The 1,153,433-nt window shown below is 45.9% G+C and overlaps 1 protein-coding gene and 1 long non-coding RNA gene across 2 annotated transcripts in view; one reads left to right on the forward strand and one right to left on the reverse strand.

The window, feature by feature from the left end:
* Window positions 1–31,295, reverse strand: part of SLC38A4 (solute carrier family 38 member 4) — a 216,149-nt gene extending 184,854 nt beyond the window's left edge. The window contains exon 1 of the mRNA XM_085653322.1: window positions 31,160–31,295. The gene's annotated coding sequence lies outside the window, so the exon portion shown is untranslated. The remainder of the gene's footprint in view (window positions 1–31,159) is intronic.
* Window positions 1–66,427, forward strand: part of LOC146855487 (uncharacterized) — a 152,577-nt gene extending 86,150 nt beyond the window's left edge. Inside the window, exons 2-3 of the long non-coding RNA XR_014981331.1 lie at window positions 11,288–11,464; window positions 65,464–66,427. This is a non-coding gene — a long non-coding RNA (uncharacterized LOC146855487). The remainder of the gene's footprint in view (window positions 1–11,287; window positions 11,465–65,463) is intronic.
* Window positions 66,428–1,153,433: the final 1,087,006 nt, after the last annotated feature.

Raw genomic sequence — 1,153,433 nt, forward strand, 5'->3', positions numbered from 1 at the left:
TCCATGCCACTGGAAATCAAGCAAGCCTGGCTGAAGACGGCTGAAATGCCAGAAACCGGTCCTAGGATGCTTGTTTCCAGTCCAGGGAGGACCTGGCTTGGCAGTTCGGGCTGGACTGTTCCCATGAGGCACAGGGTCAAGACTGATTTGCATATGGCTGGGTTCAAACTGGAACGGCATGGTGAGCAAAAAAACGATGGATTTAGGCCCAGATCTCTGTACTGGGGTGAATGTATGACATTGTTCTGCATTCTGTCCATCAATTGTTGTTTTTGCATTTGTCACCCCGAGTGGGAAGGGTATGCCCAGACGTGGGTCCCTTGCTCTCCATGCCACTGGAAATCAAGCAAGCCTGGCTGAAGACGGCTGAAATGCCAGAAACCGGTCCTAGGATGCTTGTTTCCAGTCCAGGGAGGACCTGGCTTGGCAGTTCGGGCTGGACTGTTCCCATGAGGCACAGGGTCAAGACTGATTTGCATATGGCTGGGTTCAAACTGGAACGGCATGGTGAGCAAAAAAACGATGGATTTAGGCCCAGATCTCTGTAATGGGGTGAATGTATGACATTGTTCTGCATTCTGTCCATCAATTGTTGTTTTTGCATTTGTCACCCCGAGTGGGAAGGGTATGCCCAGACGTGGGTCCCTTGCTCTCCATGCCACTGGAAATCAAGCAAGCCTGGCTGAAGACGGCTGAAATGCCAGAAACCGGTCCTAGGATGCTTGTTTCCAGTCCAGGGAGGACCTGGCTTGGCAGTTCGGGCTGGACTGTTCCCATGAGGCACAGGGTCAAGACTGATTTGCATATGGCTGGGTTCAAACTGGAACGGCATGGTGAGCAAAAAAACGATGGATTTAGGCCCAGATCTCTGTACTGGGGTGAATGTATGACATTGTTCTGCATTCTGTCCATCAATTGTTGTTTTTGCATTTGTCACCCCGAGTGGGAAGGGTATGCCCAGACGTGGGTCCCTTGCTCTCCATGCCACTGGAAATCAAGCAAGCCTGGCTGAAGACGGCTGAAATGCCAGAAACCGGTCCTAGGATGCTTGTTTCCAGTCCAGGGAGGACCTGGCTTGGCAGTTCGGGCTGGACTGTTCCCATGAGGCACAGGGTCAAGACTGATTTGCATATGGCTGGGTTCAAACTGGAACGGCATGGTGAGCAAAAAAACGATGGATTTAGGCCCAGATCTCTGTACTGGGGTGAATGTATGACATTGTTCTGCATTCTGTCCATCAATTGTTGTTTTTGCATTTGTCACCCCGAGTGGGAAGGGTATGCCCAGACGTGGGTCCCTTGCTCTCCATGCCACTGGAAATCAAGCAAGCCTGGCTGAAGACGGCTGAAATGCCAGAAACCGGTCCTAGGATGCTTGTTTCCAGTCCAGGGAGGACCTGGCTTGGCAGTTCGGGCTGGACTGTTCCCATGAGGCACAGGGTCAAGACTGATTTGCATATGGCTGGGTTCAAACTGGAACGGCATGGTGAGCAAAAAAACGATGGATTTAGGCCCAGATCTCTGTACTGGGGTGAATGTATGACATTGTTCTGCATTCTGTCCATCAATTGTTGTTTTTGCATTTGTCACCCCGAGTGGGAAGGGTATGCCCAGACGTGGGTCCCTTGCTCTCCATGCCACTGGAAATCAAGCAAGCCTGGCTGAAGACGGCTGAAATGCCAGAAACCGGTCCTAGGATGCTTGTTTCCAGTCCAGGGAGGACCTGGCTTGGCAGTTCGGGCTGGACTGTTCCCATGAGGCACAGGGTCAAGACTGATTTGCATATGGCTGGGTTCAAACTGGAACGGCATGGTGAGCAAAAAAACGATGGATTTAGGCCCAGATCTCTGTACTGGGGTGAATGTATGACATTGTTCTGCATTCTGTCCATCAATTGTTGTTTTTGCATTTGTCACCCCGAGTGGGAAGGGTATGACCAGACGTGGGTCCCTTGCTCTCCATGCCACTGGAAATCAAGCAAGCCTGGCTGAAGACGGCTGAAATGCCAGAAACCGGTCCTAGGATGCTTGTTTCCAGTCCAGGGAGGACCTGGCTTGGCAGTTCGGGCTGGACTGTTCCCATGAGGCACAGGGTCAAGACTGATTTGCATATGGCTGGGTTCAAACTGGAACGGCATGGTGAGCAAAAAAACGATGGATTTAGGCCCAGATCTCTGTACTGGGGTGAATGTATGACATTGTTCTGCATTCTGTCCATCAATTGTTGTTTTTGCATTTGTCACCCCGAGTGGGAAGGGTATGCCCAGACGTGGGTCCCTTGCTCTCCATGCCACTGGAAATCAAGCAAGCCTGGCTGAAGACGGCTGAAATGCCAGAAACCGGTCCTAGGATGCTTGTTTCCAGTCCAGGGAGGACCTGGCTTGGCAGTTCGGGCTGGACTGTTCCCATGAGGCACAGGGTCAAGACTGATTTGCATATGGCTGGGTTCAAACTGGAACGGCATGGTGAGCAAAAAAACGATGGATTTAGGCCCAGATCTCTGTACTGGGGTGAATGTATGACATTGTTCTGCATTCTGTCCATCAATTGTTGTTTTTGCATTTGTCACCCCGAGTGGGAAGGGTATGCCCAGACGTGGGTCCCTTGCTCTCCATGCCACTGGAAATCAAGCAAGCCTGGCTGAAGACGGCTGAAATGCCAGAAACCGGTCCTAGGATGCTTGTTTCCAGTCCAGGGAGGACCTGGCTTGGCAGTTCGGGCTGGACTGTTCCCATGAGGCACAGGGTCAAGACTGATTTGCATATGGCTGGGTTCAAACTGGAACGGCATGGTGAGCAAAAAAACGATGGATTTAGGCCCAGATCTCTGTACTGGGGTGAATGTATGACATTGTTCTGCATTCTGTCCATCAATTGTTGTTTTTGCATTTGTCACCCCGAGTGGGAAGGGTATGCCCAGACGTGGGTCCCTTGCTCTCCATGCCACTGGAAATCAAGCAAGCCTGGCTGAAGACGGCTGAAATGCCAGAAACCGGTCCTAGGATGCTTGTTTCCAGTCCAGGGAGGACCTGGCTTGGCAGTTCGGGCTGGACTGTTCCCATGAGGCACAGGGTCAAGACTGATTTGCATATGGCTGGGTTCAAACTGGAACGGCATGGTGAGCAAAAAAACGATGGATTTAGGCCCAGATCTCTGTACTGGGGTGAATGTATGACATTGTTCTGCATTCTGTCCATCAATTGTTGTTTTTCCATTGGTATTGATACCACGTCATATTTTAACCCTTTTACGGACGAAACGCATTGACTGGGCTGCTGCATGTATTCATTCTTCTAATTGTGAAAATAAAAGCAACATAACTGAATCCAAGAACTATCAAGACTCCCGTCTACATATGTTTCATTAATGCCATGATTTAAAAGATTATATTGTATTTGACATTAGAATTGCTTTAGATATTAGTGTGCTCCTTGATACTATCTTTCCAATATATAAGGCAGTTGGATGTCCTCAGAACCACACCAAGATATTGGAGGAATGGATTCAATATAGAGAAAGAACCATGACTTAAATGATAGAAAACTTGTTGTCCAGTGAGAATGATATTCAGTCGCTATGTAATGCAGGATGGCTGGACAATGTATTTAAAAGATCAAGAGCTGCTACTATAGATGTAAAAAGTGAGATGTGTTACACTTAGGAAGGCACAGTTATTTACTGTTGATAAAGATCAACTCTTATAATCTCTTTCTGTTTGAAACACACTAACAATGATACTAGCTTTTGATTGCCCTTACCCTTTCGTTGGCGATTTGTGATGACTCTTCTACATTAACTAAAGTATTTAATGCATACTTCTAATATAATATCTGATCAGAAACATATTAAACTATTATCCACTGTAAACAACTCACACATCCTTCAGAATAACATCTGTACTACACCGAAGGCTAATAAATACAAAAAATATAAGTAAATAAATAAGACGGACACAAAGAAACAATAACAGTTTTCAGTGATATGGGAGCTGGTGTGTTGGTTTGTTGCATCTTTGTGGTTAACTGGAAAAGCATGATCTTTGAACCCTGGATTGAGGCTATATTGAAAGTCAAGTAGGTCCAGTGCTCACTAGGCATTATTTATGAAGGATTTGGCTTGGAACGCCAGTAACAGGTTTTAAAAAAGGAACCACCATTAATCTCTTGGTTTAGCTATATGAGGAGATAAACAGCTCTAATGACTTGTCAGAGGATGTATGATGAATGCACACAAGCTTTCCTGCCAATAAGTGACTTATAACTAAGGAGCTGATCTTGTTGAGGATAGAAAGAGATTCCGCTAGGAGACAGTGAATGCTTGTCAGCACCTCTTTGTATAACCATGTTAGTGTCCTCTAGATGGCGGACATGTAATCTATGGAGATATTTCCAGCATTGCCATAATCTCCTTGTATAAGAAACATGAAAATGGTGGTCCCCTTTTAGAATTGGGTAAAGACAGTCGAAGATCAATGATGTGTTAGAACATAGCTGTTTTCACGTTATCATGACCACTCTGCGAGTATTAACAGCATACATTCAGTTCCAGATTTACAATTGCTTTGCTTCAAGGTTCTGTTACTTTTCTAATGAAACTCGACTCAAAGTGTTCACGTGGGATTTACAAATCAACGCCAATTATGATTTGCATTGGATAGTAACTCAGTGCAAAGTTGCGCATTGACACTTTGGGGCCTATTACGATGTCGGACGGATGTCTCTGAAACAGGACCGGCTGACCTCCGTTTGGTGGTCCCGTCTATCTCTTTATGATGTGACAGCACATGGTACGGTCGCATTTCGACATTTCCCTATGGGAGCATGTGTTATGGCTGTAAACCAGCCATAGTTCATGCTCCCATAGGGAAATGTGAGGTGGTGTTAATCCCTGTACCCCGTGGCAGGCACCTTAAGGTGCCTGCCACGGGGTGCAGGGATTAACAGGGGGGCACCATAGGTACCCCCTCGGCCACCAGCCGGAGGCCACAAGGGAAAGGGGGCCACGCTAGAGGCCCCCAAACATGCTTTCCGACAGGGCTTCCATGAAGGAAAGGCCGGCATGGAAACTCTGCCGGAAACCGTGCATCATAATCCAGACGGCGTAAACCACCGTCCATTTGGATTACAGGCTGGTTCTGACTGGCCGATGGGCTCCTTGAGCCAATCAGAAGCCAGCCGCAATGACTGCCCAGTTTCAATTCCGACCGGCTGATTTAAAATCAGCCGGTCGGAATTAAAACTGATGATGTATTGTAAGGCCTCCAGCCTGAGGTCGGAGGCCTTATGACCAACATCATAATAGGCCCCTTTGTGTCAAGAGGGAATCCTATGGGTGGTGCATGGGCATGTTCATGCAACCACTCATGGTTTTTGTGCAAATCTATAAATGATTTTAGAAAGAGATTTGGGCCAGAATCCTACACCTCTTTGAGGCAGGCCCGATGGAGCGAAATGTTTTAATTTCTTCTTGTGTTTCTCACTTTGCAAACATGCTGCATTGTACAGCACACATTCAAACTGGGAAAACCATCTAAGACCTTCAGCTGAATTGGGACGACTTGAAGCTTTCTGTGTGCCCTGGAGGTCTGGAGGCCACCCTGCATAACAGGGACTGCAGGGATCTCCGATAACACCTGCTGCATTGCGTGACTTCTTGATAAATCTGGGCTCTAATGAAGAGGCTTTTGGGATGGAATGTTAGCCATCATTGAAAGAAATTGGAAGATTTTCAATCAAAACATTTTTCAACCTATAGGAGTCCTCTTTTCAAGCACACAGCCAATTTGCTGGAGAAGCCTCAGCTACTGTAGTAAACACCCTAAATATAAAGAATTTCAAATGAGGCCATGCCAAAGATTGTAAATCCACTAAGGACAGAGGGAATATTCCGTGACCAAACTTAGAATCAGGGTGCATGTCGGAATTCTCAGTTGCAGTTTGTGGAAATCTGATGCAGATTTTCACGAGTTTTCCCCAAATCATCTACACTTGGATCCCAAAAACACTCAGAGGCAAGCATGCCAACCCCTCCTATTCAGCCGGGAGTCTACCGACTTCAAGGCTCGTCTCCCGCCTCCCCATTCCTGCATGCAGAAACCGATTTGAATTACTGAATCATGATCCGATGCAAACAAGGCAAAAGTGAAAGTTGATGCTTGCCATGCATGGTTCACCCCCCACCCCCCTCCAAGAATGAATAGATCCGATTCAGGAAGATTGCATTCTATTTCAATATGTCAAAGGGGAAACTACATTCTCCCGACTATTTTTAGGTCTCGCGAGCCAAAGGCTCGAAGAGACATTTTATATGTGGGATTTTCAAAGTGCTACCCACAGTCTTTTGGCTGGCCTAAACCTTGAGTGCACGATCACATGCACGTGCACAGCTGCTCCCACTCCCCCCTCCCTTCTCTATAGCTTTCTTTCACTTTAGCCGCTTTGACCCTTGCATTCCCCCCTCCCTTCTCACCCAGCCCTTTGATGCTCTGCTCGATTACTTTCACTTTCGCCGCTACAAACTTTTCAAGCCTTTTACCGCCGCCGGGCTTGTTACACTAGGCAAAGGACTTTAAACGTGTTCTCTGCTGCCATCGTCAACCTAGCTTACAGCCACACTTGGTGCCTGCACTCAATTTGCACACCACTCCTCGAAAACTCAGCAACACTGTGAATACACCTATTCTTTCTTAGTCTGACCCCTTTTACTAAGGTAGTTACTATCAAATAGAAATTGATTGTGTTATGCCCATGCAAACACGTGGCTGTGCGCAGTTTGAATCTCCTAACTGTCGTTAGCATTAACACATTTCTTTTGCCGTTTACAGGTAAGTCACTTAAGGGTGCATATTCAGTCACTGGTGCCTCTAGCTGACATACTGTTTCAAAGTTAGAATCCTCCTCTTGCGTGTATTGAGCCTCTCCCCTACGCGTGCATGGGCGGATTTACCACGCTTTGTCTATTTGATTGTGTTTGAGACTGCAGCATTGCTGAGTCTGGCTGCATTGGTATGTGTGTGAGGCTGCATGAGCACAGCATGACTAGGTCTGACTGCAATGGTATGTTATTATAGTGTTTGTATGTGCTGTAACTGCTTAGCTGCAGGCGGCCTGGCATTGTTTTTTATTATAGTGCGTGTATGTGCTGTACTTCCGGGCAGCCGCCGCTGCCTCAGGGCCCCGTCAGCGCCGCAGCGGCATGGGCTAAAGCTCCTAGAAGTCCATCTTTTGGCAGACAAAGTGGGTTGGAGCCATGCCGGAACCTGGCTGCCACAGTTGGACATCGACAGTGTTCTCTGCTCTCTCTGGAGCAGGTGACATGCGAGCAGCAGGATCAGTTCAACTTTCAGTGCCCAAACCCTTTGGAATTCGATAGCAAAAGGAGCGTTGTCATGAAGCTGAGATTGCGCTCCACAAGCTCCTTGAGTGCAACAGATGGCGCTTGGTGAGTTCCTCTTTACATACCTTAAGTTCATTTTGTATCATGTCTTATTATTTCTCTCAAATGAAACAACTAATTGAACCGGGGAACAGAGCGATAAGGTGACGTGCCCAGGATCACACCATTTCCTGAAGCGAGGAAATAATGAGTAGGAGAGTTTGGTGCAGCTTTTCAGTGTGAGGCCCTGCCTTCTGTTAATGGCACGAAGTGTTTGTAGCTTCTGTTTGCACTTTGGCAACACTTTTTCAGTCTAACGTATATTGGAATGCACATAAACGTCCTAAATTTGCTTTTGACTCAGAACAATATTGCTTTTAATGTCAGGCCTCAAGGACAAAGCGCCTTCCTTGCTATTTTCCCGTCACCTTCACACTACATACCATACCCATTTTCTTTGCGTTGGAGTCTGCTGATGTAAACCAAGTTGTTGTCAAATATAAAGCACTAGATTACTGTTAGCAACGAGAGCACAATGTAAAAAACGATATATTATATGTGTGCTCAATGCTGAAAATCATTAGACTGGAATTAGATTTAATGGAAGCAACCACAGCTGCTCTCTGCGATTCTGGGATGATTGCTTTATTTTATGCATTCTGTGGGTCCACCTCTTGGGCTATTGGCCTTTGCTGAATGGATTAACCTGATGGGGCAATATGGTTATCTTGGCGCATGGGCAATCACGATTAATGCAAAGCTGATGGGGAATTATGAAGCTTATATTTTCAAAATTATTTGCATCAAAGCCATAGTTGTTGCTTATTTGTCTAATGCAACTAACAACCATTGACAAAGCCAACAGTCCTGGCTTGTTGTAGGTGTAATGCTACTTGTTGTATCTGGATGGAATGACGAAGCAGCAAAAAATCAGCGGGGCAACGCACTATGCTAAGCATGGGTTTTCAGTTCGTGGTTTTAAGCAACGCCCTTCATTACATCGGCCACGTCCCTTTCAGAGCCCCCCCCACAAAGCCTTTCCATTCCACTGAAAGCCCTGCCTCCGTTATAGTGACTTCCTGCTGTAGAGGGAGAAGAAGTTCACTCAGGCCATCATACCTTCCAACTTTTTATGAACATTACAATTAATATTTTAACAACAAACATAACACTAAACAATTTCTTACTAATGAAAAGATTACACAACTATTACCATACCCAATACGTATCATCTTCATATTCTAAAAAGTATTGCATAACTTTTACAGTATTTAAATTAAAACTAATTTCATTTTTTTTCCGATATTTAATATCATCTGCATAACCTGCTATATCTAATTGCATTTCTGACAATTTTTAACAGGTTGCTTTGCTTATAAGTACTTAATTTCTTAATGCACGTACAAATACCCCCCCAAAAATATTTTCATTTTCAGTGCCAACAACTCAAACTTTAATAATGCGAGACCTATTGCATTGAAAATGCTTGTTTTAAATTTCCCACGTGCCTGCTCTAAAGTGTTGGCATGTATGCAGAGGTATCTAGAGTGCCATGACGCTGACGTTCACCACGACTAGTGTTCGTATTAGGTAAATGTGCAGGCGTTCAGAACGAACGAGGGTGGGCCCCGTTCAATGTTGCAGAACAATTCGTTGCCATTGATACTATCGCGCTTACGTCAGCATCGGGCAGAGCGTGAGACCCTTATTATGTCATATGCTTTTACATCACATTATCGGTTATGTGCAACTGCAAATAATCTCTACCTTCAAAGAATTATATTTCTTCTTGTGGTCTTAAAAATGAGAATAACATGTTTTTGAAGTTTCATAGTTAAAAATAATTAAGAATGCATTATTAAAATACCCACTGTTACACATCCAATCTCCATTATTGCACAAAACAAACACAAAATAGCAAGTGCACAACATATGTCCCTGTTTTTACATCAGCATGTCTGGTGCTCTTTCACAACCAGCGCAGCAGTTGCTAAGTTAAACTGGACGCAGAGTAAACACAAGCAGCTCCGACTGGAAAGGCAAATGAGCCCTGCCAAGACTCTTCAAACCATCCCCACACTCTAGGAGGCCTCACCAGGACCGGCCCTTGGTGCATGTCTGGCTCTCCTCAGGCATACCCACCACAGGGAAAATGCTAGCCCAGCAGAATGAACAGTTCGGGCCTGGGTCCTTTCAGCATAGCTGAGCTAAATCTGCACCACAGAGAAAGTGGAAAAGATGGCCTAAAATAACTAAACATCGCAGAGGTGTATTCTGTTACTTAGTTTGACAAACAAATACCTCATGACGTGATAGATAGATAGATAGATAGATAGATAGATAGATAGATAGATAGATAGATAGATAGATAGATAGATAGATAGATAGATAGATAGATAGATAGATAGATAGATAGATAGATAGATACTACAGCTTCAAAATACTAATACATTGTTTAATATCTATTTAAGTACAACATACAAGAGCACTGAAAGCAAACTAGAAGGCCATACAAGGAGGGCATACAGACTAAGGGGCATATTAACAAGCCAGGCGCTAAAACGGCGATAATGGGCTTGATAATATGCTCTATGGAATTCCAATTGAAGCCCATGTTAGATGTCCATCACATTTAACATGGGCTTCAATTGGAATTCCATAGAGCATATTATCAAGCCCACTATCGCAGTTTTAGCGTCAGTTTTCTGCCGCTAAAGCGGCGATAATTTTATCGCCTGGCTTGATAATATGCCCCCAAATTGGTTTACAAAATGTAACTGCAGTCCTCAATTAAAATACATATCAGCATGATTTACAGGAGTGCAGGTTTAAATGCACTTTGCTGCCTACATACAATGTAGAGGATAGCTTTATAAAGAACAGTTTCGGTTTTAAATGCACACAATTTGGTATGCTGAGAAATTGCAGCAGTTGGATAAACAACGAATACACAATAGCATTAGCAGAAGACATGAAATGAGGAAGCTGGAATTTTCCCTCTGGTCACTTCAAAAACAACAGAAGTGCTGATTGAAAGCATTGTGCTATCACATCCGACTCTAAATAAAGTCACCCCTAGAGTAATACTAAAGTAAAGCAAAATCACTGGCACTGAAGGGAACTGTCTTGTGTGCAGATGTGCCCCACGTGAAAGAGCAAAATGCAGTTACTCAAAGTGAAGTTATCCAGTGGCTGAAGTAGGATGACCATTGACACATGCTGTATACTGTAGTGGGCGGAAGCAACATGTCAATGATACAACTACAGACCAATGGAAACAGAGGGCTGCCTGAAAGCCCCTTTAAGTAAATGTATTATACTTGTGCTTTTAGTAAAATCAAAACGCTTTGGCTAACACCAGACCCAAAAACAACAGATATGAGAAAGGGGGTGAGACAGGTGAAGGATGATTGATACATATAACGTATAAATAGCACATTAGCTAGGGTTTATTGGGCAAAAAAGAAAAGAAATTGCATTACACTTTTGTTAAAATATCATAAACGCAACTTCCAGGTACTTTCTTCAAACCTGATCAACAAGCCATGAAAACCCTTACAGGTAGATTCCCGATCTATATCTTGCTCACAAGAACCTCAGCTCAGGGGGATAGGACATTTTCAAGAATGAACTGCATTTTTCAAACATTTTAGTTGCATATATCTGCTAAATAGTGCACCTACGTTCGCAATCATCATAATTGAATCTAACTTGCATCCTCAATATTTACTTTCCAAAATTACACAACATTATTTGTAAAGAGGACGTGGCTCATTACATGTTTCAATAGTAGTGTATTTTATATAGGTCTACTTCGAGTTGTTTGAACCATGGTAGAGTCATTGGCCTTCCATTATTGGCCAAATCTGAATCTGGGATCTACTCATAGGGGGCTAACTTTACTCTCTTTATTTAGATGCTGGCTCACTGTGGTTGTGGTCTCTGAGGCAGGACACCGGACAACCAACAACACATTTTCTAAGTGGAAAGAAGAAAACATAAGACTCCTCACAGCTCCTGCTGCTTTGACCTACTAGCAGAAACAACAGCCACAGTGATACACCCTTAATAGGACACCAATCTCAAGCTACAGGTAGGCACTGAATGGTAGATTCAAATGTCTAGTTGTAATGAGAGGATTTAAAGTATTCTTACATTGGCAATCCAAATTTCCTGTCTTCCATTCAGAGGCTACTGCCTAAAGAAGAAAGGATCATGATGAGGCACCATATGAGAGGGAAATATAAATGAAGAAACAAGATATTAAGGAAGTTTGTGGGAAGTGTGGGAGAACAATTGGGTGAATGCATTTGCCCACAATCCCTGTTTGATGGACATGTTCCAAAACACTGCAGCATAGTTTTGTAAGTTAGTTCAACAAATGCACTGCATAGCCTCCTGCAGCCATCACCCTTATTATGAGATGACCCATTTGAAAATGTGTGTTTTTGGGGAACTGATCCTGAACATTTAGACCATTATCATGTGTGTAAGTCATTGCCATTTGTTTAACTAGTTTGATGGCTCAAATTAGTTGAACAGCAGTATTACCAATGGAAGCTTTGAGGAAATATCTCTTTTTGCCTGGTCACCCCATTTCGTTTGCCGACTGTTTTTGCTGTTTCTTTAACTCTGCACACTAGGGACCTGCTGTTCAAGCCTAGTGTATGTGCTCTGACGCATGGTTGAATTGGCTAACCCCAATTGGCATAATTAACTTTCCGGTAGGACAACAATACATGGTGAAGAAAGTACACCAGTAGCATGAAAATGTTAAATGTCACATGTGAACTGCAGCACATGTTGTGCCATGCACTTGACAATAGAAACATGGCTTCAGGTTTACCTGTGTCGCTTGACTCCTAGAGCTGTTAAACCTGCTGGTGAACCTGTCAAAAACCGCTGTTCTTAGAGAAAAGAACACTATTTTTAAATACCAAATAAGCTGCCCCTAAGTCGGCCTTGTAGCCCACAAGGCAGGGTGCCTAGTATATAAAAGTGGAAACTTCAAGAATTTAATATTGACTTTTACCCACTGTGACTATACCCCAAAGGATATTTTTAATTGCAAAATGGCTGCAGTGGTCTTATGAGAAAAACTGAAATTCAAAATGAAATCATAACTCTTCAGTCTGTGGTTTGGGACAAGCTTCTAAATTAATTGAAACGCTATACTTAGGGATATTTACGATGCCGGTCGGACCAACATCCATGGCCTCGTCAGCATTGATTGGACCGCCATGGGCTCGTCTGAAGGAGTCGGATCAACCGCCAAATTATGATGCATGCTGAATGCAGTCCGACTGACTGCTGGAAGACCAGTGACACAGACAGCCTTTCTCCGACCGCTGAGATGGCGGTCGGAGGAAAGCAGCAACCATAGAGCTGTACAGGGAGTTCCGATTGCTGTCTAGATTATGATGTGCATTTCCGACAATCCGCCTTTGGCAGTCCAACCGGCTGTCTCGACTCATCGTAAATGAAGGATTTGGGGAGCATACTCAACCAAATCTGCTTCTCCCTGGCGGTCTCTGGTTTGGATCCCTTTCTCCAGGTCCCCCCTACACCACAGCAGCTGAACCTCGAAGACTACAACCCTGCAAGTGCCAGAATGCAGGTAAGTCCTCAGGTTGTATATATCCTCATTGACTGGACTGGACACACTCCAGCAATGGGGTATATGCAGCACAAGGCATATCCCCACATATCTCCACATATGTCATGCATATGTGTACATATCATGTGTTTCCTGTGAGTCTGTACGCACTTGTAGTGACATATTCGGGGTTATGTGCATCACCGTAGATCAGACTGCCGCGGTAGCAGCGGCTGATTTGCAATACGGCTGGAGATCTTTCCCGGGCCTGCTTCTCTTGAATGGAGTGTGAAAACTGTTCCCAGAGCAGAAACAATGATTTAAGGCTTTTGACAGGAAGACCCATATGTGAGGCATCTGACACATATCAGCTTGAGAAGGACAGCTGGCGAGGGCTAAGGGAATTCTTTAACATGAAAGGGACCAGGGTGAGGCCTGCCCATTCATAATTAAGTGTAAAGCGAGACCTGAGCAAGAGAAGCCTTTTGTCTCCTGAGCTCTCTGTAGCCAGATTGTCGCCAGGCTAGTAGGTGAAACAGCTGCTCCAGGAACCAGTTTGGTGTAGCTGAGAAGGTGGGCCTGCTCATTTGACTAAACACACCTCTGGCTGACACACATGCCACACATGCCACATCGGAGACCAAAAAGATGAGCCATTTTGGTTTTGAATTAGACCAGGGCACTGTGGTATAGTCTGCAGAAAGACAAACAGGATGTACTGCAAAAGTGGGATTGTTTGTCCTAGGGAACTTTTTCCTTATTGGTTAGGGCGTGTCCAGGAATCATCACCCACCAACCTGCTAGTAAATCCGACATAGGTGGCACCAAACTCACAGTTCAAGAGAACACTTTCTGGACCTGTGGAAGAAAAGCTGAGACCTATGTAGGGACCTGACGGACGGGACATGCTCCTATTGTATCCAGGATTAAGAAGTGAACTCCTAGGGTCATCTGGTCAACCTCCTGTCCAGATACACAACAAGCTGTTAGAGGCTTTTTCCCTGAAGTTCTGAGCTGACCATTAGCAACTGGAACTGAACTGGACCCCACTAGCGGTTTCAGCTGGAGTAAGTCCTGGACTTGAGGGCCTGAGAGCCTTAAAAGGGACCAAGAGGAGCTCCTTCAGAAATTCTAAAAAGTTGGGACTTAGAACATTTTTGGACAGCCAAGACCTTCAGAGCCTCAGTAGTACCTTGGGACAACAGGTGATTTTTGGAGGACTTCAGCGAATACAGCTTCAGGTTTGCCCATCTGGAGAATTCTGAGCACTATTAAAAAGACTTAGGGCCCCACTAGGATGGAGGGCGGACTTTGGTCCGCCCGCCACCCTAGCAGTGGGGTGGTCCCGCACCGCAAATTCGGATGCGACCGCCACAGTGGTGGTCGCAGTCCATATCTTTGACATTGCGGCGGGTGCTGCTGTAAGCAGCTCCCACCACAATGCCAAAGAGGCACCTGCCTGCCACCTTGAGCATGGCAATGTAGGTACCCCCACCTTGACTTGCATTTCAGAGACTAATACAGAAAGTTACATCTTTGACCAGGACGAAACTGCTTGGTGTATCCAACCTGCTCTCCATCGCGGTTGGCCAGAAATCATGCCTAGGTGCTGGTCACCCAAAAACACTGAATACTGAGAGGCAGCTTACTTTTTTTTGGGCAGTTTTTGCATTATATCTTTAAAGATGCATATATCTGGTTACCCTTATTGAATGTTTGTTGTTTTGGTGTTGCTTTACTCATTATATTTTCCTCTATGTTTGGACATTGTTGTAGCATCTCAATTGTATTGTTTTTTGACTTTTTCACTATTTTGCAACAACTAAGGGGCAGATTTATGTTCCCTGGCTCATCCCTGCAAATCAGCATGGATGCGCCAGGGAAGATGCGTCACGAACGTTTACCCTTGCGCCACAATAGATGCGCCGCATTTACAATGCAGCGCATCGTGGCGCAAGGATAAACAGATGCGTGACGCATCTGATGGCGGAAGGTTGGCGCATTGCTGGAGTTGCGTCGCAAGCGCGACGCAGCTCCAGCAAGGCTCGGAGGTGCCCTATCGTTACAATGCTGCGTCAATCCTTATGCCTGCTTCAAGCAGGCGCAGGGTTTTGACGCAGCATGGCCGGAAAAGTGACTGAGTGAAATCTTGTAGATTTCACTCTGCCACTTTTCGGAGGCGTTCCTGCGCCGGAACGCCCCCGCCTGTGCAGGTACGTCCACATGTGGCGCAGGCTTTACAACGTGACGCATCTCCCTAGATGCATCACGTTGTAAATGGGGCGCAACATGGCGCAGGGTTTACGCCGCCGCTGCGTCACAAAAGTGACGCAACGGCGGCGTAAAAGTGGCACAAGTCCGTTATAAATCTGCCCCTAAATACTTTGCATATTTTCTTAAGTTAAGCCAGTCTGCTCTGTGCAATATCTTCCAAGGAGGTTGAGTCCAGGTTCAAATTATTGAAACTGTGTTCTATCCTGACACATGTGTGGCCTTATTCCTTGTGGTGAACTCACATCTAGCCCAATTAATAACCCACTTTCTTACAGTAACATAAAGATGTCTCACATGATGTTACATATAGGGTGCAAATAAGGTTGATCTGCAGTAGCGGTCCGTGGAGAGAGCTCGGTGGGGCAGTGAGACGGGGCGGGGGAGGGGCAGGGTGGGGAAATGTAAACTCCGGAATATGGATGAACCGAGGTAAGTACACATTTAAATAAATAAAACGAATTCCTTTGCACGCGCTGCATCGCAAAATGCAACCTTGACTTTGTCTTTGCTTTACGTTTGGGGTTTTATTAAAGAAACCCTAATATTACTTTATTGAATGGATAATAAGTAAGAGTCAGGCAGGTGGTTACATAGAGAGCAGTTATGGGGATCCAACACAAAGAAGACAAGCATTGCAAAACCAACAGCTCTGGCTTTTGATTAAGCTGAGTGTTATGTAAATAATTGTGTGACATTTTGTGTGTTGATCCAAGCTATCCTACAATTGAAACTCAAATAATGAAGCAGCATCTAAGGTTACAACAACGTGGAAGGTGGGATCATGGCCGCTTAGCAAGAGAGTGTATAAGAAGAGTTAAACTGGCTCTCAAAAAAAAAAGTATTATGAAAACGTCAGAGGTATGTGTTGTAGTGGTGAACTTAAAAAGCTGATGCAGAAAATATTAACTGTCCTACTTTTGACAAAGAGACAATATTTTGAATGAAACTTAGTAATGGTAATACTCACATGTGCACATATTTACACGATGAACCAAAAAAAGGCAAAACATCCAAAAACATGTTATTAGGAAAGAAAAGAGACAAAATACATGATTTTATAATGGATATGTGAGATTAGAACTGTGTCTGAATGTCTGGGTAAGGCATTGTAATTGCATTGAAAGTGATAACACTCGCTAAAAAAGAGGCGAACATCACGAATTCCAATGGTGCTGTGTCTAAACAAAGTAAATCCATTAGGCTATTAAGGCAAGGGAGAACCATGAAAGGCACACGAAAGAATGAGCTCACTGATCCAAGACCATTCTCTCTCAGCTGTCACATTATACTTTTTTAAAGAATTGATAACAAACATCAAGTGTTCCGACTTATAACACAATCTGCAGACAGGCCTTTAAAAAATATTAAGATTGCAAAATCATCTGAGCTAGCTACATCATCCCTTCTTGGGTACAAGCAACGGAGAATCTTAAAACTATTTTTGTGTGCAGTGCCAACAATATTCTTAATATAAGCTAACCCAGGAAATAACAGAACCCCGGTGTTCTAACACTTACAAGTTCGGGTCATTTGGTCTGCGAAGTGAAGCAAACTGGGTTTTAAAAAATATTGATAATTCTGTGAACACCTTCACTGAAGCCCAATATGTACTGTCATCAGGGTGGGCATTTTAGCACTGCCAATTACTACTATACTGCATCCAAGGGCCCCAAACTGGGTGGCACTGCAGTGTGACTTGTTTGCAGGATATTTATGTCCAGAAACCACCCGCTCTATGAGAACCTTCATCTAATAACACAGCGCGCGAGAGCCTGAGCACGTGTGGCTGCAGCTTCTGCTCAAGGGCCCTTGCTGGTGGCCGCCATCCCGAGAGCACTTGTTGCTGGGATGAGTTTTGGCAGCAAAGCTCGCCTCCGGCACAGAGGCTTGCTCTCTATCTACACCCCTGATCTATTCTCGTGTTCTAACCGGCCATTTCTAGTTAGTCGCCATTTGCGGCACTTCGGCTTCTTTTTGAGTTATTGTCTTAATGACGTCTCGGGCAAGTTCAAGCTCAAAAACTGGAACTCTCGTTTCACCAGAAGCAAAGTATTCATAACAAAGTATGTGTGACCTACCTGAACTCTAGCTCCGGTTGCTGGGCTTTTAAAACTTTGCTTGAAAGTTTTGACTAGAAATTTCTGAAACTATTTGTTCATGCAACAGTGGACACAGCATGTTTTTTAAAGATGCAATTTTCATAGTCACGAAAATGCTGTGATATTTAATATTCCATTGAATGAAAGATGGGACATTTTTCAAGGAACAAAATATGAGCGTAGTTTGTAACGTTCCCACAAAAAAAATCTAAAATGCAGTCTTATGTAAGCATAGCCAACAGTAGGAAAGCGTAAGTACGCTGAACATTCTAATATATCTGTAAGAAGTGAAACATCAAATCTGCTGACGGAATTGTTCCACTCTTACATAATTTGGTGGAGAAAATTTTATAGGTGGGTTCTTGTCTGGATTCAGCACTTGCTACAGAAATTGAAGGATTTTCAAGTGTCACGAAACTCTAAATGAGTTCATTAATCTAAAATCTGCATGAACATGTGTTGCTTTACGAACCAATCAATAGAACCTTACTATTTATAAAGAAACAACTGGATAAAACATTAAGGGGCATATTAGCAAGTAAGAGCGATAATTATCGCCCGTGCCTAGTATCAGGAGTTTTGTTATCGCCTCCTTTCCCTGATTATTTTTGGCTTCTTACCGACGTATTATCAACACGTCTGTGAGAGGCGATAATGTCAGGGAAAGGGCGCTAAGAGGCGATAGGTTTTCAGGCGATACCTTGCGATCGACAGCGATGGGCGCTCAGACATCAAAGAGATACTTGGCACGGGCGATAATTATCACGCTTACTTGCTAATATGCCCCTACCTCTTGGATGTCTGTGGGTCTTCTGATGGGGATCTGGCTTTAGTCAGGTTTTTAGCAGGTGTTAAAAACCTGCGTTCATCGGGGGTTAGCGCGAGTTATTGTATCGCGGGTCATCTTTGATAATACAGCGAAGTGCTCTTAGCGATTTTTACTGTGAAATGTAGGTAAGTAACGCCTACCTTGCATGTCATTAGCAATACATATCGCTGGCATGCAAGGCGATGAAAAAAAACGCCAGCTAGCGCCGGAAAGCTTGTGCTAACGCATGTTAGCGCAGGCTTGCTAATAGGGTAATAAAATTATCGCCGCTTTATCAGCACTTGCTCTTGATAATATGCCCTTAAGTATTTGGGGAAGTACGCATTTTGCTCCTATCCTAACACTGTTCCACAAATTGTCTATTAAAAAAACAACAGGTTGTGGATGGGAAAAAATAATTGGAACAGCACCCTCTACAGTGTTTTTTTACATATTTATTTCACACTTATTTACTATTCGATACACAAGGAGAAAAGGGTTTTCTTGAACAATAAAAATGTTTTGATTTGATTATGTTGTGATGACAAGATTAGAAACCACGTGTCAACGCTTCATTGCCTAGAACTTAGCCACCAGGCTACATCTCCTTTCTTTGATAAATAGTTCCGCCATTTTAATTATCACATGTATGAGCTTCTAGATAGAGTTGGACATGAAATCTGATATTTACTTCCTTGTTAAAAAGGGCATTGTTTTGTCCCTGGGCTGGTCTCTGACAAGATGTACCAGTTTTTTAATAAATATTTTATATTTTATTTTTATCTTTTATTTCCGACAGCCATTTGAGCTAATTCTCTTTTGAGGCAGTCTTATTTAGTTTCAGAATAAAGCATCACAGCTTAGATCAGACAAACATCACAGTTTTCTTTGATTCTTCCCCAGAGTGTAAATGATGGTCTTTGCTGATAGTTGCTATATCCGAAGATTGGACTTAAAAGGTACAGTGATAGAATGCAGACCCGCCATATTCACAAAGGCACTTCTAATGTTATAGCAAGTTACGGGGTGCGTCTCAATTTTGGTTTGACATTCAGGCTTCTATTTCGGGATATGAGGCGAGGCAGAGTATTCTTAGGGTCATTCAAAGGTCAAATCAACACCTCTCTATTAGGCCTGTATTTCTTATTGTACATTCTTAGTGAGGTGTTGCATATCTTTTGTGATAGTAGTAAGCAGAAAAAGTAAAGTTTTGCATTATCTTCCAGTGCCAGAAAACTTTTGAGATTTATGAAGAAGTCTCTCTATGGGATGGCCCAAAATGTATCCCAGCCTCATTGTTTTCTGGGTCCATGACCTGGCGGATTCATGCTAAAATGACCTTGATGACCCCAAGGCTGCACATCATCCTCTCTGTTATGCAGTGTCTTTTTTTCATTTTGAAAGACTGTTGCGCTTTTTTGTGGGTCTCGCAGTCATTTACTTAATTTTCCATGCTGCCATGCATCCATAGATGTACTTGTCCACTAGGCTGCAAGTGCTGCACACGCCAATCTGAGAGGAAGCGGGTTGAGAATAAAAGAATATTGACACAAAGAGCACCTTAACTTTGGAATGGGGCCGCTCCTAGCCCACAATATATGCCAGATTGGTGGGGAGCAAATTTGCAAACATAGGCAATACACAACTTTCTGAAATGATTCAACACCTTGGTTTGGATCATGCAATATGAAGCTTGTGTAGTTTAAAAATGAAAGGAAGCTCCATCAGACCTTTGAGCCAGGAGGCACTACCACTGTTCCACTGATTCACTGATAGAATATCGATGACAAAAACATTGATGTTAAAAATATCGACAAAAATATATAGAATACAAAAATATCAACTCCCATACCTACACAGGTAAGTACAAAAAAATCGAATCAAAAATATTGATGTAAAAAATATAGATGTAAAAAAATACAGTTTTAAATATATATAAAATAAAATAGTATATATTAAATATATTAAATATTTATATTAATTTTAACAAAATAAAATAAATGTATTATACATTTTAACAAAATATAACAAATAAATGTAATTAGAAAAATAAACACACAAACATAATAATTTATATATATATACTTTAAAATAATTAATAAACTATTATCTTTAATTTATTTTGAAACTTTAAAATGTTATAAAAATAAAATATATTTATATATATTATATATATATATATATATCAATAATTTAAAATATAAAAACATTCTATAATAATTTAAAACATGAAACTATTAAAAAATATTTACATTTACATTTCCCTATACAATCAGTGCAACAGTAGGAAAACTGTTGGATAGCGGAGGGGTAAAAATTACTATTCCCACTCCAGTGAGTGCAACATTGGGGAAAGTGTTGGATAGCGAAGAGACAAAAATTACTATTAAAACTCAAACAGTTAAAACAAAAATAAAAAAATATTAGAAATTATAAAAAAAATCATAAAAATAAATAAACAATATTTAGAAATAAAAAATCTAATATATTAAACATATAAAAATTAAAAACGTTATAATATTAGTTACATATAAAAAACTACACATAATATATTATATAAAATAATAAATACATTCACAAAATAAAATTCTTTTATACTAGAAAATATCTACAAACAAATACATTAATTAATACATAAATGTATTTATTGTATTTCCTACCCTATAACACCACACCAATAGCAAAACACTTCAACGTTTTTAATTACATTTATTTCCAAAATTAACATGCTTAATAATCAATTTAAAAAATACTATTAATAAAAAGGAAAACTAATAAACAGTAATTGACTACACACACTTTAACACTATGATATCCACAACACACACCCAAATTACACTCTAAAATAATAAAACACGATTCAAACGTATTTATAAATTAAAAACTATTACTATTAACAAATAATAATACAGCTATTAAAATGTATTTAATACCCACCCTTTACCCCTTTAAAAGTAAAATCAACAGACAAAAAATTAAACAAATACCCAAAATACATATCAAATATAACATTGATTACTAGCCAAGAGGGAGATAGCTAGGAACTGGAAGGCCCCAAGAGGCCCACTGACCACCACCTGGAGAAGAGAATTAGAAAAGTGGGCGGGGCAGAAAGCAGGCTACTGTTTAGGGAAGCCAGTCCGGGGATTGGCAAGATGGATAACGCAAAAGCCTGGGAAACCTTAGTGGATGAACTGATAGCCTCTGGACAGGATGACATGGAAGAGGAAGGGTCCCCTAGAGCAGCTTAGGTGGCCCAAGGCAATGGCTTAGGAGAACACCAAATTTAACACACACAATCCCGGCTACCACTCTGCACGGCCACTGAGCCACACATCTTTATGCAGCCACTAACAGGCTGTCACAATATATGACGTGTTCCAATGCAACCCAGGGGGGGAGGGGGAGGCGGGAATTGTTCTATTTTTTCTTGAGTTCAAGGATTGGTGATTGTTCACAGGCCAATTACATAATTATCATAATTAATTACCAATTAATTAATTAAAATTAACATCCAATTATTAATTCATCAATTAAAAATAAATTACTTCCCACCCTTAACACCTTTAAACACCACAGCACATCAAAAATTAATTACACAATTACCATAATTAATACAAATTAATTAATTAAAATTAATGAACAGCCATTTATTAATTCATCAAAAAAAAAAATACTTCCCACCCTTAACAGCTATAAATACCACAACACACGCCTAAACTTAATTACAAAATTACCATAATTAATTAACAATTAATCAATTTAAATTAATTAACAACCAATTATTACTTTACAAATTCAACACAATAACATGTCAATTAAACAAATGTTAATAAATAAAAAATAATCAGTACATGTAATATAATTAAATTACTTCCCACCCGATTCCCCTATAAACCCACAACCCGCTACGGAACTAAAAATGCAAAATTCAAATAAAAGAAATTAACTACTATTTAACACATATATTAAAAATACAAACAATTCTCATAGAAAAAAACATACAATACATACAAATAAAATATATACTAAAATACATAACATTAATAAACAAACGGTATTTTTAACAACTATATTTTTTCAAACAATATTAAACACTTCGATATTTTTAAGATCGATATTACTTACCTACAATCAATATTCTTGACCACAAGAATCGGCATGTCGATATTTCTGACCCAAGATTTTTGCAACTCGATATTTGTGCAACTCTGTATTTTTGAATCGATATTCTGTCTCTGCACCGTTTCACTTCAGTCGTAGAGTAACAGTGCTCCTCTATGATCTTGAAATACTATTTTCCTCCTGTCCTTCTTTCATTTTTAATTTAAATTGAGTGGTGCTGCTATACACTATGCAAACCTATATCGGATCCAGTTTTACTAAATTAACTAACTTCTCACTTCATGGTATCGCAAGACTTTGCACACAGTCCAAATGTCCTAAAAAAATGTTTTTGCACAACAATTTTCCCACTAACAGTGGGGTTTTGTCCATTTTGTTTTGCGCAAAGCCATTTTTCGCAGGTTGTTTTTATGAATAAAAAGAACGCCATACACTTTCAAAAACAAATAAATCCTATTCATTTTTGATAAAAGCCTTCACAAAGTTTATGATGGCAACAGCCCACATCCACACTATAAAACTGTTGGAAAAAGTTAAACTTTTAGCAAATTTGAGACCTTTAATAATTATCACTAGAATTAAACATTCACTCCAGCAACATGGGTCCCTAGGCCAATGGCACTGCTGCAATACCCTGAAAAAGGTACTGTGCACTCCAGGACTTACAAGGACCCACCAGCGCTCTCACGGGCGGCCCAGAACGCAGTGAGTAGATCAGTCTCCCACAAACTTGTCATTGCATTTTAACTGTAATAACTTTGGAAGAATTGTTGCTTCATGCTGACCCGGGGAGAAAGTCTGTTCACTAGCCATGGCATGGATCGCTGTCATTTCCCCAGTCTCACTGCAAAGAACCTACTGAAAGCGCAAGGGGTCTTTCAGCATTGTACACTCTTGAAGTATTTGTAACTTGAGATGCCTTTATTGGATTCCTATTTTTTATATCTTGTTTTGAAGATTAAAAGAGATAATATTTTCATACCTCATTGTAGAGTCTTTTTTGAGGTGTTTTTACTGTGTTACTGTATTCACTTATGCATAACTGCTTTACACATTGCTTCTTAGTTAAGCCTAACGGCTCTGTGCTAAGCTACCAGAGGGTGAGCATGGGTTGATTTAAGTGTGTGACTGACTCACCCTGATTAGAATGGTGGTCCCTACTGGGACAGGGTGCAAACCTCTTCCAACTAGAGACCCAATTTCTAACATCTACCATTAGTCTTTTTAACCATCAACAAATTCTATGCAAAGTCTTATACTTCAAACTGCAGTGCAATATCGAGTCTCAGCATAAAATTGCACAGACCAGCATTATTCTGCAGAGTGCTAAATTTTGTGATAGATGATGGATTTCTGTACAGGTCATTGCTCACAATCATTTCTGATGTGTGATGGCATGAGTTCTCCCTGACAGCAAAGCTGTCCATTGGCAAGATATGAAAAGAGGTGTTGACATCAATGGCAGTGGGTGAAAAGTCTTGTAACTTATGCCTTGTATAACTTATGCCAGTGGAATGAATACCAATCATGGGGCTTAAAAAGACAAAAACAAGCAAACATTTTACTAGCCCTAAAATATTTTTTCACAATACACCTTGTCTTCCCCCACTCACTTTGTGAAAATGGGGTTCATTGCAATTCATTCATACGTGGTCAAAAAGACTTACTCCACAAATAAATTCAGCTTTTAACATAAGGCTGGCTAAGGTGACCAGCAGTGGTGTAACGAAACTTGAAGGTCCCTACTGCAGGGTACATGGAGGGGCCCCCTTCCAGACTCAAGTCAGGAGCGCTCAGATCATGGTACTGTGCTGGGGGTGCCCCCATGCACCGCAGGGACCGCGGGGGCCTATGTTATGCCATTGATGACCAGAGATGTGTTGGAAAATGTCTGTAAGTTTCCTTAAAATGAAGAGCTTGAGTGTACATCTAAATATTGAAACAACAATAAGTATCCTTTCCCAACATATAACCATACCCCCATCCAGCCTTTCCAGGGAATAGTGGGTATGTGCATTTGACGTCATTGACCATGATGGGCCATCCCCATTGTTAACCTGATTTGTATCTAACAAAGCAGCTTCAATAAAGTTCAGCTTTGGATCTTATGGAGGTTTGTACCGAGTGTGTTCCACACACCTTAGATGTGAATGCTTACAATACACACCCTTAAGCTGTAGGCACTGGTATCAGATTTTCCATGGCGCGGCTTAAACATGCACATCTTTGTTAGGCATGGAATTACTTTTTCATGTTTTTAAGGAACGTACATGTGTGGATATTGTTGATTATGCATGACTGGTTATGACATTTGTGTTTTGGTCCATAGGTTTCCCTAGAGTTGATACACATGAATTGTTTGAAAGTTGATGTTAAATTGGTATTGGAATTGAGTGTTATCCCAGATTGTTCTACTGGCTGTAACATTTATGTTGCCCAATCCAAAGTTATGTGTAACATTGAAATTGTCTTGCTTTCTCCTGGGTATTTTAGAAAGAATTATTTTGAGCAGTGTGCGTTTATGACGCTTAAAGTTTGCAAACGTGCAGAAGATATGCATTCCCATAAGATAGTTATTGAGGCCTTTCTCACAATCATGCAATACTTTGTGAATTGCAAACGTAATGATTAGAGACTTTTTCAGATTTTAGAGACTCGAAAATCTGGATTTATTCTTTGTAAATGGGCCCCTGAATCTCTAACATTAATCTGTCACTGAGATCCCTGCCAGTCAGAGCCTTAATGTTATACGAGACAACTTTGCCTCAATTCCAAGACAATAATGCAGGCTTGACACTTAATTATTGTTTCCCCTCGGGGCTAATCGTAACAAGGCTTTAAAGGTTTTACATAGAAAGTAATCTACAGTAATCATTAAAATAATTATCAGCAAATTGTGTGCATTAAATAAAACAATTATTTTCTACCTCTGTGACAAAGGGCAAGAAGATCTTAGTGGGTGGAGACTATTAAGCAAGCAGTAGTGTGTGTTTGTATGTATGTAGCTCACACCATGGGAACCCGTGTATGTGCAGATCTGCATGTAGAGCTCATGTTTAGAAGATGCGATCGGGGAGTGTGTGCGAGAATGTCATCCTCCCACACAATGAGTGACATTTTCCCACAGTGCGTTTGGGAGTGTATGTGAATGTATGTAGGCATCACTATGGACCAGTGTGCAGGTGTGAGTATCCATAGGAGACAAAATTACAGAGAGTGCAGAAGATTCTTGTGAATGGGGACTAGTAGGCAAACATTGATGTGTATTTCAGTTATGTAGCTCACACTGTGGTAACCTGTGTGTGTGCATTTGTGCGTGATTGTGTCTATATGTAAAGCTCACATTATGGAGACGTGGCATGGTGTGGGGGGCCGGGAGAATGCCATTCTTTCACAATATGTATGAAATTCTCAGAGAGAGAGAGTGAGAGAGAGAAAATTAAGTGTGTGTGTGTATGTATTTTGTGTGTGTGTGAGTGTGTGTGTGTATGTATGACATACCGTGTGATGCTCAAAACATTTAAAGATGATTAGGAACATATAATCAGAAGGGAAGGGAAAACCAAGGACCCTTAAAATTAGAAAAAAATGTGCATTTGCCAACATACTAGCCTGTGTATCTGAAGTCACTAAAAGCACTGGCACGACTTAGTTGGACCCCTTCACCAACTAATCCTACTCCAGAGGACTGCAACCCATCAGCACCATGCTCACATCAATTCTGAATGCCTTCACCTCTCCTGCAGGCTTCCCAGATGCTTGGAAACATGCAACTATCCTCCCATTGCTGAAGAAACCCTCTGCAGACCCTTCAACACTTGCCAACTACAGACCGATCTCCCTGCTGACAGGTCTTACAGAAAATCATCAACAGACACCTCATCGAATACCTCAACGACCACCAACTACTTGACACCACTCAGTCTGGTTTTAGACCCAACCACAGCATGGAAACCACCCTCATTGCTACCACAGATGACAACTGCACACAGTCAGACTGGAGAAGAAAATAGGACTGATCACCAAAATAAAAGGGACCCCTATTACTGAATTAGAGAGCTAAAAATGTAACCCATGTTTGCAAATTGGGGCAGTTTTGAAATTGTAAAGACACGCTATATAATTGTTTTGCAAGGTATGAACGACTGCATGGGTTTAGGTTTATTGCAGGAAATGTTTGTTTTAATATCATGAAAATCAATAGTAAATACTGGCTCAGCTGACCATACAACAGGTCAAAAAACAACTAAAAAACAGTCCACACACTGAACTTTCAGACCGGCCCACTAGGTGCTGCCTGATAGTCCTACAGACCGCTCCAACCCTGCATCTGCATTACACTGGACAGAGGAGGCACGGCTGCCCTTTTTCTCCTGGGCCTTTCTGTAGCATTTGACACAGTCTCCAACCCCATCCTCATCCAATCCTTACACAACATCGGAATCCAAGGACACGCTCTGCAATGGATATGCTCCTACCTGGCTGGAAGGACCCAGGCAGTCAGCCTGGCACCATACACCTCATATGTCTGCAACCTAATCTGCGGAATTTTGCAAGGATCCTCCCTGAGGCCTTTCCTCTTAAACGCCTTCATGATCCCGCTAACCAGCATCATCAGCTCTCACAATATCAACGTCCTCTCCTATGCTGATGACACACAACCCATTATCTCCCTTGTGGAGAAGATGCTCAGTACCCAGATCAAGTTGAATACCTGCATGACTGAAATCGCCCACTAGATGAAGAACACCTAATTGAATCTGAACACCATCAAGTCCGAAATCGTGATCTTCAGAAACAGCCAATTATCGTGGAACGCTACCTGATGGTCAACAGAGCTACGTCCGACAATTGACAGGAACCTCTGGATCATCATCGACAGCAACTTCGATATGACTGCCCAAGTCAATGCCGTCACCACCTCATGCTTCCATACCCTAAAAGTTTTTAGGAAGATTTTCAAATGAATCTCAATCAGCTCTTTGGGAAACCGTCATGTACACCCTGGTCACAAGCAAATTGGACTATGATAACACCCGATATGTCGGGAGCAACAAAATACACCAGAAGTCTGCAGACCATTCAGCACTTGCTGGCCAGAATCCCTCTCAACCTCTCACACTGCACCGACATCACTCCACACCTGAACAAGCTCACTGGCTCCCCATTCACAAACGAACACAATTCAAACTACTCATGCACACTTTCAAGGCCCTACATAACACTGGCCCAGCATACCTCAACAATCTTATCTTCATTCACAAACCTTCCAGACACATATGCTCATCCATATTGCTACTTGCAAATACCAAGCATAAAAAAACAGATCTGGCAGTTGAGCCTTCTCCTACATCACTCCTAAAGCATGGAACAACCTATCGCCACACATCAGGGCCTCCTCCCCACTTCTTGAATTCCACAAGAAGCTGAAGACCTGGCTTTTCGGGTATTCCCACTAGGCCCAAGGTATGACTAGACTCCACCTGCTCGGCACCAGGATACCCTCATGGTTGATAGTGCACCCTACAAATCTGCAAAACATAATATAAAATTGTGCTAAAGACATACAGATGTATATTTTACTATTGGGTGCAGGATCAAGACTGATTTGCATATGGCTGGATCCGAACTGGAATGGCATGGTGAGCCAAAAACGATGGATTTAGACCCAGATCTCTGAACTGGGGTCAATGTATTCTGTCCATCAATTGTTCTTTTTGCATTTGTCACCCTGAATAGGACGGGTATGCCCAGACGTGGGTCCCGTGCTCTCCATGCCACTGGAGTCAAGCTATCCTGGCTGATGAGGGGTAAAAGCCCCAAACCGGTCCTAGGATGCTTGTTTCCAGTCCAGGGAGGACCTGGCCTGGCAGTTCGGGCTGGACTGTTCCCATTGGCCGCAGGGTCAAGAATGATTTGCATACGGCTGGGTCCAAACTGGAAAGGCATGGTGAGGGAAAAAACGATGGATTTAGGCCCAGTTCTCTGTACTGGGGTGAATGTATGACATTGTTCTGCATTCTGTCCATCAACTGTTCTTTTTGTATTGTACCATTTAAACCAATAGCATTTATTCTTAAGTAGTTTCATTCAAGCTGTTCAGCTGCAGAGCAAACTTCATTAAGAAGCAAATGATCAGATCAACTGCTCGGACATCCCAATTTGGTTCCTATTGCTTTAGAACTTTCTTAGGCTGCCAGAAACACAGCAAACCGCTGGCGTGACAAGAGAAACACAGGAGCTTTAGTTGGGGATAGGTGGAGTACTGCTGGAGCAATCACCGCCCAGGACGGCCACATTTAAAGCAGCAGCTGGCACCGTTACGGTGGGTGGTTTGACTTCAGTCAGATGATGGGCGCTTTCTACTGCAGTGCCTGCCGTCTTGTATTGCTGCACACGGAGTGCTATTATTTCCAAGTTCAGTGGTACTCAATCTATTAATTCTGGAATTGTGAAGGGCTGCACCAGGCCTGACAATATTGAAACATGAGGCTGACAGGTCAGCAGTGAAGGTTTAACTCACTGACCCCCTGAATCTTCATTTGTAAAATAGGCGACACTTGCTAAAACAGAAACTTTTCCGGCAGTACAGACGTTCCAGCCTGGTCTTGGCTCTCGTCCTATATCGTCATTAGTCATCTTTGCCCCAATACTCTCTGTGGCAACCTTCACACTTCCACTTTGCCCCCACATCAACTAACACACAGCTCCGTTTACCCTGCTGCCCGGTTTGCACTTCTATATGTGCCCTTGTGTACGTGCATTCATGCACTTCTGTGCTGCGGGGGCTGCGCCTGGACTATGTCCCTGGGTACCAGCCGCTCCATCGGCCTTGTTCTCGGCTTCTCTAATTGGGAGAGGACACTACATGCTTGAGTAACGCAGAGAGGCCTTCATTGTGTTCGTGGACAGGCCCACAACTGCCACAGTTCACCCACCCTTTGAAATCACGCTAATGAATCCCGTTTGACCTCCAATTGTGGCTTTTTGCCCGAAAAACAAACTGGTTGCACTCTGTGCTTCGGGGCTCGTATCTGGCAAAACAGGCATTAATCACACACGGATGTCAAATATCCCCGGGCCAGTCCTGGCTTTTACGTCATCAACGCTTTGGAGTCTGGGGCTTGTAGTATCACTTTCCCTAACCCAGTGCCACATTTAGGCACCTGTAGGCAGCAGCCTTATGGAGCCACGCAAAGCACGCGCCAAATTGCAACAAATGTCCTAACGTGGCCTTGTAGCAATAGCAGGAGAGGGCCTCAAACCCTGGCTTCACAGATGCACTTGTGTTTCTACCCATGGGTCGTGGCCCCAGGCCCAGCGTGCTTTAGGCTAAAATCCTAGGGGGGCTGGAGGCGAGCTCACTGTAACCTTTCATGCACAGTGATTTAGCTACCAGTGTCCCTCTAAAATAAGGGCTGGGCGTGTTGGGCGGCCGCAAAAACTGCGAGCACAGCTGAGCACTTCATAGCGCTTTGGTGCACAATGGCTCTCATACTGGACCCAAGGCTCTTGTTGCAAACGTTAAGCGACCAATCCGCACGAGACAGTAGGAATAACGAATGTAACTGCTCACCTATCCCAGTCTTGTGGGTCCGTAGGCCTGCACTTTACAGGCCGGGACTGACTCCTAGTACTGAGCGCGCGCGCCTCAGCAAACCTGGGAGAACTATGCAATTGCACAGGAGCTGACGCGAGGTATGTATAGACAACCTATATCTGGGTCAGCTTGTGCATGCACGTACTGAACCTTTTCAACGATTTACAATATAGACAGGGCTAAATATAATTTAGGCCGCTAGAAGCACAGCATCTCCACTGGTGCGGGCTGCTAGGGTCTCTCTAGGGGTTGAAGAGTCAAACATTACAACGATAAGGACACACACAATGCATTAGAGAGCCCAAGAAGACACTCTGTCACCCCACACACACTCTTAAGACATATTCCTGGAGCCAGCAGGCACAGGGAATATGCCACGGTAATCTTAGACATTGCCCAGGCATCGCGCCGCGCCCCTGGGAGTGCGCTCAGCTTTCATCCTTAGCTCCCGAACGAGGCTTCATAAACACAGTGAGATAGATCGCTACTAGACTTTTTAGAGCGCTTCACAAATGAATGGCAGCATTCTGTCTGCGCCCCGACAATGATCCGGAAAAGCTGCATTCCACGTGTGAAGGTAGAGCGCTTTTTGCCTGACAGTATAAGGAGTGACAGATTACATGGCAGTCGACAAAATGGCACACTTTTGTGCTTCTGCATTCAAGGGGAGCCGAGAAGAACTCGATTCCTTAAAACATGCAAACAGGTGTCCTATTAGCAATATTACACCGGAGGCGGAATTCGTGAGTTTTGGACGCCCTACATTATTCTAAATCGGACGACGCTATTTAGCTGAGATTTCCAAAGCACATGGAAAAGCAGCTAGAATCAATGGCTTAATAAACATGTTTAAAGCACCCTAGAAAATATGCAGCAAGCAGCGGCTGCATCTGGCTAGACAATGTTGCTTTGCTGCACTGGCTGCAGCTTCTGCTCGGGTGTGCACCTATAAACATATTTACAGGCTTTCCATACTCCGCAGCCAGCACGTCAATGGGCTGCAGTTCTCGCGCCGGATTCTTCAGATTTGCAGAAGTAAAGGCTTCATGTGAAAGGCAGGCACGTTATTCTTACATCCTATAACTCATTAGCTGCGGGCGCCTGTGTATCTCTCCGCCTCCAAGTTCAGGTTTCTTTCCTTGCAGTATTTAACAGGCAGTACAAAAACTGACTAGAAAAAGCCCCAATATTTCTTTGTTAAACATTCTAAAAAGACATATTTAAGAATTAATCCGCACCATAACATAAACAATCACATGCCCAAATGAAAACTGTAGCAAACTTACAGTGTAGTCTCTTCAGAGCGCTGGGATCGCCCACCTCCTTGAGAGAGTTCCTTCTTCAGATAAATTCCACTTGAAGAAGAGCACAACATGCACAGGAGGCGCCGGGAGTGGGATTTGAGGTTGGAGACCCTCACATGCCAGTTTTTTTTGACTGAACTGAAATTTCCATCACGTGATCTCGGGGACAGCCTCAAATCTCATTTTAGGGCTGAGAGACCCTCCCTTTGGAATCTGACATCCAATCAGCAGGGCAGGGAGTTTCACAGATGGTGAGATGGCAACAGCAAAGCATGCTCTCAGGTGTCTGCAAGCACACACGGGAGGGGGGAGAGCTGAAGCAATGCACACGCTGAACAGCCAGACCAGAGAACGATTGGTTAAACTAACACAGGTCCAGCACATGCGGGCAGCAGCACTAATTAACGCCCTGGCAAAGCACTGCAGTTCACAAGTACCAAAGCTAATTTTAACATAGTAGACTATGTGAGATAAAAATATAACAGGAATCCGTGCTAAAAATGAGATCATTCATTTTTTTGTTTTAAAATAATTCAACATGTATTCATTTTACGTGGAAAGGAGCGTGTGGTATGATGAGAAATTATTTGGCAGCGTTTTATCCCCTGATATGTAGTTCAATATTTATGTGGTATGGTCTATGAAGTGCACGTTTTTAAATAAATAGATCCCCACTGATGGCGCGGTATTTAGAAAAAGAGCCATATCTTAATGTAGTGTAACCAAATGAGGGAGGCAAGACAGGATTGATGCTTTGTTCGGTTTATTTTATCTTCTATACACAATTACGGCCCACGAGGAGCAGCGGGAGAAATCACCGCCGGCTCGCGTCCTCGCGCTCTTCTGCACTGCCTGCCCGCCCCCCGACGTCACAGCCATCCTCGACACCGGATTTGCCGGTGACGTCAGGCGGCATGCAAGCAGAAACAGGACTACGGGGTTTGGAACCAACGCGTACGTTACATCACGTACAACATCTCCCTTTCTTAACAAAATAGAGAACTATACATAACAATCATCTCATAACAAAATCTTCGAACCTTTTAGGTGCCCTGATATGCCTTGTAGGTCTGCGGGGAGTGATTTGCAGGTTGGCCCCCGCGCTGCGGTTGCCCGTACCACCTTGGCTCGCACTCATCACATTGCGACTGTCATCCCTCACTGACATGGGACTGCTGTCGCCATGGCTATCAACGCCCGCTAGGCCATGGCACGCACTCGTACCATCCTCAGTGGTCCCATCAATGTCCGCTTGCACTTGCCATTCGTACATACCATCATCGACCTCATTCTCATGCACCTGGCTGCCTCTCATGATGATTTCTTCTTGACCTGCCTTGAGCCTGACAATGTCGTCCTTGCTCCGCCATCCCCCACCTTCCAAACAGACAGCTCCCCTAGTCACTCCTTGCACTCGTGCAGGGGTCTGGAAAACAGACTCTCCCTTCAACACTTTGGTTGGTTTCCTCACCAACACCCAATCCCCCTGCGCTACCTCTTTGACTTTGGCTCTATTCACCTCATCGGCGTACCGCTTGTTGCTTTCCTGTTTGGCCACAATCCTTTCTTTGACCCTCAGCCTCTCATCGGATACATCTTCAGGTACCTCCCTCATGTCATACCACCTATCAAGTTTGGGAGTAAGCTCGCTCATACACCTTCTCCCTCTCATCAGGTAGAACGGAGTGTGCCCCGTGACAGCATTGGGCGTGTTGTGAAATGTGTGTACCTTGTCCGCCAGAAATGCCTTGACATCCAAATTGGAGGCAATTGCCTGTTGCACACCCTCCTTCAGGAACCTATTCATGCGCTCGACCTGCCCATTGCTCTTAGGGCTGTATAGCGGGGTTTTCTCCTGCTTGATCCCCAATCTGGACAGGAAGTCTTTCATCTGCCTGGAGACCAACTGTGTGCCGTTGTCGGACATCAAAATCTTCGGCTGTCCTTCATTAGCGAAGACCCTCTTCAGCTCCCGGATCACACGTTCAGTGGTAACCTCCCTGACGAACTTGTAGTGGATCCATTTGGAAAAGTAATCCGTAAGGACGATGAGATGTCTGCAATCGTCGGGCAGCAGGGTAAACGGGCCCGCGAAATCAATAGCGACTTTGATCCATGGACCAGCAGGAATGTCCACCAACTGCAGCGCACTTCTCGTCGTCTTCCAGTGCTTGTCGGCCCTCAAACATGGTCCGCACCGGTCGATAAAACTGTTGACATCGCCGCACATCCCTGGCCACCAGTAGTATTGTTTGAGTAAGTTCCTTGTGGCGGTAGCGCCCGGGTGACCTTTGTGAGCTAACCGGATTAGTTTATCTCTCAATCCTTCCGGCGGCACAAACAGCTCATGTCTTTTCACGAAGCCGCCCTCGATGGAGAGTTCGGGGCTAACCTGCTGGAAACTTCTGAGCGCACCGTTCAAGTTCCGGATCGGGGGCCAGCGAGCCATTATGTGATCCATCACCCTACGCATAGTCGTGTCTTTCTCTTGGGCCGCCATCCATTCCTCCTCCGAAATGGATCCTTCGCATATGGCCGTAGCGTCCACCAGCGCCACTACGCACTCCGTGTCATCCATGGATCCGTCCCCCTCGCCGCTGACCGGCAAGCGCGACAAGAAATCCGCTCTGCAATTGAGGCCGCCCTTGATGTGCCTAATGGTGAAATGATACTCCTGCAGCCTGGACATTAGCCGCAAAAGCCTCGAGCTGGCCTTCCCGTTGCCGCGGCCTTCGCCGTCCATCATGTATATTAAAGGCTTGTGGTCCGTGACCAGTTCGAACTCCATGCCCCACAAATAGTTCCTCAATTTCTCCACGGCCCATACGCATGCAAGCGTCTCCCTCTCAATGGTGCTGTAATGCTTCTCAGCGTCACTCAGTGACCGGGAAATGAAAGCGACCGTGTTCTCCGTCTTCCCATGGAACTGGCAAAATACCGCACCGATACCCTTGGCGCTTGCGTCGACTGTAATCACATTCTGGAATGCCCTGTTGTATGGCTGTAGCACGGGAGCAGCCACGATGGCCTGCTTGACGGCATCAAAAGCAGCTTGTTGGGCATGCGCCCACGTGAATTTTTCGTTCTTCCTCAGCAGCTTCCTTAGGGGCTCCACGATGGTCGCATATCCCTGCATGAATTTGGAGTAATATTCGCTGAGCCCCAGGAACGATCGTAGGGCGTCTTTGTCTCCGGGACACGGGGCATCACGTATGGCCCTCACCAGATCATCTTTTGGCGCAATGCCCTCCGCGGTCAGCACGTGTCCCAAGTAGTCGATCCTGCCCTCCATGAACTTGCACTTGTCCTTGGAGACAGTCATCCCTTTGTCGCGTAGTACACTCAGCACTTCTCCCAGCAGCTCCAGGTGCTCCTCTTCACCCGCCGTGTGGACTAGAATGTCGTCCTGGAAGGCTTCAACCCCCTTCATGTCGCCGAAGAGCAAATCCATCAACCTTTGGAAGACACCGGAAGCTGAGGCGAGGCCGAACGGAAGGCGGACGTACCTGTAGGCACCGAACGGGGTAACAAAGGTGGTAAGTGCCTTGGACTCCTCCGTGAGGCACACCTGGTGGTATGCGGACTTCAGATCAATCAAGGTGAAAAATCGCGACCCAGATGTAGAAGACAGGATCTCTTGGATGTTGGGTAGAGGGTGGCAGTTCACCAAAATGTTCCTGTTCAAAGATCGCAGGTCCACACATAGCCGAATGTCCCCTGTCCTCTTCTTCTTGGACACCACGATTGCGGACACCCACTCTGATGCGCCTGCTTCCTCTATCACTCCCTCCGACTTCAACCTATCCAGAACATCCTTTAGCTCCCCCCTGACAGAGAGGGGAACAGATCTGACCTTGTGTTTTATCGGCACGGCATCCTCTTTCAGTCGTATGGCGTGCACGAATCCTCTCACACACCCTACTTTGTTTTCAAACACAGACTCAAATCTGCCGATGACCTCAGCTAATCCCTCATGTAAATCATCCGGCTGCACGTAGCCGACCCAATCCTCCCTCAGGACTATGGGATCATCCGCCCCCGGGACTAGCATCACCCCCAGCTTGGCCAGATCCTTCCACCCCACCAGGCTCCTCCCTTTCTCAGCCACATAGATCTTCGTTCTCACTGTTCGCCCCCTGAAGGTGAGGAAGTCCCAGAAGTACCCCATCATCTCTATGTCTTTCTCCCCAAAAGCCTTCGGGTTCACATCCGTCTCATGCAATTTCACACCTTGCCACTTCAACTCATACGTGGTGTCAGAAATCAGGGTAATGGGGGAACCAGAATCGGCCGTAAATGGCAGCTCAACTGCGCCAATCAGAACGGAGCCAATAGGCCCCTTCACTCTCCCATCCTCAGCATCAATGGACAATACAATGTCCGCATCAGTATCGGCATCGCAGTCGCTCACCGAGCTCACTTTCACGCTCCCACCAGGTCTCCTGGCCTTGCATACTGCCGCAAAGTGGCCCACTCTCCTGCACTTAGAACAACTCTTGGACAGCGCTGGGCATGTCCTGCTATCCGCCAGGTGATCCCTTGACCCACACCTAAAACAAGCGAGTGGCTTCCTGCCCCCCCCTTTCTCGCTCGCCACCCTGTCTGGGGTCCTGGATGTACCTCTATGTTTGTCCTGCACAAAGAACACATTAGAAGCCTGGCTCGTGCTCGCAAGTTCTTTCGTGGACACCATGGAACGTTCAACGGCCTTCGCAATGGCCACCACATCCTTCAGCGACGGATTCCTGCAAGAAAGCAACCGCTCCTGCACCTTTTTGGAATGGCAGTAGAACACCACCTGGTCCCTGAGGTAGGTATCAGTCATCTCCCCGAATTCACAGTCCTGCGCCAACACACGTAGACAGGCAATATACTCCTCGATAGTCTCACCTTCCTCCTGCTTCCGTAAAGCGAATTTATGGCGCCCCACCATGACATTACCCTCCTCAGAGTATTGCAGTTCGAGCCGCTTAACCGCCTCCTGGTACACGTCTAGAGGGGCAAGGGCCCCCGGAGGGTCCGTATATATGGGCAAACTGTCAAAAACCTCCTGGCCTGCTTTCCCCAACAGTCCGAACAGAAGCGACTTCTTGCGTGCAGCGCTATAACCCTCGCCGTCAATGGAGACGATGTAATTCTCAAATGCGCGCAGCCACCCCTTCCACTTCATACATGGCTTACCAGGCGAGTCCAGAAAGAGGGGCGGCACACATATGTTGATGGGTTGCGCCATGGCAGGAGAGCAGGTACACGTGGGGCAGCGGCGCAGATCCTGGACACTCCCCACCAATCTCGGAAGGACACCCCGACCGCAGGGATGTAGACGTCAGGCACCGCAGCAATAAACGCAGCCTCAGGAGATGGAAGCACCCAATACCAGCAGAGAAGGCGCTCCCTCCACAGCAGCTCACCAGTGCAGCTCACGGAGTCGTCGGGGCGAGACAGCACCACAGGACAGCAGGCAGCCCCCAGCAGCACACCAGCAGGGCTTCGAGGCAGGAGGCAAAGGCAGGCAGCAGAAAGCAGTAGCCAGAATCTGGCGCACGGGAAACAGCGAGGCGAGACCAGCGTGAGGAACAGCACATGGGAACATCAGGCATCGATCAATTCACTCGCGGGCCGTAATGTCCGTTTTTAACCCTCGTCGCCATTTGTAGTGTAACCAAATGAGGGAGGCAAGACAGGATTGATGCTTTGTTCGGTTTATTTTATCTTCTATACACAATTACGGCCCACGAGGAGCAGCGGGAGAAATCACCGCCGGCTCGCGTCCTCGCGCTCTTCTGCACTGCCTGCCCGCCCCCCGACGTCACAGCCATCCTCGACACCGGATTGGCCGGTGACGTCAGGCGGCATGCAAGCAGAAACAGGACTACGGGGTTTGGAACCAACGCGTACGTTACATCACGTACAACACTTAATTACATCAATGAGTCAGGAAGTATTAACGTTGTGCACATTCAGACATGTTCCTGCAGGATCGTGTGCCACAATTGCTATCAGGCTCGAGAACACAAGCAGATCAACTCTGCACACACGGATATGCAAATCACGGTGGTCAACTCTGTGAATGGCAACGATTCGGCGAGTAAACACATGTGCAACACATGCCCATTGTAACAGGCACGTGAATGAAAAGCCTCTTGCACACCCCACATTGTCCCCGCAGCCTCGTGCTAAGAGATGTCACCCATAGAGCAAGACACAAGCAGAAGTTTCAGAAACATATCGGGTGGCATTCGCAACTGAGAGTGGGCTTTTTAGTGCTGCCAGTCATCGGCTGGCACGGGTTCATCATGCACGTCTGTTGAGCCATTAGACAATATAGGGAATGGCCAATTGCATCAGACAAGGCACACCGTTGAATGGAAATGTTCCTGGCATCAGTGGGCACACCATACCACTGTTTTGTAAAAATGCTTTCGTGGACAACCCCTAAAACTTCCCCCCATTGCACTTGATGACCTAAAACGTATTACCGTTAGCCTCAGGGGGTTGGTAAAGTGAGGGAGTGGGTCAACTGGACACAGAGGGAAGGGCAAATTGTCATTTCACAAACTACTGCACCTGTTCAGCAAGAGTTTCACTCTTTGACATAGAGGATCAGCTGAAGAAAAATTATCATGCGTTCCGCACCCTGTGGAGTGCCCTTCCAGTGGTGGTGGTTAACTAAGGGAAGTGGAACTGAGACCCTGCAAACACCAATCAAGCCTCCATAAAGACATGCGATTTGTGTCTGAACTACTACTACTTACTTGCAGAAGTACAGTGCTCTGATCATGCATTATAACAACATGGCTAGTGCGCATGTCAGAGAGTTTGATAATGGAGGAACAGCACCTTTGCAAGCAGTGCAATGTCCTTTCAGCGCAGCAGAGGCAAATTCTTAGGTCCCTGACTCCTTCCAGAATTGGATGAACCAGATCGGCTTCCCCTAATCCTGGGAGGTAGCGTGTATCTGACCTGTAAATGAGACGCAATTATACGCTGCATATCCTACCCTGTTCTTGCCTCACACAGTCTACTTCAGCCAGTGTGGGCCCTGGCTCTGCAGAAGCCCTGAGCTCAGGAAACCTCCACCCAGTGAAGAGAGAATAGAGATTCCAAACTGGTTTACTGCTGGACAGTTTCAGGTCTTCAGTTTTCCATGTCGAATTTGTGAGCTGCTGGCTGGAGACATGTCGAATGAGCTATTATCATAGAGAACATATAGATCTTTATTGTCTGGCCCTAGTGTTGTCCCATTATTGTACATTCAAGTACACGACCTAAGAACTGTTCTGAACCAAATAATTTGAAAACCTCTTTTCCCTATTGAGGCCTTCACTAGCTAAACATGTCTATGTTATATGCCCCGAGGAAGCAGGAAGTCTGCCCTGTGAAGCACATATTATCTGGCCGTACTGATAATGTTTTGAAGAATGGACCTATCCCCCTGTTTCTGCTCTCTAATGGAACATCAATAATTAGAGTCAATAAAAGTTGTTTTTCAGGACTACACTCTGCGAGATCTGCTAGTAATATTCAGAAATAATAGGCAAGTAATCTCTACAATATGAATGAAATGTCAAGATTTGGGTTGCTTACTGTGTACTTTCATATTCATAGAGATAAAGTGGAATGATTTTCAACTATGGATTCTCCTAGTGGAATTTTTATGTCTCGCCTAGGCAGCGCTTGCACTGTCTCCTTGAGACATGCAGTATATACTATAGCAGGGAAACTTCATTTAAGCTCCACCCGCTCTCCGCCCATCTTTTGCATTGGCTTGTGTGTTAAATGCTGCCTTCCGATTGGTTGTAGGCTTGTTAGTCCCTCCTACTGACGGCCATGTCGTCATTTGTGTCCTTCCATGCCTATTGGTCCCTTTACTGCAGTGACTACTTTCTTCTGCCCCCCCCTCCTGCAGTCCGATGCCTTCTCGCTGCCCCCCTCGTCGCCTGCACGCATTGCCATTTGCAATGCAATAGGTCTCGCAATGCAATAGGTCTCGCGATTGCATTGCCAATGCTTGATTGACACGTCCATTGATAGCTTGCGCACGCTCAGTGGGGGGTTTTTCTCTTACTTTTGTGACGCTAACGTTAAGTTAAGCGCATGCGTACATTTGTGACACTTTTCGGGAGTTCACGCGGCGCATGTGTCAGTGATGGAGGGCCGCACAAACGTGTTGTCAAATCTTGCTGTCTATGATGAAGAATCAGAAGCAGAGTCTGGTGGAGGGCGGCGGTCATGAACCGGTCGAGGCTAGGGTGAACGAGGAGGAGCCGGTGGTTGAAGAGGAGCCCCCGCCTGAGCGAACACCAGGTTAGGACTCTTCGAGATGGTGAGGTACTAGGTAAGAGGTGTCAGGCGAGGCTCAGAGCACCTCGAGCAGAGGGTTAATGATGTAGGAGTCTGACCCGTGGGAAACGCCAAGCACTGGAGTAAGTGATGGTGAGGAGTATCTGAGGAAGTGGAGAAAGTAGGATGCTAAAGTGAGTAGATAATTTTCACTCAATTTCTGTGGCGCAATACTGTGAATTGAATCCTCTCTACCATGCAATGTGCCGGTTTGGAAGGGTGCCTGAATGGGACACTTTAGTGCAGAGGCGTTGTGATTGTGAAATCCTGGCTTGAAGCTAAGTTAGGGAGCATCAGCTATGGGTGGCAAGAATAAAAAGCCCCGTGGCGATAGAGCCCCGTACCTCACATGACAGCCGCTACTACAGCCAGAGTCGAGCACCAGAATTCGACAGTGGCAGACATCCCCAACCAGAGAGCCCAGGCGTAAACAAGGTATGAGAGTTCTTTGGCTCTAGATCATGTTTGACTGCAATAAATATCTGTTTAAAGATGTATAAAGACGTTGAAGTTTACTTCCCCGTCGTACACATATCCGCTTCCTAAGTTCATCATACCATGGCCAGCCATATGTAATAGGTACACAGTCTTGTGTCAACAGGCATCTGATTGCCTGGTCCACTCAGACATTCTTCATAGTCCACTGGTTGTGGTGCAGGAAAGCCTGTTATATCACCATAGCTGCTAAGTTTTCAGATTGCTTATGTGTGACATTTCAGTGCACTTATGAGTTACTTTCAAGTGCAAATGTGACACTTTCTTGCGAGTAAATTCAGTAGCAGACTCATATTCGTAGCACTGTAATACTAAAGTTTCTATTCCCTACTGTGCTATGAGGACTATTATTTTAGTCTCTCTCGTTACACACAAAACATCAATTAGAAAATGTGCGTGTGACTGTGGAGGCAGATACGTAGCCTGCGAAGACCTCCCTCGTAGATCTATATACTGTTATTGAAGAGTTTTGCATAGTGTAACTGTAAATTGTATTTATACAGCGCTTATTAAAGTCTCTCATTGAAAGCCCGCCCAGGGCCCCCAGGTGACCCATTTCCACGTGTGAGTAGCTCTTCCAGTCCTGGCTTTTTTTCTTTGCAGCTGGGATCTATAGCCCTGTTTAACACATTATAAAACCAGGGCTACAAGAATGTTCTTGGACTGGATGAACTGCTGACGCATGGCACTGGAAAACATGAGAGTTCTGCAAGCCGCTTTGGAGCGATAGGGCTATTTTAGATTGTATTAGGTGAGTTGGGCCTACGTGTTAAGTTGTGCGTTACAGTTGGAAGGTTCTTAAGAAGGAAAATTATACATAGTAACCAGAGCATATTTGAAATATTGATCAAAGAGTAGTGCTTTCCTTTTGCTTGGAAGCCCAGCAACTAGCTGTCGATCAAAGTGTCAAAAGATGATGGTAACTATGATCTTGATTACATTGGAAGTGGGGGCACATTCAGTGTGGTTATGTGGGTTATACACATGGCTAAAAGTAACTAAATATTCGGGAACTATTTTGTTGGCCTTTCACCTACAGGTAGCTGCACATATAATATAATAGACACACCTAAGATGAATATAAGTGTAAGTTAAACTTGTGTGGGCAATTCATTGTTTTGGTGGAACGCTCACTTGTCTAATGTGATAACTTCACTCATCTGTGTGACTGTGTAACCAGAGGCTTTGCTTATCAGAATCCTGGCTGGCACACTAGAGATTAGTGGCAAGTGTTTTTATAGTATTGATAAGACCCAGTCTGTGAAAGGAAACACTGTGACTATCCAAGGCATTAGCTAAACAAGCATTGGCATAGCCAATAGGTCTCGCATTTGGGAACTTATAAGTGCTTAGCCATGCAATAGTTGGTGTTGTTGCACCAGGATATTCTGCTGCATAACTAAATACTTATACGGTCCAAAAAGCGAGACCTATTGGCTATGCCAATGCTTGTTGCAATTGGTACTAGGCAGCCAAAATTGCGCCACTGCAAGAAAAGTACAGGAATGCATTGTATGATGTTAAATAGGTGCATTGCTGCCCTTTTCATACAGCGCAGCAAGGTGGCTTGCTGCCCTGCGTGCAAACGTCATAAATATGCCCCATCGTGCATAAGGAGGTCTTTCTGGCACGCTGTATGTTTAGTTGAAGGTTACTAGAGTAGAACAGAAGTACATAAGATGAACACGGGGGACCCAGACCCGACTGACCATCAGCCTAGAACAATCGACTACCTCATAAGATTTTTGTCGTTTTTAGGCCTGTGTTCAGATCTATGTCATTACAGACAATCTGCAGCAACAAAATCCGCTACAGCAAATTATTACACAAATACTGCTTGTTCTGCTGCAATGAAGCTGGGGCAACAACCTCCTCTATAATGATAATGATTTTTACTCACCCTGATTGTAACTCGTACCATCACCCTCCGGTAACTGAATCTACCCTAACATTTACCCAAACTCTAACCGAAACCTAAAAGAACCATCACTCTCTGCGTAAGCCTAAACATAATTCTAACTTCTTTGCGTTACTCTGTATTTAACCTCAGCTACAACAAAATGAACCCACTGGCCTTGATGCTAATACAATATAACAGAAAAATACTGCAATAGCCTGCAGGATATTTTCTTTGTAATCACTTTTGATTGTGGCAGAATCTCTGTGATTACTATATCTGTGTAGTCAGTTCGTTCTCGGAACGCACACCCCACTCCCATTCGGCAAACTCATCATTTAATTATAGCAGGTTTTCATTTGAACATTTTTTAAAAGAAGACTTCTTCAAATAAACTCTGCTCGCATGTTCAGTTTAATACTGCACGCATCATGGAAGGATCGTGTGCACATTGTGGGAGACATAACTCCAAGCCAAAAGTGCCCCCACCCGCCACTATTCACCCCAATTTCAAAGACTGCAGAATATAAAGTGATGTGATAATTGTCTAATAAAAGTCAAAATTGAGGACAGGCGTTAGATCATTGTGGTGCCACATTACAATATTATTAGATTCAAGAGTTGTTAGGTCTGGCTGAGCCCAGGGCATGTGCTGGCTCGGAGAGACATTTGTATGTGGGATTTTCAAAGTGCTACCCACACTGTTTTGCTGGCCTAAAGCTTGAGTGAACGATCACGTGCACATGCACAGCTGGCATCTAATGGCTCCTCAGCTCGCACTCCCCCCTCCCTTCTCATTAGCTTTATAGATTGAGGCTCCTTTGTTTGTATTACCCCCTCCCTTCTCTCCCCGCTCTTTTTGCACTACCCCCTCCCTTCTAGTCAGCTTCCTTGAGGCTCCTCTGACTGCAATTCCGCCTCCCTTCGCTCCCCGCGTCATCTCGGATTGCACTACCCCCTCCCTTTTCGTCCGCTTCCTTGGAGCTCCTCTGCTTGTGTTGTTGTCAGTGAGAACTCGAGCCCGGCAGGGGCACAGATTGTGTGCATCAAAAGTAAAGGGCGGGTGCCACGATTATACCAAAAGTAAAGAAATATAAAAAAATATCTATTTCTTTACTTATGGTATAATCGCGGCACCCGTGCTTCACTTTTGATGTTATAAGTAATGCGCGGGTGCCGCGATTATACCAAAAGTAAAGAAATAGATTTTTTTTCTATTTCTTTACTTTTGGTATAATCGCGGCACCCGCGCTTTACTTATAACATCAAAAGTAAAGCGTTGGTGCCGCGATGCTTGTTTAAAGTTGCACCACTGTATTATAAACATCAGCAAACATACGTTTCGTGTTTAAAATCTCCACCAAGTCATGCATAAAGAAATAGGATCCTAATTATTTACTAGCAGTAGGACGTCAGATCTAACAAGCATGCACAATTCACATAAAAGCATAGAGCCCTATGGGAGCATGCTGTGCAAGATACTCTTTGATATCTCATTGACTTTGAATTTCCTATTGAAACCGAGGAACCCTGCAAAAGATCCTCTTCAGTCGCACTCGTCTGACAGAATGTCTGTTTCTAACTGAGGAGTGCTGTGAAGCTACCGTCACATCCTGTAAACATGGCTGCGTCTACTTGGGGTTTGTTACTCGGCCTATGAAAACAAGCGTCGGTGAAAAACTCAAATTATGGAAAACGGATCAAAGGGCGCGCGCGTGCCTCAGAGAGATAATTACAGAGCTGTAGACAGTCTAGGCTCGTGAGCGAATATTGTTATTTTGATTTACATCGGGACTCTTCTGTGCAATTTACAGAAGGTGTCTAAACCTTCAGAGTGGACGATAGATGGAGTGGATTCCAATGGGATGTCGCCATTATGTATTGTCGAGTGCCCGATTAAACTCCAGTAAATCAACATCTATTTATTTAAGCAGTAACGATTCTTGAGAAATTATTAATTCTTATCAGTAGGCATTATACGGTTATTAGACTGCCACTACTCTCACGGAAATTTTATGGGGCCGCCTTAATGATCGAGCTTTCACTAGCTGGAACGCCTGCCAGCTTGAGTAGAATTACTGTTTTCATCAGTTGCATGATTTTATTCAGAGATGGCAGGGAGGTTCAGTTTATAATATGGCCTGAAATGAGCTATAAATTCCAAGTTCTCATTGTAGCTATAAGTTTAGAAGTGCTGGCACCACATCACGCGCTGCTAAGAGCGGTTGGTTCGAAATCGTGGATGCATTTAATTCTGTATACTGAAATGATGCTTATATATTTTGTAAATTGTTCTTATGCCTTTGTTATCACAGTGCTAATAAAGTGTGTGCAACAGTGCTTGAAAAGGAAAAATAGAAGTGCTTGTTTCTGAGAAGTGCTGGTACTCCCCAATTAAAAGTATTACATTTCTCTTTAGAAGCCCATTTAAAGCACTGGTATAAAGGCATTATGAACCACACATTTCACAAAGGACCCCACCAACCCCCTTGTTCACCAGAAGGTTGGCAGGAGGCGGAAATACCTTGACACAACTTGAGTTTTCATTCTTCCTTGCGTTTTCTGAAAACATAAACGTGTAATATAAAGGCAAAGAGCAGATCTAATTGACCTTACATTGTAGAGCGCTCATTTGTTTGCGATATAATGAAGTAAAGGGGGAATGGCCATATTATAGTGTTAATTTAAACTTTTAGAAGCTTACTGAATAGATGGTTCCAATGAAGAATGTGCCACTTTATCGTTAGCAGGAGCATTGCAACAAATACTAATTTACCATTGCCCAGTTTAGGGTCAAAATGTTATTTGAGGTCAATCATGGTTTGGCTGGTACTACATTACAGCCCAACTCAAGAATTCCGAGTAATGCGGTAAATCCATATGAAATGTTTTCAGAAAAACTTTCACCAGGCCAATGTGCCAAATTTTCTCCCCAGAGTAAGTTATGGAATTGCAGAATTACCGGTGGAAATCGGTGTGATAACACACATTTCCCCTAGGGAAACTTGAAAGGTTGCATTGATGCGTGGCATTTAAGGGTAAGGGGAGAGCTTTGGAGCCACTAGGCCCATTTCCCCACCACTTACCTGGTACTGATCCTCCGACCAGTCTAGGCCCTTCCTGCACCAGTCTTGCACCTCGAGTTCTGCACCTCAATCTTCCTGGAGCATCCCCTCTCCTCTCCTCTCTCTGACACTTGTTCCATCTCAGTCTCAATTGCTCTCCTCTCACTCTCTCTCTCGTGCTGGTTCTTGACTTTCTGTGCACCCTCTTCAGGGACTCTTTCTGTCTTTGCCTCTCTTTTTCTCCTCTTCTTGGGCCTTTGGCCCTCTTTCTCACACTTTTCCACACTCTCTCTTCTTTTTTGCCTCTTGCCTCATCATTTCGCCCCTTTCTTGGCCTTCAGCCCTCTCACTCACACTTTTTTCATACTCTCTACTTTCTGCTCTTTCTTTTGTTGTAGTCTTGCTTCCTTCTAGCCCCCCTCTCCTTTCTTTTGCCTCTTTCTGGGCCTTCAACCTTCTTCCTCATGCTTTATTATACTCTAAGCTCTCTTTTCCTTTTCTTGCATACTGTGGGTGCCTCTCCCCTGTTATTTCAACTCTTTGTGCTTATGGGTCTCACACACACACACAACCACACACAACCACACACACACAACCACACACACACATAACCACACACACACACACTCACAACCACACACACAACCACAACTACACACACAACCATAACACACAACAACCACACACAGAACCACAACAACACACAGAACCACACACACACACAGAACCACACACAACCACGCACACACAACCACACACACACAACCACACACACACAACCACACACACAATAACACAAACACAAAACCACACACTCAACCACACACAACCCCTACACATGCAACCACATCACACAACCACAAACAACCACTACACACACACCACACCACACAACCACAACAATACACACACACACACAGAACCACACACACAACCACAAACACACACACAAAACCACAAACACAACCACAACCACTCACAACCACACACCTACAGCCACACAGCCACAACCACACACACAACCACACACACACAACCACACACCCACAACCACACACCCACAACCACACAACCACAACCACACAACCATACACACCCACAACCACACACACACAACCACACACAACCACACAACCACACACACACAACCGTACACACACACAACCACACACACACACAACCACACACATAACCACAACCACACCCACACACAACCACACACAACACACACACACAACCACAAACAGTTTTTTTGGCTGTCAGCATAAATACGCTGTCACCAAACACGATGAACACCTCGGGAAAGTTTGGGAAGTCACCCCCAACTTTGAAACCACTTGCTGTTGCAGAGTGTGTGCTGTACACATGGCAATACCTTGACACAGCGGACTGTTGCAAGGAATGCTTTGAGCCTCGGAAGCTGACAGACCTCAGTCTGTGCATTAGTTCACCCATCTTGGCGCTGCATAAAAACAGGGTGCCCACTGTCCAGCATGAAGTGAGACATTGTGATCGGGGCTGGAGATGCTGTTTAGCAATCTGCTTAGAACATTGTGTTTCATTTAGGGCATTAAACATAAAGGAGGACTGGTAACGCTGATAAAATGGATTTCATTTTGAGTAGTGACTAAAACTTTAAAAAAGCCTGCAGTACTGAAACAAGCACACACAACCACATCACACAACAACACACAACCACACACACACACAGAACCACTCACACCACACACAGAACCACACACACACAACCACACACACACACAACCACACACACACAACCACACACACACAACCACACACACAATAACACACACACAAAACCACACACTCAACCACACACAACCACTACACACACAACCACACCACACAACCACAAACAACCACTACATACACAACCACATCACACAACTACATCACACAACCACAACACACACACACACACACAGAACCACACACACCACACACACAACCACAAACACACACACAAAACCACAAACACAACCACAACCACTCACACACACAACCACACACAACCACACACCCACAACCAAACACCCACAACCACACACACAACCACACACCCACAACCACACACCCACAACCACCCACACAACCACACACCCACAACCACACACCCACAACCACACAACCACACCCACACAACCACACACAACCACAACCACACACAACCACACACAACCACACACACACACAACCACACACACACACACAACCACACACACAACCACAACCACACCCACACACAACCACACACAATACACACATACAACCACAAACTGTTTTTTTGGCTGTCGGCATAAATACGCTGTCACCAAACACGATGAACACCTCGGTAAAGTTTGGGAAGTCACCCCCAACTTTGAAACCACTTGCTGTTGCAGAGTGTGTGCTGTACACATGGCAATACCTTGACACAGCGGACTGTTGCAAGGAATGCTTTGAGCCTCGGAAGCTGACAGACCTCAGTCTGTGCATTAGTTCACCCATCTTGGCGCTGCATAAAAACAGGGTGCCCACTGTCCAGCATGAAGTGAGACATTGTGATCGGGGCTGGAGATGCTGTTTAGCAATCTGCTTAGAACATTGTGTTTCATTTAGGGCATTAAACATAAAGGAGGACTGGTAACGCTGATAAAATGGATTTCATTTTGAGTAGTGACTAAAACTTTAAAAAAGCCTGCAGTACTGAAACAAGCACACACAACCACATCACACAACAACACACAACCACACACACACACACAGAACCACACACACCACACACACACAACCACACACACACAACCACACACACACAAGCACACACACACAACCTCACACACAATAACACACACACAAAACCACACACTCAACCACACACAACCACTACACACACAACCACATCACACAACCACAAACAACCACTACACACACAACCACATCACACAACTACATCACACAACCACAACAACACACACACACACACAGAACCACACACACAACCACAAACACACACACAAAACCACAAACACAACCACAACCACTCACACACACAATTACACACAACCACACACAACCACACACCCACAACCACACACCCACAACCACCCACACAACCACACACCCACAACCACACACCCACAACCACACACACAACCACACACCCACAACCACACACCCACAACCACACAACCACACCCACACAACCATACACAACCACAACCACACACAACCACACACAACCACACACACACACAACCACACACACAACCACACACACAACCACAACCACACCCACACACAACCACACACAACACACACATACAACCACAAACAGTTTTTTGGGCTGTCGGCATAAATACGCTGTTACCAAACACGATGAACACCTCGGGAAAGTTTGGGAAGTCACCCCCAACTTTGAAACCACTTGCTGTTGCAGAGTGTGTGCTGTACACATGGCAATACCTTGACACAGAGGACTGTTGCAAGGAATGCTTTGAGCCTCGGAGGCTGACAGACCTCAGTCTGTGCATTAGTTCACCCCGTCTTGGCGCTGCATAAAAACAGGGTGCCCACTGTCCAGCATGAAGTGAGACATTGTGATCGGGGCTGGAGATGCTGTTTAGCAATCTGCTTAGAACATTGTGTTTCATTTAGGGCATTAAACATAAAGGAGGACTGGTAACGCTGATAAAATGGATTTCATTTTGAGTAGTGACTAAAACTTTAAAAAAGCCTGCAGTACTGAAACATGCAATAGGTCGCGCATTTGCAAAAGTTTCAGCTATTGTCATTGTTCATGACAATGCCTTTTTTATCTATTTTATAAAACAATCACATAAATAAATGGCATTATGATTTACAATGCCAATAGCTAGTGTTGCATTATTATTAGCAATGCCAACTGCTCACACTTTTATAATGCGAGACCTATTGCATTGCACATGCTTGTTTTTCATTTGAATAGAGGTCCCTTCCCTGGTCCCTCAAATGGACGTTTTATTCGTCAGGAATTGATACAGTTCTCAATCCAGGGAGGCCCAGCCAGTGAAATGTATACCTCATACAGTGTATGCTGAGAACAGAATCTCCTCGAGGAGCTTTATCAAGTGTAGTGTGTGAGATATTATGCTAGGGACCTTCACTACCGAGTAGGACAGTGCACAGAGTGGATCAGGTGGCTCAAGAATCCATATCGGCTAACAACGTGTATAGGGCTATGGCACTTCCTTCCACGGGTGCCATTTTGGATTGCTCATGCTCCCTGCTAGTCATGGGTAAACTCAAGTCTCTAAGAAGAAAAGGGGCAAAGAGGAAGGGCGAGAAGGACAGCACCCAAGTGGGTGGGGGGGCGTTTCTTATTGAAACAAAGGTGTCTTGCCCAAAGAGCTCAGTCTGACAGCAGATGCTTGTGGCTGGATTACCACCAGAATGCTCTCTGGTATTCATTTTATCTCTCAGAAGACACAAAAGGGACTGTGGCACCTGAATATATTCACCAGTATATCGGCTGACGCAATTATTGTGTCCTAAATATTTGTAACACAAATAATACTCCATTGGGGTTAATAACAGAAAATCTGCACCTGATAAGAAGATATTTTTGTAAACGATATTTAGAATGCAATACATATGTCAGGTGATATTTCTGTCTATGGTAGCTTGACATACAGCACATAAGATGCTTTAAGTGTGGCGTAGGCAGTGCCTGAAATGGGAAAATACTCGGTACCTGCTTGTTTCTGAGAAGTGCAGGTGCTCCGTATCAGAGTACCTGCTTGTTTCTGACAATTGCAAATACTCCGTATCCGAGTACCTGCTTGTTTCTGATAAGTGCAAATATTCTGTATCAGAGTACCTGCTTGTATTTCTGACAAGTGCCGGTACTCCGTATCAGAGGACCTGCTTGTTTCTGAGAAGTGCCGGTACTCTACTATTAAAAGTATTAAGTCTGCCTTGAGAAGTGCCGGTACTCCGTATCAAAGTACCTGCTTGTTTCTGACAAGTGCAGGTACTCCGTATCAGAGGACCTGCTTGTTTCTGAGAAGTGCAGGGACTCTCCTATTAAAAGTTTTACGTCTGCCTTGAGAAGTGCCGGTACTCTCCCTCTCAAAATAAAAAAGTGTTGGTACTCTGTACCGGACAGCACTGGCCCATTTAAAGCACTGGATGTAGGTAAGATATCTAGATCAGTTATGACATGGACAGACTTCCTGTCAAGGAGCTAGGCAGGGTCAAGGACCTATGACTGACAACGGCTTCCCCCTATCCACGTCTGTGACTGTCCACGTGGAAGGGTTCTCTTGATTCTGATTCGCCCATCCGTCTTTTAAGACGGTCGGCTAAGAAACAAGTCCCTATTTTATGCAGCCATCTGGTATTAAATGGCTTAGTAGCTACGGCACAACATGGTCAACTTGCCCTCAAGAAGAATTAGACTCAAGTTTTGCTCACCCCTCTGCAGGGGGCTAGGGGGACAGGAGGTGATTCAGATATGAAAGGAGCTGACGATTGATGCCCCAAGAGATGGCATTCCGAGGGAAGGAAGAGACTCCGCAGCATGAATCACACACACATTTATAAGTGCTGCATTGTTGGGGGGGGGTTCTCTGTGACTCCAGTAGCTGTCTGTGGTGCGGTTCTGCTGTGTGTGACTCTCCCCTCTCTCTCCGGCCCCCGGTCGTCCCTCTCCCCACTTCTAGCCTCAGACACTGCGCCTGTTCAGTGCTTGTCTCTGAGGGCCGGCTCTCTCACGTGCCTGTCGCTCGTCTCTGAGGGTCGCCTCTCTCACGCACCTGCCGCCTGTCTCTGACTGCCACAGGCTCAGATACGAGCTGCGGGACCCTCGGGCCAGACAGGTGCGTAACACAGGCCCCCGCATCCCCCACAGTGCGGGGAAGCCCCCAAGCTCCAGGGGGCCCCCTCAGCACTGCACTTCGACCGAGGAGCTCCTGAAAGAGTCCGGAGGGGGTCCCTCCACGTACCTTGCAGGGGGGCCCCCTCAATTATCGTTACGCCACTGGGGCCAGCTGGGGGGCGAGTGGCTGCCAGGGGGAGTCCGGGACGCATGCCAGACACGCCGAGGGAGTGTGAGTGCAGAGAAAGGACAGGAGCAGAAATAGAGAACGAAACGATGGGCAGGAAGAGGGAGTGAGGGGACAGAGCCAGGCAATGAGCCACTCCACAAAGGGCCCGATTAATTGTGATACTGGAATTAACTCCTGCTACTTCCTAAATATCACAATAACGAGTGATAAACTCCACACCTCCGCAGTTTTACCCAGGAAACTTTCAGCAGATCAAACCTGTTGAAATATATAAGGCGGGAAATGCCCTCTAAATAGGAGGACACGCAGATTTTGGTGCCGTAGAAATGAAAATCGGCACATTATGCCATTTTGATGGCAGAATTCATAAATAGGTGTTATTTATCGCACCTGTTAAATTCGGATCCCTGTGGATGTGTTGAAGCTAGCGCTCACCTCTCCAAAGACAAGCTCTGAAAGATCAGCGCGCCCGCAAAAGTTAGCGGAGAGCAGGTTTGGCAGGAGAGGAGGAGGCAGCAGGGGGAGGGGCGAGAGGAGGGGGCGAGTGAAAGCGTTTCACTTGCGAGAGCGAACTGCGCCAGGAGCAATAATTGCTACCATATGGCACCGCACTCCCGCAAGTGAATTGCCACACGTGCACGTGTTGCCATTGAAGGCAATGGAACGCGTGCACGTGTTTGGCTGAAAAGCCAAAGCGATCGCAAAAGGTCTTTTTGCCTTAGCAGCACATGCGCACTGCGCAGGCGAGCCCTAAAAAGTCTATTACACACATTATATAAGATAGGCTGCCGCATTTTAGAAAAATTTTTATTGAGCGTGGTATAAAATTGTATGCCAGAAAATCTGCAAAATGATTCAAAAGTTCTTTTTAGGTCTCAGTTAGACAGCACATGTGCTGTCTCGAAGAGAGGTGTTGTGTTTAATCTGTTAGGCTTTAGCCCACCCATAGGCTTACTATTTGCTCGCCTCATCGTCTGTTTCATATAGTATTTGTGACCATCCACTGCTTCAGTTTTAAGAGCTATTTTCTTTATGCATGAGCACGCCACGCAAGTGCAGTCCAAGGTGCCACCCTTTACTAAATAAATATGTATTTGAGAAAAATTGTATATCCCCTCAATATATATATATCTCCTCATTTCACATGCAAGAAAAGGTTTCTAATAACAGGACACAATGATTTTGTTTCTTCCAGCCGCGGAACAAAAAATAAAAATAAAAATTCACGCTCCCTACAGAGATGGTTCATTAGAAGGGAGCAAAATGACCAGCAGAAAACCACAACTACTCTCATTTTCAATAGTTGGCATACACTGAAAATGCATGCTTTGTGTTTCTTATAGAGTGCTCCCTAATATTAAAGAACTTCACTGAAGAAGCTGGTGAGAAGTTCTCAATTGTGAAGCAACGTATTAAAAAAAAACATTAAAAATATAACGATTTGTGCAAGACGACAGGCTAGGAAACCCATTTGAGACAAGCTTCTTTTTGCTTTTCAAAATTTATGCAGCGCAAACCTGACTCAAATGTCTTGGAGCTCTTTAAATGAGCACCAGTTACATTACACAAGGATGTATTTTTTTTTGTTTTTTAGGCACTGGGAGGTACAGTGATTTTACAGGAATCACAGGATGCTGAGCTGACACTCGAACCTGGTTCTCCAGTCGGCCGCTTTTAGATTGGCTGATTAACACGTTGCTCACATTTAGGTTTTTTTCAAGTAGTAGGCACTGTTTCTTTTTCAGCTGTCTGTTCCTCCTCTTACGTTATAGTACAGGAGACAACAGTCTTCCATTTCAGCAACTCAAGGTCGCACAAACTGGTAAAGAATGGCTGTTAGTTAACAAAACTCATAGGACCAGCTTTGAGGAAATTTATAAACATTATTTTAGTAAGATTGGGTCTCATGTTTAAATATGTCTTGCAAGTGCAAAAGTGTATTTTGTTATTTGCTAAATCACTTTTACTAGTCAGGAAATCTTTTCCGACTTGTCAAAGGGGTAATGCTTCTTATTTCAAATCGCAAAAAGAAAGGGGTGTTTAAAAGTGCCACCCTCCTACTTCACAAAAGTGCTGTGGTGCAGACACTCGGAGAAAAAACTGCACTCCACTCCAGGAGCACTCACATTTCTTTCTAGGTAGATGGACCCTCAGCTCCGTTGTTAGCTGCTTCTGCTTCGTCTTCACATCCTGCAGGGTTTGTGTACTCCTTCCCTCTCAGGAGGCAAGCTAGCTTCTAGGTTAAAGAACAGTAGATGTTTCAGCAAAAATGGCTAATATGCTGCATTGCTAAATACATATAAGGTCCCAAAGGCGAGACCGATGCATTGCAAATGCTTGTTTAGATCCTTTTCAACATTGTGATCCCCTGTTAGACCTACTGATGTTTCTCATTGTACTAGAAGTTAATTTTTAAAAACTTTTTGCGTTCCAATAATAAATATCTTTTGAATATACTACTAATTGAAATAACGTGTTTGCCCCAAATTCTGAATGTTTTATGCATGTCCTAGTATGTTCTAAGAACAACATTAGGTACATGCAGTCAATGAAACTGCACAAGAGTCTTAAGGCTGATCCCAAATCTCATAAGCTGTTTGTTCGTTTACATTGACTGTGAAACTGAATCTGGGCATTAGACGCTGCCTGTGGCATTTCACTGTGGCATTTGGCCATATGGGGCATTTCAAGAATATACCTGACTATTGTGACTGAATCTGAACCTCAAAGCTTTCTCTTACCTATGACTGTTACCTGGATGTCAGACTTCATGCTTCATTCAGTGGCAGCCAGCGGACCAGAGAAGGCCAGCGGGGGAGGGGGCAGCAGAGAGATGCGGGGCTAAATATAAAATTACAAAAAATACACTTACCTTACTGCCAGGGCCCGCGTCCCTGCTCCTGCTCTCCTCCGTTTTGGACGGAAGCACAGCCAGGCACCCCTGACCAATCACAACACTGCACTGCAGCATTGTGATTGGTAAGCACCTAGGCTCCCCTGACCAATCACAATGCTGAAATGCAGCGTTGTGATTGGTCTCAGCGCCGTGACATGGCACACAGCCAGGGGCTGGAGGGGTGGGCATCTTCTGCACGCAGGCTGTAATGCAGCTTGCATGGAGAACAGGAACAGTGCGCATGACTGTTTTGGGTGGCCCAGAGGGCCAACGAAACAGTCATTGTGCACATAAGGAGGGTTCTACCACTCCTCCCCTGCTCAGCAGCACCGCCCCCGTCACGGAAAAAGCTGCTGCAGCAGGAGGACAAAATAAAATGCTAACATTATGATTTTATCATTTTATTTTTTCCTTCTTTTCCTGCTTCAAAGCAGTGGGGCGACGTTCCTTCTCCTTAACCGAGGAGCCGCCCCTGACTTCATTGGTGGGTGGGGGAGGTCATCAACCTGAGAGTGGTCCGTGAGGGTAAGGAGCTCAGAACTCAACATTGAAACAGCAGACACAATAATATACTGTCCAGCCCAGTGCATATATTTTATGAAAAGAAACTACTTTTCTTCTCAAAGCAAAACTAAATACTACACAATTCAATCAGTTCAGTATACATGGCTGTTGTAAGTTTTGTTAATCAAGGACTATTACACTTCCCTCCATTTTTCCAGATCAATCTTCCATCTCTTTTAAGTCGGGGATCACACAATTGCTGTCCTATATACTGGGGAGTAGGTAGGAATTAGGCTCTGATTGCTCACAGTACTCTTGGATTTGTTTGGCAACTCAGTTCAAAGTCTTTAAGATGTTTTTTAAATTCTCAGATTTTCAGTGAGTGTGACAGTTTTACTCATGCACTCCTCAGTTTCTCTCATCCCCAGGCTCAATTAAGACCAATGGGTGCCTGCATTCATTTGACCGCTGTCCGGGCTTTGTAGTGGGTGTCAGGTTGTTCCCACCCTTAAGGAGTAAACTCCTCCAGGACTTGTGCACTGCAGGGCGACTTTGTGCAAAATGATTTCTGGGGACACTTTTCAGGCAGGCTCCTGTGGTGACACCAGTACTCAGCAGCAGAGGCACTCTGAAGCCAGTGCTTTAGCAGGCAGGGGTATTTGCCTCCAATCTGAGTTCTCTTCAGGCAATGAGTCAGTTGCAGCCACCATGGGCTCTGGTTCACTTGTTGATGGAGGCATCACCACTCTCTTCGGATCATGGCAGGCTGTCCTGTCATTTCACAATGGCAAACAACTGGTACTTGCGTGTAACAAGAGGGAGAGAGAGGACTAGTTAGCTAGTCCGAGTCCCCGAGGGTTTATATGTGATTAAACAAAGAGGACTAGCTTAAGTTGACCAAAGTGTTACAGTACTCAAATTAGTTCTGTCACGGGCACCTTATTGGTGTATTCATGAAGCCCTCACCCACCAACCTAGTTGGTGGCATGCTTCATCATCGGGCCCACCCAGTGACACCTAGTATGTCCAGGGTGTGCTACGACGCTTGATTACAGCGGAGATGGTATATTGCTGAGAGTGCAGTGAGGTTGGGTGAGTTGTGATTTAAAACGGCTTGGTGGTGGTCCCAGTACCCGAGGGTAAATTAAATTTTAATAACTGGGCCGTCACCAGCGGTTAAAAGTAAGGCTACAGGATGCGTGAGGGTGGCGAGTTACTGCCCCCTGCGTCCTTCAGATGGTCGACATGTTTCAGCCAGTGCCTTAGAGTGTTCTGGCTTTCCTCCTTCCTTTCCGGAGGACGACGGCGGGGCAACAGGTACAAGGCAAGCACTGACCAGTAAGACTGGTCATCCCCTTACCGCTTCCCTCCAGGAAGCCTTGGCTAATAACCCAAAGCATATGCATGAGAAGGGAATCCCCCTCTCACATATAGAAAAACGCCTTAGTGAGTGTATCACATAGTCTGTACCACAACACTAAGTCTGTTTTATTTCACCACGCCTTTTTTTAAAAAACGGTCCTGAGGAAAGCCAGAACACTCTAAGGCACTGGATGAAACATGTCGACCATCTGAAGGACGCAGGGGGCAGTAACTCGCCACCCTCACACGTCCTGTAGCCTTACTTTTAACCGCTGGTGACGGCCCAGTTATTAAAATTTAATTTACCCTCGGGTACTGGGACCACCACCAAGCCGTTATAAATCACAACTTACCCAACCTCACTGCACTCTCAGCAATATACCAGCTCCGCTGTAATCAGGCGTCGTAGCACACCCGGGACATACTAGGTGTCACTGGGTGGGCCCGATGATGAAGCATGCCACCAACTAGGTTGGTGGGTGAGGGCTTCATGAATACACCAACAAGGTGCCCGTGACAGAACTAATTTGATTACTGTAACACTTTGGTCAACTTAAGCTAAACAACTGGTGCTGTCTTAAGATCAGTTTCAACAATACTGCACAGAGACAGCAGGTGCCCTTCTTGCCTTAGGTCACTCCTAGATCACTTTCTCAAGTTTGCCCACTCCTTCTGAGTGCTCCTTATGGGAACATGATGGGCCTCTTCATCCTGAACAGTCTCTTCTCCTGCAGGTCCAGGCATATTCCTTCCCTTTCTCAGCAGGCAAGTTTCTTGGCTTATTCAGGCAGATCCTCATTTCATCCAGCATAAAAAATTGCTTCAGGTGATATCGCCTGACCTCTGGGAGAACAGCTATCAGGCATACACCTCCCTTGCATACCCTGCAGCTCTTTGGGTACTCTGTAGAACACTCCTTTCCTTGGCCAAGAAGTACTTAGGACTGGAACAATGTGAGGTTGTTTGGCCCCTACTTCCAAACAAATTTTCAGGGCATGGGATCTGGATCCACTGTTTCAAACTTAAGAGCTGGTTTGAGGTGGTTCTCTTTCAGGTGTCCTTCTCAGTCTGCTCTCCAAACACAGCTTTTGTGTAAAGTCATGCTTCACACAGCAGGTCACACTGGAACTCTTTCCAAAGATGAGCAGCAACAACTTTGGGCATAATGAAGTGTGAGTTTTCTGCACCTGGCTATCACCGGCTTTCTTGAATCAGAAATTAGGGACAGACAAAAGTGCAGACCTGGCCTGAAAACTGCACTGCCTTGAACAAAATAATCTGCAGTGCCTCCCTTTACCTCTAACATTTACCAAAGGGCAGTGGTCAGGAAGTACCAATCAGCATCCCCTTATTTATGGAATTTCTAAAGGTACACCTGCCCATACCCTCTTCCTTTCTGTGTCTCTGCCCTCCAACCAAAAGACTGCATGCAATACATTGTCTTAGAGAGCTATCTTCACCCTTCATCTTGTACTGTGCTTATCCAGGGATATTCAACATACACACACTCGCACACACACATGCACAACCACACACACGCACACACACACACTCATACTACTATATATGTATCATAGGGTCACAGTATACACACACGTGCACCCCCCCCACACACACACAAACACACAGCTTGTCAGCAGAACAGATTGGTTCTCACATAACAGCAGATTTTACATGAGAGGGTCTGATCACACAATACAATAACACACATAGTACTGCTACCATGGCTTTACCTGATTAACCCAATGTAGGGACATTCATGCATTGTTTATGCTTAATGTCCCCCCTCCAGTGCAAAGGACAGGTCTTGGTCGTCATGTTGTCAGGGTCAGGTCTAGGCCTCTGTGCTTGATGACAGGTTCAAAATAGAAGTCAAAATACCAGATTCACATGCAGTTGGCCACTCAGCCTGGGGAACACTCCCATGTAACATGCATGCACCATTCCTGTCCCAACAGATTCCCCTCCCTGATCTGACTGCAAGGATCCTTATTCCAGTGCTGGACAAGACCAGTCGTCTGATCTGCAAAACTGCTAGGAAAATCCATATGCATTCCTATGATTCACTGAAAAATCTCAGCTGTGTAATGAGATAGACCATCTTAGCCATTTGGGATTCTCACCCTTTATTGTCTTCAACCACTTAAGTGATTTGTGATATGTCTCACCAACAAACATTTGAGCAAAACAGATAAGACCAGAACCTCCACAAAGTGCACACTATTGCAAAACATTCACTTCAATGACCACCCAGTTCAGTTCCCTATGAAGAAGTCTACATCTGACAAATTACACTAGATGCTCTTTTCCCTTATCTTGAGTTGAGCCAGTACTGCTCTAACTCTGTTAGCTGAGGTTCTAATCTGTACAATGAAGGGCTGATCATAGTCACTTTCCTTCAGTACGGGTACTGCCTTCAGTTCCTCAAAGTCTTTCTGAAACTCTACAGTCCAAATCACCTTCATAGACTGCTTCTTGAATGTCAGGGCAGTCAAGGGTACACTTATTATCCCAAAGTTTCAATAGTCGACAGTGATTCCTCCTAAGAAGTGTCTCACCTAAGTCTTGGTAACTGAAAAGTGACAGGAGCATTTGTAAGCCCAAAAGACATGACCCTAAACAGGTCCAATTTTTCTGGCATAGTGATTGCAGTCTTCTCCATGCAAATTGGTGCTAATGTGATCCGCTAATAAGTCCTGGTCAGATCAAAAGATCTCAAGTAGTGAACAGCACCCAGCTGGTCCACTAGCTCATCAACTCTGGAAATCGTGTGTGCATTGGTCTTGGTCACCTTATTGAGGGCCCATGAGTCATTATAAAACACAAGGCGTTGGTTCTTTGCTTTAATACCAATTCCACTGAACTGGTTTAAGGGCCACAGGATTCCTCAATCACTTCCAAGTCCAATATCTTGGCAACATCTACCTGGATACTCTCCCGGACTCAGTCAGACATCCTATATACCTTTCCCTTCACTGGCAAGTTATCATCTATACGTCTGTAATGTACACATACAGATCTCAACACAAAAGGCAACGAAAAGAGATGGTAAAATCACCCAGCACCACTCTGCACTCTAACTGCTGCTCAAGCGTTAGTTCAGGGGGCATTTATAATCCAGCCACGGACCATCCTTTCCATCCTCATCCAGTAGTTCAGGAAGTGGCGCACTATTTTACTCAATCTCCTTTGCTAACGCCATGGTGCCTACTGTGAAAGTTCTCACAAGGTATGGGTTAAGCTAGTTCACATGGAACACACTCTTTCGCTCCATTATGGCACCTGAGGCCACCAAGTAATTTACCTCATATACCTTCTTTACACTTTTTTTTATAACCCACACCTCTTATCTTTAAAGCTCATGGACAAATGGGCTTGCGAACCAACATCTTCTCATCCTCTTAGAACCCAGTCAGTTTCTAATCAGACCATTCCTTTATCAGCTTTTGGCTTGTTTGAAGGCTTTTTATGCCTGACTCATGTCTTGCTCCCTCAACTTCCTGAGTCTAATCACATAGTGCACTACAGCCTCCCGTGGTGACTCTGAAGGTCCTTTCCACCCATCTCTGAATAAGGTGAGTGAGCTACAGTTTGGGTGCCCAAACAGAAGTTCAAAGGGACTGAAGACCATCCCCTTTTGTGGAGAAACATGCCAGGAGAAGATCCCACTTCCTTTTCAAATTCTTTACTATGGTTCCCAAACTGCACTTAAGGGCCATGTTAAACCTCTCCACTAACTGATTGGTTGTGGGTGGTACACCGTGAAGAAGTAGTGATACCCCTTGTTAAACCTCACCACTCACACATTAGTTTGTGGCTGGTACAGAGTGGAAAAGAGGTATGTCACACCAGCTTGCTTTCACTTCTCTCCCTGATATGAAGAGATTAAATTGGTTTCCTTGTAGGAAATCACACACTAGAAGAGATCCCTAAAAGAACCTTAGTTGCCACTTTTTTAGACATGCTCATTAGAGGTCTAACCTCTGGATACCTGAAGCATGGTCCACCACAACAAAGATATATTTGTTGCCTGACACTGAAAAGGGGGAGAAACTGATTGACAATATCAATTCCAACCCATTCAAATGGAAAACCTACGACTATCACTGTCACTTGGTCTAACCTCCTGACTTACCACTCCACTGACAAGTAGGACAAATCCTACAGCAGATCTTGTACATGCCTCTATGCATCCCTGGCCAGTAGAACAAAGAGCCCCACCTATCCTGGGCCTTTCGTATGCCTCATGGGCCAGTGACAACAGAAAGCTCCTGTGCAGTAGGGGAACCTTGAGCGTCTTGGATGCTCCTGGTTCAGGATTCCTAGCATTTCTCTAATGCAGTCCACCCTCTCAGTCCCCATAATGCCTCCCAACCAAGTGTAAGACACTCTGGACCTGATTCACAAAAGGCCTCCGCATTTGTGGGCGATGCCCCACAGTCGTGGCGGGGGGCTAGCACTCGTGGCTGTGGTCCCGCACTCATGGCAGGACCTTCGTTCTGCATTTACCCATTGCGGAGGTCCTGCCAGAGGGCGGGTACCCTGCCACAACCAAGGGGCCTCCGACAGAAGTGCAGAGGCCCTTTCTGAATAAGCCCCAACATTTGTGCAAGGCTAGATTTCGCCCAGGTAGGTCCTCCAGCTACTAACAGCCCTACAGCACTGGCAGTAACCCAAAACCCAACACCTGATCCTCTTTTGGTATCTCATTCTCCTCTCCCTTTACAGCAAGGGTGATGGGAAACATGGCCTATCCCTTCACAGAGTCTATGCTGATCCATTTACTACCTGATTCTGGTTCTTGCACATTTTGGATGGTCCTAGTCTCTTCCTGAGACTGAGACTCAAGTGCAGCGTTTGCACTGGTCAAAACAGCTAGGGGACTATTTATGAGCCCTTGCATCACATTTACACCGCCATTGCATCACTTTTTGTCATACTGTGGCGGCGTAAATAGTGCACCACATTGCTCCATATTTACGAAGTGACGTATCTAGACAATGCAACACTTCTCATTAATAAGGCCCACAATGTATTTCAAGAAAAAATGTAAAATGATTGACTAATGATGTATTTGAAAGCAAATGCAGTTAGTGAGAAATCAGTTTTATAAAGCAGTGGGAACATATAGTTTTAAAATATGAAACACGTTAAAAACTGCTCCATATATCACTGGATTAATATGTTTAATAGTTACTTTAATGTGCAAATTGTACAGCGCAACAACTTCAGGCCCTTTAAAGTGTGTGCTTGTTCAGTGTCTTGCACTACTACATGCAGAATCATCTTTTGAAAACAATGCTCTAACCACACTTTGGGAATCACCCAGCGCTGCTGGCTGCAATTAGTCAAATAGAAATATGCGCAGACAGTTATTTAAGTGGGATGAAGAAAGTGGGGGCTCTCTAAAAGGGAACATGTAAATACATTTGTGTGTTTTCCATAGTGTACCACCTGACTGCTATTTTGGTTTCTGAGATGTTACTGCACCCAGATATATAACACAATAACTGATATACACCTAAAACCTGTCAGTACAATTGTCTTTGTGAGTGGTTGTAAGCTGTGTAAGATAAATGACTAACGACAATCATTTAGCTATGTGTGCTTTATGTTGGATATGTATGCTCTTTTTCTCTGCACATTTCATCCATCTGAATAATTTAATCTACTCTCTTTCCGCTTCAGCATCCCCTTTTCACTCTTCCCCAATGCACTTCCTCTTATCACCCTCATTTCATCATCCCACAAACATACATTGCACTCACACACATTTAAATACTTTATTTCCTTTTGCCTTGTAAATATTTTGACATCTGAGTACCCCTTTCACACTCATTTGCACGGAATTCCAATTGCGACTGGAATACATGACCATTGTTCTGTGTGCTCGGCAGAGCCGCCAACCCACTGACAAGCACTTTGCCTTCAGCCTCAGCGCCAACGCTCTCAATCAAAGTCCCTCATAAACACCTTGCACAACTACAAGTATGGACTATGCAAGCGTAAAAAGATGCCCGAAAAAAATACAGAAATAGAACATGATCAAATGCTAGCTCCCTTTGGGAGTGCAAGATTAAGTAAAACATCTGAAACAAGAGAGGAACCAAATCGCTGACATGCATTACCATAATGTTTCAACATTTATTTTTTCTTAAAACAATCTATGTTTTTGGCACTAATATTAAGGGCACGAAGACAGGGCCAGTTTTAACGCCATACAGCAGAAAACTTTGCCCATGACTCTGATATTTGGATCAACTTTGACAGGGAAGAAGAACTATGCTCATCTTTTCGATGAATTTCGCGGTTGAACAAATGCAGCATCTTTACTCCTAAAAGGGCCAGCGACCTTCAGCCAGGGTCTGGGGGGTGACAGTGGGGGAGGTTAGCGTGACGAGGGTTCTCAGCACAATATGCATAACACAAGATTAGTATTAAAACACTTGCCATTACCGAGGACAAAGCACTGAGGTGCTTGCATACACTCCTACGTGTAACGAATGGGAAATGGGTGCGATCTATGCCTGTGAATCATGGACGTATGGCATCATGCAGGAATGCAGACTCCGAACCCCAAAACCATGATGCTGATAGCATTAATGGTCTATAGTGGATACCACCATAGGCCACAATAGCAATGAAGGGCTTTAGAAAGGTAAGAGCTGCGTCGTGCATCACAGTGCAGAAAGTTGATTTACCTCCCGACTTCCATCTCCTGCTTCAGAGTAAGGCGGGGCAAGCAGACTAGGACAGACAGCCCAGACTACGCAAGAGTAATAAGATGCACGAAAAAAATAGAGAAACACAACATGATCAAATAGCTAGCTCCGTTGTAGAGTGCAAGATTAAGTAAGACATCTGAAACAAAAGAGGAACCAAATCGCTGACATGCATTACCATAATGTTTTAACATTGATTGTTTGTAAATCAATCCATGTTTTTGGCATTAATGTTAAGGGCATAAAGACAGGACCAGTTTTAATGCCATACAGCAGAAAACTGTTATTACTGCAAGCACATATTTCTCACTTTGCCCCTGACTCTGATATTTGGATCAGCTTTGGAAGGGAAGAAGAACTATGCTCATCTTTTGGATGAATTTCGCGGTTGAACAAATACAGCAGCTTCACTTCTAAAAGGCAAAACCAACAGTTGATAGCCAGAATGCAGAACAATGTCATACATTCACCCCAGTACAGAGATCTGGGCCTAAATCCATCGTTTGTTTGCTCACCATGCCATTCCAGTTTGGACCCAGCCATATGCAAATCAGTCTTGACCCTGTGCCTCATGGGAACAGTCCAGCCCGAACTGCCAAGCCAGGTCCTCCCTGGACTGGAAACAAGCATCCTAGGACCGGTTTCGGGCTGTCACCCCTCTTCAGCCAGGATAGCTTGATTCCAGTGGCATGGGTGACAGTGGGGGAGGTTAGCGTGACGAGAGTTCTCAGCACAATATGCATAACACAAGATTTGTATTAAAACACTTACCATTACTGAGGACAAAGCACTGAGGTGCTTGCATACACTCCTACGTGTAACGAATGGGAAATGGGTGGGATCTATGCCTGTGAATCATGGCCGTATGGCATCATGCAGGGATTCAGACCTGAACACCCAAAACAATGATGCTGATAGCATTACTGGCCTACAGTGGATACCACCATAGGCCACAATGGCAATGAAGGGCTTTAGAGAGGTAAGAGCTGCGTCGTGCATCACAGTGCAAAAAGTTGATTTACCTCCTGACTTCTGTCTCCTGCTTCAGAGTAAGGCGGGGCAAGCAGACTAGGACAGACAGCCCAGACTTAAACACATCAATTAATTTAAATATACAATTGCATCTCTAGATAAAGTGATCTATTTAAATTCTTTTTGATGTAAATGTGTAAGAATTTCAGAGAGGCGCAGTCCCAGAGTCCTAATGAAGACACCGCCCCTGGGCAACATAAGTAATTGTGCAAGAGACATCCGACAGCTTGCTTCACTCTCAACCCTTCATCGACCATGACTGTCTTGCATTAATTTGCTCTTCAACCCAGGCAATTGCCTACCCCAGTCATCTCCACTGGCTACCAAGTCTGTGCCACTGGCTCCAGAGAGATACTTCCTCTCAACAACAGCCCTATGTGCCCCTTCATCCTTCAGGGCATCAACCTTACTCTAATTGATACTAGATTCCATCAAAAACACCATGGTATTTAGATAAATGTGCGTAAAAGCATATGTAACCATGCCAAAGAGATCCATTGCTACTAGAGTGCAACAGGGGCACTCACATCTCTTAACCCATAGTCAATACACTTGCTAGGAAAGGTGTAGTTGATAAAGGCTGGTTGACCTGACAGTCCCGTTTGTAAGGCCTCTCCTCGTGACACTTCTAACAAATGATCACTTTGTTCTTGGAAATGTTTTCCTGTTCTATATTTTCCTTGTGTTCCTGACTTGGAACCCAATTCCCTTTTTGCTCGTGCTCTCCCATGGTCCCTTGGTATTTGCCCTGGCATGTACCCTCCCGCTTAGAACCAAACTCTTGTGAGTTCTTTTCTGCCTTTGGCTTAAAGCCATGCTGCTGCAGCCTTTTGTTAACCATGTTCACTAACCACTTGTCAACAAACATTGCAAGTTTCTCTGGATATTTTTCTGTCAAGACTGGCAGGTATTGCCTAGGTGGGGAGAGCACTCTTCCTTGAGTCACTTGGTCACCGTTACCAGGCTAGGGACATAAAAATCCTTGGCCTCCACAACTCTCATCCTCTCCTTTCAATCATGCAACCCACCATCCATCCAAGTCTCAGATTAGGCACCATCATCTCTTTTACATTCTTTGAGTCTCTGAAGGTGCGCTGGTTTCCACCCAAACCACCTGACTGGTCCTAGCTTATTTGAACAGTTACGGGTGCAGAGCAGAGATTTGTTTTAAATTAAAATATTTCTGTTTCCCTCCATCAGGGATAATGCCTACTTTCTCTGGTCTTATTTCGATTCAATGAACCTTTGCAATTGTTTTACAGAAGATCAAGAGCTATTTGTCTCATATAAAATTATAATGAGAGTTTGCTATGAGTTAAAGTGTTTTATTAATTACATCTTTTAGAAGTTCATCTTTATTGCAAGTCATAAGGTAATTCATATTTTTCTCAATCATCAATATATAACATAACTCAAAATCAATAATAGTTAATCAAATAATATAATAAATTCATTAAAGCTTGTTTCATAAAGGAAAGAATCCCTATTCGAAGAATGAGGAGAATATGGAGTCAGTTAGAACCCATAAAGAGAACAAGTTTGAGAGAGTGAGAGAAATAAGCATAAAGCTTTTGTATCAAAGTGAGCTAAATAGATAACATTTTTATAAAAGTAGAACTTTTCAGAAAGAGAGGTGCTAGAAACTCAGTAGAGTGTCAGAGCAACAGAGCATAAGGGTCTGGGCCTGGGTAAATGGATAATGGAAGTATATGAGGAAAGAGTGGTAACCTAGACTAGGAACACTCACTAATAGAGACAACACATTTTTATCATTTTTGCAGATTGGTGTCTTCTACCTTCTTCAGCCAGTTAATCATCTTGCGGTGTTCTCATGGAATGAGAATCACACCTCGTATCGAAAGAGTGGTAACATAGTCTAGGAGCACACACTAATATGTTATGTTATGTTACTTTTATTTGTAGTGTGCACAGATACTCAAGAGTGGGCACTTCTTCTGGACACAGGCAGCGGACTCACCAGGCGCAGACCACCGGACCGCACACGGGACGCTGACGCTGTGTGTCTCCCTCGCCGCCACTCTCCATCGCTGGCCGCAGTTGGGGGGGACTACAGCTCCCGTCATCCTTTGCTCCTCACCTGCCTTCCTTCCGGCCAGCAGCGCGCCCGGAGGCGCTTCATAAACAGCGGCTCCCTCCGCGTCACGGGACGCGCGCGTGCGGCGCCGGGCTGAGCCCGGGCAGAGGGCGGGCCGTCTGTGGCCGTCAGGGGCCACAAGAGGCCGGGCCGGGCCACCCCTCTTGCTAGCACTCTCTGGTCACCTATATGTGAGTAATGCTGGTTGTGACACTGGGGTTATAGAGGATAGACATCATTCCATTCATCCGAGACTCCACCATCTGATAAGATATTCATGCTGGGTCTGTTATATGTGAAAGCCGTGATATGGGGCGGAGGGGTTTAACACGTTATTATCTCACGTGGGGCGTAGTGAATGTGTGGCAGGGGGAGGGTGAATAAAACTACCCACGATAGTTGTACAGGTATTGATTAGCAGTAGGGGGAAGTATGACAGGCAAAACAGTGACACGCTCGACAAGAGCTAAGCGTAGTACTTCCGAGGCTTCTCTGGCACACAAAGATGACATTAGCTCTGTATTCCCTGTTATTATGCAGCCTGCTGCCATTGATCGCATGCTCAAAAGAGCGCTAGGGGCCGTGTCGAGCGAAATCGAGCGCACAGAGAGGCGCCTGTCCTTAACCCCAGATCCTGATCCTCTTTTAACAATTCAAGATCAGGAGCAGGAGGTTGTGTTAATCTCACCCCCTAGTCCCTCAGAAACCAGTGAGAGGGATATCTCATGTGCCCAACCCATTATCACTAGGAATAAGGAGGATCTAGGCCCCACCAAATGTGCTACTCTATACAAAAAGAAGAAATGCGCTCAAAAAAAGCGTAAGAATACAAACAGCTTAATCACCTACTCTAATCCACCTAGTAGAAATATTAGTGGGATTGAGCGAGCTACACAGACATCTTTTCAAGCAGATCCTCCAATCTGGTTAACCAAGATCATGTTAGACCTACAGGCCCAGATAGAAATACTGATCATAAACCAGCTGAAGCCGGTGACAAGTAGGCTGGACAAAATTTTAAGTGAATTAAAGAACAGGGAGACAAAAGGTAGCTCACTAGGGGTTCTAAGCAATTCCACTAGTACCCTAGAGACTAATCCAGTAATTCAAAGGGCGAATAACTTCAGTGATAGTAGGAACGTACAAATAACATCTGCACAGATCCATGATGCCCCGGCTCCCCATGGACAAGCGCTCAGTAATCACAACCCTAGTGAGAGTTGACTGCATCCTAACAATGGTCCAGGTAAACAGAAGTTGGACAAACAGTCCCAACCCCCTGCTGACCCCATATCAAATGCAGTAAACCATGAAGATAGGTCTACTTTAATACACAAGAGACTCCCTACCATAAACCTTCCTCCTGAGGCGTGCCCGTTGGTCGTTGTTTTTGCTGGGGTCCCAGAATTAAAAGAGGCCCAGAAAGAATCACACCAGGAGTTAAAAAATAAACTCATTTATTGGCTGACTCAAAACAGACCAATATCTAATAACCAGGATGGGGAAATTCTCCTGGTTAGACGAGTGAATTGGATAGGGATTAGACCTAAAAACATCGAAGGAAACTGCATTATTGCTAATTTTAGGGACAGGAGGGTGGTTGAGCATATTTTAAGTCAGGGACCACCTGGATGCACGACGGGCATAAGGCCATTGTCACTTAGCTACTTCTATTTGAGGCAGCAGGCACCAAAAGAGGGACAGCACACTGTATGGAGATGTGTGGAGGGACGAAATCCTAGTTCAAATAGAGGCCCAAATTGTTCACGACAAGTGACAGGGATTTGGGAAGGAGGACACCCATGTTGGGCAAACAGGTTCACCCCACTAAGGTCACTAGAGGAGATTGACTGACTATCCATTTCACATTCCCCTCTAGCGCAGGCTGACACGGATCAGACAAAACCTGATCGGGTAGATTCGATAGAAGGAACCTTACCCATACATTGCCTGACCAAAGAAGATGGACAGTCATCATCAGGGGGGGGTGGGCGCAGGACCCTAGCAAGGACCACAGGAGCCCCAGACCCTCTCGCTGGGGGTTGTTCACAAACACCCTTAGGGACAGGAATCATAGCCCCAGAACCAAGACAGCAGGACAGTGATCTGCAGAAACTATCCTCCAGGAAGAAAGGGGGGCGGGCTAACATCACTTAAGGCATGGCAGGGGTAGGGCCCGTTACTATTGAGAAAGAGGGCCTGAAAATTATATCGTGGAATATAGCAGGTATTGCAGGGAAATTTGACAACAAGGATTGGCGTCAGTATATGGCCCTTTTCCATATAATTTGCCTACAAGAAACCTGGGCATTGGATAACACCCACCTCCAAATAGCTGGTTATAAATGTTTTTTCACGCCCGCACAAAAAACCTCCTCAGGTAGGGCCAAGGGTGGTTTGATAATATACATTGACCTAAATATAGAAGGTAAATGGTCTAACGTGGACTGGTTCGCATGGAACATCCAGGCCCTGAGGTTCAGGAACAAAGGGTTGGGTCTTGTTTTGTTCAATGTGTATAATACCAGTCTCCCGGAAAATGACTCCACTACTATGAGGGAACTAGACGCTAAGCTGAAACAAGAACTAGCTCCCGCCCATGGTGCTTTGGCCCCCTCGATACTAGTAATGGGTGATTTGAACTGTCACTTATGTCCGTGGTTGTTTCCGATCAGTGTTAACTGGTCAAAATGCCCAATAGAAAAAGGCCCCCATTTCAGCCACTCCCCAAGTGGTATCGAATTGGGTAAGCTCATCCACTCTCATGACCTCGAGCATACAGTCGATATGATCCCACTGGGACCGGATGGCACACTCCCCCCTACTTTTAAAGGGAGAGGGTGCTCGTCCTACATAGATCATATTTTTGTCTCGAGAGGCCTAAAAAATCGGATCATCAAAGTAGGAATCGAGTGGAGTCCATATAGCGACCATAACCCTCTGGTTATGGAGCTTCCGTATCAGGGCAAGCAAAAGAACAAGCCTGTTGAGGGCACCATTGAATATGTGACAGCCCAGGGCAGAAGACTCAAGTGGGCAAAATTAGATGGGGTTAGATGGAAAGAGGCAAGTCACTCATTGACGAGTGTTTAGACCTCTTTGTGGTAGGGGCTCGCCTAATAAATGTGTTTGGACAAATAACTAGCTTGGTGGATGGGTTATTGTTGGCCAAGGCCCCTAAGAAAACTCATTCTAATTCACCGAAATGGTTTGATGGGGGTTGTACAAACGCTCTGAAGGACCTAAACATAGCCCTGAGCGGTACACCTAGGGATCAAGTAGAAGTCAAAATATGCAGGTCAATATATAGGAAGGAGCTAAAAAGAAGGAAAGTTACACTGCAGGGGGAAGCATGGGCGGCCTTGAGGGACGCCTCTGAAAAAAGGGATATCACAGAATTCTGGAGATTAATAAATTCCCCTTGTTTTCAAGATAACAACGCCCCTGAGGTCGCAACAAACATCCTCCCGGAACAGTGGATTGCTCACTTTGAGGGCCTGTATAACCACGGGGAGGAGGATACGATAAAGGAGAGGGGGATGAACATAGAGAGAAAGTGGGTGGTATTCTCCCTGGAAGAGATTAGAATGGGCATTGAGGGACTTACCAAAAACAAAGCCCCGGGCCCAGATGGGATCCCCCCAGACCTGTTCCTGAGTCACGTGGATTTATGGGCCCCTATTATAACTAGAGTATTAAACGCGGCCATTATGGTCGGTCTGCCTCGGTCTTGGTCAACGGCCATTATTGTACCCATTTGTAAAAAAGGCAACAAAGATGACCCTCAATGCTACCGCCTTATCTCCTTGATAGATGTTACAGCCAAAATCCTGGAAAGAGTAAACCTGAATCGACTGACCGAGTGGGCCGAGGATAAAAACATCATTTCAGATGCCCAGTACGGTTTCCGGACCGGTAGGTCCACCAGCGATCAATGCCTGAACCTATACATGCTGGTAGCAAAGTACACCAAAACCAGCAACGAAGCCATGTATCTGGGGTTCATGGACTTGGCCGCTGCGTTTGACCATGTCAATAGGAATAAGCTATGGGTAATGATGAACCAACTCGGAATCAACCCAGGGATAATCTGCATACTGAGGGAACTGCATAGAGAAACCTCTGCCAGGGTACGTTATAACAAGGATGGGGGACTGACAGAATCCTTCAGCTGTACAAGTGGCGTGAGGCAGGGATGTATTTTAGCTCCTTTTTTGTTTTCGTTATATATTAATATTTTGGAACATATATATTAATATTTTGGAACAATCTCTTAATAATCTAAATACAGATTGTCCAAGGGTAGGGACACGTAACATCCCAGTGCTGTTGTACGCAGATGATGCGGTTCTCCTGGCACGAACCCCTAAAAGTCTGCAGATCCTTATTGATGGGTTCGTCAAATTTATGGAGGCGATAGACCTGTCTGTCAATCTAAAAAAATCATATGTAATGACAGCAGGCCACAAGCCACGGATTGGCTCCACTTACAGAATTGGCACCCACACACTAGAAAGGGTGCAAACATTCTCGTATCTAGGTGTGCTCTTTGATGAGTCACTAAAATTCACACCCCTCGTGCAGGAAAGGTGTGGTAAATTGGTGGCATCATCTGGGGCCATTTCTGGTTACGGGAGTAGAGTTGGCCGCTGGTGTCCGGAACAAACAATTAACTTTTATGGCTCAATGTGTTGTCCAAAAACCATGTACGGCTCAGAAGTATGGGGATTTATAAATCTTGATGGACTACAAAGGGAAGAAAACAAAATACTTCGTTCAGTATTGAAAGTCCCTAATTGCACACCAGCTCTCATAGTCCACAAAGAACTAGGAAGACCCTACTTAGAGGATCTGATCAAGTTTAGACCAATCCTGGCTTGGCTTAAAATATGGACGAACCCTGAAGCAGCACTGAGTAGGTTGATTATACAAGATTGCCTTGGTAGAGATAAACATCTGAATTTCCCATGGATCAATTATGTTAAGACTAGCCTGGAAAGTATGGGTTACCAAGAGCTGTACTTAAACCCCTCACTGATCACTGCTCAGGATAAGCTTAACCTGAAGAGAATTTTCATGGAATCAAGAGTATCGGGCAGGATTACAATAGAAGGGAGCAAACCTACAGTGAGTATTTACAGTAGGCTTGAAACCACTGCAGGGATGGAACCGTATCTTTGTGTCCTCTACAATGCCCAAGAGAGGTTTTTAATGTCACGTTTTAGGCTCAATTTTTTACCTTATTTGTTAGCTGATCCAGCTGGTTTTAGTAATTCAATTGAGCAGAAGGGTGCCTGCGGCTGCGACAATAGGTCTCCGCAGTACACCCTTCATTTTGTACTTTTATGTCCTATATACACCATCCCAAGACGTAGATTCTTAAAAGATATTCTGAAAAAGGCAAGGTTCACTCGAGCCAAAGAGGCACTGACCTTTCTACAAAGGGCTAGTGACCCGTTAACATTATGTGCGGTGATAAGTTTCTTGAAATTTGCACTCAGACTCAGGGTAACTAGAGGCCAGCATTAATTATGAACACTGTAGACTCGACAACTTGTTAGTTTTAGCAAGCTACCAATAAGGATTTCCTGTGATTAACCTCTTCAATGCCTATGACGAGCTGGTCTCGTCATGGGCCGCGGTTGCGCTGTGCCCATGACGAGACCAGCTCGTCATAAACCCCGCCCGCTAATGAAACGGCCGGCACAGGGCGGGGAAAGGGGCGGGCACTGAAGGGGTTAATGAATTATTTGTATGTACATAGATTCATTCAATGTTCTGTATACTGATTTAATACTGTTTTAACTGTATATATGTGTATTCTTTTATGATGATTTTTAACCACCGAATAAAGAACTATTGAATTGAATTGAATACTCAAGAGTGTCCCGGCCCAAAGCAATGAGGGGTGAAGTGTGACATTAAACAAAGAGGTGTGTTTTCAGGTTTTCCTTGAAAACCACTGGGTCCTGAATATTTAGAAGGTCAAAGGGAAGGGCGATCCAAGCAACAGCAGCTTTCCAAGCAAGAGAGCTGCCTTCTAGCCTCTGGTATTTGAAGCGAGGTACCTGGGCGAGGCATTGGGACATAGAGCTCAAATGTCTTGATGGAGCATAGAAGGAGAAGCATTTTTGCAAGTAGGTAGGGCCGAGGCCATGAAGAGTACGATGGGCCTTAACTAAGGATTTGAATTTGAGCCTTTTGGCCACGGGAAGCTAGTGTAGTGATCGTAAGTGAAGTCTCACGCTATTCCTGGAGGAAATGCCAAGAAGAAGTCTGTCAGCCGCATTTGGGACAACCTGGAGCTTTTTCAACAGATAGCCCGGAATGCCAATATAAAGAGCATTGACGTAGTCAAGTCGAGACAGAATAAGGGCGCAAATAACCGTTTCTTTTGCTGCCTTGGGTAGGAGAGGGAGAATCTTCCTTAGGGTTTTAAGAAGACCAAAACACTTGGCGGCCAACTTCTTATTATGAGTCGAGAAGGAAAGGCTCTCATCAAACCACATCCCCAGATTCTTGGCGGGCTTCCCTGTAGATGTGGGCAGGGGGAACTCAGGTGGCCAGAGAGATTCCCTAAAATTGGGAGGAAATTTTCCGAAGAGGAGAATCTCCGACTTCTCTTCATTGCACTAGAGTTGTGCGGCAGTCAGCCATTTAAAGCTGGAAGTCAGACAATGTTGAACAGAACAGACTGCGTCCGCGTTTTTATCCCATTTGAAGATAACATAAGTGTCATCAGCGTAAGCCATAACCTTAGCCCACAGACCCTCAGCCAGATATCCCAGCGGTGTAACATAAATGTCAAAAGAAGGGGGCTAAGGGAGGACCCCTGGGGGACTCCCGTAGTCACTGACTGGGTAGTGGAAGAGGACGGTGGAAGCCAGATCTGCTGGACCCGTCCTTCCAAGAAAGACCTAAGCCAGCTCCGAACAGTGCCTGACACACCGATCTTGGCAAGTCGCATGAGGAGCAGTGAATGTGGGACCGTGTCGAAGGCCGCCGACAGGTCAAGCAAAATTAATCCTGCCCTCCCGCCAGCATCCAGAGACTCCCGAATGGCCTCCAAGACCTCCACCAGGGCAGATTCGGTACTATGGGAGGCTAAACCCTGACTGGGCCGGATGCAGAAGGCCATCCTTCTCAACAAACTCAGTGAGTTGTTTATTCACCACCTTCTCATCCACCTTAGCCAGACCAGGCAGGAGAGAGATGGGACGGTAATTCCCTGGGCTAAGGGGATCAAGCGACGGATTTTTTAAAAGAGGCAATATCTTGGCCTGCTTCCAGGCCTCTGAGACACAAGCTTCCTGAAGGGACAAATTGATGATACCATTCACTTCGGTGTTAATAATCTTTGCTGCTGCTGCCAGAAGTCTAGCAGGGCAAGGGTCCGAGGGCGAGCCCGACTTCAGACCCTTATGGATTTTAAGGGAATCAAGCAGGTCCACAGGCCTAAAAGCATGCAAGGAATGATTGGGGTCAGCAGGTGATGACACAAGAGCTGCCCCAGTATAATTGTCGCAGGAAAAGAAAGCTTCCTGGATAGTGCGGATTTAATCCGTAGAGAAGTTGGAGAGGTTATGTATTATATTTCTCACTCAAAACTACTTTGTCATGAGGGAATTTTCATCTCTACCATTCTATATATCAAACTTATTTCCTTATTAGCAGCGATCATTGTATTAGAGGAAGCATTTGCAGCATTAGATGCAAACATTCATGCAACTATTATTCACTATGAAAAAACACATGTTCATGTAAAGGTCTGGAAAATATATTTTATGCACATTTAGCAATTTCTAGTCAGGTCAGCTTGTCAGGCAATCACGCTTCTTTTAAAAACTTTGTTTTGTCCAGGTTTGACATATATAAACCAAATATATGCAATGGTACACCGTCATACATGTATCTTACCAATAAACAGCAGTCTTTAATATTTAAATATAGCAATGCAAACATATCTGCAGGTATTCATATATCAAAAATATACATTCTCAAAATGTATTTACTTCTTATTTGTCCTAATGTCCTGTCCCCACATGGCTCGGAAATGTTTCGTTACCTGAATTTGTGTGCTTTAATCATATATGCTAGCTGGTGTAGGGTGCCACTATATCTAGGAGTCAATGTCCTGCGTGGGTCAGCAGACATCTGAAGGATAGTTCCCATCAACCCACACCTTCCGGAACAATACCATTTTCTAATTGGGAATTGGACGGCTGTCTCAATGCGGCTACATAGTCCCTGCATGGGCCCCATATGTCTTTAGGGCGTGATGATCTAGGCACATTGCAGTACGCTAAACTGCGCAACCATCTCTTTAGTGTGGGAGTGGCCCTGCGTCCCCACAGTAAAGCTATCTCTCTTTTGTCCAGTAATAAACCAACAGATGCAAATCTCCTCACTTTGTTAGGGAAGTTGACCGTGTAGCCCAGTAGTGCTACTTCCGGCGTGGGAACCAGTGTGAGGTTAATTATGTTACCCAGTGTGGTTTGTATCTGCTCCCAATATGATTGTAATTTAGGGCAGGTCCATGTGAGGTGCGCAAAGTCTGCGTGGGATGAGGAGCATTTCTGGCAACTGTGAGGTCTAGAAGGATCTATCCTGTGTGCCATGAGGGGGGTGTGGTAAATAAGTCGTAGGAATTTGAAATGTAGCAGTTTATGCCTGCTATTCAGGGAGACTTCCTTTGTGACTGCACAGCATTTCGCCCATTGTTCATCTGATATGGTGAGGCCCAGGTCCCGCCCCCATGCGTTGCGAATGCCCTCATTGTCAACCTGTCTGGTATTAGCGCATATCTTGTATAGTTTAGAGATAAGGTGTGTACTTGTCTCATTTTCAATGACCACTGTGAGTGGGGCAAAGGAGTCAGGCTCGATCGGATAGGTAGTTAGTGTGGCGCGTAGAGCAGAGCAAAGTCGCCCCAACACAAAGGCGTCCATGAAGGTGTGTACCTGGAAACGGGCATCCTCATTAATCGAGAAAATGTGTTCAGCCGGGTAGAGGTCCCCTATTTTCTCAATGTTGAATTTGCCCAACATGCGGTACACTAATTTTTCCCTTGTGATTGGTAATCACGAGGGGTTGGGGAGAGGTAGGGTGGAAGAGTATAGTGCGGTGGCACCAACTAGTCTCCGTAATTTATTCCATGCCCACATGGTGGAGGAGACGGTTTGGATGTTATGTGGATTCCTAGGAACGCCCTTTGGCAGTACTGTGGTCAGTCCGTCGGGCAAGACAAAATCTGCTTCGGGAGAGCAGAGCAAAGTCGCCCCAACACAAAGGCGTCCATGAAGGTGTGTACTTGGAAACGGGCATCCTCAGTAATCGAGAAAATGTGTTCAGCCGGGTAGAGGTCCCCTATTTTCTCAATGTTGAATTTGCCCAACCTGCGGTACACTAATTTTTCCCTTGTGATTGGTAATCACGAGGGTTTGGGGAGAGGTAGGGTGGAAGAGTATAGTGCGGTGGCACCAACTAGTCTCCGTAATTTATTCCATGCCCACATGGTGGAGGAGACGGTTTGGATGTCATGTGGATTCCTAGGAACACCCTTTGGCAGTACTGTGGTCAGTCCGTCGGGCAAGACAAAATCTGCTTCGGGTCGCAGGAATGGGATTCTGGCATCGGGGTGGAACCATGCATGTGCGTAGCAGCATTGAGCGACTAAATAATATAGTTGAAAATCTGGAACACCGTCTCTCCCCCTCTCATAAGGCAGAGTAAGCACCTGCCAGCGGACTCGTGCCCTCTTCCCTCCCCACAGCAGTCTTACGAGGTGTATGTGTAACGTAAAAAAAATTGTTTGTAAGGGGTACGATGATACTATTAAAAAGGTACAAGAATTTGGGAAGCACCACCATTTTAAGTAGTGCAATCCTGCTCGCTATCGATAATGGCAGACGTAGCCAGCGCACAACCTGGCCTTCTAAAGCACAGATTGCACGTCCATAGTTTAGACTAAGGATTTGTGCGGTGTCTAGGTGAATGTGTATGCCCAAATATTTTACGGAGTCCGTTCACCAGTCCAGGGGGAAGCCGCAATCCCATTGAACCATGCTCGTCGTTAATGGGAATATAACAGACTTGTGCCAATTAATGCCTAATCCGGAAAACCGCCCAAATAGAAGTATTTCTCTGATGAGTGGTTCTAGGTTCACCTGAGGGTCCCGAATGTAGAGAATCGTGTCGTACACATATAAGGAGACCAGTAAAGGGCCAGTGTTAAACTGCAAGTCTCTGTGTAAGTGCCGTTCTTGAAAGTGGCGGATCAGTGGATCCATGGCCAAAATAAACAAAAGGGGAGACAGAGGCATGCCACAGGATAGGGAGAAGGGCCGAGAGAGGGTGCCGTTCACCCAGAGTCTAGCTAGTGGTCTGCAGTACAATAGCGCTGTTGTGGCTATGAAGCCCATGGGCATGTCCATTCGGCGTATGATCGAAAGGAAGAAAGGCCATTCTAAAGAGTCTAAACATCCAATAGGATATCGGCAGCTGGTACCTTCGGGTTGATTCTGTGTATTACAGCAAATAATGTTCTAAGATTTAAAGAGGTGGAGCGATGAGGGACTAATCCCGATTGGGCTGGGGATATGATGAACTCCATTAACTGGGATAAACGGTTTGCGATAATTTTAGCCAATATTTTGTAATCTAAATTTAGCAGTGATAGGGGCCTGTAGGAGCTACAAAGAGATACGTCTTTGCCGGGTTTGGGAAGAAGGATAATGACCGCCTCTCTTAAGGTGGGAGGCAGTACTTGTCGTTCAAGTGCTTCAGCATATACCTCAATTAACTGTGATACGAGTAAGTCTTTGTAGGCCTTATAGAAGTCTCCGTTAAAGCCGTCTAACCCGGGGGCCGAGGAACCTTTGAGAGCCTCTATCGCGCCCAGTACATTGGCCTCCGATATGGGTTCAACTAGGAAGTCCTGCATGTGCTTTTCTAAATATACCAGCGCTATTTTTGACAAATAGTCCTCTTGGGCTGTATGATTGCTTCCTAGTTTGGAGGAATAAAGGGTTGTCAAATAGTCCAAAAACTCATTGCGGATGGACGAGGTGGAGGATAACGTTTGATTCATGGACGATCGGATTTCAGTAACGTAAGACCTGCTGTACGGGGGGCGGAGCATCTGCACCAGTACCCATCTGGGTCGCTAAGCTTCTCCATACCGTCTGGCAGACTGGTATTTGCCTAAATATAACAGTTCCCTGTCTGCTGTCTCCCGAAACTCAACAAGTAAAGACAACCCTTTGCCCTCTGTGTCTGGGTCAGGGGTGTGTAATGCTGCAGCATCTAAAACCATGAGTTCGCGTTCAATGCGTGCTAGCGTGTTACGCAAGTCTTTAAGTACCCAGGCATGTTTGGCGATGCAAACACCTTGTATGTATGCCTTAAAGCCCTCCCATAAGACCACCCACGTGTCCACGGAACCAGTGTTAATGGAAAAGTAGTCTTCGATGGCTTCGCGTACCTCTGCATTAAAAAGGTCATCATAAAGGGCCCGACTAGGAAATCGCCACTGTCGTTCGAAGCCCTCAGGATGAGGAACATTCAAGTGTAGTTGTCCTGGGGCGTGGTCCGAATACGTTCACGGTGGTGCCACTTGAGATCGGAACCAACTGGCAACTCCAGGGGAGGCTAGCCAGAAATCAAGCCTGGTCCATGTATTATGTTGGTCCGAATAGTGTGTGTATTCTTTGGATGTAGGGTTGCGTTTGCGCCAGATGTCTAGCAAGTAGAGCTGTTCACAGAGGTCTAGTAGTGCACGATGCGCACGTGGTTTAGTATCCGGGGATGTGGATGTGCTGTCTAAGCTTGGGTTCAATAGTAAGTTAAAGTCCCCCCAACCAGGAGATAACTAGGTTCCAACCTCGCTAGTTGTGCATGTAGGGAGTGAAAAAAGTCAGGAGAATCAGTGTTCGGACTGTATACACAAATCAATGCCATATAGTGTCCCATAAGCGTGCCTGTGACAATAATGAATCAGCCCTCTGTATTTCCTACCACGGAACTGAGACTGAAGGGGACCCTTTTATGTATAAGAATGGCTACACCTCAGGCATAATTACTATAGTTCGCAAAGTATCTATGCGCTCCCCTACTCGCAGCAAAACGGGCTGTGTCTGATTTAGGCAGATGTGTTTTCTGTAGATAAGCGATGTCTACATTGTGTCGCGTCATATAGTTCACAACCTGCTGTCGTTTGCGGGTGTCATTCAGCCCCCTCACATTCCAAACATTAAGGACAATATAGAGGGACCTGTGGTGTTACCTAACTGTGCCATAAGAAATGCTCAGTATGTAAAACTTAAGGAGATAGAAATAAAACAGAAAAAACATCGACAGTGACCATTGCAATGCATAACTGGAAAGGTTTTACGATGTGAAATTGCCCCCCCCTCCCGCCACCCAGCCTCACCCCAATCCAAGTGAGGCAATACCCCAAGAGAACAAATAACTTGAAGTACTAATCAACTTTACATTATAATGTAGAACCCCTAGAAGGGCACTTTCGCAAAGACATGTTCAAACCCATGGTGTACACCTTGAGGGGTGGCAACACCACGTCAGGCAGCCGACTATTTGAAACAATATGGAGAAGTAATGTACATTATCCCAGAGTCTTTACGCAATTGGAAGGACGAGATAATACCGCTATGTTAACTAGTACCAGAGTTGGAGAATAGTTCAGCACTTGCGTCAGAGCCACTGTACGGAGGAGAATGCCCCCGGCTCCCTGACCCTGTCCTAGTGTTGTTTTGCTTGTAAGTGTGGCAGAACTCATGCACTTCTGTAGGAGTGTCAAAGATGCGAGCCCGGCCTCTGATGTCAACTTTCAACCTGGCGGGGTATAGCATACCATATTTGAGACCCAGGTTCCTCAGGGTGACCTTCACCCCATTGAATTTCCGGCGGGCCTCCTGTACCATTGCTGTGAAATCAGGGTAGAAGAAAAGTTTAGAGCCCTGCCATATAGTGTCCCCTCGTTCTCTGGCAAGGCACAATACTGAATCCTGGTCTCGGAAATTTATGACCCGGGCAATGATGGGTCGTGGGGGACAACCAGGGTTCGGCTGAAGTCTGAGGGAACGGTGTGCACCATCTATTACAAATCCCTGGGTGAATGATTCTTTACCAAAAATTTCAGATAGCAATGTCTCTACAAATATGTCCATCCTGCCTGCAGTTGTAGTCTCTGGGACCCCTAGGATACGAAGGGTATTGCGCCGGCTGCGTGCCTCAAGATCTTCATTCTTTACAGCTACCTCCTTAAGGATGCATTCGGTTCTCTCCAGGCGTTGTAGAGACTGTGCCATGCCGTCCTCAATGTCCAAAATGCGGGCATCGGCTATGTCCAGACGTCGGTCTTGCGCTTGAATCTTGGTCCCCATTTCTTCCAGGCTCTTGTCCAATGTGCCAAACCGCCCATCTAGTGCCTTGAAGCCCGCCCTCATTTCCTGAAGCATCGACGCCGATAGCGCAGGGAGGTCATCTTCGCGTTGTACACCATGTGCACTCTCTGCCATTGTAGTGGGTTCTTCAGCAGTTTTGTCCGCAAGCTTTTCGAAGGGCAACGTTTTCTGTTTGGGGTCTTTGCGGCCCATGCCATGGCGTTGTGTTGCGGTGAAGTTGTAGACTGGCCAATAGGGCTGAGCGTTCCCACCGCGCCCCGCGTCTCAGTTCGGGGGACTGTAAGGAGTACGCCGCGGGAAGGGCCACAATCCGAAGAATAGGCAACAGATGTGTAGTGTACTTATGCCATGCAAGCAGAGGTGGCAGGTGTTGATGAGAGGGCCCAAACGTATGTTGCGATGGGCGTCAGGAGCAGCGTCTTAGTGTGACGCTTCTCAGAGGCAGGGAACAGCAACTGAGGAAAGTGGGCTTCCCACTCCTCAGGGATCCAGGCAATGGGGCAGGGCTCCGGCGTCGGGACGGTTCGGGAGTGGGGGAGAAGCAACCACGCCGCAGGGCAGCCGGCCACAATATGCCTGGGGCCCACCGGAAGGCGCCCCCTCACCATTCCTCACACCGCTACACCCTCAGAGGATCGCCATTTCGGGTCACTGCGGGGCCCTGTCCCCCGCGCGACTCAGTTGTGGGACGGATGTATGCGCTTTAGATTGGGAGACAACACCGCCACCCCGAGCTTCGTACCAGCGCCGCCGCAACGGGTCTCAACTCACCGCCTGTAGTACCGGGCACCGACACGCCCCTGTCTCTGTCTGCAGACGCCGGGCCTCCGGTGATGTGGCCTGCCTCCCTGCGCCACGATCTCCCAGTCGCTTTATCTCTGTGACGGCGGCACCCACAAGGATCAGAACGCGTCTGCCTGAATCAGGATCGTTTCGCGCAGGCAGCGCCGGTTATCTTCGGGTCATATTCGGTGGGGATGCATAGGATAATGCAGGATGTAGTTGGCCGACCGACGGAGCTTCAACAGCAAGCGGCCTTCATGGACGCTTGCGTGGCCACGCCCGGCAATCACGTTTTAGCTAATGAGGACTACTACAACTAAATATGGTTGCCTACATTCGGAGGCCACAGGCTATTAGCAACCACACCTTCTCGAGGAAATTACCTCTGAACAGCATCTGCTCGGGTCATATTCCGGGCTTAAACATAGCCGTCCTAAACACTAGATCACTACAAAAACACCATCTGGAGAATTTTACGCTTCTCCAGGAGGGGGACATCGATATTCTGGCATTAACAGAGACCTGGCTGGGTGATAACTCTGCCCCAGATATTATCGCTGCCCTTCCTGAGGAATTTGATGCCGTCTGGCATTACAGGCAGGATTCTAAGAGAGGGGGGGGTGTAGCGATCTTCTTTAAAACTAAACTTATGGCCACCAAGATCATCGCAGAGAGCATTGATAACTCCGATTTATTAGGAATCAAATTTTCCCTTCACTCCTCTTGCCTCTTGCTCCTGGTCGTCTATCGTCCCCCGGAGACAACCCCGAGGTTCCACGATTATTTCACGGAGACCGTGTCTGATCTCAGAACCCGATACCAACGTCTCATGGTGGTTGGAGATTTCAATCACCATTGGGAAATAATCCCGAGAGAGCCGCAGGCCAGACAATTAGAAATGGCAATGTCCGCCTTAGGACTCGTCCAAATAGTCGACCGCCCCTCTCACATAAAGGGGCACACTTTAGATTTAATCTGGTCCACCGATGGTCGGGACAGGCTCCTGGACATCAAACCCTGCGCTTGGTCAGATCATTTTCTAATCTCGTGCTGTGCGCCCGTGTCTGGCCCTCTTCCGCTAGCCCCCCTCAAATGGAGGAAGGTACGGAGCTGGAATAAAATCCAGGCAGAGACTCTAGGGGTGATATTACAGAGGCCTTCTCCTCCCATTCTCGACACGGACAGCATTGATCTAGATAGCATTACTTTGACCAACACCTTACAGGCTGCTATTGATCTAGTGGCCCCAGAGCGTGTGGAAAGGATTCGACACAAACAGAAGGGGGCGCCCTGGTTCAATGAATCCTTGAGGGAAAGGAAACAAAGCCTCCGTCAAGCCGAAAGACGTTGGCGGAAAGTTTATGATCCGGCCGAGTTAATTACCTATAAATCCCTCCTTACATTGTACAAAAAAGCCATTACATCCAGGAAAGCCGAATACTATGCGGAGCGCATTACTAGCGCACCGAACATCCAAAAAGAGACTTTTAAGATTCTGAAAGAACTTAGCAAAAAGCCCGACAACGACTTGGCAGCCATACCGTTTGACTGCAACGCTCTTCAGGCCTTCTTTCTGCAGAAAGTAGCTGAAATCCTTCTAGAGATTAAAGACATTCGGATCTCTACAGACACTTTGGAACCACCTATCTCTTCTCTTCCCAAGGGCAATTCCATCTCCAGCTTCCCGCCTTTGGAAGCTAGTACTCTCTCTCGGCTGGCCTATGGGACTAAGTCTGGCTCCCCTATTGACCCCTGTCCCCCTCGGATATTTAGAACAGGCCCGGACTGGCAATGCCGGGCACCGGGCAATCCCCCGGTAGGCTGCCAGGGGTGGGGGCCGGTTTTTTGGCCGGGGGCCGGTTTTGTTGTTGGGGCCGATTTTTTTGTACACAGTCACTAGTACAGTAGTCACTGACTCAACACTACAGTACTCTGCTGCGCAGCGGCGTGCGTCTTCGTGACTCTCACTCTTTCCTCGCTCTGCGCAAAAACTCAATCTCTGCTGCTAATCAAATAATGCATTGGAGCGCGAGTGCCATTTTAGGGGGTGGGTCGTGCGCGCACGTGCAGCACGCAGATGTCTCCGCACGGAGCCCGCCGCAGCGTCTGTGTGGTCTCTTAGTCTTCTTCAGTTCACCCACCTTAGGGGGGTGGGGCGGGCGCGGCTGTTGGTGACATGTGCATTAGGGCTCGCTCAATAAAAAGTGCGCGTGAGTGACCCGCATTCCAGAGAACTAAGCCAGACGACGAGAGAGGCCCTCTCTTGGCACCGTCCCCATAATTTAATTATTTCTAGCCCTGGCCCCTGCCTGTCCGAGTGTCCCTGCTCCCGACTGTCTGCCGCCCGCAGGTGAGTGTCATTTGCATTTTTGCACATTGTTTGCATTTGCAATCACATAATATATTACACAATACCACAGCAGAAGCCAGAAAGTGCAGTAGGAGCGCGGGGTCAACGCGGGTAAATAACCGTAGGATCGAAGTACATGTAGGCAACTGCGGGAGGGGCAGAGCTGAAGTCTTAAGACCAGAGGGCCACAGTGGGGCAGGAACGAAACGTGCATTGTTTGTATTAGCTCCATTGTCATTTATGGGGGGGCAGCTTATTGGAGACATTTCACATCGTGTGCGTGTCTGCTTGTTTTTATTGTTTGCCTTTGTAACATTAAGTTGACATTTCATCAAGAATGCTGTTCAGGTTATGTGTGGAGTTATTAAACATAGCGCTAAAATGACGAGGCCGGTGGCTTTTTCTGCACAGCCGCATCACCCCATTTCTGTTTTCTCTTTTCTATGCACTTTGCTGAGAGTGCCTCTGCGCCCTGGTCTCTGGGGCTGCCCTGCCACTAGCAGGTAACCAGCTCACATGAGCATTACCTTTACCTGTCACCAGCAGGCAGATGACAACACATGGACTATAAGGGGTCGGCATCTGGAGGGTGTAGAAAAGAGGGGGGGGGGGGTGGGGGGGTGGATAGATTCATCATGGCACTGTGGGCCGGGCCGGGATTAAACAAAAGGTTTTTCCAAGTTTTGCTTTCTGCACCTCATGAGCGAACTAACAAATCTTGCCTTTCTTGGAAATGTTGAACATTAGCTCATGTGCTGCAGAAAGTGTGATTACAGTCAGACACAGGTGCACAGCTCTGATCTGGGCCTGCGCAGGCATTCAAGCGAAGGCCCGCGGGGCTTCATCATGAACAAGGTGCCGTGCACAAGAGGAGAAGAGAACTGTATTATGCCTGTTTTCAGTTAAACTGGAAGAGTTGTATAAATTAGAACATGAGCTGAACGACAGCATAGCTCGGAAGTACGTAGGTATGATTGCTATGGTGGTATTTTTATTTTATTTTTTATTGCAGTTTTATATAGCGCGTACTCGACTCGAAGGTATGAAAGCACTTTACATGGGGAGATTAAGTGATTTGCCACTTGCCAGGCCCTCTAAAATATATCATAACATCAAATTTGTTGGCACGTGTTGTTGACACTATCAGCTTCTAAATGGTATCGTATATCTTTCTGCTTCAGAGGAATTCTTCGAATGAGCAGGAAGTCGGTTACTTGTTATTTTTTTGCAACCCAAATGTATTGGAGCCCTTTACTTGAGCACCAGTCACATTACAAAGAAACACATTCATTTTTGGTAGGCACGGGGAGATGAAGTGATTTGCCCAGAATCACAGGATGTTGAGCTGATGCCGAGGCTCGAACCCGGTTCCCCAGCTCCAAAGTAGGCAACTCTGGTTGTTATGCCACATCCTCTCCTTTGACACAACAATGATAGACATCCACTGGGGAAACAGCAGATTTAAAGGCGCTGTCCAGGAAATGATGTCAAGATAGGTCTCAGATCCCCATCAGACGTCAACAAACAAAATAGCATTCTAAAATGGCTACGTACGGTTGGTGCGGGTTAGTGATGCGGACTGGGTCAATAAAACCGTATTTTTTTCCTCTTCTTTGGGTGGCCCGTTAAAATAGGCAAAAAAGCAGAATGGGAGTTGACAAAATGAAATGAAAGCAGATGGTGATCTGTTAACAGAGATTCTAGGCGGGAAATGCATGTTAACATTCAATGAAGGCCCAGTCTGGGCCTTGGCCTATAACTTTTTGTTTATTCCCCGGCCCAGTTTTGTGCCGGCAGCACAGGCGCACAGCACACTAGAGCCCTGGACCCTGAGTGTGGATTTATTAGTGAGCAGGCCTGCCTGCTTTGGTTCCTCCATCCACGGGCCGCCCGCTGCCCCCAACAGTGCAGCACTGAATTCAAACCCTGATGAGCTCAGGTCAGATTCTGTAAAAATGGGTTTTCTTTTCGTCAGGGTCAGGTGTTGTCTGTTGTTCATGTGTGTGTCAGACTCCGAGCAGGGCCAGGCCAGCTGAAATGTTCCGAGCCAGCAGGCAGGATACATGTCGTGTGCTCCCTTTGGTGGCGCTGTGCTGCTTGACTCTTGGGTGCTGTAACTGGGGCAAAGGTTGGAGTCAGCAAGTCTGCTTAAAATATATTTTTGATCACAAGCCCAAACTTGGGGCTCGTGCTGAAAAATATATTTTAAGCAGACAACAGGGCTTTCTAGTGGTTTTTTTCTTTCTTTTTTACACGAGTGAGTCGTTTTGTTTTGATTTCCACTGCCCACTGGTGTTGCCGCTGGCACTTGCCGCTTAGGCTAACGTGTACGTTTCTAGGAGCCCTCGGTGCGTTCCCTTGATGCTGGCTCAGTTGGTTCGTGACTTACATTTTTTTTTAAATGTTCGGATTTCAGTCCGAATTTCACAAGAAAGGAGTTTGCGCTGTTAAAATGCGCACTTGTGTGTTCACTGTTCAGTGTTCACTGTTCAGCGGATGGTTCACTTCTACAAGATGCAATCGGGCCACAGTGACGGTAGCTGCAGTTCCCAGTGTGCAATCTGACAGAAGTTTTCGAAAGAGACTTGCTGTTTCATAATACCCAATCCCTGTGTCTTCTATGATTCTATTTCAATGTCTAAGGAACACAATATCCAGCTGAATAGTTTTCGTGTTTTTTGGCCTCAGAAAGCTGAAAAGGCAGGGTCTGCCTTTCATCGATTCCAATCTGTAACAAATTTGCTGCACAGAGTTCTCTACAGAAGGCGCAGTGTTAGGCAAATGACACCACCAATCCTCTGATGACATCACAGAGTTGATCTCTGATCCCAGCCCAAGCCCTTCAACAGCCTCCCACTTGCTCCTAAGGGCCCAGGGGCAGCAAGGGCAAGATCAGATGTGGAAGCTAGAACTGCTACCTCACACGGTGTGAGCATGTGTCACACTATTAGCTCCCTTCACATGGTCGGCAAGAGCTGTTATCATAGTGCTAGACAAGGTGAGCTGGAAACCCTTGCACAAAGCAGCCTTCCAGCTTGTGTGTGGAGGCTCTGCATTGCTGACGTCCATTAAGGGGGTTGCAACCTCTCTAGGAAATTAGTGGTAGCCTCTGAAGCTTTTGCTTGAGTTTTAGGGGAGAGGCTCCTTGTTTATGCCCCCTCCTCCTCCTCTCTCTTATAGTGAAAAGTTTTTAAAGTCGTCAGGTGTGGGGCACTTCACACACTAATAGGTCCTTTAAAACCCTCCTTAGTTTATTTTCTGCTCCTGCCTTCTCCATTAGCCCTGATGCAGGGGTAGAAACCAACAAGGGCAGTGCCACCACGAGTATCCAAGGGCACTTTACCACCACTAACCAGTGCTAAAGTGCTTGCGCTCTTTCCTTTCAAACATGGTCAAATTGGCTTACACCGAATTGGCAATTTTAATTTACTTGTAAGTCCCTAGAAATGTGGTTCTACATGTACCCAGGGACTGTACATTAAATGGTGCTAGTGGACCTGCAACACTTATTGTGTCACCCACCTAAGTATGCTATTTAAAGATGTGTCATTTCAAGGCCAGGGCCTTTGTGTTAATTTTTCATGCTTTCTGGCCAGGGTGCCATGCCATTTGAGACATTTCCATGCCTTCTGTCAGCCTGGGTGGTTATGTGTGACATTTCCATGCTTTCTGGCCTGGGTGCTTAATTATGTGGACTATTTCCTTAGTTTCTGGCCTCAGTGACCTGGAGCTGGAGGCTCATGTGGGACATTTCCATGCTTGCTGGCCCGGGTGCTTGCTCGCTACACACCATGTGGGGGGCCGGTCTCACTTTTACCTCTCAGATTCACTTCTTGGGTCTATTTTTGGTGCTCTCTGAAAGAATGTCTATGGGTACATATGACTGGGTGGGTAACCTGGTGCTCTTTAAGGTCATCACCTACTATTTACTGTGCTTTGAAAGTTGATACAATTGAATATGTAATGATAAATGTGCTGTAAAATTCACCATTTTGATCTGTCGTTTCCAAAATTTTCTTGGGGGGAGTTAGCGGTCGGGCTCGGGTGCTGCTCGCGTTCGCTACGCGCCGGACGGGGGCTGGTCTGCCAAAATTTGCCAGGGCTGCTTTCAGTTCCCAGTCCGGCCCTGATTTAGAATGGCACTTCCTGTGTTAGAGAATCAGATTCTTATGCTCTTGAACAATTCCCTAACATTAGGTCAGGTCCCTGCTAATATGAAGGAGGCTAGAGTTATTCCACTTCTAAAAAAACCAGGTGCTGACAGGACTATACTCAAGAACTATAGGCCTATCTCTCAGCTGCCTTTTCTGGCGAAGGTCTTAGAGAAACATGTTCTGCTAACTCTTTCAGCATTTCTGGAAAAGCATCAGATTCTCCAGGATCACCAGGCAGGCTTTAGAGCCCACCACAGTACCGAGCTGGTCATGCTGTCGGTCGTAGATGAACTCAGACGGAAAGCCGATATTAAAGAACCTAACGCCCTGATTTTATTAGATCTGTCAGCGGCGTTTGACACTGTCTGCCACCAAAAATTACTTTCCCGTCTGGCAGATCTGGGCATTCAAGGTCAGGCCCTTAAATGGCTAGAATCCTTTCTATCAGGACGAACACAGAGGGTCCAATTAGCCGAGCAGGTATCAGACAAGGGCAACATCTTTTGCGGAGTCCCGCAAGGATCCGCGCTATCCCCCCTTCTCTTTAATATATACCTGCAGCCCCTGGTGTCCGCGCTAGCCAAAATGGACTGCAGAGTGTTCAACTATGCGGATGACACTCAGCTTATCCTAAGGATTGAGAATTCGACCCTTGCTCAACAGTCTGCCCAGAGCATACTCAGGTTCACGGTTGGCTGGATGGCAGCTAACTCCTTAAAAATTAATCCCGATAAAACGGAGGTCCTTGCCATTTCAACTAAAGGCAACCCCTGGAATGATCTTTTTTGGCCTCAGGAGTTAGGATCCCTCCCCTTGCCAACACCTGTGGTAAAAAGCCTGGGTATAAAGATCGACTCTGAGCTCTCTATGACTAATCAGGTCAACGCAGTGGTCGGTACCTGTGTCGGTCTGCTGCGACAGCTGAGGAAACTTGTTCCCCTCCTCTCGGTCTCGACCATGAAGACGATAGTAGCTGCTACGATAGTCTCCAGACTTGACTATGGAAATGCACTATATGTTGGGCTACCTCAGAAGTTGACAAATAAACTGCAGATAGTATTGAACGATGCAGCCAGGCTCATTTTTAGATTACCTAGAAGAACTCATGCTACCCCTCTGCTGAGTGAACTACATTGGCTACCCATTAGGCAAAGAGCCAAGTTTAAGGGTCTGTGTATTACACACAAAGCCCTTTATGGTCACGCCCCGGAATACATAAAAGAACGTGTACTCAAATACGTGCCAGGACGAGTGCTGCGCTCAGCGGAAGCCAGTAGACTTATATGCCCTCGTTTCAACCTCGCATCGAAAGGAGGCAAAGCCTTTTCGATCCTCCTGCCCCAACTGTGGAATAAGTTGCCCGGAGAGCTTCGGAAGGAATCTAGACTTCTCCCCTTTCGTGCAAAACTTAAAACCCTCCTCTTCAGAGAAGCGTTTGATCTGGTGTGAATCCTTTCAGCACCTAGGACCTGGTCGGTTTCCATGTTCTTGTTTTTTCCTCTGTTTGAGCGCTATGAGACCTGTCGGTATATACGCACTATACAAGATTGAATTAACAATAACAATAACAATACTACAATTTTTACATTGAAGCGCATTTCATTTTCATTAAACTACATGTTAATTTCTGCACATTAGGATAAACAGTGTTGTTTACTTATTATTATTAAAAAACTACCCCACAGCTTTCTCCCAATGATGGCTCTTCCTTCGATAGGCAAGCTACTCATTAATGTGGCTGCCTTAAACACATCAATCAAAGCCTGCACTCTACAAGCCATCTAAAAACTCATACCATTTCAAAATATCCCGGCCTTCCACACATATGAGCACAAGATTTGCAGATATACCTGCAGAGTTGTAGGTGGAATTGACATTTTCGAGATGCAGACTCCGTCGTAATGAGTTTTTTTTCTCTAAGGCTATACTTTTTCCCTCTAATTCACTCTACTTTTCTTTTTCCCACCTTTTCTTTTTCCCACCTTTCCTTTTTCCTTTCTCCTCTGTCTTCCTTTATTCCATCACAGGCCCATTCCTCCTGTCTCTCCCACCTCGTTTTCTCTTGTTCCTGGTGAGTTAATCTCAACTTCGCGCTCTGAACCCCCTGGCCTTCTCCTCGCCTTCTCAGCCTTATATTTCTGATGAGCCACCTGCAAGCTTTAGGGTTAGACTTAACTCATCAAAAGGAATAACTGTTGACATTTGCAATAGTGGTGTCCTTGAAATCATGGGATGGGTAGATGTCATAGGGAAACGTTGTAAGCAAATAGATATTTTTATACAAGAGTGTGCCTTCTCTAGTTTATTATCAAAGTACACCCCACCTCCCTGCCAGAGTCCATCATAGTTGTTTCCACACTACTTAATTTTTCTAACTGGTTCTTACCAAAACTATGGTTTTCCTGTTTGTTTCTGGGATTCCAACTGACAAAGTTAGATACTGTCCAACCCAGTGCTTATCGTTTAAAAAAAGACAGTATGTTTAATTTCACAGCAAAATTAAATACTACACAATTCAGTCAATCTAGTACACAGGATTGTCCAAAGTTGTGCTAATCAAGACATAGTACACCCTCTTCTTTATCCCTCGAATTGTATTCCTTCTCTCTGAGTCACAGATCCCAGTATTACAGTTTTGTATTCTAGGCATTAGGCTCAGGCGCTGAATGCTCAAAGTTCTCTTTAATCTACTAGTTAACTGAGTTCAAAGTTTTTAAGGTGGTTTTTAAGTTCTCATAGTCTCAGTGAGTATGCCAGTTTTACCCCTGCCTGTCTCTTTCTCTCATCCCCAGACATAGGCAGGCCCTGCAGTTACCTGTATTTGCTGGAGGGAAACAGCCATTACAATGTGGTCATAACCACGTGTGACTGTTAAAACAAAGTCATCACTATGCATCTGCCTTTACCACCCATTTTGTTACCACAAATGTCATTATGAAAACGGCATATGTGTGGTAAAGTATTAAGGGCCAGCTGCATCAAGCATTTTTCTCCCCGCAAACGGGCTGATTCACAGAAGCGGCCCGTTTGCTATTGCAAAAAATGCCTTTGCGATGCATCATACCCAATTTTGCGATTTGGTAACCTGTTACCGAAGCGCAAAATGGGTTTGAGTTCGCTATTTGGGAGAGGCGTGTTTAGGGCATTCCTGCCAAATAGCGAATCCTAACAGTATGCATGAATGTTTTGTGACCGTGAATGCGGTCGCCAAACATTCTCATATTACCACCTACTTCAAGTAGATGGTAAGACATTCGCAAATGGGAAGGGGTCCCAAAGGGACCCCTTCCCCTTTGTGAATGTTTGTAAAAGCATTTTTAAGAGTAGGCAGTGGTATCACAGACCACTGCCTGCTCTTAAAAAACGAAAAGAAAACTTTTCATTTCTCTTTTTGTAAAGCATCTCGTTTTCCTTTAAGGAAAACTGGCTACTTTACAAAAATAATGATTGCTTTATTTAAAAGCAATCACAGACATGGTGGTCTGCTGATCTCAGCAGGCCACAATCACTGTGATTTTTCGATTCGTAGGGGGTTGCAAATTACGACCTACCTCATTAATATTCATCAGGTAGGTCATTTGCGACCCCTTAGGAATCGCAGAAAGTGTACAGCACACTTTCATGCATGCTGCTTTGTGATTCCCTAATTGCAAATCACAAAGATTTGCAATTAGGGAATCGCAAAACATTTTTTCGATGCATCTGGCCCTAAATGTTTTAAGGGGTTAGTGTTTAGGATTGTTTTTCAGGGTTTAGTGTTGAGTTTTAGGGTTAGTGTGAGAAGCTGGCTCAGTATATGATGTACACTTATGTAAGTGGACACCTTGCACTGATCCAGACAACCCTATGGTGATTTAGAAAGCTCTCTAAGTGGAAGCTGTGGAGAGCAGCCTTCAGGCTTAGCCCAGAAGGAGTGTAAAGCAGTTCCAGAAAATAATCTTATAGTATGGATGAAGTGAAAAAGGACCACAGTGTGTATTTATAAAAATATGTATTTATTATAAGACACTCACTAACACATACATATATCTCCTAGCCGGAGATAGACACAATGCACACAATACTTTGCAATGGGAAACGGTAAGTAGTACAGAATACACAGTAGTACCCAGGGGGACACCAAACCATATACTAAAATAGTGGTATGTGAACCACGACTCTAGTCAGGACAATAGTCAGAAGACGTAGAAGTGCCAGGGGCCCAAGGAACCACCGAAGGTGAGTATCTTGGAGCCCCACGGAGGTCGTGTGCAGAATAGGAACGTAACCGCGTTCTCCGTACAAATCAATGTGTCAGTCACGGTTACAATTTTAAAGAAAGAAGACCCTTCTCAGTGGACCCTGGAGAAACCCCGTGGAAGACAAGAGGTTGGAGAGCCACCCCACCCGTGGATGCCTTAAGAACCAGGATGCCTGCACCTGGGAAGCCGGGTGCATAGGTGTGAACTGGCTTTGGAAACCATCATCGTACTCAATGGGAGACTTCAGAAAGATGCCGCTGCTGGAGAAGGTGAAAGTGTCCAAAGTGTGAAAGGTGGATTCAAGATGTGAAGAACCTGCAAGCAGAGGGGACAGAGTCTATGCCACGCAGGAGTGACCAGGAGGCACAGCAGACAAATGCGCACCGATGTCGGGTGTTGCAGGAAAGCTGACGGTGACCTTGAAACTGCAGCTGTGTGGACCAGACGACACTGTGGAAGACCAGGAGCCATACACGAGGTGTCCCACACCAGATATTGAGAGTTGAGGGGTCGGTGTCCGGCAGGAGAACCAGCAAGCCTTGGCAACTGCAACCAACAAAGGAGTAGAAGAAGATACAATGTTGGGACCAGCAAGGTCCAGGAGACTCACCACAAGCAGGGAAGTCAGGTCAGGCCCGAGCAATCAGGGGAGCCCAAAAGAATTCAAATGTGACCCTCGACAGGACCCAAAGGCTGGAGGCACTGGAGTCGCAAGAGGACCTCGAGCAGCTACCAAAGAAGCAGGCCCACGATGCAAGCAATGTGGTGTGGTCAAAGATTGTGGTCACTAGAGATGCTTGAGGTTAGGTCTACTTGGAGCCTGAAGATCTTGATGGAAGGAAGCCAACACGTCTTTCCAACGATGCGGTGCACAGGGGTTCGGTTCCTGCGGCTCCGATGAGGGATACTTTCCTCAAACTTGGTGAGAGGACAGGGCTGGCCTACAGGGATGTGAAGAACTATCACTTGTGTTGTAGAGCCTTTCAGAGTCCGCGGGAGCACAGTATTAGCAGACCGTTCAGCTTAGTTGCTGTGCTTGTAGATGCAGCCAACAGGCTCCTTCACTTCAAAGGAGATTCCTTCAGGTGTCTAGGATGCCCACAGGCCTTGGAATGTTTCCTGTATGGAGCACAGGCATGGAAGTTGCAGCAGACGAGCAGGGCGGAGAGATCAGGAGCAGCAGGAGTCTTCCCGGTTGCAGCCTTGATGCCCAGAGCGAAGTCCAGCGAAATCCAGGTTCGCCCAGATGGTCGAAGTTGAACTGGTGTCTGTATTGGATCATGTACCATGATGAATCTAGGGACCCGCCCTCAGGTAAGCCCTTAAATACCCCAAGAAAAGGGTTAGGACAATCCATGGGTCCCTCCCTAAGGAGAGCTGGACAAGGGGAAGGATACTCCCCTGTCCTTTGTTCAGTTTCATGCCAGAGCGGGAGCCAGTGGCTCCCTGAACTGGTTTGAACTGGACTATGCACCAAATGTGGCACCAAATGTGTTCTGCACGTAGACTATGTGGCACTGGCAAGTGCTCCCACCCTGTCCCAATACCATAAACCTTGTCTGGGAGGTGGTCACACCTCCCTGTGACACAATGCCTATTGTTTTGCGTTCCCTTGCTCAAGCTTGGCTTAGCCGCAGGAGGACAGAATCGTGTCTCTGGTCGGCTGCAGCCATGTTGTGCTGTCCGAGTCTAGAAGACTGGTACTGTGAGCACTGAGGCCCTAATGGAGGGCCTTTACAGTGCTTGGAATCATACCCCCCCACCGTTCACAGTATGGGGGTATGATTCCAACATGTTTGATACCAAACATGACAGGGTTCATTACAGCCAGTTTTGAGATGGTCATCACGTAATGACGCAGTGCCCCTCTATATGTTATATGGCTGTCTCACTTGCAACCCGGGAAAATGGACTCCAAAGGCTGTAGGTGTGTCCTGCTCATGCAGGCCAAAACCAACACTGGAGGTGGCCAAAGGCAGTAAAGCTAGGCCACTAATCTGATATAACAACTAAACTGCTAATACTGCAACCAATTTTTAATCTCAACTTTTCTTATGAGAACACATTTTGAGATGAAACAAAAAGTGTAGAAGATCTTCGTTTTCTTTGAATTAATCAATGAATTTATTTTATTTTTTCATTTTTTTAGACTTACATTTATAAGAGCGATTTGAGACTTCAATCGTCTATTAATGACTGATTTTAAGAAATTTTTCCACACCATTAAATGAAACACATCAATCATACTTGTCAGACATCCCATTCATTCATGTAGTGTTGTCGTGGACATACATTCCTGACACATTCTAAGAAACATATACTACAATAAATCGTTAAACAAACGACCTAATCTTTCTAATTAGACCACAGAAAAAATTGTTAAACTAGTTAATCACAAAAGTTGTTTCATTTTTAGATTACTCAAAATTTCTTGTGGTCTCTTGACAAGGTCTACGCGTTTCGAGACCCATTCTTTTCTGGGGCTCTCATCAGGACCTGAAAGTTAAAAACAGAACCTTTTTTCAGTAACATTGGACCCCTCTCTCTTATATGCAATTATGAGCTTCTTATGAATTAAATTTACCTCTGATTGAGACTTGTTACGATCAACCGATCTGACGAAGAATGTCACCGGGGTGAAAGAGTTGAGAGAAAAGGTGTAGCTGCGTGCTAGAACAGTATATCACGTCTCACTCATTATCAAACAAACAGTTAGTGGCTTACTTGTTCAAAGTTCTGTTGTGGGGTCAGTGAGGAGTAAGAATTGTAGCTGACAGGTAGTCTTTGTTTTAGCGAAAAATTCGCTGATCTGATGCCATCTGAAGGAAAAGTGCAGGGAGCACTTAATTACTATGCAAGTGCTGGCAGTTAAAAAGATTTCAGGGTATGAGAAGAAAGCGTCATACCTTAATTGTAAGTGGAGGATTGATCGTAGTCTCTTTCCTACTCGAACTGTGCCAATCTTCAAGATTTTTTAGGAGCTAAAAGGAATTGAAGTGACGTTAGTGAGCTGATAATACACGCATTGCAAAGTAATTCAGCAAAACGAATCGGGACCGACCTGTATCCCTGCTTCGTCTTTCGCGGTGTTCAAATGAGGTGGAGTCGTCGTTAGTCACGTGGTGGAGCGTAATCTGGTATTGGTGTTGTTATACATGAAAATCAAAGAAGGACTCTCCGCTGAATGACAGTTTTTTTATGAAGGGGCTTTAGTTAGTTTATTGAAAAAGATACAGCGAACGTTAAGAGAATTCACAATTTTTTTGGCAGAAAGGAACGTTTTTTACATCCTAACATGTGCGAATAAGCGCAAATGAGGTTGAATAAATACATGTTTATATCAAGATCTGGTTGTTGTTACACTACTCTTTATGCTGTAGAGCCACAACATAATTAAAGCTTGTCTAGCCACGTATAGTGTGAATGAATATAGGCATCAACTAAGCCACTGTATATTAGTCCGAGCGCAGAAGCGCTTTAGAATGAAAAATTAAATTCGTGCTCGCAGACAATCTGAATGATAAGACTGGGTTTTTTTTTTTTTGTTATTTAATTATAATTTGTACAATTCCGAGAGCTCGTTGAGACCATTGGTCACAGTGTCAAATTTCAATATCAACATCGCTTCCTTTCTAGATAGTTTAAGTTCCAAATCACCACCTCTTTCGTCACGTACAACTTTAGCAATAACTGTCCATTTTAGATCCTTAATTAGGTGGTTTTTGCTCATCCAGTGGTTGACTAGTGGAGCTGTTTGTACCTTTTTATTAATGCGTGATTTATGTTGGGACACTCTTATTCTAATTTCTTGGCTGGTTTTTCCTATATATAATAGGTTACAAGGGCAACGTATTCCATAGACTACAAATTTGCTTTTGCATTTGGTAAAAGATTTGTGTTTCCAGAAGATGGAATTTTATTCAAAAAGTGTACCTTCTTCTGTGGAATCGCAACAGATGCAGGTTCCACATTTATGATGACCTTGGACTGGCTGAAGTCCTACATAATCTCGTATAGAGATTTGTTTTTCTTTCGGCATCGCGGCTCGTACAATTTGATTGGCAATATTTCGATCCTTTTTAAAAGCAAAGAGTGGATTTTGCTTTAAAGAATGATCCAGATTTTTTATCAAGTGCCAATTCTGAATGATGACTTTTTTCAGAAGGTTTGAATTGGGACAAAATGTGGAGACACAAACGATCCTTTCTAGTGGTGTCTTGTCAGTCTTTTTAAGTAATTCTTCTCTTGGGAACCACCAAGCTCTTTTTAACGCTTTTTTCAGAAGTTTCCTTGGGTAGCCTCTTTTCTTCAAATTTTCAAGTAATTTCTTGGCATGGTGCATGTATTCATCCTTGAATTGGCAATTGCGTCTGATCCGCAAAAATTGTCCTAATGGAAGATTTTCTCTTAAATTCCTTGGGTGGTTGCTTGTGAAATGTAGCGTTTTATTTCGGTCTGTAGGCTTCTTAAAAAGGGTGGTTGCCAGAGAATTGTCTGATGGATAAACTTCTACATCTAAAAAAGGAATCCTTGTCCGTGAATGATTCAGGCTGAATTTAATATCTTCAGTTCGATTGTTTAGCCAATGATGGAATGTTATGAGATTGTCTTCTGTTCCAGTCCATGTCATGAACACATCGTTGATGTAGCGAGACCATTTACCAATAAATTGAAAAAAAGGATTGTTATTGTAAATGAATTTCTGTTCATATTTAGCCATGAAAAGCACCGCTAGCTCTAGTGCAAAGGGACAACCCATGGTTTCAGAAAAAAGAGGCTACCCAAGGAAACTTCGAAATTCGAATAAGAGTGTCCCAACATAAATCACGCATTAATAAAAAGGTACAAACAGCTCCACTAGTCAACCACTGGATGAGCAAAAACCACCTAATTAAGGATCTAAAATGGACAGTTATTGCTAAAGTTGTACGTGACGAAAGAGGTGGTGATTTGGAACTTAAACTATCTAGAAAGGAAGCGATGTTGATATTGAAATTTGACACTGTGACCAATGGTCTCAACGAGCTCTCGGAATTGTACAAATTATAATAAAAAAAAACCCCAAAAAAACCCCCAGTCTTATCATTCAGATTGTCTGCGAGCACGAATTTAATTTTTCATTCTAAAGCGCTTCTGCGCTTGGACTAATATACAGTGGCTTAGTTGATGCCTATATTCATTCACACTATACGTGGCTAGACAAGCTTTAATTATGTTGTGGCTCTACAGCATAAAGAGTACTGTAACAACAACCAGATCCTGATATAAACATGTATTTATTCAACCTCATTTGCGCTTATTCGCACATGTTAGGATGTAAAAAACGTTCCTTTCTGCCAAAAAAATAGTGAATTCTCTTAATGTTCGCTGTATCTTTTTCAATAAACTAACTAAAGCCCCTTCATAAAAAAACTGTCGTTCAGCGGAGAGTCCTTCTTCGATTTTCATGTATAACAACACCAATACCAGATTACGCTCCACCACGTGACTAACGCCGACTCCACCTCATTTGAACACCGCGAAAGACGAAGCAGGGATACAGGTCGGTCCCAATTCGTTTTGCTGAATTACTTTGCAACGCGTGAATTATCAGCTCACTAACGTCACTTCAATTCCTTTTAGCTCCTAAAAAATCTTGAAGATTGGCACAGCTCGAGTAGAAAAGAGACTACGATCAATCCTCCACTTACAATTAAGGTATGACGCTTTCTTCTCATACCCTGAAATCTTTTTAACTGCCAGAACTTGCATAGTAATTAAGTGCTCCCTGCACTTTTCCTTCAGATGGCATCAGATCAGCAAATTTTTCGCTAAAACAAAGACTAGCTGTCAGCTACAATTCTTACTCCTCACTGACCCCACAACGGAACTTTGAACAAGTAAGCCACTAACTGTTTGTTTGATGATGAGTGAGACGTGAAAGATTGTTCTAGCACGCAGCTACACCTTTTCTCTCAACTCTTTCACCCAGGTGACATTCTTCGTCAGATCGGTTGATCGTAACAAGTCTCAATCAGAGGTAAATTTAATTCATAAGAGGCTCATAATTGCATATAAGAGAGAGGGGTCCAATGTTACTGAAAAAAGGTTCTGTTTTTAACTTTCAGGTCCTGATGAGAGCCCCAGAAAAGAATGGGTCTCGAAACGCATAGACCTTGTGAAGAGACCACAAGAAATTTTGAGTAATCTAAAAATGAAACAACTTTTGTGATTAACTAGTTTAACAATTTTTTCTGTGGTCTAATTAGAAAGATTAGGTCGTTTGTTTAACGATTTATTGTAGTATATGTTTCTTAGAATGTGTCAGGAATGTATGTGCACGACAACACTACATGAATGAATGGCATGTCTGACAAGTATGATTGATGTGTTTCATTTAATGGTGTGGAAAAATTTCTTAAAATCAGTCATTAATAGACGATTGAAGTCTCAAATCGCTCTTATAAATGGAAGTCTAAAAAAATTAAAAAATAAAATAAATTCATTGATTAATTCAAAGAAAACAACGTCTAAAAAAATGAAAAAATAAAATAAATTCATTGATTAATTCAAAGAAAACGAAGATCTTCTACACTTTTTGTTTCATCTCAAAATGTGTTCTCATAAGAAAAGTTGAGATTAAAAATTGGTTGCAGTATTAGCAGTTTAGTTGTTATATCTGCTCATGCAGGGGCACCCTTACACTTAGAACCAAGCACCGTGCTATCAGGATTGAAAAGGCCTGCTGTAGGGGTGACTTATGTGTTTTAAGTGCAGTGACCATAGATATACAGAAACCTATATCTTTCGTAAGTGGTGCTAGCACCAGCTTACATAGGCTGCAATGGCAGGCCTGTAGTGATAGTTTGAATGGTCTCCCATAGGTGGCATAATACATGCTTCAGCCTATGCAGGACCTCTGGGGGTACCTATGCCATGGGTACCTAAGTACCATATACTAGGGACTTATAAGGGTACCCCAGTATCAAATCGGGGATGTACCTAAGTGCTTACCATAACAATTTAGGGGAGAAAGCAGAGAGACTTTGGTCCTGATTAGCAGGATCCCAGTCAGACTAGTCAGAAACAGCATTATATCAAGCAAAAAGTGGGGGAACTATGGAAGCAGATCCTACTTTCCTACAGTTAGTTTTTAGTGTTTCTAGGGTTCGTTTCTAGGGTTTGGGGCAAGTGAGGGGTGAGGGTTAGCGTGGGCTTTGGTTTGAAATGTGACGACAAGGTTAATTACCCCGAAAATATAAATGGACTGACTTGTGCAGCTGTCGAAGCCACATTAAAGGCATCTCTGGGAAATCTGTGATTCAGGCAATAAATTTGTCTTTGTGGCATCCGGAACCAGGCAGGAGATCTGTCATTGCGGCATCGAGGAAATAACATTAAAAGTAGGAAGTGGAAGCTGAGGAGTCGCTTGTATTGGTCATAAAACACCACATGATTTACTTCACTCTGTAGCCTCTCAAAATTGTTTTCTGCGCTTTCAGTCATTTTGAATCAACTGAGTGCTTTATAGAAAAAAACATGGGGTTCGACAGGAGCAGGCATTCATTGTAAGTACTTTACTGCTGATTTCTGTGTGCAGCGCTGTTGCACTTTACCCACCCACGGCTGCACATTGTCTGGAAACCAATTGTGCAGTTTTGACACTGTGTGATCCACATAAGAATTTGCCCGTAAAATTTATTGTATTTCAAATTCAAATGAGCATGGTGACGCGCACACCACGAAATAGCAATTGGTTTCACATGGTTTCACACGTGTGTTGATGCGCTAAACATAAGTTACCAGTAAAGGTATTGATGACTTGCTTTATATGAGCGTGGTGATGCACACACCACACTTTGCCAGAAGAAACAAAAAAGTAATTTAACACTTGCGGTGACGCGCACACCAGAAATGGACAGTTGGTAGCACATGCTTGGTGTTGCACATAAAAGATTCTAGCAGCAAAGTCATGTGTGACTAGATCATACACAACAGCAGTGACACTCATACCAGAAATTAACAGTAAAGCACATTTAGTATCTTCTCTGATGCATGTTGCAATGACATGCGTGGTAATGGGATACGTGATAGGGGGTCATGCGTGGTAGTGTACGCATTGTAAAGGCATGAACGGTGAATGCATGCATTGTGCCATCATATAACCTTTGCTCGACAGCCATCCCAGCTGTGCAGCATATGTGGGGTCAACCCATACAGAGCAGACTCGTCTGGGGCCTGTTCAGTGTAGAATCGGCTGTGTGCAGTACGATCTCCGGAGACTTTGCTCAGGCAGACAGCTGTGATGATAATAGTCTTTGGCAGTGTTGGCCCTCCAAGTTCACTTCAGCTGGGAGGGAATGTGACTTCCAGCTGTATTCTCTTCAGGCAATGAGGTAGTTTCAGCCACCAGGCCAGTTTGTGGATATCCACTTTCGTGGTGCTTTGGTCCTCAAGTCAGCAGCAGTGGCAGCACCATTCACTTCGGCCCATGGCATTGGTATATTAAACTCAATGTCGCCAATACTGCGCAGACAGATCAGGGAACTTCCTCTCCGCATCGGTTTCTCCTGGATTTTTTTCTGAATTTTTGCTCACTTCCTCTAGGTGCTTGTCTCACCAGAAAAAGACTGGGACTCCTATTCCTGAACAGTCTTTTGTCCTGAAGAGCAAGACCCAATTCTTCCCTCTTTCTTCAGGCAGGCAAGCTTCTGGGCTTCTTCAGACACATTCTAAGCAGCTCCAGCAGAAAATACAGAATGCAGACACCAGTCATGGTTACCTCAACAGCTCTTTGAGTACTATGTGAAGCACTCCCTTCCTTGGTCAAGAAGAACTCAGGACTGAAACAAAATGGGGTAATTGGTTACTACTTTTATACACATGTTTAAGTCAGGATATGCAAATCTACTGTTTCAAACTTTAGAATCAGTTTGTGGTGCTTCTCTTTTAATTGACCTTCTCAGGTTGCTCTCCAGACAAAGTATTTCTGTAAAGTGATGCTACTGATAGAAGTTAGTACTGGATGTGCCTCCAAGCAGGAGCACTTACGACATGGGAACAATGAAGTCGGAAGTTTCTGCACCTCGTGGTCATCAGCCTTCCTAAAGTAGTAATGAGAGACCCACAAAAGGGAAGGCCTGGCCTAGAAGCTTCCTCGCCTTAAACAGTAGAACTGTAGTCCCATCCTTCAACTCTACCATCAACCAAATGGGCAGCATTCTGGAAAAACTTAGCAGCAGATCCTTGCAAACAAAGTCTTCTGGGAATTTCCAAAGATTGACCTCTCTCCACGCTCACTTCAGTGTCTGGGTCTCTACTCTGCCACCACCACTTTGTATGATAAACCCAGTAAAAGAGCAGTAGTTTGTTGTTCACAATGAGGTCACTATTACTGCGGTCCTCCAGATCATAGCACAGGTTCGCGAACTTGGTATGAGGGACAGCCCTAGGCCTCTGTGCTCCTAGATTAGTGTGATTACTGGGACAAAATAAACAGCAGGATTGCAGATTCATTCACAGGGGACTATTCCTTACCCTTGACTTTAGCACCTCAGCCTCAGAGACTGTAGAGGGGCGGGGCACAGCACAAGGCAACTGAATAAATTAGATTATTTACTAAATTCAAAATCTGGAATTTAGAGACAAAGCGAATATTTTTCAGAAATTGATGAGATGTCTGGGTACATACAGGGCTTCTTTGCTAAATACGGAATCTGATATTTCGGACAAAGAACTACATCACTTAATGAAAAGGAAACGTTTATCTACATAATTGAAGAATAGTTTATCAACAATGGAAAGTTGGTATTTACTGGCAAATCTGTGCGTTTTCTTAATCTGACATGCTGATATGTGGGGGCAACAGACAATGTTTACTATATCATAAGCTGATGTTTGTGGATAATTATTACTTCGTGTGCTGAAAGCGAAAAGCAGCCATTTTGGAGACAAATTGTAGTTTTTAAAGAAAACAGCAAGGTGGCGTTTGGGGACATGTTTAATGCATTTACTAAACATGAAAAGCTTACATTTTAGTGATTCAATTAGAGCATTTAAAGAAAGAGGCTCGTTTAGAACTGTAGACAAAACTAGCGAAATGCAAAACTATTTTAAGCTGAGTTATATAATTCATCCTTATCTGGTGATGTTTGCCGCTAATGTTCCGGTCAGGAACCGACACGAAGACGGGACGTTTAGCCAAGTCGACAAACCCAATTGAAGAAGGGTGTTGCCGGATTTTTTACTAGCAAAGTCAGGGACTTGGAACGAGTGTGGCAGGCTCAGCCCAAGAGATAACGACATTATATTTGAAGTGTGTGACACAAACTCCAGTGATTATAACTATCTGGTCCCAGAAACGATTCTCGTTCTACTAGAAAAGAGATAAAGACAATACCCTGTACTTAAACGACCAGACACATCCAAGGAGGACGGAGGTATCCACTCCCCAAGTTTTCCTCCTACAAACAATTTGGAGAGAATAAAACAAAGAAAGGTCCTACCCTTCATCTAATCAGGAAACAAAAGTTTTCTCCAAAAAATCACTTGAGCAAGAGAGTCACAGATATTGTCTTGAAAAAGATGGTGCTATATTATCTTCCATCGAAACGCGTCAATGCTACATGACACAATCCGTCATAAGGCTGGAACCACAGATTACTAATTAACTTTGGGGTATCAGGTGCCTCACATTGTTTTATTACGGATGTGTAATTTGTTAATGACAAAGTGTATCGTCTTTTATGTGTACTCTCTATGCCATTAGGTATAGATTCTCCATTGTGTTTTTATGTTAGGTATCGATCAGTTGGGTCATAACATATATGAACATTACCAACTACATGTGTGTTATATGTTGTCTTGTTTTTAATTTAGTACCACAACAAACAAAGTTTTTCTAATATTGTTTTATACTGTTTTTAACTTTAGAAACTGTGTATAATATTGTTTTATACTGTTTTTAACTTTAGAAACTGTGTATATTTCTTTTTGCATAATTATTAATAAATAGATCTATTTTTATTAATTTCTTGATTGTGACCTTGGGCTTACTATTATACCTTCCTTGAGTGCATGGTGTATGTGGAGTGGTTTAGAGATTGGGTGGTCTAGACCATCATGAGTAGATGTGACTAGCAACCAGTATTTTTCTTATAGGATAAGTCCAAAGGAAATCGCTTTGTTGATATCACATATTTAATCTTCATAAGCTACAAACTTTAATCTCATGGGCAGAATCAAGACGTCTGCTTGTTCCAGTAAGAGTCACTCTATTAAAATATCAGACTCTGGTCTGCCTTCTGGAGAACCTTTCCCGGAGGGTACAATAGCCTCTTTTGGCATGGCACAATCTGGTAATTCTCACTCTATAACCACCACCAATACTCATTTGAAGTCACATTCCGTTTCTGGTGCAAATAAAAGGCTCAAGCGTGACCCCCGTTCTGCAGATCGATCCTCTAATCCTATCTCTTTAGAAACCATTGTTTCAGGAGTTTACAGATCTCTTGAAAGTGCTAAACACAGCCAAATCTAAGAAACAACTTATGTGGTCAGGTACAAAGAAATATATCACACAGGACATCTTTCCAGCTACAGCTAACAGGAGGAAAGACTTCCTTAGTCTTAGTCCGGAATGACGTGTTATGGGAGCTTGTTATGGCTTACTCAACCCTTGCACCTTTAAAGTCACACTCCGTAATAAGACCACTTCCTATGATGATCCAGCAAATCTCAGACACTTTATTCATTCTCATTCAACCGACTATATGGACACAGTGGGCCCTTCTTCACACTGAGATCTTTAATAATGTTTTAATGTAGCTCTAACTAATTTTATTCTTCTACAGGTTATCATGTATTCATTGTTTGTCTTCTTTTTGTCCAATCTCTTTTTTCTTCATACTCCCTTGCAGGTGCTTAGGAATTGTTTAGTTCTTGTTTCCCTATTAGCTATATAACATCCCGGTGTGGGGCGTTGCCCCCTGGTTAGCCATGCTCTCTTCATCTGTGCGTCATTATCCCTTTATTCCTCATGTTTTTTTACCAAGGTATGCATTTTCAGTTGTCAGTGTCTGACATGTATTGTCACCTATTGTTCTATTTTTCCTATTTTTCTCTCTTTTCTTTACTTGTTCTATTTTCTTCATTTCCTTCATTTTTTCACCTATTCTCTTTCTATGCCTTCTCCTCCCTTATATTTTATATATCTTCTGTTGTTACATTTGACTGATTATTGCTATATATTGATGGTTTATTACATTCAGAGTTGTTTCATGGAATGTGAAAGGATTTGTTAATCCGATAAAAAGGTAGAGAATTCTATCTGATTTGGCTACATATAATCCAGATATAGCTGTCCTTCAGGAGAATCACCATTCTGAATCAGAATTCTTGAAACTAAAACGCATTTGGGTAGGTTCTGTTTTTGTTTCACTTGCTCTTAATAAGAAAAATTGAATAAATATTAAATGTAACAAAATATTGAAATGTACAATTGTTAATGAGGAGATCGATGCCGACAGGGGATGGATTTTTATTAAGTTTCTTATTAATGATATTTCGTTAACGGTTTGCAATGTGTATGGACCGACCCAACCTGATTCTTTATTTTGTCCCAATTTGTCTAAGAAATGTTTTCAATATAATGATGATTTTTTCATTTTAGTTGGTGACATTAACCAGATTGTTGATCCATATATAGATCGACAATCTCAAGCTCGATTTGTTCCCCACAAAACACATAAACAATTTAAATCCACTATAGATTGTGTAATCCTCCCTTAAAAAAATTCTCATTCTACTCCCCTCCACACAGTACTCTTGCACGATTAGCTCACATATTTGTGAGCGAGTCTCTTTCACAAAACATTATTAATTCCTCTATTGAACCTATAGTAATTTCTGATCATGCCCAGTAGCTGCTGATTTGATCCCAGTACATCCCCAATCCGTGGGTGGAGGTTTAATAATTCTCTTTTACAGGACCCTGTTTTCCCACATCTTTCAATTCTTTTCCTGATGAATGTTTTCATCTTAATGCAAAATCAGATGATCAGATGTTTTCCCAGGTACCGTGGGACACTTTTAAGGCTGCTGCTCGAGGTTTTTTCTTTTTTTTTTTAAAGAAGAAGAAGAAACCATTTGCCAAACAACATATGTCCTTATCATCTAACATTAAACATCTAGATCACCAATTCTATACTTCCGCCTCATATTCTAACTTGCATGTACTGGTTTGGGTCAAATTTCAGTTTAGTCAAATAACTACTGATAATGCTTCCTCCATAAACCTCCATACTATGTTGGATAGTGCTCACTGTTATGGGGGCCACAACAAAGTAAGAAAACTTCTACCTAATTATTTAAAAACTCGAAAACAATGCACCATAATAGATTCTATCCAATCTTCTAATGGGAAACAGTTGTCAAAGGATCAAATTATTTTAGAGGAATTTGTAAGTTCTATTCAAACCTATATACTACGGAATCTCCTGCTCACCCTTTCCTTATAGATGCATATCTAAGGGACATCCACCCATGATAATATTAACTTTACATCCATTGAATGTGATTTAACACTTTCAGAAGTTTTCAAAGCTCTCAATTTGCTCAAAAAGGGTAAAACTCCAGGACCAGATGGATTCACAGTTTAATTTTATTCACACTTTCGAATATTCTCCTTCCTAAACTCTTACAGCTCTTTCAAATTGTATACTTCTGGTTTTGCTGGTGGTACTTTTCAAGAAGCTACCATATGTCTTATTCATAAAGATGATTGGGATGTAAACACTACTGAACTATCTCCCTTGTAAAAGTAGACTACAAAATATGTGCCAAGTTAAGAGATTTACCTCTAGAACCCGTTTTACCTAATCCGATAGAAAGGAGCAGTCTGACTTTGTTAAGGGCAGATTGGGCTCAGATAATTCTAGAATATTTTTTAATGCATTAAATAAAGCCTCGTCTCTCGCCTACCCACTGACTACTGTTACTAATGATGCAGAGAGAGCTTTCAATACAGTCGACTGGTCCTTTTTAATTCATTTTTCTTGGCATGGTTTTGTCGCTAAATTTTATTTCTATAATTTCTCTGTTATATAAGGCTCCCACAGCCTCTGTATGGGTTAAATGGTGACTTTCCGAATATTATCCTTAACATGGAGGAGTTCAACAAGGTTGCCCTTCATCTCCACTCTTTTTTGTTTGAGTCCTTGAAACTTTGTTTGTCCAAAATTGGTGATAATAACCTAATAACAGGTTTTCAGTATGGTGATAAACACTTGTCACTCTCAGTTTATGCTGATGACATTCTTCTTTCCTTATCCATCCCTGATCGTTCAATTCCTGACTAACTTCATGAAATTTCTCAATTCACTTTCAAATCCGGTTATAAAATAATTTCAGATAAAACAGGGATCCTGCCCAGTACCAAACTTTGCTTTTAAGACTTTTTTGATTCTACTGGTTTTACTTGGAACACTTCTAAAATAAAATATTCAGGTATTTGGTTCACCGATTCTATTAAAGAGTTGGTCTCTCTAAATATAAAAGAAGGAATATATAGAATTGATAAGTTGATCACTTTCTGGAATCCTCTATTCCTTTCCTGGTGGGTCCATCTCGCCTCCATCAAGATGATGATTTCACCCATCCTATTGTACATCTTATCCATGATCCCCGTTTGCATCGCTCGTACATATTTTAAAAGAATAGATTCTCTACTTTATTCCTTCCTTTGGCATAACAGGAAATGTAGGATTTCCCTTTTGCATCTTAAAAAAGTTAAGATGGAGGGGGGTGCGAATTTTATCATAAAGCTTTTTGTTTGAGACAGGCCTTGAAATGGCTTCTTGTGTCATCTTCCCCATTTACTACTTTATGGTTTGATTTTGAACAAGCTCTGCTTGTGCCGTTTTCTCCTAAAGAAGTTCTTTTTTTTCATCTATGAATGTTACCACTTCTTCAAAATTATTTAAACACACTTATAACATATTGAAACCCTATTATCATACCCAGGCTGTCTCTTGCGACTCTTTTCTCCAATCTCCATTATGGTACAATCAGCTTATTACCATAAAAGGTAGATCCCTATATTGGAATTCCTGGAGACACAAAGGTATAATATGGATACACCAGTTATATAATTGCCCTAATCCTTGCTCTTTTCCTCAGTTTCAAGCGGCTTTTCAGTGTCCTTGCTCATTTTGGTATAAATTTACTATTTTTATGGCTTTCATTTTGGAAATTCGTCATTCACTACCTTTGCATCCCACACTATCTCCACTGCCCTCACCTCTTCTAAGAATACTAGCTTCTACCCCTAAAGCTTCTTTATTTACAAATTACTTCTCTTCCCCAATTTATCTAGGGTTAAAACTAAAATAGAGCTCCAGTGGGAAGCAGATTTGGGATGCACTTGCCTAGTCACCTTTTAGAACAAAATCTGGTCCAGAGTATTTAAGATTTCCATATCCACTTCCACTTCTCAATTATTGTTATTTTTATTTTATAAATCATATTATACTCCAGCTACTATTGCTAAATTCTCCAATACTAATAATAGTGCCTGTTGGTCTTGTGGACACCTGAATGGGGACCTTATGCTTCTTATTTTCTTGTGGCCACTGCTTCATTTTGGAATAAAGTCTGGTCGTAACTTACAAAGATTTTTAATGTACAATGTACTAAGTATCCTATATTGCATTTTCTAGGTAGCCTACATGAATTCACCACGTTAAATATTCATATGAATGGTTTGTTTGCTATTATTAGCTTCAGCCTTTCAGCAAGTTACGATTAATTGGAAATGTTTCTCTAATATTACATTTAAAGCATGGTGGTATAATGTTTGTCACTATCATAGGTTAGATATAGCCTTTGCTTTCCTCTTGTAAGCCATCATTAAATAGTCAATGGTATTGCTTACCATTAACACATTTCTTAGATAAATAAGCTGTGCTTATTATTAATTCTATGCTTTCTAGAAATTTTAAACCTCCATGAATTCCTATTCTCTCTGCTTATTCTTAATTCCGTTTTCTTTTTGCTTTACTGTTTATTCTTACCAGGTTTCTCTTTTTCAGAAAAATATCCTTGTTACTTTTTAACTTGTTATTGGCCTTTCCTTTGTTTTTATCTTTTCCCCATTTCCTTACCCCTTCCCTGCCTTTTCTCTCTCTCTGTCTTCTGACTCCTCTCCTCTTTCCTGATGAAATTAGAAAAAATAATTATATTGCATTGCATTTATATCCTCATGTATATGCCTTTAATGAGGCTGATTAAACATAAAAAAAGAATTAAATGACAGAGCAGCAAATGCCCCCCCCCCCAGGCAGACAGAACACTTCCTAGACACCCCAAGTCTTCCAACCCTCAGCCTCATCCTGGCGGCCTTCCCTCTGACACTTTCCACTTTCTCAAAGAAAAGTGGGAAATGCCAGAGTTTTTTTCTATAATTAAGAAAACCTGTCTGAAGAAAATAGGCAGAATGTACTTATTTTTAGAGACATGTTAAAATGACGAGATACCTTTTCCACAAAAATATACTGTTTCTGTGGAAAAGGTACGTGTTTATTTCAAAGTGCAGAATGATAGAGAGGTAAGGAGGGAAAGGGGGTGCCTATACAGATTTGGGGGGCCATGGACGGGAAAGGGGTATGTTAATAAAAGAAAAAAAGTTGAAGAGGAAATGAAGGGTTTGAAAAAGGGAATAATGTGGAAGGGGAATGTGAGATTTACAAAAAGTAGGAGTAAAGATGGAAGGGGAGTTTTGGATTTCAAAGGTGTGAGTTGAGGTAAGGTATTGTGAAGAAACAAAGTAAAGGAGAGTAAAGTAGGAGAGAGAGTAAGGAGTTTGAAAAATGAAGTAATGTAATAGCAGGAATAAGAAGGGGTTTGTAGAAAAGGAAGCAAAGTGGGAGGGGTAATAAGGGATCTGCAAAAAATGGAAGTAAGTCAGGAAGGCGAGTAAAGTCGGAGTGGGAGAAAGGGGCTTGTAAAGAAATAAGAGTAAAGGTGGAGGGGTAGTAAGGGTTTGAAAAAATGGAGTAAAGCAGGCCTGGAGGAAAGGGGTTACTAAAAAAAGGAAATAAAATGGGAGGGGAAGTAAGGGGTTTGAAAAAAAGGATAAAGTGGGAGTAAAAATAATGGTGTCTGGAAAAAAGGAGTAGCACAGGAGAGGGAGTAAGCAGTTCTGAAAAGAAAGAAAAGTGGGAGTAGGGTTTATAACAAAGAGTAAATCAGGAGGAGTAGTAAGGGGTTTGTTAAAAAGACAGGAGTAAAGTGGAACGAGAGAAAGGAGTTTGAAACAAATTGAAGTAAAGTGGAATGGGGAGTATCACAAGGGTCATGGAAGACAGGAAACAGGGTCTTGAAAAAATTAGATTGGGGTTTAAAATGAGGACTCCTAGGACCCACTCAGGAACCCCCTTCAAAACTACTACTGCCACAAATTGTTTTAGCTGTCAAAATACTCTTAGTATCACTGCAGGAGCATGCATGATCCAAGATAGTGGAAGCACTTTAAGCTCTAGCTAAGCCCACAAATTATGACGATAAAAGATATCGAATTGCATCTTAAATCTCCACTGGCTGCATTGTTTCTGGTTTCTCATTACCCCTGGTACATACCTGATTATTTTATTCATATCTACAACACTCTTTTCTTTTCCTTCAAAGTTCCAGTCAGGAGCCTGCTTTCTGAAGATTCCCTGAGGAAGGCTAACAGAAAGAGAACGGTCTTATCAATCTTGTTGCTGCTTCTTAAAGCTACTGTTCATGTCTTCTGCTTTGTATCTCAAAGGTGAAGTCTGTTCCTTCTAAAGCCTGGCACCTACTAAACCTTTCTCTATGTGCATCATATTTTCAGTTAGACCTTTACCTATTTTCTCAACTTAGCCTCCCTCTAGTCAGGGATTATGCTCAATACCGTCATACATCATTCAAATTTGACAACATTAGAGTGCTCTTCTTTATAAATATATAAAATGTATATAAAAAACACACAAATTCCTCCTAATAAATGCAAACAAGCATCACCCCCACCTCCTGCCGAAACCAAAATGGTGGATTCACATGCAAAATCAAAGGCAAAAGTATTGGAAGAAATACAAGCCATACATAATAATACAGATACCATCTGTTGTGATATTAAACTTTTGCAGAGAGATATGACAGTACTCACAAAGAAGAGCTCTGACAATACTATTAAAATAAGTGATAATAAGCCTTGAATTGACCAAATGACCCCTCAAGTTAATCTTATTATGCCTATGAAGAAAAAACTCTTTAAAAACAGAAATCGACAATATGATTTGCTCCTTTTCAATCTACCAGAGAATATTGAGGGACAATATTGCAGATCTTTTTTGGGGAATCTCATACCTTTACTGCTGAAAATAAAATTCTCTGAAAAATGTAAAATTAACAAGGCTCATTGCGTTCCTTCATATCGCAAACCAAATCAATCCAAACCAAGACAAATTAGTTTTAAATTATTACAACATTATAACCTGATATTTGTATGAAAGGGTATTAGAAAATTCCAACACTTTTGGTTGAAGGACATAAAGTATATATCCTTGAAGACTTTGCAAAAGAGACTGTAATCATGCACAGGCACTTATCTTACCTATGCCCTCTACTGAGAGAAGCTGTATATATATATGGTTTTGCAGTGGTGCAAATCTGGAAAAATGACATCACCAAGTCCTTAACCTCACCTTTTGACTTAATTGCATATCTTGATCTTCATGCTCCAGTGGCAATGGAATCTCAGTCTTCAACAAGTGATACTTGATGGTTGTTGCTGCATCACTAATATTCTTCTTCTCTTCCATTAGCAGGCAATATGTTCTTCACGGGATTTCCAGATCGTACCTTGTTAGTTAAAATTTTCATTCCATGTGTTTCTCTTTTCAACTTTACAAAAGTTTGTTTGTCCTGTTTGTGTGTTTGCCCTTATTTATGGGCTACTTTCTTCTCCATTCCTTTCTAGTTTTTCTACATCCTGTACATATATCCCACTATCTGCCGTCTTTAATTTGTTAAAGCAAATAGCTGTAAGTAAAAAATTGCTTCACTCAATGTTAAGGGTCTACGACATCCCATAAAATAACGGAAAATTCTAGATTATTTATACAAATGTAAAACTGACATCTGTTTTATACAAGAAACCTATATTGATGATAACATCCTAGCCTCAATGACCAATTCATGGGTGGGCGATATATATTCAGTCCCTAGGTCATAGCTCATGCCGGCTATTTCCACCGGGCTCCTCCAGCAGGTAGTCCTTTCTGTCGGGTGGACACATGCTGCAGCTTTCACGCTCCAGCTGAGCAGTATGTGCATCAACTGGCAGTTTCAGGGCTATTGTTTCCTCCCTTCTGGCTCTGTCAGCGCACCCGTCACGTGCCCATTTGCCATCCCACAACTACATATGCTCAGGAGCACTCCTCAGAGCACTTTTGTCCGCCGTCCTTAACACACCGGGATCCGGATTTCAATTCCCGTTCCTCTGCTGCTCATGCGCTCTATACGCGTTACCATACTATTCCGCACCACGGCATTACGTGTCCATTGCGGTAAACGTTCTAATTAGCACGGGGCAGTGCTTGTATTTACACCTTAGCAGTCCAGTTTGTAGCACGCTTCCGTGCTTTATATAGAAAGGGCTTGGCACTCGCCCACGCACAGCGATACTTAGCATCTATTTCACCTGTGACTTATTACTGGGGCAGCAACCGTCATGGGCCGCGATCACTGGAGTGGCCACACCCGAAGCACGCTTCTGTGTTTTTCCCTCTGAAGCACGCGTGTTTGGCGCTCTAAGGGGCCTGGCACATTATTATCCACTGCGATAGTTAACATCCTTTTGATTTCTGCGATGAATGGCTGCGGCTGCCCTCTCTACCCTTTCACCTTTATGGCCCGCATGAAGCACATTGCTGTTACTATAATTAATGGGACACGGTACCTCTATGACATTAAATAGCTGCAGTAGTCACACACGACTATGGGTTACCAGTCCCTATCTTGGATTCCACTGGGGATGGATTATACTCCCCCAAGAGATGCTCATAATAGTGTTCACATGCACCACTAAGCCTCTAACCAGGAATTTATTTATCCATACTATCATCTCCCTCCGAGGACATTAATTGGTCTCTCTATATACTGATTACTTGGACTCTGGACTCTTGTTCCTTTTTAATTGGGCACTACGTTTTTTATACACTAACGCCACCACCTCCACTTATAAGGTTGGATGGACGTATGTTCCCAAGGCTACCAGCCAAGGACAGATTAGGTAAAATACCTGACTTTTGCAGGTGAGTGACACAGAACTAAGCTATTACTAAGTGAAGTGCCACACTAGTTCTGTTGCATGACAATTGGAAGCCACGTACAAGTTGTATATAATTGTCTCTGTTGTTATGTGAAAGCATGGTCCAAATATCCTGTACCCCACTATTCTGTTTTAACGGCACGGTATGTTGCTTTTGTTTTACCACAGGTTGTACCGGTAAATCTGCTGAATTGCTGGTTTAGTATTACACACCAATGCTCTTTCTTTTTGTCACTTACTTACAGTAGTTAGTAACAGATCCTGATGAAAGCCATGATACCTGTGTAGATCAATAGGCTGAAACATGTCAATCACTTTCTAGTACAACTGCCTCTAATTTCGGCAGTTACACTACCCATTACTTGTTTTTAATCCTAGCACCAGGTAGCAATAATAAACTGTGGCTGGCTAACCTCGTAGCTATTTTTAATCCCTGTTTATATAACACTGCACTTCCTTCACCACACACTACGCTCACATTGGGTTTTATGAATATCCACCCTCTTTGAAAACATCCCTGTGCTCCTCCCTCGCAGTGAGGAGGTTGAAGCCTGCGTCATGACTAGGTTTGTGATGCGAGGAGGTATCCCAAAGATGAAGCATGACACCTCTGGTGTGTGAGGGAAACCTTTCTTATAAGGGACACCCCCCTTCCCAGCATAGATGTTTCCACTCATATACTCCCCCGGTACCACCCCGGACACGAAAGCTCTTTGTGTGTTAGATATATATTCTTCACCAGCATCAGGTTCCAAAAATGGAGTAGCTATTCTTTTTTCTCACAAACTACAGTTTACCATTTAGAACCACAAAGCTGATTCAGATGGATGTTACATTCATGTTCATATCCAAAATTATATGTATTCTTTCCACCTAGGTAATATTTATGCTCCCACTCAGGATGACCCCCCAATTTTGGCACTCAATTTTGTCTGCAATGCTTGCTATAGGCCCTGTATCTCTAATTATGGAAGGTAGCTTTAATATAATTGCTGACCCACTCTTGGATATAATTTCCACAGTTAACTTTCGCCCTACAAAAACATATGCATTATTCACAACATTTCCATCAACCACTACATTGCTAGATCATTGGCGACTCACACAGCCAACTGATAAAGACTTTACATTCTTTTCCAATGCTATGCTCATTCCACATATTCACGTATTGACTATTTATTATCCTCTAGATATTTAACTTCTTTGATTTCAAACTCTAAAATTTACCCATCACTATATCAGATCATGCTTTACTCTCCTTTTTGTTAACCTTAACTTACGTTCCTCAAAATACATATAAGTCGAGAATGAATACTGAAACTCTACTTTCTGACCAAAATCAACTCAAACTAGTATCTGCTATAACAGATTATTTTCAAAACAACAAAATGGAAGATACCTCTAAGGTTAATCAATAGCTCAAGAATTGTTTGCATTCAAACCTATACAGTAAACCCCACAGTGCTCCTGATGCAACATTCGATTGATTCCTTTATCATTGTAATTTGACAATACTATCCCCTTTAACTATAGAAAAGGGTATACTCTGCAATTAGGTCCACAAAGTCTAAAAGTACACCTGATCCTCATGGAATTCCAGCAGAATTCTACAAAGCTTTCTCGACTCAAATAACCCTGGTCCTCTTATCCTTATTCCAGTACTTTGCATCCAATACTTTTGTTGAGTGAACGTTTAAAGATGCCACAACATTTGTGCTCCCCAAATCAGACAAAGACCATATATTACTCTCAAACCTTTGCCCTATCTCTCTCACTAACTAAGACTGCAGAATATATACCCAAATTATTGTGCTTGGACTATCTTAGGTATTAAATAATATTACCCACCCAGACCAAACTAGTTTTATGACGGGATGATTATCAGCATACAATACCAGACTTGTCTGTCATACTATTGCTTCCATACCTAAAATAAACCATCCTTTCGGTCTTCTAGCTCTAGATGCTGAAAATTCATTTGACAAAGTTAATTGGAAATGTTTGTCAATACTATGGAGGCATTTAGTTTTGGCACTACATTTATTTCAAAGGTTTAAGCATTTGTAGTCTTCGCCTGAGGAAACTATATATGTTGATGATATTATTTCGGCATCCTTTGCTTTATATAGAGGTGCAAAACAAGAGTGCTCTCTCTCTCCCCTATTATTTTTTACTGGCCATTGAATTTGTATTGTGTCTTTGTAATTTGCCAGACAATGCAGGGATTACTGTTCCTGACATTACCCTAAAAACCTTTGTTTATGCAGATGATTTCCTGCTTTGTATAAGTGACCCTGTCAATACTATATGCAGTAAACTGCGAAATATTGAGGATTATGCTTCAATTGCAGGATACACCTTGAACATTAATAAAACAGATTTATTTCTACTAAATATGTATTGTGCAACAGATATGCTTAGTGGTACCAATATTATCTGGAATTCACCTAGTCTTAAGTATTTAGGAATATGTAAAAAAATGGGCACTGTCGATATAAATTGCAATAAAGTAATTTCCTATATTACAGAGAAATTAGACAAATGTTCATCATTAAACTTATCCTGCTGGGGGAAATTGGAAGCTATTAAGACTGTAATTACACAACAAATATTTTACACACTATCTATGCTTCCTGTGTCATTTTCCACATTTTGTTTATAAAAACCTAAAACAATTCTCAATAAATTCATCTGGAATAACAAACCTCCAAGGAATAAGTATAAAACTTTACAACTCCCAAAATTGAAGGGTGGTTTTGGTCTTCCTGATTTTCAGAAACATAGTTTCTCTTATACAAAGGGCTTGATTATGATGTCTCTGACTGACATCATCTTGGAATCGAAACCTACCGACCTCAGATCAGTGGACTCGACCTCAGAATTATGGTGCGGTCGCATACTCCCATTTTCCTATGTGAGCTTGTGTTGCGGCCATTAACCGGCCGTAGCACCACCTCCCAACTAGAGGCTGCAAAGAGAATGGAGGCCCTGCTCGGGGCCCCCAAACTCGCATTTTGACAGGCTTTCCATGTGGAAGAGCCGGCATGGAAAGCCTGCCAGAAACCAAGCATCATAATCCCAACGGCGGAAACGCCGTCCATTGGGAATACTGTCCGACCTCCGACTGGCCGATAGGCTCCCCGAACCCATTGGAATCCAGACAGAATGACCGTCCGGTTTCAATTACGACCCCCTATATTATAATTAGGCGATCGGAATTGAAACCAATGATCTCTGACCTAAGGCTTTCCAACGGAGATCATAATAGGCCCCAAAATGTTCAAATGTTTACAAACTCAGACATTGATCATACACTAAATTGGGTTCTGATTGAGAGGAATATTGCTGCTCCTGTTCCTCTACCTGCAGTCCTTACCATTGCCCATTATAAATTAGGGTCTAATTCTTCAATCCTAAATATAATAAAACTTGCTCTAACTAATGCTGATGCATTATTTCGTAATAAGACTGTCCATTCTATAAAGTATCATTATAGTATCACTCTAAGATCAAACTACATACACCTATCTCTTGTTGGTCTGCATGGATTGATGCTGGTATAATTTACATTTTTGATATCTGTCATAGCAATATGTTTTTGTTCTTCTCTGATCTACAATCCAAACATCATATCCCATCATGTGCTTACCGTCAATATGTGGTCTTATGTAACACAATCCTTAACCCCTTCAGTGCCACACCCTTTCCCCGCCCTGTGCCGGGCGTTACATTAGCGGGCGGGGTTCATGACGAGATAGTCTCGTCATGGGCACAGCGCAACCGTGCTCCATGACGAGACTATCTCGTCATGGGCACTGAAGAGGTTAATGCCTATAAAAGCTCTTTTGCTCACCCTTTATGTTCAGATAAGCAGCTTTTCTTTAACCTTCATTTAACTTTCATTGATTCTCGGGGCATATTCCCTCTAAAATATATAAAATGTTAATATGTACTACTTCTTCCAACCGTACACAGTTATCTGAATTTTGAAATCCTATTTTTAATACCAATTGTACCCCACTCAATGTGCAGAAAATGTGGCTCTGCAATATTTTTAGCTGGCTACATTCATCTATCTGCCAATCCAATTAAATTTTTTTTTTTTAAATGATATCAGTCTGTCAAATTATATGAAGCACATCTTTGTGATAAACCAGATTGTTGGCACTGTAATTAAAAACTTGGTACTCAGAAACATATGCTTTTTGACTGTCCGCTTATTGTTTAGTTTTGGTCCAATGTTTGAGACAGAATTTCTCACATCTTTAGGACTTATTCTCTCCTAACCTAAGACATTATTATAAACAAATGTTTTTCCTTTGCTGCTCCTTTATCATATATGGATATGAAATATTTCATGTGGAATAAAATCCATTACTATGAATTGGAAATCTGCAAATGCAAAACCTTTATCTGTACAAGTTTGGTGGGATTGTATTCTATATTTAAGGAAAGTAATTGAAGTTTCTCTTAAAAAACTAAAACATTTCCTATAATCTGATCTCTTATATGGAAAATATGGAATGACCATATTTCCAGTTTCTAAGACATGAATACACAATTTTATATTCTTAAACCAGTATTACATATGTAGCCCTATATATGTGTTTTTTATCATTTTAAATTTCTTTTTAAGGTTGTTACTATGTTTTAGAGCATAGTTAGATATGATATGTATATCAGTACTGTGACTGTTCACTGATATTTACTGATATCTTTTGTATGTTTTCTTGTCCATGTATTTATGAAATTCAATAAAACATTGTAGTATTAATGTGCACAAGTTTATGTTTAAATAAAGCATTTGTAGTAGGTAATTATCCCTAAATGGTATAGGCCTGCAAATAATAAAGTGCTGATGTAAGTTAGCTTAACTGTTGATGTTGTGTTGAATTGAAAAATAATCCATTAACACCGGAAGGCCTATTTTTCACATTGAAAAGTTATTTGTGCAAGATGTTTTTCTTCTCTTTACTGCAGATGTGATACTTCAGGAGCCTACTGTTGGCTTGTAAGTAGAGACTTGATTTGTATTGGACAACTGATAGTAAGGTTCTTACCGAGATGGAGACAAAGCGACAGGAAGAATGATTAATTAGAAAATGGGGAGTTTGCTGATACTTTTTGGAGGACGAAGAAGACCAAAGAAAATAATTTTGCAATATAGAATCTGTGTGTTTATATTAGTGTGTGTTCCTAGGTTAGTTAGGCGGATTCCATATTTCTTTTCCTGACTCTCTGACTGGAGACTCATCATTGAGTTTCTGATGCCGTCTCTTTATGATAAGCTGCCTTGCTTAGATTTACTATACTGTCTGCTGGTATCTTTGAGCTGAGAATACTTTCCAGCTAGAATTGAAAAAGCTTCATGCTTGAGCATAACATTTCTCTCTCATCAAAACTCCACCAATTCCTCCTTTTACCCCAAATTAATTTAGATTATGGAATTTCCTTTATGGAAAATGCTTATTGTATTACTAATTTTACTGTGATTTTGATTAACATTTTGTTCTATTTTTTTATAACCAACTATCAATTGATGGATTGTAATAACTTTTAATGCTGAATCTAAACATTTATGCATAATGAATACATAGGTGTAAGAGTAAAAAACAGTCTCTTTATTGACTACATTTGAAGTCTTAAATGATTTATTGTTATGTAGATGATTGTTCCTCATTTTTCTTCGTCGACGAAAAATGGTCCCAGGGTGGCAGGGGTTATTTAATATTTACACAGGAAAGACTTAGATAAAGAAAACCCCGCTCCCTCAAGTGCTAGCCAGACGATGGTTAGTGCCACAAGAGAGAGAGGCTGAAATAAAATACCCCAACTTAGAATTGCCCATGTCCTTTTTGCCCAAAGCCTGAAGGAGTTGCGGTTTGGGAGATGGTTGCAGTGGTGGAGGTGTGAGATTACGTTCTTATGTTGAAGTTATGTGTTTTGCGTATTGTGAAATAGTGGTGTTTTGAGCTTAGATGTTGAGCAGTTGAAGTTGTTATCGGACTTGAAGTAAGTTGTTATTTGTCTGCTAAAGGTTTGTGGTGCATAATCGTGAGCTACCATTGACTGCACAATTGAGATATGGACTATAAGCATTTGTTGTAGTTGTACTAATATTGATTGGTGTTAGTGGAATCTAATTGGGAAAAGGGGAAGCTAAATTAGTCAGGGTGATCTCCCGCTAATCGAGATTTCATTCATGTGCATGTGTTGTTGAATTGGAAGATATTAACTTAATTGTTGATTGTTTCTAGTTTGAATGGTCTACCTTGAATTCTTTAGTGGGACAGACAAAAGTTATTTGTTTATTGTGCTTGCTTAGAGTTGTGAAAAAAAAACACTTTTGCATGACAGGATTGTAAAGGAGGCTGAACCACTGCAAGGAGTGAAGAGTTACATCTTAGAGTTCTGCACTGGAATAAGTCCATTTGATGTGGAGTGGTGCCCTGAGATTTGCTTCATGAGTCATGAAGAATTAAGATTTGATAGGTTTGTAAAAGAAGAGATGTGACAGTATTAGTGGAAAGTATTGATGTAAACAGAATTATAAGTAGAACAAAAACATTGAAAGTTTGAATTTGATTACTGTTCATTCATTGTTGAATTATTGCAAAAATGAAATGTTTTAAAGCTCTTAGAAATCTGATGAGGGGAGATGTGAGAGTCCCAGTTCAGGAAGGTGAGGACACACGGTTGGTAGGTACTTCAGCTCATTATATGGTGACAAATGTAGGGCTCCACACACGTCTGTGGCTTTGTCACTGGTGCAAGACTACTGAGATTGGAGGACTGTTTAAATGTCCACAATGTGGTGCTTTTAATTTAAAGGTTATTGAAAACATCCCAGCAAGGCGAGTAGGGCAACATTATGCAGATTCTAAATGGAATAAAAGGCAGCAAAGGTGGAGTAAGTGTGTAGTTGAGGGAGCTAGGACGTGCTCAGCTACGACTACTGAAAAGACTAAAGAGAATCAATAACAGGGAAATGATGATGAGGAAGTTGAAAAAAAAGAGACAATGGTAGTGATTTAGGGAATTGGCATTTTAGGAACCTTGTTGTCTCCACATCCACCCCCATATGTGGCCCCAGAATGATCACAGATGATGTTATAAATCCTAATGCTATGGTGGGTACAGCCCCTGTTGATACAAGCATGATACAGATTGAGAGACCACTTCCAGAAATTCCAATAATTCATGCACCTACTGAAACAGCCCCTATTTTAATGGCTCTGGGTGTTACTGCTTTAATTGTGACTGTTCCTGCCCCAGGGTCAGAAGTTGTATCAGCACAGACATTGGCAGTGCCTGTTGTTATTACACCAATAAATATTGGTCTGAATACGGTTTTTCTGGTTGATATAGGAGGAGAAACTTCAACAGGGTTTATCCTAAAATCGCAGAACTCGCAGGGGTCTATATACAAGCCCCGGCCCTATCGCCACCAGAGCGTCACTTTTTTGACACTCAGATGACGTAGCACCATTTCCCTTATTTACAAAGTGGCACTAAGCCACTTAGTGTGGCTTAACACCACCTTGTAAATATGCCCCTTTCTGCTGCAGTCTTTTGCGACAAAGGGACGTGCAATGGGTGTTGCTGTGGGCATTCCACTGCAACACCCATTGCTTTTGGATCAGGGCCGGACTGGCTACCGGGCGTTTTGGTATGCTGCCGAGATGGGGGCTGATTTCGTTGACGGGGACCTGCGTGTGCTTAAAACCATCAGTTTTGCTTTGTTTATTCAGGAGCACACGCAGGTCCCCATCAACAAAATCAGCCCCCAGCTTGGCAGCACTACAAAACGCCCAGTAGCCAGTCCAGCCATGTTTTTGATGCTGCCCCAGATTTACAAGGCTGAGGCAGCGCTAAAACTAACGCCTTAGGATACCCGGTATTAGAATGGCCATTTGAGGAGAAATTATCAATTTCTCCTTGTTTTTTTGCTCTTTCTATGTGTGCGCCATTCTGCAGCACACATAGAAAGAGCAAATCATCATTAATGATTGTTTATGTGCAGGAAGGTGTCTCTTCCTTCACACAAACAATAATCCCTGCAGCACAGGCCCCCTTGCCACATAGTGGCAGGTGCCTGTGCTGGTGCTAGGCAGCATTTTTGGCACCAGTGATAGGGGAAACACAGGAGTGCACCATATTCTTGTGAATACGGTGCATCCCTGCATTTTCAAAATGTCAGAACAAGGTGCTGCCAAATTTGACGCAGGTCCGAGTTGTGAAATCTTTTAAATATACCCCACAGATTGTTGCTTGGACACCACAACAAAATGTCCCGTCATTGAGGGAAGGGAGGGTAATTACTATCAAAACGCCGATTGTAAAGGGTGAAACAAGATAATTTGATGATAGGATTTTTCCCACATGGTTTGAGGAGACTTCAGAGAATAAGATAATGGGAGAAACAGAGAAACCATCAACTATCCAGGAAAAGGAGAGACCTTTAGCTGTGCCAAAACTGAAGGTAGAATTAGAAGAAATTACTGTGCTTAGACATTTTGCATCGAAATCAATATCAGGAAAATGGACTGATATATTTAAATAAATAAATTACAAGGCGTGCTGCTGCCACCCATGATGAATTGGTGAGAAAATATGTAGTGGACCTTTCTAAGAGTGTTATTTTACAGAAATGTTTCAGGGCACAACTAGATGATGAAACTATTGTCGCAATGAGGTCTTCAGGGAGGATATCCCACATTGCAAAATTAATCAAATTCATCTGGAAATGGAGTGATTTTGACAGGTTAGAGAACAAGTGGGCAAAGAAACAGGGAAAGAAAAAGAACCAAACAGATATCACCGGAATGAATGGTAATCGACCACCAGCAACTTCAGATGAAGATGAAGTTTTAACCTTCCATTTGAGGGAAATACCAGGTGGAAGGTATATTCATATATCACGAAGTAGAGGTGATCTTGCAACATTTACAAACAATTTTCCAAAGTTGAGTGAGAATCCTGCACAGTAGTATTCGCAAGTTGACAACTTCATAAACATTTCAAAGGTTTTGTGGACTGATTTGAATACCTTCTTTGATTTTGTGGTACAGATCAATTTGTGGGACGAATGCAAGATAGCTGTACTATGGCCACATTCTGAACCTCCAACGGATGTGCGCACTTGCGCACCCTCACCTGTGGTAATGACTAATTCCAATGAGATCATTACCTTTTTCAAAAGAAAAGTTCCAGTGAAAGACATTGATTGGTTGAAGATCATTAGAACTACACAAGAAGCAAAATAATCAGTGCATGCTTATTATGAGCAACTGTTGCAGATGTTTAAACAAAACAGTGGACAAGAAAATCTCAAAAAGGGTTTTGTCACAGTTCGTTCTTGTGTTGTGACCAGAGATCATACAACAGAATGCTATTTGTTGGCAGGCAAAACCTTTTGATAAGATTCTGAGATATGCAAAATACTTTAGTGATGAACAGGAAATGAAGCAGAAGAAACTTAAAGAGAGGTTTATGCTTAGACAGACATTCACTCAAAAGGGGTCTCAGAATAAATGACATGGAAGAAATGTTGGTGGAATGCAAGGTGTTGGTTTACAGGCTGGAGGTCTAGAGGCACAAATTTGAGTTGGTGTTTCATAGGGTAGTGGTGGAAGTGTTTCGGTTGATCCAAGTTCAGGAATAAATATTGAAACATTGAAGAAACCACCTCTTTGACACTATTGTAACTAGCTTGTATATTGAAAGAGAGAGTGTAGACGGAATCCAAATCGAGTGACTGGTGATGGACAAATGCAAGGGGTAAATTTAATGCAAATGCAAAATGTTCCAGTTCAAATACCTGTCCAATGAATACAGATGCTGATACAATCACAAGTTGTCATGATGCAAGTTCCACAAGTCCCACAACCTATGAGTAATCCCAGATTCAATACAAATTAGGTGCCAAGATTGAATTAAAATCCATTCCAAAATCAGAACCCATTTCAACAGTTACCCATGTTCGAAAATGATAGTTTTGATTGTGACAATTCCCAATGACGATGCCTGAGGGGGGAGGAAAATTGCATACTTCGTGCAGTCCTAGAGGTAGACCAAAGTGGACCCTTTGTATAAGTAGAGGTTAATGGCCACCAAGTGTCATTTCTTATCAACACAGGATCAACCCATTTCACTGTTAGAACAGCGGAAGTCACAGACCTACCCCTCTTGGGAAAGAAGATCCGAATTGTAGTTGTCGCAAAGATACAAATTACTAATCCTGTTTCAAAGAAAGTGCCTGCAAAAATAGGTTCATTTTGAGGAAGATCATCAGTTTGTATTTTGTGATTCAGGTCCTGTAAATCTGTTAGGGAGGGATCTTTTGTGCAAGTTAAATTGCACTATTTACTGCACACAGGATGGTATTGAATTTCAAACGCATGATGAAAATGTTGAATTTCAAATGGCCACACAAGAAACAGCTGTGAGGTTAGATCCTGTGAGAATGGTGGAGGATGTACCGACAATCCAAAGATAAACTGTCACCTCTGAAGGCAGCCTTCAACATGGCAGCTCGACTCATCACAGGCTAAAAGAACAGCGATCACATCACCTCAGACCTTGAAGCGCTGAACTGGCTACCTTATGAAGCAAAGATCCATCTAAAAATTGCATTTATGACTCATTAAGCTCTTTATCACTACACTCCATCTCACCTGGCCAAGTAATTTGTCACATTAGGCCAGAACAGATCGTTAAGAAGCACAGGCTCTCTTCTACTGAAGCCCTCCAAATTCAACAAAAACTAAACCTATAAGCATTTCTTTTCCGGAGCTGCTCCTAAAATTTGGAACTCCCTTCCTCCTGAGATCAGATCCAATCCCTCAACTGCCATTTTCAAACAAGAAGCAAAGTTTCTACTAATTAACGGATACCTCCTCCAATGAAGAGGCATCCTTCGCAGACTCTAGTGACTCTTTGATGATGTTTCTACCCTTTTTAGGTTCCTTTCTGTTCCTCCATTTATGTCTTACTCTAGTATGTTTTCCTTGTGTTTCCCCAATGTACAGCACTCTGATACCCTAATGGGTCATGTTCACGCTATATAAAACTGTATTAACAAAATAAAAATAACTCAAAGGTGTAGAACCAGGAGAGGATGTAGCCTTACGGCTAGAGTGGTTGACCTCAAAGCTGGGGAACTGAGTTCAAGTCTCGGCAATGACGCTCAACATCCTGTGATTCTGGGAAAATCACTTGATCTCCCCATGCCTAACAAAAATGAATGTGCCCTTCTGTAATGTTATGTTATGCTATGTTAAAATACTTGTATAGCGCATGGCTGCCCCAGCATCAAGGCGCCCCAGCATCGAGGCATCCCAGCCAGTAATGAAACTGGTGCTCATGTAAAACGCTCTGATACCCGATGTCTCGAGTCTGGTTCGCGCTATATAAAACTCTGAAAAAAAATAAAAATGCTGTGTTCCTGAAGGCAGCACCATATAATCTAACACCAGAGACAGTGGCTGGAATAACGCCAGTGATTAAAAATATGTTAAAACAATGGAGTTTGAAAGAAATTGATGGGAGTCCTTGCAATTCACCCATTTTGTGTTTATAGAAGCCCAATGGTAAATACAGGATTGTACAGGATCTTCAGAAAATTCACAACATAACTGTAACATATTGTCCTGTGGTACTGAATCCAGTGGCAATAATATTTTGGATTCCCTGCACTCCAGAGAACTTTACTGTTGTGGATCTTTGTCACGCTTTGTTCTATTGCATGAGGACAGTCAATTTTTGTTCTCATTTGTGTTTAAAGCTAGAGTTTTGTCATGCTGCTGAGTTCCACAAGGGCATAAAGAAAGTACTTCAATTTGTAATCAGATCTTAAAAAAGAATCTAGAGACTCTGTTGATGCCTTGCAATTCAGCCCTTGTACAGTACATCGATGATTTACTTGCACAATCAAATACACAAGAAGCCTGTAAACAGGACACAGTTGCTCTTTTAAACCATCTAGCTGAGAACTGATATAATTTACCCCCAAGCGAATTGTAATACTGACAAAAAGAATTTCTATATTTTGGACATCTCATTGAGAAGGGAATAAGAAAGTAGTCACAGGATGGAATCAAACTGTTTTGAAGATGAGTCAACCCAGAACTCAGAGAGAGGTTAGAATATTCCTGGGAATGGTTGGCTACTGTAGACAGTGGATACCCTACATTTCCATAGTGGGCAAGCCTTTACTGAGGCTGACGCACAAATATGTGCTTGATCCGCTTTCATGGGGAAACAATTGCTTCAAAGCTTTCCTAGAGCTGAGAAAAAGTCTGATTGGAGTAATATGTTCACATTCTTTTGTAATAAGTGGGAGGGCTGCACTCTCTCTGTGCTTATTTATTTGCATGGAGGCTCACGAAAACCTGTGGCATATTTTTCAACAACCCCTGATCCTGTAACCACAGGACTGCCCGGCTGCCTTAAAGTGGTCACTGCAGTTGGTGTCAGTATGGTGAGATGTGAGAGTATAGTGACAGGAGATCCTCTTACAGTCATAGTCCTTCACCCAGTGGAAACTTTGCTCACTCGTACAAAACAGAAGAACTGCAAAGTATAAACAACAAATAATTGCAGCTGAAAATGTGATATTATAGAGATGTCAGTGGCTAAATCCAGCTACATTATAACCATTACCTGTGAATTAAATTGATGCTGATGAAATTGAACATGACTGTGACGGATTTATGCAGCAAGCCTTGCCCAGACATTTTGGATGAACCTCTCAATGAGCCCACATATGTAATCTTTGTGGATGGCTCACGTTTAAGAGACAATGAAGGGACTTTCAGAGCAGCTTATGAAGTTTGCACAACTCAAGAAGTGGTGGAAGCTTCCTGGCTTTGAGGTGTTACCTCTGCAAAAGTGGTGAAATAAATTGCCCTTGCAAGAGCTTGTTGTCTTTCAGCTCAATTGAGAGTGACTATATTTACAGATAGGAAATACGACTTTGGTGCGGTCTATGACTTTGGATTGTTGTGGTCATAGAGGGAATTTATTACATCATCAGGTTCCCTCATTAGAAATGGATAATATGTAATGAGACTACTGGTAGCTTTTCAGTGACCCCAAGACATTGCTGTAGTAAAATGTGCAGCTCACAGAAGTGGCAATGATGATGTTACTGTCAGAAATTCTTATGCTGATGAAGTTGTGTAGTACTGTACACTTGTGGCATGCACATTTAACGGAGGATATGCAAATGAATCTGAAGAGTACACTACTTTTTCAATGTTGGTGTCAGTAGCTGACATTTGGGAAGAAATCAAGAGACTAGAGGAAGAAGTTTCAGAGGCAGAACAGCAAGGCTGGAACATATCAGGATATGTTAAAAATGCAAATGACATTTGGGTTTCAGCAGATGGAAGTCCAGTGTTGTCGGGCAGTTTATTGTTCCCCATGACACGACATTTCTAAGGTCCTGTACACACTAGAAAAGATGCAATGCTTAGGCATTTTTGGGCAGAATCCCACAGTTTTAGCTGAAGAGCCATGCCATAGGTGTGTTGCATGTCAGCAGATGAATTTACAAAGGAGAACCCCAGTAACACATAGACATATTAGGAGATCAGGAGGACCCTTGACAGGATGCAGATGGATTTTATTGAAATGCCTGTTTGTAACGGGCAGAGATATATCCTGGTTATAGTGTGCATCTTTCACCAATGAGTGGAAGCCTACCCATCGTGGAGGAATGACAGTCTAACTGAAGCTAAGCTTCTGTTCAGAGAACAAATTTCACAGTTTGGGTTTCCGGTTCCTCTAGAGTAAGACCGAGGGACTCATTTCAATAACGAGGTCCTTAGAATACTGTGTGTGGCTCTTCAGGTGGAACAGAGATTACACTGTAGCTATTGTCCTTAGGCTTTGGGGATAGTGAAGTAATTAAACGGAACCTTAAAATCTCGATGGGCCAAAGTTTGTGCATCCACTTAATTGAAATGGCCAGATGCTTCATCCTTGATTCTGGTGAATTTTTAAAGCACCCCTAACAGGAGAACAGGATTATCACATCATGAAATCCTCAAGGGTTGTGCTATGAGACTGCCTGCTGTGCCTGCACTTTTAAACTTCACACATGACATGATACTCAATTACTACAAAGGATTAGCTGATGTGATGCGTTCTGTTTCTCATCAAGTTGGAGCTGTCACTGCCAGTTCACATCAGGAGCATGTCATGACCTTAACACATGCGACTAGGTTTTTCTTGAAGAAGCATGCCCTAATATTTTGCCTTGAGCCAAAGTGGAAAGACCCCTACCAGGTCATCTTAATTACAAACACTGCTGCCGGGATACCTAATTGAATGCATGCTTAGCACACTCAGTGACTAAGGTTCCCAAGTAGTGTTCTTTGGGACAAGTACGGGATCTCTTGTACCTATACGTTCACAATGACCAGAGAGCGGTGAAGAACAGCCAAATCTCTCAACGGCGCAAGTTCTAGAAATCACGCAAAGATGTATGGTACACACACTGAAAAGGAAAAAATGATAGCTGAAAATGAAGGAACTATTGAAACATAATAAGAGCAATCAAATGACCGAGAGGAGGGAATAAGTGTGAGGATAAAAAGACCCTCATGGAAATCAGAATGGCTGAATGGTAGAACGCAATTCAGATCAAGTGTGTCAGTTGAAAGAATATCACAAGCCATTGTCAAAGAAATAACATCTAGTTGTATAAGAGCATGAGCAACAGACACCAAGGAAATCCAAGAGAGCATGAGTACCCTGTCAAAGGTATTCTGCACCTGAATGGACATATTATGTAGTGAATGTGCCAAATGTGTCAGGTCAAAATCCTAATGAACTGAGATCTGAGGTATTTGAACCTCAATGATATGCCACAGAGAGAAACAGCATTGATTAATGAAGATTTCTGAAACAAAAATTACAATCGAAGAAACTGACAAGCACTATTCAGTGAATTCATAAACCGGATCAATTGAGATGACAAATGATGAGCTGTATTTAAAGCTACGAAACAAAAGACTAAAATAAATTAAAGTGACAATAAACAATTCATGAAAATGAATAAAAAGAATTAAGAAAAATTCCCTAGGGCCAAGTTTGCAGTAGAAGAGTAGGGATAACATATTTAGAAGATAATGAAGTAGGGATAGGGATGGCTCACAAAGATTTCTGTGTATAAACTGAATGAAGTAACGGCAAGTGATCATTTGAGAAGTTTGCATGTTTGCACAAGTAGAAGTGAATGCAGAATATTAATCTGCCTGCTGCTATTATTTTACTAAAGGTCTGACTGTAGACAAACGTGTATATATACCAAAGCTAAGGGGCCTATTTATGAAAATGTCATGCAGTGCAGCGCAGCAAGTCACCCTGCTGAACTGCACTGCATGACAGAGAAAGAGCAGAAATGTGTCGTCTTTAAGGCAATAACAGATATTCCTGCCTTTTCCTCTGCACTGATGCACTTTGACAGCCTAGCACCAATGCAGGTACACGTGCAGCATGGTGCAAGGGTGTCAGCGTTGCAAGCAGGATTGTTTTTTTGCAGGAAGGGACAGATTCGCGCACAAAAACAATCCTGAGAGGCATATTCCTATATCTATATGTGCTGCAGAATGAGGCACACATAGCAAGAGAAAGTAACGAGTAGAAATAAAGATATTAGAAAATGACAACATTTCACTGTATCAAGCAGGTTTTAGAAAAAAGGTAAGCACAATAGACCAAGTCTATAGACTATCATGTATAGCCTGGAAATATATCAAATTAAAGGCTGGACACCTATACATTGCATTTATAGACCTGAAAGCAGTGTTTGACTCAATACCAGGGGCCGGCCTGTGGGGAACCTACGACAACAGGAGTTCCAGAGGAGATCATGCTACATGTAGTCAGGCTCCATCAAGACAACTTTGCTAAAGTGCGGTGGGGCCCAGGGGGGAAACTCACAGAAGCCATCCCTGTCAGGAGTGGGGTGAGACAGGGTTGTGTCTTGGCCCCACCCTGTTTTTATTATACATGAACGATCTAGTCCAGCATCTACAAAAGTGTACCCATGACTCACCAAAATTGGGAGGGGCCCATACATGTGCTTTAATGCTTGCAGATGATACAATCCTACTATCACAGACCCCTGGGGGACTACAAACATTATTTAATAGTTTAAGAAATTATTGCAGATTAAAGGGCCTAGAAATTAACCCCACCAAGACTAAGTATATGGCCATCAGACAGCACAAACACCTAAAAAACAGACTGGTCTTAGATGATACTCTATTAGAGCGTGTAGACAATTTTACTTACCTTTGTGTCATACTTGACTCAAAACTGTCTTGGAAACCGAAGATAAATAAGGCTAAGTCAATCTTATTATAAAATATGTCTATTGTGAAGAGACAACAAACCAGAGAGTATAAGGCAATCTTCCCGGTTTTGGAGGTCTACAAGTTTAGAACCCAAACAGAAGCACTTTATGGGTCCGAACTATGGGGTGGGGAAAACCTTAACCCATTAATAGCTGCGGAAAACAAAGCTATGCAGATGCTTACAGTGCTATCCCAAAACACCCCATAGATTCCTCTATCTTATGGAATTGGCATCAAGAAATTGGAGCATCTAGCAACATTGGGATATCTAATTTACTGGGTTAGAAATGGACCACCGAGAAATTACATGTATATAGACAAGGTTTGAGAGAGCTAATGGATTTGGATGGTCAACTCACATTCCTCTGGCTCATTCATGTGTGACACTGGTTTATTAAGCTGAGCTTGAATAGTTTCTGGGCAAACCTTAGTACATTGTCGATAGAAGCAAAGAAAGAAATAAAGCATACCTATTGGAATTTTATTTTAAATAGAACTCTATTAAATTGTACAGTGGGAAGACCTATGACCTAATTTCTGTCTTTTAAGCCGAACCCAAGCTTCAAACCATTCGTGGCTGAAATAAAACCCCAGCCTGCCAAAACCATTTATATGAAATTCTGATATGAGACGTTCCAGATTAATTCAACCATAGCTAAGTGGTCATCTCAGCAAGCAGCGGGCCCGGATCTAAATGCACTCTATGTTCGTCAGAATCAGAGGAAGACATTGTACATATTTAATTTTTTGTCCAGCATATGTCACCCCCAGAAGGAAGTAGATAAAGCCGCTGTTTCTGAGATTGATGAGTTGGAAATATTTGGAGGCTCTAAGGATACTTATAACAGATAGCTCATGACTCATTGTATTCGGTGTAAGCAGATTTTTACTCACAGCGTGTTATTTATAGAAAAAGAGAGGGTTAAAGTTTTAATGTTAGTATAATATTTATGTCCCCGCTTTCCTAGAGAGTCACATGTATACTTTTATATGATGACATTGGCCCTAATATTGATTATAATCAATTTTATCTTTTTTGAAATAGACTTTTAATGTGATTATAACCAAACCAAATTATCTCAACTGTTTAAACATATTATAACATATATGCATTTTGCGTAACTCACTTATAAGTGTAGATAGTGATGAGAAACCCTTTTTAAATATGGAAATGATCCCATGATGGAACTGTACTTAACATCCACCATTGTACAGCCAATGTTACTATCAAAATTGACAGTGTATGTAACAAGTGTGTTTTATTGTAATAGTATTTTTATGATCTTTTATGGTTCTTTGAACAGAAATAAAGATGAAAATGAATGACTAAAGATATTACTCCTCATTACGCCTCTCCTGGGAAGGCGTAACGTTTTTGCGCATTGCCAGATTTACCAATTCTGGTAAATCTGGGAATGCATCAAAAACTATGGGACTTGTTTAGGAACACCACGCAACATCCATGGAATGCCTTCCCAGGGCAGAGTAAGGCAACACAGCGATTTGCGATGTGTTGCCTTACTCCAGATTTATGGAGGCACTGAGGGCCAAGCAAAGTGGCCTTGCATGGTTTCATAAATCTGACATAAAGTTTACGTTGCTCTTGCACCATGTTGTGTGGTGCAAGAGCGATGCAGACCAGCTCTTAATAGGCCCCACAGTGTAGAATGGTAAATGCTGCCACGCTAATAGTTATATTAACTATTATAATTCTCTCAGTTGGAAGGAATTTTACACCAGAAATCAAAACACTTGGGTCTACACCTTCACCTACAACTCGTGCACATACAATAGTTGTGACAAAATTAAAGACTTCATTTGTAGAATATTCAAATGAAGATTTTTAAACCAAAGTCTATTTCTAGATTAGTTCAGGAATACACTCAAACTTTAGATACTAAAGACTGCTAGTTCTGTGCACACTTACCTTCTTCAGTTGGTGACATACCACCATGTCCCATTGTCTTATGCAATTACATGCAGTGTTTTGCTTAGTTTATCTTATAGACAGGAACAATTTTAAATATTATTTTTCCAATAATGATATGATTCTGTCTAAAGTTCCCTTTCAAAATAGAATGATTCCTCACCCAGAGGAGAAAGATATGGAAATTACATAATATTTCTTAAGGTCACCCATAGTCATAGACACTGTTAAGGCATATGAAAAGAATCTAATCTGCCTGATTAGACCATTAGAAAAGATTTTCATATTAATATTAGAAGAACGAAGAGCTCAAATATTCAGTAGTAAAAATAAAGAAGAAGATGTTTTAAGGAAGATGAATGTACAAAGAAAATGGTTCATCCAAAATTAAAATTAGATAGAAGACAAAAAGGGAAATGATGTGTTTACAAAAGGTGAAACCAGGTTAGAAAAAGACATTGGGATTATTAATCATGAACACACTTTGAATGTTTTGGGAGGACCCATCCAAATATTAATTACTTTTATTTTGTGTGTGAGCAAAATACTTATTATCACTTACCAGTTAATTGAGAGAGTGTTTGTTACTTAGCTTTGCTGATTCCTAAAATGTATCATGTATATAGCGAAAATGCTTTAACAATGACACTACATCATAGACACCAACGTAGCACAAACAATGGGAGATATTTTTGGAGGAATAACACCAACTGTAGGAGTAATCTTAAATGATGAAAAAATTAGAAACCTATCAACACTAGTAGATAAACTTGCAACTAGTACATCTGGTGCCTTACTAGAAGTTACAGAATTAGAATTAGGGGAATATTAGATCAATGGTCTTGCGAGATCTGTTAGCTTTAGATATTTTGTTAAAACAACAGTTGATGGACAGAATGCAGAACAATGTCATACATTCACCCCAGTACAGAGATCTGGGCCTAAATCCATCGTTTTTTTCTCACCATGCCATTCAAGTTTGAACCCAGCCATATGCAAATCAGTCTTGACCCTGTGCCTCATGCGAACAGTCCAGCCCGAACTGCCAAGCCAGGTCCTCTCTGGACTGGAAACAAGCATCCTAGAACTGGTTTCGGGGTGTCACCCCTCTTTAGCCAGGATAGCTTGATTCCAGTGGCATGGAGAGCACGGGACCCACATCTGGGCATACCCGTCCCACTCGGGGTGACAAATGCGAAAACAACAGTTGATGGACAGAATGCAGAACGATGTCATACATTCACCCCAGTACAGAGATCAGGGCCTAAATCCATCATTTTTTGCCCACCATGCCAAGAATGATGGATTTAACCCAGATCTCTTGTTTGGGGTTGAATGTTTTGATTTGTTCTGCTTTCCGTCCCTCAATTGTGTGTCTTTTGCTTTCTCGCCCTAAGTCCGCCAGATATGCCCAGACGTTGGTCCTGGGCTCACTGTGCCACTGGATTCAAGCTATCCTGGCTGAAGAGGGGTGAAACCCCGAAATCAGTCCTAGGATGCTTGTTTCCGGTCCAGGGAGGACCTGGTTTGGCAGTTCGGGCTAGTCTGTTCCCATGAGGCACAGGGTCAAGACTGATTTGCATAGGGCCAGGTCTAAACTGGGGTGTCATGGTGAGCAAAAGAATGATGGATTTAACCCAGATCTCTTGACTGGGGACAAATGTTTTGATTTGTTCTGCATTCCGTCTATCAATTTTGTGTCTTTTGATTTCTCGCCCTAAGTGCGCCAGGTATGCCGAGACGTGGGTCCTGGGCTCACTGTGCCACTGGAATCAAGCTATCCTAGCTGGAGAGGGGTGAAACCCCGAAACCGGTCCTAGGATGCTTGTTTCCGGTACAGGGAGGACCTGGGGGTGAATGTTTTGATTTTTTCTGCATTCCGTCCATCAATTGTGTGTCTTTTGCTTAGATATTTTGTCAATATTGCTCCTCGTATATACTTGGCTAAAGTAAAAGGGTAGAAGAAATTACAAAGAACATTTCTGATTTAGAACCTGAATTAGAATCTTTAGAAACCACTAGTGTATTAGGGAGCTTAGGCAAAGGAGCTTCTACCAGTGGCAATTGGTTTGCAGTGGTAGGAGGCGGACTTTTTAGGATCATATTGGAACCTATGCTAATCATTTGCATTTGCTTAGTAACTTTATATGCTTTACATAAAAGTTTCAGATGCTATTTAACTAAAAGAAGAAAAAAGACAGAGACAAATCAGAGGAGAATTAGAAATGGAAGAAAGAAAGAATAGAGAGTTAAAAAAATGTAAAGACAATTGAAACCCTAAAAATTAAAAAGGAAGACTCAGCCGAAGAAGACAGTGCACTCTGAAGATTCATTTGTGTCAAAATACTCTTACTAATAATGTGCACAAGTTTACATTTAACTAAAACATATAATAAATGAAAAAACTTGTAGTAGGGAATAGTTAAATGTTGTAGACCTTTGAATTATAAAGCACTGATTTAAGTTAGCCGAACTGTTGATACCATGTAAAATTAAAAATATTGCATTATCACTGAATGGCCTGTATTTCACATTGAACAGTTGTTTGTGCAAGATACTTTTCTTCTCTTTACTGCAGATGTGATACTTCAGAAGCCTATTGTTAGGTAGTGAATAAACACTAGTTTTGTATTCGACAACTGATAGTAAGGTTCTCACTGGGAGGAGACAAAGCAACAGGAAGAATGATTCATGGGGATACGTATTTGGATGGCAAGAAAACAATGTTGTAACTTTTCGAGGACTAGTGTCTGAAAGCCTATTATGGTCTGATGAGGATATGCTTATTCCCAGGAGTTTGCTGATATTCTATTGGAGGATGAAAATGACGATAGAAAATAATGTTCCAACTTGCAGGTCTTTTAGGATGACGGTCGGAAACCCCCCCCCGACCGCCATGGAAGCTGAAAACAACCGCCCGCCGGCACAGTGGAAAAACCGGCGTGGAAATTAGGATCAACCGCCAAAAAACACCGACCGCGGCGGAACAGGGCCAAGAAAAACCACCCGTAGCGGGTGGAGATGGGCAAAATCCATATGCGGCGCTCGGGTTCGCGGCGTAAAAACACCAACCCGCCGCAAGTATAGCGGAGACACCGCCCGGGAAATTAGGATATTCCCGAAGGTCCCGCGGTATGTTCCAGTGTTTCCGACCGCTGCAGTCGCAAACAGTGATGAATGGGAGAGCCGGCGGAAGAGCTGCAGCATAGCTACCGCTGCGGACGATCTGTGAAAAATATGGCAGATGAATGAAAAACCCCACAATAAGGCCAAAAAGTGCACACAGCAAACTAGCCATGCCCCCCAAAAACACAAAACACACCCCAATGACACAACTACATGGGAAAAAGAAAAATACAATTCACAGGACAACACACACAACACACCTGACAACAATACCCCATTTGGACACACCCACATAGCTGAGTATAAAACCAGCCCCTTCCCTGACCACAATCCTTTGCAATACTCCAGGAGTGAAGGGACATACACCCAAGCTTAAAGGAGAGGCAAAGAACACAACATCACTAGCCACACCACACACAGCACCACCACCACTTCCACACCTGCACTACTAACCCCCCTGCACATCACACACCATAAACATCACAACCACACCCACCACTCACACTCCTGTACCCACAAACACTTTGCACACCACACACCATGGCAACACATAAAATGCCCAAATTCACAGAGAGTGAGTTGACAGTCATGGTAGATGAGATAGGTAGAGTGGAACCACAACTGTTTGGTAGCCTGGTCCAACAGACACCATTAGCCACAAGAAGACAAATGTGGGCAAGGATAGTCGAAAGGGTCAATGCAGTAGGGACCACCCCGCGCTCCAAAAATCAAATCATGAAGTGGTGGCATGACCTGAAGAGAGTTGTCAAACAGAAGAGGAGCAAGAACCGTGAGCTGGCTCAGAGGACTGGCGGTGGCCCTCCCATTCCACCAAAACCATTCACACCATGGGAGGAGAAGGTGCTTGCCATACTGCATCCAGAGAGTCTCACAGGAGTACCGGGGGAGTGGAGGCTTGTGTGTACAAACAAATGACTACCACCACACTGATATGTACTGTCTTGCACAACTACAAAGCTACACCACCTAGGACAAATTCCATTCATCTGCACCACATACTCCCAAAAACATGTCTCACAGATCCAACATCCACTCACTCCCATTCACCCCAAACGTAGCTAGCAACATTACCATGGGGGCATGTGTACAGGCAGCCAGCACTACAACTCCCACCAGGCCCCCTTGTCCCACTGCATAAGCAGGATGGAGCACTCCCTCACCCAGAAGCGTTTGGAAGCCATTGCAGTACCCCAAACAAACTTACAGGTAGGTAGCCATCTTCCCTGGGCGGGTTTTTGTGGGTGGGAGGCCTGTACCACAACTCCAACCATGCCCCCTGTCCCACACCTCAGCAGGATGGAACACTCCCCCACCCAGAAGCAGTTGGAAGCCATTGCAGTACACCAAACAAACTTACAGGTAGGTAGCCATCTTCCCTGAGAGGGTGTTTGTCGGTGGGAGGCCTGAACAACAACTCACCCCAGGCCAACTTGTCCCCCAGATCATCACGATGGAGCCTCCCCTCCTACCCAGATGCATGTGTCAGCCATTGTATCACCACAAACAAAATAACAGGTAGGTAGACATATCATGCTTACTAGTCACAAACCTGAGCAGGCTGCAAGCCCCCACCACACACACACACACACACAGATGTGTCAAGTCAAAGCCAAATGGGAAAACAGAACAGATAAGTAGCCAGTATGTGCACACAGCCAGTGTCCGCAAAAAACATGGTGACACATGACAACACCAACCCCCTCATTGCACACACATACACACAGATCCTATTGCCACTCACAGTGTGCACATAGCTAAGCCAATGAGACTGTCACAGCAACCGAAGTGTGACACACCAATGCACATGTAGGAGAAAGTCTGGAAACAATCATGCACAGCACTGAATTCCATGTCTAAGTGCCATGGGGCCAGAGCAGCAAGGACCAAATGTGAAACTAGATAGCATGGTTTGTGGTACGAATCCATATATGCACATAACAAGACAAAGGTATGCAGGAGATGACAATGGCCTGTACATGGCCAGATGTAACGTCTGACAGGGCTGAGTGAGCAAAAAAGAGTCCTCACAGATATTTTTCCATGCGCTAAAACCTAGACGGCAACATGTCCCTGTACTCAGAAATCATGCACATAGTACATGGTAGGAGTTGTCAACTCACACCATGGACAAGTAATGCATGTACCACAGCACCATGTCAGGAGGCACAGTAGTGCACATACAACAAAATGTGATGATCAGTCAACAGTGAATGACATACATCTAACATAAAGCTTTTGGTGTTCTCTGCAATGACCATCTGACACACTGGTGACCAAGAACTCACTGCAGAGGGCAACACCAGCAACCTGCACAGCCAGACCCCACCCCCTGGTACATGGACTCTCGGATGTTGACTCCCGGGATTCTCTGGACGATGCGCTCGAAGCCGGCCCATCTGGTGTACCAGGGAGCAACAGGTCCCAGGACCCCATCGTCCCCCCACCACATCTGCTGCACCAACAACATCACTGCAGAGCACTGCTGTTACGGCCTGTGCGTCCACTGCCACTGCCACCATCAGCACCAGTGCTGCCTGGAACACCCTTCCTGTCTCAGAGGATGACCACCCCACACCACCGACTGAGGAGGGCATGGAGAGGATGTGGGTGCCTACAGTGGTGAGGCAACAGGTCCGTGGCAGCAGGGAAGGTGGGAGGGGCAAGGTCACCCACAGACAACAAGAGGCTGGGACCCATCCCTGGACCACATCACAAGAGTCCTTGGGGCATATGTATGGGCCCAGGGACAAAAGAACCGGTCGGACAAACCATTCCATGAGCTCATCCTGCTGATGAGGTCCATCGACACCTGCATGGGACAAATGGTGGACCTCTTGGGCCAGCAAGTGGTGGTACTGAGGGACAGGCCTGCACCACAACCAACACCTCCACCCCCCTCTGGTGGTCTGCAGGATGACAGTTCACCATCCTCCCCTGCGGCCCGCCAAGTGACAAAGGGGTCGTCTGAAGAAACCATTGACTTCATTGACTGTCCTTCCCCACACTGCCTTGTGAATGGCATCTGTCTGTTGGACTGGGTCACCACATCAATGTTGTGACTACTCGACTACCTCATTTACCACAACTGTCAACTCACTGCTCCACTAATCACCTCAATGTAAATGTTCGCCCCCTCACATGTCACCATTGTAAATAAAAAATCCTTACACACAAGTTGTTGTGTCTGTTCCGTCTTTATTCCAGGATGTACAGTTTTTACCATGATTACAAAGTACCAGGAGACTGGAGTGTATGTAGGCAAGGAGAGGTTGAAGGCACCTAGGAAAACACAACAGAACAAAATTCACTAGTCTGGGTGTAGCATCACAGACATCACACAACACTTCACAACAAGAGAATCCCACATGCACACATCACAATGGGCAACAGGTGTCAACATACACATCCTGTAGATGTTCCTGAATTAACTGACCCAGAAACATTGTCAGCCACCACTGAGTCTGCAACCGGCTGCTGTCACAAATCTCACATACACCTTCACAACAACTGCAACATAATCAGACAATGTGTATGTTGTACATTGTCACCCACCTTCAAGTGAAGTTGCGGGTGATGAGCTGTTGACGCAGGTCAACACCTTCCTCCTCTCCACTGTTCTCATCACTGGACACGGGTTGGTTTGCAGGCGGGGGCCTTGGGTCCTCATCATCATCCAGAATCAGGGGAATCTCCTTGTGAAAGGCTAGGTTGTGGAGCATGCCGCATGCCACTACAATCTGACACACCTTCCTGGGCGAGTACTGTAGTGCACCTCCGGTCTTGTCCAGGCAGCGGAAACGTGACTTCAGCAGACCAAAAGTAGGCTCCACCACACGACGTGTTCTCCCATGGGCATCATTGTAGCGGACTTCAGCCGGGGTCCTGGGATTCCGCAGCGGGCTCAGCAACCAGAAACGGTTGGGATATGCAGAGTCACCTAGGTGTGACAAACACAAATAAACATTTCTATGTCACAGAGGCAGAGGGCATCAGGTCATACTCCCAGCACGCCATATGACTAGGCATACTCACCCACAATCCATGCACGCTGGGGAAGCAGATTAGCCATCAGCTGGGGTACAATGCTGTTCCGCAGGATGTATGAGTCATGAGCTGAGCCTGGGAATTTGGCACACATGTGGGAGATGGTCATATTTGGCAGGCACACCATTTGCACATTTATGGAGTGGTAATGTTTACGATTCCTGTAGATGTGCTCATGTGTCTGTGGTGGCACAAGCCCAACATGGGTGCAATCAATGGCACCAACAACATGGGGGATGTGTCCGAGGGGATAGAAATCTCCCTTCACAGCTGCCAATTCAGGACCCCTGGGGAAATGGATATATCTGTCCTTGTAGATCATCATGGCGGACAGTACATCACACAGCACCATGCTGAACATCGGTTGTGACATCCCACCAGCGCTGGCCACTGTCTGCTGGAACGATCCAGTGGCAAAAAAATGCAGGGCCGCCATCACCTTATACGTTGGGGTGAAAGCTGTTGGATATGTTCTGCGAGGCTCCAACATATCACAAAGGGTCTTTAGGGTGGCTCTATCCAGACGGCATTCCGGATGATTGCCTCATCCTCCATGTCTTCCAGCACTGTCAAGTGACAAAGCAGATTTGGTCTCCTTCTAGTTGAGATGAAAGTGGACACATGTCAATGCAATACATCATGAGAGGGGCACAGCATCTCATGTTCTGGATGACAAAATGCCAACAATGACTGTCACCACAATTGAGTTACAGACCAGCCTACATGTATGGACACCTTCAGCTGCACAAATGGCACACTTGCAAACGTACACAAAGCAAGTACCTCAAACACCACCTCGGTCAATGTGAATGCACATAGGGATATGACCACAATTACCATGGGAATGCCTGGGAGTATAGCATCCAGCATATGTGTAACAAATCATCCCCACTGTCTCATACGTAGCTGCTGTATCTGACACACCTTAATGCATCATTTAAACCTGGCACACATCAACAACACAATGACCACAGTCTGAGCCGAAATGACGATTGTGTGCACGATCAGACATGAGAGGACATGCAAAAAATAACATCATTAATTGAGACAAACATTGCAGTGATTGTTACAGCACCTCAACACATTGACATGTGTATACATTGTAGAGTCCATAACAACACTGTCCTGTGTACAGGACCATCAATATCACAAGTGACATGTGGGGAGTACATGCCAATCTACAAAATCACATACACAAACATGGCATGTGTAGTCACCAGTGGAGTAAATGAAACATTGGCATTGTGTGCACAATGACATGCCATTTACCATGTGGCCAGTGTGCACTGTTGATGTTTGCAAGATGGCCATTGCCATTGTATGGCACACAAATCGCGGTAGCTACCGCCTGTCCCCAGCGGTGTGTCACCAGCACTCCCCATATACACAAGTGCGGTAGTTATAGCCATGGAGACATGCCCAAATGGCGGTTGGCATTCCCCGCCTCACAAATTGCGGTAGCTACCGCCTGTCCCCAGCAGTGTGTCACCAGCACTCCCCATATACACAAGTGCGGTAGTGATAGCCATGGAGACATGCCCAAATGGCGGTTGGCATGCCCCACCACCCAAATCGCGGTAGATACTGCCTGGCCCCAGCAGTGTGTCACCAGCACTCCCCATATACACATGTGAGGTAGTGATACATATCCATGTATTGCCAAATGGCGGTTGGCATGCCCCGCCACCCAAATCGCGGTAGCTACTGCCTGTCCCCAGTGGTGTGTCACCAGCACTCCCCATATACACAAGTGCGGTAGTGATACATATCCATGTATTGCCAAATGGCGGTTGGCATGCCCCGCCACCTAAGGTGCCTCATGTGGATGTATGGCACCCAAATTGCGGTAGCTACCGCCTGGCCTCAGCGGTGTGTCACCAGCACTCCCCATATTCACAAGTGCGGTAGTGATAGCCATGGAGACATGCCCAAATGGCAGTTGGCATGCCCCGCCACACAAATCGCGGTAGCTACCGCCAGGCCCCAGCGGTGTGTCACCAGCACTCCCCATACACAAAAGTGCGGTAGTGATAGCCATGGAGACATGCCCAAATGGCGGTTGGCATGCCCCGCCACCCAAATCGCGGTAGCTACCGCCTGTCCCCAGCGGTGTGTCACCAGCACTCCCCATATACACAAGTGTGGTAGTGATAGCAACAGAGACATGCCCAAATGGTGGTTGGCATGCCCCGCCACCCAAATCGTGGTGCCTCATGTGGATGTATGGCACCCAAATCGTGGTAGCTACCGCCTGGCCCCAGCGGTGTGTCACCAGCACTCCCCATATACACAAGTGCAGTAGTGATAGCCATGGAGACATGCCCAAATGGCGGTTGGCTTGCTCCGCCACCCAAATCGCGGTAGCTACCGCCTGGCACCAGCGGTGTGTCACCGCTATGGAGCATGCCCTTACAGCCAATGGGAACCATGATTGCGGTGGCATGATGCAATTTTGAAAATCGTGGTAGGCGTGCTCCGCCACCGCGGAGGCAGTCATTGGATGCATTTGAAAAAGGCAGACCTGGACCACCAATTGCTGCAGCTTGGCACCTTTGAAATGACACCAGGGGGCTATATATATGTGGGAGGGAGCCTCACATTTCCACTGCTCCCAGAGCCTGCTGCCAGAGACCCCTCACCTGCTGCTGCCTCCAGGGACTGCTGCCAGAGACCCCTCACCTGCTGCTGCCTCCAGGGACTGCTGCCAGTGACCCCTCACCTGCTGCTGCCTCCAGGGACTGCTGCCAGAGACCCCTCACCACCCAATTCCGCCACTGTTGTCCCATGTCCACAGTGATGGCAAGGACAGAGAAGATCCGTGCCAGTCCCTTCAGGAGCGAGGAGCTGGAGGTCCTGGTGGACGAGGTGCTCACACAGTACCCAAGGCTATATGGTGCCCCAAATGTCGTGGTAAGTCCTCAACAGTGGTGGGGGAGGGCAGGGGGGGCCCACATGCAGTTGGACTGATGCAGTATGTGCCTGAGAGTGTGTGGTTGTGTCATGTACTGCCTAACATGCTGTCTCCAGGGGGAATGTGTGTGTACCCAATGCCACAGGTTTCCCTGCCTGCACATGTATGTTTGAGTGACCTGTGTTGTGTTGTCAGCCATACAGTGACACAGAAAGTTGTTCATGCAGGAGTCAGGACAGTGATTGCTTGGCTGAATGACTGTGTGTGCCCCAGTTGTCAATCTCAGTGTGAGCCCAGCTGGCCTGCACAGTCCACGCCCAAAAAGACAAGGACACATCACTTCACTTACAGAGTATTACATCAGTCTTTTCTCATTGCACTCCAGCTATGAGCCATCTCAGCACTGTAGATTGCACACGACCGGTCTTGTGATGAGGAGTTTAGATTTGATATGTCCCTCAATGTGACATCCATGACACAGTTATCTATTCACAGGGCAGGGACATTGACGGCTGCGCAGTCTTGGACACAGTGAGTCTACCCCCAAACACAGGCTGATATGTGATGTATGTGTTGCTCAACCTAAAAATGGAGTGGAGATGTGGGCAGGCTACATAGGGGTTTCAGTGCTGGCATTCTGCATGTGTGTGAGATGTGCAGGGACTGTGTTCCCCCTCATGCCGGCATGCATTTACATCAGCTTTTCCCATGCAGATGCACCATGTGAGATGTATTCTTGTCACTGTTAGACATATCTTTGGATTTCTGATGAGTTTGTATCTTGCTGCTGTACTGAGAGATGTAGGTGCATAACACTGTGTCAATGATCATTTCCCCCTCTTGTCTCCCATGCCTGCAGCTCAAGGTACACCAGCGTATGGCCGTGTGGAGGGCCATTGCGGCCAAGGTGCGAGCACTGGGTGTCTCAAACCGATGGCGCACCCACTGCCACAAGAGGTGGGACGAAATCAGCCGGCTGTTAAAGAACGTGACAGAGATGACTTTGGGGCTGCTTCCTCACACTGGGTGTTTGGCACGGCGCAGCATGACACCACTAATGGGCCGCATCTTGGTGGTGACACAGCCTGAGCTGGATGCACGTTTGAAGGAGCATCAGCAGCAAGCCAGGGGTGAGCATTCTGGGAAGGGTGACTTTGGCTGGGAGTGGCTGCATGTGTACAGAGCCTGTGCCAGCGCTGGCCTATGTGATGTTGGTAGTGTGATGCATTGGCATGTGAGTGGCTGCTGGGCTGGGTGCAGGTTCTACGCATTCGCCCTACCTGTACTTACAAAGGTAATTTGTGTGCTGTGCATTCCCATTGCATTCTGAGTCGTGGTCTTCAGGTATCGTCTTCTTTGGGGTAGTCTGGAGGGAACGGCAGTGTGCTTGATCTGAGTGTGCCTTCATCAATGCGTCCATTACTCAGATTTGGGAGGCCTAGACATCTGACAACAATGTGCACCAGTCTTTAGGCCCCAAAGTACAACATGGTGGGTGGCATAGGCTCATGGCCATTGTGGAATGTCATGTTGTAGTCTGTGGCTGTGTTCTCCACTCCTGTTCCATCCAGATCTGCCAGTGGCAACAAGTAGTGTGCCCCCATCATGTCCGTAGGTGTGCTCAGAGCTAGTTGTGTGTCTAGTTGAATGGAGCCACTAGCAGGGTGTTGTGCTGTGGGGTCATCACATGGCTCACTTATGCCTGAAGTTCCAGTTTCCATGCACTGTTTGAGTCAATATAGTGAGTTAGCACAATGTGATTGCACAGGGTGGTGTGCAACATGTAGATTTAGTCATCTTTTGTTATGCATTGCTTGCATATGTTTGTTCTGTTGCTGCCACTGAACTGACCCTACATCTCTCTCTCTCATGCAGCATCTCCTGTGGTCACGGAGGGACAGGAGATGGACACGAGTGGTGGTGAAACAAGCACAACAGCTGCACAGGAGCCCAGTAACACAGATGTCACCAGCACCTCAGAGGGGGACAGGAGTCTGCTGGAGGAATCCCAGCATGAGACGCAAAGTACCACATCATCTTATGCCAGCAAGGATGCATCCATGTTGGTGGGCACAGGGAACGGGGACTATGCATCATCTTCCACCACACAGAGGCCAGTCTACCAGCCACTTCCTCTGGTGCTGCCTGTGTCCGCCTCAGTAAGAAGGGAAGAGTGTCCTTCACCCCTGGCACCGCTGCCCCAGCCCCTGTACCCCCTGCTGCCATCAGTGCTGAGTCTGTGGACCTTTTGCGCCAGCTGTGTTTAGGCCAGACAGCTCTCCTCAATGCCTTCATTGACCACAACAGAAAATTAGCACAGGTGGTTTCTTTCATGGAGGGCATACATTCAGACGTGGGTGGGGTGCACCGGACTGTCCAGGCTTTGTCCTCCACAGTGACGTCAGCCCTTCAACAGGCACATACTCACAGTCCAGCTCCGGTCTCTTTGTCCACCCCCCTGGCATTGGCCACATCTGACGATAGTGACCATGTATATATCAAAGTCACGATACAGCACACGAAGCACACAGCAGCAGCAACCCAAGCAGACACCATCCCCACAGAAGACCAAAGCCACCCCAGAGCGCAGAGAGAAAAACCCGTGAGGTGACACCAGGGGCCAAAATGCAAAGAAGCAGACCTCAGGCTCACACGCCTCAGAGGCATCCCCATCCAAGGACTCTCCTGTCCCTAAAGCATCTTGCAAAGAGAAGCATACAGTTTCTGAGAAGGTGGTGCATGCCAAGGGTACACCTAGGAAGGGCTCCAAGGCAGATTCACCCACCACCTCGACTCCCATTCCAAGCCCAGTGAAGCAGTGGAAGGAGGGCACTAAAGGGGTAACACCTAGTAAACAGGGGAAGGAGGGGCAAAGGTGAAGCTAGGCAAAGCGTTCCGCTGGATCCAGCACATCACCAGAGGGGGTGCCAGCGTCTGCACCTGTGGCAGCTTTGGTGGTGAGTGTGCCTGTTGTGTCCACACCACTTCCCATTGATCGAAAGTCAGTCAAGCCAGTTAGGATCCAAAGAAGCGGAAAGGCACCCCTCCACAATCTCCCAGCCACACCATGTCTCCCGTCACCATGACTCCGCCTCCACGTGCCACTACACCACCTGGTCCAATCAGCCCTCCGGCTTGCCAAGCCACTGATAGCTCTGCCTCAGCTGGTCCGCTCTCCCCCCGGTCAAGTGCCCCGACCGTCCCCGAGACACAGCCAGCTCCCAGTCCACCTAACAGCCAAGCCTGAGTGGTAGTCACCCTCACACAGCTGTCTCTTACACAGGTGGGCCTGTACTGCACATTGTTACCCCCTGACTGTGTTACTGACCATGGAAAGGTACAGTCACACACATTCCCTGTGCAGCCTATCCTGGACATACTCTACATTTCGTTTTTGCCACTGGCCATGTTGCTCTTTGCTGTGTTCAAGTATTCCCTGTGCAGCTTCTCATGGACATACTCTGCACTTTTCCCTGGCCACTGGCCTTGTCATTCATTGCTGTGTGCCCCTTGCCTGTGCAGCTTCTCGTGGACATACTCTGCACTTTGCCCTGGCCACTGGCCTTGTCATTCACTGCTGTGTGCCCCTTGCCTGTGCAGCTTCTCATGGACATACTCTGCACTTTGCCCTGTACACTGGCCTTGTCATTCACTGCTGTGTGCCCCTTGCCTGTACAGCTTCTCATGGATATCCTCTGTACTTTGCCCTGGCCACTGGACTTGCTGTTTAGCCCTTGCCTGTGCAGCTTCTCATGGACATACTCTGCACTTTTCCCTGGCCACTGGCCTTGTCATTCACTGCTGTGTGCCCCTTGCCTGTGCAGCTTCTCATGGACATACTCTGCACTTTGCCCTGGACACTGGCCTTGTCATTCACTGCTGTGTGCCCCTTGCCTGTGCAGCTTCTCATGGACATACTCTGCACTTTGCCCTGGCCACTGGCCTTGCTGTTTTACCCTTGCCTGTGCAGCTTCTCATGGACATACTCTGCATTTTGTGCCTTGCTCTTCTCTACCCCTAGTGCCTATCTGAGCAATATGCGAATAAAGACAGTTGCTCCTGTTGTCTGTTTTGTCAGTGTCCTTACTGAATAAAGTTATTTTGCTGTGTACATATGGTTTACTGTGCCACATGCTCTGTGTGCCACTTCAACATAGCCAATATCTTGTCTCACTCTATTTTTTACAGGGGTGACAGGGACTTCAGTTCTTCCTGACCTTGATACTTGTGGGGGCAATGATGTCAATTTTAAATGGAAAAGCAGGTGTCAGTTTCTTAATTTGTTCATGTTGGCTATATTGTACACATTTCAGGTTGGGGGGCACTGCCAGCACATAGTGGGATTCTATCCACAGTATTGCAGGCAGGCTGGCCAGGGTCATCATGTTTGTGTATTCTTCATTTATGTGTGCCCAGTGGTGTATGTGTGTGGTCATCTTGTGATGGCCAGTCATCCTAGTCCCATGGCTTACTTGCAATGTGTGCTCTTGGGTGGTCAAGAAGTGTGCAGTGTGAAGGGGTGACTTTGTCGGGAGTGTTGATGTGTGTATGCCCCTGCATTCTCAACTACACACATGTGTCACCCAGGAGTTGTTTGCTTGTTGTTTTGATTTTTCAGCCCTGTGGATCTGGTTGTATGCACATGTGTGAGTTGCATGTTGTGCAGTGTGTTGGTGTGTCCTTGCAGTTCTGTCTGACTCCTACTTGTTGTTTTTGTCACTTGTGAGTATGCAGAGTGTGTGACTGGCCAGTCAGTGTTGTGTTTTTTTGATCATACGTGTGTTTTGTTACTGTTTGTGGAGACTGTGCAGACCTGCTGCTCCACACTGCCATTGTGGTTGTGTCTTCTCATGCATTGCTGTCACATGGTGCCTTTTTGCCTCCAGTATGGCATGCTGTGTGTGGTGTCATACCATCCCCTATCTGTGCTTCAGATGCCTACCCATTGTGAGTCTGCACTCCCTCTATTTGTGTATTGTACACTCCTCCCATGTCCCCTACTGACATGCAGTACACTTCACTGTGATGTCAGCTGTCCCCTTGGTTTACATGTGTGTGTGCCTCCCCATCACTTCATTTGTGACACTGTGCTTTTTGGTGCAGTTCTTTGGCCAGGAGCATTGTGTCACTCAGGACATTTCCCCAATGGGTTATATGTCATGGTCTTGTGCTGTTTGGCAGTCATGGTTGCTCATATGCAGTTGAACTGTGTGTGCTGCCCAGTCCTCTGGTCAAGTTGTTTCCACGTTTCTGTCCCAGACTTGTGCATCTGTTGGTGTTGTGTTGGAAGTATGTGTGTTGGCTGTGGTACTGCTTCACTTCCTGGGTGTGATGTTGTCTTTGTGCTGTGCTGATTGATGTTGTGTGGGTTAATGTGATGTCACTCTTGTCTGTGTGGGGCTGGTATGCCTGGTGTACACACACTGCTTGTTGTGCATGCAGTATTGTGTGTGTATGTTGCCTTGTCATTGCCTGATGTGCATCCCCTGATGTCCTGCTGTGTTTGCTATGTGATTTATTTGCCTGTGCATCTGTTGTTTGTTTGATGTGGCTGTGTTGTTCTGTGATGGTGCACTTCTTGTCTGTGCTGTGGTATCTTGTCTGTGCATTGTTCCTGAGTGATGAGGTTGTACACTCCTGTTGTGTCTGTGCTCCCATTGCCTTTCCACAGTTTAGCTGCACAGGGCATGTCTGTTCTTGTTGTGGTTCTGTGTGTGTTTCTGTTGGATTATGTGTTTGTCTGTTGTTTTTGTGCAGACATTTGTTCTGGCATCACTGTGTGTGTGTGATGTTTGTGGCTACCCCCAGGGTGTGTGATTGTTTGTCTGTGTACTGACTGGCAAGTATTTCCAGCCTTCAGTGTGTTTGACACTGGGGTTGTGTGCTGCTGGTGTAAGTGGGGTATGTGTGTAGATTCCTATGAGTGTTTAGCAGTCATGGAGTGTGTCAATGGTCCCTGTGTGTTGTGCTGCTGGCGTACTCCTGTGAAGTAGTTGTATACATGTGTGGCTGTTCACAGTTTGACTTCAGGGCCTTCCTTTCATCCTTGTGCCTATACATGATTTGCCTTACTGTCTTCCTGTGTTGTTGCACTGAGCTAGCTGTGGTTTGACTTCACTCACTGTGCCAGCCATGTGTGCTTTGATGGGCTGAGGGTGTTGTTCTCTGTTCCTTGTCTTGCATGTGATCAACACATGCGTGTTGGTTGTCTCCATGGCCTTCCATTTGTATGCACCCCACTTTGGCTTTCCAATTTGTTGTGCTCCATTGCTGTTGGCACGTGGTGTGTGTATGTGTCTGTGTGCCAGTATGGGGTGTGTATGTGTGACTTGGCAGGCTGTGTGTCCAGTTGGATGTTTGTTCCTTGTATGTGTGTGTGTTCATTTGATGCTTTTGCTCATTTTTGTTGCCATGAGTGTGGTAGTGTTGTGGTGTGTGTGTTTCCCTGGCCCTGTACTTCTGTGCTGTGCGTTCCTCTGCAGCCACTCCTGCTGTGGCTGTCTCTCTGGTTCTTTGTTGTGTGGTGCAGTGTGTTGATTCACCAGGCTTGTTGTTGTGCATGGGGGTGCACAGGAGGGGCACATGGCATGTGCCTTCAGGGGGATGCTAGTGTGTGGAGGGTGGAGGTGTGGCCCTGTGCTCTTTGTGCCCTGCCCATGTCTGGCGCTGGCCCTGCCTTCTGCAATGTGCGCATGTATTCCCTTGTGTTCACCGCTGCGGTGATGTGACCGGGACATTGCTGCATGATCACGGAAAATGTGTGTCCAGGATGCGGAGGGGTGACTTGGTGGCAGGTGGGTTATGTGTGGGTGCACTTGTGGATGTTTTCCTGTCCCCACCAGGGTATCTGATGTTGATTTGGACCCTGTATCAGCCCATGAGTTGTGTGTTGTGCTCCTAATCGGCCCCATATAATTTTGTGTGTTTATATTAGTTTGTGTTCCTAGGATAGTTAGACAGATTCCAGATTTTTTTTCCTGACTCTCTGACTGGAGACTCGACTTTTAGTTTCTAATGTCTTCTCTTCACGAAAGGCTGCCTTGCTATCATTTTACAGAACTGTCTGCTGATATCTTTGAGCTGAGAATACTTTCCAGCTTGTAATGCAAATGCTTCATGCTTGTTTATAAATTTCTTTCTCATCAAAACTCTTCATTGGGTTTCAGAACTGACACATTTCCTCTCTCTTTTCCCCAAATTAATTTAAGATTAGGGAATTTCCTTTATGTAACACACTTGTTGTTTTATTACTATTTTGACTTTTAATTCTGAAGTCTAAGGATTTATGCCTGATGAATAAATAGATGTAAGAATAAAAGATGTGAAAATAAAACCATTCAACTCACACTAGCTCTCTTTATTGACTACATTTAAAGTCTTAAATGATTTATTGTTTTATAGATGATTGCTCCTCATTTCTCTATGTCAACGAACAAAGGTCCATATGACTAGTGGCAAGGGTTATTTAATGATTGCACTTGAAGATGAAGATATAGAAAACCCTGCTACCTCACAACAAAATAAAAATCAAACATGAAGAAACAAATTGGCATATTATCAAGAACGGCGTTAAAATTATCGCCACTTTAGCGGCAACAAACTGCCGCTAAAGCGGCGATATTGGTCTTGATAATATGCCCTAGAGAATTCCAATACATGCCCAGGTTTAATATCCTTCACACTAGAACCTGGGCTTTTATTGGAATTCTCAAGGGCATATTATCAAGCCCATTATCGCCGCTTTAGCAGCAGTTTCCTGCCGCTAAAGCGGCGATAATTTTAACGCCGTTCTTGATAATATGCCCCACAGTTTCTGCATGAATGGGTCTCTGCAGGTTTTTTTTGAACATTCACAAAGGAAAATGTATTAAGAATGGTTTGCTTCATCAGAACCACTCTTTTCATATGTGACATTCATAAAAATCGAGTTTTCCCTGGATTCCAAGAAAACTGCCCTGAAAATTACTCGCATTTCCTGGATGTAAGCAGTTATCCTCCCTTTCAGAAAAAAAAACATATAATTACTGGAATTTGGTGTGGGATACGTCTGGAATCATAGATTTCAGTTTCCCGGTTTCCCTGCACCAAATGCCAACCAAATCATAGTGAGGGTATAAACCTATGCTGGTAAACAGGCTAACTGTTTTGAGGTGAGATTACTTAGTAATGCTGTACTTGTACAGCAGTTGTATGTTTCACCATTATAAAAGTAATTATGAGTATGTGAGGCACCTTCAGCTAGCCTTAGTATTGTAGAAAACAGCAAGATGAATTTGGTTTTTTTTTGTATTGAGTAAAAAAAGACAAAATGTAATAAATCATATTTATAACGAAGCAATAATCATCTTGTCATGGAATGAGCAATGAGTACATTCCATGAATATAAGAATCAAGTTCCTAAGAAATTGTGACCTTATAAGTCAAAGGTGATCTATCTGTGAACTGTTGGCAGTCCCATCATAGCAATTTTAGATTCAATTACTAGATGTTGGCCAAGAGGTTACTGAGATGATTTTTACCTCATTGTATATAAATTGCAACTTGGGACATCCTGGAAAAATGGGTTCCCACGTTGATTTATCCAATAACGGCTGTGTGGATATGAGCCAGGGAAACACTTTTGAATACATATCATAATAGCAAACATGTATGATAGAAAGGGCACCCATAATTGTCTTTATTGAATCACCTTTGGCATGTGTATGATTTCTGAATAAATGTTAGAGATTGCCATATGCTGCACCCTGTAAAATGTGACATGTAGGCAAGTGGCTGTGCACTGGCACCCTTAAAGAGGGTGAAAGATGATGGCTATCAAGAACCTATTTCTGGCACTGAAAATCTCAGCAGCCCATATTATGAAAGTTGTAAGTAGATGCTCAATGGCCAAATACCAGACAGCATTTCATATGACTCAAGGGAACACCAAGCTTTAATTAAATGGGATCACATTTAGATCTATGATAAAGCCACTGGTAAAGTGATTGACAGAGGATAACACATTTGTGTGTAGAAAAGCTAGGTTTAGAATATTAGGGGCCCATTAGGAGGGCGGGCGGACTTTAGTCCCCCTGCCACCCTAGCGGTGCTGGGACCAGCCGCCAGTGGTGCGGCGGTCCCGCACCTACAATTAGGATGCCACTGCGGCGGTGGCATCCTCCATTCACAGCACTGTCATGCACAAGGTGACAGTCACCGCGAGATGCCTGCCACCATGTCCATGACAATGCGGGGGTACCATAGGTACCCCCATGTGCACCTCCCCTACCCTGGGGGCCCACAACGGGCCCCTGACAGCAAACCCTGCATGCATTTCCGTGGCACGTCTCCACCTGCATCCAAATATGGATGGCTGTGTCATGCAGACACCGCCACCATATTGAGCACCTTTTCCGCCCGGTGGACTAGTCGGACGGTCTTTCCCCCCCGCCATACTAATATGGTGGGGGAAATGGGTGGCGGGAGGGGAAGGATGTAGGGCGGATCGCCACCGCCATGCGGGCGGTGGCGATCCGCCCTAAATCCTAATGGACCCCTTAATTTGCTGAATAAAACAATACTGCATCTCCTGAAGCTCATTAAATAAGCCATTCTATTTTGTGCTGTTTTTTCAGATTTGTTATTGTGTTTTGTTTGACCTGTCAACCTTAGGGTGGTTGTCCCCCAAACATTTTACCTTCAGCCCTTCTATTTTTGCTGATTAAGTTTTTCCTGGCCTTAGGACTCTGTGCACTTTACCATTGCTTACCAGTGCTAAAATGCTTGTGCTCTCTCCCCTAAAGACGGTCAAATTGGATCATGCCCAATTGGCACATTTAATTCACTTGTAAGTCCCTGGTAAAGTGGTACTGCATGAAGACAGAGCCTGTAAATTAAATGCTCCAAGTGTGCCTGCAGCACTGGCTGTGCCACCCACTTGAGTAGCCTTTTAAACATGTCTCAAGCCTCCCAGTGCAGGCTGCATGTGCAGTTTTTAAGTGCCATTTTGACCTTGCAAAATCAACCTTTTGTCAAGCCTAAACCATCATTTTTAATGCACACAACTCACCCCTAGTTTAGGCCCTGAAGTGCCCAGAGGTCGGAGTGCAGTGTAATTAAAAAGCTGGACATGTACTTTTAAAATGTCCTTGTAGTAAAAAACTTTACTACTGCAAGACCTACCTCTCCCAAAGGATACTATTGGGTTACCTTGTTACATTTAATAAGTCATATCTTTCAACTGGGAGCAGGTAGACAGTTCTAGTTTGGTGTTTAAATAATTGTAATTAAAAGACCTTTTTAATGGAAGAGCTAGATTTTTAGTCACAATTCTGAAAATTCCCCTTTTAGAAAGTTGGCATTTTCTTAGCCTAACCATTTGGTGCCTTCTGGGGCCAGGGCAGGGAGGAAGAGAGTGCCTGACACCTCAGGGTGGTGGAAGCTTCTAGAAACTTATCCTACTTCAAATTGGGCACCATGCATAAATAATGGACCCTCAGACCCAACTCTTCAGCACACATCTGGACCTCTGGAAGGACTGCTGTGCTACTTTCTTGCAAGAAGGACTGCCACTCTGCTGCCCTACTGTGCTGTCCTGCTGCCCTCCTGCCTGAGTGAGAAGGACTGGACCTGCATCTTCAACGCAGAAGCCACAGAGTAAAACGAGGGCTATTTGGCAGGCCTCTTGGTCATAAGCCTCAGGGACAGAACAGGGTCCCTGTAGTCAGCCTGGCTCCATCGCGGTCAGCCTGAACACTTTTGACTTTGTCCCAGTGTGATGCGACCAGATTATCACAGTTGGCGCGTTGTGCTTTTCGGCGCTATTTTAACTCAAATGTTTAAAATTGCATATCTCCAGTTCTGCCGATTGGATTTTTGTTATTTTGGACTTAAATCATTTATTAAATGTAACTCTATTTGTCAAAATTAGTGTAGGATATTTCTTGTGTTGTGTTTTACTTTATTACTGTTTGAAGTGCTACATAAGTACTTTACACATCCCTCTAAGATAAGTCTGACTACTTTTGTGCCAAGCTACCAGAGGGTTAAACACAGGTTAATTTGGGTTTGTTTGTGACTTCACCCTGACAAGGATTGTGGTTTCGGCTTGAGTTATTAAACGTTGCCTTTCAGGGTACAACTTTTTTTAAACAACACTGATTTAGGTGGACATCGCAGGGTGTAAAAGAAAGGGTACTAGTAATGTCCTGTTATATTGTCAATTCCATTGATTAAATCCCTAGATCCTGCCTGAGCACGATATTTATAACATCTAAAAGTGTAAAAGTTCATATTTTTAGCTTGTAGGAATGTCAACAATACTAATTTTATGATAATTCTACAGAAATATAACATGTATTTTAGCTAGATATCTGTGGCCGATCACTTATATCTGTTTTATGAGTAAATGAACATTTGCCAATGTATAAAATCAATCTACAAGAAGAAAACTAGATAAACAGGTTTTTAATAGGTTTATCCCTGCTGACTTGTCTTGAGAAGACATCCAGCTCTGGCTCCAACTTGGGCGAAGTGTGGTGCCCCAGTAATGAAGCCTCCCCACCATGTGGCTGACTGGACTGATGATACAGAGTTGCATTTCAACATCTCCTCAGCTTCCCAGAGTTTCTCACAAGACGTTTCCCTTAGCTGAAGAGGACTAGATTAATTTAAAAGCAGATTAGGCCTATCCCCATTGGTTGCTGAGTCTTGGAATATGTTGTCTCACTGCCAAGCACATCCCGACCCCGGCTCCCAATCACCACTTTCATCTTGAAGTCTGAAAGTGGAGTACATCTATTTAATTGTCTGCCCCTTGCACATGATGGCCCATGACAACAAGAGTTGACACCACAGCACAAGTGAGGATAACTGCTCCCCCACCTGTATATGCCCTGCAAAAGAATGTTAATTGGCAGTTCCTAAAGGCTTTGCCCATCTTCTTTTGATTTCGCCAGTACATGCATTATTCTTACCTACCCGGTAGCAACAATAGCCACTAAGCCATTGCACATTGCCTTGGCTGCCATTATCTGCCTTGGAAGAAAGACTACACTTCCACTTTTATCTGTGCTGGATAAATAATAGATCAGCCATTTACTACCCCACTTTTAATCATACACCTGTATTACAATTCTTAAAGCTCATACTCACCAAAAGGTTTCTATCGTGATCAACCTTCTCAACCTTTAACCATCCAGAATAATAATCCTGTCAAGATCCTCTGGGTAATGAATGTCTTAATACACTTTCATGAAGATTCCTAGTTCAGTTTTCATTAGACTCATCTGGTAGAGTTTTCTACTAGATTCTGCCCTCCTCACATGGTCTCTCTTGTATACCACCACCTAGATCACACGCTACAACTCCTCATGATGTCAATATCATTTCTCTTAGTTCTCACCATCTCTCAAAAAGCCAGCTCACAAACATTCAAAAGAATCTACCCTCAATTCTCTCTAAGACAAAATCCAAAACTTTAAGCACAGTCTACTATAAGAAATCCCTAAATGCTTATTTCTGACCAGGAAGGCTATTCCTGTACTGGTAAACAAATTACAGACCTATTTTACTTCAATATAACACTTTGGACTGAGACCTTGACAAATACCTTAATGGTTATTCACAAATCCAGAATCCTCTATGGTATGAAATTAACCACTAACACCTGTGTCTCCTTACATGCTAAATTAACGATTTCAAGGAACATTTTGCAGCTCTCCTAAAAACATGGAATTTGAAAGGCAACATCCTCGGGCACAATCTCAAAAGACCATAGCCTCTCATGCCTGTACTAAACCTGATGACTCTCCATCCCCTGCCCCCTACTTTGAATAACATTCCACCAGTGTTTACCCTGGACACACATGTAAACCAGAATAAAAAACTGTACCAACATCTGACACAGCCTCAGAGCTAGATCAATGCACTATCATCACTAATGATCCCATGGCACCTAAAACATCTTCCCACAATTACACTAGTCTCTCTATATGGAGCCCCTCCTTCATCATTTCCCAAATTGAAACCAAAGCCCGGCAAACCTTATCCTGAATAGAGAGAATCTCAACTTAATGGCTGAAACCAACCAGCAAAGTGCCCTAACAAGATACCTGACATAGTTCCATTGCCCAAGCAGAAGGACACCAGGGGGTATGCCCAAATGACCCTCCTATACCTGGACATAGAATATCTATAATATATACAGCAAATGGTATAGAGGGATCAATCTCTCATTTATTTTTTGCACAAGGAACCACAAATTACCTTGGCAATTTAATGTTTATAGTGGCACAATTATTCGAAAACGTATTTGTCAGGTGCAAATATTTATCGGCGAGACAAAAGACAACATGTATATTCACAGTAAATTGAACACAAAACATGAAAAGATAATCAAACATAAGTTACAACAACATACATCTATACAATGTCAATCATATACACAACATATACATTCCCCTAACGACTTCAATACCACGTACACTTTTACATCTAAGTGTTACATTCAGAGGTAGTACTGACGCAGTCGCGTTTCAGCCCCAAATTTCTTTTGGCCTCCTCAGGACAGGGATACACTCTATCTGACGAGTTGTCCAGGCTAATAGAAAATAACGATAACTTCTTATTTTCTTTTGAGAATATTCTCTTCCCCCATTCGGTAGTATGGATATCCTCTAAGTACCTTTGCAACTGTAATCTTGAATCACCTGGGGGGACCCAGGCTCTCTTCTCACTGCTCGCCATACCAACACCTTACTGTCTCATAGGCTCGCCGTCCATTCGTCCGGTCCTTCTTGCTTCCGCCTCGTTGCGCGCATGGGGGAAGAGAATACCGGTCATTCCTTCTTGGATTGTAATCCTAGAGTGCAGAACTCTCTGTTTCCTGTGATGCAAATGAAATCTTTGCAGGAAGTTTTAAAAAATGGATTAAATAGACTGCTATTGCAACAGCACTTAGAAAATAAGCAGTATCCATTTTTTTTCTGCTAAAGGCCTATTGGTAACTGCCTTTCCAGGGAAATTATACTTTATAGATGGCATAATCTGCAAAACACTTGTAATATTTGTAAGACTCTAAGGGACATATGTGCAAGGCCCTATCGCCACCACAACGTCACTTCTACCGACATTGTGGTGGCGAAAGGGGCTTAGCCTTATTTACAACGCAGGTTAGCAGTGGGTGGTGTGGTGGGTTTTCCACCGCAACACCCATTCATTTTGATGGTGCCCCCTATGTACAAGGGAAAACCTGGTCTTAAGTTGGCGAAACGAGGAGAAATGCTTTATTTCTCCTCGTTTTTGCTTTTTCCATGTGTGCTGCCTTGTGTAGCACACATGGAAAAAGCAAAATGCCATGGATTGTTTATGTACAGGAAGGTGTCCCTTCGCACAGGTCATACCAGTACTGTACATCTATGACCTGATCAGGAACAGATGCGGACAGCGCAGATGGTAAGTCAGACACCCACCACACAAACAAATGACACTTACCCGCCAAATGTCACACACACCCAGGGGGTCCATATCCTGTCCACTAGCAACAGGCCACTATAGGGGTTGCATGGCTATCACCACTACCAGCCCCACTCATAGGGGACTTGTTGCTCATCACTACTGCCACCCCCACTCATAGGGGGTATGTTGCTATCACTACTGCCACCCCTACTAATAGGGGGTATGTTGCCTATCACTACTGCCACCCACACTCATAGGGGGTATGTTGCCCATAACTACTGCCACCCCCACTCATAGGGGGTATGTTGCCTATCGCTACTGCCACCCCCACTCATGGGGGTATGTTGCCTATCACTACAGCCACCCCCACTCATAGGGGGTTTGTTGCCTATCACTACTGCCACCCCCACTCATAGGGGGTATGTTGTCCATCACTACTGCCACCCCCACTCGTAGGGGGTATGTTGCCTATCACTACTGCCACCCCCACTCATAGGTTGCTGTGTGACTATCAACACTCACACCCATAGGATGGGTGATGCACTACACATCCATCATACACCAACATTAGGTATGTCAGCAAATTACATCCCCCCTAACATCATGACAACAGTGTGTAGTCTGTGACAAATGCCCACAACAGTGAATATGACTTTGAACATACAATGTAACTCCCTTCACATGTGTGACCAAAAACTGAGTGTGGGCTACACAAGTCAAGAATCACAATAGCACTGTGTCAATGTGAACTAACCCCCCTCACTGTGTAGAACAAAAGTTAAGTGTGGGGTTCCAAACTGCAGCACATTTTGAGCATTGTGGTAATGGGGTCAAACCCCCCGGATCTCTGACATATTATCGACAGACACATTATCGAACTACACAAATATCGCATCAAATATATCGACATCAAAAATATCGACATTGTATACTTATTTAAAAAACTACACTAATATCGACACTACAATATCGTAATACAATTATATCGATCACACAAATATCGCACACATTAATATCGCAATACTAAGGTGCCGATCACGATCCGGTAAAAAAAAGGCCCGTCCGACTCGTATCCGGTGTTTTTACCGTACGAATCGGACAAGTGCCGTACAAACTGGCAATTACGATTCGCATGGTAAAAAGTCCATACGAACCGCCTCGGGAATCATTCCCCACACGTCCTCGGGTCGGAAAATGTGTCCGACACGTCCTCGGACGATTTACCGTACAAATGTGAAAAGTCAAGTCCGACCGAGGAATCACGATCCTACCCGTGCGTCCCAACTCACAACCGTATGGTAAAAACACCATCCGCACCGAACTCCCATTGCAACCATGGAGATATGTGCCCGCATACGCGCCAAACACTCCCCCCAGCACCCTTACGTTCGAGTCGTACACCCCGTTAATGTACACCCCCCGTATGTACACCCGTGTACGTGTCGAACCCCCACCCGTGTATGTACACCCCAGTACGTTCGAATCATACCCCCACCCTTGTACGTGTCACACCCCCGTGTACCCACACCCCAGTACGTTCCAGTCGTACCCCCACCCGTGTACGTGTCGTACCACCGACTAAGTACACCCCAGTACATTCGAGTCGTACCCCCACCCCTGTACGTGTCACACCCCCGTGTACCCACACCCCAGTACGTTCGAGTCGTACCCCCACCCCTGTATGTGTCACACCCCCGTGTACCCACACCCCAGTACGTTCGAGTCGTACCCCCACCCTTGTATGTGTCACACCCCCGTGTACCCACACCCCAGTACGTTCCAGTCGTACCCCCACCCTTGTATGTGTCACACCCCCGTGTACCCACACCCCAGTACGTTCCAGTCGTACCCTCACCCCAGTACGTGTCGTACCACCGTCTAAGTACACCCCAGTACGTTCGAGTCGTACCCCCACCCTTGTACGTGTCGTACCACCGTCTAAGTACACCCCAGTACCTTCGAGTCGGACCCCCACCCTTGTACGTGTCACACCCCCGTGTACCCACACCCCAGTACGTTCCAGTCGTACCCCCACCCGTGTACGTGTCGTACCACCGTCTAAGTACACCCCAGTACGTTCGAGTCGTACCCCCACCCTTGTACGTGTCACACCCCCGTGTACCCACACCCCAGTACGTGTCGTACCACCGTCTAAGTACACCCCAGTACATTTGAGTCATACCCCCACCCTTGTACGTGTCGTACCACCGTCTAAGTACACCCCAGTACCTTCGAGTCGGACCCCCACCCTTGTACGTGTCACACCCCCGTGTACCCACACCCCAGTACGTTCCAGTCGTACCCCCACCCGTGTACGTGTCGTACCACCGTCTAAGTACACCCCAGTACGTTCGAGTCGTACCCCCACCCCTGTACGTGTCACACCCCGTGTACCCACACCCAGTACGTTCGAGTCGTACCCCCCCTGTACGTGTCACACCCCCATGTACCCACACCCCAGTACGTTCCAGTCGTACCCCCACCCTTGTACGTGTCACCCCCCCGTGTACCCACACCCCAGTACGTTCCAGTCGTACCCCCACCCCAGTACGTGTCGTACCACCGTCTAAGTACACCCCAGTACGTTCGAGTCGTACCCCCACCCTTGTACGTGTCGTACCACCGTCTAAGTACACCCCAGTACCTTCGAGTCGGACCCCCACCCTTGTACGTGTCACACCCCCGTGTACCCACACCCCAGTACGTTCCAGTCGTACCCCCACCCTTGTACGTGTCGTACCACCGTCTAAGTACACCCCAGTACGTTCGAGTCGTACCCCCACCCTTGTACGTGTCGTACCACCGTCTAAGTACACCCCAGTACGTTCCAGTCGTACCCCCACCCGTGTACGTGTCGTACCACCGTCTAAGTACACCCCAGTACGTTCGAGTCGTACCCCCACCCCTGTACGTGTCACACCCCCGTGTACCCACACCCCAGTACGTTTGAGTCGTACCCCCACCCCTGTACGTGTCACACCCCCGTGTACCCACACCCCAGTACGTTCCAGTCGTACCCCCACCCTTGTACGTGTCACACCCCCGTGTACCCACACCCCAGTACGTTCCAGTCGTACCCCCACCCCAGTACGTGTCGTACCACCATCTAAGTACACCCCAGTACGTTCGAGTCGTACCCCCACCCTTGTACGTGTCGTACCACCGTCTAAGTACACCCCAGTACCTTCGAGTCGGACCCCCACCCTTGTACGTGTCACACCCACGTGTACCCACACCCCAGTACGTTCCAGTCGTACCCCCACCCGTGTACGTGTCGTACCACCGTCTAAGTACACCCCAGTACGTTCCAGTCGCACCCCCACCCCAACCTCCTAAGTATGAAGCGCACCCCATGCCCCAACATCACAACCGCATGTACGAGTCGTGCCAAGCCACACACAAGGACAGCACCGTACATCCAAATGGACCATCTACACACCGTACACACGCTCAAAACGCACGTACACAACCAGGACAATACAATACAACACAAGAATACACTATTCGAATGGCACAAAGCCACTAAACATGGCCAACAAACACTCATAAAACACACATTCACTGACCTGCAACTGCCAAAAACAAACAGAGGCCCTAAACACCACCACTCCTTATAACACACCCACCCAAACTTCAAACACAGCCACACCCACCAATGGACCAATAAAAAGGGCCCACACACACAAACCATGAGCCTTTGCAACAGACTCACTGCTGCCAGACACCACAGACAACTTACAGCACCTTACTAAAAGCTTCACCACACCTTACACTTGCACACCTTCACACAACCACCTTCACAAACACCCCCTCATTACATTCACACACACACACACCTGCACAACCACACCCACACACCCACAACCATCCACACACACCCCCCACCATCCACACACACCCCCACCATCCACACTCACACCCCTCACCATGCCCACTACCAAGAATCCAAAGTTCAGTAACCGAGAGTTGGAGGTTCTTGTCGATGAAATCCTCAGAGTCGAGCCACAGCTCTTTGGAACATTGGTCAGAAACACCAGCATGGCAGCTAAAACAGCCATGTGGCAGACCATCGTCGATGCTGTGAATGCTGTTGCGGACACCAGAAGGACCAGGCAGGAATGCCAGAACAGGTGGTACGATCTGCGGAGGAGGGTCCGAGCCAAGAGGCAGGAGGAACACGACCAGGCCAACGCCACCGGAGGAGGGCCCTCCCGCAGACCCGTACACTACCATCCCTGGGAGGAGAGGGTGATGGCCATACTGCCGGTGGAGGCAGTCGAAGGATTAGAAGGACTCCGAGACCCGGGTGAGTACACAAACAACGCACCTCACATGGGGGGAACGGCATCCACAACCAAAATCACTAACAGGCACGCAACCACCCCAAGCCATCGCATGACTCAACCACACTCCATGAGCAGGCACATGCCACTGCTGCCACCATGCCCCATGCACCCAGCTGGACAATGTCAAGTCACAGGCCACAGAAGACACCAACACATGACACGGTAACCCGGATGGCGGGAGGGTGGGCCCCAAAAATCACATAGTGCAACTCAGAAGCAGACAACAATGCCCTCTGCCCATATGGCCCAGGTCACAGCCAGACAAACACTGCGTCCCCACACAGGAAAGACTCGCCAGCAAATGGCGGACGCCTTGCATCAACACATGGGGGTGAAGGCACTGTTTTGCACATGACAGCAGCTAATGAACAGCCAACATTGTGAAAGAGTGGCAGCACACACCACCATAGCAGCAGCGCACAGACACACATCACACCCAATGGGTGCCTGGAGATCAGAAACAAACTCACATCAACAAGCCAAGGGCCACTCAAAGATCTGCTAACAGTGTGTGCCCAGGAAGCTGGGCTGAGGTGACAGAGGGTGACACACAGAGGGAGGGAGAGGGGGACAGAGAGGGAGGGAGACGGACAGAGGGAGGAGGCTGACACACGGAGGGAGGGAGAGGGGGACAGAGAGGGAGGGAGAGGGGGACAGAGAGGGAGGGAGACACAGGGAGACGGACAGAGGGAGGAGGCTGACACACGGAGGGAGGGAGAGGGAGACACAGGGAGGGAGGGAGAGGGGGACAGAGAGGGAGGGCGAGGGGGACAGAGAGGGAGGGAGACACAGGGAGACGGACAGAGGGAGAAGGCTGACACATGGAGGGAGGGAGAGGGGGACAGAGAGGGAGGGAGAGGGGGACAGAGAGGGAGGGAGACACAGGGAGGGAGGGAGAGGGGGACAGAGAGGGAGGGAGAGGGGGACAGAGAGGGAGGGAGACACAGGGAGACGGACAGAGGGAGGAGGCTGACACACGGAGGGAGGGAGAGGGGGACAGAGAGGGAGGGAGAGGGGGACAGAGAGGGAGGGAGACACAGGGAGGGAGGGAGAGGGGGACAGAGAGGGAGGAAGACACAGGGAGACGGACAGAGGGAGGAGGCTGACACACGGAGGGAGGGAGAGGGGGACAGAGTGTTGGACAGGCCACACGAAGGGCTTGCTCCCTCCCCGCACGACAGGGCCCGAGCTCCGGCCCACCAGGCATAACCCACGAAAAGCACCTGTACCCCGTCTCCCGACGGATCTTCTGCCCTCGGACCTCTACTCATCACGGGGCCCAGCCCCACCGGCTCCCCCGGCCGGTTCAAGCCGCCATCTTGGGCCCTGCACCACGAGGCCGCGTGGCCTCGCCCCGACCCTAACCCCGGGCCTGGCCGGCCCCGACATCCCGGCACCACCATCCACCCGGGAGGTGAGCGGACCACTTGGCAGGTCAATGGGAGGACGAAGTGTCAAGAGCTCTTCCCCCGCCAGGTGCCGATCGCCTCCAGCTCCCCCAGGCGCGGGCTCCACCCCCTGCTGGTTGTCTGGACACCTTCATCCCGGGCCCTCCGACCTCCAAGTGCGAGGGTCCGGACATCAAAGAGCGCCTGCCCTATAACTGGGGCAACTCCGGAGCAGGAAGGCAGTTGTATCCTGGAGTCGAGAGACACCGAGAGAACTCAGCCTTGACGGACTACTGGCGCTGCCGTAGCCCGCTCTTGTGAACCATCGTCCTGCCTGCTGGCGCTGCCGCAGCCTTCTACAACATCCATCCTCGTCGGGACCTGCTGCGCTGCCGCGGCCCGTTGTAACGACCATCCTCACCGGGACCTGCTGGCGCTGCCGCGGACCGTACATCGACCATCTTCCCGGGACCTGCTGGCACTGCCGCGGCCCGTTGTAACGACCATCCTCACCGGGACCTGCTGGCGCTGCCACGGACCGTACATCGACCATCTTTCCGGGACCTGCTGGCGCTGCCGCGGCCCGTACCAACTAAGCTCGAGGATTGTGAGCTAAACATCATCTCATCCAAACTACCTGACTGGTAGACAGACTGTCCCGCTACCCCTTACCCTGCTTTGAGAGACTTGAATCGAGGGGACCCCTGAGTCCAGACCTCCTTGTACCATTCAACCGTACCTTAAGAAGTGCTTATAAAGAACTCTGAACCTTATCCGTGTGTGGTATCTGTCTGTGGGGGGGGAAGTTACTTGTCTGTACGATCGCTGGAGACGGCTCTCCCCGGAGACCTCTCCTCCTGACCCCGGCCGACCCTCCCGGTCCGGCTATCCTTTCTAACATTGGTGGCCAGCGGCGCGATCCGAATCAACGCGTAATCGTACAGAGAGTAGCTCACACCACGACAACAACACGATGTCAGCCAAAGATAGCAACTCCACCGAGAAATTCCAAATGGATAAATTAGAAGAATACAACCACCGCGAACTGAGACAATTCTGCATAGAACTTGGCATCGCTACCACCGGCCTGAGTACCAAAGATGATCTAAAGCACGCCCTAGAGTCGTGGACAGAAACGGGGGTCGCCGGACCCTCCGACCAAAGCAGCATCACACCAGAGGGGAACGCCACGGCTCCCGAGGAGCGGGGAACGGGCCTCTCGCAGGAGGAGATCCGAGAAAGAGAAAGAACCAGATTGCACGAGTTGGAAATGGCACGACTCAAGATGGATGGGGAACTCAAGTTAGCTGAACAGAAACTCAACCTCGAGCACATGCGGCTCCGAGATGAACGAGAAGAGAAGCAGAGACAGAGAGAGCTGGAGGAGAAAAAAATAACGCTCGAGCACGAGCGCAAACTGGCGGAAATAGAACTTCGGAAACAGAATAAAGAACTGGGGGTGCCTGAGCGACCACACACCCCGGGGCCAATCGAGAAAAAAGTCCACATCCCCAAGGATGTTGTCCGCGAGTATGTCCGAGAAGACGACATACAACAGTGGTTTAAAGCCTACGAGATCGCCATGACCTCCCACCGGATCGACCGGAGTGATTGGGGAGCCGGACTCTGGGGGAGGTTTATCAACGAGGGGCGCGATGCCCTACTGCAGCTCCCAGATCACCAAATGTCGTCCTACGACCACATGAAGGCTGCCCTCCTCACCCGCTACGGCCTCACACCCGAGATGTACCGCCAGAGGTTCAGAGATTGCACCCGGATCCCAGGTACAACTTGGGTGGAATACGTGAACTATTTCAGCCGTGCCTTCGAGGGTTGGATAAAGGGGAGCCAGGTCACCACCTACGAACAACTCTTTAACCTGATGGTATGGGAGCACCTGTCGAACAACTGCTTCGTCGAGCTCAGGCAGCACCTCCTCGACAGTAAGCTGACTGACCCCCGGCAGCTCGCCGTCGAAGCTGACCGATGGGAAAGCACCCGAGTGGGCCGGAGGGGGCCACACGAACAGAACAGAAACAACCAAGGCCAGCACCGTCCTCGGGGAGGAGGAGGGGGCCAGGGGCGAGGGAGAGACGCCTTGCCCGCAACACCCGTGGCCAGTACCCCGGCTCCGGCCGGTCGGGGCAACCCCCCGTGGCGTCCTGGGGTCCGAGCCAACGTCACGTGCCACCGATGCCAGCGAGTCGGCCACTACGCCAATGACCCGAGCTGCCCGCAGAACCAAACACCCAAGCCCCGCCAGGTAGCTGCCGCCGCCCTGGGGGAAGAGCGATCATTGGAGGAACCAGAGGAGTATGAGCCGGCCCAGCAAGAGTGGGAACCGGCCGCCATGGTCCTGGCATGCTTAGGGGAAAGAGACATGGTCCCGCGGGCTCCCCTACCCGCTAACACCAGGAAATACGGTCAGTGGGTGACCATTAATGGACAGCGAGCCGAGGCCTTGCGTGACACAGGCGCCAGTGTGACGGCCGTCCGCTGTCACCTGGTGAAGCCCGAGCAGATCCTGCCGAACATTCTCTGCCCCGTCCGCTCGGCAGACAACTCTGAAAGCATGTGTCAAATGGCCTGCGTTCCATTCGAATGGGGAGGGGTCTCCGGCCTGTTGAAGGTGACGGTCCGGGACGATGCCCCCGTGGACTGCCTCCTGGGGAATGACCTCGAGAGTTCCCCGTGGGCCACCGTTGAGAGAAGAGAGCACCTGGGGATGCTGGGCCTCCCGGACTGGGCCTGCGTAACCACCCGGTCCATGGCCGCCCGTGCCGTCCCTCGATCAGAAGAACCAGAATGGCCAGCACCTCCGCCCCCAGTCGCCCCAGTAGAAGACAATGACGAGGCCAGCCTCCCAGACCCGACGGCCGAAGGGGACGCGCAACCCCAGGACCTTCCTGACCTGGCTCAGTGGCGTCAAGAGGGGGGGCCCACCCAAGCACAGTTCCGCCAGGAACAAAAGACCTGTCCCTCCCTCGAGGGACTCCGCCAACAAGCCAGCGCCCAGAACGCAGGGGACTCCACCGGAACTCACTGGGTCTACTGGGATAACGACCTGCTATACAGCGAGCAAAGAATCGCCGAGCTGGGGGCCGGTCGAGTACTGGTGGTACCTCTCCGCTTCAGAGACTTTCTGCTCAACCTGGCCCATGATGTCCCCCTGGCTGGACACCTGGGCCAAGATAAAACGTACAGCCGCCTAGTGACCCACTTTTTCTGGCCGAAGATGAGGAACGACGTCCTGAACCACTGCCGATCTTGCCCCACATGCCAAGCCAGCGGGAAGAGTGGTCGGAAGCTGAAAGCCCCTCTGCAACCCTTCCCTGTGGTCACCACCCCGTTCGAGAGGGTGGGGATAGACATCGTGGGGCCTCTGGACCCCCGCACGGCACAAGGACACAGGTTCATCTTAGTACTGGTGGACCATGCCACCCGCTACCCCGAGGCGGTGCCCCTACGGACCGTGACAGCTCCGGTGGTTGGCCGGGCCCTAATGGGGATCTTCTCCCGGGTAGGCTTCCCCCGAGAAGTCGTCAGCGACCGAGGCACGAACTTTATATCCAAATACATGAAGTCCCTCTGGCAACAATGCGGGGTCACCTACAGATTCACGACCCCCTACCACCCCCAAGGGAACGGACTAGTGGAGCGTTTTAACCGCACCCTCAAGGGGATGATTGGGGGATTGGAAGAGCCCCTCCGTCGCCAGTGGGATGTACTACTCCCGTGCCTCCTCTTCGCCTACCGCGAAGTTCCCCAGAAGTCCCTCGGTTTTAGCCCTTTCGAACTCCTGTACGGGCACCCTGTGCGAGGGCCCCTCAGCCTAGTGAAAGAAGGTTGGGAGATGGCCCCCCTAAAGACCCCTCCAGACGTCTTCAAATACCTCCTGGCCCTACGCAATCAGACCCGGCGCTTCAGAGAGATGGCCAAGGCGAACCTCGAGGCCAGCCAGGAGGACATGAAGAAGTGGTATGATCACAATGCCTCCTCCGTTGAGTTCGAGCCTGGACAACAAGTATGGGTGATGTCCCCCACCGAACCATGTGCCTTGCAAGATAAGTGGACGGGGCCCTTCAAAGTGGTCGAGCGCAAAAGCCCCGTCACTTACCTCATCGACCTGGGGACCTCCCGGAACCCCCTTCGGGTCCTCCACACCAACCGACTCAAACCACACTTTGTGCGCTCAGAACTCAGCCTCCTGATGGCTACGGACAGTGGGGCAGAGGAAGACTCCGAACCCCTCCCGGATCTTCTGAAGACTCAGGAGAATGACGGCTCCGTGGACGGGGTCCGGCTCTCTGACGCCCTCACTTCGGAGCAACGCCAGGGCTGCCGGAACCTCCTGCGGCAGTTCGCTACCCTGTTCTCCCTCACCCCCGGGGTCACCCCTTGGTGTTTGCACGACGTGGACACCGGGGACAGTCCCCCTGTCCGACACCGGGCCTACCGCATACCAGATCGGGTACGGGCCTGCATACAGGAGGAGGTGGCCAAGATGCTCACAATCGGGGTCATCGAGCCCTCGGACAGTCCCTGGGCCAGTCCGGTTGTATTGGTCCCCAAAGCCGCTGCCCCCGGCACCGCACCTGAACTGAGATTCTGCGTCGACTACCGGGGCTTGAACGCTGTCACCCGGACCGACGCTCATCCGATCCCCCGAGCAGACGAGCTGATCGACCGGCTGGGGGCCGCCCGCTACCTCAGTATCTTCGACCTAACAGCGGGCTACTGGCAGATCGGCCTCACACCCAGGGCTCAGGAACGGTCAGCCTTCTCTACCCCCGATGGCCACTACCAATTCAAGGTCATGCCCTTCGGCATGAAGAATGCCCCCGCCACGTTTCAACGCCTCGTGAACCAGGTCTTGGCGGGGCTCGAAGAGTTCAGCGCTGCCTACCTGGACGATATCGCTGTGTACAGCCACCACTGGCCCGACCACCTCCGTCACCTCCAAGAGGTCCTACAGGCCCTCCAGCGGGCCGGCCTCACAATTAAGGCCGGCAAGTGCCAAATTGGCCAAGGGTCTGTGACCTACCTTGGGCACCAAGTGGGAAGCGGGCTGGTGGCCCCGCTACAACTTAAGATTGCTGCCATCCAGTCCTGGCAGCCCCCCGTCACCCAGACCGAGGTCCGAGCCTTCTTGGGGCTCACCGGCTACTACCGGCGGTTCGTGAAGGACTACGGCAGCATCGTGGGGCCCCTCACGGGTCTCACGTCCAAGAACCAGCCGAAGCGGATTAACTGGACCCCCGATTGTCAAGCGGCCTTCGAGAAGCTGAAGGCCGCTCTATGCACCGCCCCTGTGCTCCAGGCCCCCGATTACAGTCGGGAATTCATGGTACAGACCGACGCCTCCGACCACGGCATCGGAGCCGTCCTTTCTCAGTTAAACCCCGAAGGTCATGACCAACCGGTGGCCTTCATCAGTCGACGTCTCCTGGCACGAGAACAGCGCTGGAGCACCATCGAGAGGGAGGCCTTCGCAGTGGTGTGGGCCCTCAAAAAGCTCCGGCCCTATCTCTTCGGTACCCACTTCCGGGTACAAACCGACCATCGACCCCTGCAGTGGCTGATGCAGATGCGGGGGGAGAACCCAAAACTCTTGCGCTGGTCCATCTCCCTGCAGGGAATGGACTTCACTGTGGAGCACCGACCAGGCCAAGACCACGCCAATGCGGATGGCCTGTCCCGCTTTTTCCGCCTCGACGAAGAGAGTCCCCAAGGAGATGGGTGACTCTCCCCGCCTTCAGCTGGGGGGGACGCATGTTGGACAGGCCACACGAAGGGCTTGCTCCCTCCCCGCACGACAGGGCCCGAGCTCTGGCCCACCAGGCATAACCCACGAAAAGCACCTGTACCCCGTCTCCCGACGGATCTTCTGCCCTCGGACCTCTACTCATCACGGGGCCCAGCCCCACCGGCTCCCCCGGCCGGTTCAAGCCGCCATCTTGGGCCCTGCACCACGAGGCCGCGTGGCCTCGCCCCGACCCTAACCCCGGGCCTGGCCGGCCCCGACATCCCGGCACCACCATCCACCCGGGAGGTGAGCGGACCACTTGGCAGGTCAATGGGAGGACGAAGTGTCAAGAGCTCTTCCCCCGCCAGGTGCCGATCGCCTCCAGCTCCCCCAGGCGCGGGCTCCACCCCCTGCTGGTTGTCTGGACACCTTCATCCCGGGCCCTCCGACCTCCAAGTGCGAGGGTCCGGACATCAAAGAGCGCCTGCCCTATAACTGGGGCAACTCCGGAGCAGGAAGGCAGTTGTATCCTGGAGTCGAGAGACACCGAGAGAACTCAGCCTTGACGGACTACTGGCGCTGCCGTAGCCCGCTCTTGTGAACCATCGTCCTGCCTGCTGGCGCTGCCGCGGCCTTCTACAACATCCATCCTCGTCGGGACCTGCTGGCGCTGCCGCGGCCCGTTGTAACGACCATCCTCACCGGGACCTGCTGGCGCTGCCGCGGACCGTAAATCGACCATCTTCCCGGGACCTGCTGGCACTGCCGCGGCCCGTTGTAACGACCATCCTCACCGGGACCTGCTGGCGCTGCCGCGGACCGTACATCGACCATCTTTCCGGGACCTGCTGGCGCTGCCGCGGCCCGTACCAACTAAGCTCGAGGATTGTGAGCTAAACATCATCTCATCCAAACTACCTGACTGGTAGACAGACTGTCCCGCTACCCCTTACCCTGCTTTGAGAGACTTGAATCGAGGGGACCCCTGAGTCCAGACCTCCTTGTACCATTCAACCGTACCTTAAGAAGTGCTTATAAAGAACTCTGAACCTTATCCGTGTGTGGTATCTGTCTGTGGGGGGGGAAGTTACTTGTCTGTACGATCGCTGGAGACGGCTCTCCCCGGAGACCTCTCCTCCTGACCCCGGCCGACCCTCCCGGTCCGGCTATCCTTTCTAACACAGAGAGTGAGGGAGAGGGGGACAGAGAGGGAGGGAGACACAGGGAGGGAGGGAGAGGGGGACAGAGAGGGAGGGAGAGGGGGACAGAGAGGGAGGGAGACACAGGGAGACGGACAGAGGGAGGAGGCTGACACACTGAGGGAGGGAGAGGGGGACAGAGAGGGAGCAAGACGGACAGAGGGAGGAGGCTGACACACGGAGGGAGGGAGAGGGGGACAGAGAGGGAGGGAGAGGGGGACAGAGAGAGGGAGGGAGAGGGGGACAGAGAGGGAGGGAGAGGGGGACAGAGAGAGGGAGCGAGACACAGGGAGAGCAAATCAGCCGTGTGGCGTGTGCGAATGTCTGCTCGTCAGCAGGTAGACTGCGTGCATGTAGACAAGGGTGGCCAGTCCCAGAACCCCCCCTCTTCACCATGGCAAGACACAGGGCCATGTCACAACCTGTTCACGAGCACAACGACAGCTACCTGGATCATATAAGTGTGTGGATCCACTCCATGTGCACATGTACAGTGCTACACGGAAGGCGCCAATGCATGGCTCGCCACACCTGCCCACTCCACTGCTGACTGCAGTCACACTTGACGCAGCAAGTAAGACCGTGCCACACATAGTTAAAGGGGCCAAAGTGGTGCCCAAGGGACACACCCATGCACAAGTGCACTGTGAGTGGAATGCAATACAGATCCAAATTCCAAGAGGAAATGTCCCAACTTTGAAACAGATGAAACATGGATGTTGCATGCACCAAAATTAACATTGTCTCTCTCACACACAGGTCAACGTCGTGGTTCACCCCCCAACACTGGGGGGGAAGACTCACAGGACCCGGATCTGCGGGAGCCCGATCCCACCGGCAGCGACCACTCTCACCACTCTGTGGACGACCCCGACTGACCTGGCCCCTCTGGTGTCCAACCACCTGCAGCACCTGCGTCAGGTACAACTGGGCCAACCACCACCCCCACTCCTGCCACATCCCAGGAGACACCCAGGATCCCTGCCCCAACACCACAATGCAGCCGGGCTGGCCAGGAGGGACACGGTGTCCCGGGCACCCAGGAGGAGGCAGGTGACAACGCCAATGCCACCCCTCAGGTGTCCCGGAGACCCGATGTACCCACAAGGGCAGGCCAGGTGCAAGTGGGCAGGGGTGGTGGGAGTGGAGGACGGCGGAGGCGCGAGCCTGACCAGTTGGCTGGGGAACCGGTATTTGCCCATGTCCGTAACATCATGGACACATACCGGCAGGACACCACGGGCATGGCCCAGGTTGTGTCCATCCTCGAGGGGATCAAGACCCAGCAGGCCCAGCAACATGCCAGTCTACTGCAACACCAACGGAGGATGGAGGACAGACAGGCTGAGCAAGTGACGGTGTTCCAGGGGATTCACGATACACTCCGTCGGATGGCCGACAACATGGCCGACCCTCCCTGTGCCAGAAGGCGGAGAACATCACCACCCACAGGGAGGGATCAGGAGGAGGAAGAGGAAACATCCGATGGAGCATCCCAGACGTCGTCACGGCCTGCTGCTGAGGGTCCCCGCAGGAGGCCGGGTCGTCCACGGAAAGGACCGTGAGGGTCGGCGCTACATCACCAACTCCCAGGACACCTGGCCTGGCACCTGGCCCAATGGAGCAACAGCATCACAGCATCAAGAGACATTCTCTGCCACATGGCCCTGCTGGTCACTGGCTGACCAATGTTGACAAAGACAGTGGCATGGACTCTGAGGATTTCAAATGGCAAGGACACCAACTCCCCTACAGAACTTTGGATTCCAAACTCCCGGAAATCCCCTCACTTTGTCCCCCCCCCCCCCCCCCCCCCATAATAAATCACACTATGAAGAGTAGATGCCTGCTGGTTGCATTATTACCTAACATGTGTCTTGTAAAGTCTAAACATGCCTGAGTCATCTTTTGTCTTCAACCATCCACACCCTGGGGCCTGAGTCTGGCACAGGACACATGGGATCACAGTATATTAGGCAAGATAGACATGGAGCACCATACACACCCGTGATGGGCCCAACCAGCTGAGGGGGTGGCCGAACAACCGTGCAGACAGACACATTGAGTACAGCAACAGTCATGCGCAGAGGTCAGGGATCCAGTCCAGTGTCCTGGGGGGCTTCCAGGTATGTGTAGACAGGTGGCAGAACCATGTCCTGCAAGCTTGAGTCCGGTGGATGCAGAGAATGGGGTCCTGGACAACGGTGGATGCATGGGGATGGCACATGTCACAATACCCACACAGTCATGGACATCATGCCCACTACACAGTCTCAGCCCACACACACAGCTTGCATCTTGCTACTCGACACATTGACACATAGCCACAATCAGGGAATACCATGCCAGACATGCTGGATGCACCGTGGCAACACACCAGCATTGACTGAGAAGAGGCACCTTGGAGGCATAGGGACACCTTTATTAGTCATGTTTTCGGGATTGCAGAGGCAACTTGAAGTACACATGAACACATCATGTGGAGTAACATGTGGGTCCAACACTGGCACCCCCCTTCTGCAGCACAAAAGCGTGTTCGCCATGGAACTGGCACACAAGCGTCGGCTAACAGCTGAACACCCACAGCTGCTCACGGAGAGCCTGCCATACACCATAGATCCGCTGATGTGGAAGTCCCACACCATGTCAAGCCAATGCTAACCGTACGTGTCCGAGGGCAGTGTCACACACATTGATGCCATCATCACAATCCCCTATCCCATCACTGATGACTGTCAACCAGGCAGACCATCTATTCAGGTGTACACAGCTGCATGTCATGTCCCATGGTGATGCTACATGGCTGCAGAGGAACCAAACATCGACAGGGGCAATGTGCATACATCGTGAACAACTGCCACACCCAATACACCCCAGATGCATCCCTTACCCTATGGAGACTTCCAAACGTGTCCGTGCCTGTAACGCTGAGTCAGCCCACGATGTCATGTCCATGAGGAATAGCAGTGCCACAACAATGCAAGCAGCAGACGGCATGCGCAAGTACCTGGGGAAGAGAGACACACAAGTAGTCAGCCACAAAAAGCACAGCCACTTGCATGTGCATTTACTCGACACATGTATGGATGACAACATGCTAGGTCACAATTATGACTGAGGAAATACAACCATCACTGCCACCATCACTCCAGTGACACACCCACACACACCTCTGACTCACGTGCCATACATGCAGGTGGACACACACATCACAACACATGGCACACGGGGACCAATGCATGCACACTCAGACACTGGTACTCACCACTAAGCAAAGAAGTCGCGTATGAGCCGAGTCCGGATGTCCTCTTGCGGCTCCACATCCTCCACATCACTAGCCCCATTACCAAGCCCGTCGTCCTCCACGGGTGGATGGTCCTCGTCATGTTGATTCAGGATGAGTGGCACAGCTCTTTCAACTGCCATGTTGTGCAGCATGCAGCAGACCATGAAGATCTTGCAGACCTTCGCCGGGGCATATGGGAGTGCGCCGCCGGTCTTGTGTAGGCACCTGAAACGGCTCTTCAGCAGGCCAAACGTCCTCTCGATCACTCGCCTTGTCCGGCCATGGGCGGTGTTGTAGCGGAGCTGGGCCGGCGTGATGGGGTTGCGGAGAGGTGTGAGCAGCCAAGGCATGTTGGGATAGCCAGCGTCCCCTACATGGGAAGCACATGGACATCGTTAGAACTGGTGAAGCGGTCGTGCTGGTAGGTTATGCAAAATTACAGAACAGACAGACTGTACCCACCAACAACACATGCCCGTTCGTTGCGCAGCTGCATCATCATTTCAGGCATCCTGCTACGCCTCATGATGTAGGCATCGTGTGCTGATCCTGGAAAACGAGCACAGACATGTGAAATCACCATGTTGGCCTGACACACCACAAGGGCATTAATGGAGTGGTAGTGCTTTCGATTGCAGTACGCCACCTCCCGTGCGTGTGGTGGTACCAAAGCTACATGTGTCCCATCTATGGACCCAATGACATGGGGCATCCCTCCCAGGGCATAGAATCCACGCTTGACCGCAGTCATCTGTTCAGGGGTTGGGAACTTGATGAAGTCATCCAGGGGAATCAACATGGCCTCTAAGAAATCATGCAGCACATGGCAGAACATGCTCTGGGACATGCCACCAACATTAGCTATGGTATATTGAAAGGTACCCGTGGCAAGAAAATGTAGGGCTGCCATTACCTTCAGCTGGGGTGTCAGTGCCGTAGGATACCTGTGCTGCGGTTGCAGGTGTGCTGCCAGTCTCGCCGTCAACTCCAGAATCAACGGTTGGGTGAAGCGGTAGAGCCGGATGCTGTCATTCTCCTGCATGGCAGCCAAGTCCGGAATTGGTCGGGCAAGAGGTGGCGCTCTGCAGTAATTTGGAAGTGACAAGGAAGAGTGAGTGCACTACGACAACAAATCATATGTACCGAGCACATGTTAATCTGTCAATACACATATGCTACATAGGGAGTCAGGTATGTGCTACATGCCCAGGACACGTATGGATGCAAGGTGACACTCCTACCAAGACCCAGCTACACACGGAGATTGAGAACCCCCCCATGCCACGCCATGGGAATAGCTGTGTCCCAGTGCAAGTGAACAGCCAGACGCAAGACAGGAGTGACATACGCCCACACATCAGCAGCAGTAGGATGCCGATTGCAGAGACTGGTAGCGGAACACTAGAGCCACAGGTCACATGACATCACACTAGGACAGCCCACACACCTTGCCATGAAGGTGCACATGTCATGACTCACCACACATTCATTGTGAGGATGCAGACATGTCCTTGTCACGCTACTCCATGTCCCATGCATACATGTGCACCTCACATCCGATACCACATGTGGCATGGTGTGCGGAACAGTGTGCAATGTCAATCTACACACAGACACATGTTGGTTGCTGCAACGGCTGCAGCTTTTGAGGGTGCTCCAACATCAACCTGATGGGAAGCCCCCACACATACATGACATAGTCACATTGTGCACCGTGGGTAGTGACAAGTCAGGTGTGGTAACCCCTGTACCGGGCATCAGGGGACACTTCCGTGTGTTGGTGTCCGTGCCATGCCAGTGACGCTCACCCCAAGTGCGCAGTACGACATGCACACATGTCAAAGGAGTCAAGGGCATGCCTGGCACACATTGCACCATCACACAGTACATCTGTAGACATCTCATCATACATCTGGTGCCTTCTCGACTCAGGGGTCATGTTCCACATCACAGGCCGTCACACCTGTGCCCCACACATGTAGTAATGCACAGACGATGCCTCGATGTCAATTAATGGACAAGTATGTCCATTCATGGACAAGTATGTCCATCCATGGACAAGTCTGTCCATCCATGTGCAAGTATGTCCGCCCTATCCGTACCTGTGTGCCTCCTGTCACCACTGTGATGTGTGAAAACCACTGTACTGCTGCGAAGAGGGCCTGTGTACGTTACCATTTCACTATGTAAGTGCTGCCGTATGGGTACCCATCGTGATGGCGAGCGTACAGGCATGTGTACGGGCCGTACCACTACGAGTACGCATACGCAAGAACACCCATAGTGGTACGGGCCGTACACACGCCTGTACGTTCACTATCACTACGAGTACGCATACGCGAGGCCACCCATAGTGGTACGGGCCGTACACACGCCTGTACGCTCCCTATCACTATGGGTGGCCTCGCGTATGCGTACTCGTAGTGGTGCGGGTCGTACACACGCCTGTACGTTCACTATCACTACGAGTACGCATACGCGACAACACCCATAGTGGTACGGGCCGTACACACGCCTGTACGCTCCCTATCACTATGGGTGTGCTTGCGTATGCGTACTCGTAGTGGTGCAGGCCGTACACATGCCTGTACGTTCACTATCACTACGAGTACGCATACGCGAGGCCACCCATAGTGGTACGGGCCGTACACACGCCTGTACGTTCACTATCACTACGAGTACGCATACGCGAGGCCACCCATAGTGGTACGGCCCGTACACACGCCTGTACGCTCCCTATCACTATGGGTGGCCTCGCGTATGCGTACTCGTAGTGGTACGGGCCGTACACACGCCTGTACGTTCACTATCACTACGAGTACGCATACGCGAGGCCACCCATAGTGGTACGGGCCGTACACACGCCTGTACGCTCCCTATCACTATGGGTGGCCTCGCGTATGCGTACTCGTAGTGATACGGGCCGTACACACGCCTGTACGTTCACTATCACTACGAGTACGCATACGCGAGGCCACCCATAGTGGTACGGGCCGTACACACGCCTGTACGTTCACTATAACTACGAGTACGCATACGCGAGGCCACCCATAGTGGTACGGGCCGTACACACGCCTGTACGTTCACTATCACTACGAGTACGCATACGCAAGGCCACCCATAGTGGTACGGGCCGTACACACGCCTGTACGTTCACTATCACTACGAGTACGCATACGCGAGGCCACCCATAGTGGTACGGGCCGTACACACGCCTGTACGCTCCCTATCACTATGGGTGGCCTCGCGTATGCGTACTCGTAGTGGTACGGGCCGTACACACGCCTGTACGTTCACTATCACTACGAGTACGCATACGCGACAACACCCATAGTGATAGTGAACGTACAGGCGTGTGTACGGCCCGTACCACTACGAGTATGCATACGCGAGGCCACCCATAGTGATAGGGAGCGTACAGGCGTGTGTACGGCCCTACCACTATGGGTGGCCTCGCGTATGCATACTCGTAGTGATAGGGAGCGTACAGGCGTGTGTACGGCCCGTACCACTACGAGTACGCATACGCAAGCACACCCATAGTGAGAGTGAACGTAGGCACGCGTGTACGGGCCGTTGCAATGCATTTGGGGTGCCCTAGGGCCCCGGAACGCACCGTACCTGTGTGTGAAGCTCCAAATTACATAGGGGACACATGAGGGACAAGTATTAAGGCCTACATGCATGCTGGTTGTCATGGAGACCAAGTTCAAATTTTGAATTTGTTCTGGAAGGTGCACAGCAGAAGTCAGTTGGAATTAATCTACTTTGTTGCAATGTGTTTGGGGGGCTGACATCATGCAGAAGAATGAAACCGATAGAGTACACACAGACTGCTAGGTTTGAAGGGATTGGTGGAAACATAGGATGCAAATGTGAGTGACCAATCACTCTGTACTCCTGTGCATGAGACAGGGCAGAAAGGCAGATATAAGGCAGCAAGGTCCCATGAGGGAGTACTTGCCTGCACATCTTTGAATTCGTCGACCCAGCTGCTGCTACTGATTCCCTGGAACCATGTCAAGGGCTGTGGAGAGGACACAGCCATTCACCCTGGAGGAGAACCTGGCATTGCTGGATGTGATCCTCCCACAGTACCCCCTTCTGTATGGGCGACCAGGGTATCAGGTGAGTGCATAGGCCACTGGCACAGACTGTCCCTTTGTTGTGACTGTGACTTCTGGCATTGTGTCCTGGTGTGACACACATGCTATGTACTGTAGGGGGGGTCCCAGGGGGGGGGTGCCTGATGTCTCCCAGCCAGAGCATGCTGTGGTGCATGTCTGCTCTCCTCACTTGCATTGTGTTTACTGTGACATTCACTGCATGTGGCATTACACATTGTGCCTGTCTAATCCTCCAGGGTATGGAGCTACTACAGTCCTCCTGTGATTCTGTGGTTACCCCAGTGTGACAGGTGACTGTACCTACAGATGTGTGTTTGTCCACTGTACCTATGCTGAGAGTGTCCACATGATGTGTTCGTCCCCGGGACATCTGTGTGTGTAAGTCCAATGTCATTTGTGTGGGTGCATATGTGTAGTGGACCACCCCAGATGCGTGAGGCCTGGATATGCCCTGCACATCTCATGTGAGCAGGGGGCAGTGCTGTGTGTCTGACGTGCAGAGCCAGCCCCACACCTGTGAGCCCCCCCGATCTAGTGGCACATGTGCAGTGAGGTTTGTATCTGCATTTGGCAATGGCAGGTGAATGTCCTGTGTCTGTGTACTCTGCTGAGGTGGCGTCAGTGGCCTGTGGCATGTGACTGCTTTGAGGTGCTGGCCAGACACAGGAGGTGTGTGTGCAGAGTCCTCCCAGCAGTGCCCTGAGACAGGAGGGGTGGGTGCAGAGTCCTCCCAGCAGTGCCCTGAGACAGGAGGGGTGGGTGCAGAGTCCTCCCAGCAGTGCCCTGAGACAGGAGGGGTGTGTGCCTAACACTCCCAGCACTGCCCTGAGACAGGAGGGGTGTGTGCCTAACACTCCCAGCAGTGCCCTGAGACAGGAGGGGTGGGTGCAGAGTCCTCCCAGCAGTGCCCTGAGACAGGAGGGGTGGGTGCAGAGTCCTCCCAGCAGTGCCCTGAGACAGGAGGGGTGGGTGCCTAACACTCCCAGCAGTGCCCTGAGACAGGAGGGGTGTGTGCCTAACACTCCCAGCACTGCCCTGAGACAGGAGGGGTGGGTGCCTAACACTCCCAGCAGTGCCCTGAGCCAGGAGGAGTGGGTGTGATGCACAGTGTGAGCCTTGATCATTGATTGTGACATTGCCATCATTCCACCTGTGTACCTACAATGGCACGTACTGCTTCTTCCCTCCCCAGAGGATCATGTCCCTATGACAAAGGTGCAATGCGTTGGCTGCATGACATGCCTTGTTGTAACCAGCTAATTTTTTCTCATGTGTCTCTCTGTGACATGTGGCTGGTGTATTGATGTGGTGTCACTTGTTCTTCCTCACAGGTAGGCGCCACTGCCAAGGAGCAGATCTGGCTGACCGCCGTCAGTGCCGTGAGGGGTGTGGATGGTCGGAGGCGGAGCCTGTCCCAGGTGAGGAAACGCTGGCAGGATATCCGGTGCTGGACGCGGAGGATCACACGGGTCCTGCTGGGGGACTCACCTGAGAGCCACAAGAACCGCGGGCGCCGCCATCTGAGCCACCTCCACAGGCGTGTGCTGCCGGTGGTCTTTCCAGACTTGGAGAGGCGCTTACAGGAGATGCAGCAGCCGGAAGGGGGTAGGTACATGTGTGTTTGTTGTGTGTCACCGGCATTTGTAAGGGCACAGTAGCATGAATTCACTGCCAGGGTTTAAAGGTGCTGTGCAGATCCAGTTTGCCCCAGTATAGCGCTGCGCTCCTGCCACCCTTCCCCTCCTTGCAATGTGTTCCCTGGTCTGTGTGTAGTCACTCCTTCACAAGGTAATGTAGGCTGGCGCTTTGTCCACGAGAACTATGCCTGTAGCATCATGTGTGGGGGTGGTGTGTAACTGGTTTTGGGACCTTGCCTGTGCCCTGTCTGTAGGAAGGTGGATATCTGACTATGGTTACCCCCAACTTTTTGCCTAGTGTCTAGCTGGTTTTTCGACTTAGTTGGCCTGAGATCCTGCCATTCAGGGTCTCAGGCTGTCTGCTCTCTCCTTAAAATGGATTCCATGTACCCTAGGTACATTCCCAATTGGTAAGGATCACCTTATTGGACCCTGTACAGTGTACCCTAGGTACCCAGGGCATAGGTGTACCCTAGGCCTCCCAGGGGCTGCAGCATGTATTATGCCACCCCTGGTCTGGCCTTCCAATCAGACACAACTGGCTGATCACTCAGCTGGGGCAAGGTCGTGTAATCACCCCTTGCTTAGGTGTAGTATTCCTATACCTACCTTATATATAGACACATGTGTACCTATCAGTCACTCCTATGGCAGGCCTTAACAATCCTGGAGGCAGAGTGCTTGGTAACATGTGAGATGGTGCTCTAGCATGAGCTGAGCCTGTCTGCAGCTTTCGGAACCATGTCCTTATAGCTGTTCTATGATATAGCCTACCATATACTCTTAAAGTGCCTTATAATCTTAAACGGTTATGGTAACTATGGTTGGGCTGTATCAAAACATGTCGTGTAAGGTGTCTAACACTTTGGAATAATACCCCCATACCATTTCTGGTGATGAGGATATTATTCCTCCCTTCTAGAGGGAGAGACATGTTAAAATCATACTTTGCTGTGTAACCTCTGACCAAAGCCTCAGCATCACAAAATGGATGCTGCTGCCACGACACAAGTCTGACCTCCTGCAGCTGGGAGTGATCCCAGCCAGGGAGGCCTGGACAATAGGTTTCCTGCTTGGGGAGGTGCTAGCACCTCCCCAGACAGCCTTTAGTGTATTGGGGCAGGGTGGGCTGAAAGGAATGAGACATGCCTGGGGCACACAAGGTGTTCCTTGCATAGTCCAGTTCAAACCGGCGCTGGGGCACTCCAGCCCCAGCTCTGGCGCGAAACTGGACAAAGGGAAGTGGGTGTAACCACCCCCTCCCAGGTCCCACCCATAAGGCGTGACCTAGCAGGTATCCCAGCCCCCCAGATTAGTATAAGAGTGGGAGTTGGGCCTCAAGACTTTAGATTATCCTGAACCTGCAAAACTGAACAGAAACTCTGGACCTTCGACATTCGACGAAAGAAGAAGACTGAAGAATCTCCCTTGTAGCCAAGGAGTGGCTACCCTGTGCAAACAGGCACCATCAAGTGACTACCCTTTGCTTTGTGAAACGTTCGACGAGGAACCGACTGCAGAGCCCGACCAGAGCCTTGATTTCCAGACTTCTCCGACCCTCATCCACATCTGCAGCAGAGCTGAGATCCGTGGAGGCGACGAGCGACGTGGGACCGGCTACCTGGGAAAAGTGGCTAGTAACTTACAGCGCAGCTTCTGAGGTACCCTCGAAGTTGTGCACCGGGGATTGAGAAGCCCCAACCCCAAGCACCATCTGCACCGAAGACCAGCCCCCCACACTCCACGAGTCCTGCGTGGGGCCCTTCAGCATTTTCCTGCTTGCCGCGTCTGTCCGGTTGCTTGCCCGCTGGCTAGTGGCCTTTGTGACGACGCTCCCTAAAATCTTCTGCGCTGGTTTGGCTCCTCCAGACTGGCTCCCGCTTCTCTGCAAAGAAGAAGCACCCCAGACCTTCCTGGTCTGCACCAGAAGCAAGTCCCTTGTTCTTCGTGGGTTCCGCTTGCCAAGGCTTGGTGAGTCCTAGTCCAACTTCGACGCCGCCGACAGCAAGAGCCTTCGTGGGACAGCTCGCCTCCTGGTCCTGGTCGTCCTCGACGCTTCCTGGTCCTCCTGGCTCCAGCGACAAGCTTCACCTTCCCCTGCAACTCTTCACGACATCGCCTGGTTCCTTCCTGGTTCCACGTGGTCACTGGCTAGTGACCTTGACTCTGTCCCCTCTGCTTGCAGGTTTCTTCTCTTCTTGATCCCAGGCTTGGGATCCACCGGACACTCTCCCCTGACTGCCTGTCAGCATCTTTCTTCAGGCATCCATAGGAGTCGACGACGAAAACGACGCATCTTCACCCCTATGCACCCGCAGCCTGTGGGCTAGGTAACTTGGGTACTCCGGTGCTCATCAGGATAGTGACTATCCTAGTGTCTAGTTTTCAAGTCTCAACTTCCTAGCTACTCCGGAAGTGTCCTAAATCTATCTATTTCTAAACTGTAACATTGCTATTGACTGTTACGCATTACGCGTGAGTGTTTCCACTCTGCACACGAATCCCGTGGGCCTCCCACTCCCTAACTAACGCTAGTGTAGTGTAGCCCCAGCGATTCCCTAGGCCTAGGCCTATTCTATTTCCGTGACAGTGGTTCTTATACCACTTATTTAGTATATGGTTTGCGTGGCCCCTAGGGCCTAACTGTATTACTTACCTGTGTGACTTACTGTATGCATTAATAAGACTGTGTTGTACTTACCTCTAAACTCATAAAGAGTGCTGAGGGTTTGCTTAGAATAAATACACTTTATTTTATACATATATCTGTTGTGGTGTCCTTTCATTTGGTATTCAAGGGATTATATATGGTATCACAGCTGGCTTCACATGCCATTCAGAGTTTAGCCTAAGACTGCTCTTGTCCATGCTACCACTAGGATAGCTGGTCTATAAGGTTGACTTTACAACCAATCACCATAAGGGTATTTGGACTGATATAAGGTGTACACTATAACTAGTGACATCATACATCAGGCCAACTTCTCACATTGGTGAGCAGCGGTTGGGATCTGAGCTTGCTGTTGTAATACCATTGTAATCTTGAGATACTAAATTGAAAGATCACACAGATATTGTCTAGGTACATAGTACATAGTTTATAATACTTAAGTCCTACTGGACTTAGTAGTTGTAGGTTGAAGGGAGTAACACACCCTGACTACAACTACTAGAGAGGTTTAGTAGATACAACTAGTGTAGGTAGGTGCACACACCACACCCTCACTAGAATCATGCCCCTGGATGGAGATCACACTGATGCTCCCTCAGGAGAGGAGAATCCTAGACAGGTTCCCTCTAGGTATGATGCATTCACATTCCAGGAGATGAGACAATTGTGTACCTCCAGAGGAATAAAACAGGGTGCAAACCCTACCCTTAGACAGCTAGTGGAGCTTCTGGAGGCCTATGATGCTGAAAGAGCTGCCAGGGATGGTGCCATAGCTGTAGATAAGGGTCTACCCACCACAGATGAGTCAGATGGGACTTCAGAGGAAGAGGTAGACAGCCAGGGCCAAGTAGGAAGACTTAGCCAGGCTAACTTAAGTTTACATGGGAGTTTGCATGGGGTCCCCCCATACAGACCCACAAGTAGGCATTCACAGAGAAGCAGGAGGGACAGATCCCCTTCAAGGGAATCCATCCACTCCCATGTTTCTAGCATCTCTAATGCTTCCTCTCACAGAGGAATGACTTCACCTGAGAGAAAGGAGCATAAAGCCAGAATGAGGGAAGCTAATCTGAGGATTCAGAGGGAAGAAATTGCCCTTGCCAAAGAGAAGCTTGCTCTGGCTAGAGAGCAAAAATTGTGTGGGTCAGAACCCACTGGTGGCAGCAACATTCCTAGAGATAGGGATAGGTCTTATGACCATAGAAACCTAAGCAAGATAGTCCCCCCATATCAGAATGGGGATGACATCCACAAATGGATGACTGCTTTGGAGAGGGCCTGCAAAGTACAGCAGGTACCCCAAAGTCAGTGGGCAGCTATCTTGTGGCTCTCCTTTTCTGACAAAGGTAGAGACAAGCTCCTCACAGTCAGTGATGAGGATGCAAACAATTACAAAGTCCTGAAGAGTGCTCTGATAGATGGGTTTGGCTTAACCACTGAGCAATATAGGTTGTTGTTCAGAGACACCCAGAAGACACAGACACAGGACTGGTCTGATTTTGTGGATTGTGCCACTAAGGCTTTGGAAGGTTGGTTAAATGGCAGCAAGGTGCAGGACTATACAGGATTGTACAACTTGATTATGAGGGAGCAGATCCTTAGTAATTGTCAGAACCAGCTTCTCCATCAACACCTGGTAGACTCAGATTTGACCTCTCCCCAAGAATTGGGAAAGAGGGCAGATAAATGGGTCAGGACCAGGATTAGGCCTAAAAATCAGGGTGGTGACCAAAAGAAAGATACCACCAAGCCTCAAGAGAAGGGTGGGGATAAAGCAAAAGAGAAATCTTCCTCAGGGCCCCAAAACTCCACACAGGGTGGTGGGTCCCAAGCTCCCTCCTCTACCACAGTTAAAAAGCCTTACTGCCATGTGTGTAAAACACCTGGGCATTGGAAAACTGACAGCAGTTGTCCACAGGCTAAAAACAAAACTGTTCCTCCAACTACTCCTGTCACACCACCTATTACTGTCAGCAGTAATCCCCCAGGTGGTGGGAGTGCCCCCAAAAATTTGGTTGGGTTTTCTTGGGGAACACAGGGGGATCCTGGCTTAGCCAATTCCCCTACAGCAGCTACTCTTGTCTGTGATGGTGGCATGGGGTTTGCCAACTTCACTGCCTGTCCCAACACTTTGGGTAGGTACAGACAGGAACCCTACATCAATGGTAGAAAAGCTGAGGCCTACAGAGACACTGGAGCTAGCATCACTATGGTGGCCCATAGGCTAGTTCCCTCTGAGCAGCTTTTGCCTGGTTTCTCATACCAGGTAACTAACATTGATGGCAAGCAGAACAGTCATCCCATGGCAGAGGTATGTCTCAGCTGGGGAGGTGTCACTGGCCCTAAAAGGGTGGCAGTGTCTCCAACCTTGCCTGTGGACTGCTTACTGGGGAATGACTTAGAACTCTCAGCTTGGGCTGGAGTTGAACAAGACACCCATTCTAAAATGGTAGGCCTTCCCAAAAAGGGTAGTGGGGTTGTGCCAGTCACAACCCCTGTCCAAGTAGCTTTCCTCCCTGAAAAGGTTGGAAGGGCAGTGGTAGCCACAGCCCAGGCACAGACAGACTCCCCTGTAGCAATTGGCAGAGCTGTGACAGTCACAGCTCAAACACAAACTGAGTGCCTTCCTGAAAAGGTTGGCAAGGCTGTAATGGTCTCAGCCCATACTCAGACTGATATAGGTGTAGTGAAGCCTGAAACTATGGATCACTCCACACAAACAGAGAGTAGTGGGGAGGAAGAAAAGTCTCCCTCTCCCCAGACATTAGGAAAAGGTCAGCCTCCTCAGGGATCTGACCTCACCCCTTGTGAAGGAACTGCCCCAGAGGTAGCCAGGCCTGGCCTGGCAGAGCCTCTGATGTCAGTGGCCCCTTCCAAGGTGGGACCCAGTCTGGTGCAGGTAGCCTGCCTCTCTCTACCCTGCCTCAGTCAGCCCAGGGCTGCAGAGGTCAGGGAGGCCAGTGGACCCCAAGAGGGCCCCTGTCCACAAGAACCCCCCCTTCAAAAGAATGAGGATTGCCTGGTTAGTTGCCCTAGCCAGGTGATGGGTAAAAACATTCCTGAGGGATCCCCTTCACAGGTAGTTAGGGACCTCCCCCAGAGGGATTCTGTTGGGCACAGGCAAACCTGGGACCTTAGGGCCCCAAACCTGACCTGTCCCTCCAGTAAGCCCACAAAAGGGACCCAGCCTCCAGCTTTAGGTAGCCAGAGGCTGACCCTGAGAGCACAGTGCAACTCAGTTAGAGAAAGAAAGGCATCCATGGTGGAGGATGATTGGAGGAAGCTGAGGCCTCACTTTGAGGACACTCACTTCAGTACTCCATCTCAACACCAGCCTTTTTCTTTGCAAAGACACACCAAAGGTAGAGATTCCCTATGGTGGAGACCCTATGATATCTTTAGGATGAGGGATTGCTTAGTGGACCATGAGACAGGGGGTAACCATGCCAGTGCTGGTTCTTCCTTATATGGCCACTCAGGCAATAGAGGCTTACCTTGTAAAGGCCAGCCTTATCTCCTTTCGTTTGGGGGGGGGTTGTGTAGGAAGGTGGATATCTGACTATGGTTACCCCCAACTTTTTGCCTAGTGTCTAGCTGGTTTTTCGACTTAGTTGGCCTGAGATCCTGCCATTCAGGGTCTCAGGCTGTCTGCTCTCTCCTTAAAATGGATTCCATGTACCCTAGGTACATTCCCAATTGGTAAGGATCACCTTATTGGACCCTGTACAGTGTACCCTAGGTACCCAGGGCATAGGTGTACCCTAGGCCTCCCAGGGGCTGCAGCATGTATTATGCCACCCCTGGTCTGGCCTTCCAATCAGACACAACTGGCTGATCACTCAGCTGGGGCAAGGTCGTGTAATCACCCCTTGCTTAGGTGTAGTATTCCTATACCTACCTTATATATAGACACATGTGTACCTATCAGTCACTCCTATGGCAGGCCTTAACAATCCTGGAGGCAGAGTGCTTGGTAACATGTGAGATGGTGCTCTAGCATGAGCTGAGCCTGTCTGCAGCTTTCGGAACCATGTCCTTATAGCTGTTCTATGATATAGCCTACCATATACTCTTAAAGTGCCTTATAATCTTAAACGGTTATGGTAACTATGGTTGGGCTGTATCAAAACATGTCGTGTAAGGTGTCTAACACTTTGGAATAATACCCCCATACCATTTCTGGTGATGAGGATATTATTCCTCCCTTCTAGAGGGAGAGACATGTTAAAATCATACTTTGCTGTGTAACCTCTGACCAAAGCCTCAGCATCACAAAATGGATGCTGCTGCCACGACACAAGTCTGACCTCCTGCAGCTGGGAGTGATCCCAGCCAGGGAGGCCTGGACAATAGGTTTCCTGCTTGGGGAGGTGCTAGCACCTCCCCAGACAGCCTTTAGTGTATTGGGGCAGGGTGGGCTGAAAGGAATGAGACATGCCTGGGGCACACAAGGTGTTCCTTGCATAGTCCAGTTCAAACCGGCGCTGGGGCACTCCAGCCCCAGCTCTGGCGCGAAACTGGACAAAGGGAAGTGGGTGTAACCACCCCCTCCCAGGTCCCACCCATAAGGCGTGACCTAGCAGGTATCCCAGCCCCCCAGATTAGTATAAGAGTGGGAGTTGGGCCTCAAGACTTTAGATTATCCTGAACCTGCAAAACTGAACAGAAACTCTGGACCTTCGACATTCGACGAAAGAAGAAGACTGAAGAATCTCCCTTGTAGCCAAGGAGTGGCTACCCTGTGCAAACAGGCACCATCAAGTGACTACCCTTTGCTTTGTGAAACGTTCGACGAGGAACCGACTGCAGAGCCCGACCAGAGCCTTGATTTCCAGACTTCTCCGACCCTCATCCACATCTGCAGCAGAGCTGAGATCCGTGGAGGCGACGAGCGACGTGGGACCGGCTACCTGGGAAAAGTGGCTAGTAACTTACAGCGCAGCTTCTGAGGTACCCTCGAAGTTGTGCACCGGGGATTGAGAAGCCCCAACCCCAAGCACCATCTGCACCGAAGACCAGCCCCCCACACTCCACGAGTCCTGCGTGGGGCCCTTCAGCATTTTCCTGCTTGCCGCGTCTGTCCGGTTGCTTGCCCGCTGGCTAGTGGCCTTTGTGACGACGCTCCCTAAAATCTTCTGCGCTGGTTTGGCTCCTCCAGACTGGCTCCCGCTTCTCTGCAAAGAAGAAGCACCCCAGACCTTCCTGGTCTGCACCAGAAGCAAGTCCCTTGTTCTTCGTGGGTTCCGCTTGCCAAGGCTTGGTGAGTCCTAGTCCAACTTCGACGCCGCCGACAGCAAGAGCCTTCGTGGGACAGCTCGCCTCCTGGTCCTGGTCGTCCTCGACGCTTCCTGGTCCTCCTGGCTCCAGCGACAAGCTTCACCTTCCCCTGCAACTCTTCACGACATCGCCTGGTTCCTTCCTGGTTCCACGTGGTCACTGGCTAGTGACCTTGACTCTGTCCCCTCTGCTTGCAGGTTTCTTCTCTTCTTGATCCCAGGCTTGGGATCCACCGGACACTCTCCCCTGACTGCCTGTCAGCATCTTTCTTCAGGCATCCATAGGAGTCGACGACGAAAACGACGCATCTTCACCCCTATGCACCCGCAGCCTGTGGGCTAGGTAACTTGGGTACTCCGGTGCTCATCAGGATAGTGACTATCCTAGTGTCTAGTTTTCAAGTCTCAACTTCCTAGCTACTCCGGAAGTGTCCTAAATCTATCTATTTCTAAACTGTAACATTGCTATTGACTGTTACGCATTACGCGTGAGTGTTTCCACTCTGCACACGAATCCCGTGGGCCTCCCACTCCCTAACTAACGCTAGTGTAGTGTAGCCCCAGCGATTCCCTAGGCCTAGGCCTATTCTATTTCCGTGACAGTGGTTCTTATACCACTTATTTAGTATATGGTTTGCGTGGCCCCTAGGGCCTAACTGTATTACTTACCTGTGTGACTTACTGTATGCATTAATAAGACTGTGTTGTACTTACCTCTAAACTCATAAAGAGTGCTGAGGGTTTGCTTAGAATAAATACACTTTATTTTATACATATATCTGTTGTGGTGTCCTTTCATTTGGTATTCAAGGGATTATATATGGTATCACAGCTGGCTTCACATGCCATTCAGAGTTTAGCCTAAGACTGCTCTTGTCCATGCTACCACTAGGATAGCTGGTCTATAAGGTTGACTTTACAACCAATCACCATAAGGGTATTTGGACTGATATAAGGTGTACACTATAACTAGTGACATCATACATCAGGCCAACTTCTCACACTGTCCAGTTCACTGCATGTGGGTTCCATGTCAGTTGGCACTGATGCTGAGTCCAGACATGGGAGTTAGTCTCTCAAGTGTCATGCCTTACAGCGCGCATGTCCTATGTAGTGGCCTGTGACATGCGGTGCATGAGTGTGCGATACGCATAGTGCAGGGATGGTGGCGTGTGTTGCAGTCATTACCATTCAGGAGCATGGAGTTGTGTGGCCACTACTGTCCCCTGGGGCACCTTTTCCTCTGTGTTGTATGTGTCATCCCAAAACGTGGACACTCTCAGTGTCTACAGCTCAGGTTGTGCTCTGTGCCATTGTCCCCTGGCACCATGTATATAGACGTGAAATTTACTACAGGTGTCCACTGTGCAGCCTGACCTGAATGTCCTTCTTCATACTCACAGTTGCCAGTGCCTGTGTGTCTTGTTATACTCATCTGAGGATGGGCACTGGTACCTCATTATTTGTACAGGCGCACCTTGGGTGTCTGGCGTCCAATCTTGCCCCTGTGTTTATCACCCAGACTATGAGATGTTGGTGCCACCTGTGTCTCAACTATTTGCCTCGTGTAGGGGGTGGTTGGGGCGGGCAAAGCCTATATGTCAAATCCTGATTTCTACTTGCTGGGTCTGGGCAGTGTGTGATGTTTGTCTGGACATACACTCAAGGTGCAGTGACCCAGTCATGTTGGGCATGTTTTCAGCATTACCTATGCAGCATGTGTCTCAAGTTCATGGATATGGTCCCAGGTCATCCCTATTTTCGCCAACGCTGTGTGGTGCAGATGCAGTGCTGGATTGTCCCCAGGGCCTGGGTGCTACGTCAGACTCCGTTTCCTGTAATTTGCTATTGTCTCATGCTCTCCATGGTATTTCAGTGGCATGGTGGCTCAACCAACTGTGTGTTTCATGCCCTACATCGGTACCTTGTTTAGTAGATGTTAGGGATCTTCCTTTTCAGGCTATGCAATGTAACCTATGTAGATTGGACTCATGTGACAGATGTGTACAGGTGTCTGATTACTTTCTGTCTCTCCACCCTGCCCACAGCATCGTCGGGGGACACAGAGGGAGACATGGACACAGACCAGGCGGAGGGACCGAGCACCAGTGCCAGCCGTGACATCGAGGCTGGCACATCGAGTGGGACAGAGGCGGAGGAGAGTGTGGCCGAGGACCTGTCGACTGGCACGTCAGAATACGAAGCTGACAGGTCCGAGGAGGATGTCTCCGAGTGGGCGGAGGCTGCACCAGCAGCTGACAGCGGAACAACACCTCGCACCGCCCCCTCCGTTCCCATCAGCTGCCTCCCACTTGCTCGTGTCCCTTCCCAGCGTGCCCGGTCACCGCATGTCTCCTTCATGCCAGGCACCGCACCCCCTGCCCCTGTCTCCACTGCTGCCGCCTATGCCGAGTCTGTGGACATCCAGCGGCAGCTGCAGGTTGGTCAGGCTGCGATCCTTAATGTCCTCCATGCCCACGGCCAGACCCTCAACAACATCGAGGCATACTTGGAGGGCATTCATTCATCGCAGGCTGACCAACGCAGCTTGCTTCGGTCGATAGACTCGACACTGGCTGCAGCAGTGGGTCTCCTGCAGCGCGACCTCCCACCACCTACCCCTGCCCCATCCACACTTCCCACTCCCATGCCTGTCCCACGTGCACCCAGACGTCAGCATGCACCCACATCAACAGACACAGGCACCACACCAGCAGGGAAGGTCCACCGCACTCCTCCTGACACGCACACACAGGGTGAGGTAGGCACACCCACTGGGTCGGGGGGCAAACGTGTGACACGCAGCCAGAGTGGGAGTCCGCATTCCACCCAGTCCACTCCCTCCAAATCCCCTCCCCTCAGCTCTCCTGGCCACCTCTCCCCCAAAGACTCCTTCATGGCCGCTCTGTCCCTGAGCCCCACAGTGACACCACCCTGCAAGCGGTCAAGGAGGTCCCCGGTCAGGGTGCTTGATTCCCCCCCCCTGTCTACACCCTCCCACAGTGGCGCTGCGACCCATCCCTCTGACCCCCCCCCCTCCTTGGGGCCTGTGGATCCTTCGGGTGCAGGGGAATCCCTGGAGGACCTTGGAGGTGTGTAGTGCCATCCTGGCCTCCGCCTTTGGCCCTGCCCCACCCCCTGTGGTGGAGTCCTCCATCCTTGCACCCACAACGCCTACCCTTTGCCCTGATGTCCCTGCGGTGCCTGGTGCTCCCCCCCCCCCTGATGCCCTCACCCCTGTGGAAGACGACGGCATGTAACTGTGCAGGCAAGCTAGGGGACACGCATCCCACTGTGTCCCCCATCCAGCTGAGACTTATTGACTGCCCTATGGGCTTTGTGAATATTTAACTGCCTGCAATCCACGGACACTGTGATCATGCTGAATAAAGCTTTTTTTTTTTTTTCATTCTGACACTACTGCTATGCTGGTATTGGTGTTGGTGGGGCTGCTACATGGTTTTGGGTGGTGTTTATGTGTTGGGTGTGTGGGAAATGTAGTTGTGGGCTGCTCATTGGGGGGACCCTGGGATCTGTGTGCCATCACAAGGTGTTAGCTAACTTTCTTTGTTCATGTAAGCAGTTACTGCATGGTGCAATTGTCCCAGGGTGTATTCCTCCCTCTGTGTATCCTGATATCTTCCCTGCAGGGTGTTCCCAATCTTTAGCGCAGAGCTGTGTCTACATGAGCTGTGTGTGTGACGGAGCCCTTCTACTTTGGCCATGCATGCAGGGCCATGTCTCCACCTGCAACATTCGTGGCATCCTTGGTGATCACTGTACATGTGTATGGAGTCTGTTGACATGAGTTCATGGGGACATGTTCCCTTGTAGGCAGCATGCATGTGTGTACTTCCAGCCTCACACACATGTGTTACACCCCTCCTGTCTCAGGGCACTGCTTGGAGGACTCTGCACACACCCCTCCTGTCTCAGGGCACTGCTGGGAGGACTCTGCACCCACCCCTCCTGTCTCAGGGCACTGCTGGGAGGACTCTGCACCCACCCCTCCTGTCTCAGGGCACTGCTGGGAGGACTCTGCACCCACCCCTCCTGTCTCTGGGCACTGCTGGGAGGACTCTGCACACACCCCTCCTGTCTCAGGGCACTGCTGGGAGTGATAGGCCCCCACCCCTCCTGTCTCAGGGCACTGCTGGGAGTGATAGGCCCCCACCCCTCCTGTCTCAGGGCACTGCTGGGAGTGTTAGGCACCCACCCCTCCTGTCTCAGGGCTCTGCTGGGAGGACTCTGCACCCACCCCTCCTGTGACTGGGCACTGCTGGGAGTGATAGGCACCCACCCCTCCTGTCTCAGGGCACTGCTGGGAGGACTCTGCACACACCCCTCCTGTCTCTGGGCACTGCTGGGAGGACTCTGCACACACCCCTCCTGTCTCAGGGCACTGCTGGGAGTGATAGGCCCCCACCCCTCCTGTCTCAGGGCACTGCTGGGAGTGATAGGCCCCCACCCCTCCTGTCTCAAGGGCACTGCTGGGAGTGTTAGGCACCCACCGCTCCTGTCTCAGGGCTCTGCTGGGAGTGATAGGCCCCCACCCCTCCTGTCTCAGGGCACTGCTGGGAGTGTTAGGCACCCACCCCTCCTGTCTCAGGGCTCTGCTGGGAGGACTCTGCACCCACCCCTCCTGTGACTGGGCACTGCTGGGAGTGATAGGCACCCACCCCTCCTGTCTCAGGGCACTGCTGGGAGGACTCTGCACACACCCCTCCTGTCTCAGGGCACTGCTGGGAGGACTCTGCACACACCCCTCCTGTCTCAGGGCACTGCTGGGAGTGATAGGCCCCCACCCCTCCTGTCTCAGGGCACTGCTGGGAGTGATAGGCCCCCACCCCTCCTGTCTCAGGGCACTGCTGGGAGTGTTAGGCACCAACCCCTCCTGTCTCAGGGCACTGCTGGGAGTGTTAGGCACCCACCCCTCCTGTCTCAGGGCACTGCTGGGAGGACTCTGCACACACCCCTCCTGTCTCAGGGCACTGCTGGGAGTGATAGGCCCCCACCCCTCCTGTCTCAGGGCACTGCTGGGAGTGATAGGCCCCCACCCCTCCTGTCTCAGGGCACTGCTGGGAGTGTTAGGCACCCACCCCTCCTGTCTCAGGGCACTGCTGGGAGGACTCTGCACACACCCCTCCTGTCTCAGGGCACTGCTGGGAGTGATAGGCCCCCACCCCTCCTGTCTCAGGGCACTGCTGGGAGTGATAGTCCCCCACCCCTCCTGTCTCAGGGCACTGCTGGGAGGACTCTGCACACACCCCTCCTGTCTCAGGGCACTGCTGGGAGTGATAGGCCCCCACCCCTCCTGTCTCAGGGCACTGCTGGGAGTGATAGGCCCCCACCCCTCCTGTCTCAGGGCACTGCTGGGAGTGTTAGGCACCCACCCCTCCTGTCTCAGGGCACTGCTGGGAGGACTCTGCACCCACCCCTCCTGTCTCAGGGCACTGCTGGGAGGACTCTGCACCCACCTCTCCAATTTCACAAAATGTACGCTCATGACATGCACGGATGTGGGTACGCTCCATGCATTCGAGGTGAAGGTACGTGTCTTACTTACACTGTTGGGGTGGGGGTACGCTCCATACGTACGCGGGTGGGGGTAGGGGTCGTACTTATACTGTTGGGGTGGGGGTACGCTCCATACGTACGCGGGTGGGGGTAGGGGTTGTACTTACACTGTTGGGGTGGGGGTATGCTCCATACGTACGCGGGTGGGGGTACGTGTCGTACTTACACTGTTGGGGTGGGGGTACGCTCCATGCATTCGAGGTGGGGGTACGTGTCGTACTTACACTGTTGGGGTGGGAGTACGCTCCATGCATTCGAGGTGGGGGTACGTGTCGTACTTACACTGTTGGGGTGGGGGTACGCTCCATGCATTCGAGGTGGGGGTACGTGTCGTACTTACACTGTTGGGGTGGGGGTACGCTCCATACGTACGCGGGTGGGTGTAGGGGTCGTACTTACACTGTTGGAGTGGGGGTATGCTCCATACGTACGCGGGTGTGGGTACGGGTCGTACTTACACTGTTGGGGTGGGGGTACGCTCCATACATACGCGGGTGGGGGTACGTGTCATACTTACACTGTTCATGCATACGGGGTGGGGGTAGGGTCCGTACATATCCGTCCCCACGCTATGTGATGCTTGTGCGGCCCGTACCCAGGCCTTTGCCACATGGGTACGAGCCATCCCGCCATTGTTGGGGTGACGTGGGTGTGGGCGTGGTACGACTCATACCCACGCTCTTCAGGCGTGGGTACGGGACGTACCTGTCTGGTTGTGTTGCCGGTTCGCGTCGTGACGGACTTCCATTGTGGCGGTCACTGGCTTAGCTGGACACGCCCCCACCCCCTCGTAGTGACCAGGGCATGGGAGTCAGGTATGTCCTGGGCATGTGTGCTGTGTGACTTTGGTGGGGGTTTTGTGGCCTACCCTGGTCCTGCCACCCCCACCCTACCCCACTTTCCCCCCTCCCTTAGTTATTCTGACCTTCTGCGGCGTCTGCGTCGGAACCTGTAGAGGAGGTCGACTGCTATGAGGGCCGGGATGACACGTAGGTTCGGGTCCATGTCTGTCCGTCGCGTACGGGTCCTCCTTGTTCGCGTCGTCCTGTCTGTCCGTCGCGTACTGGTCCTCCTTGATCGCGTCATCCTGTCTGTCCGTCGCGTACTGGTACTCCTTGACCGCGTCATCCTGTCGCGTACTGGTCCTCCTTGTTCGCGTCGTCCTGTCTGTCCGTCGCGTACTGGTGGTCCTTGTTCGCGTCGTCCTGATTTCCCGGCAGTTTTTGGCAGCCGGAAAATATTCACCGTGCGGGATGACGTCGGTGCGAATCGTAATTCCTGGTTCGTGAATGGCAGGCTGCGAGCGTCCCGACGTCAGGTCGGCGCTTTCCCGGATCGCATTTGTAGGTTTATTTTGTTCGGTCGGGCTTTTTTACGATTCGTACGGAAATGGTGTTCCCATGCGAATCGTAATTCCTTGTTTGTAAATTTTGACGACCGGGTACTCGTCGGACGGAGAATATGCTCCGTCCGACGGTTCGTACCCGGTTTTTGCCGGATCGTGATCGGCACCTAAATATCGACATGAGTTAATAAATATGACACATGTCACAAATATCGATAACCAAAATATAGACATCAATAATATCGTTTTTTTTAAAATATATCGACAATTCTAATACTAATAAAACCAATACTTTCAACAACATAAAGACAATATTTTCCCAAAACATATATTTTCAAATAAGATTCTACTTAAACATAAACATAACATTTATAGCGATCTCAATATTTAACAACATAATAAAAAAACACTGAAATAATTATCACATTGGCATTTCGAACACATTTAAATAACATTACTACACATTATAAACAATCTTTTTATATATAATGATTTAAAACTCTCCTCCTTTAAAACTAAATATACTCTTACTTAGCATTTTCCATAAAAGGAAACCAATTAACTAAAATAAATTCAAACCATCCAATAGAAAGGCCACATACAGAAAACAACCAATAACATTCAAGAAACAATTTGAAACCACTATATAAACCAATTAAAACAAGTCTTCTACTGTGCCTTAAACCAAAGCATTGAACGAAGAAGAAACTCTACTAAACAGAAGAAACCTACATCCTACTACTATTCTAAAAACGTAAGTAAATATTCTTTTCTAACTAAACTGCCAAATTAAACTAAAACACTAATTTATCTTTACTCAAATAAATAAATAACTTATATATTCCATCTCTTTATGTTTCCACTACAGATATTACTCCAAACAGCTAAAGAAAATATTGAAGATTGCCAGAAAAGACTCACTAAAACGTAAGTATACTATCAAAATACTTTATAAAATATTAATTAAATCCTACTCAAACCCCAAAACATCCTAAACCCCTAAACAAATCCATGTTCTCTTTTTTAAATTTTTAAAAACCTGTATAAATTAACACCTATAGTCTATACCACTGGGCATGAGGGTAGGCTCTGTTTGCTTAGGGAGAGGTTAGGCTACTGCATCTTATTTATTAGGCAGGAGGGGCACATAGTAAGAGGGGTAGGGGACGGGGGTACATTGACATGTGGTGGGGGAGGGGGGGGTAGAGAACTGGGTGGAAAGGTTGTTCATTCTCCTGAATAATTGGTCTTGATGATAAATGTGTGGTACTTCCGGGACAGGTGAAGGCGGGGGAATGTTTTTTGAGTTGTTAATTTGTAAAACAATAAAATACGTTTCTACATTAAAAATATAGTCTATACCAAACAGCAATACCACCCCACTTAAAAAACTAAACCAACCACAACAATAAATGTTCTTTAACTTTCAGAGACTACATCAACTAAACAACATTTTGGTGCCGATCACGATCCGGTAAAAAATGTCCCCGTAGGACTCGTATCGGGTCTTTTTACCGTACGAATCGTACAAGTGCCGTACGAACTGGCAATCACGATTCGCATGGTAAAAAGTCCATACGAACCGCACTGGGAATCATTCCCCACACGTCCTCGGGTCGGAAAATGTGTCCGACACGTCCTCGGACGAATTACCTTACAAACGTGAAAAGCCAAGTCCGACCGAGGAATCACGATCCATCCCGTGCGTCCGAGCTTACAACCGTATGGAAAAAACACCGTCCGCACCAAACTCCTATAGCAACCATGGAGACATGTGCCCGCATACGCGCCCAACACTCCCCCCAGCCCCCGTACGTCCGACATGTACCCCCCGTGTATGTATACCCCCACCCGTCTAGGTACACCCCAGTACGTTCCAGTCGTACCCCCACCCCAGTACGTGTCATACCCCCGTGTACCTACACCCCAGTACGTTCCAGTCGTACCCCCACCCCAGTACGTGTCGTACCACCGTCTATGTACACCCCAGTACGTTCGAGCCCCACCCCCACCCCAGTATGTGTCATACCCCCCGTGTACCTACACCCCAGTACGTTCCAGTCGTACCCCCACCCCAGTACGTGTCGTACCACCGTCTATGTACACCCCAGTACGTTCGAGCCCCACCCCCACCCCAGTACATGTCATACCCCCCGTGTACCTACACCCCAGTACGTTCCAGTCGTACCCCCACCCCAGTACGTGTCATACCCCCGTGTACCTACACCCCAGTACGTTCCAGTCGTACCCCCACCCCAGTACGTGTCGTACCACCGTCTATGTACACCCCAGTACGTTCGAGCCCCACCCCCACCCCAGTACATGTCATACCCCCCGTGTACCTACACCCCAGTACGTTCCAGTCGTACCCCCACCCCAGTACGTGTCATACCCCCGTGTACCTACACCCCAGTACGTTCCAGTCGTACCCCCACCCCAGTACGTGTCGTACCACCGTCTATGTACACCCCAGTACGTTCGAGCCCCACCCCCACCCCAGTACGTGTCATACCCCCCGTGTACCTACACCCTAGTACGTTCCAGTCGTACCCCCACCCCAGTACGTGTCGTACCACCGTCTATGTACACCCCAGTACGTTCGAGCCCCACCCCCACCCCAGTATGTGTCATACCCCCCGTGTACCTACACCCCAGTACGTTCCAGTCGTACCCCCACCCCAGTACGTGTCGTACCACCGTCTATGTACACCCCAGTACGTTCGAGCCCCACCCCCACCCCAGTACATGTCATACCCCCCGTGTACCTACACCCCAGTACGTTCCAGTCGTACCCCCACCCCAGTACGTGTCATACCCCCGTGTACCTACACCCCAGTACGTTCCAGTCGTACCCCCACCCCAGTACGTGTCGTACCACCGTCTATGTACACCCCAGTACGTTCGAGCCCCACCCCCACCCCAGTACATGTCATACCCCCCGTGTACCTACACCCCAGTACGTTCCAGTCGTACCCCCACCCCAGTACGTGTCATACCCCCGTGTACCTACACCCCAGTACGTTCCAGTCGTACCCCCACCCCAGTACGTGTCGTACCACCGTCTATGTACACCCCAGTACGTTCGAGCCCCACCCCCACCCCAGTACGTGTCATACCCCCCGTGTACCTACACCCTAGTACGTTCCAGTTGTACCCCCACCCCAGTACGTGTCATACCCCCGTGTACCTACACCCCAGTACGTTCCAGTCGTACCCCCACCCCAGTACGTGTCATACCCCCGTGTACCTACACCCCAGTATGTTCCAGTCATACCCCCACCCCAGTACGTGTCGTACCACCGTCTATGTACACCCCAGTACGTTCGAGCCCCACCCCCACCCCAGTACGTGTCATACCCCCGTGTACCTACACCCCAGTACGTTCCAGTCGTACCCCCACCCCAGTACGTGTCATACCCCCCGTGTACCTACACCCCAGTATGTTCCAGTCGTACCCCCACCCCAGTACGTGTCATACCCCCGTGTACCTACACCCCAGTACGTTCCAGTCGTACCCCCACCCCAGTACGTGTCGTACCACCGTCTATGTACACCCCAGTACGTTCGAGCCCCACCCCCACCCCAGTACATGTCATACACCCCGTGTACCTACACCCCAGTACGTTCCAGTCGTACCCCCACCCCAGTACGTGTCATACCCCCGTGTACCTACACCCCAGTACGTTCCAGTCGTACCCCCACCCCAGTACGTGTCATACCCCCGTGTACCTACACCCCAGTACGTTCCAGTCATACCCCCACCCCAGTACGTGTCGTACCACCGTCAATGTACACCCCAGTACGTTCGAGCCCCACCCCCACCCCAGTACGTGTCATACCCCCCGTGTACCTACACCCTAGTACGTTCCAGTTGTACCCCCACCCCAGTACGTGTCATACCCCCGTGTACCTACACCCCAGTACGTTCCAGTCGTACCCCCACCCCAGTACGTGTCATACCACCGTCTATGTACAACCCAGTACGTTCGAGCCCCACCCCCACCCCAGTATGTGTCATACCCCCCGTGTACCTACACCCCAGTACGTTCCAGTCGTACCCCCACCCCAGTACGTGTCGTACCACCGTCTATGTACACCCCAGTACGTTCGAGCCCCACCCCCACCCCAGTACATGTCATACCCTCCGTGTACCTACACCCCAGTACGTTCCAGTCGTACCCCCACCCCAGTACGTGTCATACCCCCGTGTACCTACACCCCAGTACGTTCCAGTCGTACCCCCACCCCAGTACGTGTCATACCCCCGTGTACCTACACCCCAGTACGTTCCAGTCGTACCCCCACCCCAGTACGTGTCGTACCACCGTCTATGTACACCCCAGTACGTTCGAGCCCCACCCCCACCCCAGTACGTGTCATACCCCCCGTGTACCTACACCCTAGTACGTTCCAGTTGTACCCCCACCCCAGTACGTGTCATACCCCCGTGTACCTACACCCCAGTACATTCCAGTCGTACCCCCACCCCAGTACGTGTCATACCCCCGTGTACCTACACCCCAGTACGTTCCAGTCATACCCCCACCCCAGTACGTGTCGTACCACCGTCTATGTACACCCCAGTACGTTCGAGCCCCACCCCCACCCCAGTACGTGTCATACCCCCGTGTACCTACACCCCAGTACGTTCCAGTCGTACCCCCACCCCAGTACGTGTCATACCCCCCGTGTACCTACACCCCAGTATGTTCCAGTCGTACCCCCACCCCAGTACGTGTCATACCCCCGTGTACCTACACCCCAGTACGTTCCAGTCGTACTCCCACCCCAGTACGTGTCGTACCACCGTCTATGTACACCCCAGTACGTTCGAGCCCCACCCCCACCCCAGTACATGTCATACCCCCGTGTACCTACACCCCAGTACGTTCCAGTCGTACCCCCACCCCAGTACGTGTCATACCCCCGTGTACCTACACCCCAGTACGTTCCAGTCGTACCCCCACCCCAGTACGTGTCATACCCCCCGTGTACCTACACCCCAGTACGTTCCAGTCGTACCCCCACCCCAGTACGTGTCGTACCACCGTCAATGTACACCCCAGTACGTTCGAGCCCCACCCCCACCCCAGTACGTGTCATACCCCCGTGTACCTACACCCTAGTACGTTCCAGTTGTACCCCCACCCCAGTACGTGTCATACCCCCGTGTACCTACACCCCAGTACGTTCCAGTCGTACCCCCACCCCAGTACGTGTCATACCCCCGTGTACCTACACCCCAGTACGTTCCAGTCATACCCCCACCCCAGTACGTGTCGTACCACCGTCTATGTACACCCCAGTACGTTCGAGCCCCACCCCCACCCCAGTACGTGTCATACCCCCGTGTACCTACACCCCAGTACGTTCCAGTCGTACCCCCACCCCAGTACGTGTCATACCCCCCGTGTACCTACACCCCAGTATGTTCCAGTCGTACCCCCACCCCAGTACGTGTCATACCCCCGTGTACCTACACCCCAGTACGTTCCAGTCGTACCCCCACCCCAGTACGTGTCGTACCACCGTCTATGTACACCCCAGTACGTTCGAGCCCCACCCCCACCCCAGTACGTGTCATACCCCCCGTGTACCTACACCCCAGTACGTTCCAGTCGTACCCCCACCCCAGTACGTGTCATACCCCCCGTGTACCTACACCCCAGTACGTTCCAGTCGTACCCCCACCCCACTACGTGTCATACCCCCGTGTACCTACACCCCAGTACGTTCCATTCGTACCCACACCCCAGTACGTGTCGTACCACCGTCTATGTACACCCCAGTACGTTCGAGCCCCACCCCCACCCCAGTACGTGTCATACCCCCCGTGTACCTACACCCCAGTACGTTCCAGTCGTACCCCCACCCCAGTACGTGTCGTACCACCGTGTACCTACACCCCAGTACGTTCCAGTCGTACCCCCACCCCAGTACGTGTCATACCCCCGTGTACCTACACCCCAGTACGTTCCAGTCGTACCCCCACCCCAGTACGTGTCATACCCCCCGTGTACCTACACCCCAGTACGTTCGAGTCGTACCCCCACCCCAGTACGTGTCATACCCCCCGTGTACCTACACCCCAGTACGTTCGAGCCCCACCCCCACCCCAGTACGTGTCATACCCCCGTGTACCTACACCCCAGTACGTTCCAGTCGTACCCCCACCCCAGTACGTGTCGTACCACCGTCTATGTACACCCCAGTACGTTCGAGCCCCACCCCCACCCCAGTATGTGTCATACCCCCCGTGTACCTACACCCCAGTACGTTCCAGTCGTACCCCCACCCCAGTACGTGTCATACCCCCCGTGTACCTACACCCCAGTACGTTCCAGTCGTACCCCCACCCCAGTACGTGTCGTACCACCGTCTATGTACACCCCAGTACGTTCCAGTCGTACCCCCACCCCAGTACGTGTCGTACCACCGTCTATGTACACCACAGTACGTTCGAGCCCCACCCCCACCCCAGTACGTGTCATACCCCCCGTGTACCTACACCCCAGTACGTTCCAGTCGTACCCCCACCCCAGTACGTGTCGTACCACCGTCTATGTACACCACAGTACGTTCGAGCCCCACCCCCACCCCAGTACGTGTCATACCCCCCGTGTACCTATACCCCAGTACGTTCCAGTCGTACCCCCACCCCAGTACGTGTCATACCCCCGTGTACCTACACCCCAGTACGTTCGAGCCCCACCCCCACCCCAGTACGTGTCATACCCCCCGTGTACCTACACCCCAGTACGTTCCAGTCGTACCCCCACCCCAGTACGTGTCATACCCCCGTGTACCTACACCCCAGTACGTTCCAGTCGTACCCCCACCCCAGTACGTGTCGTACCACCGTCTATGTACACCACAGTACGTTCGAGCCCCACCCCCACCCCAGTACGTGTCATACCCCCCGTGTACCTACACCCCAGTACGTTCGAGCCCCACCCCCACCCCAGTACGTGTCATACCCCCCGTGTACCTACACCCCAGTACGTTCCAGTCGTACCCCCACCCCAGTACGTGTCATACCCCCGTGTACCTACACCCCAGTACGTTCGAGCCCCACCCCCACCCCAGTACGTGTCATACCCCCCGTGTACCTACACCCCAGTACGTTCCAGTCGTACCCCCACCCCAGTACGTGTCGTACCACCGTCTATGTACACCCCAGTACGTTCGAGCCCCACCTCCACCCCAGTACGTGTCATGCCCCCCGTGTACCTACACCCCAGTACGTTCCAGTCGTACCCCCACCCCAGTACGTGTCGTACCACCGTCTATGTACACCACAGTACGTTCCGGTCCTACCCCCAACACAACCTCCTAAGTACGGAGCGCACCCCAGGGCCCAACAGCACAACCGCATGTATGAGTCGTACCAACCCACACACAAGGACAGCACCGTACAACCAAATGGCCCATCTACACACCGTAGACACGCTCAAAACGCACGTACACAACCAGGACAAAACAAAACAACACAAGAAGACACTATTCGAATGGCACAAAGCCACTAAACATGGCCAACAAACACTACAAATACACCTTCACTGACCTGCAACTGCCAAAGACAAACAGAGGGCCAAAACACCACCACTACTTATAACACACCCACCCAATTTTCAAACACTGCCACACCCACCCATGGACCAATAAAAAGGGCCCACACACACAAACCATGAGCCTTTGCAACAGACTCACTGCTGCCAGACACCACAGAACCATACAACAAGCTACACCACACCTTACACTTGCACACCTTCACACAACCACCCTCACAAACACCCCCTCATCCCATTCACACACACACACACACAACCATCCAACCCCCCCCCCAACATCCACACACCCCCCCCACCATCCCCACCCACACCCCTCACCATGCCCACTACCAAGAATCCAAAGTTAAGTAACCGAGAGTTGGAGGTCCTTGTTGATCAAATCCTCAGAGTCGAGCCACAGATCTTTGGAACATTGGTCAGAAACACCAGCCAGGCAGCAAAAACAGCCATGTGGCAGACCATCGTCGATGCTGTGAATGCTGTTGCGGACACCAGGAGGACCAGGCAGGAATGCCAGAACAGGTGGTACGATCTGCGGAGGAGGGTCAGAGCCAAGAGGCAGGAGGAACACGACCAGGCCAACGCCACCGGAGGAGGGCCCTCCCGCAGACCCGTACAGTACCATCCCTGGGAGGAGAGGGTGATGGCCATACTGCCGGTGGAGGCAGTCGAAGGATTAGAAGGACTCCGAGACCCGGGTGAGTACACAAACAACGCACCTCACATGGGGGGAACGGCATCCACAACCAAAATCACTAACAGGCACGCAACCACCACAAGCCATCGCATTACTCAACCACACTCCATGAGCACGCACATGCCACTGCTGCCACCATACCCCATGCACCCAGCTGGACAATGGCAAGTCACAGAAGACAACAACACATGACACGGTAACCTGGATGGCGGGAGGCTGGACCCCAAAAATCACATAGTGCGACTCCGAAGCAGACAACTATGCACTCTGCCCATATGGCCTGGATCACAGCCAGACAAACAGTGTGTCCCAACACAGGAATGACTTGCCAGCAAATGGCGGACGCCTTGCATCAACACATGGGGGTGAAGGCACTGTTTTGCACATGACAGCAGCTAATGAACAGCCAACATTGTGAAAGAGTGGCAGCACACACCACCACAGCAGCAGCGCACAGACACACATCACACCCAATGGGTGCCTGGAGATCAGAAACAAACTCACATCAACAAGCCAAGGGCCACTCAAAGATCTGCTAACAGTGTGTGCCCAGGGAGAGGGGGACAGAGAGGGAGGGAGAGGGGGACAGAGAGGGAGGGAGAGGGGGACAGAGAGGGAGGGAGACACAGGGAGACGGACAGAGGGAGGAGGCTGACACACAGAGGGAGGGAGAGGGGGACAGAGAGGGAGGGAGAGGGGGACAGAGAGGGAGGGAGAGGGGGACAGAGAGGGAGGGAGACACAGGGAGACGGACAGAGGGAGGAGGCTGACACACAGAGGGAGGGAGAGGGTGACAGGGAGGGAGGGAGAGGGGGACAGAGAGGGAGGGAGAGGGGGACAGAGAGGGAGCGAGACACAGGGAGAGCAAATCAGCCGTGTGGTGTGTGGGAATGTCTGCTCGTCAGCAGGTAGACTGCGTGCATGTAGCCAAGGGTGGCCCGTGCCAGAACCCCCCCTCTTCACCATGGCAAAACACAGGGCCATGTCACAACCTGTGCACGAGCACAATGACAGCTACCTGCATCACATAAGTGTGTGGAACAAATCCATGTGCACATGTACAGTGCTACACGGAAGGCGCCAATGCATGGCTCGCAACACCGGCCCACCCCACTGCTGACTGCAGTCACACTTGACGCAGCAAGTAAGACTGTGCCACACTTAGTTAAAGGTGCTAAAGTGGTGCCCAAGGGACACACCCATGCAAAAGTGCACTGTGAGTGGAATGCAAGACAGATCCTAATTCCAAGAGGAAATGTGCCAACTTATGAAATGATGAAACATGGATGTTGCATGGACCAAAATTAACATTGTCTCTCTTACACACAGGTCAACGTCGTGGTGCACCCCCCAACACTCACAGGACCCGGATCTGCAGGAGCCCGATCCCACCGGCAGCGACCACTCTCACCACTCTGTGGATGACCCCGACCAACCTGGCCCCTCTGGTGTCCAACCTCCTGCAGCACCTGCGTCAGGTACAACTGTGCCAACCACCACCCCCACTCCTGCCACATCCCAGGAGACACCCAGGATCCCTGCCCCAACACCACAATGCAGCCAGGCTGGCCAGGAGGGACACGGTGTCCCGGGCACCCAGGAAGAGGCAGGCGACAACACCAATGCCACCCCTCAGGGGTCCCGGAGACCCGATGTGCCCGCAAGGGCAGGCCAGGCGCAAGTGGGCAGGGGTGGTGGGAGTGGAGGACGGCGGAGGCACGAGCCTGACCAGTTGGCTGGGGATCCGGTATTTTCCCATGTCCGTAACATCCTGGACTCATACCTGCAGGACACCACGGGCATGGCCCAGGTTGTGTCCACCCTCAATGAGATCAAGGGGAGCCTCGATGAGATAAAGACCCAGCAGGCCCAGCAACATGCGGAGCTACATGCCTGTCTACTGGTACACCAACGGAGGATGGAGGACAGACAGGCTGAGCAAGTGACGGCATTCCAGGGGATTCACGCTACACTCCGTCGGATGGCCGACAACATGGCCGACCCTCCCTGTGCCAGAAGGCGGAGAACATCACCACCCACAGGGAGGGATCAGGAGGAGGAGGAGGAAACATCCGACGGAGCATCCCAGATGTCGTCACGGCCTGCTGGTGAGGTTCCCCGCAGGAGGCCGGGTCGTCCACGGAAAGGACCGTGAGGGTCGGCGCTACATCACCATCTCCCAGGACACCTGGCCTGGCACCTGGCCCACTGGAGCAACAGCATCACAGCATCAAGAGACATTCTCTGCCACATGGCCCTGCTGGTCACTGGCTGACCAATGTTGACAAAGACTGTGGCATGGACTCTGAGGACATCCAATGGCAAGGACACCAACTCCCCTACTGAACTTTAGATTCAAACTACCCGGAAAGACACTCACTTTGTTTCCCCCCCCCCCAATAATAAATCACACTATGAAGAGTAGATGGCTGCTGGTAGCATTATTACCTAACATGTGTCATGTAAAGTCAAAACATGCCTGAGTCATCTTTTGTCTTCAACCACCCACACCCTGGGGCCTGAGTCTGGCACAGGACACATGGGTCACAGTGTATTAGGCAAGACAGACATGGAGCACCATACACACCCGTGATGGGCCCAACCAGCTGAAGGGGTTACCGAACAACCGTGCTGACAGACACATTGAGTACAGCAACAGTCATGCACAGAGGTCAGGGATCCAGTCCAGTGTCCTGGGGGGCACCCAGGTATGTGTAGACAGGAGGCAGAAACATGTCCTGCAAGCTTGAGTCCGGTGGATGCAGAGAATGGGGGCCTGGCCAACGTTGGATGCATGGGGATGGCACATGTCACAATACCCACACAGTCATGGACATCATGCCCAATACACAGTCTCAGCCCACACACACAGCTTGCATCTTGCCACTCGACACATTGACACATAGCCACAATCAGGGAATACCATGCCAGACAAGCAGGATGCACCATGGCAACACACCAGCATTGACTGAGAAGAGGCACCTTGGAGGCATAGGGACACCTTTATTAGTCATGTATTCGGGATTGCAGAGGCAACTCGAAGTACACATGAACACATCATGTGGAGTACCATGTGGGTCCAACACTGGCACCCCCCTTCAGCAGCACACATGCGTGTTCACCATGGAACTGGCACACAAGCATCGGCTAACAGCTAAATACCCACAGCTGCACACGGAGAGCCTGCCATACACCATAGATCCGCGGATGTCGAAGTCCCACACCATGTCAAGCCAATGCTAACCGAATGTGTCCGAGGGCAGTGTCACACACATTGATGCCATCATCACAATCCCCTATCCCATCACTGATGACTGTCAACCAGGCAGACCATCTATTCAGGTGTACACAGCTGCATGTCGTGTCCCATGGGGATGCGACATGGCTGCAGAGGAACCAAACACCGACAGGGGCAGTGTGCACACATCGTGAACAACTGCCACACCCAATACACCCCAGATGCATCCCTTACCCCATGGAGACTTCCAAACGTGTCCGTGCCTGTAACGCTGAGTCAGCCCACGATGTCATGTCCATGAGGAATAGCAGTGCCACAACAATGCAACCAGCAGACGGCATGCGCAGGTACCTGGGGAAGAGAAACACACAAGAAGTCAGCCACAAAAAGCACAGCCACTTGCATTGGCATTTACTCGACACATGTATGGATGACAACATGCTAGGTCACAATTATGACTGCGGAAGTACAACCATCACTGGCACCATCACTCCAGTGACACACCCACACACACCTCTGACTCACGTGCCATACATGCAGGTGGAGACACACATCACAACGCATGCCACACGGGGACCAATGCGTGCACACTCAGACACTGGTACTCACCACTATGCAAAGAAGTCGCGTATGAGCCGAGTCCGGATGTCCTCTTGCGGCTCCACATCCTCAACATCACTAGCCCCATTGCCAAGCCCTTCGTCCTCCACGGGTGGATGGTCCTCGTCATGTTGATTCAGGATGAGTGGCACAGCTCTTTCAACTGCCATGTTGTGCAGCATGCAGCAGACCATGAAGATCTTGCAGACCTTTGCCGGGGCATATGGGAGTGCGCCGCCGGTCTTGTGGAGGCACCTGAATCGGCTCTTCAGCATGCCAAACGTCCTCTCTACCACTCGCCTTGTCCGGCCATGGGCGGTGTTGTAGCGGAGCTGGGCCGGCGTGATGGGGTTGCGGAGAGGTGTGAGCAGCCAAGGCATGTTGGGATAGCCAGCGTCCCCTACATGGAAAGCACATGGTCATCGTTAGAAGTGGTGAAGCGGTCGTGCTGGTAGGCTATACTGAATACAGGACAGATAGACTGTACCCACCAACAACACATGCCCGTTCGTTGCGCAGCTGCATCATCATATCAGGCATCCCGCTACGCCTCATGATGTAGGCATCGTGTGCTGATCCTGGAAAACGAGCACAGACATGTGAAATCACCATGTTGGACAGACACACCACAAGGGCATTGATGGAGTGGTAGTGCTTCCGATTGCGGTACGCCACCTCCCGTGCGTGTGGTGGTACCAAACCTACATGTGTCCCATCAATGGACCCAATGACATGGGGCATCCCTCCCAGGGCATAGAATCCACGCTTGACCTCAGTCATCTGTTCAGGGGTTGGGAACTTGATGAAGTCATCCAGGTGAATCAACATGGCCTCTAAGAAATCATGCAGCACACCACTGAACGTGCTCTGGGACATGCCACCAACATGAGCTATGGTATTTTGAAAGGTACCCGTGGCAAGAAAATGTAGGGCAGCCATTACCTTCAGCTGGGGTGTCAGTGCCATGGGATACCTGTGCTGCGGTTGCAGGTGTGGTGCCAGTCTCGCCGTCAACTCCAGAATCAATGGTTGGGTGAAGCGGTAGAGCCGGATGCTGTCATTCTCCTGCATGGCAGCCAAGTCTGGAATTGTTCGGGCAAGAGGCGGCGCTCTGCAGTAATTTGGAAGTGACAAGGAAGAGTGAGTGCACTACGACAACAACTCATGTGTACTGAGCACATGTTAATCTGGCAATACACACATGCTACATAGGGAGTCAGGTATGTGCTACATGGCCAGGACACGTATGGATGCAAGGTGACACTCCTTCAAAGACCCAGCTACACACGGAGATTGAGAACCTCCCCATGCCACGCCATGGGAATAGCTGTGTCCCAGTGCAAGTGAACAGCCAGACGCAACACAGGAGTGACATACGCCCACACATCAGCAGCAGTAGGATGCCGATTGCAGAGATTGGTAGCGGAACACTGGAGCCACAGGTCACATGACATTACACTAGGCCAGCCCACACACCTTGCCATGAAGGTGCACATGTCATGACTCACCACACATACCTTGTGAGGATGCTGACATGTCCTTGTCACGCTACTCCGTGTCCCATGCATACATGTGCACCTCACATCCGATACCACATGTGGCATGGGGTGCGGAACAGTGTGCAATGACAATCTACACACAGACACATGTTTGTTGCTGCAACGGCTGCAGCTTTTGAGGGTGCTCCCACATCAACCTGATGTGAAGCCCCCACACATACATGACATAGTCACATTGTGCACCGTGGGTAGTGACAAGTCAGGTGTCATAACCCCTGTACCGGGCATCAGGGGACACTTCCGTGTGTTGGTGTCCGTGCCATGCCAGTGACGCTCACCCCAAGTGCGCAGTACGACATGCACACATGTTAAAGGAGTCAAGGGCATGCCTGGCACACATCGCACCATCACACAGTACATCTGTACACATCTCATCCTACATCTGGTGCCTTCTCGACTCAGGAGTAATGTTCCACATCACAGGCCTTTCACACCTGTGCCCCACACATGTAGTGATGCACAGACGATGCCTCAATGTCAATTAATGGACAAGTATGTCCATCCATGGACAAGTATGTCCGCCCTATCCCTACCTGTGTGCCGCCTGTCACCACTGTGATGTGTGAATCCCGCTGTACTGCTGCAAAGAGGGCCTGTGTACGTTCCCATATCACTATGGGAGTGCAGCCGTATGTGTACCCATCGTGATGGCGAGCGTACAGGCATGTGTACGCCCCGTACCACTACGAGTACGCATACGCGAACCACACATACTGATAGGGAGCGTACAGGCGTGTGTACGGCCCGTACCACTACGAGTACGCATACGCGAACCACACATACTGATAGGGAGCGTACAGGCGTGTGTACGGCCCGTACCACTACGAGTACGCATACGCGAGGCCACACATACTGATAGGGAGCGTACACAGGCGTGTGTACGCTCCCTATCAGTATGTGTGGCCTCGCGTATGCGTACTCGTAGTGGTACGGGCCGTACACACGCCTGTACGCTCCCCATCAGTATGTGTGGCCTCGCGTATGCGTACTCGTAGTGGTACGGGCCGTACACACGCCTGTACGCTCCCTATCAGTATGTGTGGTTCGCGTATGCGTACTCGTAGTGGTACGGGCCGTACACACACCTGTACGCTCCCCATCAGTATGTGTGGCCTCGCGTATGCGTACTCGTAGTGGTACGGGCCGTACACACGCCTGTACGCTCCCCATCAGTATGTGTGGCCTCGCGTATGCGTACTCGTAGTGATAGGGAGCGTACAGGCGTGTGTACAGCCCGTACCACTACGAGTACGCATACGCGAGGCCACACATACTGATAGTGAACGTAGTCACGCGTGTACGGGCCGTTGCAATGCATTTGGGGTGCCCTAGGGCCCTGGAACGCACCGTACCTGTGTGTGGAGCTCAGAATTACATAGGGGACACATGAGGGACAAGTATTAAGGCCTACATGCATGCTGGTTGTCATGGAGACCAAGTTCAAAATTCGAATTTCTTCTGGAAGGTGAACAGCAGAAGTCAGTTGGAATAAAAATACTTTGTTGCAATGTGTTTGTGGAGCTGACATCATGCAGGAGAATGAAACCGATGGAGTACACACAGACTGCTAGGTTTGAAGGGATTGGTGGAAACATAGGATGCAAATGTGAGTGACCAATCACTCTGTACTCCTGTGCATGAGACAGGGCAGAAAGGCACATATAAGGCAGCCAGGTCCCATGAGGGAGTACTTGCCTGCACATCTTTGAATTCGTCGACCCAGCTGCTGCTACTGATTCCCTGGAACCATGTCAAGGGCCGTGGAGAGGTCACAGCCATTCACCCTGGAGGAGAACATGGCATTGCTGGATGTGATCCTCCCACAGTACCCCATGCTGTATGGGCGACCAGGGTATCAGGTGAGTGCATAGGCCAGTGGCACAGACTGTCCCTATGTTGTGACTGTGACTTCTGCCATTGTGTCCTGGTGTGACACACATGCCATGTACTGTTGGGGGGGTCCCAGGGGGGGGATGCCTGATGTCTCCCAGCAGTGCCCTGAGACAGGAGGGGTGGGTACAGAGTGCTCCCAGCAGTGCCCTGAGACAGGAGGGGTGGGTACAGAGTGCTCCCAGCAGTGCCCTGAGACAGGAGGGGTGTGTGCCTATCACTAACAGCAGTGCCCTGAGACAGGAGGGGTGTGTGCCTATCACTAACAGCAGTGCCCTGAGACAGGAGGGGTGGGTACAGAGTGCTCCCAGCAGTGCCCTGAGACAGGAGGGGTGTGTGCCTATCACTAACAGCAGTGCCCTGAGACAGGAGGGGTGTGTGCCTATCACTAACAGCAGTGCCCTGAGACAGGAGGGGTGTGTGCCTATCACTAACAGCAGTGCCCTGAGACAGGAGGGGTGGGTACAGAGTGCTCCCAGCAGTGCCCTGAGACAGGAGGGGTGGGTACAGAGTGCTCCCAGCAGTGCCCTGAGACAGGAGGGGTGGGTGTGATGCACAGTGTGAGCCTTGATCATTGATTGTGACATTGCCATCATTCCACCTGTGTACCCACTATGGCACGTACTGCTTTTTCCCTCACAAGAGGATCATGTCCCTATGACAAAGGTGCAATGCGTTGGCTGCATGACATGCCTTGTTGTTACCAGCTAATTTGTTATAAAATGTCTCTCTGTGACATGTGGCTGGTGTATTGATGTGGTGTCACTTGAACTTCCTCACAGGTAGGCGCCACTGCCAAGGAGCAGATCTGGCTGACCGCCGTCAGTGCCGTGAGGGGTGTGGATGGTCGGAGGCGGAGCATGTCCCAGGTGAGGAAACGCTGGCAGGATATCCAGTGCTGGACGCGGAGGATTGCACGGGTCCTGCTGGGGGACTCACCTGAGAGCCACAAGAACCGCGGGCGCCGCCGTCTGAGCCACCTCCACAGGCGTGTGCTGCCGGTGGTCTTTCCAGACTTGGATCGGCGCTTACAGGCGAAGCAGCAGCCGGAAGGGGGTAGGTACATGTGTGTGTTGTGTGTCACCGGCATTTGTAAGGGCACAGTAGCATGAATTCACTGCCAGGGTTTAAAGGTGCTGTGCAGATCCATTTTGCCCCAGTATAGCGCTGCGCCCCTGCCACCCTTCCCCTCCTTGCAAAGTGTTCCCTGGTCTGTGTGTAGCCACTCCTTCACAAGGTAATGTAGGCTGGCGCTTTGTCCACGAGAACTATGCCTGTAGCATCATGTGTGGGGGTGGTGGGTAACAGGTTTTGGGACCTTGGCTGTGCCCTGTCAAGTTCACTGCATGTGGGTTCCATGTCAGTTGGCACTGATGCTGACTCCAGGCATGGGAGTTGGTCTCTCATGTGTCATGCCTTACAGCGCGCATGTCCTATGTAGTGGCCTGTGACATGATGTGCATGAGTGTGCGATACACATAGTGCAGGGATGGTGGCGTGTGTTGCAGTCATTACCATTCAGGAGCATGGAGTTGCGTGGCCACTACTGTCCCCTGGGGCACCTTTTCATCGGTGTTGTATGTGTCATCATAAACGTGGACACTCTCAGTGTCTACAGCGTAGGTTGTGCTCTGTGCCATTGTCCCCTGGCACCATGTAGATAGACGTGCTATTTTGTACAGGTGTCCACTGTGCAGCCTGACCTGAATGTCCTTCTTCATACTCACAGTTGCTAGTGCCTGTGTGTCTTGTTATACTCATCTGAGGATGGGCACTGGTGCCTCATTATTTGTACAGGCGCACCTTGGCTGTTTGGCGTCCAATCTTGCATTTTGCCTGCCCCTGTGGTTATCACCCAGACTATGAGATGTTGGTGCCACCTGTGTCTCAACTATTTGCCTCGTGTAGGGGGTGGTTGGGACGGGCAAAGCCTATATGTCAAATCCAGATTTCTACTTGCTGGGTCTGGGCAGTGTGTGATGTTTGTCTGGACACACACGCAAGGTGCAGTGACCGAGTCATGTTGTGCATGTTTTCTGCATTACCTATGCAGCATGTGTCTCAAGTTCATGGATATGGTCCCTGGTCATCGGTATTTTCGCCAACGCTGTGTGGTGCAGATGCAGTGCTGGATTGTCCCCAGGGCCTGGGTGCTATGTCAGACTCCGTTTCCTGTCTTTAGCTATTGTCTCATGCTCTCCATGGTATTTCAGTGGCATGGTGGCTCAACCAACTGTGTGTTTCATGCCCTACATCGGTACCTTGTTTAGTAGATGTTAGGGATCTTCCTTTTCAGGCTATGCAATGTTACCTATGTAGATTGGACTCATGTGACAGATGTGTACAGGTGTCTGATTAATTTCTGTCTCTCCACCCTGCCCACAGCATCGTCGGGGGACACAGAGGGAGACATGGACACGGACCAGGCGGAGGGACCGAGCACCAGTGCCAGCCGTGACATCGGGGCTGGCACATCGAGTGGGACAGAGGCGGAGGAGAGTGTGGCCGAGGACCTGTCGACTGGCACATCAGAATACGAAGCTGACAGGTCCGAGGAGGATGTCTCCGAGTGGGCGGAGGCTGCACCAGCAGCTGACAGCGGAACAACACCTCGCACCGCCCTCTCAGTTCCCATCAGCCGCCTCCCACTTGCTCGTGTCCCTTCCCAGCGTGCCCGGTCACCGCATGTCTCCTTCATGCCAGGCACCGCACCCCTGCCCCTGTCTCCACTGCTGCCGCCAAAGTCTGTGGACATCCAGCGGCAACTGCAGGTTGGTCAGGCTGCGATCCTTAATGTCCTCCATGCCCACGGGCAGACACTCAACAACATCGAGGCATACTTGGAGGGCATTCATTCATCGCAGGCTGACCAACGCAACTTGCGGAGGTCCATAGACTCGACACTGACTGCAGCAGTGGGTCTCCTGCAGCGCGACCTCCCCCCACCTACCCCTGCCCCATCCACACTTCCCACTCCCATGCCTGTCCCACGTACACCCAGACGTCGGCATGCACCCACATCAACAGACACAGGCACCACACCAGCAGGGAAGGTCCACCGCACTCCTCCTGACACGCACACACAGGGTGAGGTAGGCACACCCACTGGGTCGGGGGGCAAACGTGTGACACGCAGCCATAGTGGGAGTCCGCATTCCACCCAGTCCACTCCCTCCAAATCCCCTCCCCTAAGCTCTCCTGGCCACATCTCCCCCAAGGACTCCTTCATGGCCGCTCTGTCCCTGAGCCCCACAGTGACACCACCCCGCAAGCGGTCAAGGAAGTCCTCGGTCACGGTGGTTGATTCTCCCCCCCTGTCTACGCCCTCCCCCGGTGGCGCTGCGACCCATCCCTCTGACCCCCCCCCCCTCCTTGGGGCCGGTGGATCCTTCGGGTGCAGGGGACTCCCTGGAGGACCTTGCAAAGGTGTGTAGTGCCATCCTGGCCTCCGCCTTTGGCCCTGCCCCTCCCCCTGTGGTGGAGTCCTCCATCCCTGCACCCACAACGCCTCCCCTTTGCCCTGATGTCCCTGCGGTGCCTGGTGCTTCCCCCCCCCTGATGGCCTCACCCCTGTGGAAGACGACGGCATGTAACTGTGCAGGCAAGCTAGGGGACACGCATCCCACTGTGTCCCTGTTAGACGGCGACCTCAGAGGAGCCTGGAAGGGGTCCTGACTACCCTGAGACCCACCCTCAAAGTATCGTAGCCGGGCACTGGCGGGAGACTCCCCAGGGGGAGGAATCTCGTATCTAGGATCGTACTTCTGGCACTACACAGAGTGACCACACCGGGTATTCTGAGAAAACAATCTTTATCAAGTAGGTTATCACTGCAAATATGTACAAGGTGAGCGCGAGCTCAAGAGTCTCGGAAGGGGTAGGGGGTAGCGGGACAGTCTCTGGTAAAGGTTCAAAGCAGGGACGTATCCGGCGCACAGCTCACAATCCTCGAGCTGGGGGATACGATGTTGTAGTTGGGGTCCGGCGGGACCGTGAGGGTCTGTTGGAGCCGCGAGTCACTCAGCGGGCTCAGGTACAGGTTCGGAGGTCTTACGATCTTCAGGGAGCCGCGAGTCACTCAGCAGGGCTCAGGTACAAGTTCGGAGGTCTTACGATCTTCAGGGAGCCGCGAGTCACTCAGCAGGGCTCAGGTACAAGCTCGGAGGTCTTACGATCTTCAGGGAGCCGCGAGTCACTCAGCAGGGCTCAGGTACAAGTTCGGAGGTCTTACGATCTTCAGGGAGCCGCGAGTCACTCAGCAGAGCTCAGGTACAAGTTCGGAGGTCTTACGATCTTCAGGGAGCCGCGAGTCACTCAGCAGGGCTCAGGAGGGTCCAAGTTCCAGGAGCCGCGACCACGTCGGCAGGCTCTCGTTGTTCCAGCGTCGAATCTGCCGGACAGACCCAGAGCACCCCTTGTTATAGGTCGACCCCTCTTTGATGTCCGGAGTCTGTGCAGGCAGGGGTCTTGTCACCTGGGGGTCGCTTGTCGGGATTTCCTGCTATAGTCTTTTGATCCTTTCAGGGCCGGGTCGGGAGGAGTCCCAGACACCCAGCAGGCACGGAGCCAGCCCTCAGGGAGGCCGGAGGGCCGATCGAAACCCATCGTCCCGGGGGAGTTCAGAGGTGCGATAGAAACTGCTCCTCCCTCTCTCATCCCCTGGAAGCGTGATGTCCTCCAGCCGGAGTGGCGCCTCTAGGCCCGGGTCGCGCTGGGGCCGGGCGGCCATCTTGGTGCATGAAGTGGGCACGCGGGCCTGGGGTGGCCGAAAGGAGAGAGGCCATGGACGGGGACGTCCGGGTCGGTGCGTGTGTCCTGGTGGGGAGGTTCGGCTGGGCCGTGTGCTTGGGCTGCAGGTACCAGGTTTCGGTGGTGCGGGGGCACGGAGGGCCATTCTACGAGGCCGTGTCCAACATGCGTCCCCCCCAGCTGAAAGCCGGAGAGAACTGCCCATCAGCTTGGGGGGTTCTCTTCGCTGAGGCGGAAGAACCGGGAGAGGCCGTCAGCATTGGCGTGGTCCGTACCAGGGCGGTGTTCTACGGTGAAATCCATCCCCTGGAGGGAGATTGACCACCGCAGTAGCTTGGGGTTTTCTCCTCGCATCTGCATGAGCCATCGCAAGGGCCGATGGTCAGTTTGGACTCTGAAATGGGTGCCGAACAGGTAGGGTCGTAGCTTTTTGAGTGCCCAGACCACGGCAAAGGCTTCGCGCTCTATGGTGCTCCATCTCTGTTCTCGGGGCAACAGCCGCCGACTGAGGAAGGCGACGGGCTGGTCTAGGCCTTGGTCATTCACTTGTGATAGGACGGCCCCAATGCCATGCTCGGAGGCATCGGTCTGGACTATGAACTCCTTGGCGTAGTCGGGAGCCTGGAGGACGGGGGCAGTACACATGGCCTTCTTTAGGGCATCGAAAGCTTCCTGGCAGGCAGCCGTCCACTGCACTTTCTTTGGCTGTCTTTTAGACGTGAGTTCTGTGAGAGGGCCGACAAGGCTGCCATACCCCTGAATGAATCTTCGGTAGTAGCCCGTGAGTCCCAGAAAGGCTCGGACCTCCGTTTGGGTGATGGGTGGTTCCCAGGCCAGGATGGCGTCGATCTTTGGCTGTCGAAGGGCGACCTGGCCGCTCCCGACCTGGTGCCCCAGGTAGACCACGGATCCTTGCCCGATCTGGCACTTGCTGGCTTTTACTGTGAGGCCTGCCTGGCGCAGGGCGGTTAGCACCCTCCGGAGGTGCTGGAGGTGCTCACTCCACTCTGAACTGAAGACAGCGATGTCGTCCAGATATGCCGCGCTGAACTGTTCTAGCCCGGCCAGGACCCTATTCACCAGTCGCTGGAAAGTGGCCGGGGCATTTTTCATCCCGAAGGGCATTACGCGGAAGCGGTAGTGCCCATCGGGGGTGGAGAAAGCGGACCGCTCCTTGGCCCCTTCGGTGAGCGCAATCTGCCAGTATCCGCAGGTGAGGTCGAATGTGCTGAGGAACCGGGCTGCCCCTAGTCGGTCAATGAGTTCGTCGGCTCGTGGAATGGGGTGGGCATCGGCTCGGGTAACGTCATTGAGCCCCCGGTAGTCCACGCAGAATCGGAGCTCGGGGGCGACACCGGGGGCCGCTGCCTTCGGGACCAGGACCACGGGGCTGGCCCAGGGACTGTCAGAGGGCTCGATCACCCCCAGGGTCAACATCTTCGAGACTTCCGCTTGAATGCAGGACCGGACCCGGTCAGGAACCCGGTAGGCTCGGTGTCTCACCGGCGGGCTGTCCCCGGTGTCCACGTCATGAACACACCAGTTGGTGACCCGGGGGGTCAGGGAGAAGAGGTCGGAAAATTGTCTTAGGAGCTGGCGGCAGTCCGCTTGTTGCTGGGCAGTGAGGGCTGGGGAGAGGTTCACTCCTTCTACGGAGCCATCCTGCTCCTTGACACACAGGAGGTCCGGGAGGGGATCCGACTCATCTTCGGCCCCGTCATCGGTGGCCAGCAGGAGGCTCAGTTCTGTCCGCTGGAAGTGAGGCTTAAGGCGGTTCACGTGCAGGACCCGGAGGGGATCCCGAGGCGACTGGACGTCCACCAAGTATGTGACTTCACTCTTCCGCTCAACCACTTTGTAGGGCCCAGTCCATCGGTCCTGGAGGGCGCCAGGCTTCACGGGGGCCATGACCCACACCTGCTGGCCCGGCTGGAACTCGACCAGAGTGGCATTCTGGTCGTACCAGCGCTTCATCTCTTCTTGACTTGCCTCCAGGTTGGCCTCGGCCAGTTCTCGGAACTTCCTGGTCTGGTTCCGGAGGGCCAGGACGTATTGGAACACATCTCGGGGGGTGGTCTGGGGTGCTGCCTCCCACCCTTCCTTAACCAAACTGAGGGGACCTCGGACGGGGTGTCCATAGAGTAATTCAAACGGGCTGAACCCTAAGGACTTCTGGGGGACCTCCCGGTAAGCGAACAAGAGGCAGGGGAGCAGGACGTCCCACTTACGCCGGAGGGGCTCTTCTAGGCCAGCGATCATCCCTTTCAAAGTCCTATTAAACCTTTCTACTAGGCCGTTCCCTTGGGGATGGTACGGGGTGGTGAACTTATAGGACACCCCACATTGTTGCCACAGGGACGTCATATACTTCGAGATAAAATTAGTGCCGCGATCGGTCACGACCTCGCGGGGAAAACCCACCCTGGAAAAGATCCCCATCAGGGCCCGGCCCACCACGGGGGCCGTAATGGTGCGTAGGGGAATAGCCTCAGGATAGCGGGTGGCGTGGTCCACGAGGACCAAGATGAAACGGTGGCCTTGGGAGGTGGGGGGGTCCAGTGGTCCCACGATGTCGATTCCGACTCGTTCAAAAGGGGTACTGACGACCGGGAAGGGTTGGAGGGGAGCCTTGCACTTCCCCCCACTCTTCCCACTAGCCTGGCACGTGGGGCAGGACTTGCAGTGGGCTTCTACCGCTGCTCTCATTCTAGGCCAGTAAAAATGGGTCACGAGACGGCTGTAGGTCTTGTCCTGACCCAGGTGGCCGGCGAGGGGGACGTCGTGGGCTAAGCCCAGGAGGAAATCTCGGAAGCGGAGGGGTACCACCAGTACCCGTCCGGATCTCAGCTCCACCGACTTCTGCTCACTGTACAAGATGTTATTTTCCCAATAGATTCGGTGTGTCCCGGTCTGGTCACCTGCGGCTTGGCCCTCGGCCTGGCGCCGCAGCCCGACCAGGGAAGGACAAGTGGCTTGCTCCCGGCAAAATTCTTCCCGAGTGGGCCCGCCCTCGTGGCGCCAATGGGCCAACTCGGGTAGATCTCCCAACTCGGGGACCGGGGCGGGGTCGGATGGTGCGGGTTCGTCGCGGGCGACGGACCCTTCTGATGGGGGGACGGGAGGACCCTCGGCGGGGACTGTACTGGTCTCTTCGATCGGGGTGTTCTCGACTTCTCTCCGGGGAGTGAGTCGGGCTGACATAGATCGGGTGGTGGCGCACACCCACTCGGGGAGTCCCATCATTCCTAGGTGGGCCTTGCGCTCGACGTGCTTCCAGGGAGAACTCTCCAGGTCGTTCCCTAAGAGGCAGTCGACCGGCTGGGAGGTTCTTACGGCCACCTTGAGTTTACCTATCACCCCTCCCCACTCAAACGGCACCAGGGCTACCTGACACATACTTTCTCTATTGTCTGCGGATATTACGGGGCAAAAGACGTTGGGGAGGATCTGCTCCTCGGGGACTAGGTGCCTGAGGACACCGGTGATACTGGCCCCGGTGTCCGGCAGGGCCTCTACCTGGTGGCCATTGATCTTGACGAGCTGCCCGTATTCTGTGTGTTGGAGGGTAGGAGGCTACCAGGGATCATCTCCCTATCTCCCAGGGATACTAGGGCCATCGCTGCGGGTTCCCACTCCTCGGCTTCCTCAACCTCCTCCCCCAGAGCTACGTTGGCTATCTGTCTCGCAGGGGTGGTAGGGGAGACTTGGGTGGCCATGGGGCACTCTGGGTCATTGGCGTAGTGCCCGGGTTTCTGGCAACGGAAACATGTGACGGTCACCCGGTGTCCCCGTCTCCCAGGGGGCCCTGTCACCGGTGGGGGGGGCGCCGGGAAAGGTGGAGGTTGTGTCTTCGGGGGGCTAGGCTGGGACTCTCTCGGCCCTCCCTGGTTCCCTCCCCCTCTCTGGCGGGGTGGTCCCTGACTGGCTCGGGGGTACTCTCCTACCATGCCCCGGGAGACCCGGGTGTTGGTCCAGCGGTCGGCCTCCACAGCCAGCTTCCGGGGATCTGTGAGCTTGCTGTCAAGCAGATGCTGACGTAGTTCTATGAAGCAGTTCGCAGCCAGATGTTCCCACAACATGAGGTCAGTGAGTTCGGCAAGGGTGGTGACTTTGCTGCCCTTGATCCACCCATCGAAGGCCCGACTGAAAAAGTTTACATACTCCACCCAGGTGGTGCCCGGGATCTTCCTGCAGTCCCGGAATCGCTGACGGTACATTTCTGGGGTGAGGCCGTATCTTGTGAGTAGAGCCTCTTTCATGTGGCTGTAGGAGGTCTGCAGGGAGAGGGGTAGGTCGAGCAGGGTGTCCCTTCCTTCGCTCAGAAACCGCCCCCACAACCCCGCCCCCCAGTCCTTCTGCGGGATCCGATGGGAGGTCATGGCGACCTCGTAGGCCCTGAACCATTGCTGAATGTCATCGTTTTTATAATATTCCTTGACCACATCCTTGGGGATGTGGACCTTCTGTTCCGCTGGGGAGGCCGTCTCTCGGTTTCCCAGGTGCCTTCCTTCCTCGCTTCTGGCCTTGAGCTCGATTTCTTTCAAGCTGCGTTCGTGCTCTAGTTGGAGCTTCCTTCCTTCGTGCTCCCGTTGGAGCTTCTTTTCTTCTAGTTCGCCTTGTACACGCATTTGCTCTACTGCTAGCTTTTTTTCCACTAACTTCAATTCGCCCTCGATTTTGAGTTTGGCTAACTCGAGTTCATGATTGCGGCTTCTCTCTCTGTCCGCGAGCTCTTCCGGGGATAGGCCCCCGTCTGGTACGATGCCTCGCACCTGATTGCTACTGCTTTCACTTTGGGGGGGTTCGGCTTCGTCGGGGCGCTCCCCCGTGCCTTCCGGGCGGGAGGCCCCGGTCTCCACCCAAGTTTTCAGTGCTTTCTGCAAATCCTCTTTAGTGTTGAGACCAGTGGTAGCGATTTTAAGTTCTTTGCAAAATTGCTTTAGCTCTTTGTGTGTGTATTCTTCTAGCTGCTCCACCTGGAACACCCTGTTGGCGCTGGTTTCTGCGGGGCTCACGGTGCTTCCTTCTGCCATCTTTGTCGGTAGTGCTTCCGTTGTTCACGGTACGATCTCTAGGTGATGGGCCCGAATCCCGTCGCTTGCCACCAATGTTAGACGGCGACCTCAGAGGAGCCTGGAAGGGGTCCTGACTACCCTGAGACCCACCCTCAAAGTATCGTAGCCGGGCACTGGCGGGAGACTCCCCAGGGGGAGGAATCTCGTATCTAGGATCGTACTTCTGGCACTACACGACACAGAGTGACCACACCGGGTATTCTGAGAAAACAATCTTTATCAAGTAGGTTATCACTGCAAATATGTACAAGGTGAGCGCGAGCTCAAGAGTCTCGGAAGGGGTAGGGGGTAGCGGGACAGTCTCTGGTAAAGGTTCAAAGCAGGGACGTATCCGGCGCACAGCTCACAATCCTCGAGCTGGGGGATACGATGTTGTAGTTGGGGTCCGGCGGGACCGTGAGGGTCTGTTGGAGCTGCGAGTCACTCAGCGGGCTCAGGTACAGGTTCGGAGGTCTTACGATCTTCAGGGAGCCGCGAGTCACTCAGCAGGGCTCAGGTACAAGTTCGGAGGTCTTACGATCTTCAGGGAGCCGCGAGTCACTCAGCAGGGCTCAGGTACAAGCTCGGAGGTCTTACGATCTTCAGGGAGCCGCGAGTCACTCAGCAGGGCTCAGGTACAAGTTCGGAGGTCTTACGATCTTCAGGGAGCCGCGAGTCACTCAGCAGGGCTCAGGTACAAGTTCGGAGGTCTTACGATCTTCAGGGAGCCGCGAGTCACTCAGCAGGGCTCAGGAGGGTCCAAGTTCCAGGAGCCGCGACCACGTCGGCAGGCTCTCGTTGTTCCAGCGTCGAATCTGCCGGACAGACCCAGAGCACCCCTTGTTATAGGTCGACCCCTCTTTGATGTCTGGAGTCTGTGCAGGCAGGGGTCTTGTCACCTGGGGGTCGCTTGTCGGGATTTCCTGCTATAGTCTTTTGATCCTTTCAGGGCCGGGTCGGGAGGAGTCCCAGACACCCAGCAGGCATGGAGCCAGCCCTCAGGGAGGCCGGAGGGCCGATCGAAACCCATCGTCCCGGGGGAGTTCAGAGGTGCGATAGAAACTGCTCCTCCCTCTCTCATCCCCTGGAAGCGTGATGTCCTCCAGCCGGAGTGGCGCCTCTAGGCCCGGGTCGCGCTGGGGCCGGGCGGCCATCTTGGTGCATGAAGTGGGCACGCGGGCCCGGGGTGGCGAAAGGAGAGAGGCCATGGACGGGGACGTCCGGGTCGGTGCGTGTGTCCTGGTGGGGAGGTTCGGCTGGGCCGTGTGCTTGGGCTGCAGGTACCAGGTTTCGGTGGTGCGGGGGCACGGAGGGCCATTCTACGAGGCCGGGTCCAACAGTCCCCCATCCAGCTGAGACTTATTGACTGCCCTATGGGCTTTGTGAATATTTAACTGCCTGCAATCCACGGACACTGTGATCATGCTGAATAAAGCTTAATTTTTTTTCCATTCTGACACTACTGCTATGCTGGTATTGGTGTTGGTGGGGCTGCTACATGGTTTTGGGTGGTGTTTATGTGTTGGGTGTGTTGGAAATGTAGTAGTGGGCTGCTCATTGGGGGGACCCTGGGATCTGTGTGCCATCACAAGGTGTTAGCTAACTTTCTTTGTTCATGTCAGCAGTTACTGCATGGTGCAATTGTCCCAGGGTGTATTCCTCCCTCTGTGTACCCTGATATCTTCCCTGCAGGGTGTTCCCAATGTTTAGCGCAGAGCTGTGTCTACATGAGCTGTGTGTGTGACGGAGCCCTTCTACTTTGGCCATGCATGCAGGGCCATGTCTCCACCTGCAACATTCGTGGCATCCTTGGTGATCACTGTACTTGTGTGTGGAGTCTGTTGACATGAGTTCATGGGGACATGTTCCCTTGTAGGCAGTATGCATGTGGGTACTTCCAGCCTCACACACATGTGTTGCACACCTCCTGTCTCAGGGCACTGCTGGGAGGACTCAGCACCCACCCCTCCTGTCTCAGGGCACTGCTGGGAGTGTTAGGCACACACCCATCCTGTCTCAGGGCACTGCTGGGAGGACTCAGCACCCACCCCTCCTGTCTCAGGGCACTGCTGGGAGTGTTAGGCACCCACCCCTCCTGTGTCTGGGCACTGCTGGGAGGACTCTGCACCCACCCCTCCTGTCTCAGGGCACTGCTGGGAGTGTTAGGCACCCACCCCTCCTGTCTCAGGGCACTGCTGGGAGTGTTAGGCACCCACCCCTCCTGTCTCAGGGCACTGCTGGGAGTGTTAGGCACACACCCCTCCTGTCTCAGGGCACTGCTGGGAGTGTTAGGCACCCACCCCTCCTGTCTCAGGGCACTGCTGGGAGGACTCTGCACCCACCCCTCCTGTCTCAGGGCACTGCTGGGAGTGTTAGGCACCCACCCCTCCTGTCTCAGGGCACTGCTGGGAGGACTCAGCACCCACCCCTCCTGTCTCAGGGCACTGCTGGGAGTGTTAGGCACCCACCCCTCCTGTGTCTGGGCACTGCTGGGAGGACTCAGCACCCACCCCTCCTGTCTCAGGGCACTGCTGGGAGTGTTAGGCACCCACCCCTCCTGTGTCTGGGCACTGCTGGGAGTGTTAGGCACCCACCCCTCCTGTCTCAGGGCACTGCTGGGAGTGTTAGGCACACACCCCTCCTGTCTCAGGGCACTGCTGGGAGTGTTAGGCACCCACCCCTCCTGTCTCAGGGCACTGCTGGGAGGACTCTGCACCCACCCCTCCTGTCTCAGGGCACTGCTGGGAGTGTTAGGCACACACCCCTCCTGTCTCAGGGCACTGCTGGGAGTGTTAGGCACCCACCCCTCCTGTCTCAGGGCACTGCTGGGAGGACTCAGCACCCACCCCTCCTGTCTCAGGGCACTGCTGGGAGTGTTAGGCACCCACCCCTCCTGTGTCTGGGCACTGCTGGGAGGACTCTGCACCCACCCCTCCTGTCTCAGGGCACTGCTGGGAGTGTTAGGCACCCACCCCTCCTGTCTCAGGGCACTGCTGGGAGGACTCTGCACCCACCCCTCCTGTCTCAGGGCACTGCTGGGAGGACTCTGCACACACACCTCCTATTTCTGGATATGTACGCTTGGAACATACACGGTGGGGGTACGCTCCATGCATACGCGGGTGAGGGTACGGGTCGTACTTACACTGTTGGGGTGGGGGTACGTTCCTGCATACGCGGGCGAGGGTACGGGTCGTACTTACACTGTTGGGGTGGGGGTACGCTCCATGCATACGCGGGTGAGGGTACGGTACGTACATACGCGGTTGGGGTGGGGGTACGCTCCATGCATACGCGGGTGAGGGTACGGGTCGTACTTACACTGTTGGGGTGGGGGTACGGTACGTACATACGCGGTTGGGGTACGCTCCATGCATACGCGGGTGAGGGTACGGGTCGTACTTACACTGTTGGGGTGGGGGTACGGTACGTACATACGCGGTTGGGGTGGGGGTACGCTCCATGCATACGCGGGTGAGGGTACAGGTCGTACTTACACTGTTGGGGTGGGGGTACGGTACGTACATACGCGGTTGGGGTGGGGGTACGCTCCATGCATACGCGGGTGAGGGTAGGGGTCGTACTTACACTGTTGGGGTGGGGGTATGCTCCATGCATACGAGGGTGAGGGTACGGGTCGTACTTACACTGTTGGGGTGGGGGTACGGTACGTACATACGCGGTTGGGGTGGGGGTACGCTCCATGCATACGCGGGTGAGGGTACGGGTCGTACTTACACTGTTGGGGTGGGGGTACGCTCCATGCATATGAGGGTGAGGGTACGGGTCGTATTTACACTGTTGGGGTGGGGGTACGGTACGTACATACGCGGTTGGGGTGGGGGTACGCTCCATGCATACGCGGGTGAGGGTACGGGTCGTACTTACACTGTTGGGGTGGGGGTACGTTCCATGCATAGGGGGGGTGGGGGTAGGGTCCGTACATCTCTATCCCCACGCTATGTGATGCTTGTGCGGGCCGTACCCAGGCCTTTGCCACGTGGGTACGATCCGTCCCGCCATTGTTGGGGTGATGTAGGTGTGGGCGTGGTACGTCTCGTACCCACGCTCTTGAGGCGTGGGTACGGGACGTACCGGTCTGGTTGTGTTGCCGGTTCGCGTGGTGACGGACTTCCGTTGTGGCGGTCGCTGGCTTAGCTGGACACGCCCCCACCCCCTCGTAGTGACCAGGGCATGGGTGTCAGGTATGTCCTGGGCATGTGTGGTGTGTGACTTTGGTGGGGGTTTTGTGGCCTGCCCTGGTCCTGCCACCCCCACCCCCCCGTTCCCCCCTCCCTTAGTTGTTCTGACCTTCTGTGGCGTCTGCGTCGTAACCTGTAGAGGAGGTGGACTGCTATGAGGGCCGGGATGACCCGTAGGTTCGGGTCCATGTCTGTCCGTCGCGTACGGGTCCTCCTTGTTCGCGTCGTCCTGTCGCGTACTGGTCCTCCTTGTTCGCGTCGTGCTGTCTGTCCGTCGCGTACTGGTACTCCTTGTTCACGTCGTCCTGTCGCGTACTGGTCCTCCTTGTTCGCGGCGTCCTGTGTGTCCGTCGCGTACTGGTGGTCCTTGTTCGCGTCGTCCTGATTTCCCGGCAGTTTTTGGCAGCCGGAAAATATTCACCGTGCGGGATGACGTCGGTGCGAATCGTGATTCCTGGTTCGTGAATGGCAGGCTGCGAGCGTCCCGACGTCAGGTCGGCCCTTTCCCGGATCGCATTGGTAGGTTTATTTTGTTCGGTCGGGCTTTTTTACGAATCGTACGGAAATGGTGTTCCGTGCGAATCGTAATTCCTTGTTTGTACATTTTGACGACCGGGTACGCGTCGGACGGAGAATATGCTCCGTCCGACGGTTCGTACCCAGTTTTTACCGGATCGTGATCGGCACCTTTGGTGCCGATCACGATCCGGTAAAAAATGTCCCCGTACGACTCGTATCGGGTCTTTTTACCGTACGAATCGTACAAGTGCCATACGAACTGGCAATCACGATTCGCATGGTAAAAAGTCCATACGAACCGCACTGGGAATCATTCCCCACACGTCCTCGGGTCGGAAAATGTGTCCGACACGTCCTCGGACGTATTACATTACAAACGTGAAAAGCCAAGTCCGACCGAGGAATCACGATCCATCCCGTGCGTCCGAGCTTACAACCGTATGGAAAAAACACCGTCCGCACCGAACTCCTATAGCAACCATGGAGACATGTGCCCGCAGACGCGCCCATCACTCCCCCCAGCCCCCGTACGTCCGACACGTACCCCCGTGTATGTATACCCCCACCCGTCTAGGTACACACCAGTACGTTCCAGTCGTACCCCCACCCCAGTACGTGTCATACCCCCATGTACCTACACCCCAGTACGTTCCAGTCGTGCCCCCACCCCAGTACGTGTCGTACCACCGTCTATGTACACCCCAGAACGTTCGAGCCCCACCCCCACCCCAGTACGTGTCATACCCCCCGTGTACCTACACCCCAGTACGTTCCAGTCGTACCCCCACCCCAGTACGTGTCGTACCACCGTCTATGTACACCCCAGTACGTTCGAGCCCCACCCCCACCCCAGTACGTGTCATACCCCCGTGTACCTACACCCCAGTACGTTCCAGTCGTACCCCCACCCCAATACGTGTCATACCCCCCGTGTACCTACACCCCAGTACGTTCCAGTCATACCCCCACCCCAGTACGTGTCATACCCCCGTGTACCTACACCCCAGTACGTTCCAGTCGTACCCCCACCCCAGTACGTGTCGTACCACCGTCTATGTACACCCCAGTACGTTCGAGCCCCACCCCCACCCCAGTACGTGTCATACCCCCCGTGTACCTACACCCCAGTACGTTCCAGTCGTACCCCCACCCCAGTACGTGTCGTACCACCGTCTATGTACACCCCAGTACGTTCGAGCCCCACCCCCACCCCAGTACGTGTCATACCCCCGTGTACCTACACCCCAGTACGTTCCAGTCGTACCCCCACCCCAGTACGTGTCATACCCCCCGTGTACCTACACCCCAGTACGTTCCAGTCGTACCCCCACCCCAGTACGTGTCATACCCCCATGTACCTACACCCCAGTACGTTCCAGTCGTACCCCCACCCCAGTACGTGTCGTACCACCGTCTATGTACACCCCAGTACGTTCGAGCCCCACCCCCACCCCAGTACGTGTCATACCCCCCGTGTACCTACACCCCAGTACGTTCCAGTCGTACCCCCACCCCAGTACGTGTCGTACCACCGTCTATGTACACCACAGTACGTTCGAGCCCCACCCCCACCCCAGTACGTGTCATACCCCCCGTGTACCTACACCCCAGTACGTTCCAGTCGTACCCCCACCCCAGTACGTGTCATACCCCCCGTGTACCTACACCCCAGTACGTTCCAGTCGTACCCCCACCCCAGTACGTGTCATACCCCCGTGTACCTACACCCCAGTACGTTCCAGTCGTACCCCCACCCCAGTACGTGTCGTACCACCGTCTATGTACACCCCAGTACGTTCGAGCCCCACCCCCACCCCAGTACGTGTCATACCCCCCCGTGTACCTACACCCCAGTATGTTCCAGTCGTACCCCCACCCCAGTACGTGTCGTACCACCGTCTATGTACACCACAGTACGTTCGAGCCCCACCCCAGTACGTGTCATACCCCCCGTGTACCTACACCCCAGTACGTTCCAGTCATACCCCCACCCCAGTACGTGTCATACCCCCCGTGTACCTACACCCCAGTATGTTCGAGCCCCACCCCCACCCCAGTACGTGTCATACCCCCCGTGTACCTACACCCCAGTACGTTCCAGTCGTACCCCCACCCCAGTACGTGTCGTACCACCGTCTATGTACACCCCAGTATGTTCGAGCCCCACCCCCACCCCAGTACGTGTCATACCCCCGTGTACCTACACCCCAGTACGTTCCAGTCGTACCCCCACCCCAGTACGTGTCATACCCCCGTGTACCTACACCCCAGTACGTTCCAGTCGTACCCCCACCCCAGTACGTGTCGTACCACCGTCTATGTACACCCCAGTACGTTCCAGTCGTACCCCACCCCAGTACGTGTCGTACCACCGTCTATGTACACCACAGTACGTTCGAGCCCCACCCCCACCCCAGTACGTGTCATACCCCCCGTGTACCTACACCCCAGTACGTTCCAGTCGTACCCCCACCCCAGTACGTGTCGTACCACCGTCTATGTACACCACAGTACGTTCGAGCCCCACCCCCACCCCAGTACGTGTCATACCCCCCGTGTACCTACACCCCAGTACGTTCCAGTCGTACCCCCACCCCAGTACGTGTCATACCCCCGTGTACCCACACCCCAGTACGTTCGAGCCCCACCCCCACCCCAGTACGTGTCATACCCCCGTGTACCTACACCCCAGTACGTTCCAGTCGTACCCCCACCCCAGTACGTGTCGTACCACCGTCTATGTACACCCCAGTACGTTCGAGCCCCACCCCCACCCCAGTACGTGTCATACCCCCCGTGTACCTACACCCCAGTACGTTCCAGTCGTACCCCCACCCCAGTACGTGTCATACCCCCGTGTACCCACACCCCAGTACGTTCGAGCCCCACCCCCACCCCAGTACGTGTCATACCCCCCGTGTACCTACACCCCAGTACGTTCCAGTCGTACCCCCACCCCAGTACGTGTCATACCCCCCGTGTACCTACACCCCAGTACGTTCCAGTCGTACCCCCACCCCAGTACGTGTCGTACCACCGTCTATGTACACCACAGTACGTTCGAGCCCCACCCCCACCCCAGTACGTGTCATACCCCCCGTGTACCTACACCCCAGTACGTTCGAGCCCCACCCCCACCCCAGTACGTGTCATACCCCCGTGTACCTACACCCCAGTACGTTCCAGTCGTACCCCCACCCCAGTACGTGTCATACCCCCGTGTACCTACACCCCAGTACGTTCGAGCCCCACCCCCACCCCAGTACGTGTCATACCCCCGTGTACCTACACCCCAGTACGTTCCAGTCGTACCCCCACCCCAGTACGTGTCGTACCACCGTCTATGTACACCCCAGTACGTTCGAGCCCCACCCCCACCCCAGTACGTGTCATACCCCCCGTGTACCTACATCCCAGTACGTTCCAGTCGTACCCCCACCCCAGTACGTGTCGTACCACCGTCTATGTACACCACAGTACGTTCTGGTCCTACCCCCAACACAACCTCCTAAGTACGGAGCGCACCCCAGGGCCCAACAGCACAACCGCATGTACGAGTCGTACCAACCCACACACAAGGACAGCACGGTACAACCAAATGGCCCATCTACACACCGTAGACACGCTCCAAACGCACGTACACAACCAGGACAAAACAAAACAACACAAGAAGACACTATTCGAATGGCACAAAGCCACTAAACATGGCCAACAAACAACTACAAATACACCTTCACTGACCTGCAACTGCCAAAGACAAACAGAGGGCCAAAACACCACCACTACTTATAACACACCCACCCAATTTTCAAACACTGCCACACCCACCCATGGACCAATAAAAAGGGCCCACACACACAAACCATGAGCCTTTGCAACAGACTCACTGCTGCCAGACACCACAGAACCATACAACAAGCTACACCACACCTTACACTTGCACACCTTCACACAACCACCCTCACAAACACCCCCTCATCACATTCACACACACACACACACAACCATCCAAACCCCCCCCCAACATCCACACCCCCCCACCATCCCCACCCACACCCCTCACCATGCCCACTACCAAGAATCCAAAGTTCAGTAACCGAGAGTTGGAGGTCCTTGTTGATCAAATCCTCAGAGTCGAGCCACAGATCTTTGGAACATTGGTCAGAAACACCAGCCAGGCAGCAAAAACAGCCATGTGGCAGACCATCGTCGATGCTGTGAATGCTGTTGCGGACACCAGGAGGACCAGGCAGGAATGCCAAAACAGGTGGTACGATCTGCGGAGGAGGGTCAGAGCCAAGAGGCAGGAGGAACACGACCAGGCCAACGCCACCGGAGGAGGGCCCTCCCGCAGACCCGTACAGTACCATCCCTGGGAGGAGATGGTGATGGCCATACTGCCGGTGGAGGCAGTCGAAGGATTAGAAGGACTCCGAGACCCGCGTGAGTACACAAACAACGCACCTCACATGGGGGGAACGGCATCCACAACCAAAATCACTAACAGGCACGCAACCACCACAAGCCATCGCATTACTCAACCACACTCCATGAGCACGCACATGCCACTGCTGCCACCATGCCCCATGCACCCAGCTGGACAATGGCAAGTCACAGAAGACAACAACACATGACACTGTAACCCGGATGGCGGGAGGCTGGACCCCAAAAATCACATAGTGCGACTCCGAAGCAGACAACTATGCACTCTGCCCATATGGCCTAGGTCACAGCCAGACAAACAGTGTGTCCCAACACAGGAATGACTTGCCAGCAAATGGCGGACGCCTTGCATCAACACATGGGGGTGAAGGCACTGTTTTGCACATGACAGCAGCTAATGAACAGCCAACATTGTGAAAGAGTGGCAGCACACACCACCACAGCAGCAGCGCACAGACACACATCACACCCAATGGGTGCCTGGAGATCAGAAACAAACTCACATCAACAAGCCAAGGGCCACTCAAAGATCTGCTAACAGTGTGTGCCCAGGAAGCTGGGCTGAGGTGACAGAGGGTGACACACAGAGGGAGGGAGAGGGGGACAGAGAGGGAGGGAGAGGGGGACAGAGAGGGAGGGAGAGGGGGACAGAGAGGGAGGGAGACACAGGGAGACGGACAGAGGGAGGAGGCTGACACACAGAGGGAGGGAGAGGGGGACAGAGAGGGAGGGAGAGGGGGACAGAGAGGGAGGGAGAGGGGGACAGAGAGGGAGGGAGACACAGGGAGACGGACAGAGGGAGGAGGCTGACACACAGAGGGAGGGAGAGGGTGACAGGGAGGGAGGGAGAGGGGGACAGAGAGGGAGGGAGAGGGGGACAGAGAGGGAGCGAGACACAGGGAGAGCAAATCAGCCGTGTGGTGTGTGGGAATGTCTGCTCGTCAGCAGGTAGACTGCGTGCATGTAGCCAAGGGTGGCCCGTGCCAGAACCCCCCCTCTTCACCATGGCAAAACACAGGGCCATGTCACAACCTGTGCACGAGCACAATGACAGCTACCTGCATCACATAAGTGTGTGGAACAAATCCATGTGCACATGTACAGTGCTACTCGGAAGGCGCCAATGCATGGCTCGCAACACCGGCCCACCCCACTGCTGACTGCAGTCACACTTGACGCAGCAAGTAAGACTGTGCCACACTTAGTTAAAGGTGCCAAAGTGGTGCCCAAGGGACACACCCATGCACAAGTGCACTGTGAGTGGAATGCAAGACAGATCCTAATTCCAAGAGGAAATGTGCCAACTTATGAAATGATGAAACATGGATGTTGCATGGACCAAAATTAACATTGTCTCTCTTACACACAGGTCAACGTCGTGGTGCACCCCCCAACACTGGGGGGGAACACTCACAGGACCCGGATCTGCAGGAGCCCGATCCCACCGGCAGCGACCACTCTCACCACTCTGTGGACGACCCCGACCAACCTGGCCCCTCTGGTGTCCAACCTCCTGCAGCACCTGCGTCAGGTACAACTGTGCCAACCACCACCCCCACTCCTGCCACATCCCAGGAGACACCCAGGATCCCTGCCCCAACACCACAATGCAGCCAGGCTGGCCAGGAGGGACACGGTGTCCCGGGCACCCAGGAGGAGGCAGGCGACAACACCAATGCCACCCCTCAGGGTTTTCTCACCTGTTGTCTGTGTGGACTGAAGAGGGAGCTTTGGACTGCGAGCACGCTGGAGCTGCTCTTCCTTTAATCTCCTCAATCAACTCCTCGCGGAACCCGCTCTGCGGGTCCCGCTTCGCCTCTGGTTCTCTGTTTAGCGCTGCTGGAAGTGCGCTGTGACTGTGAGGTATTTCATCAGACAGAGCCTCTGTGGCGGTGGTGTGGGCAGGGCTGTGGCGGTGGTGTGGGCAGGGCTGCGAGCGTGGTCAGGCGAGGACTTCAAGTCCCAGGAGCGCCTGACCCTCGGCATCACCAGCAGCTGACCCGCTCTCCCTGCTGGCTCCTCCCCCGCCTCAGCGCGGCTAAAACCAGCGCGTCAGTTTCACTGTTGGTTTTCTCACCTGTTGTCTGTGTGGACTGAAGAGGGAGCTTTGGACTGCGAGCACGCTGGAGCTGCTCTTCCTTTAATCTCCTCAATCAACTCCTCGCGGAACCCGCTCCGCGGGTCCCGCTTCGCCTCTGGTTCTCTGTTTAGCGCTGCTGGAAGTGCGCTGTGACTGTGAGGTATTTCATCAGACAGAGCCTCTGTGGCGGTGGTGTGGGCAGGGCTGTGGCGGTGGTGTGGGCAGGGCTGCGAGCGTGGTCAGGCGAGGACTTCAAGTCCCAGGAGCGCCTGACCCTCGGCATCACCAGCAGCTGACCCGCTCTCCCTGCTGGCTCCTCCCCCGCCTCAGCGCGGCTATAACCCTCCCTTGTGACACCGCAACGCGGGAGCGCGCGGGAGCGCGCCGGGAGCGCGCCGGGAGAAGCCCGGGACAAGGGCGGGACCGTCTGAGGCCGTCAGAGGCTGAAGACGGCTGGGCTGGGCCCCCTCCCTTGGTTCTCCGGTATTAAATCTGTGTGACACTGCCTCTATAGATTCGTATTGTATTTTAGGATTCTTAGGTTTCTTATTCTACAATTGTTATTAATTGATTCTTACTCCCCTTCTAATACAGTCTCATGACGGCTAAAAAACTACGCTCTGGGCGAGTGATTGTAGGGAGATCTGGGTCTAAAACCAAATCTAACCCCCTACGGAACCAAATTGCAACTTCTATGCAATTGAAAGGTCAATGTCAGCTTTTCAATTTATGGGACAAAGGGAAAGATAAACCCACTGATCTGCAGCCCCCGAATGAAATCCCAGGGTTTAGTGATTCGGTGCCTGTTAATGGGGTCATTGATGTTTCCTCTAGTTTAAGCTTGGTTGCTAGTCAATCTTTGCCTATTCTAGTTAGTCCCGAAGTACTAAGGGGCTCGCCTTCGGCGTCAAACAATGTACATCTGAAACAGAATGCTCCCCTTGAATCTTCGGGTAATATGCCCTCAAAATCTGATAAAATTGTCTCCTCCCAAGTTGCACTAATGGATGTTCCTAAAGTTTCAGTGAATACTGATCTTTTGTCAGCCGCGTTAGTTAAATCCCCTGTAGTAGGGAATGATTTTACACTGCCTGACATTGATTTAACAGCTCATAGGGCGCGGGTGGGATCGTTACATGGGAACCCTAAAGGTGTGCCTTTGGAGGAAGCAATAACTATTTCGAGTACCGGTCCTCTAAGTAGCACACCTTCTAATAAACTAGATTTTTCCCTTCCACAATTAAACTTTACATCTTGTTCAGGTCCAGTGTTGAACAATTTAGCTGAGGGTTCTCCAAATATTAATGGGTGGCTAATTTCTAATTCTTTGTCCTCTTTGGAATCAATTCTTTCTTCGATTTTGAGTTTACTTGAAAAGTTTGTGGGAGGTTCGGAATGTATTTTTGACACTGTAACGCAAATTTTGCAAGTTCTCTTGCTAAGTAAAAATGAGTTAGTGTCAGATCTTCCCATACCATCGGCTTCTCTGTTGGTGCCCCCAAAAATAAGCGCTCCTTCCGCTTCGGCAGTTTTGGATTCAGCTCAATCTTCTCCTTTGACAGAAGGTCAAAGGGAAAAGAAGCCTGTAGTTCTTCCTGCTGTCCCCAATCCTTCCAAAGTGGTTTCGGCTGGCGCTAATTGTATAGCCCCAATCAGTGATAAGATAGAGGTAATAGTAACATCTCCTCTCATTCCCAAATCCGAAATTCCATCTCTCTTTCCGATATTCTCCTTGCCATCAAGCAAAGAAGAGGAGATTCCCAAAGTAAATACTGGATTGATGGGAAAAGTGAGTCCCCTGAAACACAAAAAGATTAGAATGAAGAAGAGGAAACCCATCCGAAGATTCGCTAAAAAAAGACAGAGGAAACTTCTTTTTGATAAGAATGCTGAATTAAGTCTAGAAGATTCTCCGCAGGTGGAGCAGTCTCCTACCTCTCATGTAGAAGCTAGGGTTGTCTCGCCTAAAGAAGACGCCCCTTCCTCTGGTCTAGGTCCTATAAGCTTTACCAATCCTTTCCTCCCCAAGGTTTCCCACCCTTCCGCCAATCCTTTTTCAGCATATTGTAATGTTAAAGCAGGATCTTGCCAAGTTATTTCTAAGGTTACCTCTTCTTCTGTCATCCCGTCCCCTACTTCCCGAAATCCTTCAGCAAGACCCTTCCAGGTTCCATCCTCAATGACAGTTATTCTCCCAAAAGAAAAAATAAATGTGGATACTTTATATCTTGATTTTTCTCCCTTATTTGAACCAGATTTAATTTTAAATAGATCTGCCCTACTGATCTGTTTTAAAGAGATCGAAAGTTTGAAATTAATTCAAACGTCCGATTTAGATATTGTATTTCTCCTTAACTCCTTTGTGGGGAAACCAATAAGATCAACAAGGGTGAAATTCCATTCGAAAGTTGTGTTAAATCTTGTTCTACAGTGGGCAGAGGAATTACAAGTTAGAGGGATAGATGTCATGCCACACTTTGGGGAAAAATGTACTCAAAGTATTCTCGCCAATTCTTCACTATCACTTCCCTCTAATACGGGTGTGCTGTTGTCGGATTGGTCTAATCTCAGATCAGAGGACCTAAAAATTTGTGTGGCTAGGAATGAAAGGCTAGTTTCATACAAAAACCCTCCCCTTAAGCAGAGAGTGAAGGATGACCAATCTAAATGGAGTTGGTTACCTGGAGTTCTAGCGAGTAAATCTGCTCCCTGTTCTAAACAACATTCCAATTTTTAACAGAGAGCTGAAATTTATCTCATGGAACACTGCCGGATTCAAGGATTATAAGGAGAAATTGGGTTTCTTGCATTCTCAAAAGGCAGATATAATCTGTTTGCAAGAAACCTGGGTTGAAGGAAGATTAGCCTTGGAAAAAGACTATTTTATTTTGGAATACAGCGCAACCAGCACTAGAAGAGGCCATGCTAAGGGAGGGTTAGCATGCTTGTTATCTAACAGATTGCAATGGAACTATTCACACTATCTAGATCCAGGGAAACTGTTTCAAGCAATAACCCTAAAAGATGTATTTGAGGATTGCCCTAATAGATTGTTGATTGTGGTTAACATTTATATTCCCCCCAATTGTAGTTTTAATGCTGGTTTAAAAACTTTGTTCACTTTTTTAACTAAAGCGTTGGATGTCTCCCCAACTCCGCATGTGTTAATGTTTGGGGACTTAAATTGTAATATATCTAACTGTGGGTCGGAGTTGTTTAGAAATATTCAATTGGAAGAGTCTTTGAATATACCATCTGCCCAGTTTCCCTCCAAAATTAAAACTAACAAAAGAGGTAAACTTATCTTAGATGGTTTACTTAAAGTTGAATGCTTAATAGTAAATGGGAGGCTTCCGTCTGACACCCCGGCAGCTTATACTCGTAAATCTAATAAGGGAAAATCTATTATTGATTTTATCATGGTAGATTATGCCGGTTTTCACCTATTGAAGGATATGAAGGTCATTGAGTCTATTCTCAGTGACCATAATGCATTGATGCTTTCTGTCTCCGTTAATCTTCAGAAAGTGGATCCGTGGAGTCTGGATATAGATTTTGTGAATTTTGATTCCAGCTCAGGGAAATGTTTTTGGAACCCTTGTACTGTTGAAAATGTGGTGCCTCTTTTGTATTTTACTGTTGAGAATTTACCCCTCTGGGAAGGGAGAGAGCTGTTGAGTTTTATTAATTTTTCAGATTCTGTAACTGCTAGTGCAAAAAAGAAACCAGGTGTGAAACAATCCCTCGTAGTCCCTCATCCTCTACGGGCTATAAATAGAGAAATAAACAAAGTGGTAAGGGGACAATTTTTATTCTTTACCCAAGAAGCTAAGTCTAAGTTGTTTATCTTAAAAAGAAGGAGAGGTAGGCTTAAGGCCCGTTTAAAACGTTCTAAGGAAGATGCCCTCTGGATTCAACTGAGGGAAGCTTCTTATAATGGCCAAGCCAAGACATTCTGGTCCTTAATCGGCAAAGGTTGTGGTACCAGAGACAGTCCTACGCCTATTGCCATTGAGGAACAGGTGTGGGTTCATTATATCGAGAAGTTGTACAGTAACAATAATTCTCAAGTTTTTAATGTTGAATCTGATAATGTCTCACATATATTTGACTGTCCAACGGAAAAGGAAATTGAATGTGCCATTAAGAATATGCGCTCCTCTGGTGCGATGGGTCCTGATAAAATCCCAATTTCAGTATTAAAACACCAGAGTGAACTTTGGAGTAAAATACTCTTTCCAGTGTTTAAATTTTGTTTTTCTAGTGGAACAGTCCCCCCCTCCTGGAAAGGAAGTATTATTGTCCCTTTATATAAAAAAGGGGCAAGAGATCTACCGCAAAATTACCGTCAAATCGCTTTGCTTGATGCCATTGGTAAGGTTTTCGCAAAATGTGTGCTTATTTTAATGAATCAATGGGTATCTGAACATAAAATCCTTCCCATGGAGCAAACAGGTTTTAGACAAAATCATGGAACTTTAGACAACCTGACTGCATTGCAAGTTATTAATGAAAAATATGTGAAAGTCCGTGGTGGTCAGGTATATGGCGCCTTTATTGACTTCTCCACCGCCTTTGATAAAGTAGATAGAATTTTGCTGTGGAGAAAGTTATTTAACTTAGGTATGCCCCCATTCCTGATTAAGTTAATTCGCGCCCTTTACTCTGACACCTGGTGCAGAGTTCTACTTGGAGGTGAACGTGGTGTATCTAAATTAATTCCCACTTCCAATGGGTTGAAGCAAGGTTGCCTTTTGGCTCCATTGCTATTTTCCTTATATACAGTTGATTTACCCGTCACACTTTCTGCTTGCGCCGGTATTGCCCCGTCCTTGGGTGGAGTTCCAATTGCATGCCTTATGTATGCAGACGACATCCTGATTTTGGATCTCACCCCAAAGGGCCTGAACAATCGGTTGCAAGCACTCTCTGAATATGCGGAAAGTCATTTCTTATCAATAAACACGGCAAAAAGCAAAGTGATTTGCTTTTCTGGTAGAAAGAAGCCTAAATGCCTTAATTATCCATGGGTTGTGGGGGGGAAAAAACTGGAATGTGTGAAATCTTACACCTTCCTAGGTAAAATTGTCACTTATAATTTAAGTGACAAATTACACATTGACAATAACTCTCGGAAGGCTATTTCTCAGGGAAAGAGTTTAGTTTCCCTGTATAAAGCCACAGGTAGAAGGCATTTTTCTATTCTTTTAGATGTTTTCAGAGCGAAAGTTCCGGCCTCCCTGTTATACGGAATTGAGTTAATTGATGTAAAAAAGTGGAGTTTTTTAAACTCTGCGGAAGGGAAAATTTTACGCAGTTTAATGTCTGTAGGTACAGCAAATTCGACTGCTTCCTTCAGACAGGAACTGGGTTTACGTAGCAGCTGGGTTCAAGGCCTGGCAAGTATCATACGTTGGGTAGTAGCTTTATCTAAAGGTGAACCTAATACCTTAAGAGATCTTATAAAAAATGAATTATTAGGATCTTTTAATGATTTCTCCCTGATTGTAAAAAACTTCAGATTTGCCGTGCTGCAATTGAAATTGGATGAGGAGACTTTATTTTTATTATCCTCTCATCAATTAAAAACTGTTCTGAAGTCAGCCTCCTGGGAATTGGGGTTTTGTCAGGATAGAGACTTCTGTTTAGCGAAAAAAGGTGGTACGCCTGTTATCGAATCTTATACCCTGCGGAAAGCTCAACCGTATATGTATTGGAACATCTCCCATGGCGTCAGACGCCTTGTGTACTTATTAAGACATAATTTGCTTCCGCTGAAAGTTCTACATGCCAGCTGGTATGGTCATTCGGCATGCTGTGATCTTTGTCAATTGTATGATCAGGACTTAGATCACGTCATGTTTGTTTGTCCTGCACTGATGTCTTGCAGGCGTAGATGGTTAAGACCAATTTGCTTACAACTCAACATATTATCTGCTTCTTCATTTAAGGCAGCCTTGATTAACCCACCTAATGAAATGTTTGCTTTTAAACTGTACAACTTTTTTAAATGTTTTTTGGACCTGTATTAAGATGTCTCGTGTAATTGTGATGGAATAATATTTTATGTATTTTTTGTTTTGTATGTATATGTTGTTTTATGTGGACCTCATAAAGAGTTCCTTATCATAATAAAATAAACTTGAAACTTGTATGGGTCCCGGAGACCCGATGTGCCCGCAAGGGCAGGCCAGGCGCAAGTGGGCAGGGGTGGTGGGAGTGGAGGACGGCGGAGGCACGAGCCTGACCAGTTGGCTGGGGATCCGGTATTTTCCCATGTCCGTAACATCCTGGACTCATACCGGCAGGACACCACGGGCATGGCCCAGGTTGTGTCCACCCTCAATGAGATCAAGGGGAGCCTCGATGAGATAAAGACCCAGCAGGCCCAGCAACATGCGGAGCTACATGCCTGTCTACTGGTACACCAACGGAGGATGGAGGACAGACAGGCTGAGCAAGTGACGGCATTCCAGGGGATTCACGCTACACTCCGTCGGATGGCCGACAACATGGCCGACCCTCCCTGTGCCAGAAGGCGGAGAACATCACCACCCACAGGGAGGGATCAGGAGGAGGAGGAGGAAATATCCGACGGAGCATCCCAGATGTCGTCACGGCCTGCTGGTGAGGTTCCCTGCAGGAGGCCGGGTCGTCCACGGAAAGGACCGTGAGGGTCGGCGCTACATCACCATCTCCCAGGACACCTGGGCCTGGCACCTGGCCCACTGGAGCAACAGCATCACAGCATCAAGAGACATTCTCTGCCACATGGCCCTGCTGGTCACTGGCTGACCAATGTTGACAAAGACTGTGGCATGGACTCTGAGGACATCCAATGGCAAGGACACCAACTCCCCTACTGAACTTTGGATTCAAACTACCCGGAAAGACACTCACTTTGTTCCCCCCCCCCCCCCCCCCCCCCAATAATAAATCACACTATGAAGAGTAGATGGCTGCTGGTAGCATTATTACCTAACATGTGTCATGTAAAGTCAAAACATGCCTGAGTCATCTTTTGTCTTCAACCACCCACACCCTGGGGCCTGAGTCTGGCACAGGACACATGGGTCACAGTGTATTAGGCAAGACAGACATGGAGCACCATACACACCCGTGATGGGCCCAACCAGCTGAGGGGGTTACCGAACAACCGTGCTGACAGACACATTGAGTACAGCAACAGTCATGCGCAGAGGTCAGGGATCCAGTCCAGTGTCCTGGGGGGCACCCAAGTATGTGTAGACAGGAGGCAGAAACATGTCCTGCAAGCTTGAGTCCGGTGGATGCAGAGAATGGGGGCCTGGCCAACGTTGGATGCATGGGGATGGCACATGTCACAATACCCACACAGTCATGGACATCATGCCCAATACACAGTCTCAGCCCACACACACAGCTTGCATCTTGCCACTCGACACATTGACACATAGCCACAATCAGGGAATACCATGCCAGACAAGCAGGATGCACCATGGCAACACACCAGCATTGACTGAGAAGAGGCACCTTGGAGGCATAGGGACACCTTTATTAGTCATGTATTCGGGATTGCAGAGGCAACTCGAAGTACACATGAACACATCATGTGGAGTAACATGTGGGTCCAACACTGGCACCCCCCTTCAGCAGCACACATGCGTGTTCGCCATGGAACTGGCACACAAGCGTCGGCTAACAGCTAAATACCCACAGCTGCACACGGAGAGCCTGCCATACACCATAGATCCGCGGATGTCGAAGTCCCACACCATGTCAAGCCAATGCTAACCGAATGTGTCCGAGGGCAGTGTCACACACATTGATGCCATCATCACAATCCCCTATCCCATCACTGATGACTGTCAACCAGGCAGACCATCTATTCAGGTGTACACAGCTGCATGTCGTGTCCCATGGGGATGCGACATGGCTGCAGAGGAACCAAACACCGACAGGGGCAGTGTGCACACATCGTGAACAACTGCCACACCCAATACACCCCAGATGCATCCCTTACCCCATAGAGACTTCCAAACGTGTCCGTGCCTGTAACGCTGAGTCAGCCCACGATGTCATGTCCATGAGGAATAGCAGTGCCACAACAATGCAACCAGCAGACGGCATGCGCAGGTACCTGGGGAAGAGAAACACACAAGAAGTCAGCCACAAAAAGCACAGCCACTTGCATTGGCATTTACTCGACACATGTATGGATGACAACATGCTAGGTCACAATTATGACTGCGGAAGTACAACCATCACTGGCACCATCACTCCAGTGACACACCCACACACACCTCTGACTCACGTGCCATACATGCAGGTGGAGACACACATCACAACGCATGCCACACGGGGACCAATGCGTGCACACTCAGACACTGGTACTCACCACTATGCAAAGAAGTCGTGTATGAGCCGAGTCCGGATGTCCTCTTGGGGCTCCACATCCTCAACATCACTAGCCCCATTGCCAAGCCCTTCGTCCTCCACGGGTGGATGGTCCTCGTCATGTTGATTCAGGATGAGTGGCACAGCTCTTTCAACTGCCATGTTGTGCAGCATGCAGCAGACCATGAAGATCTTGCAGACCTTTGCCGGGGCATATGGGAGTGCGCCGCCGGTCTTGTGGAGGCACCTGAATCGGCTCTTCAGCATGCCAAACGTCCTCTCTATCACTCGCCTTGTCCGGCCATGGGCAGTGTTGTAGCGGAGCTGGGCCGGCGTGATGGGGTTGCGGAGAGGTGTGAGCAGCCAAGGCATGTTGGGATAGCCAGCGTCCCCTACATGGAAAGCACATGGTCATCGTTAGAAGTGGTGAAGCGGTCGTGCTGGTAGGCTATACTGAATACAGGACAGACAGACTGTACCCACCAACAACACATGCCCGTTCGTTGCGCAGCTGCATCATCATATCAGGCATCCCGCTACGCCTCATGATGTAGGCATCGTGTGCTGATCCTGGAAAACGAGCACAGACATGTGAAATCACCATGTTGGACAGACACACCACAAAGGCATTGATGGAGTGGTAGTGCTTCCGATTGCGGTACGCCACCTCCCGTGCGTGTGGTGGTACCAAACCTACATGTGTCCCATCAATGGACCCAATGACATGGGGCATCCCTCCCAGGGCATAGAATCCACGCTTGACCTCAGTCATCTGTTCAGGGGTTGGGAACTTGATGAAGTCATCCAGGTGAATCAACATGGCCTCTAAGAAATCATGCAGCACACCACTGAACGTGCTCTGGGACATGCCACCAACATGAGCTATGGTATTTTGAAAGGTACCCGTGGCAAGAAAATGTAGGGCAGCCATTACCTTCAGCTGGGGTGTCAGTGCCGTGGGATACCTGTGCTGCGGTTGCAGGTGTGGTGCCAGTCTCGCCGTCAACTCCAGAATCAATGGTTGGGTGAAGCGGTAGAGCCGGATGCTGTCATTCTCCTGCATGGCAGCCAAGTCTGGAATTCTTCGGGCAAGAGGCGGCGCTCTGCAGTAATTTGGAAGTGACAAGGAAGAGTGAGTGCACTACGACAACAACTCATGTGTACTGAGCACATGTTAATCTGGCAATTGAGAACCTCCCCATGCCACGCCATGGGAATAGCTGTGTCCCAGTGCAAGTGAACAGCCAGACGCAACACAGGAGTGACATACGCCCACACATCAGCAGCAGTAGGATGCCGATTGCAGAGATTGGTAGCGGAACACTGGAGCCACAGGTCACATGACATTACACTAGGCCAGCCCACACACCTTGCCATGAAGGTGCACATGTCATGACTCACCACACATACCTTGTGAGGATGCTGACATGTCCTTGTCACGCTACTCCGTGTCCCATGCATACATGTGCACCTCACATCCGATACCACATGTGGCATGGGGTGCGGAACAGTGTGCAATGACAATCTACACACAGACACATGTTTGTTGCTGCAACGGCTGCAGCTTTTGAGGGTGCTCCCACATCAACCTGATGTGAAGCCCCCACACATACATGACATAGTCACATTGTGCACCGTGGGTAGTGACAAGTCAGGTGTCATAACCCCTGTACCGGGCATCAGGGGACACTTCCGTGTGTTGGTGTCCGTGCCATGCCAGTGACGCTCACCCCAAGTGCGCAGTACGACATGCACACATGTCAAAGGAGTCAAGGGCATGCCTGGCACACATCGCACCATCACACAGTACATCTGTACACATCTCATCCTACATCTGGTGCCTTCTCGACTCAGGAGTAATGTTCCACATCACAGGCCTTTCACACCTGTGCCCCACACATGTAGTGATGCACAGACGATGCCTCAATGTCAATTAATGGACAAGTATGTCCATCCATGGACAAGTATGTCCGCCCTATGCCTACCTGTGTGCCGCCTGTCACCACTGTGATGTGTGAATCCCGCTGTACTGCTGCAAAGAGGGCCTGTGTACGTTCCCATATCACTATGGGAGTGCAGCCGTATGTGTACCCATCGTGATGGCGAGCGTACAGGCATGTGTACGGCCCGTACCACTACGAGTACGCACACGCGAACCACACATACTGATAGGGAGCGTACAGGCGTGTGTACGGCCCGTACCACTACGAGTACGCATACGCGAACCACACATACTGATAGGGAGCGTACAGGCGTGTGTACGGCCCGTACCACTACGAGTACGCATACGCGAGGCCACACATACTGATAGGGAGCATACACAGGCGTGTGTATGCTCCCTATCAGTATGTGTGGCCTCGCGTATGCGTACTCGTAGTGGTACGGGCCGTACACACGCCTGTACGCTCCCCATCAGTATGTGTGGCCTCGCGTATGCGTACTCGTAGTGGTACGGGCCATACACACGCCTGTACGCTCCCCATCAGTATGTGTGGCCTCGCGTATGCGTACTCGTAGTGGTACGGGCCGTACACACGCCTGTACGCTCCCCATCAGTATGTGTGGCCTCGCGTATGCCTACTCGTAGTGATAGGGAGCGTACAGGCGTGTGTACGGCCCGTACCACTACGAGTACGCATACGCGAGGCCACACATACTGATAGTGAACGTAGTCACGCTTGTACGGGCCGTTGCAATGCATTTGGGGTGCCCTAGGGCCCTGGAACGCACCGTACCTGTGTGTGGAGCTCAGAATTACATAGGGGACACATGAGGGACAAGTATTAAGGCCTACATGCATGCTGGTTGTCATGGAGACCAAGTTCAAAATTCGAATTTCTTCTGGAAGGTGAACAGCAGAAGTCAGTTGGAATAAAAATACTTAGTTGCAATGTGTTTGTGGAGCTGACATCATGCAGGAGAATGAAACCGATGGAGTACACACAGACTGCTAGGTTTGAAGGGATTGGTGGAAACATAGGATGCAAATGTGAGTGACCAATCACTCTGTACTCCTGTGCATGAGACAGGGCAGAAAGGCACATATAAGGCAGCCAGGTCCCATGAGGGAGTACTTGCCTGCACATCTTTGAATTCGTCGACCCAGCTGCTGCTACTGATTCCCTGGAACCATGTCAAGGGCTGTGGAGAGGTCACAGCCATTCACCCTGGAGGAGAACATGGCATTGCTGGATGTGATCCTCCCACAGTACCCCATGCTGTATGGGCGACCAGGGTATCAGGTGAGTGCATAGGCCAGTGGCACAGACTGTCCCTATGTTGTGACTGTGACTTCTGCCATTGTGTCCTGGTGTGACACACATGCCATGTACTGTTGGGGGGGTCCCAGGGGGGGGATGCCTGATGTCTCCCAGCAGTGCCCTGAGACAGGAGGGGTGGGTACAGAGTGCTCCCAGCAGTGCCCTGAGACAGGAGGGGTGGGTACAGAGTGCTCCCAGCAGTGCCCTGAGACAGGAGGGGTGGGTACAGAGTGCTCCGAGCAGTGCCCTGAGACAGGAGGGGTGGGTACAGAGTGCTCCCAGCAGTGCCCTGAGACAGGAGGGGTGGGTACAGAGTGCTCCCAGCAGTGCCCTGAGACAGGAGGGGTGTGTGCCTATCACTAACAGCAGTGCCCTGAGACAGGAGGGGTGTGTGCCTATCACTAACAGCAGTGCCCTGAGACAGGAGGGGTGGGTACAGAGTGCTCCCAGCAGTGCCCTGAGACAGGAGGGGTGTGTGCCTATCACTAACAGCAGTGCCCTGAGACAGGAGGGGTGTGTGCCTATCACTAACAGCAGTGCCCTGAGACAGGAGGGGTGTGTGCCTATCACTAACATCAGTGCCCTGAGACAGGAGGGGTGGGTACAGAGTGCTCCCAGCAGTGCCCTGAGACAGGAGGGGTGGGTACAGAGTGCTCCCAGCAGTGCCCTGAGACAGGAGGGGTGGGTGTGATGCACAGTGTGAGCCTTGATCATTGATTGTGACATTGCCATCATTCCACCTGTGTACCCACTATGGCACGTACTGCTTTTTCCCTCACCAGAGGATCATGTCCCTATGACAAAGGTGCAATGCGTTGGCTGCATGACATGCCTTGTTGTTACCAGCTAATTTGTTATAAAATGTCTCTCTGTGACATGTGGCTGGTGTATTGATGTGGTGTCACTTGTACTTCCTCACAGGTAGGCGCCACTGCCAAGGAGCAGATCTGGCTGACCGCCGTCAGTGCCGTGAGGGGTGTGGATGGTCGGAGGCGGAGCATGTCCCAGGTGAGGAAACGCTGGCAGGATATCCGGTGCTGGACGCGGAGGATTGCACGGGTCCTGCTGGGGGACTCACCTGAGAGCCACAAGAACCGCGGGCGCCGCCGTCTGAGCCACCTCCACAGGCGTGTGCTGCCGGTGGTCTTTCCAGACTTGGATCGGCGCTTACAGGCGAAGCAGCAGCCGGAAGGGGGTAGGTACATGTGTGTGTTGTGTGTCACCGGCATTTGTAAGGGCACAGTAGCATGAATTCACTGCCAGGGTTTAAAGGTGCTGTGCAGATCCATTTTGCCCCAGTATAGCGCTGCGCCCCTGCCATCCTTCCCCTCCTTGCAAAGTGTTCCCTGGTCTGTGTGTAGCCACTCCTTCACAAGGTAATGTAGGCTGGCGCTTTGTCCACGAGAACTATGCCTGTAGCATCATGTGTGGGGGTGGTGGGTAACAGGTTTTGGGACCTTGGCTGTGCCCTGTCAAGTTCACTGCATGTGGGTTCCATGTCAGTTGGCACTGATGCCGACTCCAGGCATGGGAGTTGGTCTCTCATGTGTCATGCCTTACAGCGCGCATGTCCTATGTAGTGGCCTGTGACATGATGTGCATGAGTGTGCGATACACATAGTGCAGGGATGGTGGCGTGTGTTGCAGTCATTACCATTCAGGAGCATGGAGTTGCGTGGCCACTACTGTCCCCTGGGGCACCTTTTCATCGGTGTTGTATGTGTCATCATAAACGTGGACACTCTCAGTGTCTACAGCGTAGGTTGTGCTCTGTGCCATTGTCCCCTGGCACCATGTATATAGATGTGCTATTTTGTACAGGTGTCCACTGTGCAGCCTGACCTGAATGTCCTTCTTCATACTCACAGTTGCTAGTGCCTGTGTGTCTTGTTATACTCATCTGAGGATGGGCACTGGTGCCTCATTATTTGTACAGGCGCACCTTGGCTGTTTGGCGTCCAATCTTGCATTTTGCCTGCCCCTGTGTTTATCACCCAGACTATGAGATGTTGGTGCCACCTGTGTCTCAACTATTTGCCTCGTGTAGGTGGTGGTTGGGGCGGGCAAAGCCTATATGTCAAATCCAGATTTCTACTTGCTGGGTCTGGGCAGTGTGTGATGTTTGTCTGGACACACACGCAAGGTGCAGTGACCGAGTCATGTTGTGCATGTTTTCTGCATTACCTATGCAGCATGTGTCTCAAGTTCATGGATATGGTCCCTGGTCATCGGTATTTTCGCCAACGCTGTGTGGTGCAGATGCAGTGCTGGATTGTCCCCAGGGCCTGGGTGCTATGTCAGACTCCGTTTCCTGTCTTTAGCTATTGTCTCATGCTCTCCATGGTATTTCAGTGGCATGGTGGCTCAACCAACTGTGTGTTTCATGCCCTACATCGGTACCTTGTTTAGTAGATGTTAGGGATCTTCCTTTTCAGGCTATGCAATGTTACCTATGTAGATTGGACTCATGTGACAGATGTGTACAGGTGTCTGATTAATTTCTGTCTCTCCACCCTGCCCACAGCATCATCGGGGGACACAGAGGGAGACATGGACACGGACCAGGCGGAGGGACCGAGCACCAGTGCCAGCCGTGACATCGGGGCTGGCACATCGAGTGGGACAGAGGCGGAGGAGAGTGTGGCCGAGGACCTGTCGACTGGCACATCAGAATACGAAGCTGACAGGTCCGAGGAGGATGTCTCCGAGTGGGCGGAGGCTGCACCAGCAGCTGACAGCGGAACAACACCTCGCACCGCCCCCTCAGTTCCCATCAGCCGCCTCCCACTTGCTCGTGTCCCTTCCCAGCGTGCCCGGTCACCGCATGTCTCCTTCATGCCAGGCACCGCACCCCCTGCCCCTGTCTCCACTGCTGCCGCCAATGCTGAGTCTGTGGACATCCAGCGGCAACTGCAGGTTGGTCAGGCTGCGATCCTTAATGTCCTCCATGCCCACGGGCAGACACTCAACAACATCGAGGCATACTTGGAGGGCATTCATTCATCGCAGGCTGACCAACGCAACTTGCTGAGGTCCATAGACTCGACACTGACTGCAGCAGTGGGTCTCCTGCAGCGCGACCTCCCCCCACCTACCCCTGCCCCATCCACACTTCCCACTCCCATGCCTGTCCCACGGACACCCAGACGTCGGCATGCACCCACATCAACAGACACAGGCACCACACCAGCAGGGAAGGTCCACCGCACTCCTCCTGACACGCACACACAGGGTGAGGTAGGCACACCCACTGGGTCGTGGGGCAAACGTGTGACACGCAGCCATAGTGGGAGTCCGCATTCCACCCAGTCCACTCCCTCCAAATCCCCTCCCCTAAGCGCTCCTGGCCACATCTCCCCCAAGGACTCCTTCATGGCCGCTCTGTCCCTGAGCCCCACAGTGACACCACCCCGCAAGCGGTCAAGGAAGTCCTCGGTCACGGTGGTTGATTCTCCCCCCCTGTCTACGCCCTCCCCCGGTGGCGCTGCGACCCATCCCTCTGACCCCCCCCCCTCCTTGGGGCCGGTGGATCCTTCGGGTGCAGGGGACTCCCTGGAGGACCTTGCAAAGGTGTGTAGTGCCATCCTGGCCTCCGCCTTTGGCCCTGTCCCACCCCCTGTGGTGGAGTCCTCCATCCCTGCACCCACAACGCCTCCCCTTTGCCCTGATGTCCCTGCGGTGCCTGGTGCTTCCCCCCCCCCTGATGGCCTCACCCCTGTGGAAGACGACGGCATGTAACTGTGCAGGCAAGCTAGGGGACACGCATCCCACTGTGTCCCCCATCCAGCTGAGACTTATTGACTGCCCTATGGGCTTTGTGAATATTTAACTGCCTGCAATCCACGGACACTGTGATCATGCTGAATAAAGCTTATTTTTTTTTCCATTCTGACACTACTGCTATGCTGGTATTGGTGTTGGTGGGGCTGCTACATGGTTTTGGGTGGTGTTTATGTGTTGGGTGTGTGGGAAATGTAGTAGTGGGCTGCTCATTGGGGGGACCCTGGGATCTGTGTGCCATCACAAGGTGTTAGCTAACTTTCTTTGTTCATGTCAGCAGTTACTGCATGGTGCAATTGTCCCAGGGTGTATTCCTCCCTCTGTGTACCCTGATATCTTCCCTGCAGGGTGTTCCCAATGTTTAGCGCAGAGCTGTGTCTACATGAGCTGTGTGTGTGACGGAGCCCTTCTACTTTGGCCATGCATGCAGGGCCATGTCTCCACCTGCAACATTCGTGGCATCCTTGGTGATCACTGTACTTGTGTGTGGAGTCTGTTGACATGAGTTCATGGGGACATGTTCCCTTGTAGGCAGTATGCATGTGGGTACTTCCAGCCTCACACACATGTGTTGCACACCTCCTGTCTCAGGGCACTGCTGGGAGGACTCAGCACCCACCCCTCCTGTCTCAGGGCACTGCTGGGAGTGTTAGGCACACACCCATCCTGTCTCAGGGCACTGCTGGGAGGACTCAGCACCCACCCCTCCTGTCTCAGGGCACTGCTGGGAGTGTTAGGCACCCACCCCTCCTGTGTCTGGGCACTGCTGGGAGAACTCTGCACCCACCCCTCCTGTCTCAGGGCACTGCTGGGAGTGTTAGGCACCCACCCCTCCTGTCTCAGGGCACTGCTGGGAGTGTTAGGCAACCACCCCTCCTGTCTCAGGGCACTGCTGGGAGTGTTAGGCACACACCCCTCCTGTCTCAGGGCACTGCTGGGAGTGTTAGGCACCCACCCCTCCTGTCTCAGGGCACTGCTGGGAGGACTCTGCACCCACCCCTCCTGTCTCAGGGCACTGCTGGGAGTGTTAGGCACCCACCCCTCCTGTCTCAGGGCACTGCTGGGAGGACTCAGCACCCACCCCTCCTGTCTCAGGGCACTGCTGGGAGTGTTAGGCACCCACCCCTCCAGTGTCTGGGCACTGCTGGGAGGACTCTGCACCCACCCCTCCTGTCTCAGGGCACTGCTGGGAGTGTTAGGCACCCACCCCTCCTGTCTCAGGGCACTGCTGGGAGTGTTAGGCACCCACCCCTCCTGTCTCAGGGCACTGCTGGGAGGACTCAACACCCACCCCTCCTGTCTCAGGGCACTGCTGGGAGTGTTAGGCACCCACCCCTCCTGTGTCTGGGCACTGCTGGGAGGACTCTGCACCCACCCCTCCTGTCTCAGGGCACTGCTGGGAGTGTTAGGCACCCACCCCTCCTGTCTCAGGGCACTGCTGGGAGGACTCAGCACCCACCCCTCCTGTCTCAGGGCACTGCTGGGAGTGTTAGGCACCCACCCCTCCTGTGTCTGGGCACTGCTGGGAGTGTTAGGCACCCACCCCTCCTGTCTCAGGGCACTGCTGGGAGTGTTAGGCACACACCCCTCCTGTCTCAGGGCACTGCTGGGAGTGTTAGGCACCCACCCCTCCTGTCTCAGGGCACTGCTGGGAGGACTCTGCACCCACCCCTCCTGTCTCAGGGCACTGCTGGGAGTGTTAGGCACACACCTCTCCTGTCTCAGGGCACTGCTGGGAGTGTTAGGCACCCACCCCTCCTGTCTCAGGGCACTGCTGGGAGGACTCAGCACCCACCCCTCCTGTCTCAGGGCACTGCTGGGAGTGTTAGGCACCCACCCCTCCTGTGTCTGGGCACTGCTGGGAGGACTCTGCACCCACCCCTCCTGTCTCAGGGCACTGCTGGGAGTGTTAGGCACCCACCCCTCCTGTCTCAGGGCACTGCTGGGAGGACTCTGCACCCACCCCTCCTGTCTCAGGGCACTGCTGGGAGGACTCTGCACACACACCTCCTATTTCTGGATATGTACGCTTGGAACATACACGGTGGGGGTACGCTCCATGCATACGCGGGTGAGGGTACGGGTCGTACTTACACTGTTGGGGTGGGGGTACGTTCCATGCATACGCGGGTGAGGGTACGGGTCGTACTTCCACTGTTGGGGTGGGGGTACGCTCCATGCATACGCGGGTGAGGGTACGGTATGTACATACGCGGTTGGGGTGGGGGTACGCTCCATGCATACGCGGGTGAGGGTACGGGTCGTACTTACACTGTTGGGGTGGGGGTACGGTACGTACATACGCGGTTGGGGTGGGGGTACGCTCCATGCATACGCGGGTGAGGGTATGGGTCGTACTTACACTGTTGGGGTGGGGGTACGGTACGTACATACGCGGTTGGGCTGGGGGTACGCTCCATGCATACGCGGGTGAGGGTACGGGTCGTACTTACACTGTTGGGGTGGGGGTACGCTCCATGCATACGAGGGTGAGGGTACGGGTCGTACTTACACTGTTGGGGTGGGGGTACGGTACGTACATACGCGGTTGGGGTGGGGGTACGCTCCATGCATACGCGGGTGAGGGTACGGGTCGTACTTACACTGTTGGGGTGGGGGTACGCTCCATGCATACGAGGGTGAGGGTACGGGTCGTACTTACACTGTTGGGGTGGGGGTACAGTACGTACATACGCGGTTGGGGTGGGGATACGCTCCATGCATACGCGGGTGAGGGTACGGGTCGTACTTACACTGTTGGGGTGGGGGTACGTTCCATGCATAGGGGGGGGTGGGGGTAGGGTCCGTACATCTCTATCCCCACGCTATGTGATGCTTGTGCGGGCCGTACCCTGGCCTTTGCCACGTGGGTACGATCCGTCCCGCCATTGTTGGGGTGACGTGGGTGTGGGCGTGGTACGTCTCGTACCCACGCTCTTGAGGCGTGGGTACGGGACGTACCGGTCTGGTTGTGTTGCCGGTTCGCGTGGTGACGGACTTCCGTTGTGGCGGTCGCTGGCTTAGCTGGACACGCCCCCACCCCCTCGTAGTGACCAGGGCATGGGTGATAGGTATGTCCTGGGCATGTGTGGTGTGTGACTTTGGTGGGGGTTTTGTGGCCTGCCCTGGTCCTGCCACCCCCACCCCCCCCGTTCCCCCCTCCCTTAGTTGTTCTGACCTTCTGCGGCGTCTGCGTCGTAACCTGTAGAGGAGGTGGACTGCTATGAGGGCCGGGATGACCCGTAGGTTCGGGTCCATGTCTGTCCGTCGCGTACGGGTCCTCCTTGTTCGCGTCGTCCTGTCGCGTACTGGTCCTCCTTGTTCGCGTCGTGCTGTCTGTCCGTCGCGTACTGGTACTCCTTGTTCACGTCGTCCTGTCGCGTACTGGTCCTCCTTGTTCGCGGCGTCCTGTGTGTCCGTCGCGTACTGGTGGTCCTTGTTCGCGTCGTCCTGATTTCCCGGCAGTTTTTGGCAGCCGGAAAATATTCACCGTGCGGGATGACGTCGGTGCGAATCGTGATTCCCGGTTCGTGAATGGCAGGCTGCGAGCGTCCCGACGTCAGGTCGGCCCTTTCCCGGATCGCATTGGTAGGTTTATTTTGTTCGGTCGGGCTTTTTTACGAATCGTACGGAAATGGTGTTCCGTGCGAATCGTAATTCCTTGTTTGTACATTTTGGCGACCGGGTACGCGTCGGACGGAGAATATGCTCCGTCCGACGGTTCGTACCCGGTTTTTACCGGATCGTGATCGGCACCTTTGTCTACAAACAACATCTTCTTCCAAATACAACCAAAAACACTTGGTAAGTATATATAAAAAAAATGCTTTTTTGCTATTTTCATTTAAATATATAAAGTACTATTGCATATATTTTAATATACATTTTTCCCAGATTTGTAACACATCACGATGACAGAAGAAGCCCAATTTATAACTTCGCAGAAAGGAAAATTCATATTGTGTTACATGGGTTACACATACACCCAAGAAAAGCAGACGGACCGAAAAGTGAACTGGAAGTGTACTAAATATTATTCTAACAAATGCTACGGACGAGCAACAACAAGAGAAACAACTGTACTATATACAAGAGAGCATAACCATCCACCCAATCTCTCTGAAATAGAAGTCAGATCAACTCTTGAAAATATCAAAGAATTAAGCACAGGTTCACAAACTGCTACAAGTGTAATCCTAAAAGAACTATTACCTAGAGTGCCCAAAGAAGCAAGAGGCCAATTACCATCAATTGCTTCTATAAAAAGAACTATTGCTAGGACCAAAAAAGCAACCACGACAACTATACCATCCCCTAAAACTTTTCAAGAGATCATCATTCCACCAGAATTAAGTATCACCCACAATAATGAACCTTTTATTTTTTTTGATAACAAAAGCCCAGAAAAAAGAATCATAATGTTTGCTACTGCAAACAATATAACTAAACTGCAACAATGCCAAACATGGATGATGGATGGCACCTTTACAATATGCCCAAAACTATTCTACCAGCTTTACACAATACACGGTCAATATCACAACACTTCCATACCTTTAATTTATGCACTATTAACTAACAAACAAAACACAACATATAATGAAATGCTAGGAAAACTAAAACAAGAATCAAATGATTTTTACCCTCAAACAATTATCATAGACTTTGAGCAAGCCATGATAAATTCCATTCTAAAACTGTACCCCCATACAGCTATCCAAGGATGTTACTTCCATCTAAACCAATGTATATGGAGACATTTACAAAAATCTTCACTAAGGTGCCGATCACGATCCTGCAAAAACCGGGTACGAACCGTCGGACGGAGCACAATCTCCGCCCGACGCGTACCCGGTCGTCAATTTTCACAAACAAGGAATTACGATTCGCACGGGTACACCATCACCGTACGAATCGTAAAAAAGCCCGACCGAACCAAAAAACACCTACCAATGCGATCCGGGAAAGCGCCGACCTGACGTCGGGACGCTCGCAGCCATCCTTTCACGACCCAGGAATCACGATTCGCACCGACGTCACCCCGCACGGTGAATATTTTGCGGCAGCCAAAAACTGCCGGGAAATCAGGACGACGCGAACAAGGACCACCAGTACGCGACGGACAGACAGGACGACGCGAACAAGGAGGACCAGTACGTGACGGACACACAGGACGACGCCACCAAGGAGGACGCGTACGCGACAGGACGACGCGATCAAGGAGGACCCGTACGCGACAGGACGACGCGAGCAAGGAGTACCAGTACGCGACGGACAGACATGGACCCGAACCTACGAGTCATCCCTGCCCTCATAGCAGTACACTTCCTCTACAGGTTACGACGCAGACGCCGCAGAAGGTCAGAATAACTAAGGGAGAGGGGAAAGTGGGGTGGGGTGGGGGTGGCACGACCAGGGCAGGCCACACAACAACCACATAAGTCACACACCACACATGGCCTGGACATACCTGACTCCCATGCCCCGGTCACCACGAGGGGGTGGGGGCGTGTCCTGATAAGCCAGCGACCGCCACAACGGAAGTCCGTCACCACGCGAACCGGCAACACAACCAGACAGGTACGTCCCGTACCCACACCTGAAGAGCGTGGGTACGAGTCGGACCACGCCCACACACGTCACCCCAACAATGGCGGGACGGATCGCACCCACGTGGCAAAGGCCTGGGTACGGGCCGCACAAACATCACATAGCGTGGGGACGGATATGTACGGACCCTACCCCCAACCCGTATGCAAGGAGCGTACCCCCCACCCCAACAGTGTAAGTACGACCCGTACCCCCACCCGCGTATGCATGGAGCGTACCCCCCAGCCCAACAGTGTAAGTACGACTCGAACCCTCACCCGCGTATGCAAGGAGCGTACCCCCCAGCCCAACAGTGTAAGTACGACCCGTACCCCCACCCGCGTATGCATGGAGCGTACCCCCCAGCCCAACAGTGTAAGTACGACCCGTACCCCCACCCGCGTATGCATGGAGCGTACCCCCATGCCAACAGTGTAAGTACGACCCGTACCCCCACCCGCGTATGCAAGGAGCGTACCCCCCAGCCCAACAGTGTAAGTACGACCCGTACCCCCACCCGCGTATGCAAGGAGCGTACCCCCCATGCCAACAGTGTAAGTACGACCCGTACCCCCACCCGCGTATGCAAGGAGCGTACCCCCCAGCCCAACAGTGTAAGTACGACCTGTACCCCCACCCGCGTATGCATGGAGCGTACCCCCCAGCCCAACAGTGTAAGTACGACCCGTACCCCCACCCGCGTATGCATGGAGCGTACCCCCCATGCCAACAGTGTAAGTACGACCCGTACCCCCACCCGCGTATGCATGGAGCGTACCCCCCATGCCAACAGTGTAAGTACGACTCGAACCCTCACCCGCGTATGCAAGGAGCGTACCCCCCAGCCCAACAGTGTAAGTACGACCCGTACCCCCACCCGCGTATGCAAGGAGCGTACCCCCCAGCCCAACAGTGTAAGTACGACCCGTACCCCCACCCGCGTATGCAAGGAGCGTACCCCCCAGCCCAACAGTGTAAGTACGACCCGTACCCCCACCCGCGTATGCATGGAGCGTACCCCCACCACACCAGTGTAAGTAGACTCGTACCCTCACCTCGAATGCATTGAGCGTACCCCCACCGTGTATGTTCCAAGCGTACATATCCTGAAATCGGAGGTGTGTGTGCAGAGTCCACCCAGCAGTGCCCTGAGACAGGAGGGGTGTGTGCAGAGTCCTCCCAGCAGTGCCCTGAGACAGGAGGGGTGGGTGTGGAGTCCTCCCAGCAGTGCCCTGAGACAGGAGGGGTGTGTGCAGAGTCCTCCCAGCAGTGCCCTGAGACAGGAGGGGTGGGTGCCTATCACTCCCAGCAGTGCCCTGAGACAGGAGGGGTGTGTGCAGAGTCCTCCCAGCAGTGCCCTGAGACAGGAGGGGTGGGTGCCTATCACTCCCAGCAGTGCCCTGAGACAGGAGGGGTGTGTGCAGAGTCCTCCCAGCAGTGCCCTGAGACAGGAGGGGTGTGTGCAGAGTCCTCCCAGCAGTGCCCTGAGACAGGAGGGGTGGGTGCCTATCACTCCCAGCAGTGCCCTGAGACAGGAGGGGTGGGTGTGGAGTCCTCCCAGCAGTGCCCTGAGACAGGAGGGGTGTGTGCAGAGTCCTCCCAGCAGTGCCCTGAGACAGGAGGGGTGGGTGCCTATCACTCCCAGCAGTGCCCTGAGACAGGAGGGGTGTGTGCAGAGTCCTCCCAGCAGTGCCCTGAGACAGGAGGGGTGGGTGCCTATCACTCCCAGCAGTGCCCTGAGACAGGAGGGGTGGGTGTGGAGTCCTCCCAGCAGTGCCCTGAGACAGGAGGGGTGTAACACATGTGTGTGAGGCCAGAATTATCCACATGCATACTGGCTACAAGGGAACATGTCCCCATGAACTCATGTCAACAGACTCCACACACAAGTACAGTGATCACCAAGGATGCCACGATTGTTGCAGGTGGACACATGGCCCTGCATGCATGGCCAAAGTAGAAGGGCTCCGTCACACACACAGCTCATGTAGACACAGCTCTGCGCTAAACATTGGGAACACCCTGCAGGGAAGAAAGCTGGGTACACAGAGGAAGGAATACACCCTGGGACAAGTGCACCATGCAGTAACTGCTTACATGAACAAAGAAAGTTAGCCAACACCTTGTGATGGCACACAGATCCCAGGGTCCCACCAATGAGCAGTACACTACTACACATCCCACACACCAAAACCCTTACACACCACCCAAAACCATGTAGCAGCCCCACCAACACCAATACCAGCATAGCAGTAGTGTGATAATGAAAATAAAAGTAAGCTTTATTCAGCATGAGCACAATGTCCGTGGATCGCAGGCAGTTCAATCATCACAAAGCCCATAGGGCAGTCAATGATTCTCAGCTGGATGGGGGACACAGTGGGATGCGTGTCCCCTACCTCGCCTGCACAGTCAAATGGCATCGTCTTCCACACTGGTGAGGGCATCAGGGGGGGGGGAAGCAACAGGCACCGCAGGGACATCAGGGCAAAGGGGCGGCGTTGTGGGTGCAGGGATGGAGGACTCCACCACAGGGGGTGGGGCAGGGCCAAAGGCGGAGGCCAGGATGGCACTACACACCTTTGCAAGGTCCTCCAGGGAGTCCCCTGCACCCGAAGGGACCTCAGGCCCCAAGGAGGGGGGGGGGTCAGAGGGATGGGTTGCAGCGCCACTGGGGGAGGGTGGAGACAGGGGGGGAGACTCAACCACCCTGACCGGGGACCTCCTTGACCGCTTGCGTGGTGGTGTAACCGTGGGGCTCAGGGACAGAGCGGCCATGAAGGAGTCCTTGGGGGAGATGTGGCCAGGAGAGCTGAGGGGAGGGGATTTGGAGGGAGTGGACTGGGTGGAATGCGGACTCCCACTATGGCTGCGTGTCACACGTTTGCCCCCCGACCCAGTGGGTGTGCCTACCTCACCCTGTGTGTGCGTGTCAGGAGGAGTGCGGTGGACCTTCCCTGCTGGTGTGGTGCCCGTGTCCGTTGATGTGGGTGCATGCCGACGTCTGGGTGTACGTGGGACAGGCATGGGAGTGGGAAGTGTGGATGGGGCAGGGGTAGGTGGGGGGAGGTCGCGCTGCAGGAGACCCACTGCTGCAGTCAGTGTGGAGTCGATGGACCTCAGCAAGTTGCGTTGGTCAGCCTGCGATGAATGAATGCCCTCCAAGAAAGCCTCGATGTTGGTGAGGGTTTTGCCGTGGGCATGGAGGACATTAAGGATCGCAGCCTGACCAACCTGCAGTTGCCGCTGGATGTCCACAGACTCTGCATTGGCGGCAGCAGTGGAGACAGGGGCAGGGGGTGCGGTGCCTGGCAGGAAGGAGACATGCTGTGACCGGGCACGCTGGGAAGGGACACGAGCAAGTGGGAGGCGGCTGATGGAAACTGAGGGGGCGGTGCGAGGTGTTGTTCCGCTGTCAGCTGCTGGTGCAGCCTCCGCCCACTCGGAGACATCGTCCTCGGACCTGTCAGCTTCGTAGTCTGATGTGCCAGTCGACAGGTCCTCGGCCACACTCTCCTCCGCCTCTGTCCCACTCGATGTGCCAGACCCGATGTCACGGCTGGCACTGGTGCTCGGTCCCTCCGCCTGGTCTGTGTCCATGTCTCCCTCTATGTCCCCCGACGATGCTGTGGGCAGGGTGGAGAGACAGAAATTAATCAGACACCTGTACACATCTGTCACATGAGTCCAATCTACATAGGTAACATTGCATAGCCTGAAAAGGAAGATCCCTAACATCTACTGAACAGGGTACCGATGTAGGGCATGAAACACACAATTGGTTGAGCCACCATGCCACTGAAATACCATGGAGAGCATGAGACAATAGCTAAAGACAGGAAACGGAGTCTGACATAGCACCCAGGCCCTGGGGACAATCCAGCACTGCATCTGCACCACACAGCGTTGGCGAAAATACCGATGACCAGGGACCATATCCATGAACTTGAGGCACATGCTGCATAGGTAATGCTGAAAACATGCCCAACATGACTCGGTCACTGCACATTGCGTGTGTGTCCAGACACATCACACACTGCCCAGACCCGGCAAGTGGAAATCAGGATTTGACACATAGGCATTGCCCGCCCCAACAAGACCCTACACGAGGCAAATTGTTGAGACACAGGTGGCACCAACATCTCATAGTCTGGGTGATACACACAGGGGCAGGCAAAAAGCAAGATTGGACGCCAAACAGCCAAGGTGCGCCTGTACAAATAATGAGGTACCAGTGCCCATCCTCAGATGAGTATAACAAGACACACAGGCACTGGCAACTGTGAGTATGAAGAAGGACAATCAGGTCAGGCTGCACAGTGGACACCTGTACAAAATAGCACGTCTATATACATGGTGACAGGGGACAATGGCACAGAGCACAACCTACGCTGTAGACACTGAGATTGGCCACGTTTATGATGACACATACACCACTGAGGAAAAGGTGCCCCAGGGGACAGTAGTGGGCACGCAACTACATGCTACTGAATGGTAATGACTGCAACACACGTCACCATCCCTGCACTATGTGTATCGCACACTCATGCACATCATGTCACAGGTCACTACATAGGACATGCGCGCTGTAAGGCATGACACATGAGAGACCAACTCCCATGTCTGGAGTCAGCATCAGTGCCAACTGACATGGGACCCACATGCAGTGAACTTGACAGTGCACAGGCAAGGTCCCACAACCTGTTACACACCACCCCCACACATGATGCTACAGTCATTGTTCTCGTGGACAAAGCGCCACCCTACATTACCTTGTGAAGGAGTGACTACACACAGACCAGGGAGCACATTGCAAGGAGGGGAAGGGTGGCAGGGGCACAGCGCTATACTGGGGCAAACAGGATCTGCACAGCACCCTTAAACCCTGCCAGTGAATTCATGCTACTGTGCCCTTACAAATGCCGGTGACACACAACAAACACACATGTACCTACCCCCTTCCGGCTGCTGCATCGCCTGTAAGCGCCTCTCCAGGTCTGGAAAGACCACCGGCAGCACACGCCTGTGGAGGTGGCTCAGACGGCGGCGGCCGCGGTTCTTGTGGCTCTCAGGTGAGTCCCCCAGCAGGAGCCGTGCAATCCTCCGCGTCCAGCACCGGATATCCTGCCAGAGTTTCCTCACCTGGGGCAGGCTCCGCCTCCGACCATCCACACCCCTCACGGCACTGACGGCGGTCAGCCAGATCTGCTCCTTGGCAGTGGCGCCTACCTGTGAGGAGGAACAAGTGACACCACATCAATACACCAGCCACATGTCACAGAGAGACATATGGGTACAAATTAGCTGGTTACAACAAGGCATGTCATGCAGCCAACGCATTGCACCTTTGTCATAGGGACATCATCCCCTGGTGAGGGAAAAAGCAGTACGTGCCACAGTGGGTACACAGGTGGAATGATGGCAATGTCACAATCAATGATCAAGGCTCACACTGTGCATCACACCCACCCCTCCTGTCTCAGGGCACTGCTGTGAGTGATAGGCCCTCACCCCTCCTGTCTCAGGGCACTGCTGGGAGTGATAGGCCCCCACCCCTCCTGTCTCAGGGCACTGCTGTGAGTGATAGGCCCCCACCCCTCCTGTCTCAGGGCACTGCTGTGAGTGATAGGCCCCCACCCCTCCTGTCTCAGGGCACTGCTGGGAGTGATAGGCCCCCACCCCTCCTGTCTCAGGGCACTGCTGGGAGACATCAGGCACCCCCCCCCTGGGACCCCCCCGACAGTACATGGCATGTGTGTTACACCTGGACGCAATGGCAGAAGTCACAGTCACAACATAGGGACAGTATGTGGCAGTGGCCTATGCACTCACCTGATACCCTGGTCGGCCATACAGCATGGAGTACTGTGGGAGGATCACATCCAGCAGAGCCATGTTCTCCTCCAGGGTGAATGGCTGTGTCCTCTCCACAGCCCTTGACATGGTTCCAGGGAATCAGTCGCAGCAGCTGGGTCGACAAATGCAAAGATGTGCAGGCAAGTGCTCCCTCATGGGACCTGGCTGCCTTATATGTGCCCTTCTGCCCAGTCTCATGCACAGGAGTACAGAGTGATTGGTCACTCACATTTGCATCCTATGTTTCCACCAATCACTTCAAACCTAGCAGTCTGTGGGTTCTCTATCGGTTTCATTCTCCTGCATGATGTCAGCCCCACAAACACATTGCAACAAAGTAGAAGAATTCCAACTGACTTCTGCTGTGCACCTTCCAGAACAATTTCGAATTTTGAACTTGGTCTCCATGACAACCAGCATGCATGTAGGCCTTAATACTTGTCCACTATGTAATTTGGAGCATCACACACAGGTACGATGCGTTTCGGGGCCCTAGGGCACCCCAAATGCATGGCAACGGCCCGTACATGCATGCCTACGCTCTCCATCACTATGGGTCTGCACGCGTATGCGTACCCGTAGTGTTACGGACCGTACACACGCATGTACGCTCTCTATCACTATGGGTCTGCACGCGTATGCGTACCCGTAGTGTTACGGACCGTACACACGCATGTACGCTCTCTATCACTATGGGTCTGCACGCGTATGCGTACCCGTAGTGTTACGGACCGTACACACGCATGTACGCTCTCTATCACTATGGGTCTGCACGCGTATGCGTACTCCTAGTGATAGTGAGCGTACATGCGAGTGTACGGTCCGTACCACTACGGGTACGCATACGCGTGCAGACCCATAGTGATAGTGAGCGTACATGCGTGTGTACGGTCCGTACCACTACGGGTACGCATACGCGTGCAGACCCATAGTGATAGTGAGCGCAGATGCGAGTGTACGGTCCGTACCACTACGGGTACGCATACGCGTGCAGACCCATAGTGATAGTGAGCGTAGATGCGAGTGTACGGTCCGTACCACTACGGGTACGCATACGCGTGCAGACCCATAGTGATAGTGAGCGTACATGCGAGTGTACGGTCCGTACCACTACGGGTACGCATACGCGTGCAGACCCATAGTGATAGTGAGCGTAGATGCGAGTGTACGGTCCGTACCACTACGGGTACGCATACGCGTGCAGACCCATAGTGATAGTGAGCGTAGATGCGAGTGTACGGTCCGTACCACTATGGGTACGCATACGCGTGCAGACCCATAGTGATAGGGCCGTACACACGCATCTACGCTCACTATCACTATGGGTCTGCACGCGTATGCGTACCCGTAGTGCTACGGACCGTACAAATGCCTGTACGCTCGCCATCACGATGGGTACACATACGGCAGCACTCCCACAGTGATTTGGGAACATGCACAGGCCCTCTCAGCAGCAGTACGGCGGTTTTTACACATCACTGTGGTGATAGGCGACACACATGTAGGAATAGGGCGGACATACTTGTCCATGGATGGACATACTTGTCCAGGAATGGACATCAAGGCATCGTCTGTGCATTACTACATGTGTGGGGCACAGGCGTCACAGGCTGTGATGTGGAACATGCCTCCTGAGTGGAGAAGGCACCAGATGTATGATGAGATGTGTACATGTGTACTGTGTGAGGGTGCAATGTGTGCCAGGCATGCCCTTGACTCCTTTGACATGTGTGCATGTGGGACTGCGCACTTGGGGTGAGCGTCACTGGCATGGCACGGACACCAACACACGGAAGTGTCCCATGATGCCCGGTACAGGGGTCATGACACATGACTTGTCACTACCCACAGTGCACAATGTGACTATGTCATATATGTGTCTGGGATTTACATCAGGTTGATGTTGTAGCACCCTCAAAAGCTGCAGCCGTTGCAGCAACCAACATGTGGCTGTGTGTAGATTGTCATTGCACACTGTTCCCAACACCATGCCACATGTGTTATCGGATGTGAGGTGCACATGTATGCATGGGACATGGAGTAGCGTGACAAGGCCATGTCAGCAAACTCACAAGGAATGTGTGGTGAGTCATGACATGTGCACCTTCATGGCAAGGTGTGTGGGCTGGACTAGTGTAATGTCATGTGACCTGTGGCTCCAGTGTCCCGCTACCAGTCTCTGCAATCGGCATCACACTTCTGCTGATGTGTGGGTGTATGTCACTCCTGTCTTGCGTCGGGCAGTGCACTTGCACTGGGACACAGCTATTTCCATGGCGTGGCATGGGGAGGTTCTCAATCACCGTGTGTAGCTGGGTCTTGGAAGGAGTGTCACCTTGCATCCATACGTGTCCTGGGCATGTAGCACATGCCTGACTCCCTATGTGGCATGTGTGTATTGCCAGATTTACATGTGCTCAGTAGACATGAGTTGTTCTCGTAGTGCACTCACTCTTCCTTGTCACTTCCAAATTACTGCAGAGCGCCTCCTGTTGCCCGAAGAATTCCAGACTTGGCTACCATGCAGGAGAATGACAGGATCCGGCTCTACCGCTTCACCCAACCGTTGATTCTGGAGCTGACGGCGAGACTGGCACCACACCTGCAACCGCAGCACAGGTATCCTACGGCACTGACACCCCAGCTGAAGGTAATGGCTGCCCTACATTTTCTGGCCACGGGTACCTTCCAAAATACCATAGCTCATGTTGGTGGCATGTCCCAGAGCATGTTCAGCGGTGTGCTGCATGATTTCTTGGAGGCCATGTTGATTCACCTGGATGACTTCATCAAGTTCCCAACCCCTGAACAGATGACTGAGGTCAAGCGTGGATTCTATGCCCTGGGAGGGATGCCCCATGTCATTGGGTCCATAGATGGGACACATGTAGGTTTGGTACCACCACACGCACGGGAGGTGGCGTACCGCAATCGGAAGCACTACCACTCCATCAATGTCCTTGTGGTGTGTCTGTCCAATATGGTGATTTCACATGTCTGTGCTCGTTTCCCAGGATCAGCACACGATGCCTACATCATGAGGCGTAGCGGGATGCCTGATATGATGATGCAGCTGCGCAACGAACGGGCATGTGTTGTTGGTGGGTACAGTCTGTCTGTCCTGTATTCTGTATAGCCGACCAGCACGACCGCTACACCAGTTCTAACGATGTCCATGTGCTTCCCATGTAGGGGACGCTAGCTATCCCAACATGCCTTGGCTGCTGACACCTCTCCGCAACCCCATCACGCCGGCCCAGCTCCGCTATAACATCGCCCATGGCCGGACAAGGCGAGTGATAGAGAGGACGTTTGGCATGCTGAAGAGCCGATTCCGGTGCCTCCACAAAACCGGCGGTGCACTCCCTTATGCCCCGGCGAAGGTCTGCAAGATCTTCATGGTCTGCTGCATGCTGCACAACATGGCAGTTGAAAGAGCTGTGCCACTCATCCTGAATCAACATGACGAGGACCATCCACCCGTGGAGGACGAAGGGCTTGGCAATGGGGCTAGTGATGTGGAGGATGTGGAGCCGCAAGAGGACATCCGGACTCGGCTCATACGCGACTTCTTTGCTTAGTGGTGAGTACCAGGGTCTGAGTGTGCACGCATTGGTCCCCGTGTGGCATGCGTTGTGATGTGTGTCTCCACCTGCATGTATGGCACGTGGGTCAGAGGTGTGTGTGGGTGTGTCACTGGAGTGATGGTGGCAGTGATGGTAGTATTTCCCCAGTCATAATTGTGACCTAGCATGTTGTCATCCATACATGTGTCGAGTAACTGCACATGCAAGTGGCTGTGCTTTTTGTGGCTGACTTCTTGTGTGTCTCTCTTCCCCAGGTACCTGCGCATGCCGTTTGCTGGTTGCATTGTTGTGGCACTGCTATTCCTCATGGATATGACATCGTGGGCTGACTCAGCGTTACAGGCACGGACACGTTTGGAAGTCTCCATGGGGTAAGGGATGCATCTGGGGTGTATTGGGTGTGGCAGTTGTTCACGATGTGTGCACACTGGCCCGGTCGGGGTTTGGTTCCTCTGCAGACATGTGGCATCCCCATGGGACACGACATGCAGCTGGGTACACCTGAATAGATGGGCTGCCTGGTTGTCAGTCATCAGTGATGGGATAGTGGATTGTGATGATGGCATCAATGTGTGTGACACTGCCCTCGGACATATACGGTTAACATTGTCTTGACATGGCGTGGGACTTCCACATCAGCGGATGTATGGTGTATGGCAGGCTCTCCGTGAGCAGCTGTGGGTGTTTAGCTGTTAGCCGACGCTTGTGTGCCAGTTCCCTGGCTATCACGCATTTGTGCTGCAGAAGGGGGGTGCCAGTGTTGGAGCCACATGTTACTCCACATGATGTGTTCATGTGTACTTCAAGTTGCCTCTGCAATCCCAAAAACATGACTAATAAAGGTGTCGCTATGCCTCCAAGGTGCCTCTTCTCAGTCAATGCTGGTGTGTTGGCACGGTGCATCCTGCATGTCTGGCATGGTATTCCCTGATTGTGGCTATGTGTCAATGTTTCGAGTGGCAAGATGCAAGCTGTGTGTGTGTGCTGAGACTGTGTATTGGGCATGATGTCCATGACTGTGTGGGTATTGTGACATGTGCCATCCCCATGCATCCAACGTTGTCCATGACCCCATTCTCTGCATCCACCGGACTCAAGCTTGCAGGACATGGTTCTGCCACCTGTCTACACATACCTGGGTGCCCCCCAGGACACGGGCCAGGATCCCTGACCTCTGCGCATGACTGTTGCTGTACTCAATGTGTCTGTCAGCACGGTTGTTCGGCCACCCCCTCAGCTGGTTCTGACCATCACGGGTGTGTATGGTGCTCCATGTCTGTCTTGCCTAATAAACTGTGACCCATGTGTCCTGTGCCAGACTCAGGCCCCAGGGTGTGGATGGTTGAAGTGAACAGATGACTCAGGCATATAAAAAGAAGTGGAGGTGGCACCAGGTATGAAGTCACAGTCACGTGAAAATGGATTGATTCACTGTGGTACTTTATTCTCCTTCTTATAACATGTGAAAACAGCCAACGCGTTTCGTTCCGTTTAAAGGAACTTCATCAGGGCTGTAACCAATACAAAATATACATATAAAAGACGACATAGATATAAACATGAACATTTACCAATACTAAACATTCAAAAATATATCCCACATGGCACTAAAACAGATAGAAGACACCATATATTATGGACATACACATATCCGATAAACACCATATATTATGGACATAGACATATCTAATATCACATTAATATCTTGACGACATAACCCATAAAACGCACAAAAGATATTATCAAAACACAGTTAAAAATAAGTTTAAAAAAGCATAGTATTTACAAACATATACGGTCATTTGCATTTCATGTATTTCACAAAGGTGGTGGCAACGGGAGAGAAAAGAAAAAGAGACAGGGGGAACAAAAAAACAAAATATATAAAAAATAGAATGAAAAGCAAACATCTGTACAAAAGGTATCAGATATTGGTAGCATGAGTACCATGAGTCTTCAAGCAATACATCATAGGCCTCCCTGTAATGGAAGAATACTACTATATATCCAATTTTAGAACAACATGTAACTACAAAAAAGGTAAGTATGAATATGTATAGATTCAAAACTCACCAAAGATAAAAGTCCATAGGTGAACACTCTGTGTAAGTTTTTTTCGTAACTATCCGAAGAAAATAAAAATCCAGAATGGCAAAGGTCAATCTAAAATGAAAATAAATAATGGTGGCATGCCGGAAGGTAACCACGACACAAAAGTATCACATAATGGTAACATGTATGTACTGAGTATGTTAAGTGCATATTTTCACGTAGTTAGACAAAAAGAACAAGAACAACTATGTCATTTCCTAGTTAGTTTATTATAAAGAGAGGCATATGTGTAATTAACAGTTCTCACCAGAAATGTAATTCCGAAAGCGACCTTGTGTTCGAAAGCTCCTCTATACGTTGTCCAGAAAGCAATAAGTGTCAAAGGTTGACGAAGTCTAATCTAGACAAGAAAATGACAAAAAACCGTCATGCTAAAGCCAAGTAGATTTATGGAAAATAAACCATAATTAATTATTATTTAAAAAAGAGACGAGGAAGCACAAACAGAGCTTCCATAAATCGGAAACCACATATATATCAAAAACCGCGAGGGTTAATGGCCCCGATTTGTCACCAAACACGAGCAAAATGGACGTGGTAAATACCACAGATAAATCATGCCTAAAATAGGGGTCACAAATTGGTAATAGTAACCGATATAAGAGGTGCTTTCAATATAGTGAACCAATAGAGATAAAGGTGCTACAGACCAAACGGGTCAAAAAACGATTTCACATCAAACTCGACACAACGATAGGAAAACAGGCAACAGGTCCCAGCTTTTTGTATATATTTTTTTATGAAACGGAAACCTCCGTATTAAGGTATATCAAAAGATTTGAAAACAATATATATATAAGAATAATTCAATCACTCAAAGGTCAACCAAAAAGGCCAATACATATAGAAATCCCCTAAACGAGTTAATACCGTAGTCAAAAAAACGTAGTCAAAAAACCAAAAGAACATAGGAGGCACCAACGAGGATTCACTTACGTGTTGTCGGCGTTACGATTGACGCCTCACGATCACTAATTTCGGCACCCACAGTTCAATGGAGAAGCAACCGGAGATGTATCCCAAACTGGTATATATGCAGATTGCGTAATACCTCGTGCTGTAAAACGTATGACGTCGATGAAATAATCGACGGAAGGTTCAGAGACTGCATTGGAAGGCGTGTTGCGTCAGAAGGCAGTAAGAAGGCTATTGCAAGTTTTTAGACAATATGGCCGCCATCTTTGAATATATTAAAAGCCCAACATAAAGGGTTTTAGATTGAGGTTGACATCTCCATAAAGAATATAAATCCTAAATATCCTGCGAAAATGAAAGCTAATTAATAAGTCCCCATTTAGGAGCCTTAATGTAAATGTATTTATTTATTGATTTATTTATTTTTAAATTTTTAAAGAAAAACGACTATACTCAGGGACTAAGAAGGAAGGCTTGTAACAAGCGGTGAGTAAGAGGCTACTGAAAATTTGAAGACCCTTCGGGCCGCCATAGTTCGACATATCAAAAAAAAACCTTGTTCTAATGGTTCAAAGCAAGGATGAATATTTCCAGAATTGAGATATTTCCTAATCGTTTCTCAAATTTAAAAAACTAATAAATGAACCCCCCATTTGGGATCATTTGTGGGAATCTGTATGTATATTTAAGGGAACGGAAACGTTTTATAAGAGAAAAAGCTATACTCTGCAATTGGCCATGAACGAATTACGGGACCCGTTATAACCAGTCTCTTTGACATTTGTAAAGTGAGTGAAGCTATACGTAACGTGAGCTATGTCTTTCTTATGAAAAAAACAAATGTAAAACAAAAGATTGTATGAAACAAATATATCGATTAATGTATCATAATAGATGTTTCCAGCGTCATACATATGTGCACATGATGGTCATTTCAATTGGACGAAAAAAGTTATCAATAGGGAAAAAACAAAGTTGATCTATTGTTGTTTCCAAAGCAAAATAGGGGTTCTTGAGCATATAATTGAAAAATGCAAAAAAAAAACGAGTATTTAAGCCAGAAAAAGTCAGGAAGAATCAGACTCATAAGAAATAATGCATCTCACTATCTGTGTTGTGTCCAAGTTGTGTGGCCCGTAATCGACATATCCATATGGCTTCCGCCCTCCTCAGCATCAATTCTCTGTCGCCCCCTCTCTTATTGGGCGAAACATGTTCCAAAGCATGGAACCAGAAAGAATTGTCATGTGTATGCACTAGGCTGTAATGCTCAGTGATGGGATATCTTTGATCCTTGCCCAGAATTGCCCTTCGGTGTTCCTGGATTCGTAACTTCAACGGGCGAACAGTGCTTCCCACATATATTTTTCCACATGGGCAGCCCAAGACATATACAACGTGTGTGGAATTGCAGTTACAAAACTGGTCAATTGTGTACCTATGGTCAGTATTATAAGAGAAGGTAGTTGTTTTATTTTTAGCCATGGGACAAACGATACAGGTTCCACAGCGATAGAAACCTTTGGGTTTCGAAGGGAGCCACGTGCCATTGCCAGGACTCGATGTGACATAGCTAGGGCATAGGTGGTTACGTATAGTCTTGCCTTTTCTGTATGTGATGGATGGACGGTTCCCTAAGGATTCTCTTAAGCCGGGAATATCCGTCAGTAAATGCCAATTCTTACGGAGTGTATTGAAGATTTTATCACAATGTGTAGTATATTGGGTCACAAACCTGATTCCAGCAGTACTCTCTATTGGGTTGTTCCTACGTTTGGGTCTATCACATAAGGTAGTATCCCTATTTGTTGCAAGGATCTTTCTCTCAGCTTGGACAACATTTCGAACGTTATAACCTCTTTTGAGGAATCTGTGTTTAGTTTCAGCAATGTTAGCTTGAAAGGTGTCTGGCTCACTGCAAACCCTCCTTACGCGGGTCAGTTCGCCAAAAGGAATGTTTTTAATGACGGAACTCGCGTGTGCACTTGTAGCGTGCAGGAGAGAATTGCATGACGTTGCTTTACGGTATAGTTTGCTTTGTACAACTCCATCCTTGACATAAAAGGTTATGTCTAGGAAGTTGATCGTCTCCTTGTGGTGAGCCATAGTAAGTTTCACATTGAACAGATTATTGTTTAAGTAATGGTGGTATTGTTCTAGTTGTTCCATCGATCCTGACCAGAGGCAAAAAACGTCGTCGATGTACCTCCCCCAGTACACCACATATTGGGTCCATGGGGAGGCACACCTGGCCCAGGCATGCTCCCTCTCATACCACCCCATAAAGAGGCAGGCATAAGAGGGAGCAAACCTGGAGCCCATCGCTGTCCCTTTGATCTGCTGGAACCAGCAGTCATCAAAAAGGAAAAAGTTGTTCAAAAGTATCAGATCAATCATACTGATAATCATTTCATTTTGTGCGTATAGTTCTGCCCCCTCCTTGTTTAGAAAGGACTGTACAGCCATGACACCATACTTTTTGTCTATACATGTGTACAAACTCTCAACATCAAAAGTAACAAACATAAGTTCATCTGACCATTCATAGTTCTGCATTTTCATTAGGATATCCTTGCTATCTTTGATGTATGACGGTAGGCTCACCACATGTTTCTGTAATTTTAAATCAACATATTCTGACATTTTTTCTGTCGGTGAGCCCACCCCAGAGATGATCGGTCTTCCATGTTTAGACTGTACAAGACACATGTTAGGTAATAATGCTACCAGCAGGCATCTACTCTTAATAGTGTGATTTATTATTGGGGGGGGGGGACAAAGTGAGGGGCTTTCCGGGATTAGGGAATCCAAAGTTCAGTAGGGGAGTTGGTCTCCTTGCCATTGGAAATCCTCAGAGTCCATGCCACAGTCTTTGTCAACATTGGTCAGCCAGTGACCAGCAGGGCCATGTGGCAGAGAATGTCTCTTGATGCTGTGATGCTGTTGCTCCAGTGGGCCAGGTGCCAGGGCAGGTGTCCTGGTAGATGGTGATGTAGCAGCCACCCTCACGGTCCTTTCCGTGGACGACCTGGCTTCCTGCGGGGAACCTCAGCAGCACGCCGTGACGACGTCTGGGATGCTCCGTCGGATGTTTCCTCCTCCTCCTCATGATCCCTCCCTGTGGGTGGTGATGTTCTCCGCCTTCTGGCACAGGGAGGGTCGGCCATGGTGTCGGCCATCCGACGGAGTTCAGCGTGAATCCCCTGGGACGCCGTCACTTGCTCAGCCTGTCTGTCCTCCATCCTCCGTTGGTGTAGCTGTAGACAGGCTATTAGCTCCGCATGTTGCTGGGCCTGCTGGACCTTGATCCCCTCGAGGACGGACACAACCTGGGCCATGCCCGTGGTGTCCTGCCGGTATGAGTCCAGGATGTTACGGACATGGGAAAATACCGGATCCCCAGCCAACTGGTCAGGCTCGCGCCTCCGCCGTCCTCCACTCCCACCACCCCTGCCCACTTGCGTCTGGCCTGCACTTGTGGGAACATCGGGTCTCCGGGACCCCTGAGGGGTGGCATTGGCATTGTCGCCTGCCTCCTCCTGGGTGCCCGGGACACCGTGTCCCTCCTGGCGAGCCTGGCTGCATTGTGGTGTTGGGGCAGGGATCCTGGGTGTCTCCTGGGATGTGGCAGGAGTGGGGGTGGTGGTTGGCACGGTTGTACCTGACGCAGGTGCTGCAGGTGGTTGGACACCAGAGGGGCCAGGTCGGTCGGGGTCGTCCGCAGAGTGGTGAGAGTGGTCGCTGCCGGTGGGATCGGTCTCCTGCAGATCCGGGTCCTGTGAGTGTTCCCCCCCAGTGTTGGGGAGTGCAGCACGACGTTGACCTGTGTGTGAGAGAGAAAATGTTAATTTTGATTCATGCAACATCCATGTTTCATCCGTTACAAAGTTGGCACATTTCCTCTTGGAATTAGGATCTGTCTTGCATTCCACTCACAGTGCACTTGTGCATGGGTGTGTCCCTTGGGCACCAATTTGGCCCCTTTAACTATGTGTGGCACAGTCTTACTTGCTGCGTCAAGTGTGACTGCAGTCAGCAGTGGAGTGTGCATGTGTGGCGAGCCATGCATTTGCGCCTTCCTTGTAGCACTGTACATGTGCACATGGAGTGGATCCACACACTTATATGATGCAGGTGGCTGTCCTTGTGCTCGTGTACAGGTTGTGACATGGCCCTGCGTTTTGCCATGATGAAGAGGGGGGGTTCTGGCACTGGCCACCCTTGTCTACATGCACGCAGTCCACCTGCTGACGAGCAGACATTCCCACACACCAAAGGACTGATTTGCTCTCCCTGTGTCTCCCTCCTTCTCTGTCCCCCTCTCCCTCCCTCTCTGTCCCCCTCTCCCTCCCTCTGTGTGTCAGCCTCCTCCCTCTGTCCATCTTCCTGTGTCTCCCTCCCTCTCTGTCCCCCTCTCCCTCCCTCTCTGTCCCCCTCTCCCTCCCTCTGTGTGTCAGCCTCCTCCCTCTGTCCGTCTCCCTCCCTCTCAGTCCCCCTCTCCCTCCCTCTGTGTCCCCCTCTCCCTCCCTCCGTGTGTCACCCTCTGTCACCTTGGCCCAGATTCCTGGGCACACACTGTTAGCAGATCTTTGAGTGGCCCTTGGCCTGTTGATGTGAGTTTGTTTCTGATCTCCAGGCACCCATTTTGTCTGCTGTGTGTCTGTGCGCTGCTGCTGTGGTGGTGTGTGCTGCCACTCTTTCACAATGTTGGCTGTTCATTAGCTGCTGTCATGTGCAAAACAGTGCCTTCACCCCCATGTGTTGATGCAAGGCGTCCGCCATTTGCTGGCAAGTCATTCCTGTGTTGGGACACAGTGTTTGTCTAGCTGTGACCTAGGCCATATGGGCAGAGGGCATTGTTGTCTGCTTTGGAGTCGCACTATGTGATTCTTGGTGACCAGCCTCCCGCCATCCGGGTTACCGTGTCATGTGTTGTTGTCTTCTGTGGCCTGTGACTTGACATTGTCCAGCTGGGTGCATGGGGCATGGTGGCAGCAGTGGCATGTGCCTGCTCATGGAGTGTGGTTGAGTCATGCGATGGCTTGTGGTGGTTGCGTGCCTGTTATTAATTTTGGTTGTGGTTGCAGTTCCCCCCATGTGAGGTGCGTTGTTTGTGTACTCACCCGGGTCTCGGAGTCCTTCTACTCCTTCAACTGCCTCCACCGGCAGTATGGCCATCACCCTCTCCTCCCAGGGATGGTACTGTACGGCTCTGCGGGAGGGCCCTCCTCCGGTGGCGTTGGCCTGGTCGTGTTCCTCCTGCCTCTTGGCTCTGACCCTCCTCCGCAGATCGTACCACCTGTTCTGGCAATCCTGCTTGGTCCTCCTGGTGTCCGCAACAGCATTCACAGCATCGACGATGGTCTGCCACATGGCTGTTTTGGCTGCCTGGCTGGTGCTTCTGACCAATGTTCCAAAGATCTGTGGCTCGACTCTGAGGATTTGATCAACAAGGACCTCCAACTCTCGGTGACTGAACTTTGGATTCTTGGTAGTGGGCATGGTGAGGGATGTGGGTGGGGATGGTGTGGGTGTGGGGGGTGTGTGGATGTTGGGGGGGGGTGTGGATGGTTGTGTGTGTGTGTGAATGTGATGAGAGGGTGTTTGTGAGGGTGGTCGTGTGAAGGTGTGCAAGTGTAAGATGTGGTGTTGCTTGTAGTCTGGTTCTGTGGTGTCTGGCAGCAGTGAGTCTGTTGCAAAGGCTCATGGTTTGTGTGTGTGGGCCCTTTTCATTGGTCCATGGGTGGGTGTGGCAGTGTTTGAATTTTGGGTGGGTGTGTTATAAGGAGTGGTGGTGTATTGGGCCTCTGTTTGTTTTTGACAGTTGCAGGTCAGTGATTGTGTTATTTTAGTGGTTGTTGGCCATGTTTAGTGGCTGTGTGCCTTTCGAATGGTGTATTCTTGTGTTGTTTTGTTTTGTCCTTGTTGTGTACGTGCGTTTTGAGCGTGTGTACGGTGTGTAGATGGGCCATTTGGTTGTACGATTATGTCCTTGTGTGTGGCTTTGTACGACTCGTACATGCGGTTGTGATGTTGGGGCATGGGGTGCGCTCCGTACTTAGGAGGTTGTGTTGGGGGTGCGCCAGGAACGTACTGGGGTGTAGGTACACGGGGGTATGACACGTACTGGGGTGGGGGTGGGGCTCGAACGTACTGGGGTGTACATAGACGGTGGTACGACACGTACAGGGGTGGGGGGGTGTACATTGACGGTGGTACGACACGTACTGGGGTGGGGGTGTGGCTCGAACGTACTGGGGTGTAGGTACACGGGGGGTACGACACGTACTGGGGTGGGGGTGCGACTGGAACGTACTGGGGTGTACATAGACGGTGGTACGACACGTACAGGGGTGGGGGGGTGTACATTGACGGTGGTACGACACGTACTGGGGTGGGGGTGTGGCTCGAACGTACTGGGGTGTAGGTACACGGGGGGTACGACACGTACTGGGGTGGGGGTGCGACTGGAACGTACTGGGGTGTACATAGACGGTGGTACGACACGTACAGGGGTGGGGGGGTGTACATTGACGGTGGTATGACACGTACTGGGGTGGGGGTGTGGCTCGAACGTACTGGGGTGTAGGTACACGGGGGGTACGACACGTACTGGGGTGGGGGTGCGACTGGAACGTACTGGGGTGTACATAGACGGTGGTACGACACGTACAGGGGTGGGGGGGTGTACATTGACGGTGGTACGACACGTACTGGGGTGGGGGTGTGGCTCGAACGTACTGGGGTGTAGGTACACGGGGGTACGACACGTACTGGGGTGGGGGTGCGACTGGAACGTACTGGGGTGTACATAGACGGTGGTACGACACGTACAGGGGTGGGGGGGTGTACATTGACGGTGGTACGACACGTACTGGGGTGGGGGGGTGTACATTGACGGTGGTACGACACGTACTGGGGTGGGGGTGTGGCTCGAACGTACTGGGGTGTAGGTACACGGGGGGTACGACACGTACTGGGGTGGGGGTGCGACTGGAACGTACTGGGGTGTACATAGACGGTGGTACGACACGTACAGGGGTGGGGGGGTGTACATTGACGGTGGTACGACACGTACTGGGGTGGGGGTGTGGCTCGAACGTACTGGGGTGTAGGTACACGGGGGGTACGACACGTACTGGGGTGGGGGTGCGACTGGAACGTACTGGGGTGTACATAGACGGTGGTACGACACGTACAGGGGTGGGGGGGTGTACATTGACGGTGGTACGACACGTACTGGGGTGGGGGGGTGTACATTGACGGTGGTACGACACGTACTGGGGTGGGGGTGTGGCTCGAACGTACTGGGGTGTAGGTACACGGGGGGTACGACACGTACTGGGGTGGGGGTGCGACTGGAACGTACTGGGGTGTACATAGACGGTGGTACGACACGTACAGGGGTGGGGGGGTGTACATTGACGGTGGTACGACACGTACTGGGGTGGGGGTGTGGCTCGAACGTACTGGGGTGTAGGTACACGGGGGGTACGACACGTACTGGGGTGGGGGTGCGACTGGAACGTACTGGGGTGTACATAGATGGTGGTACGACACGTACAGGGGTGGGGGGGTGTACATTGACGGTGGTACGACACGTACTGGGGTGGGGGTGTGGCTCGAACGTACTGGGGTGTAGGTACACGGGGGGTACGACACGTACTGGGGTGGGGGTGCGACTGGAACGTACTGGGGTGTACATAGACGGTGGTACGACACGTACAGGGGTGGGGGGGTGTACATTGACGGTGGTACGACACGTACTGGGGTGGGGGTGTGGCTCGAACGTACTGGGGTGTAGGTACACGGGGGGTACGACACGTACTGGGGTGGGGGTGCGACTGGAACGTACTGGGGTGTACATAGACGGTGGTACGACACGTACAGGGGTGGGGGGGTGTACATTGACGGTGGTACGACACGTACTGGGGTGGGGGGGTGTACATTGACGGTGGTACGACACGTACTGGGGTGGGGGTGTGGCTCGAACGTTCTGGGGTGTAGGTACACGGGGGGTACGACACGTACTGGGGTGGGGGTGCGACTGGAACGTACTGGGGTGTACATAGACGGTGGTACGACACGTACAGGGGTGGGGGGGTGTACATTGACGGTGGTACGACACGTACTGGGGTGGGGGTGTGGCTCGAACGTACTGGGTTGTAGGTACACGGGGGGTACGACACGTACTGGGGTGGGGGTGCGACTGGAACGTACTGGGGTGTACATAGACGGTGGTACGACACGTACAGGGGTGGGGGGGTGTACATTGACGGTGGTACGACACGTACTGGGGTGGGGGGGTGTACATTGACGGTGGTACGACACGTACTGGGGTGGGGGTGTGGCTCGAACGTACTGGGGTGTAGGTACACGGGGGGTACGACATGTACTGGGGTGGGGGTGCGACTGGAACGTACTGGGGTGTACATAGACAGTGGTACGACACGTACAGGGGTGGGGGGGTGTACATTGACGGTGGTACGACACGTACAGGGGTGGGGGGGTGTACATTGACGGTGGTACGACATGTACTGGGGTGGGGGTGCGACTGGAACGTACTGGGGTGTACATAGACGGTGGTACGACACGTACAGGGGTGGGGGGGTGTACATTGACGGTGGTACGACACGTACTGGGGTGGGGGTACGACTGGAACGTACTGGGGTGTGGGTAGACGGGGCTATGACACGTACTGGGGTGGGGGTGTGGCTCGAACGTACTGGGGTGTAGGTACACGGGGGGTACGACACGTACTGGGGTGGGGGTGCGACTGGAACGTACTGGGGTGTACATAGACGGTGGTACGACACGTACAGGGGTGGGGGGGTGTACATTGACGGTGGTACGACACGTACTGGGGTGGGGGGGTGTACATTGACGGTGGTATGACACGTACTGGGGTGGGGGTGTGGCTCGAACGTACTGGGGTGTAGGTACACGGGGGGTACGACACGTACTGGGGTGGGGGTGCGACTGGAACGTACTGGGGTGTACATAGACGGTGGTACGACATGTACAGGGGTGGGGGGGTGTACATTGACGGTGGTACGACACGTACTGGGGTGGGGGTACGACTGGAACGTACTGGGGTGTACCTAGACGGGTGGGGGTATACATATACGGGGGGTACGTGTCGGACGTACGGGGGCTGGGGGGAGTGTTGGGCGCGTATGCGGGCACATGTCTCCATGGTTGCTATGGGTGTTCGGTGCGGACGGTGTTTTTTCCATACGGTTGTACGCTCGGACGCACGGGATGGATCGTGATTCCTCGGTCGGACTTGGATTTTTACGTTTGTAAGGTAAATCGTCCGAGGACGTGTCGGACACATTTTCCGACCCGAGGACGTGTGGGGAATGATTCCCAGTGCGGTTCGTATGGACTTTTTACCATGCGAATCGTGATTGCCAGTTCGTACGGCACTTGTACGATTCGTACGGTAATAAGACCCGATACGAGTCGCACGGGGGAATTTTTTACCGGATCGTGATCGGCACCTAAGTGTAGAATATGCCACTAACATAAGCTTTGCACATCAAATAAAATTTCTAACAGCCCTAGCTTATGTACCAACCACAGATGTTGCAGAACATTACAATCTTTTATTAGAAAGTCCATTCTACAAACAAAATAAAGTTAAGTTATCTCCCCTCTTAGATTATTTTGAGGATACCTGGTTGGGGAGACTACACAGATCAGGCCATAGACGTCAGCCCAAGTTCCAAATACCTTGGTGGAATGTATATGTAAGTACACTCAACCAACAAGCCAAAACTAACAACGCCGTCGAGGGCTGGCATAATGCATTCCTAACTTCTACTGGGAGAACAACTCCAACACTACAAAAACTACTAATTGCCATACAAAAGGAACAAAGTTTCCAAGAATTAAGAATGCAACAATCTGTCCTACAATTAAAACCAAAACAGTCTAGACAAACTACTCAAATGTATAATTACCTACAACAACAGGTACAGCTATACCCATCCACAAGAGGACTTGAGTACTTAAATATAATAGCTCAAACTCTCTTCTAAACCCTTTCCTAAATATTAACCCACAATTCTACTAAAACAACTATCACAACATAAATAAACCACTTTATTATATCACATATTTAATTATGTGGTCTAAAATATATACATCAATTATATGGACATATATTTAGACAACATAATTAAACAAACCAAGTACACAACAACAATATTAAATATATAAGGTTTGGCCACCAACAATAAAAATATTTAAATGAACTTACCTGTGGAGTTGCTCCAATGGGATAATAACATTCCTTCCAAATAAATCCAGGGAGTTCAAAATCCATAGGTATCCAAAATAAAATGTAAAAATACAACTGTTTATCGAAAACAACGTCTACGCAATAAAACGACTATCCATTAACCATAAAAATCCCGAAAAATATTAAAAAGGTAAATAACCGCTCCTGGAAACCCGAACAATAAAGGAAGTGTAAAATAAACATTAGTAAACACAACTAATACACAATTCCTTTAAAAAAAATAAGGTGTTTGAAACCGACGAAAATATCTTCTCCGTAAAACCTACAAAAGAGAAACAAACATTCCCACCCACCCACAAACACACAAAACGCACCTAAAAACATCACTACAAACGTTATTCAAACACTATAAAACTTTAACACACCGAAATAACAAAACACTAACAAAGCCACAAACACGGAACACAACGTAAATTATAAAACCGTATACAAACTATTACTAACACCCTAACTTCTAAAACATCAATCAATACACACTTATTACAACATTACTACTTCCACAAAACACTTAAAACTATTTAATAATAAAGAAAATAACTCTTACCTTCTCAAACGCGAAACAGCTCCGGACCGCGACCTGGATTCGACCAAAATAACCCAAAACAACAGCGAGCGGTTACCAAATAAAAGACCCAAACAAACATAACAACTAAAAAAATACCAATAAATGGCCTAACTATTTATTTAGCATTACACATTACTTTAAAAATTAGTAAAACATTAGAATACAATACTCAAAAAGAATACCTAATTTTTGTCTCTATGTGAAAATTCTTTAACGTATAAAAATAAATATAATAAATAAAATATTTTTATTAATATATCAATAAAACAGTATATATTAACAAAATAAATAGATGAACATGATATAATTAATATATTGTATCTACAACATACCAAAAAAATATTTAAAAAAATACATATTCTAAAATGTTAACAATTTCAATATTAAATATAGAATATAAATATTAATAATTAAAATATATTAGTCATATATTTCAAAACATACAATTTCTTATAAATTCAAATAAATTCTAAAAAACACACAATATAAATTTATAAATATTATACAGCTATAAAAATCTGATTTTTTAATTTTTATTTATTTTGTGTGTTCATATATTCATGTCCAAAATATACATTAAACAAATATATATCCATTATAAAAAAATTATAACTATAATACAAATGTTAAATATTAATTATTTTTTTACATGTTTATTTCAATGATTAAATTATTAGAATATGCGTAATAATAAAAAAAAATTTCTTTCTAATGAATATACATTCCGACAACTATAAAATAAATATTAATTTCCTTTCAACTATTTAATAAAAAAAAATTGGAATTTGCATTCTGATATAACTTCTATCTTTTATCCAACCAAAACTAAAATCTACAGATTTTTTGTAAATTAAATCCAATTAATTTAACTATTCCTATTCAACTCTATAATTAATTCTAATATTTGCTATTTACCAAACTTAATTAACATACTACTCCCACTACACACTGAACTTAATTAATTTACTATTCTCAATCCAATCTATATTTAATTAGGGTAGATGCTGGACACTGAACTTAAATAATTTACTATTCCCACTCTAGTCTATATTTAATTAAGATAAGTGCTGGACACTGAACATAATTAATTTACTATTCTCACTCCAACCTATATTAAATTAAGGTAGGTGCTGGACACTGAACTAAATTAATTTACTATTCCCACTCCAGTCTATATTAAATTAAAATAAGTGCTGGACACTGAACTTAATTAATTTACTATTCTCACTCCAACCTATATTTAATTAGAGTATGTGCTGGACACTGAACTTAATTAATTTACTATTCTCACTCCAACCTATATTTAATTATAGTATGTGCTGGACACTGAACTGAATTAATTTAGTATTCCCACTCCAATCTATATTTAATTAAGATAAGTGCTGGACACTGAACTTAATTAATTTACTATTCTCGCTCCAAACTATGTTAAATTACAGTAGGTGCTGGACAATGAACTTAATTAATTTACTATTCCCACTCCAGTCTATATTTAACTAAGATAAGTGCTGGACACTGGACTTAATTAATTTACTATTCTCACTCCAACCTATATTAAATTAGGGTAGGTGCTGGACACTGAACTAAAATAATTTACTATTCCCACTCCAGTCTATATTAAATTAAGATAAGTGCTGGACACTAAACTTAATAAATGTAGTATTCTCACTCCAACCTATATTTAATTAGAGTATGTACTGGACACTGAACTGAATTAATTTACTATTCCCACTCCAGTCTATATTTAATTAGAGTATGTGCTGGACACTGAACTTAATTAATTTACTATTCTCACTCCAACCTATATTTAATTATAGTATGTGCTGGACACTGAACTGAATTAATTTACTATTCCCACTCCAATCTATATTTAATTAAGATAAATGCTGGACACTGAACTTAATTAATTTACTATTCTCACTCCAACCTATATTACATTAGAGTAGATGCTGGACAGTGAACTTAATTTATTTACTATTCCCACTCCAATCTATATTTAATTAAGATAAGTGCTGGACACTGAACTAAATTAATTTACTATTGTCACTCCAAACTATATTAAATTACAGTAAGTGCTGGACAATGAACTTAATTAATTTACTATTCCTACTCCTGTCTATATTTCATTAAGATAAGTGCTGGACAGTGAACTTAATTAATTTAATATTCTGACTGAAATCCATATTTAATTATGGGATTTGTTAAATTCTAAAATATATTTAAATTTTCTAAATATTTTTATTTTTTAATTAAAAAATATATAAACATTTTAAATTAACTTCCCACCCTTATCCTCTATAACCCAACATTCCGCTCCTAAAATTATTTGTAACATTCTAAATTAAAGTTACAATTTCTAAAATTTTTTTTTTTAAATTTACAAATATATGAACATTTTTAAAACACTTCCCACCCTTATCCCCTATTAACCAACATCCCACTCCTAAAATTATTAGTAAAATTCTTAATTTATTTTACAATTTCTAAATTTTTATTTTTTTTAAATTAACAAATATATAAACATTTTTAAAACACTTCCCACCCTTATCCCCTATCAACCAACATCCCGCTCCAAAATATATTTGTAAAATTCGAAATTTTATTTCCAATTTATAAATATTTTTAAGAAAAAATTAACAAATATATAAACATTTTTAAAAAACTTCCCACCCTTATCCCCTATAAACCAACATCCCGCTCCTAACAATTTTTCTAAAATTCTAAATTTAATTTACAATTTCTAAATAAATTTTAAAAATTTTTAAACAATATATAAACATTTTTAAAACACTTCCCACCCTTATCCCCTATAAACCAACATCCCGCTCCTAAAATTTTATTTAAAATTCTACATTTAATTTACAATTTCTAAATTAATTTTTTTTAAAAATTAAACAATATATAAACATTTTTAAAACACTTCCCACCCTTATCCCCTATAAACCAACATCCCGCTCCTAAAATTATTTCTAAAATTCTAAATTTAATTTACAATTTCTAAATAAATTTTAAAAAAATTCAAACAATATATAAACATTTTTAATACACTTCCCACCCTTATCCCCTATAAACCAACATCCCGCTCCTAAAGTTTTTTTTAAAATTCTAAATTTAATTTACAATTTCTACAATTTTTTTTTACAAAATTTACAAATATATAAACATTTTTAAAACACTTCCCACCCTTATCCCCTATAAACCAACATCCCGCTCCTAAAATTATTTTTAAAATTCTAAATTTAATTTACAATTTCTAAATAATTTTTAAAAAAATTCAAACAATATATAAACATTTTTAATACACTTCCCACCCTTATCCCCTATAAACCAACATCCCGCTCCTAAATTTTTTTTTAAAATTCTAAATTTAATTTACAATTTCTAAAAAATTATTTTTAAAAATTTACAAATATATAAACATTTTTAAAACACTTCCCACCCTTATCCCCTATAAACCAACATCCCGCTCCTAAAATTATTTTTAAAATTCTACATTTAATTTACAATTTCTAAATTATTATTTTTTTTTAATTAAACAATATATAAACATTTTTAATACACTTCCCACCCTTATCCCCTATAAACCAACATCCCGCTCCTAAAATTAAATATACATTTCACATTTTAAATAAAATTTACTAATTAAATTTTACAATATATTAAAAAAAAAATTTACTTTTTTAAAACACTCCCCACCCTTATCCCCTATAACCCAACATCCCACCCCTAAAACAATATAAATATTTCTCATATTATATACATTTTAACTATTTATACAAACAACTTCAAAATATTTACTAAACACACAATGACGATATTTTCACGTCGATATTATTACTAACGATATTACTTACATCAACATATAAGTAAAAAAAAAAAACGATATTTTTCACATCGATATTATCTATTTCGATATTTTGGACATTCGATATTTTTGACTCGATATTTATGTCCCTCGATATTAAAAAGTCGATATATAGACTGCTCACCAAACCCCCCATCACTGTATAGAACAAAAGTTAAGTGTGGGGTTCAAAACTGCAGCAAATGTTGAGCATTGTGGTAATGGGGTCTAAACCCCCCATCATCACAGTGACCAAAAGGTAAGTGTCATCATGGTAAAAGCTGGAAATGCCAAACAGCATGTATAATTCCTGGTCCCAACACACAAAACACTTTTGTGGCAAAGTAGTGGTTGTGTCCCAAACCCACAGAGATGTGGTGAGGCTAACAGTGCTGTGAAAATAAAACATACTCTCGGCCATGTGCAGACAAGCACCACCCATGGGGGCTGACATTGCATACAGTGTACAATGACACAAAAGCAGAAGTGACCATCATAATGCATACACACATCTCGAAAATAGACACACAAATCAATACATCCTGTGTAGACTCTAGGGTGCCGATCACGATCCGGTAAAAAATTCCCCCGTGCGACTCGTATCGGGTCTTTTTACCGTACGAATCGTACAAGTGCCGTACGAACTGGCAATCACGATTCGCATGGTAAAAAGTCCATACGAACCGCACTGGGAATCATTCCCCACACGTCCTCGGGTCGGAAAATGTGTCCGACACGTCCTCGGACGATTTACCTTACAAACGTGAAAATCCAAGTCCGACCGAGGAATCACGATCCATCCCGTGCGTCCGAGGTTACAACCGTATGGAAAAAACACCGTCCGCACCGAACTCCTACAGCAACCATGGAGACATGTGCCCGCATACGCGCCCAACACTCCCCCCAGCCCCCGTACGTCCGACACGTACCCCCCGGATATGTATACCCCCACCCGTCTAGGTACACCCCAGTACGTTCCAGTCGAACCCCCACCCCAGTACGTGTCATAGCCCCGTCTACCTACACCCCAGTACGTTCCAGTCGTACCCCCACCCCAGTACGTGTCGTACCACCGTCAATGTACACCCCCCCACCCCTGTACGTGTCGTACCACCGTCTATGTACACCCCAGTACGTTCCAGTCGTACCCCCACCCCAGTACGTGTCGTACCACCGTGAACCTACACCCCAGTACGTTCGAGCCCCACCCCCACCCCAGTACGTGTCATACCCCCCGTGTACCTACACCCCAGTACGTTCCAGTCGTACCCCCACCCCAGTACGTGTCGTACCACCGTCAATGTACACCCCCCCACCCCTGTACGTGTCGTACCACCGTCAATGTACACCCCCCACCCCTGTACGTGTCGTACCACCGTCTATGTACACCCCAGTACGTTCCAGTCGTACCCCCACCCCAGTACGTGTCGTACCACCGTGAACCTACACCCCAGTACGTTCGAGCCCCACCCCCACCCCAGTACGTGTCATACCCCCGTGTACCTACACCCCAGTACGTTCCAGTCGTACCCCCACCCCAGTACGTGTCATACCCCCCGTGTACCTACACCCCAGTACGTTCCAGTCGTACCCCCACCCCAGTACGTGTCGTACCACCGTCAATGTACACCCCCCCACCCCTGTACGTGTCGTACCACCATCAATGTACACCCCCCACCCCTGTACGTGTCGTACCACCGTCTATGTACACCCCAGTACGTTCCAGTCGTACCCCCACCCCAGTACGTGTCGTACCACCGTGAACCTACACCCCAGTACGTTCGAGCCCCACCCCCACCCCAGTACGTGTCATACCCCCCGTGTACCTACACCCCAGTACGTTCCAGTCGTACCCCCACCCCAGTACGTGTCATACCCCCCGTGTACCTACACCCCAGTACGTTCCAGTCGTACCCCCACCCCAGTACGTGTCATACCCCCGTGTACCTACACCCCAGTACGTTCCAGTCGTACCCCCACCCCAGTACGTGTCGTACCACCATCAATGTACACCCCCCACCCCTGTACGTGTCGTACCACCGTCTATGTACACCCCAGTACGTTCCAGTCGTACCCCCACCCCAGTACGTGTCGTACCACCGTGAACCTACACCCCAGTACGTTCGAGCCCCACCCCCACCCCAGTACGTGTCATACCCCCCGTGTACCTACACCCCAGTACGTTCCAGTCGTACCCCCACCCCAGTACGTGTCATACCCCCCGTGTACCTACACCCCAGTACGTTCCAGTCGTACCCCCACCCCAGTACGTGTCGTACCACCATCAATGTACACCCCCCACCCCTGTACGTGTCGTACCACCGTCTATGTACACCCCAGTACGTTCCAGTCGTACCCCCACCCCAGTACGTGTCGTACCACCGTGAACCTACACCCCAGTACGTTCGAGCCCCACCCCCACCCCAGTACGTGTCATACCCCCCGTGTACCTACACCCCAGTACGTTCCAGTCGTACCCCCACCCCAGTACGTGTCATACCCCCCGTGTACCTACACCCCAGTACGTTCCAGTCGTACCCCCACCCCAGTACGTGTCGTACCCCCCGTGTACCTACACCCCAGTACGTTCGAGCCACACCCCCACCCCAGTACGTGTCATACCCCCCGTGTACCTACACCCCAGTACGTTCCAGTCGTACCCCCACCCCTGGACGTGTCGTACCACCGTGAACCTACACCCCAGTACGTTCGAGTCGTACCCCCACCCCAGTACGTGTCGTACCACCGTCAATGTACACCCCCCCACCCCAGTACGTGTCGTACCACCGTCAATGTACACCCCCCACCCCTGTATGTGTCGTACCACCGTCCATGTACACCCCAGTACGTTCCAGTCGTACCCCCACCCCAGTACGTGTCGTACCACCGTCAATGTACACCCCCCCACCCCAGTACGTGTCATACCACCGTCAATGTACACCCCCCCACCCCTGTACGTGTCGTACCACCGTCCATGTACACCCCAGTATGTTCCAGTCGTACCCCCACCCCAGTACGTGTCGTACCACCGTCAATGTACACCCCCCCACCCCAGTACGTGTCGTACCACCGTCCATGTACACCCCAGTACGTTCCAGTCGTACCCCCACCCCAGTACGTGTCGTACCACCATCTATGTACACCCCAGTACGTTCGAGCCCCACCCCCACCCCAGTACGTGTCATACCCCCCGTGTACCTACACCCCAGTACGTTCCAGTCGTACCCCCACCCCAGTACGTGTCGTACCACCGTCAATGTACACCCCCCCACCCCTGTACGTGTCGTACCACCGTCAATGTACACCCCCAACCCCAGTACGTTCCTGGCGCACCCCCAACACAACCTCCTAAGTACAGAGCGCACCCCATGCCCCAACATCACAACCGCATGTACGAGTCGTACAAAGCCACACACAAGGACATAATCGTACAACCAAATGGCCCATGTACACACCGTACACACGCTCAAAACGCACGTACACAACAAGGACAAAACAAAACAACACAAAAATACACCATTCGAAAGGCACACAGCCACTAAACATGGCCAACAACCACTAAAATAACACAATCACTGACCTGCAACTGTCAAAAACAAACAGAGGCCCAATACACCACCACTCCTTATAACACACCCACCCAAAATTCAAACACTGCCACACCCACCCATGGACCAATGAAAAGGGCCCACACACACAAACCATGAGCCTTTGCAACAGACTCACTGCTGCCAGACACCACAGAACCAGACTACAAGCTACACCACATCTTACACTTGCACACCTTCACACGACCACCCTCACAAACACCCTCTCATCACATTCACACACACACACAACCATCCACACCCCCTCCAACATCCACACACCCCCCACACCCACACCATCCCCACCCACATCCCTCACCATGCCCACTACCAAGAATCCAAAGTTCAGTCACCGAGAGTTGGAGGTCCTTGTTGATCAAATCCTCAGAGTCAAGCCACAGATCTTTGGAACATTGGTCAGAAGCACCAGCCAGGCAGCCAAAACAGCCATGTGGCAGACCATCGTCGATGCTGTGAATGCTGTTGCGGACACCAGGAGGACCAAGCAGGATTGCCAGAACAGGTGGTACGATCTGCGGAGGAGGGTCAGAGCCAAGAGGCAGGAGGAACACGACCAGGCCAACGCCACCGGAGGAGGGCCCTCCCGCAGAGCCGTACAGTACCATCCCTGGGAGGAGAGGGTGATGGCCATACTGCCGGTGGAGGCAGTTGAAGGAGTAGAAGGACTCCGAGACCCGGGTGAGTACACAAACAACGCACCTCACATGGGGGGAACTGCAACCACAACCAAAATTAATAACAGGCACGCAACCACCACAAGCCATCGCATGACTCAACCACACTCCATGAGCAGGCACATGCCACTGCTGCCACCATGCCCCATGCACCCAGCTGGACAATGTCAAGTCACAGGCCACAGAAGACAACAACACATGACACGGTAACCCGGATGGCGGGAGGCTGGGCACCAAGAATCACATAGTGCGACTCCAAAGCAGACAACAATGCCCTCTGCCCATATGGCCTAGGTCACAGCCAGACAAACACTGTGTCCCAACACAGGAATGACTTGCCAGCAAATGGCGGACGCCTTGCATCAACACATGGGGATGAAGGCACTGTTTTGCACATGACAGCAGCTAATGAACAGCCAACATTGTGAAAGAGTGGCAGCACACACCACCACAGCAGCAGCGCACAGACACACAGCAGACAAAATGGGTGCCTGGAGATCAGAAACAAACTCACATCAACAGGCCAAGGGCCACTCAAAGATCTGCTAACAGTGTGTGCCCAGGAAGCTGGGCCAAGGTGACAGAGGGTGACACACGGAGGGAGGGAGAGGGGGACACAGAGGGAGGGAGAGGGGGACTGAGAGGGAGGGAGACGGACAGAGGGAGGAGGCTGACACACAGAGGGAGGGAGAGGGGGACAGAGAGGGAGGGAGAGGGGGACAGAGAGGGAGGGAGACACAGGAAGATGGACAGAGGGAGGAGGCTGACACACAGAGGGAGGGAGAGGGGGACAGAGAGGGAGGGAGAGGGGGACAGAGAAGGAGGGAGACACAGGGAGAGCAAATCAGTCCTTTGGTGTGTGGGAATGTCTGCTCGTCAGCAGGTGGACTGCGTGCATGTAGACAAGGGTGGCCAGTGCCAGAACCCCCCCTCTTCATCATGGCAAAACGCAGGGCCATGTCACAACCTGTACACGAGCACAAGGACAGCCACCTGCATCATATAAGTGTGTGGATCCACTCCATGTGCACATGTACAGTGCTACAAGGAAGGCGCAAATGCATGGCTCGCCACACATGCACACTCCACTGCTGACTGCAGTCACACTTGACGCAGCAAGTAAGACTGTGCCACACATAGTTAAAGGGGCCAAATTGGTGGCCAAGGGACACACCCATGCACAAGTGCACTGTGAGTGGAATGCAAGACAGATCCTAATTCCAAGAGGAAATGTGCCAACTTTGTAACGGATGAAACATGGATGTTGCATGGATCAAAATTAACATTTTCTCTCTCACACACAGGTCAACGTCGTGCTGCACCCCCCAACACTGGGGGGGAACACTCACAGGACCCGGATCTGCAGGAGACCGATCCCACCGGCAGCGACCACTCTCACCACTCTGCGGACGACCCCGACCGACCTGGCCCCTCTGGTGTCCAACCACCTGCAGCACCTGCGTCAGGTACAACCGTGCCAACCACCACCCCCACTCCTGCCACATCCCAGGAGACACCCAGGATCCCTGCCCCAACACCACAATGCAGCCAGGCTCGCCAGGAGGGACACGGTGTCCCGGGCACCCAGGAGGAGGCAGGCGACAACGCCAATGCCACCCCTCAGGGGTCCCGGAGTCCCGATGTTCCCACAAGTGCAGGCCAGACGCAAGTGGGCAGGGGTGGTGGGAGTGGAGGACAGCGGAGGCGCGAGCCTGACCAGTTGGCTGGGGATCCGGTATTTTCCCATGTCCGTAACATCCTGGACTCATACCGGCAGGACACCACGGGCATGGCCCAGGTTGTGTCCGTCCTCGAGGGGATCAAGGTCCAGCAGGCCCAGCAACATGCGGAGCTAATAGCCTGTCTACAGGTACACCAACGGAGGATGGAGGACAGACAGGCTGAGCAAGTGATGGCGTCCCAGGGGATTCACGCTGAACTCCGTCGGATGGCCGACACCATGGCCGACCCTCCCTGTGCCAGAAGGCGGAGAACATCACCACCCACAGGGAGGGATCATGAGGAGGAGGAGGAAACATCCGACGGAGAATCCCAGACGTCGTCACGGCCTGCTGCTGAGGTTCCCCGCAGGAAGCCGGGTCGTCCACGGAAAGGACCGTGAGGGTGGCTGCTACATCACCATCTCCCAGGACACCTGGCCTGGCACCTGGCCCACTGGAGCAACAGCATCACAGGATCAAGAGACATTCTCTGCCACATGGCCCTGCTGGAAACTGGCTGACCAATGTTGACAAAGACTGTGGCATGGACTCTGAGGATTTCCAATGGCAAGGACACCAACTCCCCTACTGAACTTTGGATTCCCTAATCCCGGAAAGCCCCTCACTTTGTCCCCCCCCCCCCCAATAATAAATCACACTATTAAGAGTAGATGCCTGCTGGTAGCATTATTACCTAACATGTGTCTTGTACAGTCTAAACATGCCTGAGTCATCTGTTCACTTCAACCATCCACACCCTGGGGCCTGAGTCTGGCACAGGACACATGGGTCACAGTTTATGAGGCAAGACAGACATGGAGCACCATACACACCCGTGATGGTCAGAACCAGCTGAGGGGGTGGCCGAACAACCGTGCTGACAGACACATTGAGTACACCAACAGTCATGCGCAGAGGTCAGGGATCCTGGCCCGTGTCCTGGGGGGCACCCAGGTATGTGTAGACAGGTGGCAGAACCATGTCCTGCAAGCTTGAGTCCGGTGGATGCAGAGAATGGGGTCATGGACAACGTTGGATGCATGGGGATGGCACATGTCACAATACCCACACAGTCATGGACATCATGCCCAATACACAGTCTCAGCACACACACACAGCTTGCATCTTGCCACTCGACACATTGACACATAGCCACAATCAGGGAATACCATGCCAGACATGCAGGATGCACCGTGCCAACACACCAGCACTGACTGAGAAGAGGCACCTTGGAGGCATAGGGACACCTTTATTAGTCATGTTTTTGGGATTGCAGAGGCAACTTGAAGTACACATGAACACATCATGTGGAGTAACATGTGGCTCCAACACTGGCACCCCCCTTCTGCAGCACAAATGCGTGATAGCCATGGAACTGGCACACAAGCGTCGGCTAACAGCTAAACACCCACAGCTGCTCACGGAGAGCCTGCCATACACCATACATCCGCTGATGTGGAAGTCCCACGCCATGTCAAGACAATGTTAACCGTATGTGTCCGAGGGCAGTGTCACACACATTGATGCCATCATCACAATCCACTATCCCATCACTGATGACTGACAACCAGGCAGCCCATCTATTCAGGTGTACCCAGCTGCATGTCGTGTCCCATGGGGATGCCACATGTCTGCAGAGGAACCAAACCCCGACCGGGGCAGTGTGCACACATCGTGAACAACTGCCACACCCAATACACCCCAGATGCATCCCTTACCCCATGGAGACTTCCAAACGTGTCCGTGCCTGTAACGCTGAGTCAGCCCACGATGTCATGTCCATGAGGAATAGCAGTGCCACAACAATGCAACCAGCAAACGGCATGCGCAGGTACCTGGGGAAGAGAGACACACAAGAAGTCAGCCACAAAAAGCACAGCCACTTGCATGTGCAGTTACTCGACACATGTATGGATGACAACATGCTAGGTCACAATTATGACTGGGGAAATACTACCATCACTGCCACCATCACTCCAGTGACACACCCACACACACCTCTGACCCACGTGCCATACATGCAGGTGGAGACACACATCACAACGCATGCCACATGGGGACCAATGCGTGCACACTCAGACCCTGGTACTCACCACTAAGCAAAGAAGTCGCGTATGAGCCGAGTCCGGATGTCCTCTTGCGGCTCCACATCCTCCACATCACTAGCCCCATTGCCAAGCCCTTCGTCCTCCACGGGTGGATGGTCCTCGTCATGTTGATTCAGGATGAGTGGCACAGCTCTTTCAACTGCCATGTTGTGCAGCATGCAGCAGACCATGAAGATCTTGCAGACCTTCGCCGGGGCATAAGGGAGTGCACCGCCGGTCTTGTGGAGGCACCGGAATCGGCTCTTCAGCATGCCAAACGTCCTCTCTATCACTCGCCTTGTCCGGCCATGGGCGGTGTTATAGCGGAGCTGGGCCGGCGTGATAGGGTTGCGGAGAGGTGTCAGCAGCCAAGGCATGTTGGGATAGCCAGCGTCCCCTACATGGGAAGCACATGGACATCGTTAGAACTGGTGTAGCGGTCGTGCTGGTCGGCTATACAGAATACAGGACAGACAGACTGTACCCACCAACAACACATGCCCGTTCGTTGCGCAGCTGCATCATCATATCAGGCATCCCGCTACGCCTCATGATGTAGGCATCGTGTGCTGATCCTGGGAAACGAGCACAGACATGTGAAATCACCATATTGGACAGACACACCACAAGGGCATTGATGGAGTGGTAGTGCTTCCGATTGCGGTACGCCACCTCCCGTGCGTGTGGTGGTACCAAACCTACATGTGTCCCATCTATGGACCCAATGACATGGGGCATCCCTCCCAGGGCATAGAATCCACGCTTGACCTCAGTCATCTGTTCAGGGGTTGGGAACTTGATGAAGTCATCCAGGTGAATCAACATGGCCTCCAAGAAATCATGCAGCACACCGCTGAACATGCTCTGGGACATGCCACCAACATGAGCTATGGTATTTTGGAAGGTACCCGTGGCCAGAAAATGTAGGGCAGCCATTACCTTCAGCTGGGGTGTCAGTGCCGTAGGATACCTGTGCTGCGGTTGCAGGTGTGGTGCCAGTCTCGCCGTCAGCTCCAGAATCAACGGTTGGGTGAAGCGGTAGAGCCGGATCCTGTCATTCTCCTGCATGGTAGCCAAGTCTGGAATTCTTCGGGCAACAGGAGGCGCTCTGCAGTAATTTGGAAGTGACAAGGAAGAGTGAGTGCACTACGAGAACAACTCATGTCTACTGAGCACATGTAAATCTGGCAATACACACATGCCACATAGGGAGTCAGGCATGTGCTACATGCCCAGGACACGTATGGATGCAAGGTGACACTCCTTCCAAGACCCAGCTACACACGGTGATTGAGAACCTCCCCATGCCACGCCATGGAAATAGCTGTGTCCCAGTGCAAGTGCACTGCCCGACGCAAGACAGGAGTGACATACACCCACACATCAGCAGAAGTGTGATGCCGATTGCAGAGACTGGTAGTGGAACACTGGAGCCACAGGTCACATGACATTACACTAGTCCAGCCCACACACCTTGCCATGAAGGTGCACATGTCATGACTCACCACACATTCCTTGTGAGTTTGCTGACATGGCCTTGTCACGCTACTCCGTGTCCCATGCATACATGTGCACCTCACATCCGATAACACATGTGGCATGGTGTTGGGAACAGCGTGCAATGACAATCTACACACAGCCACATGTTGGTTGCTGCAACGGCTGCAGCTTTTGAGGGTGCTACAACATCAACCTGATGTAAATCCCGGACACATATATGACATAGTCACATTGTGCACTGTGGGTAGTGACAAGTCATGTGTCATGACCCCTGTACCGGGCATCATGGGACACTTCCGTGTGTTGGTGTCCGTGCCATGCCAGTGACGCACACCCCAAGTGCGCAGTCCCACATGCACACATGTCAAAGGAGTCAAGGGCATGCCTGGCACACATTGCACCCTCACACAGTACACATGTACACATCTCATCATACATCTGGTACCTTCTCCACTCAGGGGGCATGTTCCACATCACAGCCTGTGACACCTGTGCCCCACACATGTAGTAATGCACAGACGATGCCTTGATGTCCATTCCTGGACAAGTATGTCCATCCATGGACAAGTATGTCCGCCCTATTCCTACATGTGTGTCGCCTATCACCACAGTGATGTGTAAAAACCGCCGTACTGCTGCTGAGAGGGCCTGTGCATGTTCCCAAATCACTGTGGGAGTGCTGCCGTATGTGTACCCATCGTGATGGCGAGCGTACAGGCATTTGTACGGTCCGTACCACTACGGGTACGCATACGCGTGCAGACCCATAGTGATAGTGAGCGTACATGCGTGTGTACGGTCTGTACCACTACGGGTACGCATACGCGTGCAGACCCATAGTGATAGTGAGCGTACATGCGTGTGTACGGTCCGTACCACTACGGGTACGCATGCGCGTGCAGACCCATAGTGATAGTGAGCGTACATGCGTGTGTACGGTCCGTACCACTACGGGTACGCATACGCGTGCAGACCCATAGTGATAGTGAGCGTAGATGCGTGTGTACGGCCCTATCACTATGGGTCTGCACGCGTATGCGTACCCGTAGTGGTACGGACCGTACACACGCATGTACGCTCACTATCACTATGGGTCTGCACGCGTATGCGTACCCGTAGTGGTACGGACCGTACACTCGCATGTACGCTCACTATCACTAGGAGTACGCATACGCGTGCAGACCCATAGTGATATAGAGCGTACATGCGTGTGTACGGTCCGTAACACTACGGGTACGCATACGCGTGCAGACCCATAGTGATAGAGAGCGTACATGCGTGTGTACGGTCCGTAACACTACGGGTACGCATACGCGTGCAGACCCATAGTGATGGAGAGCGTAGGCATGCATGTACGGGCCGTTGCCATGCATTTGGGGTGCCCTAGGGCCCCGAAACGCATCGTACCTGTGTGTGATGCTCCAAATTACATAGGGGACAAGTATTAAGGCCTACATGCCATGTCATGGAGACCAAGTTCAAAATTCGAAATTGTTCTGGAAGGTGCACAGCAGAAGTCAGTTGGAATTCTTCTACTTTGTTGCAATGTGTTTGTGGGGCTGACATCATGCAGGAGAATGAAACCGATAGAGAACCCACAGACTGCTAGGTTTGAAGGGATTGGTGGAAACATAGGATGCAAATGTGAGTGACCAATCACTCTGTACTCCTGTGCATGAGACTGGGCAGAAGGGCACATATAAGGCAGCCAGGTCCCATGAGGGAGCACTTGCCTGCACATCTTTGCATTCGTCGACCCAGCTGCTGCTACTGATTCCCTGGAACCATGTCAAGGGCTGTGGAGAGGACACAGCCATTCACCCTGGAGGAGAACATGGCTCTGCTGGATGTGATCCTCCCACAGTACTCCATGCTGTATGGGCGACCAGGGTATCAGGTGAGTGCATAGGCCACTGCCACAGACTGTCCCTATGTTGTGACTGTGACTTCTGCCATTGCGTCCAGGTGTAACACACATGCCATGTACTGTCGGGGGGGTCCCAGGGGGGGGTGCCTGATGTCTCCCAGCAGTGCCCTGAGACAGGAGGGGTGGGGGCCTATCACTCCCAGCAGTGCCCTGAGACAGGAGGGGTGGGGGCCTATCACTCACAGCAGTGCCCTGAGACAGGAGGGGTGGGGGCCTATCACTCACAGCAGTGCCCTGAGACAGGAGGGGTGGGGGCCTATCACTCACAGCAGTGCCCTGAGACAGGAGGGGTGGGGGCCTATCACTCACAGCAGTGCCCTGAGACAGGAGGGGTGGGGGCCTATCACTCACAGCAGTGCCCTAAGACAGGAGGGGTGGGGGCCTATCACTCACAGCAGTGCCCTGAGACAGGAGGGGTGGGTGTGATGCACAGTGTGAGCCTTGATCATTGATTGTGACATTGCCATCATTCCACCTGTGTACCCACTGTGGCACGTACTGCTTTTTCCCTCACCAGGGGATGATGTCCCTATGACAAAGGTGCAATGCGTTGGCTGCATGACATGCCTTGTTGTAACCAGCTAATTTGTACCCATATGTCTCTCTGTGACATGTGGCTGGTGTATTGATGTGGTGTCACTTGTTCCTCCTCACAGGTAGGCGCCACTGCCAAGGAGCAGATCTGGCTGACCGCCGTCAGTGCCGTGAGGGGTGTGGATGGTCGGAGGCGGAGCCTGCCCCAGGTGAGGAAACGCTGGCAGGATATCCGGTGCTGGACGCGGAGGATTGCACGGCTCCTGCTGGGGGACTCACCTGAGAGCCACAAGAACCGCGGCCGCCGCCGTCTGAGCCACCTCCACAGGCGTGTGCTGCCGGTGGTCTTTCCAGACCTGGAGAGGCGCTTACAGGCGATGCAGCAGCCGGAAGGGGGTAGGTACATGTGTGTTTGTTGTGTGTCACCGGCATTTGTAAGGGCACAGTAGCATGAATTCACTGGCAGGGTTTAAAGGTGCTGTGCAGATCCTGTTTGCCCCAGTATAGCGCTGTGCCCCTGCCACCCTTCCCCTCCTTGCAATGTGTTCCCTGGTCTGTGTGTAGTCACTCCTTCACAAGGTAATGTAGGCTGGCGCTTTGTCCACGAGAACAATGACTGTAGCATCATGTGTGGGGGTGGTGTGTAACAGGTTGTGGGACCTTGCCTGTGCACTGTCAAGTTCACTGCATGTGGGTTCCATGTCAGTTGGCACTGATGCTGACTCCAGACATGGGAGTTGGTCTCTCATGTGTCATGCCTTACAGCGCGCATGTCCTATGTAGTGGCCTGTGACATGATGTGCATGAGTGTGCGATACACATATTGCAGGGATGGTGACGTGTGTTGCAGTCATTACCATTCAGTAGCATGTAGTTGTGTGCCCACTACTGTCCCCTGGGGCAGCTCTTCCTCAGTGGTGTATGTGTCATCATAAACGTGGCCAATCTCAGTGTCTACAGCGTAGGTTGTGCTCTGTGCCATTGTCCCCTGTCACCATGTATATTGACGTGCTATTTTGTACAGGTGTCCACTGTGCAGCCTGACCTGATTGTCCTTCTTCATACTCACAGTTGCCAGTGCCTGTGTGTCTTGTTATACTCATCTGAGGATGGGCACTGGTACCTCATTATTTGTACAGGCGCACCTTGGCTGTTTGGCGTCCAATCTTGCTTTTTGCCTGCCCCTGTGTGTATCACCCAGACTATGAGATGTTGGTGCCACCTGTGTCTCAACAATTTGCCTCGTGTAGGGTCTTGTTGGGGCGGGCAATGCCTATGTGTCAAATCCTGATTTCCACTTGCTGGGTCTGGGCAGTGTGTGATGTGTCTGGACACACACGCAATGTGCAGTGACCGAGTCATGTTGGGCATGTTTTCAGCATTACCTATGCAGCATGTGTCTCAAGTTCATGGATATGGTCCCTGGTCATCGGTATTTTCGCCAACGCTGTGTGGTGCAGATGCAGTGCTGGATTGTCCCCAGGGCCTGGGTGCTATGTCAGACTCCGTTTCCTGTCTTTAGCTATTGTCTCATGCTCTCCATGGTATTTCAGTGGCATGGTGGCTCAACCAACTGTGTGTTTCATGCCCTACATCGGTACCCTGTTCAGTAGATGTTAGGGATCTTCCTTTTCAGGCTATGCAATGTTACCTATGTAGATTGGACTCATGTGACAGATGTGTACAGGTGTCTGATTAATTTCTGTCTCTCCACCCTGCCCACAGCATCGTCGGGGGACACAGAGGGAGACATGGACACAGACCAGGCGGAGGGACCGAGCACCAGTGCCAGCCGTGACATCGGGTCTGGCACATCGAGTGGGACAGAGGCGGAGGAGAGTGTGGCCGAGGACCTGTCGACTGGCACATCAGACTACGAAGCTGACAGGTCCGAGGAGGATGTCTCCGAGTGAGCGGAGGCTGCACCAGCAGCTGACAGCGGAACAACACCTCGCACCGCCCCCTCAGTTTCCATCAGCCGCCTCCCACTTGCTTGTGTCCCTTCCCAGCGTGCCCGGTCACAGCATGTCTCCTTCCTGCCAGGCACCGCACCCCCTGCCCCTGTCTCCACTGCTGCCGCCAATGCAGAGTCTGTGGACATCCAGCGGCAACTGCAGGTTGGTCAGGCTGCGATCCTTAATGTCCTCCATGCCCACGGCAAAACCCTCACCAACATCGAGGCTTTCTTGGAGGGCATTCATTCATCGCAGGCTGACCAACGCAACTTGCTGAGGTCCATAGACTCCACACTGACTGCAGCAGTGGGTCTCCTGCAGCGCGACCTCCCCCCACCTACCCCTGCCCCATCCACACTTCCCACTCCCATGCCTGTCCCACGTACACCCAGACGTCGGCATGCACCCACATCAACGGACACGGGCACCACACCAGCAGGGAAGGTCCACCGCACTCCTCCTGACACGCACACACAGGGTGAGGTAGGCACACCCACTGGGTCGGGGGGCAAACGTGTGACACGCAGCCATAGTGGGAGTCCGCATTCCACCCAGTCCACTCCCTCCAAATCCCCTCCCCTCAGCTCTCCTGGCCACATCTCCCCCAAGGACTCCTTCATGGCCGCTCTGTCCCTGAGCCCCACGGTTACACCACCATGCAAGCGGTCAAGGAGGTCCCCGGTCAGGGTGGTTGAGTCTCCCCCCCTGTCTCCACCCTCCCCCAGTGGCGCTGCGACCCATCCCTCTGACCCCCCCCCCTCCTTGGGGCCTGAGGTCCCTTCGGGTGCAGGGGACTCCCTGGAGGACCTTGCAAAGGTGTGTAGTGCCATCCTGGCCTCCGCCTTTGGCCCTGCCCCACCCCCTGTGGTGGAGTCCTCCATCCCTGCACCCACAACGCCGCCCCTTTGCCCTGATGTCCCTGCGGTGCCTGTTGCTTCCCCCCCCCCCCTGATGCCCTCACCAGTGTGGAAGACGATGCCATTTGACTGTGCAGGCAAGGTAGGGGACACGCATCCCACTGTGTCCCCCATCCAGCTGAGAATCATTGACTGCCCTATGGGCTTTGTGAAGATTGAACTGCCTGCGATCCACGGACATTGTGCTCATGCTGAATAAAGCTTAATTTTTTTTTCATTATCACACTACTGCTATGCTGGTATTGGTGTTGGTGGGGCTGCTACATGGTTTTGGGTGGTGTGTAAGGGTTTGGGTGTGTGGGATGTGTAGTAGTGTACTGCTCATTGGTGGGACCCTGGGATCTGTGTGCCATCACAAGGTGTTGGCTAACTTTCTTTGTTCATGTAAGCAGTTACTGCATGGTGCACTTGTCCCAGGGTGTATTCCTTCCTCTGTGTACCCAGCTTTCTTCCCTGCAGGGTGTTCCCAATGTTTAGCGCAGAGCTGTGTCTACATGAGCTGTGTGTGTGACGGAGCCCTTCTACTTTGGCCATGCGTCCACCTGCAACAATCGTGGCATCCTTGGTGATCACTGTACTTGTGTGTGGAGTCTGTTGACATGAGTTCATGGGGACATGTTCCCTTGTAGCCAGTATGCATGTGGATAATTCTGGCCTCACACACATGTGTTACACCCCTCCTGTCTCAGGGCACTGCTGGGAGGACTCCACACCCACCCCTCCTGTCTCAGGGCACTGCTGGGAGGACTCTGCACACACCCCTCCTGTCTCAGGGCACTGCTGGGAGTGATAGGCACCCACCCCTCCTGTCTCAGGGCACTGCTGGGAGGACTCCACACCCACCCCTCCTGTCTCAGGGCACTGCTGGGAGGACTCTGCACACACCCCTCCTGTCTCAGGGCACTGCTGGGAGGACTCTGCACACACCCCTCCTGTCTCAGGGCACTGCTGGGAGTGATAGGCACCCACCCCTCCTGTCTCAGGGCACTGCTGAGAGGACTCTGCACCCACCCCTCCTGTATCAGGGCACTGCTGGGAGGACTCTGCACACACCCCTCCTGTCTCAGGGCACTGCTGGGAGGACTCTGCACCCACCCCTCCTGTCTCAGGGCACTGCTGGGAGTGATAGGCACCCACCCCTCCTGTCTCAGGGCACTGCTGGGTGGACTCTGCACACACACCTCCGATTTCAGGATATGTACGCTTGGAACATACACGGTGGGGGTACGCTCAATGCATTCGAGGTGAGGGTACGAGTCTACTTACACTGGTGTGGTGGGGGTACGCTCCATGCATACGCGGGTGGGGGTACGGGTCGTACTTACACTGTTGGGCTGGGGGGTACGCTCCATGCATACGCGGGTGGGGGTACGGGTCGTACTTACACTGTTGGGCTGGGGGGTACGCTCCTTGCATACGCGGGTGAGGGTTCGAGTCGTACTTACACTGTTGGCATGGGGGGTACGCTCCATGCATACGCGGGTGGGGGTACGGGTCGTACTTACACTGTTGGGCTGGGGGGTACGCTCCATGCATACGCGGGTGGGGGTACGGGTCGTACTTACACTGTTGGGCTGGGGGGTACGCTCCTTGCATACGCGGGTGAGGGTTCGAGTCGTACTTACACTGTTGGCATGGGGGGTACGCTCCATGCATACGCGGGTGGGGGTACGGGTCGTACTTACACTGTTGGGCTGGGGGGTACGCTCCTTGCATACGCGGGTGAGGGTTCGAGTCGTACTTACACTGTTGGGCTGGGGGTACGCTCCTTGCATACGCGGGTGAGGGTTCGAGTCGTACTTACACTGTTGGCATGGGGGGTACGCTCCATGCATACGCGGGTGGGGGTACGGGTCGTACTTACACTGTTGGGCTGGGGGGTACGCTCCTTGCATACGCGGGTGAGGGTTCGAGTCGTACTTACACTGTTGGCATGGGGGGTACGCTCCATGCATACGCGGGTGGGGGTACGGGTCGTACTTACACTGTTGGGCTGGGGGGTACGCTCCATGCATACGCGGGTGGGGGTACGGGTCGTACTTACACTGTTGGGCTGGGGGGTACGCTCCTTGCATACGCGGGTGAGGTTTCGAGTCGTACTTACACTGTTGGCATGGGGGTACGCTCCATGCATACGCGGGTGGGGGTACGGTTCGTACTTACACTGTTGGGCTGGGGGGTACGCTCCTTGCATACGGGGTGGGGGTAGGGTCCGTACATATCCGTCCCCACGCTATGTGATGTTTGTGCGGCCCGTACCCAGGCCTTTGCCACGTGGGTGCGATCCGTCCCGCCATTGTTGGGGTGACGTGTGTGGGCGTGGTCCGACTCGTACCCACGCTCTTCAGGCGTGGGTACGGGACGTACCTGTCTGGTTGTGTTGCCGGTTCGCGTGGTGACGGACTTCCGTTGTGGCGGTCGCTGGCTTATCAGGACACGCCCCCACCCCCTCGTGGTGACCAGGGCATGGGAGTCAGGTATGTCCAGGCCATGTGTGGTGTGTGACTTATGTGGTTGTTTTGTGGCCTGCCCTGGTCGTGCCACCCCCACCCCACCCCACTTTCCCCCCTCCCTTAGTTATTCTGACCTTCTGCGGCGTCTGCGTCGTAACCTGTAGAGGAGGTGTACTGCTATGAGGGCAGGGATGACTCGTAGGTTCGGGTCCATGTCTGTCCGTCGCGTACTGGTACTCCTTGCTCGCGTCGTCCTGTCGCGTACGGGTCCTCCTTGATCGCGTCGTCCTGTCGCGTACGGGTCCTCCTTGGTGGCGTCGTCCTGTGTGTCCGTCACGTACTGGTCCTCCTTGTTCGCGTCGTCGTCTGTCCGTCGCGTACTGGTGGTCCTTGTTCGCGTCGTCCTGATTTCCCGGCAGTTTTTGGCTGCCGCAAAATATTCACCGTGCGGGGTGACGTCGGTGCGAATCGTGATTCCTGGGTCGTGAATGGCTGGCTGCGAGCGTCCCGACGTCAGGTCGGCGCTTTCCCGGATCGCATTGGTAGGTGTTTTTTTGTTCGGTCGGGCTTTTTTACGATTCGTACGGTAATGGTGTACCCGTGCGAATCGTAATTCCTTGTTTGTGAAAATTGACGACCGGGTACGCGTCGGGCGGAGATTGTGCTCCGTCCGACGGTTCGTACCCGGTTTTTGCAGGATCGTGATCGGCACCTAGGTGTCAGGTCACAAACTCCCATTCCATGGTAGCAATGGGACCTAACAACCAGGATGAATGTGCAGAATGATGAGATATGACTCACAGGGACAGCAGGGAAAATCACCTAAACAACATCCAGCCAACGGCCCACAACAGCAATACCAATGCACTGGTGCAGATGCACAAACACCAACAGGCAACCTCACACTGCACATCTGACACAACATGCGTTTGTGTGTGTCTCAGTATCCCCAGGCAACTACACAACACATGAGGGGGGCTGAACCACAATGACACAGATGTGGACACAGTGCCATACAAAAGTAACCCATGAATTGAGCACTCCTTAGTGGGCAATCAGTCATTGTAAGATGAGAGGGATCCCAACAGACACATGTGACACACGCTGGAATGAACAGCAACTAAAACAGCAAGAGACAGACCCACAACAGCACTACCCCCAGGGACCATACATTGGGGTGACACAAGCCTGCATGATACGTCCACTATGATGACAAAGGTAGATGTCGTTCAAACTGTGAAACTCATACATGTGTCCTGTGCCACAAACATACATCACATTTACACAAACACAAATCACTCACCATGGCCTGTCATCCAGGGACAAAAGGGAGGTAGGGGCCGAGCCATGCAAACATACACATCTGTCCACCCTCAAACACCACACACCCTGAACTGCACCAATGTGCTTCAGTGAAGCCCACATGGACTGGTGACATTGCACATGCACCCATGACAAACACAGTAATGTTGGGAGGATCTAAGGTGCACAGACTCATCACACAAGGACAGTCTACCACCCCGGTGAATGACAGACATACTGCACAGTATGCGGTACATGGCCATGACGTCAAATCTCCCGTAACCTTTGGAATCCCTGCCACAGTCCTAGGACAATGCAGAAGCCAAGGAGAACCACAAGGCACACATGCTGACACCTGCCAACATTGCACCTCTGAACCTGACGAGTGGGAGCAGTCACACACACATACACATGTCACTATCACTGAAAGGTACCACCTAGGGACAACTACATGATATTGCGAACAAACAAGTGCCATGGGGACCCCTGACTGTGTCCCATATGCGTCTGACCATATCATCACCACTCAGAACTGACAAATCCTAATGATGACACACCAATGAACAGTAGTGTGTCATGCACCCACATTTCTGGTAGCCCAGGACAAAGATGTGGGATCAACACAGGACAACTCAGCAAGCATCACCAACAGGAACATATTAAGGGAACACAGCCTGTGTAGAAAAAGGGATGGACACACACACACACATGCTCACACAACACACACCATGGGCCCAGGCAATGTCACTGAACAACACACTTACTTAAGGGGACTCAACTCCTGTGGAAGCTCAGCTGTGCCAAACATAGTTCCTGCAGGTCTCAGTCATGTCAGCAAAACACTTGGTCAGTCAGCCATCAGTTACCACCCAATGAAGGCTCTGGTCACATCAGCCTGGGTACGGGAGTGTCCCTTAAGTCATCTGCACATACTCAACACATATGTCTAGCAAGTTGCACAGAGGACACAGTTGACTCCTACACCAATGATGCCCACACCTACATGCCCAGTGGATATGGGCCCACAGTCAGGGAAATAGACAAACTGGACAATGGGAAGCACATCATATGTGCATGGGTGCAAGCCACAGATGTGACCATGCAAATGAAATGTTAACATCCATGTGCAAAATTAGTTAATCATGACACACCCAGTTTGCTGCAAAGGATGACAAGGATACCGACCAGAATAGGATACATATCTCATGGACCACATGGAGTACATCACATCAACACCTCAGTATTCAACATTGAAAATCCAGCATTATAAAAGCAAGGTCATGGTAAACATCATCAATATAATGTACAGCTAAATCAAATTCACAAGGATAACAACAAATGCTTTATTCAGCAAATTGGAAAATCAAATGTAAAGTCCATAAAAAACAAAGGCCAATGGCCAGTCCATAGCTCAAATCCAAATAGGGAGTGAGTGACAACTGACACACATTGCTTGCCTGCACTGCTAAGGACAGGGGACATCCACTCGGAGGGGCATACATGGGGGCAGGCCAGGCACCGCAGGGACAGGATCAGGGCTCAGCAGAAGGAGGCAGTGAAAGGGTTGGTGGGTGCAGGAGAGTCACTGGCAACTGCAGTGGAGGTGCCTGACATAGTGGGTGCTGTCACAACTGTGGGGCACAAGTCAGATGGGGTGTGTGCCGGCACAACTGCAGTGGGCAGGTCAGATGGAGTGGACTGGGTCCCCACTGCAGTGCCCAAGTCAGACGGGGTGGTCGTGGACTCCACTGCAGTGCCTAACTCCATGGGAGCGGAATGGGGTTCAGGTGAGGTCGGCAGGACGGGGGGGGGGCACGGTCCCCATACCAGTGGCACAAACAGGCTGACCGGGGGGTGGGGGTGGAAGAGCAAGTGTTAGGGGGGTGGGCCTGAGCATTTTGGGGATGGTGTATCTGTGGGTGGGGGAACCTGGGGCAGGGTGTGGTGGGGGCACCTGTGGAGTGGTGGCCTGGGGGATGGAGGACGGAGACTGTGTCGTGGAGCTGCAGAGCGGGGTGGGGTCTTGCTCTTCCGGGTCCAGGGGGACTTGCGGGTGGGGGCCTCAGTCTGCCTGCACCTGGGGGAGGGTGTCCAGGTGTGAGGGGCACTCCCCTCTGTGTGTGGGGACTTCCTCTTCCCCTTGTATGCTGGATCTGCTGGATCGGTGAGGAAGAGGCCAAGGTCACAGAGGAAGAGCTTCTTGGGAGATGGGGTTGCAGGTGAGGTAAGGGAAGGGGTCTTGGAGGGAGAGGTATCGGAGGACTGCGGAGTGGTTGTGGATGCCTATGTGTGTGTTTGCAAACCATCCCCTGTGAGTGTGGTATCAGTCCCCTGTGGTTGCTTGCATGCATGTTTAGACATTGGTTTGGGTGTTTGTGTGCTGCTCGTGTCTGTGGTTTGGGTGAATGTGCTGGTGTGTGTGTGCTTGGGACAGGTAGGGTGCTAGCAAGTGTGGATGGGGCAGAGGTAGGAGGGGTGAGGGACTTTTGGAGGAGGGACACTGCTGCCGTCAGGGAGGAGGCCATGGACTGATTGGTCCTCTGTAGGGCAGACATGCCCAATGACATGCCCTCCATGAACAACACCAGTTGTGTCAACAGACTGGTGTGTGCATGGAGGACACTCAGCATTGATGTCTGCCCTACATGGATCTGTCAAAGCAAGTCCACAGACTCCACACTCAGGGCAGCAGGGGACACAGGGGCAGGGTGTGCGGTGCCTGGTACAAAGGAGACATGCTCACGAACACGGGAGCCTCCACGGACCTCTGGGATGGGAGCCAATGGGAGGGTGGTGATGGTGGTGGTGGTGGTGTTGGCGGGGACAGCCTAACTACCTGGGGTTTGGGGACTGCTGACACCCGCCCCAACAAGGGAATCATCCTCCGAGCTGCTGTGGTCCCAAGCTGAGGTGGATGGTGCTGAGGACTCCTCGGTGTGGCTCCCCTCGCCATCCGTGCTACTGGGTCCCTCCAACTCCTCACTTGCTGTCCCAGTCTGGCTCTGCGGCTCCTCCTGGTCCGTGGCACTATCCCATCCTGTGGCCGTGGATGTATCTGGATAGCATTAGGAAAACCAGACCAACATTAGTCACCTTCACTGACCGCACACACCACAGTAAGTACAGCACATCACAGGGCAAGCCCTGGCATCATCAGCTGAACACTGCTCAAAGTGCTCACACTGTTTTGAATAATCCAATTGTCAGTCTGACCATCAACCATGGCACTCTTATCCCTCCTGGACTTGCACCTATATGCCTGTTTCATGTTGGATGCTAATACCCCAATGTGCAGACATGCACCACCTACACAGTTGTTGGACATGCAAGTGAAAATGTAGAAGTTTGTTACTATACACACATCACATCTCTTGCCACTGACTCAGTACAGGTGTCAGGAAGAAGGGATGGCCAGAGTCTCATTTCACATGCGTGTGATGCATACCAGCACCACACACAATGATGTCCTCATGTCCTGATAGTCAATGCCACAATGGGGTGCATGGAGCACATTTGACTCCACTGCAGGATCCCTCATAGCAAGTTCAATGCCATGGCACAGGCATGCCTGGAAAGTCAGTCATCACTGTCTCCTGTCACAGGGGCAGGGCATCCAGACAACAACAGTCTGCACTGTGTCACAATGATAGGTCATGGGTAAAGCAAACTCTGCAGCTGACAAGTGCACTTGTCCATCCCCTGAAAACAACATATTCCGGACTCTGATGACCCCACATCAAACAAATCAGACATATGAGTGACTGCGAACACAACTCTCTTAACATGAGCACCTCACAGTCTGCTGTGAAAGAAACACAGCTGCCTGAACTTCACAGTTGCATACACCATTGTGCACAGTCAAGTGATCACACACCTATATGTCACACAGGTCTCGTCTCCTATAGTCACATCTCAGATGTCCTGCTGACCCTCAAACTTATGAACACCCCAGTTGTCCTAAAAAGGAAGCCACACCACAATGACACAGAGGCAGGCACCTGAGGGCACATTTCACCAAGCACAATCTGTAAGTTGATACACGGGAGTGGGAGTACAGAGTGTTTTAATGCCCTGGAGTAGGCATGACTGCCCAGGTCTACGTGAAACAGTGTATAACCCTGGACAGTAGGCAGGTGGCTAAGCAAGTGTGACACACTTGATACACCTACTCCAGAGTCCCCAAAATTGGAGTCACCTGCTGCATGGGTGTGTTTTAAATACTCCAGGCACATGTGGCGAGTCAGACCAGCAATTGGAACACATATCAAAGGCACACACAGATCACATGTCAGATCTCAGGCATTGTGTAAACAATTGACCCACCCACGAAGCACACAACAGAGTCCCGGTAACAGATGCTGTCCAGAACCTTAAGCAGAGCTGACTGCAGGGACACAGTGCCCAAGTGAAACAAGTCACAGACTGTAGGGGCCACACGTGTGGATCAGATGAGGAGGGTGTATTACACAATTGAGGGACATGAGTCCTGGATGTTAGAAATGGGGGTCTCTAGTTGGCAATGGCTGGCCACTCTCCAAGTAGGGACCCTTCTTCCTAAGTCAGAGTAAGCAGCTTACACCCTTTGATAACCCCTGCTCAACCCTGTGGTAACGTAGCACGAGCAGCTAGACCTATCTCAGAGGCAGTGTGTGAAGCATTTATGACCATATACAGTAATACAATGAGGAACACTACAAATGGACGCCACTCAAGTAGTTATAAAAAATAGGTATATTTATATAGACTTAATCACAAGACCAATAACAGTAAAAATCCACAACACTAGAAAAATAAGGTTACTTTAAAAATGCTGCAAAAATATTTCAAGGTGCACAAAATGATGTTCAGTTCAAGGCAGTGTCCTCTGCGACCCTTTTACTCACAAGGTATCTGGATTCTGTAGCAAAGCAACAAAAATGTCGCTAAGGAGTTGTAGCGATAAATTTCCTCACGCTAACCAGCGATGCGTTGAATCCTTACCGCAAGGGAGGATGATGCGCTGGGTTGCGGGCAGGACAAAGCGACAAACTTCTTCACGCTAAACCGGTGATGCGATAAAATCCTTGCCGCTAAGGGAGGATGATGCACCGAGCCTGGTGCGTGTGCGGACTTGCTGCGATGGAAGAAAATGGCGACGATACGATGCGGGGAAAATGGCGTCCGCGCTGCGATAAGCTTGGTGCGATGATTTGGGGTTAGCGAGCGCTTTGGGGCACGCTAACAAACAATGCGACAATCCTTGGTTTTAGCGAGCGTTTTCAGGCCCGCCGTCAGGCGATTCAAATATTTGGGTTAGCGAGCGTTTTCAGACCCGCTGACAGGCTCTGTGACGATCTTCGGCATAACGGGTGTTTTGGGACCCGCTGACAGGCTCTGCGACGATCTTTGGGATGGCGGGCGTTTTCAGGCCCGTTGACGGGTGATGCGATAAGTTTCGGGATAGCGGGTGTTTTCAGGCCCGCTGACAGATGAAGCGATAATCTTCGGGATAGCGGGCGTTTTCAGGCCCGCTGACAGATGAAGTGATGATCTCCGGTAGCGAGCGCTCAGCGGCAGCAGAGCGATGATTTTTCTTACGCTCACCAGCTGCAGCGGCTCGCTAACGGGGTTAGCGACGATTTTCAGCACTCTTTTCTCAGCAGTAGAACTAGAGGACCTGGAACTCACAGGAGCCTCACCTGCAGATAGAAATCCTTGCTGGGAGGACACAGGAGGCAGGTGGTGGAGTCTGGTGTGCCTGAGACTCCTGCAGGAGGCTAGCTCTCTTCTAGCCCTTGGGTGATTGCTGTATCCACAAAATCAAACTTCCTTCAAAGTCCTTTTCCTCTTCTTCCAAGTCCAGTAGTAACCACTGCTGGCCAGTCCAAGAAACAGCACACAAGCACAAGGACAGTCCTTCTCCTGCAGATTCCTGTAGTCACACGGACAGAGGTTCTTCTTGTTGTCCAGGAGCAATACAAATCGTAGGGGTTTGGGCACAAATATTTATACCCCCAAAGTCTTTGTTTTTAGGAGTCACAAGTCTCTGAACCCAGCCAGAAGCAGTTCTGTCCAGCCCTGGAGCACTTTGTTTACCAGGCTGCATCCTTCCTTTCAGAAAGAGGGGGTCAGCCTTCAGACGCACAGTGGGAGGTGGAGCCAGCATTCACCTTGCCAGGCACAGCCCTATTCAAGTGCAGGAGCTACCACTCCTCTCACTCCAAGGCAGATCTCTCTATTCAACCCAGGTCTGACTCAGCCTGCCCTGTCCCTCCAAAACCAGACAGCCAATACACATAATAGCAGAGCACTCTGGAAGGCTTAGGCAAGAAAGTACCTATACTCTAAAAGTGGTAGTTTCAAACACAGAATATAAAAATAACCTTCACTAAAAGATGTATTTTAATATTCTGAGCTCAGGCATACTAAATTCCTTTTCCTACCATGTTCTGTGGGTCAGTTAGGACTATAGGATGTAATAGCCCAGACCTCTCATTCTGGCCTATGGAGAACAGGTAGCCTTACAGTAGTGAAAAACGAAATTGGGTGTAATTCACTACTAGGACATGCTACACATATTAGAGCATGTCCTACCTTACACATACAATGCACCATATCATAAGGGTGGCTTACAGGATGCCAAGGGAAGGTTCAGGGGATGGGAAGTGGGTGCACTTCACAGCCAAGATGGCAGTTCTGGACTGCACGCAGACACTGCAGTGGCAGGTCTGAGGCACACTTTGCCAGCAGCATTCGGTTTACCAGCCCTGGGCACACACAGGCCACCCTACTAGGGACTAACAGGTAAACCAAATAAGCCAATCATGGATGTACCAATTCACATGTCATCTTTACAAAGGGAGCATTCGCGCTGTGGCACTGAATGGCAGTGGCATAGCGCCCAGAGCATCTATAACCAGCAAAAACAGAGGAGACACAGTGAAAAATGGAAGAGAGACTCAAGCCAATGGTGCCAGGTCTAACACGCGTCCCCTCCAGCTGAAATGTGGGGAGAACTACCCATCCCCTTGGAAGTTCTCATCACTAAGGTGGAAAAATCTGGACAGACCATCAGCATTGGCGTGTTCTGTACCAGGGCGATTTTCCACTGTGAAGTCCATACCCTGTAGGGAAATGGACCACCTTAACAACTTGGGATTCTCACCCCTCATCTGCATCAACCATCTGAGGGGCCTGTGGTCTGTCTGAACTCGGAAGTGAGTCCCAAACAGGTAGGGTCTCAGCTTCTTCAGGGCCCAGACCACAGCAAATGCCTCACGCTCAATTGCACTCCACCTCTGTTCCCGTGGAAGTAACCTCCTACTAATGAAGGCTACAGGTTGGTCTAGTCCCTCCTCATTCATCTGTGACAGAACAGCCCCCCAGCCCATGCTCTGAAGCGTCTGTCTGGACAATAAATTCCTTAGCAAAGTTGGGCGCCTGGAGTACGGGTGCTGTACACATGGCAGTCTTGAGGGCATCAAAAGCTTTCTGACAGGTGTCAGTCCAGTTCACAATCTTTGGCCGCTTATTGGAAGTCAGCTCAGTCAAGGAGGCAACGATGGCGCCATACCCCTTGACAAACCTCCTGTAATAACCCGTGAGTCCTAAGAAGGCCCTCACCTGGGTCTGGGTCCTTGGGGGCTCCCAAGCCAGGATGGTTTCATTCTTGGGCTGTAGGAGTGCCACCTGGCCACTCCCTACTTGGTGTCCTAAGTACACCACAGAACCCTGCCCAATCTGGCACTTACTGGCCTTGATTGTGAGGCCTGCTCTGCGCAGCGCCATCAACACTTCCCAGAGGTTGTGCAAGTGGTCCTCCCATGAGGAACTAAACACTGCAATGTCATCCAGGTAGGCGGCACTAAAATCCTCCAGCCCAGCCAACACCTGGTTGACCAACCTCTGAAAGGTGGCAGGGGCATTCTTCATTCCAAAGGGCATCACACGGAACTGGTAGTGCCCATCTGGGGTGGAAAATGCTGACCTCTCCTTTGCCCCATCAGTTAAGGCGATCTGCCAGTACCCAGACGTTGGATCAAACGTGCTGAGGTACCGGGCAGCCCCTAGCCGATCTATGAGCTCATCAGCTCTGGGGATGGGGTGCGCGTCGGTCCTCGTGACCGAATTGAGACCTCGGTAGTCCACACAGAACCTAAGTTCTGGAGTGTCACCAGGCGCTGCAGCTTTTGGTACCAAGACCACGGGACTGGACCAGGGGCTGCTAGAGGACTTAATCACCCCTAGGGCAAACATTTTGGAGACCTCCTCCTTAATGCAGGCCCTTACCCTGTCAGTCACTCTGTAAGCCTTGTGCTTGACAGGAGGACTGTCCCCGGTGTTCACCTCATGGACGCACCAATCAGTGACACCAGGCACCAGGGAAAATAAATCAGGAAATTGCCCCAACAGCTGATGGCAATCTCTCTGCTGCTCAGGGGTCAGTGTGGTGGAGAGGACCACACCCTCCACTGACCCATCCTTCTCTCCTGCACACAGGAGGTCAGGAAGAGGCTCACTCTCCTCCTCCATCCCTGCATCTGTGGCAAGAAGCATGCCCACTTCAGACCTCTCAAAGTGGGGCTTTAGGCGATTCACATGCAGGACCCGCAGGGGGTTCCTGGGAGATATAAAGTCCACCAAATAGGTAACTTGACTTTTGCGCTCCACCACCTCAAATGGACCGGTCCACTTATCTTGGAGCGCACAAGGCTCCACTGGGGCCAGTACCCAAACCTTCTGACCAGGTTGAAATTCGACCAGAGTGGTATTCTGGTCGTGCCAACGTTTCATCTCCAACTGGCTGGCTTCCAGATTTGCCTCAGCAATTTTTCTGAAACGCCGAGTCTGGTTCCTGAAGGCCAGGATGTAGTTAAATACATCCTGGGGAGGTTTCCTGGAAGATTGCTCCCAGCCTTCCTTGACCGGACTCAGAGGCCCTCTTACCGGATGGCCATAGAGCAGTTCAAAGGGACTTACGCCTCAGGGGCTCTTCCAGGCCCATGATCATGCCCTTCAAGGTCCGGTTGAACCTTTCAACCAGACCATTACCTTGGGGGTGGTAAGGAGTGGTGAACTTGTAAGTTACCCCACACTCCTTCCACAGAGACTTCATATACTGGGAGATGAAGTTGGTTCCCCTGTCGCTCACCACCTCTCTGGGGAACCCCACATGGGAGAAGATCCCCACCACGGGGGCCGTCACTGTCTTGAGCGGGATGGCTTCAGGGTACCGGGTGGCATGGTCCACCAAGACCAGGATGTACCGGTTGCCCATGGCTGTCTTGCGGTCCAGAGGCCCCACAATGTCAATGCCCACTCGCTCGAATGGGGTACTAACAACTGGAAAGGGCTGGAGTGGGGCTTTGATCTTCCCCCACTCTTCCCACTTGCCTGGCAAGTCTCACAGGTCCTACTGTATGTATCTGAGCTTTTGCGCATCTGGGGCCAATAAAAGTGGGTGACCAGCCTCTCAAAGGTCTTGGTCTGCCCCAGATGTCCTGCCTATGGAATGTCATGAGCCAGCCCCAGTAGGAAGGCTCTGAAGCACTCGGGTACCACCAGCACACAGGCTGACCCCGGCTCAGCAGCCTTAGGCTCGCTATACAGGAGACTGTTCTCCCAATAAATCAGATGTGAACCAGACATATCACCTGCTGCCTGGGCTGCAGCCTGTTGCTGCATACCCTCAAGAGAAGGGCAAATTCTCTGCTGCTCACAAAACTCCTCCCTGGTGGGCCCTCCTACCTGCTGCCAGTGGGTCAGCTCAGGTACGTCCCCATGGTCGGTACTCTGTTCCCCGGTAGGCTCCAGGGCATCCCCCTCAGGGTCTGCTCCCTCCTGGGCCGTGGGAACCAAGGGGGATGGCTTCCCGCGCCCCCTGCCCCTTCTCTCTAAGGCAGGGACCTGGGCCATACTCTCAGGCTCCAGGTCTTTCTCAACACCCTTCATGGCTGCCATGGACAGAGTGGTAGCACACGCCCACTCAGGCAGACCCGACATTTGTAAGTGAGCTCTCCTCTCCACCGTAGCCCACGGTGAGTTCTCTGAATCATTGCCCAACAGACAGTCCACAGGCATGGCGGGCCTCACAGCCACCTGAAGAGTTCCTGAGACCCCCACCCCACTCAAAGGGAACCTGAGCCACCTTACATTGGCTCTCTGTGTTGTCTGCAGACACTACTGGGTAGAATGCATAGGCACAACCTGTTCTTTGGACACCAACCGGGAGCTGACAGCAGTTACACTGGCTCCTGTGTCCCTCAGAGCCTCCACTCTATGGCCATTGATGGTTACCCACTGCCTGTACTTTTTAGTGTTATCAGGCAGTGCAGGCTTAGGAACCATCTCAAAGTCTCCTAGTGAGACAAGGGTCAATTCTATGGGGTCCCACCCACCTTGGGCATCCATCTCCTCCTCCCCCAGGGCTACACTAGCAAGCTGGCGGGGCGGTGCACGGGGTGGTGCAGTAGTATCCCTTTGGGGACACTGGGGATCAAAGTACCTGTGGCCCACCTGGCCACACTTAAAACAAGTAGGGGGCCCCCTCTGAACAGGCCTACCTGTTGGGGGCATTGGCTTCTTATCCTGGGGGGGCTGGGACACCACTGCCTGGTTCCCTGGGGAATTATTTTGGGGCCCTCTGTGGAACTCCCTTGGTTTACCCCTGTCCCCCCCACCTCTCTGCGGGGGACCCTGCCCACCTTTGGCGAAGTCTCCCACTGGACCCTTGCGAACCCGGGTGGTCACCCAGTGGTCCGCCTCCTCAGCAAGCTTCCTAGGGTTAGTTAACTTGCAATCTATCAGATGCTGGCGTAGCTCAGGAAAACAATTACTAGAGAAATGCTCCCATGCAATTAAATCATACAGTTGCTCAAAAATTGCTATTTTACTACCTTTTACCCTGCGCTCCATTGCTCTGCCAAAAAAAGACACATGTTCAACCCACGTGGTACCCTCTAACTTCTTGCAGGTACTAAATCTCTGCCTGTACATTTCAGGGGTCAAACCATAGCGGGTAATCAAAGCTTCCTTCATGTGGGCATAAACCATCCTACTTTCTGGGGGCAGGTCCAACAAGGTATCCCTCCCCTCACTCACAAAGCGTCCCCACAACCCCGCTCCCCAATCCTCCTCAGGGAGCCGGTGGGACACCATAGCTAATTCATAAGCGGCAAACCATTGCCCAATATCTTCATTTTTATAGAAATCCTTAATAACCTCTTTAGGTATATACACTCTACTCTCAGTATGCACTACTGGTATGCTGCCACCAGAGGGGGAGATCTCTATACTCTTTGCTTTAATCTCCAATTCCCTCAAAATTCTCTCATGTTCAAATTTCACCTTCATCATCTCAAATTCTAACTTCTTATTCTCTAGGTCTCTCTGACCATTCAATTTAAGCTTAGCCATCTCCATATTATGCCGCCTATCTCTCTCCCTGTCCTCCATCTCTTGTGGAGTCAGGCCCCTTGAGGACACACTAGTGCACGGGCTGGAAACTGCTTTATCCCCTACCAAATCGACAATTTCTTCCTACTGCTCTCCTGCATTCTCTCCCCCCTCCACAGGCTCTTCCCTATTCCTAGGGGCATCCCTGGCCTCTAGCCAGGCATTCAGCACCTTGTAAAACTCTTCTCTCTTAGTGAGACCTGTGATAGGGACTGTGAAGCGTTTGCAAAAATATTTGAGCTGCTTAGAAGTGTAGGTGTCTATTTTCTCTTCTTCCCAGGAGAGATCCTCAGAGGCATTGGATCTGGGCTTGCCCATTGTAGCAATAACTGGCAATAACAATCAAAAATAGAATCAAGAAATCTAAAAAAAAACGCACGTGGTTATGTTATGGTCTGCACTTACTAGTACTGTACACTATAATTACTGTATGCAATCATAAATGCAAGTCCAGATCCTCACCGCTGACCACCAATGTTAGAAATGGGGGTCTCTAGTTGGCAATGGCTGGCCACTGTCCAAGTAGGGACCCTTCTTCCTAAGTCAGAGTAAGCAGCCTACACCCTTTGATAACCCCTGCTCAACCCTGTGGTAACGTAGCACAAGTAGCTAGGCCTATCTCAGAGGCAGTGTGTGAAGCATTTATGACCATATACAGTAATACAATGAGGAACACTACAAATGGACACCACTCAAGTAGTTATACAAAATAGGTATATTTATATAGACTTAATCACAAGACCAATAACAGTAAAAATCCACAATACTAGAAAAATATGGTTACTTTAAAAATGCTGCAAAAATAGTTCAAGGTGCACAAAATGATGTTCAGTTCAAGGCAGTGGTCCTGCGACCCTTTTACTCACAAGGTATCTGGACTCTGTAGCAAAGCAACAAAAAAGTCGCTAAGGAGTTGTAGCGATAAATTTCCTCATGCTAACCAGCGATGCGTTGAATCCTTACCGCACGGGAGGATGATGCGCTGGGTTGCGGGCAGGACAAGCGACAAACTTTCTTCACGCTAAGCTGGTGATGCGATAAAATCCTTGCCGCTAAGGGAGGATGATGCACCGAGCCTGGTGCGTGTGCGATCTTGCTGCGATGGAAGAAAATGGCGCTCCGCAAGGGAGCGACGATCCTGATACGGTGCGGGGAAAATGGCGAATGCTCGGCGTCCGCGCTGCGATGAGCTTGGTGCGATGACTCGGGGTTAGCGAGCGCTTTGGGGCACGCTAACAAACAATGCGACAATCCTTGGGTTTAGCAAGCGTTTACAGGCCCGCCGTCAGGCGATTCAAATACTTGGGTTAGCAAGCGTTTTGAGACCCGCTGACAGGCTCTACGACGATCTTCGGGATAACGGGTGTTTTGGGACCCGCAGACAGGCTCTGCAACGATCTATGGGATAGCGGGCGTTTTCAGGCCTGCTGACGGGTGAGGCGATAATCTTCGGGATAGCGGGCGTTTTTAGGCCCGCTGACAGATGAAGCGATAATCTTCAGAATAGCGGGCGTTTTCAGGCCCGCTGACAGATGAAGTGATGATCTCCAGTAGCGAGCACTCGGCGGCAGCAGAGCGACGGTTTTTCTTATGCTCACCAGCTGCAGCGGCTCGCTAACGGGGGTTAGCGACGATTTTCAGCACTCTTTTCTCAGCAGTAGAACTAGAGGCCCTGGAACTCACAGGAACCTCACCTGGAGATAGAAATCCTCGCTGGGAGGACACAGGAGGCTGGTGGTGGAGTCTGGTGTGCCTGAGACTCCTGCCGGAGGCTAGCTCTCTTCTAGCACTTGGGTGATTGCTGTAGCCACAAAATCAAAGTTCCTTCAAAGTCCTTTTCCTCTTCTTCCAAGTCCAGTAGTAACCACTGCAGGCCAGTCCAAGAAACAGCACACAAGCACAAGGACAGTCCTTCTCCTGCAGATTCCTGTAGTCACACGGACAGAGGTTCTTCTTGTTGTCCAGGAGCAATACAAATTGTAGGGGTTTGGGCACAAATATTTATACCCCCAAAGTCTTTGTTCTTAGGAGTCACAAGTCTCTGAACCCAGCCAGAACCAGTTCTGCCCAGCCCTGGAGCACTTTGTTTACCAGGCTGCATCCTTCCTTTCAGAAAGAGGGGGTCTTCAGACGCACAGTGGGAGGTGGAGCCAGCATTCACCTTGCCAGGCACAGCCCTATTCAAGTGCAGGAGCTACCCCTCCCCTCACACCAAGGCAAATCTCTCTATTCAACCCAGGTCTGACTCAGCCTGCCCTGTCCCTCCAAAACCAGACAGCCAATACACATAATAGCAGAGCACACTGGAAGGCTTAGGCAAGAAAGTACCTATACTCTAAAAGTGGTAGTTTCAAACACAGAATATAAAAATAACCTTCACTAAAAGATGTATTTTGATATTCTGAGCTCAGGCATACTAAATTCGTTTTTCTACCATGTTCTGTGGGTCAGTTAGGACTATAGGATGTAATAGCCCAGACCTCCCATTCTGGCCTATGGAGAACAGGTAGCCTTACAGTAGTGAAAAACGAAATTGGGTGTAATTCACTACTAGGACATGCTACACAAATCAGAGCATGTCCTACCTTACACATACAATGCACCCTATCATAAGGGTGGCTTACAGGATGCCAAGGGAAGGTTCAGGGGCTGGGAAGTGGGTGCACTTCACAGCCAAGATGGCAGTTCTGGACTGCATGCAGACACTGCAGTGGCAGGTCTGAGACACACTTTACAAGCTGCTTCTGTGGGTGGCACAAACCAGTGCTCCAGCAGCATTCGGTTTACCAGCCCTGGGCACACACAGGCCACGCTACTAGGGACTAACAGGTAAACCAAATAAGCCAATCATGGATGTACCAATTCACATGTCATCTTTACAAAGGGAGCATTCGCGCTGTGGCACTGAATGACAGTGGCACAGCGCCCAGAGCATCTATAACCAGCAAAAACAGAGGAGACACAGCGAAAAATGGAAGGGAGACTCACGCCAATGGACTACAAGACCGACGTAATGTGGAAGTGTAACCAGGCCAAAAGACTGCAAAAAGCATGTCAGACATAGTTCGCAGATTAGGCATGGATTTACCCCCTCCTTGCTGCTGTGTAGCCTTCAGCTGCCCATCCAGGTCCGGGAAGACCACCACCAGAATCCTGAGCATGTGGGGGGGTCAGGGTACAGTGTCCGCTCCTCCTGCGAGGAGGCGACAGCTTCAGCTGGACCCTTGTGATCCTCTGGGTCCAGCCCCAAAGGTCCTGCCACCTCTTCTGGCAGTTGCAGATCCGGCGGCTGTAGACCCCCACTGATCTAACTGCCCGGGCGATGGTCAGCCAGATCTCCTGCTTCTGGTGGGCATCAACCTGTGAGGATGACAAAGTGAAAAGGCCATTACCACACATGCCACATATTTGTGCTGCACACATTTGGATATACATGTAGTCATCACAAAGGTAAATGAGGTATACAGGTAGTGCACCCATGGAAATGGACAATTATCCTGCATGTCTGACATGGTAACATTGCCTGGGAAGTTAAAGCTTGCACAAATGGACTTTTGCAGCAGAACACCTGTTCATCACATGTACCTACACACTTTGGGGGATTGAAAGTACTCAGTGAGTACGCTTGCCACTGGCGTACACACTGCTAGTACTGCTAGTCAGACAACATGCACAATTAGGAAGGCAGTGGACTGCACACTCACCTCCTCACCTGGTTTCCCATACAGCTTGCGGTACTGTGGAAGGAGCCCATCCAGCAGGGCCTGGTTCTCCTCCTCTGTTGTAGCGATAAATTTCCTCATGCTAACCAGCGATGCGTTGAATCCTTACCGCAAGGGAGGATGATGCGCTGGGTTGCGGGCAGGACAAGCGACAAACTTTCTTCACGCTAAGCTGGTGATGCGATAAAATCCTTGCCGCTAAGGGAGGATGATGCACCGAGCCTGGTGCGTGTGCGATCTTGCTGCGATGGAAGAAAATGGCGCTCCGCGAGGGAGCGACGATCCTGATACGGTGCGGGGAAAATGGCGAATGCTCGGCGTCCGCGCTGCGATGAGCTTGGTGCGATGACTCGGGGTTAGCGAGCGCTTTGGGGCACGCTAACAAACAATGCGACAATCCTTGGGTTTAGCAAGCGTTTTCAGGCCCGCCGTCAGGCGATTCAAATACTTGGGTTAGCAAGCGTTTTCAGACCCGCTGAAAGGCTCTACGACGATCTTCGGGATAACGGGTGTTTTGGGACCCGCTGACAGGCTCTGCAACGATCTATGGGATAGCGGGCGTTTTCAGGCCCGCTGACGGGTGAGGCGATAATCTTCGGGATAGCGGGCGTTTTTAGGCCCGCTGACAGATGAAGCGATAATCTTCGGAATAGCGGGCGTTTTCAGGCCCGCTGACAGATGAAGTGATGATCTCCAGTAGCGAGCACTCGGCGGCAGCAGAGCGACGGTTTTTCTTATGCTCACCAGCTGCAGCGGCTCGCTAACGGGGGTTAGCGACGATTTTCAGCACTCTTTTCTCAGCAGTAGAACTAGAGGCCCTGGAACTCACAGGAACCTCACCTGGAGATAGAAATCCTCGCTGGGAGGACACAGGAGGCTGGTGGTGGAGTCTGGTGTGCCTGAGACTCCTGCCGGAGGCTAGCTCTCTTCTAGCACTTGGGTGATTGCTGTAGCCACAAAATCAAAGTTCCTTCAAAGTCCTTTTCCTCTTCTTCCAAGTCCAGTAGTAACCACTGCAGGCCAGTCCAAGAAACAGCACACAAGCACAAGGACAGTCCTTCTCCTGCAGATTCCTGTAGTCACACGGACAGAGGTTCTTCTTGTTGTCCAGGAGCAATACAAATTGTAGGGGTTTGGGCACAAATATTTATACCCCAAAGTCTTTGTTCTTAGGAGTCACAAGTCTCTGAACCCAGCCAGAACCCGTTCTGCCCAGCCCTGGAGCACTTTGTTAACCAGGCTGCATCCTTCCTTTCAGAAAGAGGGGGTCTTCAGACGCACAGTGGGAGGTGGAGCCAGCATTCACCTTGCCAGGCACAGCCCTATTCAAGTGCAGGAGCTACCCCTCCCCTCACACCAAGGCAAATCTCTCTATTCAACCCAGGTCTGACTCAGCCTGCCCTGTCCCTCCAAAACCAGACAGCCAATACACATAATAGCAGAGCACACTGGAAGGCTTAGGCAAGAAAGTACCTATACTCTAAAAGTGGTAGTTTCAAACACAGAATATAAAAATAACCTTCACTAAAAGATGTATTTTGATATTCTGAGCTCAGGCATACTAAATTCGTTTTTCTACCATTTTCTGTGGGTCAGTTAGGACTATAGGATGTAATAGCCCAGACCTCCCATTCTGGCCTATGGAGAACAGGTAGCCTTACAGTAGTGAAAAACGAAATTGGGTGTAATTCACTACTAGGACATGCTACACAAATCAGAGCATGTCCTACCTTACACATACAATGCACCCTATCATAAGGGTGGCTTACAGGATGCCAAGGGAAGGTTCAGGGGCTGGGAAGTGGGTGCACTTCACAGCCAAGATGGCAGTTCTGGACTGCATGCAGACACTGCAGTGGCAGGTCTGAGACACACTTTACAAGCTGCTTCTGTGGGTGGCACAAACCAGTGCTCCAGCAGCATTCGGTTTACCAGCCCTGGGCACACACAGGCCACGCTACTAGGGACTAACAGGTAAACCAAATAAGCCAATCATGGATGTACCAATTCACATGTCATCTTTACAAAGGGAGCATTCGCGCTGTGGCACTGAATGGCAGTGGCACAGCGCCCAGAGCATCTATAACCAGCAAAAACAGAGGAGACACAGCGAAAAATGGAAGGGAGACTCACGCCAATGGACTACAAGACCGACGTAATGTGGAAGTGTAACCAGGCCAAAAGACTGCAAAAAGCATGTCAGACATAGTTCACAGATTAGGCATGGATTTACCCCCTCCTTGCTGCTGTGTAGCCTTCAGCTGCCCATCCAGGTCCGGGAAGACCACCACCAGAATCCTGAGCATGTGGGGGGGGGGGTCAGGGTACAGTGTCCGCTCCTCCTGCGAGGAGGCGACAGCTTCAGCTGGACCCTTGTGATCCTCTGGGTCCAGCCCCAAAGGTCCTGCCACCTCTTCTGGCAGTTGCAGATCCGGCGGCTGTAGACCCCCACTGATCTAACTGCCCGGGCGATGGTCAACCAGATCTCCTGCTTCTGGTGGGCATCAACCTGTGAGGATGACAAAGTGAAAAGGCCATTACCACACATGCCACATATTTGTGCTGCACACATTTGGATATACATGTAGTCACCACAAAGGTAAATGAGGTATACAGGTAGTGCACCCATGGAAATGGACAATTATCCTGCATGTCTGACATGGTAACATTGCCTGGGAAGTTAAAGCTTGCACAAATGGACTTTTGCAGCAGAACACCTGTTCATCACATGTACCTACACACTTTGGGGGATTGAAAGTACTCAGTGAGTACGCTTGCCACTGGCGTACACACTGCTAGTACTGCTAGTCAGACAACATGCACAATTAGGAAGGCAGTGGACTGCACACTCACCTCCTCACCTGGTTTCCCATACAGCTTGCGGTACTGTGGAAGGAGCCCATCCAGCAGGGCCTGGTTCTCCTCCTCTGTGAATGCTGGGGCTCTCTCCAGAGTACGTGCCATAGCAGTAGCCAGACGATGCAGAGACAGCATCAGTGGTAGCAGAGATGTGGTCCTGTAGCATGTAGTGCAGGCAAGTGAGCTCTCTGGGGGCAAGCCAGCCTTATATCTGTGCTGCAGAGGCAGAATCTGCGCCATGTGTCCTAAGTGATATGTCCAACACGGTTGCATCCTATGAATCTGGCCAATCCATGGAATTGTACGACTCGTACACGTCTTCCGCGTCGTTCAAAATTTCACCTTCATGACACCCTAGGAATTGCAACATTGTTGTAGGCAGCCAACTGGATTTCCAACGCACGACTCGTACAAGTTTTGAATCCGCGTCCGTCTCCATGACAGTCCATAGCCAAGGAGTGCGCACGGCTCGGTCAACTAACTGTACGACGCGTAGTTTGAAAATCCACACGCACCCGTCTCCATACGATTCAATGGGCTATGCGTGCGCACGGCTCGGTCCATGCCTGCACGACGCGTATGCAAAAAAGTCACCCGCGTCAGTTAACTTTGCAGTCAATGGCCAAGGCGTGCGCACGGCTTGGTCCACAACTGTGCTATGCATCCCTGTAGAAGTCACCCGCGTCGGTTGACATTGGTGTGACTTGTTAACGGATTCCACACACAATTACTTGCCAGGGACTCAGGTGCACACCTACCACACCACAGCATGTGCCACACTGTATCCCATGGCATGTAAGGCTGCATTACCTTTGTGTGTAGGGGGGGCAACATTTGGTTTGTTGTGTAGCACTTTGGTGCAGCCACTCCCAGGCTGTGCACGGGTTCATGGGGACAGAATCCTTTTTGTGTTGTGCACATTAACTGTGATGTGCAACTGTACAGTTATGGGCATGAGTCATGGACACAGTTTCAGGTTGGATATGTGTATGACATGTCACATTTACCCTGAGTCCTGGGTGGGATGGTAAGTACGTCATAGCGAGACCCATAGCCACAATTCTGATGTACACCCACAGTCTGTGTGCATATTTTGTCTCAGATGTGTCTGATTCCATGTGCCCAAAGGGAGACAGTCTCCACATCCATGTGGTTTGTGCATCAACATTGATGTTGTGTGTGTGTCTCAGAGACCTCCATGTATGACCTGCAGAGGCAACAGGGGCCACTACCTGTGGGACTCATGGTTGTTTTGTGGCGTGTACATGATATGCCATGTCATGCCAGTGTCCGTGTGGCAATACAGAGACCCTGGGTATCTGCCTGTCAAAGAGCTGCGATGCCTGGGACACATCAGTCCTCACTTGTCACTGTGGTGTGTATTTGGAACGTGACAGCAGTACATAGGTACTGTGACACAGCCTAATGATTTGCCATTGCACTACATGGAACTTATGTAGACATGTTGACTTGAGATGTGAGATGATGGGCATGTAGGTGACATATGTGTCCATACCCTACAGCACACACCTCAGTTCATTGCGTATTGTCATGATGTGTCATGTGATATTTTAATTGGTCATAGCCACATGGGTGAATGAATGGACACTCTTCCTTTGTTCATCTCTGTACTGCAGGGCACCAGCTGTCCATAGACCGTTCCCAGACCTTGAAACCATGGTGGAACGCGACTGCATCCGACGGTACCGCTTCACCAGGCCACTGATTGAGGAGTTGGCGGAGCAGTTGGTGCCACATCTGCTACCTGGCCGGACATACCCTACAGCACTGACCCCAAAGCTGAAGGTGATGGCAGCCCTGCACTTCTTTGCTACCGGTACCTTCCAGTACACTGTGGCTGCTGCTGGTGGTATGTCTCAAACTATGTTCAGTCGTGTGCTTCGCGAAGTCTTGGAGGGGATGTTGCATGTTCTTGACCTGTACATCAAGTTTCCTAGCCCAGGTCAACTCACTGACATAAAGGCTGCTTTTTATACACTTGGGAGGATGCCGAATGTCATCAGATCTATTGATGGTACTCATGTAGCCCTGGTACCACCACGGGCACATGAGCAGACATACCGGAACAGGAAACATTTCCACTCCATCAATGCTCTGGTGGCATGTCTAGCGGACATGTGTATCACACAGTGTGTGTACATTTCCCCGGTTCTGCGCACGATGCCTACATCATGGGGAGTAGTCGTATTCCGACGATGGATGTCACAGATGCCAAACCAGCGTGTCTGGCTTGTCGGTGTGTACTGACTGTTTACCATTGTGTGTGTTTGGCAATGTTGTATTCCACCCTCTTTCAAAACTCAACTAATGTGCAATTGTTCGTATGTAGGTGCTTATACGTACTCTCTAGATCTACTTATTTTCTCCAATTTATTGATTGGACGTTTCTGTGGTGAGTTCATTTCTTTCCCTCCCCATTGGTTTCTTCTTTGTCTCACTTTGGTTTTGTTATTCTGCATATTCACCGTGATGAAAGCTTACTCACCATTGGATTGCTTTTGTGGTGGTCACTATATGTAATTAGAAGTACCAACATGCTTTGAGATTATATATAATCTTTTTAATGATTCTGAGTTATTATAAGATATGTTTTCATTGACAATGTATATTTGGCTGTTGATTGTATATCAGGTTTGATGCATGTATATTAGTTTTGGTCATTTTCTGTTCATTGTCCTATTTCTTGTTCTATTTTCTTTCTTTTTCTTTTCTTTCTTTGTTTCTTTTTTTTCCTTTTTCTTCTTTTTTTCTCCTTTTCCCTTTTTTTCTTCTTCTTTTCTCTTCTTCTCTTTTCTTTTTCTTTTAGTTTTTTGTCAACTTTAATATGAATTCCTGGTACATATCTATGATGCGTACCAGTTGGGGGTCATCATGCAGTCCAGACCCCTCTGCAAGCCGTGACCTCTGCCTACCACCCCTTCCACCTCCCCTAGCCACATGGGCAGGACCTACGGTGGCACGCACAGGTGACCCTGGGCCCCCTTGGGTGTTGTTACTGGTGGTGTTGTCCGTAGCTTCCTGGGTGGCCTGTGTCCCTGTGCTGTCGGAATTCTGTGTCCTTGGTCTGTCCGTGTTGGCAGGGGTGCTCTGTCTGTTGCCAGATGTTGGAGACGTGGGTGCAGGGGGTGCAGATGTTTGTACTGCTGGTGCTGCATGATGACTCACACCGGAGGTGCCAGGTTGTTCTTCGTCATCCGAAGAGGACAGAGACTGATCCACACCAGAGAGCTCAGGGTCTGGGACAGGGACTCCTCTTCGTTTGCTGCTGTGTCCCCAGCACCGCCTGTGCTTGGAAGAGACACACAATGTAAGTTATGTTTCTACGGGCATCAATGGTTCACATACATAACATTTGCAACTGTACGTCAGGATGAGTGCCTGTACACTGCATTGTCCAAAGTTGTCACGGACAGAGATTGATATTGTTGTAGCACATTGTCCAGCCAACATGAAGCATTTCAATGTGCATGTCGAAGTGATGCATGACCAGCTCATTTATAGATTTGACTGTACATGGCCATTGCTACTCAAGGGCCATCACGTGTCTGACACAGGTGTGTCATCCCTGTCCACATTTGACCTTTAAAGAGGACATACGTGCCATTTCACTTAGGATATATTGCACGATAGGGGCATGTGTGCAGCCTTGCTAGTCTTTGTGCGTCACATTGGTGTGTTGGTACAACAGGGTCACAGTCCGGTATGCCTGAGATCTCTTGGGAGAATCTGTTTTTTTTTCTGTGTTCCTAGTTCCCATCTCATTTCATACAAGTGATGATGTCACCATAGCTAATGGTGCTGGTGCTGAGTTTTGTACGTGCAGAAGTGATTTATCTTGTCAATGTTCTCCATGGTGATATGGATTGAGCACGGCAGCTCTCTGGCTTTTCCATGCTCATGACAGTGATAGCCAGTGTTGTGTGTGTTGCGGTTTTGCTGCTGTGAGTAGCATGTCTCCTCCAATGCAGTCCAGGTTAGACTTGGGTGCCGATTACGATCCGGTAAAAACCGGGTACGAACCGTCGGACGGAGCATATTCTCCGTCCGACGCGTACCCGGTCGTCAAAATTTACAAACAAGGAATTACGATTCGCACGGGAACACCATTTCCGTACGAATCGTAAAAAAGCCCGACCGAACAAAATAAACCTACAAATGCGATCCGGGAAAGCGCCGACCTGACGTCGGGACGCTCGCAGCCTGCCATTCACGAACCAGGAATTACGATTCGCACCGACGTCATCCCGCACGGTGAATATTTTCCGGCTGCCAAAAACTGCCGGGAAATCAGGACGACGCGAACAAGGACCACCAGTACGCGACGGACAGACAGGACGACGCGAACAAGGAGGACCAGTACGCGACAGGACGACGCGATCAAGGAGTACCAGTACGCGACGGACAGACAGGACTACGCGATCAAGGAGGACCAGTACGCGACGGACAGACAGGACGACGCGAACAAGGAGGACCCGTACGCGACGGACAGACATGGACCCGAACCTACGTGTCATCCCGGCCCTCATAGCAGTCGACCTCCTCTACAGGTTCGGACGCAGACGCCGCAGAAGGTCAGAATAACTAAGGGAGGGGGGAAAGTTGGGTGGGGTGGGGGTGGCAGGACCAGGGCAGGCCACAAAACCCCCACCAAAGTCACACAGCACACATGCCCAGGACATACCTGACTCCCATGCCCTGGTCACTACGAGGGGGTGGGGGCAGGTCCAGCTAAGCCAGCGACCGCCACAACGGAAGTCCGTCACCACGCGAACCGGCAACACAACCAGACCGGTACGTCCCGTACCCACGCCTGAAGAGCGTGGGTACGAGACGTACCACGCCCACACCCACGTCACCCCAACAATGGCGGGACGGATCGTACCCACGTGCCAAAGGCCTGGGTACGGCCCGCACAAGCATCACATAGCGTGGGGACGGATATGTATGGACCCTACCCCCACCCGCGTACGTATGGAGCGTACCCCCACCCCACCAGTGTAAGTACGACTCGCACCCTCACCCGCGGACGTACGGACCGTACCCCCACCCCCACCAGTGTAAGTACGACACGTACCCCCACCCCCGTAGGCATGGAGCCTACCCCCACCCCCCAGTGTAAGTACGACTCGTACCCTCACCCCGTATGCATGGAGCGTACCCCCACCCCAACAGTGTAAGTACGACTCGTACCCTCACCCCGTATGCATGGAGCGTACCCCCACCCCACCAGTGTAAGTACGACTCGTACCCTCACCCGCGGACGTACGGACCGTACCCCCACCCCCACCAGTGTAAGTACGACACGTACCCCCACCCCCGTAGGCATGGAGCCTACCCCCACCCCACCAGTGTAAGTACGACTCGTACCCTCACCCCGTATGCATGGAGCGTACCCCCACCCCAACAGTGTAAGTACGACTCGTACCCTCACCCCGTATGCATGGAGCGTACCCCCACCCCACCAGTGTAAGTACGACTCGTACACTCACCCGTGGACGTACGTACCGTACCCCCACCCCCACCAGTGTAAGTACGACACGTACCCCCACCCCCGTAGGCATGGAGCCTACCCCCACCCCACCAGTGTAAGTACGACTCGTACCCTCACCCCGTATGCATGGAGCGTACCCCCACCCCAACAGTGTAAGTACGACTCGTACCCTCACCCCGTATGCATGGAGCGTACCCCCACCCCACCAGTGTAAGTACGACTCGTACACTCACCCGTGGACGTACGGACCGTACCTCCACCCCCACCAGTGTAAGTACGACACGTACCCCCACCCCCGTAGGCATGGAGCCTACCCCCACCCCAACAGTGTAAGTACGACTCGTACCCTCACCCCGTATGCATGGAGCGTACCCCCACCCCAACAGTGTAAGTACGACTCGTACCCTCACCCCGTATGCATGGAGCGTACCCCCACCCCACCAGTGTAAGTACGACTCGTACACTCACCCGCGGACGTACGGACCGTACCCCCACCCCCACCAGTTTAAGTACGACACGTACCCCCACCCCCGTATGCATGGAGCGTACCCCCACCCCAACTGTGTAAGTACGACTCGCACCCTCACCCGCGGACATACGGACCGTACCCCCACCCCCACCAGTGTAAGTACGACACGTACCCCCAGCCCCGTATGCATGGAGCCCACCCCCACCCCACCAGTGTAAGTACGACTCGTACCCTCACCCGCGTATGCATGGAGCGTACCCCCAGGGTGGGTGCCTAACACTCCCAGCAGTGCCCTGAGACAGGAGGGGTGGGTGCAGAGTCCTCCCAGCAGTGCCCAGAAACAGGAGGGGTGGGTGCAGAGTCCTCCCAGCAGTGCCCTGAGACAGGAGGGGTGGGTGCCTAACACTCCCAGCAGTGCCCTGAGACAGGAGGGGTGGGTGCTGAGTCCTCCCAGCAGTGCCCTGAGACAGGAGGGGTGGGTGCTGAGTCCTCCCAGCAGTGCCCTGAGACAGGAGGGGTGGGTGCCTAACACTCCCAGCAGTGCCCTGAGACAGGAGGGGTGGGTGCAGAGTCCTCCCAGCAGTGCCCAGAAACAGGAGGGGTGGGTGCAGAGTCCTCCCAGCAGTGCCCTGAGACAGGAGGGGTGGGTGCCTAACACTCCCAGCAGTGCCCTGAGACAGGAGGGGTGGGTGCTGAGTCCTCCCAGCAGTGCCCTGAGACAGGAGGGGTGGGTGCTGAGTCCTCCCAGCAGTGCCCTGAGACAGGAGGGGTGGGTGCCTAACACTCCCAGCAGTGCCCTGAGACAGGAGGGGTGGGTGCAGAGTCCTCCCAGCAGTGCCCAGAAACAGGATGGGTGGGTGCAGAGTCCTCCCAGCAGTGCCCTGAGACAGGAGGGGTGGGTGCCTAACACTCCCAGCAGTGCCCTGAGACAGGAGGGGTGGGTGCAGAGTCCTCCCAGCAGTGCCCTGAGACAGGAGGGGTGGGTGCAGAGTCCTCCCAGCAGTGCCCTGAGACAGGAGGGGTGGGTGCTGAGTCCTACCAGTAGTGCCCTGAGACAGGAGGGGTGGGTGCCTAACACTCCCAGAAGTGCCCTGAGACAGGAGGGGTGGGTGCAGAGTCCTCCCAGCAGTGCCCTGAGACAGGAGGGGTGGGTGCCTAACACTCCCAGCAGTGCCCTGAGACAGGAGGGGTGGGTGCAGAGTCCTCCCAGCAGTGCCCTGAGACAGGAGGGGTGTAACACATGTGTGTGAGGCTGGAAGTACACACATGCATACTGCCTGCAAGGGAACATGTCCCCATGAACTCATGTCAACAGACTCCATACACATGTACAGTGATCACCAAGGATGCCACGAATGTTGCAGGTGGAGACATGGCCCTGCATGCATGGCCAAAGTAGAAGGGCTCCGTCACACACACAGCTCATGTAGACACAGCTCTGCGCTAAATATTGGGAACACCCTGCAGGGAAGATATCAGGGTACACAGAGGGAGGAATACACCCTGGGACAATTGCACCATGCAGTAACTGCTTACATGAACAAAGAAAGTTAGCTAACACCTTGTGATGGCACACAGATCCCAGGGTCCCCCCAATGAGCAGCCCACTACTACATTTCCCACACACCCAACACATAAACACCACCCAAAACCATGTAGCAGCCCCACCAACACCAATACCAGCATAGCAGTAGTGTCAGAATGAAAAAAAAAGTAAAGCTTTATTCAGCATGATCACAGTGTCCGTGGATCGCAGGCAGTTCAATATTCACAAAGCCCATAGGGCAGTCAATAAGTCTCATCTGGATGGGGGACACAGTGGGATGCGTGTCCCCTAGCTTGCCTGCACAGTTACATGCCGTCGTCTTCCACAGGGGTGAGGGCATCGGGGGGGGGGGGGGGGGAAGCACCAGGCACTGCAGGGACATCAGGGCAAAGGGTAGGCGTTGTGGGTGCAGGGATGGAGGACTCCACCACAGGGGGTGGGGCAGGGCCAAAGGCGGAGGCCAGGATGGCACTACACACCTTTGCAAGGTCCTCCAGGGATTCCCCTGCACCCGAAGGATCCACAGGCCCCAAGGAGGGGGGGGGGTCAGAGGGATGGGTCGCAGTGCCACTGTGGGAGGGTGTAGACAGGGGTGGGGAATCAAGCACCCTGACCGGGGACCTCCTTGACCGCTTGCGGGGTGGTGTCACTGTGGGGCTCAGGGACAGAGCGGCCATGAAGGAGTCTTTGGGGGAGAGGTGGCCAGGAGAGCTGAGGGGAGGGGATTTGGAGGGAGTGGACTGGGTGGAATGCGGACTCCCACTCTGGCTGCGTGTCACACGTTTGCCCCCCGACCCAGTGGGTGTGCCTACCTCACCCTGTGTGTGCGTGTCAGGAGGAGTGCGGTGGACCTTCCCTGCTGGTGTGGTGCCTGTGTCTGTTGATGTGGGTGCATGCCGACGTTTGGGTGTACGTGGGACAGGCATGGGAGTGGGAAGTGTGGATGGGGCAGGGGTAGGTGGTGGGAGGTCGCGCTGCAGGAGACCCACTGCTGCAGTCAGTGTCGAGTCTATCGACCGAAGCAAGCTGCGTTGGTCAGCCTGCGATGAATGAATGCCCTCCAAGTATGCCTCGATGTTGTTGAGGGTCTGGCCATGGGCATGGAGGACATTAAGGATCGCAGCCTGACCAACCTGCAGCTGCCGCTGGATGTCCACAGACTCGGCATAGGCGGCAGCAGTGGAGACAGGGGCAGGGGGTGCGGTGCCTGGCATGAAGGAGACATGCGGTGACCGGGCACGCTGGGAAGGGACACGAGCAAATGGGAGGCGGCTGATGGGAACGGAGGGGGCGGTGCGAGGTGTTGTTCCGCTGTCAGCTGCTGGTGCAGCCTTCGCCCACTCGGAGACATCCTCCTCGGACCTGTCAGCTTCGTATTCTGACGTGCCAGTCGACAGGTCCTCGGCCACACTCTCCTCCGCCTCTGTCCCACTCGATGTGCCAGCCTCGATGTCACGGCTGGCACTGGTGCTCGGTCCCTCCGCCTGGTCTGTGTCCATGTCTCCCTCTGTGTCCCCCGACGATGCTGTGGGCAGGGTGGAGAGACAGAAAGTAATCAGACACCTGTACACATCTGTCACATGAGTCCAATCTACATAGGTTACATTGCATAGCCTGAAAAGGAAGATCCCTAACATCTACTAAACAAGGTACCGATGTAGGGCATGAAACACACAGTTGGTTGAGCCACCATGCCACTGAAATACCATGGAGAGCATGAGACAATAGCAAATGACAGGAAACGGAGTCTGACATAGCACCCAGGCCCTGGGGACAATCCAGCACTGCATCTGCACCACACAGCGTTGGCGAAAATAGGGATGACCTGGCACCATATCCATGAACTTGAGACACATGCTGCATAGGTAATGCTGAAAACATGCCCAACATGACTGGGTCACTGCACCTTGAGTGTATGTCCAGACAAACATCACACACTGCCCAGACCCAGCAAGTAGAAATCAGGATTTGACATATAGGCTTTGCCCGCCCCAACCACCCCCTACACGAGGCAAATTGTTGAGACACAGGTGGCACCAACATCTCATAGTCTGGGTGATAAACACAGGGGCAGGCAAAATGCAAGATTGGACGCCAAACACCCAAGGTGCGCCTGTACAAATAATGAGGTACCAGTGCCCATCCTCAGATGAGTATAACAAGACACACAGGCACTGGCAACTGTGAGTATGAAGAAGGACATTCAGGTCTGGCTGCACAGTGGACACCTGTACTAAATTTCACGTCTATATACATGGTGCCAGGGGACAATGGCACAGAGCACAACCTACGCTGTAGACACTGAGAGTGTCCACGTTTTGGGATGACACATACAACACCGAGGAAAAGGTGCCCCAGGGGACAGTAGTGGCCACACAACTCCATGCTCCTGAATGGTAATGACTGCAACACACGCCACCATCCCTGCACTATGCGTATCGCACACTCATGCACATCATGTCACAGGCCACTACATAGGACATGCGCGCTGTAAGGCATGACACTTGAGAGACTAACTCCCATGTCTGGACTCAGCATCAGTGCCAACTGACATGGAACCCACATGCAGTGAACTGGACAGGGCACAGGCAAGGTCCCAAAACCTGTTACACACCACCCCCACACATGATGCTACAGGCATCGTTCTCGTGGACAAAGCGCCAGCCTACATTACCTTGTGAAGGAGTGACTACACACAGACCAGGGAACACATTGCAAGGAGGGGAAGGGTGGCAGGAGCGCAGCACTATACTGGGGCAAACTGGATCTGCACAGCACCTTTAAACCCTGCCAGTGAATTCATGCTACTGTGCCCTTACAAATGCCGGTGACACACAACAAACACACATGTACCTACCCCCTTCCGGCTGCTGTATCTCCTGTAAGCGCCTCTCCAAGTCTGGAAAGACCACCGGCAGCACACGCCTGTGGAGGTGGCTCAGACGGCGGCGCCCGCGGTTCTTGTGGCTCACAGGTGAGTCCCCCAGCAGGACCCGTGCGATCCTCCGCGTCAAGCACCGGATATCCTGCCAGCGTTTCCTCACCTGGGACAGGCTCCGCCTCCGACCATCCACACCCCTCACGGCACTGACGGCGGTCAGCCAGATCTGCTCCTTGGCAGTGGCGCCTAGCTGTGAGGAAGAACAAGTGACACCACATCAATACACCAGCCACATGTCACAGAGAGACATATGAGAACAAATTAGCTGGTTACAACAAGGCATGTCATGCAGCCAACGCATTGCACCTTTGTCATAGGGACATGATCCTCTGGGGAGGGAAGAAGCAGTACGTGCCATTGTAGGTACACAGGTGGAATGATGGCAATGTCACAATCAATGATCAAGGCTCACACTGTGCATCACACCCACCCCTCCTGTCTCAGGGCACTGCTGGGTGGACTCTGCACCCACCCCTCCTGTCTCTGGGCACTGCTGGGAGGACTCTGCACCCACCTCTCCTGTCTCAGGGCACTGCTGGGAGGACTCAGCACCCACCCCTCCTGTCTCAGGGCACTGCTGGGTGTGTTAGGCACCCACCCCTCCTGTCTCTGGGCACTGCTGGGAGGACTCTGCACCCACCCCTCCTGTCTCAGGGTACTGCTGGGAGGACTCTGCACCCACACCTCCTGTCTCAGGGTACTGCTGGGAGGACTCTGCACCCACCCCTCCTGTCTCAGGGCACTGCTGGGAGGACTCTGCACACACCCCTCCTGTCTCAGGGCACTGCTGGGAGGACTCAGCACCCACCCCTCCTGTCTCAGGGCACTGCTGGGAGTGTTAGGCACCCACCCCTCCTGTCTCTGGGCACTGCTGGGAGGACTCTGCACCCACACCTCCTGTCTCAGGGTACTGCTGGGAGGACTCTGCACCCACCCCTCCTGTCTCAGGCCACTGCTGGGAGGACTCTGCACCCACCCCTCCTGTCTCAGGGCACTGCTGGGAGGACTCTGCACACACACCTCCTGTGTCTGGCCAGCACCTCAAAGCAGTCACATGCCACAGGCCACTGACGCCACCTCAGCAGAGTACACAGACACAGGACATTCACCTGCCATTGCCAAATGCAGATACAAACCTCACTACACATGTGCCACTAGATCGGGGGGGGCTCACAGGTGTGGGGCTGGCACTGCACGTCAGACACACAGCACTGCTCCCTGCTCACATGAGATGTGCAGGGCATATCCAAGCCTCATGCATCTGGGGTGGTCCACTACACATATGCACCCACACAAATGACATTGGACTTACACACACAGATGTCCAAGGGACGAACACATCATGTGGACACTCTCAGCATAGGTACAGTGGACAAACACACATCTGTAGGTACAGTCACCTGTCACACTGGGGTAACCACAGAATCACAGGAGGACTGTAGTAGCTCCATACCCTGGAGGATTGGACAGGCACAATGTGTAACGCCACATGCAGTGAATGTCACAGTAAACACAATGCAAGTGAGGAGAGCAGACATGCACCACAGCATGCTCTGGCTGGGAGACATCAGGCATCCCCCCCTGGGACCCCCCCCTACAGTACATAGCATGTGTGTCACACCAGGACACAATGCCAGAAGTCACAGTCACAACAAAGGGACAGTCTGTGCCAGTGGCCTATGCACTCACCTGATACCCTGGTCGCCCATACAGAAGGGGGTACTGTGGGAGGATCACATCCAGCAATGCCAGGTTCTCCTCCAGGGTGAATGGCTGTGTCCTCTCCACAGCCCTTGACATGGTTCCAGGGAATCAGTAGCAGCAGCTGGGTCGACGAATTCAAAGATGTGCAGGCAAGTTCTCCCTCATGGGACCTGGCTGCCTTATATCTGCCTTTCTGCCCTGTCTCATGCACAGGAGTACAGAGTGATTGGTCACTCACATTTGCATCCTATGTTTCCACCAATCCCTTCAAACCTAGCAGTCTGTGTGTACTCTATCGGTTTCATTCTCCTGCATGATGGCAGCCCCCCAAACACATTGCAACAAAGTAGATTAATTCCAACTGACTTCTGCTGTGCACCTTCCAGAACAAATTCAAAATTTGAACTTGGTCTCCATGACAACCAGCATGCATGTAGGCCTTAATACTTGTCCCTCATGTGTCCACTATGTAATTTGGAGCTTCACACACAGGTACGGTGCGTTCCGGGGCCCTAGGGCACCCCAAATGCATTGCAACGGCCCGTACACGCGTGCCTACGTTCACTATCACTATGGGTGTCCACGCGTATGCGTACTCGTAGTGGTACGGGCCGTACACACGCCTCTACGCTCACTATCACAACGTGTACGCATACGCGAGGCCACCCATAGTGATAGGGAGCGTACAGGCGTGTGTACGGCCCGTACCACTAGGAGTACGCATACGCGAGGACACCCATAGTGATAGGGAGCGTACAGGCGTGTGTACGGCCCGTACCACTAGGAGTACGCATACGCGAGGCCACCCATAGTGATAGGGAGCGTACAGGCGTGTGTACGGCCCGTACCACTAGGAGTACGCATACGCGAGGCCACCCATAGTGATAGGGAGCGTACAGGCGTGTGTACGGCCCGTACCACTAGGAGTACGCATACGCGAGGCCACCCATAGTGATAGGGAGCGTACAGGCGTGTGTACGGCCCGTACCAATAGGAGTACGCATACGCGAGGCCACCCATAGTGATAGGGAGCGTACAGGCGTGTGTACGGCCCGTACCACTAGGAGTACGCATACGCGAGGCCACCCATAGTGATAGGGAGCGTACAGGCGTGTGTACGGCCCATACCACTAGGAGTACGCATACGCGAGGACACCCATAGTGATAGGGAGCTTACAGGCGTGTGTACGGCCCGTACCACTAGGAGTACGCATACGCGAGGCCACCCATAGTGATAGGGAGCGTACAGGCGTGTGTACGGCCTGTACCACTAGGAGTACGCATACGCGAGGACACCCATAGTGATAGGGAGCGTACAGGCGTGTGTACGGCCCGTACCACTAGGAGTACGCATACGCGAGGCCACCCATAGTGATAGGGAGCGTACAGGCATGTGTACGGCCCGTACCACTATGGGTGGCGTCGCGTATGCGTACTCGTAGTGGTACGGGCCGTACACATGCCTGTACGCTCGCCATCACAATGGGTACACATACGGCAGCACTCCCATAGTGAAATGCTAACGTACACAGGCCCTCTTCGCAGCAGTACAGTGGTTTTCACACATCACAGTGGTGACAGGCGGCACACAGGTAGGGATAGGGCGGACATACTTGTCCATGGATAGACATACTTGTCCATGGAAGGACATACTTGTCCATGAATGGACATACTTGTCCATTAAATGACATCGAGGCATCGTCTGTGCATTACTACATGTGTGGGGCACAGGTGTGACGGCCTGTGATGTGGAACATGACTCCTGAGTCGAGAAGGCACCAGATGTATGATGAGATGTCTACAGATGTACTGTGTGATGGTGCAATGTGTGCCAGGCATGCCCTTGACTCATTTGACATGTGTGCATGTCGTACTGCACACTTGGGGTGAGCGTCACTGGCATGGCACGGACACCAACACACGGAAGTGTCCCCTGATGCCCGGTACAGGGGTTACCACACCTGACTTGTCACTACCCACGGTGCACAATGTGACTATGTCATGTATGTGTGGGGGATTCCCATCAGGTTGATGTTGAGCACCCTCAAAAGCTGCAGCCGTTGCAGCAACCAACATGTGTCTGTGTGTAGATTGACATTGCACACTGTTCCGCACACCATGCCACATGTGGTATCGGATGTGAGGTGCACATGTATGCATGGGACACGGAGTAGCGTGACAAGGACATGTCTGCATCCTCACAATGAATGTGTGGTGAGTCATGACATGTGCACCTTCATGGCAAGGTGTGTGGGCTGTCCTAGTGTGATGTCATGTGACCTGTGGCTCTAGTGTTCCGCTACCAGTCTCTGCAATCGGCATCCTACTTCTGCTGATGTGTGGGCGTATGTCACTCCTGTCTTGCGTCTGGCTGTTCACTTGCACTGGGACACAGCTATTCCCATGGCGTGGCATGGGGAGGTTCTCAATCTCCGTGTGTAGCTGGGTCTTGGTAGGAGTGTCACCTTGCCTCCATACGTGTCCTGGGCATGTAGCACATACCTGACTCCCTATGTAGCATATGTGTATTGACAGATTAACATGTTCTCAGTACATATGATTTGTTGTCGTAGTGCACTCACTCTTCCTTGTCACTTCCAAATTACTGCAGAGCGCCGCCTCTTGCCCGACCAATTCTGGACTTGGCTGCCATGCAGGAGAATGACAGCATCCGGCTCTACCGCTTCACCCAACCGTTGATTCTGGAGTTGACGGCGAGACTGGCACCACACCTGCAACCGCAGCACAGGTATCCTACGGCACTGACACCCCAGCTGAAGGTAATGGCTGCCCTACATTTTCTTGCCACGGGTACCTTTCAATATACCATAGCTAATGTTGGTGGCATGTCCCAGAGCATGTTCTGCCGTGTGCTGCATGATTTCTTAGAGGCCATGTTGATTCACCTGGATGACTTCATCAAGTTCCCAACCCCTGAACAGATGACTGCGGTCAAGCGTGGATTCTATGCCCTGGGAGGGATGCCCCATGTCATTGGGTCCATAGATGGGACACATGTAGCTTTGGTACCACCACACGCACGGGAGGTGGCGTACCACAATCGAAAGCACTACCACTCCATTAATGCCCTTGTGGTGTGTCAGGCCAACATGGTGATTTCACATGTCTGTGCTCGTTTTCCAGGATCAGCACACGATGCCTACATCATGAGGCGTAGCAGGATGCCTGAAATGATGATGCAGCTGCGCAACGAATGGGCATGTGTTGTTGGTGGGTACAGTCTGTCTGTCCTGTATTTTGCATAACCTACCAGCACGACCGCTTCACCACTTCTAACAATTTCCATGTGCTTCCCATGTAGGGGACGCTGGCTATCCCAACATGCCTTGGCTGCTCACACCTCTCCGCAACCCCATCACGCCGGCCCAGCTCCGCTACAACACCGCCCATGGCCGGACAAGGCGAGTGATCGAGAGGACGTTTGGCCTGCTGAAGAGCCGTTTCAGGTGCCTACACAAGACCGGCGGCGCACTCCCATATGCCCCGGCGAAGGTCTGCAAGATCTTCATGGTCTGCTGCATGCTGCACAACATGGCAGTTGAAAGAGCTGTGCCACTCATCCTGAATCAACATGACGAGGACCATCCACCCGTGGAGGACGAAGGGCTTGGCAATGGGGCTAGTGATGTGGAGGATGTGGAGCCGCAAGAGGACATCCGGACTCGGCTCATACGCGACTTCTTTGCTTAGTGGTGAGTACCAGTGTCTGAGTGTGCACGCATTGGTCCCCGTGTGGCATGTGTTGTGATGTGTGTGTCCACCTGCATGTATGGCACGTGAGTCAGAGGTGTGTGTGGGTGTGTCACTGGAGTGATGGTGGCAGTGATGGTTGTATTTCCCCTGTCATAATTGTGACCTAGCATGTTGTCATCCATACATGTGTCGAGTAAATGCACATGCAAGTGGCTGTGCTTTTTGTGGCTGACTACTTGTGTGTCTATCTTCCCCAGGTACTTGCGCATGCCGTCTGCTGCTTGCATTGTTGTGGCACTGCTATTCCTCATGGACATGACATCGTGGGCTGACTCAGCGTTACAGGCACGGACACGTTTGGAAGTCTCCATAGGGTAAGGGATGCATCTGGGGTGTATTGGGTGTGGCAGTTGTTCATGATGTATGCACACTGCCCCTGTCGATGTTTGGTTCCTCTGCAGCCATGTAGCATCACCATGGGACACGACATGCAGCTGTGTACACCTGAATAGATGGTCTGCCTGGTTGACAGTCATCAGTGATGGGATAGGGGATTGTGATGATGGCATCAATGTGTGTGACACTGCCCTCGGACACATACGGTTAGCATTGGCTTGACATGGTGTGGGACTTCCACATCAGCGGATCTATGGTGTATGGCAGGCTCTCCGTGAGCAGCTGTGGGTGTTTAGCTGTTAGCCGACGCTTGTGTGCCAGTTCCATGGCGAACACACATTTGTGCTGCAGAAGGGGGGTGCCAGTGTTGGACCCACATGTTACTCCACATGATGTGTTCATGTGTACTTCAAGTTGCCTCTGCAATCCCGAAAACATGACTAATAAAGGTGTCCCTATGCCTCCAAGGTGCCTCTTCTCAGTCAATGCTGGTGTGTTGCCACGGTGCATCCAGCATGTCTGGCATGGTATTCCCTGATTGTGGCTATGTGTCAATGTGTCGAGTAGCAAGATGCAAGCTGTGTGTGTGGGCTGAGACTGTGTATTGGGCATGATGTCCATGACTGTGTGGGTATTGTGACATGTGCCATCCCCATGCATCCAACGTTGTCCAGGACCCCATTCTCTGCATCCACCGGACTCAAGCTTGCAGGACATGGTTCTGCCACCTGTCTACACATACCTGGATGCCCCCCAGGACACTGGACTTGATCCCTGACCTCTGCGCATGACTGTTGCTGTACTCAATGTGTCTGTCAGCACGGTTGTTCGGCCACCCCCTCAGCTGGTTGGGCCCATCACGGGTGTGTATGGTGCTCCATGTCTGTCTTGCCTAATACACTGTGACCCATGTGTCCTGTGCCAGACTCAGGCCCCAGGGTGTGGATGGTTGAAGACAAAAGATGACTCAGGCATGTTTAGACTTTACATGACACATGTTAGGTAATAATGCAACCAGCAGGCATCTACTCTTCATAGTGTGATTTATTATTGGGGGGGGGGGACAAAGTGAGGGGCTTTCCAGGAGGTTGGTATCCAAAGTTCAGTAGGGGAGTTGGTGTCCTTGCCATTTGAAATCCTCAGAGTCCATGCCACAGTCTTTGTCAACATTGGTCAGCCAGTGACCAGCAGGGCCATGTGGCAGATAATGTCTCTTGATGCTGTGATGCTGTTGCTCCAGTGGGCCAGGTGCCAGGCCAGGTGTCCTGGGAGTTGGTGATGTAGCGCCGACCCTCACGGTCCTTTCCGTGGACGACCCGGCCTCCTGCAGGGACCCTCAGCAGCAGGCCGTGACGACGTCTGGGATGCTCCATCGGATGTTTCCTCCTCCTCCTCCTGATCCCTCCCTGTGGGTGGTGATGTTCTCCGCCTTCTGGCACAGGGAGGGTCGGCCATGTTGTCGGCCATCCGACGGAGTGTATCGTGAATCCCCTGGAACGCCGTCACTTGCTCAGCCTGTCTGGCCTCCATCCTCCTTTGGTGTTGCAGTAGACAGGCATGTTGCTTGGCCTGCTGGGTCTTCATCTCATCGAGGGTCCCCTTGATCTCATTGAGGGTGGACACAACCTGGGCCATGCCCGTGGTGTCCTGCCGGTATGTGTCCATGATGTTGCGGACATGGGCAAATACCGGTTCCCCAGCCAACTGGTCAGGCTCGCGCCTCCGCCGTCCTCCACTCCCACCACCCCTGCCCACTTGCACCTGGCCTGCCCTTGTGGGTACATCGGGTCTCCGGGACCCCTGAGGGGTGGCATTGGCGTTGTCGCCTGCCTCCTCCTGGGTGCCCGGGACACCGTGTCCCTCCTGGCCAGCCTGGCTGCATTGTGGTGTTGGGGCAGGGATCCTGGGTGTCTCCTGGGATGTGGCAGGAGTGGGGGTGGTGGTTGGCACAGTTGTACCTGACGCAGGTGCTGCAGGTGGTTGGACACCAGAGGGGCCAGGTCGGTCGGGGTCGTCCACAGAGTGGTGAAAGTGGTCGCTGCCGGTGGGATCGGGCTCCCGCAGATCCGGGTCCTGTGAGTCTTCCCCCCCAGTGTTGGGGGGTGAACCACGACGTTGACCTGTGTGTGAGAGAGACAATGTTAATTTTGGTCCATGCAACATCCATGTTTCATCTGTTTCAAAGTTGGCACATTTCCTCTTGGAATTGGGATCTGTCTTGCATTCCACTCACAGTGCACTTGTGCATGGGTGTGTCCCTTGGGCACCACTTTGGCCCCTTTAACTATGTGTGGCACGGTCTTACTTGCTGCGTCAAGTGTGACTGCAGTCAGCAGTGGAGTGGGCAGGTGTGGCGAGCCATGCATTGGCGCCTTCCGTGTAGCACTGTACATGTGCACATGGAGTGGATCCACACACTTATATGATCCAGGTAGCTGTCGTTGTGCTCGTGAACAGGTTGTGACTTGGCCCTGTGTCTTGCCATGGTGAAGAGGGGGGGTTCTGGGACTGGCCACCCTTGTCTACATGCACGCAGTCTACCTGCTGACGAGCAGACATTCGCACACGCCACACAGCTGATTTGCTCTCCCTGTGTCTCGCTCCCTCTCTGTCCCCCTCTCCCTCCCTCTCTGTCCCCCTCTCCCTCCCTCTCTGTCCCCCTCTCCCTCCCTCTCTGTCCCCCTCTCCCTCCCTCCGTGTGTCAGCCTCCTCCCTCTGTCCGTCTCCCTCCCTCTCTGTCCCCCTCTCCCTCCCTCTCTGTCCCCCTCTCCCTCCCTCTCTGTCCCCCTCTCCCTCCCTCCGTGTGCCGGCCTCCTCCCTCTGTCCGTCTCCCTCCCTCTCTGTCCCCCTCTCCCTCCCTCTCTGTCCCCCTCTCCCTCCCTCTCTGTCCCCCTCTCCCTCCCTCCGTGTGTCAGCCTCCTCCCTCTGTCTGTCTCCCTCCCTCTCTGTCCCCCTCTCCCTCCCTCTCTGTCCCCCTCTCCCTTCCTCTCTGTCCCCCTCTCCCTCCCTCTCTGTCCCCCTCTCCCTCCCTCTCTGTCCCCCTCTCCCTCCCTCCGTGTGTCAGCCTCCTCCCTCTGTCCGTCTCCCTCCCTCTCTGTCCCCCTCTCCCTCCCTCTCTGTCCCCCTCTCCCTCCCTCTCTGTCCCCCTCTCCCTCCCTCTCTGTCCCCCTCTCCCTCCCTCTGTGTGTCACCCTCTGTCACCTCAGCCCAGCTTCCTGGGCACACACTGTTAGCAGATCTTTGAGTGGCCCTTGGCTTGTTGATGTGAGTTTGTTTCTGATCTCCAGGCACCCATTGGGTGTGATGTGTGTCTGTGCGCTGCTGCTGTGGTGGTGTGTGCTGCCACTCTTTCACAATGTTGGCTGTTCATTAGCTGCTGTCATGTGCAAAACAGTGCCTTCACCCCCATGTGTTGAAGCAAGGCGTCCGCCATTTGCTGACGAGTCTTTCCTGTGTGGGGACACACTGTTTGTCTGGCTGTGACCTGGGCCATATGGGCAGAGGGCATTGTTGTCTGCTTCTGAGTTGCACTATGTGATTTTTGTGGCCCACCCTCCCGCCATCCGGGTTACCGTGTCATGTGTTGGTGTCTTCTGTGGCCTGTGACTTGACATTGTCCAGCTGGGTGCATGGGGCATGGTGGCAGCAGTGGCATGTGCGTGCTCATGGAGTGTGGTTGAGTCATGCGATGGCTTGGGGTGGTTGCGTGCCTGTTAATGATTTTGGTTGTGGATGCCGTTCCCCCCATGTGAGGTGCGTTGTTTGTGTACTCACCCGGGTCTCGGAGTCCTTCTAATCCTTCAACTGCCTCCACCGGCAGTATGGCCATCACCCTCTCCTCCCAGGGCTGGTAGTGTACAGGTCTGCGGGAGGGCCCTCCTCCGGTGGCGTTGGCCTGGTCGTGTTCCTCCTGCCTCTTGGCTCGGACCCTCCTCCGCAGATCGTACCACCTGTTCTGGCATTCCTGCCTGGTCCTTCTGGTGTCCGCAACAGCATTCACAGCATCGACGATGGTCTGCCACATGGCTGTTTTAGCTGCCATGCTGGTGTTTCTGACCAATGTTCCAAAGAGCTGTGGCTCGACTCTGAGGATTTCGTCGACAAGAACCTCCAACTCTCGGTTACTGAACTTTGGATTCTTGGTAGTGGGCATGGTGAGGAGTGTGGGTGTGGATGGTGGGGGGGGGTGTGGATGGTGGGGGGGTGTGTGGATGGTTGTGGGTGTGTGGGTGTGGTTGTGCAGGTGTGTGTGTGAATGTGATGAGGGTGTGTTTGTGAAGGTGGTTGTGTGGAGATGTGCAAGTGTAAGGTGTGTTGAAGCTTGTAGTAAGGTGCTGTAAGTTGTCTGTGGTGTCTGGCAGCAGTGAGTCTGTTGCAAAGGCTCATGGTTTGTGTGTGTGGGCCCTTTTTATTGGTCCATTGGTGGGTGTGGCTGGGTTTGAAGTTTGGGTGGGTGTGTTATAAGGAGTGGTGGTGTTTAGGGCCTCTGTTTGTTTTTGGCAGTTGCAGGTCAGTGAATGTATGTTTTATGAGTGTTTGTTGGCCATGTTTAGTGGCTTTGTGCCATTCGAATAGTGTATTCTTGTGTTGTTTTGTTTTGTCCTGGTTGTGTACGTGCGTTTTGAGCGTGTGTACGGTGTGTAGATGGGCCATTTGGTTGTACGGTGCTGTCCTTGTGTGTGGCTTGGCACGACTCGTACATGCGGTTGTGATGTTGGGGCATGGGGTGCGCTCCGTACTTAGGAGGTTGTGTTGGGGGTGCGACTGGAACGTACTGGGGTGTACTTAGACGGTGGTACGACACGTACAAGGGTGGGGGTACGACTCGAACGTACTGGGGTGTGGGTACACGGGGGTGTGACACGTACAGGGGTGGGGGTACGTCTCGAACGTACTGGAGTGTGGGTACACGGTGGTACGACACGTACAGGGGTGGGGGTACGACTCGAACGTACTGGGGAGTACTTAGACGGTGGTACGACACGTACTGGGGTGGGGGTACAACTCGAACGTACTGGGGTGTGGGTACACGGTGGTACGACACGTACAGGGGTGGGGGTACGACTCGAACGTACTGGGGTGTACTTAGACGGTGGTACGACACGTACAGGGGTGGGGGTACGACTCGAACGTACTGGGGTGTACTTAGACGGTGGTACGACACGTACTGGGGTGGGGGTACGACTCGAACGTACTGGGGTGTGGGTACACGGGGGTGTGACACGTACAGGGGTGGGGGTACGACTCGAACGTACTGGGGTGTGGGTACACAGTGGTACGACACGTACAGGGGTGGGGGTACGACTCGAACGTACTGGGGTGTGGGTACACGGTGGTACGACACGTACAGGGGTGGGGGTACGACTCGAACGTACTGGGGTGTACTTAGACGGTGGTATGACACGTACAGGGGTGGGGGTACGACTCGAACGTACTGGGGTGTGGGTACACGGTGGTACGACACGTACAGGGGTGGGGGTACGACTCGAACGTACTGGGGTGTGGGTACACGGGGGTACGACACGTACAGGGGTGGGGGTACGACTCGAATGTACTGGGGTGTGGGTACACGGGGGGACGACATGTACAGGGGTGGGGGTACGACTCGAACGTACTGGGGTGTGGGGACATGGGGGTGTGACACGTACAGGGGTGGGGGTACGACTCGAACGTACTGGGGTGTGGGTACACGGGGGTGTGACACGTACAGGGGTGGGGGTACGACTCGAACGTACTGGGGTGTGGGTACACGGTGGTACGACACGTACAGGGGTGGGGGTACGACTCGAACGTACTGGGGTGTACATACACGGGTGGGGGTTCGACACGTACACGGGTCTACATACGGGGGGGGTGTACATTAACGGGGAGTACGACTCGAATGTAAGGGTGCTGGGGGGAGTGTTTGGCGCGTATGCGGGCACATATCTCCATGGTTGCAATGGGAGTTCGGTGCGGACGCTGTTTTTTCCATACGGTTGTAACATCGGACGCACAGGATGGATCGTGATTCCTCGGTCGGACTTGACTTTTCACATTTGTACGGTAAATCATCCGAGGACGTGCCGGACACATTTTCCGACCCGAGGACGTGTGGGGAATCATTCCCAATGCGGTTCGTATGGACTTTTTACCATGCGAATCGTGATTGCCAGTTCGTACGGCACTTGTACGATTCGTACGGTAAAAAGTCCGGATACGAGTCGCACGGGGAATTTTTTTACCGGATCGTAATCGGCACCCTTGTGTCTACAGTGTCTATGATAGTGAGTGGTGTGTTGTATTAAGGATGCATATGTTGCAGAACGATGTAGGAGTGGAATGCAGCTCACAACAGCACCTAGTGTGAATGAGACCATGCTACAGTGTCAGCTATATTGGTGTGTCCATTCCATTCACTGTCAGGTGCCCCCTGTCAATAATGTATATGTGAGTTCCTGTGTGTTTTGTGCTATGTACTATGTATGGTGCTCCATGTCTGTCTTGCCTAATACACTGTGACCCATGTGTCCTGTGCCAGACTCAGGCCCCAGGGTGTGGATGGTTGAAGACAAAAGATGACTCAGGCATGTTTAGACTTTACATGACACATGTTAGGTAATAATGCAACCAGCAGGCATCTACTCTTCATAGTGTGATTTATTATTGGGGGGGGGGGGACAAAGTGAGGGGCTTTCCAGGAGGTTGGAATCCAAAGTTCAGTAGGGGAGTTGGTGTCCTTGCCATTTGAAATCCTCAGAGTCCATGCCACAGTCTTTGTCAACATTGGTCAGCCAGTGACCAGCAGGGCCATGTGGCAGATAATGTCTCTTGATGCTGTGATGCTGTTGCTCCAGTGGGCCAGGTGCCAGGCCAGGTGTCCTGGGAGTTGGTGATGTAGCGCCGACCCTCACGGTCCTTTCCGTGGACGACCCGGCCTCCTGCGGGGACCCTCAGCAGCAGGCCGTGACGACGTCTGGGATGCTCCATCGGATGTTTCCTCCTCCTCCTCCTGATCCCTCCCTGTGGGTGGTGATGTTCTCCGCCTTCTGGCACAGGGAGGGTCGGCCATGTTGTCGGCCATCCGACGGAGTGTATCGTGAATCCCCTGGAACGCCGTCACTTGCTCAGCCTGTCTGGCCTCCATCCTCCTTTGGTGTTGCAGTAGACAGGCATGTTGCTTGGCCTGCTGGGTCTTCATCTCATCGAGGGTCCCCTTGATCTCATTGAGGGTGGACACAACCTGGGCCATGCCCGTGGTGTCCTGCCGGTATGTGTCCATGATGTTGCGGACATGGGCAAATACCGGTTCCCCAGCCAACTGGTCAGGCTCGCGCCTCCGCCGTCCTCCACTCCCACCACCCCTGCCCACTTGCACCTGGCCTGCCCTTGTGGGTACATCGGGTCTCCGGGACCCCTGAGGGGTGGCATTGGGGTTGTCGCCTGCCTCCTCCTGGGTGCCCGGGACACCGTGTCCCTCCTGGCCAGCCTGGCTGCATTGTGGTGTTGGGGCAGGGATCCTGGGTGTCTCCTGGGATGTGGCAGGAGTAGGGGTGGTGGTTGGCACAGTTGTACCTGACGCAGGTGCTGCAGGTGGTTGGACACCAGAGGGGCCAGGTCGGTCGGGGTCGTCCACAGAGTGGTGAGAGTGGTCGCTGCCGGTGGGATCGGGCTCCCGCAGATCCGGGTCCTGTGAGTCTTCCCCCCCAGTGTTGGGGGGTGAACCACGACGTTGACCTGTGTGTGAGAGAGACAATGTTAATTTTGGTCCATGCAACATCCATGTTTCATCTGTTTCAAAGTTGGCACATTTCCTCTTGGAATTGGGATCTGTCTTGCATTCCACTCACAGTGCACTTGTGCATGGGTGTGTCCCTTGGGCACCACTTTGGCCCCTTTAACTATGTGTGGCACGGTCTTACTTGCTGCGTCAAGTGTGACTGCAGTCAGCAGTGGAGTGGGCAGGTGTGGCGAGCCATGCATTGGCGCCTTCCGTGTAGCACTGTACATGTGCACATGGAGTGGATCCACACACTTATATGATCCAGGTAGCTGTCGTTGTGCTCGTGAACAGGTTGTGACTTGGCCCTGTGTCTTGCCATGGTGAAGAGGGGGGGTTCTGGGACTGGCCACCCTTGTCTACATGCACGCAGTCTACCTGCTGACGAGCAGACATTCGCACACGCCACACAGCTGATTTGCTCTCCCTGTGTCTCGCTCCCTCTCTGTCCCCCTCTCCCTCCCTCTCTGTCCCCCTCTCCCTCCCTCTCTGTCCCCCTCTCCCTCCCTCTCTGTCCCCCTCTCCCTCCCTCCGTGTGTCAGCCTCCTCCCTCTGTCCGTCTCCCTCCCTCTCTGTCCCCCTCTCCCTCCCTCTCTGTCCCCCTCTCCCTCCCTCTCTGTCCCCCTCTCCCTCCCTCCGTGTGCCGGCCTCCTCCCTCTGTCCGTCTCCCTCCCTCTCTGTCCCCCTCTCCCTCCCTCTCTGTCCCCCTCTCCCTCCCTCTCTGTCCCCCTCTCCCTCCCTCCGTGTGTCAGCCTCCTCCCTCTGTCTGTCTCCCTCCCTCTCTGTCCCCCTCTCCCTCCCTCTCTGTCCCCCTCTCCCTTCCTCTCTGTCCCCCTCTCCCTCCCTCTCTGTCCCCCTCTCCCTTCCTCTCTGTCCCCCTCTCCCTCCCTCCGTGTGTCAGCCTCCTCCCTCTGTCCGTCTCCCTCCCTCTCTGTCCCCCTCTCCCTCCCTCTCTGTCCCCCTCTCCCTCCCTCTCTGTCCCCCTCTCCCTCCCTCTCTGTCCCCCTCTCCCTCCCTCTGTGTGTCACCCTCTGTCACCTCAGCCCAGCTTCCTGGGCACACACTGTTAGCAGATCTTTGAGTGGCCCTTGGCTTGTTGATGTGAGTTTGTTTCTGATCTCCAGGCACCCATTGGGTGTGATGTGTGTCTGTGCGCTGCTGCTGTGGTGGTGTGTGCTGCCACTCTTTCACAATGTTGGCTGTTCATTAGCTGCTGTCATGTGCAAAACAGTGCCTTCACCCCCATGTGTTGAAGCAAGGCGTCCGCCATTTGCTGACGAGTCTTTCCTGTGTGGGGACACACTGTTTGTCTGGCTGTGACCTGGGCCATATGGGCAGAGGGCATTGTTGTCTGCTTCTGAGTTGCACTATGTGATTTTTGTGGCCCACCCTCCCGCCATCCGGGTTACCGTGTCATGTGTTGGTGTCTTCTGTGGCCTGTGACTTGACATTGTCCAGCTGGGTGCATGGGGCATGGTGGCAGCAGTGGCATGTGCGTGCTCATGGAGTGTGGTTGAGTCATGCGATGGCTTGGGGTGGTTGCGTGCCTGTTAATGATTTTGGTTGTGGATGCCGTTCCCCCCATGTGAGGTGCGTTGTTTGTGTACTCACCCGGGTCTCGGAGTCCTTCTAATCCTTCAACTGCCTCCACCGGCAGTATGGCCATCACCCTCTCCTCCCAGGGCTGGTAGTGTACGGGTCTGCGGGAGGGCCCTCCTCCGGTGGCGTTGGCCTGGTCGTGTTCCTCCTGCCTCTTGGCTCGGACCCTCCTCCGTAGATCGTACCACCTGTTCTGGCATTCCTGCCTGGTCCTTCTGGTGTCCGCAACAGCATTCACAGCATCGAAGATGGTCTGCCACATGGCTGTTTTAGCTGCCATGCTGGTGTTTCTGACCAATGTTCCAAAGAGCTGTGGCTCGACTCTGAGGATTTCGTCGACAAGAACCTCCAACTCTCGGTTACTGAACTTTGGATTCTTGGTAGTGGGCATGGTGAGGAGTGTGGGTGTGGATGGTGGGGGGGGGGTGTGGATGGTGGGGGGGTGTGTGGATGGTTGTGGGTGTGTGGGTGTGGTTGTGCAGGTGTGTGTGTGAATGTGATGAGGGTGTGTTTGTGAAGGTGGTTGTGTGGAGATGTGCAAGTGTAAGGTGTATTGAAGCTTGTAGTAAGGTGCTGTAAGTTGTCTGTGGTGTCTGGCAGCAGTGAGTCTGTTGCAAAGGCTCATGGTTTGTGTGTGTGGGCCCTTTTTATTGGTCCATTGGTGGGTGTGGCTGGGTTTGAAGTTTGGGTGGGTGTGTTATAAGGAGTGGTGGTGTTTAGGGCCTCTGTTTGTTTTTGGCAGTTGCAGGTCAGTGAATGTATGTTTTATGAGTGTTTGTTGGCCATGTTTAGTGGCTTTGTGCCATTCGAATAGTGTATTCTTGTGTTGTTTTGTTTTGTCCTGGTTGTGTACGTGCGTTTTGAGCGTGTGTACGGTGTGTAGATGGGCCATTTGGTTGTACGGTGCTGTCCTTGTGTGTGGCTTGGCACGACTCGTACATGCGGTTGTGATGTTGGGGCATGGGGTGCGCTCCGTACTTAGGAGGTTGTGGTGGGGGTGCGACTGGAACGTACTGGGGTGTACTTAGACGGTGGTACGACACGTACAAGGGTGGGGGTACGACTCGAACGTACTGGGGTGTGGGTACACGGGGGTGTGACACGTACAGGGGTGGGGGTACGTCTCGAACGTACTGGAGTGTGGGTACACGGTGGTACGACACGTACAGGGGTGGGGGTACGTCTCGAACATACTGGGGTGTGGGTACACGGTGGTACGACACGTACAGGGGTGGGGGTACGACTCGAACGTACTGGGGAGTACTTAGACGGTGGTACGACACGTACTGGGGTGGGGGTACAACTCGAACGTACTGGGGTGTGGGTACACGGTGGTACGACACGTACAGGGGTGGGGGTACGACTCGAACGTACTGGGGTGTACTTAGACGGTGGTACGACACGTACAGGGGTGGGGGTACGACTCGAACGTACTGGGGTGTACTTAGACGGTGGTACGACACGTACTGGGGTGGGGGTACGACTCGAACGTACTGGGGTGTGGGTACACGGGGGTGTGACACGTACAGGGGTGGGGGTACGACTCGAACGTACTGGGGTGTGGGTACACAGTGGTACGACACGTACAGGGGTGGGGGTACGACTCGAACGTACTGGGGTGTGGGTACACGGTGGTACGACACGTACAGGGGTGGGGGTACGACTCGAACGTACTGGGGTGTACTTAGGCAGTGGTACGACACGTACTGGGGTGGGGGTACGACTCGAACGTACTGGGGTGTGGGTACACGGTGGTACGACACGTACAGGGGTGGGGGTACGACTCGAACGTACTGGGGTGTACTTAGACGGTGGTATGACACGTACAGGGGTGGGGGTACGACTCGAACGTACTGGGGTGTGGGTACACGGTGGTACGACACGTACAGGGGTGGGGGTACAACTCGAACGTACTGGGGTGTGGGTACACGGGGGTACGACACGTACAGGGGTGGGGGTACGACTCGAATGTACTGGGGTGTGGGTACACGGGGGTACGACACGTACAGGGGTGGGGGTACGACTCGAACGTACTGGGGTGTGGGGACATGGGGGTGTGACACGTACAGGGGTGGGGGTACGACTCGAACGTACTGGGGTGTGGGTACACGGGGGTGTGACACGTACAGGGGTGGGGGTACGACTCGAACGTACTGGGGTGTGGGTACACGGTGGTACGACACGTACAGGGGTGGGGGTACGACTCGAACGTACTGGGGTGTACATACACGGGTGGGGGTTCGACACGTACACGGGTCTACATACGGGGGGGTGTACATTAACGGGGAGTACGACTCGAATGTAAGGGTGCTGGGGGGAGTGTTTGGCGCGTATGCGGGCACATATCTCCATGGTTGCAATGGGAGTTCGGTGCGGACGCTGTTTTTTCCATACGGTTGTAACATCGGACGCACGGGATGGATCGTGATTCCTCGGTCGGACTTGACTTTTCACATTTGTACGGTAAATCATCCGAGGATGTGCCGGACACATTTTCCGACCCGAGGACGTGTGGGGAATCATTCCCAATGCGGTTCGTATGGACTTTTTACCATGCGAATCGTGATTGCCAGTTCGTACGGCACTTGTACGATTCGTACGGTAAAAAGTCCGGATACGAGTCGCACGGGGAATTTTTTTACCGGATCGTAATCGGCACCCTTGTGTCTACAGTGTCTATGATAGTGAGTGGTGTGTTGTATTAAGGATGCATATGTTGCAGAACGATGTAGGAGTGGAATGCAGCTCACAACAGCACCTAGTGTGAATGAGACCATGCTACAGTGTCAGCTATATTGGTGTGTCCATTCCATTCACTGTCAGGTGTCCCCTGTCAATAATGTATATGTGAGTTCCTGTGTGTTTTGTGCTATGTACTATATATGGATCTCCACACTTGTCATCTGCAACACACACCTTCACAGCCAGGCCAGGGGGTACCCCTGGACACTGCATCCCCAGACAGTGAGTTTAAACATACGGTTGCAATGGCTGTGAATGCGAACGTGCCAGTGCATATGTGTGATTTGCAGCCACATCATTTATCAGGCCCATGTGTCAACCATCTTGCCCGCGCATTTACTTTGTGAGTGACTGGTACCACGTGTGCAATGTGTTTTAGCAGAGTAGGTGTGTGTATGGCCAGCATCAGTGGTATTTGTTTTTAAGTCAGGACCTCCTTCTCCCCCAGGCTAGCTATCCCATCATGAAGCGTGCCACCATTGCAGTGGGTGCAGGTTAACTTTCAGGATGTCAGTCAATGCAGTCCTGGTGTTTGTTGGTACCCAGTTCCCAGAAGGGCCTTGTGCTCCCCACAACAGAGCCCAGTGTCAGACATCTTGTCAGTCCATTTCCACTCCCTGTGATGTGAGCATGGTTCAGTGTGAGCTTGCTGGGCCATGTAGGTGGGTGAGGATTGTCTGTGACTGCAACTCCCATCATGCTCTTGGCTACACCCCCCTTCCCAACATGCCCATACTTCCTTCCTTTTGACTCTGCTTCCCTCTGAGGGAGTGTGACAGCAATGGCAAGATGGCTAACAGTGCAGTCCTGGTATTTGTTTGGCTACAAGTCCAAAAAGAGCCCCTGTGCTTCACACAGCAGAACCCAGTGTGGTGTATCTTTGGGTGATATTTCAATAGAGTGTGAGGCAATGCATTGTCCCAGGTGAGTTGTGTGGAGTTTGTGTTGAAGGGTGTGTGTGACGAAACATGCTGGTAAGTATGGTCAGAGCTGTCAGTCCTCCTTTACACCCGGCCAGACATCCCACCATGAAACGTGCTTCCGCTGCAGGGCGTGCAAGTTGACTTTCAGGATGTCAGGCAGTGGTGTCCTGCTTCTGATTTGAGCACAACCCCTACCAGGGCCTTGTGCTCCCCACAGCAGAACCCAGTGTTAGCCATCTTGTCAGTTATTTTCCACTCCCTGTGATATGGGCATGGTTCAGAGAGTTCTTGATGGGCCAATTGGGAGGGGGAGCATTATCTGTGACTACAAACCCCATCATGCTTTTGGATACACTCATTTCACCAGCATACCCACTATTCCTTCCTGTCAGTCAGCTTCACTGTGAGGTAGTGTGTTTGTGGTGGCAAAATGTCTGACAGTGTTTATTTAGATTTGTGCCACTGCCTTGCTCTATTTGTTGGTAGGTTTGTACATGTCATGACACAGTTACAAATCACTATGAGATGGCAGGTATTGTGTTTGTCTGACTAGCATACACATCTTGGGATTATTAACTATCGGTTACTGTGGGGCTTTGCTAACGCTGCATGATTTCACTGTACCCTTGACAGTGATGTGTGTGTACTGCCACACAATATTGAGTATATTGTTTGTGTACTCACCAGGCTCTGGTATGTCTGATAGACCATGGACGCTCTCTGGTGGTCGGATGTCCCACACCTTCTCCTCCCAGGACCTGAAGTATACTGGTTTGGCAGGAGGGCCACCACCAGTGTGCTGACTCAAGGTATGATCCTTCTCGAGGAGCTTCTTGACCCTCCTGCGCACATCATACCACCTGTTCTGGATGTCATCCTTTGTGCGCAACATTGGTGCTTGTGCGTTGACCTTGCCCACAATCCTCGCCCACATCTTTGTTTTCTGTGACATGGGGGTCCTTTGGACCAATGTACCAAACAAATGTGGCTCTACTCTGAGGATTTCATCTACCAGGACTTCTAACTCACTATCTGTGAACTTTGGATTCTTCTTTGGGGGCATGGTGATGGGTGGTGGTGGGGAGTGATGTGTGTGTGAGGGTGCAATTGAGGGTGGGTGAGTGTCAGTTTTGCTGGGTATATGTGAGAGAGCTTTTGGAGAGGTGCCAATGGTGTGAAGGTTGTGTGAAGGGTTAGTTGTGAGTGTGTCTGTGGTTGCTGTCTGATGGTGTTCTTTGCTGGCTGATCTCTTGAATTTGCAAAGGATCATGTTGGTGATTTTTGGCCTTTATATAGGTGGAGTTGTGGGTGTGTCTTTGTTCCAAGTTTAAAAAAATATATATTTATTGACTTTGTCATTGCTTGTTTGGTCCTCTTTCATGTATTTTTTCCTTTGTGTTTTTTAGGCATGAAGGAGACGTTCTTCTGACCGAGACGGATGCTGATGTTGGCTTCTCCGAGTCTTTCATAATGACTTTCTTCTGTGTTTCATACTCGTCGGTCGCGGAGATCTCTATTGCTTCAGGTCCCAGTTTTCTGTGTGTGTCGGTCATGCGGCTTGAGCTCCGTGCGAGTCGGTCTGTTTTTACCCGAATTGCATCGTATTGTGCGGGTCGGACATCGGGGGTACGTGTCAGTCGGGTTCATTCCTGGTGCGTGTCAGTCAGTGCGAATCGCGTCCAGTTTCCGGGCGAATCACTGGTTTCCGTAAGGCTCGGTAGTACGGCTTGTATTCCGTTCGAGTCGGTTGTACGTCACTGGCGTTGCATCGTACTACACAGGTCGTACGGCACCTGTACGTGTCGGGCGCACTCCGTTCCCGGTCCGTGTCGGTCGGTTCGATTTCCATACAGAATCGGAATCGACCCCTGAATGTTTTCATAGTGTTCAAAACAATGTATTGTGATAAATGTAGGTTATATACATAAAACCGATATAGTACAATACATTTATCTTTCAATTTCCAGCTCTATGGCCTTTACCAGTGATACTCAAAGTACAGCCTGGGGGCCATCTGAGGCCCTATTGACCTTCACATGCGGCCCCTGGGTTAACAGCAGTACTGGGCTGATGTTTACTTCAGAGAGCACTAACATTCGGAAAGATGTTAAGTAAATGGGGAAGCTTTTATGTACAAGTAAATGAAAATATGAAAGTATTCTGCAACATTTAACTACCCACAAATCCTGACTCCAATCCTGCTGGCATTAACACAGGTTCACTGACAAAACATCGACACCCAAAACATCCCCATACCACAATATCGAGTCATAACTATAGATGTAAAAAATATTGACATCCTATATTTTTAAAGGTAAGTAAAAAAATATTGAAAAAAATATCGATTACTTACATATAAATGTAAAAAGTAACATTTTTATATATATTATATTATATAATATAATAAATATTAAATAATAAACATAATAAAAATATAGATTTAATATACATTTTAATAAAAATAACAAATAAACTTAACTTAAAAAAGATAAACACACATACATAATAATTATTCTATATATTTACTGTAAAATAATTAATAAACTATTAATTTACATTTATTTTTATAATTTTAAAAATATATAAAAATGTAACAAATAAATATATATATATATATACACATATACCAATAACAAAATTTATGTTAAAAAACTTTATTATTAATTAAAACATTAAACTATTTAAAAATATTTAAACTTAAATTTCCCACTCCAGTCAATGAAACAGGAGGGAAAGTGTTGGATAGCGGAGGGGTACAAATTACTATTCCCACTCCAATGCATGCAACAATAGAGAAAATGTTGAATAGCGGAGGGATAAAAATTACTATCCCCACTCCAGTGAGTGCAACAGTAGGGAAAGTGTTGGATAGTGGAGGGATAAAAACTACTATTCCCATCCAATAAGTGCAACAGTAGGGAAAGTGTTGGATAGCGGAGGGGTAAAAATTACTGTTCCCACTCCAGTCAGTGCAACAGTAGGGAAAGTGTTGGATAGTGGAGGGGTAAACTTACTATTCCCACTCCAATGAGTACAACAATAGGGAAAGTGTTGGATAATGGAGGGGTAAAAATTACTATACCCACTGCAGGGAGTGTAACAGTAGGAAAAGTGTTGGATTGAGGAGGGATAAAAATTACTATTCCAACTACACTCAATTCAAATTAAAAATAAACAAAATATCAACAACAGAAAATATTTGAAAAAATATATATAATATATAAATATGTTAAAAATGAAAATACAAATATATTTAATAATATACATTTTTTTTAAAACATATTATAATGTTAAATACATATCACAAATAACTACAGGTATTATATCAAATATAATATGAAAATATTTTTCAAACAAGCAAATACTTTTAGTTAATAATTATTTATAAATCAAAACATTATTATTTACATTTCTTTTATTTACATCCTACCCTTAAATAAATATTATGAATTAAAAAACACATTAAAACACATAAAAATGTATTAACTTCCCACCCTTTACCCTATAAAGCACACAACGCACACCTAAAATTAATTACATAATTTCCATATTTAATTTTCAACAATTAAATAATATTATTTAACAACTAATAATTAAATAATGACAAATACATTACTTCCCACCCTCTACCCCTATTAACCCCACAACCTGCACCTAAAATAATTGGACAATTTCCACATTTAATTTTCAATTAAATCATTATTAGTAATTAACAACTAATTATGAATTAATTAGAATTAATTAAAAATAGATTACTTCTCACCCTTTACCCCTATAGTCCCCACAACCCACACTTGAAATTAACTACACAATTTCCATATTTACTTTTCATTTAATTATTAATAATTAACAACTAATTATAGTTAATTAATTACAAATAAATTACTGCCCACCCTTTACCCCTATAAACCCCACAACCTGCACCTAACTAATTACACAATTTCCATATTTAATTTTCAATGATCTAATTAACATCAAATTGATAAATTAATTAAAAATAAATTACTTCCCACAATTAACACTATAAAATCTCAATTAAATAAATATTAATAAATAAAAAAATATTATAAATGTATTGTAAATAAACTACATCCCAATCTATTCCCCTATAATCCCGCAACCCACTACGGAACTAAAAAACGCAAACGTTTATTAAAATAAAATTCATAACTACTAAGAACTTAACACATATATTAAAAATCATAAAAAATACATCACATACATTTAAAATATAAAATACATAACAGTAATTAAAAAATCCATATTTTAAATATCTATATTTTTTGCAAACGATATTATTGACTTCTATACTTTTAAAAACGATATTTCTTACCTTCAAATTGATATTCTTGACCATGATATTGTTGCTGTCGATATATTGTTTCTTTCAGGAAGTGGGGTGCGAATCCAGGGGTGACACTACATGTGCCCCTCTGCTTGCACCCCATGGCCCAAATCCGGCAGGGGGGCCTGTTAGGGCCCCTTTTGTTGCCATTTCAACACCCTTTTCATGGCAGATTCCCTAGCATGAAAAGGGCGTGAAATGGCAACTTGGAATATGCTTAGCGGTGCCGGCTGTGGCACTGCCAGCACATTCCTGCTGGTGAAAAACTACCAGCCCAGCAGGATCCTTGATCCCAGCAGTGCCAGCCATCTCATGGTGGTCTGACTGCCGCAGTCGTAATATTGTGATCGGTCCTACAGTGCGGGTCATCAGTCCGCTACCACAGGTATGGCGGTCCTCTGGACAACTGTAATCGTAATCAGGCTCTAGGACCAAATACTCGACATTAAAGGCGTAAACATTGGCAATGTTTTCACGTAAAGAAAGCAAATACTGTTTATTTTTTAAACTTAAATAACAAATCTAATATGGATTAATATGTTCATTGTGTATATGTTTAGCATATTCAAAATATTCTGTGATTGAACAGAAAAAGATTTGTTTAGTACATAATGCACTTTGGAATTTATTTTGAAATATGTGCGTGTTATGTACCTTAAAAATAGCTGTTTGTGGCTTCATCCCTGCTCACAGGTCCTTTCCCTCTGCAGCTTCTTCAGCATCAGGTCCTAGAAGTGGCAGATGAGGGGGATTTCCTACATCATCTTCAGCTGAATCCTCAGTTTCAGAGTCTATTGTATTTTTTTTTTCTTTTCACTTTCAGAGTCAATCAGGAGTCTCTTACTGATTGCTAAATTATACAGCATAGCACAGGTGGCTATTATTTTGCAGCACTTTGCTGGAGCATGCTCTAGGACAGCTCCACTTTCGTGCAGACATTGAAAATTGACTGTGAGCAGCATTGTACCTCCTTTGCCTAGGGGTTCTAGGATGAAAGTATTGAGTCATGATCCACGGTCTTTATATGCAGTCATGTTCCATGCTCTTTATGCATAAGCACTATCACCTGAAATTTATATTTCATGAAATTCCCAAATGTGGCACTTAAGTTTAAATTTTAGATAAAACTATCTAACAACCATCCATCTCCAAGGTCTCCTGACAGTTGGTCATATAAAGCCTGATTACGACTCTAGCTGTGCGGTGCCAGGTCTGCTCTGCCGCCGCACCGCCTTATCCGTGGTCAGACCACCCACCAGATTGGGAATTTCCTTCTGTCTGGAGGGCAGGTTTTTGGGAGTCTGTTGGCCATGCTTCAGAAAATGGGCACTGCAATGGAAATGCCCAAAACAGTTCCTACCCAGCATGAACTGAAAAGTCCATGTCGTGCAGGAACTTGGGTGCATGCACACACCCCTCTGTGTGCATCCCAATGGGGAGGGGGCACAGGGGGCACTGCAGGGCCCGCTTTGTTTTCTCTGTGTTAAAATGTTAATGGAGGAGGAACCTCCATGACACCGCCAGCGGAAAGGAAACTTGTAATATGCTTGGCGGGATCGTGGCGGTCCCTCCAAGCATATTGCGGCCTCCTGACCACTGCGACACCGCCAGGAAATGGCAGTTTCCTGATGGCTGTAGCGGGGCTGTGGTGGTCCGACCACCTGAATCGTAATGGGATGGTTTGGAGACCGCCATCGGTGCGCCCCCATGAGTCTGGCAGTCCGAGGACGACTAGACTCTAAGAGGCCAATTACGATGGCGGACGGAAAAGCACTCCAACCGCCATGGTTGCAGAAAAAAATGTCTGCATGTACCGTGGCAACAGCGGCGGTCCCATTACGATGCAATGATATTTTTAATCTGACCCAGGTAGTCGGATTCCACATAAATCCACACGCAACGTCCGGAAAACCAGAAAATCCAACTGGGCGGACGGTAATGCTGCGGAAAGCACCAAAAACTCTGATCGACAAGAGGAATGACCGTAAGTAAAATTAGGATAAGATGGCGGAGCAAGCAGAACAATCAGTCATTACCAACTGCTGCGGTCGCGTAAAAAGGGGAATGGCAGAGCTGGCGGAACGATCATTGTATCCCGACCACTGCGGTCGCACAGATAGAAGAATGGCGGTCGAATACAACCACACAACAAGGCCTCCAAGTGTGGCTGTTTGTTTTCCGATGCCTTCAAAAAGATTTGACACACCCCAATGTCACATCCCCATGGCATAAAAAAATAAAAATCCCAGGTCAACCCAGAAAACACATCTCACATGAATACTTCATTTGGACACACCCAAATAGCGGAGTATAAAACCATCCCCTTTCCAGCCAGCATCCTTTGCACAACTCCAGAAGTGAAGGACCAAACACCACAGCAGAAAGTAAAGGTAAGTCATCACACATCACACCAACACAACCACCCACACCAACAACACCAACACACACCTAACACATCTCCACCACCACCTTCCCACCTGCACTTGTCACCCATTTGCACATCACACACCATGGCACAGAAAAAATTTCCAAAATTCACAGACAATGAGTTGTCAGTCATGGTAGATGAGATCATCAGAGTGGAACCACATTTGTTCGGAAGCATGGTCCAACAGACACCAGTAGTCAGAAAAATTAAATGTGGGAAAGTATAGTCAACAAAGTCAATGAAGTAGGGACCACCCTGTGCACACTGAGTGACATCAAGAGGAGGTGGCATGACCTCAAGCACAGGGTGAAAGAGCGTGCCAACAAGAACCATGAGCTGGCTCAGAGAACTGCCAGTGGCCCTCCCATTCCACCCCTAACATTCACCAAATGAGAGGAAAAGGTGCTTCCCATACTGCATCCAGAGAGTCTCACAGGAATACCCAGGGGAGTGGAGGCTGGTAAGTACCAACAAATGTCTCCCATTACACTGCCAGGTACTGTCTTGCACAACTAGAAAGCTACACTTCCTAGACCTAAATGCACTTACGTACAACACACTCTTCCCAACACATGTCTCACATATCTAACATTTCCTTCCTCTGAATCCCCTCAAAGGTAGCTAGCAATATTTCCATGGGGGCATGTGTACAGGCAGGCAGCACTACAACTTCCACCAGGCACCCTAGTCCCACAGCTAAGCAAGATGGAGCACTCCCCCCGCCCAGAACCATGTGGCAGCCATTTCATTGCTCTCCTCAAAGTTACAGGTAGGTAGCAATCTTAACAGGGAGGGGGTTTGTGAATAAGTACCCAGCACTACAACTCCCACCAGGCATCCTTGACCCACAGCTGAGCAAGATGGAACACTCCCCCCACCCAGAACCATGTGGCAGCCATTTAATTGCTCTCCTCAAACTTACAGGTAGGTATCCATCTTAACAGGGAGGGGGTTTGTGGATAGGCAGCCAGCACTACAACTCCCACCAGGCACCTTTGTCCCACAACTGAGCAAGATGGAACACACCCCCACCCAGAACCATGTGGCAGCCATTTCATTGCTCTCATCAAACTTACAGGTAAGTAGACATCTTAACAGTGAGGGGGTTTGTGAATAAGTACCCAGCACTACAACTCCCACCAGGCATCCTTGACCCACAGCTGAGCAAGATGGAACACTCCCCCACCCAGAACCATGTGGCAGCCATTTAATTGCTCTCCTCAACCTTACAGGTAGGTATCCATCTTAACAGGGAGGGGGTTTGTGGATAGGCAGCCAGCACTACAACTCCCACCAGGCACCTTTGTCCCACAGCTGAGCAAGATGGAACACACCCCCACCCAGAACCATGTGGCAGCCATTTCATTGCTCTCATCAAACTTACAGGTAAGTAGACATCTTACCAGGGAGGGGGGTTTGTGGATAGGCAGCCAGCACCACAACACCCACCAGGCACCCTTGTCCCACAGCAGAGCAAAATGGAGGACTCCCCCCACCCAGAACCATGTGGCAGCCATTAGATTGCTCTCATCAAACTTACAGGTAAGTAGCCATCTTACCAAGGAGGGGGGTTTATGGATAGGCAGCCAGCACCACAACTCCCACCAGGCACACTTGTCCCACAGCTGAGAAAGATGGCAGACTCCCCCACCCAGAACCATGTGGCAGCCATTTCATTGTTCACATCTAACCTACAGGTAGGTAGTCATCTTAACAGGGAGGGGGTTTGTGGATAGGCAGCCAACACCACAACACCCACCAGGCACCCTTGTCCCACAGCTGAGCAAGATGGAGGACTCCCCCCACACAGAACCATGTGGCAGCCATTACATTGCTCTGATCAAACGTACAGCTCGGTAGCCATCTTAACAGGGAAGGGGTTTGTGGATAGGCAGCCAGCACCACAACTCCCACCAGGCACCCTTGTCCCACAGCTAAGCAAGATGGAACACTCCCCCCACCCAGAACCATGTGGCAGCCATTTCATTGTTCTCATCTAACTTACAGGTAGGTAGCCATCTTAACAGGGACGGGGTTTGTGGATAGGCAGCCAGCACTACAACTTCCACCAGGCACCCTTGTCCCACAGCTGAGCAAGATGGAGGACTCCCCACACCCAGAACCATGTGGCAGCCATTTCATTGTTATCCTCTAACTTACAGGTAGGTAGCCATCCTAACAGGGAGGGGGATTTGTGGATAGGCAGCCATCACTACAACTCCCACCAGTCAACCTTGTTCCACAGCTGAGCAAGATGGAGGACTCTCCCACCCAGAACCATGTGGCAGCCATTTCATTGCTCTCATCAAACTTACAGGTAGGTAGCCTTCTCATGCTCCCTTGTCTCACCCCTAAGCAGGATGGAACACTCCCCTCATCCAGAACCCTGTGGCAGCCATTTCCCTCCACTGTGTCACCTAGCAACCAACCCATAATAAAGGAGAAACTCTAGACCTCATTATCGTGAAAGGGCAGACCGTCACCCTGGATTCCATTACCCCTTGTGACTGGTCAGACCACCATCCTCTTTTATATTAACAGGGAGGTACTGATCAGGAAGGCTCAACCAACAAAATCAAAGATATGGAAAAGGGACCTCAAATCAATAAACTCGGTTGATCTAGCTGCCCATTGTAAATTTGCTCTCTCCTCCCAAGCTGACTTGATTGAGGGGCAGTTACTCACTGACTCGACCATCTCCAACATCATGGATGACCTTGCTCCACTCCAACATAAAAATGCCTCAACAAAAATATCCAAACCGTGGTATAATGATAACTTAAACACGGAACGTCGCAACCTTAGGACAATGGACCGTTCTTGGAGATCAAATCCCTCCTCGGACCAACTTAAACTTCTGAGAGATGTTAGGAGCCTCTACTACAAACAAATCAAGAGCGCTAAGGCTAACTACTTCAGACACCAATTGGATCACGCGGCAAATCGTCCCAAGAAACTTTTTGAATTGGTCAAACAGCAATCAGTAGCAGGTCCAATCCTCTCTGAACCTGGAGGCAGCCCCCCCTCTTGCGACAAACTTGCTGCTTTCTTCATTGAGAAATCAAGGCTCATCTCCACTGACCTCGCCTCTAAGAAGGCTTTACTGCCATCCTCCAGGGCAGCATCACCCCTTGACCTCTTAGAAAAGATCAACTCTACCACCCAGATCACCAAGAACAATGCGTCCTGGGGCACCTTTACCCCATTTAGTGAACAAGACATCAAAAAGATCCTCCTGAATATTAACCCATCCAACCACTTCAGTGACCCGTTACCCATGGCCATCTTCAAGGAAATCAAGGATGCACTCATCCCCACCTGGACAAGGATTGTAAATGCTTCTCTATCACAAGGCACAATCCCCGACTGCCCTAAAAGCAGCTCAGGTATCACCTATACTAAAAAAAACTAACGCTGACAAAGCTGATCTCAATAATTTCCAACTTATCTCCAACATCCCCACCCTAGCGAAACTCCTTGACAAAATGCGTTCAATCCCAACTCTGTGCTCACATAGAGAACTACCAACACCTAGACCAGCATCAATCCGGCTTAAGGAAGGGGCACAGCACCAAATCGGCTCTCACTCATGCTATGGATGACATTTTAAAAATGCTCGATAAAAACAAATCCTGCCTCCTGATCCTCCTTGACCTTTCCTCCGCTTTCAACATGGTTAATGATGACAACCTCCTATCCATTCTGCAAAACAGGATGGGATTTTCCGATCAGGTGCTACAATGGTTCTCGTCCTTCCTCTACCACAGATCTCAAAGAGTCAGGGAAAATCACTCTCTCTCCCAGCCCTCTCCAGTACTTATGGGGGTCCCCCAAGGATCGGCCTTATCTCCTTCAACCTTTTCTTGAAACCATTAGCTAACTCACTAAACTCCACGGGTATTCTTTTCCATATGTATGCCGACGACACACAACTCTATTTTAAAATCGCATCCCCGGAAAACATCATCTCACTCAACACTACCCTAACGTCTATCTAAAACTGGTTAACTGAGAACCATCTCCTGCTCAACACCTCAAAAACGGAATTCCTGCTCATCTCCCCTCCGAACCACATCCCCAAGCTAGACCTTTGGTTGAGGCACCTCACTGCTTTCAACTGAACTCCTCTCATCATAGACTCAGCCAGATCTCTAGGAGTCACCATGGACAAGCACCTGAATATGAAAAATCATATCAGCAATATATGTAAGGGAGCAAACCACTTGATGAGGACACTCAGAAATATCAAACCATTCCTTCCACTTAATGATCTCAAGCAGGTGATACAAGTGCTTGTCCTGCCTAGGCTGGATCACGGCAGCACTACCCTCTGTGGCCTTCCCAAATACATCCTGGCTCCACTAAAGGGCATCACTGAATGCTGCTGCTAGACTGGTTACCGGCACTAAACGCAATGATCACATATCCCCAGTCCTAAAATCTCCTAATTGGCTCCCCTACGAAGCACGAATTCAGTTAAAGATTGCGGTTATGACGCACAAAGCCATCCACTTCAATACTCCAAGGTACCTGGCGCAAAAACTTGAACTATCTTGCGGTGTAAGAGCCTCAAGAAGCGCCCCTAATTTCCTCCTGAAACCACTTATCCTTAGCAAAAAGAGAACTTGTCACAGAGCCTTCTCTGGCACTGCCCCAAAGATATGGAACTCTCTACCACCAGAAGTACACAGAATCTCCTTAACAATGGTGTTCAAACTGGAAGTCAAAAGATTCTTGATGAATAAAGTCCTACCGTAAGTGGGCTGGGCTCTCCTGCTCGATGACATTTCCTCATAAGATGGTACCATCATTTACTACTATACCCCCCTTCGCTACCCGTGTACAATTGTCTATTATAGCCTTCCATGTTGCATTTGTCTTGTAATCTGCGATGATTCTTGTTTTTATTCCTACCTGATGTTTGATTTTGCATTATTGTCCTTCCTTTCCTTCCTAATGTAAAGCGCTCTGATATCCTTACCGGATCTTGCTCGCGCTATATAAAACTTTATCAATAAATAAATAAATAAAATAAATAAATAAATAGCAGGTAGGTAGTCAGTGCATGCACCCTGTCATCCTTCTCAAAATGCATGGAGCCATATAACCACAACATCCGTCACATGTCAGCCAACTCTGTATAGATCCAAATGTTACATCCAGTGTGCAGACAGCTAAGCTCATGTAACTGTCACAGAAATTACACTTTGACTTACCAAGTCACATGTGAAGCAAATTCAGGGCCTAATCATGCACAGCACAGAATGCAATGTGTAAGTGCCATTGTGTCAGAGCACGAAGACCCATAGGCACACAAAACATGCACAGTCAATCTGTCAAACAAACAAAAGTACATGATATGAAAGAGCATTTAAAATGTTCAAATGTCTAGTTTTTGCATAGCTGAAAGAGATTCTATGAAGAATAAACAAAAACCACGCATTAACAAAAGGTGATGTGCACCAAGTTGGTAGATGATGACATGTCCTTGTAAGCACACTAACTGTACGTGTCACATGGTTGGAATTTACATGTCACACTAATGACAGGTAATGTATGTACCTCAGCATCATGTCATGATGCTGATAATCTTTTATCAATACCAAGTAATTGCAATGTAAACTGTTTGGCATATCAATTTTAACATCAAAAAGTCTGACACCAAGTTTGTGGAGTGCACTTAACTGACAATATAACCTCTGTTCAACAAGAGATCCACAAGCAACTGCTGCTGAAAACACCAACAACCAGCAGAGCTAGTCTCCCCCCCCCACCCCGGAACGTGAACTCTCTGATGCTGATTCTTTCCGTTTATTGGATGAGGAGCAACAACCTAGCCCCTCAGGACTGCCAGGGAGCACTCCGTCTCAGGGCCTCATTGTCCCCACCACCACCACACCAGCGACAATAAAAGCACTGACCCCTGCTACAACGACTTGTGCGGCAGCCACCTCCACCATCCAGGGCCGGCTCTAGGGCAGTGTGATAGTGCCACCGCACCGGGCCCTGACTTGGGGTGGGGGAGCCATGTTCATCGCTTTAAAAGCACCGGATGCCGCATACTTTGTCCCCGCAATAAAAATGACAACTCCAGTGATTAATGTTCTTCCTGGAGAGAGTCCGGAGCTTTGTCTACGGAAAGTTTTGACTGATCATGGGGCAGAGGGTTAACATGCCTGCTGCAAAGAGCTATCCCATTAACATCACAAAGTGCATACAATATAAATAGGTCAATGGGTTACCAGTTTTGTCTGAGATCCTTTTCTTACTTGCAGTTTATACGTTAAAATCTTAATATAGAGCAGTGAGCTATTAACTGCCATCCAAAGCTGCATGTACACTGCAAGGAAAATATTAGAGCTATATATTTTTTGCCCAGACTTTCATAGTTCTAATATTGCAAAAGGGGTTCTTTTCGGTAGAAACCAATTCTTTTTATTAAAGAAAACACCTAACCATGTTGTTATATTTTAAATTCTGAATGTGTGCTTTTCCAGTCCAAGGACTCTTAAACTATACTGCCTTCCAGTATGGATGACTTATGACTCTTACCCCTTGTAGGCCTCTGCCTTATGTAACATTTCATATATAATGATTTTCACAGTGATGATTATCTCTGTGCAATGCGTGTGTGATGTACAGTTTTCTGACATCTTAAACTGGCATGAGTGGCACTATAAAACGAAATGTATCTAAAAGACAGTGGTTATGGAGACTTGAGGGGCACTGTCAAATGGTGGTAGTAAGGGAATCTGTGGTGGAGGTGGTCATTGGGGGGGCGCCAACAAACATTGGTGCACAGGGCACCACCAGTGCTAAAGCCGGCCCTGCCACCATCACCACTGCTGCCTGCAACACTGTCCCTGCATCAGTGAGGATGCCAGAGAGAGTGTGCAGGTACGTCGACTCCCAACACCACAGGTCTGTGTCAGCAGGGCAGGTGGGAGGGCAACAGGGGGACAATCACAGGAGGCTCTGAGACAGAAGCCCTGGCCACCGATGCAAGAGTCCTTGATGCATACCAACAGAACCAGGAACAGATGGGCCAGGTTGTTGAAGAAGTGCGTGAGGTCCGCCTGCTGCTGAAGTCCATGGACACACGGATGGGCCAACTTGTGGATCTCATGGGCCAGCTTGTGGGTGTTCTGAGGGATAGACATGCTGCTCAATTGACGGCTCAACCCCCCTCCAGTGGCCAGCCTGCTGATACTCCCACTACCTCAGCTGCCGCCACAGAGAGGGGTGAGCTGCAAGACAATGACTCCTCAGACACAGCTGAGCCTGCAGCAGAGGCCCCCCTGCCAATCACAAGAGGGGATGTCCGAGAAACACCACGGGAGGATCATGTGGTAAAGCACGAACCAAAGCCAAGACGCTGAGCCAGCCATGATGGCACTTGTGTTGCCATGGACATCGACTTTGTTGATTATCCTATCCCACATTGCCATGTTGATGGCAAGAGTTTGTTGGACTGTGTGACTACTCTATTTGTCTTATTTACCATCACTGACAACACAGACACTCACTTTGCACAAATTTCCTAACAACCACTTTAATTTTAACCAAACCTAATTGAAAATAAACACCCTTTACACACCTATGCCTTTGTGCCAGTTCCATGTTTATCACAGTATGTACAATGTCAACTCAGATTCCAATGTACCACAAGCTCTGATTTTGACGGGGCATTGATGGGGTGAAGGAACCTAGAAAGAGAATGACATTTAGTTGTCAGGTGTTGCCATTACAGCAAAAACACACCACTAGTCACCACTCTACAAAACCCATCACACATAAAAATGACCAACTCCATCAACATAGACATAAGGTACGTGGAAAACAATGCACTGTGCTACACACATCAGCCATTAGCAGTGAGCCAACAACAGCCAGCAGCCAAAAACCTCATCTATGTCTTGCCACTACCATCAAAGCCAACAGACAATGTAACTGTTGTACAATGTTACTTACATTCAAGGGAAGTAGTTGTCGATGAGCTGTTGACGCAGGTCAACACCTTCCTCTTCTCCACTATCATCGTCACTGTGCATGTGTGGATTTGCAGCGGAGGGCATCGGTTGCTCAACATCGTCCAGGAGCAGGGGGATCTCTTTGCGCAAGGCCAGGTTGTGGAGCATGCAGCATGCAACTATGATCTGACACAGCTTTTGGGGAGAGTAGAGAAGTGTACCACCGCTCTTGTCCAGACACCCAAATCTAGACTTCAGAAGCCCAAAAGCACACTCCACTACACGACTTGTCATCCCATGTGCATCATTGTAGCAGACTACCTCCGGGGTCCTTGGATTCCTCAGTGGGCTAAGCAACCAAGGCCGGTTGGGATATGCAGAGTCACCTAGGTGTGAGATACACAGACCAATTTTGTAATATAAACAGTTGACGAGAACAGCATGTCACACATACAGCACACTACTTGACTCAGCGTACTCACCGACAAGCCACGCATGCTCTGGATGCAGATTTTCCATCAATTGGAGGATGATGCTGTTACGCAGTATGTAGGAGTCATGTGCAGAACCTGGAAATTTGGTACACACATGGGATATAATCATATGCGCTTGGCATACCACTTGCACATTAATGGAATGGTAATGCTTCATGTTACGGTATATGTGCTAACGTGCCTGTGGTGGAACTAGGCCAATATGTTTGCAGTCAATGGCTCCAACAACATTAGGTATGTGTCGTCCCAGGCCATAAAAATCACCCTTCACATCTGCCAATTCATGTCTCCTTGGAAAGTGGATGTAGCGGTCCTTGTAGGTCAACATTGCAAACAAGATATCACGTAGCACCATGCTGAACATAGCTTGAGACATCCCACCGCCGATGGCCACTGTGTACTGAAATGACCAGTGGCAAAGAAATGCAGGGCGGCCATCACCTTAACTGTTGGCGTCAAAGCTGGAGGATAGGTTCTGTGAGGCCTCAGATGGGGCTCCAATTGAGCACATAGCTCTTGAAGGGTAAGTCGATTCAGATGGAATTTCCTTATGATGTCCTCATCCTCCATGTTCGACAGCATTGGGAAAGGCCGAAGCACATTTGGTCATCTCCTACATATAATGAAAGAGGACACATGTAAATTCAAATCACAGATGAGATGTGGCAAACATCTTAAATAATGACCAACACAGCACCAACATTGACAGGACTGTAACAACAGCTTAACGCACAAGTCTCATGCATCGACACCTTGATCTCATGTAGTCATACATGTGATCAGTATGTACATACGAATTACTTCCAAATCATAATCAGGCTATGTGAATGGTAAATGGTACACTCCTACATCTTGTGTCACAGCCCTGGGTGTAGTTGACACAGCACATGTGGCAAACAGCAACACTGCTGACTTCTACGTAGCTGCTGTACCTGCCACACCTTTTTGCTTTAGTCTCACTAAGCACAACATTTTTACACAATGAGCACAGTGTGTGTAAGCTGGTCAACTATCAAGATAAATACAGCACTGTACACAGTGATATAGACACATCATGTGGTCAGTCCATCATTACTGTGGGTTGAGTAGCCATTTCACGCATTGACATGGTCACAAATATGAGACTCCATTACACATCAAATCTGTGTACATGCACACAAACATCATATTTGATATGTGAGGAAGTACATGCCAATGCAGGTACTTATGTGTACTGACATGACATGCGTGGGCATCATTGAGTTCAATGTGACACTCTCATTTCACTTTACAACCAGGTGCAACAATATAGTGTAAATGTATAGTGATCAGTAATGAAAATTGCCAAGTGGCAATGCAAAAGCACAATTATTATTATTATTATTTCGGAGTTTTATATAGCGCTAGCCAGAGCGCTTTACAACATTTGTTGAGTAACATTTTGTGTAGTAAACAAAAGAGTGGAATATACATACGGTGTTCAAAGATAGGTCAATTACTCAGTATAAGTCATATATAGATCGAATGCAGAATAGCAGTGTAGATGATAATAGTCGGGGAGGGTAATGTGCGGGGTAGGAGTAAGATGCTGTAAGGAGTTGGTCTTATGATAGTGGCTGGATCCCCGGTTGATGTCGGATCAGTAAATTGTAGGACCTTTGTCATTTTGGTGGAGTTCGATTGAGGAAGAGCACTTTGAACTGGCATTTGAATTCTTTGAAGGAAGTGTTAGTCCTGATATGTACAGGGATGGCGTTCCAAATTCTGGGTGCATTTCCAGAGAAAGATCGAGATAAGGTCTTTTGTTTACGGGTTATCGGGGGGATGAGTAGCATAGTGTTGGTGCTCCTGAGATTTCTTGTCTGTCCCGCTTTGTTGAGTTTGGCGGCTAGATAGGAGGGTTGGCCAGTGTGGAGAGCTTTGTGGGTGAGACAGGCAGTCGTGAAGTTGGCACGCAATTCATTTGGGAGTCAGTTGAGCTCTTTGAGAGCAGGGGAGATGTGATTGTATTTTTTTATCCCCGTCACCATTCTGGCAGCTGCATTTAAGGTAGATCTAAGAGGAGCAAGGTGTAGCTTAGCCGTGCCTGTGAGGGTGGCGTTCCCGTAGTCTAGCCTGGATAGCACTAGGGCTTGTGTGACTTGCTTCAGGTCTTTTGGAGGGATGAAGGGTTTAATTTTGTTTAGTAGTTTTAAGTTGAAGAAGGCACATCTTGCGATGTTTTTTGATGTGCTTGATCATGTCAAGGTTGGGGTCTAAAGTTATTCCCAGTGATTGCACGGAGTCTGCCGGGATGAGAGAGCAGTTGAGAGCATCAATAGACTTTATCCATTCCGTGATTCGGGGGTCTGCTCTTTGTTAGCTATGAGGAGGATTTCCGTTTTGTCCTGGTTAAGTTTCAGATAGTTTTGGGACAGCCAGTTTTGGAATTCTATCAGGGGTCATTGAGTCTTTGCATGTCTGCTATGGAAGAGGTTTCTAGGTAGATCTGGGTGTCATCGGCGTAGAGGTAGAAGGGTATGTTGGCTTTTTTGAGGATGGTGGTGAGTGGCTCCATGTAGATGTTGAACAGTGCGGGTGAGAGAACTGAACCTTGGGGGACGCCTCTAGTTATAGGGTGTAGATCGGACGTGAAGTCTCTGATTTTTATTCTTTGGGAGCGGTTTTGCAGGAAGGAGGTGAACCATTGTAAGACCACCCCATCTGCTCCTACCCTTTCTCTGAGTACGTTGATGAGTAGATTGTGGTCAACCGTATCAAAGGCCGCTGAAAGGTCGAGGAGTATGAGTAGACAACAGCGATCCATGTCCATTGATTTATGGATGTCATCAATGACATTTAGGATGGCAGTCTCTGTGCTGCATCCTTTTCTGAAGCCCGATTGGTGAGGGTCGAGGAGAGCGTTGATGTCCATGTGATGAGTGAGTTGACAGAGAACACATTTTTCTAGTAGTTTTGCTAGGAATGGGAGATTGGAGGCAGGCCTGTAGTTGTTGAGATCACTAGGGTCAGCGTTTGCTTTCTTCAGTAAAGGTGTTACCTGGCCGATTTTCAGGCAGTCAGGCTTGATTCCTGTGTCTAGGGAGCTGTTAATGATCTCCGACCAGCGTGGGACTAGGGAAAGCTTGAGGTTTTTCGCCAGTTGGGCAGGGAGGGGGACCTCAGTGTGAGAAGAAGGTTTGGATCCAGTAGTCAGTTCAATAATTTCAGCTTCATTGATGGGTTCAAATGTTCTCCAGTTTTTTGTGGAATGTCTGAGTGGGATCATGACACCTTTGTTGAGTAGCGGGTCATCATTGGGAGGACGGAGGTGGTCTTTGAGTGAGAGCTCGATCTTTGTTGTTTTTTCCTTGAAGAAATTGGCAAATTTGTTACAAAGATCTTTGGAGGCCAGAATTAAGGAATGTGGTGGTTTGGATGTTTGTTGTCTAATGATGTTGAATCGTTCTTTGGGGCGATTTTTAGCATTTTTGAGTGCATCACAGAAGAAGGTGGATTTTTCATTTATGATGTGCTTTTTATAGTTCCTACATTCCTTTTTGAGTTGCTCAAGGTGGGTTGTTGAAGGGTTATTGCGCCAAATTCTTTCTGCAGCTCTTAGTTACCTTCTTTCCATGTTAAGGTCAGTGTTGAACCCCGATATAGATGTTAAGGACTTGGGTTTTTTCTGTTTCAAGGGAGCTACTTGGTCCAGCATGACGGTCATATCGGCGTTGTATTGTGAGGTAAGTTCTGTTGTGGACCTGTCGCCTGTGGTGGAGGAGGGTAGTGAATTTAGCCTTTCTTCTAGTTGTTCTAGGGGGATTTGTTTCAGGTTCCTCGTCCAGTGAAAGTGGTCGTTTGAGCTATGCGGTCGATGGGTCTTGTAATTGATATGAAAGAGAATGAGATGGTGGTCTGACCAGTCAACAGGGAGGGTACAGTCGATGGTGATAGCATCTTCATGAGCTATGATGGCATCCAGGATTGAGCCTTTGTTGTGAGTTTGTTCGGTGCAGTGTTGGGTCAAATTGTTATTTTGAAGGAGTTCATTTAGAGTTTGTATCAGAGGGTTGTTTGTCTCGTTCAAATGAAGGTTTAGGTCTCCTAGGATTATAAAGTTCGCGTCTGATAGTGAGCAGTTAGTGATCAGGTCTGCCAGGTGTTCTCCAAATGTGGGAGTGTTGCCTGGTGGATGGTAGAGGAGGTGACAATGAAGCATTTTGTTGTCTGATGTCTTAATAGTGGCGGTAAGGTATTCCAATGTATTGTATTTGAAGGAGTCTGTTTCTGTTACAGAGATGTTCCTTTTATGTATGATTGCTGTCCCCCCACCTCGCTGATTTTTTCTGTCCTTGTTGATGATTGAGAATCCTGGGGGTACTAGCAGATCAAAGATAGGGGGTGAGGATTCGTTCAACCAGGTTTCTTTGATGAACGTGATGTCTATGTCGTGTGTTAGGATGGTTTCTGCCAGTTCAGTTGCATGTTTGATCGCAGATCTGCAGTTTATGAGCAAGCAGTTGGTCGCCTTCTTGTTGTTCAGCTTCTCCTTTGGGGGGGCCATAGGAATAGTGGCAAGGTGCCCTGGAGGTCTTAGTGTAGTATGATCTCTCCCAAATCCAGTGATCACTAGGATCACAGCCATAGGAATAATGGTGAGGTGAGCAGGAGGTCTCATTGTTTTCGTAGCGGAATGATCTCTACCAAATCCAGTGATTACTTGTATCACAGAGCTAGGGGTGGCGGTTTGATCTGCTTTATAGGATTCAGCGAGATTCCTTGCCTCTTGCGTGGACATTGCAGCGCTGGTCCTTTTGGGCCTATGTGGTAGGGTTTTTAGGGGGGTTGTCAACCATCTGAGTTGTACCGCCTTGTGGAGGTAAGTGTGTTTGTTGGGCGTGACTTTGTGTGTGAGGGGTGGGTGTTGGGTGGTGGATGAGGTGCGGTTGGATAGGATTTTATTGATACCCTGTATAACTATTTCTAGCTGGTATTCCAGTAGTGCCAATCTTTTGGCTGTACTCATGAAGGAAGGGGTGGGGGAGTTAAGGCTCAGTGTGTCCTGCAATTGGCCTTCTATGCATGGGGGGTTCTTGGTTGTATTCAGGGAGAGTTTATCTGTGTGGGTGAGGTTCCATGTGTTTCTAGTATCTGTGATGTTGTTGGGGAAAATCGTGGGGGCAGGTTGTGAGAGGTTAATTTGGGAATTAAGTGGCGATTTTGCTAGATTTAAATCAGGAAGGGAGTTTGGGCCGTTGTCTGCGGGCCGGAGTCATTGGTAGCTAGTTGGGGATATTGGTGGAGGGGGAGAATGGAGAAGGGTTGTGGTGTACCCTCTTGAACGAGCCTTGTGTTTGGTGTGTCTAGGAGGGATGTGTTGTGTGCATTGGGGGTGGGTTGTGTTCATCAGGGCTTTGTGTAGTTGCTAGTTGGGTGTACTGGGGGGGGAGACTAGAGAAGGGCTGAAAAGTCACATCTTGAACAGGCCTTGTGTTTGGCGTGGCTTAAAGGGATGTGTTGTGGGCATTGGAGGGGGAGTATGGAGGGATGGTGAAGAGGGGGGAAGAAAGGTTAAAGAACTGGGTTTGAGTCAGATTGTTTTGATAGTTTTCCAGGGACGGTTGGCTCGAGGATCGGGTTACTTTCGAGTGAGGGTGGGATAGGCGAGTGAAGGTGATATGTAGAGTGGGGAAGAGTGAGTCGAATGCGTCCAGGTTGTCATTGTTTGCTTGGATCAGGACTGTTCCATTGCTGTAAATGGTCGCGTTGGTGTTGCCATTGCATGTGTGGAGGTTATGTATTAGGAACGTTAGTTTGCAGCTGAGAGGTGTGCTGATAATTTTAGAGATGTGGAGTTGGGATCTGAGAGTGGAGTTCCATCCCACCGGTTTCTGGGTGTGGAAAATAAGATCCATTTTCTGCTTGCCTTTTGAGGAGCAGTGGCATATGTCAGCAATTAGTGTTTCTTGGTGCTGTTTTATCATCCTGTGTTTAAAATTCCTTTTCGCTTTAGGTGAAAGGTTGGGGGGATAGATAATGGAGAAAGAGTTCCGGTCATGGGGTTTTAAGCCATGTGCTGAGTAGGCTCGAAGGGGTGTTAGACTGACCTGTGACCTGTTTGTTCTGTTCTGAGTGTGCATTATTGATCTATTGAGGGCTAGGCTTTGGGGATGGACGGTGCGATCAGAGAAGGATGTTACATTTTCAGGGGAAATTAGTAGATGTCCACTTTGAGTTCTTCCAACTAGGTTTGATTGAAAAGTGTACTGTAATGTGTGATGGGATCTTTCTGGACCGCGTACTGATCGTACCAGGTTGTTACTTGTGGTTGAGTCGTCCTGATTTTTGTGAGGTTAGTTGAGCCGCTGCAATTGGTACCTTGTTGGTCGGCGGCTTAGTGAGGGGTATTGAGAAATACTTGCTAGCAGGACCGCCCTACTATACATTTCTTAAGACCTATGCTATCTTGGTTGATGTTCTAGAATTTTAGGACCTGGTTAATCTATTGGCGTCAACAGTGGCCTGACCTGGAACCTGTGGCGTTCAATGGCTGTGTTAGGGTGATTAACTAGGTTGCCCCTCTCTGGAGGAAAGATATTTTCCAACTGTGTGCCTGAGCTGGACTCGGTCATCTTGCCTGGCCCGAGTGGGCGCCATTATGGGGTCAGGCTTTTAGGAAGTTGAATTTGTGTAGCACAGAGTTAGGACTTTGCGTTTATTTGACTGTGATTGTAGATATTTCTTATTTGTTTGTTTCTACACATGCATGTCTTGTGGCCGCTGTTGGCACTAGGTACCTAAAGACTGTGGAATACTTTATTGTCGGTGCACCTGGCCCGTGTGGCCGCCATTTTGAAGTCAGGTCACACTTGTAGTTAAGCGATTTGAGGCATAGCCAGCATTTGGCTGTGATTAGTTGGTTGTAGCGCTCAAGGTGGTCACTGTTTGTGTTGGTTGTGAATCTTGACTTTGATATATAGCCAACAATTGGGAGGAGTAAATTGGTTTATGTCTTATGTTGGACTTGTCCTGCTACACTGCCATTTTAAGGTCAGGCGTCCTAAAGCGATTCACCGGAGTTTTCTCCCCATCCTCTCCGGGTCGCGCGCTGTGTGTGCAAGCCCCTCCCTGTGGAACCAGAGCATTGATCTCGCTCCCCTAGCCTCCCCAGCGCTCATCGGTGGCGCTGTGACTCACCCGTCAAGATCGGTAGGCCGGCAGACAGCACGCGGCAGGGATCCGTGCCTCGGACCCAGGATCCCATATCCTCCGGGGGGCCTTCTCGTCATAAGCAGGTGGCCCTCCTCCCAGAGCAGGGTTCCACCGAAGGTCAATCTGTTGCAGGCAGGGTTTCCTCCTAGATGCAGATGCTCTCTCCAGGGGGTCTCGCGGTGTTCGACTCCGGGTCGGGCTCGATGTCGACGATGTAGGGTATGCTGTTGGATTGGGATCACCGACTGTGAGATTCGCTGGTCGGTCCGCTGTGATACTTCTTTGGCACCAATGGGGACTGAGGTGCGGATCTCCGGGCACTACAGTCCTGTGTAGTGCTCATACAGTTCAGATCGAGTTTTCTGGTTACTGGTTTCTGGATACCACCTTCCTGAATTCCGTACGCCCGGTAAGTCCCGTTTGTAGTGTGATCAAATACGATGTTCCTGTGTGTGGGGGGGGGACGAGGATTTTCAAAGAGCCGTGATCGTGGCATCCGAAGCTCCGTATCAGAGCTCCTTCCCCACCGCCATTTTGGATGTGCATTTCCAATGTGTCCATAGGTGCAGTAGTAGTGCTCCGCCACTGTGGTCACGGCCATTGGATACAATTGAAAGATGCAGGATTGCGGTAGAGACCACCTGGCCCCCGCGGTGTGACACCGCCTATGTCAATGCCATTGCAGCCAATAGGAACCGCCATCACGGTAGTGCAATACAGTTTTGAAACTCGTGGTAGGTCGTGCACCGCCACTGCGGTCATGGTCATTGGATACAATTGAAAGATGCCGGATTGCAGTAGAGACCACCTGGCCCCGCGGTGTGACACCGCCTATGCCAATGCCATTGCAGCCAATGAGAACCGCAACCGCGGCAGTGCAATACAATTTTGAAACTTGCAGTAGGCGCGCACCACCACTGCAGTCACGGTCATTGGATACAATTGAAAGATGCCGGATTGCGGTAGAGATCACCTGGCCCCCGCAGTGTGACACCGCCTATGCCAATGACGTTGCAGCCAATAGGGACCGCCATCGCGGTAGTGCAATACAGTTTTGAAACTTGCGGTAGGTCATTGAATAAATTGAAAGATGGCGGATTGCGGTAGAGACCACCTGGCCCCCGCGGTATGACACCGCCTATGCCAATGCCACTGCAGCCAATAGGAACCACCATCTTGGTAGTGCAATACAGTTATGAAACTCCCGGTAGGCATGCACCGCCACTGCCGTCACGGTCATTAGATACAATTGAAAGATGCCGTATTGCGGTAGAGATCACCTGGCCCCTGCCTTGTGACACCGCCTATGCCAATGCCATTGCAGCCAATAGGAACCACCATTGTGGTAGTGCAATACAGTTTTGAAAGTCTCGGTAGGCGTGCACCGCCACTGAGGTCATGGTCATTGGATACAATTGAAAGATGTGATCCAGGCAGACCAATTGCATCAGCAGAGTACCACTGAAACAACCCTATGGGCCTATAAATGTCTGTGAGAGAGCCACACATGTCACTTGCATTCAGACACTGCTGCCTGCCATTCATCACCACCAACTGCTGCTGTACCTGTACTCTGGACCCAGTGATGGCTTGAACAGAGAATATTGGGACCTGTCCCTTCACCACAGAGGAGCTGGAGGTCCTGGTGGACGAGGTCCTTGCACAGTATGGGAGGCTATATGGTGCTCCAGAGGTACTGGTAAGTGTCTCAGTAAAAGATTGAGATTACTCAGAATGCTCACATGATGTTACTGTTCAGTAGTATGTGCCTCTGAGTGCAAGACAGTGTTCATGCATCAATATTTTACCAACAGCATAGTCCATACATGACCTAGTACTTATTGCACTTGAGTATGTGGGGAGGATGGCAACATAGACACTTGTGCAGTTTTTTTAAGGCAAAAAACCACATGTTGTTCTGAGACTGGGTAATGTAAATGTGTGAGACACTGCCTAGCATGCTGACTTCATGTCAATGGGGTGTGTAGCCTTATTTCCACAGATCCCTGACTGCATTTAAGGATGAGAATGACATACTATGGTTTAGTAGTTATACAGTTACACTGCTGATTTGAGACACTCGAACTCTGAACACATATTCCCTGTGCTACATGATTTCATAGTTCATTAAGTGTTCATATGCTCATTTGTGACATTTCAAATGTAGATTGGCCAGAGGGTACTGAATAATGTGTGTCCAGCTTTCAAATTTACCCTATGGGGATGCGTCCATTCTGCACAGGAGTACAATGTGATGGACCACGTTTATCCTCAGTGTAAGGCCCTCTGGCCTGCACAGTAACTGCCCAATGTTACAAGGACCCATCACTAAAAGGACTGAGTAAAACATATGTGTTTTCCAACACCCTATTTCTCAATGAGCTATCATAGGCCTGAGGATTTTACAAGACAGAACTCACCTTTTCAGAAGAGTGTGAGAATGTAAGATCAGGGACCTAAATGTGACCACCATGACACATGTAGCTATGCAATGGTCATAGACATTAAGGGGTGTGTAGTGTAGGACACAGTGAGTCTGACCACTACACACCATTTCCAGTGTATTGTATGTCATGCTCACTCACATAGTGCATCACAGCTGAGGCCCATTTTTACATTGGTTTCTGTGCTGCCACTCTGCGTGTGTCTGAGATGGGCATGTAGTGTGTCCAGCATCATAGATGTATACATTGCTATGATATGGGTTGATCCAAGTGTACTATGTGACATGCTGTATGGGCTCTGCTCTCCATTGCTGTATTAGTGTGCTATGTATTTGCATGCTCCTGTACTATCACACAGTGGTACACAACACGGTGTCACAGAAACGTCCTCTTCTTGTCTCCCATGTCTGCAGCTTAATGTCCATCAACGTAAGGCAAGATAGAGGGCCATTGCCCGCAAGGTGCGATCTCTGGGTGTCTCAAACCGCCGTCATACACACTGCCACAAGAGGTAGGATGACATCTGCCGCCTGAGCGAAAAAGTCGCGGAGATGACGCTGGGGGTGGTCCCTCGAAATGGCAGGTTGGCGTGCAGGAGCATGACACCACTAATGGCCCACATCTTGGCAGTGACACAGCCAGTGCTGGATGGATGCTTGAGGGCCCATCAGCAGCAAGTTGGGGATGAGTATTGTGCAAAGTGTGACTTTGCCTATGAGTGACTGCATGAATCCCAGCCCTGAGCAAGGGCAGACCTCTGTAATGTCTCTAGTGTTATGCAATGGCTTCTAAGTGGCCTCAGAGTTGAGTGCAACGGTTCTGCATGTGTACAACATTTTGTTTCTCATGTGTTAAAACCCATGAACCCTGTCATATAAAATCATCTTGCCATGTTTTCATCTCACATTGTATGAATGTTGTCTGAACTGAGACCTTCGTACACAGGATAATTCATTGTGTGAAGTGTGAAGCCCAGTATACTTGTCAGGCTTGTGTGTGCTGTGTGGCTATCACGATAGTGTGCTCATGTGATGATGTATTAGTGGCTAGAGACATGCACAGATGTGGACTCAGGGAGCAGTGAGTTGGTAAAGGTCACACCTGTCCCATGGTTCCTTTTTTCACAATAATAGAGATGACAGCACCATTGAAAAAGGTATTAGCCTAATATCAGCAGCATGGCATAACATGATGTAATTTCCTGCCATAGTGACAGCAAGTGCACACAGGCACTGATGGGGTAGATGGTGATGATTGCAGTGATGCATTGGCTGATTTGCATTTGCCATTTGTGCACATGGCAACTTGACTGGGATGGTTATACTCTGTGATTTAAATGCAATGTAGCTGAACCTGGCTATTGCAAAATTGTTTTGGCACTATGGCTTAACATGGTTGGATGTCATCAGTAGGTATGGCGAATTGTGATGTGACTGAGATTTTGTACAGTAATTTGAATGATGATAATGAACAAAGGTTACTCAGAGTGTCAGTCCTCAGTATGTGTGCATTATGGAGGGGTGTCCATGTGCAAGAAAGCATGGTGAAGTTGTGGCTAATGCTTTTAATCAGTGAATGACTTTTTGGCACATTGATGTGTCCTCAATGTCATCAGTCAGCACAACGTAGGGATGTCATAAGTCAGACCCTAGGTATTTTCACACATTAGCTGACCTAATGGATTCCCCCAACCTCCTCATCAACAGAAGACGCTATCCTGCCTTGGATCTATGAGGGTCTGTCAGGCACTTGTGGAGATGTTGATATGTGACATGTCACAGCCTATGAAGTTGTGACTACATTACATGGGGCTCATTAGCACTTCATTAACAAATAAGATGTGGCTTTGTGACATATGCTGCAATGTGAGTGTCAGAGACATCAACTGGGAGTGAACAGCAGTGAGCTTCATGTTAGTGTGCATTTAGAGAAGTGTGCTGTGCACATCAAATACATTGTAACATATACACAGCTGACACCAATGGACAACTGTAGTTGTGCTTCAAAGCCCAACATGGTGGATTTCAGGAGGTGATCTCCTTTGCAAAATGACATATTTGACTTTGTATCTGTGGTGTTTCATGAAATATTCTCCATATGTGAGTGAGACAACATGTTTTGATGTAAAGCTATCTTACCTACAGGCACGTAGGTGTGTCTACGGACAATTTTATGTGGGGTTACAGGGAGGCACAGGCCCAGCTATTTGGCTGTGTCAACGCAACATGGAGCATGACTATCAACTGTGCATGTTTCCATGCATCAGGTGATGAATGCATAAATGTGGCATATGCTGAAAGTCCATGGAGCAGGTCAACATGGGAGTTTCAGTTGCAGGATTGGAGTTTGTATTGCATATGATGTTTGCGAGTATGGCACTATACTGAACCTATGTCTCTGTCTCTTACAGCATCTACCGAGGGCAGGGAAGGACGAGGGCCCGACAGCGTTGGGGAAGCTACTGGCACGACTGGGACACAGGAGTTCAGTGACACTGAGGGGACCAGCGCCTCTGAGGGGGACAGGAGTGCCCTGGAGAATTCCTGGCCAGACACACCAACCTCCACATCTTCCCAGTCCAGTGGTGACTCCTCGATGTTGGGGGGCACCGGAAGTTCCAGATCTGCATCTTCTTCTGCCACACCTCGTCCAGTGCCCACCCTCTCGGATGCTCCTCCAAGTGGTGTCTGTGCCTTCAGCTCTAAGGAGTCTAGAATCTCCTTCCCCCTAGGCACCGCTGCCCCTGCTCCTGTCTCCCCTGCTGCCCTCAGTGTGGAGGCCGTAGACATTTTGCACCAGTTGTGTGTGGGTCAGACTGCTGTCCTGAATGCCCTCCAGGATCATGGCAACAAGTTGTCACAGGTTATTGCGTTCATGGAGTGCATTCATTTGGACGTGGGTGGCCTACACCGAACTGTCCAGTCTTTGTCTTCCACAGTGATGCAGTCATTCAGCAGTCCCAAGCTTCCAGTCCAGCTCCTGTCCCTTTGGCAACCACCCTGCCAGTGGCCCCACCTGACCAGAGTACACACACACCTGAGCCCTCAGGCAACCAGTCATCCACACGCAGCACACAACATCAGCACTTGAAGCGCGCTAGACACCATACACCATCACCACAACACAAAACAAACACACATGAGTGCAAGACAAAAGGCCCATCACAGGACACCCAGGGACAAAAGGCAAAAAAGCATGCATCCACATTACATTCCTCCAAATCATCACCATCCAAGGGCACTCCCATCCCCACACCCAAAAACTGTGAAGCATGGACAAGAGAGCAAAGTGGGGAGTGAACATCAACAACAGGGGGTTCAGGGATAAAACCAAGGCCACCCCAAGTGTGCCACCAGGTCCAGCAAATCCCCACGGGAAGAGCCACCTGCAGCTGCTACACCTTTGGGGAAGAGTGAGGCTGCTGTGCCCACCTCACTTCTCACTCCAGCCAAGACACTTGTGGGATATCGGATCCCCAAACAGTTGAAACCCAGCCCTCAACATTCACCCTCAGCCACTGAGCCTCCACACAGCATGTCTCCACCTCCCCGTGCCACCACTCCACCCGGTCCAAGCTGCCCTCAGGCTCCCACATCCATGGATCCCTCTACCTCAGCCAGTTCTCTCCCTCCCAGGTCCAGTCCTCCAACTGGCCCCAACAATCAGCCCCCTCCCAGTTCAACTTCAAGCCAAAGGTGAAGCCAAGTCCCCCTCCCCATACCATTTCTCCAACAGCGGTGCCTGTACTGCCCATTCAAAGCCCCTGACCTGTGGTGAATCCCATGGCAGTGGACTGTGTTACATATTTGATGGGCAAGTTTTCATGCACACATGCGCGGACTAGAAATTTAGACTGGCCAATGGCCTTGATGTTTTGCACTTTTGATTCCTATACAGAGTTTATGTAATAAAGACTGTTACCCGTGTTGTGAGCTTTGTCGCTGCCCTTGCTAATGATGCATATGTTCATGTGACACATGCTCTGTTGCCACATTCACATTGCCATATACTTGATTTTCTTTTTCAGAGGTTGCCAGAGGTTACAGGCACTTTTGTGCTTCTTGACTCAGAGGCTTGAGGGTGCAATGATGGTTGTCTGTGATGATCTACTCTTACCCTAATCATTCTAATGTCAGGTCTCCAATTTTGTACACATGTCATATTTGGATGCTGTACCACAACAGAAGAGAATTCTATCCACAGGAGGACCTGCGTGGTGGACAGGGTCCGTCATATCTGTGGGATTTATCTTGATGTGTGAACAGCAGTGTAGACGTGTAGTCATCTTGTGTAGGCCTGGCTTCATAGTCACATGGGTACATTTGAATGTGTGCACTTGAGTAGTCATACAGTGTGACTGGCCTGTCATTGGCAGAAGTGTTGAGGTGTATGTGCCCCTGAACATGACACCTACGCACATGTATGATGCAGGTAATGAGTGCCTGTTTGCTTACATTATCAGACACATGCTTTAGATTGTGTGCACATGTAGGAGTTGTTGGTTGAGCACTGTCCAGTGTGTCGGTATGACATACTTGTAGTCGCTGTCAGGTGTGAGTATGCAGAGTGGTTCACTGCAATGTCTGTGTTGTGGTTTAATGATCAGCCATGGCTCTTGCTTACGTTTGGGCTCACTGTGCTGACCTGCTCAGGCAAACTGACACTATAAGTGACTTTCTCATACATTGCTGTCACTTTACATATTTTTTGGACAAGTGTGTGGTATTAAGACTCAGACCATCCCCAATGGGGGCTTTTTCTGTACACTCGACCTGTCCAATACTGATGTACACACCACTTCAGTCTAATGTCTTCCACCCCATGCCTTGCCATTGAGTGACCCTCCCCACCACTTCATAGTGTGACACTATACTGTGTACTGTGGGAGGATGATCTGTGTCAGGATCAATGTTACACTCAGGAGTGTTTCACAATGTGTTATGTGCTATTTTCTTCTACTTGATTGCAGTCATGGTCGCTCATGTACAGTGCAGATGTTTTACCAGCACAGTCCTCTAGCACATGTCCCATGCATCTGTGTTTTCCAGAGTTGTGCAGCAGTAGGTGATAGCTAACGTGTATGTATGTTTGCTGAGGTACTGCTACCCATCCTGACTGTGATGTGATCTGTGCCCTGTGATGATATGTGGTGTTGAAGATCATGGTGGAGCACTCAGATATGTGTGATACTGGTTTGGTTGGTGCTCACACACTCCTTACTGTGCGTGCATAGCTGTCAGTGTATGTTGCCTTGTCCTTGCCTGGTGTGAGTCCCCCTGATGTCCTGCTGAGTTTGCTATGTGATGATTTTGTATGTGCACATATTGTGTATTTGTTGTTGATGGATGCAGTCTTTGGCCTGTTTTGGCTCTTTCTACTGACAGGTGTAATGTTATTTTTGGATTAAATTGTGTGTGAGGTGTGTGTGTATTGTAATACATTCAGATGTGTGTTGAATTTGTAGTGTGCATTTCTTGTGTGAATGCCACATGCAGCAATGTGGAGTCTTGTTCATTAGCTTGTTTTGAGTGCACAATTGTGCTATGGCCTCTTATATTTGAACAGTCTCTTGGCAGGAGTGTGCATGTGCATGCTTGTGCTACACATTGACACCATGCTCACTTGGTAACTGGTGGAGTGTCTATGTGTGTTAGAAGATTTGTCCTATTGAACACAGTTAGGGTTCATGATTGGCATTTGATCATGTATTTTTTGATTGGGTTGGGTGACGGTGTCTGTGCAGTTGGCCAGAGTAAAAATGTTATCTATTCCTGTGCTGTCTAGGGTGACATTGCCTATCCACTGTTTACTTACACATAGCTGAGCTTGTTGGACTTCTTTGGATGTTGTTTGTGAGACATGTATTTGGCAATTGGGTTTTGATCAGCATTGGTTCAGACATCCCTGAGTGGGATTCTGACACTTGTAGATACACACCAGGGTGTTGCATTAGTTATCATGAAAGTCACAGGACCTTATTTTCACCTTTATATGTGTTTCCCACAGGTGTGGATTAGTGAAGGTGTGAGATGGGTAGATGAGGGGTATGTGTGAAGGTCATACTTGGGTTTTACAGTCGGGAGTGTGACAATGAGCGATGAGTGTTGTACTGGTGGCATACACATGTCAACGGAGTTGACAGAGATGTGGGGCTGGTCACGGTATGGCTTATGACAGTTCCTAGCATTCCTAGGCCAATGCATACTTTGCATTGCTGTATCACAGGGATATTGCACAGATGTTAATTTAGTTCAATTTGAATCACTGTGCCACCCATGTCTGATTTGATGGCCTAGGTGTAGTGTGATATGTTGCACCTCTTGCATGTCATGTACAAATGCTATCTGAGATATCTCAATGTTTTTCCTGCACTGTGTACTCTACTTTAGACTAGTTTAGTTATTATCATATATTGCTGCTGACTTAAGGTATGTGTATGAGGCTAAGTGTCAGTGTGTGAGATTTCTGAAGGACTTGATTTGCAGTGTGAACAGTTCCATGGTTGTTAATCTGCACAGTGACTTAATTTCTTCAATGACTCACTTTCATTCACATGAGTGGAAGGTAGGTGTGAGTAGGAGGAAGGTTATCCTGAGACTCAGGTCAGATTTTCCTGCTGTCAAGATGGACTCTTCCTGACACTTTGGCATTCATTGACTACTTTGTAGTTGGTGCTCCCTTTATTGAGGTGGAGAGATGGTGTGTAGGTGTTCTGTGAGTTGGCAGTGTAGTCAGTATTGTTGATGTACTGGACATACTCACATGGCATCATTTATTGCAGCAGTACACTTGTGAGTCAAATGAGTTTGCTGTTTGAGTCAGGAATGTCTTACTGTGTTGCATGATATGGGCTGTCATTGTGCGATATGATCTGCCATTCTATGTGAAGGCCCTATGAATGTCTGCTTGGGGGCTGTGGTGATCTGTGATTGTGTGGCAGTGGTGTCTAATATGATGTGTCATCTACCTGGGCTCACTGACTCATTCAAACACCTTGTTGGTCTACTGTGAAATACACATACACACCCTACTTGGTGTGCCCTCCTCTATTCCACATTGAACGTGGAATGACCATAATTTGTGTGCAATGATGACAATAGTCATTTTGGAGGGACACTTGCCTCACCCCACACTCATGTTACTATACATTTGAAGATGATCCTAAGGAGATGTCACTCTAGACAGTGTCCTTGCACATGGCTTTTTGCTGCAGATATGTTGTGCTGAGTGGTGCTTCTTTTATGTTACAAGTGGTATGGATGTTGTGATGTTGGTCTTGCTTGTCTGGGACAATGTCCTGGACTCCTACTACATTGTGGGCAGGTTTCCCCGTGGCTTCACCGCTGTGGTGAAATAACCGGCATGACTGGGCTAGTAGCAGTCATTTCTATGGTGATGGGTGACCCAGATGCAGAGGTGTCAACTTATGACGTCCAGGACATGTGTACTTACACTGGGGGATATGTTCCTGTCTCCACTAGGCTGTCTGATGTAGACAGAACATGTATTTCAACGCGACAGTTATGTGTTGGTGTTGTATGCGGGGATGTGTTGTCGACTTACTTGTGTGTTGACCGCGATGGCGTCTTATCTGCTGATAGTGGATGAGGTACAGCAGCAGAAGGGCTTGTAGAGCTGAATCCATAGTGGCCAGGAAATTGTGGATACTTTTCCCATTCGAGTTTCTATCTCCACAGTTGTGCTTCCGCCGTCTCCGAGTGGCAGGTTTCTCCGCTGCGTTCTGATGGGCTGTTTGAGGCATCGTGATTTGTCCAGCAGTCGTAACGTCATTCCGCACTGTGGTCTTTCTCTATTGGCTCCCTCCGCCCCCATTCGGAACACAAATCTGGCGGATCTAGAAACTCTGTGACGGACGGAAAATGGGCTATCTTTGCTCATTGTAAAATGGCGGATGCGAGGACTGCCGCAGGAGTAAGTAAATGGATGTTTTCTGCCACAACCAGCACCGCTGAGGTGCCTACAACCGCCATCGTAATCGGCCTCTTAATCGGGCCCTTAGTCCAGAGTGTCTAAAAATGTAGGAGTCCCGAGTTCTCCCAGGGTATCAAGCAACTAGATCTGTGATCAGACATGTGGCATTGCATACTACTTGTATATTTAAAACATGTTGGTTCTTTTTTTTGTGATCACATACTTTTAGAGGGTGGACAAATGAGAACATATGTACCATCTACACATTGTGGAGAAATGTGCTACAGCATAGAAATTGATTTTTGTAACTTCCAGCTCAGCCGGGTTGTTTGAAAATGTAAAATTTTAATGTATTCTAGCTAACATTGTGTCAAGACAATTTTTTAAACCCCTGCATCAGGTACTCTGTTATATCACTCCTGCAAAGTGCATTGTTAGCTACCCGAAGTTGAAAGGTCTAAGCTACACAAAATCTGAATGTGTAGAACTAGCACTGCCGTAATGTGTAGGCCTGCTTAGTATAGGGTTGTTACTTAACATAAGAATGACCTCTTTGTTAAATATATACCTAGCATAAATCTTTTCATCAGTATATTTAAATAGAGTCAACTCTGTCTGAAAATCCTCTCTGTTTCTCTTTCGTCTCTGTTGAGCTCCAAGAATCTGCATCCTCCTCACTACAGTATAGAGTGCAGCCATTGGGAAAGATTGCAATGCAGTTTGAGCCCCCTTTCGAAATTTGCACCTGGTTACCACCTGTTTCCAATTGATGGTATATTGCACATACAAAATGCCGTGTTTGAATGAATTTCTTATTTGTGAATGATTTCAACATCGAAAAAGCAATTTGCTATTTTGCAATCACATTTAGCGATCTGGTTTTTTGTCTCACAAAAATATGGAGTTGCTAAGTATTTGGTGAGGTGTGCCAATTTAAGAATTGCACCTTAGTATAGTCTATTTAATTTACAAACACCCTATCTAGCGGTTGCTAGTTAGATTGCGACTGGTTAGCAACTCACTAGTTTTCGTACATCAGGCCTATGGTTCCTATTACTGTAACTAACTGAACTATATGAAGGGCTGCATGCTATAAAAACCATAAATAAATCTATAAATAAATAGCTAAATACATATATGGATAACATTCCTATTCAAAGCAGCATTCTGACACCTCTACATTATTATTTCTCTTCTATTTAATTTCCGGTTCAACCAAAGGGTTTAGACCCTGGGTTGGGGGATCAGTTGCAGGGTCACGGCCCTGGATGAGTGAGAGAGTGATGTTCTGAGGGTGCCCCGCATAGGAGGAGAGTGCGGAACCCTAGAAGGAGAAGTAGGGGGAGGAGAGCCTCACCTCTGACTGCTGGTCAGTCTGAGGGTGCGGACCCCAGGTGGGAGGTCCAGTGGCAGTTTGGAACTGCACGGAGGAGAGGAAGAGTGGCCAAGGGGTACTATGTGCCTGGGGCTACTGCCCCCCACTCGGTGAGGCAGCAAGGGCCATAGACATCTGGATGGCCTAGAGGCCGGTCCTGGCCGCAACCGAATAGAGAGTACCAGTGGGGTGGTTTAGTTGGTCCAGGGAGGGTTGACAGAGGGAACCATCTGGGTCCAGAGTGGCGGAGAACCTGCGGGTGCCCCTGCACTTGCAGGGCCCGCATCCATGTTTTCTCACCCCAAGCAGGGAAGCCCATCAAGGCATTGATTGGTATACCCTGGCTTCTGGCTGGGTGGGGATCATGTTGGACTTGGCCCTGCTTGCAGGGTCATCCCGGAATGTTTTGCTTTCCCCCTAGCCTTTTTGCTGTATGGGTGTGATTGAATGCTGCGCAATGGTGTGCACAGGCTTATTTTCACTCTTGAAGAAAATGTCACTTTTAAAAATGTCACCCTGTCTGTGCGCTTGTGCCTGTCTGAAGTGGGTTGCAGGTGTAGTGTTCGAAGTGACCAAGGCTGACTCCGTCCCCTGGGGTGTGTCTCTCGCCCACACCCCCACCTTTTGGAGGAAAGCCTGGCAGACAGGGTGCTCTACACCTCCCCCAAAACCAGTTGGGACCGGTTTACCCAGAGAGCCTTCTAGAAGGTTCTGGCCCTTTCTGGTAGGTGGGGTGAGGAGTGCATATATAGAGGAGCTGAGACTCCATGTGACAGTTCTGTGCTGGGTGCTGACGTAGAGGGGACACCCTGCCAGGAGGAACCGCCACTGGACCCTGTGTGCTGGCCCCTGTGCCCAATGCCTGACGGGCTCCCGAAGCCGGGGCTCTTTGTCGGGGATCTTTTGAAGAAGCCGTATGATGTGTGCGGGTGTGGGGGCTGGGTAGTGCACGAGGCGTAAGGTGGGTTAAAATAGGTATGGAGCAGTCCTACTTACGTCAAGTATTTATTATTTAGGTAGCTCTAGCCTAGTTTAAAAGCTGTGTAGGAGCCCATCTTTGGGAGTAATGTTCCTAAAGGGCTTTTGTGGTGTAGGTGGTCAACATGTTTCGTGCCCAGACTGCCCCTAAAGGGTCAATGGCACTTCGTCAGGACCGTTAAACTAATTGTGTTGAGTGCATTACCGTCTAGCAATATCGAGTCAAATGTGTCAGAACCGGTAGGGAGTATACTAGTAGACTGGTACTGGGGTATACTTAGGACCCCTAGTAAACCAGTGCACGCTGATGGGGATAGACCAGAGCACTTCGTTGCTCCGATCGAGGTGTAGGCGGGCAACTAGTAGTCGTCCTACCCTTGCTCAGGGCCCCGTGTGGGGCTCCCATGAGAGAGGGGAGCCCCGCATGCTGAGCCTGCGGCAGGAGACGGAGAAGCGGGTCCTACCGAGGCACACTGTCAGTGCCTGGGACCGGCGCAGGGGGACAGAAGAGCCAGAGGAGCCGCGTGCCGCCGCCAGCCTCGTCTTCCAAGGTAACTCTGTGCGTGGTGAGTTATCCTGTTGGGAGGGGCGCGGGGCCTGCCCAGAGGAGCCTGATTTGTTTGGGGGCTCACTTTGGCGCATTGTCGGCGCCCACGCTAATTCCTCATTGAACAGTGGTGCCAGGGACCATTGATGACTACCCATAGCGGCAGCTGCACCGCTCTGGGGGCATTGTTGATTCGAGAGTCCCAGAAGAGGGGCTCCCCCGATCCCAGTATTGGACTGACTGTGCTTTGGACAACTGCCCCACCGGACAGTGGGCAGTTGCAACGATTGGGCAACTTCTCTTTTAGAGTCCCTGAGAGGGGGGTGCCAAAGGCTGATCTACAATGTTGGGGACAGTGATAATGTGTGCAGCTTGTCCCCAAGGTCTTTACACTGCTGATTTGATGTCTAATGTATTGTTCATGTTTTCAGGCCTACTATGATTTGTGCCAATGTGAGGCTGATGATTACACTTAATGTCAGGATATGATGTTCTAAGTTTATGCCTCATGCAGTGTTGCATAGTGTCATGTTACGGTCCCACATGGGTATGCCTAAAGCTTTTATGCTGGAAATAACTTCTGTGATGCCTAGGGTGTAAGGGACTTATGCTAATGAGGTATGCCTCAAGGGTTGCTCATGCTTTTATCCTAATGCTAATGTTTCCCCCTAACGCTTACAAGGTTGGTGTTCTGCATAATGTGCTATGCCTCATGCTGCTGATGAGGTTTATGCCTATTGTTGTGCCTGAGGTGCTTTTATGCCTATTGGGATACCACATGCATATGTTCAGGCCTAATGAGAGCACATAATATGTTTTATGCCTAATGAGGTGCTCAGATGTTCTAGATTCATGCCTGATCTCATATGATTATGCCGAATGTTGCTGTGATTCCTGACCTAATGTGTTTATGCCCCATACTAATGGGATTTATGCTCACAGGTACTAGGCCTGTCCTACCAGGGCTAAGCCTCATGTAATGTGTTGTCCCTGCCCTAATGATGACTACTGCAGATGTTCCTCCCTAATGTTTCATGCTAAAGTGATTTACGCTCACCTGTTCATGCTGGAGCCGATGTGGCTTATGCCGAAGGCAACATTGCTGATCTCATTATTTAACCAGTAGGTACTGGTTAGTTTACATTTACTTTTCTGTATAAGGTGATGACACCAAGTTCATTTCTTTTTCCCGATAGGTACGGGCTGTGATACACTTAGTGCTTATGGACTTATCTGTTGCAACCTGTGCTTGTGATGATTCTGGCAGCGGCCCAATTGGCCCTGCCTTGTAAATAGTCCCCCTGTGAATTGTTACCCGGTACCGGCTGGCACGGTAGACATGTACCTGTGTTTGCATTCTGATGTGTTTTTATAATACACAAGTGATTTTCATGCAACCTGGTGTGGAGTCTCTTTTGTAGTGTGCCCAGTGTGTTGCCTGTGTGTGCTGCGCAGATGCTTTACACAATGCTCCGGAGCTTAGCCTACCCGCTCCGCACCACGCTACCCTGTTTCTAACAACTAATAATTATACAAGTCCACTGCCATCAAACTTTTCTTGACTATAGCAATTGACTCATTTGTTTAAATCGAAAGTTCACATGCTAATAAATATGCATAAAGACCATTAAATGCATGTCATGTTTCTCTTGGTAGATATTTTGATACTCCTTTTTACTCATATCAAAGATCTAAAAGCAGAGTACAACATATATGGCCCGATTCTGATATGGTTTGGAAAGCTTCCCAACTGAATGGGTTTGGGAATGGTTTCCAACCGAATCGGATCGAGAGAGTCCAACCGACTGAGTACGATGCATCCGGATGCTTCCAGATACGATTTGGTTGGACTCCCATTGACTTTAATGGGAGCCTCTGTTCCGACCGAATGCATAGGCTCCCATTGAAGAAAGGGGGGGCTGGGGAAAATCAGGCACCCAGTGGCAGGCACCCCCTGGTGCCTGCCACTCTGTGCATGGCTGGTAAGGGAAGACGCATGGGTACCCCCACGGGTCTGATTGGGAAGGCTCCAGGTGCTGGGTGGCCCACTACGGAACTGCCGATTTGAGTCGGACGGCATGATTTTGAAAGGCTGTCCAAATCTAGCATCGTACTCGGTCGGTTGGAAACGCGGCCCGTAGAGACGTACAATTCTGCTCCGTATGGCTTGGTCATTCCAAATGCCGTTGGGTTTGGATTGGGATATTCCTAATGCCTAACTCGCATCATACTCTGTCAATTGGAAACTTTTCATAGTCGGTTGGAAAGACACATTCCGATCCAATTTGGACAGAGCTAATGCTGTTAGGAGGCCTTCCTAACCACATCAGAATGAGGCCCATAGTGATAGTGCAGACGACGCAGTGCTCAACTGAAAAACATGCAAATGTGAACATAAAAGAACGACACTGTATAACACTCCCTGGTTGTCATATAACTGTCAAACAGTCTGCATGGGATTTATTTTTCATCATATGTAATATCCAGGGGCAGCTTCTCCCTTATGGCAGAGGAGCATTGCACCACTGCTGGAACCAGCAGATGCATGAGAAATAAAATGATAATAAAGCAGTTAATATAACTGCTTTATTATCATTTAATTTTACTCCCGAGCCACAGCCGAGTCTTGAGGGCCGAGACATCAGCAGCAGGAGGAGTGGTGCGTTCAGGGCACTGCCGGTGCGCATGGCGATTTTGCCGGCCATCTTAGGACGGCCAAAGCGACGTGCGCACTTGGATAGCTCCAGGCTGTGACTTGGAGATATCAGCAGGGCTCATGGGCACAGGCTCCCAGTCCCTGCTGGAGCATGAAACCAGCTAGCTCCTCCCAATCTCAATGCTTCTCTCATGCTGGGTAATACCAGCATGAGAGTAGCGTCTGGATTGGCGCAGGGGAGTCTGGGAGCCTGTGTGAGCAGAAAAGGCGGCAAGGTAGCAGACATAAGACTGCAGGTAAGCTTTGTTTTTAATTTTTATCCCCCACAGTGCCTCACCGATTTTTCTGGCTAGTGGCCGCCACTAGTAATATCCCACATGTATCTTAAATACAAGGATCAGTCCAGTGAGGATGTCAACGTGTCGATCAGTAATTACTGTTCGGGTCTCATCAGGACCAAGTTCATCCAACTATCACACCAAATGTGGCGTAGGCACGAAGACACCTGCATCAATTCTTGTATTTGGGCTCCTAAAACCGGTCTGGAATTGTGAAATTATCCATATGCCACTCGCCCTTACAGGACGGTGTGGATCCACCTCACAGTGAGCCTTCGCAAAGGGGACAGGAAAACTCTTGTTTTACACGTAAAACGCTCTCCTGTTTCTGTTACGTGTGCGTGTCTGCGTCTGTTTACTGTCTGCTAAACGGTGACATGCCTCTCTGGACTGGTTCTTGTATTTAAGTTACATGTGGGCTATTACACATGATGAAAAACAAATCCCATGCGGATTGTTTGCCAGTTATATAATAATCAGGGAGTTATATGCAGTGTCCTTGCTTTTATGTTCTCATTTACATGTGTTCACTTGAGCACTGGGTGGTCTGCTCTATCACTATATGTTGTATCCTGGTTTTAGATCTTTGCTATAAGTAAAAAGAAGGTGATTCAAAAGGTCTACCAAGAGAAACGTGACATGCATTCAATGGTTTATATGCATATTTATCAGCATGTGAATTACCGAGATAAACAAGTGAGTCCCACCATACAATTGTTATAGTCAAGTATATTCACCCTCGTGGGCATACAGGGTCGTCCTTGTCATGCATACGTCATCAAACCTTTTAGCAGTTATCAATATCTAGGCAGATAATGATATTTGCTTTTGCATAGCATTTTCACTTGTTTTAGAATGGTGTCCTTCTGCATCGGACCAGGCCTTTCTTAGCAACACTGGTGAAAACAAAATCAGGTCCTACTCAGAACTGCAGAAAGGTCATGAACTGCCACGTGCATCGTGATATGTGGAATTCAGGCGACTCGAACAACAGAAGCAGCAGGAGTGAAGGTCTCCTGCAGGCTGAACATCTCTTATTTATGTTCAGAGGAGGGGGGACTTGTTATTGTTATCAGATGAAATTAATTCACGGCGAATTGTTGACGCTACAGATGCAAAACATCTGGATACATATCTTCCTTTCAACTGAGCATCTTGTTAGCAAAAACATTCCGACCTCAGCAGGTTCTAGAAGATAAAATATGGTTGACTGCTGCTTCTATTTAACTTAACAGCTTTCGGGGCAATGGTGCTAGGACCACCTGCAAAATATTTTGTGTGGTCACGTACAGTATGTTTTTTTCCACAGATGGCACATATTCCTTTAAAAATTAGCTTTTCTAATTTACTGCTGTCGAAATGTAGGAAATGATTCCAAAATTCTGCGATCACTCCAGAGGATGCAAGCAATGTATGAAATAAATCTACAGAGTTAGATACCAAAGGCGGGAACGTGTATGTTATGAACTGAAAGTGGGCTATTAATAATAATATTGCAAATACAGCCTATTGCCTCCGAAAATCTTGACCATGCCTCACACATTCTGAGATATCAATTGCTACGAAATGATTGTAAGGCAGTAAACTATCGATTTACAAAATAATGTAGTAAATATGTGCTATATTGATTGATTGAATTTTTGATTTAATATCATTCTCTCCTGTGGAGGGGGCAAACGTTTTAAAAAGGCATTTGTCTGAGGTTGGCTTCCCAAAGTGTTGAAAAATTCACTTAATCTTTTGTGTATTATAATGCCAGATACCTTGAACGTTTCCTGTATTATCATCTGAGGATGCAAGGGAGGCTTGGATTTTCATAATAGGGTGTACCAAGGCCAATTTCCTTTTGATTTTATGGGATATCTATCATATCATAGCACAAATCAGACAGCAACCTTATTTTACTGATGTCAATTTTAGAAAATATGTCGGTGTCAGGAATGCCATTATTAAATTGAGAAGCTGATATCCCCACTAACTTAATAAATCCAAACTGGTGAGTTCAAAACGCAGTTCTAGGAGAATCTTTACTCAGCCCTGCTAGCTATGGCACAAACAGCAGACAATGCCCAGAGACGTACCCGTTAAATTCAAGCACTATCAAAATTTAAAAGTAAAAATGACAACTCATTAAAAAGTTCCCAAACCAATTTACAAAACTCGACAGGAATGAAATGAGCAAAAGACACCAAGATCACTGACATCAGTTAAGGGGATTCGTAGATATTATTTTCTTTTTTTTTTACAATTTAAGGCACAAAGTATCAAGAAAAATATTAGTGCCAATCAAAAGTCCCTGTTCAAGGTTCAGTGGGACCTAAACATGATTTAAGGCCACCTGTGATCGAGCAGAGCTTGAATACAGCAAGTGGGTTGTCTTTGTAAAAAATATTACCTTCTGAGTTAGTCTATGAAATGGAAGTAAAAATCTTCCATGTTGGCAAGGTCCAGGGCTGCTGCCTGCTAGTGTTCCCCAAAGTTCCCACGGAAGCCCTACGTTTTGTCTCCGAGAGGGACAAACCAGGATTTTGAAGCCAACCAGGCTCCTTCATGGGTCAGAAAGATTTGCTGCCTCCCCCCGTCCAAGGTTTTACCTGTGGACTCTTTGGGGAGATCGAAATCCTCCAGCAGAACAACATCTGAAGATATAGCTGACGTGACTCCATGAGCTGGCTATCTACACCCCAATGACTCACTGAACCAGTTTTCAGCATGGCAAAGACCTCTGAGTGGAATTAATCAGGTTTCCTTGTTTGCCTTGTTTGTGACCTCTCTGGTCAAACCTTAGCACCTTGTTCCAGTCCTCAGGAGGTTGAAAAAATGACTAAGCCCCACCTTTCTCCACTGCTGGGAAAGTTACTTCTGACCAGTCCTGCAGCCCCTATCTCCTCAGACATGCTTCAATCCACCAGTCTTCTCCAGTAAGGTCTCCTACAGGACCCAGTCCTCTGTGATCAGCTGGGCCTTTTTGGTGTCAGGTTTCCTTCTACTTTTTTGTGTCCTTGAACCGAGCAAACAGAAGGCCAACCTATTGACCCTTGAGAAGCAGATGCAGTCTCAAGGTGAGAGCAGAATTCAGAAGTTTGTGAGTTCTTGAGCCCTTGAGTGGTTCCTCTTTTTCTGACAAAATTCTTCTTAGAGTAAGAACGTCTTCAGGCGGAATCACCCTATGTCCGGGAATGTTCGAGGTACCAACTGGACTTTAGGATTAGGTTCTCTCCCCATTCTCTGTTAGGAGGCACTTTGATCTATCGCCCCCCTGGTTCTGCTCGCTCTTTCTTGCAGTCTTGGGGTGATGCGTTGACCACTAGGGCTCTTCGATTTTCGCAGTTTTTGTTTTTAGGGGATTTGAATATCCACCTCGATCAGGCGGAGTCAAAAGATGCCATTGCACTGGGGGATATCCCTCAGCTTGCCCAACTGTCGCAATGGATCATCCATCCAACTCATCAGGGCGGTCATATCCTTGACCCTATATGCTCTAATTTTAGTATTTCGGTCAAGGACCCTTTGTCAGTTTCATGGTCTGACCATTTTATTACCTTTGTTTTCTGGAAGCTAGCTTCGGCCATGCGATGGGATCTAACTCTCGGAAACCAGCTTTTAAAAAAGTTGATCCCTCTACTTTGGCGGTGATTCTGGCGGCATCTAGACCTGCCCTTACCCCAGACCTCGAGGGGAGTCTTGTGGGCTTCACAAATTGGTTAGCCAAGTCTATGTCCTTGCTTGCTACTCCAACTTCATCTAGATTTTCGAGGGCCTCACCTGCTAATCCCTGGTTTTCCTCAGACTTGCGCCTGCTTAAGCAGGAATGTAAAATATTTGAACGGATTTGGCGCCGTAGTGGTTACTGTCCCTTGACTAAGGCCACCCTTAGGGGAAGACAAAAAATGTACTACGCTGCCATTTTTCAGGCAAAAAAACAATATTTCACAGCCCGTACTGAGCAGGCCAGTAACAACTCCAAGGAGATTTTTCATATAGTTCAGTGTTTTACGTCTCCTGCAGCTCAAACGTGTGCTCTCCCGGCCACGGAGGATTGGTGCAATACTTTATCAAATGTTTTTTAAAATAAAATTTGCCTGATTCAGGAGACCCTCATTTCTTGCCCTGGTCCTCCCCTTGTCGCGGGGCCTGCTGCGCCACCGCAGGGTTCTTTAAAACACGTGCTGTCAGCTTTTGCCCCTGTGGATTTCATCAGTTCTCTGAAGATCCCAAAGGGTTTGAAGTCCGTCTCTCCCACGGATCCCTGCACAGCGAGACTGTTGGCAGCAGAAGCGGAGACTATTAACCCTGAGGTTAATGCAATTACCAACGCCTCCCTTGGTGAGGCCCGGGTTCCGTTGGAGTGGAAACAGGCCAGAATTCTTCCACTTTTGAAGAAGCCTACTCTCGACCCTCTGACTCCTGGGAACTATCGCCCGATTTCTCTCCTCCCCAGCCTAGCCAAAGTCTGTGAGAAGGTGGTCACCAGACAACTCACTGAGTTTGTGGATAAATCAGTCTGGGTTTCGAGCCTCTTACAGCACGGAGACAGCGCTGGTTGAGATCTCTGAAGCCATCCGTGACTGCTTAGATGCTGGGGGTAGAGAAGCTTTGGTTATGCTCGATCTGTCGGCTGCTTTCGACACGGTCCCGCACTCCAAGCGGCTCACCCGCCTCACGGAGATTGGTGTCTCTGGTTTGGCTTTGGCCTGGCTGAGGTCCATCCTGAAAGGGTGGGCCCAAGAGGTTTGGCTGCCACCGGCTGCCTCTTCTTCGCAGGTGGTCACTATGGGTGTACCTCAGGGGTCTTCCCTTAGCCCCCTTCTTTTTAATATCTATGTTACTCCTCTGGTCTTTTTGGCCGAGGAGTTGGGGGCTAGGGTGATAGCATACGCAGATGACACCCAGCTCCTCTTCACATGGGGTAAGGATGCGGATTCAGTACTGCCCGTACAGAAGTCCTTGTCTTTGGTATTTGGGTGGCTTGCAAGGGCTCAACTCAAGTGTAACGCAGACAAATCTGAGATCCTTCTCTACGGCAACTTTCCCCCTGATTTCAGAAATATGATTTGGCCTCCTGGATTTCCCTTTCCTTCTTCTAATGGGAAATCCGCTAAAAATCTATGAGTATGGTTTGAGGATAACCTCTCCTTTTCTGTTCAAGTGAAAAAGATTTCAGGCTGATGTTTTGGCCTCCTTAAAACACTTAGGAGTTTTCTCCCTCTCCTCCCTAGGTCTGCCAAAGAGACGGTTATTCGGGCATTAGTCTTGTCTCGCATGGATTATGCTAATGCCCTGTATATTGGCATCACTGGCTACTCTATGAATAAACTTCAGGGGATCCAGAACGAGGCCGCCAGGCTGCTTTTGGGAATCGCTAGGAGGAGTAGTGTGCGTGTTCATCTCCGCGCCCTGCACTGGTTGCTCGTGGTGGAGAGGGTCAAATTTAAATCATTGGTAATTGCTCACCATGCACTTTATGACCATGGGCCCATCTATCTACAGAAATGGTTCTCTTTTTATGTCCCGCCCAGACTATTGCGTTCTTCTGCCCTTTTGTTGGCGAGGGTGCCGCGCTTCTCCCGCTTCAAATTGGGTGGTTGCTCTCTTGCTGTTAAGGACTCTCAGGCTTGGAATGCTCTTCCATTCTTTTTGCGCAACACTCAAGACCCGCTCGTATTTAAGAAACTATTAAAAACTCACCTGCTCCCGTAATTGCTGGCTACTATGTTAGAAACTCCTCTTGGCTTCGCGCTGGGACACTCTTTGGAGTAGCTATTGCGCGCTATAAAAATATTTAACATAACATAACCTACCATCCAGTGCACTAGCCAAAGATTGAAAACATTTTTCCACCCAATCATAACTATTTTCTCACAGTCCCCATCTCCTTTTGTAGCACTTCTTATTTGCGTTATTGTAAAATTGCCTAGTAGCCCCTGTTTCAGTATGCAGAACCCCTGTGCAACCTGCCAGGCCTGTCATCGGCTGCTTGGCCACTCCCCTATATGAATTAGCTTTAATCCCACATGAAAGGTTCCCAAACAGATTCTCTGCCCTACTGTGACTTGAGTCTGGCAGTCTGTCAGGGTCAGGAAATTAATAGTAGAAGCTTGCCATGACATCTCCAAGTCAAATTAGGAAGTGTTAACCCCTTCGGTGCCACGCCCTTTCCCCCTCCTGTGCCGGGCGTTTCCCACGCGGGTGGGTTTCATGACGAGATAGTCTCGTCATGGGCACAGCGCGACCTTGCTCCATGACGAGACTATCTCGTCATGGGCACAGAAGAGGTTAAAGCTGCCCATTGTTCTGCCACTTTTTCTGCCCACTCCCAAATAGCCAATCCCTGCTTAACACCCATCTTCTCTTCCTTGGCCTAGAGGAAGGCTACCGTCCTCTGAGTCAGAGTTGCTAACTTCTCCCACCAAGGATCTGTAGTCAAGCTCTGAAGAGGCTGAGCAACAAAACTGTTTTTAGGCTCAAGCAACACAAAGTACATCTTTATAATGTTACCCTTACACTTAAGTTATCAAAAGCTAATTTCACCATTAAATCATATCAAGCAAGAAATTACTTTGATGCATTTTCTAGCATTTTCCCAGGAGGTAATAGGAAAAATATATATCCCACCTAGGCCTGTTCAGGAAATAGTCTAGCAAAGCCTACACAGTGAAATATCTTTTGGATTTTATTTCACAGTGAGAACCTACTAACCCCAATATCTACTGTGCCCTATTTTTATAACATAGCACCCTGCCATTTGGGCTTACAACTGCCACTTTATGAGTGAATTGCAACCTTACTTAAATATGCTTTTCTGACATGGCAAAGACATTATTCCTTGCCATGCATCACTATCAGGCATTTCTCGGGGTAGTGTAAATACACATTGAAGACCACAGAAGACACTTAACTTTCAGGCCATAGGTGTATTTTCAGCATTCACAATCGCCTTACTGGATAGTTAACTAGATCAGTTTGATGACATCAATTTTATGGATACCATTTAAGAGCCAGAGCATACACACCGGGGCACCGATTAGCAGTGCTCACAGAGTGTAGATTCTTAATTACAGAAAAAAAATTGGGCCCAGACAAATGCACTACAAATGGGGTAAAACTGCTGAAAAAGCAAATTTGGATTCTGAAATCATTTGAGTGTAGCTTTCTCCGGGTATTCAGTGCAATTTGTTGAACAGTTCACAAATATAGATGATGCTAATACTGTTGCCACTACTGGCTCAGTAATTAGAGCTGTTTAGACAGGAATGTCCACTGCAAGATAATCAAGTGAGCATCCGTCCATTGCGTGCCCGAATGTATGTTAAATGGTATCCTGACTTTTTTGTTGACCCTGGCATCATACTATTCTAACGTGTATACAGAGGCCTAGGCCTTACCTTGCCAGTGAAAGGTTCAGGGCCTGCTCTATGGCATAGAGGGGTGCAAGTAGCATCAATCAATCAATCAATCAATCAATCAATCAAACATTTGTAAAGCGTGCTACTCACCTGTGAGTGTCTCAAGGCGCTAGGGGGGGGGGGGGGGGGAGAGTAGCTCCTGATCGAATAGCCAGGTCTTGAGAAGTTTCCTGAAAGTCAGCAGGTCCTGGGTTTCTCGCAGGTGAGTGGGGAGGGTGTTCCATGTCTTGGCGGCTAGGTGGGAGAATGATCTGCTGCCGGTGGTTGTTTGGCGGATGCGTGGGACGGTGGCGAGGGCGAGGTCCGCGGAGCGAAGCTGGTGGTTCAGGGTGTAGAAGGTGAGTCGTTCATTGAGGTATGCTGATCCGGCGTTGTGGAGTGCTTTGTGAGCGTGGGTGAGGAGCTTGAAGGTGATCCTCCTGTTGACCGGGAGCCAGTGGAGGTCTCACAGGTGGGCGGTGATGTGGCTGTGGTGAGGGATTCCAAGGATGAGGCATGCGGAGGCGCTTGGTATGCGTTGAAGTCTTTTCTGGAGTTTGGCCGTGGTTCTCGCATAGAGGGCGTTGCCGTAGTCCAGCCTGCTGCTGACGAGGGCTTGGGTGACTGTCCTTCTGGTTTTGGTGGGGATCCATCTGTAGATCTTGCGGAGCATGCAGAGGGTGTTGAAGCAGGAGGAGGAGACTGCGCTGAGTTGCTGGGTCATAGAGAGCGTTGAGTCCAGGATGAACCCCAGGTTGCGAGCATGGTTGGTGGGTGTCGGGCCATTCCCAGAGTGGCCAGCCACCAGGAGTCGTTCCATGCGGAGGGGGTGGAGCCAAGTATGAGGACTGTCATCTCGTCCGAGTTCAGTTTCAGGCGGCTGCTCTTCATCCACTGCGACGGCCTTCATTCCCTCATGGAGGTTGGATTTGGTGGTGGCCGGGTCCTTGGTGAGTGAGAGGATCAGCTGGGTGTCGCCGGCGTACGAGATGATGATGAGGTGGGGCGCCCGGACGATGTTGGTGAGAGGTGCCATGTAGATGTTGAAAAGGGTCGGGCTGAGGGCTGATGCTTGGGGTACGCTGCAGGTGATCGTGGTGACTTCGGATCGAAATGGGGGAGGCAGACTCTCTGGGCTCTGCCGGTAAGGAAGGATGTGATCCAGTTCAGGGTTTTGTCACGGATCCCTGTGTCGTAGAGGCGTGTGCGCAGGGTGTGGGGGCAGATGGTGTCGAAGGTGGCTAAGAGGTCCAGGAGGATGAGGGCCGCGGTTTCGCCGTTGTCCAGCAGGGCCCTTATGTCGTCGGTGGCGGTGATGAGGGCGGTTTCGGTGCAGTGATTGCTTCTGAAGCCGGATTGGGAGGAGTCCAGGATGTTGTTCTCCTCCAGGAAGTGGGTCAGTTTTCTGTTAGATGTCTTCTCAATGACTTTCGCTGGGAACAGGAGCAGGGAGATGAGTCAAAAGTTCTTGAGGTCCTTTGGGTCCGCCTTGGGTTTTTTGAGTAGGGCATTGATCTCGGCGTCTTTCCAGCTCTCTGGGTAGGTGACGGTCTCGAACGAGCTGTTCATGACCTTCCGGAGTTGGGGTGCGATGATGGAGCTTGCTTTGTTGAAGATGTGGTGGGGCAGGGGTATGAAGGTGAGCCGGAGTGGATGGTGTTCATGATTTTGATGGTGTCTTCATCGTTGACGATGTTCCAGGAGAGCAGGAGGTCGGTGAGTTTGGTGGGCGTTGAGTCACGGGTGTCAGCGTCTGTCGTCAGTGTCTGGTTGTCGAAGCTGTCGTGGATGTCTGCGATCTTGCGGTGGAAGAAGGTGGCCAGGGAATCGCAGAGTTCTTGCGACAGTGGGATGTCATTGGAGCTGGAGCTGGGGGTGAAGAGTTCTTTCACGATGTTGAAGAGCTCTTTGCTGTTGTGTGCTTTGTTGTCGATGCGCTCCTTGAAGGAGGTTCTTTTGGCAGATCAGATGACTTGGTGTTGCTTTTGTCTGGCGTTCTTGAGAGCTGCGTGATTTTCTGGTGTCTGGTCTTGGCGCCACTGCTTCTCGAGTCTTCGGCAGGTATGCTTGGAAGTCTAGAGGTCGGCGTTGAACTAGATGGCTCTCATGTTGGTGCACCTGTTTGAGGGTTTCCTGATCGGGGCGAGGGTGTTGGTGCAGTCGTCGATCCATTGTCTGAAGTTGTGGGCCACTGTTATGTTATGTTATGTTAATGGTTTTTATACCGCGCACAGCTGCCCCAGCAAAGGGGCGTCCTGGCGCCAAGAAAGGTAAACACAACATCACAAAATGCAGCAGAGTCAGTTGATTTTATTAAAAAGAAATGTTTTGATGACACGTCTGAACCTGGTTAAGTCTTCCAAAGCACGGATGTCAATAGGGAGAGCGTTCCAGAGCTTAGCGGCTACTACTCGGAAGGAGCGGCCTCCAATCCTGCTCCGCAAAAAGCGAGGAACAACAGCTAAATTCTGACCCATCGATCTCAAAGAGCGAGATGGGACGTATGGAGTCAGAAGGTTCATGAGAATAGGTGGAGCCAAGCCTTTCAAAATTTTAAAGGCCAGGCAAAGCACCTTAAACTCAATCCGCCGAGCCACAGGCAACCAATGGAGTGTTTGCAATGCTCCGGACACTGAGCAACGTTTGGGCAGCCCAACTATCGCTCTTGCGGCGGCATTCTGCACTCGTTGTAGCCGCAGAAGTTCCGCCTTGTTCGTGCCTGCAAGCAGGGCACTGGCATAATCTATCCTGGATAGTACCGAGGCCTGGACCACAAGCTGTCTAGTGCTGGCATCGAAGAATTTAAGCACCGGCCTGATGCTCCTAATAATGCCAAAACAAGAGGCAGCCACCCTCTTAGTCTGGCAAGTGAAGCTAAGTAGAGGGTCCAGCCAGACCCCGAGATTTTTTAACTCCATAGCAGGAGAGGGGGTCATTCCTAACTCGGGGGGCCACCAGCTGTCATTCCAACATCCAGGTTGCTTCCCAAACACCATCACCTCTGTCTTTTTAGTGTTCAATTGGAGACAATTCTGGTTCATCCAATTGGCCACCGAGCGCAGCCCCTCACAGAAATTGAGGGCATCCATGGCTGAGTCCCCACTTAGTGTGACCGCCAGCTGCGTATCATCCGCATAGGACACCATTGTCATGCCCCAGCCTTTGACTACTACAGCCAGCGGCCTCACGTAAAGATTGAAGAGAGTGGGGCTCAGAGATGAACCCTGTGGGACCCCCAAGGTGAGCGGGTGAGAGGTGGATTTACCGGGTGGTATCGCAACCTGAAAAGATCTATTAGACAGGAAGGAGCGGAACCAGCCTAATGCCAACCCCCTAACCCCAGCTTCCTCTAACCGCCGCAACAGGATTTCGTGGGACACCGTATCAAAGGCGGCGCTCAGATCTAACAACAGGAGTGCCGCTGTTTGTCCGGTGTCCAGCACGGAGCGCAGATGTTCAACCATGTATAGCAAAGCAGTCTCCGTGCTGTGGCCTTTACGAAAACCATTTTGCGTGGGATCCAAGATGTTCGCTTTGTCAAGATGGTCGGTCAGGATCCCATTCACGTGGGCTTCGATGACTTTAGCAGCCCACTGTTGGTGTCTGAGGGCTCGGCATGAGGGCCTTGGGCGAGGGTGGAGATAACCTGGGTTTTGGTGACTTTGTTCCAGCTGCGGTGTGGGATTCGTTGCAGTTGGTTGTGCGTGGTGCGTTTCTCGAAGGAGAAGTGGATGCAGTGGTGGTCGGTCCAGTGGAGTTCGGTGGTGTGGCTGAAGGTGACATGGTTGCTGGCGGAGAAGATGGGGTCCGGCGGAGTGGGTGGGTGATATGACGAGCTGTTTGAGTCCGAGGTTGGCGAGGTTGGCGATCATGGTTGTGGAGTTGCTGTCCTGTGTGTTCTCGAGGTGGAAGCTCAGGTCTCCGAGGAGAATGTAGTCTGTGGAGGCGAGGGCATGCATGGTGATGAGGTCGGTTATGGAGTCGCTGAACTGTGGTCGGGGTCCCGGGGGTCTGTATATGAGGGTTCCTCTGAGGGTGGTGTTGTGATTGATGTGGATCTGGAAGTGTAGGTTTTCGGCCATGCTGAGGGAGTCTACGGTGTTGGTTGGGATTCTGTGACCGATGGCGATTCCTCCTCCTGGTTTGTTGTTTCGGTCCCTGCGGGTGATCTTGTAGCCATCCGGGATGGCTATGGCGGGCGCCGAAGAGGTATTCATCCAGGTTTCCGTCAGGAAGCCGACGTCCGGGGGGAATGAGTCGAGCAGGTCCCAGAGTTCAACAGCCTGCTTGTGGACTGAGCGGGTGTTGAGTAGTATGCATCTGAGGTGGTTGTGTTCTGCTTTGGTGGGGTGGGCAGGACGTGCAGGTGTGTGCTGGCAGGTGTAGCTGCAGTTTCGGCAGGTGAAGGGTCCGTGAGTGAGCTTCGGGGTGGCCTGAAAGCAGGTGGAGGATCGTCCGGCGTTGAGTGCGTGGAGGGTGTTGGCATTGTAGCGGCGTTGGGTGTTGTGGTGCTCATGGGGGCCAGGGGATCTGGCGCTGGGCGCGGTCCGGGCACAGACGGGCATGCTGCATGCGTCCACTGCGCAACTGCGCAGCGGTCTGCATTAAGTAGGGGAGGGGAGGGACGCTCAGCTGTGAGGCGGAAACAGGCTAGGGGAGAGGGGAACGGCCGGGTGTGCAGTGGCGGGAAGTGTGGCAAGGGGACGGCTCGAGAGGCCAAGATCAGGAATGGGCAGAAAATAACACGGAGGCAAGAATCACAGTGGCACAGAAATACAGAAAAGACAAGCAGGCAAGCACAAATTACAGCCAAAAAAACAAAGACCAGTACTCAGGGCAGCAGACTCGAGCGCGCAAGGCAGGGGGGCCAGAGGCAGCAGCTGATCGCAGGAGCTGTCGGGGAGAGTGCAGGTCTGTGACCCAGGTCAAGGTCGCACTGAACTACTCTCCTTGCCCTGGGTACATCACTTACAGTCGTGGTGGCAGCATAAAGTGTTTTGTGACTTTATGGTGCGACTAGAAATGTTTCTCTGTGTCAGTGACAGTGTTGTCTTCTGACCCGTCTCATGTAAAGTTCCACTATTTTGTGAACCCAATATCTTGTGTTAACATTCCATGTGTATGTTGAATGTGTATGCAGGTGCACTGCTTGTGTATCATATGTACCGTAGGAAGGCTCTGAGTGTTTTATGAGTCTAAGTGCTGGGGCCAATGGGATCCTTTTTGAATGCCCCAGTTTAGCCTTGCACAAGATGGAGAATGAGGATTGCTTGCTCATACAGTGGAAGGGGACTGCATTCCTGTGACTGAAGGTTTGAGACCAAGACAGTGAAGTGAGTAGGAAGGAGACAAGACTACCTTTATAAATTCAATGAGAAACTTCTGAACAGAAAGCGAATAATTAGTCCTTCCTGAGCACTGTCATTTCGTAGATGGTAGAGGTGAGGAATTGACTCCAGTTACTTCAGGTGAGGAAGTTTCTAGGCGTAACCTGCCCTTTTGTCAGCCTTTGACTACTGCATCAGAAAGGTCACAGCAGACAGGAGAACTAACTTTGCACAAAAGGCTGTGTCTGGAGAGCAGTCTGGAAATTACATTTGATAGAGAACAAACCCATACTTCTGGAACCATTACATTACTAATCGCAGGTGACAGAAGATTATAGTTGTGAGTAAAACACTGTAGTATGTCATGACTGGACCCCATAGTTCCTCTGATTGTATGTGAAATGTGCATGAGTATACTTGGGTGCCTGTGAGGTTGGCTACCCCTGTTGGGGTCTCCCTATGAGGATGTAGCATGTAATGCTGTACGTGCTCGATAGGGTTAGTGGAAGTCAAAGTTATCGGGCTCCTCTTTTCCTGCATGTCCACCTGTACATCTTAGACCCGCCGCTGTCTATAATTCATTCTAAATCGAAGTGCACAGTCTGGGATGAATCATTATTACAGAGTGCTATAAATATGAGCATATGGTGAAATAATTGATGAAAAGAATGTGAATAAACACAAGGGCCAAGAAAATTCAGTTATTAGACCCTGTCTTGGAGTAATTTACTATTGTAATCAGGCAGCTAGATTTTAACTTTCTAAAAGTGGAGTTTTTAGAACTATGACTTAATATACGAGCTTTAAAGAGGATTTTAAATTACAATTCATCAGACACCAAACTTGACTTTCCTTCCTACTCCGAATTACATGTTACCACTTACTAAATCTAATATGGTAACCCTATTTTATCCTTAGGGAGAGGTAGGCCGTACAGTAGTGAAAAACTAATTTGGGAGTTTTTCACTACTAAGACATCTATACCTTAAAAGTAAATGTCCAGCTTTTTAATTACAATGCACTCTGGCTTATCGGCTGTTTAGGGCCTACCTTATGGGTGACTTATAGTATCAAAAAGGGAGTTTTAGATTTCAAGATTTTTAGAAGTCAAATTGGCAGTTTAAAACTGCCAACAGGCAGCATGGTCAGCTTGAGACATGTTTAAATAGGCTACTTCAAATGAATTTAAATGCAGAGGCATTTTCAGTTCTAGTAACAATTGGTCCCATAGTCCCATTGTATAGTGAGTGTCAAAATATTTCACAAGGGCATGCTTTGACTAAGGGTGGGCGGAATTTGCGAAAGTGCCTTTCACAAAATTTCACGAAACGGCAAAAAATTTCAGCGAACACGCAAAATTTTGCATGCTCACGGAGATTTTGTGCTGATTAATGCGTTACTGAATTTGACCTTCTGCTCGCGGAGATTTTGTGCTGGTTAATGCGTTACTGAATTTGACCTTCAACTCGGGCACCTGCTTTATTTATATCTGTAAGTGCTTCCTGTTGAGGTTTAATTTTTGTGACAGGAGCATCGTGCCAGAAGGAATCCTGCCCTGCATATTTATCCAAGAAAATGCCACCATTTTGTGCAATACCTCTACTCAAATGGAGTACTTTCTACTGGTTAATAAGTACGTGCTACCTCGGTGGGTAAATGTATAGTGCTTTTCCTACACTACAGCTGCGTAAAGGGCCAGAAGAGTTGTCTCCAGGGACCATGTGTGTCTGTAACTTTTGCCACCACGCCGAGGGGCGCCGGGGTCCCTCGAGTGAACTGTCCATCATAGTGGGGAAAGGGCGGGAAGACGTTGCACACCACTGGTGTCTGGGCTGGGGCCAAACGGCAGGGCTTCTATGCAGTTCACATGCCTCTTGTTTATAAAGGGTCAGAGACCGACCAGCACAGCAGATGAGGAGACAGAACCTCCTGGTGTCAGGAACTACACTGGGATTGCACTCAAGAAACTCATGGATGCACAGACCTCCATCAAGGATTACAGCAACTTGTTGACGGTAGATATGGGGAGAAATCACACCTGCCTAGCCTCCACCGTGCTCACGAATCTTTTGTGCTGATTAATGCGTTACTGAATTTGACCTTCAACTCTGGCACCTGCTTTATTTATATCTGTAAGTGCTTCCTGTTGAGGTTTAATTTTTGTGACAGGAGCATCGTGCCAGAAGGAATCCTCCCCTGCATATTTTGCAAGAAGATGCCACCGTTTTGTGCAATACTCAACTGGAGTACTTTCTACTGGCTAATCAGTAAGTGCTACCTTGGTGGGTAAATGTGTAGTGCTTTTCCTACACTACAGCTGCGTAAAGGGCCAGAAGAGTTGTCCAGCGACCATGTGTATCTGTAACTTTTGCCACCGAGCCGATGAGCACCGGGGTCCCTCGAGTGAGCTGTCCATCATAATGGGGAAAGGGCGGGAAGACATTGCACACCGCTGGTGTGTGGGCTGGGGCCAAACGGCGGGGCTTCTATGCAGTTCATATGACCTCTAAAGGGTCAGAGACCGACAGCGCAGCAGATGAGGAGACAGAACCTCCTGGTGTCAGGAACTACACTGGGATTGCACTCAAGAAACTCATAGATGCATAGACCTCCATCAAGGATTACAGCAACTTGTTGACGGTAGATATGGGGAGAAATCACACCTGCCTAGCCTCCACCGTGCTCACGAATCTTTTGTGCTGATTAATGCGTTACTGAATTTGACCTTCAGCTCGGCCACCTGCTTTATTTAAATCTGTAAGTGCTTCCTGAGGTTTAAAATGACAGGAGCATCGTGCCAGAATGAATCCTGCCCTGCATATTTCCGTCCCGACGCGGATCGCAGAAGTTTTGACATTTGCACGTTACGCGCGGAACGCAAAAATGTCAAAATTTCACAATTTCCGCAAGCGGAACGGAAATTGTCGCCCACCCTTAGCTTTGACAGTGCCTGTTAATGCTAGGAGTAGTAATGGTGTGGCAAATGAGATGGGAACATTGATTGCTATTTCAGAGAGGTCATTGGAAACCCCAATGTGAAATGTTCAGGTAGAACCTAGAAGATTAGTGCAGAATGCGAGAGAAGTGACACCTACTTCAGGGGGTCAGTAGGACCATCACCAGAGGAGTTGGATGATTGGATTAGAGGGATGGTGTTAAATCAAGTGAATACAAATATGGACGTGAGCACATTGAAAGCAGATTTGGAAGAAATGATTCTAGGTAGGATTAGTCCAGAGAAATTGAGCAAATATCAGGAAGAAGAGTTGTTGTTTTTGTAAAAACTTTATAATGAGAGCAAAGAGTTTGCATGAGAGGTTTGATAAAGTTGCACAAACATATGAAGTGGATATTGAAAAATCAAAGGCTTTGCAAAAAGCATATAGATTGGATTTTAGTGACAAAGATTTGGAGAGTCTGAATGCTTCTGGCAAATGATTGCAGATTAAGGAGTTAATTAATACCTTGAAATGATGGGGTGAATTGGACCATTGGAAAGTTAGATGGGCTAAAAAGAAAGAAGAAATGCTTGCAAACAAAGGTGCATCTCCCATGTATCCAGTGAGGGAGACGGGGATGGGAACAGTGACGGCTGAAATTATATATCCAATGAGAGAGGTTCCAGGAGGTGGATATGTTCACGTTCCTTGATCAAGACAAGATATATTGTTTTTTACTAATTAATTTCCCAGATGGAGAGAAAAACCGGTTGACTGATACAAACAAGTAGTGAGGTTTGTAAAGGTTTCAAAAGTATTATTGAAAGATTTAAATGGTTTGTTTGATATTGTGGTTCCAGCTGATTTGTGGACTGAGTGTAATTTCCGTAGATTGGCCAAAAGAGGAATATCCTAGAGATATGAAGACTGGAGCCCCATCAGATGAAGTGATGAAAAAATATAATCAACTACTTACTTGAAGAGTAAGATTTCTCCAAAAGAGACAGATTGGGTTAAAATTGACAGAACAACTCAAGAGACTAAAGAATCAGTACATACTTTCAAAACAGTATACTGGTTTTGAAAGTATAACTGACAAAGATATGGGACATTTTGTATACAAGTTCGTGTTTGGTTTGAAACTGGAAATTAGTAATATGATTCAACAGCATTTAATTTGTTGGCAAAACAAAAGTGTAGATGAGATTCTGCGATATGCAAAATATTGTAGTGACGATATTGAAGCAACTAAAAAGAAACTAAAAGAGAAATTGATGTGGGCACAAATGAAAGCAGCTCAGAAAAGTGGAAATTTTGTGGATTATTCTCAAACAGGTGTTCAGGGAAAAGGTCAGAATCAGAATTTTCAAAATGGTCAGATTTGCGTGGTGTTATGATGAATGGTGTGAATTCCCCCATGTAATGGTCTGAAATCTGAGTTGGTTGTGGTTTGTTTGTTCTCCCGTTGGGTAGAAGCATATCCAACTAGACAAAATGATAGTCTAACAGTTGCTAAATTTCTATTAAGAGAGATCATTCCCAGGTTTGGATTTCCAGTCTCTTCAAAAACAGATAGAGGGACACATTTCAATAACAAAATAATTCGGATGATTTATGCAGCATTACAAATTGAGCAAAAATTACAATGTGCCTATCGACCAGAAGCCTCAGGTGTGGTCGAACAAATTAATGGCACTATTAAATCAAGACTGTCAAAAGTCTGTGCATCCACAGCACTGAAATGGCCAGATGCTTTACCCTTGGTTTTGATGAGTCTAAGAAGAATCCTGATAAAAGGACTGGGTTGTCACCCCATGAAGTGATTATGGGAAGAGCAATGAGACAGCCAATAGCCCCGGCAAATCAACTGATGAATATATAACTGATGATCTAGTGCTCTATTATTGCAAAGTATTGGCTGTGGTGGAGTTTTCTGTGCTACATTAGGTTGGAGAAGTCGCAATAAAAACACAGCAAGAACAAGCACATGATCTAAGTCCAGGAGAGTGGATTCTGCTGAAGAAGCATGTGAGAAAGTCGTGTTTGGAACCACATTGGCATGGGCCATATCAAGTGATATTGGTGACAACGACAGCAGTGAAGTGTGCTGTCTTAACTAATTGGATTCATGCAAGTCACACAAGAAGAGTCCCAAGTCCACTTGCAAGACCAGAAGAAGAACAACAAGAACAGGATGAGAGTCAAGGAGCGCATGAACCTGAGCCTGAACAGAGTCGAATAAAGTTGGCACCAGCTACTGGGTCTCATGAGACTGTTGTTAATGAAGGAGAAGATTTAAATGAAGAGCAAGTGCAACAGAGAAAAGAAACAAATAAAAGAAGTTTTGAAGTTGATCCTAAATCTGGCGAAACTGTGCAAGTAAAAAAAGCCAGAAAAGGAGATGTATGGCCAAAGGGAGTGAAAAGACTGAAATATTCCAAACACCGCAATAGAAGTATCAAGCCAAACTGAGCAAAGTGAATCTGAAGAAGATACAGTTTGGAGAACAAAAAGAACAAGAGTTCCGAACAAAAGGTATACAGGACCTGAATGGACATATGTGGTGACTGAAGCAGCTGAAAACACAGATCAGTGTGGAGAAAAGACTGTTGCAGAATCGAGTCACAGAGACAGTTGTGAGCCACCCTAAATGAACTGTGTTAAAATTTGGGTACAGAAAATTGAGAAATCACTCTGAAGAGTGCAGAAAACTAAAACTGAAAAATGGTGAAGCAAGAAGGTTTAAAGAAGTGCTTGGATACACTATTTTACAATTTTTTTTGTTTTAGTTTGGTTTTTGAATCTATTTGAAATTTTTAGATTTTAAAAAAAATGGCAAAAGCAGATTTATTAGAGACTGGACATCAAAACCGAAGTTTTAAAAATAGATGTATTAATGCTTGCTTTGTAAGTATTTTACTACTAATGTTGGTTTGGCTAACATTAATTGTTGTTGTGCCTTATTTTACGTATCCTACTAAAAGTAATAATACTAACAGTGTGTTGAGTGAGAAAGTAGATGTGGATAATCTTAAAGAAAAACCACAAATTAATATGGAAAAGATAACAAGCGATAATATATATAATAAAGATAACTCTATTAATGATTTTTCATTAAATGTCTTTACAAAACTCTTATATGAGTACGTTGATACTATGGATGCGAGAGATTGTTATGTGTGCATGCAACTGCCATCGTCTGTGTCTTAGGGAGTGACCTATCATCACTTACCTTTAACATATGGTGTTTCATGTTGTGCATTAACTAGTTTATTTTATGAGAGGGGTAATTTCCAGTATTATTATTCTAATCTGGATTTGGTGTTTTCTGAAATTCCAATTAAAAGGAATATGAATAGAGTAATTAGTGCTAAAAATACTGAATTCATGGGAGAATTTTTCCATTTGACTAAGAAAATAGATACTGTATATTCACACAGACACAATTTAACATGCAAGTAGCATCAGGAGGAAGTTTAATTTATACATTTAGTAAAGGATAGAATACAAAGTTTTAAGAAAAAAGCTGCTGAGCAAAATCTTATGTACCACCATGGGCTTTTAGAGAGGGTGATTATAAAAAGCGTGAGACATATGCTGCAATGACTCTGGATTTGCATCATAGGGGAATGGTTTGCTTACTTAGATTTAAAACTGACTGCAATAATTATTTCATTGGTTCTAGTGAATGTGATCATGTTTACCTAATTATAGGAGGTTGGGGGATAAGAGGAGGAACTGATCCTGTTTTCCCTGGAATATATTATGTGTGTGGTAAGAATGCCTATTATAGTTTGCCTGCATGTTTATAGATGTTTTGATAATTATGATAAAATGTTGAAGTGTTGAAATGTATGCAATCCTGTCCTCATATATGGCCTTTTACGCATCATGGAGTGCAGTGTCTGATTACCAACCAAATTGCAGAATCCTGCACCTTTGCCAACAAATATTTCTTGACTTACATATATCTCTTCTAAAGGGCACAGCTTACTAGAAGACTGGCAGAAAAACACATAAGATTTCACACTTCATATTGTGCAAGTTAGTCTTCTCAAAGTAGACTCAGAATCAATGGATTCACCCTTCTGTACAGTACACTAGAAGATGCTGGCTACCAAACCCTAAGTGAAGAAGACTTATAGGAATAATGACACAGTGATTTAAAAACTTCAGAATAAGAAGTGTGACGTGGATAATCAATGTAGGTGCTGATGTCTAGACAGACTTTTGTCATATGAAGTGGAAAACCATTTCTATTTTATATTTTTTTGTACTAATCTGCGCCCTATAGAACGAGTAGTAAAACACGGGTTGACAAAGGCAAATGTTCTAATTCAGGTGTAGAAAGTGAATTTACTAATAAACTGTAGATTAAGGACGTTTGAAATGGACCTTTAACAGAAATATTTGGTTTAGATTGGAGAGAAACATAGGGAACTGGAAATTTGTTGTGTGGGGACAACAGCACTGGTCTTAAACAAATGTTACCCATCCCCCATTCTGTGTAAAGAGGGCTTTCCATACTGGGACTTTATGCATAGTGTTTTGCATACAGGTGTATTATGAATAATGGCCTATGGATGGTACTGCAAGAATTATAGAAGCTGGCCTGGGAATGGTCCTTTACATACTGAAAGAAAATATGCCCTTTTTATTGTGCTTTATAAACTTGGTGACTTTGTAAGCTATCCTTTCTCCGGGAGCTGACTGTGTTGGTACTCTGTGGCTTTTATCCAAGTGGCAGTGGCTTAAAATAGCATATACTGGTCTGGCTAGTAGAATTTACATACTTGGAATTTACTGGAGACTGTAGAAAAAGGCCTACCAGCTATGGTGCTTTACAGCATATGCATGAGATACAAATAGAATACTGTACATCTCTTTTGTCAAAGTTAAAGGGCATAATGCATTGAAGGTGAAATCATGAAACATGGTTATGCCAGAGTGCTATCCTAATTGGAGTGGTGCTTCAAATGCTAGTGCAATGTGAAACTGGCCAGGCTATGGTATTATTTCAGAAGTTCTCTTTCACAGCTGGTTGTAAAGCCTGTAAATGCTGTTAAATTTATTGTTTGGTACCATTTTCAAAAGTTTTGTTTGGTGTTGTGTTGTATTATTGCTATACAATTGCTTTGTGCAATTTGAGCCTAGTATTAAAATGTGTCCAGGGCTGTTTTGCATTCCCAGTTCCTTGCTGCTGAGAGGTGTTGAATCGGTGGTTATCTAGATTCAAAAGAGTGAATATTAAACCTTTGGTGATGTGGAAACTGATAGGTTTTCAGCCTGTTATGGTAAGGGGAGGAGGATTGAATTTGCAATTGTGAATACTGATAGGTGTTGATCCAAGCTGATGAATACTGAGCCTGGTATAACAAACACTGAGGAGTTGTAAGTCTGTGGTAATTGAAGAATAGGAGAGTTGAGTCTGTGATCATCTGGAAGGGAGGAGCAAGTGTAGAAAATGTGGTGACCTGGAAGATGATTATTATTAAACTTGGGGTTATCTGGATGCTAAGAAGTGTATTGAATATGTGGTTAGCTAGAAACTGATTAGTATCTATCACATTCCTAGTGATTTGGAAGCTTATGGGTGTTGAGCTTGTGACAGTGAAAGTTGTAGAGTTCTGAGCCTGTGGTGATGGAAGGCCATGATGTTTATGTTTGTGGAGATCTAAGCTGATGAAGACTGAGGAGTGCTGAGGCTGTGAAGATGGAAGCTGAGGAGTGTTTAGCTTGCAAACATATGGAAGCTTCGGAGTAAGTTCTGAACATTTGGTGACCTGGAAGCTGATCAGTGTTGATCTTGTGGTGATCTGAAAGTTGATAAGTGTTGAGACTGTGGTGACTTGCAAGCTGATGAGTGTTGCACCTCTGGTGAAGTGGAGGCTGGTGAGCGTTGAGCTTGTGGTCATGTGGAAGCTGGTGAGTGTCAAACTTGTGGTGATCTGTAAACTGGTGAGTGTTGAGCATGTGGTCATTTGGAAGTGAAGCTTGTTAGGAAATTAGGGTCTCTCGTTGGCAGTAGTATGCACTGTGTTCAAACAGGGACCCTTCCTTCTAGTCAGAAAAAGGGGATAACACACCCAAGATAACTCCTGCTCACCCCCTTGTTAGCTTGGCATGAGCAGTCAGGCCTATCACAGAGAAAATGTGTAAAGAATGTGTACAAACCTCACACAGTAACACAGTGGAAAAAATGAAAATGAACACAACACTCGTTTAGAAAAATAAAGTATCTTTATCTAAACCAAACAAGACAAAGACTACAACAATCCAACATACACAACTCAAAATATGACTTTTAAAAGGTTTCAAGCAACTCTATGGATGCAGTGATTTTACACAAATTACCTCACATCAGTCGCGGCCCGTGGAGGGAGTTCCGTGTGGCGGTAAGGCGGGGCGGGGGAGGGGCTGGGTGGGGGGTTCTAAAAACCGGAATATGGATAATTGCAGGTAAGTAAACAATTAAATAAATAAAACGAATTTTGTCGCGCGCGCTGCATCATGCGATGCAGCGCGCGCTACGAAATTCGTTTTATTTATTTAATTGTTTACTTACCTGTAATTATCCATATTCCGGTTTTTAGAACCCCCCACCCTGCCCCTCCCCCTCCCCGCCTTACCGCCCCTCGGAACTCCCTCCACGGGCCGCGACTGCCTCACATGTGTCAAAATCCACATGGCAAAACAGCCTCAGAGGAGGGAAGCGTTGGAAAACATAGTGATGCATTGATGCCTGGGCCCCGGGGGAGGCAATGTGGCAGTTCTGCTGCATGCAGGAGAAGTGTTGCATCAAATCTGGACTGTAGGGGGAAGCGATGCGCCAAAATCCAAGACGCTTCTTGTTTGTGAGTGATGCATTGGGAAACCTGTCGCGAGGTGCAATGCGTGGAAAACTGGACACACTGGTGATCGCCGTGGCAGCAGCAAACTTCCCTGTGTTGGTTTGTTCAGCTGTGTTTCCGCGATGCATCAATCTTGTCAGCTACACAGCAGGGTCTGAGTCAGAGTCAGTGCGGTGATCTCGGTCTTCGGAGGCACAATGTGCTGAACTTGGGCTGCAGCAATTTTTTCGGCTGTGGGCAGGTGCTAAATCGAATTGTTCGGCTGCACGGTAGAGGTGAGGGTAAATTTGCGTGCACGGCAGTGCTACATTGGAAAAACAGGCACTGGAAGGGTGATGCATCGATTTTGATGGCTTCAAGCAGATTTATGCAGCAGTAATAACCTTCAAGGGCCCAGAACTGGAATTGGCACCACTTGGCAGGTCAGACCTCCGAGCTGTGGAGATCAGGGATGCTGCAGGTGAAGTCTTTGCTGGCCCTGAGGCTTCTTAACAGAGGGCAAGCACACACAAGCCCTTGGAGACCCTTCACAGCAAGGATACAAAGCAAAGTCCAGTCCTTATCCTCTCCAAAGCAAAAGCAGCAACTGCAGGTCAACCCAGAAAAGTAAGACACAGCAGAGGGGCAGTAATCCTCCTCACAGCTCATCAGCTCTTCTCCTTGCCATGGGTCCGTCTTGATCTAGAAGTTTTCTAAAGGTCGGGGTTATAGGTCTAATTCTAATCCCCCTTTTGGCCTTTGAAGTAGGCCTTCTACAAAGGATTGTCTTTGTAGTGCACACGTCTTTGTCCTGCCTGGTCTTGGCTCCAGACACACTTGACAGGGTGGAGACAGCATTGTCAGAGGCCAGGCACAGCCCTATTCAGGTGTCAGTGACAACTCCTCCCACCACTCTAGCTTAGGAAGACCCAACAGCCTGGTGATGGGCCATCAGGATATGCAGGGCACACCTCAACTCTTTGTATGACTGTCTTAGAGTGAATGCACAAACAGCTCCCTGTCAGTCTAAACCAGACGTTGATTCTACAGGCAGGCAGAGGCACAGGGTGGTAAAGTGAGAAAATGCCCACTTTCTAAAAGTGTAACTAGGGGAGTTAGGCCCAGTGGGCCAGGTTCTTGCTGGGCCGTTTATATGTGTAGCAGGGAAGTGGGCCAGGACCTGTGTTGTTTTTGCGTCTTAAATTAGCGCTAGACCAAACTATTTCTTTTATTTGATCTGGTACTTTATTTATACCTTTTTCTTCAGCTTTTTTTTTTTAATTCTTTGTTGCATATTTGGAACAGAAAAAGACAATAATGTCTATATACAGAAAATACTTGTGTACATATGATTAATAAAACACTGAACAACAAAATTGTGTTTTAAATACACAATCTAAATAAACATTAATGTGAAAAAATCATAAACCAAACATCCTAATGTCTTAGAAGTCTTATATCAAAATCCTATTTCATATATAGATATTATTTCATACATTTTCAACAAATGTTGTGTGTATCAGCTCTCGTCTTCGTGATGTATTTCTCAAATGTAATGAGCATCTTTCTTGTGATTCTTCTGTTCTTCTCTTCTGATTCATTCTGTTGAAGTAGCCACTTCAACAGAACAAGACGAGAGCTCGTGAATTAAATTAACTGAATAACACAGCTCGTTTAAAAAGCTCCTGTGAGCTGTAAACATGAAGGTTTCACCGCGCTAAGTAGAAGCTACAGTTTTGAGAGCTGGCTCACGAAATAATATAAGGGCAGAGAAGTCCTTAGTTAAACATTCCCGGCTAAAAGAAAAGATAAAGTAGACTAAACGGACAAAAACACACTAGTGCCCAGAAACCCACATTGCTGTCAAAAATCAAGAGCTCTGATGAGAGCCCGCATATTCAATATCAGAGACTTGAAACGCGTTGGCTTTATTATGATTCATGATATGAACATGGAGGAATTGTGAATTCATTTTTTGTCATGACATAGAGGAAAAATCCCATATATTTGACTCTAACGTTTTCCCCGTGTTTGCTCATTTTGTCATGTTTCCTTAATTGAAACGCTGATACACACAACATTTGTTGAAAATGTATGTAATAATATCTATATATGAAATAGGATTTTGATATAAGACTTCTAAGACATTAGGATGTTTGGTTTATGATTTTTTCACATTAATGTTTATTTATTTTGTGTATTTAAAACACAATTTTGTTGTCGAGTGTTTTGTTAATCATATGTACACAAGTATTTTCTGTATATAGACATTATTGTCTTTTTCTGTTTCAAATATGCAACAAAGAATTAAAAAAAAAGCTGAAGAAAAAGGTATAAATAAAGTACCAGATCAAATAAAAGAAATAGTTTGGTCTAGCGTTAATTTAAGACGCAAAAACAACACAGGTCCTGGCCCACTTCCCTGCTACACTTTCTAAAAGTGGCGTTTTCAAACATACAGTTTAAAAACCACCTTTCCTAAAAGATGTGTTTTTAAATTCTGAGCTCAGAGACCCCAAACTCCAAATCTCTAGATGTTCGCAATTGAAAGTTACACTTTTAAAATGTTACAATGCAGCACGAATGAAATTGACAGTATTTCACTATTAGGAGATGTAAAACACACCAGTACATGTCCTACCTTTCACATACACTGCACCCTGGCCCTGGGGTTATCTTGGGCCTACCTTATGGGTGCTTTACATGTAGCAAAAGGGAAGGGTTGGGTCTTGCAAGAGATGCACTGGCCAGGTCGACATGGCGGTTTTTAAAACTGCACTCACAGACACTGCAATGGCAAGCCTGAGACAAGCAAGTTTAGAGGGCTACTCATGGGGGTGACACAACTAGTGGTACAGGCTCACTAGTAACATTTGATTTACAGGCCCTGGACACATATAGTGCACTTTACTAGGGACTTACCAGTAAATCAAATATGCCAATCATGGAGAACCAATCAGAATTACAATTTAAACAGGGAGCACTTGAACGTTAACACTGATCAGAAGTGGTAAAGTGCCCAGAGTCCTAAAGCCAACAAAAAGAGGGTTAGAAAATAAGAGGCAAAGGCAAAAAGTCAGCGGATAAACCTGCCTAAAGGGCCAGATCCAAATGAGTGTTGAACTGTCTAGTGTGAAACAAGTTTCTACAAGCTGATGTAAGTTGATGAGTATTGGGACTGAGATTGTGGAAGTGGATGTGTGTGTAACCTGTAGTTATTTGTCAGGTGATTCACCTTCCACCTGTGGTGATCTGGACATGGTGGAGTTTTCAGCTTGTGGTGAATGGGAAATTGATGAATGTCTGTTCTGAAGTAAAATACCTGCAGTGAAAAGTTAGCAGGGCATCAGTGCGCTAGATAACATTGTGATAGTGATCCAGCGCAGAATACAAAATCCCTCCCTACTGCCACGGAACAACAGATCTCACACACGCACACTATCCATACATTCGCTGGTGGGGCCCATAATACAAACAGACACTTACCATTAGTCCGAGCGGGAGGAGATTATTCCTTCCTAGCGCTGGATAATAAGGGAGGAAGATACCACCTTACCCTAATGAGCAACACACCTACAAACCCTTCTCATACTCATTAGGCCCTAGACTCCACATTTGGTATTGTCCTCCAGAACCGGGACAGATCTGTTAGTTGAAGTTATAGTGAAACCCTAATTCTCTAATTAACCTTTACATTAATACATTTCAATGAATAAACAACCCGACTCATTTCTGTAGATGTTCAAATTCAAATTTATATTATCATTGCAAATTAAATCATTCATTTGATCAAGTTGCCATTCATATTTACCTATTCTGGCTAAAGTCGTCCTCTATGTCAAATCTGGTAGTCTCGCAATTCTATGCCCATCAATTAAGCAGGTTAAGTTCATCAGGAATTTGGGCATTAATTCAGTCCGTCAGAGATTTAGGCTAACAGCTGTCCTGCAGTGTCAACGTCCATTCCGTCAGCATATCAGCAGGAAATCGAAAAGCGCAATGTAATTACCTCTCTATTCTACCATAATTTATAGTAAAATTGATGATAAAAAGTAACACATTTTGGGCATCCCAGTTCGCTGATTGGATAATCAGGGATCATCCTTTTGGGTTCTCACAAAAGTGTCTTTTGGGTTATGACCCTTGCCAGTTCCGGTTCACACAACAGTCTTTGTTTGGAATATTTGGACGGCGTCCCAGACTGTCCTTGAAAGGTACATGTTCATCTGGAGTCAGGTCCAGGCCACTGTGTATCTGTTGTCAGCGCAGGCGCACTTCACCCAAGCCTTGTTCAGCGTTGGCAGTCGGGTTAGGCACCACAAGCAGCCATCTTTTGGTAGGCCAAAATGGACAACTTAAGCAAAGAAACACAAAACGTAATTAATACATAGAAATGACTAATTAAATGTTATTCCCTCGCTAATACCCATATGTGTGTGTATTTATCTGGCAAAAGCAACACTCATTGCGGGTTATACGTACAATATAAAGCACGAATCACAATTACATCACTAAAGCAACAAATATCATGCAACATTCTATTTATCTATCATTAGTATGAGTACGGAATTTAATTCACGTAATTAATTAGGCCATGCAGATGCAAATCCCACGTGTATTTCGGTCATTAATAAGGTTGGTTAGTTATTTTCACATCACTCCAAACCATTAGTACGATTATAATTAATTAATTAATCTAATTAATAAAACGACATGCAAAATGGGGTGGGTATACAAAATGTTGCATAACCCGCTCCAGCAATCCCCCCTTTGGTGATTTTATCACCACACCACCCAAAAATTTGTTCTGTCTTTACGGAATCTTAAAATGTTTTCTTGCTCTTAATCATAATTCAGTTTCACTTACATCTTCTCGTTTTACTGATTCATACATACTCTCCTTCCACTCCTCCAATTCTATTTCTTCAATTTCTCTTTCTTGTTTCTTATCTTTTCTTTTTGAATTTTCTCTTTTTATTATTTTCTTATTTTTCTTGTTTCTACAGCACATACAACATAATCTTATCATTAGAACTATGCAGATTACACATGTTAATGGAAACAATATTTTACCTAAAGAAGTACTACCTATTTTCACTAAGAAATTCTTAATAGCAGCTATTTTCTTTCCAATTCTATCCCAAACACTTTCAACCTCCAGTGGTTCAAGTTCATCATGCAATTCAGTAATATTCTTAATATAGGTTTTCAGATCTTTGCTTTCGTCAGGAATGTAAACACAACAATGTTGAACTTTCAGCATTCCACAGACTCCACCCTCTTTTGCCAATAAAATATCAAGGGCAAGTCGATTTTGCATTACCATAGCACGCATGGCAACCATTTCAGTATTAACCAATAAAAATCCTCCAGCGGTGCTTGTTGACAAGTGATCCACTACTGTTGACAATTTTCTAATTTTGTTTGCATTCAGAGTTATTCCCACTGCTGGTATCAATGCCTGAAAAATATCACCTACAATTTCTGCCCAACATTCTCTCTTGGACCTAGCTAAATGATTACTGAAGCTATGTACACCATCTTCTCCTCTATCCATATGAAAGATTTTTGGAAAGACCAGGCCTACGTAACATGTGCCATACCAATGGTCTGGCAAACGATAATATGCCCTGTTCCCACAAATAAAATATACTCCTCGAAAGACTGGATCTCTTCCACCTTTGAATCCCCATCCACCCATGATTCGATATGTATCATGGCACTCACTATTACCTAGAGAATAATTATCATACGCAGTTTGATTCCTTCGAATGCAAAATTTCCCTTTCTGAGGCCAATCTAAAGCTATAGTTGGACTAGCTTCTCCTTTCAAATGTTTTTCTTTCTCTATATCCCAGATTGTCTTCTCCACTTTCCCTTCTGCTGCTTTCTTTTGCATTTTCAATCTCCTTTCCTCAACCATGTCTAGGAATGTCTTTTCCTCCTTCTTCAAACTGCATGTTAAATTGTTTCTAAAAATATACTCTAATGTTAGTTCATTAGTTTCCAAAAAGAATTCACCTAATACCTTAGCAGGTTTTACTTTGTTCAACTTATTATAAGAAGGCACTTGCGCAAAAATGTTATCTACATCTGAAAAATAATATTCTAATTTCCCTGTCTCATAAAACAAACTAGCTATTACACTACATGTTATACCATACGTTGCTGGAAGATGATGATATGTCACTCCCTCAGAAACAGATGCAGGTAACTGCATACACACGTAGCAGTCCCGTACGTCCATTGTCTTTACATACTCATATAATAACTTTGAAAATACATTATTAGAAAAATCTGTTATTGACCTGTCTTTATGCAAATAATTTTTATCTATTCTAGTTGGAACTACCTTTGGAATTTTCCCTATATTAGTTTTATTCTCACTATGTCCTTCTAATGTATCTATAGTAGCTTTAAAAGAAATGACAAGAGCAAGGATGCTCCATAAAAGCATTAATAATCCTGTACAACAACAACACATTTTACACCATCTTTTCATGAATGTACATCTACCTTTACTACTTTCTATGTTAGCCATCTTGTTAAAAGGGACCGTGTCTTTTGACTTAGCCTCTTTCACTTCACAACTAGTTTTCTAACCTAAGGTTCTAACACCTATTTGGTTCTACCAGTCACTATTTTTAAATCAATATCTTGTTTTCTTCATCAATAGTTTTCTTAGCTTATTCAGTTTGGCATCTCATCATTCTTCACTCTCCTCTCGTCTTCCAAATACGGATTTTCCTGAACTTCCGTTTCTTCTTCTCCAATGTCGGACAAGAGAACTCTCAGGATTTCCGATTCTATTTCATCCTCAACCACTTTCAGTACAGACTCCTCTGGATTTCCTTGACTATCTGCCTCTTCTCCCTGTTCAGGCAGAGCCACGTACGTCCATTCTGGTGACTTATACCTCTGGTTAGGTTTCCTTGTTCTTCTACTCTCTTTGTCTTCAGTTAATTCGTCTTCTTTTGATTTTTCTTGACTTGTCACTTCATTCACCTGTTCAGCTCTTGGTGGATTCGCTCGTGTCAGTCTGTATCTCAGTTTCCTTATTTTATTGGGCCAAACATCATCTCTTGCAACTCTTTTTACTTTACTTCCTTTGTCATTCTTTTCATTCCTCCAAGCTCTCTTTCTTAGAACTCGACCTTCAGGTATTTCATTTTCACTCTCTTCAGACTCTGTCTCAACTTGCTTTGTCTTTTCAGCGACTTCTTTTTCCACCACTTGTTTTGTTTTCCCTACTTCTGTCCCTCCTCGGGTCTCCGGCACGCAACCTTCCTGCTGGCTACTTGTCCCTTCACCTAACTCGATGTTGCAGTTCCCTACACCTCCTCGGGGGTCTTCCGCAGAAATCTGTCCCTCTCTCTCTGTACCTGTCCCTTGTTCACTTAGATTTGTTACTTCAGGTGGAATTTCTCCCAGTCTCTCATCTGGTACTTCCTTTTCACAAATTTTTTTTGTTGCGTCTTCAGTACTCTTTCCTCTTTTCTTCCTGAGTTCCTTCTTGGAACCTTTCACTTCTTGCTCGTTTCCAGAATCGCTAGATTCGGAAATCTGCAATCTTCTTCTCAGAGCGACACTTCTGGCGACTAAAGCTGATCTTTGTTCTGTTTCCCCCCTTTCGGAGTTTCCTTGAGTCTTTGACCCTTCGTCATCTGATTCAGTGCTTGATTCTGATTCATCGAAGTATTCTTTTCCTGTGCTGTCCACCGGATTTGGAATTCTCAATGTATGACTGGCATGGATCCAGTTTTTCAGTCCAGCACACTTCACAGCTGTGGTTGTGGTCAAAATGACTTGTCGTGGTTTTCCCCACCTTGGAACCAGACAATTGCTTCTTCTATGGACTTTTATCCTTACCCAATCACCTGGGCTCAGATCATGGGCTTGCTTATTTTCAAGTGTGGTGGCATCTGGTCCAACCTGATGAAACACAGAATGAACTGCGTCAGCCAGGCCTTTACAGTACTCCAACACCATGTCATCAGAAATTGTCATCAGCTTGTTGACTGGTATAAACACATGTCTCATTGCACGTCCCATAATTATTTCATGAGGACTCAATCCTGTAGTTCTGTCTGGAATGGCCCTGATTGTCATGAGTACAAGAGGCAAGACATCAGGCCATTTCATACCTGTGGCCAAACACATTTTCCCTATTCTATTTTTAATAGTACCATTCATCTGTTCAACCACACCAGAAGCCTCTGGTCGGTAGGCACAATGTAGTTTTTGTTGTACATTTAATGCTTCACAAATTAATCCTACAATCTCATTCTGGAAGTGACCTCCTCGGTCTGACTCAATTGTCACTGGGAACCCGAACCTGGGGATAAATTCTCTCAGCAGTAGCTTGGCTACTGTCAATCCATCATTTCTTCTTGTTGGGAATGCTTCCACCCACCTGGAGAATAGGCAGACCACTACCAAAACATACCTCAATCTGTTACAGGGAGGCATCTCAATGAAATCTACCTGCATTCTTTTGAAAGGCCCTCCTTCTCGACCTATTGTTCCCAGACTCACTACTGTCTTCCTGCCAGGATTGTACTGCTGACATATTAAGCATCTCTGACAAAGACTTTCTGCCACAAGTCTGAATTTTGCATTGTACCAGGTCTGTTTAAATGACCTGATCATAGCATCCCATCCAATATGTCCCTGGCCATGATACATCCATGCCATGGTAGACATCATGCTATCAGGCATAACTGGTCTTCCATCTCGATAGAACCACACATGATCCTTTTCCCTTGGGGCACCTCCTGCTTTTACCCACTGTCTCATTTCCTCATCTCCTGCCTCATCCGGCAATTGTTTTACCTCTTCCCAAGTTCCCACAATGTTAGTGAACATCAATGAGCAAGAAGACATTTCTCTTTCCTTAGCCCGATTGACCGAATTCTGATTTCGTGCACAATACTGCGCCATGTCATTGGCGTACCGGTTCCCGTGGCAATATAATCACCACCTTGACTATGTGCAGCACATTTTACAACAGCCAATTGTTTAGGCAGCTGTATCGCCTCAAGCAACTTTCCAACCACTTCTGCATTCTTAATAGGAGTTCCACTCGAGTTCAGGAAACCTCTTTGTAGCCATAATTGGCCAAAGTCGTGGACGACTCCAAAGCCATACTGGCTGCCAGTTATCACCCTCACTCTCACACTCTTCCCAATCTTGCATGCTCTAGTCAAAGCCACAAGTTCAGCTACCTGGGCTGATTTCACTCCTTTCAAATATGATGCTTCAATTACTGCTGCAACTGTGCATACTGCATATGCTGCACTCAGCACTCCTTCATCTGTTCTCAAACATGACCCATCAACGAACATCACAAAATCACTTTCTGACAACGGTACATCTTTTATGTCTGGTCGGGGTTTGGTGCAAAAATCAAGTACATCCAGACAATCATGATCAACTTCATCTCTTACCTCCACAATCTCATTATCAGGCAACAATGTTGCTGGATTCACATTCACACATCTTGCAAGACTCACATTAGTTGCACCCAATATGACCTTCTCATACTTAGTCAGCCGACTGTGCGTCATATATTGAGTACGACTCCTTGTCAACAGAATTGCTACATCATGGGGTACAAACACTTTCAATGGATATCCCATCACAATTCCTTCACTCTGCTCCAAACTTCGACATGTTGCAGCCACTGCTTCCAGACATCCAGGTAAACCTACAGCTACTGGATCTAGCATTGATGAAAAATATGCAATTGGTCTTCTCAATTTTCCATGTTTCTGGGTCAACACAGAAAGTGCACATCCATTTTTCTCACTGCAATACAACTCAAATTCCTTTTCATAGTCAGGCATGCCTAATGCAGGTGCTTCACACAGACCATCTCTCAATTGTCTAAATGCTGCCAATTCTTCTCTGTTTAATTCAAGGGGATCTTTTACATCACTTCTCGTTAATCGCACCAAAGGTTTTGCAATCAAGGAGAAGTTCCCTATCCACTGACGGCAGTACCCTACCATTCCCCAAAACATTCTTACTTCTCTTTGAGTCATGGGAGCTCTCATTCCTTGTATTATTCTGATGCTGTCTATGGTTATTTTCCTTAGTCCTTTCTCAATGTTGTGTCCCAGATACTGCACTTCCTTCTTGTAAAACTGTAGTTTTGCAGGTGACACTTTAAGTCCTCCATCTGCCAAATGATTCAGCAAGGCTATTGTATCTACCTCACAGGCTTCACATGTCTTTGACGCCACCAAAAGGTCGTCAATATACTGTACCAGTACAGAATTTTCTGGCATTTCTAGACTCTCCAAAGACCTCTTTAACAACTGATTGAATATTGAGGGGCTCTCTGTGTACCCCTGTGGGATTTGGCACCATGCCAAAATACGCTCACCAAAACGAAATGCAAACATTTGCTGACTGCCATGGTGCAATGGGATGGAAAAGAGAGCATGACACAGATCAATTACTGTGTACCATTCTGCATCATGGGGAATCTGATACAAAATCACTGATGGATTTGGTTCGATGGGACAACATGATACCACAATTTTGTTCACCCTTCTCAAATCTTGCACTATCCTGAATTTCCCATTAGGCTTTTTTAGTCCCATTATTGGTGAATTACATGGACTACTCATTATTTCTCTCAGGATTCCTTGTCTGATCATTTTCTCTATTATAGGAGTTACACCTTCAATTATTTCAGGTGTCAATCTGTACTGTGGAACATTTGGATACATTACTCCTTCTTTAACAGTTATTTTAACTGGATCTATATTTCTCATCAATCCTACATCTTCTCCAGTGAAATCCCAAACCTCTGTTTTTACAGAGTTTCTTAGTTCTTTTGGTAATTCATCAGGGTTGAATACATCATATGTTTCAGTAACTTCACTTTCTCTAGCTAGGGTCATCTTATACAATACATCATCATCTAGTGTTTCAAAAGCTATTCCATCCGGAGTACAAAATATAGTGCAATTCATTTTGCACAACAGGTCCCTACCTAACAAATTCACAGGACTGGTGTCACACACCACAAAACGGTGCATTTCTGAAAAGTTCCCTATGCTGACTTTCACTGGTTCTGTAAGATAGGTCTTAATTTGCCTGTTGGACACACCAACTACTTGGATCGTTTCATCCGAGAGAGGAAGATTCTTAACATCAGCTGATCTAACAGTTGATCGAGTAGCACCAGTATCTACTAGGAAAGTAATATTTTCATCATTAACCCTCCCATCTACGAAAGGTCCTGTCTGGTCTACTTCTAGAGTTGCGCCAAGTACGCACTCTTCTTCTTCCCTTCGGCACCATCAATAGCTCTCTTCTGCGTCACTTTCATCACATTGCAGCCAATACTGCGAGACAGCGCTAGCGCGTGGCAGTTTATTTACCTGTTCTTCATTATAGAATCCCGATTCACTACTATACTTCTGTGTGTTTCTGCTCTGTGGAAAAGGCGGCTTTGGCACCTGATTCTGTGGGGGAACAACTTGCTGCTGTTGCTGCAGTTGACCACTCACCTCATGCTGCACCTGTGGGTTCAATGATGGATTTTCATTGTTAGTACTCGGAGGAAACTTACACTCGGATTTCCAATGCCCTATCCTGCCGCAATTATGACACGGAAATTTCTTTTTAGCTTCTTCAATGTTCCCTTTGTACTTCCCATTATTAAATTTTGGCTTGGTCCCTGTTTGTTCCACTAATTGTGCTTCCTGTCTCTCCGCTACCTTTCCCTGTGCCCACATTGCCTTCTTCTTTAACTTTCGCTGTTTTGCTTCAATTTCATCACTGAAGTATTTAGCATGTCTCAATACTTCATCTATTTTCTTGTTTTGCCAATCTACCGTATGCTGTTTAATCATATCTCCAATTTCTGGTCGTAGACCATATACACATCTGTATACAAAATGGCTCAAATCCTTTTCACTCAGATTCTCGTCTCTGCTAAACTGCTTAAAAGCTTTGTATTAGCCTCTCATAATATGCATGTACTGACTCTTTACTTTCCTGGTGTGTTCGATCAATTTTTACCCAGTCTGTTTCTTTGGGGGGCACTTTATTTTTCAGAAATACCATAACCTGCTCATACTTCTTCATTACCTCAGGGTCTGGTGCTCCTCTTTTAGGATCCCTAGGGTATTCCTTAGTTGGGCCAATTTATCATTAATTTACACTCTGACCATAGGTCTGCTGGTACTATTATGTCAAATAGACTATTCAAATCAATCCATAGTACTTTAGACAATTTCACAAATCTGTCTACCTGTCTGTACCACTCGACTGGCTTTTCGCGTAGTCGAGGGAAGTCATTCGTAAATGACAAAATATCCTGTCTTGTCCATGGAACATGTACATATCCTCCTCCTGGAATCTCTCTCATAGGGCACTCTGTCACTACCGTCTCCTTTTCTCTTACAGGAAAGGCTGAAAATGTCTTATCTGAGGCATCATCGCGTTTTCTATACCACCTGCTTCTCCATTTATCCACGTCTCCCCATTTTCTCAGCAAAATGATTATGTCCTTAATTTGACCTATTCCTCCTGTGGCATTCATGTTTTCAATGTCCTTTTCAGTGAATTCTACTCGATAAGGTTTCTGTAAAGCTTTTACCTTTTCCACATCAATACCCATTTCATTTGCTACTTCTTCTAACCTTTCATGCAAGTTTTTCGCTCTCCAGGTTGCACATTTACACAGAAATAATAATTCTTCATCCTGATAGGTTTTCAATTTTTCTGTCGGGATAGTCCCTACGATTAATTCTTCCAATACCATTCCTAACTTGGCCACATCAATTGATTGGGATTCTTTGTCCTTCCTCTGCAAGCTTCTTAACCATTCACGTAACTCATCTGTCGATGGTCCTACTGGTTTTTCTACACTTCCATGTCCAAAATCATTTTGTGTTTCTGACACTGTCTCTATCCTTGTCATGCGTCTCTCTGCACAATTCTGATCTACAAATGGATCATTTGTAAAATTCGGTTCCATTACACTCATAGTCTGTCTCCATGGATTCTCATTCTGTCTCATTCTTGGTTGTTCTACAGGGTTACTATTTCTGTAAGGTACTGTCAAACAATGCTCACTGTCCTTCTGTTTTTCAAAAATGGGCATTACTGGACCTATTGTTACTGGAACAGTTACTGCTTCTAGATTCTTGGTCAATTCTCTTATTTTCTCAGTCAATTCCAGGGATGTTTTTGCTAATTCTACAGAATTTTCTCCATCTGTCCTTCCTTCTGATCTCTTTTCTACTTCCCCGGTACCACTGTTTTTACTCAAGCTTAGAGATTCTGGTTCCGATTTTATAATCCGCATCGTTTCTCTCATTGGGGCACTTGGAGTTAACATTTCTGGTTCTGATCTATACGGTGGTGGATTTTTATAAAACATATCATCAAGAGCATCATCCTCAGACTCATTCGCTCCATACCCTCTCGACTCCAAATTATGCCTCTTTTCCGCACACTTTCGACCTTCATTCTCTCCTACAGTTCTTACAGGGAACACACCCTCAGTTATGCTCGCATCTCGCCATCTTTTCATTCGGTCACTATGCGTTTCATGTCCGTATGGTCTTCCAAACCAATACCTATATCCTCTACCACTTCTGTTTCTTTCTCGTTCATGCATTTCGTCTTCCCATTCGGTCAAAGCCTCAAACTGTGTCGGTCTAGGTCTTGGTTCCAAATTCGTCATTCTTTCCCTTAAGTTTCTTAAAACAGCCAAATTAAGTGAACCATGCTCTGGGAAAGCTAATACTCCGTCCTCCTTGGTGTATCTCACCCAGTTATCCAACCAAATACAAGTATGATACCCATATTTCGCAATCATAAAGGATGCAGGGGTTTTCGGTGGAGGAAGTAACTGTCCTTCCCTAGTCTTAACTGGTTTGTCTTTCTTAAACCACTTCTTAATTCTCCCTAACCAGGTCTTTTTCTCCTTTTCTGGTGGATCGTAATACATTATCTTGTCTTTCACGCAATGCTAGTCCCTCTTTACAACTGTACCGCTAGTTTATCCAATCACAGCGCGACTTCACACTAACGCACCTATCCTGAGCGTCCACGTCACTGTCACAGTCCTCGAATCCTAGCGCAACTCACACTAACGCACCAATAAGGAGCGTCTACGTCACCCTGTTTCTTCTCCAATCCTAGCGTGGCGTACACTAACGCACCACTCCGGGGCGTTTCACAGTTCTGACCAACTGTCCAATCCCAGCGTGGTCATTCTGACATCAGCAGCCGCTGCGGCAGCTCCTGCTCCTGCTTCTGTCTACCCCTCCTTTACAAAACCGCTTAGTAAGTTTTTGTTTCAATTTCTACACTTCTGTTAGTAACAACATAGAAACATCTCCATTGTCGGCTTCGCTAACCAAAGAACAGCAAAAAGACCTTTCTCACGAGAATTCCGTCTTTCCCGAGAGCAGCTCTTACTGATGAATACAGGCCCCAGCTAGGCCCGCAGGACACAAGGGTTCGCTCTCCTGTAATGGAATCTATAAGGAAGTTGGCACGGAAACTGCAAAGTACAAAGACAGCATTTATTAACCCTTAAGGGTGGTCCTACAATCCACACAACACTCTTCAGTATTGCATAGAGTAGCACAAAGAACTTACGTACATGGTCCCCTTTTATACACAATACAGGGGCTCATAAGTGGGTGGATACAACATGAGGCCGAAGAACATTACCATTTATGGTCATTTTCGATACTAAATCAATATGTGGGCGGAGCTAACGCACTCCTTGAGCCCGCGAAGACATGGTCAAGCAAGGCTAACTGATAACAGATGTGGTCAAGTCTGGGCATGTGCCAGATGGACAAAGGAGCTATTTATAGACTGTTACTAGGCAGATTGCAAGAGCAACTAACACAGAGGTTGGACTCTTCTCGTGGGGAACACGTGGAAGCATGACAATACAAAATGGAGTCCAAGCTTCGGTCAACATAACAGAGAAAACACGATCTATAAAAGGGGAATTAATGTCTTTAGTAAATGCTTAATCACATCGTTGTTTCAATTTACAACAGACGACCCTTTCAGCATTTACTGAAGACATCCGGTTTGTTAGGATAATCATCATATATGTCAATTGTCATCATTTCTTCAACTTCTTTAGCTAAACGTTTTTGGTGGGCAACATCGGCAATAGCTTTCTTATCAGGGATACAGAATGATACACATAATGAGCAGAGCAAGGGACCACATTGAACGCAGATACAGCACGAAAACAGAACCGCCACAATAATGCAGAGACCAGTTAGAACCTTCCATCCCCAGGCGGTAATTAACGCCCAAAACCATCCAGAAAAGGACCAAGTGCCGTTTTCTGTATGGATCTCAGCTGCAATTTTGTGCAGTTTATTGATGGCATTATAAACTGATGGCGTATGATCAGGGATAAACACACAACAGCTACTTCCAATAATTTTACATGCTCCTCCTCTGTCAGCTAGCATAACGTCTAATACCATACGATTCTGCAATGCAACAATTCTAGTAATCTGCAATTCCTCCGTAAGATTCCCAAGAGCAGCAGCAGTCTGATTTGTCACAGCTTCTACCACTCTTGTTAATCTTCGGATCTTCCTACTGTTCAGGGCAGCTCCAACAAAGAAAAACAGTCCTAAGTTAAAATCAATATACTGTTGCAGACTGGTATCAGTCTGATCTACATCATCAATTGATAAAGTACGTTTATACCTATTTACAGTCACATTATTCAATAATTTCAGATCCTTATGATAAGATGCGGGTGCTAGGAATACAGGAGGTAATAGAAATGATACATAGCATACCCCAGACCACCCAGCCGGCAGACGGTAATAACCTTTATTTCCACACACAAAGTACGTATTATGGGAGGCTAAGAAGGTACTATTGTTCAACCCATCAATATTCAAAACAGTAATGCAATCACTAACACCAACAGGGATGAAACCCACACTCTGGACACACAGGTCCGCTTGAGCTTGTGCTACTTGAATCACAAATTTATCTTTTCCCACAGTGTCTCTTGTGTTCGTGAAGATGTAGGGAATGGATTCATTGTCTGGTCGGTACTCTTCCCACTCCCAAATTGTCCCATTCGCTTGTGGATACCCATTTTTGTCTTGATGGCATTCTTTATTAAGTCTGAAAAGCAATCGTCCCACTGTCGGTTTCCGAGTGGCAAAAAGCAAAGTATACCATGCTCTACAAGAGCCATTATGAGAGAAAGGAAGTGGTATAAATGGCGTTCCTCCTTTCTTCTGATGAGCTGGCATCATCCCACATATCCAACAGTTCGTAGCATTCGTAGCAACGTGGGTATGATGCAGCATCTGGATGAAAGTGTTATTCAAGTAAGATTGTCGATGCTTCAACTCTTGATACGGTAATGTATAAAAGTAGTGCTCCTCAGGCACCGGAGTTGTCAACACAAGAATCTTCCGAGCGGGAGTTACATCCTCCACGAACCATGTGGTTATCCCAACAATGGCTACTGTCAACATGAACCCTAATGCACAAAGGATTTTCTTTTTCTCCATATCAAAGCAGAAATAAAACCCAATATCTTCCTGCAACTAAAAGTCTGTCAGAACTCTTCCCCTTGGGCAGCGGTTGATTTCTTCACCAGCGGGCCAAGACGGGTGTCGCTACACTAATGCAGGGCTGATCCCCCCCCCTTGCCTCATCGGCTCTCCGTTTCACTAACCCAAGGGCCGTTCTGACAGTATGTCCCGGTACTGGAAAACTCACTTCCTTGGTCGAAGATGATATCGCCTTCCTCCAGGAGTCGCGTGGTCCGGAAAGAGCTCCTCAGTGGCATTTGGCTCCGCCGCACGGCCTGTCTCTGCAGCCAAAATTTCTCGTTGATCGGTCAGCACGGCAGGTTCCACCAATCCGGGCGGCACCTTCCTACAGTGCAGAGAGTGGATCCAATTCTTTCGGTTGGAGACTCGCACAGCCGTCCTCGTTGCGAGGAGGACCTGCTCAGGGCCCACCCATCTCGGCTCCAAACTGTTCGTTCTGTCGAAGACTTTCACCATGACATGGTCACCGGGCCGGAGACCATGTCCTTCGCCGGTAGACCGATCAGGGAGCGCCTCTCGGACCTGTTGATGGATAGAAACCAAGTTATCCGTTAACTGTGCCAGATAATCGCTCATCATTACACAAGGTACATCATACACAGCCTTAGGTCTTGGTGGACCCCAAATATTCATTGGGCGTCCGAAAACGATCTCATATGGCGTAAGGCCAGTTCGAGAGTGCGGTACTGATCTAATTGACAATAACGCCAGTGGCAGAGCGTCTGGCCAAGTCAAAGACGTCGAAGCTTGAATTTTGGCGATCTTAAGCTTCAGTGTACCATTATACTTCTCAACTAGGCCTGCAGACTGAGGGTGAAACACGGCGTGGAACTTCTGAGTGATGCCTAGGCCCTTCAAGACGTACTTTATAACATCCGCTACAAAGTGAGGGCCGTTATCACTCCACAGAAGTCTACAGACGCCATATCGAGGGAAGAACTCTTTCAGCAGCATCTTCGCAGTAGTCATCGCAGTATTGTCTTTCGTAGGGTACGCTTCAACCCATTTGCTGAAAGCGCAGACCACTACTAGGACATACTTCAGATTATTACAGCGCTCCAATTGGATATAATCCATTTGCAGAACCTCAAAAGGTGCAGTGGGTGTCACAAACCCTCCTGCTGGAGTTCGAGTACCCTTTCCTGGGTTATACCTCAGGCAAATCATACAGGTCTGCACCACCCTCTTTGCTGTGCTAGCAATCTCTGGATGCTCCCAGACTTGGGTAAGCAATTTTACAATTGCGGAAGCTCCAACATGTGCTAGCCCATGTGCCATCTGAACCATAGGTTGTACAAAAGCCGTGGGTAATTTCCATCTATCCATCTGCTTATTTCTCCAGCAACCCTCATCATCCAGTTCTCCCTCGCTAGCCCATTGTTCCCGCTCTTTGTCAGAAGCGGTCCTTTGCATTTCTCGCACTTCCTCCTTCGCATCATGCCATCTCTCCACCTGTGACTTCACTACATACATGGCAGTAGTACCGGGCTGCATCGCAGTCTCCCGTGCTACTCGATCCGCTAACGCATTCCCTTCTCCAACTTTATCAACCACTTTCCTATGGGCGCTACACTTAACGATGGCAATTTTCTTTGGGTATGTCAATGCAGTTAAAAGATTATGAACTAACTCTCCATGCATTATCTGTACTCCATGTGACGTTAAAAACCCTCTCTCCTTCCAGAGTAGGCCGAAATCATGCGCTACTCCAAAGGCATAGCGGCTATCTGTATAAACATTCACACATAGTCCTGTACTGAGCTCACATGCTCGTGTTAATGCTATCAGTTCCGCTGCTTGAGCTGATTTCTGTGGTATGCGTGCTGTCTCCACTATCGTGTGTAATGTGGTAATTGCATATGCTGCTGAAGTCGTACCATCTGGTAGCTTCAGACAGGATCCATCCACCCACAGTTCTCCATCTACATCTGAAAAGGGCGTATCCTGGAGATCAATACGACCCTTTGTTTGTTCCTCAGTCACGAGAATACAATCATGCGCTTTCCGCGCCTCAGGCTGGGTTTCGGGGTATGGCAACAATGTTGCCGGGTTTAACGTTACGCACCTTTTCAACGTAATATGAGGAGCCAAAAGTGTCAACTCATATCCCGTTAAACGGGCACTGGTCAAATGCTGCGTCTTTGTTTGATTAAGCAGGGCATCAACAGCATGGGGGACTAATACCAACAGCTTATGAGATAACACAATTCCCTCGCTTTGGCGTATTGACACAGCTGTCGCCGCAACCGAGCGAAAACACCCTGGTAATGCTCGGGCGACAGGATCAAGTACAGCCGAAAAATATGCACAAGGGCGCTGCTTATCGCCGTGCATCTGCACTAAAACTGACAATGCACATCCATCTTTCTCATGCACATACAACGAAAAGGGTTTTGCATAATCAGGGGTCCCTAACACTGGTGCTGAACAAAGGGCCTGTCGGAGTTGCTGAAAAGCAGTATCACACTCATCTGACCAAGGGATTGGGATAGGCGTGTCCTTTGTCAAGAGGGCTAACAATGGCTTAGCTATGTGCGAAAACCCCAATATCCACTGTCTACAAAAAGAAACAAGGCCCAAAAATGCACGCACATCCTTCTGTGTGGACGGTCTCGGTGTATCCAAAATTACTTGGATACGATCCGGTGTGAGTGCACGTCCCTCCTTAGACAAAAGGTGACCCAAATAAGTCACCTTTGGTCTACAGAATTGCAATTTCTTCCTAGATACCTTATGATTGTGGGACGCTAAAAAGGAAAGTAAGGATAACGTACTTTTTTCACACAACTCCAGAGTGTCAGCCGCCAGCAAGATGTCATCAACATATTGAATGAGGGCGACCCCCTCGAGCAGAACAAAGGAATCCAATTGTCGTTTCAAAGCCTGACTATAAATGCTAGGGCTTTCTGTATAGCCCTGAGGAATCCTACAGAAACGATAAGATCTATTATTTAATGTAAACCCAAAAAGATATCGGCTATCAGGGTGAATGGGAATGGAAAAGAAGGCATTTTTCAAATCAATCACTGAGAACATGGTCGCCGTAGGCGGGACCAAAGTAAGCAACGTCGTGATATCGGAAACCACTGGGTATTGAGGTATCACGATCTTGTTCACTTCTCTCAAATCAATTATAAACCGATAAACTCTGGCATCCGTATCCTTTTTCAGTATGGGAAGAATCGGACTGTTACAAATGTTATAGGGGACTTCCTCGACTACCCCAACCATTATCAAATCCTGCACTATCTGGATGAGAGCCTCCTCCCCCTCCTGGGAAATACGGTACTGTGGGAGGCGTGGTAACACCGCCCCCTCCTGGACGCTAATGTGGACCGGTGGAATCACCATTTGTCCTACATCAGTATCCGAAGTCGCCCACAAAGCACGAGGGAGGGTAGATAACAGCGCATCCTCTGACATCGTACACATCCGTTCAGATCGGGGGTAATTGTCATTCAATATTACCCGCACACCAGCAGGGGAGCAGCGGATAGTAGCCCTAAAATGCTTTAACATATCAAGACCCATAATGTTGTCCGGTGTGTACGGGGCAAGCAGAAACGGACAAGGTGCAGAAAAAGAATCAACCTTAAACATGAGGGGCTGTGAAAGAGGGCTTCGGGAGAGTGTACCATCAAACCCTACCGATGTGACCATTAAGCCGGATGGGGGAGCCCCCGGAACCAATTGCTTAGATAGCGCACTACGTGTCGCTCCAGTATCCACTAGGAACTGATCAGTAGAGCCCAAAACCTCAGCCGATACATAAGGGCCCTTCTGATCGACCGGCACCTCAACTGATTCTAACCCCCATCCAACGCTTTCCTATGCATGCTGAGAGTCATGGTACCCCGACCGGTCAATCCCTGACGCTTGATACTGATGCTGGCGATCGAAAACATTTGATCTATCTCGGTGCTGCCCAGCAGAGTCAAAACGAGCCTGTTCGTTAGAAGTCCCTCGAAAGTTCGAGAAACCCCCTCTACCTCGCGGGCGACCGTGGGTATGCCCCTGACGCGATGCATGCAACACCGGGCAGTCCCTAGCCCAATGACCCGATTGCTTACAATACGCACATTGATTCCTATTCAAATCAGACCGGCCCGAGGGAGGACCATAAGATCCTCCCCTACCTCTATTACTACCCCGTCGAGGCGGGCCATAGACTTGTGCCAACATCACCTTTGTTTTCAAATCTTTCGATTTCTTTTCCTCCTGGCCCTTTGCTTCTTGCTCCTGACGCTCATAATACTGGGCGATAGTCAAGAGGGCCGTCGGTGTAGCGGAGGACCAAGAACTTTCACTCGCTTTTAGACGGGCCGCAACTGCCGGCAGCAGATTAGCCACATATTTATCCGCAAAAAGGTGGCGTCCCGTATCGTCGGTAAGCGACTGTCCACTAAAATCATGAAACGTCTCCTCAAAGCGCGTAAAGAAGTCCGCAACTGACTCGTCAATTTTCTGTTTACATGCTGCTAACATATTCCAGTCAATCTTTTTAGGGGGGATAATTGTCTTCAATTTAGCCACAATAGCAGCAGGGAGATCTAAAATATTCTGGGGCGGTTTCTGCGCGGGCTTCCGCTCCCTATCCTCATCCTCCAGTTCAGACCATCGAGCCTTAAAAGTGGCAACATCATCTACCTTTCGCACAGATCGCCACATATCTGGTGGTAGAATAAGCCCAAAGAACAAATCTATATCTGCTAAAGTCATAACGCAAGAATTCAAGGCCCCCTCAACTTCTTCATAGAAGGCCGCTGGATTCTTGCGGGGGTCGGGCAGCGCATTCTTCAATGCCATAACATCAGCCCTATGCCATGGAGTGTAAACCCAATTATACACAAAATATCCCTTAGCATCGGCGGAGGTAATGTCCGAGCTAGTCCCCGCTCCTTTAGGAGGAACATACAAAGGCGCCGCCTCTCGCATTGGTTTAACATGCACTATGTCATCCTTATCTGACTGGGAGGTGGATGAGTGGCCCTCTGTTGTGCACGAATCCGACTGCTTCTCCTCCCCTGCTCGCTGGCGCGCTTTCTCTTTAAAGACCAGCACCTCGTCCCGCAAGGCGAACAGCCGCCGAGCCGTATCTGGAGCCTTAGAAAAAGAGAAAACACCATTACGCAATGCTTTAGCATCCGATGACACTTCGTCGGGCTCAAAAACACCAGAACGTTTCCGGAAAGCATCAATCACTTCCTCCGCGAAATGACCCAGAAAATACAATTTATCTCTCTCCTGCCACGCCCCCCAAGTATGGAATAATTCCTCTATGGATATCTTGCCCTTAAGTGCACGGAATGAAATTTGCCGAAGCTCAGCCATTTGTTCGGCTGATAACATGGACCGCGTATCTACCTTACCCGGACCCGGGGCAGAATCTTGCGGCCTCGGAGCAGATGCGCCGACATAAGGGGGCGGAGAGCGATCTAGTAAATAAAAATCATCATCAAGATTATTAAGGTCAGGATAAAGTGGCTGCCGAACGGCATATTGACCCGAAACTTGCAGCCTACGCTCTTTCTCTTGCCTGTCCGTCTGCTCTCTGTCCTCCCGACGCTTCGCTTCCTGTGCTCGCACATGATCATTCTTCCGTTGTTCTTTATCAAACAGCGCTTTCTCGCGCTTCTCTCGCTCACGCACCTCCTTCACCCACAACCGTACACACTCAAACATATCCTGACGAGCACGCCGCTTACACATACACTGTTCCACATACTCAATCTTACGTATATCAAACGATCCATACAAAGGCCATCGCAACTCAGGATCTTTTTTTGTATATTTCCTCCATACTGTGCTGTACATTATGGAAGAAAGACCATGCTTCACATACATATCCCTATTAGGAGTCCCCTCTGGGGGAGCTGGAGCAGATTCCTCGAGGTTCAACCGGTTCCCAAAACAGCAACACCACTTACGGAGTGCGCTGAAAGCAGGCATGCTCAGAAATAATGCAAAATATGCAATATTATAGAAAAATGGCACTTAATCGTTGCGCCGTTCAAAGTTACACAGCTCTGGAGAAATCTCTCCACATTACCTGCCTATATGTGTTGCAACGCATATATATTCACAAAGACAAATTCAAAATATGACTAGTCATCACAAATCAAACTCAAATAGCCAGATCAGGCTTCAAAAACTCGGAGCAAGTACCGTACACCGGTTCTTACCAATCAAGAGTCCAGATTCCAACTGCCAAGCTCCACAATCGCCCAAACGGCTTTCACGGCAAGACCGACAGAAGAGGTCTCAGTCGAGGACCGGCGCCACCCAGACGGTCAGCTCAGAAGGGAAGGAAGAAAAACCTCGGGATGCCAGGGCTAAGACGCCGCTGGCAGTGATCACGTCCCCGGCCCAATTCCTCACCTTCGTCGCGACCAGTCCTTCGAGCATCCGAGTCGCCGATGAGCCCCACGTGACGGGCGCCAATTGATGAATACAGGCCCCAGCTAGGCCCGCAGGACACAAGGGTTCGCTCTCCTGTAATGGAATCTATAAGGAAGTTGGCACGGAAACTGCAAAGTACAAAGACAGCATTTATTAACCCTTAAGGGTGGTCCTACAATCCACACAACACTCTTCAGTATTGCATAGAGTAGCACAAAGAACTTACGTACATGGTCCCCTTTTATACACAATACAGGGGCTCATAAGTGGGTGGATACAACATGAGGCCGAAGAACATTACCATTTATGGTCATTTTCGATACTGAATCAATATGTGGGCGGAGCTAACGCACTCCTTGAGCCCGCGAAGACATGGTCAAGCAAGGCTAACTGATAACAGATGTGGTCAAGTCTGGGCATGTGCCAGATGGACAAAGGAGCTATTTATAGACTGTTACTAGGCAGATTGCAAGAGCAACTAACACAGAGGTTGGACTCTTCTCGTGGGGAACACGTGGAAGCATGACAATACAAAATGGAGTCCAAGCTTCGGTCAACATAACAGAGAAAACACGATCTATAAAAGGGGAATTAATGTCTTTAGTAAATGCTTAATCACATCGTTGTTTCAATTTACAACATTACCTCTGGCCTACTACGGAACCATTACTTCCGTTGATAAAGTAGCACATCCCTCTACTTTATCCTTCTAACAAGCATTAGCTAATTGTTTCTCTAGTATTTAAGACACATAGTTGGAGACCCAATGCTCCTGAGAAATAAACCTAGAGTTTCGCAATCAACCCACATGCCTTTGCATTCACACTCGTTCACACAAGAAAAAATGTAGTACATTCACACAGAATCCTGTCTTTCCTGAGAACAGCGAACAGTCTGTCCTACTACAGAATTATGACATACGTTAACAAAGCAGCGCTCACCTATCCTTTGTCCTTCTAACAAGCTCAGAGAGTACCTATTACCTTTCCAGTGATAAGCGTTATCGGAATGCCAGTTGGATCCCTGGTACCTAAGACCAGAACTTCACAGGTAACCTTCGCTATCATACACACTTCTTTCACACAGAAAACGTCTCTAATGGCAACACTCGACTATGTCACCGAATCGAACCCAGACAATGCGCCGTGCAACTTCATTAGTCACACGTTTTCCCTGTGTACCTACAGGGCAACAACAATTCCGTCTTTCCCGAGAGCAGCGCTTACCTCTGCTCTACTACGGAACCGTTACAAACTTCCGACTTCCTACATCCCAGAAGCCGTGCACACAACATATAACTCAACATAACTCAACATAGAGTGTTAGTACATAAATCAAAACCAATCAATAACCAAAATCAATAAGCAATGTACAAGCAATAATCACTAAACCAAACAATAGCAAACCATCATACTGCTACCAGAAAAACTGATCCAGCGCAGAATACAAAATCCCTCCCTACTGCCACGGACCAACAGATCTCACACATGCACACTATCCATACATTCGCTGGTGGGGCCCATAACACCAACAGACACTTACCATTAGTCCGTGCGGGAGGAGATTATTCCTTCCTAGCGCTGGATAATAAGGGAGGAAGATACCACTTTACCCTAATGAGCAACACACCTACAAACCCTTCTCATACTCATTAGGCCCTAGACTCCACATTTGGTATTGTCCTCCCAAACCGGGACGGATCTGTTAGTTGAAGTTATAGTGAAACCCTAATTCTCTAATTAACCTTTACATTAATACATTTCAATGAATAAACAACCCGACTCATTTCTGTAGATGTTCAAATTCAAATTTATATTATCATTGCAAATTAAATCATTCATTTGATCAAGTTGCCATTCATATTTACCTATTCTGGCTAAAGTCGTCCTCTATGTCAAATCTGGTAGTCTCGCAATTCTATGCCCATCAATTTAGCAGGTTAAGTTCATCAGGAATTTGGGCATTAATTCAGTCCGTCAGAGATTTAGGCTAACAGCTGTCCTGCAGTGTCACCGTCCTCTCCGTCAGCATATCATCAGGAAATCGAAAAGCGCGACGTAATTACCTCTCTATTCTACCATAATTTATAGTAAAATTGATGATAAAAAGTAACACATTTTGGGCATCCGAGTTCGCTGATTGGATAATCAGGGATCATCCTTTTGGGTTCTCACAAAAGTGTCTTTTGGGTTATGACCCTTGCCAGTTCCGGTTCACACAACAGTCTTTGTTTGAATATTTGGACGGCGTCCCAGACTGTCCTTGAAAGGTACATGTTCATCTGGGGTCAGCTCCAGACCACTGAGTATCTGTTGTCAGCGCAGGCGCACTTCACCCAAGCCTTGTTCAGCGTTGGCAGTCGGGTTAGGCACCACAAGCAGCCATCTTTTGGCAGGCCAAAATGGACAACTTAAGCAAAGAAACACAAAACGTAATTAATACATAGAAATGACTAATTAAATGTTATTCCCTCGCTAATACCCATATGTGTGTGTATTTATCTGGCAAAAGCAACACTCATTGCGGGTTATACTTACAATATAAAGCACGAATCACAATTACATCACTAAAGCAACAAATATCATGCAACATTCTATTTATCTATCATTAGTATGCGTACGGAATTTAATTCACGTAATTAATTAGGCTATGCAGATGCAAATCCCACGTGTATTTCGGTCATTAATAAGGTTGGTTAGTTATTTTCACATCACTCCAAACCATAAGTACGATTATAATTAATTAATTAATCTAGTTAATAAAACAACATGCAAAATGGGGTGGGTATACAAAATTTTGCATAACCCGCTCCAGCAATAGTACCAGATGACATGTGGGGACTCCTCTATGGATGCTGGAGTGTAAAATAGAGATACTTATGCTTTATTCTACATATTGCATTTTCACAGTTCCAAGGTGACTGTGGCGTTGGACGCATTTGCTTCCAAATGTAAGAGGTGTGTTCTGTGTCAAGGCGCCAGCTATGCTGTTACTGTGCTCAGCAGGTGTAGAAATTCTCTCAATTGTCTAATAGATGTGTTACTCTGTTGCCTTGAGTCCTGAACACTGTTTATATGTGTTCAAGTTCATGTTGTGTATTTACGGTAGTAAACAACATTCTGCGCAGTTGCTATTGTCTGCTGTTTCTGAGGCAAGCCTCAAGTGGCGAGATATCTTTACGTAAAACCTACGTTGAGACTTGAACTTCACCTTCTGTACATTCTGCCCTTTGACCTCTGACAGCAGAGATGTACGGCTTTCTATTTCTAGCTCACTCGCATGCTTCCCGTCCCATTTGTCATCATGCTGCCTGAGCAGTCAAAGTAATGCTGCTCACCAGCGCTGACTGTATGAAGCTCCCAAGAACGTGTCAGCCAGAGGGAGGACACATCGCACTTTCTAATCGGTTTCCTGTATCACACTTCTGCATTTTATTGCTTATTTTACGTGGTATGTTATTTCTACATGTTTTATTTTGGCAGGGGTTAGCATCATCTTTTATTGAAAGTTTCAAGTGAAAAAACCCAAAACAAATAATATTTTTTAAATAGCGCTACTCAGCACCAGGGGTGTCAGTACACTTTACATAGAAAAAGCAAAACAAAGAAGTATGTCCCAGAAATACATCTAACTGTAAAAAATCATCTGGACAACTAAAAGATACCCGCTCATTTTGGGAGATTCACTGAAAATGACTGATGATAAACTTACTTTTCTGCTACATTTCAGACTTTTGGCACTTTAAGGAAGAAAGAAGCATGCTGTATTTAGCTCACATCTTTTTGCAACAGTGTGGGATGGGAATGTAAAGATCATTAGCATCGCCTTAAGGTCTCTTCGCAAATTACAACTATTCCGCTGCATATTTTCAATTATTTCACAGAAAAGGGACATTTCAGAAGTGTGACTCTGTTTGTTAAATTTAAAATCCCACATGGCGTTGTTTTTCTTTCCCTTTTTAGGTCTCGCCTAGGCAGCGCATGCGCTGTCTCTCCGAGACATGCAGTATACACTTTAGTGGGGAAGCTTCGTTTAAGCTCCGCCCACTCTCCGCCCATCATTTTTATTGGCTTAGGTCAGTAAATACAGTCTTCCAATTGGTTTTTGGCATGTTAGTCCCGCCTCATTACAATCATGTCATCATTGGTATCCTTCCAAGGCTACTGGCCCCTTTACTGGCGCACTTTGTTCTGGCGTGCAGCTTTATCCCAACTTCGCGCACGCGATGACGTGCTCTATTTCGCGCACGCGATGACGTGCTCTCTTCCTGGTTTAATTTCGCTTTGCACGCTGAACTTTGAGCAACAAACCGCAGCCCTCTGAGCCACCCTCGCCAACAGCCAGGCGGGGTGGGGGAGAAGCATTGGGCAGCACTTCTGTTACTTCCTGGGCATTGTAGCATCGTCGGCCGGTGTCGAAGATGAATCGAACGGACAGCTAGAGGTGAGAGCTCTAGACTTGTCTGCAGTGCGTGGATTTGAGCGCGTGGCTGCTGAGGCGGTTCAACAGCTGAGGCTTGATTGGTGGCGCTCAGAGTAACCCTATGAGGTACAATGCTGGTCCACGGGCCAAGGGCAGGTCTGACTCGGGCAGTGACCAAGGCAGCAGCGGTAGGGTGAGGAAGTAAACGCCACTCAGACACATCATTGCGTTCTGTAGTTGTCACTTCTTGACGCTCACCAGAACATAAGATTCTGACGAGGGGCAGTGCTTTAAATGGGCTGATGCCGCCGGTACTGTATGGTACTGAGTACCATTATTTGTTCTGTACAGTGCTTTTATGCACAACTCAGGGTGTCCCACTACATTGCTATCTGTGTTTTCTGTAATCCCCTGTATTCTTCTCTCCAGAGCGTCCCACTTTCTGCTTTCCTCCATTATAAAACATCCTCTCGCCAAATCTACCAAACCTAATGGTTTCTTGTTTTACCAGCGCGGCGCCTTCTCATGAGCGCTGCACTGGTTCTGCTTTCATTCTTGTTTTATTTATCCTGCTCCTCCTCCCCCCTGTTCTCCCACCCCCTCCAGTTCAATCAATCACGGGCTTCAGCTTGTACTTGCAGTGCAGCGGAGCCACATGGAGAGGAAAGGAGGGCTGTGCAGGTAGTCTCCCATGCCCTCGCCATAACGCTGAAGAGCTGATGGCAGAGACCGGTGTACCTGCTTCGCCCCTTGCTGAAATTTACCGCTCGCAGCGCTTGTTTAAATGTATCTTTAGCGCTGCACACGGCTCGTGGGACGCCCGGGAATCTGCAAGGCCGATGTTATTTTGGGGACGTGGTGGAGGCCGCGCGATGGGACTGCTTCGGTGCCAAGGCTGCTGCTGTCCCAGTGACCTGGTGTCACGTGACTGCAACATTGTGTCATTAATTACGGCGAGGCAGGAGGACTGAAGTCACTAGCACTAGTGGTCGGGTTCCCACGACGCGATCTCGAGCGGTAGTTATGCTAATAAGTTTTGTTTGGCACAAGCGGCCTGCCGTTCGTCGCAGGCTGCCTGTGCCTTTCATCATGCAGATGGTGCCCCGTGAGCAGACGGCTGCTGGAAACTTGTCCTTGCTTAGGTTACAATCACTGACACTCAGGTCTGTACTAACACACTTTTTTAAGCATAACTAATGTAGAGCGTCTGCCTGAGTTTAGCTCACTGCTCTGAGCAGAGCTGATACAGGATGTGATGGTAACCATTTACTACGGGCTGGCGGTGAGCGTCGACCATGAGCATCAGGCTGAGAATTTAGAGCCTTCATCTGTTTGTTAATCTCACCAAGGGCCACTGAGGCTCGGTGGCACTGGAGTTCTTGAAGTTTTCAGCGGTGGGGGCAGCATTGGGTGCCCAGAGCTGAGGGCATTGCTCACGCAGCACAAGATATGAGACTGCAGCCAGTTTACCTTTCAGGAACGTAAGTGACAACAAAAAGATATTAAAAGTCCGGTTGTAACTCTAACTAAGATGACTTATCACTGCTGTCCTCTGTGCAGCACTCTGCTCAGCTGCCACTGAGACCAGCTGCCTGAGACTCATTGTGGCCGTGGCTCACATTCACTCAGGTCTCATTCTCAATATATTTAATTTAAAGCTAAACATGCATCATTCTTAGCCTATAGTTCACTGCTTGTCTCCTCCAGGTGCACTGGCAGCGGAGCTCAGCTACAGTGACTCTATATAATTGATTTATCCTATAGCAGCTGAGATCCGCTCTGGCATCTCTACCGCAGCCACCCTTCGACAAGAGCTCTCCGCCCTAGGGAAGGAAGGTATTTGGGTGTGAAGCATTGCCTCCCCCAATCCGCTGAACACTCATTAGATGTTGAGATCTCACACACCCGAACGCAGGGGACAATCTACACAGCCCCAGTATTGGCGCTGACAGGAGGGGTGAGGGTAGTACGGCAGTACCCCCATAAATCTTTGTTACAAAATTCTGATAATTCTGTTCACATGAAGTACTATTCCTTTCACTGAGTGCAGGTTAAAAATATATCATTTTAACTCGTGAAGTTTTGGCTCGGGCACATGTCAAAGGAGAAAGCCACACAATCCCAAATGTTTTCTAACACATAACTAAAACCATGCTTTCTTTACTAAGCAAACCTCATATCTCAAAATATGGAAAACTGACTACTTTTACTGCATAATATGCTGACTTTTGGGAGCGAAGCTAAAGTCCTGCTTGCAATGACGGCTACACTAAGTTAACACCCTTTCATTTTTGCAGCAGAGTTTTTTTGTTGCTCAAATTGGTGTAATGGCTGAAATTTATGTTTCCCTAGTCTTCATTGGTAGATTTTGCTCACTAGAAAGTGTCACTGCTAGTCATTAAGATATCACTCATAACATGGAAATATGAAAATGTCACATATAGCAATCTGAAACTGCTGAAAGATGGCAACAAGCTGATCTCTGCAACCAAAAGTAGCATTTTACCAGGGAAGCACAACTGAAAGCGCCAGGCTGCAGAATCAGGCGCTTGTTAACTAAGCCATGCAACGGAGCAAGTTAGCTCGATTTACGTCGCCATTAAAATGAGTATGCCAACGCTTTGTTTATGCTTTTTTTTCTATTGCAGGTAGCTCAGCTGGGACACTTACACACTGCTTACTATCCTCCGCATATTATACAAGACTACATAGTTACAAGGAATGTATCAGTGCCTGTGGGTGTAACATGCAGGTTCAGTTATAGTGAATTATTGTACGGTTGCACATGTCACATTTGGAAAGTCAATGCCAGGTGGACAATGGTAGGAATTTATTATGGCCTAATTTACATAATGAATCCATATCTTTAGTGCAATTCTGTTAGCTTACTTTTTCCACTCCACACAATTCCAATACACTCAATACCACACAATTACTATCCACATATTTCCACTACACATCACACCACATAATTCCACTCCACAAATCCACCCCACCCCACACAATTCCACAACTCACAATTCCACAGCTAACAATCACAGCTAACAATTCCAAACCAACCTACATTATTCCACTCCAAACACATCCATTCCACTCCAATCCAAAACACATGGATAAAAGACATTATCATTTACAACGCCAATACCTCTAACTCTAACAAATGCGAGACCAATTTACATTGCAAATGCTTGTTTGTGGTGTGGGTACTATTTTACTATTTAACCATTACGTGTACCTTACCAGCCCGAGTGCAATGACTGCCACATTTGTGGCTGAACTTCTCCCCTAGAGGCTCTGGTTCTTGAACTGCATCTGATGATGTTTAATGTCTCCCCACCATTGTCCGACCTATCTGCCAGACGCGCTTCAGCTTAGTGTGAGCACATTATTCTGATAGGCAATGGCAGCTGGTAAACTTCGAAAGTGGTGGGGTGGGACTAGAGCCCGAAATGCACATCTATGTGCAGAAACCCTTTCTTTGTCTTGGACTTTAATTTCCCCATTATTGTGGAATCTGCACGCCATTTGGTTCTTTACATCGTTTGTTTTTATTGTGATCACCTTATTACGTCGCCCACTCAAATTATTGAGCAGTGTGTTCACACTTCACTGTGCACTCACTGCAATTGTTTTAATGAACGTGTATGCTTAACAAAAATTTTGTATAAAGTAAATCATTTGGTCATATCGTCCCTGTGGACTAATTGTGCCATGCAATACATTATTGTTGGTATTGTATAAATCATGATTTACGATTTCTAACAATATCTTCTAGGACACTGTTGTATGTTAATGTCTGATATCCCTGCCCCTTGTCCTTTTGGGTCTATGGGTTGCTCCTGTGGTTTACATTGGTAAAGTCCACCCATGGCATGCAAGTTAAAAGGTCTCCTATTAACTACATCACTACTGTTTCGGTGTGAGAAGACAAACATGACTTGAGGCCTACCACTGTAGTCTGGTGGCTGCAGTTTTAAATCTGCAGCCCAACCTGTCAAGCAGAGTGATTCATATTTAAAAGTAGAACATATAGATATTTAAAGTAAACATGTCCCCACAGTAACTAACACCCAAAAATATTTTCACTGCAGGAAGGCTGGCTAGCAATATTAAATATTAATTCTGCTTCACAGTCTGGTGACCAGCAGGAGAAATGTTTACACAACTATTTTTAATATTTATTAAAAGCCTAACTTATTGGTAAAGTCACATTTTTGATAAATATTAAGGAAAGATAGAAAAAGGAATACGCCTCTAGGATTGTTTTTGTGCAGGAAGGTATGCCTCCCTGCACATATTTTTTCCTCTCAGTGCTTTCCCCATCAAACCTTCATCCAACTCCTATCCGATGTCATGGAGCCCTCTTCTGATACAGCCTGCAGCCTTGCCCCGCTGAAGGATTTTGACATTCAGAGAAAAGACCAAGGGCCACATATATGACTGCCAGGTTTTGCAACTTGCAAATTGTGTTTGTTAGCAACTTGCAATTTTCGAGTTGCAAAACCTGATGTACAACAGTGTCTCACACTGTTTACGATTCCCAAATGTGTCGCAATGGACCTTTCTCATTAACATTCATGCGGCAGGTCGCAATTTGCGACCCATTGGGAATGGCAAGCACTCACTGGGATGGTGGCCTGCTCGGGTCAGCAGACCACCATGTCTGTGACTGCTTTTTAAATAAATCAGTTTTTTAAAATGCAGCCCGATTTCCTTGATTGAAAATGGGATTCATTTAAAAAATAAAAATAAAAAGTTTTCTTTTCATTAGAGTTGAGCCCGCAAGCGCATGCACTCGCTTGCAACACTATTGTGTTCAGTAAAGGACTTTTAGCCTGCCCTTGCTTACCATCTTCTGGTTCCAGGTACAGTCATCTTTGCTGCCTCCATACTGGTCAGAGTACCCCAAACGTCAGTTCCACTTGCCGCTGTGGAGCAGGGACCAAGTACAGATTATTTTGCTTTGATTAGTGCCCCTCCACTGGCCAACTGTTGCTTGCGCTGTGATTCAGGTACTAAGTGCGCTATCTATCACCTGGTCAATGCAGAGTACTGCTCGGGTGGTTCTCTTAGGTGGAAGTGTCCTCACCTCCAACGAACATCTAGCTACCTCAGAATCGGATGTCGCTCACTACGCAAATCAGGTATGATAAATAACCCCCTCAATAGATGGAAGGCAATGTTTGCCACAGGTACCTGCAACAACAGGAATCTGGCATTCTCGATGGATCACATGCACACAGGCAATGGCAAACTATGTGTTTCACTCTCCCTCTCTGACTGATTCTGTGACCAAACCCAGTTACAGTTCATGAAGTTGTGCAAAATTTGCTTAGTTTTCCACTCTTGATGCACTTTTAAATAAAGACCTGAGAGCTATTCGGTGTCGATACTGGTCGCAACATGAACCCGTAGCTGGCATTTCCTGCTTTTCGCCATGGGCCGAAGGGTCAAACACTGACTCACTGACACTGTCTTCAAGTATTTGTTGTGTGCCCTTACCCAGTGTGGAAGCCCATTATTTAAGACTTTCTTAGAAGAACGATTTTTTTGTGGCACACAACTTCCACGGTTTTCCCCAGCCTGGGATGTTCTCAGTAAAGGGCGTTTGAGAATCGTTGTGCCACCTTGACCACTTTCTCCCTCCCCCTGAATTGGTGGTTTAGTGTCTGCAGCTTGCAGCAAATGAGTCCCCGCTCATACACCTTTGTGGATTACAGGCTGTACAGATATCTGACTGTCAGAGTAAAGCTTTACAACTGAAACCTGAGAAGACATCCTGCCACTATATTCCTAAATACCACACCGGATACAACAGCAATGCTGTGCATCGAGTGCTGCTAGGGAACTAACCCAGACCACTTGCTGGCTCCCTCTTACAGACCTCCTGCTGGAGGGTGGGGCGTTCCACTGCCCCTTTTCTGAAATCCTTTCAGAATTTTGTCATTTGGCAATCAGAAGGCATTTCTAAGAGGTTAGCACTAGATACCTGGTGCAGTCTGCGAGGTGGAGGGCTGTGCCGACACTGCTTAATCAAAGCACTCGGACAACCGTTGCTCAGCCGAGATAATCCTTAAATAGATCCCCTGCAAAACCGGTGCCTCCAATGCAGGGACGTTGCCAGGCAACATTTCAGTGACTGTTGGGTCAAATACATTATAAACACCAGCCTGTGACTTCAGCTCCATTGAGAAATGGCAGACAAGTGACAAACGTCATTAACTATGCACTTACAAGCCCCAGAATTAAACCTATGGCCATAATCCGGCCTGTGACAGCCTCCTCGAGACCAGAGCATGAAGGTACCCGAACAACGTTGCAATGTTTTACTAGTGGCAATACAGCAATATTTAAGTCCTTTCCATTTAACATAATATAGTGACAGTTTATGATGCATTCTAGAAAATATTATACAAACGAGCTCATGTTTGTGTTATGTTGTCGCAGTTGCACCATTTTCATTTATCCCCCAAAACTCTGTATATGTGAAGTAAATTCTACCGCCACCAAAAATGTAGAATCTGGCACTTTAAAATTAAAGAAGGTTGTCATTGTTATAAATGCAAAAGACACAGGTCACTGCAAACATTTACTTTATGCTTAACATAAAGGTATTTCTATAAGCAGTAATGAAGTTGCAGAGTGAGGAATAGTACAACACATGGATTTTACTTTTAACAGTATGACTAGCCAGATTGTCACAGATTTGGGGTAGAAGAACAAGTCCATCGTTACCCCTTACACCCATTTTCTTGTTTCATGGAGTCTCTAGTTGATAACAATACATGGCATTGAGGCCTCCTATAGAATTGCCAGACGTCTGCACACCAGAAGGAACACCTGGCCCCAGTTCTAGTTTTGCAACTTACATGACTTGCAATCCTGCACGTGCAGCTTATTGTTCCTCATTTGAAGACCATGACAGCCGCGGTCCATGCAGGTAACAGTGGTGGGGCTGGGTGGGGGTCGATTTCGAGGGATGATGCAGAGGGAAAATTAAATAAATAATTACTTTTCCCTCAGCATCGTCCTTGGGAATCCCCTCAACTGGGCCCACAGCCCCACCGCTGTTACCTGCACGGACCGCGGCTGAACCATGCCTCTAAGTACTAGCATTCAAAGTGCTATTAGCTAAAATGCCAGGATGGCTGAGGGTGTTACCCATGGTGTAGGGCCATGTGGCTGCTGTTGGAGTGTTTTCTAATTCCCATTTTTGCAAAACGTTTGTGTTCAATTATGGGCTTGGAACCCACCCATTGCTTACCATTTGTTGGCATCATTGTTGGTCTACTTTGCTGTCTTCTAGTTTGGCAACACTTGCTGGGTGTCACTTCTTTTTTGTTCCGTGGCACACAGACCAAATACAGATTAATTAGGTGTGATTAGTGTCCCACAGCTGGCCAGCTGCTGCTCGTGCTGTGATTCAGGTACATGTTCTGTGCAGTCAATGCTGGCTGCATCATAGCTCTTTTTATTTGCTTATCACCACACTCTACCTGTTTTTTCTACCCCCCCCCACTTGCCCAGTATCTTTTGTTTAAACTTATCCTCACCGCCTCCCTGTTTCTTCTCAAACCCATCCCTGTTTGATCTCCCCATACCTGCCTCATCTCTGTTTCTTCTCCCTCACCTGCTACTCCCACCCAATTGGCAAACCCATTAGCTCAGCCTTGGGCGAGACATCTATGCTTTGCCAAATGCATGTTTTTTTCACAGTAGGTACTGGTCTGTGGGACCACTGCCTGCTCTGAAAACATTTTGGTGCTCCCATTCACAAAGGGGAAGGGGTTCCTTGGGGACCCCTTCCTGTTTTTGAATGGCTTACCACCAATTTGAAATTAGTGGTAAACTGCAAATGTTTTGCAACCGCATTCCTGTTCGCAAAACATTCATACATATCAGTGCGACTAACCATTAGGAAGGGACACCCTTTACACACCCATTCCTAATAGCGACTCGCAAACCCTATTTTGTGAGTCGGTAATAGGTTACAGACTAGCAAAATTGGGTTGGTACTCAGGAGAATGCATTTTACTGGTGGCAAAGAGCCATACATCTGGCCTCAAGTGCCAAGGTAGAATCATCAATCAGGTCGAACCTGGTTGGTATATACAAACCACGTTCCATCACACATTGGTGCCATTTTACCACAACCATTGACTTCGATTGGTGATTTGCAGTTTTTAAAGTTATTTTTATTTAAATCTTTAAATATTCATATTTCTGTTTGCCCTTATTGGATTTTTCCTGTTTCGGTGTGCTTTTGCTAATTTATTCTCTTTTCTTTATAAATTGGAGTCTGAATTTATTGTGTTTTTATTGTGCTGTATTCTTGACTTTTTTGATGTTTTGTATCATTTAATGCTGTCTGCATTTTCTCTTAGTTAAGTCTGTCTTCTCTTGGTGATGGCTTTAAGGGTTGAAATCAGGTTTAATTTACCAAAACCATTTATTGGACCTAACAGGATAGTTCCTTTCTTACTTTGGGGGACTTCAATCCACCATAACTAATACACCACTTTGGGCCTCAACATGATGTCGCATGGAAAGCCATCCGACAGCTAGAGGGAGGCTTTCCGCCAGACATCAGAGGTTTCAGTCTGACCGATACTGGTGGTCAGATGAAAACACCTGGGGGAATAATGCTCCACTTCTGACAGGCTCATGGAGCCCATTGGGGTGGCGGTCAGCAATGTGATCCATAAATGGCAGCAGAGATAGCCTTGGCTCTGCCGTTGAGATCACAATTTTGCTTTCTGCCTGCCCTTTCATGGTGGTCCGACCGCCATGAAAAGGCAGGCGGAAAGTGACTTTGGGGACTCCTAGCAGGGCTCCTTCCCTCCCAGCCCTGCGCTATGGGACCCGGGGGGGGGCACCACAGGTGACCCATAAACATCCCTGCACCGTGTGGCAGGCCCTACATTATAAAGTACTTGTAGAGCGCAGCTTTCACTCCGAGGAGCATCATGGCACTGTGCAAAACCCTAATGAACACAAACAACAAGAACTGAGAGAGTCAGACGAGTGTTCTCAATAGAGCATCATGGGCAGTAAAGATCCAGGGTTTCAGAGCTTTCCTGAAGAGAGTCTCTGTTTGAATGAAACGTAGGTGGATGGGTAGCAGGTTCCAGGCTTTGGTCCCAAGAACTGCAATAGATTTCCCACCCTTTGTGATACACCCGAAATCAGGGGGCTTCAAGAGATTTGCATTGGATGCTCTGAGTGTGCGGTGTATCACATAGCGAGTAAACCTGGCCCAGAGATATTGGGGGCCTGAGGAATTAAAAGTTCTGAAAGTAATTATCAAGATCTTAAAAAGGACTCTTTTATGGATTGGCAGCCAATCTAGGCCATTTTAATACTAGTTGAGCGTCTGCATGTTGCACCATCTGTAATTTGTTTAGAAGCGACTTATTGGTTCCTGCGTAAAGGCATGGTGCAGTAATCAAGTCTCGAGGTGATTAGGGCCGTGCAGGGAAGTAGATCAAAAAACTTTTTTGAGTGACTTTATCAAAAGAAAGCATGTCCCAGCCACTGCTAGGGACTGCTGGCGAAGGGAAAGTGCTGAGTCGGATTTCACCCCCAGGTTTTTTCTGATTTACTTTTTAAAAGATTCATACAGTGAAAGACCGCAGTAAGACACTGTCGAAGATTTTCTTCAGCATGTGTGGTGTTTTTATCTAATACTAGAATTAGCTGAGTATCATCCGCATACCTGATAGTCTAAATGTTAAAAGACGATATCAGACTAATGAGGGGGGCCATATAGGAGTTAAATTGCACTGGGCTAAGAATGGACCCCTGTGGAACCCCGGAGAGCAGGGGGTTTTCTGCTGACTAATATTGGCCCAGAGTAATAACTTGTCTTCAATTTTGTAGGAAGGATTTCAGCCAAGCCAAGGCAAGATGAGAAATGCAATATGATTTGAAGTGGTCCAGTAAAATACCATGTGAGACCGTGTCAAAGGTGGCCGATAAGTCTATTAAGATCAGCACAGCATTTTTCCTTGGTATAAGGCAGATTTAAGGTTTCAGCAGCATACAGAAGCGCTGATTCCATTGAGTGCTGAGGTCCGAAACCTGATTGATTGGGATGTAGAATGTTCGCCTCTTTAAAGAAGGTCATAAGTTGGGTATTAACTAGTTTTTCAGTGATTTTACTAAGACATGGAAGCAGAGAGATGGGACGAAGATTAGTGAGAGTGGTGGAATCAGCTAGTTTTTTTTTCTTGAGCGGTCTCACTGGTTCAATTTTCCATTCGTTGGTTACTTCTGCTTGTAGACGTGAGGCATTTATAATGTTGTTAATGACTGGGTTAATAGTCTCTGTATTAGCATGCAAAATCTGAGGACGACATGGGTCAAAAGGAGATCCTGATTTGCATGCAAGGATAGCCTGGTGGGATTGTTTGAAGCTAATAGCTTGAAAGGCTTGAAGGGACAATCTATATATCTCCTGGGCTAGAGGGCACCTTTATTGGAGGAGCGAGGGATGTTGTGAAATCTTTTTGTAGCAATTGGACTTTCTGTACAAAAAAGTCGGCAAAGCGATCGCAAAGAGACTGTGATGGAGGAATCTCTTGCTGGAGGATTATAGGATTGGTGAAAGAATTTACTATCTTAAAGATAGTTTTTTGATCTGAATCGGCCCACTTGAGTAAGTTGGTGAAGTAAGATTTCTTTTCAGCTTTGATCTGTTGGTAGTTTTTAAGAGCTGCTTTAAACAAGGTCAGTTCTTTCTGTTTGTAACTTTGCCGCCATCTGCGTTCTAGTTTCCTGCAGTGGCTGTGTAATTCTCTCAGGTATTGAGTGTACCAGGGGGTGGAGGGTTTCTCAGGCTAGCGACTTTTCTGTAGGCTAGGAGGGGCGAACCTATCGCCAAGAGTGGACATCCATTAATTAAAATGTTGATTATCCACTGATTGGTCCACTGTCAGACTGGGCCTGCAGGCTGAAGCTTCTATACTGAGATCTCGAGAGGCTGCCATATCATTCAGTCTGATGTTTTGAATAACAGAGGTGTAGTAAATGGGTATATTTGTGTGTTGGTGCCTAATTTCAAAGGTATAAACTTATGGTCGGACCAGGTGAGACTAACTGGGGCATTAGCTATGAGGGTCGTGAGATTTGAACATATGCCGTCCAGGGTGTGTCCTGCATTGTGGCTGGGTGTAGATATCTGCTGATTCAGGCCTAGCATTTCTACGATTTCCAGGAAATTTGTTGTACCCGGATCATTTTGCATATCTAGGTGGAGATTAAAGTCCCCCAGCACAGTGAAATTGGAGAATCTAAGAGTTAGCGGACCCATGATATCTCCAATGCTGTTAAAAAAATTCAGATGAGGCCCTGGTGGACGGTATAACAGGGCTCCTGAGAAGGAAAAAGAGTCCTCTAATTGAAAACAGAATCCAACACTGTCTCTCCCTTTGAGGTCAGCTTTTTCAAATATTGAGCATTTCAATGTGCTGCGAAAAAATAATCGCAAGCCCTCCTCCCCGTTGCACTGGTCTATCCTGTCTATGAATTGGATAGCCAGGGGTGAGGGCAGAGACAATATCAGGGTTGCACCACGCTTTAAGCCACATTTATGTTAAAAAGAGGCAGTCTAGATTATTGTCTAAGATTAAATCATAAATGTTTTGAGCATGTGTACATAGTGATCTAGCATTAATGAGACCTCCTCGTAGATAGTTTGAGGTCAGACTATTATTACACGGTGTTTCCTGTACAGGAGTGAAGAAGTTTTTACAGGTCTTACAGCCAATGAGGCCCTTCCATTTATTAACATCAAATTGTTTTTTGCATTTGCTTGGTGTATTATTTAGGGCAAGGAGGGATTCTCCAGTAATGCACATGCCTGTAAATTATTAGGCCGCGTTTCTGGGGCTGGCCATGATCCAGACGCGGACGGGAGCAGACGGGCTTGCTTTGGCACACCTTCAGCATGCCAGTGGCGCATCCGCTGCAGGTGTCCGCGTTGGCAGGCACATTAAATAATATGCGCACCGCCAATGACTAGACCGCTAAGTGTGCAAATGGACTCACTTCCGGGAGGGAGCCCCATGCACCACGACCCGGATTCAAATCCGGCAGGGCAAGTAATTAAACCAAAAATAACCAACGGAAAGGAAGCACACCGAGCATGAAGGAGAGAAGGCTCCTAAACCACGGATAAGGATGAAAGTGAGAGAGTTAATGTCACCCAAGAACAGCAAAAGTGTTAAAGCTGAGTGAACAGGGCTAGTCCTAAAGTAACATAAATCGGAAACAGATTCAATCAGGTTCAAATTCAATTAAATGCAATATACAGTTTAAGAACAACAATACCCCCACAAGTTAAAAATGCTTAAAGGATTGAGTGATTAAAAGATTAAAAAAGTCCCTCGTTGTAGGGAATACGAGCTAAGTTCATGTAACGTGCCCAAATTGAGTCCGCTGGTCATTGGCAGTTGGGCTGCAGGCTGGATTGGGCGAGGGACACGTCGACGGGAGGTTGGTGACGTCTCAGACCCTCGTCAGAACATTGTGAGTTCGGGGCGGTCATTGAAGAGCTGATAACTAGGGGTGGGCGGAATTTGCGAAAGTGACTTTCGCAAATTATCGCGAAAATGTTAAAAATCTCCGCAAACACGCGGAAATATCGCGAAGATGCGGAAGTTTTTTTCCCGCCCGTTCGCGGTATTTTCTGCGTGGTCACGGCTCGCCAACTTACCCATGTGGTTGCTCGTGGGCGCGGCCATCTTGTTTTCACTCTTCTCGCGGTGCATGATCACGAGAAGAAAGACGTGATCGCGCGACCAATGACATTACTGCGGGCGCGAACTGTCGCGAGACAGCGCAAATGGCTACCAACAATCCAACATCTCGTGGAGAACGCGACCGGATCGGGAAAACTTGTCGGCGAACGCGGGGATTCAGGTAAGGCGATCGCGCGCGCACGAGAATGTATTATTTTACAGCGCGAGCAAGAAACAAATTATCGCTAAGCTGCGGAATACGGAAATGTTGACATTTTCGCGCTCTCCGCGGAACACGAAAATGTCAAATTATCCCAATTTCCGCGAGCGGAACGGAAATTTAGCCCAGGCCTACTGATAACCAAGCCTTAAGCACACACAAATTAAATACACACTAGTAACAAGTATTATCCAGATTACAAAGTCCGTTGATATTAAATATTCGTTCTTTATTGGTCCTGTGCTCTCAACATGTTTCGTTGATGGCCATCTTGTCCCGTGACTACATTAGGGCTATAACAAAACAAAAACTTCTATTTTACAAAGGCCAAAGGTACGTCCTCAGCGGGACAACACAATCACCCTGTGACAAGGTATACATTGGCCTTGCATCTTAAGCCAAATTATCAAAATATTGTGGAAACTCAAGCATCAATAACATGCATGCACAAAAGAAAGTGCAGGAAGTATTGACCTCACGTTTGATTCATAATTCATATGGGAGAGCAGGAGTAAAAGACAACATGTTATACAAATACTAAATCGGTATTGTGTCTTAACTGTTGACATTCATCTAAAGAACACAAAACATCAACAAGTAGACAGACATTATCAGCCTGAATATACACTTCCAGTACTTTGTGTCACATGCCAATCGCCCCTTCATTCAATAATGAAAAGCCACATTGTGCTCAACATATAAGCCCAAAGTGATACCAGAAATTATTGCCCAAAAGTATACCTCATAAATCAGGCACATTTCTTAAAAAGAAAGGCACAAATGAGTGCCTATGCCTTTAGTAATATCTCACTCCCAAAGTCCCTAATCACCAAAGCAGCAGTGTAGTACGACATGTACCTTCCTTATGTCCTGTAACTCTGTAAGTAAAAACAAAATGCACATCAGAACTATGGAAAATGTGGCCACCACCTCCTACATGACAGACCAAATAAGTGAGGCTCCTAGCTCAGAACCAGGACACACTCATGTGCCAGGTAAAGTATCCAAATATCCTTGGCTTAAGTCTACCTGTATCAAAAGAGAAGGGGACCTCTGACGACTGTCTGTGAGCCCCCATAAACCTGGCCACTTACTCACCACAATTAAAACTGCACTCCTGCTATACTGGAAATCCAGCGCATGCACTCGATTGCAACCTCGTAAAGAACTGTATCTAGAAAAGAAGTATACATTGTATTGTATCCAGGACCTCCACACATCTAATATTATGTTGTCAGAGTTCCCCCTTAATGAGGCAATCTACCCCTAAGTGTCCACTGAGCTCATTGTATGTAAGCCTCACTCAGTACGTGCAGGCATCCTCAGTGTGCGCACGTCGGAAAACGGTGTCCTGCTTGAGCACCATCTTGTTGCTGTTTAAATTAGCTGACTTTAAGTCTGACCAGTGGTAAACCAACCAGATGTGCCATAGACGATGGACTCCCAGCCTTATCCTTATCCAGCCACCATCTTTGAATATATATGAATAAATATATTAATTTTGATTCCAACAGTACATAGTACCTAAAAGTAGGATAAAAGACGGACTTCCCGACTATCCCTACACTGTTAACCATCATCATATGGTTAATCATTGCATAATTACTATCTGTCTTGTTGCTGTATATAATGGCTCCAAGAAGGTCTGACAATCTCAACCGTTACACACTAAAAGACGGACTTCCCATCTGGACCTTAAATGGCCGCCTTCTTTGAACATGTATTTGATGAATCCAAGGAGTATAAGCTACCTGAATATGCAAAAGAGGAAGGTCTTTCCATCTGTTCTTATCCCAGTTACCATTTTCAGATCAGTTTCCTAAGTGTATTCACATTAATAGTTGTACAGTTTCGAAATCATGCAATTCCGATTCCGTGTCTATGGATGTCCACCTGTGTGTATTATGTGTGTGCGAGTGCATGGTGCATATGCAATTATGAATGTCTGTGGAGTTGGGATCTGGCTGTGACACATGAGGAGGGTGTTGTGGATTGCAGGCATCCTTTATATGGATGACAGTTCAGAGTTGCTGGTACTAGCTATCCCATCTCCACAGTTTTGTCCAAAGATGTTCCCAATAACATTTTGGAGTTTGTTTTGTACCTAGACAAGAGATGACCTCTAATCTAAGTGGACCCTTTAAAAGCAAAACTAATTATACCCAAGAGCAGGCTTTGTATATTCTCTAGCATGGCAGATTCTCCAACCCACAAATCTTGAGGAAATAATCCCCATTATCTCTCTTACTGTAAGTCCTAGCTGGTAATAGGATACAGAGAGTGAGAGATAGTGTATGGGTGATAGTGTGTGTATGTGTCTGTATGTGTATGGGTGTATGTGGGTGTATGGACACATATAAAAGATGGTCTAGAATATCAGAGCGATTGTGGGTGGAATGCTGATGGCTCACACTAGAGTGAATCCTCAAAAGGAGTTCTCACATTCACTATCATAGTGTGGAGTTTGCAAAAAGTAGACTGGAGACTTATGTTCCTACTTGCAACTTCAGTGGTGTACGGTAGCGCAGCGAGTCACCATGCTGTGCTGCCCTGCGTCACAGGGAAAGGGCAGGAATGCAACAAATGTATCCAATATGGCACATTCCTGTCCCTTTCCCTTGTGCTGGTGCCGTTTTGGCAGCCTAGGGCCAATGTAGGCACCTTTGCACCATGGTGCAAGAGTGCCTGGGTTGTAGGCAGGATTGTTTTTGTGCCGGAAGGGTGACCTTCCTGCACAAAATTAATCCTGAGAGGCATTTTCCTCTATCTATGTATGCTGCACAGTGCAGCACACATAGAAATAGGAAAAAACTAGGAGAAATAAACATATTTTTCCTGGTTACGCCTCCCCTGGGGAGACGTATCTTTTTGGTGCATTCCCAGATATACAAGGTCTTGTAAATCAGAGAATGTGTCAAAAACCATGGGAGATCGGTGGGAACACCCACACAATGCACATCGAAAGCCTACCCAGAGCAGAGGTAACATAATGCAGCACTTTGCGCTGCGTTACTCTATATTTTTGGAGCCACTTAAAGCCACAGAGTGACTGAGCATGGTTTAAAAAATATGACAAGTTTTGTGTCACTCTTGCACCATGTTGCATGGTGCAAGCACTCTTGCACCATGTTGCATGGTGCAAGAGCAATGCACACCAGGTCATACATATGGCTCTTATAGTAGATTAATGTAGAAAGTTTAATGGGTAATATCCCAACCACAGCCAGTGGAAATTTAGTGGCTCAAACCTGATTCCAGTTCTCAACAATCTGGAGCATATGAGCAGAAGGTAGGGGAAGGAACCAAGGAAAAGGATAGCTGAATAGGAATTTCTTCTGCAGAAAAGAACATAGCAGGAGCTACTGAAAAGTCAGGCTGTCAGGCAATGCATCTTGGGTGGGTAAGCAAGTAGGTTGATCTCAGTTTCCTGTCGGGTTTTCAGATCAGTTTTTAGCCCTAAAAAATTCAAAGTCCCAAGTTTTGGATTTTGGCTATCTGCACATCTTCAATAATACAAGGTATGGTTCAGGTCTGGAGGGGTATTACTTGTAGGTTCAGGGCTCACTTGGGTTCAAGATGGTTGGAGCCTTTTCTGTCTCTGTTCAGAAGGCCATACAACTAGCCCTTAAAGTCACTCTGGTAGTCCTGGGTTCAAGTGAAGAAACCGGGCTCAAGCAGCAGGGTGGGCCTTTGAGGGTTCAAGTCAGGCTCCATGCCACAAAGTAGTTCATCCAGATGCAGCAAAGGAATCTTGTGGAGTACAATACAGGTCACATCAGGAGGCAGCCCTCTAAGAGTCCTTTTGCAATTCCAGAAAGTGAACTGCAGAGTGGGTCTATTTTTATACCTTGTGCCTTTTTTTATTGAAGAAGGATATGTTTCTAAAGAATTCTCTTTGAAGTGCTTGAAGTTTCCTTCCTCACCTGCCAACAATGCAAGGGTGACAAATCTTTTGTGTGAACGCAGAGCACAGCATAGTCAGCTGTAAAGGGGGCTGGACTCAGCTCGGCACCCCATTCTGCCAGTTGTTGGCCCATCCAAGCTCACCTAATCCCTCTATTGTGTGGCTGTCTTGGATGAATAAACAAAGTCCAACTGCCAACTAAACCCTGTCATGTGACCTAGGACAGGCTACAGGCACCAAATAGTTAATGCAGAAAAATGTCAACTTTCTAAAATTGGCATTTTCAAAATTGTGGCTTAAAATCCAACTTTACCCTTAAAGAGGATTTTTAATTAGTATTCTCAAACCTCAAACATGAAATATTTACCTGTTCTCAAATAAAAGTTAACACTTATTAAACGTATTAAGGCAACTTAATGTTATCCAATTGGAGACGTTAGCCTCACAGTAGTGAAAAACAAATCTTTAATACTCTATAATTATTTGTTTACCGGTGTTTTCAGTGTAGACATGGTAAAGGGACGTACTGCTCATATATAATTGCATGATTGCAGTGTTGTTATCTGTGATGTCATTTTAGATGTCGTCAGTGATGTCACTGACCATGTCATGAATGATGTAATATGTGACGCCATCAGCAGTGCATTGCGGGGGCCCGAGTTATAGTTAGCTCAACTAACTATACCGGCAGAATTTCTATGGTTTTGTATGAGTGAAATTTCCAACTAACTATAACGTCCCTGAAAGCTATGTTTTTTCAGTGAATTTCAAAGGTTTTTTAAATGCTAATTTCTAATTATTTTCTTCTTTAAACCTAAAGTTTTTTTGAGTGATTTTAAATTAATACTTCATTGTCAACCTAATCAAAACAGCCAATATTCCCAGTTTTCCAGCAATAGCTTCCACAAAAAAAATTTGTCACAAATGAGAACAACAACTAAAGATAATAATATACAGAGTAGACGTCCCTGTGCAAAAATTAACACAAAAGCACCAGTTGACGTTATTTTCAACGAGCAGTCATATCTGGGGTGCGATCCAAAAACAGGGAATAAGCCACGTTTGCAGTAGGTATCTAACATCTGCATTTTACTGGTGTAAACCAGGACGACTGCCTACAATGTGAAAGGGATTGCAGCCCAGAATCACATCTGAAGCGCAACATATGTCATAGAGTTACTGATCATGCAGCTCAAACACACATGAAGGCCACAACACTCACTGCCGCCAGCCTCAGGACGTCTCCCCGGACCACCCCCCTCCCTACTACCACCGAGGCAGCGCAGAACAGGACAGCGGACCTTCTAAAAACAGCATTGTCCCTCAGCCACACAATACTTGAATGTTGGCAGATATGGCAAGCAAATATGTGTGAAGGACGCAACTCATCCATCAATCATAATAATGCACACAATACCAAGTTTAGCGGTGATAGTGCTGGACAGACCTCACTATACAGATCATAAACCTCTCCATCTGTACATATATTTCTGGTGCTTGTAGTGTTGTGCACAATAGACGCAATCATGTTACCTCAGGCAGTGGGGAAGATCTCGGACTTGTAGCTGTGTTGTCCTCCCCTGTAAACGGAAGCGCAGTAGGCTGGTCCAACATACGCCACTCCAGCGTAGGAGTATGAATAAATAAGCTGGGGCTCTGGGCTTAGTTCACTTGTGAACTGTGAAGACCGAGTCTGCCAGAGCGGCAGGCGTCACACTGCCACGTGGCTGCCGCCATGACCGTGGGTCTCCTCGACACAAGCCTCCTGCGAACCCAGCGGCACAGCACCGCAGACTTGTGTCTGTACATACTACTGCCTTCGATCTACACTGTGGACAGCAGGCATCACAATGCAGATGGAGTAGCGATTGCAGATGGCGCAGTCCAGTACACAAGATACATTACTCCCAGTGCGGCCCTCTCGGACCACGCATCATCGCAGGGTGCGCACACGCTGAGTGCTTGAGGTGCAACTAACTCAGTGCACCACAAGTCATCGCCACGTGGCCTTATTAAGGCTGAATTCAAAAGACATTGGTCCGAGTGCGGCCCCCCCGGATCACGCATCATCGCAGGATACGTACACACTGAGCGCCAAAGGTACTACTAATTCAGTGGACCATAAGTCATTGCCACGTGGCCTTATTGAGGCAGAATTCAATAGACAAAAGACATTGCTCCGAGTGCGGCCCCCCGACCACACATCATCGCAGGGTACGTACACGCTGAACGCCAAAGTTACTACTAACTCAGTGCACCATATGTCATCGCCACGTGGCCTTATTAAGGCAGAATTCAATAGACAAAAGACATTGGTCTGAGTGCAGCCCCCCGGACCATGAATCATTGCAGGATACGTACACGCTGAGCGCCAAGGGTACTACTAACCCAGTGGACCATAAGTCATCGCCACGTGGCCTTATTGAGGCAGAGGTCAATAGACAAAAGACATTGCTCCAAGTGCGGCCCCCCCGGACCACGCATCATCGCAGGGTACGTACACGCTGAGCGCCAAAGGTACTACTAAATCAGTGCACCATAAGTCATCGCCACATGGCCTTATTGAGGCAGAATTCAATAGACAAAAGACATTGGTCCGAGTGCGGCTCCCCCAGACCACGCATCATCGCAGGATACGTACACGCTCAGTGCCAAAGGTACTACTAACTCAGTGCACTATATGTCATCACCACTTGGCCTTATTGAGGCAGAATTTAATAACAAAAGACATTGTTTCGAGTGCGGCTCACACGGACCACGCATCATCGCAGGGTACGTACACGCTGAGTGCCAAAGGTGCTACTAACTCAGTGCACCATAAGTCATCGCCACATGGCCTTATTGAGGCAGAATTCAATAGACGAAAGACATTGGTCAGAGTGCAGCCCTTCCGTACCACGCATCATCGCAGGGTACATACACGCTGAGCGCCAAAGATACTACTAACTCAGTGCACCATAAGTCATCGCAAGGAAGAGTGAACAGTTTTATGTCAGCAGTGAGACATACTATCACTTGAAAATCACCCAAAAATACTTATAATATAAAAAGAACAGAAGATTTGAAGTACATTAATGATTACAATCCAGTGATTTTGAAGATGTGGGATGCAAATATGGACATACAATTTGTTTCAGATAACTAAATTACTGTTTATCGCTATGTCACGTCATATATTACCAAGTCTGAGAAGACAGAATTGAAAGAAATGTGGGAAGAAATTTCACAGGAGAAGACACTTAGCAAAAAATTGTACAGCTTCAGCTTGAAGATGCTTTCACATCGAGAAATTGGATCCTACGAATATTTGGATCGATAGACATCTGCAAGTTTATATTCAAAGTCAATAGGAATCATCTGGATAAGTCTAGGTCTTGCTGCGGCACAAAATCGAGTTTTGAAATCTGTCCAAGAAATTGAATACTTGGCACTGAATGAACCAGAAAGTACAGATATTCTGAAATCAAATATGTTGGATACACACTATCCAACTAGAAGTCCATACCTGGAAAACATATGTCTATATGAAATACTGCAACATTATAGTTTTAAAAAAATGTTACAGAAAAAAGAAATGAAGGAAAATATGCTGTAATTGGATCTGATGGATGGTTGGTAAAGCATGCCAAAGGAAATTTGATTAATCACAGGAAATTAAGTTGTGATACTCCAGATAAGAAAGATTTTTTCTATTTAGTTCTTCTGCAACTCTTCAAACCTTGGTGGACTGATATGGAATTACTTGGAGATTTTGACTGCTATGAAGATTCTTTCAATTCGTGTAAAGATAGCATTGAATGTATAATTTTTCCAAATTATCTCCCAATGTTGAATGACGAGATTAATCAAGAAAAAAAGATTGCAGCTAAAATTGCTAGAGATAGTTCACAAATGGAAATAATTTGCTGCTTATCTGTTTGTGGAAGGTCATTTTGAGTTAGGTACTGTCCAATGTATTTGTACATATTGTTACAATAAATTAGAAGAAAACAAAATGCCAGCTAGAGCTGTCCATAATGACTTAGAATTAGTAGCTATACCGCCTGAATTTAAAGATTTAAATACACATGAGGCCATCCTTATTCAATCTGTGCACCCTTTTCAGGCTATAATTCGTATGGAGCCTAAAACAGGTAAGCTTCCCCTAACAGATCTACAAAGAGGTTTAAAAGGAAGAGTTGTGTATTTACCTTTAGATTTTAAGAAAAACGTTTAAACTGTTGGTGTAGAAAGAGAGGATACTGAACCTGTAGTCATTCTTGTTAATGGTGTACCCACAAAGAGTCGGACAATATGGCAAGAGTTAGTAGATGTGAGGAAAGTCCAAAAGGATACATTATATCTGGTGCAAAACAATATTTAATATAAAAGTGTCAATGTAGAAGAAGAAGCATTGACTTTAGAAGATGAAACAGATATTTCAAGTGGACAAATAGAAAAAGTGGAGAATTCAAGAAAAGAAGAAATTTATTAACATTATAATATACATCCTCTACATTCAAAAGAACTAATAGGACATACTATTGAATTGTTCCAGATGTAAAAAGCAAAACAAACTCCCATGACTGTGTGGGAAACAAGTTTGGAAGCTCGTTGTTTTCCACAGCTCTTCCCTACTGAAAAAGGTAGACGATATGATGAACGACCAGTTCAGATTCTAGCTTCAGAATACCATACTATACAACTGTACTCAGAATAACCAAGATTTCCTCAGTGTATTCCATAAATCTTTCATCTTTTGTCCCATACACCTACACTGCGGTCAGCAGAGCTCACAATTTTTAATTGAAACATGATTTATTTATTAGAGAGAATTGTACTCTATGTCCTCAAACTTTGTCAAGAGGAAGTGACTAAAAACATTCCTCGATGTCTGTGCTGACTACTGCCTTCGATGTACACTAGCGATAGCAGGGCTCACAGATCACATTGAGTTGCGATTCTATGGCTCGCCCGCACCACGCATCATCTCTGGCTGCGCAGACGCTAAATGCTTCTGATGCCTTTATCTCAGTGCAGCACAACTCATGCACCCTTTCTGATACAATATTTTGTGTATAATTTCACATCTGCTGTCCCACCTCAGTGTATCACAAGTCATGAACCCTTTAGGATAGAATTTTTTCAGTATGATTTCATATATCTGGTACCCGTACCTTAGTGCAGCACAAATCATTGACCCTTTATGATTGAATCTATGTGTCTGATCCAATGATTACTGTTGTACTTGTTGCCAGCACCAACCATTCCCGGAGGGTTGGCTTGCAATCACCCCACACGCATCCACCACAGACGTCACTGGACATGTAACCCTGGTAATAAAAAGGAGTCGAGCGCATGTGCCCGTACCCAGTTCCACAATCTATCTGTGTCCGTGTGTTCATTATGTATGAGACATGCAGCCCCTAGGGCCTACCACATTACATAGTGCTCTGGAGAGCGGATGAAACCATCTTACCTTTGACGGAAAACTTTAGTTATGTAAGTTTGGCTCGGTCATTGTACAAGTAGGTACGTAGAGACTGCATCATTAGAGTACTGCAAGAAGAGTGTATAGTGAATTTAAAAGTGAGCGAGGATCGTCGCAGTGATTGTATAAGTACATATGTTGGCGCAGCCTAACTCTGACAACGAGCTTGCCTCTAATTGGCTACCCTCCATGTGCCAAAAACTGAAACTTCAACCTTCCATGGCCCTGTATTGCTACAGCTGCAACACTCCACTGAATGTGCAATAAACATTAATATCCACACAGATGTCTCATGTCCACCATCTTTCTTGTGTGGAACTATGGATGAATATAGGGTCAGTAATTCCCCATACCTTCCATGTTGGCCATATTGTTGGACTTGGCTCACAGAGTGACACTTTGGCTTTTGCAACCTGGGTGACGGTAGCACTCCAACATGGACACCCGCATCCAGTGTTGTCAGATTTTTTAAGCTTTCTATAGCCCAAGCCAACCAAAAAGTAGCCCAAAGTAGCCCAATATTGCTACTTTAGGGAAGGAGGGGCAGGGACAGCGTCAAGCAGGCGGTGAATGCATTGGAATTGATGTTGCAGCAGGATGCCAAGTAAATATTTGTCTAATAAAGCGCTTTAACATACTACTTTGCTGGAGCGCTGTATATATATGTATAATCTGGCAACTAGCACAAACCAAAATTTTACCACACAACCGGCAAAATATAGCACAATTGTGCGTGATCTAGCCCAATCTGGCAACACTGAATTGCCACAGCCACTCCCTCACGGCTGGTATACACCCACACCACACCCATCCAGCGCAGGCGTCACAGAACACGTGACCCTACTAATAAAAAAGGTGCACTAGTATGTCCTCTGCCATGGCGATATCAAGACTCACTACCAAATGTGAGACCTATTAGTTTGCAGAACGGAGCTGCATGATGTGGTGGGTGCCGTAACCGTGAAAAGGTGAGCAGTGAGGCCTTGGTGCGCAGCGTCGGGCAAATACCTCTGGGCGGCTGGAGTGGATGGGGTACAGCAGACTGAATGCAGAAAGAGTGCAGAGCGATTTAGGAATACGCACTCGTATATACTCTGTCACAGTGTCAGATTGGTAACGCGAGCACTGGTGCAATGCTCGGGGAGCCGGTGCCGAGTTCCAACTGTGGACTGCTTTTTGGAGCAGACTGGGGGGCAGATTTGGGCAGTGTCACTGTTGTTTGGATACAGCCAGCGGCCCAGTGGGTGTCTGAATGGCCTTTCTGGAGGCAGATGGGCATCATTACCTCACATTTAGCAATAGCGATGAAATGCCATGGCTGTACATAGTTTTATTGTTGTTATTTTGTTTTAATAAAATGTTTTATATGTAAATCTATACATGATGAAGATTCTTATTTCTCCAAACTCACAAGCATCTTTTTATTAATAGTTCGTAGAGGGACACTTCCGGGCCCAAGACGGTTGTTGGGGGTATGCTGGTGATTTGGGAAGAGGGATCGTGACCTGCGAATGTGGGGAGACGCAGTGTGAAAGTGGTATCTCTCACAGAAAGAGCCCCAGTATGTTTTCAGAAATGCCTCGGACAGATGTCAGCTGACGGACTGAATCACAAAATGGATTTTCAATGCTCATATAGTGTGACTTATGAACAGTTCATACCCAGACTCACAGAGGGAAAACTGCGGCCCGTCCGCTCAACTCACAGAGGCAGAACTACGAGCCGTCTGCTCCCAAAGGAACAGCAGCGTAGTAGCTCGCAGAGGTAGAGGCACAGAAGCGTACTAGCTCGCAAAGGTAGACAGCTGCAAGCCGACGGACTGGCTTCTAAAGGCATAGCTGCGAAGTGGTGATGTTGGGCACAGGGAGCGTGAAAGGGTTATCTTCCTACTGGTGTCCTGTAGTGGAGGTCGTGCTGCCTGGCGCTCACCTGTTTCTCTTGTTAATAAATCTTAAACCTTCACTGCATCCAAATCATCATTACATAGAGATCCGCTATATTAAATTGCCCCCGGAACCTTTCTTTTAGATTTTCACTAGAAGCGAGACACAAGATGGCTGCTAATAGTTCCTGGTTTGAAGTGTTAGCTGCCAATCAGAGGACACTTCCTGCATTCAAGTGTTAGCAGCCAATCAGAGGCAAGCTCGTGCTTGGGAGTTAGGCACCGACCAGATATATATATATTTTTTTTCTTTAATATCTCAAAAACTACTGAACAGATTTACACCGTTTGGCGTAATTCCGTTCAGCAGTTTGACCTGTAGCCTTGTCTAAAGTTTCCTATGGAAAATGCATTGAGAAAAGACGTTTTGACACCCCCATTTCTTCTCAGTCCACCCTTGACCAATCACCCCTAAACTTAGATACAAGATAGAAGCTGATCGAAAAAGAGAAACTCTTTGGGAAATTTCGTAAAGAATCGTCAAACGACGCCAAAGTTATAAGCAGATGGAAGGCTCCAGGAGGGGGGTCGCGCAACCCTCCTCCCAAAATGAGTGAAGCCCCGAGACTGCGGGGACCCCAGTGGGCCCTTGCAGCCCCAGTGAGCCCACGCTATTATTTTTTAAGAAATGCCCCCGGGACCTAGCCCACCCAGGGGTCTCATTAAAATAAAACACGGGAACCCCAGCACAAATTGCGCCGATTTAAGTTTTTTAAAAATGTTTTTTTGGGCCCTGTGGGTCCTTCTGGGACTCCCTGAGCAGGCCTAGGGGGTCAGGGTGTTTCTACCCTGCCCCCTTCTCTTGTTTTCAACCTTTGTTTCTCTGTTTTCTAGCGACTCGCTTCTACCGAGCCACAAGATGGCTGCCAATACCTCCTGGTTTGGAGTGTATGTATGACAGCATGTATGAGTGAATCTATACGTAAGTGATTAGATTTGTGTGTAGATCTAGGAATCACTGAGTGGGTTTTTAGAAACTTGTATTGGTGTGTCAATGGATTCAAATATGGTACTCTGTATTTTACAGTAAGTGATGAAAGGTTATACTAGTGTATGATGAGGTGTATCTGATTGTCACGTGGATGATGTCATCAGTGATGTCATCAGTGATGTCACTGGCCGTGTCATGAATGATGTAATATGTGACATCATCAGCAGTGGATTGCGGGCGCACGAGTTATAGTTAGCAGAACTAACTAGAACGGAGGAATTTCAATGGTTTTGTACGAGTGAAATGTCCAGCTCACTATAACAGCCCTGAAACTTATGGTTTTTTCAGTGAATTTCTAAGGTTTTTTAAATGCTAATTCCTAACTGTAACATGTCTGAAACCTATGTTTTTTTTCAGTGAAAATATATATACATACATATATAAACATATATATAATCTGCATATCTATATAAATACAAATATAAATGCATGCATACATATACATATGTTATGTACATGAAAGTTTGAAAAACACTAATAAAAGCAAAACTAAAAAGCCACCTAATTACAAACAGAATTGCTTTAACTTAAACGAGGGCGAGGCCTATTGCATTTTCAATGCTTGTTTACTTTGGTTCCATCAAGAAGGCATTCAGATGTGTCACACATTTGCCATCAATTCTGAATGTTAGCACTTTAGTTGCTCATTAGATCACTGTAGTAAAGCTACTGCTCACCAGGGAAGTCTGCTGCTGGTATTGAAAGTGCATGTTTCAGTCTGCATGTCAGAATTTTTTAATGAAATAGAAGAGGATTTGAGAAGTCAAAATGTGCCCTAATTTTTCTTTCTGCAGCACTAATCATAATTTATATGGCAAAATGAACCCCCTCATTTTGTTCCTTTGTAAATTAAATTTTTTAAGTGTTACCACTTTATTCCAATCAACATGGCTTCAGGTGTGCCATACTTTTGTCAGAAGTAGGACTGTTAGTGCTCTAGTTGTTCTTTAGAACACTCTGGGACATTCTGTCATTGGGTATACTTGGGCTACATCTGGGTGATATTTATGCTGCATTTGGGCTCTTTTGTCTCTGGTGGCCATCTTGGGAGACTTATTTGTTATGAAGTTTCCTAATTTCCTCATTTACTACAGTCTGCTCAGTAGGAAATACTTTCAGTTTTTTACTTTGATTCCATCAAGAAGGCATTCAGATGTGCCACACATTTGCCATAAATTCAGAATGTTAGCACTATAGTTGCTTAATAGATCACTGTAGTAAAGCTACTGCTCACCAGGGAAGTCTGCTGCTGGTATTGAAGGTGCATGTTTCAGTCTGCATCTCAGAATTTTTTAATGAAATAGAAGAGGATTTGAGAAGTCACTCAAAATGTGCCCTAATTTTTCTTTCTGCAGCACTAATCATGCTTTCTATGGCAAAATGAACCCCCTCATTTTGTTCCTTTTTAAATTAAATGTTTTAAGAGTTACCACTTTATTCCAATCAAGATGGCTTCAGGTGTGCCATACGTTTGTCATAAGTAGGACTGTTAGCGCTCTAGTTGTTCTTTAGAACACTCTGGGAAGCTGCAGTAGAACACAAAGGAATCAACTGACAGGCTCTGCCCTTGTTGGATGTACATGTTTTACTGAGAATGTCAGAATTCATTCTCACATGACTGAGAAAGATAATGTGAATTTACAGAAAATATGCTCTCAGTTTAGCTTATAGATCATCTTCTAAACCTCTGGGGGAAAAACATGAGAAAATAGTTTTCTCTCAAACATGATTCATGATATCTGAGGAAATTCAAATACGGCCCCATCTTTGCTTGGAACACCATTACGCTGTTGCCCTCACTCAGGCCCCTTCAACCGTCATAGCGTTTCTTTCACGTTCTATACTGTTGCACATATTACACGACCTTTCCTGTTTCCTTGAGCTAAGTCCATTCTGAGACCCGTCTCGAAGCAACTAATCCCCCAGATAACCATCTATTGACCCTTGGTGACCGTTCTCGGCCTCTCCAGTTGTTTTACGAATCACCATCTTCAACACGCAAACACGTCCTGTCGTAAATTAATTTAACCAAGGAATGGCTATGCCACCTGACCTATAGGGTCGGGTAGAGAACACAACCTTAGGGAAGAAATTTCTATTACCCATTATCCTGTATCTTGTACAAAGAATGTTTTCTTGTGGATGATTTGTATTTTTATTGCACATTGTGGGGGTTGTTGCTTTAGGGGATTCAAGCGCTACAAAAGACTGTGAGCCACGGATTGAAGTGGCAGTCTCCTGAGAACCTACCACTGATGTACTTCTAGGACAACTGTACCTAGCTGCAGCTAATAAATTGAAGTTCCTATGCCAGACAGAGTGTTCCGTGTCTCTGTAATTTGGAAGGCGAACTCAGAAGATTTCAGGCGTACCCTGCGCCGCCAGGCTTAAAAAGCCCGGTTCTTCATACCCCAGCAGAAGGCTTTTTTCACATGGTAAAATCACCTTAGAACACACCACAATTCCTAAAATGAGTATGGTACCATCAACAAATGATTTATAATGTAGCTAAAGTCTTAAAACCTTCTATTAACTGCAATGCTTTTTAATGAGGTGCTATCATGTATATTGGTCGACCCAGATATATATATATTTTTTTCCTTTAATATCTAAAAAACTACTGAACAGATTTACACCATTTAACAAAAAGGCACGAGTCTGAAACAAGGGATACTAACAAATAGTAAACCTTCCCTCACGACCTCTTTTTTTAAACAAACAAATTAATTGTACAAGGGAAAAGATCAGGTCTAAAATCAATGATGCTACACACAAAAAAAGGTTTTTTTATAATAATTTTTGTTAATTTTAATTTTTGTTATTTGGCTTATTCAGTTCGTCATAGATCAACTTAGTACATTTTTCATAATCAAATCATATTTAAGAAACACTGATTAAATTCATTACAGTGAAACTGCATCATATAGACAGAAATCCTAGGGCACATAAACCATAAAGCAAAAATATTGTACCATCATACCTTCTCATTCATATCCATACCCACACATTCCACATTCATACATCAAACAAGAACAACAACAATAGAAACTTTTTTTTGGTTTTCTCGTGTACTCGACATTTAAAACATGAAATACATTAATGTCATCTGAAATTAATGAGACAACTGCGAAAGCAGGATCTTATCATCACAAGATCAGTGGTCGACGCGTTTCGATGGCAATGTTGCCACCTTCATCAGGACCAGATGTATATTTCAAGAAACAGAAAGGCCCCAGGAAGACCTGAAACAACACATTCATAAAAAGTAATAAATAATTGACCCACATTTCCCTATATATTTAAACAGAAAAGGAAATGCTTCACATGTTAGGTGAACACCGGTTTACCAATAATTATTATGCAAAAAGAGCAAGATTGGAAAATCCAAAGAAAGAAGGGAAGTGCTCAAGAAAGAAAGCTGCATTTATCATTCTGATTAAGTAGATAACTTTCCGTTTATGCAGCTAGTATATTGCATGCAAGGACGCACACTTCGTGGCTCTAAAAGAGACAAAGAAAGTAGTTTTTCAAATGCCACCACCAAACACGTATTTAAGCTCCCAGTATGAAACCAAAGTGGTCCTTTTTTGCGCGATATTGCTGACACTAAGTCGTTATTCATAGAAGAAACTTACTTAAATTTTTTTTAAAAAAAGGCTTGCAAAAGTACGCTTGACCCGTCTTTTATGGGACATCCAATCCATCAAGGTTTGTGGTTTCTCCAGATGTCCTTTAGTCAAAAATACAAAGGACTCATATTGTATAACTCGCAGCAAAAAAAGGCAAATTATTAATTACTAAACGAATTCACTATTCTGTTACCTGATAGGTTTGTCAGAGATATTCCTAATGTTCTCCAAAGGTCACGGTTACTAAGTATCGGCCTCGCACAATACCAAGCTAATGTGCCTGCATTTTCGATTTTAGTCGTTATGTAACAGTTAGATACCCTTATTTATATTGCTGGAAGAGAGAAAACAGATTACGTTTGTCTGCTTTGAACTAAGTAGTAATAACAAGTGCTATGACCCCACAATGTTTATTTTTATTGTTGTTAAATTAGGGGGCGCAATTTCCTGAACGGCATACACGTATCTGAAAAAGGATTAACTACTTTCTCTCTATAGTGGCGCAAACCCTCTAATGGTAATTTAAGCAAATGCCATGTACTTATAAGGATGGTTTAGTTTTTTGAGAAAGCTGAAAAGGGAGGGATAGATGTTTATGTCAACACGCCGTATTCCAATTGTCTTAAAAACATTAGCATTGCATAAGTCATAAATAGTTGCCAAGGGACTGCTAACACTGTCTAATTATTCTAGCAGGGAAAGCGGGTACACAAGGACTCATATAGATTTAGAGTTAACCCGATTTTAGACTGTTCTAATCACTAACCTTTAGGTAAATTATGGAGCAGGTCCGTTCACTGGACAATGAAGCAGTATCAGTATAACATAGTTGGGTCTAGAGACAACAAGACATAACGTTAAGCTATACTAGACTAGGTTTGAGTATTGATAAATCAAAGCTTTTAAAACCGCTATGTTATAACGTGTTAATACACGCAGACGGCTTACCTTCGCATCTCTTGTCGTCTGCATACACCTTCGAATGACCGACAACCGCAAGCCGGCAGCACGCAAACGTCGTTTCCCGTGCTACCTAATATACTTTTGCTGAACCAATTAGGAATAGCAATGTTAAGTCAGTGGGCGCCATTCACTGATACATTCAGTGGAAGTGAAATAGGACTGCTTATCATAGTTTGTTGAGCACCATTTTGAAATAGGTTTCGTGTAATGGTTTCTTTATCGGTAACCGTTCTACGATCACGATTGGCGAAGACAAAGTTTAAAAACTACATCACTTTATTGGTTAAGATTAAACGATGATGGGTATTTTGGTAAAAAACGTGCAAAGGTATTATATTGACGATTTGGAGGCCAAACATTTTTTAGAACATTTTTTTGTATAACTTTATTGTTCTCCGTCAAGGGACAGAGAGCATTTCATTTGTCTTGTTTTCTCATAGTATACTTCCTTGTCAGTATATCTTGGGAGATAGAGGCTATCGCCTCACATCGTGCTTTTATCTACGCGAAGTTTAACACTCTTGGCCAATACAGAAATTATCCGATTCGGATGCATTTGACTAGACAAATTGTTGAACAAATGACATAGAGCCTATTACCCGCACCGAAGAAATACGGGGGTGAAGAATGGAAATGAGAGTTTGCTTTATATGCACGACAACCCAAATAGACTCAAGACTACTGCTATGAGATTTGTGTACTCAAGGTTTATCTATTATTTCTGATATTTAAGAAATTAAGTACTGCAACAGTATATTGACCATCCTTATGATTCTAGCACAAATCACTCACCAGGCTGATTAGCATGAGATGGGTATATTTCATTTCCTTAGAATCACTAGCACCTCACCAGGTCTTGGTCACATACCACTGTATCTCTTGGTTTAGACCTCTCTTAACGCTGTTTAGAGTATACATCCAGAAAGTTTCACGTTGTTTACGAATGGTTTCCATAGATACCCCTCTTTTGCTATAGATCTTTTCTATGATAAGCCATATGAAATCACTTTCAAGATGGTCCTTCTCTATACAGTGTTGTACTAGCGGAGCTGTGAGTTTCTTATTTCTTACAGCTGATTTATGCTCGCTGTATCTCACCCGAAATTCACGTGCTGTTTCGCCGATATATGCTAATCCACATGGGCAGACTAGCAAATATACTATGTTGTGACTCCTACAATTGGTCAGGGTTTTCAATTTCACAGTTTTGCCCTCATACTCAAAACAGTCAGTGACTAAGGCACTCTCACAGGCATGGCAGGAACCACACCTGTGGTTGCCCAGAATCATGGGCAGACCTGTGACTGTTAGTTGACGTGCTGTGTTCGGTTGGTCTGGTCTGGTATGTACCAAGAGATCGCGTAAGTTGCGATTTCTATGGTAAGCTACTATAGGTTGTTCCAGCTGAGTTTCATTTTCGTCGCTGTTCAGAATTTTCCAATTCTTCATAATAACATTCCTGATCTTATGATTAAGAGGTGAGTGATTGATAACACAGACCAACTGGTCCTTAGACGTACGGGCAGAACCTGCCAGTAGTGCCTCTCGATCATAATATTTGGCTCTCTTGTAGGCATGTCTTATGAGTCTGTTGGGATACCCTCTAGCCAGAAGACGTGCCCGTAGAGCATCTCCATGTTTATGGAAATCCTGCATATCAGTGCAATTGCGCCTGATACGCAGGAATTCGCCAAAAGGAATGGCATCTCTCTGGCTTGTGGGATGGAAACTCTTGTAATGTAATATCGTGTTCTTCGCGGTTGGTTTCCTGAACAGACTCACCGAAATAGTATTGTTTAATCCCGAGATAAGAATATCTAGGAACTCAACTTGGGATGTACTACTATTAGCAGTAAATCTAAGATTGTGGTCGCTCGCATTTAGCCAAAGTATGAAGTCATTCAGGGAGTCATTAGTACCTGTCCATATAAAGAAAATATCATCGATGAAGCGTCTCCATCCGATGACACTTTCAAAAAAAGGAGCAGCCTCATTGAAAATATTCTTGAGCTCCCACTCCCCCATGTAGATGTTGGCCACACTAGGAGCACAAGATGCTCCCATACTGGTGCCCTTGATTTGTTTGAAGAAAGACCCCTCAAATTCAAAAAAATTATTCATGAGTACCACTTCTAGGCACTCCAAAATAAATTCATCTGGTCTATCTCCTGGGGTTCTTTGTAGCAGGGCTGAGACAGATTGCAACGCTTGATATTGGGGAATGTTGGTGTACAAAGTCTCAATATCAAGCGTTACAAGAATCTGTTGATTGCGATTGAAAGGCACGCCCTCAATCTTGTTGATCATATCCCCCGTGTCCCGAATGAATGAGGCATAATTCTGCGTTAGAGGGCAGAGATAGAAGTCCACAAACTTAGACAGGGGCTCTGTACTTGAGCCTATGGTCGAAATAATAGGGCGCATCGGTGGATCCGCTATGTCCTTATGAGTTTTTGGCAGACCATACAGGGCTGAGGTTATAGGACAAGATCTATTCAAAAAATTGAATTCCTCCTGACATATATCACCGCGTTCTAAGGCTTGGCTAGTGATGTCCAAAATAGTTCTTCTGAGATTAACCAATTCCTTGGGGTGGGATTTCGTATAGTGATGAGGGGTGGCTAACATTTTAGTCATCTTTTCGCAGTACTGGCTCTTATCCATTACAACAATCCCTCCAACTTTATCACAGGGTTTTATCACTAGATCTTTGTTAGTCTTGATGCTACGTAAGGCATCATTCTCTGTGATTGTCAAGTTGTTTTTTACAAAGAATGGTTTCTTGATCACTCGTGTTATTTCTTTAAGAACATTCTGTTCAAAAATTTGAACTTCCGGGCCCACCATATCAAGAGTGGGGGTAAATTGTGATGGTGGTTTACATCCGGATTGATTGCCTGTCTCATTAGTAGGGGGACGGTCAAGGAAGAATTTCTTTAATCTAACCTTTCTGAAAAAGGAAAAAAGATCCTCATGTAATTTAAACAAGTTTGGGCGGGTGCAGGGAACAAATGATAGTCCCCGACTTAGTACAGCTCGTTCATCGTCCTTAAGAGGGACAGTGGAGAGGTTGAATATAGGTAGTATATCGCAAACCTCTGAGCCACTACTGCCACCCTCTACCACCAGTATTGTTGATTGCGGGTTTTCAGATATGGTTGCTGATTTTGATGTTGAGGGGCCATCGATTGAGGATCCTCTCTGTTCGACGTCCACCTCCTGTTCCTGCCTCTGAATCGGCCTCTCGCTAAAAAAGGAGATTGGCCACGAAATGATTGTTGGGACATTCGCCTACCCCTATATGAATCATAATGTGCACCTGGTGCATCCTGTCCATTTTCATTATCAGAATCTGTGGAGTATGTATCCGAGAAATTTACTACTCTTCGTCTGGGGTTATAGTTGTTATAACCTTGATGATCTTGATTTTGATTCCAATCTTTATAATACGTGGCATTGAGGTAAGGATATGCTTTTTCCTCTGTATACCATCTGATGTCTTTTTTCAGTTTTTCAGCTTTTTTGTTAGTGAGATAGATATCAAAATCCTTCATTTCAGAGCTAACTCTCTCAAGTCTTGCTTTCGCGTCTTCTAAAGCAGTCGAGGTTTTCAATTTATCCTCTAAAGTCAGAATCTCTTGGTTCAAAACTGCTAACACTTCTCTGGCAGTTTCTTTAATGAGGATCATCCAATCCCTGGAGCAGCGGTTAGCAATAAGTGACCACCGCTCCAGGAATTTTCGGATCTCTACAAACAGGGCTGGAACGTTCCGGACCCTTAGGCCTGATGGTATGACTCCTGCTCGAAGATATTCGAGCATATATTGTGCGTGAGAATCCATACGCTTTGATTTCTTTTTTAGGTTTAATAGACTGTTCCATTCTGCATTGTCATGCATATTTGGGGGATTTGGGTTGCCATTAGAGGCCATCTGTCCCAATAGAGTATTTAAATCTTCATCCGTAAAGCCAAAAGTTTTGAGTCCCTCCATCCTCCACGTTATTTTGAAGAGACACTAATGTGACCGTCTCAAACGCTGGACAGGGAACCAATCCTGAAAACCACAAGTTACCTACTCAAACGGATCTCACGTATGTCAAGAGGTACACAAAAAAGTAAAGAAAAAATAAATGCCAGAAATAGAGAGGAGCAAAGACCAAGACCCCACGTGAAAACTCCACACAGTGTCACCCAACAAGGAAAATCCTTTCTTTTTTTATAAGAGATACTTATTAATTCAATAAATGCAAAGCACAAAAATATCCCACGGTTGAAAAACCGTGAATGCACAACAAAAAAATGGGACCCCCTTCAAATGAACTAAAGGTCAGGGAAAAAGGGGAAATAAACACTAACAAATAGTAAACCTTCCCTCACGACCTCTTTTTAAAAAAAAACAAATTAATTGTACAAGGGAAAAGATCAGGTCTAAAATCAATGATGCTACACACAAAAAAAGGTTTTTTTATAATAATTTTTGTTAATTTTAATTTTTGTTATTTGGCTTATTCAGTTCGTCATAGATCAACTTAGTACATTTTTCATAATCAAATCATATTTAAGAAACACTGATTAAATTCATTACAGTGAAACTGCATCATATAGACAGAAATCCTAGGGCACATAAACCATAAAGCAAAAATATTGTACCATCATACCTTCTCATTCATATCCATACCCACACATTCCACATTCATACATCAAACAAGAACAACAACAATAGAAACTTTTTTTGGTTTTCTCGTGTACTCGACATTTAAAACATGAAATACATTAATGTCATCTGAAATTAATGAGACAACTGCGAAAGCAGGATCTTATCATCACAAGATCAGTGGTCGACGCGTTTCGATGGCAATGTTGCCACCTTCATCAGGACCAGATGTATATTTCAAGAAACAGAAAGGCCCCAGGAAGACCTGAAACAACACATACATAAAAAGTAATAAATAATTGACCCAAATTTCCCTATATATTTAAACAGAAAAGGAAATGCTTCACATGTTAGGTGAACACCGGTTTACCAATAATTATTATGCAAAAAGAGCAAGATTGGAAAATCCAAAGAAAGAAGGGAAGTGCTCAAGAAAGAAAGCTGTATTTATCATTCTGATTAAGTAGATAACTTTCCGTTTATGCAGCTAGTATATTGCAGTAAGTTTCTTCTTTGAATAACGACTTAGTGTCAGCAATATCTGGCAAAAAAGGACCACTTTGGTTTCATACTGGGAGCTTAAATACGTGTTTGGTGGTGGCATTTGAAAAACTACTTTCTTTGTCTCTTTTAGAGCCACGAAGTGTGCGTCCTTGCATGCAATATACTAGCTGCATAAACGGAAAGTTATCTACTTAATGGCCCTGTATGGTCTGCCAAAAACTCATAAGGACATAGCGGATCCACCGATGCGCCCTATCATTTCGACCATAGGCTCAAGTACAGAGCCCCTGTCTAAGTTTGTGGACTTCTATCTCTGCCCTCTAACACAGAATTATGCCTCATTCATTCGGGACACGGGGGATATGATCAACAAGATTGAGGGCGTGCCTTTCAATCGCAATCAACAGATTCTTGTAACGCTTGATATTGAGGCTTTGTACACCAACATTCCCCAATATCAAGCGTTGCAATCTGTCTCAGCCCTGCTACAAAGAACCCCAGGAGATAGACCAGATGAATTTATTTTGGAGTGCCTAGAAGTGGTACTCATGAATAATTTTTTTGAATTTGAGGGGGCTTTCTTCAAACAAATCAAGGGCACCAGTATGGGAGCATCTTGTGCTCCTAGTGTGGCCAACATCTACATGGGGGAGTGGGAGCTCAAGAATATTTTCAATGAGGCTGCTCCTTTTTTTGAAAGTGTCATCGGATGGAGACGCTTCATCGATGATATTTTCTTTATATGGACAGGTACTAATGACTCCCTGAATGACTTCATACTTTGGCTAAATGCGAGCGACCACAATCTTAGATTTACTGCTAATAGTAGTACATCCCAAGTTGAGTTCCTAGATATTCTTATCTCGGGATTAAACAATACTATTTTTGTGAGTCTGTTCAGGAAACCAACCGCGAAGAACACGATATTACATTACAAGAGTTTCCATCCCACAAGCCAGAGAGATGCCATTCCTTTTGGCGAATTCCTGCGTATCAGGCGCAATTGCACTGATATGCAGGATTTCCATAAACATGGAGATGCTCTACGGGCACGTCTTCTGGCTAGAGGGTATCCCAACAGACTCATAAGACATGCCTACAAGAGAGCCAAATATTATGATCGAGAGGCACTACTGGCAGGTTCTGCCCGTACGTCTAAGGACCAGTTGGTCTGTGTTATCAATCACTCACCTCTTAATCATAAGATCAGGAATGTTATTATGAAGAATTGGAAAATTCTGAACAGCGACGAAAATTAAACTCAGCTGGAACAACCTATAGTAGCTTACCGTAGAAATCGCAACTTACGCGATCTCTTGGTACATACCAGACCAGACCAACCGAACACAGCACGTCAACTAACAGTCACAGGTCTGCCCATGATTCTGGGCAACCACAGGTGTGGTTCCTGCCATGCCTGTGAGAGTGCCTTAGTCACTGACTGTTTTGAGTATGAGGGCAAAACTGTGAAATTGAAAACCCTGACCAATTGTAGGAGTCACAACATAGTATATTTGCTAGTCTGCCCATGTGGATTAGCATATATCGGCGAAACAGCACGTGAATTTCGGGTGAGATACAGCGAGCATAAATCAGCTGTAAGAAATAAGAAACTCACAGCTCCGCTAGTACAACACTGTATAGAGAAGGACCATCTTGAAAGTGATTTCAAATGGCTTATCATAGAAAAGATCTATAGCAAAAGAGGGGTATCTATGGAAACCATTCGTAAACAACGTGAAACTTTCTGGATGTATACTCTAAACAGCGTTAAGAGAGGTCTAAACCAAGAGATACAGTGGTATGTGACCAAGACCTGGTGAGGTGCTAGTGATTCTAAGGAAATGAAATATACCCATCTCATGCTAATCAGCCTGGTGAGTGATTTGTGCTAGAATCATAAGGATGGTCAATATACTGTTGCAGTACTTAATTTCTTAAATTTCAGAAATAATAGATAAACCTTGAGTACACAAATCTCATAGCAGTAGTCTTGAGTCTATTTGGGTTGTCGTGCATATAAAGCAAACTCTCATTTCCATTCTTCACCCCCGTATTTCTTCGGTGCGGGTAATAGGCTCTATGTCATTTGTTCAACAATTTGTCTAGTCAAATGCATCCGAATCGGATAATTTCTGTATTGGCCAAGAGTGTTAAACTTTGCGTAGATAAAAGCACGATGTGAGGCGATAGCCTCAATCTCCCAAGATATACTGACAAGGAAGTATACTATGAGAAAACAAGACAAATGAAATGCTCTCTGTCCCTTGACGGAGAACAATAAAGTTATACAAAAAAAATTTCTAAAAAATGTTTGGCCTCCAAATCGTCAATATAATACCTTTGCACGATTTTTACCAAAATACCCATCATCGTTTAATCTTAACCAATAAAGTGATGTAGTTTTTAAACTTTGTCTTCGCCAATCGTGATCGTAGAACGGTTACCGATAAAGAAACCATTACACGAAACCTATTTCAAAATGGTGCTCAACAAACTATGATAAGCAGTCCTATTTCACTTCCACTGAATGTATCAGTGAATGGCGCCCACTGACTTAACATTGCTATTCCTAATTGGTTAAGCAAAAGTATATTAGGTAGCACGGGAAACGACGTTTGCGTGCTGCCGGCTTGCGGTTGTCGGTCATTCGAAGGTGTATGCAGACGACAAGAGATGCGAAGGTAAGCCGCCTGCGTGTATTAACACGTTATAACATAGCGGTTTTAAAAGCTTTGATTTATCAATACTCAAACCTAGTCTAGTATAGCTTAACGTTATGTCTTGTTGTCTCTAGACCCAACTATGTTATACTGATACTGCTTCATTGTCCAGTGAACGGACCTGCTCCATAATTTACCTAAAGGTTAGTGATTAGAACAGTCTAAAATCGGGTTAACTCTAAATCTATATGAGTCCTTGTGTACCCGCTTTCCCTGCTAGAATAATTAGACAGTGTTAGCAGTCCCTTGGCAACTATTTATGACTTATGCAATGCTAATGTTTTTAAGACAATTGGAATACGGCGTGTTGACATAAACATCTATCCCTCCCTTTTCAGCTTTCTCAAAAAACTAAACCATCCTTATAAGTACATGGCATTTGCTTAAATTACCATTAGAGGGTTTGCGCCACTATAGAGAGAAAGTAGTTAATCCTTTTTCAGATACGTGTATGCCGTTCAGGAAATTGCGCCCCCTAATTTAACAACAATAAAAATAAACATTGTGGGGTCATAGCACTTGTTATTACTACTTAGTTCAAAGCAGACGAACGTAATCTGTTTTCTCTCTTCCAGCAATATAAATAAGGGTATCTAACTGTTACATAACGACTAAAATCGAAAATGCAGGCACATTAGCTTGGTATTGTGCGAGGCCGATACTTAGTAACCGTGACCTTTGGAGAACATTAGGAATATCTCTGACAAACCTATCAGGTAACAGAATAGTGAATTCGTTTAGTAATTAATAATTTGCCTTTTTTTGCTGCGAGTTATACAATATGAGTCCTTTGTATTTTTGACTAAAGGACATCTGGAGAAACCACAAACCTTGATGGATTGGATGTCCCATAAAAGACGGGTCAAGCGTACTTTTGCAAGCCTTTTTTTAAAAAAAATTTAAGTAAGTTTCTTCTTTGAATAACGACTTAGTGTCAGCAATATCGCGCAAAAAAGGACCACTTTGGTTTCATACTGGGAGCTTAAATACGTGTTTGGTGGTGGCATTTGAAAAACTACTTTCTTTGTCTCTTTTAGAGCCACGAAGTGTGCGTCCTTGCATGCAATATACTAGCTGCATAAACGGAAAGTTATCTACTTAATCAGAATGATAAATGCAGCTTTCTTTCTTGAGCACTTCCCTTCTTTCTTTGGATTTTCCAATCTTGCTCTTTTTGCATAATAATTATTGGTAAACCGGTGTTCACCTAACATGTGAAGCATTTCCTTTTCTGTTTAAATATATAGGGAAATTTGGGTCAATTATTTATTACTTTTTATGTATGTGTTGTTTCAGGTCTTCCTGGGGCCTTTCTGTTTATTGAAATATACATCTGGTCCTGATGAAGGTGGCAACATTGCCATCGAAACGCGTCGACCACTGATCTTGTGATGATAAGATCCTGCTTTCGCAGTTGTCTCATTAATTTCAGATGACATTAATGTATTTCATGTTTTAAATGTCGAGTACACGAGAAAACCAAAAAAAAGTTTCTATTGTTGTTGTTCTTGTTTGATGTATGAATGTGGAATGTGTGGGTATGGATATGAATGACAAGGTATGATGGTACAATATTTTTGCTTTATGGTTTATGTGCCCTAGGATTTCTGTCTATATGATGCAGTTTCACTGTAATGAATTTAATCAGTGTTTCTTAAATATGATTTGATTATGAAAAATGTACTAAGTTGATCTATGACGAACTGAATAAGCCAAATAACAAAAATTAAAATTAACAAAAATTATTATAAAAAAACCTTTTTTTGTGTGTAGCATCATTGATTTTAGACCTGATCTTTTCCCTTATACAATTAATTTGTTTGTTTAAAAAAAGAGGTCGTGAGGGAAGGTTTACTATTTGTTAGTGTTTATTTCCCCTTTTTCCCTGACCTTTAGTTCATTTGAAGGGGGTCCCATTTTTTTGTTGTGAAACAAGGGATACCTCTTTGTCAAATTTGGTGTAATTCCATTCAGCAGTTCGGGCTGTAGCTGCGACTAAAGGTTCCTATGGAAAATTGCATGGGTAAAACATGTTTTGGGACCCCCCTTTTTTCTCGGCCCCCGCTTGACGAATCACCCCCAAACTTTCAGGATCGGAGCGGACGGGAGCTGGCCAAACGTTTTGAAAATGTCACAAAGATTCATCAGCCGGCGCCAAAGTTATTGGGAATAGAATGTTGCGGATATCCTACGGAAAATAGGTACTAACTATAACTACCTACTGGCGACCGCCAGTAGGTAATATATATATGTATATCAGATGCCGCTCTTTGTAACTTCCTTTCGAGGAAAAAGGACGGAACACAAACCCAGCTTCGTGCGTGAAGTATATTATTAGCTCAAAACACCACGCCCGCCCTGACGCGTTTTGGCCTGAGATGGCCTTGATCACATGACGCGGTACTGAAGCCAAGATACAACATTTAAAGTGCAAGTGCAAAACATGTTATAAGTACATAAATAGACATGGAAGAAATGCCATTTGTTAGTTGAACTCTACGTGTCTTTTGTGCTACAATCAACTGTAATTGTGCAAAACATCTGCCATAAATATATATAATTCACACATCAGTAAAATCACTGTTGTATTCTGAAAAATATATAAATAGATGTAAAATGTTAAAAATAGGGGAGATCCATCGCATGAATAATTGTTTAAATACATAAGACAATATCTTAGAGTAAAATACTGTAAAATACTGTAAAATGATCTTAAAATTGTTTACGTTGTTGAATCATAACATAAAAGCATAAAAGAAACCCATCTAATCTATAGAATTTCATGTGCTTTTTTTGTTAAAACAAAAGAGAATGGATGCGAAACATTGAAATTGATGGAAATTTTAAGGTAAAATACCTATTTCTTTGCACAATTGCAGCCCTCAATCATCTGGCAGATCTATATTTTACAGTCACGTAGATATTAAATTGAATCTGCAACTTAAAAATCCATGTCCCAAAAAAAGGAAGTGTTTATATATGTAAATGTATCTAAATGTGTTACCGTGCTAATAGTGAAAAGAGTGCTTATCTAAGTACAGATCCCTGTGCTAAGATTGATGATAACATCTATATATCAATTTAAATACACAAACACATATTAATAATTTATATTTAAACAACATTAATAAAAAATATACTATATAAATAATAAATATACTATTCCCACTCCAATTTTTAACAAGAGTAGAGAACTCATTAAACTCAGGAGGGGTTACATTAACTATTCTCACTCCAGTCTGTACAACAGTAGAGAAAGTGTTGGACTCAGGAGGGATAACACTTATTATTCCCACTCCAGTCTGTGCAACAGTAGGGAAAGCGTTGGACTGAGGAGGGGTAAAATTTACTATTCCCACTCAGTCTGGCCAACAGTAGGGAAAAGTACTGTACTCCGGAGGGATTCAATTTACTATTCCCACTCCAGTCTGTGCAACAGTAGGGAAAGCATTGGACTCAGGAAGGGTAAAATGCAATTTTCCCACTCCAAATTTGCAACTGTAGGGAAAGTGTTGGACTCAGGAGGCGTACAATTTACTATTCTCATTCCAGTTGGTGAAACAGTAGGGAAAGCAATGTACTCAGGAGGGGTTACATTTACTCTTTTCTCACTCCAGTCTGAACAACTGTAGGCAAAATGTTGGATGGAGGAGGGGGGAAATTTACTATTCCCACTCCAGTCTGTACTACAGTACGGAAAGTTTTAGACTCGGGAGGAATTAAATATACTATTTGCATGCCAGTCTGTGCAACAGTAGGAAAAGCGCTGGACTCAGGAGGGTTAAAATCTACTATTCCCACTCCAGTCTGTGCAGCAGTAGGGAAAGATTAAGACTTATGACGAGTAAAATGTACTATTCCCACTCCAGTCTGTGCATTAATAGGGAAGGAGTTGGACTCAGGAAGGGTAACATTTACTATTCCCACTCTAGCCGGTGCAACAGCAGAGAGAGAGAATAGTTCACTTCAAATTAATAACATACTTTAACAACTCTATTAAATAACTTAAAATATAAATATTTGAATTGCTAAATTATATGTCTACATTTTAACAAAAATAAAACAAATGACATAATTATTACATTTTGAAATGATTATTATCAATTAAAACAAATAATATTAATTTAATTAAAATACCACTCTATATTCTCACAATCATAACAGCAAACAATAATAATCTAATTGTAATTTTAAAGCATAACTCAATTATCACATTACATAATAAAAAACACATTTTTTTTATAAATAATTACATATCTTTCAATGTATTATTACTTAAGTAGCTTCCCACCCTATACCTCTACAAAGTAAACAACACACACCTAAAATATACCTTAACAAATATGATAATTTCACAATTTACATAATTATCAACATAAATAATTAATAACAAATTAATAATTAATTATCAACTATTCTTTCGTAGTTAACTTCCCAACCTGTACCTCTAAAAACCCAACAACCCACACCTAAAATATAGCTTGACAATTATAATACTTACACAGATTACATAATTAATTATCAATTAAACAATTAATAATGATTAACTAATAATTAATTAATTATTTTAATTAAGGTCCCACCCTTTACTCCTACAAACACAACCCACACCTGACATATTACTTGAAAAAAAATGTTATGACACAATTTACATAATTAATTGTCAATTAGAAAATTACTATCAGTCAACATTAATTATAATTAATTTACTTCCCACCCTGTTCCCCTACAAACTCCACACTCACACCTAAAACTTAACTTAAAAACTAAATTAATTAAACTATTTACATAGTATTTATCAATTAAATTATTATAGTAATTACAATTAATTATGAATTAATTTACTTCCCATGCTGTACCCCTACAAACCCCACAACCTGTTACAACACTAAACATTGCAATAAACAATCAAATTTCATTTAAAAACAACTAGAAAATGTATAAACTATATTAAGAAACAATAACAATATTTATACAAACAATTTATAACATATGCAATTAAAATATATACTAAAATACAAAAAATAATTAAAAAACAATTTTATTAACAACACTATTTCTGTAAACGATATTAACAACATAGATATTTTTTACATCGATATTAACAACATAGGCCCTCATTATGATCTCGGGAGGGCTTGTGTCCGTTACGGATTGGAACCGCCTGACCATAAGTCTGCAGTTCCAACTGCACAATTTGCATGCGATTGCCCTGTGGGTGGTCGGAAACATCTATTTCATCCATTTTTCAATGACAGCTTGTGCAGCAGGTGGAAAAGGTCCGCCGCACAAGCTGCCATTGAAAAAATTATGGGGTCGATTACGATTGCGGACGGAAAAGCACTCCATCCACCGTGGTAGTGGAAAAAATCAGTCCGAATGGACCGCAGAGAAAGCGGCGGTCAAATTAGGATGCACTGCTCGAAAAAACTGTCCGCGGCGGTCAGATTAAAAAAAACTCAGGAAAATCTGTAAATCCGACCACGGTGGACGGTAATGCTGCAGAACGATGTAAAAAAGGCCGCTCCAACAGGCGGAATGACCTCAAGTGAAATTAGGATAAGATGGCAGAGCCAGTGGAACGATCAGTTGTTTCTGACCGCCGTGGTCGCGCAAAATGATGAATGGTAGCCATTTGCACATCACACACCATGGCACAGAAAAAAGTCCAAAATTTACAGAAAATGAGTTGTCAGTCATGGTAGATGAGATAGTCAGAGCAGAACCACATTTGTTTGGAAGCATGGTCCAACAGACACCATTAGTAAGAAAAACTCAAATGTGGGAAAGCATAATCAACAAAGTCAATGCAGTAGGGACCACCATGCGTACCCAGTGCGACATCAAGAGGAATGGCAGCCAGCACTACAACTCCCACCAGGACCCCTTGTCCCACAGCTGAGCAAGATGGAGCACTCCCCACACCCATAACCATGTGGCAGCCATTCCATTGCTCACCTTCACCTAACAGGTAGGTAGCCATCTCAACAGGGAGAGGTGTTTGTGGGTAGGCAGCCAGCATTACAACTCCCACCAAGCCCCCTTGTCCCACAGTTCAGCAAGATGGAGCACTCCCCCCACCCACAACCATGTGGCAGCCATTCCATTGCTCACCTTCACCTAACAGGTAGGTAGCCATCTTAACAGGGACAGGTGTTTTTGTGTAGGAAGCCAGCACTACAACTCCCACCAGACCCCCTTGTCCCACAGCTCAGCAAGATAGAGCACTCCCCACACCCACAACCATGTGGCAGCCATTTCATTGCTCTCCTCAAACTTACAGCTAGGTAGCCTTCTCATGCTGTCTTGTCTCACCTCTGAACTGGATTGAACACTCCCCCCCCACCCAAGAGCCATGTGTAACCTATTCCCTTGCTCTGCTCCACTTCACAAGGAGGTAGCCTTCTTAACAGGGAGGGCGTTTGAGGATAGGCAGTCAGCACTACAACTCCCACCAGGCACCGTTGTCCCACAGCTAGGCAAGATGGATCACTTCCCACACCCACAACCATGTGGCAGCCATTGCCCTGCACTGTGTTACCTAACAGGTAGGTAGTCAGTGAATGCACACTGTCATCCTTTTCAAAATGCGGGGAGCCATATGACCCCACCATCCCTCACATGTCAGCCAACTCTTCATAATATTCAAAAGTGACATCTACTGTGCAGCCAGCTAGGCGCATGTAACTGCCACAGATATTACAAGTCACCATGTCACATGTGTAAGAAATTCAGGGCAAAATCATGCACAGCACAGAATGCAATGTGTAGGTGCCATGGTGTCAGAGCATGAAGGCCCATATGAACCCAAAACATGCACGGTCAATCTGACAAACAAACAAAGGCACATGATATGAAAGAACATTTGGAACATTCCAATGGCTAGTTTTTGCATAGCTGAAACTGATTCCATGAAGAGTAAACAAAAATGACGCATTATCAAAAGTTGATGTGCAACTAATTGACAGATGATGACATGTCCTTGCAATCACACAATCTGTACGTGGCACATGGTTCCAATTTACATATCACACTATGGACAAGTAATGTATGTACTTCAACATCATGTCATGATGCCCATTATCTTTCAGCCATACCAAGTGATTGCAATGTAAAATGTTTGGTGTATCAAATGTAACATCCAAACGTCTAACACCAAGCTTGTGGAGTGCACTTAACTGACAATTAAATTTTCTGTTCAATAGGAGATCCACAAGCAACTGCAGCTGAAAACACCACCAACCAGCAGAGTCTGTCTCCCCACCGGAACGTGAACTCTCTGATGCAGATTCCCTATGTTTGTCGGATGAGGAGCAACAACCTGGCCCCTCAGGAATGCCAGGGCACACTATGTCTCAGGGCATCTTTGTCCCCACCACCACCACAGAGACAACAACAGCGCAGACCCATGCTACAATGACCTGTGCGGCAGCCACCTCCACCATCACCACTGCTGCCTGCAACACTCTCCCTGCCTCAGTGGTTACCAACACCATCACACAATCCGAGGATGCCAGAGAGAGTGTGTGGGTGCGTCAAGTCCCAATGCCACAGGTCAGTGTCAGCAGGACAGGTGGGAGGGCAACTGGGGGACAATCACAGGAGGACACTGAGAAAGAAACCCTGGCCACCATTTCAGGAGTCCTTGGTGCATATGAACAGAACCAGGGACAGATGGGCCAGGTTGTCGAAGAAGTGCATGAGCTCCGCCTGCTGCTGAGGAACATGGACTCACATATATGCCAACTTCTGGATCTCATGGGCCAGCTCGTGGGTGTCCTGAGGGACAGACATGTGGCTCAAGTGACGGATCAACCCCCTCCAATGGCCAGCCTTCTGATGCTCCCACCGCCTCAGCTGCGGCCACAGAGAGGGGTGAGCTGCACAACAATGACTCCTCAGACACTGCTGAGCCAGCAGCAGAGGCACCCCCTGCCAAACACAGGAGGGTACGTCCGACAAACACCACGGGAGAATCATGTGGCAAAGAACCAACCAAAGGCAAGTACCTGAGCTAGCCATGATGGCACTTGTGTTGCCCTTGACATTGAATTTGTTAATTATCATAACCCACATTGCCATGTTGATGGCAGGAGTCTGTTGGACTGTATGATTACATCAATTTGGTGACTACTCTATTTGTCTCATTTACTGTCACTGACAACTCATAAACTCACTTTGCACAATTTCACAAACAAAAACTTATCTTTCAGAAAAACTTATTGAAAATAAACACTCTTTACACACACCTATGCCTTTGTGTCAGTTCCATGTTTATCACCGTATGTACAATGTCAACTCAGATTCCAATGTACCATAAGCTCTGATTGTGACAAGGCATTGATAGGGTAAAGGAACCTAGAAATACACAAGAGAATGATATCTACTTGTCAGGTGATGCCATAACAGCAAAAACACACCACTAGTCAACAACGTACATTACCCATCACACATAACAATGACCAACACCATCAACATAGACACGAGGTACGTGGGAAACAATACACTATGCCACACACATCAGCCATCAGCAGTGAGCCAACAACAGCCAGCAGCGAAAAACCTCATCAATGCCTTGCCACTACCATCAAAACCAACAGACAATGTCACTGTTGTGCAATGTCACTTACACTCAAGCGAAGTAGTTGTCGATGAGCTGTTGATGCAGGTCAACACCTTCCTCTTCTTCACTATCATCGTCACTGGGCATGTGTGGATTTGCAGCGGGGGCATCTGCTGCTCATCATCGCCCAGGAGCAGGGGGATATCTTTGCGCATGGCCAGGTTGTGGAGCATGCAGCATGCAACTATGATCTGACGCACCTTTTGGGGAGTTTAGAGTAGTGCACCACCGCTCTTGTCCAGACACCAAAATCTAGACTTCAGAAGCTCAAAAGCATGCTCCACTACACAACGTGTCCTCTCATGTGCATCATTGTAGCGGAATTTCCCCGGGGTCCTTGGATTCCTCAGTGGACTCAGCAACCAAGGGCGGTTGGGATACGCAGAGTCACCTAGGTGTGAAATACACAGACCAATCTTGTAATTTAAACAGTTGACGAAAACAACATGTCACACATACAGTACACTACTCAGTGTACTCACCAACAAGCCAGGCACGCTCCAGATGCAGATTTACCATCAATTGTGGGATGATGCTGTTAAGCAGTATGTAGGAGTCATGTGCTGAACCTGGAAATTTGGCAAAGACATGGAAGATAATCATATCCGCTTGGCATACCACTTTCACATTAATGGAATGGTAATGCTTCCTGTTGCGGTAGATGTTCTCACGTGCCTGTGGTGGAACTAGGCCGATTTGTGTGCAGTCAATGGCTCCAACAACATTAGGTATGTGGCCGAGGTTATAAAAATCATCTTTCACATCTGCCAATTCATGTCTCCTTGGAAAGTGGATGTAGCGGTCCTTGTAGGTCAACATTGCAGACAGGACATTACGCAGCACCATGCTGAGCATAGCTTGAGACATCCCACCGGCGATGGCCACTGTGTACTGAAACGAACCAGTGGCAAAGAAATACAGTGCGGCCATCACCTTAACTGTTGGCGTCAAAGTTGTCGGATAGGTTCTGTGAGGCCTCAGATGGGGCTACAACTGAGCACATAGCTCTTGAAGGGTAATGCGATTCAGATGGAACTTCCTCATGATGTCCTCATCCTCCATGTTTGCCAGCACTGGTAAAGGCCGATGCACATTTGGTCGTCTGCTACGTATAATGAAAAAGGACATGTGTAAATCCAATACACAGAGAAGATGTGGCAACCATCTTACCAAATGACTAACACAGCACCAACATTGACAGGACTGTAACAACAGCTTCATGCACAAATCACATGCACGGACACCTTGATCTTATGTAGTCATACATGTGGTCAGTATGTACATACTAACTACTTCCACATCAGATACAGACTATGTGAATGTTAAATGGTACACTCCTACATCTTGCGTCACCAGCCCTGGGTGTAGCTGACACAGCACATGTGGCAAACAGCAACACTGCTGACTTCTACATAGCTGCTGTACCTGCAACACCTCCTTGCTTTAGTCCCACTAAGCACAACATTTGTACACAATGAGCGCAGTGTGTGTAAGCTGGTCAACTATCAAGGCAAATACAGCACTGTACACAGTGATATAAGCACATTATGTGGTCAGTCCATCATTGCTGTGGGTTGAGTGGCCATTTAACACATTGACATATTCACAAATATGAGACTCCATTACACATCAAAGCTGTGTACATGCACACAAATATCATAATTGACATGTGAGGAAGTACATACCAATGCATGTACTCATGTGCATGGACATTACATGTGTGGGCATCAATGAGTTAAATGTCACACTCTCATTTCACTTTAAAACCAGGTGCAACATGATAGTGTAAATGCATAGTGATCAGTGCAGGGAATTGTCAAGTGGCAATGCAATAGCACAATGTGTCCATAGGTGCGGTAGAAGTGCTCTACCATCGCAGTAGTGCAATACATCTTTGAAAGTCGCGGTAGGCATGCTCTGCTACCGTCGGCCCAGTCATTTGATATTACTGAAAAATGCCGGATTGCGGTAGAGACAACCTGGCCCCCGTGGTGTGACACCGCCATTGCCAATGCTATTGCAGCCAATGGCAACCGCGACTGCGGTAGTGCAATGCAGTTTTGAAACTCGCAGTAGGCGTTCTCCGCTACCGCGGGCCCAGTCATTGGATATAATTGAAAGATGCAGGATTGCGGTAGAGACAGCACCATTTAAAAGTATATTAGCCCAATATCAGCTGCATGGCATTACAGAACGGAATTACCAGCCATAGTGACAGCATATGCACTCAGGTGCTGAAAGGGTAGATGGTGATGATTGCAGTGATGCATTGGATAATTTACCTTTGCCATTTGTACACATGGCAACATGACTGGGATGATTCCACTGTGTGTTTTAAATGCAATGTAGCAGAACCTGGCTATTGTGAAATAGTTTAGGCACTATGGAGTGTCAGTCCTCAGTATGTGTGTATTGTGTAGGGGTGTCCGTGTGCATCAGTGCATGGTTAAGTTGTGGTTAATGGTTTTAATCAGTGTGTGACTTATTGGCACATTGATGTGTCCTTAATGTCATCAGTCAGCACAACATATGGATGTCATATGCCAGACCCTAGGTATTGTCACACATTAGCTGTCCTTATGGAGTCCATCAACTTCATCAGCAACAGCAGACGCAATCCTGCCAACAGCAGACGCAATCCTGCCTTGGATCAATGAGGGACTGTCAGCTGCCCCAAAAAATTTACCAGGGTGTGGTCCAGATGGCGGAGGTATCATGGCCTGGAGGGGGGACTCTAGTGGGGCGGTGAAATGGAGGGGGCCGGCAAGGTTCATGGATGAGGTCCACAGCCTTAGGACACAGACATTGTTATGCATTGAAGACGCTGATGTCAGCCACAGCGTAGGTCCGAAACAGACTTCCAGTGTGATGAGAGAAGGGTGGGGGTGGAGGGCGGGCGAGGCGGGGGTGGTGCTCAATATTGACCTGTCTGTTTGGTTGTTTTACATTGTGTATAGTTGTACACCAAAAATGTCATAAACATATTTTTTTTTTTTTAAATGAGGGACTGTCAGAGACTTGTGGGCATGTTGGTATGTGACATGTCACAACCTTTGACCCTGCCATCAGGTAGGTTGCTCCCCTCACCGCCACGCAGCCCCCTGTGTGTCCTGGTTCCTGCTGCCACTGCCGCCCTGTTTAGCCGCCTCTACCCCGGCTAAGTACTCTTTTTGCCGTTTATTTCTGCCCATCTTGGCTGTTGCTGTTACCGTTCCCCTGATTGCCCCCTGTGCCACTCTTGTTGCCTTTTTGTAACTTTTGTTGTACCCCTCTTGCCTTTTGTACCCTCATGGTTCCCCTGTGCTTGTTTTCCTCACTCGTGCCCCTTGCTCGCTGTCCCCGCTGCCTCCGCTTCCCCCGCCGTTTCTTTCACGCTGCTGAGCCCCTGCGGCCCTGCCCCCTTCTCTCCCATTGGCTGCCCCACTCCCACCTCCCAGCTGCTCCTCCCTCCCTCTGCCCCTCTTATGGAGGCCGCGTAGCGGCCGCGCCGCTGGCGCAGGCAAGCCTGTCTGCGCCTGTCCGCGCCTGGACCACGCCCAGCGCCAGAATCCCTGGCACCCGCTGGAGTCAGGGAACCCGACTGAGATACAATTCCACCGCCCTCAACGCACTCAACATCGGATGATCACCCGCCTGCCACCGAGCTACCCCGAAGAGTACCCAAGGACCGTTCACCTGCCAAGCATGCAAATACAACTGCCTCTGAACCTGCCCCCCGCGCGCCGAACGGAACAACAACAACAACAACCACCTCAAGTGCATCCTCCTCAACACCCGCTCTGTCCACAAGCACACCATCGAACTCTGGGACCTCCTCGATGCAACAGCACCAGACGTCGCCTTCCTCACGGAAACCTGGATGAACGCCTCCTCGGCCCCCGACAACGCCATAGCCATCCCGGAGGGCTACAAGATCACCCGGAAGGACCGTGTCAACCGGACAGGAGGAGGAATCGCCATCATCTACAAGAACACCATCAACGTCACGACCAACACTGAAGACACACTCGCCACCGCCGAACACCTACACTTCCAGATCCACACCGACCCCAAGACCACCCTTAGAGGAACGCTCATTTACAGAGTCCCGGGCCCGCGCACACAATTCAGCGAAACCATCGCCAACTTCATCAGCCCTCACGCCCTAGCCTCACCAGAATTCATCCTCCTAGGGGACCTGAACTTCCACCTGGAGAAAAACAGCGACAACAACACCACCACCCTGCTGGACAACATCTCCAACCTCAGACTCAAGCAACTGGTGAACACCCCCACCCACCTCGCTGGCCACACGCTCGAACCCATCTTCTCCACCAGCACCCACGTCTCCTTCAGCCACTCCACCGGACTACACTGGACCGACCACAGATGCATCCACTTCACCTTCAAAAAGAACACATCCCACCACCGCACTCAACAAATCCCACGCAGATGCTGGAGCAAAATCACCACAGACCAGCTCCTCTCATCACTGAGCCAGAACCCGCCAGCCAACACCGCCGACATCAACGACGCAGCCCACAACCTCACGCAGTGGATCACCAACAGCGCAGACAACCTCGCTCCACTGAAAAACCTCCCAGGCAAGACCGGCAATAGGAAGACCCAGTGGTTCACAGACGCCCTCAAAGACTCAAGGAAATCCTGCCGGACCCTCGAAAATACCCGGCGCCACGAACGAACCACAGAAAACATGACAGCCCTCAAGGACGCCACCCGCAAACACCACCAGCTGATCCGCACCACCAAAAGGACATCATTCAAAGAGCGCCTAGACGACAACACCCAAAACAGCAAGGAACTCTTCAACATCGTCAAAGAGCTCTCCAACCCCAGCGCTAGCAACAACGACATCACTCCATCACAAGAACTCTGCAACTCCCTCGCCACATTCTTCCACCGAAAGATCGCAGATATACACAACAGCTTCGGACTCCGGACTCCGGCTCCAACCACCGAACCAATGACCCCCACCACCACCCTCAGCGCCTGGACCCCGATCAGCACTGAAGACGCCACCAACGTCATGAACTCCATCCACTCCGGCTCCCCCTCCGACCCATGCCCTCATCATATCTTCAACAAAGCCGACGTCATCATCGCACCCCACATCCGAAACGTCATAAACATCTCCTTCGCGTCAGCCGCCTTCCCCCGAGAGCTGGAAGCACGCAGAAATCAACGCTCTTCTGAAAAAACCCACAGCGGACCCCAAAGACCTCAAAAACTTCCGCCCCATCTCTCTTCTTCCCTTCCCGGCTAAAGTCATTTAGAAGACCGTCAATAAACAGCTGACTGCTTTCCACGAGGCAAACCACCTGCTTGACCCGTCCCAGTCCGGATTTCGAGCCAACCACAGCACCGAGACAGCCCTCATAGCAGCCACCGATGACATCAGGACCCTGATGGACAACGGGGAGACAACCGCCCTCATCCTCTTGGACCTCTCGGCAGCCTTTGATACCGTATGCCACTGCACCCTAGCAACCCGTCTCTTCAACACTGGGATCCAAGGAAAGGCCCTGGACTGGATCACCTCATTCCTCTCCGACAGAACCCAGAGAGTCTGCCTCCCTCCCTTCCGATCAGCACCCACCGCGATCATCTGCGGCGTACCCCAAGGCTCCTCACTCAGCCCAACACTCTTCAATATCTACATGAGTCCACTCGCCGCCATCGCACACAAACACAGCATCAAATTCATCTCCTACGCCGACAACACCCAGCTGATACTCTCCCTCACCAAAGACCCAACCACCGCCAAAACCAACCTCCAGGAAGGAATGAAAGACGTCGCAGAATGGATGAAGCACAGCCGCCTTAAGCTGAACTCAGACAAGATGGAGGTCCTCATCCTAGGACAATCCCCATCCGCCTGGGATGACTCCTGGTGGCCCACAGCTCTGGGCTCCGCGCCAACACCCTCGGACCACGCACGCAGCCTAGGATTCATCCTGGACTCCTCCCTCACGATGACCAAGCAAGTCAACGCTGTCTTGTCCTCTTGCTTCAACACCCTGCGCATGCTCCGGAAGATTTTCAGATGGATCCCTACTGAGACCAGAAAGACCGTCACCCAATCCCTCGTCACCAGCCGGCTGGACTACGGAAATGCCCTATACGCAGGAACCACCGGAAAACTTCAGAAACTACTACAACGCATACAGAACGCCTCTGCACGACTCATCCTAAACATCCCTCGCCACAGCCACATATCAACCCACCTGAGAAACCTGCACTGGCTCCCTGTCAGCAAGAGGATCATGTTCAGACTCCTCACCCACGCACACAAAGCGATCCACGACATGGGCCCCGAATACCTCAATGACCGCCTCTCGTTCTACACTCCCGCCCGACAACTCCGCTCCGCCAGCCTCACCCTTGCCACCATCCCATGGATTCGCAGAACCACCGCCGGAGGAAGATCATTCTCCTACCTGGCAGCCAAAACATGGAACTCCCTCCCCTCACACCTACGACTGACCCAGGACCATCTAACCTTCAGGAAACACCTCAAGACCTGGCTGTTCGAGCAGTAGCAGCACCCCTCCCCCCCCTCAGCGCCTTGAGACCCTCATGGGTGAGTAGCGCGCTCTATAAATGCTTTGATTGATTGATTGATTGATGAAGGACTTGCATTAACTTCCCATTCTCATGCTTAAGTGCTTTGTGTTTGTGACTACATTGTGCAATGGTGCTCATTGGCACTTAATTGACAGATAAGATGTGGCCTTGTGACATATGCTGCAGTATGAGTGTCATAGACATCAACTGACAGTGAACAGCAGTGAGCACCATGTTAGTGTGCATTCACAGTTGTGTGCAGATAAATTGTAACATCTACACAGCTGACAACAAGGACAACTGTAGTTGTGCTTAGAAGCCCAACATGGTGGCTATAAGGAGTCTCTAGCCCTTGCAAAAGGACATATTGGAGTTTGTATCTGATGAATAGCTATCTCACCTACAGGCACGTAGGTATGCTTACAGACAATAGTATGTGTGGTTACAGGGAGACACAGGCCCAACTATTTGGCTGTGTCAATGCCACATGGAGCATTACTATCAACTATGTATGTTTCCATGCATCATCTGATAATTGCATAAACATAGCGTTTTAAAGTTTGGTGCTTAGCTTGCATATGATGTTTGTGAGTATGGCACTATACTGAACCTATGTCTCTGCGTCTTGCAGCATCTACCGAGGGCAGTAAAGGATGGGGGACCGACACCGGTGGGGAAGCTACTGGCACATCTGCTACGCAGGAGTTCAGTGACACTGAGGAGACTAGCACCTCGGAGGGGGACAGGAGTGCCATGGATAATTCCCACACTGAAACACCAACCTCCACATCGTCAAACTCCAGCGGTGACTCCTCGGTGTTGGCTGGCACAGGAAGTTCAAGATCTGCATCTTCTTCCACAACACCTCGCCCAGTGCCCACCCTCCCGGATGCTCTCCCAAGTGCTGTCCGTGCATGCAGCCCTAGGAAGGGTGACGTCTCCTTCCCACCAGGCACTGCTGCCCCTGCCCCTGTCTCCCCTGCTGCCCTCAGTGTGGAAGTGGTATACATTTTGCGCCAGCTGTGTATGGGTCAGACTGCACTCCTGAATGCCTTCCAGGATCATTACAACAAGTTGGCATAGGTTGTTGCGTTCATGGAGGGCATTCATTCTGACGTGGGTGGCCTACACCGAACTGTCAAGTGACACAGTGACCGCAGCCATTCAGCAGTCCCAAGCTCCCAGTCCAGCTTCTGTCCCTTCAGCAACCACCCTGCCAGTGGCACCACCTGATGAGAGTGCACACACCCCAGAGCCCTCAGGCACCCAGTCATCCACACACAGAACACAACAGCAGCACTCTAAGCATACCAGACCACAGACACCATCACCATAACACAAAACGGGCACACATGAGCGCAAAACAAAATGCCCATCACATGACACTCAGGGGCAACAGGCCAAAAAGCAGGCATAAACATCAAATTCATTAAAATCATCACCATCTAAGGGCACTCCCATCCCCACATCTGATCCCAAAGACCAACAAACACTTGCCCCGTCTACTGTGAACCTGGTGCCTTCCACAACTAAGCCCAAACATATTCCGAAGGCAGATTCACCCAAAACATTGACTCCCACCCACACCCCTGTGAAGCAGGGACAAGAGAGCAAAGTGGGGGGTTTACCTCAACAACAGGAGATGCAGGGGAAGAGACAAGTCCACCCCAAGCATACCAACAGGTCCAGCAAATCCACAAGGGGAGAACCACCTGCACCTGCTACACCTTTGGGAAAGAGTGAGGCTGTTGTGCTCACCTCACTTCCTACTCCGGCTAAGACACTTGTGGGCTATCGGATCCCCAAACAGTTGACACCTAGCCCTAAATATTCACCCTCAACCACTGTGTGTGCATCCACATAGCATGTCTCCACCTCCCCGTGTCTCCACTCCACCCAGTCAAAGCAGCACTCAGGGTCTCACAGCCACGGATCCCTCTACCTCAGACACTTCTCCCCCTCCCAGGACCAGTCCACCAACTGGCCCCGACAATCAGCCCCCTCCCAGTACAACTTAAAGCCAAAGTTGAAGAAAAGTCCCCCTCCTCACACTATTTCTCCCACAGCGATGCCTGGACTGCCCATTTGAAGCCCCTGAGCTGTGGTGATTCCCATGGCAGTCGACTGTGTTACCCATTTGATGTGCAAGTTCTCATGAACCCATGTGCAGACTAGAAAATTGGACTGGCCAATGGCCTTGATGTTTTGCACTTTTGATGCCTATCCGTAGAATATGTAATAAAGACTGTTACTCATGTTGTGTGCTTTGTCGCTGCCCTTCCTAAAGAAAAGTTTTAATGTATGTGTATATGTTCATGTGACACATGCTCTGTATGCCACATTCACATTGGCAATTACTTGATTTATTTATTCAGAGGTTGCCAGAGGTTACAGGCACTTTTGTGCTTCTTGTCTCTGAGGCTTGAGGGTGCAATGATGGCTGTTTGTGATGATCTACTCTTATCCTAATCATTCTATTGTCAGGTTTACAAATTTGTAGACATTTCATATTCGGATGCAGTACCATAACAGAAGTGAATTCTATCCATAGGATAACTTGCGGGGTGGACAGGGCCCGTCATATCTGTGGTATCTTTTTAGATGTGTGAAACAGCAGTGTAGATGTGTAGTCATCTTGTTTAGTGTCAATGAATTCAAAGTTAGCGCACACTAAAAGTAAACAAACTAATCATATTTCATTCAAATGAAAAAATTGTGGCGTGCTACTCAGAAACGAGGAAGCCCACCTCGCAATTCTGAACTGCAATGTAGCTGGTGAACAGTCACCAGTGTACTGAGTGCACTGCGGTGGAAAGGAACAATTGCAGTATTCTTAGACAACTAGGCAAAATTACCGTGAGTATAAGTATATATAAACTGCAGTCTAATAAACAATCAACACTTGGTTTGTTGCGAATTCATTGTATTAAAGAAATGAAGACACAGTAACTGTTCAATCTGCGAACAATAAAGCAAATGAAGCAAAGTAATACAATCAATGACAAACTGCACAGGAGCAGTGAATTATATCGTCAGTTCTAGAGAAAATCAAAAGCGAGCCCAATGCATTTCGGGATGATTCACATCCCTTCTTCAGGGGCAGCTGAAAAAACGAAAAAAACATCATTGAAAACCATTGCTGTACAAATACATGAAAGTTGTGTGATACAACATATACATGATGCAGCGTTTCAAGGCACAAGGAGTTCAAAACTGGCCTGGTTAAGACAGTAGCAATTCGATGGAAAATAGAATATTACAGAAGTAGAGGAAAGAAACGAGTCAATCTTAAGTGTAAATGAAACTGAGTGGTATGTGCAAAGTGCCCAGAGATAAACATTGTTAGAAGCACATTTGATAGGAGTCACCCGTGAAATGAAACTGAATAAAGCGAGCAAAGCTCTAATTCTTACTGATTTTCGAAATAACGATGATACTCAATGCGGGGCTAACAGAAAGCGCCGAGGGCCACAGGACGCTAAATGGACAAAAAATATAATCTGAAAACCAGCTCATGGTAAAGTGAATAAATATATCGTGGCCAAAACCGCAAATGACTTACTTTAGTGCGATGTTGTAAAATACTGTGGTGCTGTGGTGTGACCGAGTTAATGGCCAAACTCCTGGGTATGGAACTGCTCAGGCTAGCTGTGGAATGAAAAAAAGAAGAAACGGGATGTGACGGGAACCGTGCAGGGTGGACGCTCAGAGTTTGTAAAAAAAGGGGGGGAAACGGGAGCTTACCCGTGAACCGTGTTTAACACTGCAGCAAGGCATCATGACCTGGAGTGCTATGTTGAGGCGAAGATTCAATCTGCCGACGGGCTGCAAACACTGTAAACCTCCGAAGGAACGATAGTCGGGAAACATTAGAAAAAGATGGGAAGTGTTGAAACATGAACCGGATTTCAACGACCTCTATTCCACCGAACCCATTTTCGCTTTCACCCGCAGTAAAAACATCAAAGACATTCTATCAACATCATCCACAACTGATCACGAAGAGTTCAAGGGCATGCAAAAATGCTACAATTGTGTTAATTGCCATAATGTAATCACTGGCTGCGTTATCCATCATCCGCGTTCAGGCAAAGCTATCAAACTCAGATACAATGGCACCTGTGACAGTACCAACGTCATTTACACCATCAAATGTCCCTGCGGCTCAATGTACGTTGGCAAAACTTCTCGTAAAATCAAAACCAGAATCTCAGAACACAAAAGTTCTATCCGCACCAACAGTCTCAAATCCCCTTTGTTTTCCCATTGGTCAGAACATCACCACACCATCGCACAACTCACATTCACCATACTAGAGATGATGCCCCGTAACACTCAGATCAACATAGAGAAGTTACTCTCACAGAGAGAAGTTTGGTGGATCAAGTATTTACAGACCCTAATACCCTTTGGTCTCAATGATAGATTAGAGATGCAATGCTTTTTATAAAGATGCACTTTTGATACCTGGGTCTTGTTCAAATTGTTCTCCTGTAAGGGTCAGATCGTGTTCACTTTGCCTTATCATCCCTCCAGTCTCATTTCTCCAATAGCGTCATGTTTAGTCATTGCCTCTAGATTGTACGTCTGCTTTAGACCAAGCAATTCAATATGCGTTTTACTTTTTTACTTTTCTTCCACTGTAGGTACCTTGATTCACGTTGGTCCTGTCTATTTGGTTCTCTTGGCTATTTCACTACGTTATTCTAATTTATTCACAAGCTTTTCCAACAGTCCTCTCTTTGTTTCATTCAGCAACATCGTTTCCTCTCATTCCTATATCATTATTTTTTCATTCGTTGCACTCTAATTCGTCTTTCTTTTCACTCAGTTTCACCTTCGTCCGAGACCACTCATTTCTCAGCTGTGTTTCTTTTTCCCATCACACGCCTCACATTCGTCATTCACCAAGAACACAACACAATTTTGGCAGGTTCAGCACTACATTACTTGTCAGGTCACCGGATTTCTTATTTATATTGCAGTGTTTTCCCAGTTTAACATGACAAGCACATTGATGTTTATTTACACTAGCGCATTGATATTTATTTAAACATCCCTTTTTTTCCTCTTTTTCAACTTTATTGCTTACAACACAAGCAGCCGTCACTTTTTCATTAGAGTTTCACTGAAATTAGTTCAGTCCTCTTTTGATCTCCACCACGTCCGTCAGGACGTACACACGTATCACGTCCCATTAAAATTATCGGATAGTCAGTTTCCCGACTATCGTTCCTTCGGAGGTTTACAGTGTTTGCAGCCCGTCGGCAGATTGAATCTTCGCCTCAACATAGCACTCCAGGTCATGATGCCTTGCTGCAGTGTTAAACACGGTTCACGGGTAAGCTCCCGTTTCCCCCCCTTTTTTTACAAACTCTGAGCGTCCACCCTGCACGGTTCCCGTCACATCCCGTTTCTTCTTTTTTTCATTCCACAGCTAGCCTGAGCAGTTCCATACCCAGGAGTTTGGCCATTAACTCGGTCACACCACAGCACCACAGTATTTTACAACATCGCACTAAAGTAAGTCGTTTGCGGTTTTGGCCACGATATATTTATTCACTTTACCATGAGCTGGTTTTCAGATTATATTTTTTGTCCATTTAGCGTCCTGTGGCCCTCGGCGCTTTCTGTTAGCCCCGCATTGAGTATCATCGTTATTTCGAAAATCAGTAAGAATTAGAGCTTTGCTCGCTTTATTCAGTTTCATTTCACGGGTGACTCCTATCAAATGTGCTTCTAACAATGTTTATCTCTGGGCACTTTGCACATACCACTCAGTTTCATTTACACTTAAGATTGACTCGTTTCTTTCCTCTACTTCTGTAATATTCTATTTTCCATCGAATTGCTACTGTCTTAACCAGGCCAGTTTTGAACTCCTTGTGCCTTGAAACGCTGCATCATGTATATGTTGTATCACACAACTTTCATGTATTTGTACAGCAATGGTTTTCAATGATGTTTTTTTCGTTTTTTCAGCTGCCCCTGAAGAAGGGATGTGAATCATCCCGAAATGCATTGGGCTCGCTTTTGATTTTCTCTAGAACTGACGATATAATTCACTGCTCCTGTGCAGTTTGTCATTGATTGTATTACTTTGCTTCATTTGCTTTATTGTTCGCAGATTGAACAGTTACTGTGTCTTCATTTCTTTAATACAATGAATTCGCAACAAACCAAGTGTTGATTGTTTATTAGACTGCAGTTTATATATACTTATACTCACGGTAATTTTGCCTAGTTGTCTAAGAATACTGCAATTGTTCCTTTCCACCGCAGTGCACTCAGTACACTGGTGACTGTTCACCAGCTACATTGCAGTCATCTTGTTTAGGCCTGTCTTCATAGTCACATGGCTACATTTGAATGTGTGCACTTGAGTAGTCATACAGTGAGATTGGCCTATCATTGTCAGAAGTGTTGAGATACATGTGCCCCTGCACATGACACCTACACACATGTATGATCCAGGTAATGAGTGCCTGTTTGTTTACATTATCAAACATGTGCTTCAGCTTGTGGTCACATGTAGGAGTTGTAGGTTGAGCATTGTGCAGTATGTCAGTGTGACCTTGCAATCCTGGGGTAAACCTATTTGTTGTCGCTGTCAGTTGTGAGTATGCAGAGTGTGTCATTGCAATGTCTGTGTTGTGTTTTGTTGATCAGCCATGGCTCTTGTTTAACCCCTTCCATGCTGGGCGGATTCCCCTGCTGTGCTGATCTTTTCCTGCGCGGGCGTGGTCATGACGGAACGGTTCCGTCATGAGCACAGCTCAACCGACGCTCATGACGGAACCGTTCCGTCATGAGCGTCGAAGGGGTTAAGTTTGTGCTCACTGTGCTGATCTGCTCAGCCAAGCTGACATTATATGTGACTTTTCTCAGACATTGCTATCACTTGACACATTTTTGGGACAAGTATGTGGTATGAAGAGTCATACCATCCCCAATAGGTGCTTTTGATGCCTACACATTGTGAGATACTCCTCTATGTATTTTTGCACTGTACACTCTTCATCTATCCAATACTGATGTACACACCACTTCAGTCTAATATCTTCCACCCCATGCCTTGCCAGTGTGTGACCCTCCCCCCCACTTCATAGTATGACACTATACTGTGGGAGGATGATCTGTGTACAGGACCAAAGTGCCACTCAGGACAGTTTCACAATCTTTTATGTGGTATTTTCTTCTACTTGATTGCAGTCATGGATGCTTATGTGCAGTACATATGTTTGACCAGCACAGTCCTCTAGTCATGTTGGATGCATCTGGGTTTTCCTTAGTTGTGCAGCTGTGGGTGATAGCTAAGGTGTTTTTCTGTTTGCTTAGGTACTACTACCCTTCCTGAGTGTGATGTGATCTGTGGCCTGTGATAATTTGTGGTGTGGAAGTTCATGGTGGAGCACTCAGATATGTGTGATACTGGTTTTGTTGGTGTTCACACACTGCTTACTGTGCATGCACTGCTGTCAGTGTATGTTGCCTTGTACTTGCCTGGTGTGAATCCCCCTGATGTCCGGCTGAGTTTGCTATGTGATGAATTGGTATGTGCATATGTTGTGTATTTGTTGTTGATTGATAAAGTGTTTGGCCTGTGTTGGCTCTTTCTACTGACAGGTGCATATGTGTGTGATGTTTTGTTTGCATGACATTGTGTGTGAGTAGTTTGTGCATTGTAATACATTCTGATGTGTGTTGAATTTGTAGTGTGCATTTCTTGTGTGAATGTCTCATGCAGCAATGTGGATTCTTGTTCATGAACTTCTTTTGAGTGCACAATTGTGCTATGTCCTCATATATTTGACCTGTCACTTGTCAGGAGTGTGCATGTGCATGCTTGTGCTACACATTGACACCATGCTCACTTGGTAACTGGTGTAGTGTCTATGTCTGTGTTAGCAGATTTGTCCTATTGATCACAGTTAGTGTTTATTATTGGCATTTGATAATGCAATTTTTGATTGGGTTGGGGCATGGTGTCTGTGCATTTGGCCAGAGTTAAAATGTTGTGTATTCCTGTTTTGTCTAGGGTCACATTGCCTATCCACTGTTTGCCTGCACATGGCTGAGCTTGTTGGACTTCTTTGGATGTTGTTTGTGAGATTTGTGTTTGGCTATTAGTTTTTGTACAGCATTGGTTCAGACATCCCTGAGTGGGATTCTGACATTTGTAAATACACACCAGGGTGTGTCATTGGTTATCTGTAAACTCTCAGGACCTTATTTGCACCTTTATCTGTGTTTCTCACAGGTGTTGAGTAGTGCGGGTGTGACATGGGTAGATGAGGGGTATGTGTGAAGGTCATACTTGGGTTTGACAGTCAGGGAGTGTGACAATGAGCCATGTCTGTTGTGCTGGTGGCATACACATGTCAAGGTAGTTGACACAGATGTGCGGCTGGTCACTGTATGTCTTCTGACCAGGGCCGGACTGGCCGTAGCGGGCACCGGGCAATCCACCGGTGCGCTGCACGGGTGGGGGCCGGTTTTGGCCCCCTGGGGGCCGTTTTTGTTACAGGGCCATTTTTGCAGCATAGCTGCAAAATCGGCCCTGTAACAAAATCGGCCGAAAACCGGCCCTGGTAAAGAGCTCGGCAGCACCCCCAACCCCCCGCCGGGGGAGGGGGTGCGGCCGAGCACTTTGCCAGGGCCGGTTTTGGTTCCCAGTCCGGCCCTGCTTCTGACACTTCCTATCATTCTTTCCTATCATTCCTGGGCTAATGCATAGCTTGCATTGCTGTATCTCAGAGATATTACACAGATGTTACTTTAGTTTAATTTAAATCACTGTGCCACCCATATGTGATTTGATGGCCTAAGGGTAGTGTGATGTGTTCCTCCTCTTGCATGTCATGTACAAATGCTATGTGGCTTGGTGGCTGTGGTGATGTGTGATTGTTTGGCAGTGGTGTGTAATATGCTGTGTCATCCACCTGGACTCACTGACTCCTTCCAAAAACTTGGTGGCCTACTGTGAAGTTCACATACACACACTACTTGGTCTGCCCTCCTCTATTCCACATTGTACGTGGACTGAACCTTATTTGTATGCAACGATGACTTTAGTGATTTTGGAGGGACTCTTGCCTCACCCCACACTCGTGTTCCTATTCAGTTGGTGATGATCTTAAGGAGATGTCACTGTAGACAGTATATCTGCACATGACTTCTCGCTGTAGATATGTTGTGCTAAGTTGTGCTTCTTTTATGTTACATGTGATGTGGATGTTGTGATGTTGGTCTTGCATGTGTGGGATTATGTCCTGGACACTGGGCCGGTTATAGGATTTCATGGGCCCTGGTCCTAAAGGGGTTGTGCGAGGCCCCTCTAATTTACACAGTTGACCCCTTGCAAGGAGACCATTCAGAGACATTTGCGGGACGCCCAGTGTCCAGCATTTTTGCGCCACAACACTTTTTACTATTAGCCCACAAGCAATTCTCACACTTTCCGTGGATAGGTGTGAGAATTGCTTGTGGGCTAAGAGTTAATAATGTGTGGGAGCTAAAATGCTGGACACTGGGCATCCCACAATGTCTCTGAATGGTCTCCTTGCAATTGGGACAGGAGGAAGCGTATACCTCCCCGAGGCCTCCAGGCACCCCTACCATGGTGCCTAACTGGAAGAAGACACCATTCTTGTGTTTAGATGGGTAGGGAAAAAACAGGACACAAGATCATTGCGGGCCCCATGCTGACAGGCTAGATGCGAGGCCCTGGGCAGCTGCCCACACTGCCCATGACTAGCGCCAGGACTGCCTGGACTCCTACTACCAGGGCCGATCATAGGATTTTTGGGGCCCTGGGCAGAAAGGGGATGGGAGAGGCCCCCCTAATTTGTATACGGTGTAACACAGCCAATGTATACCCCTGCAATGCCATGGGAAGGGGGCCCTCTCCTGGGCCTTGCAGCAATTGTGTAGTGGTGCGAGACCCAGGGTAGGGGGCCCCTTCCTTAGGCCTCACAGTGATTGTGACCAAGGCAATAAATGAGGCACCCTCGTAAGCAGCAGAGACAGTTTGGCTGCTGTTTTCTCCACCCGCCCCTGACCGTCTGTGCAGGGTGTTTGTCTTCACCCCCACCTTCCCAGACAATCTACCTTGCCCTTTGATGTGGGAGGTGCAAGGTCGAGCCACACCTGGCTGCTAAATAGTGCATGGATGGGGGCACAAGAGGAGCACACAGCATGGGCAGGAATGCATGTGGGAAGCATGCTATGGGCTGTGGCCAACTGATGCGGGGCACCATGTGGTTACGGTAAAGGTGGGGCACTGGGCAGCTGCCCACACTACCCATGCCTGGTGCCGGCCCTGCCTACTACATTGTGGGCAGGTTTTCCCTCGTCTTCACCGCTGCGGTGACATGACCGGGACCTTGCAGTGATTTATATGTTGATAGGTGACCCCGATGCAGAGGTGTCAATTTCTAGCAAGTAGGACATATGTAAGGACACTGGGAGATATATTCCTGTCTCCACCAGGGTGTCTGATGTAGACAGTGTGTTGTGGTTTTATGCGGAGATGTGTTATTTACTTACCTGCAGTTTTGACCGCAGTGGAGTCTTATCTGCTGGTAGTGGATGACGTACAGCAGCGGAAGGGCTTGGAGAGCTGGATCCATGGCAGTCAGGAATGTGTGGAGGTGCCCCAGATTTGAGTTTCTATCTCCACAGTTGTGCTTCAGCCGTCTCCGAGTGGCTGGTTTCTCCACTGCGTTCTACTGGGCTGTTTGAGGCATCGTGATTTGTCCGGGGGTTGTAACGTCATTCCGCACAGAGGTCTTTCTCTATTGGCTCCCGCCGCCACCGTTGCAGAAGGAAAATTCTGGCGGATCCCAAAATTCAGCGGTAGACGGGAAATGGGTTATCTTTGCCCATTGTAATATGGCGGACGCGAGGACCGCTGCAGGAGTGAGGAAATGGACATTTTCTGCTACCGCCAGCACTCCTAATGAGCCCTTATGTTTTTAAACATCCCTGCTCCATATGGTAGGCATCATGGGGTGTCTGCCACACAGTGCAGGGATGTTTAGGTCCTATAGTGGAGGCCGCCGAGGGATGCGGGCCCTGCTTGAGGTCCCCCAAGTCACTTTCCGACAGCCTTTTCATGTTGTAAAGGCCGAGACGGAAAGACTGTAGCAAAGTGACATCATAATCTCGATGGCGGAGCCGAGGCTGCCTCTGCTGTCATTATGGAATTGTGATCATTCCGATATTCCGACTGGCTTCTTGAGCCCGTCCGAACAGCAGCGGACGGACCCTCCGCCTGATGCCTCCACCCGCTGCATGCAGGGGCAGATGTCCGGCAGACCGCAACTGATGGCAGGTCAGTTGCAGTCCACCTGACAACGCAATGAGGGCCATAGATATTTTTTTAAACAATTTTAATAACAGATATTTTTAATATCAATATCACCGTGGATAATCGATATTCTTGTTAACGATATTCCTTCATCACAAAATGTGTGGATTATGATAGAAAAAATTCAATACTTCGCCATTTTGATATTATTTACCCGATATTTTTTCTGAATACCACAGCAATAGACATTATTTCATATGGCATCCAAGGAATATTAACATTTTAAAAGTGAATTGCATAAAAGTGTAGCCACAGTAACAATGTTATATTCATTGTCAGTATACTGTAACATTTCTAATAACTCATCTGAGGTAGACTACCATACTTCTTCATTACAGGTACAATATATTGATTTCTCAATTCATTAAAACTGGAAGAGTTCAGCAATACATGCTCAGATTTTTATTTGTCCTTTAATATGATTTTCCTTCTTTCCTCTAATGAAACACCCACCCATCATTCAACCCTCTCTATAAACAACAAGCTGTTAAAGCAGCAAAACAATCTAAATAAGAGCCTCCGTTCTTCAGCACATGCGAAGAAACAATAAGGCAATTGCTTGTTTTTCATTGTTGCTAAACAACCCAGATACGATTTTTTTACTCCAAATAGTTGCCATTTTGTATTATTAATTTCAGTGATTTATGTACAATTGCAGGATCATTGACTACCTCAGTTATCCCCAGCAATTTAATCCAACACCCAGGGTGTAAATAAGGGATATATTTGGAATTTCAGAAAACAAAGGCAAATTGTTACTGTTTCCCATCATATTTATCTGGGGAAGGATCCAAATGGATTTCAGCATTGCTCTAGCTTTAGCCAAACACACGACAAAGCAAGCCTAATTCCTTGGATGTATATGGAATGGGGGATCTTGTAAAGTCCCTCAATAACATCTGCATGTTACCAAGCAATTTAACATCAGGAAGAGTAACAATAGCATAAATAATTAATATTTTTTAATTCATTATCCATTAGTTTCAGGGAATGCTGATCAAACTGCTGGCTACACTAAAATAGCCCTTCTAGCAGAGATGTAGCCTCTGTGTTTGTCCATTGTTGTACAGATCTCCTGTTGATGTAACTGTTGAATATTCTCTGTTATGTTTCCATTGTGAATGTTTATTTCAGCAGCCAAAATGCATAATTTTAGTTTTACAACAGTTTGTGGTAAATCCAATTGGATTGAGATATTGATCTAACTTTTTAAAACTTATGTTGCAAATAATATTAAGAACCATGTCATTCACGTAAGAGAAAAGGGTCTTGTCTGGTGCCCACTCTCAGAGGACCGTCATTTGTCTTAAAAATCTGAAATGAATACAGTAAACAAATGCATAGCTAATAGAAATGTTTACTTTAAGTATAAGTCCCTTTCCCTTCCCGACACAGCTACCGTAAAGGGATGCCCATGCAATAGAATTATGCCACTTAAAATCTCCTCTAGTACCTTTATCTCCAGCATTTTTAATCGACCATAAGTATCAAACATTTGCAATAGAATTGTATATTTGCTTTGCAAATTAGTGATTTGATGATACAGCGGATGTCTTAATATTGCTATGCAGTTTTTTTCATGTGATATAGTGATCTACCAGCCTCTGAGTATGGGAATCACAGTTAAATAGTACAACGCTTTTGAGGGTTTTGTAGCTTTGATAAACCCTTACATTTATTTGGATAAGGGCATCAACACGTTTATGTTTGTGTCCCTGTGTCCCTGCAACTGGATTAAATCTCCCTCACATAAATCCCTGGCATTTTTTCCCTGGCCACTTCTTGTTAAACTGGACCGTAGTATTTCCAGCTTTGTTTAGAAAACAGAATTCACAAAGATCATTACTTTGTACTTCATGAGATAGCTATATTTCATTCAGATCTAGTACACTGCTTTTTCTTGATATAGTCATTTTTTAGGGATGGCCTTTAGTGACTTAATGGTACTCTTTTTTGCTTTTAGGTGATCGTGGTAATTTCTAATATCTCTGCAAAGGTTATAAAGCAAATTCCTTATTTTCCTAAAAAAACACTATCGACCCAGTGATTAATTTGTTGTTCAGTGCTCTACAACAATTTCCTTAGAACACGTTGCTGCTACTTCCTACTTCTTAGCTAAAAATGAATTATCTGAGGGGAATTGTCACTTTCCTACTGGTGTCCAATTTCTAATCGAATTTACCAACGAAAAACAATCACTGGTAATTAGAGCCTTATAACGAGTACTGCAATCCATAGGACCGCTGTACTCACAGCGGCGGTCTGACCACCACCACCACACTGCAGGCCCGCCTGCAATATTATGAGTTTGGCGGTGGGATCCAGGATCCTGCGGTGGGTCTCGGAGTGGTCAGGAGCAGGAATATGCTAGCAGTGCCATTGCGGCACCACCAAGCATATTCTGAGTTTCCCGTCCACTGTCCATTTCATGGCAGTAAGCCCGCCATGAAAAGGGTGGCATAGAGTCAACTAAGGGGTCCTAACAGGGCCCCTGTGTCACTCCTGGGCCTGGAGGTGCATGCAGATGGGACATGTTGTGCCCTCCTGACATTGCATCCTTGTTCCTGCATGGTGTGGCATGAAGCCACACCGTGCAAGAATGAGCTGCAGGCGCTGTCAAGGCAGCTGGCTGCATGTTGGGGTTCTCCTATGAGCCTAACAGTCCTCTACCGTGGCACCGCCGGAGCACTGCCCGCCCGACCAGGATTAAAGTCCTAATCCAGCGGGCAGGTGCACCATGGCTTTTGCGGTCCTCCAGCAGAGGCGCAAAAGTCACTATAAGACCCTTAATGTAAAATCCAATATGATTTCACCCTTATTAAGTGACAAGTACATCTAACTGCGATATGTGCGAATACAGCACCATTCATCTGCCACATATTAAGAATTAAGGAAGTAGATGTTAAATTTCCATGAGAATTAATGGCTGAATTTGGGAATTGGAAATGAATGCACTTGACTCAATATGTGCACATTTTTTACACAAATTGGATGGTCCATCGTCCTTACATTTCATACGTATCTAATTTAAACCATACAATTATTTACTCTCCAATTGGTTGATTGATTGATAGAGTCCTATTGTTAACAAATCACATGGTATGTGTCTGTCTCTTGCACCACTAGCCAAAGGCTGTTCACAGTTCTTCCTCTGGTAAAGGTTTATTTTCCTAATGGCGTCATATAGTGTGTGCAGTGTGTACTTAGTGCTACCTGCGCCTTCGCATACAAAGGCTGAGGTGTGCTTTGCAAATAAATAATCAACTAGGTATGTCCCAGGACTGTATGCTCTGACATTATGGCCAGTAAAATGGCACCTTCGTGCTATCAGTGTGCCAGCTTGCCTTCTTAAAAGGGTTGCATAACTTTGTTGTATTGTGGTGTAATGTGCAGTTTTTGGATACCTGCATAGACACCATTTTGTTCATATGAGGCATGGTAAGTTTGTTTGTAGGGTAAAACTTGCATTGATTGTGCTCCAGTGGCCACTTGCGGTTTTGTGTGTATTGGGGGTTCATTGGAAGTGAAGGTTGTGGAGTTATTCATGGGATTGTGTTTAATAATGTGCTTACAAGTCTTGTTTCCTCTTTTCTGCAGATTATGTGTCATCGCTGCTGTCTCTTAGACTATAGATGGACACTTCTCAGTTTGGCTGATGCCCATAAATGCTATTCTAATATTCTTTCGGTTCACGATTTTAGCAATTTTTCATGAGTCACTTCATCTGCTGAGCTACAATTCTATCTTGAACCCACAGAGGCCACGATTTCTAATCCCTCGCTCACCCAGTTTATTGACTATGCTGGCTATATCCTACCCTCTCGACCCTGTAGAGTTCTAGAGATAATGTTAGGTTCATTGTTATAAAACAGAGCCTTGTTAATGGGGTACATTACTTCTTGATGTTCATCCGGAGGCTGGAAACCGCACCGGTGTTGTCTGCACACGTGTTTTGAACACTGGGTGGTACACGCACAGTGCGTGAAAGAATCACATTGCTTCGCTCCTGAGGTTTTGTTGGAGGTAAACATATTTCTCTCTGAAAGCTAAACAACACCCTTCGACATCTGTCTGTGAGAAGCCAGAAGTGGCATTGAAAGGAGGATGACGGGGGTGAAACACAACACACCCCCTGCAGACCTTGTTACCGAGTGGGAATCATCAGGGGAGGAGTTTAAAGAAACATTTTCCATTGAAGTTCCCCCTCGTGATTCATTATTACTACTGAGTGTTCCGAAAAAACATGCCGTGAGAGTAGCGTTCTGGCTCCATAGGAATTTCTAAGAAATAAAGTGCCTTTAGAGGGGGACGTCCCAGTGTCTTCTTACTTGCGCGCATCGTTCTGGTCTTTTGAAATTCGCCCTGTGATTGTTTTCTTGACTCGAACTTTAGTTGTTTTAGCTGCACCGCGAGTTTAATGTCAGCATCAAGGCGACAATAATCAACTGCGAAAACTCGCTTTTACCAGTTAAATCCTGTTTTCTTCGGGCGCGCCTGCAATGAAAATCATGCAACCGCTGTCGGCCCTCAAAATGTTGGGCAGGTGCAGCACTGACCTTGTGCATGCACGTTCAAAACCTTTACAAAGATGTCGACGCTGGTATGCCCGTCTAGACCAGCTGCTCCTAACCTCTTGACTTCTGCAGACCCTCACTGAATCACTACTGGAATCCAGGGACACCCACTGAGTCATTATTGGAAAATGGAAACCACCTGTCTAAGCAATTACTGTGATTTGAACCTCAAAACAATACACACAAATATAAAAACAAGTATATACCAAGCAAGCACTCACAATCAAATATAGAAAGCATATTCACGTTTTCAATTTTGCTTCTTTATTTGTAAATAGTTTAATAATTTAAATGTATTCATTTTTATTGTTATTAAATTTTGTAATGCAGTTGCCATCCCCTTGAGGGCCTTCGCTCTAAACCACTGGTTTAGAGCATAGGCCATCAATACGATGGCAGTCAGTCAGCTGACCATAATCGTATTGGGCAGGTGGCTGTCTGACAATGAGTCAGTGGTCCCACCCAGACTATTATGATCAGACCGTCATGCAGGCGGTCGGAAAGTGCTTTTTTCTACTGCAGCTTGTATTGGCCCATGGCGGTTGGACTGCCATGAAAAGGCAGTCGGAAAGGGACATCCTAGTCCCTATAACAGTGCCTGCGCAAGTACCACCTCCCAGGGCTGGACTGGGAAGTAAAACCAGACCTGGCGAACAGTTAGACTGGCCCCAAGGGGCGGAGGGGTTCTGGGGGTGGTGTGCGTGGGAAGCAACACTCCTGCTTTTGTTACAGGTGGCCGACATTGCAGCACTGCTTCAAAACTGGCCACCTGTAGCAAATCCGGCCCCAGGGGTCAAAACCGTTCCCCACCCTTCTGGCCCACCGAGGAAACTTTACAGCTAGTCCGGCCCTGCCGCCTCCATTGTAGGAATAGTAGTCTGATCTTGGACTCTGTCAGAGACGGCTGCGCTGTCCTACCTCCGACCTCTGTGGTCTGACCGGCTACATCGAAATGCGGCAGTCGGACCAATGCCCTGGATGTCGGCACACCGATCGGCCTGTTGGTAAAGGCCCACCCACCATCGTAATTAGGGTCTTTGGGCCTCATTATGATGGCGGTTTGACTTTAATCCGACCACCTTCATATCGAGGATGGGACCGCTCGACTTGCTGTCGGCAGTGCCACCATAGAAATTACAATGCAGCCACCTTCAAGGCTGTTGCAATGTGTATAATTTGTATTGTGGTGGGTGCTGTGGGCTGCAGCACATGCCGCAGTACAAATAATACACATCAGGCATGATGCTTGTCATATGATGCAGGGATATGTAGGGGGCACCATAGGTGCCCCCCAAACACCAAAGCTGAGGACCAGAGGAGAAGGGGGGCCCACTACAGGCCCCTGATGTCCCTTTCTGCCAGCCTTTTGATGGCGGGATCACCGCCATGAATGGGCCGGCGGGAAGGAACACAGTGATATAATGAAAGGTGCTAAAGTGAAGCAATCCAAAAATGGTTTCTTAATAGAAACGTTCGTACATCAGCTCCATAAAAAAAGAAGTCAGCAACACCTGCAGCAGGGCAAGAGGTGTAGGCTGAGCTAAAGTTTTTCTCTTCAGCCTCTGTGGCACTGCTTTTTAAGACAGGATGCAGCACAGGTGGGGCTGCAAGGAATTCTGAAATCCTGCCATCTCCGCCTCACCACTACTGCCCTACTGGTGATGGTAGTGAGTCAGGAAATGTTTTGGTTTTGGTTACTGGCTCTTAAAACCTATTCTCCACCCACATACATCATGTTCAGTTTCACAATATTTGATGTGAGATGCCCATATTCCAGAAGAAGATACCTAACCCGACAGGGTAAGATTCCATCACTGAAACAAAAGAGAAGTATAGTCTGTTGCTCAGCCCTCATGTTTTTAATTTGATAGTAAGGAGACACCAGTAAACAACATTTGTATATAACCCACATGCAATTTTAGTATAGGTCTGACAGTATGAAAAGAGGAAAACATAAATGTTGTCCTAAAGGCATAACCTCCCCCAAACGATGGAACCCATAACTAGGAGACTGTAAAGCCAGAGAACAGTAGTACTCTTGAATGCTTCCCAGAGCAAGATATGGAACCCATTGATGAAGCATACTACACTAGGTAGGTGAGGTGAGGTTTCATCATCCTATAAGTGTACGGAGTCCTTTGTAAATGCATGGTAATTCCGTAAGAGGTTCTACTCTTTTGTCCAGGAGTTTTGTACTTCTTGTATGTGCATGCCTGTTTACCACAAATGTAAAACAGTTGTTTAACTCCTCTCACTTTAGTTTGTTTACTACCGGTATTGTGTATGTCCTGTATGTGTGAGAGATTCGTGTGAGGTTCTTTCTGCTACTGCCACTGGCACCTACCTTTTATTTATTCTTTCTCTTGAACTGCTGCTGTTCATGATCCACCTCTATTGTGCAATGAAATGCATTATGTTATTGAAAGAGTAAACCTTCACAAAGCATGTGGGCAGAGTTTACTTTTGGCTTGATGCATTAAACAAGCCTTTCTTTAAATGGAGTGGGCGATTGTGACATTTTAAAACCTAGCTGACCAGTGACTTTAGCCAAATCTGCCATTTCAGTGAACAGCACTTTTGGATGCTGGAGTTTTAAGTGCAAAACTACAAGCCTCAGAATGCAACATGCTGTTGCCTGGAAAAAATAGATAATGGCATCCTGTGTTGCAGTGCCAAAGCACAGCGTTGTGAAATGTAAAACAAAATGTAGTTCCTGGCTTTCTGCTTTTTTCCTGTAGACAATCAGGGGTTAAACAGCCCAGTGGGTGAGAGGGCAGAGATAGCGTTTCAGATGCTAATGAGAACATCTAACCACTAATAGGTTAACATTAACACTCTTCGAAAACCTGCAGAAGACGTTGTTTACGAGAACAAAGGGAGCAGCAGTTAGATGTGCTTAGCGACACAGAGAAAGCAAAAAGAATGCCCTGTCAACCCTCTTCCCAAACACATCCTGTGTCTAGAAGTTCTTGCAATATATGTGGATCGCTGAGACCTCTATGGGGTGTCCTGGGTTGAACAAGGGCAGGACATGCTGCAGGTGCTTCTCCGCGAAGCCCGCCAGTGCATACTATTATGTTTTTCCAGAAATACCTCTCCCAGAAAAGCATTCTTATATTGTTATGAAAAATTAGTGGCGGTGCCGCGCCATGATTCTGACTGAGAGCAGGCAATGATGAATATCGAGGTAGACTGGATAACAAGACTCTGATATTATCTGACAATCAGTGGCTAAGAGCCTGATTTAGATTATGTCGGCATTGGTGGCAGAAGTTACTTTGACTCCCTTACTGTACTACTGCCTACCATATTTTGAGAGTCATGCTGACCCTCTGGAGATCTCTGCACTTTCACAGGAACTGCCCTCGCAGCAGTTCATCTGAAGGCACTCGCAAGGCAGCACCTGCAGTATTCCTGCTAATTCCCCCGGGATGCTCCTGTGACTGTTGGTCTCAACTACCAGCGCCAGGAAGCCGCTTGGCCACAGTGCGCTTTATCAAATACTTTTTTCATTTCATTTCAGTATAGTCTGAGCTTGTTCAAGGCAGGGCCTATTTCCGACCCACCACCTAATTTACATCAACAGCTAGGCCAAGGATGGGCTCAGGAACAGGAGCGCAAGTACATTTGTTAGAAATTGGGTTTCTAGTTGGCAGAGATATGCACCCTGTCCAAGCAGGAACCACAATCCTAGTCAGGGTAAGTCAGATGCACACCATAAATTAACCTGTGCTCACCCTCTGGTAGCTTTGCACAGAGCAGTCAGGCTTAGCTTAAGAGCCAATGTGTAAAGCATTTGTGCAACACTTCAAACGGTAAATCAGCGAAAACAGCACACAAAAAGATACCACACCCGATTACAAAGATAGAGCATACGTTAATGAACAAAAGAAGCCAAAACAACAAAAATCCAATAAGTATAACAGGAGTTATGAAATGTAGTGCTTAAAAGCATAAAACTTAAACCAGGGCTATCTGGTTGTGCCAGACCATGTCAAATCCAAACCTTCAGACCAACTACGATAGATCACGGGTCGGATACAGGGAGCAGCTTTGGCCCGCTGCAAAGTACACTGTGTGCATCGACGTTGAGGGCAATGCGAGGAGCGGAGGAGGCGATATGTCGTCCTCGATCTTAAGGATGGAGGGGCTACATTGGCTCAGAGCCATGCAAAGTAGGAGATGAGATGAAAGCGATGCACTGTGCCGTCGGCAACTTGATCTTTGCAGCAGAAGGAATGCATTGGCGTTTACGGAGATGTGCCAGTTCTGAGTGGCGCAATGGCCTCAATGCATGGATTTTTACTGGAGCAGCATTTTATGTCCACTTCTAAGGAACCTGGACAGGGTTCGCACCACTTGTCAGTGCAGGACTCACAGATGGCAGAGTGCAGGTGCTGTAGCAGGGTGAACTGGAAGTCTTTGATGTCCTGTGACTTCAAACAGGAGGCAAGTCAGCAAGTCCTTGGAGTCACTTTGGTTCTGGTTTGGAGAGATGCAGGTCCAGTCAATCTCACTCCCAGGCAAGAGTACAGCAGGTCAGCACAGCAAAGCATGAGTCCAGTAGAGTAGCAGTCCAGCAGAGTGGCAGTCCTTGTAGCAGTACAGCAGTCCTTCTTCCTGGCAGAGTATGCACAGGTCCAGAAGTGTACTGAAATGGTGGTGTCGGAGGTCCAGTACTAATTCCCAGTTGTACCTTTGAAGTGGGGGGAGACTTCAAAGAAATGCCTTTGAAGTGCACAGAGTCCCTGCCCTTTTTGTCGTGTTTCCAGACTCACTAGATGAGGGTATGCAGCCCTTTGGGAACAGGACACAGCCTATTCAGGTGCAAGGGCCACTCCCTCCCTCCCATCCTGCCTAGGATGCCCGTCAGGCTGTGGATAGCCCATCAGTCACACCTCAGCTCACTTTGTGTGTGGCTGTCTAGAGGGAAAGCACAAAGCCCAGCTGCCACCCACCCCATATGTGTATTCAGACTCAAGCAGAAGGCACCAAATGGCTAAATTATGAAAATGCAAACTTTCCAAAAGTGGCATTTCCAGAATTACAATTTAAAATCTCACTTCACCATAAATTGAGGTTTTAAATTGTGATTCCAGAGAAATGAAACTTGAGGGTCCCATCTCTTCCCAATTGGAAATTACACATATAAGATGTCATAAAATAATCCCAATGTTTTCCAACGGGAGAGATAGGTCTGCAGAAGTGAAAAATAAAAACAATGTAAGGGTTTTCATTAGGAGGACATGTAAAACTTAAAAGTATATGTCCTACTTTTACATACACTGCACCCTGCCCTTGGACTGTCTAGGGTTTACCTTAGGGACTACCTATGTGTATCTAAGGGAAGGTTTGGGCCTGGCAAGAAGCTTAACATGCCAGGTCGATATGGCAGTTTAAAACTGCACACACAGACAGGCTCTGCAATGGCCGGTCTGAGACATGTTTAATAGTTTAGTTAAGTGGGTGGCACAATTATTGCTACAGGCCCACTAGTAGCATTTAATTTACAGGCCCTGGGCACAAGTAGTGCACATTACTAGGGAATTATAAGTAAATTAAATAGGACAATGTAGATAAGCCAATGTTACCATGTTTTAAGTAGAGAGGAAATGCACTTTAGCACTGGTTATCAGTGGTAAAGTGCCTCGAGTCCTAAATCCAGAAAAAACAAGACAGCAAAAACCGGAAGTCGAAAGGCAAAAAGTCAGGGGAAACGACGCTGAGGATGCCAGGTCTACCAACATTGATTTTCTTTTCTCAGTGTCTCTTCAGACACTTTAGCTGCTGCTTGCATTTTTGTGGTAAACATCTTTTTATCAGGTCCTGTTGAATTACGTGTCTCTGTGAGCCTCAACTTTTTCCACAAAAACATTGATTTTTCTCTTTTGCTATATAAGGTACCATATGATCCATAATTTGAATATTTCATCAAGAAAAAAACACATTTTGTTTTTAGCTCTAACAGTGTAAACATTATTAAACAAAAAGAGTTACATGTAATTCTGAGCTGTGGCAGATCCTTTACAAAGTTTAATGGGTCACCTTTCCGTTGCTGATAGTTGTAGTCAGGTGTTAAACTGGTGCTAATGTGGTGCAATTTTACCCATCCATTTTTATAGTTGCTAAAAAGACAAAAAAAGAAATTATGATGCAACAGATTATGCTGCATTAATTACCTTTTTTAGCTGCATACTTTTGTTAAGCACTGCCGCATAATTCCTGTGTCTCTTCCATAATGCCATCCACTATTCCTGCTTTTTCATCCAACAGCATGTTGCATTGTGGGCTTGCAGTTTTGCTTTTAACTCACAAAAACCCATCATACAAAGTGCTGTTGGCGACAATGCCAGAAGTAGCCTAAAGTATTACATATAGCATTAATCAACAAGTTAGCTTTGTTTTACATTTTTACAAAGTTATTTAGTGCTATTCAAAACCTGCTTGCTTTACACCTAAAAAGAAAAGTAAATTATTCTCACATATTTTGTGAGAGTTCATTCCTATATTCACATGATCCATTAAAACAAGCAATGGCAATGCAATAATACAGAGCTTCACAACACAAAAGAGGTACAACATGGGCTTCAGAAGCAAAACCTTCCTTTAACATAGGAGGGAAAACACAAAGTTCTTTCACAGATATAGAACAGGTACGATATGGGTCGCTAACACACATAGGAGGGGGGTGATAAGAGTAAAGGGATGTTATACACTCTCTATAAAGAGACACAAACATACAAGAAGCCCCAAAATCATAGAAGAACCAGCCAAACTTCTTATGAAATTGCCATACTTGCGTGTACTCACATAGGAGGATGAACCTTGCCTACCCCTTTCTCCATCATCTCTCCTCCCCCGTCTCGCAACCTACCCGCATGAGTGACCCCTCCACCTCAACGACCAACCTCCCTAGGTCCCCTCTAGTCCACACTGCATCTCCCCCCTCCACCCAGCAGGCTATTGTCTCTGGCCACATTGAACCCCCATGCTTCCCCCCTCCTCGCTGCCCAAGCTAACACTCAACCTTATCGCTCTGGCACTTTCCAACATTGAACAAAATCTCTTTACAGTTCAGACTGATCTTATGAAACTTAGAAAAGATTTCAACGCCCTTAACAACAAGACCCTCCTCAATCAGAATGGCTCCGCCTGCCATTGCCTCACTTACCTCTCCCAACCTAACCTCTGGGAGACTATTCCTCTCCGCAACAGATCTTTTAGGCTGCATCATTCTAAGAACTGTCTCTCCTCCACCGACACTACAGACTTATGCAACTCTTACTTTCCCAAACGCCTGACCCCTGATCATACCCCCTTTTTCCAACATCTCAGTGATTTTGGGAACGAGCAGAACCCTTTCCTCTCCCACCTCGCCCAGACCCCCAACCCTAACTTATCACCATACACTTGTGCCCTAACACAAAAAAAAAACCCTAAGCCCCTCTCCTGCATGCTTGCTAACTGCCACTTGGCTGCCCGACACGCAACTGAAATATCGGAAACCCTCCTCAGTGAATCCATCGACATCGCCTGCCTTACAGAAACCTGGCTTAATGACCATTCAACAGCCATCCTTGACCTACTCACCTCCCCTGGCTACTCCATCATGAGGAAAGATAGACCTGACAGAATTGGAGGTGGCCTAGCTGTTAATTACAAAAATGATCTGCAATTCTCCTGTGTTAAAAACTCTAACCACTAAACCTTTGAATATCTTGGCACAGAACTCACTATACAGGGTTTCCACTCCAATTCGCTTACATAACATTTACCACCCTCCGAGTGATCCACTTCCATTCGCTGAGGAACTATCCTTCCTACTTTCTCAATCCTCCCTCTCCAACTCGAAAAACCTCTTCCTTGGAGACTTTAACATCCACTGGAACAATGCTGCCTACCCCACAGTCACCCATCTCAACAATCTTCTAGAGATCAATGGCCTTGTTCAACTTTGTCACTTACCCACTCACACTAAAGGTGTCACTCTCCATGCCATCATATCCAGTAATGACCTGGCTTCCATCTCCAGCATTCTCCCCACTGACTGGTCTGACCATCACCTCATCCTGTTTAAATTCGAATCCGCTCCCCTTCCCTCGTATTAAAACTCATATACCCTTAAAATGGATCGGAAACCTCAATCAAATCCCTCCTGGCGAACTTGAGTCTAAGCTTCAAGCCCAACTTCTTCTCACCCCTCTCTCCCAAGATGCAAATGAGCTCACCGAACTTTTCAACAAGACCGCCAGCGAGGTCATAGACCTCCTAGCCCCTCCCAAACAAAAAAAAAAGAACCATCCAATCTAAGACTTGTTTTAACTCTGACCTCAATGAAGAAAGGCGATCTCTTAGACTGACCGTAAGATCTTGGAGGCAAAAACCCTCCTCCGCCCACCTTACCTGTTTCCGGGCCGCTAGATCAACCTATAAAAAACACATCTTCAAGGAAAAGGCCTCCTTTTTTCCAAACTCAACTTGATCGTGCCAGAAAAAGACCCAGAGAACTTTTTAACATTGTCCGCAACCAAACATCCACAGCCCCCTTCAAACTTACTGCCTCAACAAATAGATGTGAGGAAATTGACAACTTCTCTGATAAAATCACCAAAATCACGAAATTTGTAGAGTCTCCTCCAAGGTTGCTTTCAAATCGGAAATAAAAAGATTCCTCATGAATAAGTTCTTACCTTAAGAGGATGCATGCTTGTCTGCTCTCATGCATTGGACTTACTCCCTTAAGCCCAGAGCTGGATGCTAATCTTGTATTTTTTTTTGTTGGTCTTTTCTCTTCTTCCTCTCATGTTGAATCATTTGCTCCCCTCCTATGTCACTATGTATCAGTTATTAGCCCATTATTTGCTGACCCCAGGATGTATAACTGGTCTTGTTATGTGAGCCTGAGTTGATTCACTGTCTGTTTTATATTCCCATTTGACTCATGTACTGAACTGTTACCTTCCTTTCCCCAAATTGTAAAGTGCTCTGATATCCCTCGGGATCAAGTTTGTGCTATATAAATATTTATAAATAAAATAAAATCGATCGCTCCGTCCATCTAACTGAGATCCCACCCAATGCCCCTTTTGTCGCTGACACTACACTAAACGATCCTCCTGTCCTGACTTTGTCCCCTTACCCTTCCACTCTCCCTACCGCTACTACCCCTCTTGAGTCCAGCCTCCCCCCCTGCAACTAAAAAACAATGCATCCTGGACTAACTTCCACCCCTTGACTGAGCTCAAAATCTCCAACATCATCACCAAACTGAAGCCGTCCTTACACACCAAAAACCCTATCCGCTCTAGTCTTATCCAGAATCTCAACCACATTATTGCACCTTACTGGACCAACACCAGCAACGCTTCCTTCTCCACAGGTTGTGTCCCGGACTCACTTCATCTTGGTCAAATCATGCCTATCCCTAAAAATCCCACCTCAGACCCTAATGACCTGAACAACCTCTGCCCTATCTCTAACCTACCACTTCTTTCCAAAGACCTGGAGAAATGTGCTCTGCTTCAACTAGATAAACACATTAACAACTTCAACCTTCTAGACCCCTTGCAATCCGGTTTCAGAAAAGGCTGCAGCACTGAAACCGCCATGCTAAATATAATCAATGACATCCACTCTTCCCTTGACAACGGTGAATCCTGCCTACTCATTCTCCTTGACCTCTCTGCAGCCTTTGATACAGTCAACCACAACTTCCTACTCAACTCACTAACGTCCCGCTTTGGCCTTAACGGTTAGGTCCTTAAATGGTTCACATCATTTCTCCAACACAGAACACAACAAGTCAAAATGAACGACTGTCTATCCAACCCCTCTCCGGTTTCCCTATGCGTCCACCAAGGCTCTATTCTCTCCCCCTCTCTCTTTAACCTCTTTATGGAACCTCTTACCCTCATCCTGAAACTACCACCTCTATGCTGATGACGCCCAACTTTACTATAAGATTAGGTCCCACTCTGATGTACTTCATCTTAACCATACCTTAAACAAGATCCAACACTGGTTCCACTCCAACCATCTCAAACTTAACCTCAAGAAAACTGAAATCATCCTCTTTTCCCCTAAAAACAACGCACTCCCCATCCAAACCTGGATCCCTGACCTCAATGCACTCAACTGCTCACTCTCTTTGTCCAACTCATTGAAATCACTTGGTAATAGCATTTACAAAAATCAAACCCTCGACGACCACATAAAAAACTCTGCTAAAGGAGCTCTCTTCATTCTCCACCACCTGAAGAAAATCAAACCCTTCATCCCACCTGAAGACTTCAAATGGGTCGTCCAATCCCTGGTACTCTCAAAAATGGACTGCGGGAACGCTATCCTCACAGGAACCCCCAAAGTACACCTAGCCCCACTCAGACCTGTGCTCCGCCTAGAAGCCAGGCTTATCACTGGCTATAAACATTATGACCACATCTCCCCAGCCCTGAGGGTGCTCAGCTGGCTTCCCATTGAAGGTAGATCCTCTTACAAAACAGCATGCATCACACATTTAGCCCCGCAGAATGCCCCGCTGTACCTCACAAACAAACTTAAACAAGCATTGGCATAGCCAATAGGTCTCGCCTTTGGGACCTTATAAGTGTTTAGCCATGCAACGGTTGATGTTGTTGCACCAAGGATATTGTGCTGCATAACTAAACACTTATAAGGTCCCAAAATCGAGACCTATTGGCTATGCCAATGCTTGTTATATTGGCCGTGATTCTGGTCTTCTTCGGGGCATCCATTTGCAAGTGGTGCTCACTCATGCATGAAGCTGTTAGTCCAGGCAAAATGGTGATTATTGGCATATTATGGGCTTCAATGTAAAAGAGGGTTCCCACTCCTGGCAAAATATTGTCACGGACATATTGATTGGAATTCTTAGCGTATTGATGGTTCCAACCTTTGGTATTTGTAGCCATGGCATACAGGTGGAAATGCTTTGCATAAGGTGAGAATCAATTTCATGACGGCAACCGCTGGCAAATGCTGCCTCTGACATATTGATGTCAATTTTTTAAATATTGGTTTCCACCACTGAATGATGTTGCTCAACCTAGTATAATGGTGGTCAAGGTATAACCGTGGCAATTACTTGCTTCTTGTTGTTGGTATACATGGCATCAGGATTCCCACCCTTGGTCTAATGTGGATCCAAACAGGATGATTATTAGCATATTGTAGGCATCCATGGCATGAGATAGTGATACATGGCATTCATGTGTGGCAGTGATGCATGTGAGTACGTGATGAAAATGATAAATTGAAGTTTGACGGTCAAAAGTGTATTTACGAAAAATGAAAAGATATTTGTGGCAAAACAGGTTTTGTTTCATTTCTGTTTTTTTTAAATAATAAGCTTTTGTCATTTTTTTGGTTCTTTTCAAAATGAAAATGTGTATTTGATAGCAACATATGGCTATTTTGAAAAATTGGTCAGCTGATGTTTGGGGATAAGATGATTGCATTTCAACATGTCTGTTAAGCCAGCTAGTTGACTAAGAATCAGTAACTCTGTACTGCTTGGGCCAGGGAGACACCCGATTTGGATCCTGCACCCTCCAACTCAGCTGAGTCACTGACAATACTGAATATCTCTCATTTGGATTCATCACACAGGTTGTGTTTATTCAAAACATTATCGAAAATCAGCTCGTAGCAAACAATACAAATAATACAATCTGTACAAGATTTAAACAAAAAAAAAATGTAATAATGCATCTTTAATCCTATACCAAACACAACAATGCAGTATTCACACCAAAAGCGCCTCATAAGCTTCTGGCCACTTTGATGCTAGTGATAGGCATTCACACGCAGCATTTGTGTTTATGGTTTTATTACGGTGCACATACCTTCAGAGGAACTGGCAGCCAAAGTGGCCAATGAGCAGGAAACGTAAGCTGTGCGCCCAGACACTTTAAACGCATCATAAAGTCGTCCCCACTAAAATATGCCCGGCCCTATGCGAAAAACTGCATCTTTTGTTTACAATGTGTTCTGGTGTTCAATTACCATATCACAAACACAAGGAACATGTTATGTATTCAAGGGGTGACTGAGGCCAGAGCTGCCCACTTCGGGAGCTGGGAACTAGTATGGAGTCTCGGCGCTGGCTCACCATCCTGTGAATCTGGGCAACTCTTTAATTCCCCGTGGCTACCAAAAACTAGACATTTTGCCTGGGGTTTTATCGAGTGGGAGAGAAAAAGCTGTTGAGATAAATATGCTCTCACTTTGATTTGGAAGAACAAAGCGCTTCCCGGCCTCGACAAGAATAAGAAGCGCTAAATAAATGCTGAAATGCAATACCACAGGTAGATTCTTAAATTGAAAAAGTGGTGCTGATGTCTACTGGCGAAAAATGCAGAATCTATTTAAATAAGAACCCCCCGTACCCTGGCTCTGTTAATATAGTGGTGGAATTTAGAAGAGGGGCCTGTGTTGGGTGAGTGGGAGGGTGGGGGGGAGGTCGGGTTTCTCAGATTTCAAAAGTTAGGTTAGCGGTGGGAAAAGTCGTCCTTACATAATGAAAGTTGCGCCGTGAGTGTGCACAGATTTACAGGTCTGTAACTATTCCCAGCAGAAAGGCGAATTTTATGGCACCCCTGGAGCAGTGGCCTCTCTGAAAGCACATTCTGATAGACATTCTCACGAAACATTGTAAAAAAAACGGCGAAGACCTTAAGAAACATAAGACATAAAAGCGCCGACACACGGCAAAAGTGAAAGCAGGGGTGCGCGCGCTGCATTTGAAGTAGTTAAAGTGATCGGAGACGCGATCAAGGGAGCAGAAAGGAAACTGATTAGAAGGGAGGGGGTAGTGTGAAAACAGCAGGGAGAGAAGGGAGGGTGTGATAAAAAACAAAGGAGCCAAAGCTATAGAGAAGGGAGGGGGGAGTGGGAGCAGCTGTGCACGTGCATGTGATCGTGCACTCAAGGTTTAGGCCAGCCAAAAGACTGTGGGTAGCACTTTGAAAATCCCACATACAAAATGTCTCTTCGAGCCTTTGGCTCAGCGAGACCTAAAAAGCGGACGGCTCCAGAACGATGAGGAACACTAACACTTTCCTCCTCAACCTCCCCTTATTCAAAAAGAAAACCACTCAATCGCGCTCCTTCTCTGGAAACACGCCGATCATCTGGAATGCCTTCCCAAAAGAATTGTGTCGCAACCCCTCCTACAATGCCTTAAAAAAAGACCTTAAACTGCACCTCCTTGGCAAATACTGGGGTCCTTAATCGGACCTCTGACCTCCTCCGTCCTCACCCTTCTCGACTTCATTCCTCCTCTCTCCTCTCCCCTCCCCTCTTCTCTCCCTCACCTCATACTCTTCCCCCCTACTCCCACCTTCCTTACCTCCTTCATCTTGAAACCCTGCCAGGCTGACCATCCCCCCTCTCCCCCATCCTGGTTTCCCCCACCTACCCCTTTTCTAATTTCTACCTCACCCGCAGCTCAGCCCTGAATCTTTTCCCCCCTCTGCCACCATATATGTAAATGTATCTGCTTTTGCTGTGTCTCTGTTTATTAGACCTCAATGAGCGTTTGATTTTATTTATAGTTTATACTATGCTCTTGAACAATTCCTGTAATCTTATTTTTGCACATGTAAAGTGCTCTGATACTCCCAGGTCTAGCCAGCACTATATAAAACCTTTCAAATAAATAAATAAATAAATAAATGAATAAATAAATAAATATCTAGTGTGGTACTTTTCAACAGTGGGTTCCTCCTCTTTCTAACCAGAAAAGGTTGGGGTCCCCAACCTTTTCTGTAATGAGTGATGCTTCTGATCAGTGAAAATTGTCGTGAGCTACAGAAGGCCAAGTAATTTGCATATTGTTATCAGACACCCCGTTGCCCAGCTTCATTGACTTTAAACCTAATGTCCATGGACCTGATACTATGGCTTGAGCGAAATACGGTGACTAGGGATACTGTGATAGGGCTGCCATATGCGTCAATGAGTGCATGACCTGCGGGGAGGTATGAAAATGTGTATGAATGAATGTGAATGAATTGATTATATGTGTATGGGTGGCAGAGAGCATGTGTTGCATGTACTTGTGGTGCAGAACATCCCTTTCAGCATAAGTGGCACCGTTACATGCACAACACAAACATACAATCATTTTTTTCTAAATGAGAGAAATTTGAAGTGCAAAAAAAACGTTCTGCAAAAATGTTCCTAATAAGGAGAATTTTTCTGTACTTGATGAAAAATTCTGCACTTTCTCCCATTTACAAAACAAATGGCTGTATTTTTTAGTTATACATATGTAAGCGTGTCTACCAGCCACTGGGAGCAAGATGCCTGCTGTTTGTAAATGCAACACTTTGAAAAGTGAGAACATTAAAATGAAGAGTTAACTTAACCATTAAGTTAACTCTTCATTAAAATGTTCTCATATTTAAAAGCATTCAGAAACATCGTTTTGGTCTCATGCTCCAATACTGAGTTGAGAAAAACTTTTAACTAAAAGTCAAATACCTCAGTGCTTCAGTTCTGAGCATGTGTGACTCACCTGGGTCATAAATCTGAGTGGAGCAATGCTTATTACCAGGCACTGCTATCTGCAGACTGATATTAATGTAAAATAAACATAGCCTTTCCTCAACTTTAAAAGGAAAACACAACAGGTATTTATTACAGTTCTTAGTTGAAAACGAAGGCTGTGAGCTACACTGAAGGTTTCTGCGAGCTACTGGTAACTCGTGATCAACTGGAGACACGTGAATAGTATGATTATTCAATGGCTGCACAGTCTCCTAGTTAGGAGTTCCCTAGTTTGGGTGAGGTTCTGTCCCTTAGGTCAACATTTATGTTCCCCCTTTGTTTCTGTCAGACCTATATGAAAATTGTAAGTGGGTGAGTTAAAATTGGTTTTCATCGTGTCTTCCTACTACAAGATTAAGAGAAAAGGGACAAGCAAACGGTGTTGTTACTCTTCTCCATCACCGTGTGTCAGCACTCGGATAATGCCATATGGGATCAGGTACCATTAGCATGTCGTTAGCCTCCTTGACTTAACGACACGCTCCGCCACTCAAACACAGAAACACAAGGCTGCACCATATTTACAAGAATGTGGTGCAACCGTGCATTTTCCCCTGCGATGGCGCTAAATTTAACAACTTAGTGCCGACGCAGGCACCCTTGCACCAGAGTGCAAGGGTGTCTGTGTGCAGGGGAGGATTGGTTATGTGTAGGAAGGTGTCCCTTCCTGCACACAAACAATCCTAAAATGCCATTTTGTAACTTTCATGTGTGCTGCTTCACGCATCACACATGAAAGTTACATAATGGCATTTTTTTTTAAAAAGGTTTGTTTATGTACAGGAAGGGATACCTTCCTACACATAACCAATCCTCCCTGCTGCCATCATCACTGCCAAGGTTCATCAATTACAAATGCCAATGGTCCTTAGGGACCTGGCATAATCATTCAATTAGGACATATGTGTCCACCAGAAAATGGCAAAGTGATGTCACCACACACCTAGTGTAATAGGTTTCAGAATATCTTGCGGCACGCCACAATAAAGCATAGCTCCATCTGATAAGTAAAAAAAAGAAAGAATATATCCCACACAGAGACACTCAAGAAACTAATCAAGATTTTCCACCTGAAACTCAAAAATAAATAGGAGTACTTATTGCAACACAAAAGACATTTTTAATTAGCATTGGCATTGCAGCAGCTTCCATCGCGCACACAGTACAGGCACAGCATAGGCAGCCGCAGTGCAGGCAAGCGCCCTCATATTCACAGAACAGGTACCACACACATGCGCAGCGACGGAACAGTACGTGCAGCGGGAGCGTGAGCTTGTCTCATACAACAGGGTGCACCTCTGCTCCAGATTTCCCTCCCATAACACAACATTGTCAGCAAGTTCAGAAGCAGCACAACAGTGGACGGCATCGCTGTGCAGGCCCCTTGGGACGGCAGGAGCTCGAGGTGACAGAGGCAGGACCAGGGTATCCTGGCGCGACCTGTAGGGATAAGCCTAAGGTCTGAAGACACAACAGCCACTCTAGGGTAGAGGAAAATGTGAGAAGTGGGTCCGGAGGGGAGTAGTGAACGGAAGGAGACTTCTAGTGACTGGTGTGGCCGATGCTGCTCTTGCCAGAGGCTCATGGCACACAGAGTGCAGTGCGGCAGGGTCCAGCCAGGCTCTGGCCATCTTTATAAAGAGTCTACTCGGCAGCAGAGATCCCATATCCATGGATCAGCGTCATCAGGGACTTCATTCTGTGGGAACAGTGCATCATCTCTTGTGTTCAGGGACTGTCACAACCAGCTGAGCTCAAGGTCAGGATGCAAGCGTCCCATTATAAGCAATGCAGGAACAGAATTTCAATGTGGGGATGGGAGTGGAAATTCAATGGTGAAAAGACTAAAAGCAAAGGCTAAAGGAGGACAGCCACAAATGTAAAGGGAAGAAAAAAGGCAAAAGGAAAAGGACCTGAACAGAAACAGAACAAAACTAAATGGTGAGAACGTGGATGGGGCCTAAGGCCCATTGTACACACAAGAAAGCCTGCAAACATGAGACATTTCCGGACACCAACGGAAAGTCCTAGAGTTTTTAAAATACTGACGCTTCCCTCCATGAAATATGTAGAAACATGATGGATGGATTGGTTGAATTAATCTCTTCTGCATCCGAATCCATCTTTATTTTGAACACCATCTCCCTTCGCTTTGGACCTTGCTATACGCAAGTCAGTTTGGATCATGCTCCAAAAGGAAAAGCCCAAGGCCAGGTCCTCCCTGAACCAGAACACAAGCAACCTAAGTCCTGTTTTGCCCTGATTGGGGCTCATCAATCTGGTGCAGCTTGGTTACAGTGAGTCTGGACATTCCTATCACATTTAGTTGTCACACTGAAGTATTAAAAAAGGTGATGGATGGAGTACTTGAATTAATCTCAGCCACTGGTAATTACTTTGAAGCGTATCCCAGCCCGTTTTTATTTTGCACAACATGCCACTTCAATTTGAACCCAGCTTGTTATTTTCTGCAGTAGATGCCCGAAGTGGAAAGGGCATGCCCGTGCTCACTGTGCCACAGGACTCAAGCTACACCTCACTGATGAGACCTAAGTAGGTCGAAACATGTCTGGGGTTCCTTTTGTTCCCACCTAGAGGCTGTCTGGGCTGGACTCCTCCTATTGAAGAAGGATTAAGACAGATTTGCATAAGGCGGGCATCTCTCTAGGATGGAACAATTGGCGAAAAAAGACAGGAATGCAGCCGGACTGATTGCAAGTAGCTGAGGTTAATTCAGCCACTCCTACCATCACCTTGTTTTTGACAGTAGACCTCCCTCAATGGCAATTCAAACACTTAGTAATGCAGACCCCATCTTGACTTGGGACCTACACAATGGTGAAAATGGTTACCTGAGCTCAACTGGATGGGGAAAGCGCTTAAATACACTTACCTTTAGCATGCCCAGGCTGCTACAAGCGCCAGGGAATAATAAGAGAGCTGATTAAACATCTTAACCCACCCCTCAGGTCCCCGTGATACAGAGGATGATCATTTACCCGGAAGACCACCAAAGTCCCTCAACCTCTTCGAGAATGGCAGGGCACGAAGTGACTGCAGCAGGCCACCATCAGAGGTGGCAAACTCAGCCAGGAGCTGGAAATGGATAAACCACCACATTTTCACCCAATGGAGTCTTCTGCTTCTACTCTCCATTTACAGCATAAGGATAGACAATGAATCCAGCTATTTCATGAATCGTTCTTTTCTGAAAGATACTCTCTATTAGTGTTCTTCGCGTAGTGATACTACGCCAAAGCGTAAACACGAGTGGAAAAGGAAAACAAAATATTCAGTAAATCCAGCAAGTTAACAGGCTATAAGAAATAAAAAGGAATACATCAATATTGATTTGCTACTGCATATATAGATAATGCCAGTCTAATGGGGTTTTAGATTCAGTTTAAGCAACCACAAATCTGCCACTGTAATTCCCGCTTGCAGGTAAGGAAACAGGAAAGATCTGAGCGAAGGCCATTCACTTCTTGGACCTTTTGCATTGTGCAATATTCTGCGCCCCCGACCCTCACCCTCCCACCTTATTTGCCAGCTAGACAAGTTACTTCAAGAAGAAAGCATTGTAAGGAAGGCAGGCTACCTTGAACATTACCAGGGCTCAAGAGGCTGGTTTACAAAAAGACTGTTAAGATATAAGATAGTGGTGATGCAATGCAAGTGGTGATAAGACAGAGGGCTTAGGGGCCAGGGTCAAGCTGGACGACCAAGCAAAACAAACAAAAAGAGGCCTGGATACTTGCTCGGGGTGCTAAAGTCTGTAGCTTGAATATTTAGCTAAATACGTACACATAAAACACACGTATTTTTACCAGAAAATGTCAGAGCAAAGGAAATAAGTTATATTTTCTACTAATTATTAAATTTACATAGAAAAAGTCTAAATTAAAACATGGTAAGCATGAACGTCACAACATAATACATATAATATATATAGCAATATATTTCCCTTTCATACATATGCAAACCCATTACTCTGACAATTAAAATCTACAGTTGTAAACATTAGGAATCATTGACAAAATCTTTCTCAGTACTGAAGCGTCACTTGTGTGTTAAAATATTCGAATATTCATTCATATTTTACAAATCGTGATCCACAGAACCAGCATTTGTGGATTTCATTCCTGGACATTCTGCTTACGTCTGTGGAAAACCTCGCCCACTTTGTTGGCTTCTGCATCTGAATAGCTGTGTTATCGAGCGTAACAATGCAGGCAAATCTGAAGAATTCGAAATTCGCAGTTTTCTGCTATGTTTTTAATGGCATTTCCCAACATGGGAGCACATGTTCTGTTAGTATACTCATGCAAAATGCCGTTGTTCCCTTTGGGAGCAAGTTGCCGCCGCGTTGCTCACCCCCGGTGGTGTGCACCACATTGCTCATATCTCTGTATTGTTTGGGAAGGTGGTGGATAGAAATATGGGGATTCCCCTGGGCGTTAATGGGCGTGGTGTGGGTGGGGGTGGGAGATGGGAGTGTGTTTTTTTGGTTTAAATGTCATGTATGTTTGTCTCGATTTCAGGGCCTTTATATTGGCTGCATAAAGCCTTAAATATATCTTAACATTCTCATCCCCTTACCAAGGCTTTTTTCACCAGGCTTTGGAGTCTTCTCCTAAGATTGGTCTGGGCAGGCTGCAGCCCTCCCGTGCGATGGATGGGAGACCTTAGTGCTCTCATATGAAGTACTGGTATCATAGGGATTCTCGTCTCACATTTTATGAACCTGAGCATGACCAGGCGGGAGGAATTCTGCCATGCTCTTTCCTTTCCTAAGGGATTCCCCTTGCTCCCGCAGATATTCGAGCTCTATCTACCACCCGTTGGTCTTCCCTGGACTGTAAACAAGCATCCTAGGACCGGTTTCAGGCTTTCAGCCCTCATCAGCCAGGATAGCTTGACTCCAGTGGCATTGAGAGCACGGGACCCACATCTGGGCATACCCGTCCCACTCGGGGTGATAAATGCAAAAACAACAGTTGATGGACAGAATGCAGAACAATGTCATACATTCACCCCAGTACAGAGATCTGGGCCTAAATCCACCGTTTTTTTGCTCACCATGCCATTCCAGTTTGAACCCAGCCATAAACAAATCAGTTTTGACCCTGTGCCTTATGGGAACAGTCCAGCCCGAACTGCCAAGCCAGGTCCTCCCTGGACTGGAAACAAGCATCCTAGGACCGGTTTCGGGGTTTCACCCCTCTTCAGCCAGGATAGCTTAATTGCAGTGGCATGGAGAGCAAGGGACCCACATCTGGGCATACCCGTCCCACTTGGGGTGACAAATGCAAAAACAACAGTTGATAGACAGAATGCAGAACAATGTCATACATTCACCCCAGTACAGAGATCTGGGCCTAAATCCATAGTTTTTTTGCTCACCATGCCATTCCGGTTTGGACCCAGCCATATGCAAATCAGTCTTGACCCTGCACCCAATCAATCAATCAGAACATTTGTAAAGCGCGCTACTCACCCGTGAGGGTCTCAAGGCACTGGGGGGGAGGGGTGCTGCTACTGCTCGAATAGCCAGGTCTTGAGTAGCCTCCTGAAGGTTAGTAGGTCCTGGGTCTGCCATAGGAGGATGGGGATGTTGTTCCAGGTTTTGGCGGCGAGGTGGGAGAACGATCTGCCACCAGTGGTCGCTCTTCGGATGCGGGGAACGGTGGCGAGGTCGGCGGAGCGGAGCTGGCAGTTCGGGGTGTAGAAGGTGAGTCGTCTGTTGAGGTATGTCGGTCCGGTGTTGTGGAGTGCCTTGTGTGTGAGGAGCTTGAAGGTGATCCTCTTGTTGACAGGAAGCCAGTACAGGTCTCTCAGGTGGGGTGTGATGTGGCTGTGGCGAGGGATGTCGAGGATCATGTGTGCAGAGGTGTTCTGTATGCATTGTAGTCGTTTCAGGAGTTTAGCCGAGGCTCCTGCGTAGAGGGCATTTCCATAGTCCAGCCTGCTGCTGACGAGGGCCTGGGTGACCGTTCTTCATATTTCGGTGGGGATCCACCTGTAGATCTTGCGGAGCATGCGGAGGGTGTTGAAGCAGGAGGACGAGGCGGCGTTGACTTGCTTGGTCATGGAGAGTGTTGAGTCGAGGATGAACCCCAGGTTGCGTGCGTGGTTGGTGGGTGTCGGTGCTGCTCCTAGTGCGGTCAGCCACCAGGAGTCGTCCCAGGCCGAGGGGGTGGAGCCGAGGATGAGGACCTCCGTCTTGTTCGAGTTCAGCTTCAAACGGTTGTTCTTCATCCACTCGGTGACGGCTTTCATTCCTTCGTGGCGGTTGGTTTTGGCAGTAAGGGGGTCCATAGTGAGGGAGAGGATCAGCTGGGTGTCGTCGGAGTAAGAGATGTAATGTAATGTAATGTAATGGGATATTTATATAGCGCGACTATCACTCCGAGGAGCATCTTGGCACTGAGAACCGAAATTCACGATGGAAAAGAGAGGTGGCTTACTGCAAGACGGTAGGGATGGGAGATCAGATCAGCGTTTTGCATAGAGTGTCCGGAGCACTGAAGATCCAGGTTTTTAGTGCCTTCCTGAACAGGGACTCTGATGTGATACGGCGGAGTTTTGGGGGGAGTTTATTCCAAGCCTTTGAACCTAAGACCGTGAGCGATTTTTCTCCCTTTGACACCAATCTGAAGGCAGGTATTGTTAGCAAATTGGCATTTGCTGATCTCAAGCTTCTGAAGGGAACATTGCGCTTAAAACCAGTTTGAAGTTATTGGGGGCCCCAAGAATGGAAGGCCCTAAAAGTGATAATGAGGACCTTAAACAGAATGCGTTTGTGAAGTGGTAGCTAGTGTAGGATATTTAGTGCCGCTGCTGCGGACGATCGCCTGGGCCATTTCAGTACCAGCCGTGCAGCCACATGCTGGACCATCTGGAGCTTATGCAGTACAGCTCTATTGGTTCCTGCATATAGACTGTTACAATAATCTAGCCTGGAGGTGATAAGGAAAACGGCAACAGTTTGCCTTGTCGAGAAGGGAATTAGATCAAAGCATTTCTTGAGGCTTTTTATGATGTGAAAACAGGTCCCGGCAACTGTCAGCGATTGCTGTTTAAACAATAGGGTTATTTCAAATTTTATTCCAAGATTTCTGACCATGTTTACTGTGTTTGGGGGGGGGGGGGGGTACTGTTTTCTGGCCACCAAAGTTTGGGCGAAAAAACATTTTGTTGACCTAGTGGTAATATTTCATTTTTTTCTGAGTTACACCTCAGGTGGTTATTGTTCATCCAGCTGAAAGTTGCTGAGAGACAGTTGCGGAGGTTTTCTTCTGCCTGGGTAGTATCATTGTCTAGGACCAGGATTAGCTGAGTATCGTCTGCATATGATATGGTGTTTATATTGAAGGACGATATTAATTTAATCAGCGGGGACATATAGGCATTAAAGAGGGTTGGGCTGAGACTCGAGCCCTGTGGGACCCCTGACAGAATTGCCTTCTCCTGAGAATTGTATTGACCTCATGTGATCACTTGACGGCGATCTTGCAGGAAGTTCTTAATCCATTCTAGTACAGTGCCAGATGTGCCATATGATGCAAGGCGGTCTAAAAGAATGATGTGAATTCGTATAGAAAGAAGCAGACAGGTCTAATAGCACTAAGACTGCTCTCTTTCCCCGGTCAAGTGCTACTCTCAGGGTTTCAGTGGTATATAAAAGTGCGGATTCTGTGGAGTGTTGTGATCTGAAACCTGATTGATTAGTGTGCAGTGCATTAGTTGTCTCCAAAAAAGTTGTATGTTGCCTGTTGACGCATTTTTCAGTCAGCTTACACAGACTAGGGAGGAGAGAGATGGGGCATAGGTTAGAGAGAATAGTCGGAGTGGTTTTACTGCAGCCAGTTTCCACTCTACTGGGATCTTTGCTGTGGAAAGGGAAGAGTTGATTTTGTTATTTAAATTGGGATTCACAATATCTATGAGAGCGTGTAGTAGGGTAGGGGGGCAGGGATCGAAGAGGGATCCAGATTTTATGGACATGATCGCCAGACGCAATTCTTCCATTGTAATAGGCTTAAAGGTCAGCATGCTTGCTTGGTCTGTGTCTCTGGAATTTTCCTTGTGCGTGGAGGGGAGAGTGGGAGAGGGGAAGTCTTTAAGTAGTTTCTGGACCTTCTCTTCAAAGAAATCAGCTATCTTATTGTGGGATTCGAGTCAAATATGTGTAGTTAGGATAATGTATCTTAGACTGTATTTCTACTCCATATGCATCGAACACTGCTTTATAAAGTAACTCTTCGTGTCTCCGTGTCTTGCATGATAGAAAGGGACGATAAACCATACTGTGGCCATCTTGAATCATGAACGGTCATGCTTCGAATCGCGTGTCTCTCTACCCCCTTCTGTATGATTTAGCTCGTACCAGCCTAGAGACAGGGTGAATTGTATTTACGGCCGAGGCCCAAGGTCACATCTGCAGGAGGGAGTACTAAGCTAAATTCCTCTGTGCCCGAGACGAAAGGGAGTCACCCGGCCGACCTTCTTTGAACGAGATAGTAACCTTATACGGGCAGATGGTATGAGCTCATTTAGGAGCTCTAGGACTAACTGGTACTTTTCCACTTGCAATGCTTTGTATGCTGAATCTGTAATGTACATAAGTGTGGTTCTGTCAAGGAGCCAGCAGTCTTCCTTGGCGCACCTGATGGGTGAGGTTCGATGAGGCTCCTCTATGTAGAGTTCTGTTGTGGCCAATAAACGCTTGAACCTTCTACGTTGCCAACTGCTTATTATTGACTTAATATTGCGGACCACTGGTAAGTGTGGCCCTTGGGATTACTATTAGATTACTTCAGTTGGCGACCACGAAGGGACCCCGTGACAGGGTCTTCTCCCTCCCCGTAACCGGGTGAGGGGGTCGGGGGCGTCTTGGCCGGGTGGGCGGAGGGGAGTCGCGTCCGCTCCGCGCTCCCGCTCGGGGCACCCTCTGCTGCTAGTGACCCTTCACCGGGGTCCTACGGGTTTGACCCAGGAGCTGACCGTATTGGTGGTAAGAAGTTGGCAGCGGAGAACGAACATTCGTACCTGGGTGCACCCGGTGAGTAATCTGTTTGTTTGAAACATGTGCTGTTGAGCGGTGCATTGGTTTGAAGCACGCGCTGTTGAGCGGTGCATCTGGAACAGTTAACGGTATTTGATTTGAGGGGTCGTGAGTACCCTAGGAGAATTACGGAGGTCTTGCAGGGTGGTCCAGTAGGGACTGACTGTAGAGACTCCGCGGATCCTTTGTGATGTTTGAGAGACAGATCAGATGCCTAGTTGTTACTTGTGAGTAATGCACGACCGGATTGCACTCGCGAAACCCTGCAGCTATAACTGGGTAGCCATGAGACATATCTGAGGTACGGCTTGGTCTACATCAGAACAGTCTCAGTGTTGAACCAGGGAGGTCATGGGATGGTCCGTAGCCCAGTCCGTGGTCACCCCTGTCTGACCGTCTCCTGCCAGTACGGCCTGTTGTGATCTTGTTGATCCTTTTGAATAATTCTCCACGAACGGGAGTCGACGGGCTCCGTTCGTTTGTTTGGATGCATCCAATTTGGATAGGTTGAACTGCAGAGAAGCAATGTCGACATATCTGTTATCTGTGGCGTAAAGTCTGTTATATGGTATTTGTGTTTGTCTACTAACCAACATGTCGTGTTTCAGCAAATTGAACTGTTTTGGTTGTTGTTGTCGAACCAGCGACTCTCTGTTAGCCGAGAGTCAGCCTGCCCCACCGGAGGGCAGCCCCAGCCATTTCATGTATGTGAAGCATGGAATTGCCCCTATATTGTTCAACACCCTGTGGCACAAGTATACAAAGGGTAATGAAGAATTGCAGTGGCCGAAGACTGGGTCTTTTGACGAAAAGAAAGTTGCCTTTCTACAGGAGCAACTATTCTCCAGACGCAGTAGGCAATCTATGTTTGATGCCTTAAACGCCTGGCAGAAAGAGGCCAAGCAAAGACGGATGAGGGGGGAGAAGTTGGCGAGAGCCAAGGCAGGACAGACTGTAACTCAGAAAGCTGTAGCCTATGACAGAGCGAGATTAGAGAAAGGAATCGATTGTATGAATCGGGAGTTTAGATTAAAAGTTGACAAAAGTTATGTGGCCCGACCCAATGCAGAAGATGAGATAGAAGACCTGCTGGACATGCGACCACCACCCCCGTATGTCCTGCAACGGTTGTATCCAGAGATAACAGCTGCTGTTGTATCAGCCGGAGCACAGACTGTTGACCCCGTGCCGGCGCCCGTTGTCTCTCCAGAAACTTCAGTCGCGTCAGCGCCTCAGCCCCCCTCCCTTGCACCGGTCATTGATCATTCGCGGCTGTCCTCCTCTGTCTCGGAAAGTATGGCCCTATGGCCCAATTTGCTGTCAGCCTCGACAGCTGAAGCTCCACAGCTGTCACCGGGGGCCATGTATTCCCCTTCCGCCCTGACCTCTTCCTCCGCGAGTGCAACCTCTTTCGCAGCTGTTTCAACTCCAGTGCATCCGACCGGTTCATTAGATGGTAGGAAGTTGTTCACTCGGTCAGCCTTAGGAACCGGGGAGAAGGAGGCCATTGCAATCCAGGCATCCCAGTGGATGCGGCAACCTATCTATACCCTGACCGACATATGGAATACCATGCGAGATTATGAACCGGTAATGCAGCAACACGCGTTAGCCCATATGGCCCAACGCCTCATCTCATTGTGGGAACAAGCCTATAAAGAGGACAGGGCTCCGGCCATCCTATATGATATTTACACTCAGGCCCATAGATCTCAGCTGAGTCCAGAAGCGGTGTATGGGAATGTGAACACTTTGGTCAGTTACAGAATGCGCCTGCCCGCAGCTAGCCCTGTAGGGGTACAGCAGTTCCCAATGCGTGAGGTGCACCCTATTTATCACCCCGAAGTAACCGAGGTAGTAGACGCACAAGGGGCGGTCACCCGCCCAAGAGTAGCCGCCCGTTTTCAGGAACAATGGGTATATACCCCCTGGAAACGTAGTGAGGTACTTTCGTTGAAAACTCAGTTGCCTGACCCCAGGAAGAATCCTACCGCATATTATAAAGAACTGACAGAAGCCGCCTCCTCGGCGGTGTTGACACTGGCTGACATTGAGCTATTTTTTGCTCTATTGGTACCTGTGGACATATGGCGGCAGGTACATGACCAGGATCATGTGGCTGAGTTCGGAGGAACATGGGATCAATTGAGAGACTGGGATAGGGATCGTAAGCCAGGAGACAAACCTAGAAGTGAGATATTGGCTTTACCGGAGAAAATAATAACCTATATGCATTCCCTAATTCCCCCCAGGAAGGTGGATTGGGACAAATTGACTGCTTGCAAGCAGAAGAAAGACGAGAACGTGTCTGACTTCTTCACAAGGTTCGAGGGAGTTTTTATTGATTTTAGTGGGCAAGATTTGTCTAAGGAGGGTGGCATACGTCTGTTTGTCAACAGGTTTGTGACTAACCTGTTGCCTGAGATATCAGCCCGACTTCAGGCTGCGGAGAGTACCTGGACTACATCAACCCCCTCGACAATTCTAAGCATGGCGCAATATTATGAGCATCGGGAAAACGAGAGTAAGGAAAAGACGGAAAAGAGGCCGAAGGACTTGAAAACTAGGGTCTTGTTACAGCAAGTTGAGAGGGGACGTGGTAGGGGTAGGGAAACACAGAATTTCGCCCCGCGAGGGGTGGGGCTCGGACAGGCTGTAGGACGAACTGATTTAGGAATAAATCAGTGTGCCTTCTGTAAGCAGGAAGGGCACTGGCGAGCTCAGTGTCCGTTGCTGCAGGCGCAGAACGGGGCTTCAAGGGGTCAAGGAAGAGGCCGCGGCAGTGGTCGTCTAGGTGGATATACGAGACAGGACGGAGTTGGTGCAAGGTGAGGATAGCCAGAATTGTTTCGACCATGGTCAAGGAAAACAGTACTATAATAACGGATGTGTAAGTAATGACTCGGCAGGCTACAGTGAGGTATAGGGAGGCCGAGGACAGAGTGGGGGACGCGTGTCAATTCCGATCGACCAAAACGGACCTTATGTACATGCTTGTTTAATGGATGCATCAGGTAAGTTTCTGGTTGACACAGGGGCTATGAATAGTTCTGTTTCACATGCCCTTGTCCCTGGGGCTGCTCTGTCTGGCCAGAATAATGTGTCTGTCGGTTTCTCCGGAACTCCAGTGGTAAGTTCCATCTCCCAACCTCTTTCTCTTAACTTGGGGCCGATTTCAATTGACTCAACTTTCCTTCTGACTTCATAATGTGGTGAGAATCTTTTGGGTATGGATATACTGAAGAAGCTGTACGCCCGCATCTATTGCTCTCCCGATGGAGTTTACTTAACGATTAGGAAACCCTTACCTCCCTCTGCACAATGTTTCTCTAAAACGGACCCTTTGCCCCCTGAGCTCACCAAGATTCCGCAGACACTGATGTAGGGTTGTTGAGGGTTGTTGAGCATACCACCCATTTCGATTACTCTGAAACAAAATGCTCGATTACCCAGAGTTCCGCAGTATAAAATTGCCCCCGCAGGGAAGCAGGCATTACTGTCCATTGTCCACGATTTGATCCGCATGGGGGTGGTGGAAGAGACGGCTTCTAACACGTGCAACAGCCCTATTCTTCCTATTCTTAAACGGGCCCCGATAGATCAGAGTCCCGATTATGCTGATACTTATCGTTTTGTGATCGACCTGCGAGAAATCAATAAGATTGTCGTACCCCAATATCCTGTAGTGCCTGACATCACTACTATCCTGACCATGATTCGCCCGATTGCTAAATTTTTCTCTGTCATTGATTTGAAAAACGCCTTTTTCAGTATTCCCATACATCCAGATAGCCGTTATCTTTTCGGATTCTCCTTAGGAGGTCGCAGATTCAGATTTTGTTGCGCCCCACAAGGCTATACAGAGAGTCCTAGTATTTATAGCCAAGCGCTCAAAACATTGTTGGACACATTAACCTTGCCACCCGGTGACGTTTTAGTGCAGTATGTGGATGATCTTCTCGTGGCCTCTGATACTGAGCATGGTTGCTGACTAGCGACGACTGCGTTATTACAGCACCTGGCAGACCACGGTAATAAAGTTGGTGACCGCTCAGCCCTCCACAGGGCTTGGTCGCCCCACTCACTGCTGCCGCTCCTGCTTGCCTCTGCCGCCTCCTGCCTGCAGATTCCTTCGCTCGCTGCCCGCTGCTCCTGGGAATTTCCCGCTGCTGCTGGGAATTTCCCGCTGCCCGCTGCTTCTTGGAATTTCCCGCCGCTGCCTCCCTGCGGCCCCGCCCCCCTGTGATTCCATTCGCCGCCCCGCTCCCGCCACCAAGCTGCTCCTCCCTCCCGGCTCCTTACTTATGACGCCACCAGAGCGACCGCGCAGCGGACGCGCGAAGCGGAAGCGCTGATTGAGCGCCGAAGGTGCGCCAAAGGTAAGCCCGTCTGCGCCCGTCCGCGCCTGGACCGCGCCCAGCGCCAGACCCCCTGGTCCTCGCCCTCGCCAGCACACCCTGCACATCTACGATGCCAAAACCCTCCACGCACTCAACGCCGGCCGAAACACCACCTGCTACCGAGCCACCCCGAGACGCACCCACGGACCCTTCACCTGCCTGACCTGCCGCTTCACCGGCCTCCGACCCAACACCGCACCTGCTAAACCGAGCCCCAGCAACAAACACCTGATGTGCATCCTGCTCAACACCCGCTCCGTTCACAGGCATGCCGTCGAACTCTGGAACCTCCTCGACTCGACAGCACCAGACATCGCCTTCCTGACGGAAACCTGGATGAACGCCTCCTCAGCGCCCGACGTCGCCATCGCCGTCCCGGAAGGCTACAAAATCCCCAGGAAGGACCGCGTCAACCAGACAGGAGGAGGCATCGCCATCATCCACAAGAACACCATCCGCATCATGACCAACTCCGATGAAACCTTCACCTCCGCCGAACACCTCCACTTCCAGATACACACCGACCCCAAGACCACGCTCAGAGGCACCCTTGTCTACAGACCACCGGGACCACGCACACAGTTCAGCGAAGACATCACAGACTTCGTCAGCCCGCACGCCATCAATTCCACCGACTACATTCTCCTGGGGGACCTCAACTTCCACCTGGAGGACAACAAGGACCGCAACACCACTGCTCTGCTGGACAACCTGGCCAACCTCGGACTCAAGCAACTGGTAACCACCCCCACCCACTACGCCGGCCACACGCTTGACCCAGTCTTCTCATCCAGCAAATACGTCACCTTCAGCCACTCCACCAATCTCCAGTGGACTGACCACAGCTGCGTCCACTTCAGCTTCAGTAAAACGACGACCCACCACCACCCTCAACAAGCCCCCCGCAGGAGCTGGAACAAGATCACCGGCGACCAGCTCACCACCTTCCTCAGCCAGAACCCCCCCACCAGCTCAACGGACCCCAACGAAGCCGCCAACAACCTCACACAGTGGATCACCAACTGCGCAGACGCCCTCGCACCACTGAAGAAGAACCCCCCCCAAGCAGACCCAGCAGCGAGAAAGCCTCCTGGTTCACCGACGAGCTCATCATCTCCAAGAAGAACTGCCGCTCCCTGGAGAACACCTGGCGCACCAACCAGACCACAGACAACATGACGGCCCTCAAACACGCCACCCGCAAACACCACCAACTGATCCGCGCCACAAAGAAGACAGCCTTCAAGGAACGACTGGACAACAACACCCACAACAGCAAGGAACTCTTCAGCATCGTCAAAGAGCTCTCCAACCCTGACGCCGGAAACAATGACATCACTCCCTCGCAAGACCTCTGCGACTCCCTCGCAGCCTTCTTCCACGACAAGATCGCCAACATTCACAACAGCTTCGGCCCACCAACCACGAACCCCACCACCGAACCGATGCCCCCCACCGCCACCCTCCGCACCTGGACCCCAGTCAGCACCGAAGACACAACACGCACAATGAACACCATCCACTCCGGATCCCCTACGAACCCCTGCCCACACCACATCTTCAACACGGCCGACCACATCATCGCACCCCACCTCCGCGACATCATCAACGCCTCCTTCAACACCGCCACCTTCCCGGAGTGCTGGAAACACGCCGAGATCAGTGCCCTGCTGAAGAAACCAACTGCAGACCCCTCCGACCTCAAGAACTACCGCCCCATCTCGCTCCTCCAGTTTCCTGCCAAAGTCATCGAGAAGACCGTCAACAGACAGCTAGCCGCCTTCCTCGAGACCAACAGATCCCTCGACCACTCGCAATCCGGCTTCCGAGCCAACCACAGCACAGAGACCGCCCTCATCGCAGCCACAGACGACATCAGATCCCTAATGGACAACGGGGAAACTGCGGCCCTCATCCTCCTGGACCTCTCCGCAGCGTTCGACACTGTCTGCCACCGCACCCTGGTACAGCGCCTGAACAACACCGGCATCCAGGAGAAGGCCCTGGAGTGGATCACCTCATTCCTCGCCGGAAGAACCCAGAGAGTCCGCCTCCCCCCGTTCCGGTCAGCGGCCACCGAAGTCATCTGCGGCGTTCCACAACGGTCATCGCTCAGCCCCACCCTCTTCAACGTCTACATGAGCCCCCTCGCAACCATCGCACGTCAACACAACCTCAAGATCATCACCTACGCTGATGACACCCAGCTGATCCTCTCCCTCACCAGCGACCCGGACGCCGCCAGAGCCAGCCTACACGAAGGGATGAAAGACGTCGCCGAATGGATGAAGAACAGCCGCCTGAAACTGAACTCAGACAAGACGGAGGTCCTCATCCTGGGATCATCACCCTCCGCCTGGGACGACTCCTGGTGGCCCCCCGCCCTGGGAGCCACCCCCAAGCCAACGGACCACGCACGCAACCTAGACTTCATCCTGGACTCCTCCCTCTCGATGACCAGACAAGTCAACGCCGTCTCGTCTTCATGCTTCAACACCCTGCACATGCTTCGAAAGATCTTCCGGTGGATCCCCACCGAGACCAGGAAGACGGTCACCCAGGCCCTCGTCACCAGTCGGCTGGACTACGGGAACGCCCTCTACGCCGGCACCGCCGCCAAACTCCAGAAGAAACTCCAACGGATCCAGAACGCCTCAGCACGACTCATCCTGGACATCCCCCGACACAGCCACATCTCCGGACACCTGAGAGACCTGCACTGGCTCCCCGTCAACAAAAGAATCACGTTCCGACTCCTCACCCACGCACACAAGGCCCTCCACGACCTGGGCCCCAAGTTCCTCAACAGCCGCCTGACCTTCCACAAGCCCACCCGCCAGCTCCGCTCCGCCAGCCTCGCTCTTGCCACCGTCCCCCGCATCCTCAGAGCCACCGCCGGAGGAAGATCCTTCTCCTACCTGGCAGCCAAGACATGGAACTCCCTCCCCATCCACCTCCGGACAACGCAAGACCATCTCGCCTTCAGGAAGCAACTCAAGACCTGGCTGTTCGAGCAGTAGCGTTCCCCCCCAGCGCCTTGAGACCCTCCGAGTGAGCAGTGTGCTATACAAATGCCTATGATTGATTGATTGATTGATTGATTGTCTAAATTTCAATATTGTCGACCGGAGGTGACCTATCTCGGTCATCTCCTGTCGAAGGAGGGACGACGGCTAACCCCTGATCGTATTCTAACCATATCTAACATGCCTGTTCCTTGCACGCAACGTGATGTCCGCGCTTTGCTTGGCATAACTTCTTACTGTCGCCAATGGATCCCTAACTATTCTCTATTGACTAAACCTTTCCTGCATCTAACGACTAAGGATGTGCATGAACCTTTACCTTGGACAGCTGAATGTCAGAATGCTTTTGTTGCTCTGAAATCTGCTCTTTGCTCTGCCCCTGTGCTTGGCACCCCTGATTACCGGAAGCCTTTTGTACTCTACGTGCATGAGGTGGACGGTTGCTCGCTTTCAGTGTTAGCACAAGGATTTGGCGGTAAGCAAAGACCTTGTGCATACTTTTCGGCGGTATTGGATAATGTCGCCAGGGCACTTCCCAGTTGTCTGAGAGCCACGGCTGCGGTTGCAGTGGCGATCCGACAATCGGAAGGGCTTGTCCTGAATACGGACCTGACAGTGATGGTGCCCCACGCTGTGGACGTATTGTTGAACAGGACACAGACTCAGCACTTAACTAGTGCGCGTCTCACGGGGTACGAATTGACCCTGTTTGCACCACACATCACTATAAAACGCTGTGTCACTTTGAACCCTGCTACGTTACTACCCCTTACCCCGGAGGATCATAATCAAGATATACATGATTGCATATTTCGGACAGAAGAGGAAACAAAGGGGAGGATAGATTTGACAGACATTCCCTTATCTGACCCTCAAGGGGAATTGTATGTCGATGGCTCATGTTTTCGATTACCCAATGGCACTACGACTGCTGCTTATGAGATAACCACGTTGCAAACAATAGTTGAGGCGGCCAAAGTACCTTATCGATCGGCCCAGGCTGCTGAGTTAGTCGCACTACTGAGGGCTTGTGAATTGGGTGAAGGGTTGAGGATAAATGTCTACACCGATAGCCAGTACGCTTTCGGCGTAGCACATAGCTTTGGAAGATTGTAGGTGGAGAGAGGCTTCCTTACATCCCATGGTCAAAAGTAACAGAATGGTCAATTGGTGTTGAGATTGTTAGCTGCCCTGACCCTGCCCCAAGCCATAGCAGTTGTCAAATGCAGTGCGCACAAAGCAATAGTTGATGATGTGGGTAAGGGTAATTCCTTTGCGGACAGACTCGCTAAAGAAACCGCCCGATCCAATACCACTTCCATGTTTGTAACAAGTTTGCATAACGGGATTGTTAGAACTGGCGATTTCTGGTTGGCTAGGGCTTGCGCCAAAGCCAGGCAGAAACCACCACTCTAGTCAGGGCAAGGAAGTTACACACCAAAGATAACCCCTGCTCACCCCCTTGGTAGCCAGCATTGTGTGAGGAAAGCCCTGTCCTATTCAGGACCCAGGTGTACTCCTCCCCAGCCATCAGTATGCTAAACTCCCCATTCACCACTGGGTGACTCCTCCTGACTCTGGGGAATCCCTAGCCCGTCACATGACCTCCACCAGCCAATCGCCAGACAAGACACACATTTCATACTGCACACCAAAGTGCCCACTTCTAGAAGTGGCACTTCCACACTAGGTACATGCACGCTACACACATCATCGCGCAGCATTCAATCACACGAGTCCGCACATACCAAACTCGGGCCTGCACACCCCACGCATCAGGAACTACCAGGACACATACATTCCCCCATGCATTCCTATGGGAGGGCAGGCCAACCTCACAACACGCACGCACTTTACCCTGGGACACAGCGGTAAAGTGCGCAGAAACCAAAAATCTCTACACCAGGTCACCAATAAAAAGCAAAAAGTTCAGGGGTGAACCTGCCAGAAGGGCCAAGTCCAACAGGGATGATAGAGGCGGAGGCATTTAGTAACACTATAGACAGCGTAAGAGACTTGCAATCAGAAGCAACCCCTGAAGAACTACAATACTGGCAAGAGCAGATAGGGAAGTTGGATGACAATGGATGCTGGATTGATCTGTCAGAAAGATGTAGGTGGCTGCTGCCGAACGCCTTTGTGACTGCGGTTGTGTCCATGGCACACGGTCCTGCACATGTGGGAATTCAAGGTATTTGCGCAATCCTGGCCCTGTGTGGTATAATACCAACATCCACAGGACTGCGAGGCATCTGGTCCAGAATTGCATGATTTGTCTACAGCATAACCCAGGGGGTAGCATCCCTGTTTTGACTGGCAGCTTCGCGCCACCCACCCTACCTTTTGAGGTGCTACAAATGGACTTCATTCAGTTTAAACTGGTTAACAATCTTAAGTACGTTTTGGTGGTGGTTTGTACGTTTAGCAAGTAGGTGGAGGCGTACCCTACCAAAGAAAATACTGCCTTAGCCACTGCGAAGGCCTTAGTAAAGGAGTTCTTTCCCCGCTATGGGGTACCCCGGGTGATTTGGAGTGACAATGGGAAACATTTCAATGCCGATCTGGTTAAACATGTTTGTAAGTGCCTGGCAATACAGCAGAAGTTCCATGCGGCCCGCCATCCCCAATCAGCAGGGCTGGTGGAAAAATATAATGGAATCCTTAAATTAAAGTTGGCCAAACTGCAGGACACCACAGGTCTAAAGTGGCCCGATCTCTTACCTCTGGCTTTACTATCTGTAAGGACCACTCCTCACTCCCGTAGTGGAATATCGCCATATGAGGTGATATTTGGTAGGCCCGCTAATGTATGGGGCGTGCCGCGACCAAAATCCCTTAGAGACATCGAGTACCCTATGTTGGCAGATTACCTTTACGCACTAACTAAAGATCTTCGTTCCATTCATCAACAGATAACCGCAGTGCTGCAGCCTCTGCTGGAGGGTCCCGGACACGGCGTGGAGCCTGGACAGTGGGTTCTGGTTCGGAACTACCAACGGAAATCGAGTCTAGACCCACGCTAGACCAAGCCTTTCCGGGTGCTTCTGGCCACGAGGACGGCTGTGAAGGTCGAAGGGAAGCGGCATTGGATCCATGTGTCCCACCTAAAGAAGGTCCCCCTTCCCTTGCCGGATGACCAACGGGACCAAAGCGAGGTGTTAAGACACGAAAGCGATAAATCAACCGAAGAGTCACCTTCCCCGGACGCCCGAGGAGAAACGGATGGGCGAGAGGAGGGTGTCGTAAGTTCGGCGACATCTGTAAAAGGTAATCAGGCATCCGGGGCTACAACGAATGACAGGAGAAGTCACGCACCCAATCCTTTACCTGACCCCACTGTGCCTGTTCTTTTCATTAATCCTGAAACACCTGGTCATGTTCGCTATAGCCTGCGGCCCCGACCAGAAGCAAAGATCTCAGGCTCAGGCTAGAGAATGAAAGCGAGAGATCTGGGTAGCCTCTGGGAATAAGTAAGAACACTGGACTGAACCCGTTGAGAGCTTGGAACTTTTGATATTGCTCTGTTCAGAAAGAAGATAGAGACATTGGTTGATTAGTGGGGGGGCCCAGGTGGAGTTTTCCTTTCTACAAGAGTTGCGCCAAGTACAACTCCAACGCGAGAAGTTTTTGTATTCATTTTTCTTTTTGTGATTACATGGAACAATAGGAGTCTACCTGTGAGGCTCTATAACGGACACAGGAAAGAAGTACCCTCCGGCAGGTTGGACTGCTTATAGATTTTCTGTTCCCCTAAGCTTAGGTTTGGACTTTTAGTGAGAATGTACCCTTTTGCTCGTTTTGTCCCGGAAGAGGAGCGTCCCATAGTACACCACCCTTTGCATCCACATTTGCCAATGTTTTCCACTTGGAGCTTGCGTGCCAAGGTCGTTTTTATTGTCATAATAGTTGTTTCATTAATGTTATGCTTAGGAATGTTTATTTATCTAGAGTTCCGCTATCCTGTGCATACCCTGATAGCTACTACCCCCGTCCCTGAGGAGCACCATTTTCAGACTTTTGCCCCGCATAAAGAAAGACACCAACAGACCTATGTAAATAATGCTTTCATTGAAATGTTGCATCAAACCCACAGTTCAACGAATACCACAAACTGCTGGGTATGTGGGCTCCTCCCCTCAGTAATGCAAAAACATGATCTGTTCATTTCAATGCCGTTGTCATATTTAAGCAGTTGTGAAGCATGGTTTAGATTATTGTCGATGATGTATGAACATTATGCAGTTGATGGGCACCGATTTTCAGAAAAGGATTATGAACTGATTCTGGCCTATATAGAAAGACATCAGGGATTCACTTCCAATGCCGAGGGTACGGACGGTACCCTGGATCCTACCGCTTGTATGAATGTGTATACGGATTGTGAGAATGACACCGGGTTAAGGGATGAGGTATCGGATTTTGTGTCCTTCAACTTTACCGAGTATTTTAGATATTTCCAGGAGCGAAACGTGTCGAATGAAAGAATCATCCCGGTCCCCGTGTTGAATAGCACATCCTCCTTTTGCATACATGGTACTGGCCATTTATTTGTTGGTTATAGTAGATGTAACTATACCTATAGATTACAAACCTTTAGCAGCCCACCTATACTCACTCCCCCGAATGTATATTTTGTGTGTGGAGAAAATGCTTACACTTGGCTTCCCAGAGGATGGTCAGGTAAATGCTACTTGTCCTTCTTGTACCCGCCTGTTTATATAGCACCTTCTGATTACCACCGATCCCACTCGCTGAACCGAAGAAGCTTAGACTCAGTAAAAACTAATGAAGATGCTACTGATCAGACTGATACCCCTGCCCAACATTTTGTTGATATAATAAAGGGAGTTCTGCCTATATGGGGACCCATTTTGACCAGTAAAGAAATTAGAAGATTGTCCAGGGTAGTAGAGGGAGTAGTAAATACCACCGCTGGGATACTGACCAATATAACAGTCGAGCTTCAAGCGACCCGACTTGTGACGCTTCAGAACCGTCTTGTTTTAGACGTTATCCTAGCCGATCGCGGAGGAGCATGTAGAGTGATTGGCAGCTCCTGCTGTGTATATATACCTGACTCGGCCCCCTCAGTCCATCTGGCCATACAGAAGTTACATCGATTGGCATCCGAGATTCACACGGAGACCGGAACCTGGTCTATTTCAGGCTGGTTCTGGGATCTCCTTACCACCTGGGGTTGGAAAATCTTCATGGTCCTTCTAGGAATAGGAGGTTTCCTTTTCACTTGTGTCTGCATCCAATGTGGGCCCGCTTGTTGCTCCTATTGTGCCACCCAAGTTCGCCTTGCCTTACCTACTACTAAAGCCAGCCAGGGTAAGGTAAACGCTCAACTAGTTCAGAAAGAGATACACGACATAATGCAAATAGACGAGGGGATTTTCGAAGAATAGTTCCATGAATAGCTACATTATGCTAAAAAGGGCCGTTCTGTGGGATTCGAGTCAAATATGTGTAGTTAGCATAATGTATCTTAGACTGTATTTCTACTCCATATGCATCGAGGACTGCTTTATAAAGTAACTCTTCGTGTCTCCGTGTCTTGCATGATAGAAAGGGCCGATAAACCATACTGTGGCCATCTTGAATCATGAACGGTCATGCTTCAAATCATGTGTCTCTCTACCCCCTTCTGTATGATTTAGCTCGTACCAGCCTAGAGACAGGGTGAATTGTATTTACGGCCGAGGCCCAAGGTCACATCTGCAGGAGGGAGTACTAAGCTAAATTCCTCTGTGCCCGAGACGAAAGGGAGTCACCCGGCCGACCTTCTTTGAACGAGATAGTAACTTTATACGGGCAGATGGTATGAGCTCATTTAGGAGCTCTAGGACTAACTGGTACTTTTCCACTTGCAATGCTTTGTATGCTGAATCTGTAATGTATATAAGTGTGGTTCTGTCAAGGAGCCAGCAGTCTTCCTCGGCGCACCTGATGGGTGAGGTTCGATGAGGCTCCTCTATGTAGAGTTCTGTTGTGGCCAATAAACGCTTGAACCTTCTACGTTGCCAACTGCTTATTATTGACTTAATATTGCGGACCACTGGTAAGTGTGGCCCTTGGGATTACTATTAGATTACTTCATTATTGCAGAGACTCTGAGAGGGGGGAATCTCTTGTTGTAGACTTTTAGGATGTGTAAATAGATTGACTATTTTAAAAATCTCTTTTTGATTGTTATTAGTAGTTTTAATAGCCTCTGTATAATATGCTTTTTTGGAGGTTGTAATCATGGTATGATATTTTCTGAGGGCTGGTTTGAAATTTTTAAGCTTATTTGCATTGTAGTTTTGACGCCATATGCGTTCTAACGACCTAACGGGTCCTTGTAGTTCTTTTAGGGATTGTGAGTACCATGGGGCCGTTGGTTTCTTTTTTGAAGGATTATGACGTGAGACCGTGGGTACCAGCTGATCTTTCAAGGCATGTATCCACTGCCCAAATAGCTGGCTATCTGCTGTAGGGTCTCCTAGCATGTTGGGTCTGCCCAAGAGGGCTTTTAAAAGGAGATCTGGATGTTCTATTAATTCCTTCCATCTGGCCTTGTCCTGTTGTGAGGCCTTGTTATAATCCCTGCTAGGAAGCCTATTCTTAGTCAAGATCTCAAAGGGAATTAATTTATGATCTGTCCATGTTTGATAGACAGGGGGCTTGACTTCCAGGGTTTCCAAGTTTGAGCATATACAGTCCAGCGTATGGCCAGCCGTGTGAGTGGGAGATATGGAGCGTTGTTGTAAGCCAAGTATGTCCATTATCTCCTTGAAACAAATATCTCACGGGTCCTTTTGAGAGTCGATGTGTAAGTTAACATCACCTAGTAACGTAAAATTAGAGAACCTGAGAGCTAGCGTGCTAATCAACTCTCCAATATTCTCTAGAAATTCTTTATGCGGATCCGGGGGGCGATAAAGTAGTGCTCCTGCGAAGGAGAAGGAATCATGTCGTTGAATACAAAAGCTAATGCCCTCTGCTCCTTTCAGGTCATGTAGTTGGTCTATGGTGCACCTGAGAGTATCACGGTAAATAATACAGAGGCCACACCCTCGTTGAAGTGCTCTATCTGCCCTCTGAATGAGATATCCGGGGGGAGGGTGTTCACAATGTCCGGGTTACACCAGGCCTTTAGCCAAGTTTCGGTCACAAAAAGGCAATCCAGATTATCATTAACTATTAAATCATAGATATGCAGAGCGTGTTTACACAATGGCCTTGCATTTATAAGGCCACCGCGTAGGTCACTACTTCTGGCCTTTTCTTTAACTGCAGGTGTCTGTGTAAGATTAAAAGCTTTTTTACCATTTTTGCAGCTGATAGGTCCCTCCCATTTAGCAGCATCTAAATACTGGTGACAGGTCGGTGACTCATTTTTTAGGGATAATATAAATTCCCTAGTGAGGGGCAATTTTGGTGGTGGAGAGATAGCGTTTCTGGCCCTAGGCCCGGTCCAGGCGCGGACGGGCGTAGACGGGCTTGCCTTCCTCGCGCCCGCTGCACATGTCCGCTGCGTGTCGGCATCATCCCCTGCTAAGTAGTGAAGTGTCAGCAGGCCAGTCAGGATACTAGGCCGTCTCCGTGTCCAAGATGGCCTCTCCTAATGTGCAACCGGAAGTGAGGGTTATGTGTGAGCAGGTCGCGTTTAGAGCCTCCCTCCAAACAATCAGCATATGCTGTGGTGGACCGGGGAGAAAAACGGCCCACAGAGGTAGGTGAGTGTTTTTGAAAGCAGTTAATTTTCTTAAAAAGCAACAGTATTTACAATTTTTAAAATGCAGCTAAGAATAGTAATCATTCAAGCCTGCAACGCCTATAGTGCGCTATAGAAGGTAGTTTGTAGTAAGGGTATGATGTTGAGGTTGTGCAGTCGGGCGACGTGGGTGAGTGGTGCCATGTAGACGTTGAACAATGTCGGGCTGAGGGATGATCCTTGGGGTATGCCACAGATGATCTCGGTGGCTTCGGAATAGAAAGGGGGGAGGCGGACGCTCTGGGTTCTGCCGGAGAGAAAGGAGGTGGTCCATTCCAGAACTTTGTCTCGGATCCATCCGTTGTGGAGGCATGTGCGTAGGGTGCAGTGGCAGACAGTGTCGAAGGCGGCTGATAGGTCCAGGAGGATGAGGGCCGCGATTTCGCTGTTGTCCAGCAGGGCCCTGATGTCATTGGTGGCTTCGATGAGGTCAGTATCGGAACTGTGGTTGCTGTGGAACCCGGACTGGGACGGGTCCAGGATGCTGTTCTCCTCGAGGTAGCAGGTCAGTTGTCTGTTGACGGTCTTCTCGATGACCTTCGCCGGGAACAGGAGCAGGGAGATGCGCCAGAAGTTCTTGAGGTCCCTCGGATCCACCTTGGGATTTTTTAGTAAAGCGTTGATCTCGGGTGCTTCTAGCTCCCCGGGAAGGTCTCGGTCTCGAAGGAGATGTTGATGGCCTTGCAGACATGGGGTGTGATGGTGGCGCTGGCTTTGTTGAAGATGTTGTGTGGGCATGGGTCTGACGGAGAGCCGGAGTGGATGGTGTTCATGATGTTGATGGTGTCGTCGTCGTTTATGTTGGTCCAGGTGAGCAGGGGATTGATGTGGGTGGTGGCCATGGGATCAGAGGTCTCAGTGGCTGTCGGGGCAGTCAGGTTGTTGAAGCTGTCGTGGATGTCTGCAATCTTGCGATGGAAGAAGGTGGCAAGGAAGTCGCACAGGTCTTGCGATGGTGGGATGTCGTTGGTGTTAGAGCTACGGTTGGAGAGTTCCTTCACGATGTTGAAGAGTTCCTTGCTGTTTTGTGCATTGTCATCTAGGCAGTCCTTGAAGGAGGCCCTTTTGGTAGATCTGATGAGGTGATGGTCTCTGTGGATGGCGTTCTTGTCCGGTGTTGATTGCGTGGAGGGTGCTGGCATCGTAGCAGTGTCGGGCATCGTGCCGTTTGCGGGGGCCAGAGGGTCTGGCGCTGGGCGCAGACAGGCTTGTCAGTGGCGCGGCCGTGCAGCATCCGCCATATAAGGGGAGGAGGGAGGGAGGAGCAGCTAGGAGGTGGGAGCGAGGCGGCGATAGGGCGAGTAGGCGGGCGGGGATGCAAGGGACGCAGTGGCGGGAAAACGAGACGGCAGAGCGGGCGGAGGATACAGAAGGCAAAAAAGGGTACAATAATAATACAACAGTGCAAAAAAGGAATAAAAAGCGAAATAAAACAAATAACAATACAGGAGCTGGAGCACAATTACCGCAAAGCTGACAGGAAAAAAAGGGGCAGATCGAGCACAGAGAGCTTACGGCCTACCACTGGCCACCAGGGATGAGGCACAGGTGGTAGCCTGCGGGTGGAGGCGGGCCTTGAACTTCCAGCCAGCGGCAGCAGCGGGCTCAAGGGCACGGACACACAGGTGGTGCTGTGCGGCGTGGGGGGCACCTGCCTGAGAAACAGGGTCAAGGGTTGCTCTCCTCACCACGCATCGGGCACCATATAAGGGGAGGAGGAGGGAGGAGCAGCTGGGAGGCGGAAGCGGGGCGGCGAATGGACGAGCAGGGGGGCGGGGACACAGGGGACACAGCGGCAGGATAGACCGGGCAGAGGATACAGAAGGCAAAAAGGGTACAATAACAATACAACAGTGCAAAAAAGGAATAAAAGGCGAAATACAACTAATAACAATACAGGAGCTGGAGCACAATTACCGCAAGGCCGACAGGGAAAAAAGAGGCAGACCGAGCGCAGGGAGCTTGCGGCCTACCACTGGCCACCAGGGATGAGGCGCAGGTGGTAGCCTGCGGGTGGAGGCGGGCCTCAAACTTCCAGCAAGTGGCAGCAGCGTGCTCAGGGGCACGGACACACAGGTGGTGCTGTTCCCCAATGGGAAAGAAGCCCGAACTGCCAGGCCAGGTCCTCCCTGGACTGGAAACAAGCATCCTAGGACTGGTTTCAGGCTTTCAGCTGGGCAAAAGAACAATGGATTTAACCCAGATCTTTTGACTGGGGGAGAAGGTTTGCATTGTCAGCATTCTGTCCTTCATTTGTTTGCTGTAACACTTTTCGCCCTATGTGGGAGGGGTATGCCCCGACGTGGGTCCCTTGCTCACTGTGCCACTGAATTCAAGCTAGCCTGGCTGAAGAAGGGTGACATACCCTGAAACCGGTCCCAGGATGCTTGTTTCCGGTCCAGGGAGGACCTGGCCTGGCAGTTCGGTCTGGACTGTTCCCATGGGGCAGAGGGTCAAGACTGATTTGCATATCGCTGTGTCCAAACTGGGGTGGCGTAGTGGGCAAAAGAACGATTGATTTAACCCAGATCATTTGACTGGGGGAGAATGTTTGCATTGTCAGCATTCCGTCCATCATTTGTTTGCTGTAACACCCCTCAGTTCCTGGCAAAACTGGATCTCACTAACTCCTCCGCATGCCCTAAATGTCACTCAGACAACGCTGACTTTGCACATCACACTTGGACATGCACTCATATCAGAGATTAATGGATATTCATTTTCTCCCAGCTCTCACCTGATCCCCTCATTGCACTATTGGGTTATATTCGAGATGTTCTAACGGGGGTCCGTAGGCTTACGACAATGGGATTACTGCTTGTAAAGCGTGAAATAGCTAAACACTGGGGAAGTAAACACCTACAAACTGAGGCACGGTGGATTAGAAGCCTTACCTTCTTTGACTCTACTAGCAAAATGTATGCTTCGCTACTGCCACCTTCCTCCCGCCTGAAGAACATTTGGCAAACATTTTGCACCTATTTACAACAATGTGCACAGTGTGAGCCAGCTCCCTCTGACACATAACTAATTTTGATCCTAATATTTTTGACCACGTAGGTGATTCCTCCTATCCAAACAACGCATTGTGCATCCCAAGACTGTTAACGTGATTTTTATGCCTCCTGGTGTTACTATACAATTAAGAGTGAATCTTGACATGTTACACATTTTTGTAATTGTAGTGCCATATCTGCATGGTCCTCTAGCCGCTATCATGTTATTTGTTGTATAAGCTCCTTTTCCCGTGATATGGGTTGTTGCTTTGTTTTTTCTTTGTTTTTCTTTCTATTCCCTTTTATTTTTTTTCTGTATGTTATGTATGTAATGCAAAATGATAAATAAAAATTTGAAAAAAAGGAACATCAACATCTGATTTACCAATTAACATGAACTATTTAGTCATTGAAACTATAATGCTGTTATCTACAGAACAGTGTTTTCCCTGACCTATGCTAACTAGGCCTCAACTAAGTATTGACTCTATTAATATGGCTGCTTCATAATATTTATTGTGTGCTTATACTTTTCATTGAAACCGCCCATAGCAAAATGTGTACCATTGCCCGCGTTGACATGCTGTTCTTGAAGAGCTCCTGAGGAAGCATTGAGATACATTTCAAGGTCCTTCCTGTCTGTTCATTGTAGGTTATTCGTTACCAGTCCTTCTATTCTTCATGTAAGTTATGTTGATGCATAGTCGTGTTTCTGCATGTGCAACTATACATAGTCTACAATTGTGCATGGGTAAATGTCATCACATTCAAGCACATGGCACCATTTTTTTTCTCCTCAAGGGAAATATATTTCCTATACAAACACACCTTTATCCCACCTCTTCCATTTAAGAGGCTGTTTCATTACCATTTGCATATTGAAAAGAGATTTACTCTTGCCTTCAACAAGAGTAAACCTCTGACTAGTTTAAGGATGTGAATAAGTCAGATGAAAAGTTTGTGAATATCTTTAAAGACTCGAGTTGTGGGTGTTCCACCACTTTCCAGGGCATTCCGGAGATCACCTTCCCAACTCGTGGCATAGGACTGATTACTCTTGCGCAAATACTAAGGGGCTTATGTACAAGCTCTGTTGTGCTGCCGGTGCTTCACTTTTAGCATGGGAAAAAGTGACGTAGCAGCAGCGCATGGGGCTTGTAAATAAGACCATTGGGGGCTCATTTATGAAAAGTGACGCATCGCTGCGTGAAAACAGCGATGCGTCACTTTTCATTGCGCCCTCCTTTCGACATGCTGGATACGTCATATTTACAGTATGACACATCATGCCGCAAGGAGTTACAGATACGTCAGTATTTCTGACGTATCTGTAGGCTCAAAAATGACGCATTGCTGGAGTGTGCCACAAAAGTGACACAACTTCATCAATGGGTCATTTCACATGGGCAAGTCCCATTTCAAATGTGCCTGCGTCACTTCTACAAGGCTTACTTGCGTCGGAACGACCCACCCTGCATACATTATACCTGGCGCAGGTATAATGTGGCGCAGGGGTTTACAAAGTGACGCATCTACCTAGATGCGTCACTTTGTAAATATGACGCAAAATGATGCATTTTTTACGTCGCTGGTGCATCACAAAACGTGACGCACCGGCGGCGCAACAGTGATGCAAGGGCTCATAAATAAGACCCCCTGAGTATAGATTTACCAACGCAAGGGTCACCCTTTGTGGATACCTTGTGCTTGTAAATTAGACTACTTGTTGATTTGTTGGTTGATTTCACATTCAAAAATAGATGTGAGAGTCAGGTCCTTACTGTTTGTAATGTCGGATTAATATATTTGTTATCGAATAAATCCGATTGACCAATGCATTTTCTATAAATGCTGTAGCTACTAATGTTGCCACAGTTTAATGATGATCTTTTTGATACTGGTTTAATGATTAAAATAAATTGTTTCCTTTGCGTGAGACGCTCAAAGAGAAATGCGTTTGCTTTACACACAGACAGTAAAAGGGGAGCAGGTTCATGGCACACTTTGAAGCAGCCCCAGGTCAGAATTACAGTGAAAGGTTTTGTGTCTGCCAGTCCAGGCGCTGCAGCTTGATTGTCTTTAAAGATAAAGCTGGAGTTTGAACATGGCTCAAGGTAAATTGATCTCTAACATCATTATGCCCTAGGAAGATATTACATGGCACTTAATTGAATTGCTTACACACCGTTTGGAGCACACATGATACATTCAGTGCTAACAGTGCAGCACGGGGACTTGTATCTGCCTCTCTCTTCTGCTATTAGTGCTTTCTTGTGACACGCATATGTTTTTTTTCTCCAGATCATTTAATAAGGGGCCTTGACACGTGTGTGACGTCTCAACATTAATCTGTACTTTCATCTGAAAACGACTGGGGCATCTTTGTACAATTCCATTGTACTTCATTCAATTAATTCTTGCACGCAAAAGAGTAACCAGAAAACGAACTCTCCCCCCGCATAGAAGCATATCTCTAATATCACTCAGCGATCCATCCTTTTGCCCTTTCCACCAAACTTACACCTGCCATTTCACCCAGCATTATTTTGTTCTTCCATCCTTTATTTCACGCTTCCATCAATCCATCCTTTCAACCCTCACTCCAGTCATTCCTTCACCACCGACTCCATCCATCCTTTCACACCTCCTCCATTCCATTTGCCATTCTCTCCTTCATTCAGAGTTCCTTTTACTCTTCCTTCCACCCATACTTCATTTCTCTCTTCTTTGTCCCTTTCCTCGGATCGCCCTCCTCTCTTTTCACTATCCCATTCTTTTCTCCCCTTCCTTTCACCCTTTTCTGTTTCCATCCTACCCACCAGTCAACTTTTATCTTGCTTTCATTTTACGATCCCTTTTACCCATCCTTTCTTTCATGCATCCTTCTTTAGATGCTTCTTTCCTTTCACCTCTTTTCCTTTAACCTGTTTTTAGTTTCAACCTTCCCAAATTTCACCCTTCCATGCTTTTCTCTTTAACTCACCTACATTGTTACTTCCTTTGATCCTTCTCTTATTGCACCCTTCTTTCCTTTCGTCCTTTCTCTTTCTTTCACCTTTCATTAGATCCACCAGTTTTTCCTTCATTCCACCCTTCCTTCATTTAACACTTCTTTACTATCACCTTCCTTCCAGCCTTGATATTTTTCTTTTTCCATTCTAACTACCCAGCTTTATTTTTTGTTTCCCCTCATTTTTCCTTTCACTTTTTTCTCTCCGACATGCTCTATTTTCCTTTCTCACTCTATTGTTATTTTCCTTTCAATCATTTCTCATTCACTCTCTTTCGGCTTCACTCTTCTAGCCACATTGGCAGCTCTTGCTCACAGTCCTCAGCTATCATGGTACATCCATAAACTTTTATATATGATCTTTTGTATACATGACTTCGTGCAGAAAAGGTCCACAATCAATACTATAGTGATACTCTGCGTAGGAGGCCCAATGGCAAACTCTACTGTAGCTGCTGGTAGACGGGGCTAAAAAATATAAGCTATCTACTAACATGGCGCCAACCAATCCGCTTTCCAGTTAGAGGAAAGCGCTCTAGCGGAACACTTTTGAAGTTTAGTCACCCCCAGTCCACTTTCACTTTCTTTTACTCCTTTATTCACCACGATTCACGTCACACAGACACTAACGCCGCTTCGCAAAGCATGGGGCACGCTTCGTTTTAACTTCACTAGAGACGGCAGGTAAGATACTCGCTTGTTTACGAGAGTAGGTGGGATATAAGGTATTGTTGGTAACAATCTAACCGTCCGCAGCATGGCATTCACCAGTAAGCATACACGCCGACGTGGTGCATGTTTTGTTTTAACTTCACTAGAGACGTGTGGAAAGAAACTTGCACTTTTATCCGAATGCCCGTTTTCAGTATGAAATTCACTGCTGTTGACACAACGCTTTTACCGAGCGCGTTCACGTTTACTTTTTATTCTTTTAACTTCTCGCGTTAAACTTCACGGCACTTTTTTCGAGGGAGGCACACTCTTTTTAGTTAATCACCCTTGATTATTGTGAGACACCCGTTCAATGTTGAACACTGAGATAGCTATCCTTTTGCTGAGATCGTGATGCATTTATTCTTTACCAGTTTATCACTTTTGGCATGAATCATGGCGATAGACTATCAGAGTCAGTTGGTTCACGCACAGCTCACCGTGTTTATACTTCACTGTAATCTTGTAAATAGTCAGTTAATTTGAACAATTTTCACAGGACGTGGTCCCCCATTTGATTATTGTTTTTTCACGTTTAGATTTTCCCTGATGAAGGCCCCCATTCAGTCCGAAATGCATTGGGAACATGGATAAAGAGTAGAAGCGACTTTATCAGGATGATATTTTGACACTGATGCACAAGAACATATCTTTATGGCTTGAATAAAGATTCACCTCAACCTTAAATTATAAGCATCTTTGGAGTTAAAACAAATTTGAAACATCAGAATTTCGCCCAAGCGATTCACTCACCGCAGTGCCCAGAGGGACGTTCTCTAATGGTAGATAACGTGTGATTGACTGTTGTGACATTAACACTCCGAGGTTCAGAGAGTGATACCTCAGTGGCATGCAACAATTTTATTATCCTTCAACAAATAAGCTTGTGCACATTCATACATTATTGATCCATTTAAAACAGACTGACGAACCCGATTGCTGCACAGCGAACCATTAAGAAGGCAACCATGGCATATGATGAGATTACTAGAATCACAGACTTACGAGCTGACACATTTGCTTTTGCAGATGAAGACGCTTCAAAAATGTATGCACTCATCAAAGAGGAGACCATGACCATAACCAACAAAAGAAACAAAGAAAACAGTATACGGCAATTACTGTACCTTACCAAGAGAGAAATCAACCAGCGTTTACACACCAGTACTCTGATAAAGTATCATCGGGCTCAAAGAATTCCTAGAGGCCTGAGAGTCCCTCTTAAACCACTCTTACGTAAGAACAACCCCAAATTTGTAGAACGGAGGTAAGCCATACTTAACAAGTGTTCGTTAGACCTAATTTTACTCATTATCGAGGGTCCTGGAAGATTTAAACAAAGAAATTGCGCAATCCAAGACTGAACTTCAAGAAATGATGGAAACGGAAGATTGGCAAAAGACCTTAGACGACATTAACAAACAATTGAATAAATATTCAGAGGAAATAAGTGAACGCAAAGTTCGCAAATACAAAAGAGACACCATCGACTACAAGATGGGTGAAGTATATTCTTGGGCCGAAATATATGCCCGAAGATGGCAAAATAAGCCTTTTAATCAAAACACCGAAACGGAAACCTCTTTCTCTGAAGGTGAATCTAGGGTCGTGGCACATAAGAACACGGTTGAGCAACCTACCACTTCCGCTGTAACCCAACCTTTCACTGGTGTGCCTTTTTTGGAGGTAGACCAAAAATACAATGAAGACTCAGGAGGGGCAAAAGACACAGACCAAGGAACATCCAGCTTGAAAGCCCCATCGACAACGGGAAGGCGGAACAAGGGGAAGAAACCGTAAGCGACGAACAACTGGTAATCAACATCTCATCTTACAGATTGAATCAGATGGAAATTCAGACCCTTCAGAAAGGAACTTCCTATGTTCCTACTCATCACGCCAACAAATTAGAATTGGACGTGAGCTTGTTAAAGCTCATGCGCAATTTACGGCTATGTCACTTCTTCGAGAACATTGTGCAATCTCCAAATAAAGAGGAGGATAGTTTCTTAAAGAATCTCAGGAGTAAAAGTACATTCCAAGCACCAACGACCCATACAACTTTGGATTGCTTTGAGAATTTGGTGAAAAGTGACATACAGACATTCAATTTCAAAAGGCATTCGAAATTACAGAACTTAACTAACAAGGAACATAGAATACTAAAGAATCTGTCTAACAACCCCAACATTATCTGTCAGAAAGCAGACAAAGGCGGAGCTTTGGTGATAATGGACATCAGCTTTTACAAAATGCAAGTAGACCTACACGTGAATGATCAAGAGACTTATATCCCACTTGGATATAATCCCACGGAACAGTTTCAAAAAAGTTTACAAGAGATTCTGACCAAAGCCACTGAAGATGGCGTTATCAATGATAAAACAAGGACATTTCTGACACAACAAAATCCGAGAACACCAACTTTGTACATGCTTCCGAAAATCCACAAGGACCTTAAAAATCCACCCTTCCGTCCCATTGTGTCTACAAGGGGAAGCATACATGAGCCAGTGGGCACATTTCTAGATGCAGAATTACAACAGTTTGTGGTCAAAATGAACACCTATGTTAAGGACACTACAGATTTTTTGAATAAAATCAAACAGATCATATTACCCGATGATGAAGAAGTATGGATGTGTACCATTGATGTCAAATCTCTGTACACCTCTATCCCGCACAATCTGGGGATAGATGCAGTTGAAGAAACGTTGTTGTACTCACAATTGAATCAGGACTTTCAAGTGTTTCTCATGGATATCCTAACCTTCACCCTATACCAAAGCTACTTCAGATGGAATGATGAGCATTATCAACAATTAACATGCACTTCGATGGGCAATTGTGCTGATCCAGCATATGTGAATACCTTCATGCACGTGTTTGAGAAAAAGTACATTTTGAGCCTTGACATTTGGAAGAAGCATGCTTGGTTATTTTCATGTTACATTGATGACATCTTTGTGATATGGCGAGGCACACACGCCTCTTTAATATCAGCATTGGAGAACTTGAATACAATCAATGATCGCATCCAACTTACATTGAACATTGACAACACTTCCATAGCTTATTTAGACTTAGCCCTGATATCCATCTCCCATGGTACGGATGGCTAAGTTGGATTAATAGCAGGAGTCAAAATCCTGCGATAAAGGGGCCTTAGCGTGACTTTGATAATCGATTCACGGGTCTGGGGCATCCTTGTAAATATCGCGATGCAGTTTTAGCGATGTTTACCCATGTTGTTCTGTGAGTAACGCCCGCTTTGCATGTCATTAGCGATAATAATTGCTGAGATGCAAAGTGGAGAAAAGACGGCTGCTAACTCAAGGAAACACGCCTTAGCATGTCCTTGATAATAGAGCCATATTTAAATCGCCGCTTTTCGTCCGAAAATGGCCGCCGAAGCGGTGAAATTGGGCTTGATAATATTCCCCATAGGGTATCTCTGCTGGTAAATGCCCACTCCATCCTCATCCACTCACAAATTCCTCTCACTGTTTCGTTTTGTGAGCAGCAGAGACTGAAAACATAGGGACACTCTCTACTTCCTTTTAAGCATCTCCTACAAATACTGTTGTGGATAGTGTCACTTGTTAATAACAATACTAAAGTTCAGTATGTCTGTACTATGCCAAATTTGAGGTCATCAACCTTCATATCTATTGAATTTTTGAGGTCAGTCATGCTGCTCTGAAAGTTTTAGAAAATATGCCTTAAATTGAATGTACTTCTCCACCATTAGCCAATGCAGTTCCTGAAGCAAAGATGTAACTGATGTGTGTTTCAGCAGTCGATAAATCATCCTTGAGGCAGCATTCTGCACCAGCTGCATAGGTCTCAAAGAGGCTTTGTCAGCACCTAGGTACAGAAACTTGATATAGTCCAAGCATAATAGAATAAGTGCCCGGTTGACAGTTCTCTATGTAGATTTAGGAGGAATCCATATAAATTTGCACAGCCATTTCAAGATTGCAAAACATGTAGCAGATACTTGGGTGGCCTGAGGCTTCATAGAAAGATGATAATTCAGCGTGAAGCAGGGATTCTTTACTTTGGGGAGAGAGAAAGGAGTGTCGCCCAGAGCAGTTAGCCAGTGTTGGGGTCCTCAAAAGCGATGGATTCTTTCGTAGCACCAGCACTTCTGTTTTTCCGCCATTCAATTTTAATGAATTGCTGTTCATCCAGGAGGCAACATCCGACAACCAGGAATTCAAAGATCCAAAGTCATGATCCTGTACAGATGACATCCTACGCATGTTGCGAAAGATCTTCAAATGGTTGCTTCAGAACAACACATCAGAAGTCACACAAGCACTCATCACCAGCAGGCTGAACTACAGCGACGTGATCTATGCCGGAATCTCCAAACAACTCCTACATAGACCACCCAGAAAGCAGCCGCAAGAATCATACTCTACCTCCCACACTGCACCCACATCACACCGCACCTCAGGAAGTTTCACTGGCTCCCTATTCACAAGCAAGGCCAATTCAAACTTCTCACAGACACATACAAAGCCCTATTCAACACAGGACCAGAATACCTGAACAGCCGCATACACTTTCACTAACCAACAGACATCTATGCTCTGTCTGACTCGTACACATGCGCCACATTCGCAAAAGTAAACCTGGGGCTCGCTCATTCTCCTACATCACACTGAAGATGTGGCATAATCTCCCTCAACCCATCAGAGCCTTCTCCTCACTTAATGAGTTCCTCAAGAAGTTGAAGAGCTGGCTCTTCTTATAAGCACCTTGTGAACACACACCTACATATCAAGCACCTGGATACCCTCTCGGGTGATTAGTGCGCTATACAAATCAACATAACATAAAAATTATTTAAATCATATTTAATTAATTGAAAATATGGAATACTGAATTATTGAACTAATATATTATTTGCTCGATGCTAGGTATCTAGGGGCATAGAGTTGTATGTTATTTAATTAATAATTAACTTATTATTTGCAATTTACATATTTAATTGAATTTAAAATGTTTAAATTATGGACTATTTAAGTATTTAAATTATATTTGAGTTGAGGGCTGCCAGGTTTGTAGGGTTTCAGGCTGGCAAGTCAATCAATTATGAATTGTTTATTAATTATTTAATTTATTTTAAATATGTAAATTATGGAATACTTATTTTTAAAGTTATATTTTAGGTACGGGTTGCCAGATTTCTGGGAGTGTAGAGTGGAAAGTTAATTCACTCATAATTGAATTAAAATGATTTATTATTTGATCATTAATTATTTTCATGAATAGTAATTATGTAAAATGATTGTTTCTTAATGTTATAGATATAGATAGATAGATATATATATAGAGAGATAGGTATATATATCAATAATTTGTATATTAAGATTTTAATATTTTTTCTACATTCATGGTGTTACTTGTGTATGTAATGTGTTTGAAGTGAAGTACACCTCTTTGCAGTTTGACACTTTTCCTATGGGTGCGGTGACTGGAGTGGGAATAGTAAAATTCACCCCTAAAAATCAAAAGCAGCTTTCCCGACTGTTGCACAGACTGGAGTGGGAAACATAACTTATACCCCTCCAAAGTCAAACACTTTCCCTACTGTTGTTGTTGGAGTAAATATATATATATTCACTGAAAAAACCATAGGTTTCAGGGGCGTTATAGTTAGCTGGACTTTTCACTCGTACAAAACCATTGAAATTCCCCCGTTATAGTTAGTTCAGCTAACTATAACTCGGGCACCCGCAATGCACTGCTGATGACGTCACATATTAAATCACTCACGACATGGTCAGTCGCATCACTCATGACACCACTGCTGACATCTCAAATGACATCACTGATGACATCACTGATGACATCATCCAGTGAATGTGTGTTTTTCTGAAAATTACATGTTTTATATATGTATATCTCAAGGTCGATGGAAGAATAAATGGATATATAAGTGTCTAAATGGATGATTTGTTTTTGAAAACGTGATTGTATAACTGGCTGATTAAGTGTATCTTAGTGAATACATGGCTTAGTGAGTAATGTTTAAATATGTAAATATCTGTATCAGTCTCTCACTTTGTGTATAAGTGGCTGCATGGGTTGGTGAGTAGCTACGTGAGTGTCTATATAGGTTATTAGTTGGTTTTTTGAGTATCAGTATGAGTGTCTGAGTGTCTGTATGGTTCGGTGGGGGGTATTACGTAGTGCATAGGTGCATGAATGAGTGACTCACTGTATGTGTTGAAGACAGCATGTGTGCAGGACTGTATGGGTGGATGAGTGTGTGCATGGGTGTGTTAGTGAGTGAATGACTGTCTCAATAGTGTGTTTATGAGTAACTACATATGTTTTAAACTAGTATATTGACTATTGGTGTATATAAGTGAGTATATGTGAGAGTGAGAGATTGGAAGAGTCCCTGTATGAATAAGTATGTGTTTCTATAAGTGATTGTTTAAAAGACTAAGTATGTGTAAGTTTCTGTAGAAGTAAATGTGGTCGTGTGTGTATAACTGTATATGCAAGTAAATGGATGTTTGATTCTTTATTAGCATGAGTGACTGTGTGTGAATAACTCTATGGATGAGTGGCATTGTGTAGCAGGATGTATAGGTGTATGAGTACGTATGATGAGTGAGTACATGTATGAGTGACTGTATAGGACTGTCGGTGAATGAGTGGATGTGTATGTGGATCTTAGAATTACTGAATAGGTTGTTGTAACTGGTATTGGTATGTCCATTGTTTGGAAAAGTTTAGTTTCTATTTTTGAATGTGTGTATCAAAGGTTATATTAGGGGGAGAGGAGGTCTGCCACTCTATCACAAGGATGATGTCATCAGTGATGTCACTGACCATGTCATGAGTGATGTAATATGTGACGTCATCAGCAGTGCATTGCGGGCGCGCGAGTTATAGTTAGCTGAACTAACTATAACGGGGGAATTTCAATGGTTTTGTACGAGTGAAAAGTCCAGCTAACTATAACGCCCCTGAAACCTATGGTTTTTTCAGTGAATTTCTAAGGTTGTTTAAATGCTAATTCCTAACTATAACGTGCCTGAAACCAATGGTTTTTTCAGTGAATTTCAAAGGTTTTTTAAATGCTAATTTCTAACTATGCCTACAGAGATAGGACATGTGAAGAAAGAAGAAAAAACGCACAGAAAGAAAAAAAAGAAATGCAGAAAGAAGCAACAGAAGTCTTGAAAGATGAAGAAAAGTGCAGGAAGAAGGATAACGTGCAGAAAGAACAAACAGAAGTGCAGAAAGAAGCCTTGTTGCAAAATCATCCTGTACCCTCAACTTTTTCAGACGGATACTGGTGGTAACTGAGTCTGACTAACCAGTCCTTGAGCCAGTGCTATGTTAAAAGACACTCAGAATACAGTGAAAACACCTACATACACTAGGGAACATTATGTGTTGGGGTCCCCCTGTGATTAGCATGACCTCCTCTGTAAGCCCCTAGTATATAATAGGGCAGGGGATTAAAACTACATCTTAAAACGCGCCACAGGGCGTGTTTGCACACGTCACCTCAGGCCCCGTACCCTCCCTTCCGCCCTGTGGACGTTTTAAGTTGGGAGGTTAAGTCCCCTTGAATCCTGAGGGTCCCTAGGGTCCAACTAGACCACTAGGTACCTCCAGTAAGCGCCACAGAACTGCGTTGCAGAGAGATGTAAAAAGGGGCACGGCCTAGACCACCTCTCTGCAACGCAGAGCAGTGGCGCTTACTGGAAGCACCTGGTGGGCTAGTTGGCCCCCAGGGTCTCTCAGGATTGAAGGGGAATTATTTCCCCAACTTAAAACGCGCCACAGGGCGTGTTTGCACACGTTAACTCAGGCCCCGTCCCCTCCCTTCACCACTGTGTAAACACGCCCTGTGGCCGTTTTTAGTTGGGAGATTAAGTTCATTTGAATCCTGAGGGTCCCTAGGGTCCAACTAGCCCACTAGGTACCTCCAGTAAGCGCCACAGACCTGCGTTGCAGAGAATTGTAAAAAGTGGCACGGCCTTGACCACCTCTCTGCAACGCAGCTCAGTGGCGCTTACTGGAAGCACCTGGTGGGCTAGTTAGCTCCCAGGGGCTCTCAGGATTGAAGGGGAATTATTTCCCCAACTTAAAACGCACCATAGGGCGTGTTTGCACACGTCACCTCAGGCCCCGTCCCCTCCCTTCCCCACTGTGTAAACACGCCCTGTGGCCCTTTTAAGTTGGGAGATTAAGTCCCCTTGAATCCTGAGGGTCCCTAGGGTCCAACTAGACCACTAGGTACCTCCAGTAAGCGCCACAGAGCTGCGTTGCAGAGAGGTGTAAAAAGTGGCACGGCCTTGACCACCTCTCTGCAACGCAGCTCAGTGGCGCTTACTGGAAGCACCTGGTGGGCTAGTTAGCCCCCAGGGGCTCTCAGGATTGAAGGGGAATTATTTCCCCAACTTAAAACGCGCCATAGGGCGTGGTTGCACACGTCACCTCAGGCCCCGTCCCCTCCCTTCCCCACTGTGTAAACACGCCCTGTGGCCGTTTTGAGTTGGGAGATTAAGTCCCCTTGAATCCTGAGGGTCCCTAGGGGCAAAATAGCCCACTAGGTGCATCCAGTAAGCGCCATTGCAGAGAGGTGTGAAAAGGGGCACGGCCTGCACCACCTCTCTGCAACGCAGAGCAGTGGCGCTTACTGGAAGCACCTGGTAGGCTAGTTGGCCCTCAGGGACCCTCAGTATTGAAGGGGAATTAATTCCCCAACTTACAACTGGCCAGGGGGCGCGTTTGCAGAGTGCTGCAAGGAGGGGGCGTGGCCTCCAGCGCGATGCCTGTCTTTTATTTATTTTATTTTTTTAAGAAGGAGGGCTGTGTGGCCCCCCTCCTCAGGCCACTTATGGCCCCGGGGACCCCATCCCCCGAAGCCGGCCTTTGTTTTTTATTATTTAAAAAAAAATATATGTATAGAAACACCTAGGACATGCTGGACAAACCGTATGTACCTATCACCATGACGAATTGCGTGATATTCATTAAAAGGCGACTATGTATACAATGAATCCACGTGAAATGTATTTACACCGCTGGTGAAGCTCTGACGTGTCTGACGTCCTACCGTGCCTAATCCCGGTGCCCCCGCCGGTGAGTACTCTCCAAGTAGACACCCTGAGGTTCTGGACTTTTAAGAGTCCAGAGGTGTCAGGGAAACAACACCCGAAGACCCCTGAGTTCCTCCTGTCCCGGTGCACAAATAAACAGAGACACGGGCTTCTCGATGGTGGCGTCAAAGACCAAGGTTTATTTACTGCAGGGACACAGAAATCATAGGAACCACACAGAGGCAGAATCTACGAGACTGTTCAAATTGCATTAAGTGGGTTACTCTTTAAATACACGCAAAATGTCTTTAGGCTACATTACACGAATATTTCTCATGCCCAACCCGGTATCCCAAACAAACAGTAAATTTGACATCAAACAATAATTAGTCGTAGGTTTTCGGTATTCGATCAGGTCCTCTCGAAAGTTTTCCATTCTTTGCCCGATCCTCCCCATCATAAAAATCGTAACCTCCCCATTGTAAAAGCCCAGAAGGAAAAGAGCAGAGCCAGGTGCAAAGGATTGAAATGTAGGATAAGAGGTGTTTATGGATCATAAACGGGCATGGCTACCGTCTTCGGCCTTTCAGTCAGGACAACGGACACGAGAACCAGTATAGCAGGAGTGGCCTCAGGCAAGGGAGGTAGCTTGACTCTGCCTCGTCATGCAGCGTCAGCCTTTCTCGGGCTCGAGCTTACGTGTCCTTAACCAGGTGACTCTGCCGGGGTCATCGTCCGTTCATTGACTATGTGAGGGCAAGAAACAAGATGGATGCCGTAACTAAAATGGATGCCATGACTTTTATGACAGAATGCCCTATTTTCCAGTGAATTCATGCTAGTTGCGCAGCGAAAACACTGTCATGTATATAATGGATCATTTGCGGTTCATTGGTACCGAAATCGTGTCAGTACTACGATACCGAATTCACGGGTTCGGATCGCTACAGAACCTCGGACCGTCCTTTTGCCCTTACATAGGCAATAACTCACTCTATGTCAGAGTCCATTTCTATGTTCATCAGGTCACTGATGTGTTGTTGCAGCATTACCCTATCTCGTGGCGTATCTCTAAAAACAGGTGGTCTTCTTACGCATGTAGAAATGCAGAGATTACATAAGGCAGGACCACACTGAACAATGAGACAGCACGAAAATAAAAATACTAATGCAACACCAGTGACTATCAGTACCTTCCATCCCCACGCGGACAACAGGCTCCAGAACCATCCCATTAATGACCAGTCACCTTCCTCTACATGAATAGAGTCAGAAATCTTATGTAACTTAGAGATGGCCTTGTATACTGTTGGCGCATTATCTGGAATAAAAACGCAGCAACTTGATTGGATCATCTTACATACTCCACCTCGATCTGCAAGTAACACGTCAAAGACCATACGGTTCTGTAACGTCATGAGGCGATCCGCTTGAAGCTCAGCTGTCAGGTTACTAAGAGCACCCGCCGCTTCAGTGATAGTGGATTCAACTACCCGTGTTAGTTGACGTAAGTTTCTACTGTTGGCCATAGGCCCCCAGAATGGAAGGAAACCCTTGAAAAAGTCTCCTGCCTCTTGGCCAGCAGTATCTTCTTTACTGAAAACACCTCTCACAACTCTAGTTTTGTGATAGTCCGGTGCAGCAGTGTATGTCGGAGGTAACAGTTGAGCGATGTAACATGAGCCTGAGAAGTCAGCAGGCAGCCATGTGTATGCTCTGTCTTTGCAAACAAAATAAGTACCCTTAGCAGCTAAGAATGCGGGGGAAGACTGTGACGGAAAAACATATGTTTCGATACAGTCACTCTTCCCTAGTCGAGCTTTCGGATTCCGCCCATTTCCTTGCAAACAGACTTGACCTTGGTGGGGTACGACCCAGATCGGAGTTGAGCTCTTACGTTTGTTCTCACCCAGAGTAATGCCATATTCCGTAACATTCCAACCCATGTAAACTCGCAATTCGTCCTTGGGAATGAACGGAGTATTATTGACATCTCTCACCATGTCAGTGATTCCTTTTACCAAGGCTCTATTAGCAGAGTTATACCGGGTGGAACGCGGAGGTCGTGGGGGATAGGTCTCTAGGGCATAAGCGAACATGGTCTGAAATGCCCAGAATGATCCATTATAACTAAAAGGCAGGACCAGATAGGGGATGCCCTTGTCCATGGTATGTGGTATCAAACCACACACCCAGCAGTTTGTTGTATTAACCACTAGTTGATGTTGGTGCAAGAGTTGAATGAAAGTGTTATTTATAAACTCAGAGCGTCGAGCTTGCTCGTGGGCAGGAAAAGGATGGAAAGAATGAAGAGAAACAACAGTCGGAGAAACAGGAGCATGGGGAGATACTGTAGATGCAACAGGTGTAAAGATCAACTGAATACCAAAAATAATTCCGCCTACCAAAGTTATTAAGACAATTAGAAGTGTCAGAGTACATTGCATTAGGAAACATTTACTGTACAATATGTCATATAATTTTGTCTTGTGCACATTTATGACATTAACCCGTCGTAATTCAGGAAGCTCCATCTTCTACAACCGTTCGCAACGGATGGTTTGTACCTGTTAAAAACTTGCCTCTGTTTATCCTGGGAGTTCCCAAGACAAACAGAAAAAACCGACCTAGTGTCTGATTCCCTGCAAATTAAAACAAGGCACACGTTACGACCCTACGGTAACCCAGATGGCAAGGTGAGAGAAACAATAAAAAACAAAAAGATATAAAAATTTTGAGCAAACTTCCTGACTGAATGGAATGCAGTAAGATCAAAACAGTTTTCAAACAGAAGGGTAATTATGCAATGTCATTAGTTCATAACATGAGAACGTAGATTATATCTGTACTTTCCTGGTCTTGTCTGGTCTTGAAATAGCTGGTCTATAGGTGCGGAAATGTTCGACTCCACAGGTGACAAATGTTCACTTTGTACAATACTCGGTTCAGGATTCAAAGGAGCGGTTCCTGCTGGGGTGTCAAAGTTCTGTGTTTCCGTTCGTGGGTGGTCCGTTATGTACTCTGCATCACTGAAAGGGATGTGCCTAGGAACAGTTTCTGTCTCAGATATACCAATTCCCTGTCTAACCCAGTTATCATAGGGGAGTGGAAGAGGGACACGCTTCGTATGGCTGGCGTGCACCCAATTTTTCCTTCCAGCTAGGCGGACTGCAGTTCTTGTGGTGAGGAGGACTTGAAACGGACCCACGAATCTTGGCTGGAGGTTCCGAGTACGTTCAAAGTTCCGAACTACCACTTGGTCGCCTGGTTTCAACGTGTGGCCTGGACTCTCCGGCAGTTTAGGCAAGGATTCGAATACCTGTTGATGAATAAGGCTCAATTTAGCAGTCAGATCATGAAGGTAATCAATCAACATTGGGTATTCAATCTGTTTGAATTCCTTTGGCCTAGGGACTCCCCAAACATTAGCAGGGTGGCCGAACACAATCTCGTATGGGCTAAGCCCTACTCGAGAGTGTACAGTCGCTCTGGTGGACAGTAAAGCTAAAGGCAGTGCGTCTGGCCAAGAGAGACCAGTGGAAGCTTGAATTTTTGCAAGTTTCAGCTTCAGGGTGCCATTGTACCCTTCAACCAAACCCGCTGATTGTGGGTGATTCGCACTGTGGTATTTTTGGGAAATACCCAGACCCGCACACACACTCTTCATAACTTTCCCTACAAACTCACTTCCATTGTCCGACCAAACAATCCGTGGCATACCATACCTGGGGAAGTATTCTTTGAGGAGGATTTTGGCAGTGGACATAGCAGTGTTATCCTTCAACGGATATGCCTCAATCCATCTTGAGAAGGCACAGACTACCACTAGGACGTATTTGAGATTGTTACACCTGTCCATGTGGATATAATCCAACTGGATCACTTCAAAGGGACAAGAAGGGGGAGCAAAATGGCCAGTTGGGGTTGGGGTTCCCTTGCCAGGATTATGCATCAGGCATACCATGCAATTTTTCACCACTCTTTCTGCACACTTAGTAATTCCATCGTTCTTCCATACTGGAGCTAACATTTTACAGATCCCTTTCGAACTGATGTGCGCCGCTCCATGCGCCATCGTGACTACTGCAAGTACATACGCATCAGGTAACATCCAACGCTGCTGCTCAGACAAATCGACCCAACATCCACTTGAATCCATTTTACCCGTTTTCTCCTTCCATTCATTCTTCTCATTTTCAGTTGCTTCATTCTGGATTGTTTTCACACTTTCAATCGTATTCTCACACATTCCTGATTCTGCAATCCATCTTGCAGACGTTGCAACGTACATTCGGTTCATCATGTTCTTGGCCGTTTCTTTAGCGACCTCATCAGCAAACGCATTCCCACGGCCAACATCATCCGTAATCTTCCGATGTGCACTGCACTTCACAATTGCAACTTCATTCGGTAGAGTCAGGGATTCCAATAGATCGCTGACTAACTGTCCATGTTGGATCTTAGTCCCATGGGACGTGAGAAAACCTCTTTCTCTCCAGAGACGCCCAAAATTGTGGGCAACGCCGAAGGCGTATTGGCTATCAGTAAACACATTCACTCTCTTTCCCTTAGCTAAAACACACGCTCTTGTCAATGCAATTAATTCTGCAGCCTGGGCAGAATTCTGACTCACTCTTGCGGTCTCCACAATTGTACTCAAGGTCGTAACTGCATACGCGGCCGTCACATCACCATTCTGTAATTTGAAACAAGACCCATCGACATATAAAGTGCCATCTGGATCTAGTAATGGAGTATCTTTTAAATCAATCCTACCTTTTGTCTCTTCCTCAGTTCTGAAACAACAGTCAGGGGCTCTGAATCACTCGACTCCTGAGTAGTCGGCAACAGTGTTGCTGGATTCAATATGTTGCATCGCTTGATCTGAATATGACTTGCCAAAAGCGTCAGCTCATAGCCTGATAGTCTAGCACTGGTGAGGTGCTGAGTTTTCGTTCGATTCATGAGTGTATCCACAGCATGTGGAACCATGACTACTAACATGTTGTTCATGACTAGTCCAGCAGACTGTCGAATAGACACTGCAGCTGCCGCTGTAGCTCTCAAACAACTTGGCAACGCTCTGGCTACCGGATCTAATGTGGATGAGAAATATGCACAAGGCCGCTGTTTGTCACCAAATTGTTGCGTTAATACACTCAATGCACAACCTTCTCTTTCATGGACATATAGAGTAAACGGCTTACTGTAGTCAGGAGTACCCAACACAGGAGCTGAACACAGCGCATCACGTAAGTCAGAGAAGCTCTGTTGACATTCATCAGACCATGGCAAAGGGCTCGGAACACCTTTTCCAGTCAGGGCTACCAATGGTTTCGCCATGAGAGAAAAATTTGGGATCCATTGCCTGCAGTATGACGTAATACCCAAAAACGCACGCACTTCTCTTTGTGTGCTTGGTACAGTCATCTGCGAAATTGCTTTGATTCTCTCTGGGGTCAACCTTCTTCCCTCCTTTGACAAAAGATGACCTAAGTAGGTCACTTCTTGGCAACAATATTACAGTTTAGAAGGTGACACCTTGTGATGTAAGTCTGACAAATGACGTAATAAAGAAATTGTAGCTGCTTTGCAAGTTTCCTTGTCATCAGCAGCCAGTAAAAGATCGTCTACGTATTGGATCAGAGCAACACCATGAGGGAGTACAAGGGCATCTAATTGACTCTTCAATGCTTGGCTGTAAATTGAAGGGCTCTCACAATAACCTTGTGGAGCGCGTTTGAACCTGAAGCTGCGACCTCCTAAGGAGAAACCAAAAATGTCTCTACTTTCCTCGGCTATGGGAATGCTGAAAAAGGCATTTTTCAAGTCGATCACTGTAAACCATGAAGCTGAGGCAGGAATCAACATCAGTAATGCAGTGATATCTGGGACTACAGGAAACTGTGGAATCACTATTTTGTTGACTTCTCTGAGGTCAATCACAAATCTGTAAATTGGAGGTTTGGAAGGGTCAGTACGTTTCAAAATCGGCAGAACAGGACTATTGCAGACGTTCCCTCTAGTTTCCTCAATCACATCTTTCTGTATTAAGTCTTTCACAATCAGCAAGAGTGCTCGTTCACCTTCATTCGGAATCCGATACTGTGGGATTCGTGGGAATTTAACATTAGCTTTCAGACTTACCACATAAGGGGGAATTTCCAAGAGGCCTACATCATTAGGACCAGTCGCCCAAAGAGTATCAGGGAGAGAACGCAGCTCCTTTGGGAGTTTGTCCATCGACATATACATTGGAGAGATGACTCTTTTGCCTAAAGTGAGCTGTACTCCTGAAGGAGAACAGTACAGTGTCGCGTGCAGGCGTTTCAACAGATCTAAACCAAGCAGATTTTCATTACAACCGGTTGTTAGGATAAGGGGTGCTTCTAGTTCGCATGGCCCAACAGATATTGACAAAGGACTAGAAACAGGATTGTGAACAGGGGCGCCTGAGAATCCTACCGAAGTGTTCGTTAAGCCAGACAAAGGTGCGCCAGGGAGTTTCGCATGCATAATTGAACTTTTTGCCGCACCAGTATCCAACAGAAACGGTTCGACCACGCCTGAGGTAACTACTGCGACATAAGGTCCACTCTGATCAACTGGAACTGATACTACTCCCTCTCTTTGCCTGCGGCTGTCCTAGTGCTCGCTTCTTTGAATGTCTTCATTATGATCATAGTAATCTCCAACATGATACTGTGGAGATCTACCTGGTTGCGTAGGTTGTATATTTCGCTGATCAAAATAATTCGATTGGCGATCAGTCTGTGGTGTCATCGTACCACGCCCTCTACCTCTAGGAGCTTGCATAAACCCAACATTACCTCTCTGAGCTGGGACACCACTAGTTTGTGGGTGCAGTACCGGACACTCATTTTTATAATGACCCTCCTTTTTACAATAAGCACACTGATTCCATGCTAACTGTTGTCGGGAAAAACCATAATTAAATCCTTGGGCCGTCCCTTGCTGGAATTGTGGTTGTGGCTGAAACTGGGGTCGCTGCTGTGAATCTGACTGATTCGAACGAGGCGGATACGCCTGTTGCAGAAGAACTTTGGTCTTTAGATCTTTCGTTTTCTTTTCTGACTTTTCCTTCTCTTCCTTCTCTCTATTCTCGTAATACTGAGCAGTTGCAAGTATCTGTGCTGTCGTCGACACTGCCCATGCACTTTCAGAATCCTTTAACTTGTTACTAAGCTCAGGTAGTAAATTAAACACGAACTTGTCGACAAACAATCTCTGGCCTCCCTCAGTACTCATATCTTGCCCACTGTGGTCTACGAAGGTCTCTTCAAATCTAGTGAAGAAGTCAGAGACGCTTTCGTCCTTCTTTTGCTTGCATGCCGATAATTTATCCCAATTGACTCGTAACGCTGGCATCAGCGTTTTCATTAGAGTAATTATTCTGCCAGGTAAAGCAGCAATCAGAGGTTCAGGTTTAGCACCGCCAATTTGTTGCGCAACTGCCGCTATAGTAGCTGCCCAATCACCTCCTAAGGCGACTGGGTGGTTCTCTTGCCGAATTTTGGCCCATATAGGCTGTGGCACCACATTACCAAATAGCATTTCAATGTCTGCTAAATTCATGACACACGCTTGAACTGTCTGCGTTAACTCTTTGTAGTAACCAGCAGGATTTTTACGCGGGTCCGGTAACGCTTGTTTTACGGCTAATACTTCGGCCCGTTTCCAAGGGATGTGTATCCACACTCTCTGGAAATGTGCCGGAGCAGCTGCAATATTATGAGCCGCATCAGCTTGAACTGCATCACGCCATATCGGTGGAACTTCCCTCATCGGATATTGTCCTCGTCGTTTCCTAGTAGTAATCGGTGAACCATCAGGGTCTCTTGTCGCTCGAAGAGGGGACTCATCCCTATAAGCTAAAATCAGTTCTATCGCTCCCCTTACTTCTGGACCTATCACCATTCCTGCGGCAAATTTTTGCTGAATATTTATCAGTTCAGAGGGGACGGAGTCTAAATCATCATCTTCCCATTCTTCACGCACAAGAGAACACATCACGTCAAAAACATACCGTTGAGTTGGTTCATTCCATTGCATAAAGGTATCTAACACTCTTCGTGCATCCTACTTCACAATTTTTGACATCCACCTAAGAGCTGTCGAATCTAACGTGTCTCATTCCTGGGGACCAGGAAGCTGGCTTCGTCTCTGTATAGAGTCAGAAATGGGGGTCCCAATTAAAGACCTGTAGAGAGGAGTTAAGATATTAGTTACAGAGTCGGTTATTTTCCGACGAACGGAAAGCGGAGTCAGAATGTTCACAGGGTTCGGGGACAGAACAGCTGAAGCAGATGAAATAGTAAGGGTAGGAGTAGCAGGTAAAGCAGTTTGCGAAACGACAGGCAAAGGCGGAACGGGCGCCCCAGGAAGAGGGGGTGCCGAAGGAACATTAACCACGGGAAGGATAGGAGCTGGAATCAAAGGAAGTGGAGCAACTATTCCAGGCTGACCAGCAGCTGGCTGTACAACAGGTAGCAACTGTGGTACTGTAATACCCTGTGCATATGGTGGGGGTGAATTCAACAGGTAAGACAACAGAGGATCCTTTTCATGATCCTCCATCGGCTTAGTAGGACATGATGGCAATACAGGGTAACATTTATCAATTGCCAAATTATATTTAGCTGCCTAGCAGACTCCATTAAAGTCAACCCTTTCTCTTTCTGTTCTTTCTTCGTTTTCCTAATTTCTCTCTGTTTGGCTTCTTTGCGCCATACGCGAAAAGAATCAAACATTGCCGGCCGGGCTTTTTTCTTGAACAACTTCATTTCTAGATTGTCTAGTATTTCCGTTTCGAAGCTACCATGCGGTGGCCAACTAAGGACACCATCTTTTTTGGTGTAACGGGCCCATACTTCATTATACGTAATAGGACCCACACCATGTTTACAATAGAGCTCATATGTAGGAGTTCCAATCGGAGGAACCAAACACGAATCCTCCAACCGGGAATCCCCGTTGCAACGTAACCAGGACAAGAAACAATTACTACTGGTAGTCATGACAACAAAGACAAATTCCAACAAAAAATGCGCAGAGAACTTAGGCCTACCAAAATGAACCAATACCAAAACAAAGATTATCTAAACAAGAGCAACCAATGATAATCTACGAATTAAACCAGAGCAACAAGGAACAACCAAACTGAGCGTAGCCCACTTAATACTTAACTGAAATGTGGAAGACGTCACCAAGGAGAACCCGTCTACGTCTCGCCGTACTAAGGTCTGCACCTCGGGTCCAAGACAGGGCGACAGTCAAGGCAGCGGTCCTCTGTAGCCGTCTGGGAACGGGAACCCTCGTGGAAGAGATCGTCGGGCCACTTTTACGACATGCAGGGATCGATGAAGCGGGGTACCTCCCTCCGGAATCTTCACACGAAACTTCTCGAACTTTTCAGGCTTTGTACCGGTACCGGATGACGTCGTCCCACGTTGGGCGCCAATTTGAGGTTCTGGACTTTTAAGAGTCCAGAGGTGTCAGGGAAACAACACCCGAAGACCCCTGAGTTCCTCCTGTCCCGGTGCACAAATAAACAGAGACACGGGCTTCTCGATGGTGGCGTCAAAGACCAAGGTTTATTTACTGCAGGGACACAGAAATCATAGGAACCACACAGAGGCAGAATCTACGAGACTGTTCAAATTGCATTAAGTGGGTTACTCTTTAAATACACGCAAAATGTCTTTAGGCTACATTACACGAATATTTCTCATGCCCAACCCGGTATCCCAAACAAACAGTAAATTTGACATCAAACAATAATTAGTCGTAGGTTTTTGGTATTCGATCAGGTCCTCTCGACAGTTTTCCATTCTTTGCCCGATCCTCCCCATCATAAAAATCGTAACCTCCCCATTGTAAAAGCCCAGAAGGAAAAGAGCAGAGCCAGGTGCAAAGGATTGAAATGTAGGATAAGAGGTGTTTATGGATCATAAACGGGCATGGCTACCGTCTTCGGCCTTTCAGTCAGGACAACGGACATGAGAACCAGTATAGCAGGAGTGGCCTCAGGCAAGGGAGGTAGCTTGACTCTGCCTCGTCATGCAGCGTCAGCCTTTCTCGGGCTCGAGCTTACGTGTCCTTAACAAGGTGACTCTGCCGGGGTCATCGTCCGTTCATTGACTATGTGAGGGCAAGAAACAAGATGGATGCCGTAACTAAAATGGATGCCATGACTTTTATGACAGAATGCCCTATTTTCCAGTGAATTCATGCTAGTTGCGCAGCGAAAACACTGTCATGTATATAAAGGATCATTTGCGGTTCATTGGTACCGAAATCGTGTCAGTACTACGATACCGAATTCACGGGTTCGGATCGCTACAGAACCTCAACCCTTGTCATTTATTTATACAAACATGGGTAGCTATTGACGGGCACATTTAATACACACACACCCCAAGCCTTTTAAAGGGGATTCGACAAAAATGCGACCAAACTATGCAAGAAACCCCCCTCACGGTTAATAAAACACACATGCACCGCTGGATGTGTAATACTTTTTATTTTACTCTCTGGAAAGGAGACAAACCTCACTTGAGAGTCACAGCGTGCTCCTGGCTGAGCCCAATGCTGTGTTACACCCACCAGTGCCCACCGAGTGCCACACATCCCTGCGTTGAATTCCACCAGATAGTGCGTATGCTATGACAATCTCTAGCCCATGTGCACTGTAACACCACCCCGTGAATATGTCATGCCACACTTGCCTTCGCACGGGTAATATTGCCCCATCTAACGTGCCTTCCTCGATGCCAATGTTATAACGCACAGCGCTATGCCATACATATTACAATCTGGGATCCATATCTTTGTCACAGTGCATATGCAACGTTACACTCCCCAGCACATATTTTTATATTACAACTTTAGAGACTTGTTGCCCTGTGCATATTACACTCCAAGGCGCATATCGCATAGCACGCGCTAGTGCCTGTGCTATCTCGCGCTCTCCAATGAATCTGTCATTGCGCACAATGTATTGCATATTATATTTCACGCCCGGTTCATCTTATATCACACTTTTTGGTGCATAGTTTATACCATATACTATATCTAGTTTTCATTTTCAATCGTGCTCTCAGGACTATGTTCTATGTAACACTGCGTCCACCTACCCTTTTCACGGGCATTACATTTTGCGATGGGGGTGGAGGGTCAGGGGGTGTTTCTGCCAAGTGAGCCCGGAGTCACAGTCACAAACGTCCTCTTCTTCCTGAATAAAAGTGAGATTATGCTGCATACTTGTTCATATTTTAAGTGGTACGCACAGACACACATTTTAAAAACGATAAAGTTCCTAATAGCCACCTTCTCTGAACAGTTAGCTTGCTGCCCCATCCACCTCCTCCCTATCCTCTGTTGTCTGAATCCATGTCTGCCATGCATGGTCTGATGTGCTGCCACTGCCCTCCATTTAGCATGATGTACCAGTCCACTCCTCCTGCCCTCCATTGCCCAATTCTATCGCCCATCATTGACCTCCTGCTTAGCCTCTGTGCTTAGCTTGCTGCCCCTATTCTCCTTCCCCCTGCCCTCCGATGTCTTTGTGCATGCCCCTGCTCCATCCTTTTTGCCCACGATGTTCCATGGACCTGCCACTCCTATCTACTCTGAGTGTTCTGTTGAGCTGCCACTCCCCTCCCACCTGCCTAGCATTGTCAGATGACTGTAACCTGTCCCTGCCACCTCCACCCTGCCTGTCAACATGCCATGCCCCTATCCCCTTCCTCCTGTCCTCCATGGTCCATTTTACTGCCACACCCTTCTGCCCTCCCTGGTCTGTTGTGCTGCAACTGCTCCTCCTGCCTGCCCCACGCGGTCTGTTGTGAGGCCCCTTCCCCTGAACTCTCTTGTCTGTGCCCAGGTCCTGACCTTCCCTTCTATCCTTCATGGTCCTTTGTGCATGCCCCTGCACCCTCCTTCTTGCCCATCCTAGCCATTGTGCTGCCACTAACCCTCCCGCTTGTCAGGCATGGTCTTCTGTGCTGCCATGGCCCCTCCCACCTTCCCTGTGTGGTCAGCTTGCTGCCCCTGACCCCCTCTCACCTCCCCTCCATGGTCTGTGTGTATGCCATCATAGTCTCACTGTTGCTCTCCATGGTGTATCTTATTTCTAGTGCCCATCCTGCCTGACCTCCATGGTCAACTTGCTGCTCCCTGCCCTGCCCCCTTGCCCCCAGCCCTCTGTTTCCATGTGCAGACCCCTATTCCCTCCCTCCCGGCTTGTCTGTTCCATTGTAATGCCCCTGATCCGTCCCTCCTGCTCTTTATGGCCTGTTATGCTGCACCTTTCTCTGCTGTCTGTCCACTATGGTCAGCTAGCTACCATTGCCTCCTTCCCCTCTGATCTCTGCTGTCCATGTGCATGGTCCTGTCCCCTCCCTATTGCTTTCTATGGATTGTTGTGCTGCACTCCCGTCCCGCATGCCCCGTGTGGTATATTGTGCTGCTGCACACCCTGATGCCTGCCCTGTAGGGTCAATTTGGTGCACCTCTCCATGTCCCTCGTGTCCTCTGTTATCCGAGTCCATGTCCCTACCCCAATTCCTCCTGCCTACCATGATCCAATGTACCATACATGCGAACATTTTGAACTTGGTAATAGGAAGATTTTGAAAAAAAACTGGGGTATTGATTTTCCCCTTTGAGTTACATTGAAAAAGAGGAGATTGTAGACAGGAGACAGATCAAATAAAGCCCATTTGAGCTTAAAAACATTGGACGTTTCCTGGTTGAAACGGGTCTGTTGGCATGTATGGTTGTACTACCACTGCCTCTTCCTTCTTCCCACAATGGTCTATTATATTGCCACAGCCTCTCTTGCCAGTCCTGTATTGTTGGTTTGTTGCCCCTGCTCCCCTTTCCACTGCCCTCCATAGTCTGTTGTGCTGCCACTGCCCTTCCTGCCTGCCCAGTGTGGTCAAATTGTTGCCTCTGCACTCTCCTACCTGCCTTCAATTTTCAGAGTCCGTGCCCCTGGCCTCTGCCTCTCAACAGTATCCTAATGAACAACTAGATTGCTAACATTCTATATTTATTACAAAAGTGTGGAACGCCTGACGTCATCTTGATGTAATCAAAACTGTAATACCTAGAGCATTTCATTTAGAAATTACATATATGAGAGGGTCTTATTTGCATCAAAATTATGGCTAGTGCTCTAAAAAACTAAAATGAGGACATATTTTCTGAGTTTTGAAATAGCGACAAAAAACTTTTGAATTATTTGTAATCTTTATGTTTTTTTATCCAGTTGACCACTTGATTAAATGTTGCACTTAGGGGAGAGGATGTGGTGTTACTTCCAAAGCTGCAGACTTTGCAACTGGGGAACCGGCTTGGAGTTTCTGTTTCAGGTCAACATTCTGTGATTCTGGTCAAATCACTTAATCTCCCCATGTCTACAACCAAAATGAATTTGATCTAGTGTGATGTAACCAATGCTCATGTAAAGCACTCCAATACCTGACAAGTCTGCACTATATAAAACTGCAAATACACAAAAAATAAGTGTTTTGCACACTTCTGTCATTGGGCTACATGTGGGCTACATCTGGGTGATATTTGTGCTGCATTTGGGCTCTTCTGTCTCTGGTGGCCATCTTGGGAGATTTTTTTGTTATGAAGTTTCCTAATTTCCTCATTTACTGCAGTCTCCTCAGTAGGAAATACTTTCAGTTTTTTACTTTGATTCCATCAAGAAGGTGTTCAGATATGTCACACATTTGTCATAACTTCTGAATGTTAGCACTCTAGTTGCTCATTAGATCACTGTAGTAAAGCTACTGCTCACCACGGAAGTCTGCTCCTGGTTTTAAAAGTGCATGTTTCAGTCTACATATCAGAAATTTTTAATGAAATAGAAGAGGATTTGAGAAGTCACTCAAAATGTGCCCTAATTTTTCTTTCTTCAGCACTAATCATAATTTCTATGGCAAAATGAACCCCCTCATTGTGTTCCTTTTTGAATTAAATGTTTTAAGTGTTACCAGTTTATTCCAATCAAGATGGCTTCAGGTGTGCTATACTTTTGTCATAAGTAAGACAGTAAGCGCTCTAGTTGTTCTTAAGAAAACTCTGGGACATTCTGTCATTGGGCTAAACTTGGGCTACATCTGGGTGATATTTGGGCTACATTTGGGCTCTTTTGTCTCTGGTGGCCATCTTGGGAGATTTATTTGTTATGAAGTTTCCTAATGTCCTCATTTACTGCAGTCTCCTCAGTAGGAAATACTTTCAGTGTTTTACTTTGGTTCCATCAAGAAGGCATTCAGATGTGTCACACATTTGCCATAAATTCTGAATGTTAGCACTCTAGTTGCTCATTAGATCACTGTAGTAAAGCTACTCTCACCAGGGAAGTCTGCTGCTGGTATTCAAAGTGCATGTTTCAGTCTGCATGTCAGAATTTTTTTATGAAATAGAAGAGGATTTGAGAAGTCAAAATGTGCCCTAATTTTTCTTTCTGCAGCACTAAGCATACTTTCTATGGCAAAATGAACCCCCTCATTTTGTTCCTTTTTAAATTAAATGTTTTAAGAGTTACCACTTTATTCCAATCAAGATGGCTTCAGTTGTGCAATAGGTTTGTCATAAGTAGGACTGTTAGCGCTCTAGTTGTTCTTTAGAACACTCTGGGAAGCTACAGTAGAACATAAAGGAATCAACTGCCCTTGTTGGATGTACATGTTTTACTGAGAATGTCAGACTTCATTCTCACATGACTGAGAAAGATAATGTGAATTTACAGAAAATATGCTCTCAGTTTAGCTTATAGATCACCTTCCAAACCTCTGTGGGAAAAGCAAGAGAAAATAGTTTTCTCTCAAACATGATTCATGATATCACAGCAGAAGGCTTTTTCACATGGTAAAATCACCTTAGAACACACCACAATTCCTAAAATGAGTATGGTACCATCAACAAATGATTTATAATGTAACTAAAGTCTTAAAACCTTCTGTTAACTGCAATGCTTTTTAATGAGGTGCTATCATGTATATTGGTCCCAAGATGGCTGCCAACACTTCTTGGATGAAGTACTGACAGCCAATCAGATCTCACGATGAGATGTGTGGTTAGGCTCCGCCCAGATATATCTATCTTTTTAACTCTAATTTTCTCAGGAACTACTGAACGGATTTAAGCAAAAGGCACGAGTCTGAACTGAGGACTACCTCTTTGCCAAATTTGGTGTAATTCCATTCAGCAGTTCGGGCTGTAGCTGTGTCAACAGGTCCTATGGGAAAATCACCGTGAAATTTTCAGGATAGGAGCGGACTGGAGCTGGCCAAAAGTTTGGAAAATTTCGCGAAGATTCGTCAATCGGCACCAATGTTATTCCAAATAGAATGTTGCGGATTTCCTATGGAAAATAGGTCCTAACTATGGCTACCTACTGGCGACTGCCATTAGGTAATATATATATATATATATATATATATATATATATATTCACTAAAAAAACCATAGGTTTCAGGGGCGTTATAGTTAGCTGGACTTTTCACTCGTACAAAACCATAGAAATTCCCCCGTTATAGTTAGTTCAGCTAACTATAACTTGCGCGCCCGCAATGCACTGCTGATGACGTCACATATTACATCACTCATGACATGGTCAGTGACTTCACTCATGACATCACTGATGACATCTCAAATGACATCACTGATGACATCATCCAGTGAATGTGTGTTTTTCTGAAAATTACATATGTTTTATATATGTATATCTCAAGGTCGATGGAAGAATAAATGGGTATATAAGTGTCTAAATGGATGATTTGTTTTTGAAAAATTGATTGTATAACTGACTGATTAAGTGTATCTTAGTGAATACATGGCTTAGTGAGTAATGTTTAAATATGTAAATATCTGTATCAGTCTCTCACTTTGTGTATAAGTGGCTGCATGGGTTGGTGAGTAGCTACATGAGTGACCATATAGGTTATTAGTTGGTTTTTTGAGTATAAGTATAAGTGTCTGATGTCTGTATGGTTCGGTGGGGGGTATTATGTAGTGCATAGGTGCATGAATGAGTGACTCACTGTTTGTATGTGTTGAAGACAGCATGTGTGCAGGACTGTATGGGTGGATGAGTGTGTGCATGGGTGTGTTAGTGAGTGAATGACTGTCTCAATAGTGTCTTTATGAGTAACTACATATGTTTTAAACTAGTATATGTGACTATTGGTGTATATAAGTGAGTATATGTGAGAGTGAGAGATTGGAAGAGTCCCTGTATGAATAAGTATGTGTTTCTATAAGTGTTTGTTTAAAAGACTAAGTATGTGTAAGTTTCTGTAGAAGTAAGTGTGGTGGTGTGTGTATAACTGTATATGCAAGTAAATGGATGTTTGATTCTTTATTACCATGAGTGACTATGTGTGTGAGTAACTCTATGGATGAGTGGCGTTGTGTAGCAGGATGTATAGGTGTATGAGTATGTATGATGAGTGAGTACATGTATGAGTGACTGTATAGGACTGTCGGTGAATGAGTGGATGTGTATGTGGATCTTAGAATTACTGAATAGGTTGTTGTAACTGGTATTGGTATGTCCATTGTTTGGAAAAGTTTAGTTTCTATTTTTGAATGTGTGTATCAAAGTTTATATTAGGGGGAGAGGAGGTCTGCCACTCTGCCACTCTATCACAAGGATGATGTCATCAGTGATGTCATTTGAGATGTCATCAGTGATGTCACTGACCATGTCATGAGTGATGTAATATGTGACGTCATCAGCAGTGCATTGGGGGCGCGCGAGTTATAGTTAGCTGAACTAACTATAACGGGGGAATTTCAATGGTTTTGTATGAGTGAAAAGTCCAGCTAACTATAACGCCCCTGAAACCTATGGTTTTTTCAGTGAATTTCTAAGGTTTTTTAAATGCTAATTCCTAGCTATAAAGTGCCTGAAACCAATGGTTTTTTCAGTGAATTTCAAAGGTTTTTTAAATGCTAATTTCTAGCTATGCCTACAGAGATAGGACATGTGAAGAAAGAAGGAAAAACACACAGAAAGAAAAAAAAGAAATGCAGAAAGAAGCAACAGAAGTCCTCAAAGACGAAGAAAAGTGCAGGAAGAAGTATAACGTGCAGAAAGAACAAACAGAAGAGCAGAAACAAGCCTTGTTGCAAAATCATCCTGTACCCTCAACTTTTTCAGACGGATACTGGTGGTAACTGAGTCTGACTAACCAGTCCTAGAGCCAGTGCTATGTTAAAAGACACTCAGAATACAGTGAAAACACCTACATTCACTAGGGAACACTATGTGTTGGGGTCCCCCTGTGATTAGCATGACCTCCTCTGTAAGCCCCTAGTATATAATAGGGCAGGGGATTAAAACTACCTCTTAAAACGCTCCACAGGGCGTGTTTGAACACGTCACCTCAGGCCCCGTACCCTCCCTTCCCCACTGTGTAAACACGGCCTTTAGCCGTTTTAAGTTGGGAGATTAAGTCCCCTTGAATCCTGAGGGTTCCCAGGGTCCAACTAGACCACTAGGTACCTCCAGTAAGCGCCACAGAGCTGCGTTGCAGAGAGGTGTAAAAAGTGGCACGGCCTGCACCACCTCTCTGCAACGCAGAGCAGTGGTGCTTACTGGAAGCACCTGGTGGGCTAGTTGGACCCCAGGGTCCCTCAGGATTGAAAGGGAATTATTTCCCCAACTTAAAAACGCGCCACAGGGCCTGTGGACGTTCTGAGTTGAGAGATTAAGTCCCATTGAATCCTAAGGGTCCCTAGGGTCAAACTAGCCCACTAGGTACCTCCAGTAAGCGCCACAGAGCTGCGTTGCAGGGAGGTGTAAAAAGGGGCGTGGCCTCAGAACACCTGTCTGCAACGCAGCTCCCTGGCGCATACTGGAGATACCTGTTGGGCTAGTTGGCCCTCAGGGACTCTCAGTATTGAAGGGGAAATAATTCCTCAACTTACAACTGGCCAGGGGGCGTGTTTGCAGAGTGCTGCAAGGAGGGGGCGTGGCCTCCGGCGGATGCGGTCTTTTATTTATTTATTTTTAAGAAGGAGGGCTGTGTGGCCCCCTTTCTTTTTCTAATTTATTAGCCCTGGGGACCCCATCCCCCAGGGCCTGCACCCAAATTTTTTTTGTTGAAAAAAATTAATTTGGCCCTCCCAAGGCCTTAATCGCCAACCCCCAGGTCATGGCCTTTTTTTTATTTCTTTATTCTTTAGGAGGGGGGCTGTGTTGCCCCCCTCCTCAGGCCACTTATGGCCCCGGGGACCCCATCCCCCGGGGCCGGCCTTTGTTTTTTGTTTTTTTTAAAATACATTTATAGAAACACCTAGGACATGCTGGACAAACCGTATGTACCTATCACCATGACGATTTGCGTGATATTCATTAAAAGGCGACTATGCATACAATGAATCCACGTAGAATGTATTCACACCGCTAGTGAAGCTCTGACATGTCTGACACCCTACCGTGCCTGATCCCGGCGCCCCCGCTGGTGGGTACTCTACAAGTAGACACCCTTGTTGTTTATTTATACACACATTGGTAGCTATTGACGGGCACATTTAATACACATGCACACCAAGCCATTCAAAGGGGATTCAACAAAAATTCGACCAAACTATGCAAGAAACCCCCTCACGGTTAATAAAACACGCATCCACCGCCGGATGTGTAATACTTTTTATTTTACTCTCTGGAAAGGAGACAAACCTCACTTGAAAGTCACAGCGTGCTCCTGGCTGAGCCCAATGCTGTGTTACACCCACCAGTGCCTGCCGAGTGCCACACACCTCTGTGTTGTATTCCACCAGCTAGTGCGTATGCTATGACACTCTCTAGCCCATGTGCACTGTAACACCACCCCGTGAATATGTCATGCCACACTTGCCTTCGCACGGGTTATATTGCCCCATCTAACGTGACTTCCTCGATGCCTATGTTCTAAAGCACAGCGCTATGCCATACATATTACAATCTGGGATCCATATCTTTGTCACAGTGCATATGCAATGTTACACTACCCAGCACATATTTTATATTACAACTTTAGAGACTACTTAGGTTACACAACACTGCCCTGTGCATATTACACTCCAAGGCGCATATCACATAGCAAGCGCTAGTGCCTGTGCTATCTCGCGCTCTCCAATGATTCTGTCATTGCGCACAATGTATTGCATATTATATTTCACGCCCCGGTTCATCTTATATCACACTTTTTGGTGCATAGTTTATACCATATACTATATCTAGTTTTCATTTTCAATCGTGCTCTCAGGACTATGTTCTATATAACACTGCGTCCACCTACCCTTTTCACGGGCATTACATTTTGCGATGGGGGGTGGAGGGTCAGGGGATGTTTCTGCCAAGTGAGCCCGGAGTCACAGTCCCAAACGTCCTCTTCTTCCTGAATAAAAGTGAGATTATGCTGCATACTTGTTCATATTTTAAGTAGTTCGCACAGACACATATTTTAAAAACAATAAAGTTCCTAATACCCACCTTCAATGAACAGTTAGCTTGCTGCCCCATCCACCTCCTCCCTATCCTCTGTTGTCTGAATCCATGGACTAGCCTCCTCCCTCCTGCCATGCATGGTCTGATGTGCTGCCACTGCCCTGCATTTAGCATGATGTACCAGTCCACTCATCCTGCCCTCCATTGCCCAATTCTATGGCCCATCATTGACCTCCTGCTTAGCCTCTGTGCTTTGCTTGCTGCCCCTATTCTCCTTCCCCCTGCCTTCCGATGTCTTTGTGCATGCCCCTGCTCCATCCTTTTTGACCACCATGTTCCATGGACCTGCCACTCCTATCTACTCTGAGTGTTCTGTTGAGCTGCCACTCCCCTACCACCTGCCTAGCATTGTCAGATGACTGTAACCTGTCCCTGCCACATCCACCCTGCCTGTCCACATGCCATGCCCCTAACCCCTTCCTCCTGTCCTCCATGGTCCATTTTACTGCCACACCCTTCTGCCCTCCCTGGTCTGTTGTGCTGCAACTGCTCCTCCTGCCTGCCCCGCGCGGTCTGTTGTGAGGCCCCTTCCCCTGAACTCTCTTGTCTGTGCCCAGGTCCTGACCCTCCCTTCTATCCTCCATGGTCCTTTGTGCATGCCCCTGCACCCTCCTTCTTGCCCATCATAGCCATTGTGCTGCCACTAACCCTCCCGCTTGCCATGCATGGTCTTCTGTGCTGCCATGGCCCCTCCCACCTTCCCTGTGTGGTCAGCTAGCTGCTCTTGACCCCCTCCCACCTTCCCTCCATGGTCTGTGTGTATGCCATCATAGTCTCACTGTTGCTCTCCATGGTGTGTCTTGTTTCTAGTGCCCATCCTGCCTGACCTCCATGGTCATCTTGCTGCTCCTGCCCTGCCCCCTTGCCCCCAGCCCCCAGCCCCCAGACCCCTATTCCCTCCCTCCTGGCTTGTCGGTTCCATTGTAATGCCCATGATTTGTCCCTCCTGCCCTTTATGGTCTGTTATGCTGCAGCTTTCTCTCCTGTCTGTCCATTATGGTCAGCTAGCTACCATTGCCTCTTTCCCCTTTGTTGTCTGTTGTCCATGTGCATGGTCCTGTCCCCTCCCTATTGCTTTCTATGGATTGTTGTGCTGCACTCCCGTCCTGCATGCCCTGTGTGGTGTATTGTGCTGCTGCAAACCCTGATGCCTGCCCTGTAGGGTCAGTTTGGTGCACCTCTCAATGTCCCTCCTGTCCTCTGTTATCCTAGTCCATGTCCCTACCCCAATTCCTCCTGCCTACCATGATCCAATGTACCATACTTGCGAACATTTTGAACTTGGTAAGAGGGAGCTTTTGAAATAAAACTGGGGTATTGATTTTCCCCTTTGAGTTACATTGAAAAAGAGAAGATTGTAGACAGGAAACAGATCAAGTAAAGCCCATTTGAGCTTAAAAACATTGGACGTTTCCTGGCTGAAACGGGTCTGTTGGCATGTATGGTTGTATGACCACTGCCTCTTTCTTCTGCCCACAATGGTCTATTATATTGCCACAGCCTCTCTTGCCAGTCCTGTATTGTTGGTTTGTTGCCCCTGCCCCCCTTTCCACTGCCCTCCATAGTCTGTTGTGCAGTCACTGCCCTTCCTGCCTGCCTAGTGTGGTTAAATTGTTGCCTCTGCACTCTTCTACCTGCCTTCAATTTTCAGAGTCCGTGCCCCTGGCCTCTGCCTCTCAACAGTATCCCAATGAACAACTAGATTGCTAACATTCTATATTTATTACAAAAGTGTGGAATGCCTGACGTCATCTTGATGTAATCAAAACTGTAATGCCTAGAGCATTTCCTTTAGAAATTACATATATGAGAGGGTCTTATTTGCATCAAAATTATGGTTAGTGCTCTAAAAAACTCAAATGAGGACATATTTTCTGAGTTTTCAAATAGCAACAAATAACTTTTAAATTATTTGTAATCTTAGTTTTTTTATCCAGTTGACCACTTGATTAAATGTTGCATCCAAGGGGAGAGGGTGTGGTGTTACTTCCAGAGCTGCAGACTTTGCAACTGGGGAACCAGGTTGGAGTTTCTGCTTCAGCTCAACATTCTGTGATTCTGGTCAAATCACTTAATCTCCCCATGTCTACAACCAAAATGAATTTGATCTTGTGTGATGTAACCAATGTTCATGTAAAGCACTCCAATACTTGACAAGTCTGCACTATATAAAACTGCAAATACACAAAAAATAAGTGTTTTGCACACTTCTGTCATTGGGCTACATTTGGGCTACATCTGGGTGATATTTGGGCTACATTTGGGCTCTTTTGTCTCTGGTGGCCATCTTGGGAGATTTATTTGTTATGAAGTTTCCTAATTTCCTCATTTACTGCAGTCTCCTCAGTAGGAAATACTTTTAGTTTTTTACTTTGATTCCACCAAGAAGGTGTTCATGTATGTCACACATTTGTCATAACTTCTGAATGTTAGCACTCTAGTTGCTCATTAGATCACTGTAGTAAAGCTACTGCTCACCACGGAAGTCTGCTGCTAGTATTAGAAGTGCATGTTTCAGTCTGCATATCAGAATTTTTTAATGAAATAGAAGAGGATTTGAGAAGTCACTCAAAATGTGCCCTAATTTTTCTTTCTTCAGCACTAATCATAATTTCTATGGCAAAATGAACCCCCTCATTGTGTTCCTTTTTAAATTAAATGTTTTAAGTGTTACCAGTTTATTCCAATCAAGATGGCTTCAGGTGTGCCATACTTTTGTCATAAGTAAGACAGTAAGCGCTCTAGTTCTTCTTAAGAACACTCTGGGACATTCTGTCATTGGGCTATACTTGGGCTACATCTGGGTGATATTTGGGCTACATTTGGGCTCTTTTGTCTCTGGTGGCCATCTTGGGAGATTTATTTGTTATGAAGTTTCCTAATTTCCTCATTTACTGCAGTCTCCTCAGTAGGAAATACTTTCAGTTTTTTACTTTGATTCCATCAAGAAGGCATTCAGATGTGTCACACATTTTCCATAAATTCTGAATGTTAGCACTCTAGTTGCTCATTAGATCACTGTAGTAAAGCTACTGCTCACCAGGCAAGTCTGCTGGTGGTATTCAAAGTGCATGTTTCAGTCTGCATGTCCGAATGTTTTTATAAAATAAAAGAGGATTTCAGAAGTCAAAATGTCCCCTAGTTTTTCTTTCTGCAGCACTAATCTTAATTTATATGGCAAAATGAACCCCCTCATTTTGTTCCTTTGTAAATTAAATGTTTTAAGTGTTACCACTTTATTCCAATCCAGATGGCTTCAGGTGTGCCATACTTTTGTCATAAGTAAGACTGTTAGCGCTCTAGTTGTTCTTTAGAGCACTCTGGGAAGCTGCAGTAGAACACAAAGGAATCAACTGACAGTCTCTGCCCTTGTTGGATGTACATGTTTTACTGAGAATGCCATCTTGGAGGTATTCCTGGCCCGCTCTTGCGTTTGCATCCCATGTCAGCACTTAAGCAGACGCTGACTCGGGCGCGCCACCACAGTCTCCTGATGCTTGAGCCGGGAGTTAGAGCCTATGTTTGATACTTGCTGCTATCCTCGTATTTTATTCTTTTTAAAATCTGTTTTTACATGTATTTTATAGTTGGGGATTACCTGCTGTAAATTTTGTTGTAAAATCAGATCGCTGGTGCAACGCTTTACTTTGCTTACCTGTATCTTTTGGGGGGCATTAGCACCTGGGACGCCTCCAGTTCGGCACTCCGGCTTCACGTGTGGTGGCTGGGGGGACGCCATCTTGGAGATATTCCTGGCCCGCTCTAGCGTTTGCATCCCATGTCAGCACTTAAGCAGACGCTGACTCGGGCGCGCCACCACAGTCTCCTGAGGCTTGAGCCGGGAGTTAGAGCCTATTTTTGATACTTGCTGCTATCCTCGTATTTTATTCTTTTTAAAATCTGTTTTTACATGTATTTTATAGTTGGGGATTTTACCTGCTGTAAATTTTGTTGTAAAATCAGATCGCTGGCGCAACGCTTTACTTTGCTTACCTGTATCTTTAGGGGGGCATTAGCACCTGGGACGCCTCCAGTTCGGCACTCCGGCTTCACGTGTGGTGGCTGGGGGGACGCCATCTTGGAGGTATTCCTGGCCCGCTCTAGCGTTTGCATCCCATGTCAGCACTTAAGCAGACGCTGACTCGGGCGCGCCACCACAGTCTCCTGAGGCTTGAGCCGGGATTTAGAGCCTATATTTGATACTTGCTGCTATCCTCGTATTTTATTCTTTTTAAAATCTGTTTTTACGTGTATTTTATAGTTGGGGATTACCTGCTGTAAATTTTGTTGTAAAATCACATCGCTGGCGCAACGCTTTACTTTGATTACCTGTATCTTTTGGGGGGCATTAGCACCTGGGACGCCTCCAGTTCGGCACTCCGGCTTCACGTGTGGTGGCTGGGGGGACGCCATCTTGGAGGTATTCCTGACCCGCTCTAGCGTTTGCATCCCATGTCAGCACTTAAGCAGATGCTGACTCGGGCGCACAGCGGACGAGCGCAGCGGGCGCGCCGTTGGCGCGCCGAAGGCGCGCCTAAGGCAAGCCCATCTGCGCCCGTCCGCGCCAGTACGCCGCCAGCTGCCAGCCACTCTGCTGTTCGTGTGTCAGGTACGCTGGGGTATACTAGGGACTTCCTGTTTTCAGTCAGATACAATCTTCCCCTGTGCAGTGTAGCTCACTGTATTGCTGCAGAGGGACCTTTCTGCTGTAATAGCTGCAGGTTTACCTCCTACCCCTCACCTCCACCCGCCATTCATACCCCTACCAAATTCCCTTTTAAAATTCTCCACCTCAACACGCGCTCACTTGTGAAACACCACAACGAAATTTACGATCTTATTGAAACAGAATCTCCTGATGTCTTTTTTATTGCGGAGACATGGCTTACGACCGATACAGTGGTTGAACCGGGGCTTGCTCTTCCTCCAGGTTTTAACATCCACACTATTAACAGAGATACCAGAGGCGGTGGTCTGGCGGTCATTTATAAGTCTTCCCTTCTTTGCACATTCACTCGCGAAGACATTGTTGGCTCCGAATGTGCACGCTTTTCTATCTCTCCTAATGCCAATTTTACCTTCTCTGGCCTCTTGGTATATTGCCCTCCCGGCCCTTCCTCTGAATTTAAGATAGCCATCATGGAAGTTATTCATGCTCTAGCCTCTAGAACAGCTAACTTCACTCTTATTGGCGACCTTAACATCCACTTCGACCATCACCTCGATCCAAACGTCAGCTCTCTGCTCGCGGACTTGGAAGCCTGTCAACTTAAACAGCTGGTGTTGGAACCCACGCATCTGGCTGGACATCTTCTAGATCCGGTTTTTTCCAATATCCCCTTTCTCCTGGTCAATCCCCCTAGCCCTGTCTGCTGGTCTGACCATTACCTTATCACTATTCTCCTTCCTCTGGCAGAGACCCCCTCCAGAGCCACGTCTAGGGCCATGCTTAAACGGTGTTGGCACAAACTCAAACGGGAGGACCTGCTGGCCCTCCTGTCTTCTAGTCTTCCTACCCTAGATAACCTTGATCCAGAACAAGCCTACAAGGAGATTTGCGACTAGATCCATGCTGCACTCGACTCCCTTATCCCTTTAAAGTGGTCTAAGGGACGCGGCGTTTGCCCCAATCCTTGGTATACAGACTCTCTTGCCGCAATGCGGAGCATCTGTAAACACAGTGAACGAGCATGGCGTAAGGACTATTGCCCTTTAAGGAAGAAACAATATCAGGCTACTATTAAAAGTTATCACAAAGCCATACACCTTGCCCACACTGCCTTCTTCACGAACCAAATTGCCTCCAGCAATAACCCTACTAAATGTATTTTTAAAATCCTTAACGACTTAAAAAAAAGGAAGGATCCACTTACGCCGCATATTACTTCTGGTAAACAATGCGAAGAATTGGCCTCCTACTTTGTTCAAAAAGTTGTAAACATTTATAAATCCTTCCCTAATCATTCCACAACGCAAGAACACCTTCCTATTTCTACTCACTACTCCCCCCTGGAATGTATTCCTCCCATCTCTCAAGAGGAGTTCCTGACTCTCAGCTCTAAAGTTAAATCAGGGTCCCCTCTGGACCCCATGAGACCCACTCTATACCGAGACTGTCTCTCGGTCCTCCTCTCGCCTCTACTCTCTACTATTAACTCCTCTTTCAGCAGGGCTTTGGTCCCTTTGGCCTGGAAACAGGCCAAGGTACTCCCCCTGTTAAAAAAAACCGCTCCTCGACTCCTCCAAGCCTGAGAATTTTCGGCCAATTTCTCTTCTACCGTGGGCGGCTAAAGTAACAGAGGCTCATGTCAATAAAGTTCTTGCTGAGCACATAAACAAAAATAAGATTCTAGATCAATCCCAAAATGGTTTTCGTGCGGGCTATAGCACTGAAACCGCTCTTTTAGCTGTGAACGAAAACTTACGCTCTATCCTCGACAAGGGCCAAACAGCAGCACTCGTACTACTTGACCTGAGTGCTGCTTTTGATACGGTTTCCCATCGGATTCTCCTGCGCCGGCTTGAAGAAGCCGGGATAAAAGACGCCGCTCTTGAATGGTTCCGCTCTTTCTTGACCGACAGATCTTTTCAAGTTTCTGCCCCCCCTTTTACCTCCTCTATTAAACTTATTGCGCAGGGGGTCCCCCAAGGTTCAGCGCTCAGCCCGGCCTTGTTTAATCTTTATGTTCAACCCCTGGCCGCTGTCGCATTCCACCATGGACTCTCCATGGTTTCGTATGCAGACGACACCCAGCTTATGGTAGCTCTCTCAGACAATCTTGCTCAAGATGCCTCTCATTTCCAACTAGGCCTTGAAGCTATCGCGGGCTGGCTGACGGAGAACTGTCTCCAGCTCAATGCTAGCAAATCAGAGGTTCTTCTGGTAGGCAGAAACAGGGAGCTCTGGAACTCCCATTGGTGGCCTCCATCCCTGGAACCTGCCCCCCCCCCAAATTGGTGGTGAAGAACCTCGGTTTTTTGTTCGACTCGACCTTAAGCTTTCAGGAACATACCAAAAAAATAGCTGGCACCTGCTTTGGGCTTTTACACGCTTTAAGACCTTCGCTCCGCTTCTTTGATTCAGCTACTCGCCAACTTATAGTCCAAGCAACCATTCTTTCAAGATTGGACTATGCCAACACTCTGCTGCTAGGGGCCAATAAAGCGGAGCTTAACCGTCTCCAGCGCACTCAAAACTCCGCAGCTCGCGCCATCCTTGGCCTTTCTAGATCATGCTCCGGAAGAGGGGCTATCCGATGCCTTCATTGGCTTCCCATCTCCAAAAGAATTGAATATAAATCCCTCTGTCTCACCTTCAAAATTCTTAAATTTGCTACTCCCGAGATCCTGTCTGACATAATAACCCCTTACATCCCTAGGTGCATGCTGCGCTCTTCTGAATTGATGTTGGCTGCTGTCCCCAGAGTTAAGAGATCCAGAGCTGGTGGCAAGTCTTTTCGTTTCTTGGCACCTAAGCTTTGGAACTCCCTGCCATTGTCAATCCGCAGTCTGGACTGCTTGACCTCATTCCGCAAAGCTATCAAAACTGCCCTCTTCCCTGTGGCTTGATCTCCTCTTCCCTCCTCTGGATTATTGTGGTTAGCGCCGGGACGCCCCTGTGTTGGGGCAGCTGTGCGCTTTATAAAAGCTTTTTAACATAACATAACTTCATTCTTACATGACTGAGAAAGATAATGTGAATTTACAGAAAATATGCCTTCAGTTTAGCTTATAGATCACCTTCCAAACCTCTGCAGGGGTGTGGAATTTTCCAAATAATCTAGTTGTCCAAGGGACAAAATGCCGCTGAGATCTACATGTCCTGTAAAATCCACTTGTCCCACCTACCCCCGTTCCACATCAAACCCGAGAAGAAGTGTGGCTCAATGATTAGAGCGGCAGACCCTGAGGCAGAGGTCTAGCCCGGGACCAGGGTTCAATTCCCCGCCTCGGCGGCTCTGGAGCTCAAAAAATTCCACGGACCTGATAATTCTTGCCTCGGTGCCTATTCCAATCATGGAGTCCCACTCTGCAACTCTGGGCAATAGCTTGCTTAATCTCCACAACGGCCCCCACAACGCTAAGGATGCCTGGCCTCCCCCTTGGGGGTGCCCAGGAGTGGATGCCTCACAGGGAAAGCCAGGATGGGTTCCACAGCGGTATTCGTACAAGCGCCTTGAGACCCTTGCGAGTGAGTAGTGCGCTATACAAGTATCAAATTTACATTTTTTACATTTAACCTAAGGGCTCCGGCTGACAGAGAAACATTAATATATTTTTGCTTTATTAAAATCAGTAAATCATTGAATGCTGTGCAATAATAATGCTAAAGGAAAACTTGTCAAGCGATATTATCGCGTCCCTGCCCCCCTGCGCCCCCTCCCCTTAACCCTGACGGCAATTCTTTTATTTCTATTCCCCTTTTTTTCCCTTTTTCTTGACTATGTATTTATTCCCACAAAATAGTACATTTCAAATGTACCCTCTTTGCAACATTAATCAATTGTGTAATGTATATTTGTCGGTGTGTTTACGCAGTTCTGGGCTGAAAGTTAATAGCTCACTATTCTATATTAGGACTTTAAGTTATAAATTGCAAGTCACCAACGGATGTCTCTTTTGAAAGCATTAATCTGCAGATCTGTTCCCATCCTATGCACTCTGTAATCGACTTCGTACATGTTCTTTGCAGCAGACATATTAACCCTCTGCACTAACTTCACAGAGGTCACAACCTCAACTATACAAAACACGGATCTCTTTCCAGGATGGTAATTCATCACACGAGTTTTCTACACATTTCTGTGAGGCCTGGTAATTGCCGGCGGAAAGAAACGCTGCAGCAGGTGCTTCGAAAGCTTTTAGTGCTGGCTGCGCCGTGTGCGACAATGTTTTTTTGCCCATAAGCCAAAGGAGTGAAAGTGTAGGAGTCACATGTCACCCATACTGGTAGGCAGTAGTTTAAGAGTGCTTGGTGTGGAGAAGCACAAACGCAGAGTCGAAAAAGAAACAGCAAAGTTGGGAGCTTCCTTTAATAATAAGAATTGTTTTTTCGCCAAATGTACCCTCTTTGCAACATTAATCAATTTTGTAATGTATATTTGTCGGTGTGTTTACGCAGTTCTGGGCTGAAAGTTAATAGCTCACTATTCTATATTAGGACTTTAAGTTATAAATTGCAAGTCACCAACGGATGTCTCTTTTGAAAGCATTAATCTGCAGATCTGTTCCCATCCTATGCACTCTGTAATCGACTTCGTACATGTTCTTTGCAGCAGACATATTAACCCTCTGCACTAACTTCACAGAGGTCACAACCTCAACTATACAAAACACGGATCTCTTTCCAGGATGGTAATTCATCACACGAGTTTTCTACACATTTCTGTGAGGCCTGGTAATTGCCGGCGGAAAGAAACGCTGCAGCAGGTGCTTCGAAAGCTTTTAGTGCTGGTTGCGCCGTGTGCGACAATGTTTTTTTGCCCATAAGCCAAAGGAGTAAAAGTGTAGGAGTCACATGTCACCCATACTGGTAGGCAGTAGTTTAAGAGTGCTTGGTGTGGAGAAGCACAAACGCAGAGTCGAAAAAGAAACAGCAAAGTTGGGAGCTTCCTTTAATAATAAGAATTGCTTTTTCGCCAAATGTACCCTCTTTGCAACATTAATCAATTTTGTAATGTATATTTGTCGGTGTGTTTACGCAGTTCTGGGCTGAAAGTTAATAGCTCACTATTCTATATTAGGACTTTAAGTTATAAATTGCAAGTCACCAACGGATGTCTCTTTTGAAAGCATTAATCTGCAGATCTGTTTCCATCTGCGGTATGAAGGATCCGGACCCGCGATGTTAAACCCGCGTTGCGATGGCAGCGTGTGTATCTGAATTCGTTGTAATGGGTGTTTCTCCCATGAAGCGGTGATAGCGCAGCGCGCCTGCTTGCGATACGCTTTTTTGACGTCCTCATCTGAGGAGCCGAGGCGGGCCAGGCCTAGGCTTTTGTACTAATTAATCTACCCATGCACGGTTGCTAAAAATATAAATAAAAGAAAATCGCAGCACCTCCGTCACAATATCACACAATTCAAGCGGGCAAAACTACTTATTTTACCTGAATGCTTATTGCAAGCCTCGTGGCGGCCACGGACTACTGCTTGCAGAGGCTGAGTGACATTTCACTTCCCCAGCCAATCACTGGCTAGAGCCCAGTAATGGGCTGCTAGCCAATCAGATGCCGCCAAAGGCTCTCTGCAAGCTTCGGATTGGCTGTGAGCCCCAGAGTGCCCACAGCCTGTTGTTTTAACGTGATTAAAACGTGATTAATATCTACATGTCCTTCGGACATAAATAGACAATAAATCTTCTTGCCCGTCAATATAAACAACATGGTTCGGGCGTAGGGCGATATGATTCCCCCACCCCTGCCTCTGTGGGAAAAGTAAGAGAAAATAGTTTTCTCTCAAACATGGTTCGTGATATCACAGCAGAAGGCTTTTTCACATGGTAAAATCACCTTAGAACACACCACAATTCCTAAAATGAGTATGGTATCATCAACAAATGATTTATAATGTAACTAAAGTCTTAAAACCTTCTATTAACTGCAATGCTTTTTAATGAGGTGCTATCATGTATATTGGTCCCAAGATGGCTGCCAACACTTCTTGGATGAAGTACTGACAGCCAATCAGATCTCATGATGAGATGTGTGGTTAGGCTCCACCCAGATATGTATATGATTTTACTTTTGATTTTCTCAGGAACTACTGAACAGATTGACACCATATATGCAAAAGGCACATGCCTGACCTGAGGACTACCTCTTTGCCAAATTTGAAGTAATTCTGTTCAGCCGTTCGGGCTGTACCTTGGAATAAAGGTCCCTATGGAAAATTGCATGGGGAAAACACGTTTTGGGACCCCCCTTTTTTCTCAGCCCCCTCTTGACGAATCCCCCCGAGACTTTCAGGGTAGGAGCGGAGCGCCCCACCTATTATGAAAATTTCACGAGGATTTGTCAACCGGCGCCAAAGTTATTCCAAATAGAATGTTGCGGATTTCCTATGGAAACACGGTCCTAACTATAACTATCTACTGGCGACCGCCAGTAGACAATATACCCACCTCCACAAACACCCCTCCGGTACTGAAAGGTAAGAGGCCACTCGGGAAGCCTTTTAATAGGACTGATGGGCATAATGCATTTCGGCGTTTACCGCCTTCGTCAGATGCCTCTGCATACAAGTCACTGCTCCACCCACATCTTTGACTGTCCTACCACGCTCCCATTGGTTTAGAGAGCCGCGCCCCAAGGTCATCTGTTAGCACGCCCTCTGTGGTTTAAGATCTTGACCACAGTTCCCAGCGTTCACTTTTTCTGGATGGGCTATGCCTGGGGATGACAACATCCATGTCCGTATTACCAGGGCAAAGGTGAGAATAGTAAAAAGTGGAAGTCCTTGAATTTGGGATAATATCCTGTGGCTTCCTGCGTCCCCTTGACATCCAAGCCCCTCATGCAGATTTACGGCGGGCCGTGAGTCGGGATACAATGATTCCCGGCTCCTCGTAGAGTCACGAGCTGCTCCTGGCTGCAGCCCTTCCCTTCATCTGCACTTCGAGGTGGGCCGATGCAACCAATCCCTTGGTTAGACACAAAAAACAGCAAAGCTGCACCAGCGAAGCTCCGGCCACTAAACAGGATGGGGCCTCAGCACGCTGCTGGTAGCGTGCAAAACATCTCCTCAAACACCCCTCCGGTACTGAAAGGTAAGAGGCCACTCGGGGAATTCAATTTGGAAGCCTTTTAATATATATCTGTGTGTGTATATATATAATATATATATATATGTATAGAGATAGATCTAAAGATAAATCGATAGATAGATAGATAGATAGATAGATAGATAGATAGATAGATAGATAGATTTTCACTGAAAAAAACAAAGGTTAAAGTAACGTTAGAGTTAGGTGGAATGTTCAGTTTTGAACTTTTAAACTCTAAAAAACTCTGAAATTCACCAGTTATAGTTATAGTTATCTCAAGTAACTACAACTCATAACCTAAAACATGCACAGTGATATTATCAATGATGTTAAAGAAGATATCACAAGAGACTAATGATGTAGGAGGCTTTATTAGTATGTGGTGCACACTTATTTTTAATGAAGTACCCTGCACTAATACAGACAACCCTTATGGTGATTTTAGTGGTCTTAGAAAACCATAGAAAGCTCTCTAAGTGGGAAGGAGTGTTAAGCAGCTTGTTTTACCAGTACTAACCATGTAGTGTAGGTTAAAAGGAAAAGGACCACACAATGTAGTTATAAAAATAGTAATATTTATTATGCATACTCGCTAAAACATTGGCATATCTCCTACCCAGAGATATAAACGTAATATACAAAATATTTCAACAGGTAAGTAGCACAAATACACAGTGGTCTCCAGGGGGAGACCAAAGTCAACACTTGACTCAAAGACCTAGAAGAGCTGGGGACCCAAGGAACCACCAAAGGTAAGTACCCAGGAACTCCACGGAGGCTGTGTGCAGAGTGGAAACATAACCACGTACTCAATGCAAGTCAATAGGGAAGTCGCGGTTGCATTTTTGTAGAAGAAGGACCCTTCCCAGAAGACCCTGAAGAAACACAGTGGAAAATGGAAGGCTGGAGAGTCTCCCCGCCCGTTGATACCCCAGGAACCAGGATAACTACACCAGGGAAGCTGGGTGCATAGATGCGAAGTGACGTTGGAAACTGCCATAGACCACAATGGAGGACTTCAGTGAAGATGCCGCTGGCGAAGAAGGTGAAAGAGTCCAGTGGAATCCAAGAATACATTCTTGGAGAGAACTACCTACCGCAGAGGGGACAGAGGAGACAGAGTCGCTGCAGTTGTTAGGACGAGGTGATGCTGAGGAAGACCAGGAGTCGTTCATGCTGTGGAAGACCAGGGGCCGTTCATGAGCTGTCCCATGTCAGAAATCGAGAACCAGGGGCTGGGTGGCCGGCGGGAGCACCAACAAGCCTTGGCAGCAGCAACAGATGGGGAAAAGGAAGAAGGTGCAGTTTCAAGACCAGCAACATCCAAGGGACTCAACAAGTGCAGGAGAGTCAGAGCAGGTCCCGAGCAAGCAGGGGAGACCACTGGAACCAAAGAAGACTCTCAAGAGGACCCACAGACGAAAGGCTCAAGAGTCGCAAGAGGCCCTTGAGCAGCTCACCAAAGATGCAGGCCCACGGTGCAGTGGATGTGATGAGGACAAAGATCTTGGCAGGAAGAGATGCTGGAGGCTACAGCTTTTCGGAACCAGAAGATCTCTGGAGAAGAGAGTTAACGAGCTGTGGCAGTGACAAGTCAACATGGTGCACAGGGGTGCTATTCCAGCGGTTCCAACAAGGGATACTGGCCTCAAACTCGGTGAGAAAACAGTGCAGGTCTTGAGGGAGTTGCAGAACTACCACCTGTGTTGCTAGGCTTTTCAAAATCCAGAGGATGTCAGTATCAGCAGACCGGTCAGCTTAGTTGCGGTGCCTACGTATGTAGGGGAGTGACTCCTTCAATCCAAGGTAGATTCCTTTGGGTGTCTTTGATGCCCACAGGCCTGGAAAAGAACCTGGAAGAAGCACAGGCACAGACAATACAGAAGACTAGCAGGACGACGAGACCAGGAGCAGCAGGACTTTTCCCAGATGCAGTGCCCTAAGGAAATGGTTTGGACAATTCAGGGGTTCTGCCTAGAGGAGGGGCGGGACAGAGGGGAGGATACTTCCATGTCCTTTGTCCAGTTTTGTGCCAGAGTGGGAGACAATGGCTCCCTGAACTGGTTTCAACTGGAGTATGCAAGGAGGGCACCAAAGGTGCCCTTCAAAGCAGTCTGGTGATGCTGGCAAGTGCCCCCACCCCAGCCCAATACACTAAGTCCTGTCTGGGAGGTGGTCACACCTTCCTTTGACAAAAAAACTATTGTTCTTCTTTCCCCTGCTCCAGCTCAGCTAAGCAGCAGGAGGGAAGAATTGTGCATGTGGTCGGCAGCAGCACTAGCTTGCTGTTAGACACTGAAAGGCTGGCACCGGGAATACAGGAGGGCTCCCTAGTGGAGCCCTCCAGTACATGGGATCCTACATCCAACACTGGAATTTGTGTTGTGGTAGGATTCCAACATGTTTGATACCAAACATGACCGGTTTCGGCGCAGCCAGTATATAGTTAGACATCTCGTAATTGGCTTGATGTCGACTAAATGTATAAAATTAATAACCGTGCTTACAAATCCTGGTGAAACAACTTGTGGGTTTGGAGGGGTTATCCTGCTCTGCAGGGCACCCTCACACTTATAATCAAGCACCCTGCCTTCAGGATTGAAAGGCCTGTCTTAGGGGTGACTTATAGGTTTTAAGTGCAGTAACTGCAGATATAAGGAAACTTATATCTGTTGTGAGTTGCGCTAGCACTAGCAATCCTGTACTCACAGTTTGAGCATTCTTCCATGGGTGGGATAATATATGCTGCAGCCCATGGGAGACCCCTGGTGTATCTATGTCCTGGGTACCTTAGTACCATATAAGGGACTTACAAAGGTACACCAGTGGCAAATTAGGAAGGTACCAAAGTTCTTACCATAGTCCAATTCAGGGAGAGAGCACAGTGCCTGTGGTCCTGATTAGCAGAAAACAGAATTACACCAACAAAAAGTGGGGGTAGCCATGAAAGCAGATCCTCCTTTCTTACCCGTGATGTAATATCTAGGGTACTTAGCAGTGTATGGCGAGAGCGTGAGTTATAGTTACCTTAAGGCACATTGATTGAAGGAGGGGGCATGGGCTCCCTCTCCAAGGAGCTGCTTTTGACTCCGGGGACATCATCCCTTGTGGGCCCAGCACATTTTTAAGGGGGGCACACGGCCCCCCTCCGCATGCTGCTTTTGGCTCCGGCGACCACTTGGCCAACAAAGAGACGTCCCCACAAACATATTTAAGGGGGAGGAGGACAAGCAGCCACCCTCCCAGGCCCATTTTAACCCCAGGGCACTATTCCCTGAGGCCCAGCCTTATTTTTGAATGGGGATGTAGAGCATATAGCTCCCATCGCCAGGACACTCTTGGCCACGAGGAACCCATCCTTGTGGCCTGGCAACATATGTAAGTGGGAGGTGACACATGACCCCTCTGCCTCTTTTGTACCTGGGGACCCCATTCCCTGGGGCTAGGCTGCATATCTGAAGAGGATGGTGGTTCAGTTTGGCCCTGGGGAGCCCATCCCCCGGGGCTCAGGCCACATCCAGAAAGGAGGGCACAAGGCCTCCCTCCCTGAACCAATTTCAGCTCTGGGAACCCCATCCACCAGGCCACCCACCATACTTGGGGACTCCCCAGGGACTCCGCTGTCCCAGCCAGGTTCTGCATTCATGTAATTGTACATAAAGTAAAATAAGAGTCTTGTGCCTCTGTGTTCAGTTTATACTTGACTATATGAAAAAGAGGATGGAATAAGATGGGCATGTGTGTGTCTTGAGATGGGCATGTGTATGTATCATTAAATGAAAACATTTTTTTCTTTTGAAATATGTTTCAGGACTCAAGAGATGTTCAGCCTTCATGAATTAAGTAATGATTCCCATGAAGAAGAGCCACGGTTACAAGTAATTAAGTTTTGCTCATGATATAAACCTTAAACAACACGGAAACCTGCCTGTTATGCTGATCTACACAACCATAACTCTACCCAATGCAGTACTCATGACTTCACACATGGCATCACACATTACATCATCTATGACATTATCATTAAAATCACATGTGATGAGACCAATAATCCTATTATCACCAGGTTAGTTACATAGACTTAAAACCATAAAATCCAAAGCAGATTCTTCTTTTTCCTATTGAAATATAGATGACAAGAGATAAGTAATACTTACCATTACTAGATCTTCATACAAGGGAAGTAGACCTTCAGTACTACTAACCAATACAGTTTAGATGAAACTAGGCCTCAGTACCCCTGACGATTGCTAGGTGTTTTTGAAGATGTTAATTGGTAATGAAACACAATTGCATGACCAAAATTAGAATAATATATTACACAAGTCCTGTCATATTCTCTATAAAATGCTTAACATACTCCAATAGTTTTTTCAGGGCCGGACTGACCTATAGGATAATCTGGATAGTGCCTGAAAGGCTAGTCTGACAGTTCAATGGGTGGGCAATTTTTTTTAGCAGTTTGTGGGCCTCTTTCATGGTTAGGTGGGCCTGTTTTTACTGTAGATTTACTCAATATTACCACACGTGTTGCCTTAACAAGCACAAATACACACAGTCTCCCATACCTTGCAAATACCTAAACAGCTTGTCTTTTCAAGTTCAAAAGTTGCCTAATTTGAAAATATGGGCCACTCTTTTAGGTATCTGATTCGCTAATGAGGGTCACTTTTGTTTTGGTGACTAGGCCTAATCTTTCCCAGTCCAACCTTGGTCATATACCAAAATATGCTGTCATAGTCTAGAGAGGTGGCACAACATCGTCAAATAGTGCTAAGATGTATACCTAAAGGTAATCGTGTAGCTTGAATGTGCCATCCTATGATGTACTGTTATAAGTGAGCTGCCCTAACACTGAAAAATGATAATAATGAATATTTAAATTACAGTTTAACACTAGAGTTTTTTTCCTACCTGCAATAGACATTACAATTGGTCTTAGCTGTCAGAGAAAGGGCATAGTAGAGTTTGTTATTAATTTGTAATAACAATGATAAGGCTAAGCAGTGTTCACTGGAACTGCACTTGTTCTTGTCTATTTCAGATTGCAACGAGGCCATACAGTCATAAACACTGGTGCTACAGCGTGCACATCTCAAGGCTAAATAATGTGTAATGGGACAACAGTGATGTCATTTGGTGCTGCAAGTGATCAAATCCTGTGTGAAGTTCTGGCCACTGCATTGAGATTTTGCATAGCTCCCCATAACTTGCAAAAATATAGTTGTATTTAGATTTTTGGGTAGTAACCCAGATGTCCGTTCAATCAATAGTATTAAGGGGGAATATGTTTATGGGTTAATTTACGTTTTTTGTTGTTTGAGTAAATAGCAATGTCTTGTGACATTTTTTAGAAGCAAGCAACAAAAAAAGCTTAATGATAGAAAACCATATTGCTTTGCCAGACTATTCAAAAAATCTTCCAAATTCATGTACGCAAGAGGATACATATGCATGCACAGCAGCAACAGCGGAAATATTTTTTCAATACATTTGAACTGCTTTAGGGCCGAGTACGATGGTGGTCGGCAGCGGGATTGGGACTGACCGACAAGATGTCAGCAGTCCTACCTGCCAAATTATGATGCAACCACTGTGTAGGCGATCAGAATCATAGCTTTTTCCATTGCGGCTTGAGCTGCAGTCCAAAAAGCGGCGCAATACAAGCTGCAATTGAAAAAGGAATGTTTTTAAACATCAATCCATGTGGTGCCTGGCACATGGTGCATAGATGCTTGCCTCATAGTGGAGGTCCACGGGGGACAGGCCGTGCTAGGGGCTTCCAAAGACCCTTTCCTATAGTCTTTACATACTGGTCCGTTTGCCATGGAAAGGCTGCCAGAAAGGGACATCGTAATCCCCACTGTGGTGCGGGAGCAGGCACTAATTCTACTGTAGGTAATACAATCCGACTGAAGAGCTCTTAGAGCTCGTTGAAAGCATCGGTTGGTCCCTCCAACCAATGCGATCTGACTGACCGCATCATAATGTGGCAGTCGGATTACTCTGCTGGATGTCAGTCAGACTTCCACCGGAGGCCTGTTGGTGGCGGGCCAATGACAGCCTAACGAGGCCCTTAACCCTTTACTCAGGCATTGCTGGACCAGGAATGCTGATTCTAGGACGGTCATTGTGATGTGCCAGTTTATGAAGGCTACCAGAACGTTTTTGTGAGTATAAGGGTTGCATATTGAAAGTGTTTTCGACCTTAAACCTGGATTCAATTGGAAGTAAATGGAGAGTATTCAAAGTAGGCTTGATATAGTCACTTGCTGCTATGAGATGGGAAGAGTGCCCAGATGAGGTCTTTGAACCTTCAAAAAAGATGGCTTTCCTTCATGTAGAAGTGAACGTTGTTTAGACATTCCACAATGCTGGTTTGCTTCTTCAGAATGCTCTCTAGGTGGATCTGTATCCATTTCTCCACCTACTACTGGTACCAATGTGACTGCTGCTACTGCAACTGCCAATGATACATATAATGATAATAAACACAACATTTAACAATAAATTATTCATTATTATTATTGTTGTTAGTAGTAGGTGTAGGAGTAGTAGTATTGGTAATATTATTATTATTATTCTCATTTTAATTTCTTGGTTGTGAAAGCCATCATCATAAACATACATGGAACAGTATCCCAAGTAGGTTCCAGAAGTCATGTTATACATATCTGTGTTACATATGACTAACAAGCGATGGACAGAAAGCTTTTAATCTCTCAGGTTCTCGGAACACATTGATTCACTCATCGTAGTGACACAGCATCCTATGGAGATGGGACTACTGAAGGTCAGAACCCTTCATGGTTAACTGATCCCATAGTGAAGTACAAAGAATATGAGTAGATGTAACTCACTCCATATTTATACCTGAACCAACCATCTCTACATTTCCTAGAAAAAGTCATACCTACTCATGGAATAAAAATTAGTGAATTGTGTCCCCAGTTCCTTGAGTTGACAAGAGAAAGAGAGAGGAAGCGATCGTGAGGGCGATAAACAGAGCCTCTCAGCATGGCATTCAATACCTTGCAACGGATCAGGCATTCTTGAAATAATAAATGAGTTTACCCATAAAAGGTAAACTAAAGAATGATTTTTCACCTTTGACCAATGTTATATAAAAGCCAAAATGGGTATGTAAGATCAAACTTCTGTTTGTTATCAAAAAGCTGTACTTGGGATCTGGAATTCACCAAATGTAATGAAAGTGCCAATTTAACAAGTGTATAGCATACATATTACTACACAGCCATTCAATAACCCAGATCCATTGGATAATGAATTACATCCTAATTTACAGGCCAAAGTGGGTCTAGCTAGAGACAGTTTTAGCTGTTTGCCAGAGCTCATATAATCACCAAAAATACTCTTGAGAGGCAGTGTTGTAAGAAAGGTTTTACTTCTAACTTAATATTGTCTACAGTTGTTTGTTTAGACAGCAGTTGTGTTAGCTAATTAACCCTGGGTGTAGTTCGCGTAGCCGCGCTTCGCGAAGCTTTGCGAAGATGTACTTGCACTACGCGACCTTCGCGATGGCTTTTTCTTGTTCGGGAGCACGGTGAGCGTGTTCAGGGAGCTGTTTGCATGCTCGGGGGATATATCTCGCGATCTTACCCATGCGGTCGCCAACCGGTGCGGCCATCTTGTTTTTCAATTGTCCCGCCCGCTCGCGATGCCTATTTCCTGTTTCGGGTCGCGGATAGCGTGTTCGCAATGTGAATTGACGTGTTCGGGAGCGCATTTTACTTGTTCGCGATGAATAGTGCATGTTCGCGAGAAATATCGCGCGAACTTACCCACGCGAATAGGTGCAGCCATCTTGTTTTTCACTCTATGCTATGGTTCTGGGCCTACTTTTGTATCTACCCTTTATCTTTGCAATCCTTTGTCTTTAAAGCATTTTTTCTGACTTTTTTTAGTTATTATCTATCTCTCTCTTTGCCTAAGTTTATATTTTGCATTTTATTTCTACTTTTACTGTGTTTTTTGTTACTTTTATAAAGTTCTTTCTATCTTCTTCCCCCTAACTTTTTTTCCCCTTCTAACTTATCTTTTCCGCCTCCCACCCACTCCAGAACCATGGCCAAGGGCACACCAAGTCCGAGTGCCAAGGGCAAGGAACCTGCAGGAGCAGAGAAGGGCCGCCTGCCTTGCGGCAGAATGCGTCCTGCAGGGGTGCAGGCCCGGCAACTGTTTGGGGAGGAGGAGGTGGCCGCCCTTGTTTTTTTCATCCAGCGCCACCTCCCCTTGACCTTGGCAGCAGGCCCAGCTCCGGGTACGCTACCCAGGAGCGGCACCGTCGGTGGGCGAAGGTGCCCCGGTCCGTGTTCCGGTGCTCTGGGGTCCGGCGCACCCACAATCAGCTAGCCCACCGGTGGTCCGACATCCTGGACCGGGAGCAGGACCTGTTGGACCTGCTAGGTGTCGAGATCGTCGGGCTTTGTGAGTAACTGATTGTGTATATTAAATTTGATGAACAACAAGATTACTGCTGCATGCCAAGCGTTGCTGGTAAATTACGTTCCAAAAAGCAAAATGTTGTTTGATTTAAGCCAAGGACCCAAGTGCTCGGTGGTACTCTTACTTGTTTGCAAGTTAGTTTGCGCTAGCTTGTGCTGCTGATGCTGATTATGTAAGTTTATTTTACAGAACTGAAGTTAGGTAATGCGATTTGCTAGAGAGACTCTAGTCCTTCCATTGTCCTACTGTGAAATAGTGGTGGATGGATATTGGATACTAGGTTTAGTTTGTTAGTATTAGTCAATAATTGTTTTATGCGATCTGCGTGATGCCTCCTCTGTCACTGATTGCTGCTTACCCCAGTCCTCCGTCGAACCTTTTGTACTTTGTTTAGTGAGTGGTAGGCTTAGCATGGTCAGTCAGTAGCAGAACTAGCTCAGAATCATGCAACCAACCCACAATTTGTTGTATGTATGTATGCACCAATGTATGCATGTGTTCTCCATCTCATCTATGCATTTGATGGATGAAAAAAATGGAAATGCAGACTTAGTGAACAATTGGCCCGTCTGGAATAGGTGGTGTAGGTCAGGTGGTACTTACTAGGCTTCGTATTGTAATCAGAATGATTATGGAACACTGGAGTGTTCATAAATAAGTAGACGATCAGTGAATGCAGGAAGAAGCCAGTAGTCGATCCATCTGATTAGATAGGTCAATTTTATTGCAATTGTTGTTTCCTAAAATGTTGTTTGACTTATTTTTCAAAATGATTTATTATTATTTGTTTCACAGCACTCCTTAATGTTTGTCTTTCTTTATTATATTTTACATGATCATCAGCACCATCCAGGGGCAAGAAGACGGGGTCGGAGTCGACGGGGGAACCACAGGACCGCTCCTCTACCGAGGCTCCTGCTGCTGGCCCCAGTAAGTCCTCCAGTGGTTATATTGACATTTATATTTCCCTAACTTTTACAGCATCTTTTTTTTCCAAACTATAAATTATGGATCCACGTTCTAATTCTATTTTTTACAAAAGCTTACTTCTTTGCCCTTGACTATCTGTTTCCAAATTCTGTTTATCCCTGCCTCTAACTAAGTTGCTTCTAACTGCCTCTGCTATGACTCTCTGTACTACTACTACTACTACTACTACTACTACTATTACTATTATTACTCTGTCTGTAGCGAAGCTTGCACAGTTGCCCATTCTTTATAGAAGGTTTTCTTTGGAATAATAAAACTCTGATTGACCAATAGCTCTAGCCACTGTGTCCTGTCCTTTGGGTTGTCCTCTTCAAGTCTTCTCAATGTTGAGGCTTTGAGAATTACCACAAACAAAATGGCCAACCAGATATTTGACTAGTATTTTTGATCGGATAGTACATGATACTACTATTGTCTAGTGATTCTGCAGAGCCACATACAGAACTATGCACAACAAAATAGGATGTTGCTGATGGGAGGTTGGACCTTACTGATCACACCTCAGTGAACCCACGATCCCCTGACCGACTAGCTATAGTGTTCCACATTAGGGTCCCACTCCCGACCCCCCCCACGAAGAAGATACATAATGTTGATGATGACTGAGACAGACAACCCAGAACATAATAATTAATAACACCATTTTGCTCACTCACTTGTGTAAGTCCACCCCACCACACCAAATACCACAGAGTCTATGTGTAAGTTCAAAAGGTTTATTTGAAACAAGTATCAAACTCTGTACATCGTTAATATGAAATTTAATTTACTACAGCCATAGTCAATAAGCCAGCAAAAAGCCTAAGATTAAAACAGTAAACATTTACAAGCGCATGACAACAAGAACAAGATCTTTTGAATTCTGGAAGACCCCTCACCGTAGAACGTAGAAATACTGGTTACATCATCTTGCATCATAATATGCTCTGTAAATCTCTGGTTTGTAGAAGGGAATCTTCCGGCTATTATATGAGAAAAATGCTGCGCGTTAGCCGTTAGATAGTATACTGGTGAATGCAAGCATTTTACAGTCATGGCAAAAAGTGTAACATCTATGTGATGGCTAAGCAATATGGACTAAACAAACTCAATAAGTGGGTTGTTTTTCGACCTCTTCACTTGTACGCAACAGTCAAGTGGCCTCAAAGGCATCTACTGCAAATGTATAATTAAATATGCGCCAAAAGAGTAGTAGTCGACATGATGAATCTAAAAGGGTTACACATGGCTCAGGCTAAGTTGCAAAAGAGTAGAGTAGGACTAGATGACCCTAGGAACCATATCACTACTAGTGTCTGTCTACCGACTGTACTTACTGTCTAGTGCTGATGTATGTTGTATTATTTTTTTTTCAATGTTCCAAGTAAACACTTAAAATAGGAGGAGGTTTCCAGGCATCTAAAAATTTGTGTTGTTTTTTTCTAGGCACACTACCATCCACCAGTGCCGGCGGGGCCAGCGGCGATGCGGCCAGTCCGGAGGGGGCAGGAGAACTGGCGGCACCTGCAGGAGAGACAGGGGGGGAGCCAGCAGCAGTGGCCGGTGGCGGTAAGTTATATTCATTACTTCTTGACATTACTACTAGATGGAAGTGTGTTCACTATTTCACTGTACTGTGCGACTTATTAAGTTGTAGTGAACATTATACAACGGTTGAAGAAGACACCCTTTACTTAGCATTAGCAGCGTGAGTTGAGTAACCAATGGCCTCTTCTATTTGACTCCAAAATCAGCTGTGAAGGTTTTATGGAGAAAACAAACTCAGATCAGATGACCTTGATGGATGTGTTGAACAAAGAGGGAAAGAACTAAGGGTGGAAGGACGGGCGAGATAAATAATATGACTGACTGGCAGAGAAGGATATGTTGTTGGAAGCATGCATAGGTGGCTGATAGTAATCAGATCAGATGCATGGGTTGTTGAAGGATGGGTGGAAGGTGAAAGAGAATGCCTGCCTGGGTGGGCGACACTGTATGGGTGGATAGTGCTAGATACCAAGAATCAGCGTTGTTTGGTTCAAATTCAAACTCAAAGCCAAGGCAAGCAAGGAAGGAGCGGAAGCATGGGTGGTTGTTGGTGAAATCAACTAAGTATGAGATATATAAAAAAGAAGGATAAACGTTTACTTTAATGGATGTATGCCTGGATGTACTACTACTATCATCATCAATAGACAGTATAGGTGGAAAGTGTCACTGGAGATTCTTACTTTGAAGAAAATGTAAAAGAAACTGCGCAACAGTAGCAAAGCGTAGGGGAATATAGGTAGTATTATCAGAAGAATACAGTAGACTTGCAGTAGTTTGCAAGCACGTCATATATATTTATATATATATATATATATATATATATATATATATTATCAAGTGGAAGCCCCTTCCTCCCACTCTGGGGACCACTCCCTACCTATTATTATTTATGTATTTTCGATTGGGTCAGCCAGCCTGCAAAGGGTGGCCTATCTGTTGTTTATGGTTGGTTACACAATCAATGAAAGCAAAGTACCCTCTGCAGTAGCGGTTGGTGGTGGGAGTGATGGCGGGCGGTGACATGGGGAGGGGACGGGTGGGTGGCACTGGCGAGTAAACTGTGTATTACGGCCAAATACAGGTAATCAACATAAAAATAAATAAAATTATTTTTACTGTGCGCACTGCACCGCCGAATGCGATGCAGGGCGTGCAAATTTCCTTAATCCATAGTTTACTATCCCCACCCTGCACCTTCCCATGTCACCGCCCGGCAGCACTCCCACCACCGACCGCTACTGACCTGATGTCGTATCGTATTAGCATCTATAATATGAATATAAGCAATGATCATTGGATCAGATTAATATTAAGCCTTTTTGTAGTACCCAGGGCAGGGTGTAAGTGAAATTGTGCATTTGCCCTCATGTAACAGACAGAGTATGGCCAGTGCCACCGGCCGTAAGGCGTCATTCAAAAATATGAGCTTCCCCACCTGCAGACAGTAGTAGTAAACAAAACTAACGTGAGTCTGCATCATGTGGCTCATATCTGTTTCTCTTGGGTGCAAGCTTAGCTGACTGAGCTGGCATGCCGGCTACAACAAGGTTATGTAATTGGGCTAAACTACAGATAAGAACAACACAACTGGTGTACCGGAGTACATAGTACGATTACATTTATAATGTCGGAAACTCCCACAAATGTTAGAGTCCAAGGAAGTAGGAGTAGAGATACTTACCACCCAATCACAAATGTTATGAACTCTGCTTGCTAGTGATACTGTGACACTATGTGTTGAATGATTTTAGTGTTTCTGTTTTGCTAAGAGTATTGGCTACAACATGTTCTTTTTCTTTCTTGATATAGATACTCCTTCCACATCAACAAAACCATCTCGGAAGGAGTTGGCCGCTAGGGCCCGGCGCCGTAAACTGGAGGCCATCTGCGAACATTATCGCCGGCTGGTGGCTCAGGCAGAGGAGGAGGCTGCAGCTGCAGCTGTAGCCTCCTCCAATGCCCCGGGCCCCAGTCAGGCCCTGGCTCCAGTTTCACGGCGCCGTGGTCCGGCAGCCGCCCGCCACCGTACCTCCATTTCAAGCACTGCTGCCCCCCACCCTGCATGTAACTACAGGGCATTTTGCCGCCAGCTGCTCCGCCGGATGGCCCGCTTAGAGCAGAACCTGGAGGAGCGGGTAAAAATCCTGGTGGACAAACACCTCAAGGCCCGCCGACAATAGAGGACCTCGTCATTTGCCCCTTTTTTAATTCCTTTTGTTGGGGGGTGGGTTTTTGGGCGTTGGGGATTCGTTCAGACATTGGGAATCTTGGACTTTCGTTTCGTTTTGGACATTGGTTGGGGTTAGGGAGGGGGGTGGGTTAGGTCAGAGTGGGATAGTTTATTTTTGTTAGGGGATATTACATTTTATACTATTTACCTATACGATGTTAATGTTTTGTGGTGGGTTACAGTTTTAAGAATTCAATCTAAGTTACATGGTTTGTTACTTTGTTTCTGTGCTGCTGCATGCCCACAGCCAGTGTTTGATTTAAAAGATCTGACGATTTTGTAACAAACAAACCGATAGATGCAGTACCCCTCACTGAGTTATTTTTAATTGTCATATAATAGTACTGTCAGTCTCTCCTCCTAGTCCATACCTCCCACCAAACTTATCTTACCTGTGATTGATGATGAAGTTCGGCACACTGATGGCTGCCTGGTCGGTTTCCCAAATTAACGGAGAAGATGCCATTGTTGTGGTGGCAGTAGTAGACACTGGCAATAGCATTTGAAAAAAGAAAGAGAAAGTCACTTGACTGAGAGACTGTGGGAGGAGTAGTAGAACAGAACACAAAGTAAACTACAGCATGGGTGGGCAAGCAGAAGAAGATCCTTGCCCTGCCTTAGTTGAAATTCAATTAGTGTTGCTTTCACCACATCTGCCCCAGCAAGCGTGTGATCAATTGTTGGTGTACATTTAATGTAGTCATCACATCACACCTCAATATAAATCACTCAGCCCGGGAGATGAGGGTTAGGGATTGATGAATGGATGGGAAATGGGGTTTTGGGAAAGGTTTGAGAAAGAAAAACAGACAATATGCATGGACACAACAAAAGTAAAACACAATCTTGTAAGACGACCATGATCCATTATCAAAGAAATCAAAGTATAAAGTGAGAAAAAGCAAATGCAGGCATGCTGAGGAAGAGAACTTGATGGTTAATGATAAGGAGTTGTACTTACTATAACTACTATTACCCAATGAGACAGTACAGGTAAGAAATTATTAATATGAAATTTGCCTTGCCTGTCTGCCGCTCTCAGAGCTCAGACCAAACCAAATTACATGCTGTACCGGGCTTACTTTTATTTTTCAAGCTAGCAAAGCAAATTAAAAAATAGTTGTAGGGATCAATTACCAAACAAACCACAACACACAGTCGTAATGATTGAAGAGAAAAAAGCAATCAAATAAATTTAAAGACGAATGATGAATGATACTAAAGTTACTGTATTACCCTGGTCCAAATGTGGAGTTGCATCATTCTCGTCATTCCTCTTGGTCCTCCCTTCCATGGACACTCCGCACATCAATCTTGGGTACCACTGCCTGCCTGATGCGGATTGGTAAGGTAAGTGTGAGTTGTTTCTCCCACTATAGCACAGGTTAAAGGCCGGCCTGTAAGTGTAGATGGAAAAACAAACCGGGGATTGAAAAATTACTGCATTTAAAACAATAAACTCAATTACAGTGGAGTGCAAGTCGAGAAGACAAGACTCTGGAGAGAACACTTTCAGACTGAGGCAGCTTGGATAGGATACATAGTGTCTACTCTACAGCATTAAGCTACAACAACAACGGGACAGGACTCAGGAGCCAGCACAGCCACAGAACAGGAGAACCGCGGCACAGGCCAGGCACCTTACCCCTTACTTACATTTTGACCGAGCCAGAGAAATGTCATATGCACTGCAGCAACCTAGCATTTTCCAAATGAAGTGACTAAATCAATGCGCCACTGTCCCTCATACCACTACACTCTACTCCAGTCCACACCACTACACAGACATCTAGCCTAGGTCTGCTGTGGTTCTTGTTCAAACTGTTTACCTTTTAAGTCAGCCCATGAAACGCAGTTATTCAATCAATTTTTAACGATCCAACTGACTGTGTGCAAAGATAGTATGCTCAGCAGCATCATGATGATGACCGTGTGGCATGGATTCTCCAACACCAACTCAGTCTGATTAAGTATAATATATTCCATATTACAAAATTGCAATGGATATTGGCTGGCACCTGCAGTGGTAGGAGTACAATGTGGTTATTATTAAACAACAAGGAAACATTAACTGTCACCACACCTGAGTCACTTTTACTTTGTCGATAAACTAGTATAGTTCTACTTCATGCACAATTATTCGTAGTCACCCAGCATCCAATGCAATGTATGCCATCATTCACAATATTAATCACTCATTACCTGTCTTGCTGTTCTCTTTGGCTGTCAGATCTGATGCCTGCCCAGCCTTCTGACAGTCAGTGATGAGTTTCTTTCGGCTTGGAAACAAAACGGAATATAGCTGGAGTCACGTTTCACTTCTTATGGAGGGACTGTTAGAGGCAACATGTATTGTACTATTCTCCATCTCCATCCAATGTCTGGCTGCTTGAAATGTACTTAGGAAGAGTAAGGAAAATGGAGCAGGACCCTGAGGAGTGGAGTGGACAGTTATGCACAGACGTGCAACTCCAATAGGGAAATAAAAAGAGGAGACTGTTGATGGATTTGTTGTGATTAGATTTTGAACCAGAAAAACAGATACAGAGTCACACACAAATAAAGGAAGGGAGAACAATTTGAAAGCCTAGTTGTCAGGGAAGAGGAGCTCGTCCTCAAACTCTGGTGGTTCGGACATCAGTACGTCTAACAACCCACTACTTATGTCATCGAAGTCGCTCTCCTCTTCCTCCTGTGATTCACGTATTTTGTACTCCCGTGGTATAAAGTGTTGATTCATTTTGATCATGGTTAACCTCTCAACGCTTTTGGGCGAGAGACTGGTCCTTTTGACAGTAACAATGGCACCAGCAGCACTGAAAACACGCTCTGAAGAGACACTTGCAACAGGGCAAGCCACATACTTTATCACCAGCCTGCTGAGCACTGGACATTGGCTTCTTTTCCCATACCAATACAACAATGGGCTTTGCTCCATGAAGACATCTGTTGTGTCATCTAGATAGGCCTGAACCATCCGCTCAATGTTCAGGGGTGCTCCGATTTGCTTGGCCTCTTTTGCCTTTGCATCAGTCATGGACGTACAAACCCCTTTCCCTAGAAACCAATCACCTGCCGTTTTTTTAAATGTGCCTGATGATCCTGTAGGTGCTGTTGATGTTATTACTGGCAGTGTTGTTGACTGCTGGGAGGCAAACGTACTGCTCTCGGCCTCTGAAGTAGAACTTGACTCTGGGCACCCTCTTTTTCTGCCCTGGGGTGTGGGCCTCTAATTAAGATCCTGTCGTTTTTAAAGTCAGTGGCTTCCTCAGCTATCAAAGTTTTGTACTGGGCAACATCCACTTCTGAAAAAGGAATTACTTCATTACTGCGCAGCAATAATTTGTAACGTGGATCCAAAATTGAGGCAGTAATGTAATGTGGATGTGACACAATGTTATTTTGAATCCTTGTATTGTCAGATAAGCGAGCGACTAAGGTGTCTGCCAAATAATATGCGTCTACTTTGTCATCCACACCTGCGTACATTTCTGAAACCTCCTTCAGCTCTTGCTCTAGCATGTACAACAATGGGATAGCTTGGCCCATAGTACAGTCCTCCCTGCTCACTTCACGTGTGAAGACCTCAAAAGGAAGTAGCATCTCTGTCAGGCATTTGACGAGGTCCCATTGGGCCATCTCAACTCTCATGCCTTTCACAGTAGGATCCCCTGACCTTTTCATGACATAAGCATTAAGTGGTATGTACTGCTCAAACAGACGCTCAAGCATGTAATACGTTGAGTTCCAACGTGTTGGCACCTCCTGGATGAGTGCTTTGACTGGCATTTTATGCTCACGTTGAATGACCCTCAGCTGCTTCCGGGCTTTAAAAGAATGGTTGAAATGTGTGCATATTCTTCTGCAGGTGGTCAGTAAGCTGCTGACTTTGCTTTAATTTTTCAGAAAGTCTTGAACAACAATGTTAATGCAGTGTGCCAAACATGGGACCCTGAAATAGCCACCATCTTTCATGGCCCTAACTACATTACTGCCATTGTCCGTGGCAACAAAACCAATGGTAATCCCTCTTGGTCGCAGCCACTCAAACACCTTGCTGTTAAACTCATCCAAAATGTTTGCAGCAGTATGAGATTTCTCCATAGCAAACATGGCTACAGTTGCATGTTTGCGAGTGTCTTTAAAAATCTCAGCGGTGTCAACAAGACCGTCAGATATCTTATCTTTAACACCCGAAAAAGAGACCCAGTGTGCAGTGATGCACATGTAATCAGTGGCTTGGCAACTGGTCCACATGTCTGTTGTCAGGTGTATACTCTGAACAGCACTCTGTTTTACGGCTTTTCCAAGCAATTCCAGCACGTTGTGATGTAGTGCTGGAACAGCAACTCTTGCGAAATAGTAGCAGCTGGGAACTTTCCATTTTGGGCAGATGATGGTCACAAATTCAAGAAAACCCACCCCTTCAACAAAAGAAAAAGGGAGAAGGTCCAGTGCTAACATTTTAGCCAGGTTCGCATTGTACAAACGTGCTATTGGGTGGTAGCGTTCGTACTGCTCCTCCGGCCTACTAAACATGCTAAGAATGGTAGGCTGCATGGTATTCCTTCCTGTGGTCAACGTCGCACTTTTTGGGCCAGCAGTACTCCTTGGTGTCTCAGGCTGACTCTTACTCTTGTGCCAATGAGATGTGGCTGAGGATGTGGGCGTTACCACTGCAGTGCTGGGGACAGGGCTACTTTGTGTACCACTAGCACAGAGAATGTCTCCCTCTTCTTCCTGTTCCACCGTGTGTGGACTTTCTACTCGCTTATGCCCAACAGCAATGGTTCTAGTTTTTTTCATGCGACTAAGGTGCTCCTCCCACTGGATTGCGTGGTGTTTTTTCAGATGGGTCATTTGGCCTCCGGTACCATAGTTTGTACCAAGCTTACCACGACTAACAGTGGTATGACAAACGGAGCATATAGCAATGTTCTCCTCCTTTCCGCTAACCGTAAAGAAGTCCCACACTGGGGAGCTTAACATTTGTCTCCTGCTGGAGGTGCCACTCCCACTTCCAATGCCGGATGAACTGGAGGGTGTGTGTTGAATTTGACTCTGTGCAGTACCACTACCTACTTCTGCTGAGGTGGTGCTTGTGCTGGATGTAGGACGCTGCCGGCCCTTTGCTAATGTAAATATGGAAGCTGGAGGTCGTGTTGGTGTTACCTGTGTTGGAGGTATGCGTGCTACATCCCTCGCAGCCATTTTGGATAGTGTAAAAATGTTGGTCTCCATCTCCTCAGGCCCAGGAGTGATGTTTGTGATGACTGGCTCACCATCATCATCATCCTCCTGCTCTTCTACATCAACCTCCATAAGTGTAAGGCTTTCTGGAACCTTCCTTTTCCCATGCCTGCTCTTGTGACGTGTTTCCCTCTCAGACTCAGTTTGTGGCTTCCAAGTGGCATCTAGATCATCAGAAGGGGGGCTTGGTGAAGAACTTGATGTACTAACCCTCCTTTTCCTTGCTGGGGATTTGGAAGCCAATGGAACTTCTAAAGGAGTGGCTTCCTCTTCTTCCTCTGCATGAGGCTCAATTTCCTAAACTGCCCCTACTTCGGGAGGAACTACAGGTACTATTGCAGGCGGTGGTTGCGGCTGTTGACCACTTATCTGCTGTGTTCCCTCCTGCGTTGATTGTGTACTACTTTGAGATAGCGATAAGTTTAGTTCAGGCTCAACATCACTATTTTCCACGATAAGGCTGGCTACCTCTTCCACACTCATCTGCTTGGGCCTGGGTTGGTGGGTTGGGCCCACTGATGTGGAGATGCTGCCCCCAGCTTAGCCCCCCGACACCGCTGCTGCAGGCGGGATTTTTGGTGTTCCAAATAAGGTTTTGGGAGGCACACCAGAATAACACTTCCTTCTTCTTCTGTTCCTTCTTCTCCATGGCAACTTTCTTGGTACCGGAGGACCTGCTACCTGCTTTCTTTGGGGGCATCTTCTTCAGATGTCAAAACAGCACTCAGTTGCACAAGTTGCAGAGATGCCTGGTCAGGTCACTCACACGTCACGTCGTGGACAGCAGCAGGACGTCGGTCTGGCACCACAACGGTCGATGATGATGACACACCTCCTCTGTCTTTTGTGCACCTAAAAGCAAAAAAGCCAGAAGAACATCAGTCAAAAGATCAATAATATAATATATAACTTCTTAGTGTCTGGTGGGTGGTCACAATTATAAAATTTTATGAAGTCAGTGAACAACAACAGTATAGCCAGCCATTAAAGAGACTGACAAGGCCAGGGATCCTGGTGTATTTGTACTGTGTACACTCAGGAAGAAGAATAGCAAAGAACAAAAACATAAATGTAGTCTAGCCTGTTTGCCCTAAATAAAAATGTGTGCATCTTATGGGATGGATGCAGCATCAGGGAGCAACAACAACGAACATATACACATAAAAACTAAAGGCATTTATTTACAACACCCAAAAAGTGAAATCTACCCCCGTAAAAAAGTAAAGGCCACATTTTACAATTTCATTCAAAGTCATACATGATGTTGAAATTTAACACACAACACAAAAACAGTTGTTTAAATTCCATGCACCCGTGATGATTGATGAGTAGTACCCCTGGGCCTACTGTACAACTAGGCCACAAGCTTGGAGGCCTATGGAAAAAGCACAGTGGCTGGTACAACAAAATGGCCGCCACCACATGGCCAGGCCACTCACAAAAACAAGAAAAGGTCAGGAATACAAGACAGACAATACAGGCCTATTGCAAAAGCACAATGCCTGCCTCCACAAAATGGCCGCCACACATGCTGAGGCCACCCACCACAATAATAACCAAAAAGTGATAACAAAGGACAGGAACAGGAAGTTGTAGTCTCTGTGGGACTTACTTCCTCTCTCAAAAATATTTTTTTTTAAATAAAAGCTTCTCCGTGCTCCAAAACTACAGCTGAATGACAACCTGAGGAGTTTTTTTCGCGAAATGCACAAAATCAGTGTTTTCGAGATGGATTTATGTTGCTCGCGAGATATTGTTTGCCAGATTGCAAATGCTGCGTGTTCGGGATTGCAAACTGTACAAAAATGCTTTATCGCGTGCGCGAACACGCATATTGAGAGCGCGGAAATGCCGAAAACTGCAAGTCCGCGTTGTCGCGCTGTGCAGAGTTACCAAAAGTACGCGAGCTGAATCCCTAGGGTTACCTACTGGCTGGAAAGCCCTATATATTTAACACACACCTAAAAACTGCTATCCCACCCGAAAAAAAACCTTTTGCAATGAAACCCAAAGCCATACACGGTGTAAAAAAATAATTCAACACAAAATGTAAATTTAAATAATGCACCAAAGATTTGAGGATGACTACCTCTGGGCATACTGGCAGACTAGGCCACAAGCTTGGAACAGAATGGCAAAAGCAAGCACACTGCTTGGATGGCTCCACAAAATGGCCGCCACACACCCACAACAACAAGAAATGGAAGACAGTCAATGTACTCCCATGGCAAAAGCACAATGCCTGCCTTCCTAAAATGGCCGCCACACACATGCTCAGGCCACCCACCACAATAATAACCAAAAAGTGATTACAAAGGACAGGAACATGAAGTTGTAGTGTCTGTGGAACTTACTTACTCTCATAACAAATATTTTAAAAAAAATAAAAGCTTCTCCGTGCTCCAAAACTACAGCTGAATGACAACCTGAGGAGTTTTTTTAGCAAAATGCACAAAATCAGCGTTTTCGAGATGGATTTATGTTGCTCGCGAGATATTGTTTGCCAGATTGCAAATGCTGCATGTTCGGGGTCGCGAACTGTACAAAAATGCTTTATCGCGTGCGCGAACACGCATATTGAGAGCGCGAAAATGCCGAAAACTGTAAGTCCGCGTTGTCGCGCTGTGCAGAGTTACCGAAAGTACGCGAGCTGAATCCCTAGGGTTACCTACTGGCTGAAAAGCCCTATTTATTTAACACACACCCAAAAACTGCTATCCCACCCCAAAAACACACCTTTTGCAATAAAATCCAAAGCCATCCATGGTGTAAAAAAAATCAACAGACAACACAAACTGTAAATTTAAATAACGCACCAAAGATTCGAGGCTGACTAACTCTGGGCCTACTGTCAGACTAGGCCACAAGCTTGGAACAGTCAATGTAAGCCTATGGCAAAAGCACAATGCCTGCCTTCACAAAATGGCCGCCACACACATGGCCAGGAGGACACAACAACAACAAGCATAAGCCAAGGGGAACAAAGAAAAGAAATGCAGGCCTTTATGGAAAAAGAAGCACACACTACTAAACTACCACCACAAAATTGCCACAAGCCACATGGGCACTCAGTCACAACAGGCCATGGAAAAAAATGAACTGAAGCAGGCCTATAATAGATGATGGGACAAAGGAGGCCTGCTAAACAACACAGCTTTAATCCAAAAATGAAAATCAACAGGGCTACGAAAGGATTGGAAAGAAGATACACATCAAGCACACACATCCAACAAAGGTATTTCACACACACACACACACACACCAACAGTCAAATACACCACAGCCACATTTAGCATTTCAATCCTATGCCATCCATGCCCTACATAATGTTTACAGACACCACGAAACATGGACCCATGGGTACCCTACTGGCAGAAATTGCAGAGAAAAACAACTAGGCCCCTATTGAAAGTACAGGCCACCCGCCACAACAATAATTTAAAAAAACAATGAAAATCCCAGAAAAATGTAGGTACAAACAAGCCCCAATGAAACAAACACACCAGTTCTCCAACTTACTTGTAGTAAATTAAATCTCAAATGAAAAAGTCCTCAAATAAATCCAATCCAATGGTATGATGCAGCAGACAGACACAAAAAGTAAACCTTCCAGCTACAAATCCAAATGAAAGTGAACAGCACATGCACAAAGCACTGGGAGGAACCTGCTGGAAAGGAACAGGAAGTTGTAGACTCAGGTGCACTTCCTTCATCTTGAAAAAAAGAGTCAAAAAAACTAAAGGACTCCTCCTTACACAAAAAACTACAGCAAAATCACAATCTGAGGAGTTTTTCTGAGCAAAATGATCATTTTAGAGAAGGTTTTATGAAGCTCGCGAGATATTCTTCGCCAGATTGTAGTTTTTGCATGTTAGGGATCGCGATCTTACCAAGACAGCCGCCGGAAGCCAGCTCGCGCGCCCGAATGACGTGTTCGCGATCGCACACTCTCGCGGGTTTGAGCAGCCATATTACAAATCTCGTGGCGCTCGCGAACGGAAAGAAAAGCAAGTTGGCGATCGCAGAATCACGGTAAGACGTTACCGCGCGCGTAAGAATGAATATTGAGCGCGCGAGGAAGCAAAAGTACTACGCTACGCGCTAGATTGCGCAGCAATCTGCAACTTCGCGCTCTACGCGAATTGCGAAGTTGCCTAAACTTCGCAAGTTCCGCGAACGGAGCGTAGTTCAACGCCCAGGCTTACTCTAGACATCTTTCTCGTATCTCTCAAGCCATTGACTTTCCAGCTGATTATCTTGATTTTTATTAGGAATGCTATTCATCTTGGGGCTGCCTTAGATAGACTAAATTTTGCACCCACCCGGCCATTATAGTTCTCTTTTCTTCACAGTTGTTTGAGGATTAATGTTTTCCCATTTTTACTCCTACCACCCGTGCCCCCGACCACCCTCCATCCCCCCTGAGGAACTCTCCCTCCTCTTCTTTGGCGATCTTAGTCGCCTATCGGGACCTCGCTTGATCCGATACCAGGATCAACCCCCTTATAAACGTTAAATTCCCTCATGTGCTCTGACCCTCTTTAAAAAAAAAAGAAATTATATGCCCTAGTTTTTTTGTTTTTTTTGTATACACATCCAATTTTTTTATTGAATTTCTTTTTGTTATTATTATTTTTTTTATATTTTAATTATCTCCTGGTTCTCTTCTCTTCTCATCCCAATGCCTATACTTCCCCCCCCAATTTAGTACGCATCCCAGACATTCAAATGCAGGCCTAACCCTCCCATTTTGACAGAGAAAAAAAGAAAAAACTAAATTCTAATGTGAGTTTTCCTTCATCAAAATCAACAATGAATCTACTTCTTGGAGAGAAGTAAGGTTATAGGACTTATTTCTCCACATCACCATCAGTGAGGCGGGAAATTTCATCTGGACATGTGCACCAAAGCTCTTCAAATCGGGCATTCTAGACCCCAACTCCCATTGCCTTTGTGCTGTAGCTCTGCCCATATCAGAACAAATAAGATATTTTGTAGAATCGAGCTGAAGAGATGTGTCGATGAGTGCTCTACCCAATATCAACTCCTTGACTGCAAAGGCATGGAAGTTAACTAAGATTTTTCTGGGAGCTTTTCTGTCTGGGTGTTGCCTAAAAGGATCTCTATGAGCCCTTTGAATTTCTTTTTCAAGGTCAATGTCTGATCTGTCTTTTGGGTTTCCAGCGATAATCTCACGTTAGCCACTTAGCGTGAGGATTTTTATCGCTATTGAGATAAGCGTTGCTAATAGCACGCTATCTCAGCGATAAAAATCAACGCTAGCCGGCGATAATTATCCTAGCGCTAAGTGCGCTTAGCGATAATTATCGCCGGTTGTTGTTGATATGCCCCAGAGTTCTTGGGTGAGTAGGTTCAGCTCCTTCTCACCAATGGAAATACATGTGGATTTAACTTTTTATCGTACAGTTAGCAACAGACAGTTTTGTGTTGTTTGATTCTGAAAACATCAAGCATAATTCGCATAGGCCTTTTACATCCATTAACCATCCATAGCTCTACTTGTTTGACTGCGAGAACTACAAACTACTCACTAAAACACAAATTACAGTTAGCTAATGCATTCTTTTACACTAAACAACAGCCATTTTTGTTTTAAATGCACAAGCTTTTCTATTCAAATATTATAGGAAACATAAGAAAATAGAAAGTTCATGTCATCCAAGAATAAATGTTGCTTCATAATTAATACATTTTGTTAAGTGAGAATATTCCACAGTTATTACAACATCTTTTAACATGTCACTCTAAGGTCAAGCTGCTAAATCACGTTGTGCACTTTTTAGCAATATCGAGCTTCTTTCTAACTAGTAAAAACGTGTGTCAGGGTTTATCTGCGGCCTACATGACTAACAATGATTGCCTACTGTGAAATAGCACATTTCATGTGAGTGTCAGTTTAATGTTACATTTTACACTCTAGGCACAGTTAGCATACTATATTCATTCATTTCTCGTTCTAGATTTTTTAAACTCTGTTAGGACCTATAAAATGTGCCAGATGTTCACAATATGAAATAAATGCCTAATACTTGTGAGATATTTTTCACAAAACATACATAAACCAAGCCTACAAGCTTGAATATTAACATGAAGCCCTCCCTAGGAAACTAAAGCATCATTCATACAGAACTCTTCCTCAAAACAACAAAATTTGACATTTCGGCAGCTCTAAATTACATGAAATATTTTTATGGGAACATATTGAATGCAAAAAAATTAGCCAGACACATCATTTTTTTCTATGGTTCTTTACAAACCATGAATAGTTTATTTCTTTGTTGTTGGCTCTCTGTAATTCTGACAGTGGAAAAAAGACATTTCAGTAATGTACCTGTGAGAATAGGTATACGATGACTAGATTATACTACGGCCGCTGCCCATCATGGGGTTACACTGCACCAGCACTACTCTAGCAGTACAGCAGCCCCATTGCACCAAAAACAGTCCAGGATCAATCAATCAATCATAGTACTTATAGAGCGCACTATATACCCGTGAGGGTCTCAAGGCGCTGAGGGGGGGTGCTGCTACTGCTTGAAGAGCCAGGTCTTGAGGAGTCTTCTGAAGATGAGCAGGTCCTGCGTCAGTCGTAGGTGGGTGGGGAGGGTGTTCCAGGTCTTGGCGGCTAGGTAGGAGAAGGATCTGCCGCCGGAGTTTGTACATCGGATGCGGGGGACAGCGGTGAGGCTGGCAGAGTGGAGCTGTCGACTATTGAGGTAGGCTGGTCCGGTGTTGTGGAGGGCTTTGTGTGCATGGGTGAGTAGCTTGAAGGTGATCCTCTTTTCGAGGGGGAGCCAGTGTAGGTTTTTCAGGTGGGGGTGATGTGGCTGTGGCGAGGGACATTGAGGATCAGTTGGGCGGATGCGTTTTGAATGCGTTGTAATCGTCGTAAGTGTTTGGCCGGGATACCTGCGTAGAGTGCATTGCCGTAGTCCAGCCTGCTGCTGACGAGGGCCTGGGTTACCGTTTTTCTTGTTTCGGTGGGGATCCACTTGTAGATTCTGCGTAGCATGCAGAGGATGTTGTAGCAGGAGGAGGAGACGGCGTTGACCTGCTTCGACATGGAGAGGAAGGAGTCGAGGATTATTCCCAGGTTGCGTGCATGGTCGGTGGGTGTCGGTGCTGTTCCCAGCGTGGTTGGCCACCAGGAGTCGTCCCAGGCTGAGGGGGTGGATCCAAGGATGAGGACCTCCGTTTTGTCTGAGTTCAGCTTCAGTCGGCTGTTCTTCATCCATTCAGCGACGGCCTTCATTCCCTCGTGGAGGTTGGTTTTGGCGGTGTGCGGGTCTTTGGTGAGGGAGAGGATCAGCTGGGTGTCGTTGGCGTATGATATGATGTTGAGATTGTGCTGGCGGGCGGCGTGGGCGAGGGGGGCCATGTAGACGTTGAACAGTGTCGGGCTGAGGGATGAGCCCTGGGGAACACCGCAGATGATGTCCGTGGCTTTGGAGCGGAAGGGGGAGGCGGACGCTCTAAGTTCTGCCGGAAAGGAAGGAGGTGGTCCAGTCCAAGGCCTTCTCTAGGATTCCGGCTTCTTGGAGGCGTGTCTTTAGTGTGCGGTGGTAGACCGCGTCGAAGGCGGCTGACAGGTCCAGGAGAATGAGAGCTGATGTTTCACCATTGTCTAGTTGGATTCTGATGTCGTCCGTGGCGGCGATGAGGGCTGTCTCGGTGCTGTGGTTTCTTCGGAAACCGGACTGGGATGGGTCAAGGATGTTGTTGTCCTCGAGGTAGCGGGTCAGTTGTGTGTTGATGACTTTCTCTAAGACCTTTGCCGGGAACGGGAGGAGGGAGATGGGTGGAAGTTCTTGAGGTCCTTGGGGCCGCCTTGGGTTTCTTGAGAAGGGCATTGATCTCTGCGTGTTTCCAGCTTTCCGGGAATGTGGCTGTCTCGAGGGAGATGTTGATTACTTTCCGTAGTTGGGGTGCGATGGCTGCATCTGCTTTGTTGAGTATGTGGTGTGGGAAGGGGTCTGATGGAGATCCTGAGTGGATGGAGTTCATGATCTTGCGTGTTTCGTCGTCGTTGACATTGGCCCAGGAGGTCAGGCGGTTGGTGCGGGAGGTGTTCGCAGGGTTGGGGGAGTCTGGCGTTGTTGCGGTGGTCGTGGTATTGAAGCTGTCGTGGATGTCAGCGATCTTGCGGTGGAAGAAGGTGGCCAGCGAGTCGCACAGTTCTTGTGAGGGAGGGATGTCATTGGTGTTGGCACTGGGGTTGGAGAGCTCCTTCACGATGCTGAAGAGCTCTTTGCTGTCGTGTGCGTTGTTGTCCAGGCGGTTTTTGAAGGATGATCTAATGGCTAGTCTGATGAGGTGGTGGTGTCTGCGGGTGGCGTCCTTGTGGGCTGTGTGGCTGTCCGGTGTTGGTTCGTATAGCCAGTTCTTTTTCAGTTTCCGACATGCTCTCTTGGAGGTTTGGAGCTCTTTGGTGAAGCAGGTGGCTTTCTTGCTGGTGCGGTTGTTGGATGGTTTCTGGAGCGGGGCGAGGGTGTTGGCGCAGTCGTTGATCCATTGTCTGAAGTTGCGGGCGGCGGTGTCTGAGTCGAAGGGGTCGGTGGGTGGGTTCTGAGCGAGGGTGGTGACCAGCTGGTCTGCAGTGATTTTGCTCCAGTTGCGGCGGGGCAGCTGTTGGGTGTGGTGGTGCATGGTGGGCTTCTTCTAGGTGAATTGGATGCAGCGGTGGTCGGTCCAGTGGAGCTCGGTGGTGTGGTCGAAGGAGATGTGGGGGCTTGCAGAGAAGTTGAGGTCAAGCGTGTGGCCGGTGGTGTGGGTGGGTGTGGTGATGAGTTGTCTGAGGCCGAGGTTGGTGAGGTTGTCGATCAGGGTGGCAGAGTTGGCATCATTGTTGTTCTCGAGGTGGAAGTTCAGATCCCCGAGGAGGATGTAATCCGTGGAGGCAAGAGCATGGGTGCTGACGAGGTCAGTGATGAAGTCGCTGAACTGTGTTCAGGGTCCGGGGGGTCTGTAGACAAGGGTTCCTCTGAGGGTGGTGTTGGGGTCGGTGTGGATCCGGAAGTGCAGGTGTTCGGCGGTGCTGAGGGTGTCGTCGTCTGAGTGGGTGGAGACCTTGAGGGAGGATTTGTGGATGATGGCTATTCCTCCTCTAATTCCGTTGGTGCGGTCTCTGCGGGAGATCTTGTAGCCGTCCGGGATGGCTATGGCGATGTCGGGTGCAGAGGAGTCGTTCCACCAGGTCTCGGTCAGGAAGGCGACATCTGGGGTGAAGGTGTCGAGCAGGTCCCAGAGCTCGACGGCGTGTTTGCGTGCGGAGCGGGTGTTCAGGAGTATACAGCGGAGGTGGTTGTGTCCAGTCCTTGATGGTTTGGCAGCTCTGTCGCAGGTGAAGCTGCAGTTGCGGCAGCAGAAAGGTCCATGGGGGCATTTTGGGGCGGCCTGGCGTTGAGTGTGTGGATGGTGCTGGCATCGTAGCGGAGTCTGGCGTCGTGGTGTTCGCGGGGGCCAGGGGTTCTGGTGCTGGGTGAGGTCCAGGCGCAGATGGGATTGCCTCTGGCATGCCTTCGGTGCGCCAGTGGCGCTGCCGCACAGCGGCCAGCACTTAAGGCTGGGAGGGAGGGAGGTGCAGCTGGGAGGCGGGAGCGGGGTGGCGAATGGAAGGCGAGGGGGCGTGGCCGTATGGGAGCAGCGGCGGGAACGGGCAGCGGGGTACAGAAGAAAAAAGGGGGGTGGGGGAGAGACTAGGGCGCAAGGGTAAAACAAGGATGAAAAATAACACCAGGGCAGTGTGAACAGCGGAGCACAATCAAAGGGGCACAGAACTAGAGAATGCAAAAAATACACAACAGCAGGATCGAACTCATGGAATGAGTGGCAGCGAGGGGGGGAAGGCACTCACACACAGGAGGAGCTGTGCGGCGTGGGAAGCGACCTGGCCTGCTGTCAGGGTCAGGGGTCGCTCTCACACACAGAAGGGCGTTGATCTCTGCATGTTTCCAGCTTTTTGGGAATGTGGTTGTCTCGAGGGAGATGTTGATTACTTTCCGTAGTTGGGGTGCGATGGCTGCATCTGCTTTGTTGAGTATGTGGTGTGGGCAGGGGTCTGATGGATATCCTGAGTGGATGGAGTTCATGATCTTGCGTGTTTCGTCGTCGTTGATGTTGGCCCAGGAGGTCAGGCGGTTGGTGCGGGAGGTGTTCGCAGGGTTGGGGGAGTCTGGCGTTGTTGTGGTGGTCGTGGTGTTGAAGCTGTCTTGGATGTCAGCGATCTTGCGTGGAAGAAGGTGGCCAGCGAGTTGCACAGTTCTTGTGAGGGAGGTATGTCGTTGGTATTGGCGCTGGGGTTGGAGAGTTCCTTCACAATGCTGAAGAGCTCTTTGCTGTCGTGTGCGTTGTTGTCCAGGCAATTTTTGAAGGATGATCTCTTGGCTAGTCTGATGAGGTGGTGGTGTCTGCGGGTGGCGTCCTTTTGGGCTGTGTGGCTGTCCGGTGTTCGTTCGTGTAGCCAGTTCTTTTTCAGTTTCTGGCATGCTCTCTTGAAGGTTTGGAGTTCTTCGGTGAACCAGGTGGCTTTCTTGCTGGTGCGGTTGTTCGATGGATTCTTGAGCGGGGCGAGGGTGTTGGCGCAGTCATTGATACATTGTCTGAAGTTGGAGGTGGCGGTGTCTGGGTCGGTGGTGGGTGGGTTCTGAGCGAGGGTGGTGACCAGCTGGTCTGCAGTGATTTTGCTCCAGTTGGACTGACAGGATGGACTGGGTCATTCCTCCTGTGGCAGCAGGCAGCTACCAGTGGTAGCCTACTGACTGTCATTGGTAGCTGAGCACTACACTACCAATTAGACTCTCTTTGGTAGCAGCGTAGCACTCAGCTACCAATGACAGTCCGACCTAAGCCTGCCATTGCAGTCTGGCAGCATTGTCAATGGTAGCTGAGTACTACCAGTGAGACCTGCCTCACGTGTCCTGACTCCTGAGTTGGAACAATCATGGTCCGACTTCCGCTCCGTTACCTGAGTTGCCCACTGACAGCCAGGCCCCAGCATAGTGTGCAGGCTCTCACGTCGTGCCTCAGATGGAGGAGTTCAGAGCAGAGAGTAAGAATCAGCATGTATCTTGTGCAGCAGCAGCACTCTGCACAACAGGCCCCCATTTACTCACTGGCTCACCGCGTTTTTTGGCCCCTGACCAACCTGCTGCATCCAATCCTGGCTGTATGTCATAGTTCGCTGCCTCAGGCATTTGTTGGGAAGTTAAGAAACAATATACCCTGTACAGCACTGTTGAAGAAAAAACAAGGAGAGGCAGTGAAAAACACGGGAAAGCAAGCACTCATAAAAATAGGGGAAAGGAAAAAGGAAACAGTAACATGCATTTGCAATGCAATCGGTCTCGCCTTTGGGACCTTATAAGTATTTAGCGATGCACCACATTATTGCACATTATTGCAACGAGGCTGGTTTTGTTCGTGCTTGCCAACTGCTAATAAGGACTATTAATGACGGCATCTCCAGCTGTGACAACGCTATGTGTTGGCCTGGTATTGACATATTAATAATCTCTAAAGTCAGGTCTGTTCATGTGATATCAATTTCGGGGAAGTAATAATTAATTTTCTAGCCTGCATAAACAAACCTCTTTTGGGGCACAAATATTGCAACTATGCGTATTTAAGCAACAAACCATTAGACGGACTACCATCATAATAGAAATTGCATATTAACCCTAATGGTTGTTTTCACTTCCGGAATAATAATTTTTGCTGCATGGTTGAGAAGACACCACCTGTCCGGGTTCTCATTACTCTTTGGACCTATGTAAATAGTATTGCTGTTAACCAAGCAAACCATTAACATTCAGATTACCTGGCCAAATATGATGGGATTCCAGCATTATGCGAGAATCTTAAGTGACCGGGCCTCAAGCGTTTGGTCTGTAGATTAACCCTGGGCGTAGTTTGCATAGTAGCACTACACGTAGTTACGTGGAGTACACTTTTATCTACGTTCAGCTACTTTGATCTATGCGTAGCTGATAATACAGCATCTTGCACACTGCAAGTTACAATAAAATTAGAATTTCTGTCTTTATATGCTATAACGCATATAGTCATTTCACATAAGTGAAAATGATACATTAGCAAGCAGTGAGAGAGGTGATGATTTTGGGATCCTCCCTAACCTAGGGAGAGAACCAAGCAGATGCCTTGAAAACAAAAAGCACATTTTCTTGAACGATTCAGTGGTGGTCCCATCCTGTGAGGACCACCCCAAGCACAGTTATTGGCAAAAATACAATCCCAACCAAAGGCCCTGCAAAGCATTATGGGACAAGATTAGCAGTGGGCAGTGAATATTATAGTATCCAATATCAAAATAATTCTACACAGAGCTGCAGTTCAACTAGTCGTTACTAGATGTCCCTCACGAGTCAAATGCAAAAGCATTGAAATTATTGTTACATCAAGCAGCAGTTCCACTCGTCGTTACTAGATGTCCCTCACGAGTCGACACGAGTCAAATGCAAAAGTTTCATGAAAGGGTTTCAATGCTTTTGCATTTGACTCGTGAGGGATATCTAGTAACGACTAGTGGAACTGCAGCTTGATGTAATAATAATTTCAATGCTTATGCATTTGACTCGTGAGGGACATGTAGTAACGACTAGTTGAACTGCAGCTCTTTGTAGAATTATTTTGATATTGGACACTATAATATTCACTGCCCACTGCTAACCTCGTCCCATAATGCTTTGCAGGGCCTTTGGCTGGGATTGTATTTTTGCCCATAACTGTGCTTGGGGTGGTCCTAGGAGGAAGGGACCACCACGGAATCGTTCACCAGCATGATATGCTCTTTGTGTTCAAGGCTTCAGCTTGGTCCTCTCCATAGGTTAGGGGGGACCCCAAAATCATCACCTCTCTCATTGCCTAACATTTTTCATTCACAGTTCACTTTTGTGAATTGGTTATATGATTTCTAGCATGTAAAATTGCTGTAGCAAAGCATTTGTGGGTTATGTTGCTATTACTGCTATGCTACGTGTTGGAGCACAGATTTCCACTGTGCTACGTCCATTTTGCGTAGTGTGTAGTACTGCAAACTACGCATGCTCCGTCAGCGAAGCGTAGTAATATGCCCAGGCTTACTGTAGATGACAACGTATATAAGAAGCACACCCCTCACAAAAACACATACTTAAAGCAGGGTGAACAAACAAAGCAACCAATTTATACAAACTCTAAGCAAAATACGCAGCTCTACACACACATACATGCAAACATTTACTGAGAGCCACACGGAGAGAGACAAAAACAACTTCAGCCCTCCCTTCCATGTAAACACAAAAACCAACACATAAATGATGCCGAGTGCAACGGAGGAACCTTACAAAATGAGAGCGAGAATAGGACAAAGATAAAGGGAGAGCCAGACTACACATGGGCTAGAACAGGCACTGGAGAAAGGGAGAGGGAGATAAAGGACGACCAACAGAGTAAAACATGGTCCATGAAGAGGTAGAAGAAAATGGGGAAACTGTCCAGTGAGAGCAAAATGAGAGAGCAACAGAATAAAGATGGAACTGAGGAGAGGACGAGTGAAAATAGGGCAACTGAGATGGCATGGGGAGGGGTGATGAGAGAGATGAAAGGAAAGAATGTTAGTAAAAGGGATGGGGGAGTAAAAATAGAAGAAAGGGAGAGAAAATGTGTAAAAGACAAGAAGATAAAGAAGGCGAGAAAAAAAATGAAGAGCTATTGAAGAGAGGTTGAGAAAAGGAACAAGAGGAAGGTGGAGACGGGGAGAATGAAATAAGGAGCAAGAGTGGAGAAAAGACAGGCTAAGGGGAGAGATAGGGTTGTGGGGTGAAAGTGACAAGGGATAAAGAGGACCTGAGACATGTGAGGGAGGGGATACACGGGTTAGAGAAAGAGATTGGGGGCGGAATAAAAAATGAAGTAAATGAGCAAAACACTGCAGCAGAGAGAGGAAGAACAAAGGATAAGAAACACGGACCGTGACTGCGATGGGAGGCAGGACAAACCAGGTATGTTTTAGAGATGTAGAGAGTTGGAGAAACTGGCTAAAAAAAGATCAGGCATGTTAGGAGAGATGAAAAAGCATGAGAGTAGAAAGAGGGTGAAACGTGGAGGGAGAACTGAAATGCTGTGAAGCAATAGTGAGAAAAACAAGTTTTACAACAGATGAGATAAATTTTAATATTAAACTGATAAAGCAAAATGGATAAGCCTGTGGACGGTTATCAAACTAGAGTTGCAAACACTGGGAGGTGCAAACACTGGAAAGTGTTGACGTTACAGTCTGATTGTGTTAACCCAAATGTAAGATTAAACTTAAGAGTAAGTTGAAACCCTTATTTTCCTTCTTCAAGAAACTGTGAAGATGCCCTAGCAGTTCAAACATTTTCATTCGACGAAAGGTGCACAAATAAATACTAAAGTATGCACATATATGTGCATTTTCACCACGAACTGAAAATGCAAATTTCGTTCCTAAAAGTCTGATTAGCACCAGCCTTTGGTTTAATTAACTGCACTTTTGTATGCATTAACTATGGCCAATTGAAAGCTTGCAAAGTAATGAAGAGATAACTCATTTGACTTTTGTATGGTGCATGTGCCAGAAGGTAGCACTGGAATGCACTGCATATATGTGGAGAGATCAACATGCCCCCAATGATGCATATACTCACACTTCAAAGTGAAAAAACTTGACCTTTCAGTTAATGTAAGATATGGAAACACCGGTTATCGGCCGACTTGGTTCTATTAAACAGTGCCAAAATAGAAAGCTTCTGGCTACATTTTAGCTGACCACCCCTGTTTGCCACCCCTTTTTGCAGTTTAAATACCAGAAGAGGGTAAGGAGTGGTGATGGTGGGAACACAGCACGGGATGACAACTTGTCATTGTGAGTGTGTAGGGTAGGCTCGGCTCAGAAGGGACTACTGTGATCTGGGCCGATGTTTGTTGATCAGCCATGCAGTGTGGAAGTAAATTTAAAAAATAAAATAACACAATTTGGCAAAGAACTGCAGACGAACAACGAAGCCAAATTTGTCTATAGAAACGTCCAGGAGACAAAACAGAAGCGAACACAAGTGCACTTATCACATCTAAGCAGGAATGGGATTGATTTTTTTTTACAAAGGGTCCCAGTTTAGCAAAATACTACTGAGCCACTTTCTTTTCTATTTTTAAACATTTCGGTACGAGCCCCACTCAAAAGAGCGCTCTCTTTTTCAATAAAGAGCGGTGAATGTGGAAAGTCACTGCTCACTGTGACACAAAACAATACGCCATTGTGTTAGGCGGTAAACTCCGAGGAACAATTATCTGCCTGTACCTGATATGCAGACCCCTATTATACCCAGATATGTGAACAGAAATACATGCACACATATAGTCTAGTGTAGGTTGACATGCTTAGAACACTTACAACTTTCTGCTACTGCTACTACTGGCCTGTGCACCTTTCTCACCTCATTAATGTAAGGTGCTGAGCTACATGGCGAGTTCCTCAGGCAGGAGAGATGCAACAATCGGGGCAAGCTGCATCATGGGGAGCAAGCAAAAAAAATAAAAAATGTAAAATACTCTCCTTAAACCGTGCCCTGACCCGTGCTGCAGCTGCACATCTCTCCTTATCTCTCCAGCAGTCTTCTGCCCACGAGCCCTGCGCAGTGCTTTGTGCTTCCTCAATCTTCATGGCCGAGGCATGGGGAGCTGTCCCGGGAATGGGCGTGCCAGGGAACGAATGACTGCTCAGGAAGAGCGTGCCTCCTCTGAGCCTTGCAGTTACAAGCAGAGAAGGAGTGGGGGATTGAATTGGAACATGTTGTGATTTACGACAAACATGAACCACTGCGGCCGGAGCCACGAGCAGAGCCCTCCATGCGACGGAGCCAAGCCTGCTATGAAATAAGACTGCTGGTTCGGCTACACATGATGACGTCTCCAGTGGTTGCTATGGCAGCCGAGCACAGACAATCTTTGACAACACCCCTGAACTACTTCTTCCTCTTCGTGCACAGGAGCGGCTGTTGGATGCATGCCTAATATAGCCATCTCGACAGGTCAGGCAAAATAAATTGCGAGACTCAGCCAGCCAATCCCAGGAGAAAACAAGCATTTACAAAATGCAATAGGACTCGTATTTACGCGAGTCCTATTGCATTGTACACAAAAGTGCGGGCATCCAAGAACATAAGAACGGGAATGGGGATGGGGTGGTGGTGGGCAGAGAAGTTACAAACTGCGGGAGGGAACAGGAGGAGGCAGGGAACAAAAGAGTTTTTAAAGTAAAGGGGCTGATAGCCATGGAAGGAGAATAATGATGACACAGCTGTCAGGAGGAGGGATTAACAAGCTGAAAACCAATGAGAATGCAGGATTTACAATTTAAGACAATAGAAAAGATGCTCGGAAAGTAGGTGGAGCTTCCCTCCACTATACTGTATACTGCATGCCTCGCAAAGTGAGCAACGCGATGTGTTGCAAAGCTATGCGAGACCTAAAAAACTAGGCAAAAGCAGAATAAATCACTCAGAAAAATGGGCAGAAGAAGGAAAAGAAGGAAAAAACAAGGCAAAAGCATGAGAAAGCACTCAGAAAACGTGTGGAGAAGAAGGCGAGAGCAGAAAAAAATAAGGAAACATGGGGGTGGAGGAATGAATACAAAGCAGAAAAACAAGGCAAAAAGCAGGAGAAAGGACTCAGGAAAACCGGGGAGAGGAAGGAAAAAGCAGTAAAAATCAAAGCATAAGCAGGAAAAAACACTCAGAAAAACGGTGGGAGCAGAAGAAGAAAGCAAAAAATAATTGAGGCAAAAGCATGCGATTGCACTCAGAAAAATGGGGGTGAGGAAGGAGGGAGAAAGCAGTAAAAAAAAAAGGCAAAAGCGATAGAAAGCAGTGGGTTTATATCTTGTGCCACCATGAGTGGTTGAATGATTGTCTGGTGTTGTGGGTTATACCTGGTGATGTGGAATTATATCTGGTGAATGATGTGGATGCCATCCAGTGCCAAGGCGAGTACTGTGGGCTTATAGCTGGTGCTGTGGCAAGTGTTTTCGTGCAATCTGGTGATGTGATGTCTGGTGATGTGGGTATGATCTAATGCTATGGCAACTTCTTTAAGTGCAGTCTGATGCTGCCGCAATTGAAAACTGGTACTGTAGGATATAAAAAAAATATATATACATATATATATATATATATATATATATATATATATATATATATCGCTGCAAGCTTGCACACCACATCGTTTTCCACTGGAAAGAAGGCAAGAGTAGACCCAAATTTTCTTTGATGATTTATTCAGCAATCTCCATGTCGCCATGACGCGTTTCGGCTGGAAACCGGCCTTGATCACATGTCAGCGCCTGGGGCGGAAATTCTCTTTTTAAAGTGCTAGTGCAGATTGGCTATGACATTAAATATAAACATAATGTTTAAAAGCATGTAAAAACCAGGATAAGAGATATAACAAAGCATGTTAAAATTGTTAAAAACATTGTTGAAAATTGCTGGGTAAAATCCATGATAGTAATCTTGAAAATACAATGCATGTGTAAATACATTCAAGTCCCAATTTATCTCCAATGAACATATCCTGGCTGTCAAACTATGCCATTACATGACGCTATCCCTGCAGTGACTAAGTGCAAAATATATATCCCTATTAATTATCCCTGAGTGCAAGTCCCCAATACAGAATTGTGCAACATTGTGCTATAAGAGTGCAAAATCGTGATGCAAGTAGTTAGCAGCCAAAAGACAATAATAATAAAGGCTAATGCCACTTATGGATCAGGAATGTCTATCCTTATCATTATCAGCTGGATTATAAAGAGTATAGGTTTGCAGGTGACTTACTTGGTTAACGGTTGATTCCCACAAATGAGGATATATAGTATACATTAAAATATTATATACAATCTTTTCAACCATAAAAAACCCAATAAATGAGCTAAAATATTGCTATTCTTAAATAATTCTAACTACTCTAAAATCGAAAGTGTAAAAATGTGTCAAAGTTATACATTAAGATATAATACATCCTAGATTACCATACATATATATTCACTGAAAAAACCATAGGTTTCAGGCACGATATAGTTAGAAATGAGCATTTAAAAAAACCTTAGAAATTCACTGAAAAAACCATATAGTTATTTGGACATTTCACTCGTACAAAATCAGTGAAATTCCTCCGTTATAGTTAGTTCAGCTAACTATAACTCGCGCCCCCGCAATGCACTGCTGATGACGTCACATATTACATCACTCATGACATGGTCAGTGACATCACTGATGACATCACTGATGACATCGCAAATGACATCACTGATGACTTCATCCAGTGACTGTGTGTTTCTGTAAAGTTTAAATATGTTTAATATATATAGGGAAAGGCGTATTGAAGAATGAGTGTCTGAATGGATGATTTAGTAGGTGCGTGACTGACTCTATAAGTGAGTGATTAAACGGTCCTTACTGAATGAATGGGTTAGTGACTAAACTGTGTGAATGTCTGTATCTGTCTGTCTGTTGGTGTGTAAGTGGCTGCATGGGTTTGTGAATAGCTACATGAGTGTCTATATGAGTTATTGATTGGTTGTCTGAGTATCTGTATGGGTGCCTGAGGGTTTGTGTGGGTGGGGTGTGTATGACTCTGTGCATAGATGTGTGAGTGGGTGATTCACTAGGTGCATGGTTTCAAGAGTGCATCTGTGATGGACTGTCTGGGTGGCTGAGTGTGTGAATGGGTGTGTTAGTGAGTGAATGTATATCACAGTGGTACATGTGTGAGTAACTACATATGTGAAAGGCAGTATATATGTGTGTTAGAGTATATAAATGGCTATAAGTGAGTGTGTGATTGTGAGAGTGGCTGTATGGATGAGTGTGTGCTTGTATCAGTGATTGTATAAGAGCGTAAGAATGTGCTAGTATTTGCATGAGTAAGTGAGCTGGTGTGTGTATACCTGTATAGGTGAGTAAATGGGAGTGTGATTAAGTATTTGCATGACTGACTAGGTGTGTGAGTACCTCTATGGATGAGTGGCGGTGTGTGAGTGTCTATATAGGTGTATGAGTGCATATGATACTCCTGTACTGAGTGACCATAAGTATGAGTGACTGTCCGGGTGAGTGAGTGGATGTGTGTGTAGACCTAAGAATCAGTGAGTGGGTATGTAGTTATTGGTGTTGGAGTGTCTATGGTTTTGAGAATGGCAGTCTGTAATTTAGAGTGGGTGTATCAAAAGTTATATTAGGGTGTGAGAAGATGCATGAAATTATCACATGGATGATGTCATCAGTGATGTCATCAATGATGTCATTTGAGATGTCATCAGTGATGTCATCAGTGATGTCACTGACCATGTCATGAGTGATGTAATATGTGACGTCATCAGCAGTGCATTGCGGGGGCGCGAGTTATAATTAGCTGAATTAACTATAACGGGGGGATTTCACTGGTTTTGTACGAGTGAAATGTCCAACTAACTTTAACGCCCCTGAAACCTATGTTTTTTTCAGTGAATTTCTAAGGTTTTTTAAATGCTAATTTCTAACTATAACGTACCTGAAACCTATGGTTTTTTCAGTGAATTTCAAAGGTTTTTTTAAATGCTAATTTCTAACTATAACATGCCTGAAACCTATGTTTTTTTCAGTGAATTTCAAACGTTGTTAAAATGCTAATTTCTAAATATAACATGCCTGAAACCTATGGTTTTTTAAGTGAATTTCAAAGGTTTTTTAAATGCTAATTTCTATCTATGCCTACAGAGGTAGGACATGTGAAGAAAGAAGAAAAAGCACACAGAAAGAATCAAAAGAAATGCAGAAAGAAGCGACAGAAGTCCACAAAGACAAAGAAAAGTGCAGGAAGAAGCAAGACATGTGCAGAAAGAACCAACAGAGGAGCAGAAAGAGGCCTTGTTGCAAAATCATCCTGTGCCCACAACTTTTTCAGATGGGTACTGGTGGTAACTGACTCTGACTAACCAGGCCTAGAGCCAGTGCTATGCTAAAAGACACTTAGAATACAATGAAAATACCTACATACATTAGGGAACACTATGCGTTGGGGTACCCCTATGATTAGCATGACCTCCTCTGTAAGGCCCTACTACATAATAGGGCAGGTGGATTAAAACTACCTCTAAGTCAGAGGTGCAGAAATATGCTACTTTAACTAGTAACTAGTCGCGTTTGCAGAGTGGTGGATAAAGGGTGCTGGGCGTCCAAACAACGCTCAGGAATTCCACTGCGTAGGTCTTACAGGAGGTACCAGGAGGGATTCTTGGCCCCCAAACTCCCTCAGGACTAAATTGGACTTCATCCCGTAGTCTGCCACGAGGCATGTTTGCAGAGTGGTAGAGAAAGGGGGCCATGGCCTTCGAAGACGTCTTAGCAATCCCACTGTGTGGGACTTACTGGAGGTAACAAGAGGGATTGTTGGCCCCCAAGGACATCCTTGGGGGCCAACTTCCTAAACTATTAACTCCAGTCAGTCCCACACAGCAGCACTGGTAAGTACTCGTACCAGGCCTCGCCCACTTTGCCCACGACTACAAACGCGCTCCCTGGCACGCTCTTGGATGGGGATTGATGTCCCCTTCACCGCTGGGGGTTCTTTAGGGTCAAACTAGCCTACATTTTACCTCTAGTAAGCCCCACACAGTGGGATTGGTGAGAGGTAGACAAAGGCAATGCCCCCTTTCTCCACCACTCTGCAAACGCACCCCCTGGCACGTTGTAAGTTGGGGGATTAAGTCCCCTTGAATCCTGAGGGTCCCTGGGGTCCAACTAGCCCACCAGGTACCTCCAGTATGTGCCACAGAGCTGCATTGCAGAGAGGTGTAAAAAGGGGTGTGGTTAGGACCACCTCTCTGCAACGCAGGCCTGTGGCACTTACTGGAGGTACCTGGTGGGCTAGTTGGCCCCCAGGGGCCTTCAGAATTGAAGGGGAAATAATTCCCCAACTTAAAACGTGCCACAGGGCGTATTTGCACACATGTCACCTCAGGCCCTGCCCCTCCCTTCACCACTGTGCAAACACGCCCCGTGGTGCGTTTTAAGTTGGGGATTAAGTCCCCTTGAATCCTGAGGGTCCCTGGGGTCCAACTAGCAGGTGTAAAAAGGGGCGTGGCCTGGACCAACTCTCTGCAAACGCACCCCCTGGCACGTTGTAAGTTGGGGGATTAAGTCCCCTTGAATCCTGAGGGTCCCTGGGGTCCAACTAGCCCACCAGGTACCTCCAGTATGTGCCACAGAGCTGCATTGCAGAGAAGTGTAAAAAGGGGTGTGGTTAGGACCACCTCTCTGCAACGCAGGCCTGTGGCGCTTACTGGACGTAACTGGTGGGCTAGTTGGCCCCCAGGGACCCTCAGGATTGAAGAGGAATTAATTCCCCAACTTAAAACTTGACACAGGGCGTGTTTGCACACATGTCACCTCGGGCCCTGCCCCCTCTCTTCACCACTGTGTAAACGCGCCCTGTGGCACATTTTAAGTTGGGGGATTAAGTCCCAGTCATTGAAGCAAAGCAGTTTGCAATGACAGGGCCGCAGCCGCATGGCTCCCGCCCTAGATGTAGCCCAAGTATAGCCCAGTGACAGAATGTCCCAGCGTGTTCTAAAGAACAAATAGAGCGCTAACAGTCTTACTTACGACAAAAGTATGGCACTCCTAAAGCCATCTTGATTGGAATAAAGTGGTAACACTTAAAACATTTAATTTGCAAAGGAACAAAATGAGGGGGTTCATTTTGCCATAGAAATTATGATTAGTGCTGCAGAAAGAAAAATTTGGGCACATTTTGGCTTCTCAAATCCTCTTCTATTTCATTAAAAAATTCTGACATGCAGACTGAAACATGCACTTCTGAATGCCTTCTTGATGGAACCAAAGTAAAAAACTGAAAGTATTTCCTACTGAGGAGACTGCAGTAATTGAGGAAATTAGGAAGCTTCATAACAAATAAATCTCCCAAGATGGCCACCAGAGACAAAAGAGCCCAAATGCAGCACAAATATCACCCAGATGTAGCACACATGTAGCCCAATGACAGAGTGTGCAAAACACTTTTTATTTTTTGTGTTTTTGCAGTTTTATATAGTGCAGACTTGTCAGGTATTGGAGTGCTTTACATGAGCATTGGTTACATCACACAAGAACAAATTCATTTTGGTTGTAGACATGGGGAGATCAAGTGATTTGACCAGAATCACAGAATGTCGAGCTGAAGCAGAAACTCCAACCTGGTTCCCCAGTTGCAAAGTCTGCAGCTCTGGAAGTAACACCATATCCTCTCCCCTAAGTGCAACATTTAATCAAGTGGTCAACTGGATAAAAAAACATAAAGATAACAAATAATAATAAGTGCTTTGTCACTATTTGAAAACTCAGAAAATATGTCCTCATTTTAGTTAGAGCACTAACCATAATTATGATGCAAATAAGACCCTCTCATATATGTAATTTCTAAAAGGAAATTCTCTAGGTATTACAGTTTTGATTACATCAAAATGACGTCAGGCGTTCCACACTTTTGGAATAAATATAGAATGTTAGCAATCTAGTTGTTCATTAGGATACTGTTGAGAGGCAGAGGCCAGGGGCACGGACTCTGAAAATTGAAGGCAGGTAGGAGGGTGCAGAGGCAACAATTTGACCACACTGGGCAGGCAGGAAGGGCAGTGGCAGCACAACAGACTATGGAAGGCAGTGGAAAGGGGGCAGGGGCAACAAGCCAACAATACAGGACTGGCAAGAGAGGCTGTGGCAATATAATAGACCATTGTGGGCAGAAGGGAGAGGCAGCGGTAGTACAACCATACATGCCAACAGACCCGATTCAGCCAGGAAACGTCCAATGTTTTTAAGCTCAAATGGGCTTTATTTGATCTGTCGCCTGTCTACAATCTCCTCTTTTTCAATGTAACTCATAGGGGAAAATCAATACTCCAGTTCTTTTTCAAAATCTCCCTCTTACCAAGTTCAAAATGTTAGCAAGTATGGTACATTGGATCATGGAAGGCAGGAGGAATTGGGTTAGGGACATGGAATCAGATAACAGAGGACAGGAGGGACATGGAGAGGTGCACCAAATTGACCCTACAGGGCAGGCATCAGGGTTTGCAGCAGCACAATACACCCCACAGGGCATGAGGGATGGGAGTGCAGCACAACAATCCATAGAAAGCAATAGGTAGGGGACAGGACCATGCACATGGACAACAGAGAACAGAGGGGAAAGAGGCAATGGTATCTAGCTGACCATAATGGATAGACAGGAGAGAAAGCTGCAGCATAACAGACCATAAAGGGCAGGAGGGACGGATCAGGGGCATTACAATTGAACAGATAATCCAGGAGGGAGGGAATAGGGGTCTGCACATGAAAACAGAGGGCTGGGGGCAAGGGGGCAGGGCAGGAGCAGCAAGATGACCATGGAGGTCAGGCAGGATGGGCACTAGAAGCAAGACACACCATGGAGAGCAACAGTGAGACTATGATGGCATACACACAGACCAAGAAGGGAAGGTGGGAGGGGGTCAGAGGCAGCTAGCTGACCACACAGGGAAGGTGGGAGGGGCCATGGCAGCACAGAAGACCATGCATGGCAAGCGGGAGGGTTAGTGGCAGCACAGTGGCTATGATGGGTAAGAAGGAGGGTGCAGGGGCATGCACAAAAGACCATGGAGGATAGAAGAGAGGGTCAGGACCTGGGCACAGACAAGAGAGTTCAGGGGAAGGGGCCTCACAACAGACCACGTGGTGCAGGCAGGAGGAGCAGTTGCAGCACAACAGATCACAGAGGGCAGAAGGGTGTGGCAGTAAAATGGACCATGGAGGACAGGAGGAAGGGGATAGGGGCATGGAAATTGGACAGACAGGATGGAGGTGGCAGGTACAGGTTACAGTCATCTGACAATGCTAGGCAGGTGGGAGGGGAGTGGCAGCTCAACAGAACACTCAGAGTAGATAGGAGTGACAGGTCCATGAAACATGGTGAGCAAATAGGATAGAGCAGGGGCATGCCCAAAGACATCGGAGGGCAGGGGGAAGGAGAATAGGGGCAGCAAGCTAAGCACAGAGGCTAAGCAAGAGGTCAATGATGGGGCATAGAATTGGGCAATGGAGGGCAGGAGAAGTGGACTGGTACATCATGCTAAATGGAGGACAGTGGCAGCACATCCGACCATGCATGGCAGGAGGGAGGAGGCTAGTCCATGGATTCAGACAACAGAGGATAGGGAGGAGGTGGATGGGGCAGCAAGCTAACTGTTCAGAGAAGGCGGGAAGGCCAGTGGCAGAACAACAGCCACACAGGGCTGTAATAAGGGAGCAGGGACATGGACTTGGACAATGGATGGCTAGGAGGAGGGAAGGCAGGAGCAGCAAGCTTGGGTGGGGGCAGCACAATGCCAGGCCCTGCTTCCAACCCCCATCATCCATTGTGATATGCATCTTACTTAATGTTAAAAAAAAAACTAGAAATTTGCTGAAAAAAACAAAGATTACAGGGACGGTATAGCTAGACTCAGATTTCACTCATACACAACCAGTGAAATTCAGCAGTTATAGTTACCTGAGCTAACTATATCTTACGCCCCTGCAATGTACTGCTAATGACCTCAGACATTATATCATTCATGACATGGTCAGTTACATCTCAAATGAGTTGTGAATGGAATGGAACTATAATCGCTAGAACTTTATTTAGGGATAGTGTGTGTATATTAACACCCCTTTTTTCCTTTTCTTTCGTGTAAGAACCATTATAATACGCAACGTGCCCAGATTAATATATAATAATAAATCTTCTTTATTCGGCTTTACACATTGGAAAACCATAAAAGGAGCATTTCAATGTTACAAATTCATATAGGAACAAAAATCATCTTACAGGAATAAAATTCATAAGAACACAAAATCATATCTATTAAAAACAAGGCATCATATAATTTCACTGCATCGTATAGGGCTAGATCCTGTGTAAATTTTACAGATTTTTCCTATGCTTCAGAATGGTTTTTAGGAAGTTAAGTACATGATAACAAACCATTTCAGATTCTAAGAGTTGGAGACGTAGCATTGCAGGGCGACACTGTCTAAGTCCCCATCGCCTTAGTAAAGGTAGTAGCCAAATTTTCCGATGTGGATGATGGAATTTACAAAACAAAATTGTATGCAAATTAGACTGTACTGATTCCTCATCACAAGGACTAGTAGGGAGGATTAAATCCCACCTATTTCTCTCAGTAATGTTAGATTAGGCTGGATAGAACTAGTGAACTGAATCATATTGGCATGAAGGACCGAGGATTTTGTCGACTCCGAGGTCAACCTCAGGGACTCTAAATGAGTCAGAGCCAGTTGTTTCAACGCTCTCTTCGGTATGTCAACAATCTCTCCAGGTTCAAGGTAATATTTCTCCAGACCAAGATCCTTAAAGAAATTTCGAACATACCGGAGGCATTTTATTTTTGAAGATTGATCAAGAGTCATTGCGTCCACCACGATTGCCTGGGTTACGGCATTTTTGTCAGAGGTCCAGATGCGCCTCCAAAGCAATAATGGTTGGATTCTTATCAAATCCACCAGATAGGGGATTCCAAGTTCCAAGTGGGAAACGTAAAAGGAATCTGAGAAAGGTGTTTTCTGCCACCTGAAGGGCACTAATGTCTACATGTCCCCAGAGTCCCGCCCCATACAGCGCTATCGCCTGACACTTGGCGGTATAGATTTTTAATAGCTCCAGTGGGGCCCTTCTCCCCAGTCTCCGGGAAAAGCTCATCAAGGACATTATGGCTCTTTTAAAAAGATAAACTTCATGGGGAGGGGCGTCCTCTCGCCCCAAACCAATCGCACAGCTCGGTTACGCCTTTTTGGCACTTTACTCCTTTATATTCATCAAAATTGTACCTTATATTCCATCATCTTTTTTCATTTTTGTTACATTTATATTCTCATCCACACGTGGGATTTTATGCCATTTTCCAAATTTCTAATGTCCACGATGTGTCCCTCCGGACCTCTTTACATGAACACGACTGATGCAGAAGTTCGTAAAAGGCAGTGTTTATTCAGAAAATACCCAATGCATTTCGGGCTACAAGCGCCCTTCGTCGGGGGTCACTGTAAGTAACAATAAAACAGAAAAACAATAATCGATTTTTGTCTTGTGATTTTGCATCTTACGCTATTCATACTTACAGGTTGATGTACAATTAATCACTGTTCCACTTTGCATCATATTTAGCTCGTCTGTCCCCTCAATGAAACATAGTATACATAATGGCATGAATGATCACCCTCCTTCTACTAAACAGACCAATATTTTGCTTTCCCATTACCTCTTATTCCCTCTATCCTTGCCACCCAATCACCATTCCCTGCTTGTTGTCAACATTTCACACCCACATGTATCATTTTCCTTCTCCTAATCCCTTACCTCCGTCCTCCTCTCTCTTTTCCAAAACCACCCCACCTACCAACATATTACACAAGCCAGCTGTCATCCATCTTCTCTCTCCCAACACTGATCTCTCCTTACTTGCTACCAACTTTTCTTTGCGCCTGTTACCATAATCGCCTATCAATCCATTTCCCTCCTTCCTCCTCCCTCTCCTCTAGCCAACGTTCCAGGCTGCCCAGTTTTATTGCAGACCTGCTGTCACCCACCCTCTCTTTCCACTAACTGACTGCTAATATGTGTTGATCTCCTCCAATACATACATTCACCCGCTTTCATTTAAAACGCCAACTACAATTCTAACCAAAAGCTGTTATCACCCTCACGTATATTTTCGTACCTGCCACGAGCGTTTAAAATCAACCGTCCTCATCACTGTTCCAGCAAGAATCATTCTCAACATACCCCCTCCCTTATTTAACCTAATTAGCCCGCCCTGATTCCTCCCAATTGGCCCATTCCTACAACACTTTCCCGCCGTTGATACTGCTTCACTAGTCATATGCAAAATACTACCTTTCCCATAATGCAGTTAAATGTACTAAGAGGAACTCGAGCTCTTCGTTCTTAAACACTTTGCATAACAACACTCCAAAGGTGGTAATTGTCAAAGTTAGAACACCATTGTCATTGTTAAAATCATAAATGTTTTAAAGTTGATTGCCTGCAGAAATTCAACACCGGCTTTATAAACGAACGCAGATCTTTCGCCAACCGTGTGGACGCATGACGCATTCAGCTTTTTTCGCCTTTTTATTTGACGGGTGCTATCCTGAATAAGGGCTATGAACGTGACATCAGTTATGGGAATAGGATGCACACCTTTTCTTTGCTTATTTTCAAACTTGTCATGTATTCTCAAGTTGCGTGCAGACTGGTGAGGTGCCAGCCCTTGTGACACCGATCAAGAACAACTTCATGGGGAGGGGCGTCCTCTCGCCCCAAACCAATCGCACAGCTCGGTTACGCCTTTTTGGCACTTTACTCCTTTATATTCATCAAAATTGTACCTTATATTCCATCATCTTTTTTCATTTTTGTTACATTTATATTCTCATCCACACGTGGGATTTTATGCCATTTTCCAAATTTCTAATGTCCACGATGTGTCCCTCCGGACCTCTATACATGAACACGACTGATGCAGAAGTTCGTAAAAGGCAGTGTTTATTCAGAAAATACCCAATGCATTTCGGGCTACAAGCGCCCTTCGTCGGGGGTCACTGTAAGTAACAATAAAACAGAAAAACAATAATCGATTTTTGTCTTGTGATTTTGCATCTTACGCTATTCATACTTACAGGTTGATGTACAATTAATCACTGTTCCACTTTGCATCATATTTAGCTCGTCTGTCCCCTCAATGAAACATAGTATACATAATGGCATGAATGATCACCCTCCTTCTACTAAACAGACCAATATTTTGCTTTCCCATTACCTCTTATTCCCTCTATCCTTGCCACCCAATCACCATTCCCTGCTTGCTGTCAACATTTCACACCCACATGTATCATTTTCCTTCTCCTAATCCCTTACCTCCGTCCTCCTCTCTCTTTTCCAAAACCACCCCACCTACCAACATATTACACAAGCCAGCTGTCATCCATCTTCTCTCTCCCAACACTGATCTCTCCTTACTTGCTACCAACTTTTCTTTGCGCCTGTTACCATAATCGCCTATCAATCCATTTCCCTCCTTCCTCCTCCCTCTCCTCTAGCCAACGTTCCAGGCTGCCCAGTTTTATTGCAGACCTGCTGTCACCCACCCTCTCTTTCCACTAACTGACTGCTAATATGTGTTGATCTCCTCCAATACATACATTCACCCGCTTTCATTTAAAACGCCAACTACAATTCTAACCAAAAGCTGTTATCACCCTCACGTATATTTTCGTACCTGCCACGAGCGTTTAAAATCAACCGTCCTCATCACTGTTCCAGCAAGAATCATTCTCAACATACCCCCTCCCTTATTTAACCTAATTAGCCCGCCCTGATTCCTCCCAATTGGCCCATTCCTACAACACTTTCCCGCCGTTGATACTGCTTCACTAGTCATATGCAAAATACTACCTTTCCCATAATGCAGTTAAATGTACTAAGAGGAACTCGAGCTCTTCGTTCTTAAACACTTTGCATAACAACACTCCAAAGGTGGTAATTGTCAAAGTTAGAACACCATTGTCATTGTTAAAATCATAAATGTTTTAAAGTTGATTGCCTGCAGAAATTCAACACCGGCTTTATAAACGAACCCAGATCTTTCGCCAACCGTGTGGACGCATGACGCATTCAGCTTTTTTCGCCTTTTTATTTGACGGGTGCTATCCTGAATAAGGGCTATGAACGTGACATCAGTTATGGGAATAGGATGCACACCTTTTCTTTGCTTATTTTCAAACTTGTCATGTATTCTCAAGTTGCGTGCAGACTGGTGAGGTGCCAGCCCTTGTGACACCGATCAAGAACAACTTCATGGGGAGGGGCGTCCTCTCGCCCCAAACCAATCGCACAGCTCGGTTACGCCTTTTTGGCACTTTACTCCTTTATATTCATCAAAATTGTACCTTATATTCCATCATCTTTTTTCATTTTTGTTACATTTATATTCTCATCCACACGTGGGATTTTATGCCATTTTCCAAATTTCTAATGTCCACGATGTGTCCCTCCGGACCTCTTTACATGAACACGACTGATGCAGAAGTTCGTAAAAGGCAGTGTTTATTCAGAAAATACCCAATGCATTTCGGGCTACAAGCGCCCTTCGTCGGGGGTCACTGTAAGTAACAATAAAACAGAAAAACAATAATCGATTTTTGTCTTGTGATTTTGCATCTTACGCTATTCATACTTACAGGTTGATGTACAATTAATCACTGTTCCACTTTGCATCATATGCAAAATACTACCTTTCCCATAATGCAGTTAAATGTACTAAGAGGAACTCGAGCTCTTCGTTCTTAAACACTTTGCATAACAACACTCCAAAGGTGGTAATTGTCAAAGTTAGAACACCATTGTCATTGTGGGTGTGAAATGTTGACAGCAAGCAGGGAATGGTGATTGGGTGGCAAGGATAGAGGGAATAAGAGGTAATGGGAAAGCAAAATATTGGTCTGTTTAGTAGAAGGAGGGTGATCATTCATGCCATTATGTATACTATGTTTCATTGAGGGGACAGACGAGCTAAATATGATGCAAAGTGGAACAGTGATTAATTGTACATCAACCTGTAAGTATGAATAGCGTAAGATGCAAAATCACAAGACAAAAATCGATTATTGTTTTTCTGTTTTATTGTTACTTACAGTGACCCCCGACGAAGGGCGCTTGTAGCCCGAAATGCATTGGGTATTTTCTGAATAAACACTGCCTTTTACGAACTTCTGCATCAGTCGTGTTCATGTAAAGAGGTCCGGAGGGACACATCGTGGACATTAGAAATTTGGAAAATGGCATAAAATCCCACGTGTGGATGAGAATATAAATGTAACAAAAATGAAAAAAGATGATGGAATATAAGGTACAATTTTGATGAATATAAAGGAGTAAAGTGCCAAAAAGGCGTAACCGAGCTGTGCGATTGGTTTGGGGCGAGAGGACGCCCCTCCCCATGAAGTTGTTCTTGATCGGTGTCACAAGGGCTGGCACCTCACCAGTCTGCACGCAACTTGAGAATACATGACAAGTTTGAAAATAAGCAAAGAAAAGGTGTGCATCCTATTCCCATAACTGATGTCTTTTAAAAAGATGGCACCTGGCCTCTACTGCTGACCTCCAATTTAGTCTTTCGTCCATCATAATACCCAGGTAAGAATACTGAGAAGTTTCCCCCAGTTTTTGGTCTTTAAGGTAGATATTCTTTACTCGGTTTTTCCCGGGACCTACTACCATGACAAATGTTTTTTTAACATTTACACGTAAGTCCAGTCCACCCATAAAATCAACTTACCTATTCAGGGACTTCTGTAATTCACGCGGCGTGCGTGCCAAGATGACTGCGTCATCTGCATAGAGCAGAGCGGGAATCAGGCGCTGTTTTACCCGTGGGAGATCCTGGGTCCCCCTCAACATCTCTTCCTCCAAGCCGTTCGTATACAAAGAGAAGAGGAAGGGGGCCAGGACGCATCCCTGCTTGACTCCACGCTCTACTCCGAAAGACGCTGTCAACTCCCCCTTCATGCCAAAACGCACCCTTGCTGATGCTTTGGAATAGAGCTCTCTCAGGAAATCTAAAAGTGGGGGGTCCACTCCCATTTGTGTCAAAATCATCCAAAGTTTTGCGTGTGAGACGCAATCAAAAGCAGCGGACAGGTCTACATAGACCATATAGACCGAGTCCTTCTTTGCTTGCATATATTTACCCACTATCAAACTAAGATTGAGGGCCTGCTCCACCGTTCCAAACCCCTCCCGAAATCCAAATTGGAGATCGGAGATGATATCTCGCTCCTCAGCCCACTGCCGGAGTCTTTCAAGCACGACCCTGCCAACGACCTTGCCCAGGGAGTCCAGCATTAATATGGCCGATAGCCTTTCACTTTGAAGTAATGTGTAGTCCATTATTTATGTTGATGTTTGCAATTCTAAGTATGTTTATTATGAATAAGTCACGTTGAGGAAGATACAGGTATGGTGGTCATGGGGCAAGATATGCTGAAATGACATTGTGTGCATATTAACACTTGTTTTCTCTTCTTTATTGTATCAATTCCTTAATTTTCACATCGTGACCAGGCCAATATGGCCGCCAGCTTTTTGGATTAAAGTAATGCACTGCTGATGACGTCACATATTACATCACTCATGACATGGTCAGTGACATCACTGATGACATCACTGATGACATCTCAAATGACATCACTGATGACATCATCTACATGATCATCTGATGCACCTCCTCACACCCTAAAATACAGACTACCATTCTCAAACCATAGTCACACCAATACTGGTACAGCTACAATATTCGGTGCACTATGTATGCAGACCTCTAATCAGCTATATAGTTTTTATACAGTCTTTTAAATACTCAGTTAGTCCCTATGCAGTCTAGGAATCCTTCTGTCTGTCCCATGCACTTCTCCATTCAACCATCCAGCACTCTCTACGTATCCTATCACTCTGCCAATACCTAAACACTAATAAATTTAGCATGCACTCTCTTTGCAGCACTGAAATTACTCCAGTTATTAATCATATACTTAAGGAATGGCCTAGCCACTAACACAAGTGCAGGTACAATATTTTTTACACTGTGCATGCAGACCTCTAACCAGCTACATACTATTGATACGCTCTTCTAAATACCCAGTTAGTACCTATGCAGTCTAGGAATCCATCTGTCTGTCCCATGCACTTCTCCATTCACCCATCCAGCACTATCTACGTATCCTATCACTCCACCAATACTTAAGCACTTATAAATTCAGCACACACTTTCTTTGTAACACTGAAATTACTCCAGTTATTAGTCGTATACTTAAGGAAGGGCGTAGTCAAAAACACAAGTGCAGGTACAATATTTTGTACACTATGCATGCACACCTCTAACCAGCTACAAACTATTGATACGCTTTTCTAAATACCCAGTTAGTACCTATGCAGTGTAGGAATCCTCCTGTCTGTCCCATGCATTTCTCCAATCACCCATCCAGCACTATCTACTTATCCAATTACTCCACCAATACCTAAGCACTTATACATTCACTTATCACTCTGTTTGTAATACTTTAATTATTCTAGTTACTAGTCATGAACTTATGGAATGGCTTAGCTACTAACACAAGTACATCTATAATATTTTGTGCACTATCCAAGCAGACCTCTAACTAGCTACATACTATTGATACACTCTTCTAAATACCCAGTTAGTATTCATGCAGTGTAGGAATCGTCCAGTCTGTCCCATTCACTTCTTTAATCACTTATCTACCACCATCTACTTATCCTATCACTCCACCAATACGTAAGCACTTATAAATTAAGTGTTCACTCTGTTTGCAGCACTGTCATCATTCCAGTTACTAGTGGTATTCTTATAAAATGACCTAGGCACCAACACAAGTACACATAAAATATTCTGTGCATAATCCCTACAAATCTCTAAGCAGATACATACTATTGGTCAACTTCATTAAATACGGAAGTAGTACCCATGCAGCGTAGGATACCTCTTGTCAGTCTCATGCAATTCTTCAATCACCCATCCAGCACTATGTTCTCATTGTATCAGTCTGCCAATACCTAAGCACTTAAGGGGCAGATTTACAAGCACCCTGCGCCACCAGTACGTCACTTTTTGTAACGTAGTGATGGCGCCAGGCACTCCTTCATATTTGCAAGGAGAGGAAAAGCCACCTTGCGTGGTTTTTCCTCTCCTTGTAAATATGACCCCTTCATACACAGAACTTTGCGTTGAAGGGGCGTCCCATAGGTGTTGCTGTGGGTGTCCCACGCAATACCCATAGAACAAGACACATCTCCAGATTTATGAGAAATTGTAAATCTGGAGATGTGTGTGAATGCTGTGCCATCCTAGAGTTGGTGTAGCAAGGCGCAATGAGGAGAATTATTTGCATTTCTCCTCATTTTTTCCTCTTTCAATGCATGCTTTATTCCACAGCATACATTGAAAAAGGAAAATGCCATTACTGATTGTTTTTGTGCAGGAAGGTGTCCCTTCCTGCACAAAAACAATCTCCACACGACACAGACATCCTTGCACCATGGTGCAAGGGTGCCTGTGTCACCGCATGGCTGCAGTTTGTGTAGCAGTGCAAAGGGAAGCACAGAGTTGCAACATATTCATGCACATATGTCACATTCCTGTGCTTCGGAAGTACCACAGTGCAGTGCAGCTAAAGAGCTTGCAGTGCCACACTGCAGTACTTCCTCATAAATCTTCACCTATAAATTCACCATACACTACTAATGTATTCTTTCAGTCAATCATGCTGTATACATATATTCAACCAAACTTTCACACATTACCTTGCAATTATAGTTCTTTCCTTAACCAGATAAGGTAGTTCTGATAAGAACTTTTTTGTTCTTCTTTTTTCTTTTGTATTTTTTTTAATTTTTTTGATCAATTTTGTATTTTTTTTGTTTTTTTCAAAAAATGAACAAAAAAAAGAACGAATAAAACAGGAAACATTTGGAATTAGTTATCATTCCAAAAACCAAAAAACAAAAAAATTAACAACGATGGTTGCATTGCGCAGCACAAACTGCATCCACCGACTGCTCACCGAAGCATATAAGTTTCTTACACTTCACGCAGTGCTGCTCTAGAAAGGCGAATTCTGGCCTAATGTCCATTGCAGGTATGCCTGAGGATGCTCCAGATGTACTTGCCACAGCAGGTGAGGGGTTCAAAGCAGTTCGCCTCATTTCCTTCCGAGCAAGATTGACAGGATGTGTGGTCCGGAGATGCTTGTACATAGAAGCAGTGCCACAAGAGTATTTTTTTTCACTGCCTCTTGACAGGACTCAGTCACAAATTTTGCACGTCACTTTTGTCGCATTTACTTTCTTCTCCTCCAGGTGGAAAAGTGAAGAATTTCCACACAACAGATTCCGGCCTCTGTGGACGTGGTGCCTCCTGCAAGAATTCTTCTGCAGAAGATACTTCCTCCTGCTGCTGCTGCTGTCCAGATGCCATTTTGTTTGATATTTTTTTTAAAACACCAAAAAAAACAAGCAAAGGGTTCTTGTAGGAAAAGAGATGTCTCTCTAAAGATAAAGAATGATTAAAATGGGTGGGGTCCTTCAATAGTAACAGTGGGAAATTTTATGAACCAATGAAATCTTTTTTTTTGTGGTCACATGGGATCACGAAGCATAAACCCGACACGACTTCGCGAAAATATATTTAAAAATAATATACGTTTATTATAAGTACAAATATATTATTTTTATGAATATCTTAGATAGTCTCTTGCCCTAACACGTATATTAAATACACATACATATCATTTTAGAACACCCAGCGCGCCCCAGACATCACGCGGGACCCGCCACAGGGCAAGCATCGCATACCGTAATGCGCATGTGTCGCGAATGCGCGGGAGCAGGAGTCGCGGACTGGTCACATCTCAATCGCTCAAATCACGTAATATTAAATGAATATGATGTAACTGAAAAACACGCAGCCGTCGCACACCGTACGTGGATCCTTCACGACGTTTCTAAAACGGCGGCTAGAATCTGCGCACCCACCGTGATGTGTGCGCTTTGGGATTTTTTTTAAAAAAAAAGACAATAATATAAATATATTAAAATAAAAAAAAAAAAAAAAAAGAAACAATATTTCAGTTTTAATTTTTTTTCATTTCTTTTTTACAATTTTCAGAAAAATATATAATGTTATTTAATGAATAAAATATTTATAATTAAACTGTTAGAAAACTGTAGAAAATCAGTACAAAAAAATAGGTATAACTATTATTACACTTAAAAATTAGCATTTAAAAAACCTTTGAAATTCACTGAAAAAAACATAGGTTTCAGAGACGTTATAGTTAGAAATCAGCATTTAAAAAACCTTTGAAATTCACTGAAAAAACGGTAGGTTTCAGAGACGTTATAATTAGAAATTAGCATTTAAAAAACCTTAGAAATTCACAGAAAAACCATAGGGTGTTATAGTTAGTACAAAACCATCTAAATTCCACCATTATAGTTAGTTCAGCTAACTATAACTCGCGCCCCCTCAATGCACTGCTGATGAAGTCACATATTACATCATTCATGACATGGTCAGTGACTTCATGGCTTGTTGACACATAGATAGTGAATCGTCAATAATAAAGCCAAGGTTGCGCACATGATGGGAAGGTTGCGGTACTGCACCCATTTCCGAGGGCCAGCACCAAAACCTCTGTTTTTTCACTATTCAGCTTGAAAAAATTGGCGTGCATCCATGATGCAATTTTACTAAGCCCAGCCCGGAGAGCAGATTGCTCTGAATTTTTCCCTGCCGAAAGTGAAAAAAAATTCTGTGTGTCGTCAGCATAAGAAAATAATGACAACCCAGCCTCCTCAACAATCGTTGCCAGGGGTCTAACATAAATGTTAAACAGCATCGGGCTAAGGATGGATCCCTGGGGGACTCCATACGGGGATGAGTGGATCTTAGAATTTGCTGCAGAAGAAAAGACCTGGAACGTACGGCCAGTGAGAAAGAAGTTTAGCCAGCTAAGTGCATAACCGGTGACCCCTAGGGATTGTAAGGCGTTTATCAACACAGCGTGAGACACCGTGTCAAAGGCCGCACTTAGATCCAATAAAACAAGTGCTAGCGTATTACCCGCATCCAAGTTCTGGCATAGCATTTCGGTGACGCCAAGAAGAGCAGTCTCCGTGGAGTAACCGGTACGAAAACCAGATTGTGAAGGATGCAGAAGCCTGTTAGTTTCAATAAACTGAGACAGTTGGCTATTGATGTGCCTTTCTAAAATTTTAGAGAGTACAGGGAGCAAAGAGATTGGCAGATAGTTCAAAAACACCGCAGGGGCAAGGTAGCCTTTTTCAATAGTGGGATGACCATTGCATGCTTCCATTCCGGGGGAACGAGTGATTCCTTTATGGATGCATTTAAAAGTTCCATGATGGTTGTGAGCACTGGCAATTCAAGCTGCTGTAGTACTGTAATCGGGAGGGGGTCACAAGGGGAACCAGATTTAATACAGCCCAAATGCTGTTTAAGGGAGATCATGTCAAGTGGTAACCAATTTTCTACTTTAGGAATGGAGTTTGTCGTAAGCACATCTTTACAAACAGGTGATAAAATTGGTTGGGTGAAGGTGGGCAGTGACATACTCCCAGTCATGGTGGAGTATATTGCTTCCACTTTGTTAGTAAAAAATTGAGCAAGATCCTCGCATTGCACTGCATTCAAACTGGGGGGAGTGAGCTGAGTTGCAGAGCCTGATAGTTCTTTTACCATTTTGAACAGTATTTTGGAACAGTTCTTAGCATCCGTTATAGTTGAGGAAACATAATTTATACGAATGGCCCGATAGAGGGAATGATACTCCCTTTTGGCGTGCAAATAGGCAAATTTGGCATCAGGCGCATAGGGCCTTCTCCACCGTCTTTCCATGTTTTTGCATTTAGTTTTACCAACTTTTAACTTGTCTGAGAACCAAGGGGCCGGAGGGCGGTGAATAATTACCTTCTTACGGGTTGAAAATATCTGTGGCTTTCCGGATCCAATTTTGAAATGTTACAAGATCGATATCAAAAGTATTTTTAAAAATAGGGGCGTTATTAAAGAGAACTTTATTAAAATTATCAATGTCTAGTTTTTTTCAGTTCTTTGTTAGTTTTAGAGTGCCACATGTCGCCACTTGCGAATTCTTCGGGATCACCAGCTTAAAACCAACTAAAAAGTGGTCGGACCAGCACAGTGGAGTTGCTGTGGAGCATTCAATATTGGATAGGTTGGAAAATATAGGGTCCAATAGGTGACCAGCTTTATGAGTAGGACCAGAATTATAAAGCAGGATATTAATTGCTGCTAGGTCTGAGATAAAAGTATTACTAATAGTACAAGCAGAGTCCTCCAAATGGAGGTTAAGATCCCCTAGAATCGAGAAATTTGCCGAGCTAAGCAGGAAGGGGGTAACTAGGTCAGGGAAGTTTGTGGCCCAAGGGCCAGATGGCCCGGGGGGTCTATAAACCAACATACCTGAAAAGGTAAAGTGTGGGGTTAGAGTCAATTTAAACACTGTGGCGTCACAGCCAGTGATCTGTAAGCCATCAAACTTACAACTGTATACATTTTTGTAAATTATGGCGATCCTGCCGCCTATTTTGTCCTATTTGTGTGAGTAACTCTGGATGAGTGGTGGTGTGTGAGTGTCTGTATAGATGTATGAGTGCATATGATAGTCTTGTATTAATGAGTGACTGCATGTATGAGTGATTATATGGCTGAATGAGTGGATGTGTGTGTAGACCTAGCAATTAGTGAGTGCGTATGTAATAATTGATATTGGTGTGTCGATGGTTTTGAAAATGGTAGTCTGTATTTTACAGAGGGTGTATCAAAGGTTATATTAGAGTGTGAGGAGGTGCATTAGATTTTCACATGGATTATATCATCAGTGATGTAATTTGAGATGTCATCAGTGGTGTCATCAGAGATGTGACTGACCATGTCATGAATGTGACGTCATCAGCAGTGCGTGCGGAGGCCCGAGTTATAGTTACCTGAACTAACTATAACAGCGGAATTTCTATGGTTTTGTACGAGTGAAATGTCCAACCAGCTATTACGTGCCTGAAACCTATAGTTGTTTTAGTGAATATATATATATGTATATACACTAATCATTTAACATTGATAATCCCTAGTGTCACATGATAGTTTTGTCATATTAGGCAGTGGTTGCACAAATTGTAAATAAATATGCGCAGTTCTATTCCTTCGGATAGTGCTGGCAATGTCCATATATTGGGACAAGGTATAACTGCTTTGTTTGATTCTGATGTTGGATCTTATTTGATTTTTTACACATGTATTTTCTGATATCCAACTGCAGTTATACAGAGTTGTTGGCTATGTATTTATATATTTATGTGTTTATTTATATGTGTATATATATCAAATCTTTTTAGACACTTATATATATTTATATGGGCATACCATAATGTATATCATTTTAGCCGTCTCTTAGCCAGTCATCGTTGGTCTTAAGTTTTATCATCATATTTATATACCCACTGGGGTCCAATTATTTTATATCTATGATGTCAAACTTATCACGATTTGAATAAGGCCATATTGCTCAGTAATTTTTCGAATGAAAGATGACATTTAACATTTTGAAAAATTCTTGAAGCGCATATAATGTATTTAACATCTAGATTCATTTTTTCATTTGTGCCTTCTGCCACTTAAACAAATAAGGACATGAATATTCTTAAATATGTTTTTTAGGTTCATATGTATTTTACACAATGGACTATAGTCTCTTTGACATACAAGTTTTACTATCTTTTATGTCTATGAAGCATGTGACACTTTGAATTATGCACTTGGCACTTACGATACCTCCTCATGAATGCGTCATGTGATCAAGGTCTCTTGCAGGCTGAAACGCGTCATGGCGGACAAACGGGTCCTAAAATTAAGATTTCACCTCAAGCACTGATTCTGGGTCTGCATCGCTTTTATGCTAAGGATTGCAGCGGCAAATACATCCATATATATATATATATATATATATATATATATATATATATATATATTACCTACTGGCGGTCGCCAGTAGGTAGTTATAGTTAGGACCACGTTTCCATAGGAAATCCGCAACATTCTATTTTGAATAACTTTGGCGCCGGTTGACGAATCCTCGCGAATTTTTCAAAATAGGTGGGGCGCTACGCTCCGCTCCTACCCTGAAAGTCTCGGGGGGATTCGTCAAGCGGGGGCTGAGATAAAAGGGGGGTCCCAAAACGCGTTTTTCCCATGCATTTTTCCATAGGACCTTTAGACACAGCTACAGCCCGAACGGCTGAACAGAATTACTTGAAATTTGGCAGAGAGGTAGTCCTCAGGTCAAGGAAGTGCCTTTTGTAGGTTTGGTGTAAATCTGTTCAGTAGATTCTGAGAAAATAGCCTTTAAATCAATATATATATCTGAGCCAGCTTACGGTGCGCTTACGGTGCGCTTACCGTACGCGTACGGTGGCGTGCGCGAGCGCGATTCTGATTGGCCCTTAGATCTTAGTAAACATTCGAATTGGTCGAAACCAGGAAGCGGCGGCCGCCATTTTCTTTCTCGCACTCTGACAGGGGGTTGAAAAACCAAGTGCAAAAACATGTAAAGGGGCTGTTTACACAGCTCCCAAGCACCTAGTCATGTCGAGGGAGTCCCCAACGATCCCCCAAGTGAAAAAAGGCAATTTTAATTTTTTCGAAAATTTCGCCGATTACGCTTACCGTACGCGTACGGTAAGAAATAATATTAAAAAATAAAAAAAATCCACATTTTCCCCACCCCGTGTGCATAAGGTGCCTGAAGGGCACCTTTTGTGTATGGCTTAATAGAGCTAAACAAAACATATATTTTACCTGTCACAACGATGCTCATCATATGTCCTCCATGTGCGCACGGTGCGCGAAGCGCATCGTGCGTTCATGGCCCATCTAGCGTAACGTGGGCACGCGGTGCGCGAAGCGCACCGCGTGCTCACTGTGCGCGCACGGTGCGCAAAGCGCACCGTGCGCGCACGGAACGAACTGCGTTAAGTGGGCGCGCACGCCACAAATGGCGTAAAGTAACTTAGCATTTAAAAAACCGTACAAATTCACTGAAAAAACCATAGGTTTCACACACGTTATAGTTAGGAATTAGCATTTAAAAAACCTTGCAAATTCACTGAAAAAACCATAGGTTTCACACATGTTATAGCTAGCTGGACATTTTACTGATAAAAAACCAATGAAATTCCCCCGTTATAGTTACTGTAGGCAACTATAACTCACGCGACCGTAATCCTCTGCTGATGACATATGTGTCTTTATGAAAAAAAAATATTTGTAATATATGTATAGCTAAAATTTAATGGAAGAAGACATGGGCAAATAAGTGTCTAAATACAGTATTAGCATCAGCAGAGGATTACGGTCGCGTGAGTTATAGTTGCCTACAGTAACTATAACGGGGGAATTTCATTGGTTTTTTATCAGTAAAATGTCCAGCTAACTATAACATGTGTGAAACCTATGTTTTTTTCAGTGAATATATATATACTCCTTCACTTCTTCAGATAACCCGGGACACTTCTAGCGCCGGTGCGACCGTGGGTCCGAAGACGCCCACAATCATCCATAGAGTTTCACCAAAGTACTCTAAAGTACCGTCGCACTCCCGTCAGGAAAATAATTACCGCACAAAGTCCATTCGTTATTCTGTGCAATATTCGTTTTATTCTTTAAACAGTTTAAGCCAGCAAGCACCCTACGCGTTTCAGCGATACACTCGCCTTGGTCACGGGTAAATGATACATTAAACCAGTGCATATTTAATATATGTCATTTGAGATGTCATCAGTGATGTCATGGGTGATGTCACTGACCATGTCATGAGTGATGTAATATGTGACGTCATCAGCAGTGCATTGCGGGCGCGCGAGTTATAGTTAGCTGAACTAACTATAACGGGGGAATTTCAATGGTTTTGTACAAGTGAAAAGTCCAGCTAACTATAACACCCCTGAAACCTATGGTTTTTTCAGTGAATTTCTGAGGTTTTTTAAATGCCAATTCCTAACTATAACGTGCCTGAAACCTATGGTTTTTTCTGTGAATTTCAAAGGTTTTTTAAATGCTAATTTCTAACTATGCCTACAGAGATAGGACATGTGAAGAAAGAAGAAAAAATGCACAGAAAGAAAAAAAAGAAGTGCAGAAAGAAGCAACAGAAGTCCTCAAAGACGAAGAAAAGTGCAGGAAGAAGGATTACGTGCAGAAAGAACAAAAAGAAGAGCAGAAAGAAGCCTTGTTGCAAAATCATCCTGTACCCTCAACTTTTTCAGACGGATACTGGTGGTAACTGAGTCTGACTAACCAGTCCTAGAGCCAGTGCTATGTTAAAAGACACTTAGAATACAGTGAAAACACCTACATACACTAGGGAACATTATGCGTTGGGGTCCCCCTGTGATTAGCATGACCTCCTCTGTAAGCCCCTAGTATATAATAGGGCAGGGGGATTAAAACTACCTCTTAAAACAGGCCACAGGGCGTTTTTGCACACGTTAACTCAGGCCCCGTCCCCTCCCTTCACCACTGTGTACACACGCCCTGTGTCCGTTTTTAGCTGGGAGATTAAGTTCATTTGAATCCTGAGGGTCCCTAGGGTCCAACTAGCCCACTAGGTACCTCCAGTAAGTGCCACAGAGCTGCGTTGCAGAGAGGTGTAAAAAGTGGCACGGCCTGGACCACCTCTCTGCAATGCAGCTCAGTGGCGCTTACTGGAAGCACTTGGTGGGCTAGTTAGCCCCCAGGGACCCTCAGTATTGAAGGGAAATTATATCCCCAATTTAAAACGTGCCATAGTGCGTGTTTGCACACGTCACCTCAGGCCCCGTCCCCTCCCTTCACCACTGTGTAAACGCGCCCTGTGGCTGTTCTAAGTTGAGAGATTAAGTCCCCTTGAATCCTAAGGGTCCCTAGGGTCAAACTAGACCACTAGGTACCTCCAGTAAGCGCCACAGAGCTGCGTTGCAGAGAGGTGTAAAAAGGGGCTTGGCCTCAGAACACCTGACTGCAGCGCAGCTCCCTGGCGCATACTGGAGATGCATGTTGGGCTAGTTGGCCCTCAGGGACCCTCAGTATTGAAGAGGAATTAATTCCCCAACTTACAACTCGCCAGGGGGCGCGTTTGCAGAGTGCTGCAAGGAGGGGGCGTGGCCTCCGGCGTGATGCCAGTCTTTTATTTATTTTAATTTTTTAAGAAGGGGGGCTGTGTGGTTCCCCTTCTTAGTCTAATTTATTGGCCCTGATGACCCCATCCCCCAGGGCCTGTCTCCTAATTATATTTTTTTTACCCCAATCCCCAGGGCCGGCCACTGTTTTTTATTATTTTAAAAAAATATATATTTATAGACACACCTAGGACATGCTGTACAAACCGTACGTACCTATTACCATGACGATTTGCATGATATTCATTAAAAGGCGACTATGCATACAATGAATCCACGCGGAATGTATTTACACCACTAGTGAAGCTCTGACATGTCTGATGCCCTACCGTGCCTAATCCCGGTAGACATCCTTGTCGTTTATTTATACAAACATGGGTAGCTATTGACGGGCACATTTAATACACATGCACACCAAGCCATTCAAAGGGGATTCGACAAAAATTCTACCAAAACTATGCAAGAAACCCCCTCACTGTTAATAAAACACACATCCACTGCCGGATGTGTAATACTTTTTATTTTACTCTCTGGAAAGGGGACGAACATCACTTGAGAGTCACAGCGCGCTCCTGGCAGAGCCCAATGCTGTGTTACACCCACCATTGCCTGCTGAGTGCCACACACCTCTGTGCTGTATTCCACTAGCTAGTGCATATGCTATGACACTCTCTAGCCCATGTGCACTGTAACACCACCCCGTGAATATGTCATGCCACACTTGTCTTCGCACGGGTTATATTGCCCCATCTAACGTGCCTTCCTCGATGCCTATGTTATAACGCACAGTGCTATGCCATACATATTACAATCTGGGATCCATATCTTTGTCACAGTGCATATGCAACGTTACACTCCCCAGCACATATTTTATATTACAACTTTAGAGACTAGTTAGGTTAGACAACACTGCCCTGTGCATATTACACTCCAAGGCGCATATTGCATAGCACGCGCTAGTGCTTGTGCTATCTCGCGCTCTCCAATGAATCTGTCATTGCGCACAATGTATTGCATATTATATTTCACGCCTGGTTCATCTTATATCACACTTTTTGGTGCATAGTTTATACCATACACTATATCTAGTTTTCATTTTCAATCGTGCTCTCAGGACTATGTTCTATATAACACTCTGTTCACCTACCCTTTTCACGGGCATTACAGTTTGCGATAGGGGGTGGAGGGTCAGGGGGTGTTTCTGCCAAGTGAGCCCGGAGTCACAGTCACAAACGTCCTCTTCTTCCTGAATAAAAGTGAGATTATGCTGCATACTTGTTCATATTTTAAGTAGTTCGCACAGACACACGTTTTAAAAACAATAAAGTTCCTAATACCCGCCTTCTCTGAACAGTTAGCTTGCTGCCCCATCCCCCTCCTCCCTATCCTCTGTTGTGTGAATCCATGGACTAGCCTCCTCCCTCCTGCCATGCATGGTCTGATGTGCTGCCACTGCCCTCAATTTAGTATGATGTACCAGTCCACTCCTCCTGCCCTCCATTGCCCAATTCTATGCCCCATCATTGACCTCCTGCTTAAATTCTGTGCTTAGCTTGCTGCCCCTATTCTCCTTCCCCCTGCCCTCCGATGTCTTTGTGCATGTCCCTGCTCCATCCTTTTTGCCCACCATGTTCCATGGACCTGCCACTCCTATCTACTCTGAGTGTTCTGTTGAGCTGCCACTCCCCTCCCACCTGCCTAGCATTGTCAGATGACTATAACCTGTCCCTGCCACCTCCACCCTGCCTGTCCACATGCCATGCCCCTATCCTCTTCCTCCTGTCCTACATGGTCCATTGTACTGCCACACCCTTCTGCCCTCCCTGGTCTGTTGTGCTGCAACTGCTCCTCCTGCCTGCCCCGTGCAGTCTGTTGTGAGTCCCCTTCCCCTGAACGTTCTTGTCTGTGCACAGGTCCTGACCCTCCCTTCGATCCTCCTTTGTGCATGCCCCTGCACCCTCCTTCTTGCCCATCATAGCCATTGTGCTGCCACTAACCCTCCCACTTGCCATGCATGGTCTTCCGTGCTGCCATGGCCCCTCCCACCTTCCCTGTGTGGTCAGTTAGCTGCCCCTGACCCCCTCCCACCTTCCCTCCATGGTCTGTGTGTATGCCATCACAGTCTCACTGTTGCTCTTCATGGTGTGTCTTGCTTCTAGTACCCATCCTGCCTGACCTCCATGGCTATCTTGCTGCTCCTGCCCTGCCCCCTTGCCCCCAGCCCTCTGTTTACATGTGCAGACCCCTACTCCCTCCCTCCTGGCTTGTCTGTTCCATTGTAATGCCCCTGATCCATCCCTCCTGCCCTTTATGGTCTGTTATGCAGCAGCTTTCTCTCCTGTCTGTCCATTATGGTCAGCTACCTACCATTGCCTCTTGCCCCTCTGTTCTCTGTTGTCCATGTGCATGGTCCTGTCCCCTCCCCCTTGCTTTCTATGGATTGTTGTGCTGCACTCCCGTCCCGCATGCCCTGTGTGGTGTATTGTGCTGCTGCAAACCCTGATGCCTGCCCTGCAGGGTCAGTTTGGTGCACCTCTCCATGTCCCTCCTGTCCTCTGTTATCCAAGTCCATGTCCCTACCCCATTTCCTTCCATGATCCAATGTACCATACTTGCGAACATTTTGAACTTGGTAAGAGGGAGATTTTGAAAAAAAACTGGGGTATTGATTTTCCCCTTTGAGTTACATTGAAAAAGAGGAGATTGTAGACAGGAGACAGATCAAATAAAGCCCATTTGAGCTTAAAAACATTGGACGTTTCCTGGCTGAATCGGGTCTGTTGGCATGTATGGTTGTACTACCATTGCCTCTTCCTTCTGCCCACAATGGTCTATTACATTGCCACAGCCTCTCTTGCAAGTCCTGTATTGTTGGTTTGTTGCCCCTGCCCCCCTTTCCACTGCCCTCCATAGTCTGTTGTGCTGCCACGGCCCTTCCTGCCTGCTCAGTGTGGTTAAATTGTTGCCTTTGCACCCTCCTACCTGCCTTCAATTTTCATAGTCCGTGTCCCTGGCCTCTGCCTCTCAACAGTATCCTAATGAACAAGTAGATTGCTAACATTCTATATTTATTACAAAAGTGTGGAACGCCTGACGTCATCTTGATGTAATCAAAACTGTAATACCTAGAGCATTTCCTTTAGAAATTACATATATGAGAGGGTCTTATTGGCATCAAAATTATGGTTAGTGCTCTAAAAGACTAAAATAAGGACATATTTTCTGAGTTTTCAAATAGCGACAAAGCACTTTTAAATTATTTGTTATCTTTATGTTTTTTTATCAAGTTGACCACTTGATTAAATGTTGCACTTAGGGGAGAGGATATGGTGTTACTTCCAGAACTGCAGACTTTGCAACTGGGGAACCAGGTTGGAGTTTCTGCTTCAGCTCGACATTCTGTGATTCTGGTCAAATCACTTAGTCTCCCCATGTCTACAACCAAAATGAATTTGTTCTTGTGTGATGTAACCAATGCTCATGTAAAGCACTCCAATACCTGACAAGTCTGCACTATATAACAATGCAAAAACACAAAATAATAAGTGTTTTGCACACTTCTGTCATTGGGCTATATTTGGGCTACATCTGGGTGATTTTGGGCTACATTTGGGCTCTTTTGTCTCCGGTGGCCATCTTGGGAGATTTATTTGTTATGAAGTTTCCTAATTTCCTCATGTACTGCAGTCTCCTCAGTAGGAAATGGTTTCAGTTTTTTACTTTGATTCCATCATGAAGGTATTCAGATATGTCACACATTTGCCATAAATTCTGAATGTTAGCACTCTAGTTGCTCATTAGATCACTGTAGTAAAACTACTGTTCACCATGGAAGTCTGCTCCTGGTATTAAAAGTGCATGTTTCAGTCTGCATGTCAGAATTTTTTAATGAAATAGAAGAGGATTTGAGAAGTCACTCAAAATGTGCCCTCATTTTCTTTCTTCAGCATTAATCATAATTTCTATGGCAAAATGAACCCCCTCATTGTGTTCCTTTTTAAATTAAATGTTTTAAGTGTTACCAGTTTATTCCAATCAAGATGGCTTCAGGTGAGCAATACTTTTGTCATAATGAAGACAGTAAGCGCTCTAGTTGTTTTTAAGAACACTCTGGGACATTCTGTTATTGGGCTATACTTGGGCTACATTTGGGCTCTTTTGTCTCTGGTGGCCATCTTGGGAGACTTATTTGTTATGAAGTTTCCTAATTTCCTCATTTACTGCAGTCTCCTCAGTAGGAAATACTTTCAGTTTTTTACTTTGATTCCATCAAGAAGGCATTCAGATGTGTCACACATTTGCCATAAATTCAGAATGTTAGCACTCTTTTTGCTCATTAGATCACTGTAGTAAAGCTACTGCTCACCAGGGAAAACTTCTGCTGGTATTGAAAGTGCATGTTTCAGTCTGCATGTCAGAATTTTTTAATGAAATAGAAGAGGATTTGAGAAGTCACTCAAAATGTGCCCTAATTTTTCTTTCTGCAGCACTAATCATACTTTTTATGGAAAAATGAACCCCCTCATTTTGTTCCTTTTTAAATTAAATATTTTAAGAGTTACCACTTTAATCCAAGCAAGATGGCTTCAGGTGTGCCATACGTTTATCATAAGTAGGACTGTTAGCGCTCTAGTTGTTCTTTGGAACACTCTGGGAAGCTGCAGTAGAACACAAAGGAATCAACTGACAGTCTCTGCCCTTGTTGGATGTACATGTTTTACTGAGAATGTCAGACTTCATTCTCACATGACTGAGAAAGATAATGTGAATTTACAGAAAATAAGCTCTCAGTTTAGCTTATAGATCACCTTCCAAACCTCTGTGGGAAAAGCATGAGAAAATATTTTTCTCTCAATCATGATATCCCAGCAGAAGGCTTTTTCACATGGTGAAATCACCTTAGAACATACCACAATTCCTAAAATGAGTATGGTACCATCAACAAATGATTTATAATGTAACTAAAGTCTTAAAACCTTCTATTAACTGCAATGCTTTTTAATGAGGTGCCATCATGTATATTGGTCCCAAGATAGCTGCCAACACTTCTTGGATGAAGCGCTGACAGCCAATCAGATCTCAGGATGAGATGTGTGGTTAGGCTCCGCCCACATGTATATATGATTTTACTTTTGATTTTCTCAGGAACTACTGAACAGACTGACTCCATATATGCAAAAGGCACATCCCTGAGCTGAGGACTACCTCTCTGCCAAATTTCAAGTAATTCTGTTCAGCCGTTCGGGCTGTACCTTGGACTAAAGGTCCCTATGGAAAATTGCATGGGAAAACGCGTTTTGGGACCCCCCTTTTTTCTCAGCCCCCGCTTGACAAATCCCCCCGAGACTTTCAGGGTAGGAGCGGAGCGGAGCGCCCCACCTATTTTGAAAATTTCGCGAGGATTCGTCAACCGGCGCCAAAGTTATTCCAAATAGAATGTTGCAGATTTCCGATGGAAACACGGTCCTAACTATAACTATCTACTGGCGACCGCCAGTAGATAATATATATATATATATATATATATATATATATATATATATATATATTACCTACTGGCGGTCACCCGTAGGTATCTATAGTTAGAACCTAGTTTCCATAGGACAAGCATTTCTTGATTTGCTAATAACTTTGGCGTCATTTGACGAATGTTCGCGAAATTCTCCTAAAACAAGGTCATTATAGGTCAGCTCCTATCCTGAAAGTGCGGGGGTGATTCGTCAAGCGGGGGCTGTGAAAAAAGGGGGTCCCAAAAAGTGTTTTCTTCATTCTAATTTCCATAGGAAATTTTATTACAGGCTACAGCCCGAACTGCTGAACAGAATTACACCAAATTTGGCAAAAAGGTAGAGCTTGGTTCAGAAAGCGACCTCTTTTTTAAATGGTGTAAATCCGTTTGGTAGATGTTGAGCAATTAAAAAAATAAAAGTCAAAAAATCAATTTCCCATAGTAAATTTCAGCCAAGGCTACAGCCCGAACTGCTGAACAGAATTACACCAAATTTGGCAAAAAGGTAGTGCTTGATTCAGAAAGCGTTTTTTCTTTTTTAAATGGTGTATTTTCCGTCCAGTTGTTGCTGAGAAATTCAAAAAATAAAAGTTTTGATATCTGGGGCAGCGGTGGGCTCGCGCACCCTCCCGACCACGCGTTTCACTGTGATTGGCTGCCACAACCACGAGCTTCACTGTGATTAGCTGCCAACACTCCAAACCAAGAAGTTTCAAAAACAGTTGAAAAAAGATTAAAAGAGAAGAAAAGGGGGCAGGGTAGAAACACCCTGACCCCCTAGTCCTGCTCAGGGGTGGTCCCCCAGGTCCAAAAAATGATATGTATTTTTAAAAAACGTCCGAATACGCGCTGGGTGCATGAATCCGGACAAAAAAAAATGAAGCGTGGGCTCCACAACTTCATTTAAATGAGCCCACTGGTGGGCCAGGTTCTGTGGGCAATCCTATAATTATATTGAGGGGGCCTGCGGGGCCTCAGCAGCCCCGGGGACTGCCACCTCCTTGGGGCTTGTTTTGTAATTGTTGGGGAGCCTCCGAGGCCCCCCAAGTCCCGGGAATTGCCACCCCCTGGGATTTAATTAAATATGCAGGGTGGCCTCATGGGCCCCCGAAGCCCCGGGGACCACCACCTCCCCAGGGCTTTGAAAATAGAGGGAAGGAGGCAGTACGGCCCCTCCTGGAGCCCTTGTTGGCCCAGGGGACAGCTAACACCCCAGGGCCGGCTCCTGCAATGTCCAGGGGAGCCCACCCCAGGACGTTGTTGTTTGCTATGACAGGGTGGGAGCACGTCCCGCACACTGCCATAGCAAACCCTGGTTTGCTTCGTTGAAGTGAGAGGTGGATAACCTGCTCTCGCTTCAATGAAGCAAAGCAGGATTGCTTTTGGGCAAGGGGAGCTGTATGTTAGCAGCTCCCCTTGCCCAAAAGCAATGCCGGTTCCTGCATGAGGCCGGAGTGTGGGGGCATTGGGGCTCCTCCCCCGGTCCCCACGAAGAGCCCAGGCCCCGGGGATGGGGTTCCAGGGGCCAATAGTGGACAAGGGAAGGGGACCACGCGCCCCTCCTTCCTAATGATTAATAAAAACATTCAAGAATTGGGCATGCCCAGGGGTATTGGATCCTGGGGGCAAATATAAATGAATGGAAGTTGACCTTTTTTTTTTAGAAAATTTTTGCGTGGTGATCCTAGCGCAGCTCTCAGCACGGCCCCCTAGTGTGAACATGCTGGGTGCGTTGCTCTCAGCGTGACCCCCTAGTGTGAATGCGCTGGGTGCACGGCTCTCAGCGCGGCACCCTAGTGTGAACATGCTGGGTGTGCGGCACCCGAGTAATTCACAGGCCTTTAAAAGACATTTACCTGTAAATGAGGCTTTTTTGTGATTTCACCTCTTCTTAGAGCCCCTGCATCTCCACTCTGCCTATGACTGGAAGAATTAGCCCCCCCACTGAAATTTTTATCAGCCTCCTTCGAAATTTGGCTCTAGTTGTGCCCCTGACTGGCGTGCGCCAGCTTTGCCCACTCTGCTTACAGAATTCCGTAGATTCTATCTGCCGTATGTCAATGATCCAGCTGTGGGGCTGGGAATATCTTGCAGACAGGATTCTAGGCCTTTCCTGAGGCTTGATTTGCAATCCTGACGCTCCGCCTTGGTTGCCACTGGTTGGCAGCCAATTAGAGCCAAGCTCGTGCTTGGGGGTTAGGCTCTGCCAACATATGTACTTATCCAATCACTCTGCAAAGCACTTATAAATTCACTATACACTCTCCTTGCAGTACTCTAATCATCCAGTCTCTACCCATGTACTCATAGAATGACCCAGACAAAGTTACATAACCGAGATCTTCTCCACTGCCAGGGGTAACATGGTTGCTTGCACAGCACAATGTAATGTGGTAGGGACCAGGGCCATCATGCATACATAATGAACACACGGACACAGTTAGATAGATAGTGGAACTGGCTATGGGCACGTGTGCTCTGCACCTTTTTATTACCAGGGTCACATGTCCAGTGACGTCTGTGCTGGATGCGTGTGGGGTGAGTGTAAACCAGCCCTCGGAATAGTTGGTGCTGGCAACAACTACAACAGTGATCATCGGATCACACACAGAGATTCAATCATAAAGAGTCCATGACTTGTGGTGCACTAAGGTAGGGGCACCAGATCTTAAATCACACACAAAAGATTGTATCGTAAAGGGTCCATGACTTGTGGTGCACTGAGATAGGGGCACCAGAGATGAGCGTGCTGATGTGAAGAAATTGTTAATGTCCCTTCGGGATATTCCTGCTGCCTGAGGTGACATTGTTGCGTCCGGTGTCTACAGCACGAAAGTCAATCATAAAGGGTCCATGGGTTGTGATACACAGAGTTAGTGACACCTGAAGAGCTCAGTGTGTGCGCAGCCAGCAACGCAGGACAGGATTGGATTGGATATGTGTGAGACCTGCTGACTGCAGTGTAGGGCGGAGGCAATGGTCAGCAGGGGCCTACAACCACGTGGTATTGACCTGTGGTGCACTGATTTAGTGGCAACAGAGGTGGTCTGCGTGTGCGTAGCCAGCGATGATACGTGGTTCGGGCGCGTCGCACTGGTAGCAATGTATTTTGCCTAATGAATTCTGCATCAATAAGGCCACGTGGCGGTGACTTGTGGTGTACTGAGTTAGTGGCATCAGAAGCATTCAGCGTGTGCACAGCCAGAAATGATGCATGGTGTGGGCGGGCTGCACTGGGAGCAATGTCTGTTGCCTCCTGGACTGCATCATCTTCAATCGCGACTCGATCTGAATTGTGAGCCCTGCTCTCCGCAGTGTAGATGGAAGGGAGTAGTCAGCGCAGACATCTAAGGAATGCTTTTTGTCTCTTCCTCTTGACAAAATCCGAGGACATAGAGTACAATTCTCTCTGCAATTCATAAATCAAGACTCAATTCAAATTCTGAGCCCTGCTGACTGCAGTGTAGGTGTATGGAACAAAAGATTAAATATGTATGGAATACATTGTTGAAATGTGTATGTTTCAGATACGTTATAGTTAGTTGCCTACTGGACTCTGAAATTAATGAATCAAGACTGAATTTGAATTGTGATCCCTGCTGACCGCAGTGTAGGCTGGAGGCAGTGGTCAGCAAGGGCCCACAGACACGTGGCATAGAGTTGCGCTGCACAGTTAGTGGCACCTGAAGCACTCAGCATAGGCACAGACAGCGATGATTCGTGGTCCGGCCGGGCCGCACTGGGAGCAATGTCTGTTGCCTACTGGACTCTGCAATTAATAAATGAAGACTCAAGTTTAATTGTGAGCCCTGCTGACTGCAGTGTAGGCCGGAGGAAGTGGTCAGCAAAGGCCCACAACTATGTGATATTGACTTGAGCTGCACAGAGTTAGTGGCACCTGAATCACTCAGCGTGTGCGCAGCCAGCGATGAAGCGTGGTCCGGGCGGACCGCACTGGTAGCAATGTCTGTTGCTTACTAGACTGCATCATCTGCAATCATGGCTCTATATGAATTGTCAGCCCTGTTGACCGCAGGTTAGGCCAGAGGCAGCAGTCAGCAAGGGCCCACAGGCACGTGGCATTGAGTTGAGCTGCACAGTTAGTGGCACCTGAAGCACTCAGCATGTGCACAGCTAGCGATGCGTGGTCCGGCCGGGCCGCACTTGGGGTAATGTCTGTTGCCTACTGGACTCTGCAATTAATGAATCAAGACTCAATTTGAATTGTGAGCCCTGCAGTGTAGGCCAGAGGGAGAGGTCAGCAAGGGCCCACAGCCACGTGGCGTTGACTTGAGGTGCACAGATTGGGAGCATTTGGTCTTCTTAACCGATTATACTCTCTTACACAATTTGCATTGGCACTAATCTTGAATTGTGAGCCCTGCTGACTGCAGTGTAGGCTGGAGGGAGCGGTCAACAAGGGCCCACAGCCACGTGGCATTGACTTGAGCTACACAGAGTTAGTGGTACCTGAAGCACTCAGCATGTGCGCAGCCAGCGATGATGTGTGGTCCAGGCGAGCCGAACTGGTAGCAATGTCTGTTGCCTACTGGACTGTGTCATCTGCAATCGCGAATCTATCTGAATTGTCAGCCCTGCTAACCACAGTGTAGGCCGGAGGCAGCCACGTGGTGTTCACTTGAGCTACACAGAGTTAGTGGATCCTGAAGCACTTAGCGTGTTCACAGCCAGTGATGATGCGTGGTCCGGGCGGCCGCAATGGGAGCAATGTCTTTTGCCTAATAAATTCTGCCCCAATAAGGCCACATGGCGGTGACTTGGGGTGCACTGAGTTGGTGGCACATGAAGCACTCAGCTTGTGCACAGCCAGCAATGATGCATGGTCCGGAAGGGCCGCACTGGGAGCAATATCTATTGCCTACTGGACTGCGTCATCTGTAATCGCTACTCAATGTGAATTGTGAGCCCTGCTGTCTGCAGTGTAGACTGAAGGCAGCGGTCAACAAGGGCCCACAGCCTTGTGGCGTTGAATTCAGCTGCACAGTTAGTGGCACCAGAAGCATTCAGCGTGTGAGCAGCCTTCGATGATGCGTGGTCCAGGTAGGCCGCACTGGTAGCAATGTCTTTTGCCTAATGAATTCTGCCTTAATAAGGCTACGTGGAGATGACTTGTGGTGCACTGAGTTAGAGGCACCTGAAGCACTCATCGTGTGCATAGCCAGCGATGATGCGTGGTCCGCACTTGGAGCAATGTCTGTTGCCTATTGGACTGCGTCATCTGTAATCGCGACTCGCAGAAGTGAACCACTCCAAGAGCCTCGGCCTATTTATTCACACTCCTACACTGGAGTGGCATATGTTGGACCAGCCCACTCCACTTCCGGTTCCGCTTACAGAGGGGGACGACACAGCTACTTGACCGAGATCTTCCCCACTGCCTGAGGTAACATGGTTGCGCCCACTGTCCACAACAGTACAAGCACCAGCAGTATATTTACACATGGAGAGGTCTGTGCTCTGCATAGTGAGGTCTGTCGAGCACATTACCGCTACACTTGGCATTGTGTGCTTTGTTATTGATGGGTAACTTGCCTCCTTCACACATACTTGGTTCCCACGTCTCCCAACATTCTGCTATTGTGTGGGTGAGGGACCATGCCATTTTGGGAAGGTCCGCTGTTCTGCGCTGCCTCGCTGGTAGCAGGGGGGGTGGCCTGAGGGGGAGGTCCTGGGGGTGTGGGGGTGGGTGTTGTGGCCTTCTTGGGTGTCGGAGCTACATGATCAGTATCTCTATGACATTTGTTGGTCTTCAGATGTGGTTCTGGGCTGGGCTCCCTTTCATTCTGTAGGTAGTCGTCCTGCTTTACACCAGTAAAAGGCTGATGTTAAATTCCTACTGCTAACGTGGCTTATCGCCTGTTTTTGGATCGCATCGCAGATTTCGCTGGTCGTTGAAAATATCGGGAAGTGGCGTTTTCATGTTTTTTTTGCACGGGAATGCCTATTCTGCATATCATTAGCGTCAGTTGTCGCTCTCATTGGTGGCGATGTTTTTTTGCGGAAGCTATCGCTGTAAAACTGGCAATATCTGCAGTTTTCACCAGGTTGAGAATGGCATGATAATTCTTTTGTTGCGGTAAAGTGCCGATAACTCAGCGATAAGTTCTTGAGAATACACCCCATTGTTTTTTGTTTTTTTTCATCCGAATTTGTGCACCCAGACGCTTTTAAAAAAAAAATAGTAATCATTTTTGGGCCCTGGGGCTTTTTGCGGGAACTCCTGAGCAGGCCTAGGGGGTCAGGGTGTTTGTAACCTTCCCACTTTTCTTGTTTTTTCATCTTTTTTCTTGTGATTCTCATGTAGCTACAACAAAGTCCCAATAAACACAAGGGCTCATTTTAGAGTCACCCTGTAACCCAACAGTTGGGACTTATCGCCGAGTTATCGGCAGTTTAGCGCAGCAGAAGTGGCTAAAGAATTATCACCACATTCTCAAGTTGGTGCACACTTCCACATTGCCCACAGGCTGAAGGTACCAACAAAGAGGACAATCAACATCGTTATGCAGTCAAAGCTGTTGGCTGTGCTGCACCTGTTGGCCTCTGGTATCTTCCAACAAACAACTGCGAGAGTCGGAGGAGTTTCACAGCCAGCCCTATTAAACTTCCTCACACGTGGCGGGAGGCCCGTGCCGGACACAATGTCTCGGCTGCCACCAACTCTGTGCACCTCAAGTTATCGTCATGTGGCAGGAGGCCAGTGTCTGGCAAAGTGCTTTGGCTGCCACCAACTGTGTGCACCTCAAGTCACCGCGGCATTACTGGAGGCCTATGTCGGTCAATGTGTCTCGGCTGCCACCAACATAATAAGCACACGGATACACCCAGATAGAGAGTGGAAATGGCGTTGAGAATGTGTGCCCAGCCCTTTTTATTGGCAGTGTCACATGTCATGTGACACCTGTGCTGCATGGGTGTGGTGTGGGTGTAAAGCAGCCATGAGGGAGTGGCTGTGGCATGCTGACAATTAGACCTGTGATCAGGAGATCACTACAGGGAAGACCTGGGACATGTAGCATTGTAGTTCCCTCCTTGTAAGCATAAGCGGAGTGAGCTGGATGAAACGGGCATCGTTCACGACTTTACCAATATGGCGGTTTGAATCCACACACCCACCAAGCTAGGTACACGATGGGTGCCCGATTCCACTTTTTTCTCCCAAAAATATATATAGATATATATATTAATATTTAACAAAACAGAAAAAAGTTTATTATTTTAATAACAAACAAAAAAAAAAGTACAAAAACTATTTTTGGATATTAAAGTTACAAAATACCATAGGTTTAATGAACTTTATAATTCAAAATTAGCATTTAAAAAACCTTTGAAATTCACAGAAAAAGCCATAGGTTTCAGGCACGTTATAGTTAGAAATTAGCCTTTTAAAAACCCTTAAAAACTCACTGAAAAAAACATAGGTGTCAGGCACGTTATAGTTAGTTGGATATTTCTCTCATACAAAACCATAGAAATTCCCCCGTTAAAGTTAGTTCAGCTAACTATAATTCGTGCACCCACAATACACTGCTGATGATGTGACATATTACATCATTCATATAATGGTCAGTGACATCACTGATGACATCATCCACGTGAAAATCTGATGCACCTCCTCACACTCTAATATAACATTTGATACACCCACTGTAAAATACAGATTACCATTTTTGAAACAATCGGCACACCAATACCAGTTACCAGATACGCAGTCACTGATTCCCAGGTCAACAAACACATCCATTCATTCACCTATACAATCACTCATATATGCAGTCACTCATCAATTCCATCACTATCATAAGCACTCATACACCTATACAGACACTCACACACCACCACCCATCCAGAGTTACTCACACACCTAGTCAGTCATGCAAAGAATCAATCACACTTCAATTTACTGACCTGTACAGTTATACACACACCACATCACTTATTCAAAAAGAAACAAATGCATACATACTCTCGTATACAGTCACTGATACAAGTACACTCTCATCCATATAGCCACTCTCACAATAACTGACTCTCATGTATAGTCATTTATATACTTCAACTTTCACATATACTGCCTTTTACATATGTAGTTACTTGGACATGTACCATTGAGACATCCATTCACTCACCAACACACCCATTCACACACTCACCCACTCATACAGCTGTTTCAACATGCACTCTTGAACCCATACACACAGTGAATCAACCACTCAAACATCTATGCACAGAGTCACAAACCTCCCACCCACACACACACACTCAGGCAACCATACAAATACTCAGGCAACCAATCGATAACCCATATAGACACTCATGTAGCTACTGACCAACCCATGCAGCAGCTTATACAACAGACAGACTAATACAGAAATTCACACAATTTAGTCACTAACCCATGCATTCAGTGAGACACATGTAATCACTCACTTAAACAGTCAGTCACGCACCTACTAAATCCTCCATTTATAAACTTATACACCCACTCATTCTTCAATACACCTTGGCATATATATAATACATATTTAAACTTTAAAGAAAAACAGTCACTGGATGATGTCATCAGTGATGTCATCAGTGATCTTGTTTGAGATGTCATCAGTGATGTCATGAATGATGTAATATGCCACGTCATCAGCAGTGCATTGTGGGTGCGCAAGTTATAGTAAGCTGAACTAACTATAACGGGGGAATTTCTATGGTTTTGTACGAGAGAAATGTCCAACTAACTATAACGTGCCTGACACCTATGGTTTTTTCAGTGAACTTCTAAGGGTTTTTGAAATGCTAATTTCTAACTATAACGTGCCTGAAATCTATGTTTTTTTCTGTGAATATATATGTATATATATATATAGATATATAGATATATACATAGATAGATAGATAGATAGATAGATAGATAGATAGATAGATAGATAGATAGATAGATAGATAGATAGATAGATAGATAGATAGATAGATAGATAGATAGATAGATAGATAGATAGATAGATAGATAGATAGATAGATAGATAGAGAGATAGATTTGTGTGTGTTAGCTTGTGTGTTAACATATACCCACACACATACACTGCCTTTCACCAAATATAAACACTTCCATGAAAGCGCACACAGCTATGTTTCATCACCTTGGCATAAAAATGCAAAAGTGGATGCATCTCAATTTTTGGCAAAAGAAACCAGAAACAAGTATTGTTTGCCAAATAGACAGCTCTGTGAAAAGGCAAGTGATTTCCAATGTTGTCACTTATCTTTTTTTGTGACACAAATGATTTGCTGTACGTGGGAATAAAAGTACAAACAGAAAGGTGTAAAGTCTGTACCAATTACGCATTGAAGCAGAATATGTGGTCCTAAAGAACTATCTAAAAAATGCACCAGTTAAAGCACGTCAGACACCGGTTAAAGCACCTCAAACATCAGTTCGAGTTGAAAATAAATTGATCACATTATGAGAAGAAACATTAAGAGAAAATGTGGTATCCTTAGTCAAGATGTCAAACGGATTTGCAATTATTGCTGATGAAAGTGCTGACATATCAGGAAAAGAACAGATGTCACTTGGAGTACGTGTTGTAGATACAAGTTGCACCGTATTAGACATCAGAGAATTCCTTGGATTTGCAACCTTAAAAAAATGGATGCTATCTCAATTGTAAATATGATTACGGGTACATGTTCTAAATTTGTATCAAACTTAGAAGGATATGATGGATGCTCTACAATGGCAAGAAAGAAAAAGTGGGGGCAATATGCTATTGCTGAGTGAAACAGGATGGTCAGCAAAATACAAGAGCATTAAAAATGTTTGCTGAAACTTTCAAGAGATTTTTGAGCAATTAAGCTTACTGGTTACTACAGCATCAGGGAAAACTCATCAGGATGTATATCAAATCTAATGTTTCTCAAGCAGAGTAAGTTTTCTCTTTTGCTTGTCCATAATTTCAAATTACTCATCAAGATAAGAATCTGTAAGCCAGGCCTTCCAAGCAGTTCAGTTTGATATCCTCAAGGTGTGTAATACGTGCAAGATCTTCTGGCTGTGTGCCATGATCCCAGACAAAAATCAGAAGTGCAATTTAAGGAGATTTTTTCAAATGTTCAAACAATGGCAGAAAAATTGAACATCAAACTTTGTGTTCTCAGACAGTGTGGCCGGCAAGTATTTTGTTATAGTTTTGGTTTCTCTTCTGTGGAAGAATACTATCACCAGTCTATCTATGTGCCATATAAGGACTCTGTCATCCCATCATTAGAAAGCTGGCTTGACAATGAAAACAAGGAAAACTTTAGTCTGTTTTCACTTTAGCCAAAAAAATGGCCAAAACGACACTTGAACAATACAAATGCCAGATTTCAAACATCTGATCATTTATGACACTGAAAACCTGGAAACCGAATCAGTCACGTGGTTTGAGATCTAGTCAACAAAGGATGAGCAGTTTGACAATGGATTTCTAGATTTGCTAAACCACACAGCTTTATTTCAATCATTCCAGCAAGTAATTCTCATTACTCTCACATTACCAGTGACCACTTGTACAACAGAAAGGTATTTCAATACAATGAGAAGGGTGAAAACCTGGTTGAGGTAGACAATAGCAGATGATCGCTTATCAGGTTTGTGCATGATGAGCATACATCAAGGAAAAATTGATGAAAACAAATAACAACTGATTGAAAAAGTCATTGCTAAATTTGCACAAGACTACAGACATTTACAGTTCCTTTTTCGATATGACTAACCAGTGAACAAAAACTGTATAAAACTACTCATAGAAAAATGTGATTGTCAAATTTGATCAAGAGTGTAGATGTTTGCAGATCCTAACCCACAACAATTAGCCAGTTTATGTTTATGTGTTCTATTTTCCAATTTGGATGAGAACAGCTGTTATTTTATTAAAGTTAATTTATTTAATTGTATTTATTTAAATATATTCAAGTCAATACATTTCAAAATAAATAAATTTGCCATATATTTTAATTGTCATTTCTTTGTGAATGCTAACACAAAATGCAAATACTACATTTTTTTTTTATAATTGAGTTATAGTGCCTGGATCATGTGTGTATGAATAATGTGGTGCATTCAATAGTGGTAACATACAAACAGATTAGAAATTGCTAATCAGAAAATGGCAGCTTGATCCTTTAATAAGCTTTTGCATCAGGTTTCTCGACCCTTTGCATTCCTGCACATTTCCACCTTTGGCCAGGTGCCGCTCACACCTGCAGCTCAGTTTTTTTCTTTGCTAACTGCTAGAAGGTGTAATATCTACCAAAGGCCACAAAAGAAGGCTGTGGAACAGCAAACCTATGGCATGAGGATGGATGATGGTATGCGGACGCCCATGAGTGTTGGTGCCTGAAGCTTTACTACGAAGCCCGCGGCCTGTGCTATTAAATGTCAGTGCCACAACTATCAAGGATGTTTAGTCTTGAATACACCTCATGCCTCTTCAATCCAATATCAGACATCCCTTGCCCCTTTATCTAACTTGTTCATGTTTCTGCTTTCTACCTTTGTGACGTCTTTTCCGTCTTTTTCTTCCTCTTCCATTACTCTTTGTGTGATTTTCCCTCTCATGCTCGGTAAATCTATAGATGAGGAAAAATAAGTGCCAGTCCCCAAAAATATGTTCCAGTATGCTCCACATGCAACCACTACCTCAAATTGAGCACTTCCTTAGGTACATTGCTTGCAGCATGCTGGTGTGCCTGCTAGTGGCCTGTTTGGGCAGCCTGCTGCTGCTATGTCTTCATGGAAGGCAGACTCGGTTGATATCGGCGGGTGCCAGATGTGCTCTCTGCTGGGGTGGTCTGGCAGTTACATTCTTAGCCTGTGCTGATAGATCTCAACAGCAGCGGTTTGACTACTTATTTAGTGAGGTCTGCTGTCAGGTAAGAGTTGCTGCTGACTAGTGCTTAAAAACCCTACTGATACTCTTATTAGCTGTTTATTGAACGTCTGGGTTATGGACATTTTGGGGGTTACTATATTGAAGTGTTATTTCAACTTCATGGGGTGACTGATTTACTGTTATAGTCAATCAGGGTCCAGGTTTTGGACCACAAAACTGTGCATCTTTTGTCCTGTCCTTGATGATTCTGCTTGCCTGACCCTCAGTGTGAGTGTGAGGCTCTGAAAGTGATTCTGCTGGTCTTGTGAGGAATTGCTATCAGTTGTCTTCCTTCTCTCCTGCAGTGTCTAAAGCTCCTGGAGGGCAAGGGGACTCATCCACAGTTATGGCTGATGTCCAAGGAAGGGCTCAAGTTGGTGTTGGCTTGTGTGTATTGGAGCTCCTAGTAGGGATTATGATTTATGAAGCAAATATGACTTGTGCTCTACCGCTCATTTTCCTGTTCATTTTTGCATAAAGACTTTATATTTGAAGGAATAAAATAATACTGAAAAACAGCCACTTCTGAAGTTTGTGTTCAAATTATTTCCAACTACTGACAAGGAACTGAGGTTGATACTTGACTTCTTTGGAGCCTCAGCACCCACCGTTGCTGAGAGGTTGTCCTTGTCAACTGATGTCATGCTTTTGAAGGACCAAGTAGACTGCAAGGTGGAGTTAGCCATTAAGAAGGTGTATGTTTGTGCTGTTCTTTCCTTTAGGGCTTGGTTCTTTACTGCCTATGTTGGTACATGTCTCTACATTTCTTTCTTCTTCTGTCCAAACACGATAACAACCAGGCCCTTAATTCATAAAGGGGTCTGGGTTTTACTTAGGCATCATGATGGTGCCCAAAGAGACTGGCGGGTTCAGGTTAGTTTTAGACCTGAAAGATCAGAACACTTGGATTCTGGGGTTACCATTCAAGATGATGTCTCTGCAGCAGGTGGTTCCTCTAATGAACCAGGGCCTTTCTTTACATTATTGAATCCTCAAGATGCTTACCTCTATTTTCAGATTACAGCTTGCACCTGTAAGTATCTTTCAATAGCCATGCACAATTTTTGGTTTACATTTTTTAATTCTGCCATTGGCACTGAACTTTGCACTGAGTGTTCGCAAAAAGTGTTATATCCTCTGGTAAATAAGAGTCTGTCCTCAAGGGTATACTTGAATGACGAGTTGATGAAGGTATCGTTGCCAATTTGATATCCCTGGAGGGTCTGCAAGGTGTTTCATCTAAATTGTCTTCGGCTGAATGTGGGGAAATACTCTCTCTCCTCAGCCCCTCGAGTTCATTGGGACTCCATTCCAGAGTTCAGAGGTGTACCTTCTGGAAGATGTTCCTTCTTGAATGGGATAACCTATCTTTTCAGTCCTCTGTGAGTCCTCTGTTGCAGTCCTTCTCCATACCGTATCAGACAATGGGCCTGATTTAGACTTTGCTGGACAGATACTCTGCCGCAAACGTGATAGATATCCCATCTGCCTCATTACAACTACCACAGGGTATAATGTACTTCTAATTAGTCATTTTTGTGATGGAGAAATCCATCCACCAAACTCTATATCAGGCCTTTAGTGTGCAGGGATACAAGACCTTGATCGTTTTTTAGGTCGAGCCTAGCAGCGCATGCGCAGCTGGAAGACCTGTTATATTCCATAAATGACTTTGCTCCCACCTGCTGCTTACCATTGGTGCAGGGCACTTTCGATCTTCATAACTGCCTCCTAATTGGTTCTTGCAGCGAAATGTCACTTATGTTTTTGGCCGAGCAGCACCGGCCAAGTACAGTTTTCTTACGTCTGCATTGCTTTTCTGTTGCTTTGGGAAAACTATTTTTTTTAATTGATACGAACCAGAAAGATGGCGGATTGTCTACTACTTTTTTCGCAGATTGGGCTTGTTCAAAAATGTCGTTCCATTCCGTTTACATATGTTTGCGCTTTATTAAGTGTCTGAATTAATGAGACATATCACGACCGAAGTCTGAATCACTGACAGCACAGCTGTAAAAGCAAATAATCTTTCCGTTCTAAAATCTCCATTCCCATTCTGTTTACATATGCTAGTGCATTACTCAGTGTGCGATTTATTGAGAGATATCCCGGCCGAAGTATTAATCAGTGACAGCACGACTGTAAAAGGAAACCAGCTTTCTGTGCTGGGCAAGCGTTGCCTAGGAGGAGTGGTGGTGCTTATGGTCGTGGGGGTGCTGCAGTGCCGTAGTCTACCAGTCTTCTCTACTGGTTCCTTAAGTCTCAAGCACTGCGCTTCCAGAACTGCTCAAATCGAAACTGCACTGTTGCAGAGACACATGTGCATGAACAGCAAGCATTTTGCATCAGCTGGTCCTCTCCTGCTTTTTCAAACAGCCTGACCTCAAGCTGTTTCTGCTGGGACTGTAAGTGTGATTTCAGAGCATGACGGCCCCTGCTTCGCTTATCCCTCCCCTGCGCTGAGGCCATTTCCCTCAAGCACTGGCTCTTGCCTATCTTACCTAGCGCTTATGTGGCATAGCGCAATGGCCACATAAGAGCTTCATTGAATGGCTATGCATTGCTTTGCTGCCTCCATTAGGCCAGCTTCATTGTCTGGTGTCACATTGAAAACTGCTCTATAAGTTCTGTTTCTCCATGTTAGACTTTTTAAATAGTGGCAGATTTACACGCCCCTTGCACTGCCAGTACGTCACTATTTGTGACGCACTGGCAGAGCAATACACTGCCCCATATTTACAAGGACAGGAAAAGCCACCCTGCATGGCTTTTCCTGTCCTTGTAAATATGATCTCTTAATACGCAGCACTTTGCGTGAAAGGGGCGTTCCATGGGTGTAGCTATGGGTGTTCCCACGCAACACCCATGGAACAAGACACATTTCCAGATTTACGAGGAATCGTAAATCTGGAAATGCCTGTGAACCCTACACCTCCCTATGGGAGGCGTAGGGAGGCACAGCGAGGAGAAATGTATTAATTTCTCCTCGTTTTGGTTTCCTGTTTCTATGTGTGCTGCATTCTGCAGCACAGATTGAAAGAGGAAATCACGTCTAATGATTGTTTTTGGTCAGGAAGAGTTCCCTTCCTGCACATAAACAATCATTGAAAGAATGCTGTTTTTCAACTTCTATGTGTGCTAATGCAGCCCACATCTAAGTTTAAAAATGGCATTTCAGATTGTTTTTGTGCAGGAAGGGTACCCTTCCTGAACAAAAACAATCTCCCCACGACACAGGCATCCTTGCACCATGGTGCATGGGTGCCTGCGTTGGCGCATGGCAGCAGTTTCTGCGCCAGCGGAGGGGGAAGCACAGAGATGCGGCATATTGCTGTAAATATGTCACATTGCTGTGCTCTCCAAACTAAAGCAGCACGCAGGGCCGGACTGGCTGTAGCGGGCACCGGGCATTTCCCCGGTGGGCTGCCAGGGTGTGGGATGGTTTTGGTCCCTTGGGTGCCGTTTTTGTTACCAGGGGCCAGCAATATCAGCCCCCTGTAACAAAATCAGCTGAAATCGGCCCTTGCAAACAGCTCGGCCGCACCTCCCTGCCTCACTGGGGCGCCGGCCGATTAGTTTGACAGGGCTGATTTCAGCTCTCAGTCCGGTCCTGCACAGTAAAATGACTTGCTGCAACGTGCTGCGTTAGTTTATTGTAAATCTGCCCATTAGTCTTTTGGCTAGACCAGTCCTGCTGTGCAGCCGAGAGACCACTCCAGTAAACCGAACGGCTTCAAGAGATTATAACATCTGGCAAACAATATTTCAATGCGTTAATATACTTTCTGCTGCTGTGTGTGTATATGTGTGTGCTAAGTGGCACGTTCGAGTCCTCTTTTGTTTCCTTATCTATTTTAAAACTGATTTTCTGAATATTTGTGATTTTAAATGGTGCAGTATCTTCCTTTTCCCCAAGATATTAAACCACTGGATTGTTGTTGCCATCACTACTGTAATAATAAAAAAAGTAATAATAGAGCATCCATTCATTTAATTCTCTCTTAAATGCTGATATCGTAGCTCAGTTAATTAAACGTCCAATAAAGAGGTGTCTATAATTTTTTAGTTTTATGTTCGGATTTCAGCAGTGCACCTCCGAGTTTTGTGATAGCACCGATTAATCAGACATCAAGAGACACTTGTTTGTGTTGTGCTCTGTAAGGTCTGCTTTTATTATATTTCCGATTCATATAAATGTTGGAGTGAGAAATGCTTGTGGGGATCATTGTTGTGTGTGTTTTGTTATTTTTATTTTTAATACTAGCACGTAATATTTCATGAAGTATTGACTTTTACCTGATACTGATATCTGACTCCTGCAGTGAAAAAAACCGAATTTACTATTGAGCCGATAGAACACAAGTTGATGTTGCTCTGGCTCCTCGAATTGTTAGAGAAGCTGAGTACTATAGATGTTTTGAAATTTATTTTGTTGCAGTTGTTTAAAGCAATATCTGGCTGCTGAAGGCCTTCAGGTCTTTGTTTGTTGGTATTTCAGAAATATTAATTAGTAAAAAAAATAATTTGCCCATGCACTCATAACTTAAGTGTATAAGTAAACTGACATCGATAAATTAAACTTGGTCCAGGATGATAAATTGATTTTCGATTCAAGCAAACCACTTACTTCTGAAGTCAAAGATCTAGTACTATATATAACCTATGGACTTCTAAACCAAGAGACCTATATTGACGATGTTTAATTTCTGTACATTCTGCACACTATCAATAAGTTTCAAACACAAAATGGTGCCTATAGTATACCTTCTGGCAGATGGGATGTTAATCACTTTTCACTTTCATTTTGATTAGCACATGATGCCATTTTGCTGCAGTCTTTAATTCTGGCTTTTTGTGAATTTGCTTGTGAATCTCCGCAGGCCCCAATCTTTCTGTGGCAGACGTCTTGCAATAGCTTTTCTTCTCTGGTAGTTGGGACCATCTGCCTCTTTCTTTCTGTGGTAATTCTTGCGATACCTTCTCTCCTCTTGCAAGTGGCATCTTTTGCCTCTCTCAATACTCCATCCTGCCCATGAACATGATGACAAGGAGGCCATAAAGGGATGAGTTGTGCATCCTATCATCAGTTTTATTTTTCAGTTTTTTTAACACCTAAAGCCACAGATCTAGAACTTAGCTCCTTCCTATTTCTTTTTTTGTGACCAAAAAGGCAAAGCTATCCACACCGTTCCACACCAGACAATTCATCTCCACACTTTTCCAAGCCACACCAAATAATTCAGCACCAAACCACATAATTCAACTCAACAACAGAATTGCACAACACACCACATACAGCCAATCCACATCTCAGAATTCCACATCATGCCACAAAATCCAAGAGCACAACAAATAATGAAACTCCACTGCATACCACTCCAAAACTCAAAATATCATTCCACATCATTACACTCCATAACACATAATACCACTCCACATAATTCCAATACACTCAATGCCATATAATTACTATCCACATAATTTCACTGCACACTATGTCACACCATTCCACCATTCCACTACACAAATTCACTCAATACAATTCCATGAAAATAATTCCACAAGTAATTTCAATCCAAACCACATAATTTTACTACAAACCACATACATACACTCCATAACACTCCATAACACATGGGTAAAGGACATTGCCATTTAGAACGCCAATAGCTCTAACTCAAGCTGCAAGACCTATTGCATTTCCAATGCTTGTCCTATTTGTTGAGCTCAGCACCACCTGAACCCACTGTTGTCTGAAGAGGACTGCAGTCTCTCCATCTCTGAATTTCCCATGGCTGTTCCTAAGGACGTCCTTCAGCTGCTGCAGCAGTCGCTCTCTCAGGAGATTTCTGTGGTGGTGTTATCAACCAATGCTATTGAAGAGATTGTGGTGTCACCCTAGGTCGTCTTCAGGCTAATGGAAGTTGGAGGCAGTTGGGGGCCTGCCTGGTGCCTTATTGATAAGAATTCAAGGGTATCTGGCGGGGTATGCTGGCATTTTCACATTACTACTCCTCATGCTGGAATCCTCTGGTCTGGTGAGTGAATACATTTCTGATTCCTTGGCAAAAGGATTGCTTATACACCTTTCCCCCATCCTCTATCATTCCTCAGGTCTTGTCCAGGATTCAGTGGATGGGACAGAATTGATCCTACTAACCCATAGGCAGATGTGCAGGGTGATTCCCACTATTACTAAGTGTGTCTGGAGGTTATGCCTGTCTTTCCCCTTCGGTTTTCCAATGCTGCAGATCTTTCAGTGATCCGCTTTCTGTGTTGTGGTGCAGAGATTGAGAAATTATGCCTTTAGGAACAGAAGAGGCTTTATGTGGCAACTGTGGAGTGAATTAATCGTGACAGCTGACTACCAGGCAGTCATACGTTCATCACTGCGGATCTGCCTAGATTTAGTGTGTCTCCTTCTTGGGTGCTGAATTTTGTCTTGGATGCATTTCCTAAGGGTTTGACTTTGGCTACATTGAAAATGAAGTGTGCTGCCATTTGGTTTACACCCAAGGTGCAGTAGCCAGTTATCTGGGCTTTTAAAGTCCTCGGTGATGGTCTGTCTAACAAGAAACCTTTGGTTGCCATACTGTTTACAGTGTTTCTCCTTCCGAATCCTCATCAGTTGAGGTTGTTTTTTTCCTGGGGTTTTCCGTTGGTTCTGCAAGCTCTCCAGAGCCATCCTTTCATTCTTAGCAGGCAGTATTTTTGGATCTGCTGTCTTTTTTGGCACCTGTCAAATCTTGGTGCTGTCTGGGACATTTGAGTCACCGCCAATTTTTCTATTGGTTCCGGATTTCTTTTTTTCATGGGCTTCTTCTCTTTCCTAAAGTTCTGTCTTCATTTCGTCTGGACAAGGAGGTAGCTCTTCCTTGGAGTAAAAAAGAAAGTCAATTGCCTAATGCTGCAAGGTTTGGAAGCTCAGCAGGCCGTCTTTACTCGTTTACATGTACCGAGGTGCTTTGGATCTGTGATTGTTTGTTTTACTTCCACTCTTATTTAGTGGGCCAGGGCTTTCATTTCGCAGGATTATGCTGAGGCTGTGGTGGCTCTCCCTCCTTAAGCTCAGGACTGTTCCACGTAGGGAGTGGAAGTTACCTGGGCTTCAACCAATGGGGTCCCTCTCCTAAATGTGGGTAGAATTGCTATGTGGGTCTTCCCCTCTTATATTCTTACTCACTACTGCTTGTTGGTTCTTGTTGGCAGTGGCTTGTGGGTGGAGATGTCTGTGTTGGCTTCTTTGACTGGTTAATTTCACTTGCGCCTCTGGAATAAACTTACAGGTGGTGCATCTTGCTTTGGTTGGTTGTGTCATGTTTCTTTGCTACTCCGTCTCCTTCTTCAGTTTGAAAGCTTGGGTAGGTCCTCATTATTAATGACTGGTAGGAGGAGTAGCTGAGGGAGGGGGTAACCTCAGATTTACATACGTTGTTCTCCATTATACTCTATTTTCTCATCCTGGTACCATTCATTGGCTTGCTCCCCGCCCACCACCCAATGTGGGTTTTGAAGGAGGTTCAAGGTGCTTCCTTTGTGTAGGATTTGTCTGGTTGATTCCACTCCATATTGCAGACTCCTCGGGAGAGGGAGGTCAGAAAGACGACCCATTTGTCCAGTTGAAGGCCAGAAAAAAACAAAGTCAGGGACTTGAGAAGTCGGACCGGTAGCAGGGTGCCTCATTTGTAAGTAAATGATAGGGGCGTGTGTGTGGTGACGTGTACCATATACAATCTCAGCTATATAAGTGAACATCTCAGAGGCAAGCACTTAACACACTCAGTTATTGTGTAGATGTTGTCTTTTTACATAACCATTTCAGCTGTAATCTTCAGTCCCAAATCTTGTGACAGTTTGTGACATTGATGCACTACTATTACACACTTGTGCGTGATATTTCCAGCACTAATACTATGCTGCAGGAACTATACATTTACAATGAGTTTCCCAGTTGACTCCTGCCCTCTTCATTGCCTGCCAGAATAGCCCATCTGCTTTTCAGAGCTCGTGTGACGTCATAGACATCCCAGCGTGCCGCATCAATCGGTGGACTACAACCAGAAGACACCTGATTACAAAATCGCTTCAGGCGTTGTGGCGTTCAATCATTAACTCTAAGCTAACACTTTTGACACTGGTCATTCTATTTTTAGAGTAGACTGTCCCTGACCGCTGGAATGATTAATTTAACGCAAATAGGTTTTTTGGGATCAGAAAAGGATATCTAAGGTTTTAATTCGATTATAGTTAACTTAACTTGGCAAGACTTTATTGCTTTGACAGTGTCCTTATTGCCCTTGATTTGGGATTCTGATATCTTGTTTCGCATTGTTTCCATCCATGCATAGAAGACGCGCGAGAACGGTTTTGAAGCTGTGAGAAATATCAGAGAGGAGACTGGTCCTCGGCGCTTCTTGTACGGACACATTCTTAATGCCCATGTTATGCCATGACCCCATGAACTTCGAAAGCATTTTGTCAACACAAATCTATTCTTTGCAATAAACGTTTGCTGAAACTTGGAAAGGTGTATGGAACTTTATTGAGCAGCTCGTTTGGTGACTATTTAAAGTAAATGTCAATTTTTATGAGGAATACAAAACCTTTCCAACAGCCCGTAATGTGTTTTTCATGTCTTCCATTCACAGAGTTTAAGCTGATGTTTTTGTTTTTCTCAGTATTGCATTTTTCCGACAACTAAGTTCGAATTGAATTGCATTCTTAGCCATTCTCAGATTTTCTTTGTAAGATAACTCTCAGACATGTTAGGCCATAGTCGGTAGGTGTCACTTATGGCATGAGTCTGAGACTGAGAGTAGTAGAAAGACTTACCTACTGAGACTACCCAGAGATTGCAGCAGTAAAGGAACAAAGAGAGATGGTGGATACGAGATGGTGAAGAAGAAGACCAAATACCTGCACTTCCTAGTCATTCTGGGGCAAGATTACTGTGGATAGCCACATTCACATGTCCCAAGACAGCTAATGGTATTACTATATCTTGAAAGGAATCAATTTCCATAGCCTGAGTCCAGTGCTGGTATCCAAGTGTTGTGCACATTGGTGGGAGGGTGAAAACCTGTCTTGCTGCACTCAGGCACTTAATGCCCATTATCAAATGAGTGGCAAGTCACACAAGAAACAAGGTTTGGTCCCTTCTGGCTGTACCTTTGCTTCCCATTCTTTTTCATGCCGGTGATCCCCAGTACAATCTGGTCTGTTTCCCGATTGATTCGGCTACATGCAGGACTACAGTCCATTGTAAATACATCTGCCAACATTTTATCTCTAGTACCTTAGCTGTGTGTGAAACTTTATCTAGCCAATGGTATGTCCTGCCTAGTGTCGTAGAGCTAGTGTCGGTTGAGGCACGGGTGGGTGACCTGTTGCTAGTTTCTGCTGACTCTTGCTCCACATATTATCTCTCTGCTCCTGCTACGGACAACCCACCTTGGAACTGGTGCCACAATTGTTGGCAAAGTGAGACCTTGTTGATTGCAGGTTGACTTCTGCTCTGCCACATTGAGTCTGGTGCTAGGCCCATTCTGCTACCACCACTTAATGCCAGAACCCAACAGAAAGGCATGGCCCTCCTCTGATAACGCACACCGTTCGGGAGAGAGGCTGGCTCTTAATGGATATTCTGGCAAGCTCTGACTGTGCTTCAAGATGTTGTAAGGGGCTGTGTGCTCTGAAAAGGCGATCACTACTTCTGTGGCTGAAGCACTGTCTTAAGCCTTGCAAAAGAGGCTGCCAGATGTACCAGCATTTAAGGGGGTTGCCTGACGTTGTGACAGATCCAACAGATGCCCGTGGGATATCTGCAACATCTCCATGTAATAAAAAAACATACAAAATGAAGACATTGGGATGAAATACGTTCATTATGATGTCTGTAATGGGACTCATAAAGTAGGAACCTAGCTAGGAAGCAGCAGAGCACAATACATAGTCTGCTGAGGAATGGTGAGGGAGTCCTTACTTAGCTGCTGTAAGAAGGGGGAATGAAATGAGCATTCTCTTTGCATTAATGATCATAAAGTCACTGGTGTTTGAAGTCTTCGTAGGAGTGGCAGATGAGGTGTTTCATGAAAACTTGAGTTTTCCGCTCCTTTGATTGATTAAAGTAGTCTGATCCATGAAGAGCTTGAGACTGCTCATATAGCTTTGGGCTTCTCCACTTATATCCATATTAGAATACAACACCTCCCCTGACTCTCTACTGATTACATTTCGTATTGTGTTCCTGGCCCTATCGGTTTTAGCCTTCCAGGCCAGCAATGAACTACACTTTTCTCCAAATGCAAAATGTTGGAGCTTGCTCATTCTCCATTTGTCTTGAATCTGCTTATCTAGTTGTTCCTGGAATTCTCCCTGCAATCCCTCCACCTCTCTCTTGAGCCCAAATACTTCGAAGCCTTCTGAAGGTGACCTTCTGTGGCCTTAATCTCCCTAATTCGATCCTCATCCTCCTGCTTCATTTCACGCCTTTTACCCACCATTACTGATTATAAAATTCCCCTTAAGTATATGTTGAAAGCATCCCAAACTACTTGCCTCTTTGCAGAGCCCTTGTTAAGCAGAAAGAAATCATCGGTTCTTTCCTGTATGTTGAGTACTATCTCCCCATCAAGTAGAATCATCCTATCCAATGTCCATCCTCTCTGCCCCACCTTTTGATGAAACTTCAAAGATAGGGCCACAGAAGAATGATCTGACAAAACCACCTCCATTTCTGCATACAGTTCCTGATCTACCAAGAAATAATCGATCCGAGAATGGTGTTGATACTTCTTGCTATAGAAAGTATAGAAAGCAAGTCCCTTGCTACCCCCAACTTGCTCCGCCAAATGTCAACCAAATTGAATTCCATCATCAGACTCTTCAATCTAGCAAAATATTTGGGGGGACTAGTATATTTAGCTTTGGATGTTCGATCTAACTCCTTATTCAGAACTTAGTTGAATTCTCCTCTAAGTATAATAGGGGCCGACAGACACAATTCTAATTTCATTAGAGCCTCAGGGTTGTCATTGTTCAGACCATAGTATACTGCACATACTACAGGTCTACCCTGAATCGACAGGGTGGACACTAGGCATCTACCGGAGAGGTCTGATTCATATCTAACTAACCTTATTCCTGAATAGCTCCTGATAATAATGGCCACTCCTCAAGTACTCCCTCTTTGATCCAAACACACCATCTCCTGGATCAGCCACAACTTGCTAAAACATAGTCCACATTCACTCCTTTCTAAATGGGTCTCCTGTAATAATATAATGTGCGCCTCACTGTTCTTAAGGAATTCTGTCACCCGGGTCACCTTCTTTCTAGTTCCCAGACCATTCATATTCCATGGTAGGAGGTTTACTACATTTGACCTAACCATACTCAAGGCCCCAAACTCTGGTTCTACTTGTCTCCTTCATCTCTTTTGACATAAATCCGATAGGCTTCCCAAACCAGATGAAACCCATGTGAGCCCTTAACCAATTTCCAACATAGCAAAAAGAGGACTAATTTTTTTCTATTTTCCCTATGCACCCCACACCCAGTGCCCCTCTTACCCACCCTCTCTGGGACACCTCCATTTTCTCCCTGGGCGATATGATCTGCTCTTTATGACCCCCCTTCCCCAGGAGAGATAAATGTATAAAGATAAAAAAAAATGATGCAAAGAGAAACAGCTTGTTGACCAAATGGTTCAAAAATTAATGTTAACATTTTTTTTTTTTTTTGAAATATTTTTATTGGGTTTATCAACAACACATAAAACAAACACCACTCGTTTAGTGCAAGGCATGGCATACAAAGGTTACGAGGTACCGGAGCAATGACAATACAGGTGTCACAGAGAGAAATAAACAGCCCAATGACATCACACCATCGTTTCCTTCCCCGCCCATCTCCAGCAGTGGAGCCATTAGTCCTGGTCACTGAGATCCGAGTCCGCTGCATCCGGTGGGGGCTCACAGATATTTCCCCTGTAGACATTCCATCCACCCCAGACCTGGGACCATTTCTTGGGGCACCCTCTATGGACATACACAGTTTTTTCGGTCACCATTACAAGGTCCATATCTCGGATCCAATGCGTCAGGGTAGGCCCCTGCCCCGATCCCCATTTCTGGGCTATATTACGCTTTGCAAGCATGAGCCCCAAAGTCACCCAAAGCTGGGTCACCCTTTTGTGGTCCGTCTGTTCCCAGACATTGAGGAGACACAGCCGAGGTTCCGGCAGCGTGGGAATTTTTGTTACCTGGGAGAGAATACGCAACACCCCTTTCCAATAAGTCGCCACGACAGGGCACTCCCAGAGGGTATGCAAGAAGGTCCCCTCGTGGCCACAGTTCCTGAGACACAGCGGGGACTCCACCCGATGGAGTCTGAATAGGAGGGTACGGGTGTAGTATGTGCGGTGCAAAATTTTGAGTTGGACCAGTCTGAGCTTGGAAGATATGCCCACCTCCCTGGGGGATGAGAGCGCGGAATTCCAGTCCGTCTCATCAAATTCTCCAAGTTCTGCCTCCCACTTCCCCTTGAGGGCGGAAAAAGGGTCGGGGCGGTTATTTATTATCTTCCGGTACGTTAAGGACGTCGCTCTCTGGAGCAGATGCTCCATGAGGAGCCGGTCCTCCAAGGGCGATGACTCAGGGAGCCGAGTCCCACGTGGAATCGCCGCCTGAAGAGCGTGTTGAACTTGTAAATATCGGAAGTGTTCGGTGTCCGCCAAGTCGTAATCCGCTTGCAGTTGGGCAAAAGCGGTCACCTCTCCCTTGCGCCAGAGGTCTCCCACCCTGGAGATACCAATAAGATCCCACTGGTGGAACCCCTTGGTAGTGCGAAGTACCCCGAGCTGCCTAGTGTCCCAAAGCGGCGTTGCCTGGGTAATCTTTCCAGCCCAGCCCATCGCCCGTTGCGCCGCGTGCCATATCCGGAGGGTATGGGCTGTGGGCCCCGCCGGAACGCGACTCCTTTTTGGGTTGTAAAGGGCTCCCATCACCCCTCCGGGGCCGAGTAGTTGTCGATCCATACGGTATGCGGGGTCATCCCCCGGCACATGGAGCCACTGGTTAATAACCATGAGGTGCGACGCCCAGTAATAGGTCTTAATATCTGGGAGGGCTATACCTCCATCATACCAGCCACTGATAAGCTTATGGAGGGCAATGCGAGGCGACTTGTCCTCCCAGAGAAGACGAGTGATCTCAGCGTTGACCGCAGTGAAGTAAGTGGGTGCAATCGGGAAGGGGGTATTTTGCAACGCATAGAGGAATCTCGGGAGGGCGAGCATCTTAAAGAGCGAAGCCCATCCAAGCAATGTCAGTGGCAATGCGCGCCAGTGTTTAACGTCGGTGCGAAGCCGTTGGAGGGGCCTCATTAGATTTTCCGCGACAAATTTGTCTCGGTCGGCCGTAACGTACACGCCAAGATATTTGAACCCGTCGTGAGCTACTAGAATGTTACAGCCTGGCGGAAGACGCGGTGGGGAGCCTCGGAGCATATATAAGATGGATTTCTCCCAGTTTATTTCGTATCCGGACCTACTACCATATGATTCACATATGTTGAGGAGACAGGCGATAGAGCGCGCCGGCGAGGCGAGATAGAGGAGCACATCGTCCGCATAAAGGGATATGCGATCCTCCCAGTCCAACGTCCACCTAAGGCCACGGATCATCGGATCCTGTCGCACCCACGCCGCCAATGGCTCGAGAGCCATAGCAAATAGGAGCGGGGAGAGGGGGCAACCCTGCCTAGTCCCTCGACCCAGCGGAAAGGCGTCAGAGACGCGGCCATTGACCACCACCTGCGCAAGTGGCTTAGTGTAAAGCAGCTGGATCCACGCGCAAATCCTGGGGCCAAGCCCCATATGGCGGAGGACGGCGAAGAGGAAAGGCCACTCCACTCTGTCAAACGCCATCCGCGCATCTAACGACAGTATGGCCGCATCTTCCTCGATCGAGGAGCGGCAAGCAATGATGCCATGGAGACGCCGCAGATTCAAAGCGGTGTTCCGGTGGGGCATAAATCCCGACTGGTCCGGGTGTATTAGGGTCGAAAGGTAAGGCTGCAGCCGCGTTGCAATCACCTTGGCCAGAATCTTCGCCTCGGCATTAAGCAGCGAGATCGGGCGATAAGAGGAGCACTCGTGGGACGGCTTGTTGGGTTTCGGGATCACCACTATTGTAGCCATCCTCTGATCACGGGGGAGAATCCCCGTCGATAGACCGTCCCCATACATGGCTAATAGGTGAGGGACCACAAGAGCGGAATTTTGCTTGTAGTATTCGATTGGGATTCCGTTAGGCCCCATTGCCTTACCACTGCGGAGGGCCAAAATCGCCAGCGTGATCTCCTCCGCCGTCAGATCTGCCTCCAAGGCCTCAGCCCCCGAAGCGGCCAGCCGAGGCATTGCGATGTCCCTGAGGAAGAGCTCATTGTCTGCCATGGTGGCAGAGGCCTCAGGGGTATAGATGCGTTGATAATGGGCCGCGAAGGCCCCGGCTATGCGCTGGGGCTCCAAGGTAAAGTCCCCGTCGCCCAGGCGAATCCGCGCCACCCACCGCGACGCACGGTCCCCCTTCTCCAACCACGCCAGGAGTTTGCCAGCCTTATCACCGAGTTCATAGATGGTGTGCTGGGTGGCTACTTGTCGAGCTCGGGCCCCCTCCCAAAGATGGGACCTATATTCTTGCTGCGCCATATGGAGGGTATGCGCCGAATCTTTGTCCCCTTGCAGTGTATGGGATGCTTCCGCCTCCACTATCGCCCGCTCCAGCTCCAGTACAGCGAGCCGCTGGGTCTTAGTGTGGTCCGTAATGATGGAGATGGCCTGGCCACGGAGGACGGTTTTAAAGGCCTCCCAGAGGGTTGCTGCGCTCTCGACAGACTCAGCATTCTCGGTGAAATAGTTCTTGGTCGCTTTTTTGAGGGTCTTAGCAATTTTAGGGATTTTAAGATATCCAGGGCGGATCGGGAACAATGTGCGCCTACCTGGGTCACCGGACGCAAACGTGATGACCACCGGCGAGTGATCCGAGATGCCCCTAGGGAGGTGCGACACCTCAGTCACCCCTGTGTACCCGGCCGGTGAGGTGAAGATGTAGTCGATACGGGAGAGGGTGTGGTGTACCCCGGAGAGGAAGGTGTATGGTCTCTCATCAGGCCAGTATGCCCTCCACGTGTCTACTAAGCCAAGCGCGGTAGCAAAGTCTGCGAGCGTGGAGGCTTCGGCCCCGAGAGTCCTGTGTGCAGACCTGTCCAGTGCAGGGTCCATGGCTGCATTGAAGTCCCCGCCCATGATGAGCTCCCCAGGCGGGAGCGCCAAAAGGAATTCGCCCAGTGCCCTGAGGGAGGCTTGTTGTAGTGTCGGGGGGATGTAGACAGAAACCAGATTATAAACCCTCCCCTCCCATTGACAGGTGAGTGCCGCGAAGCGACCATAGTCGTCTCTACGGGAATCAAGAAGAATCAGGGGGACACGCTTGTTCACCAGTATGCCTACCCCCCGGGACCCTGTCGTAAACTCTGAATGTGTTGCCATCTTAAACCCCCACCTATCCAGGGCTTTGGTGGACGTACCCACTAGGTGTGTTTCTTGCAAGAGCGCCACCGCGGGCCCCTTGCGCTTGAGATATTGAAGCACTAGCCCCCTCTTAATCTTGTCTCCCAGGCCATTAACGTTCCAGGAAAGGACCGCAAAAGAAGGAGAACGCTGCTGAGCAGGGGCACCTGGCAGTGAATCAGTGGTCGCCCGAGTCAAGCTATGTGACGCCATCTCCAGGGGAGGGTGTGTGAGTCGCGTCCTGCCTTGTCCCACCCCTGTGCACCTGTACCTGCCCAATCCGCCGTATGCACCCCTGAGTGGTTGGTGAACCTAAAACAAAACACAAATCAACATTTAAACGAACTCCCCATCCCCCCACCCCCCTCCCTGCCTTCCTGCCCAGCGGATTCACAACTACCCGCCACCCCAACACAGCAGAGTGCTTAGTTCCCATAAACTTGGTACGTGCGTACGGGGGAAAGCCGCTCAGCACACAGCCGCCACTCCCCATACCGTGAGTTTGTCCCCTCAAGCAGCAGACTGTCAGATGAGAGAAAAGGAAAAAGGGGCCCGGGGTCGTCAGCCCCCTGTAGGTTCAAGGCCCCAAGGGCCGACAGCCACAGCAAGGCCCCAGGTCGCCAAGCGTCCAACAGTTCGGTCACATCACAGCACCATGCCTCAGGGCACTTCGTCCCCCGCGCCCGAGTCCTCAACGTTCAGGGTTTGGTGAGAGTCGGGAAGGCCGCCCGGGGCGCGCTCTCCTCTGCTCCTCACTCTTGCTGGACGCCACCCCTCGAGCCATTCCGAGGCCTCCGCCGGCGATGTGAAGAACCATGTGCGCCCCTCCGCCTCCACTCGCAGCTTTGCTGGGTACAACATTGAATACTTTAGCTCTCGAGAGCGGAGGTCTGCCTTAACTGCCATGAAGTCCTTACGTTGCCGCACTACTGTAGCGGTGTAGTCCGGATAGAGGGTGACCTTAGCGTTGTCCACCCGCAGTGGGGGGGCGGCACGCGCCGCCTGGAGGATCGCATCACGGTCGCAGAAGTTGAAAATGCGGGCCAGGATCGGGCGCGGGGGGGCCCCAGGCTTAGGCCTCCCACCCGGCACCCGGTGCGCCCTCTCGACCGAGAAGAACTTGGAGAGCCCGCGGGGCTGCAGCTGTTCAGTGATCAGTTTTTCAACAAAGAGGTCTAAGGCAGGGCCGCGTTCACTCTCAGGCACACCCACGACCCGCACGTTGTTGCGTCGGGACCGGCCTTCCTGGTCGTCCAACTTGGCCAGCAGCTGCTTTTGCACCAGTTCAAGGGCTTGTATGCATTTGTGGTGGTCTGCCGTGCCCCGCGTGAGGGTCTCCGTGGTGGCCTCGACCTCAGTCAGTCTGGAGTTAATTTTGGCGACATCCGCCCGGAGGAGCGCGACATCTGTGGAGATAGTGCCGATCGAGGCCTGCATCTGTGTCAGCGTGGCCATGACGTCCGCCAGCGTGTACTCCGCAGGCCCGTCCGGGGGGGACCGTTTCTGATCCTGACAGAAAGCATACTTTTCAAGCTTCGCCTGTGCCCCACTGCGGTGGCCCTTCCCTCCCATGGTGCCAGGCCGTCTCCGCGACCACTCCCGGCCGATGCAGGCACAGGGCTACCGCAGGAGCGTCCGACCCACGTGCAGGGCAGGCCCAAGGGCGGCGCCGCCCGACCCCGAGAGCCGCAGTGGGCCGAGATATCTCCAGGTCGCCCCCACGGCGCGGCCGCCGATGTCCGAGGCGCCCCAGCGCCGGCCAGCCACAGGCAAAGCGACGGTCCCCACAGCAAAAGGTCAGAGTATAGGCAGCAGGCACTAGGGCGATGCACTGTATCCCAGGAGTACACGTGCTGGCCGGCAGTCTCCGTGAGGGCTCCACTCGGGTTAGGCGCTCACAGTTCCCTCAGAAGGCCGCAGGGAGGCCGCAATCCAAAGCGGCAGGGCGCCGCCAGCCCCGCATAGGTCAAATCAAAGTCCGATCTCCACTAACCTCCCTGTAGCCGGCGAGTCCACCTCTGCTCCTCCTCAATGCCGGTTGCCTCGAGGCACGGGCCGCTGTCCAGGCCCCTCCAGGCACGGAGATGGACGGGCGGCGGGACCAGGGTTCCCACTCGATGAGGCGCTGCAAGTGGCTCAGCTCACACGATCGTTCCGCGGGGCCAGATCAGCACCCCGCCTTCGCCCTGGCGCGAGTCAGCCGAGGGCCCTCGAATCCTGCCACAGGTCGCTCCGGGGACCGGCCCGTCCCAACAGAGCCCGGCCGCACGCAAGGCGACGCAGCCACGCCCCCTGTCTACCAGGCCCCGGGGATGCAAGGCCCAGCAGCGCGCCAGAGCCCTCGCCTCACAGCTCCGGAACGGGGGGGCCACCGAGAGTCGAAAGGCCAGATCTGGGACGCCGAGGCCCCCGGACCCAACAGCAGTCGTCCAAAGATGATTTATGCCTGAGGGGGTGTCGGATAAATACAGGATAGTAGGCCGGTGCGGAGGAGCTCCGGGCTCAGGCGGCCATGTTCGTCGCGAGCCAAGCTCCGCCCCCAATGTTAACATTTTTAACTTTGTGTATTCTAACCTACACTATTTACAAATGCACATGAGCCCTTACAGCCAATATAGAGACTATGAAATCCACTGAGGCTGGAGGATTCATCCCTCCATCTGTGCTAGGCAAGTATTGACCTCCCCTGGACTACTAATATTGTACATATTCTTTTGCCACATAATTTTCAGCATCGCTGGAAACTTAATCTGGACTTGGGCACCTTTACTCCTTAATTCATTCATCCTGGTACCCAGCTCCCATTGCCTCCGAGCAGTCCTCTTATGCAAATCAGATCTTATTTAGTAGTTGAAGTCGCCATGTTTCAGAGAGCCTTCCTTCAAAGCATGCCCCAACACTAACTCTTTCACAGTATAAGTGAGGAAATTAACTAAACATTTTCTAGGTGCCTTTCTTGCAGGATTTAACCTAAAAGGGTCTCTGTAATCTCTTTGAACTTCTTTCTCGAGATCCAAATCCGGCCTGTCCTGCAATACCCCTTCTCTTAATAGATTACAGATAAAGCTCTTAATATCCTCCTTCTCAGTGCCTTCCGAAATACAAAGGACTCTCACATTATTGCATCTAGACTGTGTTTCCAGCTTCTCCAGATCATCCTGCAGGGATCTGTTCTGTACTTTTAGAGTCTCTATCTCTCTGGAGTTCTCGGACACTACCCCAGACAGAGTCTTCACCTCTTCTTCCAAAATTCCCGTTCGTTGTGAAATGTCATCAAGTTTCTCCTCCAGAATCCCACACTTTTCTTGAATATCTTTCTAATTACTCTCAGATATATCAAATTTCGTTAGAATATCCTGCCTTATATATAAGTGGAGAAGCCTGAAGCTATAGGAGCAGCCTATATAGTGAGGATATACATCCCAGGTGTGATAGTATTGAGACATGGTTGAAGATGACTGAGCTCCCTCAACTTACAAATGAGCAGAAGATGGCACTAGGAAATGAGATTACAGAAGAGGAGATTAGGGCACAGTGTAGAAGAATGTCAGGTGGTAAGGCAGCTGGACCTGATGGTCTTCTGGTTGAGGTTTACACTCACTCATAGACAAAGTGACCCTAATTTTAAAAGATCTATTTAATGCTATATATATAGATGGGGAAACAGCTCCCAGCTCTTGGTTGGAGGCTACGGTAACTTTAATATTGAAACCTAGTAAAGACCCACAGAGAGTGGATTAATATAGACCAATATCCCTACTAAATACTGACTACAAGATCTTCTCTGGGGTTGTAGCATCAAGAGTTGCAAAGGTTATAAAGGGAGTGATCCACTCGGACCAAAAAGGCTTTATTCCAGGGAGGCAGGTCAACGAATTTACGTAAATTATGCTGGGGGTTATAGATATGGCAGAGGCTCAAAATCTACCTTTGACTATAGTAGCTGTTGATGCAGTCAAGGCCTTCGACCAAGTGCACTGGGTCTATCTTTGGGAGACCTTGAGTAGTTTTGGCTTTCCACAGAACATTGTGAGGGCTGTGCAAAATCTTTATCATCTTCCTAGAGCGAAGGTGTTGGTGAAAGGAGAATTGTCAGATTGGTTTAACATCTCAAGGGATACAAGACAAGGTTGTTCTTTATCTCTGCTGCTTTTTAATTTGTATATAAAGCTTTTTGCTAACTTGAGAGCAGACCCCACTATTCTTCCTTTTAAGTTCTCGGGTTTTGGGGTGAAATTGGCCCTATATGCAGATAACTTGATTCTCTATACCACTAACCATGAAAATGCAATCCTCAATCTAACGAACTTTGGCTTAATTAAAGGATATAAGGTGAATGCGGAGAAAACGGAAATAATGGAATGTAATCAGAGTAGGCCGAGTCAGGGGGTTAAAACTCAGATGCGTTATCTAGGAGTACTGATTACACAGAAGCTAGACGATGTCCCTAAGGTAAATTGGAAGAAAGTTAGCCAAGAAGTAACAAGTTTGCTGTTAAAATGAGCCAACCTACCCCTTAACATCTATGGCGAGGTAAATCTCATAAAAAATATTGTTCTTCCTAAGATTACGTTTCTCTTTAATTCTATTCCCTTAACTTTTCAGAAGGAGGATATAGCTAAGCTCGGGATTTATTTGGGCTTCAAAGGTCCCTAGGATTGCCTAGAAAAAGTTGAGGAGGAGATTGGAGGTAGGAGGGTTGTCTTATCTAACATGGGCTTCAATTGGAATTCCATAGAGCATATTATCAAGCTCATTATCGCCATTTTAGCGGCATTTTCTGCCGCTAAAGCGGCGATCATTTTATCGCCTGGCTTGATAATATGCCCCTTGGTTGTATTTGGGGAAAAAGCTGGTAGTCCCATATTATTCAACTCAGGCCCCAATATGGGAATTCCCAGGCACTCCGGAATGTTTAAGAGATCAACTTAGTCAGCCCTCAAAATCTGGGGGGGTTGTGTTATTGGACAGATCTAAAAACTGGAGCAAGCCTGGCTAGTTGGGAAGTGCTAAGCAATTGCACCCAGGGACAGTTGACGAGGTGTAAATATTATCAACTATGTTCCTGGTGGGCCTCACAACATTGGGTGGAAGAGGAAGAGGATTCGAAGCTTGACCAGGTGATGAGAATGGAAAAAGGAATTCTCAATCTGGTACTGGACCTTCTTGGAGAAGGATGAGCAGACTGATGTCGAACTTTCAAATCTATGGGCAAAAGAGTTTGGGGGGATCTGAAGCAATTATGGTTGTATTCCTTCTGCACCAATACGAACTGTGGTTAAACCCCTTCGATTAAACATAACCATTTGTTCACCACTCATAGAGTCTACTGGTCCCCAGCGAAGCTATCAAAGGTTACAGGTAACATCTATAATTGCCCAAGGTGCATGCTTCCACTAGCAGATGATCTACATCTGTTTATGCAGTGTCCGAAGATTGCTTTCTATTGGAGCTCGGTATTAGACTTCCTTGAAGAAGTAACTGGTAAATGGATCAAGGTAAGTCTTTGTTTTGTATTTTTTGGACTCACTCATGAGGAAGATATATGGATAAATTTAGCCTTCTCCAAGTCTGTTTTCTATGTGGTTTCGCTGGCTAGGCGGGAGATATGTAGGCTTTGGAAGTCTGTAAATCCCCTATCTTTTGCAGAGTACCTCAAAAGTATTATCTACACAAGTCAGTCTGATATGGCCTGTGATTTAAGAAGCCGGGATAAGATCTGGGCAATGCTGGTTGATTGAAGAGAGAAGATAAGTGGGTCCGATGATTAAGCCAGACGTGCTGTTGGTCCTGGCCTCTCCTGTGTGGTGGTCCCCTTTTCTTAAAGGAGATGGAAGTGGAAACAGCAGTTTTCTTGTGTGAAATGTTCTCTTTCCCCTCCTCCACCTTTGAGGGATAAGAGTAATTGCAGCAAGAGAGTTGGTAAAATGAGGACAAAAAAAAGAGCTTGAGACATCCTGTCTTCCAGTCTTACCCTTTGTGCATGTCTTGGTTTGCAATTTGGTGGTGTCATCAATATGCGGATTACATTTTCCAGCTCAGAGAAGACATTTTTCTGTGACATACGTTGGTGTGTGGGTTATAACTAACATTTGGTTGACGGAGCAGGTCTAGCTACCTCTCCTATCACTTGTTGAATATTTGCCTGTCTTTGACCGTCTAGAGCCATTCGCTGGCCTTTAGTTAGGTTTGCAATTAAATGCCACACACAGATCACCCACCCACACACCAAAAAAGAAGATACAGGGTGTTGGGCAAGTTTTAACCCTCAGAGCGTGTTTATGATCTGAAGTCTCCTTTTTTTAATCACAGTCTAGATGAAAGGTATTGCCATCTCCAATTCTTGATTCAAAGGTGCACAATTTCATCAGAGAATGTGATCTCTGGGCATGATAGATACTGCTTCATTGTATTCTTCTGCACACTTAAATTATATCTTTGCTGAATCCTATCTCCTACAACATTGATATCTTTTATTTGAAAATGTGCAAAATTCAGTAAACAGATCTGAAAGACAAAAATATGCATTTCATTCATGTTTGGGAATTGTGGACAATCTATTTGGCACTCATGTTAGTCCTAGACAAAATTCTATTGGAATTTAATTGCAACATTTGCAAATTTTGCATTAAATAAAAAGTCCAAAACGTCTAAAAATGTAGTATTACTCGATTTCATATAACTGTCACCTTCACCAGACTAGTTTTAGCACCAACAGTTATGTTCTGAAAAGCTCCACCTGGTTCAAAGCATGTCTGTTATAGCACTACTAAACTTAGGAATTACACCCTAATTTCTAAAATGTTAGCGATCTTGATCAGCTGTCCATGCAACAGTACCTCTGCCAACCTGTATTTGAAGGTAGCCTCAAATACAGGTTGATTCAGAATACTCAAAAACGGAGAACAAAACCTTCCTATGTGTGAAATTTTACTGCTTCCAGATAAGTTTGGCAAAAAAGGGAATTAGCTAGCAAACTCTCATAACAATCACAGTAGGGGCATGCACCACAACCTTTCACAGTATTTTATGAAGAACATTCTCTCCGAGGAAAAAAAACACCTGGGTCTGCAATTACGCATATAAAAAGATGCCTTGTATTTCCCCTTAAGAAAGAAAATAGATTTTTTCCATAGAAGTTGAGTGAAACAACAAAACATGATGGGCCTTTTGTACAAGTAATAAACGCAGCGCGGTGCTGCAAGTCATTTGGCTGTACCGCGCTGCGTTAATTCCAAAGCAAAGGAATGCGTCATATCTACAACAATATGACAGATCCCTTTGCTCTCCCCTATGCTGGCACACAATTAGCTGCAATGCACCGATGCAGGCACCCTTGCACCATGGTGAAAAAGTGCCTGCAAAACGGGGATGATTGTTTTGTGTAGTAAGGGACACCTTCCTGCACAAAAACAATCTCAAGAGGAGATTTCTTATTCTTATGTATGATGCAGAATGCAGCACGCATAGAAAGAGGAGAAGAATTGAGGAAAAATGAATACATTTCTCCTTGTTGCACCTCCCTACTCCTCCACTAGTGAGGCATAGCATTCTGACGCATTTGCAGGTTTCGATTTCTCGTAAATCTGGAAATGCGGCTGAAACCATGGGTGTTGCACGGGAACACCCGCAGCAACATCCATTGCATGCCCCTTTCACGCAAAGTGTTGCGTGGGAAGGGGGCTTATTTACAAGGACACAAAAAGCCACGTAGGGTGGCTTAAGGTGTCCTTGTAAATATGGGGCAGCAGTTTGCGCTGCTGGTGCGTCACAAAAAGTGACGCACTGGTGGCGCAATAAACCCCGATATTTTCTGCCAATACAATATAGTTATTGTGCTGATGTTGTTCAAGTTTGGATGTGTAAAGCAAGATCATATCACTTGTGTGTAGTGGCAACCAGACCTACAATTTGAAGACTATTAAAATGAACTGCCAAGCCTTCTAATCTATACAGTCAGCTGTAGAAAATAAAAGTAATTTCCCAAAACATTTCCTAGGATAGATCATCCACAGCTACTACTGAGGCTGTCAACTTCTGCCGACATGGTCCACTGGCATCATGGGCTCCAACCTACGGCTGAACAGCATTTAAAGTGGTGGGACATTAATAACTGCCTTGAATAGGGATTTGTGAAAGAGCAAAGCAAAGTACCCTGATTTCGTTTTTATGGTATTTGACAGTGGGTTACCTCCAGAAAAACATTTGAAAAACATAATACCAAATGGTGACTTGGATAGGAAATTTTTCATTAAAATTAACTAAAAGTCCAGAGATTAAGGGGACTAATGAAATGTTCCAGTCATTTTGTGGTGTGCCAGTTAAGCCATACTCTCCTCAAGTCATCTTACAAATGACGGAAAAACTGTGAGTTTTTAGCACTATTTCCCCAAATATTGACGGAGTTAAATGGGTTATAGGAAGTTGAAAGTGTAATTTAACATGGACTATAATGTTTCAATATATATATATTTCTTCAAATATATTCCAGCGAGTTTTTTCGAAGTACAAAACAAATACAGAAAAGTCAGCAAGGGATAATTAAAGCCGCACTAACTTGCTAGTCAAATTCAATTTAAGCTTTATTCGATTTTAGTCAGATAAAATCACAAAAGCAGATATAACAGTTAAAATAAAAATACTAAAACACTCTTAAAATACGTAAAATGATTAATTGTTAAAAATAATTAATCTACCATAAAAAGGGTCCGGGAAGTAAAATTTGCCATTGCTCATGATTTACTCAATTTTGGTTAATTCTGACAGTTAGCCCCTAACAATCTTCCTTACTCTAAGTACACTTTTTAAAAAGCTAGCCATTGCACTTACACTATAAAAGCTATCAAGTAATTTCAGGTATAGGAAGGCTGGCCGGCATTGCCTACAGCCCCCTCCTTTTAAAAGCTGCAAAATCCATCTCACTCTTTCTTTTGCATATAATTTACAAAAAAGCACCGCATGAATTATAGATTATGGGGATAAATCATCACAGGGGCAGCAACTTAGTTCTCTTGACCAGTCATTTCTGTTAGGATAGCTGATCAATCGGTGGAAAGTCCCAAATCTAAAACGCGTTAACACGTATCTATCATAACCTTTCAGACAGCATAATAAATAGGGCTGAATTTCATATGTGATTAAAATCAATTGATGCTGTACAACAGTTTCTTGTTAATTTCTAGCGTAAGTCTGTTTTCTTCCAGATGGCTCATACTGATTTTTTTAACTCTTTCCTGGATATACAGTTAATTGACTCAGGGCAATTATAATACTCTGGATGCCCGAGATCACACATACATTTTTTTATGGATTTCAACCAAAGGATCTTAGTCGCGTGATCCAGCTTCATTGAGTCCTTTATTATTTCTTGATTTGTTTGAGGTCCAAATCCTGTGCCAGAGTAATACTGGTTGGGCTTTGATGGTGTCCGTGATATATGGAATGCCCAACCTCACTGTGGCAATTATAAACAGGAGTACTGCTGAGTACAGCTAAAACAAACCTTAAAAAAACGTTTTCAACACGCTGTATACAGTCTGCATCACTAAAACTCCACACACCTGCCCAAAAAATAGCAATACTCACACATTTGGCATTATATATCTTGAGGAGTATCTCAGCGGGCCTTTTGCCTTGTTTCTTTGCAAAGTTGACCACCGCAGCGGTTGATTTCATAAAAAGAAGACTCCTGCTTTTAACAGCCTCTCGCCGAGAACCGGAGGCATCAATCAAGATCCCCAGGTATGTAAACATTTTGGTGTATTCCACCCTACTTTCCCCAAGGTGATGGCCAGTGCATTTTTGTCTCCCTTTACCACAACTCATAACATAGTTTTTTGGGCATTTAGTTTTAATCTCATTCTGCTTTTGCTGTCGTTTATGGCCCCAATCACTTCCTCATGTGTGAGTTGTAGGTTGATTAGTGGGGAGATCTGAGAACAACCCTCCTGTTGATTAAGAAGGAGACTGTCTTTTTCTGCATCTCCCTGTAAGCTATACACGCTAGAGAAAAAGTCGATCCATTTCTGCTCCTCTATTTCCACCACTAATGACAGGTTGTTTAGTTCACCGAAAAAAGGTGCGTTCACTGCTTGCCAGAATGAAGCACTGTCCTTCCTTAGGGAAGCTTCGTGAAGATTGACCCATGCATTCTCCTTTAGTTCCCTTATTCTAGTGCTCCGAACTTGGTTATACTCCTTTCTGCATTCTCTAATTTCCTCCTTATCCCTCTCAGTTTTATGTTGGTTCTACTTTAGGTTTTTATAAGCTTTAGTGCAGTTAGTATCGAACCAGCCCTCTCTGCGGGTGGATGCTTCTTTCCTTTCCACCATTAACAGGTTTTGAATGGCTACAGTGATTTCAGAGAATGCTCCAAGTATGTCTTCCTGTGATGAAGTTTTCCTCAGACAGGCAAGGACTTGCTAGTCACTAAGTAATTGGACACAATAATTCACACTTGGTCTAGATGCCCACCTCCAGGGTCTGCTGCCAAAAGACCCAACAATTATGATTCATGAAAACAAAGAACGGAGAGGCAGGACTAAAGAACGATTTCACAATCAATTCCACAACTTTGGGAGGCGAACTGCTCACACCGCTGTTGGCGTCTCTTGGTATTTTGAGATTAGGACATTGGCGGACACGGCCAATATAATTTCACCTATCAGAGTGAATTCTTTTTTGACATGTATGGTTTCTTCTTCTTTTCTTATCATTTTGGACAAATCACGTGCCTAGAAATTGAGCGTATCTGAATGACGTTAAGAAGTTGATACTTTCTCAAATAATCTTTGCAAGAAATACTGCCCTGGTGAAGCCCTATTCAGGATGAAATGTGTTGGCTGCATTTGCTTGTCCTTTACTCCAGTTTTTTTGAAAATAAAAGAAGCATCAGAGCCATTGAAGACACCTGATTTCATTCTGTGGCATTACATATATACTAAAAAAATATATATTTTTGTGTTGCCTCTCGGTACATTGTTTTCAGTTTTTTCGAAGTAGATTGTGAGAATTTAATTGGAAGATAAAAGATAGAAAAATCAATAGTTATACTGATATGACAAACTCTTTCTGTAGGCAGCAACCTAACCAGGACCCTACAGCAATTCTACTACTCAAATTAATGGAGCAATAGGATAAGAGACCAGACAGATTACCCTAATATCACAGACAGCACGAGTGATATTATAAACGGTTTTTGAAATACTGATGATGGCATGCTTTCCTATAAGTCATGAAAAAAGGCATAGCATTGAACAAGCAACTAAAGGAGCAATACACTTTCTAAACTCTGCATGAATAATCCTTCAGTTATTAGCTTTGTACATGATTCCGAAATATAATTATGAAGTGCAGTCTTTTATATGAACCACCAGATTGCCAGTTTCTGAGAATTGCTAGTTTCATACTTTATCGTGAAATGCAAAGTTGCATTTTGAAAACATGCTCTAAAATTAGTACCCACCAAAAAAATGCCCTGAAATACCAGTGCCCGTATTACAAATAGTGAACACGTTCACTGTTTGTGCCATGGTGCAACTTTAAACATGTGCACCGGGCGCAAACAGGGAAAGTGCCCCTATTATGAATACACTGCCATCAGGGCAGACGTGAACTCGTGCGGCTCTGGGTGCAGCACATTCAGTGAAATACAAAGCAGCTGCTTCAAAGCCACTCTGGGTTTCTCTGTAGAGGTGGCAACCCGTTTGCACAATGAAGAGGGGAAAAGGGATCCCCTTGCAAACAGATGCAGTGAATGACTCCACTTGGCTGCAAGGGACTGTCACGGGGGTCCATGAGACTCTTTCACCGCTCCAGAGGTCAGCTTCAGTGGGTGCACTGAGAGTATGACAAATGTGTAGGGTCTACTATCAGAGTGCCTTCTAAGGGCATGTTTTCTTCTGTGCCCGTGTCAATAATATAGCGTTGGGTCAAAGTGATTCTATCATTTGCATGGGGCCATGGCCCCATGCAAATGGGGGACCACCCTCTCATGATAGTTCTAGTGCTACATGTGCACCAGTTCCATCAGCATTACAGGAGGGGCCCCACAGAGTCTGCAGCCCCTTTTGTAATACCAAAGTGCTCCAGGGGGCTACACAGAGTGAGCACACACAGCAGCTGCGCTCCTGGGGCAATTTCCATAATACAGCCCAGACCTTAATTATTAGTCAGTGCATGCTTTGTTCCCTCAATAGCAGCTGGTTCTTTTCAGCAAGTAGTCACATGTACTACAGCCACATAGGGACAGAGTCTGCATTTCTAGCAATCACCATCATCAAATATCAGGGATGGCCATTTATGACAGGGATTGGCACCAACACTGTGTCAGGATTAGCTAGAGTTATGTCTAGAATGACAACAATAAGTTAGGGGTGCGCACTATTGCAAATGTGCCACCATTACACAAAGGATAGCCACAATTATGTCCACCCTACCAAATACATGTCAAGGATTGGCCACTGTTTTGCCAGGGATGACTAGAATGCTCCAAAGCATGCCCATTTTGTTCAGGTTGGGCCTCTATTGTGTCAGGGATAACCAGAGGTTTGCTAACAACGCCCACTACACGAGCACTCTAGCACCATTATGCTACGGACCACCATCATTTTTGCTAAGAATGTCAAAGTTAGACCAGAATTTTGCCAGTGAGAGCTAAAATTAGGCACTCCGCTGCACCAAAAGTTTGTTAAAGCAACTATACTGTCATCGGTATTCCAAACAATGCCCAATCTATATGTGTCATGCCTCCTGTGACACATACTGACAGGGAATGCCCTTCTCTTCCTTCCACACCATCTGCATCGCCCATTGACATGGACCCTACCATGCAAAACTGGTTAGTGAGTAAGTGAGGAACGAAGGGGCAGATCTATGTTTCCTGGCACATCCCTGCAAATCAGCATGGATGCGCCAGGAAATATGCGTCACGCAAGTTTACCCTTGCGCCACCACAGATGCGCCACATTTACAATGCAGCGCATCGTGGCGCAAGGATAAACAGATGCGTGACGCATCTGAAGGCGTAAGGCGGCGCATTGCTGGAGTTGCGTCGCAAGCGCGACGCAGCTCCAGCAAGGCTTGGAGGTGCCCTATCGTCACAATGCTGTGTCAATCCTTACACCTGCTTCAAGCAGGCGCAGGGTTTTGACGCAGCATGAGCTCAAAAGTGAATCTTGTAGATTTCACTCAGCCACTTTTCGGAGGCGTTCCTGCGCCGGAACGCCCCCCCCCCTGCACAGGTACGCCCACATGTGGCGCAAGCTTTACAACGTGACGCATCTCCCTAGATGCGTCACATTGTAAATAGCCCACAGCATGGCGCTGGCTTTGCGCCGCCGCTGCGTCACAAAAGTGACGCAACGGCAGCGCAAAAGTGGCGCACGGGGCTTATAAATCTGCCCCGAAGTGTCCTTGGCAGGCTGAGTTGCAGCAGTTTGGTCAGGTGGGGAGACCATCGCATAATAGGTGGCAACTGGGCAAGCAGCAGGTGGGCAATGCTGCAGCAGCGAGTTTGGGCTGGGAAGGCTCCAAACAACATCAGACAGGCTGTGCTATGTGGTGGGCAGATTGCGCTTAAGCAGGCAATAATCTAGAGCTACAATAAGGTGTTCGAGTTGTCGTGCAGGTGAGCAGAGTAGCAGTGCAGGTATGATTTCGAGTCAGAGATGCCTGAGCTTTGAAGTGAAGAGTCTGCAAAATGCCACCCAGATGAGCTCTTATTTGATGTGCTGTGCTCATGTAGTAGAAGATTAGATGCTTAGGCTGATCTCGCTGTTATGCATCCTAGGCCATACTGCGCTTATTTTAATGTTTGCACTGGCTGATTGTGGCTAGGGTCCATTACACTTTGCACCGTGCCTTGCTAAAACTGGTATGATGGGATAGTAGTTTGAAATCAGATAGGTATTACACCTGTCAGACGTAAGGTGGTCTTCCCCTAAACATTTTTCCTTACTCCTCCATTTTTGCTGATCTCATTTTTGATGGCGTTGCGACTTTGTGCACTTTAGCACTGCTAACCAGCCCTAAGTGCATGTACCCACTCCCTAAAACATGGTAATATTGGCTTACATCCAATGGGCACATTTAATTTACATTTACATTACAGTGACCTTGCACAGTGGTACTGCATGTACTCAAGGGCTGTACATTTAATGCTACTAGTGGGCCTGCAGCACCCATTGTACCACCCACTTAAGTAGCATTTTAAAACATGTTTCAGTACTGCCATTGCAGACTGTGTGTGCATTTTAAACTGCCATTTTGACATGGAAAATAAACCTTTTGTAAGGGCTAAACCTTTCTTTAAAATATATATAAGTCACCCCTAGCGTAGGCCCTAAGCAGCCCATAGGGCAGGGTGCAGTGCATTTACAAAGTTGTACATGTACTTTTAAGTTTGACATAAACTGTTGGTAATAAACTCTTAAATTAATTTTTTTACTTCTGCAAGTCTACCTTTCATATAGGATAACATTGGGTTACCTTATTACATTTAATAAGTGCTAACATTCAATTGGGCGCACTTCTTAAATGCAAACTTTCTAAATGTGCATTTTCAGAATTGTGACTTAAAATCTGACTTTACCATTAAAGAGGATTTTAAATTTCAATTATTTAGACACCCGACTCGTCTTTCAATTGGGCGTAGGTCTGAAAGTCAAGTCGGGTGTCTAAATAATTGAAATTTAAAACCCTCTTTAATGGTAAAGAGCGATTTTAAGTCACAATTCTGAAAAAGCACATTTAGAAAGTTGGCATTTTCTTGTCCTAACCATTTGGTGCCTGTAGCCTGTACCCTTGGTCACATGACTAGGTGTAGCTGGCAGTTGTTCTTTGTGTATTGCTCCCATTCATTGAGACAAAAGAGAAATAGGTGTTGGGAGGATGGGCCATCTTTGACTTGTTAGGAGGAAGGAGATGTCTCCTATCACACTTGCATATCACAAATCCTCTACCTCAGCACGCTCACAAAGGGTTTCACACTAGTCTTTTGTGCCCCCAGGCAAGCTGAAGCTTTACCGGGGAGGCAGCAAATTCCAAGCACCTCTGGTGGTGGACACCTCTAAAACCTTCTCCTACTTCAAAGCTAGTCCCAGGTATAAATATTGGAACCTCAGACCCAGCTCTTCAGTACACATCTGGACCTGTGGAAAACTCTGAAGGACTGATGGGCACCTCTGCAGGAACAACTGCTACTCTGTTGCCCTGCTGCTCTGCTCTACATTGCAGTCCTGCAGCTTCCTCTGAGCTGTCACTGTGTGAGGCATCCTTGGCGTGGGGTCTCACAACACTCCACAAACAGTATTTAAGATACTTTGTTCAGTGGGCTTAACTTGGCCCCTTTATCCGGCCCGTGCTCCATCGCGGTGAGCCTTAACTTGTGACTTTGTCCCGGTCTGGCATGCCCAGAAAACCCCAGATGTGTTTTGTGCTTCTAGGCACTCTTTTCACTGAAATATTTAAAGTTGCATATCTCTGGCTCTACTGATTAGATTTTTGTTCTCAAATAATTTATTAAATTTGACTCTATTTTTTCTAAATTGGGATGGGATATTTCTTGTGTAGTGTTTTCACTGTATTACTGCTTGAAGTGCTACATAGATATTTTACAGTTAAGCCTGACTGCTTTGTGCCAAGCTACCTGAGGGTTAAGCGCAGGTCAATTTGAGGTTTGCTTATGTTGCACCCTGACAAGAAATGTGGTTACTGTGTGAGTAGGATTTAACCTCTCTCAACCAGTAACTCAATTACCTACAGAAGGGCTGAAGATTAAACTATAATCTGTACTCATCTTTTAAAAAAGTTACAGTGCTCACCACTGGCACTGAATATCGCTTAACATTTCAAAAATGCAACTGACACATATTGAGGTCTAACACAAAATAATCCCCCCCCCAGAATCGGATCAGTGTCCCCCAAGTCTCTCATGTCTCACAGATATTGATTGGTCTTGTAGTGAATGGAGCTCCATTTAAGGGGTATGGGGGCCCATGGAGGTTTGGGACACCTCTGTGCCTCAGGAGCCTGCATTACCCCCTGTACGCACGTATAAAAATAGACCAGTTACAAAAACAAGGCAATTCAATTACTCTCTACAAATAAAGGCAGAAGGTAAGAAGGGGTATGTTGCAACTCTTATAAAATATTTAACTTTTGATCTATCCTTGTAAATACATGTTAGTTGTAGGTTGGGCCACTGATCATTCATCCTATTTGCTTGATTGAGAAAACTCCCATTTCCCTGTGTTAATAAATTACAATAAACTCAGATAAAGATCTCTGTCTACAAATTACGTTTTTAATGGAAAAGAAAGTTCCCTTTTACAGAGTTGTAAAATGTTGGTGCTTTTGAATTCAAACATGCTGTCAAAAACGAGAACTTTTCTATGTCTTATTCAATTGGAAATACTCAGTTGGATATGCACTGATCATGAGCTTGCCTACCAGATTTTACATCTATCTATTTCAGGTGATTATCACCACCACCAGAGCAATAGGGGACAATTCATGCATTATGTGTTTAAAATATAAGGAAAGAAAAATTAATAGGTTGGGAAGCGTGGATAGCGCCCGAGGGAGATGGCTGCCGGTGCCTGACGCTCCCGGAGATGCGGAAGGGATTTTGATCTCGAAGGGCGGTGAACCCGCTATTCAGCATCAGGAAATTTCAGCTTCTTTGTCGGAAATGCTGCGGAAGTGAACAATGACGCTCTGAACTCCCACAATGGAACAGAAAAGAAGGTATTCAGCATTTTACCTCTGGAGCGCCTCTCACATGGACTTTGCTGCCATCTTGTCCACTCCACTCGCTCCTCATAACTTTCTCTACACATCTCATTTAAATTCCAGCGCTTTCACCGGCATTGTTGTCAGGATGATTGATAAGCCCTTGAACTGCCGCGGATGGATTTAAAAGATGCTCTGGAGTTCTTTCTCTCCTCCTATGTTCGTATTTTTGAAGAAATTAAGCGTTTTCTGCATTGAACTTGCCGCCATTTTGTACTTTACATTTCATGAAGACATGTTTTGTTTTTTTGCACATGCTTCTCTTAAGAAATACTGGACAAAGTAACCTGCAATGCTGTAATTCATTTCTATATTTCAACGTTCTCAAAGTTTTTTCTCATATGCCTACATGCTACTTTGCTCTCATCTTGCTTATATCTCATCCATTTTAATTGTGAGACATTGCTAACCATACTGGATTTTCTATTGTACCGGCCTAATTTTAATTTCACATTTAGATGAGGTTGTCAGAAGGAATCGTCTGTGATATGTCGCTTTGATTATTGTTAATGTATTCTTTCTTCTATTTTCACCATATGCGACAATATAAATACTTATAGTGTTTATATTCTGTGAGGTTCTTCGCATTAGCTTTTCTGACCTGCTTTAGCTTAATGGGCAAACTACTCAAAGTTGCTTCACTCTCATCGTCTCAGGAGTGCCATTATCCAACCCGTGCTAAATCTATTTCAGATTGTGATACCATGGATGACTAGTCGAGCTCTTCACCTAGGAGCGTCACAGCTACTAATGTTACAACCTCCTCTGGCACAAACAAAATACCAAGTAAACGTCTCAAAAAGGATGCTCCTTCTCCTCCCAAACAAACATCTTCAGTCTCTTTAGACTTATTACTCGAAGAAATCAGAGTCTCTGTCCATTTGTTGAAGAAACAAATTCTCAAATACAAACTCTAACGGAAAGATGGTTAAGCTTGGAGTACAGAGTCACTTCAGTAGAACAGTCCCTTGAATCACTGCCTTCTGCCAGTAGCAAGACAGATGCCCTTCATGCTCATGTGTTGTCCCTCCAGAAACAAGTCGAAAACTTGGAAAATAGAAATAGATGGAATAATCTCCGTATTTATGGATTATCAGAAAATTCAGAGGACTCTGATCCTATACATTTTTTCAAGTCATTTTTACCTAAAGTACTTAACTTGCCTCCAGACACCCAGCTAAACATCCAAAGAGCTCATCATTTGGGTCCTGCTCCTGCACTGTCTTCTGTCAGCATGAAAAAACCAAGAGGTGTTATCTTGTATTTCCTAGAGTACACTGACTTACTTAATGTTTTATCAGCAGTTAGAGCAGCTAACCGTGTTTCTTGGGCAGGAAATGCTCTGTTTTTCTTTCAGGATTATTCAAAACCCACTGCTGTCCGAAGAAGAGACTTTTTAACGATGAGACCTCAACTTCTATCTATTGGATCTTGCTATGGCCTTTTTCACCCATGCCTCTTTAAAGTAACCTTCAATAACAAAACTACCACATATGAAGATCCCCTAAAATTGAAAAGCTTTCTCAACTTCAGTCACACGGATTCTATGGATACATCTGTATCTTCCTCGTCGACTAACAAATATATGATGCTGTTATGTTGGTTTGTTCATGTTGCTGTTATCCTATTTGGATTGAATATTTATTTTGTATAGAGTTTCTTCATAATTATTGTTGATGTTCTATCTGTTTCTGTTTGTTGCAGTCAATGCTCCTGTTTGCTGTTTTTTTGTTTGTTCATCTGCTTATTATCTTCTTTCTCTTATTACAGGTTCTGCTCCATAGATGTATTTCCCCATATGTTGTAGCGCTCGTCGTTTCTCGTCCCTTCCCGCTCCTGCTTGACGTCTGGAGTTGTCACTCTTCCACGTGGCCCCACCTCTCCCCACCTTATATGTGTATTGAATTATTTGTGAGTATGTTCCTTGTGTCTTCTTTACTGTGTTGCATATTACTTCTTTTTCTTTTCCCTTTTCTTTTTCTTTTTTCCTCTCCTCTTCTCCTTCATTTCACTAGTTCTTTCCTAAACTGTATTGTTATTCCTTCATATTTCCTTTGAATGACTTCTTCAATTTATTCACTCTCCTTTTTTCCTCTCTCTTTTCTCTTTCTCCATTTATCAAGTTTTAAATGTTGTACATCATTAATGGCATCTTATATATGGCTGGTATATGCATTATGCTTGTTTCATCTCATTATACATGTTCTTTCCCTGATATATGGCTTTAAAAATCATTACATGGAATGTTAAAGGTTGGAATTCCCCTATTAAAAGACAACGGCTTTTATCTTATTTATCTAAATTGAATGTTAAAATCGTTTTGCTGCAAGAAACTCACCTTACTGAATCTGAATCTTTAAAGCTCAAAAAGAATTGGGTTGGTAAACTCTTTTTTTCCCCAAGGGATGGCAAACGCAATGGTGTTATTACTTTAGTTCACAAATCATGATGGACTTCCCTTGTTGCTCAAGAAAGAGATGATGAAGGCAGATGGTTGTTTACTAAATTAGAGATTGTTGGCGTTTTGCTCTCTCTGTTCAATGTTTATGCCCCAACTTCTGGAGATGCCCTGTAACAAAATCGGCCGAAAACCGGCCCTGGCAAAGTGCTCGGCCGGCCCCCTCCCCCCCACCTGCCGCCAAGCTCTTTGCCAGTGCCGGTTTTCGGCCGATTTTGTTACAGGGCCGATTTTGCTGCTATGCTGCAAACACGGCCCTGTAACAAAAACGGCCCCCAGGGGCCCAAAACTGGCCCCCACCCTTGCGCCGCACCGGGGGATTGCCCGGTGCCCGCTACGGCCAGTCCGGCCCTGCTACTCATGCCTGGGCACCCTCTCACGTAAAACCCAGGAGGAACATGGGGCGCTCTCTTAGAGCATTCAACTCTACGTATATTCTGCTGCTCGAGATGCTGCGCATTTGGTAAGCTTGTCTACCGCTAGGAATTTTTATTTAAACTCGGAGTTTTAATTGTTAGCCGGGCCATTTACTTACATTCTTGGCTAAGGTTCATAAACTCTGACCTTGCTCAGTTGCATTATTGATTCGATATTGTAATGAGGATACAGAGTGTCGCTCATTTTATTTTTTCTCATGTTTACTAAGTTTGAATTTACTTTGGCGCTTCATAACAACTCGTGTGTCTTTACTCGGAGGAACTGCTGGCAATGCTGGCATGGGGGAGGTTGTTACATTTCAACAAATGGAAGAAGCATGATTAGCTTTGTACTATCTCACTATATCGATACATTACATTCCAACTTGTACCTTTTTTTTTGACGGATGCTGGTTTTGATATTGTTGCTAGCGTTCGACATTGAATAATATGTACCCAATAAGTAATTACGCATATTTTGGATCGAGATACACAATCTTGAGTTAGGTTTGTTTTAATAACCTAAATAGAAGGTTTAACAGTAAACAATTGTATTAAGTTGGTCTACACATGACAAGTGACGTCTATCATAAATCTTTTCAGGCACAACAGCCACTCAATAGTTCCTTGCCGTTAGGCCTGAAAATTCAGCAGGCAATCAGCATGATAGGTAGGTGCTTATTTAAATGTTGGAATGTAAACAATACAAACAACGTATTAACTTGTTGAAATAGTTTCTTTTGGAGATTTGCATATATTGGATTTCATTGATATTTTTCTTTTACTACCTATAGACAATGTATAGCCCTGGTGGTGGGGGTTGATATGGAGTTTTTAATAGGAGAATTGTTGTGCTCACCAAAAGGTTGATGGAACCTACGACTTATCCGGGTAAACATAGGTTGTTCTCTCAATCCACTTCTTAGGTAAAGTGGATTCTACTTTTGGATAAGATGGTTTAAATTGAAGGCTATATCTTTTACCAGTATAACTTTACTTACAAGTAGTTTTGTTTTACTAGTACATAATTGTCTGGCTTACAGATAAGGTTTACCAAAACAACTTAATACAATTCTTCCTAGGCACAACGGCCATTCTATTCTGCTTTGGTCTTTGGAAAGCAAGGTGACGTCTTGTGAGGAGTTCTTAGTTGAGCCAGCCTGACGATTCCTGCTTCTTTTGAATACAACTAGTAATAGTTTGATCGGTATGTGACTAGAAAAAAACTCTTTTTCCTGATGGATCCTCTAGGAGAAGGGGTCGCTTGATAACCAACTAAAATATTGAGTGATTATAGTATATATGGCTATATACAACCATTTACTCAATTTTAAAATTACAACTATTCAAGTGTTTTCTTTGTTCACTTGATTGTCATTATTATTTTCTCCTTTTCCCTTTCTCTCTTTTTCGCATCTTTGTTGACATTATTTTGTCTTTTGATTCCTATTTCTATTAAATCATTTTCTTTGTCCTTCTTTTCTTTCCACTTGGGTTATCACTGTAGTTCATTCGTACTGCAGTTTGTGATAAAATGGATGAGCAATGCATTCCACTACTATGGGACTTTAGAAAAGCTAATGCCATAGGATTGTTTATGTTCTTTATTGCCTCAATCATGTATTTAGAATTAATTATACCCTCTACTTAGAAATTACATTTTATAAGCAATTCAATTTGGAAATATGGAAAACATGTTATTTTTTAGGTACATTATTTTGTCACGTTTGATGAATTTAATAGAAAAAGATAAAAACTTTTTTAAGTGGTTCGATTATATTTTTGTTTGCATTATTATGTTGTGGTCTAGGTGAATTGATTTTTTTGTATTAATTTTTTTATGTCTTCTGTCTTAGAGTATTGTACTGAATGTATTATTGTATGTTTTTATAGACATCAGATTGTATTATACATATGTTTTTAATGTTTTTACAGCCCTGACGAAGTTCTTGTCTAAAAGAACAAAACGCGTTGGCTGCCTGGTGCTTTGTTTCAAATAAAATTGTGTGTTTAAGTATTTCTTCTGCTTCATGTGGAATGTGTCTATCTATCTATCTATCTATCTATCTATCTATCTATCTATCTATCTATCTATCTATCTATCTATCTATCTATCTATCTATCTATCTATCTATCTATCTATCTATCTATCTATCTATCTATCTATCTATCTATCTGTCTGTCTGTCTGTCTGTCTGTCTGTCCATCTCTCTACATAGAGAAGTATAACAAATTCAGGTTGCAGGGTTAGCGGGTGTAAGGGTTTAGCATCCAGGATTGGGATGGCAGTGGAGCATGGTATTTTCTCGCATTCATTGGGACTCATTCCAAGATGGCAACCCTACTTTTATAATACAAAGTATGGACAAAGATCTCAATCCAGTATGTCACCCACCAGGAGGGGGCAGATTTCTCCATGGAATACAGAGGAACACCACGTGGCAACATTGCGACTTGGTGGATTTTCATTTCTTTTACCTGGCTTCTGCTTTGCTCATGTTTGTTGTTTTCTTCACAAATTCCTTCCCCTGGGATAGCCGTGGTTAGGACTAGTTCTTCGATTTTTGTGCTTGTGCTTTATTACACTTCCCTGCTGCCTCCAGAGGGATTGTTTTCCTTCACTTCCTCTGGGGTAGCAGTCCTCAGATCTTGTGGGAGCTAAGCAAAAAAAATCATTTTTCTGCAATTGTTTCATTTTTGATTCATGAACTGTATTGATTTTAGGTTACTATCTTCAGAGCATGATTCGGGATCTGGGGCATTCCATCTGGTCCTGCTGTATTTCACATTTTCTCCTTGTTTTATTCCCCTGTGTCCCCTTATACATCTTTTTCCTAGGATAATTCAGGGGTTATCGGCTGTGTTCTTTTCCCCTACCTCAGATTCCTGGCATTTAGGGTACTTTATGATTGCATATTTAGCCCTGAAGAGCAACTAAGGCCTCTCATAGAAGCTTCATGACAAATTTTCTATTCACATTAAGGTCAATTCACAGAGCACATTTAGGGAATTGTCGGAGCAAAACCATAAACCAAAATTCAGACACCCCAAAATTTACCTCACTCAGTTCTCCCATAGTTTACTTGATCGGAGACAGTGTTAAGCCTCAATTTTATGAGGCAGTGTGTCCCTAACCATCAATTAGAAGAGCAAAAACAGTTAAATAAGTAACAGAGTCCACTCAATAACTGAGTTCTAGATCAATAAAAAGTTAAAGAGTTTTATTACAAAATTCAAAATAAACTGTACAGAGCTAATGCCATGAAGGCTCTGAGATGCAAAGTTATAGAGAGTGTGAGGAGAAGTCCAGTATGCGTAGTCTGTATTATGTGCCCAAACTGAATCCCCATAAACAATCCCATAATTAATCCCAATTGTGCCTGTTCTGGGAGGGTTGTGGAGGCAGGGCCCCTGTTTCTCAAGTCTGTTCTGTGGTTCGTCCTTCGTCGGGCGTAGCTTGAGATCTCGTGAGATCTCGAGCAGCTGCAATGATTGAGGATCAGCTGTGTACATGGTCTGCAAAGACCACACCCATCTCCTGGAACGCTGCTTGGCTTACTGCTGCTGTGGTTCTTTTCCTTCCCATGCAGCTCCCACTCATGCTCACTAGCCTGCTCCCACTCTTATACTCATGCCCGCGCTTGTAGCCAATTCCGTTCCTGCTGTTTTTCCCGCTCTTGCTCAGCCATTCCGGCTACCAATCTTCTTATCTGCTTCTACAAAGGCTCTGGCAGTCCTCTTTGGCATTCTACAGCACCTCACATGCCTGTGGACAAAGTAAATGATTATGACTAGGGATTATGCTTCCACAATACCTATTCAAGTCAGTAACATAACATTCTATTAAGGTAAGTGCACTGAACCCAAAAGGACTCTTGTTGGATATCGCACCTGCTATGGATTGTTCTTGGACTTTGTCAAAGGCGCTGTGTGATTAAAGAACTTACTGAGGCACACAGTAAATATGAACCTTCTCTATGGGACCTTGAGAGGTTATCAAAGTACCCCTTTGGTATTTCCTGAAACTGTGTATGATTTACTGCATTACGGAAGGATGTTAATTCAAGGCCGTTACCTCAGGGCATTCGGGAGAGTGCAGGCTAATCATGTTGTTGTTAATACCTTTTGGGAGCATTGTTTATACAAAATGGAATTTGTATATCTTTGGACAAATAACTTAGATACGCTCTCTCTTTTTCTTTGTGTTTATGTACTGTATGGCAGAACAAAGACAACTAGAGACGTCTGAGAACCATGCTGATCTAGGTGACCTCTTTGAGGCATAATACAATGGACAGTATAGAGATCATGAGTCAGAATTTCCTTTTGCTTTTTTTGATCCCCCTTTTCCCTGGAGGATTGCTCACTGACACTTGTTTGTGCGAGTGTTGGGATCAATTAGTTGGAGAGCGAGGGATCTATCTTCGCTCCTACACCTGGGTGCTACGGTGAGTGGATCTTGACACAGAGTATGTAAAAATCTTAAAAATTCCTGTATCAATGGGCAGCAAAATCATAGGAGAATCATGCAGCATCCCTAGCAGCACAGAAAGCTCAGTAAAATCGCTGTCTCACTCCCGAAATTATACACATTTCTTGCATAATAATCGAAAGAATCTTCGAAATCATCATGGTTTTGAGCAAAAGTATCATTTGTTCAGCAAATCAGAACATAAGAATAATACATGTAATTTCTTTAACACTTAAGCATCATCCCATTATTAAAAATGTATTCAACACCATTTATGCTAATGTCATCCGGAGATGTTCAAATAAATATGACACACTGAACAATAAAAACAAACTTTCAGTGAGCGAATAGACTAGTCATCACAGCAGAAGGCAACGGAAGAGACCTTGACAAACATTACAAAAAGTTAATCAGAAGCAATGTTATCATAACAGTGGAAATAAACTACTACATATTAGCTTGACTGTGCTCCACAAAGTCTTTCAGAAGATGTGTGTGTTAAACTGGAGTGACTGACATCTTTTAAAAAAAAGAGATTTATTCAGACATGTGGTCTAACTAAAATCCATTAATAACATAATTTCTATACATCATATAATAATTCAGTTATGATATATATATATATATATATTACCTACTGGCGGTCGCCAGTAGGTAGTTATAGTTAGGACCACGTTTCCATAGGAAAACCTCAACATTCTATTTTGAATAACTTTGGCGCCGGTCGACGAATCCTCGCGAATTTCTCAAAATAGGTGGGGCGCTACGCTCCGCTCCTACCCTGAAAGTCTCGGGGGGATCCGTCAAGCGGGGGCTGAGATAAAAGGGGGGTCCCAAAACGCGTTTTTCCCATGCATTTTTCCATAGGACCTTTAGAACGAGCTACAGCCCGAACGGCTGAACAGAATTACTCAAAATTTGGCAGAGAGGTAGTCCCTAGGTCAAGGAAGTGCCTTTTGTAGGTTTGGTGTAAATCTGTTCAGTAGATTCTGAGAAAATAGCCTTTGAATCAATATATATATCTGTAAGTGCGCAGCGTGCGCGCTGGGTGCGCGCACCTTGCCGTGCGCGAGCGCAATTCTGATTGGTTGTTAGATCTTAGTAAACATTCGAATCGGTGGAAGTCAGGAAGCGGCGGCCGCCATTTTGTCTATCGCATAAAGAGGGGGTGATAAACAAAGGGGGAGCACTTGAAAAGGGGGCAGAGTGGGTAGAAATAGACCCAGTAGGCATTGTAAGGGGGTCAAAGTAGGACCTTGTAGGGCAAAAAAAAGAATAATATTTTGTAAAAAAATATCGCCGAGTGCGCGCACCCTGCGCGCACCCGGGAAAAAAAAAAAAAAAAGAAATTTAAAAAAAATTGCATTTAAGTGTTTAGATATAAGGTGGCTCTAAAAAGAGCCCTTGTGTTTATTGTTTGTTTTTCGGTACCTACAAGTAAGTACCGACGCAGAGTCTGAGGTTCAAGAGGAAGACTCTGTTCCCTTCATCATTGAAGTGCACACCATCTCCTCTATAAATGTCTTGCATGTCGTAACGCAAGTTGTTGTGGTAAATGGAACCCATACCATAGTCTCTGAGGAAAGCAGAAATAGATTTGTTGACGTGCTTCCTTGCTTTGTCAATCTGCGGACAAAATTGGTTGGACCAGTTCCACTTTTGCCTTTGGCATATGTTAGAATATACAAAGGCAGTTTGTGGAAAAAGCGACATCAATTGCACAAAGGTGTCCTTAATAAGCATTTCCAAACCTACCCCAGTTAAAGTGCCTAGATCATTACCACCACAGTGCACAATAATAAGGTTAGGCTGTGGGAGATGTTGAAAGGTTTTCACCAAAGGCATTAATTGGTGCCACTTTAACCCTCTCTGACCAATCCACTTGATGTCTACATTTGGCAAAGCAAGGTCTCTCACCATACCTCTTTTCTCTGCAAATTTTTCACTCCAGAAGACATAGCTGTGTCCTACAATCCACACTGTGAACATCTTCAAAGGAGATCTGGATGCACTCAGGAGGTGTAATTCAGTAGAATGGTAAAAAGAAATGAAAGACAGTTTGGAAATGGAGGCATACATATTTTTTATTAAAAAAAAAGAACTGATTGGCTGTTTCATACCATTCTACACTAAAAACTAGGCTGTATGTGTAAAATAATAGAAGCATGTTTTGTATTGGTTCAGAAAAATGTGTTACCAAAGAACAGTACTATGGATTTGCTGTAAGGTTTGAAAAGTCAAGCACTCTTGCTCTGTGGAATTGAAACATTGTGTGGCAAACTTCTGACCTAACTCCACACAGCAGTGTTCCATGAGCTGTTGCTATGGTAGCAGGCAGAAGTCAAGTTGGGGGAAGGGAACTAGGCAGAAGTGAAGTAGGGGGAAGGGTACTTTTGGAAAAGGGTTGGTTTTCAAGCAATAGAAATGTGTGATTACATTTGAAAAAAAGGGGGAAGCAGTGAGATTTGAAATTAACATGTATATGTGTGGAAAAATAGAGGGAAAGATTGCCATTATCTGGTTCTGCTGAGTGGAGAGAGGTGTAGAGAACAGAGGTCCTGGCTCTGATAATGTGCTGTGGGGTTTTGAGGTTTCAGTCTGTAATGCAAATACATTCAGCATCACTAAGGCTGGTTGCCCTTGCTGGAGTGTAGGCAGTCACCCAGCATACACATGGTTTGTGGTCTGAAAAAGCAGTCTGGACATGTGCATTTAAAAAAATCTGAAAAGTGGATTCATAATGTGTCAGTCTGTAAAAGTGATTTTCACTTGCCAACAAAAAAGAGCAGTAAGTGTGCATTCAAATTGGCAAAGATTTTTCGTTTTGTGACTAATGTGAAAACATGACTCTGTGTGCAAATAGGAATTACAGGAAGAGATTTGTTGCGTTTTGCTCTGGTGATTTCACAGTTGCATTAGTAGGAAAAAGGGGGAGTCTCTCAAAAAAAAAAAAAAACCTTGGGTGCGCGCAGGGTGCGCGCACCTCCAAAAAATTTCAAAAAAAATTTTCAAAAAAAAAATTTGTTTGGTTAAGTTTATAAGTGGCTCTTAAAAGAGCCCTTGAGTTAATGGAGGGAAACAGGAAGAGAAAAACGCAAAAAAAGAAAAAACATCTATGGCCTAGTGCATGAATGCGCATCAAATTTTCTCTGAAGGAGATCAAGACTGGTCTCCCCCACAGAAATAAGAGAACCGCAATCAGTGCACCGTGTAGACAACCTCGCCAAACAAGGTGGACCAACAAGAGGTAAAGAAACAGGTGAAGGCACCATCGCAGCTGAAGTGCTCCCCTGAGCTGCCGAAGATGTGCTCGGCTGAGCTGCTGCTGATGTCGTCGGCTGAGCAGGTGGAGGGTTTTCTCCAGAAGCTCGACGATAAGATACTGGGTGCATTTTGTAAACATGTCTCAACATAGTGTGAATGCTAAAAGAATATTTCTTGTTAGGATTCCCACGAGATAAGACTTTTTTACAAAGTACACATGTAACTTTTGGTGCATTTACCTTTTTCTCATTCTTGGGAAAAGTAAAAAACTGCCATACAAAGCTGTCTTTCTGCTTCCTGTTCCTCTGCCTCTCAAGAGTGTCCTGCTCACTGTCTGAAGTAGGTTGCTGTTCAGCCATTGTCTCTCAACAACAGAATAGCTCCTTCTCCAAAGGAATCAGAACTAATAATGAGTGGAGTAGGTGTGGTTTGGGAAGAATCTGGAACAGAAAGTACTTCAAACCAATCATAAGTGATGATTCTTGATCACATGACTTGCCATGAGGGGATTGGGTGTGGTATTGAAACAATTAGAAACTGAAAGTAATGAAAACCAATAAGAAATGTTGTTTTATTATGTATAAACCCGAGGTGCGCGCACTGCGCAAGCTCCGTGCGCGCACCCCGTGATGACGTATGCACGAACGCGTAAACGCGCAGGTGCATACGTCATATACGCGCACCTAGCGCGCATACGTTTAACACGCGTATACGCGACCGTTATTGCGCGTAATTTTAGCGTATGCGGAAGTAAACCGCGTCGAGGGCGTAGGACGCATGCGTACGTACGTACGCATACGTACTGGGTGCGAACTCCCAGCGCGCACCAATAAGTATATTTGCGTACGTAAATAACGTACGCCGGAATTCATAAAAAACATACGAAATAGTACTAGGTGCGCGCTCAGAGCGCGCACCCCAAGAATTTATAAATAAAAAAAAAAAAAAAAAAAAAAAAGAGGACATTAAATAATTAAAAAAATTATAAAAAAAAAATATCCAAATTGAATTATTTAAAAAAATAATTTATAAAAAAATACAGATAATATATAAATGAATATAAAGTAATTTTATTTAAATAAAAAAAAATATCTTACATTAAAAATACATAACTTAGCATATAAAAAACCATACAAATTCTCAGAAAAAAACATAGGTTTCAAAAACGAAATATTTAGGGATTAGCATTTAAAAAACCTTGCAAATTCACTGAAAAAACCATAGGTTTCACACAGGTTATAGTTAGGAATTAGCATTTAAAAAACCTTGCAAATTCACTGAAAAAACCATGGGTTTCACACACGTTATAGTTAGGAATTAGCATTTAAAAAACCTTAGAAATTCAGTGAAAAAACCATAGGTTTCACACATGTTATAGTTAGCTGGACATTTTACTCGTAAAAAACCAATGAAATTGCCCCGTTATAGTTAGTTCAGCTAACTATAACTCGCGCGCCCGCAATGCACTGCTGATGACGTCACATATTACATCACTCATGACATGGTCAGTGACATCACTCATGACATCACTGATGACATCTCAAATGACATCACTGATGACACCATCCAGTGAATGTGTGTTTTTCTGAAAATTAAATATGTTTTATATATGTATATCTCAAGGTCGATGGAAGAATAAATGGGTATATTACTGTCTAAATGGATGATTTCTTTTTGAAAAATTGATTGTGTAACTGACTGATTAAGTGTATCATAGTGAATACATAGCTTAGTGAGTAATGTTTAAATATATAAATATCTGTATCAGTCTCTCACTTTGTGTTTAAGTGGCTGCATGGGTTGGTGAGTAGCTACATGGGTGTCTATATAGGATATTAGTTGCTTTTTTGAGTATCAGTCTGAGTGTCTGCATGGTTCGCTGGGGGGTATTACGTAGTGCATAGGTGCATGAATGATTGACTCACTGTTTGTATGTGTTGATCAGAGCATGTGTGCAGGACTGCATGGGTGGATGAGTGTGTGTATGGGTGTGTTAGTGAGTGAATGACTGTCTCAATAGTGTCTTTATGAGTATCTACATATGTTTTAAACTAGTATATGTGACTATTGGTGTATATAAGTGAGTATATGTGAGAGTGAGAGATTGAAAGAGTTCCTGTATGAATAAGTATGTGTTTCTATAAGTGATTGATTAAAAGACTAAGTATGTGTAAGTTTCCGTAGAAGTAAGTGTGGTGGTGTGTGTATAACTGTATATGCAAGTAAATGTATGTTTGATTCTTTATTAGCATGAGTGACTATGTGTGTGAGTAACTCTATGGATGAGTGGCATTGTGTAACAGGATGTATAGGTGTATGAGTACATATGATGAGTTATTACATGTATGAGTGACTGTATAGGACTGTTGGTGAATGAGTGGATGTGTATGTGGATCTTAGAATTACTGAAGAGGTTGTTGTAACTGGTATTGGTATGTCCATTGTTTTGAAAAGTTTAGTCTCTATTTTTGAATGTGTGTATCAAAGGTTATATTAGGGTGAGAGGAGGTCTGCCACTCTATCACAAGGATGATGTCATCAGTGATGTCATCAGTGATGTCATTTGAGATGTCATCAGTGATGTCATGAGTGATGTCACTGACCATGTCATGAGTGATGTAATATGTGACGTCATCAGCAGTGCATTGCGGGCGCGCGAGTTATAGTTAGCTGAACTAACTATAACGGGGCAATTTCATTGGTTTTTTACGAGTAAAATGTCCAGCTAACTATAACATGTGTGAAACCTATGGTTTTTTCACTGAATTTCTAAGGTTTTTTAAATGCTAATTCCTAACTATAACGTGTGTGAAACCCATGGTTTTTTCAGTGAATATATATATATATATATAAATATATATATATATATTATCTACTGGCGGTCGCCAGTAGGTAGTTATAGTTAGGACCTATTATCCATAGGAAAAGCGTTTTTTTGTTTTCCTAATAACTTTGGCGCCGGATGACGAATCTTCGCGAAAGTTTCAAAACTAGTGAGGCGCTTTGGTCAGCTCCTATCCTAAAGTTTGGGGGTGATTCACCAAGCGGGGGCAGAGAAAAAAGGGGGGTCCCAAAACACGTTTTCCCCATGTTATTTCCCATAGGAAACTTTAGACACGGCTACAGCCCGAACTGCTGAACGGAATTACACCAAATTTGGCAAAAAGGTAGCCCTTGGTTCAGAAAGCGCCCTTTTTTTTAAATGGTGTAAATCCGTTCAGTAGTTGCTGAGGAATTAAAAAAATAGGGGTCACAAAATCAATTTCCCATAGGAAACTTTAGACACGGCTATAGCTTGAACTGCTGAACGGTATTACACCAAATTTGGCAAAAAGGTAGTGATTGGTTCAGAAAGTGCCCTTTTTATTAAATGGTGTAAATCCGTTCAGTAGTTGTTGAGAAAATCAAAAAATAAAGATAGTGATATCTATAGTTGCGGTGGATCCACGCACCCTCCCGATCACAAGCTTCATGCTTATTGGCTGTCAACACTCCAAACCAAGAAGTGTTGGCAGCCATCTTGTGCCTCGTTAACCGAGGCACAAGAAAACAGAAAAACTAAGGTGGAAAACAAGAAAAGGGGGCAGGGTGGAAATACCCTGACCCCCTAGGGCAGGGTGGAAACACCCTGACCCCCTAGGCCTGCTCAGGGGGTCCCAAAAACAATTAAAAAAAAAAAAAAAAAATCTGCCAAATTCGCTGGCTGCTTGAATCTGGCAGTGAAATTTTTTAAAAAACTTAGCGCGGACTCCCGCGCTTCGTTTAATTGAAGCCCCCGGGTGGGGGGCCCGAATCCCCCCACAATGCCCCGGGGACCACCACCCCTGGGGCTTTGCAACAATATTTGCGGGGAGCACACGGACCCCCCGCAGCCCTGGGCACTGCCACCCTCCAGGCCTTGTTTTTAAATCTGTGGGGTGCCTTGGAGGTCCCCCCAAGCCCGGGACCACCACCCCCGGGGCTTTTATTCATTAATTAGCGGGGGCACACAGCCCCCCCGCTGCCCCGGGGACTGCCACCCCGGGGCTTTTTAAAAAAAATTAAAACACTTGTGTGGGGGGGGCTCATCACCCCACATGTCCGGGGACCGCCACCTCCCTAGGGCACTAACTTTGAAATGTGGGGGTCCGTAACGGACCCCCAAGCCACGGGGACCATCACCCCCAGGGGCTTAGTCAATGTTGGGAGGGGGGCCACGTGGGCCCCTCCTGGAGCCAGTGATGGCCCGGGGGACCGCCACCCCCCAGGGCCGGCTCCTGCAGTGTCTCGGGGTGCCCACCCCAAGACACTGCTGTTTACAATGACAGGGTGGGAGCCTCATGGCTCCCGCACTGTCATTGCAAGCTCTGGTTTGGTTTTTGGAAGAGAGAGCAGGTGCCCTGCTCTCTCTTCCATAAACCAAACCAGATTGCTTTCCCACACGGCGAGCTGCATGTCAGCAACTATCCATGTGGAAAAGCAATGCCGGCTCCCGCAGAAGGTGGGGAGCCGGTGGGACCGTGGGGGAATTGGCCACGCGGGCCCCCCTCCCCAATTATGTAAAAAAAACTGAAAAGCCGGCCCCGTGGGATGGGGTCCCCGGGGCCATAAATGACCTGTGGAGGGGGGCCATGCAGCGCCCCACCAATTTTTAATTTAAAAAAAAAAATAAAACACTGGCCATGACCCGGGGGATGGGGTCCAATTTAGCAGAGAGGTGGTCCAGGCCATTCCCCTTTTTACACCTCTCTGCAATGCAGCTCTGTGGTGCTTACTGGAGGTACCTGGTGGGCTAGTTGGACCCCAGGGACCCTCAGGATTCAAGGGGACTTTATCCCCCAACTTAAAACGGCCACAGGGAGTGTTTGCACACGTCACCTCAGGCCCCCCCTTCACCAGTGTGCAAACGCACCCGTGGTGCGTTTTAAGAGGTGGTTTTAATCCTCCTGCCCTATTATGTACTAGGGTCTTACAGAGGAGGTCATGCTAATCACAGGGGTACCCCAACACATAGTGTTCCCTAGTGTATGTAGGTGTTTTCACTGTATTCTAAGTGTCTTTTAGCATAGCACTGGCTCTAGGCCTGGTTAGTCAGAGTCAGTTACCACCAGTACCCTTCTGAAAAGGTTGTGGGCACAGGAGGACTTTTTTCTCCTCTGTTGGTTCTTCCTGCACTTTTCTTCGTCTTTGTGGACTTCTGTTGCTTCTTTCTGCATTTCTTTTTTTTTCTTTCTGTGCGTTGTTTCTTCTTTCATCACGTCCTACATCTGTAGGCATACTTAGAAACTAGCTTTTAAAAAACCTTTGAAATTCACGGAAAAAACATAGGTTTCAGGCACGTTATAGTTAGAAATTGGCATTTAAAAAACCTTTGAAATTCACTGAAAAAACCATAGGTTTTAGGGAAAGTTATAGTTAGTTGGACATTTCACTCATACAAACCCATTGAAATTCCCCCTTTATAGTTAGTTCAGCTAACTTTAACTCGCGCCCCCGCAATGCACTGCTGTTGACGTCACATATTACATCACTCATGACATGGTCAGTGACATCACTCATGACATCACTGATGACATCGCATATGACATCATTGATGACATCACTGATGACATCATCCAGTGACTGTGCGTTTCTGTAAAGCTTAAATATGTTTAATATATATAGGGAAAGATGATTTAGTAGGTGCATGACAGACTCTATAAGCGAGTGATTAAACTTATCTTACTGAATGCATGGGTTAGTGAGTAAACTGTATGAATGTCTGTATCCATCTGTCTGTTGGTGTGTAAGCAGCTGCATGGGTTTGCGAATAGCTACATGAGTGTCTAAATGGGTTATTGATTGGTTGTCTGAGTATCTGTATGTGTGCCTGAGTGTTTGTGTGGGTGGGGTGTGTGTAACTCTGTACATAGATGTGTGAGTGGGTGATTAACTGGGTGCATGGTTTCAAGAGTGCATCTGTGATGGACTGTATGGGTAGGTGAGTGTGTGTATGGGTGTGTTAGTGAGTGAATGTATATCTCAATTGTATACGTGTGAGTAACTACATATGTGAGAGGCAGTATATATGTGTGTTAGAGGATATAAATGGCTATAAGTGAGAGTGCGTGATTGTTAGAGTGTCTGTATGGATAAGTCTGTGCTTATATCAGTGATTGTATAAGAGCGTAAGTATGTGCTAGTATTTATATGAGTAAGTGAGCTGGTGTGTGTATAACTGTATAGGTAAGTAAATGGCAGTGTGATTAATTATTTGAATGACTGACTAGGTGTGTGAGTACCTCTATGGATGACCGGCGGTGTGTGAGTTTCTATATAGGTGTATGGGTGCATATGATAGTCCTGTACTGAGTGACCATAAGTATGAGTGACTGTACGGGTGAGTGAGTGGATGTGTGTGTGAACCTAAAAATCAGTGAGTGGATATGTAGTTATTGGAGTTTGAGTGTCTATGGTTTTGAGAATGGCAGTCTGTAATTTAGAGTGGGCGTATCAAAGGTTATATTATGGTGTGAGAAGATGCATCAAATTATCATTTGAGATGTCATCAGTGATGTCATCAGTGAAGTCACTGACCATGTCATGAGTGATGTAATATGTGACATCATCAGCAGTGCATTGCGGGGGCACGAGCTATAGTTAGCTGAACTAACTATAACGGGGGAATTTCTATGGTTTTGTATGAGTGAAATGTCCAACTATAACTTTCCATAAAACCTATGTTTTTTTGAGGGAATATATATATATATATATATATATATATATATATATATATATATATATATATATATATATATATATATATATATATATATATATATATATATTATTTTTGAAGTCTTCCCCAGTATTGTTGGAAGAAAAACGAAGCGCTTTTTATTGCCTGCCATTAGCATATGATTTTCGCACTATGTGAAAACTACGAGTCTGTCTTCACATACACTGCATTTGTAGTTCATAAAATCACGTGTGCAGTAAGCTAGATAGCCGCCAATAATGTATCTCTACGTCAGTGAACAAGGGTGCTACGCACTCGAAACGCGTTTGGCGAGCGGCTGATTGAGGAATAAAGGAATTTGCAGAAAAACCACACAAGGCTTCGTTTTTCTTCCAACAATACTGGGGAAGACTTCAAAAATAATATTAGGAGACCGTTTTCCGTGAGGTCTGGAAACAACGAAGCAACTCTCGTTCAGGAGGAGGCAACTCATACACGGGAGACTCAAAGAAAACAATGCTGCCTCCCCCCGCACGGTGTAAGAGACTGTAAAGGACTCTCCAATTGGACTACGAATACCAGCACGAGAACGCGACGCGCCGCCCGGAACGAAGGTTGATGGCAGCGCGGAAGCTTCGCGGTAAGTCTGGATTCATAATAACAAACACTGAGGGAGAGAGTGAAGTTTAGCGTATCAGTGTATTAATAACGCTATTACGCAAGCGGTTGTGGTTTCAACGGGAGATCCCGTAAAGAAAGAGTTAATATTTTCTCAACATGTCAGCCACGGAGATCCAAGAACGCGAAGAAGCAGCTTCGTAGATATTCAATGATGCGTGTACAAATGCGAACAGTGCAGGGGGGGCAACGTTAACCAATAAAGTAACGAGCGATTTAAACACACGACTGAAACGTCTTGAGAAGCTTCAACGCTCAGAACTCTCAAAATGGTGGGAGGCAAAATCGCTACAGCGTTACTTAGAAGTACAACGGGTGCCCAGAGGACTTTGCATAATGGTCACCCCAACCTATGAAGAGCCGAATCCAGAAATGCTACGTGAATGGGCCGCAAACAACAATGATGCCTCTAGAAGAATGTTGGCAATTTTAATCAAATACGCGGACATTGACAGGAATAGGATTCTGTCTGAAATAGAGGGCCTATAGAATGACTTACGCAAAGAAGAAAATCAAGATCAAATCACGGAGTTTAAAACAGCCATGAAAGAAAGAATGAAAAAATTTGAAACAACTATAAGAGAAAGAAAGGCACAGAAGTTCATGAGGGACAAACAAGACTACGACAGAGGTCAAATCTACACCTTTGCGAAGAAGTTTGATACAATAAGACGCAATAAACAAGCTCAAGCAAACAAACCAAATATGGAAGTACATTCCGAACAAAGCAGCCTACACAGCTCAGAAGTGGATACCGATCTAGATGATGAAGGTACAACGTTGACCACAGTACCAACAATAATTGAAGAGTTTGATTTTTTATGCGAAGAACGCAGATTCAACTTGCGACCAAGGCCACCAATACAGACGCAAAGACCACCAAGAGGAAGAGGCAGAGGACAGCGAGGAGGAAGGGGGCATCCTGTCGGAAGAGGGCAGCAAAGGCAAGAGAAGAAGTGAAACGATCAACATCAATAAAAGCCAATGAGGCAATAATCAACTTGACAGAAGTATCCCTAACCGACGAAGAAAAATAAATTTTACAATTGGGTTTAACATTCTGCCCTGAATCAAACCTGAATTATGTCCAAACTAGAATAGATCTCTTCAGATTTATTAGAACATTAAAATTGAGAAAACATTTCCTTGTAAATCCTGTGCAGAGAAATATACCTACCACAAATCAATCTACAAGTGAAGCTAGTGGATTACAAGTCGAGGACTTCGACTTGATGATGGAACTTAAATCAATGGATACAACACAAACAAATGAAACAAATGCAGCAATTATGGCACAGGAAGAACATCTATCTATTGCGCAAGGACCATCAACTGATTTTAGACCAACTTCACGGTTTATTCCCATGTCAGCAAGAGATGGAATTGATATATTTTGTGACCTGGTTACGAATTAATTGAAGAAATTAAGTTGCCAAATAAATGCAAAGAATTCCATCAATAAAAACGCAAAGCAAAAAGAATATCAAGCTTTATTGAAAAAACTGTCTGAGAGTGAGAACTGTATTGTACACAATGCGGACAAGGGAGGCAACATAGTCCTGTGGGACAAACAGAAATATCTCACGGAGGCCTATAAACAACTTAATGACAAAAAATGTTATGTAAGGGTAGATGAGAAAGCTATGCGGGCCAGTAATGATCTTTATAACATTCAATTGCAGAATTGGTTCGATCAGGGTTTACTCAGTCATGATGAATTTAAATTTTTAAAGATTGACCATCCAATAACAGCAGTATTTTACCTGATTCCCAAGGTCCATAAGGATATTTTAGAGCCACCAGGACGTCCAATTATCTCTGCAATAGGACGCGCTCTAGAACACACATCAAAATATGTAGACTCCTTCATCAATCCCCTTGTCCAAACTTTACCCTCATACATCCAAGATACGGGGGATTTTTTGAGGGGCATTTATGATCTGCCATGGGAGGATGATTATCTTTTAATAACAATAGATGTGTCAACTCTCTACACGAGTGTACGTCATACTGACGGGATAAAAGCTGTTAGATACTTTCTGGGAACAAGACCAATCACAATGTGGGCACATACCCAAATGCTCTTGACAATGATCGAACAATGTTTGACAAACAACTACTTCATATTCAATAATGAATTGTTCCAACAGGTGTGCGGTACTGCGATGGGCACCTGCTTCGCCCCCAGCTATGCTAATTTGCATATGGGCTGGTGGGAGGAGCAGGTGGTCAGGTCGCAGTACCAGCAACAATGGGGAAATAACATCCTTCACTGGAGTCGTTTTATCGATGACCTATTTGTAGTGTGGAAAGGCACAGAGGAGGAGGCAAAGTCATTTATTAATGATTTACAAAATAATGACCTCAATTTAAAATTTACAAGTGAAATAAGTAAAACTGAAGTAAACTTTTTAGACTTAACAGTGTACATCGAGAATAGAAAGGTAGAAACTAAACTGTACAGAAAACCCACCTCTAGTAACACCATCTTACATGCCAAAAGTTTTCACCCGGTAAATCTTAAAAGGAGTATTCCTTATGGTGAATGCTTGCGCACAAAACGTAACTGCAGCAATGAGCAGGAAATAACGAGAGAATTGGCAGTAGTAAAAGAGAGATTCAAAGAAAGAGGGTATCCAGATGAATGGATAGACAGTGCTATTTTCAAAGTTGACAATAGAAAGAGAGAGGATATTCTGTGTGAGAAAAAAGCACCAGATCAAGGAAGGAAGAAGTCCTTGAACCAACCAGGGAGATTCATTACCACGTACAATGCACAGCATACTAAACTAAGAGGAATTTTAAACAAACACTGGCATGTGATTAGAAATGACCCAATCCTTGGTAAATCTGTTTCCCGCAGGCCGCTTATCATATTCCGTAAAGCAAGATCTTTTAAACAAACATTGGTCAGGAATACTCTAAAAAAAAAAACAACCGAAAACAACTTGGTTAACTAAAAGACAAGGATTCATAAAGTGCACCAAATGCAAAGCATGTACACATGGTGTAAATACAGAAGTGTACAAACCAGGTTTAAGCGAGAGAACAAAAAAGATAAAAGGAAAATACTCGTGTAAAACGGACTTTGCGGTCTATGTACTTCAATGCCCTTGTGGCTTGCGGTACGTAGGCAGTACAATCCTAGAAGTACATAAAAGAATCCTTCAACACTTGAGAGCAATAAAAAACGGTGACAGGTCATATCCTGTTGCTCGACATTTCGAAAGCTTCCATAAAAAAAGAGTTGAGGGACTAACATACTATGTGATTGATGCCATAGAAAAAAATCCAAGGGGAAGTAACAGAGAAAAGCGATTGAGGAGGTTGGAGTCACGTTATATTATTGAATTAAATTCAAAACAGCCAGATGGTTTGAACATTGAAGAGGACATGTACACGCATCTTTAGTATCTAGTTCGTATGATTACTTGTTTATGAAATGTTTTTAATTATGCAATTTTTGAGACTCGGTTTGCACATGTACCAATGCACTGTATTGGCAACTGCCCTACCAGAGCTAGAATGATTAGTGCTATCAGAAAGCCCACTGGGGCTCTACTGTGTGTCTTTTAATAACAGTAATAATATTCAATGAAGGTAATGATAACGCCTAATAATTGAGGTCTTAATTCTGTAATAATTCATGACCATGATTATAAGTGTTCCCATCAATTGCCAACAGCAAATGATCTATTATTGTATTGGCATTTGCCCACTAGGGCTTAATTGTTACATTCAAGTAGACCCACTCGGGTCTCATTGTCACCATATCCTCTTAGAATATCTTTATTGAAGATACAAGAGTGATTAACTAATTGAAACACTCACTTAATCTTTCAGGTCTTTAATCTGTTAACTTGAAACTACAATAAGTGACCTTGATTATAAGCGCTTTTTATTGCCTGCATTAGCATATGATTTTCGCACTATGTGAAAACTACGAGTCTGTCTTCACACACACTGCATTTGTAGTTCATAAAATCACGTGTGCAGTAAGCTAAATAGCCGCCAAAAATGTATCTCTACGTCAGTGAACAAGGGTGCTACGCACTCGAAACGCGTTTGGCGAGCGGCTGATTGAGGAATAAAGGAATTTGCAGAAAAACCACATAAGGCTTTGTTTTTCTTCCAACAATACTGGGGAAGACTTCAAAAATAATATTAAGAGACCGTTTTCCGTGAGGTCCGGAAACAACGAAGCAACTCTCGTTCAGGAGGAGGCAACTCATACATGGGAGACTCAAAGATATATATATATATATACATATATACATACATACATACATACATACATATATATATATTTTTATATATTGTTGGAAGCACTGTTGGTGTGGCCCGTCTGACACTGCTGGAAGAAGCGCGCGTTTTCTGGGGATTGTTAAAGAGGTGTCTGACACACCTGAAAGAGGCCCAGAATCCGAGAGGCAGAGGCATTCCCTATGTCAGGGTTTGTTTTGGAAGCTTGAAGCTTATATGAAGGAATGCCCGCCGGCTGCGACATTAAACATGAACTAAGCTTCGATGGAAGGGCCACTTTGTGAGGATCTCCTCAACTTGGGATATGAACTTTTTTACAGCCAGGATTTGCAAGAGGAATGTTCCTATGCACTTCGTGCTTGAGACCACCTTGAAAGGCGAACTGAAAGCTGTAAAGGAACACAGTGGTAGTGGGATTTCCCTGTTGTGTACTGTGGCCGAGGTATTGAACTTTCCTTTTACGGCATGTATTGCACACGGTACATAGTAAAATCAGTGAAGTTTTGCCAAAATCGACATTGGGAACCAAAAAAGTAATAAGGACAGGTGTGGAGCATTTTGGGAGATGTAGTCCCGGAAACAAAGTTAAGATTGAAATTAAATTTGGCAACAAAGGAATACATTGAATATAAACCACTTGGGGTTAAAAGGATTAACCTAAAAATGAATGAAAAACTGTACTTACCCTCGCTGCAAAATATACAAATACGTGATAAAATTCTGAATAACACTTAAGAAATGAAACTGTTCCTTTAAATTGGAAGAATTGTCCCTTCTCAATGTCTAATAAGTTACGTTTTAAAAGCTAACAAACCCACCGTAATTGCAGCAAGTGGCATATGATTAAGAGTCGCAGGGCTCGAAACGCGTAATGCCTGTTTGTTTTTTTAATAAAGAACTTGTTGGAAGCACTGTTGGTGTGGCCCATCTGACGCTGCTGGAAGAAGCGCGCATTTTCTGGGGATTGTTAAAGAGGTGTCTGACACACCTGAAACGGGCCCAGAATGAGACAGAGGCATTACCTATGTAAGGGTTTGTTTTGGAAGCTTGAAGCTTATATGAAGGAATGCCCGCCGGCTGCAACATTGAACATGAACTAAGCTTCGATGGAAGGGCCACTTTGTGAGGCCCGCCTCAACTTGGGATATGAACTTTTTTATAGCCAGGATTTGCAAGAGGAAAGTTCCTATGCACTTCGTGCTTGAGACCCCCTTGAAAGGCGAACTGAAAGCTGTAAAGGAACACAGTGGTAGTGGGATTTCCCTGTTGTGTACTGTGGCCGAGGTATGGAACTTTCCTTTTACAGCATGTATTGCACTCGGTACATAGTAAAATCAGTGAAGTTTTGCCAAAATCGATATTGGGAACCAAAAAAGTAATAAGGACAGGTGTGGAGCATTTTGGGAGATGTAGTCCCGGAAACAAAGTTAAGAGTGAAATTAAATTTGGCAACGAAGGAATACATTGAATATAAACCACTTGGGGTTAAAAGGATTAACCTAAAAATGAATGAAAAACTGTACTTACCCTCGCTGCAAAATATACAAATACGTGAATAACACTTAAGAAATGAAACTTTTCCTTTAAATTGGAAGAATTGTCCCTTCTCAATGTCTAATAATTTACGATTTAAAAGCTAACAAACCCACCGTGATTGAAGCAAATGGCATATGATTAAGAGTCGCAGGACTCGAAATGCGTAATGCCTGTTTGGTTTTCAATAAAGAACTTGTTTGAGGCATTGTTGGTGTGGCCCGTCTGACGCTGCTGGAAGAAGCGCGCGTTTTCTGGGTATCTATATATATATATATATATATATATATATATTCACTGAAAAAACCATAGGTTTCACACACGTTATAGTTAGCTGGACATTTCGCTCGTAAAAAAACAATGAAATTCCCCCGTTATAGTTAGTTCAGCTAACTATAACTCGCGCGCCCGCAATCCACTGCTGATGACGTCACATATTACATCACTCATGACATGTCAAATGATATCACTGATGACATCATCCATTCAGTATGTGTTTCTTAACAATTTTAATATGTTTAATATATATAGGGAAAGGCCTGTTGAAGAATGAGTGGGTGTACAAGTGTGTATATGGATGATTTTCTGTGGTGCATAACTGAGTCTATAAGTGAGTCATTAAATGTATCTTACTGCACACTAGTGACTAAACTGTGTAAATGTCTGTATGTGTCTGTGTGTTGGTGTCTAAGTTGCTCCATGGTTTTATGATTAGCTATATGAGTGTCTTTATGAGTTATTGATTGGTTGTCTGAGTATCTGTATGGGTGCCTGTGTGTTTGTGTGGGTAGGGTGTGTGTTACTCTGTGCATAGATGTGTTTCAGTGGGTGATTCTATGGGTGCATGGTTTTAAGAGTGTATCTGTGATGTACTGTATGGTTGAGTGAGTGTACGTATGGGTGTGTTAGGGAATAAATGTATATCTCAGTGGTACATTTGTGAGTAACTACATATGTGAAAGGCAGTATATATGCGTGTAAGAGTATATAAGTGGGTATATGTGAGAGTGTATGATTGTGAGATTGGCTGTATGAATGCGTGTGTGCTTGTATCAATTATTGTATAAGAGCGTAAGAATGTGGTACTATTTTTAAGAGTAAGTGAACTTGAGTGTGTTTAACTGTATAGGTGAGTAAATTGGACTGTGTTTAATTACTAGCATGACTGAGTAGGTGTGTTAGTACCTCAATGGATGATTGGTGGTGTGTGAGTGTCTATATAGGTGTCTAAATACATATGGTAGTCTTGTATGGAGTGACTGTAAGTATGAGTGACTGTACAGGTGAATGAGTGGAGTTGTATGTAGACCTCAGAGTTAATAAGTGAGTATCTAGTTATTGGTATTTGATTACGAATGGTTTTGAGAATGTAACTCTGAAATTTTCAGTCGGTGTTTGAAAGGTTATGTTAGGGTGTGAGAAAATGTGTTAATATATCACATGGATGACGTCATCAGTGATGTCATCAGTGATGTCATTTGAGGTGTCATCAGTGATGTCATGAGTGATGTCACTGACCATGTCATGAGTGATGTAATATGTGACGTCATCAGCAGTGGATTGCGGGCGCGCGAGTTATAGTTAGCGGAACTAACTATAACGGGGGAATTTCATTGGTTTGTTACGAGCGAAATGTCCAGCTAACTATAACGTGTGTGAAACCTATGGTTTTTTCAGTGAATTTCCAAGGTTTTTTAAATGCTAATTCCTAACTATAACGTGTGTGAAACCTATGGTTCTTTCAGTGAATTTCAAAGGTTTTTAAAATGTTAATTCCTAACTATAACGTGCCTGAAACCTATGGTTTTTTAAGTGAATTTGCAAGGTTTTTTAAATGCTAGTTTATGAATGTATTATTATATTTTTTAAATATTTATTTTACAGTAAGCTACCTATGTATATAGTTATAGATTGATTGTAACCTGTAATATGGAATGGCTCTTCTCTTTTTTTTTTTTTTGGGATATAGTTGAACAGCATAGTTAATTTCTTCTATAAACTTAAAATTTTATTTATTCTTTTATGGATTTTTGACCGTGCGTGCACCGTTTGCGTACCGTGCTTGCACCGTCATCGTGCGCGAACGGTGCGCGCACGGAGTATGCATGCGTACGTGCTGCACGTACGCATGCGTACATCGTGCGTGCTCCGGGCGCGAACGCTCCGTGCGCTATGTACATGCATGCATGCCTGCTACGTACGCGCGTGCTCCGTGTGCGCATGTGTACGTGCTCCACGTACGCATACGTACGTCGTGCGTGCACCGCGCGCGAACGCTCCACGCGCTACGTACGCACATGCGCACGTGCTACGTACGCGCATGCGCGCATAATCCGTTCTTCCAACACCACACCCACTCCCCTCATGGCAAGTCATGTGATCAAGAAACAACACTTTTCATTGGTTCAAAGTAGTTTCAGTTCCAGATTCTTCCAACACCACACCCACTTCCCTCATTATTACTTCTGATTCCCTGGGAGAAGGAGCTGACCTGTTTTTGTGATACAATGGCAGAGCAGCAGCCAACTTCTATGAGTGAGCAGGAGGACACAGAAAGCAGAAGGAAGCAGAAAGATTCTTTCATATGGCAGTTTTTCACTTTTCCTGAGGGGGAGAAGAAGGTAAATGCTGCCAAAGTCACCTGTCTTCTTTGTGGTAGAACCTTATCTCGTGGGAATCCTACAAAGAAATACTCTTTTAGCATTCACACTATGTTAAGGCACTGTGAAGCAGTACATCCTGTGGCTTTTGCTCGAGCTGCTAGTGAAAACCCTCCAGCAGCTCAGCCGAGCACATCCGCAGCAGCTCAGCCGAGCACATCTTCGGTAGCTCAGCCGAGCACTTCTTCTGCGGCTGCAGCTTCACCTTCTACTGTTCCTCTGGATATACGCCCTTCTTTTCAGAGGGTGTATATACGGTGCACTGACTGCCATGCTCTTATTTCTCTTGGTGAAACCAGTATTGATCTCATTCAGAGGAAGATAGACCAGCACTCATGCCTCCTGCCATAGTTTTTTTACATGTTTGCGTTTTTCTGTTCCTCTGTCCCTCCATTAACACAAGGGCTCTTTTTAGAGCCACCTAATATTTAAACACTAAAACTTGTTTTTTAAATCTACTTTTCGTTTTTTTTTGCCGTACGCACACGTTTTTTTTTATTTAAATTTTTTTTAAAAATTAATCGTTTTTTTCAACCTTTGTGATCCTTCAGGGATCCCCTGACAAAGGCTAGGGTGTCAGGAACTCTCTACCCTGCCCCCTTTCCACGTTCTCCAGCTTTTTTTTAAAATGGAAACACATTTGTATTGCTTGCAGATTTCAACCCTTTCCAAATGATCCCTACCCCCACCATGACTTCTGCCTGCTACCATAGCAACAGGTCATGGAACACTGGTGTGAGCAGAGAGATCAGAAGTTCAGCACACAATGTTTCAAATCCAAACAGCAAGAGTGCTTGACTTTTCAAACCTAACAGCAAATCCAAACTAATATTCTGTGGGAACACATTTTTCAGAACGAATACAAAACATGCTTTTATAAATGTGAACATACAGCCTAGTTTTTAGTGTAGAATGGTTTGAAACAGCCAATGAGTTCTTTTTATTTAAAAAAAGTATGTAAGCCTCCCTTTTACAACTATCTTTCATTTCATATTGCCATTCTACTGAAAGACACCTTCTGAGTGCATCCAGATCTCCTTGGAAGATGTTCACAGTGTGGATTATAGGTCATAGCTATGTCTTCGGGAGTGAAAAGTTTGCAGAAAAAAGAGGTATTGTGAAAGACCTTGCTTTGCCAAATGTAGACATTAAATGGATTGGTCAGAGAGGGTTAAATTGGCACCAATTAATGCCTTTGGTGAAATCCTTCCTACATCTCACACATCCTAACCTTATAATTGTGCACTGTGGTGGAAATGACCTAGGCACTTTAACTGGGGTAGGTCTGGAAATGCTTGTTAAGGACACCTTTGTACAATTGATGTCACTTTTTCCACAAACTACCTTTGTATATTCTAATATATGCCAAAGGCAAAAGTGGAACCGGTCCAACCAACATTGTCCGCAGATTGACAAAGCAAGAAAGCACGTCAATAAGTCTGTTTCTGCTTTCCTCAGAGACTATGGTATGGGTTCTATATACCACAACAACTTGCGTTACAACATGAAAGACATTTATAGAGGAGACGGTGTACATTTCAATGATGAAGGGAACAGAGTCTTCCTCTTGAACTTTAGACTCTGCATCGGTACTTACTTGTAGGTACAAAAAAACACTCAATGAACACAACGGCTCTTTTTAGAGCCACCTAATATCTAAACACTTAAACTTGTTTTTTAAATCTATTTTTTTTTAACATTTTTTTTACCGTGCACGCACGGTGCGCGCACCCCGCGGTTTTAAAAAATTTTTTTTAAATCTTTTATGGGACATTCGGGGTCCTACTGTGACCCCCTAAAAAAGGCTAGGGGGTCAGGAACTCTCTTCCCTGCCTCCTGTTCACGTTCTAAACCTTTCCTTTTCAGTATGACAGACAAAATGGCGGCCGACACTTCGTGATTTCGACCGATTCGAATGTTGACTGACATCTAACAACCAATCAGAATTACGCTCAGGCACGGCACCGTGCGCGCACAGTGCGCGCACGGTGCGCGCGTATAGATATGTACATGCTTTTAAATGCTATTTTCTCAGGAAATACTGAACAGATTGACACCAGACCTGCAAAAGGCACTTCCCTGACCGGAGGACTACCTCTCTGCCAAACTTCAAGTAATTCTGTTCAGCCGTTCGGGCTGTACCTTCGACTAAAGGTCCTACGGGAAAATGCATGGGGAAAACGCGTTTTGGGACCCCCCTTTTTTCTCGGCCCCCGCTTGATGAATCCCCCCGAGACTTTCAGGGTAGGAGCTGAGCGCCCCATTCGTTTTGAAAATTTCGCGAGGATTTGTCAACTGGCGCCAAAGTTATTCAAAATAGAATTTTCAGATTTCCTATTGAAACACGGTCCTAACTATAACTATCTACTGGCGACCGCCAGTAGATAATATATATATAATCATGTGTAACATAGCATATTATGTCATTATTAGTGCACAAAATTAATAACTCAAAGACATTTCCACAATAATCGCCCCTCTAATTATTTTATAAACTCTAAAAACAAGTAATAACTTTATAAATCAGGAATCAATCCAGTCTGAATCATTTCCTGCTTCTTCTGGAATTATTCTCCATCATCTTTAATTGGTTGTAGACATGATCTTTGCTATTCTCTATCTCATAAGTTTCAAACCACTTCCTCTTTAACGATCTTCATTCTTTCTTATACTCACACTTTTTAATTAGACACCCAGGACATTTTAATTAAAGAAACAGAACAATTGCACAAACCATTATATTTATTATTGTTAATAAAATGAGCAAATTAATAATTTTGCTGCATTTGCTGTACTCCATCTTCTACTAAGACAAACATTTTATTGTTAGGCTAAAATTCAGAAGTTAACAAAAATTGTCCTTAAAACAATAATAGATTTCTTCTTTTCCTCCTATTTCTTCCAAAACAATAATCGAAACAAAATTTAAAATAATCTTTTTTCTTTTGAAAGTCTTTCTATTCATGCTCGCAACAAGTTACTTTTGTTTGATTCACTTGAAAAATTACTCTTTTAAATTTTTCAGGGTTGTTATGATTCTTCTGATTCACTTTCAAACTCTTTTTCGAAACTGTATCGGTGACAATTACTTGGACTGTAGATCTCTGATTCTGATTCTTCTTCCACTGACACTTTAGCTAGATATACCCAATTAGGCGATGCATACTTTATATTTAGTGTTCTCTTTCTAACTGGTCTTTTAGCAACAGGTTGTTCACTCCCACTGTTTTCTGAATCTAGTTCCATCACGCCAGAACTGTCATTGATTGGTTTTAGTCTTACCTGTTTCTCTTGTTGACAATGTCTTCTTTTGCAGGTTCTTTGCATTGACTTATATCCTTCTGTTTCTTCTTTTCTGTATTTTCACTTGTTCCGTCACTCACTGATGGACTTGAACCTTGACTAATTTCAACATGCACTATTCACTGTGAACTGTTTTCTTGCTTTGGGGGTGTCTTGTGACTAAAAGTTTCAACTTCTGTTTTTCATGGTTTATAGCTGAGACTACTTCTTCTTGTTGCCACTCATGCCTTTGACGTTAACATTGCAATTGCTCTACACTCCAATCTCTTCTTTGAAACTGGACAGCAGCACCGTTAGTAACAGGTAACCGTTTATTCAAATTTCACTTTCATTGATCTGGACTTTAATAACTGTTGTTTTCACCAGTTTAACAATGTTCACCTCTTGATCCACTCTGTGAACTTTAATTTAACTCTGTAAATCAATTGTTTTTTTAACCACTTCACCTTCACTTTTTTGTGTGAGTGGCATGGATCCCGTGCGAGAGTCCAGCGCATTTCACCACAGTGCTTGTTGTTAAGAACAATTGGTCCATGCCAGTGCTGCTCGAGGCACTTCTTTTGCATGTGTTTTCAAACCATCATTCAGTATCTCCTTTATTGCTTTTGCTGCCACATTTACCTGAAGAGAAACAGATTTCACAATATCAGTGAGACCTTTGCTGTAATCTAGTATGATGTAATCAGTTATTGAAACTAATGCAGCTGAAAAATATAATCCAATCTCATTGCTCTGCCCACGATCACCTCATGTGGTGAGAGACCAGTCTTTTTGTTTGGGGTACATCTGATGCTCACCAAAACAAGAGGAAGAGTTTCTGGCCATTTCAAACCAGCAAAAACATAGACTTAGGACAGTTTGTTCTTGAGAGATGCATTCATCCTCTCAACTGCTCTGGAACATTTAGGGCCATAACTACAATGCAACCTCCATTTGATCTGATCACTGAATAGGATAGACCTCGACCCAAAACAAGATGGCAATAACCAAAATATATACTTCAAGGCATTGGAACTGGCATCTTGACAAAGTCTGCCTGGCATCTAATAAATGGGCCTTCTAACATTATAATGTGATTAATTGCAGTCAATGTTTTATTTCTCTGAATATTTAGCTGACATATCAAGTACCTGGAGCCCAAATCCTCAACAACAATTCTAAAATTTGTGTATTCACGATATTTCTTAAAAAATATGTATCATTAACACTCACCCTGAAAGAGATTGATTATGGAAATACCTTGCAATAGGATAAAACATGGTATGTGGAGGCATGTGTTTGTTTTCAGTAGTAACACATAAATCCTGATGATTCTTCCTGTAACTGTGTCTTTCATCTCCTTTTTTGGTCGAGCCTATACACTGCTTGCGCTGTTAGGTGATCTGTTGTCTGTACTTTGTGGGGTCTGACTCCTCTCATGCTTTGGATTGGCTTGTGTGTGTGTCATTTAAAAATTGTAGCCTGTAAATGGCTAATGGTAGGTGCATGCCCCACCTTTTCTGTAGAGTACACTCCCACAGAGTAAAGCCACGGGAGTGAGCAGGGACGAGCACACAGACCCTACGTGCAGTGCAGCCGATGAGGGCTTGTCATGCCTATTGCTGAGAAGTATTGCCACATGTATGAGCTGCAACACGCATGCAGTCAATACGTGCGGTGCTGACCACAAAGCGTCTGTCCTGCTCCCTTCCTGTCAGCAGCTTAGAGGCTGTTCTTTCGTCCTGCACTACCAGTGATAAAGGGGACTTTGCAGCCTCAGGTGTCCAAAGTCTCCTCCTCTCCCGACACAGTGCATAGTGCTAATTTCTGTCGCCCACGTGGCTTCTCTTAAACAAAGATGGAAAGAGTGGATGAGACATTTAAACACAGCGTCATCTTTTTCATTCAAAGCGTGCACTCCTGTGCCTTTCTTCTTCCTGGCTCTGTCTGACGTGGAGGGAGATCCTGATCCACTGCTCAGTGTTGTTTGCAGACAAGGGTTCATTCCAGCCTGGTGTGTGTTGCATTCCTTCTTCGCATATTTATTACATTATTGTTTTTGAAAAGTTAAGTAGAATGCGTTTAATGTATAGTTTTTTTAAGTTGAATGTATGCTACACCAAATGTTGTTGACTATGTGTATCACTTAATCTCCCCGCGCCTAATCAAAAGGAATGTGTGTGTCCGTCTGTAACGCAACTAGTGCTCAGGCAAGGCAATACCCACCTCCTTCCCATCATGTCTAAAATCACAGTCATAGCACACCCTTATTAGTCACAAAGAATTCAACAAAAGCATACATCAAATGTATATATGTCCTGACAAAATATATTGAAGTTCTTTAGTCCACAGGCGAGTATATCTTATTCAGATCATGTATAGGTTTTCAAGGACCATCCACGGATCACATCCATTGTAAAAACTAATTTATTCATGTACGAAAAATTCCCAGCTGTTATTGAAGCCAACACGTGTTTCGTCTGTACACATCAGTATTCAGACTTTTTCAAGGCAGAATGGATGAAACGTAAGCCAGGGTTTCACGACATGAATAAATGAGTTTTTTCAATGGATGTGATTCGTGCATGGTCCTTGACAACCTATACATGATCTGAATAAGATATACTCGCCTGTGGACTAAAGAACTTCAATACATTTTGTCAGGACATATATACATTTGATATATGCTTTTGTTGAATTCTTTGTGACTAATAAGGGTGTGCTACGACTGTGTTTTTAGAAATGTTAATGTGCATGTTCTTGTAACTTGCAGATAGCACCGTTTGGTAGTAGGTGCTTCCAGTTATTTTAGCACCCCGATATTTTACAGTGTAGAACAATACTCACGCTTATACTAGTTACCGATTATACTGCTGTTTTCTCCTTGATGTGCGGATCTACCAATTGTCTATTTGTCCATCCCATCATGCACTGTGATGGGTGCATCTTACATGGGAGCACATCCTACGTGCAGCACTACCTAACTGTTCTCGGCGTCCTGAGACTTTTCCTAGCTATTGTTGTGCACCACTGATCTGTTGTTGCCCTCATCCTGTGAGGCAACAGGACAGCAGCAGTATGGGGCTGGCACTCACAGTTCCTTAGACTTGAATGTGGCATCTTCCATGCACAGGCGTATACTACAGCTCTTCACTCGGAGAAACGTAACCTCTGACCTCTATGCTAATACTAACGGCAGGGCTTTTATGTGGGCCGGGTCTGTTCGGTGCTGAGCACCGGCAGTTTTTTTCAGGGCGCCTCGAAACAGGTCTCTATCGGGCTCTATTTTCGGGCCTCGGAAATGTAGCCTTTTTTTTTCTGGACTGCAGTGAGAGCCCGCACATCGATGTGCGCATGCTCATTTTGCTCACTTCTGAGTAGTGGAGGTCAGGACATGAAGTCATGCCAGGCGAGCATTGTAGGAGTAAGGGAAATCCAGTAAAAAGAGTGCCATTTTCTCTCAGGATTTCTCTTCTCTTTTTGCAGCGCAGGTGCAATGTCGTCGTGGTGCCAGCCTTCGGGAGTGAAGACATCGTGGGATGATTAACCAAGAAATGGACAGAGATGACCACAGACAGCCTACTCAAGCACGACCCTCTCCTGACCTTTCACACTGAGCATCAAAGCTGCAGTATAATCCAGCAACAAGTGAAGCATTTCTCCCTCCCCTTCCAAAGGGTTTGCAGAGAAAGGAACTAGTCTGCGTGGTCCTGCCCCAGCCCTAACAGCACCCGGAAGTTAAAAGTTGAAATCGACCTAAACTTAATGATATGGATGCCGTGTTTTCCGAAGGTAGGATAATTGGAGGGGTCGGGGAAATAATTGGTTTTAGCATTTCTCACCTAGCCATTGTTTTTTTATACTACTACTGTTCTCATTGCATGTGCGCTTGAAATGGGGGTAAGGTGATCACATGTTCTGGTGTTAGCTGTAAGACAAGCAGCAGAATGCAGGAGTATGTTTAGAGATGGCAGTGAAGTTTAATTATGTCCTGTAAGTAACGCATTATACTAATCCATTTTTGAGATTCCACTTGCTTAGATTTACAATTCGAGATGTCATTACAGTTCTTTGCTCTTGAAAATGTATTTTCCAAGTGCAGGTGTTCGGCAAATTATTGATTGACAGAAAGGTGGCAGTGCCCAGGGATAATCTTTATTTTACTCAGCAATGGAGTGAGGCAGAGACGGCAATGCCCAGAGTTAATTGTTGTTCTGTGCTGTGAGGTAAAAGGATGGCAATGCCCGGTTAGGCTTATTCTAAGTAGTGAGGTAGAAATGTAGCAATTTCTAGGAGCATTCTGTGTTCCACGTAGTGATGCAGTGAAGCAGAAGAATGGCAGTGCTGAGGGTTATCTGAGTAGTGATACAGTTAGGTAGGATATGACTTACACTGTGCATTGATGCAGTGTGGCAGATGGATAGCAGTGCCTCGGGATATTCATTATACTGTGCAGTGATAGAAGATGTAGAAGGATGGTAATGCCTAGGAGTGTTCCTTATACTGTGCAGTGAGGTAGGAAGAGAGCAGTGCCTATGGGTATTCTTTATTCCATTATTATCCTTTGCTGGAAGCGACTGTATGATTTTCTTAAGCACACAATGCTAGTTTTCTTGATTTAGACCACACCCCTACTTGGATAGGCCACACCCCTTTGAGAGGTATACCACGCCCCTTTCAGAGCACCCCCCAGGTTTTTTTCCCACTTAAAGCCCTGACTAACTGTAAGATATGCAGCACAACACAAGGAAATGTGCTGGGGGTTTGATAGGGTATCTGAAGATCAAGGGAAGCAGCAGGCTGCTGTTGCGCAGTATCAGGAGCCTGGAGCATTTACAAAGTCTTTTGGAAATCTGATAGTGTGTTTTCAAAAACAAAGAAAATGTTTTCAGCTTAAAGGTGGTGAGATGCAAGAGCGTTTTCCCAAAAAATCTGGATGCGATGTTTAAGTTGTCATGTCTCTATGTAGTGGAATGGGCACACCTGCCTCGCCCTATTAATGCTTGTCTTGCGGGGTTAGGCCTGCTGGCAGCTGTACAAAACCTGAACAGTTAGACACCAAGACACCCGACTCTAGCATGCTCTCCCTGTGTCATAGTGCTCTGCACCATGAGCTCGTAGTGCTTCCCAGATCCTAACCATCAGTGCATGTCCCCTGAACACCTATACGGTGTGCTGGATTCTCTGTGACTGCCTGGGATAGGACATCAACTTCATCATTGCTCAGCTGTTACTGACCGGCCAGTCCAGTCAAGGACTCAGCTCCAAAAACATGAGCCCTTTTCCTAACTGCCACAACATGATAGAAGCGTGCCACCTCTTTAAACTGGGCTCTGAAAGTGCCCTTCTCTGGAGACCATATATAGGCCTGTACAAATATTGTACGTTTGTTGTAATATTTTTGTTCACTTGACTTTGATATTAAATATACATTTGTTTTTGTGTAATTAAGGGCGTGCTTTAGACTAATTGACAGTAACCATGTGTCTCCCTGTGTGAAGAGGAAATGCAGCAAGGAAGACTGTATATCCTGCAGCTCCAGTGAAATAGTAGAACACTTTAAAATGTTTTCATGTTTATCACTTAATTATTCTATACTAATTTTGATACTCGTGATTTTGACTAATAGCAATCATAGGCGTTTAAGAATCAGAGCACAAAGTAAAAAAATAGGATTGAACACATATGGTAGATTGACAGCTCAAAGGATGGTAGGGAAAGGGAAGAGAGGATGTTTCACTGTTCCTTTTAGAGGCAGTAGATCATAGGATGACATGAAATTGCCTCAGAAGTTTACTGAGCGCTGACTCAAGTTCACATGCAGCCAGCAAGAACAGATGATGACAGCCTCTCATTGTCAACCTTCCAGGTTATCCTCTTTCATGGCTCCATCGGTCAGGCTGCCGATCTCTACTGTTCTGAGCTACCTCAGTTCTCTCTATCAGTCTAACGCTGGGAGTCAGACTGAAATGAGCAGTAAAGACCTCCATTAATTATGATAGACTCCCTCTCAGCTGGTGAAGACTCTGCATGTCCATGGTCCATGTAAGGAAAGTTCTTAAGCCCTGTAGCTCCTCCGATGTCGCCACTGGTGTTCCTCGCACTGGTACGTGTTGGGGTATCACAGATCCAAACCGCCAGAATATGATAATCATGAGGATAATCCTGAAAGCATGAGGTACTTATCCCCAGCCCACCAGGCCGTGGTGCCTGCATGAAGTAAGTGTCTGGGTGAGTGACGGTATATTCCTAAAAAAGTAAACACTTCTGTCATCATGTCGTAACCATAACTCAATTGCTTACGTGCCATACAACTCTCAGCCTCGTTAATAATAGTGGGCAGTGCTCAGCTATTGATTTTAAATATACTGCTGAGTAAGGGCACTAAGTTAGTGAAGTAGCAGCAGTTATAAGATCTTCTTAGGGTTTCTTGTTGCTCAATTGGGTGTTCATTCTGATATTCATAGGTTTCCCTCATCTTCATTGCTTGATTTTGCTCGTGAGAAAGTGTCACTCATTGTTGATGAACTGTCACACATAATTGCACTCACATTATAAAAATTTCACACATAGCGAGAGTTTGAGCTATTGGCATTGTAAATGGCAATTACTTTTATTTATGGGTTTTGAAAACCTGCAAACGGTGCATAAACATGCACTTTGTACTTATAGTCCTTGCTTAGAAGAAGCAAGGGTGGCAGTAAAAGAGGCACAGTTATTGCCAGCCGTGCTTGTCGTAAGCAAACACCAAACACCTCACGTACAACATAACAATCCATTTCCACACATGCAAACTTAAGCAGCATATCAGAGACACTTCAAAAACTAATGACTCTCAAAGTCATACCACCCTATTCATTCTTACACGCCAAATCATTCAGGAACAGCACTACAAATCAGACTTCTCAGCAAAATCTTGACCCCAGACACTCCACTTGAAAATCCATTATCTCCCAGCACTGGGCATAAGGGGTAAAGGGGACAAGGGTCTCTTAGCAAAAAGAAGGTGCTCTTTAATGTGCAAGCATCCTGTGCTACCAAAACCGTATGCCAAAATTTGGACACCTCAAAAGTTACCTCATTCAATTGTCCCACAGTGTAATTGATCAGAGAAGGTGTCAAACCTCAATTTCATGAGGCAATGTGTCTCCACTTTAAGGTATCTCCCCAAACATCAATTAGCAGAGCAGAAACAGCTCTTTAAATGATTGGGTCAAGTCAATAATTGAGTTCTAGATCAATGAAAAGTTAAAGAGTTTTATTACAAAAATTCAGAGTAAGTGGTACAGAGTCTATGCTATGAAGGCTCTTCAATGCAAAGTTATACAAAGTATGTAAAAATTAGAAATACTTGTTAATCTCAACATGCAGGAAAATCATAGGAAAATCAGGAAGCAATACCAGCAGCATAGGAAAGCACAGGAAAAAAATGTACTTTACCAAGAGATAGAGGGGGCTGGGCAATTCCTAATTTTCAATTATATTTTTGGTCTATCTTTTTACAGAATATGGGTGTTTTACTGGTTAATGAAATATGTTTGGCTGAGTCAGTAAGACCTTCAATATATGAGATGGTATTAGGACAGGAGGCACGCCAATGTTTAGTTCGCATTATTGAGCCGAGCTACTACAAAAAAACCAAATTTAAAATTATTATAACTGCTTTCGAGATTTGGAAGAAAATAAAAAAAAAATTGGATTTAGCTCTAATTTAAACTACTATACACCTTTAATTAATTGCCCTTTGTTACCGGATATTTTTAAAGACTCAATTATGCATAGATGGTATCGGGCTGGTATAAGTCAACTGGGTGATCTAATGGACGGTCAACACATAGCTTCTTTTCTATCTTTACAACAAAAATATGGTCTTTCTCGGATAGAATTTTTTAAGTTCCTACAGGTTCGCAGTTTTTTAGATAGAAAGTGCTCTGATAACCAAATTTTGTTTCAAAAGGTTAAAATTATCGAACCACTTCGGAAACGACCGAGAATCGGCCACATTTATCAATTAATGTTGGCTAATTATCAGGATGACCTATCGACGTTGGAAGATAAATGGCAAAAGAAGTTTGATGTGCAAGGACTTGATATGCATAGAGTCATAGAAATATCTATTAAAACGTTATATAATGGATCATTAATAAGCCAACATTTTATGTCCATCTATAATTTATATTATACACCTGCTAAACTCGCGAGATGGGCACATGATAGAGTGAATAAATGTAACCGATGCGATCTTACTGCTGCAGATACTATACATATGTTTTTTCTGTGCCCAAAATTAAGCCAATTTATTAGAGATAAAGAGAATTTTTTGTCGAATCATTTAGGTGTTCAAACACAAATTACTGCAGAACTTGTTATTTTGGGTGTACAAACTAGTAGTAGCAGTTTAAGAACAGATTTGGAGGATAGATTTTTATTTATATGCATGTCAATCTTTCGGTGTTGCATTACAACGCAGTGGCTTGATATTGAACCACCCGTTTTTAGCAATTGGCAAGCTAAATTATTGTCTGTTTATCATTTGGAAACTGCTGTTTATAAAACAAAGGGCAAGAAAAGAAAGGCAAATGGGTTAAAACTGTGGTCCCCACTTTCTAATTGGCTATGAATGGAATTTTATGTTATGATTTTATAGGCCACGTGTTTATTTAGTTGATGATATAGTTAACTTGTTTGTATTCAATGTACTGTTTGTGTCTCGGCTGTCTGATGATATAAAAATCAATAAAGAAATAAAAAAAAAAAAAGGAAAGAACAGGAAAGTCTCTGGCTTATCCCCAAAATCAAGGGAGTTCTTATAAGTATTTCCTGCATAGTAAATTAGAGAAACTGCAAAGTCATGGTGTAAGCAACAGTATTGTTTCTTTAGCAAATCATAACATGAATAATGTGCATCATTAGCTTAACAGTTAAGCACCATCCCATCTCTAAAATATTTATTCAACCCCCTCCATTCTAATGTCATCTGAAAATGTTCACACAAATACATGTTGAACAATAAAAACTTTCAGCGAATTAATAGACTAGTAATTACAGCAAAAGCGACCTTGACTAATGTTACATGTCATAAAGAAGAGGTATAAGATCGTCAGCAATGTAAGCAACGTAATCATAACAGTAGAAACTACTACACATCAGCGTGTTTGCGCTCCGCCGAGCCTTTGGGGAGAAGATGTGTGCGAGTGGGATGGGAAACAGGAGTGAGCGGTAAGTGACAAGAGATGGCAACCATCCTATTTAAATGTAGATTTATGCATGTGTGGCCTAACTAAAATACATTATTAACTTCACTTCCATACATCATATAACATTCATTTCAACTACATTAATTCAGTCTATATACATAGGATCATGTGTAACATAGAATAATATGAATCATTATTAATTGCACAAAAATATTAACTCAAAAACTATTCCACAGGATCAGATTAGAGAACCTCTCATCCTAAGATTTGTCCCATGATTTAAGTATATTTTGGTATACAGAAAATCCACACAAACATCCCAAGAAAAAACATGGAGAACTAGAAAAATGTTTTTGCATGCATAAGGCTAAACCTCAACCGTATGATTTTCCTCTACCAGAAAAGCTGTTAGGGTCTAGATGCGTTGCATCTTATTTTGTTTTAGCTGGTAAACATTTTTCTAGGTGAAAAAATCATTTTCTTTCCTCACACTCCTATATAATCAGCATTTGCTTTTTTCGTAACCAAATTGCACTTACACCAGACATCTTAGGCACTAAATTTAAGTGTGCAAATATATTGGGAAAACCACTGAGAAAGTCTGTCACAAAGTTATGCCAGTGGGTGAGTGAGACCCTAAGATACCCGAAGTAACCAGTTTACTTGCACTTTTTGGTTATGCTCACTATCAGGGTGGATTATCTGGTTATGTCTTGTGACCTTTTACTGTGTGGGAGAATCATAAACTGTGACTAACTGTGTTTACTTCCAGTGTCCGCCTTTTAAGATAAGGATGCTGTGACACAGTAGAAGTAAGAGGCACTTGGCTGGCTACATGTGAACACGGGTGCACACGTGCAGGGACCCTCCATTCTACACTATGGGGAAGACTGACTTAGAGTGCAGCTTCGCATCCCCTTGGTCTAAAAGGCACCAGGGTGATACCAATGTACCATGGGACCTGTCTGAAAAGAACAATGCTGTAAAGTCCAAAGTAATATCTGTACATCTTATGGGTCATCCAGGAATGTCATGTATATCTTGCTCAGCTCAGGGTCAGAGCCCAGGCCTTTATTCACCCTGCTGGGCTGGGTTAATTACTTTTCTTTTCAGCAGCAGGAACAAAGGCCTCCCTCACAAAGGGAGTGATTAACCTTGATTAGGTCATCTCTTCAGAAGGAAGGGGTGGGTTGAATGCGATGCTGTGTGCCAGGAAGAGGGCAGGTCCAAGCCCACTAAGCAAAGGGAGGGAACCCAGACTCTGGAGCAAAACCAGGAGGGGGCCAGGGGCGGTTCCTCCTTTTATTTGAACGGAGGTACGTCACCCTACAGGCCAGCTCTGTAAAATAAAATGGTAATAATGCTTATGATTACCAATTTATTTTTCAGCTACCGACCCGTCCTGAACTGAATGAATGGACGGGGTGAGGCCAGTGCTGCCATGCCGATTGGCAGCAGCAGGGAGCTGTGCACTTTAAAATGCGCTTGTCTCTTTGGCCGGCTATCTTGGGACAACCAGCCAGGCGTGCACATTTTAAAGTTCTCTAACCTAGCTGTCTTAGACAGCTGGCTTAGAGAAAGCGCAGGCCTCCATTGCTCGTAGGAGCACAAAGTGAGGCCGCTCTAACCAATTCTGGTGCTGTTCTCACAGCATGAGAGCAGTGCCAGGTTTGCTTAGTGCAGTGTCCTGGTTCCCGGAGCCTGCCTGGAAGAGAGACGACAGTGGAGGAGGACGTCGTTCCTCAAGGTGTTTTTTTTTTTATTTCCCCCCACCCTACCACCCTCTGTACATGGCAGCCCCCTCTGAGCATTGTTTTAACCTCACCCATTCATTCATTCATGTAACCATGTATTCACCAGAATTGCGAACACATATTGTTTCTGTCTCGAAACCAGTTCTTTACCTAAACATTGACTCACTTTCTTGAGGGCATTAGGGTCGGATTGAAATACCACGCATTTAGAAAAAGATAAATAATTGACGTTATATCACTGATTAATAGTTACTGGAAAAAATAATAGTTTGAACATCCACATATCAATCAATAAGCAAATCAGGACATCTACATTTGGATAGAGCCTCTTAAAGGGGCAATTTATCAAAGCAACCTCTAAGCCACACTACTTAATAACAAAATCTAGAATATGTGATCAGTTTATTTGATGGCTGTGAAAATAAGCTAACATATCTCCGAGTTACATGGTCATATAAAATGTAGTCAGGAAAAAAGTAATAACGATAGAAAGCAAAAATAATGAAGTGATAAAAGAAAGTATAACATGTACATAAAGCGAAATGGGGATAAACAAAGAAAGGAAAGAAAAGAAAAGAGTAACAAATTAAGCAATAAAAAGGATAAATAGTGATAAGGGAAGCAAGAGCTAGAGCTTTAAATGATAAATAAGATATGCGATCGAACAGAAAGGATAGTATTCTGGATGATAGAGACAAGTCCGAACTAAAATGTTTTGATGCAAAAATCTTTCATGGCATACCGAGGAAGATACAGATATTCTCAGGCAAAGGCAAAAACAATTTGCGCAAATGATGCAAATGTTGGGAAATATAGCGTGTTGAAAAACAAAAGCCCAGCTGCTGTGCAATACACACAGGGACTCAAATGCTGCAGAGGTCATGAACTGCACCATATGGGATGGAACAGTCAAGATTTCATCAAAGTTCACATTCCCTCACAAAAAATACAGAGGTAGCCTCGGAGTTAAAAGGCTTTCCACTGAACTCCAAAGGAAGGCATAATTAAATATTTAATTAACTTTGAAAAAATAGCAGCACTCTGACTAATATCTTAAACGATGGCTGTTCTAATGTCCATATAATTAAATATAATTGCCTCTGCTCTGTCAGCCCCTTAGGGAACAGGTTGAATCTGTCATGTTGCTAGCACACCGTTAATAAGCCTTTGAACAGGTTGAGCTAGACTTTTTAAGCATTGTTGTCGGTCAGTAAGAGAATTTCACTGTCACAGCCAGTTACTCAGTCATCATAGGAGCACGGAATGAAAGACCAGACAAACTATGCTCTCTTTTTTATTTATTTTTATTGAGCAGAGCAGAAAGGTGCCAAGATACACATTTTCAAACACAACACATGGACCACCACAATTGGACAAACCATTAATACTTGGTATGTTAACACAAACTGGGGCCTAAAAAAAACAAAAAAAACACACCTGCTTACTAAGCAACATCCAGGGTGCTTTGTGTTTTATATGCTATATCATGGCATTCTATCGTGATATTAACAAACCAACAAATAAAGTGCAAATCCAGAATATAGCAACAAAATCACATGTATCTCAACTGTGATATAAGATCCATCTTGGATCATTTAAAACGAAAATTAAGTCCTATATTAAAGTGCAAATGGAATAGCAGCCAATAATTACCTTAGTAAAAAACAGTACTCTTAGCATCAAGTGCGAATATTATCACCACATAAGGTGCAAATATAATAGCAGCAAAAAATTCACTTAAAAGAAAAACACAGTATTTGAGTCATAAAATACAGGTTAACAAGATAAAGTGCAAATGCAAATAGCAGCCACTAAATAGCATAATAAAATCACATTCAAAAAACAAAATCTTCTTCATTTGACCCCTGAAATTGTGTGTTATAAATCATATACAATTTAGAAAAATAGAAAATCATTGCCCCAGTCCCCTTGGAGGTCAATAGTGGTTTTACGATTGAACCTGTCAGATTAAACACCAATAAAAAATATATAATACTCTTCCAGAATTAGAAAACCCCGCAACAACTCTACAACCTATCCTTGAGTAGAAGCAGTTCTTCAAATTGTTTCCAATTTTTCTCATATTTCCTTATACCCCCTACTCTCTTGGCATAAGCCTCTTCAAATTTCCAAATCCTTTTCATTTTATTAAAACAATTTAAATGATTTGGGATCTCCTTGGATTTCCAATTTTGAAGTATCAAGGAACGAGCCACCATACAAGATATAGCTATAAAAACCTTATCAGAGCTAGATAAGTTGGCCTCGTCCCTTGAACACCCGAATAATGCAGTTTCAGCCTGGGGAAGAACACTCATGCCTGTAACTACTCCCATATCATTAAAAATTTCCCCCCAGAACTGGTCAAGTTGCGGGCAGGAAAAAAAAAAAAGCAGCCATCCTCCTTCTTCCTCCTGGTGGCAGCGGAAACACCTATTAAGATGGTCGGGGTATCTATTCTGAATCTTAGCCGGGGTCCAATAAGCGAGCCACCTTGATAGAAAGGACATTCTTTTAAAATTAGCAGCACGTAGGGACCTATGCCCCAAAGGCACATTTTTTCCCATTCCTTAAGACTGAATCTACATCCAGTGTCCCTGGCTATTTATTCAATGTGGCTCACTATACCCTTTGCCTGTTCGTCCTTCCGTAATACAGAATACCATTTCCCAAGTCCCGAACACTTGGAATCATAAAGTTCTACCATGGTATTATGTGGAGTATTCAAAATGCCCTCAGTACTGGAAATGAAATGGACTATCCGCATATATTCGAGAAATGTGGGCTTTCTACAACCTTCTGCCCTGGCCATAATTTCTTGCCAAGATACTATTTTGTTATGGGCAATGAAATGTTTGAGTTGAGAGAACCCACACTCTCCCCAAAAATCAATGTGTCTTAATTGCAGATGTAGGCCAAGGCTATTACACTCACCCAAACCCAAATATTGAAAGCCAGAGGAGCTATTTTTTTAAAGACTGCTTGAAGCCTGAATTGGACTTCTCGTAGAGACCTGTAGCGGGTTTTCTTTGGTAATTTAGCAGTTTTTAGAAAGACGGGCATTTGCGTTCCCCCTTCTACTATCATTTTATCAAAAGCAAAACTGTCATAGATGCATTTGTGATGTATTAGGTCCACTACTAGATTCAATAAGGCTGCCTCATAATATGTCCGTACCTGCGGAAATGCTAGACCCCCTTGATTAATGGGCAGCTGAACTGTAGCTAATTTTACTCTGGGGACCTTTTTCGCCCCAAATAAATTCCCTAAACAATGTATCTAGCTCATTAAAATAAGCTTGATTGAGACGAATAGGGACGTTTAAGAATAAAAAAATCAATAGGGGAAGAATGGACATTTTAACCAGAGAGACTCTCCCTATAATCGTGAGGGGAAGTGCAGACCATTGTTCGAGAGAGCTTTTTATCTTCTGCTTAGTTCTAAGATAATTTAATTCAAATAATTTCTGATACTGGTTAGTAACATAGATACCCAAATATCTTATTGGGTCAGTTTTCATGGCTTGGGCCCTCAAATTATTAGGAAAAGCATTGGTATCAATATTAAGAGCCAGTATCTCGGTCTTTTTTTCATTAATTTTGTATCCACCGATTTGTTGAAAAAGGAGAAACTCTTTAAAGGCTAACTCTAGGTTCTCTTTCGTCGGGGTTAAATATAGTATGATGTCATCAGCGAATAACTTAACTTTTGACATCCCTGGTATAGGAGAAAGAATAGCAGTATTATTACGAATTTTTAAAACCAGGGGTTCAATAAAAAAGGTAAAAAGTAGCGGGGAAAGCGGGCAACCCTGCCTGGTTCCCCGTTTTATTGTAACTTCCCCTATTTGTTCTTGATTAATAACCACTCTAGCACTAGCACTCTGATAAATATTCTATAACATATTAATAATCTGTTGTGGGAGACCAATACGACCTAAAGTTAGAAACAATGTTTGCCAATTCACAAGATCAGAGGCTTTTTCAGCATCAACCATAATAATTGCAGCAGGGATTTCGTTGGTATTAAAAAAGTCTAAAGCATGAATTAAAATTGAGTATTTGTAGCCATATATCGACCTGCTATAAAACCTGTCTGATCCTTATGGATTATTTCTTGCGCAGCAGGAAGGAAGCGCTGAGCCCATACTTTCATCACGATCCTGTAATCAGAATTAAGTAGGCTGATTGGCCTATAAGAATTCACATCTAATGGGTTCTTATCTTTTTTCACAAAAGATATTATTATAGATTCCTTAAATTCACTTGATACAGTTCCGCCCTTTCTGATGTCATTAAAAAGTCTCTTTAAGGGAAATACCATCTCTTTAATAAAAACCTTATAAAATTCGATGGGAAATCCATCCTGCCCACATGCCTTGCCCCCTGCAATAGAGTTGATTGCACCTATAATTTCTTCTTCCATTATTTCATCATCTAATTCTCTGATTCTATCCTCTGAAAGCCTGGGAATATCTACATCCATCAAATACTTCTGAATTTGTTCGTTATTAACTGGATACTCTGTTGAATAGAGCTGTCCGTAGTGATGGAGAAAAATCCGTGAGACATTATCCCTATCTGATACCACTTGTTCTGTCACCGGATCCCTGATGGAAGTAATTAGGGAGGATTCCATTTTTTTCCTGGTGGAATTGGCTAATAGCTTCCCCATCAGCTGACTCTCTTCATAAATTTTTTGATGATAGATTTTAGAGTTACATATTTCCTCCAGGATAAAAAAATCTCTTAGTTCCCTGCTAGCTTTATTAAAACAGTTGGGGGAGTGCTGTAGCATTAAAGCATATTCTTGATCCACCTTATTCTGAAGGTTCTCAATTTGCAACCTCCGAGTTTTGGACTGACTGGCCATTACAGCTATTATTTGGGCCCGGGCCGCGGCCTTAAAGCCTCCCCAGACAGCAAAGGGGATGGCGGTATTATTGTTGACCTCAAAATATTGTAGAATCCACTCCCTAAATCCAGTAATCCAATCTGCGTTTTGAAGGAGGAGGCGATCCATCTGCCACCTTGACCGTTCCTTGTCTCTCCCCCCCAAAACCAAGGAAACCCCTACAAGCGCATGGTCAGAAAAGGAATTACTACTGATCCATGCATTTGTCACCTGTAAAGACCTTGATGTTAACAAATAGTCTAATCGAGAGGGCGAAGAGAAGCGATGGGAGTAGAAGGTAAAAGATTCAATTTCTTGATGGAGATGCCGCCATGAATCTACGAGCCCAAACTGCTCCATAATCGTCCCCATAATTTTTTTGGTATTGGGCTTCAACTGTCTTTTGTTTTTATTAGTGGTATCCTTCCTAATATCCATAATATAGTTAAAATCCCCCCCTAGAACAAAATGTCCAGGAGAGCTAGTCAGCCTTTCGTGGATCTGGGTCAAGGGTATGGCATTATCAGGTATTGGGCCATAATAGTTGATGACATTTATTATCCGACCCCTAATTTTAGTTATTACCCAGATCCATCTTCCCAAAATATCTCTGTGAACTTGAAGAAACTCTCAATGCATTCTGTTAGAGGAATAAATTGCAACCCCCCTCATTGCTGCCCCTGAAGAGGCAAAAAAGGCCTTTGAGAATTTTTTAGGGATAAACAAGTTAGGGGAATTAGACTTAAGATGGGTTTCCTGAAGGAAGAGAACATGGGGGTCCAGAAAGGAGGCCCATCTTATAAGTGCACCATATTTCTTTTTATTTAATAACCCATTGGTGTTCAACGACAGAATCTTACAACTACCATTTGCCATATTTCTTTGCTCTATAAATCAATCCTGGCCTTCTTACTACTACTGCTCTTTTTCCTGCTAACACCCAACCCCCCACCACCCTAACCAAAACCCCTCCCCTGGAAATGTGGAAATCCCCCCCTACACCACGCAGGCCACATCTCCCACCTCCCACAATTGTTCCAAACTATGCTCTCATAGATATACTGTTTTAATGCCCCTACAAAATGATGTAAACATACATATATAGCTATAATTGTAATTATGATAATTACACAAGACATAGCACTCAAAACCAATATGTGATAAGCATTGGCAATGCCAATAGATCTGGCCGTAGAAACCTGGTGTGATGGTTATTTTGCTTTATACGTTGTATTGCAAGCGTCTGCAACAAAACTAAAAAGACGAATCAAAAACAAAAAACAGAAGAAATGTGATGGAGGGTAAAAGTTTAAAGACGATTTCCTCAATCAATTCTCTTAATTAAATAAAATTTGTGATACTAATGTTAATAAATGTGCTAAATAAATAACGGCAAAAACTTGAGATCGTTTACTGCATTGTGAAGCATGCAGAAGTGTTTGGAAAAACCTGAAATGTGAAAAGAAATAATTATAGAGAAAAAATTGTTATTGGCTTTTGTAATGTAATCACATGATTAGGAATCTAAACATCAATAACCTAGAAAATATGCTGTTGATTACCTAACTTAACAAACAAAGAGATTGTTTATATAATAAAATGCTTGAAAACGATTAAAATGCTTGGTTTATAGATGTTGGACAGTAATAAGATGTGTTGCTTCATCCTAGTAACATGTAGAGAAAATATATATATATATATATAAACGTGAATAGTAATCTGCTTGAAGAAAAGAAAATGCACAATGTTCTTTATAGTAGTACCTAATATTGATATGTAGTTCATATGAAAATAGTAATGAGTAAGTTCACTAAGAAAACTGAAATATTCATATTAATGTTTGATTTGTATAAATAGTATTAAGAAAATGATTTAACCATTTTCTGCTGTAGGCCTCAAATGCTTCTTTTCCTCATTTAGAAAGACAGAATCTAGCTGGAGTAGTCATTTCAGACTTTATGAGAACTTTCCCCAAGAGTTTATTTTCCATGTTTATGAACACTAGGTCCCTTTCTGATTCAGCAACACTTTTTGACAGAAATGTATCGATATAATTGCAAACCCAGAGAGAGCGTCTGGGAACGAACAGATAGTGAACAAATGAACTTTTATACTTCAGAGGAAAGCATGGAAATTATAAAGGTGTTGAAATTGATGATTTAGCAAAAGAATTACTTAATGCTTCCGGACTTTACAGTGAGGTATTGACCACACCATGAGCAGCCCACTGTGGAAAACCAATGGAAACCACGATGTACGATGGAAGTAACATTTTGTGGGCATAAACTTACAACTTTTGAAGTGTAATTGCCCTTTGGAGGTGAGTCAGGGGCTGGTTATCATTTTCAATTACCCTGCCTAGCATCCTGTCAGACTGAACTTTGATTTCCTTTTTACGCCAAACACCTTTGAACTGAACTTTCTGAACTGACTCACCTGCGCTTTGCTGGCTGGTAAAGTGAGCAGGTGTAACTCTTCGGCTGGAAAATTATGGACTCAATTTTGTGACTCCTTACGCTTCAATTCTGCATAATTGGTTTCTATGACCTAAATTCTGAACTCGATTTCCTATGTTCTCTCTCTCTTTTTACTTATTCTCTAGGTGATCATCAGAATGTCTATTCACTGAATCTGTATGACATTGTGTGACTAATTGTACTAAATGAATGCAATGAGCAAAAACTTATATGTGATTTGTGTTTCTTGACCATTCAAACTGAGGCAAAGATAAACGATATATCTGAAAAATTTCCTTTTCAAGTCATTCTTAGAGTGGAATTTATTATCGTAACAATTATTGTTTAACATTTATTGAATGTTGTTTATTTTTTAGTTTGTAATTGGCATTTTCTTATTCCAGGTCCTCATAAGATTTTGCCACATGTTCTCTCAATATCCAAACCCTGTTAGCTCACATAAAAGATCCATCGGAGGATTTAAGCTGGTTGATTTGTTTTTTGACATGGGCTGGAGAGGAAATTGATTAAGTATCAATAAAAAACTTCGCGCTGCATCGTATGCGATAGCCTAAACGCGGTGTTCATTTTCTTGGAACGAGTTACAATTTGACCTACCTCATTAATGTGCAGGAGGTAGGTCACAAATTGTAATTTACTCTGATTGGAGGTCATCCCTATGATGACCTACAATCGGAGTGAATTGCAATTTCTACTATTTCTGCTAGGTCAGCAGACTATTATTTTGGTGATTGCCTTAAATAAAGTAAACTTTTTCTTAAATGCCGCCTGTTTTCCCCAAAGGAAACGGGCCTGCATACAAAAAGTTTGTTCAAGAGTTGGCAGTGGTCCAACGCCTACTCTGATACAAACTATTTCCAATATTCACAAAGGGGAATGGGTCCCAATGGGTTACCACCTCCTTTGAGGTGCATGGAAGAATGATGAAACAGAGACAACCTTTGCTCAGCTACCAGTCACTGTACTGTATATGGGGCACCTACCCTTACAGTGCCCAGGGTAGATGATGGGCGAGCCATTTAACATTTGGTATGCTGTGGTTGAACTGAGGTCCCAGTATCTCTAAGGAGACACAGGTGTGGCCATGAATACAATAAATTCTTGTGGGACTCCAACATAGTCCCCAGTTGCTGAAGATTCACCAATAAATGTGTGGCTCTATCTGCAGGTGCCTCTGTCGTGCCACCGAGGAAACAAGTATCTGATTGGGTATTTGAAGCTTATGTCAGTGCAACAGTGGCAACATAACTGGCCCTTGAGTGAATTGTTGCTGCCACTCACAAAAATGTGGATCACTGGTGTGGGAAGAGGATTTAACCCAAAAAATGGACCTCCTTTAAATCTAACTGTGACCCAGCTGAGAAGGCTGCTAAGGGCACAGACTCACGGAGGAAGAAATAGCTCTCATACAGTGTGCTGATGTGGGGAAGAAGACTGCAGCTACTGAAACTTCAGTGAAGTCGATGGTAACTAAGCTTGAGGGTCTGGCAACCTGGCTACAGAGTATGGAATGAGCAGAGTCAGGTTTTCAGGCAGGTCCAGAATTGAAAACAGGCCCAATGGCAGCGGATACTGAGGTGCAGCATTTGCAGTCTTTCAGAAATACTTTGACTGAGGTGGTTGTGAAGATGGATGGTAAAACTGTAGTAATATCCAGAGAGGAATCACTTTCTCAGATTTTGAGTGTAGCATATCAATTCCAGACTGAATCTTTTCCTGCGGGGATATCAAGGGTGCTTCTTGACTTCTTGGGCCTGAAGAAAGTGACAGGTCAACAGGTTGTTCGCACAATTTACCGTCTTCCCTCCAGGAAGAGATGTGATGGCCCAATGGTGGCAAGCACCGTCACTGCTGTGCTTACTTCAGTGGACAGGAGGAAAGAACATTGAGGGCTACCATTAAAAAGAAGGGACTCCTCTTCCCAGACCTCACTCCATACCCTCTAACTAGGAAAAAAGGTGCTAGTCAGTATTAAAAAACAACTGTCTGCAAGAGGCTTATTTGCCTCATTGCGATGGCCTTCCTGTCTGAAAGTGGAACTGAAGGAGAAGCACTATTCCTTTTCACAAGTAGAAGCTGCTAGGCGTGTTTTGGACTGGCAGAAGGAAAGTTGGGGCAGGCAGCAAATCTCTTATATGCTGATGATTCGGCATTCCAAAGGAGATTGAAGTTGGGTCAATTATAGTTGCAGGCTGCGGGGTTCTTGTGCGGGGAGCGGGGTCGGAGGCAAGCGGGTTTCCGTTTCTCTTTTAAATGTTTATATTTCTCTCACTTTATCTCTCTTCTTTCCCTTTTCCCCAATTATATCCAAATCGACCAAGAGTTCTGAGCATACCATACCATTGGCTGGTGAAAACTTACTATTGGAATTCAGGAGTATCTTTTTACATGTGTTTGGGAGCAGTTTCACATGCTTTGTTAATACTGGCAATTTTCTTCTTTCTTTCCAAACCCAAAACATATAACAAATACTAGTTGTTATCTTGTGTCAGAAAACTTTTCATATCCTATCATCATTAGGTAAGAATCACGTTTCTCTCCCCTTTGCAACAAGGGTAATAAAGGTTTTTTTGCATAAGCCAAAAACGTTGGCGGTTGTGACATTCCTGCAGCTGCAATGGTGATTCAGTTGTTGAACCTTCCTCAAGTATTAAAATAACAAGTTAAAATAAAGAATCAATATTGTAGTGACCTGCTGGTCACTGTTCTAGTTGTTCTGATGTACCGGCCACTCCCAGAGGGCTGGCTTACACCCCACCCCAAACTCATCCACCAAAGGCGTCACTGGACATGTGACCCTGTAAATAAAAGGGGCCGGGCACATGTGCCCTGGGCCAGTTCCTCTAACTAACTATTGGTGTCCGTGTCATTATTATAGCTGCATCCGGGCCTAGGGCCCTGCACAATTACATTGGCGACCTGACCGCGTGTGCAGCCGCCTTGGTGGTGGTAGAAGGGGGAGTGTGCTGCCCGTTTTGAGGATACCCCCTTCAGCAGGTGTGTGAAGAATCTGAGCGCTCACGGGGTGTGTGAATAGTCCTGGGGTGAAGGTCAAGAAGCGGGAGCCTACTCCGCATCAGAGGAGCATGTGGCTGTGCCATCTGGCATTGATGTGATCCCCTGTGATGGCAGAAGGAAAATGCGAGCGAGGCCGGACTGCCGAGATGCAGGCTGCTGCCGCAGACAGTGCCACGAGGCCGGATGAAGCCTGATCATTTAGTGGGCAGAAGGTGAGCCCTCTCTGGGGAGATGGGACAGTGAAAGAAAGCCTAACAAGGGGAGGACGAGAGCGGAGCAACGACCCGCTCCCTCCCACCCTTGTGAAGAAGGAGAACACTGCCCTACGCTCTGTGGTCTCTGTGTAGCAGCTCCAGCCATCCTCTGGGCAGCGTGGGAATTGAGAGAGGCTGCTGTGGTGGGTTAGAGTATAGAAGAGACAGTATGCGGCCAGGGGCTGACCTGAAAATACCCGTGTGGTACGTGAGCACAGGAAGTGCCACAGTATTGTAGGAGTTCGGTCCTCCGCATGTTGCGGCCGGTGGCTATGGAGTTCTGACCATGACTGCACGGAGCGTGTATCTGGCAACGGTGGAGAGGCCTGCAATCAGGAGGACGTCTGTGATGAAGGGGCAAGGCTGGTCGGGTGCCGGCATGAGGTGAGGCCCACCCCCAGCAAAATGAACGGGACTGCCGGCGAAAGGAGGTGGTGTCGGTCAGACACCTAGACCGCCTGCAGTACCAAGAAGGCATGATGGAGACTTCCGGTCAGCAATGCTTGACCCTGTGCAGCCCGTGAAGCGAGAGGGCTTGCTGTGAAGGACAGAGTACAGAAAGTGATTGTGTGCGGACTGCGCCACTAAGAAGAAAAAATTAATGAGGAGATGTCGGGAGGTGGAAGAGATGTCCCTCCCCTAAAACACTGAAGGTGGGTTCTGTACTACTGCCCGAATAAAGAAAATAAACACTTACCGTGATGAAGGTGTAGTAGTCCTGCGGGATCCAACTGCAGGTATGTGTCTCGGGAGCCCCACCTATGAGGTTGGAGAGCACGTCGCCGGCAGGATTCAGGGGGCAGACCTGGAGGTGCCCGATATCACCCGATAATGGGAAACACCGGCGAGAGAGAGGCCAGGTGTTGCTAATGCTGCAAGATGCGAGCAGTGCCCTCTAGTGGCCATTTTGCGGTACCACATGTGTGAATAAAGAACAGTCTCTCACATAGACAGGCCTGTAGCAAATGGACAACAGATTCCTGTAGCCTGCAATCAGGCCAGGGGAGAAGCAACAAATTCCTCTCCAGAAGAAGAAAAGATGAAGATAGTGGGAAGACAACAGAAAAGAGGTACCACACAGATGAGCAATGGGGCAAGAGCAGTTTGCAGTGTGCAAGACTAATGTGGCTAGGACGTAGAGCACCCACAGCTAGCTAGTGGTGTCAAGCGAGTGCTGAAAGGAACAGGGAGGATAAAGGCTACCAGGGCTGGTGAGGACAATGCGGTGATGCCTAGTGGCTATTGGTGGTCACCGCAGCAGCAGCAAGGATAGCCCTGGGATAGCGTGAACAGGAACTTGGTGGCCCTAAATTGCTGGGTGCAGAGAAGAAGCTGAGAAAACACTGTATTCCCTGGAGGGGGAAGCTCAAACTAGTCAAGGCAGATGAAAGTGCGCTGCATGTGCACCCAGTGGCGAAAGGACGCCGCCACAAGCAGATGAGGAGAGCACGCAAGTAGAAGACGTTGCGCCGAAGATGTACCCGCAGACATGGATGGTATGGACCGTAGCGTAAGAGTCATCGCCCTGCAAGGAAGAGGGCCCAGGTGGTCACACGGCGTGACTCCTCCTGTGAAGCCGGCCCCGAGAGAGGCCGCTGCAACGAAAGAGCCAAGTCGGTGTGGTAATGAGGTGCCGGGAGCGCGCCCTCAAGACAGATTACCTGCCAGAGGTCAGCGAAGCAGTGACCTGAGAAAAGGTAGGCGAAGCAATGACCTGAGAAGAGGTCAGAGTGACGGTGACCAAAGAAGAGCCAATAAGAAAGGGGGACCCCAAGAGCGAGATAAATACCGCCAATTACATTGAGAAAATGAATGTTTTGCTATCCTCTACCAAACATTACAAAAGGATTAGAAGTAATCCAGAGACTAACCTCAAAATTCGGATCTTGTCCCTGGTCAAAAACGCCATTGATCAGGAACTTATCTGTACCAAAGAGGCAGAATATCTAACACCCAGCTATACCCGAATACCCATTATTTATGGGGTACCAAAGACACATAAGAACATTTTGGACCCGCCATTACGGCCCATTGTGTCCACGATTGGGTCGGCCCTTGAACCCCTAGCGAAATATGTGGATTGTTTTTTGAAACCCTTGGTGGGCGAGTTGGAGTCGTATGTGAGAGATACGGGCCATTTTATCTCCAAGATTGAAAACATTTCCTTTGATCCTGACAGGGACCTGTTGGTCACCTTAGACCTTGAAGCCCTATACACGAATATACCGCAGGAGGGGACATTAGCGGTTGTTCAAGAAATTCTTAACAATGATAATCGAATCACCAACTCTTCATTTATCATTCAGTGTCTTGAGATTGTCTTAAATGACAACTATTTTGAATTCAATGGTGACTTTTTCCATCAAATACAGGGCGTCAGCATGGGGGCGTCCTGTGCTCCCAGTATAGCGTGCCTCTATATGGGCAAATTTGAACAGTTTAACATCTATAACAACATGGCCCCATTCTATGAGAATGTTCGAGCATGGTCACGATTCATAGACGACATATTTTTCGTCTGTAGCGGTGACCACAGCTCCCTGGGAGAATTTGTAGTCTGGCTAAACGCTGCTGACATTAACCTCAAATTCACGGTCCACTCTAGTAATTTGAAGGTTGAATTTCTAGATGTGTGGGTCGAACATCATGATAAGAAAATTAGTGTGTCTTTATACACTAAGCCTACTGCCCGGAACACTCTCCTCTTGTACGGCAGCTATCATCCGAGGAGCCAGAGGGATAGCATTCCATTCAGTCAATTTCTACGGCTCCGTAGAAATTGCTCACATTTGAAAGACTTCCTTGCTCAAGCTGACATTCTTAAGACCAAATTTTTGAAACGTGGTTACCCACACAAACTCATCAAAGACTCTTTTAAAAGAGCTCGATATTTTAACAGGGAAGCCATGTTTGAAAGAAGGGAACCCGACCCGGTTGATAAATTGGTATATGTCACCAAGCATTCCAATATTAACCATAGGGTCAGACAGACTATCAATTCCCTTTGGTACCTGTTAAATATCGGTAATGATGGGAGCAGTATTCCTAAACCTCTTTTTGCGTTCAAGCGAAATAAGAATCTAAAAAACTGCATGATTAGAGGCAAAATTACGGGGAATGCAGCACCTATTCAAACAGCTATTGTTGGACTTAAACCAGTGGAGGGCAACCATCGTTGTGGCACCTGCCAAGCATGTTCTCATGCTATGGTTGGCAACACTATTCTGGCCAACAATCGGACTATTACTCTTCACGGAATGACCAACTGCACGTCTTCTAATGTGGTTTACATCATCATGTGTCCTTGTGATCTTCCCTACATCGGTGAAACGAGTCGGGAAATAAGATTGCGAATTTGCGAACACAGGTCCAATATTCGCACTAGTAAAACATCCGCCCCTCTAGTTAATCACTGGCTAAACATGAATCACAAGGACTCTGATTTGAAATGGACTATCTTGGAAAAAATACACTCTCCCCCTGGAAGAAATCCCACCTCTATCAGGAAGAAAAGGGAGACATTCTGGATTTTTTATCTGGACTCTGTTCATCATGGCCTTAATGAAATTATTCTATGGGAAAATGCCATCATATAATTGCTCTGAGTGTGATTTAATCTCTTCCGCCTCTTTTGATTGTACATGAACCCATTCTCTTCTTGGGAGTTGGGATTTGGTCCATTCATTTTCTCATTTACAATCTTAGCTTAAATTTACCCTGAGTCTGAACCTGCCGCTCTAAATTTTACTAAATTTCTATTGTTTTCATTTTTTATTTTTATTTTATTTTAGAGATTTCTCTTCTTCTTCATTTTCGTTGGGGCGATTAACATCCACCGTTCCCATTGTTATCTTGCCTCCATCCCGATATCTCTTTAATCTGGATAGCCTTTTGGTGCCTTTGCATCATTTTGGACGATGTTTTCAATATTTTGGTTATCAGGATAAAATATGGATACCCATTCCTGTAACATCACTTCTGTTTGTGTTGCACTCTTTATTATTGTGTGCCCTTCACGGAAACACTTTCATACCTACATGGCTCAGCACTGACAGTGCAGATTCATTATTTCTCTATCCCGTATTAATGATTCAAAGATGGCGCCATAATCTCTAACAGTGTGTAGATCTTTACTCCACGGAATCCTCTGTCTATGTTTAGTCTCCTCCCTCCCACCTACGATCTCATTGGCTGGTGGTTCATTGACGATAGATATTTGAAAAGGGCGGGTTTTTCTCCAAACCCACTGCGAAGGATACAGCGACGCCGTTCCTTCCCCGTACCTGCGACATCGGCTTGTGTGGGATCCGGACCGCTCTGAGGCAGTAAGTGTCCGATGTGAGTGTCTTTGTTAGTCGATGTGAGATTGTTTTTATTTACTTACGTTTACTGAGCTCGTATCCTCAGGGATCGTTTTCGTACGTTTTATCAGCAATCTGTGGTTTCACGGCAGCGGTCGACAAGTCTATGCTCACTTACTTAAGCTGATTAGTGCTACTATAACCCCTGTTGTGCCCGTTTATGTTTTCTTCGAGTGGGGGACTGTTTAATCACGGTGCCCTACATTTTTAAGCCCTGGCCGGAATTTGTAATTATATTGTGTCCGTATAATTTCCAAACTGGTGCCAAACTGTCTGTTAGGGTAATGGATTGTATGAGACTGCTCTCAGTTAGCCTCAGAAGCCGCACCCACTTATCGCTGTTTTCCCCTTTTTTTGCTTTATAGAAACTTTATTTATGCCTGCCAGCAACTTTCCTGATACGGACAACTGGTTATTTATTTACCATTGCTAAACCCTGCAGTTTTATACGTTCAATCTTGCATGATCCCTATTGAAGCATTCCTGGCTCGCTCTCAGAAAGGATCCATCTTAAATTCAAGTAGGTGGTTTATTAAACGTATATAGATTAATTTTCTCATACCCAGTGAGTTCCTGGTTGAACAGTCTGTCTAAGGAGACATTGGCAAATTGTTAACTACTTTCTACATCATGTACACTTATTGCCTTTTCTAGATTTCGGGCGCGCATGGCTTGAGCTTATACTTCACGTCCGCTTCCCACTATTGGATAGAAACTCTCATTAATATTGAGCCTCACCTGACGCTCCTACGGGATACTGAACCGTGTTGTCATATAGGTTTGGAGGTTAAATATCTACGGCCCTCCAAGGACGTTTGTTTTAGTATGTATTATATTTGTTCTTTGTTGTTTTTATCTGATAGGCTCTATATTCCTTCCAGGCTCCTGATAACTCACTGGTTGGGTGTCTCCTTTTCCTAATTATTCTTGTTGCCACTTGAATTTTGACAACTTTTCAGTTGCCCTGTTCTCCTTTCTATTCAGGCTTATTTTTGATTCTTATTCTTTTTTTTCGGGTGGTTGGATTCACTTTTCCTTACCATGCAACACTTATGTACTAGTGGTGATCCGCTCTTTTATGCTACTGTTGGACCCGTTGGGCCATATTTATTAAGTTGTTGATCCGCAATCTATCTGTGAAACAACTGGAAACGTTTTGGACTTAAAGATATCAAATTTGTTGTTGAACTTGAAATTATGTTAACATATTACTCTGTTTGTTTAAATCACTTTATTGTATTGTTTCATATTTATTTGTTTGATTTTTTAGATCGTGTGTTTGCCCCACATTATCCCTGGTCTACGCCCTGATGAAGGTGGGGCCCCTTTGTGGGTCCTATACCGAAACGCGCGTTGGCGCTTGATTCGATGACCTTCCCTTTTTCTGAGTACCATCTGGCCTCCTCTGGATGAGATACAATCAATTCATCCATTCGAATACCCAAGGATAATTTGTTTTCACCCATAATGCGATTTGATGTTATGAATGTGGTTACGATTGAGTGTATGTCTGGATGAGTTTGAGTTTTGAGTGGGGCATTTACGATGTGCTTGATTAATGTATATTTATTGATGGATTTTGATTGTTTGTATTAAATTCATATATGCTCTTTCTTGATGAAAAATATTTGTATAAATTGAAAATGAATTCTTCTACAAAAAAGTAAAATAAATACTAAAGGTCTATCTTTATACCTATAATTTCTTGTGAGTGTTTTTGATTTTTATTTGTCTACTTCTGTTCCAGTTCAGTCTTGTTTTCTATCAAGTACCTATTTATTAGGCCCTATTATATACCTATTGAACCGGTTCTGTTCTTTTGTTAAAGTATGGTGACCAAAGAAGAGGTCAGAGAAGAAAGACCCTGAATAAAAGAATGAAGACTGAGAATGAGTGTTGCCAAGAAGAAAGTCGCGATGACAGGTCTGGTCACCGAAGGAAGAGAATGCATTGTCCTAGGTGTAGGGAAGGACCATGGAGACCCATGTGAAGTGCACGTCACAGGGGGAGGCCTGGTCAGTGAAGACGAGCAAGAAGATGGGACTGGACTGCGTTGCAAAGCAAAAGAAGAAGGAGAAAATGGTGTGGTATGACGCCACTGCAAAGAAACTTCGAAAAGAGGAGAAGAGTGTGTGGTATGACAATTCGCACACCAGAAGGCAAAGATGACAAGTGCAAGAACATCTGACAAGGAGCAGAGTACCTGGAGAACACAGTTGGCACTTGGAGAAACTACCAAACTACCTATCCATGAGTCTTCGGAACACCTGGTGATTGCGGAGGCGAGCAGGCTGGACCATTCGTGACATCCACTTTTGGGGTCGCACAGGAGACTGGACGGTGAGACTGCTCGGACACTCGGAAGAAGAGGATCAGACCACACCACACCAGACCGTGGCGACCCAGGGGCAAAGGCCTCAGGGACGGTGGGGAGAGCTGGTCCCACCACGAGAGATGAATCTACAGCCGTCCTTCCGCAGGTCCCAGGAAGACGAAGATCTCATGCTAAGGTGCAGGAGTAAACAACTACCCTTCAGGTGGAGCTAGAGACGGGAAGGTGGGACTCCTAGCGCTTCCTCCACACACCGAGAGGGTGGTGTTGGAGCGACACGGCGAGACACACCCAGTCCAGTGGACGCCTGGTGAAGACGACCTCTGGGACATCCCATGAGAGGGGAACACCTGCGAGAGGGGCATCCTAGTGAGAGACATGTGTTGCAGCTACTCCACATTTCATAGAGAGAATCAATACTGCCTGGGTGGAAATGCCACGACAACCAGGACTGATTAGTGAAAAGTAACATCTATCTGATCCACCATCACTACTATACCTGCTTCGTCACCATGAGAGCTATGCCTAGCAAGTCATTTGGTGTCAACTTCCATGCACCGAGTCGAAAGAAGACCGGACCCGCAGGGCACCCATGAACTGTGCCAAATAGAACTGGTGGTCCCAGCTGCTGTCGTACCATTGTCTTTGTTTTGAAGGCAGCTAAAGAGACTCAGCTGAAGTTTGTTATTTTGTTTTGTTCTTTTCCACAGGTTGGACTTTATTGTTTCCAGTTTGAATAAAGTTTGGGAGGGATGCAGTTACCTGCTGGTCACTGTTCTAGTTGTTCTGATGTAACAGCCACTCCCAGAGAGCTGGCTTACCCCACACCCATCCACCACAGGCGTCACTGGACATGTGACCCTGCCAATAAAAGGGGCCAGGCGCAGGTGCGCTTCTGTGTCTGTGTATTCATTATGCATGTATGAGGGCCTAGGGCCCTACAGCATTACAAATATAACAATCCAGAACACCAGACCTAAACCTAAAAAGAAGTCAAAACAATTAACTAAAATAATTAATTGTCTACTACTACTAGCTAAGGCAATTGGCACTATGCCAAACAAAAGGAAAAATCCAAATAACATTCCTCATTATTAATTTTTCTCCCAACAGAAGGTTTAATTTATTTGAATTGCTGAAAATTAAACAGTTCGCTTTTATTTCCTTTCCACTCACTGGTTGCTCTGTGTCCCGAAGAATGGCTGCAGTGCGTGAGCTGCCGCGTGTCATGCTGTGTGATGACGCACATGCTGATCCCTTCATTCTTCTTCACTGTTTGCAATAGTTGTTGGCAGGCACCGCAGTCAAGGCAATCGTTCAGAGACTTTCATTCACTGTATGAAATGCTGACTCAGCACATGCGCAAATGCACCTTCAGAATAAATGTGCACAATGATGCTGGTAACTCCATTTTAAGAATAGCTCTTTTTCTTGGTCAAAATCCACAGCCAAACAATATAGTTAGTTTCTGTGTGGTGCCTCGATTGTCCTCCTTGTACAAAATCCTCACTCGTTAATGCACCTCATGTAGTCTGCTGTGCTTTGTCGATCTGCAACCGATGTTTTTGGCCAATTCCGCCCCTCTGAGCAGGATCCCTTAATTGTCACCAAATATATGCCGTGTCTTAGAACAATGGTCCATGAACTGCTTATGGTGGGAATTTCTTTAATAGTATTTCTGTAGCCGCCAAATGACCTGAAAGATTAAACACCAATGGCAAACTGACTATTTTCTTTTTACATCTCTAATTCTATGTTATTACAGAACTGAAATGCATGAAGGTTCTTACATAAATATAAAAGATCCGCAAACATAGAGGGTGTCTTTCTTCTATTCTCAGGTGTCAGTCCGTGGCTATTCATGACTTCAGACAACCAGGGATTTGAAACTGATGTATTTTTTACTGTCTCATAGTCATCTTTCCCGTGCTGAGACTTGACATGACTTCAGACTCCTGCGTGCCTTAGTCGAGGATGTGGCGTAACAACCAGAGAAGCCGATTTTGGAACTGGAGATCCAGGTTCAAGTCTCGGCGTCTGCTCAACATCCTGTGATTATAGGCACATTACTTAATCTCCTCCCCATGCCTACCAGAAAATGAACTATCCTTGTGTAACCTAACTGGTGCTTATGTAAAGCGCTCCAATACCTTCGGGTCAAGTTCGCACTATATTAAACTGAAACAACAAAAAACTGTGTACCCCTGGAGACTCTCCTGAAATGAGTGTCTGCAAAGGAGGTCTACAAGGAGGGGGGGTATGTTCTGATGCGTTCTTATTCCTGAAACTAATGTGAAGGTTACCCAGGGCAGATTCATTCTTTTTCATAGTCCTCTTTCCAGCCCAAGTTTGGACCCACTTTTCACCTAGAATAAGCACCCTTTCTTCCCTCGTATATTCTGGACCTTCAATCCGAATGTGAGTTGGTTCTCCAGTCCTTAAATGTACATTCTTGCTTATCGGGAAGTGACTAGCAGTTTCAGGGTCATACTTAGTCAATGTTGCTCTCTGGGGAAGAACAAAAAGCCACTTATTTAAAAAAAGGGACATTTGAGTGAGGGTTGGTTGACATTGCCAATTAATATGAAAGTTCCTCTACTTCTGGTATTTGATGCACATTCTAGAGAGGAAATTCAATTTCCTGGGCTGGCTTCAGTGGCGGCAGACACAATGAAGAGGTAATGGGAGAATGGAGGGGCCGCGGGGAGTGTGTTGGGTTAATAATAACAAAATAATTAAAACAGTTACCTGGAGCAGCGGCCTCCTCCCGCGTGGCACCTCTGTGCTCTCTTCCTGATCCTAGGCTCCCAGCATACAGTGGGACAGACTCACTGTGTAATCCCCACGCTGCTCACGCTGTGATTGGACTGAGGGGTCTGAAAAGACGCTCTGCTCAGACAAGGGAGTCTAGGGGGTTTCTCCAGCCCGGCTGTTCAATGCAGCCAGGCTCAGAAACCTAAGTGCGCATGTGTGTTTGGCTGGCCTGAGATGGTCGGCCAAACACACATGCCCACTTAGAGTGCACATAGCACTGATCCTCCCCTGCCCCATGCCTCGGTTCGGCCCCTACCTGAATGCACTGGCTCAGAGCCGGTAAATGAAAAATAAAACGATTTTGGTCATCGTTTTATTTTCCACCTGCTGGCTCAGAGCCAGTGGGGCAACGTTCCTCCGCCATTGCGGAGGAGCCGCCCCTGGATGGCTTTAGGGCACTCTAAGTAGTAGCAATCTCAAGACCTGCCACTTGGTCTTCCTAGAACAACATTATCGTTAAGATTTTTCTGAGTTTTTCCTGTTTTTTTCGTTTTGTAATAAAGATAATTACTTATTTATTTTTCCTCTATAAACCTGGTCTCAATCTGCATTTCTTTAAATTCTTTCTCACTAGTACTATAGTTATTTCTTAGGAACTACTGTTTGGTCTGGAAACTAATTATTGTCTTGATGATGACCCTTCTAATCATCTATGGGTCTAAATTCCGTCGACACTTAAGGGCAGAAAGACATTGCATTAAGAAGTTTACGCACGAGGCACGAGAGGGAGAAGACTGTATGCCTGCTTTGAAATTTAGCCATTTATTGTACCAAGCCCTGTACCTGGGCCATGATTGTTTATTGCCCCTTTTTAAGATCACTTTTTTGATTCCTTTATTTTTGCACTCACTTGCACCGTGTGATTACTTTTTCACAGAGCACCATTGTTTGTTTATTGTCAATCCTAAATGTACAGTGCATGAAATGTAATAAATTATCAGTGGCGGCTGCCGCAATACTAATGTGGGGGCGGTGAGACAGGGGATTAGGGGGAATAATAGTTTTTTAAAAGCTTACCTTTCAAAGACGCTGCCTCTGCTCTCTTCTATTGCTCTCTTCCCAGTATGCACTGGGGCACAGGTTCCCCACCCAATCCCGACCCTTCTCTCAATAGCATGAGAGCTCTCAATAGCATGAGAGCAGCGCCACGATTGGTCTTAATGACTTGGTTTGCCACTCAGACAGTGAGTAGGTGCCTGTGACGTTTCTCCAAATCAGCTATGCAACACAGTTGGGATGGAGAAACCTAAGTGCACACGTCTGTTTGGACGGCCAAAGACGGACGGCCAAACAGACATGCGCACTTACACTCTGCCTACCACTCCTCCCTGCTATGCCCGGCCACGCCTCACCCTACACTGCTGGCATCGGCTCAGTAGGCGGTCATTTTATTTTTAGCTTGACCACTAACTGACTGGTTAGTGGGGCGACGCTCCTCCGCTATTACGGAGGAGCTACCCTTGTAAATATTCATCTTTTTTTTATAAAGGACTGATATTCTAGAGTCAGGCCATTGTTGACAGTTATTTGCCTATGATTGTACTGATTGACATTTGCTTAATTTTCTTCAATTATTATGTTGCTAAGTGAAACCTAGAGAGTACTTGATGTTTTCTAGAAATTTCATTTTAGACCATCGTTTTTAATCTGTTCTATAATTCCTGTTTAAATGGTCACATCCTTTATTTAGCTGTGTATTACAGCCATCAAGATGGCTCGTTGTGTTAAACTGGTGGTGTTAACACCCGCCTTACCTGCAGTTTAAAAAAAAATCTAATACATACAGGTATTCAGATGACTTTTGTAAAGGGGAAGCCTTAAAATTAAATGATGAAATATTTTTAAACCATTTTCCTTTTTAGAAGTCAAAATACTTACATGTCTAAAATGTTTGAAATAAATGACTTCCACATCCAATATGAGCCTATAATCAGATGAGGTGACATGCAGAATCCTGAATAATGTTTTTTGAATCTATGTTTAAAATGTCAGGCAGAGCAGGCGATGAGTTCTGTATGAGTTTCACGCAAATGCATCTGGAGTGGAAAGAGGGAGTTCGGGAGATATCGAAGGGTAGCTGGAGTACGTTGGTGAAAGAAAAGAGGAGGCTTGCATGTTGGGTTGGATTTACTACAGTAGTGGAGAGAGGAGGATGAAGAAGATGTGTGTTTGTATGTGTCTACATATCAGAGCACAACACTCTAAAACAGATAGGACTAGAATGAGCTTAATGCACATTGCCGTGTTCTCACACTTCCACTGAGCTGGCTCTTCATAATGCACAGCCATGCTATGTTTTTCATTTGATTGGAAATCACCTGAACTCTTGGCATACTATATTTGTGTCATTAGTCAAGAAAGGTGACTGTCAGAAGCCCTTTCAGAGGGCCATGGGGCAAGCAGGCATTACTGAGCCCAACGGTGGGGGCTGAGGGCTTTCAATCCTGAGGATCAGGGGCTCAGCCTACTATGGGCTCTGAGCAACACGGCCAAATAGCCCTTCAGCACTTAGCGCTCAGTGGTAGCACCAGTCAAGAAGTCCAAGGCTTCTAAGGGAGGAGATAGGTGTAGAGTGAACACAGGCTCACAAATCAAAACACATTCACCAATCCCCAAAAATGACTGTCCAGTAAAAGGTAGTATGTATAATCAAACACAAAGTATAATAGGGCACATCACGAATAATATACACACCTGGGTCAGCTCTCAAGTCCCAATTTCCCCTCTAAGGACTGTGGTTATTTCCCATTTACGTGACACAACCTCCAAGCTAGGCCTTACAAGTGAGATCAAGACTTAGAATTTCTACAATGTCTTTGTAGAAGCCAAAGCATCCCGCCCCGTAGCCCATCAGTCAGAGCAAGTTCTCCCAGAGGCAGGCAGCACACCTACTGTCCCTGGAGTGGTGGTTTGGAGTACCAGATTGCAACTCTACGGCCCAGCAATTAACAGAAGACTTGATGCTGATGTCCAGGCTATAGGCTGCAGGCATCCGTGGCGCTTGTCCCGCCAGTAGTAAGTCACTCTGAGGGACTTTTAAAGCAAATGTCGGATCGTGGTGTTACTCCAAAATTGGTAACGCTGTGCTCCAACATTTTTCAACCACAGGGAACCACTGAATTTACAAAAATATGGCGCTCCCCTGTGTTTTCCCTAGCTCTGGTGCTAAAAAAGCTGCCTAGCGCCAGTGCAGGCACCCTTTTTGCCATGTTGCAAGGGTGCCTGTGCTGCAGGGGTTATTGTTTATTTGGAGGAAGGGAACCCTTCCTGCACATGAGTATTCTTAACAGCCAATTTGCTCTATCCATGTGTGCGTCAGAATGCAGCACATGTTGAAAGAGCAATATACGAGGAGAAAAAAAACATTTCTCCTCGTATCACCTGTTTAAGACCAGGTATTTCCTGGTCTTATTTTTGGCTCCGCGCCAAACCTTGCAAATGTGGGACAGCGTAAAAAAAGAATGGGTGTTGCTGAGGAATGCCACCTGCAACACCCCTTTCATGCTAAGTGCTGCATGAATAGAGGCATTATTTACAAGGTGGCATTAATCCATGTTAAGTGCACACAGAGGTACAACCCATTCAGTTTATAGTGGCACACAGGGTGATGGTCTTCTTCTGCATCTAGTGCTGTAGCCGGGCAATGACATTAAATCTTTGCCGCTGCCCTGCACCTGGGATATGGGGGTCGTGGACTTAAAACACAAGGTGACAGCCCTCTTCAGGTCACAGCACTCCATAGGGTGATGGTCCATCTCTTCTTTTTGTGCAGTACCAAGAGTGATGACCCTTATTCTTTACCATGATCCCCACCTGGAACACTGGGGTCACAGGCTATGCACACAAGCAGATGGCCCGAGCGGTGCAACGGTGCACAAGGACAGACAATTCAATGGGTGTTGCAGTCCTAATGAACCAGAATCTCACACTCCACTCACAGGATCTATTCAGCAGGTTCCCCACTGGATCTTGCTCCCTTCAAGCAATCTCCTTTTCCTCACAGGGTCTGCTGTTCTTGGGTCAGGCAGAAGCTGGTGCTGCAGGCTTAAGGTGAGCGTGCTGGATTCTCCTGGGTGATGGGCTCTAATCCAGTATGGGAGACTGACGGTCCCATAGTTCCCAGTCCTGGTCACAGGCAAAATGTGTGCTCAGTTGTTCCAGTGTGATGTATACAGGCTCAAGCTCCCCTTTGTATAATCATTTTCCAGGCACAAATGTGATTTAGGGTCTCCGCCCTTTAAGTTTATGTTCTGGGATGTGCCCACTTTGAAAGGCCCACTCCTCTCCTGTGCTATTCCTCCAGAGAGCCGCCTCTATCTTAGAAGAGTCTCAGTACTTGATAGCCCCAACCCAAATACAAGTTACAGCACAGAGACCGCCCTCCTCGCCACCACCGATGACATCCGCATGCTACTCGACCAGGGCTACACTGCGGTTCTCATCCTACTAGAAGTCTCTGCAGCCTTCGACACCGTCTCCCACAGCACACTCGCCGCAAGACTCCATGACGCCAGCATACGAAGAACCGCCCTCAACTAGATCTGCTCCTTCCTCACCGGCAGAACCCAAAGGATCAGACTCCCACCCTTCCTCTCTGAATCCACAGAGATCAACTGCGGAGTACCCCAAAGGATCCTCGCTCAGCCCCATGCTCTTCAACATCTTCATGGTCCACCATAATTAGACAGCATGGGCTCAGCATAATATCCTACGCCGACGATACCCAGCTCATCCTCTCCCTAACGAAGAACCGCAAAGACACCAGACTTAGCTTCTAGGAAGGAATAAGAGACGTTGCAGCCTGGATGACCTACAGCTGCCTTAATCTCAACTCGGGGAAGACAGGGGTCCTTGTCCTTGGACCCTCCCCCACCACCTGTGACAACACCTGGTGGCCTTCCACCCTCAGAAACCCACCCACTCCATCAGACCACGCCCGAAACCTCAGCATCATCCTAGATTCCTCCCTCACCATGACCTGCCAGATCAACACTGTCGCCTCCAACTGCTTCAACTCCTTCCTCATACTCTGCAAGACCTTCAAGTGGATCCCCCCGAATGCAGAAAGACTGTCACCCACCCACTCATAATCAGCAGACTGGACTATGTTAACACTCTTTACGCCGGAATCAACAAAACCCTGCTACACAAGCTCCAAACCATCCAGAACACTACAGCCATACTCGTCCTCGGAACACCACGACACGAGTACATGACCTAGTACCTACGAGACCTCCACTGGCCCCCCCATCGAGAAGAGAGTAACCTTCAAGCTACTCACCCACAGATACAAATCCCTCCACAACATCGGACCCAAATACCTCAATGAAAGAGTCTCCTTCCACGTACCCAAAAGAAACCTCCGCTCCGCCGGCCTCGCCTTGGCAGAGACCCCGCACATCCACAGAACCAGCGCAGGTGGAAGAGCCTTCTCCTACGTCGCAGCAAATACCTGGAATGAGCTCCCAGTCAACACCAAACGCTCCCCCACTCTGCACACTTTCAGGAAGAGCCTCAAGACCTGGCTCTTGGACTGATCCAGGGTTGCACCGTCCCCCCGCACCTTCAGACCCTCACGGGTGAGTTGTGCACTTTATAAACCCCTGATTGATTGATTGATTGATTGAGGCCATGGGAGTGACTAGAGGATCACACCTGGATGTCAACCTCAATGATATGGGTGTCAAAAGTTTACAAAACTCCCCAACCCTACTCTTTATGGCACTCTTATCAGCTCTGTCTTCCTTCTGAGCTGTGTGCAGGCCCTTTTCACCCGTGACTTCTTTCAGAATCAAAGAGCCTAGTTGCATGGTACACAAAGCCTGGCTTGTCCTTCCTCTAGTTTGTGTGTTACAACCAGCTCCAAGGAATGCAACATTCACACAAATCTGTTTGGGGGAGATCCTCTGCCTTCATATCTCCTTCCAGCAAGCCCTTAGGCTCCCAAAGGGGAAACCATAGGCCCTCATGCACTGTACCACTCACAGGCACCTATGCATCCTTAGTGCTGCATGTAAAAACATGTGTAGCCCTCTACTTGCAGTGTGACATGCATAAACCAGTATAAGCTTTCACAATGTACTGTAGCTCTCACAGGCTCACGTGCATACCAACAAGGTGCACTCATACATGCATGCGCTGATCCCAAGTACTGTAGCACTTTCAGGCTCACACACATACCAGTGCAATGCATTCACAAATGCACACACTTTCCCCATATGTTCCCAGATGTAGGACAAGATTGAGCTGAGCACATTACAGAGGAACATCCATGAGTGGACCATTAGGCCCCTCTCCATGGCACAGATCAGAAGGCCTGGCCATATTACATGATCACTCACTATACAAATGGTATGCTGCTACAATTGCGTTCATACTACTCAGATCTCGGTGAGGATGGTAGTACGCTACCACTATCAGTGTAGCATTGATGTGCCCCTCCCAGTCTAACAGCAATAAGGGAGACAGGCCTAGATCATAGTGCACATGCATAACCCATGTTTTACTGATGACTTATGCAGTACTTATCCAGTAATGAAGTGAAAACACAACACAAGAAAAATCACAAACCAATTTAGATACATTTTAATAAATTATTTGAAACCAAAACAACAAAAATCCAATCTCTATTACTGGACATACGCAATTTTAAAAATGTCGTTAAAAGTAGAGCAATAAGACGCAAATCACCAACTGAGGGTATCTGGTCATGCTAGACCGTGGCAGGGCAGGAAAAGGAGGGAAAGTTGGGTGGTCAGCGAGAGAAGGAACAGAACTGTGGGGAGGGGGAGTGCTCCAATAGGAGCAAGGGCCCTCACACACTCCAAGGGGTGTCTTGCTTCATCTTAGGGCAGCTCCTCGTTGAGCCGGCACTGCAATGCCCAATGGGACCTGCGGCAGGGCTCTTTGCCGGAGATCTTTAATGATGCTAAACCGTATAGGCCCTGTTGTGATGAAGAGGTAGGGCACAGAAGAAAAGTGAGTAGAGTGGTGAGATTATGTTAACATTAGCTACATATGTCCTTTATTTAGTTGGGTACAGGTGCTAAGTTAAAAAAAAGACTGCAAGAGTCACGGCTGGCAGGAGGATTAAACCTGCTACAGCTCGGATGTGCAATGTGGCAATGTGTGAAAAAAAAGGTGCGGTTAAAAGGTCGACATGTTTCACGCTTAATTTCTCCTAGTGGATGAGAGGCGTTTCTTCAGGACCTGAGGGGCATACCTAATCTACTCTAAACTACAATACAAGGAGGCAGTTCGGGAATTCCTAGGTGTACTGTGTCTTGTAAAGCCGGATTCCTATGTATCTCGTGTGTGGAAGAAAATGTCAAGTGCGGTGAAGAGCGTCCTTCTCACGGACCTAATAGTTCCAGAGAAGGTGCGTCAGCCGGTGCATCCGCACCAAGAGCAAAACTGGCTGTTGATGGAATCCTCAAGTCCTCATGGTGGGACCTACCCACGTCCGGACGCCAGGGATGCTGGACAGACCAGAATGCAGAAACTACTGACTTGATTAGCTGATGACTGCACGCAACAAATATACTAACTTAATGGAGCGCTTGTGTTGCTTATGTCACAAAAACACACAAGGACGGCAACAGAGCTGACAAACTCCTAGCATGGTTGATCAAGAAGTACACCCACAAAATTCCCACAGTCTTCCTGCTCATCTCTCCTACCCCAATACTATATACATAAGAATCCATATTGGACACCTTTTTACCTACGACATGAACCTTATATTGGGACGCCCATAATTCTGCCACAGGAGCCGCTGCCCCTTTTATAGCTCCTCTAATACTTCCACAGATGCTTGCTGTCCACCAAGCAGCCGTAGACAGACATCGCAGAAGAAATTAAAGCAGCCTTCTGGGCCATGGCCACATTAAAGACCCCAGGCTTGGATGGTATCCCCCTAGATTATTACAAAACTTTGAGGAACAACTAGTCCCCCACCTATCTGCACTATACGCAGTGGCCATACACATAGGTATGTTGCCACCCTCCGCTAGAGATGCAAAAGGAACAGATGATGAACAGAATGCTGAACAAATCAAATTTTCACCCCGTCACAGATCAGGGTTTAATCCATTGTTTTTTTGCTCACCAGTCCAATTTGGACCCAGTCATATACAAATCAGTCTTGACCATGCTTCCCCTGGGAACAGTCCAGGCCGAACTGCCAGGCCAGGTCCACCCTAGAATCGAAACAAGCATCCTGGTGCCAGTTTCGGGATATGAACCCTATCAGCCAGAATCTCGTGGAATAGCGAGCACGAAACCCATGTCTGGGCATGCTCTTCATACTTAGGGCAACAAATGCATAAAGAAAAGATGATAGACGGAATGCTGAACAAATCAAACATTCACCTCCAGTAACAGATATGGGTTAAATCTATTGTTTTTTCGTCGCCATACCATTCCAGTTTGGACCCAGCCATATGCAAATCAGTCTTGACCCTGGTCTCTTTGCGAACAGTCCAGCCTGATCTGCCAGGCCAGATCCTCCCTGGAACAGAAACAAGCATCCTGATTGCCATTTTTGGGGTATCTTCCCTCATCAGCCAGGCTAGCTTGAATCCGTCGGCACAGCAAGCATGGAACCCACTTTAGGCATACCCTTCTCTCTTAGAGAGGCCCTTCTGATTTTGATGCCTAAACCAGACAGCTATTCAACACAATTATCATCCTATAGGCCGGTGGTGATCATGGATGCTGACAATAAAATTCCTAGCGAGTAAATATCGTTAGATACTTCCAGGCACTATCCACTTAGATCAAAACTGATTTCTTCTGGGACGTAGTGCATCTGGAGGTTACTACATTTCATGAATCAGGCCTCCCCTCAATTCCCGCATTCAGCCTGCTTGGTGCTTGACCCGGAGAAGGCAGTCAACACCCTATGCTGGGACAACCTTTTCTAGGTCCTCGCTGGCATCGGAATAGGCCTGCAAGTTTTGACCCCTACTCAGTTCCTATACAAAGCCCAATTTCGTGGGCATGCAGTGGTAAACTAGCGTCCGCCCCTTTCCCAGTCCACAGAGGCACAAGACAGGGGTGCCCCTTAACCCTGTTAATATTTGAAATAGCAATAGAACTCTCTGCCATACAGCTTAGGGTGGAGGCAGATTCATGGGGCATCCCATTATCTGAAACTATGCATACCATTTCACTATATTTGGATGACATGCTGTTATATCAAAGGGACCTCCAAAATGGCTGTCTCACCATAAGGATGGCCTTGTAGGAGTATGGAGAGGCTGCAGGATTATGGGTTAACTGGGGAAAAACCTGTATATACCCTTTCAACAGCTTGCATTCCCCAACCACCGGAAAGGCTTACCCCTGGCGACAGCAGAAAGATAGCCCTGGCAAAGATGGTGATGCTACTGCAGCTGCTCCATTTCTTGACAAATGCCCCAATACTTCCTCTGAGAAAATTCTTCCAAGAATTAGACAGTTTGCTCCTTAACACTATTTGGGGTTCGGTCCAAAGACGAGGGGCACTCAGCAAACTCCTGTTACCAGTGGGACAGGGCAGACTAGGGCCCCCATCCTTTAAACAGTACTACCTGGCTGCCCAGCTTCAATGGCTGGCCCACTGGCTTGTAGGTTGCTAATTTGTAGATGCATGATCGCATGTGGGAACCAAGTCCCTAGTGACATCCCTTTCATATCCTGCACCAAACTGGGTCCTGTCCCCACCTAGATCAATTGCTCTAATCAAACGCTGCATAAGCAATGTTTTTGGGGTTTGTTGAAAAATGGCCCTCTCTGAAAGGTCACCCCAAACTCTTTGCCTTTCTCCTCCTCTTTTTATGGCCACCTGTTTGTTGGCTTTATGACTCTGGGTACTTTAACACTGCTGACCAGTGAAATGTGCATGTGCTCTCTCTCCTCTAAACATGGTATAATTGGTTTACACCTGTTTGGCATATTTGATTTACTTGTAAGTCACTTATAAAGTGGTTGACCATGTACAAAGGGCCTGTAAATGTAATGCTACTAGTGGGCCTGTATCACTGATTGTGCTACCCACAGAAGTAGCCTTCCAAACTTGTCTCAGGCCTGACATTGCAGTGCCTGTTTGTGCAGTGTACTGCCACTTTGACTTGGCATTTCAAATCACTTGCCAAGCTTGAAACTCCCCTTTTATTACACACAAGTCACCCCTAAGGTAGGCCCTAGGTAGTCCTATTGGTAGGGTGCTGTGTAAAATATGTAGGACATGTACTGGTATGCTTTGCACGCCCTGGTAGTGACAATCAGCCTAATTTGTTTTTCACTACTATAAAGCCTACTCCTCTCATAGGTTAGCATTGGGAATTCCTTAATACACTTTTAAGCTGTATTTCCTGATCAGAGGAGGGTAGCTTTTTCATGTTCATGTGTTTGGAATGGTAATGACAAATGCTCTTTATTGGTGAAGTTGTATTTAACATTACTGTTTTAGAAATGCCACTTTTAGAAAGTGGACATTTCTCTGCGCTTACTGCTCTGTCTGCCTGACAGCCTGTCTCAAATATACGTCTGGTGTAGGTGACAGCTACATTTTGGATATTCCCTCTAGACAGCCACAACTCTGTCAGCGTACCCATGTACATACATCTGCATTCTGATGGCCTTGCATGGACAGCATGGAAGGGAAAATCTAACACTTCGTTGAATAGGACTGGCTACCCCACAAAGATTACCTGGCTGACAAGACTGGTTTGAAAGGGATGTGTGAGCACTTTAGAGATCTGCTTTGAAGTCACCCCCTCATCAAAGGCACTTTCGGGTATAAGTACTGGGTCTCTGACCAAATCAAATCAGACACTCCTGGCTCTGGAGCCGAACCTCTGTCAGAAGGACTGATGTGCTGCTTAAAGGACTCATATTTGGACTGCAGACTTAGAAGGCCTGCTTTTCTCTTGTGCTGCCCTGCTGCTCTCTGACTTTGCTTCCCTTCCTCCAAGTGATCTTCAAGGGCTTGCCTCCTGTTGCTTGAGACTCAGGATATCAAAGCACTACAACCGCTCCTGTGCTTGGCTCACTAGTAGTGTCCCAGAAACTCTCAACACAGATTTTGACGCATCTCCTGTCTGTGTGTAACAGGTACTGTACATCCACTCAGTTGTGGGAGTAAAATTGGCGCATGGCATTGAAAACAGGGCTTTGCCTCGAGAGATCGACGCAAGGGACAGCGCGTCATCACCACTGCATCTTGGTGAGATGGATGCATCCCCTCAACTGTGTGGAACAATCTGGAACATCACTCAATGCCTCTCGACTCCACCACCCGTTCAGAACTGATGCCTCGCCTTTACTACAAGGAGAAGATCGACACACATCACTGTTTGTGGCGAGGAAAGGTACTTTGCTCACCTGTGCTTGCCTGGTTCCTGTAGCTGGCGCACACTCCATTGCGGTTGGCCGGAACTTTGCCCCAGTCCAGCATGACCTAAATTAACCTTTTTAGCCCTACTTGCTTCTAAGTGCTTTACTGCATTTATTCCTACAAAATTCAATATCTCAACTTCTAAACATTAAATTTGTTTCCGTTTTGGTATTGTTTTCTTCAGAATAATAAACTATGTTTCTAAACCTGTGTGGAGTTTGTTTGTGGTGTATTCATTTTGTTACTGTGTGTGTGCATGTGCGTGTGTGTGTGTTGCACAAATATTTTACACATTGCCTCTTTAAATAAGCTGATCTGTGGCAATCTACCAGAGGGTGAGCAAAGGTTATCATTTAGTGTGTATCTAGCTTACCCTGACTTGAGTGGTGGTTCCAGTCTGGCCTGGGTGCGTGCCTCAGCCAACTACGAATCCCATTTCTAACACAGCTCATATGCACGCAGGACCATTATGCTCCAGAAATCCCGCTCTTGAGTCCATCTTGAAACCCACAGAATTATGACATTGGCATAAGAAAAACACTTTCACACGGGGAGACTTCCATTATGGCCAGCTACTCACTTTTGACCAGCTCACAGATCACCAGTAATTTCTATTATACACACAACTCTAAGGGATTGGCAATCATGGAGTCACACACTAGACCGATGAGTGGAGGCCGAGAGCTTGGTGCTTCACGGAGATGAGCTGAGGTGCCTTTGCAAGCACATAGTCACAATGGTTTAGGATGCTATGCTGGTCCAATTGCAGACAGCCAACAGAGATGATAACTTTCTGCCGTGAGCTGCATGCATATCCCTCTGTTACAATGTGGGGCAACCTAATGCTCCTGCATCAACATACTGCTTCCATAGGTAGGTCACCCCAATATCCCAAAACAAGCTTACCCACGGGTATCTTCTTCACTGTGCAACAGAACTCAGCAGATGCCCTAACCATATGCATTAATAAACCTTGCCCACTCCTATTTACAAAATCAACTACTAAACCTTGCTGCCCTTTCTGTGATGCTCGCTTGCCAGCCCTAATGTTGGTGTTCTTATAGCTATGCAGCAGACACAGGCTGTGGCTGTTTTAAAAAGCTCACATTCCTCGTGTGGACAAGGAATTTCCGGACTGTATAATTGCCTACCATGCTATTTGGATATCTGCAGCCTTAATGCCTTTCTGATCATTGCATGTACTAATGTAGCCTATAGACTGTATTATAAAATCCCTATTAAAAATGCTTTTTAAAAAACCAAAAACAAATGATGGGCATGGTAATGGGTTCCTTCTGAGAGTGGAAGTAAGCGTTACTGTGTGGTGATGTACAGATCTTTGAAGATTATATTTTCATCTCTTTCTTAATTTGGAGTAGGTTTAGGGGAGTTCCTGATGTATTCCCAGATGTCAATCTAGAACCTGGGAGCATAGATGGAGAACACCTGTTGCATTTTATCCTTTCTTGCATTTTGTCATCTCCTGCATAATAGTGTCCTGGTTGATGACATGCCAAGAGCCACCAGATTTGGTGAGCTCAGCCTACTCGATGAAGATGCAGATTGTGATGGTTTAGTAGATGATGCAGCTACTTTTAGAGACGGTGCAGACCAGCAAGAGGGGCTATTTTAAATCCTTCAGGGATGGGTGATGCAGTGAAAACACAAAGAACCCACGGGTCCAAAAGAAGCAGTCAAGAGAAAATGTGAACCACAATATCCAACTAAAGACAGTGAATAAGGAGTCCCTCACACACCCGAAGGTGTCATGCTTCATCATAGGGGTGCCTCCTCGTGTTGGGACCTAGTCACGGCACGGGCTACAACCTCCTCTCTACGAGGGAGGAGCTCAGGGATGTTTTATTTTGTGGCACATGAGTTGTCCTAAAAACCAGATGTGAGCGTAAGGTGTGTGTAGAGACGGTGCAGTGCTGAATGAGTGAGTGAATCTAAAACTGACTACAGGCTGAGCGATAAGCTTTATTAATCTCACCTGTGACAGGATTAAAAAGCTGTAAAGGCTTCATTGGCTAGATCAACATGTTTCAGCCGTAATTATCTATAAAAGTATCTCGGCTTTCATCAGGATCTGTGTGGCGCAGCTACTGCCAAACAAAAATACACTAAATGTGAAAGAACAAATAGTACCAACAGTATGTTAATACTGAACCGGGTGGTTATATGCTCATTCTTGTCCAGTAATGAGACCTGTAATGTTAAAAGACAAAATATATTGTGTTGGATATCTGGTCACAAAGTTCTTGACATGTATAGGCCTTAACCATATATGATTAGGCTAGTGAACTACTTAAATTGCTCAGTAGTAAGATGTGGCACTTACCAATTAGGTGTAAACAGGTTACCACAACTGTCCGGTGCTACAATGAGTAAATGGTACAGGTGCCAACCTACAAGAGAGGAGGATGGCGGAGCAAAGACAAAGCTAGAAGGAGAAAAGAGAGACCTGTATCTCTTCATCATCTGTTAAAATAGGAAATAAATTCCAATATAACGTCAGATAAAAGTGGCCTATGAAGATGGCTACAGGAACTGAACTGAACAAACGCACATCACAAGGCATAGCACTGAATGAAAGGTGGACACCTTAAATGTAGCCGCAGCGAAGAACCCAAAGGAGGTAACCTATTGGGATCAGGGTTAGATTGGGTAGCTGACAATAACAATGGAGCCTCTTGTATAAATGCGCCTAGACAAGCATAGCGAATGGAACGGTAACTGATGTCAAAGAAATAGTGACCGTAAAGGCCAGGGAGTGCAAGCGTCCGTACTTGCATCTCTTGCTGATCTGTGCAAAAACAGAGATAGTTGCATATCAATGGTGGTACGCTACACATAAAAGGAACAATACACGTGTTCCGTGGCTTAAAAGCAAAAGGATGGCTGTGGGCAAATATTATATATATAATATTATGAACTAAGGAAACAAGGTGTATAAAATAATGCCATGCATGAGCGCGGGTCTAAACTTGCAACGGCAACAGGAAATAGAAAGCTTCCCAAATGGAAGCGAACAGCGACGCGCTAGAAGCGGAGCTAACAGCGGGGGCTGGGGCCAAAAACATGCAATGAAATGCTTAAAAAAGGATGCGTATTGAACTTACTGCTCAAGTGGAGCGGTTGTGTCAATGGCGGCTGTCCGTCCGGCTGGGATGCTGATTAGTATTGCGGTAAAGGTAGAAATAACCATCAACCGCTAGGAACCAAGGGAGTTGTAGTTAAGACCACGAGGTTGATGGGAAAGGTAGTGCGGAACTTAAGCACTGGGAATGATGACATAAAAAGTGTGGAAAATCCCAGACAATGGGGACTTGAATATAAAAAAACTATAGAGCAAATGACTCTCTTGAAGGAATATGTACCAAGTGCAGAGCAGAATTCTCACTGCACTATGAGAACTGATTGTTAGGGTAGGAAAACGAGTCAAAGTGGGTATATAAATATGAGAACGAAAACCAAAAATGGATTCGACTCATGTCAGTGCAAGCCATGGGATGTCGTCATTCAGTCCAATACCTGAGGTCCCCAATCTGTGGACCCAAAATTGTTCAATACGTAAAAGTTTCAATCACAGGTCTGGTTCAGTGGCTGTCAAATTTGGTTTGTCTAAGACATCCCAGGTCAGGGAGTTCGGTCGGTGTTGCATCTCAAGAGAGTGTTTCGTCAGATGTGTGTTCTGTTTAACACATCTGATAGTACTCTTGTGCTCTTGTATCCGAATACGGACCTTTCGTGTCATCATGCCCACATATCTAAAATTGCAAGGGCAGGTGATTAAATAAATGACCCGTTCACTATTACAGTTGGTATGGTGGTTTAGTACCCAAGGTCTATTCGTCCCAATGTCAATACTTTTAGTTGTTTGTGTTTGGGCACATACCGAGCAGGATCCACAGGGAAAATGGTCCTGGACAGGTGGTAGGTGCCATAGTGTGTTAGGTTGTGGTCTGATCGTAGATTGTGGTCTAGTATGTACTAGAGTGTCTCTCAAATTGGAACTTCTTTTGAAGGCAAATAATGGTTTTTCAAATGTGTGTTGGCCCTTGTTAAGGATCTTCCAATTGGACAAAATGGATTTCTTAACTCCTGTTGAGAAAGTACTGAATGTATTCACACACACTAGTTTCGTCTGAGTCGGTTTGGTGGACACATTGTCTATTAGGGCATCTCTGTTGTTATTGAGTGCACGTTTAAATTACCTTTTAATCAAGGATTTAGGATACTGTCGATCCAGCAGATTCTTTCTCAGTTTGTCTGTGTGTTCTCTATATTTTTCTGTACTGGAGCAGTTACGTCTGAGCTTTAAAAATTGGCCAAATGGCAGGTTGTCCCTTAGGGATTTAGGATGGTAACTGCCATAATGGAGTAAGGCATTGCGTGCCATTGGTTTGGTGTATAGCTCTGTATGTAAGTGTCCATCCAATGGAAAAATAGAGAGATCCCAAGAATGACAGTTTGTCTTGACTGTATTCGCATGTGAAGTTGAGATATTCACTGCAGGTGTTAAGCCAAGAGTGAAAGGACATTAGTGTATCAACATCACCTCTCCACACTACAAAAATATCATCGATGTATCTTTTCCATACATGGATGTGAGCCAAAAAGGGATTGTTGCGAGAGAGTACAGTTTCTTGTTCAAAAGCATCCATGAACAGATTCGCCAGACTCGGCGCAAAAGTGCACCCATAGAAGTGCCGGACACCTCAAGATATAGTTGTCTTTCAAAAAGAAAAAAGAAAAAAAAAATATTTCATGGCCATGGAGGCACATTTCATGATGAAAGACAAAGGAGTAATAGTGCCAGGCATTTCCAGGTTCAAGAGTTGTTTTATGGTGGCAAGAGTTTGGTCCTGAGGAATACAGGTGTAGAGTGATTCTACATCAAATGATACAAGGTAGTCAGTCTCTGGATCGAACGTGATCTCTCGAAGGAGTCTCAGAACATCCTCCGTATCCTGTAAAAATGGTGGCATGGTTCTGACCAGTGGACGTAGAAAGTAGTCAACAAACTGAGACATAGGTTCTAGAATGGAACCGATGCCGGAGATGAAGGGTCTACCTGGCGGTGGTCGTTGGCGCTTATGTATTTTCGGTAAAATGTAAAAATACTGAGTGACCGGTTCCTTGGTGCACAGAAATTCTGCTTCTTTCTGGGTAATCCACCCATTATCCACAGCTTCTTTTGTCATGATGGATATAGTTTCTGCAAGTCTCTCTGTGGGATCTTGATGTAGCAGGCGGTACGCAGTTTGTACCTGCAACTGACGTAGACACTCTGATCTATATGAGGAGGTGTCCATAAGCACTATGGCACCGCCTTTGTCTGCTGGTTTTATGGTGATTCTGTCGTCTGCTCTCAAATTATTTAGAGCCTCTTGTTCACGTCTTGGGATGTTCTAAAAGGATCTCGTGGTATTAGATGTAAATTGCGAAAGGTCTTTTAGAACGGCTTCTCAAAAGTAGCCACTTCTGAAGGTACTAGGCCGATTGGTGAATTGAATATAGATTTGGGCCGACGGTTCGTATTGGTGATATCTAGATCATTCTCTAGGGGTGCCTTGTCTGCAAAGAAGAAGTGAAGCCTCACTTTTCTAAAAAATTGGTGAATCTCTTGTTGTAGTCTGAAAGTCTCTCCATGGTTGGTAGGTACGAATCCCAAACCACGTTCTAGGACAGTAGTTTCTTCTGGTGACAGTGCTCGTTGGCTGAGGTTTACTACAAGGCTCGAACTCTGCTCGGGCCTGCTTGCTGTCCTGTCTTGCTCCTCATGGTCGGTGGAGAGCTCGGAGGGCTCCAATGAACTTGTTGTTGAGTTCTCCTCTTGCCTCGGGAGCGGCCCTAACCTAAAAAAGCTGGATGTAGTTTTGTTGTGGCGGGAAAGCCATCATGGGTCCGTGTGGTCCAGGGCCAAAAGTTGGAAAAGGTGGATAGCCCCATGGAGTGGGTGGCCACCATTGTTGTTGTGATCGACCTTTTGCTCCACGCCAATTTTGGTTACCTCGGTTATATGTTCTTTGGTGAGTGTTGTTGGAACTATTATCAGAGTCAATTCTACTAACTACAACGATGAGGGTTAATGCTTTGTGTTTACTGATGAGTATATTAGATATGATTATTGCAATGTTCTCAGTCTGCAAACTCTGCCACTCCACCTCCAGTGGCCCACCGTTCAAGCCACTAATATCCCAAAGATATGTCAATCAAGAATGGAAGGAGCGGAATAATAATAACTATCCGACAATTAAATATTGTAGTCCCAAAAGATGCAGTCCAGAAAGTCTCTTCCAGTTAAATTCTTTATTTTTTCAAGAATTTTCATATATCGTGCTCCAACAAGTTTATGTTGATTTGTACAGCCTTATATATCCAATCAGTTGATTATACAATTTTAAACAACCACAGCCAACGCGTTTCGTCCCTCTTGGGACATCATCAGGGCTGTAGAAAATGAAAGAAAAACATAAGATCACTATTCAATACATTGTGAATATCTACAACGGGGAATCATATTCAAAATTACAACATTTATTTTGGAATCCTACCTATTTAACAATCTAAAATACGAAAGAATTACCCCTAGCAAATTGCATCGTCATTGCATTAGCATAGCCCATGAAATCATATATTACCGCATACTTAATCATGGTTCCAATACTGTGAGTGTTGCCATAAAAATATATTGTCCTAAGACTTCTATTAACCATTCATATTCACCCAATCACTATTTTTAGAACAAATTTGATCAGCAATTCTGAAAATCATTGTTATTCACTGCCTGAACCAAAGATAGAACCTCTTGTCTTATGTCTTGAACGTCAACTGTACGAAATAATATATAACACACCTCCTAAATATTAATACATCAATAAAGATGTCAATCGTTGAAGGATGCTAATGTTCATTGAATATACGTTCTCTCCAATGTTAAGTCGCTTCTTCTTCCAATAAAAATAGAGCTTTCTACATATAAAACATAATGTCTGATTATTTTCCAATCCATATTATAAGTCCTAATGTCATAATTATTAACATTCATCACAATAAATGTGCCTCCTATAACGCTATACCTCACCTAGTTCATGGTCTGTTCCCATCTCCTCTACAATATCTTCCAAAAACGAATCATCCGTAATGAAACCAATTTTTCAATAACAATCTAAAAACATGGTAAAGGAGGATGTCATTATTAGCTCTTCATAAACCTATCAAATAAAACTTTCCAATTAAAGCGAGGCGCTTTCCCAGAAAAACATACCTTGCTAACTATGCCGATTCATTCCTCATATTCACGTAGCATCCACAGCTGGTATGATAACTCCGCTATGGTGCATATTTCCCGCCACTACGCTTTTAAAAGTACGATGCACCAATCACAATTTCTGATAGGTAGCCCTCCAATTAACATATGCCCTAGGTTGCTTCCCCTCTGGTCCGTACGGTATTCACCTATCATATTACGATGCTATCCGTCCCCTCCTTACGTGAAAACCGGAAGTGTTTCGGCCAAATTAACCTATCAGAGGCGCCGTACGTTTCAGAGGGCATCCATGTCCCCGGAAATGCTACATAGTCCAATTAGTATGCTCCGTCGGCTGCCTTGATAAAAGCGACCAATAGCGAGCTATCGCGTCTTACATGCATGTTTCCTCTGCGGTACGCAACGCCGTATTTGTTGTTTTCAATACTATTGTAGTGATCACACTTCTAAATACGAAGGTATTCCCGCATTGTAACCTTACTAATCTTTCACTATTTCATACTTGGCCTTCATTTTACTTATATTCAAATCTGAAATGTCGTGCGCCCCTCAATTTGGCAGCAATTTAAAATTACTGTAAAGCGTCCAACTTCTATAATGCCAAAAATGGTGCAGTGTTAATGCGCCCCACCAATGCCTAACAATGACTTTATGAAGGCACTATTTCCTGATGAATAATTTGTCCTGTATTCTAATCATGACTATCGTTAAAACCCAGCAATTGGTGTTACAGCGTGACTAGCAATGTTACCAACGCTACATATTTTGCCAATTCAAACCTATAATATAATTATCATCCGTCATTATAAAATTAACCACAGCATAAAACTAACTTTATAAAAGAAAACCTGATCGAAAACAATCTTTTTGCTGCTTTGAAAATCCAAGTTAATGTGCTGTCTCAGTTCTATCATTCTAGAAAGTAATGGAGCTCGGTATCACTATTCAGTCCAAGTTCCACCGCTCTACATCGGCTAATCCATCGTGCTTCTTCTTGTCTGATCCTGAGTTCCCAATTCCTTCCTCTACTTCTAGGCATAATCTTTTGTATGCCATGAAACCTGATATCATTTTCCCTTGGATGCTTCGCCTTAATATGTTGATAGAGTGGGGATCTGATGTCATGATTCACTATAGAACGTTTATGTTCTTAAATTCTGAGCTTCAAATTTCGTTTGGTACTTCCTATGTAGATTTTTTCACATGCACAAATTATAGCATAAATGACTCACACACTATTACAATTAATAAATTCCTTAACCAAATATCGTTTCTTGGTGTTATACACAAAATCTTTAGTTTTGTTGGTACCTAAACAACAAACATTACATGATCCACAAACATAAAAACCATTGGGCGGTGGTGGCAACCAATTAGAATCCACAGTTTTTATTAGTTCTATGTCATTTCTGGTCACCATTTCTCTTATAGTAGGGCTTCATTTAAACACCACCCCAGGTTTATCTCTAATAACATTCATTAGACCTGGCACTCCTTTCGAAAGATTCAAATTTTTGCCTAAAGCCTTAAATATTTCATTTTTTTGTGAACAGTAAGTAGTCAAGAATGATATTCGCTCAGCAGAGCGACTTTTATCTTTCTGTTCATTATTCTGTCTCTGGCCTTCTTCAAATTACTTTTATGGTATCCCCTACACACTAGGCGTTGTTGGAGATTATCCAATTCTTTAGTAAAATAATTTTCTGTGCTGCAATTTCTACGTATCCTTATCATCTCCCCAAACGGGATTCCTCTGATCACCGATACTGAGTGAGCACTCTCAGCTCTTAATATGGAATTGGTGGCAGTACTTTTTCTAAATAATCTGCTATTGATGGCATCCCCATCAATAAACAGTTCCACATCAAAAAAGTCTATTTTCTCTGTATTGTGATTCAAAGTGAAAGTGATATTAAAGTTGTTACAATTTAAATACTCTAAATACTCATCCAGTTCCCCTCGAATACCTCTCCAAATCATTAAAGCATCGTCGATAAAACGGACCCAAAATAAAATATTATCCGTCCATTCAGAGGCACCCCGGCTCCTTGCGTGCTCCCTCTCAAACCAACCGATAAAAAGGTTGGAATAAGAGGGAGAAAACCTGGAGCCCAACGCTCTACCCCTAATCTGATGAAACCATTTATCCTCAAATAGGAAAAAAATGTTATTCAAGATCAATTGGCTCATTTCCACTAACATTTTAGAATGGTCCCTCAAGCTAGAACTGCGACTTCCCAAAAAATGATTCAAAGCCTGCACACCTTTATCATGATTAATACATGTGTATAGTCCAACCACATCTAATGTGACTAAACTCATATCTTGTTCCCATTTGATATCCTGACTAGTTCACCTTTACAGACGTCACATCTTGACAAACATGGCCGAACGCACTGGTCTTACCTTTGACTATGCTTTAGTGCTAGATATTCTAACTACGCCTAGCATTCTAGACAATCCGACAACACAAATCCTAACAACATCGGATGACTGGGGGAAGCTATAGAATTTAAAATGCTTATATATCAGAACTACCACTCATGGTTCCATTGTGACTGAATACTTAAGAGGGAACTGTGCTCCAACAGGCTTGATAGTCTCAAATGCCCATAGACTCTTTCTGGATAATAAGACCTTTTTAACCCCTTCAGCGTAGCGCGGATTTCCGCTCCACGCCGAAGGTTCTGTGCGCGGGCGGGGCCATGACGGAGCGGTTCCGTCATGCGCACAGCGCAACCGACGTGCATGACGGAACCGCTCCGTCATGCGCGTCGAAGGGGTTAAAAGACTGGTCCCTCATTGCATGGCAGTGCACGAGGACTGGTTGATTTTAATCATCAGTACTGCTAAAAAAGTGGCAGACTCCATCCTAATTGAAATCCAGACTTTAGAATCGAAAATCAGGACCATAGTAAGCGCCACAATTTTTAAGAAAAACTTGGACGAAACCAACAAAATCACCAAAGACTACAAAGAATCTCTCCTCACAAATAAAATCAATGAATTCAAGAAGGATCTAGCTAAATTCGCCCTAGACAATGTCAATCTATATAAACATGACTCATACAAACCACCTACTTTTGATAAAGGCGGTCGACAATATGAGTCTAATTACTCGACTTCAGATGAAGAAGAGAGCTCAGGTGACTCTGATAATAGTTTCAACAACACTCGCCAAAGAACATACAACTGAGGTAACCAAAATTGACATGGAGCAAGAGGTCGATCACAACAACAACAACAATGGTGGCCACCCACTCCATGGGGCTATCCACCTTTTCCAACTTTTGGCCTTGGACCACACGGACCCATGATGGCTTTTCCGCCACAACAAAATTACATCCAGCCTTTTTTAGGTCAGGGCCGCAACCCCTCCCGAGGCAAGAGCAGAACTCAAGAACAAGTTCATTGGAGCCCTCCGAGCTCTCCACTGACCATGAGGAGCAAGACAGGACAGCAAGCAGGCCCGAGCAGAGATTGAGCCTTGTAGTAAACCTAAGCCAACGAGCACTATCACCAATATTTTAGACAACTGAGGCTTCACTTCTTTTTGCACACAAGACAACCCTAGAGAATGATCTAGATATCACCAATACGAACCTTCTGCCCAAATCTACATTCAATCCACCAATCGGCCTAGTACCTTCAGAAGTGGCTACTTTTGAGAAGGCTGTTCTAAAAGACCTTTCCCAATTTACATCTAATACCACGAGATCCTTTCAGAACATCCCAGGACGGGAACAAGAGGCTCTAAATACTCTGAGAGCAGCCGACAGAATCACCATAAAACCGGCGGACAGAGGCGGTCCATAGTGCTTATGGACATCTCCTCATATAGATCAGAGTGTCTACGTCATTTGCAGGTACAAACTGCGTACCGCCTACTACATCAAGATCTCACAGAGAGACTTGCAGAAACTACATCCATCATGACAAAAGAAGCTGTGGATAATGGGTGGATTACCCAGAAAGAAGCGGAATTTCTGTGCACCAAGGAACCAGTCACTCCGTATCTTTACATTTTACCGAAAATACATAAGCCCCAACGATCACCGCTGGGTAGACCCATCATCTCCGGCATCGGTTCCATTCTGGAACCTTTGTCTCAGTTTTTTGACTACTTTCTCCGTCCACTGGTCAGAACCATGCCGACATTTTTACAGGATTCGAAGGATGTTCTGAGACGCCTTAGAGAGATCACGTTCGATCCAGAGACAGACTACCTTGGATCATTTGATGTAGAATCACTCTACACCTGTATTTCTCAGGACAAAACTCTTGCCACCATAGAACAACTCTTGACCCTGGAAATGCCGGACACCATTACTCCTTTCTCTTTCATCATGAAATGTGCCTCCATGGCCATGAAATATTTTTTTTTTCTTTTTTCTTTTTGAAAGACAACTATATCTTCAGGTGTCCGGCACTTCTAGGGGCAGCACTTTTGCGCCGAGTCTGGCGAATCTGTTCATGCATGTTTTTGAACAAGAAACTGTACTCTCTCTCAACAATCCCTTTTTGGCTCACATCCATGTGTGGAAAAGATAGATTGATGATATTTTTGTTGTGTGGAGAGGTGATGTTGATACACTAAAGACCTTTCACTCTTGGCTTAACACCTGCAGTGAATATCTCAACTTCACATGCGAATACAGTCAAGACAAACTGTCATTCTCTCTATTTTTCCATTGGATGGACACTTACATACAGAGCTATACACCAAACCAATGGCAGCAATGCCATACTCCATTATGGCAGTTACTATCCTAAATCCCTAAGGGACAACCTGCCATTTGGCCAATTTTTACGGCTCAGACGTAACTGCTCCAGTACAGAAAAATATAGAGAACACGCAGACACAATGAGAAATAATCTGCTGGATCGAAAGTATCCTAAATCCTTGATTTAAAGGTCATTCAAACGTGCACGCAATAAAAACAGAGATGCCCTAATAGACAATGTGTCTACCAAACCGACTCAGACAAAACTAGTGTGTGTGAATACATGCAGTACTTTCTCAACAGGAGTTAAGAAATCCATGTTGTCCAATTGGAAGATCCTTAACAAGGGCCAACACACATTAGAAAAAACATTAGTTGCTTTCAAAAGAAGTTCCAATTTGAGAGACACTCTAGTACATACTAGACCACAATCTACGATCATACCACAACCTCACACATTATGGCAGCTACCACCTGTCCAGAGCCATTTTCCCTGTGGATCCTGATCGGTATGTGCCCAAACACAAACAGCTAAAAGTATTGACATTGGGACGAATAGACCTTGGGTACTAAACCATCATACCAACTGTAATAGTGAACGGGTCATTTATTTTATCACCTGCCCTTGCAATTTTAGATATGTGGGCATGATGACACGAAAGGTCCGTATTCGGATACAAGAGCACAAGAGTGCTATCAGATGCTGTTAGACCTGGCACATTGGCGTGAGTCGCCCTTCCATTTTTCGCTGTGCCTCATGTATTTTTTTTGCTACTGTTAGTTGCTCAGGGCACTGTGCCACTGCTGTCCAGTGCCACAGTGCAAGTGCTCCCTTTTGTAAATTAATGTGTGATTTGTGATTTCATGATTGGTTGGTTTGGTTTACCTGTCAGACTCTAGTACAGTGCACCAGGAGTGCCCAGGGCTTGTAATCCAAATACTACTGGTGGGCTTGCAGCACTGGTTGTGCCACCCACAGAAGCAGCCTGTAAACATGTGTCTAAGGTCTGCCATTGCAGAGCCTGCGTGCAGTCTGGTACTGTCATGCTGACTGGGCAAGTGCACCCACTTGCCAGTCCCTAAACCTTCCCTTTTCTTCATATCAGACACCCCTATGGTAGGCCCAAGGGCAGGGTGCATTGTAAGGATAAGGTAGGACATGCCCTGGTGTGTGTGGCATGTTCTAATAGTAAATTACAGCCATTTTCGTTTTTCACTATTGCAAGGCTACCTGTTCTCAATAGGCCAGAATGGGCAGTTTGGTTATTACATTTTATAATCTTAACTGACTCAGAGAACATGGTAGAAATTCGAATTTAGTATGCCTGAACTCAGGATGATAAAATACATCTTTTAGTGAAGTTGGTTTTAACATTTTGTGTTTGAGAATGCCACTTTTAGAAAGTAGGCATTTTCTTGTCTAACCATTCAAACCTGCCTCTGCTAGGCTGTGTGTATTCCTTTGTCTGGGGTTTGAGTGACAGGGCTGGGGAATTCCAGGAGACAAGGTGTGGTGCCCCAGTGGTGAATAGAGAGATCTGCATCTAGATTGGTGGGAGGAGTTGCACCTGGGACCTGAATTGGGCTGTGCCTGCCTTCCACAATGCCGGCTCCACCTCCTGTGGGGCGTCTAATGTTTCTGCCCTGCACTGTGAAAGGAAAGGAGAAGTCTGGTAAACAGAGTGCTCAGGAACTGGATTGGACTGGGCAAAGGCCCCTCTGCCTTCAGAGGACAAAGGATTTCTGGGTATAAATATTGGGACCCTGATCCCAAGAAGTTAGATCACTTTGGGAAAACAAGAAGAACCTCTGCTGAGGTAGGAACCAGAAGAAGCTGAGGAGGAAACTATTCCTGAACCTGGGGGGATTGGCCTGCAGTGGTTGCCTTACTGCCAAAGAGAGGAGAAAGGAACTTTGTGTGTACTTTTGCTCAACTTGTGAAGGATCTCCAAGGGCTTGGACAAGTGCTTGCCTCCTGATGAAGTCTCAGGAACTACAGACTTCACCCCCCAGCTCCGCAGAGTTCTTTGGAAGTGCCTGCTGCTGTTATTGGGCCTTCTGAGGGTCTGCGTGTCACAAGGAGCTGGAAGCGCGTCTCAAGAAGGAGAAGCGTGCCGCCATCGGAGCTGTTGTCGTCGCATCTCGTAAAGTGTGTCGCCGCTGCAGCATCGCATGGAGCGGAAGCGTCTCGCATTATCCAAGAAGTGCCTCGCAACGCCAAAGAAGCGTGTCGCCATCGCAGCCATCGTAGCTGACGCATTGCACCGCATCAAGAAAAGCGCCTCACATCCACGGAGAAGCGTGCTGCCGTCGGAGCTGCTGTCGTCGCATTGCATAAAGGGGTGTCGCCGCTGCAACATCGCATCGAGCGGAAGGGTCTCACAAACGTCGGAGAAGAGAGTTGCTGCGAAGGCCACTGTCGTCGCATCGCGTAAAGTGTGTCGCCGCTGCAGCTGAAGCATCGAGTCGAGACTTCTCGCAACATCGGAGAAGCGTATCGCATCTGGAAGATCTTCACGTCTTTATTTCTTTGCACCAAAAACTTAATCGCATCAACATCGTTGCAACACTTTCGTTGCCCTGCGTGTCGCATCTAAAAGGTACATTTACTTAAAGTGTCGCATTTAAGAACTTAAGAGAACTAAGCAAAATCCTACCATCTAAAAGTAACAGTGTAGTGTATTTTTGTTGTTTAATGGTCTTGTGGTAAATCTATATAAAGAATACTTATTTTTGATATAAAACTTGTGTGGTGTCCATTTGTAGTGTTGTCACTTTGTTACTGTATGTGTTCACAAATGCTTTACACACTGCTTCTGAGATAAGCCTGTCTGCTCGTGCCAAGCTACCAAGGGGATGAGCAGGGGTTATTTTAGGAGTGTACCCTCTTACCCTGACTAGAGGCGAGGGTCTCTATTTGCCACAAGTGCATACCTGTGCCAACTAGAGACCCCCAAGTCTAACAGATGTGCTAAACAGAACACACGCCGGACTCCCTGACCTGAGTTGTCTTAGACAAACCAAATTTGACAGCCACTACACCAGACCTGTCATTGAAACTTTTACGTATTGAACAACATTGGGTCCACAGATTGGGGACCTCAGGTATTGGACTGAATGACGACATCCCATGGCTTGCACTGACATGAGTCGAATCCATTTTTGGTTTTCGTTCTCACTTTGCTTTCAGCCTGTTCTGTGTACACGTTAAAAACGTTTTACTAGATCTTGACCAGCCACAATTATTGTTGACCTCATACCCAGCCTTCAACCTAATAAGGCCCGCTGAGTTCCAGGACACAGCGCCCCTCGAATTCATAACGCATGATGCCCATGTACTTCCTCCTGGTAAGTTGTGGTACACACTTGCCTCTGTTGTGGCAGAGGCTTTATATTCGTAGCCTCCCCATTGGCCAACTCATCACTATATATGTCTACATGCTCAGCAAAACATTTTTTGCACAAATCTACCAACAGCCCCGTGAACCACAGGGTTCACACTGGTGTTAGCGTTTTTACTCGTTTTCCTACCCTAACAATCAGTTCTCATAGGGCAGTGAGAAATCTGCTCTGCACTTGGTACATATTCCTTTAATGGAGTCATTTGCTCTATAGTTTTTTTATATTCAAGTCCCCATTGTCTGGGATTTTCCACACTTTTTATGTCATCATTCCCAGTGCTTAAGTTCCGCACTACCTTTCCCATCAACCTCGTGGTCTTAACTACAACTCCCTTGGTTCCTAGCAGTTAATAGTTATTTCTACCTTTACCGCGATACTGATCGGCTTCCCTGCCGGACGGACAGCCACCATTAACACAACCGCTCCACTTGAGCGGTAAGTTCGATATGCATCCTTTTTTAAGCTTTTCATTGCATGTTTTTTGGCCCCAGCGCGTTGCTGTTCGCTTCCATTTGGGAAGCGTTTTATTTCCTCTTGCCGTTGCAAGTTTAGACCCGTGCTCATGCATGGCATTATTTTACACGCCTTGTTGCCTTAGTTCATCACGGCACCTATTTGCCGACAGCTATCCTTTTGCTTTTAAGCCACTGAACGCGTGTATTGTTCCTTTTTTGTGTAGCGTACCACCATTAATATGCAACTACCTCCGATTTTGCACAGATCGACAAGAGATGCAAGTACTGACGGTTGCTCTCCCTGGCCTTTACGGTCACTATTTCTTTGACATCAGTTACCGTTCCACGCGCTATGTTTTTCTATGCGCATTTATACAAAAGGCTCCATTGCTATTGTCAGCAGCCCGATCTAACTGTGATCGCAATAGGTTACCTCCTTTGGGTTCTTCGCTGCGGCTACATTTAAGGTGTTCACCTTTCATTCAGTGCTATGCCTTGTGATGTGCGTTTGTTCAGTTCAGTTCCTGTAGCCATCTTCATAGGTCACTTGTATCTGATGTTATATCGGAATTTATTTCCTATTTTAACAGATGATGAAGAGATACAGGTCTCTCTTTTCTCCTTCTAGCTTTGACTTTACGCCACCATCCTCCTCTCTTGTAGGTCGGCGCCTGTACCATTTGCTCATTGTAGCACCGGACAATTGTGGTGAGCTGTTTACACCTAATTGGTAAGTGCCACATCTTACTGCTGAGCAATTTAAGTAATTCACTAGCCTAATCATATATAGTTAAGGCTTATTCATGTCAAGAACTTTGTGACCAGATATCCAACACAATATCTTTTGTCTTTTTACATTACAGGTCTCTTTACTGGACAGGAATGAGCATATAACCACCCGGTTCAGTATTAACATACTGTTGGTAATATTTGTTCTTTCACATTTGGTGTATTCTTGTTTGGCAGTAGCTGCAGCACACAGATCCTGATGAAAGCTAAGATACTTTTATAGTTGCAAAAACAACAGTTGATGGACAGAATGCAGAACAATGTCATACATTCACCCCAGTATAAACATCTGGGCCTAAATCCATCGTTTTTTTGCTCACCATGCCGTTCCAGTTTGAACCCAGCCATATGCAAATCAGTCTTGATCCTGTGCCTCATGGGAACAGTCCAGCCCGAACTGCCAAGCCAGGTCCTCCCTGGACTGGAAACAAGCATCCAAGGACCGGTTTTGGGGTTTCACCCCTCTTCAGCCAGGATAGCTTGACTCCAGTGGCATGGAGAGCACGGGGCCCACATCTGGGTATACCCTTCCCACTCAGGGGAACAAATGCAAATACAACAGTTGATGGACAGAATGCAGAACAATGTCATACATTCACCCCAGTACAGAGATCTGGGCCTAAATCAATCGTCTTTTTGCTCACCATGCCGTTCCAGTTTGAACCCAACCATATGCAAATCAGTCTTGACCCTGTGCCTCATGGGAACAGTCCAGCCCGAACTACCAAGCCAGGTCCGCCCTGGACTGGAAACAAGCATCCTAGGACCGGTTTCAGGATTTCACCCCTCTTCATCCAGGATAGCTTGACTCCAGTGGCATGGCGCTCACGGGACCCACATCTGGGCATACCCTTCCCACTCAGGGTGACAAATGCAAAAACAACAGTTGATGGACAGAATGCAGAATAATGTCATACATTCACCCTAGTACAGAGATCTGGGCCTAAATCCATCGTATTTTTGCTCACCATGCCGTTCCAGTTTGACCCAGCCATATGCAAATCAGTCTTGACCCTTTGGCTCATGGGAACAGTCCAGCCCGAACTGCCAAGCCAGGTCCTCCCTGGACTGGAAACAAGCATCCTAGGACCGGTTTCGGGGTTTCACCCCGCTTCAGCCAGGATAGCTTGACTCCAGTGGCACAGTGAGCCCAGGACTCACGTCTGAGCATACCTGGCGCATTTAGGGCGAGAAAGCAAAAGACACACAATTGATGGATGGAATGCAGAACCCATGTGACCCAGCTCCACCGGAGGCAATGATCTCGGTAATTCAGGCTGTTCTCCCCACCATCAGGAACCTCCTCAATGCCTCCATTGCCTCCGGTATAGTCCCACTCCCCTGGAAGCAGGCTATGGTACGTGCACTTCTGAAGAAACCGAACCTTGATCCTGGCGGCTTTAGCAACTACCGCCCCATTTCCCTGCTCCCCTGGCTGAGCAAAATCTTAGAGAAGCACATCAATATACATCTGATGGACTTTCTGGAGAATAACCAGCTGCTGGATGTCACCCAAACGGGTTTTCGACCTAGACATGGGACCGAGACTGCCTTACTAGCTGTCACCGAGGAAACCAGACTCTGTGGCACAACTATTTGTTGGCCTCTCAGCATGCATCCACTGCCATCTGTGGTGAGCTCATGCCTAGAAGGTGCAGCGCCTCTCAGACTTTTTGGGCCTCCGGAGTTCTTTGCCCTCAGTGAAACTTGTGTGCCCCACTGCCCGGACGCTGCATTGCCTCATTGTGATTGGTCAGGGAAGCCTTTTCTGTGCTTCTTGTGCCTCGGTGTGACGAGGAGAGCAGGATCGGTATGGCAAGCTAAGTGTTTCTTTAAATATTATAATTTTTTTTAATGTTCCCACCATCCCTTGTGACCCCCCGCCACGTTCTTGCACCCGCCTTGCCACCTGCGGACCATGCCAGCCACCACTGAAGCTACTCCTCTGGCTCTTGCCTGGCTTGCTGGAATATAAACGGCTCATAATCGGGATTTGCCATTGGCTCATGGTAGGTGTTGAAGGCCATGACCATCTGTATGTAAGTGTGAGGGGATCCGTCTTCTTTCAGAGTGCTAAACAGGAGGCAAGGTCAAGTCTAGTGCACGCCTTTGTTCCGTTGCAACGCCCCTGGCGGTAAAGTAATGTTCAAGGCGTTTAATCCATACCATCCCCCGAGGGCTCTGAGGGGGAGAGGGCGGGGCCCGATTTATGACCCTGGGTTATCACGCTCTGAACAAACTAAGGGGCATATCATCAAGGCCCCGAGATAAAATTATCGCCGCTTTAGCGTCTGTTTTCGAGCGAAAAGCAGCAATAATTTTATCGCACTATCAGCAAGGTCACGCTATCGCGTGAATGCTTGCCTCAGCCCCCCTTATCTTAACGCCCAGCTTTGCATCTCTAATGAGATGCAAAGTGGGTGTTCCTCCCCAAAATAACGTGAGAAATGTCGCTAAGCGACATTTCTCCTATCATCAATCTGAACGCTAACCTGCAGAGCGATAAGAAAAGTAGCCGCGATTATCGCTACTTTCCTTACGCCTGCTTTCAGGCTGACTTAGCCATTATATCCAATGGAAGGTGGATATAATGGCTAAGTCTGCCCTGCCCTGTCATCAAGCTATCGCCAAACGTTGTGGGATCATCACTGGATTTCCAGCAATAATCGCACTTCTGGCAGCTTGCGCTTGGAATTTTATCTCTTTGAAGATAAGCGTTGCTGATAGCACGCTATCTCAGCGATAAAATCCAGCGATGGCTGGCGATAATTATCCTCGCGCTAAGCGCGCTGAGCGCGCTAAGCGATAATTATCGCCGGCCCTTGCTGATATGCCCCTTCATGTGACGCTAAACACAGCGTCCAACAGTAAGCACCCCTGCTCCAATGGGCACATCCCAGCCAAAACAGAGTGGAGCTCCTACACATTAGATCCATATCAATATATTGAAATGCTATCATATTACCTTCCAGAATCATTGATTTGTGATGAATGACTGTGACAAAAAAAAACCGAACTTAAACCGCACACCATTTATTATGGGTGATAGTATAATGCTTAATAGCACTTCCGTGTAAAGTAGAACATACACAAAAATGAATCAAGGACGTGTATATGCCTGTGTTAAATGTACACTGTTAAAATCCGTGAGTTCCGGGTTTGATCAATGAAATCGTAATTTAGATAGAATTTGCGGTTCATGGCTCGCTGAATGCTCTCTGAAATCCAAACAAGGCTCCTATTCGTTTCACTGCGCTTCTGGGGCGAGCGGCTCACGGGTCACTGAGTGGTCCGCAGATGCTGCCTCATTACCTGTCGCACGGAGATTCCAGTCAATTTAATAAATTAATTTCTTACTTGTGTGTGCCTTTGTTCCCAGCATGCACTTCCCTGTCACAGTAATCAAACAAAATAACCGTTCTAAGAAAAAGTAAAAAGAAGCCAAGCAGCAATAATACTGTAGGAAGTGTTTGTGCAACATGGGAAATTGTGTGAAAAGGCATATTTAGTGCGACTTGTGTTTGCTTTCTTGAGCACGCAGGCGGTTGCTGCTGATATTTTGTTGGCAACATCTCCATCTAGCGGTAAAATGATGACATTGGAAGTTGTCTGGATTACTGCAGACTGAAAAGCAATCAGAGAAGTATACCAGTGAAGGTTCCGGTATCACATTGGATTTTTTCATCAACAGAATAGCCACTGTGCATCAGGCTGACCAGAACATATAAGCTGATTTCTCCACAAAAAGGCAATCTAAAGAAGCGGTTGTTTGACATTCGTAGGCTTTATAGTTACCTGTCAAATACTTACATTTTTATTTTAGTAACATGCATGGTAAAGGCATATATGTTTTTAAAAATCAATATGTACATATATGCACTTTTATACACACATATATACATGTATGTATATATGAGTGTTTGTATATATATTTACATATACATATATATATATATTTATAAAATACATATTTATTTTTAATTAGACATGTATTTGTATATATTGCTGTCCAAATTAGCACACTGCGGATCCGCTACAATCTTGCTGGGGTGCACTTCACGGCCGACATGGCCTTATTAATTTAGTCAAAGGAGTAGCCACCAAGCGAAGTGTGGTCTCTAAACAAGGAATTTATTTGCAAACTCCTTTGACTGAATTAAAACGGCTGGCCTGGCCATGAAGTGCAGCCCGCGATATTGTAGTGGATCCGCAGCATGCTTATTTGGGCAGCAATATGCGGAACAACAGGTTGGCAGTAATTAAGAATGACTTTTGTGTGGATTACACTGGCAGGAGAGTGGATATTGGGCATGTGTAATTATGACAACCCAGATGGATAACAGATGGACTAACAATCCTGAGATGCATTGCACTAGCCTTTTGTTTACCTGAGGAAAAAAAGGGCTTAAAATGGGGAGGATTTCGGGGTTGCTGTTTTATGTGTACTGCCTTTGAGAAAGGATGTGGAGTCCGAAAAGCGTCAGGCACTGTACTGGGCACTAAATTGCTTTTTTGTGTGACGTACCGAAGCTGTTCTTTGCAAACAAATTCCCTGTTTGAAGAGTGCACTTCACCTGGGGCCAACTCCTTTGACTGAATATATATATAATGTGATCAAGACCGTGTCTTGGCGGTCGAAACGCGTCATGGACGACGGCATTAGGCTGGAATTGTAAATTGCACTGATAATGGAATAAAGGACTCAATTAGCGCACAAGAAGTGGTGTCCGTACCTGCTTGGCTTCTTTAACATATATGTAACCCCGTGCTGTGTGTGGCACCTCTAGGGGCAACCTTGGTGTTTTATATATATATATCTATATATATATATATATAGGTTACTGGGATGTTATAGTTAGGCTGACATTTCACTTGTACAAAACCAGAGCTATTCAGCAGTTATAGTTAGCTGAACTAACAATAACACACGCCCTAGCAATGCAATGCTTATGACCTCACATATTATATCACTCGTGACATAGTCAAGGACATCACTGATAACATCACTGACAAAATTATCCGGTGACTGTGAGTATTTCTAAAATGTTTATGAGTGTTAAATATATATACACCAAGGTGTATTAATAAATCAGTGGGTGTATGAGTGCCTGTATGGAGGATTTAGTGGGTGTGTGACTGATTGTATAAGTGAGTGATTATATGTGTCTCAGTGAATGTATGGGTGGGTGATTACTTTGTGTGAATGGCTGTATCAGTTTGTCAGTTGATGTGTAAGTGGTTGCATGGGTTGGTGAGTAGGTATATGAGTGGCTGTATGGTTGTATGAGAATCTGTGTGGGTGGGTGAGGGGTGTGTGACTCCATGCATGGATGAGTAAGTGGGTGAATCAGTGGCTGTATGGGTTCATGAGTGCATTTGTGAGGGTCTGTATGGGTGAGTGAGAGTGCATATAGCTGTGTCTGTGAGTGAATGGATGTGTCAGTGGTATATGGGTGAGTAACTGCATATCTGAAAGCAGCCGCGGTCGGTAGTAGGAGTTCCTGCAGGGCGGTGACGTGGGGAGGGGGAGGGGCAGGGTGGGGGGTAGTAAACTATGGATTACGGAGGTTTACAGGTAAGTAAACATATAAATTAATAAAACGAATTTCGTTGTGTGCACTGCATCGCATTTGGGGATGCAGTGCACAAACGAAATTAGTTTTATTAATTTATATGTTTACTTACCTGTAAACCTCCGTAATCCATCGTTTACTACTCCCCACCCTGCCCCTCCCCCTCCCCACGTCACCGCCCTGCAGGAAATCCTACTACCGACCGCGGCTGTGTGAAAGGCAGTAGGGGAGTGTTGGAGTATATAAGTGACCAAGTGTGAGTGAGTGATTGTGAGAGTGGCTGTATCAGTGAGTGTGTGCTTGTGTCAGTGACTGTATAGGTGAGTGAGTATGTGTTAGTATCTGTATCAATAAGTGAGTTGGTGTGTTTATAACTGTATAGGTGAATAAGTGGCAGTGTGATTGATTATATAGGTGAGTGAGTAGGTGTCTGAGTAGCTCTATGAGTACAATTGAGAATAGAACCCCTAGGCAATTATAGGTCTAAGAGGACTTGCAGACCTAATGAGACAACAACATGATATAAGGGACTCAGTGTGCGCAAAAGTTCATTACAAATTCATTTATTCAATACAAAATCATTAGGATACATTTAACTTCAGTTATATAAGATCCATCATGTAGCCACTTGATTATGTTGCTCATTTCTTAGATGTAAATCAGTTTTTCAGAATATGTCAGAAGATTCACTTTACTGTGCCGGTGAGTGAATGAATGTGTCAGTGGTATATGGGTGAGTAACTCCATATGTGAAAGGCAGTAGGTGAGTGTTGGAGTATATAAGTGACTATGCGTGAGTGAGTGATAGCGAGAGTGGCTGTATTATTGAGTGTGTGCTTATATCAGTGACTGTATAGGTGAGTGAGTATGTTTTAGTATCGGTATGATTAAGTGAGTTGGTGTGTGTAGAACTGTATAGGTGAATAAGTGGCAGTGTGATTAATTCTATGGGCGAGTGAGTAGGTGTGTGAGTAGCTCTATGAGTACAATTGAGAATAGAACCCCTAGGCAATTATAGGTGTAGGTTGCAGACCTAATGAGAGAAAGACAGGATATAAGGAACTCAGTGTACACAATAGTTTATTACAAATTCATTTATTTAATAAAAAAAATCTTTGAAATCATTCTGACATTTAACTTCAGTTTCATGAGATCATGTAGCCACTTGATTATTATGCCCATTTTTTAGATGTAAATCGTTTTTTCAGAATATATCAGAAGATTCACTTGACGTTCTTGTATATCTATTAAATGTTAAATGCTTTTTGAAAATACATCATTGTTATCATTTTCTTGATTTCTCTTTACACATTAATGACTGTCTATCGTATTGTATACTTTGAATTTCAGGTCAAGATGTTGTCATGTGTTCGTATTTGGAAACTGAAGTTAAATGTATCAGAATGATTGTAAAGAATTGTGTATTAAATAAATGAATTGTAATGAACTATTGTGTACACTGAGTCCCTTATATCATGTTGTTGTGGTCTCGCGGCTAGACTGCCGACTTTGGGGCTCAGATACCGAGGTTCGAGCCTTGAGGTCGACTCCTCATCCTGTGATTCTGGGCAAATCACTTAATCTCTCCGTGCCTACCAAAAAAATGTAATGTGTTCTTGTGTAACGTAACTGGTGCTCGTGTAAAGCGCTCCAATGCCTTTGAGTCGAGTTTGCGCTATATAAATCTGCAAAAAAAAGAAATTAGGTCTGCAAGTCCTCATAGACCTATAATTGCCTAGGGGCTCTTTTGTCAATTGTGCTATTTTCCTGCCCTAGGAATTTATATTAATAGCAGGGGGTCCTTGTTTTTTAAATCTAAAGTAGCTCTATGAGTGACAGTGTATTAGTGGTTGTATGATTGGATATGTCAGTGGCTGTATTAGTGAGTGAGTGGGTGTATGAGTGGCTGTATGGGTGAGTGAGTAGATGTGTGTGTATGTAGATCTATGAATGAATGAGTGGGTATTTAAGTACTGGTATGGGTGTGTCAATGGTTTCGAGAATGGTAGTGTGAAAGTTGGAGTGGGTATATGAATGGTTACATGGGGGTGTGAGTGGCTATGTCGGAGATTCTGAGGATGATGTCATCAGTGAAGTTATTTGAGATGTCATCAGTGATGTCATCAGTGATGTCACTGACCATGTCATAAGTGATGTAATATGTGAGGTCATAAGTAGTGCATTGTGGGGGCACGAGTTATAGTTAGCTGAGCTAACTATAACTTCTGGATTTCTCTGGTTTTGTTTGAGTGAAATGTCAGCCTTACTATAACATCCCTGTATCCTTTGTTTTTATCGGTGAATTTCTAAGGTATTTTTAAATTCTATTTCCTAACTATAACGTCACTGTAACCTTTGGTTTTTTCAGTGAATGCTAATTGTTAACTATAGCATACCTGTAACCTTTGGTTTTTTGTGTGAATTTCCATGGTTTTTCATGCAGCAATTATCTTTGCAGAATGGTGTGGAAAGGGGGCGGGCCTTCAACCATCTCTCGAAATCCCATTGACTAGGATTTATAGAAAGTACAAGGAGGGCTTCTTGGTCTCCATGGTCCTTTAGCATCCAAGACAACTCTATTCCCCAACCAGTAGTGTGCCAGGAGATGTTTTTGCAGAATGGTGCACAAAGGGGGTGTGGCCTCAAAACACCTCTTGCTGGAGGTAACAAGAGGTATTCTTGTCCCCAAAATACCCTCAATAGCCAAGGGGACTTCCTTCCCCAACTAGTACAATGCCAGGAGGCATGTTTACAGAGTGATGCAGAAAGGACGTCCTTGATGATTGCACAGGTAGTGCCTGTATGATTCTATGAGTGCCATTGCCTAGGACAGACTGACTCGGTGTTTTTGATAAAGTGTAAAACACATATATAGACATAACTGACATAAAGTTTCAGTGTACCTATTTATTAAGATACTAATATAACTTTCCCCTTTGTATTCATTTGTTGAAATAACTACATCAAAAATGCATTTTCCTTCCTCTTTCCTTTCAACAGCTAAACACACGAACACAACATAACTTCCAAACAAACATCAAACAATCCATTGTTACTCAAACTTATTGGGAATCAAAAACTTCTGCAAAACTAGTGCAATGCACAATGTCTGACAAGACCCTCTCCAAAGGGATGAACAAAAAAACTTCATGTGGGATGACGTCCATCGCATATCTTAAAACCTATCATAAAAAACATCTCCAACTGGTGATCTACAAGAGGGAAGCTGGAGGACCATCAACATCAGCGACAACAGCAACGGTACCTGGCCAGAAAGCCCCTTTAGAGGTTCAGACTACTACAACACATATGGCTCCACAGTTTTCAAGAATGGCCACGTATTGCATGGACTGTAGTGTTGTTATAACAGCTGGTGAGCAGTGTGTTAGAGCTATTCACAATGCTGCCAAAAATCATACATTTTTTCCTCCTTTTGTATTTTTTGCACATTTCATAAGAGGAGTTCATAGTGAGCAGCAAGAAGGCAACGCAAAGCTGAAGGACCCTTAAGTTCAATAGCAGCACAAAAACACTGAAGCAGAAACACCAAAACCTCGGAAGCTCAGACCTCCTACAAGAACGCCATGTCAGAATACCACCAACGCATCAGATCCACCAAAAAGACCTTCATACAAGACAAAATCCTCGCCAACTCCAGCAACTCGAAAGAACTTCTTAGCATCATCCAGGAATTCACCAAACCCCCCAATGAAGCCTCCGATATCACCCCTTCCCAGGACCATTGCAACAGACTCGGATCCCTTTTCCATCTCATGATCAAGTCCCCCTATGACAATTTCAACGAACAAACACCTCACGCTGAAACCACGCCCACCCCCAGCAACACCAGCAAGCCTACCATCTCAACCTGGACCATGATCACCACCAAAGAAACCACCTCGACCATGAAGAACGTTCACTCAGGAGCCCCACACGAACCCCTGCCCGCCACATATCTTCCACAGAGCCGCCGCCACCATAGCTGCTGAGCTACGATGCACCATCAGGAACTCCTTCATATCCGACACCTTCCCTGACGAATGGAAATGCGTGGAAGTCAAACCCCTCCTCAAGAAGCCCTCTGCAGGCCCTACGGACCTCAAAAGCTATAGGCCTGTCTCTCACCTCCCCTTCGCGGCTAAAGTCACTGAGAAGATTGTCAACAGACAACTCACAAACTTAATCAAAGCCAATTCCACCTCAACCCTTCCCAATCCGGATTCTGCCACAACCACAGAACTGAGACCACCCTCTTCGCCACCACAGACAACATCCGCATTCTCCTCGCATCCACACGGCGGCCCTCATCTTACTTGACCTCTCTGCAGCCTTCGACACCGTCTCTCACCACACTCCTACCACCAGACTCCACAACACCAGCATACAGGGAACTGCCCTTGACTGGATCTGCTCTTTCCTCACCAGCCGAACCCAAAGAATCAGACTCCCGACTTTCCTCTCCCAACCCACAGAGATCAACTGTGGAGTATCCTCAAGGATTATCACTCAGCTCCACGCTCTTCAAAATCTACATGGCCCCCCTCGCTGCCATCGTATGAAAACATCGGCTCAGCATAGTATCCTACGCCGACGAGACCCAGCTCATCCTCTCCCTCACGAAGCAACCTGACATCGTCAGGAATGAAAGAAGTCCCATCCTGGATGAGCAGCAGCTGTCTGAAGCTCAACTCAGAGAAGACAGAAGTCCTCGTGTTTGGACCCGCCCCCTCAGCATGGGACAACAACTACTGGCCTCCCACCCTCAGCAGCCACCCCACCTGCACGGACCATGCCCACAACCTCTGCATCATACTTGACTCCTCCCTCACCATGACCCAACAGATCAACGCCGTCTCCTCCTCGTACTACAACACCTTCCACATCCTACGCAAGACCTTCAAGTGGATCACCCACGAAGTTTGAAGTTTCTTTTTTTTTGCATAGTTAACTAAAACCACTGCAATATAACACTTAACAGAATAAAAAATTTAACCAAACATTCAACGTAATTTTGTCCATCATTGCTGCCTATTTAGGCACTGGGGTTATAAAACGACAATATTCTAATAAAACCAGATAAAACCCAGAGATACGGGAAGGTCCTTCCAATCTAGAATCAAAATTGATAATGATGGTGGTAATAAATGTCCTTAATTCGCTGGGTTCTCCCAGAAGTAGGAGAGATACCTTTCCGTCTAAAATCTGAGTTAATGAAAATGATATTAGTAAATGACCTTAGTTCGCTAAGTGCAACAGTCACAGATTTTATTCTCCTGCCGTGCTTATCTATTGACCAGTACATGTTGTCTTAAGGTTGACCTGTGGCTTCAAAGCATTATGATTGATATTTCAAACTTATGTTATTTTAGGCATTTTTTTTTCTGCCAGTGTAAGGAATTTTACGAATCTGCAATTCAATTTTTTCCGGGTTTAAGCAGGCTAGCACTGCTTGTCTCCTGGTGCGGGTGCCTTTCTGCTTGAGTGGTGCTTTTAGAAGCTGTCGCCGTTCTTGATGCAGTTCCTTGCTTGAACAGATTAGATGTAAGATATCACCCTGCTTGGTGTTGCACAGCCTGCACTTATCTTGTACTGTTGTCCTCAGCCATGGTGGAAGATGCCGAGCACACGGAAAAATCCCCAAACTGTGTGTTAGAAAGCTCAATTTTATGGCTTTAGGATATCTCTGGTTGAAGAATGTTTGTGCAGCGGGTGATTTGTAAGAAGAAAGACCACCACCCACTCAGACTGGACTACAGAAATGCCCTCTACGCAGGAATCAACAAATCCCTGCTCCGGAAACTCCAGACCATTCAGAACACAGCCAACAGGCTCATCCTCGGCATCCCACGACATGAACACATCACCCAGCATCTACGACACCTCCACTGGCTCCCTGTAGAGAAGAGAGTAACCTTCAAGCTACTCACCCAGCCCCAAAAATCCCTTCACAATACCTCAATTAACCCCTTCAGCGCGGCGCGGATTTCTGCGCCACGCTGAAGGTTCTGTGCGCGGGCGGGGCCATGATGGAGCGGTTCCGTCATGTGCACAGCGCAACCGACGTGCATGACGGAACCGCTCCGTCATGCGCGTCGAAGGGGTGAAAGAGTCTCCTTCCACGTACCCAAGAGAAACCTCTGCTCCACCGACCTCGACCTTGCCGAAACCCCACACACATGCAGAGCCAGAACAGGTGGAAGAGCCTACTCTTACATCGCAGCAAAGACCTGGAACGAACTCCCGCTCAACATTAGACATTCCCCCACCCTGCACACCTTCAAGCAGAACCTCAAGACCTGGCTCTTCGGATGAATCAGAGCTGCATGACATCCCCCCAGGGCCTTGAGACCCCACAGGTAAGTAGTGCACTTCACAAATCCCTGATTGATTGATTGAGGGAGTCCATTCAAAAGTCCGATCTCAACTTCATGATTTGGCTCTACAGTTTTCCCGGATGGCATCATACTGCATGGATTGTGAAGTTGTAGTGCTGGAGAGCAATCCATAATGGCCGTTCGTAATGCTGGAAAGAATAATACATTTAGATTTTGAATTTGTTTTTACCATCATAGTATTTCAACATTAGCAGGCATTTTATTATCTTACAAAATGGGTATCTAATATCTATGTGTTGTTCATTTTATTTTCATCCAATTTATTGCAACACTACTTACATATAACTTGCTGTATAGACAAGTCAAACCATCTGTCTACAAATAAATACACAGGTAACTTTTGCCAGTTATCTTAATTTTCTTTTTCATTTTTTAAATATAACTCAACAGTCTGTGTTTAACCCCTTGCGTGCGCATGACGGAACCACGCCGTCATGAGTCACGGGCGAGCTGTGCTCATGACGGCGTGGTTATGTCATGCTGCGGCCGCTCTGCCCACGCGGCACTAATTCCCCGCCTGTGCAGGCGAAATGAAGAGTGGGCGGAGTTGTGACGGAACCACGCCGTCATGAGCACAGCTCGCCCGTGACTCATGACGGCGTGGTTCCGTCACGAGCATGGCGGCGCCACGCTCACCCCACACCCCCCCAGCGCCGCGGCAGAATTCGCGCCGCGTCGAAGGGGTTAAATCTTATTGTAAGTGCATCAAAGACATAAACAAACACCCTCTTTTTTTTACAGAACGCTCTGTTACATTTTGTAACTCTTTTTTAAAACTATCAACTGTAATATATGTGTCTTGTTCTGCAACTCCTACTCTTAACAACTCTTAATTTTCCCTAGAATCCTGCTCAGGACCAAAGAAACGAAACTGCACATCACCACAAACCATTTCTATGTCTGCCACACTACACAAGTGCTCTACTAATTTCTCCTAAACATAAAGCAAGAGTTTTAACATGATACAGACTCACATTGTCCACTAAAAAACTGTACAACAGTTACTTCTATTCACTAATATTTTCTTCTGATTTTGTCTCCTCATGCAACACACTATTTTGTCCAGAGTCTTCATTCTATTTAGAATCAAAATGAAAAGCTTTATTTTCAAAGCAAAGGCCTTATCAGCTACTCTCACAACTTGTTCTTTCTGTTTTACTGCATCTCTCCTTCTTCTACACTTTTGTAAATGTAACACTACATATACAAGGCTGTAACTATGCAATCATTAAAATATTTGTGCATAACCTATGCAACCATCTAAACACTCACTTATAACCCATGCAGTCATTGAAATACTGAGGCACAGGCATGCACTAATGAAACACTCAGGCTCTACTCATGCACTCCTGTAAGTACGTAGAGAGTACCATTGTAGTAAACCTATCACCCATATTGTCTAAAGAGTACATATTCCTCAATAAAACTTGTAAATACATGGGTTTGTGGTTGAATATATCAATACTCCCTGGGTGATTTAATGAGTGCATAGGTAGTGCCTAGGTGGTTCCATAAGGATACAGGTAGTGACTAGATGATTCCCTGACTATGTCATAACTCCATGGGTTATTCCATATCTGCATACTTACTACCTGCATGTTTACATGAGTATACCACTATTATCTGGGTGTTTGGATGAGTGCATGAGTAGAACCTGAATGATTTGACAAGTGCATGACTAATACTTCAATAGTTCAATACAGGGATAGATACTAGTAGGATGATTAAAAGAGTGAAACTCTAGTACCTGGATGATTGCAAGAGTGCATACATAGTACATAGTATATAGCTGAATTATTCAATGCATGGATAGAGCATACATGAATGTTTAAGCCCATGCATAGCACTTAGTCTATTGGATGAGTGTATGAATAGTGTTTCAGCGATTTGATCCTGTTCATGTCTTTTTGGTTGACTGAAGAGGTAGTGCCTGGATGCTTACATAACTGCATGGGTAGGTCCCGGAGAATTGAATAAATTCATCAGTAGTACCAACCTAAATAGATGAGTGCATGACTAGTGTCTGAGTGGTTGCCTGATTCCATTGTTAAAGCTTGAGAGATTAGATGAAAGTAAAAATACTGCTGGGATGAGTGCATTAGCGCAATAACATTGGCTCAGTAATTAAATGATTGCATAGGTACTGGATGGGTGATAGGCTCACTACAATGGTACTCTCTACATAATTAAATGGGTGAATGAGTAGAGCATGAGTGTTTCATCAGTGCACGTGTGTGCCTCAGTATTTCAATGAGTGCATTGGTTGTAAGTGGGTGTTTAGATGGCTACATAGGTACTGCGTAAATGTTATAATGATTGCATAGTTACAGCCTTGTTAACTGCGTAACTCAATAGATAGTACCTAGGTATGTAGATGAATGTATATGTAGTGCCTGCATACTTCAATGACTACGTAATGTCTGCCTGCCTGATTGCAAGAGTACATGTGTAGTTTCTGGAGAATTGAATAACTCCATGGATACTGAATCACTGATTTGATGACTGCCTGAGTAGTGGCTGGGTGATTCCATGAGTGCCTGAATACTGCCTGACTGACTGACAAAGTGCCTTCATTGCTGTTAGATACATAAGAGTTGTCACTATATATCTTAATCATCGGTTATCTCCTTCTGTCAGTATAAAACTACCTGTTTTACTGTATACATGCTTTTATTCTGAGCTATGTGTTAGTGGAATCTAGGTATCACACTTGATATATAATTGCATACATGGCACTCTAGAAACATACCTTGCTTTGTTACTGAGCATGCAGATGAATCAGAAAGTTTCTAAAATGGAAAATAACATATTGACATTTTTCAAAGCACAAAACCTTTTGCGAATTGCATACCTACATCACTTCTTAAATACTTCTTCTGCTTCTAAAACATATATTCAGCATATCTCGAACAAAAGTTACACTCAAAATGAAGCTAGCACAAGAACCCTTGAGGCTTTCTGCACTATTAATCCTTCTCAATTTTAAGCAAACCATGTTTAAAGACAAACACTACCCCGACCATACACATGAAATTTTCTTCAGCCTTATTGAACATAGCTCACCATGTAAATATAAATGCGATTCCCTAATAGATGTACACCTTCAAGCCATCTTTCTCAAAATATTTACCTCTCTGCATCTTTAAGTAAACTCAAAAGTCTCACCGTATATGTAGCTATGTGCAAGCACAAAAACCATATCTCACCATCTAAACATATGCAAAGCACTCATATTTTAAAAGCTACATTGACAAACACTTCCCAATACATACCTAACAAATATTACTTCTTTCTAATTCATATACAAGTGGATAACATGTTTTCATCTTTTATTTCTCACTGCAATATTCTTGTTTAATAATGTTACTAAAAGTGCTACAACTCCCAGAAGACAAATAACAGATGTATCTATTCTGCACATGATGTTTAGACATTTAAAACATGCTTAGCTCCTCGTTGCAACTTTCCACAAAACTGTACAGCTATATTTCAATAAAATACACAATGTAATAAACAGGCACTAATTAATTTTTCTCTTACTTCCTAAAACATTCACCACTATCCTCTTAAACACATAACCTCTAATAGATACAGTTCATTTCATATATTTTTTTAGACCATTGTGAAACTCTTTTTTATCAAACTCCCATGCACATCATCATTTCTAATGTCCATTTTTAAATTAATTACAAAGTTATATACATACCACTGAATTCAGTTTGTAGATTACATTGTTGTTTTAGGTCTTTCTATTTAATTTTGACACTGTTAAGATTTGCAAAAACTAAACACAAGAATGGTGCACCAGTCTCATACAAAGCAAGTCTAAAATGGCAACCTCTTCAACTTTCCACTCTATCATCATGAGAAAGGCAGCAAATGAAATCATGTCTTTCATTTTAGACCACAGCATCTCCACTTGTGAATGGTTAGCATCTGTTAACCCTTTCGCTCTCTTTCGAAACCAGGTTCCTGTGCACGTGTTTTCTAGGGGTGGACGGAATTTGCGTAGTCCCACTAGAGATACAGCAGTTGTGGTTTACTCCACAGATTCAAAATCATATCAATGTCGGTATTACATTTCTGTTTTTTAAACAACAGCCAATAATAAGACTTCTTCCTGAGCCATCCAACAGCCTACCTAATTTTCTTCACTTTCATGCTGACACCATCCAATCAAATATATATATATATATATATAAAAAAAAATATATATATATATATATATTCACAGAAAAAAACATAGGTTTCAGGGGTGTTATGCTGCCCATTTCACTCGTACAAAACCATAGAAATTCATCCGTTATAGTTAGTTCTGCTAACTATAACTCACGCGCCCGCAATGCACTGCTGATGATGTCACATATTGCATCATTCATGACATGGTCAGTGACATCATTGATGACATCACTGATGACATCTCAAATGACATCACTGATGACATCACTGATGACATCATCCACTGAATGTGGTTTAGTAAGAAATTTAAATATGTATTATATATATACCAATCTGTATTGAAGATTGAGTAGATATATAACTGTCTGGATGGAGGATTTAGTAGCTATCTGACTGTCTTTTTAAGTGAGTAATTAAAAGTGTCTCACTTAATACATGGATTAGTAACTAAACTATGTGAATGTGTGAAGCACTGTCTCTGTTGTTGTATAACATGCTGCATCAGTTGGTCACTAACTACATGAGTGTGTATATTAGTTATTGATTAGTTGGGTGAGTATTTGTATGGGACACTGAGTTTGTGTGTGGTTGGATGGGGTGTGTGTAACTCTATGCATAGATGTGTGAATGGTTGATTGACTAGGTTTAAGAGTGCATGTGGAAACAGTTGTTTGGGTGACTGAGTGTATTTATTTGTGTGTTGGTGAGCGAATATATGTTTTAGTTGTACATCTTCAACAAAGTAAAAAATAAAAGGCATTGTATGTGAGAGTTGGTGTATATAAATAAGTATGTGTAAGAGTCAGTGATTGTGAGAGTAAATATATGAATGAGTGTATAATTGTAATGGAGCTTTTTAACATATTAACGATGAGTTACTATGTGTTTGAATAAATGAGGTGTTGTTGGATAATTGTGTAAGTGAGTAAATTTAAGTGCGATACATTTTTTTCATGAGTGAGTAGGATGACTGCATAACCGACTAGATGACTGCTGATGTGTCAATGTCTATATATGTGTATAAGTGCATTTGATAGTGTTCTATTAATTAATGACTGCATGTATAGATGATTCTGTTGTTGAATGGGTAATTGTGTGTGTAGACTTAGGAATCAGTGAGTGGGTATGTAGTAACTGGTATTGGTGTGTCAATGGTTTCAAATATGGTACTCTGTATTTTACAGTGAGTGATGAAAGGTTACACTAGTGTATGATGAGGTGTATCAGATTGTCAAGTGGATGATGTCATCAGTGATGTCATTTGAGATGTCATCAGTGATGTCATCAGTGATGTCACTGATCATGTCATGAATGATGCAATATGTGACATCTTCAGCAGTGCATTGCGGGCGCGTGAGTTATAGTTAGCGAGACTAACTACAATGGAGGAATTTCTATGGTTTTCTACGAGTTAAATGGGCAGCTAACTATAACACCCCTGAAACCTATGGTTTTTTCTGTGAATTTCTAAGGTTTTTTAAATGCTAATTTCTAACTATAACGTCTCTGAAACCTATGGTTTTTTTCAGTGAATTTCAAGGGTTTTTTAAATGCTAACTTTTAAGTGTGATAGTAGTTATATCTATTTTTTTGGACTGATTTTCTACAGTTTTTTAACTGTTTATTTATAAATATTTTATTCATTAAATAACATTATATATTTTTCTGAAAATTGCAAAAAAACATTTTTTAATTAAAACTGAAATATTGATTAATTTTCTTGTTTGCACTTTTTATTTTAACATATTTATATTATCTTCTTTAAAAAAAAATCAAATTTTTTCCGGAGCCGCGCACTCAAAGTGTACACATCACGGTGGGTGCGCGCATTCTAGCCGCAATTTTAGAAAAGTCATGAAGGATCCGCGTATGGTGTGCGACGGCTGCGTGTTTTTCAGTTACATCATATACATTTATTATCACGTGATATGCGCGATTGGTATGCGACCAGTCTGCGACTCCTGCTCCCGCGCATTCGCGACACATGCGCATTACTGTACGAGATGTTTGCGTGCTTGCGGGTCCCGCGTGACATCATATACGTGCTGGGGCGCGCTGGGTGCGCGACTCCCGCAAAAAAAATGTAGGTTCCAAAATGATATGTATGTGTCTTTAATATACATATTAAGGCAAGAGATTATGTAAGATATTCATCAAAATAATATATTTGTACTTATAATAAACTTATATTATTTTTAAATATATTTTCGCGAAGTCGGGTGCGTGCATCATGAGTGCAGAAAACCAGGTCAGCAGAGCTGCTGTAGAGCCAGAGAACCAGGTCAGCAGAGCTGCTCTAGAGACTAACAACTAGGTCAGCAGAGCTGCTCTAGAGCCAGAGAACCAGGTCAGCAGAGCTACTGTAGAGCCAGAGAAACCAGGTCAGCAGAGCTGCTTTAGATGGAGAGAACCAGGTCAGCAGAGCTGCTTTAGAGGCAAAGAACCAGGCCAGCAGAGCTGCTTTAGAGCCAGAGAACCAGGTTAGCAGAGCTGCTTTAGAGCCAGAGAACCAGGTCAGCAGAGCTACTCTAGAGCCAGAGAACCAAATCAGCAGAGCTGCTTTAGAGCCATAGAACCAGGTCAGCAGAACTGCTTTAGAGCCAGAGAACCAGGTCAGTAGAGCTGCTCTAGAACCTAAGAACCAGGTCAGCAGAGCTGCTGCAGAGCCAGAGAAACCAGGTCAGTGGAGCTGCTTTAGAGGGAGAGAACCAGGTCAGCAGAACTGCTCTAGAGCCAGAGAACCATGTCAGCAGAACTGCTTCAGAGCCATAGAACTGGGTCAGCGGAGCTGCTTTAGAGCCAGAGAACCAGGTCAGCAGAGCTGTTGTAGAGCCAGAGAACTAGATCAGCCGAGCTGCTCTGTAGCATAAGAACTAGGTCAGTAGAGCTGCTCTAGAGCCAGAGAACCAGGTCAGCAGACCTGCTGTAGAGCCAGAGAAATCAGGTCAGCAGAGCTGCTTTAGAGAGAGAGAACCAGGTAAGCAGAGCTGCTTTAGAGCCAGAGAACCAGGTCAGCAGAGCTGCTCTGACTAACCCTGACTGGCACTGACTGACTGACTGACTGACACTGATTGACACTGTCTAACACTGATTGACTGACACTGACTGACTGACACTGATTGACTGACACTGACTGACACTGATTGACTGACACTGACAGACTGACTGACACTGACTGACTGACACTGACTGACACTGACTGACACTGACTGACTATTCTCTACTACTCTACTACTGACTCTCTACTACTCTCTACTACTCTCTACTACTCACTCTCTACTACTCTCTACTACTCACTCTCTACTACTCTACTACTCTCTACTACTCACTCTACTACTCACTCTCAACTACTCACTCTCTACTACTCTACTACTCACTCTCTACTACTCACTCGCTACTACTCTCTACTACTCACTCTCAACTACTCTCTACTACTCACGCTCTACTACTCTCTACTACTCACTCTCTACTACTACTCTCTCTACTACTCACTCTCTACTACTCTCTACTATTCACTCTCTACTACTCACTCTCTACTACTCACTCTACTACTTTCTACTACTCTCTACCACTCACTCTCTACTACTCTACTACTCACTCTCTACTACTCTCTACTACTCACTCGCTACTACTCTCTACTACTCACTCTCTACTACACTCTCTACTACTCTCTCTCTCTACTACTCTCTAATACTACTCTCTACTATTCACTCTCTACTACTCACTCTCTACTACTCTCTACTACTCACTCTACTACTCTGTTGCTCTCCACCACTCACTCTCTACTACTCTACTACTCTCTCTCTACTACTCACTCTCTACCACTCTCTCTCTACTACTCTCTACTACTCACTCTCTACTACTCACTCTACTACTCTCTACTACTCACTCTCTACTACTCTCTCTCTACTACTCACTCTCTACTATTCACTCTCTACTACTCACTCTCTACTACTCGCTCTCTACTACTCACTCTCCACTACTCACTCTCTACTACTCGCTCTTTACTACTCCCTACTACTCACTCTCTACTACTCTCTCTACTACTCACACTCTACTACTCACTCTCTACTACTCTACTACTCTCTACTACTCGCTCTACTACTCACTCTCTAATTTTCTCTACTACTCACTCTACTACTCTCTCCTACTCTCTACCACTCACTCTCTACTACTCTACTACTCACTCTCTACTACTCTCTCTCTACAACTCACTCTACTACTCTCTACTACTTACTCTCTACTACTCTCAACTACTCACTCTGTACTACTCACTCTCTACTACTCACACTCTACTACTCTCTACTGCTCACTCTCCACTGCTCATTCTCTACTACTCGCTCTCAACTACTCTCTATTACTCACTCTACTACTCACTCTCTACTACTCTACTACTCTCTCTACTTCTCACTCTCTACTACTCTCTCTCTACTACTCACTCTCTACTACTCTCTACTACTCACTCTCTACTACACACTCTCTACTACTTGCTCTCTGCTACTCGCTCTCTACTACTCTCTAGTACTCACTCTACTACTCACTCTCTACTACTCTCTACTACTCACTCTCTACTACTCCACTACTCTCTACTACTCACTCTCTACTACTCACTCTCTACTACTCTCTACTACTCTCACTCTACTACTCACTCTCTACTACTCACTCTCTACTACTCTCTACTACTCACTCTCTACTACTCTCTATTACTCACTCTCTACTACTCTCTACTATTCACTCTCTACCACTCTCTCTCTACTACTCACTCTGCTACTCACTCTCTTTTACTCTCTAATATTTTCTTTCTGCTACTCACTCTCTACTACTCTCTACTACTCACTCTCTACTACTCACTCTCTACTACTCCCTACTACTCACTCTCTACTACTCTCTACTACTCTCTACTACTCACTCTCTACTACTCTACTACTTACTCTCTAATTCTCACTCTCTACTACTCACTCTCTACTACTCACTCTACTACTCTCTACTACTCACTCTCTGGTATTTTCTCTACTACTCTCTACTACTCGCTCTCTACTACTACTCTCTCTACTACTCACTCTCTACTATTCACTCTCTACTACTTTAGAGCCAGAGAACCAGGTCAGCAGAGCTACTCTAGAGCCAGAGAACCAAATCAGCAGAGCTGCTTTAGAGCCATAGAACCAGGTCAGCAGAACTGCTTTAGAGCCAGAGAACCAGGTCAGTAGAGCTGCTCTAGAACCTAAGAACCAGGTCAGCAGAGCTGCTGCAGAGCCAGAGAAACCAGGTCAGTGGAGCTGCTTTAGAGGGAGAGAACCAGGTCAGCAGAGCTGCTCTAGAGCTAGAGAACCATGTCAGCAGAACTGCTTCAGAGCCATAGACTGGGTCAGTGGAGCTGCTTTAGAGCCAGAGAACCAGGTCAGCAGAGCTGTTGTATAGAGCCAGAGAACTAGATCAGCAGAGCTGCTCTGTAGCATAAGACTAGGTCAGCAGAGCTGCTCTAGAGCCAGAGAACCAGGTCAGCAGACCTGCTGTAGAGCCTGAGAAATCAGGTCAGCAGAGCTGCTTTAGAGAGAGAGAACCAAGTAAGCAGAGCTGCTTTAGAGCCAGAGAACCAGGTCAGCAGAGCTGCTCTGACTGACCCTGACTAACTGACACTGACTGACTGACTGACTGACACTGATTGACACTGACTGACACTGATTGACTGACACTGACTGACTGACACTGATTGACTGACACTGACTGACACTGATTGACTGACACTGACAGACTGACTGACACTGACTGACTGACACTGACTGACACTGACTGACACTGACTGACTACTCTCTACTACTCTACTACTGACTCTCTACTACTCTCTACTACTCTCTACTACTCACTCTCTACTACTCACTCTCTACTACTCTCTACTACTCACTCTCTACTACTCTACCACTCTCTACTACTCACTCTCTACTACTCACTCTCAACTACTCACTCTCTACTACTCTACTACTCACTCTCTACTACTCACTCGCTACTACTCTCTACTACTCACTCTCTACTACTCTCTAGTACTCACGCTCTACTACTCTCTACTACTCACTCTCTACTACTACTCTCTCTACTACTCACTCTCTACTACTCTCTACTATTCACTCTCTACTACTCACTCTACTACTTTCTACTACTCTCTACCACTCACTCTCTACTACTCTACTACTCACTCTCTACTACTCTCTACTACTCACTCGCTACTACTCTCTACTACTCACTCTCTACTACACTCTCTACTACTCTCTCTCTCTACTACTCTCTACTACTACTCTCTACTATTCACTCTCTACTTCTCACTCTCTACTACTCTCTACTACTCACTCTACTACTCTCTGTTGCTCTCCACCACTCACTCTCTACTACTCTACTACTCTCTCTCTACTACTCACTCTCTACCACTCTCTCTACTACTCTCTACTACTCACTCTCTACTACTCACTCTACTACTCTCTACTACTCACTCGCTACTACTCTCTCTCTACTACTCACTCTCTACTATTCACTCTCTACTACTCACTCTCTACTACTCGCTCTCTACTACTCACTCTCCACTACTCACTCTCTTCTACTCGCTCTCTACTACTCTCTACTACTCACTCTCTACTACTCACTCTCTACTACTCTCTACTACTCTCTACTACTCTCTCTGCTACTCACACTCTACTACTCACTCTCTACTACTCTACTACTCTCTACTACTCACTCTCTACTACTCACTCTCTACTACTCTCTACTACTCTCACTCTACTACTCTCTATTACTCACTCTCTACTACTCTCTACTATTCACTCTCTACTACTTTCTCTCTACTACTCAGTCTGCTACTCACTCTCTTTTACTCTCTAATACTTTCTCTCTGCTACTCACTCTCTACTACTCTCTACCACTCACTCTCTACTACTCTCTACTACTCACTCTCTACTACTCTCTACTACTCTCTATTACTCACTCTACTACTCACTCTCTACTACTCTACTACTTACTCTCTAATACTCACTCTCTACTACTCACTCTCTACTACTCACTCTACTACTCTCTACTACTTACTCTCTGGTACTTTCTCTACTACTCTCTACTACTCACTCTCTACTACTACTCTCTCTACTACTCACTCTCTACTACTCTCTACTATTCACTCTCTACTACTTTAGAGCCAGAGAACCAGGTCAGCAGAGCTACTCTAGAGCCAGAGAACCAAATCAGCAGAGCTGCTTTAGAGCCATAGAACCAGGTCAGCGGAACTGCTTTAGAGCCAGAGAACCAGGTCAGTAGAGCTGCTCTAGAACATAAGAATCAGGTCAGCAGAGCTGCTGCAGAGCCAGAGAAACCAGGTCAGTGGAGCTGCTTTAGAGGGAGAGAACCAGGTCAGCAGAACTGCTTCAGAGCCATAGAACTGGGTCAGCGGAGCTGCTTTAGAGCCAGAGAACCAGGTCAGCAGAGCTATTGTAGAGCCAGAGAACTAGATCAGCAGACTCACTCTCTACTACTCTCTCTACTTCTCACTCTCAACTACTCTCTACTACTTGCTCTCTGCTACTCGCTCTCTACTACTCTCTAGTACTCACTCTACTACTCACTCTCTACTACTCCACTACTCTCTACTACTCACTCTCTACTACTCACTCTCTACTACTCTCTACTACTCTCACTCTACTACTCAATTTCTACTACTCACTCTCTACTACTCTCTACTACTCACTCTCTACTACTCTCTATTACTCACTCTCTACTACTCTCTACTATTCACTCTCTACTACTCTCTCTACTACTCACTCTGCTACTCACTCTCTTTTACTCTCCAATACTTTCTCTCTGCTACTCACTCTCTACTCCTCTCTTCTACTCACTCTCTACTACTCTCTACTACTCTCTACTACTCACTCTACTACTCACTCTCTACTACTCTACTACTCACTCTCTACTACTCACGCTCTACTACTCGCTCTCTACTACTCACTCTACTACTCTCTACTACTCACTCTCTGATACTTTCTCTACTACTCTCTACTACTCACTCTCTACTCTCTATTACTCGCTCTCTACTCTCTACCTCTCTACCTCTCTCTACCTCTCTCTCTACTACTCTGTACCTCTCTACCTCTACCTCTACCTCTCTACCTCTACACCTCTACCGCTCTACCTCTCTGTACATGCACACATATGCACATATATATATGCATATATATGCATATGCATTTATATATATGTATGTGTGTATATATATATATAAACATATAAATATAATCTGCATATCTATATAAATATAAATGCATGCAAACATATACATATACATATATGCATACATATGCATGGTATGTACATGAAAGTTTGAAAAACTTCAAATACAAGCAAAGCTAAAAAGCCACCTAATTACAAACAAAATTGCTTTAACTTAAACGAGGGCGAGACCTATTGCATTTTCAATGCTTGTTTACTTTGATTCCATCAAGAATGCATTCAGATGTGTCACACATTTTCCATAAATTCTGAATGGTAGCAGAATTTTTTAATGAAATGGAAGAGGATTTGAGAAGTCAAAATGTGCCCTAATCTTTCTTTCTGCAGCACTAATCATAATTTCTATGGCAAAATGAACCCCCTCATTTATTCCAATCAAGATGGCATCAGGTGTGCCATACTTTTGTCATAAGTAAGACTGTTAGCGCTCTAGTTGTTCTTTAAAACACTCTGGGACATTCTGTCATTGGGCTATACTTGGGCTACATCTAGGTGATATTTGTGCTACATTTGGGCTCTTTTGTCTCTGGTGGCCATCTTGGGAGACTTATTTGTTTTGAAGTTTCATAATTTCCTCATTTACAACAGTCTCCTCAGTAGGAAATACTTTCAGGTTTTTTACTTTCATTCCATCAAGAAGGCATTCAGATGTGTCACACATTTGCCATAAATTCGAAATGTTAGCACCCTAGTTGCTCATTAGATCACTGTAGTAAAGCTACTGCTCACCAGGGAAGTCTGCTGCTGGTGTTGAAAGTGCATGTTTCAGTCTGCATGCCAGAATTTTTTAATGAAATAGAAGAGGATTTGAGAAGTCACTCAAAATGTGCCCTAATTATTCTTTTTTCCGCACTAATCATAATTTCTATGGCAAAATGAACCTCCTCATTGTGTTCCTTTTAAATTAAACTACTCACTCTCTACTACTCACTCGCTACTACTTTCTACTACTCACTCTCTACTACTCACTCTCTACTACTCTCTACTACTACTCTCTAATACTCACTCTCTACTACTCACTCTCTACTACTCACTCTACTGCTCTCTACTACTCTCTACCACTCACTCTCTACTACTCTACTACTCACTCTCTACTACTCTCTACTACTCTCTCTCTACTATTCCCTCTCTACTACTCACTCTACTACTCTCTACTACTCACTCTCTACTACTCACTCTCTACTACTCTACTACTCTCTACTACTCACTCTCTACTACTCACTCTCAACTACTCACTCTCTACTACTCTCTCTACTACTCACTCTCTACTACTCTCTACTACTCACTCTACTACTCTCTACTACTCTCTACCACTCACTCTCTACTACTCTACTACTCACTCTCTACTACTCTCTACTACTCTCTCTCTACTACTCACTCTCTACTACTCACTCTACTACTCTCTACTACTCTCTCTCTACTACTCACTCTCTACTACTCTACTACTCACTCTACACTACTCACTCTCTACTACTTGCTCTCTACTACTCTCTACTACTCACTCTACTACTCACTCTCTACTACTCTACTACTCTCTACTACTCTCTCTGCTACTCACTCTCTACTACTCTCTACTACTCACTCTCTACTACTAACTTTCTACTACTCTACTACTCTCTACTACTCTCTCTACTACTCACTCTCTACTACTCACCCTCTACTACTCTCTCTCTACTACACACTCTCTACTACTTTCTCCCTACTACTCACTCTACTACTCAATCTACATATGAGGTTGCTGGGGTACGGCACGTACATATGCGGGTGTTGGGGTGGGGGTACGGGGCGTACATACGCCGGTGCTGGGGTGGGGGGTACGGCGCTTACATACGCGTGTGCTGGGGTACGGCGCGTACATGCGCGGGTGCTGGGGTGGGGGGTATGGCGCGTACATGCGCGGGTGCTGGGGTGGGGGGGTACGGCATGTACATACGAGGCTGGGGGTACGGCGCATACATACGGGGGGCTGGGGGTACAGCGCATACATACGGGGCTGGGGGTACGGCACGTACATCCGGGGGGGCTGGGGGTACGCGTCGTACATACGGGGGGTGGGGGTTAAGGTGCGGATGTACGCAGGAGTAGTGGGAGGCCGGGGGGGCCGTACAACTCGTACCCCGGACACAAGTGTACCCAGGGTAGGGGTCGTGCAAAGTTCGCTCCGTACGGGACGTTTTCCATACGCTTGTGTATTCGGCACGCCAGTACGGATCGGACTTGTGCGCTCGGACTTCAGTTTTACGAGTCGGACGGTAAATTTTTTTAACGGATCGGAATCGGCACCATAATGTTTACAAAATCATACATGCTGAAATAATCGCCAAACGCAACGCAATTTGCAGTAAAAATATTGATGAAAAGTAAAGCATTTCGCAGCAAAAAGTTGTAAAGAATAAATAATACCGTCAAGGAATAAACAGAAACGCTGTAAAACCTACTTTAAATTATGTTTTTATGGTTTCTTTTCAGGCCTGTAAACTCTTAACATAGAAATAATTGGGGTGGCATTTCATGCCAGAGTCAGCACGTAATTACACTAATTAGGCTCAGAAAAATTGCATATTTGCCCCTCAAAAATTGTTAACTAAAAAACACACAGAAGCAAAATTCACAAGAGAAAAACATTATAAAAACGGATGCATATGCTCATCTCCAGCCCGCAAAAAGCTACTTACTTCCCACATAGAATGAAAAGCACAGAGAAGCCGGCCTTAGGACATATACTCAACGGCTGAAAATATTGTTAAAAGCCGTACCTGGAACACAGAGCGATTTACTTCTAATACGGCAGGTCAGCAGGAGTAACAAGCACCACCTGCACAGATCGGCTTGCAAATAGCAAATCACAAATTCAAATCCTGGCATTGCCTTTCATCCTACCGAGGTCGAAAACACAAGTGCCACCGACTTGGCTAATACCAACGCCCGAGGCAGCAAGCACTATGTGACAAGGCGCTATTTGGAAAGGGGAAACTTAAGGTTGCGCGCACATGTTAATGCGCACTATTTTTTTTTTAAAACGATTACGCTGTGTAAGGGTAAGGACACTGAAGTTAGGCTGTGCTGCTTCCGGAATTCACAGAATTGACAAATCAGAAACACAGCCAGTAATACGCACGCTAACAAAAGAAATGCCTAAGTTAACAAATGCCAAGTGGCAAGACAAAGTCCTCGGAAATCGGCGGAGTTGCACCCATTATATAGATTACTTTATGTCTCGAAGAGACAGCACATGCGTGCTGCCTAGCCGAGACCTAAAAAGGGAAGGTTAGGGCCTGGCAAGTGGGTGCACTTGCCAAGTCGATATGGCAGTACACAACTGTACACAGGCACTGCAATGGCAGGTCAGAGTTATATTTACAGGCTGCTTATGTGGGTGGCACAATCAGTGCTGCAAGCCCACTAGCAGCATTTGATTTGCAGGTCATGGGCACACACAGCGTGCTGTACTAGGGACTAACGAGTAAATCAAATAGACAATTATGGAAACACCAATCCATAATGACAATTTACAAAGAGAGCACTTGCACTTTGGCACTGAACAGCAGTGGCAAAGTGCCCAAAGCATCTAGACCAGCAAAACATAGTCCAACACACAACATAAACACAGGAGGCCAAGGCAAAAAAATACAGGGGAAACCCACACCAATGGTGCCAGGTCTAACACGTGTCCCCTCCAGCTGAAATGTGGGGGAGAACTACCCATCCTCTTGGGGGATCTCTTCACTAAGGTGGAAAAATCAGGACAGACCATCAGCATTGGCATGTTCTGTACCAGGGCGGTGTTCCACTGTGAAGTCCATCCCCTGTAAGGAAATGGACCACCTCAACAACTTTGTATTCTCACCCCTCTTCTGCATCAACCATCTGAGGGGCATGTGGTTAGTCAGAACCCGTAAGTGAGTCCCAAATAAGTAGGGACTCTGCTTCTTCAGTGCCCAGACCACAGTAAAAATCTTGCTCTCATTCAAACTCCTCCTCTGTTCCTGTGGAAGTAACCTCCTACCAATGAAGGCTACAGGTTGGTCTAGGCCCTCTTCATTTAGCTGTGAGAGCACCGCCCCACACCATGCTATGAAATATCTGTGTGCACCACGAATTCCTGTGAGAATTTGGGTGTCTTGAGCATGGGAGCCGTGCACATAACAGATTTCAGGGCATCAAAATCTCTTAGGCAGGAGTCAGTCCAGTACACCTTCCTGGGCTGCTTCCTGGAATTCAGCTCTGTCAAGGGGGCAACAATGGTGCCATACCCCTTGACGAATCTCCTGTAATACCTGGTGAGGTACAGAGCAAGAATATTGATGTATAAATATCGACATACAGAAATATCGAGGTAAAAATATCGTGAGTAAGAAATATCGATGTAAAAAATATCATGCTAAAGAATATCGATTGTTAGGTAATTAATATCGATTGCAAAAATATCAAAGTGTTAAATATCGTTAACAAAAATATAGTTGTTATAAATATCGATTCATTATTAATGTTATGTATTTTAGTATTTTGTATGAGAATTGTTAGTATTTTTCTTATATGTGTTAACATTTTAGTAGTTTTTTTACTTTAATTTTGCATTTTTTGTTTCATAGCGGGTTGTGGGTTTATAGGGGAATAGGGTGGGAAGTAATTTAATTATATTTATTGTACTTATTATTTATAGTATTTAATAATTATTTTTAAATTGAATTTTGCATTTTTAGTTCCGTAGCAGGTTGTGGGTTTATAGGGAAATAGGGTGGGAAGTAATTTCATAATTGTATAATTGTGATGTTATTGAGTTATAAATGTGTAAATTAATTTATTAATAATTGTTTGATAATTAGTTGTTCATTATTTTGAATTGATTAATTAATAATTAATTATGTTAATTGTTTAATTAATTTTAGGTGTGTGTTGTTGTTTTTATAGGTGTAAATGGTGGGAAGCAATTTATTTTTTATTGATGATTTATTAAATATTTGTTAATTAATTTGCCTTAATTAACTTGTTAATTAATTTGTATTAATTAATGTGAATTAATTAATTAGTCATTATTAATTGTAATTCTGTAATTAATTTTAGATGTGTTTTGTGGATATTATAATGTTAAACAATGTGTAATTAATGAATGTTTATTTTTTTTAATAATACATTTATTTTTCAATATTAATTGTGTTAATAATGGAAATAAAATGTAATAAAAATGTTTATGTTTATTTTTTTTTATTGGTGTGGTATCCAGCACTTTCCCTACTGTTGCACTTACTGGAGTGGGAATAGTCATTTTTACCCCTCCGCTATCCAACACTTTCCCTAATGTTGCACTCACTGGAGTGGGAATTGTCATTTTTACCCCTCCGCTTTCCAACACTTTCCCTACTGCTGCACTCACTGGAGTGGGAATAGTAATTTTTAACCCCTCCGCTATCCAAAACTATCCCTGCTGCTGCACTCACTGGAGTGGTAATAGTAATTTTTACCCCTCTGCTATCCAACACTATCCCTGCTGCTGCACTCACTGGAGTGGGAATAGTAATTTTTACCCCTCCTCTATCCAACACTTTCCCTACTGTTGCACTGACTGGAGTCGGAATAGTAATTGTTACCCCCCCCCCACCCCCCTCCCCGCTATCCAGCACTTTCCCTGCTTTTCCACTCAATGGATTGGGAATAGTAATTTTTACCCCCAACATTTTCACTACTGTTGTATTTATTGTGTTGTGAAATGTATTTTCAACATTTCTTATAATAGTTTAATGTGTTAATTAATTATAGAATGTTTTATTTTATTTTAAATTATTCATAAATGTATATATTTTATTTTTATATAATTTACAAAGTTTATAAATTAAGTAAAGATACTAGTTAATAAAATGTTTTAAAGTAAATATATGCATTTGTTCACATTTGTGTGTGTTTATTTTTTATTTAAGTTTATTTGTTATATTTAGTTAAAATATATATTAAATGTAATTTATTTGTTAAAAATATTAATGTACTTACCAGTTTAAGTATAGGGAGTCGATATTTTTGTATTCAATATTTTTACCACAATATTTTTGTAAACTATATTTTTTACATCGATATTTAAGCAGGGAACCACCTGGTGAGTCCTAAGAAGGATTTCACCTCTGTCTGGGTCTGGGAGGGTTCCCAAGCCAGAATGGTATCAATCTTTGGCTATAGGGGTGCCACCTGGCCGCTCCCTACCTGGTGTACCAAGTAAACCACAGAACCCTGCCCGACCCATCACTTGCTTGCCTTCATCGTGAGGCCTGCCCTCTGCAGAGCCTTCAAAACTTCCCAGAGGTGGTGCAGATGTTCCTCCCAAGTGGCACTGAACACTGCGATGTCATCCAGGTAGGCGGCACTGAGGTCCTCCAGCCCAGCCAACACCTTGTTGACCAAAACTCTGAAAGCAGGGGCATTCTTCAACCCAAAGGTCATCACCCGGAATCGATAGTGTCCCTTTGACGTTGAAAATGCTGATCTCTCTTTTGCCCCATCAGTTAAGGAAATCTGCCAGGACCCCGACGTTTGGTCAAACATACTGTGGTACTAGGCAGCTCCCAACCAATCAATGAGCTCATCAGCTAGGGGATGGGGCGTGCATCAGTGCTGGTGACTGATTTGAGCCCTTGGTAGTCCTCACAGAACTGGAGTTCTGGCCTGGTACCGGGTGCGGCAGCCTTTGGGACCAAGACCACTGGGCTGGCCCAAGGGCTGTTCGATGGCTCTACCACCCCTAGCGCTAACATCTTGGAGACCTCATCCTTGATGCAAGCCTTGACCCTGTCAGTCACCCTGTAAATTTTGTGCTTCACAGGAGGACTGTCCCCAGTGTCAACATCATGGACGCTCCACTGAGTGACACCAGAGGTCAGAGAGAACAGAGCAGCAAACTGTCCCAACTTTTGGCGGCAGTCACTCTGCTGTTCAGGAGTCAAGGCAGGGGAGAGTGTTACACCGTCCAATGACCAATCATGTTCCTTAGTAGACAGAAGGTCAGGAAGAGGCTCAGTCTCCTCCTCCATTCCAGCATCTGTCGCTAGGAGCATGCCCACTTCGGACCTCTCCAAGTGGGGCTGAAGGCGGTTCACATGCAGGACCTGCAAAGGGTTCCTTGGAGACAGCAAGTCCGACAGGTAGGTGACTTTACTCTTGCTACCACCACCTCAAATTGCCCAGTCCACTCATCTTGGAGTGCACAAGACTCCACTGGGGCCATGACCCACACTTTCTGGTTAAGCTGAAACTCGATCGGAGTGGCATTCTAATCATACCACCGTTTCATTTCTTCCTGGCTGGCTTCCAGATTTGCCTGAGTGACTTGCCTGATCATATTATTATATTATATTATTACATTAGTCTGGTTCCAGAAGGCCAGCATGTAGTTATATATATCCTGGGGAGGATTACTGAGAGCTTTCTCCCAGCCTTCTTTGACCAGACTTAGAGGTCCTCTTACAGGACGCCCATACAGTAGCTCAAAGGGACAGAACCCTAAGGACTTCTGCTGTACATCTCTGTAAGCAAACGAAAGGCATTGTGAGAGGATGTCCCACTTATACCTCATGTGTTCACTAAGACCCATAATCATGCCCTCCGGGGTCCGGTTTAATCTCTCAACCAGCCCATTAATTTGGGGGTGATAAGGAGTTGTGAACTTGTAGGTAACACCGTACTCCTGCCACAGGGACTTTATATTTTTAGATCTGAAATTGGTACCCGGCAGACACTACTTCTCTGGGGAACCCCACATGGGAGAAAATCCCCATCAACGCATGGGGGCCATCACAGTCCAGAGAGGGATGGCTTCTCGGTAACAGGTGGCATGGTCCACCAAGACCAGGATGAACCTGTTGCCCATGGCTGTCTTGAGATCGAGAGACTCCACAATGTAAATACCCACCATCTTAAAGGGAGTGCTGACTACAGGGAAAGGTTGGAGAGGAGCCTTGCACTTCCTCCCACTCTTGCCACTTGCCTGGTAAATCTGGCAAGGCCTGCAATGCGTGTCAGAGTTCTTACGCATTTGGGGCCAGTAAAAGTGGGTGACAAGCCTTTCAAAGGTCTTGTCTTGCCGCAAAGCCCAGTTCATGCGCCAGACCCAGTATGAAGGCTCTGAAGAGCTGGGGTACCACCAGCACACAGGCTGACCAAGGCTCAGCATCCTTAGGCTCCCTATAGAGGAGACCATTCTCCCAGTAAATCTAATGTGATCCAGACTGATCACTTGCTGCTTGGTTTGCAACCTGCTGCCACAAACCAACAAGAAAAGGGCACTTCTGCTGCTCCTGGCAGAATTCTTCCCTGGAGGGGCCTCCATCCTGCTTCCAATGGGTCAGCTCAGGCAGGTCCCCTAGTACAGCCTCTTGTTCCCCTGTAGGCTCCAGAGCATCTTTCTCAAGTTTTGCCTCCTACTGTGCTGTTGGAACTTCGGGGGCCAGTTTCCCATGCCCCTTGCCTCTTCTCTTTCTGGCAGGCACCTGGGCCAATCTTTCAGGCTTCAGGTCCTCTTGATTGCCCTTACCAGCTGCCATAGACCGAGTGGTCACACACGCCCACTCAGGCAGACCCACCATCTCCAAATTAGGTTTACGCTCCACCTTCTCCCAAGGGGAACTCTCCAAACCGTTGCCTAGCAGACAGTCAACAGACATGGCTGGACTCACAGCATCTTTGAAGGTACCTGAGACCCCCCACACTCAAAGGGAACTTGTGCCACTTTGCATAGGCACTTAGAGTTGTCATCTGCAACTACTGGGTAGAATGTGTTGGGGACCACCTGCTCTTCAGACATTAGCCGGCAACTGACAGCTGTCACACTGGCTTCAGTGTCTCTCAGAGCTTCCACACGATGGTCATTGATGGTCACCCACTGCCTGTACTCTTTAGTGTTATCAGGCAGATGAGCTCTTGGGGCCATCTCACTGTCTTCTAAAGAGACCAGGATCATTTGTGTGGTACCCCACCCCTCTTGGTCACCCGACTCCCCCCCAGGCTACACTAGCCATTTTGAAGGCGGTGCACCAGTGGGTGCAGTGATAATCTTTTAGGGACACCTGGGGTCCCCCTGGAAGTGACCCACCTGACCACAATCATAACATGCTCTTAGGCCCTTCTGACCAGGCAGTTGCAGCCGGCATGACTCTAGGCATGTGGAGGAAGGGGGTTAATTTAATTTAAAAAAACAAAAAACATACCTTCGCCACCAATCCCGCTTTGCGTCTCCTCTCTCTGCCCACAGGAAGCAGAAGCAGAAGCAGGCAGCCTCCCTCTCCTCCCCGAAGCCAATCAAAACGCTGCAATGAAAGGATTGTGAATGGCTGGGACACCGACCGCACAGGCGTCTATGGGGGGGGGGCGTTTTCTCCATGCAGGCTGTATTCAGCCTACATGGAGAAAACAAATGAGTGTGCATGATTTGTTTGGTCGGCCCTGGGGCCAGCCAAAGAGTCAGTGCCCACAACATTGGGCTAGCCACTCCTCCCCGACCCGCCCACCCGCCCGCTCCCAACCAAACCCTTCTTCTGCTTTCTCGTAGTGCGAGAAGCAGAAACATATAATGGTATTTATACCATTTTATGTTTCGGCTTCTTGCACTGTGTGAAAGCAGTGGGGTGACGCTCCTCCAACCACGTGGAGGAGCCACACCCTGTGACCAGGCTTACCTGTAGGGACCTGTGGCCTCAGTGGGAGACTAGGAACCTTTCCCTTGGTTCCCTTGGGAATTACTTTGGAGCCCTTTCTGGAACTCCTTCTGTTTACCCTTGTCCCCCCACTCTTCTGATGGGGACCCTGCCCACCTTTGGCTGAGTCTCCCACACAAACCTTTTGGACCCTGGTACTGACCCAGCGGTCTGCCTCCACAGCAACCTTCGTGAGGTCAGTCAGCTCACTGTCAATCAAGTGCTGGCGTAGCTCTGGAAAACAATTATCTGACAAGTGCTCCCATGCAACCAAATCATAGAACTACTGAAAATCATTTACCTTGCTACCCTTCACCCATCCATTCAGTGCTCTGCAAAAATAGGAGACATACTCCATCCAAGTGCTTGACTCCAGCTTCTTATAAGCCCTCAACTTCTGCCTGTATGATTCTGGGGTCAGACCATACCTCATTACTAAGGCTTCCTTCATGGGGGCATAAGATATCTGATCCTCAGTGGGCAATGCTAGCAATGTTTCCCTCCCTTCAGAGACAAAACGGCTCCATAACTCTCCTCCCGAGTCTCTCTCAGGGATTCTGTAGGACCTCCTTGCTGCTTCATAAGCTTTGAACCACTGGCCAATGTCCTCATGCTTTGTGAAGTCCTTAATAACCTCCTTGGGGATGTACATCTTCCCTTTTCCAGGCACTGATGATGCGCTGCCACCATGGGGATTGGACTCTATGCTCTTTGCCTTTAGATCCAGCTCCTTCAAACCTCTTTCATGCTCTGAGAGCATCTTTTTCTCTTCCAGGGCCAATTTCTTCCTCTGAAATGCCAACTCCCTGTCCTCTTTCTCCAGCTTGAGCTACGTGAGCTCCAAATCATGTATCCTGGTTTTCTCCCTGTCCTCCAGCTCTTCTGCTGGAGACAGCCCCTTTGAAGAGACACTGCTGCCCCCCGGGAAGGTAACCTCCCCCCCAGAAGGACCCAACAGCCCATCCTGCTGTCCCTCTAAATTCTCCACCTCCTCTAAAGGCTGATCGGTATGGTCGCTGGCATCCCTTGACTCCAACCAGGCCCTCAGCGCCTTTTGGAATTCCTCCTTCCTGGAGAGGCCTCTTACAGAGATTTTAAACTTTTTGCAGATGGCTTTCAGTTGTGGCACAGCGTAGGTTTCAACCCTATCCTCCTCAAACTCAATATCCACAGATGCAAGAGATGCTGGCCTTGTCATGATAAAGATTGGCAGTTCTCAGTTGCAAAGAAAAAAATTGTCTCAAGAAAAAGTTCCACCCACTGTATGTGGTTGCGTGATGGTCTGCACTCTACTAGGAGTGTACACCAATCACTGTATGTAAGACACAAATGAAAGTCCAGATTCTCACCGCTGACCACCAATGTTAGGAATGGAAGTCTCAAGTTGGCATAGGTGGGTACCTTTGTCCAAATAGGGACCCTTGCTTTAAGTCAGGGTAAGGGGGATACACTTCTAAAAAAAAACATGCTCCCCCCTTGGTAGCTTGGCAAGAGCACACAGACTTATCGCAGAGGCAGTGTGTAAAGCATTTGTGGACACATACAGTAATACAGTGAAAACACTGCAAATGGACACCACACCAGTTTAGAAAAATAAGTAGTCTTTATCTAACCAAACAAGACCAAAACAACAAAAATCCACAGTACAGTAATATAAATATGACCTTCAAATGGTAGAAATAGTTCAGTTCAAAGCAAATTGCATATGCAACACTTTTCACACAAAGTACCTTGGATGCGTCACGCACACAGACAAAAAGGGTCGCAGGGAAGGTGATGAGTCAGTTCTTTACACTCAGGGAAGGTGATGCGTTGGTTCCTTGTTCTGGGGGAGGTGATGCGTTGGTTCCTTACTGCTGCTTAGGGTAGGTGATCCGTCGGTTCCTTGCCGGAGAGGAGATTATGTGTCGGTTTCTTACTTTTGGGTAAGATGAAGGAGACTCTTTCGTTGAGCTTTTTGAGTCCAATGTTTTGGAGTGATTTGCAGGCGTGGATGAGTAGCTTGAAGGTCAATGTCTTCTCGACGGGGAGCCAGTGGAGGTCTTGCAGGTGTTCGGTCATGTGCTCAGCATTGGAGACAGCATTGTGGAAGGCCGACCAGGCCCATTCAGGTGAAAGGAAATCTCCTCCCCCTACTCTAAATGCAGCCCAGATCAATTCAGCCCAGCCCTGACTCATCCAGACTCTATGTGACACAGCACCTCCCCAAACCCTGCCACCCCAAAGCCAGACAGGCAATACACATCGTAGCAGAGGCACACTGGATGGCTAAGCAAGAAAATAACTACTTTCTATAAGTGGTATTTTCAAACACAGAAAGTAAAAATCACCCTCACTAAAAGATGCATCTTAACATTTTGAGATCCGGTATATCAAACTTTATTTTCCTATCTTATTCCCAGGGGTAGTTAGGCTTATAAGATTTTAAAAGCAAACTCCCCATTCTATCCTATGGGAACAGATAGGCTTGCAATAGTGAACAAGCATTGACATAGCCAATAGGTCTTGCCTTTGGAACCGTATAAGCATTTAGCCATGCAGCACATTATCCTGGGTGCTACAACATCTACTATTCTTTCACGTGTAAGCTTTGATACTAATAGGTACATTACAGCATTGCACTAAGAAGTACTTAAACTATTATTTTTGTACAACTAGTAGTCTAAACTCACATATCTGATCGTGTTATCATTTCTTCTACAATGGCTGGGGAAGCGAAGCAAGGAGGCATGACAGTAGAAACAAAAATAGGACTACCAAGTCAGACTAGATCCGTGCGGTGGAAATTGTTCGCTTCGACTGAAACGTGTGTTTAGAAGCACAGTTTTTCCGTTCTCTGCCTTACTCACTAGAAATAATCGATACCAAAAATAACCTTTGAAGAAAATAACTGGGCAACATATTTTTTTTCTCAACAATTTCCTGAAAACATGCTTGATGTATGGCATTTTGTATCATGCACATCAGAGCATACCATATCAATATGGTGGCCCCCTCCATCATATGTGGCCGGACAGCTTCTCAAATGGCCCTACCTGTAAAGATCTCATAGGTAATCGACTGCAGCCAGTCTACAACATATGTTTCCTATTTGCAACAGATCGGTTACTGCCTGCCCCATTCACCGTAAGGAAACAGAGGTACTGATTAGCAAATCTTAGTCAATAGGTTAAATGAATATCATAAATGTATTAGTCCACAAACTCTCCACTCTTTAAAACAAACATTTGCAATGCATTAGGACTTTCATCTACGCGAGACCTACTGCATTGCAAACGGGCGTGCGGGCAGTGGGGCGAGAAGGCATGGACAACGGGAGTGCGGGGGAGGGGGAGAAGCCATGGGCAACGGGAGTGCGGGCGTGGGTGAGAAGGCACGGACAATGGGAGTGCGGGAGGGGGGAGAAGGCACAGGCAGTAAGAGAAGCTCATTAAAGAAAATAGTGCTCACAATCTAAATAACACATACCATGCAACACTCAAAGTAAAGGGGCCCGTAGCCATGGAAGGATACAAATGATGAAATGACAGTCATAAGGAGGGACTAACACGCATATAAACCAATCAGAAGGCAGCATTTAGGAAGGACAAAGACACAAGCCGATGAAACATATGGGTGGGGGAGTGGGCAGGGCTTCCCTCAAGTACTGAACTACCCCAGTGCCTGCATGCAGACTTTAGGCTCGACCTAAAAATGAAATTGGCATTATTTCACTATCAGGACATGCCAAACACACCAAGGCATGTTCAACCTTTCACATACACTGCACCCTGCCCACAGGGGTACCTTGGGCTTAACTTAGGGGTGACTAACATGTACAAAAAGGGAAGGTTAGGGCCTGGCAAGTGGGTGCACTTGCCAAGTCGACATGGCAGTACTTGACTGCACACAGGCACTGCAATGGCAGGCCTGAGTTACATTTACAGGCTGCTTATGTGGGTGGCACAATCAGTGCTGCAAGCCCACTAGCAGCATTTGATTTGCAGGTCATGGGCACACACAGCGTGCTGTACTAGGGACTAACTAGTAAATCAAATAGACAATTATGGAAACACCAATCCATAATGACAATTTACAAAGAGAGCACTTGCACTTTGGCACTGAACAGCAGTGGCAAAGTGCCCAAAGCATCTAGACCAGCAAAACATAGTCCAACACACAACATAAACACAGGAGGCCAAGGCAAAAAAATACAGGGGAAACCCACACCAATGGTGCCAGGTCTAACACGTGTCCCCTCCAGCTGAAATGTGGGGGAGAACTACCCATCCTCTTGGGGGATCTCTTCACTAAGGTGGAAAAATCAGGACAGACCATCAGCATTGGCATGTTCTGTACCAGGGCGGTGTTCCACTGTGAAGTCCATCCCCTGTAAGGAAATGGACCACCTCAACAACTTTGTATTCTCACCCCTCATCTGCATCAACCATCTGAGGGGCATGTGGTTAGTCAGAACCCGTGAGTCCCAAATAAGTAGGGACTCTGCTTCTTCAGTGCCCAGACCACAGTAAAAATCTTGCTCTCATTCAAACTCCTCCTCTGTTCCTGTGGAAGTAACCTCCTACCAATGAAGGCTACAGGTTGGTCTAGGCCCTCTTCATTTAGCTGTGAGAGCACCGCCCCACACCATGCTATGAAATATCTGTCTGCACCACGAATTCCTGTGAGAATTTGGGTGTCTTGAGCATGGGAGCCGTGCACATAACAAATTTCAGGGCATCAAAATCTCTTAGGCAGGAGTCAGTCCAGTACACCTTCCTGGGCTGCTTCCTGGAATTCAGCTCTGTCAAGGGGGCAACAATGGTGCCATACCCCTTGACAAATCTCCTGTAATACCTGGTGAGGTACAGAGCAAGAATTTTGATGTATAAATATCGACATACAGAAATATCGAGGTAAAAATATCGTGAGTAAGAAATATCGATGTAAAAAATATCATGCTAAAGAATATCGATTGTTAGGTAATTAATATCGATTGCAAAAATATCAAAGTGTTCAATATCGTTAACAAAAATATAGTTGTTATAAATATCGATTCATTATTAATGTTATGTATTTTAGTATTTTGTATGAGAATTGTTAGTATTTTTCTTATATGTGTTAACATTTTAGTAGTTAATTTTTTTTTTTACTTTAATTTTGCATTTTTTGTTTCATAGCGGGTTGTGGGTTTATAGGGGAATAGGGTGGGAAGTAATTTAATTATATTTATTGTACTTATTATTTATAGTATTTAATAATTATTTTTAAATTGAATTTTGCATTTTTAGTTCCGTAGCAGGTTGTGGGTTTATAGGGAAATAGGGTGGGAAGTAATTTCATAATTGTATAATTGTGATGTTATTGAGTTATAAATGTGTAAATTAATTTATTAATAATTGTTTGATAATTATTTGTTCATTATTTTAAATTGATTAATTAATAATTAATTATGTTAATTGTTTAATTAATTTTAGGTGTGTGTTGTTGTTTTTATAGGTGTAAATGGTGGGAAGCAATTTATTTTTTATTGATGATTTATTAAATATTTGTTAATTAATTTGCCTTAATTAACTTGTTAATTAATTTTTATTAATTAATGTGAATTAATTAATTAGTCATTATTAATTGTAATTCTGTAATTAATTTTAGATGTGTTTTGTGGATATTATAGTGTTAAACAATGTGTAATTAATGAATGTTTATTTTTTTTAATAATACATTTATTTTTCAATATTAATTGTGTTAATAATGGAAATAAAATTTAATAAAAATGTTTATGTTTATTTTTTTATTGGTGTGGTATCCTGCACTTTCCCTACTGTTGCACTTACTGGAGTGGGAATAGTCATTTTTACCCCTCCGCTATCCAACACTTTCCCTACTGTTGCACTCACTGGAGTGGGAATAGTCATTTTTACCCCTCCGCTATCCAACACTTTCCCTACTGCTGCACTCACTGGAGTGGGAATAGTAATTTTTAACCCCTCCGCTATCCAAAACTATCCCTGCTGCTGCACTCACTGGAGTGGTAATAGTAATTTTTACCCCTCTGCTATCCAACACTATCCCTGCTGCTGCACTCACTGGAGTGGGAATAGTAATTATTACCCCTCCTCTATCCAACACTTTTCCTACTGTTGCACTGACTGGAGTGGGAATAGTAATTGTTACCCCCCCCCCTCCCCGCTATCCAGCACTTTCACTGCTTTTGCACTCAATGGATTGGGAATAGTAATTTTTACCCCCAACATTTTCACTACTGTTGTATTTATTGTGTTGTGAAATGTATTTTCAATATTTCTTATAATAGTTTAATGTGTTAATTAATTATAGAATGTTTTATTTTATTTTAAATTATTCATAAATGTATATATTTTATTTTTATATAATTTACAAAGTTTATAAATTAAGTAAAGATACTAGTTAATAAAATGTTTTAAAGTAAATATATGCATTTGTTCACATTTGTGTGTGTTTATTTTTTATTTAAGTTTATTTGTTATATTTAGTTAAAATATATATTAAATGTAATTTATTTGTTAAAAATATTAATGTACTTACCAGTTTAAGTATAGGGAGTCGATATTTTTGTATTCAATATTTTTACCACAATATTTTTGTAAACTATATTTTTTACATCGATATTTAAGCAGGGAACCACCTGGTGAGTCCTAAGAAGGATTTCACCTCTGTCTGGGTCTGGGAGGGTTCCCAAGCCAGAATGGTATCAATCTTTGGCTATAGGGGTGCCACCTGGCCGCTCCCTACCTGGTGTACCAAGTAAACCACAGAACCCTGCCCGACCCATCACTTGCTTGCCTTCATCGTGAGGCCTGCCCTCTGCAGAGCCTTCAAAACTTCCCAGAGTTGGTGCAGATGTTCCTCCCAAGTGGCACTGAACACTGCGATGTCATCCAGGTAGGCGGCACTGAGGTCCTCCAGCCCAGCCAACACCTTGTTGACCAAAACTCTGAAAGGTGGCAGGGGCATTCTTCAACCCAAAGGTCATCACCCGGAATCGATAGTGTCCCTTTGACGTTGAAAATGCTGATCTCTCTTTTGCCCCATCAGTTAAGGAAATCTGCCAGGACCCCGACGTTTGGTCAAACATACTGTGGTACTAGGCAGCTCCCAACCAATCAATGAGCTCATCAGCTAGGGGATGGGGTGTGCATCAGTGCTGGTGACTGATTTGAGCCCTTGGTAGTCCTCACAGAACTGGAGTTCTGGCCTGGTACCGGGTGCGGCAGCCTTTGGGACCAAGACCACTGGGCTGGCCCAAGGGCTGTTCGATGGCTCTACCACCCCTAGCGCTAACATCTTGGAGACCTCATCCTTGATGCAAGCCTTGACCCTGTCAGTCACCCTGTAAATTTTGTGCTTCACAGGAGGACTGTCCCCAGTGTCAACATCATGGACACTCCACTGAGTGACACCAGAGGTCAGGGAGAACAGAGCAGCAAACTGTCCCAACTTTTGGCGGCAGTCACTCTGCTGTTCAGGAGTCAGGGCAGGGTAGAGTGTTACACCGTCCAATGACCAATCATGTTCCTTAGTAGACAGGAGGTCAGGAAGAGGCTCAGTCTCCTCTTCCATTCCAGCATCTGTCGCTAGGAGCATGCCCACTTCGGACCTCTCCAAGTGGGGCTGAAGGCGGTTCACATGCAGGACCTGCAAAGGGTTCCTTGGAGACAGCAAGTCCACCAGGTAGGTGACTGTACTCTTGCTACCACCACCTCAAATTGCCCAGTCCACTTATCTTGGAGTGCACAAGACTCCACTGGGGCCATGACCCACACTTTCTGGTTAAGCTGAAACTCGATCGGAGTGGCATTCTAATCATACCACCGTTTCATTTCTTCCTGGCTGGCTTCCAGATTTGCCTGAGTGACTTGCCTGATCATATTATTATATTATATTATTACATTAGTCTGGTTCCAGAAGGCCAGCATGTAGTTATATATATCCTGGGGAGGTTTACTGAGAGCTTTCTCCCAGCCTTCTTTGACCAGACTTAGAGGTCCTCTTACAGGACGCCCATACAGTAGCTCAAAGGGACAGAACCCTAAGGACTTCTGCTGTACATCTCTGTAAGCAAACAAAAGGCATTGTGAGAGGATGTCCCACTTATACCTCATGTGTTCACTAAGACCCATAATCATGCCCTCAGGGGTCCGGTTTAAACTCTCAACCAGCCCATTACTTTTGGGGGTGATAAGGAGTTGTGAACTTGTAGGTAACACCGTACTCCTGCCACAGGGACTTTATATTTTTAGATATGAAATTGGTACCCGGCAGACACCACTTCTCTGGGGAACCACACATGGGAGAAAATCCCCATCAACGCATGGGGGCCATCACAGTCCAGAGAGGGATGGCTTCTCGGTAACAGGTGGCATGGTCCACCAAGACCAGGATGAACCTGTTGCCCATGGCTGTCTTGAGATCGAGAGACTCCACAATGTAAATACCCACCATCTTAAAGGGAGTGCTGACTACAGGGAAAGGTTGGAGAGGAGCCTTGCACTTCCTCCCACTCTTGCCACTTGCCTGGTAAATCTGGCAAGGCCTGCAATGCGTGTCAGAGTTCTTACGCATTTGGGGCCAGTAAAAGTGGGTGACAAGCCTTTCAAAGGTCTTGTCTTGCCCCAAAGCCCACTTCATGCGCCAGACCCAGTATGAAGGCTCTGAAGAGCTGGGGTACCACCAGCACACAGGCTGACCAAGGCTCAGCATCCTTAGGCTCCCTATAGAGGAGACCATTCTCCCAGTAAATCTAATGTGATCCAGACTGATCACTTGCTGCCTGGTTTGCAACCTGCTGCCACAAACCAACAAGAAAAGGGCACTTCTGCTGCTCCTGGCAGAATTCTTCCCTGGAGGGGCCTCCATCCTGCTTCCAATGGGTCAGCTCAGGCAGGTCCCCTAGTACAGCCTCTTGTTCCCCTGTAGGCTCCAGAGCATCTTTCTCAAGTTTTGCCTCCTACTGTGCTGTTGGAACTTCGGGGGCCAGTTTCCCGTGCCCCTTGCCTCTTCTCTTTCTGGCAGGCACCTGGGCCAATCTTTCAGGCTTCAGGTCCTCTTGATTGCCCTTACCAGCTGCCATAGACCGAGTGGTCACACACGCCCACTCAGGCAGACCCACCATCTCCAAATTAGGTTTACGCTCCACCTTCTCCCAAGGGGAACTCTCCAAACCGTTGCCTAGCAGACAGTCAACAGACATGGCTGGACTCACAGCATCTTTGAAGGTACCTGAGACCCCCCACACTCAAAGGGAACTTGTGCCACTTTGCATAGGCACTTAGAGTTGTCATCTGCAACTAATGGGTAGAATGTGTTGGGGACCACCTGCTCTTCAGACATTAGCCGGCAACTGACAGCTGTCACACTGGCTTCAGTGTCTCTCAGAGCTTCCACACGATGGTCATTGATGGTCACCCACTGCCTGTACTCTTTAGTGTTATCAGGCAGATGAGCTCTTGGGGCCATCTCACTGTCTTCTAAAGAGACCAGGATCATTTGTGTGGTACCCCACCCCTCTTGGTCACCCGACTCCCCCCCCCAGGCTACACTAGCCATTTTGCAAGGCGGTGCACCAGTGGGTGCGGTGATAATCTTTTAGGGACACCTGGGGTCCCCCTGGAAGTGACCCACCTGACCACAATCATAACATGCTCTTAGGCCCTTCTGACCAGGCAGTTGCAGCCGGCATGACTCTTGGCGCATGGAGGAAGGGGGTTAATTTAATTTAAAAAAACAAAAAACATACCTTCGCCACCAATCCCGCTTTGCGTCTCCTCTCTCTGCCCACAGGAAGCAGAAGCAGAAGCAGGCAGCCTCCCTCTCCTCCCCGAAGCCAATCAAAACGCTGCAATGAAAGGATTGTGAATGGCTGGGACACCGACCGCACAGGCGTCTATGGGGGGGGGGCGTTTTCTCCATGCAGGCTGTATTCAGCCTACATGGAGAAAACAAATGAGTGTGCATGATTTGTTTGTTCGGCCCTGGGGCCAGCCAAAGAGTCAGTGCCCACAACATTGGGCTAGCCACTCCTCCCCGACCCGCCCACCCGCCCGCTCCCAACCAAACCCTTCTTCTGCTTTCTCGTAGTGCGAGAAGCAGAAACATATAATGGTATTTATACCATTTTATGTTTCGGCTTCTTGCACTGTGTGAAAGCAGTGGGGTGACGCTCCTCCAACCACGTGGAGGAGCCACACCCTGTGACCAGGCTTACCTGTAGGGACCTGTAGCCTCAGTGGGAGACTAGGAACCTTTCCCTTGGTTCCCTTGGGAATTACTTTGGAGCCCTTTCTGGAACTCCTTCTGTTTACCCTTGTCCCCCCACTCTTCTGATGGGGACCCTGCCCACCTTTTGCTGAGTCTCCCACACAAACCTTTTGGACCCTAGTACTGACCCAGCGGTCTGCCTCCACAGCAACCTTCGTGAGGTCAGTCAGCTCACTGTCAATCAAGTGCTGGCGTAGCTCTGGAAAACAATTATCTGACAAGTGCTCCCATGCAACCAAATCATAGAACTACTGAAAATCATTTACCTTGCTACCCTTCACCCATCCATTCAGTGCTCTGCAAAAATAGGAGACATACTCCATCCAAGTGCTTGACTCCAGCTTCTTATAAGCCCTCAACTTCTGCCTGTATGATTCTGGGGTCAGACCATACCTCATTACTAAGGCTTCCTTCATGGGGGCATAAGATATCTGATCCTCAGTGGGCAATGCTAGCAATGTTTCCCTCCCTTCAGAGACAAAACGGCTCCATTAATCTCCTCCAGAGTCTCTCTCAGGGATTCTGTAGGACCTCCTTGCTGCTTCATAAGCTTTGAACCACTGGCCAATGTCCTCATGCTTTGTGAAGTCCTTAATAACCTCCTTGGGGATGTACATCTTCCCTTTTCCAGGCACTGATGATGCGCTGCCACCATGGGGATTGGACTCTATGCTCTTTGCCTTTAGATCCAGCTCCTTCATACCTCTTTCATGCTCTGAGAGCATCTTTTTCTCTTCCAGGGCCAATTTCTTCCTCTGAAATGCCAACTACCTGTCCTCTTTCTCCAGCTTGAGCTACGTGAGCTCCAAATCATGTATCCTGGTTTTCTCCCTGTCCTCCAGCTCTTCTGCTGGAGACAGCCCCTTTGAAGAGACACTGCTGCCCCCCGGGAAGGTAACCTCCCCCCCAGAAGGACCCAACAGCCCATCCTGCTGTCCCTCTAAATTCTCCACCTCCTCTAAAGGCTGATCGGTATGGTCGCTGGTATCCCTTGACTCCAACCAGGCCCTCAGCGCCTTTTGGAATTCCTCCTTCCTGGAGAGGCCTCTTACAGAGATTTTAAACTTTTTGCAGATGGCTTTCAGTTGTGGCACAGCGTAGGTTTCAACCCTATCCTCCTCAAACTCAATATCCACTGATGCAAGTGATGCTGGTCTTGTCATGATAAAGATTGGCAGTTCTCAGTTGCAAAGAAAAAAATTGTCTCAAGAAAAGTTCCACCCACTGTATGTGGTTGCGTGATGGTCTGCACTCTACTAGGAGTGTACACCAATCACTGTATGTAAGACACAAATGAAAGTCCAGATTCTCACCGCTGACCACCAATGTTAGGAATGGAAGTCTCAAGTTGGCATAGGTGGGTACCTTTGTCCAAATAGGGACCCTTGCTTTAAGTCAGGGTAAGGGGGATACACTTCTAAAAAAAAACATGCTCCCCCCTTGGTAGCTTGGCAAGAGCACACAGACTTATCGCAGAGGCAGTGTGTAAAGCATTTGTGGACACATACAGTAATACAGTGAAAACACTGCAAATGGACACCACACCAGTTTAGAAAAATAAGATGTCTTTATCTAACCAAACAAGACCAAAACAACAAAAATCCACAGTACAGTAATACAAATATGACCATCAAATGGTAGAAATAGTTTAGTTCAAAGCAAATTGCATATGCAACCCTTTTCACACAAAGTACCTTGGATGCGTCACGCACACAAACAAAAAGGGTCGCAGGGAAGGTGATGAGTCAGTTCTTTACACTCAGGGAAGGTGATGCGTTGGTTCCTTGTTCTGGGGGAGGTGATGCGTTGGTTCCTTACTGCTGCTTAGGGTAGGTGATCCGTCGGTTCCTTGCCGGAGAGGAGATTATGTGTCGGTTTCTTACTTTTGGGTAAGATGAAGGAGACTCTTTCGTTGAGCTTTTTGAGTCCAATGTTTTGGAGTGATTTGCAGGCGTGGATGAGTAGCTTGAAGGTCAATGTCTTCTCGACGGGGAGCCAGTGGAGGTCTTGCAGGTGTTCGGTCATGTGCTCAGCATTGGAGACAGCATTGTGGAAGGCCGACCAGGCCCATTCAGGTGAAAGGAAATCTCCTCCCCCTACTCTAAATGCAGCCCAGATCAATTCAGCCCAGCCCTGACTCATCCAGACTCTGTGTGACACAGCACCTCCCCAACCCCTGCCACCCCAAAGCCAGACAGGCAATACACATCGTAGCAGAGGCACACTGGATGGCTAAGCAAGAAAATAACTACTTTCTATAAGTGGTATTTTCAAACACAGAAAGTAAAAATCACCCTCACTAAAAGATGCATCTTAACATTTTGAGATCCGGTATATCAAACTTTATTTTCCTATCTTATTCCCAGGGGTAGTTAGGCTTATAAGATTTTAAAAGCAAACTCCCCATTCTATCCTATGGGAACAGATAGGCTTGCAATAGTGAACAAGCATTGACATAGCCAATAGGTCTTGCCTTTGGAACCGTATAAGCATTTAGCCATGCAGCACATTATCCTGGGTGCTACAACATCTACTATTCTTTCACGTGTAAGCTTTGATACTAATAGGTACATTACAGCATTGCACTAAGAAGTACTTAAACTATTATTTTTGTACAACTAGTAGTCTAAACTCACATATCTGATCGTGTTATCATTTCTTCTACAATGGCTGGGGAAGCGAAGCAAGGAGGCATGACAGTAGAAACAAAAATAGGACTACCAAGTCAGACTAGATCCGTGCGGTGGAAATTGTTCGCTTCGACTGAAACGTGTGTTTAGAAGCACAGTTTTTCCGTTCTCTGCCTTACTCACTAGAAATAATCGATACCAAAAATAACCTTTGAAGAAAATAACTGGGCAACATATTTTTTTTCTCAACAATTTCCTGAAAACATGCCTGATGTATGGCATTTTGTATCATGCACATCAGAGCATACCATATCAATATGGTGGCCCCCTCCATCATATGTGGCCGGACAGCTTCTCAAATGGCCCTGCCTGTAAAGATCTCATAGGTAATCGACTGCAGCCAGTCTACAACATATGTTTCCTATTTGCAACAGATCGGTTACTGCCGCCCCATTCACCGTAAGGAAACAGAGGTACTGATTAGCAAATCTTAGTCAATAGGTTAAATGAATATCATAAATGTATTAGTCCACAAACTCTCCACTCTTTAAAACAAACTTTTGCAATGCATTAGGACTTTCATCTACGCGAGACCTACTGCATTGCAAACGGGCATGCGGGCAGTGGGGCGAGAAGGCATGGACAACGGGAGTGCGGGGGAGGGGGAGAAGCCATGGGCAACGGGAGTGCGGGCGTGGGTGAGAAGGCACGGACAATGGGAGTGCGGGAGGGGGGAGAAGGCACAGGCAGTAAGAGAAGCTCATTAAAGAAAATAGTGCTCACAATCTAAATAACACATATCATGCAACACTCAAAGTAAAGGGGCCCGTAGCCATGGAAGGATACAAATGATGAAATGACAGTCATAAGGAGGGACTAACACGCATATAAACCAATCAGAAGGCAGCATTTAGGAAGGACAAAGACACAAGCCGATGAAACATATGGGTGGGGGAGTGGGCAGGGCTTCCCTCAAGTACTGAACTACCCCAGTGCCTGCATGCAGACTTTAGGCTCGACCTAAAAATGAAATTGGCATTATTTCACTATCAGGACATGCCAAACACACCAAGGCATGTTCAACCTTTCACATACACTGCACCCTGCCCACAGGGGTACCTTGGGCTTAACTTAGGGGTGACTAACATGTACAAAAAGGGAAGGTTAGGGCCTGGCAAGTGGGTGCACTTGCCAAGTCGACATGGCAGTACTTGACTGCACACAGGCACTGCAATGGCAGGCCTGAGTTACATTTACAGGATGCTTATGTGGGTGGCACACTTAGTGCTGCAAGCCCACTAGCAGCATTTGATGTACAGACCCTGGGCACACACATTGCACTGTACTAGGGACATCAAAAACTGACTAGTAAATCAAATAGACAATTATGGAAACACCAACCCATAACAACAATTTACAAAGGATCACTTGCACTTTGGCACTGAACAGCAGTAGCAAAGTGCCCAAAGCACCTAGACCAGCAAAACAAAGTCCAACACCCAGCAAAAACACAGGAGGCCAAAGCAAAAACAGCAGGGGAAACCCATGACAATGGTGCCAAGTCTAACAGTTTGATTGTAGAATTCTATGACTTTGAAAAAAAAGTGTTAATTTCATAATATATGTTTGATACTCTTCAGTCTCAAAAAGGAAACATTTTAAATGTATGCCTCTTAAGAAAATGAATACATTTGCAATGTATAAATCATTTTACACAACAAATAAAAAGAAGTAACCAGGCAAGTGTTGATGAGAGGATTTGCTGATTTGCTGAGTGAATAATTTGAAGTATTTAATCTTGTTTTGTTTGTTACGCACTAGATGCACTTTATATCAAAACTATGATTACAAAAATATTGCTATTCTTTTGTTTACTTACTGATTTTTTATGTAATTATATGTTTTTATGTTGTTATATGCAATTTAAAAGATAGGTGGCTCTCATTTTATGTAAGCTGGGTTCAGCAATATGGCCTCTTGAGTGAGCTCTCAACAGACGAGTAGTGACAAAATGGAAGACTATCATCACTTTCTATGTATTTTCAGTCAAAGTTACTATTATAAAAAATAAAACGTTTGGAAAGATAATTTAATTTTAAGTGTAAATGCAACTTAAACACGTGTTATTTTTGTTACTTTGTTTATTATAATACGTTGAACTCACTGGTGCAAAAGTGGTGTCCACTTGGTGGGGAATAATATATATTAAACTTTTTTTCTGAAAAAAAAATGTTAATGTCACTTTAGAAGGGTTATTTTGACAAATTCAGTTATATGACTGGTAAATATTATATGTGTAGTAAAGGTTTATGTAGTTAAGCTAATATGCATAGGTTTACAATAAAATGCATAATGTCTGATATTCCTATCTACATCTCATGACCCCATCAAGAGTACACACCTAGAGGAGCAAGAGAAAGAGGAGTACAATCAAAAGGGACAAGAGGAGGAGGCTTAAACATGGGAAACGTTCCTGGAATTATCCTGGATCAATACTGAATTAAGTGCTGGGTTTTAACATCAGAAGAAAGTGATACACTAAGGTTTTGACCTCGATTAATCTGTAAAAATATGAGAGGTTACATTTGGTTTTAATAAACAATCTGAATGAATTAAGGGTTGAGTACTAAAAGTTGATCATCAAGTCCACCATAGTTTCTCCCTGTTGAAACATCTAGGGGTAGATCCTAATGTTGGTCAGTATTTCATTATGATATGGACTGATTATGTTCTAATTTGTTCTTCACTGCCTCAGTGAATCTTCACATGAGTGGGTGCATAGCAACTGTTAAGGGTGCAGCCTCATAGTAGGTGGTGTGGATGTCAGATGAAGAATGGGAAGGGTTTGAGAATGTATCACCAGTGGAATGATGTGCAAAAGGAGAGTATAGGCTCATACTGCTGTTGTGGCTCAATTTATAGACATATTTTACATTTGAAAATGGTTACTACATCTTCACAATATATATGGAGTAAATGCCAAGACCAATTAAGGCCTGTCCTATGAGCAAAGATCAAGCCTGCCAGCACAGCAAGAATTTCTCATCTCAGTATCCTGTCTCAGCAGAAATAAAAAAGAGAAATGTGACTAAGGTGTGTAAAGGTTTTGAATGAGGAAATCAAAGTTCTGATGGATTTCATATACGACACAAATACTATGCAGTTATCTTTTTCTGCCTGTTGCCATATCTGGATTTTAAACATTGATGAAAAGATGAGTAAATAAAGAATGGATCATGCTTCCACTTTGCTTTCTTCAAACATATGGATCAATATTTCAGATTGAATGGAATTTCATAGTGAATGGACTTCGATTAACAAAATTGATACATAGATCAGTGATTGATCTGGGTGCTGGGTATAAGTAATTTTCTTTTGAGGTCTTGTGTACTATTAACTGTCTGTTCAAAATCTATTGTGTACTATATCAGTATTTACAGTGAGATATGTGAGTCAGCTTTTTGCACAAAGGTTTACTTCTTATTCAATGGCTTTCCTTTCTCCTTTTGTCTTTGGCCCTGCACTGGAGCATAGCTTCTTTACCATATTTGTGACTGGATGCCATGTATCCTTTCACTGCTTAGAATCAGGGAACTATTTTTTCTTTTTCTTTCAACATTCCATAGCAGTACATGTGTTCTTGCACTCTTACTTGTTTGTTGAATCTTCCCTCAAATGTTCACTTCCTGTGTTCTCTTGGCACGTTCTCATTGTTACCTCTATTGCTTCCCACAGAGACCCAGGTCTGACCTTTTGCTTTTTTTAAAATTTAATTTGCAACCTCTTTAAGCTCCTACATTGAATTTCCACACCCCTCACTATCGCTCGAGCCATAGTGTTGACTTTCTTGGAGTGCACTAATCGCGTCTCTCACTACACTACTCCTGTGCCTCCTTTCTACAGTGTTACAAAGAGAGACTTGATCTCCTGGGGGGCTACATGGGGGCACAAGCCTCCCCCAAGGGCCTCAAAGCCAGGATCATGTGCTGCAAGGCTCTGGAGAAGCTCCTCCTCTTGTACAGCAATGCAAGAGCCAGGATCTGGACATAGTCACAAGTTCAGGCTGAATACAATGGATCTTAGGCCGGCTTCTACAGTGACCCACTTGCGCCTTCTGAACACAGTACCTTAAATCCTGGTGCGTAAAATCCTGGTGCACAGTCTGCTCGGTGTTGCTTTGCAAGGCTTTGTGCCATCAGGTGTTGGTTATGAGCAGGACCACAGAATGCGAAGGACCTTAGGCCCACTTCCAAATGTCCAGGACTGGGGTGGCACCACTTGGCAGTGTAGACTCAAAGATGGCAGAGTCCAGATGCTTCCTGTAGCAGGTGAGTTGCAAGACTTTTGTATCTCTGAGACTTCGGAAAACAGGAGGCAAGCCAGCAAGCCATTGGAGTCACTTTGGTTCTGGGTTGGAGAGCTGTAGGTCCAGTCCTTCTCACTTCCAGACAAGGAGGGCAGCAGGCAGCAGGTCAGCATAGCAGAGCAAGAGTTCGGCAGAATGACAGTCCTTTCAGCAGCACAGCAGCACTTCTTCCTAGCAGGGTATCCACAGGGCCAGAAGTGTACTGAAGTGGTGGTGACTGAAGTCCAGTATTTATATTTTGGCGCCCTGGTTATGGAAGGTTGGGGAAGCTTCTAGACAGTGGCTTTGAAGTGCTGAGAATTCCCTTTCTTCCCTGTCATGGCCCCAATCTGGCTGGTTTGACAATGCAGGGTCATTATGCCTATTGGTTGGAGAAAGTGCACAGTCTATTCAGGTGCAAGGGGGGGCTGTGCTTAGCTCCACCCCATCAAGAGATTTAATGGCCCATTGAGGCCCATATAGTCACACCTAAGCTCTCATTGTGTGTGGCTGTCTGGAGGGAATGCACAAGGCCCATTTGTCACCCACCCCAGACGTGTATTCATAGACAGGCAGAAGGTGCAGACTAGTTGAAGCAAGAAAATGCCAACTTTATAAAAGTGACATTTTCAGACTTAAAACTAAAAATCCAACTTTACCATGAGTCTGGATTTTCAATTTTGAGTCCAGAGACTCCAAATTCAAAATATCTATCTTGTACCAATTGGAAATTACACTTATAAAATGTAATAAGGTAATCCCAATGTTAACCGATGGAAGAGATAGGCCTTGCAGTAGTAAAAAATGAATTTAAGATTTTTTCACTACCTGGACATGTAAATCTTAAAAGTACATGTCATACTTTTTTAATACACTTCACCCTGTCCTTGGGCTGCCTAAGGCCTACCTTAGGGGTGATTTATATGCACTAAAAAGGAAAGATTGATTAACTTGCCAGATTGACATGGCAGTTTAAAACTGCACACACATGGCAGCCCTGACACGTTTAAAGGGCTACTGAAGTGGGTGGCAAAATAATTTTTTATAATTGCATGTACTTTTAATGGATTAATGTATTAGTAACTTCGGACTGAGCTGGCTTTTGCTTTTATTAATACTGCTTAGGAATGAATTGATGTTACATTGTTTTCATATGTGAATGTTTCCCTGTGAATATATATATATATATATACTTTTGTACTCTTTGATGGTTTTCTGAACCAAATAAAGTATTTTGGATTGAATCAGGTGGCACAATCAGTGATGCAGGCCAGCTAGTAGCATTGAATGCACAGGCCAGGGTACATGTGGTGCACTTTACTAGGGACTTATAAGTACATTTAATATGCCAATTTTGAACAAGCCAATGTTAACATTTTTTAAGTAGAGAACACATACTTTAGCACTGGTTAGCAGTGATAAAGTGCCCAGAGTAGAAAAGACAACAAAAACTAATTCAGCAAAAAGGAGAGGAGGAAGGCAAACTGTTTGCGGGTGGCCCTGCAGAAAGGTGCAACAAATGCCAACTGGAATATATAACACAATGAGCTACAAGGCCCACATCTGGGCATATCCAACAAATTTAGGGAGTTTCACTCAAAAGAAGAAAAAGGTGAAGGGTGGAATACTGAATTCATTTCAACCCCTGGTTATGATTGTAGGAAGCATTCCAGTTCATCACGCATGTAGACAAGAAATAGCCATAGGTAAATCAGTCTTGGTACTCCTGTAGAAAGGGTAGATAGATAACAGATTTTTCTCCTTGTTCCAAATTGTGTCCTGGTTTAGACATGGAACTCCTGGCCCTACTGGTAAAATACTGGCCATGTGGCAACACTAGAGGGCCAACCTCCCTTCCCATGAAGCTTACAGCCATGGTCCAGTGCTGTGCGACCCAGGTAAGGGGACCTGCTAGTGACCAAGAATTAAAGCGTAATTAAATTGTATTTGAACATGTGCTTTTCAAATTTGGGAAAATACATTATCTGCATGCAGGTGAGAGGAGATACAACTCAAAACAGAATTAAATCATCATGCTAATTTACAAAAGGAACAACGTCTGGAACCTCTTAAATGTATACTAATAATTACTATAGTGCCTTGTAAAGGCTGCAGATGGGATTGCTAAAGGCCTTGTAGCCAAGGCTCAGGGCTCGTCCCATTTAACCCCTTCTGCCATAATACCATTGAATTCTGGTACTTCCACATTCAACAACATAAGTTTTGTATGAAAAATCCCAGAACCCTAGTCACTCACAGAGAAGTCTCTTAATGATGCTTAATTTTTGCACCATTCTGCTGCTCTTTTCCTAGTGCTGACCAACCCATGCTTTATAATACTTTCACATAAAAAGTTAAATGAATCAAAATTCAGATTTATGTCACTAGATCCTATTGCTTAAATTTATAGTGACTTGAGTGATGCCTATAATAGAAGACAAGTTATTTTCAATTGTTGTGTCTACTTTCATATCTTTCTGGCTCAGAAACACTATGTGCTGCATACCATATCTTGCCAGGGTGTCTGGGAATATTGAAATTGTAATCCAGATTTTCCCCTCCTAAGGGCATTTCACTGTAGGTTCCCAGTGCTAGCCTGCAGCATCTTCAAAACAATCAGCATCATTTAAAAAAGGCAACCTAACTGACACCTCGACCTACTTGGATGAACTCAATATCTTCAGCAGCTCTTTCACACAAGCAGCCAGGACACCTTCAGACTGAAGACAAAGAAGGCCAAAAACAAGAAAACAAGCATTGGCAAAACCAATAGGTCAGCCATCTGAGAGCTAGTAGTGTTGCCAATGTTAATGCATTTGTGTACAGCTCTTGGGCCGGTTTTATTGATATACACAAATGCATTAACATTGTCAACGCCTATAGCTCTAGGATTGCTGAGACCTATTGGCTATGCTCGGCGATTGGAAAGCTATTGGCTTTGTCAATTTTTACATTATCTAAAAAGCAATTTCTAGACCATCATATTCGACATATGGTGGGAATTTTGTAAAGGCCGTTTTGCCTGCAATAAAGTGTCACGAAAAAGGAACTGAAATGGCACCACATGCTGAAAACATGTAAGTGTCACACCAAATCATAATGATATGTCACATGAAAGCAAAGTAACAATGTGTTAGGTACATTATGCTGCCACATTACTATTTAATGCCACATACTACACCATTCACTCATTCGTCCACGATGCTGGGTACACTTCATGACATGTTTGAAAAGGGTCCAACAATCTGTTCAAACTCCTACCTGCTGTGAGCTGGCTGAAACCTAAATGGGAGCGTACAGATCGTAGAGAGGGACATGGACACAATGCACACTCAGCAATAAAGTTAGACATTGAAAAGGTACTTTGACATATCCTCACTCAACAATAATAGCCTAGAAACAAAAGAGGGGCAGTAAGCATGGGAAGCAAAGATGCAGCAACGTAGGAAACAGACTAAAACTGCACAGTTCTACCAAAGAACTAGGATGCTGATATTCTAAATGAACAATACAATTAAAGTGGCTGTCATTGAACGCCATGTTTTTCTAGAAGAGTAACGGTCGAGTTCACGCTATTTCCAATAGAGCAGGCTATATTGTTAAGAAATACTTTGGTGCCAATTACGATCCTGTAAAAACCGGGTACGAACCGTCGGACGGAGCATATTCTCCGTCCGACGCGTACCCGGTCGTCAAAATTTACAAACATGGAATTACGATTCGCACGGGAACACCATTTCCGTACGAATCGCAAAAAACCCCGACCGAACAAAATAAACATACAAATGCGATCCGGGAAAGCGCCGACCTGACGTCGGGACGCTCGCAGCCTGCCATTCACGAACCAGGAATTACGATTCGCACCGACGTCATCCCGCACGGTGAATATTTTCCGGCTGCCAAAAACTGCCGGGAAATCAGGACGACGCGAACAAGGACCACCAGTACGCGACGGACAGACAGGACGACGCGAACAAGGAGGACCAGTACGCGACAGGACGACGCGAACAAGGAGTACCAGTACGCGACGGACAGACAGGACGACGCGATCAAGGAGGACCAGTACGCGACGGACAGACAGGACGACGCGAACAAGGAGGACCCGTACGCGACGGACAGACATGGACCCGAACCTACGTGTCATCCCGGCCCTCATAGCAGTCGACCTCCTCTACAGGTTCGGACGCAGACGCCGCAGAAGGTCAGAACAACTAAGGGAGGGGGGAAAGTGGGGTGGGGTGGGGTGGCAGGACCAGGGCAGGCCACAAACCCCCCACCAAAGTCACACAGCACACATGCCCAGGACATACCTGACTCCCATGCCCTGGTCACTACGAGGGGGTGGGGGCGTGTCCAGCTAAGCCAGCGACCGCCACAATGGAAGTCCGCCACGACATGAACCGGTAACACAACCAGACCGGTACGTCCCGTACCCACGCCTGAAGAGCGTGGGTACGAGTTGTACCACGCCCACACCCACGTCACCCCAACAATGGCAGGACGGCTCGTACCCACGTGGCAAAGGCCTGGGTACGGCCCGCACAAGCATCACATAGCGTGGGGACGGATATGTACGGACCCTACCCCCACCCCGTATGCATGGAGCGTACCCCCACCCCAACAGTGTAAGTACGACCCGTACCCACACCCGCGTACGTATGGAGCATACCCCCACCCCAACAGTGTAAGTAAGACACGTACCCTCACCTCGAATGCATGGAGCGTAGCCCCACCCCAACAGTGTAAGTATGACCCGTACCCACACCCGCGTACGTATGGAGCGTACCCCCACCCCAACAGTGTAAGTACGACTCGTACCCCCACCCTCGTACGTATGGAGCATACTCCCACCCCAACAGTGTAAGTACGACCCGTACCCACACCCGCGTACGTATGGAGCGTACCCCCACCCCAACAGTGTAAGTACGACTCGTACCCCCACCCGCGTACGTATGGAGCGTACCCCCACCCCAACAGTGTAAGTACGACCCGTACCCACACCTGCGTACGTATGGAGCGTACCCCCACCCCAACAGTGTAAGTACGACTCGTACCCCCACCCGTGTACGTATGGAGCGTACCACCACCCCAACAGTGTAAGTACGACCCGTACCCCCACCCGCGTACGTATGGAGCCTACCCCCACCCCAACAGTGTAAGTACGACCCGTACCCACACCCGCGTACGTATGGAGCGTACCCCCACCCCAACAGTGTAAGTACGACCCGTACCCATACCCGCGTACGTATGGAGCGTACCCCCACCCCAACAGTGTAAGTACGACCCGTACCCACACCCGCGTACGTATGGAGCGTACCCCCACCCCAACAGTGTAAGTACGACTCGTACCCCCACCCGCGTACGTATGGAGCGTACCCCCACCCCAACAGTGTAAGTACGACCCGTACCCCCACCCGCATACGTATGGAGCGTAACCCCACCCCAACAGTGTAAGTACGACCCGTACCCACACCCGCGTACGTATGGAGCGTACCCCCACCCCAACAGTGTAAGTACGACCCGTACCCACACCCGCGTACGTATGGAGCGTACCCCCACCCCAACAGTGTAAGTAAGACACGTACCCTCACCTCGAATGCATGGAGCGTAGCCCCACCCCAACAGTGTAAGTACGACACGTACCCCCACCTCGAATGCATGGAGCGTACCCACATCCGTGTATGTCATGAGCGTACATATTGTGAAATTGGAGAGGTGGGTGCAGAGTCCTCCCAGCAGTGCCCTGAGACAGGAGGGGTGGGTGCAGAGTCCTCCCAGCAGTGCCCAGACACAGGAGGGGTGGGGGCCTATCACTCCCAGCAGTGCCCTGAGACAGGAGGGGTGGGTGCCTATCACTCCCAGCAGTGCCCTGAGACATGAGGGGTGGGGGCCTATCACTCCCAGCAGTGCCCTGAGACATGAGGGGTGGGTGCCTATCACTCCCAGCAGTGCCCTGAGACATGAGGGGTGGGGGCCTATCACTCCCAGCAGTGCCCTGAGACATGAGGGGTGGGTGCCTATCACTCCCAGCAGTGCCCTGAGACAGGAGGGGTGGGTGCAGAGTCCTCCCAGCAGTGCCCTGAGACAGGAGGGGTGGGTGCAGAGTCCTCCCAGCAGTGCCCTGAGACAGGAGGGGTGGGTGCAGAGTCCTCCCAGCAGTGCCCAGACACAGGAGGGGTGGGTGCAGAGTCCTCCCAGCAGTGCCCAGACACAGGAGGGGTGGGTGCAGAGTCCTCCCAGCAGTGCCCAGACGCAGGAGGGGTGTGTGCAGAGTCCTCCCAGCAGTGCCCTGAGACAGGAGGGGTGTGTTCAGAGTCCTCCCAGCAGTGCCCTGAGACAGGAGGGGTGGGTGCAGAGTCCTCCCAGCAGTGCCCTGAGACAGGAGGGGTGGGTGCAGAGTCCTCCCAGCAGTGCCCTGAGACAGGAGGGGTGTGTGCAGAGTCCTCCCAGCAGTGCCCTGAGACTGGAGGGGTGTGTGCAGAGTCCTCCCAGCAGTGCCCTGAGACAGGAGGGGTGGGTGCAGAGTCCTCCCAGCAGTGCCCTGAGACAGGAAGGGTGGGTGCAGAGTCCTCCCAGCAGTGCCCTGAGACAGGAGGGGTGGGTGCAGAGTCCTCCCAGCAGTGCCCAGACGCAGGAGGGGTGGGTGCAGAGTCCTCCCAGCAGTGCCCTGAGACAGGAGGGGTGGGTGCCCATCACTCCCAGCAGTGCCCATGGAACGCAAAGGGTGGAGTAGTCACAGATACCATGCCCACAAATGTCAGTCAGGTGCACAAAGACCCTGCAGTACATGTACCACATGTGTGCGAGGCTGGGAGTATACGCATGCATAGCGCAGAAAAGAAAACATGTACACATGAAGTCATGTCAATAGGCCACATACACAAGTACAATGACTTCCAAGGATGCCACGAATGATGCAGGTGGAGACATCGCTCAGCATGCATGTGCAAAGGTGAAGGACTACGTCACACACCCAGCTAATGGACACACAGCTCTGTGCCAAAGTCAGGGGACACCCTGCAGGGAAGAAGTCAGGGTACACAGAGGACGGAATACACCTTGGGACAATTGCAACATGCAGCAACTGCTTACATGAATGGAGAAAGGTAGCTAACACCGTGTGATGGCGCACAGATCCCAGGGTCCCCCTATGAGCAGCACACTACTACATTTCCCACACACCCAACACATGACCAACACCCACAACCATGTAGCAGCCCCACCAACAGCAATGCCAGCAATGCAGGAGTGTTCCAAGGGCAAAAAATAAATAGCTTTATTCAGCATGAGGAAAAAACTAGTATGACGTAAGTCCAATATTAACAAAGGCCATAGGGCAGTCCAGGAGTCCCAGCTGGATGGGGGACACAGTGGGATGCGTGTCCCCTAGCTTGCCTGCACAGTTACAATCCGTTGTCTTCCACAGGGGTGAGGGCATCATGTGGGGGGGAAGAAACAGGCACCGCAGGGACAGGAGGGTGAAGGGTAGGCGTCGTGGGTGCAGGGATGGAGGACTCCACCACAGGGGGTGGGGCAGGGCCAAAGGCGGAGGCCAGGATCTCGCTGCACACCTTAGCAAGGTCCTCCAGGGACTCCCCTGCACCCGAAGGAACCACAGGCCCCAAGGGGGGGGGGGTCAGAGGGATGGGTCGCAGCGCCACTGGGGGAGGGTGTGGACAGGGGGGGGACTCAAGCACCCTGACCGGGGACCTCCTTGACCGCTTGCGGGGTGGTGTCACTGTGGGGCTCAGGGACAGAGCGGCCATGAAGGAGTCTTTGGGGGAGATGTGGCCAGGAGAGCTGAGGGGAGGGGATTTGGAGGGAGTGGATAGGGTGGAATGCGGACTCCCACTCTGGCTGCGTGTCACACGTTTGCCCCCCGACCCAGTGGGTGTGCCTACTGCACCCTGTGTGTGCGTGTCAGGAGGTGTGCGGCGGACCTTCCCTGCTGGTGTGGTGCCTGTGTCTGTTGTGGTGGGTGCGTGCTTACGTCTGGGTGTATGTGGGACAGGCATGGGAGTGGGAAGTGTGGAAGGAGCAGGGGTAGGGGGTGGGACGTAGCGCTGCAGGAGACCCACTGCTGCAGTCAGTGTGGAGTCTATGGACCTCAGCAAGTTGCGTTGGTCAGCCTGCGATGAATGAATGCCCTCCAAGTATGCCTCCATGTTGTTGAGGACCTGGCTGTGGCCATGGAGGACATTAAGGATCGCAGTCTGACCAATCTGCAACTGCCGCTGGATGTCCACAGACTCAGCATTGGCGGCAGCAGTGGAGACAGGGGCAGGGGGTGCGGTGCCTGGCAGGAAGGAGACATGTGGTGACCGGGCACGTTGGGAAGGGACACGAGCACGTGGGAGGCGGCCGGTGGGTGCCAATGGAGGGGGCGGTGCCAGATGTGGGGCTGCTGTCAGATGGTGGTGCAGCCACCGCCCACTCGGAGAGATCATCCTCGGACCCGTCAGCTTCATACTCTGTTGTGCCAGTCGACAGGTCCCCGGGTTCACTCTCCTCCGCCTCAGTCCCACTCGAAGTGCCAGCCCCGATGTCACCGCTGGCACTCGTGCTCGGTCCCTCCGCGCCGTCTGTGTCCATGTCTCCCTCCGTGTCCCCCGACGATGCTGTGGGCAGGGTGAAGAGACAGAAAGTAATCATACACCTGTATACATATGTCACATGAGTACAATCTACGTAGGTTACAGTGCATAGCCTGAAACAAAGGATGAGTTACAACTACAAAACAAGGTACATACGTAGGCCCTGCAAGACACAGTTGTGTGACCCACCATGCCATGGAAAAAGTATGGAGAGCATGACACAATAGCAAATGAGATGACATGCTATTCTGACTGAGGAGCAAGGCCCTGGGGACAATACAGCACTGCATCTGCACCACACAGCGTGGCAGGAAATTGGGATGAGCAGGGACCAAATCCAGGAACTAGAGGCACATGCAGCATAGGTAATACTGAGAACATGCCCACCCTGACTGGCACGCTGCACCTTGAGTGTATGTCCAGACAAACATCACACACTGGCCAGTCCGAGCAAGGAGATGACAGGTCTTGACATGTAGGCCATGGCCGCCCCACCCACCCCCTACATGAGACAAATCTGTGGAGACACAGGAAGCACTTACATCTCTTAGTCTGGGTGAAATACACATGGGATGCAATAATTCAAGATTGCACACCAAATACCCAAGGTGCGCCTGTCCAAAGAATCATGTACAAATGGGCATCATCAGATGATTGCTACAAGACACACAGGCAATGGCCACCGTGAGTATGTACTTGGAAAATCAGGTCAGGCTGGACAGTGGACACTTGTAATACATCTCACGTCAAGAAACATGGTGCCAGGGGACAATGGCACAGAGCACAACCTATGCTGTAGACACAGAGATTGTCGACATTCTCGGATTACACACATGATACCTAGGAAAAGATGCCCCTGGGGACAGTAGTGGCCACACAACTCCATGCTCCTGAATGGAAATGACTGCAACACACGCTAACATCCCTGCACTATGCGTAACGCACACTCATGCACATCGTGTCACAGGCCACCACATGGGACATGCCTGCTGGAAGGCCTCACACTCAAGAGATTAACTCCCATGTCTGAAATCAGCATTAGTGCCAACTGACATGGAACCCACAAGTCCAGAACTGGACAGGGCACAGGCAAGGTCACTAAACCTGTTACACACCACCCCCACACATGATGCTGCAGGCATTGTACACTTGGAGAAGGTGTCAGCCTACATAACTTTGTGATGGAGTGACTACACAGAGACCAGGGAACACATTGCAAGGTGGGGAAGGGAGGCAGGAGAGGCCTGCAACACTGTGGGTAACAGGATATGCACAGCACCATAAACCCTGGAAGTGTATCCATGGAACAGTGCACTTACAAATGCTGGTGAAACACAACAAACACACACATGTACCTACCCCCTTCCGGCTGCTGCATGTCCTGTAGACGCCTGTCCAAGTCAGGAAAGACCACCGCCAGCACATGTTTCTGGATGTGGGAGAGACAGCGGCGCCCGCGGTTCTTGTGGCTCTCAGGTGAGTCCCCCAGCAGGAGCCGTGCGATCCTCCGCGTCCAGCACCGGATATCCTGCCAGCGTTTCCTCACCTGGGACAGGTGCCGCCTCCGACCATCCGCACTCCTCACGGCGCTGACGGCGTCCAGCCATATCTGCTCCTTGGCAGAGGCGTCTACCTGTGAGGATGAACAAGTGACACTACATCAATACACCTTGCACATGTCACGGGGACACAGATTAGAACACATTTGCTGTTTACAACAAGGCATAGTATGCATCCAACGCATTGCACCTTTGTCATAGGGACATGATCCTGTGGGGGAAGGCCAAAAGCAGTACGTGCCATTGAAAGGACACAGGTGGAATGAGGGCAACTACACAATCAATGATCAAGGCTCACACTGTGCATCACACCCACCCCTCCTGTCTCAGGGCACTGCTGGGAGTGATAGGCCCCCACCCCTCCTGTCTCAGGGCACTGCTGGGAGTGATAGGCCCCCACCCCTCCTGTCTCAGGGCACTGCTGGGAGGACTCTGCACACACCCCTCCTGTCTCAGGGCACTGCCGGGAGTGATAGGCCCCCACCCCTCCTGTCTCAGGGCACTGCTGGGAGGACTCTGCACCCACCCCTCCTGTCTCAGGGCACTGCTGGGAGTGATAGGCCCCCACCCCTCCTGTCTCAGGGCACTGCTGGGAGTGATAGGCCCCCACCCCTCCTGTCTCAGGGCACTGCTGGGAAGACTATGCACACACCCCTCCTGTCTCAGGGCACTGCTGGGAGTGATAGGCCCCCACCCCTCCTGTCTCAGGGCACTGCTGGGAGACATCAGGCATTCCCCCCCCTGGGACCCCCCCTACAGTACATAGCATGTGTGTCACACCTGGACACAATGGCAGAAGTCACAGTCACTAAAAAGGGACACAGTCTGTGCCAGTGGACACTGAACTCACCTGATAACCTGGTCGCCCATACAGCATGGGGTACCATGGGAGGATCACATCCACCAAAGCCATGTTCTCCTCCAGGGTGAATGGCTGTGACCTCTCCACAGCCCTTGACATGGTTCCAGGGAATCAGTAGCAGCAGCTGGGTCGTGGAATACAAAGATGTGCAGGCAAGTGCTCCCTCATGGGACCTGGCTGCCTTATATCTGCCTTGCTGGCCCATCTCATGCACAGGAGTATAGAGTGATTGGTCACTCACATTTGCATCCTATGTTTCCTCCAATCCCTTCAAACCTAGCAGTCTGTGTGTTCTCTATCGGTTTCATTCTCCTGCATGATGTCAGCCCCACAAACACATTGCAACAAAGTAGATTAATTCCAACTGACTTCTGCTGTGCACCTTCCAGAACAAATTCAAAATTTGAACTTGGTCTCCATGACAACCAGCATGCATGTAGGCCTTAATACTTGTCCCTCATGTGTCCCCTATGTAATTTGGAGCTTCACACACAGGTACGGTGCGTTCCGGGGCCCTAGGGCACCCCAAATGCATTGCAACGGCCCGTACACGCGTGCCTACTTTCACTATCACTATGGGTGTCCTCGCGTATGCGTACTCGTAGTGGTACGGGCCGTACACACGCCTGTACGCTCCCTATCACTATGGGTGGCCTCGCGTATGCGTACTCGTAGTGGTACGGGCCGTACACACGCCTGTACGCTCCCTATCACTATGGGTGGCCTCACGTATGCGTACTCGTAGTGGTACGGGCCGTACACACGCCTGTACGCTTACTATCACTATGGGTGGCCTCGCGTATGCATACACGTTGTGATAGTGAGCGTACAGGCGTGTGTACGGCCCGTACCACTACGAGTACGCATACGCGAGGCCACCCATAGTGATAGGGAGCGTACAGGCGTGTGTACGGCCCGTACCACTACGAGTACGCATACGCGAGGACACCCATAGTGATAGGGAGCATACAGGCGTGTGTACGGCCCGTACCACTACGAGTACGCATACGCGAGGCCACCCATAGTGATAGGGAGCGTACAGGCGTGTGTACGGCCCGTACCACTACGAGTACGCATACGCGAGGCCACCCATAGTGATAGGAAGCGTACAGGCGTGTGTACGGCCCGTACCACTACGAGTACGCATACGCGAGGACACCCATAGTGATAGGGAGCTTACAGGCGTGCGTACGGCCCTACCACTATGGGTGTTCTTGCGTATGCGTACTCATAGTGGTACGGGCCGTACACATGCCTGTACGCTCGCCATCACGATGGGTACACATACGGCAGCACTCCCATAGTGATATGGGAATGTACACAGGCCCTCTTCGCAGCAGTACAGCGGTTTTCACACATCACAGTGGTGACAGGCGGCACACAGGTAGGGATAGGGCGGACATACTTGTCCATGGATGGACATACTTGTCCATGGATGGACATACTTGTCCATTAATTGACATCAAGGCATCGTCTGTGCATTACTACATGTGTGGGGCACAGGTGTGACGGCCTGTGATGTGGAACATTACTCCTGAGTCGAGAAGGCACCAGATGTATGATGAGATGTCTACAGATGTACTGTGTGATGGTGCAATGTGTGCCAGGCATGCCCTTGACTCCTTTGACATGTGTGCATGTCGTACTGCACACTTGGGGTGAGCGTCACTGGCATGGCACGGACACCAACACACGGAAGTGTCCCCTGATGCCCGGTACAGGGGTTACCACACCTGACTTGTCACTACCCACGGTGCACAATATGACTATGTCATGTATGCGTGGGGGCTTCCCATAAGGTTGATGTTGGAGCACCCTCAAATGCTGCAGCAGTTGCAGCAACCAACATGTGTCTGTGTGTAGATTGACATTGCACACTGTTCCGCACACCATGCCACATGTGGTATCGGATGTGAGGTGCACATGTATGCATGGGACACGGAGTAGCGTGACAAGGACATGTCTGCATCCTCACAATGAATGTGTGGTGAGTCATGACATGTGCACCTTCATGGCAAGGTGTGTGGGCTGTCCTAGTGTAATGTCATGTGACCTGTGGCTCTAGTGTTCCGCTACCAGTCTCTGCAATCGGCATCCTACTTCTGCTGATGTGTGGGCGTATGTCACTCCTGTCTTGCGTCTGGCTGTTCACTTGCACTGGGACACAGCTATTCCCATGGCATGGCATGGGGAGGTTCTCAATCTCCGTGTGTAGCTGGGTCTTGGTAGGAGTGTCACCTTGCATCCATACGTGTCCTGGGCATGTAGCACATACCTGACTCCCTATGTAGCATATGTGTATTGACAGATTAACATGTGCTCAGTACATATGAATTGTTGTCGTAGTGCACTCACTCTTCCTTGTCACTTCCAAATTACTGCAGAGCGCCGCCTCTTGCCCGACCAATTCCGGACTTGGCTGACATACGAGAGAATGACAGCATCCGGCTCTACCGCTTCCCCCAACCGTTGATTCTGGAGTTGACGGCGAGACTGGCACCACACCTGCAACCGCAGCACAGGTATCCTACGGCACTGACACCCCAGCTGAAGGTAATGGCTGCCCTACATTTTCTTGCCACGGGTACCTTTCAATATACCATAGCTCATGTTGGTGGCATGTCCCAGAGCATGTTTTGCCGTGTGCTGCATGATTTCTTAGAGGCCATGTTGATTCACCTGGATGACTTCATAAAGTTCCCAACCCCTGAACAGTTGACTGCGGTCAAGCGTGGATTCTATGCCCTGGGAGGGATGCCCCATGTCATTGGGTCCATAGATGGGACACGTGTAGCTTTGGTACCACCACACGCACGGGAGGTGGCATACCGCAATCGGAAGCACTACCACTCCATCAATGCCCTTGTGGTGTGTCAGTCCAACATGGTGATTTCACATGTCTGTGCTCGTTTTCCAGGATCAGCACACGATGCCTACATCATGAGGCGTAGCAGGATGCCTGAAATGATGATGCAGCTGCGCAACGAAAGAGCATGTGTTGTTGGTGGGTACAGTCTGTCTGTCCTGTATTTTGCATAGCCTACCAGCACGACCGCTTCACCACTTCTAACGATGTCCATGTGCTTCCCATGTAGGGGACGCTGGCTATCCCAACATGCCATGGCTGCTCACACCTCTCCGCAACCCCATCACGCCGGCCCAGCTCCGCTACAACACCGCCCATGGCCGGACAAGGCGAGTGATAGAGAGGACGTTTGGCCTGCTGAAGAGCCGATTTCGGTGCCTCCACAAGACAGGCGGCGCGCTCCCATATGCCCCTGCGAAGGTCTGCAAATCTTCATGGTCTGCTGCATGCTGCACAACATGGCAGTTGAGAGAGCTGTGCCACTCATCCTGGATCAACATGACGAGGACCATCCACCCGTGGAGGACGAAGGGCTTGGCAATGGGGCTAGTGATGTGGAGGATGTGGAGCCGCAAGAGGACATCCGGACTCGGCTCATACGCGACTTCTTTGCTTAGTGGTGAGTACCAGTGTCTGAGTGTGCACGCATTGGTCCCCGTGTGGCATGTGTTGTGATGTGTGTCTCCACCTGCATGTATGGCACGTGAGTCAGAGGTGTGTGTGGGTGTGTCACTGGAGTGATGGTCGCAGTGATGGTTGTATTTCCCCAGTCATAATTGTGACCTAGCATGTTGTCATCCATACATGTGTCGAGTAAATGCACATGCAAGTGGCTGTGCTTTTTGTGGCTGACTTCTTGTGTGTCTCTCTTCCCCAGGTACTTGCGCATGCCGTCTGCTGCTTGCATTGTTGTGGCACTGCTATTCCTCATGGACACGTCACCGTGGGCTGACTCAGCGTTACAGGCACGGACACGTTTGAAAGTCTCCATAGGGTAAGGGATGCATCAGGGGTGTATTGGGTGTGGCAGTTGTTCACGATGTATGCACACTGCCCCTGTCGATGTTTGGTTCCTCTGCAGCCATGTAGCATCACCATGGGACACGACATGCAGCTGTGTACACCTGACTAGATGGTCTGCCTGGTTGACAGTCATCAGTGATGGGATAGTGGATTGTGATGATGGCATCAATGTGTGTGACACTGCCCTCGGACACATACGGTTAGCATTGGCTTGACATGGTGTGGGACTTCCACATCAGCAGATCAATGGTGTATGGCAGTCTCTCCGTGAGCAGCTGTGGGTGTTTAGCTGTTAGCCGACAATTGTGTGCCAGTTCCATGGCTAACACGCATTTGTGCTGCAGAAGGGGGGTGCCAGTGTTGGACCCACATGTTAATCCACAAGATGTGTTCATGTGTACTTCAAGTTGCCTCTGCAATCCCGAAAACATGACTAATAAAGGTGTCCCTATGCCTCCAAGGTGCCTCTTCTCCGTCAATGCTGGTGTGTTGCCACGGTGCATCCAGCATGTCTGGCATGGTTTTCCCTGATAGTGGCTATGTGTCGATGTGTCGAGTAGCAAGATGCAAGCTGTGTGTGTGGGCTGAGACTGTGTATTGGGCATGATGTCCATGACTGTGTGGGTATTGTGACATGTGCCATCCCCATGCATCCAACGTTGGCCAGGCCCCCATTCTCTGCATCCACCGGACTCAAGCTTGCAGGACATGGTTCTGCCACCTGTCTACACATACCTGGGTGCCCCCCAGGACCCTGGACATGATCCCTGACCTCTGCGCATGACTGTTGCTGTACTCAATGTGTCTGTCAGCACGGTTGTGCGGCCACCCCCTCAGCTGGTTGAGCCCATCACGGGTGTGTATGGTGCTCCATGTCTGTCTTGACTAATACACTGTGACCCGTGTGTCCTGTGCCAGACTCAGGCCCCAGGGTGTGGATGGTTGGAGTCAAAAGAGAGCTCAGGCATGTTTAGACTTTACAACACACATGTAAGGTAATAATGCAACCAGCAGGCATCTTCTCTTCATGGTGTGAATTTTTATTTTGGGGGGGGGGGATAAAGTTAGGGGCTTTCCGGGAGTTTGGAATCCAAAGTTCAGTAAGGGAGTTGGTGTCCTTGCCATTTGAAATCCTCAGAGTCCATGCCACAGTCTTTGTCAACATTGGTCAGACAGTGACCAGCAGGGCCATGTGGCAGAGAATGTCTCTTGATGCTGTGATGCTGTTGCTCCAGTGGGCCAGGTGCCAGGCCAGGTGTCCTGGGAGATAGTGATGTTGCGCCGACCCTCACGGTCTTTTCCGTGGACGACCCGCCCTCCTGCGGGGACCTTCAGAAGCAGGCCGTGACGACGTCTGGGATGCTCCATCGGATGTTTCCTCCTCCTCCTCCTGCTCCCTCCCTGTGGGTGGTGATGTTCTCCGCCTTCTGGCACAGGGAGGGTCGGCCATGTTGTCGGCCATCCGACGGAGTGTATCGTGAATTCCCGTGTACGCCGTCACGAGCTCAGCCTGTCCGTCCTCCGTTGGTGTTGCAGTAGACAGGCATGTAGCTCCGCATGTTGCTGGGCCTGCTGGGTCTTGATCCCCTCGAGGACAGACACAACCTGGGCCAGGCCCGTGGTGTCCTGCCGGTATGTGTCCAGGATGTTACGGACATGGGAAAATACCGGTTCCCCAGCCAACTGGTCAGGCTCGCGTCTCCGCCGTCCTCCATTCCCACCACCCCTGCCCACTTGCACCTCGCCTGCCCTTGTGGGTACATCGGGTCTCCGGGACCCCTGAGGGGTGGCATTGGCGTTGTCGCCTGCCTCCTCCTGGGTGCCCGGGACACCGTGTCCCTCCTGGCCAGCCTGGCTGCATTATGGTGGTGGGGCACGGATCCTGGGTGTCTCCTGGGATGTGGCAGGAGTGGGGGTGGTGGTTGGCACAGTTGTACCTGACGCAGGTGCTGCAGGTGGTTGGACACCAGAGGTGCCAGGTCGGTCGGGGTCGTCCACAGAGTGGTGAGAGTCGTCGCTGCCGGTGGGATCGGGCTCCCACAGATCCGGGTCCTGTGAGTCTTCCCCCCCAGTGTTGGGGGGTGAACCACGACGTTGACCTGTGTGTGAGAGAAACAATGTTAATTTTGGTCCATGCAACATCCATGTTTCATCAGTTTCAAAGTTGGCACTTTTCCTCTTGGAATTAGGATCTGTCTTGCATTCCACTCACAGTGCACTTGTGCATGGGTGTGTCCCTTGGACACCACTTTGGCCCCTTTAAATATGTGTGGCACAGTCTTACTTGCTGCGTCAAGTGTGACTGCAGTCAGCAGTGGAGTGGGCAGGTGTGGCGAGCCATGCATTGGCGCCTTCCATGTAGCACTGTACATGTGCACATGGAGTGGATCCACACACTTATATAATGCAGGTAGCTGTCGTTGTGCTCGTGAACAGGTTGTGACATGGGCCTGTGTTTTCCATGGGGAAGAGGGGGGTTTCTGGCACTGGCCACCCTTGGCTACATGCACGCAGTCTACCTGCTGACGAGCAGACATTCACACACACCACACGGCTGATTTGCTCTCCCTGTGTCTCCCTCCCTCTCTGTCCCCCTCTCCCTCCCTCTGTGTGTCAGCCTCCTCCCTCTGTCCGTGTTCCTGTGTCTCCCTCCCTCTCTGTCCCCCTCTCCCTCCCTCTCTGTCCCCCTCTCCCTCCCTCCGTGTGTCTGCCTCCTCCCTCTGTCCGTGTTCCTGTGTCTCCCTCCCTCTCTGTCCCCCTCTCCCTCCCTCTCTGTCCCCCTCTCCCTCCCTCCGTGTGTCTGCCTCCTCCCTCTGTCCGTGTCCCTGTGTCTCCCTCCCTCTCTGTCCCCTCTCACTCCCTCCGTGTGTCAGCCTCCTCCCTCTGTCCGTGTCCCTGTGTCTCCCTCCCTCTCTGTCCCCCTCTCCCTCCCTCTCTGTCCCCCTCTCCCTCCCTCTCTGTCCCCCTCTCCCTCCCTCTCTGTCCCCCTCTCCCTCCCTCTGTGTGTCACCCTCTGTCACCTCAGCCCAGCTTCCTAGACACACACTTTTTCCAGTCCTTTGAATGGCCCTTGGCTTGTTGCTGTGAGTTTGTTTCTGATCTCCAGGCACCCATTGGGTGTAGTGTCTGTGTGTGCGCTGCTGCTGTGGTTGTGTGTGCTGCCACTCTTTCACAGTGTTGGCTGTTCATTAGCTGCTGTCATGTGCAAAACAGTGCCTTCACCCCCATGTGTTAATGCAAGGCGTCCGCCATTTGCTGGCGAGTCTTTCCTGTGTGGGGACACACTGTTTGTCTGGCTGTGACCTGGGCCATATGGGCAGTGGGCATTGTTGTCTGCTTCTGAGTTGCACTATGTGATTTTTGGGGCCCACCCTCCCGCCATCCGGGTTACCGTGTCATGTGTTGGTGTCTGCTGTGGCCTGTGACTTGACATTGTCCAGCTGGGTGCATGGGGCATGGTGGCGGCAGTGGCATGTGCGTGTTCATGGAGTGTGGGTGAGTCATGCGATAGCTTGGGGTGGTTGCGTGCCTGTTTGTGAGTTTGGTTGTGGATGACGTTCCCCCCATGTGAGGTGCGTTGTTTGTGTACTCACCCGGGTCTCGGAGTCCTCCTAATCCTTCGACTGCCTCCACCGGCTGTATGGCCATCACCGTCTCCTCCCAGGGCTGGTAGTGTACGGGTCTGCGGGAGGGCCCTCCTCCAGTGGCGTTGGCCTGGTTGTGTTCCTCCAGCATCTTGGCTCGGACCCTCCTCCGCAGATTGTACCACCTGGCTTGGCATTCCTGCCTGGTCCTTCTGGTGTCCGCAACAGCATTCACAGCATCGACGATGGTCTGCCACATGGCTGTTTTTGCTGCAATGCTGGTCTGTCTGACCAATGTTCCAAAGAGCTGTGGCTCGACTCTGAGGATTTCATGAACAAGGACCTCCAACTCTCGGTTACTGAACTTTGGATTCTTGTTAGTGGACATGGTGAGGGGTGTGGGTGTGGATGGTGGGGGGTGTGTGTGGATGGTTGTGGGTGTGTGGGTGTGGTTGTGCAGGTGTGGTTGTGCAGGTGTGTGTGTGTGAATGTGATGAGGGGGTGTTTGTGGAGGTGGTTGTGTGAAGGTGTGCAAGTGTAAGGTGTGGTGAGGCTTGTAGTATGGTTCTGTGGTGTCTGGCAGCAGTGAGTCTGTTGCAAAGGCTCATGGTTTGTGTGTGTGGGCCCTTTTTATTGGTCCATTGGTGGGTGTGGCTGTGTTTGAAGTTTGGGTGGGTGTGTTATAAGGAGTGGTTGTGTTTTGGGCCTCTGTTTGTTTTTGGCAGTTGCAGGTCAGTGAAGGTGTTTTTGTAGTGTTTGTTGGCCATGTTTAGTGGCTTTGTGCCATTCGTATAGTGTATTCTTGTGTTGTTTTGTTTTGTCCTGGTTGTGTACGTGCGTTTTGAGCGTGTGTACGGTGTGTACATGGGCCATTTGGTTGTACGGTGCTGTCCTTGTGTGTGGCTTGGTACGACTCGTACATGCGGTTGTGATGTTGGGGCCTGGGGTGCGCTCCGTACTTAGGAGGTTGTGTTGGGGGTGCGACGGGAACGTACTGGGGTGTACATAGACGGTGGTACGACACGTACAGGGGTGGGGGTTCCACTCGAACGTTCTGGGGTGTACATTGACGGTGGTACGACACGTACAGGGGTGGGGGTTCCACTGGAACGTACTGGGGTGTACATTGACGGTGGTACGACACGTACAGGGGTGGGGGTTCGAATCGAACGTACTGGGGTGTACATTGACGGTGGTACGACACGTACAGGGGTGGGGGTACGACTCGAACGTACTGGGGTGTACATAGACGGTGGTACGACACGTACAGGGGTGGGGGTTCGACTCGAACGTACTGGGGTGTACATTGACGGTGGTACGACACGTACAGGGGTGGGGGTTCGACTCAAACGTACTGGGGTGTACATAGCCGGTGGTACGACACGTACAGAGGTGGGGGTACGACTCGAACGTACTGGGGTGTACATACATGGGGGTCGGACACGTACAGGGGTTGGGGTTCGACTGGAACGTACTGGGGTGTACATAGACGGTGGTACGACACGTACAGGGGTGGGGGTTCCACTCGAACGTACTGGGGTGTACATTGACGGTGGTACGACACGTACAGGGGTGGGGGTTCGACTCGAACGTACTGGGGTGTACATAGACGGTGGTACGACACGTACAGGGGTGGGGGTACGACTCGAACGTACTGGGGTGTACATTGACGGTGGTACGACACGTACAGGGGTGGGGGTTCGACTCGAACGTACTGGGGTGTACATAGACGGTGGTACGAAACGTACAGGGGTGGGGGTTCGACTCGAACATACTGGGGTGCACATACATGGGGGTCGGACACGTACAGGGGTGGGGGTTCGACTCCAACGTACTGGGGTGTACATTGACGGTGGTACGACACGTACAGGGGTGGGGGTTCGACTCAAACGTACTGGGGTGTACATAGACGGTGGTACAACACGTACAGGGGTGGGTGTTCAACTCGAACGTACTGGGGTGTACATAGACGGTGGTACGACACGTACAGGGGTGGGGGTTCGACTCGAACGTACTGGGGTGTACATTGACGGTGGTACGACACGTACAGGGGTGGGGGTACGACTCGAACGTACTGGGGTGTACATAGACGGTGGTACGACACATACAGGGGTGGGGGTTCGGCTCGAACGTACTGGGGTGTACATAGACGGTGGTACGACACGTACAGGGGTGGGTGTTCGACTCGAACGTACTGGGGTGTACATACACGGGTGGGGGTGTACATACACGGGGGGTACGTCTCGGACGTACGGGGGCAGGGGGGAGTGTTGGGCACGTATGCGGGCACATGTCTCCATGGTTGCTATGGGAGTTCGGTGCGGACGGTGTTTTTTCCATACGGTTGTAACATCGGACGCACTGGATGGATCGTGATTCCTCGGTTGGACTTCACCTTTCACATCTGTACGGTAAATCGTCCGAGGACGTGTCGGACACATTTTCCGACCCGAGGACGTGTGGGAAATCATTCCCGATGCGGTTCGTATGGACTTTTTACCATGCGAATCGTGATTGCCAGTTCGTACGGCACTTGTACGATTCGTACGGTAAAAAGACCGGATACGAGTCGCACGGGGAATTTTTTTACCGGATCGTAATCGGCACCATGGTCTTTGTTTAAAGCAACCCAGAATTTCAACCATGAGAAATCAATAGATAACAATGAACTACAGACACAGGTGATGTGGTTTTCAACATAATTTTAATTCATTGTGTGTGAATCACAGCTTTGAGGTTTTTTTAAATGATCTTTGTGAATACATTAAAGATAGGGGTTGCAACAAGAGTACCACCACTCTATTCTTTTACGGACTGCATAGGTGCATAAAAAGCGACTGGGAGCGTGGAGAGGCTGAAAACACAAGCGCTCATGTTAAGTGCTAAAATCAAACTAAAAATGTGATTCGGAGGGCCAGCTGAAATCACAAGCGCCCGTGTTAAATGCTGAAAACAAAAAAAATGTGTCTCGGAGTGGCTGAATAAACTGGCACTTGTGTTAAGTGCTGAAAACAAACAAAATTGAAGTCCCTAAACACTATTTAAAATGGGAGGAGTGGATGAATGGTAGTATTTGACCCCTGCTCTGCGTGGAGGGGGGAATTAAAGACAGGAAGAGGCATGACACGTGCATGCCATTACAAATGAGGAGAAAGATTAGGAGAGTGATGATGGAGCCTGCAAATAAGAAGCTAATGGGCAGGCTGAAGCCCACAAAGTATATACAACATATGTCTCTTTGATACTGCCCATGCGCACCGTCTAGAGCCAAGACCTATAAACATCTGTGCCTCTAGGATCTGGAACAATATCTCTGTATTTATCAGGACCACCTCAACCCTTCTCCAATCTAGGAAACAGCTCTTTAAAGATATCAACATCATAATGTAATAACAGTTGAAAAGCCACATACCCCTGCTATCACACGTGGACTGTGTCTTTGCCTTTAACCGTAGACACGTTGTAAGCCATGGGTAACTGTGCAGGGCCCCTAGCTTTAAAAGGGCCCCTTAGAAAGGTGGTCTGTGTCTCTGCATCACATCAGTCTATTTCCCTAACTCAACCTCTCCCCATTTGCAGTGTAATATTAAGGATTTTTGGTGTGCCGGGCAAGGCATATATTAGCTGTTTTGTGTGTTTTAGTTTCTGTAAATTTATCATACTTTAATATTTTGGACATTATGCTAGTTTAAATTAATACAAAATGGATAATAAAATGTAAAATTGTTTTTATGGGGCCCCAAAATACGTCTAGCACAGGGCCCCAAATAGCCTTAAGGTGACACCGTGTACAGCGCTCTGCTGCCTTTCTGCTAGAATCCCACTGTATAAGAAGCTTTGCACTTTGCAAATCTAGTTTCTGAAGTTCATGGCCGACTGATGAGTCACCGGCACACAATGGTTTCGATTATTAATGTGCGTGCGTGTTATTAGCATCCAGAAGCGAACATCTCATTGTTATTTTGTACCTCAGCGATGACAGGAATATTCCCTCCCGCGCGCTTCCTCTTTAAATGTTCACCACGATTAATGAGTGACCTATGGTTTCAGAACGATACAGGATTGCGGCGAGAGAGAAACATCTCTTCATTGCTGCTATCAACAGTGTGGGCACAGCATGTGGATGCCACGATATAGGTCACATCCTCCTACGCGCAGCTTTTAATGCCCGGATAAATGCTTTTACGTAATTCTCTGAAAACGGCGCGGAACAGTAATTGAGTTTAAAGCAGGGGTCGACAGCTGATCCTTTTTCTTGATGAAACATAATAAGCAGTTGCGCTTTTCATGTGTCCAACAACAGGGTGGTAAACACTTTTTCAGACGTGATTTCCCGTGGAGCTGGTGAGGGTCGGTCCGTCGGTGGTCACCTGAATCAACATCTGACTGAAGCCATGCAGCTCGCGCAGGTCACAGCCCTGGCACCTGTCACATCACATCTGGAGTGGAACGGTTCAATCAAAGACAACCGACGTCGAACACTGAAAAACCTCCTCTGGGGGTCGTGGGGGGAGGGGCTGTTGTTCGGTGCAGACGAGACAGTGCTTCGGTTCTGAGAAAATCCACACTTCTCCATTTGGTTAATAGAAAATAGACTTCTGTGCAGTATACTGTGACAGAGAGCAATGAGGTTAAATTAGGAGTAACTAATATGATTGATTACACATTTAAAAAAAAGAATCTACCGACAGTTGCTGTTTTTAAGCACCAGAGTCGCTGCTTACTTTTTCAGGACTATATACTGCTGAAAATTATGTTTTAAAACTTTGCATACAAGCTCCAGATATTGAAAACGTCGCCATGGGTTACGTGCAGATGAAGGCGATCGATTGAAAGATAATCCTGTTTGACATAGGACATAGAGTCGTTGACATACTTCTTAAACTCAAATAAATGAAAGCCAAAAAACAGAGTAACACTGTGGAATACTTTTTTTGAACTCTATTTCCAAAACCCGACAGCTTCTTAGATCACAGAAAAGTAACTAATCTTCATTGATAGAAAAGGCAAAACAAAAAATGAGTTTATGCAGAAATATATTTAAATTCAACGCTTCGACATTATTTACTGTGGAGAGATACCATAGACTTAGGACATGAGTGACTAGTGTTCAGAGTATGCCTGCCTTTGAAACGTTAAAGGGTTTCCTCAAAATATTAGATCCGAGGAGAAGGGAGTCCAATTCCATATTTAGTGGAACAAAAATAACAACAATTCACCGTCTCGCCCAGGCCCAGGCTTTGCTGTTTGCTTGTTTGCTGCATGAGACAACGGATGGCGCCTTCACTCGCATAAACGATAATAATGTCATACTTCATAGCAAGTGCATAATATGTCTGAAGTGTCAGTACTAACCCTGGGCGTAGTTCGCGAAGTAGCACTTCGCGAAGCTACGCAAAGTGCAGTTCGCACTACGCGAGCTACGCGCAGCACTTCGCGAACTGCGTAGTACCTTGTTCGCACTGTGCCAGATGTCGTTTTCAATGATTGCACAGTGCGGACAAGCAACCGGAACTGTGCAATCATTGAAAATGGCATCTTGCACAGTGCGAACTGTAGTTTTCTGCTGCTCGAGTAGATTTTTACTCGAGCGGCAGCTTTCTCAAAGCGAACTGGTAGTTTCTCATCACGAGCGGTCGCGAGCATACGCGACCACTCGCAATGAGAAACCTGACCTCCTCGGGTTGGGAATCTCACCGGGAGGTTTATTTTCCATGCTCGCGATCGCCAACTTGATGTTGCTGATCGTGAACAAGGAAAAAGTCTCGCCGGGATGTCATTTTGCTTGCTCGCGGTCGCCAACTTGACGTTGAGGACCGCGAGCAAGCAAAAAATGACCGCAGCACTACGCAACACTACGCTACGCGTGTTCGCACTGTGCTACGTGCAATTCGCGTAGTGCGAAGTAGCGCGAACTTCGCAAACTACGCGAGCGTAGCGTAGTGCTTTGCCCAGGCTTAGTCAGTACTTTGTCTATGGCATCAGACCTCTCCAGAATTCCTAGATAAAATGCGGAAGGGAATGCATTCAGGTAGAACATTCAAACCTATTAAGGTTAACAGAAGAAGAGATTGTGGCGTATGCAGGATTGTATAGGAGCAGAAGAAGAAGAATCTAAGATCAAAAAAGTGATTTAATGATCATATAATCTCCTGAATTGGAGGGAATGGTATTTTTGAGTTGGAAACATGAAGTACTGTGTCACCTGTTTGGACTGAAAAGTCCTTATGCCCCCTGGAACACCTACCGTGGCGGAATTTGTACCCCGCCGCTGACGCCTGATCTGGCACTGGCCCCGTCTCCTTAGTCTGTTTGTCGCCTTGGTTCTGGGCTTTGAGTCCACTTTGTCTCCTAAACCCCCCCCCGCTATTCCTGTGGATCGGTAGGGTCCTCCCCAGGGGAGCTCATACTGTTGCTTTGACTTTTGGCTGCCTTGTGGATTTGTGTGTCGTTTCTTATATAAAAATGGAACCGCCATGTGGAGGGTCCGGACGGTGTGGCCGCCAACGCTTCTTTCAACTCCTGTGACCTCTCTCACGCTGCAGCGACTGTTTACTGACTGTATTCTATGCTCATACTGTTTGCTAGCGGCCGGCCCGAAGGTTGTAGGCCCATCTTTGTATATCTTTTGAATTCTGTAATAAAGGTTTAAAAAAAAAAAAAAGAAAAGTCCTTATGCTGCTCACAGAGGGACGTTTCTGAAAACGGTGTGGGCGAAGGAGTGAGGGAATGAGTGAATTACTAAAATTAGTTTGGGCATTTTGCAATTGTAATAGTCTCAGCATCAATGTTTAAGAGTGAGTAGAAATAGTAAGGGGAATAAAGTGTAATCTGATAGGGTATCAGACAACAAAGGCAACATATAATAAGTTCGGTCTGTTAGACATACACAAGTGAATGTAATAAAAATATGTTAATGCAGCCCTGCATGGGTTTTTCATAGCTTCAGCATTATAGCCCAGGTTTGGCTGGTCACAACTTCTGCAGTTGCTGACCAGCATAGGCTGATCTTTTTGGTGGATGAAGGTCCCTCACAGACTTGTTGGCAACAAGTAATTTCATTCCCCGTTGGAGCTATGCAATCTGCTGAGGATTCACAAGCCTTACCTTCAACCATCTCAAGACTGTGGTGTGCCACCCTGAATGCTTGTTTCCTACAAGATGCTTCTTCAGCACACTGCTTTTATGTACTTCACACAGTTATAGGGGATGTGCTGCACCTCAAACAGTCCTTAACAGTCACCTCGCCTGTAGGATAGGCATCCACCGTTCCATTCTGCAGCAGACATACTGCCTTTATGGCACTTCATATCAGGTATACAGCTATAGCAGCGTGAGATAAAGATCTCATGTAAAGGGGTCTCACCTCTGGGGGACTGGCTGACCTACAGAGAAAAGGCCTGTTTCAGAAGCCTTCAAGATGGTTTGTGCGTCGCTACTTTCTTGTTCATATATGGCTTAACATTCCGACTCCCTCATGGACCTTCCATTCCTTAGCTGACAAGGGTTCCTCTAATAGGGTGTCCCATTTTTTCTGTATAGGGAGCTCCATTCACGGCAAGTCATCGCGCAGGGCATGATAAAGTCGGCATATCAGTCGGCGTCCATGGGCCATGTACAACATGACCATCAATACATTGGACTTGGGAGGCTAAGCAGGAGAGGAAGGCCATAACTCTCTAGCGGTGCTCATAATTTTCATGTATTGCAGATATTGCCCAGTACCCAAGGCAAAGGAAGCTGTCGCCTTGGCCTGTGTGATAAAACTTTGATCAACGTACAGTTCCACCATTAAATTGAATCTTTCCAACGCTGAACTGGCATGGATTCAGCAATGCAGGAGAAAGGTCGCACTGCCAATAGAGGACTATCTGGTGCTTAAGGAGTCTGTCGGATAACCCGGTTAACAACCCTCTCCCAAATCATCGTAACATGCCGTATGATATAAGGACACAATGCTGGGGTGCAGAACCCAGCCATCAGAAGAGTCGGCAAAGGCCTTCCTCCGTGTGTGCCCAATAGAAGCTGCTTCTCCCAATTATCGTTATCGTCCAACCAATGGATCGCATGTTGCATCTGGGCTGCCATATTACAGAATTCCAGGTGGGGAACAACAAAACCCCCCTGACTCCACGTTCCCTGCAAAATGGCTAGTCCAACCTCTACACCTCCAAAGTAGATCTACCACCAAACTGTCTAGCGTAGAGAAATAGTGCCTAGGAATCTCATAAAAAGTGTTTTACATGGAGTAGAGGCAGGGCTGTAATTTTAACTATCATGATCCTCCCCATAAGGAACAGAGGCAAGTTCTCCAAGAATCTATTCCCTCCACCACCCTTCCAGTGTTTAGATCTAGGAATGCTAGAGCCGTGGGTGACTAGTGAACCCATAGGTAGCGAATATCAGATGTCACCCAAGGGATCCCCAACTCTTCTCCCGGTAACCCTACCAGCTTTCCCAAGGGGAGAAGCTTGGACTTATCCGGGTGATTCTATGGCCCGAGATTTCTCCAAACATCTGTTAACTTTAAGTGGGAAAGGTGCTGAATAAGCCGGTTGTCAAAGATACACTAAAGCATCATCGGCATGGAGAGGTGACCCTGTACAGTCGAAATGAATCAGAAATCACACCCCCGGATCTCACCCGAACAGCAGGAGCAGAGTAAAATAAAGAAATCCATCAAATAAATCCAGAACCTAACCCAATTTTCTGGAGCACCTGCCAAAGGTATGACCAATTAACATCAGGCATGCTCAATATCTAAGAACGCCAGAGTAAAGTCATCTGTCGAAAGCCACGGGTCATGCCACACATGAGCCAGTCGCCATAGATTATGGTCAGTACTGCGCCTCAGGATAAATCCCTACTGGTCTGAATTTATAGATGGGGCAGGTGTGGGAGGAGACGTGCCGCCAGAGCTCTGTTCAGAATTTTTACATCTATATTTAAAAGCGATATTGGTCTATACAAGGAAGCAAGCAAAGGATCCCCACCAGGCTTTGGTATCATGACCACTAGGGCCTCCCACATGGAGGCCGGCAAAGAACCAGCATCTAAGCCTTCATTGTACACCTCTATGAGTTGGTCTGCCACTGATACTGCAAATGTATGATAGAATTCCACTGGCAATCCATCACTACCAGGAATTTTTACAGGTTTTGAGATATCTAATTGCTGAAAGGATTTCCTCCTTCGTTAGCGGGCCATCCAGGGCCTCCACGACGTCCGGGTCAAGGCTTGGAAGCTCGACACCTGCAAGGAAACCCTGCATTGCCTCCCCCGAAGTGTGTACAAGCTCCTTGTATACCAAGAGGCAAATACTCCATTAATCGCTTGTGTCTATAGAGCCTGTCTCCCATTGCTGTATGTAACTCTAGGACAGAGGTCTCAGGAGTGTCTTGTCTAATTAAGTAAGCCAGCAAGGCACCTGTCCTATCCCTTTCTATATGTAATAGCTGCCAATAGGCTGTATAGGTATGTTTCTCCAACCTACTCCAGTCCTCCAGAAGGGCCTCCCATATTTTTCTCCATTCTGACAGCTTATGAGAGGCTGAGGGAAGTATTGCCTCTACCTTGCCCAGCTTAGATTCCTGGGTCTTGATGTCTCTATCTAACTGACGTCGAACCCCATAGGACATCTTCATACACCTCCCTAAGAACAACCTTCATAGCCTCCCAATTGAGGACCCGAGAGGACTCTGACCCCCAGTTCCCCTCAAAGGTGGCTTTGTGTGGCTTAGTAAATCTGAGTTGAGGGCTTGCAAGCATTGCTTTGCGTCACCTGGAGTGATACAAGGGTAACATAAGCCCTTAATAAATCTGGGCAATATAGAAGGCAGACAGGCCCTCCTTCTTGAAATTAATTCCATACTTAATAAATTACAAGAGTTTGTGTATGGCCTGAGACAAGATTTTAAAAATATAATTTACCAAAATTGCTCTTTAAATGTTCCTCTTTAGCCCTGTTCAGTTGCTTTGTCTGTTGATGGAAACACATTTTGATAGTGACGGATGGTTTTCCAGAATGGACTAATCTTACTTTGATATATTTTTATTGTGGTTTTTTTAATACATTTTCAAAATATCTGCTGTCTGTAATTATTTTGTAATTTTACCCATGTTTACAATGTTACTACAAAATCGAACAAATGTAATTTTGTAAGAGTTAATTTTTTTAAATGTATGTAAAATCTTCATCACCTTTCCTTCAATTAATAACATTAATTTTCAACTACCATTGCTTGAATTGTTTTGTCTTAAAAAAAATGTATTTTCATATAAATCGACACATACAAATAATAAGTTAACTTAATGGCCAAAAAGTCATTTATGATAATTATATATTTCTTTCATATTTAAAATATACATATGTAAATATTATTCTAAGCATTCAAATTGTATTCCTAATTCCAGTATGATGCATGTATTTGTGTAACACAAATGCATCATAATTGTTACATATATATACTACAAAAAAAGACAAACATATATTAAGGGTAAGACATTATCTAAATAATAAAAATATAACACAAACATAGAGGAGGGTTTCAACAAACCTATTCAAAAGTATGACCAGCATTTAGGAAAATAGTATATGCTTAACATTTATTAATCAATGATGTGAAAGACTCAAATAAAAAACTAGGTGATATGTATACATTTCTTAAAATGTATTTTTTAGCATTAGTTTGCCCAGAAAATGTAGCACTTTGCAAACACAGCTGCCAGATTTAGATCTTGGCAGTCTGCCAAGATCTAAATCAGGCCCAAAGTCTTACTCTTTACAAACATGATTAGGAATGTCATAAAAGCATTCTCCTAAAAAAAAAAGCAGAAACAGACATGCCAAAAAATCGCAGAAACAGACATGCCAAGTTGTACATTATTCTATTTCTTTAATAAAGTTTTCTGTAGTTTTCCAATAAAACTTTGATATCAATATAAAACAACCATCTTGATTATCAAACAGAAAATAAAGAAATGTAGATCGAAAACAATTTATAAAAACAATTTTGAACTGCATCTTTAACCCCTTCAGTGCCACGCCCTTTCCCCCTCCTGTGCCGGGCGTTACATTAGCGGGCGGGGTTCATGACGAGATAGTCTCGTCATGGGCACAGCGCAACCGTGCTCCATGACGAGACTATCTCGTCATGGGCACAGAAGAGGTTAAAAATGAAAGATTCTTTTAATATTGTCTGGTGTGTACCTTTCTTATATGTCTTCAACCTGCGAAACTCGGTGTGTGTGTTAAAAAGCAATACTGCAAGTCTCTGTACCTCCTTGATTGTGGCGCGAGTGTGCCAGTTCATGATCACTTCCACTGTTTTTTGGTCCATTGTGATTACCGCAGAGGAGAGGATATATCACAAGACGGCAACAGACTTAACATGGAATGAACACTTGTCTAATTTGGCATATAGGTTATGTTCCCAAAGACGTTGCAAAATTGCACATATGTGATGTATGTGTTCTTCCTCATTCTAAGAATAACTAAGAATGTTGTCGAGGTAAACTGTAGCACAGACATCAAAAAAGTCCAGCAGAACTTTGTTGATGACTTATTGGAACACTGCTGGTGCATTATGTAGATGAAGGGCATCACTGTAGATACGAATATTCAGAATTGTGTGCAGAAGGCTGTTTTCCATTTGTCAACTTCTTTGATGTGAATGAGATGGTATGCCCCTCCCAAGTCTAGTTTGGTGCAAATGCTAGAGTTGCAGACCTGGTTTAATAAGGCTGAGATTAATGGCAAAGGGTATATATTTTTAATGGTGGCCTTAATCATTGCTTTATAATCGATACCAGCCCGTAATTCCCCTTTCTTTTTTGGCACAAAAAAGAGGGTCGAAAAGACTGAGGAGTTGGAATGTCTGATGAGCCATAGGGCAAATAACTCCTCCTGATATTTTTTGAGATATTCTGTCTTGGGCTCTGTCAGGGCATATATTCGGCTACAGGGCAGAGTGGCACTAGGAATGAGTTCAATGTGTGATATGTTAGTAACTGTGTGGTGTTTTGTGAGTCAAACACATTTTGGAAGCCTTCATAGTGTTTGGGCAAATGAGGTATATCTGTCTTCTGTGTCAAAGTGCAGTGTAATGGTGTGGGTAGGTAAAAGGTGTGCATACAACAGGACATCCTACAAAAATGTGAGTCTAATGTAACTGTCCTTTGGATTGTGGACTTCTCACCAAGGAATTCCTAAAATGACCCCAAAGGTTGGGGTATTCATGAGATCAAAGATTATCTGCTCTGTGTAACCATTGTCATAGACCACAGTCATTTGCTGAGTTTGAAACGGTACCATTGCCGAGGATAGTTCTGAGCCATCCATTGGCTCAAGATCTTTCTTGAGGACCCTCGCCAGTCCAGGCCTATCTACTAGGGAGAAGAGGTTACAAAAGTTACTAGTGGCCCCACAACTGATTAGCATCTTTACATTCGGTCTTCAGGTCAACCCCTAGTATCATTGTGGGGCCTCTCATGTTTTTGTTCTCCTAAGTGGTGGTCCAGTTTCACCACTAAATCTACAATCTCAGCACAGTCGTCTGGTAGATCTACTATGTGCACTAAGGAGTGCTTAAGATCATACCGCCACCCACAATAGAATTGGAAAGTTCTTTTTTTGTTTCAGGAATTAAACTATGAAACTGAGTGATCTATGTGAGAACATCTCTGGAGCTCTGTCTCAGATTGAGTAACTCATGGTCTCGTGAGAAATGCGCATGCACGGGCATCTGCGCATGCGCATTTGTGAGGAAGAAGTTGCCGCTGAAGCAGGAAGAGGGAGCCCCGGGACGCCGCACCTCAGCTAAGACATTTTCTTACTTTTAAATACTTTAACTTATTTTAAAATGAGGGTGGGTGGGAGGTGGGTGGCGGGCAACTCTGCTCCACCGTGGCGTGTGAGTAGCGCTGCCTGCTACGCCTACTTCATGGACCACGAAGCAGGCAGCACTACGCACACTCCGCGGGCGGAGCAGAGCACTACACCCACCCTTAATCACAACCATTCATATCACCCCAAAAACCATTGATTTCTGCGGCTTGGTATTCTGTCAATGTTCTAGGCTGCACCACTCACCTGCAGTCCAGGTGGTTACGATGGGGCAATGCTGAATTTTCTCTCGACCCGAGCACTAACTTCAGTATAAGATAATAGACTCTATGCTGGCATCAGGAGCTGAGGGGAAGTGGGTAATGGGATTGACATGAGCAGGTTCATTTTCACTTTGTCATGGCACAACTGCGTCAGCACTGATCACTGTTCATCTGCTGAAGCACTAGCAGCCTTTGACCTCCCTGGCCTTGATCACTGTTCCCCCGCTGCCATGATCAGCTGCCTTGCCTCCCCTGGTCAGGTTACCGTGCAGAAGTCCCCAAACCCTCCTGTTCAGCCCCACTGTGCACACCTTACCTGCAGCCATAGTACTTTCTTGCAACCACATTCACTTCATTTACGGTATTTTTTAAATTTTTTTACTTCGGTTCTCTATTTTCTTTTCTTTTTTGAGTGCACTTCATTTATTTTCTTCTTTAGTTTTACTGCCCTTGCTGCTGATTTTCCTTCCTCTCTCCCCGCTTTCTGCCTTCCCACCTCCCAGGACTACTTATGGAGGAACAGCCCCTGTAAGCAGCGCTTGACCTCCCTGGTCTTGATTGCCACTCCCCGCTGCCACTGTCAGCTGCCTTGGCTCCCCTGGTCGGGTGACCATGCCACAATCCAGAGCCCTCCTGTTTGGTCCCACTGTGGGGATCTTGACTGCAATTGTAATATTTGCCAGCAACAGTATTCCCTTCATTTACGGTATTTTTATTATCTTTTTACTTCACTTTACTATTTTATTTCTTTTTTGACTGCACTTCATTTAGTTTCTTTTTTAGTTTTACTGCTGTTGCCACATATTTTCCCTCCTTCCCACCCTAATGCCTCTTTTCAGGCCTATCGCACCTCCTATGACTACTTATCGAGTCCGCTGTGTGGCCTTGCCAATGGTGCGCTTAAGGCAAGCCCCTCTATGCCTGTCTTCACTTGGATCACACCCAGCTCCAAGAGCCCTAGCTCTGCAACCCCACAAAGCTACACCGCCACAGTCATCTGAGTCCTGGACACACCTTCACCAACTGATGTTGGACATCTCCATTCACCACCATTGCACCATTCTCCTGCTGACACTGCCACTTCACCTTCAGCACTGAGACAACCAAGGACACCAGAGACCACTCAAAAGCGACCGCAACCACCACGTCATCCGAGACCACTACAAAAAACTCCAGTGCATCCTACTAAACACACGTTCACTCTGCAAACACGCCATGGAGAACTAGGATACAATCTCATCACTCACCCTGGACGTAATTTTCCTCACAGACACCTGGCTGAAACCTGACTCCACACCAGACATTGCTGTCACCATCCCGATCCCCGAAGGCAAGAAAATAACACTTCAGGACTGAACCCACAAACAAGGAGGTGAAATCGCCATCAACTACAAAGACCCCATCCACTGCATGACCTCCCCAGACGACCCAATCCCGATTATAGAACACCTCAACCTCCAACTCCACACAGACGGAAACAGAACTCAGAGAAGCCCTTGTCTACAGGCCACCAGGATCATGACCCACCATCTGCAACACCATCCCAGACATCACAGCCTCATCGCAGTCAACTCTGAGGATTACATATTCCTGGGGGACCTCAAATTCCACATCGACGACCACAGAGACGTCAACATCACTGACCTCATGGAGAGAATCAGTATTATTATTATTAGTCTTTATTTGATCATGAACAATCATAAAAGACACATATAAACAAACAAAATAAAAAAACAAGGAATACTTTTTAAGAAACATTAAAAATATCACCTGATAAAATTCATAATAAAAATCCTTTCTACTTAAAACCCAATAAAAATTCCTACAAAAATGAGAATTATATCCATAAATACACAAGTTTTGGTTAGACACTTCATCTTATAAGCAAAATAGATTAGAAGAAACTAAAAACACCATGACACTCAAATCAGTTACGTAGTACCATGCAGCCTCTTCCATCTAAGGGCCCCACGTCCAGCTCCAAAATTTAGCCATGGCAATAACCATGACTTCACTAGTATCAGTTTTTAAGATACGCAGAGCCGTTTGGCAAGATGTTGTTCCTTTTTTAACACAAACCGGTTTGAGCCATTTGTGACGAGGGCCCTTGTATGCAGGGCACATAAACAGAACATGCGGTAAGGTCTCTTCCTCACATGGGCAAGAATGATATTTTGTATCTTCATCATTCCCCCACTTTTTTGTAAAAGATTTTAAGGGGAGAGTGCCCACTCTGAATCGGTGATGGAGCTTCCTATCAACAGGGCTCATAATGGTATCCCAATAGGCCTCCAGCCTGTATTCAATTTTATGATCCAAGAAGAGACGTATTAAGGAAGCGCCATTTACCTGAGGAAGCGACTTCTGACACATCATCTCCCTATATAAGGTTTTAAAATCTATTTTTGAGGGGAAAGAGTTCCCTTCTGGGTCCACCCACAAATGGTTGAGGCCCATATCCGATAAAGTAGCCTTGATCTTTAGTAACCATGTGATTTTATTGGATTTGTCAGCTTCTCTAATATACTTAACAGCTTGCGCATAGGGAGCCAACTCCAGGGTGGTCCAAAGCCTTCGCCAATAGGCGAGGGTCTAAAGCCCGCAGCCTCCTCAAAAGAAACACACCCCAGATCTAAAAGTAAGGGTCTAAGTGGTGTCGATCGAGGAAGGCCGGTCAATGCCCTCAGAAACTTGTTCTGAGTTTGGACTAATGAAACTAAATTTTCAAAACCACAAAGTTCTGCTCCATAAATCATTGAGGCTCTAACCTTCCCTTGGTATATAGTTAGAACCGGAGCAACTGGTTTAGTTTGGGATAGGCGATGTTCTTTCGAAAGGGCCCCTATTAGTTATGCCTTAAGACTAACAAATCCATCTGTGGCTTCCAGTTCATCCTTTTGCCCATTGTAACGCCTAGATATGTAATGAGTCAGTTTGTTCAAGGGACGCAGTATTCATTTGTACTCTGGCTTTCACTATTTTATATTTATGTAATACCATGAACTTTGTCTTGTCAACATTGACTACAAGATCATGGTCATTACAAAAAAGACTAAATCTATCGAGGGCTCTTTGCAGACCAACTTGTGTTTTAGACAAGATTAAAGTGTCGTCTGCAAACATTAAAAGAGGAACCCTTGAACCAGCCAGAGTAGGAGCGTCCGTAGGATATTCAGTATAGTATGAGATAACATTATTAATGAACAAAAAGAAAAGGGTAGGGGCTAAAACACACCCCTGCCGAACTCCCTTGTTCACCGGGAAACGTTTTGTTACCTCACCCTGTTGACCCCACCGGACTTTGGCATATGTAGATTCATGTAGTTTTATAATGAATGATAAAATCTCAGCGGGTATCCCTACTTCCTTAAGACTGTCCCATAGTTTGTTGCGGGGCACTAGATCAAATGCAGATTTAAGATCTATGAATGCTGCATAAAGGGTACCCCCAGCTAAGACCACTGTATTCCAATATATCATCATAAATCTAAAAACTTGGTAGATCGAGCTAACATGGGAACGAAATCCTGCTTGATAGGTGGATAGAATTTCATTATCATCAATCCACCTATTTACCCTGCTTAGCACTTATCTAGCCACCAACTTTTGCATAGTGTCTATAAGGCTTATAGGCCGATAGTTAGTTGGACTAGCACGATCCGGTTTTTTATATATGGGGATAATTTCAGCCCCCTGCCAAAATTCCGGAATAGGGGCTCCTCTAGCCAAACCATTGGCAAAAATAAGAATATATTTCAGCCAATTCTCCCGGTCAGATTTAAATATATCCGCTGGGATACAATCCGGGCCCGGGGCTCTACCTGCAGCTACCCCATCAAAAGCGCGTTCTATTTCCACTAAGGTAAATGTTAGGACTGACTCTGGGACTACACATTGATACTGCCCAGGATTATTTGCGTGCCATGAAAATTGGGTCTGATAATGTGCAACCCAGACTTCTGAGGGGACATTGTTAACTGGTGCCGGACCGGCATTATCGCCACCCCACTTAATTAGTTGCCAGAATCGACACCAGTTTTTCCCATTACTTGCATCAAACAAGTCCCCCCACCTATTTTCATCGTAGGCCTTCTTTGCCCGTTGTTGAGTTGCCTTGTTTTCAGATCTCAATTTCCTTACCCCCTGCGTTAAACCTGCCCTTATTGATTTAGATAAAACCCTATAGGCATTCCTACATGCCCCGTCATACCATTTTGCTGATTTATACACAAAATGCCTATTAATTCTTGTTTTGGGTTTTAGAAAAAGAGATCTCAGCTTGGCAAACGGCCTCATGAACTGCTGTAAGGGCTGGAAGAGTGTCCTCATTAAGGTCAAGTTGCGAGAGGGCAGTGAGGGAGTCTACAAGTGTTGACTTGATTTGAATCACAGTGCCCTCATCCTCAGAGACCTGTGCCCATTTTAACCTGCGGCAGTCATGAGACATAATCACTTCTGCGGTTACAATATCCATACTACCACTCGTGGTCAAACAACTTTACACATCTAATGTCAATATAAGGGGATCATGGTCGCTCTCTGGTCTTATCACGACCTCCATGTCCCTCACCCTTTGCCAAAATTCTAAATTAATAAGGAAATAATCGATCCTACTGCTTCTTGACCCGATAGTATAAGTGGGATCGCCTTTGCTGTCTGATTTAGATCTCCCGTTAGCTGCATGAAGCCCCCTCTACAATGTTAGACTTTTTAACTGTAGGGCGGCTTCTGTTCATTTCTTAATTGGGGCGAGCATTAAAGACGAGACACCCCAGATAGCATCCTCATCATTAGTAAGCCTCCCGTCTTCTAAGCCAAGTGGCTCGAACGTGCAGTTAAAATCCCCCACGATAATCCGATTACATGCCCCTTTTAGTGATTTAATGTATGTGTCCAGGCTGGAGATGGTCAGTGAAACCTTTCCACCTACTAGCCCTCTAGCATAGACGTTTTTTAATATGAGCTCAGGTTCATTCACATGGATTATTTTAATGGCCTGAATATCTGGGTTATCAATCACTAGATCTTCTACCTGAAAACCCGCTTGTTGTCTAACCCAAATAGTTAATACACCTGATGGTCGCCCTTTAGTGCTCGCAATTCCTGGCTTGCCAAATGCCAAGTAACCTTGCCGAAAGATCGCACTCAGAGCCCAAGTCTCCTGTAAGGCAACAATATCATAAGACTCTATAAAATTAGACCAATCAGAGGATCTAGTCTTCGATAGCAGCCCAGCAATGTTCCAGGATAAAATACTTAATGTCCTGGGACATGATCCTTCACCTTGTTCTATCGGAACTAAGTCCTCAGCACAATCTGACCCACTATTTGTTACTAGCTGGAAGTTTAAATCTGTCACATGGGAAGTAGCAGAATGAATAGGGGGTAATCTCTGTCCCTGATGGATCTACCGGTAGCAGTCAATCACAGGCATCTAAGCCGGACAATGGAGCAAATCGATTGACTAAATTAAGGTCAAAGGAATGACCTGTGACCCTATGATGGGTACTACGAACCCTCCCTCCTAACGAGGAATAATAACGGGGTCTGTAGAAAAATCCTAGGGGCAGAAGAGATATTTTTACCGGACAATGCCCTTCATTTCTCCTCTCTAAACACTCCAATAGGAGTCTGACTACGTACTCATTGTTGAAGTTGGCGACCACACAGTCACCCCCCCCCCCATCCTTAGAGGAATATCCAAACCATGATGAGCATCTGGCCATTATCAATTGATTGCAAATATCCCAACCCCAGACCCCTGCTTCCTTCAATTGTGCACTGAGCCAGTGCATTGTTTTTGCCATCAACTGGTCAGTAGATTCAGTCTGGCCAGCATGTAGGGTCGGTACATTCCTCAAAACCACCACCAATGGGGCTGTGGCAGGTGGGAGGTGTAATCCCCTAATATTGTTTCGGGTCAGGCTGTTTACCGATCCAAAGTGCATTGCTGAAAAATCACGACCAGTACCCCCAGGGGCAGTAGTTAATCGGTTATCTAACCCAGAAATCGGGTTGTTTTGTAAGATGTTACTTGTTGACCTAACACAAGGTCTATCTCCCTCCACCCTAGGAGTACTCGTGTTAAGCTGGGCAAATTCACTAGATGTGTTCCCCAACTCACCCTCACCATCTCCCTGAGCCACCACACCAACATCAGAAGCAGTACCCACCCCGCCATTCCTACTAGATAGTAAAGACATTGGATTGGTTGATAAAGGGATGGCTGATGGGGGATTGGGGTTTATGGGGTTAACCATCACATTAGAGATCATTTCAGAGGGCCGATAATTTTCCCCCACTGAAGCCGTAATAGAACCAAGATTAGACACAACAAACAGTTCAAGATTAGTTAGTTTCTCCTCGATTAGTGTCAGTCTCTCAAGAATTGGAGTTAAGTATGCCAAAATAAGGGGCCCCATTCTGGCCCATAGGCCCTCTTCAGTTTCAAGCACGGGAACGCCAACTGAGTCCATATTCTGAGTGCCCGATATAGAAGTGATAGGCTGAGGCTCAATTATCGTTGGCAGTATTGGAATCAGCGACTCACCATTCCTGTTCGTTTTTAACATCGTTGCATTTTTTTGCCTTTGGGGGCCCCCTTCCCATTTCCTCTTTGTAGCCGGCTCCGGTAATATTTCTAAAACTTGAGGCTCGGGTTTGGGCACAGACCTTGTAGTAACGCGTGGCAATGTGGTGCATACTGTGCCCTCTTGCACCAGTTCAACAGGCGCAGGGCTAGATGGCAATTCCATTATTGTAGAAGTGTCCAGCAGTACAGATGGAGTCTGGCTAGTACCTCATGCCGAGTTAGGGGGATCTAGGCCTAAGGCCAGACAACGTTCTGGCGAACGTGCAGACATCAAACCGCCCAGTGACGAATGCTTTAATTGCAAGGGATCGAGAGATAGACGACGCTCAGTCAGGGCAATTTCATGGGCTAGCACAGAATTCGCTCTAATTATAAATTGGTCCAGAGTCCCAGCCATACTTCCGCATATAGAAGCGTTCCTCCCCCTACCCTCCCGTGAGTTCTTCATTAACTAGGCACGATATCTGTAATGTCCGAAAATTCAAAACCCAGCAAGGGGCATACGAAGCAAGTGATGACTTACCTTGGGATGCTGCAGAATAAAGAGGGGGGGCCCGGCCCAGGCTCGTCCGAACTCGACCGGGCTCAAACGGGCCCGCCCTTGGCCCGGGGATCGCCCCGCACGCCCGCGCGCGTCCTGCGTAGCGGGAGCGGCGAGGAGTTATGTAGCAGCAGCGGGTTCAGGAGCAAGTGCAGGTGTGTCCCAAATTAGCAGGCTCCCTGGGACTTGCAGTCCCGTAACAAGCAGCGTCCGTCCTCCTCAATACGAGGCGGCTCCCCAGAATCAGTAACATTGGCCTCAGGCAGCTGGTCACCAACCCCACCCACATTGCAGGACACACCTTCAACCCCATCTTCACATCCAGCGAGAGAGTCAAGAACAGCCACATCTCACAGCTCCCCTGGACCAACCACTACAGTGTCCACTTCACCATCTCAGGACCCACCAACTCCAGCTCTGTGCCAACCAGAACCACATGCATAGACTGGAAAAGATATCAGAAGACCAGTGGAACAACGCTCTCTGCTCACACCTCCCAGACTGTTCACCCAATGCAGAACAAGAGCAAAAAAACTTCTCCCAGTGGACCAGAGAATGCGGCAACATTCTTGCTCCCACCCAGACAGTTAAGTGCAAAGGGCCAACAAAAAGAACCCGCTGGTTCACCGAGGAACTGCAATCTACCAAGTGCAACTGCTGGCAACTAGAAAGGAAGTGTTGCATCAGCAAAAAAGACGGAAGACGAAAGTCCTGAATACCTAACAACTCGGCCTCCTTCCCTCAGGAGTGGAAATGCAGCAAAGTGAAACCCGTCTGGAAAAAAACATCTTCCGACCTAGCCGAACAGAAGAACTACTGGCCCAGCTCTCTTCTTCCATATCCAGCAAAGGTCCTAGAGAAAGCAATCAACCAACAACTTACCCAACACCTTGAACACCTCAACTTCCTCAGCCATTGATGTATCAGGACCTTCCTGGACAGTGAAGAAACAGCAGTACTTATCCTCCTGGACCTGTCAGGTGTATTTGACACAGTCTCCCATCACATACTGACCAACAGACTCCACCACATAAGGAACGAGGGAGACAGCCTCAAATAGATCCCCCAATACCTCACTGGAAGAAACCCAGAGGATCTGTGTCCCACCATTCACTCCAGACCCAGGAAGATCATCTGCGGCATGCCCCAAGGATCGTCCCTCAGCTCCACCCTCTTGATCACGTACATGACCCCTGGCTGACACAGTCAGATCACACGGATTCACGATCATCTTCTACGCTGATGACACTCCGCTCATCCTTTCCCTGTCCAAAGATTCTCCACCACCAGAGCCATTTTCCACAGATGCACAATGAACATTATTGAAAAGATAAAGGACAACTGCCTCAAACTCAAGTGCTCATCTTTGGAAGCACACCTAGCCATCGAACGACGCATGGTGGCCCACAGAACTCGGCCTGCACCCCGCCCCAACATTCAACACCCGCAACCTCGGCATCATCATGGACAGCAAGCTATCTATGAAGAGACAAGTCAGCGCAGTCTCTTCCGCCTGCTTCCAACCTTCGCATGATCTTCTGGTGGCTCCCAGTCAAAACCAGAAGGACCGGCACACAGGCCGTCATCACCAGCAGACAGGACTACAGAAACCCACTCTGTTGGAATCACTGCATACCCCTGAAAAGACTCCAGACAATTCAAAACTCAGTGGGTAGACAAATCCTTGACCTCCCCAGAAGGACTAACATCATACCCCACCTCAGAAAACTACATGGGCACCCGATTCAGAAGAGATGCCATTTCAAGATGTTGACTCACGCTTGCAAGGCCCAGCACAACAAGGGAGTAGCATACATTAACAAATGCCTCACCTGCCATCAACCGACCAGAAACCTTAGATCTGCCTCCCTCACCTTTGCAGACACCCTACGGAATCGCCGAACCAACAGAGAAGGATGCACCTCTTCACATCTGACTGCCAAGGCATGGAAAATCCTTTTCCTGCACCTCAGGACAGCATTGTTGTTCTAACAATTCAGGAGAGAACTTAAGACCTGGATGTTCGAATGAACAACCTACCTTGCAGCCAACATCTGCAGCACCTCGAGACCCTCACAAGTGATTTGTCACACTTTACAAATGTTTGATTGATTTTTTGATTGATAGGATGTTGCAGAGATACTGCACTGGGCATCTGTAAAAAAAAATAAGCAATTAACTCTAACCTCCTCATGAATGTTCTCAAATTATATATTGGTCTAATGTTGTCTGTATCTCACTCCTACAAGCACAGGGTATTGACTAGAAACTACACCCTGTTCTTCTTAGAATTCATATGCTTGAGGGGTTAACGAAGTATACAGCATGCATTGTGACATGTGATTAGGAACATCTGCAGAGATTGAATTGTCCACCGTATCATGGAACACTCTCTTGAATTATGATCATGAACAAGGAAACATGTGATACATCATGACATCATCATAAGTTGCATAATAATCGTGTAAGTCCTCTGACAATGTTTTATACAGTTCTAAACTTATACAAAGAAACCTCTGAACTTCTAAGTATGTCTTTCTATAGCACTCAGATAGCGTTTCATGTCCTTTTTATCATGAAAGTCTCTATGGCAAGCGGTAGTGTAATAATGCCATAAATCACACACTATCTTTTCGGTCTTTTTGCACGTCTCTGTAGCACCAGCAATAGCGTTCTAATGCCAACAACCACAACCTTTGCATTTTGAGTTATGCAAGTCTCTTAGGTGCTGAGGTTTATGATTTTGCGGGCAGCATGCTGTGCTATGCGCTTGCAACAAGCCTTGTTTATGTCATTTTGTTGTGAGTTGCTTTCCTTTTGCTGGTAGCAGAACTTACAGGAAGGGGAAGGTCGCGACGATACGGAGGCTGAAGATGCTGCCAATTAAGGATGTTGTTAACTAGAAATCACCACGGGTGATTTGCGCAATAAACAGGCCAAACTGATGTCTTTAAGCGTAAAAGGCCATTTATTAGGACCAGGCTGCACAACATAAACAGCAACCAAATAACAATAACTAACAACAACCCCCATCATCAACTCCGCCTTCATACGCTCCAGACTCATCTTCCATTCCACTCCACGACCCACTCCGTTCTTCATCCATTTCTTCATATCTCTTTATCATCTTCCCCGATATCACCTGGCATTACACTCATGCCTCCAGGTCCCTCCCATCATTCACTCTCCCCCCCACCTCTCCCAAGTACCACAAACCCCGCAGCCTGTCCTAAACTGGCATACTCTGCCAACCCTACCCCCGAACCCTAAACAACTGTAGGGTGGGTGGGTGGCCTTCGCAAATATCCCTCCCGACGATGCCAGAATGCAGGAAGAGGAAGTCGCCTTCCTCCCCTGCATTCTTATACCCACCCCCCAAACCACACCCCTTATTCCCCAGCCTGGCCCTCCCAGCGCAAAAGACCCCGGGGGAAGACTAGTCTGTGACTTTCACTTCCCCCGGGGCCCATCATCGCGCAATAAACAGGCCACACTGATGTCTTTAACCGTAAAAGGCCATTTATTAGGATCAGGCTGCACAACATAAACATCAACCAAATAACAATAACTAACAACAACCCCCCATCATCAACTCCACCTTCATACACTCCAGACTCATTTTCCATTCCACTGCATGACCCACTCCGTTCTTCATCCATTTCTTCATATCTCTTTATCATCCTCCCCGATATCACCTGGCATTACACTCATGCCTCCAGTTCCCCCCATCATTCACTCTCCCCCCCCCCCAAGGGATGGGTGCACCCGCTAGTAGCTCCCCCACCCCTCCCAAGTACCGCCAACCAGGGAACCCCCTTTAGGGCGGTTACCTGCCCCCCCTCCCCTTCAGGCTCCCACTGTGCATCTTTAGCCCCAATCCCCTAGGCATTCCTAGGACACGCCTCATTCCACAACATGCTGACCACATCTCTCATCTCCATCTTGTAGTACGCATTCCCCATTGTCGAAAGATGCACACAATCATCCCTAAAAAGCAGCGGTTCTTCCAGTTTCAGTCCATGGTGAGCTATCACTTTAATGGCCTTCACAGCACAAAAACCCCTCATAGTTCCGTTCAATTTCCGGCGAGCCTTTTCAACGGCCCCATGTTTGATAGCCCCCCTCCAAACCTTCCTAGGGACAAATTCCGTCCAAGCAATACAAGTCCCAGCCAATCTGTGTTTCAACACCTCCAAGTCTCTTTGCATCAGCTGTAAGAGCGCCAAACCCGACAGCCAAATCAAATCATTCTCACCCAACTGGATGATCAACAGGTCAGGGCATCCTTTCTGAGGGACCATCGTCGCGAGCCAGGGCAATAGTGCCCCCCATCGCATCCCCCCTTTACCCCACCAATGCACCTCATGTTGTTGTCCTTTGAGTCCCAGGTTACGGCCGTACACCTGTTTTTCCCACGTACTTGGAGGCCCAGTGCACAAACAAATGCCCCGCAATCCATGTGACCGTCTTGGCCACTGGTCCACCCACGCAACCTACAAGGAGAAAAAGGAATTAGAAAAACATCCTGAAACACAGCGTCCCCCAAGCACCCCCACCCAAATGCCTGCCCTGTAGTGACAAAAACACCAGCACAAAAAAGGGGGAGGGGTGCTTCATTTACGGACATAACGCTCACAACACCTGGACTTCCACCTGCCAATCTGTCGAATCCTATCCCAAGACCAGCCCAGCCGCGCTGCCGCCATTGCCGCCCCAATGCGAAAGGAATGTGTCCCAAAACCTGCCGGATCCACTCCCAGTCGGGCCAATGCCATGCTCAAAAGTGCCAGCAATTGTGCCGACATCACCTTCGCCCCAGACGCATGACAAAAAATTTCCCCAGACATGTCCCTCGCGGTCGGCAGAAAGTCCCTCCATTCAGCCACCGGACACACTCCCCCACAACCATTCTCACTCAACCAAACCCACTTACCCCTCCCCAACTGATCCGTTTTGGACTGTCCCAGCCATATCCCCAGGCGCCCCGCATCCAGCCTGACCTCCTCAAACCTCCTGCCACTCAACGCCTTCGTCCTCAGTAACTCGGAGACTTCAAAGGCCCCAAAAAAAATCCACACCATGCACAATCAAAAAACCCGAAACTCAGAACCATTGTAACAACACAACGGCAACATCTCAACCAAACTGACCAACAAGTCATAGGTAATGGCCTCCCGCAACGCCCCTCCCCCTCTTTTCTCCCTGCCCCAACCTCTGAGCACCCTACCAATAACCACATCTTTCGTAGGATCAAAACCAAAAAACAAATTACAGTAAACAGACAGCCTCGCTAATTCCCCCGCAATAGTTGCTGAGGGCAGTCCCCTGTCAATGCAATGCAATACAAACTGCAACACTCCTTGATTCATAGATGAACGATCTCCAAATTCAGCCTCCCCACGCCATACCATAAAGGATCCAAACTCCACTCACGCCAATCTGTAGGTCCGTCTGGTTGACTCAGCAATGGATTTTTCCACAAGGCTTAACACCTTCACTCCCCCAAGGCCCAGATGTTGGCCGGCAGCCCGGTCTTGCACTGATCCGCTCCAGGCACCAGACTCCGGAAACGCTGCCACTGCTAACAAGACAAAACATCTGCAATGCCATTATTCGCCCCAGGAACGTGTTTGGCTCTAAAAACCACATTCAATCTCAGACATTTCAACATGAAACTCCGCAACAAGTGCAGCATTCTCAGATCCCTTGCCCTCTGTCGGTTGACCAACTCGACCACTGTCATATTGTCCACGTGGAACAACACTGACCTGTTCTGAAACGCTGACCCCCACACCTCCAGTGCCACCAACAAGGGAAAAAATTCCCAAAACGCAATGCTCCTCCCTTGCTTCACCCAATGGGCTGGCCATTCCTCAGCACACCACCTGCCATCCCAAAAAATGCCAAAGCCCGCCGCCCCCACTGCGTCTGAGTAAATTTGTATTTGCCAAACCATCTTTTCGTCCTCAAAGTCCAGTGACACCCCATTGAAATCAGTCCAGAATGTCAGCCATGTCCTCAAATCAGCCCGAACTCCCATGGAAATCCTGACCCTGTGGTGCGGTAAAACTGCCCCCGACATGACCATGCCGAGCCATCTGCAGAACATCCGTCCAGCCCTTACCACCTTGCAGGCGAAATTCAGAAATCCCAACAATTGTTGCACCGCCCTCAACATGATCCTCTTTTCTCCGATCGCCCACAAGAGGCACGCCTATATTTCCGCTACTTTCGCCTCCGGGAGCAGAGCTATCCATTGAATGAAATCCAGCTCAATGCCCAAGAACATCAAACAGCAGCTGGGCCCAGCTGTTTTCTCTGGCGCTAAGGGGACCACAAACTGCTGTGTCATGTCTTGGAAATGCGACAGGGCCCTGCCACAGTCCCCATACTGAGCCTTCCCCAGAAAGAGGAAGTCGTCCAAATAACGAGTCACGTCCCGGTGCCCACTGATCTGTGTAAAAGTCCACTGCAGAAGCGTACTAAACAGCTCGAACAGAGCGTACAAAATGGCGCACCCCATGGGCAAGACTTTGTCCACGTAAATGGCCCCTTCAAATTGCATTCCTAGAAGCGAGAAATCCACAGGGTGTATGGGCAGCAAGCAAAACGCGGACTTAACATCGCACTGTGCCAATTCCGCCCCCGGCCCACACACCTTCACTAGATGAATCGCATCGTCCACTGATGCATAGAGCACCCTTGAGTCTGCTTCTGCGATGAAGTTATTCACAGACTATCCTTCTGGCCACGAGAGGTGATGGATCATGCGAAACTCACCCTCTTCCTTCTTGGGCACCACTCCCAATGGGGAGACAATCAGATCGTCAAGCGAAAAACGGCCCCGCTATCCTACCTTCCACCACCTCTTTCTGCAATTTGGCTGCAACCACCCCCGGCAAATCTTATGCTGATTTCAAATTTTCCGCCCAACTCCACGCCCGAGGTCCTTGATAGCCCACCCGTAAAGCCTCTGTGAAACCCCACTGCAACTTCAACGCCGCCTCCCTATCCGGGTAACCCGAGAGCCACAGGGCCATCGCCTCCACCATAACCGGTGTAGGCACCCTTCTGACCAGGCTGTCCCCTACCCTTCGAGTTTCGCCACTGTTCTGATGTCGTGACCAAAGTAAAGCATTGTGTGAGTGCATGTCGACCTCCACTCGTGCTTAAATTTGCAGGGGTATCGGAAGCAGTAACCCCTATTGTAGCTCCAGCACGCATCTGTTGTGCTGGTGCCTGGCTTAGCCGGTTGACTGGCGCTTCCTGTGGGTGCAGCAGACCCCCCCGCCCCAGATTGGGCGGGCCGTGGCAGAAAGGACCGGTACGTTACAGGCAGCCCACTGGCTGTGAGCGTTGACGCTGACGAGTGCGTCAACGCCATCCATTGCATCCAAAGCTCCTGATCAATCTCCCCCCACGGCTTGTCTGGGTTCACACTAACCCGTGCCCAGAACTCCTCATCGTAACTCATCCAGGCAAACCTCCCAAATTGCAATTGAGCCTTCCTTATAATATCCATATATTTCAAAAGGGGTATGGCCCTATCCAAATTTCTTTCGCAATAGATACTTGCGTAAATGAGAAAGGCCGACGTCCAATTCTCCATGTTCACCGGCACCCTAGACCTCCGTGTATGTTCCCATTCTTCTTCTTTAGAGTCCTCTTTGGCCTACACCTCCCTATGCAACAGTTTGAATATATCTACGTATTCATGCTTCCAAATCCTGGTCTTAATCTTGTCCGATAAATGCAAGCCCAGGGGCATAGCCAAAGCTATATATGACAACGTTTTTGGTCCTCTCCCTTTTCACCCTTGTCATCCTGTCCTTCTGCCATGTCAGTCTGAACCCCTGATGTCGCCACAGCCTGAACCACCCGTGCTGATTCAGTACCCGCCCCCGAAACCCCTTGAGCGGTCACCCCCACCTCCCTTACTGACCCATCCCCGACCTGCAGGCCGCCTTTCTCCCTCCTTTTGGCCCATCATCCCAAGCAGACCACCAAGTCCCTTCACTTGTCAAAGTCGTCCTCGACTCTCCCAAACGACCTCTGGAACTGCCAGCTTTGGTGGTATCCACCTTTGCCTTGCCTGGTTTCTTCTGTGTCGCCTGCAAAACACCAAGGCCACTGTTGCTCAGCACCCCCCAGTCCTGTCATTGTCATCCCGCACCTCCCCATCCTCCAACTCATCACTCTCCGTACCATAATCCAGTTCCAACTCCGGCACATCCTCCACAGGCTTCCACGCAACCTCATGCACCGCCCTCTTCACACCCTTAGTCACCCTCGCACCATCACCACTCTCTCGCCCCATAGACGGTGCCGTTGCCCACTCATGCGTTGGAGGGAAGGCCGCCGCGGACCCCACAGCTGCTTCAAGCCTGCATCCTGAGGCCGTCTTGCGCCCCGCCGGGCCTCCCGCCTGTCTGCCAACCTCCGTCAGCTGGGGACCCCCCCCCCGGTCGCTTCAACCTGGGCGGGCTCTGGCACCGTCGGGCCTCACCGCCATCCTGGCTCTCCCTAACTGACCCTGCTGTCCCACTCTGCCACCCGCCTGCTCCTTCTTAGCTCTATCCGCCCTCTCCCTGTCCTCTTGCTCTGCTCTGCTTCAGAGGTTGGCGTGGGGAGCCCCACTGCCTCCTCATCCCAGACTGCTCCAGCCCTGACTGCCTCCAATTCCGCCCAACGTGCCTCCGAGTCCTGGACTAGCAGGCGCTGCTCCCTGATCCTGTCCTCCAATGATAAGGCATCCCACCTGGGGAGCAACAGGGGGCAATACCCCTGCGGCCCCACGCCCTGCATACGCGCCCACGGGGTCCCCCTGTCATGCTTGCCGAGCCCCCCGTTCCCCTGCCCCCAAAACATCTGGCTGTATGGGCAAAACACCCCCAGAGGCCCCAAAAAACTAGCCTGTGGTCCCTTAGACAGGTCCACTGGGCATCCTCCCACTGGCCCCCAGACTCCTCACAGGCTGCCTCACCCCCATCGCTAACCACCTCAGCAGAGTCAACTACCTGGGGCCCTCTGACAAGCCCTCCTTCCCCCAGGCGAGCTAGCTGCTGCCCCTTTCTATTCCCTACAGAAACGCCAGTCACAAGAGCCCCCCCTTCCCTCCTCCCAGCTGACACTTTCCCGTGCACTACTCGCTCAGGCCCTGCCCCGCGTGCTGTCTCCACAAGCCCCCCACCGCACCCGCTACTTGTTCCAGACGCAGAGGCAGGCTCTTGCGCCGGCCACCGCGCGCCACTCCCGGTTTCCCCCGCCCCGCCCCCTGCCTGACGCACCTCTACCCGGCTGTGGTGGCTCCTCCATACACGCCACCACTGCCGCCGAAACGCCCGCAGATGCCGCCCACGGAGCGCGCTGAAGCCCCACCCATACCTAATCTAGTACCCCGGGCCAGAGGAGATCCTCCTGGCCGGCACGCCCCAGCACCCTAAGCGCCTCCCTCACCTGTTCTGCCAAGACCTCCGACATAGCGACACCACCTCCTCCACGAACGCCGCACACCGCACCACCGTCGCTCCACAAAACCAGCACCACCGACCAGTGGGCCCCGCCGCACCCGCCAACGACCGTCTTTACTACAGGCCCTGCACTACGCCCCCTTCGCAAATATCCCTCCCGACGATGCCAGAATGCAGGAAGAGGAAGTCGCCTTCCTCCCCTGCATTCTTATACCCACCTCCCAAACCACACCCCTTATTCCGCAGCCTGGCCCTCCCAGCGCGAAAGACCCCAGGGGAAGACTAGTCTGCGACTTTCCCTTCCCCTGGAGCCCATCAAAGTGCAGGTAAATGGTGCATGATGGGACAAGGCCAAGCACCGCCGTGCATGTGGCAGTGGCTTTTATAACTATATCAGCACATGGTAACCAGAAGCATGTGCGAAGGTTGGAGCAGGTGCTGAAATGGCTGGGTGTGGTCAGATGCTGCCATTAGATCACGGTGGTGAGCGCTTGTGCAAGACACATGTAAATGGACGTGTGTCTATCTAGATTGTGCAGAGTTTCGTGTCAGTGCAACCACTGCCACAGGGTATATTTTACAGAACAGTGAATCACAAATACATGATTCATTGCAAACCTATCACTGTCACCAAGAATACTTATGGCAAAACAAATGAATGTATAAATCCTGAAACCTCAGTAAAGTAATTCACAAACTCCGAGCAGAGAGGGTCATTCTTAAATAAACCAGGGACCCATTTGTCCATGCTTCTTGGAGCACAAGTTGCACATTACAGGAGCATACAACAGAGAGAGTTGGCACTTTGACAGTAGTTCACTTCAGTGCCGGGAACTACTACCGCAATGTGCAATTTTTGAGACCAAAAAAGCATTTTTGCTTTTCCTTTTCTACACTGGCGAGGACCCAGCAGCTTCCCCAAGAATAACATTTTGCAAAAACCATGACAAAACAAACATTGACAAAGCCAAAGGGAGGGCGCACTGCCATTGCTGAGCCTACTTGCTTGGTCAATAATTGCTTTCTCTAACTACATCTTTTCTATCTCCATTTGCAAGGGTTCAATTTGCAAAGTGTCCACAACGAGCAATGTTCCCTGGCTTAGCAACAAGAACATGGTGGGGTAAGCATTTTATGTTTTTTTTCCGAATCTGCATGTGCCTTATATTGTTTACCTAACAATGCTGTCACAATATGAGTGAACATTTTCGAAGGCATTTGTGTTTTTGTATCATATTTGTTCAACCTTTCCAAATACATCATTTGACAAGTCTGCTTTGCAGTTTTGCGCCCTTGTATTTTTGATTGGCATTTGGTAAATCTCAAGGTTGTTCACAAATAGTAGTTTTTCATGTTCGTCACTGGGCCTTTGTCATTTGCATTAGACTTTTTTGCAGGATTGCCTGCTCAGTGTGTTTTGGCACATTTGGGATATGGGTGTTTTTCGTTCAGGGTGAGATTTCTTAGGAAAGCTAAGTTAAGCATAATACTTTGATGACCTAAATCTGTATGACATTGGGTTCGCTGGCATTAGACCTGCACTAGGCTGCACAAACCTGAACATGGAATAACGATTTTTTCTTTCACACGTAGAGGTGTACCATCGACTTGCTACTATTGTAGCGCCCATGTTTTGTATTGTATTATAAAGAGATTTTACCACATTTCAAGGAGCTGTTGTATCTCATTTCTCTAACTAGCACGTTTTTATGCACTATAAATGAGTTTACACGTGTATGACTCTGAGTCAGATGCATCTGGCTATATTTGTTTATTCCCTTGTAATTCCTTTCAGAACTGGATATTACCGCGTTAATGAATTGGTAATTGCTTCACATGCAGTTGCTTTAGTGTGAGGTTGAATTGTTATCACCTTGTCCCTCCACTGTAATTGATCTCATAATTTCCAAACATTGCCGACTGAACTGTTTAGACAGACGTTCAGGGCCTGTAAGAAACTTGAATCACACTCTTGAGTTGAATATGTTGCTTCCTTTTGCTGAGCACTGGATAGTTGGGTGAAGGGTAGCCAGGTAACTGATTTTCAGGGGCTCTATGATTTGATAGCATGGGAGCACTTGAGTTTTCCAGAGCTACCCAGCACTTGATTGACAGTGAGCTGACTGACCCCAGGAAGCTTGCTTTGGAGGCGTGCCACTGGGTCAGCACCAGGGTCCACAAGGGGTATGTGGGAGACTCAGCCAACAGTTGTCAGGGTCCCCCAGCAAAAGATGAGGCGGGACAAGGATAAACAGAAGGAGCTCCCGAAATGGCCCCAATCTAGTTCCCAAGGGAAAGGTCCCCCCGCCCTGACCACTGAACAGCAAAGGGATGTCGCCAACTGTTGGAGCAGTTTGCCACTCTATTCTCTCTAACCCCAGGTATCACCCAGTGGTGTGTCCATGGAATGGACACTGGGGACAGTCCTCCTGTTAAACACAGGGATGTTTATTTACAAACCCCTTGCACTGCTGGTATGTCACTTTTGGCGACACACCAGTGGCACCAGTGGCTGCCCCATATTTACAAAGACATGAAAAGCCACCCTTTCCTTTCCTTGTAAATACAGCCCCTTTTACACACAGTACTTTCCATGATAGGAACATTCCATGGGTGTTTCTGTGGCTGTTCCCACGCAACAAAGATGGAACCTGTCACATTCCAAGATTTAAGAGAAATCGTAAACCTGGGAATGTGTCTGAATGCTACACCTACTGAGGGGAGGTGAAGCGAGGCGCAACAAGGAGAAATGTTTTCATTTCTCCTTGTTTTTGCCTCTTTCTATGCGCGCTGCATTCTGCATTGTGATTGTTTTTGGCAAAAAAAATGCATTAGGTGGCACAAATAGAAGTTTAAAAATGCCATTTCAGATTGTTAATGCGCAGGAAGGGACACCTTCCTTCACATACACAATTATTCCCCTCAATGCAGGCACCCTTGCACTATGGTCCAAGGGTGCCTGCATCAGCACATGGCAGCAAATTGTGTGCCAGTGCAGGGAAGAGCAAAGGGATCCCTCCTATCGTTGTTGATATGATGCATTCCTTTGCTTTGGAATGAACGCAGTGCGGCCAAATGGCTTGCGGTACCGCCCTGCATTAATTCCTTGTAAATGAGGGCCATAATTTACAGGTTGACTGACTGGGTCAGATCCAGCATCAAGGAAGAGGTTCACAAGGTATTGGAACTAGGGGTGATTGAGCCCTCAAACAACCCTTGGGCCAGCCCAGTGGTCTTGGTCCAAAAGGCTGCTGCACCTGTTGCCACCCCAGAACTCCTGTTCTGTGTGAAATACTGAAGGATCAATTCCATCACCAGGAATGATGCCCACCCCATCCCCCAGAGCTAATGAGCTCTTAGATCGGTTGGGAGCTGCCAAGTACCTCAGCATGTTTGACTTAACGTCTGGGTACTGGCAGATTGCATCAACTGATGAAGCTAAGGAGAGGGGCACTACCAGTTCCGGGTGATACTCTTTGGGTTGAAGAATGCCCCTGCCACCTTTCCGAGGTTGGTTAACCAGGTGTTGGCTTGACTGGACGATTTCAGCACCGCCTACTTGGATGACATTGCAGCGTTCAGTTCAACTTAGGAAGGACATCTGCAACACCTCTGGGAATTGTTGAAAGTGCCACAAAAGGTAGGCCTCACGATCAAGTCCAGTAAGTGCCTGATTGGGAAGAGACCAGTGTTGTACTTAGGGCACCAGGTAGGAAGCGGCCAGGTGGTACCCCTATAGCCTAAGATTGACTCCATTCTGGCTTGGGAACCCCCGAAGACCCAGACTGAAGTGAGAGCCTTTTATATGTCTCACCGGTTACTACAGGAGGTTTGTCAATGAATATGGCACCAATGTTGCCCCTTGACTGAGCTGACTTCCAGGAAGCAGCCCAGGAAAGTTATCTGGATTGATGCCTGTCAGAATGCTTTTGATGCCCTGAAATATGCCATGTGCATGGCACCCATGCTCAAGGCACCCAACTTCTCACAGGAATTTGTTATGCAGAAAGATGCTTCAGAGCATGGTGTGGGGGAAGTTCTCTCACAACTAAACAATGAGGGCCTAGACCAACCTGTAGCCTTCATTAGTAGAAGGTTACTTCCCTGGGAACAGAGGTAGAGTGTGATTGAGTATGAAGCTTTTGCTGTGGTTTATGTGCAGAAGAAGCCTAGAGGCCCTACTTGTTTGGGACTCACTTTCGGCGTCAGACCGACCACAGGCACCTTAGATGGATGATGCAGATGAAGAGTGAGAACCCAAAGCTGTTGAGGTGATCCATTTCCCTACAGGGAATGGACTTTACAGTAGAGAATAACCCTTAAACATGACACGCCAATGCTGATGGTCTGCCACATTCTTCTGCCTTAGTGATGAGAAGGTGGGCAGTTCTCCACACTTTTCAGCTGGAGGGGACACATGTTAGACCTGGCATCTTTGGAGTGGTTTCCCAAGTCTTTTTGCCTCTGCCTCCTGTATTTTTGCCTTGTGCTGGATTTCGTTTTTGCTGGACTAGATGCTTTGGGCACTTTGCCACTGCTGATCAGTGCCAAGGCCCAAGTGCTACCTTTGTTAGATTGTGTTTAGGGATGGGTGTTTCCATGATTGGCTTATTTGATTTACTATTAAGTCCCCAGTACAGTGCACTGTGTAGGCCCAGGGCCTGTAATTAAAATGCTCCTAGTGGGCCTGCAGCGCTGATTGTGCCACCCACACAAGCAGCCTTTAAAGGTGTCTCAGACCTGCCACTGCAGTGTCTGCATGCAGTTTTTAACTGCCATGTCAACCTGGCAGGTACACCTACTTGCCAGGCCCTAACATTCCCTTTTCTTACATGTTAGTCACCCCTAAGTTAGGCCTATGGTTCCCCCATGGGCAGGGTGCAATGTATGTGAAAAGTAGGACAAGGACTGGGTGTGTCACGTCTTGATAGTGAAATACTGTGTATTTCGCTTTTCACTATTGGAAGGCTATCTGTCCCATAGGATAGCATGGGAGATACTTTGTAACATCTTACAAGTATAACTTCCCATGGGGACAATATAGGAAGACGGAGTTTAAGTTCTCTGAACCCAAAATTCAATAACACTCTTTTAGTGATGATGGTTTTCAAATTGTGCTTTTGAAAATGCCAATTTTAGAAAGAGTAGTGGGAGGAGATTTCCTTGCACCTGAATAGGCCTGGTCTGCCTTACACAATGTTGTCTTCACCTCCTGCCAGGAAGCTGAACCATAGAGGACAGAACTGGTTTGGGCTGAGCTAAGAGACTCTCTGCCACAAGACAACCAAGGCAAATGTGGCATAAATATTGGGGTCCAGACCCCAGAGGTTTAGATTACTTCTGGACTGAAGAGGCACCTCTACCAAGGAGAAAATCTGTGAAAGTTGAAGGAGACGTGTTGCCCCTGTGCTATGTGGGGTTGGCCTGCAGTGACTGTTTCTGCCAAGCAGAAGACAATGACTGAACCGTGCTGTGTTTCCGGCTTGAAGAAGTTTTCCAAGGGCTTGGTGTAGAGCTTGCTTCCTGTTCTGAAGTCTCAGGGACACAAACACTTCTATTCCTCTGTTCACATGCACCTGGAACTGCTGTTTCCGCTGCCACAAAGAGAAATAGCAACACCGATGCCAGAGAGCCATGCCACGACCTGCAACAAAGCCGTGGGCACTGCTCGTGAAGTGCACAATGCACCACCAACTTGCACCACAGCCTGCGGCTTGCCAACACCGCACTGTATCGACTCTGATGCCGTCACCGAGGCCGCTGCCTGCACGGAGCTGAGGGCAGCGCTCGTGATACTCATGATGCCCCAGCGTTAACAGCGCTGGTGCTTCATCATCGCAGAGCCGATACCTGACATGGGTGACCTCCCGAATCCATCGACCCCGCATCGTCGTAAGGAACCACGATGACATCACCTCCCCAGCAACAGTAAGAAACTGAACCTCACCTGTCTTGCATCGGAGTAATGAACCAACACCAACTCTCCTGTGGTCATAAAGAACCAATGCCGCCCAGCGCTAGTGAAGGATCACTTCCCCGACGCCGTGCCAAAGTACTGTACTTAGTGGTCTGTCTGACTCCAGGCCCGACACTGCGCACCTCGCAGTCGGTGCTGTACTTTGGGATTTCATCTGTCACAATGTCGTAATACCCCCAGGTGGAGCTATTTGTTGCTACAGCCTTTTTTTTGTGAATGACTTATTTTTTGTGATATTTGGATATATGCATGGTGGATTTTTGTTGTTTGGTCTTGTTTTGATTTATAAAAAAATATTTTTCCATTGTAACTCCTTTACCCTGACTAGAAGCAAGGGTCCTCAAGGAGAACAGCATCCTGGACCCGTCCCAGTCTGGGTTCCGTAGCAACCACAGCACCAAAACTGCCCTCATCGACACCACCGATGACATCAGGACCCTGCTAGACAACGGAGAAACCGCGACCCTCATCCGCCTGGACCTGTCAGCCGCCTTTGACACGGTCTGCCACCGTACACTATGAACACGCCTCTATGACGCCGGAATCCAAAAGAAGGCCCTGAACTGGACGTTCTCCTTCCTCTCCGGCATAACATAGATCGTCTATCTCCCCCCTTCCACTCCGAAGCCACCAGGATCATCTGCAGCGTACCCCAAGGCTTACCCCTCAGCCCAACGAGGTTCAACGTCTACATGGCACCGCTCACCCACATCGCACGACGGCACAACCTCAATCAATCAATCAATCACATAATTTGTAAAGCACACTACATACCCGGGAGGGTTTCAAGGTGCTAGGGGGGGGGTGTTGCTGGTCAAAGAGCCAGGTCTTGAGTTGTTTCCTGAAGGTCAGCAGGTCTTCGGTTTGTCACAGGTAGAGGGGGAGGGTGTTCCAGGTCTTGGCGGCGCAATGGGAGAAGGATCTGCCTCCGGAAGTAGTTCTCCGGATGCGTGGGACCGTGGCCAGGGCGTGGTCAGCGGAGCGGAGTTTCCTGTTGGGTACGTAGAAGGAGAGTCGACTGTTGAGATAGGCTGGGCCGGTTTTGTGGAGTGCCTTGTGTGCGTGGATCAGGAGCTTGAAGGAGATTCTTTTGTCGACGGGGAGCCAGTGCAGGTTCCTCAGGTGGGGGGTGATGTGGTCGCGGCGCGGGACGTCGAGGATCAGGCACGCAGAGGCATTCTGGATTATCTGTAGTCTGCTGATGAGCTTGGACGAGGCTCCGGCATAGAGGGCGTTTCCGTAGTCGAGTCTGCTGCTGAGTAGGGCCTGCATGACTGTTTTCCTCGTGTTTGTCGGGATCCATCTGTAGATCTTGCGGAGCATGCGGAGGGTGTTGAAACAGGTGGAGGAGACTGCGTTGACTTGTTTGGTCATGGAAAGTTTCGAGTCGAGGATGACTCGCAGGTTGCGTGCGTGGTCGGTGGGGGTCGGGGGGGACCCCAGTGATGTGGGCCACCAAGAGTTGTCCCATGCGGAGGGGTTGGACCTGAGGATGAGGATCTCCGTCTTGTCTGTGTTCAGTTTGAGGCGGCTGTCCTCCATCCAGTCGGCGACGGCCTTCATTCCCTGGTGGACGTTGGATTTGGCGGTGAGGGGGTCCTTGGTGAGGGAGAGGATCAGCTGAGTGTCGTCGGCTTAGGAGGTTATGTTGAGGTCGTGCTGTCGGACGATGCGTGCTAGTGGTGCCATGTAGACATTGAACAGCGTCGGGCTGAGGGAGGATCCTTGAGGGACGCCACGGATGATCTCGGAGGCCTCGGATCGGAACGGGGGGAGGCAGACTCTCTGAGTTCTGCCGGAGAGGAAGGAGGTGGCCCAGTCCAGGGCTTTGTTTCGGATCCCTGCGTCGTGGAGGCGCGTGCCTAGTGTGCGGTGGCAGACGGTGTCGAAGGCGGCGGAGAGGTCCAGGAGGATGAGGGCCGCCGTCTCACCGTTGTCTAGCAGGATCCTGATGTCGTCTTTGGCGGCGATGAGGGTGGTCTCAGTGCTGTGGTTGCTGCGGAATCCTGATTGGGACAGGTCTAGGATGTTGTTGTTTTCGAGGTGCCGGGTGAGCTGGGTGTTTACTATCTTCTCAATGACCTTTGCTGGGAACGGAAGCAAGGAGATGGGCCGGAAGTTCTTGAGGTCGCTCGGGTCCACCTTGGGTTTCTTCAGTAGGGCGTTGATCTCTGCGTGCTTTCAGTTCTCATGGAAGGTGGCTGTCTCGAAGGAGAGGTTGATGATTTTGTGCAGGTGTGGTGCAATGGACTTGCTGGCTTTGTTGAAGATGTGATGCGGGAGAGGGTCGGACGGGGAACCGGAGTGGATTGTTCCCATGGTCTTGATTGTGTCCTCGATGCTCACGTTGGCCCAGGTTGTCAGGGTGTCGTGGGCAGTGGGGTGCGGTGGGTTCGGTGCGGTGTGGTCGGCATGGGTCGTCCGGGGTCTGAAGCTGTCATGGATGTCGGTGATTTTCCGGTGAAAGAAGGTGGCGAGGGAGTCGCACAGGGCTTGCGATGGTGGGATGTCATTGGCGTTGGAGCTGGGGTTGGAGAGTTCCTTCACGATGGTGAAGAGCTCCTTGCTGTTGTGCGTGTTGTTGTCAAGGCGGTCTGGGAAGGAGGTTCTTTTGGCGGTCCTGATGAGGTGGTGGTTGTTGCGGATGGCGTCTTTGTGGGCAGTGCGGCTGTCTGGCGTCTTGTTGCTGTGCCATATGTTTTCCAGTTTCCGGCAGGTACGTTTGGAGTCGAGGAGTTCCGGGGTGAACCAGCTGACTCTTTTGCTGGTGTCTCTGTTGGTGGGGTTTTTCAGCGGAGTGGCGGTGTTGGCGCAGTCGTTCATCCAGTGTTCGAGGGCGAGTGCACCTTCATCCGGGTTGGTGGGGTTCGTTGGAGGGTTGAGTGCGAGGCTTGTCTGTAGTTGTTCTTCAGTGATTTTGCCCCAGCGGCGGCGGGGGGTCTGTGGGGTGCTGTGGTGTGTGAGTGGTTTTCGGAAGGAGAAGTGGATGCAGTGGTGGTCTGTCCAGGTGAGTTCGGAGGCGTGGCTGAAGGTGACGTGGGGACTTAAGGAGAAGATGGCATCAAGCGTGTGGCCGGCGATGTGGGTCAGCGTCGTGACGAGCTGTTTCAGTCCGAGGTTGACAAGATTGTCGATCAGGGTAGAAGAGTTGTTGTCGTTGTTGTTCTCCAGATGATAGTTCAGGTCTCCGAGGAGGATGTAGTCGGTGGAGGTCAGCGCGTGCGTGCTGATGAGGTCGGCGATGGAGTCGCAGAATTGAGTCCGGGGTCCTGGCGGTCTGTAGACGAGGGTGCCTCTTAGGGTGGTCTTGGGGTCCGTGTGGATCTGGAAGTGCATGTGTTTGTCGGTGCTGAGGGTGTCGTTGGTGTTTGTTGAGATCTTGATGGTATTTTTGTGGACGATGGAGATTCCTCCTCCGGCCCTGTTAGAGCGGTCTCTGCGGGTGATCTTGTCATAGCCATCCCCGTCTGGGATGGCTATGGCGATGTCTGGCGAGGAGGCTTCGTTCATCCAGGTCTCGGTCAGGAAGGCGACGTCCGGTGATGTGGTGTCGAGAGTTCGACGCCGTGTTTGTGTGCGGAGAGGGTGTTGATCAGGATGCATCTGAGCTGGTTGGCTTCCGTTGTGGTGGGTGTCTTGGCGCTTTCGTGGCAGAAGAAGTTGCAGTTCCAGCAGGTGAAGGGGCTGTGGGTGCGCTTCGGGGTGGCCTTGCAACAAGTGTGGGTCCTTCCTGGGTTGAGAGCGATGAGGGTTTTGGCGTCGTAGCAGAGGCGGTCTTCGTGGCTGGTGCGGGGGCCAGGGGTTCTGGCGCTGGGCGCGGTCCAGGCACGGACGGGCTTGCCTTAGGCGTGCCATCGGCGCGGCCACGCAGCGGCCGCTATATATGGGGAGGTGGGGAGGGAGGAGCAGCTGTGAGGCGAGGAACGGGTGTGACGAATGGGCGCGGAGGGGGCGGGGCTGCAGGGGAGGCAGCAGCGGGGACGGGGGACAGGAGACCGGCGCGGGGCACAGAAGAGAAAAGGGGTACAAAATCAGGGTCACAGGCACAAAGTAAACACAGGGGTACAGTGGACGGCGAGGGGTACAGAAATAAAAAGGGGGCACAGAAGCGGAGTGGCGAGCAGGGGGCACAGACAGTCACAGGCACAGAATCAAGGGGTACGGAGGCACAAAGGCAGCAAGTGAGACGTACCTGAGGCCACCAGGGATGAGGCGCAGGTGGAAGCCTGCGGGTGGTGGAGGGCCTCTAATTCCACCGCCGGCAGCAGCCAGCGGGGGTGCAGGCAGTGCTGCAGCGGGGGGTGCGACCTACCAGAAAGGTCAAGGGTCGCTCTCCTCACTGCGCAGGGGCCACCATATATGGGGAGGTGGGGAGGGAGGAGCAGCTGGGAGATGGGAGGTGAGGGACGGGTGTGTTGAATGGGCGCGGAGGGGGCGGGCTGCAGGGGAGGCAGCGGCGGGGACGGGGGAAAGGAGACCAGCGCGGGGCACAGAAGAGAAAAGGGGTACAAAATCAGGGTCACAGGCACAAAGTAAACACAGGGGTACAGTGGACGGCGAGGGGTACAGAAATAAAAAGGGGGCACAGAAGCAGAGCGGCGAGCGGGAGCAGGGGGCATAGACAGTCACAGGCACAGAACCAAGGGGCACAGAGGCACAAAGACAGCAAGTGAGATGTACCTAAGGCCACCACTGGCCACCAGGGATGAGGCGCAGGTGGGAGCCTGCGGGTGGTGGAGGGCCTCGAATTCCACTGGTGACAGCAGACAGCGGGGGTGCAGGCGGCGCTGCAACGGGGGGGAGCGACCTACCAGAAGGTCAAAGGTCTCTTTCCTTACCGCGCAGCGGCCGCTATATATGGGGAGGTGGGGAGGGAGGAGCAGCTGGGAGGCGGGAGGCAAGGGACAGGTGTGACGAATGGGCACAGATGGGGCGGGGCCGCAGGGGAGGCAGCGGCGGGGACGGGGGACAGGAGACCGGCACGGGGCACAGAAGAGAAAAGGGGTACAAAATCAGGGTCACAGGCACAAAGTAAACACAGGGGTACAGTGGACGGCGAGGGGTACAGAAATAAAAAGGGGGCACAGAAGCCGAGCGGCGAGCGGGGGGCAGGGGACACAGACAGTCACAGGCACAGAATCAAGGGGCACAGAGGCACAAAGGCAACAAGTGAGACGTACCTAAGGCCACCACTGGCCACCAGGGATGAGGCGCAGGTGGAAGCCTGCGGGTGGTGGAGGGCCTCGAATTCCACCGGCAGCAGCAAACAGCGGGGGTGCAGGCGGTGCTGCAGCGGGGGGGGAGCGACCTACCAGAAGGTCAAGGGTTGCTTCCTCAACATCATCTCCTATGCCGATGACTCCCAGCTGATCCTCTCCCTCACCAAAGATCCCCACACCACCAAAACCAACCTCCACCAAGGAATGAAGGCCATCGCCGACTGGATGAGGAACAGCCGAATGAAGTTGAACTCGGACAAGACGGAGGTCCTTATCCTCGGATCCACCCCCTTGGCCTAGGACGACTCCTGGTTGCCGACTGCACTAGGAACACCCCCAACACCCACCAACCATGCACGCAACCTAGGGGTCATCATCGACTCTACCCTCTCCATGATGAAGCAGGTCAATGCCGTCTCCTTCTCTGGCTTCAACACCCTTCACATGCTTCGCAGGATCTTCAAGTAGATCCCCACAGAAACGAGAAGGACGATCACCTAGGCCCTTGTCAGCAGTAGACTGGACTACGGAAACGCACTCTACGCAGGAGCCCCGGCCAAACTCCTGAAATGGCTCCAACGCATACAGAACGCCTCCGCACTCCTGATCCTCGACATCCCTCGCCGCAGCCACATCACACCCCACCTGAGAGACCTGCACTGGCTCCCTGTCAACAAGAGGATAACCTTCAAACTTCTCACCCATGCACACAAGGTACTCCACAACACCGGACCAGCGTACCTCAACAGCCGGCTCAGCCTCTACACCCCCACCCGGGAGCTCCTCTCCGCAGACCGCGCCCTCGACACCATCCCCCGCATACGAAGAGTTACCGCCTGCGGCAGATTATTCTCCCACCTCGCCGCCAAGACATGGAACACCCTCCCCATATGCCTACGGCAGACCGAAGACCTTCTGACCTTCAGGAGACTTCTCAAGACCTGGCCCTTTGAACAGTAGCAGCTTCCCCCCCCCCCAGCACCTTGAGACCCTCCCGGGTATGTAGTGCGATTTACAAATGCAGTTGATTGATTGATTGATTGATTGACAGAGGTGCAAACCATTGTCAACTAGAGGCCCCCATTTCTAACAAAGAGGCAATTGCAAAATGTGCTGTAACACCAGTTAGTTTACATATTGAAAATATGAGATTCAGGAAAAACACTGTACCCCCTCAATTTTCCTCAAGTATGTTTCTGCAGGTCAAACAGGTCATAAATTACAGGGAAAAAATGGCCAGTAAATACCCTCAGATGTGGTTTGCTGTATGCATATCACCAAAATCTGCATTTTATGCCCCATTTTTGGGCCAACGCTCATAGCAGGTGCCATTTATCGCACTGAAAAATTGTAATCCTTGTAGTGTTGGATTTTATTGAGTGCAATAAATATTGCACTCTCCTTTGGGGCACTCATAATTGGGCCCGTAATCCTTCCTCAATAATACGCTATGATTGTGTCATGTTATGTTAAAGATATTTAGATTCTATAGTTTTGTATTGCAACCTGTATAGCATTCAAGCATTTTGTAGTTTGGGTACGTTCAAGCCACGGTCACTAATATTCAAATGAATATTAGTAATGATTATTCTAATGATAAATAGGCTCTTGAAAAGGTATGACACAAAGACCTCACATGTTGCAGGTTCAATCCCTCAAAGCCTGCTGAAATGCAAGAGTTCAGATTAGAGGCCTCATTTACAAGGTCCCTGTGCCACCAGAACGTCACCTTTAGTGATGGTCAGGTGGCGCACACTGCAGGGCCATATCTACAATGCCACGTAAGGCCACCCTGTGTGACTTTTTATTGCTTTGTAGATATGGACTCAGGCCTCACCCTGCTAAAGGGAGGCATGCCAAAGGCATTACGGTGGGTGTTCCCACAAATGGCATTTGACACATTTACAGATTTACAAGATTTCAGAAACCTGGGAATGCATCAAAAGCCTACACCTCTCCAGAGGTGGTGTAGGGGAGGTGCAGTGAGGAGAAATAACATTATATCTCCTCGTTTTTACCCTTTCTATGTGTGCTGCTTAATCGCCTCCATTGTTTGTTTCTTTGCAGGAAGGTGTCCCTTCCTGCACAAAAACAATCACCCCTAAAACACAGACACCCTTGCACCATGAAAGGGTGCCTATGATAGTGCATAGAAGCCATTTGTGCACCAGCGCTGGTGGAAAGGACAGGAATGTGCCATATCTGATAAATATGGCGCATTCCTGCCCTTTTCTTTTGACGTAGGGCAGTGCTACAAGAAGGCTTGCAGCGCTGCCCTACCCAAAAGAATGTAATTGAGGCAGTAGGTTTTGAGGTCTTATCAGATAAGTAATCAATTTCACAAGACTGTCATGGGAGACTGCTCAAAAACAGTGAGTTATACTGCTTGAGTTGTGAAGAAAGTGTTTCTTCAACCCGAGAGGTTAGCAGTTATCATGCCGTTTCTCATTGGTTTATATCCTGGATCTGGCATTTGCATCTTATGGCTGGTATTTCACCATGCACACTTCTGCATGTGAAGAAGTGCTGTCTGCAACTTGCTGAGTCACGTGCAACACATTATTATTGTATATTAGCCTAGGATATCGTTCCACCATTTGTGAGCCCCAATGAATTTTGGTTATTGCTAAATACGCTTTTGGCCCTGATTAAGCGACGGACGTGTGTCATGAAACAAGTTTTGGCCTAAGTTGCTTTTTTCTCAAACAATTTTCGCATCTTAAAGAATAAAACTCACTGTTTTGAGCAGTCTACAAAGACAGTCTTGTGAAATTGATTTTTTATCTGATAAGACCTCAAATCATAGTCCCTTTTTGGGCACTAGGATTCTGTCACAGTACTTCATTATCAGGCACTGGTATCAGATAAGCACAGCACCAAAATAAAACATTTCAGGTATAATGCGTATGGAAAACAAGTTTACGAATGCAAGTTATGACTTGGTTTTGTGCTTCTGGCAGAGTGTTTTTAAAAGGCTAGCTTCAGCTTGTTTTTGTCAAGCAGCTCATTAAAACCATTAACGCAAAATCTTTCAATGAGCTTGACAGGTGGTTAATAAATAACCACAGGCTCTGTGAAAAAACAAGCGTCCTGCCGTGTGGATTATGAGCAACAAGTACATTGAGATAATTAAAATGAGCAGGCCTATTCCAGATGAGTTATTTAAAACAATGTCACACATTCTGTAGCGCATCATGAAGTGAACCAAGAAAACATTTTGAAGCGTGTTAGAATAAAGGCAGCAATTCACATTTTCACAGTAGTTTCTGTAGCAAACAGCCCATGAGATACTTTTTTTAAAATCAACAAATCCATTCCATGTGGCTACATCGGGATATCAATTAAACATCATGCACTTGCAACAGAGTGTGCAACTCTTACCATGTAGGATTCAACAAATGAAAAGACAATCATTTTCACCACTTTCAGAAACTTTGATTGTGTTTAATTTTATTAACTTCAATTTTGTTTACCAATCTTGATTTGCAATGCTGCACTTTAGCTACAAACATAGTGTATACAGGAATAATAAAATGTTTTTCTGACCTCAAAGGAAAATTGTCGTTAAATCTTTCACCAGGCCCACAGAGAACAATTCATCCACCAAAATGTAAATCTGGCCATAAGTAAGAACTCCTCTTTTTTTCAACATTAATACCCAGTAGGTGTCCAGGGTTGTGTAACTTGCATTGATTCCGCTCACCTGCCCTGCAAAAGTTGAATTTGCATAAATGGCTAAGATCACTCATTTATTTAGATTTTGTGTTCGGAATTTTTGCAATCTGTTGAGATCCACAAATCGAAAGCCACCCAGCATTCCCATGTGTCTGTGCATAAAATGGAACTCAATTCTTGTGGGTGGCCCTAGAGCTCATGATGGGAAAGGGCATCAAATGCAAAATGGACTCCTCAAAATTTTCCTCTGAAAACTGACCAGTTTTTTTGCAATGTGGGTACCTGGGGATACTGGGTCCTGGCTCAGCTGACAATTAGAGAAAGCCTGGCAAACCTGCACACTTTTAAAAACTAGACAACCAGGGAAGTCCAAGGATGCATAACTTGCATGGTTCTCATTAGGTAATTCTACCAAATAGCCCTTAAAAAACTCAGACCTTGGCTAAGAACACACATTTTCCTCACATTTCTATGACAGAAGGTTTTGGAATCTGCAGGGAGTGCCAAATTTCTTGCCACCTCCAGTTCCCACGTCTCCTGATAAGAGCAGTACCCCACTTGGGCCATGAGACTGCCACACTAAAGGCACTAAAGCACTGCGTGGACAGAAAATCGAAAGGAGTAGCTGTGGTATTTAAGGTCATGCTTATCCATCACCCATGGAAACCTATCAACCATACACATGTTTGAATATTAAACTCCCAAGGGATCCTACAAGGTTTTCCTATCCACAATGCCCTGCAAACCTCAAACTTTATATTGTGTACATGTGCCATTTTGGGCCATTTCCTGTTCTGAGCACTATGTCTACCCACACAAGAGAGATACCATTTGTATCATTTTGACTTCCTCCTCTATTCTTGCTGATCACGTTTTTGCTGGCCTTAGGATCTGTGCACATTACCATTGTTAACCAGTGCTGAAGTGCATCACTCCTTAAAACATGGTAGCATTGGCTTATCCTTAATTGACATATTTAATTTACTTATAAGTCCCAGGTAAAGTGGCACTATGTGTACCCAGGGCATTTAAATTAAATACTGCTAGTAGGCCTGCAGGACTGAGTGTGCCACGCACTTAAGTAGCCCTTAAACATGTCTCAGGCTTGCCATTGTAGCCTCCTGTGTGAATCTTTAAACTGCCATTTCAACCTGGCACAATAAACCTTTCGACAGGCTAAAATCTTCATTTTTAATATATATAAGTCACCCCTAGGGTATGCCCTGTTCAGCCCAGATTCACTCCTGTGAGTCGGAACCGCAAGTTTGGATACTAAGATTTATCTTTTCAATGTGAGAGATCATTTTGACCCACATCTGAACATTAAGGCCCATATGTGCACGCTTGGCCATACCTTTCACCTCATTCAGAGCTCAGCTGACCCGATGCCCATTGACTGCCCAGCCGAAATTCATGCGCTGGTTGAAAGATTAGTGGCTCCCTGTTCACACAGTCCTGATGAAGACCCCGTCCTAAGGCTTGATTCACCTTGAACTCTTAAGGGGTCGAAACGTTGACTACAACTTCTGCACAAGCCCAGACGACTGAAATTCAGTATCAGTGTCTATGGAATGCTATGTGGTATCATTGGAACAATGGACCTATGTTAGGCCGGATTGGTTGTATATATTAACCCTGGGCGTAGTTCGCGAAGTAGCACTTCGCGAAGCTGCGCAAAGTGCAGTTCACACTACGCGAGCTACGCGTAGCACTTTGCGAACTGCGTAGTACCTTGTTCGCACTGTGCCAGATGTCGTTTTCAATGATTGTACAGTGCGGACAAGCAACCGGCACTGTGCAATCATTGAAAATGGCATCTTGCACGGTGCGAGCTGTAGTTTTCTGCTGCTCGAGTAGATTTTTACTCGAGCAGCAGCTTTCTCAACGCGAACTGGTAGTTTCTCATTGCGAGCGGTCGCGAGCATACGCGACCACTCGCAATGAGAAACCTGACCTCCTCGCGTTGGGAATCTCGCCGGGAGGTTTATTTTCCATGCTCGCGATCGCCATCTTGATGTTGCTGATCGCGAACAAGGAAAAAGTCTCGCCGGGATGTCATTTTGCTTGCTCGCGGTCGCCAACTTGACGTTGAGGACCACGAGCAAGCAAAAAATGACCGCAGCACTACGCAACACTACGCTACGCGTGTTCGCACTGTGCTACGTGCAGTTCGCGTAGTGCGAAGTAGCGCGAACTTCGCAAACTACGCGAGCGTAGCGTAGTGCTTTGCCCAGGCTTAGTATATATATCACATCACTTTTCCCTTGTCCACCACCCTCACCTACTCACCAATACCTTAAACACCTCATGCTGTCCTTTCCCAACACCCGAGCACCAAAAATACTTGAATTGAAAATAAATGAAAGAGCAACTGCGTTGCCGATATAAAGTGAATATTTGCTTTGAAAATAAATTGCATTCACTGCAGACTGTTACAGTGGTATTGTGAAGGCTGTTTTTCAATTATTTTGTTTTGAGAAAATGCTGCTACTGTGACCAATTGTTTATTGTACTGTAATTTCAACCCGGGTCTGGTAGCATTTCAGATAACCTCATTGATACATAATACTGAACAGCCCAGAGGGCAGGGTGCAATGTATTTAGAGAGTAGGACATATACTTTTCAGTTTTACATGTCCTGATAGTGAAAAACACTTACATTTGTTTTTTTTATTGCAAACCTATCTGTCACATAGGATAACATTGGAGCTATGGTATTAAATTTTATAGGTGTAATTTACAAATGGAAAGAGATAACCCCTTCAAGTTTTGTGTCTCTAAAATCACAATTTAAAATCCTGACTTATGGTGAAGTAGGATTTTGAATTGCAATTCTGAAAATTGCCAATCATATTGTGGCCTCAACACTGCCACGGCACAGCCAGGGAGATCCTTAACAGTTGCAGTGGTCCCAGGGCACCCCAACTGCCCTGGTCATAATAAGGCAGTTAGAAGAATGCCACCAATGCACCTGCAATTCTGGCGGTCTGTGGACTGTCAGACTCGCAATAAAGCCCTAAGCCATTTGGTCCTGCAGCCTGTCTCTGTGACTGTGTGTAGTTGGCAGTTGGACATTGTGTATTCCTCCTAGACAGCCACACACAACGGAAGCTAAAGTGTGACTTGATGGGCCAGGTCAGGCAGGATGGGAGAAAGGAGCTGGACACAGCGTCAGTTACTCCTGAATAGGCTGTGTCCCATCAACACACAAAGGGCTTTACGACCCTGTATTGTCACTCCAGCCAGCTCAGAGTCATGGGGGACTGGAAGGGAATTCTTTGCACTTCAGAACCATTGTCTAGAAGTTTTTCCCACCTTCCAGAACCAGGGCACCAGGGTATATAAGATGGGCCTCAGATACCACAATTTAAGTACACTTCTGGACCGGTGGATACTCTGCCCGGAAGCTTTGCTGTGTTGCCGAATCGTTGGACTGCACTCTGCTGGACTCCTGCTTTGCTGTGCTAACCTGCTGCCCTCTTGCCTGGGTGAGAGGGACTAGACCTGCTTCTCTTGAAATCCAAAGTGACTTCTAGGGCTAGTTGGCTGGCCTTCTGATCTGAAGCCTCAGCGACATAATAGGCTTCCAACAACCCTGCACCCACACCTGGACTATCCCATTTGTGATTCTATCCTACCAAGTGGTGCAACCCCTGAGCTGGACCCTTGGAAGGGGGCCTAATGTGCTTGCCAGTGGAACTGATGCATCTTCTCTGCTTTTGTGGTGTGTTTTCACTATTTTACTGCTTGAAGTGTTACACAAATAATTTACACATTGCCTCAAAGTTATGCCTGACAGCTCTGTGCAAAGCTACCAAGAAGATGAGCACATCTTAATTTGGGGTTTACTCGTGCCTTACCCTAACAAAGATTGTGCTGGATGCTTGCACTTACACCCCAGTCAACAAACAACCCAATATATTACAGGATTAGTATGTTAAAATAATTTTCGTGGTTGCAAACTCCGACTCAGAGTGTTTGCAGCCATAAAAATGCTTAGTACACCAGGATGCTTGTTTGCGGTACATATGGTTTTAGGGATGGCCATTTGAAGAATGTACCAATTTGAAAAGTCTATATTTCAAATGTAAGGCAGATTGCCCTTTTCGAATACTAAGTTGATTGGGGAGCATACTGTATATTCGATATGTGACTATAAAAAAGCTAAGCATTCAGTAATTAAGCTTTTTATAAAACCTGCATGATGGTAAATAAAACATTATGTTTGAATATGAAATCATTGAATGAGAACATAAAGAAACCTTGACCAGGCCTGGCCCCAACATTCTAAGGGTAATCAGAACGGCTGAATGGTTTTTATTGTATTAATTGGTCAAGAAAATGTGACAATATATAATGATTCGGTAAGTCAGACACATAGTTGCAAATCATATTTACAAGACACTTTACCTTGACCGGTTTTGACACTGTGGTGACCTATACATTATTGAGCCACAGATTTTACACGTGTTTAAGACATCATGACACTTAGGTGCCGATTCCGATCCTGTAAAACCCGGGTACGAATGGTCGTATGGAGCGTATTCTCCGTACAACTCGTACCCGGGAAATCCTCCTTACAAACCAGCAAGTACGATACGTACAGAAATACCATTTCCGTACGATTCGTACAAAACTACGTGTGGCTGAAAAATACCCACAATTCCGATCTGGGACATCGCGTACGTGACGTCCGGACGGAGTCAGGCAGCGTTTTACGGACCAGCAAGTACAATTCGTGCCTACGTCACTCCGCACGGCTCATTTTTTACGGCAGCCAAAAACTCCTGGGAAATTGAGGACGACGCGAAGAAGGAGCACCTGTACGCAACGGACAGCCATGGACCCCATTCTACATGTAATCCCGGCCCTCCTAGCCTACGACCTGGTGCACAGAAACCGACGCAGACGCCGCAGAAGGTCAGAACAATACCCATGGTCAAAGGGGGGGGCGAGGGGCATGAAACTTAACCCCTACACAAATTATACCACATATATCATGTACATACAGTACCTCCAGGGTCTGGTCACTTCGGGGGGGTGTGTCCACCAATTTCTGCATCCCGCCACAACGGAAGTGGACGTGGACGCGTCCCGTCACCACAACAATGGTGGTACGGTCCGTACACACGCCCTCAGAGCATGGGTACGGGCCGTACCACGCGTACCCCTACATTACCACAACAATGGTGGTACGTTCCGTACCCACGCTCTGAGGGCGTGGGTATGGGACGTACCACCATTGTTGGGGTGATGTAGGGGTACGCGTGGCGTACCACCATTGTTGTGGTGACGTAGGGGTACGGCTCGTACCCATGCTCTGAGGGCGTGGGTACAGGTCGTACAACGCTTATCCCTACGTCACCCCAACAATGGTGGTACGGCCCGTACCCACGCCCTCAGAGCGTGGGTATGGGCCATACCCCTACGTCACCCCAACAGTGGTGGTACGGCCCGTACCCACGCCCTCAGAGCGTGGGTACGGGCCGTACCCCTACGTCACCCCAACAATGGTGGTACGGCTCGTACCCACGCCCTCAGAGCGTGGGTACGGGCCGTACCCCTACGTCACCACAACAATGGTGGTACAGACCGTACACACGCTCTGAGGGCGTGGGTACGGGCCGTACCCCTACGTCACCACAACAATGGTGGTACGGCCCGTACCCACGCCCTCAGAGCGTGGGTACGGGACGTACCCGTACGCCACCACAACAATGGTGGTAAGGCCCGTACCCATGCCCCCAGAGCGTGGGTACGGGCTGTACCACCATTGTTGGGGTGACGTAGGGGTATGCGTGGTACGACCCGTACCCACGCTCTGAGGGTGTGGGTACGGGCCGTACCACCATTGTTGTGGTGACGTAGGGGTATGTCCCGTACCCACACTCTGAGGGCGTGGGTACGGGCTGTACCACCATTGTTGGGGTGACGTAGGGGTACGGCCCATACCCACGCTCTGAGGGCGTGGGTACGGGCCGTACCACCATTGTTGTGGTAATGTAGGGGTACGGCCCGTACCCACGCCCTCAGAGCGTGTGTACGGTCCATACCACCATAGTTGTTGTGATGTAGGGTTACAGACCGTACCCACACTCTGAGAGCGTGGGTACGGACCGCATCAAGCATACCCCTAGGGCACCAGTACATTAGTGATACATGTGCGGGGTGGGTGCCTATCACTCCCAGCAGTGGACAGAGACATGGGGGTGGGTGCAGAGGACTCCCAGCAGTGGACAGAGACATGTGAGGGGTGGGTGCCTATCACTCCCAGCAGTGGACAGAGACATGTGAGGGGTGGGTGCCTATCTCTCCCAGCAGTGGACAGAGACATGGGGGTGGGTGCCTATCACTCCCAGCAGTGGACAGAGACATGGGGGTGGGTGCCTATCACTCCCAGCAGTGGACAGAGACATGGGGGTGGGTGCAGAGGACTCCCAGCAGTGGACAGAGACATGGGGGTGGGTGCCCATCACTCCCAGCAGTGGACAGAGACATGTGAGGGGTGGGTGCCTATCACTCCCAGCAGTGGACAGAGACATGTGAGGAGTGGGTGCCTATCACTCCCAGCAGTGCACAGAGACATGTGAGGGGTGGGTGCCTATCACTACCAGCAGTGGACAGAGACATGTGAGGGGTGGGTGCCTATCACTCCCAGCAGTGGACAGAGACATGGGGGTGGGTGCAGAGGACTCCCAGCAGTGGACAGAGACATGGGGGTGGGTGCCCATCACTCCCAGCAGTGGACAGAGACATGTGAGGGGTGGGTGCCTATCACTCCCAGCAGTGGACAGAGACATGTGAGGGGTGGGTGCCCATCACTCCCAGCAGTGGACAGAGACATGTGAGGGGTGGGTGCCTATCACTCCCAGCAGTGGACAGAGACATGTGAGGGGTGGGTGCCTATCACTCCCAGCAGTGGACAGAGACATGTGAGGGGTGGGTGCCCATCACTCCCAGCAGTGGACAGAGACATGTGAGGGGTGGGTGCCTATCACTCCCAACAGTGGACAGAGACATGTGAGGGGTGGGTGCCTATCACTCCCAGCAGTGGACAGAGACATGTGCGGGGTGGGTGCCTATCACTCCCAGCAGTGGACAGAGACATGGGGGTGGGTGCAGAGGACTCCCAGCAGTGGACAGAGACATGTGGGGGTGGGTGCCTATCACTCCCAGCAGTGGGCAGAGACATGTGAGGGGTGGGTGCCTATCACTCCCAGCAGTGGACAGAGACATGGGGGTGGGTGCCTATCACTCCCAGCAGTGGACAGAGACATGTGAGGGGTGGGTGCCAATCACTCCCAGCAGTGGACAGAGACATGTGAGGGGTGGGTGCCGATCACTCCCAGCAGTGGACAGAGACATGTGAGGGGTGGGTGCCTATCACTCCCAGCAGTGGACAGAGACATGGGGGTGGGTGCAGAGGAATACCAGCAGTGGACAGAGACATGGGGGTGGGTGCCCATCACTCCCAGCAGTGGACAGAGAAATGTGAGGGGTGGGTGCCTATCACTCCCAGCAGTGGACAGAGACATGTGAGGGGTGGGTGCCTATCACTCCCAGCAGTGGACAGAGACATGGGGGTGGGTGCCCATTACTCCCAGCAGTGGACAGAGACATGGGGGTGGGTGCAGAGGACTCCCAGCAGTGGACAGAGACATGGGGGTGGGTGCAGAGGAATACCATCAGTGGACAGAGACATGGGGGTGTGTACATCATCCTCAGATGACCACAACTCCATGGGTGTATGAATGCATCCCCAATGTGCGACTATGTTGAGAGTGCCATAACAACACATCACTGACAGCAGTGTCCCACTCCCATGAGGATGCATGTCCTTCCCCCACTGCATGACACACCACATGTGTGTGTGATGACAAATGACACATGCATACCCACCCCTGGCGGATGCAGCACAATACACACACTGAGATCATGCCACAAGACTGTATAGTCATGTTAAAGCCTACTAAACTAAGAGAGCCAAAGGGAACACACACTGTCACGCACATTCCAGGACTGATAGGAATGTACATGTGCTGGGACAGCCACCAAGTTGTTGTCTCCCATGAAAGGAATAGGGTACAGTTCCCACAGAAACAATGCCCACAATTGTGAGTCAGGTGCCCAAATACCCTGCAGAACAAGTAACATATGTGTGCTAGGCTGGGAGTACACACATGCATAGTGCGTAAAAGGGACAATTTCTACATGAAGGTATGGCAACATACTCAATACATAAGTGCAGTGACTACCAAGGATGGCACAGACGATGCAGGCAGTGACATTGCTCAGCAGGCATGGCCATAGTTGAAGGGATCCGTCACCCACCAAGGAAATGTAGACACAGGTCAGCACAACAATTGTGCAACTCCCTGCAATGAAGATGTCAGGTGCCACAGAGGAAGGAACACTCCTTGGGACAATGTCTCCAAACACAAAGAGCATACACGACCAAAGAATCTTTGCAGAGACCTTGTGATGGCACGTAGATACCAGGGTCCACCCCATGAGCTGCAGACTACAACATTTCCCAGACACCTAACACATTATCACCACCCCAACTCATGGAGCATCAGCACCAACATCAATACCAGAAAAGCAATAGTGTTCAAAGGAAAAACAAAATGCTTTATTCAGCATTAAATTAAAACGTATAAAAGGACACTTTTTACAAAGGCCATAGGCCAGTCCAGATGCGAAGTCCTGGGGGGGGACACATGGCCACGCGTCTCCCCTAGCTTGCCTGCACATTAGACACTTCATGTTCATCGACTGGGGGGGGCATCATGTGGGGAAGGACCAGGCACCTCAGGGACAGGAGGGGGAAGGGTAGGTGTTGTGGGTGCAGGGACGGACGACTCCACCACAGGGGGTGGGGCAGCCCCAAAGGTGATGGTTAGCACGGCGCTGCACACTTCCACAAGCTCGTCCAGCGTCTCCCCTGCACCTGAAGAAACCACAGGCCCCATGGAGGGGGGGGGGTCGGAGGGATGGGTTGCAGTGCTACTGGGGGAGGTGGTGGACAGGGGGGGACTCAACTCCCCTACCCGTGGAGTGCCTTGCCCGTTTGCGGGCTGGTGAACCAGTGGGGCTGAGGCCCAGCACAGCCAAGTAGGTCTCCTTCTCAGATTGTGGGGCAGGGGAGCCGAGGGGAGTGACATTGGAGGGACTGGGGAATGAGGAATGCAGACTTCGACTGTGGCTGCGTGTCTGCCTGTGTACCCCAGACCCAGTGGGTGTGCCTTCTTCCCCCTGAGTGTGCGTGACAGGAGGTGTGCGCTTGCCCTTCCGTGTTGGTGTGCTGCCTGTGTCTGGTGGGGTGCATGCCTGGGAATGTCTGGGTGTGCTTGGGACAGGCATGGGAGTGGGAAGTGTGGATGGTGCAGGGGTAGGGGGGGACAAAGCGCTGTAGGAGACTCACTGCTGCCGTCAGTGACGAGTCCATGGACCTCAGCAACATCCGTTGGTCAGACATCGCTGATGACATGCCCTCCATGTACGACACCATCTGTGTCAGCAGTCTGGTGTGGCCATGGAGTACACTCAGCAGCGATGTCTGGCCAACCTGCAACTGCCGCTGAATGTCCACAGACTCGGCAGTGAGGGCAGCAGGAGAGACAGGGGCAGGGGGTGCGGTGCCTGGCACGAAGGAGACATGTTGTTGCCCTACACGGACAGAAGGGACCGGAGCAATTGGGAGGGTGGTGATGGGAATGGAGGGGTCGGTGACAGATGTAGTGCTGCTGACAGCTGTTGGAGCAGCCTCCGCCCCCTCTGGGAGTTCGTCCTCGGACCCATCAGTGTCGTAGTCGGTGTTGGTACTAGACAGGTCCTCCGCCTGACTCCCCTCGCCCTCCGTGCCACTTGCTGCGCCAGACTTGCCAGCACTGGTGGCACCGGTACTGGATCCCTCCTCCACGTCCGTACAGGTGTCTCCCTCGGTGTCCCCCGATGATGCTGTGGGCAAGGTGAAGAGACAGGAAATAATCAGATACCTGTATACATATGACACATGAGTCCAAACAAAATAGGTCACAGTGCATATCAGGAAATGCATCATGAGTAACATCTAGAATACTCTGCACATATGTAAGCCCTGCACTACCCAGTTGGTTGACCCATCATGCCACTTGGAAATAATGAGAATTAGGACACAACAGCAAATAACTCGATATCCAATTATACAGAGGATATGGTGTCTGGGAATTGTTGAGCACAGCCAGACTATGAAGGAATGCTACCTCTTGTTCACTGTGAAAGAAACAGTATTGGTGCACCCAAGGCCAAATAACAGACGCCAATGCTGAAGGTGTCCCCACACTCAGAGACCTGTGAGTAATTTGGAAAGCCAAAAGAAATACATTGTGAACCCTTGGGAATCACAACACTTTACACAATCGACGTTTTTGGAATGTGTGAATGTGCCACTTTTTGATCAGAACACACATGTGCCTGTGTAACAGAAGTCACATACTGCCCTGCCCTCTATGGAGCAAGTACATCCAAACTCCCGGGAAACTTGTACACATCCAGGGTGCATCTGAACACCTCAGCTTCAACATCCAGCGCCCCAGCCACATCACCGTCCAGCAGAGATAGCTGCAATGGATCACTGTCTGCTGCAGGATGACCTTCAGACTCCCCACCCACACTCAGGAGGCAGGCCACAACCCCGACCCCAAACCAACCTTGTACCACTGTCATCCGAGACCCCATTGGGCCATCTCTGTGCATCCAACCTTACCCTGGCCACCATTCTTCACATCCAACGTACTCCAGCATGCAGGACATAGTTCTCCCACCTGGCCAAACATAACTGGGACACCCTCCCCGGGAACCTCCACGTGAGCCATGACCTCTACGCCTTAATGATACTCTTCCAAATAGGTCTGTCCGCACAGTATTGCAAGCCCCCCCTCAGCAGCTTGAGGCCATCACAGGTGAGTATTGTGCTCCATGTCTGCATTGAATGATACATTGTGACCCATGTGTGTCCTGTACCAGACTCAGATCCCAGGGTATGGATGGGTGGAGTTAGTTCAACACTCAGGCATAGTTTGACATTTACACACACATATGTTGTGGACTAATGCAAAATGACTGCAACATCTCATTAAAAAAAAAAATCTTTTTATTTGCGGGGGCTACGTGTTTTGATAGATAAAATAAGGTGCTCTACCGGGTGCATGGAATCCAAAGTTCACAGGGGGAGAAGGTATCCTTGGCATTTGAAGTCATCAGAGTCCAGACAACAGTGTTGGTCATCATTGGTCAGACTGTGACCAGCAAGTCCATGTGGCAGAGAATGTCATTGGATGTGGTGCTGCTGTTGCGCCAGAGGGCCAGGTGCTAGGCCAGGTGACCTGGGAGATGTGGATGGTCCGCTGCCACTCACGGTCTTTTCCGTGGACGACCCACCTTCCTCCGGGGACCCTCAGATGCAGGCCTTGATGATGTTTGGGATGCTCCATCGGACGAATCTTCCTCCTCCCTCCCTGTGGCTGGTGCTGGTCTGCGCCTGGTGTCACAGGGAGGGTTGCCCATGTTGTCGGCGATCCGACGGAGTGAATGGCTTATGTCCCTTTGCACCGCCAGGAGCTCAGCCAGTCTTGCCTCCATCCATCCTTGGTGTTGTTGTTGACTGGCATGTTGTTCGGCATGCAGGTTCTTCATCTCGTCGAGGGTCCCCTTCATCTCTGTGAGGCTCCCCACTACCTGGCTGATGCCCCTGGTGTCACGCCGGTATGTGTCCAGGATGTGGCGTATGTGTGACATACCGGTTCCCTCAGCTGGCTGGTCAGGTTCGCGCCTCTGCCTGCCTCCACTCCCACCACCCCTGCCCACACGAGCCTGGCCTGCCGTTGTGGGCACATCGGGTCTACGGGACCCCTGAGGGATGGATTACCTGCCTCCTCCTGGGTGCCCGGAGAACCTTGTCCCCCCTGGTCAGACTGGCTCTGTTGTTCAGTGCGAGCAGGGCTCCTGGGTGTCTCCTGGGATGTGGCAGGAATGGGGGTGGTGGTAGGCACAGATGTACCTGAAGCAGGTGCTGCAGGGGCGCGGGCACCAGAGGGTCCAGGTTGGTCGGGGTCATCCACGGAGTGGTGAGAGTCGTCGCTGCCGGTGGGATCATCCTCATGCCGAGCCTGGGACTGTGATTGTTCCCCCCATTGTTGGGGGGAGATCCATGATGTTGCCCTGTGTGTGAGAGAGAGACAATGTCAATGCTGTTTCTTGCGACATCCATGTTTCATACATATTCAAGTTGGCACAGTTCCTCCAGGTAGTTGGATGTGCCTAGCATTCCTCTCAATGCCCACTTGTGGATGGGTATGTTGCGGGGGACAGATTGATATGTTCTCCTGAGTGTTTGACCTGTAGAATTGTGGCTAGGATGCTTATTTGGCTATGGATTGGTCTTGTTGTGTCACATGTCCATTGTGAGAGTGGGTAAATCCGTTGCCTGCCCCAGGGGTGTGTGCTTGTGTAAGGGGGGGTTGTGACTGGGCCTGCTGTTGTGTGTAGTGTGATTTGTCATTGAGTCTCCCAGGTGATGTGTCTGTCCCCTCATGGTGCATGCTGGCATGACTGTGAGTGTGAGTTCCTGTGCTAGATATCTGAGCTTGTGGAGTTGGTGTTTGAATGTACAGTGGTCACAGGAGGGCCTTGTGCTGCATACAGCAGGGCCAAGTTTCAGCTACCTTGTCAGTACTTTGCCAGTCCCTGTGCCTTGGGCATGGTGCATGGGTATGTACCTAGGCCATATGGGCTGGGGGCATTGGTGTCTGCTTCTGTTTGTCACAATGTGTTTTGTGAGGCCCACCCTCCCAGCATCCCGGACATCCAGTCTTGGGTTTGTGGTTCGTGTAGCCTGGGACATGGCATGGCCTTGATTTGTGAATGGGGCATGAACATGTTACTGGCATGAGCGTGCTTTTTGAGTGTGGTTGTGTCCGGTGAGGGCTTGGGGGTAGTTGCGTGCATTTGGTGTATTTGGGGTGTGGATGCCATTGCCCCCATGTTACGTAAGTAGTTTGTGTACTCACCAGGCTCTATGACTCCTTCGACTCCTTGTACTCCCACCGGCGGAAGCAGGGCCATCACCTTCTCCTCCCAGGGATGGTAATGTACGGGTCTGCGTGGCATCCCACCTCCAGTGATGTTGCTCTGGGCGTATTCCTTGTTCATTTTCCGCTTGACTGCCCTGCGCAGATCGTACCACCTGGCTTGGCATTCATGCCTGGTCCTTCGGATGGGCGCAACAGCATTCACCTTATCGACGATCCTCTGCCACAGGTTAGTTTTTTGGGCTATGCTGGTCTGTCTGACCAATGTTCCAAACAGCTGTGGCTCGACTCTGATGACTTCGTTGACAAGGAGGTCCAGCTCCACCCTTGTGAACTTTGGATTCTTGTCTGTGGGCATGGTGTGGGGTGTGGGTGTGGATGGTTGTGGGTGTGTTGGTGTGAATATGATGGTGTGTGTGTGAATGTGAAGAGGGGGTGTTTGTGAAGGAGGTTGTGTGAAGGTGTGTAAGTTAAGGTGTAGTTAAGGTGTAAGTAAGGTGCAGTTGTTTGTCTGTGGGGTCTGGCAGCAGTGGGTCTGTTGCAAAGGCTCATGGGTTGTGTGTGTGGGCCCTTTTTATTGGTTCATTTGTGGGTGTGGCTGGGTTTGAAATTTTGGTGGGTGTGTTATAAGAGGTGGTTGTGATTTTGGGCCTCTGTTTGCCTGTTTGGATGTGCCAGGTCAGTCATTGAGATGTATTTTGTCATGTAGACATGTTTTGTGGTGTTGTGCGAGTCGAATTGACCCTCCTTGTGCTGTTTTACAGTGTCCTGGTACTGTACGAGTCTTATTCGCATAGGTAAGGTCCTTACATACGCGATGCTGGGTGAGGGTGCTGGGGTACGGTGTTGGGGTACGGTGCGTACAGGTACGGTGCTGGGGTACGGGCCTGGCATTCGGTGCGTACAGGTACGGGGCTGAGGTACGGGCCTGGGGTGCGGCGCGTACAGGCACTACGGGCCGGGGCTGGGATACGGTCCTGGGGTATGGTGCGTACAGGTACGGGGCTGGGGTACACGCCTGGGGTGCGGCGCATACAGGTGCCGGGCTGAGGTACGGGCCTGGGGTACGGTGCGTACAGGTACAGGGCTGGGATACGGGCCTGGGGTGCGGTGTGTACAGGTGCGGGCTGGGGTATGGTCCTGGGGTACGGTGCGTACAGGTATGGGGCTGGGGTACGCGCCTGGGGTGCAGCACGTACTGGTGCGGGGCTGAGGTACGGGCCTGGGGTACGGTGCGTACAGGTACAGGGCTGGGGTACAGTGCGGACAGGGGGGTACGGTGCTGACATATGGGGGTACGGTGCTGACATATGCAGGGGGAGGGGGGGCTTTACGACTCGTATCCGGGCACAAGTTTACCCGTGTACATGTGTGCTACTGTGTTCGCTCCGTATGGGGCCTTTTACATGCGGTTGTGTATTCGGACGGGCGGTACGGATCGTACTTGCGCGATCGGACTTCTGTTTTACGATTTGCACGTAAAAATGTCCGGTTCCCTCTCGTACACTTTTCCCGACGCTATTCGTATGTATTTTTAACGTACGAATCATACTTCGCCGGTTGTAGGGCACTTGTACGAATCGTACGTAAAAATATACGGATACGAGTCGTACGCAAATTTTTTTTACCGGATCGGAATCGGCACCTTAATGAGTAAAGCGACATGCTCAGTACGGGCCTACCGCAGAAGAGGACTGGTGCAAAATTAACACAATCCATTACCATAAGATCTACAGCAAATTTAGATTTTATTGAAAAATCGCCTTAGAAAGATTGACAAACACTGAATTTACAGAAAGGTTTGGGAAAGTCTATGTAGGAAGATGTGGAGAGATGCTGGCTTATGGACATTTGACTGCTGGTTAGGTTGAGCCTGCAGGCAATTCACATGCACTACTGTAGCTTGGTGACCTATTTCATTGAAGAACAAACTCTAACAAAAAGGGGCTTTTAGCCCTCCGATTACTTACCATATGTTGGCATGATTAGCACTGTTCTTTGTTGCGTTCTAATTATGCAGTGCATGTGAGCAGTAGTCGAAGTGCATTACAAAAAGTAGGGTGAGTGAGCATGGCGACTTGGTCAAAGACATGGCTAAAACAACTAAATATTCTGTAACTCTCTATATAAAATAAGGCACAGCTATAGATGGAAATTTAATGCAAGTTATGTTATTCTGTGGGAAATTCACTTTCCTATATTGTGAAAACTTTATTAGTTAATGCACTGCACCAGAGAGCCACAGAAAGCAATCTAGGCTGGTGCAGTGGAGAATAGTGACTTGTGTATGCTTAGTGCTACAAAGTGCCAGTCTGTGAGAGAAACCAGTGTGAACATGTAAGTCATTATTTTAAACTTGCTGTTAGAATCCAGGGTCTCTGGTTGGCGCAGGTATGCACTTGCGACAAGCAGGGACCCTTTCCTCTAAGTCAGGGCAAAGGATCACCTCTTTAAAAAATAACCCCATCGCACCCTCTAGGTAACGTGGCGCGAGCAGTCAGGCTAGATTTCCAGAGGGCATTAGGTTAAGCGTTCAAGTTGTCCCACACAATAATCACCACCCCACCACACAAAGACACAAGGCTGTATTTATCAAAAATAGAAGTCTTTATATAAAAGGTTTCTTTCAGGCAGGTTGCACAAATACAGTTCTCTTGGTGAATATTACTCCAGTTACTCTTTACAGGCTTAAAGGCAGTCCACAGTTCTTAAAATGGCACAGTTCTAGTTAAAACAAGGTCTTTGGGGGTTTGTGTGCTTCGTAGCGCTTCAGAGATGCTTCGTACTGCTTTTCTAGCACGTCGTGCCGTTTCTCATGCTTCTCGCGTGAGTACGCGTATGCCGGCCGTGAACCGTACGGACCGTACCTACGTAGGTACGCGTCGTACACGTTCGCGGCTTCTCTTGCCAAATCCCACGCTTCCCGCGTGAGCGCCGGCAATGTTAAAGATACTGTATGGACCGTACAGATGCAGGGACGCGCCGTACACGGATGGCAGCACAGGTACGGCTCGTACAAAGGCAAGTACGGGTCGTACCAGCTCACCAGGCACAAGTAGTTGAAAGGCAGTTACGGCTCGTACGAAGGTTAGTACGGGCCGTACTCTAGCGCGTAAAGCCACAAATACCTTTTGTTCTGCACGGGGATGGTCACGGCGGCCTCGGGTTTCCACGGAGCGGTGTCCCACGTTGCGGTGTCGTCCCTCGCTGTCAGAGGGCGGCGGTGCTTCGTGGGGCACCCGAAGAAGGTCTTAGCCACACGACCAAGGGCAGAGGAGGGGAGAGCAGCCCCGGGGCAATTCTCAGCGCGTTGCAGCACGATCGGCTTCTCAGTTGATCACAAGGGTGCACAGGGCCTCGCGGTGATCTCGACGGCACAGGGTCGCCAAGGCTCGGTGCGCAGGCCTTCAGGTGCCTTTCTCCGCGTTGCGAGCTACGGCTCGGAGGGGCTGGTACTTGCGGTGCTTGGACCAGGTAGGCAGGTCCTTGCGGTGCTCGTGGTAGTCCCAGGTGGCAGAGGTCGCGGTGTAGAGAAAGGGGGAGAGGCACACAGGTTCCCTGGGGATCAGCGTCACAGGATTGCGTCCAGCTTCTTCTCCTCTTCTGGGGGATAGGTTGCGCTCACTGTTCCTGGGGCGCAGATCAGGGGCCAAGTTCACAAGCAAGCCCTTGGAGATTGTTTAGCACAAGTTGATTCAAAGTCTTTTTCTGTAGTCTTTTCCTCTCCTTCCAGCAGACAGGCACCCACTGCAGGCCAGTCTCTCAGGCAGAGAGACAGTATTCCTCCTTTAACTTCTCCAGGTCCTTCTCCTTTAGGCAGAGGTTCGTCGTTGCGTAAACAGGAGCTGATTTCTTAGGAGCAGGGCTCCTTCTTTTATAGCACAATTCTTCTGTTCTTTGTCGCCATGGGGCCTGGGCCTGGCTCAGTCCAGTTTTGGAGCACTTTGTTGTGGTGACTCTGCTCTTTCCTTTCAGCAGCAGGGCAGAGACATCAGCCGCTCCACAGGGGGCGGAGCCGGCATTGTGGAGGCAGAGCACAGGTCTATTCAGAGTCAAAGGTGTACTCCTCCCACCCATCCTGGTGTAATCTCTCTACCCACCACCTGGCAGCCAGCCTGTCTCCTGGAATTCCCCAGCCCTGCTCCTTTACTGTTACTAGGCAGAACACACACACAAGAGCAGAGGCGGACTGAAATGGCCAGGTCAGTAAATACTAACTTTCTAAAAGTAGTATTTACAAACGCAGGATATTAAAATAAACTTTACTAAAAGAAGTATTTTATTATTCTGAGTTCAGGCATACTAAATATGACTTTCTACCATGCTCTATGAGTCCACTGGGATTACAGCGTGTAGTAATTCCAGCAGCCCATTCTGGCCTATGGAGAGCAGGTAGCCTTCAATAGTGAAAAACGAAAATGGCTGTTATTCACTATTAGGACATGCCACACACATCAGGGCATGTCCTACCTTATACCTACAATGCACCCTGCCCTTGGGCCTACCAGAGGGGTAACTAATATGTAGTTAAGTGAAGGTTTGGGGGCTGGCAAGTAGGTGCACTTGCGCAATCAGCGCAACAGTACCAGACTGCGCGCAGGTTCTGCAGTGGCAGATCCTAGACACATTTTACTAGGCCGCTTCTGTGGGTGGCACAACCAGTGCTGCAAGCCCACCAGCGTTATTTGTATTTACAAGCCCTGGCACTCCTGGTGCACTTTACTAGGGGCTGACAGTAAACCAAATGAACCAATCATGGACACCAATCAATGTATACATTTTACCATAGGGAGAGCATATGCACCTTAGCACTGATCAGCAGTGGTAAGGTGCCCAGAGTCATAAAACAGCCAACAACAGGTCAGAAAAAATACAGGAGGAAGGCAAAAAGTTTAGGGATGACCCTTCAAAAAGGGCCAGGTCCAACACTTGCATTAAACAAAATTGCAACAAAATGTGTAAAAAGGTTTAAGGTAAAAAGGTGCTTCCAAAATATAGATTATTACCCAGAATGTATATAGTGCACATTTTATTTGTAACTGTCTTTTAAAAGAACACACTTTACAGCTTAGCTAGTAGCAATAGTAAAAGTAACAATATATTAGACCAGTATACTGCTTTACATGCATGTATTACAATTGACTCACATCAAACAATGCAGGTCCATGCTAAAATATATTTGAATGCACTTGTTATATTATTATGGTAATACTCATTTAATGTAACAATAATTTAACAGTTCAAAAATCAAACACAATTTTGCTTGGTGACTCGATTGTAGCATTTTATTAATGTGAGGCAATAGAAGCAGCTTTTCTTTCTCTTGAAGATCCACCATTGCAATGATTAGACTTCACCACCCAGAAATGGCTGCAGACCCTCTTTGTTGGTGGAACAGCCAAGACATGATATGTGATATCAAGCTGCATGCTATAACCAGTGGCGGCTCCTCCGCTAAGGCCTCACCTATGAGAACTATTGGCTTTGGCAATGCTTTGTAGCTATGTGAACAGCAGTGCAGATGGTTCGCAATGTGGCTGAAACTAATTTTAAAAATCCCTATGACGCTGCTAGGGCTAATGCTTTTTGTGTATATTATTTATTATTATTTTTAGCCGTGATACACAACAGCAACACTGCTAGAGAGCGTGGCTACAAATCGTTGCCAAAGTCAACAATGCCAATACTGCACCTCAGGAACAAAAGGTAATGACAGAGCCAATAGTTTCTAAGGCGGGAGCAATTGACGATGCCAATGCTTGTTTTTTAATCATCCTGGGGCAGATTTACAAGAAACTAACGCAGCCCGGTGCCACAAGCTATTTTGCTATGCTGTGTTAGTTTCGAAGCACAGGGATGCAACATATTTACAACATGTCACATCTCTGTGCTCCCCCCTGCCCTGGCACACAAACTACTGCCATGCACTGGTGCAGACACTCGTGGACCATGGTGCAAGGATGCCTGCATCATGGGGAGATTGTATGTGTGTAGGAAGGTGCACCACCCTGCACACAAAAAAAAATTGAGGTAAGTTCCTCTTCCAATGCAGCACCCATTAAAAGAGGAAAAAAACGAGGGGGAATGAAAACATTTCTCCTCGATCCACATTGTTAGCTAGCCCTAGGGTGGTGTAGCATTCTGACGCATTTCCAGATTTACTATTGTTCGTAAAACTGGAAATGCATCAGTGGACATGGGTGTTGCATGGAAACACCCACAGCAACACCCATGTCACGCCCCTAACACGTAAAGTGTTGCGGTAAAAGGGGTGATATTTACAAGCACAGGTAAAGTCACGCAGGGTGGCTTTACATGTGCTTGTAAATATCACAATATCACTCAGCAGGTTGCGCCACCGGTGCATCACACAACGTGACGTATGGGCGGCGCAAGGGGCTTGTAAATCTGTTCCCCAGTGTGTTTGTATATTGCCCTCACCATCTGGGCTTTACAGCGCAGTGCATAAAAGCATACTGTGTGATAAAACTGGGAACTCTAGGGTGACTGTACAGAAGAGAGCAGTGTTGGTGAGAAAGCTGACAATATTTACGAGAATTTCACCAGACAATAAAATGGAAAACCTGCTAAATACTAACATGTAAAATGCATAATAAGTTAAACATTAGAAAATGTGCATTTACTTAACATTGTTCGCCACTTACTAGACTGCACTATTCATTTATCCTTCTCTATTCCTTTGAAAAAATAAACGCTTTTCATAAATTAATGATTTAACGTTATAAACCAACTCTAGGGCTTGACTTTTTGTGAAATGTGCTGTTTCTTGAAAAGATTTACTACTTCTTTTCTCACACCAAATGACTTCACTGTATTTGGATTGCTTTCTTCGCCACTTTTACATAATAAATAAGTGTATTAATGAAAAGAAAATGTTCTAACCAGGACATATCAGAATTTGAATGTTTCATTTTATAGAGCAGCTCATTGCTATATGATGGGACACTAGACAGCTACCAGGGTAGGCTTGCAAAAGGTTCTCATGGGAACCTTCGTGGATGTAACTTCTTGTAATACGTTGTAACCATCTCTGACTGACTTCATGCTGACATGAACATTTAGCATGTTAACTGAGGACAAAGATGACAGACCATCAAAAGATCTCTTACCATTGGACACTGATGACACATTCATCTCTTTTTGCAACATGTTCATCTGTTTTTCTATATAGTACGTGTTCCTAGCTAGAGAGGTTCTCGTTCCATGCATCTCTTTTCTGCCGTGCCCCTTGGCACTTTGCTGTACAAGCACAACTTGCCCTAAGCTACTGCTTATGGTGATTGCTTTGTTTTCCTTAGGCTTTGTGAGGAGATTTCCTTTTTAATTGTGATCATAGCTACAGCTGTGATTCTCTCCTAGCCTGCATAGACGGTTGCTATTGCAATTGTTAAGAGAATTCAGCTGAGTCTCCAGAACTACCCTTCATAGGGAGTTCGATCTTCCCCTTAGTTATTTGACTTTTCTCCAAAATCTACTTGCTCTTTTCCAGAAGGAACTCTTTATGGTTTCTAGTTAGGGTAGGATAGGTCCTTCAGTTTAGAATAGGGACTATACTCTGAATGCAACACTAGTTTTTATTTCTCTATGCTTGTTCTGACCAATCTAATGTCCTATTATTTTTGTAATCAATCTGCCACTAATTTAAATAAAAAGAACAAAAATACTGACTAATCTACTAAAATGAGAAAATAAACTTTTAAAACTTCACCAACTCTCTCTGCATTGACTGAACGTCAAATGCAATTATCAAGGTCATTGTTGTGTAAAGCTAAAGTCTAAAACGGTGGCAAAAATTAATCGACGAGTAATGCGCGAAACTTCCAGATTCTCTAAGTAAGTTTTAAGGTGACCTCATTTGTGGACATTTTTATAAGATTCCCACACTCGCAAATCTGGTAGCAGAGGATAGGTTATACAGCCTGCATGGAGCTATAAAATAGTACCCCGACAATAATTATACAAATTCCTGGTTCCTGAATGCAATGTCCAGAACTTGAAGATCTGGCAAAGCAGTACTCAAAGGTGGTCGTGGTTTGAAGCTGTGAGTATAAACAGGGCAATTTTGTTGTGGCTGTGATCATTTACTTTCTCTGGTTTGGATGAATGTTGATTAGAATGAGTGGGTGAGGAAAATAGTCTGACAAGTGGTTGAAAAAGGTGTGCAAAGATTTTGGACTAGTTGTAGTTGAAAGATCCTGGGATGAAATAATCATTGTAAACTTGTTTTGAGAGATTTTGAGGTGTGGTGTATGAGGTGCCATGACCTACACCAGTTAGATAGTGCTATTAAGTTGCTGTGGTTAATTAATATTGATCAGTGTGAGTTGAACCTAATTGACCACACAGGGGAAACAGCATCGATTTGGGTGATTTCATGCTGGTTGAGATTTCACTGGTGAATGTTGAAGAGATTCTTGTATGAATGTGAGACTTAATTTCTTTAGTAGGAGCAAACAAAGTGGGAGATTTTTTTAAAATGTGCGCAACGCAGCTCAGCCCCCACGAGGCTGCATTGTGTGACAGCGAGGGAGCAGGAGAGCACCATATCTTTGGAGATATGGCTCTCTCCTCCTGTTTCCCTTGCGCCAGCACTAATTTCAGCTGCCATACGTCAGGCACACACCTTAGCACCCTAGTGCTAGGGTGTGTGCATGAGTCTAGCATAGGTTTTGTACAGGAAGGGTACCCCTCATGTACAAAATACTAGGCATAGACACAAAGCAAAGCTTTTCCCACTTTGTGTGCTTGCTGCACAGTGCAGCACGCATGAAAAGTCAGAAAAGCATGGAGAAATTAAAGCATTTCTCCCATTAGTGCCTCCTTTGAAGGGGCGTTAACTTTTGGCACAAAACCATGTCTACAAATCTTTGTAAATATGGTTTTGTGTCAAAAAGCATTGGTGGTTGTATGGGAACACCCATGTTCCACCCATGTGATGCCTCTTTGCGCTGCTTTGCGCTACTTTGAGGGTGCTCTCCAGCACAAAGCAAGTTTTGCACTGGAAAGTAAATAGCAAAAAAACCCATTTTGCACTGGCTAGTGTCACTTTTGTGGCGCTAACCCAGTGCAAAATGTTTGTAAATCTCTCCCAAAGTGTTCTAAGAGTCGTTGAAAATTAATTGTGTAAGTACGAAGAAAATTGTAAGAGAGGGTGAAGGCTGCGAGGATTGAGGTTGTGCGTCATAGTGTCTCACTCTGGGATTGGCTGGTTGGTGTGTTTTTGCGCTGTGATTGGTTGGTGAAGTAGCAGTGTCGCGCTGGGATTGGAACACTAAAAGTGAGTCTTGGTTTTGGATTTGTTATCAAAAGACTGTGGAAATAATAGCTAAAATGTAATTGAGTTTGCAGAAATTTGTCATATACAGAAACAAAATCATAACATTTGATAAATCATGCTGTTTCGGATTTAATTTGCTGTCATGAAATGTTTTAAAGAGCTTAAAAGTTTGGTGAGAGGGGATGTTCCTATTCCAGTACACAAAGGTGAAGAGTTGCCTCCAAAGGGTACATCTGCATACATTATGACAATGGAACATGGGTTAAATACATGTGCTTTGCTTTGCCAATTGAGAAGGATTACTGAGAAGGAGAGTGCTTTGAGTTTTTCTAGATATGGGACATTTAACACTAGAATTCTTGATCATTTGAAGGGAAAATAGCTTAAGATTGAGCCACCACTTGGAGGAGTATCCACTTCAGGATTTGTCTGAACATCCCAGAACTCACAGATATTTGCCTGGAAGCCAGCTTTAATGGTGCAAGCCTTTATAGATGGAGGGATGCTAGTACTTACAGCCTCAGCCTCATCAGAAGAAATTGTTGCGCCTGAGGAGGCATACATACCAACTTGGTTTGAGGAAACAGCAGAACCAAGATGTGGGGACACCTGAGAGACCAGAGATGGAAAAAGAAAAGCCTTTAAATATCTCACAATTGAAAATGTAATTGGAAGAAATGATAAGGGGATTTCTAGAGTTCGAACACTTAGAACAGTGTCAAAGGAAATAATTTTTGTACCTGTACAAGGAAGCTACGAGGAGAGCCGCTTTAACTCATGACAAATTACCTGAATGCACTCAGAATTATGAGAAAGATCTTACAAATAATGTGCATCTACAGCGAGGCTACAGGGTCCAATTAGATGACTCAGCATTTGAGACTATGAGGATTACAGGACTGCAATTGCATATTATAGGTTTGGTTAAGTGCATTCGCAGATGGGGTGAATTTGAAAAGTTAGACATCAAATGGGGCAAGTAACATGAGAAGGATTAGAGGGGAGCAGCTATTGCAGGGATGAAAGATGATGGAAGTGCGAGAGAAGCGACAGCTTACCCATTTAGAGAAATCGCAGGAGAAACATATGTTCATGTTCGTTGGAGTCGTGGTGACTTGGTTGCATTTATGAACAATTTTCCCAAATTTAGAAACAAGCCAATGCAGTGGTCTGCACAAGTGGAAAGGTTCATAAAGATTTTAAAGGTACGGATGGATTTGATTATGTTTTTTGACATTGTAGTGCCTGCTGATATGTGGGCTGAATGTAAAACTGCAGTGTAGTGGCCTAGAGAAGAACCAGCCAGAGTGGCTGGAACAAAAGCGTCATCTCCCATAGTGATGGAGAATTATCAAGATGTTATTACCTTTTTGAATAGCAGAGTACATCCAAAACATCTGGATTGGCTCAAAATTAAAAGAACTACCCAGGAGCCAAAGGAGACTGTACATGAATATTATGAAAGATTGTTGCAGGTATTCCAGCAGCATAGAGTACAAGATTATCCTGAGGAAAAGGATATGGGGATTTTTGTGTACCCGTTTTGTACTAGGGCTGAAGCCAGAGATCAGTTCACACATAATCCAAAGCGTGATTTGCTGGCAAAATAAATCACTCAACAAACATCTCCTTAGATATGTTAAAAATTGTAGAGATGAGTTAGACATGAAGCAGAAAAGGATAAATGACAAATTAATTTTGGCTCAAATGAAGCTGGCTCGGAAAGGTTTTTGGAATCCTTCTTTGTAGGGAACTAAGGAAATATGCAGGGAGTTGTGATGTCACAATCAGGTTTTTAGGGAAGTCAAGGAAGAATGCCCCTGTCACGGTGATGAGGTAGAGGTGTTCCTGTAGTTATAGAATCTGGATGAGATATTGCCGTTATGAAAAGATTACCGCTTGTCACACATGTCATAAAATTGGGTATTGGAAGTGGGAATGTCAATTTAATCCTGAAAATCCTGGAGGAAATATGCAAATGCCACAAGGTATGCAATTGAAAAATGTTCCCGGTCAGAGAATGCAGATGTCAGCACAAGTACAGGCCCCAATTATGCCAATTGCACCTGCAAAGGTGAATCCTAGATTTAATTTGAATCAGGTGCCAAAAATGAATACGAATCAATTTCAAAATGCCATGCAATGCCATTCCAGAACCTAAACCAGATCCCTTGCAAAAATCCCTGTTATTTGAGACTGATAGTTCTGGTTCAGAGAATTCTCAATGATGGTGCCTGAGAGAGGAAGAAGGTTGCGTACTTGGCACAGTCTTAGAGGTAGACCAGAGTGGCCCATATGTAGATGTAGAGGTTTATAACAACCCAGAATCAGTGCTTATTGATACTAGTGCTACCTGGTCCACTGTTAGAACAGTAGAAGTCCCAGTCTTACCTCTCTTGGGGAAAACAATCCAAGTTGTAGGAGTAACTAATAAATAAATTCAAAATCCAGTTTCTGAAAGGGTACCAGTTAACATAGGATCCTTTGAAGAGAAGTACCAATTTGTTGCTTGTGATTTAAGTCCTGTTAAACTGTTAGGGAGAGATTTGTTGTGCAAGTTAAATTGTACAATTTACTGTACACTGAATGGTGTAGCTTTCAAAACACGATGAGAATGTGGAGTTTAAATTGATCAGACAGCAATCCAAGGCAGGACTATTACCTTTGTTGTCTATTGATGAATGACATGAAGATCTAAGAGAAACAGTGAATGCCGAAGCTTGGGATTTTACAGGGGAAAGACATTGGACTAATTAAAGGTGTGGAATAAATCCGAATTATAGTGAAACCAAATGCTGTTTTACCCTAGAACACCACCATACAATAGACCCAGAAACTATTGCAGGGATACAACCAGTGATCAATGACATGTTACAGAAAGGGATCCTGAAAGAACTGATTGGAAGTCCATGTAACTCTCCAATCATGGGTTCACAGAAACCCAATGGCAAATATAGGATAGTTCACGATGTAAGGTGAATAAATTAAAATGTAGTGCCCTGTTGTCCTGTGGTACCGAATCTAGCCACAGTACTGTTTCAAATTCCATGTACTGCAGAATGGTTTACCAAAATTGATCTGTGTTTGGCTTTCTTCTCAGTGCCATTGCATGAAGGGTGCCATTTTATATTTTATTTTGTCTTCCAGCCGAAAACATTAACATAGTTTCATGTCCCACAGGAGTATACAGAGAGTCCATCTATATTTGACCAGAGTTTAAAAAGTAATCTAAAGACCCTGGTAAGCCCACACAGATCCACTCGAACTCAATATATAGTTGATTTGCTAGTGGCTTCAGAAACACAGAATGCATTTAAAAATAACACGATTGCACTCTTGAATCACCTGGCTGAGAACATACACAAAGTGTCTCCAGGAAAACTGTAGTACTGTGAAAAAGAAGTTAAATATCAGGGATACATAATTGAGAAAGGAGCTAGAAAAGTGTTAGAATGTGTGGAAGCAATCTTGCAGATGAATCCACCAGGAACTCAGAAAGAAATCAAGATGTTTTTGGGAATGGTTGGTTATTGTAGACAGTGGATACTTAACTTTTCTTTGATAGCAAAGCCTCTACTGAGGCTGACACACAGAGATGTGTTTGATCCGATTCCATGGGACAATGAATGTACAAAAGCAATCCTAGAGTTGAAGGAGTAGTTGTGCTGTGCCCCGGCACTAGGAATGCCAGATTATATAAAAGAGTTCACAATAGTTTGCAGTGAGAGTGATAGATGCGCTCTCCTGGTTTTCACACAAAAACATGGTGGATGTGGAAAACCTCTTGCATATTGTTCTACTACCTGAGACCCTGTAGTGGCAGGATTTCCCGGTTGCCTTAAAGCAGTGCTGCAGTAAGTACTACTCTGGAAAAGAGTGATGATATAGTGATGGGATACCGATTAACTGTCATGGTCGTTCAAACAAAGATTCAATACATGACCCATAATTGCTTGACGAAATATGAACTGAATATTTAATATTCTGAAAATGTTGTTTTAAAATGTTTTTCAGTGTAAACCCTTCAATGTTATTACCTGTAAATGATGAAAATTGAGATGAAAGTGAACATGACTGACTAGATGTCACAGAATTGTACACAAAACCCTGCCCTGACATTAAGAATGAATCCCTGATCCAGCCCGATCATGTGATATATGTAGATGGCTCATGCTTGAGAGGTAATGATTGCACACTTAGAGCAGCATATGCATTGTGCACCATAAATGATGTGGTTGAAGCTTCATGGCTTCAAACAGTGTTCTCTGCCCACGTTGCTGAATTGACTGCTCTTACTAGAGCCTGCAGTTTAACTGCTCAAATGAGAGTCACCATATTTACTGACAGCCAGTATGAGTATGATGTAGTCCATGAGTTCGGACAGTTGTGGTCACAGCGAGGCTTTCTTACATCCTCAGGAACCCTTATCAAAAACGGGATGCACGTCAAGAACCTACTGGATGCACTACAGCTGCACTACAGCATCTAAGAGAAATTGCTGTGGTAAAGTGGTTAGCATATAAAGAAGGAAGCGGAAACGTTGCCATGGGCAACCGATACACTGACTCAGAAGCCAAAAACTGTGATCTGTTAGCCAGTTCATTTAATGGAGGTTTCACATGTGAGCACGAAGAGTAGAGTTCTTTTGCCATGTTGATGAAAGTCACTGATACGTGGAATGAGCTGAAGAGGGTGAAGGAAAAAGTGTCAGAAGCAGAACGGAACAGTTAGGTAAAAGCATGATGCAAGAGAATATCAAATGATATCTGGATGTCAGAAGAAGGGAGACCAGTACTACCAGACAGCTTGTTGCTTCCAATGACACAATATTACCATGGATACACACATTTGGAGACAGACGCAATGGTGAGACTTTGCAGACAGAATTGATACATTCAGGATGCTGGCAGAAGAGGTTTGCTATTGGTGCACAACCTGTCAACAGCTAAACGCAGGGTATCGGACACATGTTACACTGACACACCTAGGGATGCAGATGCCTGTTCATAACGGCCTGAGCTATATCCTGGTCAAAGTGTGTGCCCTCTCAAGATGGGTGGAAGCCTAGCCAACTAGAAGATGTGACAGCCTCACCATAGCAAAATTATTATTACCTGAATTGATCCCCAGGTTCAGAAAGCCAAATTTTCTGTCAGTCAAATAGAGGATCACACTTAAAAAACAAAGTAATGAAGATGATCTTCTCCGCCTGATAGATTGAACAAATATTACACTGCAGTCACAGATCAGAAGCCTCTGGTATAGTTGAACAGATAAAAGGAGCAATTAAGTCTGGATTGGCCAAAGTCTGTGCATCTACCGCTCTGAAATGGCCGGATGCTTTACCATTGGTGTGGATGAATGTTCTGAGTACACCTTACAAGAAGACAGGGTTTTCTCAACACAACATATTGATGGGCAGGGCAATGAGATTACCGGCTGTTCCCACAAATGCTCTCTTAGTGATGATATTATCCTGGATTATTGTAAGGAACTGGCTGCCAAAGTCCGTTCTGTCTCTCATCAGGTCTCAGCTGCCACACAAGATCTTCATCAAGAACAGTGCCATGATTTAAATCCTGGTGATTGGGTCGTGATCAAGAAGCACGTTAGAAAGACTTGCCTTAAACCCAGATAGAAAGACCCCTTTTAAGTGATCTTTACTATACACATGGCTGTTAGGTGTGCTGGAGCCCAGATCTGGATTCATGCCTCACACACCAAAAGAATGAGCAATCCAGAAGACGCGCCTTTGGACTTTGATACTGAGCGATGAGCACTGGTGGATGTACCACCAGTTGGGAGACCACCTAGACCAGCTGTGCAGTTGCTAGCTCAACAATATGGGGATGAAAGGGGTGAAGAACAGTGGACAGACTATCAAGTGGAAATATCAGCAATAACCCAGAGTGCTGTGGAGATATCAAATGAAAGAGAAGCAGCGATCAAGTTACTAAGAGGACGTGTTTGAATGTGGCTTGGAAAGACAAAGATCTAGGTGAAGGAACTAGCACTGGAATAAGGAGTAGCAATCGACAAGCAGAATGGTCATGCGGCTATGAAAACAAAAATCAGAGGAGAAGTGCTTCCATTGCCCGAATACCAGAAACAATACCTAAAGAGACTGAGCCTACTGGATGAGAGTAGCCTAGACCCAAATCTCCAAAACCTGAGAAGATCAAAAAGAGCACCGGTGCCTTATAGAAAGAATTCAGCACCTGAATGGTCATACTTTTTGAACACTGCTTCGAATTTTATATTGGAAGATATGTGCAATGTGAAGCCTGAACGATTTAAACTTCTCTTAAAGGAAAAGGAAATAAAACAAAGGGGAAACTAATTGAGAAATAATCTGAGACTGAACAGAAGAAGAAAGAGATTTAAACTGTGTCTATTAGACATTTGCTATTTTAGTTTGCTATTTTACAGAAGACTAACCTTGGTCCAAGTTGAAAGTTACAGAAGCGTAGGGATAACATTTTAGAAGAACACAGAGTAGGGCCAAGGATTGTCTGGATAGGAGTTTAACTAAAGAAGAAAGGAAAAAAAAAAAGAAATATCCGTACTAAAGAAGCTTTTCACTAAACATCAGCTATTGAACCAAGTGCTTTTTAATGACTCACAGAATGTGTTGCATTAGAGACAAATGTAAATATATTATGGGCTTAACAATTAAAATGATCACTATAGTACTAATAGGACCAGAATCAGAGCTTACAGACAAAAAATTTACAAATTCACATACTTACCGCACTAGCAAAGATCCATTTAGTTACTCACTTGTAAACTGCAAGAAAGATAATTATTCCACTAATGTCTATTCTAGTTTAGTAAAAGAATACATTAAAGGGGGCGTGGCTTGGCGCCTGCGGGAGATGGCGGCGCATCGGTGAGGCTCCGTGGCGGTGTTGGAAGACATGCCGGTTCCCGCCCTTTTCTCCGGATGACGAACGACGGATGAAGTGTTGGAACATGCCCTGACCCTACTCGTTGTTCTCGACTATATTTTGGTGGCTCCGTGACGCTGCAAACTGCATCTGTAAGTCCTGTCAGGTTACGGCCGCCATTTTGAATTCATACAGCGACGCGCATTATGAGGCTGCTGTTGTGATGCCAGCTCAGCACTCTTCATGCTTGTAACTCCAAGCCTTTAGCCACTCTCAATATGCCAGTTTTCCTGTTTCCTCATCCTATTATGAAATGTTGGCATTACTGTACTGCCTATTTCATCATGAACTTATCACTATCCCTCTCATTTGCTTTCATTTGTAAGCAGCAAATTGTTTCACTACACCACGCCTGGAGGCCCTCTGCTGTTGACGCTTTTATGCGTTGCGGACTTTTGTGAGGTATGTGAGGGGATTTTTCTTTTCATCTTTCTGTTCCTCTGACTGAGTCCACTTTGAATTACGTAACGAGTTGGTGCCACCTCTCTACTCTACATTGACGCATGGATGATATTTTGATCCTTCTTCGGACGGCTTCACACACTTTTTTGTGTGCGCTCAGATGAATGTTTTCATTGCGTTGCTCTGAAACTAGCTGTACTCCTTTTTTGGGACATCCAGACGTCGTCGCTCTCCTGCTGTGTTCTCTCTTGTGCTGTCTTCATTTTTGCTTCCTGTGACCTCCAGTGAGTTAGCCATTCCACGGATTCACCACATGGGCAGACTTAAATCAATGTCGCGCCTGCCTCGTTCTACCACGCCCCAATTTGTGAAGAATTCTAAGGTTTTCTCCGCTCTGTCGCAATTAGAAGACTCTCTTAACTCATCTGGTTCAGATACGCCAATGGAGCCATCTAAGAACCCGCAGGATACCTCCAAATCTAACACAAAAAGACTCAAGTCAAATTCTCTTTCGCCTCCAAAACATTCGGGGCCTGTATCCATGGAATTGTTGTTAGAAGAGATAAGGTCCCTGCGTCCTTTTATGGAAGAGACTAATGTTAAGCTCCAGGTCCTTACTGATAACTGGTCGCAAATGGAAACGAGAGTAACTTTAGTTGAAAAATCTGTTCAGTCGTTCCAAGAAACATCCTCTGTGGTCTCCAACTTGAAATCCCAAGTCTCTGATCTTCAACAGCAAGTGGAGCAGTTAGAAAACAGAAACAGGCGCAACAACCTTCGTATTTATGGCCTGGTTGAAGGACTTGAGGGATCTGACCCAATCACTTTTTTCAAGTCGTTCCTTCCTAAGCTCTTACATCTGGCACAGGACAGGTCCCTCAACATTCAGCGAGCTCACAGGTTGGGTCGACCTCCTTCCTCAACTTCTCCATCTCAGAGACCCAGAGGGGTCATCATCTACTTTTTGGAGTACACTGACCTTTTGATGGTTTTGGCGGCGGCCAAAGCCTCTCCGAATCTTACCTGGTCTGGATCTTCCCTGTTTTTTGCGCAAGACTATGCCAAGGCTACGGCTGCCCGGCGGAAGGCTTTTCTGAATCTAAGAGCGGATTTGCGGGTGATGGGGGCGCGATACGGCCTCTATCACCCGTGTTTATTCAAAGTCACCCACAACAACAAGACTACAACCTATGAGGACCCAATGCGCCTACAAAGTTTCATCAATGCGCACAAATCCTCTGCTATGGATGCTTCCAGACCGTCATCCTCTGCTTTCGGATGAATACTGTTTTTATAATTCTTATATGGATTTGCATGTTATGCTGTGTTTCTTTAGAATTTTTTCATTGCTATAGCTCGCCTGTATTTCTCTGCTCCTTCAGATGGCGACGTTAATGTTTCTTTTATTGTTTAACATTATGGCTGTTCCTTGTTTTCCGTGTTCAGTCATGGTTCCATCTTGACTTCCTGGCACATTTTAACCCTTTGTTTTCCTTTTTTCGTCTTACAGGAGTTTGTCCTCGTGTTTTGACGATGTCTCCCGACCCCAGCCTCGCTGCTTCTCGATGTGCTGCCTCACCCTTTTGGTTCCTTCCTCCCTCCACCCTTTCTCGTATCTTCCCTTTGTAGGTATGTTTTTCCCCCATTTCCTTATTTACCCTCCTGGCATATCTGTTGGTTTTTCTCCTTTCCCTTCCCTTTTATCTCTTCTCATGTCTGTGTTCTTGTCCACATATTTTCACGTTGATTTATTATTACTGATCGACACTCTTTGCTCTTATGAGGATTGCATTCTTCTTTTTTCTTGCTACACTCGCTTCTCAACCTTTTTCCCCTTTCTGACTCCTTACTCCAATGTCTTTATTTTTCTCTTATACTCTCTGCCTTCTGCTACTGCTTTTGCACTTGTCTTTTGTAAGAATTGCATTTCTTGTCCTCCTGACTCCATGTTTCTCTCTACTTCTTCCTTACTTCTAGCTTTCTGGGTCACTTACGACGTTGTTGCATTTTATTCTCCCTTTCTTGATATGGCTCATACTTATGATCACTTGTTTTCTTTCCTTCTCTTCAACATGTTTCCACTAATTCTTCTTTTTTCCTTCTGTACTCTCTACTTTTTTTGGGCTTATCTCTCATTGGATCTGTCACTTACATTTTTTATAAATAAGTTGATAACATGTCATTGAATATATTGTCATGGAATGTGAAGGGTATTAATTCTCCGATTAAGCGTCAACGGATTCTGTCACATCTTGCCAAATTGAATGTCGATATTGCATTCCTCCAAGAAACGCATTTAACTGAGGCTGAATCTGTTAAGCTTAAGCGTGGTTGGGTGGGTGAATTGTTTTTCTCACAAGGTGATGGCAAACGCAATGGTGTGGCAGTTCTTTGTCGCAAGTCTCTTCCCCTCCAGGTTATCACCCATGAGTCGGATACTTCTGGTCGTTGGGTATATGCTAAGTTGTCTCTTAGAGGTGTTCTAGTCTCTCTTCTTAATGTATATGGTCCTACCACAGGCGAACCTTCTTTTTGGGCTAATTTTTCTCCATTTTTAACTAAATTTATGGACCACAATTTTATCCTGGCGGGGGATTGTAATCAACCCCTTGATCCCTTTATCGATAGGGAGTCCAAAGCCCCTTATGTCCCCAACAAGCCTCACAAGCTGTTTAGTCATGCGATTTCACAACATAAACTAGTAGATTCCTGGCGCCTCTCAAATCCAAAGTTGCGGGAGTATACTTTTTATTCTCCCTGTCACCGTTCCCAGTCACGACTTGACTACATCTTTCTTTCCCACAACCTCGCTCAGTCACTCCTACACTCTGAGATAGGTCCGATATTGCTCTCTGACCATGCCCCCGTCCTTACTAGTGTTGATGTATTCCCTAAAAATGTTGGCCCTAGGAGATGGCGTTTCAATAATTCCCTCCTCACAGACCCCACATTTACAGCCACCTTTACTTCCTTTTTTGATGAATTTTTCCTCCTTAACGATGACGATACCCTCCCTGACCACACTATCTGGGATGCTTTTAAGGCAGCGGCACGTGACTTTATTATAAGTTATGTCGCGAACAAGCGTAAGAACGCCCGAAGGTTTACTAAAAATCTCCTTTCTGACATTAAAACACTGGAACATGCGTATTTTACCTCACACTCTGCTGACAGCCTGACAGCCCTCATTGCAGCAAAAATGAAGTTTAATGAGAAGTCTACAGAAGATGCCTCCTTGTACCTGCTGAAATCTACTGCTAAATTCTATGGGGGTAGGAACAAGGCTGGAAAGCTCCTAGCTAATTATTTGAAGATTAAGCACAATAAGTTAAATATTGAATCTATTTATGACTCTGATGATAATTTAAAGCATACGGATGTTGATATTCTTGCTGAATTTTCACGTTTCTATGAAACCTTGTATACCTCTGAAACCCAATCTACCCCTAGCTCCCTTGATCGTTTCTTCTCCACCATTCATACACCAGCTGACTTTCCTCCAGATCTTTCCTCCTTAGAATCAGAAGTCACACAACAGGAACTACTTACTGCATTGCAACATCTCAAACCCAACAAAGCCCCTGGGCCTGATGGCTTTACTGTCGAATTCTACCTTCACTTTTCTAAACTGCTGATCCCACGACTTCACTCTCTACTTCGTACTTTTATTTCTTGTGGTGCCTCCTCAGGGACTTTCTCCGATGCCCATATTTGCCTCATACCTAAACCCGGAAAGGATGCACAATACTGCAAAAATTACAGGCCCATATCTCTAGTCAATATTGATTACAAACTCTTCGCTAAAACATTAGCGATTCGACTGGACCACCTTCTCCCCGACCTACTAGGAGAGGAGCAATCTGGGTTTGTTAAGGGCCGGTATATTACGGACAACACTAGACTCTTATTTAATATCCTATCAAAATCCTCACGCTACCAGCACTCACTTGCAGCGATTGCCCTTGACGCCGAAAAGGCTTTTGATCGTGTTGAATGGCGCTATCTCTTTCACACCCTCACTTGGTTTGGTTTTGGTCCTAGATTTATCTCTTTAGTTTCCCTGTTATATTCCCATCCTAGAGCGGCAGTTTTTGCTAATGGTCAAATTTCACCCTATTTTGACCTAGGCAGAGGTGTTCGCCAGGGCTGCCCCTTATCCCCTTTTCTTTTCAACCTTGCTTTGGAGCCCTTCCTTTCCAGGTTGCGTCAAAACCCTGCCATTCATGGCTTCCAGATTGCGGATTCGCATGTCAAACTCGCTGCATATGCAGATGATATATTACTCTTTCTTTCTAAACCTGCAGAATCCATCCCTGCTTTCATGACTGAAGTAAGAATGTTTTCCTCTATCTCTGGATATAAACTTAATCATGATAAATGTGAGATCCTTCCCCTAACCAAATTTACTTTCAAGCAAGAATTTATTGAATCTCGGTTTACTTGGAGTCCGTCCCACATTAAATATCTAGGTCTATATATTACCCCCTCAATTTCAGACACTATTTCTTTGTGTATGTCCAAATGCTCACAGAAGATTGCAGACCTCACGACAAGATGGCATCCTTTATACCTCTCCTGGTGGGGACGTCTCGACACTATCAAAATGATGATATCTCCTATTGTTCTATACACACTCTCCAATATTCCACTCCCCATTCCAGTGAAATTCTTTACCAAGATTAACTCAACGTTATCTTCGTTCTTATGGAACTCCAAAAAACCAAGAATGTCTCGGGCTAGGCTCATACGTCCGGCTTCTGAAGGTGGTGTCAACTTTCCTGACTTCCCTGCATACCAGAAGGCCTTTTTATTGCGTCAAGCTTCCCTTTGGTTACAAGATTCCACTTCCCCCTGCCCTTTATGGCTTAAGGTTGAGCGTACTTTACTCTCCCCCTTCTCTTTTGCAGAATATCTTGCTTTTTCCCGTAAGCCTTCGTTGATTCCCACTCCTATTCACAAGTATACTCTTAAGCTCTTACTGTCAGCTGCTCCTGGCCCTCCTATGACCGTGGCTGATTTCATCTCTTCCACTATCTGGCATAATAAATATCTCCTAATTGGTAATAATCCCTTTTACTGGAAATCATGGAGAACCCGTGGTTTGATTTGGATTTCGCAGCTCTTTTCCGGTTCCACCTTTGTTTCTTTTCCTGACCTTTGTTCCTCCTTTGGCTTTCCCAAATCCTTTTTCTCCAAGTATCTTCTCCTCAAGGCTGCTGTTATGGAGATTTATCTACGACTTTCGGCTTCTTCTCCTCCCCCTATTTCTACCACCCCTATTGTTCGACTTCATTCTCTCCTTCTCATTGCCCCCAAGGCATCTCTTCTTTATCAATACCTTCATACACCCGAGTCACTCAGACCTAAATTCAAGGTTGAACTTCATTGGGAAAATGACCTTGGGATAGATTGGCCGATATCCTTATGGGACAAAATTTGGACAAAATTGCGCAAAACTTCCAGAGCGGCTTCGTTGACACAATCCCTATTTTTTATTTACAACAGGCTACTTCATACTCCTTCTACACTACATAAGCGATTTCCTACTACCCCAGACAAGTGTTGGTCATGTGATGCTCCCAATGCTACCCTACCACACATGCTATTTCTTTGCAAACATGTACATGACTTTTGGTTACAGGTGTGGGCCCAAATCAATGTTATTTTTCATACTAGCATCCCCTTTTCTCTTACTCACCTTTTCCTGGGCAGTTTCTCCACTAGCTGGAATAATGTAGATATGTCTGCTCGCATTGTTGATCTGCTATTGGCTGTTGCTTTTCAACAGATTACTGTCAATTGGAAAAATGCATCCAACATTTCTTTCAAAGCGTGGTGGTATAATGTCTGTTACAACCATAGACTTGATAATGCATTTGTCTTCCCTGTTCAATTGGCAGCTAAACGTGCAGACTTGTGGCTCCCCATTACGCTATATTTAGATAATTGTGCTGCTCGCTCTTCCCTTCCATCGCCTGCCCAACAAGAAGTTCCCAAGCCCCCATGATACCCTTTTCACGTTCTGCATATTTTACCCTGCTGTTTCATTTTTATGCTCTTTGTAATTTATTGTTTGATCAGGATTGATACAATTTCTTTATTTCTTTTCAATGCCCATGTTCATTATTTTGTATGCAATTTCTCTTATACGTTTCATTTGCAGTCCCATTCCCCTCCCCTTTTCCTACCCCTTTTATCTCTCCCTCTCTCCCCAATTGATATCTTGTATTGCATTTACCTGTTCATTGTTTAATAAAACTCTTTTGAACTAAAAAAAAAAAAAAAGAATACATTAATGCTATGAATGGAAAGGATTGCTATGTTTGAACAAACGAACTTGCATGAATGTCAGAAGAGGTTACCTACTATAGCATGCCTTTATCCTATGCAATTTCTTTCAGTACTTTATTATCATTAGTTTAAAGAGAGGACATTTTGAGTACTTTTACTCTAATAATGATTTAATGCTATCCCAAGGACCATTATTAAGACCATGAACTTACACTCACAAGCAAATGAAATGGATACAGCCTGGTAATATTTTTTCCCGATAGAATAGTGTAAAGGCTTATAAAGACAATCTAACCTGTTTAATGTGACCTACAAAAAAGGTTTATATAATGGATTTAGAAGAAAGATACACTAACATGACACGTGCTACTGACAAAAAGGGCGATGTTTTAGAGAATGCATGGAGAAGGGAGGAAAACGAATTCAGAAAGAAGATGATGTACCCTAAACTGTGACTTGACAGCCAACACAAAGGACAAATGTGTGTGTACAGAAGACAGACACCTAAAAGAACTAGACATGTAGGGATTAGTAGCTGTGAACACACTTTCGATTTGACAGGCGGACTTTGGCAAATTTTACAGGGAAACCAGAATGTTATTCCAGGGGTTTATTACATCTGTGGACAGAATTATTACATTCTATTGCCAGCTGACTGGGAAGAGATCTGCTATTTAGGCATATTAATTAAAAAAAAAGCATCATGTAAAAAGTATAGATGCACTTACACTAATACCTGTACATAAGAAGACATGTAGTACAGAAACAGGAGCTGGGTTAGTAGGAGACATATTTGGAGCTGTCATTCTACCTGTAGGAGTCATTTTTAATGACGAAAAGATGAGAAAGTTGTCAACTGTTGGTGACAAAATAGCAACTAGTACATCTGGAGCTTTGTTTGTAATAAATACAGAACTAATAGCAATATGATAGTTGATCTTACAAGACTGTCATGCATTAGACATTTTATTTGCCAAAAAGGACATAGTCTGACGAATGCTAAAATTAACTCACTGTTGCACATACATAACTGACGAGAGTAGGGAAATAGAAAGATTTGCAATTAACATTTCGGGTTTAGAAACTGAATTACATGAATTGAAAACACCAAGCTTGTATGAAAATTTTGGGAAAGGAATTACCACAATTGGGAACTGGTTTCCAACAGCAGGAAAAGTTATAATGAGAGCTATATGAATAGCAATAGTAATAGTAGGACTTTGTCTTATATTTCTTTACGCTCCATTACTGAGCTGCAAATATATACTCCGAAAGAGACAAGAAAAATTTCTAAAGAAATTATATGAAAGGGACATGGGATTAAATGCCATCATAAATGAAGACTACATAAACTTACTAAAAATGTAGGGGATTGAAAAGAAAAAGACGAGACCCAACTGATGATGAAGGTGCAGCCTGAAACTGGCTCACATGAGAAACGTAGATGTGTGATGATTTTACAAATCATAAAATGGGAAAACTGAGGAAGCTGAAAACGTTTTGAAAATTTCACGACACACTAATATAGAAAACGAGCTAAATATTAAAAAGAAAAATGCATAACAAGTTAAACATTGGAAAATGTGTCTTTACTTAATGTGCAAATGTGAAACAGTTTTGCTTACTTTCTGCAGAAAGCTTTAATTTCTATCGTTCTCCACTTACTAGGCTGCACCATTCATTTATTCCACTCTATCCCATTAAGAAAATAAGTGATGTAACATTATAATCAAACTCTAGGGCTTAACTTTTTGTGAAAAGTGCTGTTTCTTGAAAAAAATATTTTTCTTTCAACAAGCCCTATGACTTCACTGTATTCTTTGCCACATATACATAATGAACAAGTGTATTAATGAAAAGAAAATGCTCGCTGCCACTTGCATTCTGTGATCTAACCAGGACATACCAGAGTTTGAATATTTCATTTCTTAGAGTAGCTCATTGTTATACGATGGACACCAGACAGCTAACAGTATAGACTTAGAAATGTTTCTCATGGGAACCTTCGTAGATGTTAATTCTTTAAATACGTTGTAGCCATCTCCAACTGACTTCATGATGACATGAAAGTTTACTGCGTAAACCGAGGACAAAGACGATGGACCGTTGAAAGATCTCTCACCATTGGACGACGTTGACACATTTATCTGTTTTTGCAACATGTTTAGCTGTTGTTTTTTAATAAAGTATGTTTTCCTATCTAGAGAGGTTCTCATTATATGCATCTTTACTGTGACATGCCCCTTGGCACTTTGCTGTTTTAGCCCGACTTGCCATAAACTACTGCTTATCATGATTTTTTTTGTTTTCCTTTTGCTTTTTGAGGAGATTTTCTGTTTTACACTGATCTTAGCTACAGCTGTGATTCTCTCCTCATCTGCATAGATGCTTGCCACTGCAATTGTCCAGAGAACTCAACTGAGTCTCCAGAACTACTCTTGATAGGGAATTCAATCTTCCCCTTTGCTACCTGACTTTGCTCCAAAATCTACTTGCTCTTCTCCAGAAGGAACTCTTTATGCCTTCTAGTTAGGATAGGATAGGTCCTTAAGTTTAGACTAGGCACTACACTCTGAATGGAGCATGCTGTTTTAATTTCTCTATGCTTGTTCTAACCAATCTTATTTCTGTACTAATCTACTAAAATAAGAAAATAAACTTTTAAAACGGACCCAACCCTCACTTTATTGACTGAACATCAAATGCAAAATTATTAATGTCATTGTGTAAAACTCTATTCTATTACTTACACAATAGATGCTGAGTGATCATTATGAAGATGCTTGGGGAGATGCTGAATTTGTAACTACAAACAGTGAACACCAGCTTCGAAGCAGCCATTTTAATAACCTACAAGGTAAACAGCCATAAGTGCCCCTGGGAGCATTGGGTGCACATGCTAAAATGCTACTGATGGATGAACCATTTTGTTTATAACTTCAGTTACTGTTTATAAAATGACAGACAGATCATCAGGTGAAGTAGAGAAGCGTAGGAAGTGTGATGAATGCCTCTCTTGAAAGATGGAGCACCCCATGCAAATGGATAGAAGGAAACTGACATCCCTAACATTAAATGCTGGAAAAAACACAGGCCTGCTTGGACTAATTTATTTCCTACTTTTGTTTGTATATAAATTATCATGGTGGATATCAACATTACATTATCATGCACAGCAAAAATGTAATTAATTACTTATGCTCACAGACCACGGTGTACCATCATGTAGCTCTGGTCACCCGTCTAAAAAGTCATCAAAATAAAGAAAAACATTTTAAAACTGCATCTCCTTAAGTCACTTTGAGACACTAAGATACCTAGACACTTAGAGCCCCCCCTTATGAGCCCCTTCTGATTGATTTTTCTCCATCTCTTTTTGTTCTATTGAAGCTTCCCTGTGCCTGGTGAGTTTAACCTCCGGGAGCTGGGAAAAAACAGAGTTGCCAGGAACGGCCAAGGGCTCCAGACTACTGGGAAAATGCTGTGTGGAATATATTAGAAGTTCTGTTTGGCCCTGGCACTGTTGGCAGTGAGTTCCAATTACAAGTTTATTTTTCAAGAAGTACAGGAGCAGAGCAAAACCCAACTGCCTTCCTCATCTTCACCAACACAGCACACCTTCTGTATTCCACCCCTTTATCACGTATTCCACAGTCATTTCCACATGACCTTTCCACTCACCTGCACCATCCAGTGCAAAGGCAAACATATAGAGACTCACTCACATATCTGTTTGTTACCTAGCCTTTGTTTTTACTCCCTCCTCTCTTTGTGTGGATGGTGACTCATTGTCTCCTACCATTTTGTGTCTGCACTGTCCTGCTTTGCAAAACTTTATTTGTTAACTTTGCTTTCTGTCAATCTCCCACACAGGAACTCACGTTTAGTGTCCAATTGGATGGACATTTCTATTTCACCTGCCTGAAGAAACATATAAATATTTGATTCCAGCTTTGATTTAGGCACTGTGGGACATAATAAGTTGGCATCCACGCAATGCAATGTACCATGACAAGTTGCTGCGCTACATTGAGCGAATGGGAGACACTTGAAAAGCATCATATCTGCTAAGATATGGTGCTCTTCAGTTTTCTACCTGCGCTGGTGCACTTGAATCACTTGAAGCTGCCCAGTGCCAATGCAGGCACATTTGCATGGTTTAAGGGTGCCTGCATTACAGGCAGGAGAGTATTTTTGCAGATAGGAAAGCCTTCCTGCCCAAAAACAACCCTTAGATGTGTAGTCCTCTTTCCTTGTGTGCTGCAGAATGCAGCAGATACGGAAAGAGAAAAAAACAAGGAGAAATAAAGATATTTCTACGTGTTAAGCCTCACTTGGGAGTGCATGGCATTTTGATGCATTTCCAGGTCTACTAGCTGTTGTAAATCTGGGAACGCGTCAAAATCCATAGGTGGATGCATGGAACCACTCATGCTCCACCTATAGAATGCCTTCCCAACACAAAGAAACACAAGGCAGTGCTATGCGCTGCATTGTGTTACTAATCTACGCAAAGTTACTTTGCATGGCTCAGTAAATACCAAAAATGATTTGTGTCTAGGCTGTGCCACAAAAGTGATGCACCCCTGACTCAAAATAATAGTAAATATGCCCTTGTGTCTTTTTGGATGTTCTGCTCATTCTGTGCTTTTACTGTTGTGATCCACAAGTCACTTCCAATCGCATGATATGTGAGTGGACAGCAGCCTCATTTCTAGTGATGACATCTGCTGGGCTAAATGCCTCAACATTCTCTGAATGCTTGTACCTTTTAAACTGAGATATGCTTTATCTTCAAGAACATGCAAATGCTTGAGCTGTGACCCTTTGCATAGTGGTCACTTGTAATGCAAAAACAGTGTAAAATGGAACAGGTGATTAGCTATCTAAAATGTTATTGTACGCTCTGGCTGCTCTGTAAAGTCAGCCGGGTGCACTAGTGTCCAAGTACGATCTGGACCGGCTATCCGATTTACGAATCGTACGGAAAACGGCCCGTACATGGGGAATGACTCTACCCACTACGAAGCAAAGTTTGTACGACTCGTAGCCCGGGAAATGTTGTTCCCGGGGTACGAGTTGTACAGGCCCCCCCGTATGTACGCACCGTACCCCCACCCCCTGTATGTACGCACTGTACCCCCACCCCCTGTATGTACGCACCGTACCCCCACCCCCGTATGTACGCACCGTACCCCCACCCCCGTATGTACGCACCATACCCCCACCCCCGTATGTACACACCGTACCCGTACGGTGGGTACATACGGGGGTGGTGGGGGTACGGTGCATACATACGGGGGTGGGGGTAAGGTGCGTACATACGGGGGGTGGGGGGGTACGGTGCGTACATACGGGGGGCCTGTATGACTCGTACCCCTGGGGACTCAGCTTTTACGGCTGTTTTTGGCTCCCGTAAAAAAAGAGCCGTACGGAGTGCCATAGGAACGGATCATACTTGTTGGGCCGTAAAACGCTGCTTACATACGTACGGACGGCGCGTACAGGCTGTTCCGGATCTGATTCGTAGTTTTTTTTTACCCGTACGGTCTTGTGTACGATTCGTACGGAAATAGGCTTTCTGTACGAATCGTACTTCCTAGGCTGTACGGACAGTTTACCGGGAACGAGTCGTACGAAGAAAACGCTCCGTACGACGATTCGTAGGGCCATTTTACCGTATCGCAATCAGCACCTAAATGTCTAACATGAACTCTGCTGTTGGGGCCCTCTTGTTGTAAGGATCCTATGTGCCAGTGCAAAGACTCCTATTTCATTTCAGTTTGAAGACGTGTTATTGAACATGTAACAAGTGATGAATTGATAGTTCATCCAATGCATGTTCTTTTGTTCTGTAAATGTATAATGAATATGTCTGATAAGCAAGATCAATCAAAATACATTCCATGATAATTTAGTGACTATTTAGATAAAAAATAATTCCAGGAATGTCATAAATCCTATGACTGTTTCCCTATCTATCAATCAGTTGCTTGCAGGCTTCTTTCTTTTATTTTTAAGCTCTTAAGTACATAAAGGACTCGTTCCATTTTAGCTATAGTCACCATTCTAGTTAGCCTGTCCAGCTTGTTTACCTCTGGCCCCGAATCCATCCTAGGTGATAGAGATTGCGATCTTAGAACATAAAGGCTGCCATTTTTCACAACGGAGGCAGACATTTTTCAACAAATTATCTAGAATCATCACGTCTGCCTTTTACTCAGACATCATCTGTGCCTATCTTTCCAAGAACTGTGAAAGTATCATGACATAGACATCAACAAAACGCCCGTTGTGACGTCAGTCTGGGACAGGTGCCTTTTTCAAGGTCATTTAACAAACACTAACTCAAATAATGTAGTCTATATTGACGTATTTTTACCATATTAGTACATCCACTGATGTAAATGATTATGTCAAAACATTCCTAGGGTGACCTTGCAAATTCCATCTTAGATCAGATACAATATATAAGGACTTCCACTTGACCACTTAGTTAGGAGAGAAACTTCAACCAGGCATAGATCACAGATCCAGATTGCCACTGCACAAGATTAAGTCCCCTTGAATCCTAAGGGTCCCTGGGGTCAAACTAGCCCACTAGATACCTCCAGTAAGCGTCACAGAGCTGCGTTGCAGAGAGGTGTAAAAAGGGGCGTGGCCTCAGAACACCTGCCTGCAACGCAGCTCCCTGGCGCATACTGGAGATACCTGTTGGGCTAGTTGGCCCTCAGGGTCCCTCAGTATTGAAGGTGAATTAATTCCCCAACTTACAACTCACCAGGGGGCATGTTTGCATAGTGCTGCAAGGTGGGGTCATGGCCTCCGGCGCGATGCCGGTCTTTTATTTATTTATTTTTTTAAGAAGGGGGGCTGTGTGGCCTCCCTTCTTTTTCTAATTTATTGGCCCTGGGGACCCCATCCCCCAGGGCCTGCCCCATATTTTTTTTTTGAAAAAAAGAAATTTGGGAGGGGGCCGCGTGGCCCCCCTCCCGAGGCCTTTATCGGCCCCGGGGACCCCAACCCCCCGGGGCATGGCCTTTTTTTTTTTTATTCTTTAGTAGGGGGGCTGCATTGCCCCCCTGCTCAGGCCACTCATGGCCCCGGGGCCGGCCTTTATTTTTTTTTTAATTTTATTTTTTACATATTTATAGAAACACCTAGGACAATCTGGACAAACCGTACGTACCTATCACCATGACGATTTGTGTGATATTCATTAAAAGGCGACTGCATACAATGAATCCACGTGGAATGTATTTACACCGCTAGTGAAGCTTTGATGTGTCTGACGCCCTACCGTGCCTAATCCTAGTGCCCCTGCCGGTGGGTACTCTCTAAGTAGATACCCTTGTCGTTTATTTATACAAACATGGGTAGCTATTGACGGGCACATTTAATACACATGCACACCAAGCCATTCAAAGGGGATTTGAGAAAAATTCAACCAAAACTATGCAAGAAACTCCCCTCACGGTTAATAAAACACACATCCACTGCCGGATGTGTAATAATTTTTATTTTACTCTCTGGAAAGGAGACAAATCTCACTTGAGAGTCACAGCGTGCTCCTGGCTGAGCCCAATGCTGTGTTACACCCACCAGTGCCCGCCGAGTGCCGCACACCTCTGTGTTGTATTCCACCAGCTAGTGCATATGCTATGACACTCTCTACCCATGTGCACTGTAACACCACCCCGTGAATATGTAACGCCACACTTCGCCCGGGTTATATTGCCCCATCTAACGTGCCTTCCTTGATGCCTATGTTATAACGCACAGCGCCATGCCATACATATTACAATGTGGGATCCATATCTTTGTCACAGTGCATATGCAACGTTACACTCCCCAGCACATATTTTATATTACAACTTTAGAGACTAGATAGGTTGCACAACACGGCCCTGTGCATATTACACTCCAAGGTGCATATCGCATAGCACGCGCTAGTGCCTGTGCTATCTCGCGCGCTCCAATGAATCTGTCACTGCGCACAATGTATTGCATATTATATTTCACGCCCCGGTTCATCTTATATCACACTTTTTGGTGCATAATTTATACCATACACTATATCTAGTTTTCATTTTCAATCGTGCTCTCAGGAATTTATTCTATATAACACTTCGTTCACCTACCCTTTTCACATGCATTACATTTTGCGATGGGGGGTGGAGGGTCAGGGGGTGTTTCTGCCAAGTGAGCCCATAGTCACAGTCACAAACATTCTCGTCTTCCTGGATAAATGTGAGATACTTGTTCATATTTTAAGTAGTTCGCACAGACACACATTTTAAAAACAATAAAGTTCCTAATAACCACCTTCTCTGAACAGTTAGCTTGCTGCCCCATCCACCTCCTCCCTATCCTCTGTTGTCTGAGTCCATGGACTATCCTCCTCCCTTCTGCCATGCATGGTCTGATGTGCTGCCACTTGCAAAAACAACAATTGATGGACAGAATGTAGAACAATGTCATACATTCACCCCAGTACAGAGATCTGGGCCTAAATCCATCGTTTTTTTGCTCACCATGCCGTTCCAGTTTGAACCCAGCCATATGCAAATCAGTCTTGACCCTGTGCCTCATGGGAACAGTCCAGACCGAACTGCCAAGCCAGGTCCTCCCTGGACTGGAAACAAGCATCCTAGGACCGGTTTCTGGCATTTCAGCCGTCTTCAGCCAGGCTTGCTTGATTTTCAGTGGCATGGAGAGCAAGGGACCCACGTCTGCCCTCCATTTAGCATGATATACCAGTCCACTCCTCCTGCCATCCATTGCCCAATTCTATGCCCCATCATTGACCTCCTACTTAGCCTCTGTGCTTAGCTTGCTGCCCCTATTCTCCTTCCCCCTGTCCTCCGATGTCTTTGTGCATGCCCACCATGTTCCATGGACCTGCCACTCCTATCTACTCTGAGTGTTCTGTTGAGCTACCACTCCCCTCCCACCTGCCTAGCATTGTCAGATGACTGTAACATGTCCCTGCCACCTCCACCCTGCCTGTCCACATTCCATGCCCCTATCCCCTTCCTCCTGTCCTCCATGGTCCATTTTACTGCCACACCCTTCTGCCCTTCCAGGTATGTTGTGCTGTAACTACTCCTCCTGCCTGCCCTGCATGGTCTGTTGTGAGGCCCCTTCCCCTGAACTCTCTTGTCTGTGCCCAGGTCCTGACCCTCCCTTCTATTCTCCATGGTCCTTTGTGCATGCCCTTGCACCCTCCTTCTTGCCCATCATAGCGATTGTGCTGCCACTAACCCTCCCGCTTGCCAGGCATGGTCTTCTGTGCTGCCACGGCCCCTCCCACCTTCCCTGTGTAGTCAGCAAGCTGCCCCAGACCCCCTCCCACCTTCCCTCCATGGTCTGTGTGTATGCCATCATAGTCTCACTGTTGCTCTCCATGGTCTGACTTGCTTCTAGTGCCCATCCTGCCTGACCTCCATGGTCATCTTGCTGCTCCTGCCCTGCCCCCTTACCCCCAGCCCTCTGTTTCCATGTGCAGACCTCTATTCCCTCCCTCCTGGCTTGTCTGTTCCATTGTAATGCCCCTGATCCGTCCCTCTTGCCCTTTATGGTCTGTTATGCTTCATCTTTCTCTCCTGTCTGTCCATTATGGTCAGCTAGCTACCATTGCCTCCGTCCCCTCTGTTCTCTGTTGTCCATGTGCATGGTCCTGTCCCCTCCCTATTGCTTTCTATGGATTGTTGTGCTGCACTGCCTTCCCGCATGCCCTGTGTGGTGTATTGTGCTGCTGCAAACCCTGATGCCTGCCCTGTAGGGTCAGTTTGGTGCACCTCTCCATGTCCCTTCTGTCCTCTATTGTCCGAATCCATGTCCCTACCCCAATTCTTCCTGCGTTCCATGATCCAATGTACCCTACTTGCGAACATTTTGAACTTGGTAAGAGGGAGATTTTATTATAAACTGGGGTATTGATTTCCCCCTTTGAGTTACATTGAAAAAGAGGAGATTGTAGACAGGAGACAGATCAAATAAAGCCCATTTGAGCTTAAAAACATTGGACGTTTCCTGGCTGAATCGGGTCTGTTGGCATGTATGGTTGTACTACCACTGCCTCTTCCTTCTGCCCACAATGGTCTATTATATTGCCACAGCCTCTCTTGCCAGTCCTCTATTGTTGGTTTGTTGCCGCTGCCCCCCTTTCCACTGCCCTCCATAGTCTGTTGTGCTGCCACTGCCCTTCCTGCCTGCCCAGTGTGGTCAAATTGTTACCTCTGCACCCTCCTACCTGCCTTCAATTTTCAGAGTCCGTGCCCCTGGCCTCTGCCTCTCAACAGTATCCTAATGAACAACTAGATTGCTAACATTCTACATTTATTACAAAAGTGTGACGTCATCTTGATTACATAAATGAGAGGGTCTTATTTGCATCAAAATTATGGTTAGTGCTCTAAAAAACTAAAATGAGGACATATTTTCTGAGTTGTCAAATAGTGACAAAGCACTTTTAAATTATTTGTTATCTTAATGTTTTTTTATCCAGTTGACCACTTGATTAAATTTTGCACTTAGGGGAGAGGATGTGGTGTTACTTCCAGAGCTGCAGACATTGCAACTGGGGAACCAGGTTGGAGTTTCTGCTTCCACTCGACATTCTGTGATTCTGTTCAAATCACTTAATCTCCCCATGTCTACAACCAAAATGAATTTGTTCTTGTGTGATGTAATCAATGCTCATGTAAAGCACTCCAATACCTGACAAGTCTGCACTATATAAAACTATAAAAACACAAAAAAATAAAAAGTGTTTTGCACACTTCTGTCATTGGGCTACATGTGGGCTACATGTGGGTGATATTTGTGCTGCATTTGGGCTCTTTTGTCTCTGGTGGCCATCTTGGGAGATTTATTTGTTATGAAGTCTCCTAATTTCCTCATTTACTGAAGTCTCCTCAGTAGGAAATTCTTTCAGTTTTTACTTTGATTCCATCAAGAAGGTATTCAGATATGTCACATATTTGCCATCAATTCTGAATGTTAGCACTCTAGTTGCTCATTAGATCACTGTAGTAAAGCTACTGCTCACCAGGGAAGTCTGCTGCTGGTATTAAAAGTGCATGTTTTCAGTCTGCATGTCAGAATTTTTTAATGAAATAGAAAAGGATTTGAGAAGTCACTCAAAATGTGCCCTAATTTTTCTTTCTTCAGCACTAATAATAATTTCTCTTGAACCCCCTCATTGTGTTTTAAATTAAATGTTTTAAGTGTTACCAGTTTATTCCAATCAAGATGGCTTCAGGTGTGCCATACTTTTGTCATAAGTAAGACTGTTAGCACTCTAGTTGTTCTTTAGAACACTCTGGGACATTCTGTCATAGGGCTATACTTGGGCTACATCTGGGTGATATTTGTGCTACATTTGGGCTCTTTTGTCTCTGGTGGCCATCTTGGGAGACTCATTTGTTATGATGTTTCCTAATTTCCGCATTTACTACAGTCTCCTCAGTAGGAAATACTTTCAGTTTTTTACTTTGATTCCATCAAGAAGGCATTCAGATGTGTCACACATTTGCCATAAATTCAGAATGTTAGCACTCTAGTTGCTCATTAGATCAATGTAGTAAAGCTACTGCTTACCAGGGAAGTTTGCTGCTGGTATTCAAAGTGCATGTTTCAGTCTGCATGTCAAAATTTGTTAATGAAATAGAAGAGGATTTGAGAAGTCACTCAAAATGTGCCCTAATTTTTTTTTTTTTTCTGCAGCACTAATCATACTTTCTATGGCAAAATGAACCCCCTCATTTTGTTCCTTTTTAAATTAAATGTTTTAAGAGTTACCACTTTATTCCAATCAAGATTGCTTCAGGTGTGCAATACGTTTGTCATAAGTAGGACTGGTAGCCCTATTGTTGTTCTTTAGAACACTCTGGGAATGCAGTAGAACACAAAGGAATCAACTGACAGTCTCTGCTCTTGTTGGCTGTACATGTTTTACTGAGAATGTCAGACTTCATTCTCACATGACTGAGAAAGAGAATGTGAATTTACAGAACATATGCTCTCAGTTTAGCTTATAGATCACCTTCCAAACCTCTGTGGGAAAAGCATGAGAAAATAGTTTTCTCTCAAACATGATTCATGATATCCCAGCAGAAGGCTTTTTCACATGGTAAAATCACCTTAGAACACACCACAATTCCTAAAATGAGTATGGTACCATCAATAAATGATTTATAATGTAACTAAAGTCTTAAAACCTTCTATTAACTGCAATGCTTTTTAATGAGGTGCTATCACGTATATTGGTCACAAGATGGCTGTCAACATTTCTTGGATGAAGTGCTGACAGCCAATCAGATCTCACGATGAGATGTGTGGTTAGGCTCCGCCAAGATATGTATGTGATTTTACTTTTGATTTTTTCAGGAACTACTGAACGGATTCAAACCATTTAACTAAAAGGCATGACTCTGAACCAAGGGCTACCTTTTTGCCAAATTTGGTGTAAGTCCGTTCAGCAGTTCGGGCTGTAGCTGCGATTAAAGGTTCCTATGGAAAATTGCATGGGGAAAACACGTTTTGGGGCCCCCCTTTTTCTCAGCCCCCACTTGAGGAATCACCCCAAGACTTTCAGGATAGGAGTGGACCGGAGCGCCCCACCAGTTTTGAAAATTTCACAAAGATTCGTCAACCGGCGCCATAGGTATTCCAAATAGAATGTTGTGGATTTCCTATGGATAATAGGTCCTAACTATAACTACCTACTGGCGACCGCCAGTAGGTAATATGTATAACATTCTTAAACTTTTTAGAAACACTCAGTCACTGGATGATATCATCAGTGATGTCACTGACCATGTCATGAGTGATGTAATATGTGACGTCATCAGCAGTGCATTGCGGAGGCGCAAGTTATAGTTAGCCCAGCTAAAAAATTATTAAGACATCACATTTCAGATAAAATCTGGGTATACAACTAAACCAAGTAACTCAAAAAATGCTACAAAAGGATAACAGGTGAGCCAGAAGTAAAAACTAGGAGCTGGGTACGGAACAGGACAGGCAGAAAAGGACTACAGATGTACAGATAAAGCTTCATCTGCATTCATACCATTGGGAATTTTGGTGTTGAACAAGATTATGTATTTGGATTCAAGTCTACGGAGTGTCTGTTGTCTATTCCCTCCTCTCGGATTTTTGGGTACAGTATTGATTACACAGTAGGAGAGATCACTTACATTCCCACATTGATATTGGTTGATGTGTCTAGCTACATGGTAGTTGGGGTCATCATTATTGATGGCCCGCAGATGTTGGAGAATGCGTACATGGACAGGATGGATGGTACTCCCTATGTAGCGTTTGTTGCATGTACATTGCAACATATATACAGCAAACTCACTTTTGAATGTGAAACTTCCCCTTATAATAAAAGGAGAGTGTCTTAATGGAGTGGTAATTTCTTTGGTATTGGTTAGAGGTAGGTTCAGAGAATTTTCATTGATCTCACTGGCGAATGCAAAAGCCGATTCTTCCGAACCTTGCCAAAGAATAAAAAGGTCATCAATGTATCTGACATATATCACCAAATTTTCTGTCATCACTTGTTTGTGTTCGTTCATGAGTACCTGCTCCTCCCACCAGCCCATATGCAAATTAGCATAACTGGGGGCGAAGCAGGTACCCATGGCTATCCCGCGCACTTGTTTGTAGAACAATTTCTCGAATATGAAAATATTGTTCTCAAGGCACCATTCAGACATTTCAAGCAACATTACAGTGTGAGTATATAGGTCAATCGATCTTTTGCCCAAGAAGTGTTTCAAGGCATTGAGTTCATCTTTATGCCTGATCCTCGTATACAGCGTGTTGACATCGAGTGTCATCAGAACATAGTCATCTTTCCATTGTAGGTCATAGATCTTAGTTAAAACATCCCCAGTATCTTTAATAAAGGATGGGAGTTCTTGGACATATTGTTGTAAGAAAAAGTCAATAAATTTAGACGTATTCTCAAAAAGACCTCCTATCGCAGCTATTATGGGTCTGCCAGGAGGATTGGTGGCGTTCTTATGAATTTTGGGTATCAGATATAGCTGTGGTATGGCTGGGTAATCAGTTTTGAGAAATTCAAATTCCTGTTTTGATATGAGATTCTGACATCTCCATTTATAAAGGGCTGCATGGTATTTCTCTTTCACACTGTAAATGGAGGTTGGACTTATCCTGCAGTAACACTCTGAATCTTGAAGTTGATTTTGTGCTTCCATATTGTTTTGTTCTAAGGGCCAAAGAACTACGTTTCCACCTTTATCTGACCATCTCACAACAACATCTTGGCGTTTTTTTGATTTTAAGTATAAGATTTTCATAGTTAGATCTAAGATTGCGGTTGGAATGAATAAATTCAGTGCTAGGTCTAATAGAAAGTTCTTTGAGGTCTTTGATCATATTTTCTGCAAAAATGTCAATATTGTCTCTGGGCAAATTCGGAAGAAAAACTGATTTAGGTCTATCTCCCATAGATATCTAACCCTACAGCGTCAGCTAGTAGATTAAATGGATTACTCTGTGTGTTTTCTCCAGATTCAAGTATTGCCATATCTTGCAAAAGCGACATATCTCCCACAACAAGATTACCCGATAGTTCATTGATTTCAGTGTTAGTCATAGATTGTATAGCTGGTTTAGGAGTCATCATAAAGTATTTTTGCAATTTGAGTTTTCTTATATAATGAAAAAGATCCACACGTGTTTGAACGTAGTCAAAGTTCGTAGGTGCGCACCAAGACAGACCTAATGTTAGGATTTCCTTTTCTTTCATAGTCAACGTCATGTTTGTGAGATTGATAACTGTATTATCCATTGTAGTACTTAATATTGTTTCTTTTTCATGCGTCTGTTTGTTGGTTTTGTTGATAAACTTGTTTCTTCCGCCCCATCTTCTGTCCTTCGCCTCCTGGTTTTGGACGTCTCCCTCTGGTTGCTTGCTCTTGCCGAGGGGGGCGGGGTCTCAGGTACATTGAACGCTCTAACTGTAAAAAATCAAGTTCTTGTATTATTGATGGGGCGGTACCTGATGTTAAGTCTTCAACGTCTGATTCTACTTCAGAACTAAGCTCTGAGCCACTGGGTTCTACTGATCTTTTTTGAGAAACGGCAGCTGAAGATAGTTGCTGTCTTCTAATATTGTCAAATTTTTTTGAAAATGTATAGATTCTGCCGTTTATGTAATCACGCTTGTCTCTTTGGAATGTTATCGCTTTACGATCTTTTATCGATTGTTCGTGCTTAAGTAGTCTTTGTTGCATCTCAGTTTGAGCTTTGGCTAGCTCCTCTTTATCAGAAAACTTATCTAATTCTTTATGTAAAGCGTCGATTCTCAACAGAGCATTTTCTCGATCACTGATGGCATATTTGATTAAAATTTCCAACATATGTCTAGATGATGCAGCGCTGTTCTCCGCCCATTCTTTTAGCATATTGGGGTCTGGGTTTTCGTATGTAGGTGCTACAAGAATCCGCAATCCTCTCGGAATCCGTCCTACATCGAGATACCTTTGAAGCGATTTACCCTCCCACCACTTCGATACTTCTAATTTTCGTAGTTTTTCCAATTCATACATAGTCTGTTTAATATCATTACTCTTGTTTTTAACCTCAGAATTAATCGAGGTTGAAGCCAATATGTTTGTTGTCTCATCATTGAAAATGTCCAGAGCTGCCTCTTCACGCTCTCGGACCCATTCCTCGGCCATCTTTAGAAAAAAGTCTCAGTTTTTGCTTCTCACTGCCCGTACAGAAGTCTCAGGACTACCTCTCCCATCAGCCACTGCAATGTATCAACACAACCAGGCACGCTCCGGAGTTCCTACCTGAAAATCAGACCACCCTCCGGCTATCTTGAAAATCCGCAGGATACCTCCGATGCGAGACGTAGGTTGTGGCGGGAACAATAACTTCTGCGGGGGGCGCCGCGTTATCTAAACAATTGTAACCACTGGGTCCCGGTTACGCGGTGCTCCAAATAGAGGAGGGTCTACGAAAAGATTCCGGAAAGTCTTCAATATGCAACCAACCCTGCCAAAGGCAATAATGACAGACGTAGACTACGTGAGGATAAAGCAAAAAGCGGGTTTATTTCACAAGGAAGGCCACGACGCGTTTCGGCGGCAAGCCGCCTTTCTCACAACGACGGGCTTCACCTTCGGCAGCCATTATACGCCGAGTTACTTGGAAGGTCGTCATGACAACGTTAAACACATAGACATAAAAGAATGCATTTTGAATGACCTTGCATTGCTTAAATACAATTCATCGTAAATAAGAAAAGGAAATACAAAATTCCATGAAAACATACTGAAAAGATATATATATAATATATATATATATTTAAAGAAAATACCGAGATGTCTGCACAGAAAACAGACTATTTTTCGTTTTTTCATTTTTTCTTTTTTTCCCATCGTCTACGCATACATCTACATTGTTTCTTTTCGTATTGCTCTGAGTGAATGTACTAGTGCATACTGTTTGTTTATCTAAAAGCAGAATACTATATGATTCATCCACTCAATCAGAAAATACCATACTAATACTTAAGTATATTCCAGAAAATGGAAAATGTCACAATGATGGATGACTATTAGATAACGTATATATATATTTGAAATGAATACATATATGCAAACCAATTGGAAATCTAAATGGAAATTAATACACAGTCCTCCCATACATTATAAGATATATATATATATATATATATATATATATATATATATATATATATATATATATATATATATATATATATATATATATATATATATTACCTACTGGCGGTCACCAGTAGGTAGTTATAGTTAGGACCCTGTTTCCATAGGAAATCCGCAACATTCTATTTGGAATAACTTTGGCGCCGGTCGACGAATCCTCGCGAAATTTTCAAAACTAATGGGGCGCTACGCTCCGCTCCTACCCTGAAAATGTCTCGGGGGGATTCATCAAGCGGGGGCTGAGAAAAAAGGGGGGTCCCAAAACACGTTTTCCCCATGCATTTTTCCATAGGACCTTTAGACACAGCTACAGCCCGAACGGCTGAACAGAATTAGTTGTAATTTGGCAGAGAGGTAGTCCTCAGGTCAAGGAAGTGCCTTTTGTAGGTCTGGTGTAAATCTGTTCAGTAGTTCCTGAGAAAATAGCATTTAAATCAATATATATCTGTAAGCGCGCTCCGAGCGTGCACCGTAAGCTTACCGTAAGCTTACCGTACGCGTACGGTGCCGTGCGCGAGCTCAAATCTGATTGGTTGTCACATGACTGTAAACATTCGAATCGGACGAAATCAGGAAGTGTCGGCCGCCATTTCGTGTGTTTCACACAGAAAAAAAGGAGATAACGTGAAAAGGGGGCAAGGAAGAGAGTTACAAACCCCCGAACATTTGAAAGGGGGTCAAAGAAGGACAGAAAAGTACAAAAAAAACATTTAATAATTTTTTTAAAAAATCGCGGGTACGCGTACGGTAAGCTTACCGTACGCGTACGGTAGAAAAAAAAATAAAAAATGAAATAAAATTCAGATATAAGTGTTAAGATATTAGGGGGCTCTAAAAAGAGCCGTTGTGTTTATGAAGTGTTTTTCGGTACCTACAAGTAAGTACCGATGCAGAGTCTAAGGTTCAAGAGGAAGACTCTGTTCCCTTCATCAGTGAAGTGTACACCATCTCCTCTATAAATGTCTTGCATGTCGTAACGCAAGTTGTTGTGGTAAATGGAACCCATAACATAGTCTCGGAGGAAAACAGAAACAGATTTGTTGACGTGCTTTCTTGCTTTGTCAATCTGCGGACAAAAATGATTGGACCAGTTCCATTTTTGCCTTTGGCATATGTTAGAATACGCAAAGGCAGTTTTAGGGAAAAGTGAAAACAGTTGTGCAAAGGTCTCCTTCATAAGCATTTCCAGACCTACCCCAGTCAAAGTGCCTAGGTCATTGCCACCACAGTGCACTATTATGAGGTCAGGGTGTTGGATTTGCATGAAGGATTTCACCAATGGCATCAATTGGTGCCACTTTAACCCTCTCTGACCAATCCATTTAATGTCTACATTTGGCAAAGCAAGGTCTCTCACCATACCTGTTTTCTCTGCATACTTTTCACTCCAGAAGACATAGCTGTGCCCTACAATCCACACTGTGAACACCTTCAAAGGAGATCTGGATGCACTCAGGAGGTGTATTTTAGTAGAATGGGAAAAAGAAATGAAAGAAAGTTTGGAAATGGAGGCATACATATTTTTTTAAAATAAAAAGAACTCATTGGCTGTTTCATACCATTCTACACTAAAAACTAGGCTGTATGTGTCAATTTATACAAGCATGTTTTGTATTGGTACAGAAAAATGTGTTACCAAAGAACATTACTATGGATTTGCTGTTAGGTTTGAAAAGTCAAGCCCTCTTGCTCTTTGAAAATGAAACATTGTGTGGTGAACTTCTGACCTGAGTCCACACAGCAGTGTTCCATGAGCTGTTGCTATGGTAGCAGGCAGAAGTCAAGTTGGGGGAAGGGTACTAGGCAGAAGTCAAGTTGGGGGAAGGGTACTTTTGGAAAAGGGTTGGTTTTCAACCAATAGAAATGTGTGATTACATTTGAAAAAAAGGGGGAAGCACTAAGATTTGAAATTAACATGTATATGTGTGGAAAAAGAGAGGGAAACATTGACATTATCTGGTTCTGCTGTGAGGAGAGAGGTGTACAGAACAGAGATCCTGGCTCTGATAATCTGCTGTTTGAGTGCCACATTTCTTTCACAACTAACTAATTTTAAAGGTGAGTTATGAGTTTGAGAGGGAATGTATGTGGTAAATTAAGAAATGAATAATAGAATTGGAATTCCTTTTGTTGAAGTTGTGTTTATCATTTTGTGTTTTGAGAGAAAATTAAATGTAAGGAACATGTAAAATATTATGCACTCTGTTTTCACCACAAATTAAGGTGTACTGGAATAAATGAGGAATACTTTTAGGGTTTGAGGTTGCAGTGAGTAATGGAAATACATTCAGCATCACTAAGGCTGGTTGCCCTTGCTGGAGTGTAGTCAGTCACCCAGGTTACACATGTTCCAGGTCTCAAAAAGCTGTTTGGACATGTGCTGTTTTCAGAATCTGAAAAGTGGATTGAAAATGTGTCAGACTGTAAAAGTACTTATCACTTGCCAAAAAAAGAGTAGTAAGTGTGCTTTCAAATTGGCAAAGAAATTTCGTTTTCTGACTAATATCAAACCATGACTCTGTGTGCAAAGAGGAATTATAGACAGAGATTTATTGCGTATTACTCTGGTAATTTTACATTTGCATTAGTAGGAAAAGGGGCAGCTATTTTTCTGCAGAAGCAGACTCTTCGCACACACCCAGCTGCTTATCCTGTAGAATCATGCATAGTATTCACAACCGAGTGGGGTTTGAGGTTGCAGTCAGTAATGCAAATACATTCAGCATCACTAAGGCTGGTTGCCCTTGCTGGAGTGTAGTCAGTCACCCAGGTTACACATGTTCCAGGTCTCAAAAAGCTGTTTGGACATGTGCTGTTTTCAGAATCTGAAAAGTGGATTGAAAATGTGTCAGACTGTAAAAGTACTTATCACTTGCCAAAAAAAGAGTAGTAATTGTGCTTTCAAATTGGCAAAGAAATTTCGTTTTCTGACTAATATCAAACCATGACTCTGTGTGCAAAGAGGAATTATAGACAGAGATTTATTGCGTATTACTCTGGTAATTTTACATTTGCATTAGTAGGAAAAGGGGCAGCTATTTTTCTGCAGAAGCAGACTCTTAGCACACACACAGCTGCTTATCCTGTAGAATCATGCATAGTATTCACAACCGAGTGGGGTTTGAGGTTGCAGTCAGTAATGCAAATACATTCAGCATCACTAAGGCTGGTTGCCCTTGCTGGAGTGTAGTCAGTCACCCAGGTTACACATGTTCCAGGTCTCAAAAAGCTGTTTGGACATGTGCTGTTTTCAGAATCTGAAAAGTGGATTGAAAATGTGTCAGACTGTATAAGTACTTATCACTTGCCAAAAAAAGAGTAGTAAGTGTGCTTTCAAATTGGCAAAGAAATTTCGTTTTCTGACTAATATCAAACCATGACTCTGTGTGCAAAGAGGAATTATAGACAGAGATTTATTGCGTATTACTTTGGTAATTTTACATTTGCATTAGTAGGAAAAGGGGCAGCTATTTTTCTGCAGAAGCAGACTCTTAGCACACACCCAGCTGCTTACCCTGTAGAATCATGCATAGTATTCACAACCGAGTGGGGTTTGAGGTTGCAGTCAGTAATGCAAATACATTCAGCATCACTAAGGCTGGTTGCCCTTGCTGGAGTGTAGTCAGTCACCCAGGTTACACATGTTCCAGGTCTCAAAAAGCTGTTTGGACATGTGCTGTTTTCAGAATCTGAAAAGTGGATTGAAAATGTGTCAGACTGTAAAAGTACTTATCACTTGCCAAAAAAAGAGTAGTAAGTGTGCTTTCAAATTGGCAAAGAAATTTCGTTTTCTGACTAATATCAAACCATGACTCTGTGTGCAAAGAGGAATTATAGACAGAGATTTATTGCGTATTACTCTGGTAATTTTACATTTGCATTAGTAGGAAAAGGGGCAGCTATTTTTCTGCAATAGCAGACTCTTAGCACACACCCAGCTGCTTATCCTGTAGAATCATGCATAGTATTCACAACCGAGTGGGGTTTGAGGTTGCAGTCAGTAATGCAAATACATTCAGCATCACTAAGGCTGGTTGCCCTTGCTGGAGTGTAGTCAGTCACCCAGGTTACACATGTTCCAGGTCTCAAAAAGCTGTTTGGACATGTGCTGTTTTCAGAATCTGAAAAGTGGATTGAAAATGTGTCAGACTGTAAAAGTACTTATCACTTGCCAAAAAAAGAGTAGTAAGTGTGCTTTCAAATTGGCAAAGAAATTTCGTTTTCTGACTAATATCAAACCATGACTCTGTGTGCAAAGAGGAATTATAGACAGAGATTTATTGCGTATTACTCTGGTAATTTTACATTTGCATTAGAAGGAAAAGGGGCAGCTATTTTTCTGCAGAAGCAGACTCTTAGCACACACCCAGCTGCTTACCCTGTAGAATCATGCATAGTATTCACAACCGAGTGGGGTTTGAGGTTGCAGTCAGTAATGCAAATACATTCAGCATCACTAAGGCTGGTTGCCCTTGCTGGAGTGTAGTCAGTCACCCAGGTTACACATGTTCCTGGTCTGAAAAAGCTGTTTGGACATGTGCTGTTTTCAGAATCTGAAAAGTGGATTGAAAATGTGTCAGACTGTAAAAGTACTTATCACTTGTCAAAAAAAGAGTAGTACGTGTGCTTTCAAATTGGCAAAGAAATTTCGTTTTCTGACTAATATCAAACCATGACTCTGTATGCAAAGAGGAATTATAGATAGAGATTTATTGCGTATTACTCTGGTAATTTTACATTTGCATTAGTAGGAAAAGGGGCAGCTATTTTTCTGCAGAAGCAGACTCTTAGCACACACCCAGCTGCTTATCCTGTAGAATCATGCATAGTATTCACAACCGAGTGGGGTTTGAGGTTGCAGTCAGTAATGCAAATACATTCAGCATCACTAAGGCTGGTTGCCCTTGGTGGAGTGTAGTCAGTCACCCAGGTTACACATGTTCCAGGTCTCAAAAAGCTGTTTGGACATGTGCTGTTTTCAGAATCTGAAAAGTGGATTGAAAATGTGTCAGACTGTAAAAGTACTTATCACTTGCCAAAAAAAGAGTAGTAAGTGTGCTTTCAAATTGGCAAAGAAATTTCGTTTTCTGACCAATATCAAACCATGACTCTGTGTGCAAAGAGGAATTATAGACAGAGATTTATTGCGTATTACTCTGGTAATTTTACATTTGCATTAGTAGGAAAAGGGGCAGCTTTTTTTCTGCAGAAGCAGACTCTTAGCACACACACAGCTGCTTATCCTGTAGAATCATGCATAGTATTCACAACCGAGTGGGGTTTGAGGTTGCAGTCAGTAATGCAAATACATTCAGCATCACTAAGGCTGGTTGCCCTTGCTGGAGTGTAGTCAGTCACCCAGGTTACACATGTTCCAGGTCTCAAAAAGCTGTTTGGACATGTGCTGTTTTCAGAATCTGAAAAGTGGATTGAAAATGTGTCAGACTGTAAAAGTACTTATCACTTGCCAAAAAAAGAGTAGTAAGTGTGCTTTCAAATTGGCAAAGAAATTTCGTTTTCTGACTAATATCAAACCATGACTCTGTGTGCAAAGAGGAATTATAGACAGAGATGTATTGCGTATTACTCTGGTAATTTTACATTTGCATTAGTAGGAAAAGGGGCAGCTATTTTTCTGCAGAAGCAGACTCTTAGCACACACACAGCTGCTTATCCTGTAGAATCATGCATAGTATTCACAACCGAGTGGGGTTTGAGGTTGCAGTCAGTAATGCAAATACATTCAGCATCACTAAGGCTGGTTGCCCTTGCTGGAGTGTAGTCAGTCACCCAGGTTACACATGTTCCAGGTCTCAAAAAGCTGTTTGGACATGTGCTGTTTTCAGAATCTGAAAAGTGGATTGAAAATGTGTCAGACTGTAAAAGTACTTATCACTTGCCAAAAAAAGAGTAGTAAGTGTGCTTTCAAATTGGCAAAGAAATTTCGTTTTCTGACTAATATCAAATCATGACTCTGTGTGCAAAGAGGAATTATAGACAGAGATTTATTGCGTATTACTCTGGTAATTTTACATTTGCATTAGTAGGAAAAGGGGCAGCTATTTTTCTGCAGAAGCAGACTCTTAGCACACACCCAGCTGCTTACCCTGTAGAATCATGCATAGTATTCACAACCGAGTGGGGTTTGAGGTTGCAGTCAGTAATGCAAATACATTCAGCATCACTAAGGCTGGTTGCCCTTGCTGGAGTGTAGTCAGTCACCCAGGTTACACATGTTCCAGGTCTCAAAAAGCTGTTTGGACATGTGCTGTTTTCAGAATCTGAAAAGTGGATTGAAAATGTGTCAGACTGTAAAAGTACTTATCACTTGCCAAAAAAAGAGTAGTAAGTGTGCTTTCAAATTGGCAAAGAAATTTCGTTTTCTGACTAATATCAAACCATGACTCTGTGTGCAAAGAGGAATTATAGACAGAGATTTATTGCGTATTACTCTGGTAATTTTACATTTGCATTAGTAGGAAAAGGGGCAGCTATTTTTCTGCAATAGCAGACTCTTAGCACACACCCAGCTGCTTATCCTGTAGAATCATGCATAGTATTCACAACCGAGTGGGGTTTGAGGTTGCAGTCAGTAATGCAAATACATTCAGCATCACTAAGGCTGGTTGCCCTTGCTGGAGTGTAGTCAGTCACCCAGGTTACACATGTTCCAGGTCTCAAAAAGCTGTTTGGACATGTGCTGTTTTCAGAATCTGAAAAGTGGATTGAAAATGTGTCAGACTGTAAAAGTACTTATCACTTGCCAAAAAAAGAGTAGTAAGTGTGCTTTCAAATTGGCAAAGAAATTTCGTTTTCTGACTAATATCAAACCATGATTCTGTGTGCAAAGAGGAATTATAGACAGAGATTTATTGCGTATTACTCTGGTAATTTTACATTTGCATTAGTAGGAAAAGGGGCAGCTATTTTTCTGCAGAAGCAGACTCTTAGCACACAACCAGCTGCTTACCCTGTAGAATCATGCATAGTATTCACAACCGAGTGGGGTTTGAGGTTGCAGTCAGTAATGCAAATACATTCAGCATCACTAAGGCTGGTTGCCCTTGCTGGAGTGTAGTCAGTCACCCAGGTTACACATGTTCCTGGTCTGAAAAAGCTGTTTGGACATGTGCTGTTTTCAGAATCTGAAAAGTGGATTGAAAATGTGTCAGACTGTAAAAGTACTTATCACTTGTCAAAAAAAGAGTAGTACGTGTGCTTTCAAATTGGCAAAGAAATTTCGTTTTCTGACTAATATCAAACCATGACTCTGTATGCAAAGAGGAATTATAGACAGAGATTTATTGCGTATTACTCTGGTAATTTTACATTTGCATTAGTAGGAAAAGGGGCAGCTATTTTTCTGCAGAAGCAGACTCTTAGCACACACCCAGCTGCTTATCCTGTAGAATCATGCATAGTATTCACAACCGAGTGGGGTTTGAGGTTGCAGTCAGTAATGCAAATACATTCAGCATCACTAAGGCTGGTTGCCCTTGCTGGAGTGTAGTCAGTCACCCAGGTTACACATGTTCCAGGTCTCAAAAAGCTGTTTGGACATGTGCTGTTTTCAGAATCTGAAAAGTGGATTGAAAATGTGTCAGACTGTAAAAGTACTTATCACTTGCCAAAAAAAGAGTAGTAAGTGTGCTTTCAAATTGGCAAAGAAATTTCGTTTTCTGACTAATATCGAACCATGACTCTGTGTGCAAAGAGGAATTATAGACAGAGATTTATTGCGTATTACTCTGGTAATTTTACATTTGCATTAGTAGGAAAAGGGGCAGCTATTTTTCTGCAGAAGCAGACTCTTAGCACACACCCAGCTGCTTATCCTGTAGAATCATGCATAGTATTCACAACCGAGTGGGGTTTGAGGTAGCAGTCAGTAATGCAAATACATTCAGCATCACTAAGGCTGGTTGCCCTTGCTGGAGTGTAGTCAGTCACCCAGGTTACACATGTTCCTTGTCTGAAAAAGCTGTTTGGACATGTGCTGTTTTCAGAATCTGAAAAGTGGATTGAAAATGTGTCAGACTGTAAAAGTACTTATCACTTGTCAAAAAAAGAGTAGTAAGTGTGCTTTCAAATTGGCAAAGAAATTTCGTTTTCTGACTAATATCAAACCATGACTCTGTGTGCAAAGAGGAATTATAGACAGAGATGTATTGCGTATTACTCTGGTAATTTTACATTTGCATTAGTAGGAAAAGGGGCAGCTATTTTTCTGCAGAAGCAGACTCTTAGCACACACACAGCTGCTTACCCTGTAGAATCATGCATAGTATTCACAACCGAGTGGGGTTTGAGGTTGCAGTCAGTAATGCAAATACATTCAGCATCACTAAGGCTGGTTGCCCTTGCTGGAGTGTAGTCAGTCACCCAGGTTACACATGTTCCTGGTCTGAAAAAGCTGTTTGGACATGTGCTGTTTTCAGAATCTGAAAAGTGGATTGAAAATGTGTCAGACTGTAAAAGTACTTATCACTTGTCAAAAAAAGAGTAGTACGTGTGCTTTCAAATTGGCAAAGAAATTTCGTTTTCTGACTAATATCAAACCATGACTCTGTATGCAAAGAGGAATTATAGATAGAGATTTATTGCGTATTACTCTGGTAATTTTACATTTGCATTAGTAGGAAAAGGGGCAGCTATTTTTCTGCAGAAGCAGACTCTTAGCACACACCCAGCTGCTTATCCTGTAGAATCATGCATAGTATTCACAACCGAGTGGGGTTTGAGGTTGCAGTCAGTAATGCAAATACATTCAGCATCACTAAGGCTGGTTGCCCTTGGTGGAGTGTAGTCAGTCACCCAGGTTACACATGTTCCAGGTCTCAAAAAGCTGTTTGGACATGTGCTGTTTTCAGAATCTGAAAAGTGGATTGAAAATGTGTCAGACTGTAAAAGTACTTATCACTTGCCAAAAAAAGAGTAGTAAGTGTGCTTTCAAATTGGCAAAGAAATTTCGTTTTCTGACCAATATCAAACCATGACTCTGTGTGCAAAGAGGAATTATAGACAGAGATTTATTGCGTATTACTCTGGTAATTTTACATTTGCATTAGTAGGAAAAGGGGCAGCTTTTTTTCTGCAGAAGCAGACTCTTAGCACACACACAGCTGCTTATCCTGTAGAATCATGCATAGTATTCACAACCGAGTGGGGTTTGAGGTTGCAGTCAGTAATGCAAATACATTCAGCATCACTAAGGCTGGTTGCCCTTGCTGGAGTGTAGTCAGTCACCCAGGTTACACATGTTCCAGGTCTCAAAAAGCTGTTTGGACATGTGCTGTTTTCAGAATCTGAAAAGTGGATTGAAAATGTGTCAGACTGTAAAAGTACTTATCACTTGCCAAAAAAAGAGTAGTAAGTGTGCTTTCAAATTGGCAAAGAAATTTCGTTTTCTGACTAATATCAAACCATGACTCTGTGTGCAAAGAGGAATTATAGACAGAGATGTATTGCGTATTACTCTGGTAATTTTACATTTGCATTAGTAGGAAAAGGGGCAGCTATTTTTCTGCAGAAGCAGACTCTTAGCACACACACAGCTGCTTATCCTGTAGAATCATGCATAGTATTCACAACCGAGTGGGGTTTGAGGTTGCAGTCAGTAATGCAAATACATTCAGCATCACTAAGGCTGGTTGCCCTTGCTGGAGTGTAGTCAGTCACCCAGGTTACACATGTTCCAGGTCTCAAAAAGCTGTTTGGACATGTGCTGTTTTCAGAATCTGAAAAGTGGATTGAAAATGTGTCAGACTGTAAAAGTACTTATCACTTGCCAAAAAAAGAGTAGTAAGTGTGCTTTCAAATTGGCAAAGAAATTTCGTTTTCTGACTAATATCAAATCATGACTCTGTGTGCAAAGAGGAATTATAGACAGAGATTTATTGCGTATTACTCTGGTAATTTTACATTTGCATTAGTAGGAAAAGGGGCAGCTATTTTTCTGCAGAAGCAGACTCTTAGCACACACCCAGCTGCTTACCCTGTAGAATCATGCATAGTATTCACAACCGAGTGGGGTTTGAGGTTGCAGTCAGTAATGCAAATACATTCAGCATCACTAAGGCTGGTTGCCCTTGCTGGAGTGTAGTCAGTCACCCAGGTTACACATGTTCCAGGTCTCAAAAAGCTGTTTGGACATGTGCTGTTTTCAGAATCTGAAAAGTGGATTGAAAATGTGTCAGACTGTAAAAGTACTTATCACTTGCCAAAAAAAGAGTAGTAAGTGTGCTTTCAAATTGGCAAAGAAATTTCGTTTTCTGACTAATATCAAACCATGACTCTGTGTGCAAAGAGGAATTATAGACAGAGATTTATTGCGTATTACTCTGGTAATTTTACATTTGCATTAGTAGGAAAAGGGGCAGCTATTTTTCTGCAATAGCAGACTCTTAGCACACACCCAGCTGCTTATCCTGTAGAATCATGCATAGTATTCACAACCGAGTGGGGTTTGAGGTTGCAGTCAGTAATGCAAATACATTCAGCATCACTAAGGCTGGTTGCCCTTGCTGGAGTGTAGTCAGTCACCCAGGTTACACATGTTCCAGGTCTCAAAAAGCTGTTTGGACATGTGCTGTTTTCAGAATCTGAAAAGTGGATTGAAAATGTGTCAGACTGTAAAAGTACTTATCACTTGCCAAAAAAAGAGTAGTAAGTGTGCTTTCAAATTGGCAAAGAAATTTCGTTTTCTGACTAATATCAAACCATGACTCTGTGTGCAAAGAGGAATTATAGACAGAGATTTATTGCGTATTACTCTGGTAATTTTACATTTGCATTAGTAGGAAAAGGGGCAGCTATTTTTCTGCAGAAGCAGACTCTTAGCACACAACCAGCTGCTTACCCTGTAGAATCATGCATAGTATTCACAACCGAGTGGGGTTTGAGGTTGCAGTCAGTAATGCAAATACATTCAGCATCACTAAGGCTGGTTGCCCTTGCTGGAGTGTAGTCAGTCACCCAGGTTACACATGTTCCTGGTCTGAAAAAGCTGTTTGGACATGTGCTGTTTTCAGAATCTGAAAAGTGGATTGAAAATGTGTCAGACTGTAAAAGTACTTATCACTTGTCAAAAAAAGAGTAGTACGTGTGCTTTCAAATTGGCAAAGAAATTTCGTTTTCTGACTAATATCAAACCATGACTCTGTATGCAAAGAGGAATTATAGACAGAGATTTATTGCGTATTACTCTGGTAATTTTACATTTGCATTAGTAGGAAAAGGGGCAGCTATTTTTCTGCAGAAGCAGACTCTTAGCACACACCCAGCTGCTTATCCTGTAGAATCATGCATAGTATTCACAACCGAGTGGGGTTTGAGGTTGCAGTCAGTAATGCAAATACATTCAGCATCACTAAGGCTGGTTGCCCTTGCTGGAGTGTAGTCAGTCACCCAGGTTACACATGTTCCAGGTCTCAAAAAGCTGTTTGGACATGTGCTGTTTTCAGAATCTGAAAAGTGGATTGAAAATGTGTCAGACTGTAAAAGTACTTATCACTTGCCAAAAAAAGAGTAGTAAGTGTGCTTTCAAATTGGCAAAGAAATTTCGTTTTCTGACTAATATCGAACCATGACTCTGTGTGCAAAGAGGAATTATAGACAGAGATTTATTGCGTATTACTCTGGTAATTTTACATTTGCATTAGTAGGAAAAGGGGCAGCTATTTTTCTGCAGAAGCAGACTCTTAGCACACACCCAGCTGCTTATCCTGTAGAATCATGCATAGTATTCACAACCGAGTGGGGTTTGAGGTAGCAGTCAGTAATGCAAATACATTCAGCATCACTAAGGCTGGTTGCCCTTGCTGGAGTGTAGTCAGTCACCCAGGTTACACATGTTCCTTGTCTGAAAAAGCTGTTTGGACATGTGCTGTTTTCAGAATCTGAAAAGTGGATTGAAAATGTGTCAGACTGTAAAAGTACTTATCACTTGTCAAAAAAAGAGTAGTAAGTGTGCTTTCAAATTGGCAAAGAAATTTCGTTTTCTGACTAATATCAAACCATGACTCTGTGTGCAAAGAGGAATTATAGACAGAGATTTATTGGGTATTACTGTGGTAATTTTACATTTGCATCAGTAGGAAAAGGGGCAGCTATTTTTCTGCAGAAGCAGACTCTTAGCACACACCCAGCTGCTTACCCTGTAGAATCATGCATAGTATTCACAACCGAGTGGGGTTTGAGGTTGCAGTCAGTAATGCAAATCCATTCAGCATCACTAAGGCTGGTTGCCCTTGCTGGAGTGTAGTCAGTCACCCAGGTTACACATGTTCCAGGTCTCAAAAAGCTGTTTGGACATGTGCTGTTTTCAGAATCTGAAAAGTGGATTGAAAATGTGTCAGACTGTAAAAGTACTTATCACTTGCCAAAAAAAGAGTAGTAAGTGTGCTTTCAAATTGGCAAAGAAATGTCGTTTTCTGACTAATATCAAACCATGACTCTGTGTGCAAAGAGGAATTATAGACAGAGATTTATTGCGTATTACTCTGGTAATTTTACATTTGCATTAGTAGGAAAAGGGGCAGCTATTTTTCTGCAGAAGCAGACTCTTAGCACACACCCAGCTGCTTACCCTGTAGAATCATGCATAGTATTCACAACCGAGTGGGATTTGAGGTTGCAGTCAGTAATGCAAATACATTCAGCATCACTAAGGCTGGTTGCCCTTGCTGTAGTGTAGTCAGTCACCCAGGTTACACATGTTCCAGGTCTCAAAAAGCTGTTTGGACATGTGCTGTTTTCAGAATCTGAAAAGTGGATTGAAAATGTGTCAGACTGTAAAAGTACTTATCACTTGCCAAAAAAAGAGTAGTAAGTGTGCTTTCAAATTGGCAAAGAAATTTCGTTTTCTGACTAATATCAAACCATGACTCTGTGTGCAAAGAGGAATTATAGACAGAGATTTATTGCGTATTACTCTGGTAATTTTACATTTGCATTAGTAGGAAAAGGGGCAGCTTTTTTTCTGCAGAAGCAGACTCTTAGCACACACACAGCTGCTTATCCTGTAGAATCATGCATAGTATTCACAACCGAGTGGGGTTTGAGGTTGCAGTCAGTAATGCAAATACATTCAGCATCACTAAGGCTGGTTGCCCTTGCTGGAGTGTAGTCAGTCACCCAGGTTACACATGTTCCAGGTCTCAAAAAGCTGTTTGGACATGTGCTGTTTTCAGAATCTGAAAAGTGGATTGAAAATGTGTCAGACTGTAAAAGTACTTATCACTTGCCAAAAAAAGAGTAGTAAGTGTGCTTTCAAATTGGCAAAGAAATTTCGTTTTCTGACTAATATCAAACCATGACTCTGTGTGCAAACAGGAATTATAGACAGAGATTTATTGCGTATTACTCTGGTAATTTTACATTTGCATTAGTAGGAAAAGGGGCAGCTATTTTTCTGCAATAGCAGACTCTTAGCACACACCCAGCTGCTTATCCTGTAGAATCATGCATAGTATTCACAACCGAGTGGGGTTTGAGGTTGCAGTCAGTAATGCAAATACATTCAGCATCACTAAGGCTGGTTGCCCTTGCTGGAGTGTAGTCAGTCACCCAGATTACACATGTTCCAGGTCTCAAAAAGCTGTTTGGACATGTGCTGTTTTCAGAATCTGAAAAGTGGATTGAAAATGTGTCAGACTGTAAAAGTACTTATCACTTGCCAAAAAAAGAGTAGTAATTGTGCTTTCAAATTGGCAAAGAAATTTCGTTTTCTGACTAATATCAAACCATGACTCTGTGTGCAAAGAGGAATTATAGACAGAGATTTATTGCGTATTACTCTGGTAATTTTACATTTGCATTAGTAGGAAAAGGGGCAGCTATTTTTCGGCAATAGCAGACTCTTAGCACACACCCAGCTGCTTATCCTGTAGAATCATGCATAGTATTCACAACCGAGTGGGGTTTGAGGTTGCAGTCAGTAATGCAAATACATTCAGCATCACTAAGGCTGGTTGCCCTTGCTGGAGTGTAGTCAGTCACCCAGGTTACACATGTTCCAGGTCTCAAAAAGCTGTTTGGACATGTGCTGTTTTCAGAATCTGAAAAGTGGATTGAAAATGTGTCAGACTGTAAAAGTACTTATCACTTGCCAAAAAAAGAGTAGTAAGTGTGCTTTCAAATTGGCAAAGAAATTTCGTTTTCTGACTAATATCGAACCATGACTCTGTGTGCAAAGAGGAATTATAGACAGAGATTTATTGCGTATTACTCTGGTAATTTTACATTTGCATTAGTAGGAAAAGGGGCAGCTATTTTTCTGCAGAAGCAGACTCTTAGCACACACCCAGCTGCTTATCCTGTAGAATCATGCATAGTATTCACAACCGAGTGGGGTTTGAGGTAGCAGTCAGTAATGCAAATACATTCAGCATCACTAAGGCTGGTTGCCCTTGCTGGAGTGTAGTCAGTCACCCAGGTTACACATGTTCCTTGTCTGAAAAAGCTGTTTGGACATGTGCTGTTTTCAGAATCTGAAAAGTGGATTGAAAATGTGTCAGACTGTAAAAGTACTTATCACTTGTCAAAAAAAGAGTAGTAAGTGTGCTTTCAAATTGGCAAAGAAATTTCGTTTTCTGACTAATATCAAACCATGACTCTGTGTGCAAAGAGGAATTATAGACAGAGATTTATTGGGTATTACTGTGGTAATTTTACATTTGCATCAGTAGGAAAAGGGGCAGCTATTTTTCTGCAGAAGCAGACTCTTAGCACACACCCAGCTGCTTACCCTGTAGAATCATGCATAGTATTCACAACCGAGTGGGGTTTGAGGTTGCAGTCAGTAATGCAAATCCATTCAGCATCACTAAGGCTGGTTGCCCTTGCTGGAGTGTAGTCAGTCACCCAGGTTACACATGTTCCAGGTCTCAAAAAGCTGTTTGGACATGTGCTGTTTTCAGAATCTGAAAAGTGGATTGAAAATGTGTCAGACTGTAAAAGTACTTATCACTTGCCAAAAAAAGAGTAGTAAGTGTGCTTTCAAATTGGCAAAGAAATGTCGTTTTCTGACTAATATCAAACCATGACTCTGTGTGCAAAGAGGAATTATAGACAGAGATTTATTGCGTATTACTCTGGTAATTTTACATTTGCATTAGTAGGAAAAGGGGCAGCTATTTTTCTGCAGAAGCAGACTCTTAGCACACACCCAGCTGCTTACCCTGTAGAATCATGCATAGTATTCACAACCGAGTGGGATTTGAGGTTGCAGTCAGTAATGCAAATACATTCAGCATCACTAAGGCTGGTTGCCCTTGCTGTAGTGTAGTCAGTCACCCAGGTTACACATGTTCCAGGTCTCAAAAAGCTGTTTGGACATGTGCTGTTTTCAGAATCTGAAAAGTGGATTGAAAATGTGTCAGACTGTAAAAGTACTTATCACTTGCCAAAAAAAGAGTAGTAAGTGTGCTTTCAAATTGGCAAAGAAATTTCGTTTTCTGACTAATATCAAACCATGACTCTGTGTGCAAAGAGGAATTATAGACAGAGATTTATTGCGTATTACTCTGGTAATTTTACATTTGCATTAGTAGGAAAAGGGGCAGCTTTTTTTCTGCAGAAGCAGACTCTTAGCACACACACAGCTGCTTATCCTGTAGAATCATGCATAGTATTCACAACCGAGTGGGGTTTGAGGTTGCAGTCAGTAATGCAAATACATTCAGCATCACTAAGGCTGGTTGCCCTTGCTGGAGTGTAGTCAGTCACCCAGGTTACACATGTTCCAGGTCTCAAAAAGCTGTTTGGACATGTGCTGTTTTCAGAATCTGAAAAGTGGATTGAAAATGTGTCAGACTGTAAAAGTACTTATCACTTGCCAAAAAAAGAGTAGTAAGTGTGCTTTCAAATTGGCAAAGAAATTTCGTTTTCTGACTAATATCAAACCATGACTCTGTGTGCAAACAGGAATTATAGACAGAGATTTATTGCGTATTACTCTGGTAATTTTACATTTGCATTAGTAGGAAAAGGGGCAGCTATTTTTCTGCAATAGCAGACTCTTAGCACACACCCAGCTGCTTATCCTGTAGAATCATGCATAGTATTCACAACCGAGTGGGGTTTGAGGTTGCAGTCAGTAATGCAAATACATTCAGCATCACTAAGGCTGGTTGCCCTTGCTGGAGTGTAGTCAGTCACCCAGATTACACATGTTCCAGGTCTCAAAAAGCTGTTTGGACATGTGCTGTTTTCAGAATCTGAAAAGTGGATTGAAAATGTGTCAGACTGTAAAAGTACTTATCACTTGCCAAAAAAAGAGTAGTAATTGTGCTTTCAAATTGGCAAAGAAATTTCGTTTTCTGACTAATATCAAACCATGACTCTGTGTGCAAAGAGGAATTATAGACAGAGATTTATTGCGTATTACTCTGGTAATTTTACATTTGCATTAGTAGGAAAAGGGGCAGCTATTTTTCGGCAATAGCAGACTCTTAGCACACACCCAGCTGCTTATCCTGTAGAATCATGCATAGTATTCACAACCGAGTGGGGTTTGAGGTTGCAGTCAGTAATGCAAATACATTCAGCATCACTAAGGCTGGTTGCCCTTGCTGGAGTGTAGTCAGTCACCCAGGTTACACATGTTCCAGGTCTCAAAAAGCTGTTTGGACATGTGCTGTTTTCAGAATCTGAAAAGTGGATTGAAAATGTGTCAGACTGTAAAAGTACTTATCACTTTCCAAAAAAAGAGTAGTAAGTGTGCTTTCAAATTGGCAAAGAAATTTCGTTTTCTGACTAATATCAAACCATGACTCTGTGTGCAAAGAGGAATTATAGACAGAGATTTATTGCGTATTACTCTGGTAATTTTACATTTGCATTAGTAGGAAAAGGGGCAGCTATTTTTCTGCAGAAGCAGACTCTTAGCACACACCCAGCTGCTTATCCTGTAGAATCATGCATAGTATTCACAACCGAGTGGGGTTTGAGGTAGCAGTCAGTAATGCAAATACATTCAGCATCACTAAGGCTGGTTGCCCTTGCTGGAGCGTAGTCAGTCACCCAGGTTACACATGTTCCTTGTCTGAAAAAGCTGTTTGGACATGTGCTGTTTTCAGAATCTGAAAAGTGGATTGAAAATGTGTCAGACTGTAAAAGTACTTATCACTTGTCAAAAAAAGAGTAGTAAGTGTGCTTTCAAATTGGCAAAGAAATTTCGTTTTCTGACTAATATCAAACCATGACTCTGTGTGCAAAGAGGTATAGACAGAGATTTATTGGGTATTACTGTGGTAATTTTACATTTGCATCAGTAGGAAAAGGGGCAGCTATTTTTCTGCAGAAGCAGACTCTTAGCACACACCCAGCTGCTTACCCTGTAGAATCATGCATAGTATTCACAACCGAGTGGGGTTTGAGGTTGCAGTCAGTAATGCAAATCCATTCAGCATCACTAAGGCTGGTTGCCCTTGCTGGAGTGTAGTCAGTCACCCAGGTTACACATGTTCCAGGTCTCAAAAAGCTGTTTGGACATGTGCTGTTTTCAGAATCTGAAAAGTGGATTGAAAATGTGTCAGACTGTAAAAGTACTTATCACTTGCCAAAAAAAGAGTAGTAAGTGTGCTTTCAAATTGGCAAAGAAATGTCGTTTTCTGACTAATATCAAACCATGACTCTGTGTGCAAAGAGGAATTATAGACAGAGATTTATTGCGTATTACTCTGGTAATTTTACATTTGCATTAGTAGGAAAAGGGGCAGCTATTTTTCTGCAGAAGCAGACTCTTAGCACACACCCAGCTGCTTACCCTGTAGAATCATGCATAGTATTCACAACCGAGTGGGATTTGAGGTTGCAGTCAGTAATGCAAATACATTCAGCATCACTAAGGCTGGTTGCCCTTGCTGTAGTGTAGTCAGTCACCCAGGTTACACATGTTCCAGGTCTCAAAAAGCTGTTTGGACATGTGCTGTTTTCAGAATCTGAAAAGTGGATTGAAAATGTGTCAGACTGTAAAAGTACTTATCACTTGCCAAAAAAAGAGTAGTAAGTGTGCTTTCAAATTGGCAAAGAAATTTCGTTTTCTGACTAATATCAAACCATGACTCTGTGTGCAAAGAGGAATTATAGACAGAGATTTATTGCGTATTACTCTGGTAATTTTACATTTGCATTAGTAGGAAAAGGGGCAGCTTTTTTTCTGCAGAAGCAGACTCTTAGCACACACACAGCTGCTTATCCTGTAGAATCATGCATAGTATTCACAACCGAGTGGGGTTTGAGGTTGCAGTCAGTAATGCAAATACATTCAGCATCACTAAGGCTGGTTGCCCTTGCTGGAGTGTAGTCAGTCACCCAGGTTACACATGTTCCAGGTCTCAAAAAGCTGTTTGGACATGTGCTGTTTTCAGAATCTGAAAAGTGGATTGAAAATGTGTCAGACTGTAAAAGTACTTATCACTTGCCAAAAAAAGAGTAGTAAGTGTGCTTTCAAATTGGCAAAGAAATTTCGTTTTCTGACTAATATCAAACCATGACTCTGTGTGCAAACAGGAATTATAGACAGAGATGTATTGCGTATTACTCTGGTAATTTAACATTTGCATTAGTAGGAAAAGGGGCAGCTATTTTTCTGCAGAAGCAGACTCTTAGCACACACCCAGCTGCTTATCCTGTAGAATCATGCATAGTATTCACAACCGAGTGGGGTTTGAGGTTGCAGTCAGTAATGCAAATACATTCAGCATCACTAAGGCTGGTTGCCCTTCCTGGAGTGTAGTCAGTCACCCAGATTACACATGTTCCAGGTCTCAAAAAGCTGTTTGGACATGTGCTGTTTTCAGAATCTGAAAAGTGGATTGAAAATGTGTCAGACTGTAAAAGTACTTATCACTTGCCAAAAAAAGAGTAGTAATTGTGCTTTCAAATTGGCAAAGAAATTTCGTTTTCTGACTAATATCAAACCATGACTCTGTGTGCAAAGAGGAATTATAGACAGAGATTTATTGCGTATTACTCTGGTAATTTTACATTTGCATTAGTAGGAAAAGGGGCAGCTATTTTTCTGCAATAGCAGACTCTTAGCACACACCCAGCTGCTTATCCTGTAGAATCATGCATAGTATTCACAACCGAGTGGGGTTTGAGGTTGCAGTCAGTAATGCAAATACATTCAGCATCACTAAGGCTGGTTGCCCTTGCTGGAGTGTAGTCAGTCACCCAGATTACACATGTTCCAGGTCTCAAAAAGCTGTTTGGACATGTGCTGTTTTCAGAATCTGAAAAGTGGATTGAAAATGTGTCAGACTGTAAAAGTACTTATCACTTGCCAAAAAAAGAGTAGTAATTGTGCTTTCAAATTGGCAAAGAAATTTCGTTTTCTGACTAATATCAAACCATGACTCTGTGTGCAAAGAGGAATTATAGACAGAGATTTATTGCGTATTACTCTGGTAATTTTACATTTGCATTAGTAGGAAAAGGGGCAGCTATTTTTCGGCAATAGCAGACTCTTAGCACACACCCAGCTGCTTATCCTGTAGAATCATGCATAGTATTCACAACCGAGTGGGGTTTGAGGTTGCAGTCAGTAATGCAAATACATTCAGCATCACTAAGGCTGGTTGCCCTTGCTGGAGTGTAGTCAGTCACCCAGGTTACACATGTTCCAGGTCTCAAAAAGCTGTTTGGACATGTGCTGTTTTCAGAATCTGAAAAGTGGATTGAAAATGTGTCAGACTGTAAAAGTACTTATCACTTTCCAAAAAAAGAGTAGTAAGTGTGCTTTCAAATTGGCAAAGAAATTTCGTTTTCTGACTAATATCAAACCATGACTCTGTGTGCAAAGAGGAATTATAGACAGAGATTTATTGCGTATTACTCTGGTAATTTTACATTTGCATTAGTAGGAAAAGGGGCAGCTATTTTTCTGCAGAAGCAGACTCTTAGCACACACCCAGCTGCTTATCCTGTAGAATCATGCATAGTATTCACAACCGAGTGGGGTTTGAGGTTGCAGTCAGTAATGCAAATACATTCAGCATCACTAAGGCTGGTTGCCATTGCTGGAGTGTAGTCAGTCACCCAGGTTACACATGTTCCTGGTCTGAAAAAGCTGTTTGGACATGTGCTGTTTTCAGAATCTGAAAAGTGGATTGAAAATGTGTCAGACTGTAAAAGTACTTATCACTTGTCAAAAAAAGAGTAGTACGTGTGCTTTCAAATTGGCAAAGAAATTTCGTTTTCTGACTAATATCAAACCATGACTCTGTATGCAAAGAGGAATTATAGACAGAGATTTATTGCGTATTACTCTGGTAATTTTACATTTGCATTAGTAGGAAAAGGGGCAGCTATTTTTCTGCAGAAGCAGACTCTTAGCACACACCCAGCTGCTTATCCTGTAGAATCATGCATAGTATTCACAACCGAGTGGGGTTTGAGGTTGCAGTCAGTAATGCAAATACATTCAGCATCACTAAGGCTGGTTGCCCTTGCTGGATTGTAGTTAGTCACCCAGGTTACACATGTTCCAGGTCTCAAAAAGCTGTTTGGACATGTGCTGTTTTCAGAATCTGAAAAGTGGATTGAAAATGTGTCAGACTGTAAAAGTACTTATCACTTGCCAAAAAAAGAGTAGTAAGTGTGCTTTCAAATTGGCAAAGAAATTTCGTTTTCTGACTAATATCGAACCATGACTCTGTGTGCAAAGAGGAATTATAGACAGAGATTTATTGCGTATTACTCTGGTAATTTTACATTTGCATTAGTAGGAAAAGGGGCAGCTTTTTTTCTGCAGAAGCAGACTCTTAGCACACACCCAGCTGCTTATCCTGTAGAATCATGCATAGTATTCACAACCGAGTGGGGTTTGAGGTAGCAGTCAGTAATGCAAATACATTCAGCATCACTAAGGCTGGTTGCCCTTGCTGGAGCGTAGTCAGTCACCCAGGTTACACATGTTCCTTGTCTGAAAAAGCTGTTTGGACATGTGCTGTTTTCAGAATCTGAAAAGTGGATTGAAAATGTGTCAGACTGTAAAAGTACTTATCACTTGTCAAAAAAAGAGTAGTAAGTGTGCTTTCAAATTGGCAAAGAAATTTCGTTTTCTGACTAATATCAAACCATGACTCTGTGTGCAAAGAGGAATTATAGACAGAGATTTATTGGGTATTACTGTGGTAATTTTACATTTGCATCAGTAGGAAAAGGGGCAGCTATTTTTCTGCAGAAGCAGACTCTTAGCACACACCCAGCTGCTTACCCTGTAGAATCATGCATAGTATTCACAACCGAGTGGGGTTTGAGGTTGCAGTCAGTAATGCAAATCCATTCAGCATCACTAAGGCTGGTTGCCCTTGCTGGAGTGTAGTCAGTCACCCAGGTTACACATGTTCCAGGTCTCAAAAAGCTGTTTGGACATGTGCTGTTTTCAGAATCTGAAAAGTGGATTGAAAATGTGTCAGACTGTAAAAGTACTTATCACTTGCCAAAAAAAGAGTAGTAAGTGTGCTTTCAAATTGGCAAAGAAATGTCGTTTTCTGACTAATATCAAACCATGACTCTGTGTGCAAAGAGGAATTATAGACAGAGATTTATTGCGTATTACTCTGGTAATTTTACATTTGCATTAGTAGGAAAAGGGGCAGCTATTTTTCTGCAGAAGCAGACTCTTAGCACACACCCAGCTGCTTACCCTGTAGAATCATGCATAGTATTCACAACCGAGTGGGATTTGAGGTTGCAGTCAGTAATGCAAATACATTCAGCATCACTAAGGCTGGTTGCCCTTGCTGTAGTGTAGTCAGTCACCCAGGTTACACATGTTCCAGGTCTCAAAAAGCTGTTTGGACATGTGCTGTTTTCAGAATCTGAAAAGTGGATTGAAAATGTGTCAGACTGTAAAAGTACTTATCACTTGCCAAAAAAAGAGTAGTAAGTGTGCTTTCAAATTGGCAAAGAAATTTCGTTTTCTGACTAATATCAAACCATGACTCTGTGTGCAAAGAGGAATTATAGACAGAGATTTATTGCGTATTACTCTGGTAATTTTACATTTGCATTAGTAGGAAAAGGGGCAGCTTTTTTTCTGCAGAAGCAGACTCTTAGCACACACACAGCTGCTTATCCTGTAGAATCATGCATAGTATTCACAACCGAGTGGGGTTTGAGGTTGCAGTCAGTAATGCAAATACATTCAGCATCACTAAGGCTGGTTGCCCTTGCTGGAGTGTAGTCAGTCACCCAGGTTACACATGTTCCAGGTCTCAAAAAGCTGTTTGGACATGTGCTGTTTTCAGAATCTGAAAAGTGGATTGAAAATGTGTCAGACTGTAAAAGTACTTATCACTTGCCAAAAAAAGAGTAGTAAGTGTGCTTTCAAATTGGCAAAGAAATTTCGTTTTCTGACTAATATCAAACCATGACTCTGTGTGCAAACAGGAATTATAGACAGAGATGTATTGCGTATTACTCTGGTAATTTAACATTTGCATTAGTAGGAAAAGGGGCAGCTATTTTTCTGCAGAAGCAGACTCTTAGCACACACCCAGCTGCTTATCCTGTAGAATCATGCATAGTATTCACAACCGAGTGGGGTTTGAGGTTGCAGTCAGTAATGCAAATACATTCAGCATCACTAAGGCTGGTTGCCCTTCCTGGAGTGTAGTCAGTCACCCAGATTACACATGTTCCAGGTCTCAAAAAGCTGTTTGGACATGTGCTGTTTTCAGAATCTGAAAAGTGGATTGAAAATGTGTCAGACTGTAAAAGTACTTATCACTTGCCAAAAAAAGAGTAGTAATTGTGCTTTCAAATTGGCAAAGAAATTTCGTTTTCTGACTAATATCAAACCATGACTCTGTGTGCAAAGAGGAATTATAGACAGAGATTTATTGCGTATTACTCTGGTAATTTTACATTTGCATTAGTAGGAAAAGGGGCAGCTATTTTTCTGCAATAGCAGACTCTTAGCACACACCCAGCTGCTTATCCTGTAGAATCATGCATAGTATTCACAACCGAGTGGGGTTTGAGGTTGCAGTCAGTAATGCAAATACATTCAGCATCACTAAGGCTGGTTGCCCTTGCTGGAGTGTAGTCAGTCACCCAGATTACACATGTTCCAGGTCTCAAAAAGCTGTTTGGACATGTGCTGTTTTCAGAATCTGAAAAGTGGATTGAAAATGTGTCAGACTGTAAAAGTACTTATCACTTGCCAAAAAAAGAGTAGTAATTGTGCTTTCAAATTGGCAAAGAAATTTCGTTTTCTGACTAATATCAAACCATGACTCTGTGTGCAAAGAGGAATTATAGACAGAGATTTATTGCGTATTACTCTGGTAATTTTACATTTGCATTAGTAGGAAAAGGGGCAGCTATTTTTCGGCAATAGCAGACTCTTAGCACACACCCAGCTGCTTATCCTGTAGAATCATGCATAGTATTCACAACCGAGTGGGGTTTGAGGTTGCAGTCAGTAATGCAAATACATTCAGCATCACTAAGGCTGGTTGCCCTTGCTGGAGTGTAGTCAGTCACCCAGGTTACACATGTTCCAGGTCTCAAAAAGCTGTTTGGACATGTGCTGTTTTCAGAATCTGAAAAGTGGATTGAAAATGTGTCAGACTGTAAAAGTACTTATCACTTTCCAAAAAAAGAGTAGTAAGTGTGCTTTCAAATTGGCAAAGAAATTTCGTTTTCTGACTAATATCAAACCATGACTCTGTGTGCAAAGAGGAATTATAGACAGAGATTTATTGCGTATTACTCTGGTAATTTTACATTTGCATTAGTAGGAAAAGGGGCAGCTATTTTTCTGCAGAAGCAGACTCTTAGCACACACCCAGCTGCTTATCCTGTAGAATCATGCATAGTATTCACAACCGAGTGGGGTTTGAGGTTGCAGTCAGTAATGCAAATACATTCAGCATCACTAAGGCTGGTTGCCATTGCTGGAGTGTAGTCAGTCACCCAGGTTACACATGTTCCTGGTCTGAAAAAGCTGTTTGGACATGTGCTGTTTTCAGAATCTGAAAAGTGGATTGAAAATGTGTCAGACTGTAAAAGTACTTATCACTTGTCAAAAAAAGAGTAGTACGTGTGCTTTCAAATTGGCAAAGAAATTTCGTTTTCTGACTAATATCAAACCATGACTCTGTATGCAAAGAGGAATTATAGACAGAGATTTATTGCGTATTACTCTGGTAATTTTACATTTGCATTAGTAGGAAAAGGGGCAGCTATTTTTCTGCAGAAGCAGACTCTTAGCACACACCCAGCTGCTTATCCTGTAGAATCATGCATAGTATTCACAACCGAGTGGGGTTTGAGGTTGCAGTCAGTAATGCAAATACATTCAGCATCACTAAGGCTGGTTGCCCTTGCTGGATTGTAGTTAGTCACCCAGGTTACACATGTTCCAGGTCTCAAAAAGCTGTTTGGACATGTGCTGTTTTCAGAATCTGAAAAGTGGATTGAAAATGTGTCAGACTGTAAAAGTACTTATCACTTGCCAAAAAAAGAGTAGTAAGTGTGCTTTCAAATTGGCAAAGAAATTTCGTTTTCTGACTAATATCGAACCATGACTCTGTGTGCAAAGAGGAATTATAGACAGAGATTTATTGCGTATTACTCTGGTAATTTTACATTTGCATTAGTAGGAAAAGGGGCAGCTATTTTTCTGCAGAAGCAGACTCTTAGCACACACCCAGCTGCTTATCCTGTAGAATCATGCATAGTATTCACAACCGAGTGGGGTTTGAGGTTGCAGTCAGTAATGCAAATACATTCAGCATCACTAAGGCTGGTTGCCCTTGCTGGAGTGTAGTCAGTCACCCAGGTTACACATGTTCCTTGCCTGAAAAAGCTGTTTGGACATGTGCTGTTTTCAGAATCTGAAAAGTGGATTGAAAATGTGTCAGACTGTAAAAGTACTTATCACTTGTCAAAAAAAGAGTAGTAAGTGTGCTTTCAAATTGGCAAAGAAATTTCGTTTTCTGACTAATATCAAACCATGACTCTGTGTGCAAAGAGGAATTATAGACAGAGATTTATTGCGTATTACTCTGGTAATTTTACATTTGGATTAGTAGGAAAAGGGGCAGCTATTTTTCTGCAGAAGCAGACTCTTAGCACACACCCAGCTGCTTATCCTGTAGAATCATGCATAGTATTCACAACCGAGTGGGGTTTGAGGTTGCAGTCAGTAATGCAAATACATTCAGCATCACTAAGGCTGGTTGCCCTTGCTGGAGTGTAGTCAGTCACCCAGGTTACACATGTTCCAGGTCTCAAAAAGCTGTTTGGACATGTGCTGTTTTCAGAATCTGAAAAGTGGATTGAAAATGTGTCAGACTATAAAAATACTTATCACTTGCCAAAAAAAGAGTAGTAAGTGTGCTTTCAAATTGGCAAAGAAATTTCGTTTTCTGACTAATATCAAACCATGACTCTGTGTGCAAAGAGGAATTATAGACAGAGATTTATTGCGTATTACTCTGGTAATTTTACATTTGCATTAGTAGGAAAAGGGGCAGCTATTTTTCTGGAGAAGCAGACGCTTAGCACACACCCAGCTGCTTATCCTGTAGAATCATGCATAGTATTCACAACCGAGTGGGGTTTGAGGTTGCAGTCAGTAATGGAAATACATTCAGCATCACTAAGGCTGGTTGCCCTTGCTGGAGTGTAGTCAGTCACCCAGGTTACACATGTTCCTGGTCTCAAAAAGCTGTTTGGACATGTGCTGTTTTCAGAATCTGAAAAGTGGATTGAAAATGTGTCAGACTGTAAAAGTACTTATCACTTACCAAAAAAAGAGTAGTAAGTGTGCTTTCAAATTGGCAAAGAAATTTCGTTTTCTGACTAATATCAAACCATGACTCTGTGTGCAAAGAGGAATTATAGACAGAGATTTATTGCGTATTACTCTGGTAATTTTACATTTGCATTAGTAGGAAAAGGGGCAGCTATTTTTCTGCAGAAGCACATTCCTAGCACACACCCAGCTGCTTATCCTGTAGAATCATGCATAGTATTCACAAACGAGTGGGGTTTGAGGTTGCAGTGAGTAATGCAAATACATTCAGCATCACTAAGGCTGGTTGCCCTTGCTGGAGTGTAGTCAGTCACCCAGGTTACACATGTTCCAGGTCTCAAAAAGCTGTTTGGACATGTGCTGTTTTCAGAATCTGAAAAGTGGATTGAAAATGTGTCAGACTGTAAAAATACTTATCACTTGCCAAAAAAAGAGTAGTAAGTGTGCTTTCAAAATGGCAAAGAAATTTCGTTTTCTGACTAATATCAAACCATGACTCTGTGTGCAAAGAGGAATTATAGACAGAGATTTATTGCGTATTACTCTGGTAATTTTACATTTGCATTAGTAGGAAAAGGGGCAGCTATTTTTCTGCAGAAGCAGACTCTTAGCACACACCCAGCTGCTTATCCTGTAGAATCATGCATAGTATTCACAACCGAGTGGGGTTTGAGGTTGCAGTCAGTAATGCAAATACATTCAGCATCACTAAGGCTGGTTGCCCTTGCTGGAGTGTAGTCAGTCACCCAGGTTACACATGTTCCTGGTCTCAAAAAGCTGTTTGGACATGTGCTGTTTTCAGAATCTGAAAAGTGGATTGAAAATGTGTCAGACTGTAAAAGTACTTATCACTTGCCAAAAAAAGAGTAGTAAGTGCGCTTTCAAATTGGCAAAGAAATTTCGTTTTCTGACTAATATCAAACCATGACTCTGTGTGCAAAGAGGAATTATAGACAGAGATTTATTGCGTATTACTCTGGTAATTTTACATTTGCATTAGTAGGAAAAGGGGCAGCTATTTTTCTGCAGAAGCAGACTCTTAGCACACACCCAGCTGCTTATCCTGTAGAATCATGCATACTATTCACAACCGAGTGGGGTTTGAGGTTGCAGTCAGTAATGCAAATACATTCAGCATCACTAAGGCTGGTTGCCCTTGCTGGAGTGTAGTCAGTCACCCAGGTTACACATGTTCCAGGTCTCAAAAAGCTGTTTGGACATGTGCTGTTTTCAGAATCTGAAAAGTGGATTGAAAATGTGTCAGGCTGTAAAAGTACTTATCACTTGTCAAAAATAGAGTAGTAAGTGTGCTTTCAAATTGGCAAAGAAATTTTGTTTTCTGACTAATATCAAACCATGACTCTGTGTGCACACAGGAATTGTTTTTAGATATTTAATTTGTGATGGTGTTATTGTGATTTTCACATGTAGGAAAGGGGTACATAGTATTTTAAGATTTGAAAAGATCATAAAAAATATAGTAATATATTTAAATAAAATAAAGGATTTTTTTTTTTAGTTTTTTTCAGATATTGATGAAGAGCAGTGAACAAAATTTAAGATGCCTACAAAATCCAGACTAAGGAAAAACCACAAAAAAAATCTATATTTGAAGACAACTGGAGGACCAAAGTTAGTTGGAGATGCTCATGTTGGGAAAAAGAGAAAGTCTTCTGGTAAGCAGACAAAAGGTTTTTTTAAACAATATCTTCAAAAAAAGGAAAAATGTACAAAATGTCTGTACTGGAAAGAATGTTTTAAATAGAAAACAACAGGAAAAAATTGAGCATTTAGTTAATGCAAATATACCTTCAGAAACAATAAAGATTAACTTAAAAAGAAAAACAGTGTTTAAAGAGATTCGTGGAAAAATGTTTCAGAGAAGAGTTATGTCCAATTTAATAAAGGATGTGAAGAAATATAAGAAAAAAGCTAAATTTTATAAGAGAAAAAAAGAAATTGAAGCCATTGTAGCAAAGGCATTAGAATTAAAAAGGAAACTATTCATTTTAATTTTGAACAGGATGCGTACATTAGATAAAATGGTCAATGTACTGAAATCACAAAGCAAAAGGAAAAGACTAGTGAAAAAACAAACTTTTGTAAAGTGTTTTTAGGAGAATGGATGCATAGTTCAAGTAGTGAACCTTTTTTTAATGAAGAGAGTTATCTTCAAAGTAATAGTTTGCTGCATGCAGTTGACACCAGAGGTCGTGCTTATGAAGTGAAAAATGGTTGTATAATGGAGAAGGAGTAAATGGTTCCAAGAGATGAGGAACAAGTGATGGCAGATGAGGCTATGGGGAGACGTCCTAAAGCCCCAGTGTATACTTGGAATTGCAGTAGTATTTGCACTGTGTGTCAGGAATCTATTGATAAATTTCGTGAGTTTCTAAGAGAATATAGTAAAAAAAAGTGTTAAACAGAAGATTAAGGTGCTTTAAAGTCTAGATCCATGCAGAGTTAGAGAGAATACTGGTTTGCAGGGACATTCTGTGGCTTGTCTATCTAGAAAAGTGTGTAAAAGTGTTTTTCATCATTTTAGGATGCTGGCTGTTCATCATACTGAAATGAGAAAGTTTGTGAGACGATTTTATTTTGCTAAAAGTCCAGCAATAAAGTTAGATGAATTGAATAGGGCGCTGTTCCGTGGATCGGTATCAGATGTAGAGAAGGTTACTGATGAAATTCAGTTTTGTTACTTTGGTCCAGAACAAGAAAGTGCTGAAAAGGACACAGTAAATGAGGAAGAAGTGGAAGAGAATGTAGAACCCTCTGTAAGTAAGAAATGTATTGATCACATAACAAAATTTGCAATAATCTCTAATGAAAGACCAAATATTACTTGTATTTGTTGCCGCAGAACTCATTATAAAAAACAAACCAGGAATGTTGATCTCTACAGAAAAAGTGAAAATGAAGATAATTATAAGTGGAAGGATTTTGCCACATATATATTTCTTGAAAATTGTTTTGATTTGGGTGAAGATCAGCGTATTTGTAAATACTGTTATAATAAGTTAGAAGAAAATAGAATGCCGACCAGTGCTGTACATAATAATTTAGAATTGGATGCTATTCCTGCCGAACTTTCTGAATTAAATACATATGAGTCTATACTTATTCAATGTGTTCATCCGTTCCAGACCATAGTACGTATGGAGCCCAAAACTGGTAAATTACCTCCTTCAGATTTACTGAGAGGTTTAAAAGGTAGAGTGGTGTATTTGCCCTTGGATTTGAAAAAAAATATGGAAACTATTGATGTCGATACTTTGGAAACTGAACCATTAGTTATTCTGGTTAATGGTGTACCTACAAAGAATAAGAAGATTTGGCAGGAGCTGGTAGATGTACGGAAAGTACAAAGAGCAAATTTGTATTTGAAAAGGAATAACAAATGGTATGAATCAATTTATATAGAAGAAGAAGAAGAAGATTTACAAGAAGACACAGAAACACCAACTGGACAAATTGAAAAAGTGGACAAGTCAAAGGAAGAAGAAATTTATGAACATTTTAGCATACATCCTCTTCATTCAAAAGAAGTTATGGGAGACACTATTGATCTGTTTCAGATGAAGAAAGCAAAAGGAACTCCCGTGAGTGTATGGGAGGAGAGCTTGGAAGCTCGATGTTTTCCCCAGCTGTTTCCTACAGGAAAAGGAGGACGATACGATGAACGTCCAGAACAGATTCCAGCTTCTGAGTATCGGACTACAAGACTATATGCAGAAGATCCAAGATTTCAACAAAGTATTCCTTATTTGTTCCATCTTTTATTTGAAAGCGACTTGTCTGCATTGTCTTATGCAGTAAATCACATTTTAAAAAGTGGAGTACATTTACAAAATGTGTCTGCTAAGGATTTTATGGAGAAAGTGCAGCACCGAGATGATCATTTGGAAACACAACTGATCAATCTGATGGCTTGTCAGCGTGGGACAAATGAATATTGGTACCGACGCCATGGTGAATTAAAATGCATGTTACGGAATTTATGAACACCAACATGGTTCCTTACCCTAAGCTGTGCTGAGTACGCTTGGGATGGTTTACTGGATTTTCTACGAGAGGCAAATTCAAACATTAAAAACATCGAATACAAGACAGCAGGAGAACTGTGCTCATTGGATCCGGTTAATGTTTGCAGATATTTCAATCATAGATTTGAGGCTATGATGTCCTTCATCTGCAATAAAAAAAATCCACCTCTTGGAGAAGTTGTGGATTTCTTTTGGAGAAAAGAGTACCAGGCAAGAGGTGCTCCTCATATTCATATGCTGTTGTGGATCAAGGATGCCCCAAAGTTTGGAACAGATACTGATGAAGCAGTGTTATCTTTTATTGAAGAATATGCAACATGTGCTATACCAAAAAGCACAGAAGAGAAAAAGTTAAAAGAGCAAGTTTTACGTTTCCAAAGTCATCGGTGTGGAAAATACTGTTGACGGAAGTACAAGACGAAAGATAAATTCTACACTAAATGTCGATTTGGATTTCCTAGACCTGTTCTTTCAAAAGGAAGAGTAAACAGTTTTATGTCAGCTGTGAGACATACTATTACAAGAAAATCACCTAAGAATACCTACAACCTAAAAAGAAAAGAAGAATCAAAAAATATAAATGACTACAACTCAGTCATTTTATCCATGTGGAATGCTAACATGGATATACAGTATGTAGCTGACAATTCCATTGCTGTTGCTCGATATGTAACGTCTTACATTACGAAATCAGAAAAAACTGAATTGAAAGAAATGTGGGAAGAGATTTCTCACGAAAAGACTGTCAGTAAGAAGCTGTACAGTTTCAGTTTAAAGATGTTATCGCATCGAGAAATTGGATCCTACGAATGTTCAGATAGGTTATCTTCTGCAAGTCTCTACTCAAAATCAAGAAGAATAATTTGGGCAAGTTTAGGCCTTGCAGCAATGAGAAATCGGGTACTGAAATCTGTTGGAGAAATTGAATATTTGGCCGAGAATGACCCAGAAAGTACAGATATTTTGAAATCAAACATGTTGGATACATATTACCCAAAGAGAAGTGTTCATCTAGAGAACTGCAGAACTACATTTATTCACGGAAAGCCGCAGAAGACATCAACAATGGAAAATATAAAGTCATTGGTGAGGAAGGATGTTTGGTGAAGCAAACAAAAGGAAGTTTGATTAATCACAGGAAGCTCAGTTGCGAAACTACTGACAAAAAGGAATTTTACTACTTGGCTCTTTTACAGCTGTCTAAACCATGGCGTTCAGAGGACGAACTACTGGGAGAATTTCAAAGCTATGAAGATTCCTTTAATGCTTGCAAAGACAGCATAGAATGCAGTACTTTCACAAATTATGTGCAAATGTTAAATGAAGAAATTGAACAGGAAACTACAATTGCAGCTGAAGTAGCTAGAGACAGTTCTCAAGACAGCCAAAGTTCTGGAACACTCAGTCAAGATCCCCTAGGACAACCAATCGTTGAAAATGAAGCTGCAATAGCAATGACTGAAGTGGAAACGGCTATGAATCAAGCTCAAGAAGAATTTATAGACTTACCAAATTTGGAAAGACAACTGAATGAAGAGCAGCAACAAATTTATGAAGAGATCAGAAACAAAATTGATCACGGATTACTACATGAAAAAAAAGAGTGCTCATGCACATCATTTCAACCAATCAGGATGTATGTAAGCGGACAAGCTGGAACTGGAAAAAGTTTCTTAATAAAAGTCATCAGAAGCTACCTACAGCAAAACACGGATTCAACTTTGTCTTGTGTGGTTACTGCTCCAACTGGGTTAGCAGCATATAACATAAAAGGAATCACCTTACATCGTTTGCTAATGTTACCAGTGGAGCATGAGAACAAAATACAATACCACAAGCTAACTGGAGAAGCATGCTTGGAAGTTTCAAGAGTATTGAAGAAGATGCAAGTTCTCATTATTGATGAGGTGAGCATGGTATCAAACTTAATGCTTGCATTTGTGCATTTAAGAATGCAGCAAATTCTAAGGACAGACTATGACGTGTTATTTGGTGGAAAACATGTCATAGTTTTTGGGGATCTTCTACAGCTTACTCCAGTTAAAGGACAACCAGTGTTTAATACTGTGACACATGAAGACACAAAGAAGTCATTGGGAAGCATTGGTAATGCAAATATTTGGTCCTTCTTTGAGTACAAGGAACTTACTACTAATATGAGGCAAGCAAACGATGAGGAATATGGAAGTATTCTGAAAGATATCAGAATTGGACTACTCACTGAAGCTGGCACGAAAGCATTACAGAGTCGGTTGCTACATAATTTATTCCCAAAGGAAGAAATAGTTGCAGAAAAAATATACAAGAACATTGCAGAAAAGAAAAGTGTCATCTGCTTAATGCCAACTCTACGTGAATGCTCAATATTCAATGAGGAACTTTTGAAATTGGAAAAGGAAGAGATTAGGAGATTGGAAGCAGTGGACAAAATTCAGCATGAAAGAATTACTATTACATTAACAGGCAAACTGAAAAATAAATTGGATTCACTAGAGAAGAACATTTCCAAAACTGCTGGATTAGAAAAAAATCTATATGTTTGCATGAACTGTAGAGTATTTTTAAGGAGAAATTTGGATGTTGAAAAAGGTTTAGTGAATGGAGCTATGGGAAGAGTTGTGGGTTTTATTAATTTCCAGAAAAAAGATGGAATTGAATGTTTAAAAATAAAATTTGATAAGATAGAAGAAGTTATAGACATTTGTCGTTGTACAGTTCGTTTCATGCTTGTGAAAGACTTATATGTACGTAGGAAACAGTTTCCATTTTATCTAGCATATGCTGTAACTATTCACAAGTCTCAAGGATTGACTGTAGATTGTGCTTTTGTAAACATTGGTTAAACTGTGTTCAAAGAAGGTATGGCTTATGTTGCTTTGTCACGAGTGAAAACATTATCTGGTTTATTTATGATAGACTTTGATGACTCAAAAGTTAGTGCTGATGCAAATTGTGTAAAGGAGTATAATAGATTAAGAAGAACCTATGCTCCTCATTTAGGTCAGTATCCTGTGTTGGAAAAACGTGTTGTTTCTCGAAAAAGGAGAATTGAGAATATCTATAATGAGGATGTAGAGAGGAGAAAAAAAAGAGGAGTGATGTAATTGCAAGCAAAAAGAAAAAGGAAAATGTAGAAGAGGTTGTAGGTTGTCATTTTGAAAATAGCTCTGGTGTCAACTGCTACGCTAATGTAGTGCTGAATGTTGTATTTTATCTGGAAAGTTTGCAAGAGCAGATAATAGTAAATCAGAGAAAAAGATTCTGTTCTGAGTTGAGTCTCCTTTTTGAAAAGCTGAGTAATGATAAAACTAAAATAGAAAGTGCTACTGAAATTAGAAAACTTTTAGATGTATGTTCAGGACGAACACAGTTTTCTCAAAATGTACAGCAAGACGCACAGGAATTCTTGATGTATTTTCTTCAGGTACTGGAAGAAGAAGGGGTACACATTGAAAATATGTTTGGTCTCTCTTATACATGGGAACATAGTTGTGAAAACTGTTTCAATACATGTGGCTCTAATGTTGATTCTGAAAGGTTTATTTATTTAACATTGCCAGAGAGTAAAACAGTCACTTTTGCTAAATTAGTTAAAGATGCTAATCATAGCATGGAATGCAGTGAGTGTAAATCTGACATGTTTTCAACATTAATTTTAAAGGAATACGGACAGTATGTAATTTTAATGATGCAACGATGTAGAGCTGATGGTTCAAAATTGGATACTTTAATAAAGAAGTTTATAGGACAGCAATTATCAATTTCAGGAAAAACTTTTGTAACAGTTGCAATAATTTTCCATGAAGGACCTACTGTAACTTCAGGACATTACACAGTTTATCTTAAATGTGAAAAAGGCTGGACACTGTGTAATGATTCCCAATTGATTTTCAAGCAACGTTTGCCTTTTGATTTAGCAAATTCCTATCTAATCTTCCTGAAACCTAAATTTTAGAGAGAATTGGCAAGATATGTACAAAACAATTTTACCATTTTATTGGATTACCATTGGAATTTTCAAATAAAAAGATTTTTTAAATTACCATTTGGCCTAAAGGAAAGGTAACCAATTGTATTGTGGACTTATTTAATTCCTAATTAATCTTTCGGAAACCAAAATTTTAGAGAGAATCGGTAACATCTGTACAATTTAAATTTTGGAATTTTATTGGATTACCATTGGAAATTTAATCAAAAAATAATTTTAAAATTATCATTTGGCCTAAAGGAAAGGTAACCAATTGTATTGTGGACTTATTTAATTCCTAATTAATCTTTCGGAAACCAAAATTTAAGAGAGAATTGGTAACATCTGTACAATTTAAATTTTGGAATTTTATTGGATTACCATTGGAAATTTAATCAAAAAAGAATTTTAAAATTATCATTTGGCCTAAAGGAAAGGTAACCAGATGTATTGTGGAGTTATTTGAGATACATTATTTTTGTGATTATGGTTCTGTAACAAAATTGTCAGACGGTATTTTTTTGAAATAGTTATTGTAATTAGATGATATTTTTTTTAATATTTTGCATTTCTATAATGTTATGTTTAAGTGAGAAGAGATTCTGGGCTTTTTTAAAACAATCTTTGAGATTGTTAGTTTTTTTTTGCCCGCTGTTAAGTGATGAATGCAATTGCTTTCACGATTTATAGTGAAATGCAATATATTCTGAAAACAGCAAAAAAATGGCAAAAAATTGTTTTTGGAAAATATGTAAATACGTGTACTGTATTATATAATGTTTTATTAAATATTAATACTTTTTTCTTTTTTTTCAGATTGAGAAAGAAAAAAAAACATTTTTACAAGCAATTTCAATTAAAAATAAATTGATAATAAAATTGTTGGGTGGGTCAGGTAAGTCAGAAATTAGATGGTCCCTTTCTTCCACTTCTCCTCAAACAGATTTTCAGTATTTCGTTATTAATCCCTCAAGGACCTTGTAATGTGGTAATTGTTTTTTAGTGTTTTTTACAAATAAAAAAAAAAACACGCTAACCGTACGCGTACGGTAAAAAAAAAAAAAAAATGTTTTTAAGAAAAAATTATAAAAAGTTGAGAGGTAAGGTTGGCTCTTAAAAGAGCTGTTGTGTTCATGCAGGGACAGAGGAAAGGAAGAATGGCAATATTAGCTGGTAGGACAAATGTGCTGGTCTATTTTGTTGTTAATTAGGGGAACACTGGTCTCCCTATGAACAATTAGACCATGGCAATTTGAGCACCGCATTGTAACCCTCGCAAACCGATGGTTAGTTCCACAGGATCAGAAAAAGGTGAATCTGCCCCCACAGATGAAGGGCTCAGCTGAGCTGCCGAAGATGGACTCGGCTGAGCTGCTGTGGATGTACTTGGTCGACTTACTGAAGGGTTTCCTCCAGTATGTCGAGCATGTGTCCTAGGGTGTACATCCTCAAGGTGTCGTAAGGTGTGATTCCCGAAGGAATACTTCTTGTTAGGATTACCTCTAGAAAGTACACGCTGGCACAGCTTGCAAGTTACTAAAGCAGCATTCACTTTTTTCTCACCCTCAGGAAAAGTAAAATACTCCCATATAAAAGAGCTCTTCTGTTTCCTCCTTCTCTGCCTGATGGTGGTGCTGCTAGCCTCACTCTCAGAAGTGGAGTGCTGGTCTGCCATCGTATCCCAAAGACAACTCAGCTCCTTCTCCTAAGGGATCACAAGCAGAAATGAGGGGAATGGGTGTGGTGTAGGAGAGTTCTAGAACTGAAACTACTTTAAACCAATCAAAAGTTTTGTTTCTTGATCACATGACCCACCGTGCGCGTACGTTACGCGTACGGAGCACTTACGGAGCGCTTACGGTAAAAGTACGCATGCGCGTATAAAAGACACGCGGACGTGCGCATGCGCATAACAAGCACGCCGCAACACTTCCTCGTAACGTGCGCGTGTAGCGTATGCGCTTACGCGCCGCGTACGCAGTACGCACGGCTACGTAAATTGCGTTACCATGCGCAAAAAGAGTAAAAATATTACGTACATTACGCAAACCGTACGCTTACCGTAAGCTTACCGTACGCGCACGTAAAAAAAAAAAAAATGGAAAAAAAGAATCACTATGTTATAGTAATATATCTTTCCTGTTTGGTAAAAAAAAAAAAAGAGAAAAAATAATATATTGCAGAATTTTTTAAAATTAAGCATAGTTTTTAGAGAAAATAAAGTAAAAAAAAAATTGTAAAAAAGCTTGCAAATAAAAAAAAAATCACACGTTTAAAATAAGAATTTGGATTTAAAAAACCATACTAAATCACTGAAAAAAACATGGGTTTCACACACGTTATAGGTAAGAATTAGCATTTAAAAAACCATACAAATTCACTGAAAAAACCATGGGTTTCACACACGTTATAGTTAGGAATTAGCATTTAAAAAACATTGCAAATTCACTGAAAAAACCATGGGTTTCACACACGTTATAGTTAGGAATTAGCATTTAAAAAACCTTGAAATTCAGTGAAAAAACCATAGGTTTCACACACGTTATAGTAAGCTGGACATTTCACTCGTAAAAAAACAATGAAATTCCCCCGTTATAGTTAGTTAAGCTAACTATAACTCGCGCACCCGCAATCCACTGCTGATGACGTCACATATTACATCACTCATGACATGGTCAGTGACATCACTCATGACATCACTGATGACATCTCAAATGACATCACTGATGACATCACTGATGACGTCATCCATGTGAAAAATTACCACATCTTCTTACACCATAATATAACCTTTGATACACCGAGTAAAAATTTAACAGTTCCATTCTCAAAACCATATATACTGCAATACCAATCATTACATACCCACTTATTAACTCTTTGGTCTTCATATACCTCCACTTGCTCACCTGTAAAGTCACTCATACTTACAGTCACCCCAAAACTATAATATACATTTCAACACTTATATAGATAATCATACACTAACAAGTATCCATAGAGCTACTGTTACACCAACTCAGTCATGCAAATAATAACACTCCCATTTTCTCACCCATGCAGTAAAACACACTCAAGTTCACTTACTCATAAAAATAGTATCACATTCTTACACTCTTATAGAATCATTGATACAAGCACACAGTCATCCATACAGTCACTTTCACAATCATACACTCTCATATCTACTCTCTTATATACTCTTACACGCAAATATACTGCCTTTCACATATGTAGTTAGTCACAAATGTACTACTGAAATATATATTCAATCCCTAACACACCCATACATACACTCGCTCAACCATACAGTCCATCACAGATGCACTCCTAAAACCATTCACCCATAGAATCACAACTCACACATCTATGCATAGAGTGACACACACCCTACCCACACAAACACTCACAAACCCATACTGATACTCAGACAACCAATCAATTACCCATATAGAGACTCATATAGCTGTTCACAAAACCATGCAGCCACTTATACACCAACATACAGATACATACACACATTTACACAGTTTAGTCGCTAGTCTGCAGTAAGATACATTTAATGACTTACCTAAAGAATAATGTTATGCACCACAGAAAATCATCCATTTACACACTTGCACACCCACTCATTCTTCAACAGGCCTTTCTCTATATATATTAAACATATTAAAATTGTTAAGAAACAGATACTCAATGGATGATGGCATCAGTGATGTCATCAGTGATGTCATTTGAGATGTCATCAGTGATGTCATGAGTGATGTCACTGACCATGTCATGAGTGATGTAATATGTGACGTCATCAGCAGTGGATTGCGGGTGCGCGAGTTATAGTTAGCTTAACTAACTATAACGGGGGAATTTCATTGGTTTTTTACGAGTGAAATGTCCAGCTAACTATAACGTGTGTGAAACCTATGGTTTTTTCACTGAATATATATATATATATATATACATATATATATATATATATTACCTACTGGCGGTCGCCAGTAGGTAGTTATAGTTAGGACCCTGTTTCCATAGGAAATCCGCAACATTCTATTTGGAATAACTTTGGCGCCGGTCGACGAATCCTCGCGAAATTTTCAAAACTAATGGGGCGCTACGCTCCGCTCCTACCCTGAAAGTCTCGGGGGGATTCGTCAAGGGGGGGCTGAGAAAAAAGGGGGGTCCCAAAACGCGTTTTCCCCATGCATTTTTCCATAGGACCTTTAGACACAGCTACAGCCCGAACGGCTGAACAGAATTACTTGTAATTTGGCAGAGAGGTAGTCCTCAGGTCAAGGAAGTGCCTTTTGTAGGTCTGGTGTAAATCTGTTCAGTAGTTCCTGAGAAAATAGCATTTAAATCAATATATATATCTGTAAGCGCGCTCCGAGCGCGCACCGTAAGCTTACCGTACGCGTACGGTGCCGTGCGCGAGCGCGATTCTGATTGGCTGTTAGATCTTAGTAAACATTCGAATCGGTCGAAACCAGGAAGTGTCGGCCGCCATTTTCTCTCTCGCACTCTGAGGGGTGGAGGAAAAACAAAGTTGGATATCATAAAAAGGGGGCAGGCTAGACAGCTCCTAACCACCTAGCCTTGGTTATGGTGTGCCAGAAGGCCATCCACGTCCAAAAAATTAATTTTTTTTTTTTTTTTTAAAACGCCGAATACGCTTACCGTACGCGTACGGTAAAAAATTAAATAAAAAAATTAAAAAATTCATATTTTCCCCACCCCGTGTGCAAAAGGTGCCCGCTTGGCACATTTTGTGCATGGCATACGAGTCTTTGAACATTTAATAGAAAACCTTTCACAACGAAGCGCATAATATGCCCTCCGTGTGCGGACGGTGCGCGAAGGGCATCGTGCATACATGGCCCATCCAGCGTAAGGTGGGCACGCGGTGCGCGTAGCGAAACCGCGTGCCCACCGTGCGTGCACGGCACTAACTGCGTTCAGTGGGCGCGCGGTGCGCGAAGCGCACCGTGCGCGCACGGAACGAACTGCGTGAAGTGGGCGCGCACGGCACGAACGGCGTAAAGCAACTTAGCATTTAAAAAACCGTACAAATTCACTGAAAAAACCATAGGTTTCACACACGTTATAGTTAGGAATTAGCATTTAAAAAACCTTGCAAATTCACTGAAAAAACCATAGGTTTCACACAAGTTATAGTTAGCTGTACATTTCACTCGTAAAAAACAAATGAAATTCCACGTTATAGTTAGAGCAGGCAACTATAACTCATGCAACCGCAATCCTCTGCTGATGCTAATACTGTATTTAGACACTTATTTGCCCATGTCTTCTTCCATTAAATTTTAGCTATACATATATTACAAATATTTTGTTTTCATAAAGACACATATGTCATCAGCAGAGCAAATGCTAATTCCTAACTATAACGTGTGTGAAACCTATGGTTTTTTCAGTGAATATATATATATATATATATGGAAAACAAAGTCCTGACCCTCCAGTTCCACGGAGGGAATACAGAGCAGGTACAGACCACAATAAAATTCTTTCCCAGGAACTGCACAAAGACGGGTTCAAAGTGCCATGTTGCTTATTTTATTCACCATAATGATCCAGACAAGTGTTCGCCTCAGACGCGTTTCGATCGCCTCCGCGATCTTATATATATATGGGTTGGGGGCTATGTCCCCACCCCATAATGCAAAAGAAGATAACACTAAACAACATGAACAAAAAGAGGGTGTGCGTAATGGAGGAAAAGAGTAAATAGAGCAACAGTACTTTTTACTGGGAAAAATTAATGTTGCATTAAACGATATTTTTGGTGCAATATTTTTTCCAACAATAAAGGAAAAATAAAGGATCCCGAAATTTCGAATCGGATATTCTTCCTCCGAGATGTAATTAATAGAACCAAACAATGAAATGTAATTGCTTTTGGAACAAGGTAGAATAGCTGATTATTGTTTTTCCATTGTTGTGTATACAGGTTAATTTTTTGTTCTTATGTGTTGCCATATATCTTCGCCATTATGATAGTCAGATGCACTTTCAATTTGTTTCGCTCCTTGCTACTAAAAAGGTACAACATTAAACATTATTCAAGCTTAACCTTAGTTGTAGAGTGCATGGTTTCTTTGCTAAAATGTTTATCAATAGCGAGTATGTGCTGGTAATATTTAGGGACTTTCAAAAACATCGTTAAGTAAAAAGTATTTAAATATTCCATTTATCACATTACACAAAATGAATGTTTTCTCTCTGCATGGTGTAAAGAGTTGAAAGTAAACGTTGTAATGCTTATAAAGCTGTTAACCCTGAGCAGAGGAGATAGTTTAGCTAAATTTGCCTTCTTTCACTTTCAGTTTGGGGCAATATGCAGCCTGCAGGTTTAGCCATGTATTCCAGTGTGTTTCTGGTGCATCCTAAGATAATCTTTTTCGATGTTTTGATGGAATAGACACTGCACATAGACAATATAATGTCATAGCTTTATTAAGAACATCATGAGTACTTAATAACGTGTTTCAGCATCAAATTAGCGAATCACACATGCAGTGAAGTGGAAGAAATTACATGCTTGGATGCATTTCCTATTATTTTTTATGATAACTATTCATTGTTCTCTGAAAGAAACATATATGTGAACTGTTTTAATGTGAATCATGTGGTGAGAACGAATCTGAATTTAGAATTGGGGGTGGAAGAAACTGGCTGGGTAGCCATAAATGTTGATAGGGAGTAAAGTGTAATTTACATCATTAGTTTCTTCTCAGTTTTGGTAGAGATACTTTCCGTCAATGATGACTTTCCATTACCCAGGGACAAAATGTGTTTTCCCCCACTAAATAATGTCATAAACCACTGCGTTTGCCACAATATTGCTTGCTACTTATCTATGGATCATCCAGAAAAAGCATAAAACAAGGACAGTGACAAGGTACAGATACCGTCGTCCCTTTTTCCAAATCCCAAGTATAATAATAATAAGGGAATATTTAAAAGTGCACAGCTACCTCAAACGAGATGTGCCGGCCCTAGTGCGGATGACAACAGAAAAGAAGAGCCGGGCCACTAATCCTTTGTCTTAAAGAGCCAGGTTGTCAGTGTCTTTTTGAACTCCAGTTTAGAGTCCAACCTGCCTAGGTGGAGAGGCAAGTCATTCCGCAGTTTGGTGGCACCCACAGAGAATGATCTACCTCCTTGCCTAGCTTTGGAGAAGCGGGGGACAGTGAGGTAGTGTCGGTGGTTGGATCTTAAAGACCACTCCTGGTGGTATGGATGAAGTCTCTTCCTCAGATAGAAAGGGCCTCTGCCCTGGTTGGCACAGAACCCGATAGTCAGGGCCTTGTATTCAATCCTCCTGGTGACTGGGAGCCAATGGAGTTGTTTGAGGTATGGGGAGATGTTATGGCGCAGTGGGACCTTGCAGACAAGCCTCGCTGTAGCGTGCTGCACCATTTGCAGCCTTCGGATAAGACTCCTAGGCAGGCTCAGGTAGAGGGCGCTAGCATAGTCACGGTGAGAGGTCACAAGTGCATGAACTGTGGTCCTACGGCTTTCTTCCGGCAGGAAGTCCACGAATTTCCTGATGGTTCTCATCTTTCCAAAGCAAGCAGCCGAGACTTGTGAGACTTGGGCCGAGAGGATAAGGTCTTTGTCCCACCTGACACCTAGTTTTTTGACTGAGTATTTAGGCGTAGGTGGAGTGCCGAGCTCCCCAGGCCACCAGAGGCCTGAGGGTGAGGGGGAGGCTTGATTAAACAATCAGACCTCAGTTTTGTCAGCGTTAGTTTTTTAAAAGTTTCCATTCATCCAGAATACTATATCCTTGAGACAATCTCTGAAAGAATCGAAAGCTGCAGCAGAGTGATCTTTAAAGGAAAATATCAACTGTGTGTCATCAGCATAGGATATCACCTTGACACCACTTTTAGCAATGTGGGCTGCCAGTGGAGTCAGTTAAATATTGAAAAGTAATGGGCTCAGGGTAGAGCCTTGAGGAACTCCACATCTGCGCGGTGTTACAGTGGAGGTGTACGGGTGGAGAAAGACTAGTTGGCCGCAGCCGTAAAAATAGGAGGCAATCCAATTCAAAGCCATCCCCTGGACACCTATCTGCTTAAGTCTTACTAGCAGGATCGAGTAAGACACCGTATTGAGTGCTGCTGCAAGGTCACGGGGCACTAGCATGGTCGATGAGCCTCCGTCCACAGACAGGTGGATGGAATCTGCTACTTCGAGCAGCGCAGTTTCCCTGCTATACCCTGTGTGAAAGCCAGATTGCAAATCATGTAGCAGCTTATTGGCTTCCACAAAATTAGATAGTTGAAGATGGACACGTTTTTCTAGTATTTTGGCTGGAGCCGATAATAGGGAGATAGGCCTGAAGTTGCTGGGTACCTCTGGGTCGGCATTGGTCTTCTTCAGGATAGGTAATAGGTAGGCAAGTTTTCATGCGGAAGGGAAGATCCCAGACCTAAGTGAGGTATTCCAGATGTGATTCAGGACTGGGTTAAGCTGGTCAGATAGTAGCCTGAGCAGCCGAGCTGCACATGGGTCCCCAGATGACCCAGATTTGCATTTCCGCAGTTCAGCCAAAAACACCTCAGCGGAAATTATAGAAAAGGAAGCAAACACTGTGGTTCATGGGGTGCTGTGGGTGTCGTCTGAATCTATGGTAGCCAGAGCCGGGGGAACGGAGGTTTAGCTCTGCGAGAAGGTAGTGCACAGGTCTTGAGATGGACAGGCTTCGTACTAGAGTACTGTGGGATTAGTAAAAGATTTCACTGTCCTGAAAACTTCCCTCGATGAGCTTTTTGCACTGGCGATGGGACCTGCCAGAAAGTCCCTTCTTTTTGAGTTGAGAAATTTGTGGTATTCTTTCAAGGCATTTTTATATATGTTTTTCGCCTCTATCGAGTAGGACTTTCTTCATTCACGTTCCAGTCTTTTACACTTGCTTTTTGTGCATCTGATTTCCTCTGTGAACCAGGGGGCAGATAGTGTAGATCTAACAAAGCTAACAGATCTCAGAGGGGCACGTTTATCAGGCGCAGCCATCAACCAAGGACAGTGACAAGGTACAGATACCCTCGTCCCTTCTTCCAAATCCCAAGTATAGATAATGTTGCATCAGTCGGCCAGGAAACCCAGACTGACTAGTAAGCAGTACCCAATCCAGTAATTACACTTTGATGGCACCATGCCTGATGCAAGCATCTCTGCTACTCCGTACCCACAGGTTTTCATACATGCATCCCATGAAACCTATGAACAACATCACATAGCCACCATAAAATGATAAAACACATCTTTTACTGAAGGAAGTGTCACAATGAAGTAATAAGGCACCCTCAAACATGACCAAATTCCTGTCCCAAGCCCTCCTTGTTTTAGTGCCTATTAGTTACCTGTCAAATAGCACCGAATTAATTAATGAGGTTCTATATTATTTGCCTTTCCCGTGGAGAATACACTCTAAATGTAGCAATGCATAACCAATACATAAGCAAATGACCAATGAAAAGATTAACTCCTCTTACCACATTTCGCTAAGTATTTTAAATCTTACTGCGGTACCCTACCTCCCACTCAGCCACCAACTTAAAAAAATTCACAACAGATCATAATCCCCAGCACAACGCTTGGGAGTATCCTGGACTTTTTCATCATGAATCAGCGCCTGAAAACACAGAACCCATAAAGGTAGATTTGTGTGGAAGGTAGCACCTACCTGGACTGCCCAACAGAATAATAGACCCCACCTACAAATGGCTGGTAGAGACAGATACAATTCCTTTGGAAAGACATGTCGCTCAGCCTGATGAATAACGGGTAAGAGCGGAAAATTAACTAAATTAAATCTGGTAACCACAAAACCATAACAGAGTACAAGACAGATCTTGCACTGCTTACATTTAAAGATAAAAATAAGACACATGTCCGCATTACTGAGCTAGGTACACAGAAAAGTATGCGAGCAAGAGAAATACTTGTATTAGTAACAACTGCAAGAAATGTTAAATTAGGAAACAATATGAATACAATTTTACATTTGCCAGGCAAAGTACCCAAAGCAGAGATCTTCAAACTTTGTTGCATTGAGCCCCCATCAGCTAAATATTTTGAAGTCAGGCCCCCCCTTCAAATCTTTATGGCAAGGACTGGCAGAGCTGGAGGGGCAGGGATGAGCACAGAGGTTTGGGCTTTGAGAGCATTGCAGAGGTACTTTTTCTGTAGCTCATAATCCACAGTAATGTGAGACTTATAAAAGAGTAAATGCTTGAAACAAAAATTGATCAACAAACACTGCTCATATTTGGGGGAGTTGTGAGCCCTTCACACTCCTGGGCCCCAATGCAACACCACCTGCTTCACTAATGATAGCTGCATTCCTGCATTACTGAGTAGCCCGCTGTCTCGCATACCCCTTTCACCCCTTCCCTACCAAGCCTGGCCGTCACTTCAGTCTTGACACAGGCTCTCTATTCCTTTCAGAAACAAGCATTTGCAACAAGATAGGTCTCACATGCATTCAAGTTTGAGCTATTGGCATTGTAAATGACAATGCCTTTTATTTATGTTTTGGGTTTTAAAACATAAATGAAAGGCATTGACATTTACAATACTAATAGCTTAAACTCTCAAAAATGCAATACCTATTGCATTGCAATAAAGGGCCTTTACAACAGCTTGTTAGATTGTAAATATCAGAGGAAGAGACCGGCCTGCGAGGTCTTCAAAGTAGTGATAAATCGTGCAGTGAGAAAGATGTGTAAGTGTTGTAAATTACACAGACACAAATAGTGAAGTGAGAGTTACATATGATCCGAGCTATAAACACTAACAAAGCGCTCCAACACCTTTCGATCTGTGATTACATAGGCACAGGAGGAAGAGTGGGAGGGGGGGCTATTTCCTGCTGTCTCTGTGATTTGAGTGTGCAGTGTGGCATTGTGTAATGTCATTGCTATCTTTGGCCTAATAAAAAACACTCCAGTTGTAGTAGGGCCCTGGCTTCACCACCTGGTGCAGGGTGGGTTGTGCTTTATGGCAGGCATGGAGGGAGGGATCGTCTCGGCTGCAGCTCTGGCCTCGTACAGTGCCCCTGCTATTACTAGTGAGTGAAAGACACTGAGGTGGTGGTATTGGAATTGGTGGTATTGGTGGCATTGGTGGTGGTGGTATTGATGGTGGTGGTACTGGTATTGGTGGTGGTGGAATTGGTGGAGGTATTGGTGGTGGTGGTGGTATTGGTGGAGGTATTAGTGGTGGTGGTGGTATTGGTGGAGGTATTGGTGGTATTGATGGTGATGGTATTGGTGGTATCAGTGGTGGTGGTGGTATTAGTGGTATTTGTGGTGGTAGTATTGGTGGTGGTAATGGTATTAGTATTGGTGGTGGTGGCAGTGGTATTGGTGGTGGTGGTATTGGTATTGCTATTGGTGGTGGTATTGGTATTGGTGGTGGTGGTATTGGTGGTGGTATTGGTGATGGTATTGGGAGCATTGGTGGTGGTATAGGTGTATTGGTAGTGGTGGTATTGGTGGTGGTATTGGTATTGATGGTGGTATTGGTGGTAGTGGTAATGGTATTGGTGGCGGTGCTATTGGTGGTGGTGGTAGTGGTGGTGGCGGTATTGGTGGTGGTGGTGGCATTGGTGGTGGTGGTGGTATTGGTGGCGGTATTGGTATTGGTGGTTGAATTGGTGGTGGAATTGGGGGTGGTAGTATAGGTGGTGGTGGTATTGGAGGTGCTATCGGTGGTGTTGGTATTGTTTGTGGTGGTGGTACTGCTGGTGGTGGTGGTATTGGTGGTGGTGGTGGTATTGGTGGTGGTGGTATTGACAGTGGTATTGGTGGTGGTGATATTGACAATGGTATTGGATTGGGAGTGGTGGTAGTACCGGTGGTGGTGATATTGGTGGTGGAATTCGCGGTGGTGGTGGTATTGGTGGTGGTATTGGGGAGGTTGTGGTATTGGTGTTGGTGGTATTGATGATGGTGGTGGTGGTGTTGGTGGTATTGGTGGTGGTGGTATTGATGGTGTTAATGTTGGTGGTGTTGGTAGTGGTGGTATTGGTGGTGGTGGAATTAGTGGTGGTATTGATGGTGGTATTGGTGGTGGTGGTATTGGTGGTTGTTGGTGTATTGGTGATGGTGGTGGTATTGGTGGTGGTGGTGGTATTGGTGGTGGTAATGGTATTGATGGTGGTATTGGTGTTGGTGGTATTGGTGGTGGTGGTGGAATTGGTGGTGGTGGAATTTGTGGTTGTGGTATTGGTGGTGGTGGTATTGGTATTGGTGGTATTGGTGGCATTGGTGGTGGTGGTATTGATGGTGGTGGTACTGGCATTGGTGGTGGTGGAATTAGTGGAGGTATTGGTGGTATTGTGGTGGTGGTGGTATTGGTGGAGGTATTGGTGGTATTGGTGGTGATGGTATTGGTGGTATCAGTGGTGGTGGTGGTATTGGGGGTATTTGTGGTGGTAGTATTGGTGGTGGTGGTATTGGTGGTGGTAATGGTATTAGTATTGGTGGTGGTGGCATTGGTATTGGTGGTGGTGGTATTGGTATTGCTATTGGTGGTGGTATTGGTATTGGTGCTGGTGGTATTGGTGGTGGTGGTGGTATTGGTGGTGGTGGTATTGGTGGTGGTATTGGTGATGGTATTGGGAGTATTGGTGGTGGTATAGGTGTATTGGTAGTGGTGGTATTGGTGGTGGTATTGATGGTGGTATTGGTGGTGGTGGTATTGGTATTGGTGGCGGTACTATTGGTGGTGGTGGTAGTGGTGGTAGTGGTGGTGGCGGTATTGGTGGTGGTGGTGGCATTGGTGGTGGTGGTGGTGGTATTGGTGGCGGTATTGGTATTGGTGGTTGTATTGGTGGTGGAATTGGGGGTGGTAGTATAGGTGGTGGTGGTATTGGAGGTGCTATTGGTGGTGTTGGTATTGTTTGTGGTGGTGGTACTGCTGGTGGTGGTGGTATTGGTGGTGGTGTTGGTATTGGTGGTGGTGGTATTGACAGTGGTATTGGTGGTGGTGATATTGACAATGGTATTGGATTGGGGGTGGTGGTAGTACCGGTGGTGGTGATATTGGTGGTGGTATTCGTGGTGGTGGTGGCATTGGTGGTGGTATTGGGGAGGTGGTGGTATTGGTGTTGGTGGTATTGATGATGGTGGCGGTGGTGTTGGTGGTATTGGTGGTGGTGGAATTGGTGGTGGTATTGATGGTGGTATTGGTGGTGGTGGTATTGGTGGTTGTTGGTGTATTGGTGATGGTGGTGGTATTGGTGGTGGTGGTGGTATTGGTGGTGGTAATGGTATTGATGGTGGTATTGGTGGTGGTGGTATTGGTGGTGCTGGTGGAATTGGTGGCGGTGGAATTGGTGGTTGTGGTATTGGAGGTGGTGGTATTGGTATTGGTGGTGTTGGTATTGTTGGTGGTGGTGGTATTGGTGGTGGTGATATTGGTATTGATGGTGGTATTGGATTGGTGGTGGTTTTGGTGGTGGTGATATTGGTGGTCATGGTGGTATTGGTGGTGGTGGTTTTGGGGAGGTGGTGGTGGTGTGGTGGTATTTGTGGTGGTATTGGCAGTGGTAGTGGTGGTGGTGGTGGTGGTATTGGTAGTGGTGGTGGTATTGGAGGTGGTGGTGGTATTGGTGGTGATGGTATTGGTGGCGGTGGTGTTGGTGGTGGTTGTATTGGTGATGTTGGTATTGGTGGTGGTGGTGGTATTGGTGGCAGTGGTATTGGTGGTGGATGTGGTATTGGTGGTGGTATTGGAGGTGCTATTGGTGGTGTTGGTATTGTTTGTGGTGGTGGTACTGCTGGTGGTGGTGGTATTGGTGGTGGTGGTATTGACAGTGGTATTGGTGATGGTGATATTGACAATGGTATTGGATTGGGGGTGGTGGTAGTACCGGTGGTGGTGATATTGGTGGTGGTATTCGTGGTGGTGGTGGTATTGGTGGTGGTATTGGGGAGGTGGTGGTATTGGTGTTGGTGGTATTGATGATGGTGGTGGTGTTGGTGGTATTGGTGGTGGTGGAATTGGTGGTGGTATTGATGGTGGTATTGGTGGTGGTGGTATTGGTGGTTGTTGGTGTATTGGTGATGGTGGTGGTATTGGTGGTGGTATTGGTGGTGGTAATGGTATTGATGGTATTGGTGGTGGTGGTGGTATTGGTGGTGGTGGTGGAATTGGTGGCGGTGGAATTGGTGGTTGTGGTATTGGAGGTGGTGGTATTGGTATTGGTGGTGTTGGTATTGTTGGTGGTGGTGGTATTGGTGGTGGTGATATTGGTATTGATGGTGGTATTGGATTGGTGGTGGTTTCGGTGGTGGTGATATTGGTGGTCATGGTGGTATTGGTGGTATTGGTGGTGGTGGTTTTGGGGAGGTGGTGGTGGTGTGGTGGTATTTGTGGTGGTATTGGCAGTGGTAGTGGTGGTGGTGGTGGTGGTGGTATTGGTAGTGGTGGTGGTATTGGTGGTGATGGTATTGGTGGCGGTGGTGTTGGTGGTGGTTGTATTGGTGGTGGTGGCATTGGTGGTAGTGGTGGTATTGGTATTGATGGTGGTATTGGTGGTGGTGGTATTGGTGGTGGCGGTATTGGTATTGGTGTTGGTGATGTTGGTATTGGTGGTGGTGGTGGTATTGGTGGCAGTGGTATTGGTGGTGGATGTGGTATTGGTGGTGGTATTGGTATTGATGGTGGTATTGGTGGTATTGTTGGTGGTGGTATTGTTGATGGAGGTATTGGTATTGGTGGTGTTGGTGGTGGTGGTATTGGTGGTGGTATTGGTAATGATGGTGGTATTGGTGGTGGTGGTATTGGTGGTGGTAGTATTGGTGTTGGTGGTGTTGGTGGTGGTGGTATTGGTGGTGGTGGTATTGGTGGTGGTGGTGGTATTGTTATTGATGGTGGTATTGGTGGTGGCGGTATTGGTGGTGGTGGTATTGGTGGTGGTATTGGTATTGATGGTGGTATTGGTGGTGGTGGCATTGGTATTGGTGGTGGTAGTAATGGTGGTGGTGGTGTTGGTGGTGGTGGTATTGGTGGTGGTGGTGTTGGTATTGGTGGTGGTAGTATTGGTGGTGGTGTTGGTGGTGGTGGTATTGGGGGTGGTGGTATTGGTGGTGCTGGTATTTGTATTGGTGGTGGTAGTATTGGTGGTGGTAGCATTGGTGGTGGTGGTATTGGTATTGACGGTGGTATTGGATTGGTGGTATTGGTGGTGATAGTATTGGTGTTGGTGGTGGTATTGGTGGTGATGGTATTGGTGGTGGTGGTGTTATTGGTGGTGGTGGTATTGGTGGTGGATGTGGTATTGGTGGTGGTATTGGTATTGATGGTGGTATTGGTGGTGGTGGTATTGGTGCTGGAGGTATTGGTATTGGTGGTGGTGGTATTGGTGGTGGTATTGGTATTGATGGTGGTATTGGTGGTGGTGGTATTGGTATTGGTGGTGGTAGTATTGGTGGTGGTGGTGGTGGTGGTATTGGTGGTGGTGGTGGTATTGGTGGTGGTGTTGGTATTGGTGGTGGTAGTATTGGTGGTGGTGGTGTTGGTGGTGGTGGTGGTGGTATTGGTATTGGTGGTGGTGGTTGTGGTGGTAGTATTGGTGGTGGTGGTGGTATTTGTATTGGTGGTGGTGGTATTGGTGGTGGTAGCATTGGAGGTGGTGGTATTGGCGGTGGAATTGGATTGGTGGTGATGGAATTGGTGGTGATGATGATATTGGTAGTGGTGGTGGTATTGTTGGTGATGGTATTGGTGGTGATAGTGTTATTGGTGGTTGTGGTGTTGGTGGTGGTATTGGTGGGGTGGTGATATTGGCAGTGGTGGTGGTGGTATTGGTGGTTTTGGTGATGATGGTGGCGGTGGAATTGGTGGGGGTGGAATTGGTGGTGGTGGCATTGGTGGTGGTGGTGGTATTGGTGGTGGTGTTAATAAAACAGGCTTTTGAAAACAACACATCAGGTGGCTTTAGTGCAGATGACATGTAACACAGATGTGCTATTTTCAGCTTCAGCCCATTGAAATGAAAGTAAAAACTGAAATGAAAATACATTTTGTAAAGCACGACAATCACCCAGGGGTATCTAGGCATTGAGCAAAAACTGACAGGCTGATAAAATCCAGAAGATGAAAGAATTATTTGAAAAAGAGCCAAGTTTTTAGCTCTTTTCTAAACTCTAGTAGGTTTGTTTTACTTCTGCAGGAAGAGAATTCCATAATCTTGATGTGCATAAAAAGAACCCATTCCCACCCCAGCTGGCTTTCTTAAATCTGGGGATTACCAGACTTCCACTTGTGGATGATCGCAGTGAGCGTGTTGGGATATATCGATGAAAACATGATTATGTGCTCCCTGAAATTCACATGACTTAATTCGCTAATCATTTCTAAATCCATTTTTTCGTGAGCGGTTGAAACAGACACAAGATAATACCGGGTTAAAGTGATTGAAAGCGGGTGCATGTGTTATGTGGGCGCTGTCCTGCTTAAAAAAAACACAAGCAGTTTCAGCTGAAGCAGTGCATGTCCGTCCTGCAGTAAGAGAAACTCAATAAAGTAAATTGTGCTTACAGACTAAATAGCAGCTCCCATGAAACAACCAAAGTAAAGTAAAGGGGCCAGTAACCATGGGAGGTTACAAATAAAGACAAGGCCATACTAAGGAGGGACTAATGAGCCTATTAACGAATCCGAAGGCCACATTTACGAAAGGCAATGACACAAGCCAATGAAAAATATGGGCAGAGAGTGGGCGCTGGCTTCTCTCCCATACTCTACTACAGCAGTCTCGCAGAGCAATCAGCGCATGCGCGCTGTCGCTAGGCTTGCCCTAAAAATAGCTCCCACACATTGTCCCCTCTGCAACAAGGGTTCCCTCTGCACTAATGCTAGCAAGGAATATGTGCCTTAATGTCCCTTTCGTAAAGACACTCATGCGCTACCCATGGAACGGACCCTTGAGGAAAAGTAATGCAAGTCAGCATGTAGCAAAACTTTGTGTTACTTTGTGAAAATATCCAATGCAAATCGTGAGTTGCTTTGAATAGTAAATCCCAGCATAACACTTTGCATCGGGTTTGAATTGCAAAAGTAATGCAAACCTTTTGCAAAGCATTAGTAAATCTGGTCCCTACAGTGGCGCTGAACAGCCTTGCTTTGCATTTGGGTACAAACCAGTTTCAGGAAGCAATCATAAATCACAGAAGTTTTGGTATAAATTTCTCTGGCATAATTTGCGTAAGATTCAGGAGTTTCATTTTACACGAGTTTCTCAAAATATGCCATTATGCCAAACCTTGTAATTATGCCATTGTGAGGTAATATTATAGCGCTGGAGTTTGGGAAGAACACAAACGACCAAAACACCAAGCAGCACTTGTGTTTTTCACACTTTTTTCAGTACAAAATATGTCCTCTCATCAAAATTGGTATGACACTTTTTCACTAAAATATTGAGGTAAATGGCAGCTACATTTTGGGTAATTATGCATAATTTTCACAAAATTTCACATATTTCATGAAAGCAGTTTCCACATATTCCCCCTCCCCCAAATTTGGTATCTCAGAACACTGACAAGTGGTGAATTAAATACACTTAAATTTTCAAAAGTCAAAGGTCATAAATTACTATCTACACTTTTGCATGGCTCTTTTAAGAATGGCTGCAAAATAAATCTACAGGCTGATAATTTGGTGAGACCTGATGCATTATGAAAGGTGGCCGGTTTCTTTTCCTATAGACACTGACTAGCAGTATTGCAGTGAAAATATCTGTTAGGTTGACTTATTTTCACTTCACCCATGATAACCATTGTTTATGGAGGCACTTGGTTCACCACTGAAACCAGTGCCCAGGCTAAGAACGGCCACTGCTGAGTATGCAAACTTCTTTTTAACTTCACGAAAATGAGGCATGAATAAATGCCACATTCTATCAATAAAACTACACGTCTGCACAGATGCTTGAATTTCCCTTCATTAGCCAATCAAATAGGAGAAAATATTATATGTTGTTCTTTAAGTCAACAATGTCCCTTTAATGCGAATGTACAATTTCTGGAACTGTATAAACGTTATTAAGACAAAAATTATTCTTTCATGTTAGTTAATAGGTGGCCTTTTAGTGAAGTTTATTTTTTCAGTTTTAAACTTTTCTGTACAAATCACTTTTGAGTGTGACTGTTCTACATGTTTAGATTGACTTTGTTGTATAGGTAGATAACTGTGAAAACTTCATCTTTTAAATTATATTGCCCGATATAATTATATAAATAGTTAGCAATGGGTTGAAAACAACAAGAATCGCATTAGACGTTTGGCGCTCTAGACGCTGTACCGCCTTTGCCAACCCGGCTGCAGCCTCCAACAAAAATGAAATATTACCGCCAAGAAAAAGAGAAAAGGAGTTCAAACAGTATTCACATGAAATATGTTTGTGGATCTGGTTGTGTATACAAGGTGAGATCTACCTAGGAGCATCAGGACCTGTGGAGCTAATATTTGCAATAACTGGTGCCTCTGTGAACCACTTCTGTCCCCCACCATGGGTGCAGCCTGTAATAAGTGCTCAACCTGTGTAATTGGTTATTTTTCAGCATATTGACGGTCTTGACGAGGCACTGTGATAACAGCGAGGCAGGTGAGCGGGCCTTTCAATGGGATGATGCATGATTCCTAATTTCGCTGAAAGCCATTGTACAGTAAACGGAGCAGTGTTTATCAGGTTTTAACAGTGTTTGACAAATGCACGTAGTTTATATCAGCAACAATTTGTTTATGATTCAGTGACTTCTGCTGGTTGTAATTCAGCCAGTAGCAGTTGCACTGAATACAGATTCAACCCATCAGAGTAGAATCCACGCATTTTATACTACACCCATCTGTAAATCACGCCCAGTTATCCTACATTAGATATTACGTTAACCATATTTAGGTAGTGGATGCAGTCTGTGAAGGACCATTCAGCACCGATGGTTGCAAATGGTCGAATGTAGCATACCAAAAAAAAAATGCCCCCCACCACATGCTGGCTAACGAAACTGAAATACTAAACACGTATGTATTACCAAAATACAACAGAAACACTTGATGGAACTGTACGCCCCACAGTTTGAAGACCACTGACCTAAAGCCTGAGATAGGGTAAGTGAGCACAAAATGTGTTTGAAATGAAGAAATTAGCATTACCCCAAACAATTATGCCATTCTACCTAACTCTCTCACTTACTTGGACACACTTCTCAACAGTAAACCAGTGCTTAATTTTTGCCAGTGGTTTGCAGTGCTTAGCACCAGCACTTATTTCTCAGGACCGGGTCTACACAGGGCGGCTGCTTTTACGGGGCTGCCTCACTAATAGTTAAAAACACACAGAGTTGCTTTCATGAAAGGCTACGTGGTGCTTAGTTTCAGGCAGTATGTAACCTGAAACGTGTTGTTTTTCAAGACTTTGAAAGTGGATGCAGCTGCGCATGTGTGAGCCTGGGCGAGAGTATACTTGCCCTGGAGACACAAGGCAGTATTGTGCCATCAAGATGATGCCAACTGGAGCCAGTGGAGGAGTGGCCCTCGAAGATCCCACGGTTCTGGGCCCTTTTCAGGCCCCTGCTGTGATATGTTTTCCAGGGCTCCTAGGCCCTGGCAGCCCAGGCTCTGCTCCTTTCTCTAGGGCTGCCAAGGCAGGTATGATGAGGACTGGCACCCGGGGCATGGCGGTGGCTCCCACCTGACCCTCCTGGGCTGCTTTCACTTTCAGTTCTGAGCGTGACCTCCACTTTTGAGGCACGGAGTACTGGGAGGTGCAAGGCCATGCTGAGGGGCCCTGATCCCAAGCCCGGGAATGGCCAAACGGGGATTGTGAAATGGGTGCTGGAAGAAGTGAAGCAGTGGCTTTTTCTCCCACTCCGTTCTTCTGACCACCACAAAATATCTGTAATGAAAGGGTGCTTTGTTTCAGAAATGTTTCATGTAAACAACATTTTAGACATACACTTTCCCCACCAAAAACTTTGTTGTCTGCTTAAGAGAACAATTGTGCAAAGTACAAAAGTTGTCCAATTTCCAGCAGCTGACACATTGTTTGCCAAACATAAATAAAGGCAGAGCTCGAAAAGCTGCTCGCTCTGGACAATGTAGCAACGATTTACCAGTGCTGGAATAAAAAAAACCATTACTCCTGGAAGCCAAATATTGGGGTGGTCAAGGTGTGGCAACGAAAACAGGATAGCCTCAAAAAAGAAGCCTGACCCGTCAATTCATATATTTTTTTAACTCTTCTACCGCAAAGGAATTGGCAACAAGGAGAAATGTGACAGTGAATGTGGGCACAATAATTCTCTCGTAGCAGCCCCAAGCATATTAGTCAAGGGGCGGCTAACTGAGAGGAACTGACGCCAATAGGTCTCGTGTATGCGGGATCTATTGGGTTTGTCAATGTTTTTTTAGTGGTGTATTGTATTGTATTGTGGTGTGCAATGGCCTGTTATTCCACAGTGTTGTATGGTATGGCCTTTCATTCTATAGTATTGTATGTGAGCAGTGTGTCTGTATGAGTGCAGGGTGACTGGTGTACTGGTGTCATGATCCCCATCTTTAAGAAAGGAGACCGCCAAGATGTCACTTGTTACCTACCAATTTCACTACTAGATTCGGTGGGCAAAATGGCGGGGAGGATCATATTAGCTCGCCTCCAGGACTGGGCCGAGGACACTAAAATCCTATTGGATATTCAGTTTGGCTTCCGGGAGGGGCTAGGGACAGTAGACCAGGCCCTAAACCTGTCGTTAATACTGGGAAAATACACATGTGCAAAAAAAGGTAATGTCTACATGGTCTATGTAGACCTTTCCGCCGCTTTTGATTGTGTTAGCCACTCGAAATTATGGTCCATACTATGGGATATGGGAGTAGACACAGCATTATTACATTTTTTAGGTGAATTGTACTCTAATGCTTCAGCCAGGGTAAGGTTTGGGGTAAATGGCGAACTAACCGACCCATTTAATGTGGATAGAGGGGTGAGACAAGGGTGTGTCCTGGCTCCCTTTCTTTTTACTCTTTATACTAATGGCCTGGAGAAAGCCATGCTGAAGGAGAGTCAGGACCTTCCACGTGTCAAGGATCGCCAGATCTCAGCCCTACTGTACGCCGATGATGCAGTGATCCTGGCAAGAACCCCTATTGAATTACAAAGGGCTTTGAACAGATATTCCGAATTTATGGGTTCCCTAGATTTACGAATAAATATAAAAAAAACTTTTGTCATGTCTTCTGGTCCCAGTAAAAATACGAAGAAGGAAATCTATTTGAACAAAGAGAACATTGCAACAACAGCCCAATATCCCTACTTGGGAATTATTATCGACCATATATTACAATGGAAAGCAGCAATCGAATCCAGAAAGCTCCACTTTATTCGAACTACAAATGCCATAGTTAATTTTGCTGAAAAATTGGGCAAGAGACCGCCCGTGGAACTATTAAGAATTTATACTGCTAAATGTCAATCTGTAGCATTATACGGGGCAGGTTTGTGGGGCTATCTAGATACTCATTCACTCTAGATAACCGAGAATGTTTTTCTGAAATATCTCTTATCTTTGCCTAGGAGTGCATCGACCTTTGCTTGTCACACTGAACTAGGCGTTTCCCACATTTCAGATTTACCCAAAATTCAACCTCTTCTACTCTGGCACCGCATCTGGTCTTCGGATAAGAATCTTTTCACACAACAAATAATCCGAGATTGTATGGAGCTGGACTCTGTAACAAAAATCCGATGATTAATGTATATAAGATCCTTTTTAACTGACTTAGGTATGGAAAAGTACTATCTAGTTCCAACCTCAATCATAGCGATAACTAGAAAGACGTTGAAAAACGAGTCTCTTAGTCATCTTGAAGAACTCCGGATCGCTAAAGAAGGGCCAAAATCAACTGTCCAACAAAGTATTGCCCTTCAAATTACTTTTAATATTCAGCCTTACTTAACCTTCGATTTAACCACCTTTGAAAGATTTCTTTTGGTCAGATTTAGGCTGAATCTGTTTCACCGTTTGTTCGCTTTCCCAACAAATAATAATTGGGATAAGGTTTTATCTTGCTGTCCTTGTGACAAATCTCCAAACAGGCAACAATACATACCGTTTTTTCTGTCTATCCTATAGAGAGTATCGGAAAAAATGGTTAATTCCGTTTTTAAGACTCAACGGAATTAGAAGATGCCGTCCAGCATTACTGGTTTTACAGCAATTGGATCATGTATGGACAGCAAGGATAATAGTGAAGTTTTTGAAACATTTCTTTCGTCATCGAATGAATTTATAAAAATAACATGATGTTCCAGTTTCATAGAAGTTCCCTCTTTTTAACTCAAATTTTATCCTTTTAAATGTCTCTCTAGGAAATATTTGTTATATTATTATATACAGCTGTACAATTAACTGATGTATTTTTATGTGACTGCTTTTATGGTTTTTTATAATGACAAAAGCCGAATAAAGTAATTATGATGATGACTGGTGTACCTGTATGAGTGCAGGGTGGCTGGTGTGCCTTTATGAGTGCAGGGTGAGCACTGTGCCTGTCCAAGTGCAGGGTGAGCACTGTGCCTGTATGAGTGCAGGGTAAGCACTGTGCCTGTACGAATGCAGGGTGAACGGTGTGCCTGTATGAATGCAGGGGAACTATTGGGCCTGCATTAGAGCGGCGGAACTGGTGTGCCTGTATGAGTGCAGAGTGAGCACTGTGTCTGTATGAGTTCTGTGTGAGCACTGTGCCTGTATGACTGCAGGGTGAGTGGTGTGCCTGTATGACTGCAGGCTGAGTGATGTGCCTGCATGAGTGCAGGATGAGCACTGTGCCTGTATGACTGCAGAGGGACTGGTGTGCCTGTATGAGTCCAGGGTGAGAGTTGTGCGTGTTTGAATGGCAGGTGAGCACTGTGCCTGTAACAGTGCAGAGTGAGCGGTGTGCCTGTATGAATGCCAGGTGAGCACTGTGTCTGTATGAATGGCAGGTGGGGGCACTGTGCCTGTATGAGTGCAGGGTGAGCACTGTGCCTGTATGTGTGCAGGGTGAGGGGTGTGCCTGGATGAGTGATGTGCCTGGATGACTGCAGACTGAGTGGTGTACCTGTATGAGTGCATGGTGAGCTGTATGCCTGTATGAGTACAGGCTGAGCAGTGTGCCTGTATGAGTGCATGGTAAGCGGTGTGCCTGTTTGACTGAAGGCTGAGCGGTGTGCCTTTATGACTGCAAGGTGAGCACTGTGCCTGTTTGAGTGCAGGATGAGGACTGTGCCTGTTTGAGTGCAGGGTGAGCACAGGGCCCGTGTGAATGCAGGGTGAGTGGAACAAACAGAAGCCTGCATAGATGGACATTTCTGATTTGGGTATGTGCAGTTTACAGACCTCCATTATTTGAGTTGTGCAGCTTAAGTCATTTGCACATCTGAAAAGTGTAATTTTCAGATACCACAGCATACTGTGCATAATGAGGGTCTGCATTGTATACAATAGACATATCTGTGATATTGCATTTTACATGAGACTATGTTATATTCACATTTTGGAGACCTGATATATGCACATAATCAGAGGTTTTAGATGTCCGTATTGGGCATATTACAGGATTGAATTATGTGAATAAATCAGTTACAGGTCGTGCATATACCAGAGAGATGCATACTGTGAATCTAGCCGAGTCCAATATATTCTTCATGTGATAGATGCCTTCTATAGTGAGCTTGTACCTCTGAACTCTATCATGTCATATATCCTTTGGCAACATAATGTACATATATCAGTGGCCAATTCCCCAAAACCTCAGAGCAAAAGAATTGTAAGGTGTGGTACTACTATTTACTAATAGACTGGCCCAGGTCAGTTTAGGGTGTTATTTGAAAATCAAGCCTGGGGAGACACAAAGTACAACAGAAGTGGATAGTCATTTCAGCATAACTTTAGAGTCGGGCCTGTCACGGTTAGAAAAGTTAATTATATTTGGTCTAAAAAGTCATGTAATCCAGTCTCTTTTGCAGTTTTCCCTTGATTTTATTAAGATATCTTTCCCAAAGAGATGGACAATAAACATGTCTTTCAACTCAATAAATCATATTTCTAAGGTAGGAATTCAAATAGGGGATTACATCTGGCTATCTGAACTGGGGTGGCAGAGTGGGCTAAAGAACGGTGATGGATCAAACCCAGATCTGTTGACTGGGTGTGAGTGTTTGATGCTCCGTCCATCACCACCCCCTTTTGAACATCTGGCAGTGCAAGTTGAGGATGTGGATAGAGCCAATGGAATAAATGGGTGGAGCCAGTGAAGGAAGTGGGTGGAGCCTGTGGAAGTGGGTGTGGCCGCCTACAAAAATGTGAGCACCTGGACTTAATTTTTTACAAATTAAGCAATGTACCATGACGTTGTTTAAGTCCTGCAAGACCTGTAGCTCAACCTAGCTGCAGTGATGCTTCATCTGTTGGCACAGAATAATGCTGCTGGACCTACAGCCTCCGCATATTCTGCCCCTGATGTGTCCTTGTCTCCCTGGGCTGCTGCTGATCCAAAATCACCGTCACAGTAGACAAAACATACATCAAAGGAGGAAGATGTGGATGAAGCATCTCTCATAAGGAGAAGCCAGCGGTAGCATTCATCTGTGTCAAATGTCCAGTTTCTGCTTAGCCCTGTGCTTACCATCATGCCTCGGCACATCATCAGTCACTGTCCTCATAATGACCACGCTATGTTCACCTTGGACATTTTTGGACTGTAAATGTGGCCATAGATCCTCAATGACACTGCAATCATCCTCCTGGCTGAAGATTCCTGATTCCTCGACATGTCTCATAATATGTTCCCCCAGAAGGATTCTGTCTGGCCATCCCCTAGTTATGTGCACAAGTTAAGTTTTGTTAGCAAAATAAGTGGTCCAGTCTTACAATTTCAAAATCGCACATGTAAATAAATGCACTTAATTTTCCAAGATTTGTGTTGTCTGTGACCATCAAACTGGAAAGGTATCAACAAAGCCAAAGCTGTGTAGCCAGTGCAACAAATACAGAGGACATTACCAAAATTACGGTCTGCGGAGTCTGTGTCCCTGGTAGGCAGTGAGATGACATAACGTGTGTGAATGACACAATGGGTCAAATCTCAAAGGCACCATTGTCACTGGAACATCACTTTTCCCAATGTTCATATGTTGTTAGGGCCTTGGATCAATAATCAAGTGAGCGTAAACCCACTTGAAGTGTCTTAACCTTGCCTTGCCAACGAGGCACACTTTGACCCTCTACTTAGTGTCAATGTGTTAGACAATGGGTGTTGTGATGGGTTTTCAGCCAAAACACATTTTAAGATAGATCCTTCACCATATGCCCAAGGATGATGTACACATTTTGCTGAACCAGCAGAAATGCTGTGTAAACAAAACTTTTGTTAATGTACAAAGTTGTGCAGCATTTTGCTGGACACATCTAGGCAGCAAAATGCCATGATTGTCTGTGTATGTGCAGGAAGGGGCCCCTAACAGCACATGATCCTACATTTCCCCTATGCAGGCAACCTTGCATTATGCTGCAAGTGTGCCTGCATTTGCACTATGCATTGATATATTTCACAAGTTCATGGAGAAAAACATAAAAGGGCTGTAATGTCTGAACTACCATAGTGAGGGAACACAGTATTAGCCTTCTTGCCTAACACTGGCCTATACCACTGTAGTTGTAAATGCACCCAAATGACTCACATATATTGACTTAAGGAACTAGTGGTACACTATATTGATAAACTGTCAAATTCTCATCAATGTATATACACAAACCAGTCCAACACAAAGTACGAAGTTTAAAAATTTCAAACATTGATCTACCTAACTTTTCTAGGAGAGACAAATGTTGTGATTCAAAAAGTTCAAGATGCAGGCAACTAAGTACCATCCAACATCCCTACATCCGGGAACAGATGTTGTGCGATCTCAATGCCTCCATTACCTACAGTGGTTTTCTACTCAAGAGACATTTTGAAGATGTCAACTTATTCAGTACACTATCCCTATGCAATGGCCGAACGTACCTTTGTTTGCCTACATATCATGCATGTCTGTGAATCCCAATCAAACAGCAGTATGACAGTAGCCTATCCGTAAAAAATGAAGTAAGTCAATTTTTTTGTTATCAAAAAACGTTTTGGGGAATTAATCTGGTGTCTTAAAATTCTAACTCAAAAGTTCTGTGATTCACATTAAATATCATTGACACCACAAATCAATAATACACTTTATTTAAAGAAAAACTAGTACCTGAGCTAAACCTACATGTGAAAAACTATCCTAACCTACACTATTCTATCTTATGCCAATTATAATGAACCCTAACCTAAATAGCTTAGCCTAACCTATACACATGAAGCATGTATGAAACTTCAACCCCCCTCTCTTTTAACCCCTTCGCTGCCAGGCCTTTTCCCCTCCTGTGCCACGCCCTTTTTTGGCTATTTGGGGTAGTGCGCGCTTAGACCCCGCTTAGACCCCTGTAACTTTTTGACCACATAAGGTATCCACGCCAAATTTGCGTCCTTTTCTTCCAACATCATGGGGATTCTAAAGGTACTCAGGGTTTGTGGATTCTCCCAGAGGGGTCACAGAAATTAGCCAAAATACAGCAAAATTTTGGGGGTTTTCGGAAAAATTGGAAAAATGGGCTGCAAATGAAAGCATCTGGGTTTTTCCCTGCAAATGTTATCAAAAAAGGGTTTGTGGGGTTGGAATCACCATTTTCCCAGCTTTTCGGGGATACCGTACTTTTGTCAGAAACCCAACATTTTTTACACAGTTTTGGCATTTTTCTGGGACATAGCCTAATTTTGCTATTTTTTGTGCTTTTGACCTCCTTCCAGTTAATGGCAGAAATGGGTACAAAAGCAATAATGGATCCTGGAAAGCTATACATTTTCGAGAAGAAAACAAAATTCTGAATTCAGCAAGGGGTCATTTGTGTAGATCCATCAAGGTTTTTTTATAGAAACTAACAGTTAAATTTAGGATAAATTGAAAATATGTTGAAAAAAAAAGCCTTTTGTGTCAACGTTTTAACCTGTAACTTCTTCTAATTATGACAGCTCTTTAAAAGCAATATACCATTACATCCGCTGGACATTACTGGTTGTGGGGATATATAGGGCTTGTAGGTTCACCAAGAACCCGACGAACCCAGAGCCAAAAACTGAGCAGCAACTTGCAATGGTTTTTTATTATGTACCGGGTATATAGTAATTATTCTGTAAAAATGTGTACATGGAAAAATCGGTATGAAAGACACCTATGTATTTCTGAAATGGGAACAAAATATAGAGTTTAGAAACAGTAGATATTTGCACATTTCTGAAATTGGGGATGCTCATACTAGCATGAGAATTATCAGTCATTTTTTAGACTGACTTCTTTTTTACACAATATCTTTCATTTGGAAGGCAGAAATGCATCGAAAGTCAATAGATAATAACAGTTCCTTTATAAAACTGAATTACCCTAAGTCTCCTGATAAAAATGGTACCTCACTTGTGTGGGTAGGCATAGTGCCCGCGACAGGAAACGGCGCAAAACGCAACGTGGTCACAACTCAATATCGCAGTGAAAATGTACCCTTTTTTGGCAAAGTGCCTAGCTCTAGTTTTTGAACCCTAACTCTGCGGGCACCTTGGGAAACCTAGAAAACCTATACATTTTTGAAAACTAGACACCCAGGGGAATCCAGGATGGGGTGACTTGACTGCCTCCCATCAGGGTCTGTTACCCAGAATCCCTTGCAAATCTAAAAAATTGTCAAAAAAAACACATTTTCCACACATTTCTGTGGTGGAAAGTTCCGGAATCTGCGTGGATCCACAAATTTCCGCCCACCCCGCGTTCCCCAAAGTCTTACGAGAAAAACTGTACCTCACTTGGGTGGGTCGGCCTAGTGCCCGCAACAGGAAATGGCGCAAAACGCAGCGTGGTCACACCTCAATTTCGCAGTGAAAAATGACCCTTTTTTGGCAAAATGTCTAGCTGCAGTTTTTGAACCCTAGCTCTGCGGGCACCTTGGGAAACCTAGCAAACCTATACATTTTTGAAAACTAGACACCCGTGTGCTTCCAGGGAGGCATGGCTTGCGTGGATCCCCCAACGTTTCCTTACCCAGAATCCCCTGCAAACCTCAATTTTAGCTGAAAAAATCACATTTTTCACACATTTTTGTGTGGGAAAGTTGAGGCATCACCGGGCTGACACAAATTTCCTACCACCCAGCGTTTCCCCGGGTCTCCTGATAAAAACGGTGCATCACTCGTGTGGGAGGCCAGAGTACCCGTGACTGGCAAGGCCCCAAAACGTATTTAGGCGACATGAAAATTGCCTACCTCAAAACGACCTGGTTTCGCAAGGGGGGTCACCTGGGTTTTTGGCCCAGTGCTCGGCGGCCACCTAGGGGAACCTACCAAACCCACACATTTCTGAAAACTAGACACCCGGGGGATTCCAGGGAGGTATGGCTTGCGTGGATCCCCCAACGTTTCCTTACCCAGAATGCCTGCAAACCTCAAATTTAGCTGAAAAAAATCACCTTTTTGACACATTTTTGTGTGGGAAAGGTGAGGCATCACCGGGCTGACACAAATTTCCTACCACCCAGCGTTCCCCCGGGTCTCCCGATAAAAATGGTGCCTCACTTGTGTGGGAGGCCGAAGTACCCGCGACAGGCAAGGGCCCACAACGTATTGAGGCGACATGAAAATTGCCTACCTCAAAACGACCTGGTTTTGCAAGGGGGGTCACCTGGGTTTTTGGCCCGGTGCTCAGCGGCCACCTAGGGGAACCTACCAAACCTCAAATTTAGCTGAAAACATCACCTTTTTCACACATTTTTGTGTGAGAAAGTTGAGGCATCACCGGGCTTTTGGGTAGCCCCCACCCCCACACATAAAAAAAGCCTGCATACTCGCTGGCGCCTACTGGGATTTCTGCCCCCCCCAGGGGGCAGATCAGGGGCCACTGCCACCATCTGCCCTCCCGGGGGGGCAGAAAGACTGGAATTTCTCTGGGGGCGGGGTGGGGTATTGTCATGCCCATTTTGGGGAGCCCCTACCTCTACACTAATAAAACAAAAAAATCCATGGTTTCTAGTCGGCATTCTGCGCCCCCAGGGGGGGCCAGATTGGGGGCTACAGCTCCCATCTGCCTCCTGGGGGGCAGAAAGACTGACATTTTTGTGGGGGGAGAGTGGGGGCATTGGCGTGCCCGCTTCGGGCAGCCCACACCCTAAAAACAATTGCGCCAAAAAAATCCCTGGTGTTTAGTGGGCTTTCTGCCCCCCCCCCCCCCGAAGGGGCAGATTAGGGGCCAATGCCCCATCTGCCCCCCGGGGGGGCAGAAAGACTGTAATAATTGGGGGGTGGGGGTATGGGCCTGCCCGTTTTGGGCCGCCCCCACCCCTATTTGTTTTTTTAACAATTCCCTGGTGTCTAGTGGGCTTTTCGCCCCCCCGGGGGGTCAGATTGGGGGCTGATGCCCCATCTGCCCCCAGGGGGGGGCAGAAAGGCTGTAATGGTGGCGGGTGGGTGGGGGCATTGGCGTGCCCGTTGCGGGCAGCCCCCACCCTAAAAATAAAACTAAAAACGAATCCCTGGTGTTTAGTGGGCTTCCTGCCCCCCCGAAGGGGCAGATTAGGGGCCAATGCCCCATCTGCCCCCCCGGGGGGGCAGAAAGACTGTAGTAATTGGGGTGGGGTGGGGGCATGGGCCTGCCCGTTTTGGGCAGCCCCCACCCCTAGTTTTTTTTTTTTACAATTCCCTGGTGTCTAGTGGGCTTTTTGCCCCCCCCGGGGGGGCAGATTGGTGGCTGATGCCCCATCTGCCCCCCAGGGGGGGGCAGAAAGGCTGTAATGGTGGTGGGTGGGGGCATTGGCCTGCCTGTTACGGGCAGCCCCCACCCTAAAAATAAAACTACAAACTAATCCCTGGTGTTTAGTGGCCTCTCTGCCCCCCCCGGAGGGGCAGATTAGGGGCCAATGCCCCATCTGCCCCCGGGGGGGGCAGAAAGACTTTAGTAATGGGGGGGCATGGGCCTGCCCGTTTTGGGCAGCCCCCACCCCTATTTATTTATTTATGTAACTTCCCTGGTGTCTAGTGGGCTTTTTACCCCCCCAGGGGGGGCAAAAAGACTAAAATGGCCAAAAATACACAGGGGGGAGCAAAGACCCTTGCCCAAGGGGCCGCTCCCCCCTCCCTGGTGTCTAGTGGGTGGATCCCTGCTTGGGGATCGCCCTCCTGTGGTGATCCCCAAGCAGGGATCCACTGGGGAGGGGTACCATTGGAAAGGGAAGATTCTCCCCTTTCCAACGATACCTCTCCCATCTTTGTACGTGCTCAGGGGGCTGAGATAGTCCCCTGAGCACGTACAAAGTGAAACCTGAAATGAGCCTCTTGGCTCATTTCAGTTTCACTTTCACTGTAATGACGTCGGCGCGACGTGCGCGCCGATCGTCATTGCAGCGAAAGGGGGGGGGGGGTCCTCGGGTGCTGGGGAAGCTCTTCCCCAGCTCCCGAGGCTATTTTGCACAAAAAGGAATCCCTCTGGTGCCCGCACCAGAGGTATTCCTTAGGGTATGCCTCATGACGAGCTGGACTCGTCATGGGCACAGCGCGACTGTGCTCCATGACGAGTCCAGCTCGTCATGGGCATTCAAGGGGTTAAGGCACATCTGGAGACAGGACAAAGACAACATAACCTAAACATACACTAACGAAACATATTTCCTAAACATATATATAAATAAATATATGTAAATATTTACTATAGATTACAAAAAAAGAAAAAACTTTCAAAAATCATGCACTGGCACTTTAAACTTGTACTGTAGCACATAGCACTTTAACTGAGCCTTTATAACAATGGAATGAAATGTATTAACATTTTTAATTGGTGCACATAATGAGAAGGTATAAAATTGATCAAATTGCATTTTAAGAAATATAAAATAATTTTAAATGTATTCATTTATGTTTTAAACCTTGTGCAATGAAATAGAAAGCTGTGTACATAGATTACACTGAAAAAAAGTAGATAAAATGTTTTTATCGGATGCACATGTGTGGAAATCAATTGAAATGCAATGTAAAAAATCAATTCCAATATGGCGCCTATTTTTACTGTGAAAAGAAGGCTTAGATGTGCATTGGGAAATGTCCTTTGTTAATGTCTATGTTTCATTAGAGGTGTCTTTAAAGTGTAAAAAAAATGGCACTATGCATCGCAACAAGGTTGCTTTGACAGCCGGAAGGCGTGTATGCCATCGTTCAAATAAAATTGGAGTAGAACCGTTCCCCTTGGAGTGCTGGATTATTTCTTGAAAGTGGAGACATTGGTATTTTGAATATATATATGTTTGCACAGAAGTCGGAGTAGGGCTTTATTCTTTTGAAGTGTTGAACATGCAGGATTCTCTGCTCCTGCAACATTTGAGCCCGCCCTGCAGAGTCGGTGGCCCCCAGTAAATGGAGGATGTTGTGCTGGATTTTATGGAGGGGGCCTGACACGCTCTCGCGCACCAACCGAAGGATTGCCATAGGTATTGGTAGCACACCAGAGAAAAAGGGAATGGGGGAGTTGTTTTCTCCTCTTGGAAGCTCCGCAGTGCTAACCCTTATCATGGACAGAGGCAGCATAACAGTGCACTTGCTGTGAAAAGGAATGCATGCACATTACAATTTGGAATGTTGTTGGGACATTGTTTGTAAAATGCTACTTTGGCAAACATGATTATTAAGCAATGCCTCGTGATTACAAAGCAATGATGTTGCATGCTGGGGCGTGTAGTTGATCCTATGGCCTCATGACCACATGGGAAATATTGAACTCACCTGTATAAATACATATATATATATATATTCACTGAAAAACCATAGGTTTCAGGGACGTTATAGTTAGTTGGACATTTGACTCACATAAAATCAGAGAAATTCGCCTGTTATAGTTAGTTGAGCTAAATATAACTCGCGTGCCCGCAATGCACTGGTGATGATGTCACATATTACATCACTCATGACATGGTCAGTGACATCACTGATGACATCACTGATTACATCACTGATGACATCATCCAGTGAATGTGTGTTTCTGTTAAGTTTAAATATTTTTCATATATATCTATGCCAAGGTGTATTGAAGAAAGAGTGGATTTACAAGTGCCTGAATGGATTATTTAGTAGGTGCATGACTGACTGTATAAGTGAGTGATTGAACATGTGTTACTGAATGTATGGGTTAGTGACTAAACTGTGTGAAAGTCTGTATTAGTGTCTCAGTTGGTGTATAAGCAGCTGCATGGGTTGGTGAGTAGCTACATGAGTGTCTATATGGGTTATTGATTTGTTGTCTGAGTATCTGTATGGGTGCCTGAGTGTCTGTATGGGTGGGTGGGGGTGTGTGTGACTATGTGCATAGATGTCTGAGTGGGTGATTCACTGGTTGTATGGATTAAAAAGTGCATCTGGGAAGGGCTGTATGGGTGAGTTAGAGTGTGTATGGGTGTGTTGGTGAGTGAATGAATGTCTCAGTGGTATATGTGTGAGTAACTACATATGTTTTAAGACAGTATATGTGAGTATTGGAGTATATAAATGACTATACGTGAGAGTAAGTTATTTGAAGGAGCGGGTGTATAAAAGTGTCTACTTGTATCAGTGATTGTATAAGACAGTAAGTAAGTGTTAGTATCTGCATAAATAAGTGATGTGGTGTGTGTATAAATAACGGAGCTGTGTGTATAACTGTATACATGAGTAAATGGGTATGTGATAGATTTTTTGCATGACTGACTAGGTGTGTGAGTAACTGTATGGATGAGTGGAGGAGTGTGACTGTATGTATAGGTGTATAAGTGCATATTATAGTACTGTATTAATGATTAACTACATGTATAAGTGACTGGATGTGTGTAGACCTAGGAAATCAAGGGTGGTATGTAGTATCTGGCATTCTTGTGTGTATGGTTTCAAAAATAGTAGTCTGTATTTTAGAGTGTGTGTATCAAAGTTTATATTAGGGCATCAGTATGTGCATCAGATTATCACGTGGATGATGTCATCAGTGATGTCATTGGTGATGTCATTTGAGATGTCATCAGTGATGTCACTGACCATGTCATGAGTGATGTAATATGTGACGTCATCACCAGTGCATTGAGGGCGCGCGAGTTATAGTAAGCTCATCTAACTATAACAGGCGAATTTCTCTGGTTTTATATGTGTCAAATGTCCAACTAACTATAACGTCCCTGAAACCAATGGTTTTTTCAGTGAATTTCTAAGGTTTTTTAAATGCTAATTCCTAACTATAACGTCTGTAAAACCTATGGTTTTTTCAGTGAATTTCAAAGGTTTTTTAAATGTTAATTTCATATTTTAATATTTATAAAACCTATATTTTTTCTATTTTTTTTGTAATATTTTTTAACTCTATTATCCTTCTTTTTTAAATTTGAAAAATTATGTAATTTTTTTATATCTTCAAAAAAAAGTATGTATATAATTTTTTTTTTTGAGAAAACTAGACTCCCGTACCGGTAGTATACTAAGTTCCATCACCACGCGAATCCTATCCGCCGTATTGCGAAACTCGTTAAGGATGCGCATTTCTAATGCGACGGCTTTGTAGCACCGTGTCCCGCCTAAAATCATATACGTATAAGGTCGCACCAGCTCGTAGTTTGGTATGCGACGGGTGCACGGTACCAATAAGCGCGTTATGTCATATACATATAGGGTCGTGCCGGCTGCGCGTTCCGTATGCGACGAGTGCACACTGCCAGGCCCTGTGTTACGTCATAGACGTATGGTATCGCGCCGGGTACGCCATTCCCTCATTTATTTTTGTATGTCTCAAAACAATATCTAAATAAGTTTAAAGTGTATATGAGAGCAAGCGATAATCTAAAATATTTTCCACATTTATATATTTCTAACTGTAATAAACTTATATTATGGTAAATATATTTTCTCAAAATCACTTTGGGTTCGGCCTCCTTGCGCGCTCGGTGGGTGATTGCCATGTGACCTTAAAAAAGCTTTTGATTGGTTCATAACATTTCCCATTGTAACAGTTGGAGGACCCCACCCATTTTAATCATTCTCTCTACACCGTTTGATGAGAGACACCTCTTCTGCTTGCAGAGCTTTTTTGAAAAGATTTTTTTGCTGTGTACACATATATTATAGTACACACAACATGCAACAATCATCTTGATCAATAATCATGCTCTGTACAGTAGCCTTCCTCGTGTGATAGCCATGCATCTGAAATGTTACATCCCAAAAAAAATGTGTGTTACACGATGCCCTTGATGTGTGTGTGTGCGCGCATTATTGTGCTGCCTTTCAGCCTGGGTATTGGTGGCTCGAAGGGGTATCATCAGCCACGGGCAGAGTGTACATCCTAGATCACATGTAACAAACAGTAAAGAGAAATGTGTAGATTTGTGTTGCAGCATGCTCTGTTGTCAGGCTTTACCAGTATAGTAGTGTGTCATATGTCAGACTTTCAGCTTCACGTTTGACATGCATTGCTTGACTGTAATGAGCGTTATCACTGTGTATGACGTAACCTCACTGCTGATCCTCCCTCCATCCGAGCACATTCACATGTGTGCGCTTCACAATAGCAACACTTTCAATAATACCGCACACCATTGACATGCGTGTCTGCGCATATCCACCAGCTTCACAACGACATGTGATGTTGTCCATTCAATGTTTTCGGACAGCATCTCATTAGCGATAGTTGCCACCCTCCCGGTACATGCTACATTAATGTAAATTGCGGATTGTACGACGTCAAAACTGCAACAGGGACACACACATAAGTACACTTCCTGTCCAGGCAGGAACTGAACAACGCCCAGGTCCCTGGAATAATTATTCACACCCCTATGCTAGCCTGGCGTACGCAAGCCCAGCCCACTTTGCGTACGTATAAATAGGATAACGACAATGCCACATGTCCTAGTTCTTCCACACTGCTTCAGGTGATATGGCCGTATCCACCTCGCATATCACAATGCGCAAAGAAAAAAAGGGATCCATGAGGTGTACACCATCCTCGCAATCGAAACTCTATCTGAATTGTGAACCCTGCTGGCAGTCGTGTTTGGACACACACCAATGACAGCAGGTGAGCAGTGGCGCCTGGGTGCACAGGGGCTGCAATTGAGCACGTTGCGGCGGGAGGGATGGGGTGCATCAGTCTGGGTGCACAGGTGCAAACAAGCGATGTTACCATGCGTAATGATGTGATCTCTGACCTCATTCAGTCACATCTCTGTCTCATTTTAAGGACCTGCTGGACCGTACTGTAGGCCTGAGCCAACGGGCAGCGCTGCCCCACAGACGCGGTGCATTGGCTTTTGGGGCACTGTTATGTTATGTTATGTTATTCTGTTTTATAGAGCGCGGCTAATACCCGAGGGTGTCCTGGCGCTGTAGAACAGAAGACTATCCTGAATAATAGCAGTGCAAAGGTATTAAGAGGTAAAAAGGTTGGTCTTGAGCGCCGTCCTGAATTCAAGATGATTGGTTATGTGTCTCAGGTATGGCGGTAATGCGTTCCAGGCCGTGGTGGCTTTTAACAGGAAGCTGCGTCCTCCCCAGTTGGCTTTGTTTACTTTGGGAACTGCAACCAGATTAGTGTTAGATGACAGCAGAGTTCTTCCAGGAGAATACCATTGGAAGAGCCTAATGAGATGAAGAGGTCCATTGTTATGGAGAGCTCTATGGGTCACTGTAGTGAGCTGACTACTAAGTGAAGACATCAAAAAAAGAGCGACGTTTCACTCCTTAAACCAGGCGCACAGCTTCTGTAATAATTTTCACAGTTTTTAAACTCTACCATTTATAGCGACAATTAATCCATATAGTCCCGAACTTTTGAATCAGCACATTTATTTCTTCGTTGTTTTCACACACGTGAGATAAATATGTTTTTAACTGCTTCTTATGCCGCGGATATGCTAATCCAAGCCTTTTTCCGGGCACATGGAAAAAACATAAAACATTCTTAGTTGCAGATCTCAATGCACCCAATGCATTTCGGGCTATTTAAAAGCCCTTCTTCAGGGGTTTTCTACAAATAAAAGAACATTACTATTAGGGTTCAATTACTTGACCACAGTTACAAACTATATACTTATGTAGTGCCAACGAATCATTACTCTGTTGTTATGCAGCGCTTTTCCCTCTAGAAACGGAACTCTCTTCCTCCCGCCGTTATGCCTGAAAAACTCCCCGTGCTACCAATTGTTAACCTTTAATTATCATACGTAAACAGTCCCCTAATCTACACGCTTAATGACACCAAACCGTCTACTCACTCGTAATTAGTGCCCCTACTTGAATCTACTTCGTCCCGTACCTTTAGCAACTTTATTCCAAAGCGTTCCCTTTCAAAATCATTTCTCCTCTTGAGGCGATGTTAGCGTCAACTGCGTGCTTCCTCTACTGATTTAAACTCCTGTGGCGTTACCCCGCCTCTTTGATTTAACCTATCGCAACCTCCCTGTAATCACTAGATTATCACTTGTGACTAAATACCTCACAATCCATTTCTTTTTAAACTCCCAAAACACAACTCCCTCATTTCAATTATCCCGATCTAATCTCTCTGACTCAACGCGTAATGTTCCAAACATTTCAATTCTATTCCCCGCACCTCCCTATCAGGAACCCAGTAGTCTTCGCAGAAGCAGAACGGATGCTGATCCCTATGCCCGCCCACCGGTGCCGCCGCGCTACTCACAGAGCAACGTCACCAATAGGGGGGAAAGGGGAATGGGACAAAGAAGAGACACTCCTTCTTTGGCTACCACCCTCGTGCTGCTCCCAGGAATCTTCTATTGTAGCTGTTCCTGACTGCCGAGTGGGTGCCTAATACACAGAGGGGAAGAGAACATAAATACAACAACCTGCTGCCAAATTACACAAACTCTATTGGTTCTTGGGTTACTATCTCCCTACCAGCTATAGCAGGAGTATAAGCTTCTCTTCTATATTTACTGTGTTGTTGATGTTATGATTCTCAATCTGTGATAGAGGAGATTCCCTGTAACCAAGAGAAGTTTATATGAGTTGAGTTCTTTGAAAACATTCCTGTCAACTATGGTAGAGTCTATTCCTAAATATACCTTCTATCACAAATGGTATTAATGTTAGATTACACACTTCAATAGTGATCTTCAGATTGGTTGTCTTGTATTCTTGGTAAACTCTAGTCTTTCACCAGTGCTTACGATCCTCTGTTCAATTGCGCACAAAAAGGTACCAGGGAGGGAAAAGAGGGAGGAAAGGAAAGGTAAAGCGCAAGAGAGGGAACAGCAGAACTACCTTAGCGCCAGGTAGGAAACTTTCTGCTAACTGGCATTAGGTATTATTTATAAGCGCTACTTTCTTGGGTGAGTCTTACTTAACAAAGAAGCTGCAGATATCTGTTCAAACGCTCCGTAGACTCCTTGTTGAAGCGTTGCAGAATGTGTGAAAAACTCTCTTACTGGTAAGTCTGACTCTGAGGGTGAAAACTTTGAATACTGGATGCTTGACGAGATGTAAGATGCCAAGTTGATTCTCTGAATTTTTCTCTGCTGGTCGTGAGTACTCTGAAACTTCGGACGAATTTCTGAGGAGATTTTCCTAACTGGAACCTAAGGGGAGACTGAACTCTCCCGCGATGTCTTCACCAAGTAATTTCCGAAAGCGGGAATCTTCGCATTCCCGCGCTCCGAACTGCACTACACAAACCCGTTCTCTCCTTTCTACATTAACTGAGGAGACACGGCAGGAGCGTGCAAACTCAAAACAAACTTCAGTTGAAGAGCGCAGTAGGGACCGCGCGCACTTCCCTTAACCACTAGACTGTACAGGTGTTTTCAAGTGTGATGATAACAATGACTAATGCTGCAGCCATCCTGTAATGTGCAATTTGCCTACTCTAAATCATACCAAAAATTAACCAAACAAGGTTTAACAATTACTTTTGCCTTTTTCAACGTATTGCATGGATTCTGATTCATTACAGTGGCAACCATGAATTTCCTGACAGTACCCCCTCTCAAAGACCGATTTATCGGTCTGGGTTTGAAAGGGTGTTGTGAATGGAATCGTCTTTTTAACTGAAGGGCATGAACAATATCAGCTGGTCCCCATGATCTATCTTCTGGGCCATACCCTTTCCAATCAATCAAGTAGAACAGTTTTCCTTTAGTAAATTTAGAATCTAAAATGTCTTTTACAATATATTCAGGATGTCCATTGATCTCAAGAGGTTCTGGGGGGTTTTGACACTCTAACATTTGGTGCAACTTTCTTCAAAAGGGAAACATGAAAGACAGGATGGATACCTAGTTTGGGAGGCAATTTCAGTTTCACTGTGATTGGTCCCAATATTTGTTCAATGGCATAGGGGCCTACAAAGCGGGGCTGAAATTTTCGAATACCTTTTAAATGCAAATTGCGAGAGGATAACCAAACCTGATCTCCAACTTGATACTCTGGTGCTGGTTTTCGATGCCTGTCTGCGTATCTTTTATAGTTAATTTTTGCCTTAGTTAAATTAGATTCTGCAGATTTATGGAGAAGAGACAAATCTTTCATTAAATCTCCCACTGCTGGTACTTGTAATTCTTCCTGTGTGTGAAAAGGATTAGGGTGGCGACCGTAATTCAAATAAAAAGAAGAGTAACCCGTGGACACATTTTTCGCATTATTAAATGCGAATTTAGCCATCCACAACAATTCTGACCATTCCCCACCCCGATCCATGAGGAACAAACAAAAATATTGCTCTACCTCTTGATTAGTCCTCTCCGTTTGGCCATCAGTCTCGGGATGATAACTATTAGAATACCTAGCCTCTACTCCCAATCCATGCAAGAAGGCCTTCCAAAAGTGGGACACAAACTGAGATCCCGATCTGAAATTACCATTTTGGGTACCCCATGCAATTTCACTATGTGTTCACTAAACAATTGTGCCAATTCCTTTACTGAAGGTACTCCAATTAATGGAATAAAATGGCTCATTTTTGTGAAGGTATCTACAAAAACCAAGATAGTATTGTATCCATGACTCAAGGGCAATTCAACAATTAAATCCATTGTTACCGTATGCCAGGGATGGGAGGGAGTAGGCAAGGGTCGTAACATTCCCTGTGGAGCCTGTCGACTGGGTTTACTTCGGGCACACAAGTCACAGGTCTGGACATATTGTTTCACATGTGAGGATAGCTCAGGCCACCAAAAATAACGCTGTACCAAATCTAATGTCTTGGAGATTCCCTTATGTCCAGCTAAAGGCTGATCATGACACACTTGAAGCGCCTTTTCTTGCAAGGTTTTAGTAGGAAGATACAAAGCTTCTTTGAAATAGGGTAATTGATCTTGTATTTTTCTTTCAGCTCCTTGAGATGCCCAATGTGTCATTTCTTCAGTAGTTATGCAACTTCGAACTTCTGCTTGGAAATTGTCACATGAAATGGTACAGATGATTTTGGAATCTGGAATTATTGGCTGTGGTTCCACAGAATGCTCACACTCTTCAGTTTGTAATCGAGATAAAGCATCCGCTTTTCCATTCTTGTTTCCAGGACTATATGTAATGACAAAATCGAAGTCAGCGAAGTATAATGACCAGCGCAATTGTCTTGGAGTTAGGGTCTTCGCAGTCTTCAAAAATTGAAGGTTTTTATGATCAGAGAATACTGTAACAGTATGTTTGGCCCCCAATAAATAATGTCTCCAATCTTCGAAGGCATCTTTTACAGCCAGAAGTTCTTTTTCAGCTATTGTGTAATTGATTTCAGCTGGACTCAACTTTCATGATCGATATGCTACCGGATGCAGCTGCCCCGTATTCCGATGCCGCTGTGAAAGTACACCTCCAATGGCTTGATCAGAAGCATCCGCTTCCACAAAAAAGGGTTCGGCGGGATCTGCATTTAACAAGATTGGGGCTGAAGTGAAACTTTTCTTTAGGCACACAAATGCTTCCTCAGCTTCTGAGGTCTATTGGAACTTCACTCCTTTCTTTAATAGACAAGGATGGGAACAATCAGTTGTGAGAATCCTTGAATAAACCGCCGATAAAAGTTGGCAAACCCAAGGAACATCTGAATTTCCTTGACATCTTTTGGGGAAGGACAACTTTCCACTGCTCGCATCTTTCCGGGGTCCATGGTTATGCCTTGTGAGGATAAAATAAATCCTAAAAATTCCACACTAGCAGAACTGAAAACACATTTCTCAAGCTTAACGTATAGGCGGTGAGTACGAAGACGTTCCAGCACTGTTCTAACTTGCCCAGGGTGGTCCTGAGGATCTTTTGAATAGATTAATATGTCATCCAAATAAATGACTGCAATCTTGTCAATCAAGTCTCCCATTACATCATTGATGAAATGTTGGAATACTGCGGGAGCATTGCAGAGACCAAAGGGCATCACTCTGTATTCGAACAATCCAACCTTCGTTCTGAGAGCGGTCTTCCACTCATGACCCTCCTTCATACGCACCAAATGGTAGATCTAGTTTAGTAAAAATTCGGGCCTCCTTAATTTGATCCAACAATACTGAAATCAACGGAAGAGGATAACGATTTTTGACGGTGACTCGGTTCAATGCTCGATAGTCAATGCAAGTTCTTAGAGACCCTTCTTTCTTTGGAATTAAAAATAATGGGGATGAGACCGGAGATTGGGAGGGTCTTATAAACCCATTTGCCAAGTAACGATCTAGATATTCCTTAAGAGGATGGTTTTCAGCTTCTGTTAGAGCGTAAATCCTACTACAAGGAAGCGCCGCTCCAGGTTCCAGGTCAATAGCACAATCATAAGAACGATATGGAGGTAAGTGCTCTGCTTCTTGCTCACTAAACACTTCCTTGAAATCTTGATATTCCATTGGAATTTCCATCGAGTCAATCACCCCAATTGACTGTTCTCCAAAAGATAACAACGAGGCCTGTGAAGGTTCTGGAAGCTCATCTGTAGGGCGATAACAATGTTCCGAACAAAAGGTGGATTGCATCTTCACCGTTCTATTCTCCCAGTCGATGGTAGGATTATGGATCACTAACCAAGGCAATCCCCAAATAAGTTGGAATTGGGGCGCATCAATAAGGTTAAATTGCAGAATTTCTCGATGACCATCAGGCTGAATTAGTTCCAACGGCTCTGTGTGACTAGTGATCGGACCTGAAGACAAATTAGTACCATCAACTGCTCTAACTGGTTCACATCTTTCTTTACAGATAGCTTGGACTCCAATTCGTTGAGCATATTTGATGTCGCAGAAGTTACCAGTAGCTCCCGAGTCTAACATTATGGCCACTCCAAAGATTGTTTCGTTTAGAAACTTAAGTGTCGAAACTTATGTGTCATATGCAAAATCAAATGAGGGGCTAAAGTCTGTAGGGTGTTAATGATCAAATGAGAATCTGGGATCGTCTTCTCTTCTTTCGCCATCAGAGCTACCACTTCTACTGATGGTTTAAAGCGTTTCCCTTCACCGGGGTCTTTGGTCGTTTAAGACATTCTTTTACGAAGTGTCCAGACGCTCCACAGTATAAACACAATTTCTTCAACCTCCGCTGTTCTTTTTCTTCTTTACTTAAGGGGCCGCGGACTGCTCCAATCTGCATTGGTTCCACATCAGTATTTGATCCAGTGACTTTCCCTCCTTCAGATTAATTCTATCAAAGCGAGGAAAACCCATCTTCAATTCTTTCTTCTTTTCACCCTTCCGTTCCGAACTGCGAAAATCAATTTCTAAAACTAAATCCACTAAAGCTGAGAACTCAGTAGGACGGTTAGGGATTTGTGCTAATGTATCTTTGATCTCATCTCGTAGTCCACGATAAAAGAGGGCAGCCCTCTTTTCCTCTGGCCAGTCTGTTTCAATAATCAGTTTGTTAAATTGAGTCAAATAAGAAATCAGGTCTCTTGAACCTTTACGAAGTTCTAATAAGTTATCGGTGGCCTGGGATATTCTTCTTCTATCAAAAATCCTGAGAAATTCTGTTTTAAATAAATCAAAATCATAAAGGAAAGGATCATCTCTATATACCAATGGCATTGCCCAATTAGCAGTATCTCCCCCCAAATAGGACAAAATAAATGCTACTCGAGACTGTGCATCTGGAAATAAAGTGGGACGGCACATAAAATGTAATGAACACTGCGTCAAAAATAATTGGGCCTTCTGGACATCCCCTTGAAACCTTTCTGGGGCCGCTAGAGGTATTAATGGGGATACCGAATGAATTACTTGTGCTACAGTTCTGGGGTCAGACTCTGGTGCAGTTTTTGCTGAGGTGGAGGAAGTGGCAACTGGGTCTCCCATGGCCAACCCATCAACTTTTTGTGATAATAACATGGTTTCGTGACGTGAAGCTATTAACTCTTGCTTTAAATTTGTATTTTCTTCCCTGACTGCCCCAATCTCTCTCTGAATTCCTACTAGCATTTCCCCTAACGCCTTTAGATTTAGTCCTTCTGCCATTCTGCTTGGGCGAAGTAACTTCGTGGGCACTTCAAACTGTCAGGAACCTCGTAGTCTTCGCAGAAGCAGAACGGATGCTGATCCCTATGCCCGCCCACCGGTGCCGCCGCGCTACTCACAGAGCAACGTCACCAATAGGGGGGAAAGGGGAATGGGACAAAGAAGAGACACTCCTTCTTCGGCTACCACCCTCGTGCTGCTCCCAGGAATCTTCTATTGTAGCTGTTCCTGACTGCAGAGTGGGTGCCTAATACACAGAGGGGAAAAGAACCTAAATACAACAACCTGCTGCCAAATTACACAAACTCTATTGGTTCTTAGGTTACTATCTCCCTACCAGCTATAGCAGGAGTATAAGCTTCTCTTCTATATTTACTGTGTTGTTGATGTTATGATTCTCAATCTGTGATAGATGAGCTTCCCTGTAACCAAGAGAAGTTTATATGAGTTGAGTTCTTTGAAAACATTCCTGTCAACTATGGTAGAGTCTATTCCTAAATATACCTTCTATCACAAATGGTATTAATGTTAGATTACACACTTCAATAGTGATCTTCAAATTGATTGTCTTGCATTCTTGGTAAACTCTAGTCTTTCACCAGTGCTTACAATCCTCTGTTCAATTGCGCGCAAAAAGGTACCAGGGAGGGAAAAGAGGGAGGAAAGGAAAGGTAAAGCGCAAGAGAGGGAGCAGCAGAACTACCTTAGCGCCAGGTAGGAAACTTTCTGCTAACTGGCATTAGATATTATTTATAAGCGCTACTTTCTTGGGTGAGTCTTACTTAACAAAGAAGCTGCAGATATCTGTTCAAACGCTCCGTAGACTCCTTGTTGAAGCGTTGCAGAACGTGTGGAAAACTCTCTTACTGGTAAGTCTGACTCTGAGGGTGAAAACTTTGAATACTGGATGCTTGATGAGATGTAAGATGCCAAGTTGATTCTCGGAATTTCTCTCTGCTGGTCGTGAGTACTCTGAAACTTCGGACGAATTTCTGAGGAGATTTTCCTCACTGGAACCTAAGGGGAGACTGAACTCTCCCACGACGTCTTCACCAAGTAATTTCCGAAAGCGGGAATCTTCGTATTCCCGCGCTCCGAACTGCACTACACAAACCCGTTCTCTCCTTCCTACATTAACTGAGGAGAAACGGCAGGAGCGTGCAAACTCAAAACAAACTTCAGTTGAAGTGCGCAGTAGAGACCGCGCGCGCTTCCCTTAACCACTAGACTGTACAGGTGTTTTCAAGTGTGATGATGACAATGACTAATGCAGCGGCCATCTTGTAATGTGCAATTTGCCTACTCTAAATCATACCAAAAATTAACCAAACAAGGTTTAACAATGACTTTTGCCTTTTTCAACGTTTTGCATGGATTCTGTTTCATTACAGTGGCAACCATGAATTTCCTGACACTCCCTTTTGATGTTATTTGTTGCGCTATTATTTAAAATGACAATTAAACACATAAGCATACAGTTAAAACACAAAATATTGCAAGAATACCATCAAAAGGGAGGTGCGGGGAATAGAATTGAAATGTTTGGAACATTACGCGTTGAGTCAGAAAGATTAGGTCGGGATAATTGAAATGACGGAGTTGTGTTTTGGGAGTTTAAAAAGAGATGGATTGTGGGATATTGAGTCACAAGTGATAATCTAGTGATTACAGGGAGGTTGCGATAGGTTAAATCAAAGAGGCGGGGTAACGCCACAGGAGTTTAAAACAGTAGAGGAAGCACGCAGTTGATGCTAACATCGCCTCAAGAGGAGAAATGATTTTGAAAGGGAACGCTTTGGAATAAAGTAGCTAAAGGTATGGGATGATGTAGATTCAAGTAGGGGCACTAATTACGAGTGAGTAGACGGTTGGGTGTCATTAAGCGTGTAGATTTGGGGACTGTTTATGTATGATAATTGAAGGTTAACAATTGGTAGCACAGGGAGTTTTTAAGGCATAACAGCGGGAGGAACAGAGTTCCGTTTCTAGAGGGAAAAGCGCTGCATAACAACAGAGTAATGATTCGTTGGCACTACATATGTATATAGTTTGCAACTGTGGTCAAGTAATTGAATCCTAATAGTAATGTTCTTTTATTTGTAGAAAACCCCTGAAGAAGGGCTTTTAAATAGCCCGAAATGTATTGGGAGCATTGAGATCTGCAACTTAGAATGTTTTTTGTTTTTTCCAAGTGCCCGGAAAAAGGCTTGGATTAGCATATCCGCGGCATAAGAAGCAGTTAAAAACATATTTATCTCACATGTGTGAAAACAACGAAGAAATAAATGTGCTGTTTCAAAAGTTCGGGACTATATGGATTAATTGTCGCTATAAATGGTAGATTTTAAAAACTGTGAAAATTATTACAGAAGCTGTGCGCCTGGTTTAAGGAGTGAAACGTCGCTCCTTTTTTTGATGTCTTTACTACGCACCGTGAAATCAGGGTAGTGCACGGGATCCAGGAAGCACGCAAATCAACAAACTGCTGGCATAAAAGCAAACATGAAATAAATGAAAGGAGTGCACGGCAATTAGTGTTGAATGCTGACTACTATGTGTACATGCACACAGGCTTGTGCCACTGCATTGCATGCGCACATTATGCTTCTAGCATGCGCTCTGTTCCTTTGTATGTGAACATTGTCGTAACATATTATTATTTAACCTTGTGCATTCTCATGCACTCCAACTCCTCTTTGAACAACAATTACCACTAACAGTTGGTAGATCGTACTTCAAGAAGGAAGGATGCACTCAACTGGTGTTCTCTATTAAGCTTGAAATAAACCTTCATTTACCTTAAGACGTTTCCACCATTATATTATTTCTCCCTTTTCAGACACTGAGTTAGTTGCACGAAAAAGCACACAGCAGGTGCTCAACTGGTAATGATGCTCTGGCCTTTCTGACGCCTTCCATCGTGGTATCAAGACACCGTCCCACACCGGAGACCTGCTGTGCCACCCTGACAGGCACCCCAGAGTCGGAGCTCGCACCGGCACGTCGTTGGACACACCGGTTGTGGCAGGTGAGCAGTGAAGCCTCGGTGTGCAGGAGCTGCATTTGAGCACAGTGCAGGGAAGGGGCTGGGGTGCAGCACCCTGGGTGCACAGGTGCAGGCAAGCGATGTTGCCATAGATAATAATATAATCTCTGGCCTCATTCATATCTCTGTTTCATTTTAAAGACTTGCTGGACCGCACTGTTTCTCGCGGACCCCAGCGTCCCACACACACGGGTGACGGGAGGAGAACAGTGAGGGTGGGGTGCAGTGGGCCGACGCTCTTTCTCCTCCTCCCTCTGTTCTTTTGACACTCCCTCCCCTTCTCCCTTCCACCCACTCACTCTCTGTCCCATTATCACCTTCTTCCTTTCATTCTGACTACCTTTCTTTTTCTCTTGGACATGGCACACGTACTTATGTTTCTTTTTTCTCTTGCAGGTTTTGTACGCTGCTTCCGGAGGAGTCCCACCCACTTCTTTCATGTTTTACTGTTGTTTATTCGACTAAAGTTAAGTTTCCATTTATTTGTGTTGTTTTAATAAAAGCTATTTTTTTTACCAATAAATAAGTGAGTGTATAGGTCTTCTTTTTCTGACAACACTTGTCTGTAGTTTATTGTGAAAATCGGCGGTTGATAGGAGGTTATGAGGGAAAACATTTGTAACTTTACAGGTGCACCTACCAAATATAAACCAACAGACTATTACATAAATGAATGCAAAAACAACATTTGATGGACAGAATGCAGAACAATGTCATATATTCACCCCAGTACAGAGATCTGGACCTAAATCCATTGTTTTTTTGCTCACCATGCCATTGCAGTTTGAACCCAGCCATTTGCAAATCAGTCTTGACCCTGTGCCTCATGGGAACAGTCCAACCCGAACTGCCAAGCCAGGTCTTCCCTGGACTGGAAACAAGCATCCTGAGACCGGTTTCAGGGTTTCACCTCTCTTCAGCCAGAATAGCTTGATTCCAGTGGCATGGAGAGCACGGGACTCACGTCTGAGCATACCCGTCCCACTCGGGCTGACAAATGCAAAAACAACAGTTGATGGACAGAATGCAGAACAATATCATACATTCACCCCAGTACAGAGATCTGGACCTAAATCCAATGTTTTTTTGCTCACCATGCCATTCCAGTTTGAACCCAGCCATATGCAAATCAGTCTTGACCCTGTGCCACTGGAATCAAGCTATTCTGGCGGTCGCCAGCAGATAGTTATAGTTAGGACCGAGTTCCCATAGGAAATCTGAAAATTCTATTTTAAATAACTTTGGCGCCGGTTGACTTATCTTCGTGAAATTTTCAAAACGAATGGGGCGCTCCGCTCAGCTCCTACCCTGAAAGTCTCGGGGTGATTCGTCAAGCGGGGGCTGAGAAAAAAGGGGGGTCCCAAAACGCGTTTTCCCCATGCATTTTCCCAAAGGACCTTTAGTCGAAGGTACAGCCCGAACGGCTGAACAGAATTACTTGAAATTTGGCAAAGAGGTAGTCCTCAGGTCAGGCATGTGCCTTTTGCTTAAATGGTGTAAATCCGTTCAGTAGTTCCTGAGAAAATCAAAAGTAAAATCACATATATATCTGGGCAGAGCCTAACCACACATCTCAGCGTGAGATCTGATTGGCTGTCAGCACTTCATCCAAGAAGTGTTGGCAGCCATCTTGGGACCAATATACATAAAAGCACCTCATTAAAAAGCATTGCAGTTAATAGAATGTTTTAAGACTTTAGTTACATTATAAATCATTTGTTGATGGTACCATACTCATTTTAGGAATTGTGGTGTGTTCTAAGGTGATTTTACCATGTGAAAAAGCCTTCTGCTGTGATATCATGAATCATGTTTGAGAGAAAACTATTTTCTCATGCTTTTCCCACAGAGGTTTGGAAGGTGATCTATAAGCTAACTGAGAGCATATTTTCTGTAAATTCACATTATCTTTCTCAGTCATGTGAGAATGAAGTCTGACATTCTCAGTAAAACATGTACATCCAACAAGGGCAGAGACTGTCAGTTGATTCCTTTGTGTTCTACTGCAGCTTCCCAGAGTGTTCTAAAGAACAACTAGAGCGCTGAGAGTCCTACTTATGACAAACGTATAGCACACCTGAATCCATCTTGGTTGGAATAAAGTGGTAATTCTTAAAACATTTAATTTAAAAAGGAACAAAATGAGGGGGTTCATTTTGCCATAGAAAGTATGATTAGTGCTGCAGAATGAAAAATTAGGGCACATTTTGAGTGACTTCTCAAATCCTCTTCTATTTCATAAAAAAATTCTGACATGCAGACTGAAACATGCACTTTCAATACCAGCAGCAGACTTCCCTGGTGAGCAGTAGCTTTACTACAGTGATCTAATGAGCAACTAGAGTGCTAACATTCAGAATTTATGGCAAATGTGTGACACATCTGAATGCCTTCTTGATGGAACCAAGTAAAAAACTGAAAGTATTTCCTACTGAGGAGACTGCAGTAAATGAGGAAATTAGGAAACTTTATAACAAATAAATCTCCCAAGATGGCCACCAGAGACAAAACAGCCCAAATGTAGCCCAAATATCACCCAGATGTAGCCCAAGTATAGCCCAATGACAGAATGTCCCAGAGTGTTCTAACGAACAACTAGAGCGCTAACAGTCTTACTTATGACAAAAGTATGGCACACCTGAAGCCATCTTGATTGGAATAAAGTGGTAACACTTAAAACATTTAATTTACAAAGGAACAAAATGAGGGGGTTCATTTTGCCATAGAAATTATGATTAGTTCTGCAGAAAGAAAAATTAGGGCACATTTTGACTTCTCAAATCCTCTTCTATTTCATAAACAAATTCTGACATGCAGACTGAAAAATGCACTTTGAATACCAGCAGCAGACTTCCCTGGTGAGCAGTAGTTTTACTACAGTGATCTAATGAGCAACTAGAGTGCTAACATTCAGAATTTATGGAAAATGTGTGATACATCTGAATGCCTTCTTGCTGGAACAAAGTAAACAAGCATTGAAAATGCAATAGGTCTCGCCCTCGTTTAAGTTAAAGCAATTCTGTTTGTAATTAGGTGGCTTTTTAGCTTTGCTTGTATTAGTGTTTTTCAAACGTTCATGTACATAACATGCATATGTATGCATATATGTATATGTATGCATGCTTTTATATTTGTATTTATATAGATATGCAGATTATATATATGTTTATATATGTATGTATATATATACACATACATATATATAAATATATATATGCATATATATGTGCATATTTGTGCGTTTAGAAAGAGGTAGAGAGAGGTAGAGAGGTAGAGGGGTAGAGGTAGAGGTGTAGAAGTAGAGAGGTAGAGAGGTAGAGGTAAAGAGGAAGAGGTAGAGAGGTAGAGAGTAGTAGAGAGAGAGGTAGAGAGAGGTAGAGAGGTAGAGAGTGGAGAGTGAGTGAAAGAGAATAGAGAGGGAGTAGTAGAGAGTAGTAGAGAGAGTAGCAAAGAGTGAGTAGTAGAGAGTAGTAGAGAGTGAGTAGTAGAGAGTGAGTAGTAGAGACTGAGTAGTATAGAGTAGTAGAGAGAGTAGTAGAGAGTAGTAGAGAGTGAGTAGTAGAGAGTAGTAGAGAGTGAGTAGTAGAGAGTAGTAGAGAGTGAGTAGTAGAGAGTGAGTAGCAGAGAGAGAGTAGTAGAGAGTAGTAGAGAGTGAGAAGTAGAGTGAGTAGTAGAGAGTAGTAGAGAGTGAGTAGTAGAGTGAGTAGTAGAGTGAGTAGTAGAGAGGGAGTAGTAGAGAGTAGTAGTAGAGAGAGTAGTAGAGAGTGAGTAGTAGAGAGTAGTAGAAAGTGAGTAGTAGAGAGTAGTAGAGAGTGAGTAGTAGAGAGAGAGTAGTAGAGAGAATTAGAGTAGTAGAGAGTAGTGGAGTAGTAGAGAGTGAGTAGTAGAGAGTGAGTAGTAGAGTGAGTATTAGAGAGTAGTAGAGTGAGTAGTAGAAAGTAGTAGAGAGCGAGTAGCAGAGAGCAAGTAGTAGAGAGTGTGTAGTAGATAATGAGTAGGAGAGAGTAGTAGAGAGTGAGTAGTAGAGAGAGTAGTAAAGAGTGAGAAGTAGAGAGAGTAGTCAAGAGTAGTAGAGAGTAGTTGAGAGTGAGTAATAGAGAGTGAGTAGTGGAGAGTGAGAAGTAGAGAGTAGTAGAGAGAGAGTAGTAGAGAGTGAGTAGTAGAGAGTGAGTAGTAGAGAGTGAGTAGTAGAGAGAGAGTAGTAGAGAGTGAGTAGTAGAGAGTAGTAGAGTGAGTAGTAGAGAGTGAGTAGTAGAGAGAGAGTAGTAGAGAGTGAGTAGTAGAGTAGTAGAGAGTGAGTGGTAAAGAGTAATAGAGAGTAGTAGAGTGAGTAGTAGAGAGTGAGTAATAGAGAGAGTAGTAGAGAGAAGTAGAGTAGTAGAGAGTGAGTAGTACAGAGTGAGTAGTAGATGGTAGTAGAGAGTGAGTAGTAGAGAGTGAGTAGTAGAAAGTAGCAGAGAGCGAGTAGTAGAGAGTGAGTAGTAGAGAGTAGTAGAGAGCGAGTAGTAGAAAGTGAGTAGTAGAGAGTGAATAGTAGAGAGTATAGTAGAGAGTGAGTAGTAGAGAGTAGTAGAGTGAGCAGTAGAGAGTGAGTAGTAGAGAGAGAGTAGTAGACAGTAGTAGAGAGTGAGTAGTAGAGAGTGAGTAGTAGAGAGTGAGTAGTAGAGAGTAGTAGAGTGAGTAGTAAAAAGTGAGTAGTAGAGAGAGAGTAGTAGAGAGTAGAAGAGAGTGAGTAGTAGAGTAGTAGAGAGTGAGTGGTAGAGAGTAGTAGAGTGAGTAGTAGGGAGTATTGGAGAGTGAGTAGTAGAGAGTGAGTAGAAGAGAGTAATAGAAGAGAGTAGTAGTGAGTAGTAGAGAGTGAGTAGTAGAGAGTGAGTAGTCGAGAGTAGTCGCGAGTGAGTAGTAGAGAGTGAATAGTAGAGAGAGAGAAGTAGAGAGTGAGTAGTAGAGAGTAGTAGAGAGTGAGTAGTAGAGTAGTACAGTAGTAGAGAGTGAGTAGCAGAGAGTAGTAGAGACTGAGTAGTAGAGAGGGAGTAGTAGAGAGTGAGTAATAGAGTAGTAGAGAGTAGTCAGTCAGTGTTAGTCAGTCAGTGTCAGTTAGTGTCAGTCAGTCAGTCAGTGTCAGTCAATCAGTGTCAGTGTCAGTCAGTGTCAGTCAGTGTCAGTCAGTCAGTGTCAGTCAATCAGTGTCGGTCAGTGTCAGCCAGTCAGTCAGTCAGTCAGTCAGTGTCAGTTAGTCAGTGTCAGTCAATCAGTGTCAGTCAGTGTCAGTGTCAGTCAGTGTCAGTGTTAGTCAATCAGTGTCAGTCAGTGTCAGTCAGTGTCAATCTGTCAGTGTCAGTCAGTCAGTGTCAGTCTGTCAGTGTCCGTCAGTCAGTGTCAGCTAGAGCAGCTCTGCTGACCTGGTTCTCTGGCTCTAAAGCAGTTCTGCTGACCTTGTTCTCTCCCTCTAAAGCAGCTCTGCTGACCTGGTTTCTCTGGCTCTACAGCAGGTCTGTTGACCTGGTTCTCTGGCTCTAGAGCAGCTCTGCTGACCTTGTTCTTAGGCTACAGAGCAGCTCTGCTGATCTAGTTCTCTGGCTCTACAACAGCTCTGCTGACCTGGTTCTCTGGCACTAAAGGAGCTCTGCTGACCCGGTTATATGGCTCTAAAGCAGTTCTGCTGACATGGTTCTCTGGCTCTAGAGCAGCTCTGCTGACCTGGTTCTCTCCCTCTAAAGCAGCTCTACTGACCTGGTTTCTCTGGCTCTACAGTGGCTCTACTGACCTGGTTCTCTGGCTCTAGAGCAGCTCTGCTGACCTGGTTCTTAGGCTCTAGACCAGGTCTGCTGACCTGGTTCTCTGGCTCTAAAGCAGCTCTGCTGACCTGGTTCTATGGCTCTAAAGCAGCTCTGCTGACCTGGTTCTCTGGCTCTAAAGCAGCTCTGCTGGCCTGGTTCTCTCCCTCTAAATCAGCTCTGCTGACCTGGTTTCTCTGGCTCTACAGTAGCTCTGCTGACCTGGTTCTCTGGCTCTACAACAGCTCTGCTGACCTGGTTCTCTAGCTCTAAAGCAGCTCTGCTGACCTGGTTCTCTGGCTCTAAAGCAGTTCTGCTGACCTGGTTCTCTGCATCTAGAGCAGCTCTGCTGACCTGGTTCTATGAATCTAAAGCAGCTCTGCTGACCTGATTCTCGGCCTCTAGAGCAGCTCTGCTGACCTGGGTCTCTGGCTCTAGAGCAGCTTTGCTGACCTGGGTCTCTGGTTCTAGAGCAGCTCTGAAGACCTGCTTCTTGGGCTCTAGAGCAGCTCTGCTGACCTGGTTCTCTGGCTCCACAACGGCTCTGCTGACCTGGTTTCTCTGGCTCTACAGCACCTCTGCTGCCCTGGTTCTCTGCACTCACGATGCATGCACCCGACTTTGCGAAAATATATTTAAAAATAATATAAGTTTATTATAAGTACAAATATATATATGACTATCTTAGATAATCTCTTGCCCTAATATGTATATTAAAGACACATACATATCATTTTGGAACATAATTTTTTTTGCGGGAGTTGCGCACCCAGCACGCCCCAGCACGTATATGACATCACACGGGACCCGCCACCGTGCAAGCATCTCGTACCGTAATGCGCATGTGTCACGAATGCGCGGGAGCAGGAGTCGCGGACTGGTCGCATACCAATCGCGCATATCACGTAATATTAAATGTATATGATGTAACTGAACAACACGCAGCCATATGCGGATCCTTCACGACTTTTCGAAAATAGCGGCTAGAATCCGCGCACCCACCGTGATGTGTACGCTTTGAGTGCGCGACTCAGGGAAAAAACATTTTTTTAAAGAAAATAATATAAATATATTAAAATTAAAAATTAAAACAAAAAAATTAATCAATATTTCAGTTTGAATTTTTTTTTAATGTTTTTTTGCAATTTTCAGAAAAATATATAATGTTATTTAATGAATAAAATATTTATAAATGAACAGTTAAAAAACTGTAGAAAATCAGTACAAAAAAAGGTATAACTACTATCACACTTAAAAATTAGCATTTAAAAAAGCTTTGAAATTCACTGAAAAAACCATAGGTTTCAGAGACGTTATAGTTAGAAATTAGCATTTAAAAAACCTTAGAAATTCACAGAAAAAAACATAGGTTTCAGGGGTGTTATAGTTAGCTGGCCATTTCACTTGTACAAAACCATAGAAATCCCTCCATTATAGTTAGTTCTGCTAACTATAACTCGCGCGCCCGCAATGCACTGCTGATTATGTCACATATTGCATCATTCATGACATGGTCAGTGACATCACTGATGACATCTCAAATGACATCACTGATGACATCACTGATGACATCATCCACGTGACAATCTGATACACCTCATCATACATTAGTATAACCTTTCATCACTCACTGTAAAATACAGAGTATCATATTTGAAACCATTGACACACCAATACCAGTTACTACATACCCACTCACTGATTCCTAAGTCTACACACACAACTACCCATTCAACAACAGAATCATTTATACATGCAGTCACTAATTAATAGAACACTATCAAATGCACTTATACACATATATAGACATTGACACATCAGCAGTCATCTTAGTCGGTTATGCAGTCATCCTACTCACTCATGAAAAAAATTAATCACACTTATATTTACTCACTTACACAATTACCCAACAACACCTCATTTATTCAAACACATAATAACTCATAATTAATATGTTAAAAAATCACCATTACAATTATACACTCATTCATATAGTTACTCTCACAATCATTGATTCTTACACATACTTATTTATATACACCAACTCTCACATACAATGCCTTTTATTTTTTTACTTTGTTGAAGATGTACAACTAAAACATATATTCGCTCACCAACACACAACAAAATGCACTCAGTCACACAAACAACTGTTTCCACATGCACTCTTAAACCTTTACACCTAGTCAATCAACCATTCACACATCTATGCATAGAGTTACACACACCCCATCCAACCACACACAAACTCAGTGTCCCATACAAATACTCACCCAACTAATTAATAACTCATATACACACTCATGTAGTTAGTGACCAACTGATGCAGCATGTTATACAACAGAGACAGTGATGCACACATTCACATAGTTTAGTTACTAATCCATGTATTAAGTGACACACTTTTAATTACTCACTTAAACGGACAGTCAGACAGCTACTAAATCCTCCTTCCAGACAGTTATATATCCACTCAATCTTCAATACAGATTGGTATATTATCTACTGGCGGTCGCCAGTAGATAGTTATAGTTAGGACCGTGTTTCCATAGGAAATCTGAAAATTCTATTTTGAATAACTTTGGCGCCGGTTGACGGATCCTCACGAAATTTTCAAAACTAATGGGGCGCTCCGCTCAGCTCCTACCCTGGAAGTCTCGGGGTGATTCGTCAAGCGGGGGCTGAGAAAAAAGAGGGGTCCCAAAACGCGTTTTCTCCATGCATTTTCCCATAGGACCTTTAGTCGAAGGTACAGCCTGAACGGCTGAACAGAATTACTTGAAATTTGGCAAAGAGGTAGTCCTCAGGTCAGGGATGTGCCTTTTGCATATATGGTGTCAATCTGTTCAGTAGCTCCTGAGAAAATTGCAGTTAAAAGTACATAAATATCTATAAGCGCGCACCATGCGCGCACCGTGCGCGCACCTTAACGTGCGCGAGCGTAATTGTGATTGGTGGTTACATGTCAGTCAACATTCGAATCGGTCGAAATCAGGAAGTGTTGTCCGCCATTTTGTGTGTGACAGTGAAAAAGAAAGGTGGAGAACGTGAAAAGGGGGCAGGGTACAGAGTTCCTGACCCCCTAGCTTTTGTCAGGGGGTCCCTGAAGGACCCCGAAGGGTGAAAAAAACATTTTTTTTTTTTTTTAAAAATCGCGAGGTGCGCGCACCGTCGCAAGGTGCGCGCACGATGCGCGCATGGCAGAAAAAAATCATTAAAAAAATAGAATTAAAAATCAAATTTAAGTGTTTAGATGTTAGGTGGCTCTAAAAAGAGCCGTTGTGTTAATTGAGGAACAGAGGAACAAAAAAATGAAAAAAATTATGGGGTGCCGCATGTGTGCTGCTGTATCTTGCTCTCTATTAGGGGAATGCTGGTGTCACCATAAGAGAGAAGAGCATTGCACGCATTGCACCGTATATGCACCCTCTTGAACAGAGGGTGTATATCCAGAGGAACAGAAGCAGGTGAAGGTGCCACCGCAGATGAAGTGCTCGGCTGAGCTGCCGATTATGTGCTCGGCTGAGCTGCTGCGGATGTGCTCGGCTGAGCTGCTGGAGGGTTGTCTCTAGCAGCTCAAGCAAAAGCCACAGGATATACTCCTTTAACGTGCCTGATCATAGTGAAAATACTAAAAGAGTATTTCTTTTTAGGATCTCCTCTTGATAAGACAACACCACAAATAGTGCAGGTGACTTTTGGAGCATTCACCTTCTTCTGCCCCTCTGGAAATGTAAAAAATTGCCATATAAAAGAGTCTTTCTGTTTCCTCTGTCTCACAAGGGTCTCCAGCTCACTCCCAGAAGATGACTACTGCTCTGCCATTCTCAAGTACTGGAGTACTGGAAAAGCTGCTCAGCTCCTTCTCCCAGGGAATCAGAAGAAATAATGAGGGGAGGATAAAGTCAATCTATAACTATATACATAGGTAGCTTATTGTAAAATAAATATTTTAAAAATATAATAATACATTCATAAATTAGCATTTAAAAAACCTTGCAAATTCACTGAAAAAAACATAGGTTTCACACACGTTATAGTTAGGAATTAGCATTTAAAAAACCTTGCAAATTCACTGAAAAAACCATAGGTTTCACACATGTTATAGTTAGCTGGACATTTCACTCGTACAAAACCATTGAAATTCCCCCGTTATAGTTAGTTCAGCTAACTATAACTTGCGCGCCCGCAATCCACTGCTGATGACATCACATATTACATCACTCATGACATGGTCAGTGACATCACTCATGACATCACTGATGACATCTCAAATGACATCACTGATGACATCACTGATGACGTCATCCATGTGATAAATTACCCCATCTTCTCACACCCTAATATAACCTTTGATACACCGACTCAAAATTTCAGAGTTCCATTCTCAAAACCATACATACTCCAATACCAATAACTACATACCCACTTATTAACTCTTAGGTCTACATACACCTCCACTCATTCACCTGTACAGTCACTCATACTTACAGTCACTCCATACAAGACTATCATATGCATTTATACACCTATATAGACACTCACACACCACCAATCATCCATAGAGGTACTCTCACACCTAGTCAGTCAAGCAAATAATCACACTCCCATACACTCACCTATGCGGTTATACACACTCAAGTTCACTTACTCATAAAAATAGTACCACATTCTTACGCTCTTATAGAATCATTGATACAAGCACACACTCATCCATACATTCACTCTCACAATCACACACTCTCACATCTACCCACTTATATACTCTTACACGCATATATACTGCCTTTCACATATGTAGTTAGTCACAAATGTACCACTGAGATATACATTCAATCCCTAACACACCCATACATACACTCACTCAACCATACAGTCCATCACAGATGCACTCTTAAAACCATGCACCCATAGAATCACCCACTCACACATCTATGCATAGAGTCACACACACTTCCCACACAAACACTCAGGAACCCATACAGATACTGAGACAAGCAATCAATAACTCATATAGACACTCATATAGCTATTCACAAAACCATGCAGCCACTTATACACCAACATACAGACACATACAGACATTTACACCGTTTAGTCACTAGTCTGCAGTAAGATATATTTAATGACTCACTTATAGAGTCAGTTACGCACCACAGAAAATCATCCATTTACACACTTGTACACCCACTTATTCTTCAACAGGCCTTTCCCTATATATATTAAACATATTAAAATTGTTCAGAAACACATACTCAATGGATGATGTCATCAGTGATGTCATCAGTGATGTCATTTGAGATGTCATCAGTGATGTCATGAGTGATGTCACTGACCATGTCATGAGTGATGTAATATGTGACGTCATCAGCAGTGGATTGCGGGCGCGCGAGTTATAGTTAGCTGAACTAACTATAACGGGGGAATTTCAATGGTTTTGTACGAGTGAAATGTCCAGCTAACTATAACATGTGTGAAACCTATGGTTTTTTCAGTGAATATATATATAATACATATTTAAATTTCAAACTAAACCACATTCACTGGATGATGTCATCAGTGATGTCATCAGTGATGTCATTTGAGATGTCATCAGTGATGTTATCAGTGATGTCACTGACCATGTCATGAATGATGCAATATGTGACATCATCAGCAGTGCAGTGCATTGCTCGAGTTATAGTTAGCAGAACTAACTATAACGGAGGAATTTCTATGGTTTTGTACGAGTGAAATGGCCAGCTAACTATAACACCCCTGAAACCTATGTTTTTTTCTGTGAATTTCTAAGGTTTTTTAAATGCTAATTTCTAACTATAACGTCTCTGAAACATATGGTTTTTTCAGTGAATATATATATATATATATTCACTGAAGAAAGTTACAGGGATGTTATAGTTTTGCTCAGATTTCACTTATACAAAACCAGTAAAATTCAGCAGTTATAGTTAGCTGAGCTACCTATAAATTGTGTCCCGCAATGCAATGCACACTACCAATGACCTCACATATTACATCACTCATGACGTGGTCAGTGACATCACTAATGACATCACTGATGATATCTCAAACGACATCACTGATGACATCATCCAGTGACTGTGAGTGTTTTTTTTAAAGTTCATGAGTGTTAAATATTCATAGCAAGGTGTATTAGGGAATCACTGGGACATCAGTGTCTGTATGGATGATTCAGTGGGGATGTGATTGACTGTATAAGTGAGTGATTACGTGTCTCAGTGAATGTATGAGTGAGTGACTGGTTGTGTGACTGTCGGTAACAGTCTGTCAGTTGGTATCTAAGTGGTTGTATGGGTGTGTGAGTGGGTAGATGAGTGGCTGTATGGGTGATTGATTGGTTGTCTGAGTACCTGTGTGGTTGTCTGAGTGTGTGTTTGGGTGGATGAGAGTGTGTGTGACTGCAAGTATGGATGAATGTAGGGGTAAATCAGTTGCTATATGGGTTAGTGAATGCATTTGTGAGGGTCTCTATGGGTGAGTGGGTGAGTGTGTGTATGGCTGTGTGAATATGTCAGTGGTATATGGGTGAGTAGCTGGGTATGTAAAAGGCAGTATAGGTGAGTGACGGGTTATATGAGTGACTGTATGCATGAGTGAGTGAATTTGAGAGTGGCTGTATGGGTGAGTGTGTGCCTGTGTCAGTTACTGTATGGGTGAGTATTTATGTGTTAGTATCTGTATGTGTATGTGTAAACAGGTGGATATGTGTGTAATTGTATGGGTGAGTAAGTGGCTGTGTGATTGACTGTATGGGTGAGTGATTAGATGAGTGAGTAGCTTTATGGGTGACTGACCCAGTATGTGAGTGGCTCTATGGGTATAATATGAGTGAACATGTCAGTGGTTGTATTAGTGAATGAGTGGGTGTATGAGTGGCTATATGGATGAGTGGATATGTGTGTAGATCTATGAATTAGTGAGTGAATGTGTCAGTAGTTGAATGGGTCTGTGAATGGGTTTGGGTATTGTGTGGGAGTAGGTGTATGAAAGGTTCTATGGGTTGTGAGTGTGTGTTAGTGATTTGTGTATGATGTCATTTGAGATGTCATCAGTGATATCACTGACCATGTCATGAGTAGTGTACTATGTGAGGTCATAAGCAGTGTATTGCGGGGGCGCAAGGTATAGTTAACTCAGCTAACTATAATTGCTGAATTTCTCTGGTTTTGTGCAAGTGAAACCTGAGCCTAACTATAACGTCCCTGTAACCTTTGGATTTTTCAGTGAATTTCTAAAGTTTTTTTATTTTATTTCCTAACTATAATGAACCTGTGACTTTTGTTTTTTTCAATGAATTTCAAAAGTGTTTTAAATGCCCATTTCCAACTATATCTCCCCTGCAACCTTTGTATTTTTTAGTGAATTTCTAAGTTTTTTAAAGTAGTAATGGCCTTTGCAGAGTGGTGGAGAAAGGGGGGTGGGCCTCTGACCAGCACTCAGGAATTCCGCTGTGTAGGACTTACAGAAGGCACCAGTAGGGTTTCTTGGCCCCCAAGGTCCCTCAGGAGTAAAGTGGACTTGATCCCTCAACCAGCAGTGTGCCAAGAGCCATTGTTTGCAGGGTGGTAAAGAAAGGGGGAATGGCCTCCGAGGACCTCTTAGCAATCTAATGAAAGATAAACACCACCAATTGAAGTGTGCTCAGAGTAACTTTATTGAGCAACAACCAGGTAACAGGGGACAGGGGACAGCGACCGGCAAGCTACACGGTCTTCTCTTCTCTGTCGTCCCAGTGTTCCCTATGATGTAGTCAACATTCTCAGGGGAATACAAAACTTAAAGGTGCCAGATACAACACATCTTCCCTTCACAAAATAACAAAAGGAAGAAAAGGAAAAGGAAAAAACAGGGTAAGTTGGAAATATACAAGAATGTTGAAACAGTGTAAATAAAACTAAAATACAACACACATTGTGTGAAAGCAACAAGGCTAAGTACATCCTACCACAACAACCGGTGAAATAAAGGAGGTTGCAGAATAAGATGAAAACATGCTTAATAACATTACATTAAGTAGAATCAATGAGATACAGAAAAGATTATTATCTTACCACAAAATCCTTGAGATACAATGGAGATCTCCTCCTCCTCTTTTCCACAAACGGATTCTCAGGATGAATTCCAATTCGAGTTGCATCATGAATCTGAACATCCTTTTTGGGATTCACAGAGTCATGGGGCAACCCATCATCTCTGGAAACACCCAGCATTCCATTGCATCTGGAAAGACTAGACATACTCCAAACATCACCACCATCTAGCATGACTACATTCTTCATGACTTTAACAATGCGATTAGGGCCAAAAAAATGTTATTGTCCTTTGGGGCACCAAACCGCTTTCTTCACAAATACCATGTCACCCACATTTCAAAAATTCTCCTTCACACCACATTTGGCATCATACCTTTGTTTGTATTGATTTTGGTAACATTTCACTCTTGAACTAGATTCAAAAGTAGATCAACCCTTCATACCACGTAACCATAATGGTGTGAGTTTAGATCCAGCTAGTACACCTCTGAGATTCTTGAAGGGAGACACACCAGAAATGCTGTTAGGCGTATATCTGTGAGACCACAGTTTTTCTCTTAAAATTTCAAAGACACATTGGATTCTACTGCAGACTGAGCACTAGCTCTAACAAGTCTGTTCATTCTCTCAACGAGCCTGTTTGCCTGTGGGGCATAAAGGGCAGTGCGGTGATGGATAAATCTTTTAAAAAATTCTTCCATCTCCAAAGTAGTGAATTGCACCCCGTTATCAGTGACAATGACATCAGGAATGCCTTCACAAACAAAATCATCTCTAAGAAAATCAATAATGCTTTTTGTTACCACAGGACTCATACAACAGGCAGACACCCACTTGGACGTGTAATCAACAAGAACAACAATGAATCTTTGATTAGGCACTAAAATATCAAAAGGACCCACAATGGCTAACTTGGTCCAAGGCTGTTCAGGTAATTCAACCGGAGAAAGAGGAGCGGTGTTGATTTTCTTAGATTTATCATTTGTGTCACAAGAAATGCAATCTCTTACGACATCTTCCACTTGACGGTCAAGCTCAGGCCACCCATAAGACTCCCTTATTCTGGATTTGGTCAAACTACGCCCCAGATGACCTTCATGTGCAAGTTTGATTATTTCTGACATAAAGAGGTAGGAGGCACCAACCTTTCACCTCTGTAAAGATTATCTGCAATTATGCATAATTCATCTTGAACACTCCATAAACCTTTGGCACACTGGGGAAGATTGGAGAAAGCAGGCCAACCATGAACCACAAAATCCATCACCACCCTTCTGGAATCATAATTAGCGGCACCCAGATCCCACTCAGATTTGTTGAGAGCTGGTTCCTGGACTCAAGACACAGAATTATCTCTAGTATCGTGATTCACATTGTCTAAAGGCATCCTAGAGAGAAAATCAGCTGGGACATTTCTCAAACCAGGTAAATATTCCACACACAAATTAAATTCCCATAAACTTTAAATCCACCTCTTAATCCTGAGTGTGGTGTTTTCTGTCTTCTTGCAAGCAAACATGTGTTCTAAAGGTTTGTGATCTGTCCTAACAAGAAAGGGCAAACCCCAAAGGTAGAATCTAAAGTGGTTAATGGCCCACATGCATGCCAATGCTTCACATTCAATGACAGAATAGCGTTCTCCAGCTCTCTTGAGTGAGTGTGAAGCAAAACCAATTTCTCTCTCATTGCCGTCAATTATTATGGAGAGTACCACACCTAAACCATGTAGGCTTGCGTCTGTGGTTAAGATAGTTTTCTTACTGACATCAAAAAGTCCTAATGTTGGCATGCAGGAAATTTCTTCCTTATCTTGTTTGAATGCTCTTACACACTCTTCAGACCAGACAAAATCGGCACCTTTTTTAACAGTAACCTCAAAGGTTATACCACACTTGCAAAGTTTCTGACAAATTTAGAATAGTATTCAGAAAGACCAAGAAACAATTTAACCTGTTCTTTGTTCAAGGGTGTTGGAGCTAACAAAATTGCCTCAGCTAAATTGAATTTAGGACTAATGCCTTTACTGGAGATGGTTTGACCAAGATAAGAGACAGAACTCACACTGAATTTGAACTTTTCTTTATTTACCGTCAACCCACTATCTTGAAGTCTTGACAGGACCTTATTCAAAATCCTGTCATGGTTAAGTTGATCCTTACCAAAGACAAGAATGTCATCCTGAAATTACAACACTGAAACAATGCCCGCTAAGACCTCCTTCATCACTCTCTGGAAACAGGCAGCCCCCGAAGCTAAGCCAAAAGGCATCCTGATAAATCTGAAAGCTCCCAGAGGAGTGACAAAGGAGGTCAAAGTCCTCAATTCCTCATGTAACAGGACTTGGTGATAGGCTGACGATAAGTCCATTACACTGAAAACATGAGCATCATTAGGTTTGGCCAAAGCTTCATTATTATTAGGTAATGGGTGCGTGTCCACCCATATACAGTTGGTAAGGCTTTTCAAGTCAACACACATTCTAATTTTTTTCCATTGTCCTTGGGCTCCAAAACTATTGGAGCCAACCATTCAGAGGATTATATTTCCTCTATGACCCAAGATTCTAATAATTTATTAAGTTCCCCTTGTAGTTTCTGTAGCATAAGGTTGGGTACCGTCCTCACCTTATGGACTACAGGTTGTGCATTTGACTTTAAAATTATTTTATGTTTAAAACCACTCAACAAACCTAATTTGTCACTGGAAACTGAAGGATATGTTTTAAAAATGTAAATTCCCTCACTTGGTTGCTGGATTAGCATAACTTGTTCAGGAGCATTAGGATTTAGGATAATGCCAAAGTCTCTTTGGTGACGCCAACCCAAACGATTTTCACATAAACTTTTCCTACAGTTACTCTATCTATGAATGTGATGGACTGAGTTGAATATCAAATAAGATCAATATTCTGTCCCCCATAGCCGACAGGATTAATGTTTAGAGACAGAAGAATGATGTTGTCCTTATCAAAAGTGTAATCCCAAATGTTGTCACTGATTAAGGCGTACGGAGAACATGAATCAGCAAAAACAGAAGCAGATTTAACACCAATGAGAATATCACACTTAGGTAAAATCACAACATCAGAGTCTGCTCCCTTAACATCTTGAATAGCAAGGTTAGGAGTTTCAGAAATAGGATGGATAATTTGTTGAGGATACACTGTCTCATCGTCAATAACTTTTACCTTGGTATTTCTACACATTCTTGCATAATGCCCCTTTTTACCACAATTCCTACAAATAACACTTCTAGCAAAACAGTTGGGATAGTTGGGACCGTGAGTCTGACTTCCACACTTGGGGCACTTTAACCTTGAATCTCTAGAGGGAAAAGCATTTCCATTTAGGTTTCTCATTTTTTCCTGAAAACGTTTCTTGTTAGCCAGTCTTTTGAGTTGCAGCTACTTGAGAGTTTGGAATACAAACATCACCATCACTGGGAAGCGCTTCAGCTACAGACTCATTAGTTGTGATGGAATTGTGCATTTCCTTCACCCAGGACAAAGTATTTTCAATACTTTCCACAATGCTAATTGCTTCTTTTAAATTTGGATTTTTTTCGAAAGTAGCTTTTCATGAATCCTGGTGTCATTAGTGCGGTGAACTAGTTGATCACGTATTAATGAGTCAGTCAACTGTTCAAATTTGCACATGTGAGCCAACGTTTTGAGTGCAGCTATATAGTTCCCAACTCTTTCATCTTTTGCTTGGACTCGCATGAAGAATTTGTGCCTTTCCATAGCAACATTAATCCTAGCACCAAAATGTGTTTGAAGTAATAAGACTGACATCCCGTAAACATCACCAGGTTCTCCAGCTCTTCTACCTATGGGTAGAGGGTCTAAACTGTCATAAAGGTTTCTACCTTCAATTGCCAGGTTATGTAGTAACACAGCTTGCTTTCTTGCAGCTGAAAATTTCTCTCACCCTATGGCAATCAAGTAAATCAAAAAGGGGTTTCAATTTCTTCCAGGGGAAGGTTGGTTCTCCACATTCAGACAAAAATTGTGGTGGAAACAAGTAAAAATTAACAAGCTAACAAACTAAACTAATATAATAGGTTAACATAAGAACTTCTAAATTAATAATCTAACACAATAATTTAAAATAAGGAATTAAAAGAAATGTAGCCATACCATTGTATTATGACACTGAAACAGATAATATTTATTTTTATTTTATTTAAACATTTTATATAGTGCTGGCCAGACCCGAGGGTATTGGAGCGCTTTACATCAGTTGTATTGCAGAAAATCACACAATACATTCATAGCAAGCATGGGTGGCAGCGTAGCCATGTGGTGCTGAGGTCTTTTAAAGTCTTAGAGGAAAGTTACTGTCCTGGGAAGAGCTCCGCTTTTGGGGAGGCGTGACAGGAACGGGTTCAGGGGCGCGGCAGGGGTAGAAGACATTGAGGAAATGGAGTAGCAGCGTAGAGAGGTGTCTGCTTCAGCGTTTTGGCTGTACCTATCGGTGCACTAGGGAGAGGTCATGGAACAAGACTTTGAGCTGATTTTTTAATTTTGCAAAGGATGGAATAGTTCTGATGTGAGGGGGAATAGAGTACCAGACTTTGGGCGCGTTCCCAGCAAAGGACCGGGTGGCGGTTTTTTGTTTGTGTGTTTTCAGAAGGATGAGAAGCAGAGTGTCTGAACTTCTGAGGTTCCTGGTCTGACCGGCTTTTTTGAGTTTGGAAGCCAGATATTCCGGTTTGCCGGTGTGCAAGGCTTTTTGTGTGAGGCAGGCTGTTTTGAAGTTTGCCCACATTTCAATTGGGAGCCACTTTAGTTCTCTGAGTGCAAGTGAGATGTGATCAAATGTCTTGATTCCGGTGACCATTCTGGCTGCCGCATTGAGAGTTGTTTTAAGGGGAGCAAGATGAGATATTGCTATGCCTGAGAGGACTGCGTTTCCGTAGTCTAGTCTTGATAACACCAGTGGCTTGTTTGAGATCCTTGGGTGTGATGAAAGGTTTTATTTTGTTCAGTAACTTCAGGTTAAGGAAGGCACTCTTAGCTGAGTTCTTAATGTGTTTGTTCATGTCCAGTTTTGGGTCTAGCGTGATACCTAGTGGTTTCACAGAATCGACCAGGGTGAGGTTCCCGTTGAGCGCATCAATAGCTTTTAGCCATTCCGCAATAGTAGTCTTTGAACAATGCTGCAGTATCAGGATGAAATTTGAAATGGTTTCCTCTCTTTATTTTTAAAAGTCACAAAATGAGTGGAAACGTTTCAAAATAACAAATGAAAATGAGTGAAAACGTTTAAAAATAACAAATGAAACAAATAAAAGAAAAACAAAAATAAAGGCCACCTCAAAAACTCACTGTAGTGTAAATTCTCGACTTCTTGAAAGGAGATAAACACCCAGCTAATTAACCTGTCACAACAGTCACCATTGAATGTGTGTGCCGGTGAGCGCTCTAGTTCAACTTCAGGAAGTCCTTGCGTTGCATGTCATACAGCAACGTGGGCCTGAGCGTCTCCAAGAAGGCCACATCGAGAAGAAACATACAGGATAGCCATTGCCGCTCGCAGTGAGTCTCCACTGTTTTCTTTTTAAAAGAGGCACGCGCGAGTGTGCGAATTACTGCACAAAGTCGGGAAAATAAGCAAAGTAAAAGTTTTGCCAAGTATATCATCAGAGTGATGGTCGTCCCGCGCTACACTGCCGCAAAACAAACTGACCTTCTGTGGAGGTTAGACTTCAAACGCTGGGCTGGGAACGATATACACACGTAGGCTGATCACACAGGGTTCTTTGGTGGATGCTCACTCCTTGTCGCCAATAATGAAAGATAAAAACCACCAATTGAAGTGTGCTCAGAGTAACTTTATTGAGCAACCACCGGGTAACACGGGACAATGACTGGCAAGCTACACGGTCTTCTCTTCTCTGTCGTCCCAGTGTTCCCTATGATGTAGTCAACATTCTCAGGGGAATACAACACTTAAAGGGGCCAGATACAACACAATCCCTCCGTGTGGGTCTTACTGGAGGTAACAGGAGGGCCTCCACATTATTGTAATTAGCCCTGAGGAGATGGCGGTCACTGGGGCTGTGGGCAGGTCCAGTGGGCCCACCAGCATGCATAATAAAAAGTGCCCCAGAGAGGTGGCGCTCCCCGTGGCTTTGATAAGGACCCAGCAAACCTGGGGGCTATTTATTAGCAAGTGTGGGCGCCCACACTTGTTTTTTAAATTTTTTGCCACAAATATCACAGCAATTTTTAAAAAAATGCTTTTATGCCATGGTAGGTATTCTTGCACTGTTCCCTTTTCTTTATAGTCCCTTTTTTTCTTTCTAATTGGTGAAGCCAAGTCACAAGGTGGCTGCCAACACTTGCTGGTTGAAGTGTTAAGAGCCAATCAGAGCTGTGCATTTCACTGCATAAGCATGTCTTTTTCACAATGTCTCCACGGCCAGAGATAGCACTTTCATTTTCTTTTTAAATTTCAACTACTGAACGGATTTACACCACATAAGCAAAATTCACTTCCTTAAACATCTACTGCCCTGCCACATTTCTCGGTCCCCACTGAACGGATCACTCCCAAACTTTCCATGACACACAGAACCGACCTTGAACATTTATGGGGAAAATTTAATGAAGATCCGTGAAACAACAGCAAAGTTATAGCCTATTCAAAAAGTGTTTTTCATATGGTTTTTTCAGTGAATTTGCAAGGTTTTTTAAGTGCTAATTCCTAACTATAATGTGTGTGAAACCTATGGTTTTTTCAGTGAATTTGCAAGGGTTTTTAAATGCTAAATTCTAACTATAACGTGTGTGAAACCTATGGTTTTTTCAGTGAATTTGCAAGGTTTTTTAAATGCTAATTCCTAACGATAACGTGTGTGAAACCTATGGTTTTTTCAGTGAATTTGCAAGGTTTTTTAAATGCTAATTCCTAACTATAACGTGTGTGAAATCTATGGTTTTTTAAGTGAAGATATATATATATATATTTATATTCACTTAAAAAACCATAGGTTTCACACACGTTATAGTTAGGAATTAGCATTTAAAAAACCTTGCAAATTCACTGAAAAAACCATAGGTTTCACACATGTTATAGTTAGCTGGACATTTCACTCGTAAAAAACCATTGAAATTCCACCGTTATAGTTAGTTCAGATAACTATAACTTGCGCGCCCGCAATCCACTGCTCATGACATCACATATTACATCACTCATGACATGGTCAGTGGCATCACTCATGACATCACTGATGACATCATTCTTGTGATAGAGTGGCGGTTGCGCGAGTTATAGTTATCTGAACTAACTATAACGGTGGAATTTCTACGAGTGAAATGTCCAGCTAACTATAACATGTGTGAAACCTATGGTTTTTTAAGTGAATTTGCAAGGTTTTTTAAATACTAATTACTAACTATAACGTGTGTGAAACCTATGGTTTTTTAAGTGAATTTGTAAGGTTTTTAAAATGCTAAGTTTTGTATGTTTTATTATATTTTTTATATATTTTTTTTTTTAAGGTTTTTCACCGTGCGCGCACGGTGCGCGCACAGTGCGCACACCCCGCGATTTTTTGAAAAAAAATAAAATGTTTTTTTCACCCTTCAGGGTCCTTCAGGGACCCCCTGACAAAGACTAGGGGGTCAGGAACTCTCTACCCTGCCCCCTTTTCACTTTCTCCACCTTTCTTTTTCACTGTCACACACAAAACACACAAAATGGCAGCCGACACTTCCTGATTTTGACCGATTCGAACGTTGACTGACATGTAACCACCAATCAGAATTACGCTCGCGCACGTTAAGGTGCGCGCACCGTGCGCGCACGGTGCGCGCCTATAGATATTAATGTAGGTTTAACTGCAATTTTCTCAGGAACTACTGAACAGATTGACTCCATATATGCAAAAGGCACATCCCTGACCTGAGGACTACCTCTTTGCCAAATTTCAAGTAATTCTGTTCATCTGTTCGTGCTGTACCTTCGACTAAAGGTCCTAGGGGAAAATGCATTGGGAAAACGTGTTTTGGAACCCCCCTTTTTTCTCAGCCCCCGCTTGACGAATCACCCCGAGACTTTCAGGGTAGGAGCTGAGCGGAGCGCCCCATTTGTTTTGAAAATTTTGCGAGGATTCGTCAACCGGCGCCAAAGTTATTCAAAATAGAATTTTCAGATTTCCTATGGAAACTCGGTCCTAACTATTACTATCTACTGGCGACCGCCAGTAGATAATATACATATATATATATATATATATATATATATATATATATACATATATATATATATACATATATATATATATATATATATATATATATTAAATCCACAATCGCTCCTTCTGAACTGCTTGACCCGAGAGAGGTGGCGCAAATGTCGGCGGAGCACGCCGACTCGTAATGTTCCCACAACAAACCAATGGTGCGCTCTCAGTAACCAAAGAAGGCAAAGTCCGGGATAGTGCAAAGAAGAGGTGTTTATTCCTCACAACGCGTTTCAACTCATTGCAGAGTCTTGTTCACGTAAGGAAGCAATCATGGGTGAGTGATGGATAAAGTTTTTCCGGGGTAAACAGTAACAAAGGACAATCTCGTGTAATGCATTAATCAGGTGGTCAGAGCGGCAGACATATTGTAGTGGCACCACAGTAAAGGATTACAATGCTATTGTGTACGAGTACATGTAATATGTATACATAATTGAAGTACAATGCAGGTAAATACCATCATAGTACGCATTAGACTGAAGATGCAACACCAAGTCAGAACTCAATGAGTGTGCGGGCTCGTCCCGAAAGAAAATGTCGTTGAAAAGTGTCTTCGACTGTTGCCCAGTGGCGGCCGATTGCGAGCGACCCTGAGGAAATGTGCTCCCAGTTGCCCCAAAGTTAAGCTTGCACAGGACTAGGGTGTGCCAATTGGTTACATAATGTAATGGACATCTGCTATATCAAAGGGCCCTATGGAGTGTGTCTATGTCTCGGGGGTGCTGTGTGGGTATCATGCGTCAATGTGTAAGCTCAAGTGAGCAGAGACAACAATACCCCAGACTGAAATTGGCACACATCGACACAGGAAGCAGAGACACGGGAGGTACTGGCAAGTGCCAGTGGACGTGTGGTGAAGAGTCCGTAGGAAAATAGTCTCAGTCAATTAAAATCACAAGTGACCATACCACAGCCGGAGTGAGCTTCATCCCATCAAAGTGAAGTGACGGGGGAAAGGGTAGGAGGCCCGTGATAGTGCTCGTAGGTGAGTGGGCTCCTTCCTTCCCTCCTGTGAAATAGAAAGAAACAAAAACAAATCCTAGTGTCTAAAAATGGCAGATATGTAAGTTATCAACAAACCATACCTTCGTTTCTAATCAAATATGTGCATAGTACAGAGGGAGAGAATGAGGATGACAGACTGTAAAATAGACTGTAAAATAGAGGTCAACATACATATCTGATACAAATATTAGCAATTATGATCCATTGCTCAATACATCCAGGTGAGAGTCAAGCTAAGTATCAGCAATGACATGCAAAGTGATATTGTCAAATACAGTTGATATGAACTTTGAGCTGCAACATAGTCGGGTACACAGTGCCAGTTAAATATTCATTTCAGATGTACCGCCATCTCCTCATCTTGATTCAAACCCCCAGGCTGCTTGGTCTGAAAATCCACGATGTATCTGGATTCTCTCTGTCTCAGTTTCAGGACCCTGTCACCACCTCTGGGGTTATTCTGAATTTGCTCTAAAATGAAGAATCTCAGGAGACCTGGGTTGGAGAAATGTCTCTCAGTAAAGTGGCGAACCACAGCATATTTCTCATCTCCATGAGAGATGGCACGGTAGTGTTCTAATATCCGTTTTTTTGCCATAAGGGTTGTACTACCAATGTACCATAATCGACAGGGACACTCGATCACGTAGATCACGAATGTGGAACTACAAGTGAGGAATTGTGTGATTTCCTTGTATACCCCATTACAGCTGACCTTTTTACAAAGATAACTGTTTCTACAGGCCTTACAGTGACCACATGGATAGAAGCCCTGTAGACCATGTTCCTGCCTTTGGGGGTACCTGGTGACGTCGTTATGTAGAAGTTGATCCCTGAAATTCCGCCCCTTTCTGTACGTGATACTGGGTCTGTTGGGGATGAGGTCCCCAATGGTCGTGTCAGCCTTGAGAATGCCCCAGTTTTTATTGAGAATACCCTGTATCTTGTGGGAATCAGCCCTGTATGTCAGGATAATCCTGGTCTCTGTATCTTCTACAGACAAAGTAGGGGTTGTGTTGGAAAGAATGATATCTCTGTTAACCCTGTCGGCTCTACCCTTAGCTTTGTTCAGAACCCAATTGGGGTACCCTCTGGCTCTAAAACGTTCCAACATGCATGTGCTCTCTTGCTGATAGGCTGTTTCAGTATTGCAGTTCCTTTTTGCTCTGAGCAGTTCACCGTAGGGGATACTCCACTTGAGGGTGTCCGGGTGGCTGCTCAGAGCATGTAGGATACTGTTGCCAGCAGTGATTTTCCTGTGTAGGGTGGTAAGTATGGCTTTGTCTTTGATATTGAGTTTGACATCAAGGTATTCAGCCGAATCCTCACTGATGGTACTGGTGAGGATAATATTGTAGGTGTTAGTGTTGAGGAGTTTGATGAACTCCCGGGCTTCTGTCTCGGTGCCTTTCCAGATGAGAAACAGATCGTCTATATATCGCAACCACATCACTGTCTGTTCTAGACAATCTTTGAAGGTGGGGTTGGCGAAAATCTCCTCCTCCCACTGGCCCATGAATAGATTCGCAAAAGATGGCGCAAAACACGAACCCATCGCGGTACCCGTAGTTTGCCTGTACAGGGTACCGTCAAAGAGGAAAATATTGTTAGATAGACAAAATTCTATCATGCCCAAGATCATCTTGTTGTGTTCCCTGTAATGTAAGGGCCTGGTGTTCAAGAAGTGTTCACAGGCCTCAAGGCCTTGTCTGTGGTCAATAATGGTATAGAGCGACTGCACATCTAGAGTAATCAGCAAACATTTATCAACAAGTTGTAGATTGTTGATTTTACCAAGAAAGTCTTTCGTGTCTTTAACATAGCTGGGCAGACTAATGACAAAATCCCTCAAAAAATGATCGACATATTTCGATATATGCTCGGTTACACAACCCCTAGATGACACAATGGGCCGCCCTGGTGGTCTAGTGTGGCTTTTGTGTACCTTGGGTAGCAGGTATAGAACTGGTAGAATGGGGTGGTCGTTCTTTAAGAAACATTTCTCATCCCATTCTAAAATGCCCTTGTCTCGCCAGGTAGTGAGCATCTCCCAAATAGTAGTGATGCTCTTACTGTATGTACCGGTGTCAATGGGTGTGTAGTATCTAGTGTCTGATAGTTGTCTTAGTGCCTCCGCTATGTAGTCTTCCCTGTCCATGATCACCACATTACCTCCCTTATCTGCTGGGCGTATGATAATGTTGGTATCGTCATCCAGTGACTTGAGTAGTGTTCTCTGTTGGACTGATAAATTGGGTTTCTGGTGGCAGTTCTTCTTGTGTCTATATGAACATAAGGTCTTACTGACAATATCTTGAAAAGTATCGATGTTATCGTGCAGCAACATGGGCACGAAGGTGGACTTAGGCTTAAAACCTGAGTGCGCAGAGGAGTCTGTGATGATATTCATCTCCTCCAGGATTTGGGTAGTGGTCAGCCTGCCCTCAGTGGGTGTGGAGTCATGCAAGTGTTGTTGATTAATGTTAGTATCAGCATTGGTGTCAGTACCCTGATCTAGATCCAACATGGTAATCAGAGTATCAATATCTCCAACATCCATATTATTGCTACTTAAGGGTGTCTCCCTAATGCATTTACTAGTGTGTTCTAATCTCTTGAGTTTATGCCATTTTTTCAGTTTTAACTTCCTAGAGAATTTAAATAAATCAATCCTAGTGCCTGCGTAATCAAATTGCTTGGAAGGGCAAAACGAGAGTCCCAAACACAAAGTGAGTTTCTCAGCCTCAGATAAAGGCCTCTTGGATAGATTTATAATAGTTCTATTCACCATCTCTGGATCCATTAGTACATCTTCCTTGGGCGTGATCTTCTGCTTCCCATTGCGCCCCTTGCCCTGCCTCTTCCTCCATCGTTGGAATATCCTGGTTCTTCTATTCCTTCGTTTGCGTTTCCTCTGCCGCGGCCTCGGCCCTGTCCCCGGCCCCTCTGACGTCGTGTTGTCATCATTGGAGTGTTCTGTATAGTCCTCTGGCTTCGCCGGATGTGCTGGTACTCCTCTAAAAAATTGATTTGCCTAGAGGGTTGATTGGTAGGGATGTTGGTCTCCACCGAGACATCGGATTCTGTGTCACTGGTCAGTGAAGTGGTAGGTGCTTGTGTTTCGCACAGGATGTCAGTGGTTGTCAGTTTGGTTGATTCTGAATTGTATAAATGGTCATATTTGCGGCTGAAAGTTAAGATCCTGCCACACTCGTAGTTCCTGTAGTCGCGGTCGAGTTTCCTCTCCTTACGAGCTTTGATATCCTCTTCGTATTTCCTAAGGCATTCCTTTATAGTGTTCATTGTAGACTCAAGTTTGCCTGCCTCCATTGTTCTGTTCAGTTCCGCCAGAATCTCCTGTATTTCCTTCATGATGTTGTCCCTGTCGATCCATGCATATTTCACAAGGATTTCCAACATCCTTTTTGAGCTTAATGCAGAGTTCTTTGACCATTCAGATAACATCTCAGGGTTCGGGGTTTCATAAGTGGGGGTAGTGAAGATTCGTAGACCTCTCGGTACCATGTCCTGGTCTATGTAGTTCTGTAGGGAAATCGCTTCCCACCACTTAGATATCTCGAGTCTTTTAAGCTTTTCTAATTTACGCAGCTTATCATCCATTGGCTGCATAGATGCTGGTGTGGTTCCTATGGCCGATTTGGGGTGCCTCTTAGTGAACATAGCCTGTGCAGCTGCCCTCCTTTCTTCCTCTTCCTCCATATCTCCTACACACCCCTATAGTGAATGTCCGTGTTTACCGGACTATTTTACAGTCTGTCATCCTCATTCTCTCCCTCTGTACTATGCACATATTTGATTAGAAACGAAGGTATGGTTTGTTGATAACTTACATATCTGCCATTTTTAGACACTAGGATTTGTTTTTGTTTCTTTCTATTTCACAGGAGGGAAGGAAGGAGCCCACTCACCTACGAGCACTATCACGGGCCTCCTACCCTTTCCCCCGTCACTTCACTTTGATGGGATGAAGCTCACTCCGGCTGTGGTATGGTCACTTGTGATTTTAATTGACTGAGACTATTTTCCTACGGACTCTTCACCACCCGTCCACTGGCACTTGCCAGTACCTCCCGTGTCTCTGCTTCCTGTGTCGATGTGTGCCAATTTCAGTCTGGGGTATTGTTGTCTCTGCTCACTTGAGCTTACACATTGACGCATGATACCCACACAGCACCCCCGAGACATAGACACACTCCATAGGGCCCTTTGATATAGCGGATGTCCATTACATTATGTAACCAATTGGCACACCCTAGTCCTGTGCAAGCTTAACTTTGGGGCAACTGGGAGCACATTTCCTCAGGGTCGCTCGCAATCGGCCGCCACTGGGCAACAGTCGAAGACACTTTTCAACGACATTTTCTTTCGGGACGAGCCCGCACACTCATTGAGTTCTGACTTGGTGTTGCATCTTCAGTCTAATGCGTACTATGATGGTATTTACCTGCATTGTACTTCAATTATGTATACATATTACATGTACTCGTACACAATAGCATTGTAATCCTTTACTGTGGTGCCACTACAATATGTCTGCCGCTCTGACCACCTGATTAATGCATTACACGAGATTGTCCTTTGTTACTGTTTACCCCGGAAAAACTTTATCCATCACTCACCCATGATAGTTTCCTTACGTGAACAAGACTCTGCAATGAGTTGAAACGCGTTGTGAGGAATAAACACCTCTTCTTTGCACTATCCCGGACTTTGCCTTCTTTGGTTACTGAGAGCGCACCATTGGTTTGTTGTGGGAACATATATATATATATATATATATATATATTCACTGAAAAAAAAATAGGTTTCAGGGGTGTTATAGTTAGCTGGACTTTTCACTTGTACAAAACCATTGAAATTCCCCCGTTATAGTTAGTTCAGCTAACTATAACTCGCGCGCCCGCAATGCACTGCTGATGACGTCACATATTACATCACTCATGACATGGTCAGTGACATCACTCATGACATCACTGATGACATCTCAAATGACATCACTGATGACATCACTGATGACATCATCCAGTGAATGTCTGTTTTTCAGAAAATTAAATATGTTTTATATATGATGGAAGAATAAATGGGTATATAAGTGTCTAAATGGATGATTTGTTTATGAAAAATTGATTGTGTAACTGACTGATTAAGTGTATCATAGTGAATACATGGCTTAGTGAGTAATGTTTAAATATGTAAATATCTGTACCAGTCTCTCACTTTGTGTATAAGTGGCTGCATGGGTTGGTGAGTAGCTACATGGGTGTCTATATAGGTTATTAGTTGGTTTTTTGAGTATCAGTCTGAGTGTCTGCATGGTTCGGTGGGGGGTATTACGTAGTGCATAGGTGCATGAATGAGTGACTCACTGTTTGTATGTGTTGAAGACAGCATGTGTGCAGGACTGTATGGGTGGATGAGTGTGTGTATGGGTGTGTTAGTGAGTGAATGACTGTCTCAATATTGTCTTTATGAGTAACTACATATGTTTTAAACTAGTATATGTGACTATTGGTGTATATAAGTGAGTATATGTGAGAGTGAGAGATTGAAAGAGTTCCTGTATGAATAAGTATGTGTTTCTATAAGTGATTGTTTAAAAGACTAAGTATGTGTAAGTTTCCGTAGAAGTAAGTGTGGTGGTGTGTGTATAACTGTATATGCAAGTAAATGTATGTTTGATTCTTTATTAGCATGAGTGACTATGTGTGTGAGTAACTCTATGGATGAGTGGCATTGTGTAACAGGATGTATAGGTGTATGAGTACATATGATGAGTGAGTACATGTATGAGTGACTGTATAGGACTGTTGGTGAATGAGTGGATGTGTATGTGGATCTTAGAATTACTGAAGAGGTTGTTGTAACTGGTATTGGTATGTCCATTGTTTTGAACATTTTAGTCTCTATTTTTGAATGTGTGTATCAAAGGTTATATTAGGGTGAGAGGAGGTCTGCCACTCTATCACAAGGATGATGCATCAGTGATGTCATCAGTGATGTCATTTGAGATGTCATCAGTGATGTCATGAGTGATGTCACTGACCATGTCATGAGTGATGTAATATGTGACATCATCAGCAGTGCATTGCGGGCGCGCGTGTTATAGTTAGCTGAACTAACTATAACGGAGGAATTTCAATGGTTTTGAACAAGTGAAAAGTCCAGCTAACTATAACACCCCTGAAACCTATGGTTTTTTCAGTGAATTTCTGAGGTTTTTTAAATGCTAATTCCTAACTATAACGTGCCTGAAACCTATGGTTTTTTCTGTGAATTTCAAAGGTTTTTTAAATGCTAATTTCTAACTATGCCTACAGAGATAGGACATGTGAAGAAAGAAGAAAAATACACAGAAAGAAAAAAAAGAAGTGCAGAAAGAAGCAACAGAAGTCCTCAAAGACGAAGAAAAGTGCAGGAAGAAGGATAACGTGCAGAAAGAACAAAAAGAAGAGCAGAAAGAATCCTTGTTGCAAAATCATCCTGTACCCTCAACTTTTTCAGACGGATACTGGTGGTAACTGAGTCTGACTAACCAGTCCTAGAGCCAGTGCTATGTTAAAAGACACTTAGAATACAGTGAAAACACCTACATACACTAGGGAACATTATGCGTTGGGGTCCCCCTGTGATTAGCATGACCTCCTCTGTAAGCCCCTAGTAAATAATAGGGCAGGGGGGTTAAAACTACCTCTTAAAACAGGCCACAGGGCGTTTTTGCACACGTTAACTCAGGCCCCGTCTCCTCCCTTCACCACTGTGTAAACACGCCCTGTGTCCGTTTTTAGTTGGGAGATTAAGTTCATTTGAATCCTGAGGGTCCCTAGGGTCCAACTAGCCCACTAGGTACCTCCAGTAAGTGCCACAGAGCTGCGTTGCAGAGAGGTGTAAAAGTGGCACGGCCTGGACCACCTCTCTGCAATGCAGCTCAGTGGCGCTTACTGGAAGCACTTGGTGGGCTAGTTAGCCCCCAGGGGCCCTCAGTATTGAAGGGAAATTATATTCCCAATTTAAAACGTGCCTTAGTGCGTGTTTGCACACGTCACCTCAGGCCCCGTCCCCTCCCTTCACCACTGTGTAAACGCACCCTGTGGCTGTTCTAAGTTGAGAGATTAAGTCCCCTTGAATCCTAAGGGTCCCTAGGGTCAAACTAGACCACTAGGTACCTCCAGTAAGCGCCACAGAGCTGCGTTGCAGAGAGGTGTAAAAAGGGGCTTGCCCTCAGAACACCTCTCTGCAGCGCAGCTCCCTGGCGCATACTGGAGATGCCTGTTGGGCTAGTTGGCCCTCAGGGACCCTCAGTATTGAAGAGGAATTAATTCCCCAACTTACAATTCGCCAGGGGGCGCGTTTGCAGAGTGCTGCCAGGAGGGGGCGTGGCCTCCGGCACGATGCCAGTCTTTTATTTATTTTAATTTTTTAAGAAGGGGGGCTGTGTGGTTCCCCTTCTTATTCTAATTTATTGGCCCTGATGACCCCATCCCCCAGGGCCTGTCTCCTAATTATATTTTTTTGACCCCAATCCCCAGGGCCGGCCACTGTTTTTTATTATTTTTAAAAAATATATATTTATAGACACACCTAGGACATGCTGGACAAACCGTACATACCTATCACCATGACGATTTGCGTGATATTCATTAAAAGGCGACTATGCATACAATGAATCCACGTGGAATGTATTTACACCACTAGTGAAGCTCTGACATGTCTGATGCCCTACCGTGCCTAATCCCGGTAGACACCCTTGTGGTTTATTTATACAAACATGGGTAGCTATTGACGGGCACATTTAATACACATGCACACCAAGCCATTCAAAGGGGATTCGACAAGAATTCGACCAAAACTATGCATGAAACCCCCCTCACGGTTAATAAAACACACATCCACTGCCGGATGTGTAATACTTTTTATTTTACTCTCTGGAAAGGGGACGAACATCATTTGAGAGTCACAGCGCGCTCCTGGCAGAGCTCAATGCTGTGTTACACCCACCATTGCCTGCCGAGTGCCACACACCTCTGTGTTGTATTCCACCAGCTAGTGCATATGCTATGACACTCTCTAGCCCATGTGCACTGTAACACCACCCCGTGAATATGTCATGCCACACTTGTCTTCGCACGGGTTATATTGCCCCATCTAACGTGCCTTCCTCGATGCCTATGTTATAACGCACAGTGCTATGCCATACATATTACAATCTGGGATCCATATCTTTGTCACAGTGCATATGCAACATTACACTCCCCAGCACATATTTTATATTACAACTTTAGAGACTAGTTAGGTTACACAACACTACCCTGTGCATATTACACTCCAAGGCACATATCGCATAGCACGCGCTAGTGCCTGTGCTATCTCGCGCTCTCCAATGAATCTGTCATTGCGCACAATGTATTGCATATTATATTTCACGCCCGGTTCATCTTATATCACACTTTTTGGTGCATAGTTTATACCATACACTATATCTAGTTTTAATTTTCAATCGTGCTCTCAGGACTATGTTCTATATAACACTGTGTTCACCTACCCTTTTCACGGGCATTACATTTTGCGATAGGGGGTGGAGGGTCAGGGGGTGTTTCTGCCAAGTTAGCCCGGAGTCACAGTCACAAACGCCCTCTTCTTCCTGAATAAAAGTGAGATTATGCTGCATACTTGTTCATATTTAAGTAGTTTGCACAGACACAATGTTTTAAAAACAATAAAGTTCCTAATACCCGCCTTCTCTGAACAGTTAGCTTGCTGCCCCATCCCCCTCCTCCCTATCCTCTGTTGTGTGAATCCATGGACTAGCCTCCTCCCTCCTGCCATGCATGGTCTGATGTGCTGCCACTGCCCTCAATTTAGTATGATGTACCAGTCCACTCCTCCTGCCCTCCATTGCCCAATTCTATGCCCCATCATTGACCTCCTGCTTAAACTCTGTGCTTAGCTTGCTGCCCCTATTCTCCTTCCCCCTGCCCTCCGATGTCTTTGTGCATGCCCCTGCTCCATACTTTTTGCCCACCATGTTCCATGGACCTGCCACTCCTATCTACTCTGAGTGTTCTGTTGAGCTGCCACTCCCCTCCCACCTGCCTAGCATTGTCAGATGACTGTAACCTGTCCCTGCCACCTCCACCCTGCCTGTCCACATGCCATGCCCCTATCCTCTTCCTCCTGTCCTACATGGTCCATTGTACTGCCACACCCTTCTGCCCTCCCTGGTCTGTTGTGCTGCAACTGCTCCTCCTGCCTGCCCCGTGCGGTCTGTTGTGAGGCCCCTTCCCCTGAACTTTCTTGTCTGTGCACAAGTCCTGACCCTCCCTTCTATCCTCCATCGTCCTTTGTGCATGCCACTGCACCCTCCTTCTTGCCCATCATAGCCATTGTGCTGCCACTAACCCTCCCACTTGCCATGCATGGTCTTCTGTGCTGCCAGGGCCCCTCCCACCTTCCCTGTGTGGTCAGTTACCTGCCCCTGACCCCCTCCCACCTTCCCTCCATGGTCTGTGTGTATGCCATCACAGTCTCACTGTTGCTCTTCATGGTGTGTCTTGCTTCTAGTGCCCATCCTGCCTGACCTCCATGGCTATCTTGCTGCTCCTGCCCTGCCCCCTTGCCCCCAGCCCTCTGTTTACATGTGAAGACCCCCACTCCCTCCCTCCTGGCTTGTCTGTTCCATTGTAATGCCCCTGATCCATCCCTCCTGCCCTTTATAGTCTGTTATGCTGCAGCTTTCTCTCCTGTCTGTCCATTATGGTCAGCTAGCTACCATTGCCTCTTGCCCCTCTGTTCTCTGTTGTCCATGTGTATGGTCCTGTCCCCTCCCTCTTGCTTTCTATGAATTGTTGTGCTGCACTCCCGTCCCGCATGCCCTGTGTGGTGTATTGTGCTGCTGCAAACCCTGATGCCTGCCCTGCAGGGTCAGTTTGGTGCACCTCTCCATGTCCCTCCTGTCCTCTGTTATCCAAGTCCATGTCCCTACCCCATTTCCTTCCATGATCCAATGTACCATACTTGCGAACATTTTGAGCTTGGTAAGAGGGAGATTTTGAAAAAAAACTGGGGTATTGATTTTCCCCTTTGAGTTACATTGAAAAAGAGGAGATTGTAGACAGGAGACAGATCAAATAAAGCCCATTTGAGCTTAAAAACATTGGACGTTTCCTGGCTGAATCGGGTCTGTTGGCATGTATGGTTGTACTACCATTGCCTCTTCCTTCTGCCCACAATGGTCTATTACATTGCCACAGCCTCTCTTGCAAGTCCTGTATTGTTGGTTTGTTGCCCCTGCCCCCCTTTCCACTGCCCTCCATAGTCTGTTGTGCTGCCACGGCCCTTCCTGCCTGCTCAGTGTGGTTAAATTGTTGTCTTTGCACCCTCCTACCTGCCTTAAATTTTCAGAGTCCGGGGCCCTGGCCTCTGCCTCTCAACAGTATCCTAATGAACAACTATATTGCTAACATTCTATATTTATTACAAAAGTGTGGAACGCCTGACGTCATCTTGATGTAATCAAAACTGTAATACCTAGAGCATTTCCTTTAGAAATTACATATATGAGAGGGTCTTATTGGCATCAAAATTATGGTTAGTGCTCTAAAAGACTAAAATAAGGACATATTTTCTGAGTTTTCAAATAGCGACAAAACACTTTTAAATTATTTGTTATCTTTATGTTTTTTTATCCAGTTGACCACTTGGTTAAATGTTGCACTTAGGGGAGAGGATGTGGTGTTACTTCCAGAACTGCAGACTTTGCAACTGGGGAACCAGGTTGGAGTTTCTGCTTCAGCTCGACATTCTGTGATTCTGGTCAAATCACTTAGTCTCCCCATGTCTACAACCAAAATGAATTTGTTCTTGTGTGATGTAACCAATGCTCATGTAAAGCACTCCAATACCTGACAAGTCTGCACTATATAACACTGCAAAAACACAAAATAATAAGTGTTTTGCACACTTCTGTCACTGGGCTATATTTGGGCTACATCTGGGTGATTTTGGGCTACATTTGGGCTCTTTTGTCTCCGGTGGCCATCTTGGGAGATTTATTTGTTATGAAGTTTCCTAATTTCCTCATGTACTGCAGTCTCCTCAGTAGGAAATGCTTTCAGTTTTTTACTTTGATTCCATCATGAAGGTATTCAGATATGTCACACATTTGCCATAAATTCTGAAAGTTAGCACTCTAGTTGCTCATTAGATCACTGTAGTAAAACTACTGTTCACCATGGAAGTCTGCTCCTGGTATTAAAAGTGCATGTTTCAGTCTGCATGTCAGAATTTTTTAATGAAATAGAAGAGGATTTGAGAAGTCACTCAAAATGTGCCCTCATTTTCTTTCTTCAGCATTAATCATAATTTCTATGGCAAAATGAACCCCCTCATTGTGTTCCTTTTTAAATTAAATGTTTTAAGTGTTACCAGTTTATTCCAATCAAGATGGCTTCAGGTGTGCCATACTTTTGTCATAATGAAGACAGTAAGCGCTCTAGTTGTTTTTAAGAACACTCTGGGACATTCTGTCATTGGGCTATACTTGGGCTACATCTGGGTGATATTTGGGCTACATTTGGGCTCTTTTGTCTCTGGTGGCCATCTTGGGAGACTTATTTGTTATGAAGTTTCCTAATTTCCTCATTTACTGCAGTCTCTTTAGTAGGAAATACTTTCAGTTTTTTACTTTGATTCCATCAAGAAGGCATTCAGATGTGTCACACATTTGCCATAAAATCAGAATGTTAGCACTCTTTTTGCTCATTAGATCACTGTAGTAAAGCTACTGCTCACCAGGGAAAACTGCTGCTGGTATTGAAAGTGCATGTTTCAGTCTGCATGTCAGAATATTTTAATGAAATAGTAGAGGATTTGAGAAGTCACTCAAAAAGTGCCCTAATTTTTCTTTCTGCAGCACTAATCATACTTTTTATGGAAAAATGAACCCCCTCATTTTGTTCCTTTTTAAATTAAATGTTTTGAGAGTTACCACTTTAATCCAAGCAAGATGGCTTCAGGTGTGCCATACGTTTATCATAAGTAGGACTGTTAGCGCTCTAGTTGTTCTTTGGAACACTCTGGGAAGCTGCAGTAGAACACAAAGGAATCAACTGACAGTCTCTGCCCTTGTTGGATGTACATGTTTTACTGAGAATGTCAGACTTCATTCTCACATGACTGAGAAAGATAATGTGAATTTACAGAAAATAAGCTCTCAGTTTAGCTTATAGATCACCTTCCAAACCTCTGTGGGAAAAGCATGAGAAAATATTTTTCTCTCAATCATGATATCCCAGCAGAAGGCTTTTTCACATGGTGAAATCACCTTAGAACATACCACAATTCCTAAAATGAGTATGGTACCATCAACAAATGATTAATAATGTAACTAAAGTCTTAAAACCTTCTATTAACTGCAATGCTTTTTAATGAGGTGCTATCATGTATATTGGTCCCAAGATGACTGCCAACACTTCTTGGATGAAGTGCTGACAGCCAATCAGATCTCAGGATGAGATGTGTGGTTAGGCTCCGCCCCCACATATATATATGAATTTACTTTTGATTTTCTCAGGAACTACTGAACAGATTTACACCAGACCTGCAAAAGGCACATCCCTGACCTGAGGAATACCTCTTTGCCAATTTTAAAGTTATTCTGTTCAGCCGTTCGGGCTGTACCTTGGACTAAAGGTCCCTATGGAAAATTGCATGGGGAAAACGCGTTTTGGGACCCCCCTTTTTTCTCAGCCCCCGCTTGACGAATCCCCCCGAGACTTTTAGGGTAGGAGCGGAGCGGAGCGCCCCACCTATTTTGAAAATTTCGCGAGGATTCGTCAACCGGCGCCAAAGTTATTCCAAATAGAATGTTGCGGATTTCCTATGGAAACACGGTCCTAACTATAACTATCTACTGGCGACCGCCAGTAGATAATATATATATATATATATATATATAGTGCTACTCTGCTGGAACAAATAGACAAACTAAATGAGGAGATTGGAAACTATGAAAAGACACAGACAAATCAAACACAAATAGAAAAGTCATGTAAAGAAATGATGGTACGTCTCAAGAAAGAAGAAGACAAAATAAAAGACAGAAAAGCCTACAAGTTTATAAGAGATAAAAATGATTACGAATTGGGGCAGATATTTACCTTTTCAAGGAAATACGACACAATACGACGCACGAACCTGAACACAAAGGAAGATCAAAGAAAAGACACATCAACGCGAGACAAACAGTCTCAACATCCAATTCTGATCTAAGCTCTGCCATCGATAGCGGCTCTGACTCTCAACTAAGGAACAAAACAGGAGGCACTTCTGATCCAATACCCGAACCAGGCGATGAAATTAATTTTTTATGCATGGACAGACGACAAACTTTACGTCCAAGAATCCAACCCAACACAAATCAAGAAATTACAAACGCAGGCAGAGGCGCAAAGCACGACTTCGGACGATCAAATCCCAGGAGACAAACCAGGGGAAGATGGATGCGCAAATAAGTATAGAAAAAGAAACAAGCTAAACCATCATCAATTTGGCAAACATCAATCTATCAAAAGCGGAAGAGCAAATTTTAAGTCTGGGGTTATCATTCTGTCCGGAAAGTAACTTTAATTATTCAAGAACAAGAATGGATGTCTATAGATGTATAAGAAAACTGAAACTAAAAAAACATTTCCTAATAAAAGCCAAAGAAAAAGAAAACGAAACTATTAGTGAAAATGCCATAACAGGGAATCCAGTTACAATGGAGGATGCAACCAATCTGGAAGCATCATTATTGGACACCTTGAATGCATTGTGGTCGGAAAATAACACAGCAATAGAAAACGACACAACAAGGCAGAACAAGGGAAATAGAAAGCCAGTGGAAGCTCCTATTCCATCACCATTTAAAGCCAAATCGACGTTCACACCGGTCAGTCAAAGAGACTCTATTGATGTATTCCACGAGCATGTAACTGGGGCTATTAAGAAATTACATCAAAAGACACTGAATGAAAGGACAAAATACCACAAAAGGTTTACAGAATACCACAAACTTATGTCGAAACTGAAAAATGACTCCTCCATAGTCATCAGAAATGCGGACAAAGGGGGCAACATTGTCATCTGGAAAAAGACAGAATATATAAAAGAAGCATTATCACAACTTAACAATGTTGATTGCTATACAAAGATAATTGGGACTGACTTAAAAAGAATACATCAAGCCTACTATACAAAACTATTATCCTGGAAGTCCAAGAATTTGATAACAAAAGATGAATACAACTTTCTAAAAAATGAATTTCCCATCACACCATCGATGTACTTTATTCCTAAAATACATAAAGACATAAATAAACCACCCGGTAGACCTATCATATCGGCTCGTGGGAGCTTGTTGGAACATACGTCACAATATGTGGATTTTTATTTGCAAAGCCATGTGCAGGGTTTAGCCTCTTATGTAAGGGACACAAGTGACTTTTTACATAAACTCAAAGATGTGAAATGGCAGGATGACTATTTAATGTTGGCACTAGATGTCACATCACTCTATACGAGTATTAAGCATAATGATGGTCTTGAAGCACTCCGTTATTACCTTAAGTCTGATACATCTGAATTGACGGATCACAGTAACATGCTCATAGATATGGTTGAATTCTGTCTAACAAACAATGTGTTTATGTTTAACAACTTACATTATCAGCAAACAATGGGAGTAGCCATGGGAGCCAGCTTCTCCCCTAGTTATGCCTGCCTCCATATGGGCAGGTGGGAGGAGCTGGTTCTAGTCAAAGAATTCAATGAAATTATGAACAAAAACATTATTATTTGGCTACGTTACATTGACGATCTCTTTATTATTTGGCATGGCACTGAACAGGAGGCACAGAATTTTATAAATCGGATTAACAATAATAATCTAAATCTGCAATTTACAGGTACTATCAACAACACATCTGTAAATTTTCTGGACACCAATATTTATATTGATAAAAACACAATCCAGACCAGACTATACCGCAAAAAGACAGCGGGTAACTCAATTTTACACTGCTCTAGTGCACATCCTCGACACCTGATTAACAGCATCCCCTACGGGGAAATGCTTAGATTAAGGAGAATCAGCAGTAGCGATGCTGCCCTCAAACAAGCACAAGACCAGGCGACAAATAGATTCCTAGTCAGAGGATATTCACGTAAAACAATACAAGGGGCCATAGATAAATCTATGAATAAAGATCGAATTGATTTAATCAAACCTAAGCCACAAGTACATCAATTATTGTCAACCAATTATACCGAAAATGACATTAATAAGGAATTTCGGATAATTATAGACTATAATAAACAACACAAGGAGCTAAGCAAGATCTTTATGAACAATTGGCCCCTAATACTGAGTGACCCAATTTTAGGACAATCTGTGCCCAAAAAAATACCCATAACATACAAAAGAGCAGCCTCAATGAGGGATAAATTAGTATCAACTACTCCCGAAACAATTGAAACTTGCAACTGGCTAAAAACCCATTATGGATTTTACAAATGCAAAACATGCAAGGCATGTCAATTAGGTGTAAACAAAATGTCATATACAACGCCATTCAGTAAGGATGAAATTAAAATAAAAAAACTTCTTACGTGCAAAACAGAGTATGTCATATATGTTTTAACATGTCCTTGTGAGCTACAATACATTGGTAGCACAAAGCTACAAGCTCACAAACGAATTTTGCAACATATTAGAGCTATTAACAATCATGACAACACATACCCTATAGCCAGACATTTTCGGGAGAACCACAATTCCAGAAGCCAAGATCTTAAATTCTATTTAATAGACTCAGTACCCCCAAGCAGACGTGGTGGCAACAGAGAAGCCAAACTGAGAAAACTAGAGACTCAATACATTCTGGAATTTGATACTAGGACCCCAGGAGGTCTTAATATTACAGAAGATTTATATACCTGCATTTAAGAACTGACCCAAATAACAAGTACGGTTGTATGTTTGCATTTGCATCTAACATGAACATGATAATTTGGGGAATTTTAATATTAAGCTTTTATGGCCAAGTTTTACGTCTCTTTTATGTGTTTTTATATATTTATATATTTAATCTATTTATTTATATATTTATATATTATAGCATTCTTTTGCACAACATATGAGGGACGTATGCTCCATACAAAGCATCCTATCAAACTTTGTTATGACTTCTTATTCATACTAACACTCTATCATATGATGTGGACATATATGCTCTGGCTCTATGACAATCTCTAAGACTGTGACATATTCAGTTACTGTCACATGTAAAACCAACCTTAAAAGTAATTTTAATGGCAACCCAAGCATCAAAAAAAGATAGATTTATGAAACATATCGGTTTCATTCTGTAATTCATTTTATTTCATAATTTGCACTTTGCACAGATTAGGCACAAATTTGCACATTAAGTAACACAGGCAGCTAATCCCCCCCATAACCATTTCAGATACCATTCTACACTTTGCGCACAAGAGCATTGCGGAACATTATAACATCATAAACAAAGAATGTTGTACATTTTATCGCATTCATGCGACAAATACTAGTTGATTCTCTATGTTGTAAATGATTTTAATGTGAATTATGCAATGAACTCTATGCGATGTCAAAGACAAGGAGCATTTCGCCCTATGTCAACAGCAATTAACAGTGCAGTCTTTTTATTGTAATACTTGATGGTCAGCCAACACAAATCACATTTGTGTATATTTAACTAACCGAATTTATATTTATGATCAATCTCGACTATTTGCATTTAGGCATGAATGATCAAACGGGTGTAACGCGACCAGTATGTTTAATTTATTCTTATAGACTGAACTGTAAGCAAATAATTTTAAGTGCAATGGTACATATAATCTGCATTTATGCATATCATAAATGTCGTTTTTACAGCTATGAAATGTTTACTGATCTGCAAGTAATATTTTACGGGGACTTTCTTCCTCTATGTCTATTATCACGTGCAATGCACTAACCTATCACCTAGCACCTTGTCACTTTAAAAAACGAATGCTAAGTAAAAAAACTTTACCATGTGATCAAGACTCGAAGGAGTTGAAACGCGTTATGGCGGCATCCAAGAAATAAAGATGAGATAATTGGCACCAAGTTTGTGGTCCGTGTCCGTGTGTAGCTGACAAAGGCGAGTAAGCTGCGGATTCGTCCATATATATATATATATATATATATACATATTTTAAAACAACACCCTTGCAAGTATTGGGTGACGCATAAACTAGCCAAAAATAAGCAGAGAACTCTGGGTAGCTCCCAAGTGTAGGTGGAAGGCAGCTCCTGTACAGAACACCCTTAACACCAGCGGTACTTTAAAATTGCTCATCTCAAATGTTTGCTTTTCTATCAAAGTTTTTCAGCATAGGATTTATCACAGTTCTATCCATGCCAACATAGAAAGGGACAGAGTCTTTTGCCATTTTTACAGCAAAGTCTTTAAGCATGGGATTAGCACAGTGCTATTCATGCCGAGCTGTAAAATGACAAAAGCCATTTACCCCTCCAGGCACAGTATTACAGCTTTGGATTAGTTAAATACCATCCAAACCAACCTGAAATAAATAAAGGCAACCCCTGACACTTGCTTCGCTGTCATTACAGCTCAACAGGGAGGTTTAGCTTTGTCCAGACACAAGGGGGCACCCAGTATAAGTCAAAACAACACCCTTGCAGAAATAGAGTGGTGCATAAATTATGCAAAAAAGAAGCAGAGGGGGGGGCGGAGCTTGGCTCTCGACGAACATGGCCGCCTGAGCCTTGAGCTCCTCCACACCGGCCTGTAATCCTGCACTTATCCGACTACCCTTCAACTAACACCGACTTCTGGACAGCTATTTCTAAGTCCGAAAGCCTCGGCATCCTGGGTCTGGAACTCTGGGCTCCCTGGACCCCCCCATTCCGGAGCTGCGGGGAGGAGGTGTGAGCGTGGAGCTGGGCCTCAGATCCCCGAGGTGTGGTGGGCGAGAGGCGTGGCTGCATCACCTCGCGTGCGGGAGTGCTCCGACGGGACAGGCCGGTCCCCGGAGCTGTGGCAACGGGATTCGCCAGGCCCTCAGCCGATCCATACGGGGGCGAAGACAAAGCATTGGCCTGATCCGGGAGAGGTCGGGACTGCCCCACGGAGCAGGCGAGAGAGCGGAGCCGCCATACGAGCATCTAGGAGAGGGGGCCTCCGTGTCCCTCCGCCCTCCCCCCGGCGTAATTGGGGAGGCCTGAGTTGCGATCCGCGCCGCGAGACGGCCTCCAGCGAGAGAGAGGAGCGGTGGCTGCGCCGTCTACGGAGAGGTCAGTGGGGGGATCGGACAGCGCTTCGCACTGGACGGCGCTGGCGGCGCCTGGGTGATGTGCACTGCGGCAATTTTGCGGCCCACTGAGAAGAGTGTGAGGGCCTGATCCGGTGGGGGAGCTCTCGTAGAAACCCCCCAATTACACTCCCTTGGACTGACGGCTGGCGCAAGGAGCTGTGATATACTGGGCATTGCCCTGGGAACTGGTGCTGCTACACTCTGACTCCTGTACTGGCCGTGTGAGGAACGGCGCTCTCACAGAGGTCCGGCAGAGGTTGTGCTTCCCCTAGGACGACAGGCACTTGGGCACAACGAGCAGCGGCCGTCGCACTGTAGGGGCGGTTTGAGCGTCAGGTGACCTGGTGGGGGGTGGCTTCACAGCCCAGGTGCTTCGGGGACGCCGAAGTAGGTGCTACCTTCAACCTGTAGAGCTTCCTATCGACGGTGTGTCGGTGCCCCTGGGTCAAGCAGCGGCGTCTCCTGGCCCACCCTGCACGTAGGTCTGACGCTCTTACGATAGCCTGGTACCTGGATTGACCGGGTGCAGACACAGCGACTGCCTGGCACCATGGGAGGGAAGGGCCACCGCGGTGCAGCACAGGCGAAGCTGGAAAAATTTGCATTCCTTCAAGATCGGAAAGAGTCCCCCCCTCTGACAAGACTACGGAGTTTACGCTGGCGGATGTCATGGCCACGCTGACACAGATGCAGGCCTCAATCGGCACGATCTCCACGGATGTCGCTAAAATTAATTCTAGACTGACTGAGGTCGAGGCCACCACAGCGACCCTCACACAAGGCACGGCAGACCATCACAAACGCATACAAACTCTCGAACTGGTGCAAAAGCAACTGCTGGCCAAGTTGGATGACCAGGAGGGCCGGTCCCGACGCAACAACGTGCAGGTCGTTGGTGTGCCGGAGAGTGAACGCGGCCCGGCACTAGACCTCTTTGTTGAAAAACTAATCACCGAACAGCTAAAGCCCCGTGGGCTCTCCAAGTTCTTCTCGGTGGAAAGGGCACACCGGGTACCGGGTGGGAGGCCTCGGCCCGGGGCCCCCCCGCGCCCGATCCTGGCCCGCATTTTCAACTTTCGCGACCGGGATGCCATCCTCCAGGCGGCGCGTACAGCCCCCCCACTGCGGGTGGACAACAGTACAGTCACCCTCTATCCAGACTACACTGCGACAGTGATGCGGCAACAGAGATACTTTATGGCGGTTAAGGCAGACCTCCGCTCTCGAGAGCTTAAATACTCTATGTTATTTCCTGCGAAGCTGCGAGTGGAGGCGGATGGGCGCACATGGTTCTTTACATCGCCGGCGGAGGCCTCGGAGTGGCTCGAGGGGTGGCGTCCGGCAAGATCGAAGGGCAGGGGGGAGCGTGCCCCGGGCGGCCATTCCGCCTCCCCCGAGAACCTGGATGTCGAGGAGTCGAGAACAGATGATGGCATGCCGTGAAGGCACGGCGGTAGGGGAACAACCGGACTTGCGGTCACTCGGCAGTCTGGGGCCTCGATAAGCCGGGCGGCCCAGTGGGGCCTTGAAACTGCAGGAGGCTGAAGACTCTAGACCTTTTTCTCTTATTGGACAGTCGGCTACTTGAAGGGACAAGCCTATGGTGTGGGGATTGGCGGCTGAACAGTGAGCGGCTTCCCCCCAGACGCACATAACAAGTTTATGGGAACTAAGCACTCTGCTGAGTTGGGGTGGCGGGTAGTTTTAAATCCGCAGGGCAGGGAGGCAGGGAGGGGGGTGGGGGGATGGGGACATTGTTGGAATGTTGGTTTGTGTTTTGTTTCAGGTTCACCAACCACTCAAAGGTGCATTAGGCTGACTAGGCAGGTACAGGTGCACAGGGGTGGCATACTACCGTGCGCATTTCACGCATCCTTCCTTGAAGATGGCATCACGTAACATGACCCAAGCGACCACTGATACAATACCAAGCGTCCATACACAGCAGCGGTGTCCTTCTTTTGCAGTCCTATCCTGGAACGTTAATGGTTTAGGAGACAAGATCAAGCGGAGGCTAGTGCTGCAATACCTCAAGCGCAGGGGGCCCGCGGTGGCACTCTTGCAAGAAACGCATCTAGTGGGTACGACCACTAAAGCCCTAGATAGGTGGGGGTTTAAGATGGCGACACATTCAGAGTTTACGACAGGGTCCCGAGGGGTGGGCATACTGATCAACAAACGTTTTCCCCTGATTCTTCTTGACTCCCGTAGGGACGAGCATGGCCGCTTTGCGGCATTCACCTGCCAATGGGAGGGGAAGGTGTACAATTTGGTGACCGTCTACATCCCCCCGACACTACATCAGGTCTCCTTCAGGGCACTGGGTGAATTCCTGTTGGCACTTCCGCATGGGGAGCTTATCATGGGTGGGGACTTCAACGCAACCATGGACTCTACACTCGATAGGTCATCATACAGGGCTCACGGGGGCGACACCTCATTCTTACGGAATTTACTGCCGCGCTTGGCCTAGTAGACACATGGAGGGCGTATAGGCCTGACGAGAGACAGTACACCTTTCTTTCCGGGGCACACAATACCCTCTCCCGCCTAGATTATATCTTCACCTCACCCGCCGGGTTCAAAGGGGTGACCGAAGTGTCGCACCTCCCTAGGGGCATCTCGAACCACTCGCCGGTGGTCATCACGTTTGCGACCATCGACCCGTGTAAACGCACTTTGTTCCTGGTCCACCCCGGATATCTCAAAATCCCTAAAATCAGCAAGGCCCTCACACTAGCGACCAAGAACTATTTCACTGACAATACTGACTCCGTCAGGAGCTCAGCAACCCTCTGGGAAGAATTTAAAACCGTCCTCCGCGGAGAGGCCATCTCCATCATTACTGACCACAAGAAAACCCAGCGGCTCGCGGTGCTGGAGCTGGAGCGGGCGGTGACTGAGGCGGAAGCATCCCATGCAACACAAGGGGATGAGGATTCTGCACATACAGTCTGCATGGCACAGCAGGAGTATAGGTCCCATCTTTGGGAGGGGGCGCGTATTAGACAGGTAGCGACTCAACACACGATCTATGAACTGGGGGACAAGGCGGGCAAACTGCTGGCGTGGCTGGAGAAGGGGGACCGCGCAGCGCGGTGGGTGGCTGGGATTCGGCTAGGCGATGGGGAATTTACCTCGGAGCCTCAGCGAATAGCGGGGGCTTTCGAGGCCCACTACCAAAGCGTCTACACGCCGGAGGCCTCCTCTACCGTTGCAGACAACGAGCTCTTCCTTCGGGACATTGCAATGCCGCGGCTGCCCTCTTCGGGAGCTGAGGCCCTGGAGGCGGATCTGACGGCTGAGGAGATTACGCTGGCGATTCTGGCCCTTCGCACTGGGAAGGCGATGGGGCCTAATGGAATCCCGATCGAATACTATAAGCACAACTCCTCTCTGGTGGTCCCGCACCTACTGGCCATGTATAGGGATGGTCTATCGACCGGGATCCTCCCCCGAGATCAGAGGATGGCCACAATAGTGGTGATCCCGAAACCTAACAAACCGACGCACGAGTGCTCCTCTTATCGCCCGATTTCGCTACTTAACGCTGAGGCAAAGATTCTAGCCAAGGTACTGGCAACACGACTGCAGCCGTACCTCTCGACCCTAATACACCCTGACCAGTCAGGATTTATGCCTCACCGGAACACCGCTCTAAATATACGGCGTCTCCATGGAATCATTGCGTGCCGCTCCTCGATAGAGGAAGACGCGGCCATACTGTCATTGGATGCGCGGATGGCGTTTGATAGGGTAGAGTGGCCTTTCCTGTTCGCCGTTCTCCGCCACATGGGGCTTGGCCCCAAGATTTGCGCTTGGATTCGGCTTCTCTACACCCAGCCGCTTGCACAGGTGGTGGTAAACGGCCACGTCTCTGACGCCTTTCCGCTGGGTCGTGGGACGAGGCAGGGCTGCCCCCTCTCCCCGCTCCTCTTTGCTATGGCTCTGGAGCCCTTGGCGGCATGGGTGCGACAAGACCCGGTGATCCGTGGCCTCAAATGGACGCTGGAATGGGAGGATCGTATCTCCCTTTATGCGGACAATGTTCTGCTTTACCTTGCCTCGCCTGCGCGCTCCATCGCCTGTCTCCTCAACATATGTGAGTCGTACGGGCGGAGGTCAGGATATGAGATCAATTGGGAGAAATCCATTTTGTATATGCTCCGAGGCTCCCCGCCTCGGCTTCCGAGGGGCTGTAATATTCTAGTGGCCCATGACGGATTCAAATATCTTGGCGTGTACGTCACTGCAGATCGGGACAAATTTGTGGCTGAAAATCTAATGAAGCCCCTCCAACGGCTTCGCACCGATGTCAAACACTGGCGCGCCTTGCCCCTGACATTGCTGGGAAGGGCTTCGCTCTTTAAGATGCTCGCCCTCCCTAGATTCCTCTATGCGCTACAAAATACCCCCTTCCTGGTTGCGCCCTCTTATTTCACGGGTGTCAATGCTGAGATCACTCGTCTCCTCTGGGAGGACAAGGCGCCGCGGATAGCTCTCCACAAGCTTACCAGCGGATGGTACGATGGAGGTATAGCCCTCCCAGATATTAAAACCTATTACTGGGCGTCGCAACTCATGATTATAAATCAGTGGCTCCATGTGCCGGGTGATGACCCTGCATACCGTATGGATAGGCAACTGCTTGGTCCCGGAGGGGTGATGGGAGCCCTTTATAACCCAAAAAGAGGTCGCGTCCCGGCGGGGCCCACAGCACACACCCTTCAGATATGGTTCGCTGCACAGTGGACGATGGGCTGGGCGGGGAGGATTACCCAGGCAACGCCGCTCTGGGACGCGAAACAGCTTGGGGTACTGCGCACTACCAAGGGATTCCACCATTGGGATCTTATTGGTATTTCCAGGGTTGGGGACCTCTGGCAGCGGGGAGAAGTGATCACTTTTGCCCAATTGCAGGCAGATTATGACTTGGCAGACACCGAACATTTCCGATACTTACAAATCCATCACGCACTTCGGACGGCGATTCCACATGGGACTCGGCTCCCGGAGTCATCGCCCTTGGAGGACCGGCTCCTCACGGAACATCTGATTCAAAGAGCGACGTCCCTAACGTACCGGAAAATAATAAATAATCGCCCTGACCCTTTCTCAATCCTTAAAGGGAAATGGGAGACAGAACTTGGAGACTTCGATGAGACGGAGTGGCAGTCCGCGCTCTCATCCCCCAAGGAAGTGGGCATATCGTCCAAATTAAGGCTGGTCCAACTTAAAATTCTGCACCGCACATACTATACCCGTACACTCCTATTCAAATTGCAACGGGCGGAGTCCCCGCTATGTCTCAGGAACTGTGGCCTCGAGGGAACCTTCCTTCACACCTTCTGGGAGTGCCCTGTCATAGCGCTTTATTGGAAAGGAGTGTTGCATGTTCTTTCCCAGGTATCCAAAGTCCTCACGCTGCCGGAACCTCGGCTTTGTCTCCTCAATATCTGGGAACAGACGGACCGCAGGAGAGTGGCACAGCTTTGGGTGACGTTGGGGCTCCTGCTCGCAAAACGTAATATAGCCCAGCGATGGGGATCGGGGCAGGCACCTACCCTGGCACAGTGGATCCGAGATATGGACCTTGTAATGGTGACTGAAAAAACTGTATATGTACATAGAGGATGCCCCAAGAAATGGTCCCAGGTGTGGGGTGGGTGGAATGTGTACAGAGGGAACATCTGTGAGCCCCCACCCGATACATCAGAATCTGAACTCAGTGACCAGGACTAGTTACTCCATCGCTAACAGTGGTTGGGGATGGGAACGACTGTATTATACCTTTGGCCTGCCTCATTGTCTCTGTGATACCTGTGCTGAATTGCTGAGATACATTTGGAGCTATTGTATGCTAAGCCTTGCACTGAATGAGTGGCGTTTACTTTCTCTTTTGTTTGTAAACTTAATAAAAATATTTCAAAAAAAAAAAAAAGAAGCAGAGAACTCAGGGTAGTTCCCAAGTTTAGGTGAAAGGCAGCTCCTGTATAGAGCACCCTCAACACTAGAGACACTCTAAATTGTGTCACTGACTAGTTGTTACCAAGGAATACACAGTGGGATATCAGACAGCACTTGTCATGTACGTACCACCTTGCCTGCCCACAATGATCCCCAGGTTATCCAAATGGTCTCCCTCATGGTCAACACAGTCCTGCCATCTGTGTTTCCACTGGTGGACAGTCCTGTCCACTCCGAATATCCGCAGCATGTAGTGGCAGATGCGCTCCCACTTCAACTTTTGTACCTTGACGTCATACCCCTGCAGTACATATCCCCCACTCTCCACTATCCTTAGCAAGAAAAATCTTACCAGCCAAAGGAAAACCCCAAATGCCTCCTCTGACAACCTGACACCCCTACCCTCACCTAACATCTCCCAAAACACAACTAACCCCACTATTCAAAGAAAAACCCAATTGAATAGCCAACAACTCTCTATATATAAAAAATATACCTTGTAGACAAACACCAGACAAGATAATCACTAAAAACGCAAAAAACACAGAAAGACAGAGACACAGGACTTGACAGGGAAAGTAGGGACAGCAAACTAGATACCAAAGTACTCTCTCACACTATCAAATCAGCAGACACCTCCAAATACCTACACAAATCTCAATAGACACTAACAGTGTGATAAAAAGTGAAAGTGTACAGTACTCCTCCATGAAACAGGATACATGACATTTTTTGCCAGAAAAGGGTTTGCAGGAATTTTCCATTGTTAACACAAGTATTTTGCAAGTGTTTTCCATGGTGGGAAGCGAAAAATTAACCCTTACTTGAAAACCATCAAAAACATTGCTGCTAAGTGCTAGGTGGTGAGCAAATGTACCATATTGCAGGATATTGGATGCCTAATAACACCATATGGCTATGGCATGTGATCTGTGTTGTGTAGGTGACTTTATTTATTCTGATATGTTTTGATATCGAAAAATGCTGTGCTGTCAACATGGACTCCTTCCTCACAATTTTGCATATCCCTATATGCTAATGTTTGTTAGTTAATGCATGCTTCAGTGGTCGTCATACTGATTACCATAAGTTGTAAATGTGGCTATATATGAGGCTGCTACATCACACATTGCTGTCAAGTGTGTACCACTGTAATGGCCTTGTGACATACACTAGCTTGAATAACAAGCATTCACAACTTGTAGCGAGGATTTATAATAATGCATACAATGCGAATATTGGCTACAGATTCTCATTGGAGTATTTGCTTAGGTGGAGGCAAGGATGTCCACATTTACACTGGTTTGTGCAAAGGCAGTCAAATTGGCTTAACGCCACATGGTCTATAGTATCTGTACCACATCACTCCAATACAGTAACTGGTTGTGACATAGGTGTGGATTGGGACAGTTCAGCACAACTTTCAGATATTTTGAGGCGTGTCCAGAATGATACCTCTGGGGCTGTGTGGCCTTTGAAAACTCTGTCAATTCAACAACTGAAACTCCCAAAAAGTTGGATTGTGCTGTTTGTTTGGGGCAAGATGGCGTCTGCTGGGTCGGACGAGTGAACAGCTAACTCCCGGCTTCCCCCCTCCTCCCTGTTAGCACCGAAAAAAGGAACAGAAAGATGACGGCAAAGTGGAGCAATAACTCAGGAGAGTAATAAACGTACTGGTGCCACTCGAGAAAAAGTATATGCGAAGGTGATGTGGTGTTTGGAGTAAGGCTCTGTTTTCGGCAGCAGCGGCTTCAGAGAAAGAATTAGCAGCGTTGTACTACAAGGACCGTATCAGAAGCGGTGAGCCCGGCGACGACACTGGCGAGAGGAGGGCCTGTCCAGGCTCAGGGGAAGCAGAATGCCTCCCAAGTCGGCAAGAGGAGGGAAGACGCATGTAATGGTGGACGCAGCTTCTGTGAGCAGCGGTGCTGCTACTGGGTGCGGTATACAGCACATGACATCAGATGGAGTAACGGGAAATATGGAAAATCTACCACAAGGAGGTGAGTAGGGAATTGACAATAAAAAAGTTCCCCAGATATTTTTGGGCAAAAAGAAGGTTATTGCTCCATTTGTCTCTACAGTGGGTGCTGGTAAAATGCCAGAAGGAACATTAGACAATCCGGACAGAGCTGTAGCAGATAATATGTCTCAGGGGCAGCTGAAGTTGGAGGACCTGTCCAAGAGCAATTCAGAAGCGGCACAGGATATGGTAGAAAGCAGGGTCGATGTTAAGGATTTGGGGGGTAGTTGCGGAATGTAATCCAACCCTGATAGGTATAAATGAGAGGACAGAAGAAAAAGCTGCGGAAAGTGCTGACTTTATGGGTGCTATGGCAGATGGAGTCTCAGATGTGGCTGATTCTGGAATGGCCTATGGTGGGTCTGGTAAAGAGATTGACTCAGGAGAGAATTTTTTCTCTATGTCCGATCCCTCAGACACTTCAGACGAAGAAGGCATGTTAGGTTTTAAGTCGCGGTCTTATGATGGATCAATATTGAGTACTGGTAGTGACCAGAATAGTGTAAATCTGGATTATGAAAAAACTGAACTACTGACGGTACGCAAAAAAGTGTGATTAAGGAGAAAGGGCAGCAATTAGGTGAAGGGAACAGCACTTTGTGGGACTTTTCTTCTTTGTTAGAGCTTTCACCTGAAGGAGAACGAGTCACTAGTCATATCATGGGAGAGCTATAAGAAAATCAGGATGAAGAAACCTCACTGGGAGCCATCCATCAAAGTATTTTAGACCATAGAGTCGAGACTTGACCAGAAAATTTAAAAACGCACACTGCCTGTCGGAAACTACAGAACACTGTTCGGAGGATTGCTAAAGCCTGTAGTGAGTTTCCAGACAGAATTAATGAGGCAGAGGCTTGGATTTTCATGCTTGAGGATGAAATGGCGGCCAAAAAGGCGACTACAGAAGCTATCAGTTCACATAAGGAAGATATGCAACTAAAGCTGGTTGATTTAGAGAATAGATTATGGCGGAACAATTTGAGAATATTAGGCATCCCCGAGAGAATTGAGGGCCAGGATATTCGCAAGTTTGTGGTGGAACTCTTTTCTGAGGCCTTCCCTGAACTTTCGATGTGGAACTCGGCCATGAAATGCAAAGGGCGCACAGGTTTCAATTCAAACAACAGGCACCTAAAGTGGGACAGGCCGCCCTTAGGCTAAGAGCGATTTTGATTTTTTTGAATAATTTCCTGGCACCCCAGGCTGTATATGAACTTGAACGGCCTGATAGAAAGAGGGCAGGGAAGGGCACACAATTTTCCGTCAGGCCTGACTTTTGCCACCACACGGTAGAAATAAGGTGGCAGTTACGGCAATTAATTGCTCTATTTCAAGGCAAGGGGGCACAAGCCTTTCTGTTGAACCCGGCCACATTAACAATAATATGGAAGGGGCAAACATGTTTTTTCACATCAGAGGGACAAGCCAAGGAATACCTCTTGTCTATTTAAGTGTAAATGTTAGTAGGGGCTTATAGGTTATGCCAGCCGGATTTTCCTAGGCTGGTTTTATGATTGTAATGACGAAGGATGGGCTAGTTAAATTATGGTGTGGAGAATATTCAGTTGAGGGATTGACCAGGGATAGCAGGGATTTTAATAATGTATTTAATCTCTCAGACGGCTGTTGACCTTCTGGATGAAGAAGATAAGATTATTTTGTTTAAGAGGGGGGACATACCGGGTAGAAAGCCAGTTCCCCATCTCAAGGGCCATTGGCCCTATGGTCCGAGTAATTGGGGAAGGGAAGAGGGAGGGCGGGAGGGGAGGGGCACAGGGTTTGGGGTGGTCAGGTTTGGGGTGTGAGGAGGAGGGTTTAAAAAAATCGATCCAGAACAAGGGCAATATGGTTATTATGACCATTATAGATTTCTTTGAAGAAATGACATGTGGGTGGTTAGATTGTTCGGTAAGGTATGGTGGGTACAATGATAACTTGTGGGCTATGTATCTGTTTGTTCAATGGGTGTGGCCTGAATAATATTAATAAAAGTCAACGGGTAGCGGATGATTTACGATTAATGAAACCTGATATCTTGTGTCTACAGGAGACACATATACCCTGGGACAAACGTATAGTGTTAAAAAAGCTTGGATTTACATTAATTGTGGCATCCCTACACAGCACTACAAATAGGGGTGTGGCAATTTTGGCCTGACAAGGAATCTGGGGGACTGGGAGGTAATTGGTAGACAATTTTGGCAGGTGGGCTATCGCAGAATGTTTAGTAGGTGTCACCAAGGTGTTGATATGCACAGTATACGGAAGAAGCAGCAATATTAGAAGGGTTAAATGTCGAGTTGGCCTTGTGGGATACCCCGTTGATTTTGTGTGGGGATTTTAACATCCATGCAGAAGGTCACGAGTGGGAGTCAAATGATAAAACATATGAGGGTTGGAAACCCAGGGTTTTTTAAAGCATTACAAAAGCTTATAGGTGACCACGGATTGGCAGACTTGTGGTTAACCCTAAATTATTCGAACCCTGGGTATACCTTCTATTCATATCCTCATCACAAATTAATTAGGCTTGAGTACGTCTTTATGTCTAAGTTACTTATTGCAGGGGCAAAAATGCAGGTGTGGCCCAGGATTACGGCGGATCATGGTTCACTGTTATTCGATGTCTATACTATCAGTCTAAAGAAGTTCGGTAGAGCCTTTACTTTCAATAGGAAACTTCTATTGGATAGTCTGTTTGTCAATCACATGAAAACCTGGGTTAAACAATTTCTTGATATAAATAGAGGGTCTACCTCTAGTGCCATGGTATGGAATGCTTTGAAGGCCGGATTGAGAGGTGAGATGCTCAGTTATGGGTTGGTTAAGCCGAAGCAACAACAGATTATGATACAGAGGCTTTTGGATAATTTAAGGGAAGTGGAGCAGGAACTTATGCAGGGAATAAGGAGGGGAGTAGAAGTTAAGGAAATACAAACTAAAATAGCCTGCTGTAAAGCGAAAATTAATAGGGTGTGAAGTAAGGAAATCGCTAGCCAATATAAGGTACGAATATGGTGAAGCTACAGGCCGTTGTCTGGCACAGAGGTTACAAGCTAAACAATCTCTACAAAAAATAACTGCACTGGTGGATCTTGCTGGGAATATAACAGAAATTATGGAGGGCATTTTGGGAGTATTTCACGCTTTTTATAAAGAGCTGTATACGCAGAATGCAAGTAATGAGCAAGTATTTCTTCAACAATTAGAATCTGTAGGCTTAAGACAAGAGGATCTGGAAGTACTTGACGCCCGATAACTATGGAAGAGCTAGAAGAGGTAATAGGGCCGATGGCTAAGGGAAAATCAGCGGGACCGGAGAAATTACCACTTGAGGTCTATCGAATTATTTTCCAAGCACTTAAGGAGGACATGCTGGTTAAATTTTGAAAGTCTCAGTCTGGGAACCCGCCACCATCATGGGACGAGGCTAACATAGTAGTTTTTCAAAAGAAAGATAAACCTTCGAACTTGCCAGGGTCCTATAGACCAATTTCTTTGTTAAACGCGGTTGGCAAAATATACGCTAAAATCTTAGCAACTAGACTGGCGCGAGTGATCACGCCCCTGGTATCCATCTATCAGCATGGATTTATACCTGGCATGAGCATGGTCAACCATATAAATAGAGTAGTCTCTTTGATAGATTTTGCTAGCATACAACAAAGCAAGCTAGGGTTGATTTTTCTCGACACGGAAAAGGCGTTTGACTGTGTTTCTTGGCCTTTTTTATGTGCTGTTATGCGGAAGATGGGGTTTGGCCCAGGCTATATCAGGGATATCCAAACTATGCACAAATCACTGACAGCTAGGATCTGAGTAATGGGCAAGGAATCTGAGCCTGTGTATATAAGTCGGGGGACAAGACAGGGGTGTCCATGCTCCCCGGTGTTATTCGCCCTGTATATTTACCCATTTCTGGTAATGATGGAAAAGAGTAATAAGATCAGCTCTATGATCTGTGGGAAATACCAGGTGCGGGTTTTAGTCTATGGAGATGATATTGCGGTGGCGACTTCAGACCCAGAGCAAGCTGTTTTAGAGATAGAGAGCTTGGCTTACTTATTTGGAGAGGTATCAGGGTATAAATTATACCCAACGAAAACTCAGATAGTCTGTACGAAAGAGGTATGCCCCGGAGATGTTCGGGTAACCGAGGAAGCTATATATTTGGGTATTAAAATCAGGATGTCTTTGCAGGAATTAATAGAGGTTAATTGGGGAGGTATAGTTGCAAGGATTCAAAAACAACTGGATCAGCTTGAGTGCTTTTATCTTTCACTGGTGGGGAGGTGTAATGTACTCAAGATGAGTATCCTCCCCAAAGTTATGTATTATTTTAAGGCAATACCATTAGAGTTGACCCAAATACAATTACAGAAATTGCAATCTATAGGTGATAGGTTTCTGTGGGGGCAAAGGAAAGCTTGCTGGGCCTTTAAGTTTATGATGTTACCACATGACCGGGGGGGGGTGGGGGGATGAGCCGTACTAAATTTCACATTCTATTATTATGTGTGTCTCCTTCAAGATATAAGGATATTGCTAACAGGGGAGGAAGTGGACACACTGGCAGAAACACCATCAATATATCAGATGCTGTTAGGGTCAGCTGCTAGAAACTGTTTATTTAAATTTATGGAGCAAAGCTACTTTAAGAAAACAAGATTTAAGGTAGTGCTGGCAGTGTATAAGGAATGGAGGCCAGTTCAGAAGATGTTAGATATTTCGGGGATATGTTCTTATATCCCTATAAATTCCACGTTAATGCTACCTGCTATATTCTGGGATTTAAGAATGGAGAAATGGAGGGCTAATGGTATAAGGCAATTAGGAGATTTATTTGAGGAAGAAATACTTGTTTCATTTTCAACCTTAATTGACAGATTTAGTTTGCAAAAAAACGATTTCTTTAAGTATTTACAAATTAGACATTATTTATAGAAACATCAGAAGCAGAGGGGCATGGTAACTAACCCTCTAGTGGAGGCAATTAAACGAGGGGCTATAATAGGGGTAATGTATGGTTTGGTAATGGATACGCAACAGGATGATTAGGACATTCAAGATAGAAAATGGTCTGCTCGGTTGGGACAGGAAGGCATGTATATGCAGCCATCAATTGACATTGAGGGGAAAATCTTGGTGTCAGCCAACTTGAAAGCCCAACATTTCAAGACATTATTTCATTTGTATCATACACCGGTGAGGATGATGAAGTGGGGGGGATCAAATGATGGGAAGTGCTTTAGGTTTGCAATGGGGAAGGCTGATATCACACATATTTTTTATGATTGTACTTATTTAACTCAATGGGTGGTCCATATTGAGGGTTTTCTGGCTGAAACCACAGGAGTCGACATTCATATAATAATGGATGTAATGTTAACAGGAGTTGGCGATACTCTCAAGGAAGGTCAACCAGGCTATCTATTTAGATATTTAATATTCATAGCCGTCGTGGTAGCAAGTCTGTGTAGTGTCAGTCTGGTTGCAGCAGGAAGCCTCCTCTTTCGAGATGTGGTGGGCCAAATTTTATAATATTTTAATTTAGAATTTAGCCTCTATTGTCTGAAATCAATGAAAAAAACTAAAATTGGGCATGCAGATATGGGGGACCATGATAGAGCATATGCAGTGAGAGTCTCTCCTAGTAAGTTCTTTGTCTACTTTGGCATGGTCTTTACATGTGTATGTTTTTTTTATTTCTTTTTCTTCTCTATGTGTTGTCTCTGTAATTGATAGCCCTCATATTGCAAATCTGTTATGTTGTATATGATTTTGTTTTGAATGTCAAGTTATCTATGTAATGGATTATGATTGCCACTTGTTATAGACTGAAAATAAATAAATAAATATTTTTTTAATACATGAAACACCCAAAAAGTTGACATTTAATGTTTCTTTGTGATCTACATAGATTTCCATGTGTGCTGCATTATGCATCACAAATGGATCTTGAAAATCTTCTTTCATCATGATATTGTGATGGATGGAGTCCCTCAATGCAAACAAAAAAAGAGATCATAAAAGCAGACCATTCACCCTTTGTAGATGGCACACATGTGCAGGAACATGGACTTCCCTGATGGTTAGACACCACCACAAAGGCATACACATGCCAGCCCCATATATCTTTGGTACAGATGCCTCGACCCTGTTTGTTAAGACAAGGTAAAGCAATATGTGAATGAATGTTACAAAACACCTGACTCAGACCTTTCCTCATAGCTTGCCCCTACCAAAGTTTATTCTTAAGATGACGTGTCAATGTGTGCAGAGAATGTATTCACCATGTTCTTAGCATACTGAAAGGTGAATGCTATGTATTTTGTATTGTATCACCATTCTCAAGACTACTTATCTGAGCCATTACATATTTGGGTACCATCTCAGATGATTACATCTGATTCAGCATCATCACGCAAAGTATGTTGCAGCGCAAGAGCCACTGCAACACACTATGCATCCCCCTATCATGCTAAGTGGAGCATGTGCATGTACCTAATCTTGATTTGAACATCATGTCACGTTGGTTTGCTTAATGTCACTTTTCACCTGAAAATGTTGCCAGATTGTTTTAAACACACGTTATACCAGACCATTTACATGTAATCATATTTGGATAAGTGTCCAGGATGCTTTAGCTATTATGGGATTATGTCCCACTATGAGTCTGCGGCAATGTTTGAGTAGATGGATAGCTAAGATATGACACATGATGACACACATGTAAAATTTTGGTGTGTGTTCATGAGTATTGGGTACATTCCTCTAGAGATACAACCGTAAGTGACATGTATGGTTGTATTTGTGTTCAACTGTGTTTGCAAATGTAGAGATATTTTGACATGTGTAGTTGTAATAAATACCTAGATTGCATGCATTATGCCATATGCCATCTGCATCTTATATGTCGTAGTGGTATTCCAGAGGGAGGTGATGCAACTTCATTATGCTACCATGTTTTTGTGGTACATCTTGCAATAATACATTAGCATTTGATGCTGTGATTCGTTTTATGTTACTTGCATGCTTTGGACATACTTGTTGTTATCCCTGACGCACCTGACACAATTTACTCTTGTGTCTGTCAGTCTTTTTTAGGGGGGTTGACAATGCACAGTAAGTGTGAAAGGATGAGGATAGTTGCAGTTCTCACCATTAATTGCCATGCCACACTCATGTTGGTAAACATGGGACAACCACACATTATTGCCATTGCATTGCTATCTCAATTGGCCTACGTACACAATATTGAATGCTGTGCATTCACAGTTGTCCCAATGTGTCAGTGTTTGTGCTGTTTAAATTATATCAATGTAAGGTTATTGCAGTAGTGAAAGATGAGTCATACACAGTGTTTGTGATGCTAGACATTTTCAAATTTGTCATTACAGGATCACTTGTCAGCTATGGAGGTAGTATCACTTGCAAGTGTAGACTATATGTGTGTGATGGGTGTAAAATGCAGTCCCTGCACTGTATTGAATTATCCGTTAGTCTAGGTCAACTATCCTTTGATTCCTCAGCCTCCCTATTGTCAAATTGATCCTGATCACCATTGCCATGTATCTTTGTGAGTTTTGTCAGAAACCATTTTTCCAGTGGTACAGTGTTAGAAATGGGATTTCTGGTTGGCTAAGGCTTGCGCCAAAGCCAGGCAGAAACCACCACTCTAGTCAGGACAAGGGAGTTACACACTAAAGATAACCCCTGCTCACCCCTTGGTGGCACGAGCAGTCAGGCTTATCTCCGAGGCAATGTGTAAAGCGTTTGCGCAATACACACATACAGAAGCAACACACTAGGCACACTACAAAGGAAACTCCACACAAGGTTATATCAAAAATAGCCTTTGTATTGTCATAAACACATTAGAAACATAATCACACACTATACACTGTGCCAACCTTTAGAAATCACAAGTAGTAATTGTAAAACACAACCAGTGACTACTGGGGAAATATTGACCTCAGCATTATTACGGCAGACATGAAACACATTAGGCCCAAACCTCCTAAGCATAAACACATTACGCAATAGGCCTCATAACTATAAACCCATTTTGCAATCACCTCATAAGCAGAAATCACATTAGGCATAAATCAGGGCATATAAATCACATTAGGGGATAAGCATCACCAGCATAAACCCAGTATACCCCAATCACACCCTAACATGACCCCCAGGCCAACTGGCCTTTTCTAGGGCTCCAATGCCCTATGTCCAGCAAAGTCAGGGCAGCTGCCATTGCAGCAGAATCCACAGAGCGCAAATGCGCTGGGGAGTGAGGTTCACCTCACCCCTTCCTTAGCATAAAAATAATGCCCCCAACGTTGCAGCTGCCTGCACTCTCGCAGGGCAGCTGGGAATGGCACTGGCACCTCTGTGCCTGGTGAGCCCCCCTCTGAGGCTCTGTAAATAACTTTTGCCTCACATTGCAGCTGCCCGCTATGGTTGTGCAGCTGAGGGAACCAAACAAGCCCTGGCACTACGGGGCCCCCAGGGAGTACCGGCGAGGCTCCAGGCACCGATAATGTGCCTCGGTGGGGCCCAGATTGCGCCCAATGTTGCAGCTGCCCACTGTTAGGCGGGGCAGCTGTGGCAGCAATGGGCACCTGCAATGTGCCTTGAACGGCACCAGCAATGCCTGTGTGAGCCCCATCGTGCTCCTTAACAAAAAACGCTGCCTCCCTATAGGCCCCACTCACCGGGACCTTGCAGGCTCCTCTCCGCTCCTCTGAGGAAAAGGGACACCGGCTTTGCACCCAGGCAGGCTCCTACTGGCTGCCGGGGACTCCTCCGACTTCTTCCTTTGGCCCGGGACGCCCTGGGAGGTGGGGTAGGCTCCCGTCCTCCCGCCTGCCTGCAGCCCGGCTTCTCCTGGCTTCCTGCAGGCTCCTGCTCGTGTCATGCGGCCCCACCCGACATGCCTGGTTGCGCCGGCCCGCGGCCGTGATTCCGGTGATTCCTTTGTGCGGGGACAATACGGGGTAGGCTCCCGTTTTAAATAAATACAAAAGCGGGGTGGGCACCGCTATGAGTATATATAAAAAAAGGCAAAGATGCGGGGTGGGCACCCGCTCGGTGCACACAAAAGCGGGATGGGAACCCGCTCCGTTGGGCAGTGATGTGGGGGAATCCCCACGTCCGGATTTCCCCTGAATGCGAGGAAGCTCCGCGCTGCGAAGCCCCAGCCCTCTTCTCTTGGGCAAATAAAAATAAAAGCACTCACAGGGTGCTAGAAAGCAGGCAGCCTACAGAGTCCTTGGTGCTGGGGAGACCACAGCACATCGCAGCCAGGCAGGCCAGCATGCAGGGACTCCCAGGAGACAGCAGCTGGGTCCCGTGGCGGTGCCTCCTGGCAGGGGGTCCCCTCCCAGTAAGCACAAGCACAGAACAACTTCATAGGGTCACAGCCCCTATATTTATATTAGGCATTCCTTTGTCTGCAGTGCAGGGTTTGTGGGAACCAGATGCAACTGGTTCAGGGGGGATTTGGAGCACTTTGTTTTCCAAGCTCCTCTTCCCCTTTGTCAGGTGGGGGCTAGGTGATCAGACACACCACAGGGGTTTGAGCCAGCATTGTCCAGGTTAGGCACAGATCTATTCAGGGTCAGGGGATTACTCCTCCCACTGCTCCCTATGCAGGTCCCGTTCAGCCTAGTGCTGACTCACCCTGCCCCTCCCGGGGCCACACACACCGCCCAGCACCTGTCACTCACAAGCCAGACATGCAATTCACACCAGGCAGGCAGACACATAGCACACAGAAATGGAAACTTCAAAAAGTGGCATTTCTAAAATAGTTATAATAAATCTGTGCACACCATTGCGTAGCATTTATTATCACTATTCCAAACATACCAAACTTGACCACGCTGCGCCTCCATATCAGGAATTACCACTGAAACACTTATCAGGGAATCCCCAATGCATTACTATGGGAGGGCAGCCCCACAGTAGTGAGAAACCAAAATGGCTGTTTGTCACTACCAGGACATGTCACACACTTAAGGCACATGTCCTATCTTTTACCTACAATGCACCCTGCCCATAGGGCTAGCTAGGGCCTACCTTAGGGGTGACTGACATGCAGTAAAATGGGGGTCACAGACGTGGCACACACTTTAGGTGCCACGTCACAGCAGCAGTAACACTGCGTGCACAGGCCCTGCAATCGCAGAGACCTGAGATAGGTTTCAAAGCCTACTTTGGTGGGTGGCGCAATTAGCGCTGCAAGCCCACCAGTAGCATTTAATTTACCAGCCCTGGGTATAGGAGATACCACTTTACTAGGGACTGACAGGTAAATTAAATAGGTCAAACAGGTGTAGACCAATCTTACCATAGTTAACACAGAGAGCGCATGCACTTTACACTGGACAGCAGTGCTAAAGTGCCTAGAGTCCTAAAACCACCAACACCATGTCAGAAAAAAGGCTAGGAGAAAGGAAAAAAGTTTAGAGATGACCCTGCAAAAAGGGCCAAGTCCAACACAACCCCCTTCCAGCCAAAACGCAGGGTAGACCAATCACCACCTTAATGGGCTTCCCTGTCTTGGGCGATAGAACAAGGACTCAGGCCCGCAACTGCAGGGACAGCCTCCAGTTCTACGCCATTCTGAACCCATGTAGTTCCCTCTGTCAAAGCTCTCAGGACCAACAAAGCTACCCCACTCATACTCCCTAGTTGTCCTCGACCACGGCCAGGCCCTAGGTTATCTAGATGTATCTGGCCTTTGCCATCTCACAGAGTGGGGGGCTGTAACCCCTGGCACATAGTGACCATTCTCTACTCTACCCCTCATCAGGGCAGTTCTAAACTGCCACTGATCCTCCAGCCTAGGGTCTGCACCCTCAGGCTGACCAGAAGTCATGGACGATGCTCTCCTCCCCCTACCTCTCCTTCTAAGGTTCCGCACTCTCCTCCTTTGAGAGGCACCCTCAGAACACAACTCTCCCACCAGCTCAGGACCTCTCTCCAGCAACTAGTCTCCCAACCTAGGGTCTAAACCCTCAGGTTGTACCAGGGTCAGAGGCGAGGACTCCCTCCCTCTATACCCCCTACCAGAGTTCTGCACCCTCCCAACTGGAGCGGTACCCCTAGAAGCCAAACCGGTCAAGACACTGGTTACAGATGTCCCTGCCTCCAGGTCAGGCAGATCCTGAACCTGTCCTCCCAACCTTGGGGGTGAACCCTACGGCTGAGTACTTGCCTGGCACGCCAGGACTTCTGGGGACTCACACAGTATCCTCCTGGTCAGGACACCACCTACCGATGCCCTTCCCTCCAGGTCAGGCGAAACCTGAACCTGGCCTCCCAACCCAGGGACCAACCCTGTGGTTGAACACTTGCCTGACACGCCAGGACTTCTGGGGACTCACACAGTATCCCCCCGAGGGTAACACATGACTCATGTGTCGTGTGACAGTCTGCCTGGCACAGATCTCCCGACCCCTGTCCATCCAACAGTGCATGAAGATCCCCAGGACAAAAGCTGTGTGACCATGGTCACTTCTAGGAGGCTCAGCCCTTCTGGCTGGTCCCTGACCCACTGGTTCTCCCACTGGAGAACACATCCCCCTCTCACCCCTCAATCTGGACTTCTGCACCCTTCCGACTGGTGCGGCACTGCCAGACACCAGAACCAATGGAGCTCCCTTTACAGACACTCCAGGTTGTCCTGACACTAGGTGCTCCCCCTCAAATGGTCTACCAGTGCAGCCTAGCCCCCAACCTGGTGTTCCCTTAGGGAACCCTCCAGGCCCTGAGACTGGGTTTCAGGCACTTTGGGACACACAGTCTCACACTCACTCCTTCTCCACTGAGACAGAGCGTGAGCCCCTACACCCCTCCCACTACACTGAGACCTAGCTGGGCTACTCTGAACCTCTTCCCCCACAGAGGTCTGGAAGATACCTGAGCCACTTTTTTTGGGATCACTCCCCAATGCCTCTTCAGACCCTCCGGCACACAGCCAGAGGTCTGCCTCCCATGCAAGCTCCCTGGTTATGCCAACACTCCAACTCCAACACTCCAACAGGTGTTGGCATAACCCCGGAAAACAATTATTGAACATGTGCTCTCTGACAACCAGATTGAACAGCCCTTGAAAATCATTTGCCGTGCTACTTATCACCCATCCTTCCAGTGCATCACAACATTCATCCACAAACTCCCCCAAGACTGGTGAGAGAGTTTCCTACTGCCCCTGAATCTCAACCTGTACCCCTCTAACTGGGAATCAGGTACCATACTCTGGGAACTGGGAATGGGACTTCCTGCACTGGACTCCATATTGCTGCAACCACTGCACCCCACCCTCACTGGTGAATCCAGACAACTTAAACTACTCTCACGGGACAATCTACCCTGCAGAGCTAGTTTCTCCCTGGCAAAGGCCCTCTCTGCCTCCACCATCCTCTCCTGAGGAAAGACCCTCTCAGTCTCTAGCTTTTGCTCCTCAAGGCCCAATGCCTTGAGACTTAACTCATGGGCCAACTCCTTGAGCCTTAGCCCCTGAGCCAACAAGGCCTTTCTCTCCTCCCAACCCAGCCGCGCTATCTCTGTGGCATATCCCAACTGGAGCGTGTCCAAAGCCAGCTGATGCTCCCTTTCTTCCTTCCTATCCACCCACTCCTCTGGGGACAGGGAATGGGATGGGGCACTGCCACCGACAGTGGACCCAGCAAGGGACTCCCTATCTATGGGGTCCTCATTATCTACTGGTGTCCCTGCCCTGTCATTTTCTTCCTCTTCTTCAGACTCTTCAGGGCCACCCTCAGACCCACCACCCTCTTGGAGTGCGGCCTGGTCCATGTCCCTCTGTCTCAATCTCTCGTGTTGCCAGCATATCAGGGCGCACCCAAGGTTTCCCCAAGTGCCTTCTCCACTTACTTCTAAGCCTCTCTCATCACAGTACCCCCTCAGCTCCACTAGACTGTAGTTCAACATATCATGGAAGTTAAAGGTAGATTCCATTTTGGCAAGGCACTTAATAGACAGGTGTAACACAAGAGACCTAGGCGTCTCAGACAAAGCAAGAGTACACAATTCAGAAATGACACTTTAAGGAGAAAAATAAAACTCAGGAAAAATAATCCCCAAACCTGTGATTATCTAAATGCAGAGTTTGTGCTGCAACGAGTTGTTGCTGTGGTACTGTGCAAACGCAAGTCCTATCATCAGCGCTGACAACCAATGTTAGAAATGGGATTTCTGGTTAGCTAAGACTTGCGCCAAAGCCAGGCAGAAACCACCACTCTAGTCAGGGCAAGGGAGTTACACACTGAAGATAACCCCTGCTCACCCCCTTGGTAGCTTGGCACGAACAGTCAGGCTTATCTCAAGGGCAATGTGTAAAGTGTTTGCGCAACACACACATACAGAAGCAACAAACTAGGCACACTACAATGGAAACTCCACACAAGGTTATATAAAAAATAGCCTTTTTATTGTCATAAACACATTAGAAACATAATCACACACTATACACTGTGCCAACTGGAACTGGCAATATTCACAGGGCCACTGTCAAAACCTTTAGAAATCACAAGTAGCAATTGTAAAACACAACCAGTGACTACTGGTGAAATAATGGCCTCAGCATTATTACGGCAGACATGAAACACATTAGGCCCGAACCTCCTAAGCATAAACACATTACTCAATAGGTCTCATAACCATAAACCCATTATGTAATCACCTCATAAGCAGAAATCACATTAGGCATAAATCAGGGCGTATAAATCACATTAGGGGATAAGCATCACCATATAAACCCAGTATACCCTAATCACACCCTAACATGACCCACAGGCCAAGCAGCCTCTTCTAGGGCTCCAATGCCCTATGTCCAGCAAAGTCAGGGCGGCTGTCAATGCAGCAGAATACACAGAGCACAAATATGCTGGGGCGTGGGGTGCACCTCACCCCTTCCTTAGCATAAAACAAAATGCCCTCAACGTTGCAGCTGCCTGCGCTCTCGCAGGGCAGCTGGGAATGGCACTGGCACTTCTTTGCCTGGTGAGCTCCACTCTGAGGCTCTGTAAATAACTTTTGCCTCACGTTGCAGCTGCCCGTTATGGTGGCGCAGCTGAGGGATCCAAACAAGTCCTGGCACTACGGGGCCCCCAGGGAGTACCGACGCAGCTCCAGGCACCGACAATGTGCCTCAGTGGAGCCCAGATTGCGTCCAATGTTGCAGCTGCCCACTGTCAGGCGGGCCAGCTGTGGCAGCAACGGGCACCAGCAATGTGCCCGGAATGGCACCAGCAATGCCTGTGTGAGCCCCACGGGGCTCCTTAACCAAAAACGCTGTCTCCCTATAGGCCCCACTCACTGGGACCTTGCAGGCTCCTCTCTGCTCCTCCGAGGAAAAGGGACACCGGTTCTGCACCCAGCCAGGCTCCTCCTGGCTGCTGGGGACTCCTCCGACTTCTTCCTTCGGCCCGGGTCACCCTGGGAGGCGGGGTAGGCTCCCGTCCTCCCTCCTGCCCGCAGCCCGGCTTCTCCGGGCTTCCTTCGGGCTCCTGCTCGCGTTACTCGACCGTCAGGCGGAAGTGCCTGTCTTCCTTGTCACGCTGGGCCTGTCGCCCTTGTAGATGTAGTTATTAGATTTGATGGTAGTTGTGTTGTGTGTATGCAATGTGACGTGTACTTGCTGCACAGTCTGGTCCCTTGGAAGAGAGCTAGGGTGATGAACTTTTTCTAAAAATTTTTGGGGTGTTTACATTGACTGCTATTTATTTAATTATTTGTGTTCTGTTCAGGAACATTGTCTATCAGGACTATTGCAGTACTAGTGTGTGTGAATCATTTGTTCTCATAGAAGTGTGTAAAGTCATCTCTCCTCTTGGCCATGGGGACACCTTCTGGAGCTCTGAGTTTACAACAGGCATGAAGAGCTTTCTCATTGCCAAGTCGTAGCTGTCCAATATGAATTTTGCTTACACAGATGTCTGGGACAATATCTGGATGTGCACATGGTTCATCATGATGTTTGGTGTGCCCTGTACATTGGCAATTGTGCAGAGGTCTGAGCTAACCTAAATGCAGACTGAAGTGTTGGAATGTGCTTTCGTGTGAAATACACAACATCCTTGTTGTTCATGCCCAAACATAATTTATCAATGACTTGTTTGCATGACAGAGGTAAAACAATATGCACATTGTGGCCGTGTTATTTTTCAGTGTGGAGCTGACATTAGATTATGTAATGCATATGTCACTTACCTTGAAATGTAAGCTGAGTTACTACCTCTTCCATTATGTGATACGTTACAGGGACTGATCATGGTGCATATGAGGATGACCCCTATGCTTCTGTATTCTCAGTTGCGGTTCTGGAGGTTGGCATACCACTTGAACACAGATAACTGGATGCAGTACATTAGAGGGGTATGTTGAGGTTGTGGTCTCAGAATATCTTGAGTGTTGCGGGGTAACTAACTGTCCATGGAAGACAATGTTGCCATAGGAAAAGTGTGTGATGTCCTTTCTAGTGGTTTGCCTTACTGATTATCCTTTGGTATTTTAAACGCTCCATATTATTTCTTCACATGACCAGGTAGTGGGACAATGGCCATGTCCCCCACCATACCATCATGCTAGACAACAGTCCCTCATCCCATGAGACTGGTTGCTGTGGCCCACAGTGTCTTATTGAATGACAACATGACCAACATCAGGGCATAGGGTAGCACAAGCTATACATGATTGAGCAGGGGAGATTGTGACAGATGTGTTTGATATCCCCTTCTTAAGTGTCATCTGTGGCAGGACTGGCATTGCAAGGACAAAAGGACTTAACAACAGTGGCAGCATTTTATATTAGGCTACGATTGTGAACCAGAGGGTTTGGGAACTGTTCCCCACAAAACAGAAATTATGAACACTTTATGGATGTTAGTCACAAAGCCATGGCAACAGCAGGACAGAATGATTACAGACTGAACCTGAGTGTGAAAGGTGGGGTAATTGAAGCAGGATAAACCTTGAGTGCACATGCAACATAGATCAGGCTTTGATAATAGGAGTGTGAAGGATGTAAAGACTCAAATTTTGAAAAGGTTTTAGGTAATATACATCTTAGTACAATTATGATTATACATGATTACCATTCAAATTAGACTGAGTAATGTTGGAAGAAGACCAATCAGATTTAACATGGAACTGAATGGTGGGTGGAAGGGCACATAAATAAACATAGGAAAAGTAAGATTAGATGAATGGAAGAAAAACCAAAGTTGATGATAAAAGGGACAATGGGAGGGCTGGAGGTAGATTATCCAACAGGACAAGCCAAAGTGTCAAACAATGATAACTTGTGAAGCAGTTTAAGAAATTGTGAACGTGTACAATGAGCAATGTCGAAAGGTAGAAGGTAAACTCTTTGTTGAGGGAATGCACCAAATTGAGGTATGATTTGAAAAACATTGTGATGCGCATGGAATTAGAGGAAATTAATCCAATTTTTTAAGGACATACATATTTAAAATAGGTGAGGTATGTAGTGAGCAAATGTCACTGCTGAATGTGCACTTTTAGCATATTACTTAAAATGTACATCTGCAATATCCATCATTGTGAAGCATTGGACTAAGGGGAGCTAACAACATAGGCACTTGAATGGTAAATGTTGGACTCAATGGGACTTAGTTACAAGCCCCTTGTGCCACAGGTGTGTCACTTTTTGTGACACTACGGCGGAGCAATCTCCTGCCCAATACTTACAGGACATGTAAAGTCAACCTGCGTGGCTTCGCATGTCCTTGTGAATATGGCACATTTACACGCAAAACTTTTGTGTGGAACGTGCATGCCATGAGTGTTCACGCGCAAGACACATGGCTTCTGCCACATTTTCAGATTTACAAGAAATCGTGAGCCTGGAAATACATCAGAAGGATACAGCTCACCAGGGGAGGCGTAGGGAGGCGCAACAAGGATATATCTTTCAAATGTCAGCTTTTATTTCCCCTCTCTATATGTGCTGCATTCTGCATAAACATCTAGGAAGAGGAAATCACCTCTTATGATTTTGTTTGTGCAGGAAGGTGTCCATTCATGCACAAAAACAATCCTCCCCGTCACTCAGGCACCCTTGCACCATGGTGAATGGCAGCTTATTGGGCACCAGCTCAGGGGAGAGCAGAGGGTCATATTGTTGTACATTTGACGCATCCCTTTGCTTCCGAATGAATGCATCAAGGTGCAATCAAATAACTTGGGGTACTGCACTGAATTACTTGCTTGTAAATTTAGTTCAATGAATTTTGGAAGATATGTTTTCTTTGAATAACAAAGTGGATTGTAAGCACATTTCCAGGCTACTCCCTTGGTATAATTAGTTACATATATGTTTTGCTTTGACATTATATGATTGTGTATTACAGTTGAACTAGAAACAATATGCGCAATGCAATTTCCTACATGTGCAATTTTGTGGATTGAAGTGTATGGTGTTCTCAAGTTGTACTTACCAACAAGCAGTCCATTTCCATCTGTGCCGTTCTGGAACCACTGGTTGACTACAGATTGGTGGAAGATAAAGGAATCATGGCCACTGCCAGGGTACTTGGCCACGACATTCAGGAACACACCAAGATGGTCAACTATTGTCTGAACATTCATGGAGTAGGTGTGCTTCCTGTTTCTGTAGATGTGTGCAGTGTCCGCAGGAGGCACACGTTGCACTTAGGTGCAGTCCATTGTCACCAACACTGGTGGAAAACCAGCAATGTCATAAAAGCCTTGCTTGTTGGTGAGTTGTACTTGCGCAGTGTTGGGGAAGTGGAGATACTGCAGCGTCAGGCTGATGATGGCATCCACGACAGTGAGGAGGAACCTGGAGAAGGATGTCTGGGAAACTCCGGCCACTCTGGCGGTGGTCAGCTAAAAGGTCCCTGAGGCCAGCATGTGCAGCACAGCAAGTAGCTTTGTCAGTGTGGAGGGATTTCCGTGCTGCATTGGGTTGGGGCATGTAGCCTTGGCACAATCTGCGTGAGGAGGCAGAAAATCGAGCCTCTTTTTAGCCTGTAATGGGCTGTGACCTCCTCTGGCTGGAGGTGTATGAGGGTAATCCTCTGGAAGCAGACCCGCTCTCTTCGGCGGCGCTGCATCTGTGGTGGTGGTGGTCTTCTTGGTGCTCCGAGTTTCAGTAGAAGAAGCTTCATGGTGTCGTTGAGGGTGCCAATGATGATCTGATATTGTCTTCCTTAAATACAGGTGTGTTTGCATCATATTTTTCAGTAAGTCATGCAAACAGAAGTGACGATGTTGAAAACTCATGTTTACAAAAATGCTGCTAACTGGAGTTATACAGTGATTAAAAAAAAAGCCACCGCAGTGTCAAAAAATGTATGCTACGGCGGCGTTAACTCCTTCAGAACAGGAGGCAAGCTCTACATCAAGCCTTGGAGATTTCCCTTCCTTATGCTAATTATTCAGGTACATTTTCGCAGTGGTCCTTTTTGGATATGAACTGTCTCTTCTTCTTGCTTTAACTTCTCTTTTTAATATTTCCCTTTTTTTCATTTTCTTGTTCTGTTTGTTCTTTGCTAGATATTTTTCTTTCCATCCTATACTCTTATTATCTTTCTATTTCATCAGAATTATTCTTATCTATTTCAATGTTCTCACGTAATGTATCTATTGTTTGATATATACAATTCCGGGTAATATCTTGGAATATTAAAGTCTCTATTAATCCGGTAAAACGACAGAGGATTATATCCCAATAGGGCAAAGACAATTCTGATTTAGTACTTCTCCAAGAAACCCACCTAACCGCATTGGAAGCTTTTAATTTTAAACAAGGCTGGGTGGGAAATAATTTTGTTTCTCCATCACCGCATACAAAAATGGTGTTGGTATATTGTGCAAACAATCGCTTATTTTTTTATGGTTTCACAGGAAATGGATGAAATAGGCAGATGGATTATTGTTGGTAATCTTATTGATAATATTCCTTTTACTGTGTTAAATGTCTATGCCCCTACAATGCTAGATCCCAATTCCTGGCCCATTATAGCTAGGAAATGTACACAATACCAGGATTCATATTTTATTCTGGGTGCTGATTGCAACCAAATTATGGATCCCTTTTTGGATAGGTTCTCTTCGACTCAATTTTTGTCCCAAAGATGCATAAACAATTTAATTCTGCAATTAATAAAAATGCCCTAATAGATTCCTGGAGGCTTTTCTAATTCTACATCACAAGACTATACTACATTTTTCTTCCCAAATCTCTGTCGCAACATATTATACAATCTTGTATTTCTCCTATTGTCATTTCAGATCCTACTATGGTTGTTAGTGAATTTAGTTCCCCCCTGTCTCTCCTCGCATAGATTGAAGTTTAGTAATTCTCTGTTGCAAAATGCTCAGTTTTCTGGTAATGCTTGTATCTCTCCTTCCTTGCTATGGGATACTTTTAAAGCATCAGCAAGAGACTTTATTTTGCACTATGTTTCCAAGGCTAAAAAGAGTTGTACTAAGGAACATATTGCTTTGCTTTCTTCCACAAAATCTTTAGAGCAAAAATTCTTCTGATCTTCACAATTTACTTCAAGCGAAACCAAAATGTATTTCTATTTCTGCTAATGAAGCAAACTCTATGCGTCTTAGAAAGAATGCACGCTAAGGTAAATTATTGAAGAATTATTGAAAAATTAGGAAGGAGAGACAAATTATTGATTCAGTAACCACCATTCAAGGTAGCTCAGCTAATAATCATTTGGATATTTTGGAGGAATTTGTTACATTTTATAAATCTCTCTATACTCCAGAGCTTCCGTCTCAACTGTCAACTATTATAGATGGTTTAGATGAAATTTCCCACTCCATTCCCCCAGATTAGGATTTTCACTCCTTAGAAGAGGATTACACTCTGGATGAAGTTTCACAAACATTACGACCATTAACATTTTGGAAAACATCAGTTCCTGATGGGTTTACAGTAGAAGTGTATCTTCACTTCTCTAACATTCTTATTCCATACACTTTTTCGCTTATGTTAATTCCTCTTCTACATCTGGGACCTTTCAAAAGGCTATAATATGTCTCTTTCATAAAGATGGTAAGGACTCCCATGAATGTAAAAACTATGGGGCAGATTTACAAGGCCCTTGCGTCATTTTTGTGCCGCTGTTGCGTCACTTTTTGTGACGCAGCAGCAGCATAAAAATGCGGCCCATTTACAACGTGACGCATCTAGAGAGATGCGTCACGTTGTAAAGCCCTACGTCACATTATACCGGCGTCAGGTATAATGTATGCAGGGTGGGCGTTCCAACGCAAAAAAGCCTCGTAGAAGTGACGCAGTGAAATCTACAAGATTTCACTGCGCCACTTCTAGGATGCCATAACGTCATATTCTTACGACTGCTTGAAGCAGGCATAAGGAGTGATGCAGCACAATGATGATAGGCCTCCCACTGCATTGCTGGAGCTGCGTCGTGCTTGGGACACCACTCCAGCAATGCGTGATGTTTGCGTCAACAGATGCGTCAGAAATTCTGACGCATCTGCCAATCCTTGCACCATGGTGCGCCGTATTGTAAATACGGTGCAACTATAGTGGCGCAAGGGTTTCTAATGGTGGCGCAGGGAAAGAGACGCATCTTTATAGATGCGTCACTTTCTTGTAAAACTGCCCCTAAAGGCCTATTTCTTTGTAAAATGTTGATTATCAGATTCTTGCCAAGCTCCTAGCTCAAGCAGGATTTATTAAGCGTAGGCTTATATCAGACAACTCACGTTTATTGTTTAATTTTGTTAGTAAAGCCCCTCTAATTAAATCCTCACTTGCAGCCATAAAAATAGATGCAGAAAAAGCATTTGATAGAATCAGTTGGGACATTATGCTTAAGTCATTAGGTTGGCATAGCTTTAGGCCTACTTTATAGCTTATTTCTCTTTTGTATTGTGCACCTCAGGCGGCAGTATTGGTGAACGGAAACATCTCTTACTTTCTTTCTCTTAATAGAGGGATTTGTTTTTTGCACATGAACCTTTTCTATCCAAGATTCACCTTAATACCTTTATTTTGGGTTTTATTTATGATGATCATCATTTAAAGTTTGCTGGATATGCGAACGATATCCTTTTGTTTATTTCTTCTCAAGAAACATTTTTGCCTTCTCTTATGCAGGAAATTTCTTTTTTTCAGAGGCATCTGGGTATGAAATTAATAAAAGTAAAACAGAAATTCTTCCACTTGCTAAATACACCTTTAGTCAATCAATCAATCAATCAATCAATCAATCAAGAAAGCTTTATTCGATTTTGAGATTTAAAATCATAAAAGCGTACATCAATAGTATTCATGCATATATATACAGATGAAAAGTTTATAAATAATTTGTTTATACATAATACTAGTCAATCAGTATAGTCCCCTGTTAAAAAAGTTTATCAAGTTGCAAAGGATACATATTAAAATTAATACATTGAGCTCCGAAACTTGACAGCCAGCTTTAAAAAACTCGTTAATGCAATAATAGTACAATCATTGTCCAGCTGTAATAACCTAATCATAGCCAGTCTACAAGTGCGAATTCCCCAGGACTTTAAAAGTGGTTTCAGAAATGACCTCCTGGGCAGCTGGTAAAATTTACAAAAAAGAACACAATGAATATTGGATTGGGCAGAGGTATCATCACAAGGGCAAAGTGTGAGTTCATTCGACCAAGAGTTGCAGAGAGGGAAAGCAATCATGCGATAAAAATTCCCAAATCTAAGGCGAGTGAGAAGCATTCGGGCGTAGCAAGAAGGCTGAGTTAATAAGTAGTTTTGGAGGCCTTCTTGCATGGTTATTTTTTGGTAGTTGAGAACTGTATTTTTTGTTTTTTCCAAATTCCATCTTTTAGTTATAAGATGGTTTAAGGCCAGCTCTCTTAGGGTCTTCCTAGAAACCATTTCCATGGTAGAAGGCCTCGTGAAAAACTCAGGGTGGCCAAGGTCAATCATCATGTTTTTTACATATGTGAGCCATTTTATGTTGGTTAATCCGTCGAGGTTGAGACAGTCGGTGATCAAGTCTCTGTTAAGTTTGGTCTCCGGAGTAACCCAAATCTTGTGCCACAAGAGTATGGGCGCAATTTTAATAATATCTAAGATGTACAGCAAACCCAATTCAATATGTATAAAATAGGTCGATGTAGATTTTGAAACTCCTAATAAATAGCACAAAAATTGATTCTCTGTTTTTTGTAATATTTGTGCATTTTCAATACCCCAAAGACCAGCTCCATAGGTGGCAGTAGAAATGCATTTAGCCTTGTAAAGAACAATCAGCTCTTTCACTGGTCTGCCACCTATTTTAGCTGAGAACTGTTTAAGGGCGCCAATAGCTCGGGTGAGGGCCAAATTTCTGGCATTTACCGCTGTATGCCAATTTCCCTTCCTATCAAAATGTATTCCTAGGTAGGAGAAATTGTCCGTGGTCTCGATCCTGCTGCTATCTAAAAAGATTGAGCAAGGCACTTTCTTTGTTCCCGGACCACAAGCCATCGTGTATGTTTTTGCAATATTAATTTTTAACCCTCGTTCATTCATGTAAGTTGCAAACTTCAAGACAGCCCTCTGAAGGCCTATCTTGTTCCGGGACATAATGGCGGCATCATCAGCATAAAGGAGTATTGGGGTCGGAGCTCCTAGAATTTTTGGGTAATCATGCTGTGATTCTATTAAATGTTGGCCAATAGAATTAATGTATAGGGTAAAGAGAAGGGGGGCTAAAATGCACCCCTGTCGTACCCCTCTCTTGATAGGGAATTTATCAGAACACTCGCCTTTGTTTCCGTAACGGACTCTAGCACCTGCATCGCAATACAGAGTTCTTATAAATGCTAGAATGTTAGAATCTAAGCCCATTTCAGATAATATGGACCATAGTATCTCATGGTTCACGCAATCAAATGCGGAACTCAGGTCCACGAATGTAACGAAAAGATTTCCCTTTTTAGCCTGCGTATATTTTGATAAGACTAAGGCCAAGTTTAAACTCTGTTCTATGGTCCCTTTTCCTGGACTAAAACCATACTGTAAGTGGGATAATACGTTATTTTCCTCTGCCCAAAGTTGAATTCTATTTAAAATTGCCCTTGCTGCTACCTTCATTAGGGCATCCAAGAGTGAAATTGGGCGGTAGCAGGTTGGGACATTTCTGTCTCCCTTTTTAAAAATAGGGACGACTATAGCTTCAGACCAAGATGGTGGGAGCCCATGTCGATTAAAATTATTTAAAACATTCGTTAACAGGGGAGCCCAAAGATCGATTTCTGCCTTGTAGACATCAATCGGGACGCCGTCAGGGCCGGGGGCTTTACCTGAAGGACTGTCTTTAATTGCTTTAATAATCTCCGTACAGTTGAAGGATATGCCTATTGGGAATATGCTCGGTAAAATTGTAAATGGTTGAATGATCACCCCATCAGTCAGGGGGTTACCGTAGTTGGGGTTTTCTAATTTATCATATAAATTTTTCAAGTGGTTTACCCAAGTTTCCCCGTTAATGGCCATATCTATAACATCTGTCTGGTTTTGCTGTAAATAGGGAGCATTGACCGCTTTCCAGAAAGCTGTATTGTCCCTGGATTTAGAGGCTTCAATTAAGGCCGACCAAGCCTCTTTCTTTAGAGTCTGTTTCCTAGTTTTTATGGCCAAATTATACAGTTTTCTGGCTTTGCTGATCTCAGCAGGTGATTTGATGGTTTTATGCAAGGCCCTTTTTAGGGCTTGAAGAGCTTTAGTGCAATTTTTATCAAACCAACCATGGCCAATTTTAGTGTTGGGTTGATGCTCTCTAGTTAGTAGTTTTTTAAGTTCAGATTGAATTTTTAAGAAGGGAGTCAAAAGTACTGATGACTCCTCTGTTTCTGTGAGACAGGCAAGTATATCGGGAAGGCTGGATCCCATTAAAGTATGTAGAAAAACGGCGGGATTAACCCTATCCCATTTTAAAGAATAGCCATTTTTTGTGGCTAAATTTATATTGGGATGGTATTTGGGCGTATCTACAGGGATCTCCTGAGTCTTTCTAATTTTAAGATTGAAAGCAATTGGGTAATGATCACTAAAGAAAACGTTGAGTGTTTCCCAGGCGATGACTAATCCTTCATTGGGTGGAGATATAAGGGTAAAATCAATGGTCGAATTGCATCCCCGCCCATGAAAAGTTGGTTTAAAGGGAATATTTGGGATGCAGAGTTCGTTAATAAAAGACAAGTTAAAATGGAAAAGCATGTAATTAAGAGTATCGCCCAGTTTTGAATGAACAAAATGAGTAGGGTTGTCGTCCTTATGTTTACCAAGGCCGCAAATGCCATTGGAAACATGTGGGCAAATAGTGCAATTGAAGTCGCCCAGCCAGATCAGCACCGACTCATCTCTTTTCTGGGTCTTGATAGCATTGACACTCGACATAAGATTATCGATCTGGCTTTCTAGATTGCTACTGGGGATATTATTATAAAAGTTTATGAGGGTTAGAGATCTTTCCCGCCCCAACTAACATTTAAAATCTGATAATACTCAGTGAATGTATGTCTCAGAACCTTTATGCCCTGCGTTATTAGAACATATGTGGTCAAACCTCCTTTATTTCTCCCCTGAGAGGTTATTTGTGCAGGAGCATGGAAGGTCTGGTATCCTGGGATATGGAGTTCGTCTGTAGCCCACGTTTCCTGGAGACAGATAAAGCTATAACATGTTACTATATCTAACCAGGGTTGGTGTGATATTTTATTAGAAAGGCCTGCAACGTTCCATGAAATGATGTTATCAGCCTCCCCTATTTCCCTCATAAACGGAGCATTTTTATTTTTAGCTCTGATTTTTAAAGTTTGGGGGAGAGGGGGACTTAAAAGAGTTGGACAGTCGCAATTAGAAATAGACGCAGGGTGTAATTTATCACCACTGGCTTGTGGCTGATCAATGAGTGCCACACAATTTGGGATACCCATATTACAAGTATTAACAGTATCCGTTCCAGGGTAAGAGGTGGCAGCATGGATATTAACAGTCGAAGTGGGAGCTCCACGTAGGTCAAATTCCAAACTGGGTTCCATCTGTCAATCAGGGTCTTCTAGATCTGTGAGTGCCTCAAAGCGGTTTGTGACTGGTACGGGCCAGGTTGAGTACTGAGGTAGGCTATGTATGTGCTGATGTTGATAAAGGAAAGGCCTGTCTGGAAAGGGTGAAAGAGAAGGAGAAACATTCCAGCGACTAGGATTTCTAGGGTGTTGAATCAAAGGGACAGAATTAATAGATCTTGGATATTGGGGCACTGGAACTGTTCTTATATATCTAGGCGGCCTACGGGTGGAACTGTTACCTTGAAGAGTGAGAAGGGATTGAGGATAGAAATAACTCAAAACACGAGTAGATATTCCTTCCACTCCTCTTTCTAGAAACCAATCCGCTATATAGGTGACTACTTTCTGATCTTTAAAGTTTATAAACACAATATCACCCTCTATATCTTTGGGCCTGCAACCAAGCCAGGTCAGCCTTCGCACAAATAGAATCTCACCATTAAGATCTGAGGGCAGAGGTCTGTTCTTGCTTAACCAATATATTACTTTGTTTTTGAGTTCCACGAACCCCTCCTTCTTTCCTGGACTTAATTTTGGCACACCCGTAAGTATGATAACATAGGGGGCAGACTCAGGTGGTAAGTCAATATATTCGTCCATTCTATCAGAAGACTGTCGTGAATTTGGAGCCCTGGAGGTTCTGGTATTTTTCCCTTCTAATATATTTTGCGGGACTACTTTTTCCCTCTCTTCTATGGGAATAGGCACAATTTCAGAGACAGCTAAAGTGACTGGGGGCTGAATGTTTGTTTCATTAGATTATGATAAATCTCTTCCAAGTGTCATATCTGGTTGTTTCCTCTGGTCAACAGTTGTTTGAAAAATAACCAGATCTTTCAATAAAGAACCATTTGAGGCAGTTATAGCTGTTAGGGTGTCTAGTTGCTCAGCTAGCCTTTTTATTCTCTCAGAGAGAAGTAGAAGAAGTGACTTCACAAGTTGTTCGAGTCTCTGGGATAGACAGTCATTGGGGTCAGGCACAGAAGGTAGCGCAGTGTCTTTGCATTTTGAGGGACTGGGGAGTAACCTCGGTGCTTTAGAGCAACTACCTGTTGTTCCTGCACCGCCCCTCTTTCTTTTCAGAGCTGCCACAGGTCTGGGTTTTTTTGAGGAATTCATTTTCCTAATAGGCCTTGGTTTTATTTTAGAAGGCGTATTCGGTAGAACCCCTTCCGTATCTAGGTGTGTGGGAGCCTTCGCACCTGTATTAATAATGATTAAATCCCTCTGAGAATCTGCTGTCGGCGGCAGATCCTGCAGGAGTAGCGGAATACCCGGGTCACTAGTTGAAGCAGAAGTATTGACCAAATTGTGTGTTACAGGTGTAGGAGACAGAATCAATTGAATGGTACCCAGAGAGGAACGTTTATCAAGGGGTAGACCATGGGACAGACGACGTTCCGTGTCCGCTATTTCGTTGTCCAACTTAGAAACAGCTTTGGCCAGAAAGTGATCAAGGGTCCCTTTCCGTGGGCCTCCTACTAGTGTTGTCTTGCCTTTAAGTGGTTGTATAGGCGGTGTTTCAGGCATACTTTAAATACAGGCACAGACAGTAGGGGGGCACAAATATACTCGTACTGTGAACACAGGGATTACAGAGTTCGAAATGTAGTGTTTACCGCACAATGCGTGACAAGTCTTATGGTGTATCTTACTTGCAAAATCCAAAGGGGGTGGCCCAGCCCGGCCTCTTCTGGCCCCTGACGGCCACAGACGGCCCGCCCTCTGCCCGGGCTCAGCCCGCGCGCGGTCCTGCGACGCGGGGAGAGTGTCCGAAATGTAAACGCCTCCGGGCGCGGGAGATGGGATCGTGGTGCTTCCGGGGTGGTTACAAGCAGGGAGCCTGGGTAATGTAGTCTCTTCCTCCCTCCACACTGCGGCCACAGGACTGCAAACGCGGCGGCGGGAGGGAGGAGGCGGCAGGCCCAACAAACACGGCACACACAAAGGAGCAAGAACTCGAGCCTGGACCCAGCAAGGGCAAGCAGGTAACTGTGCTGGAGTGACACCCGCTCCACCGGGAGAGTGTCCGAAATTTAAACGCCTCCGGGCGCGGAAGATGGGATCGCAGTGCTTCCGGGGTGGTTACAAGCAGGGAGCCTGGGTAATGTAGTCTCTTCCTCCCTCCACACTGCGGCCACAGGACTGCAAACGCGGCGGCGGGAGGGAGGAGGCGGCAGGCCCAACAAACACGGCACACACAAAGGAGCAAGAACTCGAGCCTGGACCCAGCAAGGGCAAGCAGGTAACTGTGCTGGAGTGACACCCGCTCCACCGGGAGAGTGTCCGAAATTTAAACGCCTCCGGGCGCGGGAGATGGGATCGCGGTGCTTCCGGGGTGGTTACAAGCAGGGAGCCTGGGTAATGTAGTCTCTTCCTCCCTCCACACTGCGGCCACAGGACTGCAAACGCGGCGGCGGGAGGGAGGAGGCGGCAGGCCCAACAAACACGGCACACACAAAGGAGCAAGAACTCGAGCCTGGACCCAGCAAGGGCAAGCAGGTAACTGTGCTGGAGTGACACCCCTTTAGTCATTAATATTGCATTACCATTTTTCAATGGTCTACTTCTGCTAAAATTAAATATCTTGGTATTTGGGTTACGAATTCTATATCAGAAATTATAAAAGTCAATTTTAAAGAGTTAACAATGAAGGTGGAAAATATTCTGTCCTCTTGGAATCCTTTATTTCTTTCATGGTGGAGATGCCTACATGTGATTAAAATGATGATCTCTTGCGAATAGCCCTAACTGTTTTGAAACCACCAAAAGTAGCTGGTGGAGTTAATTTTCCAGATTTCTAATCTTATCATAGAGATTTTGCATTACGACAAGCTGCCTTTTGGACCTTTGACTTGATTTCACCTCTTTCTCACTATGGTTAGAACTTGAACAAGCTTTCCTTTTGCCCTTAACGTTTAAGGAGGTTTTGTCTCTCTCTTCTATCAAGTCGCTTCTTTAATCCCCAGTTTTCCAGCAAACGTTTTCATTGATTAGGTCCACATGTCTCCCAACCAAGATGTCTCCTTCAATATTCCTTAAAATGCCAATATGGTACAACTCTTTAATCCAAATTAATAATAGGCTTTTTTTTTAGTGTACTTGTAAGTATAAGGTTCCTATGTTGGTTCATTAACTCTTGGTTGAGGATGCCCCCATTTCTTTTCCTCAATTTTGTGCTACTTATCATTGTCCCCAGTCCTTATATTCTCTTTTTTTTTTTTTCCTCATTAGCCTCTGACCCCAGCAAACTGGTAATCTGCAGGTCTCCACTGTTACTCGCTATGGTGAAGTAGGTTTCTTAACTTTAGAAAGATTGCTCTTTCGCCGGCCTACCAGTGGTACTTCTGCCTCCGACCTGTTGCTAACCTCTTGTTGTTTGTAAGAGGGTGGTCATGCTCCCTTCTGATTTTAATAAAACCAGAGACCAGAGTAATGGACAGGACCCACCCCCGAACACTAATCATTGGACAAAGAATATGAAAAGAAATTATCTTTACCAATTTCATAAATGAAATAGATTATTTTTTCTGTTGTTGTATGGACTGAATGCCATTTTAATAAACAGTCCCAGGTTGCTTTCTTTTTGCTGTTTTTCAATCGAGCTAAATCCATTATCGATGTTTTATATACTGATGAAAGCCATTCTGAATATATGGGAGGCGAAGCCTCTGCCCATTTTTTACATATTTCTCGTCTAGCCAGCAGAATTGCAAAGAAAAGAAAGCTTCTAAAATGTCCAGTAATTTCCATTTGGATCCAAAAAATTATTAGACTAAGGGTGATATGAACTGGCTGTTCTAAGATAGACGACAGGGTGGAAAACACCTTTTGCCAGAATTCAGAAATGTCCGGACAGGACCAAAACATGTGTGTGTCTTTTACACTTTCCTTACTAAATTTTTTACATCTTGCCGGTGGATCATTAGACATCTTGGAGAGTCTGGCAGGGAACAAATATGCTCTATGCGTTGTGAAGTAATGGTTTCTCCTCAGCCAAGCTGGCTTCACCACGGAAAACAGGGTGTTGTATGAAATCTGCCATAAGTCAGTTTTGTCCCCATCCACAATCAACTCATCCCATAATTAACCGGCTAATCTGAAATCTCCGTCTATTGCACCCTCAATTGCCCAATAAAGAAAGGCTACCTCCTTCTTGCCCACTGGCTTTTTGACCAGGAGTTCTTCAAGATCGTTACCCAAACCAATAGGCTTTTTGTTATTCTGGGACCAACTATTTAGCTGTATATATTTAAATCTTGACATACCACCTTTAATTTTATCATTTAGAGTTACCCAAGGCAGTAAAAAATCATCTTCAGTTAAATCTCCCCATGTTGTTAAGCCTGATGTTTTTAATGGTATGACAAGCGCATCTTTGAGACAACTAGGAGACCCTGGGCTGTCCCACCACGGGGGTAAACTTGAATAATACTCCAGTCTCATTAATGTTTTTATTCTAGCCCAAAATTGGGCTGCTCCCCTTAAAACCTTCAACCTGACTTTCTTGAAGAATTTTTTATCTCCATATTTAAAGAGGAAGCCTTCTTGCGGATGCTCCGATTGGTCAAGCATTGCTTTAAACATTTTCCCCCTATCCGAATCATCTGGGTGTTTTAACAGCATTCTTGAGTGGGTTAATTGAAATGCCCATGCATAATACTGGATATCCGGAAGTGTGAGACCACCCTTTTCTCTTCTTCGTCTAAGTTTTTTCCACGAGATTCTGGTTGCCTTGTAGGCCCATACAAATGAGTTTATAGCCTGCTGAAATTTGTCAATAAGTTGCATGTCAAAATGTAAAGGGATAGTATTGAAGAGAAAAGTTACTTTTGGTAAAATAACCATTTTTATCAAATTTACTCTACCCAAGATGGTTAAGGGGAGATGAGCCCAAGATTTCATTTGATTTTGGCTCTCTTTAAGAATATTTGAAAGATTCACCTTTGCTATCTCCTCAATATTGGAGACAATTTTGACCCCCAAGTACCTCATATAGTCCTTAGTTTGGTAGGGACCCCTTGGCAGGTTCCACGTCATAATTTCAGTTTTTCCAACATTAACTTCATAGCCCGACACTCTGCCGAAGTCCTCTGCCAACCTAATGGCTTGAGGAAATGATATATCCAAGTCAGATGACAGAATTAAAATGTCATCTGCATACAGGGCTACCTTTCTCTCCCATGAGCCACTCTTGAATGGTACTATAGTTTGCTCCTCCCTTATTCTCTAAGCAAATGGCTCTATATATAGATCGAAAAGAAGGGGAGAGAGAGGGCAGCCCTGTCGTGTTCCTCTCTTAATACTAAAAGGCTTTGTCAGATTACCATTAACTACCAGCCTTGCAGATGGATCACTATATAGAAGTTTTATAGTTCAACAAAACTTCGGGCCAAAATTAAATTTCTCCAGGACTACAGAGAGATAATTCCAATTTACCCTATCAAATGCTTTTGTTGCATCAAGGGTCATGGCCGCCAATAGAAGAGCAAAACAAGACGAAAAATCAATCGCTCCTATCAAATCATGAGTAAGGTCAAAAAGATTTCTACCTTTTAGAAACCCCTTCTGATCTAAGTTAAGGAGATCTCCAACAACTGTTCCTAATCTATCAGCGAGGATTCTAGTGAAGACCTTATAGTCAGAATTAAGGAGCGAAATGGGTCTATAAGACCCACAATCTATAGGGGATTTACCTGGTTTTAGAATCAAAGTGATATTTGCTTCTCCCCACGAAGAAGGTGGTTTAACCTCTTCTGAAAGGACTTTACTAAAAAGTGTAGTCATATATGGAATTGTGACTTCTCCCACTGATTTATAGACTTCCACCGGAAGACCATCTGGCCCTGCTGCTTTGCCAGTTTTACAGGCTGAAAGAGCCTTCCTGACTTACTGCTGCGAAATTTCTGCCTCTAGATTTTGCCTTTTTGTAACTTCTAAAACTGGAAGATGAATTGAACTTAACCAGTCTATGGCTGCAGTTTTGTCTATACAGTTATCTTTGTCATATAGTCCCTCAAAATACGTGTGGAAAGCCTCTCCTATTTTATCCTCATTAGCTGTTATTATATTAGAGTCTACAAATTGTATCTCCTTGATCAAATTTCATACCCTATCCGATTTAGCCTTCCAAGCTAATAATCTGCCAGCCCCTTCGCCATATTCAAAATGTGCTAGTTTACTGACCGCCCATCTGCTGGAAATCCTCGCCTGAACTATGCTTTCTAGAGATACTTTGAGAGATTCTAGCTTATCAATAGAGTTTTGAATTAGCTCCTGATCTACCCCTTGGATTATATCCTTTTCCAGCTCTTTCATTTGATCCTCTAATTGTGAAATTTTCTCCCTATACTTCCTATTTTTATATGAGGTTCTGTTTGTAACCAGCCCCCTCAAGAAGGCTTTTAAAGTGTCCCACACAACTACGATATCGGCAGAGCCAATATTGATATCTAAGAAACATTTAATTTCTTGGGACAGAAAAGTAATACCCTCTATATCTAAAAGAATAGTTCGATCAAAAGACCAAACTCTTTGTTGGGGTTTCTTTATTAGATCCCATTCCATCCAAACGGCTGCATGATCCAAAAGGTGAGGAGTCAGGTAGTCTATATGTTTGATGTTACTTCTCAAACCATTACTGATTAAGATATAGTCTATCCTGGATTTGTGTCTATATTTTTTATTATAAAAAGACACTCCCAATTGGGTGCCAGACCTCTCCCACCAGATATCAGTTAAAGCATTTTGCTTCATCATGGATTTTAAGAAGGCTCTAGATTCGGACGGAATGTTAGCTCTGTTGTTTGGTGATTTGTCCCATGGCGGATTTAAAACTATATTAAAGTCTCCAGCAAAAATCAGTTTATCAGGGAGTTCTAATAAGTGTGAAAAAATAACTTTTAATGTTGAGGGGTCGTCCTGGTTAGGACCGTAATATCCAACTATAGTGAAGCGGGTGTTGTCTACTAAGATCCTTGCTATGACCCATCTGCCACTGGAGTCTGTCTTGGCGTCTTTAACGATAACATTGGCTTGTTTCTTAATTAATATAGCAACCCCCCTAACATTGGATAGCTGACCAGCACAGAGACAATGTTCCACCCACCTAAGCTTACAGCATATTTCCATAAATTCCTTTTTTAATAAGGTGGGTTTCCTGCAGGATGATTATTTGTGCTGGTGAATCTCTCAAATATTGCAAAATTCTTTCTCTTCTACATCTGACTCTGAGGCCATTTATGTTCCATGATAGACATTGTATTATTTTCATGGCAACCTAACGGAACCGCAGTTTTAGGCCTACCCCATCCTGTACAGGGCCTACTACTAACCTACAGCTATAAAAAGCTAATAAAAAAGAATATAGTGGGGCTAGAATTCTAATGAGGATTTCTTTTTTTTTATTTTACCCTCTGCTCCCTCCCCAGTGCCCCCTCCACCTCACCCCTTGCACCTACCCCACCCCCTTTAGAGAACCCCACCCCTATTTACCTGGAGTCTCCAGGTTTTGCCGGCCAGAAGCCTCTTCTCTGCCTTTTAATTTATTATTTATTTATTTATGTGTATTATTATATATATATATATTTTTTTTTTTATATTTTTTTAAATAAATTGTTTGTGACAGTGCTGGTATATATGTACTTATAAGATATAGAATTTAGTTTGTAACATTTCAACAAATACTTGACCATAAAGAAGCGCTACTTAACTTATGGTGGGTGACTATAAACATAGTAATGCATTATTCGCCATAGTCTGAAGGGAACTTATTTAAAACTATCTAACAGGTCATCTGCCTCCTGCAGTGTTCTTACATTTGCATTTTGTTATTCAACATAATCCTCAGTTGAGCTGGAAACTTAAGTTGGACAACTGCCCCCAATTTCCTGAAGTCTTCCATTCTCCTCCCCAACTCCCACTGACGATCCAGAGTGGCACGCGAGAGATCAGACCTAATCTCAAAGATGAAGTCTCTTGATTTCAAAGATTTTAGTTTAAGGGCCGACATTAGGATTCTTTCTTTTATTTCAAAAGTAAGAAAGTTAATAAGAATCTTCCTTGGCTTTGTACGATTTGGATTTTTCCTATAGGGTTCCCTATGTACCCTCTGGATATCTTGCCTCAGTTCCTCTTCTGATGTATCAATCAGCACTACTTCTTTGATGAGGGCTACAATAAAGGATTTTAAGTCCTCTCCTTCTTTCCCCTCCGGCACCTTCAAAATACGCAAGTTGTTGCGCCTAGAATAATTTTCTAGCGACTCCACTCGGTCTCTGAGTGCAGTTTCCTCTTTTCTAAGTAGAGTGATATCATCTTTTGTTGCTCCCAGTTCTGTCTTAAGCTCTTCTACCGAGTTTTCTAGAACTCCCGTCCTGGAGTTCAAAATGTCTAACTTTTTTTTCTAAGGTTTCGCAAAAAAGCCTAATATCCCCCTGATTTGCTTCCGACGTTGCGAAACCCTTTTTAATATCAGATGCCATGATGAGGAATAAGGACTCCAGCCCAGTACCTGAAGAAGGATCATTGTAAATTGATATTTGTATAGCGCACTACTCACCCGCAAGGGTCTCAAGGCGCTTGTACGAATACCGCTGTGGAACCCATCCTGGCTTTCCCTGTGAGGCGTCCACTCCTGGGCACCCCCAAGGTGGAGGCCAGGCATCCTTAGCATTGTGGGGGCCCTTGTGGAGATTAAGCAAGCTATTGCCCAGAGTTGCAGAGTGGGACTCCATGATTGTAATAGGCACTGAGGCAAGAATTATCAGGTCCGTGGAATTTTTTGAGCCCAAGACCCGCCGAGGCGGGGAATTGAACCCTGGTCCCGGGCTAGACCTCTGCATCAGGGTCTGCCGCTCCAATCATTGAGCCACACTTCTCCAGCGGTTGTGGCTCCAAAGCAATTGAAGAAGTCTGGGGCAGGGCAGGAATTTGTGGCCCCGACTGAGGGCTTTTGGTTGCCATGTTAGAGGGAGGATCGAGCTGCACACTGTTTGTTCGAAGTGCTTCACCCTGTCCTACCACGTCTAAAACTTGAGGTAGAGCCTTGAAGTATGACCCCAATGAGCGGGTTACCTTAACTTTAGCCCCCAAAGAGAGGCCTTTTCTTTTGGTGTCCTTTGGGCCTTTACCCTTATATGTTTGACGGGGGGAGAGACTTTCATCGATTTTCTCATCAAGTTTTCTCACTGATCCCCCCTCAAATAACTGTACATTACCGAGGGACCCTTTTGTGATATTTTTTAGGCCGTTACCTTCATTAATTTCTTATTTGGCCTGTAATTTACTTTTAACTGTTGTTGTTTTTTTTGGCCTACCTGTTTTGCCTGGGTTGCCAAAATTATTTATTTCAGTTTTTCCCCCAGCCGCTGTCTCTAACTGCCCAACCTCCTTGCCCTTGCCCCTGCCCTTCCTTCTGAGGCAGTATGGTAAAATACAATGGCCTGGGGGCTCTCCCACTGAGGAATGCCCTAAGTCATCTTGTGCCCGGCACTGCTGCCCCCTCAAAACCGTCACTGCCGCCGCCGCCTCACCGAACTCTGCGGTAGAACTTTCCTTAGCAGCGGCGTGTTGCAAGACTGCCTCCTCGTCCAGCGTGAAAGCGGCGCCTCCCGCCGCCCAACAGGTGCTGTCTCTACCGGTCGCGCACCAGGAAGCAGCTCGATGCCGTCCGACGCAAACCAGCAAGCGCGCGTCAGACCTCCAGCTACTCCTCAGCTCTGATGCGGCGACAAGGCAGCACGGCAGGTCCTCCGAGCCTCCAACACACATTACAGACAGCCAGTGAGGAAGTATTCAATTTTTTAAGTATAGGTTGCGCAATGATGCACAAGCACAGCCATAATGCCCTAGGCGTGTACTACATTATTCCGCGACTCAAAACACATCAAGGCAGGTGAGGCTTCCAGCGCGGCAAGCGGCCGCTTAGCTCACAGCCGCCATGTTCTCCATCCCCAGTCCTTATATTCTCGTGTTATTGTACTGATGATTACAGTTCTTGATGAATATTTTTCTCTTCGAATTTCTTCTTCTAGGGTAATTCCTCTCTCCTCTGGATTTATTGTGTTCCTTAAGGCAAGTTTTAGAGCATCGGCTATTTATAAATATTTCTTCCTGCTGGATCCTGCTTGAATCAAATACAAGGTCTAACTTTTCTGGGAGGAGGACTTGGGAGTAATATGGACTGTTGCTTTCTGGATTAGGGTATGGGCACATATTTCTAAAATCTCTGGATCCGCCAGCATTACTCAATCCCTATTTTTTATTGTATCTATCACAGACTTTACTTTACTCCTGTACATTGTTCTAGGTTCTCAGCAGAGGTTTCTTCTAAGTGTTGGTCTTGTGATTTTCCTATAGTGGGCTGTCTACATATGTTATTTCAAAGTCCTAATAAGACACTCCTTTTGGCATAGGGTCTGATCCCAAATTAAATAGATTTTTAATATACAAAACACTTTCAATATTCTTTATCTATTTTTGGATATATTAACCCAGACACTTATTCCATCGTTCCCTAATGACAAGCTATTAGATATTTTATTGGCAATTGCATTTCAGCAAAACATTTTTAACTGGAAATCGTCATCTAAATAATAATACAAAGTGTGGTGGGATGGGATTCTGTGTGTTCTCATCATAAATTGGATACTATGTATATGAAGCAAAGTTTACCCTCTCACAATGTTTCAGGGCCAAGATTACCGCTTAATATGTTTCTTAATAAGACTGGTGGTACTTTCTCACATACTGTTTCTACATTCTCTGAAAATGTTCATCCCTCGTAATTATTATATTCTGTCTTTTTTCCACTTAAATGTAAGTTTTTATGCAGAACATATTTTGTTGTTTTGTTCATTAATGGTAGGTCATAGATAAGGATGTGAGTTTTATATTGAATTATATCTATATTTAGGGATTCTACATACTTCTTGCCCCCCTCATGTTTTCCCCTCCCTCTTCCCTTCCTTTTCCCCAAAAATGTATAAAGACTTTAGATCCTCATTTATGAGGCCCTACATACACTATTGCGTCACCTCAACGTCAGTTTTTTTACATTCCGTTGCGCAATGTGCCACTGGCTCATTCATTACGCCATGTAAAGCCATGTTATGTGGCTTTTCATGGCCTTATAAATATGTGTCCCTTTCACACAGAAAATTGCATGAAAGGGGCGTTCCATGGGTGTTGCTGGGGTAGTTCTCGGCAACATCGATGACTCTTTGACATTGCCACTGATTTACGAGAAATTTAAGTCTGAGGCAGCACTAAAAACGTATGCCTCCCCAGTGGAGGCATAAGGGAGGCACAACGAAGAGAAATATCTTTATTTTTCCTCATTTTTCTCCAGCACACATAGAAAGAGGAAAAAGCTTCTTGTGATTGTTTTTGAGCAGGAAGGTTTCTCTTACTGCACAAAAACAATTATTCCCGCAACCCATGCACTAATGTGCAAAGGTGCCTACATTTGGCACAATGGAGCCCACTGTGCGCCTGCGCAGGGTTAAAGAACATGAATGTATTGTATATAATAGATACGGCGAATTACTGCCATTTTCTTTTGCCATAGGGCAGCTTAGCAGCAAGGCCTACCAACCAAGAAGCATTGAAAATGCAATAGGACTCGGATTTACCCGAGACCTAATGCATTTTAAATGCAAGTGCCGACATGAAAGAAAGCACCAACGGGAAGGGGTGGGGGGTGGTTGGGGTACAAAAAGTTACGGACTGTGGGAGGGAACGGGGAGAGACAGGGAAACAAAACTGTTTTCCAAGCAAAGGGGCTGATAGCCTTGAAAGGGGAAAAATTAGGTCATGGCAGTAACGAGGCAGAACTAAGGAGGCAAAAACGAATGAAAATGCAGAATTTATCATTGCAGCCAATCACATTTATGGCCAAAAAGTGGGAGGGTCTTCCCCCACTATACTGTATACAGCATCTCTCGATGAGACAGCGCATGCACTGCCTAGCTGAGACCTAATGACAACATTATGAAGCAATACTATCACAAAATGTTCCACAATAGGTCACATAACTTGCCTTGTCTTGCTGCATAATGTAGTCGACCCTGCCACATAATTTGGTTCTCCCCTGCCCATGATTCCATTGGCCCTGCCAATAACCTAACCTGGTACATTAACCTAGCCAGAACTGAAATAACCAAACAACCAAAGTAAGCCTCAATGTGACCTAAAATAAACTATACTATTTTAACATTGTCCAATGCACACTGAACTTACTTAAAAAGGCATAAAATAAGAAAAAAGGCATTGGCAAAGCCAATAGGTCTCGGTTTTGAAAGGAGTTACAGAGTTTTTGGCATTACCAGTGCTTGTTGCAGATGCTAAATAGCAAGAGACAAAAAAAAGTGATCCTAGCATGATGATGTACACATGCAACACCAAACATGCACACGCATATGTCATGACGTGGAGGCCATTCTGGCTTTGACTCCAGCATGCTGACATATGTTTGTGCATGCATCACTACACGAGTGCGGCGTGCATCATGAAGCAGCAGATAAACAAAGTCAACAAATCACAAGTAATATGCTGACACAGAGCTCTCTTTACATATTGGTCTTGTGCACAATAGCACCTTCAACAACAAGCATTGGCATAGTCAATAGGTCTCGCCTTTGGGACCTTATAAGTGTTTAGCCATGCAACAGTTGATGTTGTTGCACCAAGGATATTGTGCTGCATAACGAAATACGTATAAGGTCCCAAAAGCTAGACCTATTGGCTATGCCAATGCTTGTTATGTATTGACGTGTATTATAGTACTAAACAAAGTCAATATGAACACAAGAAATCAAAAAGCAAAGCCAACCAGTCCTCCCTTCCAACTAGCCCACTATTTATTACAGTGGACTAATTTTACTGGAAATAGTACATTTTGTTTGCGAAGACGTCGTGGACTTTTGGATTGATATATTTGGTCTTCCTGTTATACCTCCTCTGTTTCTATTGAATTAGAGATTTTACTGGGCGCTCCCAGGACAACATCGTCTGCCGAACTTCCCTCCTGGCACTTTATAATCCTGTTTCTCTTCACCACTCAATAATCTTCTGATGATCTGGGAGGCTTTACCGTTTGATCAACTGCCATCCTGGGTTTATGCACTTTAAGTCCTTCTCGCTTCATCAATGAGTTATTGGAGGACCCATGGACCAGATCTTTATATGAACAATTGACTGTTTTAGCACTCTTTTCATATCGTTTTTATCCTTGTTTAAATTATGTTTTGTATAAAGGTTAATGAATGGCTGTTTAAATAATTTTTTATGCCAACTGATGATCGAGATATTTACACGTTCTCTTACATGTATGGTTTTAAGTAAGACCTGAATAAACTTGAATCTTGAATTCTACCTGTGTTGCTGTAACTAAACCACTAGAGGGCACCATGCCCCGTCTTTGTAAAACCAGCACTGTCTGAAATGTCAAATGTGCAAATATTACCCAGTCGCGAAAATATCATGGTAGTCATGGTAAAATGCGTTAGTTATTAGCAAATAATTCATTTTCTGTTTTGATTAGTCTTTTGTGGTGGAGAGTGAAATGGTATAATTTGTGAAGACCACCATATCTTTCATTCAACTGAGGGGGGTGACAGAATTATTTTATGATTGCTGAAAGTCGATGGGAAGGTGCTTTTTGTTTCACACACTCATTTAAAGCGTTTCATTTCAATTAAAGACAAGGATAAGGGAATAATACAAAATTATCTCGAAACAGTTTTGACAAAGGGCCTTTATAAAATACTTTTAAGAGAAAATGTTACAGATTATAATGCTGTCTTAATAACTATGTACAACCGATTCACAGTAGTTAGGGTTTTAATGTTTTCCTCAGAATAAGTGCTGCATTTACGTTGGCGCCTGAGGCAGTGGTACCTGTATGAGCGGGCCAAGAGCGTCTGCTTGCATTCTGATTACAAAAGGTATACAAAATATTATCAGATATAGTTAAATGTTTCCCAGGGTGTGAAATAAAATGCCATGCGAATGTCACAGTAGGGGCATATACAAAAATGCTTTTCTGATTTCCACCATCGGCCTTCCTGCACGACGTCATGGTTTTCGATGCATTTATAATGTACTTGCCTATCTGGCTCACCTATAGTTCGCTGAAAAAAAGTAAAAGCTTCAATTTTCAAATTAAATTCATCCATCCGTTTGATGGAACATATTGGGCCGAATCACATCAAGTGAGTGCTCTTTTAAGGCATGGTCTGAGAGATTGTTTTAGACTGATCGGTATTGTAGTATCCGGCTGGATACATTCTAGTGTTCTACTCACACTGAGCACCCACCCATCACAGGCGTCACCAGTCAGGTGACCCTTTCATTAAAAGGGTCCGGAGTGCACCTGCTCCGGGCCAGTTACCAGTACCCTACGACTGTGTGTTGCGTGGTTATTCGTCTAGCATGTGGGCCTAGGGCCCAAGTCACCACAATAGCGACAAGGGGGTCTAACCCCGTGTGTTTGCTGGCCGCCAATCAGCTATGATTCATGGGAGAAGAGTGTTCCACGTCTACGGAACCCCTGCACGGTACCGCTTCGCTACCAACTGCCATAGGTGAGACTACTGTTTGTCGGAGCGCTGCTGCCACCGCCTGCCCACAAAAGGAATCACCAGTACTGGTGCGAGGAATTAACTTTTCTTCACTGGGGAAGATACAGACAGACCGTTTACCTCAAACATCTCCCCGTAACTCTTCCCGTCTGCCTGCTGTGAGGGAGAAGTGCAAGAAAGTGAGGTTGCATAGTCCTGCAAGGCGGGAGAGTGCTGCAGGTGTGGCAGCCTGACCGGCGACAAGGTGCCCGCCTAGTGTATGTTGAGAACAACGGAGCGGCACAACAACCAGTGCAAAAGCGGTGGGTGAAAAGTGGGGGCAGTGCGCCTGCAGTCCAGACATAACCGGAGGGCCTCAAAAAGGCCATAAACCGTCAGGCCATCCCTCAGCCAGACCGTGGACTCAGCAGGTGAGCCCTCCCTCCGCCTGCAAGCAAGCCCACCAGTGATACCAGTAGACTTCGGCAGCTGCCCAGCATCGCGTCTTCATACCTGGTGGGACAAGGGGCCTCCATGTGTCAACACTGCTGGCCCCATCATGCGCTCAGCTCGTATGCTCGCCTGCCAGCCCTAAAACAGCCACTTCATTCACTGCTGGGACGACCGATATTGAAAGAGCCGAGCAGGTGAACGCAGCGCCACTTAGTGAGAATTTTTGCTGCAGCGCACACAGCCCGGTGAGCTGCTCTGAGTGACGTGAATGCTGCAGCCCAGACCGGACAAACCTTGGGATAAGCAAGCCGCTCTGCTGCCCCGCACAATGCCCGCAGTCCCCACTCATACCTTATAAGAAGGGCTGTGGCAGCAACGGTCGCCTCGCGTCCGCATGTGAGAGCTGCATGGCTCATACCGTCAAGAAAGACTGCAGCAGCCTCCCACCTTTTGGCCATTGCATGTACCACACCTGAACACAGCCTGCACATAAAAGCCCACATATGAACATCACTGCGGTGCACAGAGCCCTCCTGCTGCCCAGTGAGTATCACATGGCAACATCTGGTGCAATGTACAAAGGAAGACAGCACACTTACCGACCGTCAGAGGAAACTTGACGCACTGTTGGTCAGTTTGCAGCGAGGCCACAAGGGAAAGAGCGGCGGTACCGGGAGCTACTTCCTGCGGGACAAAAACAGTCTGCAATGAGGGAGAAAGTATTGTGCGCCCTCTCGTGGCAGCTTGCCGACACTGCACTCTGAGGAGAATTGTATTCCCCTAATGATAAGCTGCCACAACTGGAAGTAATGGTTCCTCGTCTCCCACGAGACCCTGTTTGAATCCTCTAAACTGTTGCCTGCTGTGTGCCCTAAGGAAATCATAATGAGGTCACCACAGCGGATACTCACCAATGACCTCAACAAAAAAATGGCGCCTAGATAAGAGGGCAAAAACTAAGAAAAGGCAGTGTTCCACAGGAAACCACCAAGTGGTAACAGGCCATTACAGCAAGGACAACAACCCTGAAAGCAGTGACAATGCCCTGTCCCGTAGTACCAAAACAAATATGTGCATAAAGCAAGCAGGCCCCCTAGTGGCTGCATGCCAGAGAAGAGTACTGTGGGGTCGGTGGCAAACAAAGGGGCAAGTACAGTTAGCTCAGCAAAAGGTCCAGGGACAGTAGAAGGCGCATAGCACATGCACCCCCTTAGCAGCAGCCTACCACCACCACAAGCAGAAAGACAGTGTCACACACTCCTAGTGGCTGCCTGTCCTTTAGAAAGAAGAAAGACTGTCACACCCCACCAAGAGCCCCAAGAAGTTCAAGGCTGCACCAGCCCGGAACAACCGTCATGATAAACTGAAGCAGCAAAGCTAAAGGTAGCATGCCCACGTAGGGCACAAGGAGAACGTGCGCCACGCACACATCACCCCAGTGGCTACTGACGCCACCACAAGCAAAGAAACTGCACCACACACAAAAGGGGTGAATGGTCACCACCACAAGAAAGATGAGCAAGCACACCAAGCACTAGAGAGGCCGCCGCAAAGGATCAGGTGCGCGCAGTCCAAGGTGCGCCCATGACAGACACCCAGAAGAGAGAGACCTCTCCAAAGAGGAAAACCAAGGCTGAAGGCAGCAGGGAGATCCTCTACATCTCTACATTTCCACTGCACCAGCGGAGCCCCGCATTGGGCAGAAAACAGCAAAAAATGTCCTCCCTCACACTGCCTCGGGTCGGAGACGCCTACGACCCGACAGGCAAAAGAGAGTCGCACACCCCACGTGGCAATCCACCACCACAACAGGTACTAGGACGACGAGTAGCACGGGCCGGATGCCCCATTCTTACAGCAAGTACAGAGCAAGTCACTGGAAGTGACCAACCCTGCCAAGCATGCTAGAACGGCAGCAGGATCAAGCGCCACGATGGCGCAACCTCGAGGCGCACACACGATGCCTTCGAGCGAAGAAAGCAAAGGAAACACAGGAGTCAAGTGGCTGGACACCACACAGGAGGAAGAAGGTGCATGTGACTGCACCAGGAGAAAGAATGGAAGAGAAGAGTGATGACCCTGTCACGCAAAGTGACCAGTCCAGACCGGCGCACCAGAAGAAAGGAAGAAGCAGCCGCCACGAGCTTTCAGGGCATTCATTAGTGTGGCTGAACTGAGCTCCAAAGAAACATAACGTAGGGAAGGCCATTTCTAGGAAATGGTAGGGAATTAGTTCCAATCATGATACAAAATGGCGCCGGTACACAAAATGGTGCTGCGAATGCTAACTTACATAAGACAGTACGGAGGCATCATTTTTATTTTGACAAACGCTCCTTTTAGCATGAGCTAAGCAATTATATATAACAAAAGACATACTCAATAAAACATAAACAATTGATTTAGAAGCATTCCATGTCTTCAGCTTCAGGGAGAGAAACAGTAAGGAGGGAAGAAGTCGCAAAAATACCTTCATCGATCAGCATGCGATCGTTCACTTCCTTTTGAATCATAATTGTTGCATTGATATTATGGATTAAGATTCTCTTAGGGGAGAGAAGGGTGGTGCTGTAAGAGCAACATAAGGGGAAGCACTGCACCAAAACACAGCAAGCAATCAGAATCACAACAAAATAGATCACCCTTTCAAGGATCCAACCCCATCCGCCAAAGAGGGACCAACTCCAATTTCCGCTCGCCATTCCTTTAACATTTTCCCAAATATCTAAAATGTGTTGTGTAAGATTCTTTTCCATATTAGTGATCCTGACAACACACTGGTCTCCTACAACCGCACACACACCACCACTCTTAGCTAGGATGAAATCAACTGCATACCTAGTTTGCTCAGAATATATTTGCATACTTTCCAATTGGGTGGTGATATCATGCAAAGCAGCTACTGTGGAATTAGATAGTAGCTGCAGCTTGCATCCAAAATATTCCCTAGCCCTTTCACCCCTGGCCATAGCGGTACCACCAAAGGTGAGAATGGAGGAAAGAATATACCCAAAGGTAATACCATTACTATAATTATTGACCTCCAGGTCTGTCACTCCATGGCAAAATTCCTTCCTCAGCGTTCTTTTAACCCATCTTATATTTGGTTTACTATACTTACAGGGCAATCCAAGAAGCAACACCCTCTGTACCATTATAAACTTTTGAGTAAGTAGTATTGGACAAAGAGTAAAATGGCCCATGGCCCTAACTCTTTCTCCATTATCTTCCAGCCCAATCTCTCACTTAAAGCGAAAAGAAACTTCAAACACAGGATGATTAGACAACACCCGGAAACACTCTTCGCTGATATATACCACTGCTCCTCCAAAGGCCAGCAAAAAATTGATCTTTTTTTTCACACCCAGTGACCTGGGAAGTGGAACCTCATTCTTAGAACCCACCTTAACATATCCAAAACAGCTAGCACCCCTCTCAGCTACAAACTGACGATCTCTAACTCAAACTGTTCACGCTCAGTGGCAACGCCTCTGTGACCATCTAAAGCAACAATACAGTCCAGATTGAAGCCAACAAAGCCAACCTAGACTCATTTGATTCTCTTTTCCCACGCTACTGAATGCGTTCACTCATTTATGCAATAACCACTCGCACAACTCCCTATCCCCCAACCTACCGACCCCACCTGTGAAATCACAAAACAATCCCAAGACTCATTCCACCAACTCCAATTTTTCCCCCTCTGATGCCACCCTCTCCTCCTCTACCACTACCCCTGACTCGCACAATAAATACTTCTCATCCAGAACAATTCCGACAAACGTCTCTGCTAAGACTCCCCAATCCCCTGCCGAACCCGACCTCTCCCTTCCCTCATCACAAAACTCTTCCCCACAAGAAACCAAGCCTCAGTCAATGCCTCCCAACTCTCACCTTCCATCAGCACTCAAGAAACTGCTGTCTGAATCACGACTAGAGTTCTCACACCACATGTCCACGGCTGACCACAGGGGCAACCTAGGTACCATTGACACTGTGAGCCACACTCTCACTGACAGGCTCTCTCCATCCCTAGACTGTCCCGCTCAGGATATCTTGAACCTAAACTCTCCCACCCCTTTCTCTGTGAAAATGACTCAGAGACTTGCTCTGCTGGAAAGCCAACTAGAGATTGTAATACAGGGCATAGACAACATCTAATCGAACCTCACCACACATCTGGAGCCTACCCAACGCTCACACCCTCCACCCACAGACACCAACATTCAACATGCTCTGCTGGAAAGCCAACTAGAGATTGTAATACAGGGCATAAACAACATCTTATCGAACCTCACCACACATCTGGAGCCTACCCAACGCTCACACCCTCCACCCACAGACACCAACATTCAACATTCAACACACAGGTCCTCCCAAGGCACAGTGGCGCAGCTGGAACTCAACCCCCTTAATAAACCAGCCTCAGAGACCCAAAAGAAAAAGCGCTGCAATCTCCCTGAGTGAGGCGACTGATCCTGCCAACTCTTATGACTCAGCTACAACTGTCAACCCCAGCTCCAAGATCCAGGTAATCACTGGATTTGGGAGAGACCGCATCACACCTAGAACATCGAGGCCACCAGCCTTCCACATCAACATCCCTCAACTCAACAACAAGGAAACGACCAACTGCATGATTATAAACTGCAGATCTGCAACCAAACACACAACAGAACTGGCAGAAACCATCCTCACCCATGACATCGACATCACGTTCATCACAGAAATTTGGTTGAATGAGTCTTCTTCCCCAATCATTGACATGCTTGTTCCCCCTGGGTTCTCAATCATCAATAAAGAGAGAAAGAACCATTGTGGCGGGGGTCTTGCAATCATCCACAAGAGCAACATTGCATAACTGAAACTGACTCCTTAAACTATAACACATTTGAATATCTAACCTCTACCATTAAGACAAATGACAACAAAATGCTATACTGCCATCTCCTCTGTCATCCACCAGGCAACACTCCCACATTCGGAGAATAACTTTCTGACTTGATAACACACTGCTAACTCTTGGACTCCAACAACATAATACTAGGTGACCTCAACCTCCATTGGAATGATGAAAATAATTCTCTGAACCAACCCATAAACAAACTTCTACTCAATAATAATCTTATCCAACACTGCACAGAGCAAACCCATAACAGAGGTTCAATCCTTGACGCCATTATAGCTGAAGAAGATTCAGTTACTATTGACCACATCCTTCCTGTTGACTGGTCAGACCATCGCATCATTCTATTTCACATTGACCAAACAACTGATTGCCTACCCTGTACATAGGAATCCCTTCATTGGGCGAGAAATCTAAGACCAATTCCCCTTGCTGACCTGGAAGAAAGGGTAAGATCACTCCTTCCCCCCACCACAAGCAACCTCTCTACAACTGAACTTACCTCACACTACAATGCAACAATGACAACCATACTAGACCAAGTAGCTCCCTTGAAACAAAAAAGAGTCAGGAACATCCCATCGAGATCTTGGTTCAACACAGAGCTAAACTCTGAAAGAGGACACCTCAGAGCTACAGAAAGACTCTGGCGGAACAACCCGTCCACAATCCACCTTGACCAACTCAAAACAGAACGCAGGAAATATAAAAAACACATCAAGAATGAAAAAACTACCTTCTGTGGTGCATTAGACAATGCCAAAACTCCTCCTAAAGAACTCTTCAATCGCATTAGATATCAAACATCCAAGCCTCCTTCAACAACAGTTCAGGTCTCCAAAGACCTATGTGATAACTTTCCCAATTTCCTTAAATGAAAAAATCACTAAGATTGAGCTCTCCCTAGATGACCACCTCCTGTCATCCAACAAAAGCCCACCCCCCCTGCAAAGAAGGCAATAACCCATCCATGCACCCCCCTAACAACTGGAAGTCTTTCAACCCCATCTCCGAAGCAGAAATCAATGAAATGATTATCAGATCCAAACACTCCTCACACATAGCGGACCCTATTCCTGCCCAACTGGCTAAAAAGCTCAACCTCGCCTTAGTCCACTCTCTGGACCAAGATTATAAATAGCTCCTTGAGAACCGGAGTTATGCCAGACCATCTTAAAAATGGCAACGTCACGCCATTAGTAAAAGAAACAGGCTCTGACCCAAACAATCCCAATAACTTCAGGCCCGTCTCCAAATCACCCATTCTTTGCCAAAATCCTGGAAAGATGTGTTCTCCTCCAACTTAACCAACACATTGACAGAAACAACCTTCTGGATACTCACCTATCGGGCTTCAGAAAAGGATGCAGCACAGACACAACAATCCTGAATGTCATAAATGCTGTCTACTGATACTCCTTGACCTATCAGCAGCCTTCGACACGGTCAACCACAAACTGCTCATTAATGTACTTTGAGAAAGGATTGGAGTAGACAAGGTGGTCCTACAATGGCTTACCTCCTTGCTTCAGAACCGCTCCCAATGAATAAAATTAACAACTTCACATCTGACCTACTCCCCATAACCAGGGGTATCCCTCAAGGATCAGTTCTCTTCCCATCACTGTTCCACATCTACATGGAGCCCCTCACCGCCATACTCAAGAAAGCCAACATCCCCTTCCACCTCAGTGCAGACGATACCCAGATCTACCTAGAAACTTCCTCTATTGGAGACATACAGAGAGTAAACAACACTCTAAGAGAAGTCCAACACTGGCTATCCCTCAACCACCCATAACTCACCCAAGATAAGATGGAAATCCTTCTCATATCCAACAAAGAGCAGAACCCCCAAGTCACAGATTGGCTAAAAACCATTGATGATCTTAACTGCAATCTCACCCGTAAAATCCCCAGGAATCACTCTGGACCCAAACCTAAACATGGACAAACATGTAAAAAACACTGCAAAGAGTGCATTCTTCAACCTAAAATTACTCGATAAAATAAGTGCCATTCAGTTTGGCAACAGTAGCGATCTGGTGCCAAATTAAAAAAAATTCCATGCAACACAGCAAGACAACTCGCTACACTGCGTGAATGGAAGAGGGAAGGAATGAGCCCTATCTATCACCATAAGGTGCATTCATGATGTCCTCTGCCTGTTCTTGAAGGAAGGGGCCCAATTCGGGTCAATCGGGTCACTCACGACCACCTCTCTGCCTTCTACAAAATGAAGAGTCGGTCAATAGTAGAGAATACAAATCAATAACAGTGTTTATTCAAAGTTCGCTCAGATGGGAGCCCTGTCTGCCCAGTCGCTAAGAGTGCTGCAGAGAGGGTCTGCCTTCAGCAAGCATAACGATACATTATGTACATTTCAGAATCAATGAAAACACGACCACCATGGAATTTTCCTGAAAAAGGCAGCTGGATAGTAAATTACAAAGGAGTAAGTTTCAGGTCTGAAGCCGGCACACATTGGTAATTTCAGCGCTTGGACGCCCCAGGGCAGCTACGTGCGCTCTATAAAATTCAATTCATTCATTCATTCATCAGTCAAGGTCATCCTGCCTGTGCCCGCCACTAGACAAATGGGTGAGGGCTTACATCTAAAGGAAAGGTATGCGCTAATAAGAACAGGGCATTCATTAATGTGGCAGAAATCAGCTCTGGAGAAACATAACCTAGGGAAGTCTGTTTCTAGGAAATCACAGAGAATTAGTTTCAATCATGATGCAAAATAGCGCCAGTACACAAAATGGCGCCATGAATGCTAACTTACATAAGACAGTACGGAGGCATCATTTTTATTTTGACAAACGCTCCTTTTAGCATGAGCTAAGCAATTATATATAACAAAAGACATATTCAATAAAACATAAACAATTGATTTAGAAGCATTCAATGTCTTCAGCTTCAGGGAGAGAAACAGTAAGGAGGGAAGAAGTCGCAAAAATACCTTCATCGATCTGCATGCTATCGTTCACTTCCTTTTGAATCATAATTGTTGCATTGATATTATGGATTGAGATTCTCTTAGGGGAGAGAAGGGTGGTGCAGTAAGAGCAACATAAGGGGAACCACTGCACCAAAACACAGCAAGCAATCAGAATCACAACAAAATAGATCACTCTTTCAAGGATCCAACCCCATCCGCCAAAGAACGACCAACTCCTATTTCCGCTCGCCATTCCTTTAAAATTTTCCCAAATATCTAAAATGTGTTGTGTAAGATTCCTTTCCATATTAGTGATCCCGACAACACACTGGTCTCCTACAACCACACACATACCACCACTCTTAGCTAGGATGAAATCAACTGCATACCTAGTTTCCTCAGAATATATTTGCATACTTTCCAATTGGGTGGTGATATCATGCAAAGCCGCTACTGTGGAATTAGACAGTAGCTGCAGCTTGCATCCAAAATATTCCCTAGCCCTTTCACCCCTGGCCATAGCGGTACCACCAAAGGTGAGAATGGAGGAAAGAATATACCCAAAGGTAATACCATTACTATAATTATTGACCTCCAGGGCTGTCACTCCATGGCAAAATTCCTTCCTCAGCGTTCTTTTAACCCATCTTATATTTGGCTTACTATACTTACAGGGCAATCCAAGAGGTTGCACTATTCCTAAAGCAACCCCCTCTGTACCATTATAAACTTTGAATAAGTAGTATTGGACAAAGAGTAAAATGGCCCATGGCCCTAACTCTTTCTCCATTATATTCCCGCCCAATCTCTCACTTAAAGCGAAAAGAAACTTCAAACACAGGATGATTAGACAACACCCGGAAACACTCTTCGCTGATATATACCACTGCTCCTCCAAAGACCAGCAAAAAATGGATCTTATTTTTCACTCCCAGCCACCTGGGAAATGGAACCCCATTCTTAGAACCCACCTTCACATATCCAAAACAGCTAGCACCCCTCTCAGCTACAAACTGGCGATCTCTAACTCAAACTGTTCACGCTCAGTGGCAACACCTTTGTGACCATCTAAAGCAACAATACAGTCCTGATTGAAGCCAACAACTCCAACCTAGACTTATTTGATTCTCTTTTCCCCACGCTACTGAATGCCTTCACTCATTTATGCAATAACCACTCGCACAACTCCCTATCCCCCAACCTACCGACCTCCCCTGTGAAATCACAAAACAATCCCAAGACTCATTCCACCAACTCCAATTTTTCCCCCTCTGACGCCACCCTCTCCTCCTCTACCACTACCCCTGACTCACACAATAAATACTTCTCATCCAGAACAATTCCGAAAAACGTCTCTGCTAAGACTCCCCAACCCCCTGCCGAACCCCACCTCTCCCTTCCCTCATCACGAAACTCTTCCTCACAAGAAACCGACCCTCAGTCAATGCCTCCCAACTCTCACCTTCCATCAGCACTCAAGAAACTGCTGTCTGAATCACGACTAGAGTTCTCACACCACATGTCCACGGCTGACCACAGGGGCAACATAGGTACCATTGACACTGTGAGCCACACTCTCACTGACAGGCTCTCTCCATCCCTAGACTGTCCCGCTCAGGATATCTTGAACCTAAACTCTCCCACCCCTTTCTCTGTGAAAATGACTCAGAGACTTGCTCTGCTGGAAAGCCAACAAGAGATTGTAATACAGGGCATAAACAACATCTAATCGAACCTCACCACACATCTGGAGCCTACCCAACGCTCACACCCTCCACCCACAGACACCAACATTCAACATTCTCTGCTGGAAAGCCAACTAGAGATTGTAATACAGGGCATAAACAACATCTTATCGAACCTCACCACACATCTGGAGCCTACCCAACGCTCACACCCTCCACCCACAGACACCAATATTCAACATTCAACACACAGGTCCTCCCAAGGCACAGTGGCACAGCTGGAAATCAACCCCCTTTATAAACCAGCCTCAGAGACCCAAAAGAAAAAGCACCGCAATGTCCCTGAGAGAGGCGACTGATCCTGCCAACTCTTATGACTTAGCTACAACTGTCAACCCCAGCTCCAAGATCCAGGTAATCACTGGATTTGGGAGAGACCGCATCACATCTAGAACATCGAGGCCACCAGCCTTCCACATCAATATCTCACCTCAAGAACAAGGAAATGACCAACTGCATGATTATAAACTGCAGATCTGCAACCAAACACACAACAGAACTGGCAGAAACCATCCTCACCCATGACATCGACTTCACGTTCATCACAGAAATTTGGTTGAATGAGTCTTCCTCCCCAATCATTGAGATGCTTGTTCCCCCTGGGTTCTCAATCATCAATAAAGACAGAAAGAACCATCGTGGCGGGGGTATTGCAATCATCCACAAGAGCAACATTTCCATAACTGAAACTGACTCCTTAACCCCTTCAGTGCCCATGACGAGCTGGACTCGTCATGGGCCGCGGTGGCGCTGTGCCCATGACGAGTCCAGCTCGTCATAGACCCCGCCCGCTAATGCAACGGCCGGCACTGGGCGGGGAAAGGGGCGGGCACTGAAGGGGTTAAACTATAACACATTTGAATATCTAACCTCTACCATTAAGACGAATGACAACAAAATGCTATACTGCCATCTCCTCTGCCATCCACCAGGCAACACTCCCACATTCGGAGAATAACGTTCTGACTTGATAACACACTGCTAACTCTTGGACTCCAACAACATAATACTAGGTGACCTCAACCTCCATTGGAATGATGAAAATAATTCTCTGAACCAACCCATAAATGAACTTCTACTCAATAATAATCTTATCCAACACTGCACAGAGCAAACCCATAACAGAGGTTCAATCCTTGACGCCATTATAGCTCAAGAAGATACAGTTACTATTGACCACATCCTTCCTGTTGACTGGTCAGACAACCACATAATTCTATTTCACATTATCCAAACGACTGATTGCCTACCCTGTACATAGGAATCCCTTCATTGGGTGAGAAATCTAAGACCGATTCCCCTTGCTGGTGTGAGGTAAGTTCAGTTGTAGAAAGGTTGCTTGTGGTGGGGGAAGGAGGGACGCTATCCCTCACCGCACCTGGACCACTTTCCCCATCCCCATTACCCCTATTTACAGCCTTAAGGAAACTCTCCTTACAACTTTAGAAAATATTTATTCAAATGAATAATTTGCATGTGGCCAGGTTGCATCCAACTGTTTATTAGATATCAGTTCTGTACAGTGTCGTAAATATATGGCCTTTACTTTTCTGCACACTTTGAGCTCTCTTGACTCCTTTATATACACTGGAGCACTCTTTCTTACATGTTCTCTGGAACATTCTCCTACCTTCTTGACCCTCTAGTGATTGTTCCTTTAAATGGCTAAATAAATATGTAATAATACCTAGTGTTTTTTCTGCACATTTGTTTGTTTTAATTATTTTCACAATTTACAGACGTTTGTGAGCTGATTAATGTAAGCTCAAATAAGTTGATAATTCTGCTAAACTAACTCTTTCTTGAATAACTGATCCAGGACCATTGTTTCTTTATAATAACCGATACCCAGGCCCAGGCACCATTTGGGAATACCCCATTGTTTATAATGGCCCTCTGATGTAGCTGGCAGGGACTTACTGACCTGTTGGTGAATAGAACGCACATTTTCAGTTAACTGGCACAGGTAATCAATCTACAATTGGTACTCAATATCAGAGAACCGTCAAGGAAGCAGGACGTCCCAGACATTCGTGTCCAAACCCGACCCTATACGGTGACAATCTTGTCCTAGAATGTGCTGTAGTTCTTGTTGACAAAAGTGCTAATGGTAAAGCACTTGGCCACTGTAAACCCGTTGTCTCCTGAATCTTTGCCATTTCCAGTTTGAGAGTACCATTGTACTTCTCAGCCAAACCTTCTGACTGTGGGTGGTTTGCAGCATGAAACTTCTGTTTTATACGCAAACCATCACAAATCAACTGAATGACCTTGGCAGTGAAATGACTTTCGTTATCTCTCCAAATCAAACGGGGCAAGCCGAAACGAGGAAAGAACTCCTTCAGGATTACCTTTGCAGTCGTAACAGCTGTATTGTCTTTAGTAGGATATGCTTCAACCCATTTACTGAAAGCACAAACAACCACTAAAACATATTTCAGATTATTGCACCGCTCCATTTCTATAAAGTGCATCTGAAGGACTTCAAAAGGGAAGGTAGGTGGTGCGAAATTGCTGGGTGGGGTAGGAGTACCTTTTCCTAGATTGTGCATCATGCACACCATACAATACTTAACTAAATGTGCAGCAGTCTTCGAAATGTTATCATTCTGCCATACAGGATCTAAGAATTTTGCAAATATCCTTAGCACTAATGTGGGCTGGGACATGGGCCATTGTAATTACAGGGAGAACATATGCATCTGGCAACATCCATCTCTGCTTCCCTGACTTGTCAATCCAACATCCCTCATTGTTCAATTGTGCTGTACTTTCTTGCCACACTGCTAACTCTTCAGTTGTGGCCTCACTTTGAATCTCCTTCACATTCTCAAGTGTGTCTTTGAACATAGTAACCTCAGGCACCCACCTGGCAGGACCTGCTACAAACATTATTTTCATTTTGGTCTGGGCCGTTTCCTTAGCTGATTAATTTGCAAAAGCATTTCCTCTACCTACATCATCAGTGACTTTCCGATGGGCACTACACTTCACTATAGCCAACTTCTTAGGGAGAGTCAAAGCAGACAGAAGCCACAATATGAGGTGCCAATGCTGGATTTTGGTGCCATGGGAAGTAAGATAACCTCTCTCAGCCCAGAGTCACCCAAAACTATGCGCGACTCCGAAGACATATTGGCTAGCAGTATAAATATTGACAACCAGTCCCTTACTTAATTCGCAAGCCGGATTAGGGCAACAAGATTGGGCCGACTGATAGGTAACTTGTGATTTCTCAACTACTGTATGTAGTATAGTGACAGCATACGCAGCAGTTGTAGTGACATCTGGTAATTTAAAACAAGAGCCATCAACATATAGTTTCTCTTGTGGGTCAGATAAGGGAACATGAGTCAAGTCTATGTCCTTTCGTCTCTTCTTCTGTCCAGAAGATACAGTCATGTTTATCAATCTCATCACTCTTAGAAGTTAGGGGCAATAACATGGCTGGGTTCAGAGTGGCACATCTTTTCATCGTAATGTGTTTTGCAAACAACGTCAATTCATAACCTGTCAGATGTGCACTGGTGAGATGCTGTGTCTTGGTCTTATTCAAAAGTTAATCCACAGCATGAGGTACCATAACTGGGAGGTCAGTATCGATTACAAGTCCAGCCGATTGTCTAATAGATACGGCCACAGCCGCAACCGCTCTTAGACAGCTCTGGAGGGATCTTGCGACAGGGTCAAGGACAGCAGAGAAATAAGCACACGGCCGTTGCTTATCTCCAAATGTTTGTGTTAGAACAGAAAGCGCTCAATCAGCCATCTCATGGACATACAACACAAACGGCTTAGTGTAGACTGGGATGCCAAGTACTGGAGTTGAACAAAGCGCAGTTTACAATTGCTTAAAAGACTGCTGACATTCAGGCATCTAAGACAGGGGCTCATGCACGTCTTTTAGTGTTAGAAAGGGTTTGATTAATAGCGAGTAACTAGGTATCCACTGCCTTCAGCAGGAAGTGATACCTATAAAAGCTCACATATCTTTCTGAGTTTATGGAACGGGCATTTTAACAATGGTACTGATGCGCTCCAGGGTCAATCTCCTACCCTCCTTCGACAGTAGGTGACCGAGATAGGTTACCTCCTGTCGACAATATTGAAAATTAGAAAGAGACACCTTATGGCCATGTTGGGCCAAATGCAACAACAATTTTACCGTACTGTCTTTGCAACCTTGTTCTGTGTCAGAAGCGATTAGCAAGTCATCAACATGCTGCACTAGTACATCACCTGCAGGAAGCGAAAGGGAATCCAATTGGCTCTTTAATGCTTGACTATAAATACTCTGTGCCTTATTTATGAGGCCTTGCGACAGTTTTGCACTTCCGTTGGGTCAATTTTTGCGACGCATCGGCGTCGTAAAACATGCCTCCTGTTGCGTCCTATTTACAAAGTGATGCATCTAAGCAGATGCGTCACTTTGTAAACCCCTGCGCTATATTATACCTGCGTCAGGTATAATGTATGCAGGGTGGGCGTTCCCACGTAAGTAAGCCTCGTAGAAGTGACGCAGTGAAATCTACGAGATTTCACTGCGCCACTTCTAGCGTGCAAATGCGTCTATCTTATGCCTGCCTCACAGCAGGCGGAAGACTGACGCAGATAGCAAGGACCCCCTAATAGTTCCTAGGACAGGGTATTATATTTTTGAAAATTAACAACCTAGGCAATTCAAGTGGATAATAATACAAACTAATTCTATATCCAATAGTCAGAACAACTCAATACAATGAAACAAGTATGGAAATTATAGTTGTTGTTTAATTATAATTAATTTGTACATTCATCAATAAAAACATTTTATTATGCATAAACAGGTATTAAAATCATTACAGTGATTAAAAATAAATAAATTGTGGTCTACACAGGAGTGAGAAGTAAACAAAGTTGTGGCACAATTGTATACTTTTCGACGCGCGTTTCGGCGTAATTAACGCCTTCGTCAGGAAAAAAGCCACAATTCCTGTAATTTAAAAAGAGAAAAAGGTCTAAACAACATTTCATTACTACTTTTATATATGTATCACACATTTGTTATTTTCTGACATTGACGGATCGAGAGTCTGACTAGGACTTATTCTTAAATTAATATAGAGTATGCCTTCATTATAGCACTCTATTAATTTCTTTTGTTTCAAATCAGCATTTGTATCTTGCACATAAGATTTTATTTGAGGAATATATGGTCTCAATAAATTATCTACGAATTTGGATAGAGGTTCTGTGGCTGTTCCAATAGTAGAAACTATCGGTCTATATGGAGGGTCACAAGTAAAGAACACGACTATCTCAACTTTTCAAAAGGCAAAACGGCATGTATATATGGAGTACCACAAATTCATAAAAATCCAAACAACCCTCCATATAGACCGATAGTTTCTACTATTGGAACAGCCACAGAACCTCTATCCAAATTCGTAGATAATTTATTGAGACCATATATTCCTCAAATAAAATCTTATGTGCAAGATACAAGAGATATAATAAATAAAGTAGAATATCTCACCTTCAACTGCAATAATGATGTATTAGTGACCCTTGACATCGAGTCACTATACAACAACATCCCACAACAAGAAGCCATAGACGCCACAGATTGGTTTATAGATACTTTTAAGATACCTTGCTCTAAACCTTTTATAAAGGAATGTCTCCAAATAGTACTCACCGAGAACATTTTCTCATTTGGAAGTCATCTCTTTCGCCAAACAAAAGGCGTCAGTATGGGAGCATCAGTAGCACCTTCCATAGCCAACATCTACATGGCAATGTGGGAATCCAAATTTATCCATAACGAAGTAGCTCCATTTTTTGAGTCTGTCACCCACTGGTCCAGATATATTGATGACATCTTCTTTATCTGGACTGGTGGGGACGACACTCTTCCAGAATTCATTTAGATCTACTAACAAGGTACAGATTTAAGTAATGCGTCTTTTAATCTCCACTTCTAGATTTATACATCATTTCCAGTTAATATCCATACAATATGTATAAAAGAAAAGCTATCTACTCCTCGATTGACTGAGTACTATCAGATGAGCACCTAAGTATCAAGGTATAAACCAGAACTAGTTAAATTATACCTTAGAGAAAAAACAACTCGCTATAGAGATATAACCATGTATTCTGCATTGTTAGGTATTCGTTTATCTGAAACAACTTTTAACTTCCTGGAACTGGATGCGTCACTTCTCATAAATTAGGGCCTCTGTCTTTCTGTATAGCCCTGAGGAGCTCGACAGAATCTAAAGCTTCTACCAGCTAGTGTAAAACCAAACAAATACCTGCTATCTGGATGAATAGGAATACTGAAGAATGCGTTTTTCAAGTCAATGACAGAGAAAAAGTTAGCAGTAGAAGGAATCATTGTCAAAAGAGTAATAATGTCAGGAACCACTGGAAACTGAGGGACCACTATTTTATTAACTTCACGCAAATCAATCACAAAACGATAAACATCTTCATGGTCATCAGAAGAACCTGAGGGCACCCTTTTGAGAATTGGAAGAATAGGGCTATTGCAAGTATTAGCAGTTGTCTCCTCAACCACTCCCTTCCTAATCAAATCCTGTATAATTTCTAATAAAGCTCGCTCCCTTGCCTGTCGTATTTTATATCGAGGGATACGAGGCAAAATAGCACCATCCTTAATCTGTATCGAAACCGGCAATATCTGTAACAATCCCACATCTGTGTCACCTGTCATCCACAGAGATGGTGGCACATCTTTAAACTCAACAGGAAGGGGTGAATCTTTGGACAAACACTGCTTAGCACATGCTACATCTGAACCCATTGTCATATAGACACCTGCAGGAGAACAATACAGTGTGGCATTCAATTTTCTAAAAAATCCAAACCCATCAAATTTTCACCACAAATAGATGTCAGCAAGAATGGTGAATCCACAGTGAATGGACCAATAGTCAATGCAAGAGGTTTTGAAATGGAGCTTACAACTGGTACACTAGAGAAACCAACCGACACATTATTATGGCCAGATAGAGCCGCCCCAGGGACCATATTTCGAGAAACAGAACTTTTTGTCGCACCTGTGTCCAGCAAAACATCCTAGTTGAACCTTGCAATTCTGCTGTTACATAGGGACCAGGCTGGTCCACAGGTATCGGAACTGGTTCCCCACTCTGTCCTTGGCTGTCCTAGTTATAGGACATTCCTGTCACTTCATCCATATCATAATCATCATGATAGTACTGTCCATCTCAAAGGTCATCAAAATAATTATTATCAGAATGACCCTGTGAGGCTGCAGCACTCTGTGTCCTATCAGCCCACCAGCTCCATGACCCAGCCATGAGAACCTCGTCCTCTAGGGGCTGCTACCTTCTGCAAAAGTGCAGGCCACTCGCTAAGCCAATGTCCCTCCTCTTTACAGTACGCACACGGATTCGGAATCAAAGGCGAAGTTGTTGGCTGCCTATTAGTGCGTGGAAGCCTTCGTCTTTAAATCCTTATGCCTCTTCTCTGTCCTCTCCTTTTTCTCATTATCCCTATGCTCATAATATTGTGCCATATTCAAAATAACAGAGCTAGAGGAGGTAGACCAGGTACTCTCAGACGCTTGCAATCGAGTCGCAATTTCAGGAAGCAAGTAAGAAATAAATCTATTGACAAACAACCGAACACCTCCCTGACGGACAAATGCTGTCCACTATATAAAAAAATGTACCTTCAAATCGAGTGAAAAAATCGGAAACACTCTCATCTTTCTTCTGTCGACAAGCTGACAATTTATCCCAGTCTTCCTTACTCGGTGGAATCAGAGAATGCATGTATGTAATGATGCTGTCTGGCAAGTATTTCTGCCTGAGGCTTATCACCTGGCTTTCTATTCTGGTCCCATGCCTTAATTTGATCCCAAGTGCCACCCAACTCTGGAACATAAGTTTGGACCTGCCTCCAAATATCAACTGGAACAAGAAGAACAAAAAACATTTCAATGTCAGCAAGAGTCATTACCGTCGAAGAAGCAGCTTCAGTCAACTCTTTATAATAAGCAGTAGGATTCTTTCTAGGGTCAGGCAAATGAGTTTTAAGGGATAAAACCTCACTTTTGTTCCATGGAGTATAAACCCATTGTTCTTGAAACCAGGCTGCTACTGCCACTCGAGTCACATTACCTCGCCCATCCATTAACTCTGGTATCTCTGGGTGATATATGGGATGAACCTTTCTCATCGGAAACTGGGATACCGACTTTGGGCTTTTCTAATGTAGCATCCCCCTGTAAGCTATGATTGTCGAAAGATTAGCAAAGACTTGTTCTGGCCCCAATTCACTAATATACAGTCTGTCTCTAATGTCATATACATTTTGAGGTGCCTCTGCTTCAAAGTACTGCTGCCAAAGCCCAATCAAAGTAGCTAACATGTGTTTAAGGGCATGCTGCTGTATAAAAGGCTCAAAATCTCTCATAGTTGCCCAGACATCCTGTACACTATAAATAGGATTACGAGCCCACTGCGCAGCCTGATTAGCTATTACCTGTTTCTCTTCATCTTCCACATCAGACCTCCCATGCGTTCCCTAAACTTCATCCAACACCTATCCTCAAATAAACGCACCGGCGTCCCACTACTTACTAATGTCGGAGGATGAAAAACCACAGTGGGAGAGGCACCAGTAGTAACAGGCACTATCTTCACTGGTGGTTGTTTTGCGGGGGAAAGAGTTGGCAAAAGGGATGCTGAAACGATAGGTGCAAAACCAAAGGGGATGATGGACGGAGTGTTGAACATTGCAAGCACTCACCCCCAGTCAACTGATCTGGGTTTAATCCATCATCATTCTTTAGCTCACTCCGCCACCCAGTTCAGACATTGCCATATGCAAATCAGTCTGACCCTGTGCCTCATGGGAACAGTCCAGCCCGAACTGCCAAACCATGTCTTCCCTGGACCGAAAACAAGCATCCTGGGACCGGTTTCTGGCTAATCAGCCGTCATCAGCCAGGCTATCTTGAATCCAGTGGCAAAGTGAGCAAGGGACCCACGTCTGGGCATACCCTGCCAACTTAGGGCAAACAAAGCAAAACCAAAGGGGATGATGGACAGAGTGTTGAACATTGCAAGCACTCACCCCCAGTCAACTGGTCTGGGTTTAATGCATCATCATTCTTGAGCTCACTCCGCCGCCCCAGTTCAGACATGCCCAAATGCAAATCAGTCTGACCCTGTGCCTCATGGGAACAGTCCAGCCCGAACTGCCAAACCATGTCTTCCCTGGACCGGAAACAAGCATCCTGGGACCTGTTTCTGGCTAATCAGCCGTCATCAGCCAGGCTAGCTTGAATCCAGTGGCAAAGTGAGCAAGGGACCCACGTCTGGGCATACCCTGCCAACTTAGGGCAAACAAAGCAAAACCAAAGGGGATGATGGACGGAGTGTTGAACATTGCAAGCATTCACCCTCAGTCAACTGATCTGGGTTTAATCCATCATCATTTTTTAGCTCACTCAGTCACCCCAGTTCAGACATGGCCATATGCAAATCAGTCTGACCCTGTGCCTCATGGGAACAGTCCAGCCCGAACTGCCAAACCATGTCTTCCCTGGACCGGAAACAAGCATCCTGGGACCGGTTTCTGGCTAATCAGCCATCATCAGCCAGGCTAGCTTGAATCTAGTGGCAAAGTGAGCAAGGGACCCACGTCTGGGCATGACTCATGTGACTGCAGGTGCGGCGCGCTAGCTGTGGCGATTTTGTGTTAATTCATTTTTTAAATAGCGCTTTGCTTTTAAACTCCTAGCACTCTTCCCTACCTGTCTCTCCTTGCCGCCTGCTCCTCATTCCACCACGGGCTCGGACGATTGATGTGGAGGGAGCAGCGGCTGACATCTTTGGCGGGAGGGGCCGGGGGGAGGCGGAGCATCAACATCAGCAGACAGCTGACTCAGAGGCCATAACTTCGAGCCTCCCACTTCGCTCAGCAGACGTGTGACTGCAGGTGCGGCGCGCTAGCTGTGGCGATTTTGTGTTAATTCATTTTTTTAAATAGCGCTTTGCTTTTAAATTCCTAGCACTCTTCCCTACCTGTCTCTCCTTGCCGCCTGCTCCCCGTTCCACCACGGGCTCGCCCGATTGATGTGGAGGGAGCAGCGGCTGACATCTTTGGCGGGAGGGGCCGGGGGAGGCGGAGCATCAACGTCATCAGACAGCTGACTCAGAGGCCATAACATCAAGCCTCCCACTTCGCTCAGCGGACGCGTGACTGCAGGTGTGGCGCGTTAGCTGTGGCAATTTTGTGTTAATTCAGTTTTTTAAATAGCGCTTTGCTTTTAAACTCCTAGACCTCTTCCCTACCTGTCTCTCCTTGCCGCCTGCTCCCCGTTCCACCACGGGCTCACCTGATTGATGTGGTGGAAGCAGCGGCTGACATCTTTGGCGGGAGGGGCCGTGGGGAGGTGGAGTATCAACATCAGCAGACAGCTGACTCAGAGGCCAGAACCACATGCCTCCCACTCCGCGCAGCGCACGTGCGCTGAGGGCGCGCCAGCGGCGCGCCGAATGCAAGCCCATCTGTGCCCGTCTGCATCCGTTCGGGGCCTAGGGCCATAACCCCTGCCCCTTTGCCGAAAATGATACAAAAATACTCTCCCAGCCTCCTACATGAGCTTCGCAAAAGCCCAGAAGCTGATTAGATCTATTTCAAATTTGACTGCCCCATTTTTTCTTGTCCTGGCTGTGACTTCACCTGCTCTCCCTTGCACAAGAAACCGCAAGTACCGAATACTACCTTCCAGCTTGATTCCGGCAAACGACTTACAGCTGGGTGCAGCACTAAAAAAGGCCAAATTAAAGAATTTAATTTTGTAAACCTAAACTGCACATCCCTTGCCAAGCATAAGGAGGATATTTTTGATCTCCTTCACAACTCACAACCACAGCCAGACGCAATTTTCCTCACAGAAACTTGGCTGCACGATAGCTCTGGCCCTGACATTGCAGCGGCCCTGCCTCCTACCTATACCATTGTCAAGAAAGACCGAGGAGATAAAATTGGTGGCGGCATCGCGATAACCTTCAAAAAAGATTATTCGTGCAAATGGGAGACACCACCTTGTGGAGGGTGTGAAGCAGGCTTCTTTAGACTTCTTCTCACCCCGCAATTCACACTAACAGGCTTCCTGGTGTACCACTCTCCTGGCCCAGCAGGGCCTTGGGCAACAAACTTTCCTGACATTATTGCTCCTTTCTTACTTAACGCTGCCAATTTCACTATAGTGGGCGACCTAAATATTCACTTTGATGATCCTACTTGTAAGATAGGCTCCAGCTTGATTGCCGATCTTGAAGCCATGCACATACCACTCCGTAATTCAGGTCCCACACACAGGGGCGGCCACCTGCTCGACCCCATATTTTCTAACCTATCTAACTTTCATAACCAAAAAGCTCTGCCTCTTCTCTGGTCTGACCACTTTTTAGTCAATTTTAGGTTAGTGCTTGACTCTCAGTCACCTGCAATTTCGCTACCCAGAATAAGGAGCAGAAATTGGAAGAAACTTGATATTGAAGCTTTAAATCAACTACTAGTGAACAGTGCCCCTGATTTATCACCCATTCAAATCTCCGACACAGCCTCCATCCACACTTGGCTAATGGAATCTGTGAACATCTGCCTTCCCTTATCACTTAAGAAATCAAACAATCACCGTCCACCTGCCCCTTGGCTCACTGAAAAACTAAAAAGCGGAAAAACTAAATGCAAGGCTTTAGAAAGATGTTGGAGGAAGGACTATGCCTTAGAATCCAAACAGTTCTATAAAACTGCAAAGAGAGAATATAATGCCCTGTGCAAAATAGCGCATGCGGAATATGTCAATAAAACTATCACATCAGCACAAAATAATGCTAAAGTCCTGTTTAAACTAGTTGGGGATCTCTCAGGAGCTAACTCCCAACCGGCACCCCCGCCACTCGATGAAGTACATTGTGAAATTGTGGCTAAATTCTTCGTTAAGAAAGTAGAAAAGATTTATGCTGAACTTGAGTCTTCTACTCCCACACCAAAACAGCACCTAATAAATATTTCAGACACGCCTCAATGTAACAGCCCAGCGGGGCTAGTAGTTCCGGTATCCACCAGGGAAATAACTAATTGGCGACCTTTAAACCACCTGTCCTTTAGCACATTCCTAAATAGTCTGAAATCAGGCTCTCCTAATGACCCACTACCAGTCAATATTCTTCATAAACTCAGCCCCCCTCCATTAGAAATCATCATGGAGCTACTTAATTCCTCACTGAGGGAATCCATTCTTCCGGCAGAACGGAAGCACGCAATGGTCCTTCCTCTCTTGAAGAAACCAAATGCGGATCCTGCGGAGCCCTCCAATTTCGGCCCAATCTCCCTCCTCCTGCTCTCTCAAAAGTCCTGGAAAAACACGTGAATCAACAGCTCACTCGGTTCGTGGAATCCAATAACAACTTACACGAGTCCCAATCTGGCTTTAGAGCCGGCTACTCCACAGAGTCCACTCTCCTAGGAGTCACTGAAACAATACGCAGGCTTCTGGATAAAGGGGAAATGGTGGCACTCATTCTTCTTGATCTGAGCGCCACCTTTGATACGGTATCCCATCCTACCCTCCTTAAAGCACTCCAGTCTCTGGGAATTGTTGGATCAGCATTAGAGTGGATCAAAAATGTTCTCACCGACAGGACTTTTCAGTTCTTCTCCCCTTTGGCTTGCTCAAAGACCTACGCTCTTCCCCACGGAGTGCCTCAGTGATCGATACTCAGTCCCATGCTTTTTAATCTTTACGTCAGCCCCTTAGCTACCATTGCGGAAGAGGCTGGGCTGTCAATCTTCTCCTATGCTGATGACACCCAGCTTCTTTTTTCTTTATCCGCCAATGACAGAGGCACACAATCTGCAGCCAAGCGCCAACGCAGGCACCCTTGTGCCATGGAGCAAGGGTGCCTGCATTACAGGCAGGATTGCTTTTGTGAATGAAGGTACACCTTCCTGCACAAATAAAATCCTTAGAGGCAGTTTCCTCTTTCTAAGTGTGCTGCAGAATGCACCACACTTAGAGGAAACAACAAGGAGAAATAAGATATTTCTCCTTGTTGCACATCTGGTGGGAAAGTGTACAATTCTGATGCATTTCTAGGTCCATCAGTGTTGGTAAATCTGGGAATGCTTCAGAATACATGGGGAGATGCCTGGGAACACCCATGCTGAACCCATGTAACGGCTTTACCACACAGAGTAACTCAAGGCTTGCGCTGCCTTAAGCAACTCCAGATTACCAAGCCACACAGGGCCGCGAAAGGTGGTCTTGCATGGCTTAGTAAATCTCATTGTAGGTTTTGCGTCACTCGTTCTTAAAAAATCTGGGCCGTTTTATTCAACACTAAGATGTGCCAAGGGATACGCATGCACTTTCTAGAAAACATTACATAATGAAGACTAAGCAGCCCTTCTGTTTTTTCCACACTATTGGTAGGCTTCGAAGAAAAACTTTGAGCCCATGCACTTTTTTTTGACCAAGTATGCACTGTGCGGGTGATTTACAAAGGTAAACTTACAAATGACTAAAGAAGAAACTTTATGATAAGTACTTGAGAATATTCGTCAATGTATACCAATTGTCCATTTACACTTCCAACAGTAAGAAATAATCAGGGCTTGTCTCCCATTTAAAGTGGGGTCCACTAAATATGAAACAGTGTTGTTTGTAGTTGTCACACATTCTAAAATGTAATGGAACATGAAAGAGAGACGATAGGTTCAAGCAGAGCATGATGCATTCATTTAAATTCCCTACCTGCATTGCAAGAAAACTATTATGCAATACTGCTGTTAGTGGGAGAGAACCCCTCTACAACGCTTCAAAGCCTACCAACTACAAACAATCTCCCTACTACCTTTCCCGGTCAAGATCTTAGAGAAAATCATTAATAGGCACCTCACCAAACATGTCAACGACCACCAACTCCTCGACATTACTCAGGTTGGTTTCAAACCAAACCAAAGCACAGAAACTGCTCTCATCTCCCCCAAGCGTGACATCTACATGACTATGGACGTAGGAGACACGGTGGCCCTCTTCTTCCTGGCACTCTCTGCAGCATTTGACAGTCTTCCACTTCACCCTCATCAGACACCTACAGAACATTGAAATCCAAGGACATGCTCTGGTGGACCTGCTTCTTCCTGACTGGAAGGGCCCAGTCAGTCATCCTGGCACTGTACACCTTGGAGGTCAGCAAACTCATCTGAGGCTGAACCACTTCAACGCATACATGATCTGTTTAGCCAGCATCCTCCACTCTCACGAGCTCAACGTCCTCTCTTACACCGCCAACATGCAACACATTCTCTCCCTCACGCAGAAGACAACTAGTTCCAAATCAAGTTCAATGACTGCATGAATGAAATCACCCACTGGATGAAGACCAACTGTCTAAAGCTAAATACCTACAAGACCAAATCATGACAATGAGGAAGAGCACATCACTGTGGGACTCCACCTTGTGACCAACAGAGCTGGGACTGACACCCACTCACACCATCCATGCCAAAAGCCTACTGGATTATCATCAACAGGAAACTCCACATGACAGCTCAAGTCAATGCCGTCACTGCCTCATGCTTCCAAACCATGAAGACATTGAGGAAGATTTTTAAATGACTTCCAATCCCATTTGGGCACCGGGAAAACTGTCATACAACCCTGGTTACAAGCAAGCTTGACTATTGAAACACCCCCTAGGCCTGAATCAACAAACAACTCACCAGAACCTTGCAGACCATTCAGAACTTAGCAGCCAGAATCACTCTTAGCCTCCTACGGTGCGTTCACATCATACCCCATCTGAAACAGTTCCACCGGCTCCCCATTCACCAATGAGCACAATTCAAACTCTTCACACACACTTTCAAGGTACTACATAACACTGGCCCCGCATATCTCAACAATTGCATCTGTTTTCACAAACCTTCCAGACACCTATACTCTTTCAGACCTCTACTTGCATACATTCCATGCATATGTAAAACCAGATCTGGGGGTTGAGTCTTCTCCTACATCACTCCTAAGATGTGAAATGGCTGGGAACTACACATTAGAGCCTCCTAATCCCCTCTTGAATTCTGCATTTAGCTAAAGACCTGGCTTTTCGAGTACTCTCACTGTACCCTAGGTGTGGCTAGACTCACACCTGCTCAGCGCCAAGATATCCTTCTGGGTGATAGTATGCTCTACAAATCTGCATAACTTAACCAGGGTTTCATGAGCATTAAGATTTGCTTGGTGGCAAGAGATGTGAGCTTTGTTGATGTTCACCTGTGGAATTTTGTGGAAAGCTTCAAATAAGGATTTAAGTTTCGATAGCGAAACATGTTTGTGTTTAGTGTAAGTTTTAGTTTATGACCTTCATGTTTATTTATTGAGATGCCTTTGGAGGTTGATAGTAGTCTAACATCAAGAAACTTCACACTTTTACTATACATATTTTCTCAGTCAGTGTCATGTAGGTAGACCAACTCACTTACATGGTTGTAGTTCATGACAATGCATTTATTTATTTATTTGTAAAGTTTTGTATAGCACGTACAAGACCCAAGCGGGTATCAGAGCACTTTACATACGGTTTGTGGAAGACATGGGTAGATAGCTGTGGGAGAAAAGTAGATAAATATACATCAGGTACAAAATGACATAGTAGCTGGAGACATTGAGACTGTATCAAATAAGGGGTAGCAGATAAACCAGCAACACAAGACAGGAGACAAAAGGAGAAGAGCTTCTAGTTCAGCGCAGTGTTCATCAGTAGCGCTTTCACTTCCTTTTTGAAGGCACATGTTGAAGGAATCAGTCTTGTTTCCACGGGAAGGGAGTTCCAGATTCTCGGGGCAATACCAAAGAAAGCCCGATTGTAGGTTTTCATTTTTTAAAAGTTCTTCGGCTTGAGGAGTAATGTACTTGTGCTCCTTGAGGGCTGGGAGCCACCAGATAGTTTGAGCTTATTTGTCAGGTAAAGAGGAGTGTTGAAATGTAGTGCTCTATGGGTCATACATGCAATTTTTAGCTTTATCCTTGACTCAAACTGATGCCAGTTGAGCGATTTCAGGTCCGGAGAGATGTGGTTGGTTTTCTTGGAACCAGTGATGAGTCTAGTTGCGGCATTCAGAGATGCTCTGAGGGGGGCTAAACTGAGTTTTAGTAGCCCGCATAGAGTAGCACTGCCGTATTCTAGTCTCGAGATGACCATTGCTTGCACCTCAGACTTGAAGTCATCTTGGGGAAGGTAGGGTTTGAGTTTTCTTAATATGCTCATTTGATAGTTCGCTCCTTTGGTAGATGCTCTGATGTGATCATGCATATTTAGGTTCTTGTCTAGCACAATTCCCAGTGATTTCGTGGAGTCGATGATATGAGATATGCAGTTGAGAGCGGTGAGGTTTCTTAGATATTTCTCCACAATAGGAGTTTGCCTGGTGGGTGAAATGAGGAGGAATTCCATTTTAAGGGCATTTAGTTTGAGGTGGTTGGAGGTTAGCCAATTAAGGGTTTTGTGCAGGGTTCCGTTGAGTTACTTGATATCTTCGGGGGAAGAGATTTTCATGTACATTTGGGTGTCATCCACATACATGTGGTAATTGGATGTTTGATGCTTTGAGGATTACCGTTAGTGGTTCAATGAAAAGGTTGAAGAGCGTGGGGGAGAGCAAGGACCCTTGGGGGACACCCAGAGAGCATGGACTGGAATTGGATAGTGTTTGATTGGATTTGACTCTCTGCGTTCTGTTGTTGAGAAAAGAGGCAAACCATTTTAGTACAGTGCCTGAGAGCCCCATCCAACATTCCAAAAGGTTAAGTAGATTGTCATGTTTTATGGTGTCAAATGCAGATGAGAAATCGAGTAGTATTAGTAGGCAGGATTCATTTTGGTCAAGCAAAGAGAGAGCGTCATCCACTATATGAGTGATGGGCATTTCAGTGCTGTGGCCGAGACGGAAGCCCGATTGGAATTGGTCAAGAAGTTGCAATTGCTCAATGTGTTTGCACAATTGCTAATGTACACATTTCTCAAGGAGTTTTGCCAGGGTAGGGATGTTTGTGATTAGTCAATAGTTATTCAGGTCTTCAGGGTCCGCCGTGGGTTTTTTGAGAATAGGGTGAACTAGGCCCGCCTTCAGGCAGTCAGGAATCTCACCTTGAAGAGGAGAAGCATTGATGATCTTGGACCAGAGCAGGGCTAATGATCCTATCTTTTCATTAAACAAGTTGGGAGGGAGGGGATCATTGAAGTGATTTGAAGGTTTCAGAGAGAGTCGAGAGTATGTTGAAGATGGAAGTGTCATTGAGGGGTGTGAATTGACTCAAAGAGGCATTGATTTTAGGGGAGAGACAGGGCGGCGTGGGGCGGCATGGGGGCGAGGATAAGAAGTAGTCAGGAGAGGGAGAGATATCGATCAGGGCCAACTTTAGATCTGATTCGATCTTACTCGCCTTTCCTAGGAAGAAGTCAGGAACGGCATTACAGTTTGGCTGAGGGCATGAGATGACCGGAGATTGGATCGGAGTGTTATTGGATTGTAACTTAATCAGCTCGAACAGCTATTCAGGTGGTTTTTGGCTTTGTCAAGTTGGGATTTGAAGAAGGTTGCATTTGCCGTTCTGATGAGTTTGTTATATCTACTCCTTTTTAGTCTTAGAATTTTTAGTAGACCAGTGGATGGAGCGGATCTCCAAGCACATTTGCTAATCTTAGGCTGTGCCTGTCAGCATTTAGGCTGTCATTGAACCATGGTTTGGAGTCTTTGATGGATTTTCTTTTTAGCTGAAGGGGGGCAGTTGCATTCAGGGCAGTCAACATGGAGTTGTTGTAGTGCTCAGTGAGGTCATGGAGGTCGGCAATGTTTGCAGGAGGAGGTAGGTCGATATTGCAGCGAGATATTAGCTCATTTACAGTAGTATTTTGGCGTGCTCTTTTCCAATGTTTTTGTTTTAGTGGTTGTGATCTTTTGGAGCTCCAGCTTTCTAGAATAATCATACGACCAGTCACAGGGGAGAATAGATCCGAGTTGAATGGAGTTGGGATTGGAGATGATCAGATCGAGGGTTGACCTATGTTGTGCATGGGACTCTCACAGAATTGAGTTAGGCCGAGGTCAGTTAGGAAGTTTTCGAGACTACTGACCTCTTGGTAATGCGGGTCATTCCAATGGAGATTGAAGTCACCAAGGAAGATCTGGGGCAGTGTCATCCCAGGTTGGAGGAGATGGTTTCCATAGTTTGTTCAATTAGGGGGAGGTTGTCTCCTGGAGGGTGGTAGAAGATGTGTAGGCTGCATAAGGTTCTGTGTTTGCTAGTGATGTCAATGCATAGATATTCACAGGATGAGAGATTTGCTGAAGGGGACTGTTTTGCTGAGAGAGAGTTGTGGTAGATACAGGCTACACCACCTCCCGATCTCTTAACTCAATTGAATCTGATCATGTTGTGGCTTGGAGGGACTAGAATGTCAAGGATGGGGCCTGAGGAGTCGGTAATCCAAGTTTCGGTGAGGATAAGGAGGTCCAGTTCCCGAGCGAGGATGAGATCGGCAAGGTCCGTGGCATGTTTCACCACTGATCAACAGTTGAGTCACATGCATTTCAGGTGTGAATTGTGGTCAGTGAGAGAGGGTTGTGTAATGGGGATCTGCTTGAGGTTATTAATGTTAACGTCATTGGAGTTGTGTCTGGGAGCTCTATGCGGGTTAGATTTGATGCTTTGTATAGCCTCCGTGTGGCCTTGCTTTGGATTAGTCGCTCCAGGCGCATTTAAGGAGGTTTTTTGTGAGGTTCCAGAAGGGCCTAGGATGACTGTATGAGAGGAGTTGTAAGCTTGGGAGGAGTGAGAGAATATCTGGTTCTGGAAAATGATTTATGGATCTGGTGGGTCTAGAAGGTGCGTTAGGGTAGGGAGTGGTATTCCAGTTCTGGCCTGGGGGTTTTTGCTGGAGGTCACTCGGTAACCTATTGTAAGGAGATGGTAGTTTGGGGTGATGTTGGAACTTAGGCAGGATCTCCTGTGAGGTCTTGTTGGAAGAGAGGTCATGGGCCAGCTCCGAGGTGATGTTAATGAGATTTTGTATGTCAGTTTTGAGTTTTAGGAGTTTGCGGTTAATATCCTTGAGCTTAGACGCAGGATCCGATTGTGGATTATAGCACCTGTGGAGAGTAGGAGGAGAGTTGTTCACTAGGGTGGGGGTAGACGCGACCCAAGAAAGGGGGCGAAGTGGAGGGAGCACATCCCCTGAGGAGGATTTCTGTCTCTGCTGTACAGGAGAGCAAAGTAAGTGGGCGCTAGAGTTGTCGTGAGGAGGGAGTTTGTGTGGGAGGGGGGACAGGTTAGAGAGGAGGAACTGATTCCCTGGTGGAGAGTGGGTGGGCCAGCGGTGGGGAGAGGGAGATATGTAGCAGAGAGCCAGGAGGAAGAGGAGTGGAGGAGGTGAAGGAGAGGTGGTCGAAGCTAGGGATAACATTTGCTCCAGCAATACAAGAATGGAGTTGGTTAGGACTGTGTGGTCGGAAGATGGAGGATGAGGCTGTGGCTCCCAGACTTGGCTGACCTAGGGCCCTATGCGTGTTGTTCGGTGTAGGTGTGGTGATCAACGTGTGGTTGTGGCACATTAGAGAGGAATCAAGGAGGTCCTGTGACAAAGTTAGGGGGAGGACGTTCCTCAAGTGAGAAGGCGTGTCACTTTGGTCCAGCGATTTTTTAATGAAGGTGAATCTGTCATCAAAGATGCCCAGGTTGCCATCAGATGAATGAATTAGATTAGTCCCATTGTTGTAGATGGATATGGTAGCATTTGCTCTGAATGTGGGTGACGTCACAGCTGAGAGTCTTAGACCATGAGGAAATTTCTTAGCCAAGGCAATTCTGAGTAAAGAGTGGAACACCATTCTCCACTGAGCTCTTCTTTTAGCATACAAGATCAGTTCACTGGTAATAGCACCTTTTTTGTGACAGAAATAGGGGTCAGAGATAAGGGTTACTGGATTAGCTTAGTTTCAGAGATTTGATCGAGTTTTTGGAGAGGTTGGTCGGGTAATTAATTATGTAGCTATTCATACCTAGCTTCTCTAGTCTGGAGTCCAGTCTGCACTGAGTGAGGGAGGGCATGGTGGAGAGTGATTATGTCACGAGTGTTAGGTGAGATGTAGGAGAGTACAGGATTACAGGGTCTAGTCCTCGTTGAGGAAGGGTCGTGTAAGGCATGGTGGCTTCAGTAGCGGGTCGTATCGTTACAAGATAATGATAATGATGTGGTCTCCACCTGAGTGCAGGACATATTATTTTAGTCAGTCTGGGGCAAACCAGTGCTCTTACCAGTCAAGAACCGAAGAAGGAGGGCTGAGCCCTTGCCATGTATGTCTAGTGTGAGCATAGCTAGATGATGCTTCGAGTGTAGGGGACAGAGGAGGGGTACTGCCAATACCCTGAATGGCTAGTGGGAGCCGAGCTACGTAAAGCTATGGAGGCAGGGGACAGGGGACAAGGAAGGACAGACAGGGCGGGGGCCTCAGTTCTAGTCTAAGAATTCAGGCCGGGGACAGGAATTCAAGGAGCGGCCATTTTAGGTGAGACAAGATTCAGAATATGGTGGGCTCTATATCTGACACAGGGAGTGTATAGGAGCAGGATCAAGCAGGAGCGAGTGGATGAGCATCTTTTCAGCTCATCAATGATAAGTTTGGAGTGTGGACCTCAGTGGGAGATCAGCGGGAGAAGTAGGCCTCCCAACGAAGTCTTTGGGCCTGAAGATGTAAATGGATTCAGGGAGAGGCCATTTTAATTGGTTCAATTTTCATGAAATGGCAGGGTCAGGCAATCAGTCATGTTATCCCCAAAGTTGGAGAGAAGTATGTGGGCACTTACCCTATTCCCCACGAAGAATGGCAGTCCAAGGGGCATGAGGAGAGCAAGAACAGGGTATCGTTGCGTAGGGGGGGAGTGTTTCGTGGAACGCCTTCTCACTCTGGAGCAGCAGCGACAGGTCGTGCTACGATGTCCTTCTCGACAGCGGTCGGCTCATGGCGGGGGGGCAGGGGGGCTCAGAAGCAAACATAACCAGAAGCAAAAACGATATGTTACAACGCTGGAGGTCCGATGGGCAGGGGGGCTCAGCGTCAGACAGAACCAAGTACAAAAACAAGTTGTTGCAACACGGGAGCTCCGGTCAACAGTTCTCCCCCTCCGAACAGAATGATCGACATCAGCCTGGTCTTGGAGTTGTGCTGCGTAGACCTCTGCGTTGGCCGGTTCGTGGCAGGGGGGCAGGGGGATTAAGATTCAAGCAGAACAAAAGCCGATAACAAAAACCAAACAGGAGAGTCGATGTGGCAAGGGAGGTCCAGTCAGACTTCCTCACTATCCACTCAGAGATCGTCGGCAGGGGGATTAAGAGTCAAACAGAACAGAAGCTGACTTCAGGCACCAAAAAGGAGAGCCGATGCGGCAAGGAAGGTTCCTCACCATCAGCTCGGATATCGATGGGCGCCGGGTCACAGTAGTGGGCAGGGGGGTGAAAGATCAAGCAGGAGAGCCAAATCATCTTGTGAGACAGACACAGCAGTGGAGCTGCTGCATCACATGAGGCCAGGGTGGCTGTTTACATCGTCCACAAAGAGGTGTAGAGGTCAGATGCAATGGTTACAATTGTAGCAGATATCATCAGGGAGTTAGCAAGCGTGAATCCAACAATGCTCACTAACGGGCTCCGTTCGAGGCGGTGCTTGCCGGATGTAGGGTCACCAATTAGTAGCCGCATCAGGAAGATCTGGAAGACCCTTAGGGTGAATGGGATCCGATGTCCGTCGATAATAGCCGAGTAGCCCAGATGACGACACAGCCGTGGCTTGCGATGTGCGGAGGCAGTCGGGCATCAGGTATCAGCTCCACAGATCCAAGGCGAGGGTCGAGAAGGCAGAGAGCCTTAGCCTCAGGGATATCAGATCAGACCCATCTGGAGACCGCTACATGCAAGACACAGCGGAATGCTTATTGAGGGCACAACGGTCTCGTCAACTGCTCGGCTGCAAGGCAGGAAGCAAACGAGTAAGGTGAATCCTCTCTGTCTCAGTTTGGGCCATCTCTTCCGTATCTCAGGGCTGTGCAGAAGGAGGGCACATCAGCACCGGGCATTGATCAGCAGCTTGATTCGAGCAGGTCGGGCACGTCCATCGTGGGAGAACCTTTCTGTCGAGATCCACAGGGGGGGCGACGGTCGCCAAACACAGGGGCACAACCCTGCCGAGAGCGTCAAGGCAGCCGGGTCAAGTCTTGATGGATCCTGGAAGAGGGATTCTGCAGGTAGGAGGTGTCAAAATCATGGTTTCATCTGGTTGAGTGTAAATATATGATAATTGATGTCGGATGGCTAGTTATTAAGGGCATATCTACTGATAAGGTAATCCCCAACCGGGAGCTCTAGGGCAGGAGTTCTTTTCATTGCAACATCACAGATAAGTTTATAATAGTTTTGTGTATATTTCACAGCCAGCTAAAGTGTCCATGTAGTTACAGTTAGGTCAGATTTTGCACTGAAAATAACTTTGGGAGACACAAATCTGCACACAACTTTCCATAAAAACGTTCATCCACGTCGGGTTTGTCAAGGCAAATTTGATGCAGATCCATCAAACAGGGGCCTAAAAAGGGGGTCATGAAAGTGACACTTTCCATTTTATCTCCAATAGGATTGTGTTGCTGCTCAAGACAGAAAGAACAGCTGAACAGAATCACACCAAACCTGGCATGTAACTAGAACTTTGCTCAAGGAAGTGCTTGGTGTAAATCTGATCAATAGTTTGAGAAATTAGAGTTTACAAAAGTCTGGAAATTATTGTTACAATTTAGAGATTACTGTACTTTTTATCCATGGACCTTCCATGGATCTGCAGCTGCCATTATGTATCTCGTGCAGAGAGTACCATGTTGGTTGAAGAAACGAAAAGGGGTAGGGTGAGCTTTCCATGAGCCCTCCCTGACACCTAAGCCTATGTAAATGCTATTCCAAAGAATAAAAATATTTATAGGACATAAACTTGGTGCACTACAATTGTGGTTGGCCAATCCCTGCTGGGCATGGCCTTTGTACCTGTGTAGCAGAGGCTGGGTCCCAATAGTGGGTTGGGCGCATGGCCTGGCCCATGGAAAGACATTGTGGCTAACCCCTGCTGTGCAGAGTCAAAGGCAGGAGTTGGGTGCCTGTGGAAGGCTGGGCGTAGGGCCTGTCCTTCTTCCAGGCCCGGCTGCCAAGCCCTGCTGTACACAACCTTTGGCCATAGGTCAGCCCTGTGCCCAAACCACCACAGGCAGCCACCCCCTGCATACAATAGAGGTTGACTGCAGGGTATGGCTAAATGCTGGGTCCTGCGCCTCATTTCTTCTGCACACAACAGAAGACCATATGCAGTGGTGTTTGGCTACCTGGAGTCGATTGGACGAATGGCCGACAACAAATTCCCATACTCACGGAAGGTCAGGTGCAGGGTCTGGGAGAAAGCCAGATCCTGACGCCAACAGTTGTTGCACATGGAAGAGGATGGTGCAATATATGGGTTGGCTGTAAGTAGGAGTTAATAAGCAAGAAACAGTTTGATGTGGTATAGCAAATAAAACATAGCAAAGAACAGTTGGATGCATTGTGGCACCAAAAAACTGAAATCAATGAAAAAACAATCCAATTGGATGTGGTACAGGACAAAAAAGGCAACCTTTGGTTTTTAAGTGAATTTCAAATTTTTTTTTTCTAGTAGTCATGTTTGCAGAGTGGTGGACAAAGGGAGCTGGCCACTGACCAACAGGTAACATGAGGGCTTCAGGGCCCCCTAGGACTCTCAGCAGCCAAGGGGACTTCATCCCCCACCAGCAGTGCGCCCAGAAGCATGTTTGCAGAGTGGTGAGCAAGGGAGCATGGCCTCAGAACACCTCTCAGCAATCCCACTGAGAGGGACTTACTGGAGGTAACAGAAGGTCTTGTTGCCCCCCAAGGATCTTCAGCTGCCTAGGGGACTACATACCCTAACTAGCAGCGCACCAGGAAGTGCAATTGCAGAGTGATCAAGAA

Source organism: Triturus cristatus, chromosome 4_1 (genome assembly GCF_964204655.1).
Source record: "Triturus cristatus chromosome 4_1, aTriCri1.1, whole genome shotgun sequence".
NCBI classification, from domain to species: domain Eukaryota; kingdom Metazoa; phylum Chordata; class Amphibia; order Caudata; family Salamandridae; genus Triturus; species Triturus cristatus.